This window comes from Ursus arctos, unplaced genomic scaffold (genome assembly GCF_023065955.2).
Source record: "Ursus arctos isolate Adak ecotype North America unplaced genomic scaffold, UrsArc2.0 scaffold_30, whole genome shotgun sequence".
NCBI classification, from domain to species: Eukaryota; Metazoa; Chordata; class Mammalia; order Carnivora; family Ursidae; genus Ursus; species Ursus arctos.
This window is the reverse complement of record NW_026622986.1, coordinates 19024597-20101456: the sequence shown is the minus strand read 5'-3', so window position 1 is coordinate 20101456 and position 1076860 is coordinate 19024597. Positions and strand designations below refer to the sequence as shown.

Below are 1076860 nucleotides of genomic sequence, written 5' to 3'. Positions count from 1 at the left end.
ATGTCACTCTGCCTGTTTCAAGGACTTGTCAATGGTGTGTGAGTAGTAAGGAAATTTAGTAATTTTTCTTCCGCTTTTGTTTCCCACATCGAATAGTTTTATTGCTTTGCTGGGCAAAGGAGGCTGCAGCAGGCTCTGAGGAAGGGCCTGGGTGGGGGGATAATAGGGAAATACAGGATCTAGCCAGTTTCAACAGGAGTTGTATACCGGCTGCCAGCCTTGTTGGTCATGTTCTCAGGGTGGTTCAGGGTTCCTGAAACAAAAGACCAAGGAGGGAGGAGGGGAGCTGTGCAGAAAGAGGGAAAAGATTACTAAGTTTAAAATTGAGCCTTTTCGTGGCCTTAATACAGCCCTTTTGATTTTTGTTCAGCTTTATGCTTTTATCCGGTTTCAGTTACAGTTTCATATTCCCCAGGGACATTGTTCATTTCCCTGCATTGGGTCAGTTTCTCTCTCTGGACTGAACAAGCAGAAGGTACACTTACCCAAGAAGGGGAATCCCTGGGCTGTAGGAAGACAATCCAAGAGGGTGTGTGTGGTATGAAAGGAAATCATATTTGGTCTTTGAACCCTGGTCCTGAGACAAAGCTCCTCAAACCCTTGGAATTTTCCTGAATGATTGGAGGGTCTTTTGTCATTCATAAGAAGGCTCTTTTGAGCTCCTGTAAATAAGGTGACTCAGGGTGGGTCCCTAAATAGGGTCAGAGTGGAGCTGGTCACCAGTCCCCACGAATACCAAGTGAATAGAAGGTTGGAGCTTTCAGCTCTGCCTACTGGCCTCTGGAAGGGGAGATGGAGGAGGGGTGCTGCTGCTGCAGCTCTGTGAAAGCTCTTTTTTTTTTTTTTTTTTTTTTAAGATTTTATTTGTTTAAGTAATCTCTACACCCATCATGGGGCTCGAACCCACAACCCCGAGATCAAGTGTCGTATGCTTCGCCGACTGAGCCAGCCAGGTGCCCTTCTGAAAAGTCTTGGACAAGACTGATAAGCTTCCCGGTCGTGAACACATCCATATGCTGGGATGGTGGTACACTCCAGTTCCATGGGGACCCTTTCAGATCTTGCCCTGCGTACCTCTTCTTCTGGCTGTTCTGTATCCTTTATAGTAAGCTGGTAAATATAAGTAAATGTTGAGTTCTGTGAGCCACTCTAGCAAATAAACCCGAGAAAAAGATTGCGGGAACCTCCCGTCTTGAGCCAGTTGGAGATACAAATGACAATCTGGACTTGGCATCTGAAGTAGGAGGGAAGGGTGCAGTTTTGGGAGAGTGAGCCTTTAATCTGTGGGGTCTGCCCCATTCTCCAAGTGCATAGTGTCAGAATTGAGCTAAATTGTAGGACACCTAACTCAATGTCTGCTGAGAATTGGAGAATTGCTTGCTGGTGGTGCAAAAACACACTGGAGTGTGTATTCCGCTGTGAAATGTAATTGGGATCTTCTGCACATTGTGTGTTCTTATTTTTAAAAAAGGAGATATAATCTAATATTGGATAAGATCATAAATTTGCATTATATGCATTAATACTCATTAATTTGATTAATTAATTTCATTATATTCATTATTTCATTATGTTCATTCCTTGAAACTAGTGACTTAACTCCCTCCTTTTTTCCAAGACCTCTTTGAGAATGTGATTAAAGATATCTACATTGAAAAATTGCACATACATACTGATATGAAATCTTGGGGTCTGGTAAAAAGAAAATTCTTGAGACACCTTTGGTGGAAAAAAGATGGTTTTATAAAGCACAGGGGCAGGACCCATGGGCAGAAAAAGCTGCACTGAGGTTGTGATGATGACTGATTATATACTTTCAAGTTGGGAGGGAGTTAGGGATAGCAGAAGTCTCTAAGGAATTTGGAAGCAAGTTTCCAGGACGTTGAGGGGTCATTTACTACTGTCTAATAAAACCTTAGTCATGAGACTCTTACAGAAGTCTATCAGTGGGCCATATGCTTGGAGGATGATTCCAACATATATGGGGGGGGGGGGGTAGAGATAAAGGAAGTTTCCAAAGGGATTTTTATATGTTAAACAAGACTTAACAGCATCCAGGAGCTCAGACTAATGTCAAGCTAAGGTTGCCTTTTGTCTTTTGCAAAGTATTAACATGGAAGCAGTTGAGTTCCTGGAGGTGGGTCAGCCTGCTTATCTTAAGTACTTGTCAATGGCTGCAAAGGAAATTGAATTTTTTTCTTTTGCCTTTGTTCTGCACATCACACACAAAGTTACAAATTTTGCATAGGTTGAGAATGTCGGGTGCCTCAGTTGAAGAGTTCTGCTACACTATCGGATTTTGTTAGCCAAACATTGTAATTTCTTCTGAGAAACACCCACATTCAATAAGGTTTTATCCTGCCTATTTTTTAACAGTTTTATGTGGGTACAATTAACACATAAATTATACACGTTTAGGGTGCACAATTTGAAAAGCTGATGTGCAAACCCATGACACCATCACCACAATCAAGATAATTATCTTGATTATCGCTCCAGTATTCATACTGTCCTTTTGTAATTCTGCCCTTCTGCTCAAATCCCAATCTCTGAGTTCCTTTCTGTTGATTTCATAGAATTTTTTTTAAGATTTTTTATTTTATTATTTATTTGACAGAGAGAGAGGCAGCGAGAGAGGGAACACAAGCAGGGGGAGTGGGAGAGGGAGAAGCAGGCTTCCAGCAGAGCAGGGAGCCCAATGCGGGGCTCAATCCCAGAACGCCGGGATCATGACCTGAGCCAAAGGCAGATGCTTAACGACTGAGCCACCCAGGCGCCCCGATTTCATAGAATTTTAAACCATCGCAGCACAACTATTTTGAGATTTACTCATTTACTCAGTGGTTCAATTATTTCTCTGCTGAGAAATACTCCATAGATTGTGTAGATGTATCACAATCTGTCCACTCCCTGTTAGTGGACATTCGGGCTGCGTCTAGTCTGCAGCTCTTACAAATGAAGCTGCAAGACTGCTAGAACGTTCATGTATACGTCTTTGTAGAAACATTTGCTTTCATTTCTCTTGGGGAAACCACCAACACTAAGAATGGAATGGCAGGGTCATATAGTAAGTATACCTTGAACTTCTCTGGAAACAGGCACGCTTCTTCAGAGTGTTTGTCTTTTGATTACATCCCCACTCTTGGTGCATGAAAGTCACAGTTGCTTCTCATTCACGGCAGCTGTTGGCCTGGTCACTGATTTTAGACATTCTCAGTGTCTCATTGTGAGTTTAATTTGCATTGTCCTAATGACTGCTGATAAACATCTTTCATGTGCTTGTTTGCCATCTTTATATCTTAGCGAAGTGTTGGTTCAAATCTTCATTTTTAATTGGATTTTCTTATGATTGAGTTTCAAGAGTTGTTTAGTTTGCCTATAAGTCATTTATTAGATATGTTAAAGTTATCTCCCAGTATGTGGCTTGCCTTTTCATCCTCTAACAGTGTGTGAAAAACATTCTGTTTTTAATGCTACTCCTCAATTTATATATATACACACATATATGGATTTTATTTGTTTGTTTGACAGCAGGAGAGGGAGGGAGAAGCAGACTCCTCAATGAACAGGGAGCCCAATATGGGACTCGATCCCAGGACCTTGGGATCATGACCTGAGCTGAAGGCAGACGCTTAACCAACGGAGCCACCCAGGCACCCAGCTCTTCCTCATTTATAGATGGTCAAATACAGGGGCATTGATAAGGGAGTTCTGGCTAATCACATGGTTAAACCGACTTAATCCTCTGTAGCTTCCACATACAATTTATGTGTAGTTCTCTTAATACCCATGTCAATTTCTCATCCCTAGCCTAAGCTTTCTTGGAACGTCCTTCATGGGAGTGGAGTTTTTTGTTTGTTTTCTAAACCAAAAAGTCTGATGTCAAAGTATATTTTTTTAAAGTATAAAACTGTCATGTAACTATATAGTGAGCACTTGCCAAAGATTAAGTTGGTAACTAAGGAAACTGCAGGCTATCAACCTGATTCAAAGGAGTACATCAGAAAAACTTACACTGTCTACATGTTTCCAACTAACATTATGTAGAGTCTGGTTCCTGACTGATAGTAAATAGTAGGTCAAACAGAGCTGCATCGTCTTGTAGAAAGTCTGATGGTCCTTCGGCAGACTTGGTAGACAATTCCCCAGTAAGACTCTGAAAGAGCATTGTAATCTTTCCGCCTTATTTCTAAGTTTTGGATACAGTTTTCAAATATTTTTTTTTATTTCATTAAAACCCTGGCCTATCGAAATATGGAATACAAAGTAGGCTGCAGGGAAGGGAATCAGCCAACCAAGTGACAGAACTTTTTTTGGTGAAATCCAGTATGAATATCCAGCTCGTGCCAAACAGGCTCTTTGACTTGCCATCTCGAAACCCGGGGTAGTTCCAACCAGACTAATGATGCAGACCATCTTCTGCAACCAAGAGCTACTGGGAAACCAAACCAGAGCGCTCTCTGGGCAGTGGTTTGGTAGCTGCGCAGAATTGCCCCCTAGGACAGTTGATTCAGGAAGCGGCCGTGTGCCAGCACGAGGGATTTTTTGGCTCAGGCCACCTTTAGCTCAGGAGGCTGAGAAAGGCAGAGGAAAAGATTGTCCCCGGAAGCCTTCACAAAGAATGCAGCCCTGCTGGCAACTTGATTTTCAACTATAGTTCTGGAATACAGTTTTGTTCTTTTAAGCCACTAAATCCGTGATATTTGTTACAGCGGAAGTGGGAAATGATTACAGGACTATATGTGTTTTCCCAAACTATTAAAGATCAGTGAACTAGAGAAAATCTAGCAGAGATTTTACTTGGGAGAAACAGTCCATGTGTGGTTTTCATGGCTCTTCCAAACAGAAGAAAAACTAGTTAGGTATTAAATGAATCGAGCTTTATAAATTTTAAAACCTCATTTTCTTTTACATTTTTAAGTTCAACGTGTTTTGTTTCAATTTTATCGAGACGTAATTGGCATACGGCACTGTGTAAGTTTCAGGTGTACAGCATCGTGACCTGACTTCCATACATTGTGAAATGATTATCATGATAAGTTTAGTTAACATCTGTCGTCTTGTACAGATAACAAAAAAAAAAAAAAGGAAAAAGTTTTTTTCTTATGATAAGAACTTTTACGATTTACTCTTAGCAGCTTTCTGAGACCATTCAGCAGTGTTTACTGTAGGAATCATGTTGTCTATTACATCCCCAGCATTGATTTGTCATGTAACTGGGAGTTTGTACCTTTCGAACTACCTTCAAAAATTCAATTTATAATCTTAAATTCAATTTATAAATAACTATTAAAATGTTCATAGTTCTAAGAGTTGGCTTCAAGGAAGCTATTATTTAGTCTGTTATTAAACATAGTTGATTAGGGGTGCTGGGGTGGCTCAGTCAGTTAAGCATCTGCCTTCGGCTCAGGTCATGATTTCAAGGTCCGGGCATCGAGCCCCTCAAGCCCCTCAAGTCCTCGCGCCCCTCAAGCCCTTGGCCTCAGTTGGGCTCCGTGCTCGGCGGGGAGTCCGCTTGTCCCTCGCTCCCTCTGTCCCTCCCCGACCCCAGCTCGTGCTCTCTCTCTCTCAAATAAATATAAATAAAATCTTTAAAAAAACATAGTTAATTAAATCATCTTAAACAATTTTGAAGTGTATCTAAATGAAGTATATCTAAATATAAAGATATATTTGAATATTTTAAATACTTCAAATCTGACTAAACCTTCCCATGTGTTCAGATAATTCTAGTAAATCTAACGAATGTATTAAATGTAATAGAGCCTCACTTTCTTAAAGATTCATTCTTAGCAAAATATAAATTTTTTTATTTATAATATATAAATATTATTTATAATATATAAATATAAAACAAATATAAAATATAAAATTTTATATATATACTTAAATATAAAATCGTTTATCTCTTCATGTATTTTAAGTTAGAATCATAAGTCAGTGTGTTAGATTCAATATGACAAATCGGAAATATTACACGTACTCTACATACTCAGTAGACATAGGTTCTTCTTAAACCTCACACAAAAGTGTTATACTATGGGTTTGACTTACTTAACCTCCATATATTGATTCCTGGTTTAAAAGACCCTTCTTTGTTTAAAAAGGACCCTTCCCACTGAGAAAACAATTGTGTAGTCCTAAGCAAAGTTGACTTCTCATCTTAGTGGGGTGAGATTTTTGAGGGGATTTTGCAACTTGGTGCTCTAGTTACCCGAGAGGATCTTCTGGCACAGAAACAAATACACCATGAATTCTGTGATAGAGAATCCATGCCTTCCAAATGAGGTTGGTGATTCTGTCATTTCTTTCTAATTAATCACCTTATTTTTTTGGTAGATGACATTGTATATAACTTGAAGTCAGAAAAGTTTATACTTGATAGGAATTGTCTAATCTATTTATTGCTTGATTCTATTCTGAATTATTTTCATGTTCTATTTAAATTACAGCTGGTTGCATTCTGCCCATTTAAAAAAAAAATGGGATTACTTCTGGCACTGGATTCAGTTGCCAAGCCAATGGGAAATGGGAAGCCATTAGACAGTTACTGGGGAATTGGTAGATAGATGAGTTGTAAGCCACAGTTTTTAAGACTGTGTTTGAGAGGATCAGATAACTAATTGTCATGAGTTAAAATTACATCTACCATTTTGAGCATTCCACATGCGTCGCCCTTTGCTGATCACTCTATTATATTAGTTTCATTTTGCTACAACAACCTTACGAAGGCAAAGTGTTTCTTTTTTTTTTTAAAGATTTTATTTATTTATTTGACACAGAGACAGCCAGTGAGAGAGACAACCAGTGAGAGAGAGACAAGCAGGGGGAGTGGGAGAGGAGGAAGCAGGCACCCAACAGAGAAGCCTGATGTGGGGCTCGATCCCAGAATGCTGGGATCATGCCCTGAGCCAAAGGCAGACACTTAACGACTGAGCCACCCAGGTGCCCCAAAAGTGTTTATTTCTTTTCTGCAGTTAGGAAGCAGACGCTGAGAGGTAAAGTGACCTGCCCAAAATCACAAGGTTAGTAAGTGGCACAGCCAGGATTCAAAACAGGTATCTGTCATTCTAAAGCTATTCACTATCATGGAGAAAGTTCTAGAAGCTTTTCGTGCTGGCTTCCTTTTCTCCTAATAATAGAATGGAAGGGAAATGGAGAAGTTCCCAACAAATATGCTTTGCCCGATAAGGAGGCACAGGAGTAATGGAAGTTCCTTGGCGAGAGTTTGGATTCTGAACAGAGATCCTGTTCTCAGAAGAGGCAGACAGGGCTGGGAGAAGGATTCTCATTTCGGGGGTAATCTTAACTATATGCCTGATGGAACTAAATAAGGACTCCAAACTCCTGTGCTTAAAAACGAAACACAAGTAAAAGTAAAGAAAAACAGTGGCTCTTTTTTTGAAACCTGTTCTTTTTTGTTCCTTCCTTCCTCATCAGCATTATAATTTCCCTGTTTTTGTGAATGTGTAACTTACATAAAGTCCATAAAACAATGGTACAACTAATAATAAGGTGAACCTATGTCCCCACTGCTGGTCATCGTCTCCTTAGTCTATGCAGTGTTCCTCCCTGAAAATGGCCGCCTTCATATGTTTATGGCCACCACTCCCTTTGAACGTATTCAAGACCATCTTCTGCCTTCGAAGGGTGGGCCTGGGGCTGTGACTGATTCTCCCCCCGAAGAACCCACAGAGCTCTTCAGAGAAGGGTTTGCACATTATTGTGATAAGGAGAAATCTGTCGGGGGGGAAAATCTTTAATCTCTCATCTGCATCCTTTATTTCCTGGATCCTGTGGCATAGAGATTGTTCAGATATAAGCTCATAAGGAAAAACAAAGAGAATCAAAATTTAGCACTGATAAATTTTACTGAATGAAATATTACTTTAATGAAATCCTCAGCAGCCGTGGATGTTAATACCAATCACATATAATTTCCAGTGACGCCAGTGGATCCCCCGCTGTGGATAGTGAGTCTCCCTTGGTGATCTCTTCCACTTAGAGACAGATTTTGATGCACTTTCTTGTGGGAGAAACTGGATACCCCTGCTTTTGAAGGGGGAAGAGCAATCTATGTGCCCATGAAGGTGAGAATAAAAAGGTTTTATGCTTCCAGATCCAAGAAAAGGAGACTGTCCTTTTGCTATAATCCCATAGGTCAGCACAAAACTCAAACCAACCCTAGTCAATCAATGACAGTTGATATGCACATCCGTGCACATGACTTTGACAGTCAGTGATGGCTCAATGCTTTGGAAAGTCAGCCAATTAATAACCATCAGTGACCGTGCTTCCACGTTGAGGGAATTTGATACAGAGTCTGAAATTCTCCCAGTCTCTGAATTCCATCCAGACTGTATATAAGATCACCTTATGCTTTGGTCATAGAAACTAACTTAGCACAGTGGTTCCCAATGCATAGCACCCTAGGATGCCTTGCTTTGGAAGAAAGATCTGTCTCAGATACTGACTGATGGCCTCTTCCTTCATCAAAGCGAGACTTTTACTATTTCTGTAGGAAAGGCTGAGAGAGTGATTGGAGGGGGAAAAGGTGGGGCTCATCTTACCACAGATGGAAGTGAACCCCGGAAAGGGAAAAGAAAGGTTACTTCATCTTAATGTTGATTGGGAATTCCTGTCGAAAACATGAACATTAGTCACCACAATCCAAGCTTGCTGGAGTCACTACAGGAGAGAGAGGCTGGCCGGCTGCCACCTGAGAGCCTGGGGAAGTACAAGGCTAGGCTTTGAGATGACTCTGTATCTCCAGGCTAGTGGTGAGAGTGCATGACAGACAGACCTTACCCAACAAGTGAAGTGACTGAGAATCCCCTGAGAGTGGTTGGAAGCCTTGTGCATTCCCAGCAAGCAGGTATGATGGAAAGTGAATCTAACCATTGCCAGAAGTAGCCCTTATCTTCCTCCCCCCCCCCTTTTTTTTTGTTTTGTTTTTTGTTTTTTAAAAGAGAGTGCGTGTGCTCTCGCGTTTGAGGGAGTGGGAAGGGAGAAGGAGAGAGAGAATCCCAAGCAGGCTCCGCCACCCAACCGCCAGCACGGAGCCCAGCTTGGGGCTGGATCTCACATCCCCGAGATCACAACCTGAGCTAGAATCCAGAGTCTGACGCTTCACCAACTGAGTCACCCAGGCTCCCCACCCTTTTCTTTTTTTCTTTAGCGGGTTTGTCATTGTCTGAGGTTTATTGAAACTATGACGAGCACAGCAGAGAGATTCAAACGGCTCCACGTGGTGGTGTGAAATTCATCCCGACCGTAGACTGCGTGACCTGCAGGTTGGATCCGGGGCCAGAGCCCAAGAGCTTCGGCAGTTCCTTAGGGTCACGATCGGCTGCCTTGATCTCCTGATCCAGGGCTTAGACCCTAGGAGCCTAATTCTCTCCCCTCGTCCTGCAGCTGGGTGGGGATAGCTCTCATTGGTATCTCCGAATCCGCGCCATCAGACGTGCGGCATAACCTGCTGCCTGGCGCTGGGGCTTCTGGCTGGGAACGGCGGCGATCGCACACACGTGCTTGTCGGTGTGGAAGTTGTGCAGGCGCTCGTAGGACTTCCCCACGGGGGACCCAGGCGGCCGCCTTCCAGTTTTGACGCGAGTGCGGCCCCTGCTGGTGGGTCCCTGATAAAAAAAATTCGTAGTAGATTTTTTTTTTTTTTTTTTTTAAGAGTAGTTTTAGGTTCGCAGCAAAATGGAGTAGAAGGTACAGAGATTTCCCATATGCCCCTTGCCCCGCATGTGTGCACAGCCTTCCCCACCGTCAGGATCCTGCGCTAGAGTGGTACATTTTCTACAGTTAACGAACCTATACTGGGGCGCCTGAGTGGCTCAGTCGTTAAGCGTCTGCCTTCGGCTCAGGGCGTGATCCTGGAGTTATGGGATCGAGCCCCGCATCGGGCTCCTCCGCTGGGAGCCTGCTTCTTCCTCTCCCACTCCCCCTGCTTGTGTTCCCTCTCTCTCTGGCTATCTCTCTCTGTCAAATAAATAAATTAAAAAATCTTAAAAAAAAAAAAACAACGAACCTATACTGATATATCATTATCGCTCAAAGTTCACGGTTTATCTTAGGGTTCACTCTTGGTGTTGTACATTCTAAGAGTTTTAACAAAAATATAATGACATGTACCCACCGGTATAGTATCCTACAGATTATTAGTTTTACCAGCCTAAAAATTCTCCCATCTATTCATCCCTCCCTCTCCCAGATAGTTGGGCCATTTACTAAAGTGAAAAACCTTCAAGAAGAAGCCCCTTTGTGATATCTGTACCGTAGTCTTTTCATGCATTTTTTATAAAATATTTTTTAAAAAGACCTGTCCTTTTCTCAACCTAGTTCCACAGAAAATAATTTTTGCTTTCCTTTTTTTTTTTTTTAAGATTTTATTTATTTCAGAGAGAGCGCTTCACACAAGCATGAAGGGGGGAGGAGAGGCAGAGGGAGAAGCAGACACCCCCCCCCTCCTCGAGAGGGGAGCCCGATCTGGGGCTCAATCCCAGGACCCTGGGATCATGACCTGGGCCGAAGGCAGACGCTCAACTGACAGAGCCACGCAGGTGCCCCTACTTTTTGCTTTCTTATTTATTACCAGTTTGAGGGCTACCCTGATTTTTCCCAAGAACATTCTAAAAAATTAATCCACGTGATTTTTTAAAGCAGATTCCGATTTACAGAAAAATTGAGCCAAAAGTAGAGTTCCCATATATTCCCTCTCCCCACCTCCCACAATTTTCCCTACACACTTTGCATTGGTGTGGTTTGTTACAATTCGGTAACCAATATCAACACATTATTATTAAAATTTGTAGTTTACATTAGGGTTCACTCTTTGTGTCACACAGTTCTGTGGGTTTTGGCAAGCGCAAAATATCATGTACCCACCACTACAGTACAGATGTCCCAGAGGACATCTTCTTGCAGATTTTTCATCTTAGTAAATGGCCCACTTATCTAGTTGTACAAGCTAGACAACTAAAGGTCATTTTGACACCAACCCGGAACCCCCTCATACACCTATTTGATGACCAAGTCCCTATCTGTCTTAGTCCATTCAGGCTGCATAAAGGAATGCCATAGACTGGGTCACCTGAATCACAAACATTTATTTCTCACGGTTGTAGAGGCAGGAAGTCCAAGACCAAGGCCCAGAAAGTTTTGGTGTGTGTTGAGGGCTTGCTTCTAAGTTCACAGACAGCATGTTCCCACTGCGTCCTCACATGGGAGAAGGGCTGCAGGAGCTCTCTGGGGTTCCCAATGGACACCAACCCCATTCCTGAGGGCTCCACCTTTATGACCTAATCACCTCCCAAAGACCCCACCTCCTTACACGCTTGCACATGATTTTGGGGGGAGGGGCACACACGGTCTACATCACTATCTGTTTTCCTTCCTCCAGGACTGAAGTATGGCAGCTTCGGCAATGCACGGCCCAACTCCAGGAGACACCGCTGACCCAGGCCACAGTCCGTGGGACTTGTCTTCCGCCATGGCACTACTGTACCACAAGCTATTGTCACAGGTGGTCTCTTAATTGGTCTTGTGCTCAGTCCATTCTTGGCTCCTTTCTCTCTGTCACTCACTGGGTCCAGAGCAATCTTTCAAAAGCACAGATCTGATTAATTCTCTCTTCTTGAAACTCTTCATAGCTTGCTCACTGTCTGTCATCTGTCTCCGGATGATAAGACCCCGGGCAGCCCCTGCACGCTCAGCCATACCGTTTCCCCACGAATCTTTTAGTTCCACAAGAGCATCATGCCTCCTCCCATCCCAAGACCTTTGCCAGCGCTGTTTACTCTCCTGGGAATGCTCTTGCTTTCTGTTTTGCTGATCCTTTGGACCTCTGTTTAAAAATAACTTCTTTAGAGCAGTCATATCTGATCTCTTGACCAGACCAAGACCTGCTTCCAATAAACTCTTTCTGAGTCCCCTGTATTTTTATAATTTTACGTGATTGATTAATGTTTCATCCCCACCAGGCTATTAGCTCTTACAGAGGAGGGACTGTGTCTCTTTCAGGTGGCATTTTCCCTTCAGTGCCTATAACAATGCTTAGCCCATAGTAGGCATGTATTAAATACTTGTTGAATGAACAGATAAATGAACTGGAAAAAAAACTGGATTTAGATTGGGCAATGTGGGTGATAGTGAAAGCACCAATAACCAATGTGTGGTGTTGAACAGAGTATAGAATCTTTGTTGACCTCAGTTTCTTCCACTGGAGAAGAAGAGATTGAAGATTATCTTTACTGTCCCCTTTAGCTATGAAGCTCTTTGATTATATGAATAGCCATCTGTTTCCTGATTTTTTAAAAAAGTATATATTAGGTTGTAGTACACTCTGAAAACCAAACACTTTGTACCCGTAAAATGCCACATTGCAATTTATAATACTGCTTAATGCTGGGTATATATATTGGGTCAGGTAATTTAGAAAATCTTAAAATGTGGGACTGAAAATTTCAGTGGAAACCATCTGAAAAAAAGCTTCAGTTTAAGTTGAAGCATCAACAATGACTGACCAGGACTGTATTCTTAGGAGACGTACCCAAGATGGGGCTCTGTGTTTGCAAGGGACTAAGGTGTTGGAGGCCATATGGGGCAAGCAAATTTGGAAAGGTGTACATCTCAACTTGATACATACCTAATCCACAGTAGTAGTCGTAGCTGTTGTTGTTGTTTAAGATTTTATGTACTTGAGAGAGAGTGAGAGAGATAACACGAGTGGGAGAGGGGCAGAGGAGAGGGAGAAGCAGGCTTCCCGTTGAGCAGGGAGCCTGACCAGGGGCCCCATCCCAGGACCCTGAGATCATGACCTGAGCAGCAGGCTGAGGCTGAACTGACTGAGCCACCCAGGCGCCACCCTAATCCACAGTGTTTTAAAAAGTGCTTTTTAAAACAAATTATTTTTTCTGTGTGGTGAAATATGATAGTGTCATAGAGAAAAAGAAACAATCTCTTTCACACTTCTCCCACCAGCCCTGCTTTTAAACCGAGTATCTATATATTTTAAACTTCAGGAACCATTAAGATTTAAAATATTTTCTGGGCAGCTAGTTTGTGTCCTCTAGATGGCAGAACAGGATTTCATTTTGCACTGTTGAAGCCTCTTGGTCATTTAATTGAAGGTTTCCTTTTGCAGAAAGTTCTTAGTGATTTTGTATATGTAAGACTCAATGTACGTCTAAAAATTTCTTCTGTACAGATAACAACTTGGCCAATCCAAAGTCACAGGAAGAAGAAGCAAGGTGCATTGGTAGAAAATCTGAACAATGAATTTTTTTCAAAATCCAAAATGTTTAATATTGTTAAGTTACTAAGTTATTTTGAATAAATTGCTTCATTATTTTGCCAAAATGTAGATCCTGCTAGACTGGCTTTAATGGACAGACAAGACTTGTTAATTGGCCTTTATTGTTGCTACTAAATACATGTTGCTGGAGTCCCTGAAAAGTATTCTCTTATGGAGGTTAAAAATGCTGTTACATTTGCCTTTATGTTGCAAATTTGCTTACTAACATATTTTTTCCCAAAGAAATTTCAAAAACAAACTTTAGAATAGACTTGCCTTAGTTATTAGAAATTTTGGATTGGTCACGTCTGAAAGATGAGGTTTATATCAGCCCTTTAAGCAATTGTTTATAAGAGTTTATGATATTATGAAATGTCATCTCTGAATACAGTTGCCATGGGGGATCTATTAGCTTTCTTCCATCTGTTAATAACTCATTCCTAACAGGGATACATTTTCCATCGAGCAGACATTCAGTAAATATTTATGAATTTGAATGGACCTGAATACAGGTCACCTTCAAAGCTTGGATGTGAAACATCTCAAGAGACGTACTCGAGAGTTGAAGTTTAATCTTTCTAAGAGGGATCACGTTTCCCCCACAAAAAGCTTGGATCTCATGCTTCCAAAATGAAGACCATTCTGTCCACTAATATGAAGAAAGTAATGAAGACTAATATCTGGATTTTAGGTTTGTTTATATTGAAGTCCAAAGTCTATATGTTTTCTTTTGGGTAGCAGACAACAGTGGTAAAGTCTGTGCTTTCTCAGTCTCTGATCATTTTATCTCTGACAAATCCAAGTACCAATGACAAACATTGTCTGGAGGATGGGCGAGTGTGGCTTCTAAGAGAACCTTGCTGGGATTCTGAGGCCAAGTCTGCGTGCGGAAGGAAAGACACTGTGATCGATGAGCTTTTTCTGTCACGGTGGAAGAACAGGGAAGAGGGACAGGCACACCAGGAATGTGTCTTCTCCTCTGGGTTCCGGCTGTGATGTCAGAGGGATCACAGGGTCAAGGGAGTTCAGCGATATATGGCTTTCATATTACAGGATTAGAGTAGTTCCACTAAGAGGGCTTTTCAGGGATGACTTTCAGGACGCTTTGCCAAACTTTCTCCACTTACATATTTCTGTTCGTGTTTTGTTTTTTGGTTGGGTACGCATTGGAAGGTATTTTTAGCTGAAAAAAACTAGTTTATTACACATTTTAAGAAGCAATAGCACCGATTCCTTTCAATTTAAGCATGTGTTCATTCATTTCAACTACAGATACTTCTGTAAAGACTAGTAGAGAGCAGAGCACTTTGTTAGGGACGGGGTTTGCAGTGCTGGGGAAAGAACATTCTCGCTATACTGGCAGCGAGATTTGAGTTCCTTTAAAATTACTTATTGGAAGGCTCTTCTAAGTCCAGTTGACTCTTACAATGTGCCAGCTGGCGTTCTAGGTGCTGTGGATGTAGCAGGGACTAAAACACCAAAGCAAAGTTCCTACTTTCATGAAGCTTTCATTAACTATACAGTATAATGTCAGTGAAGCACGTGATAAAGGAAAGCAGAAGAAGGTTAATAGGAAGGGAAAGGCTGGTCAGGGAAGTGCTTTCTGTGGAGATATATATATATATATATATATATATGTAATCTATATATATGTAATCTTTTTTTTTTTTTTAATTTGAAGCAGAGCTATGAATGAAGACCTTTGTGAAGGCCCGTGAGGAGAGAGAAGGGAAGCAACCAGAGGAAAGGTCATGAGGCTCACAATTGCTGAGCACAGCGCCCACTGAAGAGGCCGTGGGATTCACCAGTGAGCCCCTAACAGGGAAGGGGTAAGATAACAAATTGGAGATGTAGCCAGATCTAGCACCATGGTAAGGACTATAGCTTTTATTCAAAGCTTTTTGGGAGACATTGGAGGGTTGTGAACAGAGCAATGGTACAATCTCAATTTGTGTTAAAATAGTCACACTGATAGAGTGTAGGCCAAGGAGAGAACTAGATTACGCATGGAGACCAGAAAATAGGACTCTGTTGTAAAGAGTGATAAAGATTATTATAAAACAATATATTTTGCTTTTAAACTTTCTATGCAACTATATATATTATTGTCAAAATTCTCAGAGATTAAAACTTTATGTATTTTAAAAGAAATTCTAAGCTAGTTAGCCCTTGTATTGTTTAATACAATATAGCTTAAATATCTATATATTATATAACATTTTTAAAATTTAGGAAACATATAAAAACAGTGATTTCTGAATTTAGGGATTAAGAGACATAAGAAACACCCGACTTTGCACAAATACTAATGACGCTCTGTTTGAGATTACTGGTGACACACAAACATGTCTAGGCTTCATTGGAACCTATATTTGGGGACGTGAAGGTCCGAGCAGTTTGGATGGCAGTTCCAAGAATATATAGGATATTAAGAAAGAATATTAATTGTTATTATTACAAACCCAAATATGAATGTATTAATAGGATTATTTGACCTTCAACTTGGAAATAAAGAAAAGATTTCCTCATTTGATAAGGTTAAGCGGGGAGGGTCATTAGTGTTGTTTGCAAACATTTCTGGTTCTCCCCCACTCTGGGTATTGAAAAAATTGAACTTCCTGACTCCTCACGGATGGGAAGCCATGTAAGTCCATTTCACTTCTCCAAAGATACTTTAACTGACAAAGCAGTGTCAGATGGAATTTTAAAACCTAGCTAGTCCTGTAGAGGATTAACTAGGCAAGTATACACAACATACTGAATGTAGTACTAGATAGCTGAAGAAAGGCTATACTTCTTCCTTTTTAGATGGTTGTACAACTTGAATCTACTATAATTTTCATAAATTGATTATTCACAATTTCCACCATCTATAGGCCATCTTCAATGTCATGGCCTGAGAAGAATACAAAAGCCAAGGTTCTAAATCTTATCTGATATACAACACTAAAGTAACCCTATCGATCTAAACTTGAGAAAATAAGAAACAAAAGCGCTGAAAGAGGATGACCGAAATAAGATGTCCTGGAAGAACATCAGTGGTAAGTAGTCTCTAAGATGGCCCCCAATGATCCCAGCCTGCTAGTATTCATGTCCTTGCGTGATCCCCACCCCTTGGATGTGGGCTGCACTTGGAGACTCACTTCTTTTTTTTTTTTTAAGATTTTATTTATTTATTCAGCAGAGATAGAGACAGCCAGCGAGAGAGGGAACACAAGCAGGGGGAGTGGGAGAGGAAGAAGCAGGCTCCCAGTAGAGGAGCCTGATGCGGGGCTCGATCCCAGGACTCCAGGATCACACCCTGAGCCGAAGGCAGACGCTTAACCTCTGTGCCACCCAGGCGCCCCTGGAGACTCACTTCCTATGAATAGAAGATGATAACTATGACTGCTGCTTCTGGATTAGGCTACAGAAGATTGGCTTCCATCTTTGTCTGCTCCCGCTTGTTTTCTTGCTCACCTGGTCAGAGGGAAGCCAGCTGCCATGTTGTAAGCTGCTCTGCGGACAGGTAGCTGTGCAAGCATATGAGGGAGGCCCCCTCATGGTCAGTGAGGAACTGAGCCAGTGAGGAACCAGCGATCCAGTGAGAAACTTGAGGCCCTCAGTCCAGCAACCCGTGAACTGAATCTTGCCAATAATCACATGAGTGGGCTAAGAAGTGGATCCTTCTCCAAACGAACCTTCAGATGTGTCCTTAACCCAGCCAACAGTGTGACTACAAGGTCAGGAAAGACCTTCAGCCAGACACATCCAAATTCCTGATTCCAGAATAAATGTTTTCTGTCTCAAGCTGCTAACGTTTGAGGTAATTTGTTATATGGCAATAAATAATACAATACCTTCAGTATATCCTGGAGCACATTGCCAAAGAATATAAATGCAAAGCTATGGGCTTCTGAGAGTATATTTTAAATGTGTCTGGGCTGAATCCAATTGTCATAAAGGAAATAGTCCTTTTAGCTAAATCATGAAGACCATGTGTCAAAAAGCAGAATTCCTTGTTAAGACCAAACTATGCCTTGTTTATACTCACCCTTATCCATGTGCAACTCTTCATTTCTCAGCTTCCCTTCCAGTTAGATTCACCGTGGCTGGTTCTGTCCAGTGAAACGTAAGTAGAAGTAAACTTTTACTTCTGGTTGATTTCTTCCCCCAATATCCTGGTTAAACTTGAAACCAGAGGATGGTGAGACCCCAAGATGGAAGGGACATGTGGCAAGAGGCAGAAATAAGTTCAATGGTATTAAGCCACTAAGATTTCAGGTTTTATTTGTTATCATAACGTAGCCTATCATATCCCGGCTACTATATCCAGTAATAGTTACAATGTAAAGGGTAGCGTGTCCATTGAAATAAGTGTTTAAGTATCCTGACCGGTCTATGTATATGGAGATAATATCAATAGTCTAATTTGTAGGGCAGGTTATGCATTTCTGGTAGTATTTTATGTGCTTTTTTTTTTCCCCCATTTTTTTAGGATACAGATACATTTTTAGATTCCTTCAGCTCTTTAGAAACTGACAAATGGCAAAAGTATGTGCATTAGTAAAGAACTGTTTGGGTTTTTTTTTTTTTTAAGATTTTCTTTATTTATCAGAGAGAGAGAGAGCACAAGCAGGGGGAGTAGCAGGCAGAGGCAGAGGGAGAAGCAGGCTCCCTGCCAAGCAAGGAACCTGATGCAGGACTCCATTCCAGGACCCTGGGATCTTGACCTGAGAGGAAGGCAGAAACTTAACCGATTGAGCCACCCTGGCATCCCAAGAACTGTTTTATTTTTTATTTTTTTAAATGTTTTTTTATTATATTGTGTTAGTCACCGTACAGTACATCCCTGGTTTCCGATGTAAGGCTCGATGATTCATTAGTTGCGTATAACACCCAGTGCACCATGCAATACGTGCCCTCCTTACTACCCATCACCGGTCTATCCCATTCCCCCATCCCCTCCCCTCTGAGGCCCTCAGTTTGTTTCTCAGAGTCCGTAGTCTCTCATGCTTCATTCCCCCTTCTGATTACCCCCCTTTCTTTATCCCTTTCTTCCCCTACTGATCATCCTAGCTCTTATGTTCCATAGATGAGAGAAATCATATGATAATTGTCTTTCTCTGCTTGACTTATTTCACTTAGCATTATCTCCTCCAGTGCCGTCCATGTTGCAGCACCAAGAACTGTTTTAATAAAGAACAATTTCTTAGTCTTTTTTAAAAAGTAATCTTTATGCCCAAAGTGGGGTTTGAACTCAGGACCCCAAGATCAAAAGTCACATGCTTTACAGATTGAGCCAACAGGAGCCCCACAATTTCTTAGTCTTGAGTGGTATGGCAACAGCCCGGGACAAAAGGTGAGCCTTTGCTTTCACTTTTATCTTTTAGGCCACATCTATACACCATGTGTCTAGACTTTTTGGAGATACTGGAATACTCTTTGGAATACTCTTTGGAGACTCTGAAAGCCCTATGATGTCATGTTTCCAAAAGGACCCGTTTCCTGGTGCCAATCCATGCCCACCCCATAAAAGTGCATCAGAATGCCTGAATTTATTCATTCGTATGTTAATCAGCTAATTCAACAAATATGTATCGAGTGCCTAAAATGTGATAGGCTTCATGGTAAGTGGTAGGGACACAAAGATAGGGAAGACCTGGTCTCAGTCATCAGGGACAGTAGAGGCCACAGGAAAGAGCTATACTGAAGAACCATTGTGTAAAGAGCGTTACAAAGGAGCTAGGGGGGCAGTAGGTGGTAGTTTGGGGTGTGAGGGAAGGAGACCTGGGTCAAGGGGACACAGTGTCTGGGATGATCACCATAAGAGCGTGATGTTTAAGTTGAAATTGAAGAGGAAGTGGGAGGTGGTGGGGAAGGGTGTGGAGAATGTTTTGCACTGAGGGAACAGCAAAGAAGAAGGCTCTGAGGTGAGGAAAAAACATGAATTAGTTGTGGGAACTGACATCAGACCAGTGTGGCTGGAGGTAGGTGGGTCTTTCAGAGTCTAACTTGATAACACCTTATATAGTCAGAGAAACTGCAGAAATGATGGATTCTCTAATAAAAGATTTCTGAGTTCAACAAGGAAAATAAGAAAATTTTTTTCCTTTCTGCTTCTGACTGCTTTCTTCCGTATTGTCCATGTTATGTAAAATGAACTTGACCAAATACATTATTTTCGTGTTTTTCAAGTTTCACTGATGTTTGAGCTTATGGTACTTGGCTCAAGCCAAGTACATTCTGGGCCATTTTATTTTCTCAGAATCATCTGTGACTTATTAACATATTGGGGAAGCTGAGAGGTTAAAGGCTGAAACTTTAAACCATTGTTGAATAAATTCTGTGGTAAAGATGATGTTACATTTACAGGACAAATGTTCATCAAAATTCACTCAAAATCCTCATAAAAAATACCGCTATAAAGTTGTGTGTGTGTGTCTGCCTTCTGACCCTGGAAACTCTCATTCTCAAACTTTAGTCAAAACATGGTCTTTGATTTTTCCTAACTGTATCCCAGGAAATGTGGGCTATCAGAATGTTCTATTATTCTGTCTGCACTATGTGATTATGTTTGCCAGGAGCTTGGTCCTGGTCTGGTCTAGGAAGGGTCTCTTTAAAAGCAAACCATAGAATAATATTAGAATGTATTGTTTAATGACAGTCAGTGGCTGGCAAGGCCGTGTGCTGGAAACAAGGAGATTGCCAGGTGCCATGAGCCCGAGTCCCAGGTGCTGAGAGATTTGTGGAATGACACCGCTCTCCCTGCGCTCATCTCCATGTGCTGGCAGAACACTCTGTGCCAGCAGCTCATCTATCAGGAACCAGCACCATTCGCACTGATAATGTCTGCAATTAGAGCCTATTAGTCCTGATTGAAAGTGAGGGATCAAAGGTGTTATGTAATTTGAGAAAGGAGAAACAACATCTGGAGTCCCGTCATCTTGGTGGGAGAGACGGGAATGAAATTCCGGGGAAGAGTCAATGTGAGCTTCGGTAAACAACAAGCTGTGGGGCGATTTCTTTAGGGATTGAATTCCATGTAACTTTAGAGCTGCTTACCCGTACCAGCTAGCATGTCCTGAGCGCCGCGAGGACTGGGCTTAATGCTGACGTGTGCGAACTCGCCGAAAGCTCACCACAGCCCTGTGAGAAGGGATATTATCATTGTCCCTTTACCTTTGGAGCTCTATAAACAGGGAGGGACTGCGTAGTCAAGCACGCATACGGTGCCCAAGGATGCGGGAGCTGACGCCGTGCTGGTGAGGAGCATGATGCTGGACGTTAGCCCCGGCGTCCTGCTTCTCCGCACTCATCACCAACAGCCAGCACAAGGGATGAAGGACCTTGAAAGTTCCATGACCAGTAGGAAGAAGGGCTCGCTTACCATAACAGGTCAAGGTGCTCAGCCAGGTGAAGTATTAAGGATGAGCTGCTTGGATATCCCCAGATACTCTCTGCTATTTGCTGACTGATGCCTGAAATTCTAAAGCCTGAAACGTTAAGCTCTAACCCTCAAAGCATTTCCCCCTTCCTGTTAAAATGCGGGAAGGCTAGATCTTTATGCTCTAAATAAGTAGTGGCATTTGTATACTATGAATGAAAGGCCAGAGATCTGGTATTCCCAGGAAATGGGGGCATTGTGAGGCCAGTGAATGGAAGAGACAGGGGCAAGAAAGAGACGGAGGAACACAGGGTGGTGATGAGGGAGCGGAAGGCCAGCTAAGGACAAAGCACATGCCTACACCCTGCAAACTCCCCCTGCCCCTCCACTCCTGGATGGGATATGTGTGACATTCCTCCAGGAAGCTCCCAACTGTATTAATGTTAATGCCTTGCTAGAGGGAAAAACAATCTCAACTGGACAACAGTAAGGCCTCCAGTATCCCGTGAGTCTTTAACATATGAAGATGCTGTTGAAACCTCCCTTTTCCTTACCCCGTCCAACTCCCAAGTATATAATGGGCCATACCTCACAATCCCGGTGCAGCAGCTCTTTCTGCCCATGGGTCCTATCCCTGTGGTTTAATAAAACCACCTTTTTGCACTGAAGATGTCTCAAGAATTCTTTCTTGGCTGTCGTCTCTGTACCCCGCGCACCAAACCTCACCTGTATTCCAAAACCACATCAGGTGGGAGCATTGATTTAGACTATAATGTGAGTGGTGCCCCCAGAAGTACCCAACACTGGCGGGCAGGGAATTGGGGCTGTTTGTGTGTGTGTGTGACTGAAGATGAACTGAGGACATATTTTGCTTCTTTGTCAAGTACTTCTTACAGCAGTTTCCAAGGCATTTCCTTGGTCAACTTTAAAATGTGCCGTTCTATTACACTGGGCTGAGTTTAAGGAGATTTCTGCAACCTGAACTGACCCATTTATTTCCTAAAGTCCAAGAGACTTAACAACTTGTCCACGTGACCAAAGAGAATGTATGGGACATCGATACTCGGTGTTATCCCATTCTGGTTAAAACCATCAACCTCAGTAGTTCATAAATATTTCATTAAGCTTTGACTGTAATGGGAAATTTTGAAAAATTTGCCTAACATTGAAGTTATAAAAAATTAGTCTTTTAAAAATTGTTCCTACAGGCAACCTGCTTTGAATTATTACTAAGCAGTAAAAACAAGGGCTGTGTTAGGGCCAGATGATAGAAACTGAAAGCTACATGTGGTCTTTCTAGCAAGCATTCCCAAAGGGGCCCTGGTGGCGAGGTACATGCTTTTGATTAAATTCACTGAGTTTCTTCTATTGTGGCTACAATGCCTGGGCTGGTTACCAAATGTGCTCCCTTCATGGGGATTTGTGCATTAAAAATCACAGAAAGGTGCTTTCTAAAAATGTCATATTGTATGGATGTTTTATAATATTTTGTGAATGCTGACCATTTAGGGTAAGGTTTTTGAACTTCAAGATAATTACACCCAGTGCACTCAGTGTGGGCATCCAGAGGTTAGCAGGATGGAACATATATTGTAGTCACCCATTCTTGAAGGTGCCTTCTCCTTGTGGTATGCATGCAATGCCCCTTTACTGAGCTTGATTCTACTGACAAATACACATTGGAGCCAAACTGCCTGGGCTGGAGTTCTGACTCCATCGTTCCTCAACTGCTCAACTTTGGCCATTGGTTTAACCTCTGTGTCTCGGTTTGCTTCTCCTATAGAAAGAGAATGATAACGATGTTTTCCTTGTTAAATTGTTGCAAAAATTAAATGAGGGAATATATATATATATATATAAAATGGGCTTGGAATTGTGTGGCTCATCATAAATTCTTAAGAAATATTTATTATTACTCTTGCCCTTTCTAATTTTCTTTTCCTCACCTTTCCCCTCAATCTTTCCTCCATCATTCCTACATCAAACATGTCCTGACACCTTGTGACATTTCCTATTTCATCTTCGAGATTCCTTCTAACTCTGAGTTCAAGAATCTAGTATTCTTTGACATGTCAGGCATTGAAGCAGGTGTGTTGGAGAGTACAGATGAAGCCATGTGGTCTCTGCTCTCAGATTACAACCCTGCAGAGAAGAGAGGACAGTTTCAGCTAATTGCTGCATTAGATAGAATGTGATACATGCTCTTACGTATGTATCAAGTGGATTGGTAATACGGGAAGAGGGGGGAAAGAAAAATTTCAGTTAGAGAATGAAATATGATTTGGGATAGCTTTTCAGCCATCTTGGCCTTTGCATTTGATCTTTTTGTTTGTTTCTTTTTTGAGATTTTATTTATTTTAGAGAGAGAGAGAGTGAGCAGGGGAAGGAGAAATGGGAGAGGGGGAAAGAGAATCTCAAGCAGATTCCCTGCTGAGCAGGGAGCCAGGCAAAGGGCTCGACACGGGGCTCCATCTCACGACCCTGAGATTATGACCCTGAGATCATGACCTGATCTGAAACCAAGAGTCAGACGCTCAATGACTGAGCCACCCAGGCGCCCCTGCATTCCATCTTGAATGAGGACATTTGAAGGTGTGGGGGGAATAGGTGAGCGAAGTCTCAGAGGCTGGAGAGTGAAGAATGAGTCTGGAGAACTTGAGTGAGTCTATGAAACTGGAACCTAGATACCATGCTTGGCAATTGCAGGCTAGGAATTTGTGATTCCTAAAGATCTAGCCGCATGCGCTACGACTTTGGAGTTTGTTTTACTGATAGTAAGAAGCGCTTGAAAGTTTAAAGCAAGTAGGGCCAAAATCAGTCCTTATTTCTTCTTTCCTTCTGTTCTGTTCCTTCTTTCTCCTTGCCACTGATGAAGGACTGCTTCTCATTAAGGCAATTGGTGAACCCTACCTAGCCTTTCCCTTTGCCTCACGTTAAACTTGCTCTGACTCCCTCTGGACAAGGAGTATGGTGTTTTGTTGAGGTGATTTCTTCTGCTCTGGGGTCTTAACTTACATTTACATATTCTAAATGACAGATGCAAAGAGAACATTCTTTATAACATATATCCTAATGACTTGAGCTTCATCAGATTAGTTTTATTTTTTTTAAAGATTGTATTTATTAATTTGAGAGAGAAAGAGTGAGTATGAGCACAGGAGTCTTGGGGAGGGGTTAGAGGCAGAAGGAGAAGCAGATTCCCCACTGAGCATGGAGCCCGATGCGGGGCTCAATCCCAAGACCCTGAGATCATGACCTGAGCCGAAGGTAGACGCCCACTGACTGAGCCACTCACGCTCCCCTCAGGGATTAGATTTGAATAAAAACACTGTAGATTGAATTTGCCTTGAGTCAAATGTTGATAACACAAACTAATTAGTGGATGTTGGCTTATAGTAGCGTAAAATAGGCATTTTCTTTTTAAAACGGTGCTCCTTTTTTGAGTACTTGCATTATATATCTGTAATAAGTGCAAGTTTAAGGTAACGTATGGAAAAAAATTTGTGTTCTGAACACAAAACAATGTGATTTTCTGTTGAGACTACTGTACTTCCATGTAAATTTGATTCTTCAGTAGGTTTCATATAAGAAATATAAAATTTTGTGTTGCCTGTTACGAGTAGGACTCTACTTAATGCCTGCAAATTTAGCAAGATTCTGCTAAAATAATAAACAAGGAGACCATTAGACCGAGGTGACTCTGATACTTGGGGGCTTATGTAAGCAAACTGAAACCATAAGCCACAGTCCCCACTTGAATTTGAGAAAAAAAACCCTTAAGAACAATTAATCACAGACAGCCAACTAGGTTTTCCCCACTAAAGCAGCCAATTAAGCTATAGCCAATCAAATAATTTCTTTGCTTCGTTTCTGCCTCTGCCCCATAAAAGCCTTCTTCCTAGCTTCTGTCCACAGGAAGTTCCTAACCACTTTCGGCTTGGTGCTGCTTGATTTAAATGAATGTTTGCTCAAATAAACTCTTATAAACTTTAATGTACCTCAGTTTCTGTGTGTTGTATGCTTCGAAAAGAAAAACCAGCTTTCCCGGGCGCCATGTTGTCTCCCCTGCAAGTTACGAAACCTCCCTGAGTCTGTGTCCTCATCTGTAAAGGAGTAATTATAAAAGGAACTACTTCATGGAAATGTTGCGATTATTAAATTGTGTATACAAAGCTGTTTCAATATGTTTCACACATAGCAAATTCCATGTTTCAGTGAATGTCCTATTTTATCAATAAGGATGAAGTTGCTTTCTTTACTTGGATTTTCTTCATTCATTATCCCAGGATAATCTTTTTCCCCCCCCTTAAATCTAATTTTATTATTTTAGAACAGTTTTAGATTCATAGCAAAGGTGAGCAGAAGTATAGAAAAGGTCCCCAACACCCCTTTCCCTTGCGTGCACAGCGTTCTCCACTATCAGTATATACCACCAAAGTGATGAACCCACATTGATAGGATTTTTAGGGCATTGAAACTACTCTATACGATACTATAATGATGGATACATATCATTATATACTTGTCTGAACCCTTAGAATATACAACACCAAGAATAAGCCCTAATGCAAACTATGCTCTTTGGGTGATAGTGATGTGTTAATGTAGGTTTATCGGTTGTAACAGATATGCCACTCTGGTGGGAGATGTTAACAGTGGGGGAGGTTGTGCCTATGGAGGGGCAGGGGTATATGGGAAATCTGTGTATTTTCCTCTCACTTTTGCTATGAACCTAGAAGTGCTCTAAGAAAAATAAAGTCCATTAAAAAAGAATCCTCTGAGCTCTACCTTTTCATCTTTTCCTTCCCCTCAATCTCTGGCAACCACTGATGTATTTACTATCTCCATAGTTTTGCCTTTTCCAGGATGTCATATGGTTGGAATAATACAATCTGTATGATTTTCAGATTACCTGCTTTTACCCAGTAACATGTATTTATGGTTCCTCTATATCTTCTCATGGCTTGATAGCTCATTTCTTTTTATTTTCTAGTTTATTTTATTTATTTATTTTTAAAAAGATTTTATTTATTCATTTGAGAGAGAGAGAAAGCCAGAGCATGAGCAGAGGAGAGGCAGAGGAAGAAGCAGACTCCCCGAGGAGCAGGGAGCCCGACTCGGGGCTTGATCCTGCGAACTGGAGATCAGGACCTGAGCTGAAGGCAGACCCTTAACGAACTGAGTCACAGGCGCCCCTCATTTCTGTTTAGTACTGAATAATAAATTCAATTATATGGATGTCCTACAGCTGATTAATTCATTCACTTATTAAGGACACCTTGGTTGCTTCCAAGTTTTTGGCAATTATGAATAAAGCTGCTATAAACCTCTGTGTGCAGGCTTTTGTGTGGATATAAGTTTTTAATTCATTTGGGTAAATAGTAAGGGGTGTCATTCTTGGATTACATTGTAAGAGTATATCTAGTTTTGTTAGAAACCGCCAAATTGTCTTTCAAGGTGGGTGTACCATTTTGTAGTCGCACTAGCAATGAATACAAGTTCCTGTGGGTCCACATCCTTGTCAGCATTTGGTGTTGTCAGTGTTTTGGATTCTGGTCATTCTGATAGGTATATAGTGGTGTGTCATTGTTGCTGAATTTGAAATTTCCTAATGATATATGATGTTGAGCATCTTTTCATATGATGATTTTCCATCCACATATCTTCTTTGGTAAGGTGTCCAGTTCCTTTGTGCAATTTTTAATGGGTTTGTTCTCTTATTGTTGAAATTTAAGGGTTCTTTGTGCATTTTGGATAGCAGTATTTTATCAAATATGTCTTTTGCAAATATTTCTCTCAGTGTGTGGCTTGGTTTCTCATTCTCTTGACCTAGGTCCATCATTCAAATTAAAAAATTTTTTTGAATTAAAAAACAACGTTTTAACTAGAAACTTATATTATGAGTGACGAGAAATAGCATTGGAGCAGCTAGAGAAGATTGTGGGTTTTTTTTTTTTTCCACTGTAAAATACTAAGTGGCTAGATTGTATTTCTAGTCACATTTTCATTTTAAAATAATTTTAGATGCAGGATTGCAAAATTAGCACAGGGAGTTCTCTTTTTACTTTTCCCTCTGCTTCCCTTAATGTTAACATCTTACATAACCATGGTACATGATTACAACTAAGAAATTAACGTTGGAACAACACTCTTAGCTAAACTACAGGCAGTTAGGATTTGACCAGCTTTCCACTAATGTCCTTCTTCTGTTCCAGGATCCAACACAGCATATCACACTGTATTTCGTCATCATGTCTCCTAGGTTCTCTTTAATCTTTGGTGGTTTCTCTGTCTTTCCCTGTTTTTCATGACTTTAATACTTTTGAAGAGTACCAGGTGGGTATTTTGTATCTCTCAATTTGTGTCTGTCTGATGATATCTCATGACTCATTGGACTGCAATTATGGAGTTTGGGAAGAATACCAATACTTGCCTTTCTCATCTTGACATATTAATGGGTACATGATACCAACATGACTCATACTGATGATGTTAACCTTGATCATTTGGGTAAGGTGTTATCTGCCAGGTTTCGCTCCTGTATATAATTATAATTTTTCCCATTCCGTGTTCTATTCATTAGAAGCCAGTCACTAAATCCAGACGACACTCAAAAAACGGTAATTAGGCTCCACCTCCCAGAACCACAGTAATTAACAGGCACCACAATAATTACTAAACATTATGGGTGATAACTTTGAGGCTATGTTAATATCCTATCTCTCTTTAAAGTTCTGACCACTAATTTAAGCATCCATCAGTGAAATTTCCCTGTGGCAATAATAACTACTGTGAAATTCTAATGATTTTCTATTTCTCTCATTTTCTTCTTCTTTTTTTTAAAGATTTTATTTATTTATTTGAGAGAGAGATAGAGAGAGAGTGAGCACAAGCTGGGGGAGGGTCAGAGGGAGAGGCAGAAGCAGGCTCCCCACTGAGGCTACATCCCAGGACCCTGAGATCATGACCTGAGCCGAAGGCAGGTGCTTAACCGACTGAGTCACCCAGATGCCCCAGGATTTCTCTTATTAGCCCACCCTAAGACACTTTCACTTATTAAGGCAGGGGCTGCTTCAGAGGTAATCCTTCCAATTTCCTTCAGACCAAAATATAATTCTCACTTGACCAATGACATCACCTCAGTGTGGGTGGAAGAAAACCTTTTATTCCAAGCATCATCTAAAATGCGCAGAACCTGCCCCACATTGACCCCCTTTTTTGTTTCACCAACTAGCTCAGACCTGCACTTTGACATCCTGATTAGGACCAACTCTGCCATCTGTTTGCGCTGTCTTCCCAGCTGCTTCTGGGGAAACAGGTGACATTCCCCCCTCCTACTAGGAGCCCTGTTTGACCTGACTGTGAGAACAGCCCCTGTTGAGCCAGCCCTGGCTTTCCTGCCTGGCTGGTCTTCTTTGTCACCAAACCCATGCCAAGCCTGGCTCCGAAAGCCTGGGCCTGTGACAGTCGACAGTCACAAACGTGGCTTGAAAGTTAACACTGAGCATAGAGAAAAACCAGATCCTTGTGGAGTCAGCAAATTAGCATATTCGTCTGAGTCAGTTTCACTTAAACTAATTAAGTTTCCCTTCGCTCTCCACCCTTTGTTGAATTTTCTCAGGCTTTTTATGATTCAATGAAACACAAGCTTGTGGATTTCTTCGTATGTTGCTTAATAGATCAGCATGTCAGCAAATAACTTCTTTGCAGGGAGTTGGTGAAATGCAGGGGTGACTGACAATTGCTCAATGCCTAGAAAAAGCACATCACCAAATAGGGCAGTTTGGGAAATGAGCACAGAGACATGAAAGCTTAATCTGCAATTCTAGGTTTTAATGGAGAGTGGATTAATATAAAAATGGGGGTGTTCCTATTGATTTCTGAGAAAAAAATATATCAGGCTCTTCCTTTTGTGTGGTTTATTCATTAAGCATGGACAAAGACACCATTTCACCATCCTTTGGCTTTTCTTATCTGTCATCGGAGACAGAAATTGATTTTTTTTTATTTGCGCCTGTCAAATCTGAATGATGAAAATAGCTGGCAAATTAGCTAAAAAATTTACAGTGCTGAATGTGTGCCTTTTGCTGTTTGGCATAGTAAGGATTGAGATTTTAGAAAGAGGATCTGTGGATATAGGCCTGGGGAAGAGGAAGAAGTCATTAAAGTTACAAAGCCTTAGCAGTTAAACAGAAAATTGAACTTTAGGGAAGAAAAATCTGGTGGTATTTGTTACCTGGTTGATTCTACCCAGGGGGACTATGTTCAAATATCGAGCATCTTCCATGTGTGGGAATGATAGTGATGGCAATGGCAATCCATAAGGTCGGTTTCCACGTGGGACTCACATAGGGCTTTAGTGCAGGATTTGTGCACTCTACTTCTAGAACATTCAGTGATGTCTGCAGTTTCTCCCATTAGAATGACATTTATATTTTTGCATCATCATTTGGGTTTCTGAATGCCCCTGTTATCAGGACAGTGAAATATCTTAAACATTAATAGCTATCAAACTCTAGGTGAATTGCTTCCCTCCCCACAGTGAGAAAAACCCACTAAAATAGAATGCGTGTGCGCTGGGCAGTGGACAATGATTAAAAAGATAGGAATCGTTCTGCTGAAAGTGGAAGGAGGGGCAAAAATAAATATGCTGAACATTCCAGAGCAAGATGTCATGCTGTGGCTCTGGAAGATTCAGATATTCAGGGGGTGATGAATGGAAAATAGGTCTTTGGATCATATCAACACATTTTTCTTTTCTTTTCTTTTCTTTTCTTTTCTTTTCTTTTCTTTTCTTTTCTTTTCTACCACTAAGCCATACTTGCTGTTTCTTCTGTTTAAAATGCAATTTAAAAAAAAGGGGGCACCTGCATGGCTCAGTCGAGTAAGCGTCCAACTTAGATCGATCCCCTAATTGGGCTCTTTGCTGGATGTGGAGACTGCTTAAGATTCTCTCCCTCTCCTCTGCCCACCCTCCTCCACTCCCTTGCTAGCAAATGCTCTCTCTCTCTCAAAAGAAAAATAAATAAATAAAAATAAAGTAAATAAAATGCAATTAATAGGATTGAAAGCATAGTGATTGCAGGAGAAACCATTTTACCCAGACGCAGATCCCTGTTCTGCATAAATTCCAGGCGATTCCAAGAATTTGTATCCAATTCTATAATATTGTAAGCACTATACTGTTATTTAAAACTTCAAAGCTGTAGTCAAAACACAAATAAAATATCCTATTACATATGTTTTCTTTCCAAGAAATCAACCGATAAAACCGAAAGTGGCCATTAACTTTAGGTAATCATCTGCATCTGAGGGTTCAATGCTCCAAGAACTACAAAAAGCATTTGCTGACAAGGTCATGCAAAAAGGGTTCCCTGTTCTGATTTGACATTCAAAAACATTTCATTCGACAGTGGTGCCAACTTGAATTTTTATCTTTACAGTCGTTCCCCCTTATCCGCAGGGACAAGTTCCAAGACCCCTCCCCCTGCAGTGGAGGCCTGAAACCCCAGATAGTGCTTTGGTTTTTTCCTATACATACATACGTATGATAAATTTTATTTGTAAATCAGGCATAGTAAGAGATGAATACCCAAACTAACAGTAAAATAGAACAATTATAATAATACGCTGTCATAAAATGTGAATGTGGTCTCTCTCTCTCTCTCAAAATATCTTATCTCAGGGCACTCACACTTCTTGGGATGCTTTGAGGCAACAAAGCGCCTGCGCGTGAGATGAAGCGAGCCAGTGACGCAGCATTGTGACGTACCGTTAGGCTACTATTGACCTTCTGACGCTGAAAGGCTGCGTCAGGAGGCTCGTCTGCTTCCCACCACGGTTGACCTCGGAGTAACAAACTGCGGAAAGCGAAGCTGTGGATAAGGTAGGACTGTTCTACTACGTTGTGATTTCTATTGTAAGGATTTGTATTGTGAAGAGGCGAAAAAAGGCACTTTTCAAAAACTACTGAAAAACAGTAGTTCGTCCTTGGTACAGAGCACTGATGTTCGGTTTTCTCTCATTTCCTGCTTCTCCTCTTGGCCCTTTACATTTTATTTGCAGATAACAACTGGAGTAATCTTCTAGAAATGTAAATAGGATTATTTCACCCTCTGCTTAACTTTCCACTGGTTCTTTGTATTTTAAATTTAAACTCCCTTACTCATGCTATGAAGCTGGAAGGAATGAGCCATTTCTCACCAGCCTTATCTCACGACACTTTCCCATTTGCTTACTCGGTTCCAATCCCACAGACTGTTCCTAGATAAATTGTCTGCTTCCTTCCAACCTTACGCCCTTGTAGTTGCTGTTCATACTGCCTAGAAAGCTCTGCTCCCCAATTTTTGCAAGACTGGCTGCTTGGTCAGGTTCCACTCAAATGTGTCTCTCCCCTCCCTTCCCCCCGTAAGGTCTTCCTTGCGCTCCAAACCTAAGGGTAACTTTGATCCCAGTCAACATCACATCACCTGGCTTTTTTTTTTTTTTTTTAAATACTGTTTTTCATGATCTGAAATTATCTGTTCAATCCTCTGTTTACTTTTTGTCGTCCCTCCACAAGAATGTAACTAACTCCAGGGAGGAGACTCATCGTCTCCATTGTTTCCTTCCAACTTCCGGACTGATAACAATCTGGACTTATGTAAATATTTCTTGAATGAATAAATTAATAAATTATTTCTTTTCTTGGTCGGTTAGTTGACGACCGGTAGAAACTTCACAGTAGTAAAGTAGACGTATTCCAATTAGTTTATATACACAGAGAGATTGGCAATTACCATTACCCACTCCTAGGAGATTAGGTTTCTCTGCCCTTTGACCTAGTAAGAGTAGACCTTTGTGTCTCAGGAAAAAAAAATGCTACTGGTTCATTAAGAATGTGATCTCTTCAGATTAGTCAGTCAGACAATACAAATTACTAATCAAGTAAATACAATACAAATTAAAAAGAGGGATGATGAGGGAGTTCAACAGAGGTTGGAAAGTAGGCATAATGTGTAGATTATCCCAGAGAATTCTTATTCTCACTGTCAATGCCAAGAGAGAGGCCTGTAGCCTGAAAGGACATTGACAGAGGGCCTGGCAGTGACTCTCTGATGCTTTCTAAATGTACCATGAAAACGAAGAAATATGAGGCACATGGTGAGGAAGCCAATCTGTGTGTTTAACCAGGATTTAATATTGAGTGAGGAAAAATTTTCGACAAAAGAAAGGGTTGGGGATGCAGTGATAGAGTGATCTATGGAGTGTTGGAGAGTGAGTCTCTGAGTGTGTAGCCTAGGGGGTAACATGTGGCTAAAGCAGATATGAAGGGTCTTCTGAAAGGGAGAAAAAGTTTCTAAAAATAGAGGTTGTGTTTAGAGGGAGAAAGGGACTATCTCAAGCCTTGTCCTTAATGAACAGGGAGAAATGGAGTATAGTGTTTGGAGCTGATTGTAGGGAAATAAAACTCCAGCCATTTTTGGACAGCAGTTAATAGAGTCAAATGTTTTCTTTTCTTTTCTTTTCTTTTCTTTTCTTTTCTTTTCTTTTCTTTTCTTTTCTTTTCTTTTCTTTTCTTTTCTTTTCTTTCCTTCCTTCCTTCCTTCCTTCCTTCCTTCCTTCCTTCCTATATTTGAGAGGGAGAGAGCATGAGCAGGGTAGGGGGTGGGGAGGAGGAGAGAGGCAGAGAGAGAAGCAGACTCCCTGCTGAGCAGGGAGCCCATGCTGGGCTCAGGCTCCGGGCTCCATCCCAGGACGTGATCATGACCTGAGTCAAAGGCTGATGCCTAACTGTGCCACCCAGGCGCTCCTAGAGTCAAATGTTTTCTGTCCGCTGGTCACCATCTTAAGCCACGGTGCAAATATGTTTAGCACAGAACTAACAACAGTAACCTCTCTGGGCAACTGAACCCCTTTCAAAAGCCATGGGCAAGAATTTTAAAACCTGGGTCTCCATGACTGAACTTTGGAAATGTGGGAATGCCTGAAACCACACACGTTTGTGATTATCCTCATGTATATTTATTTCTGGAGAAATTATTCATAACTTTTTCTTGGGTTCTCAAAGGGGTCTGAGATTTTTAAAAGGGCAAGATACTCTGCTGGATGGCTTTGCCGATGCTACACGCTTTAGGAGAAAGCTCTCCCACTTTCCCTCAGGTAGTGACAACCAAGAGGATCGAGCAAGGGGGCAAAATTGGGGGCAAAATTGGCACTAAAAGTCTTTCTATGGCTTGGTAAATTTATGAATGGTCCTGCTACATTGAAAGTAACTCTGGCTATCCAGAGACTCCAAGTTCCTGTTGCTTTGTGAATATGACTGTGTAGACTTTGGCTGATGGACAAATGACTCATTGTCCTTGAAAATACTATAGAAAAGCTATGCTTTGCATCTGTCTCCGGTGTAAATTTGCTTTTGATTGACATTGTGATGGCAAACAATTTAAAGTAAAGAACGACAAAATGTCATCTTTTGGGGGCAGATACTAGTATTAGAAGTCAAAAGTGTGAGGGAAGTGCTTTTAAAAATGTGCTATTTCTGTGTTCTTTTATGCCACTGTAAGCACAGGAAAAATATTTTTATTCTTACTCTTATTTACAAGTCAGTGACTGCAACATTCATTGTAAGTGAAAAAACATTGCCCACATGAATTTTATGGTGGGCACACAAGGGTTTGTCAATAAATGGTTTAGGGGGACCTCTGACTGCAATTATAGTTGCAATTTCAAATAATTGAACAACTATCTTTGTGTGTGTGTGAAATACTATTTTGTGAAAACTCGCAAGTGTTTATTGGAAATTCCTTATAAAACATCAGATGCTTATTGTCCTGGAGCATTGGGCTCAAAATCTTTAATTTATTGGCTAGAATGAATTGTTCTAGCACCAAGATACTGTTTTGGCTCCTTTAATTCAGTTAGTGTATTTGGTATCTGCAGATGATATATTAGTTTTAAAAAAAACATTAGGGAGGCTTTTAAATAAGTATTGCCATGAAGGCCTGAAAGGGTCCATGCTTCTTCTCCCAGGGAGTTGCCTTGACACCGAGAAAATCAGATTTCCTCAATATAACTTGATATTATCCTTTGTTTACCCTGGTAAGATAAGATGGCAAAACAGCACACCCTATTCAATAATGGATAAGAAACACACACTTTTTTTTTTTTTAGATTTTATTTATTTATTTGACAGAGAGAGAGAGAGCACAAGCAGGGGGAGGGGCAGACAGAAGGAGAGGGAGAAGCAGGCTCCCCTGCTGAGCGGGGAGCCTAATGTGGGACTTGATCCTAGGACCCTGGGATCATGACCCCCCACCAAAGGCAGACACTTAACCGACTGAGCCACCCAGGTGCCCCCGCTTTTTCTATTCTGAGAGCTATGTAACCTTTGGGTCCATTTGGATGTTTAGAGAATTCTTCTTTTTGTACTTTGCGGGAATTTTAAAGATATATATATATATATATATCAATCAAAGAGTTTAAACAAAATGACCTACTTAAAATAGAAAAAAACAAAGCAGTTCCATTCATCTGAGCCAGCAGAAGCTGAGAATCCTTGATACTGTTCTTCTCCACTAACTGTCTCACTTCAGAACCTCTCTTTTAATTTTCTTGACACTCCTCATTTTGGAGGGACTGGAACGTATCAGCTGGAACACCCCTTCAAATGCACACTGAAGGTTCTGTCCAGGAGACTTCTTGGGCTCTTCACTTAGCGTTATTATCTGATAAGAAGGGACCCACATCCAGACGCCAACTGTCACTCAAGGTCCCTCAGCGCCAGCCATCCTTGAAAGTGACCTCACAGTACAGGTCTGTCCCCACTGTCCTGGGGGACACCTTGGCTCCAGGCCTCAGTGATCCACGGCAAGGCTCTCCTGTGCTCTGTGACCTAGTCGCTACCTACCTGTGGTTGATCTTCAGGATTTAAGAGCTTGTCACCTCCTTAGTCTCAAGTGTCCACATCACCCTGTCATTCTCTACTTCACTCTAACTACTTATGCCTCACAAAACTCAGAGACCATTCAGAACGTGAGAAGTTTAGAAAGGTCTTCAAAAAGCTGAAGAATCTGACTTCCTCCTTCCTAGTATTCATTTCTTTGAGCACTTTTGCTGTTCTCCAGATCCTACATGGCCAATGTGAGAATAATCCCCATTACTGACTTGCTAACAAGTTGCAAATTACTGAAATAGACATTGAACCAATCGCTAATTAATTCTGCTTGTTTTCTCTTGGATCCAAGAGGGGAAGGCAGAAAGAGAGAAGAAGAGAGAGAGAGAAGAAGAAGAGAGAGAGAGAGAGATGTCTGTGTGTGCATACCCTCGTATACGTGCTGCCCATGAAAAACTGGTGTCCAGAATTCTAGTTTTTAAAATTGAAATATAATTGGCATATAACATTGAGTTAGTTGCAGATGTATGACATGATGATTCAATATTTGTATATATCATGAAATGTTTGCCACAGTAAATCGAGTTACCATCCATCACCATACATAGTTACAAATATTTTTTTTGTGATGGGAACTTTTAAGATCTACCCTTATCAACTTTCAAGTATCAAACACAGTATTGTTAACTATAGTCACCATGCTATATATTAACATCTCTAGGACTACTCTACTTATAACCATAAGTTTTTACCTTTTGACCACTTCTACCCATTTTTTCCACCCCTCACCCCAGAATTCTAGAATTTAAAGGCCCATTTTCAACATGCCAAATTTTGTAACAGAAATCTCTAGTTCCTTTATGCTTTTTTAAATGAAAATTTTAGCCTAAAACATGATTTCCTTAATCCTAGTCTTACCTTTTTAGAACATTTTTTTGTTTCTGTTTTTGTTTTTAAATTTTATTTTATTTAAATTCAATTAACATATAGTATATTATTAGTTTCAGAGGTAGAGTTCAATAATTCATCAGTCTTATCTAATACCCAGGGTTCATTACAAAACATTCCCTCCTTAATGCCCATCACCCAGTAATCCCATCTTCCCATACCCGCCCCTCCAGCAATGCTCAGTTTGTTTCCTATGGTTAAGAGTCTCTTACGGTTTGTCTCCCTGTCTGATTTTGTCCATCTTGTTTTATTTTTCCCTCCCTTCCCCTATGATCTTCTGTTTTGTTTCTTAAATTCCACCTGTGAATGAAATCATATGATAATTGTCTTTCTCTGACTTATTTCACTTAGCATAATACTCTCTAGTTCCATCCCCATCATTGCAAATGGCAAGATTTCTATTTTTTTTGTTGTTGGTAGAGTAGAATTCTAGTGTGTGTGTGTGTGTGTGTGTGTGTGTGTGTGTGTATACCACATCTTCGTTTTTCATTCATCTTTCGATGAACATCTGGGCTCCGTCCGTAGTTTGGCTATTGTGGACATTGCTGCTATAAACATTGGGGTGCAGGCACCCCTTTGTAACTTTGGGGTAAACACCCAGTAGTGCAATTGCTGGGTCATAGGGTAGCTCTATTTTCAGATTTTTGAGGAACCTCCACACAGTTTTCCAGAGTGGCTTTACCAGCTTGCATTCCCACCAATAGTGTAAGAGCGTTCCCCTTTCTCTGCATCCTCACCAACATTTGTTGTTTCCTGTGTTAATTTTAGCCATTCTGACCAGTGTGAGGTGGTATCTCATTGTGGTTTTGATTTGTATTTCCCTGCTGCCGAGTGCTGTTGAGTATTTTTTCATGTGTCTATTGGCCATTTGTACGTCTTCTTTAGAGAAATGTTTATTCATGTCTTCTGCCCATTTCTTGATTGGATTATTTGTTCCTTGTGTGTTGAGTTTGATAAGTTCTTTATCGATTTTGGATACTAGCCCTTTATCTGATAAGACATTTGCAAATATCTTCTCCCATTCCATAGGTTGCCTTTCAGTTTTGTCAATTGTTTTCTTTGCTGTGCAAAAGTTCTTTATCTTGATGAAGTCCTAGTAGTTCATTTTTGCCTTTGTTTCCCTTGCCTTTGGAGACGGGTCTTGCAAGAAATTGCTATGGCCAAGGTCGAGAGGTTCCTGCCTGTGTTCTCCTCTAGGATTTTGATGGATTCCTGTCTCACATTTAGGTCTGTCATCCATTTTGAGTCTATTTTTGTGTATGATGTAAGAAAATGGTCCAGTTTCATTCTCTTGCATGTGGCTGTCCAGTTTTCCCAACACCAAGATAGTCTCTTATTGAAGAGACTGTCATTTTTCCATTTGATGTTCTTTTTGCTCTGTCGAAGATCAGTTGACCATAGAGTTGAGGGTCCATTTCTGGGTTCTCCATTGTGTTCCATTGATCTATGTGTCTGTTTCTGTGCCAGTACCATGCTGTCTTGATGATTACAGCTTTGTAATAGAGCTTGATGTCCAGAATTGTGATGCCACCAGCTTTGGTTTTCTTTTTCGACATTCCTTTTTAGAACAATTTAATCTTAGAAAGCATGCCTAATTTATTCATACACTACAAATTCGATAATCCTATGAAATCTTGTTATTAATTATGATGTTTTGAATAGATTTAGGGGAACTTTGTCAAACCAGAGATGATTTTTCTGATACCTTTCTCAATGTGACTAGATTTATATACAGTCTTCTATAGGAATTGCTTACCTCTGCAGACAGATGGGACAAAGTGGGACAGAAACCTGCTATCTAGTGGTTCGGGTGTCTATTAGAAACTGACTGTATTTAAAGTAGCTAATTTAAGAAAGGAAATAATGGTGAGTCAGAATCCATTCAGAAATATCAAAACTCTACATAAAAATAGAAAATCTTTACTTAAAAGATCTCCAGATATGAAATTCTATCAATTATAATTTTTTCCCTATTAAGACCAGGAGTAATTTACTCATATTTGGAAGCTGAAGTGACTCTGTCAGGCTGCTAGAGTGTGACTTTTCAATAAACTAGTGTGTGTCAGAGTCAAGATTTGCTTATTCTGTGAGGGAACCCTCTCATTGTTGAAGTTGTGCCTGAAAAATGTCTGAGAAAACTTCCTGGACTTATTCTGTGTTTGTTCCTCTCAAATCTGAAATTCTAAGGCTGACGTTTGGAATCAGGCAGACAAAATATTCAGGTATTCTCAAAAATAAATGGACTTTCCTTCCAGCATGAGAATGTTGACCTGAGTCATGAGCAAACCACGTGGGAGAGTGGTCCGGTCGGAGTGCTTACCCACTTTCTAATCATTTGCAATGTACAATGTCCTCCGAGGACCCAGTGAACAGTAATCAGACCAATATTTATCCACCATTGTAATTCTGAAGGTTTTTAAATGAAAAACTCAGTAATCTTATAAAATGATGTATTATTAAACCACTATGATTTTGTACTTCATAAATATATAAGCATGCATACTGAAATTCATTTTGATAGAAAATTCATGTCTTTTTAATCAGAAAATTGATGTCATTTATTATACCCAAGTGTCATTCTGTTCTTTCTGGGAAGCGCCGAAGTAAGCTGATCAAAGAAAAGAGCACTACATTGTAAAATGATAAATTTTATGTCTGTTTGATATGATAGCAGCTATGCTGTAAAATGGGAAAAAAAGAAATGCCTTTGTCTTTGAAGCAAAAGTTTTAGAAATGATTCCCTTCCTCTTAGTAAATTAAAAGATAACATCTCTTGATCAGAAAGAATCACTCCTGGGGCCACTTTTGCTTTCCCTACCTCAGAGGATTTTTGTGAGGTTAGAGTGAGAAAATGTAAAACTGTTTATTCATTCATTCTTTCAAAAAATTTTACTGAATGCTCCTTTTATGGACGCTTCTAATAGTGAATCTAATCTATAAAATATCTAATCTGTAAAAATAGTTTACATACCAATGCATGATGTCTATTTTCTTTCACCCAGCACAATGTCTTTGTAAGCAGTATATACAACCTTGCACAGGAAAAGAAGGGGGAAAGGAACTGCTGACTTTTGTTGGTTAATGGTGACCACACACAATGTCTTTTCCATTCCCTTTGCTATTTTTTCAGTGCAGTCTGTAGCAACTTGAGAATGGAAACAACCCGCAACAAGTGGGTGACTTCCCGAAATTTGTAAGCGTCGTTTGGAACGGATGTTTTAAGTTACCAAAGGGAGCCCAATGCGGGGCTTGATCCCAGGACCCCGGGATCACGCCCTGAGCCAAAGGCAGACGCTTAACGACTGAGCCACCCAGGTGCCCCTAATCTTCTCTTTTTATAACAACTTAATTGACTTAATCATGTTGAGTTAGGACCCACTCTCGTGACCTTGTTTTAACTTATCTCTTTAGAGATCCTAGCTCTAAAAATAGTCACTTCCGATATACTGGGGTTTAGGGCTTCAACATATGAATCTTGAAGGGCCACAGTTCAGCTGATAAGAGATGTCTTAAATAATCTTACCTAGAAGTTGGGACTGGGGTGAGTCATTTACTCATACTAGCTAGGATAGGGACGTTTGGTCATTAATGTGGCTTTGCCAGTGTTCGTGTTTTGCCTGTGGCAGACACACACAGTGATCTTGTTTTTGTCTTGATCCATCATGGCCATAGAACATCCCTATCTGATGTTAATGTTCTGTAAAATTGTTTATGTTCAACAGGAGTACACCAAGTCCTACCTGGGAGTGCCAGGCCAACTCCTAGATGCCAGGGACTGCTTTTCTCTCTTTCAGCATAATTAAAAAAAAAAAAAAAGCAGAGAGAGAGGGCAAAGCAAAATACAACACCAGCTCATATTGCTATCCTTACCAATTTAAAACTATGTGTTTTGGCCAATACAACATAGGGAGAGTTTCCAAATAGGCTGGCACCTAGTAAGTGTGAATAAAAACTCTTCCTAAGCAAGATAAATGGATAAATAAGAAGTTGCAATGAAAACTGTGATGCTAAACTGTATTACAAGACTCCTGAATAAATCGACTTATTAAAAATGGAAATAAGAAACAAAATGATTTCTTGTGATTACTCAGCATAACAGGGAGGGTGGAGCACATACTGTTCAAGTGAGGGGTAAGCACATGACACCATAGACATAGTAACAGGATGAGAATTGGGGTCACAGTGGGAGAAACTTGGATTTTAATGGCAGGATCGAATTTAAACCTTGACCACTCTCCTAATTAACTGGGCTACTTAGCTTCTTTGAGCCTGTTTCCTCACCAAAATAGTTATCATAATAATACTTCAAGGGTTACTGTGAGAAACAGGAGGGGAAAATGCACGTAAAGGACAGAACTTAGCATACTGCCTGACATATAATAAATGTAATAGTAGTGATGATGATGATGATGATGATGATGATGATGATGATAATGATGATGGGGAGGAGGAGACTTCCTTAACTTTTTCATTCCTCTTTCTCCAGATACAATCTTTCGGCAAATCTTACGAACCCTACCTTTAAAATGTGTATTGAATCTGGCAGCTTCACCGTTTTCTACTTTCTGGTCCAGGTCATCATAATGTCTTGCATGAACTATTGCACAATCTTCCTAGGTGTCTGCCTACTTCCATTCTTGCCTCTCTGCTCCCATACCACAGCTTATCATTGAACCATGGTACATCTCTATTTGTCCCAACCCCCAGAATAAAAGATGTACAGATGATAAGTAAGTGTATGAAAAGATGCTGAACATCATCATACATCACTGGGCAATATGGATGAAAGCAACAATGAGATACCACTATACTCCAGCTAGAATGGCCCAAATGCAGAACATTAACAAGACCAAATGATGGTGGAAAACTAAACATACTCTTACCCTATGATCCAGTAATTGTGCTCTTTGGCAGTTACCTAAATGAGTTAGAAACTTATATCGACACAAATCCCTGCACATGAATGTATATAGAAGCTTTTTTCACAATTGCCAAAACTTGGAAGCCACCAAGATGCCCTTCAGTAAGTGAATGGCTAAGTAAACTGGTGCATCCAGACAATGGAGTACGATTCAGTGCTAAGAAGAAATGAGCTATCATGTCACAAAAAGACATGGAGGAAACTTAATTGCGTATCACCAAGTGAAAGAAGCCAGTCCACATACTACTGTTTGTATGTATTAAATATTTCATTATAAACATTTAAAAGTGTTCTGTCTTTATATATTTTATTACACCTGCCTTATACAAATTCCAAAGTTGACAATATGCTCAGGCAGAGACCCTTAAATATATTTAAATATCAGGAAGCTGCCAGCTCCTCAGAGCAGTGAATTCTGAGGTCTATAGTAAGGTTACTGGTTATTACCTTAAAGTTCTGTTTAAGAATAACTTCCCAGGGCGCCTGGGTGGTTCAGTCAATTAAGCGTCTGCCTTTGGCTCAGGATCCTGAGGTCCTGGGATCAAGCCCCATATCAGGCTCCCTGCTGTGCAGGGAGTTTGCTTCTCCCTCTGCCCACCAACTCCCATGCTCTCTCTCTCCCTCTCTCAATAAATAAATAAATAAATAAATAAATAAATAAATAAATAAAATCTTAAATAACTTCCCATCCTTAACAACAATAAAAAAAAGTGATAATAGTGAATGCTATCACATGGGGACATTGCAAAAAAGAGATTTCAGGGATATTACAACAGTATTAAAGTTTCCTCTATGACTATGTGATAGGAAAAAAAGTTTAAATAAGCTACTTTCGAGTTTAGCATTGTGGTCTGAAGGAGAAAAAGATTTAAGGAATATGTCAGAACAATGGCAAAAGTCTAAGACATTGTTTTTGTGTGGAAAAAAATCCTCATCGCTGTGCAGAAATCTCTAGAAATGTTATACTCTAGGGTTTGAGAGACTGAGGTGAAGCAATAAAAAATAAGCTCTCTTCTGGAAGAAACCCGAGCTGAAAGCTGATGAAGTAAGAATGGTGCCAGAGTTCAGCTGCATTTTTAACCTCACATGCCCGCCTGCATTCAGATTTGACCAGGTCATGAGGTAAAATGGGTTTGTCTGGTCATGCCTGGTGGCCATTTATCTCCATAATGAACTCACTCAATGACACAAAAGGCAAGGAGAGTGTAAATCAGGCCATTTCCAAATGTGATTTTCTAATTTGCCTACGAGCCCGAGACCTTGCTTGACAATTGACTAGATAATTCCACTGACAAATTATGTTAATGATTATATGTATTTAATTACTTACTAATTTATACACCACCATGGTCCACGAATAATACAAAGCAACTTAATCAGGATATATGTAGTTCCTCACATTTAATGCGTTTTAGCATGTTTAGTCTGTTCTTACAATAAGGCTGTGAGACCAGGATCAACAGCTCACTTTCACAGCTGGAGGAACTGCAGTCCACAAAGATTAGTCGACCTGCTCAGTTGTGAGGGCAGTATTGGTGTTGTCTTCTCGATAGGCGGGAAATGAAACAGAAAAGAAGCTGATTGCTAAAGAAGACATACCTAGTTTGAGGTGGGATTTGGAGGTGGGATTTCAACTCAGATTTACTGACCTCAAAGGACTGTCATCAAACACTATGGTTTATTACTTCCTCAAAATGTTGTTTTTCTGTAGGTTTTAACCAATTAAAAAAAAAAAGAGAGAGTCATTCAGTTGATTTAGATTTCCAAATACTATTTTTAGAACATGGTTGCAATTTAGAGTAAATTTCAAATTCTTCTGATGCTACGAGATATTCCATTTTTATTTCTGAAATATTGGTCCATCTAGGGAATTCTGCTTATATTTACTTGTGTGATTTTATCCAGTAAATTCTAAGAGAAAGTTAACCTTGGTAGAAAAACATCTGCTGTTTTATCTGTGGAGAAACCCTGAGTCATTGCAGTTGATTTCAAAAAGACTTCAAAATAGTGTGTTAACCTTTACTGTTCTTTGTGTGCTCTCAACAAATATGTTTTCAACCTGACAAAATGGAATTGATTACCCGTGACTTAATTTCTTTACTATTAAAATGCCTTTAGTCTCCAATACATTATAGAAGTTAAAATAAGAATATAAGAAGTGACAGGGGGAAATTAACACTGGACGCTATCCCATCTAAAATTTGGACTTCTTTTAGCTGTGAGGAAAAGCCCAGAGTGGCTTTGGGAGACATTTTTCTGAGAACTATTTACAATGTATTTAGTCAAAAGTAAATACATGAATGAACTGCCTGCTTTTTGCTGAATACTAAATAGTGATAAAATGTTACTATTCTAACACAAGGTTTTGAGACTAAGAATTCAATATGGCTGACACTGGAACTCTGCAGTTCAGTTCACCCTCCTCCAGGGGTCACTGGAACCCAGCCTCTGTAAAGTTCTTCCTCTGTGGGGGGGTGGAATAGGTGGTCCTTGAGATGTGATGCTTGCCATGTATCTTTGTTCCACTTGATATCTGTGTCATCACACTTCTGAAGTGCTTGCCTTGGGGGCCCTTTAAGAATCCAAAGCCTGGAGCTAATGCCAGTGGCTCACTACTCCTGCTCTGATGCCAGGCTAAGCATTTCTCCATAACCCAGCTGCTGATATCTGGGCAAGACGCCTCTGTGTGGGTGCCTGAGGCTTCAGTCTCCTGCAACGGGTGATGATGACCTTCATTTTTTTCACAGTCCTGCTATGGACACTCCTTTTAGGATGTAAAACTGGTATCCCCACACCTGCACGTGTCTTTGAACCGTTCTGACAGTTCTAAATATGGCTGAGAAACTTCCAACATGCATCAGCCCCACTTCTTTGGATTTTGGTGCTTTTTTCCCCCTTATGTTCCTGGGCAATCACCTCCTTAGGATTCTGTCAACAGATTAGACATAGGTCTTGTCAAAGCTTTTACAACGCATAAGTAACAAGTTTTTCACTTACTAAGGTATAATGTAGATTTCTTTTTTTTTTTTAATTTATTATGTTCAGTTAGTCACCATATAATACATCATTAGTTTTTGATGTGATGTGATGAGCACTGGGTATAATGAAGATTTCTGCAAATATGTTGTGGAGAATTAAATTGGGAATGTTCTGTAACAATTAGAGAAAAATTAGAAGTTAATTATAAAAGAATTAAAACAATTAGGAATTAGGAAAAAAAACCAAAATATAACATTTAAACTTAAGGGTGGCATATAAACTTCCAGTTATAAGTTAAGTCCTGGAGATATACTATACAGCATGGTGACTATAGTTAATAATATGTGTTGTGTATTTGAAAATTGCTAAGAGAGTAAATCCTAAAAAGTTCTTATTACAAGAAAAAAAACTGTAATTGTGTGCGGTGACAGATGTTAACTAGACTTATTACCGCGATCGTTTTATAATCTATACAAATATGGAATCATTATGTTATACACCTGAAACTAGTACAATGTTGTATGTCAATTGTATCTCAAGGGAAAATAAAATAAATGTTAAGGGTGATAAAGGTAACATGCAACAAGCGTTTCTTCAAAACCAAGTAGTTTTAGGTTTATGCCTAAGCAGGTTGAAAGTCTGAATGGCTCACACATAATATTGTCTTTAAAACTGGCCTATTTGACTAAGAATGTATTGGATCCAACTTTTGCCTAATGATGGGGAAATGGATATTCATTGTGAGAGCCCAGTCGTCAATAAGACCTTCCTGAACTTTTGAAGAAGCGCTGTGCTCAGTATTGACTTTGCTTTTGGAATCTAGGACACTGCTGAAATTGCTTAGCGCCAACGACTGACTGTCTCATCTGGAGTAATCTTCTCACAATCTTTTTTGGGCCTAATAGATATTTCAATCTCACACATTCACCAAGCAGACATCAGCTCTCTTCTCTTTCCATTGTCTCCTTGAGAGAACAGATAGTTCTTTGAAATGCAAAAACAAAAACAAAAGAGCAAACTTTAGTTCTAAAATAGCAGTATAGAACTATGATTACAGTTTAATATGAGATAACTGGCTCATATAACAAACTTTAGAACCCTTGTTCTGTGCTCATAAATGACCTAATTTAACATTGAAGATTGATAGTTTTGTTTATTCCTCAGTGGAAGGACATTTGGGTTATTTCTAGTTTTTGGCAATTATGAATACAGCTGCTAAAAACATTTGTATGCTAGTTTTTAACAGAAAATATATCAGTGGTTACCAGGGGTGGGGGTAGGAGTAAAAATTGACTACTAAGGCAAAGAGGAATTTTTTTGGGGGAAGAGGGTTAATGAAATTTTTCTATATCTTGATTGTGGTGCAGATTGAACAACTATATGTACTTGCCAAAACTCATAGTGCTGTTCACTAAAATGGGAGTTTTACAATACGGAGATCATACCTTAATTTTAAAAAAAGGTAATAGTTTTTATTTAGTTGTTCCCTTACTGCATCTCACTTCCTTTGTGAAGGAGTTCTTAAAGCACCAAGGGCATAGAGTGGAAAAGTGTACAAGAGGTTAAGAAAGGAATTATATACTCATATCATAAAAATTATATTAAAGATAGAAAACATTTATAGAAAGTGAGATAGAACTGTTTGCTCTCTGCTTAAGTAGGAGGGTGAGGTATTGTGACAGATGCTGCTATGTGTTTCTTAAAACCATTTTATCTACCTGCTGGGCACACAATCAGATGATAATTTCCAGCTTCCCTTGCAATTATGTCTGGCGATATGCCTAAATCCTGTAGAAGTTTGCATGCCACTTCCAAGTTTGGCCAATAAAAACTTAAAACCCTACTCCTTCTCTTCCCACAAATTCTGGGTGGATGCGGAAGATCCACCAACAGATTTAAGTTCCCATGGACTTAAATGGAATCACTAAGTGGAAGCTACCTGGGTCCCTGAATCACCGTATGGGAGGAGACCTTCAACTGGATTGTAATGGGAATAAAAAATAAACTTCTATTTTGTTAAAGTAACTGGAATTTATTAGGTTTCTGTGTTGTAGAACTCTGCGTTACTTCTCCTAATCCAAACAAAAGCAATCATATTTCTTTGCCTATTCAGGCATATTAAAAGCTTGGAATTTTTGGTAAGAGGAAAATGAGACAACAAATCCATGAGGATGGAGGGCTTCAGATATTTTTGGATGTGGCATTTTTGGTGATAATATTTTGAGGGGGTTTCTTTTGACCTATGGGTTTTAAGAACAATTTTTGCATTTTCATTTGGGCTATGTTGTTGTATGGTACCTGATTTGTCTTATTAATAGGAAGGATATATTAAAAACATTCTACTATGTTGGTAGATTTCTGTTTCTCATTGTGTTTATGTAATTTTTTGCTTTATATTCATTGATCTTATGTTATTAGTTGCATGTAATTTTAGAACTGATATTCTTCCATGTTTATTGAAACTTTTATCATTATGAATTGACCTATTTCTTTTAAGATTTTTTTAAAAGATCTTATTTATTTATTTATTTGAGAGAGATAGTGAGAGAGAGCATAAGCAGTGGGGGAGGGAGAAGCAGGCTCCCCGCTGAGCAGGGAGCCCAACATGGGGGTAGATCCCAGGACTTTGAGACCATGACCTGAGCCAAAGGCAGTTGCTTAACTACCTGAGCCACCAGGGTGCCCCTGAATTGATCTATTTCTAATAATGCTCTTAGTTTATGAATGGTTTGCATTAATGGAATTATGCAAGCTTTCCTTTGGTTAGTTTTTGCTTAGCATATAAATTTCTATTTTTATGCTTTTGGACTTTCTATATCTTTATGTTTTTTGACATATTTCCTATAAATAAGATATAACTGAATTAAGTAGTTTGTAATTTTCTTTTTCTTAAATTGAAATATTTGGTCCATATAATTTTAAATTATTAACATGTTTGGAATAATCTCTGTTATTTTATTTTGTGATTTCAGGGTATCTTACCCACAGAATGGTTTTAGTGAAAGGATAGGGGGCAGAATTGGGAATCCAGAAATCGACTCATACCTACGCAGTAACTTGTTTCCAATAATGATGATGAAGCAACTTATTAAAGAAAGGAAAGTCTTTTCAACAAATAGTGCTAGAACAAATGGATATCCATATAAAAAAATAAACCTCAATCCTTACCTTACCTTATACACAAAAATTAACTTGGATTACAGAATTAAATGGAAAAGTTAAAAGTAAAAAACTTCTAGAAAAAAACCTGGGATGAAATTTTTTTTTACAACTTTGAGTAGGAACTTTTTCTTAGATACCACACAAAAAGCATGAACTACAAAAGAAAAATATTGGACCTTATCAAAATCACAGACTTTTGCTTTTCAAAAGAAACCACTAAGAAAATGTGAGATAAGCCACAGAATTGAATAAATTATTTGCAATACATATTTCTGACAAAAGACATATCTAGAACATATATAAAGACTTTTTTTTTTTAAAGATTTTATTTATTTGAGAGACAGAGACAGATAGAGCACAAGCAGGGAGAGAGGCAGAGGGAGAAGGAGAAGCATACTCCCTACTGAGCTGGGAGCCTGACGTGGGGCTTGATTCCAGGACCTGGAGATCATGACGTAAGCCAAAGGCAGACACCCAACCATCTGAGCTACCCAGCTAACCCAAGACTTTCTCAATTAAAAAATAAGAACACAAACTGCCCAATTTAAAAAAGAGCAAAACATTTCAATAGATACGTTAGAAAACAGGGGTGATGGGTAGTAAGGAGGGCACATATTGCATGGTGCACTGGGTGTTATATGCAACTAACGAATCATCAAACTTTACATCAAAAAAAAAAAAAAGAAAACGGGTCAATACGACATAAAATGATATTCAACATCATTAGGAGAATGCAAGTCGAGGTCAGGAGATGTCACTACTTATCAGTAGAACACTGACATTAAAATTGCCAAAAATACACATATTCATGAGAAGGTGAAGACACTGGAACTCTCATACGCTTACAAGTACTTTGGAAAATTGACACGTTAATAAGTAAACAAATACCTACCCTATGATCTAGGCATTTCACTCTAGATATGAAATGAAAAAAATATCCACACAAAGGTGAATGTTTGTAACAGTTTTATTCACAATAGCCAAAAAGTGGGAACAACCTAAATGTCCATCAATGAATTTTTAAAAATGTGGCATATCTATTCAACTGAATATTCAGAAATAAAAAAACAATGAAATACTGATTCATAATACAACACCAATCATCCTCAAAATCATTATGCTAAATGAAAGGATCCACACAAAAAATACATTTTGTATGAAGCCATTCGTGCAAAAAAGAATAAAAAATGCTATACTGCCAAAAATATATATCTGGTTGTTTGGTGCCAGTGGTAATGGGTGGGATGTGCTACAGGGGGGCTTGAGGAAATAGTATACATTAAATGCTTGCAGTTCATTTTCAATATATTATACATCAATAAATTTGGATTGCATGCTTTTAATTGGGTTTAGTATGCTGGTAGCTAATTTCTCTCAGCATACATGTAATTCCACATCTTCTGGTCTTCACTGTTACAAATGATAATCATCTGTTAATGTAATTATTATTCCTTTATAGTAATCGTCTTTTTTTCCCTCTGGTTCTATTTAAAATTTTTCTTTTTCTTTGGTTTTTGATAGTTTCATTGCGGTGTGGATGTTTCTTTTTTTATTCTCCTTGATATATGTGAAGCTTCTGTGGGGAGAAGTCTTCTCTAAGCTTTAGAAACTTTAAGTCATTGTTTATTCAAATATTTCCCATAATTCATTCTCTTTCCCCTCTCCTTCTATTAAACTCTCATTTGTGCATGCCTTGGGCATTGTTTTCTGCTCCTGCACCTTTATTTATTTTTTTATTTTTTATTTTTTTATTATATAATATTTTTTTTATTATATTATGTTAGTCACCATACTTCTGCACCTTTAAAGCCATGAAAGTCAAAGCTTCAAATTCCTAAGCTCAGAAATTGGCTTTCTCCAAGGAATAACCTATTTTAAATTCTCTATTTACCTTGCTGGGTTTCTGCCTTCACTTAAATTTTGGCATCTGAGTGTTACTTTCTTGCTAGATATAGGAATTCGAAAAGATTTACAAATATGTCTGACTTAGTATTTTTTTGTAGAATTAAAAAAATATATTAGAGAGAGAAAATGAGAGATCACAGAGGGAGAGGGAGAAGCAGATTCTCCACTGAGCAGGGAGCCCGATGTGGGGCTCCATCCCAGGACCTGGAGGTGATGACTTGAGATGAAGGCAGATGCTTAGCCGACTGAGCCAGCCAGGTGCCCCTGACTTAGCATTTTAATTTGTTTTCACTGGAGGATCAGTTATGGAACCCAGTCTGTACTTCCAGAAAATGGAACCGCATGGTAAGATAACTCCATTTAAATAATTGCAATATTATGTATCTATTACAATTTAAACTATTTCTTTAACAAGTATCCCTTAATCACTACATAGCTCAGGTTCTGTTTTTGGGAGCTGAAAAGAATTTATAAACACAAAACACGTCAGGAAATCCTGGAGAGATTTTGTTTTGGTGGTATCGAATAATCTCAGGTCTACTTGCAACAAGATTGCAACAAAGCCAAAGACTTTTACACTGAACAGGAGATTATATTGCAAAGAGTACGCAATTTCTTAACAGTTCGCATTAGAAATTGTATCTTTATATCAGAATGATCTCAAATTACGGGAAGAAAATTTGGTAGCTGTGACAAAAATCTTTTGAGACACTTGCGATATTAGAAGAAAAAGGAACAATTCATTTCTTTTCTCTAGGTTGGTGAAATAATATTTCAGAAATGACAGATCTTACAGATAGAAAGTTTTAAATTTGATCATTATTCAACTCATGCCAATTTTAAGCACATTCAATAGACAAGTTATTCTCAATATTTTGGAATTTGATACCTAGTTTGACTTCATAATCATTTTACTTTATCCTATAAAACCTTTGTGAATTTCAGGTAATGTGGTGGTGTTAACCAAGTTTGAGCCCTAGCATTCCTAATGTGCATTGGCCAATGTCCTATCTTCTGCTTATATTTGCCAATTTTAGCTGTTTTCTATATCTCTCAGGTAAGTAACAGTACTCTTAGTTTATAAAATTGATTACACACACACAAACACATACATCAAATGAAATAAGCAGTTTACTTTTAGCTCCAAAAGATTTATATAAACATTTGTATGGACTAATTTATATGTCTGTATTATTTTTGGTACTGCTGTCGATGCCCTAAATATATTTATTGCTCAATGTTTGTTAATAAAGAAGGAGATATTGAATTTATATCTTAGTATGGGCCATTCTGGATCAGATTCTTACTTTTTTTTTGAATAAAACGTTTCTAAGTTGTCATGTCTTGCAATGCACTTTGAAGTTTGTTAGTTGTGGATCCATATTTTGGATGCATGGTAATTTTATTTTTTTTATTTTTTATTTTTTTTTAAAAGATTTTATTTATTTATTCAACAGAGATAGAGACAGCCAGTGAGAGAGGGAACACAAGCAGGGGGAGTGGGAGAGGAAGAAGCAGGCTCATAGCGGAGGAGCCTGATGTGGGGCTCGATCCCATAACGCTGGGATCACGCCCTGAGCCGAAGGCAGACGCTTAACCGCTGTGCCACCCAGGCGCCCCTAGATGCATGGTAATTTTAAATCCAGCTGTATTTCTGAAGAAAGTATGGTTTCAATAAGCCTTACTTTAAATTTCTGAACAGAAAATTAAAGAGGAACATAGGCTTATATCAGGCTCCAGTTTTGAAAAAGCTTGTGTTGTTTGGATAGGCATACTTAAAATCTCTGAACAGAACGTCATAAGGAAAACTGAGAGCAATACTGGACATTGTAGAATGAACATAGATTTGGAAGTCTAAGTCTGGCTCTACCGTTGAACAGATATGTAGCAGCAGCAGAAGACATTGTATTTCTATAAATTTTTAATCGCTCAAATCTAAAATGAGTTGAATATAAAAAAAAATAAATAAAATGAGGTGAATATTACCCATGAAGCAGGGTTATGTGTATCAATTAAGTAGCATATGTGTGATCACTGTTACATAGCTACTCAAAGAATTAACTTTTCTAATATTGGGTCATCGAAAGTTTATTTGTGGGACAAGGACTAAAGGAGCCTGCAGCTTATGCTTAAAGCTGTAAGAAAAAAAAAAAAAAGAAAAGAAAAGAAAAAAAAGGAACAATGAGAAAAAGAACCACCTTTGCTGAGAGGAGGCCCTCTATCACTCTTCTGCTGGGGAAAGTTTTAAATGAATGACTGCTTCTGTTTTTGTATTTCGTATTCCAAAAACCTCCGCTTCTGAAGCCCAGCTAGGGCCATCCGAGATAGGACAGTTAGGACAGACGTTCAACTGAAGGCAGCATGTGAAGAATTAATTCGCAAGAACTTATTCTTTGTAGTATTTCAGTAGTATTTTAGCACTTTTCCAAGCCCCATTGAGACAAGTGATTTCTATGGAGGATTGTTTGAAGCAGCCCATTACTTTCTGGGAACGAAGCCCGAGCATCAAAGAAATATGCAGTTAGTATTTTTATTTTTATTGTGCATCGGGTACCATGCTAAGAGTCAAAGAGAATGGTAGTACCATTTGTAAGTGATCTATCATCAGCTCTTGCTCCAGTTAATTACTCCTCCATCTTTGAAGCACTTTACTTGGTTTCTGTTCTGTCTTGGTTTGCTCCAACCTCTCTTTCTTTTCCAACATACCTACCTGGTATTGCTTATCTCCTTGGCCTTTGAGAATTGGAATGTCCCCGGACTCTGATTTTTGGTCCTTTTCTTCTACATCTACACCAGCTCCCTTGGAAATCTCATATAGTCTTGGGGTTGAAATATTATGCTGAAAACTACAACATTTCTATCTGTAGCCCAGACCCTGCCCCTAAACTACAGTCTTATACGTCTGATTGCCTGCATGACATTTGTACTTGAATCCCAAACTCTACCTTTCTTTTTCTTTTTTTCTTAAGATTTTATTTATTTATTTGAGACAGAGAGAATGAGAGAGAGAGCAAGAACACGAGAGGAGGAAGGGTCAGAGGGAGAAGCTGACTCCCCACTGAGCAGGGAGCCCGATGCGGGACTTGATCCTGAGACTCCAGGATCAGGACCTGAGCCGAAGGCAGTCGCTTAATCAACTGAGCCACCCAGGCACCCCTCAAACTTTACATTTCTTAAACAGAGTTCCTGATTTTCCCCCGGACCTGATTCTCTGAGTCTTCTGGGCTCAGGTAAATGTAACTCCATCTTTCCAGTTGCTCAGGTCAGAAATATTGGACTCCCCTCTTTCCCTTACCTTTGACTCCTCTCTGAATCTCTCATCCCAAATATAATCTACAAGTAAATTCTACTGGTTCATGTTTAAGCTTGTCAAGGTTCTGATGGCTTTTACCACTGTGAGCACTCTGATTCAAGCCACATGTCATATTTTACCTGGGTTACTGTAAAGCTTCCTGTGTTACACCAACTGCTATAACACAACTCTAAAACCTCAGTGGCTTTGTGCAACCAATGTTGGTTATTTGCTCACATGACAGTAAGTAAATGAAGAGACTCTGATCTACATGGTCATTTAGGGACCCAGGATTCTTCTATCTGATGGATCCTTCTTTCCCTATGATGTGGAATTCTCTACTGGATTCTCTGCATGTGGCAGAGAATGTGGGCAGTGAGTTTCCTTACAGGCCAGGACTGGATGCAGCATACGTCATTTCTGATTGCTTCCCATTGGGCACATTAGTCACATGGTGCCATTTGCAAGAGAAGTTAGGAAATTGCATTGCGCTGTGTATACAGGGAGGAAATAAGATTACTTGGTGAACACCTAGCTGTCATGCCATCCTGTTAAATGTAAGCACCAAATTGCTTTATTGATCAAAGCTTTCCAATGGCCTAACTTCTCATTCAAGAAGAAGGAGGAGGAGGAGGAGGAGGAGGAGGAGGGGGGGGGGAGAGAAAGAAGAAGAAGGAGAAGGGGAAGAAGAAGAAGAAGGAGAAAAAGGAAAAGAAGAAGGAGAAGAAGCAGGAGCAGCAGAAGCATCAGCAGCTAAATCTGTTCCATGGATAAGGGATCTTCCATGAACTGGCTACCATTACCTTTTTCACTTTATTTCCTACTACTCTTACCCCTGTTTGCTCCTCTCCAGCCACACTGACTTCTCTGATGGTCCTTGAAAGTGCCAGGCATGCCCCCATCTCAGGTCATTTCCACTTGCTGTTTCTTCTGTGTGCTGTATGTTTTTTCCTAGCTATCTGCATGCTTTCTGCCTTACTGTCTTCATATCTTGGCTCAAATATTGCTTTCTTGGTGAGTCCCTTCCCGCTGACCCAAATTAAAATGGTAGCCATCAACCTCAGTACTCCTTATCCTGCTTCCCTGGTTAGTTTTTTTCATAGTTCCTATCACTTTGTATTCTAATTTTATATATATATAAATATGACATGTGGCTTGAATCAGAGTGGTCACAGTGGTAGAAGCCATCAGAACCTTGATTCCTCAGGCCTTTTCTTTTCTTTTCTCTCTCCTAATAGAATGTAAGTTCCAACAGGACAGGGATCTTGTTTGTTGGGTTCACTGCTGTATCCTTGGCTCCAGAGGTAGTACCTGGCATTTGGTAGTTACTGAATAATAATTATAATAAACATAATTATGCAAATACAACAATAATGACAATGATAATACTCATTTTTTGAGTAAATGAATTCTCCATTCCCAAAGATTTTAAATCAAGATAGGAAGACAGACATGCAACAGTAACATCTCACTACAAGACACAGATATCATTTGTTAAAGAAACAAAAAGAAGATCGACTTGTTCTGCCTGGAGCCTGAGCCTTCACAATGAGGACAGGGTTAGACCTGGGCACTGAAGAATGAACAGGAGTTTTCCAGGTATTACGGGGCATTCTAGGAAGAAAAATAGCACAAAGGCTTGGAAGCCGGAGTATTAAGGTATTTGGGTAACAACGGAGGAATCGGCGTCTGGAAGTGGATGTGTGTGTATGTATTTCAGAAGGGGAATATTAAGATAAAATGTTGGGTTAGTACAAAAATATCTGGTATTTTAACACATTTGGATTTTACTGTTTTGGCAGCGAGGAAGTTGGCAGTCTCTAGGAGGAATATGATGAGTCCAGGTGTGCATGTGTGAAAAATAACCGTGGTGCGGTGTGTAGGGGGACTGAAGGGCAAGTAGCAGGGATGTAGGTGAGAGGCTGCTCGGATCCTCCAGAGCGAAATGATAAAAACCTGATGTAAGAGACTCAACAAGGGCTCAGAGGCACAAATCTAGTTAGTCACAAAGATCTCATCTAAATTGCTTGCTTGCAGTCTCCCAGTGGCAGGGGTGAGAAGTCTGCCCAAATGTGCATAACCCTGCAGAGTGTAGAGATCTCTAGGAACACTGATTTTTGGCTGAAGCTATCATTCTACACCTCCATCCACGTGAAACCTGTCCCTAATGCTGTCCATGGCCATGAGAGCGAAGTTCTCAAAGTCTGGATCTCAGCCATCTTCTCACAAACATATGACTTTGTGATCAAAAGAAGATATGAGCATTTACATTATTAAAGGTTCACAAATTGCTTGGTTTTGCATTTGATCCTTGACTCCTCAGGCTTGTTTGGCTTTTCTCAAATGAACGTCATGATCTGTAAATGATTTATGTTGTTATTGATTTTATCCCTGCAATTTAAAAAGTATTGAATACCTATGATGTTCACTTTTTAAGGGACTATAAGACATACAAATATGACTAATACTTAGAGAAAAACATTCAAGCCACAGTGCCTATGTATCACTGCCTCGGCCCATTATAAGCACCTCCTTAATGGAGTGATAATAAAAACCTGTGGGTCTTGCAAATAATACTTTAATAGGATTGTTTCCTTGACAGTAAACCATTTGTGTTTATATTAACCTTCTAAATCTGAATTGAATACTTTCCCAAAGATGGTCTTGTTTTTGTTGTCCTAGAATGCTCTGAAATTTAGCATGTGATGTTGGATATACGAAGTTGCACGTGTGCGTGTATGTGTGCACGCACACACACTCTTATGCATGGCTAAGGCATAAGACCGATGAGCAGCTAGGCTACAACCAAGTGAGTACTAAGGAGCCAAGACCATCCATCACTTTTAACTGACATAAGATGTTTATCTCTCTAGACAGTACAAAATCCAGAAACAACTTGTTTTGTTTTTTCAGTGATAGATGCTGCTTCTTATTAATGATTTTTCCTCTATTTGACATATGCGTATGTTAATAGTGAAGAAATGTGAAAGCCCAAGCTTCCTAGGAAACTGCACATTTGTAAAATCCTCTAATGTAAAACATTATGAAGAATGTGTCTTTTCCCAGCACTGGGGAAATTGGTGATCTAAAGCATCTGTGCTTGGATTGTAATTCCCCCGTGAGTTCATTTCACACTGAGTAGTAGAACTCGATAAAATATACTTGACTAAATTCTGGGCATTGCTGGTATTTCATTTTTGTGGGTGTTCTTAGCTTCACTGGACTTCGAAATAGCTTTGTTCTAGGGGTGTAAATAACTTTTTCTCGTAGCCTTCTCATCCTTTACATTTCCTCTGCAGAATTCTTCCTTAGCTTGATGTCACCTTCTCATTCTGCATCTATCTGTCCCAGCATAAACCAGATACTCTGAAGTAAGAAACTTTTTGAGGGGGAATCTTGAACTTAGAAGTCTTCGTGAACACATAGTACATGGCTGTACATGTTTCTCTTTTAAGTTCACTTCTCATTTTAGTAAAATCATTCAGTTGAAAGGTTTTGTGGTTTGTTGGGTGCTCACTGCTTTTTTTTCTTCTGGAGGAAAATGATGTGGTTCTCAAAAGTTAAGCAAAAGATTTTTTCCCCCATTGTTATGAGCCTTCTGGAGAAAAAGGAGTGTAGGAGGCATACGTGCATTATCCTAGAGTAGGGTCTAAACAAACAAACAAATACTGTCCATAGTAAAATGAACTTGTTTAATAGTTGTTCATTTTGGGGAAAATGTGATAGTTTTATATTTTGTTTTGAGATGACTTTGACTTATTGTTTTGAGATGATATCCTCAACCAAAGAGGTCCCATCATAAGCCACAATCATCGGTGTGGAAAGGTAAACAGATGATCACTGAGAAGGTTGCTAAATTTCAATGGGAATGGGTCCAAGAATCAGGCTGTTTTCTAAAAAAAAGTCAGCTTTGCTAAGGTATAATAAACAGACAAATTTGCAAGACTTTTTAAGAGTACATTGTGGTGATTTGATATGCATACACGTTGTGAAAGGATCTTCCCCACCTAGTTCATTAATACACCCATCATCCCACATCTGTTTAATTTTTTTGGTAAGAACATTTAAGTTCAACTCTCATAGGAAATCTTAAATTATGTAACCTAATATTATCAACTATCGTCACCATGTTATACATTAGATCCGCAAAACTTATTTGTCTTATACCTGAAAGTTTGTATCCTTTTACCAGCCTATCCCGATTCCCCCCCGTCTCCAGGCCCTTACAACAACTTTTCTACTGTTTCTATGAGTTTGGCTTTTTTTTTTTTTTGACTGTTATGTTGAATGAAGAAGGTTGAAGCAGATAAACCTGAAAGAAAGCTTTTTTAAAACGTAAGTGATCCTACAGACTGTTCCCAAATAGTATTTCAAAATCCAATCATGGCAAAAGAAATGTTTTGGTAAAATGTATCAGTATCAAATTTCCGTAATATCTAGCTCGTCTCAAGTATTCTCATGAACTTCTGTAATAGAACAGTGCCTCTTAATAAAATGTTCAGTGAATAATTTTGGAAGTCAGGCACTGTTCTAAGCACTGGAAATATGGTGGAATATAGCAGCACATGAATATAACAGTTGGGATATAATGGGCATTTTTTTGAGATTCTATTTATTTATTTGACAGAGAGAGAGAGAGCACAGCAGGTGGAGTGGTAGGCAGAGGGAGAGGGAGAAGCAGGCTCCCTGCCAAGCAGAGAGCCCAATATGGGGACTCAATCCCAGGACCCCAGGATCATGACTGGAGCCAAAGGCAAGTGCTTAACTGACTGAGCCACCCAGGCGCCCCTGTAATGGGAATTCTTGTACCTCTCCCCATTGGGTTTATAAGCCATTAAACCATTGGCACTTCTCCAAAGGTAGATGCACTGGAACGTAACGCTCCTCAAAAATGTGACATTTACAGCACCCACACTGAAGTTAATCTTGGCCAATGCGGTGAGTGATCAACACCATCCTCTGTGCGTTCCCTAGCCAAAGTGGTTTTAAGACCACATACACAGTCATCTCTGAACTTCTTGATAAAACACCATGCCATGATATTTTTGAGCACCTCTTCTAAAATATATGTATATGCATATTATGCAAATGTACAATTCTACTAAATATTATGATTATTATTATTTTAAAATTTTATTTATTTGTTTGACAGAGAGAGATAGCGAGAGAGGGAACACAAGCAAGGGGAGAGTGAGAGGGAGAAGCAGGCTTCCTGTCGAGCAGGGAGCCCAACGCGGGGCTCGATCCCAGGACCCTGGGATCATGACCTGAGCCAAAAGCAGATGCTTAATGGCTGAGCCTCCAGATGCCCCTAAATATTATGATTATTATAAAACGTACACAAAATAGAAATTGTAAATTGATGAAACAACAGACAACAATAAATGTGAATAGAAGTTGTAATATTCCTTTCTGTAATCCCAACAGATCATCTTATTGACTCCCTTAATCTCAGCATTTAAATCAATCAGAAGCTGCCACATGAGGACAACTTTATCTCTGGCTATAGGTACTGTTGGAGTTTTCCTTCTCATACAGAAGAATTTTAGACAGGTTTCTAAAATTTTATAGCAACAATCCAGCTTCATTCCTGGCATATCAGGTACTTAAAGCAAATGAGATCTCTTTATTCTGTATCTTAGGTACTTGTCAGAGAGTCTGGTCTGGATTTTACTGTTCTTTTGTCTCAGAGGACAGACTAAAACAATTCATGTTTGAGAGTCATAATCTAAGGCTCTTCTCAGCTGGTGTTACCACAGAGGGATTGAAGGGATGCAGAGACACTGAGTTCCTGGTCCTGTCCAGTTGTAGGCAGGCTTGTTCAAGACGCCTAAGAGGGAGATGTGTGATTCTGAAAAAATATGGCCCAAGAGATAAGTTGATCATTCATTTTCTGGATTTTCTACTATAATGTCACCAGAAAGTTAGATTGATATTTTAGATGACTTCAATTTGCTGTAAAAATTATTCAAAGAATTGTAACATATGTTCTAAGCATTTTTAAAAAAAGATTTATTGATTTATTTGAGAAAGAGAGAGCACGGTGGGGAGGGGCAGAGGGAGAGAGAAACTGTAGCAGATTCCACACTCAGGGTGGAGCCCAATTTGGGGCTAGATCTCACGATCCTGAGATCACGACCTGAACCGAAATCAAGAGTCGGATGCTTAACCAACTACACCACCCAGGCACCCAGCATTTTTGTTTTTTTTAGAAGATTATTATCCAAAAAAGCCACATAGAATATATTGTTATTGAAGATACATTCATTTAGTAACATTCATCATGTTATTAAATATTCTTAATGAAATTACTAGCAGGAAAATCTTTCTCTCCTGAAAATGAAAAGTGCAATAGGGCAACAATAATATTCTTCCTTTACTTCCCATTTCATGAATAATTTTATTATTTTTTGTGGAAAGCCAAATGTTAAATTTTATGGTTAGCTCATCTTATATCAAGAATTAAAAATACATTTTCTTCAAAAGACTGTCATTTTTATAAAGGAGTTCACCTTAAGGATTCTTTAGAAAGTGTGTTTTCAAGATTGCTCTGAAAATTGTCAGATTAAAAAAAAATACTTGGTTGTTTTTTTTGTTTTGTTTTTTGTTTTGTTTTGTTTTGGTGAATGACTCTATCATGAAGCTATGTAACTCCGATATTTGCCAAGGGATATATAAGGATGGATCTTTTTCCATCTTTGAAAACGTTAAAGACGTTTGAAATATTTCCTATCCAAAACACTTCTCTTGACCCCTCATATCCCAACAGTTCCTGTCTAATTTCTTTATCTTCCTCACTAGCACACTTGAAACAGTGTCAATACTTTCCCACTGAACTCACTCCAGTCTCTCCCCTCATTCCACACCTGTTTCTTATCCATGCCCTGGATGTTCTCCATGTTGCTAAATCCAGTGGTGAATCCTCAGTCCTCATCTTACTGACTGAGCAGCCAATTTGATGTCACTGGTTGCTCCTTTCTCTTTGAAACTGTCGGGCGCTTGGGTGGCTCAACTGATTAAGCCTTTGCCTTCAGCTCAGGTCATGATCCTGGGGTCCTGGGACTGTGCCAGGCATCAGGCTCTCTGCTCAGTGGGGAGCCTGCTTCTCCCTCTCCCTCTGCCTGCCCCTCCCCCTGCTTGTGCTCTTTCTCTCTCCTTCAAAGAAAGAAAGAAAGAAAGAAAGAAAGAAAGAAAGAAAAGAAAAGAAAAGAAAAGAAAAGAAACGAAACTGTGCCTGCACTTGGTCACCCGAATATCATTTCCTTTATTTTATTTTATTTTATTTTATTTTTTTCCTGCCTCACTGGACTGCTGCTTCTCTGTTCTCTTTGCTGCATTCTACGCAGCTTTGTGACCTCAAATATTAGAGCTTGTCAAGGTACAGTCTTTGGATCTTTTCTCTTCTCTGTCTATATTCATTCACTTGGGTTATCTCATCTTGACCCAGAGATTTGACTCTCAAAAAGTATCTACCTTTCCCTTAAACCCCATGTTTCAAAATATCAGCAACTCTACCTTCAACATGTATGCTAATTTTGAGCGATCAATTAGATATTTTTAGCCCAAGCCACCATCATCTCTTACTTGGTCTGCTGTGATAGGTTTTGAATGTGTCTCCCAGCTTCCCCCTTTTTGCTCTGTGATCATCCCCTACCCCTACCCCAATAATGACTTATAATTTCACTCGGAACAAAATTCCAAGTGCTTACCATGGGAAATCATGTTCTTAATGAAATGGCCTTTACCCGTCTCTTTGCTTTGCTTCCCAATCTTGGCCTCACTCACTCTACTTCAGCCAAGCTTACCTCCTTGTGGCATCCCTGATCATGCTAAGTCCACCTGGGACTTGGCACAGGGTGCTGCTTCTTCTGGAAGCACTTTCATCAGATAGCCTCGTGGCTCGCTGTCTCACTTCATTCAGGTTTTCTATCCAATGTCATGCCACCTAATCCAAGAGTCGCTCCCTGCACCTCCACCAAACATAGGAGATCTGCCAGCCTTTTCATTCCACTTTATCCTCTGACTCACTTTTCTTTGCCTTAGAGAACATATCAATATTAATTACCCATTGATTCGGTTCGCTTGATTGTCGCCTTTCTCCAGTAGAAGGTAGGCTCTCTGGGAGCAGGGATTTTGCCTCTGTTTTTGCAGTTACAGTCCGAGTGTCAGAGGAGTGCCTGACTATAGCAGGTGCTCAATAAATATTGTTTTCAGTGAATGAATGGAAGAAATGGGAAATGGCTTTTCGGGTATTGGTTGGAAGCCTTTCTTTTTCTTATTTATAATCTATTAATTGCTGGTGTGGGTATATGATGAATCAACACTGTGACTCTTTACCCTGAGAATTCTGTGCTCTGCTGAGCTCATGCAGCGGAATGCAAGGGTCATTCCACATGCTTTTTGCTAGAAGAGTCTTTTCCTGCTTGGAATTATAGCGTAAAACCAATCCAGCCCTGAGAGAAAGGTGACTGCTATGAAACTTGTCTCCTACCCCAGCGATTGTGGATCTGGCATTGAACAAGACTAGCACCCTTTGGTTACTTCTTCACAGAAGCAGGATTTATTTTCAACCCTATCTAATTATTTTCTGGAACCTAGTTTTGTAGAATCGTTGTTTTGTTATTTTATGGGAGGATGTTGAGGCAAGGTGTTTAAATGCTCTAAGACAAGGATATATTAGAAGTATTTCTTTTTTTTTTTTAAAGATTTTATTTATTTATTTGACAGAGAGAGAGAGACAGCCAGCTAGAGAGGGAACACAAGCAGGGGGAGTGGGAGAGGGAGAAGCAGGCTCCCATCAGAGGAGCCTGATGTGGGGCTCGATCCCAGAACGCCGGGATCACGCCCTGAGCTGAAGGCAGACGCTTAACGACTGAGCCACCCAGGCGCCCCTATTAGAAGTATTTCTGCTGTGGCCAAATTGTCCGAATCTGACTTTGAAGTCAATATTTTCATTGGATATTTAGTGCTTATCGAAATCATTTGCAGCCAAAATAAAATGTCAGTCAGAAGCATACATTTTACCGCTACAAATTCAAGATTTCATAGGATTTTTGTGATGTATATCTCTTCAAGGTACGGTTTGACAGAAATTAAATTAAGTCTGTCATTTCAAATAAATCCTAAGGATGGAAAAATTATAGATAATTTTTAATATTTGATAAATATGTGTTCTTCCCTAGCAGTTAATGCCACTGTTGAAATAAATAATAATTTTAAAAATTATTTGAGATAGATTGTTTCAGTAAAAGATATCATTAAAGAGAATGACACAGAAGTCCTAATAAATATTACAACAGATGATTAAAATTCTCGATGTGATTATCATAAATTACAAAATTAATGTAAAAATTAGTGGGTTCTTTTTTTGCTATTTAATTCATTAAAAATATTCCACATTTAGTAAATGAGGTGTTTGCTAGACTTTTTGTGATATATCATAAAATAAGTTAGAATAGTCCAAATATCCTCATATTAGACTTTAAATTTTGAAGAAGGTGAAGAATAGTTTCAAAAGGAAACCCAGAAGACAGAAGATGTTACTATATTACTATAACACATTCCATAAAATTACATCATTTTTAACTTAAACCAGCTATAAAATTCATTAAAAAATATAAAGAAATTGAAACATTCTGATACATAAATTGAATTTATTTTTCATGTTTTTCCCAGTCTTGACCTCAATCCACACATATGTTTAACAGGTATAATCATGTTACATGCAATTTGATTTCTGCGATTTTAACTTAAAATTATATATATTTTCACGTCTTGCTGTGTAATCTTTATAAGTATCATTTTTAATGATCACAATATTCCATTCAGTGAATTGCTGTAATTTGCCTAACTACTTTTCTCATGCTGGACTCAGTCACATTTATTTGCTTCCTGAGGAGGCACTTATAATATTAAGTTATAATAAATAACTCCCTATGTGGTATGCTTGGAGTAGGGCTGAAAAATATTTCTCATTTCAAAATATCCATGAAAACTTATTATTCATTCTTATACCTTGGCCTGAATCAGTTAGCATATTAGTTCTAGCCAAAATATAAGAAATACATTTTCAATGGAGAAGACAGGAGCGCAGTGAGTGCTTGAACCTAGGCTCACCCTGGGAAACCGAGCTGCTGGGTTGACACTGAGCCCGGGCTCTTGTGTGAGAATCAACACCCCAAAGGGTCAGCGAGGACACCTCATTTGCAGTATAAAATCTGTTATTGGGTTGAGGCATACAAACTGTACAATTTGTATGGAGGTTACTTTTGTACAGACATGGAAAGACCCCTGCAAGTAAAAAGAAACGACTGTAAGTATTTTTTTTTCCTGCCTTGGGTTGGAGGAACTTTAGGGAGATGTTACTAATTCACAGCATGTATCCAGTGTGAGTAGAATAATAAATTGACTTGACCAGAAATTTAACACAACACAGGAACATGACTGGTTACAATGGTGCCAAATTGGTAAAGTCAGAGCCACACTGGTTAGTTCTGTTGTTTGTCATTAAAAGCAATGAAGAAAATACTAATGACTGTTAAGATTTTGAAAGCTGGTCTCTCTCTCTCTTTTTTTGTTTTCAAATTCTTTCATGGTCCAAATGACCAAGACATCACTGGATCAAGGGTTCATCTAAATTGTAAGGCAGTATGCAAGGAGCGATAGGATTCCTTTTTCCATTAGTGGGCTGCATTATAATTTAAAAGCTAATTTTTGTTCACTAAATTGAGCTATGACCATTTATGACCAAAATGATAATACTCGGTTTTAAGGATTTAATTGGAGCAATGAAGTAAATTGTAAATTTCATGAGTTGTTAATTATGTGTATAAATGTAGCAGTAATTATGTTCATTCATTCGTTCACTCACATTATAACAAAATTCAGATTCATAACAATATTTTTTGAGGTTTTTCATGTGGCAGACTCTAGTCTGGGGGATATAATAGTGAACAAGACAAAGTCCCTACTCTAATGCAGCTTATATTCTAGCAGAGTGAGATCGACGCTAAACAAGTAAATGTATACATCTACAAAATTTTCAATTTTGATTTGCACAGTAACGTCAAAAGTAAGCTGAAAACACTGTGGAAAGATCTACTTTATTGTTTATTATTATTATTATTATTTTATTTTCAGTAGGCTGCATGCTGCAAGTGGGGCTCAAACTCACTACCCTGGGATCAAGAATCACGTGCTCTACCAACTGAGCCAGCCATGCGCCCCGAGATCTGTTTTATATTAGGTGGTCATAAAAGGTCTGGAAAATTAGAATCAAGACCTGAGGACAGGAGGGGACAAGCCTGCAGGTATGTGGAAAAACTTCTAGGTGAAAACATAGCAAGTCCAGGTGTTGAGGTCGAACATTCTGGGTATTGTCCGGGGAAAGCAACGAAGCAGGTGTGATGGAGCAGAGTGGATGAGGAGGGGAGTTACATACAGTGACTCCAAAAGATTGTGTGTGTGGGGGGGTGCAGGTTGTGGAGGGTGTAGGACATTTAGACCACGGTAATGACTGGCTTTTACGTAGGATGAGATAAGAATCCATTATATGATTTTGACTTTGTTTATGTCACGATTGGGTTTGTTTAAAGCAATGACCCTGCTGTGTGGAAAATATATAAAGATGAGAAGAAAAAAGGGAAACAAGATAACAGTTTTGTGCAGAGAAGGTAACTATATCTTTGAGATAATGGAAGTGGTCAGATTCAGGATATATTTAGAAGTTAAGTGATAGGACTTCTGTGGGATTGAACATGTAGTGTGACATTGAGAAGACAAGGATGACTGAAGCTTCTGGTCTGAATGACTGGGAGCATGAGATTGCCATTTAGTGAGATACAAAGGGTTCTGGGAGAAGCAGCTCTTTGATCCATTTTGAGTTAATTTTTGAATACAGTATAAAGTAGGAATCCAACTTTATTCTTTTGCATGTGGATATCCAGTTTTCCCAGCAACGCTTTTTGAAACGACTGCCCTTTCCTCATTGAATGGTCCCAGAACCCTTGTCAAAATCATGTGACCACCTATGGGAGGGTTTGCTTCTGGGCTCTCCCTTCTGTTGCACTGGAATATATGTCTGTCTTGATGACAGCACCAAAGCTTTGATTGCTGTAGCTTTGTAGACAGTTTTGAAATCAGCAAGTGTGACACCTTTAAATTTTTTCTTTTTTTTTCTTTTTTTTCCCCCCAAATTGCTTTGGCTGTTCAGGGTCCCTTGAGATGCTATATGAATTTTAGGATGGATTTTTCTGTTTCTGCCAAAAAAAAAAATGTCTTTGGAATTTTGTTAGGGATTGCATTGAATAGTATAGATCACTTTGGGTAGTATTGATATCTTAACAATATTAAGGGTGTTTTTTTTTTTTTTTAAAGATTCTATTTATTTGACAGAGGGAGACAGCGAGAGAGGGAACACAAGCAGGGGGAAGTTGGAGAGGGAGAAATAGGCTCTCTGCTGAGCAGGGAGCCAGACGTAGGGCTTGATCCCAGGACTCTGGGATCATAACCTGAATCGAAGGCAGACGCTTAACGACTGAGCCACCCAGGTGCCCTTATATTAAGTTTTCCAATCGATGAACATGAATGTCTTTCCATTAATTGATGTCTTATTTAACCTCTTATAGAAACATCTTGTTTTCAGTCTTTGCCTCCTTGATGAAGTTTATTACTAAGTATTGAATTCTTTTGTGATGCCATATTATTTTTTTATTTTTAAATTCCCCCCCCAGATTTATTGAGATCTAATTGACATATACCATTGTGTAAGTTGAAGGTGTACTAAGTGATGATTTGATAGATGTATATATTGTGAGATGAATACTAGAATAAGCCTAGTTAGCACAATTTGGTGCTATTTTTAAGTGGAATGGTATTCTTAATTTCCTTTTTGGATTTCTCATTGTTAGTGTATAGAAATGCAACTGATTTTTTCCCCATACAATATCTCTAAAAATCCTGTAAAAGTATCGTTCTGCAGAGCACAGTTTAGAAAATATTGCACAAAGGGACATACTAATTTTTGTTGTTGATGTTGTTGCAAAGTCTTTCTTTAAACCTATTTGCTTTTCCGTATCATTTGGGGAACTTTGTTTATGTCACTTTTCACGTTTATGATAAATCATATTCTTATTTATTTTGAAGGAAAAGACTCCAGAGAATTTGAATAATGTCTGCAGCCAAATAAAAGTTGATTTATGCATCTGTCAGAATTCCCTATTTACCTTCATTTCATTAATTCAAAGGACAAAAGTTCAAATCTAAGTTCTCCTGTATGCGAACTTGATGACTTTGGACATCTTGCTTCGTGATTCTGAGACTAAACTTTCTAATATGTAAAACAGAGTAATTACCGGAATTATTTTTTGTTGTAATCAAAGGACATATATAGGTCTATTTCACTTAGGGAGTGTTTTAAATTGGAGATGAAGAATGTGTATTGCATTTAGACTTTGCTATGGTTCTCTTTGTAAACTGAAGTATGGTTGACCTACATTGTTGTGTTAGTTTCAGGTGTACAACATAGCGACTAGACAAATCTATACCTTATGCAGTGCTCACCACATTCACCCTACAATGTTATTTCAGTATTATTGACTATATTCCCTATACTGTACTTTTCATACTTGTAACTATTTAATAACTAGAAGTTTGTACTCTTTAATCCCCTTCACCTATTTTGCCCATCCCTCCCAGCCCCCTCCCCTCTGGCAACCACAAGTTTGTTCTCTGTATTTATAAGATTGTTTCTGGTTCTGTGTGTGTGTGTGTTTGCTCATTTTTTAAGGTTTTTTAAAAAGATTTATTTATTTATTTGAGAAAGAGAAAGTAGGGGGAGGAAAAGGGGAGAGAATCTTCTAGCAGACTCCCTGATGAGCGTGGAAACTGACATGGGGCTTGATTTCATGCTCCATGAGATCATGACCTGAGCCAAAAGCAAGAGTCAGATATTTAACTGACTGGGCCACCCAGGTGCCCCTCATTTGTTTTGCTTTTTAAATTTCACATGTAAATAAAATCATATCGTATTTGCCTTTCTCTGTCTTACTTATTTCACTTAGTATGACATTCTCTAGTTCCATCCATGTTGTCATGAATGGCAAGATTTCATTCTACTTTATGGCTGAGTCATATTCCATTATATAAATAGATCTATCTCACATCTTCCTAATCCATTCATTTATCGACGGACACTCAGGTTGCTTCCCTATCTTCACTATTGTAAATAATACAGCAATAAATAGAGGGGTGCATATATCTTTTCAAATTAGCGTTTTTGTGTTCTTTGGGTAAATACACAGTAGAGGATTACTGGATTGTATGTTATTCCTATTTTTAATTTTTGGAGGAACCTCCATACTGTTTTCCACGATGGCTGCACCAATTTACATTCCTACCAGCAGTGAATGAGGGTTCCCTTTTTACCACATCCTCCCCAACATTTGTTATTTCTTGTCTTTTTGATTCTGGCCATTCTGACAAGTGTGAGGTGATATATCATGTGGTCTTGATTTGCATTTCCCTGATAATGAGTAATGTTGAACATCTTTTCATGTGTCTGTTGGCCATCCGGATGTCTTCTTTGGAAAAATGTCTATTGGGGTTCTCTGTTCCCTTTTTACTCAGATTGTTTGTTTTTTGATGTCGAGTTGTATGAGTTCTTTATATATTTTGGATATTAACCCCTTATCAGATATATCATTTACAAATATCTTCTCCCACTCAGTAGGTTGCCGTTTTGTTTTGTTGGTGATTTCCTTTGCTGTGCAAAAGTTTTTGTTTCGATATAGTCCCAATAGTTTATTTTTACTTTTGTTTCCCTTGCTTGAGGAGACATACCCAGAAAAACATTACTAAGGCTGATGTTCAAGAGCTGACTGCTTCTATTTTCTTTTAGGAGTTTTATGGTTTCAGCTTACATTTAGATTTTTAATTCTTTCTGAGTCTATTTTTGTGTATGGTGTAAGAAAGTGGTCTAGTTTCATTCTTTTGCATTGCTATTCATTCTTTATGTCCTAATTTATAATACTAGACTTAAAAAAATTTATCTCTTCATTCATGGAAAAATGAATATATGCAAATAATAAGGTCTAATAACATCATTAATTAATTTCTATTGTTTAGGCTTGACAGTATTGCTAGACTTGTTAATTTCTCTTATATGGTCTGACAGCTGACATTTGAAAGCATAAAATGGGTGATACTTTCTGGGGTTGGGAAGTTGGATGAGACATTCCTAAGCATGATTGTTAAGAAACATCGCTTGAGCAAACTAGTAAGTTAGAAAGAATCAGAACCTTGCTTTTTGGTAGCAATCTTCCCTCTCTTCCTTATAAAACGCAATCATTTTTCTATAGCCCTATGCATTGTGTGAGAATAAACTCATTGATAAGGATAAAACACCATTGCTGCACTTGAAATCATTGATTATAGAGGCTGGAGGTGGGATTTTTTTCCCTCTTTCTTGTGGAACAGATTTGCCCTGAAATATTGTAACTATTCTTTTCTTTAATCTCAGTTCTCTCAGGAAAGTTTATGCTAACTTCTTATCACTAGCCTTAGAGGTGGCATTGCTATTATCTTCATGGTGATAACATGCTTTCTGCCATACAGAATATGGTTGTAGTCATTTCCCTATCCTAAGCAGGGAAGTCCATTCCAGTGTAAAATGCCCTAATGAGAAATATCAGCAGTGTGCAGTTACTCATTCCTTGACTCTGGTTGGAGGCAGGAAGAAAAGGAAAGAAATTTTAGTTCTCGAGAAGTATTATTATGAGAGGTGATATCAGCACTTGTATCTTTCCAGGTGCCTTCCCTGTGTTTCTGATGTGTGCCCTGCTGTCTGGAGGCAGGTCTGGCTCTTGTTCAGGTCAGCGGGAGGGTGGAATTCCGTAATGCCACACCATCGGTTCATCCCACTCACCAAAGCCCTCAGTGCCAGCAGGGTTCAGTAATTGTCAGTTGTCTCCCTGTCAAAACCACAAATGCTCAGGAATGCGCTCATCCTTTCTTTCTTTTATTTGTGTATTTGCTCGTTTGTTCATCAACATGAGTAAGGCAATTCTGGAGACACAGAGATGAAAAAAATATATAATTTCTGACCTCAAGGAACCCTCAGTCTGTGGAGGTGACAACTATAGAATTCTATTATAATATGATTATGACTGGGGCACAGAGGAGGGACATCTAATCCAGGAGGTGGAGGGAGAAGGTTACATTTGACATTAAAAGGTAAGTGCCGTTTTCCTAATTTAAGGAGTGCAGTTTGGAATTCTAGGCATTGTAAATAGCTTACACAAGAAAGCACAGAGAAAAGGCACAAGGAAATTTGGTGGTGGTGTTTGAGGATGGACATCCCTCAGGCGGTTCCCCTTGAATGTCTGCTGTGGGTGGCCAGGCTGCTGCCCCGTCCTAGTCCGTGAAGGAGTGGGTGCTTCCTCCAGTGCATGAGCAGCCAATTGGGAATTGAACCTGATGTTCTGGCAGGGTAGCAGGGTTAGGGGGTTCCTCTCCAGGTCCAGGTGCACGTCCAGAAAGGGGCTGTAATCCTACTCTCGATCACCTTGCATGCATTTCCTGGAGTGGTTAGACTTATTATTGTGACTCTCTTGGCTTCTGCATCACTCGATGGTCTACAGGCCTCGTAGATTGTCAACATCTCACTGAGATGAGATCTTCACACATGGTGTGCATTACTTACCTTCCTCTGAGACTCATAGCTCTACTCTTATACCCTGCAGGCCTCCTTCTGCCTCCTCTTAAGTGAGTGTCCTCCTTAGTCCCATCTAATGGCCAGCTGGCAAACGTAGTCCCATACCTCAAGTTGCATCTGGGTCTTCCCTGGATGGAAAGAGATTGTTCCAGAAATAAGTTATCATTTAAGACTTCATTTATTTATTTATTAAAGATTTTATTTATTTATTTGAGAGAGAGAGAGCATGAGCAGGTGAGGGGTAGAAGGAGAAGCAGTCTTTCTGAGGTGCAGGGAGCCCGACATGGGGCTCGATCCCAGAACTCTGAGATCATGACCTGAGCTGAAGGCAGATGCTTAACTGGCTGAGCCACCCAGGCGCCCCTCATTTAAGACTTCAAAGGGAATTGAAGATATAAAGGGATTATAAATGTCCAGTAGGAAAATAAAACAGAGAACAGTAGTGAGGAAGAGAAACCAAATGTTAAAAGAGGTACAGTGGGGTAATGTTGATATATGTTACTGAAATATATATAATTGGAATGGTGGCTCCAAAGCCTTCTAGGAAGGGATATGGATACATTGGTTGTCTGGACAGACAGATGGCAACTGTGGCTTAACAAATGTATTTTACAGTAATGATTTTTTTTTTTTGAAACTTGACCACTATCTCACACCATACACAAAAATAAACTCCAAATGGATGAAAGACCTAGATGTGAGACAGGAATCCATCAAAATTCTAGAGGAGAACATAGGCAGCAACCTCTACAACATCGGCCAAAGCAACCTTTTTCATGACACATCCCCAAAGGCGAGAGAAACAAAAGATAAAATGAACTTATGGGACTTCATCAAGATTAAAAGCTTCTGCACAGCCAAGGAAACAGTCAGAAAAATTAAGAGGCAGCCCACGGAATGGGAGAATATATTTGCAAATGACACTACAGATAAAGGACTGGTATCCAAGATCTACAAAGAACTTCTCAAACTCAATACACGAGAAACAAATAAACAAATCAAAAAATGGGCAGAAGATATGAACAGACACTTTTCCAATGAAGACATACAAATGGCTAACAGACACATGAAAAAATGTTCAAAATCATTAGCCATCAGGGAAATTCAAATCAAAACCACACTGAGATACCACCTTACGCCAGTTAGAATGGCAAAAATAGACAAGGCAAGAAACAACAATTGTTGGAGAGGATGTGGAGAAAGGGGATCCCTCCTACATTGTTGGTGGGAATGCAAGTTGGTACAGCCACTCTGGAAAACAGTGTGGAGGTCCCTTAAAAAGTTAAAAATTGAGCTACCCTATGATCCAGCCATTGCACTACTGGGTGTTTACCCCAAAGATACAGACGTAGTGAAGAGAAGGGCCATATGCACCCCAATGTTCATAGCAGCAATGTCCACAATAGCTAAATCGTGGAAGGAGCCAAGATGCCCTTCAACAGATGACTGGATTAAGAAGTTGTGGTCCATATATACAATGGAATATTACTCAGCTATCAGCAAGAACGAGTTCTCAACATTTGCTGCAACATGGACGGCACTGGAGGAGATAATGCTTAGTGAAATAAGTCAAGCAGAGAAAGACAACTATCATATGATTTCTCTCATCTATGGAACATAAGAACTAGGATGATCAGTAGGGGAAGAAAGGGATAAAGAAAGGGGGGATAATCAGAAGGGGGAATGAAGCATGAGAGACTATGGACTATGAGAAACAAACTGAGGGCCTCAGAGGGGAGGGGGGTGGGGGAATGGGATAGACTGGTGATGGGTAGTAAGGAGGGCACGTATTGCATGGTGCACTGGGTGTTATACGCAACTAATGAATCATCGAGCCTTACATCGGAAACCGGGGATGTACTGTATGGTGACTAACATAATATAATAAAAAATCATTAATAAAAATAAATAAAAATAAAAAAAATAAAAAAAGATCCCCATCTAGTCATCCTTTTTACAAACTCTACCATAGATCTCCCAATTACAAAAACTAATCTTGCTGGTAGTGGCCATTTACCTTTTTGGTGCAGTCTGAACATGTTCTAGGAAACCAGGGCTCTCCTGGTTGTCTCTCCAGTGTCCTGCCAGATCTGGGGATAGAGCACACACAGAACCTGGAGGTGCCAGCCTCCCAATTCCAACACTGCTAATACATTCGACCGAACATGACCTGCTTAATGGAAAGAGAAAAAAAGTCAAACACTCTAGTCATTTGACAGCAATGAGTTAGAACAGTCACAGCCTCTCACCTTTGGCAGGGATTGGAATCCTCGACCAGGTGAAATGCAGGCCATTAGGAATTCCCTATGGGATAGCAAGACAGCCGTTAGGGCTCAAAGTTGCTGCATTTGCTCTAATAGGTTCCTCTTGCCCCAGATACAAACATTGGGTAATCAACTTGAGAATTTTGTGCACTTTTTTTATGAGCTTTACTGCAGAGCTTCCCCCTCTCTTTTTTGTCAGTTACAAGATGCTAATATGCTAATACGCTAATGTCGGCTGAGACAGGGATCATAAATATTCAAATCAATTCCATGTAGTGCTTGTTATGTGCTTGGCTGTAGCTCTAATAGACGATGAGTAAAACACAGTTCTGATCCTCAGAGAAGCAGGCTAATTGTTTGGGAGGAATGCTAAAATTTAGGTATGTGGTTGCCTTATGTTTACACAGGAATTATACCTTGAAATACTGAAATATGGGGTAATGCATGACAAAGGACTCGTGAGCATCCTGGATAAGTAATTTTAGTATTTATGTGTAACATAGCAGGTCCCGTCACTGCGGGTTCATGGTAAGACAGAAAGTTTTTGTGAATGGGTTGGGACTTCAATGGCTTTGCAGAATGAGAGCTCGGTAGACGGAGTGGTGCTTGGGAAGACATTCTAAAAGGAGAAACAGCTGAGAGTCTCGGAAGGCTAAAGGAAGATAGTGAGCCTGTCTCCTTGAACCCACATGAATGGCAGACAGGGAAAGATAATGTTGGCACATCATGGTATGGGCAAATTGTGGGAGGGCATGAAGATGAGATATTTACTCTTTATTCTGGAGAAAATTGGAAAACAAAATTATTTGAGCAGGGCACTTGTGAGTAGGTATATTTGTTTGCTAATTTCTTGAAAACAAAGAGGTCAAGAGGTATTAACTTCCATTTATAAAATAAGTCATGGGTGCCTAGGTGGCTCAGTTAAGCATCAGATTCTTGGTCTCAGCTCAGGTCTCGATCTCAGGGTCATGAGTTCAAGCCCCATGTTGGGCTCTACACTATTCGTGGAGCCCACTAAAAATAAATAAATAAAAATAAAAAGATAAATAAGTCATGGGGATGTAATGTCTACCAGGGGGCTGTAGTCAGTAATACTGTATTGCAAATTTGAAAGTTGCTAAGAAAGTAAATCTTAAATGTTCCCATCACAAGAAAAAAAATGTTGTAACGTTGTATGATGACAGATGGTTAAATGTGGCGATCATTTTTCAATGTATACAAACACTGAATCGTTATGTTGTATATATAATTCTGGTATAATGCTGTATCTCAACTATATCTCAATTTTAAAAAAGTATATTAGATGTGGAGAATAGAGAAGGCAAGGAGAGAGATTGATGGGAGGATGGCGAAGCAATCAGGGGGAACATAAATATTCTTTATTAATTAAAGTTGTGGCAATGAGAGCAGAAACAATCAGAAAAAAATAATAGCTAACACAGATTTGTTATGATGTGGCAGACACGTTTCTAAGTCTTTTATTATATTACTCATTTACTCCTTGCAGAAACTCTCTATACGGTATGTACTGTTATAATCAGCCCCATTTTTACAGATGAGGAAACTGAGCAAGAGGTCATGTAACCTCCCCATGGCACATAACTCTTAAGTGATAACAGCCTGGATCCCACCAGGCAACATGACTACATAGTCTGTGCTCTTAGCTGCTAAATCCCATTGCTACTGGGATGGGTAAAGTGGTATTTATGAAGAAATTTACATAGTATTTGGAAATTCTGTATTGCATGTGAAGACAAGCAGCAGCATCTCTGTCCCTTTGCTAGCTTTTAATAGCTGTTTACTCAACGTGGTCTGTCATTTGAGGTGAGGGCAGATAATGCACGTTTAAAATGGAATGATGGGAGATAAATCTTTAAATGTCTTTCTTTGATTTGTCCTTCAAAGGGTAAAGATATCTTAAATCTGCTTATTCAAATGCCTCTAAAATGATAGACATTTATATTTTTTGGATATAAATGTGTTTTTTGAGGTGTTTTTCAGAAATGCAATTGAAAATGTAAATGGTTCATTCATACCGTATGCAGAACCCAAAGGAAGACTTCTATACATGTTAGATTGGTTGATTTTGGGTTATGTAGCAAAACCCACACATTTTCCTTTATGAGGTTGGCAATTTACCAAAAAGCTTTTGGGTAACTTACTAATTCACCAAGAAATAGCCTGCCTTCAGCTTTACTAAAATACGAGTACTCAGTCCTTATGTTTGAAGGTAGAAAAGACCCATGGAGAAAAGTATTTTTTATCACTTCTCTGGTTCTTATTCTTTATTTGAGTGGTACATTGTACTTCTAAAGAGAGGACAATCTCACCCTCGGCATCTGTTGTTAAATATGTGGTTTGCACCTTCTTTGGGGATAGATTTTTAAGGTGTTTCATAAAAATGCTAACAATTTTATACTAATAACTAATCAAAACTAATGGAAGTGTAGAATATTTTAATTAATGTCATATTTGATTGGACTTGTTCTGAGCTTAATGATGGAACAGTTAAGATATTAAAGACCTTAAAATGAACATTTCTTTGGTCTTCTCTTAACTATTCCTTTTAACTTGGTTCTTAGTTTGAAACATATTTGATGTCAACAAGGAAGGTATACCAAGGAGGCATTTATTTCTTTCCAAAAGAATGGGTTGACTTCAATTTTTAAAGAAAAAACAAAATTAATCATGTTAATATGTAATGGAATATGATAGCTCTCATTTTTAAGAAAATCGAATTTTTCACTTGTTGTATTGAGATATTTGGGATATGTTGGATATTCCAGTGCAAAGGTTGAAGTTCTTTCTTATATTTGTGGTTATTTGCAAGGGAGGACAATGATATAAAAGCCTTTTGACAAAAGAGGCTAGTCTTTCAGAAAAAAAAGCCTTTTCTTTCTAGGACTTTTCAAAATTTGCTTTGGGGGGCATGTGGGTGGCACAGTTGGTTGAGCGTCTGACTCTTGGGTTTGGCTTAGGTTGTGATCTTAGGGTCGTGAGATCCAGCCCTGCAAAAGGGCTCCAGGCTGGGCACGGTGTCTGCTTGAGTCTCTCTCCTTCTCCCTGTGCCCTTCCCTGCCTCCACCCGCTCCCCTTTCCCCTCTGCTCTCTCTCTAAAATAATTTTTTTTTTTTTTACTTTGGAAGTTCTGTTGGTCATTTAAGTTTTGCTTGTCTTACCTTATACAATTAAATTATTTCATTTCCCTGAAGGGTAATGTGTTTTAATAAACCATTTGTAAAAGGATTTATTTTCTGTGTGAAAGACTTTCGGGTCCCTATAACAGGCAGATAGAACAGGCAAAGTGACCTTCAGAATTGCTTTGAAGTCAAATGCTAAACTGATTATTTGTAGAGTCTAAAGTCACTAGAATTACCTAGTGTAAGGAAAGAAAGAAAAAACAAAACATGTGTTTGTCTCCAGATGGTATTCATTGTATATTTACTCAAAAAATGATTTCTATGATTTAAATAGCAGTATTTTCCAGGATAGATAATTTTGTGATGTAGAAATAAAAACTGGCCCAGATTTACAGGAACCAAAAATATAGCCTGATAAGTTGCTATATATTGCCGACTTTCTAGTGATTTTAGATCTTAAGATAGGAATATAGTTTCTCCATGTGCATAACATTAAAATATTAACAATAGAAAAGTGCAAAAGTTTAGCCATGACCTTATTGTCAAGGTTATGTGGGGCCGCATGAGCTGGTGAGTAAAAAATGCATGAGAAGAGCAATAAATCAGAATAAAATATAATATTTCTGATTAGAAAAATAAGTGCAATATAGACAATTTGAAGGTATAGAGAAGTGGAAGGAAGAAAAAAAAACTATAACATGCAACCTGGAAATAACTTCTGTTAACTCTGTTGTATTCCTTCCAGTATTATATTCATACATGAATGCAACTGATCAGGATCATATTTAATTATTGGTTTTTATTCTTTTTTTTAAAATAATTTTTATTGTTATATTAGTTACCATAGAGTACGTCCCCAGTTTTTGATGCAATGTTCCATGATTCATTATTTGCGTATAACACCCAGTGCACCATGCAGTATGTGCCCTCCTTAATACCCATCACTGGCTGGTTTTTATTCTTTGTGCATTTTTCATCTAATAATATATCAGGAACATTCCATTAAAATTCTTTGAAAATTTAATTTTTAATAACTGAGAAAAAACCAAGATATAATTCATTTGATGAATCTGCTCTTTGGATATTTAGTTCATTTCTACTTCATCCCTGTTGCAAATAATGCATTAATAAACATCTTGATAAATAAATCTTTGTCATCGCTACCTTATTATTTCTGTAGAGTTGATTCCTAGGACTGGAACTACTGGGCTTTTTACTTATTTAATCATTTCTGCAACAAATATCCTTTGAAAGCCAGCTTTGTGCTATGGAACATTTTTAAGTATTATGATGCATATTATAACCTTCTTGTCCAATATGGTTATACCAATTTATTGGTGATTATTCCAATACCACCCTCCTGATATTTATGCGCTTGGGTAGTCCCTTCCTTAATGAATAGGGTTGACCTGTGTACACCAATGTGATATTGTGGAAATGAAGTTTCGTCAGAAAGGACATTGTGGTATCTGCCTTGCCCTCTCTTGGCTTGCATGCTCTGAGGGGGCCAGGTGCCATACTATGGAAGCACTTAAGTAGCCCCAAGGGGAGGTTTATGTGGCAAGAACCTGATGCCCCATCCCAAAAGCCCCCAAGGACCTGAGTCCTCTAGCCAACAATCATATGAATGTGCCATCTCTCAAGCATCCTCCAGGCCTAGCCCAGCCTTCAGATGACCCTGGCCCTGGCCAGCAAATTGATGGTCACCTTATGGGAACTCTTGAGCCAGAACCACCAAGTAGCTAAGCCACTACTTGATTCTTGACCCTCAGAAATTGTGTAGAATAATAAATATTTGTTGTTTTGTTACATTTTAGGATACTTTGTTACGCATCAATAGATAAATAACACCCACTCCTACCAGCAGTTGGCATAGAGTCCTTGCTGACATTGTCATTTTTAAGCTAATTTGGCAGATAAATATTATCTTATTGTCGTATTTGTTTTAGTTAATGATTTCCCTGTGTTTAGTTAATCATATTTGTTTTCACTTCCAGTGGTGATTTATGTCTCCATTGTTTTTAAAATTAGAGTTTCAGTTTTTTCCTTGAATTTCCATCAAGAACCAGTACAACAGTATAAAGATGCCGATAGGAACTACGAGAAAACCACAGAAATGCATGATTCAAGGATTTTGTGAGATTAACAAAGGGTTAAGATTTAGACAAAAACTAACTTTTAAAGATGCAGTTTAGCATCTTTCCTAGTACCCTTTTGGATCATCAAAGCAGCTGTGGCAGATCATATATTCCAAAATGCCAGAACAATATTTCCTAGCTACATGCTCTTCCTACAACGTGAATTTGACATTCCTTCCATTGAGCTGTTGGGTCTATAATCTACATCACTTTGAGCCTGGAAGACTTGAGACTGCATAAATGCAAGTGAAGCTATGTGAGTTTTGAAGTTAGATCATAAAAGTTGCTACAGTTCCTTTCTGATTCTCTTTTGATGCTTCCTCCTGGAACTCAGCTACGCTGTTGCAAGGAAGTTAAAACTAGCACACTTGGAGAGGCCACTTGTAGTTTTTCCAGCCAACAGTCTGGCAGAGCTACTAGTCAACAACCAGAATTCAATTGCCAAATATGTAAGTGGAGATGCCTCCAGAAAATTCTAGCTCTGAGCCACTGAGTCACCCCCTAATCTTCGAGTCTTCCCAGATGAGACTGTAACCATCTTGGAGCAGAAACAACAAAGTCCTCTTTGCCATATTTGAATTCCTGACCTACAGAATTTGTGAGCGTAATAAAATCATTGGTTTATGTCTCTAAGTTTTGGTTTGCTATATAGCAGTAGTAATTGGAACAGCAACCATATAAGGAAAAGTAGGTTAGTCAGATGTTTTTAATCACCGTTTTACTTGTGGAAATACAAGTAGAGAGAGAGAGAGAGAGAGAAGTGACATTTTTGGGGCTTCCGAATAAGTTAGTGTCAGTTCAATTGTGGGCTCTTTTCACCACTGGAAACACTTTTAAAGATACAACTAGTGATGATAATGTAAATGGAAATACTTTACACTTAATGATTCATTCAGAAATATTTATTGAGTAGTACTAGCATATTCCAGGCAATAGATGGGTTTTGGGGGTAAAATAGTGAACAAAAAGAAGGTATGGGCTCCACCTACCTGGAAATTATAGGCCAGCGCAGGAGATAGACATTCATCAAATAATCACACACAAACATAAAAGTTAAAAACTGGGTATATCAAATAAAGGAAATTATAACAGTACTCTAAGAACAAAGCCAAATTGATTGTGGTCAGGAAAATGTGACTGGCATTTGACTTGAGAACTGAAGGATGAGTAATTGTATTGAGCTGTATTTAGGTTTTCTTTTCACATGTTATTTAGTTTTTTATTTGTTCGTTCGGTTTTCACTATCAAATTATATACTGCTTTAGACCAGAAAATGTGCTTTGTATTTCACTTGAATAACTCCATGGAGCATAATTATACTCATAGTTATGCTCAGGCTTCTGCAAATGACACAATGGACTTATGAATAATTCAGCTTAGGGTTTCATTTCTATAGTTGTTTTATGATGCTGTTTTCCTGTCACTCACCTCCAGGTTTTAGTTGAGGTCTCTGCATCACCGGTACCAAGCTGTTCTGATAAGTGGGAAGCCAGTGTGTTGGGACACTGATCTACAGTGGAGGATTCAGTTGGCTGATGCATTTATTTGGCAAAATAATGGGTTGTGTCCACTAATAACATTAGTTTTTCCTGTGCTATGAAGTATGCAAGGACACTTAGTGGTTATGAATTGGCAAGATTAACTAGTAACAGTTTATAAAGATTTACAGAACTGAATTTATTCTTACTAATAATCCAAAAATGGAAAGAAAGTGATAGAGGGGTGGGATTCAAAATCCTAAAATTCTCTAAAACTCATTTTACAACTTACAGGCCTATTAAGATTCTCACTATTCTATAATGAAATTTCTATGAAAGAGATGTAACTGTAAAGGAGAATCCCAGTAGGCCCAGACTTGGAGGGTCCAATGAAACACAGGAGGATATGCAAGGGAATGATGGGGGACAGGGGGAAGATGGAAGGGAATCGGAGGCAGAACACCATAATTCAGTTGAGCATTTGTACCCCATCAGGGCTATAAAGAGCAGATGTTCTGAGACGAACATCACTCCAGAATTGCTCTCTGATTTATGGCCTCCTTTCTTTTGGAGAATCTATCTATTGTGGTACTGTGCCTCTCCTAAACTTGCTGAAATACAGTCCATTTATCTTCTTGTCAGAGACTTTAACTCTCTAAGGATTGAGCAGAGGTTGAGGTGGATGGAATAATATCAGGGGATTTGATATATTAGAGTTGGGGACCAAGAGATGCCATGAAAGGGAGTATCTTCTGGAATAGGTTCTAATTTGAACCAGAGGCAAGTGGATGGCACAGTAGGCTTTCTAGTAGTTTGAATTAAATTAGAGCTGTTTCTTTCATTTCAAGTTAACTCATTCACTCTGATTAGTTTGATGACAGGAAAGAAATATAGTCATATCTGAGACTTGGAAAAGGAAGCTCAGATATGAGATATGATTATGGGCCCTTAGCCCATGGTGATGTGATTTGGGAGGTTACAGAGCCAAAAGCCTTATAAGAACAAGGTTTATCTTTAAATAAAGTTAGGGGAAAGGCTATTTCATATTCAAGGTCGCTAGCAAGCCAACAAAATTCCTTTTAAATCTGTTTAATCAGTCAATGACAGTTCTGTGGCTATTGTAGTAACCGACAGACCTGGTTTAAACTTCTTTAGTTGACCAATGAGTAACCATTTGAGTTAAACACAAACCTAAAATCTAGCCACGAATGACAGCTTCACACTTTGAAAGTCAGATAGTTGATGGTGAACTCATCCCAGTGAACATGTGTCTAAGATTGATGTTAACTCAGTCCCTGATGTGAGCTCAGTCCCATCTCTGTAACAAATAAAAAACATGCTTACATCAACTCATTTCTGCTGACATAAACAACACAATTCTAAAATGAACACTTTCTGAAAACCCTGTATAAAGTCAGCAACTTCCTTTGCCCTAAAGACTGCTTGGTCAACACAGCTCTCCTTTACTTAGGTAAGCAATAAATTCAGTTTTTATTTATCTTTATTTATTTTTATTTTTATTTTTTTAAAGATTTTATTTATTTACTTGACAGAGAGAGACAGCCAGTGAGAGAGGGAACACAAGCAGGGGGAGCGGGAGAGGAAGAAGCAGGCTCACAGTGGAGGAGCCTGATGTGGGGCTTGAACCCAGAATGCCGGGATCACGCCCTGAGCTGAAGGCAGATGCTTTAACCACTGCGCTACCCAGGCGCCCCCAGTTTTTAGTTTTAGATCACAAGAAGTGGTCGCTCCTCTGATAGTTTCAAAAGGCATCAAGCATACCTGGAAATCCAGAAAGGAGATGTTGGGCCCTTTGTGTGCCATATTGGACCAGGAGCCAGGCCTCTGATAGATCATTGTTGAGAGGACCTAGACTATTCTGGACTATTTTCAAGGATGTTTGTACAGTGAACATCCATGGAGGAGAGAGATAGTGTCTACTAGAGTCAAAGGCAGGATTGTTCAGTGTCCTAAGAATAAGGAAGCAGATCTTTAGAAGACAGCAGAGCAGGGAAGAGAAAATCGGGTCCTGAATTAATGGAGTAACAAGGGCGATAAAGAGGATGCTAATTGTACTATACATCTTCCATTTGTCCCTCTAGCCTGTTCTGGGGTGGTTATATCCAGAAGTTGAACAGCTTGGACTACATCAATGTGCATTTTTACTCTCTGGCTTCCAGTTATGTTCAGACAATGATGTGTGCAGGCTGGACATCAGTGGAGTGACAGAGCATGAGATCAGGATATTTATACCCTGCCCTCCACCTTCACCAGCTTCTTTTGTTGGAAATCACCATGGTCTTGCTGTGGCCCAAGGCCATAACTCTTGTTAGGCCTAGCCTTTTCTAAGTGGCTTCCTATTTCCATTATCATTTCTTTCTTTTGTTGGCCCTTCAGTCCTGGGGGTAGTAATGGGTTCTCTCCATATTATTGTATTGACGCCTCTATTAACCTCTCCTCAAATTGCCCAACTTGAGTGTGCCATCTACTTCTTGCCAGGACCTCCTCAATACAGTACTGATGCGATGATGCAAAGGCAGAGAAGATGGGACTTGGCAACTTACTGAATGTCAGGGACAGAGGAAGGGAGGAGGCAAAGTGGATGCTGTTTAACTAGGGGAATGGAAGCTCTTCACAGAGACCAGAAGACTGGGGGAAGGTTTAGAAGGAACACTGGCAAATAAAGTTTAAGTATATTGTATTTGAGGAGAAGGCAGTTAAAATACAAGATTAGTGCCCAGGACAGAAAGCAGCACCAGGGGTATAAATATATTCCTCTACATAATAGAATATGAAAGCTATGGGAGTGACTGAAAACGATGAAGGGAGACTCTGTAGATCTTTCAGTAAGATAAGCCTCATATAGTTTAGACAGGAAGCAGAGTCATTATCCAAAGACATGCAGTTCACCAAGTCAAAATCAAAATAATTAAAGTATCTACTTGAATTGCCCAAATGCTATGAAGGAGATAAAACATACACAGTAAAGTCTTGAAATCTTCTTTTCATCAGTTCTTTCCCACCCACAGTAGTTTTTCCCTCTCTGCAGGACTTTCCTTCTACAAACGACATGCCCGTCATAAAACTTCCTTTCTTGACATTCCTCTATTTATTATTCTCCCAATTCCTTATCATAGTGACGGGAGGAGGTCAGATTTCAGATATATTCTGGAGGTAGAGCCAGTAGAATGTGCTAACAAATATAATTGGGGATGTGAGGAAAGGAGATAACTTCTCCCAGGCATGTGTGTGTGTGCAAGTGTGCACGAGTGTGTGTTGATGCGTGTGTGTGTGTGTGTGTGTGTGTGTGTTGGGTGGGATTGACATCTGCAGCTGATCCATTATCTATGGAGAGAATGAAACTGAAAATAGCCCTGGGAGAGCCTGATTGGAAGTCAATATTCTTATCAATCTGTATTCCATAATTACTTCTCCAAGACCTTGCAAAACCCTCACTAAATTGCATTTTTATATTTCTGTTCACTTTTTAGCATTGAGTATTTACAGTCAATTTTCAAAGCTCTCATTATATTGCTATGTATTTTTATTTTGTTTTTAGATGAGTGATTAGTTGCCATTCACCTGAACTGCCTAACAGAGGAAGTCTCTAGATTCTGCTAAGGAAGAGTGATGATTTAGAGCCCATGCAAGCCAGACTGCAGTAGGATGCTGGTAGAAGTCAGAATAGAAATGATAAAAATGTGGACCTGAGATAGAGACTACAGGCATAAAAGGATGGAAGCACCTAAATTCAGTGAGTGCAAAAAATCAGATTCAAGACATGATAGCTGTCATTTGTTGTCCATAAACAACTCCACATTTATAGTTTCAAATTAAATTCACTCTTGAGAATAGAAGTAAAAGAGTACCTCAAATTTACCTAGTTAAACAGCATCAACTTTGACTTTGTTCAAAGAGATGTTAATTTTTGAAACTTAGCTGCATTTGTTGTTAAACTAAATTATTAATCACATATTCCCACCAGATATACAAATACCTCATATCTATTTTTCATCTTCTTTATCCCCACTACTCTAGGTTCTCCTTGACCCGCAACACTTAACAGAGTAAAGTTAAAATCATTACAGAGAATACTGAGCATATAAAGCCCTTTATCATCTAGCATTTGCCTGCTTTTCTGCCCTAATCTCCTTCCCTTCTTACCACCTCCTTCCACAGTATTGGCACCCACACCAAGATATGAATGGTCTTCTGAACCTACCAATCCAGTTAATGATGCTACCTTTGCATTTGTTTTTTTTTTTTAAATGATTTTTTATTATATTATGTTAGTCACCATACAGTACATCCCCGGTTTCCAATGTAAAGTTCGATGATTCATTAGTTGTGTATAACACCCAGTGCACCATGCAATACGTGCCCTCCTTACTACCCATCACCGGCCTATCCCATTCCCCCTCCCCTCTGAAGCCCTCAGTTTGTTTCTCATAGTCCATAGTCTCTCATGCTTCATTCCCCCTTCTGATTACCCCCTTCTTTATCCCTTTCTTCCCCTACCAATCATCCTAGTTCTTATGTTCCATAGATGAGAGAAATCACATGATATTTGTCTTTCTCTGCTTGACTTATTTCACTTAGCATTATCTCCTCCAGTGCCGTCCATGTTGCAGCAAATGTTGAGAACTCGTTCTTTCTGATAGCTGAGTACTATTCCATTGTATATATGGGCCACAACTTCTTAATCCAGTCATCTGTTGAAGGGCATCTCGGCTCCTTCCACGATTTAGCTATTGTGGACAATGCTGCTATGAACATTGGGGTGCATATGGCCCTTCTCTTCACTATGTCTGTACCTTTGCATTTGTTGTACTGCTTTGTCTTTGTTGGGACCACCTTCCAGGATTTGCATATATCCTGATCAACTCCTTCAGTTTGGAGAGGGCTTTGAAATAAATCTTTGTTTTCATCCCAGGAAAAATCTCAGTTGTTTCAAGGACTCCTTAGCATCTAAACATCTAACACTTACCTCAGGAATTGCAATTATTTTCTTACATGTCAACAGGCTTTTACCAGGAAGAGCTCCAATCTTATTTTTCTTTGTGGTCCTAGTCCCAGAAGCAAAAAAGAGTTAAAAAAATTTTGAGTGTATATAAAAGATTCTTTCCTATTGGCGGTGTGGTAAGTGGCCCATCGCAACGAGTAAATAATCAATGAATCATACATTGGATGAAAAGCTTCTATGTTGGCTACCTCCCCTGAGATGTAAATGGAATTTAAAAAATGTAATCATAACAACTCAGAATTTTTAAAAAATAAATTCCACCTATCATACTTGACAAATTTTTTCATCAAGACTGCAGAAATTATATCAGATTTCAACATTTTTTGGTGGCAGGATTTGTTAATCATGATTGTCCTATTCGATAGGTTTTCTTATATTCCATAAATCTCAAACAAGGGACGTCTGGTCACAACATCTTTTCCTTAAGTTGTACTAAAAATATTCTTTCCTTCAGTAGAGTCTCCAGTGAAATAGTATTTTCTGGTGTAAGAACATCTCATCCTCTGTTAAATGCAGGGGCTTGTTTGCTGAGCCTGTTTTCCTGAAATGTGTGCTAATGCCTTCCCTTCCTCAGAGCTGCCATTAGCAGGCTTTTAAGACACCTCCAATCAAACCCTAACAAGGCCTTGCTCAGAAGAAGGTAAAAGGAAAAAGAAAATGTGTACACAGATAATGCATAAACCCTCTCAAGTGTTTCAGGGAAATAATTAGTGTTTACTCTGAGTCTTTCCCTTTGAAGACATTTTAAAAAAAAATCAGATTTGTAGATCATTAGGAAGGCTTATGGGTAACACAGTTGCAGATAAAAACTCTAGAGAAAAGGCATCATTTCTTTCTGAGTTCTTTTTGAATATAAAGCCAAAATGTGTAATCTCAGGGTGAGATCTATATTTGTTTCTTCAGGGGGCTACACTCATTTTCAGGCAGGATTAATTTACATCAAGAAAGCTGGGCAGTATTGTTAGAAAACGCCAGGAAGGACTATTTTTACAAGAGGCAGATTCCTGAGGAATCCCATACCATTCTGGCTTTCAAGCACTATGTCACATCCATCCTAAAACAGCAGAAGACACATAATTTTCAAGTGCACATGGAACATTCTCCAGAATCGGTCGCATATTAGCCCACAAAACAAACCTCGACACATTCGAGAAGATTGAAATCATAGCATGCATCTTCTCTGACCGCAACACCATGAAACTTGAAGTCAACCACAAGAAAAAATCTGGAAAGACCACAAATACATGCAGGTTAAATAACATGCTACGAAACAATGAATGCGTCAACTAGGGAATCAAAGAAGAAATAAAGAAGGTACATGGAAACAAATGATAGTGAAAACACAACAGTCCAAAACCTCCGGGATGCAGTGTAAGTAGTTCTAAAAGGGCAGTTTATAGCAATACAGGCCTACGTCAAGATGCAAGAAAAAATCTCACATAAACCACCTCACCTTGCACGTAAAGGAGCTAGAAAAATAACAACAAACAAAACACAGAAGGAAGGAAGTAATAAAGATTAGAGCAGAAAAAAGTAATGTGGAAACTAAAAACAAACAAACAAACAATAGAACATATCAATGACACCAGAATCTTGTTCTTAGAATAAAAAATCACTAAAATCGATAAACGTCTAGCCAGACTTATCAAGAGAAAAAGAGAAAGGACACAAATAAATGAAATCACAAGTGAAAGACAATAAATAACAACCAACACCACAGAAATACAATCATCAGAGAATATTATGAAAAATTATATGCCAGCAAGTTGGACAACGTAGAAGAAATGGATACCTTCTAGGCGCCTGGGTGGCTCAGTCGGTTAAGTGTTTGCCTTCGGCTCAAGTCATGATGCCAGGGTCCTGGGATCCAGCCCCATGTGGGGCTCCCTGCTTCTACCTCTCCCTCTACCCCTCCCTCTGCTTCTGTGCTCTAAATCTCTCTCTAATAAATAAATAAATAAATAAATAAATAAATAAATAAAATCTTTTAAAAATATGGAGTCTGGGTAAAAAGAATAGCTAGATCAACAAAAGTATCATCTCTGAAACCAAAACAAAATAAAGAGCAAATGAAAACCAAAACCAAGCAAATCCTCTCCCCTCCTTAAAAAATATCAACATTTACTGAGGAATGGGTCAGTGTCTTATTAGTATGTGAAAAATAACATATTAAGAGTATTAATTTTGGGCTTTCATAACTCTTAAATTAACCTTTTCTTTTTTTTTTTTTTTTAAGATTTTACCTATTTACCTGAGAGAGAGAGCATGTGAGAGAGAGAGAGAGTGAACATGTGCACAAGCGGGGGGTGGGGGGTGGGGGGGAGGGGCAGTAACCAAGGGAGAAACAGGCTCCCTGCTGAGCAGGGAACCCAACTCTATTTGGGGCTCACTAGAGGCTTGATCCCAGGACTCTGGAGTCATGACTTGAGCTGAAGGCAGATGCTCAACCTCTCAACTGACTGAGCCACCCAGGTGCCGCTTAAATTAACCCTTTCTTTAAACAAAACCAAAGCCATCCAGTAACAATTTTGGGTTGCATTAACAAGTCTGTAAGAGAAGGCATTGTATAATGGCAGTACCAAGGGGCCCAGAGTTTTGAGGTACATGTCCCTTTGGACATGACCTCTGGTCTTCAGCTTTTCCCATTTGCAAATTGAGAGAATTTAATTAGATGAACTGGAAAGTCTTCTGGCTCTGTTGTTTAAGAAGAGTTTCAGAGGAAGAACGATTTTATTTGGAAGCATAGGTCTGCATTGCCAGCTGATGCCATATTAGGACATTTCCTAGAGCTGAATGTTGCTGGAACTTTTAGATTAATTACTCATCATGGACAGTGCCGTATTCAGTTGACTTCTGGTTCAAGCACTGGAACAGATCTGAAATTGCTCTCTAGGAAATCTTGGACGACCTATGTGAGCTCCAAATCTTCCACTCTGGCCATCTTTCAACTCGGGAACTTTATTTCTCATAATAAAGTATCTTTTTATCATTTCCATTTGTATGTCCAATAGCTAGAACAAAGTTTTTCAAATTTTATTTTTCAAAGAACCAGTAGCAGTATTAGTTAAAATGCGGATTCCTACATTCCATCACTAAGAAAGGGATTTTCCTGCTCTGGGGTCTATCTTTACATGTATTTTTTAGCAAGCTACCAAGGGGAATGCGCCGTACTTGGACAAACTGATCTTAGAGACCATGGTTCCCCTTACTTTCAGTCAGTGTACCCGCCACACCCTCCCTGTTTCTTTCTTTTCTTTTCTTTTCTTTTTTTTTTTGAATCAGAACAACTCCAGCAGTGACAATGGATTTTTGGAAGTGGCAGTTCTTGGAGGTGGTTCTCCTCAATCATCTGAGGGTCATTTGTTCTATATGTAGATCCCTGGTCCCAGCTCTGAGACCCTAGGGAGCAGTATAGGAATTTACACTTTTTTTTTGACAGCTCCTGTGTGATTCTTACGTATGATTAACTTAGGGAAACATAGGCTTCATGGATTTATTCATTTATTTTCTGAGTGTAATGTGATACTAGTCATTCTTCCGCTGGAGGAAGTTACCAGAAGTCCGCATATCTGTACAAAATCGTTAGCACTATGCTGTTTGCTTTCATGGAGGCTTTGATATTAAAAATAGCCATATGTTGAATGAGATTCTTTGTTCTTTACTGCGTTAGAGTTCACAGCCCATTACATTCTCAATGGTTCCTATAAAAAGACTTTTGGGACACATTTTTCCTAACACTCAGATTTAAGAAAAAGTTTCTTTCACCTGATGAACTGATGTGCTTTCTTCTCCTAGGTGGGAAAGGTATGTAACATATTAAACTTTCCTAGGCTGCTAGGAAGTTCAGGGCAAACCTTTGAGTTTAACTGTTTAAGCTTTCATCAGTTTTTCATCAGTTAGAATTTTATGGATACTAACTGCTAGCTTCTTCCATCCTTATAAATTGGCATTGTAATTTTTTAATTTTAATTTTTAAAATCATTTTTTTGATATTTATTTGCGGGAAAGAGAGAAAACGCAGGTGAGTGGGGTGGTGGGAGGTGGTGGGGTGGGGAGAGGAACAGAGAGAAAGATACAAGCAGACTTCATGCTGAGTTCAGAGACCAAAGCTGGGCTGGATCCCACGATCCTGAGATCATGACCTGAGATGAAACCAAGAGTCGCATACTTAATCGACTGAGCCATCCACGTGCCCCCTGGCATTTTTATTTTATTCAGTCTCCATGTAGTTGTAGTTGTAGTTTTGTTAGCCAGTCCAAATCATTTCTTGAAATGGAAAGAATGGGTAGACTTCATGAGATTGACTAGTTACTTCTAAAAGCTTTGCTTCTTAACTACTATTCCATACAAGGGTGAAATACTGTCTTCCTTGTTTCTTACATCCGAGACATGGTTTCACACCTTGCAGTCTACATTAAGCACTCTGAGGACCAGCTGCCTTTCCTTATTTATTGGATTAAAACCTGGTTGTTTATCCTTCATTCCCCTCCCGTCTTGGCTGATTTTCACTTTTCTCCTCGTTCAGTGTTTCCAAACCACGTGTAAGTGCTTATTAAAAATACATGGTCCCAGGATACCTTGCCCCTGTCCCAAGCTTCTGATTTGGTAAGTGGATGATATGATGAAGGTGCATATTATTTAAGCAGTCAGCTGTTTTATTGATGCTGGACTTAAGGGAAGACCAAGCTATACCTTTTGTTCCAGTGTATCTACTAAAGTGGAGATTCTTCAGTGTTCCCACTGAAGAACATAGTACACCTTTCAGATAGGATTGAGGCATGACATTATCCACCGCTATTTGGAATCCTGGCTTCATGAAGACTATCTGTGCATGCCACGTTGGTCTTTTTTTCTATCAAGTCTTCCTAGGAATTAGGAGACTTCCTGTCCCTGAAATGAGAAATAGATATAAAAATGCTATTATAGTCAAAAGTAAGGTGAATTGTAAAATTAAAAGAAAGCAAAAGCCACAGAGATTTACACCGAATCATTCTTTGATGTATTCGACAACTACTCATTGACATTTTGTAGTGTGTTATGCTGGAGCTTCTCAACTTTGGGTGCTTCGGTACAACTTATGATGCTCTGAATATACAGTTGCTTCAGCCCAAACTCTTTGCTGAATGAGTATCTCTTGGGTTGAGTCTGAATGTGTGTATTTTGAAAAAGTCGATTTGGGAATCCCTGTAATGGGCATGCTCTTGGTCTGGATGGAGTTTTTCATCTAGTAATTGAGATCAGTAATTCTTGGTCCTGACTCTGAAATGCCTGGAAAACTTCTAGTGATAAAAACTCTTGAACCCCACTGCAATTTTACTGAACCAGAAGCTTTTAGAGGCGGGACAAGAAATCTGTATTTAAAAAAAAAAAATCGAAATGAAATCTGAAGATTCAGCTGGGTTGGAGAACCACTCATCTAAAATTAAGGGACTTTGGGAGAAAGTGTTTGTGGGATAATTTAATAAAATGATTTTTTTGAAGGGCTACGACACCTTGAGCTAACACCTGGGAAACGGTAGAATTCTAGAGCAAGATTTTTTCTAATTATTGGTCTGAAGGTGGCTGAAGCAAGGATTTATGACGTCACATCTACTCTACTACCGTTCCCTTCCCTTGTGATAATTCCAGTCTTCTTCTCCCCTGTTTTCCTTCTTAACTTCCTGCCTTTCTTTTTCTCATTCCTGCCTAGAACCTATATTACAGAATTTAGTTTACTGAGCTGTATAATTTATCTCACTGTTAGTATACAATTTTGATTAGGGATGGGGCAGAGTTTCTCAAAACCGACCTTACATTTGAATTCTCTGGAGGAGCTTAAAAAAAAATGCCTGAGACTCCACCTCAAAGTAATTGAATCTGAGGCTAGAATTCTGGTATTTGTATTCTTCTGAAAGCTTTCCAGTTGTTTCTAATGGCGTTCAGGGTTGAGAATAGCTAGGTAATTTTGCCTGTCCTTAATGCATTCAAGTTTTTAAACTAGGACTGAGATCTTTTGCATTATGCCTTTTTAGTTGTTGCTTTGCATATCTTTTTAATGCAAAAATTTACATTGTATAGGACAGACTTTAATGAGATGGCAAACTGCTTCATGAAGGCCCAAAAGGAAAAACAAGGTGATAAGACATTACTTTGTACCTTGTAACCAGAGCACTTACCACCAGGTTTTAACATCATCCAAGGGAAATATGGATATAATCTCCATAAAACCAAGATTTGGGTCTGTCTCTTGCCGTCCAATTTTTAAGAAAACATAGTTCCAGATATTTTGTAGTGAACTATGCATCTTCCTTAGAGACTGAAGTATTTAGGCCTTAGAACTTCTAAGACGTGCCATTGTATCTCTAAAGTGAAGCCCTTTTATTCTTTCTTTCTTTTCCAAGTTAGGAAAGGCTTAGATTGTGAATATTTTTGCAAAATCTTTTTAAAAATCCATAAACAAGTAGAATTCGGAGTACCTGTTTAATTGAAGTGACAAAGTAATGAGATGTTCTGTTTTCTTCAGAGCATTAATGGTTATATTTATCAAACATTAGGGAATCTCTATTCCAGACACAATACTGGACATTGGGAAAGCTTATACAAATAAGAGCTTTCTGTCCTCAGGGAGCTCGCCATCTACTGGATGAACAATAATACTTAAGAATAAAACACAGATACGTTCACCCTAGGTGGGAAAGTAAGACCAATATGCATGACACAAATATTAAGAAATGATTATTCAAGGGGCGCCTGGGTGGCTCAGTCAGTTAAGTGGTTAAGTGTTTGCCTTCAGCTCAGGTCATGATCTCAGGCTCCTGGGATGAGCCCACATCGGGCTCCCTGCTCAGCAGGGAGTCTCCCTCTCCCTCTGCCCACTTGTGCTCTCTCTCTCTCTCAAATAAATAAAATCTTAAAAAAAGGAAATGGTTATTGGATCATAATTGGAAATTATTAAAGAATAATTAAGTGCTAATCTGAGAGAGGCTGTTCAAAGAAGAATAGAAATTCAGTAATTGGAAGAGGTGGTACTTTGGAGGAAGACAGAACTTGGGTCAATGAATGTGGAACAGGGGGCCATTCAGGTTGTGGGATCCAGCAGGGCAAAGGGGCCAATGAGGGGTGTAACTTAATATATGTGAAGAAGGGCAGGTATATGCAAATATGTAAAAGAAGTGAGTTCTTACATTTTGGAGGGGGTGTCATGAATCCTTTAGACAAGCTAAAGAAAGCTGTGCAACCCTTTCTCCGGAAAGATGCGTATGTATACAAATGTAATGTTTTGTACTTAATTGTAGGGATTTATTACTTCTTTAGATGCTAATGGAGGAAATATAGCAGAAATGGTTTGTTTCAAAATGACTATTGATTTATGAGCTGAGGAGTGAAATTATTACATCGGGTTTAGGGACATTTTTGGTTTAGGGAAATTATCCTGATAACTAAAATGATTGGAGCCAGGAAAGAACTGAGTAGAGAAATGTGAAAACAAAATGAAGACGATCTGGACTAGAAAGGGAGTTGTAAGAATAGAGATTAAGGCCCTACAAAGAAGCTATTGCTCGTTAAGTAACTGAAGATGTTTTTTTAGTCAGTGGATTGCAATGAATAATTTCCTGTGTGCATTTTAATTTATATATTTAATGTTCCAAATAGTCTAGGAAGTATCCTATGATATCAGAGATTACGTAGTTATGTATCTGAGAGGCAGGATGACTTTAGTAAAAGTTTTTACAAGGAGCTATTTGAAATGAGTTTAGTTTTTAGGAGATGCAACAGAAGAGGGTTAAAATTTAATAGTGTTATCAAAATCTTCAAAATGGTTGGGATTTGGCAGGAAGGAAGATTTTGCATATAATATTCAATAAAATGTACATGTTTAAGAATTTTTCACTTATTTGTTCACTCATAGCTTATTTAGGTAACTTGGTTCTTTAAAAAGTAGAGTAAAATAGAAATTCTGTTGTATAAAGGAACCACATATGCGAGGAAGGGATAATGAACTTGAATGTCCTCAAGCTTGAGGAAGGCAGCCATTAACCAGCAGAGGGAGTATGTTAACTGGATTTTCAATGGCGTTAACATTTCTCATGCGGGAGGCTTAGTAATAATGAAAAACTTTAGTATCATAGGGTGAAAAATCAAAATTATAAAAGTGCCATCTACTTGGCAACTAGATTAATGACATCCTTTTAGGGGGATCTCTGCATCGTGCTTTTAAGAAATTAGACACGAGGGGCGCCTGGGTGGCACAGCGGTTAAGCGTCTGCCTTCGGCTCAGGGTGTGATCCCGGCATTGTGGGATCGAGCCCCACATCAGGCTCCTCCGCTATGAGCCTGCTTCTTCCTCTCCCACTCCCCCTGCTTGTGTTCCCTCTCTCGCTGGCTGTCTCTATCTCTGTCGGATAAATAAAAATAAAATCTTAAAAAAAAAAAGATATTAGACATGAGGCTGAAATTGGCAAACTGCAGAAAATGTAACACATGTTGTCTTATCCACGTTTACCTTTGTGAAATTCATGGCCTTTTTGCCTTCTGCTGGGATCGAGAAGGGATGTCTGATTTTTTAAGAGCTGAGATGTGGTATTGCAGATGTTCATGTTTTTGACAGAAATATTATTCCTGTACAAAGAATACTTACCACAAGAGGAAAAATAATACCTTGCAATTAAAGGTAGACGAGATTTTCAAATATGTGAAACTCAACCTATAAAACTTTTTTAAATTTTTTTTATTACATTATGTTAGTCCCATACAGTACATCCCTGGTTTCTGATGCAAGGTTCGATGATTCATTAGTTGCGTATAACACCCAGCACACCATGCAATATGTGCCCTCCTTACTACCCATCACCAGTCTATCCCATTCCCCCACCCCCTCCCCTCTGAAGCCCTCAGTTTGTTTCTCATAGTCCATAGTCTCTCATGGTTCATTCCCCCTTCTGATTACCCCCCCTTTCTTTATCCCTTTCTTCCCCTACCGATCTTCCTAGTTCTTATGTTCCATAGATGAGTGAAACCATATGATAATTGTCTTTCTCTGCTTGACTTATTTCACTTAGCATTATCTCCTCCAGTGCCGTCCATTCAACGTATAAAATTTTTGTATGAATTTTAATTTTGTCTCCTTTAAGAAGAAATTGTAGATCTGATATGTATTATTACTATAAAATCAGATTTGCCCAAACCAATTGGTTATATAAACAAAGTTAAACTACTTTAACAACAGTTTGATTAGTAATAGCATAATCATTCCAGACAGAAAATAAGGCAGTGCACAAATTTAACTAGAGAATAAGTAGATGCAAAGTAAATAAGTAAGCAAATCAAGCTGAAAGTGTTGGTGGTGAGAGAGATGGAAACACAAGGGCAAAAACATGGAAAATAAAACTGGGGTAAAATTAGTATTTTTAAGACCTAATCTATAAAGTTTATACATTTGCTGAAATCATGCAGAAATTTGACTCTAACTTCTTTGTGGTAGAGAATAAAATAGGTTATATGATTTTCTTCTTCTTTCAAATGAAAAATTTCAGAGCTTTATTGACATAACTCAGTACAGTTTACACATGTCGAAAGTGTGCAATTCAACGGTTTTTAGCATGTTTACAAATACGTGCACTCACCACTGCAGTCACTTTTAGAATATTTTTGTCACCTCAGGAAAAAACCCTGTACACTTTTAGCTTTTATCTCTCTATTCTTCAGTCTACTCCTTGCCCATCAGCCGTTAAGAAACCATAATCTACTTTCTGTCTCTATGATTTTTTTTTATTCTGGATTTTTATATGAATGAAATCATATGGTGTGTGTGTGTGTGTGTGTGTGTGTGTGTGTGTGTGTGTGTGTGTTTTCCCTTCTTATGACTGGCTTCCCTCACTTAAGCCTAATCTCAGGCTTCATCTGTATCATAGTGCTAACAGGACTCCATTCCTTTGATGGCTGAATGATGTTCCCTTGTGTGAACAAGTCTCATCCATTGATGGACATTTGGTTGTTTCCACCTTTTGGCTGTTGTGATTAATGCTGTCGTAAATATTTGTGAACAAGTTTCTGTGTGGACTGTGTTTTATTTCTCTTGAGTATATAGCCCAGACTGGAATTCCTGGATCATATAGTAACTTTAGGTTTATTTCTTTGAGGAACTGCCACACTGTTTTCCAAAGTGGCTGCCCTATTTTATATTTCTACCATCGGTATATCAGGATTCCAATTTCTCCGTGTATTTGCCAACACTTATTATCTATTTTTTTTTTATTGTGACCATTCCAGTGGGCATGAAGTGGTATCTCATTGTGATTTTGATTTACGTTTTCCTGATGACTAATGATAGTTACATGTTTTTTAATGATCATAGGATAACTAAATAATGTGCTTAATATCATCTATCCGTATATATGCTATGTACATGGACATGGAGAACTTTATTTTGTGAGTCTTCATGAAGAAAACTCTGTATAACACAGGGGATAATCTCCTCTAAATATTCCTAAGGACAACATAATAATATGTCCCTCAGGACAAAAAGCATGGCTCCATGTTGGAGTTGGGAGTCTTGAAATACTGCAAGAAAGATTAGAATTTCAACTGTGTTTTATAATTAGGGCTACCTTATGTTTCCTTTAATGATGTTGATTAAGAAGACACAGCTGTTAGGGGCGCCTGGGTGGCTCAGTCGTTAAGCCTCTGCCTTCAGCTCAGGGCATGATCCCGGGGTTCTGGGATCGAGCCCTGCATCAGGCTCCTCTGTGGGAAACCTGCTTCTTCCTCTCCCACTCCCCCTGCTTGTGCTCCCTCTCTCGCTGGCTGTCTCTCTCTCTGTCAAATAAATAAATCTTAAAAAAAAAAAAAAAAGAAGACACAGCTGTTAAACAAACACATGTTTCCTCCAAAGCACATCTAGTGAGCAGTTGAGATTCCCCTTTATTTGTCCTTATATAGGTGTGCTAGTCTTGCCAAATATAAGTCAATAACTCTATTTACTCTGTTCTGCCTGAAATTAAAAGGAAAACAACTTAAGCCTGCTTCAAAGAATTCATTCTAAAGAACACGATTCCTATTTTTCTTTCCAGGAATCTTTTGTTATCAGCTGGCTCTGCCTAGATTATGAATCCTGTCTCCAGGTGAATGTCCATCCCATTAGAAGCTCTGTTTCACTATGCTTTTATCCACTTTAGACTCTATGTTGATCTTTCCAGATCTCTACCGTTGGGTTGAAAATAGTAATAGACAAAAGCCCTGGGGAGGATTCATCCCCTCAGGTGTTTTTGCTGCTGGGATTCAAACAGGGCTATTTTTCTGTGTCCTTTTCTTAATGCTGCAGCAGAACAGGCTTGAAACTATGATATTATTAAGAAAAAAAAAAACTACTCTCTTTTTCTCTCAAATTAAGCCCTGTGGTGTTGAATTAGCCCCTGGAGGTGGTTGAAGAGGGTTAGTGCATCTGTTCGAGAATTAGATGCTTTACAGTTAATAAGACTGCGTCCGACGCTGTATTATTCCCTTGTCAGAACCTTATAAATCATTTCATAATTTTGAAAGAACTGCAGGAAGTTGTAATAAAACTTGGCTGCTCTCATTAGCAGCCCTTTGTTACCAACAGTCTCCTCTAGGTTTGAGGACTTCATCCTTTTGATGATTTATTTAATGTATTCTAGATTCTCTGAGTTTAGCAAAGAGAAGCTGCATTAAAAAAAAAAAAAAAAAGTCCCTAACTGCCCTCTTTGTGAAATTTATGGGGCTCAATCCCTGTACTGTAAATTTTTACCCAGCGCATGAAAACAATTCAGAAATGTATGAAGATTTTGCTAGATGGACCCAGCAGATATTTGAAATAACCAGGCAAAATTGTTCTGGTTGTGTCACTTACACCAAATACATAATTGTACTTTCTTCTTACAGTCACTTTTAACTAGTGGGGGATCTAAATTCAACCAAAACTAGATTAAAATTTGTGGATCTCCTTGGCACTAATAAAAAAAAAAATAAGTGGTTTGAGTAAGAGATAGGCTGAGGTAAAAAGAACAGATTTATTTCCTAAACATTTTTATAGTTACCCAGTAACACCAAAGCTGTTAATTAAAAGTGTCATCAATAATCAGAAAATGAAGCCACTTGAAGCACATCTCAGAAAGTCTCCCTTTCATCACATATTTGGTTAAATCTCATTTGTTTTTTTCCTGGCAGCTCAACAGAGCAGAGAAAAAATAGGGAGAGGAGTATTTTCTTGTGCCAGAATCACCATTTCCATGGCTTAGTCAGTTCTCATTTGTCATAATCCAATCAGTCCATATGCCCTGGCTTGGACCACCCTCTGTTCCTAGGACCTGCTTCACGGATGTGCAACCAATGCAGGCGCTCGGAGTTTAATGCTTTGCAATTGCCATCTTGAAATTCTTCACACTTTAATCTTTGAATTTGTGCTCTAAGGAGTGAAGTCTGATGGGACAATGAAGTATGCACCAGGAGCTTGGAGCCTTGGTGCAGGTGAGGTCTCGCCTTCTGCCACGCCAGTGCCTCCCCAGGACAGATGCCCAGGCACCTTCTCTCCTGCTCTTCCCAGCAGCTGCCTTGAGGCCTCCACTCCCAGCAGGGGGCCTGCGCATGGGTGCAGGGTAGGCTGGGGTTGGGTGTGCACCCCAGGTGCCCAGCTGGGTGGAGCTGTGAGGTCTTCACGCTCCCAAGAGAGCGCAGCATTGAAGAGTAAGTAAAAGAACACCAGGGCAGGTCAAGAGACAGATGGCAAAAGCAGGGAGGGTGCCTTTTGCTAGCTTTGTGAACACAGAAGTCCTGCCTTTTCATTTTTCGCTATGCCTTGGAAATTACGTAGCTGGCCCTGTCTGTTGCATCGTGATTCGTCCCATCTCACTCTTGCTATCAGGTGGTTTTCTTTTGAAATGTGTGGAGAGAATAAAAATAACATCGTATTTTCCTTGTTTTTCCCCCCATGTGTCTGAGTGTTTTTATGGGAGTTTTTCACTGGTCAAATCTGAGGCTACAAAGGCCATTCCTAAGGACTCCCGGATTAATGTCTTTTTGACTGAGTCTATTCGATTTTTTGTTGTTGTTGTTGTTCAGGTAATTCAAGGAATCATTACATGAAAGATTTTTGTAGTGATTCTAATGTCTCATGCCTATTTTTGTTACTGTTGTGTTGATCAGCAGCATAACCTTCTGGTCTGAAAAAGCTGGCAGCTTACTTCTCAAGGCAGGACAGACAGCTTGCCCATTGGTTTTCCTATAGTTGTTGATTGGACAACCTCCCCAAGCCAGGTGGGCAAGTCCTGGGTTCCAGTGATCACTGAACACTTTCCTCCTCCTGGGCCCCATAAAGTAAAAAAATAACCATGCTACCTTACAGATCACTCAGAAAAATACTCCTTTTCAGATATGACCTAGCTCTCCATACTGATATGCCCTAGAGCAAATGTTTGTAATTGGTAGAGTTTGATTACCCTCATTATTTACAGAGGGATGACACCACATATGTCAAGTTAAAATAGGTGTCTTAAAAAAATTGGGTAGTTGGGGGCGTCTGGGTGGCACAGCGGTTGAGCGTCTGCCTTCGGCTCAGAGCATGATCCCGGAGTCCTGGGATCGAGCTCCCACATCAGGCTCCTCCGCTGGGAGCCTGCTTCTTCCTCTCCCACTCCCCCTGCTTGTGTTCCCTCTCTCACTGGCTGTCTCTCTCTCTCTGTCAAATAAATAAATAAAATCTTTAAAAAAAAATTGGGTAGATATATTGAGCATCCCTAGCTTAAAGAGCTGGAAGCCGAAGCCAGGCAATATTTCTGTCTTCCTTTTCTGAAACTCTCCTGGAGAGAATGCCGACAGCTCTCTTAAGAACTCGCATTACTTCATAGCTACGACACACCCCGTACTTGCTTTGTAATGTTGGTGTGGTCTAGATTAGTGTTTCACAGACTATCATCTACACACCTTCACTGTCCTCCGAAGTTAATCCCTGGTAAAAGGGGGCCATGACTAGAAAGTGGTACACACACCAACCCCTTTCTAGGAGGATCACAGCGTACACCAGCCCATTGAAGTCTCTCAGTAGACTCATAATAAAAAGTGGTTAGCATATATTTTTTTAGAATTTATTTATTTACTTGAGAGAGAGGGAGAGAGCACAAGCAGGTTGGGGAGGGGTAGAGGGAGAAGAAAAAGCAGGTTCCCCACTGAGCAGGGAGTCCAACATGGGGCTTGATCCCAGGACATCATGACCTGAGCTGAAGACAGATGCTTAACTGACTCAGCCACCCAGGTACCCCATGTGTTTAACATTTTTTTAATGTTGGATTTTCCAACTGACTTAATCATGAGTCACATTTCCCCCATCAGCATCAATTAACATTTGAGGGCAGAAGAAATTGAGGGTGAACCTTTTGGTAATTGCTGGTTTGGACAGTTGGAATTCGTTGGGGTGGGGGTGGGGAGCTTCACCTTTAACCAATTTGATCTGCAGGATTGTAAAAATGTAAGGGGACTCGGTGATGCCCGAAGATGTCAGAGTGCCTAGAATGCAGAAGTGTTTGGTTCAGATCTAGTTGGTCGTAATTGAATGGTGCAAGAAACTAAGAGTCTATGTAAAAAAGCTAAAATCATGAAAGGGATCCTCTGAGGACAAACATCTCTGATATGGGAGCAGAGATGACTCATCCCAGTTCTGTCACTAATATTTGTGCCTCTTATGGGACGGGAGGGATTGAACTTGAAGAGCATTTCGAATGATTATGTAATGTGAATAAAATTGGCTGAATAATGGCCCCAAAGATATCGGGTACTAATCCCTGGAATCTGGAAATGTTATTGTTCATAGAAAAAGGGTATTTGCAGACGCAGGTGCATTAATAATCCTGAGATGGGGAAATTATTCCGGGTTATCTGGGTGGGTCTAATTGCAATCACAAGTGTCCTAATAAAAAATGGGCAGGAGGAGATTACACACAGAAGAGAAGGCAACGTGACCAGGGAGGCAGAGTGGAGTGCTGTGGCCATAAAGCTAAGTGTATTAATCAGGGTTCTCCAGAGAAGCAGAACCAATAGGATAATTATAGGAATTGACTCAGGTGGATATGGAGGCCGAGAAGTCCCACGATCTGCCTTCTGCGAGCAGGAGAACCAGGAAACCCCGTGTTATAATTCAGTCCAAGCATGGATATGGGGTCTGCTGGTGTAAATCCAGTGTGAGTCTGAAAGCCAGAGAGCCAGGAGCACTGATGTCTGAGGGCAGGAGAAGATGAATGTCTCAACTCAAGCAGAGAGAAGGAATTTGCCCTTCCTTTGACTTTTTGTTCCATTCAAGTCTTCAAAAGAATGGGTGATGCCCACTCATTAGTGAGAGCAATCTTTACTCTGTCTACTGATTCAAATGTGAATCTCTTACATAGGCACCCCCACAAAACATACCCAGAAATAATGTTTTACCGGCTGTCGGGCCTAGGAATTAACCATCACACCAAAGAAAGCTTGCAGTCACCAGACGCTGGAAGAGGCGAGAACAAATTCTCCCCGAGAACCTTTGAAGGAGGTGTGCCACAGTGACACCAGCTGATACCTTGGTTTTGGCCCAGTGATACTGATTTTGGACTTCTGGCTTCCAGAACCGTGAGAGAATAATCTTCCGTTCTCTAAGCTACCCCGTTAGTGGTAATTTTTTGTAGCAGCCATAGGAAACGAATACAGTGGATAAAGAGAGAAGAACAGTTAAGGCTTTCAATTTTTACTTTATTGATCTGGGCTTTAGATGACCTTTTTCTTGTTTTCATAAAGCTGGAAGATCAAGGGATCTTTAGCATTTCGTCAGATTCGGAATGAAGACTTGTATCTATCTTGGCTGATATTTCAGGATTCTCCAGGAGGCCGTCATTACAGGAAGAGGAATACATGAGAAGGTAAGTCTTGGACCCCATAACAGGAACAATTTCAGTTGTGCTCCAGGTGGAAAGACGAGAGTATAGTAATTATGAAGTTGATGTATTTTCTTGCTGGCCAATTTCCTTGAGAAGTCCCCTAACATTTGATTTGACTCTGTCCACATCATCTAGAGAGAGAAAAATCAAAATGGAAGCTGGTTATTAAAAGGATACATACTGTTTCTTGGGGCCTGACTTGAATATAAGATCAGAATCAACTGGGACTGATGGATATAATTGACTAAAACCTGAAGGATAACAAGAGAAAGGCAGAAAATATCTGGTTATCTTCTAGCAAGAATTTGTAAAGAATAAAACCAAATGTGGACATTTTCAAATTTGTGGTGATTAAACAGGAGTATGCCAGAATGTCATTTGGTTCAGAAAAAAATGTCTCTATGGTCACAACCACATAATGATATTTAAATTTTATTTACTTCTAAACTCCCACTCACACCACAAAGCTGCCTCAGATGCAAAACCTTCATTTCCAAATCAGAAAGGCTTAGCAAGGCTCAACTGGATAAGTGCATAAAATGGTATTTATTTTAACAGGTGAGACTTCATGAATACTAAGGACTGTCCCTTGACTGAATTAGCAAAAAGGAAGAACCAATCCAAGTGCACTGATGCCGAGAATGGTTTGGTCTCCTCATGTCCAGAGCAAACCCCCGTGGGCCTACCAGGCTGATTTTGTCACATCTGAAGTCCAGGAGCCAGGTGTCAATCCTGGGTCTTGTCGCACATACAGGACTGGGATCGCTGGCCAGTGGTCAATTGAAATGGAAATGAAAACACTTCCATGCTCCATTGGCTCAAAACTGCCTGTTCTGAGCTTTTCTGGCATGCTGGCTCTTCCATTTATTACCCTGTCCCTGAACCCTCCCTGTCACACAGCCTCAGTTTTGCCTTTCAGACTGTGATTTAGAGACTGTCTGTGCGTTCTGATTTCAGTCTAGGCTGAATCCCTGGACCAATTCTTCACCTACCGTGAGCCGGCCTTAATCTCTCCCCCTGGCTAAATTGTAATCCTCACTGAGGCTCACCGCTGTTATTTCTTTTCATTGTGACACTCAGCTTCAAATCCTGATAATTGGGAACTCAGCATATTGGGGACTAGGAAGGATCGTAATGTTTCTGTCTTTCTCATCAAATATTAAGCTCAATTATCTTGCTCCCATCATCAGCAATTATATAGGCTTGCATAAATTTATACTGCCACAGTAGTCATATTGCCCAGCCGAATGTCTGGCAAGTATAAATGTCATTTACAATTTACAGCACAATTCAGACAGACATGCTTCTCAACCAAATCTCTTTCCCCTTGACTCTAATTAGAAAACTGTAGAAAACGGCATGTGAGGACAAATAGAAATATAGTTGCTATATTAAAGGAAGAGAGAATTAACAAAGCAAAATGATTATTGCTAACTTCCTTGGTGTGTGCGTGTGTGCGTGCTCGTGTGTGCGTGAAAGAGGTAGACATCGGGGAGACAGGTGGCTGGTTATTTTCCTATATAATTGGGTCCGCTAAGTTAAAACATTTTTCCATAAACATAGATATCAAACATTGATTAATGATGCAGTTAGACTCTATGTGAGGCAATGGGGATACATCGAAAAATAAGAAAAAAACCTTGCCTCGAGGGAGCTAGTTGTGTGATTTTTCTTTGTTTTTGGTGACCTCTCCCTTGTATTTCATGGGACAAATCATGGGTTCCTTAATAACAGAGATCCAGATGACTCTGGAATTTTGAACATGAGTTAACACAGAAGGGACTCTACCTTACTTGGGCCATTTGGTATCATCCTTAATGTCTAGGTTGTATGTAAGGTTAAACAATTTTTGTCCTTATTCCTCTCTTTCAGTCTCCAAGCTTAAAAACATAATCTAGACAATGCCACTGAAGGCTAAAATAGACAATCCACTTATTTTCTACAGCCCAAAATAATTAAAGAAAAGGCCACCTAATATTTTTTCATTTCCTATGCATGAAATAGTGTAGAGAAAAACAGACAATGGTCTTTCCCTGAGGTTTTGTCTATTTTCCTAGGAGATTCTGTGCTTTTCAGTATTCAGCGGGTCTATAGTGTATAAAGCATATTTGGTAAATAGTAAGATAACGGAGAAAGGCATTTTTTAACTTGCCAAACTTATTAAAATTAGACAGCATTTAATGAGACCCTGATTCTGAGAAAAAAAAAAAAGCCCTATTGGTATTGTTTTCCATTATAGTTTATTCACTTTCTGTGCTTGTTTAGTGACTGCCCCTTAAAGTCCTTCCATTTCTCATACTTTTAGTGGCATAACGTGGAGAGAATAGCAGTCAAAGTAGAAATAATCATCCTTTCCTGCTTCATACCATTCTTTGCGTTTCTGGGGGAACAGTAATGAACTGCATTTAAAAGCAGAGTGTTCTTCCTTTGAAGAAAGATTGAGTTTGAAAAACCATCAGAGTAAAACTGCATTTTTCTCAAAGATAATATCTTATTGTTTCCTGCCCTAAAGTTTCTCAAAAAACAATGTCAGGGTTTAAATAGTAAGTACCGTCATCCTAATAAGTCCTGTGGGTAGATCGCATTTTCTCTCCAAGATGCACCCAAAAGTTGCATTTTTCGATTCAGAATTTTATAATGTCTTTGAAATCTTATCTTTTTATGAGTGTTGTTCAGAGAGTAAAAATGGCAACATAGGTAATGAAATCCATTTTGAAGTGAAATATTAAGTATTTCACTCAGGAGGGATTTTATTTGCATTAAATGGATTCATTGTAAAGATTCATTGCCATCAATTTTATTCCTACAAGGAGTACATTTTTGTTGTTAGAAAAAACCTTAATATAGACGTTACACAATTCAGAAAAATCAACCGTTGAGTTTTATGAGGTACACTGCATTACACTGAAAGCAGGAATAGTGTGGTTCCCCCTACCTCCATATTTTATGTCTGCATCATCACACAATAATGATCTGGTGATTTTAATTTCCATCACTTATTGAAGCAAAAATTTCAATTTCATTTGCTGGTGAGCTATTATGATACACAAAGAATTAAAGGATCTTGTGATTTTTTTTTCTATAAGGCATTAGGAATTTTTAAAAAGGAGCGGATTTTAGAAAATTCCTGTTTGAGATGTTAGGTTGCATAGAGGCTGAAAGTTCCTGTTACTATTTTAAACATACACAACGGGATAGCAGAATTATGTCCATATGTATCAGTAATAATTAGACATAGAAATGGGTTTCAGTCCATTAGCACAATCTCTCAGGCTCATTAAAGAAAATAAAGCCAAACTCTATGTTTCCTTGACTCTAAGATGCATATTATTTTCGCTTTTGACAACTCTGAAACTACAAAATCTCTTAGGCACGACAGACGTGATCGGCGTCTCGAGGCAACACTTGTAATGTCAGGCTGTGCAACCTGCCTCCTCCTATTCCTTGTGGCTTGATGGGGCAACCTCAACCCTTTGATGTTCCGGTCAACAAATCATTAAGGATCATTTGAAAGAAATCTTGGTCTGCACTGTTTGAAAATCTTCTGTTGACATCTTAGGATACGTTTAAGAAAACACTGACATCAAGCCTTGTCAGAATGAGTGTCAGCAGCTAGGAAGGAAATTCTGGAGGCAAGAATGAAACTTTAATAAACGTCATCTCCCCCATCCTCTTGATGGCGCATGGGAAAATAACATGGAAAAACGGGAACATGAACATCTCTGAGTAAAAAGCCATTCAGAAACATTGGATTCTGAATGTGAAGAAATTTTGTTTTAGGCATACCTTTACCATTTGATTTTGCTTATATTCCTTTTTTAAAAAAATGTATGCACGTGGTCGATACATGTTAACAACCAATTTCTAAATACTGGTTTTGTAAGAATTGTTTCAAGAAGTGCAAAATTATAGTTCTAAGCAATAAATGCATTATTTTTATACATTATGTTTGTTTATACTTATTTGTATTATACATTGTATTTATTATTATATACATATTTACACATTAATTAGCAGAGGTTTTTTTCTTTTACAGAGGTAACTAATATAATGATGCATATACAGACAGTGATGGTCTTAGATTAAATGAAATAATCCTTTAGGAGACATACTTGAAAAAGCAAATGATATGATTGGAAAATAAAAGGAAGGGAAAATTGTAACAAAAAAGTTGGTATAGCCTTATAACACCAAATAGTATTCAAAGCACAAATCAATGAATGCTGAGATAGGAATTTCATATTGATAAAAAGGAAAACCCACCAAGAAGATATGCTATCAATCTACATTCATGCAACTACATAGCGTCAGAAAATATAAAACAAAAATAGAACTACAATTTAAAAAAAAGGCCAAATCCATAATTGTAGCTACAGAACTTAGTATACCTTACTCAAATTCTGATAGATTGGTTTATTAATACAACCTACAAATATATATGGTTGACTGTCTATTCTGGGCTGGATATTGTTCTAGATTTTGGTAAAATGACTTTTATCAAATAGCATTTACCGAAATCAGAACTTGCAAAAAGGGAGACTTTGAAATAAATCCCCACAAATACGGAGAACTGATCAACTGGAAGACTAAGAGTGTAAATGGCATACAATTTCATTTAAAGAATTTGTAACTGCATATTGAAATATGTTGATTTGTGCAAGAACAGAATCTTTTGGTGGAATTATCATTTGAACTGGACACATTCATATTCTTCCCAGGAATGGAATGAGTTTGTGACATGCAACAATTTGTGGCATCTAAAGTTGGTTAAATAATAAACAGTAATTCTAAATAAACACTTATGTGAGATGTTTACTCTTGCAAAATTTATTTAAGAAAGATCCTCTGAATGATGGCAAAAAGTGAATATTTGTGAAAATACTTAGGGTGAAATAGTTACACACTTCAATTAAATATCAGAGGAGAAATATTCTCATTCTGTTCAATTGGGTTTGAGCCGAAGAGATTCCTCAAAATCTATAAGGACATGATTTTCTAAACTTAAAATACTGTAGTTTCTCAAGAAGTGCTAATTGGAGATGTTAACAATTTCCAATTTATTAACCATAAGAATGCAAATTTTGGGGTGCCTGGGTGACTCAGTCAGTTAAGTGTCCAGCTCTTGGTTTAGGCTCAGGTCATGATCTCTGGGTTGTGAGACCGAGCCCTGCATGGGGCTTGTGCTCAGTGCAAAGTCTGCTTGAGATTCTTTCCCCCTCCCTCCCTCTTCCTCCTATCCCTCTGCTCCTCCCCAAACATACTTTCTCTCTAAAATAAATAAATGAAATCTTAAAAAAATAATGCAAATTTTAAGAATATTATAAGCAATATTATGAGAAATTTAAAATATTAAGACCATGTGGAAAAAAATTCTAAAGAAAAATACTAGTGTCATGACATCAGAGAGAGATACAGCTAAGAAATGGATTAAATTATATGAGTATGTACCAAAATTAGATATTCTGATTTTTTTAAACATTCAGATAGTACAAAGCAATCATTTTTGCTTGAAGGCATGGATATATAATGCTCATTTTACTTTTATAAATAATTTTCCTTTTGGAAATAGTTTTTGGTAAAAGCTATTTTTATGTAACTGAGTTTTATATAAAAATATAATGGCTCACCACTATAATAAAAAAAATTTGTCAGTTAATAAATGTTTCAGAAGTTATACAATTCTAATTATGTTAGCATCCCCTTTTGTACTAAAAAATGTCCCAGCTTTGATCAGAAATTCTAGTGACCTTACTAAAACAAGCTTCACAAAGAATAGCAGAAAGGCTTAAAAAGGATTAGAGAGACAAAAATCATACAGACGAAGAAAACATATTTACCCACAAAAGATTTCACAAACAGGGTGCCTGGGTGGCTCAGTTGGTTAAGCGTCTGCCTTTGGTTTAGGTCATGATCCCAGGGTCCTGGGACTGAGCTCCTTCCTGAGCAGGGAGCCTGCTTCTCCCTTTCCGGTTGCCCCTGCTTGTGCTCTCTCTCTGTCAAATAAATAAATAAATAAATAAATAAATAAATAAATAAACTCTTGTAAAAAATAATATCACAAACAAAACCACTCCTCTTTAATTTTCGATATTAGTAAATTGTGTCAGCTCTCTTTTTTCTTAGTTAGCCTGGCTACAGGTTTATCAATTTTATTGATCCTTTCAAAGAACAAGTTTTTGGTTTCATTGATCTCTGTTTTCAATGCCATAGATATCTATTCTAATTTTTATTATTTCTTCCCTTGCTTTGCATTTGATTTAACCTTCCTCTTTTTTAGTTTCCTAATGTAGAAGCCGGTATTATTGATTTTAGTATTTCTACTTTTCTGATACATGCATTCAATGAGATCAATTTCCCACTCTGCACTGTGTTTGCTGCATCCTACATGATTTGGTCTTTTGGATTTTTATCAGCTGCAAGGTCTCTTTTTCCCTCCACAAAAAAGATATTTAATTAATTAATATGTAATATTAATTTAAAATTAAATATTTTATTAATTAAATATTTAATTGATATTTAATTCCACAAAAAAAAGCACATGTAACTTAGATTTTAGATGTGGAAATAAATCATAAAAATAAAACAAGGCTGATCAATTGAGAAATTTCTCTTTTTAATAAGTTCAATAAAGTCTATAAGTAATTGATTACATCTATAGTTTGAGCTTAAAATCATGCCTATGCTTAAATTTTTGAAGATACTACTAGACTAAGTATGAGCTGTCAGCCAACGGTTCGATTCTTAGTCTCGGACTGGCTTTGTGCAAATCACATATATTTTTTAAGATTTTATTTATATTTTTGAGAGAGAGTGCGCATGAGCAGGTGGGAGAGGAAGAGGGAGAGAGAATCTGTGGCCAACTCTGCACCTAGCGCAGAACCTGACTTGGGGCTCGATCTCACAACCGAGAGATCATGACTTGAGCCAAAACCAAGAGTAGGGCTCTTAACCGATTGAGCCACCCAGGTGACCCTGGAAATCATACTTTTAATGTCTGTACAGTTGGTAGCTTATTGTAATTCACGTACAAAGCTTTAAAAATTGGCAAATAATTATTTGTAATAAGCTAGTCATACAATATAATGTTTAAGGAAATATCCTCACTTCTTCACTAGTATAAATGTTTTCTGGCTCCTTTGTTTTTTTTAAAGATGTAAAAACCAATCTTTCATGCACTATAAAAGGAGCACATATTATTGGGTCATTCTCTCTAATACTTCTATGTAAAATATCATTTCCAAGTTGGAGGCTTACTTTGGAAAGAGAATTTTCAGTTCTGAATATTTGAGATTAGAACTAGTTAGTGGTGCTTTGGTTTGGTTTGTAGGAACCTAAATTAGTAAAGTTTCCTTGTTCTCATTTTTTTTTCTAGGAAGGCATGTTTCTAGCAATTACCACCTGTGGAAGAATCTTGGCTAAGTATGGTTCTATCAACTGTGCAAAATATACATACAGAAATGACCAGTCTTTTATTTAAAAAATTTTTTTCCTATTTTTAAAAATTTAAATTCAATTAATTAACCTATAATGTATTATTGGTTTCAGAGGTAGTAATATTTTTATTTTTTATTTTTTTCCATTAAAAAAAATTAAATTCAATTAATTAATTAATGTATAATGTATTATCAGTTTCAGAGGTAGAAGACCAGTCTTTTGCCTTTAAGATGATCTTTCTCTCATGAGTTTCTATGACCTTGTTGGGGAGGAAAAAGTTTTTCTTCACCCCCTTAGGATGCCTGGCTGTGCCTGCAGTTTTAACTGGAAAGGACAGATTCAGAGAAAAAACCATGCAAATTTTACATGACATGAAATGAAGACCTAAGGAAACAGACCTGTGTATTTTCAAGCAAGGTTTGATGAAAAGTTGTAACTGAACCCAAGTTCATTTGCCCTACGCACAGCAAAGCTCATCACTGAGACATGAGGTATGCAGCAGGAAAGGATTTATTAGAGAGGTAGCCAAATGAAAAGAAGGGAGGGCAAGCCTCAAATCTCCAGAGATGGCGAAAACAAGTTTTTCTATAGTCATAGGGGTTGAGATTACAAACATACTGGTGAAAAAGGCAGAGAGACTTATGCCTCATGAGGAAAGATGGAAATACATAACATACATCCCATGTGCACTTTGGGCCAAAGACTTTACCTCAGAAGGAGACAAAATTTAGCCCCTGAGTCAGGAGGTTATCTTAGGACAAGGAAAAGAGGTATGGGCATGCTTCCATAGCTGGTATAAACTGGATGGAGTCTCGAGCTCCTTATCTTGGGTAAGGAATGCAGGGTCTTGCATGTTCACAGGCTGAAAGCTTATCAGTTGACCTTGAGTCCAGGCTTCTGCAGAGAGAGCTAGTGGATTTGTTAGTGGGGTCTGAAAAGACACAATAGCTGACTGGGGAGAAACAGTTCTCTGAAAAACAAGCTTTAGCTTTTCTGCTAGTTTTAACCTCATTAGCCCTGTGGGGCATGATTTCAGAGTGGGCAGTTGTATGAAAAGATGATAGATTAAGACGTATGAGTTTAGTGTACTCTTCAGAGGTGAAAATGTTTTTTTCCTTTGGGTGTGAGGAGGGCACCCCTCATATGCAGGTTTTATACACTGTTTCAGGGGAGAACGGTAGGGGAAAGGTCAGAGTGACCTTCCTGCTTCTGCCATTTTCTCAAACTGCTTCAGTTAAAATATTCAATATGCCAAGATACCATACTTTGGGGTAGCATGTCCTCTACTCCATCAACTTCTACACTGTTTGGACTTAAAGATTTTTTTGGGCTGGTAAATGCACTTGAAAATGTCACTTACATGCTTCTTGCGGTAGAGAATTATTTCGAAAGTGATTACAATTAAGTAACTGTGTTGGAAAGTCCTGTGAAATATGTATTTCTACCAGGACACCATGTTCAAAAGTGAGGACAGAATGTAGATGGTGGCTGGAGATGCAGGATGGGTGAGAAAAGAGCTGGTGATCTATACCTTTAATATCGTGACTGCTCGCTACTTCTTCCGTGAAGGCAGAAAATAGCAAAACCAAATACAGTTGTAAACTCATGGGAGTAAGTAAAAAATGCCCGAGATTCTGGAGCTCTTTCTTATGTCATATTGTGTCCAATTTACTCTCCGTCTATCGTTTTATCCTGCATTTTGCTAAATTGCCTTTTTGACTAGTTTGTTATCCACTTTCCCATGCCTTTCTCGCTAACATTTTCAAGTGTTTGTTTACTTTTTGCTTTTTCATTAAAAGAAGAAAAATTCCACTGTACTTCTTTGCGTAAGTGAGAACATCCTTTTTCTTTTTTCTGTTTATGCTAGACTCATATTGTGTGATTTCAATGCTCTCAAGGCAGAATGACAAGTTTTTCTTACTCTTCTATCATCCAAATTGATCTCCTAGAGTCGTGGGAAGTACACAACTCTTGAAAATTATTGTAGAGAAGGAAATGGAATTTTACCTCGCTTCTGTGTCCTAATTTTGTTCATTTAACTAATGCTTTCCTTAGCTACACTGATCCCACCTCAGGTGAGTAAGAAATGAGAGTAGGCATTCACAGCATGATGATGTGCCAATCAAACTTATTGTCAGTAGTCAACTTGTGTTCCTATAACTACAAATTCCTGATTGAATATCTATTTTTTTAAGGATTTTTATTTATTTGAGGGAGAGATAGAGAGAGAGAGAGCACAGAGGGAGAGTGAGCGGGAGAAGCAGACTCCCCATTGAATGGAGAGCCCTATGTGGGGCTTGATCCCAAGACCCTGAGATCATGACCTGAGCCGAAGGCAGCTGCTTAACCGACTGAGCCACTCAGGAAACCCAAATATCTATTTTTTTAAGTGAATTGTCCATGAAGAGTGCAGAAAGATAATTTAAAATCGCCAGACATAACTGCTTCTAGTGGTCCCTCTCAATGTAATAATCACTTTGGATTATATTCAAATACCATCATTTCCAATTTTGGCTTGCATTGAATCAACTGGAGGACTTGTTAGATACGGATTTCTGGGTCCCACTCCTAGAGTTGCTAGTACACTGAGTAGGGTGTGGGGCCAGATAACTTGCATTCCTAACAAATTACCAGTTCATGCTGATGCTGTTAGTGAAGGACCACATTTTAAGAACCTCTGTTCTTAAGTGAGTTCATTCCCTTCTCTGACCTCCCCCTGCCCCGTAGGTGATCTATAAAATAACTTACTTTGCTCTTTTCATGCTTATGAGTGTCGATTGCTTCTTCTCTAAAAGGGTTACCTAAAGATTTATTTTTCTCCTCCTGAGAATTAGAAGGTAGGCAGGGGCAGGTGTTCTCATGAAAGTTAATCTTAAGAACAACAAATACAATCTTCCAAGCACAGACAGCATTACTCTCATGTACAGGAAATTTATAATTTTGTTTCAAACACCTCTCTATCTTGTATATCTTCATGCTTCTCTATTGCTGACAAATTAATGATCCACTTTGAAATGTATCAAACTAGTTTTAAAAATAAATGTGTGTTAGTACTAGATTCAGTTATGGCTGCCATAATATGCTGCCTATTATTTCAAAAGCCATCTCAAATAACTAAACATTCTCACTTTTATTTCTTTATTTTTGACAAAATGCTCTGGTAGAATTCCACCTTTCACTTTCTAAGGGTGCTTCTCCATTTTTTAGACACTCTCTCAGATATTTTTCTGCTATAAAATAACACCAGTCAATTTCTGTAGTGATTGCTGCCTTCATCATTGCAGGGCTCTGTTCCTGGAGGACAGATATCAAACCCGAGTGAAAATGATGGTGTGAAGTGTGTATGTCTAGTATCAAGTGATAAATGTACTCTTACTGCTGTAGGCTATAGACATCTCTTCTCATATAAAGATGCCCCCCCCAAAAAAAAACCCACAAAAAAACAAAACAAAAAATACTGTCAAACCTCCAACTTAGAAATATTCTATTAATCTACTCTTTAATGGTCTAATCTCCAGAAACCTTATACATTACAGTTTATATTGTCAGAAAAACTCCAGGGTTGCTCAGGTGATAATATTTCTTTCCATGTGGAGAAGCTTGACATAATCACAAGATTAGAATTACTTTTAGGAGAAATCAAGTATATTTCATGTCAACACAAGACATTATTTTTCTAATTGGCTCAGGGTTGGTTAAACCTAAATGATTAGAAATTAGGGTTCATTGTAGATACATTTTTAGCGGGTTCCCTGTGGCATAGTGTAAAAATGGCTGCCGATAGCTTCCATTGCTTTATGCACACACTTTATGTTTGACTTTTCCCATTGATCCTTTCAAGGGGTGGAGTCTTCATGTCTTCAATTCTTGATGCAGATCTTGGCCACGTGACTTGCTTTGGCCAATGGGGCAAATTCTCCTAAGCAGAAGCTTAACCAATGTTGTAATAGGGCTTGTTATCCTCTGCATCTGGAACTCCAAGCAGGCAATGTGAATGAACAGAGGCTAGCCTCGTGGAGAATGAGAGGTTCTGTGGGAGAGAACGGAAGCACCCTGGCTGATCGAGAACCAGCCAGCCAGACTTTGTGTTAGACCACATAGACCAGGGGTTGGCAAACGATGGTCTGTGGGTTGAATCCAGCGCACCATCTGCTTTTGTAAATGCGGTTTTACTGGAACATAGTCATGCCCATTCATTTGCATAGTGTCCATGGCTACTTTTGCGCTCCAACAGCAGTACTGAGTGGCTGTGACCGAGTCCATCTGGTCCATAAAGTCTTTTACGGAAAAGGTTTGTTGACTCCTGTTGTAAACCATCCAGTCCCAGGTAAGCTGGCCCAGAGCAAAAGAACTACTCCGCTAAACCACAAAATCATGAGCGATCTAAATGCTTGCTGCAAGACTCCAAGTTTTGGGTGGTTTGTTATGTACGTATAAACTGATTCTGACACTGCTTGATAACTAACTCCATCCCTAGTGCTTAATGCCCTTTCTCTGGTTCTCTTAAACTTGGAGGCTTGGCCCATAAGCTCAATGAATATTGGAGCAATCTTAGAGATCATTTAGTCCAATCATTCCATTGTACAGACAGGAGAATAAACTCCACGGAGAGTATTTAAGACCACATAGATAACTGTCTTTGCCAATTACATGGCAATAGTAGTGAATGTCAAATCTTTCCTTTCTAATGAGACTCTAAAAATATCTTGGTTTGATTGTCTCAGGAAACAATTTCACACTCGCACCTTAGGCAATTTCTGTTCCTTCCATATTATTTTTCCCAGCTGGGGTATTTGGAATAGTGGGTATGAATGTAACTACTTGAGATCCCTGGGAATTCCATCAAAAGGATGTGTTTGAAGGGGTCATTACAGAAAATGATCGTTCATCTCTGATCACACCTGGTTGGGTAGTTTGGTGTGACAGGCAAAGTGAATGGCTACGTATAATATTTTGGCTTGTTCCTCAGTTTTCCTGAATAGTCCAACAGGCTTCAGTTGGATAAATTAATTAAATGGTTTGTTTTTACCTTTCTTATAGACCCTATTTGGATTGTATGGCAGATGCTTGCAATGCAAATTTTTGAAATGCCTTGAAATATTGGTTAAAAGAAATAACTGCAGAACTACAGTTATTATTTAAGTTCACCTTATGAATGTCTGCAAATTACAAAAGCAAAATAACCATTTTAAGGATAAGTATAGGCTAGCTCTTCACCTTTTGGAAGAGTAATTTGGGGCCTTAATATTACAGAATTGATGATGATGATGATAATTTTAAGTTTGGTTTCATTTTGATTTCATATATAGATATTTATTCATGTGGAAATGACTGTCAGATATATTTTTAAAAGACTGGGAATTTAAATGAGAACTCAAAGAAAGTAACTTCATCGATTATATTTTTGTGGATAAACGTTAGTATTGCTTTTCTTCTGTCTTAATAAAAAGCCAATACATAGGATCAGTTGCACATGTATTATGTTTCAAATAATAATTTTATTGATGGTATAAAGTTAATAGGTACATATTACAACGTACCTATAAAGTAGGTTGGCTATAACTTCTTACCACTTAATCTATGCATAGTTTAAAGTGGGTCTTCTTAGTCATTTACCTCTCCCTAAGATTAATCACTGTTGATGTTTAGTGTTATATTTTCATATAGCTTTCTATTAATTTGCATATAGATGCATATGTCTGTATTTTAAAACCACAAATTGCATTTTATTTTATTTTTTTTTTTTTTTAAAGATTTTTTTTTTATTTATTTATGTGACAGAGAGACAGCCAGCGAGAGAGGGAACACAGCAGGCGAGTGAGAGAGGAAGAAGCAGGCTCCTAGCGGAGGAGCCCGATGTGGGACTCGATCCCAGAACGCCGGGATCACGCCCTGAGCCGAAGGCAGACGCTTTAACGACTGCGCTACCCAGGCGCCCCCACAAATTGCATTTTAATGTACATATTGCATATTGCCTCAATTATTTAACTAACACTTTGGGAGAATTTTCTGTGTTAAAACACATAGATTTTCCTTTTTCTTTTTAACAACTACATATAATTCCATAGAATGGATATCATGATATATAAAAATTCTTTAATCGATAGACATTTGTTTTAATTTTTTCTTACAAGCAATGCTTATTTCTTTGTGCATTTATTCAAGTATTTCTGAGGGATAAATTTGAGGAACTGAAGTACCTGGATCTGTATTTGTGCCCATTTTAAATTTTGATTGATTTTATCAAATGTCCTTCAAAATAGTTCTGATGTTTTATATTCTTACCAATAGCATAAGGACATGTCGATATTAGATTTTATTGTTTTTTTTCAATTTATTCTAAGCTGATGGTAAACTTGAATTCCTATAGTTTCTAATGATTTGATAATCATTTTATATGTTTATTTGGACTTTGTATTTATTCTTATTTCTATATAATTGCTTATATGTATGTCTTAAAGGCATGTCTACTTCTTTAAAAAATAAAGTTGTAGAAGTTCTTAATACACTGTAATCCTCATTCTATCATTTATTTTTACTTGGTTTAAGGGATTATTGTTACCTTTTAAAAGTCAAATTATAAAATTTTCTTTTATGACTTCCGGTTTTGTTTCAGAAGGCATTTTTTACAAAAATATAATTTCCTATATTTTCTTTTAAAAGATAGTCGTTTTCTTGTTTATATTTAGGTCTTCAGTATGACAGGAATATATTTTTGTGAATGGTATAGTGATCTATAACTTTCAAGTCAATAATTTTATAATGCTATTTTTCTTAATTATCTGAAATGTCAACATTATCATATATTAATTCTTCTTCTGTGCATAAGGTCTGTTCTGCAGTATTTGGTTCCATTTATCTACTTCACCATTCCTAAGACAATTAGGCTCTCTCTTAGTACTAAACTTTTATTATTGTTTTGGTATTTGAGTTGTCAAATGAATCACTCTCACTATACTTTTTCATTTAAGATTTTATTGTTTATTTTGCTCATTTACTTTTTCAACTGGATCCTGGAATCACTTTGTAAAGTTCTATAAAATTTCTGTTTGAATTTGATTCAGATTGCATTGATTTTATAGATTAGAGGAAAGTTGATGGCTTGTCCTATTTTTGCCTTTAATCCAGAAGAAAGTGTGATTCTCTGGTCATGTCTTGTGTCCACGAATAAAGTTTAAATTTAATAGCCTTCTTGTATATCCATTCTCGTGTTTCCATTCTTACGTTAATTCATTGGCATTTTACAGTTTTTGTTGCTATTATAAACTGGATTTTTCTTACAGAAAAAATAGTACTTCGGCTGAAAATTGTTGTCCACTTGCTGAACTATCCAAGTTTTATCAGAGCTACCATATCATATCATGGTCTGCAAATCTCAGAGTACATTTTAATATGTAGGTGGTTTTGAAACTGTTTAAAAACCATGGATCCAGTATTTCTTTTTCCCGTCATCCAAAAATTTGTCTGATATAATGCCACTGAAAACTGCCAATGGATATAACTATTCTTTTCTTTTTATAATATGTCCTCTTGTTCTGCATTTCAGATCTTGCCTGTTTATTGGCACTCATCAGAAGCTGTGGACCTTCTTGCTTCTCTCCAGTCTTCCACATTTTACTCTTTATTGTCTTCATCCTTCGGGAAAGAGAAATTCCTTACATGGTGTGCAGTGATTTTATTGTAGTTAAGATCTTGGAAGATCTTATTGTCACTTAAGAAAAAGAACTATCAGAAAGCTAGGATTCGTAAGATACAATTCTTTCACCCCTTTTATAGGTGTCCTTTTTCAAGTGTATCACTGTCAGTGTAGCGTTTATGGCATCGTGATTGACAACAGTGGTTTATTTCATGAAAAAAATTTTGGACAAGTGATGTCATTTTAGTTATTACAGCTACAGGCTGTTGCCACTGGGATGGACAGGGCAAAGGGGCAGGGTGTGGGTTCTGGGCACAGGGTTCTGGACACGTCAGGTCCTGAAGATGAAGTTCCGGAAGCTGCCGCCAGGTGGCGCCAGGCTGCACGGGCTGCACGAGGATGTGAAATCTCGGGCTGCGAGCTGGAGGTCGGCCTGGGATTCCAAGGGCCTCCGGGGCTACCCCGGAGACAGGCCCAGTCGGCCCAGGAAGCCTCTTCTTCAAGCCTCAGAGGGGTTTCACTCCAGTGCAGGAGTCCAGCCCCGGTCTGGGCGGGCCTCGGTGGTGCCCGTCTGTTGGAGGTGCAGCTCCGCGGTCACACAGCCTGGTCTGGGCGCGGCCTGGCCCGCAGGGCGCAAGGTCGGTGCCTGCTCCCGGCCACGCGGCTGGGGCGGTGGTGGCAGGGAGAGCCCCAGGCTGTCAGGTCACCACGTCCAAACTCCGCATCATCCGCAGCCAGAACCTGGGCAGCCTCCTGGAAAGGCCCGCACGCGAGGTAGGTCACTGCGTCCACGGCCCTCACCACCTGCCGGCGCCTGTGGTGGGTCACGGGTGTCAGCCCATTTCCCGCAGCCTCGTCACCAGCGCCTTGGCCTTGTGCGGGTCAGTCTTGCAGCCCACGACTACGGGCACCTCCTTGCACAGTACTCACCTCCAGTCCCCCCCCCCCCCCCAACGGTGTCAGAGCTGTGTGGGCTGGTGTGGTCCGGTGGTTGGGGGAGGTCAAAAGTTTTTTCATCTCAAAACAATTTTTTTTTTTCGTTTTGGAACCTTGTATGTTTTAGCAATACAACTCTCCAGCTGAGGTATATCTGAAGTTGTGGGTACCGTTGTTCAAAATAGGATTTGGATATTTCAAATCTAGTTTGAAGTCACACATTATAAACCTGATGACTAAAAGGCACAAGTGAAATTCAAATCACCATTTCTGCTCACTTTAGACTTAATTTTATCCAAATTTAGTATTACTAGGGCTGCTCCTGGCATTTAGATTTCACGCACCTCATATTCTTAGCCTTTAGTGTATAAATATAAAAACACAATCCTTCCTTTAGGGTATAAAAATAGCTCAGATGTTTGTAAAACACTTTATAAATTTGAAGTGCATTTCACTGCAAATGTCCCACCACTATGTTCTGGTGTTCGAAGTGCAATACAATATAGAGGCTTTAAAAGCTTGGAAAATACATTTTCATTTTCATTCATTAAGGAACACCCATAGTGAAAGGTAATTATTTTCCCTTGATTATGAAACACTAGGTTGCCATGCTGTATGCAGAAATTTTGTTTAATTATAAACAGAACAGCCTGGAATTTGACATGGTGACAATGGGTAGGAAAGTAAGGTTTAAGAGCTTTTCAAGCTGTGCTTGTTTCATTATGTGGAACTGTCCCTTTTGCTGACTCCTGAGGGCCTGACAGGGGAAAGTATCTGCCTCTAGCTTCTAATACTAATGTTAATCTAATTATAAAGCCGGCACATCTTTTTCTCTTACCTCACACAAAATTATAAGTCAATTATCCAGGGTCTCTGGTAGAAAGAATGAAAGGAAGCATTTTTTAAAACATGCATGACATAATCTATGAATATTTTCTCAGTGTCCGCTATTTGGGTTGTCGTTTGTCAAGCATTCATAGTAATTTATAAACCTCTTCTACAATCCTCATAATGGAGGAATAGGGTCCCCATCCCCATTTTACAAAAGTGACTATTTCTTGTAGTTGTTGGGTGTGATAAACAATAGAGTGATTTTTTTTTTAAAGATTTTATTTATTTATTCGACGGAGATAGAGACAGCCAGCGAGAGAGGGAACACAAGCAGGGGGAGTGGGAGAGGAAGAAGCAGGTTCACAGCAGAAGAGCCTGATGTGGGGCTCGATCCCATAACGCCAGGATCACGCCCTGAGCAGAAGGCAGGTGCTTAACCGCTGTGCCACCCAGGCGCCCCAACAATAGAGTGATTTTTGATGCTCTACGTGTGACCTTCCTGCAGAGAGAATTTACCTTTGCTTCCAGGGTGCAGGAAGTTTGGGGGAAGAACACTTCACTCTCATCTGGCATTGAGCTGATTTGCAGCCATATTTAAATTTTTGTGAAAGCTGTTCCTTTTCCCGTTGCCCTTACTCCGATAGCATGGCCCCTCATGAGTCCTAAGTGACATCTAGAAGGGTTTACTGGGTTCCTCCCCGTGGTGGGCTCTCCTTTTCAGTTTTTTATTTTCTTCATCTACTGAGGTCATGGAACTCTGTTGAATTCTGCTCAGCTTTTCAGCTTCCTGGCCACCAGGTAAACAAAGCCGATGACTTGAGGGAAAATATAATGATGAATTTGAGTTTTATCTCTTTGTATTTCCCTTTACTAGGGGATATTGGCCCCTCAAGTCCTCGCTGCCTTGGTAGTACATGGACCTCAGTTTTGTTTTTTTTTCTTTTAAAAAATATTCTACCAGGGTTTCCTAGTTTTCAGCAGCAAGTGGTCAGATACCAGCCGGCCTCTCTAGACATAAAGTGGAAGTCTTTTATGGGGGTTTTGTCTGGAAGCCCATTAATTGATTTAGTTCTGCAAGCAAATTCCATCATTGTTCTGGAATCACCTTGATGTTGTTGGCCCTCTTCTACCAATATCAATGCACTATCCATGAAAACTGAAACAAAATTGTGCGTTCTACAAGATTTCTCTTAGTGGAAAGCTTTGTCCATCTGACGGTTGGCAGGTACTCACTTCCAAATGCTGCTGTAGCTCTTGCCGTAATGACTGGAAGGAGGTAAACAATATGATTAGATGGTGAGAATTCAGATCGCCTTGTACACACATTCTGATTATAATTCAGAATATATTGGATCTTTAGTAAAGCACATAAAATGCAATATTTCAAGCCTATTGTGTATATAATGTAAAGGTCAATTAGATAATTTGGGATATTATCCCATGTCAGAAATTTGAATATCATTTCTTTGCTTGATATTTTCCTAACTAGCCAAGCCATGAGGCACTAAATAGAACAGTGATGATTAACCATGGTTACATTAGAATCACTTGGGGTGCTTTAAAAAAAAATATTTTACTCCAGGCCCATCCACAAAGATTCTGATTGAATTGATCTGGGGCGGGACACAGGTGTCTTCCCAGATATCAGATATCTCTGATCTGAATCTTAACCGAAGCATTTTCTTTTCTGTAATATTTTCTTCTACATCTCTGGTCTATTTCTCAGTCTGATTTTCCAAGCTTATGATGCCCTAGAACACTTATTTATTAAATCCTTATCACATTGTCGTACACATATCTTGCCTTACTATCTAAATTGTCAACTCTTTGATTAGGGGCCATATCTCAACCTTATTTTGGATAACTATTGACACAGCCCAAACTTTGGCAGAGAAAAGGTATACGAAGGTGAAAAACAACACAACAGAATACCACTCAGAGAAAGCACTATATTTGCTTAATACTTGATAAGCCACTTAAGATAAATGTGAGCACCTGAAAGCAGATACTAGCAAAAGAATACACTGGAGGCAACAGATGAGCTAACTAAATGCTTTTGTTTTAGAAGAGAAATGCCAGGGGTGGGGGGGGGGTGGAGGAAGCAAAGTCTGGATAAAATAGAGAGTAGGCGGGAGAGAGAATAAAAAAGAGTATGGCCAAGCAACTGGCATACTCAGTGGCTGGAGAAAATTTAATGAAAGGGCATCATTATTCAATTTTAGGTTGTCTGTCTTACTGCAATTAGAAAAAATAACAAACTCTCTGTCTCACCCAAGAAATCAGCAAAGAAGTTTACTACATACCACCTTATAAAACCTATTATGGCTTGTTCAGCTTAGTATTTTTTTTTTTTTTTTTAATAGTGGGAAGTGGCTGATTACCCTGTGTGGCAGTCCCATGGGCTAACAAAGACATGGGCAGGTGCAAGGCAGTGGTCAGGCTGCTCCCTGAACGGAACTAAATCAGCAGAGGCCAGAGCTTGGAGTCAGAACTGCTTGCTTGGAAGACCTGGTGTAGAAATTTGCGGGAGGTCCTTAGACTTCCCATAGCAAATTCAATGGAGGTTCAAGCCAACATCATTTAAATCTTATGGTCTTGACGTTTTAAGATTTTAAGATGTGAGACCTTATTAAGCTGTCACCTAGCTCTAGAAAGAAATTGCTTTTTCTTATTTGGTGTGAGGCAAATGTATATGTATATTTATAGCAGGCTGCCTGCGTTTAAATCCTGACTCCCCCATGTGTTTCTTCAGTTCTTCAGTTTATTACTGCTTCAGGTTTCTTAACAGAAAAGTAGAGATCATGCTAGCTCCACCCTCAGAAAGTTGTTATGAAGATCAAACGAATTGAGACATGTAGGTCTCTGGCCAAGCGCCCGGCACAAGGGGAGCGTGTGAAAGTCGTGAACTCCCGTCATCATTCGTATTTGCAGTGCTGTCTTTCTCCACCTTGCTTTGCATCGGTCAGCCATGGAGTTTGAAAAAAAAATGCACGGGCTCAGGTTCTACCCTAAACCCATTAATCAAAATTTCTGGAATTGGAGTCTGGGCATGTGGAAGAAAACCACAGGGATTCTGAAGTGTAGTCAGCTCTGAGAAGCATTTCTAGTGATGAGGGACAGAAGGCTTAGCTGAGGACAAAGCACGAGCGGACACCCTGCAAATCCCCCACTTCTGCGGGGACATATGTGATATTCTTCTGGGAAGCTCCCAACTGTTTTAACGTTACTGCTCTTCGAGAGGGAAAAACAACCTTCACTTGACAATGGCGTGGCCTCTGGTATCTTGTGGGTCCTCCTTAGCATAGGAAAGTTCTTTTGGAAACCTCCCTTTTCCCTTACCTTCCCCAACCCCAGTAGTATATAATCAGCCACCCCCCACAACCCTGGGGCAGCAGCTCTTTCTGCCCACGGTCCTGCCCCTGTGCTTTGAGAAAACCACCATTTTGCACCAAAGACGTCTCAAGAATTCTTCCTTGGTGGTCAGCTTCAGACCTCACCCCACCAAACCTCACCTACATTCCAAAACCACATCACTAAGATATGTTCTCAGGTAGAAAAATGAAGATATGCAAGAATGGCAATCCCCTCTAGAAACAGTATCACTAAAGGCACATAACTCAAGCTACCAAGCCCTACACCCATTAGTACCGAAGCAAGTGACATCCAGAAGTCTTTGGCTGTCAAGTGGAGGTGTGGAAAGCAGCCGTTGAACACATTTTGGGGTCTAGGTGGAAGAAGGCCTTGGGGGAAGAATGTTTGCCTATGTATTACCAGGTGGCTCCTATTGAAAAGCAATAGCATTTTTTCTGTTTGATTTGTCTTGGGAATGAATTCAAGGACCCCAAGAAGCCAATTGGTGCCCATGGTTATGAATGTTCACATTAAAATGCAGAAATGCGTTTTTCCTTCAAAGTGAATACAATTGTATTGCTAACCTGTTACTTGAATTTTAGAAGGCTAGAATGAGAATAATTATGTCCTGTCCTTGTGATGAGGTAGACTTTTCCGGATAGTTGTGGTTTCCTGGAATCCCTCTTGCCTGCCACTGAGTACCACACATTCGCCATTTTTATTACTTGTACTGACATCTAACCACATGTACATGCTCTTAATTTCTTTCTCAGATCTTTCAATGGTTCCTTATTATTGTGATTACAGAATAATAAAGACTAAACTGGTTGGCTGGTATTCTAGATTCTCCAGACCAATTATTTTACTCTTGCTTTAGACAGTTGCCCCTACTCCTGTTGTACCGAACACTCATAAGGATAGAGCTAATTTCTGGTGTAGTTGTTATAATTAGCCTAGCAATGGGCATTTGCCAGAAGACTCAGTTCTTCTCTCCTGTCTCTCCCTTTACAATCTGAGGATATGCCAATGATAATTGTAAGGATACAAAAATTTGTAATAGGAATTGAGGGACTACCATATGCCCATGACATTGATTAAATTCTTATTTAGAGGGAGTCAGAAGACTAGTGATTGAAAAGAAAATACTTCAGAGGTAGATTTTTCTTGGGAAAGTTATTTAGCTTTTTATGCTTCTATCTGTAAAATGGTGATATAGTAAGTAATTCATAAAATTGTTAGGAAAATTAAATGAGTTTTCTTTACAAAGCACATGAAACAGACATATAGTAAACATTATATTAATGTTTGTGAAAGAGAAAAAAAAGGTTAGGGCTGCAAAAAGTCATAGCCCATTTGAGGAACCAAGTATGGCTTTCTCTCCTGATTCTTGCCTAGCCATTCAGATATTAGACTCTGATCTTAGAATTTGATTTATTCTTTGCCATCCAGGTCAACGAAGAGTTTGATTTTTCCTCTTACTGGGTTTTCTATAAGTGAAAAGAATAATCCTGATCACCTGTGATTTTCATTAGTATTTTTGACTTTATTCCAAAAGGTCTCTTATTGCAATCAGACTACCATAAACTTTGTGGAGTAAAAGCAAATCCCACTTGAGTACTCCCTTTTTGGAGTCATTTTGTTTTGTTTTGTTTAATTAATTATTTTTTTTATTTTAATAATTTTTTATGATGTTATGTTAGTCACCATACAGTATATCCTTAGCTTTTGATGTAGTGTTCCATGATTCATTATTTGCGTGTAACACCCAGTGCACCATGCAATATGTGCCCTCCTCAATACCCATCACCGGCCTATCCCAGTCCACCACCCCTCTCCCCTCTGAAACCCTCAGTTTGTTTCCCAGAGTCCATAGTCTCTTGTGGTTCATTTCCCTTTCTCTTTACCCCCCCTTCATTCTTCCCTTCCTTCTCCTACCGATCTTCCTGCTATTTCTTATGTTCCATAAATGAGTGAAACCATATGATAATTGTCTTTCTCTGCTTGACTTATTTCACTTAGCATAATCTCCTCCAGTCCTGTCCATGTTGCTGCAAATGTTGGGTAATCGTTCTTTCTGATGGCTGAGTACTATTCCATTGTATATATGGACCACATCTTCTTAATCCAGTCATCTGTTGAAGGGCATCTTGGCTCCTTCCACAATTTAGCTATTGTGGACAATACTGCTATGAACATTGAGGTACATATGGCCCTTCTCTTCACTACATCTGTATCTTTGGGATAAATACCCAGTAGTGCAATTGCTGGATCATAGGGTAGCTCAATTTTTAACTTTTTGAGGGACCTCCACACTGTTTTCCAAAGTGGCTATACCAACTTGCATTCCCACCAATAGTGTAAGAGGGATCCCCTTTCTCCACATCCTCTCCAACATTTGTTGTTTCTTGCCTTGTCAATTTTTGCCATTCTAACTGGTGTAAGGTGGTATCTCAATGTGGTTTTGATTTGAATTTCCCTGATGGCTAATGATGTCGAACATTTTTTCATGTGTCTGTTAGCCATTTGTATGTCTTCATTGGAAAAGTGTCTGTTCATATCTTCTGCCCACTTTTTGATTTGATTATTTGTTTCTCATGTATTGAGTTTGAGAAGTTCTTTGTAGATCTTGGATACCAGTCTTTTATCTGTAGTGTCATTTGCAAATATCTTCTCCCATTCCGTGGGCTGCCTTTTAGTTTTTTTGACTGTTTCCTTGGAGTGCAGAAGCTTTTATCTTGATGAAGTCCCACAAGTTCATTTTTTCTTTTGTTTCTCTTGCCTTTGGAGCTGTGTCATGGAAAAAGTTGCTGTGGCCGATGTCAAAGAGCTTGCAGCCTATGTTCTCCTCTAGAATTTTGATGGATTCCTGTCTCACATCGAGGTCTTTCATCCATTTGGAGTTTATCTTTGTGTATGGTATGAGAGAGTGGTCAAGTTTCATTCTTTTGCATATAGCTGTCCAATTTTCCCAGCACCATTTATTGAAGAGACTATCTTTTTTCCACTGGATGATTTTTCCTGCTTTGACAAAGATTAGTTGCCCAAAGAGATGAGGGTCCATTTTTGGATTCTCTATTCTGTTCCATTGGTCTATGTGTCTGTTTTTGTGCCAGTACCATGCTGTCTTTGTGATCACAGCTTTGTAGTACAGCTCGAAATCCGTCATTGTGATGCCCCCAGCTTTGTTTTTCCTTTTCAACAATTCCTTGGCGATTAGGGGCCTTTTCTGGTTCCACACAAATTTAAGGGCTGTTTGTACCAGCTCTTTGAAAAATGTCATTGCTGGTTTGATCGGGATGGCATTGAAAGTGTAGATTGCTCTGGGTAGCATAGACATTTTAACTATGTTTATTCTTCTGATCCATGAGCATGGATATTTTTCCATCTTTTTGTGTCTTTCTTCAATGTCTTTTATGAGTAATCTGTAGTTTCTAGAATATAGATCCTTTACCTCTCTGGTTAAGTTAATTCCGAGATAACGTATGATTTTTGGTGCTATTGTAAATGGAATTGATTCCCTAATTTCTCTTTCTTCAGTCTCATTGTTCGTGTATAGAAATGCAACTGATTTCTGAGCACTGATTTTGTATCCCACCACATTACTTAATTACTCTATAAGTTCTAGTAATTTAGGGGTGGAGTCTTTTGGGTTTTCCATATAGAGTATCATGTAATCTGCGAAGAGAGAAAGTTTGACTTCTTCTTTGCCAGTTTGGATACCTTTATCCCTTTTTGTTGTCTGATGGCTGTTGCAAGGACTTCTAGTACTATGTCAAATAATAATGGCGAGAGTGGGCATCCTTGTCGTGTTCCTGATCTTAAGGGAAAGGCTTCCAGCTTTTCCCCATTGAGAATGATATTCGCTGTAGGCTTTTCATAGATGGTTTTTATGAAATTGAGTAATGTACCCTCTATCCCTACACTCTGAAGGGTTTTAATCAGGAAAGGATGCTGTATTTTGTCAAATGCTTTCTCTGCATCAATTGAGAGGATCACGTGGTTCTTGACTGGAGTCATTTTGGGTTCCATATCTCACTTCTAGAGTGCAGCAAAGAAAGGAAGATCTTTTTATGCTCTGTTGGTGAGTCCTTAAGTCTTGTGTTTTATCATTTTTGTAGAACTGGAAACTTGCTACTTAAAATGGTCCCTGAACTCAGTCATTGGTCAGCCCAAGCATGTTGTAGCATTTGCTGTTGGTTCTCCACTCTTGTTTCTCAGGACTTACATGTTTGTGTCTCACATCAGACTTTCACATACCATGGTCTTCCAGAGGGCTTTCTCTGAAGCTAAAGAGTAAAATTCTGCCTTATGTCCATGGCTGGCCCAAAGTGAAGGAGAACTGATACCATCCAGCAGTGGCTCTCAGCCCATGACTGATGGGAGGTTATATCCAAATATACCAGGTCCCTTTCCTTTGGGTTAAATCTAGGGCTCTTCCAATGGATTAAGCACTAGGAACCCTCTTATGAAATGCCTTTCCTTCCTTGACTAACTTCTCCATTCCCCAACTGATGTTCCTTCCCTTCCCAAGTAAAAGTCTTGTATTCAAATATTTGCATCAACATCTGCTTGTCGGGGATCCCAAACTAAGAGCCATGTGTCCTTTCAATGTGTAGAATAGAGGTTAAAGTGATAAAGCCAAATTTGAGGTGCTCTTCAGGTGCAGGAGAAGTTGTGATCAATTGTTGCTACTGCAACGTTAGTTGATGTCACAAGTGATATGGAAGATAAGAGCAAGTAAAGAATTGATGTCTCATGTAAGGAACAGAAGTGTCTAAGTGATAAATACATCCTTGCTTTTTATTGACTTACTTTGAGACCTCCTATCCTTAGTATTTCTCTGGATTGAGTACCACTTAGTCTTGAGGGTTTGAGGGAGGGCTACTTCACAGATTACAAAAGCAAATTACTAGAAATACATGCTAGATGGTTGTATCATTCTAGATCTTTAAAAATGTATACATGGAGTCAGCAACTGAGAAATCCCTTGCAGACTATTGTATTGTGTACCATTCTTTGTATTATTCCCATTCTTTGTCCTGGCACTCAGACACTATGTATCTGGACCATTTCCCACAGACACAACCCTATTTTATCTACTACTGCCTCCTGTATATCCTTGACTTCAGTGAATTAGTTTTGTTCATTTTTCTCCAAACAGAAGGCATTCACTCTTGGATATGGTCATGTTTCCTGCTGTTTTTCCAACTGGAATTCTCTCCCATTCTTCTCTGTAAAACTAAATATTGTCTGTATTTAGGCTGTGTCAGCTGGGATAAAGTTCAGTTATAAGTAGCAGGAAACTCAACTAATAATGGTTTAACCGAGTAAGAGATTTGTCCCATGTGACAAGAAATTTGGAAGCAGGAAGTCTTAGGCTGGTAGAGTAGTTCAGTGGTTTCATCATGGACCTGGGTTCCTTTCATCCTTTAACTGTGTTCTTCATCCTCATGGTTACATTATGGCTGTTCCGTCAGTAGGCATTGTATCCTTGTTCCATGTAGAAGAAGGGGAGAGGATAAAGGGCAAAAGCAGAATCCCAAAACTTACAACCTTTTCCATTTAAAAAAGCTTAGTCAATGATGTCTGCTTGCATTTCATTGGCTGGAGGTGAGTCACATGGCTAAACCCAGCTGTGAGGGATTCTGGGAAGGTATCTCAATTCTCTAGTCTCTATTACGGAAGTTAAGAAGAAATAAGGTTGTGAGTGATTTTTGCGTATCTAGTTCACAGCATCAAAACATTCAGCTTTTAGCATTCATGATCTCCAGACAGACTTTATTTCTGACAACAATTTTATTTGTAATTTAACCAATGCTGTCATGAATGAAAATGACCTATATATTTTCATTCATATGTATATATGATTTGCATATATTTAGATTTGTGACAATTGTGAATTTCATCTTGTCATGTGACTAGCACCTACATAAATGTTTTTTGAAACTAAACTTAATCCATTGAGGATGAATTAAGCAAATGAAGAGAAGTCACTGCAAACAGGACTGACAAGATCCATAATAATGATTTCACTGGCTGCCCCTCCTTTCAGCTGTTCCTAGTCAATCCCCGTATTTCATGGGCAGGTTGGTCAAAGCCACTGGGCACTGCATAGACTGAAAGCAGTGTTCAGAGCTGAGGAAAGATGTGAATAAAATGCGTTTAGGAAAGTGAATATGGGTGTGTGCTACTTGAGGGAATAAAACAATGTTTTATTTATTTATTTATTTAGAGGGAGAGGGAGCACACAAGCAGGGGGAAGGGCAGAGGGAGGGGGCGAGAGGGAATCTTAAGCAGGTGCCATGGCTAGCGAGGAGCCCAATGTGGGGCTTGATCTCAAGACCCTGAGCTCCTGGCCTGAGCCAAAATCAAGAGTCAGATGCTTAACCAACTGAGCCACCCAGGGGCCCCAAACAGTGTTGTTTTAAATCATATCTAATATTAGTTATATACAAAGAAGCATTGTTTCATGTAATTTTGAGAAGACAGTGAAGTAAATTTGGTTGGGAGAGAACTTCAAAGAAATTAAATAATTGACTTTAAATAATACAGTGGCAAATAATGGAGCTGGGATTGGCAAACAGGTCTAGCTCAGAAGTTGACTTCTTTCTATTGGTTTAGGTTAAAAGACTAAGGGAAATTATGTGGATCAAAGGTCAGCCAATAGCCAGCATTCTGTTTCTCAAGTAACTGTTGGAAGGACATTACTTTGTTATTAATCAAGGTTAATCACTTCTGACTATGAAGCAAGTGTCTGTTTCGGTGACCATTGCTAGGCATGAAAGCATGCTGTAGTGTTCAAATGATTTTGCTTAATGATGGAGCTAGACACTTTCATATGTCTTTTCAGAACCAATTTGAGCAAGTGAAATGAAAAGCTCAAAAAAATACAGCTTTATAAATAATGGAAGTCTTGACATTCTTTAATATTACAGAGCAAATAGCTCCACATTCTAATCACTGGTGTATAATGTTGAGTATCTTTGGTGAAGTTAATTAAAGAGTGACTCTTGAATATTTTGCCTAAAATATCCATGCCTCACTTTTATTCTGCTGCATCCTTTGAAAAACACATGCTAATAACTGGGGAGAAATACGGCTCAGACTACATTTGTTTTCAGACTCTGCATCTCAGTTCTGTGTATGAAGGGGCTGCAGAAAGGGATGTTTATCCTGGGAGAGAAGACAGAGTGGGTAACCTGAGTCAGCATTAGAGCATTTTGTTCTTTTAGGTTCTGGCACTAATTTCTTGGGTGCCGTTGATGACGTATTGTATTTGAGGGACTTTTCATTTTTGCTTGTGTTTTTTTCATTTGTCTAATGCTGTAGTCTTGCACAGTTATGGAGAAGATATTAGACTACTTTTATTGTTCCGATCACAATAGGACTAGTAGAATGGCAATTTTACTGTTCAAGGACTGGTGTAGAAGTTTTCAACTTTTTCGCTCTGAGGAATTCTATTTATTTTTTTTTACTTTTATTTTTTAAAAAGATTTTATTTATGTACTAGAGGGAGAGAGACAGAGAGAGCACAAGCAGGGGGAGTGGTAGGCAGAGGGAGTGGGAGAAGCAGGCTCCCCAGTGAGCAGGGAGTCTGATGCGAGGCTTGATCCCAGGACCCTGGTATTGTGACCTGAGCCAAAGGCAGATGCTTAACTGACTGAGCCACCCAGGTGCCCTAAGGCATTCTATTTAAAGTACAAAAGAGATTGATAGAAACATTCATGTTATATTATACTTTTTATGGTGGTTGACAGGACAAAGATGCTATGAATTTAAGAATACTTCAAATAATTTATAATGTATTAATCACTAAAAGCTGTGTATATTTGAAATGTAATAGCAAATACATGTATGAAACACGTTATTTACTCCACCCACATTCAGTGTGCTGTGTGGATCCACAGACTTATTCTATTGCTGCCTTCCAGAATTCAATAGAAATGATTTAGAAAGAGTGGTGATGGGTAGTAAGGAGGGCACGTATTGCATGGTGCACTGGGTGTTATACGCAACTAATGAATCATCGAACTTTACATCGGAAACCGGGGATGTACTGTATGGTGACTAACATGATATAATAAAAAATCATTAAAAAAAAAGAAAAGAAAGAGTGGGATTCAGGAAGCTGAGCTAAATAGCAAAGGACAGTAGATTTCTTGGGAGGGCCTGCTAAATATCCAGTGGTTTTCAGAAATTTTTAAAACTCCAAATAAAAGACATTGAGCCTCACACTCTCCAGTTTTACATTCAGTCTGGTAAACTAAGCGAGGAATGTTCATAATGGACTGTAGTTCCGCGAAAGATCAAGTGGCCATTTGCATTTCCTGAACTTGTTAGTACTACTTTAATTTAGAGAAATCCTGAGGAGTGACCCTGAAGTATTTAGCCTATTGTTTTGACCTTAATATAGAAACCATTAAACGTTTAAAACTAAGTGCATCCATTTTTAATGAGTGACAGTGTTGTGTGGAAGTTGGCCTAGATCTGGGACTCAGGCACTGATGCCCTTTCTAGCTCAGTGGCTTATTATCTGCCTGCCTTTGGTCATTTTATTTCACCTCTTTGGTTCTCGATTTCTTCATGTATAAAAATGACTCTTACTAGGATTACAGTGAGGATTAAATACATTATATTTAATATACCTAGTACGAGTCTGGCACATTTTAATGCTTATTATGGTAGCTCTTATTAGTATCATCGTCATCATTATTGTTAAATTCCGTCCTTTCTAGACAGAACAATAATTTCTAAAGCAGAAGCTATGATTCCAGGGGTATACAAGTAAACAGTACTAGAAACAGAAGAACTTATAAAAATACAATACACCTAGGTGGGTATATTTTGCTAATATTTCCAGTAATGCCCTTTAGACAAATCTTTTGAAATATGAATCCAATATTAGTGGACTGGCTCAACATTTATAAAAATTAGTTTGAGGGCAGTTGTTGGTGTCAAAAGGCATTTATGCAGAGGCCTTGCTATTTCTGAAATGGTCAGTATTTAGGGTGAGAGACTAAAAGCAACAAGGTGTTGGAGTAGATTACATGGTGCGTTGTTTGCCATGGACACCCCTGTCATTACCATAAAATTGTTAGAGAGAAAGTAGCACATGCTGCTTATTTTCCCTCTATTATTCTAATGCTGTCATCATCAGAGGACCAAATCAAGAATATTAAAAATATATATATAAAAAGAAAACTAGTGATCTTTATCCAAAAAATATATAGAGGACTCTAATGAGTTAAAATAACAAATCTAGAGATACAGGAAAGCAGTGGATTTTTTTATAAATAGGTCTGGTGGTGCTTAAATGGAAAAAGATTAATATTTACTTAGTAAAGGAAAACAGTAAAGAAAAGGAAACTAATCGCCAAATAAGCAGAATGTATTTTATGAGTAAAACCACAGACTAGTTAATTTTTTAAATTAAGACAGCAGTTGGAATAATGACATTAGTTTTATTATTGCATATTATTACTTGTAATGTATATAAATATTGCCATGTAAAAATAGAAATGAAATTAAAAATATCTCATTGGACTGCACATCTATTACCTGGGGTTAAAATAAGGAAATCACACAAGCTAGAAGAGTAGCTTTTCTTTTTTAAAATTTAATTTAATCTTTTTAAAAGTTTTTTTCATTTATTTGGGAGAGAGCGAGAGAGAGCAGGGGGAGGGGCGGAGGGAGAGGGAGAGAGAGAGTCTCAAGCAGACTCATGCTGAGATTGGAGCCTGATGTGGGGCTCAATTTCAAGACTCTGAGATCATGACTTGAGCCGAAACCAAGAGTCAGATGCTTAACAGACTGTGCCACCCAGACGCACCCCCTTTTTAAAGATTTATTCATTTGCCTTTTTATTTTGGAAATTTCAAAATGTATTTTTGACTTTTCTAAGAAGTAACATAAGTAATTCAGAGACTAGACATAGCACTGTTTAAAATGTTTAAAGTGCAGCCATATTAGAGCACCCCCCCCCCCCCCGCCGCAAACTCACAAAGGTGTTCATGTGTCTAATTATATTTAAAGAATGTAGCAGTTCAGCCTGGGAAGTAAGCTGCTAAGCAAGTCAGCCTCCTCACTGACTGACCCAAATTGATAAATAGAAATCGGAAAGCTTATCTAATTACTTCAGCCGAGGACTCTGGAGGCAATCTTGTTTCTGAAAGTGGGCTTGGCGATTCTAGAAGTGATTTGAGGAGGGAGTAGGTTAAACGAAGTAGAAATAGAATTCGCCTATAAATATGGGGTCTATAGAGATGGACGTTTCCTGTCTAAATGTATTTTCATCTTAGCAGGTAGTTACTACTTTATGGACTGAATGTTTGTGTTCCCCTAAAATTCATATGTTGAAACTGTAATCCCCAATGTGGTAGTGTGTGGAGGTGGGGCCTCTGGGAGGTAATTAGGTCATGAGGGTGTAGCCCTCATGTGGATTCATGCCCTTATAAAAAAAGGAAGAAATGTGAAATCTCTTTCTCTCTGTCTATATATATGTGGCCTTCTGAGATAGAGAGACAGATCTCTCTCTCTCTCTCTGTCTGTATATAGACAGACATGTGAGGACATGACCAGGGAGAGGGCCCTACACCAAAAACCCAATCATGCTGGCAGCCTGATCTCGGACTTCCAGGCTCCAGAACTGTAAGAATTAAGTGTTTGTTGTTTAGCCATCAAGTTTACGATATTCTGTTAGAGCAGCTCAAACTGACAAAGACAACTACCAATTTGAATATCCAAACAGAAATGTGGACATCCTTATAGACATAGACAGAAATATTTTCTGCACTACACTTTTATTTATTTATTTTTTTTGCGAGAGTGCGCACAAATTGGGGGCACAGGGCAGAGGGAGAGGGAGAGAGAGCATCTTAAACTGAGTGTGGAGCCATCAAGGGGCTTGATCTTACAACCCTGAGATCATGACCTGAGCTAAAATTAAGAGTTGGACGCTTAACCAACTGGGTCACCCAGGTGCCCCTTCTGCACTACACTTTTATGAGAAACACCTATGTTAACAGCAGTGACTTGTTGTTTTTAAGGAAGTTTATTTATAGTTCTAAGCAATTTTCTTTTGGATTTGTCTTCTTTAGATTTCTTGACACTTTCAGTTAGGGTAGGTTGTTCAACTGCCCAATAATCTATTTGGGAATAATTGATAACATTTTAATGCAGCTCTACCTTATGTAAGGAGTCCCAAACTGAATGACATTAAGAAATCTGCTATGTTATAGCTAAATTGTTTGGTATCTTGAAATATTTGTAAACAAATTAGAACACCTATGTTATTGGCAAAAGGTGAAGATCTAAGAGGAGAATGTGAGAAATTAATATTGCGATAATAGTTCCCTTCTTATAAAAAGACTACAAGAAAACTTCCCAAGAAGATAGTACTAGAAATAATTGATAGTTTGATGACAGTCATCAAATCGGGATCATGCAGTGAAAAAGATTTACCAATAATCATGTATATGGGGAGTCGCATAGCAGATGGAACTGGAGTCAAGGTTTTCGTGTACTATTTGCATTATAATGACTCTAAGAAGCTTGAGATATTTTGGTTTTTGAGAGAAAGGGTGACATATACAAAAATATATAGAGGACTCTAATGAGTTTAATGGTGGGGTGTTCTGTACCTCCTCTGAGGATGGAATGAAGGCAATAGGCATTGTACAAACAAACTGAAAAGACGTGGGCTAAGTGTAAAGAAAGCAATTGCCAAATTGTTGAGCATAAAATTGGCTAATGGGTTGTTTAATTTTCTCTACTGCATGTTTCAAAGCAGTTGAGTATTAATTAGAGCTCTTTGTTTAGATACAAGACTGACAAGTTAATCATCTGATGCTGGAGTTAGAGAACTTTTTCTTTAAGGGGTCAGATAGTGAATATGTTCAGTTTTGGGGGCCATGTGACCTCTGTTGCAGCCATTCAATTCTGATGTGGTAGGATGAAACTGCCTTAAACAATATGTAAATGAATGAACGAGGCCATGTTCCAATAAATCTTTATTCATAAAAGCAGGAGGCAGGTGGGATTTGGGCCATAGTTTGTCAGTTCTGTGGTCTGATACCATTTTCCTGTGGAAGACTGGAACATTTGGTGGATAGAGTTTAAAAGGAATGATAATAAGTGAATTCTATTTCTGTGATTTTATTATTCTACAATTATTATTATAATTATTAATTGTTCTATCATTTTTAAATTCTATAATAATTCATCTTGGGTATGACCTTTAATGGAAACAAAACAAATCTTTACGATTTCACACTTATTTGCCTATATAACCCTGAGGCCCACTCCAGACTATAAACATCTTAACGGAAGAGCTGATTTACTTCATTTCTGAATTCTCAGTGAATAGTATAGTGTCCACCATTAAATAGACATTTAATAGATATTTTAATTGAAGCATTAAGTGTTTAAACATTTCTAGCTTGCCTTAAGTGCAATAAAAATTATGAAAAATCTAGAAACAAGGTAAGTACTCAAGGGTCCCTTTTTATATAATAATGAGCCTACCAAGAAATGTTTCTTTTTGCCTTTGGAAACATTTTTATTGCTGCAATGCTAAAAAAAAAGCTCTTGATTGAAAGCTTGTATTCAGGGATTCCATGTAGTCAGAGACCTAGACCAGGTAGGCTTATGTCAGAGAAATATCAAATACAGTGTGTGGAGCACTAAAATCCAATTTGACAATATTGTAAAGATTCCCCTATTTGTGACCCTGCAGAAACAACTTCCAGGGGCCTGATTCCATTATCAAATCCTTTTGTGGGAGCAATAAATATGACCAGGGTGTAGCAGGTTTTCTTTAAGTTCCCACGACAGCTGATGGGCAGAAAATGTTGACTGTAAAACTTTACAAGGAGAAAGTAAATGCCTCATTCTAAGAGAAAGTTTTGCAATTATCGTTGAATAGAGGGAGGTTGCAGTTACACTAATAGCAATATAGGGTGGCATGAATGAGCAAATCCCGTATTCAGGGACATTGAAGTTTTTCCAGTTGTTGAATAACTGGTACAATGAACAAAGCAACTTGTGGGATGTAATGAAAAGGTAATTTAATTTTTTGTTTAGTAGTCTCTCCACATTTATTTGGTGGGTCTCATTTGTCTTCTTCCCTGACTAAAAACTCTGGGAACCCTTTTCTGATTACTCTTAGGAAATAGACATTTTTTACCATTGCTTAGGATTCATTTCTGAAATTAAAAATGTCTTGTTTCTACTAGAAAACTTTCTCTTCTGAAACAAACAAACAAAAAACTAGACGAAGTATATGAAACAATTTTGAAGGCATTGGACATCAGGCATGAAAGACGGTGAAGGCTGAGGAGAGACAGAAAATATATGGCATGAGCCCTGTGATTGTTACAGTAGCCTTGAGAGAATTCCCAGGCTGTAATGCAGGATGGGGCAACTTGGGTAGAACTCAGAGGACTCCCTGAATTGAAGAACTAGAGCTGAGAGTTCAAGATGACCAAATCAGTGGCAGTCTGAAGAGCAGAGTCCTGGAAAAGCGAGAGTTGTACAGAGAAAGAACTCTTGAGATTGCAAGGGGATCTACTTGAGTATTTAGCAGAATATTGATCAGCATATGTATGTGAGAAAACAATAAACCTGAGTTCAGGGAATTAAACCACCTGGAGCATTATGTGGCAGTCAGTCAATGTCAGAATAGTACCTGTCCCATCAGCCAGTCTGGAAAATTTCAATTATGGGGCACTGGGTAGAGAGCTCAGAAAGGTCTTGCCTCAGTAGGGTGGAATAGTTAGCCCTAAAGTAAATAATGTTTCAAATATTCAAAAATTAAAAAAAATTAAGTAGAGACATGGAAGATTTAAAAAAGACATAAATCAGACTTCTGGAGGTAAAAAGTACAATGTGTCAGAAAAACCATACTGAATTGGATAAATGGAAGATTTGATATCATAAAAGAAAAGCTTAGTGAATTTGAAGACAGTAATAGACAATCCAAAATGAAGCATGAAGATAGAAAATGAAATTTTAAAAAATCATTGAACTGTGGGACAGCTGAATATAACTTAATGCACACGTAATTGTAGTTCCCAAAGGTGAGGTGAGTACAAAAATATGTGATAAAATAATGGCTGAACATTTTCTGAATTTGATGAAAACTGTAGACCTACAGAGCTAGGAAATTTTATAAATCCCAAGAAAGGAATAACAAGCACTAGAAATGATAACTCTGTCAGTCAATGCATAAAATATTTTCCTTATTTAAATCTCCTAAAGATATAATTGACTGTTTAAACAAAATATTATAATGTACTGTAGGGTTTATAATACATATATATTATATTTGTAACATATACATGAACATATATATGTAAAAATGTAACAAAAATAGCATAAAGGCCAGGAGAGGAGAAATTAAAGTACACTCTTGTAAAGTTATTATACTATGCTTTTTAAAAAAATATCATGATATGTTTGAAAGTGTGTTGTGATAAATAAAAGATGTAGACTATGAACCCTAGAACAATCACTAAAATATCAAAATGAAACATTATAACCAATAAGCCAGGAGAGCAAATGAATTCATAAGAATACTCAATCTAAAAGAAATTAGAAAAAGAAGAAAAAGGGAACAAAAAAAAATGAGGTAAATAGCATGACTTAATCCTATCAGTAGCCATATTAAATGCAAATGATATGAATACCTCAATAAAAGGCAGGTGTTATAAGATTGGATAAAAAAGCAAGACTCAATTTATATTTTGCCTTCTAGAAATCCACTTTAAATGTAAAGACAAATAGATTAAAAGGTTGAAAAAATATATAGCGTTAACAAGAGTCAAAATACAGTGTCTCTCTCTTTTTAAAAAAAGATTTTGTTTATTTATTTGACAGAGAGAGAGAGTGCACAAGCAGGGGGGAGTGGTAAGCAGAGCGAGAGGGAGAAGGAAAAACAGGTTCCCTGCTGAGCAGGGAGCCCAATATGGGCCTCAATCCCAGGACTCCAGGATCGTGACCCGAGCTGAAGGCAGACGCTTAACCAACTGAGCCACTCCAGCCCCCTAAAATATAGTGTCTCTTAATATCAGATCTCAGACAAAAGAATATTCCTAAGGATAAAATCCCCTCATAATGATGAAGAGTCATTGTGTAAGAAGGACATACCAATATAAAATGTCTGTTTACCAAAGAACTGAGCACTGCAAAAATTTACAGATCTGCAAGGAGAAATAGACAAATCCGTAATCGAAAGTGGAGATTCCAATACCTCTCTCTGGATAATTGCTAGAACAGTTATAGAAAATCAGTGAACTATTGACTTGAAAAGCAACTTTATCTAATTAACACTTACAGAACGCTCCATACAAGGGTTGAATACACATTCTTTTCAAGTCTCACAGAACATTTACCAAGCTATACTGCATTCTGAACCATATAATACGAGATTAGATAAGTTTAAAATGATTCAAGTCACACAAAGTGTATTCTTTAACTATCCAGAATTAAACTAGAAATTGAGCAGAAATATCTCTGAAAAATCTTCAAATATCTGGAAAATAACATCACAGTTCTGAACAACTCACATGTCAAAGAACGAATCAAAAGGAAAATTTGAATTTTTTTAACTAAATGAAAGTGAAAGTACAGTGTCTCAAAATTTATAGCATAAAGTGTCTTTAGTAGAAGAGGAAAAGTCAAATCAATGACTTCAGTTTCCTACTTAAGAAACTAGGAAAAAACCCAAACTAAACCCAAAGTAAGCAAAGAAAAGGAAATGTAAGCAGAAGTCAATTTAATAAAAAGCGGGATAATAATAGAGAAAAATCAATGAAATCAGAAGCTGATTGTTGAGAAAATCAATAAAATCAAATGTCTAACCAGACTGATCAGGAAAAAAGGAAAGAAACATTACCAATAAAAAGAATGAAGTGAAGACCATCACTAGATATTCTAGGGACACTAGAAGGATAATAAGGGAACATTATGACAGGATTTTCCCATACATTCACCAATTTAGAAGGAATAGAAAAAATATATAACTACAAATATCACTCAAGTAGGAATAGATAACTAGAATAAAACAGTATCTATTAAAGAAACTGAATTAGTAGTTAAAAACCTTCCCAGAAAGAAAACGCCAGGTCCAGATGGCTTCGTTTCTACCAAACATTTGAGGAGATAAATTCTACACAAATATCTCCACCAAATTAAAGAGCAGGGATTACTTCTCAGCTTGTATGTGAGATCAGCTATATGCAAATATCAAAAGAGAAAAGAAAACTATAAACGTCCCTCATGAACATACATAAAAAAACCCTAAACAAACCCAAAAGTATAAAAGTGGGTGTTACGTCAGCAATGCACGGTTGGTTTTAGCTTAGAAAATTATAGTCAGTGTGATTCAGAGTATTAACAAACCATAAAAGAAAAGCCATATACTTATCTCAATAGATCAGAAAAAAAGAATTCAACATGATCTAACATCCATTCCTAAAAAATACTCTCATAAAGTAGGAGTAGAAAGAAATTGCCGACAAAGGCAATTATGAAGATATGGGAATATCATACTCGATGGTGAAAGGCAGAATGTTTTCCCCTTAAGATCAGAAACAAGCGATCAGGTCTGCTCTCACCGTTTTATTCAGCATTACATGGAAACTTTTTGCCAATGCAGTCAAACATGAAAATGAAAGAAAAGCCAATGACAAAGGAAATAAATATGTAAAGACATCTTTATTCACACATGATCTGATCATCTCTTTTGGAATTCTGATGGCATTTAAAAAACTAATAGAACCATGCAAATTTAGCAAGGTTGCAAGATACGATATCTGTATAAAAAAATCGATTGTATTTCTACATACCACCAATAAATAGTTGGAAATTGAAATTTAAAAAATTATAATAGCATCAAAATAAGAAATACTTAGGACTAGATATGACAAAAACGTGTAAAACATGTACACTGAAACCTACAAAATATCACTGAGGAAAATGAAAAACCTAAGTGAATGAAGAGATGTACTTTATTCCAGGGTCTGAAGACTCAGTGTTGGTAAGCTGATCTATAGATTGGGAACAATCCCAGTCAATATTCCAGCAGTCACTTCGTAAAAGTTGACAAGCTGACTCCAAAATTCATATAGAAATGCAAAGGATCTGAAATAACTTTGAAAAAGAATAGCAAAATTGGAGACTAGAGTTATTTAATTTCAAAACTTATAGGGGCGCCTGGGCGCCTGGGCGGCACAGCGGTTAAGCTTCTGCCTTTGGCTCAGGGCGTGATCCTGGCGTTATGGGATCGAGCCCCACATCAGGCTCCTCCGCTATGAGCCTGCTACTTCCTCTCCCACTTCCCCTGCTTGTGTTCCCTCTCTCGCTGGCTGTCTCTATCTCTGTTGAATAAATAAATAAAATCTTTAAAAAAATAACTTATTATAATGCAAAATAGTTAAGAGATTGTTATTACTGACATAAAGATAGACAAATAGATTCCAGAAATAGACTCCCACATCCAGACAATTTTTTTTTTTTTGGTGTTTTAAAAATAGGTTTTATTCTTTTGAGCAGTTTTTAGGTTTATAGAAAAACTGAGCAGGAAGTACAAAGTTCCCATATACACTTTCACAGGCTCCTCCCCCCGTTTTCAACTTTCCCTATTATTAACATTTACATTAGTGTGGGACACTTGTTACAGTCAACGAGCCAATATTATGCATTACTGTTAACAAAAGTTCATAGTTTACATGAGGATTTGCTTTTTGTGTTATACACTCTATGAGTTTTGATAAATGTGTAATGGGCATGTACCCACCATTAGAGATTCATACAGAATAGTTTCATCACCCTAAAATTTCCCTCCTTCTTCCCACAACACTGGAAAGCATTTCTCTCTCTCTCTCATTTATTTTTTTACCATCTCTGTAGTTTTGCCTTTTCCAGAATAACATGTAATAGTAATTATACAGTAGGTAGCCTTTTCAGATTGGTTTCGTTCATGTAGCAATACGCACTTGTGTTTCCTCCATGTCATTTTGTGGCCTGACAACTCGTATTTTAATTACTGAATAATATTCCACGGAATGAATGTACCACAGTTTATCCATTCATCTATCTAACAACATCTTGGTTGCTTCCAAGTTTTGGCCATTGTGAATAAAGTTGCTATAAATATTTTTATGCATGTTCTGGTATGTATGTTAGTTTTCTACTCAATTGGGTAAGTATCAAGAAGTATGATTGCTGGATCATGTGCTAAGTGTATTGTGGTTTTAATTTGCAATTCCCTAATGACATAAGGTGCTGAGCATCTTTTCAAATGCTTATTTTCCAGTAGCATAACTTCTCTGGGGAGGGGTCTATTCCGATCTTGGCCCATTTTTTAATTGGGTTGCTTGTTTTCTTTTTGTTGAGTTTTAAGAGTTCTTTGTGTATTTTGTATACCAGTCCTTTAGCAGACATGTTTTGCAAAGAGTTTCTCCTGGTCTGTGGCTTGGGTTTTTCTCTTAACAGTGTCTTTCATAGGCCAGGAGTTTTTAATTTGAATGAAGTACTCTTACCAGTTTTTTTCTTTCACGGATCATGCTTTTAGGTTGTATCTAAGACATCATCGCCAAACCCAGGCCACCTAGATTTTCTTTAAGTTATTCTAGGAATTTTACATTTTTCCAGTTTATGTTCAGTTTGATTCTTTGAATGGCATAAAGTATGGATTTAGATTTTTTTTTTTACAAGTGTATATTTAATTGTTCCAACACCATTGTGGAAAGGACTGTATTTTCTCCATTTAATTGCCTTTGTTACTTTGTCAAAGATCAATGGACTATATATGTATGGATGTATTTCTGGGCTTTCTGTTTTGATTCGTTGCTCTATTTGCTAATTGATTTTTGAATGTTAAGCTAGCCTTCTGTACCTGGAATAAATCCTACTCGGTTTTCATGTATAATTCTTTTTATGCATTGTTGAATTTGATTTGTTAATATTTTGTTGAAGATTTTTACATCTCTGTTCATGAGATATATTGGTCTATAGCTTTTTTTTCTTGCACTGTCTTTGGTTTTGTTGTTCGGGTAATGCTGCTCTCACAGAATGATTTAGGAAGTGCTTCCTTTTCTGTTGTTTTCTGGAAGAGATTATAGAGAATTAATATAAATTTCTTCTTTAAATGTTTGGTAGAATCCACCAGTGAAGCCACTTGGGCCTGATGCTTTCTGTTGGAAGGTTATTAATAATTAATTTAATTTCTTTAATAGATATGGGCCTATATTCAGATTGCCTTTTTCTCCTGGTGTGGGTTTTGATAGATTGTGTTTTTCAAGAAACTGGTCTATTTCATCCTGGTCATTAAATTTGTGGACATTGGATTCTTAATATTTATTATTCTTTTATTGTCCATAGGATTGGTAGTGAGGGTCCCTCTTCCATTTCTGTTATTGGTACTTTGTGTCTTCTCTCTCTTTCTTTTTCCCCTATGTTAACTTGGCAAGAGATTTATCAATTTTAACAATCTTTTCAAAAAAATTAACTTTTGTTTCATTGATTTTTGCCTATTGATTTCTTTTTTTTTCTGTCTCATTGATTTATTGTCTAATGTTTATTATTTTATTTTGTCTGTTTGGTTTGGATTTAACTTGTTCTTTTATTTTCTAGTTTCTAAGGTGGAAGCTTAGATTACTGATTTTAGATTTTTTTTCCCCTAAAATATGCATTTAATGCTGTAAGCTTACTCTAACACTGAATCCCACATCTTTTACTGCATCCCACAAATTTTGGTGAGCCGATTTCCTGACAATAAACCATCCTCCCCATAAAACACCTGCCTGTGGCCACCAAAAGATTCTTGAGTAAAGTTGTAGAATGAACCTGGTTTGAAATCTAACTTTCTTCTCTTTGTTCTTTCATAATGAATAGTGAAATGATGGAAAGGGGGGAAATTTGATTTTTGCTTTTGAAATGATATTTTTTTCTAGGTTTTATGTTTAAAATGTAGATGGAGGCAAAGGAGTGCACTTGTCGAGATGAGCCCTGGGTGATATATGGAACTATTGAATCCCTATATTGTACATACTAACATGACACTGTATGCTAACTAACTGGAAGTACAATAAAAACTGAAAAAAAATAGAATACATTTTTAAAAAGCAATTTTGGAATGATTGATACTATTTCTTCAGTAGCTCTAGGAACACCTGACGTCCATAGAGAAACCATTTTGTTTTCTCATTTCTATAATCTTTGTAATTTCCTCCCTCAGGCTTCTTTTTAGTGCTTAAAAAAAAAATCTCACAAAGTATCATTTGCATTTTAAGGCTCTCCTTTCTGTTTAAGCAAGTGCCTCATGACATCTGTGAAATACCACTCTTTCTTTAAATTGAACATCTTGGCCCGTGTCCTTTAGAAATAGGAGTCTTATAGGCATTATAGCAGTTTTGTGATTCACCTGCAGGTTGCAATTTGAGACATTGACTTTAAATGAAAAATTTTATGATGGGACTTTAGTTACCTTAGAAAAATGCCTTTTTCTCATGTAGTCTCAGAGACAGGAAAGATCAGTCTATGTCCTCTCAGTGCTGTATCTGTTCTTCAGCTCCTGGGGAAGCAATGATAAGATATGATGCTCACATCTTTGGGTTTCACACCTACTCTGGTCTGTTACAGTTGCATTGAAATAAAGTTTTTTAAAGCAGTGCAAAATCTATATTTTGAAGAGTTTGTATAGGTGAGGTTTGGCATGGCGTATTTTATTGTCCAGGTCTGGAGACTTAAAAGAATGGTTCTACTTAAAAGGATATGCTTGTAGGGTAATGGAATAATTCCTCCTTTAGAAGCATTTTGGTAGACATTTAAAATTGATAATTCTGTCTTCAAGTCATAGGCTTAAATTTTTATATCATCACTAATAAAAATGTTCATTTACATTACACTGCTGGATTTGGTATGTGCTGTGCTGAGTGATTTAGACAGTAGTGCTGACACTCAGCTTAACACTAATTTAGAGAATTTTAAAGAGTGTATGAAATACTTTAACATAACTGAATTGTATAGCTGGGTTCATATTAGAGCCTAATTCACTTTGGAGGTGATAGGGAAGCACTGAGTTTTTTAAAACTTGCTTTGAAATGTTATTGTTCATTATATACAACAGAACATATTTATTTCGAAAATAGTCTCTTTTAAAAAATGAAAGTATAGGGGCACCTGGGTGGCTTTGTTGGTTTAGCATCTGCCTTTGGCTCAAGTCATGATCCCTGAGTCTTGGGATCAAGCCCCATGTCGGGCTTCCTCCTCAGCGGGGAATCTGCTTCTCCCTGTGCCCCTGCTTGTGCTCTCTCTCTTACTCACTCTTTCTCTCAAATAAATAAATACAACCTTTAAAAAAAATGAAAGTATAATTGCAGCAATTTATCAGGAATAATATAATTATGAGCGCTTGGGATGTCTTCACAACGTGCCAGACTGTCTGTTTTTATAAAAATTTTTCTATTATGTTATGTTAGTCACCATACAGTACATCATTAGTTTTTGATGTAGTGTTCCATGATTCATTGTTTGCGTGTAACACCCAGTGCACCATGCAATACTTGCCCTCCTTAATACCCATCACCAGCCTATCCCAATCCCCCACCCTCCTCCCCTCTGAAACCCTCAGTTTGTTTCCAGGAGTCCATAGTCTCTCGTGGTTTATTCCCCCTTCTGATTACTCCCCCGTCATTCTCCCCTTCCTTCTCCTACTGATCTCCCTGCTATTCCTTATGTCCCATAAATGAGTGAAACCATATAATTGTCTTTCTCTGCTTGACTTATTTCACTTAGCATAATCTCCTCCAGTCCCTTCCATGATGCTGCAAATGTTGTGTAATCGTTCTTTCTGATGGCTGAGTACTATTCCATTGTATATATCGTGCCAGGCTGTCTTGACCAATTTTGTGATACAGTTTCTACTACATTATTCATTCATTTGCCGACTAAGATATTTTTGGTTAAAAAGAAATGTAATGTAAAAACAATTGTTTCTGTTGCCTTGTGAGAGGCTCCAGGCCCCATCTCTCATGCCATAGCAGACTACTTACTAAGAATGCAAATACTTGCATATTTTTTTTAATATCAGAAGAGGTATCATTCTTTTATAAAGCCATGTATAAGGCATTTGTGAAGAATAAAATAAGCTGAGAATTTTGTTGGTTATGCACACTTGCCTTTTCAGTTATTATGATGGAAATATAATGTTTAAATTTATATTTTTAGTTATTTCTCCCAGACTTGCTACATGTATAGAATTTTCCTAAATGTATGTATGATAGCTATGTTTTTTCTGTAATGTGCATTTTATTTATTTTTTATATTAGATTCTAGCCAACATTGATATTGTCCTCAGTGGATATACTAATTTTTGTTGTTTTCTCTTTAAGAAAAAAATTGTTAGAGAATTTAGAAATAACTCTGGTCCTGCACATACAAATACATATAAAAATTACTATATATGTTGTATTAAACTGGTATAGTGCTGGACATTTCCACACATAGTAACATGTACCAGGCTATGATGGTGAAAATGAGTGGGTTTGATTTGGTGATGTCTTTCTCTCCTATCACGATTAACATTGACTCTGACATATTCCTTCAACTTTCTCAGAACTTGCTCTCTTAATTCCTTGATTTTAAGCATTCCATTCATTCTTTTTTTGATCTCTAATCTAAGGATCTCACCATTATTTCTATCAGTCATCACTCCCTTTTATGTTAACTTCTCCACTACTCAACACGGATTCCATGATCTGTCATTGTAAGCATGTTCTTGCAATTCTACAATCCCTGCTCTTTTCTTCTACCATTATACCCACCTTGCAAGCCCCCACCCCAGTTAACTTGACCTCTCAACCTCTTCACTGGCTCTGAGCAGCTGAATGTTTGTAGAGCAAATCATGCACTCTATTGATAGGTTTCTCTTTAAATTAGTTATCATAAGTCTCAAACAGGCACTTGAAACTTCCTAGCAAAACTCACTTACATATATATACGCACATATATGTAATTCTTATATGTACATGAAATGAAGAAATCATTGAAAAAATAATGTCAGGGAAAATATTATTATTATTATTATTATTATTATTATTATTATTTTGCATGTAGATTAGGTATCTTGTGGGGAACAGAGAAAGCAAGTTGGGTTGAGACAGGATGACGGATTCAGTTTTGTGTGTACTGCAAAGTGACTGTAACATCTTAGAGACATCAAGTAGACATTGTTATGTGGATCTGAAATTCAGAGAACAGTTTGGATAAAAAATTAGGGAGTTGGGGCACCTGGGTGGCGCAGTCATTAAGCGTCTGTCTTCGGCTCAGGGCGTGATCCCAGCGTTCTGGGATCGAGCCCCACATCGGGCTCCTCTGCTAAGAGCCTGCTTCTTCCTCTCCCACTCCCCCTGCTTGTGTTCCCTCTCTCGCTGGCTGTCTCTGTCAAATAAATAAATAAAATCTTTAAAAAAAAATTAGTGAGTTAGGAAATACTGGTGAATCTAGGAAGAGAACGTTTATTAGTGAAAGAACAGGGTAGGACTGAGCCTAGCCAAACTATAGCACTTCAAGGCAGTGAGGAGTGGATTAACAAGCAAAGGTGAGGCCAGATGTGAAGACATCACTGGAATAGTGTGATGTCAGGGAAAACATGGCTTTAGAAAGAAAATCATTCATCAGTGTGAATATTTCTGGAGATCTGAAATGTGATTTAAAAAAAAAAACACCTCTAAGACTAAAGTATTATGTTATTGGTATTTACTTTATATTTTTTAAGATTATTTTTTAGATTTATTTATTTATTTATCTATAAATAAATGTGTGTGAGTTGGGGGGAGGGGCAGAGGGAAAGGGAGACAGAGAATCTCCGGCAGACTCTTTGCTGAGCGCAGAGCCTGACGCAGGGCTCAGTCCCACAACCCCGAGATCATGACCTGAGCCAAAACCAAGAGTTGGACGCTCAACCAGTTGAGCCACCCAGGTGCCCCATGTTATTGAGATTTAATTGGCAGTGAGGTCGTGGGTGACCTGAAGAGGAGAGTAGTTTTGGTGGGTTGTGGAAGCCAAATTAGAGTGAATAAAGGAGCTGGAGGTGAGAGAATAGAGACACATGCAGGACATTTTCTCAAGAAGCAATGCCAAGAAAGTGAAGCTTGAGAGAAGGTAGAACAGTATGTGGAAGGAGAAGGGAAGTGAGATGACATTTTTGCTTATTTCTAGTTTTTACTTGGGAGAGGTTGACTAATGAAATGCAAGCATAGCTTAATTGCTAGCATTAACTCGTTTGAAGAAAGAGAGGTGATCTGCAGCCTGGGAAAAGAGATATTTGAAGCTAAGAGAGAAGATGTGGTCCATATATACAATGGAATATTACTCAGCCATCAAAAAGAATGATTTCTCAGCATTTGCTTCAACATGGACGGGACTGGAGGAGATAATGTTAAGTGAAATAAAGACAATTATCACATGGTTTCACTCATTTATAGAACATAAGAAGTAGGAAGATTGGTAGGAGAAGAAAGGGAAGAAGAAAGGGGGGGTAAACAGAAGGGGGAATGAACCACAAAAGACTATGGACTCTGGGAAACAAACTGAGGGCTTCAGAGGGGAGAAGGGTGGGGGATTGGGATGGGCTGGTGATGGGTATAAGGAGGGCACGTATTGCATGGTGCACTGGGTGTTATACACAAGTAATGAATCATGGAACTTCACATAAAAAACTAGCGATGTACTGTATGGTGACTAACATAATATAATAAAAAATATTATTATAAAAAAAAAGAGTCTGGCATCTTTTATCCTCAGTGAGAGAGAGAGACAGAGACAGAGAACAGAGAAACTGAGGAGGAAATTCCAGTTTGTTATGCATTTCCTGCATGAAAGAAGTTCCAATTGGGATCCTATTGCTCGAGTTTTGGCCTAACTACTGATTGGGTCTCCCCAGCAGCTGCAGTGCAAAGCATATTTGTTAACTTTTACATGGTTAATTAATTTTAATCAGTTTCTTAGAAGCTTTTTTGGTGCATTGATATAACGGAGCTTCTAGACCCTCAAAAAACTATGGACTGTGGAACAAGCTGCCTGCCTTAAGGTATTACTGGTTCAAACTGTCAGAACAGTTCAGTTCATCAGTTGGTAAGAGGAATAAAAATAGTAGTTACCATTTGTCCAGCCCTTGTCATGGGTCACGTTCTGTGCTGCACACATTTCTCATCCTTTCTCTGACTTTGCAAGAAAGATATTATTATCATTATTTTACAGGTGAAGGAACTGAGGCTCAGATAATTGTTTTTGTTTAAATTTTACTATAGAAATACTCAAACATACATAAAAATAAAGCAAATGGGGCAAAGAAACCCAGATTCAAGAATTCCTGATATTTGTCCCTCTTGTTGTATCTATGTTCTCGCTTTCCTACATCCCCACCACAGCTTTCTTTCCTCCAGCTCAGGGAATTTAAATGCCTTGCCCAGGTCTACACAGTTAGCATGCTGTTCACATCTCTCGTGGGGGTCAGCACTAAGTTGACTTATTGGCAGTGGAGACACAAAGAAGATCTGGTCCTTTTCACCACCACCATCACCACAAAGTATTCCAATGGCTTTGTCCTGTGAGAATTGTTTCAGTCATTAGAACAATCCCATGTGATCAGTGTTACAGTTGTGGAAACCGAGTTGCAGGGAAGACAAGTGACTCACCCAAGAGTGGTAAAGCTGCGTTCTAATCCAGATGGTCTGGCTCTAGGACTGGCACAGTCTGGTAGTCAAAGCAACCCATAGATAATTTAGAAGGATTGGAGATGTCATAGAAGAATATAGAAGGTAAGACCTTTTAGTCCCACTGGACAGCTGGCACCACCCCTCCCTGCTATCTTTTTGATCTCCCTCTCCAGATAGAACATCCCACGAGGAGAGCAAACATTTGGGTCACAGCACCAACATCATCTAGAACAGTGAGTCTAGCTCTTCTCTAGTCTGTGTGGCCAAGTCAAAATGAAAGCAGAGAGAATTTTGACATTAATGCTAGACTCTAGCCTGCTTGTGTTTAAGAGGCTGCTAACCGAATGATGTGTATGATTGCACACATTAGTACAAGTTGGCAGGGTCAGCCTCTAAAAAGCCTTGCAGGGGAATAAAACTAGAAGCTTTTTAACTGCCAGCTAGACCTTGTTTCAGCCATGATGAATTCAAATGAGCCAGGCTGTATTTCAAGCATGCCCATGGGATCATCATGTTACTTTAAATTACATAATATCTCAGTCACTAATAAGCATTGTTCTTTCATCTGGAGTAGAGAAGAGTAGAAAAAATTGCACCGGGAAGACGTTCCTCTTGATTTATTTTTTTAGTTCCCCACGGATATTCAGATATTATTCGGATAGTACTCAGATTAATTGCTTATGTGATTAGCAGTGATTTTTGTGCCTGCTCTAGGGACTAAAATGGCAGCTTTGTTACCCTATAATTCAAAGGTAAATGGATAGGAATGCAAACTTATAGCTATGATGCTGGTAGGAGGAGGGAAAGAGGAAAAGGTAGGAGGGGAAATTAAATGAATAGGTGGTAGAATAATTTTTCCCCCTTTGTTAAGAATCATGATACCCTGGGGCAGATTATGGGTATATGGAAATGATCACTTTTGGGTGAATTCTTCTTAGAGGGGTCAGTTGATGTCAGAATTTGTATCTCTTGATTTGTGGCCAAGAATTGGGCAATTGTACCATTTTTGTTTTGCCTTGAAACTCCTTTCTTAGAAATTCAAGCAAAACCTTCTATTAATGCCTGTGAACTGAAGGGTAGTTCCCTTGGTTGATGTTGAGAGTGTGCCAGTGGGAAGTTAGGTTGCTTTTGACTGATGAACTGTTTTGGAGAAACATTGTACTCTAAATTGCTTCCAAGTTTATTTTGTAAAACGCGTTGGAAGGTTATATTTTCTAGATGCTTGGCAAACTGCTGGATATCTAGTATTCAGCAAGTGAACCCTTTTAGTTATTTATCAAAAAAAGAGTCTCAGACACCCACTCACCTTGCAAATTCTTATTGAGCTTTTGATGGAAATGAACTGTAACTCTCACTGCGTTCACTTTCCTATTAAAAAAAAAGAAAAAAAAGAAGGAAGGAAAGAAGCCTTGTCACAATGATTCATTTGAGGCAACCGCCCATATCCCAGTTCATCTAAAGTTCGTTAAGTTCCAATTCCCCCAAATGCCAAGCTCCAATAACATTGTAATCCAAGAAGTCAAGGAAATAATTTATCCCAACAGTTTATATACTTGTACATGCCTTGCTAGCCTTGTGATGTACTTCGTTGTGTTGAGCTCATTACTATATTTGACAAGTTTATATGTTAACTTTGGGCAAAAGGGATTTTACACAGTAGAGAATATATACACTGGCCATGTGTTTGCTGGCCACACATTTGAATTCTGTGTTAGTTTGTATAATTTCGAGGTTTGAAATCATTGCTTTGAAGAATGTTTTACTCTTTTCAAAAACTTTCAGAATTGAATTTGAAGAACATAATTGCAAATTGTACTCCCTCCTTTGTATGTCTCTTAAAATTATTCTTGAGCGGTATCATAAATGCTTATGTGGCCAATGAAAATGCAAAGGAAATGTAAAATATTAACATTTGTTTTGCTAGATGCATATTCAAGAGCATGAGAGTTAAGAAAGGTAAACTTGACTCAGAAAAAAAATAAATTGTATTATTGGTGAGGGTAAATTAAAATAGAGAACGAGACTAACTTAAGATCTATCTTTTCTGATTTACAGAAGAGGAACAGCACATTTTGTCCTATTCCCTTTCTTGTCTCATTGAGGTGGTGATAGGATGGAGGGTTGGGCATTGTTGGGGGGAACTGTTGACGAGATTAATTTGTACTTCATGCAGTCTTTGTCTATGCTGTTCTCATGGGTATATTCCCCACGTTTCAGACTGTTCCTTCACTTTGGTCATTGCATTAGTTTCCTAGGATTGCCATACACAATACCACAAATTGAGTACCTTAAAACAACAGAAGTTTATTCTCTTACAGTTCTAGAGGCCAAAGGTCTAAAATCCAGGGGTCAGCAGGGTCATGCTTTCTGGTAGAATCCTTCCTTGACTCTCCCCAGCTTCTGGTGGTGGCCAGCAATCCTTGGTGTTCCTTGGCTTGTAGATTCATAACTAATCTCTGCCTCCGCTGTTACATGGCTGTTGTCCTGTGTGTCTCTGTCTTTCTTCTTCTAAGGATGTTAGTAATATTGGATTAGGAGCTACCTTACTCCAGTATAACTTCATCTTCTAATTATCCCCGAAGCAGCCCAATTTTCAAATACAGTCACATTCAACACATCTTTTTGGGGGGCTCCAATTCAACACATAACAGTCATGGAGATGATGAATCCTGCTGGTCTTCGCTAGAGACCTGAATATCCTAGGGTGGTTGTTCTGGCTTTTTCTTCTGAGAGTTTTTTTGTTTTTTGTTTTTTACATTTTCTGGGGCTTCCCATCTCTCTACCCTGGCAGCCCTCTTTCCAGATTGGTAATAATAAGAAGAGTGTTTAGCATTCTCTTCTTTATCCAGTAACCTTTCTAAGGACTAGCACTGGGATTAGTGTTCTCACAGAGCCAGAATCTTTTTTTTTTTATAATGATTTTTTATTATATTATGTTAGTCACCATACAGTACATCCCCAGTTTTCGATGTAAGAGAGCCAGAATCTTTTGTCTTTCTCCCCTTGACCCACCACTTTTTGAAATCTTTTGAATTTAGAGTGTGCCTCCTTCTTTAGTAGAGTGTTGCTACCTTTTCATAATTTCATTAGTTACATAAGGAGGAAATCTGTGGTCCAACTTAACTATCATTACCTAGAAGTTCAATTTCAAAAATCTGAGCATGATTTTAAAAAATAGGTATCATAAATTATTCCCAGGAGCTGTGACTAGTCTGAGATTTTACCCTATGTGCAGACACAAATTAGCCTGTCACAGTTTCATAGTTGCTGGAGGAACAGACAGACATCCTGGGTCAGAGATGGAGGGTGAGGCATCACTCACAGCACTAGCAGAAGCCAGAGTATCATACAGTATTTTGTACCAATTCCTTGAGCCCCAGTTCCCACCATGTGATGTGCAGAGAGTCAGAATACACCTGCACACACAACAGGTTGAGTTACAGGAGAGTGACTTTAGGGAGTTTAGGGAACCTGAATCTTTTATAATGGGCAACAAGCAGGACTGCCCTTTGCTTTTGAAGGAGCATTATCTTTATCATACTGTTCAGTAAGCATGTCTGCCCTTTGCTTTGGAGGGAGACACTGTATTTGCCAAGGGAGCAAACCAACTCCTTGCTCCTGGGGGAGAAATGCTCTATCTTCCAAGGCTATTTTTTACCCAAAAATCCTTGAAAGGGTAGTCCAGAATAAAGAGCAGTCAGTGCCCTGCCAATAAGGCATTCATAGGTGCAACGGAGCCCATGGAGAGTTGTCTTCCAACAATTGGTATGAGGAGATATTTTCTCACAGGAAGCACTTGTAGTAATGTTGCTCTATTTTCTGGAAAATGTGATATTTGTATAAAGTTTTACAATGACAATATATTTAAATACTGGTAAAAAAGATCCCTGCATGGAACCATAACTCCATACCACGTGCTCCAGTGTGCATTTCCTTTATGCTTTTAGACATAGTATTATGCAGTAGCTGAAGTAGGGGCATTGGAGACAGGCAGGATTGAGTTTTATTGCCAATTAGGCTGTTTCTTCATACATGGGTGAATAAAAAAATCTTCAGAATTGTTTTCTTATTTAATCCTATGTAATCCTCAGAAAACCAGATCAGATTGGAGAGGCTTATTGTCTTTCCGAGTGTCATAGTGCTAATAGAAGATAATCAGGTTCAAACTAAGGTGTACCTGACTCCCAATCCTGAATTCTTAACCACTATATTATTACAAATCCATGAAGTAGCTGGTATAATCAGTAGCAGCTGTTTCACATCTAGTACTTAGAATTTATGGGAGAAGCTCGGTCAACAGGTACCTGAAATGTATTCTAAAGTACTCTTTGGAAACAGATAAGACAGAGTTGTGTTAAGGAAGAGAAATCAAAGCAGAGAAACTCCTCAGAAAACAGACATCTGTCACTGCTATTACAGAACTTATTTTCAGAGAGAAATTTGTTATAAAAAAGAAATTGTCATTCATCCAGGCCTGGACCTTGTGTATTAGCTGCTGAGATTGTTTGGCTAGAATAGCCAGTAAATATGAGTTATGATTTAGATTAATGTATTCATCTGATTCATATGTGCCAAAACACTGAAATAGAAGAGGGGGAATATTTATTTTATTTTGCTGGTCAGAAGGACAGAAAGTTTCTTGTTTTGTTGGCTTGGTGTGGAAGGGAGTCCCGAACTGTGGTCCAGGTATTTCAGCTGAGTATACAAGCAAGAGTTATAGTCTGCTTAGATTTTCCTCCTTTGTGTACTTGGCATTATCAGGTTTGTCTAACCTCTTTTACATGGCATTTTACTTTGATTTTGTTGTTTAATATTTACTGGGTGTTAACAAGATGCAAGCATGGTAGGAAATACCAGTTACGTAGGGTCCCTTCTCAGTAAATGTATCATAGAAATGGAAACATCAAGTGATATTTTCTGGGATGACGGGTGAACATTTCTATTTTAAGTTTCTTTTCAGTGATGGGTCAGTAGATTTTTAAGTTGCATGCAATTGGGGCTTATTATCTGACATTTATTTTGCTAACCATTAACATTTTAATTTAGTTGATCATTATTTTTGTTATTGCTGGCATTTATGCTATTCTTTTTTCCTTGTTTAATGGTATAATTGACTGTACTACTCAGATGTTGGATAGAGACCTGTTGCCAATAATTAATAAATACTATTATTGAAGGCTTAGGGAAGGAGCTTTGATCCTAAAATAAATGTTTATATGTGGGACATGTATTTGCCTCCCAGTGTAATGTGAGTTTCCTTTGCCCTCATTAGTGTTGGAGTTATCTTTTGAAGAATGCCAATTAAGTGCAGACCAGCTCTAGGAAAAACTTACCTTTCAAACATAGGCTGTGTGCAGGGGGCACAACCTATTGACAAAACATCAAAGTAGGAGGCTGGAGGATTGCATTTTAATCCCGATGGCTCTCCTTATTAAATTTTTAATTTTGGGAAAAATCCCTTAACTTTTGGTGACCATCTTCTCACTTATAATGAGAACACATGAACGTCTCTAGAACTGATGTATGTATATCAAATATATCTGATATATGGATGTAGAATGTATATGTACTTGTTAATTTTATTTCTTTTAACTTTTGTTAAAAGTTAAAGACTTTCAAGAATTTTAAGGTATTTTTATAAAATTCTATGTTCTAGTTTCTACTGGTGGATAGCGAATCACCCCAAAACATAGTGGCTTGAAACAACAATCTTTGTTTTTTGGTTTTTTTCCCCCTTTCTTATGGATCTGAAATTTGGGCAGAGCTTGACAAGGGGGCAGCTCATCTCTACTGGATATCAGCTGGGTCTGCTTGGGTGGAGGCTAGTGGATCCATATTCAAGATGACTCTCTCACATGGCTAGCAAGTTGGTACAGGCCATTGCCTCGGAACTGCCAGTGCTGTGCATTGGAGGCTGGTTCCTCTTCACCTGGGCCTCTCCATGGGCATTTTGGAGCTCCTCACAGCATGGTGGCTGGGTTCTAAGAGCAAGTATCCCAAGAGACAGGAAGTGAAAACTGCAGGTTTCATAATGCCTGGGCTTGGAAACAGATATAATGTTACCTTTGCTATATTCTATTATTCAATTTTTTGTAGAGTCCTAACCCAAGAGGAGGGAGCCTAGACAGCACCTTTCAATGAGAAGTGTGTAATTTGGAGGCCATGTCTTAAAACTGCCACATCCTATGCATGGTTCCTGAACTACTGACAATACATATGCATCATTGTACATAGCACTCCCAGTGTTTGGTTCACATCTATTTTTTTTTCCCGTTATAAACATGAATTGTCCCTTGATATTCTACTCTTCTCTTACCATTGGCATCATTGTTTCTTTCATATATTTATGTAGAATTTCTAATGAAGCAAATGAACAAAGGACTATAAAACTGAAGCAAATCACCATCTATTTGTTGTCACCTATCTCTAGAAGTATTTAAGACTGTCATTAAAAATGTGCAACACAATTTGAATTAAGAAAAATAAAACACATTACTGAGGAATTCTTGTTCAATGCGACATCAGTGTATCTTTGAGAGGAAAGCCTACAGCAGAGCTAGTGACCAGCCTTTGATAAACTGTAATGTAAGTACACTATGAGCACATCCCCACTACTCTGATCAATGTTACCAGTAATCATCCCAAACAAGAAAGGGCAGGAGTCACAATCGAGGTAGAGAAAACACTCCACACAATGGCGGTAGGGCAGGGCTTGCAAATGTTGGCTCTGGGTGTGTGGCAGGGTTTTTGAGCAGCTCCAGAATAGTGAAATAGAGTTGGAGAAACTGAGTGAACACAATGGCTGCAAGTCCTTTAAAATGTTCACTGATGCACAATTTCAGAAGGTTTAGCACAAATACAGCTTTGGAGCAGGTAAGAATAGAAGATGTGAAACGATCTAAAATAGGATTAGGTTTACTTTGTGGGGGAGAAAATATGAGTCAAGAAAGGGGGAGGTGAAGTTAATATTGGTCACTGAAAATACTAGCCAAAGCTAAGTCCTGAAGCCTCCTATCACAGCAAGGGCCTCTGTGGGGACCTGTCTCCTTCCAGGAGTCCCGGGGAGGCAAGAGATGGCCAAGTGAGAGTAGCTGGTCTCCTGCTCACCTTCTATGCAGGTTTCCCACTTCCTTAAGCATAGTTAATTCCATTACACTCTTCTCTGATCCTGGCAGTGGCAAGGTGTTTTCGTGTCCATTATAGCTTATTTGGTTATGTGTACATTTCCTTCACTTCATATACCATTATACCATCATTCATTGAATAGATATTGAGCTTTTTACTCCATATAACAGCCCATCCCACTCTGTGTAGCACTACTTCGTCTTCCTTATTGGCATAAACTCACCTCCTTGTACGTGGTAAGTTTAGGTGTGCCTTTTATACTGACAGAATAAATGGAGAGAAGTATTCATCTGTTGCAAGGGCCTTGTGAATCATAAACTGGATTTTTCAATCACAGTTTTGTCCAGTAATGATTTAGGATTGTGTTTTCAGCTGCTTGCTTACTACCATATCATATGATTATATTAAGAGTAAACGCTTTGATATTTACACCACTAACATGAAAGTTCAAACAAGATCAAATTTATATTTGTTTTTTTTATTGACTAGTGATAGAATTCATTTATTTTTGAAATAGTTAATTTGGAACTTTATTAAATAAATACAGCATATATTTGAGAATGTAATTTATGTGGTAGGTAAGAGGGGTAGGAAGTCAGCAGTGTTGCTCACCTCTTGTGTCTCCCTCCCCTTCATGACCTACCTTTTTACTCCAGTTGTTGCTGTGGTAACAGCTGTATGGAGGTATAACACGATAGAACCTTGTCTCAACTGATCTAATATTTCTACCTCAAGAGCTCTCTGCTACTGTTGTGTGGATGTCCATGGGAATATCCTCGACCCCTTGGACCTATGCATAAACCTGCATGGGTGAGGGAATTCACACTTCATGAGGTAGTCCTTCATCAATAGAGCAGAAACCTACACGTGAACACTTCCCTTTTCTGGATGCCTCAGGAAAAACTCAGGGAAACTTGATTTAGGTTTACTGATATATCATAAAGGATTCAACTCAGGATTTAGGTGTACTGATATATCATAAAGGATTCAACTCAGGATTTAGGTGTACTGATATATCATAGAGGATACAATTCAGGAACAACCAAATGAAAGAGATGCCTAGGGCGAGGGGAGAGAGCAGCACAAAGCTTCCATGCCTTTTCTTAGTGTGCTAAACCCCCAGCACCTCAATGTGTTCACCAGCCCAGAAGCTCTCGGAAGCCTGTTTAGAGATTTTTATGGAAGTTCCATTATGTAGGCATGATTGATTAAATCATTGGCCACTGGTAACTGAACTCAATCTCCAGTCTTTCTCTTCTCCCTAGAGGTCCACACGTGGAGCTGAAAGTCCCAACCCTGTAACACGTATGGGTTCCTCTGGCAATCAGCCCTGTCACTATCATGAAACTATCTAGGGACCCACCAAGGGTCACATCATTAGCATAAATTCAGGTAAGGTAAGAAAGGGGCTCATTATGAATAACAAAAGATGTTCTTCAGGAACTTTGTGAGTTTTAGAAGCTCTATGTCAGGAGCTGGGAACAAAGACCAAATATATATTTCTTATTATCATACTTTCTCTATTTTATTCTTCTCAGTCTGTCATTTCTTTTTCTTATAGTCACCTTCCAGAGTAAACTAGCTGCGTGCAAATTTTTGTCTCAGACTCTGTCTTTTGGGGGAACCTGAGTCAGGATATCAGAAAAAAGGATAAAGGCAGGAAGGCTCAGGTTCTGAAGTATTCTTAAACACTGGGGACCTTAGTTGTTCACCTGGCTCTCCATCACTGCCTTTGAGATGCTGCTCTTTTTATTTTCTTGTGCAAGATATATTGTCAGCAAAAGGTGTGCAATACAGCACCCTTCCCAGTATTTTTTATTTGTCTGATTCTAAATTCAAGTACACAAGTCAACCCATAAAAGTTGTGATGCCGAATATGTAAACTTCATGTGAATTTCACTTTCTGTGCCTATAGAATTGAAAAACTAACATCACAAAATAAATTAGAAACATCAGTGTTATAAAGACACAGGAAAATATAGGAAGCAAAGAATCTACTATCCCAGTGATGTTTTTTTTAAGGGAGAACGCACAAGCTTGTATTCTTCATTTTAACGACTTCATTGAATTTATGTACAGCATAAGACGATTATGTTCTTGCATCTTCTTTCTGATTTCTTCCTTATTTTTGCCTTTGACTTTCTTAATGAGATTTGATTTCATCTTTAAACATCCTTTGTGATCTTTATCCAGCTTTGGCTTGGTAATAACCACTTTGGTAAGAGGAAGGTATGGCAAGCAGCATCACCTTTCACATTAAACCCATTCAATGCATTTGACAAATTTCTTCCTGAAATTCTAGAAAATTTGGCTGATTTATGAATCTTTTGGGTGTCCTTGAATGTTTTCGTTTTAGTGTGTATTTTTTAGTAAAATGGATTTATAATAAGGATATGAAAGTAACTTGCAGAACCTAATGATGGAAGTGCCATTGGGCTATGCAGATTAGATAAGCAAAATGGAATATTGTCAGGAGATAGAGCAGCTATTCTCACTATCCCTCATCAAAGTTTTTTCATCTCTCTCTGGGGCCATGAGGTCTCTCATCTCTGTTTTTCCCCTCTATGTTGGCTTTATTCCTGTCTTTGTCCCCTGGCTGAGCAGGGAGTCTGATGTGGAGCTTGATCCCAGGACCCGGGATCATGACCCGGGCCAAAGTCAGACGCTTAAGTGTTTGAGCCACCCAAGTGCCCCTGGTGTCTGGATTCTAAATTACTGGAGAGAGAGAATCTGAGTGATTTAGTCCAGTCAATGGATTGCTTTCTTCAGGTCCAGTTGTCTACCCCAGGACCCAGCAGCCACGGCAAGAAGAAAGTTCTCAACCAGTTGGGTGGGGTGAGGTGGGAACCAGAATTACAAAGCCTGTGTTGCTGTATACTCTATACTATTCCTTAACATTTTCTAGAGTTTCCTCATTCAATATTTTGGTAACATAAAATATTTATGTATTTACTCTTGGGTTTCCCATTTGATTTGAATGGCTACAAAATTTGGATTGAAGAGACATGTCAGCAAAAATCTGTTGTACATGTTAAATTATTATTAATTTAAAAATGAAAATAAATTCCTTTGGCTGTTAAAAATTCCATTATGGGTACAGCTATAAATTTAAAATGGTTTTACATTTTGGTGTGGTTTTGAGTATGACTTAAATAGAAACTAATAGTTAATTCTTTATTTTGAGGTAATTTTAGATTTTCAGAAGTATTGCCCAAGTAGGCCAGAGAATTCTCAGTTGCTGTTCACTCAGCCTCCCCTCATGTCAGCATCTTATGTAGCACCGATCAATGATCAAGACTAAGACATTGACCTAGGAACGATAGTATGAACTAATGTATAGAACTTCCTTGGATTTCACTGACATTCCAGTAAGCCTTATTTCTATTCCCAGGATCCAGTCCTGGATTCTGCATCCCATTGAATGGTTCTGTCTCTTTTAAATCTGTGTCAGTCCCTCAGTCTTCCCTTATCTTTTGTGACTATGACACTTTGGAAGAGTATTGGTCGGTCATGCTGTAGAAGGTCCTTCAGTGATTCTGCATGATCAGAATGAGGTTATACATCATTGGGAAGGATGCCACAAAGGTATCAGAACATAATGTCAGGGGGTCCATGATGTCAGTATGTATTACTGGTGATGTTAACCCTGATCATTTGGTTAGGGTGGTATTTATCAGGATTTTCTACTGTAAAAGTAACTATGTTCCCTTTGAAATGACTAAGTATTTGGGGGAGAGGTACTTCGAGTCCCTCTAGATATCCTGTTTTTGCCATCCAGGTTTGTTCCTATGTACTTTGACATGCTACCGTCCTTTTTCTTTAGGCATGCTTTACTTTCTGGCACCACAAGAGACTCCAGGCTTACCCTGTGTTTTTCCTGCCCTAACCTTGAAATCCACTGGTTTTCTATGGAGCTCTGCTCCTTTTGTTGGAGAATGGTATTTGGCTACTCTGGATTCGAGTATAAGATTTGTTCATTTTTATTTCGAATGCCTCGCAGGAAATAGAACTAGAAAACGAATGATGTGTTTGCACACATCTACACCTCTTTCTCTCCATCTTAAAAGCACCATGATGTCTTTGACTCCTATCCCGCACCACCCAGTTTCATTCTAAGAAAATTAATTTCGATTTTTAAATTTTTTGTATTATGGTTAGAAAGTAGAGTCCACACAATATTTATTCTTTGGAATTTATTGAGCCTTCCATATACTGAAGCCTAATAGTTTATTTTGTAAATGTCCCTTAGGCACTTGCAAAGAGTGTGTATTCTTTGCTAGACATAGAATTATCTGTTCATTTAACAACTTATGAGTATATTATTCAGATATTTTAGATCACTGATTTTTTTTTCCTGCCTGATTTTCAATTTCTGAGTGAAATATATTTCAGTGGTTCTCAAAGTGTGGTCCCTGGACCAGCAGGTTTAGTATCAGCTGGGAACTTAGAAATGCAAATTCTTGGGCCTCACTCTAGATATGATTTTTGCTCCTTTTGGATTCTTTTCTCTCTGAAATTTTCTATTTGTTTGATGTTCTTAAAATGTCTTATTATCTGTCTTACTGTGGTTCTTTTTTTTCTTATCTTTCTTATTTAGTGCTCTGTGATCCCTTTTGATCTGAGGGCTTTTGTCTCTCTAATTATGGGAAATTTATCTCTATTATTTCTTCAAGTCCCCTTCAAATTTTTACTTCTCTTCTAGACTCTTATAATCTGTACCTTGGCACATCTATTTCCAAATTCTTTAGCTTTGAAAAGAAATTATCTCTCTTTATCCTTTCCTGCTATTTTCCTAATTTAATTTTTCAACTCTCTAATGTGTTTTTTAAAATATAATATTCATCTTATTGCTTAAATTATACATTGTATTCATTATTTCAAATATTATACTCTCATAATTAATATTACACTTGGCCCTTGTGATTACTTTTTCTTCCTTCAAATTGTGAATATCCTTTTGAAGATCTCTCCAAAGGTTTTCTACTCTTCATTTCTTGGTCCTCAGTAATTCTTCTGTAGGCCCAGGGACATCTGGCAGAGCAGTTGGTTAAGTGCCCCATTGTTGGTTTCAGCTCAGGCCATGATCCCATGGTTGTGAGATCGAGCCCCACGTCCAGCTCCACGCTCAGTGTGGAACCTGCTTGAGATTCTTTCTCTTTCTCTCTCTGCCGCTCCTGCTTGTGCTTGTGCTCTCTCTCTCAAATAAATAAATAAATCTTAAAGAAGATAATTCCACTGTAGATTTTATATGTTGCTATTTTTTAAAAAAATTTTATTTATTTATTTGACAGAGAGAGAGAGACAGTGAGAGAGGGAACACAAGCTGGGGGAGTGGGAGAGGGAGAAGTAGGCTTCCCGTTGAGCAGAGGGCCCAATGGGGGCTTGATCCCAGGACCCTGGGATCATGATGTTAGCCGAAGGCTGATGCTTAACGACTGAGCCACCCAGGCGTCCCATATATGTTGCTATTTTGACTTGTTTCAGTTGAGGTCGTTTTAAGCTTCAGTTGTGCATTATTTTTGTCTCTGTGTGTTTTTCTGGGATACCTGCAGGCAGTGTAAATTTGGGAAGAGCTAGATATCCAGGCTCTGTTACACTGGGAGACTACTGGGGGGGGGGGGGGGAGGAGCCGCACTCCAGAATACCAGTCTCTATGGACTCTGCAAGGAATAACCACACCCAGAACCACCTTTACTCCTTAACAGAGCCAGCACTGAGTAGATGTAGTCTCCCTAAGTTCTGTTCCCTGAGCAGTAGGGCAACTGGTCAGGCCATACCTGCTTATACCAACACCTAACCCTGTAGCAGGCTTTTGTGCTGGATACTCTCCTCCCTAGCCAGCCCCAGAGGCCTGTGCTGTTGCTGTTAATTTCTGTGGTGAGAGTAGACACAGTAGTTGTCCAGGGCAACACCAGGGAGAGGAAAGAATAACATTGAAAGAGCTTTCCTTCAAACCATCTTCTACAGCTATCACTCACCTTCCCATCCCTTCCTTCCCCCACACATATACCAATTAAGGCAGCTTTCGTTCTTTCTAGTAGTTTCTCATATTTGGTTTGTTCATTTGATTTGTTCTCTTCTTTTTTCTGGAATCCATATTTGCTTCCCGAGTCTATATATTCTCCAGGGTTGAACTTTGGGAATAGGTTTTAATGACTCTGCTATTTTGCCATCTTGGCAGGCCATTTAATTTGTGTCGATCTATGACCATTGACTATACACTTGGACTGTACTCTTGGATAACCTCCAGTCCTCATGGCCTCTGCTGCCTTGCTATTGTCCTGGAAACAGAAATCACAGAGAACCAACAGAGTCTGCCCATTTCAGATTCCCGTTGGCCATCTCATCTTGCCTTCCACTGACACCTCTTGGGGATGGATGCACGCTTCATCTATGATAAATGCAGGAACTACTCTTCCCTTTTTCTCAGGTCTCAGTTTTCTCCTAGCCACTGTTGATCCCAGGGAATGGCCAAGGTTTCTGTTTGACAGAAAAAGATGAAACATGAACTCTCTGGCCCAAATTCTTATTTATTTCAATATGTTTTCTTCTCTCGCCTCAACCTTCCATCCAGTTCTAGAGCTGAGTAGTTATTGTTGAAATAAGCTTTCCATTTGTTCTCTGGATCCCATTTTCCTTGGGATGATTTTTCTGTACTCATCTTTTATATCGTTAGCATTATTTTGGTTTGTTTTAAAATAATTTTGTTACCATTTCCTAAGACTCTATATATTTACATGGAAGTTTTTTTAAATGAATGTAAGTTTTTCTTAGTGTGAGTTTCTTGGCAAAACAGAGCCTAAGGCAAAACCTGTGTTGCTAAAGCTTCATTGGGACCAGAGGAGCGTGAGGCAGGGAAGGAGGGGGGAATGAATGTGAATTAGCATGTTACTGAGCTGCTCACGCTTTCAGGGCAGGCCAGTCGCTCATTCATACCTTGATGTCCTCAAAGGGGCTCCAGGAAGCTGCTGTCCAACAAATAGTCTACCTGGGGGTAGACGTTTATCCACTGTGCACTGTCTCCTGTTTGTCAAAGTTTATCTTGTCAGAGTGCCAACTCCTTGCATCCTGTATCCTGCATTGTTGGTCTCATGACTCAGGGACGAGGGGACATCCAGGGTGGAGGCTGAAGGACAGGGTGAGGAGTGTGGTGAGACAGGGATGAGGTGTGCTGAGAGGCATGAAAGACTGGGATCCCTCACCTCTGTCTAGACAGCAAGGCAAGGGTTTGGATCTGGGTGCACATAAAATGAACCCAAATAACAGTATATAAAAGGTACAAAGGCTGTTAAATCAAATATCAGGGTTCTCACCAAATAGATTAAGGAGGAGAATAAAACCAGTAACACTGTAGCTCCCTATATACCTTTGTTCATCCAAACTCTCTTCTTCCCTTTCCCAATCCTATCTACTCTGACTTTTGTATTATAATTCCATTGTTTTCAATAGCATTTAAAAAAATTGTACATATCTTTAACAACATATTGATCAATTTTGGATATCAAATTATCTATAAATGGTATCCTACTTTGTATTTTTTGGCGATTTGCTTTTGCTATTGTTGAGGAAATGTAATTAAAAACAAAATCTCCTGCCAACCCAGGAAACCTCTCTACAAAGGAAGACGAGAAAGAAAACAATTTTATTATTGAATAAACATTAAAGCGAAGTGTAATGTGCATCACAGGCAAGTGGCATTACAAAATAATGCCAAATTGTTTTCCAAAATTGTTGAATCAATTTACCCTATGCTAACAGTGCATGTTTTGTTGCTCACTGTACTCATGACTACTTGCTAAAGTCAGGTGTTTACATTTTTGCCAATTTGGCTTGTGCAAAATGTTCTCTCATGGTTTTAATTTTCATCTCTCTGATTAAAAATGAGATTGGGCATATTTTCACTTATTTATTAGGCATTTATATTTCTCTTTTTGACCATTTTTCAACTGGTTATTTTCTTTTCCTGTTCGGTTTTTAAGAATTGTTTACACACTCCTGTTTATGTTCTTTGAAATGCAAACATGTCTTCTAATTTTGATATTTGATTCTACATTTTCTTTTAAAATGTCTTTTGATGAAAAGATATCTTAATTTAATTTAATTTTTAATTTTTATTTTTTAAAAGATTTTATTCATTCATTTGAAACAGAGAGATAGAGAGAGACATGAGCAGGGGCAGTGGCAGAGGGAGAGGGAGAAGCAGATTCCCATTAAGCAGGGAGCTGGACGCGGGGCTTGATCCCAGGACCTGAAGATCATGACGTGAGCCAAAGGCAGACGCTTAACCATGTTAGCTGCCCAGGCGCCCTAAGATATCTTAATTTTAATAAGTCAAATGTACTTATTTGTCAACCATGACTTACGCTTCTGTGTCTTGTTTAAGAAAGTCATTTTTACTGCAGTCGAAGATATTTATATATATATATGTATATATATATATATATGCACATATATATATATTTTAAAAGATTTATTTTGTTGATTTGAGAGAGAAAGAGCATAAACTGGAGGGGCAGAGAGAGAGGGAGAGGAATTCTCAGGTAGACTCTGCACTGAGCATGGAGCCCAATTTGGAACTCCATCTCATGACCCTGAGATCAAGACCTAAGTTGAAACCAAGAGTTGGAGGCTTAACCAACTGTGCCACCCAGTCTCCCCTATATATATATATATATTTTTAATTAAAAGAAAAAAATTTTCACGTTTTAGTCTTTCATCTCCTAGAATTGATTTTTCTGTGTGGTGTGAGATAGAGTTTCCTTTTTTCTTTTTTCATTATTATTTCTTCTTCTCCTCCTCCTCCTCCTCCTCCTCCTCCTCCTCCTCCTCCTCCTCCTTCTCCTTCTCCTTCTTCTTCTTTTAAAAGGTGTGTAATCAAGTACTCCGGAATCACTGTTTTATTGATCCATTTTCTGGCATCATTATTAGCTGCAGTTCATCTGTACTGATTGGCAACGTCTTTTCTGTGAGATACCCTGTTTCCATGTATATGAGGGTTGGTTTGGGGGCTTCCTATTCCCCAGTAGGGAGCCACATGCTCGTTGGTGTGACAGGGAAAAATTGAAAATACTTGCATTTTTATTTTTGGTTTCCATTTTATTTAATCCTGCTTTGATCTTTATCTTTCATTGATTCATGCTTTTTAAAATGACTTCTTAAATAATCTTTTCTGCATCTTTGGTTTTCTGCATTTTAAATATGATGTATCTAGGCTGTGATTTTTCAATTCTTTTTAATCCTACTTGAATGTTTCTGTGTTTTATCATTTCTAGAAAACTCTTAGGCAATGTTCTTTAGTTTATTTCTTTTTTTATTCCAATCTCTGTATTCTTTCTGTCTGAAATAGCAATTAGATATATGTTAAAGCTTTTCGTTCTATTTTGTGTATCTCTTAAATTTTCTAGTTTATATATGCTGCCTTTGGGTAATTTCTTCAGATTTATTTTTGGTTTATTTATTCTCTCTTTGGTTTTGTTTCACGTGTTATTTAACTCTTCCTTGAATCTTGAACTTCAACAATTACTTTTTTTTTTTAGACCTTTCACTTGGTTCTTTGTCAAATTGACTTGGTCATTTTTATTTTATTTATTTATTTATTTTTAAAGATTTTATTTATTTATTTGACAGGATAGAGACAGCCAGCGAGAGAGGGAACACAAGCAGGGGGAGTGGGAGAGGAAGAAGCAGGCTCATAGAGGAGGAGCCTGATGTGGGGCTCAATCACATAATGCCGGGATCATGCCCTGAGCCGAAGGGAGACGCTTAACTGCTGTGCCACCCAGGAGTCCTGACTTGGTCATTTTTAATATCTTCGTAGTCCTTGGTTCTAGTTGGACTCTTTATTCTTAAACATTTTATTATTTGATTAATTTATCTTCTGTGTGTTCTGGTAATAGAAGCCTTGGGGATCTAAATCTGTTGTTTTTGTTTCTACTGACTCTCACTGAAGTTGACTTGTTTTTGTATGCATTTGATAATTATTTTGGATTAATATTTATAGGAAAATCCTGGGGCGTCTCCGTGGAGGATGATTCCCTCCAGAGAAGATTTGTATGAACATCCTAGGTCAACTTTAATTAATATTTTGGCTTCTGCTTTCCCAAATCATAATCATACATGTAATCTAAAATCAAGCCCAAGACATGTGTGCTGACAGGTCTATGGCTAAATTTTTTAATCTCACTCTGGAGCCAAGGCTGGGACAGACAGGTTTTCTTCTTATCTTCCTTTGCGGGAGGGCTAAGTTGCCTACTCATCCTTTCATCCTGGTTAAAGTTCTTTCTCTGTGTGGGTTTTATGTCTAGTGGTTCCCATCCTGGCAAAGGCCCAGAGTCCTATCCTCAGTTAACCAGCTTGGTGAGACTTCTGTCCCAAATGCTCTAGACTCCTGTTATTGGCATTTGTCTCCAGAACATTTCCAGCTTTTTATGTTTTCTTTCTTACTCTACTTTTAGCTTTTGTATTATTATTGTTATCATTATTTCCTGCCTTTGGGGATTTTTTCCAGACTTTCTTTTCAGATTAGCAATGCATTTGAAAAATATGACTTCAGTAATTTATCCAGTATCTATTTTTTTTTTTAAATGCAGTAGTTTGGAGTAGTGGGTTCAGAGTATTAATTCCCAAATGGTCAGAAAAAAGAAGTCTCATCATCTTTACAGAAATATAAGGAACCAACATTGCAGTTACTCTGAGCTCCTGGGGAAGAAGGAAATAAAGGGAATAAATAATTGCCTTGCAATGTGGGAAGGTATGTTGCAAATATCAAAATTTTGGGAGGTGGTGTGTCTAGACCTAGAGAGGACATTCTACTTTAACCACAGCTTCTGCAATGCCTGCAGAATAGAAAAGTTGACTTATTAATTCTGTTCTCTGTGTAACTGTGGAGCCATTGCCCTAAATTACTTTTTAAAGGCCAGAGATTAGATTATAGTCTAATCCTCATGGAAAGGACTAGATATATGGAAAATCTCAATCATAGATTCCATAATAAAATTTTCTTAGCTATGTCTCCATTCTAAGACCCTTCCTTCTGACAGTATTTACAACACGAATATTATTGTAGAACTGATGAAAGTCTGTATCTGCTGGATGGCCTCATTTAGAATGTTCTCCTTTGATTTTAATAATGAGCCAAGTAGTACCACTCCAATGATGCAAGTGAAGTGTTTTCTATAAATCTTATTAAAGATGTAAAACTCAAGGAAAATTGCATTAAATTCTTTTTACACTGGAATAACACTGGGAAATTTAAATGGCCTCCTGATTTATCCAATTCATCCTAAGTACAGCTATCAGAATATTTTCTTTCTTTTTTTAGAAAAGATTTATTTATTGAGAAAGAGAGAGAGAGAGAGTGAGAAAGAGAGTGGGGGCAACGGGCAGAGGGAGAGAGATTCCCAAGCAGATTCCACCCTGAGCATGGAACCCAGTGCAGGGTTCGATCCCATGACCCCAAGACCATGACCTGAGCCAAAACCAAGAGTGGGATGTTCAATCCACTGCACCACCTGTATGCCCCCAGAAAAATATTTTCTTAAAGCACAAATCCTAGTGTATGGCCCTTTCTTCACTCAAGAAAACTTGAATTAATTGCTATTTCTAACTCCTTGTTAGACATTTCTATGTGAATGCCAACTTTACAGTCAAATATATTTATCTGAATCTGCACTTAGCCACATTTACTCTCATTAAGTCAAGATTTATTGAAGTCTTTTTAAATATTGTTTTCTGTGTGAGGCAAGTGAATTAAAGATGAATTAGCCATGGTACTTACTTTCCAGGTGACATTCAGTCCAGTGGGGTTGGAGAGGAGGGACAGACAGCATATAAAAAAATCACATAGTATGGGTAAGGGCTCTAGTGGAAATGTACGCAGGTAGTTCTTTCTTTTTCTTAATTTTCATAGCATTTTAGCTTAATCCCTCATATGCATTATGACTTTTACCTTTTAGTACAGACATTTATCTTTCCTCTGTGACTTCCAAGTTTTTGAGGGGCAAGACATGGATATTAGATTTTTGATATATTTTTTAAGAGTTGGTATTTTTATTTTTTATTTTTTAAGATTTTGTTTATTTTAGAGGGAGAGAGAGAGAGAGAGCAGGGAGAGGAGAAAAGAGGGAGGGAAAGGGACAAGCGACTCCATGCTGAGCATGGAGCCCAATGCAGGCTCTATCTTATGACCTTGAGATCAAGACCTGAGCCGAAACCAAGAGTAGGATGCTTAACCAACTGGGCCACCCAGACTCCCTTTAAGATAATTTTTTTAGAGCAATTTTATGTTCTTGGCAAAATTGAGGGGAATATGCAGAGATTTCCCATATACCCCTCCCCCACACATGCACAGCCTCCCTATTATCAACCTCCCACATTAGAGGGGAACATTTGTTACTACCGATGAGCCTACATGGACACATCATCATCACCCAATGTCTATAAATTAATTGGGGTTCATTCTTGGTGTTGTACTTTGAGTTTGGACAAATGTACGATGACATGTATCTGACATTATAATATCATTCAGAGCACACTTCCTGCCCTGAAATCCTCTGTGCTCTGCCTGTTGATCCTTTCCTCTCCCTTACGGTCTCATTTTTTATTCTCCCACACATTGAGTTGGATGCTTTCCGTGGAAAAATAGTGGTAACAGAACAACAGTAGCACCAACAACAATATCATTTAAATGCTAAGTATGTGCTGGTCCCTGTCCTAGGGTTTTGTACATATTAACTCTTTGACTCCATCCAACAACTCCATGAATTGGGTACTATCATAATCCCCTTTTAACTGAGAAGGAAATTAAGGCACAAATAAGTTAAATAATTTGCTCAGACTCACGTAGCTAGTAATGCAGGGTGAATAGAGTAGGTAGTCAGTGGCTATGTACTGAAGACATGATGAACTAGGTGGCTGTTTAAAGAAAAACTTAAATGCAAAGGTCCTGGAAATTCTACATCTAATGCTGATGCACTTTCCTTTGGTTTTTGGGCTGCATAATTTGTGGAGACTATAAAACTATATCTGCATTAAAGGATTTTATTTATGTCTGATGGGAAACGCCTTAGTGTTGTTGCCCTAAGACATGAAGATTGACATATTTTACCTCCAGCAATTCTTGAGTTTTGTTGTCCTGTTTTTCAAGTTGGATTGTCCTCAAAGGACAAAAACTTCATTTGCATGCTAGACATTTCTTGTGTTTTACATGGAAACTACCTCAATGCTCTGAATATAAATAAGCCTTACCTGCAATGCGTAACAACTGACTTTATACCTTGCATATTAATGGAATAGGCTAAACAGAAAGGCATTTTGAAATCTGGACTCTTCTTGCTTTCTTGGTCTTTTACCTCAGGCCCTAAGATAATCACAGCTTGTTGGAGTTAGAAGGGCCTTTGGTGATCATAGGGTCCAACCATCACCTTTTATGGACCAGCTGGCTACTGTTCAGAGAAACTCTGGCTCACCTGAGGGCACACGTACATTAAGAGAGACTAGAAATGAGAAAAATCCTGTTTAGAGAGAAGACTGACAGGCACAAAATAATCAAAGACACAATCAGAGGATAGCCTGAGCTGTTACCATGAAAAAAAATTATATGCACCATTCTCTGTATTCAAGTAGTTTTACAGTTAGGAGAAGACAGTATCAAGTATGAGGTCCTACATTACAAAGCAGTCTGAGAAGGTCCACACAGGTAGAGGTTGTGGTAGATTATAAAGGTAGATTATACGGGTTTGTAGAGGAAGAAGGGGGACATTCTGGCTGTTGTAATCAGGAAAGCTGCTCATTCATTTCTTCTTTCAACATATTTCAATCTAGCATATGTTCCAAACACCATTCTAGATTATGGAGAATCAGTGATGAACAAGAGAGACTTACTTTGTCCTCATGGAATTTATACATTGATCGAGATAGATTGTTAATGCAGAAATGAATGAAGACCAATGAAGATAATGAGAATAAGCAAAGGATATTGGTTCAGCGCTTGCTATAGTAAAGGGAGTGAGCCACCACCTTCACTTGCATCTGGCAGAGACTCAAAGACAGGCAGAGGAGTGGGAAAGCTTTATAAGAGAGAGAAAAGTTAGTCTTCAGGCCGTTGGCATAGGGAAGCTTTAGGCAGGCTAATAGAAGTGGACACACTATGTGATTGGTTAGGGGTGCATATTTGGCTTTCTCCAGTTGGCCCTTAGTTAGAAGCAGGTCAGAAGTTAGGGAAGCTGTTAGCGAATCAAATCCTTTATTACAAGGGATATTGTTTGGCTTCCTGGAATGGTTGTTAGAGATACTAGTCGGACTTTCTATGAGTCTGATTTGTAGATAATAGGTTGGCTTCCTGGGCTCGTTGCTTTAGGTTGTGGGTCAGAGATCTGTTTTTACAGTTGATCTAGTCACTGTCTGTTTGTATATTTCATCTTTCAACAGGGAAACAGGGAGATCGGTAGGAGAAGGAAGGGAAGAATGAAGGGGGGGTAAACAGAAGGGGGAATGAACCACGAGAGACTATGGACTCTGGGAAACAAACTGAGGGCTTCAGAGGGGAGGGGTGTGGGGGATCGGGATAGGCCAGTGATGGGTATTAAGGAGGGCACATATTGCATGGAGCACTGGATGTTATGCGCAAATAATGAGTCATGGAACACTACATCAAAAACTAAGGATGTACTGTATGGTGACTAACATAACATAAAAATTAATTTAAAAAAGACTAAAAGTAAAAAAGAAAAAAGGAAACAAATGCTCTAAATAATACAAATAAATGCAAAAGTAAAAATTGAGGGAGAGGAATGAAGCGTGATCAAGAAGTGGGAAGGAACTTATTTTAGACAGGTAGTTATGGAAGGCTCCTCTGAAAAGAGGAACATTTGGGCGGAAACTTGAATTTTGTGAAGGTAAAAGCTCTGAGGAGTTTGGAAGATAAGTGGAGGAGGGAGAAGAATATCTCTGGTGGAGGTCAAGGCAGGTGTAAAGTCTCAGAGGTGGGAATGAGCTCGAAGTGCTTGAGGGACAGCAAAAAGCCCAGGGTAGGCAGGCAATGAGCACAGAGAGTGCTAAGGACAGTGAGGACAGTTCAGAGGGAGATGGTGGGGGCGGGATCTGGGATGCTGGTGACCCATGTCACATGTCTTCTAGACCTTACTCTGAGGTTATCAAATGTCACCTACAGTGGGATGAACTAATTGCTAAATATCGGTTTGGCCACCATGTGGGACATAGTAAGTATGCTGTCAAATGTGGAAGCAGGAACAATTAGAAAGCTCATTGTGAGGACAATTTGAGTAGAATAAGATGGGAAGATGGGAAGACTGTTTTAACATGAAAGAGTGGTGTGAGCGAAATGAGAGGCAATAGAGATACTTATGACAGGAGAATGGAGAGGAATTCTCTTGTGTTCTGGGCAGAGGGTGGCTGAAACATGGAGACTGTAATCTGAGGCAAAAATCACAAGAAGTATAGGTTTTGTTAGGAAATAAGCATCTGTTGTGAGAATAATATAATTAACACTTTGATTTAGGACATTTTATTTTTTTGTAGTTGTGCAGTGGGTGAGGGAGATGGAGCTTGTTAGCAGAAACACTGGTGCTGAAGTTATCTGTGTATGAGACATTCCTGACATAGTGGAAACAGAAGGAATCGCGGGAAGTGATGGTTTTTGTTGTTGTTTCAAGAATTCCGAAGAATAAAGAAATAATTGCACTGCGTGGGACCAACACAACTTCATATGTTACAATGTACCATTGGAGCAGTCACACACTTTTAATATCCACCCTTAGAGCCGGGCCATGTGTAATTGCAAATGAGAGGGACACTCATAAAGCAATGAGGTTCTGAATAATGCAAGAGTCATTGAGGCAACATTTGGCCTGGAAGATACAATGCACCTGCCAAAAGCCAGGAAGGTCTAAACAACTTCACCTCACACAAAGAAAGCCTGTGGTACGAGGCATGGTACACAAGGTAGAGGTCAGTTGCAAAGCACATTTTTGTTTTCATCCTGTGTTTTTCTCTATGCATCTTAAAATAGCAACGTTGGGACTGCAGATAAAATTTTGAGTCTTATTCTTCTCAGGCAATATTAGAATTTTCCTCTGGCGTAAAACTCCTGGTAAGCATAATTTTTAAGAATATTCATGTCTTTGTACATAAACCTTTGCTAATATTTCAAATTATTCCCCTAGGATATATTATTAGAAGAGAGATGAATGGATCATGTCTAGTTACTTTTGTTCCTAATAATTCTTGCATTATCCTTGAGATGGTAGGAAATTCAGGACCTGGAAAGTCTTTTATTATTCCTTTCAAATGCAAATGTGAGACGTTCGACATGAATTATAGAAGCACATCAATGGCTGACACAGAATAATAGTGATCACTTGAGGGACTACTGATTTGTACCAGGGTTTTCATACATTATCTTCTGTAATCCTCAGAGCAGTCCTATGAGACAACTGGTTTTATTCTTGCTTTGCAAGTATGGAAACCAAGGTTGTGAGGGTTGTTAGCTCAAGGTCTTCAAACCTCCACATTTGACTCCACGGTCTACGCTCTTAATCTGACCAGACAGACAAACAAAACTAACTACACAATAATCTGGATGGGTCAATCCTAGCCATTTCTGGGCTTCACCCTTCACCTCGTGAAGGAATCACTCTCATCTTAAACCCCTCTTCCATCTTCCTTCCAGTCTTAAACATGCTGCTGAAACAGGTTTCCCCATAATTTCTTTCCCAATATTTCCCTCTGCTTCCACGTTTTCCTGCATTAACCTAATGACGATAACCACAGTGTCATCAGATCTTACTGTAATACATTTAAGGTTGCATTAACATAGCTTATAGTTCATTCTCTTGTGGAAATTAAGTAGTTATGAAGTAATGATTTTGTTGTCATCATAAAATTGTATGTAAAAAAGATCCTGAAGGGGCGCCTGGGTGGCTCAGTCGTTAATCGTCTGCCTTCGGCTCAGGGCGTGATCCCAGAGTCCTGGGATCGAGCCCCACATCAGGCTCCTCCGCTGGGAGCCTGCTTCTTCCTCTCCCACTCCCCCTGCTTGTGTTCCCTCTCTCACTGGCTGTCTCTCTCTCTGTCAAATAAATAAATAAAATCTTAAAAAAAAAAAGACCCTGAAGAGCAAAACATTTTTCCTGTGACCCTTATGAGAACTTGACCCCCAGATATTTCTGTTCACCTATCTTGCTAAACCTAAATTGTCCACTGAACCAGCTACTGAGCTGCTGCTTTATTTCTGGTGCCCTGGCCTGCCCCATGGTCAGCGCAGCCCGTTTCCCTGAGCCTTCTGAGAGTTTGAAACAGCAAGCAATTCTTAGAATAATATTGGTTGGGTTTTCTCCTCATAAAAGATTTTCTTCAGCTATTTTTAAGGACCTACTATTCAACTCTACTGACCCGATTGACATTTAAAGTCACTTGTTTTAGCCACAGTTTGAGAAAACCATGTAATTTGTTATCTTACAAACTCATGACTTGATAACAATATCGAATAGTAAAATCATTTACTGAGCAATTACCCAGTACCAGACTCCAAGCCCTTTTGATATACCAAGTCATTTACTTCTTAGAAGACATACGTGGTATACAATTATGATCCTGTTTTAAAAATAATGAAAATGAAGCATAGTTTAAGTGGCTTCCCAAGGTCACACACATCATTAAACAGTGGAACGCAATTCCTAATCCAGTTGTACTTGGCTGCAAAGCCTGGATTTCTAAGCTCTACAGAACTCGTATCTGGTTAGGCAAGTCACCCCTTAAAACAACTACAGAGTCAAACTCAAGGTGCAATTCAGTTACATTTAATTGTTTGTTATGTAACCCGGTGCTTAAATTTGTAGTAAAATTTCCTGTTTGATCAATGGTTTTGATCAAAGCAAGAATTATGATTATATTTCAGATCCGTCTTCTATTGGCTCACCTTACTCTCAGAATACTTTTTGTAAAAGCAAGTGTGACTGCAATATCTTTTCACAAATAAAAACAAAGAAAAGCACTTTAAGTTTTACGAAAATCTTCAAGACGGCTTGAAAGTAAATTTGTCTGATACTTTTTTCCTGCATGATTTTTATTAAAAGATCATTTCATTGATACTTTTCATAAATATCATCATTAAACAATATAGGAACCACTTGTTCGGCTATTTGTTTGTTTCTACTGAGATTGAGGCAAATGACCAGCAAAAGCTGAGCTGGTGAAGAACGCGCACCTGTGAGTTCTTGCTGTCTGCCAAGTCTTTAAGATTCGAAGGGCATCTGTAAATAAATTTCTTGCTATTTCCCAAAGATGATTGGACCACTCTCTGCCATCTGCCAAGGATGTTTTAGGTTGCAAAAGTTCTCCAACGGAGTCCTTATCTCAGCCGTCTTATTTTGTTCAGTTGTTCGCATGTAACATTGTCATCACTAAAGTCCAACGAAATCACCACAGTCCTATTAATTTTCTGTGCTATCATTCTGGGAATGGGTTTGCATTAGAGCTATTTGGGTAACAATGAATATTTTAAATGGGCAGAGAGCAAAGAGTTGGCATCTGTCTAAAATGTGAAAGGTTTTAATAGTTTTGGAGTCAATCCATTTCTTCAAAGTTCTTTTTTAAGCTTTTTCTTAGTGGAGATACTGAATTGTAGTCAGGTTATAGACAATTCACAAACATCAATGTTGATAACATTTTCATACTTTTTATATCAGTGCATGGTGAAAACATTCTTTCTGCACTTCTATAAGAGAATCAAAATAGTTTGAACACTTTAGAGCTTAAATTTTTTAAAAAATTTTAATTGAAGTATAGTTGACATACAATATTTTATTAGTTTTAGGTGATTCAACAATTATATACATCGTACAGTGTTCACCACAATAAACGTGGTTACCATCTGTCACCATAAAATTTATTACAAAGTTATTACAGTATTATGACTGTATTCTCTATGCTGTACTTTTATCCCTGTGATTTATTTATGTTATCATTGGAAGTTTGTCCCTCTAAATCCCCTTTATCTATCTCACCCATCCCCCCACTTCCCTCCCCTCTGCAACCACCAGTTCTCTGCACTTATGAGAGTGTCTGGGCTTTTTTGTTTGTTTTGTTTTTTAGATTTCACATATAAGTGAAATTATATGGTATTTATCTTTCTCTGTCTGACTTATTTCACTTAGCATAGTACTCTCTAGGTCCATCCATGTTGTCACAAATGGCAAGATTTCATTTTTTATGGCTGAGTTATATTCCATTATATAAATATCTATACCTACAGCTGTCATTGTGTATGAGATTGTCTGTAACCATTCATCTGTCAGTAGATACTTAGGTTGCTTCCCTAGCTTTGCTAGTGTAAATAATGTTGCAATAAACATAGGGGTATATATGTATTTTTGAATTGGTGTTTTCATTTGGGGGGGTTAAATACCCAGCAGTGGAATTAATGGATCATATGGTATTTCTCTTTTTAATTTTTTGAGAAAACGGTACACTGTTCTCCACAGTGGCTGTACCAATTTACATTCCCACCAACAATGCATGAGGGTTCTCTTTTTTCCACATCCTCGCCAACACTTCTTATTTTTTGTCTTTTTGATGCTAGTCCTTCTAATAGGTGTGAAGTGATATCTCATTGTGGTTTTGATTTTCATTTCCCTGATGATGAGTGATGTTGAGCATCTTTTCATGTGTCTTCTGACCATCTGTGTGTATTATTTGGAAAAACGTCTCTTCATGTCTTCCGTCCATTTTAAATTGGATTATTTATTTATTTATTTTTTGGTATATGTGTAAGGAGGACTATACTTTTTCAAGGAGGAGTATACTTTCATATTCTTTACTTTCTTTAATCCTAAAGAGGAAGAAAGAGAAAAAGAAAAGGACTCTTTATTAGCTATTTACTTTATTAGTGTGGTTATTCTTACAGAAAATGCTTTTACATAAGCTCAAAACAATCCTAGAGAAGAGGTAAAATTAGAAAACAGGTATTTAGAATTTTAGCTCAATACATATTTATCACATTAAATTACACACAGTAGTCAACGTTTAAAAACTATACTGAGCTCTTTTAAGGATTTTCCCAAGTCCATTAAATACATTTTATTGAATTGTCAGTTTTCTAAGAATTAATAAAGCAACATTTCCTGTTAGTGAGAAGATTGAACAGTTTGGAAGCATTAGAAGCCATGCCTACCTTCTTAAATGCTTGATTTCAATCTTGCATCGAAATGAGGAGCATTTTGAGAAATTGTAATTCTACCTTTCTCCTTGTTTGCTGGGCTGGCCATGGCCTGTTTGTCTTCCAACCATTCCTAGTCTTTCTCTTACCTTGGCAGTGGGGATCAACACTGGTAGGCTGCTTTCCTCCCGGTGATGTTGGCTTCCAGCTGGGCCTGGAAAATGGAATGATGGGTGGGAAATTACAGGGTATCCCCAGCCTGTTTTCCACCCTGAGCGCCTACACCCTGATCCATCTCTGCCAGCTGCCCTGTCTCCTCAAGGAACCCCCTTTTCTGCCTGGCAGGCTCACTGTTGCTTTACCTACTGGGGAGTGATTCTGATCCCTGGAACATTACTTCCCTGGCTCTCCAGTCTAGGTGTGGCTCCTCGGTTGCCTTAATATCCCGTTTGACTTCTTTACCCCTCCAAACATTGCTATAACCCATGACTTTAACTTAATTCTATTTTAAGTATTTGGAGTGTTTTCTGTCTCCCTGAACAGTCCCTGAACAATGTACTTGCCCCCGCTGTAGTGACGACTTTCAGAATTTTCTGTACTCTAGTATAGACGTACAGTCGCTTCCTTTGGGGCATACCAACTGTACTGGGTTGAATAGTTTTCTCTCCAAATTTGTGTCCACCTGGAATCCCAGAATGTGAGCTTATTTGGAAATAGGATCTTTGCAGATATTTTTAGTTAGTATGAAGTCATCTGAATTAGTGAGGGCTCCAATCCAATGTCTGGTATCCTTATACAAAAGCCATGTTACTATGGAGGCAAAGATCAGAGTTATATGTCTACAGGCCAAGAAACACCAAAATCACTGACAATCACCAGAAGACAGGAGGAAGTAATGCAACAGATTGTCCCTCAAGCTCCAGAAAGAACCAGCCTTGCCAACACGATTGATTTCAGACTTACAGCTTCCAGAAATGTAGGAGAATACATTCCTGTTGTTTAAAGCCACCTAATCTGTGGTTATTATAGCAGCCCCAGGAAATTAATATACCAGCTATTTTTAGCATTACTATTGTTGTCATTCTTACTTCTTTCCTAATTTATGTTAGGTCCAGTCTGCTGATTTTCCCCAAGATTGGGGCCAGGTAATTTGCATGGTTGATCTAATGAAAAGTAAGCAATGTCCTTAGAAAGGAGTTCTGGCATGATCAAGTTCACCCTCAGCCACATTAATATAAAGCCATGCCAATTCAAATAATCTAATCTAAAAATGCACCAATTCTGTAAGAACAGTGTTTCAAAAAATTATTTGATGATATATATAAAAATACATAACATAGCGGAGAGTTATGAAGCATCAGGAGCCAAGAACCTATTTATAATTTATAAACTAGAACAGAGGTATGCAAATTTTCTGTACAGGACCAAATAGAAAATATTTAGGTTTTGTGGGTTTTTGTTGTGACTACTCAACTCTGCCTTTGTAGCAGGAAAGCCACAATGCACTATTGTGTAAATGAATGTGTTCCGATAAAACGACGAAACAAGTGGCTGGCTAAATTTGACCTATGGTCATAGCTCGCTGACCCCTGAACTAGATCATTACCATTACAGCTCCTCATTACCTTTCCCTTGCACCTTTGCTCTGAGCAGTAACTATTGTTCTGATTTTGATATTTACATCCCTTTTAAAAGATACATTAATTCATTTTGCTTATTTGCAGGCTTCATTAAAATGCTCTTTAAAAAAAAACGCAGATTATGTTTGTGAGATTCAGTACCAATAATTCATGTATTGAGTAGGTCAGTCTTTTCACTGTTATAAAATATGTTTTGCATGAATAGCCCATAATTTTTCATTTCCTGTTGAACACTTGTTTGCTGGTTTTTTTTTTTTTTTTTTTTTTTGCTGTTACTAACAAAGTTGCCTGGTTTATCATACTCTTATCCCGATGCACATGTGCAGAAATTTCTGTGGGTCATATACCTACTATAAAATTGTTGGATGAGAAGGTATGCATGTTTTCAACTTTATAAGAAATTGCCAGATTGCTTTCTAAAGTGGTTATATCATTTTACATCCATCCCATCAGAACTGTATAAGGATTCTCATGATTCTATACTGTTGCCAAAGTAATATTGCTAGATTCTTATTTTTTGCCCATCTACAGAATATAAAATGATATCTTTATTTGGTCTTAATTTACATTTCCGTGATAATTAATTAAGTCAAGAAACTTTCACAAGCCTCTTATTTACTTTTCTGTGAAATTTCTATATTTTTTTCTTTGTTTATATTTCTATTGACTCGTGTCTTTTCCTAATTGATTTGTAGGAATTCTTTATATATCATTGATACTAATCCTTTATTAATTAAAATAATAGTACAAGGATTTACCTTATGTAAATCTTTAGTAAGATTTATAAATCTACATATTGAGTCTTTTTTTTATTATCAGATTTAGTGCTAAAGAACCTTATATTTTTGTGGTCTGAGTAAATGAGATCTATGAAAGACATTCTGTTTGCTGGTAACAAACTAGCTTCTAATGATGAAAAGCTGAAATTCCTTAAAAAATAGGACAAAAATGAACAGTAGGAAGTATAAATTATAGAGAAATGTATTGAACTTAAAATTTACAAGTTATACAATGTTTCGCAAATGCAATTAATATGTTTTTTATGCATGTGGGAGAATGGTTAGGAAAGAAGAAAGTTTCTAGAATAAGATTAAAATGTTTTAAATTAATTTAAATTAATTAAAAATTTAACCTTAGTCTGTGCTTTTGAATATGTTTCTTACAGTATCACAGGCTTATTTCTTCCTGAGAATAATTAGATAAGTATAGCTCTACTTAAACATAGTACACTGTATAGTGTTATGTTATAGTGTCTTTTATTTTTGTATCTCTATTGTAGCACACTGTCAGGAGTATTAAATGTTATCATTGTTATTTGGGCATATGAAAAATGTTTGCCTGACATAGATGAGTTGGAGATCTGGAGACCCAGAGTTCTAGATTCCTGATGTGTGTAATCAGACTTCCACTAAGGAATTACGCAATGTTCCATCTGAATAACTGTGAAGCTTTTCTCTCTCCTCTCTTTCTTACGTATTTATTAAGCCAATTGTTCGAATAATAAATCTAATAAAATTAAATATTGACAGTATCAAAATTATATTACTTTCTAAATGTGGTATCTTTTTGTGAAGATCAAATAAATAGACAATTTTCTGCCCAAAACTTTGTGATTGTGTACTGGAGAGCAACTACCTATTCATCTATGTCCCCAGGCTTAGTCAGATGAATTTCTGTAGATGAGGAAAACAACTCAATAAAATATACTTTCTTATGTGATTACTTGAAAACTTCCATTTATTTTCATGTTATTATATTACGATTTGATAGGAAATTTCATAGATTCTCCTGTAACAGGCATCTTCCAATGCAGGCTGTCTTTCTTTGGAACTACCCCTCTTTTTTTTTTTTTTAAGATTTAATTAATTAATTAATTAATTAATTAATTTGACAGAGAGAGAGAGCCAGTGAGAGAGGGAACACAAGCAGGGGGAGTGGGAGAGGAAGAAGCAGGCTCCCAGTGGAGGAGCCTGATGCGGGGCTCGACCCAGAACGCCGGGATCACGCCCTGAGCTGAAGGCAGACGCTTAACCACTGCGCTACCCAGGCGCCCTGGAACTACCCCTCTTTTATCCCTGTTTCTACAGCCTACATGTCTTGTTACTTTTATATTTGTTTGCCAGAAAGATAATTGCTAGGAGAATTATTTCATAAATCTTTGCTTAATATTTCAGTTGATTTATTGAAATCAGAAGTGTTATCTTTTAAAAACAAATCTAACTATACGATTTGGAATTTCTCTATTAACGTACTCATCCAAAAACTCCCAGCAAATTATAAGTGCTCAACTTAATGAATTGCCACAAAGTCTATAACCACCATCCTGGTCAAAAACTGAATATTGCCAATATCACACAAGACCTTTTAATGCCCTCACTCAATCTCTTTATTTCCTCCCCAAAAAGAATCACAGTCTTGACCTTTAACACTACAGTTTAGTTTCGCCTTTATTAGCTTTGGTATATTTATTAATTAGAATCATAGTTTTGTTGCGTATTGTGTAGGTCTGGTTTTTGTTAATTAATATGTCTATGTGATTCATCCAAATTTTTGGGACTAGCTATGGTTAGTTCATTTCATATATTCTGTTACATGGATATATCAAAATCTGTTCTACTTTTGGGGGAACATTTAGGTTGTTTCCAGTTTTTTGCTATCATGGACAATGCCAATATGAACATTTTGTCTTGTCTCTTGCTGCGCATACATATGCAGTTTTCTTGGATATATATACCTATATATCCGACTTTGGTGGATAATGCCAATTTTCTATAGTGGCTTTACCAATTTCCACTTTTCCCAGCACTCTATAAGAGTTCCCATTTTTCCACATCATCAACAAAATTGGGTGCTATCAGCATTTTAAAATTTAGTCATTTTGGTGGATGGCTGGTGGTCTTATATTGTAGTTTTAGTTTTAATGTTTCTGATGAGTAATGGTGGTAAGGATGGGTTATGCCCTTTTCCCCATATACATTGTTCATTTGGATATTATCTTTTAAAGTGCCTCTACTGTTTTTGTCCATTTTTAAATTGGGTTGTTTGAATTTATCAGCTTTATATCTGGAATTGAGTGATTTGTTTTGCTAATACTGTCACAGAGATTTTCTTCCACTCTGTGACTTGACTTTTCATTTCTTGGTGCTGTCTTTTGATATAAAGATACCTTAATTTCAATATCCAATTTATCAGTCTTTTCCATTACGGTTAGTGCTTTTATTTTGTCCCTGTTTAAGAAGTAATTTCATATTTTAAGGTAATGAAAATATTCTAAAAATATACTACAGGCTTCTACAATTTTTTAAAAAAGATTTTGTTTATTTATTTGACAGAGAGAGATGCAGCCAGAGAGAGAGGGAACACAAGCAGGGGGAGTGGGATAGGAAGAAGCAGGCTCCCAGCAGAGCAGGGAGCCCAATGTGGGGCTCAATCCCAGGACTCTGGGATCACTCCTTGGGCCGAAGGCAGACACTTAACGACTGAGCCAACCAGGTGCCCCTAAAAATATTAAAAAATATCCTAAGACTTCTAAAAGTCTTTTATATTTTACATTTAGATTTACAGTCCACCCCAAACTATTTTTGTGAGTATGTTGACTTTTATTTTTCTTCCTGAGGATATTCACTTGATCTTGAGCCATTTATTGAAAGGGCCATCCTTTCCTCACTAATGTATGGTGTACCATCTTTGTCATACGTAAAGTATATAAATATGAGTCTGTTTTAGAATTATTTCTTTGGAGGGGGAATGAAGCATGAAAGACTATGGACTATGAGAAACAAACTGAGGGCCTCAGAGGGGAGGGAGGTGGGGGAATGGGATAGACTGGTGATGGGTAGTAAGGAGGGCACGTATTGCATGGTGTGCTGGGTGTTATATGCAACTAATGAATTATCGAACTTTACATCGGAAACCGGAGATGTACTGTATGGTGACTAACATAATATAATAAAAAAACATTAAAATAAAAAAAAAAAAAGAAGTAGGAGAATTAACTCTGTGAAATGTGAAAAAAGAAAGAATTATTTCTTTGGTTCCTTTAGTTTATTTGTATGTCCTTGTGCCCGTATCACAATGCTCTCATTGCCTTAACTTTACAGTAAATTTTAATATTGGCATTGTGAATCTTCTCAGATTGTTTTTTTTTTCCCCTTCTAAGGGCATTTTGACTATCATTGGCTCTTTGCTTTCATGAAATGTTTAGAATTAACTTATTTCCACAAAAAAAGTATTAAAATATTTTTGGTGATTGCATTTAAGACATAGACTCATTCAGCAGAAATTTACATCTTTTATATGGAGTTTTCCATTTATGAACACAGTAATTTTTTCCATTTATTTAGATCTTGTAAAATTTCTCTGACTGTTATGGTTTTTTATGTAGAAGTCTTACACATGTTTTGGTAGATTTATTTATGAATTTCTGGTATTTTTTGTTATCATTGTAAATATCATTTTTATGTAGAAGTCTTGCACATGTTTTGGTAGATTTATTTATGAATTTCTGGTATTTTTTTTGTTATCATTGTTATCATTGTATTTTTTTTGTTATCATTTTTTTGTTATCATTGATTCTTTTTAAAGATTTTGTTTGATTTTTATTTTGAGAGAGAGAGAGCGTGAGTGGGGGGAGAGAAAAGGGGGAGGGAAAGAATTTCAGCTGACTCCACACTGAGCATGGAACCCTATGCAAGGCTCCATCTCACGACCATGAGATTACGATCTGAGCCAAAACCAAGAGTAGGATGCTTAACCAACTGAGCCCCCAGGTGCCTAGTAAATGATTCTTGTTAAACTCTCGTTTTCTATTGTTCATTGCTATCACATAGAAATGCTTTTCTATGTTAGTCATGTATCCAGTAAACTTTATATATAATTTATTAGCTCTAATAATTAAGCTGTAGATTCCTTTGGATTTCCTGAATATCCAATAGAGTTATTTCTGAGTAAGAACATTTTTTTCCTATTTTTCCAATATTTATTTTTCTTACATTACCACATGAGCCCCACTTGTGTCAGTTTTGTTAGGTTGCATTTTTCAAGGATTTTGTCCACTTCATCTAAAATTTCTAAGTTATTGTTATAACTTTGTTTATAAAGTTCTTTTAAGCTCTTTTACATGTTGGTTAGATCTGTAGTGATGCTGCTTTTCCAAATGTTTATTTTAGCCGTCTTGCTCTTTTTCTCAGTCTTGCTGTCTATCAATGCTATTTGTCTTTTCATAGAAGTGAATTTAAGATTTGTTGATGATCTTTATGTTTTGTTTTCTATCTTATTAATTTTAGTTCTTTTAAAGTTTTTTCTACCTACTTCCTTGGATTTAATTTACTCTTAATTTTTTTTAAAAGATTTTATTTATTTATTTGACAGAGAGAGACACAGCCAGCGAGAGAGGGAACACAAGCAGGGAGAGTGGGAGAGGAAGAAGCAGGCTCCCAGCAGAGTAGGGAGCCCAATGCAGGGCTCGATCCCAGGACTCTGGGATCATGCCCTGAGCCGAAGGCAGACACTTAACGACTGAGCCACCCAGGCACCCCAAATTTACTTTAAATTTTTAAACTTTATGTTAAGGATTCTCTTTCCTCCATTGAGCAGATAGAGTGAGAGTCTTCTAAATCCAATTCAAAATTGAACTGGGTAATAGCTGAGTTTGAGTTTTACTGATCAGTCTACCTCTGGCTTAACTTTGTTTAGGATGAGGTTCTCCCAGACCTTTGTTTTAGGGCCTGGGCAGTCTTATTTTTCTCAGATGTGAATCACTGTAGTAGTTCTGGTTCTATGCTTCAGAGCCAAATCTCTGGGCTCACCCCTTGTGTTTTTCAAAATGTGACAAATATTGAAAGAGAAAGTTGGCAGTGCATTTGAAGCAAGTTTTTATTTCCTAAGCATTGAGAAATGGACAGAATTTCAGTCTGCCTCTAGGAGATTTTAATCTATGTCCTTTTTTTTTTTTAAGATTTTATTTTATTTATTTTGACAGAGAGACAGCCAGAGAGAGAGGGAACACAAGCGGGGGGGTGGGGGGTGGGAGAGGAAGAAGCAGGCTGCCAGTGGAGGAGCCTGATGTGGGGCTCGATCCCATAACGCTGGGATCACGCCCTGAGCTGAAGGCAGACGCTTAACGACTGAGCCACCCAGGTGCCCCTAATCTATGTCTTTTTACACCATCATGGCCTCAGAATGCAGAAAATGTCCTATGATTATATCAGCTATTTTTCTAGATCCTTCAGGTTTTCAGTTTGCCACACTATTTATTCTATGATTACCCACAACTTTTCCAGTTTACATTTCCCCCATTAGAGGCTCTGTGCTTTGGCAAACCTGAATCTTGGACAAACTAGGTCTTTAGTCTACAGCTGAAATTACCTCATGTTCTGTGGGGAAAATAATTGGATGTTTTTAGCTCCCCTGAGAAAATTTCTCCTCTTAGATACTTCTCTTTAGAATTCTTCTTGGAATTTTATTTCATCTAACTCTTTGCTTTCACAGATTCCTAATACCTTTAAAAATATGATTCAAATAATTAATTTTTTCCTAGTTTTGCAAGACCATCAGTCTGTTGTGAAATAACTATAAACTTGTTTGTCTGGATTGGTTATTTTTATTATCTCTCTTTTTTGGCTTTTTACTTATATAGTTACTTACTCTATTCTTTTAAGTTGTTACCCTGGATACAATAGCATGCATTCTAATCTTATTTTTATTGCCTGGACAGTGAAAGATGTTTCTGCCATCTAATTTTGCATAATAGATCACTGCAAAATTAATGCCCTAAACCAACGATTTATTATTATTTCTCATGTTTCTGTGGTACCCAGGCTCACCTGGAGAATTCTCATTTGGGTTCTCTTATATGGTTCTAGTCAGATGATGACCAAGTCTCCAGTCATCTGAAAGCTTAACTGGGAAGGGTATTCTTGATGGCTCACTCATGTGGTTGGCAGTTGATGTTGGTTGTTGGTTGGGAACATACTTTCCTATAACATAAAGTCTTCAAAGATGTCCTCCTTAATGAATCATGTCCTCTAGTATTCAAAGCATTGTGTAGTCTCCTACCCTTAAGTCTGGGCTGACACTGTGACTCAGTTTTAACCAGTAGAATATGGCAAAAATAATGCCACATGACTACTGAGGTGAAGTCACAGGAAGCCCTGCAGCTTCTACCTGGGGCTCTTGGCATGTTTATTCTTGAGACGCTTCCTCTTGGAATTCAGTTATCATGATGTGGCAGGCTTAAATCAGGTGTGAAGGCCATGGAAAAGTATTCATGTTGACAGTCCCTTTTCAGCTGGTCTTGAACTCCCAAGTTTTGGTCCTCAGGCCTCATGAATTTTTGGAAAGCCCTGTTCAGCTACTCTCCCTCTTCTGTGCCTCTTCTAGAATTAGAAAATATCCCTAGGGGGAAAATAGCCGTAAGTGCTAGGTTCACCTCTTTTGACATTTCTATTTATCCAGGTCTTGGCCATGTAATTTTTTTAATGCCTTATTAGCCACTTAGTGCCAGTTATGGATCTTTGAAAAATTTAAAGAGCCTTCAAATTTTCCTCTGCAGGAAAGTTTGGATTGCCCACTGCAGGTAGTAAAATTTCCATATATATTTTTTAAAAATTGTAATAATTGAAATGCTAACAAATCTAATTAGGATGCTGTGAAAGCTTTTCTTCTACCTCATTTTAATTTCATTAGCCTTTTAATAAAATGTATGGACCTTTTACACTGAATAGAGGTAGGACTCCATGTGGATGGTGATAAAAGAAAAATTGTGTTGGGATTATTTTCCCCTTAAATTTGTTCTCAAATTCCCTTATTGTATAGTTTATACCTTTTGATTTGGGGCTTATCCTAGCAGGATGACGAAGTTTTAATACCAAGCTCATGTGAAATATTTCTGATAAAACCTGGAAAACAAATCCGTCTCACACAGCTACTTACACAGCTACTTTCCTACTATGCAGGCTTTAAGTCCTTGAAGTTGTCCTTGTGTGTATCTCATTGTTCTTTAGCACATTGCATTGGAATCATCTACTTGTGTTTCTAAGTCCACAGTGCAAATACAATTTCCTCAAGGACAATGATCCTTCCTATTCATTGCCTAACCTTATTGCTCAGGAGATGTATATTGATCTGACCTGATGGGAAGCAAAAGCCTCAGTTTTGAGATCCGTTAGCTTTCTAAGGATCTTTTGCAGTTTATGTCCTATGGCTCTTAGGTGTGTGTGAAGATCTAAATTTAAATAGAAAAGAGTTTAAATATTTTGTTCAACAATAAGGACAAATCATCTGGCATGTTCTAGAGGGTATAAAACAGGGTTTAATTCAGTATCAAATGATTACCATGGTCTCTCAGTAAAAAGAAAAAAAATGTACATTAAATTGTCAGAAAAAAATTAGTCACTGCATTTCCCCACCAGTCCTGTTCTTTTCTTTTGATAGATCTCTCCATTTCTTCTCTAATTTTTCCTTATTATTACTAATCATTATCATACACAACTGACATTATTTGATCCCCACCTAGTATTAAGTGTTGGAAATACAGAAGAAATGTATATTTTGGAAGGCAAATATTTATTGATCATTTATTATTTGCCAGGCATTGTCTTAGGTCCTTATTTTTTCTTAAGTTTTCATTTAAATTCCAGGTGATTAACATACATTGTTATATTAGTTTCAGGTAAACAATATAGTGATTCAACACTTTCATGCAACACCCAGTGCTCATCACAAATCCGTAATCCCCATCACCTATTTAACCCATTCCCCCACCCACCTCCCGTCTGGTAAGCTTCAGTTTGTTCTTTATAGTTAAGGATCTGTTTCTGGGGTGCCTGCATGGCTCAATCAGTTAAGTATCTGACTCTTGATTTCGGCTCAGGTTATGCTCTCAGGATCATGAGACTGAGTCTCATGTCAGGTTCCTAACTGGGCATGGAGCCTGCGTAAGATTCTCCCTTTCTGTCTGCTCCTCCCCCCCACTCATGCATGCTCTCTCTCTAAAAAAAAAAAAAAAAAATAGAGAGAAAGAAAGAAAAAAAGAGAACGAAAAGACTTACTGAGAGAAAATATTTGCAAAGAACATGTCTGATAAAAGACTTGTCTCCAGAATATATAAAGAATTATCAAAACTCAGTAATAAGAAAACAAACTACCTAATTTTAAAAATGAGAGAATTTAAACAAAAGACATATAGATAGAAAATAAGCATGTGAAAAGATGTTCAATATCATCAGCCTTTAGAGAAATGCAAATTAAACCTACAATGGATACAACCACACACCTTTTAAAAAATATTGAGCATGTCAAGTTCTGGTAAGGATGTGGAAGAACAGGAATTCCACACACTGCTGGTGGGGATGTAAAATACTGAGACTCATCATGTAATCCTAGCCATTCCACTCCTAGGTATTTACCCAAGAGAAATTAAAGTGTATAGCCATACAAAGATTTGCATACTAACATTCATGGCACCTGCCTAACCCCAAAGTGGAAACAACTGAGATGTCTACTGTCAGGTGAAAAGCTGGATAAATTATGGGATATCCAAATAATAAAATACTACTCAACAGCAGAGAGGAGTAAACTATTGATATATCCAACAACATAAACCTCAAATAATCACATTCGGAGAAAGAAACTAGACAAAAAAGAGTTCATACTCTGTATTTTCTTTTACATAAAATTTTAGAAAATGCATACTAATCTACAGTAACGGAAAGCAGATCGCATGGTATATTAGTTCTCTATTGCTGTGTAACAATATTCCCCAAAATTCAGCAACTTAAAATGACATGTATTTATTATCTCATACTTTCTGTGGGTTAAAAGTCTGGTCACAGCTCAACTGTGAGTCCTGTACAAGGCTGCACTCACAGGTGTTGGTCAGGTTTGGGTTCTCATTTGAGGCTAGTCTGGGGAAGGATCTGCTTCCAAGTTCATGTCGTCGTTGGTAGCATTCAGTTCCTTGCAGGCTGCTGGACTGAGGCATCAGTTTCTCACTGGTTTGGGGCTGGAGACTGCCCTCGGCTCCTTGCCTCATGGCCTTCTCCGTATGGCAGCTCACAAACTGACAGCTGGCTTCCTCAAGGCTAGCAAGGAGACATTATAAGTATTACCATCCATATACATTACCACGCATATGTAATCACGTGCATCCAATCACATTTGCATATTCTGTTGGTTAAAAGTCACAGGGGCAGCCCACACTCAGGGGGAAGAGATTATGCAGGGCAAGAACAATGGGAGGCCACCTTGGAGTCTGTTCATCACATCTGAGATGGGAAGACTGCTGAAAAGAGGATAGATTTACAAAAGGGCAGAGGGAAACTTTTGGAGGTGATGGATATGTTTATTATCTTTATTGTGGTGGTTGTTGCATGGGTGTGTACATATGTTAAAATATATCAAATTATATAATTAAATATGTGGAGTTTATTGTATACCATTTATAGCTCAGTAAAGCTGTTAAAAAAAGAATTACATTTGCTTATATATCCAGCTACAATTTGAAGCCAAGCAAGAATAAAAAGTTGAAGAAAAACATTGGTATTTCCTTTGCTGCAGATAAGTTAACTTATGGTTACGACCTTGACTGCTCTCTCGATGAAAACGTACTAATGATATTAATGTAGTCAGCTTTCTGTAAGGAAATGTAAGGTCTACAAAACATTACTGCTACTAACATCAATTCAGATGTTACAAAAATTATGAGCTCTTGTAGTTTCTGTTTTATAAGGAGTAATGAACAATGCAATTTGTATATAGTTCGACTGACAAGTAAATTTCCCACATAAAATGTAAATAGAATAAAAAAATAATTTGTCACATCTGCAAGGCTGAAGTTAGAGCTCTTAGAGAAGGTATATTATTTTTAGAGAAGGTATATTATTTTAAATGTCGGAATGCAAGTTCTCTTTCATTTTATCATGATAACGAAATTACGAAAATTTGTTTTACAACATGGCAAGCATGGTGTAACTTAATAGAAATATGGGTATTAAAACTGAATTTCTTTTATGTTTACCGCTAATTTCGAAAGTGTATGGGAGATATATCATCAAAAGAGCAAAGGATAAAAGAACTTAGAAGTGTATTGCTTTCTAGTGAGGAGAAATACTCATGGGTTACTATAGTCTATGTTTATGGAAACACAATCAAGAAAATTTTATTCACAGTGGTACAAAGAATTAACAGTGATTGAATACTAGTGGTGTGCTAGGAAAATACGGTAGGGTTCATATCATGAATTGAATATTTGTTTTTTACAAAATTCCTACCAGTCATTTTTTAAAAGACAAGAATATGGGGCTGAAGTTACACAGAACTGTCCACAGCAGAACTGGATTTCGAGTGATGGTCTGCCTCATGCCTCACCCCCCAGTATTTTGTTCAGTAGGAGAGGCAGGACGTCATCGTGGTCAGAAGCACAAATTCTGGAGCCACGGTGCATAGGTTCAAATTCTGCTTGTATAAGCTGCTATAAGCTATTATTTTACCTCTTGATGCCACTGTTTTTCCTACCGAAACTATCAGTAATATCTGGTGCATCAGACTTGTAAAGAATGAGGAAATTTCTAGAAAGAACTTAGAACAGTGTCTGGCACATAGCCTCCTGTGATGATTTCTTCTCATTATTATCACATGTTTTGGTGCACATGTATTAATCAAAATTTTCCAGAGAAACAAAATCAATAGGATTTATATCTATCTCCTTATTTATTTATTTGAAGGAGTTAACTTACATAATTATGGAAACGGATACGTCTCAAGACCTGCAGGTCTTCAGCAAGCTGAAGCCCCAAGAGATCTGATGTTTCAGTTTGAGTTCAAATGCAGGAAAAAGCTGATGTCCCATTTGGAAAGCACTGAGAGAGGAGGCATTCTCTCTTCCTCCAGGTAGGGGCAGGCCTGTTTTACTATTTTGTTCTGTTCAGGCCTTCGCTTGACTGCACGAGTACTATCCACATTAAGGAGGTCAATCTGCTCTACTCAGTCTACCAATTTACACGTTAGTCTCATCCACAAACACCCTCATGGAAACACCAAGAATCTTTTATGAAATATTTGGGTACCTCATCATTCGGTCAAGTTGACACATAAAATTAACTAGCACAGCATGGAAACTATGAGACATCGCACCAAAACTATGTATACCTAGGTTCTACGTGCTGTGCTATTTTTACTTAAGATTTATTGATATTTAGGGGCGCCTGGGTGGCACAGCGGTTAAGCGTCTGCCTTCGGCTCAGGGCGTGATCCCGGCGTTATGGGATCAAGCCCCACATCAGGCTCCTCCGCTATGAGCCTGCTTCTTCCTCTCCCACTCCCCCTGCTTGTGTTCCCTCTCTCGCTGGCTGTCTCTATCTCTGTCAAATAAATAAATAAAATCTTTAAAAAAAAAGATTTATTGATATTTAAATCTTTTTTAGAGGATTTCATAGCTATGCTTGTGTCTTTTCATTACTGAATGCTTGATGGTTTCTCGCCTTGTCACAATCATTATGATTTCTCTCCCTTTCCGAATGAAGACTTTACAAGTAATATTGGCTGTAACATGACAAGTGGGCTGGTTATTATGAAAACAAATCAGAAGTTTTGTGAGTGACGAAATGACAAATCTTGTGTTTTTTTGACTGATGAATCATTCATTTTTAAAATTTTTGAAATAATTCAGAAATTTGGGGCCTGGTTGGATCTTTAACCATTTCAGCAACAAGGGAGATATTAAATAATTTTTAACAATTAGTTATGATGATATTAATAGTACCAGTAATATTTACCATTTATTGAGTATTGCATCTTAGCTACCAGTTCAGCAAGAAGTGAGACATTAAACAAAAATAAAAAAATAATTATAGTGATATTAATAATACCAATAGTAATATTTATCATTTAATGAATATATTTACTGTGTGTCGAGCACTGTAACAGGAACTCCGCAGTGGTTACTTCTTTTTTTTCGTTTTGAGACAGAGTGAGAGAGAGTGTGCACCTGCAGTGCAAGCAGGGGTGGGAGAGGTGGGGAGGTGGGGGTGGGGCATGGGGGTGGAGAGGGACTGAGGGATAGGGAGGGAAAGAATCTTAAACCAGATTCCTGCTGAGAGGGGAGCCTGATACAGACTTTGATCTCATGACCTTGAGATCAGGACCTGAGCCAAAATCAGGAGTCAGCCGCTTGGGGCACCTGGCTGGCTCAGTCAGTTACGCATCTGCCTTCGGCTCAGGTCATGATCCTGAGGTCTGGGATGGAGCCCTATGTCAGGCTCCCTGCTCCACAGGGAGTCTGCTCTTCCCTCTCCCTCTGCCCCTTCCCCCACTTGTGTTCTCTCTCTCAAATAAAGAAATAAAATAAAAAAGAATTGGTTGCTTAACCAACTGAGCTACCCAGGTGCCCCTCACAGGGGCTACTTCTTCAATTCTTATACAGACCACGAATTTGGAACCATTATCTTATTCATATTATATAGTCACGGAGATGTTCAAATAAATTAGGGAAGCATTGGAGCCAGTCTGGGCTTATAAGACGAGAGGTTTGACGCTTGATACACTACTCTGTCCTCCAGAAGGAAGAGGTAATGCCTCAAGGCCACTCAGGAGACACATTGCTCCCTGCCAGCCTTCCCTTCCAGACAGCAGTTATTAGGGAAGGACATTTTAGCTTTAATACCTGGTTTACATTTCCCTTCTGGTCACTGTGATTACTCTCTTCTTAGTGCTGTATTATAGTGAAAGCAGTGGTCCTAAAATATACTGTTTAATAGAAAATTTGAGGTATAGTAAGGCTAACATTTCTGGAAACAATTGTTATTAAAAAGTTAATTACCCACAATTCCCAAGAGGAGGGAGGATGTCATGTCATGGTGGGTCTACACAGGGAGGAGAGGATCTGTGAGCAAGAGCCTTTGTTTCAAGGCTTCTACAGGAAGCAGTGGGTGAGTTAGAGTAAGCAGGCTTAGGGTTGTCTAGTCTGAATGATTTTATCAGGCTCTGGGGCATAGCAACTGTCCCTAGGTGTCTGGCCTGGGGGTAATCATGGTAGGGGTATAGTAGCCTGGAGTGTGAGAATTCAGTAAGGAAGGTGGTTGGGAGTGTGGACTCTGGATTGGTTAGTTTGTATTTGAAAAATCACCCTCTGGGAGGTCTACTTCTATGGACGGGGGTGAGGAGTGGGAGGGGTTGCTGACAGAAGCAGGAGGCCAAGGCAAGGGCACTCAGGTATATTGTCAGGTCGTCCAGAACAAGGCACATCCAACATATTCATGTAGGGAAGATGTTTAAGCATCAAGTTTATAGAGGTTAGAAACATGATTAATAGTAATAGCCCCATTGGATTCTAATAGAGAAACGGGATTTCATGAGGTTTAAATTTATCATTAGCCTCTAATTTAACCTGTTTTGGCAGAATTACACAGAAGTGTCCTTACAGTGTCCATTCATTGCCTGGTGGTCTAGAGAGTCCCACCTGCAGTGAAGGAGCCCTTGGTTTACCTCCGTGGTAACAGAGAGTTACAGCTCATGAATGTTTGCTACTCAGCAGAGAGAGTTGCTAACATGGGCAGACATCCTCCATTGCAAGGTAGAAATGGAAACACCAAGGTTCCAAGGAAGATTAAAGCCTCAGGAAGCCTTGAGGTTTGTGAGAAGTGGCTGTGATTGTGCCAGTGTGCAACCCCACCAACAACACAGGAATGACACGCACAGGAACCCCAATGTAGATCTTTGTCTCGATCTCCCTTCTGTCTCAGAATTCTTCTGAATTCTTCCAATCTTTTTTCCTACTTCTTTCAATTTCATTCTCCGCATTCTTTAGGATATTGCAACAATCACCAAAGGAAAATAACGACAAAGCAAGTTTGATAGAGACAGAATATCTTCACGTACAAGGGAGGAAAAGAAGCTGAGTGAACAACTGCTTTTAGGACATAGAAACATCCTTATCACAGAGAACGGAGGAAAGAGAAATTTTTGGAAATATTTACAGTTTAAGATGAGGGCCTGTCAGGTTTGTAAGAAGCAGATAGGCTGAACTGAATGGGGCGATTTATGGATTTCAATGTGGCATGAGCCTGTAGTGAGAGATTGCTCTGCATATCTGTGCAGACTCAAATATTTAATATGTTAGCTGTCAAAAGGACTTTGGGGGAAATTATGGGCTGTACTTTCTTTCCATTCTAATATTAACTGCATGGTGAAGGTGACATCTTTCTGAGTGACCCTGAGAAAAAGCATAGAAGTCTTCTTTGGATTGTTAAGTTTCTGTTGGGACAAGTTGAATGGAGTAGAGAACCCATTCCAGGTAGACTCTGTGGATAATATTAGATGACCTGCCTGAAGGAAAGAATTGTTCTGTGCGTCCTTCTAGAATCCATGAAGGACTATTTGATTCATGTGAAGGATTAATTGAAGGAGGACTGACTTTTTTTTTTTAATCAACTCTACTCTCGTCTTTCTGCTGTTCAGGGCATAGAGTGTATTACACATGGAGCAATTACAGAAAAGATACGGCTTTAGTGATTGTTCAGAGATATTTCTCAAAGCCCAGGCATACCATGCCTTAAGCAACCCTTCCTCAAACAGATTGCATGGCTGGCTTTGGAGCTCAAATCCAGTGGAAGCTAGGGGGAGACATTAGAAAGTGAAAATTACATAATCTAGTGCAGAGCCCTCAAACGGACAGGTTGTGGGGTTGCCAGATTAGAGATGGAATGTTGTTATTTTTTTCCCATTTATTTTAGTATTCCTTGCAAACATGACTGTGTTATACGTATTTCATGGATGGAAAACTGGTTAGAAAGTACTAATCTAAGCAACTGTGGTCTAGAAGGAGAATATTGCCTCTTTTTAAAATATTTACACCTTTCATTGCCTCTTTAAGGCAGTGACCAGCTTTATCCCTTATTATAAACATATATGTTTCAAGTGCCAAACATACGTGTTATATAGGAAAACTACCAAGATTTAGGGTATATACAAGCATATGATTTAAGCATAGGAATGAGCTTCTTTTCAGCATCACATCAATCAGTGGTTCTCTTATTAATGTGGGGACCTCTAAGCTATTACATCAAATAAGTTGGATTCATGGAGTTCTGTAAGGAAGCAGTTGAATAGCAAAATATCATTTTTCCTTAGTTCTAATATAAAATGCTCTGATTTAGGTGAGTGCATTTCATAGCACTGCTCTCTATATTTAGATTGCTCTAAGCTGAAAACTAAGGCATTCTTTCCAGGTCAAGATATCACTTAAGATATATAAATCAAGATTGCTTTGTGTTTTTCTTTTGTAAATGGTGCTGAATTGCTCTTCATTTTCTCTTATAAGGACAACTTTTGGCAGGATTCCTTTCTCCACATTTTCTGTTTTAGTGACTAGAAGTCATGAAAGCCAGAAATGTGGGAGTTACTTTTGACATACGCTTCCTTTTCACTTCCCTTCCTGAATTAGTCACCAATTCCTTTCAATTTTCTATTATTTCTGCCTTAATTTGTGGTCCTAGGGATTATTGTAATGACTTCTTTATTGGTTTCTCAAAATCAAAGCCTCCCTTTCCTCTTGAGTCTGTCCTCCACATTGCTACCAGAATGTTCTTCCTAAAGCACAAGTTTGGTTTGATTCATTTCTGTTGCCTGTAAGATAAAGACCAAGTTCCTTAGTCTTAGTCTGAGAGTAACGAGTTAACAAAACTTTTTTTCCGTCTTACAAGGGAACTTTATCATGAACAGAGTGCTTTTCTTCCCCCCAGAAACTTGTGAAGGGTGGAATGTCAGCTATGTTACTGGACAATATTTCTAATGGTAAAATGGTTGCTATACAGTGTCTGGTCTAGGAAGATTATGAGTGGGAGACCATGGTTCTGGGCTTCATGAGTGTGGTGATGCATGTAACTGGGTATGCCTCTTTGTGGAAGCTGTATCTATAGGACTCTTACAAGGGAGAGTGGTTTCTGTGTGGGTCATGGGGCTACTAAACTGATGTGGTGCGCACATCCACCAATCAGATCTCATTACGTTACCACCTGTGGGTTGGGGTGGGGGTGGGGTGCAAAGAAGACTAAACTGTACTTCTGTGAGAACAACTGAGGAACCATGCCTGAAGCTGCCCTTCTGGCTTGTCCCTGTCCTTCTAAGTTAATCTTACGCCAGGTAGAGCCTATTACAGTCCTATGGGTTTGACTACGTAGCTGAACTCAAAGATCAACAAGAGGGGCCAGTGCAATGATATACCACTTCCTGTCTCTGCTTCCCACATCTCCAGCCACTCTGAAACTCATGTCCTATGAACCAGTTTTACTTGTATTTCCCCAAGTGCGTTATATTCCCCCATCCTCATCTCTCTATATGTTTCTTCCTCCTCCTCCTTCTCTTCCTCTTTCTTCTCCTTCTCCTTTCCCACCTTCCTCGCTTCCTTCTTTCTCTCCAGACCATTATTGCCCTGGTGAGTTCTAGTTCCTCAAGTTTCAGTGAAATGAAAGCCCTCTGGGATGCATTCCTTGACTGTTGAGAGCAGGGATTGGATGAATTGCCAGACACATCAGGCCCACTGTCTGTTTTCTGTATGGCCTAATGCTAGGAATGATTTTTATGGCTTTGAATGGTTCAAAAAAATCCAAAGAATAATACTGCAACATGTAAAAATTACACGAAAATCAAATTTCAGTGTCCATAAATAAAGTTTTATTGGAACCTATTACATTTATTTGTTTATTGTTTATGGATTATCTATGGCTATTTTTGAACTGTAGTAGCAGAGTTGAGTAGTTGTGACAGAGACTGTATGACTTACAAAGCCTAAAATACTGTTTGACCTTTTTTAGAGATAAAGTTTGCTAATCCTTAGTCTAGAGCAGCATTGTCCAATACAAATTTCTGTAGTGGTGGACGTTTAAATTTGCTCTCTTCAATATGGCAGAACTAACCACATGTAACTATTTAAATTTAAATTAATAAAAAAATAGAAAATTCAGGTTGTCAGTCACACTAATCACATGTGGCTGGAGGTTACCATATTAGTAGTCCTAGTCTAGAAATCTGGCTTTGTTGTGTCGAGTAATTTCATAGCACCCTGAATATAGCTGTGTTATTAAATTTAATACATTGTTTAATGCCTTTGTTTTCTTAACCTTTTTTTTTCTCACCTAGATAGTGAATTTGGGAGAAAAATTAGCTTTTATTTTATTTAACTTTTTTAAAAGTTTTATTTATTTATTTGGGAGAGAAAGAGAACAAGTGGTGAGGAGGAGCAGAGGGAGAGGGAGAAGCAGACTCCCCACTGAGCAGGGAGACTGATGCAGGGCTCAATCCCCGGACCCTTGAGCTGAAGGCAGACGCCTAACAGTTGAGCCACCCAGACACCCCTATTTTATTTAACTTTGAATTGTTGGGTCCTATTGCAGTACATGGGAGATGGCAGGACTTCAATAGGAATTTGTCGCATAGCTCCATCTGATAGTGATGTTTTAGATAAACATACCTCTGGTGAGCTGTTGGCTTTTTGTTTCAGTCATAAAGACTTTGGGAATCTACTCTAACATGACTAGATTTGTCAGAATGACCAACAGGATGTTTATTTCTCTCTTATCAATCAGGGTTTGTGCTAGGCATTACTGTATGCAGTATCTTAATCTGATTCCCTCAAATCTGCAAAGTAAGTTGTCTGTGGTGGTCATGATTACATAGCCAGTGAAGGACAGATCCATTATTTATATGTTAAGGTTTTACTTCCTCTTGGGGATTTTAGATTTTTAAAAGGAGTGTTCTTTAAACGAATTATATGATTCTATAATGCAAAATTTCAGTGATCCATTGTAAGTGAGAAGGGATGATATTTAGGGGCGGAAAAATAATTTCTGGTAATAAAATCTTACCACATAGGTGATTGCCTTGCTTGTGTGCTTTATTGGTGGATCTCAGAGATATTAAGTGATATAATTTCATTTATTTATTTGATGGGGAAAGGAATGTGATGGGGTTCGGGACATGCTACCCCAAAACATGGCACCTTGGCGTATTGAATATGTTGAGCTCAAGGAGTTTGAGAACACCACAGAAGTAGGCCTTCCACACCTTCTTCTCCCTAAAAACAGGTCACAAATCCCAATGTGAGAAGTGCCCTCCTTGTACCCAGAAAAAAAGGAGCATCCTTATCTAAGAAGACAAAGGGATGCCCAAAGAATCTGAATAAACAGACCTTGCTAAATTCCTCCAGGTTACTATAATTACCTCTTACCTTAACCTGTCATATTCTTCACAGCTGTCCACTCTTCATCCAACCTAGCATAGAATACTCAGGTCTAACTGTTTTTTCAGGTTGTCATTTCCTTTAAGGCTCCCATGTCACATAAAATTTATAAAACACATGTGTACTCTTTTCTCCTATTCATCTGTCTTTGTCAGTTTAATTTTTAGACCTAGTCAGGGGCACCCTACAAGGGTTGAGGAAAACTTTTTCCTCCCCTACATAAACTACAAAATTATCTTGTGAGAGCATGGAATTAAATTCTTCTTCACAGATAAAAATTTGAGGAAAAGATTGGAAAAAAGTAACCAAATTGGGACTCAAATACTGGATTCTCTGGCCCAAAGGCTATGACCTTTGTCTTAGTCTGTTTGGACTGCTAGAACAAAATACCACAGATGGGGTAGTTTACAAACAACTGAAATTTATTTCTCACGGCTCAAGTGTCTGGAAGTCTCAGATCAGGGTGCCAGTATGGTTGGGTGAGGGCCTTCATTTCAGTCCTACATTTTTCCTTGTATCCTCACATGGTGCAAGGGACAAGGTAACTTTGTGGGGTTCTTTTATATGAGCATTAATAGCTCTTTGAGGGCTCCTCCCTCATGACATAAGCACCCCAAAACGCTCCGCCTCCTAATATCATCACATTGGGCATTAGGATTTCAACATATAAATTTGGGGGGATACAAGCATTCAGGCCATAGCAACTTTCTTAATGGAAACTCCCTTAATAGAGATACTTTAGCATTAGCCCTAGAATGATGTATCTCTTAAAACTGAAGTACTGGGGATAATTTTGGGATCAAGAAAATAGTATTTTTATCCAATGTAGTGACAGTGCTGATCCTTCCAGGTAGTTCAAGAGGATTTTGAGTGTGCTGTGTCTGTGCTTGTTCTGTCAAAATTAAAGCCACAATTAAATAGTATCAACAAGTTGGTAAAAGAGGGATCTACTCTTACTATTTATCTTATGTGTTCCTTGAAGAGACTCTTTTAAGCTCCTAGATTTTCAAGATGTTCTGCAAATCAAATGAAATATCACTAAAATATTTATCATCCACAGCATAATATTCTTTTAACAAACAAGCTAAGAAGAGAGAAAATCTGTTTTGTTTTGGTGGTTTCCTACAGCTATGCTTTATTTTGAAGGTGTTCTTAAAATTACATAAGTAATGCATGAAAATACGTTCCCTAAGAAAAAAAATCAATAATGATTATATAGATTTTAAAGGCAAGACTCTATTTTATCCTTTATGTTTAATCTACTTTTCTCCCCAGAGGTAAATATTGTAAACATTGGTGTATATCCTTCTAGACTAGGTTTTTAAAAAAATATAGGGATCAGATTTATTTTGTACATAATACAGTCATTCTAGATTCATTTTCCAGTGACTGACCTTTATGACTCAATTATGTATCTTTGAGATTATTATGTGCAAGTGTATTTCTCAATGATCTCTTGCCACAATGATGGTGTGTAACAAAATACCCCATAACTTAGTGAATTAAAACAGCAGCCATTTATTATTTCTAATGAATCTATTGTTTAGCTGGATAGTTTTTTCTGATCTAGGCTGATCTAGGTACGGTTTTTGCATGCACCTGCTGACAAGTAGGCTAGGAGCTTGGTGTATAATGGCCTCCACTAGAAAACTTGGCTTTTCTCCACGTATCTTTCACATTTCTCAAGAGGCTAGCTCAGGCATGTTATAATCATGGAGGCAGGGATCCAAGAATTGATGAAGAAGCATTCAACAGTTTTGTCAGGCTTCTGTTTACATCACATTTCCTACCATCCTATTGACAGTAGGAGGTCAAGCTTAGAATGAGGGTGGGGATGTGAAAAACTGAAGTCATTAATACAATCTACCATAATACAAAGATAGCATGATTTTAATTCTGCATAGTAGTTTACAGTTGATTACACAAAAATTTATTAATCTGACCCTGACATGGAGGGTACTTGCAGTTTACACTGTTAAGAACACTGATGCAAGATGTACGTTTTTACATATATATCTATGTTCACATTTTAACTTTACAGTAGGGATACATTCCAAGAAAACCTAGCATTTTCTTTTTCTTTTTCTTTTTTTTTTTAAGATTTTATTTATTTGTCAGAGACAGAGACAGAGAGAGAGAGAGAGAGAGGGAAAGAGAGAGAGAACACAAGCAGGGGGAGTGGCAGGAAGAGGGAGAAGCAGGAGAAGCTGAGCAAGGAGCCCGGTGCAAGACTCGATCCCAGGATCCTGGGATCATGACCTGAGCTGAAGGCAGATGCTTAACCAACTGAACCACCCAGGTATCCCTAGAATTTTATTTTTCATTGAAAGTTTAAGAAAGTGCGTATAGTAAAAAAAAAAAAAAAAAAAAAAAAATCCTAACTCCAGGAAGGTGCTTTCCTCAATTAATTGCTTTCTGCCTTTGGAAACAACATTTGGGGCCTACAACTTGAGATTTTGAATTGCAGTTGAATCAGGAAAGAGCAAAGGGTATGCTTCTTTCAATCCTCTTTTGTTCCTTTTAGTGGTTTAAAGTGGGGTCCAATAAGGAGAAGTAGAAGCTAATAACTGAACAGCATATAAAGTCGGGTAAATACTGTATTTTATTCTATATTTACTGTTTCTTTTTAGCATGTGTGGAAGTAATAAAAACTAGTCTCATTTAAAAAAAGTAATAAACTCTAGCATATGCAGTTATTTCCTTCTGGGATCTACAAACAGAGATAGAATCAATAAAAAGATCATCAAGTTACATATAAGTATTAACAATTCCAGGGGCGCCTGGGTAGCGCAGTCGTTAAGCGTCTGCCTTCGACTCAGGGCGTGATCCCGGCGATCTGGGATCAAGCCCCACATCAGGCTCCTCCGCTATGAGCCTGCTTCTTCCTCTCCCACTCCCCCTGCTTGTGTTCCCTCTCTCGCTGGCTGTCTCTATCGCTGTCAAATAAATAAATAAAATCTTTAAAAAACAAACAAACAAACAAACAAAAAACAATTCCATATACCTTGTTCATGTTCTAATCCCATACATCGATCAGTGTCTAGCACATAGTAGGTGTTTAGTAAATTCGTGTTGAATAAATGTCAAAAATATGTTTATAGCCTATATGGTAAGTCCCTAATGTAACAGAGATTATGGCATAGGAAAAACTGGGCCGATATTTGAGATCTGGGAAATCTTGTGCTTTAGCTTCTCAGGAACAGTTTTACATAGCACGAGAATTCTGTTTTGCTTCACTATTCATTCGGTGTCTAAGATACTGGGAAGAATAATTCTCTGCCATTATGCAGTTCTATTCAGTCTTAGATATAAGAGTCCTTAAGATGCAGCATAAAGATTGACACATTAGAAATGGATTTGTAAAGAGCCCAGGGCCTTGTTTGGGGTCGTGTAATTGAAGACAATTTTCCTAAATATAATGAGAGCAGCCAAGGCCTAAAAGCTAAGAGTTTAAAAGGAACAGATTTATGCAAGGATGAGAAATGCCAAGCCATTATATGAAGCAAGTAATGTTTCTGTTCTCAAATTGCATTTCCTAATAAGTCAAGGTTCAATTTATTTTACTTATAAATGGATATACACTTTTGCCCTGCCTCCTCCCTGTTTGATTGTAGGAGTTTAGTTCAGAGAGTGGGGAAAAAAATATAGTGCCATTGGTCTTCCTTAGAGGAGAGATGATTGTATAATCACCAAATTCAATTAAGAATATGGAAAACATCTTTTTAAACCTGCTCCATATAAAAAACAGTACGCTCTCATTGTCACTGACAGGAAAAAAAATGTAGTCTAAAGCAAGATAATATATTAGCAATCATTTTTTTTGTCATCCTGGAAAAATAGCTTTAAAAAATGAGAGCTGATTCTTTCATTAACTATAAATATCACCGTGAGCGCTATGTAAGTCAGTCTACTGTGTTTTGCTTCCAAGTGGACAAATATGCTGAATGCCTAGAAACTCTTTTGCCCTAAAAATTTAGAAGTCTACAAAATAATGGCTTAACCACATTTAGATTGGGTCTTGGAAGAAAAACCTGTAGACATATTGCATAATGTAACCTGTATTTCTCCGAGTCACACAAGGCAACATGAGGTAGCATGGGGGCCCAAAAATGATCACTTTGAAAACATCTATCCTTTGATGACTCTTAAGAACGTCTGTTCGCACAGAGCCTCAAGAGCCCTGACTCCATTATTTTAACCAGTTCCCCAAAGTGTCTCCAGAGCAAGGCTTTCCACTCCTATGCCATACTCAGCCTCTTCTTCATGACGACTCCGGCCCTACCTCGCTGGTGCTGCCTGCTGCTGACATTGCTTGGGCCTGAGCAGTACAGCCATTGTTGCCAGTGGCTACTGGGAGCACGTCTACTGAGGTGTGCTGCCGCCCTTCCCAATGCTTGCCCTTGAGGTGCAGAAACGTAGACTCAGAAAAAAATAATGTCCATTAAATATTTCATTTTCTTATGAAGAAGGTCAAATACAAATTGCACGTGACCTACATTTCTGAAGGAAGAAGTTCAGGCTGCCCAGCATTAACCTGAAATTTGGGAGTAAGTGATGATGGTGATGGCGGTAGTTGTAGGAAAAGCTTATAGTACAATACTGCCTGGTTGTATGTTTAATTATCATTTTCATTTTTCATTTTGGTGACCTCATTACCTTACTTTAGAAGGAAGACTGGATAATTTCTATTTAGTGGTAGCTTTAGTGGCTAAGGAAAATGTCAGGATGAAATCTATAGTTTATATAATTCTAACACAATGGTAACAACAGCTGTGCAATTCAGATTTTACAATTTATTAAAATTCTATGTACCTTGTAGAATTTAATCTTTGTAATGACGCTGTGAGAGTAGATGATGGATTGTATTTCTAGTTAAATTTTACAAATGAAGAAACTGATGATGCTCTGGGGGTTACTTAATTTGTTTAAAGTGCTATAGCTAGTGACTGGCAAAGGCAAAATTTGAAGCCAGGTCACTTAAGTGAATATATTACCCCCTGTTACTGCTATGATTTAGAGAGCCCATTACTTTCTGATAATTTATTCAAATATTTGATGGTTAAAATGTACACATATGCATGTACTTGTACAGACGCATACTCCATAAATTCATGTGATCATATTATGCTTCCTCTTTTACTTTTGCTGAACTTCTCCCCCTTTTCTTCCCTCTCCCATCACATCACCCTGGTATTCCATCTGTACCACAGGCATCCCATGCTAATAACACATTCTTCCTATTTTCTTCATGCTTATGTAATCACAAAATATACATGGATGTGAATAATAACCATATTGAAATATACACAGTTCTCTGTACTTTGCTTTTCTTTTTCTTTTTTTAAAAACTTTTTATTGTGTTATGTTAGTCACCATACAGTACATCATTAGTGTTTGATGTAGTGTTCCATGATTCATTGTTTGCATATAATGCCTGGTGCTCCATGCAATACGTGTCCTCCTTAATACCCATCACCGGCCTATCCCAGACCCCCACCCCTCTCCCCTCTGAAGCCCTCAGTTTGTTTCCCAGAGTTCATAGGTCTCACGGTTCATTCCCCTTTCTGTTTACCCCCCCTTCATTCTTCCCTTCCTTCTCCTACCGATCTTCCTATTTCTTATGTTCCATAAATGAGTGAAACCATACGATAATTGTCTTTCTCTGCTTGACTTATCTCACTTAGCATAATCTCCTCCAGTCCCGTCCATGTTGCTGCAAATGTTGTGTAATCATTCTTTCTGATGGCTGAGTACTATTCCATTGTATATATGGACCACATCTTCTTAATCCAGTCATCTGTTGAAGGGCATCTCTGCTCCTTCCACAGTTTAGCTATTGTGGACAATGCTGCCATGAACATTAGGGTGCATATGGCCCTTCTCTTCACTACGTCTGTATCTTTGGGGTAAATACCCAGTAGTGCAAATGCTGGGTCATAGGGTAGCTCAATTTTTAACTTTTTGAGGGACCTCCACACTGTTTTCCAAAGTGGCTGTACCAACTTGCATTTCCACCAACAGTGTAATAGGGTTCCCCTTTCTCCACATCCTCGCCAACATTTGTTGTTTCTTGCCTTGTCCATTTTTGCCATTCTAACTGGTGTAAGGTGGTATCTCAATGTGTTTTTTTTTTTTAAAGATTTTATTGATTTATCTGACAGAGAGAGAGACAGCCAGAGAGAGAGGGAACACAAGCAAGGGGAGTGGAAGAGGAAGAAGCAGGCTCTCAGCAGAGGAGCCTGATGTGGGGCTCGATCCCAGAACACTGGGATCATGCCCTGAGCCGAAGGCAGATGCTTAACGACTGAGCCACCCAGGCGCCCCTCAATGTGGTTTTGATTTGAATTTTCCTGATGGCTAATGATGTCGAACATTTTTTCATGTGTCTGTTAGCCGTTTGTATGTCTTCATTGGAAAAGTGTCTGTTCATATCTTCTGCCCACTTTTTGATTTGATTATTTGTTTCTCGTGTATTGAGTTTGAGAAGTTCTTTGTAGATCTTGGATACCAGTCTTTTATCTGTAGTGTCATTTGCAAATATCTTCTCCCATTCCGTGGGCTGCCTCTTAGTTTTTTTGACTGTTTCCTTGGCTGTGAAGAAGCTTTTTATCTTGATGAAGTCCCACAAGTTCATTTTTTCTTTTGTTTCTCTTGCCTTTGGAGATGTGTCATGAAAAAAGTTGCTGTGGCCAATGTCAAAGAGCTTGCAGCCTATGTTCTCCTCTATGATTTTGATGGATTCCTGTCTCACATTGAGGTCTTTCATCCATTTGGAGTTTATCTTTGTGTATGGTGTGAGAGCGTGGTCAAGTTTCATTTTTTTGTATATAGCTGTCCAATTTTCCCAGCACCATTTGTTGAAGAGACTGTTATTTTTCCACTGGATGTTTTTTCCTGCTTTGTCAAAGATTAGTTGACCATAGAGCCAAGGGTCCATTTCTGGAGTCTCTATTCTGTTTCACTGGTCTATGTGTCTGTTTTTGTGCCAGTACCATGCTGTCTTGGTGATCACAGCTTTGTAGTATAGCTTGAAATCAGGCAACGTGAGGCCCCCAGCTTTGTTTTTCTTTTTCAACATTTCCTTGCCAATTTGGGGTCTTTTCTGGCTCCACACAAATTTTAGGATTGTTTGTTCCAGCTCCTTGAAAAATGTCATTGGTATTTTGATTGGGATGGCATTGAACATGTAGATTTCTCTGGGCAGCATGGACATTTTAACTATGTTTATTCTTCCAATCCATGAGCATGGAATGTTTTTCCATCTTTTTGTGTCTTCTTCAATGTCTTTCATCAGTTTTCTCTAGTTTCTAGAGTATAGATCCTTTACTTCTCTGATGAAGTTAATTCCGAGATATCTTATGATTTTTGATGCTATTGTAAATGGAATTGATTCCCTAATTTCTCTTTCTTCAGTCTCATTGTTCATGTATAGAAATGCAACTGATTTCTGAGCATCGACTTTGTATCCAGCCACATTACTGAGTTGTTCTATGAGTTCTAGTAATTTGGGGGTGGAGCCTTTTGGGTTTTCCATATAGAGTATCATGTCACGTGTGAAGAGAGACAGTTTGACTTCTTCTTTGCCAATTTGAATACCTTTTATTCTTTTTTGTTGTCTGATTGCTGTTGCTAGGACTTCTAGTACTATGAACAATAATAGCGATAGTGGGCATCCTTGTCATGTTCCTGATCTTAAGGGAAAGGCTTTCAGCTTTTCCCCATTGAGAATGATATTTGCTGTAGGCTTTTCATAGATGGTTTTTATGAAATTGAGGAATGTACCCTCCATCCCTACACTCTGAAGGGTTTTAATCAGGAAAGGATGCTGTATTTTGTCAAATGCTTTTTCTGCGTCAATTGAAAGGATCATATGGTTCTTGTCTCTTCTCTTATTAATGTGATCTATCACACTGATCGATTTGCGAATGTTGAACCACACTTGCATTCCAGGGATGAATCCCACTTGGTCTATGGATAATCCTTTTAATGTACTGTTGGATCCTATTAGCTAGGATCTTGTCGAGAATTTTGGCATCCATATTCATTAGGGAAATCGGTCTGTAATTCTCCTTTTTGATGGGGTCTTTGCCTGGTTTGGGGATCAAGGTAATACTGGCCTCATAGAATGAATTTTGTAGTTTTCCTTCTGTTTCTATTTTTTGAAACAGCTTCAGGAGAACAGGTATTATTTCTTCTTTGAGTGTTTGGTAGAATTCCCTGGGGAATCCATCAGGCCCTGGACTTTTGTTTTTGGGAAGGTTTTTGATCACTGCTTCAATCTCTTTATGATTAATCGGTCTGTTTAGGTAATCAATTTCTTCCTGTTTCAGTCTTGGTAGTTTATAGGTTTCCAGGAAGGCATCCATTTCTCCCAGTTTGTTTAATTTATTGGCATATAGTTGTTGATAATAGTTTCTAATGATTGTTTCTGTTTCCTTGGTGTTTGTCATGATCTCTCCCCTTTCATTCATAATTCTATTAATTTCGGTCCTTTCTCTATTCTTTTGAATAAGTCTTGCCAGTGGCTTATCAATCCTATTTATTCTTTCAAAGAACCAGCTTCTAGTTTTGTTGATCTGCTCTGCTGTGCTCCTGGTTTCTAATTCATTGATCTCTGCTCTAATCTTGATCAACTGCCTTCTTGTGTATGCATTAGGCCTGTTCTTCTGTTCCAGGTCCAGCTTCTTAAGGTGAGAATATGAAGACTGCATTTTAGATTTTTCTATTCCTTTGAGTGAGGCTTGGATGGTTATGTATTTTTCCCTTAGGACTGCCTTTGCAGTTTTGGTTTTGGACCGATGTGTTTTCATTCTCATTGGTTTCCATAAATTGTGTTTTGGACCGATGTGTTTTCATTCTCATTGGTTTCCATAAATTGTGTAAGTTCTTCTTTAGTTCCCTGGTTTACCCAATCATTCTTAAGCAGGATGGTTCTTAGTTTCCAAGTGTTTAAGTTTCTTCCAAATTTTTCCTTGTGGTTGAGTTCCAGTTTCAAAGCATTGTGGTCTGAGAATATGCAGGGAATAATCTCAGTCTTTTGGTATTGGTTGAGACCTGTTTTGTGACCCAGTATATGGTCTATTCTGGAGAAAGTTCCATTAGCATTTGAAAAGAATGAGTATTCTGTTGTTCTAAGGTATAGTGTTCTGTATGTATCTATGAGGTCCATCTGGTCCAGTATGTCATTCAAAGCTCTTATTTCTTTCTTGATTTTCTGCTTAGATGATCTGTCTATTGCTGAGAGTGGAGTGTTGAGGTCCCCTACTATTAACGTATTATTATCATATGTCTCTTTATTCTGGCTAAGAGTTGGCTTGTGTATCTAGCTGCTCCCCTGTTGGTGGCATAGATATTTATAATTGTTAGATCCTCTTGTTGGATACACTCTTTAAGAATAATATCGTGTCCTTCTATATCTCTACCTACAGTCTTTAGCTTAAAATCTAATCTGTCTGATATGAGAATTGCTACACCAGCTTTCTTTTGAAGTCCGTTGGCATGAAAAATAGTTCTCCATACCTTCACTTTCAGTCTGGATGTATCTTTAGGTTCAAAATGAGTTTCTTGTAGATAGCAAATGGATGGGTCATGTCTTTTAATCCAATCTGCAACCCTGTGGTGTTTTATGGTAGCATTTAGGCCATTCCCATTGAGAGTGATTATTGAGAGATATGATTTTAATGATGTCATGCTGCCTGTGAAGTCTTTGTTTCTATAGATTGTAAATTTCTGTTCTGCATCACTCTTGGGGTCTTTTTACTTTTATAGAGCCCCCTTAATATTTCTTGTAGGGCTGGCTTGGTGGTCACATATTCTTTCAGTTTCTGCTGGTCTTGGAAGGTCCTTTTCTCTTCATCCATTCTGAATGACAGCCTTGCTGGATAAAGGATCCTTGGCTGCATGTTCTTCTCACTTAGTGCTCTGAATATGTCTTGCCAGCTTTTTCTGGCTTGCCAGGTCTCTGTAGACAGGTCTGACATTATTCTTATGTTCCTCCCTCTGTAGGTGAGGATTCTCTTCCCCCTGGCCGCTTTCAAGATTTTATCCTTGGATCTAAGATTTGCAAATTGTACTATTCTGTGATGTGGTGTTGGTCTGTTCTCATTGATCTTGGGAGGGGTCCTCTCTGCCTCTTGGACACGAATGCTTGTTTCCTTCACCAGATTAGGGAAGTTCTCAGCTACAATTTGTTCAAATATCTCTTCTAGACCTCTCTGTTTCTCCACCCCCTTGGGGATGCTGATGATTCTGACATTGGAACGTTTCATTGAGTCAGTAATCTCCCACATTCTAATTTCTTGAAATTGGAGTTTTTAAAGCCATGTTCCTTCTTTTTCCTTCTTTTCTATCACCTCATCTTCCAACTCACTAATTCATTCTTCTGCCTAGTTTACCCTGGCCATCAGAGCATCCAGTTTAGACTGCATTTGATTCATAGCATTCTTAATTTCTGCCAGATTCACTCTCATTTCTGCCTTTAGAGATTCTATATTCTCATTAATATTTTCATTAATATTTTTTTCAAGTGTACACATCATCTTGACCATTGTTACTCTGAACTCCATTTCTGACGATTTGGTTATATCCATATCCATTAGTTCTGTGGCAGAGGCCGCAGTCTCTGTTTCTTTCCTTTGTTGGAGATTCCTTCTCATTGTCATTCTGATGAGGAGAGGTTGCGGGGATGTACAGAGCCCAAATTATTGACCAGGTCCCAAGCAATGTGCACTTGTTTTATAGGGACCTTAGGGATGTGGGCTTCTTGATTTTTCAGCCTGCCTTCTGGGGGAGGGGCCTGCCACGCTGATATTCAGGCAATGCTGTTTGGGTAGAGTTGCCCTGTCCCCTGCAAGGGGGGATGGGGATGGGCACAATGTGAGCTGGCATTTCTGGCCTTTTGTTCTCTGGCGGCTTTCCCTGGCGGTTTTCCGTGACTCTTCTGAGAGTCAGGGCAGCAGTGGCCATATACTAGCCTCTGCTCAGAACAGAGAAATCGCAGTCCACTCTCCACTGAGCTCTCCTGGCTACTCTAACTCTGTTTCTGTCGGTGCTGCTAAAAACCCTGCAGCATCCCAGGTTGTGCGCCCCACAGCCGCTCTCCCAACCCTCGCTTCCAGGGCCGGCAGGTCTCTGTCCTTTGTGCTTCTAACACCTCCTGCCACCCAGGTTCCCACTCGCATTCCAGAGCTCCCTGTTTCAGTGTGGTTCGCTTGTGCTCCGGAGTGCCGGTTTTCAGTCTGGTCATGCGCATGCTCCCGAGCTCCCAGTTTCAGGCTGGTTTCCTGGTGGCTACTGGTCTGCGAGTCCGGCTGGCTCCCCAGTGCCGGAGGCTACTGCTTCCCAGTGCTGGAGCGTTGTGGCTCCCTCCCCCTTCCATTTATTTTCCGATATCTGTACTTGGATTCACAGCTCTGCGCTTCGTACCTCAATACTCAGCGCTGGAGGTGTTCGTTTGTAGAGACCCAGATGTATCTTTCTGCGTCTCGCGCTGATTTCATGGGTGTTTAGGATGGTCTGGTAGATATCCAGCTCCATTCAGGACACCAGCTGAAAAAAGGTCCCCTACTCCTCCACCATCTTTTTCTACTCTGTACTTTGCTTTTCTCATTTAACAATGGAGTTTGGAAATTTCTCCAAGTTCAAAGGTTTAGTTGTCATTCATTCTTTTTATTTGCTACATAATTTATCATGGTTGGCTGCATAGTAAATTGCCCAGTATTCCTAAGATGATGGGCATTTTGGTTTGTTTGTAATTGTAGCCACTATCAACAGTGTTGCAATTAACATTATGATACATATATCTTCATGCGGCTGTTTGAAGGGGTATGATATTCTTTTTTTTTTTTAAAGATTTTATTTATTTATTTATTTGAGAGAGAGAAAGAGAAAAAGTGAGAGATGAGTAGGAGGAGGGGCAAGCAGACTCCCTGCTGAGTGAGGAGTCTGATGTGGAACTTGATCCCAGGACCCTGAGATCATGACCTGAGCTGAGATCAGATGCTTAACCAACTGAGCAACAGGTAACCCAGAGGGGTGTGATATTCTTAATTTGAATAGTTGTTTATAGATTGTTTTCCAGAAGATTTCCAATACAGTTGTAAGAAGCCAAATTCCCCCCCCCCCAAATGTATGAGAGTATACTTCCTTTACATTCTATCTGCAAGAGATAACATTATTTTTAATGTTTGCCAATTATATGGCTATAAGATGATATATCACAGTAACTTTAATTTACACTTCCCTTACTGCTACTATAGTAGGACATTTTTAAAAATGTATTTTATATCATTTGGATGACATCTTCTGTGAATTATTTTTCCATATCTTTAGTATGTTTTCTATAGGGTAGTTTATCTCTTTCTCGGCTATTTGTAAGAATTTTATTATGATGTTGATCTAGCTGTATTTGAGGGCCAATGCAAGTCCAGGGTCCTCCTCCTACTACTTTTGTCCCTAACTGCTTTCAGAATTTTCTTTTCCTTTGTATTTTGCAAGTTTCACTATGATACGTCTTGGTGTTGACCTGTTTTTGTTGATTTGGAGGGGAGTTCTCTGTGCCTCTTGGACTTGAATGCCCATTTCCTTTCCCAGATTATGGAAGTTCTCAACTATAATTTGTTCAAATAAATCTTCTGCCCCCTTTTCCTGCTCTTCTTCTTTTGGGACTCCTGTGATATGGATATTACTGTGCTTGTGGAATCACTGAGTTCCCTAAGTCTATTTTCATGATATAATAGTTTTCTTTCCTTTGGGGAGCCTGGGTGGCTAAGTTGGTTAAGTGGCCAATTCTTGATTTTGGCTCAGGTCATGATCTCGGGGTCCTGGGTTTAAGCCCTTCCTTGGGCTCTACATTTAGCAGGGAGTCTGCTTGGGGATTCTCTCTGTCTCTTTCTGCCCCTCCCCACCAAAAACAAATAAATAGATCTTTTTTAAAAATATTTTTTTCCCCTCTTCTTTTCGGCTTCGTTATTTTCCAAAATTTTATCTTCTATAACACTTATTTGTTCCTCTGATTATTCCATCCTCATTGTGATTATATCCAGTCAGTTTTGCATCTGAGTTATAGCATTATTTATTTTGGCCTGACTAGTTTTTAGGCCTTTTATCTATGCAGCCAGTGTTTCTCTGGTGTCTTCTATGCTTCTTTCAAGCTCAGCTAGTGTACTTATGACTCATTCTAAATTCTTGTTCAGAGATATTGCTTATATATGTTTTGACCAAATCCCTGGCTGTGATTTCTTCTTGCTCTTTCTTTTGGGGAGAATTCCTCTGTCTTGTCATTGTGTCTAGGTTTCTGTCTTTTGCATGTTATGAAAGCTTGTTATGTTTCCCGCTCCTGAGTGTAATGCTATGTTAGGAAGGGGTCCTACACTGTCCAGGGCTTGGTACTTCAGGAAGTATGTACACTGTGTGCACTCTGCTGTTGTCTTTTGGTTGCTATTTCCCACAGGTCAGTCCTCTGCAGAGTTCCTCCTTGCTTGCAGTGGGGAGTGTTTGGATCTTTAACTAGGTGTGCTTTGATTTGTTTGTTTAGATAAGCCTGATTAAAAAAAAAATCCTGGTCCAAGAAAAGAGAAAAGGGAAAAAAAAAACCCCAAAACAAACAAACAGATGAACAAAAAACTATAAGGCTGATTCCAAAGATAAAGAAAGAAAGAAGGAAAAAAGAAAAGAAAAGAAAAAGAAGACTGATTCAAGAAATGAGGAAAGGAAACAAGCAAACAAACCAACACGTGAGGAAAAACTATAAGCCTGATTCCAAAGAAAAAAGAAAAAATAAATAAAAACAAAAAATGAAAAAAAAATTAAAAGAATGGCTGGTCCTATTTCCTACAGTTCCTACCAGAACTGAAGCTGTTGCTTTGGAGCACTCTATGATCCGTAGATTTGGTACATGCAGGGGACCTGTGTTGGTCTTCTGAGGGAGAGGACTGCTGCGTTTGCTCACAGCCAGACCTGCCCTCTTAAGATGGCCCTGCCAGGTGCTGTGGGATGGGGTTTGGTGTAAGTGACTCCACCCCCCACTGGAGGCGCTGTGTTTCTCTCTGAAGTCTGACCATACTAGTGGGAGTGGGGTAGGGTGGGGGAGTGGAAGATGGTGTCACTGCTGCTTTCAGGAAGCCCTCATAGAAGAGTGAGCAGTTTCTCTTCCTGTGTCCCAGGCTTTCCTAAGATCCTTGCCCTCCACCTGTCTGTGCCCAGGCTGTCGGCCCTCCCAGTGCCACAGTTCTCCTGTGTTTTGTCTCTGGCTGGAGGTTGGGATTCAAAACTCCAAATGCTAAAGGACCCGGCAAGGTGCAGACCCACTCTCCTCCCCCAGAGAAGAGCTTCGAAGCACTGCACCCAGCACTGTTCTGTCCCAGAAAAGCAGTGGCACATCTGCACAAGTGCACTGAGTCTATGGTGAAGCACAGTGAGAAGTTGCGATCAGGTTATCCACCCTCTGTGCCCACCCTGTCCCATGCTGTTGAATGGCTGCTCAATGGCACCTGGCAGGTCTTTTGTCTTTGGAGAGGCGATATACCTTCTATCAAATGTACTCTAGGAACGGAAATGCATTCTCTCCCACTGTGACCCAAGGGATCCTCATACCATGGCATCTTGCACAAACCCTGCATACTGCCCTCTCTCCCATTCTCTCCCTCTCTCCCTGACTTCTTTCCTTGAAAAGGGCTCCCTCCCCTCTGTGGCACTGCAGCTCTTCTCTTCCCCAGTTCACATCTCTGAACCTTGCATCTGCCCTGTTCTCTCTCTCCAATCATGCAGATTGTTTTCTTAATCATCAGATCGATTCCCTAGTTGTTCAAAATGATTTGATGTTGATCTAGCTGTATTTGAGGGCCAATGCAAGTCCAGGGTCCTCCTACTGCTCTGTCTTCTTAACTCCTTCCCCTCTCCAGTATCATTTGTTAAATGAGTCATGGTTTTTCATGGAATTAAAATTTCTCTTTTGTCAAACATGAGCTTCTCAACTATACTAGATATATTTCTGGATTATGTTTAATATACCTCTGTCAAGGACCATGGAGACTCTGAGATTATACCATACCTCTAAGCTGACAAGTTAGCCTGCCGCAGTTTTATAGGTGCTGGAAGAAGATACAAGACTTCTAGGTCAGAGGCAAAGGAGAGTTTATTACTCACAACAATAACATAGCTATAGTTTCATAATTTTCTGGTCTGGGTTATCTGAGTCGCAATTCCTACACCATAATGCAACAAGGACTGGATGACACTACTTTAGCTGCATTACTTGAATGTTGATACATTGTAATTTTGTCCGCATTCAGTTCAAGAAATTTTCTGATTTCCACTGTGAATTCTTTCACTTGTGTTATTTAAGATATGTTGTTTAATTTTCAAATAGTTAAGTGTTTCTCATTTTTTTGTGTGTTATTGATTGCTAATTTAGTTCTATTGTGGTCAGGGAATATAATCTGTATTCTTTAAATACCTTAAAATTTATTGAGACTTTCTGATTTGGAAGTCTTTTATATCTTTTTCTTGCCTCGTTGGTTTGGCTAGGACTTGTAATACTATGTTGAATACAAGTGGCAAGAGTAGACATCTTTGTCCTATTCCTGATCTTAGAGGAAAAGCTTTCTGCTTCTCATTATTGGGTGTGATGATGTTAGTGGTGGGTTTGTCATATACAGTGTTTATTATAGTGAGGTACATTTATTTTATACCTAATTTGTTGAGAGTTTTTATGATAAAGGAATGTTGAATTTTGTCAAATGCTTTTTCTACATTTGTTGAGATGATTATATGATTTTTATATGTCATTCTGGTAATGTGGTGTATTACACTTCTTGATCTGCACATATTTAACCATCATTGCATTGCATGGTTAAATCCCACTTGATCATAGAATGTGGTCCTTTTAATGTGCTGTTGATTTGTACTGTTTGTTGGTATTTTGTTGAGGACTATGATGAAAAGGGAATCATTGTACACTGTCAGTGGGATTATAAATTGGTATAGGCATATGGTAAACACTGTCGGGTTTCCTGAAAGCGTTAAAAATAGAACTACAATATCATCTAGCTAACCTACTTCTGGGTATTTATCAAAAGGAAACGAAAACAGCAACTTGAAAAGGTATGTGTGTTTCTATTTCATTGCAGCATTATTTACAATAGGCAAGACATAGAAGCAATTTAAGTGTTCATCAATGGATGAATGGATAAAGACAATGTCTCACACACACACACACACACACACACACACACACACACAGAGTGGAATATTATTCAGCCTTAAAAAAGAAGGAAACTCTCCCCCCACCCTTTTTTTTTTTAAAAGATTTATTTATTTGTTTTTAGAGAGAGAGAGAGAAAGAGAGAGAGAACAGGGCAGGGGAAGGGCAGAGGGAGAGAGAGAATCTCAGGCAGACTCCCTACTGAGCATGGATTCTGATGCAGGGCTTGATCTCTTGATCCTGAGATCATGACCTGAGCTGAAATTGAGTCAGACACTTAACTGTCTGAGCCACCCTGGTGCTCCAAAACCGTGCCATTTGTGACAAAATGGAGGAACTTAGTGGAAATTATGCTACATGGTATAAGGCAGTCACAGAGAGATAAATACTGCACAAAGTTTTTCTTTTTTTCTTTCTTTCCAATATTTGTTATTTTTTGTCTTTTAGACAGTAGCCCTTCTAACACGTATGATGTGATATCTCATGGTAGTTTTGATATCCATTTCTCTGATGACTAGTGATGTTGTGTACCTTTTCATGTACTTGTTAATCATCTTTATGTCTTCCTCAGAAAAATGTCTCTAAATTTAGATGTCCATTTTTTTCATCAGGTTGTTTTTTTGTTATTGAGCTGTTTGAGTTCTTTATATATTTTGGACATTAACTCTTTATCAGACCTATGATTTGCAAATATTTTCTCCCATTCCAGAAGTTCCCTTTTCATTGATGGTTTCCTTTGCTGTGCAGTAGCTTTTTGCTTTGATATAGTTCCACCTGCTTATTTTTGCTTTTGTTGCATTTGCTTTTGGTGTCAAATCCAAAAAGTTACCACCAAGACCAGTGTGAAGACGTTTACTGCCCATGTTTTCTTCTAGGAGAGTTATAGTTTCAGGTCTTAGTTTCAAGTCTTTAATCCATTTTGAGTTAATTTGTGTGTATGGTGTAAGGTAGTGGTCCAATTTCATTCTTTTGCAAGTGGTTGTCCACTTTTCCCAACACCATTTAAGAGACTGTCATTTCCCCATTGCATATTCTTGGCTCCTTTGTTGTACATTAATTGACCACATATTTTTGGGTTTATTTCTGTGTTCTCCATTCTGTTCAATTCATCTATGTATCTATATTTATGCCAGTGCAGTAGTGTTTTGATTACTATAGCTCTGTAATAGAATTTAAAATCAGAAAGCATGATTCCTTTATTCCTCTTTCTCAAGTTTTGTGTGGCTAGTTGCAGTCTTTTGTGGTTCCATACACACTTTAGGATTGTTTGTTCTATTTCTGTGAACAATGTCATTAAAATTTGTTAGGAATGATTTTTTTAAGTGGCTTTCAAAATACTTTTTTTCTCTTATTCCTTAGGTTGGAAAATTTTAATTTATCTCCAAGTTTTTTTGTGCCTTTCATTTGGAATCTCAAATATGCTGTTGGGACTATCCAGCAAATTTTAATTTTAGACATTATAATTTTCAGTTCTTTAATTTCCATTTGGTTCACTACTATGGTTTCCAAATCTTTTTCTTTCTTTCTTTCTTTCTTTCTTTCTTTCTTTCTTTCTTTCTTTCTTTCAGGTTTTATTTATTTAGTTGTCAGAGAGAGAGACAGAGAGAGCACGCACAAGCCAGGGGGAAGGGCAAAGGGAGAGGGAGAAGCAGGCTCCCGCTGAGCAAGGAGACCAGTGTGGGACTTGATCCCAGGACACTAGAATCATGACCTGAGCAGAAGGCAGACGCTTAACCTACTGAGCCACCCAGGCATCCCCCAAATCTTTTTCTTTTATATTCTTGAACATGTTCATAATAGCTTCTCTAAAGTCTGTGCCAACTCCAAAATTTGGATAATTCTGCAGTTGCTTTCTCTTAACTGGTTTTTCTTTTGACTGTGGGACATTTTGTGTTTTTATTTTTCTATTTGCTTTTTTCTATGTAAAATATTTTTTTGTGTGTATTGGACATTGTGTTGATGTATTTTTGGGGGTTCTGGATTTTTTTTTTCTTTCGGTGTAGAATCTTGGCTTTCATCCTAACAGGTAATATACTTAGTTAAATTGCAACTTCTAACTTTGCCACAGCTCTGGTGAGCAAATACTTAAAGTTTCCCATCAATTCTTTGAGCCATCAGTATTTTTTTTCACGTGGTCTTCTGCAGTATGTGTCGTTGAGAGACCAGCCAAAGGTTTGGATAGAATTTATAAACAGATTTATTCCCCTTTCTTTATAGTTCTCTTTACTGGGAATTGTCTCCCTCAGACCTGAGCTCCATCTTCTAAGTACACGATGTCTTAGGCTGCTGAGACTGGGAAGTACCCTCACAGACAAAGTTGCATGAACATAAATTTCACCCAATGAAATTACTCTCTTTCACAGGTGTTTTCTCCTTCCGATCCAAAAGGTTTGCTCATTCTCTACTGCCTTAATGTAAAATGATTGTTTTTATTCATATATTGTCTGGAGTTTATAGTTCGCTATCCATGGGAGAGTCACCCACTCTGCCATTATTGGAATCAAAACCTGTATAGACTTTTAGTAAACTAAAGTAACCATAAATTATAAATCTGTCCTAAGGCATCTTGGGAAGGAAAAGTCAAAAAACATTTCCGAAGTCAGATTTTTTTTAAATGATCAAAAAATAAATGTTTTCTCTTTGTAACTCACCCAGTTCACACTGTGGAATAAATCAATTAGATATTCTAGCTTGTTCCTAATGCAGTTTCCTCTAAACACACAGTAACCTCTATGTGTTTAGATAAAATTAACTAATGCATAATAAAGCTGATCCTTGTGCTTAGTGCTCGTGTATCAATGGTTAGAGTCAAATGTAAACTTGAAAGTTCATTGATCAGTAAAAACATGTGAAAAAAGAAATATTAAGGGCAACACAAACTGTGGGGATGCAGAATTAGGTGTGCGTGGAAAAATGTTTTGTTTTTTCGACAAAAATCTGTATGGAACCTGGGGGTGAGTGTGGGTGAAAGTTATTCAAAACACCTGGTTAAAATGACCACGTACTTCTTTTCTCATGTCACTGAAACCAATTAAAGTGTGACAGGAGGGGGCGCCTGAGTGTCTCAGTCCTTTGGACATCTGCCTTTGGCTCAGGTGATGATCCCAGGATAGGGCCCCACTCAGCGGGGAGCCTCCTTTTCCCTCTGCCTGTCACTCCCCCTGCTTGTGCTCTCTCCCTTTCTCTCTCACTGTCAAATAAATAAAAATGTAAAGAAAAAAAAAGTTTGATGGGAATGGAGAACTGGGACAGATTCAGGTGATGTTTGTTCTCTTTTAAATCACATTTTCTTCCTCTTCCATTTTATGCCAAAAGGCTGCAATTTTTATGAAATGAGTTTTATAATATGTATTTATTTAAAAATAAGCTAATCAGAGGAAAGAGTCATTGTGTATTTTTTCCTCACATTGAAAATATGCTTTTGTAGGATATTGAAAAGAAGCATGAGTAGCAAAGTATAATGTTTTAGGCATAACTGGTAATGAGTTGTGTAGGATATAATAGTTACTATTTTTAAATTCTTGTAGGATATTAATTTTGTCAGCAGATATGATTGTTTATTCTAAGCTTATGATATAAAGTTGCTTATCTTACAGAAATAAGCACATTTGTTTTACTACACCTTATAGAACAATACCATTTTCTAATGTTCATCCCTAGAAGAATAAGTTAATATTTAAATTCAAGAGAAACAAAAAAAAGTCACAGTAAGCATTTTTTTAAAGCAAAATATAGAGCTTATAATCAACCAAAGCTTCAAATATGTAATTTGAAATTTCTAATGTTCCCCATAGGTAATTTGGGTCCAGATCACTTTTAGTGGAAATTATATTTGTAATCGCTTATATTTTCAGAGTACCTACATTTCTCAGAATTGCTGCAGGAAATAATTAAGGCGGAATCCAGCCCCCAAGCCTCGGATTTATTAGAGGACTTTTGCAAATTTGCTTTATATGTAATTTATATATCATCATTTTAAATAAGAACTTTGCATTTTTCTTCTTGAGGTTCCTTAAAGTGACCACTTTTACATGTAAAGGGAGGTTATATTGGACCTGTGAGTGCCTCAGGGATGGACCCGCACTGTTGTATTCCTTAGTACCCCAGTGTCTAGGACCTTACACGGCACATAGTAAGCACACAAGAAATATTCGTTTTCCAAATGGTGCTTTTTAACATTAATATCTTCTTTAAGCAATGAAGAATAACTGATATCATTGGATTTTCGTAATTTCTAACAATTTACACATTATTTTAATGGCATTTAGTTTTAATACAAATACTTTAATGTTAGATAAATTTCTTCCCTGAAGTATAATAATCTATTATGTAAGTAAAAACTTTATTCTTCAAGTAAAATATTAATTTTGGAAAACAAACTAAGATCTCTGCTTCAAAATGAAAGTCACATTTTTATAACTTAAAGTTGAAACAGAGCTAGGGAGGCTATTGTTTAAGGGGAAAATGATTAGACACAGATTGTTAAGGCAATTGGTATATTATTCTGGGTTTCTCTATATTTGGAATTCTTGGCACATAGTAGAAAATCAATAAACGTTCCATTAAATCAATGAAGAATGAAAGTTAGGATTATTAAAAATATATTATTAAAATAATAAATGTGATTCTAGTATTTCTTAGCTAATAAATAATCAGAAAAAATCATAGAATGATAGTAATGCATTTCCTGTTTGCACATTCCATTAGAATTTTCAAATATAACATTAGCTTTCAGTGACCTACCTAAATGTACTGACTTTCCTGTCCTGCTTTATCATAGAATTTTTATTATACATATGTTAACACATTTAGATTGCTGTTTGTTTACTGTTTCTGGCAGCTACTATGCAGCGTGTTGAAGATCTGAACATTTTATAATTCTTCTGATTGACAGGGATTTTGTTTGAAGGGCTGCTCATCAGTGAGTGGACACCCACCCCCTCCCCCCGCTCTAATGCTCATTGTCTTCCCTTCACCTAATATAGGGTGGGATTGTTGGTTATGAATGTGAAAATGAATTATTTAGAATATAGCATATTGTGCGTTTGTCCTTTCTACCACACTACTCTTTTTTTTTTTTTATGTTTTTTTATTATATTATGTTAGTCACCATACAGTACATCCTTGGTTTCTGATGTAAAGTTCGATGATTCATTAGTTGCGTATAACACCCAGTGCACCATGCAATACGTGCCCTCCTTACTACCCATCACCAGCCTATCCCATTCCCCCACCCCCCTCCCCTCTGTAGCCCTCAGTTTGTTTCTCATAGTCCATAGTCTCTCACGCTTCATTCCCCCTTCTGATTACCCCCCCTTTCTTTATCCCTTTCTTCCCCTACTGATCATTCTAGTTCTTATGTTCCATAGATGAAAGAAATCATATGATAATTGTGAAATATCATATTTCACTTAGCATTATCTCCTCCAGTGCTGTCCATGTTGCAGCAAATGTTGAGAAATCGTTCTTTCTGATAGCTGAGTAATATTCCATTGTATATATGGACCACAACTTCTTAATCCAGTCATCTGTTGAAGGGCATCTCAGCCCCTTCCACGATTTAGCTATTGTGGACAATGCTGCTATGAACATTGGGGTGCATATGGCCCTTACACACTACTCTTTTTTTGACCTTGCATTTTTCCATTCGTATTTACATCGCTTCTATAAAATAATGACAACAAAGATTACTCTATAATTGTAATGCAGTTGGTTGGTATTTTTCTGTGTTCTCTCACATACATGAACTACCCACCCAAATTAAAAATAAAATAGGTGTACTTGTGTAATCAGTCAGTAGTGTCTACTCAGAGCAAACAAGCCCCTCTGCATATTTTGAGTAGAGAGGGATTTAATGTAGAGATCGTTTTAATGGTGCTGATGGGACTGGAAGAAGAAAGAGGCTGGCAAGTCTTACTGCCTGTGGGCTGGAGCCCAGCATCCCCACTATGACCACTAAAGCTTCTATAGGAACTCCAAAGCTGCTGGCACTTATGTTGGATTTGGAAATAGATATTTTTTCTTTTAGAATTTTATTGGAGTGCATAGGTCAATAAAAGCAAACTCTATTTAATTTGAGTTATTGAGTATAAAATATAGTTCATAAAAATCCTTCCATATGTATCTGCTGCTATATTGTGATGGCTGCACTAGATTTTGAATTCCTAAAGAAGGTTTCTATTTGGCATTATTTGCTGAACTGAATTAAGGAGTTTATTTTTTCTGACTTCGTAAAGGATTATCAAGGAGGGAAATAAAGTTAACTAAAATTTTAAAGATCTTTTGGCTCTTCATCTTAGGAAACTCATTTTTATAGTTATTATTTGCTTTTAAGAATTTTGGGGAAAAACTAGTAGGGTTGACGGGATCGAGATGTGTCTGCTGTTGTACAGGCATAATAATCTATGTTACGGAAAATTAATTGTACCTTTTGTATTAAATGTTTGAATGTGGAAGCATAATCATTTATAACATTCTGAGTTTTAGAGATTTAGTTAGTACTTGAGAAATGAAAATTTATAAAGTATTTAAAAAGTATTTTTTGATAATTCAATATTTCAACCATATAAAAAAGCATAGAGAATAATATGATGAACATTCATGTTTCCATCACCCACTTTGCTTCAGAATTTGGAAAAGATTTTTAAGTGTAAGAATAGAGCAAAACAAATACTTCTTTTTAGTGTATACTTACATTGTCTGTCTTTACAAAGTTGAGCTGATTCTTTAAAGTTAACTCTATCTTCAAAAATTAAAAATCCTATTTCTAAATGAGATAGTCCAGGAATGGTGCACTTTAGTTATTCTAACATTTTCATTGGTGCATTAAATGTCAGGTCAGTCTCATTGGCTCTCAGTTTTATATAAAAGCAGTTTCTCATCCTATTTTGAAAAATTACCTCCTTGTATCCCTGCAGTTTATAATAAATGGCACATGAGAAGCTCCATAAAAATAACTAGACCAAAATCAAAACATGTGAGTACTTGTGCACTTTATACAGAAAATAAGGAGTATATTTCAAGCATGTGGCATTATCAAGCATGTCAATGTTTCACCAAGTAGTTTGGCTAGAATAAAATTATGAATCTATTATTTAAATGAGGTAAAGGATTATATGGTTCTTTATGCAGAAAATATATCTCGTTTCTCTTACTTTATTATCTCATTTGGTTTTAGATGAAGGATGTCAGATTTTATAATGAGGAAACCCGTTCTCATTTTCACCAAGATTGCCCAAATTTAATACGTGTGCTTCAAGCTTTCATATCCTTCTAAGTAATAATCTACTATGTGTCTTATTTTTTTTGTTTGTCAAATGTGGGCAAGGGCCTTGTGAAGCTTATAATTTTGCTGTGTTCAATTGCCTATAACAATTAGTTAATTGAAATTACTGTAGTTTTCTATGATATTAAAAGTTGTAATTTCTTTTTTTCTTTTTAAAAATTTTTAGTTAAATTCAAGTTAGTTAACATACTGTCTACTGTTTCTAATATGCTTTTTTAAAATTTTCATTATTTATTGGAATTCATTAGAGGTAGCACCCAAAGACACTCTTGTGAAATATTTCTAACAAATTTGCAAATTCACATAATGAAGAAATAAAAAAAATAATGAAATACATATCTAGGTCTTGGCCTATAGAGGATTTTTTTTCTCCTCCAATAAAGTCAAGTCAAAGTATATCATTCAATACCTATACTCTAAATGTCTTTGTAAACATTTGGAAAAAGAAAAGGGCCCACCTGTCTAAATGTCTCAAAGTTGATGTAGAGAACCAAAGCAAAACAAATGTAGAAAAAAATTAAATTTCCTCACAACTCAAGACAGGTAGAATGACCTCCTTGAGGTGTCCAACTGCCTCAGTGTTAATACTTTGATAAAGGCAAAAGGCAACCTTACCTTGACATTCACCCCACCTCCAGGATCCTGTAAGTATTCTTTAACATAGAAAAATCCCTTTGGAGACATCCTTTAGCTCTACCTCCCCTCCTACCCATATATGTTGTCATTCATCTCCAAGCATATGGCCCGCTGATAGACATCTGAAGGGTCTCATAACTAAGGTTTTACCAGACAGTAGTAAATGACCCCTCAAGGTCCTGGAAACCTTGCTTCCAAATTCCTTAGAGAATTCCGCTATCCCTAACTCCCTCCCAACTTGAAATTATATAATCGGTCACTCCTCGCAACCCCGGTACAGCTCTTTCTGCCCATGGGCCCTGTACCCTGCTTTAATAAAACCACCTTTTATATTTTACTTATTCTCTGTGTAAATACCACACTCATTCCTTGAGCTGTGTCGTCAGTCAGTTAGCCCACACTTTTATCCGAAGGTAGAATGGAGTAATAATTGTGGTGGAATTGTGGTGGAAGGGGAAAAAATAAAAGGGCCAGCTTCGCCAGACTTGTCCTTTGTGGGAATAAAAATAGCTGGAGGGAGTCAAGTCGTTCTGAAGAGAAGCAGAATAGCCATTTATTTAATACCATGTTAAGATAAGGATTTAAAGTTTATATTGATTAGAAAGAAGGACATAATTTGATTCTCCATGTTGAATAAAATAAGTCCTCCATTTACCTGGAAATGCATGCAGGAAAGGAAATGGCTGTAGTGAAGAATTACCTTAAGATTATTCAAAAACAAAATGTATCTGATTAAATTTGAAGATCTAATTGGCTTTATTCAAGGATACATGAATGGGGCAGCTTCCTGTCTAGCACGTAGAAAGGAGCTCTGAGGAGCTGTACAAAATGGACGGCTTCTATAAAAGATAGTAATGGGTGTGGGACGAGAAAGTTACTAGCAAAAAGAATTGTTTCAGGGGAGGTCACCTTCTTCTGGGGGAAGGGCAGGGGTCTGTCATGCAGATTACCTCGCTATGGCTGATCAGGAAATCCCAGACAGACTGTTTAAAGGTCACATTCCTGAAGTTAAAGTCTGTTTGCTGTCATGGGAGCAAGTGACTCCATTTTAGGCCTTTTTTCTTTCTTTCTTTCTTTCTTTCTTTCTTTCTTTCTTTCTTTCTTTCTTTCTTTCTTTCTTTCTTCTTAATAAGATCAAATCAGTCAAATAGTATGTCCTAATTGTTTGCTGCCATACTTGGCACTAAGAAATGCAAAATAAGATGAAAAATTTAATTATGAGGTTAAGAAATTATATTAAATTACATACTATTGTGTGCTTAGGGAGCATGGGGCAGATATAATTAGGACCCATGGTGTTTACTTCCAGGATAAGCCCTATGAGGCTAGGCAGTAGGTAGAAAGTTCCAGAAAATGCAGGTGAGGAAAAGATAGCTGTGGAAATGAGTTTTAGGTGTGTACTTAGGACCTGGTGGAAAAAGCCCTAATGACACCCATGCTCTTCCCATTTACTTTTGATCTGATTTATCTGAAAAGTTCAGTTCTCCAGGTAAAGGTTGAATAATGGGGCAGGGCTTGATTTCTCTGCTGATAAGGAAGATGGGCTGTGGTCCAGAAAACTGATGGTGAAAAATGATCAGAACCTTGGTCCTGATAAGGCAAGGGAAAATGCTGAGACAAGGAGACTGGTGACATTTATAAAGACATATTTATGCATTGAAAACATGTTCCAGTATTTATAAAGGCCACTTTTTATTGACTGATCAATCTATATGCTCTGGTAAACCCTGGAGAAAAACATGAAAAGATAGTTTAAAATGTCTAAAAAAAAATAGATTTCCTGGAGTTTTTTTTGGAAGAAATCCATGGCTTTATTTATTTATTTATTTATTTTGAGAAAAACCCACCTCATCCCCTCCCCTGCCACTAGAAGTTAGTAAAGACATACTCCTTATTTGCCATGCTGTGATATTTCCCCTTTAAATTTCCTTCTCCTAAGTCTTCTGCCTTGGGTCTGGTTTCCTTTAATATAGAGCAGAAGGGCTCTGCCTCACGGAACCCAGTTCTTTGATTTCCTTAGTAAAGTCTTTATTTTAAAATGACTGTAATGCAGTGGATTTTGTTCTTTCTGTACCTGGTGTGTTTTTTACCTTCTTCTTTTGAAACTCATACTAGTTTTACTTTCTTCCTTTCTACTCTGCCTCATGCAAAAAACTCGAGTTAGAACTCAAAGTGCAGGTTGGAAGAGTAGGGGTAAATTATTTGAAATCAACAGGATACTTTTAAATTTTCATGTTCCCAAATGTTCCCATATATCCCATGTGAAATAGAGAATATGTTTTGGGCAAGTGCCTTGAACTCTGAGGGTACTGTCATCTTCATTTGAGAAGATGGGCTCACATAACTCATTTTTTTTAACTTAAATTTATTGAGGTATAATTGACATATAACATTGTATGAGTTTGAAGTGTATAACGTAATGATTTCATATTCATATATTTTGCAAAATGATCGTCACAGTAAGTCTAGTTAACAGGTATCATTATACATAGTTATAAATTTTTTTTTCTTGGGTCGAGGACTTTTTTTTTTTAGAATAATTATTATTTTTTTTCTTTTTTTTAAAGATTTTATTTATTTATTTGACAGAGATAGAGACAGCCAGCGAGAGAGGGAACACAAGCAGGGGGAGTGGGAGAGGAAGAAGCAGGCTCATAGCAGAAGAGCCTGATGTGGGGCTCGATCCCGTAACGCCGGGATCACGCCCTGAACCGAAGGCAGACGCTTAACCGCCGTGCCACCCAGGAGCCCCTGGGCCGAGGACTTTTAAGATCTATTCTCTTAGCAACTTTCAAATATGCAGCACAGTATTATTAACTGTAGTCACTACGTGGTATATTACACCCTAATGAACAATTTTTCTATCTTTTTGATGAATTTTTTTCTTCCCCTTTATCTTTATTATTTCACTTAATTTTATTTATTTGTTATTTGAGTGCAGTTGACACACAATGTTACATTAGTTTCAGGTGTACAGCATAGTGATTCCACAAGTCTATACATTATGCTATGCTCACCACAAGTGTAGCTACCATCTGTCACCATGAAACACTATGACAATATCATTGACCATATTTCTTGTGCTGTACCTTTTATTCCCATGATTTATTTGTTCCATAACTGGAAGTCGGTATCTCCCTCTCCCCTTCACCCATTCTGCCCATGTCCCCATCCCCTCCCCTCTAGCAAATACCAGTTTTTGTGTTTATAGTCTAATTCTGCTTTTTGTTTGTTTATCCATTTGTTTTTTAGATTTCACATATAAGGGAAATCATATGGTATTTATCTTTCTCTGACCTCTTTCACTGAGGAATGACATAACTCTTTATTTTTAATAATAATTTTTTATTATGGTATGTTAGTCACCATACAGTACATCATTAGTGTTTGATGTAGTGTTCCATGATTCATTGTTTGCGTATAACACCCAGTGCTCCATGCAATATGTGCCTTCCTTAATACCCATCACCGGCCTATCCCAATCCCCCACCCCCCTCCCCTCTGAAGCCCTCAGTTTGTTTCCCAGAGTCCATAGTCTCTTGTGGTTCATTCCCCCTTCTGTTTACCCCCCTTCATTCTTCCCTTCCTTCTCCTACCGATCTTCCTGCTGTTTCTTATGTTACATAAATGAGTGAAACTGTATGATAATTGTCTTTCTCTGCTTGACTTATCTCACTTAGCATAATCTCCTCCAGTCCCATCCATGTTGCTGCAAATGTTGGGTAATTATTCTTTCTGATGGCTGAGTACTATTCCATTGTATATATGGACCACATCTTAATCTAGTCATCTGTTGAAGGGCATCTGGGCTCCTTCCACAATTTAGCTATTGTGGACAATGCTGCTATGAACATTTGGGTGCATATGGCCCTTCTCTTCACTACATCTGTATCTTTGGGGTAAATACCCAGTAGTGCAATTGCTGAGTCATAGGGTAGCTCTATTTTTAACTTTTTGAGGGACCTCCACACTGTTTTCCAAAGTGGGTGTACCAACTTGCATTCCCACCAACAGTGTAAGAGGGATCCCGTTTCTCCACAACCTCTCCAACATTTGTTGTTTCTTGCCTTGTCCATTTTTGCCATTCTAACTGGTGTAAGGTGGCATCTCAGTGTGGTTTTGATTTGAATTTTCCTGATGGATAATGATGTTGAACGTTTTTTCATGTGTCTGTTAGCCATTTGTATGAGGAATGACATAACTCTTAAAGTAACTTTGTATTTCAGTCTATCAGGACATAACATGTCCCATGTAAAGGCCATACTGGGTTTCTATCAGCCTTTGCACTTGAATTCCTGATACCTGGCATAGTGCTCTGCAAGTAGTAAGTCCTCATTTCTACAATGAATGCATGGCATGGATTTTATGGTGTTTTCAGCTTCAGTTAGAAAGTCATAGGATACATATTGCCATCTTCAAACACTAAAAGCACCCCTGTTTGTACCTGATATATTCTCATAATGTTTTCTATTTATTCTCTTTCTTCTTCTAACAATGCCTCATTATACCAAAATTGAAAAAAAAAAAATAGGAAAAGTCTCCCTTTGCCTTTGTTAATTTGATAGTAGCTCTAACAAATAAGACTAATTATAGCTAAAAGGATTTTCACCACATCTCTCAAATTCATCATTCAGCAATAATCAGGAAAAGTAAAGTGTAAAACCAACAGAGATTGTTCAAAGGAGTTATATGCTAGCGAAAACAGGAAATTTCAACAGAAACCATTTTGTAAACTTTACTCTGTTGTTGTAATTGCAGATGCTGAATTGAAAATGTGCCCCAAATGTTCAATGACAGGCCATTTTGATAGCTTTCTGAATGAAAACATTCAAGTACTTTGTAATTTTAGCTCCTTTGAATGTTCAATCTCTTTGTCATTTGTTCCTGATCTCATTTATTTATATGGTGTTGGTGACAGAAATTCTGATCTAAAAGTCCTATACTTTAACTTGACTTAAACATATTGCTGTTTATAACTGATTCACTTACAGGGCGCCTGGACTTTGATTATTAAAAATGCACTAATACTGGTTCATCAATTGTAACGCATATACCTACTCATGCAGGAGGTTAAGAGTAGAAGAAAGTGTGTGCAGCAAGAGAGGAGGCATACGGGAATTCTCTGTGCTTTCTGCACGATTTTCCAGTAAATCTAAACATGCTCTAAAACGTAAAGGATATTATTAAAAAATAGTAAAATCAAATGTATTATTATTATGGAAAATGTGTAATCTGTAAGGAATAACATTAAAATTACCACGTTATGCTTTTCTTATCTTAACTAAACAGTCCTCGCCAAACCCAAGATCACCTAGATTGTCTCCCTATGTTTATCTTCTAGAAGATTATAGGTTTCATTTAACATTTAGATGTATGATCCATTTGAATTAGTTTTTGTGAAAGGTATAAATCTCCTTCCAGGACATTTTCTTGCATATGTATGTCCCGTTTTTTCAACAGAGTTGTTGGAATGGCTACCCTTTCTCCACAGAACTGCCTTTGCTCTTTTGTCAAAGATTGGTTGACTATGTTTTTGTGGGGCAGTTTCTGGGGTCTCTCTTCTGTTCTATTAATCTATTTGTTTTTCTGTCTATGTCCCTCTGTTTTGATTACTGTAGCTTTATAGTAAGTCTTAATGTCAGGTCCTGCCAGTGTCCTCTAACTTTGTTCCCTTCTTCAGTTTTGTGTTTCCATTCGAGCTTTTAGCATGATGATCAGTGCTCTTTAAGTTCCCCATCTGACAGTTCCAAAATGTCTGCCCTATCTGTTTCTGGTGCTCTCTTATGTCTTCAGCCGGTGTTTCTTGCTTTTTTTTTTTTTTTAAGATTTTATTTATTTATTTGACAGAGATAGAGACAGCCAGCGAGAGAGGGAACACAAGCAGGGGGAGTCGGAGAGGAAGAAGCAGGCTCATAGCAGAAGAGCCTGATGTGGGGCTCGATCCCATAACGCCGGGATCACGCCCTGAGCTGAAGGCAGACGCTTAACCGCTGTGCCACCCAGGCGCCCCTGTTTCTTGCTTTTTAACACGCTTTGTAATATTTTGTTGAAAGGGGGACATGAAGAACTGGGTAAAAGGAACTCAGGTAAATAAGCCTTTGGTTTGAGGTTTTATGTTTGTCTGGCTAGAAATTAGGCTGTGTTTACTCTTTGCTGTAGCTGTAAGTCTTAGGTGCTAAGAAGTCCCCCGGCAGCCTTGTTATTGGCTCCCTGTTGTCTTTAGGTTTCCTTAGAAATTTCTTAAGTGGGTTTCTAGTTGGTTTTTTTGTTTTTGTTTTGTTTTCGTTTTTTTTTAAAGATTTTATTTATTTGACAGAGAGAGACAGCCAGCGAGAGAGAGGGAACACAAGCAGGGGGAGTGGGAGAGGAAGAAGCAGGCTCCCAGCAGAGGAGCCTGATGTGGGGCTTGATCCCAGCACTCTGGGATCTCGCCTTGAGCTGAAGGCAGATGCTTAACGACTGCGCCACCAAGGCACCCCTCTAGTTGTTTCTGATTGATGTGTTGGGGAGAGGGGATGGAGTGCATTCTATAATCCTACGATTGGGTCTTAGTGTTTTGGTGAGCCTGTATCTTTGGCTGTAACTTTCACAAGTACTTCCCTGCCCTTCCACATCCCTCACATCCTCTTGGAAGAGACAGAAAGGGAAGAGCTGGTTGGAGTTGGTAGGCTGTGGTGGAACCCACGTTAGTTATGGTCTAGTAAAATTGAGCTCTGGGAATATTTAAAAGTGGTTACGTTGCTCCCACCCCCCCAGAAAAAAAAGATGTGGGGATTTTCCCCACAAACCTCACCTTAAGAACCAGATGCGACTCCTGAAAACAAACTCACAAAAATGTTGGAGGGATCTCTGTGAGGCTGGCTTCCCAGGAATTTTTATCCCTCAATCTTGTCATCTTGTCGGTGCTCAGTTTGTAGCAATAAATTACCCTTTAAATTTTCCCACCAGTGACTGGCTGGAACGATGGTTTCTGCTCCTGGTATACTGTGATTTTCTGTGTAGGCCTGTCTCTCCAGGTGTAGGCGTGACCTTCTGTTGTGTGACCTCAACTGAGGCTTTTGAGTATTTATATATAAATAAAGTCAATATTTGGATATTTTGAGAGGCCTTTATAGAAGTGTTCCCAGTTTATATAGAATATTTCTTTCTCAATTTTGTCTGGGTGCACCAGCTTGCTGAATACATAATATTAGAGTCTTTGGCAAAAATCACACATATGGTTTATCTGTGACACTCACTTCAGCTCCACATAGGAGAAACTAAGACTTTTGGGGTTCACAGAAGTATATATGGTTTCGATATTTTGAAACATATGGGGGAGAGATACATTCACTTAAGTTCCTAAAAAGTTGCACATGGTGTATATTCAGCTTTTAATTTATTTATCTAATATTTTTTAATATCTGCCATCCATTCAAGATACTACATGTATAGCAGTGAACACCACATACATGCTATTGACCTTCTGGGAGATTACATTGGAGTCAGGTCTGGCCTTGACAACCTCCTCTTCTCTATTGTTATGAAGAGCTCCCTGTAGGAAGGGCTGAGTCAAAATCAGAAAAGAGGATATTTTCACTAAATTCTGCCAGCCTCCTCTCTTCGCCCTTTTCCTCCTTGCTATAACGTGATATCCATAAAAATTAAAAGAAAACAAATCAATACATAGTATTAAATTAGTAAAAAAAAAAAAGTGATTAAATTTCCTCTCCCTTCCCATCCTTTGCCACAACTTCTGGCAAAAGCCCTAATCCTGAATGAACCTAATTATCACCCTTCCCCAGGCTGGCAGTCAAGCTGCTGAGTTTGGCTGAATAAAATCAAATACATTTAGATCACAAGTGACTTCCTCACGGATTAATTTAATTAGCAATTTTCAGTCCTCAACGTACTTGACATCCCAGCAGACATTTACGTAACTGCCCACCACCACATGTTTGAAGCCATTGTTTCTTTTCGGTTCTTCTTTTTCCTACCTTTTTTTTTTTTTTTAAGATTTTATTTATTTATTTCGGCAGAGATAGAGACAGCCAGTGAGAGAGGGAACACAAGCAGGGGGAGTGGAAGAGGAAGAAGCAGGCTCCCAGCGGAGGAGCCTGATGTGGGGCTCGATCCCATAACGCCGGGATCACGCCCTGAGCGGAAGGCAGACGCTTAACCGCTGTGCCACCCAGGAGCCCCTCTTTTTCCTACCTTTCTAGCTACTACTTCTCAGTTTCCTTGATTGACTCATCCTCTTTCCCCTGACCATCAAGTAGAACAGTTCTTCGGTGCTTTAACTCCTCTTCTCTTCCGTCCTACTGCTTCACTTAACTACACGCCAGCAATTTCCAGCAGCTCCATCTTGGCATATCCCCAAGGGAAATCACCTTTACCTCCTTCACCTTTCCCTGCTTCTCATTGTCAGCTTACTCTTCAGTATATATATATATTTTAAGATTTTATTTATTTATTCAACAGGATAGAGATAGCCAGCGAGAGAGGGAACACAAGCAGGGGGAGTGGGAGAGGAAGAAGCAGGCTCATAGCAGAGGAGCCTGATGTGGGGCTCGATCCCATAACGCCGGGATCACGCCCTGAGCGGAAGGCAGACGCTTAACCGCTGTGCCACCCAGGCGCCCCTACTCTTCAGTATATAATAGTAGCATCTACAGGAGATGCTCATACCGGAAACCTGGGCGTCATTTTGACAATCTTTTTCACCTCTGGTATACAGACACGTCACCAGCCCACAACCCACATGTGTACCTGTGAGAGCAAGGCATTCTGTGGTCATTTTAGGATTCTACACAAGAGATCCTGGAAAGAAAGAAGGGACCACATCAGTTACATAGGACCAGCAGAGGAGACTTGTTTCTTTCAAGGGAACTGCAGTTGAAAATCACATGTATGTCCTTAGAAAAAAGAGCCACCTGAGTACGTCGCCATTTGGGAGGGCCTCTGAGAGTAAATCTAAATAAACATAGCCCTAAACACTTGCCTTTTCACTGAATCCCCTCTTTCCTGAGTATAATGGTGGAAGGATTTGAAACACCAACTCAAGTTTAGGGAAGACAAAACAGGAAGGTCCTATTTAGTGTCCCCTTACATAATCATATGCCAACACTCTCCAACATCTGGTGATTTCACCTGCTAAATATTTTTATGTACAGTTCACACCTGTACATGCCATTGTTTATATTCTAGTTGAAACCAGAAAGATCTCTGTCTTCTGTGACAATCTCTTTTTTTAATCAATATTTTCATTTCATATAATTTCTCTATTGAAATATTTTATTTTTTTTAAAGCTTTTATTTATTTCTTTGAGAGAGAGCAATAGAGGGAGACAGAGCATAGAGGGAGAAGGGCAGGGAGAAGCAGACTCCCCACTGAGCAGGGAGCCCAATGCGGCGCTCGATCCCGGGACCCTGAGATCATGACCTGAGCTGAGGGCAGATGCTTAACCAACTGAGCCCATCCAGGCACCCCAACTCTATTGAAATATTTTTAAAAATCCTGTGCTATAGGTATATTTATATGAGGCTAAGAATTAAGAAAGTTAAGAAAAAGAAATTAGATGGGTTCTGAGAATAGAAACATTTTGGGGTTTGGTTATAGATCACTATTTGTAAGTGAACACTTCTATTACCTTAGGTTTTCTTATCTCCTGCTCCTGACAATTTTGGAGGGAGAGATTCTAAAACAAAAGGCCTAGTTGTTTTGTTTTGTTTTTTTTTTTTTCATTTTTGCCCAATTATTTCTCGGCACATTGTCTGAATGCCATACATGCAGACATTGGAAGTAAATGGTTTTCATTTTCTCTTTGACTTGGGTAAAATAGATTTCTTATTTCCTTTTCAGTATTCTGTTTCTTAAGAGGATAGATTTCCATTTCTAAAAGTGTCTGACAAGGTATTTTTGAAGAAATTTTCTTCGAGAACTATAATATTGAGGTGGTATAATAATCGCATTTGTGTTCTAGCTAAATTGCATCTGTAGAATAATAAGAATAGTTTTTAGAATCTTTAACTTCACATACTCAAGCTCATAAAGCCAGAAAGAAAATCTCAGATTTCTGTCAGTCTGTATAAGGACTTGATCTTCAACTAGGACTGGACACTCAGTTGTATTACTTTGCCTGGAGACTTCCATATGTACAGGAGACTGCTATGTAGTCACAGCAGCTGCATGATTGTTTGAATCATTCTTTTTTCTCTTTAATTTTTCTTCCCGAACAAATGATTGTCATTTTAAAGGCAGCTCTAAATTTACAGCAGAATTTTTCTTTTCTTTTTTTTTTTTTTAAAGATTGTATTTATTTATTTGTCAGAGAGAGCACAAGCAGGGCGAGCAGCGGGCAGAGGGAGAAGCAGGCTCCCTGCCAAGCATGGAGCCCGATGTGGGGGCTCGATCCCAGGACCCTGGGATCATGACCTGAGTGGAAGGCAGATGCTTAACAGTCGGAGCCACCCAGGTGCCCCAATTTGTGAATTTTTCATGTTCCTCCCATTTCACTGTTTTTCTCTGGCATGTCTCTTGGTCCCTTTAGTAAAGGTTGATTATCAAAAATAAAATAAAATAAAATTTATTGCTATCTTTTTTTTCGCTCTTGGAAGACGAGAAGATTGCAGCAGATTATTGTGATTGTGTTACTGCAAATATGAAGGTCATCAAGAGTTGTTAGTAAGTTTCTTATGGGGACCTAAAGAGCCAGTGTGTTATGATAAGGATGATTTGGCATATATATATTTCTGTTTTTCCTTACAATGGATTAAAAATTGCATTTGCTACTCTTATGAAATGTATAGGGTGTTCTGGCAAATTCTAAACTTGAAAAGTAAAATGATATTGACATTAGGTTTTGAACATGAATCTCTTTTAACGATCCCTTAGGTAGGTATGGGTTTAGAAATGCTATTGCTCTCCCAGGCAATTACATTTCCTTGGGTCCAGTTGATTTCCTAAGGCTGTCTGGTCTTCCTCCTGCAGTCTGATTTGAGTCACTTCCTTTTACTTATCTAGGGTTTGTTCTTCTTTTATAAGCTGTCTCTAACTTCTGTGATCATTCTGTGTTGCCTCACCAATGCCATACTCCATTCATGGTGGGGATGTAAGATTTTCTTACTAATTTCTGTGTTTCCTCTTGGTAAGTAATGATTTAAGTATCATCAGTATTAGAATTCATAGAAATATCTGTTTCCTAGTGTTGATTCAAAATAACCCTGTTTCAATTGCAAGCAACAGAAACCAACTTGACCAGCCTAACAACAAAAAAAAAAAAAAAAAAAAAAAAAAAAAAAAAAAAAAAGAAAAGAAAGAAAGAAAGAAAGAGGAAAAAAAGAAAGGAATTTATGAGAAGGGTAAAGGAAATCAAGGAGTTACCAGATAGATGGAAAATTTGGAGAACCAGACTTGGTAATGGATGGAGACTAGGACAGCTGTTGAGATCTGGTAGCGCTATTTATTAGACAAGGTAGAGTCATTCTGTTCTGGTCATTATAGCTGGAACAAATAAGCTTTGCCCAGTTCTACCTTGATTAAAAGTCCTTCCTGACTATATCAAAATAGGGAAGAAGAAGTGATTTTGCCCAAGGAAATTAGGTTGTCCTGATCAGAGAAGGTGGAATGACTGTAACTAGCCCAAACTGGGATTTGAGCTGAACTGGGATTTTGGCACTCTAGACAGGTATCAGAGTTTACCTAATATGATTGATTTTAAGATTACATGATTTTGTACTTTTTAAAAATACCTTTATGCATTTGCAAGTATTCACAAGAATTGAATTTAGGTGGGTGTGGTTGGTTTAGGAATGATTTTAAATGGTTATATTGTCTTTAATTACATAATGCCTTGAATCGAATATTCCCAGGAATATGTTAATACAAAATGATCAATTATTTCAAGAGAAATTTTTAGAGTTTTATATCCTTCTCAGAAATAATGCAGTTCTGTCTACCTTATTACTAGTTCAGAAGGTCTGCCTTTTGGTGCTATAAGAAAATGTGATCAGAAAAATTATTATAAATTAATAAATTCATTATAAAAGAAGAAATGTAGAGCATATATCTATTCAGAGTCACTTATCCAGAGAATATAAATAAAAATAGGGTCATGTCTTATACTAAAAAAAGAATTAAAAAAAATTAGAGTAATGTATACAACATTCAAATTATTTTTTGTTATTCAAAAGTTAACATGTTGTTTAATTAAAAATATAAGAATAATAACTCCATATGAACTAGAGTTTCAAAGTTGTAAGGGAAAGAGAGAAAAACAAAGCACAGGAATAGAAACAAATCAGACATAACAAAGTGAAGGAAGGGCAAATGGCCACTTCCCATGACCCCATTAACAGACCACAATGGCTTCAACTTATTCCTCTGTTCCTAAATCTGTAGGACATGCTTCCACCCTCTTCTTGCCCCTGCATTCTGAATAAGACATTTCTCTCTTGGAAGTTGCCTCTTGCTACACCAGTTCTCTTAAGTACACAGCCATGAGTTAATCCTTTCTCTAAGTGAATCCTTTCTGTCAGCTTTCTATATTTCTTAACAATCCCCTAAATATAGTCCAAAATCACCTTTTTCTCTGGCCTGGCCTACTGCCAATATTATAAGTCTTTCCCTCCCACCTTCATTCCATCAACAAAACTACTCGTGGGAAATTTACTTATTAATTATGTTCCACCTGACTTCTAAGGTTGTCATCATCAATCAATTTGTTAAATATTTATTAAGTTCAGAATGAAGTATCAAGGTCTAGCCCCGCCACCCTGCTCCACAATTTCCCCATATTTGCTGACATCCAGATTTCTTATGAGAGCTGCCAACTAGTTGAGTTTATTTAACTTCTTATTACATTCCTAAATTAAACCTAGGCCATGATCTTGTCACTCTTGAGCTTGGACTCATATTTCTCTCAGAAATGCATCAACTCTTTAAGGACCCCTGGGTACATGAGTTTATGGATTTTTTTTTAAGGCATTGAGCCAGATATCCTTTGGGGCAGGGATGGAGGCAAGGATTAAGAGATAATATCTAACATTAAAAAGGAAGAAGAAGCAGTCTGCTCTGATCTGCTCATGGCTCTACTGAAATGAAAAAATGATACAAACCTTCAGAATGAATCCTTCCCTTAAGCTACTACAAGAATATCACAAATGTTGTAGAATGGACACTATTTGGTATACATTTAGACAAATTCCTCTGAGAAGTCCATTTTATTTTATTTTAAAGATTTATTTATTTTAGAGAGAGAAAGACAGAGGATGATAGGGGGAGGGAGGGGCAGCAGAAGAGGGAGAGAGAATCTGGGGCTGACTCCCCTCTGAGTGTGGAGCCTTATGTGGGGCTCGATCCCACCACCCTGAGATCATGTTCTGAGCCAAAATCAAGAGTTGGACGCTCAACCGACTGAGCCACCCAGGTGTCCCAAGAAGTCAATTTTAGTATTAAAAAAATCTAAAACCGAATGTGATATTTGGGTAAGGACTCATTGAATGAGGATTTAAAGTAAAATTAGGGCCAGAAACTTGGGAGAACCCTCAGTTCTGGTGGTGTCAACATAGATCAGCCACAAATATCTTCTGGCTAGGGAACTTTGCTATACCACTTTCCACTAATTCCCCTCATAGAAATTTACTGCATTTCTAATTTACCTTAAGAGCTCTAAGCTCAAGCTGTGAGGCCCACTTCTTAGGACTTGACTCACTATTTATCTGATTGGTTAGATATTTTCCCTTATGAGTTGCTCACTTCATAAAGTCTAAAAAAATAAAATTGTTGTCATTTGGTTTTATTTTCTAATTTTATGTCCGGTCCATTTCTGCCACAGGAATCAAGATTTCATTTTTATAATTTAAGCTTGACAAGGAGCACTGGATCCTATTGGGAGTGTATGCTGTTCTTGAGATCCTTCATTTTTGAAGCAAAGATGCTGTGTCAGTATCTATATGGGATCTGGTTAAGTTTGCAAAATTTCCCACTCTGTGGTTTTACCTGATTCTGTATTATTGATAGATTGATTGCCACTGTGTACAGTGACTGTGGTATTGGAATTTGTGTGTTAAATGCCCAAACCTCAGATCCCAGCGCTCTCAATCTATTTCTCTCCCTCCCTTCTTCCCTTTTTTTCTCTCCCTCTTTCCACAAATATTTGTAGAACACTTCGTTTGTGTCAGGCTACATGTTATGTAAGATGGTGAGCAGCATAGAAAGCCCCTCCTTGAAGAACTCACTATCTAATGAGAAAGATACACATTAAGTAAAATCATGCAAATAAATGAACAGTAAGAGACTATAATTAAAGAAAAACTCTTAAGTGTTTAGAAGGCAAATTACAGGCAGACATTCCCCCACCATCTACCCAGTACTGAAATAGGCCAGCTCCTGTCATTCTCTGACTTCACACAGGCTCCTTGATCTATGACCCTACAGAACTCAGCTTAAAATCATTGTCATTCGGATCATGAAGACATCCAGAGCAGATAAGTTACCCCATGTCTAAGCTTTCACACTGTCCTGATTCTCCCCTTTAGCATTTACTTAGAAGGAATTAATACTTTACTGGCATAATTAAGTTTAATGTCTCCTCCCATTGGCCTGCACACTGTCCATCTCATTCATATGTATCCCAGCTGCCTGGAAAGAAAACACGGTAGTTATTTGAGAAATGTTTTTGTTCAAGCAGAGATAATAGACTATGGTGACTGTGTTCTTTCTCCAAGATAGGAAATGAAGAATTTTATGTGTCATTGTAGTTGTTTCTCAGCGTCCATTCTATCCTTTTATTTTCTTTTTATTTTTTTAAAGATTTTATTTATTGGAGAGAGAGGGAGAGAGAAAGAGAGAGAGATCATGAGCAGGGGAAGGTAGAAGGAGAAGCAGTCTCCCCATTGAGCAGGGAGCCCGACGGGGGACTTGATCCCAGGATGCTGGGATCATGAACTGAGCTGGGTGGCCAACTGAGTCACCCAGGCGCCCTATCTTTCTCTTTTATATAATAGGTGATGTGAGAGTGATTCCTGCAGCATGGACTCCAACTTCAAGGAGGGGGATACTTATTAATCTATGACACTGGGTAATTTGATCACTCTTGCAGTAGTGATAGGTTCAGGATTTGAAAGGGTCAGCTGGTTACTTTATGACACTCTCCTGGTCAGGGGTTGGAATGGGTTTGTGATCAAATCTGAAACAGTAAGCGTCAAAGACAGATTTGCTAGAGGCTTCAAGGACAGAGCTTTCTCGTTCACTGTCTGTTCTAGAATACAAGTGAGGCCAAGGCTAAGACACACTGAGGGGGAGGTTGAGGAAGTCCCACAAGCAGAACCAGGCTGAATTGACTCTGCTGAGCCCGACCCTGACTTCTGCCCACCTCTGCTTTTTCCAGTGACCTGGGAAAATAAATGGCTTTTACTGCTTATGCCAGATGGAGCTGTCTTTTACTCTCTATCTAAGGATCTAAGCTCTTATCTCCCTTTTATACTGGTGAGATCTCTGGCTCTGTCTCCATCTCTTTCTCTGCCCCTCCCGGAAAACCTGCACTATCAAACAGGCAAAGAAGCGATATTATGCATTGGAAAAACAAGACCTATAATTAAGAAATATCTATCTTCACTGAAACAGCACATATTTTAGAATAATCTCACTTTTTAAAAAAAGATTTTATTTATTTATTTTGACAGAGAGAGACAGCGAGAGAGGGAACACAAGCAGGGGGAGTGGGAGAGGAAGAAGCAGGCTCCCAGCGGAGAAGCCTGATGTGGGACTCGATCCCAGAACGCCGGGATCACGCCCTGAGCTGAAGGCAGACGCTTAACGACTGCACCACCCAGGCGCCCCTAGAATAATCTCACTTTTAATCTGTATATTGATCAAATTGAGTAAAGTATGTTCCCAAGCACAAAGAATTAAGTTTGTTAATTATTCAGGACCCATGTGATTTTATTTATTTTTGAGATTTTTTTCTTTGTTGTCAAATACACGTGAAATATATCATTTTAACCATTTTAAGTGTATAATTCAGTGGCATTTAGTGTATGCATAGTTTTGTGCAAACCTTGCCATTATTCATTCCCAGAACTTTTTTTTTATCATTCCAAATAGAAACTCTGTACTTTTTAAACAATAATTCCTCATTCCCTTTTCCCCTCATGCTCTAGTAACTTCTAGTCTACTTTCTGTCTTTATGAATTTGCCTGTTGTAGGTGCCTCATATAAGTAGTGTCATACAGTGTGTGTTCTTTTGTGTCTGACTTATTTCACTTAGCATAGTACCTTCAAGGTTCATCCACGTTGTAGAATTTATCATAATTTATTTCCTTTTAAGACTAAATAATATATAACTATATATATAACTATATATAGCTATATATAACTATAACTATAACAACTATAACTATATATATATATATATACACACACACACACACCAACTATATGCCAGTGGACATTTGGGTTGTTTCCACCTTTTGGCTCTTACGAATCATACCACTATGAACACTGGTATAGAACTATCTATTTGAATACTTGCTTTCAGTTCTTTTGAGTATGTACCCAGAAGTGGAATTTCTGGATCACATGGTAATTCTATGTCTAACTTTTTGAGGAACTGCCAAATTGTTTTCCACAGAGGTCGCGCATCATTTTCTATTCCCTCCAGCAAGGCACAAAGGGCTTCAGTTTCTCCACATTCCTCACCAACACACCCGCACTTGTTATTTCCCCCCTTTTTTAGGCTACTATGCATCCTAATGAATGTGAATCGGTATCTCATTGCTCATTGTGGTGATTTTATTTTATGAATAGATATACCAGATATAAAGAGACTTACTTTGTAGCATTTCACAGCGTGGTCTTTTGAGCCAGAGCGCCAGGGTTCAAAATCCAACTCTGACAGCCACTAGACCCATTAGGGTAACCATGGGATATTTATTCACTTTTCTGTGCCTTAGTCTATTCATATAAAAAATGGGGATAATAATAGTAGCTGGTCATATAAGATGATACAAACAATGAATAAATTTGATTACAATCTTGGGAGTTTCCTTTCAACATTTTGAGCTTGAGTAGTATTGTTTGAAGTTAGTCCTTTAAAAAAAATTCTTGTAATTTTTGCAGCATTTCTTGTTGCTTGTTGTAGGAAGAGGCATTCAAGTCATTTTGGTCTTTATTGTTACTGATGGCACTTGATATTATTTCCTTGAAGAGCTTTCCTCACCATGCTGTGAATCGTTACCCAAGCACCAGCACTGCTAACATTTTGTATTTTTTCCTGCCAATATATATATTTTTAAATACAATTTTTATCTCCTTGGTACTTACCCAAAGGAGTTGAAAACTTATGTCCATACAAAAACCTGCACATGTTTATAGCAGCTTTTATACATTATAGCATATATATATTCTAGCGTAATGTTTATAGTAGCTTTTATACATTATAGCATATATTTTTATAGCATACTGTTTATAGCAGCTTTATTCATAATTGCCAAAATTGGAAGTAACTAAGATGCCCTGCAGTAGGTGTATGGATAAATAAACTGTGGTCCACCCGTTCAATGGAATATTATTCAGCAATAAAAAAAATGAGCTATCAAGCCACAAAAAGACATGGAGGAAACCATACTGCTAAATGTAGGAAGCCAATCTGAAAAGACCTCCATAATGTATGATTCCAAATATACGACATTCTTGAAAAGGTAAAACTATAAAGACTAAAAAGATCTGTGGTTGCCAGGGGTTGGCTGGGGGCATGAATAGGTGAACCACAGAGAATTTTTTAGGATGGTAAAAATACTCTGTATGACATCAGTAAGATGGATATCTGTCATAATACATTTGTCCAAATCCACAGAATGTACAACCCCAAGAGTGGATCGTAACGTAAGCTGTGGACTCTGTGTGATTATGAAGTGTCAATGCGGGCTCATCATTTGTAATAAATGTAGCACTCTGGTGGGGGATGTTGATGATGGGAGGCTATACAATGGGGACAGGGGTATTGGGAAATTCCTGTACCTTCCCTTCGATTTTGCTGTGAGCTTAAAACTACTTTAAAAACTTAAAGTCTTAAAAAAAAAAAAAGAAAACAAAAACACTCTATAGTTTTTATAATATAACTGCTAGAAAGCTGTATAGAAAAGTGTTTCCCAACAACATGATTTCATAAGGTTTTTTGCATGTTATCATGTGATCCTTGTAAATATCTTTTTAAATTAATGCTAATATCCCATTTGATATATGGTTTAAAATGTCTAACCCCTTTATAGAATCTACCGTGTCAGATGCTTTTCTAGGCACTTCATATTTACTATTTTTATTATAGTCGATTAAAAAGTGTGTAGTAAAAGTGACTTTTTGGTGTATGGTTCTATGAATTTTGACACGTGTATAGATGTTAACTATAGGTGTTAACTACCACCGCAGTCGGGATATAGAACAGTTTCATTATCCCCCCAAAACCATCCCTTGTGCTACCCCTTTGCAGTCAAAACTTCCTATCACACTTCTCCTCTGGTAACCACTGATCCGCTCTCTATCGTTGCAGTTCTGTCTTTTGAAGAACATCATATATTTGGAATTACACAGTACCTACTCTTTTGGGACTGGTTTCTTTCACTCACCATAATGCCTTATTTTAATAGTGATGCACTTTGTTGCATATATTATTGGTTTGATCCTTTCGAATATTGGCTAGTATTCCATTGTAAGGCTATACCACAATTTTTAAAAAAGATTTATTTATTTATTTGAGAGAGAGAGGGAGAGTGAGCGCCAGTGGGGGAGGGGCAGAGAACTAGGGAGAGAATGAATCTTAAGCAAGCTCCATGCTCAGCGGGGAATCTGATGTGGGGCTCAATCCCACAACCCTGAAATCATGACCTGAGCTGAAATCGAGATTCAGGAGCTTAGCTGACTGACCCACCCAGGCACCCCTGTACCACAATTTTTTCAATCTATTCACCAGTTGGAGGACATCTGGCTTATTTCTATTTTGGAAAAGGATTATAAATAAGTTTCTATAAACATTCACATAACAGTTTTTTTTGCAACATAAATTGCCATTTCTCCAGAAGTGGATTGCTGGGTCATATGATAATTGAATGTTTATATTGTAAGCAACTACCAAACTTTCCCAGAGTGGCTGTACCATTTTATATTCCTATCAGCAAAGCATCAGAGTTCCAATTGCCCTACATCCTTGCCAATATTTACTATTAAACGTAATTTTGTTTATCCTGATAGGGGTGGAGTAATAGCTCAACATTATTTGAATCTGCATTTACTTAATGAGGGAGGTTAACCATCATTTTGTGTGCTTATCTGCCATCTTTATGGCCTCTTTGCATTTTGCATTTATTAGCTCATGGAATTCTCATGCCAATCCTATGAGGCTACAAAGTAGGTAATATTATTATCCACATTTTATAGATAAGGAAACTGAGACACTGAGAAGTTAAGTAATTTGCTTACAGTTTACACTTACATGGCTAGAAACTGGCAGAACCAAGATTCATACCCAAGTTCCTACAAATGGAATTTAAGCTGTTTGTAATTATTTTTCTAATTATGAGTATTTATAAGAAGAACGTTATGGTCATGAAACTTTTCACATATGAGATTATTAGGATTTACCCTAGAGGTAAATTTAGTGGATCAAAGGATAAGAATTTTTTTTTTAAATGCCTGTTGATAGCTGGTGTCAAATTGTTTTTTCAAAAGGGTTATACAAATTTATGTCACTTAATGTTCTATACAGTTACTTGTTCCATTTTTCTTGGGTGTCGAGTGGCCCCTAGGCCTGTTTAAGGTCACTCTAGTCTAGGTAGCTTCTTGTTCTGCCTTCTTATTCTGCCTGTTAAGTACAAAAATTATGAAATTGGGTGAACGGGCTTCTATTTTTCTTTCACGCTATTAGTTTAGAATTGTTCATGAGATACTAAAGAGACTCTAAATAAAAGTAAACTTTTTCTTTTTTACACAAAATTAGGTGGGCCATGCAATAATCTCTTAGGTCATATTCAGAAAAGTTCTAGAGATCCTGTTTACCCAACAAAAAACATTTTTACTACTGACCCATCCAAGTACTGCTTTCTTTCCTGTCCAATATGTAATTCCAATTGGAAGAGTGGAAATAGCACAGGTAGGAGACGTTACTACATTCCTGTTAAATTAGTTTGTCTTGTTGGTTAATTCTATGTGAAATGGAGAACAGGAGAAAAGAGAGAACTTTCCTTGAAGGGTTGAGTTTTGATTGTATTTGAATGCAGATTTTCAGCCACTCATTCTGAAACTCTGAGGAATCAACCACAGAGGCAGAACCCCCAGAGCAGAGGTCAAGGATGACTATGTGGAGGGCCAGGAGTAGGGTCAGAGGACAAGCACCTGCTGAGCAATGTCTCCCAGACCCAGACAACACTGTATTACCTTGTAAAAACCACTATAAGCATTCAGTCTTTAGATTTTCAAACTACATTATATTTTCCTCATTTTGTTACATTATTCTATATTCTTTCTCCTAGTAATGCGAAATATTTATTTTCATCCAGTGGGTTCAATTTAGAGGGTTTGTAAGATCCTTATGGTTCCATTGCCCTCTTTCAATGGTTAGCTCTCATGATAACTATCCCTGTAGATTCTTAACTCTTTTCGTGGTTCTTCCTTGAGTATTTCCAGTTTTGTGTTTTACATTTGTTGTGTGCTTACTGTGTACACAGTGGTTCCAGATCCTGGTGCTGGTTTAGAAAATGTATCCCATCCCATTACGGACATAATTTGAAATAAAATAAATCTATTTGCATGGAGTGTTTGGTTGCAAAATTATGTGTAATATAAAACATTTGAAAAGACTAATTAGAGACAAAGGGAAATGGTTATATAAATTGTTAAATCAACTTGATGGAATATTTGAAGGCATTATAGCAACCTGGCAACATAAAATTATATGTAAGGTGTCATGATAACTATAAAGCTGTGTGAATATAGATGAGAATATTCAAAGGAAGACAGAAAAATGTGCACAATGTTAGGTTGATTGCACTAAGGGTCATCACTGTGTATTCTTAATTGCTTTAATGTTGAAATGTTACACAGTTTAAAAAAATGAAAGGCATGATCCATTGAGATGTGGCCTGAATCTGCAAGGAGCTTGGTTTGTAGTTTAACTGCAGGAGGATAATACACTTGATGGAAAGATAATTGATGCTCTGAAGCTTCATATGGTTAAGATAAATGAATACCATGAACAATAAGAATTTTAGTTATAGCATTTTTCTTCGATGTTGGCATTTCCATCTCATGAGATATTGGAGAGGTGGTCAACTCAGATTCCATCAGATACAAGAAACATATTACATAAAGAATAGCATCCCTAGTGCATTACTCCTTCATTTCCAGCTCATTTAGTTTCCATCTACAAATCCATTTGGTGCTTCTATTACACAGTGAATGATTTTCCAATTTAAACCATATTCATTGATATTTTTACTTAGTTTTGTTTTATCATAAAAAGGAATACGCTTTAGGATAAGGCTTAATGTTCATTGCTAATTAATTTTTTTTAAATTCCAACTTTAATACTTGTGAAGTTTACATTTGCATAGGGAACTGGGGACGTTGTAATTCAATTCATCCTACTCTGAATAATTGTAAGTAAAATATTCTTGAGAAAGTATGATTGTAATCACTTTAGAGAGGGATAATTTTAAAGTCTGCCCTTGAGGCAAAGGTTGGTGTCTTATGATTGTGTATGGTTAGACCAGAAGGATAATGGATCAAGATCATAGCCTGTTTCCATGTGGCCAAGTTAGGTTTGGAAATATGCTTGTAGCCTGCACCCTGCCCATGTTTTGGGGGCCTTACCACTGTTACAGGTTGAACTGTGTTACCCACATTTCCTATGTTGAAGCCCTTAACCCCCAATGTGAGGTATTTACAGATAAGACCTTTGGGAGGTAATTAGGTTTAGATGAAGTCATGAGGGTGGGGCCCTCATGAGGAGATTAGTGCCCTTCTAAGAAGATATACCAAGAGCTTGTTCTCCTACCCATCCCTTTTTCTTGCTGAAGGTGGCCATTTACAAGTCAGAAAGAGAGCTCTCATCAGAAACTGACTATGTTGGCATCTTGATCTTGGATTTCTAGCTTCCAGGACTGTGAGTAAATACATTTCTATTGCTTAAGCCATCCAATCATGGTACTTTGTTATGGCAACCTGAGCTGATTAAGGCCCCACTTCATCGTTTGAAGGTTAGGTTTCAATTGCAATTACTGTAACTTGTCTGAGGGCTTTCTCTGAAGCATCAGAAGGCAGCTCGGTCTGTGGTCTGGAAAATGCCAAGAAATTAACCAGTGCTGTCCCCACCCTCAGCAGCTCTCAACCACTGGCTGATGGTGTCTGACTCCTGGCCTCTGGAGGATAACTCTGCAGCTGTGTTCTAAATCATTTCCGAGCCACATCAGTAGCTGACTTAGTGACACAGCCTGTTCTGGCTGCTTCCCTTTGCTGTCACATCCTCACTCCCTGACAGTAATTTCTTGTGCCTGTCAAAGTACTGGACACTTGAATCCTGGCTCAGAGTCTGCTTCCACTGGAACACAAGACATGTTGAACCCTTCTTTTGGCCACTTTGTGAAGGGATACAGCTGATTGCTATGGGGGAAATTGCAGACATTTGGAAACAGGCACTTGGCCCTTAGCATTGTTGGAAAAAGTTTTAAGCACATGGTCTAATACTGGTGGCTTAGTAGTATCTTTTTTTTTTCTTCCCCAGAACACCCAGGCAACATGTGCATATTTATACTGAGTGTTTATATATTTAAAGTGAATATTTTATTGTTTTCCTGATCGGGTATATAATGGGCTCTCACATAATTCATCCAAGCAAGGGCAGGCCTTGTTCAGAACTCATTACCATACTGGAAGGGGTGTTGCTTTTCTGGTTTGTCCACTCTGGGTGCCATGTAACTGTACTTGTTCACTGGGGATGCATATAGGGTACATGTTGACCCAGTCATGCTAGTTGTTGAAATATTCAAATACTTCTCAACTGGTTGTGAGAAGGTTGCTTCCCTGATTCTTCTAAGTATCTTTCTTCCCCTATCTTTTCCCTCCAAGCTCTCTAGACCCTCTTGAATGTTCTCATCATCCTGATCTGACAACTGAAAGAAACCCCATTTATAATTTCAGCACTGCATATAGAATGTGGTTGAGAAAAAAATACAGGTGCTCTTTAATTTAAGAATTTTAAAGACATCCTTGTAATTAGTTTGAATGACTGAGTCCACTTGAAATAAGCTCTGTTTATTTTTACTTATCAAGTAGCTTATTTATTTATCAACTAGCTAAAGCTGAATATATATGTGTGTCCATGTATGTAAACATTAATGACATGTATATTTATACACATATACATTTACATATAATCATATATATAACAAATATCTTTTTTCTCCAGCTTTATTGAGATATAATTGACATATGACTGTGTAAGTTTAAGGTGTACAACATGTTGATCTGATACATTTATATATTGCAACATGATTATCACCATAGTGTTAGCTAATATCTCCATCATGTCACATGACTACCATTTCTTTTTCTGTGGTGAGAACATTTACAATCTACTATTTTAGCAACTTTCAAGTTTATAATATAGTATTGCTAACTATAATCACAGTACTGTGCATTAGGTCCATAGATTGTGTTCATCTTCTAACTGGAAGTTTGTACTCTTTGGCTAACATCTTCCTGTTCCCCCTGCCTCCAGCCCCTGGGAACCACACCATTCTATTCTCTGTTTCTATGAGTTTGGCCCTTTAGATTCCACATAGAAGTGATATCATGGAGCATTTGTCTTTCTCTGTCTGCCTCACTTCACTTAGCAGAATGCCCTCAAGGTCTAGCCATATTGTTGGAAGTGGCAGCATTTCCTTCTTTCTCATGGCCAGGTAATATTCCAGCATATGTGTGTGTGTGTGTGTGTGTGTGTGTGTGTGTGTGTGTGTGTATCACATCTTCTTTAGCCATTCATCCATTGACAGACACTTAGGTTATTTCCATATCTTGGTTATAGTGAATAATGCTGCAATAATGATGGGAATATAGCTATCTCTTCAATATAATCCATTTCCTTTGGCTACGTACTCAGAAGTGGGATTGTTGGATCATACAGCAGTTCTATTTTGAATTTTTTGAGGAAGCTCCATACTGTTTTCTGTAGTGGTTCTATTAACTTGCATTTCTACGAACAGTGTGCAAGGATTTCCCTTTTCCACATCTTCTTATCTTCATTGAGGACAGCCATTTTAAGAGTGAGAGGTGATATCTCATTGTGGTTTTGATTTCATTTTGCATTTTTCTAATGATTAGTGATATCAGACATCTTTTCATGTACCTGTTGGCCATTTGTAGGTGTTTTTTTTTTAATGTCTATTTAATTCCTCTGTTCATTTTTAAATTGGATTTTAAATTGGATTGTTATGGAATTATATGAGTTTTTCATATATTTTGGATATAAACTCCTTTATTTGATATATGGTTTGCAAATATTTTCTCCTTTTCCATAGGTTGCAATCTCATTCTGTTAATTATTTATTTTTCTGTGCAGAAGCTTTTTAGTTTAAAGTAGTCCTCTTTATTTATTTTCCTTTGTTGCATGTGGTTTTGGTGTCATATCTAAAAAATTATTGCTGAGACCAATGTCAAGGAGTTTTTTCTCCATGTGTTCTTTTAGAAGCTTATAGTTTCAGGTCTTATGTTTAAGTCTTGAATCCGTTTCAAGTATTTTTATTGTTGTTTTGATTACTTTATATAATATATAATTTATATAATATATAATTTATATAATATCATTAGAAATCAAAAAGTGTGGTGCCTCCACTTTGTTTTTCTTTCTCAGGATTGCTTTTTTATTCTTTTACATGTGGATAACATTTTCAAGCACTGTTTACTGAAGAGATTGTCTTTTCCATATTAAGTGTGCTTGGCTCTCTTGTCAAATACTTGTTGACCAATATGGGTTTATTTCTGGGTTCAAGATACTGTTTTACTGATCTATGTGTCTGGTTTTCATGCTAATACCATACTATTTTGATTATTATAGCTTTGTAATATGGTTTAAAATCAGGAAATATGGGGCCTCCAGCCTTGTTTTTCTTTCTCAAGATTGTCTTAGTTATTTAGGGTACCTCATGGGTCCATAAAAATTTTAGGATATTTTTTTCTATTTCTGTGAAAAGTGAAAACATCATTGGAATTTTGCTAGGGATTGCATTGAACTTATAGATAGCTTTGGGTAATGTGGACATTCTGATGAATTCATAACCAGTTGGTGACACATTATTGCCTCTGCTCTGGCTGCACCTCTCCAGTCTCGATCCTGTGACATCATCTTCTGATCCTCTTCTCATACCATTTCGTCCTTTATTTTTGTCAACTCTTACTGCATGTACAAGAGAACTCAGCTTTTGCTTAACATGTCTGGGTACCTATTGCAGGATAGTGGGGTAGCCTCACAGGGAACACAGTGCTGATCTAAGTACAGGATCTCTGCAGCTTGCTAAGAATCAGCAAGCACATCTTCTTAATTCTGATGACCTGTGATTATCTGAGCAAAGACGGTTCATCATTCTTTTCTCAAAGAATCTTCTTTCCCCTTCATCAAAATCCCTGAGAAATACCTGCAGCCTGTTATCCTAAGAATTTTTTTTTTAAACCCAGTTTGGATTTCCATCTGCATCACTGCTCTGTTAACTGTCCGATCCCTGCTCTGCCAGTGGGACGGGTCTATAGGGTTTGGAAAAGAAAAGAACAGCTTCTGAGGTTGACAATAACCTGAAAGTCTTATTTGGCACATGGAACTTATGACACCTCTTTTGTTTTAATAGAAAATATTTCTCTTGGTGTAGTGACCCCTCTGTTTTCACTTAATTTTATCAAGTCTATGTGTGTATGTTGTACTTTTGAATATTACTTAATTCCCCAATATCAATGTTACTTAGGATGTTGGAAATTATGCATTTTACATTTCCAGATGACAGTGTTGAGACTCAATATTTTGCCTCAATAGTATATAAATGGCCAAATTAATAATTGCAACAACAGCTTAAGAGCAGTATAAGCTTTCTTGAGTCTACTGCATAAATGCAGAATCCTTTAGCTATAGCCACATATGGGCAATTTGTATGAAAAAGGATGATCATAGATTAAGATTTTAGAAATGATTGCTTTTTTGTAAAATGTGATCTTAAAGATGCTGCTGGTAATTCAGCATCTGTTTCCATTCTAATTACATGTTTCTGGCTGTCTTAATTTCTTTTTATTTTTACCTCTTCAACATTCTACTTTTTTCCCCCTTGCTGTTGTTTTTCTTCTTTACTTTTGTACCTGTCTCAGTCAAGGACACATATCTGTAGCCCTTTATTATTTGGATTACTAGAAAGCCATCTGACAACCACCGTTCTCTTCTCCTCCTTGTACTTTGTTTCTATGAGATGCACAGAAGACGTTTGGAATTCATGGGGAAGATCATAAGGATGATTTTTGAAGGGAGTGAATTACCATATTTAGTATGAGCCTCCTGGAGTATCTAACATGGTGTCATATGGGCATAGGGTACTTGCTTGTTGCTTGAATGCTTGAAGGAGAGAAGGACGAGACTAGTAATAAGACTTTACATCCTCCAAATAAAAGCAGGAAAAAAGTGACAACCAAGAGTAACCACCATAAGATGATAGAAAAGATTCATAAAAAGTCTATTCTTTATCATTATTGGGTTGTACATAAAATATTGCTTTCAAAAGAAATTTAGATTGATATGACAGAATATGTCAACTTACATTCTATATAGAAAAATAAATACAATTTTTACATACTTAGTCTATTCATTGATGCATTAAAAATGAACTATTTACTATGTGCCAGCCATTATGATAGGTGCTGTGGATACAGTGGTAAGTAGAAAAAGATATAGTTTCTGTTTTCACAGCCATTATGATAGGTGCTGTGGATACAGTGGTAAGTAGAAAAAGATATAGTTTCTGTTTTCACAGTTTATGGACTACTGACACATAAAGAGACTAAATAATAATGAAGTGATGTATAGCTGAGAGCTTTTCCTGTATGGTCCGTAACAAGACAGAGATGTCCATTCTCACCACTATTATTTAGCATAGTACTAGAAGTCCTAGCCTCAGCAATCAGACAAAAATAAATAAAAGACATCCAAATTGGCAAGGAAGAAGTCAAACTTTCACTTTTTGCAGATGACATTATATTCTATATAGAAAACCCAAAAGACTCAACCAAAAAATTGCTAGAACTGATACACAAATTTGGTGAAATTGCAGGATACAAAATCAATGTACAGAAATCTGTTGCATTTCTATATACCAATAATGAAGCAGCAGAAAGAGAAATCAAGGAATCGATCCCATTTACAATTGCACCAAAACCCATAAGATACCTAGATATAAACATAACTAAAGAGGTAAAAGATCTGTATGATGAAAAGCATGGAACACTTATGAAAGAAATTGAAGATGACACACACAATTGAAGAAATAGAAAAACATTCCATACTCATGGATTGAAAGAAGAAATATTGTTAAAATGCCTATACTCCCCAAAGCAATGTAGATATTTAATGCAATCCCTATCAAAATACTTTTCAGATTTTTCAGAACAATCAATCCTAAAATCTGTATGGAACCACAAAAGATCCCAAATAGCCAAGGCAATCTTGAAAAAGAAATGCAAAGCAGGAGGCATCACAATTCCAGACTTCAAGTTATGTTACAAAACTGTCGTGATCAAGGTAGTAGGGTACTGCCACAGAAACAGACACATAGGTCAGTGGAGCAGAAGAGAAAACCCAGAAGTGAATTCACAACCAAATGGTCAACTAATCTTTGACAAAGCAGGAAAGAATATCCAATGGAAAAAAAGACAATCTCTTCAACAAATGGCATTGGGAAAACTGGACAGCAACATGCAGAAGAATGAAACTGGACCACTTTCTTATACCATACACAAAAATAAATTCAAAATGGACAAAAGACCTAAATGTGAGACAGGAAACCATAAAAATCCTGGAGGAGAACATAGGCAGTAACTTCTTTGACCTTAGCTGCAGCAACTTCTTACTAGATATGTCTCCTGAGGCAAGGGAAACAAAAGCAAAAATAAACCATCGGGACTACATCAAGATAAAGAGCTTCTCCACCATGAAGAAAACAATCAACAAAACTAAAAGGCAACTGAATGGGAGAAGATATTTGTAAATGACATATCTGATAAAGGGTTAGTATCCAAAATATATACAGAACTTATTAACTGAACACTCCAAAAACAAATACTCCAGTTAAGAAATAGGCAGAGGACACGAATAGACATTTTTCTGAAGACATTCAGATGGCGAACAGACACATGAAAAGATGCTCAACATCAGTCATCACCAGGGGAATACAAATCAAGACTATAATGAGATATCACCTCACACCTGTCAGAATGGCTAAACTGAACAACACAGGAAACAATAGGTGTTGGTGAGGATGTGGAGAAAGGGGAACCCTCTGACACTGTCAGTGGGAATGCAAACTGGTGCAGCCACTGTAGAAAACAATATGGAGGTTCCACAAGAAGGTAAAAAATAGAGCTACCCTATAATCCAGCAATTGCACTAGTAGGTATTTATCCAGTGGATAAAAAAACAATTTCAAAGGGATACATGAACTCCAGCGTTTATAGCAGCAGTATCTACAATAGCCAAATTATGGTAAAAGCCCAAGTGTCCATCGACTGATGAACGGATAAAGAAGTAACACACATGCATGTGCGCGCGCACACACACACACGCGCGCGCACACACACACACACACACACACTGGCATATTATTCAGCCATAAAAAAGAATGGAATCTTGCCATTTACAACAACATGGATGGAACTAGAGAATATTATGCTAAGCAAAATAAGTCAGTCAGACAAAGACAAATACCATATGATTTCACTCATATGTGGAATTTTAGAAACAGAACAGATGAACATAGGAGAAAAAAAAAGAGAGAGGCAAACCAGGAAACGCTCTTACCTATAGAGAACAAACTGAGGGTTACAGAGGGGAGGTGGGGGGGATGGGTTAAACAGGTGATGGGTATTAAGGGTACTTGTGATGAGCACTGGGTGTTGTATGTAAGTGATGAATCATTAAATTCTACACTGAAACTAATATTACACTGTATGTTAACTAAATGGAATTTAAATACAAACTTGAAATAAAAAGGAAACTAAAAAGAAGTGATATCTAGGATTCTTTTGACTGTAAGTAGAAGAAACGAAAATCAACGTGGCGGGAAATAAAAGTGGTAAATGTGGGTAGGAATTTTGGGCACATATAACTGAAAGGTGTAGGTTATTTTTCAGACATTAGGACCAGGGAACTGTCACTCACCATTTCCCAGCTTCAGTTTCCTCCTGGGTAGCTTATTAATTATCAGGCAGGCTCTCTGCCCATCTTAGCCAAGATGACTCCTTGTACTCCCAGTTTACATTGTCCTAAGCACCTGTGATCTCAGAAGGAGACAAATGCTCCTTTCTCTGTTTTAGCTAAGATGGCTTTTTCAGCTGGCAATAACTATGGAAGGACTGGTTATTCAAGTTGGTGGTTGGAATAGGTGAAACTTCACTTCTGTATAAACCCATCTAAAATGTATTCTCTTTTTTATGGAGAAGAAAAGAGGGATGATAGGATGGCAAAAATGATTATACATACTATAGTATAACTACTAAGTATAAATACTATCATATGTAGTATTTACTATACTGTACTATACTATAAATACTAGTGACAAATATAGGAATTATCAATAGGAATAGAATACAATTTCTTAAAATCAAGTTAAAGAAGTAAAAGTAGCTAACAATAAAAAGTCAATAAATATTGCTAATATATGTACAGCACTTATTATATGGATACAACAATTATCTAGATGAAGAAACACAAGAGCATTCCTTTAGAAATCCACAAAGATCCAGGTATACTCTTGTTATTATTTATATTAAAGAATTTACTGGAAGTTTTAGCTATGAAGTAAGTCAATAAAAAGAAAGTAAAAGCACAAAGATTAGAAAGTAGGAAATGTAACTATTTCTGGGTTCGCTTGATATAATTGTCTACCTAAAAATATTTAAAATAATCTACTGATGAATTATTACAAGTCATTAGATCTAAGAGAAAGATTAGCAAGATGACTGGATATAAGATTAATATAAACAAATCAACCACATCCTAATTCACCCGAAAAAAAGTGTTTAAGCATCATTTATAATAGCAACAAAAATTATAAAATACATGTAAATAAATGTAACAAATGATGAGCAAGATATATAATTATAAGATTTTATTAAAGCCATTAAAGAAAACTCAGCAAATGGAGAGTTAGATCAAATTCATGAATGAGGAGACTTAGTATCATTAATAATTCACTTTTCCCCTATCTTTTTATAGAATTCATGCCAGGCCAACAAATATCCTAACAGAGTTATTCATGGAGCTTGACAAGCTAATTTTCTCATTTATATGGGAGAACAGAGGTTTAAGAAAGTCAAAACACAACAACAACAACAACAACAACAACAACAACAACAAAAAGAATGGAGAAGTAGTTGCCTTAACATATATCAAGACTTTTATGGAGCTGTAGTAATTAAGACAGTATGGTGTTCGTGCAGAGATGGACAGATTGAATAATGTAAAAGAATAGAATGATTAGAAATAGACCATGCATATTTGCAACTTGATTATTTGGCAGAAGTGACAAAACAGATCCTTGATAAAGGAGACACTGTTCTTTTTTTTTTTTAATAATTTTTATTTTGTTATATTAGTCACCATACAGTACATCCCCAGTTTTTGATGCAGTGTTCCATGATTCATTATTTGCATATGATACCCAGTGCACCATCCAATATGTGCCGTCCTTAATACCCATCACCAGCCTATCCCAATTCCCCACCCCCCTTCCCACTGAAGCCCTCAATTTGTTTCCCAGAGTCCATAGTCTCTTGTGGTTCATTCCCCCTTCTGTTTACTCCCCCTTCACTCTTCCGTTCCTTCTCCTACCGATCTCCCTGCTATTTCTTATGTTCCATAAATGAGTGAAACCATATGATAATTGTCTTTCTCTGCTTGACTTACTTCACTTAGCATAATCTCCTCCAGTCCCGTCCATGTTGCTGCAAATGTTGGGTAATCGTTCTTTCTGATAGCTGAGTAATATTCCATTGTATATATGGACCACATCTTCTTAATCTATTCGTCTGTTGAAGGGCATCTCGGTTCCTTCCACAATTTAGCTATTGTGGACAATGCTGCTATGAACATTGGGGTGCATATGGCCCTTCTTTTCACTACGTCTGTATCTTTGGGGTAAATACCCTGTAGTGCAATTGCTGGATCATAGGGTAGCTCAATTTTTTACTTTTTAAGGTTCTTTAAATGAAATTGGAAAAGCTGGTTAACCACATCAAAATTAAATTAGATCCTTTCATTGCACCACATTAAATATTTAATCTGTAATGGTTTAAAGGCATACTATCATAAGCAAAGGTTTTTTTTTAAAGATTTTATTTATATATTTGAGAGAAAGAGAGAATAAGAGAGCAAGCATGGGTCAGAGAGGGGCAGAGGCAGAAGCAGACTCCCCCACTGAGTGGGGAGCCCATCACTGGGCTTGATCCCAGGACCCTGGGATCATGACCTGAGCCGAAGGCAGATGCTTAAGTGACTGAACCACCAAGGCGCCCCAAAGTTTTGAAACTTTTAGGAGAAGATATAAGGAAATGTCCTGCTGGTTTTGGGATTAGAAAGGATTTCTAAAGACATGCAAAAAGCCAATGGGTAGAGAAATTATGGGTACATTTATTATATTAAATTTAAGAACTTTTATTTACCAAAAACAACTTGAAAAACCTGAGAAGAGAGGCTGCTGCAACCTAGGAAATATAATAGAAAGACCCGGTAACAAGATTATTCAAATAACTTCTACAAATCAATAAGAACAAAGAACACAGCGTAAAAGTGGGTAAAATGTATGAATAGGTAGGTATTTCACCGAAGGAGAAATTCATACTGGCAACGATTGAGCAGTCTTGACAATTGCCAGTGTTCGACATATGGGTTAGCTGGATCCTTTACATATTGCTGGTAGTTTATAAGCTGGGAGTAAAGCTACTTAAAAACATTGACCATTGTATTTTAATCGCTTGCCCTAAAATATAGCAATTCCAATCCTAGCTGTATATTCAAGAGACAGTTTTATCCAGAAGCACCAGGAGAAATGAAAAGTAATGTTCCTGTTCTTAAGAGCAAAAAACTAGAAAAAACCTGAATATTCAACAACTAGTGATAAATTGTGATCAGTTTCCACTATGGGATACTTCAGCTGTAAATATATATAGTAATAGATAATATTCGTAGTATAATTTTGAAAAGAAAGAAACCATCAAATCCCAGAAGACTATGTCCTGAATACACAGTTCGAAAGCAGGAAACAGTAAGCAACATATTGTATTGGCATACATAGCAGGGAATGATGAGTGCAAATTCAGATTAGATATTGTCACCAGGAGGAGGTTTGAAGGGGCAGAAATCAAGTATGGGATAAGACAGGAGGAGTTCACAGGTAGATTTAAATTATTCTTAATTTGCTAGCCCTTCCTTTGAGAAGTAAATTAAAATTGGCCATTATGTTTTTAAAATTCACTAAATAAAGGAAGGTCATGCATAGGTTGATAATGACCACTAATCAAGGATTGATTAATCCAATATAGTGTTGGGTTTTGGTTGCACAACTAGAAAGAAGATAAAGTCATTCACAGAGAAACCTGAAAGAAGACCAGATGGAAAAATAAAAGACCTGCATTGGATTTTAATCTGTGTCTCATTCCTTTTCATTTAGCAAATTTTTATGTATCATTTAATGAGAGTGAGTAAGGTAATAATTTTAACAGTATTCTTTTTCTTTCTGTTTCTTCATAGGTCACATCTTAACTCTTTTTTCTGTGTACTATGATGTACACTGAGGACCTTTTTATTTGTTCATACATATTCCATTTATGAGATGATCTCTATGCATAGAGGAGTTCCCAGACTGAGTTTATGCTTTGTCTACAAACTACATTAGATATGTCTGAGAACTCACAGGGAATGTGTGTTAAGATCCTACTTGTCTGAGGGACTGCGGTGCTTCCTCAAGGAGAACTGGTCTATAAAAGAAGAGGGAGTCAGGCAGAGAAGCTTGACCCAGTTATAAATTGGGCCAATTGTCATGGGGTGGGGTGATACTAAATATAACATGGTCTCTGTTAATTGAATTTCCCTTCATTGATTTACTTATGTATTTTAGCGGAGGGGAAATCTGAAAACTCTGTTATAAAAGAGGAACTCTTTCTTAAGAAAAGAAGATGGTCCAAGCTGATGCATACCTATTTTCCTGGTACAAATATGGAGAAATGCTGGATACAATACAATACCATACAATAAAACAAATTTTAAAATATTACCATGCTCATGAGAAAATAAAGAAAGGTAGGAGACATTTCCAAATTTAAAAGACAAAAACAAAATGAATAGTTCATGTTAAAGCAATCCATAGGGCATTAGATAAGAATATAGGCCTTTTGGGAAGGAGGCTGTAATTTTAACCAGAATATGGGAACACAGTTTATGGTCTTGGTCCTGCACTAAGTGGAAAGTTGCAACCAGTATTTTGTATAGTAGAACTTTCCAGTCAATGAAGTGGAATAGGAAATCCATGGAACATGGAGCAACAGTGATTTCTCAGACTCTCAGTGAAAAAACATTACAGAATTGCTTTGAGAGCACATACCAAGATATGGAAGTGAGGTTTGATTTTATATACGACATGCTTGCTGTGGAAAATCCAAGCTAAGCTATAAACAGTGGTGGGGGGGGGGCGCCTGGGTGGCACAGCAGTTAAAGCATCTGCCTTCGGCTCAGGGCGTGATCCCGGCGTTCTGGGATCGAGCCCCACATCAGGCTCCTCCGCTATGAGCCTGCTTCTTCCTCTCCCACTCCCCCTGCTTGTGTTCCCCCTCTCGCTGGCTGTCTCTATCTCTGTCGAATAAATAAATAAAATCTTTAAAAAAAAAAAAACAGTGGTGCGGAAATATCTGAATTTCCAGAAAAAGAAGGAGAAAAACAGTCTACATGTGAACATAACCATGAGCTAGGGTACACTGGACTCAGAAGCAACCTACATTAAAGGCAATTGCACAATTAAAAAGAATCACACACCTCACAAGGAAGGGAACCATTAGAAGATAAAGTCAACAGATACAATAATGGAAGAATTGATACTCTCAAAATCAGAAATAAAAATCTAAGAGTATACAACATCAATTTAAAATTCTTCCAGCAATAAAGAATTGAAACTGTAATGAAGAGTAGAATGCTATGAAGAAAGAATAGACAGTATTGTTATAAGTACCAATCAGAACTTCTAGAAATGAAAAATATACCCATTGAAATTAGTAACCTGATAAAATTAGAAATGAACAACCCGGAGATTATAGAGAATATTAGACAATGCTGTAAAGAAAGTTCGTAGACTAGAAGATGTAGCGGAAGGACTCAGAATAGACTCCAGAAACATAAAGAAATGGAAAGTATGACAGATCAAAAAATATAAATGTTATACATAGATCACCCAATGTAATCAATTAGAAGTCTACAAGGAGAAAATAGAGAATAGGGGAGACAGGTCTCAAAGGGATAATGGATGGAAATTTCTTAAATGAACAAGAGACAAGAGTCTGAACTGAAGACACTCACTGATTTTTTAAATAGAATAAATAATGCAGATCCTACCTAGATACACTGTAGCGAGACTGCAGAACATTAAACACAGGAAAAAAACTTAAAGCAACCAGAGAGAAAAGACAGTTATTTGAAAAGAATGATGATTAGGGGCACCTGGGTGGCTCAGTCAGTTAAGTGTCTGTCTTCAGCTCAGGTCATGATTCCGGGTCCTGGGATTGAGCCCCACGTCCGGCTCCCTGCTCAGCAGGGAGTTTGCTTTTGCCTCTCCCTCTCCACCCACTTGTGCTCTCTCTCTCTCAAATAAATAAAATCTTAAAAAATAAAGAATGACAATTATACTGAAAACAGACTTTTATCTGTAAGGTATTTTTGGAAGAACAATATCTTTGGAAGTCAGAACCTAAAAGTCAAAACTCAGCTAACATAACATTTAAGAGTGAAGTAAAAGCGAATAACTGAGCCTGAGAATTTTTTTTTCAATTTCAGATAATTGCCGGAAGTGCTACTACAGACTGCACTTCACTAAGGAGGACCTTGAACCCAGAAATAAGAAGTGGGATTCAAGAAACAATCATGTGTAAAGACAACTGGTAAGTGTATGAGTAATTCTATCTAATCATTGACCATGACAAACAACAAGAATTACCCCGACAATAACAATAAATGTAGTGGCAACTAATTCTGAGATTAAATATTTTAAAAATACATGAGACCAATACAGATAGGTAAATGCACATTAAATATCAAAATGGGATTGTTTACTAACTTGAGTGATACGCAGTCTGGTCAAGAGGTTATGAAGGGACCAGGATCCAGTAGGAAAATGAGATTCCACACAGTATGGCTAAAAGCAATAAAATATATTGATTAAAACAGAGAAAATGCCAGCAAAAGTTACTGAGAAAATGAAACAGTCACAGGTGAATAGTTTTAGAAATGAAAAAGGATTCATAAATACAGAAAACTTTGAAAACTTAAAAAAGCACAAGAAAACACTGAATACCTTTTTTTGCTCACAAATTTGAATACAGATGAAATACTCAATATTATAGAAAAATATGGATTGCAAAAATTTGTCAAGAAGAGAGAAAAAGCAGGAATAAGCCAACATCTTTTTTTTTGGTAAAGTTTAAATTGACACTTTGACATGTACTCATAAAATGCTTATACAAACATATAAATGGCTCCAAATAGAGCTAAAAAAACCTTACCAACACACTTAAAGGGCTATTTTACCTTGAAAAATTATGACAAGCTGAATTATGAACTTAATAATAGCCAACAGTTATATAATATTTTTATAAACTCAACACTTTCTTAACTGCTTTACATATATTAACCCATTATAGCCCTCAAAAATCCTAAATATTAGCAAATGTAATTCAGTAACATGTTGGAAGAATACTGGTGATCAAAGAGTATTATCCCAGAAATTCAAGAGTAATTTAGCTAGAGAATCTGTCAATATAGTTTTCTACATTAATATATGGAGGGAGGAAAATAATATTAATACATACAAATAAGTAGTTGTTGAAATTGTTTTTCCACTTCCTCTGCAGTTTGGTATAGCCAAGTTCTGGGTAATAGGTTATAATCATTCTGAACCCTTTTAGGAGATAGCAGGTCCATGCCATTCTCCTTCTCTTCTTTGTTCCTTCCTTCATCCTGCTCTGCTTGGGCTGTGGAGGCTGCCATCTTGGACTTTGAGAAGGATGCCCCTTATAATGGTCAGTAAGATAAAGCAGCCTATGTGTCCAGGTCAGACACTGGAGCAGCATCTGCCTGATAACTGTTTACCACAGACAACTAAATTACTACTCCGTAGTCTTTGGGGGAAATTTGTGATGTTTACATTGTGTACTGAAGGGAAAATTTAGAGGGATTAACACCTGAGCAATGCATCTACTGAGCTGTGGTCTTACTCCTTCCTGAATCAGCTACTCTGGGAAATAGGCATTTTTTCCCTTTACAAATGCTAGAATAATGATATCATTGGCGTGCTGATAATTATTTAACAAGTGAATTTTCAAGAAAAAAAATCTGATTTCTATCATTTTCTGATTTTTGAGTTGTAAATTCTTCTGCCATGCCAATTTCAGGCTACCATTGTGAACTTACCGATGGTGGGTTTGGGTAGAGATGCACACCTTTGAGATCTTATGAGCCAGTGTGAGCCAGTCGCAGTACCTGCCTGCAGTGGTAGAGGGACAGATGTGAGTGAGGTTTTGAAAATGAGTGGGATAACCCCTTTGGATTTTCTGTCCTTATGGTACTATGCCATCAACTTGGAGGTCCTTTATGTAATAGATTATATACATTCTTAAGCTTACATTCTTATTTCAAATTTATCTGACTTCCTTACCTATGCTACCTAAATCTAAAATAGTACTTTTCATTGTAATTCTCAAGATTGAATTTTCAATGGCAAAGAGAACAATTAGTACAATTAGTTTCCCCAAACAATGAAATATGTAAAAACAAAATAAAACCAAAACATCTAAGTTTAATAACTGGTCAACTGCAGCTTAGATAAGAACCACCTACAGATTGATAACTTTGAAATGAAAGTCACTATCTGTGTTGTTTTTGATTCTTTTATCTTTTACAACACTAACTCAACCCTTATTCCCATCTTGATCTTCCCTGTGGTTGAAGTTAGTGCTGTGGATTATTAGGCCAAGGTTCAGACACAAGGAACAAAGATAAAGCAATATAAATTTGAACTTTGATATGCTGTAGCTTCTCTGTGATAGAAATTTAGTTGCACTGAGTGCCAAGTGAGATGATACCAGGCAAAAAAGTATCATGTGTCAGTGGGAGGGAGAAAGGATAAGAGAAAGCTATCAAGAGACAGGAGCTATGAAGAAAATTCAAGAAAGTCTCTGAGCACCATTTCAACCAAAGGATTCTTTCTTCACATATCTTAAGGCTAATATTTCGAAGTATAATCTAGACTGGACACAAAGTAACTATTTTAATCCTTTACAAATAAATACTTTGGTAAAAAAGAAGGGTGTAAAATATTGGACATGTTTTACTGAAAGTTAAGATATTAAATATGTTCTCCATTTAAAAAAATACACCCAATTAGCACAGGCAATTGGGAAAGAGTTATAGCAGGTATTAAAATGGATTTTGAGACCCAGTTTAAAGCTTCTAGTAGTTTGGTGGCTCTTCCTAGTCCTAAAATATACAGTTAAGAAAAAGTAGTATCTTTATTATGGAGAAGATTGAAGTACTTCCAAATTGGTACTTGGCCTCATATCCCTAGTTTCAGGTAGCTGTTGATTTCTGTCTTCTATGTGGATTTAGAAGAAAGGGACAGTAGTGGAGAAGTTCCTCACAAACAATTCCAGCTTAGCTTCTAACTTCCAAATGCGATATCATGCAGATCTCATTTGGGCCTCAAGCCCTCAGAAGCTGCCACTGTAGAGAAACCTAAAAAATCTTAACCGATGTCTAATTTGTGGCATGAAACAAACTATTAATACAGAAACAGGGCAAAATAGCATCTAAAAAGCTAGAGTAAGACGGCACGTCGTGCGTTAACAACGTGTAAATATATATTGTTCTAGTTTCCCCGAAATGGAGTTGGAATGCAAAGCAATGAAAAACAAAACATTGTTCAAATCTTTAAAAAACAGCAATAAGGAATGACAAAAAGATGGCTCTAAAAGCTGTAAGAGAAAGAAATTCAGAATAAGTAAAATATTGGTTTACCTAGTGGATAGTAAAACAAGGACATTATAAATTTTAAAGAAGGATTCAAAAAAAAAGTCTTGGAGAGGAGGTACAGTCGATCTTTTGCAAATTGACCTCCATGCTAAAATCTATTTGTAACCCCCAAATTAGTACTTACCATGCTTTTGCAGGCATGGGTATGTGCAGATTGGCAAAAAATTTGAGTCACCCAAAGCTCCTGTTCCCAGCTGAGATTGAACGAAGTGACACTCTGCTTTCTTGTTTCAGCCTTCATCCTGCAAACAAGTGTCCTTTTCATGGTCTGTTTAGTGCCGTGTTTCTTGCCCAGTGTCACTAATCATCAGGAAAATGCTAATCAAAACCACACCTGTTAGGATAGCTGTAATAAAAAAATTACAAAAGACAACAAATGTTGGCAAGAACGTATAAAAATTAGAACCCTTGTACACTGTTGGTGGAAATGTAAAATGGTACAGCTGCTGGGGAAAACAATATGGAGATTCCACATTTTTGTGCTTTCTGTTAGTGATTCTGTTATTAAAATGGTCTCCAAGGATAGTGCTTCGGTGCTGGCCAGTGTACCGAAGTGCGAGAAGGCGGTGGTGTGTCTTACGGGAAAAATACGTGTGCTAGATAAGCTTCATTCAGGCATGAGTTCTAGTACTGTTGGCTGTGAGTTCAATGTTAATGGATCAACAATATATGCAACAATATATGTAATGGATCAACAAAGAGTAGGGGGTATTTAGAACAAGACTATCTGTTGATTGGTTGAGACTCACAAGGAACCGTACTGTGAGTTTCCCTTAGAAGCAATGGTTCGGTATTCACTAATTCACTGTTCACAATGACTTTATAGAATATAACTACAATAAATAATGAGAATTAACTCTATATAATATGTTGTAAAAGGAAGCTTAGGGTGTTTGAAAGATGCAGCCACATTTTTAGATTGTCAATTCAGAGGACCATGTCACAGTGTCACATGAAATCACTTGGAATCAGTCAGAAAGAAAAAAATAGACTGAGTAGGCCAGTTTGATGCAGTAGTTCCAGTCTTTTGTCTTCAAATGATTATTTCGAAAGACATGGTCAAAAAAGCCTGAAGACTTATCTGAATAATAGTAATGCAGGGAAATCACGTGTAAGGGTGATTCTGTATGGGTCATGAAATTGGAAAGGGCTTTGGAAACTACTTCTTTGTCTAAAAATCTGACGAGAACTTATGGGGTGCCATCTGTCCCCTGGATTATCAGATGCTGTCATTTGTCCCATGGATGGAGGTGCTGGGATTTTTCTTTTCCTCGATATCAGTCCAGTGTTTTAACTATTGCACAATCTTATAAGATAAACAATTTGACCATGCCTTATTGTAAAATTTGAGGTGATACTTGCAATTTTTTCTTCAAATATGGTTGAAGAACATAGAGAATATACGGTACCTTGATGCTTTGTAAAAGAAAACTATTGGTTAACTATTTTTTAAAAGTGGCAATATGCTCTTAAATCAGTGTGTCATTAATATTTTATCAAAAAATGAATTTACTATGCCCTTTAAAGCTGACATACTATAACATTAAGTTCTTAATTTTAAGAAGTCAGAGCTTCAAAATGCATCTATTTGTATCAGGAAACTTAGCACACTAGAATACACCATGAATGCAATATATCAGTGATTATTGTTATATCATTATCATAATGAAATCTTCATCTGTGCCTTTCAAACTTACAATAGAATTGGGAGGGGACTGGTGCACAGGAATTATATTATATTTTATTTATTTTTTAAGATTTTATTTATTTATTTGAGAGAGAGAGAGAAAGAGAGAGAGAGAGAGAGAATGAGTGGGGGAGGGGCAGAGAGAGAGGGAGAAGCAGACTCCCCGCTGATCAGGGAGCCTGATGTGGGGCTCTATTCCAGGACCCTGAGATCATGACCTGAGCTGAAGGCAGACGCTTAACCCACCTGAACCAGCCAGGTGCCCCAGAAATTATGTTTTAGGTAAAACTGTGAATCAAGGAGATTATTAGCCCTCTCTGGCACAGCACTGACAAACAAAAGTCTAACAGGGAACAAAATCTTTTTTTTTTTTAAATTTATGGAGCAAATTGAAAGTTGTAGTTAGGGAGCAAATGAATGACAGAGCAGACAGGGACTTTAATAGATGATACTTGGTTTTACCATCCAGTATCCATTTACTTTTCTATGGGATGAGTACTCTAGTTTTCTTCTAGAGAACAATACATTCATCTCTAGAAAATAAATTTTTTTTCCTGTATTTTCCTTTACAGTAAATACTTCTGGTCACCAAATGTATGGGGTTTTTCTCACACTGACCTTTTTTACCAGTACCAGCTGGGTGTCCTACAGTTCAGTTCAGCTGTAACACTATGAAGAGTTCGAGTTAAGGGCTCAGTCTCAAAAGTCTATCCCAACTTCCAATGTCAATTTCAAGCCTCAGGTTGTTACCTAATACTTCTGACCAACTGGCTATCAATTGAAAGTCTTGGGAACCTTGGGTTTGGTAATTTGCTAGAATGGCTAGAATTGCTAGAAAGGGAAATATTTACTTATAGGTTATTGGTTTATTATAGAGACTATAATGAAGAATACAGATGAACAGCCAGATGAAGAGATATATAGGCTAAGATCCGAAATGGTCCTAAGCACAGAATCTTCTGTCCCTGTGGAGTTGGGGTGCACCTCTCCATGCATGTGGATTCGTTTACTAAGCTGACAGCTCTCTGAGCTCCATACTTTGGGGATTTTTATGGAGGCTTCATTATGTAGGCATGATCAATTATTAACTCAACTTCCTGCCCTCCTCCTCTTTCTGGAAATGGTGGGTAGGGCTAAAAGTCTAGCTTCTAATAATGGAGTGGTGTCTCCAGTGAAAGCACCCATGCAAGAACCCACTGAAAATCACCTTATTAGAACAAAAGACATTCTCACACCATGAGATTTAGTTATCACTTAGGAAATTACAAGGTTTTAGGAACTCCGTGTCAGGAAGCAAGACCAAGAACAAAATATTAGCAGGAACCCAGGGCAGAGACCAATATGTATATTTCTTATTATTCCACACTCCAATTCTTAGTCTGTGTAGTGAATTGGTAGACCTGTAACTCAGTCTTGGCCCCTCCATGCAACACATTTCACCGGCCACAAGGATGAATCTAATGATGAACTTGAAACCAACCAGAGCCAAGGGCATGTCTGGTGGGATTACTGTGGGAGGGAAGCACGTGCTTTCATTGCCTCAGTTGACCCCTTGCCATTATCAAGGATGCATAACTGGCTCTCTTAAGAGCCAAGTATAAGATCTGATAATGAAGCCAACACAGAGAAGGTGGGGGAGCTGAGAGAAGGAAACTGAATCCTGTGACAGTGCTTCATACTCTGGACTGGACTTTTCAGCTGTATAGTAACTTCCTTTTTTTAAAAAAATGCTGATTTTAATGAGGTTTTTTACTCTTAAAACTAAAAGCATCCTAATTGCTATAGGATTAACTACTGCAAGTCCCAAATTTCAGAACCAATGACTGCTTGAACATCAAATCTCCCATTTTACCTTGTTTAGCATAATACAGAAACAAGTGGGCAGTAATTTATTTTTGAAGGAGGAATACATTTGGAATCCTTCCTGACCTTGGGAAGAGTTTAACCTTGGGCCTTGGAGGCTCACTACATATAGAACATTACCAAGGAGATGTTCAAATACTGCTTCAATATTACTTTTAACATTTTTTCCCCTGGTTGTTTAAATTTCTGTTTAAGGCTGAAAATATTTTAAATAAGATACAGTACTTCTCACCTTGTTGTAGAATATTTTGACTGCAAAGCACATCAGATACATTTCTATTGTGTTTTAAAAATTCTTTGCTATTTTGATAAAAAAATGTTGACATCTCCATTCATTAAAAGTTAAAATAGGTTGATCGATTTAGCCATAAAATATATGGGCCAAATTCAAATGATCATGACTATAATATCGCATTAGTTGTCTCAGTGGGAAGGTTCAGATATAATTGCTCATGGGTTCTAAGATGCTTTATGTAAGAAAGGTGAAGCTTGTGTACCATAAAAGATTTCATGCACTGGGTGTTATACGCAAGTAATGAATCATGGAACTTTACATCAAAAACTAGGGATGTACTGTATGGTGACTAACATAATATAATAAAAAAATATTATAAAAAATAAAAGATTTCATGCAAAATTCTGCCAAATTGGTTCTGCTTTTCAGCTCTGGTATCTGTAAGAAGAACGTAATATAGCATTAGGTAATCTTCCTGGTAGGGCATATACTTTATAGTTGGGTTACCAATCAAAATGATTGAATCAGTGTATCCAGATCTTATTTGATAAAGATGACAAGCCGGCTTGTGCCTTTGAGAGACATTTTGTAAATTTGACCTTTAATGTAAAAAAGGAAATTGTGCATCTTTGATTTTTTAGAATTCACCTTGTCATAAAGCAGTCAGGGCTGTCTCTATATCATTACTTTTAGCACAAAATTCATTTTCAAAAATATAACTATAAATTCAGAAAAAAGAAAAATATGTTTTGAAAGTCACTTAGAGGCAATATGGGCAAGTGCAGGAAATGGGAACTACTTGGTAACTAGGGAGCCATCTCTTTCTTAAAAGATCATTCTATCATGTAATTCACAGACATCAGCTTTTAAGGATATGCTGCTTCTTAAAGTTTGGAGTACAGAGATAAAGATTTGCTACATTACACAAATAAAAATATAAGGACAATGCCGAGATGGTTCCTGAAAACACCCTGTTAACTCAGCAAATGTGAACTCTGGAAAATAGCTCAAAAAATGAATTCAACGGTTTATTTCTTTACAGATTCATAATTCTTCACCAGTGGAATGAGATAAATTATATCTGTGGACACATAGACACAGAATAAATAATGGAATTGAGAGAGAACATAGAAAGAATTTGGCCCGGCTTCTCATCTTAGAGACAGGAAATGAAGCTCATTTGAAATAGACTGAAAACTGTGGAAAGAACATTAAGCATTTAAATTGTTCTCTTTACTTCTTTTATTTAAATTTAACCTTTTACATTAAAGAAATAGCTGGACATAATTCAAAAGTCAAGTAGAACCATGAGGATTGTAATTTTAAAAAGCAGCTCCCTGTCCCAGTCCTCTGATAATATTTTAATATGATAGTATTGATAATATGTAAATATTATTGACAGGTGAGCTACATTGCATTCAGTGATAATATTTGCTTTGATGTACAGTCTTGTTTTCCTTGGAAGAAGCTGCCCTTTTTTGTGTTGGTTTTGGCCTCTCAAGTTAATCAAACCCATCAGTTTTGACTCCTGACTCCTATGGCTTTCCCTTGGCGACATCACTCCTAGAGATTAGAGACTTCTATCTCCTCTAATGCAGACTGAGGCTCTCTAGATGGGCTCCACCATTATCATGTGGGAGATGATGACATTGTGCTGTTTCTTGTGTAGACTACTGCTTCCTGGATCCCACGTCTTTTTTCTTGACTATCCTTTGCATTTGGTAAAGCATATCCTTCCATGTTTCTTGAGAAGGGTTACTTTGGAAGCAAAGTTTTTGTGACCTTGTTTGAAAATATCCTTATTCTCCCCTTAACTTTGAATGTTTAGGATCACATAGATTCTAGGTTAAAAAATTATTTTCATTTCATTATTTTAAAGCAATGATAAAATTACTTTTAACCATCTAGGGTTTCACAGAGAGAAGCCCTTGTGGCTTCCAATCCTCTCTCTCTCTCTCTCTGTGTGTGTGTGTGTGTGTGTATTTTCTTCTGAAGACACGTAGGATCTTTTGTATCAATGGTATTCTGAAAATTTGTTTCTTCCCTTTTTTTTTTTCTGTTAACACATCCTCATATAGTTACCCTTTTCTGGGAGGGAGAGGTGAGAGCTTTTAAACTTATTCTTTTACCTTTAAAGTATATAATACAAGACTGTATTGCTGTACAGTAGATTGGCAGAAGTTATACATTTTATAACTGCAAGTTTGTATCTTTTAACCACCTTTATTCTTGTCTGTGTGTGACCTTAAAGCTGAAGTGAGCCTCTTGTAGGCAGCTTGCCTTTGGATCTTTTTAATCCATTTAGCCATTTTAGGCCTTTTGATTGGAGAATTCTAATCCAGTTACATTCAAAGTAATTACTGATAGGTAACGACTTACTATTGCCATTTTGTTAGTTTTTTTCTGTTTTATAGATACTATGTTTCTTGCTTTCTCTTTTGCTGTATTTCTTATGATTGATGACATTGTGGTGGTATGCGTTGACACCTTTATCATTATCTTTTGTGTATCTACTGAAGGTTTTCCTTTGTGGTGACCATGAGACTTACATAAAATAACCTTATAACATCCTATTTTAAGCTGATAATAAATTTATAGCATACAGAAACTTTAAACTTTTATTTCTCTCCCCTCTCATTTTAGGTTATCAATATTCTATCTTTTTTATATCATGTATCCAATAACAAACTATTGTCATTAGTTTATTATTTTTTTTTGAAGATTTATTTGTTTGTTTTAGAGAGAGAGTGAGCAGAGGGAGGGGCAGAGGGAGAGGGAGAGAGAGAAGCAGACTACCAACTTGGGGCTTGATCCTACAACCCTGAGATCATGACCTGAGCTGAAATTAAGAGTCAGATGCTTAACCAACTGAGCCACCCAGGTGCCCCTGTTGCTAGTTTTCTTTTTTATTATTATTTTTTAGCTTTTAAACTACAGTTTTAAGTGGTTCACATACTATCATTACAATATTAGAAAACCTGACTTTGATCACATTTACCTTTACTGATGAATTATACACATTCATATGTGTTTATGACATTAATTAGCATCCTTTCATTTCATTTTTGTAGAATGCTCATTAACGTTTCTTGTGAGGCTGATGCAATGGTGATGAACTCCCTCAAATTTTGTTTGTTTGGGAAAGTCTTTCTTCCTACTCCGTTTCTGAATGACCATGTATAGTATTCTTGGTTGAGTTTTGTTTGTTTAATGGTTTGAACATATCTTCCCATTATCTCCTGGCCTGTGAAATTACCACTGAGAAACTGCTAATAATCTTGTGTGTGTGTTGGGTGGGGAGGGCTCCCTTGTATGTGACAAATTGCTTTTATACTGCTGCTTTCAAAACTCTTTCTTTGTCTTTGATTTTTTTAACTATTTAATTATAATATGTCTCAGTGTAGAATTTTTCAAGTTCAACCTATTTGGGATCCCTTTAGCCTCATGAATCTGGGTGTCCATTTCTCACCTCAAGTTTGGAAAATTTTTGTTCATTATTTATTTAAATATACTTTCTGTCCCTTTCTCTTTCTCTTCTGGGATTTCCATAATGCATATAATGTCAAAAGATCTGTCTTCAAGTTCACTGATTTCTTTCTTCTTCTGATGAATCTGATTGAGTCTGATGTTGAAACTGTCTATTGGATTCCTTTTTTTAGTGGATAAATTTGGCACGTATCATTGTGTAGATTTAAGGTGTACAATGTGTTCGTTACTTTGATACATTTCCATATTGTAATAAAGTTGCTGTTGTACTGTATTGGATTCTTCAGTTCAACCATTATATTCTTCATCTCTCAGATTCTTTTTATGATGGTTTCTATTTCCTTGTTGAACTTCTCGTTTTGTGCATGCATTGTTTTCCTAATTTTGTTTCATTATCTGTGTGTTCTTATAGTTCACTGAACTTCTTTAAGAAAATTATTCTGAATTTTTTTGGAGAGTTTATAGATGTTTATATCTTTAGGGTTAGTCATTGGAGCTTTGTTAGTTACCTTTTGTGGTGTTATGTTTACCTGATTCTTTATGGTCCTTGCATTTGCATTGATATCTGTGCATTTGAATAAGTGGTCTTCTCTTCCAGACTTTATAGGTTCATTTCAGTAGGGAAAGACCTTTACCATTAGCTCAACTTGGCATACTGGATGAGTCATCTAGTAGCATCTGTGAGCAGGTGAGTCTTGCTATCAGGGTCTCTAGTTGGGCAAGATCACTGCCTGTACTCTTAATTGTGTGGGCTGGGGGTGCTTCTAGGTGGTCTCTTTGCTTGGGTGGGCCTGTTGACTGGGCCCTGTTTTCAAGTGGGTCTTTTGGGTGGGATCCCTGATTAGGGGGGGCTGCTGGCTTTTTTCCACAGTCAGTTGGGACCTTAGCTGACTTCTGCAATCACTTCTGGTTGGGCAGGTTTGTAGGCTATGTTCTCTGGCAGGGTGGTGCCACTGATTGTGTTCCACAGTTGGGCAGGGCTGAGGCCCATGATCCACAATCACTCCTGGGTGGGTGGGGTCTTAGGGTGTATTCCTTGACTGGATGGTTCCACTGGCTTGACTTGATGTTCAGGCAGGGATGTTGGCTGGGCTTCATGGTCAGATGTAGCCTCAGGCTGTGCTCCAAAGTTGGCCCTGATTCAGGCTGGGCTTTGTAACTGAGTAGGCCATTGGTTGCATTCGGTCTTTGGTTGAGGTCACTGTTCAGGCTCTCTGGTTGGGGAGGGCCTATAATTATACCCCACAGTTGGGTGGGGCAGGAGACTGTTAAACAATTGGGCAGAGCCCTGTGCTAGGCTCTGCTGCTTGATGAGATTGTAGGCTGGGCTCTGAGTCTATGTGGTACCACTGCCATTACAAAAACAAGTGCTCAAAATGAAGACAACATGGTGAAGGGGACCCACAGTGGGTTTGTAACCAAAGTGAGAAATAATCCTGTGTTGTTTTAAGCCATGGGGATCTTGGGGTAGTTTGTTACTATCATGTAACTTAATAAAAGCTGAGTGATGCAGAGTTCTGTTATTGCCTGAATGTAGTCTAGAAGTATGACCCTTTTTATTTTAATAAATTTTAGTTCCCTTTTAAAAGTAGAAGCTAAATATATATTTTTGATTGAATTGAGACTTTGTAAATGATGTCATTTTTAGTGGGTTTTGTTCTAAGTAAGAGAGAACCATCTCAAACTTGCTTAAGCAATGAGGAGAGATCACTGGTTTACATATCGGTAAGTACAAAGGTATAAGAATATTTGCACCTGGTTTGACATGGTGGTTCATTCAGTTCGTCAAGGATTGAGTTCATGTTTGTCTCTCTGTACCGCCTTTGACAGTGTCAGCTTTATTATAATTTGTTCGTATTTAAGTACTGATGCTGCCAACCATTCCTAGGGATGTGTGTTTTCTGGTCAACACTAGGAAGAGAGTGCCCTTCTAGAAACTCTCACAAGAGTGAGTAAACATCTTTCTAGAAGCGACAATAAATTTCTTGCATCTTAGTGGTAGGAAGTGAGTCGCCTATTTCTGAATTAATAATTGTAACCTAGTCACCTCAACCTCAAACACAAATTGAACTTCTTGAGCAAGGTGTGGTTAAGCCACCCCTAAAGGACTGGGGAAGCAAGTTTGCCAAAGCAATGAATAATTAGATGTGCTAGACAAAATTGCAGTGAACACTATGCATTAACCCAGCTTTAAAAAAAATCAATCCTTGTACTAAATATGTGACACAGTGTATCAGATGATTTGTGCTTCTGATCTTTGCTGAATATTCCTATACATTTGGCATAATCCAAGAGAAGTAGTAATTGAAGACAGGATGGCAAGCACACAGCCCATTTCACATGGCCACCAAATTCACCCAGTCCAGTTTTGCAGATTACCATCCGACAAGTTCCTTATCATACTTAACATGGTCAAATATGCCAAATCTTTGATATGTTTCCAGATTTTATGCCCTCATGCTCTCCTTCTCCCTTCATCTCTCCCTCTGTCTTTCTCTCTCTCTCTCATATATAGATATATCTACATGATTTCTCTCTCTCTCAAAGAGTTAAATGCTTAAAATACGTTAAGCTTTGTGCATCTGCTTCCTTTTCTTTTTTTCATAAGCACTAAATTCCTCTTGTTTTCTAGAAAATATCTTCATGCTTATCAAGATTCATTTCATAGCATATTAGATTTCTGGGAAAGTAGTTGGTCTAACATTAACCCTCAAAGTAAATCTTCATAATTTTAATGAAACGTTCTTGATTTTATCTTCTTTGGTGGAATATAGCAAGAGTAATATAAATACTTGGGCTTGTTTTAGCATTATTTTCTTGTAACTATTAATGGGTATTTGAAGCATACTACCAATTTGGCCATGAAAATCCATTTAAAATCTTGATATTTCTTCTTCCTTGTTTATCTAATTCTCAGACAGAGATGGTCTAAAGATTTCGCTGAGACACCATTTCACTTTGAATAATTTATAATCCATGTGATTTTTCTGGTTGTGCTAGATGACTGATCATTTATTTATTACATGTCTGGGTGTTTTATATGTCAAAATAGAATTTTAATGGGCATTAAATCAATTAGAATACATTTGACAATCATTGCAGATTAACTGTATGTGGAGGTCTAAACCTTCTTTATTTTGATAAATGTGGCTGATAAATACGGCACTGAGAACTGCTGAGAATCCCATTAAAATGAGGGAAAACATTACAGTGAGAACTTTCCTACTCTGTTATGTAAAGCAGCCCCTTTAATGCATCCTAGATTTTGTAAAGTTCCTATTTGGTAAGCGAATGGATGGATTACACACTGGCAGTTTCTTAGTGAAAATGCCTGTGCAATATTTAACGTAAATCAATCTGTAATTGATAGTTGCATTTTAAATAAAATGTATGTGTTGTAAGGGAGTTGCATTAATTTTCCAATCATAATATTGTAAACTTCTTCAGTTGGTTGTTTTCCTCTTTTCAACCCTTCATTCACAGTGAATCCATCAGAAAGATGCCCAGGGGAAATCAAAAATGGTGAAACCCAAGTACAGAGCTCAGCAGCAAAGAGACAGAGGACGAATATCAGTTCAAGTGCTTGGCTAAAAATGAAGTTTTTGATTGATGCAGTCACATATTTTTCAGGATTAATCGGGACCAAAGCCAGGGTGGCCAAAGGAAGCATTTGTCTACAGTGGGGAATATGGGACTTGCCCCGTTGCCTAAAAGTTTATCATTAGAGCTTTATTCCAGGAAGAGAGAGAGAAGGGAGTGCATATACCCTAATGGTGTGAAGGGAAAAGCAATTACTTTTGATCAGGCAGAACTAAATTTTAATCCCAATTGTACCTCTGAGTAGTTTTCTGTAATTTCTGGGCAATTATCTCACCAATTTAAGACTTGGCTTCACCATTGGAATACATATCTAGTTCACTGGATAGTGGGGAGAATAATGTTAACTGAGTTAACATGTGCAGAAACGATCAGGCACCATGGCTACCACATGGTAGGGACTGGGGGACTGCCTGGGTCCTTGCCTGCGTTTCTTCTTTACCCACTCTTTCTCTACTCTCCTTTCCCCCAGAAGGAAGTGGGAGGGCCCCTGAGGTTAATGGAGCCATGGTTTAGTTGAACACTAGCTCACAGTGGGGCAACTCCTTCTAAAAGGTAAGTGAAACGTGAAGGGTGTCCAATTTTTAAACATTAGGATATAGGTTTCTCGTATCACAAAATGGTTTTAAGAATTAGGCAAATTATTATACACAAAACACTAATATGCAAAGAAGAAGAAGGAAAAGGAGAAGAAAGAAGAGGTGAGGAGGAGGAGAAACACTTCGAAATCAGAGACATCTGGACTCAAATATCACTAGTCCTAGAGTTATCGGATCAGTCTTTATCTTCTCCGATTTCCAGTCGCCTCTTCTTTAAATTGTGATGACAAATGTGTGTGAGGTGCTATTGTGAATTTATGCAGCACTGAGCTCGGCACTTAGTAGGCTCTCAGCGGATTTTGCGTCTTGGGGCCCCATTATCACAAATAGAGTGGAGCTGGTTCAACTGTGTCAGATGTTAATCCAGTAGCTGTCAGCTGAAAGAATTTTAAAAGTTGGCTGCGTGCAGGTCTTGCTTGGCGGATCCCTGAGCTACAGCTGTCACCGATAATTGCTTAACAGCTCAGTTAGTACGACGGCAAGTTGTTGCTCTCAGAGAACTTGCGTATCTGGGAAGAGACTTCAAATCATTTCAGAGAACGTACCTGAATTTCAGTGAATTCTAAAAGATGTGTCAAGCACTTTGATGACCTTGGGTTTAAACTTTTATTCAAATTATTTGATGTAACTGTTTCTCTCTTTGTGAGAAAGTTTTATACAGGATGTAATGAATCATTTTGACAGTCAAAACGCACAGTGGCAATTGTATTTTGTGTCCCATCAGTCAGGAGAGCAGGAAGGGTTTATTGCTGCACTTAAAATACCTAATGCTAGACATAACCATTAAATTAGTTTCAAATGTTTTAAATTCAGGATGTATGGAATATGATTGGCCATGCTTTAAAAACTCAGCTGCTGCCAGCAACTGATATATAAATTTAGCAGTGGGGACCAAGATTGGGGATTATAGATGAAGTGGTTAAAATATGCATATAGAAAGGGTATTAGCAGTGGCTGTGAAATTAGCTTTGGCCTTGATGTGGCATGTTGAGGGGAAGGGCCTTTCTTGAGCCCGAAGCAGAACTTAATACCTTTCTCTCTTCCCAGTTGTTAAGTTTTCAATATCCCTCATGAATAATTATACTTAGGAGGGTAAATCTGTTTCAAAGACTGAAGTTGTTTCAAATGTTTCCTGATTTTGCCCATACGTTTACTGTTTATTGTTTCCAAGATGTAAGCATAGATCTTTCAGTTGAAGTAGATTCTTAGTTCTGCCCTGATAGAACTTGAACTTCCAAGTCAGAGTTGAGGAGAATCCAACAAAAACGTTCTTATCCATCTGCCCCTACTCGTTAAAGTACAGAACACGTATTCTCAAACTATATCACCTGGAGGGCCTGTTAAACTGGATTGTTGGGCTCCCTCTCCAGAGACTGGGGTGGGGCTCAGGAATCTGTATTTTTGTAAAGTTTCCAGGTAAGACTAATGTTGCTAGCCTGGGGATCCCACTTTGAGAACCACTGGTACAGAGGAAGTGCTTCTTCAGGTGGGATGCTTTATGTTACAAATAATAGAACGCCTGACTTCAGCAGTTCAAACCATAGAAATTATCTCGCATAATAAGAAATCCAGAAGTAAAAGACCCAGAGTTGGTTCAGTGGCACAAGGTCATCAAGGGCCTACACTCTTTTCCTCCTTCTGTGACAGTGAGTGTTGGTTATGTCTTCCTTATCTCACCGGATATCACTTCCACCTATAACTGGATAGCTGTGGCAGCTCTAAGCATTAGATACCAGCACAATAGTCCTCAGGAGTGGAAAAATGGAGGGAGAGAAGATATTTTTTTAGTATTTACTATGGGAACACTCTTAGCCAAAAAGGAAGAAGGGAAAAGACTAAAATGACCAGTGATAAGTAACCAGCAACCATCAAGGGCACGCTTGCAACTAATATTAGGAAAAGGTTCTCTAGCTTTTGTTTTCCACAAGATATTTGAAATGGCACAAAAGCATTGATTGCTGTATCATCCTGGTGGCTCCCTCCCTGGCTCACTTCCTCCCTACCTTCCTGTTTGCCTGCCTGTCTGCCTTTCTTTCTTTTTGGCATTCTGTTACTCTGAATTCTCTCCATGATATTCTCTCCACCATCTCTTAATACCGTTTTCATCTAACTTCCTTCTTTCCATGCACTAGGAATTTAAAATTGCATTTTGGGTGGTAAGTAATTGCAGCCTGAAATTTGACAATCATATGCCTTTTCTTTGCATGGAACAGAGTTGGATTTCCCTTCTCTTTCCTGTCATTCTAGATTGCCCACTTTCATTCTCTTTTGGGAGGAGCTTTTAGACAAGAAAATAAAAGCTCGGTTTGTCTTGCAGAGTCCCATTTTTAAGAACTGGAAAGCCCCAAACCTGTCAGATCTAATGTTGAAATCTTAGTGGGAACCGTGACGGATGTTTAGAACCCCCAGGATTTCACCTTGCTCTCCTAGGATGGAGTGGGTCCCCAAATGTCCTCTTCCTACAGTCTTTCCCATTTCCATAAGAGGTAACTCTGTACCTCTTTATACTTGTCAGGGCAATATCTGGGACTCATTCTTGATTTCAGAAATAATTCTTTAGTACAACTTGGCAGCTTTAACTTAAGATTATGCCCCCCGTGACCATTTCTCACAACTTTCATAGTTACAACATGGATGGTACGAACCAACATTCTCTTATCTAGGGTTTTTTTTCATCTGGATTTTCTCCGTGCTCCTGACTTGGCCTTCTTAAATTTATTTCCAACACAGGAGCCGGAAAGTTTCTATTAAAATGTAAATAAGATTATGTCACTACTCCTGTTTAATACCCTTCAGTGACTTCACATCTCATTACAAGTAAGAGCCAAAATTGTTACAATGGCCTGCAAGGTTCCTTAATGATCTGCTCGGCTCCCCATCTTGCTGCCTCTTGAACATGCCAGGTATGCTCCCACTCTGGGGCCTTTGCTTTTCCTGTTTTCACTCATGACCTATTTCTTAATTTTTTTTTCAGGCCGTCCTCAAATGTCACCTTCTTACTGGGTCCTTTATCATTCTACTAAAATTGCATCACCAGCCCTTGTTCCTTGCTGTTTCCCCTCTCTGTCCACTCTCCTTTACAGCACCTTTGACCACCCGTTATACTTGATCTTTTACTTATTCATTGCTTATTTATTTACTATTTTATTTATTTTTTATCTTCCTCTGATACAATGGGATCTCCATGACAGTACGATATTTCTTATATTAATTGCTCTATTATCAGAGGAGCATCAAGTACATAGAAATCACTAAGGAATATTTGTTGCATGAATGAATGAATCATTATATGGTAATTTACAATCAATATCATAATAAATATAAAACATATACAAAACAAAGACAATAGTGTAATGGACCCCTTGTCCCAGTCACCAGCTTCAACCAGGATCCTCAATCTGCCATTTCTATCAGCAAGCACGTCTATCTCCTACTCAATAATAATTCAGTGGGGATGCAATTCTTCTTTTTTTTTTTTTCAGGTAAAATTACATATATTGAAATACATAAATCTTATCTGCACGGTTTTTGACAAATGCAAATACCTAATCATGTATCATCTGTATCATGATATGTAACATTGTCACCTGCCCAGAAAGTCCAGTCATAAGCCTTCCAAGGTAATCTGTTCCTGCCACCACCACCTACATCCCAATGCAGCTAATGACTGCTCTGCTTTTTTCCCACCTTAACTTGGTTTCACCTGTTCTAGAACATCAGCTATAAATTAAACCATTCAGTAGGGACATTTCATTTTTTTTTCTGCCTTCTTTCACTCAGAAAAATGTCTGTGAGGTTCACTCATGTTTTTGCATGTATTAGTAATAAGTTCCTCTTTCTGTTGAGTAGTATGCCATTGTTTGAAATATGGCAATTTATCATGCCATTCTCCCAAAAATGGACATTTGCCCTTATTTTATGGCTCAATACGTGGTCTATCTAACTGTATGTTTCATGAGCAATTAAAAGGAATTTGTTTTTGGCTATTGTTCAAAAGCTGCTATATATTAGAATATATATTCTTCTATAAGACTTTTTGGTAATTTTTTTTTTTTGGACATCTATATTTCACTTTTTTCTTTTTGGAAAATGGTTAGGAGTCAAATTGCTAGGCCAAAGTATTGGTATATGTTTAACTTTGTAACAAATGCCAAACATATCTCTGTGTAGTTGTGCCATTTTATATTTCCATTAATGATGCTTTATGGTCTTAATTTCCAGTTCCCTGATGGCAAATTATATTGAATATTTTTTTCAAATGCTTAGTAACTATTAAGTGTCTATTGTAAGTATTCTTTATATAGTCTGCATACAAGACTGTGGTTAGCTACGTGTTTTGTGAGTATTTTTTCCCGGTCTGTGGTTTGCTGTTAATTTTCTAAATGATGTCTCTTGAGAAACAATTTTTAATTTTGAGGGTCTGATTTTTCATTTTTTCCCCTTCTTTTGGCTATTTCTGTTTCTGTCTAAAAAAATCGATGTTTAATTTCAGTCTGCAAAGATATTTTTCTTTTTTTTTGAGATTTATTTATTTATTTGAGAGAGAGAGAGAGAGCACATGGGGGAGAGGGGCAGAGTGACAGGGAGAGAGAGTCTCAAGCAGACTCCATGCTGAGTGTGGAGACTGACTCAGGGCTCGATCTCACAACTCTGATATCATGACCTGACCTGAAATCAAGAGTCCAGTGCTTAACCAACTGCAGCACCCAGGTGCCCCTATGTTTTCTTTCTTTCTTTTTTTAAAAAGCATTTTAAAATTTATTTATTTGAGAGAGAGAGGGAGAGAGGGAGAGAAACCAGCGGGATGAAGAGAGACAAGCATACTCTGCACTGAGTGTGGAGCCTGATGTGGGGATCAGTCTCAGGATCCTGAGATCTTGACCTGAGCTGAAATAAGGAGTCGGTCAGTTAACTGACTGAGACACCCAGGGACCCCCTTATGTTTTCTTTAAAAGTATTTTAGTTTTATCTTTTACGTTTATGACTCTGCTTCATCTCAGAATAATTTTTGTATGTAATGTGAAATAGGGGTGGAAGTTATTGCGTTATTTTTCCACTTGGATATCCAGTTGTTCCCATATTATTTGTTGGAAAGATTTTCTTCTTCCCAATCAATTGCTTTGATACCTTTGTCAAATATCAATTAACCATGCAAACGTGGGTCTATTTCTAGACTCGCTCTTGTGTTCCAGTACTCTTATTTGTCTATTTGTATTCCAAGCACAAACTGATTACTGTTGAGTTAAAGTAAATCTTATGGTCAGATGGTATATGTTTTCCAACTTTTTTTTTTTTTGGCAAGATTGTTTTATGTATTCTAGGTCCTGGGAATAGATGATCAATTCTTATAAAAGTATCTTGCTGGGATTATGATTGATATTTGTTATGGCTCAGTATAGGGTCCATATAGCTGAATGTGTGCATGCATTTGAAAAGAAATACATTCTACAGTTTGAGAATCTAGTGTCTATAAATGTCAATAAGATCAAGTTGGGGGGTACCTGGCTGGCTTGTTGGAGGAGCATGTGACTCTTGGTCTTAGGGTCATGAGTTCAAGCAGCACATGAGGTGTAGAGATTACTTCAATAAATAAAACTAAAAAAAAAAATAAGGTCAAGTTGGTTGGTAGGCTAATAGTTCTGTCAATTACTGAGGAAGGATACAAAAATATCTACCCTTGATGTGAGATTTGTTTAGTTTGCCTTTTTAGTTTCATTAGTTTTTACTTCATTTAATTTGATGCTTTGTAGTTAGATAGACACACATTAATGAGTGTTCTGTCTTCGTGGTGTATTAACTCTTCATTGTGATGAAAAATTTATTTTTATTTTGGGAATACTTCTTGTCTTGATGTCTATTTTATTTGATGTTAATATAGTGACTTCAGCTTTTTTATGATTACGTTTTTCATGGTATATCTTTTTTCATCCCTTTTCTTTCATCTTAGTCATGTCTTTAAAGTGTACCTTTTAAAGACATATTATAGGGCTCTGCTTTTTTATCTAGTCTGACAATTTTTGCCTTTTGGGGGGAAGTTTAGCCCATTTAAAATAAATGTAGTTGTTGATATGGTTGGATTTAAATCTACTGTTTTATTAATTGTTTTCTACTTATCGCATCTCTCTTTTGTTTCTTTTCTTTTTCCTACTTTACAGCAAACCAACTATTTCTAAATATTCTATTTTGATACTTCTATTTGCAGCTTTGCTCTTCCGTTTGAAAGCCTTTCAGTGGTAACCAAGGAATTGCAATTTTTATATTTCATAAAAATCTACTTAGAAGTTATTATTTTAGTAATCCATAAAAATCATAGGAATCTTCCACCAGTAGAACACCATTTGCTCCATTGTTTCTTGTGCCATTGTAGCATATACATTACAACTACATACATTCTAAACTCTACAATATAGTATTATGATTTTTGTTTTAAATTATTATCTAACAAAGAAATTGAGATATTTTGCAATCAATTATATTTTATATTTTATGATGAATTAAACCCAGCCCCAAATATTTATTCTTGCTACTACTTCTATTGAAATGTGGAGTGTAATTTCCTATCCTCCTGGCTTGGGGCTGACCTTAGTGCTTGCTCAATAAAATGTAGCAGAAGTAATGTTCTTAGTTTTCCAATGTTAGCTCACGAAAAGCCATGCAGCTTCCACTGGAGTTTGTTGAAACATTACCTCTTGTAACTCAGGCACCATGCTATGAGAAGCCCAAATGATATGGAGGGGTCTCAAGTCAGCTCCTAGCCAGCAGCCACGCCAACCGCCAGTTGGCGATCTTGCCAGTTGTGTTTTTAGATGACTCCAGCCTCAACCATCTTCTGACTGCAGCCACATAAAAGATCCCAAGTAAGTATTTCCCAGCTGATCCTAGTTAACCTACAGGACTATGAGAGAGAAATAAACATTTTTCTAACATTTTAAGCTGCTAAATTTTGGGGTGGTTTGTTAGGCTGTTATAGAAAGTATACTCACAGTCTTATCATTTCTTCCACCAATTATCACTTGGTATCATTTGCCTTCAGCCTGAGGAACTTCTTTCAGCATTTCTTGTGATGCTTTTACATTTTATTAATAATCTGAAATGTCCATGTTTTACCTTTATTTTTGAAGAATGGTTGTATTGGATATAGAATTATGAGGTTGACGGTTTTCTTTTTTCTCAGCACTTAAACAATGTTGTTCCATTGTCTTTTAGCGTTTGCTGTCATTAAGCAATAACTTTTATTTTTTATCTTATTTTTTTAAAGATTTTATTTTTTATTTGAGAGAGCAAGAGAGAGAGCGAGAGGGCATGGGGAGGAGGGGCAGAGGGAGAGGGAGAAGCAGACTCCCTGCTGAGCAGGAGCCCAACACAGGGCTCGATCCCAGGACCCTGCGATCATGACCCGAGCCAAAGGCAAACCCTTAGCCAACTGAGCCACCCAGAAGCCTCTAAGCAATAAATTTTAAACATTCTTCTCATGCTACTTCTAGAATCTCTCTCTTGTTTATTTTAGCTCTTTGATTATGTTGTGCTTTCTTTATATTTATCCTGTTTGGGGCATGGTAAGTTTCTTGGATCTATAAATTGGCATCTTTCCTCAAATTTGGAGAGTTTGGGGCCATTGTTTTTCAGTTTTGGACATTATTTTGGACATTATCCTTAAGCTCAGAGATTCGTTCTTTAGCCGTGTCCAGTCTATTAGTGAGCGTACTAAAGGCATTCTTTATTTCTGTTACAGTGTTTTTGATCTCTAACATTTCTTTTTGATTCTTTCTTAGAATCTCCATCTCTCTGCTTACATTTTCGATCTGTTCTTGCATGCTGTTTACTTTTTCCATTAGAGCCCTAAACATGTTAATCATACCTGTTTTAAATTCACAGTCTGATCAGTCTAACATTCCTGCTGTATCTGACTTCGTTTCTGATGCTTACTCAGTCTCTTTAAGCTGTGTTTTTTTGCCTCTTAATATACCATATAATTCTTTCCTGATAGCCAGATACAATGTATTGGGTAAAAAGAACCGCAGTAAATAGGCTCTTAGTAATGTGGTGGTGAGGTGTGGGAGGAAGGGAGCATCTTAAACCTATGATTAGGTCTCAGTCCCTTAGTGACCCTGTGCCCCAGACTGAGAACTTCATAAGTGCTTCTTAGTTTGTGTGTGTGTGTGTGTGTGTGTGTGTGTGTGTGTGTTACAACCCTTTTAGGTGGTGCAGGGGTGACTAGAGAGGGGACTAGAATTAGGTGTTTCCCTTGCCCTGAGTTTATTTGACTCTGCTGAAACCCCAATAGGATAGGCTCTGATAAAATAGTTTCTTTTGAGGGCAGGCTTTGTTAAGAAAAGAATGTGTTGGCGTATTTTAAAATAGTTACTCTCCCCATCCCCCTATCAGAAAGCTCAAAGGGATTTTTCTTTTATCTTCACTGTGAGAACCTGGTAGAGCTCCTGAAGGTCAGACTCAGGTAAATGTGAGCCCCCACCCTGCCCACCCTGATTGAAGTCCCCTTGCAGCTTTTAATTCTTACACGTATCCACACTGAGCCTCTAACAATTTGAGAATGAGTGAGAGAGGTGTAGACCAAGCCTAGATTGGTAGGAATTGAGGTTTTATTCCAGTATGATTAAAAGTCCTTGGGAGATTTAAATCAAGAATGACTGGATCTAACTTACAATTTTCAAAGATTTTTCTGACCAATTTGTGGAGACAGGAATGTGGTGTAGTGGGTGGGACAAACATAGAGGTTGGAGAACAGACTGGAAGGCTGTTGCAGTTATCTAAAATGAGAGCTAATGTGCTCTGAGAATCAGTTATGTGGCTAGTCTCTATCTTGGAACTAGCCCAGAATATTTCCAAGAGTAGGAGAGACAAATTCTGGACTCTTCACTGGTCTCTGAGGGCAATATATCACTATTCTCCAATCTAAGTCCTGAAGTAAATATTGCATGCTGGAAAGTAATGTCTTTATATTTAGTTTTATTTTCATCAACTCTGTAGTTCAGCTGAAAGTATTATTTGTCACTTCCTGAACTTGTCTCATAGTTCTCAATTCCATACTTCTACACATGACATTCCTTCCAATTTGAAATGTGTTTTCCTTATACGTTTAAACAATTGTTTTGAGATCTTATTCAAATACTACCAAGGACATTTTTTTTTTCTCTCACCTCTGATGCAGTTTTATTATTATAGTTTTCAAGGTATATGCTGTATGCCAGTTTACACTGGAATTGCTACTTCACCTTGTCAAGTATCATGAGTAACCTGAGAATTTATCCTAATCATATGCTAACAAGTTAACGATGCACAATTTCATGGGTGTTGGCAGAAGACATGAGACTGTTGGGTCAGAGACAAAAGACTCAATACTGTGGCAGCGCAGGAAGCATTGACTTCATGTTTTGTTGATTCTTCTTGTTCCCTGAGTGCCATGGGAATAACACAGAAGCCCAGGGGGGACTGTACTCAGGGGCTTTGTGTCACAGTTGAGGATCATCAAACTTAGGAAATCTGATTATTTTCTAATGGGCTGTAAGTAAATCTTCTGGATTTTTTCTCAGGAAGGAGACATTCTTTGTATATACAATGGTGTTATAATCAGCAAACCTGCCCTCTGCTCTGCCTTGTAAGGGTATTCAGTCTACAAATATCCTTGAAAACATAGTCTGGAACAAAAAGGCAGTTCATGCTTCTCACAAGATGTGTGGAATCATGAGGCTGATGGAGTATTGTCTCTCAATGTCATTAGTGCAAGGACCAGGTGCCTTATACACTATTACAGACTGAATAGTTTGTGCCCCCCCCCAAGTTCCAGTGTGATACTATTAGAAGATGGGGTGTTAGAATGTAATTAGGACATGAAGGTAGAGCCCTCATGAATGGGGTTAGTGCCTCTTTATAAAAAAGAGACATTATGGAGCTTTCTTCCTCTCTCTGCTCTTTGCCACGTGAGGACACTGCAAGAAGGCATTCTCTACAAAGTGGGAAGGGGGTCCTCACCAGGAACCTGACCTTGCTACTACCCTCATCTCTGATTTCCAGCCTCAAAAGATGTGAGAAATAAATGTCTGTTGTTTAAGCCAACCAGTCAATATTTTTGTTACATCACTCTGAAATGATTCAGACATATGCCTGTATCACATAAGCCTATACCCCTAGCCCAGTGCCTATATACTTAACAATTCAGGAAAATATGTATTGAATAAATTAAATACCTGATTACATTGCTTTTTCCTATTGTCTGCATCTACCCAAATCCTACTAACGTGGATTAATACCAATTTAGTATATTTGTTTTTTTTTAAACTCTGTTTTAAACATTTTAAGACTTATAATGCTATTAGTTCAACTCCTTTTGAGACTATAGATTGTGGGAAAAATTAATTTGTCAGGTATTTACTAAAATGTTGCTCATTTAAGGTATGAGATATATAACTGAGAGGTTTACTTTAATTAGAAGCAAGGAGTTCTTGGAAGAGGCAGTTCAGGAATGTTTCTTGGCTAAGGGTAAACATGTCAGCAGAGGAAAGAGAATTCTTTAGCCAGAGAGCAAGCAGCTACAGTAGTTTATAAAGAGAACCCCCAAATTCTTGGGTTCCTAGTCTTAGAAGCAGATGAAGCTATGAAGCTTTGCCCTGTGGTTTCTATAAGAAGAGCACTGTTGCTACTTTTTTTTTTCTTCACGGTAATTCTTCATGGTGAGAGATTGCCCAGGACATTTCAGGACATTTAGATTCCTCAGGCTCAGGCCTTGTGTGCCAGCAAAACTCTCTAGGTACTGTTCATTGTATATATTTGTCAAAAAATATCCCACAGCCAAAACAAAATAAAACAAAACAATATGTCCTAAGGGGATGGTATTGTCCCTTGTAAAGAACTACCGGGTGAGATATAAAGGTCTTACATGAATATGTCAAGATCAAGATAAATTCTAAGGCTGTGTGGTGACAGCGACCAAAATTGTGGACGCTGGCTTCCTGGGCAGAATATTATTATCCTGTGGTTACATCCACAGGTACTATTAAAATTCTACACAGATGCCTGCCTCTCCATGAAACCACTGAATTCTCTGTATCTGATTTATACTTTTTTAATCCAGCAGCTTTTATTCATTTGTTCAAAATATTTGTTGAGCCACTACTATGCACCAGATACTATTTCTGGGTGTTGAGACAAGGCACTGGATTTCACAAAGTTTACCTTCTATTAAGAGGATATAGATAATAGGGCGCCTGGGTAGCGCAGTCGTTAAGCGTCTGCCTTCGGCTCAGGGCGTGATCCCGGCGTTCCGGAATCGAGTCCCACATCAGGCTCCTCCGCTGGGAGCCTGCATCTTCCTCTCTCACTCCCCCTGCTGTGTTCCCTCTCTCGCTGGCTGTCTCTCTGTCAAATAAATAAATAAAATCTTAAAAAAAAAAAAAAGAATCTCAAAAAAAAAAAAAAAAGAGGATATAGATAATAAAAGTGTGCAATAAAATGGATAATTTCATGTGTAACAAGTCCTTAAAGAATACGGGGCTGAGATAGTGCCTTGAGTAGGGGTTAAGGAGAGGCTTCCTTCAGCTCAGGGAAGTTCTCAGAGGAGGGGATCTGAAAGATGATAAAAGGCTGGGCTTGGGAAGAGCTGGTGGGAGTATGTTTTGTTTTATTTTATTTTATTTTATTAAGATTTTATTTATTTGCATGTCAGAGAAAGAGAGAAAGAGCACAAGCAGGAGAAACGGCAGGCAGAGGGAGAAGCAGGCTCCCCGTTGAGCAGGGAGCCCAATGTGGGGCTCCATCCCAGGACCCTGGGACATGACCTGAGTGAAGACAGACGCTTAACCAACTGAGCCACCCAGGCATCCCTGGGAGTATGTTTTAAAGGGAAGGAAGAGCAAAGATGCTGAGAGAAAAATGAGTGTATATTTTTTGTACTAACTAATCATTTGGCATGTAATTGGGTATTGTCTCATGACACATTTCATTATCATACTAGTGATGATTATCATTTTGTGAACCTTTCAGGGACTTCCCATGGATCAATTCATTTAATTCCCACAACAACTCTATAGGTATATGTGATGACTAGTTTAAAGATGTGACAACTCTGTCTTGGACAGGTTCAGTTATTTGAAGAATTTATATTCAAAACTAGGTCACTTTATTCAATTCTGACTCTGTCTGACCTATTAATTTGTTCTGTGATTCTATCCTACCTTCTTAGGTAGATTTTGAATTTTATAAAAAGTGATGTATGAGTCAGCTGGGGCTGCCATAACAAAACACCATAGACTGTGTGGCTTAAACAACATAATTTTATTTTCTCACAGTTCTGGAGGATGGAAGTTCAAGATCAAGATGACGGCTGATTTGTTTCCTGGTGGGGGCCCTCTTCTTGGCTGGCCACCTTCTTACCGTGCTCTTATATGGTGGGGAGAAAGAGAGAGCTCTGGTCTATCCTCCTCATTTTATAAAGACATTAATCCTATCATGGGGGCCCTACCCCCATGGTCTTATCTAAACTTAATCCCTAAAGGCCCCACTTCCAAATATCTCATTAGGGGTTAGGGCTTAACATAGGAATGTTCTGGAGACACATTTAGTCCATAACAGATGGGAACCATGCACTGAATATATTGGGTATCCTCTAAAATACCTAACAACAAATGTTAAAATAGTATCACTGGAATGAAAGTTTAACTATTTTGCCTACCTAATTCCTACTTGTTTTTCAGGTTTCAGCTTAAACTGTTACCTTCCCAGGATACCCTAGGTTGGCTGCCTCTCCCAAATGCTTCCATAGTCCCCTACTTATCTATTAGTGATTTTTTATGTGTTCCTGATTTTGTGAGCTCCTTGAAAATCATCATCCTCATATTCCCAGTGTGTGGTGGTGCAATATCTGATAATACAGTAGCAGCTCAATATTTGTTTAATTAAATTAATCTATGATCCTTGGCATGTTAAAAGCTCTCTGAATCTTAGTTTCCTCATCTATAATGTGTAGACAGTCCATTGCATTTGGTTAAGACAATGCAGTGGGATAAGGCTGGGAAGGTGGCAGAGTGGAAGGACCCTAAGCTCACCCCCTCCCGTGGATATAACTGGATAATACTCAGATCAGTGTAAATAAACCAGAAAACGACCTGAAGACTGGCAGAACAAACTCCACAACTAAAGGTAGAGAAGGGGCCACATGGAAGAAAGTAGGGAAGGCGGAGCCTTGGTTTGGGAGCAAAACGGACCACCTGTGATGGAGAAGGAGCCAGTAGCATGTAGAAGAGCAAGAAACAGACTATCACACTGCAGAGGGCAGCCTGCATGGGGAGGATGAATCCCCATAACATTTGGCTTTGAAATCAGGAGGGGCTGAATTTTGTGAGTTCTTACAAACAATAGTACTTAAAGCCTGGGATTTAAAAAAAATCAGTAGGCTCAGCTCTGGGAGATAGCCTGTGGAGATATAGCATAAAAGCAGCAGTTAAAAACATGTCTGTGGCACATGGGAGGGAGAGTTATTTATGCATCTCAGGGCTTAGCTGGAGAGGCAGGGTTTTGGGGAGACCCCTCCAGGAACAAAGGAGCTGGCAGGTGCCATTTCCTTGCCCCTACACCTCCAGCATAAACGCGTGGTCACATGCGGGGACTAGCGTGGTGCTGATACCCACTACCTAAATGCATATATCCAGCCTCACCACCCCGCACTTAGGCAGATCTGTCTTTCCCAGCCATGCTTGTCTCAGTCTCGGTGCTGTGGGTGTTTCCTCCCCCACTGCCCAGAAGACCAGCATAAACCCCACCAACACCACTTCTCTGACTCATACATTTTGAGGGACCTTGATTTCAATGGTGGCAGCCACAGGTCTCATTTCACAAGCAGACCAGCATAAAGCTTGTTAAAATGCACCCCACCTGGCTAGGGACCAAACACTGCCCACAATAGGCAAAAAGAACCACTGCAGACAACTGGACTGAAGGAAAAAGTGGCCAGAACATAACAGAAGGGCATAGGCAGCATACATAGGAGGCACTATCTGAAGCGACACTACACTGTACTGCAGGGCATTATAGGACCCTTTCTTCATAAAGCCATTACCTTCAAGAGCAGGAGATGTAGTTGACTTTCCTAACATACAGAAACAGACACAGGTAGGTAGACAAAATGAGGAGACAGAGAATATGTCCTAAATGAAAAAACAGGACAAAACCACAGCAAGAGACTTGAGTAAAACAGATATAAATAATACACCTTATAGAGAATTTAAAGTAATGATTATAAAGATACTCACTGGACTTGAGAAAAGAGTGGAGGACATCAGCGAAACCTTTAACAAAGAGATAAAAAAGAACAAATCAGAGATGAAGAATACAGTGAACAAAATTAAAAATACACTTGATGGAATAAATGGCAGGCTAGAGGAAGCAAAGAAATATATTAATGACTTGGAAGATAAGAGTAATAGAAAGTAATGAAGCTGAGCGGGTGAGGGAGAAAAAAATTATGCAAACTGAAAATAGACCTTGGGAATTCTGTGACTCCATCAAGCATAATAACAGTTGCATTATAGGGATCTCAGAAGAAGAAGAAGAGAGAAAAGGGGGCACTTTATTTATTTAAAGTAACAATAGCTTGGGGCACCTGGGTGGTGCAGTTGTTAAGCGTCTGCCTTCGGCTCAGGGCGTGATCCCGGCGTTATGGGATCGAGCCCCACATCAGGCTTCTCTGCTGGGAGCCTGCTTCTTCCTCTCCCACTCCCCCTGCTTGTGTTCCCTCTCTCACTGGCTGTCTCTGTCAAATAAATAAATAAATAAAATCTTAAAAAAAAAATAAAGTAACAATAGCTGAAAACTTCTCTAATCTGAGAAAGGAAACATATCCAGATGCAGGAGGCATAGAGATCTGCCAATAGAATCAACCCAAGGTGGTCCACACCAAGACACGTCGTAATTAAAACGGCAAAAAGTAGTGGTAAAAAGATTTTAAAAGCAGCAAGAGGAAAGAAGACAATTACACAGAAGGGGAAACCCCATAAGGCTATCTGCAGATATTTCAGTAAAAACTTTCTAGGCCAGGAGGGAGTGGCATGATATATTCAAAGCACTGAGGGAATTATCTGCCGCCAAGAATTCTGTATCCAGCAAGGCTATCATTCAGAATAGAAGGAGAGATAAAGCCTTTCTCAGACAAACAAAAACTGAAGAAATTCATGACCATTAAACCAGCCCTACAAGAAATATTAAAGGGGACACTTTGAGTGGAAAGGAAAGATCATAAGTGAGAGTCTGAAAGATAGGAATGATAAAAACAGTAAAAATAGGGGCGCCTGAGTGGCAGAGTGGTTGGGCGTCTGCCTTCTGCTCAGGGTGTGATCCCGGCATTATGGGATCGAGCCCCACATCAGGCTCCTCCGCTATGAGCCTGCTTCTTCCTCTCCCACTCCCCCTGCTTGTGTTTCCTCTCTTGCTGGCTGTCTCTATCTCTGTCAAATAAATAAATAAAATCTTTAAAAAAAACAGTAAAAATAAGTACATCTGTAAAAAAATCAGTAAAGGGACTCACAAAATAAAAGGATGTAAAATATGACACTATATACCTAAAACATGGGAGGAGAGTAAAGAATTGGTTCAAACTTAAGCAACCATCAACTTAATATAGACTGCTATATGCGGAAGACGTTATGTATAAACCTTATGGTAATCACAAAGCAAAATCCAGTAATAGATATGCAAAGAATAAGGAGAAAGGAATCTAAGTATATCACTAAAGAAAGCCAGGAAATCATGAAAGAGAGCAAGAGAAGAAAGGATCAGAGAAAAATCTATAGAAACACCCACTAAGCAAGTAACAAAATGGCAATAAATACCCATCTGTCAATAATTACTTTGAGTGTAAATGGCCTAAGTGATCCAATCAAAAGACATAGGGTGTCAGAATGGATAAAAAACCGAGACCCATCTATATGCTGCCTACTAGAGACTCATTTCAGACCTAAAGACACCTGCAGATTGAAAGTGAGGGGGTGGAGAAACATCATGAAAATGGACGTCAAAAGAAAGTTGGGGTAGCAATACTTATACCGGTCAAACTGAGGGCTTCAGAGGGGAGGGGCGTGGGGGAATGGGATAGACTGGTGATGGGTAGTAAGGAGGGCACGTATTGCATGGTGCACTGGGTGTTATATGCAACTAATGAATCATCGAACTTTACATCAGAAACCAGGGATGTACTGTATGGTGACTAGCATAATATAATAAAAAAACATTAAAAGAAAAAAAAGAAAATGGAACCAAGGGTTCATTAAGTGGCAAAACTTCAAAAGTAGTAGAAGCTGCTTTAAGATGCAAAATGTTAGTCTTAAACACATTATCAGTTGAATAAGAAAGAAATAATATAACTATATTAAATATCCCTAATTTGTAATCAATTACCTTAAGAAGAAAAAAGTAAAAAATGTAATAAGTAGCATCAAGTCTCTAAAGTCACAAGTGAGCTACATAAACATAATGATTAAAACCCAGATAAAAAGACAAAAAAAAATTTCTAATGACCAAGATATTTTTTTAAACAATAATGGTATTTTGAAATCAATTCTCATGCTCTGACAATTAAAGTAAAATTAATGACACTCAGGAAAATATACATCAACAAACATGATTGGTAAATAATCATAAAACCTAAATAAACCAATTTATATAAAATAAAAAAAAACAGAATTTAAAACAAAGACTGAAACAAGAGACAAAGAGGGCATTATATAATAATAAAAGGGACAATCCAACAAGAAGATATAACAATTGTAAATATTTGGGCACTCAACCACAGAGTAAAATACATAAAACAGTTAACAAAGATAAAGGAACTAATCCATAATAATACAATAATAATATGTATTTAATAATATGGGACTTTGACACTCCACTTGTATCAACTGACAGATCATTCAAACAGAAAAATCAATAAGGAAACAGTGGCTTTGAATGACACACTGGAATAGATGAATTTAATAGATATATTCAGAGCATTCCATCCTAAAACAAAAGAATACACATTATTTTCAATTTCAAATGGAACATTCCCTAGAACAGATCACATATTAGGTCACAAAGCAGACCTCAACAAATACAGAAAGATCAAAGTCATAACATGCATCTTTTCTGAACACCGTGCTATGAAACTAGAAATCAACCACAAGAAAAATCTGGAAAGACCACAAATACATAGAGGTTAAATAACATGCTAGTATACAATAAATGGGTCAAACAAGAAATTAAAGAAGAAATAAAAAATTACACGGAAACAAATGAAAGTGAAAACACAATGGTCCAAAATCTTTGCGATGTAGCAAAAGTGGTTCAAAGAGGGAAGTTTATAGCAATACAGTCCTGTCTCGAGAAGCAATAAAAAAAAATCTCAAACAACCCAACCTTACACCTAAAGGAGGTAAAAAAGAACAACAAACAAAACCCCAAACCAACAAAAGGATGGAAATAATAAAGATTAGAGCATAAATAAATGAGATAGAAACTAAAAAACAACAGAACAGATCAATGAAAGCAAGAGCTTTTTCTTTGAAAAGACCAACAAATTGATAAACAACTAGCCAGACTCAAAAAAAAAAAAAAAAAAAAAGCCAGAGAGGACTCAAATAAAGAAAATTCCTAATGAAAGAGGGGGAATAACAACCAGCACCACATAAATACAAACAATTGTAACACAATATTATGAAAAGTTATATGCCAATAAAATGGACAAATCAGAAGAAATGTATCAATTCCTAGAAATGTATAACCTGCCAAAACTGAAGCAGGAAGAAGTAAACAATTTGAACAGACCAATTACCAGCAAAGAAATTGAATCAGTGCTCGGAAAACTCCCAACCAACAAAAGTCCTGGACCAGATGACTTCACAGGCAAATGCTACTAAATACTTAAAGAAGAGTTAATACCTATTCTTCTCAAACTACTCCAAAAAACAGAAGATGGAGGAAAACTTCCAAGTTCATTGTATGAGGCCAACATTACTCTGATACCAAAACCAGATATTGACGCTCCAAAAAAAAAAAAAAAAAAAAAAAAGAACTACAGGCCAGTATCTCTAATGAACATAGGTGCAAAAATTCTCAACAAAATTCTAGCAAACCAAATCTAACAGTACATTAAAAAAAAAAAATCACTCACCATGATTAGTGGTCTTTTATTTCTGGGTTGCAAGGGTGGTTCAATATTTGCAAATCAATGTGATACATCACATCAGTAAGAGAAAGGATAAAAACCATATGATCATTTCAATAGATGCAAAAAAAAAAAAAACCATGACAAAGTACAACATCCATTCATGATATAAAACCTTCAACAGAGTGGGTTTAGAGGGAACATACTACATAATAAAGGCCTTATATGAAAAATGCACAGCAAACATCATACTCAATGGGGGAAAAAATGAGAGCTTTTCCCCTAAGTCAGGGATAAGACATGGATGTCCACTCTCACCACTTCTATTCAACATAGCACTGGAAGTCCTAGGCACAGCAATCAGACAACAACAACAACAAAAAATAAAGGCATCCAAATCAGTAAGGAAGAAGTAAAATTTCCACTATTTGCTGATGACATGATACTATATATAGAAAACCATAAAGACTCCTCAAAAAAACTACTTGAACTGATAAATGAATTTGATAAAATTAAAGGATACAAAATCAACATACAGAAATCTGTTGTATTTCTATACTAATAATGAAGCAGCAGAAAGAGAAATTAAGAAAATAATCCCATTTAAAATTGCACCAAAAATAATAAAATACCTAGGAATAAACGTAGCCAGAAAAGTGAAAGACCTGTACTCTGAAAACTATAAAACACTGATGAAAGAAATTGAAGATGACACAAAGAAATGGAAAGATATTCTACACTCATGGATTGGAAGAACAAATATTGTTAAAATACCTATACTACCCCAAATAATCTACAGATATAATTCAATCCCTACTAAAACACAAACAGCATTTTTCACAGAACTAGGACAAACTATCCTTAAATTTATGTGGAACCACAATAGAACCTGAATAGCCAAGGCAATCTTGAAAAAGAAAAACAAACTGGAGGCATCACAATTCCAGACTTTAAGTTATATTACAAAGCTGTAGTAATCAAAACAGTATGGTACTGGCACAAAAATAGACACATAGGTCAACAGAAGAGAATAGAAAACCCAGAAATAAATCCACAGTTATGTGGTCAATTAATCTTTGACAGCAGGAAAGAATATAAAAAAAACAGTCTCTTCAACATATGGTTTTTGGGAAAACTGGACAGCTACATGCAAAAAAATGAAACTGGACCACTTTCTTACACCATCTACAAAAGTACATTAAAATGGTTCATGTACCTAAATATGAGACCTAAAACCGTAAAAATCCTAGAGAAGAAAACAGGCAGCAATTTTTCTGGTATTGGCTATAGCAACAATTTTCTAGATATGTCTCCTGAGGCAAGGGACTTAAAAGCAAAAATAAACTATTGGGACTATATCAAAATAGAAAGCTATTGCACAGCAAAGAAGCAATCAAGAAAACGAAAAGCCAACCTACTGAATGGGAGAAGATATACAAAAACGACTTATCCAATAAAGGATTAGTATCCAAAACATATAAAGAATTGATAGAACCCAACACCCAAAAACAAATAATCCAATTAAAAAATGGACAGAAGTAATGAACAGACATTTGTTCAAAGAAGACATCCAGATGGCCAACAGACACATGAAAAGATGCTCAACATCACTCCTCAGCACGGAAATGCAAATCAAAGCTATAATGAGATTATCACCTCACACCTTTCAGAATGCTAAAATCAAAAACACAAGAAATAACAGGTGTTGGCAAGGCTGTGAGAAAGGAGAACCCTCATGCACTGCTGGTGGGAATGCAAACTGGTATAGTCACTGTGGAAAACAGTATGGAGGTGCCTCAAAAGGCTAAAAATAGAACTACCCTATGACCCAGTAATGCACTACTGTGTACTTACCCCCAAAATACAAAAGCACACATTCAAAGGGATACATGCATCCCTATGTTTATTGCAGCATTCTTTACAATAGCCAAATTATGGAAGCTGCCCAAGTGCCCATCGATAGATGAATATAATGAACTATTGTTCAGCCATAAAAAAAGAATGAAATCTTGCCATTTGCAATGACATGGTTAGAGGTAGAGAGAATGGTGCAAAGCAAAATAAGTCAGTCAGAGAAAGACAAATCTGTATGATTTCACTCATATGTGGAATTTAAGGAACAAAATGAGTGAGCAAAGGGAAAAAAGAGAGAGAGACAACCCAAGAAACACTCAACTATATAGAACAAACTAGTGGTCCCCAGAGGGAGGCGGGTTGGGGGATGGGTGAAATAGGTGAAGAATTAAGAGCACACTTATCATGATGAGCACTGAATAGTGTATAGAATTGTTGAATCACTATATTTACACCTGAAACTAATATAACACAGTATGTTAACAATAGTGAAATTAAAAAAAAAAACTTAATTAAAAATATCAAGAAAAGAATTCAGTGAACCGATGGATATGAAAGCATTATTGCTTCATTTTTCCCTTTGCCTCATCATCCAGCACTTACATATTTTCTCTTAAAGCTCTCTACTTTACTTGCAACACACCTTATGATTTAGCTATCTGAAAAGGTTAAGCAAACTGTGGCAGGTGATTTCAAAATGGATCTGTATTTCTAGAACCGTAGCTGTAATTCTTTAAATGCCAAGGCTAAAACAGCACGATGATTGTTTTGTCTGAAGGTGACCTTTATCACACTGAAGATATAGGCAATAGATTTTTCTGTATCTTGTGTAAATGGTTCCTGATAGCACAGCATTCAGTTCTTTGATGTGCCTAAATGACGGTAGTGATACGTTAAAGGCAGAGGAACGATAGTTTTCAATCAGAAAATTAGGTCACATTATCTGATGAGCATCAGCATATTTATCAGAATAGTAGGATAAATTATTTGAAATTATGACTCCTCTGGAAAATCGAAGGAGATAAGAACAGATGAACATTTGTCTAGGTGAGTTCGAGGTCCATCATTATTTCCATTCCACAGGTTATTTATTTCACGAAGAAGCTCCTTGAAGTTAGTTAAGTTTATCTTTAGATATCGATACAAGTAATATAGATATAAATATATTTTACCATAAGTGATAGGGCATATAAGGAGTACTTGGTCATTGTATTTTTATTTTTTATTTTATTTTTATCAAAGTAATATGTGCACTTAATATTCAAATGCCAAGCTTACCCTAAATAACAAGGGTCTGCCACCCTGACTCCTTTCAACCCTTAGTCTCTTCCTGCAAAAGCAATAACTTTTAATTCCCTTGCTATTTCTTCTGGCATGTACATCCATGTTTTCAAACAACATGTAAGTGTTACTTCTTTATTATCGATTTTGGACTTTGCTTCCTATAATGGGGGTTGATGATATGCCTCTTTTAGATACCCTTTGTATTAGGGTTTTTAATTACACCAATAATCAATTATCATTATTAGGTGAAGATTGCTGATGGTTTTCTTTCTGGCACAACATTTTGTTTTTTTCTGCAATTAACGGCGGTCTCATTTTTCCCCCCCAAATATTCAAACTCATCAATTAACCCACAATTCCTCTCTTCTCTCCTGGAAACTTCCTGCTGTATCTCTTGGCCCTGCTCCTGCCTGATGGACTGTCCTCTAGATGTGCTCCACGGCTGTCCTCCTGGGACTTCCGGCTGTCTAGGTGCAATGATTGAAAGCCTATCTCTTGATCCCAAGTCTTCCTCTCTTGGTTTTCTACCTTATTTTACTGTAACACATTCTATTGTGGCTTCCTAAGAAAAAGAGCATTGATGATAAATTTTCTGCAGTTCTTACAAGTTTTGAAATATCTTTCTTTTGAACCTAAAACTTGGATGACTGTTTGAGTGGGTTCATAATTCTAGGTTGGAAGTAATTTTCTACCAAAATTTTGACATTATTACTTCATTGCCTTCACCCCCCCCATTACCATCAAGAAGTCCAGTGCCATTTTTAAAAAAGATTTTATTTGTCAGAGAGAGAGAGAGACAGAAAGAGAGAGAGAAAGTGCAGGGGGAGCAGCAGGCAAAGGGGGAAGCAGGCTCCCCGCTGAGTGAAGAGCCCCATATGGGACTGGATCCCAGAACCTTGGGATCATGACCTGAACCGAAGGCAGACACTTATCTGACTCAGCCACCTAAGTGTCCCAGTCCAGAGCCATTTTGATCCTTTGTATATTACATGTTTTTTCCTACTTGAATATATATATACATACATATGTGTATATATATAAAAATAAGATTTTATATGTTATATATGTATATACATGTACCATCTAAATAAACTTTTTGCTTTGAAATAATTTCAAAATAATAAAAATTGCAAAAATAGTACCAATAATTCTTGCATATCTCTCACCCAACTTCCCTGATTTCTTAAATTCTTTTCTTGGTAATTTACTCTTGTTGTTTTCTCTGTTCTCTTTTTCTGGATTATTATTAGTGGAATGTTCTATGTCCTGAATCAATGCTCAGATTTTCATACATTTTCTCTCCCATTTTCCTGTTTTGGTCTTTTTGATCTACTTTCTGGTAGATTTTCTTTGGTCTATCTTCTATATATATATTTTTTTAAATTTCAGTTAGTTACATTTTTAATTTCCAAGAGAATTTTTTGGTTCTCTGATGTTTTCCTTTAGCATTATATTCTTATTGTTGTTCATTGAATGTACTATCTTAATACTTTCTCTTATTCTCTGATGTTATTTTTTATATCTTCTGTTCCTATGTTATCAGCTATTTCTAAAAAGGTATCTCTGCTTGTTTGGCTTGGTCTATGTCTTTCAAGTCAGAGGCTGTGTCCATAGGATTCTGGTAGAAAATAGCTGGCACACACAAGCAAGATCTGTTTGCAGGGTTAAGGGTTAACAAAAAGGAATGGTGAAAAGCAGAGGTTAGCAGCCAGAAAGAGCTGTTACTTCCCTGAGTCCTAAAGGGCAGGGAGGGAGAAATTGTTGGAACCTGGAGAGAGCACTAATGATAGTTGCCACTGGAGAAGAGGGTTGCCCGAAAATAGCTATTTTTTTAAAAAGTCACTATTATATTGTTTAATAAATAATATATTGTTTGATAAGGGAACGTTGCTACCGCTAACCTGGAGGGAGAGAGATTTCACAGTTCTTTCACCTGCAGTCTGTGGTTGGTGCTTCCCATTTACCAGTCTACATGGGAGACAGGCCTGGGTCTCAGGAGCGTGACTTCCTAAGTCACACTTCAGGGTAGAGAGGAAGAAGTGTGGTTCTGGAGAGGCAAATGGAGAATATCTAGCACTGAACCTTCTGAAAATATTAGTGTTCCTTTGCTATGCTCTCATTTATGAATGATGCAATTAAGAGCTAATAGGAAAGTCCAGGATTTCTTCAAGGCGAAGCTTTGGTCTTCCATAGGATGAATGGAGGGAGAAAGGACTAGAAAAAAGGGCAGTGGCCTGGGTGTGCTGGGTTAGGGAGAGATCTAAGAGGTTAAGATCTGCATGCCAGCTTTTAATAGAGTCCTAATTTTTATTCCTGCAACTCAACTCCGCTTTCCAAGGTGTCAGTGTCTCCAATGGCTGAAATTCTCCAGATTTCTGTGAGACAGGTGACTTACTGTCCTCTTCTCCCCGTGAAGTCATTTACAATCTCTTCATCTACTTTCCATATTTCAAAATGTTGTTGAAATCTCATTTAGGCTAGTCTCTTCCCTGATCTCTTTGTACTTCTGCCTTTGTATATTTTTTTGGTCTTTTATTCTTATGTTAGTCAGCTTAGGAATCAAAGAGACTATCTGCTCTGTTTAACCAAAATTCTTTGATATTTTTATAAACTGACTCATGGAGAATGTAAATTTCACCAATGGATTCAGGGAGAATTGGATAAATTAAGAAGCGTGGTTAATAACAATTTTATCTACTAAACATGTCTGTAAGTCTAGAAATTCATGAATCAGAACACTATACAGTACAATGAAAAATTTTGTTTTGTATTTGCCATCCGGAGGCTGAGTATTGTACCACATTTTGGTCACATTTCTGTCCTTTAAAAACAAGTCCAAACAATGCGTGGTTATGGTTTCTAACATGGAGTCATACACCTGGTTGGGATGGATGTATATTCATCACTTCATGTTCTGCTCATTTTCTTGCATAAGTGCTCATACACTGAAATTGCAAAGTGGTGGGAGAAAGAAGGAAAGGAACTGAATTATTCACCCTTAAATGATTGAGAGTTGGCTGCACCAGACGCCACCAAAAGAAATCTGCCCAGGGTCCGTTTTAATCAAACATATTTATAACTCAGTCCTTTACATTTGTAATTTAACAATTGAATTAGTTCCATTTTACTGGCAGCAGATGGTGTGTGATTATTGCCTTCCTAAAAAAAAAAAAAAAAGCCTGTCAATACTTGTTAAATATGGATTAAGCCAAGGGTTACTGCAACTGCTTGGATTTTCATTAATATAAGTTTGTTCGAGTTGAATTTGGCAATTAAAATGTGTAGAAATCGCACAAATTACATATGCATTATGCATCTTGGCACCTCAACTTCGAAATGAAGTAGTGTGGTAGTGAATTCTTCTGGAAATGTAACTTATTTTTGCTATTTAAGTTAGAAAATAAAATGGTCTCTGTGTAAACATAGGCAGACGTTTGCATATTTTAAAACTGACTATGTTTGTGAAATGCTATCCTCAAGCCCAGAGACCTGGGAGATTTTGCAGGCTGCACACTCGCCCGGTGATCTCCTTGGTTTCGAGGAAGGCAGCTTGGAGATAGAGCAAACACAGGCTCCCTAGCAATCCAAGCAGCAGATTGAATTCAAATGCTATTTTCACTCTTCAGACACTGAAGCCACATTTGTTTTGCTGAAGGTAAATTATTACCCAGCAAATCTATACATAGACCTGTTCAGAAGAGTGAAGGTTCCTTTTTCATTGACTCTTTGGGCCCAAACTGGTTAATTGCACTACCGTTTGGAAGTTTTCAGGACGGAACAAATGTTTGAGCGAGTGGAATGCTTTGAGCTATGTATTGCAGGAAAAACAGTGCAAGTCATACTGGTTCAGACTTCAGGTTTGTTGGCTTGTTTTTCAACAAGCATTGACTGTTTTAGAGGGTTTGGGGGTTGTTATTGTTTGGAGGGTTTTGCTTCTCCTGTGGGTCATCACTCATCTTTGTGATGTTTTTCTGGAAAATCTCTGTTTCGGGCACGGGCCCAGGAGTGGTCCCTGCTGAAGCTCTCTTTTCTCCCTCCAGGGCTCAATTGATCTTTCTACTCACTGAATCCCTCACTTCCCTTTCAGCCTCTGAGAGCTCATCACTCATTTCTCTCCTGACTGACCCAGATGCCTCTTTCTTCAATTTAAAAAAACGCTTTTTGCCAGTGTTGTGGTTTTTTTTTTCCCCAAAGAAAGTTTTTAGATTGTGTGTGTGTGTGTGTGTGTGTGTGTGTGTGTGTGTGTGTGTGAGAGAGAGAGAGAGAGACAGAATGTCATGAAGTTCTAAAGCAAGCTAGGAATAGATACAGAAAAAGATACAGAAGGGCTGAATGCAGATGAGTTTTGGCATTTGAAGAAACTTGCCAATAAAGCACTCCAAAAATCCCACAGTCTTATTAGGGTTTGGGTCCCTCCGCTAAAGTTGGTCTAACACAAATTAGGGAACTTAAGAGTTGAATTGCATTTAGTTATTGCAGAAAACGAGCAGTTTTGTGTGATGCAACATAATATTTAAAAGTTTTAAAAATTTAGCATTAACAGGACTTGGTAATTTATTTTCTTAGGCGCCGAAAGAGAAAGGAGTTAAGCGACTCAGATAAATATTGATCTTTGGTGTTTATCTTGAATTTAAATTCATGGTCATTAACACCAATATAGATAATGGCTATCAGATAAAATTTACTGTTTCAGGCACGGTTCTGTGCTGTTGGTGTGTCGATCATCTGTATATGTATGATAAATATATATGATCATCTAGTCCTCTATTCTGTGAGGAAAGTAGTATTATCATCCCTATCTTGTAGGGCAGGAAAGGGAGGGCAGAGAGTTACTAACTCGCCCAGGTAAACACAGGTAAAAGCTGGTGGAGGTGGGGTTCTCAGGCAGACTCTCCGGCTCTGGAGTCTATGCTATAAGGGCCATGTTACCCCCTGGGGGGCTCTGAATGCTGCCTTGCTGTTGTACAGTTGTCCTCAGTGCATTTACTCTCCCCTCCTCTCTTGTAGGACAACTGTATGCATCTCATTTTTCCTTGAACCTCTAGTACCTCCTCTCCTATGTTCATTCTCAGCTCATGATTTTGCTTTCTACGTCTCCGAGAAAATCAAAAGAATCCGAAGAGAACTTCACCGCTATTAACTGCCTGCCTACCTCAACCTGCATCTCTCTATAATCTGACCCATCTCCAGGAAATCTGGGCCAACTGCCCCTGTAACTCCTGCCCCTGCGCAGGGGAGTGTACCTCCTTTTACCCACTCCACGGAATCCTGAGCAATTTTCTCCTCTTTTGCATTATTAATTTTGTCCTTTCTTCTGTGTTATCCTCATAAACATATGAACATGCAATTTCTTTATTCTTAAAAAAAGGAAGGGGCACCTGGGTGGTGCATTTGGTTAAGCATCTGACTCTTGGTTTCAGCTCAGGTCATGATCTATCTCAGGGTCCAGAGATAGAGCCCCGCCTCCAGCTCTGTGCTTGGTGTGAAGTTTGGTTAATTCTCTTTCTCCCTCTATCTCTGCCCCTACCCCCCTCTAAAATAAATAAATAAATAAATCTTAAAAAAAAAAAGAAGAAGAAGAAGAAGCTCTTTTCACCTCACATCTTTTTTCAAGGACTCTCCCACTTTTTTTCTCCCAGTACAATAAAACTCTTGGAAGAGTTACCTATAATCACTTTCCCCAATTCCTCTCCTTGCAGCCAGTCTTGAACCCCTGGTAGGCTCTTGCCTGCTGTCTTGACAAAGTCATCAATAACCTTCACATTGTTGCTGTAAGCCATCAGTTCTTTGCTCAGTTTCTCCCCTAGCCACATTGGACAAGTTGATGACCATCTCCTCTTGAATCCCTTCCTTAATTTAGTTCCTAGAATGCTACCTGTCCTGGCTTTCATCCTACCTCCCCAGTGGTTGCCCCTCTCCCATGTCTGTTCCTTAACTCTCTGACCTCGAAACACTGAGGTGGCCCTGGATTCAAAGTATCTCTCTCTCCTCACCATCTTGGTTCGCTCCATCCTGTCTCATGGCTTTCAATACTGTTTGTATCAGCTTTTCTTGGGTACCATTTCAGATCCTCTTAGATTCTTCCTTTGTTCTAGCTCTGCATTATCTTCATCCTTCACCCCCGAACTTCTTGTTTTTTGCCTCCTGCGTGCCATAGACTGAGTCTGTATCCTCAAAATTCTTATGTTGAAATGGAATCCCCAAGATGATGGCCTTTGAGAGGTGACAGGGTCATAAAGAATGAAATTAGTGCCCTCAGAAAAGAGACAGATGGCTCTTTCACCCCTTTCCCCATGTGAGGACATGGAGAAGACGACTGTCCATGAACCAGGAAATGAGTCTTCACTAGACACCCAATGTACCTTCATCTTGGACTTGCTAGCCTCTAGAACGGTCAGAATAAATTTCTGGGGTTTATAAGCCACCCAGTCTATGATATTCTGTTACAGGAGCCCGAATGGACTAGCACACCGCAAGAGGCTTCTCTGTTAATGCCACTTGGAGCCCTGTCTGGTCGCGCTCCCCATCCATACATCTGCAACCCAGCGGGGGAAACGTCACCTGGCGCTGAGATTCAGTGGATGAGTTCTTTCCTCTTTCCTACCTATTGGCTCTCTTATCACAGTCAATTTTGTTATCCCATCCCCTGGTGCTTGCGTTTTCTTTACTCCTTCATAGTTTTTCCAGGAGTGAGAACAAGCAATGAACACCGTTCACATTTTCCTGTAAAAGACTCTAAACATAGCCTTGATGAAAATATTACATATCTTTTTCATTAGATTCCAGAATTGTTCCCAACCATCATACTCTACAATTTTATTTGGGGTCGGATGCTCTGTATCTCTCTACCGTGTGAAGTTATAATCACTATACACCTTTGAGTCATTTCATAAGCAATTTTGTTATGTTTCTACAATACACCCACACATAGTAAATGATGGCATTCCCCCCCCTCCATTTTACTTTCTACTTTCTAGTTAAACTGTTTTAGTTATCTAGCCTTCAATATAGGTGCTGTTTCAACTTCTTATTGGTGATTTGATCTTCTCTTTACCTTGGTGAGTCTGCTTTCTCTCCCAGCCCAGCTTGCTTTTGTTAATCATTTGCTTTAAACATATCTTTCAATGTCTTGCTGTAAGGGTCTCTGACCCATGCTTTCCCACCCCAAGTCCACACTATACACATCTCATATTCTCTGACTTTGGAGTTTATTCAATTGTAATTCTAAGAACTCAGTGTCTCTGGGCCTTTAAGAGGTTGAAGCGAAAGTAATAGAAAATAGATTGGTGAATAGAGTGAGAAATACCAGATGCGTCTTTGTTTAACCATTGGAGAGCAAAAAAAAGAGAAAAGATTATTCTTTATTATTTACTTGGACATCTTCCTGTTCTCTTTCAAGCTTTTCAAGTTCCATTCTATGAAGTCTGTAATAATAAGCAGCCTGTCCTATGGCTCCCTTCCTCTCGCTCCTACCTCTGCACTCTTGCCAAGGAACAAAGGGTAAAGGGCAAGTACAAAAGTAAATGTCAAGAAAGCGAGCATTACCCAGATTTAATCACATTTGGCATATTCCATGTGTGATTTATTTGTCTAGCTTCTATCTTTAAGCTGGAGTGCCAGGTCTTCCATATGTCATACGAGGGATAAGAGTTTTAGTTGTTTGTTAGATAACAAAGGTAACATCATCCAAGTTCCATTTTTTTTCCTAAACACAAACACACATGGACATGCCATTAATTTGTTTTCTCTATTTATAATCATTGCCTATTTCCTGAACTGATCACCATACTATCACAGTGTCTACAATGATCGTAGGGTTGCCAAGTTGTTCCTACCTTACTACTTTAATCTTCCTTATGTACCCATTTCTAATTCTCCCTCTCTGGAATCATTATTATTTGGTGCCATTCTTCTGTAGCTGCCTTTGTCAAAAGCTGGCTCCCTAAACATTACAACAAAGCATTTTGATAAGACAAAGCTGAATGTATTGCCTACCATGGCAAGAAGGAACCCCACCTCATAAAGCTTTGGCACCGTCTCTGAGGCTTGGAAATTTGGCTTAAGGCAGGATTTTCAAGGCAAGGACTTGATTAGAATTGGTAAGAGTCATGATACAATAGTTTAGGATTGCCGGAAACAGCAAGGTGAGGGTTTGAGGCAGTGAATCAAGGAATCTTTGGGTGCAAATCCAAGGGCAGTTCTGGAGGAGTCCTGGGAGCAATGCTAACGAAGACAGTCAAGGCAGCAGAGCCATTTTCATTAAGAAAGTACGATGTGATTTAGATTTCAACATCCAGGCTGAGTGTTGGGGTTGACAGTTTTGTTTCTCACTTTCTATTTCTTACGTATATCCTTGAAGAATGAAAATGCCGAAAAATTAATGTGCCTTTTCTCATATCCTCATCCATGAGCAGAGAGATGATTACTTTCGATACAATGATGGATATTTCCTAGGATGGAGTTGAAAATGCTGGTTCGTTTGGTTGAATTTTTATGTGTCCAAGTTATTTCTCGTGTGTGGAACAAGTTTACCCTCCAGCCTGTGGCCACTTCATAATGCCATTTGTGGCTAAGCTAGCACATTCAATCCGCTTAGAGGAGTATCCCTCTTTTTTAGAAAAGCTTTGGGGAAGTAGCACACCACTGGAGCGAACAGTCCATTTCTTGTGCTGTAGATGTTAAGAAAAAACATTCTTACATATATTAGGGTAAGAGCTACTTCGTCTTGACTTGTAACCTAATGGTCCTGTTTCTACCCCTGGAGGCAGAGTACACGACTTAGCTCTCCCTTATAAAATGGTCTTCAAACAGTGAAGACAGTTGTGTGATTTTCCTTAATTTATGTCTTCTGCTATAAACTTCTTAGAACAAAGCTTTGAGTTGCTTTTCCATCCTGACCATTCTTTTGTTCTCCCTTTGAAATGCTTCAGATTATCAATTTTCCCCCCAAGCAGGACACTCAGAACTGAATACGCTTCTCAGAGTTTTGTATAATACTATAGATGTGGAGCAGAACTTAACTTCTTTGGTTCTAGGTACTGTTTATGAAACAAGAGATTGACATCTTTTTCTGGAGGTCATATCACACTATAAATTGCATAAAATTTAATATCAAAAAAGACCCAGGTGTTTTGCTCCAGCCTTGCCACGAGGGCACATCTGATCCATGTCTTTGCAGGGCGGTGTCGCCTAGTGGTTAGACACATAGTCTCAGGAACAGCACTGTCGAGACTTTAACCCCAGCTCCACCACATACTAGTGCCAACCCGGACAAATAATTAGCTCTCTCTTAGTACTGAAATTGAAAACAAGATTAGAAAAGTATATATGTTATTGGATGTTGTAAGGATTCATGTGAGTAAATGCATGCCAAGTCCCAAAAGCAGTTGCTGCCATGTAAGGGAAGCATGGTAAGTACTAGCATTAACTATATTTTAGGGGGCTCTCGTTTTCAAAATGAAAATAGCCTCTTATTATAAAAATGACACATGTACATTACTTTAAATATCAATCTGTGAGTGAAAAGGATAAAGAAAAAGTACAATTTCAGAACCCATCACTCATTTTCTTCTAGATATTTCTGTGTGTATACACATACATTAGCAGAATTTTATAAAATGAAATACTACACATGCTGTCTTGTGCCCTACTTAATATATGAACATCTTTTTGTGTCAATTTTTATCAAGGGTCAGCAAACATTTTTTACAGGGGACCAGATAGCAAATATTTTATTTAGCCGCATGAGATACATGTGGTCTCTGGTGAATGGTATTCCTTGTTTTGTTTTGTTATTGCTGCTTTTTATTTTATAGAGCTTTCAATATGTAAAAACCACTTTTTAGTTCTCAGAGTATACAAAAACAGGCTATGGGCCAAATTTGGCCTGCAGCCCATGGTTTGCCAACCGCGATCTGTGTCATGATTTCTCAATAACTAAAATGTAGATAAGTGTCATATTTATTGAACACTTCTACTATCTACACTTTCCCCTATCTTAAGAAATACAAAAAGGTTTTGAATAATTTTTTTCTTTCCTTAGAGAAAATTGTAGAAGTGGCATTGCTTGGTTAACATCTTTTTGGGCACGTACTAAAAATGTTATCTTTTAAGCTAAGAATAAGGCATTAAATTAGGAGCCTGATTCTGTCATCTAAATTATTGGTTATTCTCCACAGCTTCTGGTTGTTGGAGAATGTCTTCAGAAGTCCCTCATCTAAGGCAGTAGTCAGGTCAAAGCAGAGGAGAGCAGCATGCAATTACCTATCTACTTTTACTTTGACATCATATATTTTGGAATTGTTTGGGACCTTTTTTTAAATGAGAAGGGAATTCTAAACAACTGTAGTTAACATCAGACACATATTTTTCTCAGCTAACTCCCCATAATATCAGGGGTCATCAAAAGACGGGGCAAAATCAGGACTGTTTTCTTCCTTAATGGCTCATATACTTTCTCTGAACTATTCTAAAATGTTTTCCCGGAGCAGTAGCAAACCCTAGCCTGCAGTTTGTTTATTAGTGGTGGGCACATTTTCTACTCTGTCATGCACTGAGGACACACTAATGAAGATCTCATCCTTGTCCTCCATTCTAGTGGAGAGCAGGCACATGGGTCATTGCAACACACTCTGCTAATTAGCATGAGATTCATACAAGGCAAAACTCCATTTATGCGGCAGCCATATTCAAGCACCTGCTGATTTTAATTTTGCAAGAATGATTGACTGTAATGTTTTCCTTGTGTTGTCTCAGTACTCCCGGAGATCTGAACTGATTTAGAGGCATTAATTATGTCACTGCCATCTCTCAAATGGGCGCACCTTATGGGTGAACAGAAGTCTTAAACTTGTATGGATTTAACAGAAAACCAAAAATACGGACTGATATACTTTAGTTAAATAAGTTCACAGCATTATGGTTCTGGATTGGATTCTAAGGCCAGAGTATGAATTTTCTGCTTAAGACTTAACTACGTGGGATAGATAAAGAAAATTGGAATATTATGATATTAAAAGAAGTGTTCAAAAGTCATATTTCAAGTATATTTTTTAAAGAATTTTTTAAAAAGACTTTATTTATTTGAGAGAGAGAGAGAGCGCAAGTGGGAGGAGGGAGGGGCAGAGGGAGAGGGAGAAGCAGAGTCCCTGCTGAGCAGGGAGCCGGCCATGCGGGGTTCCATCCCAGGACCTTGAGATCATGACCTGAGCTGAAAGCAGTCTCTTAACTCACTAAGCCACCCGGATGCCCCTCAAGAACGTTTTGAAAGCTTCATTACTTTAAGAAACTCTATGATTCTTTTCATTTGGTCTGGTGAATTCCTGGTTTCAATAGCTGCCTGCATTTTGTGTACAGAGGACCATTTATGCCCCTCGGCTGAGCTAAATCATTCCGAAGTTTTTAAAAGGATTGCTCTGGGCATGTTGTTATAACTGAACTTATTAGCTTCCATATCAAGGAGGCAGAGTGAGTCCTGCACTTCAATAGATGGGTAATGTAGGAGCCTTGATGGGGATGAAATCAAACTTCCTTCCTGTGATCTATTTGAGTCTTTGAGACTGTATTTCATCCCTCGAAAATAAGTCTGCAGCTATATCCGTGTTTCCCCTGAGCTCGAACCCAGATTCTCAGCACTAGCTCGGACTTTCCTTGCTGCAGTGATTGTCATTGCTTTAGATTAGATTTTATAATGTGCTTTTAACTGCATCAACTAATGTAAAATTTGTAACATTCCATCTTTTTATTTTAAAACATATTTATTAATATTTGCAAGTTTTGCAAATCACATGAGTTAAGTAAAAATTATCCATAACCTACAGTTTGGGGGACGTTTTGAAAGGTAGTAATGAAGTTCTCATCTGCCCTTTCAGTGCAATCTGCAGAGATGACAGCCACTTATGGTGTTGTTGAAGTCCTTAATGAAATGTTCTTCGTATCTTCAATAGAGTTCAGACAAATTCTGAATGCAGACCGTATCCATTAAAATACACCCTTTTGGAATAAATTGGCATGGAGGTCTTGAGTATTTACTGTTATTTCCATGAAGTTGGGATAGCGCCGTTATTAGCTCTGTATGCCCAGTGCCAAGCTGGGTGCTTGAAACAGCAGATATTCAGTAAGTGTTGAGTGGAAGGATGGAGCTATACTGGAGGCTTATGTGTGTGAATTAAAGATAAAATGAAGTAACTGAGAGAAAACTGGAGTGACATTCTTCTATATTATATATCTTTGTAAAGATCTGATATACTTACACGATAAACTTACAAATAGACTTACATTTTTGTAAACTAGCAAAATTTTATGTTAAATGGGGTTCTTTTTCCAAAACAGAGTTTCAGGATTGCCATGTTTAAGGATTTCACATGCCCACAAGTATTCTTGGTATAGATTTTACCTGGGAATATCTATTATGCCGTAACAGCGTGTTCTTTCCCTCTGTGCCATTTCCTGATACAAAATTGGTTAAACGAGGTAGCCTCAAATAAAATAATACTGTAGATGGGTAACTTACCAATTTTCCCACCTTACCAAATCCTAGTCCTTATGCAGTTGTGATGTTTGGCTTGTGGGAAATACAGAGAGTCTTCTATTCCAGCTTCCTTGCTGTTCCCACTTGAGACCCCAAGACTTACACTTGGACCTCAAGTACTCTGCTGTATTTTCTCTTCTAGGATCCGTGAGTCAGTGAGCACCTGCTGGTTGCTCAGCCCAAGCTGTGCACTGGCCACCCTGCTCATAATGAAACCAGGTCTCACATGGGGAGCACCCCTATTGGAAGAGCCCCCATTCCCTTCATCTTGTATTTACTACTTAGGTTCTCTACCATCTTACTTTATCAGAGAGTCACTTTTAACTTCCAACAGAAACATTTTATTCAGCTGTGAGATTAGATTTCCTGTGAATTTCTAGCAACACCATGAGAGTGCTATTGGCATTCTCATTATATCTTAATATAAACTTACTTTATACAAACCATTTTTTAAGTAGTCTCATATTGAAAACCATAAGATAAATCTCTGATTTGGTTATAATTTTTAGGAAATATATCTCTAAGCTTAACAATTATAAAATAAAGCTTTCTTAAAACTAATTGAATAGCGAGAAACTGAGAGATTTATTTGAAAAATATCCTCTTTTCCTTAAATATGAAATCAATATTAAATACAATAAGAGAGAAAAAAACAAAACAAAACTTTATGCATTCATCCAAACATTTTTGGTTGACTAGGAGAGAAACCCAACTAAGTGAGCAATTCTCTCAGCTTATGTAAATGAAGACTCTGGGGTATGGCTTTGGCTTTCAGCATGGCTGTGTTTAGGGACTTCAGCAAAGACAGATTTATCCATCTTCATCTCTTGGCTCATCTAATTCATCTAAAATGTATTGGCCTCATTCTAAGAAAGGTTCTCCTCAAATGTTGCCAAAGGTAGCCACCAGAAAATCTGGCCTATGCTCTCTTGGCTTGGCCACTCCAGTAGAAGGAGCACTTTTTTTTCTGAATAGTTACTGAAGTCTGGGACTTGCCCCTTCATGGCTTTGCTTGGGTCATATGTTTATCCTGGCACAAGTCACTGTGGCCAGGAGGGTAGGTGGGTCTGACTGACCAAGACCGACTCCTCTTTCAATACCACCAATTCCTATGAAATTGCAAGAGCTTGGAATTAGTTTGTGTGGTTTCTCAAAGAAAAAAAAAATCAGTCTGCTATCACCAAAAGGGGAAAATGTATGCTAGACAGGTAAGCAAAATTAAAAAATATATATATTTTATTTACTTTTTAGAGAGAGAGAGAGCACGCATGAGTGGGGGAGGAGCAGAAGGAGAGGCATAAGTGGACTCCATGCTGAGCACAGAGCCCAATGCGGGGTTTGATCCCAGGACCTTGAGATCATGACTTGAGTCAAAATCAAGAGTTGGAATCTCAACTGACTGAGCCACCCAGGCACCCCTAAATTTTTTCTTTTTCAAATTTTTATTTAAATTCTAGTTAGCTAACATACAGTGTAATATTGGTTTCAAGAATAGAATTTTGCAATTCATCACTTACATATAACACCCGGTGCTCATCACCAAGTGCCCTCCTTATTACCCATCACTCATTTAGCCTATTCCCCACCTACCTCCCTCCATCAACCCTCCGTTTTTTCTCTATCATTAGCAGTCTCTTACGGCTTGTTTTCCAATCTCTCTCTCTCTTTTTTTCCCCTTCCCATATATCCATCTGTTTTGTTCCCTAAATTCCACATATGAATGAAATCATATGGTATTTGTCTTCCTCTGACTGACTTATTTCACTTAGCCTAATACACTCTAGCTCCATCCACATCATTGCAAATGGCAAGATTTCATTCTTTTTGATGGCTGAGTATCCATCTCTTTATCCATTCATCAGTTGATAGACACTTGGGCTCTCACCATAGTTTGTCTGTTGTTGATATTGTTGCTATAAACCTCAGGGTGTATGTACCCCTTCAAACCTGTACTTTTGTATCTTTTGTGTAAATACCTAGTAGGGCAATTGCTGAATCATAGGGTAGTTCTAGTTTTAATATTTTGAGGAACCTCCATTTTGTTTTCCAGAGTGGCTGCACCAGCTTGCATTCCCACCAACAGTGTAAGAGCCCTTTCTCTGTATCCTTGCCAACATCTGTTGTTTCCTGAGTTGTTAATTTTAGCCATTCTAGCAGGTGTGAGGCACTCTCTCATGGTGGTTTTGATTTGTATTTCCCTGATAATGAGTGATGTTGAGCATCTTTTCATGTGTCTGTTAGCCATCTGGATGTCTTCCTTGGAAAAATATCTATTCATGTCTTCTGCCCATTTCTTAACTGGATTATTTGTGTTTTAGGTGTTGAGTCTGATAAGTTCTTTATAAATTTTGTGTACTAACCCTATATCAGATATGTCATTTGAAAATATCTTCTTCTCTTTAGTAGGTTGCCTTTTAGTTTTGTTGATTGTTTCCTTCACTGTGCAGAAGACTTTTATCTCGATGACGCCCCATAGTTAATTTTTGCTTTTGTTTCCCTTGTCTCTGGCGATGGGTCTAGTAAGCAGTTGCTACAGCTGAGGTCAAAGAAATTGCTCCCTGTATTCTCTAGGATTTTTATGGTTTCCTGTCTCACACTGAGGTCTTTCATCCATTTTGAATTTATTTTTGTGTGTATGGTGTGAGAAAGTGGCCCAGTGTCATCTTCTCCATGTTGCTGTCCAGTTTTCCCAGCACCATTTGTTGAAGAGACTGTCCTTTTCTTCCATTGGATATTCTTTCCTGCTTTGCCAAAGATTAGTTGCCCATCAGGTAAACAAAATTTTAAAAACCCAGTAAGAACTAGAGTAAGTTATTTTTATAATATAATGCTTATTCATCCATGTATACATTTGATGAATATTTATTGGGCCCTAATATGTGATGAATGCTATATTTAGCACTGAGGATAAACAGGTGAATGAATTTGTAGCCCTAAAAAGGTCACAATTTAGAGGAGAGGGTCAGACACTGAAACTTACCATCAAGATAAGAGTCTATAACAGAAATGTGAGCTGGCTGTCATGGAAACAAACAAATGAACTGGGAGGTGGCAGAAGTCAGGAATGGTTTTCAGAGGATGTTAGGATTGAGTCTCGAGGGATGAACAAGAGTTACTCAGGCAGATTACTTAGAAGGACCTATCACACAAAGCAAAAGCATCTGCAATGTTAAGATACTTGAACTTTCCTCAATAGAGACTTCTGAGCAGTGTCACAGTAATTATTATAATTTTGGGCCAATATAAGCTCCTTTTGCTTCATGTCCTTAGTAGCTAATTCAGTATTCAAATTTGTTATCCCTATTTTTTAAGAGTATTTTCCCTGGATTTTTAAATAAAGTGCTTAGCTTTATAAGCCCCTCAAATTCTCTCCAAAAACTAAAATAAGTAAATGGACACAGAAGAAATACGTTGATAGGTGTACTTGGAGGGGAAAATAAAGGGGCACTCTGACCTCTTCTGCCTTGACCTCTGCCTGTGATCCCCAGGGACTATGTTTCTGGCTGTAGGATTAGGCACTTGATTGGACCATGGGGCACCCTCAGACCAGATCAACCCATCACTAGGAAGGCTACTGATATGGCTTTCTAGGCTGGCATAAAATGAGGAGCTGGGCTACTCTATTTCTGAAATGTGGATTAATCAACATAAAGACTAAATGAAAGAAGGGATGAAACTAAAACTGAAAGCTCCTGGCATCTCAGGGGTCAGAGTGGCCCAGAGAGGGATTATCTTCAAGCCACAAGTGAAGAGTTGAGGAAGCAAAGTCTGTGCATAAGCAGCTGAAGCGCCCAGTAGAGAGGGGAAAGAAGCATCTCTTTGGCCTCATGTGCAAAATACCAGGGTGAGAGCAAGAGAAAAAGAGAGAGAGCGGGAGAAGGTGTTCATTTCCAGAGACATCTCAGTTCTTGAATTTCTCATCTGCCTCCTCCATTACCAATGTAGACTACCCTTTGTCATCACCTCTGTCCTGCTACACCCTTCTAGATGATTACTCTGCTTCCACTCCTGTTCCTCTCCTACCCATTCTCCAAACTGGAGCCAACATGACCTTTTAGAATGTAGATCAGATGGATTGCTTCTGAAAAACAAAAAAACAAAAAACATCCCCCAATGGCTTTCCTTTGCTTATACACTAAAGGCAAAACTCCCTATGTAATTTGGCTCCTTCCCACCTCTGTAGCCTCACTGCTGGCCCTTCTTTTCCTCCATCCATGGGCTCAGCTGTACTGAAAGGCTGCCTGTGCCCCAAACACATCACATCGTTCCCTCTTCTATATGTCCTAGGGGGCTCACATTTGTTCCTGCCTCAAGGCTTTTGCACTTGCTGTTCTGTTTGCTTGGAATACACTTCCTCCAGATCTTCCCATGGTGACTCTTTATTTCTTTTAAATTTAAATTCAGTTAATTAACATATAGTGTATTATTAGTTTCAGAGGTAGAATTTAGTGATTCATCAGTTGTGTACAACACCCAGTGCTGATTACATCACGTGCCCTCCTTAGTGCCCATCATCCAGTTGCCCCATCACCCCACTTGCCTCCCCTCCAGCAACCCTCAGTTTGTTTCCTATAGTTAAGAGTCTCTTATGGTTTGTCTCCCTCTCTGATTTCATCTTATTTTTCCCTCCCTTCCCCTATGATCCTTTGTTTTGTTTCTTAAATTCCACATATGAGTGAAACCATATAGTTGTCTTTCTCTGATTGACTTATTTCACTTTTAAGCCTCAGATTAAATGACACCTTGTCAAAAATCACCTTGTCATCTGTTTTCTATCATCATATCTTGGTGTGTTTTTTTTTTCATAGAACTTAATAGTATTTGAAAATTTCCTTCTTTTCCTTCTTCCTTCTTCCCTCCCCCTTTCCTTCTTTTCTTCCTTCCTCTTCTCTCTCCGCCTCACTGCCCACTGTTCTTTCTTCTTTCATTACTAACTGTTTAATTTTTCTTTGGATGATTCCTCTATTAAAATCTGAGCACACAAAAACATGAAATTTGTTTGATTTATTTATCATCATCTCCTTAAAACTTAGAAAAGTCCTTGGCTATCAATTAGAAATGGATTGATCAAATAACTCCAGTCCTAAAGTGGATTTCCAATAAATCCTTCTTCCTTACCCATCTTTGGAGGTAACTTGAATAATGGTATTAGTGGCAACTAACAGTATCCAAGACTAAATTGATAGTTGTGTTATTATTGGTATTATGAAGCCATTTCTTCATCTTATGTTGCAACAATAAATGAGTCTGTCTGGTTGTATGAGTAATCCCTCTTGTCAGAAATCATTCCCCCACATAGCCAGAAATCCTGACCCTTTTCAATATTGTTTGAAATTCAGCACATTCAAATACATTATTTTGTTATTAAGCTCCATTAAATAGTGCAAATTCTCTAGGAGGTCCATTGTCTTCTCAAGGTCAATTAATCAGAATGCTTAGGAGGTTTTCAGAAAGACATTCTGAGGGCAAAGTGAGGAGATTGAGGTCACTGGGTGTTGTTGTGCAGGTGGAAGTCCAGGTGAGGTGTTGCAGTGACACAGGCCATGTATGGAGGGACAGAATGGAGGAGGCAAAAGGAGAATGGGCCAGCTTCTAAACTCTGAACAGAACCACCCTTAACCTGATGCTTACCCTTGTCCTGTCTCTGGGTAGTAAAAGAAATGGGAGGTGGGGGAAGTGTTTCAGGAGAGAAGGCAGTGAGGAGCCACAGAAATTTAGAGTATGAACCCGCATTCACAGCAACTCAATGTCTCTTTCCCTCTTCCCAGCTTATTCACAGGTGGACATAACCTATGGAATAATTTTGTCTCGGCTCTTAGCCTTGTGGAATGCATGCCCCCCATCCAGAGACCTGGAGGGAGGGTGGGTACTGCCGGGGTCAGCTTCTGTTTTTTCTGGAGAGGAACTCAGGTCAAAGGTAGTGTGTTGGTGCAGGTTGTCTCTTCTAGCGGAGAGGGAAAAAGTCAAATGTGAAATGCCCCGAGTGAGAAGTGGCTGAAAAAGTTTAACTGTGCACTAATAGATATTTTGAAAAGAGGAACTCCAATATTTGTTGGAAATCTGACCTCTCTTACACTCTCTTCACTTCTGCACAGTTAGCTCTCTATAGAGTTATATTTATTTTATGGTGGAAACCAATAATAACACACACCCACCCCACTGTGGAGAAAAGCAATAGAACTCCGCAGTTTGAGGTATTATACAATTTTGATTACTCCGGAGTCTCCGGATGGCTGTTCTTCAACTAGGAACGTGATCATCACAATATATGCCCAACTCCTGTGGGAACGAAATCATCAACAAAACGTTTTCTAGTCTTAAAGGCAAAAATTATATGTTTAGTTTTGGGGAAAAATGGCTGTGATTACACAAAACTGTTTCTCTAAGGTGGTTTCATTAACTTGATTGTAACATCTAAATAGTTAAGAGATGGTTTCTGGAAAATACTGTGCACAATAGCCCCAGATTTCTCGCTGTCCGGTCCCCTTCCTCCTTTTCTGTGAGGTGTTAGAAGACACTTCCTCCTTCTCCAGCTCCCAGCCCTTTATTCTTTTGTCCCCTAATCAATCTCTTGTCCTCCATTTTAGCATCTACTCTTCGGGGACCCAAATAACACATGGTACTCTGAGTGGTCTAAGATAACAGGCAGTAAGAATAGGTTTAAACACATTAATGCATTTTCATCCCCGGGTTCCTGAGCTGATGAATTTTCTCTCATAGAATGGGGAGGAAGTGGAGTGGGGGTCAGGGGTATTAACCCTCTTAACAGTGTGGAAATAAACAAAGACCACTCAAATGAGAACAAATGGAGTGTATTTATTCAGAGCTTGCCATAGCAAGAGAGCCAGCTGCCATCATTTGCGGAGCGACTCAAAGGCAGACAGAAAAGGAGGGAAGCTGTATAATGTAAAAGAAAAAAAGAAAAGAAAAGAAAAGAAAAGAGAAAAGAAAAGAAAAGAGAAAAGAAAAGAAAAGAAAAGAAAAGAAAAGAAAAGAAAAGAAAAAGGGCTTCAGGTCTGCCTTGCTTGGATTGTGTTGGCATGGGGAAGCTGGAGGCAGACTAGCCAACTGAAAGTGAGGCCTGCTATGGGATTGGTTGGGGGAGGATACTTGACTTTCTCTGGTTGATCCTGAGTTGGATGCAGAAGCAAGGAAGGAGCAAAGCCGGTGGTCCTGGAGCAGGTCTTAACCATTCTATGTCAGTTGCTACAATGGTTGCGGGTTAGCTTCCTGGACTGGTTGCTGCAGAAAGGGTGGTGTCCTCTGTGGTCTGGCCACCATTTGCTCGTTCACTCTTTCGCTCACCAGGATGGCTCCAGTGGGCTCCTATCGGGGCTGCAGCAGCTGCGCTGGGCACTCTCTCATCCTTGGTGCCCTTTTCCCCACGTGCCTCCCTGCTGCCCTCTGCCACGCCCTCCTGAAGTGGATTTTGAAGGTGCCAGAATGTAAGACTGAAGAAACAGGAATTCATTGACTTGGGAGAACTTCTTCAGAATGCAGGACTTAAAACCCTAGCCAGTAGCCCAGGGGATAACCTGGGCTCTGACAAGCCTGGAGAAAGCAATGGCTAAAGGCAAGTGAAGCAGAAGTGCCCGAGTCTCCCTGGTAGAGGATAGAAGTGGAGAGAGATACATTAGAGGGTCATGGGAGGGTGCAGAGGACATGTCACCTGCCAAGACCATGAGGACTGTGCTGCTGAGAGGGACATTAGCACATTCAGGGGCAGATCTCTGCAGCCTGGAGTTTTGACAGGAGAAGTGGTCACGGAACTGGGCTCCTTCCCTTACCCAAGGGAATCCAAGGGAATCCTGGAGTGATAGAGACCAGGAGGCAAGTTCTAAGTGCTAGAAGCCCAGAGGCTGCAACTGAGTGTCCATAATGACTCTCAAGGTCAGAGGGGCAGCCAAGAGGTCTTGACCCACAGGGATATGGTCAGTTGAACTTGGCATCCTAAGGGGAAACACAGATGGGCAGCCAGTGAGGGTGCTGCTTAACTTCTACCAAAAGAAAAAGCAAATGTGGAGATGAAGAAGGTTGACGGTGGTTGACAGTTAAAATCATGGTCACTTGTTCGGTTCCTGAACTCATGCCAATTTTTTTTTTTTTTTTTTGTCTTCATAGACTTTATTTTGTAGAGCAGTTTTAGGTTTACAGAGAATAGCACATCGCACAGGAACGACAGAGAGTTCTCAGACCCCCTCTCTCCCCTACCCCATAATGTCACATCTCCACTGTTACAGGATTGTATAGAATAGTGTCAGCACCCTATAAATAAATTCTCTGCTCCATCAATTCATTCCTGCCTTCCTTCCTTCCCTGGAACCCCTGGCAACCACTGATCTTTTATTATCTCTACAATGTTGCCTTTCCCAAGAAGTCATATAGTCAGAATCAAAGAGTGTATAGCTTTAGATCTGCTTCTTTTACTTAAAATAAGCATTTAATTTCCCCTGTGTCTTTATAGGCTTGATAGTTTATTTCTTCTTATTGCTTGATAATATTCCATTGTATGAACATACTACAATTTGTTTATCCATTCAGCTATTGAAGGACATCTTGATTATTTCCAGTTTTTTTGGTGATTATTAGATGCTCTAAATATTTATGTGAAGGAGTTGTGTGGACAGTTTTCAACTAATATGGTTAAATACCAAGGAGTGCGATTGTGGCATCATATGATTTAGTTCTGTAGGAAACTGCCGAACTGTCTTTCAAAGTGACTGTATCATTTTGCATTCCCACCAGGCAGGGGATGAGATTCCCTGCTGTTTTGGATTTTACCCATTTTAATAGGTGTGTAGTATCATATTATTATTTTAATTTGCATTTCTCTGAACACATATTATGTTGATCATCTTTTCATATGCTTATTTGCCACCACCTGTATATCTTCTTAGGTGAGGTGTCCAAGTCTTTTGCCACTAAATTTTTTTTCTAGCTTTATGGAAATAAAATTGATGTAACATCATATAAGTTTGAGGTATAGAATGTGTTGATTTATTTATATGCTACAAAATGAGTACCACCATAGCATTAGCTAACACTTCCATCATGTCACATAATTACCATTTCTTTTTTTGTAGTAAGAAGATTGAAATTCTATTTTCTTAGCAACTTTCAAGTATATAATAGTATTAACTATAATCACCAAACTGTACATCAGATTGCCAGAACTTATTTTTCTTATAACTGGATATTTATACTGTCTGACCAACATCTCTCCATTTGTCTTACCCACAGCCCCCGGTAATCACCATTGTACTCTGTTTCTATGAGTTTGGCTTTTTTTAGATTCCACATATAAGTGATATACAGTATTTGTCTTTCTTTGTCTAACTTATTTCACTTAGCATAATGCCTTCAAGGTCCATGTTGTTGCAAATGATGCGATTTCCTCCCCTTTCCGTGGCTATAATAATGTCCTATTATTATACATACTACATCTTCTTTATCCATTCATGTGTTGACATATGCTGAGGTTGTTTCCATATCTTAGATATTGGAATAATGCTTGAATGAACATGGTAGACCAAATAGCTCCTCAATATTTTGTTTTCATTTCCTTTGGATACATTTCCAGAAGTGGGACTACTGGATGATATGGTGTTTCTATTTTTAACTTTTTGAGGAAGCTCCATACTGTTTTCCGCAGTGACTGCACCAGTTTGCATTCCTACCAACAGTGTGGAAGAGTTCTCTTCTTTCCACAATCTCACCAACACTTATCTCTTGTCTTTTTGATAATAGCCGTTCTAATACTATGAGGTGATATCTCATTATGGTTTTGATTTGCATTTCTTTGATGATAAGTGATGTTGAGTACTTTTTCATGTACCTGTTGACATTTGTACATCTTCTTTGGGAAAATGCCTATTTAGTTCTTTTGCCCATTTTTAACTGGATTGTTATTTGTTTTGATATTGAATTGTATGGGTTCTTTACATATTTTGAATATTAACTCCTTATCCTATGTATATTTTGCAAATATTTTCTCCCATTTGCTTTTTTTTTTTTAAGATTTTATATATTTACTTTAGAGAGAGCACATGTGAGTGGAGGGAGGGGCAGCAGGAGAGGGAGAAAGAGAATCTCAAGCAGACTCCATGCTGAATGCAGAGTCTGATGTGGGGCTCCATCTCAGGACCTTGAGATCATGACTTGAGTTGAAATCAAGAGTCGGATACCTTACTGACTGAGCCACCCAGGTGCCCCTCCTCTGCTTTTTAGAAGCTTATTAATTTCAGGTAGTCCCTTTATTTTTGTTTTTGTTGCCTTTGCTTTTAGTGTTGAATCCAAAAGAATCATTGCCAAGATCAGTGTTAAGGATTGTACCCTTATGCTTTCTTCTAGAAGTTTTTTGTTTTTGGGTCTTACATTCAAGTCTTTAATCCATTTTTTCTGTTGCTCATTTTTGAATTGGATTATTTATTTTTCATTGTTTAATTTTAAGAGTTCTTAGTTTGGATACAAGTTCTTTATCAATTATGTGTTTTGCAAAGATTTTCTCCCAGCCTGTGGCTTGTCTTTTTATTCCCTTAAAGGAGTCTTTCAGAGAGAATAAGTTTTTAATTTTAATGAAATCAAACATATCTATATTTTTCTTCCTTGCATAGTGCTTTGGATGTTGGGTATTAAAAGTCATTGCCAGACCAGCTGGCCGTCTTAGTTGGTAGAACATGTGACTCTTGATCTTGAAGACATGAGTTCAAGTCCCATTTTAGGTGTAGAGATTACTAAAAAAAAAAAAAGAAAAAAGAAGAAGTCATTGCCAAACCTTAAGTCACCTGGATTTTCCCCATGTTATTTTTTTTGAAATTTTACATTTAAGCTTTTTACAGTTAGATTTACGAACTATTTTGAGTTAATTTTTGTGAGAAGTCTAAAGTTTGTGTTTATATTAATATTTTTTGCATGTGGATGTTTAGTGGTTCCAGTACCATTTGTTGGGAAGATTATCCTTTATTCAGTTGTCTTTGTCCCTTTGTCAAAAACCAGTTGACTATATTTTTATGGGTCTATTTCTGGACTCTCCGTTCTGTTCCATTGATCTTTTTGGATCTATAGGTCTCTTCTTTCACCACACTGTCTTGATTACTATAGCTTCATACTAATTTTTGAAGTCAGGTACTATCAGTCTTCTGACATAGTTCTTCTGCCTCGGTATTGTGCTGGCTATTCTGGGTCTCTGCCTTTCCTTATGAATTTTGGAATCACTCTTGGGGTAAAATAACTCACTGGTATTTTGATTGGTATTGAGTTAAATCTGTACATCAAATTGGGCAGGACTGTCAATTAAACATTAAGAATTCCCATCCATAATCATGGGCTATCTCTCTAATTATTTAGGTTTTCTTTTATTTCTTTCATCAGAGTTTTATAGGTTTCCTCATATTTCTCTTGTACATATCTTGTTAGATTGAGACTTATACCTATGTGTATTTCATTTTTGGGGTACTAATAAAAATAGTTTTTTTTATTTCAAATTTCAAATTTATTGTTTATTCCTGGCATACAGGAAAGCATTTAGTTTTGTATATTAACTTTGTATCCTGTAAACTTGCTATGATCATTTAGTTTCAGGATTTTTTTGTGTGATTTTTAAAGACATTCTACATAGAAAATTACATCACCTATGTACATGACAGTTTTATTTCTTCCTTCCCAATCTGTCTTTTATTTTCTTTTCTTGTCTTACTGCATTAGCTAGAACTTCTAGTATGAGGTTGAATAGGAATGATAAGAGGGGACATCCTTGTCTTGTTTCTCATCTTAGGGAGAAAACATCTAGTTTCTCACCATTAAGTATGATGTTAGCTGTAGGTTTTGGTCAATATGCTTTATCAAGTTGATAATTCTCCTCTGTTCCTACTTTCTGGGAGTTTTTAGTCTAAATGGGTGTTGGATTTTGCCCAATGCTTTTTCTACATCAGTTGATATGATCATATGATTTTCATTCTTCAATCTGTTGATGTGATGGATTACATTAATTGATTTTGAATGTTGAACTAGTTTTACATACCTGGAATAATGCTCACCTGGTCATGATCTATAATTGTTTTTATATATTGATGGAATTTATTTGCTAATAGTTTGTTGAGGATTTTTACATCTAAGTTTATGAGAGATATTGGTTTGAAATGTCTTTTAATGTCTTTGTCTGGTTTTAGTATTAGGGTAATGCTGTCTTCATGAAATGAGTTAAAAGGTATTTCATCTGTTTCTATTTTCTGGAAGAGATTGTACAGTAATGGAATTATTTCTTCCTTAAATCTTTGGTACAGTTCACCAATGTTATTATCTGGGCCTGGTGTTTTCTAAATGGAAGGTTCTTAGTTGTCAGTTGAATTTCCTTATTAAATATAGGCCTGAATTGAGTGAATTTTCATATCTGGGACCCATTGACTGAAAAAGTGTTCAGGTCCCTGGGAAGAATGTTTCCACAACACCAGGTAAATACAGACTATGACTATTTTCCAAGCTTTTCCCAAAGTTCCTATGATCATTTACTTGAGTGTACTTTATATTGGGTATGTTAGGTCCTTCAAGAAGTAGACACAAGACAGGATTGTGATTTTGGAATCTGTGAGTTATTCCTAGAAATTCCTTCTAAAGTTTACCCCTTCAGCCCTTGCATATTATTTTGAAACTATCAAAAACCTGATAATAAATTACTTTCTGCTTAATACAGTGGAATACTTTCTATTGTTTGCTACTGACTCTTAATTGATAATATACTTGTTCACAAGGATGGTTGCCAACTGCGGAGTTTTTTTTTTTTTTAAGATTTTATTTATTTATTTATTTTGAGAGAGTGAGAGAGCACGAGCAGGGGGGAAGGGGCAGAGGGAGAGGGACAAGCAGACTCCCCACTGAGCAGGGAGCCCAATGACACAGGGCTTGATCCCAGGACCTGGATATCATGACCTGAACCAAAGGCAGATGCTTAACTGACTGAGCCACCCAGGTGCCCTGCCAACTGCAGTTTCTAAAAGAAACTACACCAAGGATGGGGTAACTGACCTGACTGAGGTTTAAAGCCGTGAAAACCCGGTTAGCATTTGTCACGGTATTTTGTGGCGAAGAGTGGTAAAATTTCATCTGTGTCAATATGTACTGAGGGGCATACTGAAGGTGAAGCTTTGGCAGATCAGGTTGCTGCTGTGAAAACCAATATGGTTGAGAATGAAGAAAGAATTGTAGCATCGGCTGGGTACACTTTTGAAAAAAATAACAGACTCAGGCTATTAAATCTTGCGGAAGGCATGGTCAGAGGACTAGAAAACTTTATGGTTCCCTAAAATAACCTTTGTTGGTATTGTTGTTGTTGTTATAGACTGAATTTGTTTTTGCAATTTGTTGATTTAAAATGTAGTTTAAATTCAAAGACTCCTTAAGCCTCTTGTGGAAAAGTGAGGGCATTGTTTATGAGAGTGTGGGTTCCTAAGAATTGGAATGGGGCATTGGGGAGCATTTAGATGACTGCAGATACCTCTAATCCCTGATATCCCTGCTCCCTGCTCCCTGCTTTCCCTGATAAAAGAAGTAGCCCTTCCTCCTCTGATAAGCCTGATTCTATGTTGTCTGGAGGTACGCAGTCAGCTCAATTGTGCATGCAAGTTTTCTGTACGCCTCATTCTGACCATCCTCATTCTGAACTATAAGCAGATCTGTGAAGAGCGAACTAACACACAAAAAGAATTCGCAATTTCTTACTAAAGCATATCAGTAGAAAACGGGAAATATGTGTGGAAATAGCGAGCCTAGTTCAGTTAAGAAGAAATATCATTTTGAATTGGGTTGAAGGTTTCTTTATTTTTGATCACTTAGAGTAGGTTTTAACTAGTTGCTCAGTTCGACTGACTGAGACCTAGACTTTATTCATTAAATGAACTTGAGATGCTAATAATGAAGAGGCAGAAATTGAAGACTTAGGAAAATAGGAATGTTGGAGTGGATTGTTTGGTAACCAACACCAAATGGTAACCACCAGAATTTTTGGTGTAGTTTATTTATTCCTCTCCTATTCTATATAAACTGAGATGGCCTAGAAGACCATGTGTAATAAAACATGTAGAAGTAGTTTGTTGAGGAGAGTGTCGGCGTTCTTATGAAATGCTGTAATGGCTGACCTTTCAGACCTCACGTGAAGTGGAGATGATGGTATCTCAAAGTGAGGCTGGCCAGTAACAAAATGTAATTGTTAGAGGCAGGGGTAGCGTGATTACTATCATATTATCATAATAGTCGGGAAAGCCAGGTACTTTAGGGACCTTTGGTGGTGGCTAATGGAACTTGAGATCCATAGCAATAAAAAAGGTAGGCCACTTATGAAAATCGTACATGGCTTGATATAAAAACAACAAAAAGAAACCTCTTCTGGGTCGGGTGCCTAAGCTGTTTGATGGTAATGGTTCACTGGAAAATGGGAAATACTCAGATGCTTGTTCTAAGCTGATACTAATTCCTAGATATCCAGAAAATCACCATGGTTCTATTGGTCAGATGTGGGACAAATGAAGGTTAGGTGATGAATGGAACTTGGGTCCAAGTCCACCTCTCAGTGGCTCACAGATTCTACAAAACCATTCTGTGATTGCTTTCTACTGGTGAATGAATAATTAGAATAGATGTACTCAGTATTTGGTAGTATCTTCACACTGATTCCTGATCCATTAAATGAGTTCCATTATGGGAGTGCCTCAAAACCATCCCCAGGTTCTGTGATTTGCTAGAGGGACTCACAGAACTCAGCATATAGTTGTACTTACGGCAAAGATTTATTACAGTGAAAGGATACAGAGCAAAACAATAATGGGAAAAGGTGCATGTGGCAGTGTCTAGGGGAAACCAGGGGCACCCTTCCAGGGTCTTCTCTCAGTGGAGTTATACAGGACACACTTAATTACAGCAATGAGTTGTGAGAATCAGGAGAGATCCTAAAATACCCGGTGCTTTGGATTTTTTATTGGTGATTGGTCAAGCAGATAGTTTTTGCCTGGCACATATTAAAATTCTAGACACCCAGAAGGAAAGCAGGTGTTCAGCATAAACTAGATGTTTGTTTGCACTAACAGTTTAGGTATAATGAGCTACTCTTAATCAGTCAGAATGGTGGGAACTGGTAGTCCCAAATGCCAGCCAAGGACCAACATTGAAAGTCCGGCTTTTGAAGGATATTAGCCAGTCCTGCTCTTTCTTCATAGATAGGAATAAACAAAGGGAAACCCCACCTCTGGGGGAATTGTGGAGATGGGTTCCACCATCAGCACTAATTCCAGACAATTAACTTGACCTGCCTTTTTGTCCTTTGCAAGGATGGATGAGCCTTGGAAAATAATGGATGATTATTGAAAGTATAACCGGCTCAGCATTCTGATAACAGAGCTCTTCCAGATGTTTCTTTACTGAGCAAGTCAGCAAAGCCTCTGTGTGGCTCTGCATTTGTTTCCTCTATTCCAATAAGCCAAGAACTCTAGAAATATTTTGTTTTCAGTTAAGAGGGACAACAGTATGCCTCCAGTATTGTGCTTCGAAGCACAATCAACTCACTTGCCCCAAGGCATATATGGTCTGTAGCTGCCTGAATTGTCTCTTCCTTGGATAGGACGTCACGCTCATCCACTACAGACATGGCAATAGTCTGACAGCATTTGGTAAGCACAGGTTAGCAGATCTGTAAAGTACTTTGGAGAAGTTCATATATGGCAGAGGTTGGAGAATGAACCCCATAGATAGAGTTTGAATGCATTCATGAAGTTACTTGGAATAAAGAAAGATAACTCTCAGAGTGAGGGAAGATTTGCCTTGTCTTGCATCTAAGAAAGATACAGAAAACCTGGGTGGCTTATCTGAGTTTTGGATGCGAGCTATGTGGGAATAAAACATAGAGCTGTGTGGTTCCTAACATGAGGCAGCGTTCTTGAGTTTGCTAAGCCTCCAGCACAAGGATCTGTGGGCATTTAGTCGGCTTGATAGGAGTATGTCCAACTCTGTCAGAGAATCACATTGGAGGTCCAGATCATTTTGGAGTAAAGCCAGCAAATAGGTATTCTTCCCTTGAGAAATAACTCTTGGGCACAGATTAAGACTGAATTCCTGACCACGAGACAATCACCCAGCAACTTGAGCTGCTCAAAATAAGTTGAATGTGATATAATTTGAGTGTGCCAAGCAACAGCATTCTGTCATCAGCGGAAGCAGTATATGCAAGACCAGAATTGAGTAGGGCCTGAAGTCTCAGAGAAAGGCCACAAGCAGATGGCTCACATTCCCGGGGCATCTGTTCACAATGCCGTATCATTTATATATAATACACACACACACACACACACACACACATTTAAATTTTCACCTTTAAAAAAAAATAAATTTCTTTTTTATTTTCCGATTTTTCACTGAATGTCATTGCCAGCAGAGTAAGTCATCTGGGTAACACTGAGTCTTTGAAATATATTGAAATTAGTTTTATGAACAGGTATTTTATTTCCATGTATTCTTGTGCGGTGCAGAATTTAATATATCCATTACTTAGGGTCTGTCAAAAATAAACTCCCTCAGTTTTTAACCATTTCAAAATTATCTTATCCCCTATCCTGAATACACATTCAGATCACCACTAAATCTAAGTTCACTGTGTTTTTTTATCACTATGAAAACATTATTCCATGATCTTGCATTTGCTCCAAGGCCACTATCTTATTTGCTTATATTGTTGCTGTTGAAAAGTTAACTGCCAGTATAAGTAATATGCCTTTGTACATATGTTTTGTCTCTCTAATTGATTTTAAGAACTTCACTATTCTTTGGACTACTTCAGCTTAATTACAAAGTATCTAGCTTAATATATTTTTAATTTCTCCTGCACCCTGATTCTTAAGAGTTCATGACTTTCTTCATTTCTGAAAATTTTTCAAGTACTGCCCTCCCCCATCTTCTTTCATCTCCCCTATCTGGTTCACTTAGTCATGCGTTGGACATGATCATTTATCTTCCAGGTTCTTAAACTATATTTTTTCATATTTGTGTACATCTCTTTGTTGCATTTTGTATATTTTCTCATAAATTTTTTACAATTCATTGAATTCTGTATGCACTTCTGTTTTTAGTTTTTTTGGTTTTTTTTTCTATTTATGCCATCCACATTGTTTTCATTTTGAATGGTTATATTTTCCTGGTCACTTTTACAAAATCATTCCTGGTCTCTTCTTTGTGCTTATTTTTAAAATTTAATCTCCTATATTTGATACGTAAGTTTTTTATGTTCATTATCACATAATGTCAATGTATGAAATCCTTGGGTATCTAACTGTGCCCTTGTTCGTTTGATTATTTGTGCTAGCTCTGAATCATAGAGACCTGTTTGTTGTTTGCCAGTTAATTTTTCACTGCGAGCCCTTCTTCCAATGATCATAATCTATGGGAATCCTGATGCGGCCTTACGAAGGTGCCAGGAATTTTTTTCCTAGCAAATTCTTCCTCTGGCTTTATGCAAAGATGTTAGTTCTAATTTCTTATCTTATGCAAATCTAAATTCTTTCATTACCTTTCTCAGTTCCGCTTTCAAGACTGGGTTTCTGGGTGGCTTTTATCTGCTGTATAGCTTCAGTCACTCCTCACCATATTGCATCTTCTTTTGAATTAATTCTGGATTTTTTTTTTTTTAAAGTAGGTTCCATGCCCAGCATGGAGCTCAATGAGAAGCTTGAATTCAAACCATGAGATCAAGACCATGAGATCAAGACCTGAGCTGATATCAAGATTCAGACACTTAAACCATTTAGCCACCCAGGCAGCCCTGGACTAGTTCTTAAAATATTATTCAGAATGGTCATTCAGTAATAAACTGTTATGTTGGCTTCACTTCCTCCCATCTCCCTTTCAAGTCTTGGGATTTGCTTTACATTTTGCAGCCTTGGGACTCAGTTATATATTTAAAAGCATTTTAGATTCCACTTCTTTCCACATCTAACATTTTTATAGTTGGGAAGTTAGCTTATATATTTTTATAGAAAATATAACCTACTGTTCTTGCCAACCTAGAAGCAGCGTGTGTACATTTTTTGTAAATGTCTTATATCTCCTTTCTTAGCTTATACATTCTTTTAAATCTGGACACTGTCTTATTCTTCATTGTATCCCTCCTATCTTCCTGACCCCATTCTTAGCGTCTAGCATAAGTAAGTGTTCAGTCTTTAGAAAAGAAAGATAAATCAGTGTGTCTACTTGAAAATGAATTTGCTTTGTCACTTTTGAATATTTTGCTATTTGGAAGTCTCAGAGATTTTTAAATGCCTCATGAAAATTATTGGCAATATAATTCAATTAAAATTAAGTGGTCATTTTTTTTTTTCTGTCTTGGGTCATATCCAAGCTCCATCATTTAATACTCATGGGATCTTGGGCAAGTGAGTAATGATTTTTAAAGCAGAAGTAGAGAACAGCACAAGAGAGTGTTTCGGACATAATGAGACAGTATGTAGGAAGCACCTAGCACAGTGTTGGAACATTGGGATCTGCAAGGCATGCTTCCCTTCCTCAGAAAACCCGGTAAGAGAACCCTGGTTGCTATCAGTATCTATTTATTCCTTGTCCCTTTTGGTGTATGTAGAGAAAAAGTGATAAGGAAATTATCAATTGAAAATAATTTTATTTTTTGGCAACAAAATATAAATTTGCCTTATAAAATATTATGCTCCTCGATTATACTGATTTACTTTGGGCGATTCCAGTTCATTTCTTGTCTAAATGATGAATACGACTTGAAACAATATACGGTAATGTTACTTTTAGTAGGCAGTAACAGTTAATAAAGGAGTTTCCCAGCTGAAACGAGGCAATAAACAGCTATGACAGCCACAAAATGTGTGATTTTTTTTTCTAAATGGAAAACAGTGAACATATAGAATGTTATGGGACCTGAGTTCAGAATCAGGATATAAAAGAAATGTTTCAGGGTTTGCATGTCTCTTCACACTGTTGCTTCCCTTCCCTCTTCCCTGCTTGTCTCCTTTCTCTTCCTCCTTTATTCCTCTCTCTATTTTTCACTCTCTCCCTTCTATCCTTCCTTCCTTCCTTCCTTCCTTCCTTCCTTCCTTCCTTCCTCCCTCCTTCCTTCCATAATTGCAGGCCTGTACCCCTCTCTCCCCTTGGGAAATGGAAAAGCAACATTAAACACAAGAATTGTATATCTTTTACATATTAATGTTTTAAAATTTTACATCTTTATTGCACTTATTTATATGTGCCTAGCAAAACTCAAAATGACTGTAAATCTCTCATTAATTCCATTCAATTAGCAATCACTTATTGAGCGACTTCTACCTGCCAGGAACTGTGCTAGTAACTGGGGATTCAATAGGGAGAAAGTCACCATCCTGCTTTATTCTCACAGACGAGTGGGGACACCACAGAAGTAAGCCGACAATGACCATTCCAGAGCTGTAGGGGCTAAGATGACTGGGAACAGATGTCTGTGAGAGAATCCAGGAATGAAACTTAGCCTTGGAGGAAAAGCCAAATTTAGAGAAAGTCTTTTAAATGGAAAAATAAAGAAAAATTAGTGTTAGTTTCCTTTCTGGTAATTGGAGTGTGAAAGAGATCTCAGTCTGGAGTCAAAAGATGGCATATTCGGAAAACTGCCAGCACAGTAATTCAGTAATATTGTGAGGGAGAACCTGAGTGAGGGCGTAACAATGACCCGAGACAGGCAAGCTGTGTTTGTGAGGAACATGACATTTATACTGATTTCAGAGGAAAATATGTAGGAAGACATTTGTGCTTTCAAATGATGACTCTGACTGAAGGATGGAAAATACATGTGAGTAGCAGCAACATCTGGTTTGGGGTGTGGCTGAGATGAAAATCGAGAGAGTTTTTAACTGAAATATAGAATGCGGAAGGCTGGATGATTGGTAGGTAGAGTGGGTGAGAGTAGTCCAAGAATCTTGTATAGTTTCCTGGCGTGGGATGAAAGAAGGTGCAGGTGCCCTTCATTGAAATACGAGTTGGTTGGGTGAGTGGCGAGAGGAAAGGAGAGTTTAGTTCTGGAGATTTAGGTTGCCCCATCTATGTGGTATGGAAGGGGGGAGGGCGGCGCTCAGAAAGAAGACTTTACAGTATAGATTTGAGGAATATATCCTATCAGGACTTCAGATATAGATTTGGGATAATATATAGATAATGCTCAGAATCATGAGAGTGAAGAAAATGCCTAGAAAAAAAGGATAATCTGAGCAGGGAGAAGGATGAACATGGAGTTATGTTATTATGAGGATATTATAAGGATAATCAACATTTAAGAGACACATAAAGGAGAGAAGTAGGTTAGGTATTAATGTTCATTTATAAATATTATATTCATTTACAAAACAGAGTTAAGGAGAAGAAATATTTTTGAAATTGGAGTAAAGCACAGAGCAATGAAATGCCAGATTACATGGAGGGCTCAGTGATAGGGCAAAATTATGGATTTTCCTCCCTGGATCCTGAATGCCCATACTTTAGACATATATATAGTGGGAATATATATATATATATATATATATATATATATATATATATATATATATATATATATATATATATATATATATATAGTGGGTCTTTTTTCTAGAATATGGGAAAAATCTTACTTTCCTAACATTTTTATTAGATGTTCAGATGCATCCCTGTCCCTGATCTATGGTCCTGATTTTCACTCTACCTTCCCCAACTGCTTCTTATAGTCTCATGGGGTGTTTTGTTTCTTGCCGTTATATTGCAAAAATGAAAAGAAAGTAGTTGAAAAAGAACTTCGATATGTCTTTAAGAAATCAAATATAAAGGAATATTTTGAATATTCACCTGCATATAATTTCTATGATTATACAGCTTCATAGAATTTTATTATGTATACATCAGTGTGTCCTGAACTTCCATATACTTTTCATTCTGAATATGCATTCTGAAATCATGTTTCAGTTGTAGAAGCAAATTAAGATGAATTGACAAGAGGATCAGTGTGCTACAGAAGAAAGAACACTGCCCTCAGCAATAGTAGGAAATTTGAATTCTAGTTTCTAATACTAAATTACTGTATTTTCTCATAAATACCCTTAATTTCTTTGGGCCCAAGTTATGTGATTGGTAAAACAATGACCTCCAATGTCCCTTCAACTTTTAAAATCCTATGGTTCTTGGGCGCCTGGGTGGCTCAGTCAGTTAAGTGTCTACCTTCGGCTCAGATCATGATCTCAGGGTCCTGGGATTGAGCCCGGTGTCAGGCTCCCTGCTCAGCAGGGAGTCTGCTTATCTCTCTCTCTCTGCCCCTACTTCCCCCACCAGCCCCGCGTGTGCTCTCTCTGTCTCCGAAATAAATAAAGTCTTAAAAAAGTCCTAGGGTACTCAATTTATCTAAACAAGCAATACGAGGTTTCTATTCAATAACTAAGGATACACATTTGAGCTCCCAGAGAAACTCTAATAACATTTAAATGAGTTTTAGCGACCACAATAATGTTCTAAATTACATGAATGTGATTAAGTAAGCACAGGAATTAGCATGGCTATGTTACTTAGAACTTTATTGTGGACCTCCCCCAGCTCCCCTGCCCCATTTATGTGCCTGCCCTTTGTTTCTTAAAATTTTCCCTCAGGAGATAGCATGATCATAAATGCTTACATTGTTTAAATATGGTATACACAGGGCAATAAATATCCATGTTTAGCTAGATACAGAAATGGTGCAATTGCTCAAGTTAAATATTTTCTAAAGACACTCCTCCGAAAGAGTAAATCAACTGCTCCGGGAGTCATTTGTTGGGGTTGCAGATAGTCACCGAGAGAGTATCCGGTCATAACAGGCAAATCTGGAAAAGAAAGAGTAGGGAAAAGAGAAAGGATGTCTCTCATTATGGATTCACCTATTACAACTGCCTAATCTCCCAGAGACATATCAAGTGATGCTCTTCTGCTTGGCCGAAATGTTACCATTCCCACGGAATGAAGCTTTTTGTTTCCTTTGGATTTCTTGTGTCTTCATCTCTGCAGGGGCTCAGCAAGGAACCGAAGCCTTTCAGTGTGGCAATGGGTTGTCCTTGCCTCCTGACAACGTGTGTGACTTCACAGATCAGTGTGGGGACAAGAGCGATGAACAGCAGTGTAAGTGCTATTCTTCTCCTTTGTCCAATTTCAGGTCCCTGGACACCTTCCAACCAGGGGCCGATGGGCGGCCAGGGAGATTCGGCTAGATACCTGGCCCTCGTGGATTTCATTTATACGCTTTAGTGTAAATCAGAAACTAAAATATATTTTTCAATAGAGATGGGTTCATAGACCAAAATGCCTCTAATTAAACAATATCAAATTGCTGAGATTCTAACTGGCGGGAAACAATTCTAAACTAGTTTTTACTGATTATAAAGAAGGAAGTGATATGCAGTCATGTAGCTGTTAATATATCAGGGAAGCAAAATTCCAAAGAAGCTCAGGACAGAAACTTTAAAATGCCGTGATGGAAACGATGAGCTTAACACTAGATTCAAGGGACGCCTGGGTGGCTCAGCCGTTAAGCGTCTGCCTTCGGCTCAGGACGTGATCCCGGCATTATGGGATCGAGCCCCACATCAGGCTCCTCCGCTGGGAGCCTGCTTCTTCCTCTCCCACTCCCCCTACTTGTGTTCCCTCTCTCGCTGGCTCTCTCTCTCTGTCAAATAAATAAAATCTTTAAAAAAAAAAAAAAAGCTAGATTCAAGATGGAAATGTGTGAAATGACTTTTAGGTTTACATGAGTAGATTTGATTTTTGCTACCTCCCTGTGAGTTGGTACCGACTGCACCCAGAGTACAACACGGGCTTGTACCTTTGATTCTGGGGTGCAGAAAACAGCACTAGCTCAGGAAAGTGCGGGACCTAGATTTGGGTCCTGCATAAACCATGCACGAATCATGTGGTCTTGAGCCTCCGTGTCATTACAAGAGGTTGTAAAGTGAGATAAATTGACTTTCAGCGGCGGGAAAACGTTCCATGGCTTACTGGTATCATGTGAAAAAGGAAACTGTTCACCAAGGTAAGACGTGGGTAAAGACATGTACGTTTCTGTAGCTTCTCTTGCAATTAGACATCCTGAAGGAATTCTGCATTTCACCAGTGGAACGAGGGCAATCACCTTTCAGAAACAACACTTTCATACAATTAAGTGAGTTCATTGTTGGTTCATAGTAACTACTGGTTCAATTATCCGGAGGCACTAATTCAAGTATTTTAGAGCACATTACTCAAACGTATTTTCTAGTTTTTATTCAGATACTATGTTAATTCAGGTTTATAGAATTTTTCATTTTCTTCTGCTAAAATAAGTTTCTATATATTCGGTTTTGCTACTGTTGGTAAGTTTCTATATATTCAGTTTTGCTACTGTTGGTAAGTTTCTGTATATTCAGTTTTGCTACTGTTGGTAAGTTTCTGTATATTCAGTTTTGCTACTGTTGGTAAGTTTCTGTATATTCAGTTTTGCTATTGTTGAACTTCTACTTACATATTCAGTTGTTATGACAGTAGAATGAGAACAGTGAATATTGAAAAATCTCTTCTCTGCAGAAGAAAACAAGCTATTGATTTGTTTCCCATAGTTTGGGACAGTGATCATGCCATTAGTAACTATTAAATACAAAATGCAACCGAAGACAGGGATTCATTTATATTTGTCCAATTTGCCCAGAGAGGCTGAATGTGGGTGTGCTGCCCTTTCTCTGACCTGTCTGGGAAAACCCTCGCTGTTCTTTGGTGAGCAGCAAAGAGGAACCACTTGGCTGGTTTGACAAGAAGTGCAAAGTCCCTTCCCTTATTAATCGCTGTGAAGCTTCCTTTAGCACACTTGCTGTGATAACATGCACGGTCCTGCTTCAGGGAAAAGGTTAATGTGAAAGAAGGAGAAAGCTGCCGAGTGCAAAAGGTCTCGGTTGCATGAAAAATTCTAATAACTCGCGGCCGTGGAGGGAAACGAAGGAACAGATCTGTCGAATAAACAGATTTCATTTTAAATGTTACATTAGGAGATCACCTTTTGGCTTTTTCACTTTTCATTTTCATTTCTGAGAACTTTCCACTTTGGTATTTTATTTAAAATGTAGACCATAACCTGTCGATAAAATTGAGAATCACTTTGAGGTGTGAGTTTCTTTTGCGCACAGCAGGAGGGGAAAATATTGTGGAGGAATAATGATGGCCAAGCAATTCTTCTCATAAAAATTTGTGATGCTTAAACTTACAGATGAGACTTTAAAAAAAAAAAGTTAACTTTATAATGATGTTAAAATAGTCGCTTTTTGAAAAAAAATCAACCTGTTTGCCTTTTTAGCATCCAAATGGTGTGACCTTTAAAGAAATAGATTACTATGTTGACTTTTCATAATGAAATTGGCCTAGTTGGAGTTGAATTTCAGATGCAACTGATTCTATTAATAGGTTTTTGAGAATTTTCTTATTTTACATGATGGACCTCCTTTTCAGAGTACTTGAACCTTTTGTTCAACTCAGAATTTCTTTTAAAGATAGGAGGTTTAGAAAGACAATCTTCACAATGAAATAAATTCTATTTATATATGATATTGAGCAGTTAATATATAGTGATTAAGAAAAATAATTTTTAGGTATCACAACTGTTTGGTTCTAGTGTTGACAAGAGTCCCTCTTCATTATAATTTATTGATATCCTGAGTGAGGGAAATAAATGTTGTAGTACTCGGTATCTTTTTTAAAAATCATGTTCTAAGCATTGCATTGTCTGCTTCCATGCTGATCCCCATTGCCCATTCTCCCTCATTCTCTTTGATTTGTATTTGTTCATTTTAATATTGGAGCCATTATATCAAGTACAGGGAGAGTCTAGCTTCTCTCCTAGCAATTTCTCAAAATTATTTGATATACAAAGGCTTTACTCTGTTGTATTTTTACTTAACAATAAAGACAGTAGTCTTGCTTATATCACTGCCATTCAGATCCAAGTCAACCAGAAGATTATAAACTACTATTGATACAGGGTTAAGATATATCCCATGAATTGGATCCTCACTGTTGAAGTGTTGCCAGAAAATAAATATTCTTAGATAATTACTTTTTCATACCTGAAGTCAGTATTACAATTAACTGTTATATACATTCACTTTTAGAGCTAACTTGTGACTTAAAAGAAAAAAATATATTCTGTTAATCTGACACTTTTCTCTCCTACCTACCCGTCACACTTAGGAACTTTCCATTTGGTCTAGTGTTTTTTATAAGGAGATAGGAATCTATTTTTATACTTTGATTCGATGGAATACTTCATAAGATTTTGTGGTTTTACCTTATTTCTTTTGCAAACTTTTTGGATTTAGGGAAATTTTTTTTCCATAAGGTATTTACTTCATATAAATCTAAATTTATATGTGAAAAACATAAAAATTACCTTAGAGGGGCTCCTGGGTGGCTCAGTCGTTAAGCGTCTGCCTTCGGCTCAGGGCATGATCCCAGGGTCCTGGGCTCGAGCCCCGCATCGGGCTCCCTGCTCCTCTGAGAGCCTGCTTCTTCCTCTCCCACTCCCCCTGCTTATGTTCCCTCTCTCGCTGGCTGTCTCTCTCTCTGTCAAATAAATAAATAAAATCTTTTTTTTTTTTTAAATTAACTTAGAGGTGCATTCCCAAAATCTGAGAGGTGACAGTGTTTAATCAGGTGTTTAAGTACAAATGTTATTTCTTCAAGAGGCTGACAGGTCAACTACTTTAAAAGAGTAATTGGTTCATTGAAGTACTTGAAGTTAAAGAATTAATAGAGTGAAATGTGAGATTTCACGCACAGTGCTTATCTTACTACTACACTGTATGCAAAAGGTTTGATGTATATTTTCCTGAAAGAACTAAAAATCCTAAGCAAAATGTCTTGGTTTGGGCTACTATAGCATAAACTGGGTGGCCTAAACAAAAGAACATTTAGTTTTCATAGTTCCGGAGGCTGAGAAGTCTAGGATCAAAGTACTGGCAGTTTTGGTATCTGATGAGGGCTTTTCTCCTGATTTGCATATAGCTGTTTTGTTTTGTTTTTAAAGATTTACTTATTTATTTGAGAGAGAGAGAGTGTGCATGTGCATACAAGGGGAGTTGAGGGGCAGAGGGAGAGGGAGAGAGAATCTCAAGCAGACTCCACGCTGAGCACAGAGCCCACATAGGGCTCAATCTCACGACCCCAAGATCACAACCTGAGCAGAAACGAAGCGTCAGGTGCTCAACAATCCAGGTGCCCCTGCAGACAGCTGTTTTTTCACTGTGTTCTCATATGGTGGGGAGAGAGCTTTGACTTCTCTTCCTCTTCTATAAAGACATTAATCCCATTATGAAAGTGTCGTACTCAGGACCCAGTCACCTCCCAAAGGCCCCACCTCCAAATAACTTAACACTGGGAATTAGAGATTCAACATATGAATTGTGAAGGGATACAGATATTCAGTCCATAGCACAATAAAATTTAAGAAATCTAATAATAAATATAAAGATCTTAGCTGAAGAAAATTATAAAAAATTACTGCTGTATGGAAGAAAAACTTATGGCAAGATTATTTCCTAATGGTGTGCTTTAATAGTGCAAATACATACATTTTCACATTCATGAACTCAATCTAGTTAAATTCTAATACAGAGTATAACCAGGGTAAATTTTGGAATTTATCTGAAAACCTGATTAAAGCGATCTGCAAGTTCATTCACAAAAATGAGGGAGAACAGCTAGAACAGGGAAGAAGATAATGATTAATAATGGGGAATAACTTTTATTAGTAGATTTGTAGTAGGTATCATGTAAACTACTCCAACATTGTGAAAGTTCAAAATTAGAAAAGAATCTGATCACTAGAAATAGTAAGATTTCTATATATAAAAAATATTAAGAAATATAACACAATATCTATAATATATAAAAAAAATAATGGTGGCATTCCAAGTCAGTTTATAGTACGTCCTCTAAGCCAAGCACTGTTGAGAGATTTCCATACAGTATCTCATTTAATCTTTACCAAACAAGAAAATAGTAAGAACTCTTATTGTTCCCAATTTACAGCTTGGTAAACAGAGGCTCAGATTAAGTAAACTAAAATGCCAAAGGACACAGAGTTATTCATTGGAGGAACTGGAATTCACAACCAGTTCTGTCTGATTCTGGAACCCTTAATTCTTTTTTAATTTTTTTTAAGATTTTATTTATTTATTTGAGAGGGAGGGGGGAGAGAGAGAGAGAGAGAGACAGAGAGAACGCACAAGTGGGAATGGGGGGAGAAGCAGACTCCCCACTGAGCAGGGAGCCCAGCACGGTGTTCAATTCCAGGAACAGAAGATCATGATCTAAGCTGAAGGCAGACGCTTAACTGACTGAGCCACCCAAGCGCACCCTGGAACCTTTAATTCTAGCCACGATACAATACTAACCGTGTTTTTATTTGCAACTAATGAAGATGAGGCAATTTTATGGAATAAATTTCTTATTTACTCCCACACATGAAAATCTCCAAAAGGTAAAGTGTTAAATATAGAAAATAAAGCCATAGTCTTTATTATTCTTGAGTATAAGTTGAAGTCAGGAAAAGTTTCTCTTTGCTTTGAGGTATAATAAATTCTCAAAATATATTTGTTGAATATTGGTATTGAATAAATATTTGGATGAGGAAGGGCCTTTTTATGCATTGCATGAAAGGAAGAAAGTACAAAAATCAGTAAATTAGAATATGTAAAATAACAGTTTCACTGTATCAAAAGCATTGTAAATAAATTGAAAGAGGAACAAAGCTTTCAACATATTTGACAAATAGTTCTCTTCCAGGTAAATATATCAAATAAAAGATGCATTCTCTCATAGAAATATGGGCAACAGTCCTGAAAAGGCAATTCACAAAACTTACAGAAAGGGAAACAACCACATGTGATGAAGCGATCAACTTCACTGTCAATCATATATCACAGTCAAAAACCAAAAGCTCTCAATATTTTAAAAATTAAGTACACATAAATTACAAAAAAGAATGTCTATGGTTGTGAAGGGTATGAGAAAATGAGCATTTTTATATAGTGTAGGCAGGGGTGTTAATAAATTCTTACATTTTTGATAGTAGTATCTTTGAAATATGAATAAAGATTTAAAAAATGTTCATGCCCTTTGACTGGTAATTTCATTTTTAGGAGTTTATTCCAGGAAAACGTTTAGAAAGAGTTCATGTCAGGAGTCTCATCACAGCATTATTTAAGGTGGTGGAAATTGGAAATAATGTAATTTTATAATATTAGATTAATTCTTAAATAAATTATGATACATCTATATTATGGACATCTGTGCAGCCATCTGTCATCATTTTTGGTGCTATTTAAAAGTGGTGAAAAGCTCATGATATATTGTCAAAAGAAAAATTATGATAACTGATCAATATGTATACTTAAAAATAGAGTATGGCATTGCATATAAAATACTAGATAGAATAATGTCTAGGTGGTAGACTTACAAGCGACTTTTCTTTTTTGTACATATTAATATTTTAACTTTTCCAATACAGCATCTGTTGTTTTAAAAATCAGAATAAAATGGCATTTTAAAATTAATAAATAGTTTTCTATTAGCTTGCTCTATTGTGCTTATTGTAGAAATGAAAGCAAAGTCATATTAGACATGTAGGCCATGTGATGCCAAACAGAATTCCTTTTCTCTCATTTGCCTTTTAATTTTTTCTCAAAACTCAACTGTGACATATGATTGACAGTGAAGTTGAACACTTCATCCCATGTGGTTGTTTCCCTTTCTGTAAGTTTTGTAAGTTGCCTTCTCAGGACTTTTACCCATATTTCTATGAGAGAATTCACCTTTTATTTGATATATTTATCTAGAAGAGAACTATTTGTCAGATACATTGAAAGTATTGTTCCTCTTTTGTTTTATTTACAATGCTTTTGTTACACTGAAACTGTTATTTTATATATTCTAATTTACTGAGTTTTGTATTTTCTTCTGCCTGGATATCACAGGCATAACGTGGAGTTCACCAGAATATACAGTCACAGCTCCACTGTGGGCTCCACTGGGGCTTGCGAACAGTGAGATTATGAAGAATTATCTGTCCATTGGTTGATGGGCATTAAGGGGGACACATAATGTGATGAGCACTGGGTGTTGTATGCAACTGATGAATTATTGAATTCTACATCTGAAACTAATGATGTACTATAGGTTGGCCAATTGAATTTAAATTAAATTAAAATAAATAAATAAATAAGAAAAGAACAAGAGTGGAAGATACAGCCTTCTAGTTATGGAATGATAGGTCATGGGAATAGAAGGGACAGCATAGGGAATATAATCAATTATATTGTAACAGTGTTGTATGGTGACAGATGGTTGATATACTTGTGAGCAAACCATAATGTATATGTTGAATCATAACGTTGTACACCTGAAACTAATGTGACATTGTATGTCAACTATACTTTAAAAAAAAAACTAAAAAAAAAAAAAAAAGAATTATGTTAATTCTGAAAGGTGGAATTTGGGTCTGAATTTCTAGGTAAGCATAGAGAAATTGCTATTTTGGGGTGTTTGGATAAAATATTCTGATGTAGTTTCAGAAGGGAACAGTTCCTCATTCTAGAATTCTAGTCCTTAAAATGACCAAAGAGCATTTTAGGTTCTAGATTCATAAGTCCTGTATGAAAAAACCTGAAATCTTCAAAGGCTTCAGTCTTTGCCTACATGGGTGCTATCCTATCAGAGCTGCCAACAGTTTCATTAATATTTTGAAGGAGGTCGTGGAAAAGCAAAATAGTACCTTTGTGAGGACAGGGAATTTACCTCATTCACCCCATTTCCTAGAAGACTGATGGCACATAGAGTCAATAAACGTTCGACAGACTGATTAACTACTAGTTTACTAAGCTGGATTTGTCAGGTGCACTATTTTCTTTCATCGTGGGATTCGACGCAACTACTCAGTCTTGCAATGTAGTCTGCTCTTGTTTTGTTGCTTAAGTGTGCAAACTGACATCATTGAGGAAAGACATTCAGTTTATGAGTTCCCTTAAAAAATTTCAAAGACACCTCGTAATATCAAATGGCAAACTGTTTCTTCCATTAGCAAAATATCTTCTGAAGCCAAAATATATACATAGCTAGAACCCCTGCAATTCTTGTCATCCCACGTACCTTTCTGTTTGTCAATAAACAACATTTCTACGTGTGCAGGTTGACCCTAAAGGCTTGGCTAGGGATCCCGAGAGAAGGCTTGCATTCTGTTGTCAAATTTACCAAATTGATGAAGGCAACCTTGAATCCCCCAGCTTTTAAATAAGTTTCTATCAAAAAAACAGGAATAATATAATATGATGTTCTTTACTATCTAGAAATAATTGTGACTTTCCAGTGAATAAGTCTTGAAATGCTTGATTGGACTTGGAAGAAAAATTTTACTTATTTTGAAAGAAATTGAAAACCTATTTAGGGAAGAAAAAAATATGACAGGACTTTATTTGCTCCGGAATTAGTTTCTGTGATGCAAAGTTTCTTCATGCAAGATGATATAACTTTCTATTAGAGTCTCTGTATTCACCATTATAGAAACTACTGAAAAGCCCTAAGATATTTTGGCTAAGCTGCTACTCTGGAATGGAAAATTATATGTAAACAGCTATGCAACATTTATAATACTCGAGTGAATACTGCTGCAGACTGAAGTTAATGCCATGCCTTGTCAATATTTCTACAGAAATCACCAGGCACAAACACTCCTTTGAGCTTGTTTGAAGGTTACTAATCCTGAAACAATGTTAAAGTTAAAACATGGTTTGGAAATCCTTTTCTCATTGACTTAGATACCATCAGTGACTCAATTGACAGTCTGAATGCCACTGATGGTCTCAGTGACTTGAGAATAAAGGCAGAGTATGACAAGAATCCATCCAAAATAATATTGGATAATTCTGGTGTGAGCCATGAGAGTGCTAATTCCATTTGCTATCATGTAACTCGGTGAGTTAGGGTTTTTCCTATTTCTGTCTCAATGAAAATATTAAAATTAATTCAGTGTGAAAGATGAATATATCCTTGTAAAGATTAAGTAATATTTTTAACTTGCCAGGCCAAATAATGGCAATGTTTCATTGAAACATTTAAAAGATTAAAACACCATTTAAAAGATTTTCTTTATTCATTTGACAGAGAGAGAGAGAGAGTGAGAGAGGGAACACAAGCAGGGGGGGTGGGAGAGGGAGAGGGAGAAGCAGGCTTCCTGCTGAGCAGGGCACCCGATGCAGGGCTCGATCCCAGGACTCTGGGATCATGACTTGAGCTGAAGGCAGACACTTAATGACTGAGCCACTCACGTGTCCCTGAAATTTACTTTTGAGTGTAATTAAATTTTATCTTTATTTAATTGGAATATTTTAGATTCATCTCATCCTTTGTAGGAACCGACCATTATTTTTTACATTAAATGAGAGTGAGAGAGACAATTTTTTGTGAATATGTTTTTATATGTTATCTACGTGAAATAAGTCATTCTCCAAATGGTAAAATGAATGGTATGTAGAATATTGTGGCTATGTAATACATAGCTTTCTTCAAAAAGGGAGGAAGCTAAAAATACTTAAGAAAGTTGGACTAGAAGGAAATTACCTCAGCACAATAAACACTATATGTGAAAAACCCACAGCTAACATCATACTCAATGGTGAAAGACTGAAATCTTTTCCTTTAAGATCTGAAACAAGACAAAGATGCCATCTTTCATCACTTCTATCAACATAGTACTGGAGTCCCAGCCAGAGCATTTAGACAAGAAAAGTATTAAAATTAGAAATGAGCAAGTGAAATCATCTGTTCACAGAAGATGTGGTCTTAATGTAGACAACTCTAAAGATTCTTCCAAAAAAACCTGTTAGAACAAATAAACAAATTTAGCAAGGTTGCAGGATACAAAATCAATACCAAAAATCAGTTGTGTTTCTGTACACTAGCAATGAACAATCTGGAAAGGAAATTTAAAAAACAATCCGATTTACAGTAGCATCAAACAAAATAAAATACTTAGGAATCACCTCAATAGATACAGAAAAAGCACTTGATAAAATTCAACATCCATTTATGATAAAAACTCTTTAACAGAATGGTTATGGAGGGAATGTACATCAACATAATAAAGGCCATATATGACACCCCCCAGCTAACACCATACTCAATGGGGAAAACTGAAAACTTTCCTTCTAAAATCAGAAAAGCTTTTCCTCTAAGTCAAGGATTCCCACTCTTGCTGCTTTACTCAAAATAGTGCTGGAAGTACTAGCCTAGCAATGAGGCAAGAAAAAGAAATAGTGGCATCTAAATTGGAAAGGAAGAACTAAGATTGTCACTACTTGCAGATGACATGATGCTTTATATAGAAAATCCTAAAGATTTCACCAAAAAACTATTAGAGCTACTAAATGAATTCAGTAAAGTTGTAGGGTACAAAATTAATATACAGAAATCTGTTGTGTTTCTACAAAATAATAACAAACCATCAGAAAGAGAAATTAAGAACACAGTCCAGTTTACAATTGCATCAAAAAGAATAAAATACCTAGGAATAACTTTAACAAAGGTGGTAGAAGACCTGCTCTGAAAGTATAGTATAAAACATTGATAAAGAAATTGAAGGTGACACAAATAAATAGAAAGATATATTATGCTCCTGGATTAGAAGAATTAACATGGTTAAAATGTCCATACTACCCAAAGCAATTTACAGACTCAGTGCAATCCCTATCAAAATACCAATGGCATTTTTCACAGAACTAGAACAAATAAACCCAAAATTTGTGTGGAACCACAGAAAAACCCAAACAGCCAAAGCAATCTTGAGAAAGAAGAACAAAGCTGGAGGTATCATGCTCCCAGATTTCAAACTATACTACAAAGCTATTATAATCAAAACAGTATGGTACAAACAAAAAGACAGACATATAAATCAATGGAACAGAGTAGAGTGTCCAGAAATAAATGCACACGTATATGGTCTATTAGTATATGACAAAGAAGGCAAGTATATACAATGAGGAAAAGATAGTTTCTTCAATAGATGGTGTCCAAAAAGGACACAAATTCTGACATATGCTGCAACATGGATGAACCTTGAGGACATACTAAGTGATATAAGCAAGTCACAAAAGGACAAATACTGTGATTCTACTTACATGGGGTATGTAGAATAGTCAAATCCATAGTGACAGAAAAGAATGGTGGGTTCCAATAAAATGGTGGGCTGGGGGAAGGAGAGAATGGGAAGTTAGTGTTTGGATATGGAGTTTCAGTTGGAAAAAACAAAAAGCTCTGGGGTTGGACAGTGGTGATGGTTGCATAACAAGGTGACTGTATTTAATAGCACAGAACAGTACACTTAAAATGGTTAAAAGATACATTTTATGTCATGTGTATTTTGCCACAATTTTTCGGAAAGAGCAGGACTCATCGTTAAGACTACAACTGGGCCTCAAAAATCTTTTAAGAGAAAGAGAGATATGCATTATTACTATAGGCCCAGGCAAAATTGTGAGATAAGTGGTTTGCTTTTAATATCTCCTGCCTTTCCTTTTCTAGATTGTTCCTAGTTCTTACATTTTCTGTGTCTTCTCAGAACTTTATACTGTGACCATCTACCCGTACCAAACTTAATTCTGACTTCTGCACCAATTTCTTCACCATTACCACTATTTAAAAGTTTATTCTGCTCCTCCTCATTTTCTCAGAAGTACGCCCCACGTTAACCATCACTTGGGGATATATTTGATGTTTGTCTTCCCATGAAGGTGTTGACGATTGACTCTACGGGAACTCTTCGGTGAATTTTAAATGGGAGAGTCTGGCAATGTGGAAGACAATTCAGGGGATTATTTGGCCTTCCAAGCAACCCCAGATCACAACATGGGAACACCTTCCCTCTTTGACTATAGTACGTCCCGCGTTTGGGATCACAAAATTGGAAAAATGAGTTCCACACGTTCAAAAAGCCTAGGAACATGGATTCTACTGATAAGTTCTTGCACACTGCTCCTCGTTATTCCATACCCTGTTGAACTGAGGCCTTAACAAAATTTAATGATGGCTGTGGTAGCAGAACTCTCTATGCAGGCAGATTTTAGTGTAGCAAATAGTTTCAGGTTTGGATGCAGATGTGTGGCGTATGGAATTAAACGGCAAATCAGTGACAGTGCAAGAAACATGGTTCAAATGGTTTAAAATATACAATTCTCTCTTGGGGGAAAATAAATGGAAAATTTTCAGATGCAATTTTTGAATAATCCAGTGGTTATTAGAAGTTTGTGGTTTTTACAAGAAACACTCGAAAATGTATGCTCATTAGATTCATTTTATAACAAAAAGAAGCCCTGTTGAGATTATTCAGAAGGAAAAAATGTTCTACTTAGCTATTTTTCTGGTTTTAACACTTTCAGAAATCATTATGATTATCTTTCTGTATTAAAAAGAACAGAACATTGTGAACAGAAGTCAACTAAGTAATTGTAATGCAAAGCGATTTTTTGGTATTTAAAAAATGTTTGACACTTTTTTGAGAATGTATGTATATTTCATACACATAATTGCTGAAATAAGGTGATAAAAATAGTTTAGAATATTTTAGAATCACAGATATGTTGTAAAAAATTGCTAGAAATTACAGGAAACTTGAAAATCTGTTTATGCAGATACATGCATAGCTAAATGAATGACACGCACATATCTATACAAATAATTATATAATTTAGTTAATTTTTTTTTTGTTCAACCAGATTCTCTGGATCACGAGAGGTCCATGAGGTAATAATTGGGATAGTCCAGCTATTCTACATGTTTCAAAGGCCTTATGGCAATTGTGAATTTAGCCATGGTATGGATTCCCAGACTAATCAAATTTCTTAGCTTTTGGATAGAATAAGATCAATTCAGTCTGGAAATACTGGTTCCCTTGGGCTGACTAGAAATTCTGATAGGCCTCTAAGTTTTTGATCCAAATGGGAGCGTGGACTAATAATTCGGCCTCTTTAAGAGCTCATGTTCTGAAGTTAGAAAGACCTGGGTTCTAATCTCAGCCCCAGCACTCACTAGCTGTTCTATCCCAGGTGAGTTACTTTATGTCTGTAACACATAGTCTAAGCTTCCTCACTTTTTTGGTAAAGATTTTTTTTTTTTTTTTTTTTTTTTTGAGAGAGAAAGAGAGCGTGGGAGGAGTGAGGGAGAAGCAGACTCCCTGCTGAGCAGGGAGCCCAAGGTGGGGCTTGAACCCAGGATCCCAGGATCGTGACCTGAGGCAAAGGCTGACAGTTAACTGACTGAGCCACCCAGGCATCCCAGCTTCTTCACTTCTAAAATTGAAAAAAATGCCTGCTGCATATGGGTGTGGTAAGGAATAAATAAACACCTGCAAGTAGGAGTCCTCGCACAGAACAAAGTACCTCGATAAATTGTAGCGATTAAGATTCCTGTTGTTACAGAATACAGCTGGTCTATGCAATCTTTCAAAATAAGGGATCTAGGAGTAAAATAAATGAAATAGACCATTGGTAATAAAGCGAGTTTACTTAGTGTCGTTTAAAAGTGATATTTCTCAATCAGCTTTCAACACTCATATGTATGATCTCAAGAACCTGCGTCCGATATATTATTATTAAATAATATTTTGTCCGAAATGTGCTTAAGTAAAAATTACGATTTCGTGACTGCGTTGCCAAACACTGCCTAACTATTCACCAGCATATCGACTCCCACAGTGGCTAATGCAACCAGTTCAGGCAAGAACAAACCTGTCAAAGGAAAATCTCCACGGTTGTTAAGAACTATAACCCAGCAGGGGCTATTTGGGGTCGAGATAACCTATTTTGTAGAGAGTGACACTCGCGGATGTTGGATAGTGAGATAAAGCCCAACCCGGTGGTCGTTGTGAACAACCAAATGTCCAAATCCTTCAGGTTCTGTCAACCTGCACAGATCCATTAAACCTGGGGAAAAGACAAAAAGAACCAGAAATTGCCTTTGTTGTGATAAAAGCGCCAAGAATTCCCAGAACAGTGATATTCGACAGGAAGGTGCTACATTTAATTCCGGGGGCACATCACAGCGTCTGCAGTCAGAAGGCCTTTGGCCATGTGGTCTGCCCACACTTGAAGTTCTGATACGCCTGGAAGGCTGGAATATCGAGGTGGAGCTGAAGATATAACCTTAATAATAATTCCTCATATTTTATGGTTCTAAGAGTTGTATTTTATATAAATTATGTCATTAGATTCTCATCGCAATCATTTGAGGGAGAGAGGGCAGGATGTCATTATTCTAATCTTACAAGGAAAGAAAAGGGCTTGCTATGGTTAAGTGGTTTAGCTAAGGTACTCAGTAATAGGAGACAAAACCAGGATTAGGTCCTCCGTCTTCTGACCTCACGCGGCCTTCTCTCTGTTTGAGTGCACTGGTTTTTATATGTGGTGATTTATTAGAGTGTCGTCTGCAAAAAAGCTTTGCATTAATAAAGTAGACTTAAAATGTGGAAAATAGTCCTTAGGTTAATCTACATTTGCTGTTTGTTGCTAAGTTGTTTTTTTTTTTTTTTTCTCTATTCTTGTCTGAGTTCTTAAGGAACCGAATGGGGTTGTGAAAGCTAATTTCTTTCTTCTCTCATTAGGCTCCAATTATGAAAGATGTGATTTTGAGAATGGGCTCTGTAGTATGACGCAAGATCAGAGTCTGCAACTTGGTTGGACAAAGAGAAATGGGATGACTGGTCTCTCACTTCCGTTTTATGATCACAACGGCGATATGTCTGGTAAATGCTTTGAATTTCTCTCTCTCTCTCTTTCTTGTCAAGTCGTTGATTTTGGTGGTAGAATATTGGTCGATATTTGGATGTCAATTATTATAATGTCTAATTTTATGCGTTCTTTAACCATTTTCAGGATATTTAGGATATACAATATTACCTTGGATTCTTATAGGTGTGTTCCTGGGATCCTGCTGGGCTATCTAGACAATAATTGGGATTTTCTAGCTGTTTTGACTCTTTATGGAAAATGGACAATTTAACATGATAATGCTACATAGGTTAATTCATCAAATAACTTTACTTTTGGCTATACTGATCTTAGCTCTAACAACACTGGTTTTTTCAGACTATTCAGGAAGCTCTGATGGGCTGCTCATTAGGCTTTGAGGCGGCTCTGAAGCCAGACATTTATTCATTTCTTTATTTGATAACTAGTGAACTTCATTCGTTCACCACTTTGTACCAGCTGATTAAGATATTTTAGTGAGCAAAAATCAACCCTAAGCCTTCCCTCGTCTGATGGGCTTACACATGACATGAAAAGAGGCATAACTAATTGGAGGCTGGTGATTTTTTAGAAAAGAGATGCTTCTTTCAAATAAATGCAACCTAATTTTAAATGTGAGTATTTTCCCTAGAGAGAATTTAAAGCAAGCCAATGTCCAGGTATCAGATATGTTTGGAAATGTTTGCATGAATACTGCGCATGTGGATTAGAATCCTGGCTCCATCACTTACTAGCTGTATGATGTTGAGCAACTTACTTTTTAAGCCGTGGTTTTCTCAACTCCAAGAGGGCGAATGATGATACCTAGTTCATAGGTGTTTGATGTAAGAGCTAAACAAGATATTGTGGGTATAACTTGCCGTAAAGCATCTAACATTCAAGAAAGTTGATATTTAGTACTTTTCTGGGTAATTTTGGTGTTCCTAACTCTAACTTCTGGGCAAGTGAACTGGAGTTTGTTATTTTGCTTGGCTTTGATGGCAAAAATACTTCTTAAAAGGGAGTCTTTGACAATTGTTAGGAATAAGCCAACTTTACCACAAACAAGGGATCAGCTTTTCAAACAGGACCAACAACTGGCTGCAATGCAGAAAATTTTTATGATGTTCAGTTATGCTCGATGGTGATGATATCGAATCTGGTTCCCACCTGTTAGTCATTACAATACCTCGTGAATTGTTTGATTCTGTATATTTCTCCTTTAGAACCTCCCCACTGCTGCTTTCTTTTACTTAAAGACTTTTCACAGCATGCATTTACTTATCCGAGGCTTCTTCTTGGGCAGAATACCTGAAATTTCCTCCTTTTGTTGCATGCGGCTCTTTTACTATGCTTGTCTGCCTCTTCACCTTCGAATTAGACAACCAGAATCTGTCATTGTGCTTCCTGCTCCCTCTTTCCTACCCTCCTTCCGCTCTTCCCTCTTTCCTTTCTTTCTTCCTACTCTTCTCATTTTGTCATGCTGATTTTTTTGATAGCTAGTCAAGAAATAAAATGGGGGCAATTACATCAAAATTGAGATGTTTTATAGGCAGATACCATTGTAGCTATATCACTTGGTTTGAGTTCAGATCTCTGGAGTCAGACGATATGGGTTTGCACCCTGGCCCTGTCAACCTGCTAGTTGAGTGGCCTCAGTTTCCTCATCTGTAAAGTGGGAATAATAATAAGACAAGCCTCATAGGGAGAAGGGGACAAAATATTGCCTGTCATAATTATTGAAGACTGGTGATTTTAATAATAGTGATGCATCTCTTCTAAGTACAATTAAATGTTAAAATATGAGTATTGCCCTAGATATAATTTTAAATAGGCAAATAGATATTAGATATTAGCTATTTGAGAATGTTCATAGAAAAATCATCTTGTTGGAATCTTGTCTCCATTCAAAAATCCTTATTTCATGAGTATTAATAAAATTTTTGATTAACTTACTCTTGAAATAATTTGCTAGTGCTCCAACATAATGTTTTCCATCATGTAATCAATGCCTTGAGAAGTTTTCAGAGCTAAGTTTGAAAATCTATTAGAACATTAAAAACATTACTGTGTCAATATTTGAAGTCTACTAAACTTGGAGCAGAGTGATTAAAATATAATATTGATTTTTTAAAAAGTACCTAGCATTGCATTTAGATGAAATGGTATCACTACAAAAATTCAAATACATCATTACAACAATGGGAAAACTTTATATTTTAAAAAAGAAGGGAATATGAGTTTTTCTTGTAACTCTTCGGAATACCAAGTTTTAAATAATTCTAGAGTTTAGGTGATATAAAAGGAGATACATGAGTCTTTTAAAATGTGTAATTTACTATAAATGTAAAATGTATAGGTTATCAAAGATAAAAAAATAATGTATTTGAAAAGTTAACATTTACCTCTATATTGCAGATTATTTTTCTTATTTGGGTATTTAAAATCAGGTTTAAATGGAAATATTAGAACTCATGTTATTTTGACCAATATTAAATTAGATCTAAAATCCATGTATTATATTATGACTCACACAAACTATTAAATATCATCCAATCTTTTAATTTTATTCTAGAAAGTGTGATGGTCTTAGCCTAGAATTGAAGGCTCTTTACTATTCTCTATGGCCACCCATTGCTAGGGCATTTCTTTGGTTGTATGGGATTGCTGGGTAGCACATAATAGCTTTGGAAGTTTCATTTACACTGTTTCTTTTCTTTTCTTTTTCTTTTTTTTTTAAGATTTTACTTATTTATTTGAGAGAAAGAGACTGCAGGGAGAGAGAGAGAGAGAGCATGAATGAGGGGTGGGGGGAGGAACAGAGAGAGGGAAAAGCAGGCTCCCCACTGAGCAGGAAGCCCAAAGTGGGGATCCATCCCAGGACCCTGGGATCATGACCTGAGCCAAAGGCAGACACTTAACCGACTGAGCCACCCAGGTAGCCCTCATTTACATTGTGTTTCTTAATTCATGGCCATATTAACTCTATTTTGTCTAGTAAGCTACATGCAGAGTCTGTGTGCCCACTTATTTTTTATTTGTATAGTTCCTCCCCCAGGGTGTTATAATTTTTTCAATCATATGAAAAGTTTCAAAGAATTTTTACTGTGAATAGCTGTATACCCACCACTTAAGTTATACAACCAAAATTACTATATTTATCAAATATCTGTCCATCTACTGATCCCTTTCCTCATCTATCAATTCATCATATTTTCAATGTATTCCAAAGAAGTTGCAGGAATCACTTTACTCCAAGTACGTTAGCGTGGTATCATCTAGACACAGGAGTCAACAAACCATGGCCTGTGGGTCATTTTCCTGTTTTTGTAAATAAAGTTTTATTGCAACACAGCCCCACCTACTCATTCACAATGTGCCTGTGGCTGCTTTTGTGCTACAGCCTTGGAGTTGAGTGGTTGTGACAGACCATATGATCCACGAAGCCTAAACTATTTGGCCTTTTAAGAAAAAGTGTGTTTTCCCCTGTTAGAATTCAATATTCGTTACAATTACTTTTTTAAATTTTGAGGTAAAATCTACACTATATGAAAACACCAATCATAAGCGTGCTATTTGCTAAGTTCTGACAAATGCATTCACCTGTGCAACCCGGACACTTAACAAAAGTAGCACATTATTGTCATTCCAGAAAGTTCACTCCTATAACTTCCTAACCAATCCTTGCTCCCACCCTCCACTCCCAAGGCAATCATCATTTTAATTTCTTCCCGCATGGAGTCGTCCTGCCTGTTCTAGAACTTCATGTACATGAACTCATACAATGTATACACTTTGTGCAAGGCTGTGTTCACTTAGCATAATGCTTCAGATTCATCCATATGGCAGCATGTATCATGAATCCTTTCCTTTTTATTGCTAAATAGTATGCAATTGTATGAGTTTATCCATCCAGTCTCCTATTGATGGACACCTGTGTTTTTTCCTGTTACGGAATGTCATGAAGAAAACCGCTATAAACATTCCTATATAAATAAATCTTTGTGTCCTGATGTTTTTAATTCTCTTGAGTAAATACCTAGAAGTGAAATGTGGTGTCAGTTAATGTCCAGTTTTATGAGAACTGCCAGGGCTTTTTCTAAGATGTTTGTAATTTGTTTTGTTTAAGTGGATGGTTAACTTGCTTAGACGCAAGTTGAAAACTCTGTTTTGTTTGTTGTGGGCAGAAATTCAAATATAGAGTCAGTTCTTTTAACCTTTACTAGACGTGCCCCCTGCCTACACATGCATGTTTTAATTGCGGCCGGAGATTTGGGTAGTTTATTCATAGAATATAAGCCACCTCTTCTGGCTCTCTTCTTTCTAGAATTCTTCCCTTTATTTATGGTGTACCTGGCTGTCCTAGCTCCCTTTCTTCGATTCTTCTGGCCAAGGAGACAGCAGCTTTTCTATCAGAATTTTAGCCACACACACCAGCTACAACTGAAGCCTAACCTCAGGCAAAGCCTGAAGGAATCTAACATGTTCTGATCCCTTTCTCCAAGTTTCTGTTCCCATAAAAATATGCCTCTTTGGTTTTTCTTGAAAGCATCCTGAGGTCTTAACTTTTAGGTTTTTCTGTATAAGTGTTATATTTATCACTGGGCATCCTCATACAAGCGTGCCCTAAACTGCTCCATGCTGCCCTTCTCGATAGGCTCTAGGAACCACAATGCATTTCTAGATACTTGGCAAGCTGCATGATTTATTTTTTATTTATTTATTTTTTTAAAAGATTTTATTTCTTTATTGGACAGAGATAGAGACAGCCAGTGAGAGAGGGAACACAAGCAGGGGGAGTCGGAGAGGAAGAAGCAGGCTCATAGCAGAAGAGCCTGATGTGGGGCTCGATCCCATAACGCCGGGATCACACCCTGAGCCGAAGGCAGACGCTTAACCGCTGTGCCACCCAGGCGCCCCAAGCTGCATGATTTAGACAGTGAGTTGTTATTATTTTACAAATAAGAAACAGCAAAAGACAAAAACTGGAAAAGAAGGATCTCACACTCACTTTCTAGATCAAGTTTTTGCAGCCTTTATAGTCTTAATATCTGTTTATTTTGATATCATTGAGAATTAATGTTCATTTATTCTTTTATATATTTATTATTTCAAAAACTTACTGAGCTTTTACATTGCTCCACGTATTTTTCGAGAATCTGCGGATATAAGAATGAAGAAGAACAAAGGTCTTGTTCCCAGGGAACTCACCATCTAGTGATGGAGGCATAAACCTTATACATTTTCTATTCCAAGAATCTGCAAATTTTTTCCTTCAAGGACAGGATAGTAAATAGTTTTGGCTTTTTAGATCATACAGTTTATGTCCCAGCTACTCAACTCTGTCTTATGCTATGGAAGTAGTCATAGACAATACATAAAGATTGAGCATGGGTGTGTTACAATAAAACTTTATTGCTGTACTGGAATTTATAATTTATATAATTTTCACATGTCAGCAAATATTATTCTCTTGAAGTTTTTCAACCATTTACACATGTAAAAACCCTTAGCTTACAGGCCATACGAAATCAGGTGGCAGATGGGATTTGTCTTTGAGCCATAATTTGCAGTCTTGTCTGTTCAGTAAACATTAATTGAGCATTTTTGCATTCAACAATATGCACTATTGGGGATGCATGAGTAAAGGATCAAATTCCTCCTGCAAGAACTAACAGATAAGTTATCTTGATTTTTGTGGTTAGTGGTCACTTTTGTAGCAAACACAGGTGAGGTGTACCTTGATGTATACTCTGATTCTGTGTAACCATCAGCTTTATTATGCTGTTATTTCAAAATTCATCCGAATTTTCAATGAAGGAGGAGATATTATTACAGTAGGTCAGCCTGTGCCTTACAATAAAAATACAAACAAAATTTGTATTTGTGAAATGAAATTCAGAATATTGTTCTACTTGTGCCATTTTCAATATTGTAGCAGCACTATTTTTAAAGTGAAAAAATAATTAAGTGTGAAAATTTTCTTTTATATATCTATGTACATGTATTTATATATGGTGGTGACAATTGTGAATTTCAATTCAAAAGCTTTTAGTAACCCTCGTGTGTGTAAGGCATCATGATAAATGCTGTAAATATCAGAAAGACTATTACGATATATGCTGCAGATTATATGATCTCTTTGAAAAGCACTCTTGACAATAACACAATGAATTATAATACAGGGGAAATTTTAGAAGTGCTGCAATGTTAGTCTGAGCATACTACTCTGTGGATACAGGCAAATTCTGACCCACTCCAAATGGAAACTGATGTCATTGTTTTATTTATTTATTTATTTATTTATTTATTTATTTATTTATTTATTTATTTATTTTTATGATGTTATGTTTGTCACCATACAGTATTTCATTGGTTTTTGATGTCGTGTTCCATGCTTCATTGTTTGCATATAACACCCAGCGCTCATTGCAATATGTGCCTTCCTTAATACCCATCACTGGGCTAGCCCAGCTCCCCACCCCCGTCCCCTCTGAAACCCTCACTTTAAGATAAGACTTGAGAAAGGGCTTGAATGATAAGTGGTATTTCAGTGGATGGGGAAGTAAGAGACGATATTTAAGACTGAAAGAACCACAGAAGGACCAAGAGATACTGGTGTGCCCAGGTAGTGATAGAACAATCTGCTCTAATTCTAATGGAGAGTAGGCCAAATGTGTATTTGGAATGTCAAGAGTTATGGCGCCCAAAGGTTCCTGATTTTGTTCATCAGGACCATTGCCTTCTCTCTTTTCCCTCCTCCATCCAACTCCTTCATACTTGACAATCCTGTTTCTGCTGCTGTCCAACCAGGCCGCAGAAATGAGAGATGTTGATGGATGTATGGCAGTGGCTGAGGTTTTGCACAAAGAATTTCAAAGGCATACATATTTGGTGCTTAATGATTCATTCTGCCTCAAGTAGTGTTTTGCAGAGAGCTTTATTTCTTCCACAAATTCTTTGATTGTCAAGCTAATAATATCAAGGTCCTTGGTGTGTGTCCACATGTGTGCATTTTAAATTAGTGCGCTTACCTGAAGTTTTCATAATTCCTGAACAAAACTGATGCCTATTTCTTATTAGATAATACAATATCTGTTTATTTTCCCATTTCTTTTATTTCAAATTCAGAATAATACATCAGTCAGGGAATCAGAGTTGACAACTTAGATGATTATTTGACTTAACTGATAGGACATCAATGAAAGTTTTCCATATAACAAAAATAGTAGAGCTGTCAAATCTTTTAAAGTAAGTATTATTATTCCAAGGATTTGAGCTAAATAATAATACATTCTATAATTTCTCTGTAGAAATACAGAAATTTATTATTCCATGCATTTGAGCTAAGTAATAATACATTCTATAATTTATCTTTATAAATACAGAAATGTTTTCATATATGTCATTTGTTTTTCTTCTGGCAGGAATTTTATTCTTTACAGGCAGATGGCTTTTTATTTGTAAAATTTATATGGGTATATATTCTTCAAATTAATTCAGCCACAAGTGAAAAAAATCCATACTCAACAAAAATACGTAAAATCAAATAATAGTGTATTAAAATAAATATAATACAAATTTCAAAGAATATATCTTTTTTTTTTTTTCAAGAATATATCTTTGGAACCACAGCCAAATAGCCAGTAGACTGAGATTCTCCCAAATGAATGTGGCCAGGCAATATTACCAATTAAAGCAGCTGGAAAAGACCCAGTGGATTTCAGTTCTTTGCAAATGAATTCTGGCAACCTGATGAGTAGATACATTGATTCAGTATGTGCTACAACTGAATTAGTCAAGGAAGGCTTTACAAAGACTCAACTAGTTTAAGCTTCACAGACTGGTCAACACCTTAAATGTAGCAAGTGGAACAAGAAAACCAAATAATGCCTACCTAATTGTGGTAGGAAGAATTCTGAAGATGTACCGCCCCCCCCCCCCGAGATTCCCGCCCCCTGGTTATTCAATCAATGCAAATCTAGGTACTTTTGTGAAAGGATTTTATAGATGTACTGTGGTTATGAATCAGCTGACCTTAAAATAAATTTAACCTGGACTGTTGAAGTAAGCCCAATGTAATCACACGGTTCCTTAGGACCTTCTATATACAAGATCGTGTCATTTGCAAATAGAGATAGTTTTACTTTCGTTTCCATTCTGGATGCCTTTCATTTCATTTCCTTATCTAATTGGCTAGAAACCCTGGTGGAATTTTGAATAGAAGTGGTAATAACAGGTATCCTTATCTTATTACCATTAGGGGGAACATTTTCAATCTTTTACCGTCGGGTATGATGTCAGGTGAGGGTTTGTTGTAGAAGTCATTTGTCAGGTAAGCATGTTCCCTTCTGTGACTAATATGTTGAATGTTTTTCATCATGAGAATTTGTCACATGTGTTTTCTGCATCTATTGAGATGATCATGTGATTTTTGGCCTTTACCTGATCAATATGGCATTTTATAGTGATTGGTTTTCATATGTTTGCATTCTTGAGCGTAATTCTACTTGGTCATGGTGAATAACACTTTTATATCTTGCTTGGTGAGACTTTCTTGTATTTTGTTTAGGATTTTTACATTTATATTAATCAGAGTTATCGATCTATAGTCTTCTTGTCACACAGTTTGTCTGGTTTTGATATCAAGGTAATAGACTCACAGAATGAATTGAGAAGTGTTCTCTCCTTTTTGACTTTGTGCGAGAGTTTGTAAAGTATTGGTTTTAATTCTTCTTTAAATGTTTTATAGAATTCAGTGGTTAATCCTTCTGTGACTGAGAATTTCTTTGTGGAAAGCTTTTTGACAGACTCATTCTCTTTACCTGTTACAGTTTATTCAGATTTTGTATTTCTTCTTGAGTCAGCTTTGGTCCCGAGTCAATGTTTGTGTCTTTCTAGGAATTTGTCATATCATCTACGTTATCCAATTCGTTAGCTTGCAATTGTTGGCAATATTACCCTATAGGTTTTTGTTTCTGTAAGGTTGGTAGTTCTGGCCCTTGTTTAACTCTTCATTTAGCAAATTGGGTCTTTTTTTTTTTTTTCTATTAGTCAGTTTAGTAAAAGCTTTGTTAATTTTGTTGATCTTTCCAAGAACCAACTTTCAGTTTGTTTGTTTCTTTTGTTTGTCTGTTTTTTAATTTCATTTATCTCTGCTCTAAAATCAAATGAAAACTTGGCTGGCTTTGGTATTAATCTGCTCTTCTTTTAAGCTTTTTAAGGTGGAAGGTTAGACTATGATTTAAAAACTTTCCTTTTTTTAATTTAGTAATTTACAGCTATACATTTCTTTCTTTCTTTCTTTCTTTCTTTCTTTCTTTCTTTCTTTCTTTCTTTCTTTCTTTCTCTTTCTTTCTTCTTTCTTTCTTTCTTTCTTTCTTTCTTTCTTTCTTTCTTTCTTTCTCTTCCTTCCTTCCTTCCTTCCTTCCTTCCTTCCTTCCTTCCTTCCTTCCTTCCTTTTCTTTTTTTAGATTTTATTTATTTATTTGAGGGAGAGAGAAAGAGTGCAAGTGGGGAAAGGGAGAGGGAGAAGCAGGCTCACTACTGAGCGGGGGAGCCTGATGTGGCACTCAGTCCCAGGACCCTGGGATCATGACTTGAGGCTAAGGCAGACACTTAACCAACTGAGCCACCCAGGCACCCCCACAACTTTATTTCTAAGCACTGATTTAACTGCATCCCATGCATTTTGATACAGTGTGTCTTCATTTTCATCCATCTCATGTATTTTCTAATTTTTATTCTGATTTCTCCTTTGACTCATTGGTTATTTAGGAGTATGTTACAGAGTTCCACAGATTTGGAAATTTCCATTTCTTTCTGCTATTGACTCAAATCACTCCATTGTGGCTGTAGAAAAATACTTGTTTAATTCATATCTCATTAAATATATTGAGACTTTGTTTGTGGCCTGAAGTATGGTCTTTACTGGAGAATATTCTGCATGCACTGTAGAAACATATGCATTTTTCTGTCTTTGGATGGAGTGTTCTGTATGTGTCTGTTAGGTCTAATAGGCATATTGTGTTGCTCAAGTCTTTTGTTTCCTTGCTGATCTTCTAAGTGTTCTGTCCATTCTTAAAAGTGGGGTACCAAAGTCTCCGACTATTACTGTTGTGTTGTCTGTTTTCACTTTGCTTTTATTAGCTTTTGCTTCATACTCTTTAGGGCTCTGCTTTGAAGTGCATATCTTTATAATTATCATATTTTCTTGATGGGTTGATTCTTTTATCATTATAAATTGTACTCATTTGTCTCCAGTAATTTTGTGTGTGTGCATTAAATCTTTTTTCCGCTGAATTCCCAGCTCTCCTTTGGTTATTGTTTGTATGTTGTGGGTTTTGTATTCTTTTATATTCATCCTTTTTGGGTAGTTGTGTTGTTGGATCATATTTTTCTACAACTCAGAGATGTAGAACTCAGAGTTTTGATTGGAGACAATAATCAATTTACAAATAGCATAACTACTGCTAAGATGGGATTTACACCTGCCACCTGCTGTTTGTTTGCTGTGTGTCTCATGTGTTTTTTGTTACCCTTTTCCTCCATTACTGTTTCTGTTACATAGATATTTTGTAGTGTATTCTGTTAATTTGCTTTTTCACTATGTATTTTTTTGAATTACTTTATTAGTGGTTGCTCTAGAGATGATAACAGTCTGGGTTGGGTTAATACCAACTTAATTGCAATAGTATATGAAATAAATTTGTCTTATCTATCTCCATTCTCCACAACTTTACTATGTTACTGTCCCAAGTACATCTTTATACATTATATGCTCATCAACAGGGAATTATAATTTTTTATTCTTATCAGTTATAACAACCAGTTATAATGATTAGTTATTGATTTTTATAGTTTCTATCTTTTGATGTTCTCGATATTCCATTGATACTCTCTATTTTGTGAGACATCATTCTATGGTTTCTTTAGTACTTTAGACTTGGTTTCCATTGGCTCTTTGAAATATTTAAAAGAGCTGACTTAAGGTCTTTATCCAGTAGGTCCAATGTTTTGGCTTCCTCAGAAACACTTTCTATTGAATGTTTTTTTTCTTCTGTATGGGTCATATTTTCTTGTTTCTTTACACGTCTCACAATTTCTTTGGAAATACAGACATTCAAAACAATATAATATGGCAAATCTGAAAGCCTGATTTCCTACCTGCCACATCTTGTTGTTGTCGTTGTTTGTTTGTTTAATTTGTTGTCGTTTTATAGTTTAGAGACTTTTCTAGACCAATTCTGTAGTCTTTGTTCTTTTTTTTTTTTTTAAAGATTATATTTATTTATTTGACAGAGATAGAGACAGCCAGCGAGAGAGGGAACACAAGCAGGGGGAGTGGGAGAGGAAGAAGCAGGCTCATAGTGGAGGAGCCTGATGTGGGGCTCGATCCCGTAACGCCGGGATCATGCCCTGAGCTGAAGGCAGGTGCTTAACCGCTGTGCCACCCAGGCGCCCCTGTAGTCTTTGTTCTTGTCATGTGTAGCCACTGAATTCTCTGCGTGGTCAGCTTCATGGTCAGTTAATGATTGAAAAAAGAGTTCCTTAAATGCTGGAATCAATAAATCACCCAGCGTTTGTTGAGGGACTTTTGTGCATGTGTTGAGTCGCCTTCAACAGAACAAGACAGTTGACAACTCTGTCTTAGTCTTAACTTTCTGCTTTCACAGAGCCTCAAAGTCAGCCAGAGGTGAGAGCTGAGGGCATTTCCAGTCTTTCCAAAGCATGTGCATAGCCCTGTACAAGTACGTGTCCATCTGGATCTGCAGGAAAAATAGGAGTATTTCGAAGCCACGTCCTATGGAACATCCCATTCCCCAGAGTTTGCTTTCAGCTGTTTGGTTAGACTATTTGAGCCCCAACTGTTATATGCTACCTCAGGCAACTATAAAATTAAAATATTTATCTCTCATATCCTCCATTTCCCAAATTATAAGTGATTTATCGGAGTGAATGTGAGCAGAAGGAGCATAAATCCTATTGCATGTTACAGAGCAACCAACTGGCTCCAATGCTCATGAGAAGAAGGCTTTTTGCACTGGGCAAGTTATTAATGTGGTGAATTTCAGAGAGCCTTGTAAGTGGGGTCTTTCGGGGAAACACCAGACATGACAAATAATGACAATTATTTGGTAATGAGGCTTTGAAAGAGCTCTAACTGTTTTCTGCTCATTGCTGTAGCAGTCATGCTGGGCCGCTATTTTTCAAAGTTATTATGGAGCTGGAAGTGGGCGATGGGAATAGGGCAAGTTAAAAAAACCATAAGGGCTTCCTGGGGTGCTCAGTTGGTTGAGCATCTGACTCTTGATTTTGGCTCAGGTCTTGATCTCAGGGTCCTGAGTTCAAGCCCTGTGTTGGGCTCCACTTTGGGTGTGGAGCCTACTTAAAAAAACAAAGACAAAAACAAAAACAAAAAACAACCAAAAACCATAAAACTCACTTGCCAGGTTTTTTTTTTTTTTTTTCATTGCCTGTACAGAGGAGTAAATTTTCAGAGGTCTTTACATTGGCATTTTTGTTAACCTTACTCTCATGTTTATGGTCAAGTTTTACGATCCACTAAAGTGATTCCTCTAGCTCTTCATCACTGAAGGATGCTTAATTTGATACAGCTGCATTTATTTATAAGTTGCCAACAATTTTAAGAGATTACTACTTGAGAGTGTCCTTTAAGAGATACAGTTTTAGCAAATATTACATGGTTGTGTTGAGCTTGTTAGTTTAATGAGCGGGTATGAGACAAAACTTATGATTTAATGGAAACAGAATTTAATAAATAGAAATTACCAACTGGAAAAAGTTTATATCAAAGACTATTATTTCCCCTCTGTTATCTGAACTTAGGCTAATTTCTGTCATCGATGAACACACTTTTGCCTTTCCAAAAGTTTTGACATTTTAACCTTTGCTTCAGGCCTTGGACCTTGTCATGATGATCCATTCCTGCAGCCTGATTTTTGGGGAAAAGTTCTCGAGGACTGATATTATCTCACCGTCAAAATACTCAAATTTTTTAAGTTCCTTTGAGCCAGTTGGTTGCTCTGTAACATGCAATAGGATTTATGTTCCTTCTGCTCACATTCATTCCTATTAATCACTTAGAACTTGGGAAATGGAGGAAATGCAAGGCTGCCTGTCAATTGTTGAAGAAAGTAAGACTGAAAATTCTACCTTATCTTTCTGGGGGATCAAGGCTGGTGGAATTCACTGCCAAAGTTGTTGGATTTAGCCCTCTAGACTTGATTCATGCTTTTTGTTGCGTTCATATTTTATAGACTTCCTTTTTTTGGATCATCAATCTTGGTTTATGTTGGAATTTTATTCCAATGCTTACACAGCTATTGAGAAAAAAATATTCTTTAAAGGCCTTTTAATGTAAACACTTAACATTATCAACAAAATCATACTGCTTGTTCTTACTTTGTCATTTTGGTAGTTAACACTTTACCATGAGATTATTTGAATTATGTTTTAAAGATATGGTATGTGCTTGCTTTTATGGATGCAGGCATAAAATGGGAATTTATGAACCATATTAACAAAATGAGATGAATATGGTAGAGATTAATAGGAAACTTACAATGGTGACAATGATGTTTGCGTATGTGTGTGCGACATGATTGTTAGTAGGCTATTTCAGGGGTAAGTAGGGTGTGTGCAGAAAACATGGGGTACATTTTTGGTTATCAGCTTCTTCAGTCTGCTTTCAGTGGTTAGATGCAACAGTCAGAGGGGGTGTAGGATGAAGGAATGGGTGTGTGGGAAAAACTTAAGCTGCCAAGGACGTGCTTCTTTCCTGTATACTTATAGACATGATGACCTAAGTGTTTTGGAAAACAAAAGGGAGTTTTCCATAAGACAGTATTTTTCTCTAAGGAATATCTTCATCAGTGAATTAAAGAAAGTCTATATTCACACTATAGGGAGCAAGGTAAAATTGAGTGTGCATTTAAAAAAATGCTTCCTATTGCCACTAAGTTGGTAATTAAAGGTAGATATCAGATGTCAGTATTGGGTGCATTTTGAACACTACTTTTTTTCACCCATAAAATTTATTCCTAGACAAATGTCAAAAGATCGCAAGCTGTTTCTGAATTTAAAACTTTACCTTTGGGCGCCTGGGTGGCTCAGTCAGTTAAGTGTCTCCTTCGGCTCAGGTCATCATCCCAGGGTCCTGGGATCAAGCCTGCATCTGGCTCTCTGCTCAGTGGGGAGCCTGCTTCTCCCTCTCCCTCTGCCTGCAACTCCCCCTGCTTATGCTCTCTCTCTATATATGTGTATCTCTCTCTGTCAAATAAATAAAAAAGATCTTTTTAAAAATAAATGAAACTTTACCTTTTTAAAATTTATTTATTTATTTATTTATTTATTTATTTATTTATTTATTTATTTAGAGTTTGAGCGGGGGAAGGGGCAGAAGGAGAGGGAGGGAGAGAACCTCAAACAGATTCCACACCGAGCTTAAGGTCTCATGCGTGACTTGATCTCACAACCCTGAGATCAGAACCTGACTTGAAATCCAAAGTCTGATGCTTAACTGACTGAGCCACCCAGTTGAATACTATTCATTTCTATTGCTACTAATATTGTTGCAATAACACTTATTTAAATAATAATATATAATATGTAAATAATAATATATAATATGCTAAGCAAAATTCATTTGCTTAGCATTTGCGTTACCTTCTGAGCATGAAGCAAGAGCAAACTAACGATTGTCCACTGTATTACCGTGATACCAGCTCTTCATCTAAATTATGTTTATATAATTATTCCAGGGAGTACATTCTCAGAACGGTCTTCTTTTATTGCAGGGATTTCAATTATGCCTCTGACCATATTTATAACAATCATTAATGTCATTATTTTCTATTTAATTAAGGTACAGTTTTGGAATATGTATGGGAAGAAGAGTCTTCTTAGGTTTCATAATTTTACTATTCTCTCAATGATGTGACAATTAAATTTGATTTCCAACCGAGCTTTAAACGACCATGGAATAACTTGGTTGATAGGTTATCATAATCATCAATAACATCATTTTTTTTTTTTTTTTTAAAGATTTTATTTATTTATTCGACAGAGATAGAGACAGCCAGCGAGAGAGGGAACACAAGCAGGGGGAGTGGGAGAGGAAGAAGCAGGCTCATAGCGGAAGAGCCTGATGTGGGGCTCGATCCCATAACGCCGGGATCACGCCCTGAGCCGAAGGCAGACGCTTAACCGCTGTGCCACCCAGGCGCCCCAATAACATCATTTTTTTATTCCTTTTGACAAATAGCAAAACACCGAATAGAGTAGTAGAACATAGTAGTTCCCCAGTTATACACCATAACCATGTCAAGCATTGTAGGAAATTTATGGAAGCCCAGGAATGTGCCACATGTATGTTCTAGCCTTCTAAACAGTAACAGTTCCCTGGCAGAGTCTTCACTGCAACATGCTGGGAAGCATCAGGGCTCTGCATTGCTGTTTTCCATGGTCCCACGGAAAGCTGGGACTCTTCGATCCAATTCTTTCAAAAGTAAATCACGGCAAACAATGATCTCCTTTGAACTTTTCATTTATTTGGTGGGCGATCCCAGTACAGTATTTTCCCTGAATACCATCTTTGCAGGGCTATAACTTTCTAGGTTACAGGAGATAAATTAGGCCGTGGACTGCAGCCCATAATTGTGTTACAGGGAGTATAATCACAATGAGCTATTTCACTGGGGAATGTAATGATGTAAAACCATCAGTCAGACCATTTGCAAAAGTGAATGATGTGGTTAAATGTTTCATTCTTGAAACAGAAATATATTGACCTAGTGTGGATATGGGCCTGCATTATTATTGCCTGATGTACTAATTAAGTTTACCAAGGATTGCTCTGATTGTAACACGTGGACTATTGTTGCCAACAGCCCACTTTCTCTCACTGGTCTCCAAAGTGGATTCTACTTCCTCAGATTTAAGAAGCAGAGTTTTTCTTCCAACGAACAACCAACATACCTGTCAGGTATTTGAAAACACACAGCATTCTTTTTTTTTTATAATAATTTTTTATTATGTTATGTTAGTCACCATACAGTATATCCTTAGTTTTTGATGTAATGTTCCATGATTCATTATTTGTGTATAACACCCAGTGCACCATGCAATACGTGCCCTCCTTAATACCCATCACCAGCCTATCCCAATCCCCCAGTTTGTTTGAAGCCCTCCGTTTGTTTCCCAGAGTCCACAGTCTCTCATGGTTCATTCCCCCTTCTGTTTACCCCCCCTTCATTCTTCCCTTCCTTCTCCTACCGATCTTCCTAGTTCTTATGTTCCATAAATGAGTGAAACCATATGATAATTGTCTTTCTCTGCTTGACTTATTTCACTTAGCATAATCTCCTCCAGTCCCGTCCATGTTGCTGCAAATGTTGTGTAATCGTTCTCTCTGATGGCTGAGTAATATTCCATTGTATATATGGACCACATCTTAATCCAGTCATCTGTCGAAGGACATCTCGGCTCCTTCCACAATTTAGCTATTAGCACACAGCATTCTAAATACTTTTCACATTTGGGAAATTCTGTTTTATAATTGTTTGGACATTACTTATTTTTCACAGGTTACATTTTATTACTTCTCCAGCCAAATGAGTGGAAAATTAATGGCTGGCCTTCAAACTTCATGTGGTGGTCCCATTCAGCATTTATGGCAAAACACAGCTGGGCTCCGAAGTCAGTGGGAGAGAAACGTCATGAACGTCCAGAGCAACCAGAAATTTCAGGTATGTGTGTTATATTTTCTAAACATATCATTGAAGGAAAAATGATAAAATATAGGTCTTTAACTGATGTGGGAAACAAAGCAGAAGAAAAATTATTAAATTTCCTTACTACCTACAGCCCATTGACAAGTCCTTGAAATAGGCACAGTGGCATTCCTCTAGGGACTCAGCTGCCTTGATGTTAATACTTTGCTAAGGGCAAAAGGCAGTCTTAGCCTGACCCCCGGGACCCTGTAAGTCTACTTTAACATATAAAAATTCCCCAAGGTACATATTGGCAATCATCCCCCAAGCATATGACCCACCAACATACATCTGAAGGGTCTCATGACTCAGGTTTTATTAGACAGTAGTAAATGACCTTTTCCCAAAAATAACTAGCCCCCTCAAGGTCCTGGAAACCTTGCTTCCAAAATTCCTTAGAGACTGACGCTATCCCTAACCCCCTCCCAGCTTGAAAGATATAATGGGCCACTCGTCATGACCCCAGTGCAGCTCTTTCTGCCCATGGGTCCTATCCTGTGCTTTAATAAAACGGCCTTTTTGCACCAAAGACGTCTCAAGAATTCTTTCTTGGTTGTCGGCTTCGAACCCTGACACCTTTCCTACATAATTAACAACAGATGAATTAAAAGTAGGTTGACCACTGTCCCAGTCAGCCAAGGACTGAGGGATTTGCCAGGACTTTCAAGCACTGAAGCAAGTCTCAGGAAATTGGAATGGCCAGTCACTCTAAAAGACACTTTTAAAAGAAGGTTTTAAATTTGTGTATAAAAACTAAAGTTGATATATATATTAACGTATATTTATGTATCAGTCAAATATAACTTTCTAATTATCTTCTTAATTTCTTAAATCCCCTTCATTTTCTATTTCTCTTACTATTCCAACCTCCTCTTTCTTTTCATTTCTTATTCTTAAGAACTACTTATCTTCCAGAATTTTCTCATGCTTTTGAGAGAACAGGGGTGTACTGGGTAATGAGGAAATAGACTATTTGATTTAAATACTAATTCCAAATGCTGTTGAAGTAGAATAATTGTCATATTCATTTCATGGCTAAACTCAAATTATTCAATACAGCCTTTATTTTCCAAAATAATTTTGAGAATGAAAGCCGGTGCAAGCCTATAAAAGACAAACTTATTTATGCAGCCTAATAAAACTTATGTATGGTGGAAATTATAATCTAATGATTATTACAGGAGTTCTTGGTAAAGCATTGCATATTTTTACATTTGGGAGAGCCAAGAAAAATTTCCCATTAAAAACAGGATCTTAAAGCATTTTATTCTGAATGAATTTGCCTTTTAAACCTGGTTTGCTGGCCGATGTAGCCAACTCTGCTAAAGCAGGTTTCCTTTATCATCTATTATTTGAATAGTATAATAATCAATTTTATAATTTCGATACAGAGTAGAAAATCATCTGCTATGTGATGGATTTAGCACTTGCTTAGCTATAGGGATTGAATTGGATTGACTTCTAACTTCAGTTATTTTGAGTGGTAAGAGGAAGGATGGGAGAATGAACAGAATTTCTATTATAAAATTGAATTGTAAGCTGTAAGAATGGCACATTTTCTTAATTGCTCTGTCATAAATTCACTGTAGTTTGAAATTTCTGGCTTTTGTAAGCTAAATGGGGATCCAAAGAGGATCAGAGAAAATCACTTCGTAGATGGTTAAATGACACCTAGATGATAGGACTTCAGAGGAACTGTATGGTTGGAAACATAATTCTGGCATTTGAAGCTTTGCACTCTACTGAAGTCAAGTATATTGGTGTGTGTGTGGAGGGGGATGGGCGGCAGGGTATCTTAAGCCATCAGGCATTTAAGTCTTCCTGTGAGTGACTGATTCATTTATTTAACAAAGACTCACTTGGGGCACTCAGGATGCACCACATGGGATTCAGGGAATGTTCCTAGTACGCATAAAGAAAAGAATTCTCTCCCAGATTTGTTGAGATATAACTGATACACGCGTAAGTTTAAGGTTTGTAATGTGATGATTTGATGCGTGTACATTGTGGAATGATTACCACAATAAAGTTAGTTGACATATCCTTCACATCACTTAATTACAATTTTTATCATGCAGTAAAAACATTTAAGATTTACTTTCTTAGCAACTTGCAAGTATATAGTACAGTATTATTAGCTATATTCCCCATGCTGCTTATAGATACCCAGAATTTATTACTCATTTTATAGCTGGATGTTTGTACCCTTTGACCAACATTTTCCCATTTCCCCCACCATGCAGACCCTGGCAACTAAAAAATTAGTCTCTTTCTATGAACGTGGCTTTTATAGATTCCACATATAAGTGAATCATAGAGTATTTGTCTTTCTGTGACATTTTTCACTTAGCATAGTACCCTCAAAGTTCCAGCCATGCTGTCATAGTGATAGGAATTCTTTCCTTTCTTGGCTGAATAATACCTTTGTGTGTATACACCACATTTTCTTTTCTTTATCCATTCATCTGTTGATGGACACTTGGGTTCTTTATGTCTTGGCTATTGTAAATAATGTTTCAATAAATATGAGGGTGCAAATCCCTTTGAGGTAATGATTTCATTCTATTGATTATATACCCAGAAGTGGGGTTGCTGGATCATATGGTAGTTCTAATTTGAGTTTTTTGAAGAACTGCCGTACTGTTTTTCATAATGGTTGCACTGGTTTACATTCCCACCAACAGTGAATAAGGGTTCCCTTTTCTCCACATCCTTCCAAACACATTAGCTCTTGTCTTTTTGATAACAGCCATTCTAAGAGGTGTGTGTGAAGTATATATCTCATCGTGGTTTCAATTTGCATTTCCCTGATGATCAGTGATGTTGAGTATCTTTTCATGTACCTGTTGGCTATTTGTATGTCTTCTTTGGAATGATGTCTATCTTTGGAATGATGTTCTCTATTTTGTTTGTGTTGTATTTTTTTTTTTTTCGCTATTGAGTTGTACTAGTTTCTTATATATTTTGGATACTAACCCCTTATCTGATAGATGGTTTGTAAGGGGAAGATTAACGATGGGCATGTGGAAAGGAGACTATGTGTTTCTGGATTTGGGGTGTGTGTGTGTGTGCAGACCGAGAACCTTGAGCACCAATAGTGCATCTAATTTGTTGTGGCTATTCAGGTGTCATTAACCACTAGAGAAGTTTCTAGTTTCTTTCTTTTTTTTTTTTTTAAAGATTTTATTTATTTTTTATTTGAAAGAGAGAAAGAGAGAGAGCATGAGTGGAGGGGGGAGGGGCAAAGGGAGAGGAAGAAGCAAGCTCCCCACTGAGCAGGGTGCCCGACTCAGGGCTCGATCTGAGGACCCTGAGATCATGATCTGAGCTGAAGGCAGGTGTTCAACCCACTGAGCCACCTGGGCGTCCCTAGTTTATTTCTTAACATTTCTCTTCTTTCTCCCCTATGTCTCTCTGTCTTCTCTCAATAACAAAGCAAAACAAAACAAAAGAGCCACAAGACCAGAGCCAACAGGGCTCTTGAGGGGATTGAGTCACAGGGACTGGATGCTGAAGGACGGACTTGCTGAAGTCCCTTCTGTCTGTATGCTCACATAAACTCTAATGACCGAAATGGGATTTTGTCTGTGTGTAAACTTTCTGAGCAGTTACACATCTTTTCCCACTTTGAAACAGAGTAGATGGTGAAAGAATCCTAACCTCTCTTTGCCAAGCTTTGTGCCTTCTCATCTCTGTCTCCACCTTAAGGTCAAGGTCTTTACTGGTGAGTGGCCGATGGGACATTTGGACACTGGGGAGCTGGAACCTGCTGAGTCTTGTGTGTTAAACCTTTTGAAATAACGTCCTTGTGTTTCCCAGGCATCCATTCCCAAATGGCACATTGCAGGGGCTGATGATTAAATAGGTGTACAGCTAAATATAAAACTTACAACTCCCAAATATATCACCTCCAGGGCCGTCGGGCTGTAGCTGAGGCAGCGAGGTTATTCACTTGAGTGCTTTAAAATGCAGCAGCGGCGTCAGCGAAAGCAGATGCATGTGCAGTGTATTAACTTGTTTGCCAGAACACTTTACTGCTGATCTGAAAACAGCGCCTCTACCCTAGAGGCTTTGTAAAACGTAGGAAACCCTATGACTCTCTTGGGATCCTTTGGCTACACCAATCTCTAAGAGCGCCGGTATGCTTTCATTCTGCCCTGTCCGCAAGAGAGCAGATGTTCACATGCTTTTGTTTAGCTGGGCCACAGAGATGCTCTGTGCTTGTCCTACTGCCCACCAGCCTCTCGTAGCTTCATCCTGAAAACCTTTAGCAAGAGGCTTATTTGAGGGCATTTTGTAATCAGCGTCTCCGGACATACCTGCTGCCTCATCAGTTCACAAGCCTCCGAGAATTACTCTGTTTTCTGCAGTTTTCCCTCCGTGCTGCCTTCGGACACTTTTAAAGCCATTCATGCTTCCTTTAGAAATATCCAAATAAGAGATTGGGGTTTCAGCTGGACGCGGCTTAGCACGGGTTGTTGAGAAAGCCTCTGGATCTGGTTGTTGTCTTGTGGGGGTTTTATCACCTTTATCTGTAAAGTGCGAGGTCCATGCCTTGATAAAACTGAAGCCCATTCATTCCTGAGGGAATACTGCAACATGACAAAGAATGGTGTGTGTGCATCTAGTCAACAAAGCATTTAAGAAAGTCTGAAGATGTTTAAGGAGTAGTAACATCTAGGATTTACTGAGCACTTACTATATGTAATGCACTACAGTTAGTCCTTTGTATATATTATTTTATTGGCCCTGCATGGCAGTCTTCTGAATCAGAACTATAATTCACCCCACTGTTCTCATGAGGATTACGAACTTCAGACAGTGGAATAACCTATTAAATTCCATCCAGATTAGACCCCTGTATACTTTGATTTCACATCTCATTTACTCACTCAGCCATGATAACTTTTTTTTTATCATGTTAAAGCATTATAAAGATTTGTAAAATATAGACGGAAAAAAATCCAACTTCTAGATTTGGCCAAATATATTGCAGGTGACTCATTAAACATTCTTTTGCCTGCTGTGTTGGATAAAACAACATTATTACACATTATGCTGCTGATTACCTGCAATTGCATTTCTCAAAATTGTAGACTTAAGGAATTAATTTTGCTATTGTCTTAAAATATTTGCAGAAGCAGAGACTAAACCAGGCTACACATACAGCAGAAATTCAGTCTCAGATGCAAGTAAAACCTTCCCTCACTCTCCTTTTCTTTGTTCTTGAGGGCGCTTATGTATTGGTTTTATGGATAGGAAAGGAATGAATACTGTATTACTAAGTATATCACTGACTGTGGTTTTCACTCAAATGTTTGGATTCTCAAAGTAAATGAGAAGTCAGTGCCTGAATTTTAAAAAGATACTGAAACATTTTTAATATGCTATTATCTACTTGTCATTTTGTTGATATTCCATTTCGACATGCCAAAGAGTTCTTAGCAGCCTCGTATTCAGAAACAATAGATTTTATTAACACAGACAAAAGATAAGTTATTCACAAAAGTAAAATAAATACAACTCATTTACTTAAAAAATTCTACTCTCAAACTTTTCTAAATCGTAATCAGAGTCATTTTCCCTTATAAGTCAAGAATATTCACTGTGTGAACACACGATGGCAAAAATTACTGTCATGTTTTTGTATTTCACATGTTTGCTTGAGACATATGAAATGTACACTACTGATTAAGAAAACCTTAGTACGGTAAATACAACCCCAAGTTTCTGTTCATGCAGTTACAGGTGTTGTCCAAGTGAGTTTATGTCCATTCGGCTACTGTCGAAGGTTCGTTGAAGATTTTAAGCTCTTGAGCACTGACCCCTTGCCCCCCTCAGAGGCCGTCTTCTCTTAAAATGTTTGGGGTGAAAGCAATTTGTCTGTTATTTACTGTTACATCAGTGCAGCCCATACCTGACTTCTGTGATGGTGCCAAACTTCTAACTTCCTTATCTGTGTTATTTTATTTGCTAGTTTGGTACTCTTCACTTTATTTCCCCTAATACAGTTAAAATGAGGTGGATGTTTGGAAAAACTTATTTGTCAAAGTTTAGGGGAAAACAAAGAATGCTAGACCTCACTTTTCTTAGAAGTACAACTACCATATGCAAACATGGCTTCTGACCCTAGACCTGACTTTTAAAAAAAAATATCTTAGGATTCCACTTTCTTGAGCTAGTTCAACCTATCCTTTTCAGGATTCCAACCAAAATCTCTGGAAAGTCTTTCTGTTTAAATATATTTAACTCAAGTATTGAGTTATGTTTGATGGGTCTTAAGTTTTATAGCTACACAGATCCATTGGTGAATTTCCCTACATTTAGAGAAATAGTGTTCTCCCTAAGAAAAACATTTCCTCTTACTAAACCAGTGGGCTCAAATGGCAGCTGATTTTCACACTAACTTTCATTCAGTTAGACCGAGTTAACATATAATTTAATTGAATCAAGCAAGTATACATATTGCAAACTCCGATGGAGAGAATCGAAGGTGAGAAGACCACTTAAAAACCTTTTCATTAGATCAGGAGTGAAGATACAGAAGCGGAAGTAGGAATGGAAAGAAGAGAGGGTTTCACAGGTCTTGATGGATCCGGTGAGGGGCTGGAAGATAATGTGATTCTGCAAGCCGCTTTGGAGTTTTGAGCATTGAAAAGTGGCAATCTTCTGGTACCATTGTCAGAGAATAGGAGTCATGGGACAGGTCCAGTGTGAGGGGAAAAAATGTTATGACTTAGAAGTGAATTTGTGTCATCTGGTGAAAGTGTCCAGCAGGCTGTGGAGATATGGGCAGAAAGCTCAGAAAGGCAATTGACATTTGTGATGTAAATTTGTGTTTCATCAGTCTGGGTTACAGTTGAAACCCTGAAGATCAATGAGTTTGAGAAGAGAGTGTGGAGAAAAAAGGAAGAGACTGGTGATTAGTTCACACTTATTTCTGTTTCTCTCTTTAAATATGGCTACCACTGGTGTGTTCTTAGCTTGGCAAAAACAGGTGAAAAGGCTTTCAAGAAGGATAAAATCTTAATCTATAGAGAATAGATTTTTTTATCTATAAACCCTATTCACACAATAGCTTAAATACTTTATAATAACTCTGTGTTACGGCAAGAAGTAAGACTTAATACTAACTATATACCAAGTGCTGATATATGTGAAATAACTCATGTATCCTTGCATAAATCTTATAAGTAATCACTTATTATTATTATTTTAAAGATTTTATTTATTTATTTGAGAGAGAGACAGCTCACTTGGTGAGAGAGCACGAACTGGGGGGAGGGGTGGAGGGAGAGAGAGAAGGAGACTCCCCGCTGAGCAGGGAGCCCGAAGGAGGACAGATTTGGGGCTCAATCCCAGGATCCCAGGATCATGACCTGAGCTGAAGGCAGACGCTTAACCAACTGAGCCACCCAGGCACCCCAATAACTTATTATTTTTATCAGTACCTGTTTACAAAGAAGAAAACTGGGTATACAGAGATGTTAAGTACCTTCTCTAATGTCCTGTTGCTATTAAGTGGTGTAGCTGTGATCTGAACCCAAGTAGTCTGTTTCCAAACACATGCTTTAATCACTGTGCTCTACTGCCCTCAGATAAAATCATCCCTATGTAAGTCTTTTCTTTCTCTCGGAAACGACTTTTAAGTGAACAGCAAAGCAAAATTGCAACACAATTTTAAATGTTTGTAAATTAGGTCACACAAGGGATGCAGGATGTTTGCAGTATAACTGTTATACAGCTAGAGTCATTCATTAAATCTTAAACCTATACAAACATAAGATTATTTCATGACTAAGATTAGCCCAAATTGGGGCACCTGGGTGTCTCAGTCAGTTAAGCATCCGACTCTTGATCTCAGTTCAGGTCTTGATCTTGGGGTCCTGAGTTCAGGCCCCATGTAGGGCTCTACACTGGGCATGGAGCCTACTTAAAAAAAAAAAAAAGGAGAGAGAGAGAATTAAAAAAAAGAGTAGCCCAAATCTAATAACCAAAACTATATTAGTATCGGAAGTAATATTAAAATGTTAACTAGGAAAAGATATCCATTAATTTTCTGACCAAATGGAGTCTACAACCTAAATTTTTAGAAACTGTAAAGAGTGACTAAAACTGTAAACCAAGTAGTTAGGCTTATAGAAAATCCTGGGAGAAGGAGTGAAGTAAAATACTGAGAAAATAATCAATTAGTATGCATGTAAAGCTCTCGCATTTTATTCATGATTCTGATACTACTACACTGTAAAAGAATTTTGCAGAAGTTGATCTGCTGGGTGCTACAAATAAACCTTGAGACTAAATTCTTTGTAACTATTGTCTTCTAGATGTGGTTTACTTGAGGTTAGTCACTATTAATCTACTTTCATATGTGTATTCCCAGAAAGATCTAGTCTCTACCAGAGATCACACAATCGGTGGTAAAAACGTTTGGAGTTGGTTACTACTGTTTGCCAAGTACTTTTCCCATCTTACTTCTGTTTTTCCTCAAACTTTCTATTTCAAATATATAATCAGAGCTCATCTCTTCGGATGCCAATTGGATTATTTTGTTTACACAACAATCTTTGATAAGCCTTTTCCAGCACAGTCCCGCTTTACAAGTAGTCACCTGGTTATTTTGTTTTATGTGAAGAAAAGATGACTCTCTTAGGGCTACGTGTTGACATATTATTCGATAAGTTGTGGATGTTTCACATCACATTTTTAATAGTCTAGTAGATAACATCTGGTTTGAAAGGAAATACATCAGTACGTCATGTTGTAAAGAGAGTGTGGCATGGCAAAATGATTTGCTAGGGTCTACTGTATGCAGATCAGTTGTCAAGCTAAAAAGCAGTGCTGACATTCTGAAATAATAAAATGCTTATATTATAAGCAAGGCTGAACAATGCACACAGTTTAATGCATCTATGAATTAAGCCTCAAGCATCACTGGTATTCATTAGTGAGGTTGGGATAATACTCTCCACCAACGCACCAATTTTCTGTTGATTTAAGTAACTAGAAAATTGGAGAGTAGTTTCTTCCTAAGTTTCTCAGCTTTATTACACCAGAGTATTTCCTCTTGTTGCAGACTTGGGCTGGATTCACATCACAATATCACATCCGCTCATTTTTTTTTTTAAGATTTATTTATTTATTTGAGAGAGAGCGAGAGCGAGAGAGATAGCGTGAGTGGGGGAAGGGGCAGAGGGAGGAGAGAGGAATCCTCAAGCAGAATCCTCACTGAGCATGGAGCCCAATGCAGGACTCAATCCCAGCACCCAGAGATCACGACCTGAGGGAAAATCCAGAGTTGGACGCTCAACCGACTGAGCCACCCAGATACCCCTCACATTCACTCATTTTAACAGTAAGTCACTGCACAACCATTTTTAGTCACTGCCCCAAGGTTTGTTTACATAATGGCAGAAAATGCACAGAAGGATAAGCAGGAGGACATCCAAGGCAAGTCTGTGGGCAAAATTTAGAGAACCAGAGATGGAAATGGGGCATAGTTGCAAAATGCCAAGAACTAGAGATCAAAATGGAGCTGGGTCCCAGAGCTGGTAAATACTAAGTAGTATGAACACATCCGAAGCAAACAGAGATGAGTAGATGGTAAAACCCAGATGAGTATTATTTCATTTCATAAACACGTTACATAATCTATGGTAGACATTTGAGATACAGAGATGACTATATTTTCTTGTCCTTGAGGGTGTATGCATGAATCTCTTTCCAGTTGGAATTGGCGTGGTCACCAAGTGTTTCTAGGAAGTGTCATGTTTTTTATTTGTAGGCTCTATGCTATAAGACTGTGAGACAGTGATATTCCTTGCTTTGTGCTTTTGCTCTGTTTTTCTTGTGCAGGTTGTTTTTCAAGGTCAAATAATTTCAACTCCTGAACAGGATGAAGTCATAGCTATTGATGATATATCTTTCAGTTCAGGCTGCTTGCCTGCAAATGGTAAGAACTTTTTCTCATTTTGATGCTTATTTGTATATAAATTCAGGGCATTTTAAACATTGTGTAATGACTTTCATTCTTTGAATGAAATGAAAGCATTGTGTAATTCGTTCTGTTCTTTTCTTTCTTTCTTTCTTTCTTTCTTTCTTTCTTTCTTTCTTTCTTTCTTTCTTTCTTTCTTGATGTTTTAAAGTGGGCTATTTTCCATTGTATAACAATGTCTAGGTTTATGCCAGAAGTGAAAATAGGCTATTTTCCCACTGAGTCTGATGCTATAAAGAGTCGAAGGGGTAATTTAGTCTCAGATTTGAAACCTTATAGCAATGTTTACAGTGGCTAGTTAAATCTCACCAAGAGAACTCCTTGCCCCTTAGGAGATTAGGTGAAAACTGGCTTGTCCAGTCTTGAAATTTTCTCCTTGGGGACTTGATTTGACTCTTTCACTAAAAGACACAAATGGAGAGAGATTATAATCTATTTTCTATTTAGACTGAAACAACTAGATCAATAAGCCACATATATCAGATCCAAAAAATTATCCATATTCGTCCTTTGATTATGTTAACTGAATACTATTCAATTCACCATGCATATTGTTCTCAATAGAAAAGTTTAATGTTAGAATTATCAATTGGTCAGAATAAATTAATTTAGTCTAATGATCACACAAGAATCATATATACGATTATAGATAGTTGATAGATTTTTTCCTTTGAAAATGTTATTATACCAAAGTATGATACAGATAATAAAGATAGCTATTTTGTAGAGAGATTTCTAAGTTCTAATTTGGCACAAAGATATGGTAGTTGCGGTAAATTGTATTTCAAAAACAGAAGAGGTGAGTTGATCTACCTAAAGGAGACCAAGGAATCTTGATAAAGGATGCCTATATTCTGCTTTGATTTTAAAAAGCACTTCTGCTGGTATGATAAGAGCTTTATAGGAATGTGTCTCTTGCCACTTAGACCATAGTAGGGTTTTATAGGAGCTGCTGACAGATCCTTCCACCCTGGAACACAAAAAGGTTTCTTTCATCTTTATATTATCAGTTCTCAGTATATTTTAGGTAAGAAATCACTGTATGATAAATCAAAATATAGATAAATTGAAATGGAGAACTTTAAGGGAGCAGACTGTAAACTCCACCCATTCCTAGAAGTAAAAAATTGAAGTATAAACCTCAATGCCTTTTCACGAACAGAAGGTAACATTTGTGGGATTTATTGGAAGGCAAGCAATAGATCAGGATAGAAGACACTGTTGCCACAGGCAAAGCAGACACAACTACTGACTGCTCTGTCATTCAGTCTCCCCTCATGCTCTCTCCTCTTACCCTGACGGTATTCCTGGGTCCAGAGCACGGCCAGCTTATGCTTGATTTGTCAGGAGGCAGCTCGTCCGTAACAGTGATCCCTTCAGCAGCATCTTTATATATCTTATTTTTGTAGTTTCTGCAGAAACTGAGGTCTGCCAAACAAAATGGTTCCCAGCTAAGTCCTATGTATTGCTCAGTCTAGCTAATCACACCCCCCCAAAAAATAAGGAATGAAATCAGCTATTGGCTGGACATTCCTCACTGTAAGGAAAATTAGGACCTGGCCTCTGCCATTGAGACTTTGCATTGCAAATGTACACAGGACCATGCTGGGGTTGTGCTGGGGACTTGACATCGCCTGTAATAGGACTCTGCTATCATTTCACAGACGACCTTTCTCTCCATCTTTGGACCAGAGAACCAAGGCCATTTCCTTAATTACCCATGATCCATCTAGTGGGACAAAGGCCAATGTAGATGGACCATAATAAATATTCAGAAGACAAATGCCAGGTTTTTAGTAAGCATTTAAAAGAGCTCTATAAGATCACTCTAGAAGTGAAAAAGCAGTAGTCACAGGATGGAGAGCACAAAAAGTCAGACATTCAATGAAAGGTCATGTTCAAAGAAAAATATTGGTGTCTATAATGTCTAAGAAAATAGTTCCAGATAATGTTACAGCCATATTGTTTTTGAGGTGGTGTGGAAATAAAGTTTACTGAAGATCAGGCATGAATTTTAAAGCAAAGTTATTGGGTAGCCTTCCCATGGTTATTAAATTTATACAACATCACAAGGTTTGGGGCTGGAGAAGGTTTTGAAATCCCAAACTGAAGTCTTCCATGAATATGGATGCATGGATGACCCAGGGCAGTAAGTTGGAGGTCATGGGCCAAGACATTTCTACACAAGAAGAATACATGAATCAACATTGGAGATTTAGAAGAGTGGCGACTTTAATTTTAGGCCTTGTGTTTTATGGGGCATTGGGAAAGGATGTCATCCCTCAGGAGATTGCAAAGAAAGTAGTCTCTTTTTGGAAAAAGCCAGTACTCAGGTAAGGTCACACAGTATGTTCTTTGAAGGTGAGGGTGCAGGGAGTTTTGTTTTTTGTTTTTCAAATAGGATGAGGGTTGATGGCATAGTTAAACTTCTGGGAGGAAAACAAAGCATCATGAGGATTAATAATAGAGAAAAAGAATGAAGTGTCATGGAATAGGATTGACATTTGCTTGGAGTTGCATCTTGTAAATGGTAAGAATGTGAGAGATGGTAATATTATGTAACATTAAATTTCCAAATGATTCTCTCTAGTCAAGTTCAGAGGCTATAATGATAGACTAACCCTAGTCAATCACCAGAATCACAAAGAGAAGTGATTGATTCTGAGCTTAACTCCAGACCACTAGATGGGAATCACTGAGGGTGGGGCCTGCATTTTAAAAAAGGTTCTCAGGACTTTTTGTGAAGACAACCAACCTCAGGTTTAAGAACTGAACTAGGTTTTGGGGCACCTGGGTGACTCAGTTGGTTAAGCACTGGACTCTTGATTTGGGCTTAGGTCATGATCTCAGGGTCATGGAGCCTGCTCTCTCTCCCTCTTTCTCTCTCCCTCTGCCCCCCCCCCCCCATGCACGCATTCTCTCGCTCTTAAAAAACAAAACAAAACAAAACCAACTAGCATTTGGGAACCACATGGCTTGGTCTCATGTTGATTCCTGCTCTTGGCAGTTAGTGCCCTGGGACAGAGTTCCAGCTGATTAGAGAATGGTTTCAGTCTCATGCAGTCCTGATGCTGAGGATCAGGTGCATCTGAGACACGTAAGCAGAGCCGACTCAGCCTTTTCCAGACGTCACCATCAGGAATCTACTTCAGTGGAGGGTAGAGTTATGAATGCATCTGGATGCAAGAAAAGAGTTTTCTTAGGTGACTTAAGAAAACAGAGGAGATGGACAGTTATGACATAGATTCTTCAACTCTGATGCTGTTAAAGTCAAGGACTAAGGGATTTCCTTGGTATTTGCTTCATGCTTGGTACCTTGTATTCTTAAAATGACTGTTGAGGTTCTATGCATCTCACATCCAGGGCAGGAGGAGGGCAGAAATGAGAAAGGGCAATGTTTTGGGCCATGCCACTGGCTAGATGATTGTCATGCGGGTACCTTGGTTGTTAGGCAGACTAATACAATTGATTATTTGGATTCAGCCCCTGTAATAGAGGCAGGCAAGGAGAACAGGTTATGAGCTGAGTGAGCAAACATATTTTCCAGAGAAACTCAACATCGGCATACTTAGAAGTGAAGTCCAGTTTTCTTTCAAAATATGTTCCCTTGTCTATATTCCCTTTTTAAATTATTGACATCTGGTCTCACTCAGTAGCCAAGATTCATTCCTAAATCATTCTCCCCCTTTGTTACCCCTGTATTAATTTAGTTAAAAAATAGTAGTGAGGGCATGTCCTTACATTTTTCAAATTGTCTCCTCTTATTTATTATTATTATTATTTATCCAACTGTGATTTCATTTAAGTATGTATTTTTCCCTTGGATTTTTAAAAATTCTGGTTTCGATCTATTCAACTCTACTATCCAGTACTATCTCCTATCCACCAGATTATACTTTTTAACATACAAGTATGACCAATCTCTACTTGTTAAAACCTATCAATAACTCTTATCATCTCCAAGATAGAATTCAAATTTCTTATGAATTCTTTTGAATTCAAATTTCTAGGCTCACCATGATCCCGCTCTTGCACGCTAGCCAAGCCTCCTCCTTCACAGTCCTCCAAGAATTCCCAGACCCTGGCCAGAACAAATTGCTTGGGAGTTCAGCAACATGGTATCATCTTATTCTTGGGTATCTGTAAACCTTGCTCCCTCTGCCCATTTCATGACTTTTTTTTTTCTTTTTTTTTTGGCTGTCCTCCTACTACTTATTCTTCCAGACTGAGCAGACTGAGTGGAGGTATCTTTTCTGGGAAGCCTTCTCTTACAGAAAATTCCCTCCACACTCCCACCCGCCCCCACACATGCACACACACACACCATATTGATTTATTTTCATAGCTAAACACTAAGTTTCTTGAGGAAACAGTTACTAGTATCTTATTCCTTTGTGGATCTCCAGCACAGAGCAAACACTTAATAAATATCTGTCGACTAAATGACTTAATATGGAACATGTGCAATTATTTAAGTATCAAGTATTTGGGAATTTGAGTAAATTCGTCTTTCCTCTGAGCTACAAGCACTCCATTTCATAGAACAGAGATTTAAATAAACTATTATGAGACTTTTTTTTTTTTAGCAATACTTGTATTTATACTAAGAATATATATTATATTTTGGCTTTTGTTTTAACATCAGAAGTGAAGGTATGTCCTCAAGCTATCTAATGTGATTTTTTCTGAGACTTCTAGCTTCCAAAATCATGAGAAGATAAATTTATGTTGTTTAAGTCACCAAATCTGTGGTGCTTTGTTTTGGCAGCCCTAGCAAACAATTATAGAGGCTTTCCTGAGCTAATTCTGTAACATATGAATTCTTTCTCATCTGTAACCAGTGAAGTCTCTGCTTAGGAGAGATTGTAGTCTCTACACTTTCTGTAGAGACTGTAGTTTTCCCATCAGTATGGAAGCCAGAATACAGAGATGCATTTTTAAAATGCTAAAACTAAGTAACTCTGAATTCTACATCCATTGAAAATATCCTTCAGGAATTAAGGTAAAATAAAGATATTCTTAGATGAAAAAAAACTAATAGAATTCATCACTGGAAGATCTACTCTAAAAGAAATGCTAAGATAGGTTTTCCACCTGAAAAAAAAATGCCAGAGGAAAATTTTTTCAGTAGGAATAAAGAAAGAACTATTGAGGTCATAAACATCAGAGTAAATATAATGGAATGATCTTCTCCTCTAAAGACTTTTAATGTACACAGGACTCATGAAAGCAGATATTTGAACATCTGTTTGGTGGGTTCAAAGTCTGTAGATGTAATACATATGATAAGTATATCATTAAGTTGGAGGTGTAGAAGTCCATAGCTTTAAGACCTCTACATTTTATTTGAAACGTTAACAAACTCTATGTAGACTGTTAAACTGAGGTATGCATATTATTATCCCTACAGTGAACACTTAACAGATATAAGTAAAGGAAAATAGATACACTAAAATTGAGCATAAAAATATTAAAATATTGAAATAATCCACTAGAAGACAAAGGAAAACCGATAGGGAAGGCAGAAATGATAGCAGGGTGGTGCTAAAGAGCACAAAGTATAATAAATGCAGAGGACACAAACTGAAAAATAATAAAATTGCTAATTTAGTTATAATGATAAACTAATTACATTAAATATAAGCGGTATATGTATTCCTTTTAGAAGTCAAAGGTTGTCAAATTGGATAAAAGATAAGAACTAACTACATTTTGACTAGAAAAGCTCATTAAAAAATAATGATATAGATTAATTAAAAGTGAAGGGATTCAAATATAGTTAACTAATCTATGTCAAAGGAAGGAAGAATATACACCGGGGAAAAGATAGTTTCTTCAATAAATGGTTGCTGGGAAACCTGGACAGCTCCATGCAAAAGAATGAAACTGGACCACTTATACCATATACAAAAATTAACTCAAAATGAATTAAAGACCTAAATGTGAGACATGAAACCATAAAACTCTTTGAAATAAATATAGATAGTAATGTCTTTGAGATTGGCCACTGCAGTGTTTTTCTAGATATGTCTTCTCAGGCAAGGAAACAAAAACAAAAATAAACCATTTGGGCTACACAAGAATAAAAAGCTTTTGCCCAGCTAAGGAAACCAGCAACAAAATTAAAAGACAACCTACTGAATAGAAGAAAATATTTCTAAAAATATATCCGATAGATGTAATCATCAAAATATATAAAGAAATTATACAACTTAACACTAAAAAAAAAATCCAATTAAAAATGGGCAGATCTGCATAGACATTTTTCCTAAAAAGACATACAGATGGCCGACAGACACATGAAATGATGCTCAACATCACTCAGGGAAATGAACATCAAAAACCACAATGAGATATTATTTATGCCTGTCAGAATGGCTAAATCAAAATGACAAGAAATAACAAATATTGGTGAAGGTGTGGAGGAAAAGAAACGCCCATGTACTGTTGGTGGGAATGTACATTGGTTTAGCCACTGTGGAAAAGTATGGGGATTCTTCAAAAAATTTAAAATAGAAATACTATATGACCTGATAATTCTACAACTGGGTATTTACCCAAAGAAAACACAAATACTAATTCAAGAAGATATATGCACCCCTATGTTTATGCAACATTATTTACAACAGACAAGATATGGAAGCACCTAAGTGAATATAAATAAAAAAGATGTGGGTTATATATATGTGTGTGTACACCCACACACAAAATGGAATATTATGCAGCCATAAAAAAAGATGAGACCTTGCCATTTGAGACCACATGGATGGACCTAGACAGTATTATGTTAAGTGGAATAAGTCAGGCAGACACAGACAAACACCATATGATCTTAATTGTATGTAGAATAAAATAAATAAATAAATAAATCCCAAATGAATAAATAAACCGAAAGCAGCAATAGGTCCATTAATACAGAGAACAAACTGATGGGTGCCAGAGGGGAGGCGGGATTGAGGAATTGGTAAAATGAGTGAAGGGGAGTGGCAGGTATAGGCTTCCAGTTATGGAATGAATAAGTCATGAGGATAATATCAAGGTACAGTGTAGAGAATATAGTCAATGGTACTGTAATAGTGTTGTATGGTAATAGATGGTAGCTACACTTGTGGTGAGCACAGGATAATATATAGATTTGTGGAATCACTAGGTTGTACACCTGAAACTAATGTAACATACACTTTAAAAAAAAGAACAGTAAATAAAGAATTTTTAAAAAGTAAAGGGATTAAATGGAGGTGGTATGACTATATTAATATCAAACAAGATGTGATTCAGAACAAGGAAAATTAATAGGGATAAAGAAGGATATTACATAATGATAAAGGGGTAAATTCACTAGGAAGACAGAACAGTCCTAAATATGTATGTATCTAAAAGCAGTATGAAGAAATAAAAGAAGAAATAGGCAAATCTACAATCATACAAGGAGACTTGAATACACATCTCTCAGTAAATAATGGAAAAAGTGTACCAAAAAAATCAGCAAGAATTTGCAAAGCCTGTGGAAAAAAACTCCTAAAATTTGTATGACCACAAAAGACCCCAGGTAGCCAAAGCAATCCTGAGAAAGAACAAAGCCAGAGGCATCCTACTTCCTGATTTTAAGTTAGACTACAAAGCTACACTAATTAAAACAGTTTGGTACTGGCATAAAAAATGACACATAGACCAATGGAAAATAGAAAACCCAGAAATAAAACACTATATAGATCAACTAATATTTGATAGGGAGTCAAGAATACTTAATGAAGAAAGGATAGTCTCTTCAATAAATGGTGTTGGAAAAACTAACAGCCACATGGAGAAAAATGAAATTGGACTCTTATTTTATTCTACTAACAAAAATTAACCCTAAATGGATTAAAGACTTAAACATAAGCCCTGGAGCCATAAAACTTGTAGAGAAAGCATAAGGGAAAATCTCTATGACATTAATCTTGGCAACTTTTTTTTTCCTTTTTTTTGGATGTGACACCAAAACCACAAGCAACAAAAGAAAAATCAACAAGTGAGACTATACATCAAACTAAAAAGCTTCTGCACAGCAAAAGAAACAATCAACACAATGAAAAGGCAATCTATGGAAAGGGAAAAAATTATCTACCTACTTGAAATAATTGATATTTAAAAAATAATTTAAAATTATAGCAGTGATTTAAAACTTCCTCTTTTTAAGTGCATGTGGAATATTCACTAAGATAGACTAGAGCATGGGCCCAGTGGCAAGACTATAGGGAGGCAAGTGACATATGCCCGCAGATGCAGAATTCAAGGGGACACTAAAAACTTGTTATTATGGACCAAATTTTGTCCCCTTCAAACTTCAAATGTAGAAGCTCTAACCTCCAATGGGACTATATTGGAGATAGTGTCTTAAGAAATTAAGATTAAACAAGATCATAAGGGTGGGGTCCTAATATGACAGGAAGGACTATGGCCTTGTAAGAAGAGGAGATCTCTCTCTCTTCCCCTACCAACCCTCTCCGTCTCCATCCTCACCACCCATGTCTTTCTCTCTCCCTCTCTCTCACCCTCTCCCTGTCCCTCTGTCATGTGAGGACACAGTGAGAAGGTAGCCATGTACAAGCCAGGAAGAGGACCCTTATGAGAATCCAACCATGCTAACACCCTGATCTTGTACTTCCAGGCTCCAGAACTGTGAGAACATAAATTTTTGTTCCTTAATCCATCCAATCTATGGTACTTTATTATAGCAGCCTGAGCAGAGTGAGATGAGCACTAATTAAGATAAATAATATTTTAATACCACATATTAAAAGCTCACAATTAATGAAAAAAATCAATGATGAACAAAGTATAAAAATATTAAATAAAGATAACGTTATTGAATTTTCCAGTCTCCAGTATGGCTTAGCAGTACTACTGGGACTACAGAACAAACCTTCAGAATGTTAAAACAATTGAAATGGTAAAAAATATATCCTCTGAGCAAAATGAAATTAAACTACAAATCTGCGACATCCACAGTCATTTGGAAATTAAATGTCACACATTTATATAAAACATACTTTGAAATAGCAGAGTATTTTGAGCTGAAAGAAAATGAAAACATAACTTACTAAAATTTGTGTAACATAGCTAAAGCAGTGCTTAGAAAAAAATAATTGATATAAAATTTTTACTAGGAAAGAAGAAAGCTCTCAAGCCAGTAAATTTAACTATCCATCTAATCAAAGTAGGAAAGGAAGAACATATAAAAGCTAAATAAGGCAGTGGGAAAATAATGCATATAAAGACAATAAATAATGGAATTTAAGGTGGGAAAGTAATAGAGAAAATGATCAAAACCAAAAGCTGGTTCTTTGAAAAGGTAACTAAAATTGATAAATTCTAGCTGGATTGACCAAGAAGATACACATTACCTAATTTGGAGTGAAATGGGGCTAATACCAAAGACTCTACAGGTGTTAAAAAGATAATAGGAATAAGGAAATAACTACAAAAAACTATACGCACATAAATCCAACAATTTATGTGAAATGAACAAATTCCTTGAAAGTCACAAATGATCAAAAGCCAATCAAGAGGGATCCTGGGTGGCTCAGTTGGTTAAGCCTCTGCCTTTGGCTCAGGTCATGATCTCAGGGTCCAGGGATCAAGTCCCGCATCTGGCTCCCTGCTCAGCAGAGAGCCTGCTTCTCCCTCTTCCTCTGCCTGCTGCTCTGCCTACTCGTGTTCTCTCTCTAAATAAATAAATAAATAAATTTTTTTTTTAAAAAAGCCAATCAAGAAGAAAGTGATAACTTGAGTAGTTTTATGTTTATTAAAGAAATAGGACTCATAGTAAAAATCTTCCATTAAAGAATACGTTAGGACCACATGGTCTCACTGGAAAATTGTATCAAATACTTAGGGAAAAAAAATAACATGAGTTTTATACATTCTATTCCAGAAAATGTTACGTGAAGATAATCCTTGTTACCTCAGTCTATAAGGGCAGCTTTGCCCTAACACCAAAACGAAACCAAGATATTATAAGAAAAGAAAGCTACAGACCAATGTTTCTATCACAAAAGATCTTTAACAACATATTAACAGATGGAATCCAGTAATATATTAGAAAGAAGATCATCCAGGAGATGCAGAGTTGGTTCAATGTTTGGAAAGCAATCAATGTAATTTACCTTGTTAACAGACAAAAGAAGAAAAGCACATCATGATCTCAGTAGATGCAGAAATAGCACTTGACAAAATTCAACATACAGCCATAATTAAAAATCTCAGCAAACTATGGACATCTCTAATCTAATAAAGGGCATAGACAAAGACCCAACAGCTAACATCATATGCATTATGAAAGAATGAATGCTTCACCTCTAAAACTGAGAAGCAGGCAGTGATGTCCACTCTTACCATTTATATTCAATGACATCCTGGAAAGCCCAGCCAATGCCATAAGGCAAGACATATAAGTAAAGGCATACAATTGGAACAGAAGAAATAAATCTATCCATATTTGCAGATAACATCATTGTCTATGGATAAAATATCATAGAATTTATTTTAAAAACTTCTAGAATTAGTAAATGAGTTTATCATAGTAGCAGGATACAAAGTCAGTATAAAATCAATTGTATTTCTATACAATGGCAATGAACAATTGGAAACTGAAATTAGAAAAATGGCGCCATTTGTAAAACAATCAAAGTAAATTCTTACGTATAAATCAGATATATGCTGGGTTTGTATTCTGAAAACTGCAACATAATGATCAAAGACATTAAGATCTGACTAAATAAATGGAGTATTGGTTGATTGAAAGATCATGGGTCTATGTTTGCCGAAACTCATAGAACTGGATAATCAAAAGTCTGAATTCATTTTACCATATGTAAGTTAAATACATTTAAAGAAGACAGAGTAACTTTTGAAAGTTGAAACAATTCTGATGGTGAGGAAGCTGCCAAATAGACTACTAAGTAGTATTATCTTTAAAGAAAAAGCATATCTTTATTGTTTTGCTGCATATATTTCTCTTTACTATAAAAATGTGAACAACTTTATAAAAGTGCTTACGGTGTAGGTATCCTGATGGTATCTGAACATTTAGTAAGTTAAGACAATTCAACTAAATTCTTTTTCTGATATTAGAGAAATCTTTTAGATTATTCCCACACCTTCAAACAGTATCATTCTAACTACAGCCCTTTTCCAAGAAAATTCACTGCACATTCATTGAACAAAAGATCTTTTTAGACTTTACCAAAGTAGCATGTATGAAAATAAAGTCAAGCTTTGTGACTATGAATAAATATGTGTTTAGTCACTGATTTTTGAATAAATTGCTTATTATAATTTTTTATAAAGATTGCATGCTGTGGCTCGTAATCAGAATACTGTGAATATTCTCTGAATATTTTTAGATTGGTTTGCCAGGATGTTGCCTTCATCTCATTTATGAAGGCCCCAAATACACAAATCATCCTTTAATGAGAACCTGAATGGTGCATACCTATTATCCAGTTAAATAACTAAGGACCTAGTTACCTTATTGTTTTATTAACTTCTAGCTACCTTTTAAGATCTATAACCGTTCTTTGAAATTCATTACTAATTTAAGAAAATTGACAAGGAAATTGTCTAAAGTTCCCGGAGTCAAAAGTGGATGTCAATTATAACTTGTACTGCAATGGCCTGGAGACTTGGACTTCATTCTGTACCATCCGAGAGAGAGTCTGGACAATTTTACATAATCTGTTTGCACAAGATAAGATTTGAAGGAAATGTGTCTTGTTGGTATAGAGACCTTAAAATGGTTGACAAAGCTTCATGCTGATGAACACGTATCATGGATGGAGGATTTTTAAATCCCCAAAACAATTTTCTGCAGCTAGATTGTGGTATAATGTAAGGAGAAAGAAAGGAGGTGGGAATGTAGAAAAAATGCATATGAATATAAATATAGATAATTGACATCATTGAATAGTTTTGAGCTCTGAGACTGAATGCACTAAAATAAAAAGAGGTACCCAGGAGATTAACTGATTGTCAACTATACCCCCATCTGCTGTTTTTATGGTTGCAAATTCCAGTTTGGGGGATGAAGGGAGTATAATGGTTAACATTGATGAAAGATATTTAATACCAATTGACACAAGCTACATTTTTAATATCATGTAATTTATACTTGACTATTTTGCTATTTTTGTTTACAGTGCTTTTGTGAGTTTTTTGTCTTGTATAAATTGCGAAAAGTTAGAGATAATATACAACATTTAGTTGAACTATGGCCAATACTTATTTATTTAGCTCTAGGGGGCAGAAGATCTGCAGCTATTATGTGAATCTACAAAAATTACAGTTTTAATTGTTTCATGTTAATTGTTATTGTGCAATCTTAGCTTCGTTTATTACCCACACTCCCTTAATAGCATATGCAGTTTTATTTTCAGTGGATTTTGCATTCAAGAGGCTTTGCATATTCATCATTTAGAAGCTCCCATTATAAGAAATCAGCTTATGGATGTTGTTCATAAATCGTTTTATAACCAGTTGATTCAATTTATTCCAAATAAAATTGTAAACAGTTTACATACTATCTATGGTATTTTGTTGAATTGTTCTTAGGTCATGTATTTATTCAGTCCTTAAATAAGTATATATTGAGCACCTACATTGTGCCATGAGTTGTTTCAGAATGGGGAGACAGCAGCAAAAAACAAACAGCAACCCCTGTGTTCATGGAACTTACATTTTAGTGAAAGAGAGAAAGACACCAAGCAAATAAAAATAAAATTTTATGTCAAGTGGTGATATGTGCTATGGAGAACAGTAAACTAGAAAGCTGAGATAAGAAGTGCCACAGGTGAAGGTAAGATGAAGTTTTATATAGAGTAGTCAGGCATGGTACATGGAGAACATATTTATGAGCAAAAAAAAAAATCCCCAAGGAGTTGAGGGAGAAAGCCATGGGTTTTGGAAGGAACTGTAAATGCAAAGATCCTAAGGCAAGAGTCATCCTGGTTTGTATGAGGAAGATCATGGTAAGGGCTTCTGCATTTATTCTGTGAAGGACAGAAACCTGTGTAACAATTTTGAGCAGAGAAGACATGATCTAACTCACATACTTAAAGGTCAGAAGGGGACAAGGGTAGCAACAAGGGGGCAAAATAAGAAGTTATTAGTGTAATCCAGAAAGAGTGATATTCCCTTGAGTCGGAATTGGTAGCAGTGGCAGAGGCAGAGGCAGTAGGACATAATGAGATTCTGGATGTTATTTTATAGATAAAGCAAAGATCTGCTGATAGATGTCGTGATGGGTAAGAGCGAGAGATGGGTCATGGATCCAGATTTCTTCCTGAAATAGGATGGATGGAGTTATCACACCCCAGCTGAGATGGGAAGAAAAGCAGGAGGATAAAGTCTGGGCAGACAGAATCAGAAGTTTAGTTTTAGATGTATTTCTACCAAGATACATGTTAGCTCTCCAAGTGAAAGGGCCAAGACAGAAACAGGATATGTATATTGGAGTCAAGTGGAGCTGGGCATGAAATATAATTTTATGGGTCATTGGCATTTAAGAAGTGTTTTAAATGCACAAGATGAGGTGATATTAACAAGATTGTGGGTGTAGGAAAGAGAAGAGATCCAAGGACTGAGCTCTGGGGTATTCTCATGTTACTTTGTGTAATGTAGAGGAAATGAGAAAAAAAACAGCAAAGGAGACTGAGAATGAACAGCTAGTAATTTAAGAGGAAAACCAGGAGAGAATCATGTATCAGAACCTAGTGAAAAAAAGGCTACAGGAAAGAGGAAGTGATCAACTATGTCCAATATTACTGACGTGTCAGATGTGACAAGGAGGAAAAATTAAATGTTGGATTTAGCAATATAGAGTTCATTCCCGATATATGCACTTTTGGGGGAGTGGTAAGGGTAGAGAAAAGAACAAAAGTTCTGATATGTGCTATAACAAGAATGAACCTTGAAAACATTATGCTCAGTAAAAGAAGTCAAACACAAAAGGCCCTATATTGTATGATTCTATATGAAGTATCCAGAAGAGGCGAATCTATAGAGATGAAAAGGAGATTGGTGGTTGCCAGAGTCTGAGAAGGAGCAGAGAATGGGGAGTGACTTAACAGTATGGGTTTTATTTTGGGGTGATGAAAATGTTTTGGAATTAGTGGTGATGACTGTACAATATTGTGAATATATAAAAGCCACCGAATTGTACTCTTTAAAGTGGTTAAAATGGTGAATTTTATGTTATGTGAATTTTACCTCATTAAAAAAAATAAAAAACCCTCACTGGAACAGGTTCAAGAAAGGATGTGGGGAGAAGGATTGGTGTTGGAGTCAGTGTAAATAGAACTTAGTGAAGTTAGTTGGAGGGGGTTGTAGGGTCAGAGGGTTTTCTTAAGAAGGGTGAAATTTTGGCCCCATTGTGTACTGAAGTGAAACCTGCCGATGTAAAAGAGGAGAGGAAATTGCTGGAATGATTCCTAGAACAGGGAAGTGGAGGTAATTTTCTGTAGAAACATGGGAGATGGGTGGTGGGACTTGTGAAGTTTTCTGCTCTTTCCTCTCATTTTCCCAGTGAAATGTGAAGCAACTTGATTATCTGAGAATGCTGATGGGGAAGGAGCAATTGGGAGGAGGAGGTAAAGGGTTTTGAATAGCTTCCTAGGAAAGAAGGAAAAAGAAAGAAAGGAAAATGTGGCGGGATGGCCACAATGCAATGGAGTGAATAGTCACAGATAGAAAGCCTTTTCAGTCAGCATGGTGGTGGGCTCTTCCTCACTCACCTTCAGCCACACAGATGCAGGGTGGGGTAGGTGGTGAATTTCCTGGAGGTCTCAACCAATCCACAGGGATGCCTTGGACTGGAAATGCCTGGGGCACTCACCAGGGCCCATGCTGCTTGTGGCGAGCTCGCGGTGCATGTTTCCCCTGCCAGAGCCCATGTGGTGGCTGACCCAAGCCTTGTGGTTCTTGTCAGGATTGCAGCTCAGTATTTTGGGAGGGGAGAGTGAGAATTGTCTGGAAGTGGCAACAGGACAGGAAGGATACCTAGTCCACTTTCCAGCCCTGTGTTGGGAGGGCAGTGAAGGGGAAAGCAGAACCATGGGAGAAGATTGCAAGGACTGTAGTTCCAGTAGATCAACTTCCAGTTAAAGAGGACAGCCTATTAGTTATGGTTGACACATGTTCAATTATCCTCCGAACAATAGGCTCTTTGTTTCCACATTAGGCCATGTTACTTCCATGGAAACATGGAAGATTTGATTTGGGGGCTTGATAGTCACCACAGAGATCTGGGTAAAATCCAGAAGCACTGGCATAGTTGTATTGTTCTCTCTGTCTCTGTCTCTGTCTCTCTCTGTGTGTAATGGGGTTGCCTGAGGGGAGACACTGCCACAGAGAGGAGTTGGTTGGAGAGTGCTTTCTAGAACAAATGCTAACATTTTAAGAAATACATGTGTCTTCCCAGATGCACCCATGTCTCACTTCTTCCCAATCTTTAAATTTAACAGATGAAATTTTACCATGTCCAGAAACATTGACTATGGAGCAGGAACCGTGCCATCTAGATACAAGTCTCTGCAGTTCTGATTCTACAGATGAAGGATTGAGGTGTAAGTGTTAAATCGAGATGCCCACCATGATGGTGTGTAGCCATCCTTGAGACTTGGACCATCGGTAGTAATTCAGAACACTACTATGTATACTCACTTGTCAACCTTAGTTGACATTTATATCCTATGTTTAGCTGGAGTGTTATTGTAAGTCTGTAGTTTATTCAAAATGTGAAAGATACTAACTATGTCAATTAAGGTGATGTTGTTCTGTAAAATAGCTCCATTAAAGACCATCTTTGACTTATATCCGGTGTTTCTTCTTTAAAATTTCAATGTGATGATGAATAGCAAATGATTTAAACTAACGTAGTTCTATAAGATAGATGAGGTCAGATGTTATGTATGCCATTTAAAAAATTGTAAGTGTAGCAGTGGTACAAGAAAAAGTGAAAACATCTTTTCACTTTTGAATGGCAATGGTTTTCCTCTGGGAGGATGCCCATCTGGACCAAGGAAGAACTTTTGAAAAACAGATCTTCTGGTAAATTCCAAGACTTACTGAAGCAAAATTTCTAGGTATATTCATACCTAGTGAGTGAGTGAGTGAGTGTGTGTGTGTGTGTGAAGCCTTGATTACAACACACAACTGTGGCTAAGCAGCCACCCTAGTAGACTATGATGGACCACTATTATCTTTTCCGCCTCTCTGTAGTGTATCAGGTCTGTGGATTTGAATTTGACATGTGCGACTGGGAGTCAGAAACATCTGCTGGGCAAATTTCCTGGATGCGTGCAAAAGCAAGAGAAGTTCCTGCATTACAGTCTACACTTCAGCAGGATCAAAGTAGTGATGAAGGTAGGAAGTAGAAAAATAATAGTCTTTATATATTATTTTCAGACTTGTGATTTATTGTGAGTGGTATGAAGACATTTCATCAGGGATCTTGATGAAGATACTGAGTATATTTTATTGGAATTATATTTGCCATGGATAGTGAAAGTAAAAAAAAACTTATTATCAACAGTGTAAAGGAAGAATTAGACTAGCGTAACTATTTTAATTTTGTAAATTTTATTATTTTCTTATTATCAGGAGATAATAGATTTTGTGGGAATCAAAAGGAGAATATTAAAAGGCTTCTGTCAAGTTGTACTAGCTTTCCCTTTCACTGGTGTCAATGAGTTTCTTTCTATTAATCTAATATTATATTTGTGCTTTCTGTTTCTTTTTCTTTCCATTGCTTTTCTTCCTTTCTTTCTTTCTTTCTTTCTTTCTTTCTTTCTTTCTTTCTTTCTTTCTTTCTTTCTTCCTTCCTTCCTTCCTTCCTTCCTTCCTTCCTTCCTTCCTTCCTTCCTTCCTTCCTTCCTTCCTGAGGGGGTGTATTGTTAGTCTTTTCTCAAATAAGTAATTTAAAATTTTATTACAGCAGAAAGTAGTAGCTATTTTGTCTACTTCCATGTAGATTTTACTTTCTCCATAGTTTTACCTTTTCTGGAATGTCATATAGTTGGACAATATGTGTCCTTTTTAGATTGACTTCCCTCATTTAGTAATATACGCTTAACTTTCCTCTATGTCTTTTCGTAGCTTGATGGCTTATTTCTTTTTAATAGTGAATCATATTCCATTGTCTGAGTATACCAGAGCTTATTTACCTACTGAAGGACATCTTGGTTGCTTCCAAGTGTTTGGCAATTATGAATAAAGCTGCTATAAACACCCATGTGAAGGTTTTTGTGTGGACCTAAGTTTTCAGCTCTTTTGGGTGAATGCCAAGGACCATGCTTGCTGGATCACATAATAAGAATATGTTTAGTTTTGTAAGAAACTGCCAAGCTGTCTTCCAAAGTGAAGGTACCGTTTTTCATTCCAATCAACAATGAATGAGAGATCTTGTTGCTTTACATCCTCTCCAGCATTTGGCAATGTCAGTGTCCTGGAGTCTGCCCATGCTAAGAGGTGTTTAGTGGTATCTTTGTTTTAGTTTGCATTTCCCTGATGCCTTATGATATGGAACATCTTTCCATATGTTTATTTGCCATCCATATGTCTTCTTTGGTGAGGTGTTTGTTAAGGTCCTTGGTTTTTGGTCTTTTATCTTTATTATTTTCTTTCTTTTTTTAAACAAAATTTTATTTATTTATTTGAGAGAGAGAGAGAGAGAGCGAGCATGTGCAGAAGCCGGGGGAGGGGCAAAGGGAGAGGGAAAAGCAGACTCCCCTACTGAACTAGGAGCCTGACGCAAGGCTTGATCTTAGGACCCCGGGATCATGACCTGAGCCAAAGGCAGATGCTTAACCGACTGAGCCACCCAGGCATCCCTATCATTTTCTTTATTCACCATTGTTTCTTTTATTTCATGCCCTTGATTTCTTTTCCTTCTTGAAAAGGTTCACTTACTAATTAATTGTTCCTTTATTTAGAAAAGATCTGCGGTGATGGACTTGCTTAATAATTATTATACAAACTTAAAATGTTTTTAATGGCCTCACTCCTAAATAATAATCAATCAGGTCAGACAATTTTCGAAAGAAAGTCTGTTTATTTTATTTCTAAGTACATGGTGATGGTTCTTTGTTTCCTGGTATCTACTGTAGTCATTGAGCAGTCTGAGCTCATGTAATTGCTTTTCAGTTTCATGCAGATTTTTAAAAAATGTTTATCTCTTGGTCTATGTGTCTGTTTTTGTGCCAGTACCATGATGTCTTTGTGATCACAGCTTTGTAGTACAGCTCGAAATCCGGCATTGTGATGCCCCCAGCTTTGTTTTTCCTTTTCAACAGTTCCTTGGTGATTCGGGGCCTTTTCTGGTTCCATACAAATTTAAGGACAGCCACTCTGGAAAACAGTGTGGAGGTCCCTTAAAAAGTTAAAAATTGAGCTACCCTATGACCCAGCAATTGCACTACTGGGTATTTACCCCAAAGATACAGATGTAGTGAAGAGAAGGGCCATATGCACACCAATGTTCATAGCAGCATTGTCCACAATAGCTAAATCGTGAAGGAACCGAGATGCCCTTCAACAGATGACTGGATTAAGAAGATGTGGTCCATATATACAATGGAATATTACTCAGCTATCAGAAAGAACGCGTTCTCAGCATTTGCTGCAACATGGACGGCACTGGAGGAGATAATGCTAAGTGAAATAAGTCAAGCAGAGAAAGACAATTATCATATGATTTCTCTCATCTATGGAACATAAGAACTAGGAAGATCGGTAGGGGAAGAAAGGGATAAAGAAAGGGGGTAATCAGAAGAGGGAATGAAGCATGAGAGACTATGGACTCTGAGAAACAAACTGAGGGCTTCAGAGGGGAGCAGGGTGGGGGAATGGGATGGACTGGTGATGGGTAGTAAGGAGGGCACGTATTGCATGGTGCACTGGGTGTTATATGCAACTAATGAATCATCGAGCTTTACATCGGAAACCAGGGATGTACTGTATGGTGACTAACATAATATAATAAAAAAAACATTAAAAAAAAAGTTTATCTCTAATGTTTGAAAATGTTGCTGTGATGAGTACAGATCATGGATGTATTTTTATTTAAAAATTTTCAATGCTTAGAATGCATATATTTCATCACTTATGGAAATGGTATGTTACTGTTTTCTAGTAATTCTCTTTTAGTCCCTCTGTTCTGGTCTTCTTAAGTTCCTATTAAATGTATGTCCTGGGGGCCTGTGTGTTAGTTTCCTATTCGTTGCCCTTGTTCTTTGTTCTTATTTTTGTCTTCTACTCCTGTTATGCCTTTGTAGTTTTAAATGTGGATTTTATATGCTTCTTTTTTGGTTTCCTTTTTTAGTATTTCAATTATACTCCCTTTTTTACTTTTTTTAGAGTTTGCTCTGAGTTTGCGAACTACATTCACAAATAATCCAACTCCAGTTTCAAATAGCTTCATACCTCTTCATGTAATGCAAGTATCTTATAATAACAAAATATTCCTAATTCCTCCCTCCTGTCCCTTGCATCATTGTTGTCATTCATTTCACTTATATGAAAACTATAATCATCAAATACATTGCGGCTGTTACTATTTTGAACAAGCTGTTCTCTTTTAGATCAATTAAGAAAATTATAATTAAAAGAATTTGCCAAAACTTGGAAACAACTGATGTGTTTTATTTATTGCTTTCCTAATACTGTTCCTTTCTTTATTTAGATCTGAGTTTCTGAGGGATATAATTTTCCTTCTCTTTGAAGAATTTCTTTTGACATTACTTACATTCAAAGCCATTGTTTCCTTGTGTATTTTCTGTTTAGATAATTTGTCCATTGATGTAAGTGCAGTGTTAATTTCCCCTACTATTATTGTATTATTATCAATTAGTTCATATTTGTTATTGTTTTATATATTTGGGTGCTCCCATGTTGGGTGCATAAATATTTATAATTCTTACATCTTCTTGTTGGATTGTCCCCTTTATTATGATGTGGTGCCCTTCTTCATCTCTTGCTATAGTTTTTGGTTTAAAGCCTAGTTTGTTCCCAGACAAAATCTTGGGTTTAAAATCTAGTTTGTCCCCCAGCCTGGGTGGCTCAATCAGTTGAACATCCAATTCTTGGTTTCAGCTCAGGTCACGATCTCAGTGTCATGAGATTGACCCCCAGTGAGGAGTCTGCCTGAGATTCTCTCCCTCTCACACTGCCCCTCTCCCTGCTTGCATACTCTCCCTTTCTCTCTAAAATAAACAAATAAATCTTAAAAAAATAAAATCTAGGGATGCCTGGGTAGCTCAATTAAGTGTCTGCCTTCAGCTCAGGTCATGATCCTGGGGTCCTGGGATTGAGTCCTGCATCAGGCTTCCTACTAAGCAGGGAGCCTGCTTCTCCCTCTGACTTTGCCCCTCCTCCCCACTCATGCTCTCTCTCTGACAAATAAATAAATAAAATCTTTAAAAAATAATTAAAAAAATAAAATCTAGTTTGTCTAATATAAGTATTGCTACTCCTTCTTTCTTCTGGCATCCATTTGCATGGTAAATGTTTCTCTATCTCCTCACTTTCAATCTATAGGAGTCTTTAGGTCTAAGATAAGTTTCTTTTAGGTGGCTTATAGATAGATGTTTTTTATCTTTTCTGACATTCTGTGTCTTTTTAATGGAGCATTATTCCATTTACATTCAAAGTAATTATTGATAGATATGTATTTACTGAGATTTCATTACTGTTTTATTGTTGATTCTGGAGATTTTCTCTGATCCTTTCTTGTTTTTCTCACTTTTGGCCTCTCTTTTTTACTCAAAGAATCGCCTTTAGTATTTGTTGCAGGAGAGTTCTAGTGATCACAAACTCCCGTAGTTTTTGTTGGGGAAACTCTTTATCTTTCCCTCTATTTTAAATGAGAGCCTCGCTGGATAGGGTATTCTTGGCTGCAGATTTTCCCATTCAGCACTTTGAATATATCATGCCACTCCCTTCTGGCTTGCAGAGTTTTTGTTGAGAAATCTCTAGCTAGTAGCTAGCCTTATAGGTTTTCCCTTGTAAGTTAAGGACTTCTTTTAAGATTTTTTCTTCATCATTATATTTTGCAAATTGATTACAATATGTCTTGGTGTTGGCCTATTTTGTTGATTTTGATGGGAGTTCTCAGTGCCTCCTGGATCTGGATATCTGTTTCCTTCCCCAGATTAGGGAAGTTTTCTGTTATTGTTTCTTGAAATAAATTTCTGCCCCCCTTTCTCTCTCCTCTTCTTCCAAGACTCCTATAATCTGAATGTTATTACATATGATGGAGTCATTGAGTTTCCTAAGTCTATTCTTGTATTGCACAATTCTTCTCTTTTGTTCAGCTCATTATTTTCCATTATTTTGTCTTCTACATCACTAATTTGTTTCTCTGCTTCTTCTAGCCTGGATCAAATCTGTTTCTAATCTCATTTATTGTACTCTTCATCTCTGATTCTTTTTTAACTTTTTAATCTCTGTGTTAAGGGTCTCACTGGTGTCTTTTATTCTTTTCTCAAGCATAATGAGTATCCTTATGATTGTGGTTTTAAATTATCCAACAGGTGTGTTACTTATATCTGTTTCACTTATATCTTTGGCTTTGCCTGTATCGTATTCTTTCATTTGGGATCAATTCCTCCATCTTGGCACTTTGTCTAAGTCTCTGCCTTCTTCTCTGTGTTAGAAAAGCCAGTTATGACTCCTCCTGAATATAATGGCCATGAAGAAGAGGTCATGTAGTGTCAAGGGCCTGGCACTTCAGGGAACATCTCTGGTATGTGCTGAGTGCACTCTGCTATTATGTTCTTGCTGCTCTATCCTTCAGGCCAGTCACCTGCAGAGGCTCTCGTTGTCTGCTGTGGGCAGTGTTTGGTTCCTGGACTGAACATGACAAGTTTTAAGAAGGTGTGCTCTGGTCTGCTTGTGAAATGAGACCTGACACCACTTCCACCAGAACTGAGGCCCTGCAGAACTCTCTGGAAGGGAGACATGATGTGGGCAGGGATTTCTGCTGGTCTTCTGGGGAAGGGGCTGCTGTGTTAGGACTGAGGCATGCTTGACTGAGAAAAGCAGTTGTTTCAGAGTGCAGGGGTGTGGAGCTTAGTGTAAGCAAGTTAGTGTTTATGCTGAAGGATGGGGAGAGAAGTGGCACCAGCCAATTTTTTTGTTCCTGGAGAGGCATCTCCACAAACTCTGCCTCTCAGGGATGTGCTCTGAAAGGAGTGAATAATATCTCCACTATGTTCCCCAGGTGTTCTTTAGATCAATGTTTTTGTACTGTCTGCCCTCAGGTTGTTTACCTGCCTTCTTTCCAGAAGTAGCGCAGTGCCCTCTGGGCTCTATCCCAGCCAAGCTGACTGACTTTTAAAACTTCAGACTTTAAGCCCTCTTAGTTGCAAGAACTCACAAAATTCATCCCCTCATCTTTTCCAAGCCAATGACTTGGGGAAATCTTTCTCTTTGTGCATTCCCTTGTGGACTCTTCTATCTCTTGCCCTTCTCAGTGACCATGGCTCTTTTCCCTCTGTAGCACCCACCAACCATTTCTCCTCTAAAGCACATCTCCACACTCTCTGCCTTCTTCAATGTGGCCTCTTCTCTCCCTTTAGTTGTTAAGTTTGTTCTGTCATTCTTTGGCTCAATTTCTGGTGTATTTAGGATGATTTGGTAGTTATCTAGTTGTGTTCATGGGACAAGACAAGCCTAGGGTTCCCCTATGCTGCTGCCATCTTCCTTTCCTAACATTACTTACAAAACAGGTCTATGGCTACAAATTCTCTCAATTTTCATTTGTCTGAGAAAGTCTTTATTTCTTCTTCATTTTTTAGATTCTATTTATTTATTTTAGAGAGACAGAGAGAGTGTGCACATGAATGGGGGAGCAGAGGGCGAGGGAGAGAGAGAGAGAATCTCAAACAGACTCTGCATTGAGCATGGTGCCCTATCTGGGGCTTGATCTCACGACCCTGAGATCATGACCTGAGCTGAAATCAAGAGTTGGACCCTATTAAAGGCAATCTTCATTTCTGTTACAGTATTTTGTTTTGTTTTGTCTTTTTGGTCTCTAGCATTTTTTATTCTTTCTTAGAATTTCCATCTCTCTGACTACATTGTCTATCTTTTTTTTTTTTTTTTGTGCATGTTTCTACTTTTTTCCATTAGAGCTCTTAACTTATTAATTATAAGTGTTTTAAATTCTTAGTCTGGTAATTCCAACATTCCTGCCATATCTGGGTCTGGTTCTGATACTTGCTTTTTCTCTTCAAACTATGTTTTTTGTTTTTTGCCTTTCAGCATGCTTTGTAATGTTTTGTTGAAAGCCAGACATGATGTGTTATGTAAAGGGAATTAAGGTCAATGGGTATTTAGCATGACCTCTTATGTTAATGTAGCTAGAGATTAGACTCTTTACTGTTTGCCACAGCTGTAGATGTGTGAGGCTAAAATTTCATCTGGTATCCTTGTTTTTGTCTTACCTGTTGTCTTTGGGTTTCCCTAGAGACATCTTAAATTAGGTCTGACACCTACAGTTCTTTGAATAGTATTACTCTATTACTATACAGGACCCCCTTTTATGTGAGTTATGGTAAGTTGTAAAGAGGAGAAACATTCCAGAGTCCTATGATTAGATCTCATTATTTTAGTGAGATTGTTCCTCTGTTATATGACCTTTAAAAGTGCTTCCTCCCCCAACTTTAGGTGAGAGAGGAAGGCTAGAGGGGGCTGGGGCTGGGTATTTTCCTCCCCTCATGTGGAAGGCTAGAGCTTGCTGGAATTGATATTTCTCTTTTCCCAGGCAAGTTAGGTTCTGGTCAAACTCCAGTTAGTAAGGTGGTGGCAAAGTTGTTTCTTTTGAATATAAGCCTTGCTATTAATAGCTGAATAGTCCAGGTGTTTTCTCATGTCTATTTCCCTAAGACTAACCCTCGTAATAACGCTAGTGTAGGGCTTCACACTTCATGTTAATGCTTAGAATTTTGCACATCATGTCACTTAGTCATAGCCCAAGATAGTGAATGTTGGTATATTTTCCACCTTAATTTTTGAGCAGGATTCCCCAACTTTAATCTTTGACCCATTGAGAGAGTTTGACTGTTCCTCCAGCTTTTTTTTGCAACATTTAAGTTAGTCAGAATCTAAGCTATCACAGCTTTGGGTCTGGTCTCAAAGTTCCAGAGCTCTGTAGTTTCAGCCCTATTCATCACTTGGTAGAATTATTCTTTCCTTATCTTTTGAGATATTTTATGTTGAAATTGATCTGTCTCAGTTTTTGTAAAAATGTGTCTTTATCTTATTTATCATTTCTTTGTGCATAAGTTAGATGCAAAGTGTTAACTTTAAATGGTATTTTGCTTGAAGTTTTATATTTCTCAGTAAATAAGAGTTTTACTTAATTTAAATTCATAGTATTTAGAAATTACAAGAATATTCACTAACTTACACAGAAATAACACATTGAAAAATTTTATTATTGAAAAGTGAAGTTGTAAAATCATAGAAATATCTTTGTGTCTCTGCATTGTCTATATTACTAAATTTAAAATGGTGCAGATTGGTTTTAAATATCAGATGGGATAAAAACTGATTGACGATATTTTTATGTACTACAAATCCATATGTGCAGTTTAATAGGATTGTGGTATCTGATACTTCTATGCGGTTGGGTAAGAAAGAGGGCTGTTTAAATTTTATTCCCTTAAGCTATAAAGGTTTTTCTACAACTAAAGAGTAGAAAAAATAAAAGGGGAAAGAATTCTGGGAAGAAAGGTGAGGAATTCTTGGTTAAAGAAAGATTGCATTGTGACATTTAAAAGAAAATGATGATAATTTTGTAGCACAGAGATTTTTATGTCAATAGATATCTTTTAAAAAGGATATTGAATTGAAATTTCCTAATTTGAGGAATTAGGAACAGATATCAATGCATTTTAAAATCACATATAGAAATGAAAACCTATAATTTGTAGTTGACATAGTCATTTTAAAACATCATATCCCTAAAAAATAAATAAATAAATGCATACATACATAAAACATCCTATCCCTTTAAGTAAAATATTTGTCTTTCAAGCTTGATTTTGGAAAGTCCACAAATACAATAATTTTGTTCAAACAGAAAAGCAGTTATTTTTTCTAAGTTTCTTCCTTTCCCTTTATTTTTCAGGTTACTATTTATGGGTAGGAGCTAAGGATGCTTCTACTCTTAGCCAGTTAGAGAGCAGGGCTTATTTAAATAGCTCTGTGTGTCACTGCCTGGGCAAGAGCTGCCATCTTCAATTCTTCTACTCCATGGAAAACAGTGTTCTAAGAGTAGGACTATACAATAATAAGGTGAGAAGAAACTTACATTTATTTCAAATTCATTGAATAAGTGAAATTTCTATTGTGGCAACTGTGTTTCTATTTCACAGTTGTGTGTAGGTTTTAGGTATTCTTTAACTTGACTTTATTTAGTATACCTTTGAAAAGAAATATTAAGAACCTGCCTTATGGGGCACCTGGGTCAGTCCATTGAGCGTCTGCCTTCAGCTCAAGTCATGATCCCAGGGTCCTGGGATCAAGCCCTGCATCAGGCTCCCTGCTCAGCGGGGAGTCATATTCTCTTTCTCCTCTCTGCTGGTGCTCTCTCTCTCGCTATTTCTGTCTCTCACTCACAAATAAATAAAATATTTTTTTTAAAAAAGAACCTGGTTTAAGACCTGCTGTCATTAAGGTGTGCCTGGTTGGCTCAGTTGCTTAACTGTCTTACTCTTGATCTCACCTCAGGTCTTGATTTCAGGTTGTGAGTTCAAGACCAGTATTGGACTCCAATTTTTTTACTTAAAAAAAAATACTGTCATGTAGAAAATTTAACATGATAATTTGCACAATATTATTTTATAAAATTGTTAAAAATTCATGGAAATATATTAAAGAAATTATAGGTCTAATAAAAATGAGATATTTGAGATTCTATATTGCTGGCTCTGTATTGACATTCTGATGGGATCTGTTTTGGATTTTAGATCTGTATATCACTAGAGCTATAATTATGATGGAAACAAATTACTTGTTATGGTACCAGTAGATACAATTTTAGAGACTGGTAATTACTGATTAAATACAAACAAATGAATCATTGGAATGGGAAAAAAATAGCTCACTGGGTTGAGCGAAAGTTGCAGTAGTAACGCTAGCAAATAAAACAAATCCAAGCTTTTTTTTTTTAATACCTAACTTTAACTGAAAACAATCCTCCATAAGTAGAAAAATATCTGAGACACTTTGAGCATTTCTATTGTGAAGAAAATTTATTTATGGATAGAAGTAAAAAAAAAAATTCACAGGGGAAAATAGCGGTCATTCTAGCAATGGGAAACATTTGACAATAATTGCAGGAATTCTGACAGGAAAAAGGAAGACAGTGAAAACATCCAAGTCAGATTCTTTTGGCTTCACATGCTTTGAATAAATCCAGTTGAAACTTCCTCCTGACATTTGGCCAGATTCATTTTCCAACAAAAGGTTATTTATCATCTATTCTTATCAAGTATCACTAATTGTCAATAGCATTTTCTTCTGTTCCATTTGCTTCTGAAGTCTGAAATGCCATCATAATTAATCCTCAGGTATGCCCTATTACCTGCCTATTATTGGGAGAACTGAAAATTCAAGAGGAATTCTTTTTTTTTTTTTCTAGTTCTATCACATCACCCCTCTCTTTTTCTTTTATATCATTTTCTTCATGTCCAGTCTTTTTTCTTCTACCTCTTCTTTCCGAGAACAGAGTGTTCTAGAGCATGAAGTTGAATATGGTCATTAGATAACCTAATACATTTTGTTTGTTTGTTTTCATGGATGAGACACAATTTCTAGCTTTCTGTAACTATGTTATATTTTTGTGACATTTTTGCTGTAGTATTTCACACTAGAATAATTTCATTGAGTTTATATTGTAGTTAAAGATGCTTTAAAAAATATATGGTCCTGGGCACCTGAGTGACTCAGTCAATTAAGCATCTGCCTTTGACTCAGATCATGATCCCAGGGTCCTGGGATCGAGTCCCGCATCGGGCTCCCTGCTCAGCGGGGAGTCTGCTTCTCCCTCTACCTCTCCCTCCTGCTCATGGTCTCTCTTTCTCTCTCTCCCAAACAAATAAAATCTGAAAAAAAATATATGGTCCTATGATAGTACTTTCCACACGACAGGTAATTAGTATTCACTGAATGTTGAATTAGTCATCTTAAATTTAAGTAGAAATTTGTGTCATATATGTCCTAATCCTAAAGATTATTTTAATCTACCTGAACATCAGCAGTGGATTATAAATGTGGGACTGTGTAAGAAACGATTATAAACAAATTGACTTCAGATACCGTATCATATAATAAGAATAGAGTTATCAGAATTCCATCTCCCACATTATAAGAAAATAAGTTAATCATGGAGAACTGATCTCATATATTAATCAGAACCAGTTGTGGGTTACATCTTACAGCACTGAGTGATGTCTGGTTTATTAGTTTACCCAGTATTCTGCAAGGCAATATCCTATTTTTTTCTTATATACTATTTGCTCTGATCTCTCCATATAACATATAACATATTGGTCACCTATGCAAAATCTGCATCCAAATACATTTAAATTATAAGCTGATGTTTTATCGCAAAGTTAAAAGGACTCCAAGCCTATAATTTAAAAAAACTAGCTCTTGATGAAAATGATCATTGAAATCTTCCATGAATAGAATAAAGAAAACAACCCTTAGGATATGTGCAGGTAAATCAAGAAATACCTACTAAGGAGGCTGAAGGTAATTGTCTTTTTTTCAGAGGATATCAGAACTTGAGAGGTAGAAAACACAGGGGAAAGGCAGGTTGTTAGATAAAAAGTTGGCTCTATTAGGGTCAGCTTACGTGTGTAGCAGTTCTAGTTTATACCATGTAGCCATCCTTGAGATTAGGTCTCTATCATCTATAAAATAATAATCATAAAAACAGCCTACCTTTTATTCTGAAGAGAATTTCCATGTTAGTGAGCCAACGATAGTGGGGTGCCCAGCTTGTGGTATCTTTTACATATTTTAAAAATTCCCAGGGACAAATAGGAAGAACACATAGCTGGGGCAGTGAAGAAAATGTCCTGGAAAGTATCTTTTCTCATATGATACCATTTTTAAAGGCCATAATAAGCTTTCCTTGAAGGGATGTCTTTGCTAAAGTACATGTTCCTATTCCTGCATTTAATCAAAAGTAATATATTTTAAGTTTTTTAAAAAAATTGTTTGAGAGAGAGAGAGCAGAGCGAGCTAGCGAGTGAGAGAGAACCCACGTGGGGCAGGAGTACAGGAAGAGGGAGAAGCAGGCTCCCCTCAGGGAGCCTGATGCGGGGCTTGATCCAAGGACCTTGGGACCATGACCTGGGCAGAAGGCAGACGATTAACCTACTGAGGCACTCAGGTGCCCCTCAAAAGTAGTTTAAAAAGAACAAAAACAACAACCTGGAATTTGGTACCTTTGATTTCTTCACTGGAAGAGAGAAGGATAAACTGAGGTCTCCAGACAATGGAGCGATTCTTTCCTTGAAAGGTAAAATGGCTTTGTTGATCCTGGTCTGGAGGAGTAAAGACATTTTAAAATTTTTTATTGATTGATTGATTGATTGACTGATTTTAAGATAATAGAAAATTTAAACACCACTTGAAAGGTTTTTCTGAGCTTGGGGTTTCTTTCTTACATTGACCGCTGTTGAAAGTAATGAGGTAAGAGTCTGAGAGTGAGGACAGAACAAAATAAAAGCTGATTTTATTTAGTTGGAGCAAACTCTTCTTCTTTCTCATTACTTGTGTTGTCAGACAGGAAAATCTGATAGAAAAATCTGTACTTCATAACATACCATTAACTCAGGGTACAAAAAGCCGTTTAGAAAGAATTCTGCTCACTTTTCAAAAAAATGTAAACACATTCTTCTTCGGGTAGAACAGGGGAATTAATTAGTCATTGGGAAAAGAGAGCACAAATGCTCTCAGTTATTGTCACCAGATGAAAGTGAAGGGACATGATGAATGCAGCTTGCCAAGCAGTGTCACTTAAAGCATCTGTGACGATCGAAGTGTCTCGATGCTAAATAGCTGAAGTTGCATAGGAAATTACTGAAAGAAAAATTAGTTGTGTGTTGCAACTTTGTGTGACTCCAGTTCTTCCTGAAGTGACCCAGAAGCTCTCGGCTGAAAGTATGTCTACCGTGGATGTTTCACTGTCTTGTCGACGTCTTAAGAGTTGATATGAATAAGTAATAAAATGAAGTACGTTTTAATGGGTTTAGACTATCTTCTGAAATATTTAAGACTTGGAAATTGGAGTAGACATCAGAGGGCAAAGGACTGAGTTGGAAATAGATTCGTTTTTAGAAAACGTTGGCTATGAATGAAATAAGAGAAGCGGAGAGGAGATTAATGCTTATGAGAGTCTGAAAAAGCCTGTGTCATGTGTCATTTGAATTACAACTAGATGTCACCTTCCAGGGCTATTTTCTATCCCGCAGTAGAAGGAGGGCACAGACAGCCTCCGAGCTCAACCTGAGACATATTTATGCCTCTGCATTTTCACTATACTGATACATGAAAAAAAAAATCAATGCATCCATTGGGTAAATATTATGAACAATCTGGTCTGTGTTTATCAGGGAAATGTCGAATTAACTGGCATGTGTGATAGAATCTAAAGAAATGATTATTTCAGAGCATAAAAGCATGGTCATAAATCATAAAGCACAATAACAGAGGCAAACTTTGGACTACTTTATAGACTTTAATTGAGTATCTTACCTCATAGTGTATAGTAGAAACATAATTTTGCATACACTTTGCCACCTGGAAAATGATCATTTTACAGATGCGTGACAGACATAGCATGCTCTAGAAGGCCCAAAAAGCTTTTTGATAGAATGACAGAAGAGTCAAACATAAATATAATCTCCAGAAAATAACTGTATTGTTTGGAACTTGGAATGAATTCTCACATAGGGAAACAAAAAAGTGTATATAAATTGAGACTGTGCAGAAAAATATATCTGGTAACATTGTTTTTTTAGATTTTCATATTAAGTGTTTGCTTGTCATTCCTTTTCTAATGTCATGGCAATATAATAAAACGTAGTAATGTTGTTGTAATCGACATTTAAGTAGCTGGCATTATGAATTTCTATTTAGAATTGTGTTTTTGAAGTACTTGATTTAAAATTCCGTTCAAATGTTTGTCTTGTCCTTACCGTCCATCGTAAAAAAATAAACAGCTTTACTATATAGACATGTTTTATTTCCTTATTTTTTTAAAGACTGCTTTTATAGAGCAGTTTTAGGTTCCTAGCAAAATTAGGGGGAAAGTACAGAGATTTCCCATTTTCCTCCTGTCCCCACACATGCGTAGCCTCCCCATTATCACCATCCTCCATCAGAGTGGTACCTTTGTTATAAAGGACGAACGTGCACTGGCACATCATTATCACCCAAGGTCCACAGTTTATGTTAGGGTTCCCGCTTGGTGTCATCCCGTGGGTTTGGGCAGATGTATAATGACATGTGTCCACCATATGTTATCACACAGAGTATTTTCACCGCTCTAAATATCCTCTGGGCTCTGCCTTTTCATCCTTCCCTGCCTCCATTTTATTGTTCCTTTAAAAAATGTTAGGGATGTCTGGGTGGCTCAGTCCATTGAGCGTCTGCCTTCGGCTCAGGTCATGGTCCCAGGGTCCTGGGATCAAGTCCCACATCGGGCTCCTTGCTCAGAGGCTCCTTGCTCCCTCTGCCTGTTGCTCCCCCTGCTTGTGCTTGCTCTCTCTCATGCTCCCTTGCTCTGATAAATAAATAAAATCTTAAAAAAAAAGTTATATACCTTTTTACCGATACTTTAGGCTTCCTAGTACTTGATATCATACCAGTAGGGTAAACTCTACTGAAATGTAATGAGAGCACATATAGAAATATGAGAGTAGAATTTGGGGAATGTGTAATGCTGTTTTATTTGAATTAAAGGAAGAAGAAATATTTTGGACATACAACACATCAACTGACAGAAAATGGGTGAAAGCAGAGATGGTAATACCAGAAAGCCTGAAGACGTTTAAGGTACAAAATGGAAAAACAAGTATTCTTTTGTATCATAAGTTTAACTTGTAGCTTTGCAGTAGTGTTTTATCACCCATTGCTAAATTTATATTAGGATTTAAATTCAGGATGTAGATTTGTGCATTTGGAGAGAGCAATTGCCTACTTCTTTTCATTGTACTTAGCCTTTCCCCAGCCACATTTCCCTTGAGTAGGAGAGCCAGAGTGTGACTACTCCTGTATAAAGCATCTTCATTGTACATGGGCTCCCTTCTTAGCCCCCCTCAAACCCCAACACCATGCATTGCAAACAAGGAAGCAAATGGCAATATGAAATAGATAAATAATAAATTGGTATTGAAAATCGGTAAAGACTATACAAATGTTTTGAATGCAGTAATTCACATCTTTATAAAACATAGTTATATCTGAAATATACATATGCTCAGGGAATACAGTCTCTTAAAAAATGAACTTGGGATTTTGTGTTGCATATACAGTTGAGATTGTGCACAAAAATATATCTGATAACTTTTTTTTAGCTTTCATATCAAATGTTTGCCTGTCATTTCCTTCTTTTCTAATATCAGAGCAATATTGCAAAATGTGGTAATGTCAGTGGGATTAACATTTAAATAAGTGGTATTATTAATTGCTGTTAATAATTTTATTTTTGAAGTGCAGTATTTTATATAAAATTCCATTCCTTTTGTGTTGTATAAAGAGTGTAGAAATACGCTTATGCTGGACCGTGAGTGTAAAATAATAAGACTGATTGTATGTGTGGTTCATGAAACCAATTTCATTCCTTTACGGTAATACCACATAAGTACATTTTTCTAGGTGCTGAAAGGGAGAACCCAAATGATACTGAACTGTAACCATGCAGATTTTTAGAATTCCATTTACTGCTGAGATTGGAATTTCTGAACCATAGCATTTTTGTATTAATCACAGCAAAGTTGAGGTTTATATCATAGCCTATTGAATTAATATTTGACACTATTTTAATTTTCTAAGCTGATATTTATCTTTATAACTTCTGAAAGAGGTACTAACTGATTGGAGTTTCATTCTTTTCATATAAACTGGATATTAAAGTTTGTCTTGTTATTTAACTCAAAGATAAAACAAAATATAAAGAGAGTAATTTGGGAGTTATTCTAGATTTCCAAGTGCATATTAAATGTAATTAACTTTCAATAATAGCACCCTTTTGAAATCTAAGTTTTAAACTCCTCACTTTTTGAAACCCAGACTGATATCATTTATGCATATCTGATCTCTTGCTGCTATATACAGCTGTAGGTCCAATAATTTATACATATTTATACTATGATATTCACTATGGGGAATGTATACAGCAGCCTACAAAGTTTTCCTATTATTAGGTATGATTTAAATGTTATATCTTCTAGACTAAATTATTTAATGTATTGGCAAACTGAAACTTAAGTAATTCTTAACAAACATATATATATATATATTCCTCATATTTTTGCAAAGGAGAAAATCTATTCAGAAACTTTCAGCTGGAAAAAACTAAAAGGAATTAGTCTTTCTTCCTAGTATCTTATTTATACACGGACAACACCTAGTTCATTGCTGTTCAGTAGTGAACAGTATTTCCTGTCATAAGGGAAAACGTAAGTATCTATCCTCTCCAATATGGTAGCCAATAGCCATGGATGGCTTTTGAACACTTGCAATATGCCTAGTATGAACTGAATTTTAATTTTATTTTAGTTATTTTAAATTGAAATAGCCCTTTGCAGCTGTGGCTACCATATTGGACAGCAGAGAAGTAGTTATTTAGTTGAGTCAACTATTCATACCTCTCCTTCTCTCTGGTATTAGCCAACTATTGCTCTTGGTGGAATCTCAAGGAATATTCATACTTTGATAGTGTCTTACACTGGAATAGCAAGGATGGTTGTTTCACTTGCTAATACTGTATACCTCCAAAAAACCTAGCAATTTGACTGGAGAAAATGTGATTTATTTCTTTTAATTGACATTTCTTTGATTACTAGAGAAATTCTTCTTGTGTGAAAATAGATTTTTATATTTATTCTTTTAAGTTTTCTATTCATCTGTTGTGTCCCTTACTATTTGCCTAACCTTTCCTTGCCTGCATTCCAATGCTAATTTCAGTAGTTTAAAAACCAGACATAGTTATAGCTCTTGGTGTGTAAGTAGTGATAATGCTTATTCTTTTCCCTGAATGTTAAAGAGAGCCATGAAGATAATGGCCAAATTAAGTTTGCGGGCAGGGACATTGCCAGTGGTTTAAGTGGCATGTTGTATTTCATTGGATCATGGGTGGTTTCTCGGAGGCCTCAGTGGATCTACTGTGTCCATATCTTTATACTTTTCCCTTTGGAGACATATATTATGGATTGCTGACCTTTCTTAAATGTAAGGCTTTTCCTATTCAGACCAATCACGCATGCGAGTCAGGCTTCCCGAGTAGAAACTTTGTGGGTTGTATTTGCTGGCTCTTCTAACAGGTGTTTGTCTCGGTAGTTATTAAATGTCTATTATTCTTTTTTTTGGAGGGGACTTTTAAAGGAGATTACAAACTCATAAATTGTTCATGTTTTGCTTTTTGAAGGTTATATTGGAAGGGACTATTTTGAGCCAGAAAGGTTTTATTGGGCTGGATCAGCTCTGGGTCTATGCCTGTGCCCTTGCCCCACCCAGAAGGCTTTGCCTTACAGATGAATTCACTTGTGCCAGTGGCCAGTGCATTGCCCAAGAATCAGTCTGTGACTCTCAGCAGGACTGTTCTGATGACAGTGATGAAGACCCAGCAACTTGCTGTAAGTGATTAATGGTTTACTTGTTCACATGCTCACATTCACGACTGTGGTTGGATTTAAAAGTCTTTGCTTTGAGTGAGGTAAAGTTATGTATGACAGGAGTTGAATGCATATTCTCATTCTGCATCTATTAGCACTATTCTTTGTGGGGGGTCTCTATGCTAATATAAGTTTTGGTGCTTTTTTGTTAACACTGCAAACTCTATTTGTTCAACAAATGAATAATTGTCTTATGGTGTGTGTGTATTTTAGTTAAAGAGGGAAGTGGGTGGGAGAGGGAACTTCTTTATACTTTTCTCTTGGAGACATATATTATGGGTTGAGGGCCTTTATTAAGTATAGGGCATTGTCCATTCTGACCTGTTATGTAGAAAGCTATGGGGAGGGGTTGAAGAGGAAGGGCTCTCACTGCCTTCTGGGCAGCCATGATGACTATAGAAATCATGTCAGCCACGGTTGGTATTCATGACTGGGTAAAATTTAGGTCCAACACCTACCTTTTAGGACTTTTATGGAGAGTCTTTGATAAGAGTGATGACAAGAAATCCCATTATTATTCAAACCGAGCTGTATTTGAAAGGAAATAAAATTTAATTTACAACTCACATGATGGTTCTCATATGAGGTAACTTAGCAACTAAGATACTTGTGTCTCTTTGGAAACGATGGATTCTAACTAAATGAATCCAAATCCCATATCACAAACAAGTGAGTTTTCTTAATTATTAAAAATTTGACATTTATTTTGCTGCACTGTTTTATTTTAGTGATGTGTTTTGTTGAACAAGAGAAAAATATTGCAACAAGATAAATGTCACCTTTTTAATGAAAAGTTCTTTGTATAAAATGCTTCTGTTGGTGGGTAAGGATTTTATTAGGAGCAACGGAAAGGGATATAGGAAAGAGGAGATGGGAAAGGCAGGGAGGAATCCTCTGCCTACTTGTAAACAGCAATTCCTTTAATTCCTTGGACACCTAGTTTTAACACTAGTTTTAAATAAAACAATCTACTTCCCAATATGATCTTGATGGAATTTTTGGGTGCTGTCTTTTTTTCACTCAAAAAAAAAAAACATGTGAGGACAATTCACTTTCTCTAATATGAATGTCAGTTTCTTTTCTATGCTTTAAAATTTCTTACAGTTCAGTCCATTTCTTCTGGAGAGATTCACCTTTCTAATGGTTTGCATTATTCTCACTTTCAATAGCTGAAAGTAAATATATTTCCTCTTTTCAATTGTACATATTGACACTTTTTTCTTCTCCACCCCCCCCCCCCAGTGAAGGGTTCTTTATGCTCTCCTTTTAATTGGTTTTCTTAATCAAATTCCACCTGGAGTATTAGTAGATATTTTAGCATTTGATTTTGAACATATTTTCCCATTTCTCTTCCTTTGTTGAAGTTTCATTGGTTACATATTTAGGATTTTTCCAGTGGAGTGTATCTTGATATCATTCTGCCATTTGCTTTTTTTTGAATGAAGGGACAGATGTCCATGCTTATCAGCAAATAGTGTTACTTAGTGTGTTAAATTTTCCAAATTATGTAACTTCATTTGAATAGAGAAAACCTGGCATGCTTGCTTGAGATCAACTTCATACAGTGGTTATGATATGAAAATGTAGCCATATTACATATTATAAAATTTTTATGTATTTTGATGAATATATATCTATACATTTTGATGTCAGCATGAGTATTTCATGTCAATATTTATACAATCACGTTTGCTTTGATGAAATTATTTATATAGCAATGGAATTATTAGAATTGATATAACGTTACATTATTTTCTGCACTAAGATATTTAATACATTTGTGCATACATACACATGCTTATATATATTATTACTAAATCGGAGAAAATTCCCTTTGAAATTTAAAACCACTTTGAAACATTCTACACATTCTTTTAAAAATATATTATTTATTTATTTATTTATTTGAGAGGCAGAGAAAGTGAGTGCATGCAAGGGCGAGGGGAGGGGTAGAGGGAATCTCAAGCAGACTCAACACTGAGTGGGGAGCCCCATGCGGGGCTGATCTCAACACCCGGAGATCATGACTTCAGAGCTCAACCGACTGAGCTACTCAGGCGCCCTGATCCTACACATACTTTTAAAATTGTATTTTACAAATTGAATTTGTAATGCAAACTTTTTCTTTTAAACAGAATTCCCAAGTTCATGAAGAAAATGAAACATGCTTTTATACCTTCTTTTTATCCCACTGTAGGATGGATCTCTAGGACAGGTTAGCTCATATAGGCAGTTTGAATAGCACCAGGAGTACTCACTGGAGACTCAGTGATATTAACCGATGGGTATTGTTAGTTGGTATTCTTTTGTCAGTGTGTTTTTTCGAAAAGGCACACTCACTCCGGTGTTTTTATTACCAGAGCCTCTTAATTTTAGACTTTTAACAAAAGTAGGTGACAGCCTTTAGCCCCGTGGACCAGTAGCATTAGCATCATCTGGGAGCGCTTTCAAGTTACAGAACCTCGGGCCACGGCCCAGTCTTACACAACCAGAAGTTGCCTATTAACAATGTCTCAGGTGGTTCTTCTGCATATTAGAGTTTGAGAACCACTGTGCCAAATAACCTTCAGAAAGGAAGAAACCGCTGAGAGGGAAAACAGATGGCATATAACAAATAGACTTAAGGCAAACTAGCCAGAGACCTTTCACAGAAGCGAACACTCCTGTAACCAATTCCTAAGAGCATTACTATACTACCAAACGATAAATTTTAAAAGGTTTTATTGTGGTGTAATTGACATAAACACACATAATTAACGTATAGTTTGAGTTTGGCATATGCTTGACACTTGGTCTTCATCCTTCACCTCCAGAACATTTTGTGTCCCCTCTTTTTGGCGTAAAGACACTTAACGTCAGATTTACCCTGTTAACTTGCTGGGGCACCACGTATGGCGGCCCATATGGGGACAGATGCCAGACGTTTAAGTGTAGCTTCGCGTGCGCTCCATACCCAGACATACCCGTCCCTCCCCCCCGCCCCCACCCCGGGCCAGGGCGCCTTCGGGCGGGGCAGTGGGCCTCACCTGGGCGGGGACTCCCTCCTGTTTCCTCTTTCCGCGGCCCCGTGGTCTTCACGGGCCTACCCGCAGCTGCCTCCCCCCGCCCCTAGTACTTAGACAGCTACCAGCGGGCGGGCGCAGCTCACGCCCCGCCAGCCGCAGGTGAGTGCTCCGCGCGGTCCCTGCAGCGGCTGTCGTGCTCGGCTCGGGAACCCGTGCCGCGCGGTGTGGGTGTCGTGTTCGCTGGGGCGGCGCACGCTGCTGTGCAGGGCCGGTCACTTCGGCCCGGCGTTCGCGGCTGGGGCGGGCGGCGGCGGCTCGGCATTTCCGCAGGGCAGCCCCCTCCCTGAGCGGCTGCCGCAGCCCGAGCGCTTCCCGCGCGCTGTCGCCGTGTGCTGGCGCTTGGCCTGCTGCCACCCTCCCACCCCCAGGAAGGGGGCGAGACCCGGGCTAGCGAACGCGGGCCCGGGGGTGCGCGCCGGGGTGCTCGGAGCGGAGGTGGGTGGGAGAGCCCGGGACCGCGGTGATGGTGACGCAGCGAGCGGGCCCCCCCGCGTGACAGGTGGTCGCCACCGCGGAGACCCCGGCCGGGCGGAGGGCACCCGCGCTTCCGGTCCGTATGGCAGAAATACGGTGATTATCACTGCAAGGGCTACAGCGTCCGATGGCACAGTGCCCAGGTGTGGTGTGTGCAGGGCAGTTCAAGCAGTTTTGCAGAACTTGTCAGAAGTCTTACAACTTTTCCCGAGTGGAAGACATCAGCTGTAAAAGTTGTAAACAGACTAGATGCTCCTGCTCAGGAGAACTCCTCCGACTCTTGAAGTCCCTGTCCTCGAGATTTGTGTGGGAGTTTCAAACACGTGTGACAGCACTTTCAGCTCCAAATACGTCGTTTAAATGAATGAAAAACAGTCCTGCTGAGCGTGTGTTAGTGAACAGACAAGTGAGGTTGGTTTTTCCTTTTTTTTTTTTAATGCCCCTTTTCTGCCTCTCCGGACGATAATTTATGAAAGGCCATATTTTCCACAGAGCCTTAAATGAAAGTATTGCGAAACAATTGGAAAAAATGCACAGTACGGTATTGTGGACAATAGGCTATGTGTGCTGTGCAGAATTCTGAATTAATTCATCTTGCATAACTGAAACTTCATTCCCATTGAACAACAGCTCGCCATTTCCCTGTACCCGCCCCCCCCCCCTCCAGCCCCTGGTAACCACTGTTCTATTCTCTGCTTCTAGGAATTTGAGTTTTTTAGATAACCTCATGTAAATGGAGTCATTATGCTAAGTGAAATAAACCAGTCACAGGATAAATACTGCATGATTCCAAATGATAGATTTTTGACAGTTACTAATATGCTCCTGTATAAAAAAGGGGCATTGCATTGCAATGTATCTTTAAATATTCCTAATAAAAAAATATACCGTGTTCCAAACGTATCTAAGGGTATACATGGCTAGCTGAATAATTTACATATAAAATACGCCTATTTTCCAGACACATGCCACAATATAGATGAACCTTAAAGACATTATGTTAAATAGGTCACAAAAGGACAAATATTATATAATTCTTATATAAAGTGCATGGAGGAGTCAAATTTATAGAGACAGAAAGCAGAATGGGGGTTGCCAGAGGGGGAGGGGAAGATGGGGAGTTGGTGTTTAATGAGTATGGAATTTGACTTTGCAAAGATGAAGTTCTGGAGATGGATGATGGTGATGGGTGCACAACAGCTTGAATGTACAGAATGCCACTGAACTGTACACTTAAAAGGGTTAAAAAGGTTAATTTTGTTTCATCTATATTTTACCACAAAAATCTTAAAAAATACATCTTTTTCAATTATGACTTGCAAAAAGACTGTGTGTGTGTTCCAAAAAAGATGGAAGGATGGGCAAATCTGTGTTCAATCAGAATGGTGTGGGAAATTCTGGAGGAGAAAAAGTTCTTTTAATTGTAGGCTTTTTAAAAAAGCATTTAAAATGCTAATAGAGAGGCACCTGGGTGGCTCAATCAGTTAACATCTGACTCTGGATTTCAGCTCAGGTCATGATCTCAGGGTGGTTGGGATGAAAGCTTGAGATTCTCTTTCTCTCTCCTGCTTCCTCTGCTTGTGCTCTCTCTCTCTCTCTCTAAATAAAATCTTTAAAAAAGATTAAGACAATAAAATGCTTTAAAAATGGTGATGCTTTAAAGGAGAAGTTGGAAAAAAAGGAAAAGTTGGTACAATATTCAAGTGAACGAAGCTTAAACCAAGAATCTAACGCAGTGCATTTAAAGATTTTTATTTATTTGAGAAAGAGAATGAGAGGGAGAGAGGGCACAAGACGGGGGAGGGTCAAAGGGAGAAGCAGACTCCCTGCTGAGTAGGGAGCCTGGTGCCTGACTCCATTCTGGGTCTCCAAGATCATGACCTGAGCCGAAGGCAGTTGCTTAACTAACTGAGCCACCCAGGCACCCCCAGTGCAGTACATTTAATGTTTACTGTGATGGTTCTCTGAATGTCTTTTTATTTTGAAAAAAAAAATTATGCTAAAAATTTCCTGCGTGCAAGAGAAAGATATATATATATATATATATCCTTTTCTCCCATGTGTATGTATATGGGAGAAAAGATCCTCATGGTTTCTCAATAAATATTAATAAAATGTTTATATAATATCATATTAAGATCTAGTATATGCTTATTGAATGGAACATTCCCCATTTATTCCAATACATTTTTCTAATATAATAGAAAATAGATTTATTTCTGAACCAAAGGATTCATAAATATTTTAATTTTCATGATCCAGAAGAATTTTTCTCAGCTGCCACAGTGAATTTCTTTTTCTTCTGCCAATATGCTGCAGTGGTTAAATATGCAAGAGAAAGCTTTGTCATAATTTTAAAATATTACCGTGATGAACTCAGCAAAATTTCACTAAAATTATAAACGGTGGCATTTCTCATGCTCTGATTAGAAATAGTGAAGTGTGTCCTACAATCACAGAAAGTTAAAAACAACCAAATAATCAAAATTACTAGTGAATACATTCTACTTATAATATGAATAGATGATTTTTTATACTTTATAAATATTTAGCATTTATCATCTATGGCATTATCAGCATTTATTAGTGGCCAGAATGTGTTTGGCTCTCCTGGTTTTCTTCAGATATTTATAACTACACCTTAAACATTTTGAATTGTGTAGGGAAATTTTAATGGAAGAACCTAAACTTTGGTGACTGAAATTGGATTTATAGCACAGTTAAGTTCTAAAATATTTAGCTTTAAAAAATGTCCTTTGAAGTATATTGGGATAAATGTCATTGGTAAAACAGCTGAGCCATTCACCAAGATTTTTATCGAGATGACTGCACCATTTTGCTTTCACATATTTTTAGGGTGATGGATTTTAAAAACTAATTTTCATTTTTCAAAGGACAGGGTGTTTCATGTTTTGCGGAAAGTGCAATGATTGACATTTTAACTGGTGAAACAGATAATGAAAGAAAGCAACTTTTCTCCTAAAGCCACATTTCAACATTTGTACAATCCAAAGTTATTTTGTCTTGACATCTTTTTATCTTTGCAGTTTAGTGGCCTAGGCACAGTCATGAAGAGCCTGTGGAAGGACTTTTTGATGCTCAGTCCTATTGTACTTTCTGTCCACCCTTACTGGTCTTACTGCCATTTTGTACCATTGCCTAGTTGGGGAATAGGATGGTTACTTGTTACTTCAGTGGTCACCTGTGGTGAATAAGATTATTTGCACAGATTTATTTCCTTTGTGTATTAATATATAATTTTTTAAAGATTATTTGAGAGAGAGAGAATGAGCAGCGGAGAGGGAGAGAGAATTTCAAGCAGACTCCCAGCTGATTGTGGAGTCCCACGCGGGGCTGGATCCCACAACCTGAGCTAAAGCCAAGAGTCAGAGGCTTAACTGACCCACCCGGGTGCCCTAATATATAATTTATTGCCCTCAACAGGGAAATATTGAATTTATTAGCGAAACAGGGACACTTGGGGAAATAAAGAGGCATTAATTATTGTGCTAGGACAATAGGCAAGAACTGGCAATCCGGATGTGTGGTCATCCTATCCATGGAAGATTTTTTATTCTTGGAAAGTGTATTCCAGGGAAGACTTATGAGTACCCTTGGGAGTAAGTTTAAGTGTTCCTTGACCAAGTCCAAAACCAAGGATTTGGAACCTTTAAGCACATTTCAGAGGTCAGATATGTATTCTGAGTCTTGAGTATTTCTGGACTCTCCCAACTGACTTCTAGAAGAGTTCTGAAGTCACTTAACAAGTGACAAGGTTCATGGAGAACCAAGGAACTAGACCAGAGGATTTTCTGGATGCCTGGGGAGACCGTCACATCTGGTCATTGGTGCTCAAGTCTATGTCAAAAAACAGCAGAAACTCTTCTTTGAGGAGTAACTTTTTGTCAGTAGTATCCTATGAACCCTGTAGGCAGAGCTGAGTAGAGCAAAATATATCCAGAAGCAATAGATTTCTAGTTAGTATATGGGTGAGTGGCATTTCCTTGCATATTGATTCACCGTTAGGTGATACACAGCATCTTTTATTATACTGTACTTAACTCATGTTTATTTTGGGGGAAATCCATTTAAGGGGGAATACAGTATTTGCTTGTAAAGAAAATAACATATCCGTTGTATGACTGTCTAAACAAGCATAGCTCTGAGATCTAAATGTTTACATGTAGAGAAAATTTAAGTGGCAGTGTTACTTGCATAGTGGATTTCAGTGTTTTAAGAGTTGACATGTTAATGATGAACTATCGGGTCATGGAACCAGGCATCCCTGTTCATAGAAATTTGAAGATCCTTCGATTATTAAGATATAGTGAGCTTATTCGGTATACTGGTCAATTTGGTCTTTTTTTTTTTTTTTTAAGATTTTATTTAGAGAGCGAGTGAATTGGGGGAGGGGCAGAGGAGAGAGAGAATCTCAAGCCGACTCCCTGCTGAGAACGAGCTCAGTGCCCAATGTGGGGCTCGATCTTATGACTCCAAGATCATGACCTGAGCCGAAATCAAGAGTTGGATGCTTAACGGTTGACTGAGCCCCCTGGATGCCTGAATATGGTCATATTTAAAATGGAAAGTGATGATTAGGAACAGGCATATGGTAATGGAATCCCTGGTTTAGGGAGGCTTCATACTGTAGAAACTTTGGTGTCAGACATTCCAAAGCCTAGATGTTCCATTTACTAAATTTACTACAGACAAGTTGCCTCGAGCAGCTTTTCCCTTTGGGGGATGATTACACTTACTGGGTAGGGTATTTGCAAGGACTAATGGTAATATATACAAAAAACCTGGCATGTACTGGGAACTTCTGCTAACATATCTATTGTTCTTATTACTAAAGGTAATAGCGTTTTGATCCTAGGGAGCTTGTCAAAACTTCAGATTTGTCAAAACTTTTGGTGTATTCTGACCAAGAATTATTTTGTCACCCTTCTCCCAGTATTAAAGAAAGCTTATGCATGAAAAGGAATATATAGAAATACATTTTTACATTGTATTAATTTATTCCCCAGGCTGTTATCTAAGATAGCCTGACCCTCTGATTCTTACTTTAGCCAAAGGGAATTTAAGCACATAAAAACTAATTTCTCAAAAGCACAAATCATATTAGAATTTCTGGTTTACTGCCCAGTCTTGCTATTTTTTTCTCACTAATTTGGTAGCAAAGCTGGGAAGGACTCTATGAAGCTAACTAACCCCAAACACTGACTTAATCTACAACTAGTTATTTTTTTACGTTATTTCATTTTATTTTTTTCTCCATGTTTTTATTTAAATTCTAGTCAACATTCAGTGTTAACATTAGTTTCAGGTGTAGAATTTAATGATTCATCAGTTACATACAACACCCAGTGCTCATCACAAGTGCACTCAATCTCCGTCACGTGTTTACTCCCCCCCCGCCCACCTCCCCTCCAGCAACCCTCAGTTTGTTCTCTGTAGTTAAGTCTGTTTCCTGGTTTGCCTCTCTTCCCCCCCCCCCCCCCCGTTATGTTCATCTGTTTTTTTTCTTAAATTCTACATATGCATGAAATCATACGGTATTTGTCTTTCTCTGACTGACTTATTTGCATAACATGATACTCTTAAGTTCCATCCACGTTGTTGCAAATGGCAAAATTTCATTCTTTTTTTATGGCTAAGTAATATTCCATCATATATACCGTACCTCCTTATCCATTCGTCAGTTGATGGACATTTGGGCTCTCATAGCTTGGCTATTATTGATAATGCTGTAAACCAATGTACACGTATCCCTTCAAATGAGTTTTTTTGTATCCTTTGGGTAAATACCTAGTAGTGTAATTGCTGGATCGTAGGGTAGTTCAATTTTTAACTTCTTGAGGAACTTCCATATTGGTTTCTTTTGTGATCAATTTAGAAACTTAAGTATTTCCCAACTTCTTAGTTTTGTATTAAGAGGGAAACAAAAGCAAAGTTCAGAATGTCTAATTTCCCTGCAATTCCAAAGTGGCTAGGCATTTTATTTATTCATTTTTTTGAGAAACTGTTAAAATAGCATAACAGAACGAATACCCAGGGGCCAGCCTCAAACTGTTCAGGTGTCTAGAATCCATTCCCCCTCTTTCAAATGGGTCCAGCAGGTGAATCAGTTACTCCCTGAAAAGCTCTAGTTTCACCGTGCATCTCTAAGTACAATAGAGATGGCCAGCCAGGATGAAATGTGCCAGACTTGTAGTTAGAAGAACATAGAAGGACAATGCCTCACCCAACACGTGGAAGACTTTGTGGTTGGAAAAAGTAAAACTATTCTGATAATCAGAAGACATGTATTACAAGGTGGAATGATTGTTCTGCCCTCCAAAGTTGATTGGCTAATATGAAGTCAGTGTTCCAGGAATTAAATTTCCTACTTAATTTCTCCTCAACTATTTTCTCTGTGGAACAGCAAATCCCCTCGCGTGTGGCTTTGAGTCTGGTTTCTGTGGTTGGGAGCCATTTCTCACAGAAGATTCACGATGGGAAGTCATGAAAGGATTGGCCAGTGGAGAGAACCACCTTCGTGATGTTGATCACACAGCAAACACAAGTCACGGTAGGACATTTTCCTCTTAAAAAAAAAAAAAAAATTGGTTGCCTTTCTTTCATGTTGCAGAATGATGATACTGTGTATTTTTACTTCTAGCTATAGGCTACATACATGAAACTGTGGTTTGTCTTGTTTGAAACTCTCCTGATCAACATAATAATTTATAGTTAATTGAGTTTCCTGGAAAGAATATTGCTTTAATAACCAACATTTTCGATGTCTCATTTTTTACAAGGTTGAGTTGAAGGCATGGTGGGTGGGGAAGTCTTCTGATACTTTTCTCTAATTGCCAGAACTCATGTACAGTGGGCTTGCTTTCTTTTTAGAGCAATCCAATTTTTGCAAAACAGAAAAAAAAAAAATAGCCTAATCTTCTTTCTGGAAACAGAAAACAGAGGTTAAGGGCTATCTATAAAATAAATAGACAAATACTTGAATGCAATTTAACCACTCTTAAGGCTTCTTTGTAACTATCTTCTTTCTCATGTATTTTTAACTACCATTACAATTTTTACATATCCTCTTAAAATAGAGCAATCAATGACACATAGCATTTCAATCAGGGTTTGTGAATCTCCAAGGAAAACAGAAGGGTTTTGTTCTATTTTTTTCTCGTTTGTGTAGATGTCATTGCCTAGGTACGTGAGTATCATATTAACTTTATAATAACACAGCTATACTGTCGACCCTCTTTAAGCTCGTATAACCCCCTTGGACATTACTTGTTTTCTCCTTTGAGATTTCCAAAGAGGTATGCCAGAACTAACAGCCTTGACTGTATTTTAAATTATAGCCATTGGAACCTGGAGTTGGTGGGGGAGCATCTTAGGGGATGGGGAGGGAGACTCTGGCCATCCATCTGTTGTCTGAAACTATAAACCCAGCTTATTTGATAGTGGTGTAAGGTCCTAATTTTTTCTTTTTGTGCCAGTGAACCTAATTTTCTCTTTAGGATGCTGTGGTAGATTAAAGTTTGAAGCAGAAAGGACTAATGATTGGAGCTCTAAGTTAATAGTCCGTTTTCTTCAAGCTCATGGGTTTCTTTTTCTTTTCTAAAACCAATTAGTACATAACCCAATGCTAGACCTGGGGTGCACCGATGGAAGCCGTGCTCTCTGCCTTTGGAGTGCTCTGAAGTCTAGTGCCTGAAGCAAATAAATGAAGATTTGCAATAAGATATTATAAATGGTTTATATGAGATGGAGGGTGAGTCAGGTGGAATCAAGAGGCCTTCCGGAAGGAGGTGACCCCTGAACTGAGCACTGAAGGGAAATGAAAAGTTGCCAGAAAGGCTCAAGTAAGGAGAGCTGGCAAGGAAGGTATTCTGAGGGAATATACTGGAGGGGGATGGGGGAGATGGAGGTAGTTCTGGTTAAGTGATGTGTACGTTTGGACAGAGTACAGAAAAGATGAAGCAGGCAAAGAAGGGGGGATTACAGAGTGCTTAGGAATCGGAAATCTCTCTGGAGGACTATGGTGACCATTCAGGCTATGAAAGCACGTGACCCATTAGTTTTGTTCTAAAAGGCTGAGATGCAACACTTTTCCGTAACACTGAAGGGCCTGTTGATTACCCTGTAAAGGAGGCTCCGTGGTGGCTCAGAGGCTGGGATTGGCCTGGCTGGGGGTGGAGGGTAGAAGGCTATAGTTAAGAAGCTTTCAGACCTATCTGGGAAGGGTGAGACACACTGAGGCCCAGGCCCATCTTCATTGTGGGCTCGCCTGCTGGTCTGTTCAGTCTGGCTCTGCGCCTGGGTCTCTGGAGGAGATGGGCTTGCTGCTTTGGGAGGAGTGGAGCTCTGCCTTGGGCTAGAAGGTGCTTGCAGTGTGACTCTTTTCTACTGGTCAGCGGCTCACGCAGCGTGTGGGGTGGCCTTAGGTGACCTCTCCTGTAGCAGGGTGGCGGAGAGCCCTGGTTGCCCAGGGGTTAAGTCAGGATGTTGTTGACACTGCACAAATTAGCTAAATGCCTTTGTGCCTCATTTTTTTTTTCCAGTTAGAAAATAGGGAAAATCAAAATATCTTTCATGTAAAATTATTACGAGGATTAAATGAAGTAGTACCTATTAAGGCTTTTCATATAGTAAAAGCCCATGAAATGTGAATAGTTACCTGTTGTCCGTTCGTTCTGGTAAGAAAACTAGGAAAACCAACAGGGCTGTGACAATAAGGAAACATTTAGAAGTAATCTTCAGACATCATGTTAATTACTACTTAATTATGATTTATGCCAAAAAGAGATTCTAAAAGGTCTCCTTTGTTAAATATTGAAGAACCCATTTTTCTTTTTCTGTGATCTAAACCGTGCTCACAGATAACAATAAACTGTAGAACTGAGGGTAGCTGTTAAAATTGAAAGCAGGAGTGGCAAAGAAATTATAGCCGGCCGTTCTCTCTAGAAAGGGTGAATCAAGGAGTCCCTCAGCCATTAAGGCTGTTCTTCTTTACCTATGATTGTCATTGAGATTTTAAGATGATCACTAGTGATCTTACATCACAAATGAGGAGGAGGAAAAAAATCAGTGTTAGGAAGAGCAAGGAGAAGTAACATGGAAGTTTCTGGGGGAAGGCTCAGTCTCTCAGTTCCCACATCTAAGACCATAGAGTTATATACAGCCTATTATGTTCTTAGAACTTTGTGGATTATTGCGCTTTTAAAAACTGGTTAATCTTCAGTACTTTTCCTCATATGTGCACACTCCCACATGTAATTTTACATAAAAGATGAATGGCTTGACATTATGTAGCTTTTCTTTTTAGGGTAAAGCCTCAATTTTCCTACCTCCTGTCTTTGGTTGGTTTTTATTTTCCAGTTCCTAGTTGTTACCCTGTTAACATCCAAACAGGCAACTCACATTTATCTATCTTTAGCTGTGTGTATGCGTACATAGTAGATATGTATGCATTCAAAGTTGTAAGTATTCTGGCGATTGTTTATTTTACCAAAAAATGAGATCCTATTGTAACTACTGTCTACCTTGTTTACTAAAGATAGCTCATGGCAGTTCCTCCAAGTCATCAATTATATTCATTTTGAATTTTATTTTTTCTGTTATATATATATGTTTATATGTATATACATACGCGTATGCATATACATATAAACATATATACACATACATACATACTTATTAGCGGTGTGGCCACTCGGGAGGGTGTATTATGGGAGGGGCATTACAGGAATGTGGGTGCAGCCTGCCTCCTGCGCCATCAGGCAGGGACCCTGCTATCCACAGCACCCTAGCCATGTTTCTGAGGGGGCTGCCCATCTGTTAAAGTATTATTTAAATGCAGTAAAATTTAGCCTTTTTGCTGTTCAGGTCACTGAGTTCGAACAAACACGTATAATTGTGTAACCGTCAGAAAACTCAGGATATAAAAAAAGTTCCATTCTCCCCCCAAATCTATGCTGCTTTGTAGTCAATACTCATCTCCTTTCCAGCCACTGGCATCCACTGATCTGATTTCTATCCCTATAGTTGCCTTTTCCACAATGTCATATGTATAGGATCCTACAGTGTGTAGCCTTTGGAGTCTGTCTTCTTTCAGTTAGCTGAATGGATTTGATATTGTTGATTGCAGTGGAAGTTCCTTCCTATTTTATTTTATTTTATTTTATTTTATTTTATTTTATCTTATCTATCTATCTATTTATTTATTTATTTATTATTTATTTAATTACTGCAGAGTAGTGTTCTCTTGCATCGATAAAGCACCGTTTGTTATCCACTGATCAGTTGAAGGGTATTTGGGTTCTTTCTAAATGTTGGTGATTACGAATATTCTATAAAATTTGCATACAGGTATTTGTTTGGACCTAAGTTTTCATTTCACTCTAGTACTCCATCCAGTCCCGCTGTACAATTAATTTTTTCGTTCTGGTGAGGAGTGCAAGAGCCTACTATTTCTGGCCCACTGTGACCTCTGGGAAATGTTCCAGTGGCCCCTCTCAGAAGTTGAAGGTCCAGCCTCGGGTTGTTTCCTCACCTGCATGCACAGGTCGGTACTCAGGTGAAGATCTGCAGGAGGGGGAGACTCTGCAGATCTCTGGGGCTCGACATTTGCAGCCCTGTCCTCCTGGAACGCTGCCTTATGAACTCGAGGCACTTGAGTCTCCCCGGAGTAGCACCTCTATCTTTTCAGTTTAAAGACGCCACCGTGCTCCTTCTGGCTCACACCTTCCTACGTGGCGGCTAGAAACTCTGTTTAGGCACTAAGCTGGGGAAATTGTAGGGCTTAGCTCATGTGTTTTCCCTCTCTTAGAGATCATTATCCTGTGATCCTGAATTCTCATTGTCCTACATAAACCATTGTCTAATGCAGTGTGTGTGTGTGTGTGTGTGTGTGCGTGCGTGTGCGTATGTGTGTGTTTTGCTAGAAGACTAAATCTTGTCCCTGATCTCAACCTTGCCTAGAAGAAGAAGCAGCCTAATTTTTTTTTTATTTGTTTTGTTTGGTTCATTTCTTTGGTCTGGATATGACAAAATGTATCCAGCTATCCTCCTATTGAGTGACAATATCATGACAATGCTGCAAAATCCATTCTTATACACCTTTTTCTGGTATAGGATGCTTTCAATTCTATATAATAAATAACTGTGAGTGAGACCACTATAGTTTTATGGAAAGATGTACTTTGCTCCTAAATCTTAATACTTAAAAGTCCATTAGCAATATAGGAGTGCTTTCTTTTTTCCATTTGTCTGTCAGCAATAGCCATTATATTCTCTTAAATTCTTTTAATCTGTGGATATAAAATGATAGCTTGTTTGTAACCTTTATTTGTATTTATCGAGAAATGATCTTTTCAAATGTTTCTAATTTCTCAGTTTACTTAGATTATCTTTAATTTCTCTAATCTGAAGCTTTTAGCGTATAGATTAAAAAATATTTTGCTAAATTTTTTTTAGGTTTTCGATATGTTTGCAGCTATTATATTTTAAAAACTTTTGATTGTTGCTGGTATATGGAAATGTAATTGTACTTTTAAATATTACTTTGTATCCAGTGACCTTGCTAATTTTGTGTATTATAGTTAAGAGTGTATGTATGTATATATTTTATTTTCTAGGTTCACAATTATTTTCTCTGCAAATAATGACAATTTTATTTCCTTGTTTCTAAATCTTAAACCTTCTGTTTTCTTTGTTTCATTGCGCTGGTTAGTAACTCTGGAAAAATGCTGAATACAACAGGTGATAGCTGCTATGCTTCTCTTGTTCTTATTTCAGAAGAAAATTATCAATAATTCAACCTTAAGTGCTATATTCGCTGAAAGATTGTTTTGCTTTATTAGATAAAGATGTTCCCTTCTATTCATAATGTGGTTTTTTTGTGTGTATATATCTATATCTATGTTAAGATTTGTCAGATTTTTTTTTAGTATTGTGATAACCATATGATCATCATATTATCATTTTTGTGTGTTCATAAGGTGAATTTTTCAAATATTAAACCATCTTCGCATCGATGAACCAAATCTCATTTGGTTGGTTTTGTTTATTGTATTCATGATTTTTTATTCTAGATGGTAATATTGGTTTATGATATTTGTATCTCTGTTCATTATGATGTCTGATCTCTCATGTTTTCACGTCGTGTAAATCCCTTCTAGACCATTGCATTAAAAGCAGGTGCATGCTTGGTAAAAGATGAGTTTCAGGCTAGCATGGACAATTTCATGCATGGAGGCTGAGCCCCTTATTCTTTAATTCTTAAGCTGTGTTAGTCGTGTCCCCACTCTGGGGTGTGTGGGTGTACAGGAATTTTGCAGTATAAACAATTCAGATTACCAGGCACAATCTCCTTGATATAATTCCATAGTTCTCTTAACTAAGTACATTCTGCACAGCAGACTTACAAGAAGGTAAATCCAGAGACGTTTTTCTAGAAGTCCTTGGGTCTAGGCTCAGAGCTCAGAGTTTAGATTTTCTTAACCCTGCATTTATAAGTATTAAATCTGTATTATTTGTCTTCTAAATATTAAAGTTCTCTTAGGATTTTATTTAGCTTTCAAATAAATTTTCACTGAATTAATATTTTTATAATATCATCCCTTCTAAAAAAATATATATAATCTATTTAATCAGAGGGTTTATGGTCTTCCACAAGTTTTTATAATGTTCTTCATAAAAGTTCTGTCCTTTTCTTGTTAAACTTATTCCTATATATTTTGTATTAATGTAATTGTGAAGAGAATATTTCTCACCATTTCTGTATCTAGGGTCTTATTGCTAAAGTTAAAAAAATAATAACATTTTTCTGTTTCCATTTACCGTACCAAATTCTCTTATTAATACTTGTTATTATTTAAAAATAGAAGTCTTCAGGGTTTCTACTTTTGTAGTTATATAATTGGCAAAACATGAGAACTCTATTTTCTTTTATATTTACTAAGTATATTATTTTCTTGACTCTCATATTCACTAGGCCTATAAGATAATGTTAGTCTAAGGTAATTAATATTATCTGTGATTAATAAGGATAGAAATCTCTAATTCCTGTTTTTAATTAAAATAGCTTTGTTGTTTGTCACTTAGGGTATTTATTTTGGGGTTGATCATTAGTCTGCATTCAATTGTTTACTTTTAATATTTTCTTAAGGGTTTTTTTTTTTTTTTTTCCATTGGCAATGGCTATTTTTTCCTAAGTCTTCTCAATATTTGTTGATTCGAGCCTGACTTTGCCCTTTAATTTGTGGATCTGATTGACTGTGTTGATAGAGCAGCTAAATTAAACTCAGCTTCCTTTCATGGTCATGGACATATAATCTTTTTGATAAGGATTTCAAATGTAATTGATAGCTTTTTAATTAGAATTTTGCATCTATGATCATGAATGGCATTGCTCTGCAGTTTATTGTTCATTTTCCTATTTCCATAACTTTTAAATTAGAGATAGCTGGCAATGTAAAATGAATCAAGGAGTTCTCCTATTTCTCCAAGATTGAAGATCCCTTGAATAATGTTACAAGTATTCCTTAAAACAAAAACTCAACTGGGATGCCATACATTTCCAGTAGATTTTTTTTTGGTATCATGTTTTCCAGTCATTTTTGTGATATAACCAATTTATTCATACCTTTTGCTGCTTTTAGAATTTGGAGATTTAGTTTATATGTCCCATCCTTTATTAACTGCTTGTTTGAAATTGTATATATTGTTTTTAAATGACCAGGGGACTAGGATTTTTGAATATTTGTTAATTTGTAGAATTCTGACTCGTCTTTTAAAAGTATTTGAGTTTTACTTGAACCTGAGGATTTTTAAGCTGGAATAATTTTTTTCAGAATCCTCTTTTCCTATGCTGTTGTTTGATAGGTGAAACAGAATTTAGTGAGCTGATATAGTTTCTATCACTCTTCGTTTGAAATTAAGGAATAATAGCTTTTATTCTTTCCTGTTGTTTTGGGATGTTAAAGCCCATATAAGGGTGCCTGGCTGGCTCCAGTCAGTAGAGCATGTGACTCTTGGTCTCAGGGTTATGAGTTCAAGCCCCACACTGGGTGTGGAGCCTACTTAAAAAAAAAAAAAAAAAAAAATCCATATAAATTGGTTCTGTTTTTCTCTTTCAGAGATGATACTGCTGATTTGCAACCTTGGTTTTTCTGTTAAACATATGGTGGTAGCTATAAAATAATACATTTTAATTCTGAAGTCCTTTCCTTTCTGTCTAGTCAGCATTGACCTGTATCTAGGAAAATCACCTTCTGAATATGGTATTTTTCAGTCAAAATTGTCCACTTTCCAGGTTGCCCATCACTTCGTGATTATCAAAGGGCAGGATCAGCCCTTGACATTGTTCCTCGTAGCCTTCCTTGTAAATTTTCAGTATTCGATGAAGCTACCCGTGACAGCAGTTCAGAATGTGTGATCTTTTGAGCTGCGAAGAGATGTTATCCGCCTATACGTTTGCCATGAGCGCATCCACTGTAGTTAAAATCTAAAAGCAGTTATTTTGTTAACGCTCAGATTAGATCTTTAATTAAGCTTTCATCCCCACTAGCACAGACAACAATGTCAAACATGTAAGCCCCAGGAGAAACCCAACTCATTCCACAGGCTCGCATCCTTCAGTACTTTGTGAAGAAACTTAAAAATAATGCTCTCATGAGAATTTCATAAGGGCGTGTTGAATATCTAATTGTAAGCATAGAAGCTTCGTTTAATTTCAGGCTCTATTTATGACACGAGTCAAGCCAATAAAAATGTTTAGGGGCTTCAGATCAAGAGCTTATTTTTAATCAATTGGATTTTATTTTAGATATTTAATGTTATCCGTATGGAAAAACTTTTGGTTCTCTACAGAGCTAAATGGTCAGTGAGTAAAATTGTAATTTTCTTGATGTGATTGGCAGTTGATTGTGTGCAAGGATAAGATGTTAGAGTAAAGAACTGCTGAAAGGACAACAGTAGAATTGGTATCTGTGTGACTTTTACATTTTTTTCTTTTTTTGGTAGGATCATTCATTTATTTCAGGTCCCATCAATCTCCAGGAGTGGCCAAACTTGGAAGTCCTATTCTTAGAAAAGCACTCACTGCCTCTACCCCATGTCAGGTAACCAGTTATTGGAATTTCCATTGGCCATTCTGTGGTTGTAAACTGTTAGGTGTGGGTTACTTGTGCCAGTCAATGCCTTCTATGTTTTACTGCCTTTTTCATGATGAACTGAATGATTTATATGACCTATTTCAACATGAAATGTGATGTCCTTCCAAAAGACCATTTGCAACATATAACTTAAATGGTTCTTTTTTGGGGCCTATGAAAGAATATTTCTGTCATTTTGTATTCTTTCCACATAGTCCTTCCAGTAATCCGAAGCTGTGGATCCGCGTTGCCAAAACTGCTGATTATTTTGGCCAGCACTGTTAATTGAGTAAAATAAAATCAGCCAAACAAAGTACTTGCTGAAAGGAAAATGAAAGGGTGAATAAAGAGAGAGAAATACGTGCAGAAAAAATAATTTCATTTTCTGAAATTTTATTTTTTCAGTTAGTCTTTGTGGTGCCGAGTAAACAGAGAGCAAGCGATACGTACTCAACAGCATGATAGAGAAGGAAGCAGAGAAGGGCTTTGGAGTCAGACCTGGTTCAGATCTCAGTTCTGCCACAGTCTCTTTGAGACTTCGTGTCTACACTGCAAGCGTAATATTAGCGTACCTTTTTCACATGGTCGTCAGGATTAAAATAGCATTAAGTAAAGTATCTGACAAAGTATCTGGCACATAGTAGGAGTTCACTAAAAAGAATTCCTTTATTTTCCATAGAACTAACACCTACATTTAGATGTTTCTGTTCAGCTTGCCTTGTTTTTCATCCTTTTGAGCATTCCAGCAAGCCTCTAAGCCCTCAGGATTTCAGTTTATTTATTTTTTTAGTTATCAGAAGAGCATGCAGATCGATACTGCTGCACACCAAATTCATCATCTGTAAATGTGGGGGTACGGCAGTTTATTCAGGCATTCCTGGTGACAAATTACATATTATTTAGAGGAACAAATCTAATTATATGTTCAGCTTGATATAAATCTGAATGGGAGTACTCAGATCTCTTAATGGATTTTCCTCTCTCTCTCTCTCTTTTTTTTTTTTCTTCCCCTCATGATTTCCGGCCCATTTCTCTATGGGATTATATTTAAAATAACTGCCTGCATTCCATTTCCACTTTGCCCAAATGCACCCTACAATTGCTCACCTTTGTTTTATTTCAATTAAATACTATGTAATAGATATAGATTTTTTTTGAGAACTCCTGAGGCATTTACTTGCTCTGTTAAAGTACTTTACAAGCTTACTTAGCCTTAATTCAGGGTCATACACCAAAGAGATGTGATCACTGTTGTGACATACGTAAGGCATTGGATACAAAACAATAAAATGTATTAATTCTACCTGTTCTGCAGAAATTTGAAAGCAAACATTAAGAGCTTATTAGAAATTCCTGAGATTCGATGAGAAATCGTATACATTTTTTCTTTTCAAAGATGATCCACATTTTCCATTGTTGTATGCTGGTGGCCATTAATTTGTGGTCATTGGGATTATGTTCAACATACGATTGTTTCCACTTGGGAGCATTTTTCTCTATTGTTGCTGAAACTTGGAGCTTAGCTGTGGTGGGGCCTCAGTGAAAGCCATGGGCAGTTTAGACACTTGCTGATTTATTTCTCAGAACTAGTACTCAATCTCCCAAGGCCTCAAATGCTGAGTTAGTGGTTTGCCTTGCCTTTTAGAAAAACAAGGAACCATTACAGACCGCCAGAAGAGGGTTTTTTTTTTTTTTTCCCCTTTTGTCTGTATCTGCTTGAATGTTAGTACTTTTGAGTTAGAGGGATGGATGTTTGGGTTACTTCATAAAACTTTTTAGTCTAGGAAGTAGAATTAGACAGCTAGAGAAGGTTATCTATAGTCTGAGGTACACATAGCTTGGTGTTCTTTCCCAAAGGAGTATTCCAGGAATATAGCATTACTTTTTTTACAAGGCTGTGGTAACGTGTGACACTTTCTTTCATAAAAGTTACAGAATAAGCAAACAAACCAAATTCTTATCTTCTTGAGTAATCAGAAAATCCCGCCGATCTTCCTAATTGGAACATATTGATAATAGTTATATTCGTGGAATAGCAGATGTTAGTCATTATAAAATGGTGAAGGTAGGTGGGGAGATAGCTGAAGTTGGGTGCTTTGATATGATTAAAGTCTACATTTTATGAAATTACATTTTTTTCCCCTACATCATCATGTGAAGCTAATACACTTCAGAGCATTTTTTTGAAAGGACTTTAAAACCATGAAGCTTTCTTTTGAGTCTCCATCTCTAACGACAGGCTGGTAGAGTCATTTTGCGTGAATTATCTTGTGCTTTACATATAGCCAGCACATGGCAGCAATGCGCACAAATTTTCCTACACCCACTCCTTGCTGAAGATGTGGACTTTAACTTAAAGACTTCAAAAGTCCCTTCAGTCACTGTTGGAAACTTGGCATTTTTCCATGGAATAGTCAAGAGATAGGACAGAGCACATGGGAGCCAGAAGCTACTATTTCTTACTTATGTTGAAATGCTGTTTTTTGAATTAACTAGGAAATATCAAATATGAAGGAGATTTATGGTAGGTATTAATACTTCCTTAATTCTCATATTTGAGTTACTATACAAAATTTTAGGACGTCACCATTAATTAAAGACAGGAAGATTGATAATACAAAGCTTCTGCTTTCAAAGCTGGTTTGCATATTTGTCTACTTTAAAAACAATTCCCCAACTTGTTTTGCACTTGTTTTAATATTCTTTATTAAAGAATAAAAAATCATAAAATTTTTACAAAAGCGAATGAGGTTATCAAGGAAAAGGTAGATGAAGCAAGAGATGGGTTGGTTCCGCAAATAAAGCCTATTAGAGCCAGGCTACACATTTGAACTGTTTTCCAGCAACCAGTGGAGACAGATGAATCATCATTTGGTTTAGGTCCAAGGCAATAAAAATAACAAAACAAAGCAAAAATAGTTCTTTTGAGAATTCTCTCCTGAGTGCATATAGTGATAACAATGTAAACATTCTTTCTCTGATTCCGTACACACATATTGCTTAACTGCCCCGTGCTGATCACAGCCTGCGATGCTGGGAATACAATAGGGACAACCTAAGTACCTGCTTGCCCTCCTGAAATGTCGATTTTAGGAATTCTGACAGCAATTCAGTGTTACGTTCTCCAAGAGGGTGAGTTCAGCATAACAATAATAATCCACTTGCAGCAGTTCTCTTGACAAGTTTTGAAAGGCCATGTCTTATAATGTTCCCCAGATGAACTCATGTCAATAAGAAATTTAGTAAAAAAATAAAATAAAAAAAATTATGGAGTGGGACTTGCAATAGTATAATCACACTTCATTCCCTGATTGTTTTGTTTAATCCCAGCATAGATGTTACAGTACGGGATGGATTCTAGAGGAAGCAACACGCCGGGGGGGGGGGGGGTGACAGGTGGAGTGGGTACTCTCTCCACTGTGCGTGAGCAGAACACGTGGAAGCTAATCATTTAAATGAAAACACTATATTTTACTGAAGGTTCTAAACTTCTAATTAAGCTTATTCAGATGAAGAATACTCAGGCAAAAACATAATTGTGGGGGCGCCTGGGTGGCACAGCGGTTAAGCGTCTGCCTTCAGCTCAGGGCGTGATCCTGGCGTTATGGGATCGAGCCCCACATCAGGCTCCTCCGCTATGAGCCTGCTTCTTCCTCTCCCACTCCCCCTGCTTGTGTTCCCTCTCTCGCTGGCTGTCTCTATCTCTGTCGAATAAATAAATAAAATCTTTAAAAACAAAACAAAACAAAACACCATAATTGTGACTAGGAGCCAGAAAAATCACTACGGTAATGTTTAGAGTGTGTGATGAACGATGACCCTCTCAACGTGGCCTTAGTCCCAGCCGAATTTTGGGGAGCTCCATATATATCATCTTTTCCCCCCTCTTCTCCTTTTCTGTTCTTATTTCTTTTTTTTCTTCCTTTCCTTTCTTTTTCTTTTTTCACTATTTTTGTTATTCTAGATCTTGAAGATAAAACAGGTTGCACATGCCAGACAGGGTCTGATGCGAGGCAGAGAAGGCAGAAAGTAGCTGAGCATTTGGAGAATGCTGAGAAAGAGCTTGAAGATCTGGCCAAGGAGTTCTGAGATAGGAGAGCAGGTGGAAGGAAGCCTCTAGAAAAGTTGAGGAAAGAAGCAGAACCTTTGAAGAGTAGAGTTGCAGCTGGACACAGACCAAGATCAAATGAAACAGAAATAGGAAGAAATTATTTTAAACTTGTCAATAATGCCCTGGTAGGTCCTTCACAGAGTTAAGTGTCAGAGAGCCTGATTACTCCTTGGTAGAGCTAGCCACCCAGTGCTCTGGGCGATGTCACAGGGCACTGCAGGAACAGAAGGACAAGTGGTGTGACCAGGGCCTTCACGCTTTCTGGCTTATTCACCTGTACTCATAACTGTTAGTATATCACCTGAAAAGCTGTCCTTTCCTTTTGTAGTAAAAATGAATGATTGGATATTTTGTTTTTTTATTTTATTTTAAAAAAAAGTTTTATGTATTTATTAGAGAGGGAGAGCACAGAGAGAGAGAGAGAGAGAGAGAGAGTGAGAAGGAGAGGGAGAAGCAGGCTCTCCGCTGAGCAGGGACACCCGATGTGGGACTTGCTCCCAGAACCCTGGGATCATGACCTGAGCCAAAGGCAGACACTTAACCAACTGAGCCACCCAGGCGCCCTGATTGGATTTTTTAAATAAAAAATGTAAATATGCACAGTTAGGGAATACAGTTTAAACCAATAAAATGGTCTAAGCTTCATTTATTTTTTTCCTCTCCAGTTTGCAATTAGAGGAACTGCTTTGTGGGAAGCTCTTTTAACCACATGAAATTGTCTTGACTACAATAATTCAGTGTCTATATAAAATGTGCCTTGGTGAAAAACCAAGAGAAATAAAACCAAGCCTTTAATATTAACATTTATCTTGACTACTTTTTAATGAATCAAGCATGAATCACAAAAATAATTTCCTGTTGACATGAAAAGTAGTAAATATATTTTAAATGGTTGGTGTAATTTTAACATACATGTTTCGTAGTTCTGTTTAGTAGAATTTTCTGTGATAATGGAAGTTTTTCTCTGCTGTGTCCAGTATGGTAGTCACTAACTGCATATTGCTATCGAGCACTTAACGTGTAATAAGTATAACAGAGGAACTGGATTTTTCATTTGGTTTCATTTTAATTAAGTTACATGTAAATAGCCACACGATTTTCATAGCTTTGCCACTATACACATTATAGTTAATTGTTCCCTTTTCTTTTCATTCTTTCCCATAAAACTCTGGAGTCCCTAAAGACACCGAATACTTTGTACCTTTTCTGACACCGAGCAGCTTCTTTGATGCTCTCTGGGAAAGTTTACAGGTGTTTGCTGATGCGCTGATGCTAATAGTCCCACTCATCCCTCCCTTCTTTTTTTAAAAAATACTTATTAACTGAAAACCTACTAAACACACACTGCTTTAATATATTCTGCGAGGAATTCATGGCACACCTTGTGATTCTGAGTTCATGGCTTTGTGTCCTGGTGTGTATCAGATTGAGAGCGACAGAGGTTGCACATTTGACACGTGCCTATCTGAAATCACGGCTGTATCAATGACTTTGTTCAATGATTTCACTCTTACCAATATTAAATTTGAAAGCAACTGTGGAAGATTTCTTCGTCTGTAATAAGCTAAAGAGTTCTTAATGGTCTACAATGCCAACTCTGTTGAAGTAGTAAATTAAATATAAGTCTTAAGCTCTTATCCTATTAAATATGGATCCCATTGGTATTTACTCTTAATACACTATTAAAATACATTAACACTGGTGATGTACTGAATGACAAGTTGACAGTTTGATATTCTGAGGGGGCATGTGTGTCTCTTTTACTACTAAGTTTAAAGCTCTGGTTTGCATATTTACAAGCTTGGAACGTGCTGGAACTTGAGCAGGGATCTAAAATTTAATTGCAGTTGAGGAACCTAAGTCCTCACTTCCCATGGGATCTAATCAAACACTTCCATTTGACTTTTCATTTCTCACTTACCTGTCAGGTTTATCTGAGTTTAGGGGAGCATGGTAGTAAAGTTTAAAATGAAGTGGACAGAATTTTTTTGATGAAGTGGTGTCAGTTAGGTAGAGACACTAACAAAAGGTGTACCACATTGGGAAAGAGAATGTTTGCTCTTTTAAGCTAGACAACTTTTTAAAAGTGCATCTAAAATTTTTTTTGACTTCAGGGGCGCCTGGGTCGCTCAGCCAGTTAAGTGTCTGACTCTTGATTCTGGCTCAGGTCATGATCTTAGGGTTGTGAAATCGAGCCCTGCATTGGGCTACATGTTCAGTGGGGAGTCTGCTTGAGATCCTCTCCCTTTCCCTCTGCCCCTCCTCCTGCTTGCACTCTCTCTCTCTCTCTCTCTCAAATTAAAAAAAATTTTTTTTCAACTGGAATTTCCACTGAAATTGGTACTAACCATAAAATAAATGGGGAGACTATGTATATACTAATATCTGTCCATGTCACAAAATAAAACCATAGTGGTGAAGGAAAAAACCCCAAGAATTTAAAATACAGTGCAGTGGAAAAGGAGTCACTTTGAATCCAAAGAGAAAGATTTTACTTCTGAGAGCCTCATCTCTGAATGTTGTGTCTTCTTAGAGAGTCCTAAGGCTACACTTTTCGAAGAGATGAGATGAAAAAAAATCACTGTGTGTCTAAACTTGTTTTTAATGGAGGTTTTGTTGACATATGTTATAGAGCAAATCATCCAGCCATTGAGGGAATTAATCCCTGCCTCACACAGTGCCTGTTACTTAGTAAATGCTCAGTAAATATTGCTTGAATAAATGAGAGTCCCGAATTCCACATTGTAGCTATTGCTGTCAGCACCTGAACTAATTCATATATATGTATTTTTACTACCTAGTTAAGTGCTCAAACCCTTAGATTGTCATCCCTGATAATGACTAGGAGGTGAAATGATCACCCCCCCCAAAAGGATGTTTTCTTGCTTGAATTATGAATTACCAGTATTATATGAGCTCCCAAGTTCTTTGATAGTGTCCCCATGAGACAGAATTAATGAAAAGGACTCATTGCAGTTTTCTTTTTCCTGAGAAAATAATTTTTCAAGAAAACTTTTTTTTTTTCCCATGGTTTGGTATTTGAGACATCAAGGAGAATGTATAAGTAAAAACCTGATTTTGTACACTAAGACTATATAACTCCCCAGATTTATAAGAAGCAAGAGGGAAGGGTCCTTCTGTAGAAGTAATGACCATGGAAACTTCTGTGGAAGCAGATTTGTGTGGACAGATGCGTGTCCTCAAACTTGTCTTGGTGGTGTGGTAATGTCCCATTTCTTTAGACCTCTTGATGGCCTGTGTTAAAAATACCAGTTACTATAGCCTCCTTGAGCCTTTTCTAAAGGGGAGAATGCAAAAGCAGGCAAAAGACATACTTAGCATTTTCTGGGCTCGCGTATTTGGAGGAAAGGAGAATTGAGATTATATTTGACAGCAGAATGATTTGTGATATTTTTAATTATAGAAAAGCTGTTGGAGACCGGTAAATGGAATATTTATGTCATTCAAAAACATTTCCAACAGGTGCAATTTTGGTATCATTTGTCGCGGCATGCACGTCTCTCGGTTTTTACAAGAACATCACTGGATGGGGGTTCGCAAAAGCAAGGTGATCTAATTGGAATTGCCAAATCTCAGTGGAAACAAGCAAAAATCAATCTCTTTGTGACGGCTGGAGAATCTACTCTACCTTTTCAGGTAAGAAAGCACATTAGAAATTAATACAACTCAGCGGAAGATGCTAATTTAATACGACTTGTTTTCTCAGAGAACAGTGTTAGCACATATATAATACATATATCTCATAGACTTATCAGATATTAATAAAGCAAGCACATTCACAATCAGGGATGAGTACAGTTAAATCGAGTGCTCAAACTGTTGTGTGGACGCTTAGCAAAACTGGAGATAAGAATTGAATAGGAGGCAGAGAAAACAGAATTGAATAAGATGGCAGAGAGAGAAGTCATTTAATAGGAAAATACTCATTTTTTTAAGTGAGGATGGTGGATTATATGAGGTGGTGAAAAAAACCTGGCTTGCACGGTGCTCCCATTTTAGTTCTGATGCTGCCTTTTCTGCCACCCATTAATACTGAGAATTTTTATCAATCTTTTATGTCATTTTCTTGGCTCATAGTAAAAGGAGGCAACTGTAGGTAATCAAATTGGTGCCCAAACTTCCACCCTCCTGGATATGGCTTCTTTCTGGATGACATTTGAATAGAGCGATTTTAGAAACTAGATTGGATGATAGAATATGGCAGAAAACACAGACCTTTGGAGTTAGGTGGTCTGCGTTCTGATCTCTGCTCAGCTCATGGGTTGCTAAGTGACTCCAAATTATATCTTTGAGCTTCACATTTCTCTATCTGTGAAAACCATGGAGATGGTAAAAGCAATACTTCAGGGGAGTCTGAGTATTAAAGATAAAGCTGAAATGGTGGCCATGAATATGGGCTCTGGAGTCTGGGGTTCAAGCCAGGTGTACATCTTGGGGAAGTTGCTTAATCCCTCTGCACTTGTTTCTTCTCCTGTTAAATAGGAGGTGAGGGTCATTGATGGGTGTTAGGAGTCCCTAATAGATAACGTACCTCATTGGTATTGGTCCTCATCTCAACCAGTTAAGATAAATATAGAAGTCAAACAGCAAAATATTTTAGAGAAGATGCTTTTAGAGTCTGCAGCCGTATGTTTAAATAACACTTCATCTCAGAATAAATAGATTCAGCCAGAGAACAAGGAAGTCTGCCAGAGAAATCCAGGACTCACACATTGGGGGAAACCTATTACTATTAGCCAGAACTAACATCAGAGTGTATGCGTCCAAAAGAGTGGGAGTTGAAGGAGAGACAAAGAGCATGAGTTTAGCACATCCAGCTTATTCTAACATCACTAATCAGCTAAATCCTCCTCTCCATGGGAGAGAGTAAGAATTCAATAATAGCAGTGTTACTGCAAGGAAGTTCCTGCCCATGGAAGTAGGAGGAATAGGGAATAAATCTGGACCCCTGTCAGTATTCTCTTCTTTCTAGAACTGTTGTGAGGATTGATTACATGTGTAAAACACATAGAAGATATTCTGTCATGGAGTAAACACACAAAGTTAGCTCTTATATTGCTGTGATTATCACTTGGACATTGTCTGGGAATAGTAGACACTCAGTTAATACTAGTATTCTTTATTTTGGAAAGGAGTCTCCTCTGGACCAGAACTCTAGGCTCAGGGATTAGAGGCTATGTCACTCAGGTCTCTAAACTCCCTGATTCTCAAGGATCACATTTATGACTGCACTCCCATGTCTAATGGACAAAAATACTGTGACTCTAGTAACTCTGAATAGGAAAGCTGTGAAGGCCAGTCATGGAATCATGTAAGTGCCAATCTCCATTACATGGGACAGGACAAACAAAATCAGAACAGTCTGATCCTTGCTTCATTTATTTATTTTCTGTATAATGTTATTTTCATTGGGTTTGCTTTTAGTTAGAATGAAACTTACCGTGAAGATCTTTGAGAGTCGCTTGTTAACTGACATTATTGGGAATTAAACAGAACGTCCTTCACACAAAAACCTGCATGTGAATGATGATTCATGATTTCCTTATGATTGCCCAAACTTAGAAGCAACCCAAGATGTTCTTCAGTAGGTGAATGGATCAATAAACTGGGGTACATCCAGAGAATGGAATAGCATTCAGTGCTAAAAAGAAATGAGCTATCAGGTCATGAGAAGTCATGGGGGCACCTCAGGTGCATATTACCAAGTGAAAGCAGCCAACCTGAAAAGGCTACTTTCTCTCTGAGCCCAACTATCTGGCAATCCAAAAAGGCAAAACTAGGGAGACAATAAAAAGATCAGTGGTTGCCATGGGTTGGGAGGTGCAGGGAGAGAGGAGGGATGAACAAATAGAGCAGAGAGGATTTTTAGGGCAGTGAAAATACTCTGTATGATAATATGATGATGGATAAATGTTAAACATTGGTGCAAGCCCACAGAATGTACACCATGAAGAATGGACGATAATGTAGACACTGGACCTCGGATGATTATGAGGGTCATCATTTATTACACGTGTCCCACTCCGGTGGGAGATTTTTTTTGTTTTTTTGTTTTTTCAGAGAGTGGGGCTGGGGTGGAGGGAGAGGGAGAGAGAATCCTAAGTAGCCTTCACGCCCAGCTGCAGCACGATGCGGGGTTGATCTCATGACCCTGAGGTCATGACCTGAACCAAAATCAAGAGTCAGATGTTCAACCAACTGAGCCACCCAGGCGCCCCAGGAGATGTTGGTAATGGGGAGGCTGTGCCTATGTTGGGGCAGAAGGTATAGGAGAAAACTCTACCCCTTCTCAGTTTTGCAGAGAACCGAAAATTGCTCGAAAAGTCTTAAAGGAAAAAAAAAAAACGAAACCAGAATGTCTTCTGTTAGAACCAGTTACTTGAGAACCGTTTTGAGTTGAAATGCACGCCATTCCTTTCTGGGCCTGCGCGCGCTAGTTAACTTATCACCATTACTGATCTTTCCTCTTTAGCATCTCTTCCCTTGGGATCGTGGTTCGCTTTGCTTTGCAGTGCAAAGTGAGCCAGCTGTTGATTATCTGGGGCATATTAACTGGTTTGTAGGGTGACCGGTGGTTTGATAGGATTTTCGAATTGGGCAGCAGTCGATCTGTGATGTTCTTCTAAAGAAGCCCTGCTCTGCTGGGTGTTCGTTCCTGTCTGTGGTGTCTCAGCACCGCGTGTTGGCGTTTCTCCCCGCTTGGGGCTCCTAATCCACCCCAATCAGCGTCAGCTTAACTGTGATAGCCTTTGAGGGGAGCGAATGGTTCTGGGTTCTTGCTAGGTCTTATTTTGCCCCTGAGAAGTTTTGAGTCTCTGCCTCTGCCCCCCCCTTAATTCTGAAACTTGGCTGTAGTATATTTGTTTTAGAAACTGCAGGTAAGTAAAAAAAAAAAAAAAAAAAAATAAGAATTCCCTCAGATTTCGTCATTGAGAAGCCCAGTATAGGTTCACAATCCCTGACAATGTGGCAAATTAAAATTCGAAAACAATAAGCTTTTGAAAAACCCATTTAGAGGCAACTGAGCCTCACTTGAACCCGTGCGAGGTCTTCGGGCAGTTGAATGAGTGAGATGTTCGGTCAGATAGTGCTCCTCCGGTCTCCCCGAGGCCATGGCGGAATATACACGGTAAGTGTTACACTGAGCGTTCTCAACTCTGAACTATCCACATTTCAAAACCGAGCTGGCCCCGAAGACTTTAGGTAAAGAATTGTGGGCCCGTGTTCACATTCTGGTGTGAATCAGTCCAGATTTTATGTAGACACACACATACACACAATACATAAATATACGCAGTCACACAAAAATATATACACATGGTAGTATTGAATACATTATTACTACATATATATTAAATATTTCAAACAAGTGGAAAATACAGAGGCAACTATCTTTGTATTCACACCTCAGACTGAGCTGTTAGCATTTTGTTTGCTGAAAACCTTAATACCTGTTTGCATATGAAGATCCAGCTTTTGTCTTCTTTGCACCCCTTTCTCTTTTCTTGTCCTCTGCTGGGGGAAAAAAAAATGCAAATCTTAATGTTGGCTTTAGCCTGATTTCCGTAAATGCATATTTAAAAACATGGAAATATGCATGAGGATTCTAGCTAGGTGCAATTGTACTTCATTCTTTTAGCAACAGTAATTGCAAAACCTATAAATAGTCAATCTAGCTTTTCAAAATATTAAAATATTTAAAGTTTATGTTCTTGGGAATGGGCATCTTCGGCACTTTACTAGACTGAATCATTTAAGGGTGACCTTAGTCATCACCTGACTATCTTCAATGTGACTAAACTCTGAACCTATTTATATAGCGAAGTCCAATCCAAACACTGGAAAGGAGAAAGGCATCAACCCGTATGACCTCTATGTCCCCTTCTAGCTGTGAACTCTTGATGCACTTTCGTCCTTTTGATGTTTCTAGTAAATATCACAACAGAGTACAAATCACTTGGAGTTTCTTAGGAAATAAACACCCATAGGTAGGTAGGGCTTTTATTCTTCCTGGTGGAAAAGGATAAGGCTTACTCTTTATTCCATAAGAACAGCAAATTAACACAATTTCTATAGTCTCTCCATTTCCTGTATTTTTTTTTTATTGGAAGAATATAAGTCAAATAGTTAATAGTATTCTTTTCAATCTGTTTTAACTTAGCCTGCTCATTGGGTATGTTGAGTTTTTACAGAAATACACTCACTTCATGTACAATTTCTTTTTCCCCCAACTGCTGTTCTTAGTTTTAGTATCCAAAGGTGGTTCTTTTTCTGAGTATTGTCCATTGATTTCCAGCTGATCTACTTTTCTCAGGTTTCCTATTAATACATAATTGTGTCATATTTTAGACTTCATTTTAAAATGACCCTTTTGTGAAATTTTTCACAATGATTGATAGCCTGTTCATTCTTTATCAGTCAATGATATACATCAATAACAACTTCCTGACATTATTTGAAGATTCAGTGAAGGGTAAGATTTATAGTACAATAGTAAAAGTTGGTCTAGTCTCTATGAAGTTACAATGTCCTCAGCCTTCTTAATTTAGGACTGAGTTGAATGCTGTTACACCAGACAGCTCTGGTCTGCAGCCTCTGCTAAGACCAGTTGTCTTTTTATTTTATTGTAGCAGTGCAGGATAGCCTAATCGTTAATGGCTCAGGTTACACATTCTGCTTATTAGATATGTGACCTTCAACCAATTACTTCACCTTTGAAGTTTCTGTTTCTTTTGCTGTAACATGAGGATGAAAATAGCACCATCTTCCACGGGGTTAAACAAGTGAATGTGCTTGGTATGCAGTAAGCTTTAAATGTTTGTGGTTGCTCTTATACCATTATTCAAAAATTACTATATTCCAGTTTTTCTTATTATATTCCCACTTTCTCCATTTCCTCTTAGATTCCTATTTTTTTGTTCCTGTTACTTTTTTTTTTTTTAAATGACATATCAAAGGACCAAAATCTAAATATACTAGTTGACTGTTTCTCTGCAAAGGCTTTCCTTGGTTTTTCAGATATGAAGAGTAATCACTTGATTATAAGCAACAGTTATAAGTTGTTTGGTTCCTGAAAACAAAAACAAGAAATAATTTTGCTCTTTCAGGGAGTAGTATAATATCACTGGATAAAACAAATATCAGCAAGATCCTGAAAAATAGTTTTAGAAGGACGAGACCTCTGCATATAACTTGGAATTTAAATTCTCAAATTTCCTTGAGAATCTTAGAAAATGAGGTTTTCACTTCTCCTTCATTCGTGGTTGAAATACCTGTGGTTGGAACATTTCTTCTGCGTGAACTCTTTCTCACTTACTGATTATTAATTGGTCCTGTATTTCCCAGAGGAAAACTGCCTTTGGTCACAAATCAAAAGATGGGGTTAGTTGAAACAAGCAATAAAAAACAGAACTAGCCAAGATGATTTTGGAATCATCAGATGGTATAGATACAAGATACATTTTTAAAGGAAGTGACCATTTTTCTTTTTAAATTTGGAAGATTGTAATTCATGGTAGAATTATAATTTTTCATTTTGGAGTTCTGAATTATATAGAAGTAAGCAAACAGAAGTGTAGATGACCTAGTATCATTTTTATTTGGCTTTGGAAGTAGTTTTATATTAACATTTTAATATGACTGTCTGAAAGTCTAGTGGTTTCCTTCAGACAAAATGATATAACCATATTTTACAGACCTGTTCCACAATTCTATTTCAGCTCCTGCCAGGGTCCCACCCCCTCCATGTACCTCTTTAGAGGCACAGAGAAGTGCCCCAAGCATTCTTTTTTCCCCACTTGTTTTTGAAGTTGTACAGGACTTCAAATGTGGTCAATAAGGTCTTGTCTAATGAGTCTGAAGAAAGAAGCGTCTGTATTTTAATTGACTTCAGTCTAGGATGATTTCTAGTAATGAACAAAAGGAAAAATCTTTTAAAATTAAAGCTGTTCAAAATAAATTACAATAACTTAATGGTGTTAAGCATAATCTATTTCTCAATTACAGTGACTATAGATACTTTGTCAAAATCCTTCAAAAATTATTTTCTGCCTATTATATGAAGGCCCAATTCCTTAGTTGATTAAGACTCTACAAAAAAGTAATTCTGATAAGAATTTTAACAACCATTAGAATTATATATGTCTCATCTTAAAGTATCAAAAATTGCAGATAATGCAACAGTATGTCCTGACCTCCTTCACCTCTTATTATAGTCTTTATCTTGAGGGTAGCATAGACATTCATTCATTTTTGCTTCTGGGCCCTATTCTATTTATCTAATGTATATGTATGTACCACTATATCTAAAAATCTAAACCATTGTATTTTTAGCCTAAGTAGTATCCTATCATAAACTTTTTTTTCTGTATTTTTTCACTCAGAAACACATATTGGGCTTCTTTCTATATTAGCACATAGAGATATTTTTTTTTTAAAGATTTTATTTATTTATTTATATGAGAGAGAGAAACAGCCAGCGAGAGAGGGAACACAAGCAGGGGGTGGGAGAGGAAGAAGCAGGCTCCCAGCAGAGGATCCTGGTGTGGGGCTTGATCCCAGGACCCCAGGATCACGCCCTGAGCTGAAGGCAGACGCTTAACAACTGAGCCACCCAGGCGCCCCAGAGATATTATTTTTAACTGGCGTGGTTATCCATGGTCTGTATAACCATTTATTTTTTGATTGACATTTAAATTGCTTCCATTCATTTGCTATCAAAACCAACATTGAAGTAAACATTCCTGGACGGGCCTTCATGTACATGCTGGTGCATGTTTCTCTAAGAAGTGGGCTTAATTTTTGTCGTCCATGCTATTTTTCTTTTTAACAGATAACATCAAATTGCCCTCCAATTGGGCTGCACCAATTCTTGCAATCAGTTTGTTCCATCTATTACTTAATTTATCATTCCCTTAAAATCCTTTCTGCCTGTGCATGGGAGGAAAACTTTTTCCCTGACCCTCTCACGGTCCCTGGCTAGGTCTGAATATTAAACTAACAAAGCAGATTGAAGGAGAAAGCATACAAAATTATTTAATATAAGTCTTCCATGACACTGGAGCCTGAATAAGGACATAAAGACCAGTTAATAAAGAAACTGTTAATCCTAAGCCTTTTTATGCAAGGTTTGATGAAGAGTGGATAGTCATGGAAAGATACGATGGGGCAAAGAGTATGAGCTGAGTGTAATCAATGGTGAGACACTTAGGCTGAGATTCAGATTCCTCTGCTTGTGTGTCCTTTTGTCTTCCGAAATAAGGGTGCCCCTTTCCTCCGGTTATAGAGAGGACACCTCTCATATGAGGGCATTATGTTCTGCTTCCGGCGAAGATCAGAAAGTCCATCCTGCACATGCCATTTCTTAAATTCCTCCAGCTTGAAATACTCAGTATGCCAAGGTGTGCCATATTTTGGGGATAGCATGTCTCAAAACCCATCATCCTCTAGCACCCCAAGTGTTCTAGTCTATGTGCTGCTAAAGTGAGCATTTTACCCAAAGTGTTCCAAGTGTACCATATACTTCCACGTCTCCTTGCTTTTGCTTGTAATGTTAGCAGTTTCTCTAACAAAATCTGAAGCAGCAGTTATAACTAAGGAGCTATTATTAGGTAATTAGTTATTGGTTGTTAGGTAATTAGTATTTTTACCAACTTTTTTTTTCCAAATTTTGTCTCACATTCTTGGCAGAAATAATGAAGTGTTTTTCTTCGATTCTGCTAGTATCTTACACATGTCTCTTTGTATGGCACTTGTGGTGCAGTTGTTAATGCATCGTACCCAGTAAATTATAAGATCTTTGGGATCTGAGGTCCTCTCTGATAAGATCGAGACGCATCGAGATGTCCTGGATTGGTGGTCCTCCTACACATCTTTAAGACTCCAGACATAATTTCTCTCTCTTTTTTTTTTAAGGTGGTAGATTAACAACATAATAATGTGATTAACAGGAAAGAAAACAAATTATATCAGTCATTATTCAGAGTGTTAGAATAAATTACACTGAAAGAGATGCCTCTGAGTGCTTTAACTTATGAATATCATTAACCACCGTATGTGATTATTGATTCTATGCTTTACCTCACTAAGTAGGTTTCTGTATATATACATAATATATATTAGTATTTAAATATTCTGATATGAAAATGAATCATTGCCTCCAGCAGACCCATTACAAATGAATTCATATCTCAATTAAATTGAGTTGTAAACCACACAGTTGATTACTCCAAAGAGCTCATTTTAAATGCATACGACTCTTAATGGCTCCAATGGGAAGGCAACGCTTCAGAAGTGATGAATGTTTCAACTTTTAATTGAAACAAGGTTACCTGAGACATTAAGGTTACGTAAGATGCTGTCAAAGCTGCTATGACTTTATAAATTTATAATTTGAACGTTCTGGTCAAAACAGTTTTCTAAAATTAGATTGGAAGGTGGGACAGATGCAAATGAGCTTCTCTACACAAAGATATGATTGTAAGACATTTATGGTATAGTTTTAATAATTTGTTTTTCTGTAAATATAGCTGATTTTGGAAGCTACTGTTTTATCATCAGACGCTACTGTTGCTCTAGATGACATCAGTATATCCGAGGAATGTGAAATTTCCAACGAGTCGCTTCCCAGTACCAGCAGACTAAAGAAAGGTAAGTTTTCTCTTGTGGTCACCGAAGTTTTAAACATTGAAATAATGAGTTCCTTCTGATACCAAAATTTAAAAGATATTAGAGTCCTTCAGTAATACAGCTCATGATTTGCTAATACCGGATGTGGATTCAATCACATATCCTTGAAAACTAAAACATATTAAAAAATATATGTATATATGCACTATCACATATATGCAATATCATATATGCAATATCACAGCCTGGGCCTTAGAGACTCTTCCAATAATATTCTATGCTTGTGGCTAAAATTGTCAGTTTTTTAGTTATAAAAATTATGGAAGAATTTTAATTATTTTGCATGTTTTAAAAACACTTCTATAAAAATAAAATCTATTTTAATTTTGTTTGGCACAGATGAATAGGTAATGAAATTCATGTTTCAGAATCACCTAGGAGTTTAAAAAACTTACTGGACTTGGAAAAGTGACTTAAGGCCAGCCAAAAATTTAAATCTTGATCCTAAAAGTCTCTATTTAAATTCAGAACACATATTTTCAAGTAACTGATGGAGTTTGGCTAATTCTTTAACTAAATATTTTGTAGAGCATTTTGATTAAGGGGGGCAGAAAGATTGCCATAAAAATGAATCCCCGATAGTCTAAAATATGCGTTTTTGGAAAGTCGAACCATTATTTAGGTTCTGAGAATGGATTGAAAGAGTATGCATTGTGCCTGCAGTTACTTGTCATTTGAAAACTGATTGATGTTCCAGGTTGACCATGCCTACCCCAGAGTCTGTTAGTAAATAGACATTAAAAGTTTTGCCTGAAAATGATCATATTTATTTTTCTTTATATTACATGAACATTATTTGCATTTAGAAATCAAGCACATCTTATGTTCTGAAGTTATGTTTCATTAAACAACATATTTAGTAAGTGGAAAAGTTGACTTCTTACATGAGCTAAATGTAATAATTGAGGATAATATAGCAGAAACGGTTCTGGATTGAGAATTGGATTAAAGAACTTTTAATTCGTCGTCTTTTATTAAAGACCCCTTTCATTGGTGAGATTGTATCATTCTCTGTACTAACTTTATATTGTCCTGTGTATTCACATTCTTCAGAATGTGTGTTCTGAACTTAAACCTTTCTAAGCTCTGTGTGTGTATGTGGTTTTGATAGACATTGAGGAATGCAGTGCAATAGATTTAATGATTTTTTTGAGGGTTAACCAGCATTACCTTATTTCTCTTAATTAAACATTTTCCTTCTCCTAATCAAATGCTACATCACCAGAATTGGAATAGCGGAAAGTTGACATTGAAGAGAATGTAACTAGAGGCAAGAGTGTGGTTACGAGTTTTAAATTATCACTAAAATTAACCTTAGCAGAAGTCTGTGAGAGGGCTTGATCTCACTTACAGAGAATTCTCTTCAGAAATGAAATCAAAACTCAATTTATGTGGGCTTCAATCCGAACACCATCTTAGTTGGTTAGAGCATTATTCTAATCAGACCAAAATTATATGAATTTTTCCTGAAAGGCCAATTATTGTACACAAAGAGGGGAAAAAAAAAACCACCCTTTCTTACTGTTTTTGTAAATTTGTCCAGTTGGTCATTACAAGATCTCCTTTGTGGAATTTAGTATTATTACCCAGCAGAAGTTTAGGATGGGACTGGAATAGGCATTAAAAAAATAAGCCAAACCCCACCGGTAATGAATTATGTTATATTTGTGGGACAGAATGGCCAGAGATTCATCTAGACCCTGTGTTTGAATTAAAGCCTTTAGAGGCTTTAATCAGTGTGCAAATGGCTATGATACTTCAGAGCAATCCTAGCGCCTTACGTATACATTCGAAGCACCATACACAGGATCAAAACAGAAAACTGTACTCTGATTTGGCCTTTTTATCTAGTTTCTGTGTCTCTGGCGTATTTAAAAACTAGTATTCATAAAATAATTATGCATTCCATTTATTTATTGAAGGAGAAGAGTATGTTTTATCCTCTGCATCTCTTCATTTTGAAGCTGGATTTATGTCACGTGAGGATGCAGGCTATATTTCATCCAGCAAATTCTGTGATTTTCCACCTGACTGCCCAAATGGAACAGATGAAGCCAATTGTGGTAAGCCAGTACTTTAATCACTTAGTCCCTTTAGTACTTTAGTCATTTGGCTAAGATTTATGTATGCAGTGGTTCCCCCCCTCCTTATCCACAGGGGATATATTCCAAGACCCCCAGTGGATGCCTGAAACCACAGATAGTACCAAATCCAATGTATGCTATGTTTTTTCCTATACGTACATATCTATGGTAAAGCTTGATTTATAAGTTTAGAAACAGTAAGAGATTAACAGTAATAGAACAATTGTAACGGTGTACTGTAATCAAAGTTATGTGAATGTAGTCTCTCTCTCTCTCAAAGTATCTTATTGTACTTACCCTTCTTGTGACGATGTGAGTTGATAAAATGTCTGCTTGATGAGAGGAAGTGAGGTGAACAATGTAGTCACTGTGATTTAGCATTAGGTACTATTGATCTTTTTTAAAAATTTTAACTCAGTATAGTTAACAGATAGTGTTATATTAATTTCAGGTGTATAATATAGTGATTCAACATTTGCATACAACACCCGGTGCTCATCAGGACAAGCGCCCTCCTTAATCCCCATCACCTGTTTCACTATTTCACCCATTCCCCGCCCCAAACATCATCAGTCTGTTCTTTATAGTTGAGTCTCTTTCTTGGTTTGTCTCTTTCTCTTTTTCCCTTTGCTCATTTGTTTTATTTTTTAAATTTCATGTATGAGTGAAATCATGTGTTATTTGTCTTTTTCTGATTTAATTATTTTCCATAGCGTTATACTCTCTAGCTGCATCCATGTTATTGCAAGTGACAAGAGTTCATTCTTTTTTATGGCTGAATAATATTCCATTGTAGATCTATACCACATCATCTTTATCCACTCAACAATTGATGGATACTTGGGCTGCTTCCATAATTTGGCTATTGTAAATAATGCTGCTATAAATGTATGGGTGCACATATCCCTTTATATTAGTGTTTTTGTGTTCTTTGGGTAAATACCCAGTAATGGGATTACTGGATCCTAGGGTGGTTCTATTTTTAGCTCTTTGAAGAACCTCCATACTGTTTTCCACAGTGGCTGCACCAGTTTACATTCCTGCCAACAGCACACAAAGGTTCCTTTTTCTCCACATCATCACCAACATTTGTTTCCTGTGCTTTTGATTTTAGCTACTCTGACAGATGTGAGATGATCCCTTATAGTTTTGATTTGTACTTTCCTGATGATGAGGGATGTTGAGCATTTTTCATGTACCTGTTGGCCATCTGGATGTCGTCTTTGGGGAAATGTCTTTTCATGTCTTCTACCCATTTTTTAATTGGATTACTTTTTTTGTGTGTTGAGTATAAGTTCTTTATATATTTTGGATACTAACCCTTTATTAGGTATGTCATTTGCAAATATCTTCTTCCATTCAGTGGGTTACACCAGAAATAATAAGATACCGGGGAATAAACTTAACCAAACAGGTGAAGGACCTGTATTCTGAAAACTGTAAAACATTGATGAAAGAAACTGAAGACAACACAAAGAAATGGAGAGACATTCTATGCTCATGGATTGTAAGAACAAATACTGTTGAAATGTCTGTAGTACCCAAAGCAATCTGTAGATTTAATACCATCCCTATGAAAATATCAGCAGCATTTTTCACAGAACTAGAGCAAAATGTCCTAAAATTTATATGGAACCACAAAAGACCCCAATTAGTCAAAGCAATTTTTAAAAAGAAAGTTAAAGGTATCATAATTCTGGACTTCAAGTTATATTACAAAGCTATAGTAATCAAAACAGGATGGTACTGGCACAAAAATAGACACACAGATTAATGGAACAGAATAGAAAACCCAGAAATAAACCAACGATTATATAGTCAATTTATCTTCAATAAAAGAGGCAAGATTATCCAAGGGAAAAAGACAGTCTCTTCAACAAAGGGGATTGGAAAAACTGGACAACTACATGCAAATGAATGAATCTGGACCATTTTCTGACACCGTACGCAAAAATAAACTCAAAATGGATTAAAGACGTAAATGTGAGACCTGAAACCATAAAAATCCTAGACGAGAGCCCAGGTTCTCTGATGTCTCTGGCATCAGCCAAAACATTTTTCTAGATATGTCTCCTGAAGCAAGGAAATAAAAACAAAAATAAAGTGTTGAGACTACATGAGAATAAAAAGCTTCTGCACAGTGAAGGAAACAGTCAACAAAACTAAAAGGCAACCTACTATTGACCTCTTGACCTTCCGTCAGAGAAAGGATCATCTGCTTCCTGCAGTGCAGTTGACCTTGGGTAACTGAAACCACAGAGAGCCAAACCGCAGACACGGGGGGACTACTGTACATATTTACTCTCTGAATGTAAAGCACACACTACTCAAGTGAATATTTAATGAAGACGGCCAGAGTGGAGACATCTGTAAAACTGAAATGACTTGCAACTGAAAGCAAACCCAATTAGCTTTAAAGCTAATTAGCAAAAACAGTAGCAAAAACAGTAGCAAAAAAATGAAGAAACCTCTTTAACTTTCAGTTTTGCTGTGTTGGAGTATAGAATTTCAGATAAATGCAATATAGAACTCAAAAGACAAGAACAAGAGTATATTATAAACTTTCCTTTATTCTTTGTGGATATATAAGAATGCTTACTCTTACTCTAAACAATTGCCATTCAAGTACAATTAACGGCAGAAGACTATATAATGCTTAAGAATGTTCTTTCTAACTATAGTGTACCAATAATCAATTGGTCATAAAACTATAGATCTTGGCTAGTTCTATGTGTTTTTAAGTTTTTAAGGGTCTCCTTTAAGTTTTTCCTTTCCGAAGGCATCGTGTCCATCCTTTCTGCAGTACACTTATATGACTCTAATGTTATCCAACCATCCCTGGGAAATTATTGAAGAAGGAAAAGAAGGGGATGGTGTTGGTGGACAATCTTTTGCAAAATTATTTAAATAACTCCTGTTGAAGACACTGAAGTCAGGCAAGAGGGAAGCTAATAAGAATATCACATTTTATTAATCACCCACACCTGAAAGGAAACTCAGGTAGTTTTGACTCTAGACAGTATAGGGGCGTGGACATTTTTATGAAGCTTGGTGGAGCATACAGTTGGAAAGACTTAGCAATCCATGCAGAACATAGATCAGGATGATGAGAAAAATCAGGGGCATTGTTGGGTTGTGATAGGTTGGCAAGGTAGCTGTGCTATGACTCATCACAAACCTATATTGAGCATCTATTCTATACCAAGAGATTCAGTAAAGTAAAATGTGATGATTTTCTTCAAAGCTTAGCCCATTGGGTAAGAAATACTTTGTGTATAATAGCATTGCACTGTAACTAGAATAGAGGTATAAACAAAGTGCTGTTACAACTCTAAGGATTGGAGAATGTATTCTTTAGAAGGTAGATTATTTCTCAGCAGGAATTTCTTAAAATGTTCTTTCTTGGTAGAAGAATTATCTACTGAGAGTTCTGCCAGGGACTAACAGTTGTAAGCCTGTCTCTGAATACATTAAGATTGTTACCAAATGTACATGGTTTAAGAACTTTATATGAACTCTGTAATCATCAAAACCAACGTAAGAGGTCAGTATTAATAGCTTCATTTTCCAGACTTTCTTAACAGTTAGTGTCCATTCAGGAGACAGAAACCACACTAGTAATTTGAACAAGGAAAATGCTATAAAAAGAATTATGTAATTTAAAAAAGTGGTTACCTACAACAAGAGATAAAAGAACAGTAAAGAAGAAAGGAATGGCAAATGTGGGGAGCAATTACTACTTCTAGGGTTGAGGCAGACAATTCAAGGAAGGAATCAATTTGGATGAGTGCAGCCCACTCCCCATATCCCAACAATGAGATTTAAATTTTATTGGGGGAAAAAAAAACCCACCTTTATTGGAGAGGGTGTTACTGGGACCCACTGGAAGGTAGAAAAATTTGCTGGGATGTTGTGAGCTAGATTTGGTTGACAGCCAGTAGGCCAAAGGAGAAATTATCCACTGAAATACCCGCAAAGGGAATATCACTGAAGGGGGACTGTAACTGGGTTGCTTTAAATTGTTGGCAGTCACAGGGCAAAAGCAAAGACAAACATGCAAACAAAAAACCCAAGTATACTGGAACCAAAAAGAGACATTTCCTACCCCACTGTGCTTCGTGGTATCCATCCTGTGCTGTCTACTAACAAAGCTAAACATTGTGTGAGCTATTCAAAAGAGAAACATTTACAGAGTACAGTATGGAAGGGAAGGGTGCATTTGGAGCTGAGACTAATACATTTATAATGTACATCCTTGCCTAATGTCAGGTCCGTAAATGGTGGAACTTCATATTGAATCTAGGTTATCAGCCTCCATACCCCACGGTCTTGGCCACACATCACACAGCCCTTCCTTCCTTTCATAAATTGAGACTGAAGCCAGTGATGAAAAATTCACTTTTGGAGGACACGTCATGCTCTTCGGCCCCTGGGATGTCAAATGGTCATTTTCCAAAAGCCATTTGTCATTGGAATGGTAAATGTCTACAAGTCTGATGTTCTTTTTTTTCCCCTTCAGTTTTATTGAGAAATAATTGACATGCATCTCTGCGTAAGTTTAAGGTATATCACATGAGGGTTTGATTTTCATATATCGTGAAATGATTATTACAGTGGGTTCAGCTAACATCCATCTTCTCATACAGATGCAATAAAAAGAAAGAAAAAAAGGAAAACAGTGTTCTCTTTGTGATAAGAATGCTGAGGATTTACTTTCCTCATAACTTCCCTGTATATCCTAAGCAGCATTAGCTGTGGTCATCATGTTGTACTTTCAGTCGCTAGTATTAATTATCTTATAATTGGAAAGTTTGTACCGTTTGGTCACCTTCTTCAGTCCTCCTCCCATCCCCCTCAGCCTCCACCTCTGGTAACCACAAGTCTAATCTCTTTTTCTCTGAATTTGTTTGTTTTAGATTCTACGTGTAAGTGAGATCATTTAGTATTTGTATTTCTCTGACTTATTTCACTTAGCATCATGTCTTCAAGGTCCAGCATGCTGTTGCAAATGGTAGGTTTTCTTTTTTGTTGTGAATGAATAATATTCCATATCTATACGTATATATGTGTGTCTATATGTATGGATACCTCTACTTCTTTATCCATTAACTCATTGATAGGCACTTAGGTTGTTTCCATGTCATGGCCATTGTAAATAATGCTGTGATGAACACGGGGGTGCAGATATCTTTTTGTACTAGTGTTTTTGTTTCCTTCAAATATATTCCCAAAGGTGGAATTGTTGGAGCATATGGTAGTCTTAGTTTTAGTTTTTTGAGGATTCTCCATGTTGTTTTCCACACAGGCTGCACCAATTTACATTCCTACCAACAAAGCACAAGGATTCCCTTTTCTCCACATCCATGCCAATATTTGTTCTCATCTTTTGGTAGTAGCCATTCTAACAGGTGTGAAGTGATGTTGTGGCTTTAATTTGCATTTCCCTAATGATTAGTGATGTTGAACGTCTTTTCATGTACTCGTTGGCCTTTCGTGTATCTTCTTTGGAGAAATGTCTATTCATGGTCTTTGCCCATTTTTTAATTGGGTTACTTGTTTTTTTGCTATTGAGTTTTAAGAGTTCTTTATATTTTGTATATTAACCTCTTAGGAGATTAATGGTTTATAAATATTTTTTCCCATTTTGCAGGTAGTCTTTTCACTTTGTGGATGGGTTCTTTAGAGTGCAGATTTTTAGTTTAACGTAGTCCCACTGCATTATTTGTTATTTATTATTGTCTTTGTTTCTTGTGTATTAGGTGTTATATCCAAAAAATGATTCCCAAGACCCATGTTAGGGAAATTTAGTCCTATGTTTTGTTTTTTGGAGTTTCATGTCTCACGCTTGTCTTAATCCATTTTCAGTTAATTTTTGTGAGTGGTGTAAGATATGGGTCCATTTTCATTCTTTCATGTGAATATCCAATTACCCAAGCATCATGTATTGAAGAAATTATCTTCATAGAGTATTCTTGTCTTCCTTGTCAATATGAGTTGACTGTATATGTTTGGATCTATTTCTGGGTTTTCTATTCTTTCCATTGGTCTCTTTGTCCGTTTTTGTGTCAGTGCCATACTATTTTGGTGACTAGAGCTTTATAGTATGGCTTGAAACCAGGAAGTGTGATGCCTCCTGCTTTGTTCTTTTTTCTCAGGATTTCTTTGCCTATTTGGGGCTTTTTTGGTTCCAAATAAATTTCAGGATGTTTTTCCTACTTCCGTTAAAAAAAAAAAAAAGATTGGAATCTTGATAGGGATTTCATTGACTCTATAAATGGCTTTTGGTAGTGTTGACATTTTAGTAGTATTAATCTTTTCAATACACAGTTTCATTTATTTGTATCTTCACAGCTGTATTGCTTTCAACAATGCCTTATAGTATTCAGAGTAGAGATCTTTCACCTTCTCAGTTAAACTTATTTCTAAGTTTTGTTATTTTTCAGAAAATTTGTAGTTAGTGTGTAGAAACCCTATTGACTTTTGTTATGTTGGTTTTGTATCCTGCAACTTTACTGAATTTGTTGGTTGGCCTAACAGGCTCTTGGTTGTTTTTAGCATTTTCTCTATATAAAAACACGTCATCTGCAAATAGAGAACATATATCTTCTTTTTGAATTCTGATGGCTTTTATTTCTTTTTCTTTACTGATTGCTCTAGCTAGGACTTTTAGTACTATATCGAATAGAAGTGGTGAGAGTGGGCACCTTATCTTGTTCCTGATCTTGGAGGAAAAGCTTTCAGCCTTTCACTACTGAGTGTGATGTTAGCTGTGGGCTTGTCATATATGGCCTTATTATATTGAGATATGTTACTTCCATACCTAATTTGTTAACTCTTTTTTCATGAATGACTGTTGGATTTGGTCAAATGTTTTTTCTCTGTTTATTGAGATGATCATAGGATTCTTTTTTTTCATTCTATTAATGTGATGTATCACATTGACCCATTTCTATATTTTGAACCATCCTTTCATCCCAGGGATAAATCCCAGTTGATTATGGTGAATGATCCTTTTAATAGGCTGCTGAATTTTTTGCTAGAATTTTGTTGAGAATTTTTGCATCAGGATATTGGCCTATACTTTTCTTTTCTGGTAGTCTTTTCTGATTTTGTTATTAGGATAATCCTGGCCTCCTAAAATGAGTTTGGGAGTGTTCCCTCATCATTGATTTTTATGGAAGAGTTTGAGAAGTATTGGTGTTAATTCTTTTTTAAATGTTTGGTAAAATTCACCAATGAAGCCATCTAGTCTTGGACTTTTCTTCTTTAAGGCATTTTTTTTTATTCAACAAATAGTTATTGAGCGCCTTTTATGTGCCAAGAGTGAGCATTGAACAAAATGATAAAAACTCTTTGCCCTAGTGGAGTTTATGTTTAAGAAGTGGAATTTAGACAATAAACAAAAGAAGTAAAATGTTTATAGTATGGAGAAAAATTAATCAGGTATTGATAATGGGGCGATGCCTGTGTGGGGAGGGAGATTGTAACTTTAAAAAATTCCATGATAATTAACACACAGTGTTATATTAGTTTCAGGTATACAGTATAGTGATTTAGCAATTCTATACATTGCTTAGTTGTTCATCATGATGAATGTACTCTTAATCCCTTTCACCCATTTTTCCCATCCTCCTACCCACCTCTTCTCTGGCAACCATGAGTTTTTTTATATTTAAAAGTCTATTTTTGGTTTGTCTCTTTTTTTGTTGTTTTGTTTCTTAAATTCTACATATAAGTGAAATCATATGGGATTTGTTTTTCTCTGACTGACTGACTTCACTTAGCATTATACCCTCTAAGATCCATCCATGTTGTTGCAAATGGCAAGATTTCATTCTTTTTTATGGCTGAGTAATATTCCTCTGTGTGTGTGTGTCTACCGCTTCTTCTTTAATGCATTCACCTATTGATAGGCACTTGAAATGCTTCAATAATTTGGCTTTTAAAAATAATGCTTCAATACACATAGGGGTGCATATATCTTTTCAAATTAGTGTTTTTGTATTCTTTGGGTAAATACCCAGTAGTGGAATTACTGGATCTTATAGTACTTCTATTTTTAATTATTTAGGAAACTCTGCACTGTTTTCCACAGTGGATACACAAGTTTGCATTCCCACCAACAGTGCACAAGGGTTCCTTTTTCTTCATGTCCTTGCCAACATCTGTTGTTTCCTGTGTTGTTAATTTTAGCTGTTCTGACCTGCGTGAGGTGGTATCTCATTGTGGTTTTGATTTGCATTTCCCTGATGATAAGTGATGTTGAGCATCTTTTCATGTGTCTCTTGGCCATCTGGATATCTTATTTGGAGGAATGTTTGTTCTTCTGCACATTTTTAAATTGGATTTTTTTTTTTTTTGGTGTTGCATTGTATAAGTTCTTTATATATTTTGGATACTAACCCCTTATCAAGTATGTCATTTGCAAATACCTTCTCCCATTCAGTAGGTTGTCTTTTAGTTTTGTTGATGGTTTCCTTTGCTGTGCAAAAGCTTTTCATTATGATGTAGTCCCAATAATTTATTTTTGTTCTTATATCTCTTGCCTTGGAGACATCTACAAAAATGTTTCTGTGGCTGATGTCAGAGAAATGACTGCTTATGTTCTCTTCTAGGATTTTTATGGTTTCAAGTCTCCCTGTGAGGTCCTTAATCCATTTTTTTTTTTTTTTTTTTGTATAGTGTAGGAAAGTGGTCCAGTTTCATTTGTTTGCATATAGCTGTCCAGTTTTCCCCAGCACAATTTGTTTAAGAGACTTTTTCCCATTGCATATTCCTGCCTCCTTTGTTGTAAATTAATTGACCTTATAACTGTGGGTTTATTTCTGGGCTATTTGTTCCTATTGATCTTTGTGTCTATTTTTGTGCCAATACTATCCTGCAGTTTTGATTACTGCAGCTTTGCAATAAAACTTGGAATCTGGGATTAAGCTACTTCCAGTTTTGTTTTTCTTTTTCAAGATTGCTTTGGCTACTTGAGATCTTTTGTGGGTCCATACAAATTTTAGGATTATTTATTCTGTGAAAAATGCTATTGGTATTTTGATAGAGATTTAATTAAATCTGTAGATTGCTTTGGGTAGTATGGTCATTTTAACAATATTTGTTCTCCTTTGGGGCATTTTTTATTACTGATTCAGTCCTCTTACTGGTAAATGGTCTAGTCAGATTTTCTGTTTTTTTCCTGATTCATTCTTGGTAAGTTGTGTGTCTCAAATATTTTTTTTTATTCCCTTTAGGTTGTGCAGTTCATTAGTATATTGTTTATAGTAGCACTTATGATCTTTTGTATTTCTGTGGTATCTCTTGCAGTGTGTTTTTTACATTTATAATTTTATTGGTGTGGGTCCTTTGCCTTTTTCCTTGTTTAGCATACCTAAGGGTTTGCCAATTTAATTTATCTTTTGAAAGAATCAACTCTTAGTTTGGCTGTTCTTTTGTTTTTCTGTTCTCTATTTCCTTTATGTTTGCTCTGATTTTTATTTCTTCTACCTTTGGGCTCAGTCCAACTTTCTCTGGTTCCTTAAGACATAGAGAGTTCGGTTACTTATTTAGGATCTTTTTTGCTTCTTAATGTAGGTGTTTATTGCTATGAATTTCCCTGTTAGAATTGCTTTTATTACATCCCACAACTTCTGGTATGTTGTATTTTCATTTTTGTTTTTCTCAAAAAAACCTTTTTTCTTTCCCCTTTAACTTTTAATTTGATTAAATGGTTTTCAGGAGAGTGTTGTTTAATTTACATGGGCTCCTGAATTTCCCAGCTTTCCTGTTGGTGTTGATTTCCAGTTTCATGCCATTGGGGTCAGAAAAGATATTTGGTGTGATTTCGGTCTTCCTGAGTTTGCTAAGATTTGTTTTGTGGCATAGCATATGGTCTGTCCTAAAAAGTATTCCCTATGTGTTGTTGAAGAGAATGTTCTGTGTATGTGTTAGCCCTGTTTGGTCCATAGTGTTTTTCAGGTCCACTGTGTCCCCCGATTGGTTCTCTGGATATTCCGTCCATGGTATTACTGTGGATTTCTCCTTTTAGCTTTGCTGGTTTCTGCCTTATATATTCAGGTGCTCCAATGTTGTGCACAAACTGTTTACAATTGTTATTATCTTATTAAAGTATCGACCCCTTTATCATTATGTAATAGCCTTCTTTGTCTCTTTTATCATTTTAGAGTTTATCTGATGTAGGTAAATTTGGTTACCATTTGCTTGAAATGTCTTTTTCATTCCATTACTCTCAATCTGTGTGTCTTTGAGGGTAAAGTGAGTCTTTTTTTTGGCACCATCATGTTGGGTCTTGTTTTTAATCTATTCAGCCGTTTTGTGCTTTTTAACTGGAGAAAACTGTTTACAACTACAGTAATTATTTATAGGTAAGGACTTACTATTGCCATTTTGTTTATTATTGTCTGGCTGTTTGGTATATCTATTATTCTTTATTTACACCTGCTACGTACGTGTGTGTGTGTGTGTGTGTGTGTGTGTGTGTGTGTGTTGATGTCTTTTGGTATCAATGTGCTTTGAGTTCCTGTCATGTTTTATGTAATTAATACAGGATTTTTCTAGTAGTTGCGATGAGACTTACAAAAAATATCTTAAACTTATAACACCTCATTTTAAACTGATAACAACTTCAATAACATTTATAAACTTTACACTTTTACTTCCTCTCCTCCTTTTTGGTTATTGCTGATACAATGTTCGTATTTTTACATTGTGTAATTAATAACAGATTATTATAGTTATGGTTATTTTTACATTTTTTAGACTTAAGCTAGAGTTTCAAGTGAATTAACCACTACCATTACCGTATTGCTGAATCTACGACTGTATGTTTACCATTACCAGTGAGATTTATGCCTTTTATGTTTTTATGATGATAATTAGTGTTCTTTTACTCAGAAAACTTCCTTTAGCATTTCTTGTAAGGTAGGTATAGCGGTAAGGACCTCACTCAGCTTTTGTTTGTTTAGGGAAGTCTTTATCCCTGCTTTGTTTCTGAAGGACAGTTTAGCCAGAAAATAATTGGTTCATGGTTATTTTCTTCCAATATTTTGAGTATGTCATCCCATTCTCTCTTTGCCCGAAATGTTTTTGTGAGAAATGTGCTAATCATCTTATGTGTGCCCTTGTATGTAACTTCCCTCTTTTTCTCTCATTGCTCTTGAAATTATCTTTCTTTGACTTTTGACAATTTAATTATAATGTGTCTCTTTGTAGCCCTGTTCAGGATCATCCTATTTGAGGTCCTCTGGGCCTCATGAACCTGGATGTCCATTTCTTTCCCTAGATTAGGGGGTATTTCAGCCATTATTGCTATCTCCCTTTCTCATCTCCTTCTGGAATTCCTGGGATGCAAATATTGTTCCTTTTCATTGTGTTTCTTAATTTCCGTAGGATTTTTTCAGCCTTTCTCATTCTTTTTTCATTTTGCTCCTCTAGATAATTTTCAGCGTCTTCTCTTTCAGATTACTCATTCTCTCTTCTGCATGGTTGAGTCTATTTTTGACATTCTCTGTGGAATTCTTCAGTTATTTTACTTTTCAACTCTAAAAATTATATTTGGATTTTTTTTTGATGGTTTCTGTTTCAAAGTTCTCATTTTATTCATTGCTTTCCTAATTTCATTTAGTTTTCTGTGTGTGTGTGTGTCTGTGTGTGTGTGTGTATGTGTGTGTTGTAGTGTACTAACTTCCTTAAGGGGATTATTTTGAATTCTTGCTGACAGTTCCTAGATCTCCATTTCTTAAGGTTTAGTTCTTGGAAATTTATTAGTTTACTTTGGTGGTGTCCCATTTACCTGTGTGTGTGTGTGTGTGTGTGTGTGTGTGTGTGTGTGAGTGTGTGATCCTTGATTCCTCATGTTGGTATCTGTACAGTTAAGTAATTTGCCTCCCTTTCCAGACTTTGCAGGTTTGTTTTGGCAGAGACACTTCTTCACCATTCAGCTCGGTTTCAGTTTCTGGGCATGTGCTGTAATATCTTTGGGCAAATGGGGTCTTTTCTTGGTTGAGGCAACTGTTTGAGCTTTAAGGTCAAGGATGGGAGGTGGTCCAGTGGCTGAGAGCAGTTGCATAGGACTGCTGGCTTGGTTCCCTGCCTAAGAGGCTGTAGGATGGACTACACAGCTTTCCTTATGCTTCGGTTAGGTTCTCTGGTTGGATAGGCTGATGGCTGCATTCAGCAATGAGCAGTGTTATGAATTACATTCCCTGTCTGGGTGCAGTGGGAGAATCAGCTAAAGCTGATCCATTCATTTGAGGATCTTAATAAATAAAATCTGTATTCTGCCAACTTCCCTGGTCAGAGTGTATACCCATCTCGGTTCTAATAATGAGCAAAGCCCCCGGTCGGTGTTATTGCTTGGGCACTGCTGGTATGAACTTGGTCTGCCAAGGTTGTATGCTGGTTGTTGCAAGCCTCTCCCCACTTCTCTGTCACAGTCAGATTCCCAATGGTTGAACCTCATAGTTTTCTTGCAATCCCTGTGCAGGTGTGAGATCAGAGTAGAGGCTCCCACAAAGCACCCACAGTGCTGAGTTGGGGGGCTGGTTGTTCTCCATGGGTTCTCTTTTCCCACTGGAAGAACCGGAGGCTCAGGGGAGACCTCAGGTCGGTGCTGGCTTTGGGGGGAGCAGTGTGGTCACTGTGTAGCCTCTTCTCTTCCTATGTAGTTTGCCTTGGTCTCTGAGGTACAGGAAGTGCTTCAACCTCACCCCCATGTTCTAGAATTCTCTCAGTGGTGTCTTGTTCTTGAAGAGGTGTTAGTTGTATTTCTTGAGAGGGGAGTGAAGTCAGGAATAAGCTATGTTGCCATCTTGGTGATGTCATTCCTCATGTAGTTTTCTTTAATAAAAAGAATATCATTTCCCTTTAGTAATTATTTGTTTAATCACATTACATTTCATAAGATAATTTTATAGACATGAAAAGAGGATAGGCGACCACAATTTGGCAGTGGACACATGATCATAGTGAATTGAGTCAAAAAATTAGTAAATGAGCTCCAGATTTATAGAGTCTTTATTTCTTTGCCTTTTTTTTTTTTGCAGTTAATTTTATACTGTGGATCTGTTTTATTGATAGAAATTCTTTTTCTTTACCCCATTTTTATGCAAGTATATATTAAAAATTCTGGCGTTGAGATGAGATAAAGACATCAAAGAGTTCAGGGGAGTAAGAGTAGGGGTCTTTGTCTGTTTTGCAGCAAAGGGAGAGAAACCGGTGGATTTTAGGCTGAGAGTCTGGCAGTGGACTGACTAGCATATCAGTTTCCCCACAGAGAACCTTAATTTCTTGACAAAACAGGCGTTTCCTATGAGGAGAAAAATACAATACCACCCTCATGATTTCTATTCATAAACACAAATCCTCCATAAAAGGAATATTGGTATTCTACAATTTCAGATATTTAATATTTTTAATGCAATTTATTCTAATTTTCTCATTCTCATAAGCATCTCTAACCCAATTTGATATCTCTTTCTTTTAGATGATACTATTACTTACCCTGAAGGAGTTATTAAACTTAACCATGGATTTAGGTTTTTGGTGCCTCTAAAATATTTTCAAACGTTTTAGAAAAAAAAAATCAAATATATGTTTTAACACGATTTGGGCAAGGGAAAAATTTAAGTTTTTTTTTTTTTTTTTCAAAAATTGGGGAAGTCAAAAATTGAGGTTATAGCATTTTGTAGATTATTGAGAATCTTGGAATATTTAATTGAATGTTTCTTTATTTATATTATAAAACGACAGCTGCTTTAATTGACCTAAGTATATTTTATGAAGCCTGTCTTCCTGCCATCCTGCCACCCCCCCTTTTTTCCCTACGGGTAACTGTGCTAGAAAACAATCATATCGGCAAAGTAGAAGTGTTCTACTTTCTCTTTGCTTGAAGTGCATTTTGAAATTTGCTTTTACTCCTCTCATGGTCATGAAGATACTCTTCAGAAGTTCTGTTTTGGTGAACAAATATTAGCTTTCTCGAAGGCTAACATAGGGAATATTACTTTATACCGGGCTTGGTTTAGTCCCAGAAAATAACTTACACACTGGAAAATGAAGATTTCATGCTTCAAATGGCATCAGTGGTACATTTTCTCAAGTCCACATTATATAAACAGGACATATATAATTTATTTTGTTCTAGTCTACATTATGTAATGTAGATGAGAAAGCGAAAGTTTTCATAAAAAACTCTGTACATGGTAAAGATATTTTAATACATCAAGCAATATTTTAGAGCACTGTAATTTTTTTTTATTTTCATGTTTTTTTATTATATTATGTTAGTCACCATACAGTACATCCCTGGTTTCTGATGTAAAGTTCGAGGATTCATTAGTTGCGTATAACACCCAGTGCACCATGCAATATGTGCCCTCCTTACTACCCATCACCAGTCTATCCCATTCCCCCACCCCCACCCCTCTGAAGCCCTCAGTTTGTTTCTCAGAATCCATAGTCTCTCATGCTTCATTCCCCCTTCTGATTACCCCCCTTTTCTTTATCCCTTTCTTCCCCTACCGATCTTCCTAGTTCTTATGTTCCATAGATGAGAGAAATCATATGATAATTGTCTTTCTCTGCTTGACTTATTTCGCTTAGCATTATCTCCTCCAGTGCCATCCATGTTGCAGCAAATGTTGAGAACTCGTTCTGATAGCTGAGTAATATTCCATTGTATATATGGACCACAACTTCTTAATCCAGTCATCTGTTGAAGGGCATCTCGGTTCCTTCCACGATTTAGCTATTGTGGACAATGCTGTTATGAACATTGGGATGCATATGGCCCTTCTCTTCACTACGTCTGTATCTTTGGGGTAAATACCCAGTAGTGCAATGACTGAGTCATACAGTAGCTCAATTTTTAACTTTTTAAGGGACCTCCACACTGTTTTCCAGAGTGGATGTACCAACCTGCATTCCCACCAACAGTGTAGGAGGGATCCCCTTTCTCCACATCCTCTCCAGCAATTGTTGTTTCTTGCCTTGTCAATTTTTGCCATTCTAACTGGCGTAAGGTGGTATGTTAGTGTGGTTTTGATTTGAATTTCCCTGATGGCTAATGATTTTGAACATTTTTTCATGTGTCTGTTAGCCATTTGGATGTCATCATTGGAAAAGTGTCTGTTCATATCTTCTGCCCATTTTATGGTTTGTTTATTTGTTTCTCGCGTATTGAGTTTGAGAAGTTCTTTGTAGATCTTGGATAGCAGTCTTTTATCTGTAGCATCATTTGCAAATATATTCTCCCATTCTGTGGGCTGCCTCTTAGTTTTTTTTTGACTGTTTCCTTGGCTGTGCAGAAGCTTTTTATCTTGATGAAGTCGCATAAGTTCATTTTATCTTTTGTTTCTCTTGCCTTTGGAGATGTGTCATGAAAAAAGTTGCTTTGGCCGATGTCGTAGAGGTTGTTGCCTATGTTCTCCTCCAGGATTTTGATGGATTCCTGTCTCACATCGAGGTCTTTCATCCATTTGGAGTTTATCTTTGTGTACAGTGTGAGAGAGTGGTCAAGTTTCATTCTTTTGCATGTAGCTATCCAATTTTCCCAGCACCATTTATTGAAGAGACTGTCTTTTTTCCACCAGATGTTTTTTCCTGTTGTATCAAAGATTAGTTGCCAAAGAGCGAGGGTCCATTTCTGGGTTCTCTATTCTGTTCCATTGGTCTATGTGTCTGTTTTTGTGCCAGTACCATGCTGTCTTTGTGATCACAGCTTTGTAGTACAGCTCGAAATCCGGCATTGTGATGCCCCCAGCTTTGTTTTTCTTTTTCAACAGTTCCTTGGCGATTTGGGGCCTTTTCTGGTTCCATACAAATTTAAGGACTATTTGTTCCAGTTCTTTGAAAAATGTCCTCAGTATTTTGATCGGGATAGCACTGAAAGTGTAGATTGCTCTGGGTAGCATGGACATTTTAACTACGTTAATTCTTCCGATCCATGAGCATGGAATATTTTTCCATCTTTTTGTGTCTTCCTCAATGTCTTTCAAGAGTGATTTATAGTTTCTAGAATATAGGTCCTTTACGTCTCTGGTTAAGTTAATTCCAAGGTAACATATGGTTTTTGGTGCTATCATAAATGGGATGGATTCCCTAATTTCTCTTTATTCAGTTTCATTATTCGTGTATAGAAATGCAACTGATTTCTGAGCATTGATTTTGTATCCCGTCACATTACTGAATTGCTCTATAACTTCTAATAGTTTGGGAGTGGCTTCTTTTGGGTTTTCCATATAGAGTATCATGTCATCTGCGAAGAGAGAAAGTTTGACTTCTTCTTTGCCGATTTGGATACCTTTTATCCTTTTTGTTGCCTGATTGCTGTTGCAAGGACTTCTAGTACTATGTTGAATAATAGTGGTGAGAGTGGGCATCCTTGTCGTGTTCCTGATCTTAAGGGAAAGGCTTCCAGCTTTTCCCCATTGAGAATGATATTTGCTGTCGGTTTTTCATAGATGGTTTTTATGAGATTGAGGAATGTACCCTCTATTCCTACACTCTGAAGGGTTTTAATCAGGAAAGGATGCTGTATTTTGTCAAATGCTTTTTCTGCATCTTTTGAAAGAATCATATGATTTTTGAATTTTTCTTTCTGGATAAAATCTAAGACCCTGATCAATTTGCGAATGTTGAACCACCCTTGCATCCCAGGGATGAATCCCGCTTGGTCATGATGGGTAATCCTTTTCATGTATTGTTGGATTCTATTAGCCAGGATCTTGTTGAGGATTTTGGCGTCCATATTCATTAGGGAAATCGGTCTGTAATTCTCCTTTTTGATGGGGTCTTTGCCTCGTTTGGGGATCAAGGTAATATTGGCCTCATAGAATGAGTTTGGTAGCTTTCCTTCTGTTTCTATTTTTTGAAATAGCTTTAGGAGAATAGGTATTATTTCTTCTTTGAATGTTTGGTAGAATTCCCCAGGAAAACCATCCGGGTCTGGAGTTTTGTTTTTTGGAAGGTTGTTTATCACTGACTCAATCTCTTCATAATTAATTGGCCTGTTTAAGAAATCAATTTCTTCCTGTTTCAGTCTTGGTAGTTTATAGGTTTCCAGGAAGGCCTCCATCTCTTCCAGATTGCTTAATTTATTGGCATATAGCTGTTGATAAAAGTTTCTAATAATCCTTCCAATTTCATTGGTGTTGGTTGTGACCTCTCCTTTTTTCATTCATAATTTTATTAATTTGGGTCCTTTCTCTATTCTTTTGGATAAGTCTTGCCAGTGGTCTGTCAATTTTATTGATTCTCTCAAAGAACCAGCTTCTAGTTCTGTTGATCTGCTCTACTGTACTCCTGGTTTCTAATTCATTGATTTCTGCTCTATTCTTGGTCAACTGCTTCCTCTTGCGTGGATTAGGCCTGTCCCTCTGTTGCTGTTCCAGCTTCTTGAGGAGAGAATATAAAAATTGCATTTTAGATTTTTCTAGTCTTTTGAGTGAGGCTTGGATGGCTATGTATTTCCCTCTTGGGACTGCCTTTGCAGTATCCCATAGGTTTTGGACCGTTGTGTTTTCATTCTCGTTGGTCTCCATAAATTGTTTAAATTGATTTTTGATTTCCTGGTTTATCAAGTCATTCCTGAGCAGGATGTTTCTTAGTCTCCAAATGTTTGAGTTTCTTCCAAATTTTTCCTTGTGGTTGAGTTCCAATTTTAAAGCGTTGTGGTCTGAGAATATGCAGGGAATAATTTCAGTCTTTTGGTATCGGTTGAGACCTGTTTTGTGACCCAGAACATGGTCTATTCTTGAGAATGTTCCATGGGCATTAGAATAGAATGAGTATTCTTTGGTTCTCGGGTGTAGTGTTCTGTATATATCTATGAGGTCCAACTCGTCCAGTATGGCATTCAATGCCCTTGTTTCTTTGTTGATTTTCTGCATGGGTGCTCTGTCTATTTCTGATAGTGGAGTGTTGAGGTTCTCTACTACTAACATATTTTTATCTATATGTCTTTTTATTCTGGTTAAGAGTTGGCTTGTGTATCTTGCTGCTCCCCTGTTGGGGGCGTATATATTTATAATTGTCATATCCACTTGTTGGATACATCCTTTAAGAATAATATAGTGCCCTTCTGTGTCTCTAACTATAGTCTTTAAAATCTAATCTGTCTGATATGAGAATTGCTACCCCAGCTTTCTTTTGAGGTCCATTGGTGTGAAACATGGTATTCCATCCCTTTACTTTCAGTCTGAATGTATCTTTAGGTTCAAAATGAGTCTCTTGTAGACAGCAAATGGATGGGTCATGTCTTTTTATCCAATCTGCAACCCTGTGGTGTTTTATGGGAGCATTTACATTGAGACTGATTATTGAGAGATATGATTTTAATGATGCCATGTTGCCAGTAAAGTCTTTGTTTCTATGGATTGTGACTTTCTGTTCTGTATCACTCTTGGGGCCTTTTTACCTTTGTAGAACCCCCCTTAATATCTCCTGTAGGGCTAGTTTCATGGTTACGAAATTGGTCAGTGACTGGCGATTCTGGAAGGTCTTTATTTCTCCATCAATTCTGAATGACAGCCTTGCTGGATAAAGGATCCATGGCTGCATGTTTTTCTCTGAAGGAGCTTTAAAAATGCCCCCCCCACCCTTTCTCTCATTCTAGGTCTGTGTAGACAGGTCTGACATAATTCTGATACCTTTGCCTTGGTACGTGAGAAATTTCTTTGCCCTGGCCGCTTTCAGTACTGTATCCTTGGATCTAATATTTGCGAATTGCACTATGACGTGACGTGGTGTAGGTTTGTCATGGTTGAGCTTGGGAGGGGTTCTCTCTGCCTCTTGGACACGAATGTTTGTTTCCCTTGCTAGATTAGAGAAGTTTTCAGCTACAATTTGTTCAAAATGCTCTTCTAGATGTCTGTTTTTCTCCTCCCCCTCAGGGATGCCGAGGATTCTGACATTGGAACGTTTCATTGAGTCAGTAATCTCCCGTAACCTACATTCCTGAGTGTGGATTTTTTTGATTCCAGATTCTATTTTAGCTTTCTCTTCTACTAACCCATCCTCCAATTTGCTGATACGTTCTTCTGCCTCATTCACCCTGGCCATCAGAGCCTCTAGTTTTGACTGCATTTGGCTCATAGAATTTTTAATTTCTGCCAGATTCGCTCTCATTTCCGCCCTTAGAGATTCTATATTCTCATTAACAATTTCGTTAATACTTTTTTCAAGTCTACACATCATCTTGACCATTGTTACTCTGAATTCCATTTCTGATAATTTGGTTATATCCATATCCATTAGTTCTGTGGCAGAGGCCACAGACTCATTGTCTTTTCTTTGCTGGGGGGGTATTTCTCCTTCTCATCATTCTGATGAGGAGAGGTTGCGGGGTTGTCCAGAGCTCAGATTATTGACCGGGACCCAGCCCATGCGCCCTTGTTTTATAGGGATCTTAGGGATGTGGGCTTCTTGATTTTTCAGCCTGCCTTCTGGGGGAGGGGTCTGCTGCGCCAATACTCAGGCAACCCTGTTTGGGTAGAGTCTCCATGTCCCCTGCGAGGGGGGATGGGGATGGGTACACTGTGAGCTGGTATTTCCAGGCTTTCCCTGGTGGTTTGCTGTGCCTCTTCTGAGAGTCAGAGCAGCAGTGGCCAAATCTCAGCCTCTGTCTCAGAACAGAGGGATCGCGGACCGTTCTCCACTGATGTACTGGCCACTTTAACTCTGTTTCTGTTGGTGCTGCTCAACCCTGCAGCATCCTGGGATGTGCTCCCCACACCTGGCGTCCCAGCCCTCACTTCCAGGGCCGGCGCGTCTCTGTCCTTTGTGTCTAACACCGCCAGCCGCCAGCTGCCCCCGCGCGCTCCCGGAGCTCCCGGTCTCAGGCTGCTTCCAGTGAGCACTCTGGAGCTCTGGTTTTCAGTCTGGTCATGCGCGTTCCCCAGCTCACGGTCTCAGTCTGCTGTCCGTGAGTCCACCCGCTCCCCCGTGCAGGTGGCTACCGCTTCCAGGTGCCCAAACTCGGTGGCTCCCTCCCCCTTCCGTTTATCTTCCGATATCTGTGCGCGGTTTCAGGGCCCCCCACTTCGTACCTCAATACTCAGCGCTGGAGATGTTCATTTGTAGAGATCCAGATGTATCTTCCTGCGTCTCAGGCTGATTCCGTGGATGTACAGGCTGGTCTGGTACCTATCCAACTCGACTCAGGGGACCAGCTGAAAAAGGGTCCCCTACTCCTCCGTCATCTTAACTCCTCCTCCTCTGAGGTTCTTCACACCCTCATGGGGAGAGCAGGTGGACCATTCCAGGTTGTGGCAGGAAGCACCTGAGGGGCTGTCCAGAGGTGATCAGAGGAGGTCTCTTGGGATGACACTGAAGGTGAGACCTGCACACTGTCATCAAAAATAGGATCCTTTCAGACACACTCAAAGGCTCTCTCCTGTTGTCTGAGTTCACCTGTGGGCTCTCCTTACAAGCCGGTTCCCGTCCTCACAAAAGAACTGTTCCCGGGCTTCAGAAACACTGGACTTGCGTAGGTCACCGCTGCCCCGCCTGCCCCACCTGCCCCACCTGATGGCACCCCGAGTCTCTCCCACGCCAGCAGCGCCACCTGCCTGAGCACTGTAATTTATTGTTGCCTGCAAACTGTTGAGTCATGTGCTTTTTTTTTTTTTTGAAGTTCTATTTCTCATTTTCTGCTTTATCTGTTCACAGGAAAAACTGCATAAGTCAATATGTAATATTCAAATTCAGTCAAGGCTAAGCAAAGACAGGTGGAGCAATATAGGAAAAAGGAGTGATTTATTCTTTTTCTGATTTACATTTTCAAACTTAAATACTAGTTGTATATTTTCCTCAAACTACTATATCTGCTAAATATAGGAATGTTGGCTCGGATTTCTGCAGCTGAGGTAGAAAATAGAGCCTGGATGAGTTTATGTGTTGGTGCTTTGGAAACCACCTCCAGCAGTAACTGTATTCGTGTGTTCACGAATTCATTACCCTCCCGTCGTAATTGTCGTATTCTGCATTGAGATTTAGGAATTTCTTTCATCCCACGGATGCACCGTGAGAAAGCTTGAATTGCCATAGCTTTGTGTCTTTTGCCGTGTATTTACTGAGAGAGTGGATATGTTTGCATGTGTGGGTATCTTGGTCTTCTATTTAGGGCTGTGCTTTTTCTGCACGTATTCTGAAAAAACGTTTCAAGAAGGTATTTTTTGTGAGGTTTGACATATTTAAACTTAATTATAGAATTAAAGTCTTCCTGAAATGCACCACTCTGTATAACCACAGATTGCTTTTTTTTTTTTTAATAGAAGATGGGAAATGAAGCTACTATTTTCTCTTTTCCACCTTGTGCTCTCTTCTATAGGCTAAAAACAAAATAAACCTAAATTTGCTAATTATTGAGCATCTTTTCTTTTATTAAGTGCATATTAGTATGTCCTTGTAGAAGAAAGGGTATCTAGTTATTTTTTTCTTAGTAAACTGGATTTTCATTTTCTTCCTCATACTATCCTCAAACTATAATTTAGACACTGTTTTGCAGTCAACAAACATAGTTCCCTCGACAGAAGTGATTGTAAAAGACTGGAATGAGAAGTTGTTGAGGTGAAAGGCTCATCATTGCTGTGACATAAAACCAAGAAGTAGAGAAAAAGTCCATTCTTTCTCATTTATGGAGCATTGATCACTGAAGGGGAAAAATATATTTTTGTAGACAAGAAAAGCCTGGTAAATAACCCATGATATTTTGAACAGCCTTCGCTGCATTTAATTACGTTGCTAGATTAGAGAAATTCAGGATAGTAGAGATAAAATAATAAAATAGATATTAAAGTACATAATAAAGAGTTGAGACAAAAAAATAAAGGATTTTTTTCAGTTGAAAATTCAATTGAGAATAAGATCTTTAGGGAAAGAATAATCTGAGAGAATCTAAACACATGTGCATAAAAGCCAAGATAACTTATTGCCCATCAAATTTAGTTGTTAATAATAACTAATACCTGCTAAGAGAAAGTATGCAGAGATGCAAAGATGGTAGTATATTTGCCCTGCTGTGGAGTAGTTCACGGTTTAGATGAGAGGATAAAAAATACACACAAAATTGTAACGAATAGAAAAAGCTGGTTTTGCTCCATTGACAATAAAAGATGGTCTAGATTGGAATCTTTAGGAGTCTAAGATAAGGAGCACAGGAGGGGCATTAATGAAAACTTTGGGAATAAAGACATTTCTTGATTTCATTTGTAGATTCCATATAGCTCAGGGGAAGTTGGCTGAAAGCACGGTTTTCAGTTGCAGAGATGAGTTGTTGCTAAAAGTGAGAGTGACGCAGGTTGGCTAGAGGGGGTCTACCTGGGGAGGTGATTTTATATCACTGTGGTAAAGGAGTGGGTACTTGGGGAGGGTGCCTGGGGGCATAGGATAATAATAGGAAGCAGGTGTTATATAACACTTGATCTCCGGGTCACTTCATTCAGTAAATATTTATCAAGCACGATACTTCACTCTGTAGCTGTTTACAGAACGAACAAGGCATATGTGGTTCCTACCTTCATAGGGTTTATAGTCCAGTGGGGAGAACTACATTACACCCATATCTACATAATTCCAATCTTGATGAGCAGTATGTAGGAGTTAGAGTGTGCCGTGAAAGCTATAGATTGACTCTGTGATTAGCTCTAGTGTGGAGATAGCAGGATTTAACAATGCATTAACCTTTTATTTTTTTTAATTAATATTTTTTAGAGCAGTTTTTATGTTTACAGCAAAATTGAGGGGAAGGTACAGAGATTTCCTATACAGCCCCTGTCCTGACATATGCATAACTTCCCCATTATCAACATTCCAAAGCAGAGTGGGGCATTTGTTACAACTGATGAACCTACCTTGACACATCATAATCATCCAAAGTCCATGTCGTACGTCAGGGTTCACTCTTGATGTACACCGTATAGCCATGGCCAAATGTGCAACATGAATCCATCTTCATGGTATCATGTAGAGTATTTGCACTGCCCTAAAAATCCTCCGTGCTCTGACCGTTCATCCCTCCCCTGCCCCCAACCATTGGCAACCACTGATCTTTTCACTATCTAAGTAGTGGTCTTCATTGCCTTTCCTAGAATGTCATATAGTTGGAATCACAGAGTACACAGCATTTTCAGATTTTTTTTTTTTCACTTAGTAATATGCATTTAAGCTTCCTCCATGTCTTTTCATGGCTTGCAAGTTCATTACTTTTTAGTGTTGAATAATATTACATAGTTTGGTATTCTGTGTGAGTAAAGCTGCTGTAAACATCCGTGTGCTGGATTTTGTGTGGATGTAAACTTTAATTCTTTCGAGCAGATTCCAAGGAGCATCATTGCTGGATCGTATTATAAGTATACATTTTGTTTTATAAAAAACTGGCAACTATCTTCCAATATGGCTGTACCATTTTGTATTCTCACCAGCAATGAATGAGAGCTATTCGCTCCACATCCTTACCATCATTTGCTGTTGTCAGTGTTCTGGATTTTAGCCATTCTAATAGATGGTTAGTGGTGTCTTGCTTTAATTTGCATTTCCTTGATGACATATGATGTGGAGTATCTTTTCAAATGCTTATTTGCCTTATGTATATCTTTTTTGGTGAAGTGTCTCTTCAAGTCTTTGGCCCATTTTTTAATCAGGTAGTTTGCTTTTGCATATTTTGGATAACAGTTCTTTATCGGATGGGTCTTTTGTAATTATTTCCTCCCAGTCTGTGATTTGTCTTCTTATTCTCTTGACATTGTCTTTGCATAGCAGAAAATTTTAATGTTAGTGAAGTCCAGTGTATCATTTGTTTCTTTTACGGATTGTGCTTTGGTGTTGGATCTAAGAAATCATTGCCCAAGGTCACCTACATTTTCTCCTACGTTATCTTCTAAAAGTTTCACAGTTTTGCATTTTATATTTAGAACTCTGATCTGTTTTGAGTTTATATTTGTGAAGGGTGTGAAGTCTGTACCTGGACTCAAGTTTTTTGCATGTGGTGTCCGGTTGTTCATTATCATTTGTTGAAAATACTCTTTTTCTTTCATTGTGTTGTGTAGTCCTTTGTCAAGACCCATTGACTATATGAGTCTCATTAACTTTTGAAAGGACGGTGATAGAATGAATTTGAATAGCTAAGTGAACATAAATGGGGGGAGGGTTCCAAACAGAAGAAATGAACTGTAGTCAGGCATTAACATGAGTGAGGAGGAAAATAATCTTGATTTATTAAAGAAAGTGTGATAATAGAGGTAGTCTGAGCATACATGCAAAAGAAACACAGATTGTTGAGTATTAGCTTAACCATGGTAAGGATTATTGTACTAAAAAAATAGGAAAGCCATTTAAGGATTTTTATGCAGTTGCATAATCCAGTTTGAATTTTAAAGGTCTTTAAATGTTTATACTTTGGCTGCAGTGTGTAGAATGAATTGAAGAGAAAAGTATGGAAATAATGATTTCAGTTGGGAGGCTTTAAGAGGAAACGTAAGAGATTATCATGAATAGAAGTGACATGTAGAGTTAGATCATAATAAAAGTGTTTTTTTTTTTTTTAAAGATTTTATTTATTTCTTTGACAGAGATAGAGACAGCCAGCGAGGGAGGGAACACAAGCAGGGGGAGTAGGAGAGGAAGAAGCAGGCTCATAGCGGAGGAGCCTGATGTGGGGCTCGATCCCACAACACCGGGATCACGCCCTGAGCCGAAGGCAGACGCTTAACCGCTGTGCCACCCAGGTGCCCCTAGATCATAATAAAAGTTTATTAAGTAGAATAAGGAACACTTGACTGAGTTTTGGGAGGAAGGGGACAGGGATGTTTTAATTAATATTCCTTAGCTTTTATCTTGACTTAAAGAGTGAGAGAGGGGAGCAGGAGGGAAGGAGGAGATCATTATTTTTTTTTTTTTTTTTTGAGTTTTGACACTAATAAAGGAACAGTGCATTAGAGAAACAATTTTTGGACTTATTAACATAAATAATTAAAGCTTTGGTACTGTGCTGGGTTTACCTGGATGAGAGTATCGAGTAAGGTCCAGTGTTTTTAACTAAAACTTTGGCATGGTGGTGCTGCTTAAAGTTTTCTATTCTGGCTGAACTATGAAAGATGAAGTCTCCTCTCTTCAGAGGAGAGAGGTTGCTAAGTGTATATATAAATAAGGAAATATAAAGGGTCAAATACCAAACCCTAAGGAGAAACTCACAATTAAGGAAATGTGAGGAAAGATAAGCCTTTGGGGGAAAAAAATTAGGAGTGAATGGACTCTTAAGTAGGATTGTTTTGGGGTACCAACTAAATAGGTTTAACTTTTCAGTAGAACCAAGAATTTGGGGAAAATGAGAAAGGAGGAAATTTCGTATTGGAGGAAGAATGGTCACTAGTGCTTGTCACAAGTGTGTATTGAGTGCCTGCTCTATGCTATGCATGATCTGAGATCCCACAGTAAGCAAACAGGCAGATGTTCCTGTGCTCTTGGAGCTTGCTTCCTAACTGGGGAGAGACTGAACCTATAATACATTAGTAAATTAATTACATATTTTTGAAGGATATCTATGGCAAAGAAAAAACAAGGCAGGGTAGGTAATGGGGAAATGATGTGGTTGGCGGAGGACTTTGCAAGTTGAAATACGGTGGTCATAGAAGGTCTCAGTGATGAAGTGATTTAAAGCAAGGACTTGAAAAGGTAAGGAAATAAGCACCGAGGATATTTTAGGTAAAAGTGTTCCAGGCACAAAGAAGGAATTGAAACAGGAGCATCATTGGTGAGTTTGAATAATAGCAAGGGGACTGGTGTGGCTGAGAGTGGTTATGGGAAAAAAGTAGTAGGAGATGAGGTCAGAGTAAGCCACCCACCCAGAGCTGTGGTCCTCAATCTTGGCTTCTTTTGAGAAGCTACCTGGAGAGCTTCTAAAACTCTGGATGCCATGACCAATTAAGTGACAATCACTGGGAGGTGGAACCCAGGCACCCCCATGTGATTTTAACATGCAGCCAAGGTTCACAATCATTCAGCTCAGACTTTAGGAGTCATTGTAAGGACAATGGCTTATAAATGGGCATGAGGGGGAGGTACTGGAACATTTTGAACAGAGGACTTACAGGATTTGACTTAACAGGATTACCATGCTTGCTATAGGGAAAATAGACAGGAGGGTATTAATATGTGTCAAAGACCACCAATCAAATGCTTGTAACAAAGTTGGGTTTATTGATACTTGGTGAATAAGGGAAGTGGCTTACCATGGTGGTTTATGAGGCATCTCAGCAAGAAAGCATTAGGAGGAACTTGTTACAGCATTTGGGCTTGTGTTGGGTGATTTGCAGGAGGGTGCAAGGAAGCTGCAATTCTCTGGATTGGGTGTTTACAAGAACAGGATAGTTCTATGATTGTGTATCTAAATAAATTTTACTTGGAAAGTGAGAGAAATGGAACCAATACTATAACTCATAAACATGCAACAGTTACTCATGTTAGCCAGGAGAGTGGGATATTTGCACAATTTTTGAGTTTGCAAAGTGGTTCTTTTTTTTTTAAGATCTATTTATTCAAGAGAGTGCACGCACACAGGAGCACGTGTGCATGTGTGTGAGTTGGGGGGGGGGCAGAGGGGAAGAATCTTCAAGCAGAATCCCCATTGAGTGTGGAGCCTAATGCAGGACTCGATCCCATGACCCATGAGATTACTACCTGAGCCAAAACCGAGAGTCAGATGCTCAACTGACTGAGCCACTCAGGTGCCCCTACACAGTGATCCTTTTTGCCTGTGCTCAAAATGATTACAGACTAGTTCCCTTGTGTCTGGTTTTTCTCAGTTGACACAATGTCTTTAAGGTTCATGGTATGTGAAAATCTTTATGTTCAACAGAAGAGCATTGCAGCCCTGCCATTATTGCTAGGCCAGCTTCTGATAACACCAAGGTCTTGCTGACAGGGCCCAGGAAAGCTGCCAACTAATGACTATCAGGAGCCAGGTCAGTAGCAAGAAGACCAATTAGGGAGGATATCCTAAAATCGAGAGAAGAAATGGCAGTGACTTGAACCACGGTGACGCAGTGGAGGTGGTGGGAAGTGGGAAGATTCTGGATGAATTCTGAAATAGGAAGAAGAAAAAGGATTTGTTGATTGGATATGGGGGAAGAGAAAAAGAGTGGGGTTAAAGAGTCCAAGGTCTTTGCCTGTAGAAACTAGAAGATGGTGGTGCCATTTCTGACCTGGGAAAACTACAAGAAGAACATGTTTGAAGTAAAAGCTCCGGAGCTCACTCCTGGGTGTATGATATTTGAGATGCCAATTAGATATTCAGGTAAACATGTCTAATAGAGAATTAGATCTATGAATCTGGAGTTCAAGGAAGAGGTTCTGCCTGGAGATACAAATTGGGGAGACATCAGCATACAGATGGCATTTAAATCCTGAGACTAGAAGAGTTCTCTAAAGTAGTGAAGATAAAAGATCTAGAAGCAAGGATAAAAGAAAGAACCAGCAGAGAAGATGAAGAAAGGAACAACTAGGGAAGAAGGAGGGAAATTCAGAGGATTTACTGTCTTGGAAGGTAAGTACTCAATGTTTCAAGATGGTGGAAAACATGGTTAACTGCCACATATTGCTGATAGATCAAAATGAGGACTGAGAATTGACTTTGGATATAACATTATGAGTAATTGTGGATCTTGGTAAGAGGAATAAAGCCTGATTGGAGGGAGCTCAAGAGAAAATTGGAAAGGTAATTCTCATCAACCTCTTTCTAAGACTTCAGAAAGGAAAACTGAGAAATGAGTTGATGGCTGTTCTACGAAATGGGGTCAAGAGAGTTGAACAGCATGTTTCTATAGGCTTATGGAGAAAGTAGAATAGAGAGGGATAGTGTGTAATATAAGAAAGGGGAGCATTTTCTGGAGAGATTCACTTGAATAGCCAAGAGAGGATGTGATCTAGGGCATAAGCAGAGAATGGCCTCAGCTTGGAACCCAGACAGTTATCTGTGGTAACAGAGGAAAGGTAGACTATATAGGGTAGACCGTGCAAGGTGGGGAGGTGTGGTGGTGATCATTGTGGAAATTTTGCTTTAGAAACTGGGGTTAATGAGGAAATAGAAGATTCTTGGGTAATACTAAAGATCTGAAAGTGGGGGGGAAAAAAAAGTCCTTTTTTTTTTTTTTTTTCACTCACTGGATTAATGACTCCTAGCTTGAAATACTATGCCTCTAGCATCCTTCAGGAAAGGATTCAATAGGCTACTGCAAATATTTCAAAAAGGCAAGTGAAAATTGTGTCTTTTTTCGTATTACTTGTTTCCAGTCTTATTGAGAGATAGGTAACATACACCACTGTATGAGGTTTAAGGTACACATCATAGTGTTTTCCTTTCTCTAGTTTACCTAATTGTAAGAATACAATATACAAAGTATGTATTTATTGACTGTTTATGCTGTCGGTAAGGCTTCTGTCAATGGTAGGCTATTAAGTTTTTGGAGAGTAAAAATTTATATGCAGATTTTCAACTGCATGGGGGGTCAGCACCTCCAACCCGCACATTGTTCAGTAGTCAACTGTATATACCACAACTTCTCTGTCCATTCACCCATCATGGGACAGTTAGGTGGTTTCCCTGTTTTGACGATTATAAATAATGCTGCTGTGTGTGGGGAGGCTCATTTATCTTTTCTACTTAGTGTTTTCAGTGCCTTGGGATATATTCCCAGAAATGGATTATATCTAGTTCTATTTTTAATTTTTTGAGGAACCTTCATTCTGTTTTTCACAGTGGCTGTACCAGTTTACAATCCTCCCAGCAGTGCCCAAGGCACCCTTCCTCTTTCCTCTACATCCATGCCAGCATTCGTTATCTTTTGTCTTTTTGATAATGGCCATTCTAACAGGCGTGAGGTGATAACATTGGGGTTTTAATTTGCATTTCCCTAATGACTAGAGGTGTTGAACATCTTTTCATGTACCCGTTGCCCATCTGTATATCTTTTTTTTGAAAATATTTATTAGATTATTTGCTCATTTTTAAATAGGGTGCTTTTTTTTGCCATTGAATTTATGTGGTTTGGATGTTAACCCCTTATCAGATACATGGTTTGTAAATAATTTTTCCCATCCTCTAGGTTGTCTTTTCACTTTGTTGATGGTTTCCTCAGGTGTGCAGAAGCTTTGTAATTTGATGTAGTCCCATTTGTTTATTTTTTGCTTTGCTTTAAGTGTAATTTCTAAAATATTATTACCAAGACATTACCAATGTCAAGAAACTTTTTTCCTCTGTTTTTCTTCTAGGAGTTTCATGGTTTCAGGTCACATAGTTAAACCTTCATTTAATTTTGAATTAAATTTTGTGAGTGGTGTAAGATATGGGTCCAGTTTCATTCTTTTATCGAGTTGTTCCAACATCATTTATTAAAGAGACAGTTCTTCACTGAGCATTCTTGACTCCCCTATCAAATATTAGTTGACCATATATGCTTGGGTTTGTTTCTGGATTCCTCATTCCATTGGTCTCTTAGCTTCTATGCCAGTACCATACTGTTCTGGTGACTATGGCTTTCTAGTATAGCTTAAAATCAGGAAGTATGATGCCTGCTGCTTTGTTCTTTTTCAGGATTTCTTTGCTTATTTGGAGTCTTTTTTGGTGCCATATAAATTTTAGGAGTGTTTCTTTCTACTTTTTCTATAAAAAAAATGTCGCTGGAATCTTGATAGGGATTGCATTGAATCTATACATGGCTTTTGGTAGTATTGACATTTTAATAATATTAATTCTTCCAGTCAGTGACCATGAGATACCTTTCCATTTATTTGTGTCTTCTTCAATTGCTTTCATCATTGTCTTACAGTTGTCAGAGTAGAGATCTTTCACTTCCTCCTCAAATTGATTCCGAAGTATTTTCCATCGTAAATGGGATCAGTTTATTTCCTTTTCAGGAAATTTGTTGTTAATGTTTAGAAACTCTATTGACTTTTGTATGCTAATTTTGTGTCCTGCAACTTTACTTATTTTTTTGATTAGTTTTAAGTTTTTTTTTTTTTAAGATTTTATTTATTTATTCGACAGAGATAGAGACAGCCAGCGAGAGAGGGAACACAAGCAGGGGGAGTGGGAGAGGAAGAAGCAGGCTCATAGCGGAGGAGCCTGATGCGGGGCTCGATCCCATCACGCCGTGATCACGCCCTGAGCCGAAGGCAGACGCCTGACCGCTGTGCCACCCAGGCGCCCCTAGTTTTAAGTTTTTTGGTTGAGTATTTAGGATTTTCTCTATATAGAAACATGTCATCTGCAAGTAGAGACTATTTTACTTCTACCTTTTGGATTCTGATGCCTTTTCTGTTTGTTGACTGATTGCTCCAGCTAGGACTTTTAGTACTATATTGAATAGCATTATTGAGAGTGGGCACCTTATCTTGTTCCTGATCTTGGAGGAAAAGCTTTCAACCTTCACCACTGAGTGTGATGTTAGTTCTGGGCTTGTCATGTATGTTCTTTATTATATTGAGACATGTTACTTCCATACCTAATTTGTTAACTCTTTTTTCATGAATGACTGTTGGATTTGGTCAAATGTTTTTTCTCTGTTTATTGAGATGATCATAGGATTCTTTTCTTTCATTCTATTAAGGTGATGTATCACATTGACCCATTTCCATATTTTGAACCATCCTTTCATTCCAGGGATAAATCCCAGTTGATTATGGTGAATGATCCTTTTAATAGGCTGCTGAACTTTTTGCTAGTATTTTGTTGAGAATGTTTGCATTTATAATCATCAGGGATATTGACCTATAGTTTTCTTTTCTTGTAAGGTTCTCATCTGTCTTTGGGTATCAAGATAATGGTGACCTCATAAGGTTTATTTGGGAATATTCTCTGCTTTTTTTTTTTTTTTTTTTTTTTGGAAAAGTTTGAGAAGATTGGTGTGTTAATTCTTAAAAGTTTGATAAAATTCACCAGTGAAGCCATCTGGTTTTAGGTTTTTTTTCATTGGGACTTTTTTAAATTACTGATTCAATCTCCTTACTAGTAATTAGTCTAGGCAAATTTTCTATTTCTTCCCGATTCAATTTTAGTAAGTTGTATGTTTCAAAGAACTTTTTCATTTCTTCTCAGTTGTCCAGGTTGCTGGTGTATAGTTGTTTGTAGTAGCCTTTTATGATTTTTTGTACTTTTGTGGTATCCACTGTAATGTCTCCTTGTAATTTGAGTCCTTCTTTTTTTTTTTTTTTTAACCTGTTAAAAATTTGTCAATTTTGTTTATCTTTTCAAAGAACCAACTCTTAGTTTGGTTAATTTTTTCAATTGTTTTTTATTTCTCCATTTATTTCTGCTCTAATATTATTTCCTTTTTCTCTTCTAACTTTGGGCTCAGTTTTTTTCTTTTTCTAGTTTGTTAAGGATAGAGTTAGGTTATTTATTTGGAATCTTTCTTGCCTCTTAATGTACGTATTTATTGCTATGGACTTTCCTCTTAGAACTGCTTTTGCTCCATCCCTTAATTTCTGTTATGTTTCCATTTTCATTTGTCTCAAGGAACTTTTATTTCCCCTTTAATTTTTATCTTTGATTCATTGGTTGTTCAGGAATGTGTTATTTAATTTCTGTGTATTCAGAATTTTCTTGCTTTCTTTATTTTTGATTTCTATTTTCACACCATTGTGGTCAGAGAAGATAATTGATATGATTTCAGTCTTCTTGAATTTGCTAAGACCTGTTTTATGGTCTACCATATATTCTATGCTAGAAAATGGTCCATGTGCACTTGAGAAGAATGAATTCTGTTGCTCCATAGAATGTTTTATATATACCTTTTAGGTCCATTGGGTCTCTAGTGTTGTTCAAATCTGCTATTAACTCATTGATTCCCTGGATGATACATCCATTGTTGAGAGTAGGGTGTTAAAGTCTTCAATTGTCATTGTATTAGTGTTTATTTCTTCTTTTATCTCTGTTAGTTTTTGCTTCATTTTTTTCATATGCTTTAATGTTGGGTCCATAAGTATCTACATTTGTTATATCTTGTTGATGTAGTGACCGCTTTATAATTAAATAATGACCTTTTCTATTTTTTACAATTTTAAAGTTTCTTGGTTTGATATAAGTGTAGCTATACCTGTTTATTATTATTATTATTATTATTATTATTATTTTTTTTTTAAAGATTTTATTTATTTATTTGACAGAGATAGAGACAGCCAGCGAGAGAGGGAACACAAGCAGGGGGAGCGGGAGAGGAAGAAGCAGGCTCATAGCTGAGGAGCCTGATGTGGGGCTCGATCCCATAACGCCAGGATCACGCCCTGAGCCGAAGGCAGACGCTTAACCGCTGTGCCACCCAGGCGCCCCTATTATTATTATTATTATTATTATTATTACCATTTGTTTGAAATATCTTTTCCCTGCACTCTCAGTCTGTGTGTGTCTTTGAGGGTAAAATATTAGGTCTTTTTTTTTTTTTTTTTAAATCCATTCAGCCATTCTGTCTCTTTTGATTGGAGAATTATTTCATTTATGCTTAAAGTAATTATTGATAGGTAAGGACTTATTTTTGCCATTAAAAAAATTGTTTTCTGATTGTTTTGTAGATGTCTTGTTCCATGTTTTCTTTTTTTGTTTTAATGTCTTTCGGTATTAGTATGCTTTGCCTTCTTTGCCATGTTCTTTCGTGTAATTGTGTAGGTTTTTTCCTTGTGATTTTCATGAGGCTTACATAAAACTTTAAAATCAAAACCCTAGGGGCGTCTGGGTGGCACAGCGGTTAAGCGTCTGCCTTCGGCTCAGGGCGTGATCCCGGCGTTATGGGATCGAGCCCCACATCAGGCTCCTCCGCTATGAGCCTGCTTCTTCCTCTCCCACTCCCCCTGCTTGTGTTCCCTCTCTCGCTGGCTGTCTCTATCTCTGTCGAATAAATGAATGAAATCTTTAAAAAAATAAAAAAATAAAATCAAAACCCTATTTTAAGCTGATAACAACTTCACAGAATTCTTAAAATTGTCACTTCTTCTGCCCCACATATTTTAGGTAATTTCTGATACAATTTACATATTTTTTGTATGTGTAACTAATAACAATTATTGTAGTTATGGTGTTTTACTATACTTATTTTAACTTTTAAACTAGAGTTGTAAGTGAATTATGCACCATTGTCACCATATTACAGAATCTGTCTATTGACCATTACCAGTGAGTTTTATGCTTTCTTTTTATATTTTTATAAGATTTATGTTCTTTTACTCAGAGAATTCCCTTAGTCTTTCTTATAAGGCAGGTCTGGTGATAATGAACTCTCACATCTTTTGTTTGGAGAAGCCTTTATTTCTTCATTTCTAAAGGACAGCTCTACTGAGTATAGAATTCTTAATTATTCTTCGATATTTTGAATATGTCATCCCATTTTGTCCTGGCTTGAAAAGTCTTTATTGAGAAATCTGCTTATAGTCTTGTGGAGGTTCCCATGTATGTGGCTTTTCTCTGTTTTTCTTAGTTTTTAAAATTCTTATTTTGGCTTTAACAATTTAATTATAATGTGTCTTGTTGTAGCCTTCTTTAAGTTCAGCCTATTTTAGGTCCTTTAGGCCTCATGGATCTATATGTCCATTTCTCTTCCCAGAGTTGGGAAATTTTCAGCCACTATTGCTTTAAATTTACTTTCTGTTCCTTTTTCTTTCTCATGTTCTGGAATTCCCATTGAGTCCTGTGAGTCCCTTAGGATTTTTTTTACTCTTTGTCATTTTATCTGTTTGTTTTCTGACTGGATAATTTCCTATGTCTTACTTTTTAGGTCACTGATTCTTTGATCTTCATGGCTAAATTTACTTTTGAAACTCTCTATTGAATACTTCAGCTCGATTATTATTTTTTTCAACTCTAGGATTTCTCTTTATTTCTGCTTTTTTTTTTTCCTGGTTGCTATTTATTTGTCAAACTTCTTGTTTTATTCATGCATTATTTTCCCAGTTTCATTTAATTGTCTATGTGTTCTTGTAGTTCCCTAAACTTAAGATAATTCTTATAGATCTTATAGTTCATAGATCTTCATTTTCTTAGGGTCAGTTTTTGGAACTTTATTAGTTTCCTTTGGTGGTTTCATATTTATTTGTTTTTTGTTTTTTTTGTTATCCTTGATTCCTTACATTGGTATCTGCACATTTGAATAATTGGGCTCTTCTTCTAGACTTTATAGATTTGCTTTGGCAGGGATGGATCTTCAACAGTCAGCTCAGTTTGGGTTTCTAGGCATGTGACTTTGGGCAGGTAGTGCCTGCTATTGTCTATTTTTTGACAGGACAACTTTCCAAGCTCTTAGGTTGGGTATGGGAAGGGAGTGTGCTACTGGTTGAGAACAGTTGGATAGGACTACTGGCTTGGTTCTCTAGTCAAGTGAATCTGTAAGGTGGGCTGCCCAGTTGCCTGGATTTTCTGGTCAGGCTTACTAGGTGGTCTGGACTGGGTACTATATTCAGTAGTATACAGGGCTGTGAATTCATTTCCCTTCACTAGCAGGATAGGACCCAGAGTACCTGGGGGGGGTACCTGAACCAATACAAGTGTGCGCATTGAATTTCTTGGTCATGTGAGGCCAACAGTTTGCTCTGCAGTATGTAGAAAGCCATGGGCTGTTCTTTCTTTTCAAGTGCAGCTAGAAGCAGAGCTTCTGGGTGGCCTACATAGCAACTTCCTGTGTGTTCTTCTTAGGTTCCCTGGTTGCACAAGCTGAAGGTTATATTAGTGATGACTGGGGCTATGAATTAGTTTCTCTGCCAGGAGCAGTGGGAGAAGCACCTCTAAAGGCAGTAAAGCTCTTTTTATCTTATCTTAACTCAACCCGACCTGTGTCCCAAGTTCCCTGGCCAAACAGAGCCACTGGCTTTGCTCTGCTCACCATTGCATCTGCCTGTCTGTCTCTTGTTTACAGAGTTTCTGGCTTTTCGTAGCTCCAGGTATTTTCACCAGCCCTTCTGGTCAAGATGGGGCTGTGAGATGCTAGCCACAGTGGTGGGGCTGCCTCAGTTCCTTTTCTGGATGGGATGGGTTGGGAATGCTCCAGGCTTCTCTTCTTTTCTGTCTTCCCAGTCAGTAGGGGCCAGGAGCTACCCTCAGTCTTGGCTCTGAATTAATCCCCCTGCCTAGGGGTAGCAGGCCACCCCTTTACACCTGGTACGGCTTTGCTCTGGAGACAGTTAGCTCTGCCTTTCTGCTTATTGGCTTCAGCATTGCTGGTTACATAGCTTCCAGGTGTTCTTGCCAGGCCTTCTGGTCTGATGGGGACTGGGAACCACAGTGGGTGTGGCTGTGTTTCAGCTCACTTGCCTAGATGGGATTGGGAGGGGTCCCTCCTGGCCTTTCTCACATGTTCCCCAAACAAGCTTTTCTTTTGGGAGAGCCGATGAAGAACCCACAGCCTTGGCTGTGAATTAAGTCCCCTGTCTGAGAGTAGTAGGGAGTTCTTCATACCCTGTACTGGCTTTGCTCTGGGGGCTGTCAGCTCCACCGACCCACCTCTCGGTTGGAGTATTGCTGAGCTCTACGGCATCTAGGTATTCTTGTCCACGTCCCCTGGCCGGATAGAGCCAGAATTCACTCTCCCCAGCAGGTGGGGCTATGACTCCTTGTTTGGGCACAGGCAAACCAGGTTCTAGGGTCAGCAGAACTGCTTGTGTGAGAACCCAAATCAAGCAGATCTGCACTTCAGTTAGTTCTCTGGTCCGAGTTTGTTGCAGACTTGGTTCTGGTGATGAGCAAAGCTGCTGGTTGGCGCCACTACTTGGATTACTACTCACTTGGGGCACTGTGGTCATGAATTCCATCTGTCAAGATCTGTGTGTTGGTTGTTACAAGCTACCCCGCCTTCACGGTCACGGTCAAATTCCCAGTGGTTGAACCCCATAGTTTCCTCTGCAGTTCTCACGGGGCAAGACCAGAGTAGGGGCTCTCATGAAGTAATCTGCTGTGCTAGAGGGGTGGTGGTGCTGATTGTCCCCTTGTGTTCTCTTTTCTTTTTGGAGGAGCTGGGGGTTCAGAGAAAACCTTTCCATGTGGTGTTGCTCCTGTTTGGGAGGGGACAAAGTCGTCAGTATGCAGTTGCTTCTCTTACCCTTCTAATGCAGTGGTGCAGGGATGTTTCAGTGTTGTCCCTGTATGCTAGGTTTTTCTCAGTGATGACTTGTTCATGAGTAGTTCTTGTTCTTCTGGGGGCTGTAACGTCAGTAATGACCTGTGTCACCATCTTGGTGATGCCACTGCCTCTCAAATTTATATAGAGTTACCGAGAACCTAAATTTATTTTCTTTGGGATATATATGGAAATATAAGTTAACTCAGGCTCATCAAGATCTCATAATTATGTTTGGATTGTGAAATTTCATTAATGAGTACATGTTAATAATAGTAGTCATTACTATACTTTATTGATTAGGCTTACCCAGATATCTTCATATCTTAAGGTCAACTGATCAGTAATCGTAGTTATATTGGCAAAATTCCTTTGCCGTGTAACATAACCTAATGAAGTTAGAACAGTAGGGGTTGGAGACCATGAGGGCTGTGTTATAATTCTGCTTACTATAGTTTAATCTCTGGTCCCCATGATTTCTCTCATGTGCAAAATGCATTCACCTTCTCCAGTCATTTTCAAGGATCTCACTCCATTATAGCCACAATAAAAAACCTAAATGCTCATTAAATGTAGTCTCTTTGGAAGTCTAGAAATCATTGTCTAAATTATCTAATCAGGTTTAGATGTGGTATATTTCCTGGGCACAATTCCTTCTATCTGTTGACCTGTGAAGTTAAAGATAGAAGGTTTTTTTTTTTTTTTTTAAGATTTTATTTATGCATTTGATAGAGACAGAGTGTGCACACAAGCAGGGGGAGTGGCAAGAAGAGGGAGAGGGAGAGGGAGAAGCAGGCTCCCTTCTGAGCAGAGAGCCCGACGTGGGGCTCCATCCCAGGACTCTGGGATCATGACCTGAGCCGAAGGCAGACACTCAACCGACTGAGCCACCCAGTCGTCCCAAAGATAGAAGTTATCTGCCTCCAACATTCTTAACATACAATCATGAGACAGGCATCAGGATAACAACTGACATTTTAAATTAAAAAGGGGAGAGAAAATGGAAGGTTAAGAAAAAAAAAAAGTCACTGGTTCAAAGCAGTTTTGAAATTCAGCTGGGAAAACTTTAGCTGGAGTTCTTTGATTAGGTTGCAGTATCTGGATTCTTACTTCTGCTGTCTAGACTCTTGGTTCCACCCTCTGAGTCACTCTTCCTTTTGCATGAAAAGTGGCGTGCATTTTCTTAGCAACAACTAGAACCCCTCCACTACTAATATGCAACTGTCTTCCTGTTTTTAGCTACTTCCTATTTTCTTTTTTTAGCTCTCTTCCTCTCTTTCTACCATTCCAACAATAAATCAGTGTTACCAATACTTACAATCTGTTGATCATTCCAGCACTCCAGTGTCCCTCATCTTTTCATATATTCACTTCCCTTCTTATGCAGTTTAAATTCCATGGCCTAATATTGGAATGATTGCCTTACATTGCCCTTCAACTGCCTTGCTGTCCTCTGATAGTCCCTAAAGCTCTAACTGATTAACTGGGACTCTCAGCCCCCTCAGCTGCACAGCTGAATGTGGCTGAGGAAGAAAACAAAGCAGTGGCATCTGTCCTCACTGTACACACTGTACATTGATGATCGCTGCCCTACTTTTGTTCTTGTACTTCCCAGGAATCTCATTGTATTTCTCCACTCCATTCCCTTACCCACTTACCTCAGCGAATAGCGTATTTTTCTCCTGTCTTCTCCAACATTCATATTCTACATTCCTGTCCCTAGCCTCAGCTGATGATCTTATATCCTATTTCCCTGAGAAAACAGGAATAACCAGAAAAGGACTTTTAAAAGCTCCAACACCCCTTCAACCCACTTGTAAACTCTCTCTTTTCTCCTTTATCCTGGATAAACTCTCCGTGCTCCTAAGAATGGTCACCTCTTTCTCCTGTAAAGTAGAACCCACCTGCGTGCCTGCTCAACATTGCTGCAGTGATTTCCCTCTCTACCATGTCTTTGCTATTAGCATAAAAACATGTTTTTATTGCTCACATCTTAAAGTGTTTTTTTCTCTTGATCCTACTTCTTCCTCAATGATCACATTTTTCCTCTTTCCTTCAGAATGTATATATACACCTCAAAAGAATTAATTATATTTACTGCCTTTAGCCTTACTCTTCAGAATTTCTTTTTTAACTCACTTCGGTCAGGGCCTTGCTGTCACTGTCAGGCAGACACTGTTCTCATCAGAGTCACCGGTGATCTAGACCCAGTGGTTTCTTCTCAATCTTCATCGGACCTGTCAACAGCATTTGACACCAATACTTTAATAGTTACTTGACTGATCTCTGTGACACTAGCAACCTCTCTTGATCTTCCCCTTATTTTTATGCCTTATTCTTGCCACTTTGGTGATTTTCTGACTTACAGTTCCAGCCTGAACTTTTCACCTGAACTATAGACTAATTAATATATCCTGCTGTCTATTACATGATCACTTGAATACCTAATAGGAATCTCAAATATGGCATGTCCAAAATTGAGGTCCTGTTTCCTCCCTCTCCCCCAAAACCCTGCTTCTTTACAGTCTTCTCCATTTCATAAATGGCATTTCCATTGTTTCAAATGCTCAGGTCAAAGACTTTGAGATCCTACTGATTCATCTCTTTTTCTCACACTCCGTAACTGATGTCAGTTAATTCTATCATGTCTGCCTTTAAAATATAACCAGAATGCCTCATTTTTATCTCACTGCTGCCACCCTGGTCCAGACCATTATCATTTCCTATCTGAATTTTTGAAATATGCTTTTCTTTTCCTGCTGATGTCACCCACTTTCGTCTTTTCTCAGTACAGTAGCCATGGGGATGAGATTAAGTCAGAATTTGTCACTCTTCTCCTTAAAACATCCCAGTTGTTTCCAATATCTCAAAATTAAACCCCCCACAATCAGAGTGACTGCTCTGATTTCATGTATTCCTCTCCCTCACTAACTCTTCTGGAGATACCGTGGTCTCTGATATTTCTGGGATATGAGAGGCATGCTCTTGCCTCAATGCTCTTTTCCTTTCTGTTACTCTGTGTTGTCTTTACCTGCATGGTCACATGTCTTGCTTCCTCACCTGCCTCCTTCAGGAGTTCACCTGGTTGCCACCTTTTCTGACCCCTCCCTTGATCCCCATCTATGAATTTTCAAGCCTTCTCTGTAATGCTCTATTTCTTTCTTTCTTTTTTTCTTTGCCTTATTATCATTAAATGTATTACATATAATTTATTAATTTCTTTTGTTTTTTCACTGTCTCCCCTAATGTCCCTACCCTTCTGACTCACATCATTTAAACTCCATGAGGACAGGGTTTTTTGCTTTTTGTTTTTTTTCCTGTTTTCTTTCCCCCGTTTTACTTTGCTATGGTCTTAGGAGACCCTGTGCCCATGCCAAACGTACAGCATGTACTCAGTACATGTTTGCCAAATGAATGAAGAGTGAATGATTGAATGAATACATGTTAGTCATTCTGTTGTCATAATTGCCTATTTGCTTATAAATTTCCCACTAGATTCTAAGCTCCTTATTGGTGAGTACTATCTATATAATACTTAAGTATTATATACACAATATACTTAAGTATTATATACACAATATTTAATATTTCATGGATACTGGCAGAATAGGTGAGACTCCTGGGTTAGAGACAAAAGGACATAATATTAATGGTGTAACACACAGTGTAAGTGTCAAGATTGCCCTAGTCCCTCTTAGTCCCCGAGTCCCAGGAGCAGGCACACAGGGGCCCAGGTAGATGTACATATGAAATGGCTTTTGCATCACAGCTAAGAAAGCCTGAATTTATGGAACCCAAATTTTTTTATAGTGGGATTCAAGCATATGACCTATGTTTTTATAGGTCATTATATTATACGAGGTAATAATTGGCTCTCTGTTACAGATGGAGTCACTACCTCTATTTTTCATGAGTGTTTGCTACTTAAATATCTTTAAAAGGATGGTCTGGAACAAAGGGGCAGTTAACGACTGAGTTTATAAGACATGAAGAAACATGAGAGACCCATGGAGAATTGTGTCCCAACAGTGCCTTTGTTGGTCATATTACAGGAGACCCTTAAAACCATATGTAGAATAACGTAATTAATCATTTTTATTTCAAATGCAATAATTTTGAATGCCAAATGTTATTTATGCATTGGAGCTCTTCTAAAAGATCTCATTACTTCTATTTATTTATATAGACATCTTTTTTATTTCATGGTACTTTTGTACATATTTCTTGACTGTTTTATGTTTTAAATAACTAATATTAACTATTGATGAAGTCTACAGGTCAGTTATTTTAACATTATTATAACTCCAAACATATAACCATTTGAATGCATGAAAAAGCCTGAAACTTGAAGAAATACTATTAGTAGAGATCATGTTCTAAAATAGTATATATGGTATTAATGCGTTTGAAGTTTATAATAACCTCTGCTTAATCAAATAAAGTACAACCCCAATGAACTTAAGACAGTGTACTAGAATGCTCAATTAACTTTTGTCCTCCTTCACGCAACTTTCAGGAGGGTCATAAAATCTAGTGAGAAAAAAAAAACTTAAACAAGGAGAGTTAATCCAGTGGACTTATAGTTATTATAAACATGCCTCAGAGATATTGCGGGTTCAGTTCCAGACCACTGCAGCAAAGCAAGGATCGCAATAAAGCAAATCAATTCTTTGGTTTTCCAGTGCATATAAAAGTTATGTTTCCACCATACTGCAGGCTGTTAAGTGTGCAGTGGCATTATGTGTAAAATAACAATGTACATACCTTAATTAAAAAAAAATTTATTGCTAAAAAATGCCATCCTCTAAGCTTTCAAGGAGTCATAATTGTTTTGCTGGTGGAAGTTCTTGTCTCTATGTTGATGGCTGCTGACTGATCAGGGTGGTGGTTGCTGGAGGTTGGAGTAGTTATGTCAATTTGTTAAAAGAAGACAACAATGAAATTTGCCACATCAGTTGACTCTTCCTTTCATGAACAGTTCTCTGTAGTGTGTGATGCTGTTCGATAGCATCTTACCTACAGTATGACCTCTTTCAGAATTGGAGTCAGTCCTCTCCAACCCTGCTGCTGCTTTATCAACTAAGTTTATGTAATATTCTGAATCCCGTGTTGTCATTTCAACAATCGTCACAGATTCTTCCCCGGGAGTAGGAGGTTACTGTTCCAGAAACTACTTTGCGCATCCATAAGAAACGACTCCTTATCTGTTCAAGTTTTTTTTTTTTCTTTTTTTTTTCTTTTTCCTTTTAAAACCATCATTTTTGGCATTAATGCTTTTTTTTTAAATTTCAAGTTTTTATTTAAATTTTAGTTAATAACATGCAGTGCAATATTGGTTTCAGGAGTAGAATTCAGTGATTTATCACTTACGTATAACACCCAGTGCTCATCACAAGTGCCCCCCTTAAAACCCATCCCCCATTTAGCCCATCCTCCACCATCTGCCCTCCAGCAACCCTCAGTTTGTTCTCTGTAGTTAAGAGTCTCTTACGGTGTGCTTCTCTCTTTTTCCCCCCTTCCCCTATGTTCATCTGCTTTATTTCTTAAATTCCACATATGAGTGAAATCAGATGGTATTGGTCTTTCTCTGAATGACTTATTTCATCCAAGTGTTATCATGAGATCACAGCAATTTAGTCCCATCTTCAGGCTCTACCTCTAGTTCTAGTTCTCTTGCTGTTTCCACTCCATCTGCAGTTACTTCCTCCACTCAAGTCTTGAGCCCCTCAAAGTCATCCCTGGGGGTTAGAATCAACTTCTTCCAAATTCCTGTTTATGTTGATATTTTGACCTCTTCTCATGAGTCATGAATGTTCTTAATGGCATCTAGCATGGTCAGGCCTTTCCAGAAGGCTTTCAATTGACTTTGCCCAGATCCACCAGAGGAATCACTGACTCTGGCAGCTATAGCGTTATGAAATGTATTTCTGAAATAATAAACCTTGAAAGTCGAAAAGACTGCTTGATCCATGGGCTGCAGAATGGGTGTTGTATTAGCAAGCATAAAAACAACATTCATCCCACTGTACAGCTCCGTCAGAGCTCCTGGGTGACCAGATGCATTGTTAGTGAGCAGTCATATTTTGAAAGGAATCTTTTTTTTTTCTTTCTCTGAGCAGTAGGTTCAACAGTGGGTTTAAAATATTCAGGAAACCATGTCATAAATAGATGTACAGTCATCCGGGCTTTGTAGTTCCATTTATAAAGCACAGACAGAGGAAATTTAGCATAATTCTTAAGGGCCCTAGGGTTTTCAGAATGGTGAGTGAGCACTGGCTTCAAATTCACGTCACCAGCTATGTTAGCCCCTAACAAGAGAGTCAGCTTGCCTTTGAAGCTCTGAAGCCAGGCATTGACTTCTCTCTAGCTATGAAAGTCCTAGATGGCATCTTCTTCCACTCTAAGGCTGTTTCATCTGCATTGAAAACCCGCTGTTCAGTGTGGCCCCCTTCGTGAATGATCTTAGATCTGGAGAACTTGCTGCAGCTTCTCCGTCAGCACTCGCTGCTTCACCTTGCACCTTCGTGTTATGGACATGACTTCTTTCCTTAAACCTCATGAACCAACCTCTGCTAGCTTCAGACTTTTCTTCTGTAGCTTCCTTACCTCTCTCAGCCTTCATAGAATCGAACAGAGTCGGGACCTTGCTCTGGATGAGGCTTTGTCTTTGTCTTGGGGGAATGTTATGGCTGATTTGATCCTCTGTTCAGACCACTCAGACTTTTCTCTATATTGGCAGTAAACCTGCTTCATTTTCTTAGCATTTATGTGTTCACTGGAGTATCACTTTTAATTTCCTTCAGAAACTTTTCCTTTGCGTTCACAACTTGGTTAACTGTTTGGTTCAATAGACCGAGCTTTTGGCCTGTCTCCGCTTTTGACATGCCTTCCTCACTAAGTTTCATCATTTCTAGCTTTTGATTGAAAGTGAGAGACATGTGGCTCTTCGTTTCACTTGAACACTTAAAGGCCATGGTAGGGTTATTAGTGGGCCTACTTCCAGTATTGTTGTATCTCAGGGAATAGAGAGGCTGAAAGAGAGGGAGAGAGCTAGGGGAATGGCCAGTTGGTGGAGCAGTCAGAACACACACAATGTTGATTGATTAAGCTTGCCATCTTGAGAGGACACAGTTTGTGGTTCTTCAAAACACTTACTATGGTAACATCAAAGATAACTGATTATAGATCACCATAGCAAATATAATAAGTTTGAAATACTGCGAGAATTACCAGAATATGACCAGTATTAAACCAGAATGAGGTGAGCAGATGGAAAAAAATGGAGCTGATGGACTTGTTCAGTGTAGGGTTTGCCATAAGCCTTCAATTTGTTAAAAACAACAATAGCAACAAAACTATTTGTGAAGTGTAATAAAACAAGGTATGCCTTTATTATACAGTTTAAAATCTACTTCTGGAGCATGCCCTATAATTATTCATGTTTAGATTTTATATGATCTTGCATTAAAAACTCATAGCACAGTGCCTGGCGTGTAATAGTTCTAAAATTGTCATTTATCATTATTATTACTTTAACTATAAAAGCAGTATAATTTTTTAAGAGCCCAGGCTTTGACATCAGGTCTGGGTCGGAATTGTGTCAGTAGTAATTACATGTTAACCCTCTTTCACCCTTATCTTTCCCATCTCGAAAATGGGGTCAATAATATGTTCTGTATTTCAAGAGAGTTAGAGACGATGTGACATATGTAATAAATGGATGTCTTTCACACTGCAGTTATGTCTTTACCGGTTTAGATCTCTCTGTAAACCACAGTTTGGCCTTCAGCTGGCTTTAGGTTTCTAATTTTTACAATTACCACTTATGTGTTTATCCATTTTCCCCTTTTTCTCCTGAACCTGAGAATCTTTTGCTGATGTGGCTGAAACCAGAGGGAGTTCGGAGTTCAACTACATGATGTATCAGAACATATTTCCTGTGAATTTTTGTTTTGTTTTTCTTTACAGCACGTAACTAACAAATTATTACGACTTTTTTTTCCGAGCAGTTTTAGAGTCACAGAAAAGTTGAAGAAAAAGTAGAGATTTCCCATATATACCTCCGTTGCCCTATACACACACACACACACACACACACACACACACACACACACACATAACTTCCCTACATCGACATTTCCCAGTGGGGGGGACGAAGGGAGGAATTTGTTACAACTATTGATTCTATGCTGACACATAATAATTACCCAAAGCCCATAATTTATATTAGGGTTCACTCTTGGTGGTGTACATTCCGGGGGTTTGGAAGAGTGTGTGGTAAAATATATTTGTCAATATGGTATCATGCAGAGTATTTTCATTGCCATAAAGATACTCTTGTGCTCCACCTAGTCAGCCCTTCCCCCACCTCCAACTTCCAACAGCCACTTCCTCCTTTTACTGTCTTCACAGTTTTGCCTTTTCTAGAATATCATACAGTTGAAAGTGTGCAGTATGCAGCCTTTTCAGACTGGCTTCTTTCACTTAGTCATATGCATTTGAGTTTCCTCCATGTCTTTTCATGGCTTGGTAGCTCATTTATTTTTAGTGCTGAATAATATTCCACTGTCTAGGTGGACCACAGTCTATTTGACCATTCACCTATGGAGGGACATTTTTGTTGCTTCCAAGTTTTGGCAATTAGGAATAAAGCTGCCAAAAAAAAAAAAAATACAGGAATAAAGCTGCCGTAAATATCTCTGTACAGGTTTTTGTGTGGATGTAAATTTTTCGGCTCCTTGGGAGGGTACGAAGAAGCACTCTTCTATAAATTTTTAAGTCTTTGCATGAGATCCAAATCATCAGCTTAGACACTTTGTACCTTTTATGTTTATTTATTACACGTGATTCTCTGCAGGGATCGTCTCAAACCATCAAAGAAGTTCTGACAGTGAATCTGATATAAGACCATCTGATTCTGTATTCTTTTCTCCCCTCACAAGGTTCCTTGGCTCTTGCATAAATTTATCTTTTTCTGTCTCAGTGAAAAGCTCTTAGCGTGATAGTGATAGTGTAAGGTGATGGACCTGTGTGTCAGTCCACCAAATATCCCCTAGCAACCTTTCCACAGGGGTAGCTACTGTGATAATATTCACATAACTAATAGAGGCAATAAAGGTAATTTTACTGAAAATTAATAAAAGCTGCTATAGGGTCACTGGCTTTTTTACCCATATCCATGGAAATAGATAATTTTTAGAAACTTTATGTCAACAGGCATCCTGTTATGAACTTAATAGCCCCTAGCACAAAGCTTGGTACACAATAAACTTTGAGGTGGTGGTCCCACTGTGATTGTTCTTGCAAATTATATTGTTTCTGATGATGATGATGATAATTGAGAAAGTTGATCGCAAGACTCCAGAAAAGTGAACAATCTTTAAACCTCAATTATTAAAATGTACCAGCATATTAGATTTCTAAGTCAGGAAAAGACATACATAATTTCCAACAGCTGTCCTAATGAAGTATATATTTTAATAAGTTAGCTGGTTAACAGCTAACCAGATTAGTTTCAACTGACTTATTACATCTCTGATTAGCTGAGGTGAGTTTTTAAAATGTGTATAGAAATCTAAATATTTAGGAACCAAGTAGATGAGACTGGCGTATTTGAAGTTTAAGAACATAATCATGTGTTAAAAATTGCTATTTTTGATGGGTCTTATCTAAGAGAGCTAGAAAATTGCCACAAGGGTTTCTGAAATTTTACTACCATTAGAAAATTCATTTATTTCTACATCAGTCTCTCCCTGGATAGCAGACAATACATGATAAGGCTCCCTTTCTGGGTAATTATGTGGGATAACTATACCAAAGGAGCAATAACTCCTTTCATTTCTGTATTTGCATAAAAGAACTCCTGGATCCTTTTTTTCTTTTTTAATTTTTGGATTGTCTGAAATAGGAATCAAAATCATTGCTTTCCTAGGGATTGAAATGGCAACTACATACTTTGAAACCCCTGGAATCTGTGTATATTTATGGATTATTTATATATTATGTATTTGTAAACAGAGATGGCTTTTGAAAACATAGTCTTTAATATTCTGAGCATTTATCCCTAACTTGACATAATTATCACTATTTTTCACCCTCAAGCAGCATTTGTCTCTCCACGAATTTGTAAACTTTACTTGAGAAATCTTCATTCTAAATATAACTAATTTGTTGATTTTTCCGATTCCTAATATAATGAAATATAGTTATTCCTTGCTTATTAAAGTTGATGCAACATTTTATTATTTGTGTGCTTTTTTAAAGATTTATTTATTTTAGAGAGGGGGAGGGGCAAAAGTTCAGGGAGAGAGACTATCAAGCAGGCTCCCTGCTGAGCACAGAGCCTGATGCAGGGCTCAATCCCATGACCCTGAGATCATGATGTGAGCCAAATCAGGAGTCTGATGCTTAACCGACCGAGCAACAGTGTCATACATCTGTCATACAGAGTTAAAAGTGTCACACATTTTCACTGATTTTTGGTCACATTTTTAAGTTACTCTACTGGCCATATCAAGAAACCTCACAGAAAGCAAGTATTTTTTTTGAAATCAGATATTTTATAGAAACTTAAAAAATAATATTTATAATATTTATAAATATTTTTATAATTTATGTTTATAATATCACAACTCACCTCACCTTCCTCCCTGTGTAGGGAAAGCATTTTCAAAATTGAAAATGATTTATCATTAGGTTAAAATTCCCTTGCAATTTTGAATTTTATCATCTTAGTGAGTGACTTATGGCATACTTCTTACCTAGGCTGATTGCTTACTTCCTAAGTCTTTTTACAAGGGAGCATCTATGCAATTATTACTATATCCTTGGATATAAGTAACCAATGACCAAGGATTCCGGTGCAATAATCATCTGTAAGAGCAAGCCTTATTTTGCGTTGGGATATACAGTAACACTGAATGTCCATGCTGAATAAACTCAGATTGTACCTTTTGGGTTTATCTTTTTTCCAATATCATAGCAATTAACAGTTATTGTCAATAGTTGCAGAAAGAATATTACACTTGGAGTGAAAATCTTTGGATCTCAGTCTGTCTGTACAGTTTCCTAGCTACCTGACCTTGGTTAGGTTAATAACTTCCCTGAACTTTCCTTTCTTTATCTGTAAAGCAACTATAATAATAACACTTTCTTCATTGGGCTCTTGTGAAAGTTAGATCTATATAAAGCATTTAATACAGGGTCTATGACATAGGTATCTATTAAGTATTAGCTATAATTCAGCACTAATATTATAACTGCCCAGTCCTGCCCTTTCTCTTCCTCTTTTCTTATGGCTTTGTGGAAATTAACTCTTTCTTATATATTTACCTGAGAAGTGGGTCAAATTATTCTTCCCTGCACAAATTATGCAATGCCTGCCATGCTTTGGGAAATACTAAGCTCTACAAAATTGGTGATGGATGTTATATTAAATAAAATGATCTGGATTTTTCAAATGTTAAGTTTTTTCAGAAGTAGCTACTTCTCATGTTTTAGCATAAAATAATCTGTAGGAATAATTAAGTCTTCCAGATGCTGTCGTAGCAATGGAGAAATAACACGAGTATCCGAATAAATTTGGTAGACCTTAGCAATTCCATAATCAAAATGGATATTAATGCTGCTTCTTGGAAAAAAAATATTTGGTAAAAATTTAATTTCTTAAATTGATAATTCTGCGTCATCCATTTCCAGTATGAAAAGCACAACTCTTGTTTGTTTGTTTTTGGATCAGATAGGGGCCTTTTTTTCCTCAAGGGAGTCCTTTAATGTACTTAGAGAAGTATAACGAGGTGATTTCAGTGGAGTTCTAGCCTTTCTAAAGCATGTGAGTACTTGGAGAGCCACCCTGAGTCACATTCTGTTCTTCAGTTTCCAAGTGCGACTTTGAAGCAAATAGCTGTGGTTGGTTTGAAGCAATTAGTGGTGACAATTTTGACTGGGTCTGGAACTCCAGAAGTAACCTTTCGGCTGAATTTGAGCAACAGGCTCCACCTTGGGATCATACTCACAACACAGCTCAAGGTAAGAGACGAGGAGAGGCTGTCTGCGCCTCCTTCCATTCGCCCTGGGTCAGGTCTGTTAAAGAGAAGCATTTAAAGTAATGTTGATGCAACAAATAGTGTGATGGCCGGATGTTGTCATTTATGCTTATGTTGTCGGTATGAAATGACTCCTTTATGGGTGGGGTGGTGGGGAGGGAGAATAGATATGTTTTTGGCTGATTGACTTCACCGACATTATTGTTTTGCATCATTTTAACCTTGAGGTGGGTGCTAGTTTAGTTTTCACAAGAGCCGATTTGACCGACAGTCACTTTTATTGATTTTTATTAAGAGGCAGGTGTGTCAACTCAGTCGGCTAACTTTCAATTTGTATTTGTGTCCCAATAGGGCATTTTATGTTCATTCTGAAGAAAAGCAGAAACTTGTCCCAAGTTGCCAAACTCCAGAGCCCAACTTATAGCCAGGCGGGACCTGGATGCACGCTTTCCTTCTGGTAAATACTGAAAACTGTGGTCGGCTACCCTCGCAGCCCGGTGGTTGCAGACGTGGTCCTGCACTTATCAGACTTGATGATTCGCCCCTGGTTTGGCTTTAAAAATAGGTGTTGCATTAGATTTATACAATTAGCGTTTTACCGTGGAACACATTATCAGCATTTGTAGTGTTCTTTCTTTAGATGAAAGGGACTCTTTCCCTCCAACAATGGATTATAATTTAACTAACTCTGCCTCCCCTGTTCTGGGTTGAACTCCTTGAGAAAGGCTCCCAGGGTCCTGCGAGCCAGAGTGTGCACCTGAGCAGATAAGCTTTCCCATATGAGCAGCCACAATTACATCCATTATGGTAGCTAATTATTAATTGACTGTTGATCACGTGGAAGAGCCCATAAGTTAAATGTTTGTGCCATGAATCATTTCCATTCCTTGTGTTTTCTCTTTTTTTCAGGTTTTATAACTATGGTCTCTCAGTGGGAGCTGCTGAGCTACAGCTGCATGTGGAAAATTCCAGTGACTCTACAGTACTCTGGAGAGTATTGTATAACCAGGGCAACCAGTGGTCCCAGGCGACTGTTCAGCTTGGACGCCTTACTCAGCCCTTCCATTTGTCCCTAGATAAAGTCAGTCTTGGCATTTATGATGGAGTCTCAGCTATCGATGACATCAGATTTGAAAACTGCAGTCTTCCCCTTCCTGCGGAGAGCTGCGAAGAACCGGATTTTTTCTGGTGTCCACGCAGCAAGGCTTGCATAGACAAGCTTCTGTTATGTGACCTGGTGGATGATTGTGGTGATCGCACTGATGAGGATGACTGTGGTAAGAACTTTATTATTTTTCTTTTTCTGGTCCTTCTTCTTTTGATAGTGGGGATCTTGATAAGTTCCCTGTTTTCTAGCCAATCCAGGCAAAGACACGAAGCATTGTCCCAAAGTTGATGACTGCGATGAGTGATGGATTAGTCGGGCTACCAATATTTGTTATGTAGACTCATGACCTAGGTGCTAGAGATACAATGCTGAATGCAATTACTGAGTCTCAGATCTCAGGGAGCTTACAGTCTAATCGAGGAGATAGATATTACTCAAATATTTAAAAAATAAATACAAACTGGCAGCTTTGATGGGAGAGACAGAGAGGGGTGCTGTGACTTTTTATAACAATGGTATTGAACTTCCTAGAGCTGACGACTTAGCCGAGATCTGAAAAATAAGAAGTCAGAGTATCTATGCAAAAGCCCTGATAAGTGACTGTATGGCAGATGGAGGCCAGCCAGTGTGGCTGGAGTGAGGAGAGGGGAGAGAGGGTGCAGCTTAGGGACGGAAATGTGGGGGAGGCCAGATTTCCAGATCTTTATAGTCCATGTTAGGGAGGTTTTTCTTCGTTTGAGGGTTTTTTTTAATAAGGAAGGTAATAGAATAAAATTGGTGTGTTAAAACATACCACTGTGGGTACAGTGTGATGAGTGGATTGGAGGAAAGTGGATTCAGGAGACCCATCAGGAGGCCACTGCGGTTGTCCACTGAGGAGGGGTGGGCAGCCTGTATCACAGCCACAGTGATGGAGACGGAGGGACTGATGTTTGGGGAAATATTTAGGAGGGACATTTGATGATGTTTTGGCTACAGGGAGCAGAGAGTGGGCTGTCAAAGATAAGTCTTGAGTTTCCGGTTTAAATTACCAGAAAGTTTATGGTATCTGATGATTATATATGTTTTACAGTTTTATGAGCCTAGCTCCAGATAGCGCCTACTGCATTTGCTCCTGAAAATGAATCAGAAGCTCATAGCTGTTTTTTTTTTAATTACAAAAATCAGTCAGAAAAAGAGTTTGCATCTTTCCTTGTCTAGAAATAGCAACGATTCTTAAAATTCAAGCTATCTGCTTATTACTTTAAGAGGCTAATTATAAACCAAAGTGAAGCCATACAATGCTTGGTACATCATAGGAAACACTGCATTAAGAAATTTCCATATAAATTATTGTAGAGAGTACTGCATGTATGTGGTCTTTGATACAGTCAGGTGGATTGAAGTCAGAATTACCATGCATCTCATTACACAACTAATACCTTGAGTGGCTATAAATAAAGTCGATAATTTAGACAATAGCTAACATAAGAAGTGTTGTCCTCAAGGTAATTTATTTTTGCAGACTTAGCTTTTTCATCTTTTTGAAGCTCTCCGAATCCCACTCCTCAAAAAAAAAAAAAATTTGATATGTTGCTAAAAATAAGTAAATTATCCTTCAAACCACTCAGTGTTAACTTAGAATGGAATTATGGCAGTACAAGTATATTAAAATACTTCTTGTGACTAAAATTAACGAGAAAATAGTAGTGACATTGGACGGTTAGTCTCTCTCACAGCTGTCCATATAGACATGTTACTGGATTACACAGAATGCATTGGACATCCAGAAATCGATGTTGTATTTCCTAAGGTTCCCTATGTTTGGAGACATGGTCTTTTATTTAAAGGTGGAGCTGCATGCATTCCCTTTTGGAATAGAGATTGAACATACAGTCAATATGAACGCAGGCAATATCAAAATCCCTTGGCTTGAGTGCCAGTTTTATGTCAAGAGACTTAGCAGCTTGACATTCTCCTTCCGCTCCACAGCCAAAGACTGACACCTGGAGAGTACGCTGCAGGTCCCCAGTTCACGTCACAGCTAGGCTTGATTAGTCACAAGTGAGGAAATATCAAATGAAAGCTCATCTCCCATTTGACATTTACTCACTGGGTTCCCTTCATTAGGTGTAAGTTCCTGTTCTGTGGTTTTCAAAGACAGACGATTTGTTCTTGCCTGGCTGCATTTATCCACATATGCTTATATTTATTGTTTCAGAATATTTATTCCCCTTTGGCACCAAGCACATTTACTAAAATGAATAAAGGACAGCTGACATTTATTTTTTAAAAATATTAACTTATGTAAATGAAGCTAAAAGGTAGAACTCCTCGTTAATTCTAAATCCTGTTCCTTCTGCCCAAATAATGCTAAATGTACATTCTGTGGCATTTATTCTACAGAAACCTTGGTGTCAATAAAATGCTCACATCCCGAAAAATGAATACATTCCGATGCTATGCTTGAAATTATGGTAGATTGTCTAGTTGACAAGAGACAAGTCAATTCTTCATAAGTGCTTTCAATTCTTCTAGGGACTGAGTGGAGTTTAAAGTTTAAAAGCTCCAGCTCAAAAGGAGCTTCAATGCAGTGAGAAGAAAAGACTACCCCCCCCCCCCCAGGAGACACAGCACAACAGGAAGCATAAATAGAGAAGGAGAGGAGGAGTGAGGTGTTTAAGGCACTTGGGGAAGACGGTGTATGTGAATGGGAAGGATCGTTAGGGACAAACAGGAAATTAATTTGGGAAAGGTGAAGCTTGAAAGAAGACTTTAGATTTAAGTTTAGATTAAATGAGTATATATTACAGGAGTTTGAATAGAGAAGGAAAATGACAAATTGCCATGGAAGGGGGCAGAATGGTCATTCCGGCATTGGTGCCAAGGGACACTTGGAACTGGACCAAGATGGAACCAGAGGGAGGAGTTTTTCAGCATGAGGCCTGGAAAACACTAGCATCAGAATCATGTTGGGGGCTTGTTAAAAATATGGATTCCTGAGCTTCACCCCATATCTAACAAGCTAGTATTTGTACAGGGCTTCACCGTGGCGTAAGCCATTCTACCACGTACCTCAGATGATTCTGGAAGATTCAGCCCTATTAACATATGACTGTTCTCAGTTCTGCATATTAAAATCACCAAGGGAGATGATGAAGTACCCTGATGTTCCGCAGCACTCTTTGCAGCAGTTAAATCAACATCCCCAGGGGCGCCTGGGTGGCTCAGTCGGTTAAGCGTTCACTCTTGATTTCGGCTCAGGTCACGATCTCAGGGTTGTGAGATAGAGCCCCGAGTTGGGTTTCGTGCTCAGCGGGGAGTCTGCTTGAGATTCTCTGTCTCCCTCTGCCGGCTCCTCCTCCCCACACTCCCTCTCTCTCAAATAAATATCTTAAAAAAAAAATAAATCAGCATCTCTGGAGATGAATTCTGGGCCTTGGTGTTTTTTTGTTTTTTTTTTTTTGTTTTGATTTTTAATATTCACTGGTGATTGGAACATTTGGCTAAGGTTGAAATTGACTGAGCCGGGAGTTTGTAGCGTTGAGTCAGCCATGGTGTCATGATCATTTGCATAGAGTTATACTGCTAGAAATGGTGAAGGGATGGGCGTAAAAGGCATTTGGGAAATAACGGCTGAAGTAATGCCGCCTTCAGTCTATAAAATATTATTGCTTCATGTCAGTCTAGGATTTATTCACTTTTTAAAAACTTTAATGTTGCATTTAAAAAACAAAATGGCAAACCTTGGCAGGAGCAAAATATCAACGAGTATTCTTAATCGTAGTTATTTTTGTCCCTAATTTTTTTTTTTTTTTTTTGCTATTATTTAATGCCAATTTCAGTACCTGAACTCCAGTGTAACTTTGAAAATGGAATTTGTAACTGGGAACAAGATACAGAGGATGACTTTGATTGGTCCAGGAAGCACGGTCCAACTTCAACACTTAATACAGGGCCAATGAAGGATAATACTTTGGGCACAGCTGAAGGACACTATCTCTACATAGAATCTTCAGAGCCACAGGTTTTCCAAAACAGAGCTGCTTTACTCAGCCCTATCCTCAACACCACCGATGCAAAGGGCTGTACCTTCCGCTTCTATTACCACATGTTTGGAAAGCACATTTATAGGCTGGCCATCTACCAGCGAATCTGGAGTAACACAAGAGGACAGCTGCTGTGGCAGATATTTGGGGATCAAGGCAACAGATGGATAAGGAAACACCTCAATGTTTCCAGCAGGCAGCCTTTTCAGGTATGGATAATGGATTTCATAATGTCTATTTACAATGCATCAGAATGTCTAAGGAATATGAAAGATTGCTGTGGTCTTGAATTAAAAGCAAGTGGAATTTGATCAAAGTTACTTCGAAATACATTCATCATTCATCATTCAATTAAGGGTTTACCAAAGCTTGTTAAGTTGCTTTCCTCTTTGACGACCCCCAATAATGTGTGATTAAAATTTCTAAAGGTGGACACATGGTATTGGCAACAGCTGCAGGTCCCTCTGACTTGAAGTCATTTTTCTACTGAAATAAAAAATCGAGAGGGAAAAAGAGTTCTGCACAATTTCTGGTATTCTGCCAAACGTTTGGCTCCTAAGATCTGTCATTTTGAATATTCCATTTGACTTTTTCACATTTTGTAAGTAAGCAAAAAAATTCGAGAAGAGTGCATGCGCTGTTGGGAATCACACAGCTACTCTGGGGCGAAGCCAGAGGTTAGTCTAGCTAAGTCTCCTTACTCCTGGTGGAGTATTTTTTTACTGTGGGTCTCATGTACCTTCTCCTAAAAGGGAAACTTAGAAAGGCAAGTTTAAATGCTTATGTGGCTTTTACAGTTTTGTGAAGGAATTTTCCATCTATTATCTCTTTGATTCCCTCAGCAATTCCCTGAAGTGGGTAAGCCAGGATCCTTTTTGTCAGTTTTACAGACAAGAAGAAAAAAATGCTCAGAGAGGTGGTTATTTATATCTGGCTAAAGAGATGGTGAGCAGCAGAACGGGGACTTGGACTGGGAGCTGCAGTTTCCTATTAATTCATATTCATTTCCTTTCTAATATATCATACAGCCTGTCACATGTGGGAAGGTTGAATATTCGTTCTTTCCCCTTTTGCTCAAATATATCTACATATAATATACGGGGAGAAACTTCTTACCTCTCTAGGCTTTATTTTTTATTTTTATTTATTTTTTTTTTGCTTTTTAATATGGACTGCATTCTCTCACCCTAATTTTAAAGTACCGTCTCTATCTAAATGTCTTGAGTTAACAGTTTTGTAGCCGAGAACTTAGCTCCAGGCCACCCGTTAAGAGCCATCATAGATATACATTGTATATGACTCCCCAGAGAACACGCTGAAACTGGTGCTTTGTCTAGACAGACATAAGCTGAAATCATGAGAACGAATCTGCGATACGTAGAGTTATCTTGCTGTTCAGCTGTACTGGTAAGGTGGGTGTAATCACAAATGAAATTGAAGGAAGGTTCTTTGACTTTTGTTTAATAATAGCTCATCCACTTCAAATTAATTCTTAATATTTAATCAGGTGAATTGTAATTTGGGTCAAACTAGTATTCAGTGGATAAATTCTCCTTATGATATTTACTCAAGAATTGGTTGCCAGGAGAAAATCACCTTGGCAAGGGAGCTGCTTCACATTCAGATGAACGTGGAACTAACCAAGAAATCCTTTAGTTACGAATCTGAAGTATGGAAATTGGGGTTTGAAACCCATTTTGGGTTATACGGGGAATGCTCTATTTCATGCAGTGGTTCTTCTAGGCGTTTTACTCTTTTCAGTGACATTCAGGCATGGAAAGGTGAAATCAGATTGTGCATGCTGTATAGATTAATTATTCAAGATAGTAAAAATTGGGTCCAACTTAACCAAATATTTTTCTTCATTGAATAATGCGTATACATAGTTGTTGCAAAAGCAGCAATAACCAAGATTTTATTTAACTGTGATATTGGTGAAATTACCTAGTATCAGTCCAGCAGGTAACATGCTCATTCAATGTTTATTAAAAAGAAACATTCAAGGATTTTTCAAGAGTTATGTACCTATGTATAGTTGACACACAATGTTACATTACTTTCAGGTGTACAACATAGTGATTCAACAAGACTATACATTATGCTGTGTTCACCACAGGTGTAGCTACTACCTGTCCTGACACACTGCTCTTACACCATCATTGACTATATTCCTGACGCTGTGCATTCAGTCCTATAACTTACCCATTCCATAACTAGAAGTCTGTATCTCCCACTCACCTTCAGCCATTTTGCCCAACACCCCAACTTCCTCCCCTCTGGCAACCTGCAATTGGTGGTCTGTATTTATAGGTCTCCTTTTGCTTTTTGTTTATTCATTTTTTAAAACTTCCAGTTAGTGGAATTATATGATATTTTTCTGATGTATTTCGCTTAGCACAGTACCCTCTGGGTTAATCCATGTTGTCTCAAATGGCCCATCTCATCCTTTTTATGGCTATGTTATATTCTTGTGTGTGTGTGTGTGTGTGTGTGTACACACCACTTCTTTCTTATCCATTTGTTATTGATGGGCACTTAGTTTGCTTCTGTATCTTGACTATTGTAAATAATGCTATGGTAAACATATGGGTGTGTATATCTTTTCAAATTACTTTCTTTGTGCTTTTTTGGGTACTCAATAGGGGAATTATTGGATTGTATGATATTTCTACTTTTAATTTTTTGAGCAGCCTCCATACTGTTTTCCACAGTGGCTGCTCCAATCTGCATTCCCACTAATAGCGCAAGAGGGTTCCTTTTGCTCTACATCCTTGCTGAAATTTTTTATTACTTGTGTTTTTGTTTTAGCCATTTTTTTTTAAGATTTTATTTATTTATTTGACAGAGACAGCCAGCGAGAGAGGGAACACAAGCAGGGGGAGTGGGAGAGGAAGAAGCAGGCTCATAGAGGAGGAGCCTGATGTGGGTCTCGATCCCATAACGCCGGGATCACGCCCTGAGCCGAAGGCAGACGCTTAATGACTGCCTTACCCAGGCGCCCCTGTTTTAGCCATTTTGACAGGTATATAGTGATATCTCATGGTGGTTCTAATTTGCAGTTACCTCATGATTAGTGATGTTGAGCATCTTTTCATGTATCTGTTGGCCATCTGTTGGTCTTTGGAGAAATGTCTGTAAATGTCATCTGCCCATTTTTTAATTGGATTGTTCGGCTTTTTTTTTTTTTTAAAGATTTTATTTATTTATTCGACAGAGAGAGAGACAGCCAGCGAGAGAGGGAACACAAGCAGGGGGAGTGGGAGAGGAAGAAGCAGGCTCATAGCAGAAGAGCCTGATGTGGGGCTCGATCCCATAACGCCGGGATCACGCCCTGAGCCGAAGGCAGACGCTTAACTGCTGTGCCACCCAGGCGCCCCTGTTTGGCTTTTTTGCTGTTGAGTTGTATAAGTTTCTTATCTGTGTTGGATATTAACCCCTAATTGCATGGATCATTTGTAAATATCTTCTCCCATTCAGTAGATGGTCTTTTTGCTTTGTTGATTATCTATTCTGTGCGAAAGCTTTTTATTTTGATGTAGTCCCAATAGTTTTTATTTTATTTCCTTGCCTCAGGAGACATATCTAGAAAAATACAGCTATGGCTAATGTCTGGGAAATTACTGCCTGTGCTGTCTTCTAGGGTTTTTATGGTTTCAGGTCTCACATTTAGGTCATTAATCCATTTTAAGTTTGTGTGTGGTGTTAAAAAATGGTCTGGTTTCCTTCTTTTTCATGTAACTGTCCAATTTTCCCAGCGCCATTTATTGAAGTAACTGTCTTTTCTCCATTGTATATTCTTGCCTCCTTATTCATAGATTAATTGACCACATAATCATGTATTTATTTCTGAACTCTTTTATTCTATAGATTTATGTGTCTATTTTTTGTACCAGCACCATACTGTTTGGATTACTATGGCTTTGTAGTATATCTTGAAATCTGGAACTGTGGTACCTCTAGCTTTGCTCTTCTTTCTCAAGATTGCTTTGGCAATTCAGAGTCTTTTGTGGTTCCATACAAATTTTACTATTATTTGTTTTAATTCTTTGAAAAATGCTGTTGCATTTTGGTAGGGATTGCATTAAATCTGTAGTTTGCTCTGAGTAATATGGACATTTTAATGATATAATTTCTTCAGTCCATGAGCATGAAATATCTTTCCTTTTTTTGTGTCATCCCAATTTCTTTTATCAGTGTTTCTTAGTTTTCAGAGTACAGACCTTTCCCTTTTGGTGCAATTTTAAATAGTATCGTTTCCTAAATATCTCTTTCCGCTACTTCATTTATAGTGTTTAGAAACACTACCAATTTCTGGGTATTGATTTTCTTTTCTGCAACTGTACTGAATTCATTTATTGCTTCTAGTAGGATTTTCATATCATCTGCAAACAGGAAAAATTTTACTTCTTTACCAATATGGATTCCTATCATTTCTTTTTCTTATCTGATTGCTGTAGCTAAGACTACCAGTACTATGTTGAATAAAACTGAGAGTGAATAGGGGCACCTGAATGGCTCAGTTGGTTAAGTGTTTGACTCTTGATTTTGGCTCAGAGTAGTGGGATCAAGCCCTGTGTCGGGCTCCATGCTCAGCTGGAAGTTGACTTGGAATTCTCTATTCCTCTCCCTCTGCCCCCCCCCCCCCCCCCGCATGCTTGCTCTTTCTCTCTAAAGTAAATAAATAAATATTAAAACAAAAACAAAAGCCAAAAACTGAGTGGACATCCTTGTCTTGTTCTTTATCCTAGAGAAAAAGCTCTCAGTTTATCCTCTGTTGAGAATATTAGCTGTGGGTTTTTCATATATGTCCTTTATTATATTGAGGTATGTTCCCTCTGAACCTGTTTTGTTGAGGATTTATATCATGAATGGATGTTGTACTTCATCAAATGCTTTTTCTGTGTCTATTGAAATGATCATGCCATTTTTATCCTTTCTCATATTGATGTGATGTGATACACTGATTGCTTTGTGAATGTTGAACTACCCTTGCATCCCAAGAATGAATTTCACTTAATCATAGTAAATGATTTGTTTAAAGTATTGTTGGATTTGGTTTGCCAATATTTAGCTTAGGATTTTTTTTGATTTATCTTCATCGAAGATATTGGCCTGTAGTTTGCTTTTTTTGTAGTATCTTTGTCTGTTTATATATCAGGGTAATGTTGGCCTTGTGGAATGAATTTGGAAGCTTTTGTTCCTCTTCTATTTTTTGGAATAGTCTGAGGAGAAGAGGTATAACCTTTTTTTTTTACATATTTGGTTGAATTTACCTGACAAAAGGTCCTGGACTTTTGTTTGTTGGGAATTTTTTGATTACTGATTCAATTTCATTACTTGTAATCATTTGTTCAGATTTTCTATTTCCTTGTTCAGTTTTGGAAGATTATATGTTTCTAGGAATTTATTCATTTCTTCTAGATTGTCTAATTTGTTGGCATACAGTTTTTTTTTTTAAATTGTATTCTCTTACAATCTTTTGTATTTCTGTGGAGTCCGTTAATTCTCCTCTCTCATTTCTGATTTTATTTGGGTCCTTTCTCTTTTTTTCTTGATGAATTTGGCTAAGGGTTTGTCAATTTTGTTTATCTTTTCAAAGAACCAGCTCTTGATTTCATTGACTTTTGTTTGTTTTTTGGTTGCTATGTCATTTATTTCTGATTTGATCTTTGTTTCCTTTCTTCAACTAACCTTGAGTTTTTTATGTTCTTCTTTTCCTAGTTCCTTTGGATATAATGTTAGATTGTTTATTGAAGCTTTATTTTGTTTCTTGAGGTAGGCTGATATGGCTATATATTTCCCTCTTAGAACTGCTTTTGCTGTGTCCCCGACATTTTGGACCATTGTGTTGTCATTTATATTTGCATCTATGCATTTTGTTATTTCTCTTTCAATTGCTTTGTTGACCATTTGTTTATTTAGTATTATGTTGTTGAGTCTCCATATATTTGTGATTTCTTTTTATTGTGATTTATTTCTAGTTTTATACCACTGTGATCAACATTTATAATTGCTATATCCTCTTGTTGGATTAATCCCATTATCATTTTGTAATGGCCATCTTTGTTTCTTGCTATACTCTTTGTTTTAAATTCTATCTTCTCTGTTAGAAGTATCGCTATCCTGGCTCTTTTTTTTTTTTTTTTTTTGTCTGCTTTTGTTTTCATGGGGAATATTTTTTTATCCTTCATTTTCATTGTGTATGTGTCTTTAGTTCTGAGGTTTGAGACTCCTGTAGGCATCATTAAATGGGTATTATTTTTCATATGCACTGTGCTACCCTATGTCTTTTTTTTTTAAGATTTTATTTATTCATGAGAGACAAACAGAGAGAGGCAGAGGAGGGAGAAGCAGGCTCCCCACAGAGCAGGGAGCCCGATGCGGGACTCGATCCCAGGACGCTGGGATCATGACCTGAGCTGAAGGCAGATGCTTAACCGGCTGAGCCACCCAGGCGCCCCACTCTATGTCTTTTGATTAGAGCTGTTAGGTCATTTACATTTAAAGTAATTATTAATTGATATGTAGTAATTGCCATTTTGTTACTTGCTTTCTGATTGTTTTTGTAGTTCTTCTTTCTACATTTCTTTTATTTCATTGTGACTTGAGTTTCTATATTGTTATGCTTAGCTTTCTTTCTCTGTATTTTTGTGTGTGTGTGTGTGTGTGTGTGTGTGTGTGTGTGTGTGTATCATAGATGTAGGGTTTGTGGTTACCATGAAGTTCATATATAATATTCTAAGTAAATATCAGTCTATATTAATTTGACGGTCATTAAAGTTCAAACACATTCTAGAAAACAAAAACACACATATAAAACTTTTACTTTTTCTGTTCTTTTCCCCTTTACTCCCTCCTCCACATTTTATGTATATGTTGTCATATTTTATAACTTTTTTTCCCTATAATTTTCTTATGCTAAGTTATGGTCATTTCTTTTCCACTTAAAGAAGTCCCTTTAAAATTTCTCTTAAGGCTAGTTTAGTGTTGATAAACTCCTCCATCTTTTGTTGGTCTGGAAACACTTTCTCTCTCCTTCAAATCTGAATGATGACCTTGCCGTGTATTCTTACTTGTAGGATTTTTCCTTTCAGCACTTGGATATATCATGCCACTGTATTTTGGCATGCAATCTGCTGAAAGATCAGCTGATAACCTTGAAGGTTTTCCATTTTAGGTAACTTTTTTCCCCTCTCTTGCTGCTTTTAAGATTATCTTTTTTTCTTTTTTCAATTTTAATTTCACTATACCCATCATACAGTGTTATATTAGTTTCAGGAATACAAGGGTGATTCAGCAACTCTGTATATTACTCAGTGCTCATCATGATAAGTGTACTCTTAAACCATTTCACCTATTTCACCCATCCCCTTACCCACTTCCCTCTGGTAACCAGTTTGTTCTCTATGGTTGAGTCTATTTTTGTTTTTTCTCTTTTTTTCTTTATTCATTTGTTTTGCTTCTTAAATTCCACATAGGAGTGAAATCATATGATATTTGACTTTCTCTGGCTGACTTATTTCCCTCAGCATTATACTCTCTAGATCTATCTATATTGTTGCAAATGGCAAGATTTCATTTTTTTCTTTATGGCTGAGTAATATTCCATTTCTGTGTGTGTGTGTGTGTGTGTGTGTGTGTGTGTGTATTAATTTCTTTATCTACTCATCTCTTGTTGGAAACTTGGGCTGCTTCCATAATTTGACTACTGTATATAATGCTGCAACAAGCATAGGGGTGCGTACGACTTTTCAAAATAGTATTTTTATATTATTTGTGTAAATACCCAGTAAGTTGAATTACCGGATCATATGGTAATTTTATTTTTAATTTTTTTTTGAGGAACTTCCATATTATATTATGTAGTGGCAGTGTACGTTTTCATTCCTATGGAACTGTGCACAAGGGTGCCTTTTTCTCCACATCCTCACACTTATTGCCTCTTCTGTTTTTTATTTTAGCCATTCTGACGAGTGTGTAGTAATATTTCATTGTGGTTTTGATTCACATTTCCCTGACGCCAAGTTTGTTGAGCATCTTTTCATGTGTTTGTCGGCTATCTGTCTTCTTTGGAGAAATGTCTGTTCATGTTTCTGCCCATTTTTAATCAGATTATTATTATTATTATTATTTTTTTCTGGTGTTGAGTTGTATCAGTTCTTTATATATTTTGGATGCTAACCCTTGACACATGTATCATTTGCAAATTACCTCTCCCATTGTGTAGGTCGTCTAATTGTTGATGGTTTTCTTTGCTACACAAAAGCTGTTTATGTCAATGTAGTTTCAGTAGTTTATTTTTACTTTTGTTTCCCTTGCCTGGTTGGAGAGGCAGAGGTAGAAACATGTTCTTATGGCATAGGCCAGAGAAACTACTGCCAGGACTCTCTTGTAGGATTTTTATGGTTTCACTTCTCACATTTAGGTCTTTCATCTGTTTTGAGTTTATTTTTGTGTATGGTGTAGGAAAGTGGTCCAGTTTCATTCTTTCCCATGTAGCTCACCAGTTTTCCCAACGCCATGTGTTGAAGAGATTGTCTTTTTCCATTGCATATTCTTCCCTCATTGCTCAAAGACTTATTGATCATATAATTGTGGGTTTATTTCTGGGCTTTCTCTTCTGTTGCACTGATCTAAGTTTCTGTTTTGGGCCACTACCATACTGTTTTGATTGCTACAGCTTTGTAGTTTATCTTGAAATCTGGGATTGTGATACCCCCAGCTTCTTCTTTCTTAAGAATGCTTTGGCTATTCTGGGTCTTTTGTGGTTCCATACAAATTTTAGGATTATTTGTTCTTGTTTGGTGAAAACTGCTGTGGGCATTTTGATAGAGATTGTATTAAATCTGTAGATTGGTTTCAGTTGTATTGATATTTTAACTATTAATTTCTCTAGTCCGTGCACATGGAAAATCTTTCCTTTTTTTTTTGGTGTCATCTTTAATTGCTTTTATCATTGCTTTATAGTTTTCAGAATACATGTCTGTCCCCTCTTAGATATATTCCTATGTATCTTACTGTTTTTGGTGCAATTGTAAATGGGAATGTTTTCTTAATTTCTCTTCTGTTTCATTATTAATGTATAGAAATGGAATGGATTTCTGTATATTTATTTTTGTATCTTGCAGCCTTACTGAATTCATTGATGAGTTCTAGTAGATTTCTGGTAGAGTTTAGGGTTTTTTATATATAGTATTATGTTACCTGCAAATGAGAAAAGTTTTACTTCTTCCTTACCAGTCTGGATACCTTTTATTCCTTTCTCTTATCTGATTGCTGTGGCTAGGACTCCCAGTACTATACTGAATAAAAGTGAGAGTGGACATCCTTGTCTTGTTCCTAATCCTAGAAGAAAAGCTCTGTTTTTCCCCATTGAGGATGATGTTAGCTGTGGGTTTTTCATATTTGTCCTTTATTATGTTGAGGTATGTTCCTTCTGAACCTACTTTGTTGAGGGTTTCCATCATGAATGGATGTTGTAATTTGTGAAGTCCTTTTTCTGCATCTGTTGAAATGATCATATGGTTTTTTTTTTTTTTTAAAGATTTTATTTATTTATTTGACAGAGATAGAGACAGCCAGCGAGAGAGGGAACACAAGCAGGGGGAGTGGGAGAGGAAGAAGCAGGCTCATAGCGGAGGAGCCTGATGTGGGGCTCGATCCCATAATGCCGGGATCACGCCCTGAGCCGAAGGCAGAAGCTTAACCGCTGTGCCACCCAGGCGCCCCTGATCATATGATTTTTATCCTTTCTCTTTTTGATGTGACGATTCACGTTGATTGATATGCAAATATTGGACCATACTCACATCCCAGGAATAAATTCCACTTAATTGTGGCAAATGATTTGTTTAATGTACTGTTGGATTTGGTTTGCTAACATAGTTTCGGATTTTTTCATGTGTGTTTATCAGAGATATCAGCCTGTAGCTCTCTTTTTTTGTTGTTGTTGTATCTTTATCTGGTTTGGCTTCATGGAATGCATTTGGAAACATTCCCTCCTCTTTCATTTTTAGAAATAGTTTGAAAAGTATAGGTTTTAACTCTTATTTAACTATTTGTTAGAATTCACCTGTGAAACTATATTGTCCTAGAATTTTGTTTGTTGGGAGTTTTTTTATTATTGATTCAGTTTCTTAGCTGGTACTTGGTCTGTTCAAATTTGCTATTTCTTCCTGAATTAGTTTTGGGAGATTATATATTTCTAGAAATTTATCCATGTTTTCTGTTGTCTGTTTTGTTGGCATATAATTTTTTATAATTTCTTTTATAATTCTTTGTATTTATATGATATCAGTTGCTTCACCTCTTTCATATCTTGAGTCCTCCCGCTTTTTTTTGTGAGTCTGGATAACTGTTGGTGAGTTTTATTAATCTTTTTCAAAGAACCAGCTCCTGATTTCATTGATCTGTTTAATTTTTGTTTCTATTTCACTTTTTCTGCTCTAATCTTTACTGTTTACTTCATTCTACTGGTTTTGCATTTTTTCCTTCTTTTTCTAGCTCCATTACCTGTAAGGTTAGGTTGTTTATTTGAGATTTTTCTTCTTGAGGTAGGCCTGTATTGCTCTAAACTTCCTTGTTAGAACTGCTTTTGTTGCATCTGAAAAATTTTTGGACCATTGTGTTTTCACTTTAATTTGTCTCCACATTTTTTTTTTCATTGATCTCTTGGTGGACCCTTTAATTGTTTAATAGCATGTTATTTAACATACATGTATTAACGTATTCTCTAGATTTTTTCTTTCTCTTGATTTCTAGTTTCATAGCATTGGGGTTAGAAAAGATGCATGGTATGACTTCAGTCTTTTTGAATTTGTTTATACTTGTTTTGTGGCCTAACATTTGATTTGTTCTGGAGAATGTTCCATGTGCAGTTCAAAAGAATGTATATTCCACTGTTTATATGTTCTGACTATATCTGTTAGATCCATCTTGTCCATGTATCATTTAAAGCCAGCGTTTCCTTGTTGATTTTCTGTTTGGATGATCTATCCATTGATATAAGTTGTCAAGGTCCCTGAATATTACTGTATTATTATTGATTACTTCCTTTATGTTTGTTATTATGCTTTATGGATTTGGGTTCTCCCAACTGGGTGCATAAATATTTACAATTGTTATATTTTTTTTGTTGGTTTGTCCCCTTTATTATAACATAGTGTCCTTCTTTGTCTCCTGTTACAGTCTTTGTTTTTAAGTTTGTTTTGTCTGGTGTAAGTATTGCTACCCTAGCTTACTTTTCAGTCCCATTGCATGATACATACTCGTCCATCTCCTCACTTTCAGTCGGCATGTTCCTTTAGGTCTGAAATGAGTCTCTTGTAGGTGGAATATAGGTCGGCTTTGCTTTTTTTTTTTTTTAATCTATTCCATCACCCTGTGTTTTCTGTTTGGAACATTTAGTCCATTTACACTGAAGTAATTATTTAGGGGTATGTATTTATCATTTTTTAAACTTGTTTTATGGTTGTTTTGTGTTCTCTATTTCTTCTCTTGCTCTTTTCTCTCAGGCTTTCTTTAGTAATGTACTTAGATTTCTTTCTCTTTATTATTTGTGTATCTATTGCCAGAGTTTGATTTGTGGTTATCATTACATTTATATATATCATCTTATTCAAACAGAGTCTGTATTAATTTGATGGTCACTTAAGTTTGGCCCATTCTAAAAGCACTAAATTTTTACTCCTTTCTCCACCACATTTTAGGTATATGCTGTCATACTTTATATCCTTTTATTCATTTATTTTTAATTTTTTAAAAGTTCTTTCTTTTTTTTTTTTTAAAGATTTTATTTATTTATTTGACAGAGATAGAGACAGCCAGCGAGAGAGGGAACAGAAGCAGGGGGAGTGGGAGAAGAAGCAGGTTCATAGTGGAGGAGCCTGATGTGGGGCTCGATCCCATAACGCCGGGATCACGCCCTGAGCCGAAGGCAGACACTTAACTGCTGTGCCACCCAGGCGCCCCATAATTTTTTTTAAAAATTATTTCTTGAGAGAGAGAGAAGGGGAGTGGCAGAGGGAGAGGTAGAGAGAGCATCACAAGCAGGCTCTATGCTTAGTGCAGATACTGATGTGGGGCTTGATCTCACAACCCTGAGATCATGACCTGAGATGAAATCAAGAGTGAATATTTAACTGACTGAGCCACCTAGGCACCCCTTTGTATCCTAGTATCTTGTGACTCCCTTGACTGATTTTTTATAGATTTGCTTAATTTTGCTGCTTTCATGCTTCCTAATTTTCTTACTCCTCCTTATGTTCGTTCCTTTCCAGTCAAGGAGTCCCCCTTAACCTTTCTTCTAATGCTGGTTTATGGTCATAAATTCCTTTTATTTTTGGTTGTTTTGGGGACTCTTTATTTAACTCTCCTTCTATTTGGCATGATAGCCTTGCCGTATATAGTATTCTTGGTTGCAGGTTTTTTTCTTTCGGCACTTCAAATATATAATGCTACTCTATTCTGTCTTGCAAAATTTCTGCTAAAAAATCAGCTGATAGCCTTACGGAATTTCCATTACGTGTGATTTTTTTCCTCTTGCTGCTTTTAAAATTCTCCATCACTATTTTTTTTTTTTTTTGCCATTTTTATTATTGTGTGTCTTGATGTGGACCTCCTTATGTTGATTTTGTGGGGACTCTCTGTGCCTCCTCACTCTGGATTTCTGTTTCCTTCCCCAGATTAGGGAAGTTTTTGTCTATTATTCCTTCAAATACATTTTCTGCCCCCTTTACTCTCTCTTCTAGGACTCCTCTAATATGAATGTTATTATGCTTGATGGTATCACTGAGTTCCCTTAATCTTTTCTCATTTCTTCTTCTTCTTTTTTCTCTCATCTGTTCAACTTGATTATTTTCCATTACTCTGTCCTCCAGGTTGCTGATCAGTTCTGCTTCCTCTAGCCTACTATTTATCTCTCTACTGTATTTTGAATTTCAGTTATTCTTTATCTCTGATTTGCGCTTTTTTATATTACCTTTTTGTTCAAGGTCTACTTGAAGTCCTTCACTCCTTTCTCAAGTCTTTTGAAGATTTTTACAACCATTTCTTTAAATTCGCTGTCAGACATATTACTTATCTCTTTCATTTAGATCCCTTGCTGCAGCTTTTTTCTGTTCTTTGATTTGGGCCGTATTCCTCTGTCTCCTCATTTTTCTCTAACTCTCTGTGTCTGTTTCTCTGTGTTAGGAAATCCAGCTATGTCTTCTGCTCTTTAAAGTAGTGGCCTTAAGAAGAAGAGTCCTAGAGTGCCCTGCAGTGCAATGTCCCTTGTTCAACAGAACATGTCACTTCAGAGGCGTCTCTTATGTGTGCTGTGGCCCCTAATGTTGTGGCTGAGCCATGTTTGCCTCAGTCCAGTTGTCTGCCATGGCTCTCTTTCCCATAGCATTGACCTGTTGTGGTCAGGGTTTGTGCCTTTTGTTTTTAGTGAGCCATTTTGGGGCCATCTGGAGCTTGAGTTTAGTCAGACCCAGGGTTTACCAGAGCTGCGTTAGCACTGAACTGCAGGGCACTCTTTCTCTGTTTTTTCGGAAGCTTTCATTCTTGGGTGTGGCCTATATTCAGACCAGATGTCCACCTATAGCCCACTGCTGTGGCCAGTCACAGGTGTGTGGTTATTTTCCCCTCTCCGGGGGGCAGGAGTCACATTGCAGTGGTGCTAGCACCTATTAGGTCTGCTTGCATCCTGCCAGGCTTGTGGCACCATTTTGGATGGTCTCCTGCAAAGAGCATTTTGGAGGGTGCATGTCCACAAGACAGTGGGGGTCAGGGGTGCACGGTGCCAGCAAGGTCCATGCAGGTCAGCTGCTGGGGGTGACCTTTAGTCCAGCGTAAAATTCATGCAGAGGCCAGGCCAGGATGGGGGCACGAATCTGTAGAAGAACGTGGAGGTTGGGTGCGCTCTCAGGAAGTGAGGTGGAGAGTGTTCGTGCTGCCCTGGTTCCTGCAGGTGTCCATGTATCGGGGCTGGGGGAGGGAAATGGTACCCATCAGCCCTTTTGTTCTTGGAATAGTATTCCAAAGATCCCTGCCCTTCTAGCGCAACCTCTGAGATTAATAAATCTCCCTCCTCTATACCCCAGGTGCTTTTCAAACTGCCACTTTTACCTGTATCTCAGTGGGACTCTTTGTTGTGCTGTCTCTTTAATGGCAGAGATTCAGCTTCCTCTTGCACTTCAGCTCTCCTAGAGCTAAATTTGCTGATTTTTAATATTCCTGCTATTAAATTCCACTTACTATAAGAACTCACAAAATTAGGCCCCTCTGGGTTTCAAAGCCAAATGTTATGGGGATTTGTCTTTCCAGATGGGTCCCCCGTGCTTGGGGGGAAAATAGACATTTTCACAATGTTTATTCTTCCAATCCATGAGCATGGAATGTTTTTCCTTCTCTTTGTGTGTTCCTCAACTTCTTTCATAAGTGTTCTGTAGTTTCTAGAGTATAGGTCCTTTACCTGTTTGGTTAGGTTTATTTCCTAAGTATCATATGGTTTTTTGGTGTAATTGTTAATGGAATCTATTCCTTAATTTCTCTTTCTTCAGTTACATTGTTAGTGTATAGAAATGCAACTGATTTCTGTGCATTGATTTTGTATCCTGCCACATTACTGAATTATTCTATGAGTTCTAGTAATTTGAGGGTGGAATCTTTTGGGTTTTCCACATAAGGTATCAAGTCATCTGTGAAGAGAGAGAGTTTGACTTCTTCTTTGCCAGTTTTGAATGCCTTTTATTTCTTGTTGTTGTCTGAGTGCTGAGGCTAGGACTTCTAGTACTATGTTGAACAATAATGGTGAGAGTGGACATCTTGGTGGTGTTCCTGACCTTTCGAGAAAAACTCTCAGTTTTTCCCCATTGAGAATGATATACGCTTTTGGTTTTTCATAGCTGGCTGTTAGGATATTGAGGTATGTTCCCTCTATCACTATACTTTGAAGAGTTTTAATCATCAAAAGTGCTGTATTTTGTCAAATGCTTTTTCTGCATCAGTCGAGAGGATCATATGGTTCTTGTTTCTTCTTTTATTAATGTGCTCTATCACATGGATTGTTTTCAAAATGTTGAACCACCCTTGCATCCCAGGAATAAATCCCACCTGGTTGTGGTGGATAATCCTTTTAATGTACTGTTGGATCCTATTGGCTAGGATCTTGTTGAGTATTTTGGCATCCATGTTCATTGGGGATATTGGTCTTTAATTCTCCTTTTTGATGGGGTCTTTGTCTGGTTTTGGGATCAGGGTAATGCTGGCCTCAGAACGAGTTGGGAAGTTTTCCTTCTATTTCTGTTTTTTGAAACAGCTTCAGTAGAATTGGTATTATTTCTTCTTTAATTCTTTGGTAGAATTCCCCTGGGAAGCCATTTGGCCCTGGACTTTTGTTTTTTGGGAGGGTTTTGATTGCTGTTTCAATTTCCTTGCTGGTTATTGGTCTGTTTAGATGGCCTGTTTCTTCCTGTTTCAGTCTTGGTAGTTTATAAGTTTCCAGGAATGCAGCCATTTATCCAGATTGCTTCATTTGTTTGCATATATAGTTGCTGGTAATAATTTCTAATAATTGTTTCTATTTCCTTGGTGTTAGTCATGGTCTCTCCCCTTTAATTCATGGTTTTATTGATTTGGGTTCTTTCCCTTTTCTTTTGGATAAGTCTGGCCAGTGGTTTATTGATCTTACTAATTTTTTCAAAGAACCAACTTCTAGTTTCTTTGATCTGTTCTACTGTTTTTCTGGTTTTTATTTCACTGATTTCTGCTCTAATCTTTATTACTTCTCTTCTTCTTGGTTTAGGCTTTATTTGCTGTTCTTCCTGCAGGTCCTTTTGGTTTAAAGTTAGCTTGTGCATTTGGGATTTTTCTAATTTTTTGAGAGAAGCTTAGATGGCTATGTATTTCCTTCCTAGGACCGCCTTTGCAGTATCCCATAGATTTTGGATCAATGTGTTTTCATTCTCATTAGTTTCATTGAATTGTTTAATTTCTTCTTTAATTTCCTGGTTGACCCAATCATTCTTTAGGAGGATCGTCTTTAACTTTCAAATGTTTGAGTTCCTTCCAAATTTCTTCTTGTGGTTGAATTCAGTTTTAAAGCATTGTGGTCTGAAAATATACAAGGAATAATCTCAAACTATTGGTATCATTTGAGACCTGATTTGTGACCTGGTATGTGGTCTATTCTGGAGAAAATTCCATGTGCACTCGAGAAGAATGAGTATTCTGCTGTTTTAGGATGGAATGTTCTGTATATATCTACAAAGTCCATCTGATCCAATGTGTCATTCAGAGCTCTTGTTTCTTTGTTGATCTTCTGCTTAGATGATTTGTCCATTGCTGTGAGTGGAGTATTGAGGTCTCCTACTATTAATGTATTATTATCAACATGTTTCTTTATTTTGGTTAGTATTTGGTTTATATAGTTGGCTGCTCCCATGTTGGGGGCACAGATATTTGCAATTGTTAGATCTTCATGTTGGATAGACCCTTTAAGTATGATAGCCTCTGACATTTTAATGATTATGTGTGGTGGTGTGGTCCTCTCATTTAGAATTCTCCTTTTTGGACTTTGATGTTTATTAGGAAGTTTTTTTGTTATTATTTCTTCAAATAAGTTTTCTACACTTTTTTCTTTCTCTTCCTCTTCAGGACCCAATAATGTGAATGTTTGTTTGCTTAATATTGTCTAAGAGATCTCTTAACCTACCCGTAATTTAAGTTCTTTTTTCATTTTACTGTTTAGTTTGTGTGTTTTCCATTCAGGATCATTCATTTAATGCAAAATACATAGGATAGAATTAGATTGCACATGCAGGTATAGGAACTGTTTGACTTGTTAATATCAGTTGAAATAATCAAGAACTGCTCTTATGTGCGGCCTGTTCAGTAAAGGCTCAGCTGGTCATTTATGTATAAGGCTTTATACCAACTTTCTAACCGATTTTTATTATGAACTTTTGTGGGGTATAATTGACATAGAATTAACTATACATATTGAAAGCTTTGAAGCTTTCACCACAATGAAGATAATTAATAGATAAATATATTTCATCTCTAAAAGCTTCCTCAAGTCACTTTGTAATACTTCCATCTGGCCCTCACTCCTGTCCCTTGACAACGTCTCAAGTGGTTTCTCTCAGTATACATTAATTTATATTTTCCAAACTTTTATGTCAATTTTATAGTATGTATTTTTTTTTTCTGACTAAATACATTCAGAAGATTCTTTTAGATTATGGAACATATCTGTAATTCATTTATATCTATTGCCAAATAGTATTCTGTTATATGGATGCAGCACAGTTTATTCAATTATTGATCAATATTTGGGTTGCTTGTAGTTTGGGGTATTATAAGTAAATCTGCTGTGAATATTTGCATGTAAATGTTTATATAAACATCTGTTTTTATTTATCTTGGTAAATACCCATGAGTGGAATGGCTGGATCACAGGCTAGAAGTATCTTTAACATTTTAAGAAACTCTTAAACAGTTTTTCATAGCCATTTTTTTATTCCCATCAGCAGAATATATTAGTTCCAGTTCCTCCACATATTAGCCAGTACTTGTTATTATCAGTCTTCTTAATGTTAGTTATTAGAAGTATATAATGGTATCTTATTGTGGTGTTAATTTGCATTGCCCTAAGCATTAATTATGTTGGACATATTTCCTATGCTTTCTTGCCAAATGGAGCATAATTTGAAGTGTCTGTTTCAATCTTTTATCCAAATTTTAAATTAGATTTTTGTTTTCCTATTGAATTTTGAGCTTTTATAATATTTTCTGGATGCAGGCTTTTTCTCAGATATGCTAATTACAAATATTTTCTCTCAGCTTGTGTTTTAATTCTTTTAATAGATTCTTCAAAGAGGAGAGACTTTCCATTTTGAAATCCAATTTATTACTAACTCACACCCCCAAAGCTTTCCTTTCCTATTTTTCCTCTCCTTTGTGGACTTTGATTACATGTAAATCAAGCTGCTTGAAGTTGTTGTTCCAGAGGTTATTATTGCTTTGTTCAATTTTTTTCTAATTTTCTTTTCCTTCTGTGTTTCATTTCGAGTGGTATCTACCTTTATATCTTCAATGCCTAAGCTACTATTAATCCTTTCCAGTGTATATATTTCATTTCCTGCATTGTCAATTTTATATGTAAATTTTGATTTGGACTTTTATTTTTCCATGTCTCTATTTTAGAATATATAGAATAGTTTCAATAACTGTTTTAGATGATTGAAGTGATGGAAACAAAATAGCAGTAAGCAATATCACCTGGTTGTATTCCTCTCAAAAATAATTTGGTAATCGTCCCTGGACAAGATGACTTTGAGGGAGCTTTGGGATCCAACCACAGGCTGGGAGCCGTCCTACCTGCTCACTGAACTGCCAGAAGTTACATCCATGCCCCAAGAGGTTGCCCCACCAATTTCAGTCCAACAACGATCCCAAATCAGCACTATAACCACGCCATTACCTCTCATTCATGGTACAGGAGTGATCCTACCTTTTCATGGACCCACCAGGAGATATGTGCATCCATTCTCCTGGAGGTAGACCGTTAGACTTTCATCTGACTGCAGATCTTGAAGCATCCCTGTACCCCAGTTCCAGCTCCTCACAGCCATGCTCAGGGGGTGGTCATTTCTACCCAGGAAACTTCCCAGTGATCTGGCAGAACCCTGTTTAAGGGTCACATGGGAACCACATTTGTCTGCATACCTGGTAACAGGCTTGGCATTTGCACGTCCAACTGAAGATCATGAGGCAGACCTCTCTCCTGTGCCATCCATGCTGATCAAGGTTTTGGAGGCAGTTCTTTCCAATCAGGGACCAGGCAAGATCTCTCAACCTAAGCCACTGGTAACAAGCTTGACAAATGCAAAATCCACTGAAGAATCAGGAACAGCCACATGACCTGGCTCCAGTTCTGGTCACCTGTGATATTGTGAGCCTGGGGACCTGACAGAAGAAGGTCTTTAACTGGTGAAACCACTCAATAAAGATTGGAAGAGGGTTTCGTCTTTCAAATGCACAGATGGAAAAGTAAGGCTACATGGATCATGAAGGTTCAGGCAAACATGATGCCACCTAAACAGATGAATAAACCTCCAGTAACTGACCCCAAAGAAAGAGATTTACAAATTTTCTGACAAAAAATTCAAAATAATTATATTAAAGAAGGTCGCTGACATTAAAGTGAACACAGTTATACAACTAAATGAAATTGAGAAAATAATGCATGAGCAAAATTAGAAACTTAATAAAGAAACGTAAATCATAAAAATAAAACCAGATAATTTCTGGGGCTGAAGAATAGTGACACAACTGAAAACTTCATTAGAGAGCTTCAACAGCAGACTTGATCATACAAGAGAGGGAATTTAAACACAAGTATATGAAATTCGCCCATGAGAAGAAGAGAAAGAAAAACAAAAAGAGTGAAGAAAGCATATGGGAACTGTGGGAAATCAACTAGAGAATAAATATATGCATTATGGGAGTCCCAGAAAGAGAAGTGAGAAATGAGCAGAAAACTTAAAGAAATTATGACTGAAGACTTCTCATATCATGAGAGGGATTTGGCCATTTAGATATGAAGCTCGGGATTCCCAAACAGGATTATCTCAAAGAAGATTCCTCTGAGCCCCATTATATTCAAGTTGTCAAAAGTCAAAGACAAAAATTTTGAAAGCAATAAGAGAAAAGCTACTTGTCACATGCAAGGGAAGTCCCATCATATGGCTATCAGTGGTATTCTCAACAGAAACTTTACAGGCCAGGTAAGAATGGGATGATATATTTAAGGTAAAAATGTCAATCATGAACACTATATCTGGTAAAGTTCTTCATAAATGAAGTAGAGATAAAGACATTCCTAGATAAACAAAATTGAGGGAGTTCATCACCAGTAGACATGTCTTCTAATAAATGCTGATGGGGGCTCTTTAAGTTGAAACAAAGGTATGTTAAGTAACAACATGAATACATGTGGAAGTATAAAATTTACTGGCAAAGGTAAATTTAGTCAAATTCAGAATGCTCTAATACTATAGTTGTGCACAAATATAGCATAACTCTAGTATAAAAGCATAAAAATGTATTAAAAATAACTATAGCTATAATAACTTATCGGATACACAATATAAAACAGATACAATTTATATACAATATAAAACATCAATAGCGTAAAATATGGACAGAAGGTAGCAGTAAATTTATAGTTTCAAAATGCAGTTGAAGTTATTTGCTTAAAATAGATTGTTATAACTGTAAGATTGTTATAACTGTTATAACTGTAAGATAACTGGTTACTCATGGTAACCACAAAGAAAAACTGCAATAGATACACAAAATATAAAGAGAAAGGAATCAAAGCATAACATTACAAAACATTACAAAAGAAGACAGCAAGAGGAGGAAAAAAAATCAAAATACTCAGAAAACAATGGAAGCGTGGCAATAGTAAGTCCTTTATCAATAATTTTTTAAAAATATAAATGGACTGTGGGATGCCTGGGTGGCTTGGTCAGTTAAGTGTCCAACTCTTGATATCAGCTCAAGTCTTGATCTCAGTGTTTTAAGTTCAAGCCCTTCACACACTGGGTGTGGAGCCTACTTAAAAAAATAAATCCATAAATGGGCTAAATTCTCCAATCAAAAGCATAGAGTGGCTGAATGGTTTAAAACAAGATACAGGATCCCATAATATGCTGCCTATGAGATTTGTCTTAGTTTTAAGACACACAAAGGCTGAAAGTGAAGGGTTGGAAAAGATATTCCATACAAATGGTAACCAAAAGAGAGCAGGGGTGGGTTATATATGTATAATATGCATATATTATATGTATATATGTATATATGTATATATATATTATATGTATAATATGTATATATCATATGTATGTATGATAAAAAAGACTTGTAGTCAGAAGAGCCAAATAAAGTCATTAAATAATGGGAAAAGGGGACAATTCATTCAAAGCATGTAGCAATAGGAAATATATGCACACAAGATTGGAACACCTAAAATATAAAGCAAATAGTAACAGGATGAAAGGAGAAGAAACATCAGTATGATAATTGTAGGGGGCCTTCAAATTCTCACTTTCAGCAATGGATAGATCATCCAAACAAAATAAATAAGGAAGCATTAGGCTTACACCGCATCAGATCAGGTGGACTTAATAGACATTTACAGAACATTCCATTTGAGTGCCGCAATTTAAGAAGATTGAAATCATGTCAAGTATCTTTTCTAACCATAGCGGTATGAAACTAGAAATCAGAAAAAAGAGGAAACTGGGAAATTCACAGATACGTGGGAATTACCACACTTCTGAATAACATAGGTCAAAAAAAGGAATTAAAAAGGTAAATAAAAGCTTATCTTGAGAAAAATGAAAATGGAAACACAACATGCCAAAATTAATAAGAAGCAGCAAAAGCAGCTTTAAGAGGAAAATTTATAGTGATAAATGCATATTGGAACAAAAGAACCGAAATAACTTTATCCCAAGATAACAGCAACAACAAACAAACAACAAAAACATCTAAGCCCAAAGTTAGGTGAAGGAAGGAAGTAATAAAAAATAGAGCAGATGTAAATTAAAAAGTGAGTAGAAAAATAATAGAAAATATCAACAAAGCTAAGACTTGGTGTTTTGAAAAGAAAACAAAATTGTCAAAAGAAGAATCAAATAAATATAATCAGAAATGAAGTAGGAGACATGGAACTGATACTACAGAAATAATAAGTATTGTAAGAGACTATTATTAACAAACATATGTCAAAATATTAGATAAAAGAATGGATACATTCCTAAAAACATAGAATTTAATGAGACCACATCATGAAGAAAGAGAAAATCTGAACCAATCAGTAATGAGTAAGGTGATTGAATCAGTAATCACAACCCCCCCCCCCCCCCCCACCAAACTAAAGCTTAGGACTAGATGTCTTCCTGGTGAATGCTAACATACTTGGAAAATAAATAATACCAATCCTTCTCAAATCATTCCAAAAATAGAAGAGGAAGGAAAACTTCTGAACTTATTTTACAAGGCCAACATTAACCTTGATACCAAAGCCAAGCAAAGACACTATAAGAAAAGATTTTGGGCCAGTATCTTTGATGAACATTGATGGAAAAGTACGCCACTAAATGCTCTCAAACCAAAATCAATAGCACATTGAAAAGTGCAAGTGAGATTTACCTCAGGAATGCAAACATGGTTGATTTTATACAAATCAGTGAATGTTGTACACCACATTAACAAAATCAAGACTGAAGTCATATGATCTAATACTTGTGGACAAAGCATTTGACAAAATTCAGTATCTTTTTTTAAAATTTTTATTTATTTATTTGACAGAGATAGAGACAGCCAGCGAGAGAAGGAACACAAGCAGGGGGAGTGGGAGAGGAAGAAGCAGGCTCCTAGCGGAGGAGCCTGATGTGGGGCTTGATCCCAGAACACCAGGATCACGCCCTGAGCCGAAGGCAGACGCTTAACCGCTATGCCACCCAGGTGCCCCAAAATTCAGTATCTTTGCATGATAAAGATTTCTCAAATTAGCCAAAGAAGGAGTATACTTCAACATAAGAAAGTCCATATATGGAAAACCCACAGATAACGTAGCAATGGTGAGTGGAAAGCTTTTCTTCTAATATCAGAAAGAAGACAGTGAGAGGCCCACTTTCGTCAATTCTATTCAAGTTATTACCAGAAGTCCTAGCCAGAACAATTAGACAAGAAAAAGAAAGAAAACACATCCAATCAGAAAGGAAGAATAAAATTGTGTTTGTAAACAACGTGCTCCTAAATATAGAAAACTCTAAACACTCCACCAAAAACTTTTAGAATAAATGAATTCAATACATTTGCATGATAAAGTCAGTATACAACAATCAGTTGCTTTTCTATGCAAAGAATGAATGATCTGAAAACAAGATTGAGAAAACAGTCTTATTTACAATAGCATCAAAAAGGAAAACATACTTAGGAATAACTTTAACCAAAGAAGTGAAACATTTATACATTGAGAACTGTAAGACATTGGTGCAAAAATTTATGCCTAGTATATTGAAAGATATATTGTTTTCATGAATTGGAAGCTTTCATATTAGTCAATGCATATATAGTCAATGCAATTTCTATAGGTATTTATTGACGCTTTTTATTGAAATGGAAAAAAAATCCTAATATTTGTGTGGAATCATTAAAACTTACATAGTCAAAGCAATCTTGAGGAAGAAGAACAAAGTTAGAGGTATCACTGTTTCTGATTCTAGACCATAGTACAGAATTCATATATTCAAAACAGTATAGTTCTGACATAAAAACAAACAAATAGTGCAGTGGAACAGAATAGAGAGCCCAGAAATGAACCTAAACATAAATGGTTTATCTTTTTCGTGGACACCAGAGATACCTAATAGGCAAAGGATAGGCCCTTTAATAGAAGGTATTGGGAAAAATGGACATCCACATGTGAAAGAATGAAATTGGACCCTTATACCACTTGCAAAAATTAACTTGAAATGGATGAAAGGCTTGTATGTACATCTGAAACCATAAAATTTCTTTTTTTTTTTAAAGATTTTATTTATTTATTCGACAGAGAGAGACAGCCAGCGAGAGAGGGAACACAAGCAGGGGGAGTGGGAGAGGAAGAAGCAGGCTCATAGTGGAAGAGCCTGATGTGGGATTCAATCCCGTAACGCTGGGATCAGGCCCTTAGCCGAAGGCAGACGCTTAACCGCTGTGCCACCCAGGTGCCCCTGAAACCATAAAATTTCTATCACATAGAGAAAAAAAAGCTCCTTGACAATGATTTAGACAATGATTTTTTTTGATCAGACACCAAAAGCACGGGCAGCAAAAGCAACGATAAACAAGAGGGGCTGCATCAAACTAAGATTCTTTTGCATGGCAAAGGAAACAAGGAACAAAATGAAAAGGCATCTTACAGAATGGGAGAAAATATTTGAAAACCACATATCTGATAAGAGGTTAATATTCAAAATATGTTAAAGAAGCCATAGAGGAAAAACTCTTCTATATATCCTACTGAATGTCTTGTGAATCTTGAAGTTTTTCCGGTGTGGGGCTGGTAAAAATAAGTGCTATTCCTGGACGTTTGTGAGTACATGGACTGTTTTTTTTTTTTTTAAGATTTTTATTTATTTATTTATTCGACAGAGATAGACACAGCCAGCGAGAGAGGGAACACAAGCAGGGGGAGTAGAAGAGGAAGAAGCAGGCTCATAGCAGAGGAGCCTGATGTGGGGCTCGATCCCGTAACGCCGGGATCACGCCCTGAGCCAAAGGCAGGCTTAACCGCTGTGCCACCCAGGCGCCCCAATGGACTGTTAATCTCCGTTACTCTAATTCTTTCTAGCGGTTCTTCACAGATACAGTACTCTGCCTGGTCTAACGTTGGTCAGCTATTCACTGCCTTTCTCTACGTCAGTGGTGTAAGAAAGACAGAGTGTGGAAAAATGCAATTTCCTTGCAGTGTAACCGGTTATGTGATACTCTACCCTTTTCTATGTTCTCCTTATGATTTTTTTCTTCCTTTTTCACTTTTATCTTTCTCCCTTCCTTTCCTCTCTCCCTTCTTTCCAACTCTCAAGACGTAGTGAATATTTCCTGAATATTAGATGTTGTTACAAAATATTATTTAATCCTCAAGTAACCATAAAAGTTCAGGTTTAGGTAATAGGTTTTTTTTAACCCGCAGATTACAGATGTAATCAAGCCAGTTGCTCTTAAGTTCATTCCCTCGGATTTCTCATCGCTGGTTTCATTTCACTTAAGGTCATCCCCAACCCTGGCTGGTTGTTAACAGTCCTCTTTAACTGGTCCTGCCATCCTTCTTGTACCTGCTCACTGAAGCAAAATTGATCTTTCTGAAATGCAACCCTGGTCTTGATACTTCTTTTCTTAAAAGCCCTTACTGGTTTCCTATGATTGATGGGATAAAGTCCAAATTCTTATGTATCTTCCCATATTTCTCCTCTCCACGTCTACTCCTGCTTCCTGAGTGTGAAAAGTTGCCGGGAGTGCACTGACGTCATTCTCTTCCTGTGCTTAGGAAGACTTCTTCATCCTGCACCTTTCTTTCTCCAGACATACTTGGAATCTAATCACTTCTCTTTTTCAGATTCAAATTAGCTTTTACTTGAGTTCGTTTTACTGTTTTATGAAGTTCTCCTTAATAGCTCCATATGCTTCCGTGGGATTGGCCACTCATTCTCCTGTTCTCTTTGTAGACACAATTGTATCGTACTGTTTTCATGTGTATCTGTTCACTTGACTATAAAATCAGTCAGTGCAAGAACCATGACTCTGTTGTCCTAGCATGTAGTACAGGGCATGAGATAGATATAGGGGTAATGTTGAAGAACTGTTTGGCTACATAATTGAAGTCATATTTGGTTAAGTGGAGGGCCAGGACTCCTTTCCGGTGCTTTGGTTTTTTGTACTTAATTTTGATTCCTTTAGTATATATTCATGATTGTTTCTTAGTGACTGAAAACCATGGCAGAAACTATTATGTCAGAGTCATTTAAAAGTGATTGGCTTACACATGCAAGGGGCTTTCATAATTTGGAATTTTTATTTCAGTTTCAGTAATTGATCTAATTGATTTCCTATGTTTTGGATTATTATTATGTGCATTTTAAATATAAGATCAAGCTATGTTTCACCTGAAAAGTACTCATGTTCATTATGACAGGTGAGTATCACTTTAGATTTACTTTGAAGTAGTAAAAGTTCTGGTTAGACATTGACTATGCCAAGACCATGCCTTCCTCTTTTCTTCTGTACAGACTAGTGTGTACATATAAATTATTTAAGTCTTCTTCAGAAATGTAAAAATTGTTACATTTCTCACCTTTCGTTCTATAGTATCTCAGAATTCCTGTAACACATGCATTTAAGTCCCTCAGAGCAATTGACATTAATGTTTGAGGTTAATTTCATAAGACATAACTGTCTTCATTTCCATCATTAATTGGTATTGAAGATAGACTTTGTTTTCCAGGTGGAAGCTCAGTCGTAGAGTTAGAAACCTTAAGGCAGAACGGGATTATTTAGGTACAACCCTTTAGTTCTACAGGTGGAAAAAAATGAAGATCCAGAAAATCTCTCTTCTTCAATGTCTTTACATGTATTTAAAAAGAAAGACTAGACCCCGGGTTTCACATTCCAAGTCAGCAATCTTGACACTGTAATACCCTCGATCAGCATTATCCACATAATTAAACATAATTGCATATTAAAATAAGCAAGAGTACTAAGACATATTACACTGCAAAGTGTATTATCTTGCGTATTTTGATCTTCAAATTCAGTATGTAACAACTCAAAGTTTAATAATCCCAGTGATTCCTTGAGTAAACCATTTTTCTAATAAGACAACAGTTTTGTAATGTAATAATTTTGTTCCGAACACTACCCTCGTGGTCTGAAAAATGCGTTTGTTTATGTGCTGTGGAGAATGATTTATTTATTCCAAAGGGCTGATTTTCAAATATATGAATATTATGAAGTGATACCCCTGTTTCTCACAATTTTTCTAGATATAAATTTTAGAGGGCATTTTCCGATTTGCATGATGCAGAAAAAATTATGGTGTAACAGCTTTATGAAGGAGAGGAATGGCATGTATTGTAACTTCAGGAGATTCCAGTTATTTTAGGGATGTTTGGTTGTTGTGGCACTGGTCATTTATACTAATTATATAATATACTTATTAATACTAATAATACACTATGCTTAATTCTTAAGTGTTGGTCTAAATGAAATCATGTAGAATACTACAGAGAAGTGGTTTGTATATGGACGCTGTAGGGTCGATCAGGATAATGTTTCCTTTTCCAAAAGATATTCTTCAGTGTTTTGTATTTCAAATGGTGTACTCTTAGAAGTGTGGATCTGAGGATGAGATAATACCTGTATATCTGTGGTTCTGCATACTAATCTTGTGGGATGCTTTCAGGTTTGACAAGCAGATGTTCCATTATTTTAATTTTTTTAAGATTTTATCTGTTTGAGAGAGAGAGTGAGCGAGAGAGAGCACAAGCCAGGGGAAGGGCAGAGGGAGAGGGAGGAGCAGATTCCCCACTGAGCGGGGAGTCCAATCTGGGACTCCATCCCAGGACCCCGGGATTATGACGTGCGCTGGAGGCAGCTGTTAAACTGACTGAGCCACCCAGGCACGCAGATATTCCATTTATTTCAGAATACTGTCACCAGAAGATTACAACTAAACTTTGTCACTAAATCTTCAGGTCCAATACAGATTACTGTAGTTGTTAACCCTGGATTGCTCTTGGGTTGGCAGTCTTAAAATTTTAAAGCCCAGACATTAATTTTTTTTCTTTGAAGGATTCTCATTGTTTTTCTAAGCTGGTTTTAATAAAGGTATTCACTAGTACTTGATTCAATTATTTAGAAGTTGTTTAGAACTTCTTAGGACTTATGGTTATTTCATTTTCCCAGAATGATTTTTGTATAGGAGATACCTCTCTTTCTCTTGAGTCCATACTGCTAGCATGAATTTTCCATGAAAAATCTATAGAGCAAAACAACTTACTACAGAACACCCTATGTGTTGGGGGACACTCACATGTCAAAAAGGAAAGGTATTTGAGTCATGCTCAATTGTAGAGGCTTTTGAATGGGAATAAGAGAGAAAGGATACCTTATCACAACTGCTTTGAAGAAAATTTCCAATTATAACTTTTAAAGACATTTCAACTCTCATAATAGTGAGCATACTACCGACCTTCTGAAAGGGCTATTTTCTAACAAAGGAAACAGAGTGAGATTCTTTATTATATCTGGTCTCACCCATATATCTCATTTTTACTAACACTTAAATGAGGGTCTAGGTATGTAATGAAAAATAACTATCTCACACAAGTATCTATTATCTGATCTTTTCAGTTGCCTTTGTTGTTCATGCACCACGAGTATTATATCAAAATCCTAACATTTTCTGAATTATGTCACAATAAAATTAGTTTGAATACTTCTTTTCCACGTATTTGATCCAGCGGTACTCTCACACCTGTTACGCATTTATTGCTTTATGACGTTTTCTATCTTACCTGAGGCCATACTGACAAAATGTTTTCTTATACAGAATTGAACTCTGTCTCTCTTTTGCTTTTCTCTTGGAAGATTGAGTTTCTTGGTGTGGATTCCGTATTCGTGGTAGTCACTGATAAGTATTACAAAACCCACTTTAATTCAACTTATTTATTCTGTGGCACTAAAGAAACCAGGACTTACTATCCTCAGCTCACTTCCTCCTAATATGACCTCTTTTCTGGAAGTGTATATTTACGAATGAGGTAGGTCTGGGGAGGGGTCATTGGATTTCAAAGAGAGGATTCTCCAGCTAGGCCTTTTGATACCATAGAACTTTCTGACTAAATCTGAAAGAATTTTGCTGGGTTCTGATAACATCCTTCAGCAATAAAGGAAAAGAGACTTTTCCCAGGTAGATTTTGAGGTGACAGATTAAAAAAAAGTCATAATTATAATATTTTCATTTGTGGAATATGCCTTTAAATTTTAGATGGTACATCACTTTTTAGTACTTCTAGGAAAAAATTTTTCTGAAGTTATGTTGTAAATAAAACAGGGTCATATTTAATAGTGTTAAGTTGATCCCACTTTCTGTGAAATCGTCTACAGAAATGCTTAAAGTATGAATTATATATGCAGCCTCCTATTACATTTTCCTTCCAAGTGTGTAGAGTTTGCTAAAATTTGCATTGAAAGGTTTTGGATGGAGTCTGCTGGCGTGAAGCCTGCGTAAGCAACACTCATAGATTTGTTACTTACCGAATAGCGCTAAATCTTGTTTCACAATCTTTAGTTTCTCATAGGCTATCTTCTTCTGCTGAATTCAAATATAACCACAGCTTATTATGTCACCTTTTCATCAATTCCTGATACAAATTAATGAGATTGGTTTCCAGAGTGAAGAACAAATTAAAAAAGGGGAGAAGAAAAGGTTAGGTAGAGGTTATTATAAGAGTGTATAGACTAGAAAACAAGCCTGATTTCCAAGTAAGTCCATTATTTAAATCCTACTATATTTGTTATGACAATATAGCACTAAATGGCATCTAATATTTTTGACCCTCCATAATTACAGAAGACCGGTATTAAGCGTCATTAAACATTGAATATGTTCTTTATATGTATTATTAATAATATATGTTATTATATATCATTTAGCATTGGGAAATCATAAAAATTTATATATCATATTTTGATATCCAAATATTTGCATAATCCATATTGAAAGAGAGACAGAGAAATAAGATTTGGGTTGTTGGGTTGAATTTTTTTAATTGCCAATTGGTTATTAAAAAAGAAAAAGGGGGGAGGTTAGGAAAATATTAAGTACAAATGAATGCTTTAATTCCAGTGTTGTTTTTTTAAATATTTTTTTTAATCCCTTCTCAGTCTGTGCCCTATTTTGAAACTTCATGTAACTATGTTTTTGTAACTTTTTGTCCATGGTGTTGCACCTATAAACTATTTGGGCCCTCTACTCATGAATACTTGCAAATCCCTTTACTGTACCTTCTGGGTAGGTTTAGTAGAATGGAATGAGAAAACATTGGTTTAGTTTGGGGGTTGCCATATTTGATTTTGCAAATTTTGTCCCAGTGAGGCTGTCCAGCTGAGGGCCTCTGAATGCGGTTGAAGTCATTAGTTGTGGAATTTACATGCCATTTGGCATTCCTGTAAAAGTGCTGGTTACACTAACAGCTGCCCTCCTGGCCTCTTTTTTACAAGGAAGCATTCAACTACACTTATGTGAAGCTACCATAGGAAGCAAAGTGCATTAGATTATTAGGGATGAGTTATTTTGCAAAAAAATTATACATTCAAATAGCACACTGCATATGAATCTTCTTGTTGAGACCATATCTCTGTATCTTGCTAGACAAACAAAAGCCACTCTCTATTCTCCTCCAATGTAGTGTTCACTCTCCAGGAATAAACTTTATGAAATTTCTTTTAAATGTGCTTTTCCTCTGCTGATCTAAACTTGTTTTAATCATGTGAAATGTTTCAGATTTACCTTTTCTCTGCAATTTTTAAGTATAACATATTGAATGGAATAGTTTCGCTTGCTTGTATTGATGACACATGATTTTGGCTTTTATCTTCAGTATAAAATCAATGTGTCACAGTGTTCACTAAGAGAAGGTAGGGGACCTTTTTTGTAATTCTTTGTCGGATGATTGCTTTATCTTGATTTATGCCTTCAAACTTTTTCTCATTCAGCAGAAATGTTGTGTTGCTGTGAGAGCAAAGCGATCTATACTAATTTATGCTCTCAGTGCAGCCTCCTTCCAGAATTGTTTATGGAACATATCAACTCTATAGATTAGGGACACCATATTTTTTTTCTTTCTTAAACATTTCAGATTGATGATTTGGGTTCATATCCAAATTTTTAAATTAAAACTTTTGGAAAAATACTTCTTTATAAGGTAAAAGGAGATTGTAGGTAATTATTATTCTAGTGCTTCCCAGAATTTGAAGTTTTGAAAAGACACCCAGCGTTCTTGGTCTTAACAAAATTTCCCTTACTTAGATCAGGATTGCCATTTGGAACTGCTTGAGGGGCTCTTCTAAAATTATTTTCAAAACTGCTTTGTCAATATTGCCAAACCAAAATCCAATTATAAACTTTTGAAAACTGATTTCTTGAAATGGAATTCAAGATATTATCTTTCAAGTACATTTTTTACTCAAATACACATTCTAGTTTGCTTTATGATGTCATTATTTGTGTTGGAAACAGAATATTTCATTATTTCCATCTTGAACTTTTTATTGAACTTAAGAAGTATCAGTCCTTTGTGCTCGTATAGCTGTCCTTTACATTTTATGATATAAAGCCTTCTGCAAAGGGGATAGAAACAAATATACGAATGAATGCAATTCTGAAATGTTTAGGGTTGAAGATGTTTGTTGGTCTCTGAACTGATCTCCAGGAGGGTTAAGAGTAGAGAATAAAGATGGAGAAAAGTCCTAAAAAATGATAAAAGTAGAAGTCAGTCCCCATATAATGCTGAACTTATGATCTATTGGGGAATTTCATGATGTATCTAAAACCTCTATTTACATCGAATATATTTTTTTTAATTTTTTTTATTATATTATGTTAGTCACCATACAGTATATCCCTGGTTTCTGATGTAAAGTTAGATGATTCATTAGTTGTGTATAACACCCAGTGCACCATGCAATACGTGCCCTCCTTACTACCCATCACCAGTCTATCCCATTCCCCCACCCCCTTCCCCTCTGAAGCCCTCAGTTTGTTTCTCAGAGTCCATAGTCTCTCATGCTTCATTCCTCCTTCTGATTACCGCCCCCTTCTTTATCCCTTTCTTCCCCTACCGATCTTCCTAGTTCTTATGTTCCATAGATGAGAGAAATCATATGATAATTGTCTTTCTCTGCTTGACTTCTTTCACTTAGCATTATCTCCTCCAGTGCCATCCATGTTGCAGTAAATGTTGAGAACTTGTTCCTTCTGATAGCTGAGTAATATTCCATTGTATATATGGACCACAACTTCTTTTTTTTTTTTTTTTTTTTTTGTGGTTTTTAAATTTTATTTTAATTCCAGTATGAGTGTTACATTAGTTTCAGGTACGCAGTATAGTGATCAGCACTTCTATACGTTACTCAGTACTCATGATAAGTGTACTCTTAATCCCCATCACCTATTTCACCACCCCGTACCCATCTCCGCCTCTGGTAACCATCCATTTGTTCTCTGTAGTTAAGAGTCTGTTTTTTGTTTTTTCTCTTTTTTTCTTTGTTCATTTGTTTTGTTTCTTAAATTCCACATATGAGTGAAATTGTATGGTATTTGTCTTTCTCTGACTTATTTTGCTTAGCATTATACTCTCTAGATCTATCCACATTGTTGCAGAAAGCAAGATTTCATTCATTTTCATGACTAATATTCCACTGTGTGTGTGTGTGCGTGTGTGTGTGTGTTTGTGTGTGTGTGTTTCTTTATCCATTCGTTATAAATGAACACTTGGCCTGCTTCCAGAATTTGGCTACTGTAAATAATGCTGAAATAGGGATGCATATATCTTTTCAAATCAGTGTTTTGTATTTTTTTGGTAAATAGTAGAATTACTAAATCATGGTAATTCTATTTTTAACTTTTTGAAGAACCTCCATACTGCTTTCCACAGCTGCTGCATCAATTTGCATTCCCAACAACAGTACACAAGGATTTGGTTTTCTCCACATGCTCAACAATACTTGTTGTTTCTTGTGTTTTTGATTTTAGCTGTTCTCCACAGTGAGATATCTGTGGTTTTGATTTGCATTTCCCTGATGGTGAGTGATGTTGAGCATCTTTTCATGTGACTGTTGGCTAGCTGTGTAACTTCTTTGGAGAAATGTCTGTTCATGTCTTCTGCCCATTTTTAAAAAAATTATGGTATGTTAGTGACCATACAATACATCATTAGTTTTCGATGTAGTGTTCCCTGATTCATTGTTTGCGTATAACACCCAGTGCTCCATGCAATACGTGCCCTCCTTAATACCCATCACTGGGCTAGCCCATCCCCCCACCCCTGTCCCCTCTGAAGCCCTCAGTTTGTTTCCCGGAGATGGACCACAACTTCTTAATCCAGTCATCTGTTGAAGGGCATCTCGGTTCCTTCCACGATTTAGCTATTGTGGAGAATGCTGTTATGAACATTGGGGTACATATGGCCCTTCTCTTCACTACATCTGTATCTTTGGGGTAAATACCCAGTAGTGCAATGGCTGGGTCATAGGGTAGCTCAATTTTTAACTTTTTAAGGGACCTCCACACTCTTTTCCAGAGTGGCTGTACCAACTTGCATTCCCACCAACAGTGTAGGAGGGATCCCCTTTCTCCACATCCTCTCCAGCAATTGTTGTTTCTTGCCTTGTCAATTTTTGCCATTCTAACTGGCGTAAGGTGGTATCTTAGTGTGATTTTGATTTGAATTTCCCTGATGGCTAATGATGTTGAACATTTTTTCATGTGTCTGTTAGCCATTTGGATGTCATCATTGGAAAAGTGTCTATTCATATCTTCTGCCCATTTTATGATTTGTTTATTTGTTTCTCGTGTATTGAGTTTGAGAAGTTCTTTGTAGATCTTGGATACCAGTCTTTTATCTGTAGTATCATTTGCAAATATATTCTCCCATTCCGTGGGCTGCTTCTTAGTTTTTTGACTGTTTCCTTGGCTGTGCAGAAGCTTTTTATCTTGATGAAGTCCCACAAGTTCATTTTATCTTTTGTTTCTCTTGCCTTTGGAGATGTGTCATGAAAAAGGTTGCTTTGGCCGATGTCGTAGAGGTTGCTGCCTATGTTTTCCTCTGTGATTTTGTACATCGAATATTTGACAAAGGACTTTTTTCCTTCCAGTTTCTGTGTGAGTTGCTGTGTGTGGAAATTTCATTTATGTTTGTACCTATTAAAATTTCCAGGGCATCTGAGAGGTCTATAGACGTGAAGATTGAGTAAAAGCTATTTGAAATGAAGATTGTTCTGGAAAATCTGAAACTTGTATCCTTGTACATAGTAGTCCTTATTAGGTATGGGCCATTTCCAAATTCCCCTGCCTCTAAATTCACAGTTCTGTGATCATCTGTATGTGTGCAAATACATATTAATATTTTCTCTGTCATTAGCATGATTACTATGATTTTCATTCATATGTATTGTTAGTATGATTATCCTTTTAAACTGCAGTGTTCCTATTATTGCTTTAATCAGTACAGAGCAGAACTTTACCCGCAGTGTCCCTGGTGGTAACTTCATCTAAATTGTAACAGTCAAAAGCAATCAAAACCCACTGAGAAGTGTGAAAGAAGCTAGAGAGCACCCAGATTCTATCATTGGATAAGGCTTTGTGTTTCCTTATCACATAAACTGTGTAACTGCTTGTTTTGACCTCCAGGACCCTATTGTTCTTCCTGTGTTGTTGTCCCGTGCTTTCTGATTTTTGGTTTGATCACACTTGAAGATTGATCCTTGCTTCTTTCTTGGCTTCTCTGCTATCTCAGCTCGTATAGGCAGTGGCAGCCTCCTTTGTAACTCTTGACTTTATCCCTGCTCAGATGACTGCTGATGACAGAGGTAGGTATTTTACATGTCCTTCTATCTTAAGCAGGCTTTGAATACCTTGTTACTACAATCTGTACTGTTATATTGCACATTATAATGTTATGCAATGTAGCTTTATATCACCTTGGAGCTACTATTGTATAGTAAATTTAAATGTTAATTGTACAGTGAATTCAAGCTATTGGACAAGATGCAGTATGAACTTTGGAGTAAAAGTGTTTAAGTTTAAGGGCACCTGGGTGGCTCAGTTAGTTAAGTGTCTTTGGTTCAGGTCATGATCTTGGGGTCCTAGGATCGAGCCCTGAGTCAGGCTCCCTGCTCAGCGGGGGGCTGGCTTCACCCACTCCCTCTGCCCCTCCATCCCACTTGTGCGCGCGCGCTCTCTCTCTCTCTCTCTCACACACACTCTCTCTTTCTCAAATAAATAAAATCTTTAAGAAAAAACTGTTTAAATCTTTTTTGTCAGTTATTAACTACTGTAGCCTTAGGAAAGTTATGTAAGCTCTTTGTGTTCCAATTTCTTCATTCGTAATTGGATGTAATAATAGTACCTACCTTACATAGTTTTCGTGAAGATTACATATACTAATATATATTACATATATAAATATATGTTAGTTAATATATATTTATATATGTAATATTTAGTAAAGAGGCAGGCATAATTACTCAAATGTTAACAATATGTAATAATAGGTATTAATTATGAAATTGAAAAGTAAAAATTGAAGGTTGTCACTGAACTATAATTAACATTATGTGATCTCTCTCCCCTTTCAAAATGGTTGAGAAGATAAAAGCCATTTCTTGTCTTCATGCTTAATTATTCTAATTAAAGAATGGCATTTCTTCATGTTAGCTAGAAGTAACTACTTGTTATTTTTCTTGTTATGTAAGAATGATAGAAGGTCAATGTGATAATAGTACTGAATAATAGTTATGGGGTTATGTAATGACAGAGTTCATTTTAAGGGCAATAAAGGAATATTGAAGAACTTTATGCCAATTAATTGGTCACTTCGATGAAATGAATACAGATGTCCAAAACTGACTCAGGGAGAGCTGGGAAACTTAAAGAGCCCTGTATTAGCTAAAGAAATTTAATTCACATTTAAAACTTCACACAAGGAAAATTCCAGGCCCAGATATATTCCCTTATGATATTAAAAAGTCTCCGTTATCCTGACACCAAAACCAACCAGAGAAGACATGAGAGAATAAAATGAGAGACCGATATCTGTAATGAGTTGGATGTGACATTCTTTATACAATTTTAGCAAATTGTGTCCAGCGAAATTAAACAAATGTAGTATATCAGGACCAAATGGGGTTTATCTCAGTCATAAAGTTTGGGTTACCATCTGAAAATCTATCATGTTTATAGAAGAAAGGAGACAAGATCATTTCAATAGATTCATAAAATGATTTTACAAGATGCAACATCCTTTTACCTTAAAATCTCTCAACAAGCAAGAATAGAGGGGAACTTTTTTTTTCTTTTTCTCTTTTCATTCTTTTCAAAATTATAACTGACATATAACACATTAATTTTAGGTGTACAACATAGGTCTCTATTGCAAAATGATCACCATAATCTAGTTACATCCATACCACCCATAATTACACATTTTTTTCTTGTGATGAGAATTTTTAAGTTCTCTTAACTTTCAAATATGCAATACAGTGTTAAATATAGTCGCCATGCTGTATATTTTGTCCCCAGGAATTATTCTATAATGAAAACTTTGTACTTTTTGGGCACAGAAGGGAACATTTTTAAACCAATTATATGTGTTTACAAAAAATCTACAGCTAACATCATACTTACATGGTGAAGGACTTCTTTCTCCATAAGACTTGGAAGAATGCAAAGATATTCTCTCCCTAGTTGTTTTAAATATTGTACTGAGGCACAAACTAGTGCAAATGGAGAAGGAAAAGGAAGGATAAAGGGAGTGGAAGAAGAAAATGAAGAGGCATACCTACAGGAAAGGAAAAAAAAAAACTCACAGGTGACATGAATGTATACGTAGAAACTCCCTAGGAATCTGCAGAAAAGCTCTAGAACTAATAAGTAGATTTAGCAAACTTGTTGGATGCAAGTTAATAATATTAATTGTAGTTCCATATACAATCAACAAGTAAATAGAAAATTATATAAACGATTCTGTAATAGATGAAAAATTATAAAATACTTAGGAAAACATTTAAGGAAGTACGTGCAGATCTGAAATTGATAAAACAAATGTGATATTTTTTAAAAAAGATTTTATTTGTTTAACAGAGAGAGTGCACAGGCAGGGGGAGCGGCAGACTGAGGGAGAAGCAGGCTCCCTCCTGAGCAAGGAGCCCGACACATCCCAGGACCCTGGGATCATGACCTGAACTGAAGGCAGGTGCTTAACCAACTGAGCCACCCAGGCACTCCTAAAACACATGTGATATTAAAGAAAGCCTAAGTAAATGGAAATATATACTGAGTTTGTAGATAAAGGCTTAATACTTATTAAATGGTAATTCTTCCAAAATTAATGCAACCCAATCAAACCATATGAGCCTTTTGGGAAGAATTGGAAAGCTGACTCTAAAATTTCTATGGAAATGCAAAGGTCTTAGAATATACAAAACATGTTTTTTTCTTTTTTTCCACAACTTAACATTCCATAGTTCAAGGAATAAATCTGCATTAAGCAATAGCACTGTATTGACTTAAGGGATCTCTGTCAATGGAACAATAAAAAGTGTAGAAAGAGATTCATCCTTAGATAGCCAACTGATTTTCACCAAAGTTGCCAAAGTAATTCAATGGGGGAAATAATCTTTTTTTAAATGGTGCTCTTAAAATTGGATATTAAATGGAAAATAGGAACTTCAACACTTGCCTCAATCACAGCCTCAGTAACTGAAAATGTATCATATACATAAATGTAAACATAAAATTATAAAACCGAAGAAAAATGTTTTTATGATTTTGAAATAGGAAAAATTTCTAAGGGAAAACAAAGATAAAGCACAAGTTGGACTTTGTCAAAAATTAAAACTTTATTTGAAAACACCATTAAGAAATGGCAAACCACAGGTTAGGGAAAATAATAATTTCAAATGTATCCAAAAGAGAACTTGTATCTGCAATATATGAATAAGCAACAACTCAGTAATGAGGAAACAACCTAATGGGCAAATTATTTGAACACATATTTTATTTACAAAGACATACACGTGGCCAGTTAGCAAATGAAGCCATGTTGAATTACCATTGCACAGTCATTGAAATGACCAAAAGGGTCAGCGTCTTGTCCTGTGCCTGTTTTCTATCTGGATGTCGTCTTCGAAGAAATGTGTCCTATGCCCATTTTTTGTTTTTTTATAATATTAAGTTGTGTAAGTCTCTATGTACTTTGGATATCAACCCTTAATTGAATGTATGATTTGCAATTATCTTCTCCAGTTAAGTACAGTGTCCTTTCATTTTGTTGATGATTTCCTTTTCTATGCAAAAACTCTTTAGTTTGAGGTAGTCTTATTTATTTTACTTTTTATTGCCCTTGCCTGAGGAGACAGATCCAAATAAATATTGCAAAGATTGATGTCAAAGAGCTCACTGCCTATGTTTTCTTTTAGCACTTTTGCTGCTTCAGGTTTTATATTCACATCTTGAATCTATTTTCAATTTATATTTATATATGTTGGAAGATAGGGGTCCAGTTCCATACTTTTGCATGTTGTACAGTTTTTCCAGCACCATTTATTGAAGAGACTGTCTTTTCCAAATTGGATAGTCTTGCCTTCTTTGTCATAGGTTAATTGACTTCGTAGGGATGGTTTTATTTCTGAGCTCTTATTTTCTTTTATTGATCTGTGTGTCTGTTTTTTGAATTTATTATTATTTTTTAAGATTTTATTTGAGAGGGCATGAACAAGAGAGTGAGAGAGAACATGAGCAGTGGAGGGGGGCAGAGGGAGCCCAATGTGGGGCCCAATCCCAGGACCCTAGGATCATGGCCTGAGTGGAGGCAGATGCTTAACTGGGTGAGCCCGTCAGGTGCCCCATTAATGTACTGTTTTGATTACTATAGCTATGTAGCTATGTTTGAAATCAGGGAGAGTGAAACTTCCATTTTCATTCTGCTTTTGTAAGATTGTTTTGCCTTTTTGGGGTCCTTTGTGGTTTCATACAAATTTTATGATTATTAGTTCTGTGAAAAGTCCTTTTGGTATTTTGATGGGGTTGCTTTGAATGTATAAATTGCTTTGGTTAATAGGGACATTTTAATAACAATCCTAATTCATGTGCATGGTGTGTTTTTCCATTTCCATTTTCAGTTTTTTTCATTGATGTTTTATAGTTTTCAGAGTACAGGTCTTTCACCTCCCTTGGTTACATTTATTTTTAGGTACTTTATTCTTGTGGTGCAATTATAAGTATGGTTGTTTTCTTAAGTTCTCTTAAATAGTTTATTGTTAGTGTATAGAAATGAAACCAGTGTCTGTATGTTACTTTTGTATCTTTTGACCTCACTGATCATCTAGTAGTTATGTTTCTTTTGGTGAGGTCTTTAGAGTTTTCTATGTATAGTATCATAAGCAATTATGGACAGTTTTACTTCTTTTTTTCCCCCCCAATTTGTATGCTTTTGTTTATTTCTTGCCTTATTGCTGTGGCTAGGACTTTTAATATTATGTTGAATAAAGGTGGTGAGGTTGGGCACCCTTGTCTTGTTTCTAATCTTAGGGAAAAAGCTTTCAGCTTTTCACCACTGAGTATGATGTTACCTGTGCATTTGCCGAATATGGCCTTTATTATATTTAGGTTTATTCCTTCTATATTCACTTTGTTGAGAGTTTTTAACCATAAGTGGATATTGAATTTTGTCAAATACTTTTTCTGCATTTATTGAGTTATAAGATTTGTATTTTTCATTTTGTTAATGTGATGTACCATGTTGTTTGATTTGTGGGTGTTCAACCATCTTTGCATCCCTAGAATAAATCCCACTTGATTGTGGTATATGATCTTTAATGTATTGTCAAATTTCATTTGCTAATATTTTGTTGAGGATTTTTACATAAGTTCATCAGTGATATAGGCCTATTTTCTTTCTTTCTCTCTCTCTTTTTTCTTTTCTTTCTTTTCTCTTTTCTTCCTCTGGGGTGTGTGTGTGTGTGTGTGTGTGTGTGTGTGTGGTGTCTTTGGTTTGGTATTAGGGCAATGCTGGCCTCAAAATGAATTTGGAAGTGTTCCTTCCTCTTTAGTTTTTTGAAATAGTTTGAAAAGGTTAGATACTAACTCTCTTTTAAATGTTTGATGAAATTCAGTTGTGTAACTGTCTGGTCCTGTACTTTTATGTTTTTGGAGTTTTTAAATTACTGATTCAATATCATTGCTCATAATCAGTCTATTCAAAGTTTCAATTTCTTCATGATTCCATCTCTGAAGGTTGTGTGTTGTGTGTTTCTGGGAAATGTGTCTACTACTTCTAGGTTTTTCACTTTGTTGGCACATAATTGTTTGTAATAGTGTATTTCTATGGTGTCAGTTATAACTTCTCTTTTATTTCTGATTTTAATTATTTAGGCCCTCTCTTTTTTTCTTTAATGAGTGTGGCTAGAGATTTATTGATTTTCTTTGTGTTTTCAAAGAACTAGTTTTAGTTTCATTGAACTTGTTGGTATTTTTTTAGTCTCTCATTTATTTCCACAAATATCTTTTTTATTTCCTTCCTTGTAACTTTAGGCTTTGTTCTTATTTATTTATTGCTTTTAGATATACAGTTCGATTTTGGTGGTATTTTTTTTCCTAAAGATTTTATATTTTAAGTATTCTTCTACGCCCAGTGTAGGGCTTGAACTCAATCCCATGATCAAGAGTTGTATGCAACTTTATAAGTTCAAATGCATTATAAAAGTACTACATTTTTTTACCCCCTTCACGTTTTGCATTTTTGACTTCATTTTACATCTTTTTGAGTATCTTTAACCACTTATTGCAATTATAGTTAGTCTTACTATTTTTGCCTTTTACCCTTCATACTAGCATTTAAAGAGGCTGATCCACTGTTCTTACTATGTATTTGCCTTTACCAGTGAGGTTTTCTTCTTTTATATATTTTCTTTATTTCCAGTTAGGGTCTTTATGCTTGAAGAAGATTCATTAACATTTCCTGTAAGGTTAATTTAGTGGTGATGAACTCCTTTAGTTTTTGCTTCTCTTCTTCAATTTTGAATGATAACCTGGCTGAGTAGGGTATTCTTGGTTGTAAGTTTTTCCCTTTCAGTACTTTAAATATATACCCTGCCACTCCCTTCTGGCCTGCAAAGTCTCTGCTGAAAAATCGGCTCATAGTGTTATGGGGTTTCCCTTGTGTGTGACTAGTTATTATTTTTTTGCTGCCTATAAGATTCTCTTTAACTTTTGAAATTTTATTTTATTATTATTTATTAATTTATTACTATTTTTTAAAGATTTTATTTGACAGAGAGAGTGAGCACAAGCAGGGGGAGTTGCAGAGGAAGAGGGAGAAGCAGGCTCTCCACTGAGCAGGAAGCCTGATGCGGGACTCGATCATAGAACCCTGGGATCATGACCTGAGCCAAAGGCGGACGCTTAACCTACTGAGCCACCCATGCACCCCTAACTTTTGCAGTTTTAATTATAACATGTCTTGGTGTGGATCTCTTTGTGTGGGTTTTTAAAAAAAAGATTTTATTTATTTATTTATTTATTTGAGAAAGGGGGGGGGAGGAGCAGAGGGAGAGTGACAAGCAGACTCCACACTGAGCATGGAGCCCACTGTGGGGCTGTCAATCCCATGACCCTGAGATCATGACCTGAGCCAAAATCAAGAGTCAGGTGCTTAACTGACTGAGCCACCTAAGTACTCCTTGGTGTGGATCTCTTTGGGTTCATCTTATTTGGGATTCTGTATTTATCCTGGACTTAGATGTATGTTTCCTTCTCCAGATTAAGGAAAATTTCAGCCATTATTTCTTCATATAAATTTTCAGTCTCTTTCTCACTCTTTTCTCATTATGGGACTTGTACAGTGTGAATGTCAGTATGTTTGATACTGTCCTGGAGGGAGGACACTTAAACTATCCTCATTTTTTTTAAATTTGTTTTTCTTTTTATAGTTTTGATTGTGTGATTTGCACTCTTTTGTCTTACAGAGCCCCGATTCATCTTCTGCATCCTCTAATCTTCTGTGGGTTCCTTCTAGTGTCTGTTTTATATCAGTTACTCTATTCTTCAGCTCTGATGCTTTCTTAAATTTTTTAACTTGTTGTTGAAGTTGTTACTCTGTTTCTCCATTCTTCTGAACTTAGCATCTTTATGCCTTCTACTTTGAACTCTTTATCAGATAAATTACTTATTACTTATTTCTGTTTTATTAGTGTTCCCCTCCCCCTGGGATTTTTATCTTGTTCTTCCATTTGGCACATAGTCCTCTCTGTCCTCATTTTGGTTGACTTTCTGTATTTGTTTCTATTAATTAGGCAGAACATCTTCCTCTTCTGGTTTTAAATCTGTGCCCTCCTATAGGAACATTTCCTGTATTATGTGTGCTTGGTGGCTTTGTCAGGCGTGCTGGGGCTGGAGCAACATGGGTCAGTGATGGGTGTCATTGGGGGTGGGGGCATTGTCCTGGAGTGCACTGTGCTGGGACTGCCCTGGTAGGTTGGCTGGAGCTGGAGTGAGTGTGGACCAGAGCTCTGAGCTTATACCGCAAGAGGACCACTTTGGTGGGAGAGCACAGCTGAAGTGGGTGTAAACGGGAGGTTGTTCTCAGGCACCCTTCACTGGGGCCTTCTTGGGCATGGCTGGAGCTTGGGCCAGGGGACCAGGGCATGCTGGGGTAGCCCTCGCAGGCCAGCTAGAGTGCCTGGACTATCAAAGTAGAGGGAGAATGTAAAAAATGATGTTCACTGGCACCTCTGCCCCTGGCGAGAGTTCTAGAAGTTCCTTGCACATTTGGTAGATGCTCTAGGTTTAGTAAATGGATATCCTTCATTAATTATCTAGTTGCTCTTTAAACTGCTATTTTTTTTTGTTGTGTCTTTGGATGGGCAAGTCTGCCTAGGGGCTCCTGAATGCTACCCCTTCCTACTGTAGGTCACTGCATTGGGGGGTGGAATTCCTATAATTACCTTGTCATCTTTTCTTCTACCCATCTTTATGTGGTACCTCTATTTTTTGTTGTGCAGAAGCTGTTGAATCAGCCCTTAGTTCTTTATATGTGAGTGCAGATTCTTTGTGTCCACAGAAGTAGGTGAGTTTAGGGCCTTCCTGCCCTGCCATCTTGGACAGTCCTTACATGACCTGATGTGTGATTTTTAAATTGTTATTTGAAATAAAGGAGCATGATAATTTGAATTTGAAAATCATTTGTATTGCCTGCATTAAGTGTGTTCTCTATGGTGGCATGAACCATACATCTTTAACTCATGTTATTATATATCAGAGCATATTAGGTACAGAAAAAACAAACAGATATAGGGAAGCTATATATTCTTTAGAAGGGGACTAAATTTAGCTTTATATACTTTTTAATGAAATGTTTAGAGGAGAAATTTATACCAAAATATATTATCAATGATCATTCAGATTTTCAGAATTTGCTTGTGTTTAATTATATGTGATAACATATTTCTCTTTGAGTTCCATTTCATTAGTTAGCTTTGGGGACAGAGAGGGCAACTGCTTCTAGGACTTCCCTAGCCTCTCTGGGTGTGGCATTTTCATTGTTCTTCTGGCAAATATCTATTCTAATTGCTGCCTAATCTTTGCCTTCCATGCCTCTAGTTTGACTTGCATATATGTGTAATCCAGATTTATTCTATCATAGCTTTCACCCACGTAAAACAGTTTTTTTTCTTCTCCCCTTTACTAGTAATCCCATTTTTTTTTAAACCTACAGTCCACACATGACCAAAACAACAACAACAAAACAAACAGCTATTTGTTATCATATTTGTCATTTACTTTGTTCTAAATATCTAGATTCAATCTTTATTTCCACTACTCACAGAATTTCCTGCTGTAATCTGAGGACTTCTATGCCCATTGAAAGAAAGCTTATCTATATTCAATGAAAAGGTGTCATCAGTGGACGCTGCCAAAGTTTATGATCAGTAGGATCTGTAACAGTCCTGAGTGCTGGAAAGGGGGAGACAATTAGCTTCTCTCCTTCCCTAATTCTGTACCACTCCATGTTAGACTAGTAATTATTTCTCTCAAGAGGCTTTTAAACAACTAAGGAAAAGCTAAGTAAGGAAATCATAGCAGAAGACAAAAGTTTTAGCAGACTTTGAGGACTAATTTATAGATTTCAATTTATCTTTTCAATGTCTGTCACCTAACAGAATAGATTATGTAGTTTTGATTCAGTGGCCATGAGTTAGCTGTGCCCACAAAGTTTCTCATGAATAGTTTGTCCTGGATAGTTTGTTGTACATGACCCAGTGCTCCCTCAGGTTGAAGTCTTTCTCTCTCAGATGTTGTGATTGTTGGCAGCTAATGTCTCCCAGCTGGGTTTATCTATAGAAGTTGCCCTCAAGAAAGTTGATATGCCAGTGAGATTCCCCCTCCTCGGAGGCAGCCCATATCTAAAAATGGCCGTTGTTGGGTATAAAAACTCAGTACTTTTGCTTCAGTTTAGGGCAGCCCTGAAGGGCTATCCTAGTTCCTGAGCTCCCTGTGTGATTGGCTGAGGCCTCTGTTGACTTCATCCTCGCTGAACTCCTCCTTCCTTCCATTATGCCTCCTTCCTTCCATTCTTCTTCCTTTCACTCCTTGTAGGCATTGCTTCCAAGGAAGTTCCCTGGTAAAAGTCCTGTACCAAAATTTCCATCTCAAACCTGTGTTACAGGAATCTGCCATGAAACAGATTTCCATTAGGTTTTGGCCGTAACCTTAATTATTTAGAACCTTCGTTATGGAGCTTCACTTTTGTGTTTTTTTTTTTTTTTCTAGCCTGTATTTCTACAAAAGCTTTATTCAGGTAGATATAAAACAAAACAATTGTTGTGGCTAATACTTATTTAACACTTTGTGTGCCAGGTGCTGTGTTTTGTACATTATCTTTTTTATTATTTCCCCCAAAGTCCAACACAAGGGTTCTATTCTTTCATGGAGAAAATGAGGATTGTTCTGTAAAATATTAATGTTAGGGGAAATAGGGTGAAGGACATAAGGAGACTATTTGTGTTATTTTGCATCTTTTCTATACGTCTAATATTAGGACAAAGTATTTTTTTAAAAAATATTGAGTAGTAGAACCAGGTTTTTAAGATTTAGAGTGTGGCTTCAGAGTCAAGTTCTTGATTACTGAATTGCTCTTAAAAAGTTCTTTTGGACTCAAATCACGACAACGTGACATGAGTTGTGTGCCTTCTTTGCAGAAAGTGAAATGGGGTATTCAGACAATAGTCGCCTGAAATCTTCTGTCATGGATGTTAGTTTTTATATAAATTATTAGCACTTCGATTGTAATTACCTAAAAAAACAGGGAACAGTTTCTTATAATTTTCACTATATCAGCTAGAATCAAAAGCATGAATGCAGGGACGCATGGGTGGCTCACTCGGTAAAGCGTCTGCCTTTGGCTCAGTTCGCGGTCCCAGGGTCCTGGTCTCGAGTCCCACGTTGGACTCCTTGCTCAGCAGGGAGTCTGCTTCTCCCTCTGCCTGCTGTTCCCCTTGCTTGTGATCACTCACTCTGACAAAAAAATAAATAAAATCTTAAAAAAAAATCATGTGTGCAAACATACAAATGAATTTCAGTGAACACTGTGGTGACAGTGCCCAAATAAATGAATATGTGACCTCCAACCTCTTACCTCTTGCTTTTCAGTTTCCAAAAATGTAAATGGTTCAGGCACCTGGCTTGTCCTACAACGTCTTTAGTTAATAACATGTTATCTATAACACTTTGTCATCTGCAAAATGCTTTTTACTTTTCTTGACAGACCTAAGTTTTTGGGATGAGGAAGAATCATCTTGTTTGAATAAGGCTGTTGAATTAGAAAAGCTTTCCAATAAGCTTTAAAAAAAAATTTAGTTGGAAACAAATATTCTTCATACTGATTCCAGTATGGTGAACCTTTGTAATTCTAGCATGTGTTAAGATGAAAAATAGATTTTATACTTAGTATGAAGCATAATGTAATGAAAACAAGATTGTAATGAAAAATGAGAATAACTCAATTCAATTTGCTTCAATTTGAAGGATTGGATTAAAATGAATTAGCTTATATTCCATCATGTTTACAAAGAATTTATCTCATTTTTTCAATTTGTTCCTTTTTTGCAGGGGGTGGGGGAGAATAATACCTTTGCAAGAAGTTTTTCTGTTCGATTACCCTATTAATTACATTCCGTTATTTTGAGATGCTTTTAATATGGAATTTTCTTATCTAATTTTGATTAATACATATGATCATTATGCTCTTATGCTGAATTTGATATTTGGTGCTATACATGTAAAGCAAATACGATTTCTCATTTTTAAAAAAAAATATAACATTGTAATACTAGTTTCAGGCATACAATATGATGATTCTGTAATTCTGTAGATTTCTCAGTACTCATCGAGGTAAGTGTACTCATAATCCTCTTCATTTGTTTTACCCATCCCACAACCCCCTCCCTTCTGGCAACCACCAGTTTGTTCTTTGTATTTAAGACTCTGTTTTGTTTGTTTGTGTGTTTGTCCCCCTTTTCCTTTGTTCCTTTGTTTTCTTTCTTAAATTCCACATATGAGTGAAATTATATGGTATTTATCTTTCTCTGAATGACTTATTTTACTTAGCATTATACACTGTAGATACATCCATGTTGTTGCAAATGGTAAGATTTTATTCTTTTTTTTGTGGCTGAGTAACATTGCATTGTGTGTATGTGTGTGTGTGTGTGTGTGTGTGTGTGTGTGTGTGTGTGTGTATGTATATATATATATATATATATACCACTTCTTCTTTATCCATTCATCTGTGGAGGGACACTTGGGTTTCTTCCATGTCTTAGCTATTGCTAAATGCTGCAGTAAACTTAGGGATATGCATATCTTTTCAAATTAGTGCTTTCATTTTCTCTGTCTAAATACCCAGCAGTAGAAGTACTGAATCCTATGGTAATCCTATTTTTAATTTTTTGAGGAACCTCCATACTGTTTTTCCCAGTGGCTGTGCCAGTTGGCATTCTTACCAACAGTGCGTGAGGGTTCTTTTCTCCACGTCCTCACCAACACTTGTTATTTCTTGTCTTTCTGATTTCAGCCATTGTGACAGGTGTACAGTAACATCTCATTTTGGTTTCAACTTGCCTTTCCAGGATGATGAATGATACTGAGTATCTTTCCATGTGTCTTTTGGCCATCTGTATTTTTTTTTTTTATAAAATGTTTATTTCAGTTCTCTGCTTATGTTTTAATTGAATTGGTTTTTTGTTGTTGTAGTTTTTTTTTTCTTTTTTTTTTTTTTTTTTGGTGTTGAGTTGCATAAGTTCTTTATATATTTTGGATGCTAACCCTTTATCAAATATGTCATTTGCAAGTATCTTCTCCCATTTTGTAGGTTGCCTTTTAGTTTCACTGATAGTTTCCTTTGCTGTGCAGAAGCTTTCTTATTTTGGTTTAGTCACAGTAGTTTAATTTTGCCTGAGGATACATATCTAGAGAAATGTTTCTGTGGCTGATGTCACAGAAAGTACTGCCTGTGGTCTCTTCTAGGAGCTTTATGGTTTCACATATAGATCTTCAGGCCATTTTGAATTTATTTTTGCCTATGATATAAGAAAGTGAACTACTTTCATTCTTCTGCATGAGGCTGTCTAGTTTTACCAGTATCATTTGTTGAAGATACTGTCTTTTCCCCATTGTATATTCTTGCCCTCTGTGTTGTAGATTAATTGGCCATATAACTATGGGTTTATTTCTGGACCCTCTTTTCTGTTCCATTGATCTTTGCATCTGTTTTTTATGCCAGTACCATACTGGTTTGATTACTACAGGTGTATAGTATATCTTGAAATCTGGGATTGCGATACCTCCAGCTTTGTTTTTCTTTTTCAAGATTGCTTTGGCTATTTGGAGTCTTTTCTGGTTTCTGGGGTTCTGTGAAAAATGTCATTGGTATGTTGGCATGGATTCCATTAAATTTGTAGAGTACTTTGGGTAATATGGATATTTTAACAGTACTGTTTTTTCTAATCCATGAGCATGAAATACCTTTCCATTTGTTTGTGTCATCTTCAATTTCTTTCATCAGTGTTTTATAGTTTGCAGAGTATGGGTCTTTCACCTCTTTGGTTTAGTTCATTCCTAGGTATTTTATTATTTTTGGTGCAATTTTAAATGGAATCGTTTTCTTAATTTATTTTTCTGCTACTTTATTATTAGTATGTAGAAATGCAACAGATTTCTGTGTACTGTTTTTGTGTCCTGTGACTTTACTGAGTTTATTTATCGGTTCTAATTGTTGGTGGAGTCTCTAGAACTTTTTATCTATAATATCAAACATGTCTCTCAAATTCAAGTTTGAAATCATGTCATGCGTCTTTTCTGACCACAGCAATATGAAACTGGAAATCAATCACAAGAAAAAAAATCTGGAAGGAATACAAGTACATGGTGGTTAAATAATACGCTACTAAATAATGAATGGGTCAACCAAGAAATTAAAGAGCAAATAACAAAAGTACATGGAAACAAATCAACATGAACACACAATGTTTCACAGTCTTTGGGATGCAGCAAAAGCTGTATTAAGAGGGAAGCAATACAGGCGAACCTCAAGAAACCAGAAAAATGTCCAACAACCTAACCTCATAATTAAAGGAGCTAGGAAAATAAGAACAAAGCCCAAAAGCAGCAGAAAGAAGGAGATAATAAAGATTAGAGCAGAAATAAGTGAAATAGAGACCTAAAAAATAGAGCAGATTAGGAGTTAGTTCTTTGAAAAAAAATCAAGAAAATTGATAAGCCTTTAGCAGGACCCATTAAGAAAAAAAAAAAAAAAAAAAAAGAGGGCTAAAGCCAGAAAGGAAGGAAGAGAAATAACACCACAAAAGTACAAAGGATTATGAGAAAATATTATGAAAAATTATATGCCAAAGAACTGGAACGGGTAAATGGATAAATTCCTAGAAACATATAACCTTCCAAATTGAATCAGGAAGAAACAGAAAATTTCAAGAGACCTCTTAGTAGCAATGAAATTGAATCCAAATTCATTTTACAAGGCCAACATTACGCTGACACCAAACCCAGATCAAAGATACTACAAAAAAACGAAAACTCTAGGCCAATATCTCTCATGAACACAGATGCAAAAAAAAAAAAAAAAAAAAAAGATCCTCAAGTAAGTATTAGGAAACTGAATCCAACAATAAAAATGAATTCACCACGATCAAGTGGGATTTATTCCTGGGATACAAGGGTGGTTCAATATTTGGAAATTAATCTACATGATAAATCATATTAACAAAAGAAAGGATAAAAACCATATATAATTATCTCAATCGATACAGAAAAAGTATTTGAGAAATTACAATATCCACTCATAATAAAAAACTCAACAAGGTAGGTTTAGAGGGAACATAGGTCAACATAATAAAAACCATATCTGAAAGACCCACAGCTAACATCATAGTCAGTGGTGAAGAACTGAGATCTTTTCCCCTAAGATCAGGAACAAGACAAGGATATCCACTCTTACTACTTTTATTCAACATATTATTGAAAATCCTAGCCACAACAGTCAAAAAAAAAAAAAAAAGTCATCCAAATTGGTAAGAAAGAAGTAAAACTTTCATGATTTACAAATTTATTTTTAAAAGTACTGGGGAGACAATATGATAAAGTAGAAATGACTTCAGTCCAGAAGTTACAGTACCTTGATTCATATGTTTAAATTTTTTACTAAGGAACCTCATGATCTTATAGATGTTCCTTAATCTTTCAATGACCTAACTCCTCATTAGAGTAATGAAATAATCTACAAATTATTTGAGTTATAAAGTTCTACAAATTCTAGTTTTTAAATTCATAATTGAACTCTGTACTTTTTTTGTACATTGTAAGAGCCATGACAATCCTTATTAGAAACTAAAACTTAGCATATCATATCTTTAAAGAAAGCTTTCCTTAACTTCTAGTATAAGCTATTATAAATTCCAATTATTTTTGAGTACCTAAAACACACTTATGATGAAAGTGTGTTTTTAACTTACTTTCAAATAATACAAATTTTATTGTTGGATGTCAGTAGCTGTACTTTCATATACCTTAGATAAGGCCATTATAGTTCGTCTCTCTTTTTTTTTAATATCTGCAAGAAGTATTGATACACTGAAAGTAAATAATGAATTGTCTGAAAGCAAACGGAACATAAATAGCAAAAATGAACTTCTGAGTATAATCTCCCTGTGTAAATTTTAACTGAGTTCAAAGGTAACCTTTTTATTTAAGAGCTAATTTATGTCTGTTGGTGTATTCATTTGTTCACTGACACTAAGTTCTACAATGCCCTAGGCACTGTGCCATTTGGTGGGATACAGACTTGAATACTAAATGATGAGTATCTGCATGGAGCACATAGGGGACAAAGTGAGACAGAGGCAAGCAATAATAACAATAGAAAAGATAATGACATCTGACAGTATGGTGGCTTCAAGGAAGGTGTTATAAGACTTACATCTGAAAGTATTGGTAGGAGAAAGCCATGTTGGGGTTGGAATTGAGACAAGGAGAGACCTATGCAAAAATACACACATGAGAAGTAGCATGCTCTTGTGAAGAACTACTAAGCAGTTCTGGAATTCATGGTGCATAAAGTTTGAGGCAGGGAGAGATAGATGGAAGCTAGAGCAGGGAATGTCTCACAGGTCATGTTCTAGAATGAGTGCATTGACCTGCAGGTGATGGGGAACCATTAAAGCTTTTAATCCATTGAGCTAATCAGAAGAAGCTTTGGATAGAATCGCTTTATTGCCTAGTAGGAGGACATGTTTGAAGTAGGGCTATCATTAAATATATACACACATACACACTCTTAAATATATATATGCCATTACATAGTATATATATCATTAAATATAGTCCATTTGTATATTTATTTTTATATATTTATATACTTACATATAATGGCATATACATGTTCTGTATGTACATCTGACGTATATCTATTACACATGATAGATATACATATTTTATCGATACATATGCTAATATATATTAGTCCAGGTAAGAGACAATCAGGGCTTGAAAAGGGAACATAAGCTAGTACAGATGGAATGCAAGAGATTCAAGAAATATTTAGAAAGTAATGCCGTTGAGCTTGATGAGTAGCGTGAGTGAGGGAGAATAGTCAAGGATAATTCAGGATTCTGGGGGGACAACATTAGGAGCCATCAGCTGAAGGATAGAATGGAGAAAGGGAGAGGGAGTTTTAAGATGAAAAAGGAGTTGTCTTAAGACATTTTAAACTCTGACATTTCTGTGAGTCATCAAAGTAGAAATGTCCGGCCAGTGCTTGGGGAAAAAGTCTGCAATTTAGGGCAGAAATACAGAGTGAAGTGAGATTTGGGATAATCATTCAGCATGTCATTGGTAGTTGAAAATACAGAATTAGATTACACAGGGAGAATATTTAAAGTGTTGAAGGACCAGAAATGCAGATAGCAGAAGGAGGTGACTTTTCAAGCATGAATTTCGATCTCAGGCTTTGACCAGATGGTGTAGGTGTGTGTGCTCGGACTGGCTCACTTCTCATGCTTCTCTACACTTTACGGAACTGAAATATTCATGCAGGTGCAACCCAGAATTCGGGGAAAATGTGTGCCCACTAATGACTGATAGGGGATGTAGCCCTTTTCTCCTCTCAGATTAGGAATTCTTAAATTATCTCTTAAGGTTCCTCAGAAGGCCCATTAGGTTCCAACACAGTGACAGAGAAGTGGAGAAGTCATTATCAGTCATCCTTCCTTCCTTGTCTCACTCAGCCCTTCATTCTTTCTTTCAGAATTAACCTTTCAAATAAAATGCCTACTTTCAATACTTTGCCTCATATTAAGGAAAATATTTTGATATTCCATTTATATCTCCAAAACTTAAAAGACTCCTACCTAAAACCACCCAAAGCACATAAAATGGAAGATTGCTATGTAGAATATTTGGCTTCACAGATGAAGTTGCGATTTTCCAAAATATTTTAAAAATGTTATTGCAGATATACTTTTCCTTTTTGTAGGCCTCAGCCAAGAGTAGAGTTCACCTAAGAGTATACTATATAAAATGTGTTTTGCATTTCAGAAGTTTAGCTAGGAGTCTTAAACTCGCAAAGATCCACAGATATTCCTGACACTTTTTTTTTTTTTCAGTTTTAGAATTGAGTTGAAGACAAAGCTCTTAAAATTTACTCTGATAGAAAGGAAATATGGATCCTAAAAGGGCAACTTTGAAACGGTTTAGTTTAATTATTCAACATCAAGTGATGTGTTGTTAAGATCTTTTTTATAGTTTTAAGTTACTTACTTAAAAAAATTAAAGGTTGTAAAAGACCTTTTCATTGTGTTATTGATTCTGACAGTCAAAACAGTTTTAATCTATAACAGGCATTTGCACATTTCTTCTGTCGAGAGGGAGGTAGTAAATATTTTAGGCTCCACAGCTATAGAGTCACTGTCAGGACAGTTCAACTCTGTCATTGTAGCATGAGATTGCTTCGAGAATACAAAATAAGTTGGTATGGCTATGTTCCAATAAAAAACACAACACAACAAAACAAAAAAAACAAACCACAAAAACTTTTTTTTTCCCATAAGACTTCCAGTTAAAGAAAAAAATAAAAATTTATTTACAAGTTTGCTGAGCCCTGATGTTTCTAATCAGCCACTGTGGATTCCAGAAGATCGTTATATTCTTTGAGTATATAATAGAAGCAGTGTTTTTGTTGTTGGTGATCTTAGAAATTCTAAATCATCCTTAGTCATGATTCTTTGTTGTTTTTTTCCCCCATGTTGCCATATTACCAATTATTGCTTTGAACATAACTTTCGAACATTTCCAAGCACTTTGATTTGTTTGGATTTATTTGCCTGACTTCGTAATCAGACAGCCAACATTTGCAGGCCCTTTCTCTCTTACCCTGGAGACAGAACACGTTCATTAACGGAAAGGTAGGTTGGGTATTGTTGTATCAGCACTCCTTGGTCATCAGGTTTGGGAAAACAGTTGAGCCTTGGACAACATGGGTTTGCGTTGTGCAGATGCACTTACATGTGAATCTTTTCCCCATAAATACAATACAGTACTGTAAAGGTATTTTCTCTTTCTGATGACTTTTTTTTTTTTTTTGGTAAATTAAAAAAAAAGAGATCTATTTACTTTTTGGAGAGAAAGTGCATGCGTGGCATGGGGAGAGTGGCAGAGAGAGACAGAGAGAGATTGAATCTTGAGCAGGCTCCCCGCTGAGCACAGAGCCCAATGTGGGGCTTGATCTCATGACTCTGAGATCATGACCTGAGCCAAAACCAAGAGTTGGGTACTCAACCGATTAAGCCATCCAGGCCGCCTTCCTTATGACTTTCTTAATGACTTTTTTTTTTTAATCCTCTAGCTTACTTTATTCTAAGAATATAGTCTATGATACATATAACATACAAACTATGTATTAATCAACTATTTGTGGTTGGTAAGGCTTCTGGTCAACAGTAAACTATTAGTAGTCAAGTTTTTGGGGAGTCAAAGGTTATGCAAGGATTTTCAAATGCACAGAAGTTGGCACCCCTGACCTCTGCACTATTCAAGGGTCAACTGTATTTACTAAGAAGAAACTTGGGGTAGAACCGCTCTTCTGGTTTAGAAGGCTTAGATGTGGAGTGATGGTTCTGTGATGAGATTGGAAACAAAATAGATGCTTTCAGAAGGATTAATAGAACAGATTGGAAAGAGGTCCCTAATACAAGGATGAAGATGCAAAGAGCATAAAAATGAGGGTTTGAGAAGGGAAACCTTGCTTTTAACTCAAAAAATCTTATAAATTACATGGAAGTAAATGTCCTACCCTTAATTTAAGCTGGAGGAATCACTTTTAATCTATTCTTCTATCGAGTAATGCCTTCTAAACTAATAAGTCATTTTCTAAGAAAAGTCCTTTTACCCATGGTTTTTTTTTAATTTAATTTTTTTTTAAGATTTTATTTATTTATTCGACAGAGATAGAACAGCCAGCGAGAGAGGGAACACAAGCAGGGGGAGTGGGAGAGGAGGAAGCAGGCTCATAGCGGAGGAGCCTGATGTGGGGCTCAATCCCATAACGCCGGGATCACGCGCTGAGCCGAAGGCAGACGCTTAACCACTGTGCCACCCAGGCGCCCCTACCCATGTTTTAAAACATGTTAGATGACATTCTTTGTTAGTACCACATTACATCACGCTATTTACATATATGATTTACTACATTTCTTCCTCCACTGATTTTTTCCTGAGGTTTCGCCTTTCCTTGCGTGCTTTGTTTTATGTAGAATTAATTTTAAGGGATTAGTGACAGGTGAAACTTTGATTTCTACCTGATTCAAAATTAGTAGAGCTCCAAGGCTAAGGACTTACTGTGAACGGCCATTGCTTACTTATATTTTCTGTAGAACCTGCAGGCGTGTCAACATGCAACTCAGAAACCAAGCTGTTTCATACATATACTGAGATTTTAGATTTACTTTGAGACTTAGTTATTGCAGACTTTATCTTTTATCTGCCAGACAAAATGTCAGCTGGTAGTTCTGTATCTTGGTCTCTTTAACACTTCTGAGAGTGTTGCAACCTTGTGTGAATTGTCCCGGTCATGTGGACGCCTGTCTGTACCTCCCCCAAGGGGACAGTGAGCCAGGATCATCAGGACCAGAGCCGTGAGAATGGTCCCTCCGCTGATTTTTAGATTGCATTTGGGTAACTTGTGATTTCTATCGATGAGCTTGCAGCATTGCACAACTGTGCCTTTACAATTGTGGGGATGAAGAGCACTTTTAAATAAATTCCCTATTAAGTGACTTTCATATTGTGCTAGTTCTAATTTTCTTTTAGTATCAAAATGTTGTCATTAAAGAAAACACATATTCTACAGAAGCTCAAATACTGAGAGCTCACTGTGAGATGCAGTATTTTTAGGTATAGAACTGGAGAACTGGAGAAAACAGAATAGATTCTTCGGTAGTAGAAACTGAACAGGGAGCTTATCCAAATGGGAACTAATTTTCTCACAAAGCTTTAGTTGGTATACAGGAGGCTACAAGATACAGCTAGGAATCGTCCAGAATTTAGGAAAAAAAACAGCAAAAATTTCCTTTTGAGCAACAAAATAAATAAACCTGTGCCTGATATATATTTCCTGGTAACATGATTGAATGGACAAATTTCTGGTTTAAGAGACATTCATATACAATGTCTTATTTCTATTATAAGACAGAATACTATGTCTCTAGGGCATTTATCTGTTTGTGTTTATATACATACATACATATATACAGTGGATATTTATACCTTATCAGGCAAAGGACTTTACTTTTCTAGGAATCTACTTGGTCCTTTTAAACACAGAATTTGGATTAGGTTAGTTCTCAAATGTTCCTGATGATCAGAGTCATCTGGAGTCTTTTACGAAAAGTACAGATTCTCAGTCTTTATACTGAGAAGAAGCTGCAGAGGAAATTCCTAAGAATCTATATTTTTAACAAAAACCCTTGGTGATTCTGATGGTAAAACAAGTTTAGGAAATATTAGATTAAATGATCTCTAAAGTAAGGGCCACAGTTATTTTAATGTGTCTATTTTTAAAATACCTGGAGATGAATTGTAAATGTGATTATTCATTTAAATTATCTGTCAAATAGCATCAGGGGACCTATATTCTCTTAATTGCCTTAAAAAGACACCGACTTAAATGTAGTTCATGGAAGATAGTTGAATATCATAAATTGATGTTTTATACTCCTAATATAAGCTTCTGTTACTGGAGAAGATTTTATCTGTGTTTTTAGTTCTATATAAAGGAGGCTATGCCTTTCTATCTGACGGACAACTGATAACTCTGTCTCCAGGATGTCCCACAGCACCTCCCCTCTACTCTGTATACCCACCAAACATGCTTCCGATCTTGATTTTGTTCAGGGAGATTTCCTCACCTGATGACCTCGTTTGATGACCAGCTGGCTTGGGTATTCAGACACATTTCCAGTTATGCTTTTATTTTGTATTAATAAATTGGCATTTTTGGTTTAAATATCCCGTTTCTGGGGAAAATGCCTAGGCCCTAAAGACCAGACCCAAGGTGGCTGTACCGAGTTGCAGTTACTGAGAGAAGGCTGGGAGCCCTTGGTGCTTATTTTCTGCTGCATTGGAGTGGCTGGGCATGAAGGAGAAAGACCCGGATGGAAATTGATCAGGGAATTTCTGACCCAGTGCTCTGAAGTAAGTTCTGGTTTGAAACACTGCGAGAGACTAACTCATTCTCTTGAAAAGTAGCCCCAGGGCAGAGAGTGGCCACCAGAGGGCGAGAACAAAGGAGAACTCGGGTTTGTTTCATATCAGATAAACCTGAGGTGACTTGTGCTTGGATATTTTCCTCAGGCGAACTGGGACAAAGGGCCATCCAGCTGAGCCACCAGCGTGCAGGGTGAGAGGTTTTGATCACTAATTCCCTGTTTTCCAGGGGAAGTAATATACTAATTTGTCAGAAATTGGTATTTGCTTTTTATTTTTATTGACTTGGGTTACAAGGATTTCCCAGGATGTAAAATACACTGTAGATTTTATTCTAGATCTCTGTAGTTAAAATTATCTACTTATCCAGGCATTTAGGGAAGGATGTTTAGTGACTGTGTTCAAGGGTGTGCAACATTTATGGGCATTTCTGTGTGGTGTTCTTGTAATTCTGTGGTTTAGGGAGGTCCATTATGTACTTTAGCCTGAAGCAAGAATATATGTGAAATCATGGATTTCAATGAGCTAGATTTTCCCCTGTAAGCTACATTACAATGCCCATTATGTTAAGTTTAACAACGCAAATACCCTCGAGTATCTCTTCAGTAATAAATAGTTGGATAATTACTTACATTTCCACATGGAGGTAATAAAGATGTTTATTTTGAGAAAGTCAAATTAGAAGAGCAGTTGCAAAGTTCACGTGCACCCTATAGTAGCAAATTCTTAGAAGCTGTGCTTCAAGTGGCATAACTTTTTTAGAGAGAAAAAATACGTAATTAAAAGCACTGGTTTTGGGACGCTTAGGTGGTTTAGTCGGTTAAGCATCTGCCTTTGGCTGGGTCATGATTCTAGGGTCCTGAGACTGAGGCCAGCATCCAGCTCCTTGTTCAGTGGGGAGCCTGCTTCTCCCTCTTTCTTTGCCTGCCGTTCCCCCTACCTTGTGCTTTTTTTCTCTCTCAAATAAATAAATAAAATCTTTAAAAAAATCCCAAAAAACGAAAGCACTGGTTTTAAAAGCAATTACTATTTAAAGTTATGTTTTAAAATCTAAATTGGGAAAAGTGTTTGCTGTAGAAAGAATATTTAGTATATAGGAAAGTCTCATCTGTGGTTAAGACTTTGAAGTACAATTACATAATGAATATTAATGTACCATGAAAATTAAAGTATGACATGTTTGGAAGATAGTATGTTAGTGGTATCGCAGTGCTACACACTTAGATGTTACAAATTTGTAATCAGAATAATTTTCTAAATACAAAGAACTGTCTAAATTGGTCTTGTATTATTTGCATTGATTCCCCTGTCATTTAATGCCTATATATCACTACCTGATTAGTCAAAAAGCTTAGAAGCCTGGGACTCCCGGATGGCTGAGGGAGTTAAGTGGCTGCCTTCTGCTCAGGTCATGATTCCAAGGTCCTGGGATCAAGTCCCACATTGGGCTCCTTGCTGAGTAGGGAGCCTGCTTCTCCTTCTTCCTGTTGCCCCCCCCTTCCCCGGCTTGTGCTCTCTTTCTCTGACAAATAAATAAATAAAATCTCAAGAAAAAAAAAAAAAGCTTAGAAGCCTAATAAAAGGAAAGGGGAAAAATGAAAAGTTAAAATTCGATTAAAGCTTTTGACTTTGTTAAACTAGTTAAGAATTAGACTCTTTTTTGAATGTTTTAGGCATCATTTTACCAGCAGAGTCTATCTGTGGACCTATGGATGAGGTACTTAAACTTTCTGGCTCTCATTTATTCAAAGAGAAAATAACGGTTTTGGATTCCAAATGCTAAGTGCTTAAATGATAGATTAAAAAAAAAAAAAAGGTTGCAAGACTGCGTACAACTGATAAAGCTATCGAATACATAGCGATAAAATCCCTGTAACAAATGAAATTTATACCATTACAGAAAGAAAGAAATGCTTCAAAAACAAGCTGAAGATTAAAGGGAAGAACCTGGAAATGCAGATGTATTTGCATTAGAAATGGAAAAAGGAAGAGAAGGGTAGGGAAGCTATCTAACTACAGGTAGAAATTGAATTGGAATCCAGGAACAAGGCACTGTAAGGAAGGGGAAGATACAGGGAGCTGTAAAAGAAAAAAAGAAGTGGGATTTGTCAACAGTTTAGATATGTGGTGTGAAATACTAGGACAAATCAATTTGTATTGCACCTTTTTGTTGATATGATAATCATGTGTCATGTGAAACATGGGCAATATGGTATGACATTACTGAGTAACATCGATAATTTCATTTTACTTTAAATGTAGTTGACATGCAATATTATGTCTCCGTGTACAGCATAGTGATTCAACATTTACATACACTGCAAAGTGATCATCAGGATAAATCCAGCTACCATCTGTCACTGTATAAATTTGTTACAATATCATTAACTATATTCTCTATGGTGTGCGTTGCATTCCTCTGTCTTATTTTATAACTGGTAGTTTGTACCTTTTAGTCCCCTTCCCCTATTTTGTCCATCCCCCACCCTTCTCCCCTTTGCCCTTCTCCCCACAACCACCAGATTGTTCTCTGTATCTATTTGTTTTTTTTAGATTCCACACATACATATACACACCACCTACTCTTTATCCATTCCTCTGTTGATGGATGCTTCCATACCTTGGCTATAAATAATGCAGCAATGAACATAGGGATGCATATATCTTTTTGAATTAGTGTTTTCATCTTCTTTGCATAAATACTCAGAAGTGGAATTACTGAATTGTATGGTATTTCTATTTTTAATTTTTTGAGGAACCTCCATACTGTTTTCCACAGTGGCTGTACCAGTTTGCATTCCCACCAGAAGTGCACAAGGGTTCCTTTTCTTCCACAACCTTGCCTACACTTGTTGTTTCCTGTGTTTTTGATTTTAGTAATCCTGACATGTTAAGAATATCTTACTGTGGCTTTGATTTGCATTTCCCTGATGATGAGTGACATTGAGCATCTTTCTGTTGTGTCTGTTGACCATTTGTATGTCATCTTTGAAGAAATGCCTAGTCGTGTCCTCTGCCCATTTTTAAATCAGGTTTTTTAGGGGGGTATTGAGTTGTATGAGTTTTCTATATGTTTTGGATATTAACCCCTTATCAGTTATATCATTTGTAAATATCTTCTCTGATTCAGCAGGTCGCCCTTTCATTTTGCTGATGTTTCTTTCCCTGTCCAATGTATGTGATGTAGTCCCATTTTTGCTTTTGTTTCTCATGCCTAAGAAGATAGATCTAAAGAAATATTTTAAGACCAATATAAAAGAGCTTACTGCCTATACTTTCTTCCAGAAGTTTTATGCTGTCTAGTTTTACATTTAAATCTTTAATCCATTTTGAGTTTATTTTTGTATATGGTATAACAACGTGGTCCAGTTTTCATTCTTTTGCATATAGTTGTCTAGTCTTCCCAGCATGTCTAACTGAAGAGACTGTCTTTTCCCCATGGTATATTCTTGCCTTCTTTGTCAACAATTAATTGACTGTATAAGCGTGGGTTTATTCCTGGACTCTCTTCTGTTCCATTGGTCTATGTGTCCATTTTTGTACCATTGCCATACTGTTTGGTTACTATAGATTTGTAGTATAGTTTGAAATCAGGGGGTGTGATACCTCCCACTTTGTTCTTCTTTCTTAAGATTGCTTTGACTATTCCAAGTCTTTGGCGGTTCCATGCAAGTTTTAGAATTTTTTGTTGTAGTTCTGTGAAAAATGCAATTGGTATTTTGATAGGGATTACGTTGAATGACATCAATAATTTTAGTTGAAATTAGAAGTTGTGTTTTTCCCCGAAGCATTCAGGTGCTTATTAAGTACTTACCGTGCGCTCATCGCTTTTCTAGGTGCTGTGTATCCCTCAAAGAGCCTCATGGAGCCTGTCCTTAAAGTCTCCTAGAAGAAACAGACAAGCATTTAAATGTACAAATACTGATACAATTAAAAATTATGAGAAATTTGTAAAGGAAAATTTCCTCAGCTTATGTGATAAAGGAAAGCTTCTCTGAGGAAGTAACATTGATATTGACACTTGAAATGGGATTTTTAATTCATGATAACTACTTGGTGGGTATTATGAGATATTAAACTAGAGCAAAAGGCAAATGAGGGTTATTGTTTAGGTTTAAATCTATGACCTAGTTTTTGGTGCTTTAAGTATGGATCAGCTTTAAGTTGTCACATAGAAGTGTAGGGGTTATTATTTGGAACCTCCTTTCATGAGAAGAATGAGAGGTAGATGATTAATGTCGTAAAAGAATCTTGTATATCAAAATAATAAATTACAGTTCTACTTTTTTTTCTTTTAAATATTATCTTTAATGGTGTAGGAGATGAAAAATTAGCCTCATGATTGGAAAAAAAAACATTAGAAATTTTAGAACTCTGCTGCTTAAAGAAATTTCATCTGGCATGTGTGAACCAGTCACTTGGGACAGTATTGTGTTGTATTAAAATCTTACTATACCTTACTACAGCATTCTTAAATAATAAAAACCTGCTTTTATGAACTTTTAAGTTAATAGTTCTAAACCTTCTTCACTGTTTTCTCTCTGATGTCGACCAAGCTATTTTCAATTAAATGCTTCTTTGTAACCTCCAATCAAATAGATTCCAAAAATTCCCGGGACTGGAGAAATTGAGCACTGTTTGTCCTCATCCAAGTCATCGATGAGATGTGAAATGGGTTACATGGTACGTGAGTCTCCAGAGGATGCTTTACAATAGTGTGTGAGTTTGCAGAGTGTCAAGTAGCAAATTGGTTTCAAACTGATGAACATTTATCTTTTTTAAACTTAGGCATATTAGGCAACTATATTTGAGGGGGAGGGAGAGCTCACTAAAATTTTGGCCCTTCTTGTACATCTTGGAATACGTGCAGAATACCTACCATGGTTTGCCAGCCTTTTAACAACCATGGAAAGCAAATCAATTTCATATGACCTGAATACTTAGAAATGATTTTTTAAGGTTTCTGTTTCTTTCACTCAAGAAGAACAGAAAGAATTCTATCGAAATAAAAAAGAAAACATGAATGATATTTCGAATGACCTTATTTCCTCAACCACACTCCCTGTCCTTGATTTTTTTAAAAAAAATCTCTACTCTCTATACAGCTGATGGGAAAAGATTCTGTGGGTGTAAAAGGAGTTAGGCCAACCACAGATGGGTGGTCATCTCTGGAAGACTTCAACAAATTATACCCATTTAGTTCAGAATAATATAAAATAAGGTATTATGTAAGAGAAAAGGAGGCTGAATTGATATAAACATTTTAATTTACATATACATTGGGGGGAGTGATGGTGCTTCCACGAATTAAATATATCAGCAATGTAGCATCATCCTGCTACATAGCTGGGAGATAATTCTCCGTGGATTTCTTATGTTCTTCCCAGTTCAGTATCTGAGTAAAGAAAGAGTGTGTTTGAATAGCCTTTACCCTGAGACATTTGCTTACAAATTCCAGATTAAGTGCCCACTCTCCCTCCTTCCTTTCTCTCTCTAGAGTTTTAGATGTGTAGGTGTACCAGCAGCTTATAATAGTTAGTCTCCTAATGTCTGGGATCTTCTTCTATATAGGAAAACATCTAGTTGAGGGACAAGTGGAAGGAATTTTTCTGGCTGATGCTTTTTGCTGGCCCTCTAAATTAAGGATCTGGTGTCTTCTGTCAGTATATGTGTACAAAACAGTGGCAGGCTACCTTGTTAGCTTGAGTAGGGTAAGGTCGCAGACCCTTCATGGTTTCCGATCTAACATACACAAGGAATTGCAAACTCAAATGCCTCTGGGAACCGGGCAAGGGATATGAATTGGAAGTAGGTCAGGTGTTAAATAATAAATGGCAGCTGACACTCAGCCTTAGAGTTACGTTTTTAATAGGGAGTAACGGGACTGTAGCAACTACAGGACAGTATCTTTTTGTGAAGGAATCCTACTTTAAAAATATTTGGCAACCTATTCTCCTTGAAAGCGCTGTTTTGGTTAAACCACACTTCTGGGATTGCCACCATCTAGACAGTCGCCATTTAGACTTTTCTGTCCTAGATGGTGAGAAACCATCAAGATGGACTTTTTAAAAAATTCTTTTTGGTAACCATGGAAACATTTGGCATAATGCCAAAGCACACAGTCATTGAAGAGTAAAAAATTCTTAGGAAGCCATATATTATGCCTGACATAAGAAGAAATATGGTATAAGGCCAAAATATTAACAAAAATTTTGCCATGAATTTTTCCCCCAAAATGGATCATAAGTAGATGAGGCAGACATCAGATGTTTTCTTTTAAGTAAAAAGAAAGCACTTGCCCTACTTACCTATCCCAGCATTTTATTTCATCTCTACTAGTATCATGATTTTATTTTTATTATCCATTTCTGTGCTCGGTATATACACAATTTAGGTAGAGCATTTGTGGCCCACGTTTAATGTTAAATGGTGTTTCATATGTATAGTGTAATAATTGGAAAACTAATTATTCTGTACTTTTTTGGTATGTGATATGGCCAGAGACATACAAAAAAAGAGACAGAAACAAAACTTATCAGACAGATATCTAAGCTTTCTTTCATTGAGATTAGTTTCAAGGTTGTATAAAAAATTCCAGTAGTGATTTAAAAACCTTTTTATGTTGAATCTAGCAAATATTTCCCTTAATATTAGCCTAGAAAGTTTGAGATCCTAAGCTGACTTTCTATGAGCCCCTTAAAATGTAGGTTATACGGTAAACTATTAGATAGTTGTCTGAATGTGTTTATAGGAGTTCGGCTACTTCAGCTGTTAGTCAACTATAAAAACAGGGTAAAAGAGAATTTTTATGTCTTTGATTTTCTTTGTTTCTGCATTTTTAATTATGGAAATAGTAAATGAAAATAAGTGGGCATTACTGAGAAGTATAAGGGAAAACAAATAATCTCTGGAAAATTATTAGTGTATCAGAAGAGAAGTTTCATAGCTGATTTAAAAAAATACATTGAGATACTTGAGATTACTATGGGCTAATTATAAAATTCCATGCATGAAATTAGTGATTTAGAAAACAGTGAAAATACTACTTGAATAATGATGATTTATGGCAGTAAGTATAGAATAAATGTTTTTATTTGTTTATTGAGGTATAATTTTTGTAAGTAGAATTCATCCTGTTTAGGTGATCAGCTCTATGAATTTCAGTAAACTTACACAGTTGTGTAACCACCTCCACAATTAAGACAATATTTCCTCCATCCCCCCAGATTCCCCTTCCTCTCTGTCATCTATCCCCTTCCTCTCCCCACAACCCCTGGCAACACTCATCTGATTTCTTTCTCCGTGGTTCTGCCTATTCTGGAATGTTGTATAAATGGATCGATCAAGTATGACCTGCTTCTTTCACTAGGTGTAATACTTTTGTGATTCACAGCTGTTGTTATTATGTACCACTAGTTTGTTTCTTTTCATTGCTTAGTGGAATTCCATTGCATAGATCTCCCACAAGTTGCTTTACTATTTACCAGCTGAAAGATATTTGAAGTGTTTTCAGCATTTGGAGATGGAGATCGTAAATCAAGCTGCTATAAACTTTGTGAACAGGTTTTTGTGTAGCATGGCTTTATTCCTCTTGGGTAAAGAAATACCAGTGTGTGGGATTGCCACATTGTAGGGAAGTGTATGTTTAATTTTATAAGAAACTGCCAAACCAGTTCCCAAAGTGGCTGCACCATTTTGGATTTCCATCAGCAATGCATTGGAGTCCCAGTTGCTCCACATTGAGCATAGGTGTTTGTTGTTGTTTTTAATCTTAAAGAAGGAGTTCTTTCCTTCAAGTCTTTCTGAAGATGCATTATATTAAAAATCACTATGTTATGTTTCGATTTTGTGTTCTTTTACAAACATGAGATAGTTAAAGTAGTAGGGGACAGGTTGAGTTAATCCCATTTTTTCTTTTCTATGAGTTAATGCACACATGTATACATATATATGTTAGGAAATTGAAGATATTTTAGTAAAATTATGATTAAATTGTGTGTTACATATATAAAATAATGGGAGATTCCAGTCATTCAACATGCTTGGCCAATAATTCAGAACTTCCTAAATATAGAGACAAATGAGTTCAGGCAAGTATTGAGACCCTTATTAATAGTTGAATCTTTCGTTATAGTAGAACTAAAGTTGCAGTGTAGTTGACAAGGCCACTCTATCTTTAGTTGGGGCATCTAGATGTGACAGCCCGTGAAAAGGACAACTTAGAAGCACTGGATTACTTTACAAAATTTCCAAGCCAGTGATAGTTCTAATGTAAGTAGAATTGGCCTCTACAGATAATGCAGGTCATTTAGACCAAACTGGAATTTCCAATTGCCCTTTAAGTAATTCAGTAAGGTACTAATGGCCCTTAAGAGTAAAATGTGGCTTCTCTAATTTCCAGAATGGCAGTCCTGCCCTGCATACAATAATGTTTGTGTTTTTACATCCTCCCATTTATTCTGGGAGAAACACCAGAAATGAAAGTGAATTTTCCAGAATAGAGATACTTGGGTTTGTTCTTTTTTTGTGCGTGACTATTTTCTTAGGACTAGTTTCTTAGGATAATATGCAAAGCTTTTTGCAAGACCATATTTAAATATAGGGCAAAAGTAGAATTAAACCTGAACATTCATAACTTTTTCTCAAGATGTGATTTGTTATCAAGTAGGCTTTTTTTTTTTTTTTAAATGGCTGGCTTCTTTAAATATTCAAAAGAGGCTGAGACTGCAAATATACATACAAACTAACATTTTTAGTATTTCAACTTGAAGCTATTGTTTATTCTCAACAATGTTAACATTTAGAGGGTTAAGAAATTGAATATATTTTGGTAAAAATTGTGATTACATTGTGTCTTAGCATAAGACCCAACTGTCGTCTGCCTCAGATTTTTTTCTTTTCTTTCCTTTTCTTTCTTTTTTTTTTTTTTTTCTTTTTTTTTGGTCTCCTTCTTGGCACCTAATGCTGATACAAGCACTATGAAAATGCTTCTCATGTAATATGCAGTGAACTCCAATAGAAACAAGCTTTGGCAAACAGCATCCACTCAGAGGTACTGCTTACCTGGTGTGGCCCACAAATGAGAAAATTCATAATTTTCACAAATGGCCATTGCTCAAATTTGTGATTACATAACAACAACAAAAGGAGTACTTTGGAACAGTTGAGCCCATACTCTCAAGTGGAGTTGTGTATGTATATGTCCCCAGAGTTAGCTTACAGATATTTATATGCACAAGAACCATGCTTTCCATAAACTTTGGGATTTTGATATCATTTTCTATCCTTCCTCACTGATAAACTAATATAATCACAAGCAGTGTAGCAAAGTCAGTAGTGTTTCTTCTTATTTACCCTAATGTTTCCTTTTTCTTGCATCTTCCCAGCCTTTGTTAGTGTGTCCTGTGTTGTACTGCAGTGGGTTAGACCTAATAATCCAGGGAATTAATTAGTAATTAATCTTTGCATATGCCTTTTTCCTCTCGCTTACCCAGCTTCAGTCTTTTTTGTTTTAAAAGAACAGGAAAATGTTTTCTTTCAGTATGTTCTGCTAAATTCTGACTGCTGGTTTTTTGATTATTAGAATAATTATATGATTTTCTACTGAGTATTCTTTCTGCATTTTTGTTTTCTCTCCCTATAATACTTCTTTCATTCATGATAGTGGAGCAATGAAGGGTGCCTTTTATGTTTGGAGTGAACCACAATAAAGCACCAGGACACTTCCTCCATAGTACTAGTACATAAATGTTCCTCTAGCAATATTAGGTGGGTTATATTCACCCATTAGTTAGATACATAAACCTTTCCCACATTGATTAATTTCCTTCCTGACAAATTACAGAGAAAACTCTGGTAGTTCTCAAGGCAGACTAGGAAGTTGGGGAAGATGACAAGAGGTTTGAGGTTTGATCTTTTAAAACTTTCCTTCAACTAAGCCATAAATAATGTGTGAGACAAGTTTGAATAGAAGCTAAGAATTTAAACAAAATGAAATAAAATTTCAACTCCCACATGTAGCATTTGTGAGGAAAAATACAACAGAAGCATATATTCATATAATAGTGGGAAAACAGAATGTGTTTTTTGAGTTTGTTTGAAGTTCTTCATTATTAAATTATAGCAGGATTCCTACTCCGTATGCAGCATATTTGCATAAGTATTAAAATAATTTATCATGATTAATTCTATTATAGTAAATTTCAGCCCTAATCACAATCTGTCATATACTGTAGTGGTTTGTCAGTATTTTATGTTTTCCTGGTGGTTTGGTGGAATTGCCACTCCCGTAACAACACAGATGTCATCGGAGTTTGCAGTGATTAATGTGGTTCTGAAGGAGTTCTAATAACGATTAGCCAGTTTTATAAAGTGTTACAGAATAAGGTCAGTGTGAGAAAAATTCTAAAGCTCTTAAAAATGTACATTCTGGCAAGTACCTCTGGCTGCAAATTGGATTTCTCGAACAATGAGGAGGTTTAACCTTGGAAACAGATGAACTCCTTGGGCAAAGGTGGGAAAAGGACGCGAGGATTTGCCTTCAAATACTCAAAGGAACAGAAAAAAAAAGGGGGGGGGGGTGAGTCTGGAACTAAAGGTTGAAAGTGATAGGAAAATAGATATAAATCTATTATAATTTTGGAAAATCACTAGAAACACAACCGGCTTCATGGTTCTAATGGGCCCAATAAGGAATGGAGCTTCCTGTGACTGGAATTACCTAGGTAGGGACGAGATGCCTATTTATAAATACTATTGGAAAGTACTTTTTTAATGATTCAGAAGAAATTTCTTTTTAAGTAAATTCTGATTTTTTTCCATGAATTTCCATAAGTTGATGTCCTTCACAATATCAACAGATTTCTTGTTTTTTTTCTTAGATTTTGGTGGAGGCTTCAGTAGGAGATGGCTTCACTGGAGACATTGCAATCGATGATTTGTCATTCATAGACTGTGCCCTCTACCCTGGTAAGGAAGGATATTTTAATATATGAGTATTTTCAGACCTGTTTACTTAGAAAAAGAAAACTGTTGAGGAAATCAATATTTCATTTTCACAGTATTCTAAAAATATCCTTACTTCTGTTCTACTAGTATATTAACCTTGGAAAAGATTATTGTGAATCTTTGCTACTAATTAGTCTTAATATCTTTGCAAATATAGTAGAGAGGTTTGAATCAGCTGTGCTTCTGTCTCATCATGTGGGAAATATTAGGAAATCATGTCTGAAGTTAAACTGTAATTCCGTTATATTTGAGCGGTTATAATAACCACACTGGTCGCCTTATAATTACATTGTTTTGGAGACTGTATTAATCTCTCCGTTATCTTCAGAGATGTTTTCCTGCCAGGCAACACTAAACGCTCCTAAGGATTGTTGTTCACCATTTCTTCCCCATGTTACACATTTCTTTCATTTAAAAAAAACACAAATATATGTTTCCCAGATTTATATCCCCATTCTCAACCTTTACTCTGAAATCCAGACTTATATACTGACTATCTACTGACCATCTCAACTTCGATGTCCGGTAGACGTCTCAAAGACATGAAGGGAAATAGCCTAAAACAAGCCTGCAATAAACTAAAATAAAACTAAAACAAACACCCCAGGCAAAGCTCCTTCCAGGCAGTGCATAGCAATCTGAAAGGACTGGTCATCTAGCTCTTGGGTAATCCTGGCTCTGGGGCTGGAGGCTCTTAAATTGCACAGCAAGGGGGAGCACAGTTTCCTTCCTGAAGAGATCAGAGGCAGGGTAATTTAAAAATCAATTGCAATAATCCATGTAGAGAGCGCTCTCAAGTGCTGTAAACTTAACCTTCACCCATCACGGTGGTGTTATGGGTCAGAAGAGCACCAGCCTCTCCCCGACATAATCGGGGCCGGATTCCAGTTCTTTTAGTTGTAGCAATGGGCCTCAGCTCTGATCGTCCACCTCATCATCCTGGCAGGATTAATTCCCTTAACCACTCTGTGGAGTGGTTTCCACAGAACTCTGCAGAAAGCCAAATCCCTCTCTGGACAAGGGCAGCAGGAAGGAAATCAGAATTCAACAAATTTACCCTGATCTCTCGATGGCTGCAAGTGAATTCTTGGTTACTGGTGTGTCCTCGATCTTGCCATTCTTCTAAGCCTCCCTATCTCAGTAAATGACAATTTTTTTTTCTATGTGTGCATTTTTCATGAATGAATCTGCTTCGCCACTAGCTTCAGATATATCCAGAGTCGACTACTTCGATCCAAGCCACCATGTGTCTGCATGGATTATATAGTTGCCTTTTAAATGATCTCTGCTCCTACCCTTGAGAGTATAATCTGTCCTCGAAACAGCAGGCAGAATGATCTTTTTCAAACTTAGATAAGATCATGTCATCCTATCACCAGAAACTTCCTATGATATCCTCTTTCACTGAGAGCAAAAGCCAGACTTCTACAGCAGCTTCCAAGGCATGGATGCCTGGTGCGATCGTACCTCCTGGACTTCACCCTCCACCCCTGGGCCTCTACTTGACTTCTCTTAACTACAAGGCCTTCCAGCTTATCCTTAAATACCCCAACCCACTTATGCCTCAGGGCTTCTACACCTTCGTGTCCCTCATCCCGAAATGCGCTTCCCCTAGATATGCACTCTTTTCCCTTCCTTCCCTCTTTCTGATGTGCTCCAAAGTTTCTTCAGTAGTAACTTCTCTGAACACTCCACTGCGCGCACACACACACACGCACACATGCACACACACGCAGGGTCTCTTCATTGACATTTTCTTTCTCCTTCCCCTGTGTTATTTTTCTCTATAACACCTATCCCCCTTATGGTTCTGTTTCTGTTTTCCCCAACAATAATATTAGCTGCATGATAGCAACGATTTGATCCGATCACTCTCTTATCTCCAGGAGCTTAAACAGTATCTGGCACATAATATTACTCAGTATTAACATTTGTTGGATAAATGGGTAGATAAATGGAGAGATGCCTGTATCTTTTGAAGTGTGTTATATCCTTTTGATGTTTATTTTAGTTTATTATTATTGCTAAAATATTTATTATTTTTATATTGAAGGCACTGTCATAGGCCAGCTTTTGTTGAAAGCCAAACCTCAGTGGCTTATAAACGCAAGCACTTATTGCTTGCTCTCAAGCACGTGGGTGGGCAGAGAACAATAATGGCAAAAGTATGTGCTTCTTGTTCACAGCTCTTTTTAATTCTATAGAGCTTCAAGCTGTGTATTTCTATTCCTTCTGTCCTGCTTATCTGGGACCAAAGCTAAAGGATGAAGGTCTTATCTGACATATTTTGTTGTCAAGTAGAAGGGTGGGAAAAAGAAAACACACTTAAATCTTCTGTTGGGACATAGTATGTGTAATGTCTGCTCATGTCCATTGGTCAGAGCAAGTCATGTGGTCAAGCCTAACAAGGGGGTAGGGAAGCATTCTCCACTGACAAGGAGCTTGGCAAGAGTAGGGAATACAGAAAGTCCTTATAAGACAGAGCTGATAAATGGGTACATTAATAACATTTACCACTCATATGTACCATCTTATATAATCCTATGATATTTTATTTTATTATTTTATGTTATTTATTTTTTTAGAGAGTGCGCGTACACGTATGGATATGCCTGCAAATGGCTGGGCAGGGGGAGTGGAGAGGGGCAGAGGGAGAGGAAGAGAGAGAATCTTAAGCAGGTTCCATGTCCAGGTGGATCCTCACGCAGGGCTCAATCTCACAACCCTGAAATCATGACCTGAGCCTAAATCAAAACTTGGTTGCTTAACTGCCTGAGCCACCCAGGTGCCCACTCCTCTAACCTTTTAAGAGTCTAGAATAATGTCTAGTCCATTGCCAGTGAAGAGATCTTAAATGTTGGATAGGATTGATATCTTTGTTATCCCAATTTTATGGAGCAAACGGAGGAGAGGATAACCTGCCCAAGGCTACCTAGCTAAAAAGTGACGAATTATGTCTGCTTCTTAGGACCACAGTGTTAATAACCACTATCATACCTACCGCTCATCAAATACACTAACCTCACAAGGAAGAGAACACAATTTCTACTTTATAGATGTGAAAAATTAAATGTAAAGAGCATAAGTGACACAGATGAAAACGTATAGTTGAGGGAAAGAACGAGAGTTTCACCTAAGCATGTGTGATTTCAGTGCCCAGGGCTTTTCCCAAATCGCACCCCCACCGTGCAGTTAGGGAGCATCACCATGAGCCCAGTGGCAGAGGAGACCATAAAAGAATATAGAAAGGGAACACAAGTTACTGCTGATACCATTGCTACTTCCAGTTATCTTGCTACTTACATTCTGCGGCTGACGCTTCCAAAGGAGAGGGAGAAGAGTGGCCAGACCCAGAGGCAGAGATGTGAAGTATCAGTTACAGACCATTAGTCCTGATTTTCTGGTTCAAGTTTTGGACGAAAAATATGGAATTTAAAAAACTGCCCGAACTGTGTGGTTTTAATGTTGGCTTCGTAACAAAAGAAACACTGGGTTGAAACCACAGAGCCCGTTGAAACTATAGGTTTCTTAAAGGAATTTGATGTCATCTTGTCATAAGATGAAAATAAAAATAAAAATTCTGCTTTCAATAAAAATATTGCTCTTGATGATTACCAGTTTTTTTTTTTTCTTCTGTTAGATGAGATGGGATCAGCGCATGTGGATTCCCTTATAGACATTGATTTGTTTCCAATATAAATGATTATTTATCTACAGCATTTTTCTTCCTTGGCTAATAAAACAAAACAAAAACTTAAAAAAATACACACACACAGATGCAAAATATTGACATAATCTCCAAAGTGTCGGTTGGCACTTTACCTGTAACTTTTATTTCATACTAAGTGACCATAAGGAGTCACTTCTCTCATTTTTACGTATTCCCTCAAAATCAGCCTCTTTTCCCCTCGTTCCTTGTTCCTTTTTATGACATCACTATTCTCTAGGAACCCAGGATTGAAATTCCATAGTTTTCTTTTGCTTTCTCCTTAAAATTCCTACTTGCAAAACTTGCTGACTCCAACTCCAAAATATTTCTCACATCTCTTCTGGTTTTTTTTCCATTGTTACCTTAGTTCAAAACAGTGTTGGCTCGAATGGTAACCTTTTAACTGCAAACTTTCATTAATTTCCCCCCAGTAGTGTGTATGCCGTGAGCTTAGTTTCCTTTCACTTTTTCCTACAACATTATTATTTGCTTTTCTAGGTCAGCTCTTTCTCATTTTCTCACTTCCAATTATTTCTAACTTAATTCTCCAAATCCATTCTCTGTTATGGATTGTACCTTCTTTGTTTCAATATCTTGATGAATAGAGATTATTTTAAAACTAATCCAGGAGGATACTAGAGAAAAGACTTCTTAGGCAAGATTAATTGCGTTTCTAGGAAAAGTAGACAAACTTAACCATGCAGTGGAATCCTATGATTTTTTTTGAATCAGTGTATAATGATGTTGCTCATTCCCGGAGTAGACAGTAATGGACAATGGTGGCAAAGTCAAATCCCCTCACTTTGAATCAGATCATCAGAGTAGACTATTAAGTAAGAATTGTTGCCAGCCAATATTCAGATTTAAGAATAAGTATCCCAAGAGAAGTATCTGTTTTGCATTACTCTTTCCCCAAGCTACATGAGAAAAGCAAGAAGCTCTTCTTCAGCAGAACACAGGTGACAGTTTCTGTCTTGCCTCAAGGATTAGTTGTGAGATAGCTGGGTTACTTGTAAAACTAAAGTCATAACTACATGGCATCACAACATACTGTGTACAAACTGGAAAAAAAAATTGCCTAAGCGCTTTTCATCCTATTTTAAAAATTCAGACTTCAGCAATAACAGAATTATTACTTGCTAGAAATATCAATTATTAGAATGAATATCAGTATCCCAAGATATTAGTGTTTTATTTTTTTGAAGGAAAGTTGTTATGAAATCAGTGCCATATCTTGCAACTGATGATGGCTTAAAGTGGAGAAAGTATGGTAACTGTTTATAGGATGCTTGAGCATAGTTTTTATGAAGTCCTCCTCCACCCGATGAATGGTTTTTGTTGTCATTGTTAAACTGACTGAGCTGATTGAATTTTTCTCATCCCTCATTAACCTCAATGTCTCACCAGCTTTATGTATAAATGCTTGTTCAAGTCACCCTTCTTTTACAAAGAGGAGTGTTTATTTCAGAGCGAATGAAAAGGCAAAGGGAAAAGTTTGGGTACTTTTGTCTTCATTTTTAAGATCTCTCCTGCAGCTTTTTTTCTTTTTTAAAAATTTTATTTGTCAGGGAGAGAGAGAGAGAGAGCGCACACGCACAGGCAGGGGGAGGGGCAGGCAGAGCAGGCAGAGGGAGAAGCCAGCTCCCCGCAGAGTAAGGAGCCAGTGTGGGACTCCATCCCAGGACCCTGGGATCATGACCTGAGCCAAAGGCAACGCTTAACCGACTGAGCCAGCCTGGCGTCCCAACACCTGCAGCTTTTTACTTCATAATTTTAAGCTCTTTGGTGTGTCTGTTATATTTGTCTCAGAATAATACATTCCATAAAATTATTTCGTTTTAAGGTCTTCCATATTCTTCTAAAGGAGATATAGATGGAAAAAATACGAATTATTGAAAATATTTACAGTTTAATAAAAGACTTCAAGGCAAAAATGGAGAAATTTGAGACTCATGATGTCAATCTTAAATATTCTGGTTTTAGCATGTTTGGTGTAGTCTTGTAAAATATAGGAAGTATATAGGAATATTAGCAATATATAGAAATATATTAGAAATATATAGGAAATATTAGCAAATATATAGAAAAAAATTGGCTAATGACTGTGGTCCATTCAGCTTAGTGTTTTTATTGTGTTTCTAGAATATATAATGGGGCAACTAAGTAACTTTAACCTGTTTTAAAGTTAAATCTTTATTTTGTCATCTTTTGAGAGAAATGCTAAATACCAAAAATGGATAAGGCTGTTAAAATACTTAGATTTTAGCTTGAAAATCTAACTCAACTGCTACTTCAGTCTACTTGTAGTCACTTTCATATATGATACAGTGTCTGTAAAGATGGAAAATACTTGGTGCCACCTAGAAAATTTCATTGAATGCGTGAGTTAAAGCAAAAACATTTCAAAAAGAGCTGATTTGTTCCTGGAGGCCGAGAAAAAAGGCATTGTATAATATGTGACAAATGGCTGTATCACACAGTTGTTATAAATCATATCCGAAGAATAACTCAGTTTTTGTAAAACCTACACTTCTGGAAAGGAGACCTAATGCAGACATTCAGAACGTTTATGCTGAATGTAGTTGTTCTTCTTGTGGGTATGACGATGTTATTGTCTTTAGTGCCATAGGAAAAATGTACCCTTTTCCTCTGGAGATATTTCAGATTTTTCAATAGTCTGAAGATCAATTATATTTAAACTTCAAGTCGACTTTTAGATTTTTAAATTAAATCTATCTCTTAACATCAGAAGTCACAGGAAAAACATAGACATTATTACCTGGAGATAAATGAGAAACAACTAGGCATATCAGTCAAGCAGTTCACACAATTATGATACATTGAAGCTGGTGATAATTTATCAAAGACTAGAGGTGTTAAAATACTGGTTTTATTTTCTTAATTACCAATGTAGGAATGGCTGTAGGGGAATGAAGTCTAGTATAAAGCAAATTCTCTTTTATCAGAAAGATTATATTAAGGTAGCATGAAGTCGATTTGCTACAAGAATTCACAGAGCAAGAAGTTAGAACATCGAGTCCATCTGGAGCCTGAGTATCTACTTAGGATGACAGGTGCGCGGGTGAGTTGGTTTCCCTGTGGCTTAGGGATGTGGAAGAAGATCAGATTAACCAGACTAATCTCTGCTTCTTAGTGTAAATTTCAGTCATCTACATTTTGTCTTTGCAATTTAGTTTAATATGCAAAGCTTTTTGTGTTTCTTTTATCCGTTTGTTTAAAGAGACTATCATTACTCCCAACTCTAGCCTTTTAAGCAATTATAGGTTAAAAATTATCATCCTAACCTTTGCAATGGACTGAATAAACTGTGTCCTCCCAATAATCATATTTTGAAGCCCTCACACCCAATGTGTATTTGGAGGTGGGGAATTTTAGGGGTAATTGGGGCTGGAGTAGGTCCCAAAGGTGCTGTCCTCATGATGGGATTAGTGCTCTTAGGAGGAAGAGGAGGAGACGTAAGATCTCAACGTCTGCATGAATACACCAAGGAAAGGCCCAAGAGGACATAACCAGGAGTAGAGCCCTCAGGGTGAGCCATGCTGCACCCTGATCTTGGACTTTCAGCCTCCAGAACTCTGAGGAATTTGTTGTTTAAGCCACCCAGTCTGTGGTATCTTGGTACAGCAGCCCAAACTGACTAAGACAAGCATATTGTTCTAGATATAATTCACTATTAAGATTGCTGAAAATTCATAATTAAAAAAAATAATAAAACATATCCATATACTGCGTGAAGTAATTTCTAGTATCACCTACGTTGAGAGTATGGTACTTTAGGAAATACTGCTTGAAGTGTTTGCAGAGTAGAACAAGTTGACTTTCATGCTCTTGAGATGGACCAGCTGCACAGATCAGAGAATGTGTCAGGAAGCTTGCAGGCCTTTGCATGCCTCAGTTTCCAAATTGTGTCTTGGCCTAACCTGAAACAAGCACCACCATTTCCAAGGTTTGGCTCTGGAGTAAGAGACACTTTTCTCTATTTACTCTTCTGTTGCTCTCAAATACAAACATACTGGCCTTACTTGATTTTTAAGATGAACTCATTCTGGTAGAATAATAAAGAGTGATGAGGACAGGACAAAGTATTTCAAGATTTTACAGTTTCTTTTTTAGAGTACTGGTCCTTTTAGTTGTCATTGCTGGCTAATTTCTGATATTCAAAGTGGGGTGTCTCTATTTTTCCAGAGCATTGGCTCATTAACCTTCTTTTTCTAAGATAATCCGCTCATGTTCATGATTTCTTCTTAAGGGGAACTGTTTCCTTGTTTAGATTGAAATCAGGCCTATGGATGCAGTTATGACTACTGGTTTTAATACTGTGTCAGACCAGGTGATCTGAACACTGTAACACTACATATACCTATAAATGTCAAATATAATATAATATGCATATATTTAAATGTTGAGCTTAAAAAAGAGATATCCCCAGATGAGAAGAACAGTATGAAAAAAAGAACAGGAGGCATAATGTGACTGTCAGAGTTAAGAACTAAGAAAATATTGCATAGATGTGAGGGAGGAAAAGAGTAAAACAGGGCCAGAAGGAATATACCACCCCTGAACTGGGGGTACCAATGGGGTTCCAAAAGAAATGACTCAGGTTGATCTAGAAGAACTCTTATAACCTGGTGATAAAGACAAGATAGAAAATTATGATAACCATATCCAAAAAAGCCCCCAGTGATCTCCAACTTTTGGTATTCATGCCTTGTGTACCAGTTCCCTCCACACTGAGTAGGACTGACCTGTGTAACCATTGACCCAAGAGGGCAACGACTGTGAGTAATTTCCAAAACTAGGCTTCCCCTGTGTTCTCTTGGATCACTCAGTATGAAGGAATCCAGTATGAAGGAAACCATGTTAAAAGGATACTCAAGTAGCCCTATGGGGAGTCTGGGAACTGAGGCCTCCTGCCAGTAGTAGCACTAACTTCTCAGGGATGTGGATGAGCCCCTTGGAAGCAGATCTTCCAGCCCAGGTCCAGCCTTCAGATGATGGCATCCTTGGCTGACATCTTGATAGCAATCTTATGAGACCCTGTGTCAGAACCACCAAACTAAGCCTCTTCTGCACTTCGGTCTCCCAGAAACTGTATCAGACAACAGCTGTTTATGAGTCTGAACTTCTAAAGTCTGTGGAAGTTTGTTATGTAAAAATAGAAAACCAATAAATAATTTAAAATATTAAAGGATTCCAAGCCCTAAAAAAATAGCATGACATTGTTTAAAAAAAGGGGGGGAGGGGGCAGGACATTTTCAAATAAAAAAAATCCTGTTGGCTTTCTTGAAATGAGAAATAAATTCAATGAAATCAAAATCTTGGCGTTCCAGAAAGAGAATAAAGAAAATGGAGAAGTCATTTTCAAAGACTATCCTGGCTTAAAATTAAGGTGTGGATATAGAACCTCATGCAAAATATTATAGTAAGAATAAATTCAGGTCTTGACTCATGGAAATGAATTAGGGAAACAACAAAGAAAAGAGATGTTAAAAATAGCCAGAGATTAAAAAATTACAAAAAGACCTCAATTAGACTCATGACGGACTTTACAACAACAAGCATGAAAGTTGAATATAATTTTAAAGTTCTGAGAAATAACTGTTAGTCTAGAGCAAAAAAAATAATAAAATAAAACCCTCAGGAATGAGGGTGAAAAAAGTCATTCACAGGATAATATCCTCAAAAACACACAAGAAGGCTTTACTGCAGCAGACTCTTACCAAATGAAATACGTAAGTGTGATCATCAGATAAAGACAAAGTGAGCTCAACAAGGCCTGAGATGCACAAGGGAATAGACAGCGGAGAAAGTGGCAAACATGTGGGTAAATCTACCTATACCAATGGATAATGTGTGCGTAACACAATCAGAATATTTATACATTGCTGGGAGGTATGGAAATTGATGCAGTGACTTTGGAAAACAGTTCAGCTTTTTCTAGTAAAGTCGTCATACAGTTCTCCGTTCTAAGCAGTTCCACTCCCAGAAACATCAGGAGGAATGTATGAAATAAAACCTCAAACAGAATCAGCTAAAAAAACCCAAAAAACTGACGATAGAATGGCTAAATAATATATATGATCACATGGTGAAATCTTATACAACCAAGTAAGTGAATCGCGAGAGCATAATTAACATGGACGGATGAATGCACATTGCTGAGGAAATAAATCAAGTTGCCGAAAGTTCTATGGAGAATGAGTCCATTCATCCAAGTTCAAATTTAAATGGTTTATTTATTTAAAAAAGGACCTATGTGGTATTCCATGTGTGTAGTCACTGTTCTAAGAAGTTCACAATATCATCTCATTTAATCACCTAATGAGCTAATAGACGCTATAGAAGGTTATCGGGCATATATACAAATGAGGAAAATGATAAAAGCAAATGAAAACCGGGGCACCTGGGTGGCTCAGTCAGCTAAGTGTCCAACTCATGATTTTGGCTCAGGTCATGATCTCAGGGTTGTGAGGTCGAGCCCCATATGGGGCTCCATGCTCAGTGCGCAGTCTGCTTGTCTCTCTACCTCTGCTTCCCACACTCCACCCCCCCCCCCCCCGTCATGTGTGCTCTCTGTCTCTAAAAATAAGTAAATAAAATCTTTTTTTTTTTTAAAAGAAGTGAATGAAAAACACAAGATTCAGTGTACAGCTAACCTGGAGAGATGGCAATGTGGGATCAGCAGGGAAATGGAGAGTTCAAAGCTGTGAATTTTAATTTCATAAGCTGGGTGATAGATTTATGGCTCTTTATTACTGTTTAAATCAGGCATATGTTGTCTATCCATCCTTATATATGAGTAATACATTTCATAATCAAATATAAGTGAGAAAAATTTGAGTTGCTCAGTAGATTAGATCAAAAATTAGAATTCATATAAAGAAAATTGAATTTAGATTTTTATCACAGACAACAGGTAACAATAAAGTCCAGATGCAGTAAGGACCTTAATGTGAAGAGTAAAACTATCAAAATTTTGTGAAAATTATAGAAAAAAATATATTAAAACAGGAAGGAATATTTTTTCCACCGGAACTTTAAAGCACAAACCGTAAAGGAAGTAACTGATATTATAAGGCATTAAATTAGAAATTTTTATTTTTGAAAGACACCATACAAAATGAAAAGGCCTATCATAGACTAGTAGAACATATTTGTCACCTCGGTAAGTGACAGAGGATTAGTATAGAGTATATGGGATGTAAACCTATAAATTAATAAGAAAAAGACCCCAAAGAATTCAATAGAAAAAAAAGATAAGGAGATGTGAACAGTTGGTCAAAAGCTAGAGTAAGGTGCCAGAGTAGCCCCTAAAATCTCAATAATCAGGGAAATACAAGTTAAAATATAAAGGAATTATTTCAGACCCATTATACTGGCAAATATTTCTTACATTGGATAATGCCAACTGTTAGCTGGATTCTGAGAATATGAGAAATGTACACATTTCTGAGTGGAAATGGGTAAAACCACTTTTTTTTTTTTTAAAGATTTTATTTATTTATTTGACAGAGAGACAGCCAGCAGAGAGGGAACACAAGAAGAGGAAGTGGGAGAGGAAGAAGCAGGCCCCCAGCAGAGCAGGGAGCTCAATGTGGGGCTCCATCCCAGGACTCTGGGATCACGCCCTGAGCCAAAGGCAGACGCTTAACGACTGAGCCACCCAGGTGTCCCCACTTTTGAAAACAACTCCTTAAGTTGACTGATCACATACCCTATAACTGCAATTTCATTTCAAGGTGCTTTGTCTTAGAAATACACTGTCACGTGTTCACAAAGGTTCAAAAAGAAATGTACAGCGAAGTGTATTGTAGTGCACTTTAATACTTGGTAATAAGGAAGGTGTATTAAGGTCCTGCCCTGCTTGAGAAGAGATACAGACTATTCATGCAGTAAATTCTTAACTGAGTATTCATTTAATTGAATGCCTTAAGGCAGTGAATACTGTTCAGTGCTGGAAAGAAATGAACTGTCAGGCCATGAAAAGACCTAGAATAAACTTAAATGCATATTATTAAGAGGAAGAAGCCGATCTGAATAGTCAACACATTATAGAATTCCAACTATATGACACTCTCTGAGAGGGAATGCAATGGAGACAGTAAAAGGATCCACGATTCCCAGGGACTCAGGAGGAAGGGGATGGCGAAGCATAGCACAAAGGATTTTTAGTGCAGTGAAACTCCTCTGTATGACACTCGAATGGTGGAAGCATCATTGCACATTTGTTAAAACCCATAGCGGGTAACCCAAATCCAAGAGTGAACCCTAATGTCAACTGTGGAAAAGTAACAGCAGATTGCTGAATTTGCAAGGAGGGCCTGTGCATGGATACCTGTTCCCTGAGTTTCTTTTCTTTTTCAGTCTAGTTAGCTGAAGGAAGCGTGAGATCTGCTTAACTTCTGACTGTAGTTCACAAGGGTAGGCTTCCATACAAGAAGAGCTAGAAGATTCCAGCACAGATTATAACTTAGGCTGTTTCGTTCTGAGTTTTATGCTTTAAAAGACCATTTGTCTATAGATATAGATCATTTTCTTCATTATCAACTTCATAAAAAGTTGATATTTTGATTTATCCCTTATATGCTTCAATTTTAGCTCTTAATTACTTCAAAGCTTGAGCTAAGGAAAAAAAAAGTAGTATTTATTGGACTCTCCTTAAATTCCCAATAGCACCCAAATCCCCAGTCGTCTAAATACTGGATGTTTGATATTGCCCAGGTCTCTGCTCTTTCCTCTATACTCGTTCTGCTTTGCTTTATTAGTTGCCTGGAATTAAAGTGAAAGCTTAGCTGTTCTCTTCCATGTCAGAACCACCTGCAAATCATTCTTTGCACTAATGCCAGAAAAGTATTTCTTAAAGTGGAAATTATATACCTTGGCTTTTCTCCACCATTTTTTTTTTTTGTATTTATTTCAAACTCCTAAGTTGGTCCCACTTAGCTCTTTATGATGTGCTAATTGTCTGCCAACTAATTCCACGTCTAGCGACTTTATCACATGCATTCTATCACAAGATCTTCTCTATGCCAAATTATCACAGCATTCCAGAAACAATGGGCCAATATATTTCTCTGCCTTCACGCAAATCTTTGCTCATTGCCCAAAAGGACCTTCTACCCATTGTCATCTTGCCAGCAACTCCTCATCTTTTAAAGCTAAAAACGTGGGGTGGCCGGGTGGCTCGGTTGGTTAAGTGTCTGACTTTGGCTCAGGTCATGATCTCAGGGTCCTGTGATAGAGCCCCGTGTGGGATTCTGTGCTCATCAGGGAGTCTGCTTCCCTCTCCCTCTTCTTCTGCCCCTCCCCCGGCACATGCGCACGTGTGTGCTCTCTCTCTTTTGCTCGTATAAATAAAATGTTTAAAAAAATAAAGCTAAAAACTTAAGACATTATTTTTCCAGAAAGTTTTCCCTGCCTTCCATCTGATGTGTACTTCTCACGTGTCCTCCATATGCTGTACAGTCTTCCGTTTGTCCATCTGTTCATTCACTCTGCCTGCCATCCATCCATCCATCCATCCATCCATCCATCCATCCATCTATCTGTTAACTCATTTCAAGGTGATGGTGTGCCCACCTTGTACTGTGATCTGTGAATTGTGCTGTGAATGCAGGAGTGAAAGGCTAGGTGTCATTCTTGCCTCCATGGTGTTAGACTCTTTCTCATAAATGTATTCTATGGAACTGTAATGAAAGATTTACCTGAGTGCCTTATCCACTACTCAGTAATTTTTTTTTTACAGCAATGATGGCATATTTGACTTTCAGTTTGTTATACCTACCATGTCCATGACACAGGGTATTATTAATAAATGTTGATTGAATAACTTGCTATATAAATTAGCTTCTGTAAATTCCTTCGAAGCTCTGTAATTTCAGAAATCATCTTAATTCTATAAATACCTCCAGGTGAATACTTCTGGTTTGGGTCTCTCTTGCAACTTTGAATCTTGAATATGTGAGGTCAGGTGAAACAAGGATGAGGAGTTGCTGGATTAATTGTAGCAGTGGAAGAGCTGAGTTTATTGACCTAGTGGACTAGAAGGTTTAACCAGACCTTGACTCTGGCTCCTAATGCCAGCATCTGGGACTCCCTTGGTTCCCACTGATCTTAGCCCTGTCCTTGAGCCTCCCATTTCTTCAGTGAGTTCTGAACAGTTTCTTAGTAATTTCTGTCTGCACCTTCCTCTATTTATACCCAGTTATTTGTTGTTGCTAAGATCAAGAACTCCAACTTCTATGCTTACATGAAATTCAGCATATTACCAAAGACTGCCAAATAGTCTTTATAATACTGAGTGTGAAATATACTTAGAAAAGCCTATTGTGTAACATCTTAAGTGGAAAAATCTACTGAATTATGACTCTATGTTTTCTCCTATCAAGGTAATTTGCCAGTGGACCTCCCAACTCCACCAGAAATGTCAGCTCCAGTAACATTACCTCCACACAACTGTACAGACGATGAATTTGTTTGCAGGTCCGATGGTCAGTGTGTTGAAAAAATCCAGAAATGTGATTTTAGATATGACTGTCCTGACCAGTCAGATGAATTGTTCTGTGGTAGGTGAATTCCTATTTTGTATTAAACATAGTCAACAAACAGATAAGTCAATACTAGTATAATCTTTAAGCAGCATGGCCTCGTGTCCTAGTTAGAAATTTTCAACTTGACTTAGAGCAGGTTCTTAATGTAAAAGCTGTTTGTATAGAAAATTATAGTAGAAGAATCAGCATGCATCCTTCTGTGATGCTCAACAAGAGGTAAGTTTTGGATTCAAAACACTTGTTTCATGGACTTTTCTTGACTCTGGGACTATGATTGACTAGCTCTTCCCCCCCACCCCCACATTTGTCTCTATTTTACTCCTCACGCTCATGAAATAGGAATATTTAAAGTGGAAGTATTATCATCTCAAACTAGATGAATTTGTTCAAATGTTGCCGTTGCCAAAATAGAAAATGAATACTACGTTAAATATGCAGAATTCGTAAGAACCAATTCTAATGCACATGGGCCCTTCAGTACCTGTGTCCTATTGAAGGATGGTTTTTACTTATTGGCATCTGCCAATCTCTGGCTTTTAAGGCACATTTTAAATTGAAAAGTGAACTTCTTAGCTGAAGATACAGTCTTAGAGGAGAAAAATTGATCTATGTCTGCATGGGCAAAGCACAAGCTCAGAAAGAGTGAACACTTTTGCTATTTTTCCCCTTCCCTACTATTTATTGGATAGCATATGAATTTCCTATACTATAATATTTCTCAAGTGTCTTGATGATATGAAGGGTTCAGACTATGCAGATAATACAGAGTATAGTGAAAGTGTTCTGTCTTCTGTCAGCATTATGTAGAAATTCTAAAACTTAAAAAGTCAAATAAGGTTCATATTTATTTTGACTTAGAAAAAGAAATGCTTCTTAATGTACAAATACACAATAAATTAACTAACTTATCTAGACCCCAAAACTCATAAAATCAAAGCTAACTCACTCTTTGGATGAGATGAGATTTTAATTAACTCAAGTTGGCTAGGGATGCATATGGTGCATTGCAGATGGGAGATAATATAATGGAAAGTGTTGTGGTATTCAGACTTCCTCATGGGAAGACCAAATCCTGTTATGATCATACATAAGTTGTGATGTTTCTGGAAGTTAACACAGAATTGAGTTAATTACACCTAATGAGTATCTTTAGTGAATACTGACTTTCTTCTTTGTTCAGCTTTGCAATTTTAGTAACGTCAGTTATGATGGGTTGGGCAGTTTTGATAAAGTTCTTTAAATGTCCTGAATGAATGTCTCCTATGAAATTATTATTTTAAAATCATGGGGTTATTAATTTACTTTGAATACACATGGACTGAGTTATTACTCTGAAAAATTATGTGATCCTTCTTCCTCCATCTTTTTGTAAGATGAACTATTTTAATAAATATGCCTGTTATCTATGGTCTTACATTTTCTAGTGCTTTCTGTCGTGCAGGAAACACAACATGAAAGCTACCCTCTTAAATTTTTATATGCACGATATATTATTGTTGACTGTGGGTGCAGTGTTGTACAGCAGATCTTCGAGCTCATTCATCTTGCCTGACTAAAACTTTATGTCCTCTAATTAAAAAAGAAATCTATGATTCTTTTCTTTTTTAATGGTATGAAGAACAGAATCCTATTGAATTTTAAATCTCTGGTGGGTGAGGGATGGGGTAACTGGGTGATGGGCGTTTAGGAGGACACTAGATGTAATGAACACTGGGTGTTATATGCAAAGGAGTGTTTCCTTCTCAAACTTTACGTTAAATCATAAACTCAAGTTTCTAAATGATGGCAGGGGTTTGCCAACATTGCCTATGCTATTTAAAAGCTGGGGTTTTCTATAGCATACATAAGAACAGTGGAGAATTTAAGACAGACACATGGACATGTTCAGAGAGAGGAAGAAAGAACATTTCACACACAGCCAATGTATTTCAAAAATCACTGGACTTGTAATTTCATGTGATATTAGGGTACAATCATTACAAGAATATTGAAAACTTTCAAGGAAAATATTATTGCTTTGAACTTAAGTAGTTTGGAATTTGGACTAACCCTTCAAAGACTGAGCTGAAGTTTAGCTTTGTAATAATACCGTGGCAAAAGAACAGACTTACCACAACTTGGTAAGCGATGTCAGTGTTCTGTGAGAAGAGACTGGCAATGCTTAGATTGCTATTTGAGGACCTAATTAAAATCTCACTTCCTTATCGGAACAAATTCTTTAGTATATGCACTTATTCCCATGTTATAGCTACTGTAGATATTTGAATATAGTACACATAGATTTCTTTAAAACTCTTCTAGGAATAATACAAATCATTTGTCTAATTATTTTAATTATTCTTAAAAGATAATAAAAAAAAAGAAACCCAACAGTAAGAAAGTGCTGATACAGGTAGAAATTGCAGTTTATTGACCCATTTATTATGATTATCTCATCTTGTCTTTGTTCTACTCTATTCAAGCTACGAATGTTTGCAGCTTTGAAAAAGGAAGCCTGTGTCAATGGTACCAGCCAATCTCAGAAAACCTAATTCAAGATTCAAACACATTCAGATGGGGACTTGGTAATGGAATCAGTATTCATCATGGGGAAGAAAATCATAGGCCGTCGGTGGATCATACAACGTAAGTGACCACATACTTTGAACAGGTCTCTTAGGAACTCTGTGTTAAGCAGTTCCCAAATTCTGCCACACCACCTTGTCCTAAACCAATGAATGATGAAGTTACAGAGTAAATGGGCTACTTTTTTGTATAAAAGAGTAAAAAGAGAAAAAAAAAGTTATTAAGCTAAAAAAGCTGTGAATGCTCTTATAAAAGTCATGGAAACTAGAGAAAAGCATAAAGAAAAGCAATTTGTAATATCACCACTCATTGAAAAGCACTGTTAATGTGTTGTTTTAAGATGATCTATTCAGGGGCACCTGGCTGGTTCAGTCAGTAGAGCATATGACTCTTGATCTCGGGGTTGTGAGTTCAAGCCCCATGTTGGGCATGGAGCCTACCTAAAAGATTAAAAAAATTTTTTTTTAAGAAATTAAAAAAATAAAATTATCTATTTATTCCTTCCCCCATCCAAATCTTTTCTCTGTGTCCTTCTTTTCCAGCTCCTCTTTCTCCTCGCCCTCTTTCCCTCCTCTTCCAGTCTTTGATCATCATTGTCATTTATTTTGGTCTTTTCTTTCCAAGGCTTCATAACTCCTACCTTTCCCTGTTTTGTAGGCCACAGATATATTGAATGCTTGCTTCTTAAAAGCTCCCATTCTTCATTCTTTCCTTCATGGAAGTACTACTGAAGACAACAGGGGGATCCCCATTTATATTACAGAGAATGTTTTCAAAACCTTTATGCCTTCACACCTCTCTGCAGTTAAAGCTTCAAGAGCCCCACTTCTGTGTCTTCTGTTTCAAAGAAAACTAATGGGGGTGTGTCTACTGCCAGTCCATCATTGCCTTGGCCAACATAACCTGGTACTCAAAGAAAGCCACAATTTCTTCTGGGATCACTTTTTACCTCTGGTTTTCTGATCTCTGTTTTGTTGTTTTGTTTTGTTAAAATGGTTCCAGTTTTACCATCATTTGATTTTGATATTAGCAGCCATGTTGCCCAACGTATATAGAGTGACAGGTATGAATACCAAGTGTTTTGATCACTTTCAGCGGTTGGCAGTTAACTTTGGAGATTTCAGTGTACAAAGTTTTCTTGGTCTGCTTCTGACTCCGAGGAAAGCAAAGTGTAATTTCAGAAAGTCTCTGGCACATGTAGATGAGCCACACTGCAGTGATAATCTGTATTTCCATCAAGAAAAAGGCAGACTAGAAAATCTCACTTCTATGTGGTAAAGATATAAATAGAAACGGTAGCATATTATAAGCACAGTAATATAATTCGCTTTTAACTTGCTTGTCTCTCTCCTCCCTTTCCCCCCCCCATAGACTGCACAGTCTCTGGGGAATCACAGGGTCTGTGGCTTCCCTATTGTTGCATTATTTCTAAATGACTGAGATATAATAAGTCTCCATAATTATTTGTTGAATGAATTGGTTGATGATTAGGGCCTATATATTTGTGCTTTATAACTATAGGCTGGCAAAGCAAAAACATTGAATATATTTTAAATAAGAATATTTCTTTGTAAAGGTTTTTATTTATTCATTTGACCAAGAGAGAGAGTGTGCATGCATGTGTGCAAGCAGGGGGAGCAGCAGGCAGGGGGAGAGGGAGAAGCAGGCTCCCTGCTGAGCAGAGAGCAGGATGTAGGCCTGGGATCACAACCTGAGCTGGAGGCTGTCTGAGCTGGAGGCTGTCGCTTAACCAACTGAGACATCTAAGCGCCCCTAAATAAGAATATTTAATAGTCAGATAATATTTAATACGTGTGCTCTAGATGACAGTGAATCTGGAGAAGAGAGCGGTCCGTAAGCTTGTATCCCCCCTAGCTGCCCTCTCCTCTCCTCTCTGGGCTCTTTCTGCAGCCGAGGAAGGTTTGACATTTTTACTTTGTCCTAAGAAATAGTTTTTATGCCTCATATATCCGTCCTACTCAGTAGCTTATAGCAAATCTCCAAGCTCCATTTTCCAAATTCAGTTTTTTTTATATTTAAAGGGAAGCTTTTTCTAATTTAGAAAATGCTTTTCTCCCTCAGATGTGTGGCTCTAGAAATTTGAAGCCAGGTTGTTAAGCCCATTGTGTTTGAAATAGTTTTAATGTTGAAAATCAAAAAGCTCTGAACCAATTCTTTCTTTGTCTTCACATTCTGTGGTACCAATTCTCCTTAAGGCAAAGATGGGTTCAGGCTCAGCTTGGTGAAAATCATTCATAAACAAGTGCAAAAGAAAAAGAGCACATTTGTTTCAAAATATTCTCTCACTTCTTATACTTATTGAAGAAATAAAAAGTGTAGAAAAGTCATGGTGGTATGGGAATACGTAGGGAAGTTTTCACTGTGTAGTCAAATCTTAGATAACATGTTTTTCTTTTAAAGATGTATTCATTTTAGAGGGAGAGAGAGAGAGAATGGGACGGGGGGGCAGGGGCAGAGGGAGAGAGAGAATCTCAAGCAGACTTGATGCCCAGTGCAGAGGCTGATACAGGGCTCAGTCTCAGGACCCTGAGATCATGGCCTGAGCCGAAACCAAGAGTTGGATGTAACCGACTGAGCCACCCAGACGCCCCTTAGATAACATCTTAATATGTCGTTTCATCATGAAAATGTAGTGGTAAAAGCTAAAAGAAGCGGTGTTCCAAGTGACATTCCACCATTTGGTGTTCACACTGTAATGGACCTGTAAGCCTTTGTAACTAATTATCTGAAATGAATTTTGTGGTCTAAAAGAAGGGTTACATCTTTAGTTTTCACTTTGTTTGTGGAGAGTACAGCTGGTTTATTCAGCACTTTGATATAACTTAGAAAAAAGGCATCTCTTCCTCTTGGGCAGGAGACATGCAGCCATGGCCCTGGCACGCAGGGCTTGGTGAGTGGATTCTTTCTACACCCTGATCAGCAAGGCCCAACTCAGGGCACCTAAGCATGGTTTTGACCTAGGGTTGGAATTAAGGCACATAGAAATCAATACAGTTCTCAGCTATACTCAGTGAAATAAACGAATGCTTTCATTGCAAATATTATCAGTTGCAGTTTGCATGTTCTTTTGAGATTGGGGTTGGGTGAAATTCCCATTTCCTTTAACTTATGCAGTGACGGAATATTTAGTTGAAAAGTTATTTCTTAGTGTTTTGGAAAAAGAAACATAATGTAGTAAAAAAGAAAAAAAAAAGAGAAGAAAAATGAGTTTATATCCATTTATATGCCAGGTACTACTAGGGAACTTGGCAAAAACATTAGTCCTAATCAGTTGAGAATTTTTTTTAATTGCTTAACGTGGAGATAAGGTATTTGGATCCCCTAGCACCTGAGCTTTGAAGCTAGTTCAAATTTAAATCTATTTAGAATATTGTAGATTTGGAATTGTTCTGTCGTGACCTGAGTGGAAACCAAGAGTTGAACGCTCAAATGACTGAAATCCCCATTTGTAGTTTTCTATGATCTCAGACTTCTCTACTCTGACCTCCAGATTCAGTTAGCCTAGTCTTTTAGCTCAGGCAGTTTTACTATAGCATGTAAATTGGTTCATAGCTAAGTACCATAAATTTATAATTGTTTTTATCTCCTCGAAGAAGACTTGGTTTGATCCAACTTATTTATTTTTACTGCAAGAAGCCAAGGAGAGCAAAATTTTGAGTTCTTGGCACTTAAATCTTTTTTTTTTTTTTTTAACTGAATGCCCATCTGTTGGTTAAATGAGATTTAATATTAAGATTTATCTGGAGTATAAAATCATCCCTACAGGCAAAATTAAGTTCTCCACACTTCATTGTTGATATGGAATGATGTCTAGGGGAATATGTATGCGTAATCTTGGTTAGTAGTTTCTTTTTTTTTTTTTTTTAAAGATTTTATTTATTTATTTATTTGACAGAGATAGAGACAGCCAGAGAGAGAGGGAACACAAGCAGGGGGAGTGGGAGAGGAAGAAGCAGGCTCACAGCAGAAGAGCCTGATGTGGGGCTCGATCCCATAACGCCAGGATCACGCCCTGAGCCAAAGGCAGATGCTTAACCGCTGTGCCACCCAGGCGCCCCCTGGTTAGTAGTTTCTAATGGTGCTCATAGAAGTCTTAAAGAAGTTTCTCAAAATGGCAAAGGCCACTGTCAATATATATATATATATATATATACATATATATATACAATATATATATATACACACACACACACACACACACACACACACACACACACAATATATTTAAATGCAGATTCTGAAACACTTGATTCAAAATCTCAAGTAGTACATCTGGGAATCTGTATTTTAATGTAATTCCTGGAAGTCTCTAGAACCTCATCCCTAGAGGCCTCCATGGCAGGAAGTGGGGAGGGTATTGCTGAAAGAGGATGGCTTTCTCACTTCCTTATTCCAGTTTTGGTCAGAGCAGATTCATTTTTCTCTAAATCTAGTGACTAATTAAAAAAAATAGTACAAAGTGTGTCAGCACAAAGAAACAAAAAATTTGTTTTAAGGTAATTGCATTTAAAAATAAAATGAAATTCATGTCTTGAAATATAACTTATAATTGAGAAATAGTGTGCGAGAACTATGTTTACCCTCAGGGGGCACTGGGTGGTTCACTCAGTCAGTTGAGCGTCCAGCTCTTGGTTTCCACTCAGGTCATAATCTCGGGGTCAGGATGGAGCCTGGGATCATGGGATCGACTCAGCCCAGAGTCAGCCTCAGAGTCTCTCTCCCTCCCTCCTGCACATTCTCTCCCTCTTTGTCTCTCAAATAAATAAAATCTTAAAAAGAAAAAGAAATACCTTTACCCTCAGACATGTAATTTTAAGGCACCCTCTGCATTGCTCCATTCATTGTATAATACCCAAAATTTTTCTCAGACCTTTTTACCTATCTGGAAAAGACAGATACTTTAAAATACATTGGATTTTAGTTTGCTTACAGATTGTTGAGAAACTATTTGAATATGAACTATCTCATTAAAAATGCAGATTAGATAGAACACAGTTTCTTAAGTGTGTCATTTGTAAAGTAGAAGTACTTTTTCTTAGACTTTTCTTTTTATTTCATATCACTGGTCATTGTCTTTCAGGTAGACATGAGTGCTAGCCCCCACTGCTGGAAATGCACCTACATTCCTGTATGTGTTATACATTTGTGCAGGCTTAACATCATTATAAACTAAAAGCCACATAAATAACGTAAACTGCCTCTGTGACATAACCATGCATATCATCATGTATCTGAGTGCTGGATGTAAATGTGGATAAAAGCTTCAGTGAAACTGAAAATCTCTTAATGTTTTCTGCTCTGCAACAATAACAATTTCCACAGCTTTAATCTCTTAGACATTAAATACTAGAATTATTGCTTTCTCCAAGCCTTCTTTGGTAAGAAGATAAGCTAGTATTTTATAGGCCAATTTAGATGCTTTAATACTCTCTCAGTATAATTTCTAAAAGATCCAGTTTTATACATCTGGAATAATGGGTAAATACCAGGCTTTAGTAGCACTTTTGCTGAAATAAAAAATAAAAGTGCAAACAGTCAAAATCTAAATTAACTGTAATAATTTTCTCTTAACTGTTGTAATGCTTGTGGGAAGTACCATTTCCGGCCGTGTTGCCACAGAACTGAATACAAAGCATAGTTGGACCTCCACAGCACAAGAAAACTTGCTTCTATTTACATTGTCCTTGAGTTAAATAATATAAATATTCTTCATATTTGCATACATTAATAATTTATGTTAATAAAGTGAATTAAATCACTTTAATTTTAATTTTATTCCAGTGTATTTTAGCTTGGTAAGTAATTTTAAAAGTTAACTACAGTGGCTTAAAAACACGGAATTTAAGAAAAATCTTCACTGAAAGTCATACTTGCAGACCATACTTAAAATAACAGATATACAAGGGTTAGGTGGTACACTTGCTATGCAAGCTGAAGTTTTAAGAATAAATTCATCATGCAGTGTACAATTTTATGTTGTTATCAAAGATTAGTATTTAATAAAATAGTGTTATATTATGGTTATAACTGCATTCAGAAATTAGTTAAAAATTCATTTTCATTGTATAATTGTTAAATATGCTTTTCCTTTAACTACATTAAGATGAAAAAAAAATGTAGTTTTATTCTATTTCTGGCACAGAACTGTTATTGTTAGACAAAATCTAGAGGAAACATCAAAGAGCTTTATGGCCTGAAAGATGCCAATGTATCCTTGACTAAGCACATAATTTGTTATGTTAGGCATGTGTTTTCTAAGCACCTAGAAAGAATAGAAAACTTAATCATACATAGAACCAGCATGTGCATGAATAGATGTGTAATGCCCAGGGGAAAGTGTTACTTGCTGAAAGAGAGGTCCACTGGGAGGCTCAGATAACTTACCAAGTCTTCAGGTCTATCCTGGTTGTGTTGTGTCTTTAATAATACGTGAAAGGAGTCTCTATTTTTGGATGTTATTGGATAATACAAATGAACTAAGAGAATACTATTGGTAGGGATGTCTGGGTGGCTCAGTAGGTTAAGCGTCTGCCTTTGGCTAAGGTCATGATCCCAGGGTCCTGGGATCGAGTCCCATGTGGGGGGGTCCCTGCTCAGCAGAGAGCCTGCTTCTCCTTCTACCTGCCACTCCCCCTGCTTGTGCTCGCTCTCTCTGACAAAAAATAAAATCTTTTAAAAAAATTTTTAAAAAAGATACTGTTGGTAATGACCAAATACTGGCTCCCTTAAGAATATCTCAACATTTTAAATTTCTACAAAAATTCTTTCCTTTTACCACAAAAGAGGAGATTCATTTTTATTGTAGGAAAATGTTTACATATAGGTAGGAAAGATACACCACATCAATGATAATTATACCATCGTGATAAAAGCATTGTGTGTATATTTATACAATCAATGATGTTGCTTTCAATTAATGCAATAAATAAAAATAATTAACATTGTTTTCAGTTAATCTTTTAATTTTATACACAATCTGTAAACAATTCACCAATACTTTTAATGGGCCAATAGTATTCCATTAAATAGATATACCATAATTCACTCATTCAGTTCCTCACTATTGATTTATGAGTTGCTTTTGATTATAAACAAATTTAATCAGTCTTTATTGAACAATATACAGGTTTTCACACATTGCAGATTATATCCTAAGAGTAAAAAAAAAAAAAAAAAAAAAGTAGAATTTTTATCTTATCATTTTTTAACCATTTGATTTATAATCTTAAATTACTCTTCAAAAATGTACCTTTTTTGTATGCAGGACATGACTCTGTCTTTCTGTATGCTTGCCAAATACTGAGTATTTAATTATTTTTTTCACAGTTTCAATTAGAAAATAAGGTTAAAGTGCCAGCTAATTGTATATTTTTTCCGTTTCTTCAGTACTAATCAGGGTAATCAAGTTTGTGTGTGTGCCTTGTGCATTTGTATTTCTGTGTATGTGCGTGTCTATATTTCCTGTTTGTGCTCTTTGCTTGGTTTTCAGTAGATAGTGCTTATTTTTCTTGACTTACATGATCTTTTAAAGCATCAAGGTATTTTTTTTAACTTTATGAATGTTGCAGAGTTTTTCCCAATTTTTATTGGCCTTTTATTAGTTTATAATGTTTTTACATTTCAAAATTTTCAGGTTTTCATAGTTATATCTGCCAACTGTATCCTTTAGAGTTTCTCTTTTTGTTATTTTTTCCAGAATCCTATTTTTCCTCGGGTTTATTGAGATATAAATGACATATAACATTGTGTAAATTTATGGTGTACAATGTGATTGTATTAGAAAATGATTACGATAGGGTTAGTTAACACATACATCATGCCACAGCTACTGTTTTTAAGGTGTGTGGTGAGAACATTTAAGATCTACTCTTAGCAACTTTCAAGTATACAGTACATTGTTAACTATAGTCACCATCCTGTATATTATATCCCTAGAAATTATCTTGTATCCATTTCCTCCATCCCCCCCCCAACTCTTTCCTGGATGATCACCATTTTACTACCTATTTTTATGAGTTCGGTTTTTATAAATTCCACATGTAAGTGAGATCATACAGTATTTTTCTTTCTCTGACTTATTTCACTTAGCATAATGCCTTCCGTATTCATCCATGTGGTCCAAAATGGCAGGATTTCTTCTTTTTATGGCTGAACAATATTCCTGTGTGCATGCACGTGTGTGTGTGTGTGTGTGTGTGTGTGTGTGTGTGTGTATTACACACCATGCTTTCTTTATTCATCTGTCAGTGGAGACTTAGGGTTCTTTAAATATCTTGGCCATTGTGAATAATGCTGTGATGAACATAAGGGTGCAGGTATTTCTTAGAGATACTAATTTCATTTCCTTTGGGTATATACCCAGAAGTGGGATTGGTAGATCATATGGTGAGTCCGTATGAAGAATCCTTCATACTGTTTTCATATTTACTGCACCAATTTTCACCCCACCAACAGTGCAGAAGGGTTTCCTTTTTTCCACTTCCTTGCCACCATATGTTACCTGTTGTCTTCTTGAGGATAGTCATTGTCACAGGTGCGAGGTGGTATCTCCTTGTGTTTTTGATTTGTGTTTCTCTGATGATTAGTGATGCTAAGCACAATTTCATGGACCTCTTGGCAAGGTGGATATCTTCTTTGGAAGAATGTCTATTCAAGTCCTTTGACCCTTTTTAAATTGGATTATTTGGATGGTTTTTTTGTTGTTTTAAGTATTGAGTTGTAAGAGTTCCCTAAATATTTTGGAGATTAACCCCTTATCAGACATATGGTCTTCAAATATTTTCTCCCATTCTTTAGATTACCTTTTCATTTTGTTAATAATTTATTTTGCTGTAAGGAAGATTTTTTTAGACTGATGTAGACCCACTTGCTTATTTTTGCTGCTGTTGCTTGTGCTTTTGGTGTCCTATCCAAAAAAATCATTACCAAGACCAATATCAGGGAGTTTTTACCCTATTTTTCCCCCAGGAATTTATTTTTTTAATGTAGGTGTTTATAACTGTAAATTTTTTAAAATTTCTCCTTTGACGCATCATTTGTACAGAGCATGTTTTGATTTCCATATATTTGTGAATTTCCCAACTTTCCTCCTGTTATTGGTATCTAGTTTTGTACCATTGTGGTCAGAAAAGACCTGTGTAATAATTTAATTTTCTGGAATTTGTATCACTATATAGTGTTAACTCAGATAGCAATATATAATCATATGACATAGTCATATGTTACATACAGTCACATATGTAGTCAAATAACACTGTAGTGCTCTTTCTTTATTGATTTCTGTCTGAGTAATCCATCCATTATTGGGTGTGTCATATTAAAATCCCTCACTATTATTGTACTGTTTATTTCTCGATCTAGTTCTGTTATTATTTGCTTTATATGTTTATATGTTCTAATGTTCAATGCATAAATATTTATAATTGTTATATTTTTATCAGTTATTCCCTTTATCATTATACAATGGCCTTCTTTTTGTGTCTCTTGTGACTGTTTGCAACTTAAAGTCTATTTGCCTAAGTATAGCCACCCCTCCTCTCTTTTGGTTACCATTTATATGGAATCTTTTTTATCCCTTTACTTCCAGCCTATGTGTGTCTTTAAAACTCTAGTTAATCCCTGGTAGGCAGCATATAGTTGGATCTAGTTTCTCATTTTTTTAACCATTCAGCCTCTCTAAGTCTTTGGATTGGAGAATTTCATCCACCTCTGTTTAAAGTAATTATTGATAAGTAGGGTCTTACTATTGCCATTTTGTTAATTGTTTTCTTACTGTTTTGTAGTTCCTTTATTCTGTTCTTTGTCTCTTGTTATCTTTTTGTGATTTGATGACCCTGTGGTGGTGTGCTTTTTGCTTCTTCTATCTCAATATTTTGTTTATGTGCTACAGGTTTTTCTTTTGTTGTTGCCATAAGGCTATCTTACAGTTTCTCCATTCTCTTTTAAGCCAATAATAGTTCACTTTGGGGCTCCGATGGGTCAGATGGAAGTAACTGTGGGCAGGAGGGGCTTGCTATTAGGGTCTGTAATTAGCTGAGGCTCCTGTTCTCTGAGGTGGGAGTGCTTCCAGCTGAGCTCTGTGGTTGGATGAGCCTGCTGACTCAGCTTGACATTCAAAGCTTGGCTGGCTCCCTCCCTTGTTGGGTGGCTCTTGGTTTGGCCCATGGTCAGGTGGAACCATGAGCTGGGCTCAGCATTCACCTCTGGTTGGCTGGGGTCACAGGCCGGGTTTTCTGGCAGAGTGGTGCTCCTGGTTGGACTCTGCGTTTGGGTGGGGCTTCAGGCTGGGGTTGCAGTTGGGCCTGGTTGGGTGAGAATGCTGACTGTGCTCCCCACCCAGATGTGCCTCTGGCACGACTCAGCATTCAGATAAGGCCTCTTTGGGATTAGGTAGAACGTCAGGCTATGCTCCCCAATCAGGCAGGCCTGTGGTCTGGGTTCATTCCAGCGCTTGACAGGGCCATTGGCTATGCTCTGTATCCTGGCAATACTCTATGTTGAGCTCCAAGGCTGCCCATGATCACTCTTCAGGTGTCCTGGTTAGGCATGGCTGTAGTCTCTGCTCAGCAGTTGGACAGATCTACTGGGTTGGCTCCCTGTCTGGGTGGGCTCATAGCCTGGGCTGTGGGACCTCCCAGGGCTCACTGGTTAGGCTCCCTGTCTGGGTGGGGCCAGAGGCAGTGTTCAACATTGGGTGGGGTTGCTGACTTCCTTCCCTGTATGGGCAGGCTATAGAATGGGCTCTGTCTACAGGGCTCTTTGGCTGGGGATGCAGACCCAAACCCAGCCAATTGAGCTCCCTGGCCAGAGGAGATCATCAACTTGGTTCTGCAATGAGAAAAGCCACTGGCTAGGATCTCTGCCCAGGTACTGCCACCAGCTGGACCACAGCTCGCTGTGATCCCTGCATTAGTTCCTATGAATTCCTTTTTCCTCTCTGTCTCTGATACCTGGATGTCCAACCCCACTTATTTCTCCAGTGATCCCTGTGAGATGAGACCTAAGTGGGCATCCTAAGAAGCACCTGTAACGCTGGGAAGCTGGATGCCCACCTTGGGCTCTTTTTTCACACTGGAGAAACCAGAGGTCCCTGGGGGTACATCTTGGTGTCATGCTGCACTGGTTTTGGGGCGGGGTGTTGGGTCAAAGTGAAGCTGCCCCTTTTACTCTGCAAGTGTATTTTTTTCTTTTTTTGTGAGCCAAGGGGGTCCTTCAGCTTCACCCCTGGTTCTGGCATTCTCACAAAGGTGCCTTGTCTGTGGATACTTGCTAGTTGGTCTTTCACTGAGGGGACTGAACAAGAACCATTTTTCCTGCCATCTTGCTGACATCACTCCATCTTTTATGCTTAGAATGGCCTTCTAGATCCATGTTCATATAAAATTCACCTGTATTTTCTACTGTATGTCAGTAGTTTCAGCGTTTCGCAATTATGTCCTTAATTCATCTGACAACTTATTTTGGTAAATGTTATGAGAAAGAAACACCTCTTTTTCCTTAATAGGTAAACAGTTTAACACTTTTTAATATAGGTGTACCTTGTTTTATCATGCTTCACACATATTTTGTTTTTTACAAATTGAAGGTTTGTGGCAACCGTGCATTGAGCAAGTCTCTTGGTGCCATTTTTTTTTTTCCCAGCAGCATTTCTCACTTCGTGTCTCTATGTCACCTTTTGGTAATTCTTGCAGTATTTCAAACTTTTTCATTATCACTAGAGTTGTTATGTGGATCTATGATCAGTGATTACAACTCACTAGAAGCTCCCATGATGGTTAACATTTGTTAGTAATGAAGTAATTTTAAATTTAAGGTACTTACATTGTGGGTTTTTTAGACAGAATGCTATTACACACTTAATAGACTATAATATTGTGTAAATATAACTTTTCTGTGCAGTGGGAAACCAAAATTCATTTGATTGGCTTTTTTGAGCTATTTGCTTCATTTTGGTGGTCTGGAACTGAAGCCACAGTATCTCCAAGGTGTGCCTATAAATGCATTCTGGTTTAATTTACTATACTTTATCACTGAAGGATGTATAACCCTACATACCAAAGTCTACATCCTGATCCTGGTGTCTTTCTGTTGCTCGCACTTAGTGATGTCCATGTTGAGTAGAATCTGTCAAAGCCAAAGCTCTATCTGTCACATGTAGACAGGGATCTGCTTTTATGTTGCCCCTTCATTAAACCAGGCTCCTGCTTGCAGCTGTTCACCCAGCAATGAATGCATGTGACCACATTCATCCAACCTACCTTACCACTTTGCTGTGACATGGGAATCTCTCCCTTCAGAAACAACTGGCAGTTTCCATCTTGCAGAATTAGCCCTGCCAAGCTCAAGAACCAGCTCTTCTTGCAGTATAACAACTGAAGGACGCTAACATAAGTGTTTAGGTTACTTTTGGCCTATGTCTTCCATGATGCTTCTCTAATTCTAATTTGATGCCTTGTTTTTGAAGAGTATTCCCAGCCTCTGGGCACCCCTTTTCCTTCAGGTTTGGGTTATTTGATTTTTCTATCCAAGCTACTACAGATTTGGAAGTAATGCCCTGGAACCCAGTTCTGTGGCCATCACTCTAATTCCTACTGAGATTGATTCTGACTTGGGAACCAGAGGATTTGCCTATAGGTGACTGTGTAGAGCAGGGTTTCAATTTTTGTGTTAGTTTCCCATGGCAGCTGTAACAAACTGTCACAAACTTGGTGGCTTTAAACAACAGAACTCAATTTTTCCCAGTTCCGGAGGCCGAAAGTCAAAATAAGTATCACTGGGCCAGAATAAAGGTATGGGCAGGGTGCTCCCTCTCTGTAGGCTCTGGTGGCTGCCGGCATTGTTTGGTTTGTGGTCACATCCCTTTATTTTCTGCCCCCATAGTCACATTGCCTCTTCCTCTCATGTCTGTTTCAAATCTCCCTGCCTCACTCTTGTAAAGACACTTGTGATTGCGTTAAGAGTTCGTCCATTAATCCAGGATAACCACTCCATCTCAAGACTGTTAATTTAATCATAACTGCATAGGCTTTGCTATATAAGATATCAGGCTTTACAGGTTCCAGGGTTTGGGACCTGATTATCTTTGGGGGCCATTACTTAACTTACGGTAGTTAACAAGTGAAATAAAATAATGCTACATTTAGCCCCAGAGTCAGTATTCATTAACTGTGTGAAAAAGGGTGATGGTATAAACTCTCTGCATTTTAGTTTCTTCATCTGAAAAGAAAAAATGGACAAAAGACTACTATCTCATACAGTTATCGTCAGCCACAAGTAAGAAAATGCATGCAAAACGATGATCAAAGTACATGTCTCATAACGCAATGTTAAATGTTAGTTCTTAGGTTATGATGGAAGATTGGAGGATACATTGGATCAAATTGCAGAGAACCATCTATACTACACTGAGGAGGTTAATAGTGGCAGAGGTGAGGGGCAGTTGGGGCATACAGGAATCATTTAGGTTCTTCATGCAAACGAGTCAGAAGATAATAGAAGGGCATTAAAATTCTGTTATCTGTAGACAGGATTGAGAAAAGAAAGAGGGAAGAAAATGAAATTATGGAGGGGGGGTTTTATTAACATTAACTAAAGAGAAACAGTATTTCTGGGGAGTAAAGACCTTGTATGTCTTCCCCAGTCCGCAAGTTCCAGGAAGGTAGAAGCAATGCCATTATTTTTACCTATATGATGAACGATTGCCCCTCCAGAGTACTAAAGAATTTTCTGTTTGTATCATACCTTCACCCCCAATACATTATGGATTACTGTCAACCGTAATGGGAAGAGGATGGGTCTCTAAAATGGAATAAAGAAATTCACAAAGGTAAAGGGTGCTACTTAGAAAAGATGAAAACAAGTTATGTAGGGAAAGAAGTAAAATTAACTTTCGCTTTGAGGTTGGCATCATATCTGATGGCATTGAAAACCATGTGAAAAAATATTATGGGCAAAACTGTCTAGAAAATAACACTATGGATCCCCCAAAGCAAAGCCATTATTTTAAATTCTAGGGGCACTGAATATTAGTATCAGAATTATATTAGATGAGAATCTTGACTAGAAGTTGCTGGGATAGTGGAGAATGTGTTTTGCTGTAGTCAAGATGCCAAGAAGGAAATGGTATCATTTAAGCATTAGAATGTTGGTCAAGTAAGCTATATCTGGAAGTGGAGGGTAAGGGCGGTTGAGACCGGAAGAGAGAACTTTCTTCCTGACTTTAGAGTTATAATTTATTTCAGTAATGTACTGTATGGTTGTCCTTATTTTACAGATACTTGGTATTCCATCAGTTGAGTTTTCTGCATATATCCATGTGGGTTTATTTTCCTTCTCCTGCTAGATTGCAAGTCTCATTAAGAATACAGTGGCCTTAATATTTTCCCTTTCCTGTCTTTCTTAAATATCAGCACTAAGAAAAAGGTTTTGGAAATGCTTCTTTTGAGTTTATGTTATAAAGCAGCTTCCTAAAATTTAGCCAAGTGCATCTCTTACTGTAATCTGCATTCTTAGATAATTTTATTCTAATGGAAACATTTCTTCACCTGCACCTGCTTGATTTAGTTCTACTTTCAATTTGACATTTTAATCTTCATCATAAACATTATAAATTTAGTTTAATATCTTCAGTCACCAAGGAGTACCATAAAAGTGGGTTTTTAAACTCTGTCCATTTAAAAGAAACTTGCTGAATTGAATTTCAAATTTTCTGGGGATTTTGAGATACTGAAATAAATTGAACAAAAGTTAAAGTTTACATGAGGCTTAGTATAAAAAAACACATCAACTTTAATAGAACAGTAAAGAAAGCTCTATTATCGCCTCCATTTTTTGTGTATTCATTTAGTAGGCACAGAAATACAAGGGAGGACATTGCCTTTTCTTTATGGAGTGAAGGTTTTTGCTTAAATTTAATGCTTGTGTTTTCTATAAGAAAAAGATATTTAGGGGCGCCTGGGCAGCTCAGTCTTTCAAGTGCCTGGCTCTTGATTTTGGCTCAGGTCATGATCTCATGGTTGTGAGATCGAGCCCTATGTAGGGCTCTGCACTCAGCTCAGAATCTGCTTGAGATTCTCTCTCCCTCTTCCTTGCCCCTCCCCCCACTCCTGTGTGCACATGCACACTCACACTCTCAAAAAAATTAAAAAAAAAGATATTTGCAGGATGATATGACTTTAACAGCCATCCAAATATCTCTGACATTAAGAACATAAATTATTCCTGAGAGTTAGATGATATTTAAATTAAATCATAAACTAGGAGCAAAGGTAGTTTTCATTTAGTAATACTATCTGCCACAGACCGTTTCTCTGAGGTACTGTTTACATTGATCTTATGAAGTGCGTCTCTTAGAACTTCAGTCATAATGAAATTCAAAGTATAGTTCCTTCATCTCGATTTTTTCAGCAAGATTGCTATTTAGAACTAATTTTCTTCAAGTTTTTAGTAAACTTACTATCCAAGAAGAGTAGTTTTGCCTTAGTTATCGAGGGGGCAGATCCGATTAGTTTATTTAAAAAAAATAGTTGATTACCAAAAAAAAAAGTTTTTTTTTATTTTATTTTATGGGCCAAGTAACTGAAGGATAGAAGACAGGTGTGACATAATAAAGAACCATATTTTTCATGCATTAATGAATATATCTCTCTCCATAGATTGACTCCGTAGTATTTATTCAAAAGGTATCTGTAGAAATACCTTGAATGCATTTATAAGAAAACATGCATAGTCTTGTACATAATAGGTACTAACATCAACGTGCTTACCAATTCATAGATAATAGAAATGTATTGGCTAATGGAAAGAATTATTTCTGCTTTAAATCCTTTTCTCTAGAGATTTCAGGTGATTTATTAATCAGGAGTAAACTTTAAATTGAATAAAAATAAATTATGTCTATGGTTTATACTTAATACCTACCTTTAATTTGCTTATTTCAAAGAACAGTACCTCAGCAGCTAAATGAATGATGTTGATGAAAATGGGGTAAATTGCCAGGTTTATAAGTAAATTCTGACATTTAAGTAGGTATGTTTCTTCTGGCATGTCCTTTCTGACCTCACAGTGCTAACAGGGAGGTCTGATAAATGAGTAGTGGCTTTCATATAAAGAAGCATCTTTGAAATGAAAGCAATACTAATTGAGTATTTATTGTGTGATAGACTCTGTGTGGATGCCTTTCATGTATAATCACATTCAGTCCTCACAGTGAACTTTTAGGGGCTGGTGTAATTATCCCTGTTTTATATGTGAGCAAATCAAAGTTTAGATGTTAACCAGCTTGCCTATGAGCCTGCAGTTTAGTAAGCTTGAGAGCTGGAACCTTGAAATCCAAATCTCACAGATGCTAAAGTCTGTTCTCTTAAACGCCGTCCTACATCTCCTCGTGAATCTCTCTTGCTTAAAAGCTAAGCATTTCAAAGATTTATGACATGATTTGATTGCAGTTTTATGCCACAGGAGATGGGAAGAGAGAAAAAACGGTAGTCTATAAATAGTTCTGAAGAAAGAGGAGAGATCAGTGAAGTGTTAGGGATGGCGACCTGGAGAGAGAACAATAATCAGGAAATGTCCAGTGCCCCAAACCGTTCTTGCCTGCCTTCTTTCCTAAAGCCCAGACCCCAAATTTTGTGGATACGAGCCAATCAAAGTGATCTCGTTCTGCTTTGCTGAGTATTTTTTTTAGTCCTGCGCTTCTCAAGCATGCATCAGAACTACCCGGAGAGCTTGTTAAAACACAGGCATCTTGGGCTCACTCTAGAATTTCTGATTAAGTGGGTCTGGGGTAGACCCTCAGAATTTACATTTTTAACAAGTTCCCAGGTGATGGAGGTTTCCTGCTAGTCTGGGAAGCACACTCTGGTCTCATTTGTTTAGTCAAGATCCGATTGTCCAAACCGGCAGCACGTTGGAATTGCCTGCAGACACAGTTAAAAGCTACTGACATCCAGGTGTCATACAGGTAACTCAGAACACCAGCTCCAGGGACTATTTCCTGCCCTGATTCTCATACAGGAGTGGGCTTCTAATTGATAACTTTTCACCATTGTCAACATCCTATTGTATTGAGAAATGTAACCCATCAACAGTGGGGGTGTGCGTTCCCTACCACTATAGAAAATCACTGATGCCAGAGGGGTAATGCAGCTGCTTTGGTTTTGTGCTGCTTTCAGCCTCTGAATTATATTGCTATTATGCTTCCCTATTTATATTGGCTCATAGAAAGCTCTGAATCAAATACTTAATCTCATGTTAGTGATTTTGTGAAACTTACAGAATGCATTTTGTGATCTAGTTTTATCTGTATCTCCATGTAGCGTTTCAACCTATATTTTATATATATTTTTATAATTTATATATTTTATAAATATTTTATATATATAATTTATATATTTTATTATATATTTTAATATATAAATATATATAGTATATATATATTTGTGTGTGTAGTTTATACTTTATCATATGTATTTTTGTAAATAGCATTATATTTTGATAACAAGGTAAGATTTTAAAAATAATAAAAATTAAATTAAGGATGTGCAAGTAATATTAATGCTCTCAGAAGTATACTAGTTATGTGAACTTTGTTTTAATTGGAATGCTTTATTATTTACTTATAAATGTTTTCACTTTTATGAAGTAATTTCATTTTCCTCATTATTTGGCATAAAATAATTAAAAAGAGTTCTAAAACTCTACAATTGTAAGATTAAAAGGGAGTATATATAGATGATTTCTTTAGCTAACTGAAAATGAGGTATTTTTATTTGTGGCATAACAATATGAGTAATGCAGTTTCTGGGATAATAAAGTTTGGGTTCAGATTTTAGAATTTAAACACTGTATCATTGCTGTTTTTCAGAATTGTCTCTGCGTATCTGGTCAGATTTTTCTAAGAATGTAGTGACTCCATAGGCAGCTTCATAAATGTGAAAACTATAACATGATATTCCCTAAGAAACGTTACTTGTGAAGGCATGTTAAAATGTAATTTAAGAGAGATTTTTGTACACAAGTTATGTGGACTGTTTTATGCTAGTAACAGAAGGAGATGTAAGAATCTTAAAATTTAGGAGTACAGATAAGACAGATTCTAAAAATTAGGTATCATTTAAAACAACTTAAAGACCATAAAGAAGGTACAGTGTTCGGGGCACCTGGGTGGCTCAGTCATTTAGCATCTGCCTTCGGCTCAGGGCGTGATCCCTGGGTCCTGGGATTGAGACCCCTGTCGGGCTCCCTGCTCCCCTGGGAGCACTGAGAGCCTGCTTCTTCCTCTTCCACTCCCTCTGCTTGTGTTCCCTCTCTTGCTGGCTGTCTCTCTCTCTCTCTCTGTCAAATAAATAAATAAAATCTTAAAAAAAAAAAAAAGGTACAGTGTTGGACAGTGCACAAGGAAGAAAAGCCTTATGAGAAAGGTAGTTTTTGAGTTGACTTCAAAGAGCTTCCCAGAATTTCATCAAACAAAGATAAAGTGGTGGTTATAGCCATTATGGAGGAATGATAAATATTTGTTTTATTATATACAGACTTAATAATTCAGAGCAAATGGTTGGCAGGGAAACGTTTGATTCCCAGATTCAGTAACTGGAAGGGTGGTGGTCCCAGGACCAGAAATAAAGATCTCATGAGGAGATGATTTGCAAGACACCAGCTAAAGACAAGAAAGATAAAGGATATCAGAGAGGGAACATTCACTGTATTAAGAAACACGAGCCCTTGAGAGGGTGTGTGTGTATGCACGTGTTCTCTGTGATTATTGGATTATTGGAAGTCATCAATGCCAAAGGGGTAATGCAATCATTAAGAGAAGAACGTGACTACAGAGAATCTTCTTCTAGTGTAACAGGGCTAAAAAAGGGAAAGAAAAATACACATATATGGGATATGTATTTTATAATTCCACGGATATGAAATGTCCGGAATGGGCAAATCTGTCAAGACAAAAGTAAGTAAGTGGTTACCCAGGTTGGGGGGTGGGGGGAGTTGGAACGTACAGTGACTGCTAACAGATAGGAGGTCACTCTTGGGGGGTGATTAACATGTTGTGGAATTGAATAGTGTTAATGGACTCACAACTTGGTGACTCTATTAAAATTCTCTGAATTAGGTGCTTTATAAGGGTGAACTTTATGGGGTATGAATTATATCTCAATAAGGTTATTATAAAAATAAGCAGGAAAAGGATAAATTCATTTTAGACTCCCACATTCCATATGTGAAAAGTGAATTTTTTAACACACGATTAAATCGAGAATGTTCTAATAGAGTGGAGCAGATAGTTGAATAAAAAACCCTTGACTAACTCAGTAGAAGAATGAAAGGAAGAACAAGAAATTAAAAATGTTGGAACAAAGAGGAAAAAATGGTATGGAGGTACATTCAACCATAAAGTCGTAATACTTAAATAAGTTTGAACTAAATACTAAAGTCAAAGACTGGATAAAAGGGAACACAAAACAAAACACAACTATATGGTGCTTATAAGACAAACACATTAAATAAAAAAGACTTACTAGCAAGTTTGAAAATAGTATGATAAAACTTATGCCAAAAAAATTAAAAACTTACGCCATTAAAAGACCAAAACAAAAAAAGCCAGTGTGACAATACTAACATTTGAGAAAATAGACGTTAGGTCAAAAATGCTACCAGAGGTAGAAGACTGTTTTGGGGCACATGGGTGGCTTGGTTGGTTAGGCATCTGCCTTCAGCTCAGGTCATGATCTCGGAATCCTGGGGTCGAGCCCCCTTTCGGGCTCCCTGCTCTGCGGGGAGCCTGCTTCTCCCTCTGCCCCTTCCCCTTCTCTTGCTCTCTCTCTCTTTCTCAAATAAAATAAGTAAAATCTTAAAAAAAAAAACAAGACTTTACAATGAGAAAATTGCTATTACAAAACTTAGATGGCCATTCTAAGTTGGTGTCTTTTATAATTTATCTTTAAATATATAACTAAAAATTTGCAGAATGACCAGAAGACACCAATATAAATATACAAATTCATAATCAAAATGGGAGATTTTGATACACCTCTCTCAGAAAGATATTAAACAGAAAAATCAGCAAGTATATAGAGGTAAGCTGTATAATTGCTTAACTTGAACTAATTCATATATCTAGAACACTATATTCAATGGCTGTCCAGTAGAAATATAATGCAAGCCATGTGTAATTTAAAAAATTTCTAGTAGTTCTATTACACAAAAAGAAAAATAGATGAGATTATTTCTGGTATATTTCATTATCCAATATATGCAAACTTCATTTCAGCATATTATAAATACAAAATTGAGATATTTATGATCCTTTTTATTATCAATTTTCAATATCCAGTGTGAACTTTATATTTCACATTCCAATTTAAACACTAAATTTCTATTGAGAATAGTTGTTTTCTGTATAGACTTAATAAAGTTTACAGTTGAAAAAGTAAATTCAGATGCTCAATTTGTTCCAAATATACTTGAGTTCAGTACCAAAATATTATTTTCCTCTCATGTTGTCATCATATTGAGAAACTAGCTCATTGTTTTTACAGTAATCACCTTGACATTAAAGCAACAGCCTATCAGTTTCAAAACTTCATTTGTTCAAGTTAAATAAATTCTCTAACCCTTTCACCAGCTTAGCATTATTAACATCAGTTTCAAAGATGCATTTCAGAAATTGAAGGGCAAATTGTAAGTTTTTATTGTAATTCCTATTAATATGCAGTATTACATCAGTTTCAGGTGTCTAATATAGTGATTTAACACTTCCATACATTACCAGGTGCTCATCACAACAGGTGCCCTCCTTAATCCCCATCACCTGTTTCACCTGTTTCATTCCCCCCCCCCCACATCAGTTCTCTGTAATTAAGAGTCCATCTCTTGGTTTCTCTCTCTCCTTTCCCTTTGCTCGTTTGTCTTAAATTCCACATATGAGTGAAATCAGATGGTATTTATCTTCCTGACTGACTTATTTCACTTAGCATTATACTCTCTAGCTGCATCCGTGTCATTGCAAATGGTATTTCATTCCTGTTTATGGCTGAATAATATTCCTGTGTGTGTGTCTTTTTTTTTTTTTTCTCCAGACCTAGGTCTTTTATTTTCTCTTGTATTGATGTTATTGACAGATCACAAAATACACAAATCTAAAGTGACTAGCTCTTGAATTTTTACACACGTGTGTATCCATGTAATCACACCCAGATCCAGACATAGAACATTCCCAGTGCCTGGAACTCCCTCAGACCCTCCCCAGTCAGATCCCACACCAGAAAGTTCACACTGTTTCAATGTCTGTTGCCCTGGGACACTTCCCTGTTCTGAAACGCGGTGCACTGAGAACAGCACAGTGTGCCCTCTGGGTCTGGCGTGTCTTCGCTGCACGTCTGCGGGGCTGTGCACAGCGGCAGGCTGTTCTTGGCTGTTGCTGCTTGGTGCCCCACCTCATGAAGAAGCCCCACTCTTTGCGTCCTCTCTCTGATTGGTGGCCTTTTGGGCTGTTCCCAAATCTGGGCTATTTTGATTAAAGCTGCTGCAAACATTCTTGTACTTTTATGTATGAGCACTCTTTTGCATGAGCAACATTTTTGTTGGAAATAAGAGTGGGATTGCTGGTTTTTAGCTCTAGCAGCTTCTGCGAAGCAGACCTGTGTCAGAGCTGCTGCATTATACCGTCTCGCCAGCAGGCAGGAGTGTTCAGTGGCCCCATGTCCTGGTCAGAGGGTGGGATCCTGCTATCGTAGGTCCCTTTTAGTCTCGGTATTCTGGCAAGGTTGTTTGAAAATAGAGTCTTAATAGAAAATATGAAGTTCAGACATCAGGAGATGATGTCATTGAAAAGGTAGTTTTTACTCAGTTCCCATGAGGGTCACACAGGGAGGCAACAGGCTAGGTCCAGAGGCAGAGGGAGTGGGGGAGACTGTGGGTAAGAGCCCTTACTGCGGTTTCCACAGGGAAGAACGAGTGAGGCAGGGTAGTGGATTTAGGATTGGTGGGTTTGAATAATTTCAGGGCTCTGGAGCAGAGGGGTGTCCTGAGTTGTCTGGCAATCAGGGCAGGGGGATAGTGGCCCCAGCTATGAGAGCTTGGGATATACATCATTTCTTTATCCATTACTCAGTCAGTGTACACTCGGACTGCTTTCATATTTTGGCTATTGTAAATAATCCTACTCTGAACATACAGGTGCATGTATCCCTTTGAAGTAGTGTTTTTGTATTCTTTAGGTAAATACCCAGTAGTGCCATGGCTGGATCATAGGGTAGCTCTATTTTTAACTTATGAGGAGCCTTCATACTGTACCAGTTTGCATTCCCACCATCAGTGCAAAGTTCCCTCTTTCTCCACACTCTTCCCAACACCTGTTGCTACTTGCATTGTTGATTTTAGCCATTCTGACAGGTGTGAGGTGATATCTCATTGTAGTTTTGATTTACATTTCTCTGATGATAAGTGATGATGAATATCTTTTTATGTGTCTTTTGGCCATCTGGATGTCTTCTTTGGAGAAATGTCTGTTCATGCCCATTTTTTAATTGGATTACTTGTTTTTTGGGTGTTGTGTTTTATAAGTTCTCTATGTATTTTGGATACTAATCCTTTATAGGAGATGTCATTTGCACATATTTTCTCCCATCCTGTAGGTTGCCTTTTAGTCTTATTGATTATTTCCCTCACTGTGCAGAAGCTTTTTAATTTGATAAAGTCCCGGTAGTTCATTTTTGTTTTTGTTTCTTTTGCCTGAGAAAACAAATCTTGAAAAACAGTTGCTATGGCCGATGTCAAAGAGGTTATTGCCCGTGAACTCTTCTAGGATTTTTATGGTTTCAAATCTCACATTTAGGTTTTTAATCCATTTTGAATTTATTTTTGTGTATGGTGTAAGAAAATTCTACTGTTTCTTTCTTTTGAATGTTGCTATCCAGTTTTCCCAACATTTTCTGAGGAGACTATCCTTTTTCCATCGGACATTCTTTCTTGATATGTTGAAGATTAATTGAGCATATAGTTATGGGCTTATTTCTGGCTTTTTTATTCTGTTCTTTTGATCTGTGTCTTTTTTTTTTTTTTTTTGAGCCAGCACCGTATAGTGTTTTGATCATGACAGTTTTGTAATACAACTTGAAGTCTGGAATTGTGTTGCCTCTAGTTTTGCTTTTCTTTTTCAAGATTGCCTTGGCTATTTGGGGTCTTTTGTGGTTCCATACAGATTTTAGGATTGTTTGTCCTAGCTCTTTAAAAAATGGTGTTGGTATTTTGATAGGGATTGCATTAAATATGTAGATTGCTTTGCAGATATGCAAAAAATATGTAGATTGCTTGGGTAATATAGACAATACAATATTTAACAATATTTGTTCTTACAATCCATGAGCATGAAATGTCTTTTCATTTCCTTGTGTCTTGAATTTATTTCATCATTATTTTATAGTTTTCAGAGTATAGGTCTTTCACCTCTTTGGTTAGGTTTATTCCTAGGTATCTTTTTATTTTGGGTGCAGCTGTAAATGGGATTTATTCCTCAGTTTCTCTTTCTGCTTCATTATTGATGTATAGAAATGCAAGAGATTTCTGTACATTGATTTTGTATCTTGCAACTTTATTAAATCTGTTTATCAGTTCTGGAAATTTTTTCATGTAGTCTTTCAGATTTTCTATGTATAGTATCATGTCATCTGCAAGTAGTGAGTTTTACTTCCTTCTTACCAATTTTGATACCTTTTATTCCTTTATGTTTTCTGATGGCTGTGGGTAGGACTTCCAATACTGTGTTGAATAAAGTGAGAGCAGACATCCTTGTCTTGTTCCTGACCTTAGGAGAAAACTCTCAGTTTTTCCTTATTAAGGATGATGCTAGCTGTGGGTTTTTCATATATAGCCTTTATTATGTTGAGGTATGTTACCTTTAAACCTACTTTGTTGTGTGTTTTTATCATGAATGGATGTTGTACTTTGTCAGATGCTTTTTCTGCATCTATTGGAACGATCATATCGTTCTTATCTTTTATTGATGTGATTTATCACATTGATTGATTTGTGAATGTTGAACCACTCTTGCAACCAGGAATAAATCCCACTAATCATGGTAAATGATTTTCTTAATGTGTTATTGGATTTGGTTTGCTAGTATTTTATTGGGGATTTTTGCATTCATGGTTATCAGGGATATTGGCCTGTAGTTCTCTTTTTTAGTGGTGTCTTTATCCAGTTTTTGTACCGGGATAATGCTGGCCTCATAGAATGAATTTGGAAGTTATCCTTACTTTTCTATTTTCAGAATAGTTTGAGAAGAATAGGTAGTAATTCTTCTTTATACGTTTGGTAGAATTCCCCCGTGAAGCCACCTGGTCTTGGGCTTTTGTTGGTTGGGAGTCTTTTGATTATTGATTCAATTTCTTTGCTGATTATTGGTTTGTTCAAATTTTCTATTCCTGTTTCAGTTTTGGTAGTTTACATGTTTCTAGGAATTTATCCATTTCTTCTAGGTTGTCAAATTTTTTGGCATAGAGTTTTTCATAATATTCTCTGATGATTGTATTTTTGTGGTGGTGTTATTTCTCCTCTCTCATTTGTGATTTTTTAATTTAAGTCATTTCTCTTTTTTTTCTTGTAAGTCTGGCTAGAGGTATAACAATTTTATTGATTTTTTCAAAAACCAGCTCCTGATTTCATTGATCTGTTTTTGTTTGTTTTAGTTTCTATATCATTTATATCTGCTGTAATTTTTATTCCTTCCTTTTGCTGGTTTTAGGTTTTGTTGTTCTCTTTCTAGCTTCTTTAGGTGCAGGGTTAGGTTGTTTATTTGAGGCTTTTGTTGCTTCTTGAGATAGACCTGTATTGCTGTAAACTTCTTTCTTAGAATCACTCTTGCCGTATTCCAAAGGTTTTGGACCATTATATTTTCATTTTCATTTGTTTTTATGTATTCTTTATTTCTTCTTTGATTTTCAGGTTACCTGTTCAGTGTTAAGTAGCATGTTATTTAACCTCCATGTACTTATGGTCTTTCTAGATTTTTTTTTCTTGTAGTTGTCTTCTAGTTTCATAGTGTTGTGGTCAGACAAGATGCGTGGTATGACTTTGATCTTTGTGACTTTGTTGAGACTGGTTTTGTTTGTTTGCAAATATGTGTTCCATTCTGGAGAATGTTCCATGTTCACTTGAAAATAATTTATTCTGCTGTATTAGGATGGAAAGTTTTGAATATATGTGTTTGTTCCAATGTGTCATTTAAAGTCATTGTTTCCTTGTTGATTTTTATTTAGATGATCTGTCCATTGATGTAAATTTGGTGTTAAATTCCCCTACTATTGTATTATTATCAAGTAGGTCCTTTACATTATTAACTGTTTTATGTATCTGGGTGCTCCTGAGTTAGGTGCATAAATATTTACAATTGTTACCTCTTCTTGTTGGATTGGCCTCTTTATCATGATATAGTGTCCTTGTTTGTCTCATTGCAGTCTTTGTTTTAAAGTTTATTTTGTCTGACTGCTACTTCAGCATTCTTTTGATATCTATTTGCATGAAACATTTTCTCCATCCCTTCCCTTTTAATCTACAGGTGCTTAGGTCTAAAATGAGTCTCTTGTGGGCAGCATATAGATGGTTCTTTTTTTAAAAAACTGTTCTTTCACCCTATGTATTTTGATTAGAGTGTTTAGTCTATTTATGTTCAAAGTAATTATTGATAGGCATGTATTTATTGCCATTTTATATTATTATATTTTATATCCTTTTTCATGAGTTTCTTGACTGATTTTTTTTTTTTTTTTACAGAAATACTCATTTTTACTGCTCTTGTGTTTCCTGCCTTTATACTAAAACATTTGATCTCTCCTTTCCACTCAAAGAGTCCCCTTTAATATTTCTTCCAGGTCTGGTTTAGTGATCACAAACTCCTTTAGTTTTTGTTTGGGAAACTCTTTATCTTTCTTTCTATTTTGAATGATAGCCTTGCTGCCTAGAGTATTCTTGGCTGCAGATTTTTCCCATTCCAAACTTTGTATCATGCCACGTTGTTGTGGCCTACAGAGTTTCTGGTGAAAAATCTCCTACTAGCCTCATGGGTTTTCCCTTGGAGGTTACTGACTTCTTTTGCTGCTTTTAAGAATTTTTTTTCTTGATCACTATATTTTGCAGGGTTGATTACATTATGTCTTAGTTTGGCCTTCTTTGGTGATTTTGATGGGAGTTCCTTATGCCTCCTGGATGTGGATATCTGTTTCCTTCTCCAGATTAAGGAAGTTTTCAGCTATTAATTCTTCAAATAAATTCTCTGCCCCCTTTTCTCTTTCTTCTTCTTCTTAGACTCCTCTAAGGTGAATGTTATTATGTTTGATGGAGTCCCTGCATTCCCTAAGTCTATTCCCATTTTGCATAATTCTTTGTTCTCTTGTTTGGCTTGATTACTTTCCATTATTCTGTCTTCTAGGTCACTAATTTATTCTTCTGCTTCTTTAATCCTACTACTCATTTCATCAACCATGTTTCCCATTTTGTTTATTAAGCCTTTTATCTCTGCTGTGTTATTCCTCATCTCTGTGTTAAGGGTTGAACTCATGTCTTCCACTGTTTTCCTAAGTCCAGTGAGTATCCTTGTGATTATTGCTTTAAATTCTCTATCAGGCATGTTACTTATATCTGCTTTACTTAGATCTCTGGCCATGGCCTTCTCCTATCTTTCATTTGGGATAAATTTAAAAAAAAATTATTATTATATTTTTATTTAAATTCAATCAACCAAGGGACAAATTTCTGTCTCCTAACTTTGTCTGCCTCTCTGTGTCTGTTTCTATGTGTTAAGAAAGTCAGCTATGTCTTCTGCTCTTGGAAGTAGTGACTTTATGAAGAGGAGGTCCTGGAGCGCTCCGCAGTGCAGTGTCCCCTGTCACCACAACGTGGCACTTCAGGAGAGTATCCTATGTGTGTTGTTTATGTCCTGCTATTATGTCTGAGTCACTTTTCCTTTTGACTATGCTGACTCTCTCTGCCTGTCAGCTGTGTTTGCTCTTTGTGGTGTTAGTGGGACACAGGCAGGCCAAGCTCTGGGGGTGGTGGGGGTGTGTGTCTGCTGGCTACTTGGAAGTGAGGTGGTAATGTTAGCAAAATTTGCATAGGGCCACCAGTTTGATGCTGGATCCCAATGTGCTGTGGTGGCTGGGGACTGCATAGAGGGGTGACTATGGGTGCAAGCCTAGGCTCAGCATGCATTGATGATTAGGCATTGCTGGGCTTGGTTTGTGAAAGTGGCAGGTGGTATGCAGCTGGGCTTTGTTTGGAGGCTGCATAGGGCTCATGGAGCCAGCTCTGTCTCACATGGCTGGGTGGGCTGTGCAGACAGCTTTAAAAAAATTTGCTCTGAGCCCTGGGCTGAGGCTACAAGTGTCTATGCAGCCCAAATTCCTCCAGGTATCTCTGTGTTTATGCTGAGAGCCAGAGGAGGAAAATGGTGCCTGCCAGTATCCTTGTTTTCAAAGATATCCCCCAACATGGTCCAAAATGAACGTGAACAAATATGTCTCTCACTTACCCCTAGTATTGTGTAAACTGCTTTTAAATTTGCCTTCCACAGAAGCTGCTGTCTCTTTAAGGGCTGCAACTTACTATTCCTTGTCCTCTTGGCTCACCCATTGCCGAGTCAGGGGACCTCCAAAGCTCCAGGTTCCAAGTCCCACTGGTTTTACAAACTTGATGAATTCAGCCCCTCTGGTTTTTAAAGCCACATGTTATGAGGATTAGTCTACCCCATGGGAGCCCTCTGGTGCAAAGGCCCATTTCTCTGCCCTGTCTACTTGTGCAGCTCCCTCCCTGCGGCGGGCAGCTGTCTCTGCCTTTCTGACCTTCTGAGCCTTTCAGATGCAGCTGCTTCTCTTTATTTATTTGTGGAGTTTGTTCAGCCAGTCTTAGGATCACTCTCTGGTTTATTGACTTGGATATGGGTGATATCTAGTTGTAAATATGGGGCAGGGTAAACTCAGGATCCTAAAAAGCAAATTTAAATTCATTAATATCAACAAAACATTCTTGAAATTCTTTTTATAGATTGGTAGACACTGTATATAATGCTACCAATTATATCCAAATTAAGCTGCATGTTGATTTATGTTAGAAAATATGTAATATCATTTCTATTAATTTGTATTATGAAGACCTTCAATTTCAACATGAATTCTTGTGCTTGCCACCTTTGTGACCTAGGTTACAGTGTCATAAGTGAACTTTTTTTCTTTCTTGAAGTTTTAGGTTTAGTTTGTTCATATGTAATGTGATGTTGATATAGGCAAGAAAATGTAAATCACACTGCCAGTTTTTCTTTGATTATTGAGAATTTGGTAAGCATTGCTTTTGTTTAAAGAAATCTTGAATTGGAGTTAACAATACAGTAAATTTTTATGAAACTCTTCCACTATTCTGCCAACAATCTCTGACAAAGAATGTACATGTAATGATTAAATTCATTGCCTTCTACTTCAGTGGTTCCATAATCTTGACATGATTCATAGCACTAGTTTGAAAATACTGAATGACTTCAACAATAAAATCCATGAAATATTGTATAGAGTCTGACATAGTACTACATGGATATACTGTAGAGAATCCCACATATAATAAGTTTCAATTTAAGAGACATAAATATGACCAAAAATAAATATGATCAGAAATATAAGTAGATACATTTTGGTAAAAAATACCTTGTTTTCTTTTATAAGATGCAGAGTAAATAAGAGAAGTGAGTAAGCAGAGAAAATAAGAGGTACTATAAATCAATAAGTATTGGTTCCTGTTCTTTGGAGGTTCTAATTAGAAAGTCAAAATCACCACATTAGAGCAAGTCCGAGTTCTACTCTGATTGCCATGTATTCTCTAAAAATTAATTGAAACTGCACACATCTCTTCTGTCAGATGAAATTCAGTTGGCAAGCAAGAACAAAAGAGATTCTGGTTCCTTTAACAATTAGATAAAACCTATTAAATTTAGAATTATGGTACTAGGAAGACCTTAAGCCCTGTAATTTCCAATTTATTTGTCTTTCCTAATTTTGATTTGCAATATAAACTCAAAACCCAGATTACAAAGTGTAATATCATTCTTTTAATGTTCTAAAACAAAACCAGCCTTACTCCATTGTAAGTCTCTTGCACTGCTTTCTTAGTTTAGCTGTACTTGATTTAATAATATTCCTAATGCAAAATAATTTTTACTGTAGATTGAATTGCATCTTTTTTTTCCTTTGAATTTGGAAATTTACATTCGCTGAACCCTTTTGTTCCAAACATTGTATTAAAACCTGAGGTGCCTGACAGAAAAGACCCATCTTTACCCTTAAAGGGCTCACAGTGCAATAGGAAAAACAGATTCTATGCCATTTGTTACCGCCAGGTATGCAGTTGGCCTCTATGATGTCATGATGAACTCATTCTGGACATGGGCAGGGCTGGTGATGCACCCAGAGACCAGCCAAAATGAAGCCATTATCATAATCTCTAAACTCAAAGGGACAAAGGAAGGAGGTTAGGTTGTACAAATCTAGGGAAAGCTGGACCTGTAAACGAGGCATTGCCCCAAAAGAGAAAAACCCTTAAAGGAGCGCAGCTCTTTGGTGATACAGAGAGCGAAGGAGTTGGGGTCGTGGGAATAAATACCCTGGATGATTTTTCCTCCCACCCTCCAGTCTCCTGCTAGTGTCTTACATTAGCCAAATGGAACTGAACGTCAGAAGTTCACAGATCCTACTTTCACCGAATAATTACCTAACCTTTGAAACTGAGCTGGAAGTCAGCTCTCCTAGGAAACTTTCCCTGGTCCCTTTCCCTAGTCTGATTCAAATATTTCTTCTCTGGGTATTATTTCTATTACAGCACATGTCCCAGAATACCATCCATATTAATTTACTTGTCTACCTCCTTCATAGTACTGTAGCATCTCAAAGGGAAAGGCATTGACCAATTTGACTATTGTAGTCAACAGCTAGAATAGGGTTTATCTCATATCGGGTGACTATGAGAAAAAGGGATACCATCAATGATGAAAAAACAACAAAAATGAAACATTTAATATTTGGACCAAAGGAGAAGAGTCCTTAAAAAAGAAAGCTGAAGGCAAAGCCAAAGGAGATTGGTGACAATAAAAAATCTTGAGGATAAAATTAGTTTTCTAAGCTGCTATAGATAGAATTGTAGTGCTTTTATGAATTATTTCCTTCTGTGTTATATCCTTAACTCTTATGCACAAATATATTACTTTTATTCACTTTGGATATATTTTACATGAGATGTATGAAGTTTCTCGTAAAAAAAAGAAGAAAGAGAAAAATGTCTTGAGCTGGAATTTCTTTGGGGAAATCACTAGGTTTAAAATTAAATTTTCTCATATTCTCTTTAGAGATCTAAATTTCCTGCCAGGGATTACTTCTCAGTCTCTTTTAAATTAAATACAAAGTTTTCTAACCGAACACAGTCATACTGTTGGCTAGGATGTCATGAACTCAAAATAGTACTCTGGGAAGGCTTTTATTGAGTTAATTAGAAAATGTAGATTTTAAAAATTAAATTATTGTTATTTTGTTACAAAATTATTTTAAATTCTTAAATTCAGTACTTCAACTTTTTATCAACAAAACTTCTAGAACATATACATATGAACACCCAATAGTTGTAGTCAATAGAATCAGCCTATTTCAAAGCCCTTGTCTAAAATGAAAAGACATGATAAGCTTTTTAGGTGATGGAAATATCTGGTCCTACAGTATCCTGTACTAGACTTATTCAGCGTTCATATTCAAATCAAAAAAGAATTCCCTTTTACCAGTACTTAACTGCCGAAGCTTGATATCATTTCCATTTCACTGACAGTTGCCTTAGTGTAGATTCCCATTGTAACATTCTTTACTCCTATCATTAGAAAAACAGAATCAGCCACCAAATGCTGTGGTGGTGTTTGTTTACATTTTTAAATACTTCCTCCATCATCTACCTCCTTTACATATTCAGAACTTAGATTGGCCTTTCTGTTACAGACCAGCGATGCTATAAATAACTGATAATGAAAAAAAAATAACTGATAATGACAATTGCTGATGAGGGTTGCTGTAGAACAGTGTAAAGGTCAAAGTATGGTAATTCACAATCATCCTTAACAAAGTGTACAAGGCATTACAATCCTGATACTGAACTCCGGTGGGAAAGCACAGGGAAGAAATGGCACAACATGAATCCCCTCAAGTAAATGCGAATGTGAGGAGGTTAAGAACTAGAACCAGATTATCTGCTCTCTCAGGGAATGTCTAAATCTGAGGGTCAGCTTTCTGTGGATAACACAGGTGAATAGATAGTTTTATACATTATGACTGTTAGTTACTCATGCTCTATTACTGATTCAATCTCTGGTTACATATAGCACAGGTTTTTTTAAAAAAAAATAGTGCAAGAGAAGTGTTTCAAATCTCAAGGCAGCATAGCTTTGAACATCTTGCCAGGCATTTCCAATTGTGAATATTCAAATATAGGAATCATTTACATTTTGAGCATATGACACTTTTTGTTTTCCAGACCCTGGTAATGAAGGAGTAAGAATCTGACTGGAAAACCTTGCATCATTTGCATACATGTGGTTGTCGTTTACATCTGACAAGCCCATTACCTGCTAACAGACCGCTTGTACATTTCTTTTATCCCCTCCGACCCTAGCAGGCTTATCTGATTTTACATTATAGAATAAGCAAAACTGCTTTTTAAATGAAAGTATCTTCACAAAGTTCGCTCTATTACAGATACTACTTTTTGAGACAGAGTGCTATATTTCTGCTCCCTTCATATATTCTTACAACTAAATTAACTGGCCAATAACTGGGTAAGGAGGCTTAAATATAGCTCTGCTTCTCAATCATTGTCACATCATTGAGTCCGTAGGAAACTATAATATAGTAATACCCTGGGTAAATTAGAGGGGATTTGAGGGGTAATTATATATATGATGTTTAAGATTAAACAGTCTTTATGATTTCTTTATGTAATTATGGTAAGAGAAAAGTGAAACATTGGAAGATATTAAATATTGAATTTGAATAGAGTTAATGCTTTTTTTAAAAAAAATTAATGAAAACTTGAATTTGTATCCTGCTAAAATAATTTTTAAAAAATTTCCTCTGTGTAAAGTAAATGTAACATGAAATTTTATGTAGGTAACATGTTCCTTGTTCTTTCACAGCACTAATTTTTTTATTTTTGATAGTGGTCATCTTATGCATGTAAGGTGGTTTTATGGTTTTGATTTTGCATTTCTCTAAGGATAGTGACATTGACCATCTTTTTATGTGCTTATTGGTAATTTGCATGTCTTTTCAAGTCCTTGTCCATCTTGAATTGGGTTTTTATTTTGTTGTTGAGTTGTAGGAGTTCTTTATATATTCTGGATTTTAATCTCTTATCAGAATATGATTTGCAAATATTTTTCTCAAATTCTGTGGGTTGACTTTTCATTTTGTTGGTAGTGTCCACTGATGCACAAAAGCTTTAATTTTGATGTAGTCCAGTGTATTTATTTTTTGTTGTTGTCATCTTTGCTTTTGGTGTCATTTCCAAGAAATTGTTGCCAAATGCAGACATGGGGTCTTTCCCCTAGGTTTTCTCATGAGAGTTTTATAGCTTTGATTTAGTTTGAGTTTATAAGTAAGGTAAATGTCCACTTCCGTTGTTTTGCAGATGGCTGTCTAGTTTTTCCAGCCCCATTTATTGAGAAGACTTTGATATTCTTGTCAAAATTTGACCACAAACGTGAGGGTTTATTTCTGTGCTCTCTATTCTATTCTATTGGTCTTTATGTCTGTCTTTATGACACTGTTATATTGTTTTGGTTATTGTGGCTTACCACACTATTTTGGTAAATTTTGATATCAAGTATGAGTCCTCCAATTTTGTTCTTATTTTTCAAGATTGTTTTGGTTGTTTAGGATCCCTTGAGATGCACATTAATTTTAGGATGGATTTACTTATTTTTGTAAGAAAATTATTGGGATTTTGGTAGCGATTACATTGTATAGATTCCTTTAGTAATTATTGACTTTTTCACAATATTAAGTCTTCTGATAAATGAACAGGGATATAATCTCATTAATTCTTTCAGAAATATTTTATGGCATTGGGCTCCCTGCTCAGTCGGGAGCCTGCTTCTCTCTCTCCCTCTGCCTGCTGTTCCCCCTGCTGTGCTCTCTCTGTCAAATAAATAAATGAAATCTTAAAAAAATAAAAAAAAATAGAATACTTTTTTAAAATGCCTTTGGATTATTCAACATTAGTGTGAAAACACAACTGGTTTTACATGCTGGTTTGTGTTCCACAATTTTGCTTAATTTCTGTATTCTAAGAGTTTTTTTTTTTTTTTTTTTTTTTTTTTTCCTGTGGAAGCTTTCATGTTTCCTACGTTTAAGATTATGTTGTCTGCAGAGGTTACTTTACTACCTTTTCTTTACAATTTGGATGTCTTTTATTTCTTTTCCTTGCCTAATTCCTCTAAGAACTCCCAATAATATGGGAAATAGCAATAGTGAAAGCAATCCTCCTTGTTTTGTTCCTCTGAGGGAAAGCTTTCAGTCTTTCACCCCTGCGTATGATGTTAACTGTGGGCTTTTCATATTTGGCCTTTATTATGTTAGGTAGTTTCTTTTTTTTCCTACTTTGTTGACTGCTTTTATCATGAAAGGGCATTGGGTTTTTTTTAAGTGCTTTTTCTGCATCAATCGAGATGATTATATGGTTATTTTCTTTCATTCTGTTAATGAGGTGGGTTACACTGATTGAATCAATTTTTACATGTTAAACCATCCTTGTATTATAGGAATAAATCCTGCTTGGTCATGGTGTACATTTTTTTCTTTCCTGCTGCATTGTGCTTGCTAGTATTTTGATGAGGATTTTTGCATCTTTATTGAGGATATTGGTCTGTAGGAGTTTTTTAATATATCTATTTTTAGTGTCTTTGTGTTTATCTTTGCTATCAGGGAACTACTGGCCTCATAGGGCGAGGTGGGAAGTGTTCTCTTCAAATTTTTGAAAGAGTTTGTTGGCATATTTACTTATATTCCTATTCCTGTGTTTTCTATGTCTTGTGATTTTTTGTTGTTGAAAATTGGGTATTTGAAAAAACAGCCTCCTCTCTGAGTCTTTACAGAATTATAAGACTATCAAAACAATATTGTTACTTTTGCTTTGTTCTGTCTTATGTCTTTTAGAAGGATTAAGAGGAAAAAAGTCCACACGCATATATACATTGCATATATAATTTAAAATATATAAATGAGATATGTAAAATCGTGTGTGTGTGTGTGTGTGTATATATATATAATTTTTAAAAACGTATTTATCTTTTTAATCCATCTGAATTCCTAGCTGGTTTTATTTCTTCAGTCTTTCTAATATATTCCTTTAGAATTTTTTTTTTTAAAGTATTTCTTATAGTAAAAGTCTGCTGGGAAATGATTCTTCCTCTTTTTTCAATTTAAATGTTCCTTTATTTCCCTTTCAGTTTTGAAAGACAGCTTCGCTGGGTATAGAATTTTTTTGTTTGTTTTTATTCAACACTTTGAAAATTATAATTTCAACACCTTCAATCATTTCGGGTATCTATTTTTATTCATATCAATGTTTGTCTTTATTAAATGAATAATTTTTGTTTGCTTACAAGATTTTATCTTTGTCTTTGGCTTATAACATTTTGGCTATGGTGTATCTATTAAATTTTCTAGATCCTTACATTTTTTTTTTTTTTTACCAAACTTAGGGTTTTCAGTCATTTATTTTTTTGAGTATTTTATCCTTCCTCTTTTTCTGGGATTCCATTTATATCAATATTGGATTGTTTCATATTTGTGTTACAAGTTTCTAATGTGTTAATATTTGTCAACCATTTATTTTTATGATTCTTGAGTTGATTACTGATTTATTTTCATATTTACTCTTTCTTTTTTGGCGATATCCAAACTATTGTTAAGCCCATGTAGCATCTTATTTTTTAATTTTAATTATTGTAGATTTCAGTCTCCAAATTACTGTTTGGTTATTTTATTTATTTATTTATTTATTTATTTATTTATTTATTATTACTTTTAATGATAATTTTTTATTATGTTATGTTAGTCACCATGCTGTACATCCTTAGTTTTTGATGTAGTGTTCCAGATTCATTATTTGCATATAACACCCAGTGCTCCATGCAATATGTGCCTTCCTTAATACCCATCACCGGCCTATCCCAATCCCCCACCCCCCTCCCCTCTGAAGCCCTCAGTTTTTTTCCCAGAGTCCTAGTCTCTTGTGGTTCATTCCCCTTTCTGTTTATCCCCCCTTCATTCTTTCCTTCCTTCTCCTACCGATCCCCCTGCTATTTCTTATGTTCTATAAATGAGTGAAACTATATGATAATTGTCTTTCTCTGCTTGACTTATTTCACTTCGGTTATTTATTTTAGAGTTCCCATTTTACTCTTGAGATTATCCATCTGTACATTCATTGATACCATAATGTTCTTCAATTTATTGAATGATTTTCCTTTAGTTCATTGAATATATCTTTGATAGGTGCTATAAAATCTTGGTCTGATACATCCAACATCTTGACCCTCTTGGAGTAATTTTCTATTGGTTATTTTTTAGTCCATAATGACCACACTACATTTTTTCTGCATGTCTAACAATTTTTGATTGAAAACTGAATATTATTGATATTACATTTTAGTGACTCTGGATTCTGTCATGTTCATGTGAAGATTTTTGTTTCTTGTTTTAATAAGTAGTTAATTTATCTGGTTTCAAACTGTAAACTTTATCTCTTGCACCATATGCAACTACTCTTATCTCTGCTCTGTTTTCATGGCTTTCCACTTTTGCTTTTTTGTGCATTCCTTCTCTATTTATCTGTGCTCTGTCAATTTCAGGCTCTCTCTTCTGAAACTTCAAGTCCACAAGGACTTAAAGCTTTGTGCCTTCTGCTGTTTAAATTATGTATGGTTAAAAAATTTACTGTTAGGAGAAAACTCAGCTTTGAAGATTGGGTCTACATAGCTCTGGTTTTTGAGCATAGTTTTTTTCTCTGATCTCTACCTGCATTTTGCCATACTTCCTACTGTCTCCCCTGTACCTGTGAAGCTTTGCTGTTAGGATTTCTAGGATTTCATCTTTAAATTTTCTTGCGAATTCTAATCTCTTCTTCCCTTTGCCAGTAAGGCTATAATTGTGTCATTTTCTGCAAACATAGACAAAGGGTAAGGGAGATTGTCAATTTTCTGAGATCAAAAAGCCACAAACTCACTGTTCTTACCACTCTCTGTTGCAGGTTTGCCTGTGTATTATGCTTTCCTCTGATTGTTTCTGCTTTGGAAATTTTTCAGTTTGTATTTTAGAATTAACTTTATATAATTTTATACAATACTTACAATTATTATCTCTGGGGAGAGTAAGGACACAACCATTTTAATCCCTTCTACTACTGGGATTTCATTTATACGACATTTCAAAATAAGTTTTGGCAGTATCCTATATTGATTTATGCTTACTACGAATTTCATAATCATATGATTTTATAAGTCCATTTCATAAATTTAGAGAAAATTGTGAATCTAATGAGCAGAATCCAAATTGCTAGTTGCATTATATGGAACTTTCAAAATTCCGATGAAGTTACAAGTAAGGTTTCGAATAAATAGCCTTAGAGATCAGTGCTGAAAAGTTTGAATTTTTAAAAAATCAGGTCAGTCTTAATAAATAAATGTATTTACAAACATGGCTGGCTCTTATTGTTTCAGGAAATATTAATAATTCTCTTTTAACTTATTTTTACCTGACATCAAAATCAATAAACTAATGACTATATCATTTGTGTAACAGATTGAAATTTTTAATTTTCAAGTAATTTTGTGTCTTTTACCTCTCTTCTATTGTAATGCATCTATGATATGTCAAGCTCTGCTTTGTATGAGCCTCTGTATCAATAGATTCTTCCCTATGTGCAAGATGAACCCTACTTCATTCTCTAGAATTCATCTCATGGTATCTGTTACAATTGATGGACTTAAATGACATACAAAAGTACCCATATTTTGCATTAGCGTTCACTGTTGGTGTTATACATTCTATGCGTGTGGACAAATGTATAATGACATCTATCCACCATTAATAGAGTGTACCTTCATTGTCCTAAAAACCCTCCGCTCTGCCTATTCATTCTTCCCATCTCCCCACCAAATCCCTGGCAATTGCTAACCTTTTACTGTCTCCGTAGTATTGCTTTTTCTAGAATGTCATATAGTTGGAATCATACAGTATGCAGCCTTTTCAAATTGGCTTCTTTCAGTTAATAATATGCACTTAAGTTTCCTCCTTGTCTTTTTATAGCTTGATAGATCATTTCTTTTTAGTGCTGAATATTCCAGTGTTTGGTATACCAAAGTTTATTCACCTCCAGAAGGACATTTGGTTGCTCCCAAGTTTTGGTAATTGTGAATAAAGTTGCTTTTGACATCCATGTGCAGGTTTCTGTCTGGACATAAATTTTCATCTCCTTTGGCTAAATACCAAGGAGCATGATTTCGGATCGTATGAATGTGTTCAGTTTTGTAAGAAATTACCAAAGAGTCTTTTAAACTGGCTGTACGGTTTTGCATTCCCACTGTTAATGAATGCGAATTTCTGTTACTGTACATCCTTGCTAGGATTTGGTGTTATTAGTTTCTGGATTTTGCCCATTTTCATAGGCATCTGGTAACATTTCATTGTTTTAATTTGCATTTCCCTGATGACATATGTACGGAGCATCTTTTCATATGCTTATTTTTTTGCCACCTTTGTATTTTCTTTGGTGAGGTGTCTGTTCAAGCGTTTGGCTCATTTCTTTTTTCTTCTTCTTCTTCTTCCTCTCTCTCTCTCTTTTTAATTGGGCTATTTTAATGCTTTTTACAATAGGATAAATAGTTCTTTTGATGACTGCAGATATGTTAGGCTGTTTGGTGGTATTCAGAACCACAACGGTAATGGTGGTTTTCCTGATAAGCGTGTAGTCTTCAGTAATTATAAGGAGTTATTTGTCTGAAACTGCTGTCAAACCAGCAAGACTGCATTTATAAGTCCATTGTTTTCAAGATTGTTAGTAACCTGGGTATATTTTCCCCAAATAACCTTGTCTTCTTGTGTCACAGGCTCAACTCACTCACGTGTGTCTCAATGACAGTATCTTTGGTAATAACTCCCAAAGTTGTATATAGTTGGGATAAGGGATTCTTTTTTCCACCAAATATTGGCAGGCAAGAGGTGACTATCAATTCAGGCTGTGTTGCATGGATCTTTTGACTCATAAGCCCATTGTCCTAATGAATCTCTCATATTTGGGTCGTTTTCGAGCGAAGCCATCTCCAATAAAGCAGACGCTAGTAACCATCCTCTTCCATGCTTTCTTCTTTCTCCTTCCTGTTTGAATGACTTTTAACATTTCTGTTTCTCCCTGGGCATGAACTTTGAGCAAAGGAATTTCTCATTTTCCCACTTTCTCTTTTTGTTTTTGTTTAATCATATTGGAAAGTACTTTAGCTCTGTTCCTACTGTCCATAGATATGCAGGGGCTGCTCCTTGTGGAGACTCCATCTTTCTTTTGTTTGGTGTTTATCTTTTCATGTATACTGAGTCTTTTTCATTTGTGTTTTCCTGGCATGGCACTGTTTATGGTAGAGTTTAGCTTTCATCTTTTTTGCCTTTTTTGAACATTCATGAACTTCTTGACCTTCCTTCTTTCTCTTTTTCTTATGGTAATCTAAACGATAGCCATAGCACTTCTGGTGCAACTCAAAGTAGTCATTTTGTGGCATGGAGACAGCCATGAGGCCACTGGGTGCAGCTGCTGGGAAGCGAAGAAGCTCTCAATTTTCAGGTCTCCCAGACCCGCAAGCTGACTCCACACAACCCACAATGGACAAACAGTTCTAAAACCTGGCCCATTTCTTAATCAGGTTATTTGTTTTCTTATTGTTGAGTATTAAGAATTTTTTGTATGTTTTGTTTAATAGTCCTTATTACATGTGAATGTTCCCTGTGAGCTTGAGAAGAATGTATATTCTGATGTTATTGGATAAAGTAGTCTGTCGACATCAATTATACTTACCTGATTAATGATGTTGAGTTCACCTTTGTCCTTACTGATCTGTTGCCTGTGAAATGTGTCCATTTCTGATAGAGGTGTGTTGAAGTCTCTATGATAGTGAATTCATTTGTTTTTTGTTTTTTGCTTCCCCCCCCCCAATTCTGTTAGTTTTGCCTCACATATTTTGATACTCTGTTACGCTCATATACGTTAAGGATTATTATGTCTTCTTGGACTATTGACCTCTTTATCATTATGTAATACTGTTCTTTATCCCTGATAACTTCCTTTGCCTTGAAACCTGCAACAAATTTTGTCTGAAAGAAATAGAACTCTCATTCATAGTAACATGTGAATAAATTCTTGCATTCATGTCATTTCTGATAAAGTATAATTTTAAAAATTATTTTTAAATTCTCAAAAACTTAAATTACTTTAGTTTCTTTTGAAATCTAGGTCAGAAAATTTTATTAGAAGGCATTGTTTATCTAGTGATTCTCACAAACAAGTCTTCAGTTGTTCCTTTGTTTTATTCATTCACTTGACAGATATTTAACTGAGGACTTATGTAAATGTGCCAGCCCCCCCCTTTTTTTTTTTTGGTCAAATACATTAAGGATGTGTGAGTTATTTTTTTTTTTAAAGTATAATGGAGAACTGATGACAGAACTCCTAAAGAATTATTTACAGCAAATTCTGTGTGGGTGTATGTGTGTGTGTAAATGGTACCCTGGAATTGCTCATTGAGTTTCTCAAATATATGTGACTAAGAATTTTAACCTATACCTCTCTCAGCCAACTTGTTTTTCTTTTTTTAACTAGAATACAGTGCCTGTGTTCTACGCAGTATGTAATAGAAAATGAGGTGTTGTAGGGGCGCCTGGGTGGCTCAGTCGTTAAGCGTCTGCCTTCGGCTCAGGGCGTGATCCTGGCGTTATGGGATCGAGCCCCACATCAGGCTCCTCTGCTGGGAGCCTGCTTCTTCCTCTCCCACTCCCCCTGCTTGTGTTCCCTCTCTCTCTGGCTGTCTCTCTCTCTCTGTCAAATGAATAAATAAAATCTTTAAAAAAAAAAAAAAAAGAAAAAAAAGAAAATGAGGTGTTGTAAAACAAGTGTTAGGAAATTCTTTAATCTTATAGTTATTTATTTTCCACAGAGTGTTCATTTTGTGAAGAAGAATTAAGCTTGAATGTCTGTTTTTCTAAGTTTCCTTTTGAATTAGCATCTTGATTTGGCAACTTGGAATTATAGATACTATTTTAGCTGTTAGTGTAAGTGGTTTTGAACAGTGGGTCTCAAAACTTAGCACGCACCAGAATAAGCAGGAGAATTTGTTAAACAGATTGCTGAGCTCTACTCCAGAGTCCTTGATTCGGTATGTCTGAGATAGGGCCCAAGATCTGGTGATTACAGTGAGTTCCCAGATAATCCTAACGTAGCTGGTTCTGATCTCGCACTTAGAAACTAGTTTAGAATATAAAACATGGGGAGAAGGATCTAAGTGTGGTCGTGATTTCAGTACTCACCTAAGGAATTAGCACTGGCAAATTATTTAATTTTCCTTATCTGTGAAGTAGTAGTGGTCACGATCCCAGCTTCTCAGCTTCGTTACAAATATTGAACGACAAACTATTATTAATACTCTCTAACTGAAAGATTACAATGTAAAGACTGACCTAAAAACCTCAAATGCTCTGTTTTTTACATCTCAGAAACTAGTGTTTTTTGGCCTGAAATCTATTTTATAAAGAGTAGGCTTACTTTAGTGAGCCTTCAAAATTTCTGTTTTGTGAAATTAGAAAATAAATAAATACAACTATATTATGTAATTTCTTCGACCTTAAATTTTCTCCATTGTTATTTTTGTGTGTTTTACTTGCCTCACACAGACTTTCTGCAGTGAATGTCATACAATATTGAAACAGGAACTGTGGGGGCTCCTAATTAAAATAGTTGGCTTTGATACATGTGATATTGAACTTGAGTTGGGAAAACCCCAGGTGGTTGTATAAAATTTCAGCAAATGTTGTTCATTACTTCATTTTTATTTCATGAGACTAGGAAAGAGAAACCCAAAAGCACTCTGCTAAAATTGTAAGTCCTTTTTTTAAAAATCGAGATGACTTGCGCTTGTAAAGGAGAATTTTTATATAGAAAAACAAGAATTCTCTAACACTATGATTTAATCTTCAGCAACAGATTCAGGAAATATTTATTGAGTACCAATTGAGTTTAAGTGACTTTACAAGATTTTCTGGATTCACAAGGTGATGTGGATAAATAAGTTAAAATCAGTGTCTTGATATGTGTAAAATCTACTGGGGAATAAAGCTTTATATTCAGTGAATTAAAATGTAATATGAAGAATACATTTAAAAAGTTATGTATAAATGCTATGAAATTCTTAGGTGTGGGGGTAATTTTGAATCAAGGACTTTAGAGTCTAGGAATCTGAGAAGGCTTAGAAGTTACATTGTGGAGGAAAAATCAAGATAGTATAGAGGACAGACCAAGACCAGAGGTTGTGTAACTGTGCCCGGGAAAAGGACAGATATAAGGGAGACAAAGAAAAGAAAGTGCTTAATGTATTCAAGACATTACATGAACATTACAATGGGTATAAATCTGGGTGTCTGAGTAAAGTAATATGTGAAAGTTGATGCCAGATATTTTTATAGAAAGTTATTCCTCCGATCCCGATGAATGGAGATTTTATCCACAGAAGAGTGGTGAGCAAAGGATGGTCTATGGGCCAATTCTTGCCTGAAGCCTGTTTTTGTAAATACAGTTTTATTGGAGCATGGCTATAACCAGTCATTTAAGCAGTCTGTGGATGCTTTCATGCTACAAAGACAGAGGTTTAATAGTTGTAACAGAGACCTTATGGCCCACAAACCCTAAAATATTTACTGTGTGGCCTTCACACACACAAAAATCTGACCCAGTTTATGTAGAGTGCAGTATAAAATGTTGGTCTGTGTATGATTAGTTACAAATACGTGATGATAGAAAGAGATTGCACCAGAATGCAAATTAATTCACTGCTTCCTTTATTGCGAAAGCTGTGCTATGAAAAAAGCAATGTCAGCTGATTTAGACACTGTGTCTAGTGACTAGATTTATATTGTACTGATGCTTTTTATTGTAGTATAATGTCATATGGTTTAGTTGAAGGGTTTTTGAGTCAGTAAAGATGTATTGAAGATTTTTTTTTAATGATTTATTATTTTAAAGGGAGAATTGAGGGGGCAGGGGGAGTGGGAAGGGAAGAGAGAGAGTCTCCAGCAGAATCCTGTCTGAGCATGGAGCCTGACTTGGGGCTCGATCCCACGACCCTGAGATCATGACCTGAGCCTAAACCAAGAGTCAGATGCTTAACCTACTGAGCCACCGAGGTATCCCTGTATTGAAGATTTCTAAGCAGGATGGTAGGATCAGATGTGTATTTCAGAAAGGACCAATAAGTTCAAATAGAAACCGTGTGTGTGTGTGTGTGTGTGTGTGTGTGTGTGTGTCTGTGTGTGTGTCTGTCTTCTGCATCACTAAAGCATAGTACAGATGGCATGTGTGGAGTTTTGGAGTCAGACAGAACTGCTTTCAAACCCTGGGGACTCAGGGAGTAAGATTTGACACTCAAGAAGGAATATTCCTTTTCCCTTAATTTATATTCTAAAAATTCTGCACAGGAGCTCTGACTGGTCTGGCTTGCTTAAGAAGCCTACTACAGCAGTTGGTGGGTCAGGGGTTTCGTTCATCTCACACAGTGGAGTTGGTGGCTCTGGTGGGCGAGCGGTTAGTGTCACACAAGAATTGTTCATTACAGATACTGGGGTAATGCTATGGAAACCTCTAGAAGAATTGTACTATTGAACAGTTTGTATTTTCTGCTACACATGAAGCTAATAAACTTCATGATAACTTTTACTAGATCCTATCTCATCAGGTATGTTAAAAACTCCTATAATATCATAATGAAGTAAAAGGTATTTTTTTAGCCCAAAGAATAAGCCTAGAGAATATGTCCCTGATGTCGTAGACGTACAGAGTCAAAGGTCAGTTGTCCTAACTCAAAAATATTTTGATTTGTCCACGCAAGTGTAGTTTTTTCTTACTAATTTGAGTGAATACCCAAGATACTCTCAAATAAAGGGGAAAAAAGGTCAATATTATAATTGCTTAATTTATGTTAAGACTTCAGAAACTGATTATCATGAGGCCTGGGAGACTATCTTTAAAATAGCATGCGCTGTAAATAAGATATATCTATATCTATATCTATATCTATATCTATATCTATATCTATATCTATATCTATATATCTATATCTATATCTATATCTATACACACACACACACACACATGTATATACATATGTATATATATATATGATTTTATTTATTTATTTGACAGACAGTGAGAGAGAGAACACAAGCAGGGGAGTGGGAGAGGAAGAAGCAGCCTCCCAGCGGAGCAGGGAGCCCAATGTGGGGTTCGATCCCAGGACCCTGAGATCACGCCCTGGGCCGAAGGCAGACACTTAACGACTGAGCCACCCAGGCGCCCCGAGATCTCTTTTTATAATCACTGTTTTTAATGACTTGTACATCATCACCTGGAATCTTTACTTTTGCAAGTCCTGGGTGTACAACACTTCCTTCAAGTATTACAACACTTTGTATGTGGTTTATGATATGTTTTATTAGAAAATATGTACCTATAAAACGTTCTCCTTCCTACCTCATATGAGAAAAGACCATTTGAAGGCTGGTGGAGCGATGCTGTTATTTTGTGGGTGACAGCATTGTTTGGTGTGATCATTACTGCTTTGCCCATTCCAGGAGGCGAGCTGATTTCCTTTGCAGGTACATGCTTGAGTGATCTCATCCCAGACAGAGGCAAGTGTTTGTGTAATTCTTCATCTTTCCATCAGGAATCATACATACGACATCACCTGCCCACAATTAATGCATTTAGGATTGGTGACCGAATGATGTACTGCTACCCCAGCACAGTGTTCATAGTGTGACGTAAGAGCACAAATGCGGTTGTGTTGCTTGCCTTTTTCAAATTGATCTCCTGGTATCAATATCTCCTTTTTTCTTCTTCTTGAAAGTGACGTTTCAGGGGTATATAATTATAAGGAATTGTTTCAGTAATTTATATTTATCTCTGTGTGTGAATTTCATCAGATTATATTGGATTGGGAAAATTAAACATTCATAGTTTTTCCTTGCATAGTTTCTGGGGAAATTAATACAGAGACCTCCAGTTGAAGAACTGTTGACTGGATGCTTTTATCGCTACTGCCAGAATTGTGACTTTTAGTCACTTAATTCCTCCACAGTCTCTGATCTGTTGGGTTTGTCTTGTCTTTTCTTTTCTTTTCTTTCTTTTCTTTTCTTTTCTTTTCTTTTCTTTTCTTTTCTTTTCTTTTCTTTAGATTTTATTTATTTGACAGAGAGAGAGAGAGCATGAGCAGGGGAGAGGCAGAGGGAGAGAGAAAGGGAGAAACAGACTCTCTGCTGAGCAGGGAGCCTGACACGGGGCTTGATCCCAGGACCCCGAAATCATGACTCGAGCCAAAGGAGATACTTAACCGACTGAGCCACCCAGGCGCCCCTATGTTTTGTCTTTTCTTATGTTGTTTTTCTCCCCCCAGCATGAAACACATTATCAACTTTTCATGAATAATTTCATCTGAATCCATGGTTCTGCCACTCCTCTAGTCTTTTTATTTCTACATGTGTTTTACTAATTTTAAACTCATTTATTTTGTTTATCAAGTAGTTTTTGAGGATCTATGAACTAGGTGCTGCTTTGGAAACAAAACAGACACACACACAGACACACAGACAAGACATACAAACTGACACAGACACATGCAGACACAGACACACGCACAGACATGCACACACACACAGACATACGCACATAGACACACACAGAGACACACACAGACAAGCACACACAGACACACAGATGCACACACACAGACACAGAGACACACACAGACACACACAGACAAGCACACACAGACACACAGACACGCACAGGGACACACAGGGACACACAGACACACAGACACGCACATACAGACACACAGACACACACACAGACACAGACAAGCACACACAGACACACAGACACACACAGGGACACACAGGGACACACACAGACACACAGACACAGACCCCCACATACTGTTGAACATCTGGCATAGAGTGGATGGTACATAAGTAAGCAGTCAATAAATGTTAACTCATTAAATGTGGTATATATGTTTTCCTCCCAATCACTAATGATGATTCACTGATGATTTTGATCATCATTTTGGTATCTTTGGTAAACAGAAATCCTTAATTTGGTTACAGTCCATTTTTAAATATTTCCCCTTACGGTTAGTAATTTTTGTATATTATTAAAGAAAACTTTCTCACTTCCACATCATGAAGATATTATTAGATTATCTTAGAGAAGCTCTATTGTTTTACCTTCTACACTCCAGGTACAATCTACCTGGAATTTATTATTTTTGAAAGCTGTGAAATAGGGGCAAATTTTGTTTTATTTCCCCACATTGCCACCTAATTTATTCAGTACCCATTGAAAAGATTGTCCTTTCCTTCAGTGCTCTGAAGAACCAGACTTTTCATAAATAAGGTGTATAATATATGTGAACAGGACTATTCCATCCATTTACCTGGCCCATTTGCCTGTCTTTACTCCAGCATCTCTGTCTTGATTATTCCTCCTTTATAATGACCAGATCTGTTAGAGTAAATTCTCTAACTCTGTTCTCCTTTACATTAAAATTGGCTATTTTCAGTCCTTTAGATTTCCATATGAAGCTTAGAATCTGTTTGCCAATCTGGGGGGAAAAAATCTGTAGAAATTGTGCTGTGTCTCAGTGAATCTATAAATCAGTGAATCAATTATACCTGTTCTTGATATCCCTAGGATTCTGGGATATTAAGCACACAAGAAATGAAGCTGGAAGTACTTATTTATTGAGACATAATTCAAATTAATATAATAATCCTGCCTCTTAAAAATGATCTTCACTTATACCCTCTGTGGTTTGTGGGACACTAAGCTGTTTATTCCATTAGCAGCAACTAATGACATAACCACAAATCACAATTATCATTTATTAAGTATATAAGATGGGCCAGGTACTGTTTTAGACTTTCTTTTATTTTATTTTTAATTCTTTTTAAAAAAATATTTTCTTTATTATTTGAGAGAGAAAGAGAGCTAGTGAGAGACTGAGAGAATGAGTGGGAGGAGGAGCAGAGGGAGGAGCAGGGAGCCTGACACAGGACTCGATCCCAGGACCCCCGAGATCATGACCTGAGCCAAAGGCAGATGCTCAACTGACTGAGCCATCCAGGCACCCTTTATTTCTAATTCTTTTTTTTTTTTTTTTAAGATTTTATTTATTTATTTGACAGAGATAGACAGCCAGCGAGAGAGGGAACACAAGCAGGGGGAGTGGGAGAGGAAGAAGCAGGCTCATAGCGGAAGAGCCTGATGTGGGGTGCGATCCCACAATGCCAGAATCACGCCCCGAGCCGAAGGCAGACGCTTAACCGCTGAGCCACCCAGGTGCCCCTTTATTTCTAATTCTTAAGACCTTATATGGAACATTTCATAAATGAGGAAACTAGTATGTTAAGAGAGGTTAACTAACCTGCCTAATGCTGTCCACTTAGTAAATGAGGAGGTCAGAGGCCAAACCCTTTTGTGTGCTTTGCTCACAATCCTATTCCCAGGGCCTCAGGCAGGCAAAACTGCAAAGACTGACAATAAATATGTGGGGATTGAATGAATACTTATGTTTTCTCTCTATCCATTTGCTATGACTGATTCACATTTCTTTCCCCAAGAAAAATGATAAAACTTTCAAAATGAAAATGGTTTTAATAAGTAGCAAATTTACATCCTATATTATCTAGCATAATACTGAAGTGAGAATGTGGTAAGAAATCTAGTTAAAGTGTGCCAGAAGGCCCAAACTGTGCGGAATCACCTCTTCATTTAATGCTTCAAAAAACTCTGTTACCTAGATGTCTTTAATGTTTTATTATTTCTTTTTTGAATTGATATTTAAAGTGGAAGCATGAACTCTGTCTTTTATGGCAAGATTACATTGATATTCAATTGTTTTCATCCTGACTTTTTGATTTGAAGGTAAGGAGGAAAAAGACATACTTTAAAAATTATCTACCAGCTTATTAAAATGTAGTTGAGTAAAGCTGACCTAAATTAATAGAGACTAAATTTGAACCTGAAAGCCTTTTAGATTGTAAACAGAACCCCAGGCCAGTTTCCTTTCTATTTTACATGTTTTATTTTTTCTATATATTTTTCTCCTTTATGTGCCTCTTCTAAAAGTATTCAGTTCTTTAGCGTCCATTTTACATACATGAAAATATGATTTCACTCCCATGTGGAATCTAAAAAACAAAACAAATGAATGAACAAAAAACCAAACAGACTCTTAAATACAGAGAACAAACTGGTGGTTGCTAGAAGGGAAGTGGATGGGGGTATAGGCAAAATAGATTAAGAGGTACAAACTTTAACTTGCAGTTATAAAGTAACTAAGTCACAAAGATGAAAAGTACAGCATGGGGAATATCGTCAATAGTGTTGTAGTAATACATGGTGGCAGGTGGTGACTACACTTATCGTGGTGAGCATTGAGTAGTGTATAGAATTGTCAAATCAATATGTAATACATCTGAAACTAACATTGTATGTCAATTCTATTTCAATAAAAAATTAAGTGTTGAAAAAAAGAAAATAAGCCATACAGAGCTGACCACGTTATTGGCAATATCATTATAAAAAACAAAACAGAAGCACACAACCAAATTATTACAGATTAGACCTGGTAATTTCAGCCTTTACCGTAATTTGTGCATATTGTACCAACTGATACATGGATTGGAAATCGAAATAGTAGAGTAATTCTTCTTTTCTTTTCTTTTCTTTTCTTTTCTTTTCTTTTCTTTTCTTTTCTTTTCTTCTTTTTCCTTCCTTCCTTTCCTTCCCTCCCTCCCTCCTTTCCTTTCCCTTCCCTTCTTTTCCTTTCCTTTCCTTTCCTTTCCTTTCCTTTCCTTTCCTTTCCTTTCCTTCCCTTTCCTTTCCTTTCCTTCCTTCCCCTCCCTTCCTCCCTCCTTCCCTCCCTTCCTCCCTTCCTCCCTCCCTCCCTCGGCACCATCAAATAACTTTATTCACACAAACATCCCTGAATTTACAAAGCTTCAGTCATCATCCACATTAGGGGGATCGTCAGTGTTCAAGGAACTTAAATATAATGTATCGTACCAACCCAAGAAACCTGAGTACAAAAATACTCGTATAAAGCTGTTCACATGTAGGTCCTAGATTACCAGCTTCTGTGCAAAAAAAGCAAATAAAGAAAAATGGATTTACTATCTAGTATTTGAAACTAACTTTGTGCCTGGGCTAAAACTTCCCTTGCACCTGAGTCGACCCCACACAAATGTTAAATCATTGCAACCTACTCTCTTGCTCTGATGAAAGAGGCCCCTAGGACATGAAAGGTTTCTTTAAAGTGTTCCTAAATAAACTCCCTTCCTCCTGTGGGTGCTCCTGGAAAAAGATGTGGACACCCCTGGGCAACCAGTGACAGTGGATTCACCTCTTGATGGTGGTGGTGGAAGCTTACATTAGCCAACCCTCAAGTCCCACCTCCTGGTTTCCCCTCTGAAGACGTCTCTCTTGACAGGAGTCCCTTCCTCCAAGACTAGCAGGCAGGGTCAGAGATGGGCCTGGCATCCCAAAGGCTGTGTCTCAGCCCAGTGTGGGAGGATGGCCGAGGCACTATCTCCGGGCCTCAGCCCCCAGCTTGGATGTTGTCACACTGCCAGTTACTCGTTGAGTTCAGTAGTGCTGTGCCTGTCTGGGGGACCACCAGACAGACCAAGGAAGGGGAAAGGAGTCCGGGGAGAGCAATAACCCAAGAGCTACCAGTGCCCCCAGGTATGTGGGGGGTGGCGGCACAAGCAGGATCAAACATGAGCAGGGCACTTGATGGCCCGGCTGGAAACCAGGCAGCATGGAGCAAAGTGAGGGCAGAGAGGGAGGGGCCCTCTCCTTAGGCAGTGGAGGCAGAGCTCTTGGTGTTCCAAGTTTCCAAAAGATACTTTGGCACTGAAACTCAGACATCCATCCTATTAAGATCTGTTTTCTAAAAAGATCTTTTTATGCAACAGCATAAAAAGAAGATTCCCACAATGCCAGCTCTTTACTTTTCTTAGAAACAAGACTCAAGCAAAAATAATCTTATTGCTCCAAACACTGGTTTTCTAGGAGACAACTGAAAGGTCAAGGAGCTAAGAATCTTGGAGGATGCCGGGAATGCCCCAGGACAAGAAGGCTTTGAGGAAGGTGGTGACAGGTCTTCATACCACAGGGTCAGGGAGCAGAGGGAGTTCAGGGCGTATGTTCCTTGTCCCTGCCACGTCTTCATTTGCTCTGGGACCTCCACTGGCAGTGCTGGAAAGGAGGCCAGGGCCCTGTTGATAGTCAGATCTCCACCAGTGTTGGGCACATTTCTCCTCCAGCTATAAACACGGTATTTCTTTAAGTAAACAGTAGATCCACCCCCTCAGAAAGGCAGCCTCGGTGGTGGTGGTGGGGCAAACCCTGTCTAGGAGGAAAGAATTCCCACTCTCCTGTCCCAATGCCTCTGGGATGAGATTAGGCGAAGGCCGTGACCTTTGTGCCCAGTCCGCAGAAAGGGGTCACATGGAGCCAGTCTTGAACAAACAGACTGTGGCATCCTCCTGGCTACTGGTAAGAAGCAGTAGAATAATTATTTCTGCTGAAGATTGTGAGTCATCGTTATGCTATAAAACATTATGATGCTGTTAGGAAAACTTACAGAACAATAAAATACGGTCAGTGATGAACTAGATTAGGTTTTATGATTTTCCTCTTTTTTTTAATCTGATACACACTTTGTACTTTCCCCAGAAATACCACAGATGGCTGGTACCTGTATGCTGATAGTTCAAATGGAAGATTTGGTGACACGGCTGATATACTCACTCCTCTTATTTCACGCATGGGACCAAGATGTACCCTGGTGTTCTGGACTCATATGAATGGTGTCACAGTTGGTTCTCTCCAGGTAGTCCTTAGACAATTGCACTTTCTAAATTTTCCCTATAAAAATTCACACTGTACAATTCAGCATTATTAAAATATAGTCTGCTAATAGATGAGAATGGGTAATTATCACACCTTACTGGTTTCAGTATGGTATGATTGAAAAAAGGCTTTAGCAGAATTGGACCTGAATGGCCAGTAGGAAATTTTTACTGTTCATTTTATGGTTATTATCTTTATTCTGAGGTTACAGCTTGTGTGTAAGACAGTTTTGAACTTGAAATGTTTCATGTAGGTTTTGGCATCAGCGTTCTGAGAATACCAATGTTCTGAGAATAGTGCGAATGGATCGTACACACTTCGGTGACCTTTGAATGCGCATTCTTCAAGTTGGTGGTGCTGCTGTATTTTCCAGTTGTCTTTTTCAAATTGTTTCTTCATTAAAAAATTAAACTGTTTCAGAATTACTGTTGAAACTATTTCAAACTGTTTCAAGAATCTCACAGAGAACTCCGATATTAACTTTCACCCAGAGTTCCTATTTTTTTTTTTTTCCCATTGTCCCAGACCATCTTTTATAGTAAAAATTCCATACAGGATCACGTATCATACCTGGTTATTTCTTCCTAGTGTCTTTCAAGTTGGAATAATTCCTTAATCTTCTCTAGGCTTTTGTCACCTTGATATTTTAAAGTATTATAATCTAATCCAATATGTAGAATCCACTCAATTTAGATTTGTTCAATGTTAAACCTATATATATGTTTATGTATATTTTATATATTTATATATTTTTTATTTTTATATATATTTTTTGCTGTAGTATCACCAATATTGTGTTCTTTTTACTGCATCCCATTGGTAGTATATGATATCTATAGGTCTTATTACTTTTGTTCCCTTTGTTATCAATAAATATTTTGTGAAGAGATATTTTGATAGTACGTAAAATCCTGTCTCAAGTCAATTTTACTTGCTAGTTTTTGCTTCCTTTGGTACTTTTAACTGGAATTAATTTTACTATGATGATTGCTTAGTTGTGATTTTTTTAACTTCATTATTCTGTTTACATTTGTTGGTTGGTTTTCTATTATAAAAAACACCATTACCACCACCAACACAATTCTGTCTCCATTTATTGATTTATATCAGTGTGGATTCATTGGTCCTTTTTGTATTCAATTTGTTACTGTTTATTATTATTATTTATTGATTTTTAAATTGCCCCAGATTTGCTCACAGGAGACCCTTTAAGCTGACTTCTATGTCTCTTCGACAATCCCATCAGTCTTTGAGCATTTTCTTCCTTTGTGTCCAATAAGATGTTCCAGACTCATGTTATTTTTATCCTGTTCCCTCCCTGGAGTTAACTTTTTCCAGGGGGTCCTGGTTTCTTTTAGAAGACCACGTTGCACAGGCAAATCAGAGAGAGGTTCTGGAGTCTCAGTGCACATCCCTAGATCTTGTTGTCTCGTATTGGACATACCTTATATAATATAGGAGGTTTTAAGCAGTACGCATAGACGCATCATTTACAGAGAACAAGCCAACTCAGTTGTCAAACATCTCCATTTGTACTGTTTCATACCCTGTGTAGCATTTTCCAGGAAGCCATGTATGACAGACCAATCCCAAAATTCTAGAATTGTTTACTGTGAGCAGTTTTAGACCAGGAAAGTCTTGCTAAATGCAGGCATAGCAAAGGGCTCTCCCCCTTGTCAAATACCATTAAATTGTTAGCGAAGAAGTATATGTTTAGCATATTTGCAAAGAGATTCCAGGTAGGTTACGTACTTTTTTTTCTTCCCCAGTAGAGAAAGAAAAAGAGACTGCAGGCCGGCTGCTTAACCACTTCTTCCTCTGTACCTTGATTATAATTTTAATATAAGGTGCTTTGTCTCCTTATTCTTTTACTGTCTTATTCTAAGATTTTCCTGGCTACATTAACTATTTATTTTTCCAAATAAGTTTTAGATAAACATATTTCACAAATGCTGTTAGTTTTTTTTTTTACTTGAAAATATATTAAATTTACTTATAAGTTTTAGAATTACCTTCTTTATTATAGGTGAGACTCCTTACCAATAATGATTTAAAAATAAACTTATTTGTATATAAGTATGTGTGCATGTTTGATAATCTAAAAACATCCAATAGTCTTATGGATTAAAGTTACAGCTTATCATTTGTTTTACATTGACTTTAAAAAATGGTTTTTGGCAAACAATCAATACAGCTTACTGCAGGGTTTTCGTTAGAAAAGTGAGAATTATTTAACTGGTATATTTTGTGGTTAAGATTAATTATCTGAAATACACTTCCTTTTTATCAGGTACAATTGTGTATTAGTAGGTGAAAAATTATAGAATATTATTAAAATGTTATAAGTAGTAATCAAAGAACTAAAATGGCAATGCACATGATCCTTATTTTTGTACATGAACACATTTTCCTAGTCATTTGTATGTAGAATGTCATTCATGCAAAGATCTATTTTCCATACTTTTTCAAAGTACTCATCAAAAAATGATTTTTATTTTTTTAGAAATTATATTTTTTTGACCTTGATAGCGTGTTGTTTTAACTTATATAGACCAAAACCGTAGTGATATTTTTGTTAGCCCCATATTACTTAGAAATTCTAAAGAGTCTAGAAATGCTACTTGTATAAAATTAGTAGTTTGAATGTTATTTATACTCCAATATAAATAGCTGTTTGAATTGAATCGAAAATAAGGAGATAAGAAAACCATTAAAAGTAACTTTCACTTTCACAAGTCAAAACCTTCACAAACCCTTTACCAGAATAATTCTTTCAGCTGTACACATTGTATTTTTAAAAAGTAATGCTGTGAACTAATTAAATAAGCCAACTAAGTCAGTTACTTTAAAATGTGGAATTGTTCTGCTTTTCCCTGTTCTCTTCAGTTACTCTCTTGTTGGTCCATTTTGGAGCATTCTAAAAGGAGAGTCAGGATGATTTGTCTGCTGAGACTGATTTGAATTTCCCTTTAGAATAAGGATAGAGTACTGAGGAGAATGCGAGGTGTCAAGGCTCTTGGGTGGGGAACTCTTACCATCACAGGATGAGTCAGTGCCCTCTCGTTGTCACCCAGCCGTGCTGTTAAAATTGAAGGGGTTCCCATTATATAACACACTGTCCCCACTGAACCCAAGAGCATGAGGAAGGAAAGTCATCCTCAAAAAAAAAAAAAAAAGTTTTAGTAAGTAATAGGTGCTTTTCATTTTGACTCCATGAATATTACTTAATATATAAAATTCCACTTGTTACGTCTGTCAGATTTTTTAAAAAGCTAATGTAGTTAAAAGTTAATGAAATGGTGCCTAGACCCTTTGGACTTGACTGACAGATATTCATGTACACCTTTATTACATAAAGCTTGTGAGGGATCCTTGAGACACATTGCTGTATAGAAAACAAAGACATCTAATGAAAACTGTCCCCACTTTTCTCTAAGGGACTTCATGTTGATATTAAAATTTTGAAAAATCCCTGGGCAAATTCTGAATGTTTAAAATTTATTAAGACAGAATATTTTAACACCTGTTACTTGATTTATCTCTGTAGGTACTCAGCAAGAAAGACAATGTTACTTCTAAATTGTGGGCTCAAAGAGGACAGCAAGGTGCACAGTGGAAGAAAGTGGAAGTGTTTTTAGGCGTTCAATCACATATACAGGTTTGTAAGCCACGTAGTTGGGTGATAAAGGAGTTTTGTTGAATTTTTTTCCCTCCAATCCTACTTTATTTCCTCTTCTCATATAGCCTTTTTGTCCTCCCATCCCCTTCCTGATGTGTTATATGAATGCCTGCCACTCCATGTAGCATTTCCATAAGGAATTTAACAGTTCCGGGTGTCCTAATTTCTCCCAATTAGACCAGCATGTTCTAGGACTATGTAATTTTCATGCCAACCATGCTCCACTTCACAGTCAGCCTCCCTCATACAAAGAACACCTCCCTCGACTTTAGAGATATAATTCTCAGAGACTGCAGAGTAATTATGTTAATCCATTTCAAAACTAATTAAAAAGACTTTTGAAAGCACATTGTATTGTTGAACATTATTAGAGGTAATAGGTTTACCTAATTCAAAAATGGGGGAGGCACAAAATTATGTAATGCTCTATTTGTCTTCATGTAGATGACAATAATATTAGGAGGATAAGACCTATACATACCTAACAGTTTAAAATAAGAAGTAGTAGGACATATGCTTAAATTGAAGATAATTACATGCCAAGGTAATTGGTATGGATTTTGTTTTTTATGCATTATCAAGAAAATAAGAACTCATGGATGTGCGTGCGTGTGCGTGCGTGTATGTGCATGTATTTGGCAGAAGGGGGTTTTCTTGGAATATGAGGCTTAGCTATTAAATTTTTTAAGATTTGGATCAGGAGAGTGAGAATCCAGAAGCATTTATGCTGGGGAACATTTTCTTAGTTTTAATTGCACAGGGCTTAATTTCAGGAATTTAGAACCATTTGTCTCCAGATAGGAGATATATCTTGGCTAATTATTGCATTTCCAGTCCTCTGTATATACAGAAATAACAGCCAGTTCTTCTGTGAATATTCAGTAGCTATCTATAGTCATGTGCTGTGTGAGAGATGAGCCGCTCTCCGTTCCAGTGGAAGCACAGCTAGCTACCTCTATGTAAAGCCATTGATACAACACTGTCCCCAGTTTCTTGGAATGGGAGGTGTAATAAATTCCATATGTTTTTGGCCTCTCGCTGGAGCCCAGTTTTCTTATGGGTCATTTGTAGATAATTTAAGAAATTGATAAGAAATAAGTTCAGCCTGAGGATGTAATTATTGGACTGCAGTTTCATAATACACAATATGAAAGTTATTTTAAAAATGATTCCACCTGTTCATTCTTTAAGATCTTTTAACTGAGGGCAGAAGAATCCTCAGCAAGAACATGGAGAAGGTTTTGCTGCTGCCAAACATAGGCTTCTACCCCAGGCAATGAATTCTTAACTAGTTCTGTGCAAGTAGAATATTTGTATAGTAAAATCATGTTCAAAATAACGTTAAGGGGGATTTCAACAGGAGGAATCAATTATTAATTAACTTAGCATTTCTGAAATTTGCTTTTTCATATATTGAAATTTGAAGAGAAATATGCCCATGTTGTTTGAATCTTAAAATTAGATAATAATGGCTTGTGAATATTTGATGTTTTTTTGTGATTCACTCATGCCTTCAATACAGGCGTACTAAGCCCCCACTATGTGCAAAGCTCATTACTACACCAGAGATAGAGTGATGAGCCAGGCATACCATCCTTGTTTCTTTCATTTTTACAATATCATTCCCTTTCACCTTAGAGAGAGGAATACCTGTAGCGCTTGAGTAAAAGTATAAGATGTTTTTAGGAATTATGTACAGAATCAGCACTGAGTAGTTTTCAGAGTTTTATTTGGGAGCCCTCAAAAAAACGGAGTATTTAATTAAAATAGTTTGTATAACTAGAGCAGGCATATACATAGCACTTAGTAAGTGCTAAGTACTATTCTATGAATTTGAAACATTTATTCCTTAGTTTTTACAGTAATTGTATGATCACTATCCCCCTTTTATAGATGAGAATAAGCAAAGACCTACACCTTAGGGAACTTGCTCTAGTTGCATACTACAAGATGGCTGAGGCAGACTTTAAGCAAGGCCAGTTCATCTACGAGTCCATAATCTAAACACTGTGCCTTATTGCTTTCCACATTTTCCAAAATAATTAACCCTGCTTTTATTCTATTAAAATTATAAAAAATTATAGAAAATTATAGAAAAATTATAGAAATTATAGAAAAAATATAACTACTCTTTAAAGAAAGTATAATCACATTCAATATGAAAGTCAACGGAATCTTAACTAACATTTTTATGGAGCATTGGGGTATAAGCAGTGATTTGATCATTTGGACATGGCAGGCACCTGAGTCTATCTATAGTATTGCACAAAACAAATTAATAAGGAAACACTTATTATCTGATTTCTTTTTCACAGAACATTGTATCACATATTTAAATGTGTAGATGCACCCAGAAAGTAGAGTACCCTTTTCAATTTGTGTATCAGTGTTTCCTTCTAAAACACTGTAGTCCTTATTCTTTCTAGTTTCACCTCTTCTTAATGGTTTCCAATGTCTCAATCTATCCAATTTATTTTTCTTTTCCAGCATATCTGTTCTGAAGAACAACTTATGTAAATTTGGTATATGAATTTACATAAAAATTGTATTTTTATTTTGTTTTGGTTTTGATAATTTGAGAGGCATGATTTTCAATTATTCTATCATCTTATCTTAAAAGGAAAACACATAGGTTTTCATACAGTCACATAAAAGCATAACACATCCTAAGGAAAAATAGTAATTCTTTCAGGAAAAATGTTTAGATTTGGTCAAAAGGGACTTGGGAGTTTGAACAATAAATATTTTTATAAAATCACTTTAGTAAATCTGTATTCCTTGTTAACTCATTTTGGATTGTTCTAAAGTTACTTTATATGAATATTTCTTATGTTAATACACAAATACATATTTGGCATGCAGAGAAATTTACTAGAAACATTCTGAAGTCATATCACTTAGAAATGTGAAACTAAACAATTTGTGACTTCTTGTGTTCTATGAAACAGCGTTAATTGTTCTTCCAAGCACTGGTAATATTGCAAATTGAAGAGGATATTTCTAAACATTTTAGCAACTCCTGTTATTATTTTCCATCATTTATAATTCTTTTGGAGACCATGTAAGTGGGATATCACTGTCAGACAGTGGCACACATGAGAATTTTATTCATCACGTACATCAGCAAAAGCAAATTAAGATGATTTCAATTCCAAAAATGGGGGAAATTAAAAAAAAACTCATGGTATTAAGGTCTGATATCTCGCTGTCACATAATTGGGGTGGACAGATCTGAGGAGTGGTGACACATTGGCCAAAATAAAGGACGTGGTTGTATCTTCTTTTGCTTGGTGTGGTTTGTGATTGGCCTCCTTCCTCTGATATAAGGTGAGGCTCTAAGAAGTGAGCAGGTCTTGTTTTGGGTGAGAGAGCTGCAGGAGCAGCATTAGGTAGGTTGGTGGCTCCCACCGGTTTTCGTTGCCACCCGTCCTAAGAATCTAGACAAGAGGCAGTGGTGTTACCACTCCCACATTTGTGGGATGACCCTCAAATATCTTGGGTCAGTTTCATTATGGGAGTATTTTTATTGGATTCAAACCTAATGTCCCATATTTCATGTTTGCCTCAAATTTTAAATTCTTGGACAATTCAACTGAAATTGGATTTCTTTCCTTCTTTCCTTTCCTCCTTCTCTCTCTCTCTCTTTTTTTTTTAGATTATCTTTAGGGCAAAACGTGGTATCAGTTACATGGGAGATGTAGCTGTGGACGATATTTCCTTTCAAGATTGTTCCCCCCTACTTAGTCCAGACAGGAAGTGTACTGCTCAAGAATTCACGTGTGCAAACAAACAATGCATCGTGAAGGACAAGCTGTGTGATTTTGTGAATGATTGTGTTGATAATTCAGATGAGTCTACCTTCATTTGCAGTAAGTGGAAGTTTTCTATTTCTTTGCGTTTCCCTTTGTCTCCTACAACCTTACTCTGCATGTGGTGGGTTAATTGCTGAAACATACGAAGTATGTACAGCCCAGCAGCCAAGGCAGGTAAGGTGATTTACCTATTTAAATACATTTCTTTCTCTCTCTCTCTCAGTACTTAATTTAGAACTGTAATTCATTTAAAACTAGTTGGTGGCTTGGTGTGTGTGAGATAATTGGTGATAAATCGGAAAACAGGTGTCTTCAAAGACAAACGAATGGAAACAAATATTTTTCATATGAAAGAAAGTTTTGGAAAAAAGATAAGCAGAATATCCATCAATGCCATTTCATGCAGGGTTCACAAGCCTCTGTGCTTTGATGCATTGGAGAGAGTTGTCATTCCTTTGTGTAAATTATGAGATGTGATAAATGTTAATATATATATACACACACACTATAAAACATATATAGTATAATATATATATACTATATATATTTAAATATATATAACATATATATTTATATACCTAGATAATATATTAAAGGGGTTTTCTAAAGGAAATACATATCAGCTATATGATTTTATTGTAGGAGCTCAACTCATAATAAACAGCACCTATTAAAATATCCTTAGCTAAATGGGCCATATATGCTCATTTGGGTAAGTCTGTAAATTCTGCAACACAGTCCAGTTATTACCTCATTGCCTTGCAAATGAGGTGAATACAGATTGTGGAAATGAAGGTTGACAAATTATTCCACTTACTGATAATAACTTTTTTTTTTTAAAGATTTTATTTATTTATTCGACAGAGATAGAGACAGCCAGCGAGAGAGGGAACACAAGCAGGGGGAGTGGGAGAGGAAGAAGCAGGCTCATAGCGGAGGAGCCTGATGTGGGGCTCGATCCCGTAACACCGGGATCACGCCCTGAGCCGAAGGCAAGCGCTTAACCGCTGTGCTACTCAGGCGCCCCATAATTACTGATAATAATTTCTGAGCAAGGATATTTTAGTTTAAGCCTTTGTTGGTGTTGAACCAAATCTGGAATATCAAGAACAATTTCAATAGAATAAGAGCTCTCATTTGTATAGAACTTTAACTTTAAGCCCTAATCTACTAATGTCTACCTGATCTTCACAGAAGCCCTGAGGGGTAAGTGGGACAGACACTCTTAGTGTATATTCCACAGATGAAGCTGCCAGCCAGAGTGCTTACGATTTTGTCAAAGTTCTTAAGACTGGTGTTGACAGAATTGATCCTAGAATCAAGTACTTCATGATTCACTGCTTTGCTCAAGCTACCATGCCACCTGTGTGTAATGCTGAATCTTAAAAATATTAAAAAAAAATTATAGGTGTAGAAATCCTATTTATATCAAGTGACTTCCCTCAGTTGTGGATTATTTCTTCCAATATCTATTTATTAGCGCATTGGAACCAAGCAAAAATATTTGGCTAATCTTGAATTCTGAATTAATATTTATCTTTACCTTATAAATATTTTCTGCTGCGTGTTTAGTTACCTTCGGCATCAAATGCTTTTATAATTTCGTCATTGCCTTTTTCGCTTCAATATCACAGAAATCTATTAGGTTATCGGTCAAACAGAGCAGATATCATTCTTTGAATTTTATTTCTTATGTTGCCAGTGTATCTCTTTCCCCAGATAAAATTTAATACAATTTTCAGTATTGAAAGTATCGACTTACTAATGGCTAAATTTCCGCAGAACTCTTTGTATTTAGGTTCTAAATTTGTAAATATTTCTAGGAATCCTTTGTCTGTATTTAGGGAAGGACGTTGATACGCTGAGAGAATCTGAAATGTGTGGGAACTTACTGTCTTGGTAGTTCTTTAGTTTTTGAGAACAGTCGACAGACAATGTTACATTAGTTCCAGGTGTACCAGCAACTCTGTACATGATGCTGTGCTCCCCACAAGTGTAGCTATCATCTGTCACCAAACAGCGCTATTACAAATACCATTGACTATAGTCCCTATGTGGTATTTTTCATCCCCATGACTTATTCATTCATAACCGGAAGCCTGTGTCTCCCACTCCCTGTCACCCATTTTGCCCATCCCCCACCCTCTTACGGTCTGGCAACCATCACATTGTTCTCGGTATTTATAGGTTTGATTCTGCTTTTTGTTTGTTTAGTCATTTGTTTCGTGTGTCAGATTCTGCATATAAATCATATGGTATTTGTTGTCTTTCTCTGACTTGCTTCACTTAGCATAATACTGGTAGTTCTTTTGTATGAAAATAAAGGTAAAAGTAATCTTAAGACTTTGGACGGAATGTTGCACCAGAATGTGCTTTTTGATGAATTGATTGCCAAATCATTCTTGTTTAGGTTTTGAGTAGGGCTACTCGTATCAGTAATACTGGAGCAAGACAGCTGAATTGCTTCAGATATTATAGAGAAAAAAGAAAAGTTTTTCAACTCATTAGAACAAATAAACAACAAGATGTTAGACCTTAAAAAGAAACCCACATTTTGATCCTGGTTCTCATACATGAGTATGGGTTTTTAAATAGCTTTGCTTATTTTTATTATGTATTTAAAAATTATGTATAATCCCATTCTACAGTATTAAATGTTTTAATTATAGAGTGGCTAACATATGCTATATGAATTATGAGTTATTATCCTATATATACTGTAAACTTTGATGCTCTAATTAGATCCAGAAGAATAGGAAGGGAAAAAAGATCTTAAAAATTACCATGGCAACTGATTTCAGAAATTTGGGTGACAACCAATCAAAAAATTAGCCTTAAGTTCCATCTTGCTTGGAGTTGTTGTTTTTTATTTTTTTGAGAATTCTAGGTAAAGACTGATGAATATCACAGCTCTAAGAAAACTTCTGAAATATCATTAGGTAGAAATACACCATGGAGGAATAGCAGAAAGAATTTAAAACTCCTTTTAAAGGAGTGGACCGTCTCTGATGGAAAAGAAGAAAATAATCTTTTATTAAACAGAAGTACCTGCTGCTTTAATTTTCTGTAGATCAGGATAGACTCTGAAAACAAAATCTGGCAGAAAAATTAAAATGTCATTTTTGTCTTTATTATATAAATATGCCTAAAATATGGGACATAGTCAACAAGAAGAAAGTGATATGTATGTCTGACAGCTCTAAAATCTTATTTGAACATATCTTGCCAATGATATAGAAGCTCCTTTGGAAAGCAACCATATTTTTTGTTTCACCATACATTCTAATTAGCATATTTATTGTTCGTACATAATTAAGAGTGTCTCAGGCATACTGAAAATAATTTAATTCTGTACCATGATTAGTAATGATGCTGGATATTTAATCAACATAATTAGTAAGTAATCTGAACCTAATGGGTAAATGTAACACCGTATTTACCATCTGCAGATATCTGTTCTTTTGAAACACACACTGAATATTTACCAAAAAAAGAGAGATTATATTATTATTAAATATTAAGGAAATTTCAGTAATTTAAAATGGATTAAAGTGACATGTCTTTTTAGTTGGGCTGGAAATTGAGAAACAAACTGAGGGCTTCAGAGGGGAGGGGGGTGGGGGAATGGGATAGGCTGCTGATGGGTAGTAAGGAGGGCACGTGTTGCATGGTGCACTGGGGGTTATACGCAACTAATGAATCATCAAACTTTACATTAAAAAATAATAAATAAAAAATTAAAAATTAAAAAAACAAATGCTGAAAATACCTATTGGTTACGAGAAATGCACTTTTAATAACCTATGCCTCCCCTCCAAAAAAATTATAATAAAATTAGAAAATGTTTAAATAACAATAATAAACAATGCATAAAAATCTTGTGGGATTTAGCTAAGTGAGAACTTAGAGAAAAAATTTATAGACATATTAGAAACCAATATATAGTTTATATTAGTTTATATTAGAAACTAATATATTATAGAAACTATATATAGAAACCTTATATTAGAAACTATTTAGCTAATAATGCAAATTAATAGAATAGAACATAGATATAAGACAGAGAGGGCTGGAAAGACATAAAATTTTAAAACCCTGTCAAGGGAGGTAGAGAAAACAGAGCAAATAAATTTAAAGCATATTTATTGAGAAGTTACATGTCAATCAGTGTTGGAGACACCTGGTATATATCAGTAAATGAAACAGGAAAAAAAATGGTTTTTCTCATATTCTAGATTTAAACAGAAAATGTTCTCTCTCTCTCTCTCCTCCATCTTCCACCCACCCCCACATTTGTCTATAAAATACATTATATAGTTTGTTAAAAGGTGACAAGTGCTGTGAGAAAATACAGAGTGAGCTGAGGGAGACCATTAATGGAGGGAAGGCAAATTGCAATATTAAAGAGCATGATAAGAACAGGCCAGGATGATTTGTTTATTTGTTTCTCGTGTATTGAGTTTGGGAAGTTCTTTGTAGATCTTGGATACCAGTCTTTTATCTGGAAAACAGTGTGGAGGTCCCTTAAAAAGTTAAAAATTGAGCTACCCTATGATCCAGCCATTGCACTACTGGGTATTTACCCCAAAGATACAGACGTAGTGAAGAGAAGGGCCATATGCACCCCACTGTTCATAGCAGCATTGTCCACAATAGCTAAATCGTGGAAGGAACCGAGATGCCCTTCAACAGATGACTGGATTAAGAAGTTGGGGTCCATATATACAGTGGAATATTACTCAGCTATCAAAAGAACGATTTCTCAACATTTGCTGCAACATGGACGGCACTGGAGGAGATAATGCTAAGTGAAATAAGTCAAGCAGACAAAGACAATTATATGGTTTCTCTCATCTATGGAACATAAGAAGTAGGAAGATCAGTAGGAGAAGAAAGGGATAAAGAAAGGGGGGTAATCGGAAGGGGGAATGAAGCATGAGAGACTATGGAGTCTGAGAAACAAACTGAGGGCTTCAGAGGAGAGGGGGATGGGGGAATGGGATAGGCTGGTGATGGGTAGTAAGGAGGGCACGTGTTGCATGGTGCACTGGGGGTTATACACAACTAATGAATCATCGAACTTTACATAAAAAACCAGGGATGTACTGTATGGTGACTAACATAATACAATAAAAAATATTTTAAAAAAAGAAAAGAACAGGCCAGGATGAAAGATATTTAGTAAATCATTGAAGGGGGTTTGGGATGTAGCTAATACTTGTTATTTATTTTATTTGTTATAATTAAAAAAACATAGCCATCCTAGTGTGTTACAGAGTGGAATCTCATTGTGGTTTTGATTTTCCATTCCCTACTGACAGATAATATTAAGCATCTTTTCTTGCACTTACTGTCTATTCCTATATCTTTTTAGGAGAAATGTCTAGTGAAATCCTTTGCCCGTCTCTTTAGTGGATTTTCTTTTGTTGTTGAGGTGTAGGATTTATTTATATATTTTAGATCTTAAACCCTTATCAAATATATGATTTGCAAATATGTTCTCATTCTGTAGGTTGTCATTTTTATTTTACTCTTTACTTAATTTAATAGACTGTTTTTAAGGCGGTTTTAGGTTCACAGCAAATCAGAGCTCCCATATACATACAACCTTTCCTACTCTCCGTGTCCCCCACCAGAGTGGTGATTTGTTAACGATCAATGAACCTACAATGATGTGTCATTATCCATCACAGACCATAGTTGATTCAGGTTCCCTCTTGGTGAAAGGACATTTGATAGACAATATAGCACACTCTTATACTCAATTACTAAATAGCAGTCTTATTTGAGTCATGACAAATATTTTAAAGCACGTTTTTCCTCCTGAATAAAATCTTCCTCAAAATACCAGGTTTTAGAAATACTAGTGTGCCATTTAACACTGTTAAAAAATAATCTAAACTCAGCTACTCAAATCTGGGCCCATGGATAAACAGCTCTTAGAATTCAGTACCCACCCCGGAATCATAAACTGTATTTTAATGACATCCTCCAGTGAGTCATATGCGCATTAAAATGTAAGAAGCACTAATCTAAACAATACAAAATTTTGTGAAAGTTGTCTGGTGAAAGGAGAGCTATTATTTAATCTATATTTCCTTATTGACATATGCACAGATATCAGGCTTTTAATCATTGGCAATAGTGTTTGAAATTTAAAAAAAATCATTCTTTGTATATCTTCTTGATGAGTTTAATTTATACAGTTACCTTGAAGTCAAGGTTGAGTGAGTATGTATATATTCGATTACCAGATATAATTTATTGGATGTATTCAGAAGGAATTTTAAATGAACATTTATTCAGTAATATTTATTCAACATGTATTATGTGCCAGGGTTTGTTCTAATTATTTGGATGTAGTTAACAATGTAGACAAATTTCCTGCTCTCAAGGAGCTTGCACTGTGGTTGGTGGTGGTGCAGAGGGACACAAACATAAACAAAATAAGTAAAGTGACACAATGTATTTCATAATGGTTAAGTGCTCCAACAAAATGTAAAATAGCGAAAAGTAGGAAAGAAAATGTTTGGAATGGTGGTCTAGTTTTAAATAGGGTGGTCAGAGTCATCCTCATTGAGAAATTGACATTTCAATCAAGAATGAAAACAAATAATAATTAAGCCAAATGATACAGGTATTTGTACCTGAATTTTTTAAAACACTCAAAAATATTTAAAGAGTCAGCAATCATGAAAACACAATCCTTTCTATATTATCACCATGTCGATAGCAGTGTCCTTTGGTTTCGATAAATGTGTAACTATAATTTCCTGACGCAGTTATCCTTCAGGATTTTTTGTTTTGAGTTGACTTATTTATATCCTGACTGCCCTCTCTCATTTGTTATAGCAGAATTCTTTCATTTTTGAATGAACAGATGAATCTTGAATATATTTATATTGAATGTATTGAATATATAAATATAAAATAATATATATTTATATATTGACTATATAAATTATTATATAAATTAATATATAAATATATAATAAACATGCAATTGAATAATACATGAATTTTGAATATGTTTATATTGAATATAATTATACATATTTAACTTGGTGCTTACTGTAAAATTATGTTTATTACTTCTCTACCGTATCCAGTTCAGTGTTCCAGCTGAAACTTTTTGGCATATCAGAATTTGTGCTCGGTTGCAGCAAAATAATGAAATTCAAAGTGTAGGGTTCCCCAGTGGGAGGCAACAGTGTGGTAATGCACATCACGGAAAACCACTGACCTAGACAATTACTTTGTTCTTTGTCAATAGTCATAGAAAGTCTAACCAAGCATTTTGTAATTAATGCTTGCATCTCTGACATGTACTTTTCATTTATTTATTTGGTAAACATTGGGTACCTCTGATATAAGTGGCCCTGGAACATAAACAAAAAAAAATAAGATGCTACCTAAGTATAACTGTGGACTCCTTGTCTAGTAAAAGAGATACATAAACATTCCCATTAAGAATGAGAATTAGAATAAGTACAAATCACTCTTAGAGGGGACAAGGGGAGATAATTTAGTTATATATAAAATACTAATCCCAGCATGAGCTTTCAAAAGTGATACATCACCTTGAAAACGGCTAGTGTGTTTTTAGAGCCTTTATTAATTATAGGCTGTGAATAGCTTTAGTTGTGCTTGGGAGATGATGTGAGAAAGTAGGCCAGGTATCATAACGTTCAAAACAGCAACAACAAAAAGACAAAACGGACTTCTGGTGAAGGATCAATTGTCTCAAGCATCAGAAATTCATTACTGTAGGCTGTAGCTGAGTGACTGCGGTTTAGAAAGCTCTCAGTCTTTCCAAAATTACCAATATTGGTCCCTGCTCTCACTAAGCCAGTGTTTTAAGTGACAGGTGTTAGGGCAGTATTTCCTATGTTATGAAATCAAGTAGTTATCAGGAAAGAAACAATTTATGTTAAGAGTATCTTTCAATCAATTTGTGCATTGCATATTTTCAAAAAGTTGGTATTATCAATAGGGTTTTCCAAATTATCCCCCCAAATCCTTTTCGTATGGGAACAATTATATTCTGTACAGAACATTTGTTTTATGAAACAGTCTGGAAAATGTTGCTTAGAGAATTTATTGTTATCACTTGATAGAATAAGGAAATACAAAGGAAGTTAAATTCCTAATGATGTCACCCAATGATAATTGGAAAACGGTATGAATTTTTTAACTTTGAATTTTGAAGTAATTATAAATTCATAGGCAGTTACAAAGGTGTAGAGAGAAATCTTGTGTGCCCGTCATGAATTTCCCTCAGTGCTACTATGGTATAATAGTAAAACCGGGAAACTGACATTGGTTCGATACACATGTATAGCTCTATGGCACTTTATTACGTGCATAAATTCATGTAATCATTACCACCATCAAGATATCCCATCCCCACAAACATCTTCCTTGAGCTACTTCTTTATAGTTATATTCCTACCATTCTTAGCCTTGGGAAACTACCACTTTGTTCCCCATGCTTATCGTTCGTCATTTTGAGAAAGTTGTATAAGTGGAACCATATAGTATGTGACCTTTTGAGACTTTTTTCATTCAGCATAATCCTCTTGTGATCCATCAAAATTGTGGTGTGCATAAGTCATATTTTCTTTTTTTATTACTGAGTCATGTCCCGTGGCATGGGTGTAACAGACCGTGGTACCGTTTTTCAGAGCAGCTGTGTTCTTTTCTATTACCACCAACAGTGCATGAGAGATCCGGTTTCTCTGCTGCTTTGCGAACATTTGGTATTTGCACTATTTTTATTATTGTTTTATTGATGTGGAGTAATACCTAATCATGGTCTTAATTTGCATTTTCTTGATAGCTAATGGTGTTGAACATCTCCTCTTATGTTTCTTTGCCATGTATATATCTTCCTTGGCAAAATGTTTCTTCATGACTTTTGCCTATTTTCTAATTTAATATTTTTAAGCTGTTGAGTTTAGAAGGTTTTTTTTTTTCCTTAAGATATATTATAGATATAAGTCCTTTGACAGATAAGTGAGTGGCAAATTTTTTCTCCCAAGCTTTACATTGTCTTTTCATTCTCTTAACAGGAAAAGAGCATACATTTTAATTTTATTTTGATGCAATCCTATTTATTGATCTTTCCTTTTAGGGATCATGTTTTTGATCGTGTATCTGGAAACACTTCACCAAGTCCTAGGTCCCAGATTTTTTTTTTCTATGTTTTCTTGTTAAAGTTGTATAGTATTATATTTCATATTTAAGTTTATGACTCATTTTTTAAAATTTTCATATAAGGGGTGAGATTTAGGTCAAGATCTCCCCCCCGCCCCGTGATTATCTATTTCCTGCAGCACCATGACAAGACTGTTCTCTCTTCATTTGACTGTTTTTGTACCTTTGCCAGGTATTGGCTGTACTTGTGTAAAGCTGTTTCTGGGTTCTCTGTTCTGCTTTACTGATCCAAGTTTTTATTCCTCTATCCATACCATAGTTTTGTTAACTAAAGCTAGCTATATAATAAATCTTGAAATTGGGGAGAGTGATTCCTCCTAATTCATTCTTCTTTTTCAAAATCATTTATGTTATTCTAGTTGATTTGATATTTCATAAAAATTTTAGAAAAATCCTGTCTATATCTATAAATTAAATTTAGTTTTGGTAATAATTTCATTAAACACATATATCAATTTGGGAGTAGTAACATACTTCATATGTTGAATCTTCCAATCCATGAGCACAGTATGTCTCTTCATAATTTATATTTCCTTTGATTTTTTTATCAGTATTTTGTAGTTTTCAACATAAAAGTCCTATACATATTGTTGGGGAGGAAGAATTTTCTCTGCCCTTCAAAGTCCTTCCAGTTGGACTGAGAATCAAATTGATATAAGACAGATTAACAGGAGAAAGTCAAATTTAATTGCATATGTACCAGGAATCCACACAGACAAGGAAATTCCAAAGACAGTGAGGCAACATGATGCTTACTTGAACTAAGGAGATGGGTAGGGCTCCGAGATTACAAAGGGGAGAAAAACCACTAGCAGGAAAGTGGCAGAGTTTGGAAGCAAAGGTTGCCCTATTATCTAGATGACTTTCTTAGGTAATTGAGGAATCGGTACTAATAGCTCTCATCATACTATAAGCATGCAGTTGAAGAGGGTAGGTAAAGAGCTTTCCTTGAATCTGCTGGGTTTTTGCTTTTAACTCAAAATAATGTTCATGCCAAAGTGACCCATCTTGGGAGGACCTGCCCTTGTCCTGTTACAACATTTTATAAAATATACACCTATCTCGGGTGCCAGGGTGTGTCAGTTAGTAAAACACCGAACTTTTGATTTTGGCTCAGGTCATGATCTTAGGGTCGTGAGATTGAGCCTGTGGAGTCTGCTTGAGATTCTCCCTCTCCCTCTGCACATCGCCTGCTCATGCTCTCTCAATCTCTCTAAAAATAAAGAAATAAATCTTTAAGATGTATACCTAAGTATTTCATTTTTTGAAGGATTATAAATGCCCTTAAATTTGAAATTTTGATTTTTGTGTGTTCATTGCTGGCATAGAGAAACACAACTAATTTTAAATGTTGATCTAGTATCCTACAGCCTTGCTAGACTCATTTATTTGTTTTCAGAGTTATATAATACATTTTTTAGATTTCCTGCATAGATATGTCATCTGAAAATTGGGACTGTTTTAAGTCTTCCTTCTTGGTCTGTGTGCCTTGAAAATTTGGTAGAAATCTCCAGTGATACATCCGAGCTTAGAGATTTCTTTTTCAAGAATTTTTAAATTATGAGTTCAGTTTCCTTTATAGTTACAAAATTACAAAAATTATTCTGTATTGGCTAAGTCTCTGCAAAGAATAGGTCCATTTCATCTAATTTGTCAAATGTGTACATAGAGTTATTTATATCATCCTAGTATCTTCCTTTTGTTATCTACAGGGTTTATGATATAATCTGTTTCATTCCTACTATAAGTAATTTGTCTTCTATTTTCTTTGATGATCATTTTTTAAATTGAAAATGCCAGTTAGGAAACACAGCTACTAACCCTTTTCTAATTACAATATAAGCAGTTTGTCAAAACATGATGCAAAGTTCAAGTAATTGAAATATAAAAACAAAGAATCTGAGAGTTTAAGAGGGTAATAGAATCTTGTCCAAGCTCTTTGAAATAGGACCTAACACTAAGTCTTCTGTGAAGGACTCACTTTTGCTCCATTACAATTAGTCATAAATTGTTTATCTCCATATTAGTACATATCACATTCTATTAAAATGTGAGGTAAATCCACTAGGACATGTTTATTGGTGAATCAGCCCCAACATCTGAATTGCTACTGCTAGTGATCAATGAATCACCAACCAATAAAGGAATCATTTCTGTAACTTCCCCAACCTGACAGACAATGGAGGTGGGAAGGGGGAATTACCTAATTCCTGCTTGAACACTTTCATGAGATAGTACATTGCCTCTTTTCATCTAACAGAAACCCTTGTTATAGTAATATTTTTTTCTAATATTGAGTCAGTATTTCTATATTTGTATAGAATGGGTGTTTGATGATAATCTTTCTTACTACTTGTGATTTGCTGTGATAAAACTTTAAGTATTGGCAAAAGGTACCATTGATTCTGCACATCTTTTCACACTCCCCTTTCTCATGTTTGTGGTCATAATGTCAGTATAAGTATTTTTGAGTTCTTTAATAACATCATATGTGCATGATTTTAGATCTCTACTATCTAGTCATCCTCTCAATGTATGGTTTCAGTTCTCAAATTTTCCTGTAAACATGGAAATTAAATTTTCTGAAAAACTACAGTACTCTAATTTTGATTTGACCCTCACAATGTTCAGTAAATCCCCTTTTCCCCATACTGCAACAGATTCATATAGCCTAAGTGTTTTAGTAGTTTAGTTTTTATTCTTTTAGTTAGTCTTGTGTTGATCATGACTAAGAACAATGAGTTGGGAGTTGGTTGAATAACATATAAGTAAGATTCCAGATGTTAAGAATTACAAAGATGGTAGCAAAGACCCAAAGGAAAGAGAGAGATCATGGTGAGTTTGTGGGTGGAAATCTTAGCATGTCTGGAGCATTTGGTTTAAGAGTGGAGGATAGCTTGAAATGAGTCCAGAGAGAAAAGGAAGGGTACCTGGTAGTCTATGTTAAGAAGTGTATGCTATAGGGGCACCTGGGAGGCTCAGTCGGTTAAGCGTCTGCCTTGGGCTCAGGTCGTGATCCCAGAGCCCAGAGATCAATCCCCATGTCTGGGCTCTCTGTTCAGCGAGGAGTCTGCTTCTACCTCTTCCCCCTGCTCATGCTGTCTCTCTTGCTACCTCTCTCTCTCTCTCTCTAAATAAGTAAAAATCTTAAAAAAAAAAAAAAAAAGTATGCTTTAGAGATGCCTGGGGGCTCAGTCAGTTAAGTGTCCAACTCTTGGTTTCAGCTCAGGTCATGATATCAGGGTTGTGAGATTGAGCCCTGTGTCGGGCTCTGCACTGGATTCTGCTTGAGATTCTCTCTCTCCCTCTGCCCCCACTTGTACATACTCTCTCCCTCTAAAATAAATACATAAACCTTAAGAAAAAGTGTGTGTTTTAACCTGGAGTAACAGAGTTATTTTAGGATTTTGTTTGTTTATTTATTTATTTATTTATTTATTTATTTATTTATTTATTTTATTTTTAAAGTTATTTATTTGACAGAGATAGAGACAGCCAGCGAGAGAGGGAACACAAGCAGGGGGAGCGGGAGAGGAAGAAGCAGGCTCACAGCGGAGGAGCCTGACGTGGGGCTCGATCCCACAACACCGGGATCACGCCCTGAGCCGAAGGCAGACGCTTAAGCGCTGTGCCACCCAGGCGCCCCTATTTTAGGATTTTAAACAGAGGAATAATATAATCAAAAGATGACAGTGTTTATGGAGACATGAGGATCATTCAGGAGACTCTTTCAGTATTCCTCTTAAGAGATCAGGATGCATTAAGTGAAGATGGAAAGAAGTGAATACATACTTAGAAGAGAAAAAAATCTATAAATCTGATTATTAATTAACCGTGGAGGATTTCTGGGTTGGATAAGTGAGTACCTGCAAGTTTCATTTACTCTTCGTAATCAATGAAGCAAGGGAATGAGGTGGTTTTAAGAGATGTGATTTAGGAGTTTGATTTTTTGAGCTTGAGATATCTGTGGGTCTTTCAAATGAAGGTGTGTCCAATAAATAGATGGCTAAGTAGATCTTGAGCTTGGGAAAGCCATTTTTGCAGGAGACATAAAACTGGAGACCACCAATATATAATGGTAATCAAAATTGTTAAATGGATGATATCACATAAAGAGGGTGTATACAATGGGAAGAAAAGAAATCTCATAGGATCAAACCCTGAATAACACCAATATTTATGAGGAAGATGCTTACAAAGGAGACAGAAAGGAAAAAGAAAAGAAAAAATAAGATCCTAGTGTCATAGAAGACAAGGAAAGTTATAATTCTGAAAGGAGGGAGTGGGTAACATCGTCAAAGATGAAAACATCAAAAAATATAAGTACTGAGAAGTCTCTATTAGATTTAATAATATGTGGGTAATTGGCAGTCATCAAGGGTCGTTTTCAGAAAGTGATGGAAATATAGGTTTGGAAATTACTTTTAACATGCAATGGTTTTAAATCTGTTCCTGACCTGTAGTCATTCTGGATGACACCTATGTCATCCATTTACATTTAAACCGAAAGTTAGGATTTATCATTTATTGATACTAAAATTTCATTATTACACTTTGTACCAATCATTGAGCCTATATCCAAGGAAATACAATCAGTGTCAACAGTCTATTTGCATGGTTACATACTCTCCAAATATCTTACTTCTATCATCAATCAATTTTTTCCAGTTACATTAAGAAATAATTGATGTATGTCACTTTCTGTAAGTTTAGTGTGCACAGCATGATGGTTTGATTCATATATATTGTGAAATGCTTACCAGATAGTCTCAGCTAGTATCCATCTTCTCATGTTAGATGCAATAAAAAGATAAGAGGAAAAAAAGTCTTTTTGTGATGAAAACTCTCAGGATTAATTCTCTTAACAACTGTCTTGTATACCATTCAGGGCTGTTAGCTATGGTCCTCAGGTTGTACCTTATATCCCTAGTACTTATTTATCTTACTACTGGACATTTATACCTTTTCATCACCTTCCTCCAATTCTTTCTCCCTCCACCTTCCACCTGTGCTAACCAAAAGTTTAATCTCTTTTTATATGAATTTTTGTTTTGTTTTATTTACATTCAACATGTAGGTGAGATCATACTGGATTTGTCTTTTTCTGTCTGATTTACATCCTTTAGCATGATGCTTCAAAGTGCATCCACGTTGTCACAAATGGTAGGATTTCCTCACTTTTCATGGCTTAATAATATTCTGGTGTGTGTGTATGTGTGCATGTGTGTGTGTGTGTGTGTGTGTGATTTTTTTTCATTCATTGATTGATGGGTACTTCATTATTGTAGATAATATTGCTGTGAACATGGGGGTGCAGTTATCTTTTTGAGTTAGTGTTTTGTTTCCTTTGAGTATATTCCCAGAAGTGGAATGGCTAAGTCATATGGTAGTTCTATGTGAAATTTATTGAAAATCCTCCATACTGTTTTCCATAGTGTCTGTAACAATTTTTCAATCTCACCAACAGTGTACAATTTTCCCATTTTATCTGCATCCATGCCAGAATTTGTTATTTCTTGTCTTTTTGATGATGGCCATTCTATAGGCATGAGGGGATAACTCATTGTAGGTTTTATTTGCATTTCTCTAGTGACCAGTGATGTTGAGCATTTTTTTAATGTACCTGTTGGCCTTTTTAAAAAATATCTTCTTAGGGGGAATGTCTCTTCACCATTTTTTAATTGGTGTATTTGGTTTTGCTATTAAGTTTTATGAGTTCTTTATATATTATGGATATTAACCCTTTATCAGATGCATGGTTTGCAGATATTTTTCCCATTCTGTAGATTGTCTTTTCACTTTGTTGATGATTTCCTTCAGTATACAGAAACTTTTTAGTTTGATGTAGTCCCGCTTGTTTATTTTTTATTTTATTTTTTGTGCTTTTGGTGTCATATCCAAAAATTCATTGCCAAACCCATGCCAAGCAGGTTTATTGCTACGTTTTTTTAAAGGATATCTTGGTTTCAGGTCTTACATTTAAGTCTTTAATTCATTTTTTTTAAAGATTTTATTTATTTATTTGACAGCGAGAGAGGGAACACAAGCAGGGGAAGTGGGAGAGGAAGAGGCAGGCTCTAAGCAGAGGAGCCCGATGTGGGGCTTGATCCCCAGGGTCCTGGGATCAAGCCCTGAGCTGAAGGCAGACGCTTAACGACTGAGCCACCCAGGCACCCCTTAATTCATTTTGAGTTAATTTTTGTGACTGGTGTAAAATATGGGTCCAGTTTCATTCTTTTACATGTGAATATCCAATTGCCTCAGCATCATTTATTGAAGAGACTATTCTTGTTGTGTATTGGCTCCCTTGTCAAAAATTAGTTAACCCTATGTGCTTGGGTTTACACTGGGGCTCTCAATTCTGTTTCATTCGTCTACTTGTCTGTTTTTATGCCAGTATCATACTGTTTTGGTGACTATAACTTTATACTATAGCTTATAGTTAAGAACTGTGATACCTCCTGCTTTCTTCTTTCTCATTTCTTTGGTTTTTAGGGGTCTTCTTGTGGCTCCATATAAATTTTAGGAGTCCTTTCTCTATTTCTGTAAAAAAAAATTCCATCAGAATCTTGATAGGATTTGAATTGTGAAGATGTAGATGGCTTTTTGTAGTATTGATATTTTAACAGTATTAATTCTTCCCGTGCATTAACATGGGATACCTTTCCATTTCTTTGTGTTTTTTAAAGATTTCTTTCATTGGTGTTTTGTAGTTGTCAGAGTAGATATCTTTCACCTCCTTAGTAAATTTATTCTTAAGTGTTTTATTGTTTTTGATGCTATTGTAAATGGGATCAATTTCTCTTTTTTTAAAGATTTTATTTATCAGAGAGAGCAAAGCAGGGGGTGTGGCAGAGAGAGGGAGAAGCAGGTGTTCTCTTTCTTTCTTTCTCTCTCTCTCTGTCCTTCCTTCTTTCCTTCTTCCTGCTCTCTCTCCCTCCCTTTCTTTCTTTTTTTTTTTTTTAATTTTAGAAAATTCACTGATGGGGCGCCTGGGTGGCTCAGTCAGTTAAGCATATGCTTTTGGTTCTGGTCATGATCTCAGGGTCCTGGGATTGAGGCCCACATAGGGCTCCTGGCTCAACATGGAGCCTGCTTCTCCCTCTGCCTTCCACTCCCCTGCTCTCTCACTCTCTGATGATAGATAGATAGATAGATAGATAGATAGATAGATAGATAAAATATTTTTTAAAAAAGAAAGAACATTCAGTGACAGTGTAAAGAAACACTACTGAATATTATTTTTATAACCAGCAACTTTCCTGAATTCATTGATTACATCTAAAAATTTTTTGATCTAGTCTTGATGTTCTTTATATAAAATCATGTCATCTGTAAATGGAGACGATTTTGCTTCTTTTTGTTTGGATACACTTTATTTCCTTTGTTGCCTGATGGCTCTAGCTAGCATTTCTTATACTGTGCTGAATAGGAGAGGTGGGAATGGATATCTTTGTCTTGTTCCTTATCTGAGAGGAAAAGGTTTTAACCTTTCACCATTGAGTACGATGTAAGCTGTGGGCTTGTCATATATGGCCTTTATTAGATATGTTCTTTCTATACCTAATCTATTAAGAGTTTTTAATCATAAATGGATATTGAATTTTGTCAAATGGTTTTTTTCTTTGTCTGATGAGATGGTGATATGATTTTTTTTATTCTATTAATGTGATATATCACTCTGACTTGCATCAGATGAACCATCCTTTCATGCCAGGGATAAATTCCACCTGACAAGGTGAATTTAGTGTGCTGCCAAAGTCAGTGTGCTAATTGTATACTGAGAATTTTTGCATCTATATTAACAAGGGATATTGGCCTATAGTTTTCTTTTCTAGTAGTATTCTTTTCTGGTTTTGGTATCAGGATAATGCTGGCCTCCTAAAATGCATTTGGGAGTGTTCCTTTCTCTTTGATTTTTTGGGAAGAATTTGAGAAGGATTGGTATCTTCTTTGAATGTTTGGTAAAATTCAGCAGTGAAATCACCTGACTCTAGGTTTTTCTTCATTGCAGAAACCTTTATTAGTAATTCAGTCTTCTTACTAGTAACTGATCTATTTAGATTTTCAATTTTTTTTCATTATTCGGCCTTGGTAAGTGGTATATTTCTAAAAAATTTTCCTTTTCTTCTAGTTTGTTCAGTTTGGTGGTGTGTATTTTTTCATAGTAGCCTTCTAAATGATCTTTTGATTTCTGTGGTATCAGTTAGAATGTCTTTTTTCATTTATTATGTTGATTTGGTTTCTTTCTCTTTTTTCCTTGGTTAAACTAGGTAAAGGTTTGTCAATTTTATATATCTTTTCAAAGAAGAATGGTTTTGTTTGGCTAATCTTATTTTTTTCTGTTCTCTGTTTTATTTATTTCCTTTCTAAACTTTATTTTTCCTTTTTTTTTCTAAATTTGGGCTTAATTTGTTCTTTTTTCTAATTCCTCAAAGGTTAGAATTAGGTCATTTATTTGATATTTTCTTGCTTCTTAATATAGGTGTTATGTACTTCCCTCTGAGACCTGCTTTTTCTGCATCTCACAAGTTCTGGTACATTGTGTTTCCATTTTTGTTTTAAGAAAATTTTTTATTTCCCCTTTAGTTTCTTCCTTGAATTATTGCTTGTTCAGGAGAGTGTTGTTAATTTTCATGTGTTCTTGAATTTTCTAGCTTTTCTTTTTTTATTAATTTCTAGTTTCATACCATCCTGGTCACAGAAGCTAATTCAGTCTTCTTGAATTCACTAAGGTTTGTTTTGTGATCTATCCTAGAGAATCTTCTATGTGCCCTTGAGAAAACTGTGTATTCTGCTATTGTTGGATAGAATGTGCTATATATGTCTGTTAGGTCCTTTTGGCCTGTAGTGTTGTTCAAGTCCAATGTTTCCTTATTGATTCTCTATGTGGATGATCTCTTCTATGTTCAGAGCTGATACTGATTGGGGTGCCCAACTATTATTGTATTACTGTTTATTTTTCCTTTTAGTTCTGTTAGGTTTTGCTTTACATATTTAGGTACTGCAATTTGGGGCCCGTAAATATTTGTAATATTATATCTTCTTGATATATCTACCCCCTTATCATTATAAAATGACCTTCTTTTTCTTTCTTGTACCATTTTTAGTTTAAAATCTATTTTGTCTGGTAGAAGCATAGCTACCCCTACTTTTGTTATTAAGTTTATTATTATTTGTTACTATTTACTTCAAATATATTTTTCCATCACTTTACTCACAGTCTATGTGTCTTTAAGGCTAAGGTGATTGTCTTAGGCAGCATACTGTTGGATTTTTTTTTAATCCATTCAGCCTTTCTAAGCCTTTCAATTGGAGGATGTAATCCACTTACATTATTACAGGTAAGTGCTACCTATTGACATTTTTTTCATTGTTTTCTGTATTGTAGGTCCATTGTTCTTTGTTCTTTATGCTATGCCTTGTCTTTTGCTGTCTTTTGATTTCAGTATGCGTTGACATCTTTGTCATGTTCTCCTGTGTTTTTACTACAGGATTTCCTTTGTGGCTTCCATGAGGCTTACACAAAATTTCTTAAACACCTTATTTTAGACTGAAAAGAATTTAACTTTTACAGCATTAGTAAACTTTACACTTCTGCTTTTTCCTTTCTTACATTTCTAAATCATTTCTCTCATAATTTACATTTTAAAGATATTGTGTAATGAATAACAGATTATTGTAGTTATGGTAATTATACTATATTCTTTAAACTTTTAAACTAGGGGCGCCTGGGTGGTTCAGTTGGTTAAGTGTCTGCCTTCGGCTCAGGTCATGATCCCAGGGTCCCAGGATCAAGTCCCACATCGGACTCCCTGCTCAGCGGGGAGCCTGCTTCTCCCTCTCCCTCTCCCTGCTGCTCTCCTGCTTGTACTCCCTCTTTCTCAAACAAATAAATAAAAATCTTAAAAAAAAAGCTTTTAAACTAGAGTTGTAAATGAATTATTTATCATTATTAGCGTACTGCAGAATCTAACTATAATTATATAGTTACTATTACCAGTGAGATTTATACTACCTTTTATGTTTTATGTTTTTGTGTTCTTAATCAGCATTCTTTTTCTTCCACTTAATTCCCTTTAGCATTTCTTGTAAGACGTATCTGGTGGTAATGTATTCCATCACTTTTTGTTTGGGAAAATTTTTACCTCTCCTCATTTCTGAAGCACAGCTTTACTAGGTATAAAATTCTTGGTTGACATTTATTTATTTATTTTTTTCAAAATGTTACATATGTCATCCCATTCTCTCCTGGCCTGAATAGTTTCTGTTGAGAAATATACCAAAGTCGTATGTAGTTCCCCTTGTTTGTATCTTCTCTCTATTCTCTTGTTGCTCTTAGAATTCTTTCTCTGTGTTTGACTTCTGACAATTTAATTATAATTAAATTATGTCTCATTGTTGCCCTATTAAGTCAAATGTATTCAGGGTCCTTTGGGTGTTATGAATCTGGGTGACCATTTCTTTACTCAGGTTTGGGAAGTTTTCAGCCATTATTGTTTGTTTGTTTGTTTGTTTATTTATTTATTTATTTATTTATTTATTTTTTAAGATTTTATTTATTTATTCGACAGAGATAGAGACAGCCAGCGAGAGAGGGAACACAAGCAGGGGAGTGGGAGAGGAAGAAGCAGGCTCATAGCAGAAGAGCCTGATGTGGGACTCGATCCCAGATCGCCGGGATCACGCCCTGAGCCGAAGGCAGACGCCCAACCGCTATGCCACCCAGGCGCCCCCAGCCATTATTGTTTAAATATACTTTGTCTTCTTGTCTTTCTCTTCCTTTTCTGGAATAACCATAATATAATTATTGCTTCTTTTCTTTGTGTTCCATATTCCTGTAGGCTTCCTTCACTCCTTTTCCATTTTATTTTCTACTCTTCTGACTGGATAATTTCCAAAGTCTTATTCTCCAGGTTGCTGACTCTTTCTTCTGTATGGTTGAAAGTGCATTTAAACTCTATATTGAATTGTTCAGTTATTACATTTTTCAACTATAGGATGTGTGTGTGTGTGTGTGTGTGTGTGTGTATGTGAGAGAGAGAGAGAGAGAGGGAGAAAGAGAGAGAGAGAGTTTGATGACTGCTCTTTTCTTAATAAGCTTGGTTTGGGTTTTTGGATGTACCTGCTGGTAATGTGTTTGAGCAGTTGGGGCTTGCTCTTATGGTCTATTTTTTGGTGAAGCAATTGTTTGAGCTCTGAGGACTAAGATAGGAGATTGTGCCACTAGCCGGGAATAGTTGGATAGGGCTATTGACTTGGTTCCCTACACATGTGAGCCTGTATTATGGGCTCTGCATTTCTTTGATTCTCTGGTAAGGCTTATTAAATTTTTGGGAGTGGGTACTATAGTCATTATTGGTGGGGTTATAAATTAGCTTTCCAGCCCTAACTGGGCAGCCAGATAGGAACCGAGAAGTTGTATGGCTCATTGTTTGGGGACCCAAATCAGGCCAGAGTGTGCACTGAATTTCTTGGTCATGTGAAGCTACTAGTTTTGCTCTGCATACAGGGGAAGTCATGAGCTGTGCTGTCTCTCCAAGTACACCTGTGCATGGAGGTACTGACCATACCGCGCAGTTTCTTATGGGCTCTAGTTAGGTTCTGTGGTCAGATAGGTTGAAATCTGTATTTGGCAAGGCTGTGAATTTAATTTCATGCCTTAGTATAGCAGGAGAAATAGTTAATGCTAATAAAAAATCTTCATTGTGTTATTTCAAGCCAGATTGCCCCCCAGGTTTCTTGGCCAGACAGGGCCACTGGCTTTGCTCTATAGACTGTTGGCTTTGCCTGCTTTTTTCCTGGTTCAAGCATCACTAGCTTATGTAGCTTCCAGGTGTTTTTGCCAGTTCGTCTGGTCATATGGGGCCAGAGATGGTCCACAGCAGGTGGGGCTATGTCTCAGTTCCCTTATCTGGATGGGATGGGGATGGATCACTCCAGGACTTTAGTTTTTTCCTTATAGACTTCAAGTCAGGAGGGGCCAGGATATACCCTCAGGCTTGGTTATGAATTAGTCCCCTTGCCTGGGCAATGCAGGGGAACGCTTTATGCCTGGTACTGGTGTTGCTCCGGTGATGATCAGCTCTGCTCGGCCCCTTCTCAGCTCAGGTGGCCTGGGCCACACTGCTTCTAGGAGTTATCACCAGTCTTTCTGGTCATATGGGGTGGAAGACACTCTCTAGAGAGAGTGGGGGATGTGTCAGCTCTTTGCCTGGTGGCAGGCAGACCTGTCTCTGGAGCCAGCTAAACTTCTTTGAGGATCCAAATCAGGCACGTCTGCAACCTTTCACGTTTCCTACTTGGAGTGCATAATGTCTTGATACTGCAGATGAGCAGAACGCTGGTTGGAGTTACTACTTGGTCACTGCAGGTATGAACTCTATCTGCAAAGTTCCTTCCACCTTTTACAAGCTCCTCCTCACTTCTCTGTCAGTGTGACTCCCAGTGGTTGAGCCCTGCAGATTCTCCTGTAATCTTTGTGGTGCAGCCTCAGCGTAGGAGCTCCTGCAAAAAGGGGCACACAACACTGGGGCGTTCTGCTTGTCCCACTTGGTTTCTCATTTCCTACTAGAGGAACCGAGGCTCAGAGGTGACCTCCCCACATGGTGGTGCACTGGCCTGGGGGAAGGGCAGTGCAGTCAATGTGTAACTACTTTTTAAATCTTTCTAATACAGTCTGTGCTGGTCTCTGTGATGCAGGGTCTAATTCATGCTGACCCCTGTGATCTAGGATTTTGCAATGGTGTCAACATGTTTTTGTTTGTTTGTTTTGAATAGTCCTTATGAGGGAAGTGAAGTCAGGAACAATCTGTGTTGTCATCTTGGTGCTGTCACTCCCCATTACCTAAATATTTCTCAAAAATCAAATGGGCTTTTTCTATCCATACAAAATAGAAAGTGAAATTACATATCTATAGCTTTTGAATTTCACCAGTCAATATAAGGCTAATTGGTTTTATTTTAAGTAACATAAAGCAGCCTATTTAAAGCTATTTGTTTTTAAGTTACATAAAAGTAGTATCTAACTTTTTAAGAGAGTTTTCCCCTTTAAATTTGAACAAAAAAAGACTTATTTACATTTCCTTCATCCCTCCAAAAGCATTTTTCTAGAAGTTAAGAGACAGAATTATATAAAAGAAGGCAAGAAGTTGCATTTTGACTCATATAAGACTAGTGAGCACTGGCATTGGATGTTGAAGGGTTAGGGAGAGTATACAGCCAAGAACATTCTAGGAATTGGTGGTAGTTGACAAGTAAAGGTTTGTTTTTTTTAGTTGTTTCTGATTGTTTTGTGTTCTGTTAATTAAAGAGTCATAGGGCCAAGAAGAAATAGTTACACCTCATTATAAAAGGTTACATTAATTGCAATCTATTGTGCACTAGAAATTGGAAAATGAATAGTTTATGACCTCCAGGTATACCTCTTCTACAAATTACCAAATAATATCGAATGAGTCAAAGGAAAGTTTCATACCCTATTGACAATACCCAGCTCTGCAATATTACCTAAATGTTGATTGGTAAAATAACAACAAAAAATAGGAACATCGGAGGTATCTAATTCTCCTGAAATGTTTTTATTACCTTAGCCCAGGTAAAGCAAATACACACACACACACACATACACATATTATATATACACACATATATATATGTTGTACGTATTCAACATATTGTAATAAATTATTGTAAAAATATAAGTAGAAGGTCATAAGAGAAAAGGTTAAGATAGAATTGGATAAGGCAAGATTTATAAGGTATTATCTTATTATCTATAAGATAATCTATAATTTCTTAAATTCTATTAAGACCTTATAGTCATTAAGATAATACAATAAGAATTATAAGAAAAACAATTAAAACCTTAAATTTTAAGCAGGAATGACATTATGGATATGTGAATTATTGCTAAAGAGAACCAATTTGAAAATCTTAGGACAGAGAAAAAGTGTTCAAAGGGATGAAAGACTTGAGAGGAAATAATAGATACAACAGAGGATGAAAATTATTACTGTACATAATTGGTTATGATGAATAGGACAATAGGGCATATGTAAAACAAATTATAGTCAATATATAGGATATATGGTTTTCATAAAATTAGAAGTATTTAACTACTTAAAAATTGAGTTACATTAATTAAGAACTAAGTTTTATCAAAGGAGTATTGATAGTGATCTTTAAATAAGTGTAGGCATTGATGTAAGTGAATAAAAACATGGACAATTATTGATGATTAGTGAAAGATTAGTCAATTAAAAATTAATTTGAGAATCAAAATTGAATGTTTAAAGGGGAAATCTAAAATGAAGATGTAATTTTGAAGTTTCTTCCTCCAATAGAATAACTAAATATATAAAATTAAACTATTTGAAGAATAACAAGAAAAATGTGAAGATCCATATGTTGAACCCTATTTCAAAATATCTCTATTTTTCTGATTAGATTAAAAAGCTTACACATTAACTAGTTAATTCATTACAGTTGACCATTGAAAAACACGAGTCAAGGATGGTGACCCCCTCCCACACACAAACACATGCATTTTAATATCCCCATATAATTTTTACTGCCCCTAAAATTAACTAGTAGCCTGCAATTGACTGGAAGCCTTACCAATAACATAAACAGTTTATTAACACATATTTTATATGTTAAACTTAGGTAGAGGATAGAAAATGTTATGAAGAAAATCATAAAGTACATTTATAGGAAAAAAATCCATGTATATGTGGACCTACACAGCTCAAACTCATGTTGTTGAAGGGTCACTTGAAAGTTAAAAAGGCATAGAGTATTTGAAAAGTATGATAGACAACATTAAATTAATACCTACATATGGAACTTTGAACATTAGAAGCGAAAGTATTCCTTTTAACCATATTTAATACATTTACAAATTTGTCACAATTTAGGAGACAATATAATACATTTATTATAGAAATTATATAGGTCATATTATTTACTGAAAATATGGTAAAACCAAATATTAATTTTAAAGTTTAAGCTAAAATGCCAGGGCAATTAGATACATATTTTTTACTCTTTTAAATAATCACTGAATAAAAGAGAAACAAATATGCATTTAATATACTACAATTAAAACAACATATGTAAAAGATTAAAAATTAATATGAAAAGTTTAAATATCATAACATAAAAGAAGTGTGCGTATTTGCATACTTTTATTGAAACAAAATAATAAAGGAATCAGAAAAGTTACGACATTAGAATATAATATTAGGAAGAACTTGTGCTTCCATCTATCAAAAGAAAAACCTGTTCTTGTTCTTTGTCAAAAACAACTATAGAATGAGATGTAATATACAAGACAAATGTTTTCCGTCATTACACAATTTGTAGCTTAGGACTTTGATTCTTGAGAGACGGGAATACAAAGCACGAGCTTCGTGATTGCCCCAAGATTGTCACAGATTTCTGTGTGAGGAAATTTCTGTATCACAGAGAAGAGGTAGAGTTAAAAAATAATAGCAGTGTCACTAAGTTGAGAGACGGATTAGAATTCTTGGCTGCTGAAGTGACTGATTATCTGAGAAAAGGGAATTGGTCCCTGTGGTTGCCTTAAGAGATTTTGTGGGGATTAACCACAGGACTGTGGTTGAGAGTTAGACTCTATGTGGACATGGTACAACCCTCTAAGGAGAGATGATATGCTGCTGAGCTGAGGACTGAATATTTATTCCAGAGGCAAGCAATTTGGAGACATATGAAAGTTCCAGTACAACCAGTGTTGAAAGGTGATGCTAAACACTTCAAACATTCAAATAAGATCACAGTAAGTCTCCAAGTTATGAATAAGGAGCATAATCTAGGGTTAAGTGGAGAATTTTAGTATACCTAACTGAAGTAATAATGAAATATAGCTTGATTAGATGAAAAGGATCTGTCAGGAATTAACTGTAAAAAACGTAACACATTTTTAAGGAACATGACGTAACTCTAATTTGCTACAATGTATCATCTATCATTTTTTTACCATATAAATAAAAAAAAATTACACATATCAAGAAACAGGAAAATTAATATACATTTAAGAGAAGAAAAGAAATCAATAGAAATTGCGCCTGGGGCACCTCGTGGCTCAGTTGGTTGAGTGTCCAACTCTTGATTTTGGCTCAAGTCATGGTCTCACAATTGTGGGATTGAGCCCCACATCAGGCTCTACGGTTGTCCCTCTCCCTCTGCCCCTCTTCACATGTGCTCCCTCTCTCTAAAATATATAAATAAAATCTTAAAAAAAAACAAAAAACTGGAGCCCAAAATAATGGAATACTTAGATTTAGCATACAAGGGATTTAAAGCAGGTATTACAAATGTGTTTGAGGATTTAATTAAGAATATAGCCGTAGTGAATAAACAGGTAATGAGGACCTCAGCAGAGACATGAAATTGAAGAATAAGGAGAAGAAAAAGATGAGGAAGAAGGAAGAGGGGGAGGTAAAGTAAAGAGAGGAGGAAAAGGGAAAAGGAAGAATAATAGAAGAAAGAACCAAAAGGAACTTCTAGAATTAAAAAGTACATTATCTGAAATAAAGTTTATTGGATGGACTTAAAGGCGTGTTGGAGACAATTGAACAAAGATCATTGAACTTGAAGACAGATCTAATTGGAAGTTATCTAAGAAGAGGAAAAAAAAAATGAAAAGGACCTGATCAGTGCCATAAAGTTCCACAGGACCCCATCAAATATTCTTATATACATGTTAATGAAGAAACACAAGGAAATGGGGAAAATGAGGCAGAAAAATATTTAAACAAGTAATTATCAAACCCTTTCCAAATCTGTGGAAAACATCAATTTAAGTAGATTAGGATGATTAAGACAAAGTAAATGAAAATCACTACAAAATAAGAAGAGAGAGAAAATCTTGGAAGACACCAGAAAAAAAATTCATATAAAATAGAACAATCATACGCTTGTAATCTTCTCATCAGAATAACAAAAACTAAAAACAGGCCTTAAGATATTGGAAGAATATATTTAAATTGCTAAAATGGGGGAGGAGGGGAGGACCTATCAACATAGAGTTTTCTTTTCTTTTTTAGTATTTTTATTTATTTGCCAGAGAGACAGAGGGAGAGAGACTGAGCAGTTAGGGGAGGAGCAAGCAGAGGGAGAAGCAGGCTCGCTGCTAAGCAAGGAGCCTGATGTGGGACTCAGTCCCAGGACTATGGGATCATAACCTGAGCGAAAGGCAGACACTTAACCGACTGTGCCACTCAGATATCCCAATATAGAGTTTTGTATCTAGAAAAAATATCTTTCAAAAATTAAGGCAAAGTAAAGACATTTTTAGATAAATGAAAAGAGGTATCAGTATACATCAGCATGCTCTGTAAAAGATGTTAAAGGACATGTTTCAAGCTGAAAGTAGATGACACTAGATTGAAATTTGAATCTTCAGGAAGGAATGAAGATAATAATAATTATGTGGGTAACTATACAAAACCACATTTTCTCTTTTCTTCTAACTTCTTTAGGAGATACATGACTTTTCTAAAGAAAAGATACATTTTCTTTGCACCTTTTATATCCTACACAGATCAATATAACAAAAATATCACAAGGAACAGGAGGTGAGTGGAATTAAGGTGTACCAAGTTTCTTAAAATTTTGCATGAAGAACAGTATCAACCCTAGATAGTGATAGTGAAGTATGCACATGCAATCACTAGGCCAACACTAAAATGTAAAGAGATACAGTTAAAAACCCAGTGGAAGAGTTAAAATGGAATACTAAAAGTATTCAAAAGAACGCAGGAGAAAGAGAATAATAAATCACAAATGGGAAAAAATAATTTAAAAAAACAGAAAAAAATGATAAAATGAAAGATCTAAATCTTGTCAAAACATTTATATCAAACGTAACCAGCCTAACTATATCAATTTAAATGTGAAAATTTCTGATTGGTTAAAAAAGCATGATACAACAATTTGTTGTATATTTTTCCAACCTTTGACTTTCAACTTATCTCTGACTTTATATTTAAACTTGTTCTGTTAAAGACAACAAATATAATATATACATAGTACCTAAATTAAGATAAGACTTTTGAAAAAATTACAAATGATAAAAGGACAAATATGATAAAGTAGTCAGTTATCAAGAAGTTACGTCAGAAATGTAAATGTGTAATAGAGCTTCAAAATATGTGAAATAAAACCATACTGAATTAAATAAAAATAGAAATATTCACAATCATTGTGATAGTTTTGATCACTTCTCTGTCATTAATTCTTACAACTAGATAAAATGTTCAGTGTGTTAGCAAGAATATCACAGATATCGGGGCTCCTGGGTGGCTCAGTTGGTTAAGCATCTGACTTCAGCTCAGGTCATGATTTCAGGGTCTTGGGATCAAGCCCCATGTTGGGCTCCCTGCTCAGTGGGGAGTCTGCTGGAAATTCTCTGTCCCACTGCCCCTCCCCCTGTTCATGCTTTCTCTCTCTCTCTGAAAATAAATAATCTTTAAAAAAAAAAAATACCACAGATGTAACCATGGGTCCTTCTCAGTGCATCGTATCAGGAGGCATGGTGTTGTTTTGTGCTAATATTCCTGATGTTTACTTTGAACAACTGGTTAAGGTATAGTCAGTCACATCTCTCTACTATAAAGTAATTCTTCTAAAATAATTATTATTTTATATGCAAATACCAGCGACTATGAGACTATGCTGCCCTTGTCAAACAATCAACCGATGATTGATTGATTTCCTTCCTTCCTTCCTTCCTTCCTTCCTTCCTTCCATCCATCCATCCATCCATCCATCCATCCATCGCAGTTATAACATGAGTTCTATCCTCCACAGTTTTTTAAGGGGACAAAATACAGTATTGCTAACTGTAGGCACTATATTGTATAGTAGATCTCTACAACTTTTTCACCTTGCATAACTGAATCTTTATACCCATTGAACAGCAATTCCCCATTTGCTCCTCTCTGCAGCTTCTGGCAATCACCACTCTACTTTCTGCTTCTTTGAGTTTGACTATTTTAGATACCTCACATAAGTGGAATCATGCAGTATTTTTCTATGACTGACTTATTTTACTTAGCATGTTCCAAATTCAACAATGTTGTCAAATATGGCAGGATTTCCTTTTTATGGCTAAATAATATTCCATTTTATGTAAATACCACCTTTTCTTTATCCAGTCTTCCATCAGTGTACATTTAGGTTGTTTCCATATCATAACTATTGTGAATAGTACCACAGTGCACATCAGAGTACAGCTATCGCTTCATGTCCTTGACTTCAGTTTTTTTGGATATACCCAAAAGTGGGATGCTGGGTCATGTAGCCCACTGACGATTTTCTTATGTCTTCACATAAATTGGTTTTCTAGTATAAAGAAGAGCTTTTCCCTTGCTTTATTTGTTTCTTTACTTGTTATTTATTTATATTATTATGGTCTCATAGATTTAAATTTCATCCAAAGAGTTATAATTAATTATCATGATTTATTCTGATTATCAAATTATTCCAGATTAGGCTGATAGGAACTCTTGTAAACTATCTTCTATGAACTTTTCAAATGTGTTCATCATTCTTTGATCACAAACTTTTATCTTGCACAAAAAACTATCCCAATCTTCTCTTATACTTCTTTCTTCCCCAGACTTGATATCAGCTCCAACGAACCCTGATTCTTTTCAGTGGAGGATGATATCTTAAAAATCAAGATTATTTTTTGTAATGTGTCATTGCTTCTTGGCCTTCTCAGTGGACAGAGCTAATAAATATATGTATATGTACACGTGTCTTTATGTATTTCCCTGCCTATTGTCTATCTACCTGCCTACCTACCTATCTATTTACCTACCTATCAGTCTACCCATCCAGCCCTCCATCTACCCATCCATTTATCCATCCATCCACCATGGATACCACCAATTTTAATCCAATACGTCTTCATATTTGTCACCTTCATCTACAACAGCAACAGCCTAGCACCAATTTTAATGTTTTATTTAATTGCTCAAATCTAGAATATGCAGAAGGCATTTCAATTTCAGAACTGTCAACATACATCACTGTTAGAAGCAAGCTAAATAATTAGAATTTGATATTTGTTCTAAGATAAAATGTATAGTACACACATCACAATTTGATGTTTTGACAAATGCATGCACATATATCACAAATATAAAACATTTCTATCACCCAAAAATGTTCTCTCACACTCCTTTCCATTACATGTCTGCATATTTACTATATACCTGATCATTTTTACAAAGAGATTCTCTGGGATTTCAGATAGGATCATATTGAATCTATAAAAGAAACTGGAGAAAAACTGCATGTTAATGATACTGAGTCTTTCAGTGGTACACTTCTGCATTTGTTTAGGTCTTCCCTAATTTCTTTCAACAGTATTTTCAGTTTCCAGTGTAGACATCCTGTATAGGCCAGTCCAGTATAGACATGTTTTTTTTAATATATATTGTCAAGTACTTTATTCTTTTCATACTATTGTGAATAAAATTATTTTCTAATTTCTACTTGTAAGTTTTTGCTGCTAACTTGTAGAAATACAATTGATTTTTATATATTTTCCTTGTATCCTGCAACCCCTATCAAATTTAAGAGGTCTAGTAGTTGCGCTATAGATTTCTTAGAATTTTTTAATGTAGACAACTTATTAATTTATGTGTTTTTATATGTTTTGTTTTCAATTCAATATGATTTTCTTTTCCTATTGCATAGACTAGAACTTTCTGGACAGTTGTTGAATAAAAGAGGTGCTTTTGGACTACCTTATCCAGTTCCTAGTCTTAGGGTGGAATTTTGCAGTATTTCACATTTAAGTATGAAACTAGCTATATGTTCTTCACAGATCTCTTTCTTCAGTTTGAATGAGTTCCCTTTTATTGCTAGTTTACATGAAGGTTTAACATAATGAAGCGTTGAATTTTATCAGTGCTTTTCTTGCATCTAGATGAGAAGATCATATGATTTTTTCCTTTTATGTTTAAGTGATGAATTATATTATTTGATTTTTGAACATTAAGTCAAACACATTCTTTGATAAAATGTATTGTTAAAGATTTTGCACCTGTGTTTTGGGGGATATTGGTCTATAAATTTCTTGTAGTTGCTTGTCTGCCTTTGGGATTGGCATTATACTGGCTTCATTAGGAGAGTTGGGAAGAGTTCTCTTTTCCTTTTATCCTGAGAGAGTTTGTGTAAGTTGATACAATTTCACCCTTAAAAGTTCAATAGATTTCACCCATGAAGCCATCTGAGATTAAAGTTGCGTGTGTGGGAAATGTTTTATTATGAATTCAGTTTTTGTAATGGATAGAGTCTGATTCAGATTTGTTTCAGTTTTAAGGTGTTTTTTACAGGTATTTTCTCATTTCTTCCAAGTTGTTGATTTTTTTTAGAATGAATTTATTATTCAGAACAGTTATTCCCTTATTTTATTTAAATGGCGAAAGGGTTTGTGGTACTATGCTATATTTACAACTTTTCTATAAGTTTGAAATTATTTAAAAATAAAAATTCGTAAGAAATGAAATAGTACTAAGAAACTCAGGAGAAAGAAGTAATAGTTTGGAAAACAAACAATTCAAATGATAAATTCTAAAGTGTGCTTTTTTAAAAAGTAGACAAAGTAGACAAAACACCAATTTTTAATTAAAAAAAAAGGAGAAAGACACATTTGAAAAAATGTAGCCTTGTTGAAGGGGAATTAATAACCATATAGAAACCAATAACTTTGTAATAGCTTGAAAATGTCAATGAAATAGTTAATTCTCTATGAGAAAAATGACCAAAATTAACTAATGAAGTAGAAAACCTGAGTAGACCATTAACTGTCAAATAAAGTTATCAATAAATGTCCTTCAATTTTGTCTCTTGAGATAGATACTACAGGGTTCTATCACATTTTAATGAACTGATAATGACAAAGAGAAACTATTCTAACCATATAAAATGACTGAATTTATTTTATGAAGCTAATATATCACTGATAATGAAGCCTCCAAAAAATTAGAAAAGTAAGAAAACTATAGTTCAACCTCCCTGTGAATATAAATGTAGAAGAACTGGAAATGGTAGCAAGCCAAATTCAGCAATAGAATCATTATATCATACACTTTGAGGTGAAGATCCTACTATTTAAAGGAAGTAACACACTGTCCATTTAACCAGATAAACCACTGAAAAAAATTGTAACAAACTGAGAGATGCTGAAAATATTTATTTAAATTTAACACCCATTTCTGTAATATATAAAATGATAGAACTTTAACATCTTACAGATGATTGAACAAATTGAAGGAGACAATGAAATATTTTCGTTAAAATCAGGATTATATTAAGAGTGTTTACTATTATTATTTAATACTCTTGTTCTGGTTCTAGGTAGTATGTAAGGTGTAAAATGAAATATAGTAACACTAAATTATAATTATTTTCTAATGATGTGATTATATACCTCAAAAGCCCAAGAGAGTTACTTTATTTTTTTTTTAAATATTTTTTTATTATATTATGTTAGTCACCATACAGTACATCCCTGGTTTCTGATGTAAAGTTCGATGATTCATTAGTTGCGTGTAACACCCAGTGCACCATGCAATATATGCCCTCCTTACTACCCATCACCAGTCTATCCCATTCCCCCACCCCCCTCCCCTCTGAAGCCCTCAGTTTGTTTCTCATGACAGACTATGGACTCAGAGAAACAATCTGAGAGAGTCACTTTAAAAACGTAATCATTCCAGTACCAGGTTGTATAGTGTCTTCCCAAAACTCATATCCACGAAGAACCTGTGAATGTGACCTTAGTTGGAAGCAGGGTCTTTGCAGATGTATTGAGTTAAAATGAGGTCATACTAGATTAAGGTATGCCCTAGCCCAATGACTGTTATTCTTTTAAGAAGAGAGAAATATGGACCTAGACACCCTCCCTCTGGGTGTCTCACACAGAGAGAATGCCATGTCATTGGAGGGATGTATCTACAAGCCAAAGAATGCTTAGATTGCCAGTAGCCATGAGAAACTATAAAGAGACAGGGAAGTGTTCTCCACTAGGGCCATCAGGGAGAACATGGCACTGCAGACACATTGATTTCAGACTGCTAGCCTTAGCAACTTTGAGAGAATAAATCTCTATTGTTTAAAGCTACCCATTTTATTATACTTTATTATGGAAGCACTAAGAAGCTAATACAATCTCCAAAGTCACAAAGCTGAGAAAGTGCCCCATTTATAACTGGAAACTAATTTCTCCAATTATGCTTTTTTCTTGTTTATTTTATTTTTTTTTTTAAGATTTTATTTATTTATTCGATAGAGATAGAGACAGCCAGCAAGAGAGGGAACAAAGCAGGGGGAGTGGGAGAGGAAGAAGCAGGCTCATAGCAGAAGAGCCTGATGTGGGGCTCGATCCCATAATGCCGGGATCACGCCCTGAGCCGAAGGCAGACGCCTAACCGCTGTGCCACCCAGGCGCCCCTTTCTTGTTTATTAATGGCATTGGTAAAACTTGTACATCATCAATGTTAATCTACACGATATTCATGGTTCTACTAAATAAGTAAATAAATACATACATAGCTTCCTTGGATAGGTTGGGAATATTCTTTGTTATATAAAGAAATAGTTTCCATATTGTGGGAATTCTCAGAGCTAGTGTGTTAATAATATGCTCGTGTATTTTTAAATCTCCCGAAGAGGGATATAATTGATAGGATTCATCATACTTATTTGACTACAGAACCTTCTTCCTTTGAATGAACCTCCTTCCAAATTGACATCCATAGGACATTCATGTTTAGATGAACAGAGTTAAAGAATTGATAAACCGCACCCTCCTGCCTCAAGAAGGATCAAGCCAAAGTTGATGGCTGCCATCTTTTCACAGCTACCTTCCTATAGACAAAGAGATCTCTTCGAGGAATTCCTCATAGACACATACAGTTTCTTATCCTGTAGTATGTGTAGATTTATTTGTTTGTTTTTTGCAGCCCCCACGCTGGAGCACTGCATATCGCATTATAAAGGGGAGTAGTGGTCAGGGTTCTGTTTATATCATTCTTCAATTCATAGTTGTGCTACTTACAAGGTGATACTTTGCTTAGTATCATCCTCTGAAATTCAACTTTCTCATCAAGCAAACTAAAAATAAGTATTATACTGAGATGTTGTGGGACTTAAATAAAATAACCTAAATAAAGAGAATGCTGAGAACCTGACACACATTATGGTCAATACAAAGTAGCCCCCTTTGCAGTTAGTTTTTTTTAGCTTCCTAAATGTGCTTTATTTATTGCATATGCTCAATAAATTTATGCTAAATGAATAATTGAATAGAATGATGAGATCTTAATTTTAGGAATTCTATGGTTGGTTCTTAAAAGGATTTAGGTTATGGTCTTCCAAAATTACGAGTTTTTTATAATGAAACTGATATTTCGTGCTCGTGAAGATAGCGATGGATGGAAAAATTATAGCATTTAGAAAGGTAGAAGCTGATTTGATGGATGATACAGCTGTAGACAAAGGGGATCATTGTCTTCCTGATGGCACACCTGTCTAGTGCTGGCATTAATTGCTCCCTGAAATGACAGGAATTGGCATCTGCACAGAAGTCTGTTTGCTGCTTTTCTCACCTGGCATCCATGGGAAATTGTGAAATAGGAAATTATAAGTTGTTCCCTCTCACCACAGTGATGTGAAATGCAAACAACTTATGCCTGCTTATTGTATTCTCTCCACTGATACCTTAGAATTAAACTTTCCAAAGAAATGTATCTTCAAAACAATAGTAAATATCAAAAGAAAAATACATGATAGAAATTCATGTAGCAGCATTTGTGTGATTTTTAAAACAGAACAAATCTGATTTTCCCCAGCACACATCATTTTTTATACAAGTGGCCTTTCTGGATGCTGGTCTATATGGCAATCTAGTCCTCGTGACTTGCTAAATTTTCCAACACAAGGTCAACTGAATTAGTTACTTTGTTTTGTAATTTTTAATTAAAACAACTGTTCAGATTCTAAACTTGATGCTGAGTTGGGATTCATTATTTTAAAGTATTTACCTCCCAGGCCTCTGAAAGGATACTTAGGAGAGCTTTAGTATTCTAAAGCAAAAGAGACTATTACACTCTATTGTAGGAGAGAGTAAATTACCAGAATGTTTCAAATGCAATTTTAAAATCGAATCAGCAATTGGTTAGAAAATGCCATTCTGATCATTTGGTGACAGAATTATGACAGAGAAATTTTCTCTATCCTTGAAAGTATTAAAAATCAGTGTTAGCCTGGCTGTTAAGTTAAACCATTTTAAAAAGCATATTAGTCTTGATGCTTTCTTAATTAATTTTTAGTGATTTCAAAAACTGAAAGTTGTTTTAGGCCATTCTTCATGATTGGGCAAGTTTTTTTACTGGAAGATGTGATAAAATTAGCTTTCATCTTAGTGGTCTTTACACTCCAAAATGGTATCGAAACAATGGTAAAGACCCATGTATTTTCAAATTTTCCACTTTATTAGTTACAAATAACAAAGAAGTTATTTTTGTGTATTTAAACAATTGTATCTGATCTATGGTAACTGTAAGAATGAATCCATAAACAAAGAACAATTTTGATGCCTAGCACAATTTAGAGATTCTTAAAGAGTCTGGTGTAATAGAATAGTGTAGAATCTTTGTCCCAGAATTCCTGTGGCTTCAGCTGGGATGTGCACCTGTCTTCCTTTGGCCTGTGCACTGAGTAACAGGGCCATGAGAGCTTTGGTGACAGAATCATTCCTACTCTCATTTACATTAAATCTGAAATATTTGAGTACTTGTTCAAATGAGCTTTGTTGAAGAGACAAATCTTTATATAAGTACTTATCAACATGCTGCAACTTAGATGCTTCTTAAGTATTTTAAGTTTGGGGGCACCACCTCACATACAATTAAGATTTTTAAGATTTTTTCACTTTAATATTCAGAGAGAATTTAATAAAGATTCTAACCTGTACATTTTATTACTTAAGATCAGATTGCTCATTAGCTTTATGCTGCATCATGCATTTAAAAATAAAGAACATTAGCATTATCTCCTCCAGCTGAGTAATATTCCATTGTATATATGGACCACAACTACTTAATCCAGTCATCTGTTGAAGGGCATCTCGGTTCCTTCCATGATTTCACTATGCTAAGTGAAATAAGTCAAGCAGAGAAAGACAATTACCATATGATTTCTCTCATCTATGGAACATAGAACTAGGAAGATCGGTAGGGGAAGAAAGGGATAAAGAAGGGGGGGTAATCAGAAGGGGGAATGAAGCATGAGAGACTATGGACTCTGAGAAACAAACTGAGGGCTTCGGAGGGGAGGGGGGTGGGGGAATGGGATAGGCTGGTGATGGGTAGTAAGGAGGGCACGTATTGCATGGTGCACTGGGTGTTATATGCAACTAATGAGTCATGGAACTTTACATTGGAAACCGGGATGTACTGTATGGTGACTAACATAAAATAATAAAAAAACATTAAAATAAAAAAAATAAAAATAATAAAGAACATTAAAAGTATCCTAAACATACAATTTTATAAGATACAGGTTCTTAGTAATACAATGCTCAGTTTTACATCATCACTATATCATTAGCTTTATAATTTACCAGCAGAATTATAGGAAGATGTTTGTGTAGTTCCTACTATCCAGTGCTGTATACGATGATTTTGGAGGTCATACCGCTGCTCTAACAAGTCAATGGCTGAAGAGACTAAAAAATCAAGAACTCTTCTTGAATCCATAAAAGAAAGGAGGGCACAGGGCAAATGTCCCCGAGATTGAAGAGAGTCAGGTGAACCCAAGGAGTCACACATTAGCGGATTAGAGACTCGGGAGCAGAATCCACTAATGGAACCAGCACCCAGGTGGGAAATGTGAATTGGCATTGATGAAGTGCTGGAGTTGCCATGTGGACAAGCCCAAGAGTTGAAAACTTCAGGAAACCCACTTATCAGGAAACCCTATAATATTGTGAGGTTGATATTTTTAACCTATGATATTGTGTATAGATATAATATTGTGAAGAGTTTGACCAGGTTCCCAGTAAATATCGGAGAAAAATGCTCTCCTGCTTCCAACAGTAGGAAGGGGAAAAACCATTTTGAGGTATCACAGAGCGCTCTGCTCTTCCTCACAAGGCATTCCCTCAGATAATGAAAGCCTAAACTGCCAGGGTATTCTCAGAGCCTAACTCACCCGGTGGAAGGGAAATCTCCATTTCTAACCCTCTCTAGATGTCCTGTTCCACGTAAGGGGAGGAGAAAAACACTGAGAAATGCTGGTGAAGTTCACAGTCCAGAGATACAGGTTTACTAAAAGTCTGAAACCTAATCACAGAACTATAGAATACTTCCCCTCTCCCCACATCAAGGCCTATTTACAGCAGTTCCTTTATCATGTCCACTTATCAAGAAAATATCACATGGCCTGCTGGAAGGCAAAAAGCAAAAACAACAAAACAAAATAAAACCCCCAAAACACCAAGGCAAATATCCATAATTTGAAGAGAGAGAAGAAGCATCAGAAAAAGACATGGCAAGGATGTTGGAATTCTCAGACCAGGTCTCTAAGAAAACTATGATCAGCATGCTAAGACCTCTAGCGGCTAAAACAGCATGCAAGAAGAGATGGGCGATGTCGATAGAGAGGGGCAGATCCGAAGAACCAGAAAGAGATCCTGGAGATCAAAACCACTGTGACAGAAACGAAGAATGGCTTTGGTGGGCTTATTAGTAGCCTGGACACAGCGGAAGAACAATATCTGAGCTAGAGGACATCACAATAGAAACCTCCAAAACTGAAAAGCAGAGAGAACAAAGACTGAGGAAACACAACAGAATATTCAAGGACTTTACAACAAAAGGTGTAACGTGTAGTGGGAATACCACATGGACAAGAAAGAGAGAAAGGAACAGAAGAAACATTTGGAAAAACAATGACTAAGAATTTCCCCTAAATGAGTGTTGGACACAAAACCACAGCATAGAACATGAAGCAGGATAAATGCAAAACAAAACAAAATAAAACAGAAAACAACCAAACCAAAAAACCACAATACCCTTACACCTATGCATATCATTTCCAACCTACAGAAAATCAAAGTAAGATCCTTAGAGAAGTCGGAGGGATAAGACACTTTACTTATAGAAGAACAAAGGTAAGGATTATACTTCTCAGAAGTTACACAAATGAGAAGAAAGTTGATTGAAACATTTAAAGTGTTGTGGGGGAAAAACAACAAAGAGTTACCATCTTCGAATTCATACCCTATGAAATTATCCTTCAAAAGTGAGGGACAAATACTCTTTCACTTTCTCAAACACAGATTGAGAAAATTTTATATATATATAATTATATATATATATACTTTTATATATATATTTATATATATATAATTATATATATATTTATTGCCAGAAAACCTACTTTGAATAAAAAAGTTACGTTTTTAGAAAAGGAAAATAATCTAAATCAGAAACTCAAATCTACAAAAGTAAAAGAGAGCCTTGGAGAAGAAGTGAAGGTAAAATAAAAACTTTTAAAGTTACCAAGGACAAATAAAGGTATTATATAACAATAAAGGAGGCACTGCCCCAAGGAGGCATGACAATCCCTAATGTGTACACCTAATAGAATGTCAAACAACATGAAACAAAAAATAATAGATTTGCAAGAATAGATGAATCCACTGTCATAGTTGGAGATTTCTATGCCCATCTATCAGAAATGGATAGATCCATAGGCAGAAAATCAATAAAGTCATCGTTGAACTCAGTCATTCTTGATGTCCTGGAAGTGGATGAAAACACTTAAGCAATGTTTGTAATAAAATATTTTTAGGGATCTAGGAGAGATAGTTGGTATTTCATGCAACTTAACATATTTAATTTCTGCAACTTATTATAAGTTCCAATTAGCACACTTTTTACCTTTTCTGTTTCACAATTTTCTCCTCTCTCAAATGAGGATTATATTTTACAAAAACAATTTCAGTGATTAATAACTTTTGCTTTAGGCAGCATTTCCCCAGCCAAACTGTATTGAATAGAATAAGAAGCTTCCTAAATTCCCTACCAGGACCCGAAGAGCAAAGATGAGAAGAAAGAAAAAATAAAATTTCATTGACCAAATAGGTGTTTGGAGGAGGAAATGTGTATGATGCCAAAATATATTCTCATTGATTTTGGGACTGGGAACCAGAATTGCGGAGAAATAAATTTGCACAAGCCATGGAAATAGCTATGTGTAGCAAACTAAAATATTCTTTTTTCTTTTAGCCAAAAAGACTTTATTCAGAATTTGAATGTTTGGGAAATGTGTTAAAAATATCAGAAGCACATGCCTGAATAGAATCACAGATCACTATAAAACTTAATGTTTCATTATTTATTTAACCAAGGTGGTAACAAGGGATTTCTTAGGCAAAAACATGGGGTTATCTAGTTGTTAGCAAAACTTGGTTCCTTTAATTTTGAGAAGTTTTAACTATTTCATGTAGTCAAAAACCTGATAAAGACAAAACAGAAACTTTGCTTACAATTTAAGGGCAAAGCAATAATCCAAGAAAACTTTGTCTTTTTAGCAGAGAAAAAGCCAAATTTCAATTTTATACCAGTGTACTTTTAAAACTCATTTATTCCAATCCTAGTCAGTCCTGACCCTGGAAAAACATTTTTCAGAGATTCCCCTTTACAAATATTTTACAAGTTTTTTTTTTTTTTTTCTTTTTCAATACAGATTTTGTTGTAAGCCTTCTGTCTCTAAATAACCAATTTCATTTTAGGACGAATTACTTTCTTTTTCCTCAACAAAAATGTATTTTCATCCTTATGCCTTTTTATGCATCTCTTACTTTCTTACATAGTTGCTTCCGAGCCATTTTAACATCTTAATTACATTTATAAGAATTTTAACTCTAGGAAACCTTAGTTTCTAAAAACTAAGTAGTAACCAATTGCAAACTGTCCTACTCCCACATCTTCCCAAGCCTCTCTAGATAATCAGCTTTTACTTTACCTGAACCTATTAGCTCAATTCATGTTGCAACTGGTTTGCAGTTTGCCAACAAAAATGACTTAAGATAATGGTTGATTTTGTCACTATAAGTTTTCATGGGTAATTGTTAAGAACAAGTCTGTTGAAAGATAAAAAGGTTTGTAGACAAACTATTAAATAGCTTTCAAAATCTTTGGTAACTTAACACTTTGAGGTTTTGCTAGTTTAATGTTAAATTTGGTTGCATTTATTGGATATCTAAGTCTTTTCCAAATCAGTAAAATGCCAAAACATTAATGATTAAACATAGGTTTAAAATATTCTATTTTACTGCTAGTGTCAGGATAATCTTCTAAGGTGTTGAATGTTACATGATATGTCAAGATCACTGTAATTTTGGATTGCATATCTTGAAGTCAGCTAATTTCCTTTTTCTCTCTACCATAAATTGGGAAATGTTTTCCAGGTACCTCCAGTGTGCGCTGTGATTTTGAATTTGACCTTTGTTCTTGGGAGCAGGAGCAGGACGATGACTTTGACTGGAATCTGAAAGCTAGCAGCATCCCTGCTGTAGGCACAGAGCCAGCCGCTGATCACACCTTAAGAAACTCCTCTGGTCAATACATCTTCATAAAGAGCTTCTTTCCTCAGCAGCCCATGAGAGCAGCCAGAATTTCAAGCCCAGTCATAAGTAGAAAAAGCAAAAACTGCAAGGTAAGGAAAAAAACAAAACAAAACACAAAAACACAGAAATGTTGTAACTGCTGAGAGAGCTAATAGAGAAAATGGAATGTCCAGGACCAGACCAAAGCTGAGTTTGAATTTCTTCAACCTAGGATATGTATGGGAAGGAGAAAGTACAGTAAGGATATAAGATTATTAGGACTGCGGGAAGAATTTATCCTATTGATAAATTCCACAGATACTCAAATTTTGGAAACCACAGGAAAACTTCATGGCTGTTATCCGTAAACTATGGATAGTACAAAAGAAGTAAAAAGCAGTTGCGTCCCCTCAGGGAATTTAGTACTTATTGGAATTATGAGAATTCCACCATCAGAAAGAAAATTCAAGTAGTATATAGTTAAATATTCCCCAGAATGAATATTAGAGATATTTGGAGCCACTTTATACTGGCTTTTTCAACTTTATGGTTGAAGAAGTCTTCATGAAAAAGGAAAGACTAAAATTAGCCCTCAAAAAGGTAGAAGAACTTCTGCAGGCAAGAAAAAAAGTTGGCTTGGCCATTATCCTGTGGAACTCTAAGGAAAATGTTAGTACTCTTAAAAGTATAAATAGGATTGTATGGCTCTTTGGGACAACCGGCCTCAATGATGACTGTGTATTTTCAGGTCCTTCACTTTTCTTTATTGATTGCTTTTATTTCACAAAGGACTTGAGTCAGCCGAGTTAGTATCTAAACTTAGCTTTACATATAATGTAAATTAACCACTCGGAGATGACTTCACAAGAGTCTTGCTTACCAGAGAATGGTCTATGAATAAATGTGCCATTTGTATTTACAATGAGAAATGTGACCTCCTTAAGATCTGAACACACGTATTCCAACTAGTGGGTTTGCGGTGTCTGAACACTGAAAGGAAAGCAAATTACCTTCAGAAAGCTGTCAGCTCATCAAAGAATTAGGCTGGAAGAAAATGGTATGATTGAAATCTTTATTGTCTTCAGAATATAATATTCTTGTGTACCTGCCTCCACCACAGAGCCCTAACCTTTGAAAGGAGACATTTTAAACCTTTTCTCCAAGGCTCCGCAAATTACCTGCACCCATTTCAGATGCTTGCTCCTCTCTTTTGTACAGAGAAGCCTTCACTTCCTACCACTGTCATGGTTTTAAACATCTTAAACTTTTAGTTGGTATTGGAAGTTTTTCTGTCTCATCGCAAGTTGATTTCATAGTTTAACTCTCAGGGGTTCACCTCATTTCTATTATCTCTTGAGGCACATTTGATAGAATTTTCTGCAAGTGAGTGACATGATCAGATCAGAGTGTTAGAGCGATAACTCAGCAGTCTAAAGCAGATATAACAAATTATACAGAATAACATTAAACTTTATCGAATTAGTTTGGCAAGAAAAAATGAATTTTAATTAAATATATTTCTCGTCTGTTTTTGTTGTTTTCCAAAGTACTTGATAACTTCCTCCAAAGCAAAGCCCAAGCACGCCAGATTTTATATGTCAGGTCTCTATCTATAAATCTCTCTACGTCCATAGATATTCTGAAATTTACAAATTTGTTTTAGTCTTAGAAAGCTAATTAAAAATTAAACATAAAATGTATAGCATTCCAGCTTGGCTTTTTGGCTTTTCTACTTAGGTTTCCTGAAAATGCTCCAAGGTTTGTTTTTCATACTGTAGTAACTCAGGATTTCATCCATCTCTATTTTTCCCTGGAACTGTAGTCCCCACTGTTTTAAACATCTGTGTGAGAATAATGAAATATGCCTAAAAGAAATGTCAAAAAATTAATGATGAATGGTTCATTTTATGAATATTTATAATATAGATTGAATACAAAAAAGTGAGGAAAGGTCATGCTGGGAATGATTGTGTCGCTCATATATAAAAAATATGTATATCAGGTAAGCAGAGTGACCTCCCAAATTTCATGAAAATCCTTGCTGTCACTTGACCTTGTGGACTACCTTCAAGCAGAACAAAATCACACTGAAGATTTTTCTTCCTTCTGAGGGGTGGGTGGTGGGAGGAAAGACAGACTGATGTGGGAAGAGATGAGACCTTTGAGTAACTCTGAAATTTCCAGAGAAGATGCCTCTTTAGATGAATCTCATACTTAGCAGAGTTTAATTCCCTCACAATGCCCTGCGATTAGACTATGTTATTATCAAATGTTTTCGGTAGAAATGAAGGTGTTTATATCTTTGTTTGCATGTTAACCACACGGGATCATTCAAAAAATGGCCTTAAGAAGACAGGGAAATATTTACAGCCGCTTGAAAGTTAGGCCTTAGATTTGTTGCGCAAATAAGACAAAACAAGGCAGAACCGTAGGAAGACCATGTCTATGGCTGCAGGGGATCCAAACAGACATGTGTTATGTGTGTCAGACCGTTTCCTCAGGTGTCTGTTGATGCTGTTCAAGAGGTTGGCCCTAGGCCCCTTAGGTCTCTTACTCTAATGAGTCATGGAACCCGATTTCATGGGTCCTCTCCCAGAACAAGTCATAACGGTCACAGAGCTCGTGTTGGAAAGGTTCGTCAACAGAAGAAACAATTTTGGATCACCTGAAGGCTTCATCAGCTAGGAAATTTGAGAAGAGTCACTTCACATGGCTTCCTTATTCTAAGTTGATGCTTTTTGAAGTGTGCGTTGCATATTTTGTTTAATCAAATTCTTTTCCCTTAAGCACATTCATTTCTTTTTCTCTAGAGTGTAATATATGTGACTGCTAGTGTTTCAAAAATACCTTTTTTCTGTGTGGGGATCACTCCCCCTTACTGTGTTCCCTCATTCATACACATGACAAGACAAAAGCTTAGAAGTGCCCTGAGTTCCTGTTGTTTCTAACCTGCACTGTTCTTTCTGCTAGAATCTCCCCTGAATTTTCCCTTCGGTGTAACAATTACTAAAAATCTGGTGAACTCTGTCTTTGAAACACTGAAATGTTAATCTTTGAAAATACTTATATTAATTTTTCTTGTGGGGGGAGAAATGCCCAAGGCTGCTTTCTTAGATCATGTTTCTAGCATTTCAGCTAAATTTGGATAACTGCTGTTCTGGTGGTTTGGTGGCATAGAGAGGAGCCCTGAAGATCTTGTAGATCTAAAAATGTATTTCAAGTGCAAGAAGGTGATAGAATAAGAGTACTCTACTATTTTGAAGAAAATGATTTAAATTTTATGAGAGTGAAAATGGTCTTTAATTCCTACTATTGCTTCATCATGAAAAGTCGTTAGATGATGGATCACTTTTTAATGATATTTTATTCCTTTGACAGTGGACTTTAAGAGTTTAGTAGGAAATTCTCCATTTAGAAGTCAGAAAAAGAAAATAAACTCTGCTCAGTTTTTCCACCTAAATTTCTATTTGATTCTTACTGCTCTGTCTTCCATGGATCGTAACTTATGATTTAAGGCTGTCCTGACTTCACTCAGTATTAGAGTACTCAAAGAACAGGGCATGCAGATCTAGTTTCCCTTTGGGAGTCTGTTAATAAAGGAGAGGGCAATACTATATAATTGAAAGTAAAGTGGAGTTAATCGTACTAATTATATACAATATTCCTATTTCTGGTTACAGATAATTTTTCATTGTCACATGTATGGAAATGGCATTGGGGCACTCACCTTGATCCAGGTATCAGTCTCAAACCAAACAAAGGTCCTACTTAACCTCACTGTAGAACAAGGCAATTTCTGGCAGCGGAAAGAAGTATCACTGTCAGGCGATGAGGACTTCCAACTCAAATTTGAAGGTAGAGTTGGTAAAGGACACCGTGGTGATATTGCCCTGGATGACATTGTGCTTACAAAGGGTTGTGTATTATCCCATTACTCCATGAAAGAAGAACTCACAGCGCCTCTTCCAACAGGTACATTTTAAGTTGTGAATGTTTATTATTTTTACAGAGTGGAAGGTGGGAGGGAAGGAAAGAAATGGAAAAGAAATGATATAAACACTTAGTAATTCATTGCTTTCAAAAAGAAAAAAAGTCTTAAAAAAAACCTTTCAAGCTTTGACTCGTAATGCTGTCCTCCAAATTTTCTCCCGGCTTTGGTGTGTTTACCGGTTTCTGAGTTCTGTTTAGTCAGCTGCTTCTTAGATCAGCAAAATAAGAGAAGACTCCCTTGTTTGCAATCTGATTCAGAATTCAGTCCTTAACAAATATCATTTTATTCAATAAGCTATAATAACATCAAAAACAGTTGTTTGATTTTAATTAGGCATGACTGTGGATGTGCCATTTACTTTATTCTTTCTAGATCTGCAGATACTGCGATTTGAACGGTTGTGTTTACATATTTCAATAGTTCAGGAGATTGGATATGTCCATATAGTCTTTTAAACTAAAATATCCTTTGGTAATTTGTCTAAAGAATTATAGTAAAATGTTGAGCTGGTATATGTTCAATATAATATGCATAGTGACAACGTTGTAAGAAGTGGAAATAGCAAGCACCATTAATCTGCGTGATATAACGGGTACAGAATGAAAACAAATGCTGTGTATGTTATTAAAATGAGAAAACAGATTTTGTCAATTGGTAGGACATATTAATATTTAAACCATGAGTTTATTGAGGAAACCAAAACTGCCATTCCTTTGGTATATAAATTATATCTTTTATAATTAGTGAAAACAAAAGTGCTTTAAAAAGAATGAATGTTTGTTTGCTCTGGCTTTTAACATGGTAGACGGAATAAGGAACATTACACTTCTGCCTTTACTTCTCCATTCGCGTCAAAAGGAGTAATTTAATTTGGTTAAGAGGAAGTTTCTCGATAAATGTTTCCTAGTTGACTACTAGTTGAACAGAGTGTTTCCCTGACATGTTTCTAGCACTGTGTGAAATAGTACAGAGAAAAACAAATGAACATTTGAAGGCTGTTTAGGGATAAGCATCCTCATGTAATGGTAATACAGGAGCATTTCAGATACCTCAGACTTCATCTGTTTCCTTGAGAAAAGCTTTGCTTTCCATTCTGTGTTGACTATTTGGATGGCAGCTGTACTAGCTTGTGTATAGGTCTAGTCTTTTGAAAAAATAATCTTACAGCATCGTAGTAGTGAGGGAGCAAGTTCTGTGTTGAACCACTTTAAACTTTAATGAATAACTACAAAGTGGGATACACGAAGAACGAATCAGTCTTGTTGGGAATATCAGATTCTTAAATTGTGAAATCTCAGATAAAAGTTAGTTAAAAACAACTTCCAAAAGGAAAATTGAAAAGTACCTACAAAGTGGTATAAGATATATATTATCAAATGGAGGGCGCATATTAACAATGGTAGAGTTCTTTGTACATCCTTATAATACCTGAGGTATCATATTACGTTTTTTGATGAATGGAAAATAGAAGAATCTCTGCTCTTAAGAACTCATTATGGTAAGGGGGGATAGGAAGAGCACCTCAAGTAACTCTAATATTAGGTAGACTACAACTAAATACCGGGAGAAATACACAAAACCTTATAAGGATACAAAGAAAATGAAAAAAAAAAAAAAAAACCCAGTTGAGGACATCTGATTTGAGGCTTATTTATAGGATGTGCAGGAGTTTGGAGCCTCACCTGGGGCTCATGGGAAGGAAAGACTCCTTCGGTTTGCAGGATGGAGTGCCATGTGTGAGCACAGTAGACCAAATAATGGATGTGGGGTGGAAAGCACCGTGGGCATGCCTTAGGGCATGAGACAGGAGACAGGGTGTCACACAGGCTGCCAAGGTGGCCTGTCTTGTGAGTGGGTAATTTGGCTGAAACAGGAACCTAGTATCACTGAGTGTCTGTGATAATATTACAAAGGAAATAGGGAACTAACCTGGGACCACCTTGATTATTGATTTGTTTCAGTTTTTTTCCCCCAAAATGAGCATGCATTGAAAATGTATTGACTAGTCTTAGGAAACAAAAAAGAAGGAAGGAAGAAAAGGAAGGAAGGGAAAGCCAAGAAAACAGTAAAAGATAAAAAGGAGATATACAGTATTCCTTTGCATAAATTACAATAACTGGTAGAAATGGCTACGGGAGAAAGACTCCAAGAGGAAAAAGAAAAAAAGAACCAAATGTCTTTATTTATATTATTAATGAACACTCTGGAAAATAAGGTGAAATACCTTAATTTTTTCAAGGCTTCCTTAGCTGCGATGCCCACATTTAAATGTGGCAGATGAGAAATATGTGTGTATGGAGTTAACATTCCTACAGACTGTGGAGTTATTTGTAACTCTGCCTCCAGAAATGGAAAGTATATGCCTTTCTCTTGGGAAAAGTGAAAAGCTACACCTTCCTTAGACTTGAACTGTGAAGTGATTCTGACAAACTATGACTTCATCATGAGTTTAGAGGACTCTGTTGGAGTCACTGATGTTTTTGAAGGAATGCTCTCTCTCTCTAAGTAGATTTTGGGGATTGGAGGAGGGTGGTATCCTGAACACATCACTGATACCACGAATGTCTAATGGAAGTATAAAGAGAGTCCCAAATGTAAGCCACATATGAAATTTTACATTTTCTCGTAGTTATATTTTAAAAAGTGATATTAATATATTTTCATTAACCTAATATATCAAAAATATTATCAATCCAGTACAAAAACAATAGAAAAATATTAATGAGATATGTTACATTCAATTGGGATTAGCTACAGTTCAGTTGCTCAATAGCCACTTCTGGCTAATGGCCACCATAGGGGACAGTCCTGGAGGTGAAGTGAATATTCTAGGCACTTTCAGGTCTGTCCATGAGGTTTCATTAATTAGAGTTTGTGAGTATCCAAGAATTGCAGTTATACTCTTCTTTAAATAGATGTGCAAATACGTTCCCCAACACTGAATGTGATAGCACAGGTGCCATGTTTGAGCAGACTAGCTACTCATCTCAGGCTGGCCTCTTACTGCTGCATATTGCATAGCTGCCTTGAGACTCAATTTCCTCATCTGTAAAGCAGAGAGAGTATCACTTATTTCTTAGGCCCTTAAGAATAAAGAAGTCACTGTCTATATAATTTCCCTAGTCTTGTGTTTGGTACATTGTAGACGTTTATTCAATAAAATCAATTCGTACTATCCTTTATTTTGGGCATCATTGTCAGTACTCCTTAGGTGGTATAGATATTTGAGAGTAAGCCTCCATTATTTGCACTCCTTATTAAGAATATGTTTCTATCATATGTTTTGCAAAAATGTTTTTTCTTGCAGAGATCACAAACATACAATTTTTTCACGTTGCATTGTGATTATTCAATCTTATCACTTACGGTCTAATTATTTTTGCTATGTCATGAATAACGTGTGTGTGTATGTGTATCTTGGAAAGGCTTAATGGTCGCTAATTTCTCTTTACCGCAAAAACACTGAACTTGGAACTTGCACATTTTGAAGAAGGGTAAATGGCATTATGTGCCATAAACAGTGGCTACATCCATTAAACTTTTGAAAATGACTATTATTCACATACTTTTCATCGATATTCATGTAGATAGGCTAAGAACTCCATCAAGGATAGCTTAAAATAGAAAAGACAAGAGGAGGCAAAACATATATATTTAGGAAGATGCAATTGAACTGAATCTGGAATCAGTGATTCTAATTAGTCAAATAAGACCCAGGGCTTTATTAGCAAAAGTAATATTAAATTATTAGTAAGTCTCTAGAAGTTATATTTAAGAGCTTATTTTGATGGCAATTTTGTTAATTGCTAAGTGATGATGGATAAAAATAATTGTATAATGAATTTTAATAAGAAAAAGGCAACCAAGATTCATCTTCTAAATGTCCATATGCAAATTTAGCCACTATCATATTCCCTGTATTGTTGGCAGACGTTTAATAAAAATTCCAAGTATAATGAAGGCAGGAAGCAGGTGTATGTGTGTGAGTAGGTGTGTGTGTGTTTTAAATCCCCACAGTCATTTCCAAATATGAGTTATACAACAAATATATTTTGGGATATCACATGCTAATCAACTTTGGGGACTAAATGGATTAGCTCCTCTTTGAGGTCACTCATTTCCCTGAAATATTTGGCAATAGTTAAAAGGCTGCTACCTGCTGATGAGAATGTTGGCACAGCAGCTCAGGCAGAGTCCCGAGTTAGGAAAATCTGGCCGACTGTGCTTGGCCCTAATTTAGTTAACCCTATATACAATGCTTCATGCAAAATGCATGTGTCTGAGGTTTAAAGACATGGGCTTGGACCTTTGCAAGGCCCACTACATGTATAATATCATCTGATCAACTTAATCTTTCTAATTCTTATTTTCTTGTCTCTAAAAATGGGACTATTGCAATTTACTTCTGAGTGATTTGAAAAAAAGTTAATAGTATGCAGTGTGTTTTAAACAATACTTGGCAAATAGTTGGTGTTCAGCAAATGTTACTTCCCTTTTTTTCCCTGTTATTCCTCTTTCCTGCTAGAGAGATTATGAAGTTTAACTGCATACACTTGAAATTTATTAAAAGCATATTGTCTACTTGCTATTTTTTCTCCATCATGTTCCACTTATTGCTCAAAGCAAGGGCTCAGACCTCCTCTGCCTTTCTCATTCCCTTCAAAGAAATTGCTCTCACAAAAGCCCCAAATACCTCATTGCTGAATGAATCACTAAATTCTACCCTGAAACTAATAAAACAAATGAATTTGCTGATTTCATTTATTACTCATAATCCTGCAGAGGAAAGAAATACTCCTGAAAATCACAGAAGTGGATGACTTGGTTGGATATGGTACAGAGAGGGAAGAGGAAAGTTCACTTTTAAATATACAGGCATACTCTTTATAGAGTGTTTTCTAAGTTAATGTGATGGTAGAACTCCTCTTGGTTTTTAATACTCAAATTCATAGCATGCTTGTATCCCTGTGTCTCTTCTTCCTTATTTTTGTTGTTGGGAGAGAGCACGAATATTTATACTGGAAAATATATTTATATCACCCAAAACTCATTAGAATACTCTTTAAGTGGTATATTCTACAGGAAAAATCTCAAATCCCATTCCAAATACAATTGGTAGACAAAGATCTTTTCAAAATTTCATGCAGTGGCAATACATAGAATGTTCATCTCGGACATTTTTATGGCCAAGAGAAGGATATCACAGCAGCAAATGCACTGTGAGCCATTATTTCATCACGCATGTCCTGACTATGTTTCTTCAGTGACTTTCATAGATAGTCACACTTTGTCTAATTTGAACAATGAATGCTCCTAGAAATTGAGAAAGTGTTGAAGAAATCTGTGAAGAGGAAAGCAAAGCAAGTGAAAGAGATTACAGTGTAAGGGAAGAGAAAGAAAAATACAACATTTGGCCAAGGAGAGCTGGCTTTGACGTGGTTGACAAAAAAAAAAAAAAAAAGGGAGGGTGGGTGGGTGGGAGGAAGAAAAGAAGGAAGGAAGGAAGGAAAAGGAAGGAAGGAAAGGACTCTTAGAATATCTCGTTGATGGATTCACTTCTAAGTTTGTTCATGTAAACATGTAATGTTAGTCTTAGGAAGACAACATTGAAGACTCAAAAGACCAGCTAATCAAATTGATAGACATTGCTGGCTCAAATGAATTTATGGCTCTCAAAATACACTATGGACTCTGGGAAACACACTGAGGGCTTCGTGGGGGGTGGGGGATTGGGATAGGCCGGTGATGGGTAGTAAGGAGGACACATATTGCATGGTGCACTGGATGTTATATGCAAGTAATTAATCATGGAACTTTACATCAAAAACTTGAGATGTACTGTATGGTGACTAACATAACATAATAAAAATTATTATTAAATTAATAAATTTAATAATAACAGTAATAAATACAATAGCTTTATTGGTGTTTCACTGTTTCATACGCATTTTTAGAACTTAGTTGTAGGTAGATGAATAGATGGATAATGAATCATAATTTTCCTACTTAAATAATGGAAAACTGGCTATGGGGGTAGCATTTCAAAACACAATTTCTGCTCTTCAGGAACACAGAACTAACAATGTGTAGGAAAGGGTATGCTTAGCTTAAGTTTTCAGTGCGACACAATGGTGGATATGGTTAGCCTGCACTTGGACTTGTGAGAGTTCTGGATTTGAATGGTGAGGGACTGACTGGACCTCTTCAAGTTTGAGAATTCTCCTTTTCTTGTGCCACTTAGGTCTATTGAAAAAAAATACCTGTCTTCTGGTCATGGATATAATAACTAGTAACATAACTGACTCCACAGCCTCTCCTTTCTTCTTTAATACAATTAATTTTTCTGGAACCCTTCTGCTTTTTTCTATATTCCAAGGAAAACTAAACTTTCCTCACTATGGCAGCTAGGACTCTGCCTGGCCTTCCACTTTCTCTTGTCCCGCATTTCTGTATTGCTGGTGATGGACTCTATTTTATAAATTTTCTTTCTTCTAGTTTTATAGATCGTACAACAGATATTGTATAAAATTCAGGGCAACTTGTGTAAAGAACATTTCTGGAAATGCTAGCCAATATATTTAGAATACTTAAAATCAGTCTTGGATATAGCATAACATAGTAAGCAGTTTTATGAATATGTATTCAGGGGAATCTCCCACATTATTTATCCCATGTATCAATTTTAAATTCATGAAATCAATATTTCTTACAAAATTATAGAATGTGTTAGTAGAAATTAGTAATAATGTTACACATTGGGGTTTTTTAAGGTTTCACTTTTATTCCAGTTTTCATACAGTGTAATGTTAGTTTCATTTTTGCAGTATAGTGTGATTCAGTACTTCCATACAACACCCGGTGCTCATCACAAGTGCCCTCCTCCCCATCACTTGTTTCACCCATCCCCTCACCCACCTCCCTTCTGGTAGCCATTAGATTGTTCTCTGTAGTTAAGAATCTGTTTTATGGTTTGCCTCTCTTTTGTTTTTTATCCCTTTGCTCATTAGAATTGCTTCTTAAATTCCACACATAAGTGAAATCATATGGTGTTTGTATTTCTCTGACTGGCTTATTTCACATAGCATCATACTCTCTAGCTCCATTCCAAGTCATTGCAAATGCCAAGGTTTTGTACTTTTTTATGCCTGAGTAATAATCCATTATATATCTATATCAGTATCAATATCGATATAAATATATCACTTCTACCTAATAATAATCCTATATATATATGTGTGTGTATATATATGTCACTTCTACCTTTTTTTCCTTTTTATTAGTTAATATTGTCAATGTATTAATTTAAATTATTTCTGTAGTTGTTAAGGTAATCGGTGAATTTTTTTTGAAAATTTATTCTTTCATATAGCTTTACCACAGTGTAATTATTACCCCAATTAGCAATATAAAAGTAAGCACTCCTGTGTAAACAGTGTGCAGTTTTTTATTGAATCACCCAGGTTTGGAGGTGTGCACTGTTTGTTCTGCAATAGCCAGTTGTTGGTGGTTTTTTTTCCTGCTTCTTGTAGTAATAAAGCTCTCAATGGTTAGTTAGGCGCATAGCATTTCTCTTCTGAAGTAAATGGAAAAACATGTTATTTCTGTGGATCGAAAGATTCAATAATGTGTTGTAGCTTAATGGTAAAGGCATTTAATATTTTTATGCTAATGAAAATTGTAATATTTTGTAAGAGGTATGTTTTTAAACATTGGTATATAGAAAAGCAATATTTTAAAATAGTAACCTTGTATATGGCAAAGGTAAGTGCATTTATTTAGGTTTTTTTTAATTGTTCTCAGTCATGTTTTGTAGGGTTTTTTTTGGAAAGAGTATTTTATGTAATATTTTAGATGCTAACAGCAAACTGATATTTTTTAAATACTTGTTTTAAATACTAAAGCAAGAATTTCCTTATTTTGTTGACATATAATGTTATATTAGTTGCAGGTGTACAACATAGTGCTATTCAACAATTCTGTGCATTACTCAGTGTAGTCACCATACAATGTTATTACAGTATTATTGACAATATTTCCTATACTGTACTGTTGATCTCCTTATTTATTTTATAACTGGAAGTTTGTACCTCTTAATCCTCTTACACCTATTTTGCCCATCACCCCACTCACCTCCAGTAACCCCTATTTCTCTGTATTTAAGAGTCTGTTTGTTTTCATTTGTTTATTTGTTTAGTTTTTTTAGATTCAACATGTAACTGAAATCATGTGGTATTTGCCTTTCTCTGACTTACTTCATTTAGCATAATATCCTAGAGTTCTATCCATGTTGTTGAAAATTACAAACTTTCATTCTTTTTTACAGCTAATATCCCATTGTGTGTGTGTGTGTGTGTGTGTGTGTGTGTGTGTGTGTGTGTGTGAGAGACATCTTTATCCATTCATCTTTCACTGGGCACTTGATTTGTTCTGTAATTTGGCTATTGTAAATAATGCTGCAATAAACATAAGTGTGCATGTATATTTTCAGATTAGTGCTTTTGTTTTCTTTGGGTAAATGCCCAATAGTGGAATTACTGGATCATATGGTATTTCTATTTTACTGTTTTGATGAACTGCCATACTGTTTTCCACAGTGGCTGTACCAATTTACATTCTCACCAACAATGCACAAGGGTTCCTTTTCTTCACATTCTTGTCAACACTTATTACTTGTCTTTTTGACACTAGCCATTCTGACTGGTGTGAGATGATATCTCATTGTAGTTTTGATTTGCATTTCCCTGATGACATGAATGATGTTGAACATCTTTTCATGTGTCTGTTGGCCTGTAAGTCTTCTTTGAAAAAATGCCTATTCAGGTCCCCTGCCCCCTTATAATCAGATTTTTTTTTTTTTTTTGGTGTTAAGTTGTATAAGTTGTTTACATATTTTGGCTTTTAACCCTTATTGGATATATGATTTGCAAGTATTTTCTCACATTCCATAGATTGCCTTTTTGTTGATGGTTTCATTTGCTGTGCAAAAGTTTTTTATTTTGGTGTAATTCCAATAGTTATTTTTTTCCTTTGTTTCCCTTGCCAAAGGAAACATATCTATAAATATGTTGCTAAGGCTATTGTCCAAGAGATCACTGCCCAAGTTTTCTTTTAGGAGTTTTATGGTTTTAGGTATTACATTTAGGTTTTTAACCCATTTAGAGTTTCTTTTTGTGTATGGTGTAAGAAAGCAATCCAGTTTCATTCCTTTGCATGTAGCTGTTCAGTTTTTCCAACACCATTTGCTGAAGGGACTATCTTTCCCCCAGTGTATATTGCTGCCTCCTTTGTCAGTTTCATGGACCATATACATGTGGCTTTATTTCTGGGCTGTCCATTCTGTTCCATTGATCTTTGTGTCTGTTTTTGTGTCACTTCCATAATGTTTTGATTAATATAACTTTGCAGTATTTCTTGAAATCTGGGATTGTGATACATCCAGCTTTGGTCTTTTTCCCCAAGATTGCTTTGGGTATTTCGAGTCTTTTGTGGTTCCATATAAATTTTAGCATTATTTGTTCTCGTTCTATGAAAAGTGCTGTTGGTATTTGGTACAGATTGCATTGAGTCTGTAGATTGGTTTGGATAATGTGGACATTTTAACAATACTAACCAATTCTTCGAGTCCACGAGCATGGTATATCTTTCCATTTGTTTGTGTCATCTTCAGTTTCTTTATCAACGTCTTATTGTTTTCAGAGTATAGGTTTTTCATCTCCTTGGTTAAATTTATTCCTAGGTATTTTCTTCTTTTTGGTTCAGCTGTAAATAAAATTGCTTTCTTAATTCTTTTTCTGCTGCTTTATTTTTGATTTAAAGAAACATGACAGATTCCTTTATATTTTGTATCTTAGTTTGCATTCAACTTTACTGAATTCATTCATTAGTTCTTAGAGTTTTTTTTGGTGGAACGTTTAGAGTTCTATATGTATAATATTTGTCATCTGCAAATAATGACAGTTTTACTTTGTCCTTAACAATTTGGATCCTTTCCTTTCTTTTTTGTCTGATAGCCGTGGCTAGCACTTCCAGTAGTATGTTGAATAAAAGTGGTGAGAGTGGGCATCCTTCTCTTCTTCCTGATCTGAGACAAAGTTCTCAGTTTTTCATCATTAAGTAAGATGTTATCCGTGGTTTTTTTTCATATATGTCCTTTATCAAGTTCAGGTATGTTTCCTTTAAACGCACATTGTTGAGAGTTTTTTTTTATCATGAAGAGATACTGTATTTTCTCAAGTGCTTTTTCTGCATCTGCTGAGATAATCGTATGGTTTTTAGCCTTCATTTTGTTTATGTAATGAATCACATTGATTGATTTGAGAATATTGAATCACTCTTGCATCCTTGGAATAGATCGCACTTGATCATGGTGAATGATCCTTTTAATGTGCTGTTGAATTCAGTTTGGCTGCACTTGTTGGATACTGTGTAATTATGATGTTTATTTGGCTATTGGTTTGTCTCTAATTATACTTAGAGGATCTCTAGTTTTCCAGATGTCACCAACAAAGATGTTCTGTGATTTCTGTGTTGCTAGTCATTCTCTTAGGAAGTCAATTCTGGGAGTCATTCCTGTGGGACTGCACAACAGATCACTCCTTTAACTATTTCAGTACTTTTTCATATATATATAATTCTATCAAATCACATTCTGTTTAAAATGGAGTAATTTGTGTTATCTTCCTTTAAATCCTGATCGATCAAACATTTGGTACCAAAAGTTTGATCTTATTGTTTTGATTACTTGTAGTTGTATGGATTTTCTAAATGTGCCATTCTAATTCTGAGAATACAGAGTAATTTGCTTGCAAGTAGAATCAGAGCATGTGATGGAAAGTGCTGGAAAGGGACACATAAGTTAAACAAAAAAGCGCATGGGAGAAGGAAGGGAAAACCAGTTTTTATATAAGAGAATAAGAAAGGATTGGGAACTAAAAATTACCTGCTTTTGGATAAAGTGTTAAGAAATGATGAAAGTCAAGAATGGAATTAACTAAAGACTGTTGTGTAAACTTCGTGCGGGTAGCACCTGACACTATATTTGTTGAATAACTACTGAAATAACTTAAATTGTAGTACTTGATAAACCAGTTTCTAATGAATATTTCATTTCTTATTAAATGATTGGTAATATGATATCATTACATAATTCTCAAAAATATGTGTTTGAAAGTTAAATATGCTCCTTTGCATTTATAGTTTTGTTCTTAGGAACTAGAAAAAGGCAGAACACTACATTTGTAATCTCTCTGAAGTAATACACGTGTTTGTGTTTCTTATAAACTTGATCCTTACTGAAATATTTATATTATAGGCGAAGTTAGAAATCATAACATTATCAGCATATTATCTCGGTTATCAAGGTAAAATTAAACTTTTTTTATTGTTTATGCCCCCAAAATATATTTCAGTTACATAAAAAAAAAAAAGAAAGGTCATATGATAAGCTATTTGAATGGTTAAGTGTAAGTGAAACAACAGAGATTATGTTTCTCTTGGAAGAAAAATATGATTGTGTGAAATCAAATATATTTCATGACCCAGTGAACTTAATATGTTGGGAAATTTCAGCTTCACTTGAAATGCCAATTGGCTGTACCCTACTTATGTAGTAATGGAGAGATGCAATTTAAAATACTTTAATTTTTAACTATATTTGTTCCAACAAAATGTCCTTTATTCAATTTAGGATTTTTTCCACATGAGCCATGTCTTTTATTTTGTGGAAAGAATATTGAGATTTAGAATATCCCAGGGGTATTATTTTAACTGTATTAGGAATTTCCAATGAATATTGTCTGCTTTAACAGATATATGGATAGATAACCAAAACAAAATTATTTGATCAGAGTATCATTTAAAATACCACAATTGCTAATATAAGATTTTGTGCCAGAATATGCATGTTCTCTCTTTGGAATCTTTTCATCTAGAAAGATTTTAATATAGGAAAAAGGTTTAACATTTTTAGACCCAGTTTCCTTACTCACTTTTTCTGTTTATATCTCTGATCTTTTTTCTGAGCTTATTTTCTTGCTTTCTGAAACATATCTATAAAAGTCACTTTAATGATGATCTTTTGATATTAAATCTAATTTGAGCAAATGCTTTAATTTCAACATAATGTTTGAATGATGGTTTCATTGGGCATACAGGTTTAGTTTGGTTATTATTTTCTGTTAAATATTTTTGATGGACATTTCCCTACTGGATGTTGGCTTCTGTTGAGATCAAGAACTCAGCTCTTAGTATAATTGCCATTCCTTCATAAGTAGTTTCTTTTCCCCTCTGCTCTTAAGATTTTCTCTTTTTCTCTGATATTCCACTAAATCATGTGAATTAAGGTAGCCCTCTTTTTATTTATCCTGCTTGAGATTCATTGAAATTTTTGAATCTGAGGATTGATGTTCTTCATGAATTCTTAAACTTTCTAAGCTATTATGTCTTTTGATATTGCTTTTTCCCTATTCAGTCTTTTCTCTCTCGATCTCTGGTAAGACCTATTTTGGATCTTTTCACCTTCTTTTTCCTTTTTAAAAATGAAGTACAATTTAGATATGGTGAGATGTACACATTTTCAGTACATAATGCAATAAATTTTGACACATGCATGCCAGTATAACCCACAGCACATCAAAATATAGAACATTTCTATCACCCCAGAAATTTTCCTTGTTCTTCTCATTAATACTCTCCCCCCAAAAGAAATACTTTCCCCTATTCCTCCAGTCAGAGGCAACCCATGTTCTTATGTTTATCATTATATATTAGATTTGCCTGTTATGAGCTTCCATCAATGGTATATCTGACTCCTTTTGCTCAGCATAAAATTTTGAAATTTATATCGTCAAGTGTATTACTAATTTTTTTTTATCGATGAGTAGTATTCTATTGTGTGAATATATTATCATGCATTTATTCTGTTGATGAACACATGGGTTGTTTCAAATTATTGTATACTGTGAATTAAGCTGCTAGGAAAATTTGTGTATACATCTCTTTGTAGAAATGTGCTTTATTCTTGTAAATACCTGTTACTGCAATTGCTTGGTCATAGGTCAGATGTATGTCTCACATTATTTGAAAAAATAATGATTATATTATTTTATAATACCGCCAGCAATGTATGAGATTGAGAGTTGCTACTCACCCTCACCAATATTTGGTTTGCTTTTTTAATCTTAGCAGTTCTAGTAGGTATGAAATGATATCTCATTGTGGTTTCAATTTACCTTCACCTGATGGTTTTTACTTGTGCTTTTTGGTCATCTGTATATATTCCTCTTTGGAGTATCTGTGTAAACATTTTTTTTCATTTGTATGTTTAATATTGAGTTATAGATATTTATTAAATACCGAGGATGTAAGTACCAGCATATATATGTATTACAGTTTTTCCCCCCCTCCTAAGTGTCCTATTTCCTTAATGGTATCTTCTGCTGTTGAGAAATGTCCAATTTATCAGTTTTTCTATAGTTTTTGCTACTTTGGGGGCCTTACTAAGGAAACTTTCCTTATTTAAGGTCACAAAAATATCCATCTATAATTTCTCATAAGTTTTAGATCTTTCACTTTTTTTTTAAGATTGTATTTATTGGACAGAGCGCGTGAACTCTAGAACACAAACGGGGAGCTGCAGAGGGAGGGGGAAAAGCAGGCTCCCCGCTGAGCAAGGAGGCCAATGCAGGACTCAAACCCAGGACTCTGAGATCATGACCTGAGCTGAAGACAGACACTTAACTGACTGAGCCACCCAGACACACTCAGAGCTTTAGCTTTTATATTTAGGTCTCTGATTCATCGTGAATTAATATCATGTATGGTATTCCAGCATCATTTATTGAAATTACTGTTGTTTACCTATTGATTGCCTGGAAGCTTTTGTCAAAACTTAATCATGTAAGTGTAGAACTAAAACTGGTCCTTCATTCTCGTCCATTGAGTTGTTTGTTTATGTCTACTACTTATTTTACATCGTATATATTTTTATATAAATGTTAGAGTCTTCTGGGGTATTGGTTATGATAGCATTGTATCTGCCAACTTTGTATGAATTGATATATGAATAATACTAAGTCTTCCTATCCATGGGCACGACGTATCTCTGCAATTATTCAAGTGTTCTTTAATTTCCCTGAGTCCTGCTTTGTAGTTTGATTGTATAGTTCTTACCCATGTTTAAAATGTTATCTCTAACTTTTTAATACCACTGTTAGTGGTACTGTTTTATTTTGTCTTATTTTACAGGGGTTCATTGTTAATATATTTAACTTTGTGTGATAATTTTATATTGATGGCTTTGCAAAATTCACATATTTTTATAGAGTCATCTTTCATAAATTCTTTAGGACTTAAAATCATGGAACATGATAAAAGTGTTATTCTTCCTTTCCCAGCTTCAAGTGTTTGTTTATTTTTCTTGCTGGCTAGAATGGATATCCAGGGCAGCATCAAAAATAAGTGGTGGGGGACACCTGGGTGACTTAGTCGGTTAAGTGTCTGCCTTCAGCTCAGGTCATGATTCCAGGGTCCTGGGATTTACCCTGCGTCAGGCTCACTGCTGTCTGCTTCTCCCTTGTCCTGTGCCCCCAAACCCCACCTGTGCATGCGCTTTCCCTCTCTCTCAAATAAATAAATAACTTAAAAAAATTAGTGGTGGGCAGTGACATTTTGCCTTCTCATTTTAGAGGAGAGTGGTCTGTCTTTTTCCATTAAGTATGATGTTAGTTGTATAATTGAAAGTCATGTCCTTTATCAGTTTGAAGAAGTTTCCTTCTGTTCCTGATCTTCTAAGAGATTTAATCATGATTGGATATTAAATTTTGTCAAATGCTCTTTCTGGATCTATGAAGAAAATCATGTGCTATTTCTCCTTTAATCTCTAACTGTGAGTGTTACAGTAGCTGATTTTCAAATCTTGAACAAGCTTCGCATTCCTACATTTAACCCCACTTGATTAGAGAGTGTTGTCCTGTCTACATTTTAGATTTTAGCTGTTATGTTTTTGTTGGGGATTTTTGGATATATATTAATGAGAGCATCGTTCTGTAACTTTCTTTTTTTCTATTTTCTCTACAGTTATCCCATCTTTTACAGTATATTTATCACATTCATTTATATATTTTTCCTCTCATGTATTTTTTTGCATGTTTTCAGACATTTTTATAATTGCCATTTTTTCTTTTTTACTGCTTGACACATAATTGGGGCTCAGCAATTATTTTCTAAATGAACTAATGAGAAAGTCAAAGGGAATTCTCACAGATATGGGTATGGAGTTGGTTCATGAGGCAGTCAGCCAAGGTTGGGAGGGGAGGCATAATGTGCAGAAGTAATATCTTCAAGAAAACATACAAATAATTGAGTATAGGAAAACTAATAATTGTATAAACTTAAATGTAATAAATATATATATGGTTAAGTCAAGGACAATATGTATATATTTGTAAAAATAATGAACACTGAATATGAATTTCACCAAAAATTTTAACAACTTTTGGATATATGAGGGGATAGAGTATATGTGTTGGAGAAGAGAGTAGTATAAGACTTATGTCCTTATTTCCCAAAGGACAAAAGTGTTAGATTATACCTAAAATTTTTTAAAAATATCAAGGATTAGTGTACATATTTTATTTATACACATGCAGAGAATAGCAGACAAAATAGATAAAAGAAGTAAAAATGAATTTATCCAAAGTAATAGTAATAGCCTTACTGAATGAGACATGAGTTATCTGAAATAGTATTCAGCTTTTAAAACTCCATATATGTATTATTAAAAATAAAAATTTAAAGTAAATTTTATCTGGATAAGAAGGTTATGTATAATGAAGACAAGACTGGTCTAGTTTTTTTAAAAAATCATCAGGTTTCTCAAGTCTGGGATTGCCAGTCAGACCATATATTTTTCTTTGTCATTATAGTCTTCATAAATTATCTATAGTAAGATCATTAATGATTAAAAAAATCAATACTCTTGTGAATTAAAGTCCTCTGGCCAAATGAATATTTTCAAGTGGTCTTTTAAAGATCGAAATTCTTAGAAAATGTGAATTTACACTTTTGGGAAAAAAGTCAGTCATTGCTAAAATATATGCTATTTCAATAACATGGAAAGATAAAAGTTCATTTTATTTTTTTACAGAAGGTTTCTTTTTTGCATTTTAGTAAATGCTAAATACAAAAAGGAAAGGTAGGAGAAAAAAAGGATAATAATGTAAACCATGAGGGAAACGTTTCTATAAAACTTTTAAGGAAATATGTTCTTGTTCTAAGTTTTTTTTTTTTATTGAGTTATAATTGACATACAACATTGTGTTAGTTTCAGGTGTAAAACGTAATGCTCTGCCATTCATATACATTGCAAAATGATCACCCCAACGTCTGCTTAGCATCTGTCACCATACAAAGTTACAGAATTTTTTCTGGTGGTGAGAACTTTTAAGATTTACTTTCTTAACAACTTGCAAATATTATTAACTGTAATCACCATGCTGTATATTATATCCTCATCACTTATTTATTTTATAACTGGAAGTTTGTGTTTCTTCATTCCCTTCATCTGTTTTGCCACCTTCTCCAGCCTCGTTTCTCTCTGGCAACTACCAAACTATTCTCTGTATCTATGAGGTTTGTTTTGTTTAGTTTTGTTTATTTTTTTTAGATTCCATATATATGTGAAACCATGTTATTTGTCTTTGTCTGGTTTATTTCACTTAGCATAATATTCTCAAGCTCTATCCATGTTGAGGGAAATGACAAGATTTCATTGTTTTTTATGACTGAGTAGTACTCCATTCTATATCTATACTACATCTGTTTTATCCGTTCATCTATAAATGGACAATTAGCTATTGTAAATAACACTGTGATGAACATAGGGGTGCATGTACCTTTTTGAATTAGTGTTGTGATTTCTTTCATAAATACCAGAAGTGGAAGTTCTGTATTGTGACTTTTTTTTTTTTTAATTTTGAGGAAACTCCATACCATTTTCCATTGTTTCTTCACCAATTTACATTCTCACCAGTAGTGCATAAGGATTTCTTTTTCTCCACATCTACAGCAACATTTGTTATTTCTTGGCTTTTTCAAAATAGCCATTCTCAAAAGTATGGTACGATACCTCCTTATGGATTTGCTTTGTATTTCCCCGATGATTAGTAATGATGAGTATATTTTCATGTATCTGTTGGTCATCTTTCTGTCTTTGGAAAAATGTCTATTAAGATCCTTTGCTCATTTTTAACTTGGATTGTTTGTTCTTGTGTTGTTTAGCTATATGAGTTCTTTATAGATTTCGGATATTAACTCCTTATTGGATATACGATTTGCAAATATCTTCTCCCATTCAGTAGGTTGCCTTCCTACTTTGTTGATGGTTACATTCACTTTGCATAAACTTTTTAGTTTGATATAGTCCCATCTTTTTCATTTTTGCTTTTGTTGCCATTGCCTTTGGAGTAGATAACAAAAAATATATTTATGTTACATTTTACATTTTTCGTCTCCCCTAATTATTAGTTATTTTTTTCTACTTTTGTCTTTTTAGTTTCTGTACTAGCTTTCTAAGTGATTAGTCCACTCCCTTTCCTATATATTTACCCTTGCCAGTGAGATTTTTACTTTCGTATGTTTTCTTATTGGTAATTTAGTACTCTTTCTTTTAAGCTGAAAGCCATCCCTTTAAATATCTTATAGGACTGGTTTATTGGTGGTGAACTCCTTTAGCTTATGCTTTTCTAGAAAACTCTTTGTCTCTTTCAATTCTCTTTGTAGAATATTCTTGGTAGAGAATTCTTGGTTGGAAGCTTTTTCTTGTCAGCACTTTGAATACATCATGTTTCTCCCTTCTGGCCTGCAAAGTTTCTGTTGAGAAATCTGTTGATAACCTTATGGTGTTTCCTGGTATGTAACAAGTTGTTTTCTCTTGCTTTTTAAAAGATTTTCTATTTTTAAATTTTGACATTTTAATTATAATGTGTGTTGTTGTGAGTCTCTTTTGGTTCTTATTATTTGAAACTCCCTAGGCTTCTGGGAACTGGATGTCTGTTTTCTTCCCCAGGTTAGGGAAGTTTTTGGCCATCATTTCTACAAATATGCTTTCTTCCCCTTTCTTTTTCTCTTATCCTTCTGGGCCCCCTGGAATGTGATATTATTTCATTTGATGTTGTTCTATCTTCACATTTAAAAAAAAATTTTTTTTTTTGGTACTTCATTTGGGTGAGTTCCACGGCCCTGAATTCCAGATCACTGATCTGTCTTGTGTTTCATCTAATCTGCTATTGAATCCCACCAGTGTATTTTTCAGTTCAGTTATTATTTTCCATAGCTCTCTCATTTCTGTTTGGTACTTTCTTATATTTTTTGTTTCTTTCCTCAAGTTCTCTTTTCATTCAACCATCCTTCTCCCGAGGTCAGTGAACATCTTTATGACAATTACTTTGAACTTTTTATCAAGTAAAATACTTAACTCCATTTCATTAAAGTTTTTTTTTTCTGGAGCTTTATCATGTTTTTTTTTTTTTAAATTTGTAACATATTCCCATTTCTTTATTTTGGTTGAGTCTGTGTTCATTTCTATGTATTAGGCAAATAGCTATCTTTCCCTTTCCTGAATAGGTGGCCTCGTGAAGGAGATGTAACTTATTGTTTAATCTTATTCTTGGTTGTCTCTCAGACTGTCTCCTGATTGCTTCAGACCCTTTGGGTCCAGAAATGCAGTCACACCTGTCCACCAGAAGCTGGCACTCAAGGGGTATCTCCTATGTGGGCTGCATGCACCTGCTGGCTTTGGGGTACCACAAAGGCAGGGAGTAGACAGGGTGTTGGCCTTCTGCCTCTTGCAAGTCTGTGTGAGTGGTGGGGGTAAGGTACTACTCAGCTACTATCTCGGGTGGGACTGTAGGGGCAGCATGGTGGGGGGGGGGTGCTTGGGCTGTGGAAGTGGGACATGGGGATGTGGTGCTCACTCTTTGTCTCTGGCATGGCCCTATGCACCAGGGCAGGCACTAGCTAGAGAGAATGATAGTGCAAAAATTGTGCTTGGCAATGACAGCACTAACCAGGTAAAGGGACAGCATAAAAATGGTGCTCACCGGCACCTCTGTCCTTGGATGGTGTTTCAAGAGGCTTTTGCCCCTCTTGCAGTCTCTTTAAAATTAGTAAGACAATCTCTTGCACATATGATTTAGACTCTTTTCAGACTACTGCTGTTGCACTGGGTCTTGGGGCTAGTGAACCTGTGTGTGATCTTTCAAGAGCAGAATCTCCATTCTCTGCAGTCTTGTGGTTCTCCTGGACATAAGCCCAGTTGTCTTCAAAGCCAGATGTTTTGGAGGCTTGGCTTTATGGCCCACCTTTCAGGGCCTGGTGTGCCTACCGTAGAACACAAACCCCTGGTTCCAAAGGGAGAAGTTCCATATTTGTAGATCCCTCACACCGGTGGGTCACTATGCCAGGGGTGGGGTTTTGGTGAGGTGATGTCTATGCCTCTTCTCTCCGTCTTGATGTGGACCTTTTATCCGCTTTTTGGAGTAGCCATTCAGCTAGTTCTTAGAATTGTTTGTATATGTAGCTGTAGATTTGTCGTGTCTATGGCAGGAGGTGATTTCAGGATCTTCCTATGCCACCATTTTGAACCACCTTCCCAACGATGATTTATTGAGCCCCTACTTCATGTGTCAGTTTCTACTCTAGGCACTGGGGATACAGTAGGATACAAAACAGGTCCTGTTCTCGCGGAGCTTTGCATTCAGTGTGAGACTTTGAGCACAGCTTTAACCTCTCTGGTCCTCAGTGCTACCATCTGCTTTAATGTGGGCCTTCTCTTATTTGCTGATGCATAGCAGTTGCTTCACCAGTTTTTAGGTTTTCTTCAGAGGAAGTTGTTCCCTATGTAGCTGCAGATCTGGTGTATTTATGGGAGGAGGTGAGTTCAGGATTCTCCTACGTGGCCATCTTGAACTGGAACCCCTCTCACACTTTTAAATGTACTGTTCCTCACTTTGAATTGCCCTTGGATCTGTTGGTTGGATGTTGTTCACAGTGTTTTCCTAAAAATTATAGAGGTCGATTTGCCAAGAAGCTTTGGCAGTTTTTGCACTGTTTTGTGGCTGTGACCCAAACATCAAAGTGAGAATACAAGTCAGCATGGAAATAGAAAAATTGGAATTTCCTATCAGTTAGATTTGCACTGAATATTCAAGAAAACACATTTATCGGTTCAAAACAATTTGTGACCAGTTTGTTTCTCCTTCATGTCGGATATTGCACGAGCAACTGAACTGAATGAAATGCAGTTCTTTACTGCTCACTTAGCATAAATTATTGTTTGTACTGGTAAATTGAGAAGCTGTTTGTGAAGGGACTTTAATTTTGACATCTTTATTGCCTTTTCAAAGAAAGTTCATTTAAATATGTGCATGCGTTAGCTACTTTTTAAGTGTTTTCAATGACTCCGACTGCATATATAAGTACACACTACTATTTCTTACACGCTTTAGTTATTTAGACTGCATGTGTAGTACAATAAAGTAGTGATGTAGAAATCTGTTTTCTTGTAGAGAACATTTTAATATACTAGAAATTATATTGTATAATCTTGCCAGGCCATATCACTGAGATTTCAATTTATATTAATACAATAGTTATTTCAGGTAAATTAAAAATCCAGTGTAATATTTTTCATGATAAATGTTCACATTAAAGATTTCATGATTGGTACAAAGCCCAGTAGCACAAATGCTATAGGCTATTTTCAAGCTATTGCCAACCTAGTTAGCATAGTTTCTGGAGTTCTGTGCAAATTTTTTAGATAGTTGTATGCTTTTCTTTAGTATCACATCGTATTCCATAAGTGATTTGAAGAAGCATATATGTAACGTGTATTTAAGTATATATGCACACAAATATATACGTTCTTACATGTATACATAGAGAGAGTATGGGGGGAGAGAGAGGGAGAGATAGAGTGTGTGTGTGTGTGTGTCTTCAACAAAGGGTGTAGGGACCCAAGTTTCTACCAATTCACTGCCCTCCATTTAAGGTAATTATTCACAGTCCTCAGTCTTCATGCTCCAAGATGGTAGCAGTGAGATAGTTGGAGAGACAGTGAAAATGACTGATAAAGAGGTAAAGAAAATTACGGACCATTTTTGGAAGTTGCCACAGCACAGTTGGGGTTACATGATATTGGCAAGAATCCAGTCACGTGATTACACTAAGCATTTCTCGGAAATGAACTTTTATGGGTAGCCATGTATCCAGCTAGGAAGTACAACAGAAGCAAAAGACAGATACATGGGACAAAGTGTGGGCTGTGCTATGAAATAATATGTTGTAGAGTAAGAGTTACAATAGGAAAGTCATGCTGTATAGTATTGCACAATATCTGCAGGCAGACCGGAAATGTTATTATAAGCCTCTTATTGGCCAAAGGGAAAAAAACATTATGATAAGATATAATAACATCCATAGCCATACCAATAATCAGTTCAGTAGAAACATAGCTTCCCTTAGTTCAGGATCTGATAGTGTTTACCACGGGCATGCTTTCAACATTTCCCGCAGTAGGTGTGATAAGTGACTTTAATGTTTCAGGTGTTTAATTCTCAGAGTATGCCAAGGGGAAATTCATCAATAGCAACTCTAGAAGAATAAGAAATAAGACAGCTGGTATCCACAGTTATAGGAAGGTATAGCTTGATCTAGTGTGATGTTTATTACAGAGAAAGAATTTCACTGTGATGGTAAGGGATGGGGGGGTGTTGGGAGAAAAGACCATAATCATAGAAAAGTATATTGGACTTTATGATAATAGTCTTAACTATGTTGACATACCAAAACAACCTCTTAAACCTTGTAAAAATGCAGACATTTGGCCACACTGTCCCTTTCCTCATATCACCTTGTTAAGCTGGAAGGCCTCAGGCCCAGCCTAGCTACCTGTATGTTTTAAAGGACACATTGGTCATTTTGATACATAATGTGGTTGAGAACCCTTGGTATACATGTCAGAAGTTTCATTTCCTTGTTATAAGAAAGTACAGAAACCAATTCCTTGAATGCCATAAACTACCCAAACTCAGCCAATGTGAAATAGAAAACCTGAAAATCAGTCCTATAAGCATTAAAGAGCTTGCATTAATAATTACAAAGCTCCCTAAAATGAAAACTTCAGGCTCTGATGGCTTCACTGGACAATTCTTCAAAGCACTTAAAGAAGATCTCTTTCTTCCCTCTGTCCCCATGTCCTTCAAATTCTAAGTGTTAAATATTTTATTTCCTCCAATTCCTACCCCAAATTAATCTGGACTAATGATTGTATGGTTAATACAAGGGTTTTCAAGTCGTATCACACTGAGTTTCTGCTTATCCGAGGGGTCCCTCAAGAAGCAATTACATGTGGTGGCATAAGAATGTCAAAAGAGAGGTCTCCAGACGCCATAACCTTACTTCCCGTGCAGCAGCTTGGTGGATAGTCTTTGATGTTGGGCAGTGTTCGAACAATTGCGAATAAAAAGATTTTAAAGTCAAGGGGTCGATATATTATCCTATTCAAGTGACATTATTTTAAAAGGGAGGAATTAATTTTGTTCTTATGAAGAGACTCTACTAACTTGATTTATCAGGGAAAAAAAACGAAATAGGAATAGCAGAGGGACTCTCTTTTCAAATTTTATTAAGTAGAGGGAGAAGATTGGCATGGTAAGATAAATAAAACATGTTCTACAATTCTTACAGCACAATTCTCTGTTAGTACAAAATAGTCAGTTAAAAACATAACATAGTGTCAAGTAGGTTGAGGCATAAACAAAACTAGGCAAAATGTTTGAGTTCAAAACAATTACTGAAGCTATTTTTTCCATCTCTATATAAGTTGTTCATTAATGTTTATAAAATAGAAAGGACGTTGAGGGAAGGCCATTTCAAAAGTTAAAAGATGGTTTGATATTGTTTAAAACAATAGGGAAAAATTAAAAAAATATATTGGTGATTTTTAGGTATTAAGTAAAAATTGACAAGTATATGTTCATGAACTAAAAAACGTTTACTAAGACACATTTCATGCCCTTCAGCAAGCAGCAATATGCATAGTGTTTGAGAATATGGACTCTCAAACCACATTATCTGGATTCACCTCTCACCTGTGCTCCTTACTAGCTGTGTGGCATTGAACAAAGTACTTGACCCTTTGTTCATAAGATTTTTCACCTGTAAAATGGGGTGACTCAGCAAATCAACCCCATGTGAAGCTTGAATAAGATATTGAAAGCATTTACGAGTGACTAGCAATTGGTTGGTTGTAAGTATTAGTCATAAATTATTGTTTTGTTATTATTGTTAATAATTACCAGTCATCATTTGACCATTGATGAATTAGGGCCAAGTTTGTTAACTGTGAGCATTTATGTTCAAAGAAAATGCCAGGTATAGTTTAAATGTGATTTTAAGAAATACTAGGTTATGGTTTTTGAGTATTTTTTTTAGTACTGCCAGCAATCTATAGATAAGTTAATAAAGTTGATAAAATTGATATGTAATTTCTTGTGAGTAGATTTTTAAATACTCCTTGAGCAATGATTTACTCAATGATTTTATGACATAATTGATAATTGCCAGTGATAAAATCCCAGTACAAGTTAATTCACGTATTTCCCCATTTTGTTGGCCTAAGAATCATCAGGGATTTCATGATAAAGGTAAACTTGATATACAGACTTAAAAACTTAATTGGACTAATTGACACTATCTTTCCCTACCACCCATTACGTACCCCATTAGAAAACATAAATCAGTTAGCTTTTCGAATGCATATGACTTTTTCATACTATAATTAAAATTCCTGGAAACCAAGCACTAGATTTTATACTGTATGGAAGTCACCCTGTATCTTGAACTAAAATTGCACTGAAGCTTTAATAATATGCATTAAATTAATGAAGGGAAACATTTAATAGTCTTGAATTTCACAAAGCCTCATTGAAGATAAGAGATTTCTCCATGATGATTTACCAATGTATTTTATGATGATCTGGTTGGTGAGATGCAGTCTACCAGTAGAAGTGGATTTGCTGGATGGAAATGTGTTTTTTACACTCCTTTTATGCTGCCTTACCAGCAGATGCTCTCCTATTCAAATAGTATTTCTGTAGCTGGCATGGGAAAGAGTCCTGATTTGCAGAGGCAAAGGGATAGAAGAAATGAGAGCCCATGGTGTTCTGGTGTAGTTGGAAGAACGTAGAGCCTGTCACCGGGTGTGTAATCTCCCTCTTGCTCTGCTATATACAGCTTTTTTTCTGCATCTATAAAGAAGACTTTGTGCTTTTTTCCCCATTATTTTGTTTATATGGCTATTTATATTAATATTCAGACCAATTCCATGCATCCTGGCATAACCATTTTAATTATTATATCTTCTGAGTCACTGGATCTTATTCACTGATTTATCAAAGAATATTGTGCTATGTTCATAAGCAATATTGATCTATCATTTTTGGGGGTATTATAGTAATACTGATTTCATTAAATGTGTTTCCTCTTCTTTTTTATCGAAGAGTGCATATTGGATTGATAGTCTTTTTTCCTTTAAAGTGTAGTATGAGTCATCAGCTAAATTTTGTTCTAGAGTCTTCTTTGTGGGAAGGTGTTAATTACGGATTCTGTTTATTTAATACATATAGAGCTGTTCACCATTTTCGTTACTTCTCGAGTTAGATTCGGCAGTTTGAAGGAATTTATTTCACTGAAATTGTCGAATTTATTGTTGAAAACTTGTTCATAAAAGATAAACTGTTATCTTTTTAATGTCTGCGCAAGATGTCATGATAACCCTTTTCTTTCTCATGTTGGTAATCTGTGTCTCATTTTTATTTTTTCAGTCAGTGTCAATGGAGAAGGTTATCAATTTTACCGATATTTTCAAAGAAGTAGCTTTTAGTTTCACTGATCTTTTTCACCTTTTTATTTTGCCTTCACTGGTATCTCCTCTTTATTATTTCCTTGCTTTACTTTCTGTGAGTTAAATTGACTTTTTGTAGCTTCTTAAGTAGAAACTTAAAACAGTTGATTTTAGGCCTTCTAAAATTCTGATACAAGCATTTAAAGCTGCGTATTCACCTGCTCTGTTTTAGCTGCATCCTGTCAATTTTAATATGCTGTTTTCATTTTCATTCAATTCAAATATATTCTAATTAACTATGTGTTTCTTTTTTGACCCATGGCATATTTACAAGTATGTTGTTTGGTTTCAAATATTGGGTGGATTTTCCAGATATCCATTTATTCCTGATTTCTAATTTAATTCTGTTATGCTAAAACAACATACTCTGTCTGATTTCATTTCTTTAAACTTTTTATGGCCCTGCATATGGTCCACCTTGGTGACCATTCCATATGCCCTTGAAAATAATGTGTATTCTGTTCTTGTTTGGGGTGTGTTCTATGAATGTTAACTAGGCCAATTTGCTTGCTGGTGAGTTCAAGTCTTTTATATCTTTAAGTGTTTCTATCAATACTGGAAGAGCAGTAGTAACATTCCCAACTAAAATTGTGATTTGCCTATTTCTCCTTTTGGTTCTGTTCCATTTTTGCTTTCTGTAATTAGGTGCATATACACTCAGGATTGTTAAGTTTTCTTGCTTAAATGAACCTTCATCAGTGTAAAGTGTCCCTCTTTATGCTTGGAAGTATTTCTCACCTTGGATTCTACTTGTCCTCTCTACTCCGATAGGATGGGATCATAACATCTCCCAGATCTATGGGGGTTAAAGGATTTGTTTTGCTTTTTGCTTGGTCTTTTATTTTTTTTTAATGACTTTTAAAGTTTATGTTACACAATTTTTAATCCCTACTTTTGGAAAATATGCACTTAATTTTTTTAAAAGATTGTATTTATTTATTTGACAGAGGTAGAGACAGCCAGCGAGAGAGGGAACACAGGCAGGGGGAGTGGGAGAGGAAGAAGCAGGCTCCCAGTAGAGGAGCCTGTTGTGGGGCTCGATCCCAGAACGCCGGGATCACGCCCTGAGCCGAAGGCAGACACCTAACGACTGAGCCACCCAGGCGCCCCAGAAAATATGCACTTTAATTTAGACTTTACCTTAGAACTTTAATCTGCACATGTAGTGTTTAATGCAATTTGATATCTTTATCATCCTTCTGGATATTACATAAAATTTAAAATAATTTAACTTCAGCTTCTCTTCTAATCACTTACATGAAGTTGTAAGTGCTTTATCTCTGTTTTGACATTTTTACATCAAAAGTTGACCTCACTGCTGTCATTGTTTTGTAATATTTACCCTCGCTGTAGCATTTGTTGACTTCACCTTTCTTCTAACATCCCAGATTTTTCTTCTAGGATCGTTTGACTTCTTCCGGGAAAACATTTTTTACAATTCCTCAGCAGGGGTCTTTGGATGATAAACTTACAATAATTTTTGCTCACCTGAAAATGTCTTTCATAAGCCCTCATTTTTGATGGCAGTGTTGGGGACATGCAATTCTAGACTGACTATTACTTTCTTTTAAGTTTTAAGTTTTTACTTTCTTTTAAGTTTTTTATTACTTTCTTTTAAGTTCTTTTAAGTTTTAAGATGTTTGTTACGCTTCTCGGGATTCTGTTGCTGCTACTGAGAATTCACTGTGTTATTACTTATTAGGGAATCTGTATTTTCTGCCAGTCCTTTTAGGGTCTTCCATCTGTAGGGGTGTTCCGCAATTTCACAAGGGCGTGTTTAACACTGAATGCACTGAATGTCCTCTTACTTATTCTCATTTAGCTCTTCTTTCCTTCTGGAATTTCTATCACTTTCTCTCTCAAACTGAATTTTTGTTTCATTCTAGATGATTAATTCATATTTGTATTCCTATTTAATATTTATTTCAACTGGATCTAACCATCTGCTTAGTCTCCCTATTGGAATTTAAATTCAGATTTTATAAATTTTATTGAAATTTTTTCAGTTTTTTTGACATTTGGGATAGTGTCATGTTTCCATTCTCCTCTTTTATTTTTAAACTTATGAAATACACTTATATTCTGTTTTTTGTAGCATCTATTGTGAAGTGTTTGTGAGCCTGTTTCAGGTGGTTGGCAATCGTTTCTTCTCGCACCGACTTATACTACATTTTGAGTTTTTATTGTGAACTAATACTTGTTAGAAAGTCACTTGTGTGATTTCTTTGAGGCTAAGGTTAAGTCTCTGTTCCTCCAGGCAGGTGTAATTGTGCTCCAGCTAGACACCTGTTGTCAGCACAGGGATAGTTGTGCTTTCAAATGTAGTTTTCAGCTTGATCTAAAGGATTGACCAGATAGTGTGGACTGTTAAATATACCTATATAATGTATAGCTAATACCAATTAATTGTCAAGGGATTTTACTTTACTCCCACTTAGAGTTAAGGTCAAAATACACAATGATTTTTTTATGCTGACTTTTGAAAAAAAAAGAAAGCATTTTATTCTTTTGAATAGTGTTCTTCTTGGCCCCAGCTTTGTGTGCTTTTTGTCTCGTGTATAGCTCCCTGCAACTTCAGAGTACAAGGTTGATTTTGGTCTTCACTATAAAGCCCAAGGCTGAAGCTTCCCAGCTGGCATTCTTGGTGCATGGGTGTATTTTAATTGGCTTAGAGTGTACTGAGCCATTGATCCCCTCAACCTTCGAGTCAGCCAGAATTGGACTGGGTATTTTAATCAACTCTGGCTGCTGTAAGAAAATACCATAAAATGGGTAGCTCAAACAACAAACATTTATTTGCCATGTTACTAGAGGTTGGAATTACCAGATCAGGGTACCAGCATGGTCAAGTTTTGGTGAGAGCCCTCTTCTTGGTTTACAAAAAGCTTGGCCAAAAGAGAACTAGCTAGAACTCTGACTTCTTTTATAGGACCTTAATATTATTGGTAAAGGCTCTACTCCCATGACCTAATTACTTCCCAAAGCCCTCACCTCCAAATACCATCACAATGGATTAGGGCTTTAGCATATGATTTCTGGGTGGTCACAAGCATTCAGTCCACTGCACTGGGCAAGCCAGAGCATCCATGCTGATTGCTTCTACCAGTAAGCAGCCCAACCATTTATCACAGCAAACCAGTACTGTTAATTCTCGCATGTGTCACGAAGTGAGAAAGTTGGGAAACATTGCTTTAACCTACATGGTTCTCTATATTTCCTCAGTGTATTTAGCAGCTTCACTGCTGGATTTTCTTCCTGTTTCCTTCTTGTTCTCAGTGGGTTCTATTTACATGCTGTAAAGGCTCATCTCGTTGTAAAAATGGGTCTATGTATGTGCAAGCTTTTAATTTAATTTTAAGTTTAATATTTAGTAATCACCTTCAAATGCTGGATAGCCATAGGTATTCAGAATCTAAAGTCCAACAAAATTTCCTAGAAATAGAAGTGCCACATATATTTTTCAAATATGTTAATTATGTGAACTATCAACACACCACATCTGACAGTACATCTTGCACATCCTGGGAAGGTGCTTATGCAGAATCTGCAACCACAGGTATACAAGCAGGGGTCCTTAGATGCAAAAATGAACATATAGCCAAGAACAATCTACTTATGTTACAAATGGCCAGCAGACACATGAAAAAATGCTCCATATCCCTTGGCATCAGGGAAATGCAACTCAAAACCACAATGAGATATCACCTCACACCACTCAGAGTGGCTAAAATTAACAAGTCAGGAAACAACAGATGTTGGTGAGGATGAGGTGAAAGGGGAACCCTCTTACACTGTTGGTGGGAATGCAAGCTGGTACAGCCACTCTGGAAAACAGTATGGAGGTTCTTCAAGAAGCTGAAAAGAGAGCTACCTTATGACCCAGCAATTGAACTACTGGGTATTTATGTAGTGATCCAAAGGGGCACCTGCACCCCAATGTTTATAGCAGCAATGTCCACAATAGCCAAACTATGGAAAGAGCTGAGATGTCCATCGACAGATAAGTGGATAAAGAAGATGTGGTTCATATATACAATGAAATATTACTCAGCCATCAGAAAGGATGAAATCTTACGATTTACATCAACATGGATGGAACTGGAGGGTATTATGCTGAGCAAAGTAAGTCAATCAGAGAAAGACAATTACATGGTTTCACTCATACGAGGGATATAAGAAACTGCACAGAGGAGCATAGGGGAAGGAAGGGAAAAATTGGGAAGAAATCAGAGAGGGAGGGAGAAAAACCATGAGAGACTCTTAACTATAGGAAACAAACTGAGGGTTTCTAGAGGGGAGGTGGATGGGGGTATGGGGAAACTTGGTGATGGGCATTAAGTAAGGCACTTGATGCAATGAGCACTGGGTGTTATATGCAACTGATGAATTACTGAACTCTACATCTGAAACTAATGATGTTCTGTATGTTGGCTAATTGAATTTTAAAGAAGAACAATCTAATGTTTCTTCTGTTACTTTCTACATTATTCTCTGTATTATTTTCATTGTTCATATCTCTGTGAATTGAAATTAAATTACTGTGGCTTCTTAATGTACAAATAATACCATCCCAAAAGATTAAATTCTCAGCCTAAGGAGCGTAGCATTTATAAAGAAATTTAAAAAGAAAACAACTGTGAAGCTTCTTCTAAAAGACTAGAAATGTAAATAATATTTAAAACATTTTGTAAACCTAATTTTGATCATGAGAATATGGTGGTCACATCCCAGTAAATAAGATACCCTAGATTAATAAAAATTAAACATTCCTTACCACCATACTACATTTCTTTCTGGTCCAACAGGTTTCAAACTCATAGAGTAAAACAATGAATCATCAATTTGCTTAGGGAAAGATACTAACATGAGATTATGACTGATCGTTTGTCTCCTGATAAAAAATATAGAACAAGATACCATTTTGATTGAGACACAAATGACTTAAGAAATTGCCTAACCTAACAAAGTCTTGCACTTCAGAGATAATAAAATTGAGTTCTACAGCATTTAAATGATTTTTCCAAAATTACACATCTAGTTAGTAGTAAATCTGTGACTGAAATCCAAGTCTCCTGATTCCATCTTCAATATTGAAACACTGTTCATTCATTCCCTCTTTTTTTGTTTATTCACTCAAAAGCATTTTGGCATATATAATGTATTAGGGACTAAGTTAGGTAATTAAAATAATTACATTCAGCATGTTTAGTGAAGCAGTAGTTGTGTTTTTAGTATACCATGGGACCTCAGAGAATGAAGAAGCACTTAGTACACATTAGGAATAAAGTTATCCATAAACAGGTGATATTTAATCTGTAACTTGAAGAATGGGCAGTGGAAAAGTGAAGGAGGCCCTGCCACAGTGAAAGGAGTGCTCAGAGAGATGGATGCAGAAAGGGAAGGTGTTTAGCTAATGGCAGGTCTCCCCATGTTTGTTTTTATACATGGAATGATAATTTGGATGCAACTGAAACAGTCCTTTAATGACATGGTAAAGAGCATGGACATTCACTTTGGGGTTTGATGGAGTTCATTAACCATTGGAGACTGTAAGGCTTTTCAGACCTTGGAGGTGATATAATTCATTGGTAATTAGAAAAATAATAGAGGTCGACAACATGTAGGATGAATTAGGAAGGGAAAAGCTAGTGAAGTATTCCAGATGAAAGATAGGAATATCTGAACTGAGGCAGTGTGGTAGGATGGAGAGAGAGATTTGAGAAGTGTTGGGTAGAAATAACACAGACTGGGGACTAGACAGAAGAGGATTGACCATAATGAACCTATGATTTCTCTTTAGTCCCTTTGTATAAGCTAATAAGTGATTGTTGGGATCAGAGGCACAGGGAGTCCTAGACATGTTGAATATTAGCTATTTACATGATATTCAGGTAGACAAATATGTAAGCAGTTATGTCTAGGGCGTCTAAAGCACAGGAAAGTGAAGGTGAATGCAAACTTTGCTTTGACTAAGGCTTCAGCTGCATATTGAGACCGGAAGTGAGAAAATGAGTTTATTGGTGATAAAGTTGAGATTAAAAGGACTAAGGACAAAAAAAAAAAAAAAAGGACTAAAGACAGATAATCATAATTTGGCTTTTATTGTCAAGGATCCCTTTTCCATGCCAGTGGGATTGTTTGAGGTTTCAGAATGTTATAGAAAATATGGAGAACTTAAGCCATGTGATAGTTGGGTTTCATTTTACTTAACTTATTCATCCTACGTAACCAGTGATATACTTCAAATTTTGACCCTGAATTTATATAGGAGAAATGTATTCTCTAGGATTAGTGGATATACTCTGCTACAGCATTAGTATTTTCCAGTCAGTTTGCTCATCAAGCATAGGCCAATTACCTCTTGCCTAAACACTTTGCACAGTGCTCAGAGGTTGGTCTTACACACGGCCACACATGTGTGGCCTATACACAGCAGTCACTTCCTGGACAGAAAGGTCATTACCTTGCCCCTTGTGAATTTTGTGGTTTGTGAATCTTCTAGTTCTTTGGAAAAGATTTTTCCGTGGTGAATATCTAACATCATTCAATTCTGATCCAGCTGCCACCAAACTATCTAGTTCTAGCTACACCCTGGCTTATTACTTTTGTATCTCATTGCCTAAGTCCTGTCCAGTTTCAGTTACTTATGATATCACACTGCACACTATAATGTACCAAATTTCTTAGGGCCTAATGACTCATTATGTCTTAATCTCCGTGTACTGCACAAATGCTTTTTAAATTTTGTCCCTATACATTTATCCCTATGACTCATAAAATTGTTATCTCTTACTTAGGGCATGAACCCCAAAAGGCCTTCCCTATTACATTTCTTGGAAAAGGAACCCTCACTGCATGATTTTTACTTGACAGATGGGGGTTTTTACAGTGGTGCTCGCCTTTTTTTAAATAATTTGGGAAGATTTTTCTGCTTTTTTTTTTCTTTCCTGTCCCCTTGTGAATGGGCCTTTCTTATTTACAGAGTTCCCAGAAAAAAGAATGCACGTGCAAATTTGTATTATAGTGGTGAAATAGGATATGTGACAGTTTTGTTGTAAATTATTATCTTTGTTACCATATAATTTGTATAACTATATCAATTGTAGTATTATAATTTCCTATTTCCTAAAAGGTCTTTTAATACCAAAACTGGGTATTATCCAGTAGTTTTTCCACTGTTAACCATTTGAGAAAGAAAAAATATTAAAGGAACATAAAGCACAAGATAGCAAAGAAAAGAAGAAATAGTTGCAACTGCATTTGTTACTTGGTTTAAATTTTCCTTTATAGAATCTATTTCAGGGTAGCTGGGTGGCTCAGTCAGTTAAGCCTTTGCTTTTGGCTCATGATCTCAGGGTCCTGGGATCAAGCCCCACGTCAGGTTCCCAGGGAGCCTGCTTCTCCCTCTCCCTCTGCCCTTCCTCTCTACTCATGCTCACTCACTTTCTCTCTCTCTCTCTCAAATAAATAAAATCTTAAAGAATCTATTTCATTTTTATCTCAAGAGCTAACGTACGTGAAATCAGAGTTAATGGAATAAATAATATATACACATTAGGAATTGTAGCCATTTTATCTTAGTAAAATATTCATAAAAATACAATACAGACTGTACCATGACTGCTACTGTCATACTATTACATTAAAGATTGAAGATATGTAAATATCATTTACATATTTTCCCAGAAGATGAATGCACCTAGTCTGGAGGAGAGAAAGCTGAACAAATTCTTGCATTAAATTTCATTTCACAGCAGTGAGTTAAGTTACTGGACCTGTTGCAGGCACATTAGCCAAATGTTTTATCTCTAAGTAGCTCTTCTTATGGATCTATAGTAGATCTTATTTTCTGTAATATTCATTATTGCCTTAGTTTAAAATAGGGTTATTATTAATGTTATGGAACAGAAAGCAATACAAGAGTTCAGGGAAAAAAGATATTTCCAACTGAATGAAGTTTTAAGTGAATTTTTCTGGTATCTCGTATCTATTAAAATGTGATCACAAATGCTATAAAACTTGTATGTGTATGTATTCAGGTGTGTGTGTATCTTTTGAGAAATAGCTTATAGATTATTGAACTTAAAAACACTGCCCTTAAGGTCAAGAATGTACCTCTTCTCTCAAATACCTCCTGACTTTAACAATTAAGGAAAGTAAGAATCTTAGGTCTCATGACATTAAAAACAAATCGAAGTAACTAAATATAGTTTTCACAATGCACTGTTTTCATACCTTTTTCTAAGTAACTGTAAAAATAAATGAAAATTTGATGTTCAAAATAGGCCTGATCAGCTTGTACAACAGTGTGATGTATATGACATCAGATATTATTTGGCAGGCGGAAGTGTGTGTGTGTGTGTGTGTGTGTGTCTATTTAAGAGATGGAGATAGGAAGAGAATGTAAAGGAGCATCGGCATAAAGTCTGAATGGCTTTATTCTTGGCTCATCTGCTAGGGTTTATGTGATTACAACCTAGGTGACATTTTCTTATTAATATCTCTTAATTTTAATTACTCTCTGATTTGTGTAATACAGTTTCATTTGTCTTATTTGAGTTTGTATAAGGTAGGATTGAGGAAGTAATAACCTGGAATTTTCACCTGCTGTGTAATTCAGATAAAGGTCTCGATGCTGACTTTGCTCTCTCTATGAACTTTGTGCTTTCTGTAAACTTTCCCGGTCTGCTGTGGGAGTCCTTATAAAGTCAGGGGACCCTCAACCTCAGCTCTTCAGAATGTTCAGGGAGCAGGACCCTTTGGTAGACTTGAATGACTAACAGTCATGTGACTTATATGACAAAATTCCATTAGGACTTTCAGTGTTTCTCCAAAAATTAAAAGAATGTATACTATGTCTTTAATAATTAGATTCTTACCACCTTTCAGAAACGAACTTGTTTATGGGACCTAATACGTGTTTCTAATCTTTTGGCAACAATTACTAATATCAGAAATGAAAGAGGGAACTTTGCTACAGATCACATGGACATTACGAGGATAATAAAAGAATATTATAAACAACTCTATTCTCATAAATTTTATAATTGAGACGAACTGGACTAATTTCTTGAAAGCCATAATCTTCTAAAACTCACACAGGAAAAAATAGACAACTCGAATAGTCTTATCTCTTAATACTAACTAGCAAAGCCCCAAGTGGTACATCATCCTTGAAGATTAAATAATCTTGGGATGAGTTTATTAATGCCGCCGTATGATACTGAAAGGATGTATGACCCTCTTTTGTGTTTTATTCCCAATTATTGGATAGTTTTCCTTAGCATATGTAGGCCAGAATATAGTTGACCAGCGCCCACTACAGTGAGAAAATGGATTAAGGAAATATTTGGATTATTGAAGCGATTAGACATACAGAATGGTAGAACCTGGGATATAATCAAGATAAATCTTGGGATTCTGGATTAAGAAACAGTCAGTATTACAGAAATAGTATTACAACTTTACCAGTAAGGAGATCAAGCAGAATTTATGTGGGTGGAGAACCCACTAATTAAAACTGTTTAGGGATGCCTGAGTGGCTCAGTCAGTTAAGCATCTGCCTTCAGCTCAGGTCGTGATCCCGGGGGGTCCTGGGATCAAGTTCCACACTGGGATCAAGTTCCTTGCTCAGCAGGGAGCCTGCTTCTCCCTCTGCCTGCTGCTCCCCCTGCTTGTGCTCTCTCTCTCTTTCTGACAAATAAATTAATAAAATCTTTATAAATAAAATAAAAATGTTTATCACCCAGAGAAATTTTGAGGAGGGCTCTGGATTTTCCATAGTCCATGGGATGGATGCTTCATCTAGTCTCTTTCCCAAATGCTAGAGGAAATAGCGACCTCAGAAATCTGGATGCCTTGTAGACAACTAGATCAGAGCTGTCTGGGTTACATCATAACAGACATGTACCATCCCCATCAGAATGGTGGTGTGAGAAGTAAAGGAAGAGAAAAAAAAATATGAGTACACCACCAACATTGCTGGAAAATGTACCTTCATTACTAACCCTTACAGACACACTGGTAGGTTACAGTTGTCCTAAAGACATTTTAGTGAGTGTTGAACAGATGAAGAGAGATGGGATGCATGCAAAAGTCACCGTTCCCCTCCAAGCATACCCTACAACAAAACAAACCACCCTCTGTTAACACTGCTACCTTCATGACAGTCATGTATGGGTGGCTTCTTGCTGACAGACTTGCTCATTATTTAAGGTATAGGAATAATAGGAAGTTGCAGAAATTAAAAAAAAATAAGATTGAGCAATTTGGTAAACATTGACCTTTAACAGATGACAGAAGCATAAACACACTTAGAAAACAATTGTTTCGAGTGGATTAATTTACCTACTGAAGGCATGCCAAGCTGAAAGCACAGAAAAAAATTGGAGGTCTGAAGTGAAATCCACGAGAATAAACTGAAAACAGCCAACACTCCACACAAAACATACGCAGGGGGATTTAATTACCAGAGACTCAAGAGACCGCCACGTTTTATAGCTAGTTTCTTTTGTTTTTCACAATGAATTGAGCTTTTCTTTTTTTTTTTTTATTTTTTTTATTTTATTTTATTTTATTTTTTTTTTATTAATAATGATTTTTTATTATATTATGTTAGTCACCATACAGTACATCCCCGGTTTTCGATGTAAGGCTCGATGATTCATTAGTTGTGTATAACACCCAGTGCACCATGCAATATGTGCCCTCCTTACTACCCATCACCGGTCTTCAATGAGGCCATCAAGCAGATATTTTGCATCCATGAAGGACTACATTGAAATGTAGTCATATGCTTTTAGTCTCATAACAGACATGGCACCATTAAAAATAACTATTAGAAATATTTAGGACTGAGTGTAAACAAGATGCTGTACCCAAAAATAATTCTTGTTGCAATTCTCAAGATGGCAGAGAAATCTAGTTTTTTTTACATAGAATGTGTTGTGTTTTGAAGCATTGTGCTTAATATTGTCCTGGACAGACATTCGCCTAAATCAGTGTTTGTTGCAGGGATGATAGAATGAGCTTGATGGCAGAGCATTACACCTACTGCCTGGCTCCGCTTCTTACCAAGTTCAATAAACACGGGAAGATTGTCACAATTTAAAGTTAAGGATTCTTTTTTTTTTTTAATTTAAATTCAGTTAGCCAACATTTAGAACATCCTTAGTTTTTGATGTAATGTTCAATGATTCATTAGTTGCATATAACACACAGTTTGCATGTAACACGAAAACAAGAACTATTTCTGCTGAGATCTTAAAGACATCCTACAAAGTTAGACATGGGGAAGAAACAAAACAAGGCACATGATGAGTACTGGCTTAGTTCCTTTTTTTATTAAAATTTTCACCGGGGATTATTGTGCTTAATAGAAGCAGTTATTTCTAGTTCATGTAAGCTAATTTTCTTGGGAACTGGAAGAAGTTAAGAAGTCTCAGGTACGCTGGTATATGTAGATAAACCAATGTGGATTTTATGGAGCAGATATTTTTACACTTAATTATTTCCCTACATAATATTTAAGTTTATGTTAATGATGATGGCATTGAAATACCTTGCAGAGACATGAAGCACCATGTACTTTTTTCTTCACCAGGAAGAATCTTTATTTTTAAATAATCCTTTGTTGAAATGGTATGTAATGGTAACTATGTCCATTGACGTCTCTTTTAATTAAGACTACACGCATACATGGTCTGGTAGTGCTTCACTTATTGTACTTCACAGACACTGCATTTTTTACAATTTGAACTCTGTGACAACCCCACATCAAGTAAAGGTTTATTTTGGGGCTCTCCATTGTGCTCCATTGGTCTATATGTTTGACTTTATGCCAGGATCATGCTGTTTTTATTACTGTAAATTTGTAATATTGTTTTGAAATCTGAAAGTATGGTTCTACCAGCTTTGTTCCACTTTTTCAGTATTGCTTTGGCTAGTTGGAGTGTTCTGTGGTTCCATTTGATTTTAGGATTGATTTTGCTGTGAAAAATTACATTGGGATTTTAGTAGGTATTACATGAAGTCCATAGGTTGTTTTGGTAATATGGACATTTTAACAGTATTAATTCTTCCAGTCCAAGAACAAGGGGTATCTTTCCATTTATTTGTGTCTTTTTAAATTTCTTTCATGAATGTTTTATAACATTCACTGTATAAGTCTATCACCTCCTTTGCTAAGTTTATTTATTCCTAAGTTTTCTTTAGGGTTTTCTACATGTAAGATCATGTCATTTGGAAACAAATGTACTGTGTTGAATAGAATGGTGAAAGCAGGCATCCTTGTCTGGTTCCAGATCTTAGAGGAAAAACTTTCAGTTTTTCACCCTTGAGTATGATGTTAGTGGAGAGCTTGTCGTATATGCTCCTGATTCTATTCCTTGAGTAGATGAGCATGTGATTTTTATCTTCTCATTCTGTGAATGTGGAATATCACATGAATTTATTTGCACAATTTGAACCACTGCTGCATTGCAGGGATAAACTCCACTTGGGGAGTATGATCCTTTTAATATGTTACTGAATTTGATCTGCTAGTATTTTGTTGAGGATTTTTGCATCTATATTCATCAGGCTATTGACCTGTAGTTTTCTATTCTTGTAGTATCTTTGCCTGGCTTTGATATCAGGGTAATGGTGTCCTCATAAAGTGAGTTTGAAAATGATCTCTCCAGTTGAGTTTTTTTGGGTTTTTTGTTGTTGTTGTTTTGTTTTGTTTTGTTTTGTTTTTTGGAAGACCTTAAGAAGAATTGGTGATAATTCTTCTATAAGTATTTGGTAGAAGTCACCAATGAAGCCTTCTGGTCCTGGGGTTTTGTTTGTTGGGAGGTTTTTGTCTACTGATTCAGTGTCCTTACCAGTAATTTCTCTGTTCAGATTTTCTATTTCTTTATATTAGTCTCTGTACGTTGTACATTTCAAGGAACTTATGCATTTCTTGTGTATTATCCAATTTATTGTTGTATCATTGTTCATAGTAGTCTTGTCATTCTTTGTATTTCTGTTATGTTTGTTGTAATGTCTCATCTTTCATATCCGATTTTGAGTTTTTCTTTTACTTCATTAGTTTAGCTAAATGTTTGTCAATTTAGTTTACCTTTCAAAAAAACCCAACTCTTAGGTTTTGTTTTTTTGTTTTTTTTTTTTGACCCTATGGTCTTTCTAGTCTCTGTTTCACTTATTTCTGTTCTAATACCTTCTGCTTATTCTGGTCTTACTTTGTTCTTTTTTTAAAACTTTTTTTAGTTTTGTTTTGTTTTACTGTAGCTGTTTGTCACTTTTCAACTTTCCTCTTGGTACTTACTTTCCTACATCCTAAATTTTGGTATGTTATATTTTCATTTGTCTTGAGACATTTAATTTTCTTTTTAATTTCTTCTTTGCCCCACTAGTTATTCAAGAATGTTAAATTCCACATATTTGAAAATTTTCTAATTTTCTTTCTTTTATTGATTTCTAGTTTCATTCCATTGTGGTCAGACAAGATACTTGGTACATATTTCACCTTTTAAATTTGTTAGGACTTGTTTTATGACCTAACATGTGATCTCTCCTGGAGAGTGTTCCATGTGCACATGAAAAAAAATGCATATTCCCTGCTGGTGTTGGATGGATGTTCTGTGTATGTCTGTAGGCCCATTTGCTCTATAGTGTTACTCAGGTTTGCTGTTTCCTTATTGAATTTCTATGTGGATGATCTGTCCATTATTTTAAGCAGGATATTGAAATCTCCTACTATTATCGTATTGCAATCTATTTTTCCCTTCAGATTCGTCAGTGTTTGCTTTATATATTTAGGTGCTTTGATGTTTAGGGCATATATATTTATAGTGCTTATATATTCCTGATGAACTGTCCCTTATATAATTATATAATGGTCTTTTTTATCTCTTGTAACAAATGGACTCAAAGTCTATTTGTCTGATAGAAGTCTTTTGTTACTGTTTGCATGGAATATCTTTTTTTTTTTCCTCCCTTTACTTGCAGCCTATGTCTGTCCTTAAGCCTAAGTGAGTCTCTAATAAGGCAACATATAGTCGGATTTAAAAAAAAAATCATTTAGCTACTCTGTCTTTTGATTGAGCAGCGGAATCCATTTATGTTTAAAGTAATTATTGATAGTTAAGGACTTACTAATACCATTGTAATTGTTTTCTGACTTTTAGTTCTTTTGTTGCTTTCTTTCTTTTGCTGCCTTCCTTAATGACTTGTTGATTCTTTGTGATATGGTGATTCCTTCCTTTTTTACTTGTGTGTGTCTTCTATAGGTATTTTCTTTGTGTTTACCGTGAGAAATATATATATATAAATATATATATAAATATATATATAAAATTATAGTCTATTTTAAACTGATTGTGTACAAAATCATCATAATTTTACTCTGTTGCACACAAATATTGTCACAGTTTACATCTTTTTGTATTGTGTGTTCATTAATAGTTTTTGTAGTTGTAGTTATTTTTAGTACTTTGTCGTTTAACTTTTAAATTAGAATTTAAAGTGATTTACACACAACTGTTACAGTATTACAGTATTCTATATCTGTCTATATATTTGCCTTTACCAATGAATAGTATACTTTAATATGCTTTAATGTGATTTATCATCCTTTCAGTTTAACTTGAAGAACTCCCTTTAGCATTTCCTATAAGTCAGTTCTAGTGGTGATAAATTCCCACTTTTTGATTGTCTGTGAATGTCTTTATCTTTCCTTCATATTGAAAGGGCAGTTTTATGAGATATAGTATTTTTGATTGGCAGGTTTTTGTTTTTTGTTTTTTTTCTTTCAGCACTTTGAATCCGTCCTTCCACTCCTCCTGGCCAGTAAGATTTCTGCTGAGAAGTAGTCTCATAGTCTTATGGGAGGTCCCTTATATGCAATAAATATATTTCCTTCAAAGCTTTCAAAATTCTCTTCTTGTTTACATTTTGAGAGTTTGATTATAATTTGTTTCAATATAGACTTCTCATGATTTATCCTCTTTGGAGTCTTTTGAATTTCATGAATCCTGATGTCCACTTGTTTCCCCAGATTTGGGAAGTTTTTTTCCATTATTTCTTTATATAAGCATTCTGTGTCTCCCACCCTTCCTTGTAGGACTTCCATAATGCGTGTGTTGGCTCACGTGATGGTTGTCCTATAAATCACTCTGTTTTTCTTCACTCTCTTTCAGTATTTTTCTTTTTGCTTTTCTGACTGGATCATTTCAGATGACCTTTTTTTGAATTTGCTGATTCTTCTGCTTATCAGATTTGCTGCAGAAGCTTTCTATGGTTTTTTTCAGTCCATTATTGTATAATTCAGTTCCTTTGTATAGTTTCTATCCCTTTGTTGGTGTTCTCATTTTGTTCAGGTATTATTTTCAGGATTTCATTTGTCTATCTGCATGCTCTTGTAACTCACTGCACTTCCTTAAGATAATTATTTTAAATTGTTTGTCAGGCAATTCATGGACTTCCATTTCTTCATGGTTGGTTAATGGAGATTTATTTTGTTCCTTCATTTGTGTCATGTTTCCTGGAATCTTCTTGTTCCCTGTGGCTTAGTATTGGTGTCATTTGAAGAAACAGGCACTTCTCCCAGTCTTACAATATTGCCTTCAATAGTGACCTCAGTTTAGATTCTAAGAGCTACTCAGTTCTTTTCAGTGAATTATACTCTCTGACTTGTGAGTATAAATTCCTAAATAGAAAGATCTTTTCTTTTCTTTTCTTTTCTTTTTTCCCCCAGCATCCTATAATCTCTTGCTCTTTATGGTGTCTTAATGGCTCTACTGCGGGTTGGGACATTGGAGGCATGTTCCACTCCTCCCCCTTCTTCTTTATGGAAAATTGTGAGTTCTGCACTTTCTCCTTATCTTACAAACCAGTGCTGGGCACAGATGCCAACGATTTTTTCTTTGTTTTTATCTCTCCCCACCAAACCATGCTAGTTCCATCAGCATTTCAGGTGAGGTGAGATAGAAACCAGTCTCAAGGATTGTACACTGAAAAGACGGGATTTTTAGAGGCATGCTGTGCCCCTCTCCCTTCTGACTGGGGTAGAAGCGTCAAGGTTTGCCTCATTTTACGGCCTTTTTTCCCTTCTCCCAAGCTTGCAGAACCATGCTGGGCTCAGTAAACTGCCCACTCCTTTACTTTATTCTTCTCTCTCTCTAGGCATCCAAGCTATGCTAATTCCCTTAACACTCCAGGTAAAATGAGGCACAAACTGGTTCTTAGGGTAGTGCACTGAAAAACAGGATGTTAGACAAAACTCCAATTTTTTTATTATTTCCTAGGGGAGAAGCCACAGAGTTTGCATCTTCTCCCAGCCCTACAGAATCATGCAAGCAGCAGTAAGTTGCTTGTCCCATTTCTTTGTTCTTCGCTGTCTCCAGCTGTCAAAACTATGCTGGTTCCATCAGTGCTCCATTTGATGTGAGACAGAACTGTTCTCTCGGGCAGTGCACTGGGTGGGTGGGATATAGGATGCACATTCCGCTCTCTCTTTTCCCCGAGGAATAAACTGCAGGCTGACACCATCTCTCTTGGTACTTAGCTCTTCCACCTTGGGGGAGGGGCTGATGCAGGTAAAGTGAAATTGTTCTTCTAATCCATTTCAGCATGACTGTTGTCAGTTTTATGCTTTTCTGGAGAACTATAACCAGTTAACGGTTTTAGACTTCTCATAAAGATATTTTGGCCCATATATTTTTGGTAAATTGGTGTTTTTATCTATGGGCTGACAGGGCTAGGACTTCATAGTATGCCATCCTGCTGATGTCCCTCTCAAGACCAGACTCTTTAAATGAAAAAAACAATGAGACCCTCAATAAAATTACATTTTCAGTGCCCATGACTCAGTCAAAACTTGCTAGATATGAGCAACACATACACACATAAGAACAATAGTAAAAATCAATAAAAACCAAAAAAGAAACCCAGAGATAATAGAATTTATATAGAGAATGAGATTAAGAAATTAATTATGAATATAATCAAAGTTTTAAAGAAAAATATGAACATAATCAGGAAAAATGGAAGCTATATAGAAAAAATACATGGAATTTATAGAGATGAAAAATATTATGAAATGAAAAGTTCAGTAGGATTAGCAGGTTAGTGCAGAACGGAAGGTCAGGGAACTTGAAGACATAGCAGTGGGAATAATCCAAATTAAAGCAGAGAGAGAAAAAAGATGAAAGAAAATAGAGCTTTAGTGACTTGTAAGACAGTATCAAATGAATTAAAAATACTGCTAGTTTTGGGGTACCTGGGTGGCTCAGTTAGTTAAATATCTGCCATCAGCCCAGGTCATGATCTTATGGTCCTGAGATCGAGCTCTGCGTCGGGCTCCCTGCTCAGTGGGGAGTGGCTTCTCCCTCTCCTCCCCACTCATGCTCTCTTTCACTTTCTCTGTCTTTCTCAAATAAATAAATAAATAAAATCTTTTAAAAAATTTATAAATAAAATACTACTAGTTTGAATCCTAGAATAAAAAGGAGACTAGAAAATAATCTGAAGAACTGTCTACAACATCCACGTATTTGATGAGTTCTGTATACGCACTGAGTCAAAATCTTAGTGGTCACCAAACAGGGTAAATAAAAAGAAAGCCTCTAAGGCGTAAACAGTCTAATTGCTGAAACAATGTAAAGAAAGATTTGTAAAATTCGCCTTCAAAATGAAACTGAACATTTTTCAAATTTGAGAGAATTCTTTACCACCCTACATGTGCTAAAAGAATCATTAATGGGATTTGTACAAGTGGAAGGAACTTAATGTCACTCAGATCTAAATAAGAAAGAATACCAGAAATGCTAAATATGTGGATAAACATAGCATGATTTTCTCATTAAAAAACCTTTAAAAGGTAATTGTTTAAAGAAGTAATATTTATAATGTAATGAATTTATAAAAGCAATAATAAAGTAGAAAAATATCTGACAACACAAGCTCAGGGAGAGCATGAATAAGGAAGTGTACTTTTGTGAGGTTCTTATGTTTATTAATAGAGATAAGAGTAGCTGAGAGTAGACTATTATAAGTTACAGATGCATATTTTAAATCAAAGAGGAATCCTCTAAAATTAAAAAAATAGTAAATTAATAAGCTGGTAGAGGTGATAAAATTACAATTATTACAAATAAAAGAAGCTAAAAAAAGAGGAAGAAGAAGGAAGGAAGGACAGATGGAGTCATTAGAAAATCAGTGCAGGAGATAAAATGCAAAATAAGGCTTGCATAATTTAAAAATACAATGTAGAAGTGAAGGAATATGTGGAAGAGACAGGAACAAAGAACCAGGGCAAAGAGAAAACAATTACTAATAAGGGAGATTTAAGTATAATCACCAATAATTTAAATACCCTAAACACTTCATCAAAAGGCAAGTATTGAATTAAAAAGCAATATTCAACAACATACTGCTATAGGAAACCTACTTTAAAAACAAAGAAAGAAGGGGCACCTGGGTGGCTCAGTTAATTAGGCATTGGACTCATCTTTTCTGCTCAGGTCATGATCTCATGAGTCATGAGATCGAGCCCCACCTCGGGCTACACACTCAGTGGGGAGTCTGCTTGAGATTCTCTCCCTCTTCCCCTCCCCCTACTTCCTCCTATCCACTCTCTCCCTGTCAAATAAATAAATAAATCTTTTAAAAAAGCAAAGAGAAAGTTTTTTTGTTTTTTTAAATAGAGAAAGGATATGGAATGCAAACACTAATTATAAGAAATCTGGGGTGGCAATAACTCACACAAAATAGTTTAAGATTTTATTTATTTAGACAGAGAGAGAGAGAGCATGCGTGGGCACAAGCCAGGGGAGCGGCAGTCAGAGTGAGAGGGAGAAGCAGCCTCCGTGCTGAGCAGGGAGCCTGATGAGGGGCTTGATCCCAGGACCCTGGGACCATGACCCAAGCTGAAGGCCGACGCTTAACCGAGCCACCCAGACAGCCCACAAAATAGATTTTAAAACAAAAAAAATATTACTGGGAAATAATAATTTATTATAAAAGGGTCAATTCATCATACATTCCTAAAAGTATATGCATTCAACAGCTAAGTTCCAAAATACATGGAAACACATGAAGAAATTGACACTGAAAGGAGAACTAGAAAAATTATAAGTATACTAGATTTAAGTGTTTTGTTCTCAGTTTTTGAGAGAACAAGAAGAAAACAAAATCAGTACACATCTAGATGTGGAAAACGGTATCAACTGTATTGTTAAAATTCACATCTTTAGGACACGTCACCCCGTGTGTCGCTGGCAGAATTCTAATGATGTCCTCCCTCATCAAGATTCCTGTTCCATGTTTATTCAGCCAAACACTAAGCCAGGTGTTTTGTCTACGTAATGCAAGTCTGCAGTCATTAATCTTAAGATAAGGAGATGAGCCTTGGGAGTACTACTCAGGGGAGCCCTTTAAAGAATAGAGTGATCTTTCTGGCTGGTGGGCAGAAGTTGTTGCTGGCTCGGAGGTTGATGAAGGGCACTTGAAAGGAGTGCAGGTGGCTTATAGGAGCAGAAGAACAGTCCCTGGTGACAGCTGGCAAGGAAACTGGGACCTCACACCTACAGTTGCAAGTATTGGGACTCTGCCAACAACCTGAATGAGCTTCCAAGTATATTTTTCTCCAAGTTTCCAGATAGGAGTTCAGCCTGACCAATACCTTGAAGACTTCATCTTGTGAGACGTTAAGCAGAAAACCCAGGATAGCCTATCTAGACTTGTAGCAAACAGACAAATTCGAGGCAAATTTGAGGAAATCTGTAATATGACGGGAGGAAACTTCTATGCAGCTATAGCAACTCTGATTTCAGTGCACATAGAACATGCAATTAGATATTGAACCCTAAAACTAGTGTCAGTAAATTTAAATGAATGGAAAATATACAAATAATCACCATAATCATATGTTCTCTAAATGTAATGAATTTAATTAGGCATTAATATTACCATATCTGGAATATTCCAAATACACAAAATTAAGGCGTAGTCTTCTAAATAAATTGATCATCAAAGAAGAGGGCACCTGGGTGGCTCAGTTGATTAAGTGTCTGACTTTGGCTCAGGTCATGATCTCAGGAACCTGGCATCAAGCCCCATGTCTCCCTCTGCCCCTCCCCCTGCTTGTGCTCTCTGCCTCTCTCTCTCTTTCCCTCAAATAAATAAATACAATCTAAAAAGAAAAGAAAAGAAAAAGAAAGAAAGAAAGAAAAAAAAATCACAAGGGAAGCTTGAAAACATTTTGAGCTGAAAATACAGCCTATCAAAATTATCACAGTAGGTGCTACTCCCATCTATCTCTTAATCAGTTTTTAAAAAGTGTCAGTTTTACCTAAGTTTTTAATTCCAATCCCTTCTGAAAATGAATTGTTTTCCTGACTTTTTTCTACAATCCATTGTCAGGGGTAAGAGCACTTTCCTATGCTGTACCATCAAGTGAGTACACAGCCCAGCGGCCACTGACATTAAAGAAACAGGAAAGTGTCACATAAATGAATTGCTCCACTGTGACTTTAGGCAACAGAAAGAGCTCTCAGGAGCTCGCTCGCTCTCTCTCTCATCCTTTCTCTCTCTCTCTCTTTTTTTTTTTTTTTTCCAGACTAGCCCTGGGTTTGTCTTATACACTAAAGCCAGAAGATAGGCTTCCAGATAAATACCTGGTTAAAAGTCATGGTGCTATTCATTTTCTTCTCTGAAAGAGCCATAGATGATGATCATGTTAATGGAGGAGAAATAGTTCTCTTTACTGAGTACATAACAGAAAATAGTAATAAGCCTCATGTATGTGGAGAACCAGGAACATTAAAACCCACCAAACCCCCAAAACCTTAACTACAAAAGCAACAGATACAAGCAGGTTGGAAGAAGACAGTTAATGAGAATGTGGTTGTGTACCATGTCACCATTATTCTTGGTTGTTAATGTTGGTTATTTCAGTAATAAAGAGCTGAGAATAAGTGTTTCAAAGTAAACTTCTTCCTCCTCCTTTCTCCTTTCCTTTCCTCTCTTTTTCTCTTTAAATAATACATGCTTTATGTGAATAGTAAAACTGGAATCATGGCCCTTAGCCACGTAGGGAATTGCACTGAAAGCAAATCTAAATAAATCATAAGATTTTCCCCAGCTGTCTTTGCTCTCAAACAGCACAGCTCCCGAGGTGGATTTCTGTATGTCTACAGCACTACTTAAAATATTTTTGGTAGTTTGGCTGGTAGTCGTTGTGTTTCATTTTATTCATTTTCTACATATATTCTGACTGCTCCAAGACCAGCCTATTCATACCTGAGCAATTCTCATCAAAACTGTGAATTGTTCTTAGAACCCTATTGCGGTTCAACTTGAGTACTTAGAATGCCTACTACGTGTAAGACATGTATGAGCTGTAATTGCTGTACACCGTCTTAGAAATGGAATGTAGGTTTTAAATGATACAACAAATATATTTAGTATTTACTGAGTCCCCATTTCGAGTCAATCAGATGGATCTTTTTACTGATGCCACAATAAATATATCAAACATAGATGGCATTGTTTAAGGTATTAGAAACAAATATCCTAGGTGATGGTGTGTTTAGGTTGTCTTTTGATGTAAATGTGGGAAAAGGACAAAGGTTCCTTTTTGGCTTTTGTTTATTTTTCATGTTTCTGAGGGGCAGAGTGCCAGGGTTAGACTACCTATGAGGTGGGTGTGAAATTGGCACATCTCACCTGTGCAGTGATCTGTTATCCCCTCCAGCAAAGGTCCGCATTTGTATATTCTCGAGTTAATGTTTTTGTTAATTTTGTATCCTTCATTAAAAAGCAGTGCCATTAAATCAACCTACTATGAACTAGAAAGAACTTTGTTTCCAATCTACGGATGTCTATTTTTATTGATTTTACCTTGACATCTCAAGGTTTATCAACTTTTTTACAATGTGTAGTGTTGAAATTCAATAAAGTAGGTGTATCAGGTCTATAAGGTATATCAGAGTATGCAACACATGATACTGGTCGACTTCATTTTACCATTACTTCTACAAATAATTCAACTTTTTTCAGTCTTAACCTATTGTTGGGACAGAAAGTCTACCATCAGCCCATCTCCTATTCTTGCTGAGTGTCCCAAACTTTCCCTTGACATTGAGCGTTCTTTGTAGCTAGTCATAAAAGCAATTAAGTAGATCAAGATGACCACAGAGTAAATCTCCTCTGCCTGGTTTCTTCCCAGAGGAGAGGGACTGGCTTGTTTGCTGCTTGTTACAAAAGGGGTGGAGCCCTGGGCCTTGGGGGGCCTCAGATGTGGCACGTGGTGAGCCATCAGTGGATGTCACAGTTCCTCTGTGCTACTGAGATGCTGATCTATAATTAAAGAGAAGGGAAACCCAGGACCACTTTAGACAAGAGACCACAATGCTGTTAGAGCCTTGGCTGTTGCCTCTATTAAAAAAGCAGTAAGAAAAGTTATGTTCTTAGAGGGCAAATGGCAACCATCCCACACGTGACTTTATGCTTCAAGCTACTGTGATTCAGTTGAGGACAGAATCCGCCCTGAAGAGAGCTTGCTACTTTGCATTTCTGTTTCTATGATTACATTATAGCTAATGCAGGGACACTTCTCCAAGGCCAGTAAAATTCCATACAGTTCCATGGAGGACGCTAGTGAAAGCTGCCTCATTCTGGCTGTATAATTTGACAGAATGACAGCTCTGAACATGAATCCCTCATACAGAGAATGGCTGATAAGTTTTAAGGTCTTCTGCACTCTCCCTCCTCCACAATATGGAGGACTTCACTAAATTTGTTGTTAGTGCCAGGAGGCCCTGTGTAGCAGGCTGTGATCATTTTGAGCCAAAAGATGCCCGGGATAAAGATAGTCTCTTCCCTAAACCAGGCAAAGTATGCAATGCAAGCCAATCAGGCGATTATGCAACTAGTTGAAACAACATATTTCTATAGAACCAAATTCTTCCATAGAAATAAATCTTCCTTTACTGGAGAAACCAAGGGTATGGCTCTTAGAACAAATTAATCCTTAGGCTTCTCCACTATGTGACCCTGGACCTCAGTATTCTCACTGGACAGCCTTTCAGGAAAAGGGAGAACCAAGGTGACCTTAGGTTTCCCATCTACAGGTGAAACAGAAAGCCTTATATCCCAGTGGAGATACAGTGGGGTAGGAGCAAAGAGTGATAGATACAAACATTTATGCTCTTTGAATATCAGGTTCTTTTGAGAGGTATGAGCCAAGCATTCAGTCGGCTGCATTTTGGAAATGGAGTGAAATCGGGAAGGGAGCTAACTACAGCCATTTGGGTGTGGCCATTCAGATTCTTATTATCTTCCATTGTGCATGCTGCTAGACATACGGTTGGCCTTGGTGTTTTATCTGCTTGTACTATGAATGCTTATCAAGTCCAAGTGGGATTTTGCACATTTCAAAGAACATCTTGTAGGGAGGCAGTAGTAGGACTAGTGCCCATGATACCCTCAGATAGGCTTCCCATTTGTATAAAAAAACAATCTAGCATTCCAAGAGAAGAAAAGGAGGTCACAGAGTTCCTGTGAGTTGCGCAGAGTCCCTCTCCAGCAATGCAGCCCACTACCTGTGCAAGTGCCATGTACTCTTATTCACATCACCCCTTAGAAATTCAAACTCAGGGAACTAACATGAAAATGTTCTGGCTAGTGCTATTACTGTGAGTATTGAACTGTCTTTCATCTCTGAGCCAAGAGTCTTGCATTTTCTAATATCATCCATAAAGCAGGCTAACTTGCTAGCTGGCAGTGAGGGTCCACTTCCAAACCTTCACAGTTCTTGACAACCAAGTCAGAGCATAAGGAGCAACATAGGTTTAAGACTCAAAGATTGATCATTGAGACAGGAAAGGAACATTTACTTGGCCCCATGGCCCTCAGTACCAAAAAGGAAGTCTGGCACCTAATTAGACTGTTTGGATATTAGAGACAATATTTGCCTCCTGTGGGGACTTTGTACAAGTTGACCAGAAGATATGGCTAGTGAGGCTGGGGTCTTGAGCAGAGTACAGCACTGGAGACAGTTCGACAGGCCATCTCAGCAACATCCCTCTTGCGGTTTAAATTCCCCAAGGTTCCATCTGAACTACACATGTCTGTCATTGATGTCTACACTGACTGGAGCTTCCGACAGAGGGAGGCAGCTGCTGTGTGGCCGTTCTCTGTAGGTTTGCTTCCCCAGTAGGTTTACCACTGCATTTACTGGAGAGACAGGTACTGACCTGTTGAGAACTCCTGCAGACCAAGTGTCTTTCACAGGATTTACAGGTAAAGTGCCCAGATAGTCCCATGTTGGGTTGGGAGCCACTCAGCTGCTAGCCTCAGAGTTGGAAAAGTTTAGCGTCTTCTCTAACTGGGTGGAGATGGTATATTCAAGAGAGAAGCCATCTGGTTCTGCAGTCATGTCTTCCTTATACAGAATGGTTACAGGCACATCTTTAGAGCCTTTTACCCCACCCCCTCCTTGACCAATAACAGAAGAGTTTGATTACCTTGGGAGCCCACTTCCAGGAATTTCTTGCGGATGCTTGGACTGGGTTTATTGATGCCTTGGCCATACTGAAGGCTGCTGGTGTCCACTGGGTGGCAGCAGTCATCCAGCCCCAGTAAGTACTCTGAAAGACTAGTACTCTGGCCTTAGACCAGCAGTCAGCAAGCCAGTCTTTATTGTGTATGTTTTACATATGAGTGTCTTATTTTACTAGGAAGATTTTAAGCTAGTAGAAGGCAGTAATCAGATCTTGCATATCACGTCTCCGTGCCAGGTCCCATAAGAATTGTCCCCTAGTTCAAGATACAGGTTTTAAATGAACTTATTTATTATAACTGAATTTAAATTAAATCTTAATTTTTTAAGAATATGTTTGTATTTTGTATCTTGCCCTAATGCGTTTGAAGCATAGCTGTAGATTTTTTTTATTATATTATGTTAGTCACCATACAATACATCCTGGTTTTTGATGTAAAGTTCCATGATGCATTAGTTGCGTATCACACCCAGTGCACCATGCAATACGTGCCCTCCTTACTACCCATCACCAGCCTATCCCATTCCCCCACCCCCTCCCCTCTGAAGCCCTCAGTTTGTTTCTCAGAGTCCATAGTCTCTCATGCTTCATTCCCCCTTCTTATTACCCCCCCCCCTTTCTTTATCCCTTTAGTCCAGTTTATTTGTTTGAACAACTAACATCCTGGTTAGTTGTTTTAAAAAAATAATCATAAGGCCACGCAACAGTTCATCTTATTGTAATCAGAATATTTAGATGACTCATTGACTGAGGTTTGGGCGTAGCTAGTGAGTGGTGAATTCTTGCTGTGTCTGGTGAAAATCCCCATGGTCTATTTGTCCCAGTTGGATGCACTGAGAGCTTAGACTGGCATTGGCTCCTGAAAGACGTGTCTCTTTGATTCAAAGAATCCTGTTAAGCTGAATGACCCCTATCCATAGCTACTGCCTCCAGTAATTATTCTTATACTGGTTCATCCTGATACTTAATATTATTGAATCTTATGAGACCTGTAACCAAAAACTACTATCAGCATAGAATCACAGGAATAGCTTTGCATGATTTTATGTCTAGCTTAACCCTCTGAATCAGTGCTTCCTTGGAAATTAAGCTGGACCAGGGGAGGCGGTCCTTAGTTAATTTTCCATTACACTTTAGAAAGGGGAGACTGTCTGGCAGGTGATATTGCTTAAGTTCACCACCAGACTCTAAACCACAAGTAGCAACGCTGCACAGTGGAAAGAATATTGGACTTGATCTTTTTAATGAGTTTTAGCCCTTTGTCTCCTCAGAGTTAAAAATATAGCCTTAAGTAAGCGACTTCAATCTCTGCCAGTTCTCTAATGTGTCAAAACTCAAATGAAAGAAACTAATTGAGACCTAACTAGTCTTCTTGCCTCCAGTCATTCCCAATTGCAATTCATTTTTCAGTTTTAAAAGATTAAACTTCCTAGAACAAAATTCGGTCCACATCACCGCCCCCTGCTGAGAATTTCTGAATATTTCTGACACTGAAAGATAAAGTTCAAACTTCTCAGATGGGTATGATACTTTGTTTCAATTCATCATACATTTATTGAATGGATCCTGTATATAAAATAATAACTGAGGCTCTAATGATGCAAAGATGAATGCCATAGGCTTCTTCCTTTTTTTTTTTTTTTTGTATGAAGCTTATGGTTTAATAGGAGAGACATCCTTGTAAATGAAGTTATTTTTTTAAAATCATACTATGTGCAGTACTACTGTGATAAACATAAGTGTTAGAAAGATCCCCCCAGAATGAAGCATGAGAGACTATGGACTCCGAGAAACAAACTGAGGGCTTCAGAGGAGAGGGGGGTGGGGGAATGGGATAGACCGGTGATGGGTAGTAAGGAGGGCACGTATTGCATGGTGCACTGGGTGTTATATGCAACTAATGAATCATGGAACTTTACATCAAAAACCAGGGATGTACTGTATGGTGACTAACATAATATAATAAAAAAATTATAAAAGATAAAAAAATAAAGATCCCCCCAAAAATAAATAATAATTAAAATAGTAATACCAATAGCCATTATATTAATAATAGTAACAATGAGAGCCATTATTTGTTGATAGATATATGATGTACCAGGACAATAGAAGTTTAGATGCATTTTTTGGTGAAAGTAGTAGTATCTTCCTTTTACAAATGATACAGTTTAATGAAAGCACGACTTACCAAATCATATAAAGAGAAGTGGGATTCACACCAGATTGCCTAGTTACAACATCCATGCCCCACTATATAGTTTTATGCGGTTGCCATGACAAAATACCACAAATCTAGTGGCTTTAAAGAACACACATTTATTATCTCCCAGCTCTGTAGGTCAGAAGTGGGACTCAGGTCTCACCGAGAGAAAATCACACCGTCTGAAGGATGCATTCATTCCTTTTCAGAGGCTCTAGGAGAGACTCTGTTTCTTTGCTCATTCAAGCTGTTGGCAGAATTCAGTTCCTCGTGGTTGTAGGGCTCAGCTCCCCATTTCCTTGCTAGCTGTCAGCTGAGGTTGTATCCAGCTTTCTGAGGCCACCCACATTCCTTGGCTAGTGGCTCTCTTATTCCATCTTTAAAGCAAGTCATAGTGGATCAAGTCCCTCTCATAATTTGAATCTTTTCTGCTTCTCTTTCAGTTTTCATACTTCGCTCTTTTAGCCTTCCTCTTGGACTTTTTAGGATTTATGAGACTAGATTAGGTTTACTAGGAGAATTCAGGATAATATTCCCATTTCAAAGTCCTTACCTTTAATCACATCTGCCAAAATCACATTGCCACCCTCACCCCCACCATGTGAAGCAACATATTTGCAGAGATTTGAGCAGGGACATTATTCAGACTACTACTCTCAGTTTATCTTTTTTTTCCCTGAAGAATAAGGTATCTGGTAAAGTTCAATTAGTTGGATCTAGTGGAGTAGTAGCCTTTTAATAGAGATAGATATACCCCAAACTAGGAAGAACATGGGCAAGGACTCAGGTACATAGAAGTCCATGTGTGTTCGGAGGAATGGACAGACATCTGGTGAGAATGAAAGAAGGGCTGGGTCTGGCTTGTGAATGGCTCTGAGTAATGTACTCAGGAGTTGAGAGTACATCCCAGTGAAGATGGGGATGAAGAAATGCTTTGACCATGAAGCAGACAGCTGAAAATCCCTCATGGTTATGTCTTCACTAATTCTGTACATGAAGTTTGGAGTGAGAGCACATGGATTGAGTTCTGGCTCCAGGAGTGACTGGTTTATTCTCTCCATGTTTGCTCTTACAGTTTGAATCAGAACAAATACAATCACACACATGTGTGCACATGCGGGTCCGTGTGTGTCTATCTCTACAGATGCACACACATATGAAAGTGTTTGTAAATCAAGTGCTATAAAAGTATTCATTTGCATCTCAAGTAAGATTGATTTGATTCTTATCCACAAGCATGCTGTGACTCATGCCTGTTTTTATTAATCATACCAGTTTTCAATTGCTAGAAAGGCATTTTCTAGTCTCTGTATTTCTTCCATGAATTTTACTCTTCTTTTTAAGGCAGCTTAATATACGGTTCTTTAGTATCTAGTTACTGTGACCCCAGTCACCCCATGTCCCCTGGTGTCAGAGGTCTTTCATGGAATTCACAATGTCATTCGGTTCCCTCACCATACATTGAGCTGTGTGATTAGTGAATCTTTACTGTAACTACATACACGGGTACTAAACTCCATGAGGGCAGAGATGTAATCGTTTGCTTCTTGTTATTTCTTAGTTTTTCTGTTTGGCCTAGGGTTTTAGGCAATGGACTATAATGAAAAAGAGCATAATTTCAGTGTTTGTTCCATTCGGGTCTAAATCCCAGCTCTGCCATATGCCAACATTATGAATGTGCACAAGTTAATTTTGGTGTAAAATCAAGATAATATTTACTTTTCAATGTTGTGAGAATTAGAAATTATATATAAATATATTTATAAATATGAATTATTATCTCTATATGGTATCTGCTATTGGTTGGCATTCAATTAATTTTAGCTATGGTAATGAAAGTGATGACTAATGAATGCTTTCATTTTTTTAAACAAAGCCTATGCTCACCTAAATTTGTTTTGATATAGTTATTTAAGTCATGATCGCGTTTTTTCCCCAAAATATCTTATAATTATTTATTTATATTTCAAAACAGCCTTGTAAGTGAGGTCAGTTGTAATAACTGTTATAGTAACGGAAACATTTCTATACAGAAAGGCTAAAAGAACTGATTAAGACCAGACTTTGAATCACTGAAGATCTGTGAATTGATCTCAATGCAGTGATTTTTGGTGCTATGATTAGTTAACTATTTTGCTTCCTGCAATTAGTCCTCTTTTACCAAAGGTGAGATTTGTGGTGCTAAACTATCTGGCATTTGTACAGCTTCATCGAAATTATTTGGCCTCTTGATTATGCAGCAGAAAATCTAAAACAAAACAAGAGAGAGATCTTCTTTACATTGGTTATTTGTTATTTACAAAAGTGTTATATTTTTTAAAACCTCTAAAGGAACAGACCTTTGATTACCTTCATTGCTTCCTCTACCTTCCAATTCATTTCTCAACCTATTCTTTGTGATTTATGACTATTCCCCTTTCTCTTTATAAATACATTAGATAGATCTATCGATAGCTAGCTAGCTATGGTTACTCATCAGCAAATTTCAGGGAAAATTCAGCATTATCCTTCAGCAGAGATAACAGTTAAATAGTATTTTCTAAGGCATGATTAGCTGTGATAATATGTCTTGGCTGATTTATAGACTTTGAAGCCATTTAGGTTTCCTGCCAACTCGATTTTCTCATCTATACAAAAGGATCCTGGTCTCTACATCTTCCTGGGGAATGAGATGAGAGTAATATAAAATAATACATGTTAATATTCTATAAAATAAGGTGTTTATATTATTTTCCAGCATGATTCTATTTTTTTCTCTTTTTTTGCTAATAATAATAGAATAGAACTTTATTCTGCCTCAAGCTTCTCCCCACTGCCCCCCTGACTCCTTCTTGAGTAAAAGTTTACATCATTCACCCAGTTTTTAATGCCAAAACTTCAAAGCAATTCTTGACCTCTCCCACTCTGATTATCCATCTTTAATGTTAGTAATTTCTATGGGCTCTATCTTAAAAACATTTTCAAAATTCATCACCTTTTTACTCTCTACCCTGTAATCACTCTAACGATAATAATGATAGCTCTCATTTGTTAAGTACTCACTATGTTCCAGGCACTGCTTCTTTAATACTCTTAATACTGCTAGTGTGAACCCACCTCTTTGCCTAACTGGGTCACTTATTGTAATAGACTCCTAATTGATCTCCTTTTATGCATTCATGCTTCTCTATTGCCCACTCTCCATATACTAGCCAACGATTTTTTTTAAGAATTTTTTTAAGTTATTAATTATCCCATGATTCTAGGCAAAAACTGCCAGTAGCTCGCCATCTCAGAGTAAAGCCAAGTCTTCCCAAAGGCCGTGGAGCCTACCTGCTGGTCCCCTCTGTCTCTCCTCCTATAGCTTAGAGCCATGCTCATTAGCATCTAGCCATATGGGCTTTGTGAGGACCTCCCATAACTCTAAGCTCTTTCCCACCACAGGGCCTTGAACTTGTGATTCCCTTGACCTGTCTTGCATGGCTTTATGCTTCAATTTATTTAGGTTCTTTACTGCAATGTTACATCCTTAGAGATGCACACAGAGGACCACCTCCTCTTCTACCCACCACAGGTTCCTGTCACTGCCTTGTATGTGTATTCCATCATTATCCTCCTCTTCGTTGGAGGAGAAACACCGTGGGGACAAACACAATCCTCTTCAACACTATACTCCCGATGCAGAGCAGTGTGCCTGGTGCAAAGGTGAAAATTGTTAATTCTTTCTTGTATAAAGGAGCAAGTGAAGTAATGACATGAAAAGTCTTGTGATACTTTTGATCTTATCAAAAGCTTGTTACAAAGTTTAATTCCCTTAATATCTTCCTTCTTTCTTTTCTTTTCTTTCTTTTTCTCTCTCTTTCTTTCTTTCTCCCTCTTCCCTTTCCTTTTCTTTCTTCTTTCTTTCTTTCTTTCTTTCTTTCTTTCTTTCTTTCTTTCTTTCTTTCTTTCTTTCTTTCTTTTCTTTCTCTCTCTCTCTCTCTCTCTCTCTCTCTTTCTTTCTTTCTTTCTCCCTCCCCTTCCCCTTCCCCTTCCCCTTCCCCTTCCCCTTCCCCTTCTCCTTCCCTTCCCTTCCCTTCCTGTCTTTCATTTTTGACCTGCAGTTTACAATATTGAAGATCCATGGGAGAAATTTATTTACAGCATGGTGTCAGGGAGTGCTATGTGTCTCCTAAGCAAATAGTGTGACTATCTTACAGATACTGATTTTTATAATTCTTTATGCCTCCCTTTTGTAATATTTTCAGAGTGATCTCATGGCCCAATTATTGTAACTGCGGAATGATTTCTGTGTACTAAGTTTGTATCTAGATTCATTGTACTAGTCCCTCTTTATGCAGGGCTGATTCAATTAATTTATGCATTTGGCTATTTCAATTCTTACTGAAAAGAAAAAAAATGTCAAAATACTTAAGTGTGTCTACACTAATCTCTGAAATTGTATTTATCCATTATGTGATATATATGTCAGCTTATCGTGCTTTAAACTAAGAGACAAAATGACTTGCCCTTGATTCAAGAGGCTGGAGTTCACCAGATGAAATCTTTGGGTGATTCTAACCATGTTGATTCCTTGATCTGTTTATCCTTGCACTTTGTTGGAAGATTCCCCGCAGAATCTGAATGCAGTGCTCTCAGGGTTCCCATGTTCAAGATAGTTACTACCCATTCAGTGCTAAACAAGGGGTCTCGGGTATTCTATCCCTTCTCCTTACCACGTAAAGGAATGAAACAATCATAATCATTCCATTATTATTTTAAGAGTCATGGGTGGGCACATCAACGAAAACAGTGGGCATAGTGTGTGAATTCACAGCTAAAACAGATATATGAGACTAGGGCTGTTAGCCCTTCCCTGAAGCATATTGGTTTGGGGTAGGTTAATTGGATTACATGTTTGAAAAGGTGAGATAAACTGTCCAGTCCTAGCACAATACCATGGTACATGTTCAGCGTACCAGTGGTGTCACTCTCATAGGGTGATTTTGAGAATTACGTGACATGATACACTGCAAACACCTACCACAGGGCCAAGCAGAAGTAAACACTTGATAATTAAGTTATAAGCTATTATTAATATGTTATTATCTTACTTTGTACATGTTTGATAAATTTTAATAAATTTAGGAAATTTTAAGTCAGATACATAGATGTAATAACCTTGGAAATTGCACTTTAGCTTTCTTATTCTTAATCGGTACATTTGAAAATAGAGATAACTAAAATTGTGGAAGCAGCCCAAATGTCTGTTGACTGACGAATAGATAAAGAAGTGGTATGTATGTATAATGGAATATTGCTCTGCCATTAAAAAGAATGAAATCTTACATTTGCAATGACATGGATGAAACTAGAGAGTATTATGCCAAGTTGAATAAGTCAGTCAGAGAAAGACAAATACCATATGATTTCACTCGTATGTGCAATTTAAGAAACAGACAAGCAAGGGGACAAAAAGAGAGACACAAACCAAGAAACAGACTCTTCACTATAGACAACAAACTGCTGGTTACCAGAGGCATTGAGGGGGGGATGCACTAAATGGGTGATGGGCATTAAGGAGGGCACTTGTCGTGGTGAGTCCTGTGTTATATGCAACTGATGAATCACTAAATTCTGCTGCTGAAACTAATAATACTCTATATGTTAACTAACTGGAATTTAAATAAAAACTTAAAATAGAGGTAACTATCATTTCTTATATGAGGATTAGAGATAATATTCATCAAGTACCCAGCACAAAGCACGGCATGTAGGAGGTGATGAGTAACTAGTAGTTACCATCATGACTAATTTTATCACCCACTTATACATTGTTCTGCAGTCATTTTTAACTACACCTTTTATACACATGCAAATGCATATATGAAATACTGTCACACGTGCATGCACAAAATATACCCTTCTGTATGTAACATGTGAATTATGCAACACACATATGTCATGTGTGTGTATAGACTCACACACGCGTGTGTGTGTACACACACACAAATACCGGAGAACAATTTTACCCTAGTTTGATGATACATGTTTTAAGGAAAGACAGCCCATATACTAATCCTGTTTCAAAAGACTTTTGTACTCTATTCGTTATGAATGATGTATACAAAGTAAAAAATATGTACATTGAAACAAATTCAAACCTAATTTATCCCAGTTAATTTGAAGCATAACTGGAGTGGTGTTTAGGCATACAAATACTTCGGGTTTGTTTTGCTTCCTATTAATAGAATTTAGCTTAGATGATTTGTTTTCTTTTATTTTCCCCTTTGAATTAGATAATTGTCTTAGCTTCATTACATAGAATTTGTTTTCACCAGGTTGGCAAGGTTTACAAATGGAAATTGCTTTGTTATAGATCAAATTATGCGAAGGCAGTATTAAATTGGGATTGCGACTGTAGAAGTCTGTTTGCAAACATAATAGGGAATCTTTGCCGAAAGTGTCAGAAATGTATATTTTGAACAAATTGAATAGCCACTGTTACTATCGAAAAAGAAGAAAGAAACTCAGAAATGTTTGTCATTTTCATCACAGCAAATAGTTCAGAAGTGATTGACTCTCTTTCTCTAATACCCTCAGTCTTGGCATCTCAAAGTTCAGCAATCCAAACACAGCTCTCTCCCTGTCATTTTTGTCCAAAAATCAAAATGCCAACTCATCTTCTAGTGAACCATCTCCTGGATTCTCTCATGTGCTCATGGATGTGTGCCCCTTCTCTTTGCTCTCTTCAGTTCATTCATTCATTTGTTTATTCATTCCTTTCTTTGTTCCCCAGCAAAATGCACAGTGAGCATTTTCTGAGTACATGATATTTTCTATTCCCAATGGGCCCTATGGACTAGCAATGGAAAAAGAGTCATTATGCACATAACCACATAGACAAATACAATGAGTGTTATTAAAGTTCTGTGAAGAAGAGCTGCCTGGTATTGCAAGAGGCTGTAATGGATGGCCCTGACCAATCAAGACTTTTTTGCAGAAAGTATATGTTGAGCTGAAATCTGCAAGATTTATAAAGAGAGATGTCTAGAGGCAGGTGGCCCAGCATATGTAAAGTATCTGTGATTGGAGGGGCTGCAAAAAGGCTAGTAGGTTTTTGTGGTGGGGAGTTGAAGGGGACCATGAGATGAGGCTGTAAAGGTGAGTAGAGTTTAATCTATGTCCATTAGTCCATTAACAAATTTGGTCTTTACCTTAACTCTGATAGGAAGCCATTTAATGAGGTTCAAGCAGCATAGTGATCCAGTTTGCATTTCGAAAAACATTACTCCATTTACAGAGTACAGTGTGAATTTCAGGAGGACTAACATGGAAATAGAGCTATCAGTTAGGAAGCTGTTTCATTAGTCAAGGAGAGACATGAATGTCCCTTGAGAAGTGGGTGATTCAAGAAATATTTAGAAAGTAAAATGGGACAGTGTTAGTGGTTGGTTGAATACGGGAAATGAAGGAGAAGCAGGGCTCGATGATGACTACCGGATTTCTTCTGAATTCCTTTACCACTACCTACCTTCCCTATTTGTTCTACCTTTTGTAGTTCATAGTCCACTATAAATGTAGTATAGATCTTAGATGTTTCATAGAGCGTTTCGTTCCTTATATTGACTTTTCTAAACTGTAATTTGGTTCTTCGTTAATTTCAGCATTTCCTCCACAGCCACCTGGAGTAGAGCGTGTTCGAGTCTTCCGTTTGCCATAAACTGTCAACATTCTTATCCCTCGGTCCAGGTTAATACTCATCAGAGGAGCTTTAGCCTGTTTTGGATTCCCCAACTATAACTGTATTATTTGAATCCTTTCTTTATCGTAGGTAGATGCCCTGGCATGTTATTTTTAAATAAAGCAAACGTTTATTTAAATACACATAGTATTATCAAAAATGGGCTAGGTTAAAAAAAAGTATTTTCCTCTGACTTCTGTCTTTATGTCCTATTTCCAGAGGAACTGATTATTTCTCATGTATCTTTCCAGAGACATTCATTAAACACCCCAGCATGGGGGTGCCTGGATGGCACAGGCTGTTAAGCATCTGACTCTTGGTTTCAGCTCGGGTCATAATCTTAGGGTCGTGGGATCGAGCCCCGCATCAGGATCTGTGCTCAGTGCAGAATATGCTTGAGTTTTTCTCTTTCTCTTCCTCTGTCCCAGTGGTTCATGCTCTCTCTCTCTCCCTCCAAAACGAATAAACAAATCTTAAAACACACACACACACACACACACACACACACACACACACACACACACCAGCATGTGTGTATGTTGTGCAGGTGTGTGTATTCCTCTTCCCACTTTAAAAATATTATCTTTTATTCTATATGCCAAAATAGATTTCAAAGGTTTAAAATATTTAAATATTTTAAAAAGAAAAAAATGAAATTGTACAGCAATCATACAGTACTAGAAAAAATACGGGAGAATTTTATTTACTATTGGATTGTCAAAAACCATAAAAGGAAAGACTGACCAATTTGTATAAAAGTACAAAGTATAATTTTCCTGAAGTGATTCTCATCTTGAGATTTATCCCTAGATCATACTTCTAGCTCCAGTTTTCTGTCTCATGGTAGTGGCTTTATTTGTGATGTCTTAGAACCAATTCTCCTTAAATACTCAAAGCCTCTATCAAGTACACTGAAAAACAATAAAATATTATTATACTTTACATTTCCTGGCAGCAGAAATAATTTACTGGACTGTCTTCATGTTATCCCTGATAGTTGAATTTGAAATTTCAGAAAATGATGATTTTAAATGATCCAGCTCATTACCTTACCTTTTTAAATATGATCCACTAGAAACTCAGGGTATACAAATTGTTCACCACCAAGATGTCAGTAATTTCCTCCAAGTCAGAATCATGAAGGGGTATTTATTTTTAAAAGGTACCTTTGGATTTCTTGGTTGAGTGCTTTTCCAGCATAGGATTAGAACTAGTTGAATGTTAGTGTAGCATTTCTTAATGGTTAAGTATTAAAACTGGGTAATTAAAAAACTGAGGAATAAACCATTCTTTCCGGAAATATCCTTTTGAATGAACATGACTGGCATTTTAGCATAAGTTTTTGTTGTGCTGATCAAGGTATAGAAAGTGTTCTTTGAATGTTTGAATTGCAACTCTTTGGAATGAAGAAGATGGAAGCTGCCGGAACAGTATTTGAGCCAATTTGCAGTTTTTTTCTCAGTGGAGGACTGAGCCCAGGGCCTAAGAAGCCTATAAATATAGAAACTGCTGGTTTTCATATGTTTTCCTTGTTTTCTTAACACAAATCCTAATTCCTCTACCTGTTTCTTTGTCCATTCCTTGAGACTACGGTCATCTATTTTATAGAATTTCTTTCCATGTGTTATCTCCTTTTGTGCTAACAGTAAGGTTGATGCCATGTGTCTTCACATTTTCAAGTCTTTGCTGCAAATTACTAAGGGGAAAGATCAAGAGGCTTAAAAAATAACAAATATGAAGGACTTTCAACTATTTCAGGATCTCCCAAAGCAACTGGTCTACCATTTTGGGGGGGGGTGGTTGTGGTTTGTTTTGTTTTGTTTTGTTTTGTTTTGTTTTGTTTTTACCTACTGCAAAAAGCCAAGAACAACCATAAGGTTTTATTTTCTAACCTTATATCCCTTAGAAGGGTTGGTTGCTCCACTCAACTCTCTTGCCATATAAATAGAATTGCAAAGTGAGAAAAAGAAAAGCAGCCCATGACATCTGGGACCTGGCCTGGTACTATATCATTTGGGCCTTGGTGTTGCTATGAGCTGGTGGTTCTTCTATTGAACATAAGCAATTTCACATAGTGTCCTCATCAGATAAAGCCACTCTGGAACCGTGGATCAAGATAAAAACAAGATCACTTTGTAATCGTGACTGAACACAGACAAAACACGACCCGTGTCTTGGCCAAAAAAATGACCAAACATCCCTGTATCTTGACTCATAGGAGTGTTTCCAACCTATTATAGCTTCAGCCTATTCTAGTCTTCCCTTTGTTAGATAAGAATCATTAAGATAGCCAATCACGTAATTATCTCTGCTCCCTGATGGCACCCAATCTGGATCAAAATTCCACTTTCTTTGACTCTCCCCAAAATAATCTACCCAAAGCCCTAATCCTATTAAGTCATTTCTCCTCCCTTCTCACTGAACTGTCCCGTGGTTCCCTGAGGTATTTGTTCTCCATCATTGAGACAAGTAATAAGTCCAACTTTTTCAACTACGGTGTGCCCGGTAGTCTCTGGCTAGGGGGCAATGATAAGACAGAGAAAATGGGGTCAAGACTGTAAAGTACCTGTGGGCCATTTTTAAGGACTTTGGCTTTTAATTTTGAGGGAGAGGGGAATGCCATGGGAGGATTTAATTTTTTTAACTTCCAAAATTTTATATTTTTAAAAAAATTTTATGATCATTTCCCATTCACAGAAATATTACAATAACACTACAGAATTTATACTTCACACAGATTTGCAGATTATTATTAGTTTACCCATTTGTTTTATATAAATCTTACTTCCAAGTCATTTCAGAGCAAGTTGCAGATACTGTCTCACCCTTTTACCTCTAAATAATTCATTGTCTGTTTCCTAAAATAGAGGATGTTCACCTACATGTATAATCAATTAACACTGATACAGTATTATTATTCAGTTTATAGGCCTCATTCATATTTTATCAACTGTCCCTAAAAAGTCCTTTATGTAATTTTTGTTTTTTTGCCTGGTTCAGGATCTAATCAGGGATCATACAGTACATTTAGTTTTTAAGTATTGTTACATTTCTTTACTGTACAGGAATTACTCAGCCTTTCTTTGTTTTCTTTGACGTTGATATCTTTGAAAAGTATAGGCCTTTTATTTTGTAGAGTGTCCCTCAGCTGGTGTTTGTTGGTTATTCCTTATATTTAATTTCAGTTCATTCATTTTTGGTGAAAATGCTGTATATTAGTTACCTTTTCTTGAAAACCCATTGATCATATATTTCTGAATCCACTTCTGAATGATATACCCTGATCCACTGATCACTCTGTCTATATGTAAGTCAATACCACACAGTGTTAATTACTATAGCTTTATAGTATTTATTGAAATCAGGCTTTGTGTATCTGACACCTTTTCTGCTAATCTAGGTGTTTTGCATTTTCATATACATTTTAGATTCTCTTCCTTAATTTTTACAAAATCCTACTGAGATTTTGACTGGGATTATATTGAAATTATAGATAAATGTGAAGAGAATTGAGTTCTTAACAACATTAAGATTTATAATCCATAAACCTGATATATATCTCTGTTTATTTAGGGTCTCTTTTCCTATCAGTATTTTGTAGTTGTCAGTAAAGGGCCAGATATCTATTTTGTTAAATTTATCCCTATGCTTTTGTGGTTGGCTCTTTTAAAGGACTTGTTTAAAATTTCAGATTCTAGTTATTTCTAGCATACAGAAATGTAATTGATTTTTGTATATTGATGTCATATAATCTTGCCAAGCTTATTTGTTATTACAAAGAGCTTTCTGTAGATTTTGTATTATGGTAAGATGAATGCAGTTGAGCACATTTATGCTTTACTTTCTTCGATAATTCCATCATCTCTGTTGTATCTATATTTGCTTTTATTGACTATTTTTTCCCCTGGTTATTGATCACATTTTCCTGCTTCACATACTAGTATTTTTTTTAATATTTTATTTATTTATTTGAGAGAGAGTGAGATCACAGAGGGAGAGGGAGAAGCAGACTCACCACTGAGCCCAATGTGGGGCTGTATCACAGGACCCTGGGATCATGACCTGAGCCGAAGGCAGATGCTTAACTGACTGAGCCACCCAGGTGCCCACATACTAGTAATTTTTAATTTGATGCTGGAATTGTGAATTCATGTTACTAAGTGTTGAAGCTTGGTACATTCCTTTAAAAAGCATTGAACTTTGTTCTAGAGGCGGTTAAGTTGCTAACAGTTCTGTTTGGTCCTTTTGAGGTTTATTTTTAAGTTTTTTTAAAGACAGATTTGGGATAGAAGTCAGCAATTTTTTTGACATTAGTATCTTTGAAGTATAGTTAAACATAAAATATTATATTATTTTCAAGTGACAACAGTTGTTTAACAATTACATGCATTATAAAATGCTCACCACGGTAACTGTCGTTACCATCTGTCATCACATAAAGTTATTGCAATATTACTGATTATATTCCCTATGTTGTACTTTTCATCCCTGTGACTTATTTATTTTATAGCTGGAAGTTTATATTTCTTTATCACTTTCCTCTTTGCAAATTTTCCTCTGTATTTTTTTTAACTTAGGAAACTTTAGTTTTTAAAGTAATCTCGTGTAAAAACAAGTTGAGGTTAAAAGAATATGTTCAGAGAGTGACTATGTTCAGCTTTGCAGGCCATCTGGTCTTGATTGCAACTACTTAACTGCCATTTTAGTGTGAAAGTAACCATAGATAATGTGTAAACAAGTGGGCATGGCTGAGTCCCAATAAAACAGTATTTACTTAAACAGGTGGTAGGCCAGATTTGGTCCTGAGATGATAGGTTGCCAATCCAACCCATGGTCTAGAGTCTACTTCCTTCTGAGTTACTTTGTCCCATACTAAAGTGTACCCTTCTGGAGTTCCTACTGAATGCCCTATGTATTCACCAAGGACTCTACATTCTGGCTGATAGAAACTCAAAGATATGTGGCCCTCTGTGAACTCCGGTAGTTTTTCAGCATATAGCTCCTAGTTATTATTCTTTTAGAAATTGTTCTCAGTTTCTCTTTTTGGATTTTATCCTACAAATATAAAAACTAGAATTCAGACGAAGATCTAAGCATGTTTCTGGATCTCCTTCTCTGTGTAGCACCCTTTCCTCCACCACCCAACATTGAAAATTCTAGCTGTCCCAGATTTGTTTCCTCTACTGCGTGTGACCTCATTTTCTGCTGGGCTGACCCTTTTGGAGTCACAGTCCAAAAGGTGCCTCCATGCAGAAATCTAGGGGTGATCATAGGGTGTGCCTTTTTTCATTTCTCTAAGGGATCACAAGCCTGTATTTCCTAATGTTCAATGTCTAAAAACACTTGTATATACTTCGCCCAAGTTTCTAGTTGTTTATTGCTGAAGGATAATTTCATACTTTATTACTGTTTCTTACTTTGTGTATGCTGGGAGCCAAAGTCTTCTTATTACTTACCTTGATTCTCAAATTGTCTCTGATTTGGCCAGTAGGTTTCTCTAAAAGCTGCCTCCTTAAGCCTTTCATCATAATGCTATAATGTTTTGAACACTTTATTATTTTCTGGTACCAAAAAAAAAAAAAAAATCTAGGTTCATCTTGAATTTTTTTTGTTCTTATCTCCAAACATACTATTTTCTCAAGAGGACCTGGCTCCTTTTAATGGGGAATAGTATTTAAACAGATTTTGGGATAGAGGAGTGACATTCAATTATGTTAAAATATCACATGGTTCTATTTTGTTTAATGGACCATAGGGGTCAAGGGTAAGGCACAGAGATCAGAAAAGAAAGCATTGTAATAAAATCACACAAAATGATAGTCGCTTAGTTGAAATTAGTAACAGTGACAAATTGTATATAAGTTATGAGATAAGTCTTACACACACACACACACACACACACACACACACACCTTGGGCCAAAATTTTGTTTGGCTGTTAAGACTGATAATGCCAATTGTACACTAAAAATGTTGAAAATGTCTATTACTCACATATTGAGGCTTTCTAGGACATCAGAGTAGCTCCAAGGCATGTCCAACAGTAGTTTCAGAGAGCAAGGAAAGGAAACTGACTTAGAGTTTCCCGGTGGTTGGAGGGTGCGACTGGGGTGAGATTTTCTGTGCACAGATTAGGGCATGCATGGTTTGAACCAGCTGCCAATAAGGGGAGCACCTGGGCTATCTTACTAGGTCTCCAGATGTGGGACACAAAGGAAGCGCTGTCAGCAATCAAGTCAAACATCAAAAAGTGGAGTCAGACCCTACTACACAGAGCTCCTTACAAGATTTGTTTTTCCTCCAAGGAACTGGGGCTATAAAATTGCCAGAAACACAGTTGAGGAAGGCTGTTCACTGGAAAAGTTTGGAGGCAAAGAATCAGAGTTTGCATTTCAGCAAGTTAAGCTTCAGATGTTTCTAACATTTATTTATATTGGAGGTTTTTTACTTTCATAATTTGTTCTTTTTTGTAAAAATAAACTGTCCACTAAGAAGGTCTCTGCCTAATTTGAATAATGTATTTTTACTAAAAATCAGTTACGTAATTTCATAAAAGCTTTGATATCAGAATCACTTAAAGATACATCCCCTCCCCATTTGTAGCTGATTTCTTTGGACAAGACAACAGACACGGAAAATAATTTGGAAATAGGTGACTAACATGAGTTGATAATTTTCCTTGATATTTAGCAAAAAGTGTTTTAGAGGTAGGACACATGATAGCAGTGAAATTGTCTTTATTAATGTGAAGGGCTTTCTGTTCAAAATAATCTTATGTAGTATTCAAATTTTTGTGTTTTTTTAATTATGTAGCTATTTTTTTAGAAATTTTAAATTATGATTATTCTAAAATATTAGCTATATCGATTGTGTAATATGTTGGGATATGTGATGTGTTTCCATTTAGAAACATGTTCAAATTACTTTCTTGTTTGTTTTAAAAGAATTAAGTTTTAGCTTGATTCAGTCTCTTTGGAGAAAAGCATCTTAAGAGCCAGTTTTGTTTTTACTCCCCAAACAAATTGGAATTGACAGAATCAATACAAATGCCAACTTGTGTAAAATTAAATGATCTAGTAATTTCGCAGGTTCTCAATAGTCCCATGAGAAATAATGCATCTGGTAGTCAACACTACCATTTTTGTTCCTTGGTGGTCTGGTCTTGTGGTAGTTGACCTGGATCACTGCTCTTCTTTTCAAGTCAATAGATTTAAAAAAAAAAAAATCAGAAGACAATAGACCTGGGTCCAAATTGCATCTCTGCTCTTGAAAAATCATCAAGTGATTTAACATCTATAATCCTCATTTATTTTCATTTATAAATGAAGGTTAATGTATGTGTTCTCCATTTCTGTGTAGCTCAGAAATGCTTTAATGTTATGATTCTGAGTCAAGCTCTGTGATTGAAACATTAAAGGCCTTTTGCCTTACCCCCAATCTGCTAAAGCTGAACTGGGCAGCTAAATAAAAATAGTTTAATCCCACGCTGCAAGAAAGGAAAATGTTAGCAATTAACCCAGACAAGAAAGTTTTGTTAGAGGCAGAATGCATGGTTGAAACTTATTTTCAAAGGCTTTGCAAGTGTAAAGGGCATTTAATTAGGCAATTTTGAACAAACAGTCCAGAAACAGCTTAGCACACAAAATGGCTGGAAGCCTTCAGAACACTGGTCTTCTCCCCAGTGGTTTCTACATGGCATCCCATCCATCTCCTCCCACTTATCCCCTCTTAGCCATCTATTTTCTAGAATGTGGGACTGATCCAGGACAGGAAGCCTTCTTTATGAGACTTTATCAGCAGTTTTCAGCTCCCAGAACACCTTCTAGTGAATCCCTGAATCACCCCCCCAGCTCTAATCCACACCAGTCCTCAGCTACCAGACAACCCCAGGCCATGGAAGGTACCATGTAGAAATAAAATAGGGAGGCATTATCAGTTTCTGTACGTACCAGATGGGGAAGGCAGGAAGGAAGAAAATTTCTGGTACTGTAGTGACATAGAACAACTGGGGAGTAGATATCCCAAGTTGGATCTTTGCACCATTTTTTCCACTTAAATATTGTTACCCTGGTGTTACACCCTATTGTAATATTGGAGCACGATAATAATAATACCTTAAATATGCATATTGAACGACTTTGTCATTTCCAGAGCACTGTGTTTCACTCATTCATGTATTTGACTAATGTTTTCTCATCACCTACTAAGAGCCAAGCTCTGTTCTAGGCACTGGGGGATCAACAGCAGTCTCTTTCATTCGCTTAACTTCTCTAGGTTGTACTATTCTTTTCTCTCTTTTTTAGAAAGAAACTACACTCATCAAGGGTAGGATGATCCAAGTCTCATAGCTGAGAAGGATCAGTACCAGAGTTCAAACTCAGGTCTTCAAAACCGTTGCTCTTTATTTTACGCTTTGTGGGGGGAAAAGACAAAACAACGAGAAATAAAACTTTATTGTTCACATTTCTTTGTAGGGAAATTGTTTCTAAAATTCTAAACAAGTGACAGATATATATGCATTTTGGAGAAAAATCTGCTTTAGAAAGTTGAATATTACTTATATATTCATACCCCTGCTGTGGAAGTTTTATATATATTTTTGGTTTCTGATAAATATTGAAATGCATGGGTAGTAATGGAATGTATTTCCAAATACACCATAATACATAAGCTCTTAGTACCCTAAAGATTTTGTTTCAGGATAAAAAATGCAAAGCCTCACTGGCTTTCAGATCTAATTTATATCCTTGAATTTAGCTTATAGGAGATGCTGTATTTGAGGAGACTTGGGGTACTTTCCTAGATCAATAAAATGGTGCTTGATTTTTTTTTTTTTTTTCATTTTGAATAGTCCATGTGAGTGTTCTATTGGCCAGAACCCTGCAGGGATCAGGAGAGAGAGATGGGGGTCAGATAACTCACACTCCTAAGAACACCATATCTCTTTATAAGTTAAAGCGAATCCACTCTTACTAGCTTTTAAGCTCAGTGATGTGTTAGTAGCGTTCCCTCATCTTCGTTTATTTTCCGTTTTCTAGGTTCCTGCCCCCCTGGCTATCGGGAATGTCAGAATGGCCAATGTTATCAACCAGAGCAAAGGTGTAATTTTGTAGATGACTGTGGAGATGATACGGATGAAAATGAATGTGGTACCTCCTGTACTTTTGAGAACGGCTGGTGTGGCTGGCAAAACTCCCTGGCTGAAAACTTTGACTGGGCTTTGGGAAATGGCTCTCATCGGAGCCTAAGACCTCCCAAAGACCACACACTTGGAAACAAAAATGGTAGGTTGTGAGGCTTTTGCAGCAATTCTAACCATATTCACAGTCAGCATCTCGTTGTCTTCCCTGACAGCAACTGGAGAGCTCTGGAAAGACTACCGTGGGGCCATGGCAAGCGAGTCAAACATTTGATGAGAATATTTGTCTCTTGGGACTGCCATCATGAAGGACCAGAGATGTAGACCACAGACATTATCCCACAGTTCTGTTAGCTAGATGGGTGGAATCAAGGTGTCAGCAGAACTGGTTGCTTTTGAGGGCAGTGAGGGAGAATCGCCTACTCCATGCCCCTCTCCTAGCTCCTGGGAGTCTCACACATTACTTGGCTTGTAGATGGCATTCTCCTGTGTCTTTCCATTGTCTTCCCTCTCTGCACGTCTGTCTCTGTGTCCAAATTTACACTTTTCATTACGACACAGTCTTATGTGGAAGAGGGCCCACCCTGATGTTTTCATTTTAATTTGGTCATCCACAAAGGCCCTACTTCCAAATAAGGTCACTTTCATAGGGACTGGAATTAGGACTTCACCATCTTTGTGGGGAGGGGCATAATTCAACACATAACCGGGAGTAACCAAATTTTAATATTGTTCTGATAACTGTAGATAGATGATAATGTATGCTGCCAGTGGGCACCTTTCCTAAATGACCCATGTTTATAATTAATGACCCTGAATTCTGCCTCTCATTGAATCATTAGTATATCATGTAGCTTTTCAGATTCTCAAATTTCTCATCCGCAAATGGGTAGAATCCAGTTTTCCCTGTGTACCAAGCAGAGATTAGAGAAATGAGATGATACGTATGAAGGGAAAGCAGGTTTGGAAACTATGGAGGGTAACATGCAGATTTACGGTAAGGTCACACATGTCAGACATGTTGGGAATGCCTCGTTTTTGCAGTGGGTAGATGAGGTCTTGTCTCAGACTCATTGGTCAAAGGACAAAGGAGTTAGCAGAATAAAGAAAGGACCCTGAATTCCTGGAGGCTTCAGAATAGGAAAGAAGGTTTCTAAAGAGTAGCAACTCCTCAGGCCTATGATACAACAAAATCCTCCAAGGCAAATTGACCACACCAGAGAAAGGAAGGTCTCATCTCCATGCAAACACTCAGTGGTACATGCATAAAATATTTCGAGTATTTGGATACATAAATATAAAACTCAGTATCTTCCATGTTACATATTAAGATTCTCAGCATTTTATTTATGTACCCAATAGATGACTGAATTTTTGGAAGTATGTCGTAATTCCTTTTTTATTTTTCATAGGAACTATCTTGTTTTGCAAGAACTGTCCATTAAACGATTTCTGTAATTATCTGTTTGATTCGGCAGCATAAATATCGTGTCACATCAGTTAATCTGCATACTCTGAAGTGCTTTGCTCAAAGCACAGACCGTTAGAAATTGTTCTGTCAGTGAGCTAGAAGCAGGGCTATTCCATGTTCTTTCTGTTTCAAATGGAAATGCCTTTGGAAGCTCATAGTCTATGAAATATAATTAAAAACCCTAACGAAGATGGAAAAGCTAAAATGATCCCCTCGCTGTGGTTTCTGTCCTCTCTGAACATTGTCCTTCTTCTTAGGGCACTTCTTGTATCTGGAGGCTACTCCAGTGGGCCTTCGGGGCGAGGAAGCGCACCTCAAGAGTGCCATGTGGCAAGAATCCAGCGCTGCCTGCACCCTGAGCTTCTGGTATTTCATATCTGCAAGAGCCACGGGGGCCTTTCAGATCCTCATTAAGGTAGGTCCTTCGTCCGGGATGCCTCTGAGCTCAGCGAAGTTTCCTGCAGGCAGCCCGTGGCCAAAGGGAGTTTTCGCAATTCGGCTGACTTGGCCAGAGGAAGCTTCCTTTCATCAAGGGGAGCTTCTCCTTTGGCTCAAATGCTCTACGGGGTTATCAACGGGGCATGGGAACTAGCTTTGAGCTCAACATCATACCCCGTGGTTATCCCTGAGTCCTGGAGATTCCTTTTATGATAACATTTAGTCGAAGACCCACAAATTTCTTCTCGCTGTTTCGGCATTTCCTTCCCTCTCCTTCTCAGTAAAAGAAAATAGATTATTTGTACATCTGAAGGGAGAGCAACTCTCTGTTTTAACTCCTGTATGAGCCGTCATGAAGGGAACTAATATTAGACATTTTGGTTCTAACCACGCCATGCAAAGGACTGAACCGTTCAGAAGAATGATCAAGGTGTGATTACATTGAACTGCTAATTAACTGTGACACAATAATGCATTTTCTTAGTGAGGATTATTTGGATATTTCTGTCAGGGCTTTAATTTAGTATAACAAAGTGACAGTGTTCGGGGAGCAAAATAACAAAGTAAATATTAATATTAATAAGACTTGGTTCATATACCTTTGCTCTTTGGCAAGTTAAAACAGAAGCAAAAAGGAGATGAGTGTGCATGTGTGTGTGCGTGCACGTGTGCGTGTGTGTTCATTTCGAGAATCTAGTTAGAGTTCTGAGAAAGCTGACTTTAAAAACACGCTCTAGAGGCCACTGCTGTTTTATCACACGCGAGCTTTGCTGAAGTGCCCTCGCACTGTTGGAGAGCGCCTGACTCGAATACCAAAGAGCTCCAGTGTGGGAAGAGCTGATGGCTGCCTAGTCCGTGTTTTATCCAAAGCCTGAGTTAACTTTATAAGTTCGGGTTCTTCTATAATCAGAAATGCCTGCCTAATAAAATACATGCAGCAAATACCGCAGTGAGTTATGCTTATATTTAAATAGAGAAGCTTACATATCATGCTTGCAGTTCTCACAAGAGTCTTCTGCTCGTACACTACTGAACATGGTGCTTGGTTATACAGCAGAGGATTTCCCACTCTAAGGATTTCGCTCCACTTTGTGGATTTTGCTGTTAGCATTTGCTTCCCTCATGTTCACCTTTAATCTCTCTTACCTCCCAGTGACAAACTTTATATTACTCTGAAATGTAAAATGAAGCTATTTTACGTCATGAATCTTCCTGTGAAATCAGGTTGAACCCCTGTGGTTCTTCCAGTTGATTCCTGTGGGCATTTAACAGCATTTTTAAAGAACTATCTTCCTACCATACTTTTAAAAACACATGGTTTAAAAAAAAAATGCACACTTATCCCCCTCTAGTGACATTTATTGCAAAAGAGAAATCTTTCATCGTGTATATTGATTTTACATTCAGGGATTTAGGGCAATCTTTCTATTTTGGGAATTAATATGATACATATATTTTTTTAAAGATTTTTATTTATTTATTTGACACAGAGAGAGAGACAGCCAGTGAGAGAGGGAGCACAAGCAAGGGGAGCGGGAGAGGAAGAAGTAGGCTCCCAGCTGAGCAGGGAGCCTGATGTGGGGCTCGATCCCAGAACGCTGGGATCGTGTCCCAGAGCTGAAGGCAGACGCTTAACGACTGAGCCACCCAGGTGCCCCTATGTTACGTATTTTTGATCAGCATTACAAAGTACTTCTTGGGCTGCGCTCTGTGTGGTATCATGCTGGATTTTAACCTGCTCATTAAGTTGAAAGCATCCTAGCCAGATGGCAAACACAATAGGGGCAGGGATTCTGCCTTTTATTTCTTTCTTTACTTCTCTCTTTTGAAATGGTCTCAATTTATGCATGTGTTGCCTCTGGCTCGGTCTCCCCTGTCTATTCTCAGGAATGTCTCCTTCTGTGTTTTCCTCTTTTGCCTCCATACCAAACCTAACACAATCTGGCAGATTCAGCTTTTCACAAAACTTTCTTTGACCACTTCTGCCCACCACGATTACTCCTTCTTAGAGTGTCCCTCACAGCTCCAGAAAGTCTTCTTTCTCACCAAAGGTTCATTTATATTTATTCTATTTCAACAGGTAGGTCATAAAATCTTGAGAGCAAGACCTTAAAGTTGTAGCCTTTATATCTCTCTGAGCTCTTCACAGAAGGGACTGCAGGAATGGAGAGGTGTCCCTCCCAGAGCCCACTGTCAGGCTCAAGGCACCCCTTTTTGGGACAGTTCTTATGAAGGAATGACTGTTATGGGTTGCATGCACAGCAATAAATTCTAGTCTGGGAAGGAGGGGGTGGTTCAAGATGACAGTGTAGGAAGACCCTAAACGTAGCTCCTTCCATGAACACAACAAATTTATAGCTACGTCTATAATAATTTTCCTCTGTAAACAAACAAACAAACAAACAAACAAACAAAAAAACTCCGAGAACTAGATGGCTAGCATTTCCACAAGAAAAGACAAAAGAGACGCTTGGAGAAGGACAGGAGAGGCAGACATATATCCTCCTGGGACCCTACCCCAGAGGCAGTGACCCCACCAATTGGGAAGGATCCCCCAAATTTGGAATTCTCCCTCAAGGAATGAAGGGCTTGTTCCCCACATCAGGCACCCTGACCTTGAGGGCTAGCACCAATAAGATGAGCCCGCCAAATGTCTGATTTGAAAAATAAATGAGTTAAAGACCAAGAGAATCATCTAACTAAAAGGAACATATACCCCACTCTACAAGGGCTCACATGCAAACCTACTCACACTGAGATCTAGCACAAGAGCAACTACTGAAAAGTACCTAGATCATAAGCAGCGGAGATCCACTTACTAATTTTAAAATGACTGCCAGGGAGGCAGGAACCTGCAGGGACTTTATCCAGGGATGGAAGTGCTGGTGTGTGCCATTTTTGTCACTCATCCTCACTTCCTGGTGATGGAACAGATGTGTGCCATTTTTGGTGTCCTCCCTCCAGCTAACACATGGAGGGCATGGTCTGCACTCCCCACCACATAACCAGGCTGGGAGAAGCACCCCACGTTCCACTCACCCTGTGCATTATCGGAGCTGCAACAAGGCCAGCGAGTGCCAGGAGCTGTCTTCCCCATGCAGCAGCCAAGCCACAACCAGGACACATGAATGCCCTGAACCCCGCCCACCCTGTGCACAATGGGGGTGGGTAAGTGATGTGAGCCCTGATCTCCCTGCACAGCAGCTGTGGCCCTTTCGTAATAGCCCAGATTACTCCCGCAGCCCGTAGAGTGCCTGGTTCTGGTGGCCAGGGGAGATGGTGGTTCTGGATCGCATGGAACAACTCCTACATAAGACCACACTTTCAAGACTGAGGGGGGTGGTCATTTCACCTAATATACAGAGAGAAATAGAGAGAAGCAAAATGAGGAGAGAGAGGAATTTATTCCAAACCGAACAGCAAGGAAAATCCTCAGAGAAAGACCTTAATGAAACTGAGATAAGCAACACTCTTAATAAAGAATTCATAGTAATGGCCATAAAGATTGCTCACTGATCTCGGGAGAAGAGTGGATGAACACAGCAAGAGCTTCCACAAAGAGGTAGAAAATAGAAGAAAATACCAAGCAGAAGATAAAACTGCGCTGAGAAATACCCTATAGGGGTTCAACAGCAGAACGGATGGAATAGAAGCATGAATCTGTGAACCAGAAATACAGCACTGGAAAACCCCCAATCACAGCGGGAAAATGAAAGCAAAAAAGAATTTTAAAAAGACAGGATGCCTTAAGGGACCTCTGGGACAGTATCGAGCAGAATAACATTTTCATTATAGCAGTCCAGGAGGAGGAGAGAGAGAAAAAGGGCCAGAAAAATTCTCGAAGAAATACTGGCAGAAAACTTCCCTAATTCCGGGAAGGAAACACATATTCAAGTCCAGAAAACCCAGAGAGTTCCAAATAAGGTGAACCCAGGGGTGCCTGGGTGGCTCAGTCATTTGAGCGACCAGCTCTTGGTTTTGGCTCAGGTTGTGATCTCATGGGTTGTGGGATCGAGCCCCATATGGGGCTGCACACTCAGGGGGAAGTCTGCTTGAAGATTGTCTCCCTCTGCCCCTCCCTCTGCTCTCTCTCTCTCAAATAAACGAATCTTAAAAAAAAAAAGAGAGAAGATGAACCCAAAGAGAAACACACTGAGACACGTTATAATCAAAATGGTAGAAGTTAATAATAAAGAGAGGATATTAAAAGCAAGAGAAAAGCAACACACTGTATAAAAGGGAACCATTATAAGGCTATACACAGGTTTTCTCAGCAGGAACTTTACAGGTCAGGAGGGTATGCATGGCATGATACATTCCAAGTGCTGAAGGGGAATAACTCCCACCCAAGAATTCTCTACCTGGCAATCTTATCACTCAGAATTGAAGAGGAGATTAACAGTTTTCCAGGAAGCAGAAGCTAAAGGAGTTCATTACCACTAAGCCCGACCATATAAAGAATGTTAAAGAGAGTTTTCTAAGCTAAAAAGAAAAAGGCACCAGTTACTAGTAGGAAAACATATGAGAGTTTAGGAAAACATAGGAGAGTTTAAAATCTAACTGGAAAAGACAAGTTATCGAGGTAGTGGATCAACAACTTACAAAGTGAATATGGAGGGTAAAAGACAAAAGTAGTAAAATTAATTAAAACTACAGTAATTCGTTAAGGGATAAATAAAATAAAAAAGATGCGAAATGTATCATCAAAAATATAAAATCCCGGGGAGGAACGTAAACATACAAAGCTTCGGAGCATGTTCAAAATTAACTTACTATCAACTTAAAGGAAACTATTATGTGCGTGTTATATGTGAACCTCACAGAAACCACAAAGAGAAAACTTCCAGTTAAGAACACAAAAGTAAAAGACAAAGGAATATAAATAGAAAGAAAACAAACACAAAGGAGCAAGCCAAGAAAAGAACAGAGATGAACAACAAGAACGGCCAGAAAACAATTAACAGGATGACAGTAAGTACAGACCTATCAATAATTACTTGAAGTGTAAATGAACTACTCTTCAATCAAAAGACATAGGGTGGCTAAGTGGATAAGAAAAACAAGATTCTTCTATATGCTGTCTAATCAAAACCTCAGTGAGCTATCACCTCGCACCCGTCAGAATGGCTTTTATCAAAAACACAAGAAATAACAAGTGTTGGTGTGGATGTGGGGACCCTCCTGCCCTGCTGGTGGGAATGCAAACTTGTGCAGCCACTGTGGAAAACAGTATGAAGTCTTCCTCAAAAAATTAAAAATGGAACTACCATCTGATCCAGCAATTCCACCTACGGGTATTTATACAAAGAAAGCAAAAACACTGATTGGAAAATATATATGCATGCCTGTGTTTATCACAGCATTATTTACAATAGCCAAGATACAGAAGTAACCTAAGTGTCTATTGATAGATAAATGTGAAGAGTATGTGGTATATTTATATAATAGAATATTGTTCAGCCATTAAAAAAAAAAAAAAGAATGAAATCTTGCCATTTGCAACAACACAGATGCACCTTGAGGGCATTGTGCTAAGTGAGTAAGTCAGAGAAAGACAAGTACCATATGATTTCACTTACGGGCAGAACCTAAAAAAGCAAATGAACAAAACAGAACAGAAAGAGAGACTCACAGATAACAAACTAGTGATTGCCAGAGGGGAGGGAGTCAGGGGAGAGTTGAAATAGGCAAAGGGGATTAAGAGGTACAAACTTCCAGTTATAAAATAACTCACAGGGATGGAATGTACAGCTTAGGGAATATAGTCAATAACATTGTTGTAAGTTTGTACACTAACGGGTGGTAACTAGACCTCTCCAGGTGATCATTTCATGATATGTAAAAATATCGAATCACTATGCTATACACCTGAAACTAATATAATATTGTATGTAAATTATAATTCAATAAAAAGTCTGATATGGAAAATTTGTAATCTTAACTCTGAAATATATACATGCAATCAGATGTAAAAGGCATGCAACCATTGAGCAATAATTTAATGACAATGTAGTTTTAAAGGGTCGTGTTGATTACGCGTCACGACCACAATAGTAGATGCATTCATTGAAGACCAACTATACAACATTTATTGAACATGAACACTTAATATCGTTTCATGTCATTCTTAACACAACCCTCTGAGTTAAAGAATAGGAGCCCCATTTTACTGGGGGGTGGGTAAAGGGGTCTCTCATAGGAGTAACCTAGCCATCCTATGGCTACATAACCAGTCAATGACAGACTGGGACTTTGAATCTAGGTATGTTTCCATCCAAAAGTTACGTTTTTACCCTCACCCCGGTTCCAAGGAGTTTTTCACTGATACTAATGAGTTCTGCTTTTTTAATGAAATGCAGATTCTATTTTAGTGAGATCCATTTTCATTGGATGAAATCATGGAATTTTTTTTTTTTTTTTTTTTTTTTTTTTTTTAGGAAAACAGAACGAGTAATAGTTCCTAGCATGGATATGTGTGATTCTTAAACTACCCCAGTAATAAAGGAGCGAATTAAGGGAAATACCAGGAAAGCAAAGCTGTTTGTTTAGAAAGCATTTAGTAAAGAACAGCATAATTTTACCTATTTGATATACTATATTTTTCTTCTATATTTCTTGGTTATAGTCACATGAGAACTAATTTCCACTAAAGTAATGCATCTGGAACAAATGTAATCTTTGTGTCTTGAAGTGGTGGGTGAATTACAAAAAGATGGAAAAGTATTTTATTGAGAAATTATTTTTTCTTTCCTATGAGTTTGCTTTAGTTATATATGTAAAAAAACCAAAACAACCCACACACAATATAATGAATTTTTCAAGAGAAAGAACTTTTTAAAATATAACTAATTTTAAAAATAAAATCGAATAATTTACCACATAGAAGGATATAACTATCACTCATTTCTTGGGCCGAACCACTTTGTGAGTGGAATTTAGTCTGTGGGAACTGGTTGTGATTTCTATGATTTCATTGCCTTTGTTTATGGTGAATCAATCAAAACTTAGAGGGACTTAAGTATTAAGTTCAAAGTTATAAGTAAGTGGATGAGCTAGGACCTGAACTCAGGTGATATTAAAATTAAGATTAGAATGTTATATAATCATTTTTGTTTCTGTCTTTCTATGAGGGAAAATTGGATGTTGATAGTTTAAATTAAAATACGTTGGCCGGGTCTTCTTCTGAATTTAGTAATTCCTTTTTTTTTTTTTAACAGTATACTCGTTCTTGATAACATTTATCATGTTTACTTACCTTTTACTTATTTACATTCAGTATTAAATTTCTCATTAAATTTAAAGGTATTGCTTTTCATACCATCTAAGATTTAAAACAAAAAATGAAACAAGTGCTCAGGGCTGGAACAAAGTTGTATTACATGAAAGCCAACTTGGTTTTACAAATATATTTAATTTTACCTTTTTTTCTAGTGACTTGTTTTGTGATGGGGTTAATTAACGATGAGTAATATGTAGATTTTAATACCCGAAGAAGAGTTTTAGAGAAGTTTTTAAATTCACTTGTGTTTGACAATTTTTTTTCATGGGTTAAAGTCTGTCTTGCCTCATCAGGAAACAAAAGATTTTTGCATCTTTCCAGCTAGCCATTTGAATAAAATTCAGGAACACCTGCTACCTGAAAAGCATTATGATGTTTTGGAACTACTCCATCTGTAATAAACTGTTGATATTTTAATCAAGATGACTGTGTGCTGTAGGGAATTTTAATATATTTGACTGAAGGCATTCAGGGCTGTTACGCTGTAATGATAGAAAAAAATAATATATTCAAGCCAGAAGTGGAGAAAAATAATGTATTTCAGGAGAGTCCTCCTGATTATAGCAACCTAGTTATGCTGAAAGACCATTACTAAATTAGTTCATTGTTTTATCTTGCTTAGTGGGTTCAGAGAATTTTAGAGCAGATGGGGTCGCCTGTAATTTGTTTAATCTAAACTATTCATTTACAGATGAAGGGGCTAAGATTGGGAGGTTATATTTCTTGCCCCAGCTCACATGGTATTTTAAGAAAAAGAATATGAAACCAGTTTTTTTTTTTTCTGACTTCTCATTTAGAGCTCTGATATTTGTCTACCTGGAAATTCTATCTGAAGATCCTTTTCAATATGGAAATACAGATTTTGTTCAATAGGCAGTGAAAAATGTCAAATCAACAAAGGAAAGGCCAGATTCCTTCGCCTACTTAGAAGACTGTGGTGTTTCTGGCTCTGTTCTTATTCTCTAGAATCTCGTGAACAGTGAACCTCAGTCGTGTGTAGGGGTTAACTGACAAAAGCGAACATTCCCTGTCCTTCCTGAGTCACCACTACGCCATCCCCTACACACATGCTCACCACAGCCCTATCTGAGGAGACTTACAACTAATTGCTAACACTACAGGTGTCCAACTGTGGAGCGTGTCAGATACATTTTCGGGTTTAGGCGTATTTTGATCTCTTCAGCCTACTGAACATCTGATACTATTTTAGTCATCTTGGCATTTTATTCATTACTTCAGAGAAAAGAATGTAGGGAACATGGATGGAGAGGATACGTAGAATCTGGGTATAGAAAATTGATTTCCCAAAGACTGTCTTACAGATTTTAGACCGTCAATCCATTAAGCTCAGTCTTTAGTGCCAAACTTCAGTTTCTTTTCCAGAATTGTTTCAGCATGTTAGCACTTCAATCTACGTAATTTTGGCTATATGCTGTTATTGACCCGGACCACACTGAGGGAGAAATAACTTTGATTTTTGCATTTAAACTCTAGCACATAAGGTATCATCACCTCCAGAATTTTATGAAAGTTAGTTGCCACAAGCTCATTTATGGAAATTTATAGAAAATCAATGTTCCTTTTTATCATCTTGGAGAATGTAGCAATATTTGTTCCAGGCTTATTTCTGACTCAGATTTTTCTAAAGTTCTTGTTTCCCCTCACCCACATCATTTACCTCTTTCAGATGCCTCAAATGCTATCCATAACGGCCCTTGAGCAGCCAGTGTCCCTGAGTCCCTTGTGTCATGAAGAGAGGGTTTCCGTTAAGATGCTAACAGTTTTAATTGATTCCAGTAGTTTTGCTCTCAAGAGAATCATATGGCCAATTCTAAAGAATCTAAAGAATAGTATTTTCTCTTTTTTTGAACTTTTTAAAAAAAATTTTTATTTATTTATTTGACGGAGAGAGAGACAGCCAGCAAGAAAGGGAACACAAGCAGGGGGAGTGGGAGAGGAAGAAGCAGGCTCCCAGGGCAGGAGCCCAATGTAGGGCTCAATCCCAGAACCCTGGGATCACTTCCTGAGCTGAAGGCAGATGTTTAACGACTAAGCCACCCAGGAGTCCCTAAAGAATAGTATTTTCATACCCTTTCTGCTACCTTCCTTCCATTTCTCTTCCCACTACTGCTGCCACTCTTGTGATCAGTTCCCAGTTATGAACTGATTCCCTTTTTCCATATGATGTGCTAATTCTTTTACACTTGTTAACTCATTTAATCCTCAGAATAAATTTGCGAGGTAGATATTTTGTCCTAATTTTTCAGGCCACAAAATGGAGACCCAGGTCACATGAATGGTAAATGGTATCATCAGCATTAAAAGCTAATTCCAACTCCCAAATACATCCTCCAAGCCACTGCATTCAACTTCTGCTGTTAGAGTTTAAAACAGTCTCATATCCAGGAAGCAGTGATGTTACTGACCATCCGTGTTTTCCAGTGGTTGTGATCCACATACGTTAGAGAGGGGAAGTGATTACTTTGTGTTCAACAACTATTATACTTTCATTAGTTTTCTAACTTAGCTTCTCAACAGCTTGTAACGGTAATTATATTTATCTAAATCATTCTGCCTCACATCTAACATAATTCAGAAATTTCAAACTCATATTTAATAGCTGCGTTTTAATGTTAGTGAGGAAAGAATGAATTAGAAACAATGTAATTTGATTGTTTATAAGAGCAAAGCTAACTAGATAAAACTTCTTAATTATATGAATTTTTGTTCAAACATGAAATCTTCAAAACCGTTGCAAACATCTATTCTTTGGGAATCTGCCTCTCTCTTGGCTTTTTAGTATGATCAGACTTGGCCAATAACAATTTTTCCCTCTGAAAACAGAGACCACTGAGCCTCCCATGTGGCCCACCATCAGCTGTTCTTAACCATGTGTGTATATGTGTTTCCGTGTGCCACAGATCTCTTTGGCAGCCTGATGAAATTCTTAGTTCTCATAACACTGTTTTAAATGTATGAAACAAAATGCTAGAATTACCAAGGGAACACCAACGAATTATTAAAATATTTTTAAAATCCCAAATTTTGACTTAGGAAATGTATGTTAAGTGACAAGATCTGAAGGAGGATGGAATAACTATCATAACTTTGAAGGACTAATAAGCATAAATGATATTTTTGAGATACCCCCAGCACCGTAATGTGATATTAAAACATTTTTTATGATTATTGGTGAGAAGGTCACAGGTACTACCAATACCATGATCTGTTGCTTGCAGTCATGATTAAAGAAAACACAAAATTTTAGTTAAAAGTAGTGAAAATAAAGATGTATTTCTCTCATCCGTGTTACAGTCTCTTGAAAACCAATATTGTATATATAAGGAGTCTCGAATTTTTTAATTTTATAAGGATACCTGTCTTATGTGGTCAGCGTTTACCTTTACTTATTAAGAAAAATCAGTGTGCTTTCAGTTCTCAATAACTGAGGCACAAAGACACCAAAGGTAACATTTTATCTGAACCAAGTTCAGAACAGGCTAATTGTACATAGGCGCAGGTGATGTCACAGCAAAGAGCTGGTTCAGGGGGCTAGATATCAGGCTTACAGCCAGGTACTGTCAGCGATTTACAGACTGACTGCTAGCGGATTAGTATATTGAGATTTCTCACCCAGATTATGGGGCTGTTTTTTCAAATATCCTATGTAGCCATAGCTATCGATTTTCTGCGTAATGTCAAATAGGGGTGAAGGCAGAAAAGAAAAACAATATTGTAATTTACCTAGTTTAAGATGTAATTAGCTATGGGGGAATGGGATAGACCGGTGACGGGTAGTAAGGAGGGCACGTGTTGCATGGTGCACTGGGTGTTATACGCAACTAATGAATCATCGAACTTTACATCAGAAACCAGGGATGTACTGTATGGTGACTAACATAATATATTAAAAAAACATTTAAAAAAAAACAGTTTGAGGGAAATTTGTAAAGAAATAAAAATTGTAATTTAACAGAAGCAAAAGTATTAAACATAGTTAAAATCTTAAAAAAAAAAAGATGTAATTAGCTAGTCGCTTCACGGGTTTACTGTTCATTTGTCCACAGAAAAGTCATAGGTGCCATTGTGTACAGAGTTGGTCTCTGTAGGAATCCCATGTGCCAGTTAATTTCACGTGTTTGTTTCCTGATGATGTTTGCATTCTAACTGTTTCAAACAAATTTATCATGGGAAAACAGTCCTTTGTTCTCCCACAACATTTCATTTTTTTAAGGACATTGCCTGAAAAATCATAATAGTCTTCAGCCCATGGTAGTAAATCTTTTGGAATTCATAAGTTCTCTTCAGTTAATTTTTAATGTCTGCTCTGTTAATTTTCTGTGCAGTTTGTGACACAGGCTTCTGCCAAAATAAGTTAGAATTGCTTATCTGTGGGCTGATTATTCTAACTGAAATCACATCTCTGACTCAGGCTGCTACAAGATTGGCAATCTGTGTTTACTAATTATAGATCACAGAGTCCAAGTAGAGAAAACCCCAGTGATTCACCCTCATATGCATTATGAAAGTAAACAAAATTCTAATAATGTTAGCAATCATTGCTCTGTAAGAGATGAATATATCACATATTCCTTTTGTAGTCTTTGGTGAATTTCAGTTAAAACAAATCTTTAAAACCTATTCAACAATGAAGAAAATATTTAGGCTTAAATTCACATTTCCCAGATTAGTGCATCTCTTCACATCTTCTAAAGAAATCAGGAATATTTTCTATTAATATGTAAATTGTTTAAATGAAAGCCTTCTGCAAATTCTGCTGTGATTCCACTTCTATGGATAGCAATATGTGACACATAAAGAAAATCTGGGCACTCTGGGATATACTATGCACTAACTTATACAGTCTATTGCTAACTATCAATCTGTTTGTTTGAGGGCTACAACTTTCCTTTGCAAATACTAAGTTCCAGCTCAGTCCCCATTCTGTCCACCCCTTGCTTCTAATTCATGCGTTCAAACAGATCTTTACTGAGTTTCTATTAAACACACTCCTGGCTGACATGGAGCTTCTGAGTTTAGAGTGGAATTAACTATTTGCAAAAAAACAGCAGTATGCCGTTCAGTTCTTCTGTCAGAAACAGCCAGAGCTCTCCCATTAGTCCCTGGGTGTTCTTCAATATTTAATCGTCCTATTTCTGAAATTATCCTATTTCTGAGAAGGTGGCTTAAGACTTCCTGTGCTGTGTTCTTGGAACCAGAACCTCTCCAAGGTTATGTCCTCACTGAGTGGCATTGTATTCCCACACCACTGGGTCTTTTTTCGTGGTCCTGTTACGCTGCAGGATGACTCTGTGTATAAAGTTCTATTTTCCAATGACTGGGGAGCTTTAATGACACAGAGACTGCATCTGCCTTGTTATTGTCCTATTTCCAGCTGTCGCAGAGTGCCTAACATACAGTAGGTACTCCAGTTGAATGAGTGAAAGTACAAGCAATGCGTAATTAAATGGCAGTTACATACAAAAAACATTTAATATTCTAGGAATTCAAAAGCTATTAACATGTTTATAAACTGAAAGCGTTTAGAGGAAACAAGAAAAAAATTGAACTCGATTTTGACAGTTAAGAAGGATTTAGGTAAAGAGAGGAAAGAAGGGAGGGCACTTCAAATAAGAGAACACATGTATGTAGGGAAGCATAAGATATATTCAGCAGACCTTGAGTTTACCAATTATCAGTAACTAAAGATAGAATATTAATGAAAGTAATAAAGTAAGAATTCATTTAACTCTTCAGTTTATATCTGATACTGTGAAGTTACTTTTAACACAATGTTGCTTACATTTATTTTGATAATTTTCAGTTGTTTCTGATGTATTAACTTATCTTTACCTTTTGTCCTTTTGGGGGGAAATACTATATTTTATGAATGTATTTAAGTATTATATTTTATTATACTTCAATAAAATATATTTTATTGAAGTATAATTGATATACAAGATAATATTAGTTTCAAGTATATATCATAGTGATTTGGTATTTTTACATGTTACAGAATGATCCCTGTGATAAGTCCAGTTATCATCTGTTACTATGTGAAGTTACTTCAATATTATTGACTGTATTCCCTGTGCCATACATTACATCCCCGTGACTTATTTTCTTTTTTATAACTGGAAGTTTATACCTATTAATCCAGTTTACCAAATTTATCTGTTGCCCCCAACTCATACTCCTCTGGTGACCTACAGTTTGCTTCTTGTACCTGTGAGTTGTTTTAGTTTTGTTTTTTAGATTTTATGTATAAGTGAAATCATAGTTGGTTTTTTTTCTTTTTCTGACTTATTTCGCTTAGCGTAATAGCCTCTAAGTCCATCCATGTTGTTGCAAATGGCAAGATCTCATTCATTTTTATGGTTGAGTAGTATTCCATTGTATAGACCTACTACATCTTGGTTATGCATTTATCACTGATGCTTAGGTCGCTTCCAGATCGTGGCTGTTGTAAATACTGCTGCAATAAACATAGGGTGCATATATATCTTCAATTGGTGTGTTCATTTTCTTTGGATAAATAAACAGAAGTGAAATTGCTGGATTACAGGTAGTCTATTTTTAATTTTTTGAAGAGCCTCTATAATGTTTTCCATAGCAGCTGTACCAATTTACATTCCCACTAACAGTGCATTGGAGTTCCCTTTTCTCCGCGGACTCCCCAGTATTTATTATTTTTTTGTCTTTTTGATAATAGTCTGGCTGGTGTGTTTTGCATATTTCCCTGATGTTTAGTGATGTTGAGCAACTTTTCACATACCTGTTAGACATCTGTATGTCTTTCTTGGAAAAATGTCTGTTGAAGTTCTCTACCCACTTTTCAATCAGATTGCTTTTTTTAGTATTAAGTTGTATACATTCTTTATGTATTTTGGATGTTAACCCCTTATTGAATGTATGATTTGCAAATAGCTTCTCCCATTGAGTAGGTTGCCTTTTTGACAGTTTCCTTCACTGTGCAAAACATTTTTACTTTGATATAATTTCATTTGTTTATTTTAGCCTTTTGTTGCCCTTGCCTTAGGAGATTGGTCCAAAAAAAAAAAAAATGTTGCTAAGACCAATGTCAAAAGTTTATTGTCTGTGATTTCTTCTAGGAGTTTTATGGTTTCAGGTTTTACATTTAAGTCTTAAGTCCATTTTGAATTTATTTTTGCGTATGGTGTAAGGTAGCAGTTAAATTTCATTCTTCTACATGTAGCTGTCCAGTTTTCCCAAAATCATTTATTGAAGAGAATTTCTTTTCTTCCTTGTTTATTCTTTCCTCCTTTGTCATAGATTAATTGACCATATATGTGTGGGTTTATTTCTGGGGTCTCTATTTCATTGATCTATGTGTCTGTTTTTGTGCCAGTACCATACCGTTTTGATTAATATAGCATTGTAATATAGCTTGAAATTAGGGACTGTTATACCTCCAGCTTTGTTCTCTGTCAAGGTTATGTTGGCTATTTTGAGTCTTTCATGGTTTCATACAAATTTTAAGGATTCTTTGTTCTAGTTATGTAAGGAATATCATTGGTATATTGATAGGAATTGTATTGAATCTGTAGATTGCTTTGAGTAGTATGGACATTTTAACAATATTAACTCTTCCTATCCGTGAGCACGGTATATTTTACCATTTATTTGTGTCATCTTCACTTGCTTCCATCAGCGTTTTATAGTTTTCAGAATACAAGACTTTCACCTCCGTGGTTAAACTTATTCCTAGGCTTTTTATTTATTTTGATGCAGTTTTAAATGAGATTGCTTCATTAATTTCTTTTTCTCATAGTTGTTAGTATACAGAAACAATAAATTTCTGTAAGTTAATGTATTAATATGTATATTAAAACATATTCTTATATGTATATTGTATGTGTATAATTTTATACAACTTTACTGAATTCATTTATTCTAATAGTTATTTTTGTTGGAGTCTTTAGGGTTTTCTACATATAGTGTAATACCATCTGCAAATTGTGACAGTTTTACTTCTTCCTTTCCAATGTGGCTTTTTTTTTTTTAAATATTGCCTAATTGCTGTGACTAGGACTTCTAATACTATATTGAATATGGGCATCCTTGTCTTGTTTCTGAGCTTCAAGGGCAAGCTTTCAGTTTTTCGCCATTGAGTACGATGTTAGCTGTGGGTTTGACATATATGTCGTTTATTGTGTTGAGATACGTTCCTTCTGTATACACTTTGTGGAGAGTTGTTATCATGAATGGAAGTAGAATTTTGTGATATGCTTTTTCTACATCTTCTGAGAAAAATCATGAGTTTTATCCTTCATTTTGTTGATGTGCTGTATCATGTTGATTTGTGAGTGTTGAACCATTCTTCCATCCCTGACATAAATCCCATTTTATTATAATGTATGCTCCTTCTAATGTGTGTTGAATTAGGCTTGCTAATATTTCGTGGAGGGGTTTTGCATCTGTGTTCATCAGAGATACTGGCATGTGATATTCCTTTTGTGGGTGTTTTTGGATTTGCTATCAGGGTACTACTGGCCTTATAAAATGAATTTGGAAGCACTCCTTCCTCTTCAATTTTTTGGAATAATTTGAGAAGTATAGGTACCAACTCTTCTTTTTTTTTTTTTTTAATATTTTATTTATTTATTTGACAGAGAGAGAGACAGCCAGCAAGAGAGGGAACACAAGCAGGGGGAGTGGGAGAGGAAGAAACAGGCTCATAGCAGAGGAGCCTGATGTGGGGCTCGATCCCATAATGCTGGGATCACGCCCTGAGCCGAAGGCAGACGCTTTAACCGCTGTGCCACCCAGGCGCCCCGCCAACTCTTCTTTAAATGTTTGGTAGAACATCGGTGAAGCTGTCCAGTCCTAGACTTTTGTGTGTTTTTTTTTTGGGGGGGGGTTATCCCTAATTCATTTTCATTATTCATATTTGGCTACTAAGGTCTTCTGTATCTTCATGATTCAGTCCTGGAACATTGTGCTTTTCTAGAAATTTATCCATTTTTTTCTAGGTTTCCAATTTGCATATAATTGTGACAGTATCTTATAGTTCTTTGTGTTCTGTGGTGTCACTTGTAACTTATCCTCTTTCATTTCTGATTTTATTTGGGTCCTCTTTCTCTTTTGATGATTATGGGTAGTTTATAGGTTTCATTTGTCTTTTCAAAGAACCAGCTCTTGGTTTTACTGATCAATAGAATTGCGTGTGTGTGGGGGGGGTTGTTTTTGTTTTTCTGTTTTGTTTTGTTTTTTAGTCTCTAGTTCATTTTTTTTCTTCTATAATCTTTTAATTCCCTTCCTACTGCTAACTTTGGACTTCCTTTGTTTTTGTTTTTGTTTTGTTTTTGTTTTTGTTCCCTTAGGGTAAAGTTAAATTGTTGACTTGGGATTTTTCTTGTGTGAGATAGACCTGTATTGCTAATGAGTTTCTCTTTTAGAACAGTTCTTGCTGCGTCCCATAGAGTTTGGAAAGTTGTATTTCCATTTTCATGTTTCTCAAGATATTTTTGATTTCTTGTTTGATTTCTTTGTTGATTCATTGGTTGTTTAGTAGCATGTTGTTTAGCCTTTACATTTTTGCTTTTTCATTTTTTTCTTCATGTGAACTATCCTGGAGAATGGTCCCTGTGCATTTGAGAAGAATGTATATTATTATTCTTTTGGATGCAATGTTGTCTACATATCTATTAAGTCAATCTGGTCTAATGTGTCATTTAAAGCCATTGTTTCATTATGGATTTTCTGTCAGGGTGATCTATCTGTTGATGTGAATAGGGTATTAAAGTTGTATACTATTATTACATTACTGTCAATTTCTCCCTTTTGGGCTATTAATATTTGCTTTATATAGTTGGTGCCCCTATGCTGGGTACATAAATATTTATGAATTCTGTGTCCTCTTGGTTGACTTCTTTATTATAATGCAATGTTCTTTGCATTTTGTTACAGTCTTTGTTTTAAAGTCTATTTTGTGTCTCTGTTGCTATTCCAGCACTCTTTTCATTTCCATTTGCACAGAATATCTTTTTCTATCCCTTCATTTTTAATCTGTGTGTGTTTTAGATCTGAAGTGAGTCTCTTGCAAACAGCATATAGATGGGTCTTGTTTTTTCGTTTTTGTTTGTTTTTTATCCATTCACCTAATGTTTTCTGATTGGAGCATTTAGTCCATTTACATTTAAAGTAATTATTGCTAAGTATGTACTTATTGCCATTTTAGGTTGTTTGTTTTTGTTTTCTTTTTGTAGTTCTTCTCTGTTCCTGCCTTCTTCTCGGGTTCTTTTCCTTTGTGGTTTGATGGTTTTCTTTAGTGTTACGTTTGGGTTTTTTTCCTCTGTATTTTTTGTGTATCTAGTGTGTTCGGTTTGTAGTTGCCATAAGGTGCATAGATATCAACCTGTATCTAGAGCATCTGTTTAATTTGATAGTCACTTAAGTTCAAACACATTCTAAAAGTATTACCTTTTTACTCCCCTTCGTGTTTTATGTTTTTGATGTCATTTTTATATGTTTTTTATATTTTGTATCCTTTCAGTACTTTATTAACTTTACCTATTTATTATAGTTGATTTTACTATTTTTGTGTTTTAATCCCAATACTAGCTTTTTAAGTGACTGATCTGCTGTCTTTACTATATATTTGCCGGTATCAGGGAAAAATTTTATATATTTTGTTTTTAATTTCTAGTTATGACCTTTACTTTTCCACTGAAAGAAGACCCTTTAGCATTTCTTGTAAGGCTTTATTAATGAAGATGAGCTCCTTTAGTTTTTGTTTATCTGGGAAACTTTATTTCTTTTTGAGTTCCAAGTGATAACCTTCCCGGGTACAGTATTTCTGGTTGTCTTTCCATTTCAGTACTTAAAATATATCCTGCCACTCCCTTCTGTCTTGTAAGGCTTATGCTGAAAAATCAGCTAATAGTCTTATGGGGTTTCCCATGTATGTGACTATTGATTTTTTTCTTGCTTCCTTTAAGATTCTCTCTAATGTTTGCCATTTTAATTATACTATGTGTAGATCTCTTTGAGTTCATTTTGTTTGGAATGCTCTGGGCTTCTTGGACTTGGATGTCCTATTCCTTCCACATGTTAGGGCAGTTTTCAGCTATTATTTCTTCAAATAAGTTTTCTGCCCCTTTCTTTCTCTCTCTCTCTCTTTCTCTTTCTCCTGTTCTTCTGGGACGCCTATGATGTGAATGCTAGTATGCTTAATGTTGTCCCAGAGCTCCCTTAAACTATCCTCATTTTTAAATTTTTTTTTTCTATTTTCTGTTCTGAGTGGGTAATGTCCACTACCCTGTCTTCCAGATCACTGATCCATTTTTTTTTGCATCATTTAAATTGCTATCGATTCCCTCTAGTATATTCCTATTTTAGTTATTGCATTTTTTTAGCTTTGATGCATCCTTTCACAAACTTTCTAACTCTGTTCAAATTCTCACTGTGTTCCTTTGTTCTTCTCCAGAGTCTGGAGAGCATTTCTGACCATTACTTTGAACTCTTCGTGAGGAACATTACTTATTTCTTTTCTTTATGTCTTTTTTTTCCTGGGTTTTATCTTGTTCTTTTGTTTGGGACTTAGTTTTCTGTCTCCTTATTTTGTTTGACTTTCCATTTTTGTTTCTACAAATTAAGTAGAATAGCTACTGTTGAAGAATTGGCCTTGGGTAGGAACATCCCCTGTGTAAATTGTATGTCCTTGGTGGCTTTGTCAGGTGAGCTGTGTCAGTGCTACATTGACAGGATACATGGAACTGGACCAAGCGTAAGACTCTGGGGTTCCTGGGTATGCTGTGCCAGGAACCACCTTAGTAAGATGGCTGGAGCTGCCCAGGACACACTTTGCTGTATCTGCCTTGGCAGGCCAGCCAAAGCTGATAGAGATGTGGTCTGGCAGGGAGTTCCAGAGTATGCTGTACTAGGGCCACTTTTGTGAGGTAGTTAGAGATGGTGTAGGTGCTGTCCAGGGTATTCTTGGTAACTTCACATGAGGATCACATTGGTGAGGTGGCTAGGCTTGAATGCAGGCTGTGGTGGAATGTTCTAGAGCACATAGTGCCTGGGCCAACTGTAGCTTTAACTTAACTTTATAACCACATTTATTGAGTAACTTGTAATCTATTTACAATAAATAAATTGTAATAACATCAAATTGTATTTGGAAATTAGTTACCTGTGTAAACACTAGTAATAGCAGTGTAATCAAATTTAAAAATAATTCAAATTGCTTTTTGAAAAACAAAAGCAAAACACTTTAAAATTAAATTCTTAAAGATAATTTTTAATGAATTTAACTTTTAAATTTTGCTTGATATGGGAAAAAATGTCAGCTGAGCTGTTATATATTCATTCAGGCATTGTTGATATTTTATTTTCAGTAATTGACATGATGGTTTGTGTAACTTCTGTAGAATTAAATTAAAAATACATATAAATTTTATTTAGTTCTCATAGCCCAAATTATGCACAAAATCTCTTAAGATCAAATATAAACAGTATCGATAAAGACAGCTAATGGCAGCCAAAGACACACAGTGGCCATCTTTCATGATGACTTTAATATTGAGCAATCAATCAAGAGAGGTTTCTCTAGTCAGCGCCATTCATTAACCAACATTTTGTAGCACTCACCTTGCTTACACTTTATGTAATTTTTAAGAACTCCAAGTCAGTGCTGCTTATGTGATTTAAAGACCATAGGATTAATTAAATCCTGAAGAATAAGGTTTTTCTCAGTAACATTGAGCTTTGGAAGGCCACAAACCATTATGATATCTAAAATTTTACTTCCCAAGAACCAGTTTTTGTCCCCATTAAACGTGTCTGTTATACTCTTTTACTTGCCTCTCTGCAAGCCCCCAGCTGTGATTTCTGGGCATCCTCCTCCTCTTCTGAGGACATCATTCTTCTTTTCTCAGGACAAGCTTTCTAACACCATTGCTAAATTTAGTTTTGCCCTTAAAATATTTCTCATCAAGCAAATATAAATGCATGTTATCATCCACATTATCTTTTTTGCTCTTATTCATGACTTTTTATTATTCATAATTTTAAAATATCGATGTCTTTCTCTACATTCTTCTGGTACTTGTCACTTTTTACCACTACCCTGAAGGTAGGACACAACTACAATTTATTTTGTGTCCTCCATAATGAATAACTCATTGTATGTGCATAAAATACCCGTTAGAGAAAAGATATATGCATCCTATATTTATTGCAGCATTATTTACAATAGCCAAGATATGGAAGCAACCCCCATCCCCATCAATAGATGAATGGATAAAGAAGATGTGGGGTGTGTGCGTGTGTGTGTATCTATAGGTATCTATAGATATATGTATACAGAACCACAGAAAAGGAATGAGTTTTTCCTATTTGCAACAAAATGGATGGACCGAGACTGTATTATACTAAGTGAATAGGTCAGAAAAAGACAAAAACCATATTATTTCATTTATATATGGAATCTAAAAAACAAAACAAACTAACAAAGAAAACCCAGACTCTTTAGTACAGTGAACAAATTGGTGGTTGCCAGAGGGGAGTTGGGCAGGGGAATGAGTGAAATAGATGAAGAAGATTAAGAGGTACAATTTTCCAGTTATAAACAAGTCATAGAGATGAAAAGTACAGCATAGGGAATATAGTCAATAATATTGTGATAACATTGTATGATGACAGGTGGTAACCACACTTACCATGGTGAACTTTGGATAAGGTATAGAGTTGTTGAATCAATATATTTTAAACCCGAAACTCTACAACGTGGTATGTCATTAGCCTTTAAGTGAGGTAAGGGAGAGGGGAAAGGCCTTGGTCTGTTTGATTTCTGGAAGATTCAATGATGCGCCAGCTGTCACAGATATCACCTCAGCATCAAGACTCAGTGACCATACCTACCTTTTCCCAAACCGGTCTTAGATACTCTAAAATTTGTTCACTACTCAACCTCACATCTGTATGGGTTTTATAGCAACCTTTAACATAATTGTTAACCTTGTGTGCCTGCCTGCCCAAATTCCTGTCTTCCTGGCTTCATTTTTAAAATAACAACTCTAGGATATCATTTGGTAGTTTTGGTTAGGACCATTGCCATAGAGAAGATTTAGATCAGTCTCTAACCACAGAAGTGTAATGTATGTTTAGAGTGTGATGATAGTACTACTTTGGAGAGATCTGCACGGATTTGTGATAATCATAGGATAATGGAAATCTCTTTTGCATGGGAGAGTCCTTGTATAACCTATCCCAGGTAATTTTCAGTAGCTCTCCTTTCACTCTCAAAATATCCCAGTTTGGAAGATAAAGCATATGATTACCCTAAGTATATTATTATGTAGTAGATCAGTGAAATGTTTAATTAAAAACAAACACTCATTAGAAAAATAAGACAGATTATTATCAGTATCTCAAGAAGCTTAAATATAAACAAGGGGAACAATATATTAATACATAATAACAGGAATTTGTGAAGTGGAAGATTTGGGGTAAGGGTTGAGTGGGAGCAAAAGATAGAATTACCTGTGCAATCTAGACAGATTGTTCACTCTATGCAAAATCACTACTTTTTGACCCTAAATTAAAACCCTCTATCATGTGTGGTTGGTATCATTCCCTTAAGAATTGAAAAAAAAAAAAAAAAAAGGAAAAAATAGAAAGATGTTTAAAGGAGATTTGGCTGAAATACAGTTCTTTTGATCAACTAGACCATCTATTTATAGATTTACTTTATGGATCAGACCATACATATTAAATTTCCATGAATTACTCATTGAAAAGTTTGATATGGGTTCAAATGCTGGTAGATTTTATTTTTCACTATGTGCTATTTACTATGTTCTGTAGATGATCGTTGTGCATTGCTTTGTCCTCTTTTATGCTAACCCGCTAGTGGCAAGAAAGTGTACTTAGTTCTTCAGTTTTATGAGCTGAGGGATCATTATTCTGAGTGCTAGCATGGAAGTAACATAGAGACTTGAGGTTAAAAAGAAGGGTAAAATAATATTTTCTGTGAATTCATGGATTTCTTTTCATCAGCATTCAGGAGCCCTAAGGATTTTAGGGGTCATATTTTTAATGAGTTATCTTGGCTCTTTTTAACTTCACTGGGGGTCATTCAGCAAATCAAATCTCACCAAAGTTAAAGGGGCCTATGTTTCCTGAGTGACAGAATGGTGAGAAAATTCTTTAAGTTACAGGAGGAGGACTTAATTGGTGGTGGTGCAGGGGAGAGTTCATTGAAATTACTTTTGAGAAAAGCTCTAAGTTATAAGGTAGAATGTTGAAGTTAATAGCTGTCTTAGCTTAGTTAGAACTGGAGCTAATTTTTCTTTGTAGTCAAAAGAACATGTACATACACAAACATAAACTGAAAAATAGAAAATAAAACTTCAGTGGCGTTAAACAAACTAAGCCTTTGCAAAGCAATTTTGTTCCTTTTGAGTTTTTTTTTTTTTAATTTCAAGAAATGTCTAAAGAGAAGGTACATTAAGAAGATGAAATAGTCACAATTACAGGAAAGGTTTTTCTTTTTCATTTTCTTCCTACATTTGAGCACAAAATATGATGGGACCATAGAAATGGACTTTTTCACAATGTGCTTTGTTTACTTAGATGTGGAGAGATTGTGAACAATTTTATTTCTACAGATATGCAAGTAGTAGTGATTTTAGAGTGCATTTATGCTTTTTTATTACTATTCTACCCATGTAGTAATAAACATCATTTAGGAAAAACTCGTACGTTTAAACAGATATTTAAGTACTTGAAAAATGTTTTTATACTTTTTAAAACAATTAAAGGCATATGATTGACTTGGAGCTCCAGATAATTTATCTGCAGCTAAGACGTAGTACTTTCTATTTCATATGAAAACTTTCTTACATATCTTGTATTCTTGAAAATCTCTCATTTTTATTTCCTCCGAACTCTCTAGTCCCAAATATATGGACTTTTTTGTCTATCTTAGACACTATTAAATTTCTAAGAAAATTTTATGAAATGAAAGCATAGGCAGTGAACCAGAGACAAATAAATGGCAGAATGTTATTCTGACTGACGGGTTCGGCAGATTCACTTTGTTTTCCTAGATCTCTGGGGAAATGATAGCTCCATAGTATATCTTCTCATGCACACACAAAATGTAAATTACTTATATTTTCTTCTAAGCACTTAGAAAAGTTCTGTTCAATTTATTAACTTCAGTGTGAATTGCTAAGATCAGAGTCATTATACAACATTTGTGCCTTCTCATGTATGAGCATGACTGAATATATGTGAATTCAGCATGACTGAATATACGGAGAAAAGAAAGCAAACTTACTAATTTTTTCCTTATAATTTCCTGTGAATATATTCATGTAAATATAAGGTGTATATGCATATTCATGAAGACAATTAGCATTTTATTCAATAGGTTTTACGTACTGACAACAAAAATTCACTCCTTTGGCAAAATTTGTGAAAATGAGATTTGAAATGAGGCATTGGTGATTTTTTGGTATATATTCACCTTACTCTAATTTTCTTTATATTTTGAATTTGGTAAGATACTTGAAATGCCTTCCTTGTCCTTTTTGATGAAGGAAGTGGGTACTACTTGTATCACGTCCAAGCAGCTGTATGACAAATTCATTAGTTTTATGGAAATTTATGTTGGACAAGAAGGGCTACCCCTCTAAAGGATCACTATTTTCTAATATTTGTGGTCTTGTTTTTATATCTACCACTGAGTTGTTTACCAGGAAGCTGCTTCTCAACGTTGTAAACTTCTACTTGCATGCAACTCTCAACAATATTTTTGGCCATTGATAATTGTTCTAGTTGCTGGCTGGGACTCAGACCCCTGGCCTGATACCCTCCTGCAGTCACCTTGCTGTTTTCAACAAAGGAAGAGAACTACATTCCCCTTCGATCCCATCCACTAGTTCAAAACAAAACCACCAACACAAGTCTTATGTGTATGTCATAGATTTTGCAGAAGATTTGAATCTAATTCGAAGTTTAGAACCTAGGAAGGGAAACAAAATTAGTTCCCAGGCTTATGTTTTGCTTCACTTTTGACATTTCTTTGAGCCTATCAAGAAATCTCATGGTCTATCCTTCGATGCATAGATGGAGTCCAGTCTCAAATAACACCATTCCCTAAACATAGCAATTGATCTTGACTTTGGATGCACTTCCTTCCCTTTTGCCAGAGCAATCAAAAAATGCCATGACCTATCTTAGCCCATTTCCCAAAGTGTGAGGTATTTAGCTGACAGAATATCACAGTTGGCTTCTGGATATGACAAAAGATCACTGGACATGTAGCCAGAGAGAGAAACTTAGATTTGAATCCTAGCTCTGCCACTTATTACTCATGACCTTGGGCAAATCATTTAGCATCTATGAGCCACCATCTGTCTATATAAGATGATAGTTATAACATGAACTAAAATAGTTTTAGGATCAGCAGAATCTATAAGTGAGAGTTCTATGGATACTTTAAAGCGCTTAGCAAATTTTAGGTCATTTTTTTTTCTATTAATTTTTAAGGTAAGCATAAGAAAGGGAGAAAAAGAATAATTCAGAATATTTATTTTTGTTCTTTTGTTAAAAATAAATTAAATACTACTATATGTATCATCCAAAAAATGAGAGTTTTCATATTGGTTCCATGTAAGAGGAGCCTTTATTTTATTTATTTATTTATTTTTGATGCCATAGTCATTATCTGTTTATTCTCACACCTTGTCTGCTTGGATGGGTGTGCATAGAACTTTGTCCCCGTGTTCCCTGATAGCTGAGCCATGATGAGATTCTGTCAGGTGTTAAGCCTGGAGTACAAGCTGTTATTGTTTGCTTCCCGTAACCTGGCTAAGGATGTCTGTCATTTAGGAGATAATGTTAAAAAAGCAGAATGTTCTCAGGAGGTGGGTTATTCGTGACAAATAAGCATCCAGGTAAAACTAAGACGTTTGTTTTTAAAGTAAAGGAAGGACATCAAGATATGTTGATGCGTCCTATTAAAAAAAAAAAAAAAAAACATTACCTCCCTTTTCCCACACGATGAATGTTCAAATAATCAGCATACCTCACAGGTAGAAGAGCATTAACATGGCATCATGCTGCAGACAACTCATTTAGTAGCTCTCTACTGAGGGAAAAAAAAATACAATGCCTACATTTTATCAGAATGCCAGTTCTCCAGAAAAGCACTGAGTAGGAGAAGGGTAATCTAATGATTAATTTATTTTAGATTTTTTTTTTTTTTAGTTTTCCATGTATAACACTGTGTCTGTCTTCTACTTCTAAATACATGTACAGCTTTGATTCCTGTCTTAAGTGGTGATAGGACCTCTCCTTCTGATGTAGGCTAAGTCTTCCACCTTTGGTCTTGATTGTACCTCCATCCTAGAATCTGGCTTGACATGAGCCTGGATTAAATCTCAAAATTCAAGCTCAGGAATCTGCAACTTTTAACCATCACACCCTGTTTCCTCTGTAAATAAAGAATTCCCACAAATTGTTAAAGCATAGCCAGATGAGCAAAAGACGTAAGTAGGTATTCTACTCTAGAGAAAGTACAAAATGGTCACTGAACATATGTAGAGATGTTTCACCGCTATAGTAATCAGGATAGGGCAAGTCAGAACTTAGGTAGATCTTATTGCATACTCAGTTATTGAGAAAAATTTCAAAAGGCATTTTGGTACCAAAACAACAAAAACCAAACCAAGCCAACATGTAAAAGATAGTACCTAGTATTGCCGAGAATACAAAAGAAGCAATGAAAGATTTTGGACACTCATGGTGGGAGTGTAAATTGATATAACAAATTTGGAAAATAACTTGGTAGTACTAAGTAAAATTGAAGCCACACATATTCTATTACTTGTGTTTCTCCCTTGTACATTTTCTACAAAAAATGCTTGTGTATCCAGGAGTCGTGAAAAAAAAGATATTCAGAGCAGAGAGTTTATAAATGTTCTAAGCTAGGACCAACCCAAATATCAGTCAAGAAGAGAATGACTGACTGTGATTATGCCCTTAGCATAAAAGGAGAAACAAACATCAAACTCTCACACGTGGATTCCCTCCTCAAGCACGTTCTGGTTTCCAGCCTTGCTCCTTTACTGAAGTTTTGACCCTCCTTTGAGTATTTTCAAGGAATTACCTATCCTGTCCTCCTAATGCATTAATAGACTCCATTAAGTAATGTGTGATATGTTAAAACAACATGAATCATACATTAGTGGAATACAGTAACGTACAAAATGTTAAACTATCCAATTAGGTAAGAGACAAAAGACATGAAGAGACATTTCACTGAAGAACATATAGAGATGGCCAAAAAAGCATGAGAGGGTTTTCAATATTATTAGCTATTAGGGAAATGCAAGTTAAATCTACAGTGAAATATCACCACACACACATCAGAATGGCCAAAAAAAAAAAAAAAGGTACCAAATGGCAGAAGCATGTAGGGGTGGATACTGGGTCACTCCTGTGTTGCTGAGAATATAAAATGGTACAGCCACTCCGGAAACCAGTTTGGCAGTTTCTTAAAACAAATCAACACAAAGATATAAATATACAACGACCGTTATGATCTCGTCATTGAACTTTCAGGTGTTCACCCCAGAAAATGGAAGACATATGTTTACATGAAAAGTTGCACACGAATGTTTATAGCAGTGTTATTTGTGATAGCCAAAGCCTAGAAATAACCCATATTTCCTTCAGTGGGCGAATGATTACCTCAACTGTGGCACATCCGTGGGATACTAACTCGGCCATCAGAAGGAGCAAATTATCAATACATAGAGCAACCCGGATGTATCTCCAGAGTTATGCTGAATGAAAGAAGACAATCCCAGAACTTTAGAAACTGTATGATGCCATTTATATACCATTCTTGAAGTGGCAGAATTATAAAAAAAAAATAGCTAACAGATGAGTGGTTGCTAAGAGATAGGGAGGGGTGGAAGAGGGAGAGAACAGCGAGGGGGAGGAGTGATCTTTGCACTTCTAGAAACATTCTGTAACAGCAGCAGTGTCCTGGTGAGGACATTGTGCTACAGTTTTAGAAGTTGTTTCTCCTGGAGGATCTAGGTAAAGGGCATCTCTGCATTAGGTTTCTTAAAACTGTGTGTAAATCTACAATTATCTCCAAAAAAGAAGTTTAGTTAAAAATAACTAAGTGTTTAATTCAGATCCTAATGGTGGTTTTGTTTCAGTTTATATACAGCTAAGTCGTCTCTGCAATTTATACAATCTGGACGTATTTCCGTCTTCCTAATTCTGGCATTGGATTGAGCTCCGTAGAATGTGTAGTTCATGGTATTATCACAAAATGGGCATCCTAATAAGCTTGTGATAGTCCAGATTTTAGTTAATTGGAAGGTTGCTTTTGTCTGTTACAAGCCATGTCTTGAAATTAATACACAGATAATATCCCTGGCTCCTTATAGTTTCTTTTCAATTCTACCCTTATTTCAGCAATTCCTATTTCCAAATGTATTATTTTCACGCTCTCTGCTTTTCATATTGTCTATATTATCCCAAGTCAAGTTTTAGATTCTAACTGATAGTATGCTAAATGGTTTTTGATATTTTATGCCCAAGTTCAGTTTGGATTTTTTGTTAAGCTCGTTACAAATCACTCTAAGTGAACCTCGAAGCCGTCTTCACAAATGTGAAGCCTAGAGAACAGATACTTTTCTCACTACTTTGAAATTTTAGGTGAAATAATTCTCACTTTGTGATGGAGCTGTAGCCAGGTTTTTCAAATCAAAAGAATTGCATAGTGCAAGCCTAGCTCTCGACCTCTGGAAATCTAAATTAAATCTCTCAGCTAAGTGTGAACATTGTGCACTTCAGGAAAATAACCTCAGTGATAGATGTTGGGGAGTGGAAACACACAGAAGCTAGTGAACTGGTCACCTGGCCTGCCTGCCTCCCTCCCTTCCTCTCTTCCAGGGTTTGACGAGGACCTACTTTGAGCTAGGCACAGGTGGGAGTAAAGAGTGCGTGGGAGCAGTGAATAGATGACTGATTTAATATTCTAAGATTTCATTTTAGCTTATGGGATATTTCAGAGATTTCAGACTTGGACACCACTCCATCCGCAATTGAATTAGTGTAAAAGAACATTAAAAAATAAAATCTTCTTGGTGTCAATGTTTCTTAGCAGCATAGCCTCTCAGTAAGTTATTTGACCATACAGATTTTTCTTCCAGGTTAGTTTTATTGACTCTCTCTTAACTGGACTTTTTTGGTAAATGTGCTATAATTTCGTTTTCAGAAAAGTTTTGTCAGTGAGTACATGATTTAATAGGATGTCAAGTTGGACACTTTTTTTAATGAAGAAGCTGAATATTGGGCCACGGTCTTAGTCAACAGCACGTGGGGAAGAAGGACATTTCAAAGTATGCCGTAACAACCGTCTACAGTGAGGTGTGGGCCAAGCCTGAATTATAAAGTTCGGGTTTATAGGAAGATATTGTTTACACTCCATCCTCTTACCATTTTAAGCTCAGGAAAGATACAAAGAACATAACTTAAAATGTTTGGGTTTGAGAATGGATTAGCCTAGTTCCAAAACCTAGTAGCAGCAGCAATTAGCATTTATGCGGTATTGTCTAATACCAATATTATCCAAAGACTACCTAACACTTAATAAGCAATTGATAAATGTGTGCTTAATGGAACAAGGGGTAGCTAGGTCTTATCTGTTCTTACTAATTAAGCCTTCTGTTATATATTTATTTTTTAAGTCTTTTTTAAAATTAAAAAGAAATGAAGATTCATTTATTAGAGAGAGAGAGTGCATGAGAAAGAGAGAGAAAGAGAGATAGTACAAGCCAGGGAAGAGGCAGAAGGAGAGGGAGAAGCAGACTTCCCACTGAGTAGGGAGCCCGATGTGGGGCTCGATCCCAGGACCCCGGGATCATGACCTGACCTGAAGGCGGACGCTTAACCGACTGAGCCACCCAGGCACCCCCTAAGCCTTCTTTTAAATAAATAAATTATCTAATTTAATCCTTATAATCACTCAATGAAAAGGGCATTATTATTATACTGTTCCTCAGAGGGGACAACTTACAGAGTACTCATTAACTTGCTAAAGTTGGCGGCTGAGCTGGAGTATGAATCCAGACAGCCCAGCTTGAGGACACAAGCTCCCAAGCATCACCCGAGGCTGCCTGTCAAGTTGTAGGACTTAGAGGTTTGCAAATTCCACATACAGCCTTGACTCAACATCTAGCAGGTAAAGAACCAAACGACACTAAGTACTTTCCTAGAATTCTTTAAGCATAACAGTGATTTGTAGTTTGGTAAGAGAACATTTTGCTACTTAATTATAGAACTCTATTAAAGACTTTTAAACAAAGTATGAGCTTGTGTGGGAGACATACACACATTTTTCTGATTCATTTCTGTCACCTTTATTTCACACTGATTATTGTGTGAGTAAGTTGCAAAGCACACACTGTATTAAAAAGTTTAGAATGGAATCCATGCTTTTAAGGAAGGAAAAATGGGTCTGGGTTCATATAATTAGCCCACGTAAATTGAATCAACCAATAATCCATAAAAGTGGTACTAGCAAAACCCCATCAGTCAGCAAGGAAAGACAGCAAAGAAGTTTGTCATCCCTCAGGAGTCTTGTGTGAGCCCAGAAAGTCTCTGAAATAACTTGAAAACCCAGATTTGTAAAATGCTTCAGTGGGAAATCCCAATGTACGCTATCTGCGTGGTGGAGACACACTGTGCTGAAAGGTTGGTATTAACATGAATGTAGGGCAGCTAGAACCTTTAGCACTGACCTTGAAGTCCTGTGGAGACACAGCCACAACTTCAACATACAACCGCCCACAAAGGATGGATTCACAATGAAAAGTGACAAACCAAGATAGTAGATGAGCCACCTCGTCTCTATCAGCCACCAGAAAGCCGAAGAACTATGTCATTTCTCTTCCCGAGATTCTGTCTTGCCATGTTCCTCCTTGCACATCTACCCATCATCATAGGGAGTTCCATGATCGGTGTGTCGCTCTTCTCTCTCATAGTCATGGGAAGTGTTGGATGCTTAAAACATTGAGAAAATTAGAAGTTTACAGAGAAGGGGAAGAAAGTCATTCCTGGATGATGCACTTTAGAAGATAATTTTATTCTTACATGTTGAACCCACTCAATAAACCTGGATCAAAATCTTTGAAAAGAAAGTGAGAGTAAATACCAGTTATGGAGTATCTTCTATGTGCAGGCACACCGTATACACATGATATATTGTAATTCCCTTTAAAAGCATTTTGAGGGGCACCTGGTTGGCTCAGTCGGTTAAGCGTCTGCCTTCGGCTCAGGTCATGATTCCAGGTCCTGGGATTGAGCCCCATGTGTGGGCTCCCTGATCGGTGGGGAGCTAGTTTCTACCTCTCCCTCTGTCCCTCCCCCTGCTTATGCACACACACACTCTCTCTCTCATAGATAAATAAATAAAATCTTTAATAAAGTAAAATAAAGTGCCTTTAATTTTTTTTTATCATTTTACAGCAGTACTTCAATTTAGGACTGAGACGTTGAATGAAGGTCTCAGAGAAAGCACAATAATACTTCAATATTAATACTCCATTTACTATGCTTTCCCTCTGCTGTTTTTGCCAATTTCCTCTTTTCTATTAGATTGATTTTGAGAGATTCTCTTTACTCACAATTTTTGATTCATGCTTAGAAAAATATATGCTAAATTTCTATTTGGTGTGCACAATTCAATTGGACTGTTTCTCTTTTAATCATGAAAAATATAAGAATTTTAGAAAATTTGCATTTGCATTCCCACTGTCTCTGTCCATCTATCGGGGTTACTATTCTCCAGTTTCTCCTTGTTTTCTTATTCCAGCCCATAGCCAGTAAGTTGGGGATTTTTTTAATTTTGTTTCGTTTTGGTTTTTTAATAGTATGTTTACCAGTTTCTTTCCTCATCGCTTCTTCCCACTTCTTCCCAAGTTAATTTCCTTTTAAATGTAGTACATTATTCAGTATTTTTTTTCAGTACTCCTAGTTTTAGATGCTGTAGACTTTATATAATAACATACTGTGTTCAGTAATTAGACTTCAGGATAAGTAATCTCTACTCCTCTTCTAGCTGGTGGTTCTAATGGTAGCCCATGGGATGCACATGAAGGGGAGAAAGAACAAAGTCTGTTCAGGTGTAATTTAAACTCATAAAGTAGTTATTGATAAACCATTTTGCCACAAATAGGATTGACACTGTATGATAAGGTTTTAAAACACATTGTGAAATAGCGATTTGTGACTTGGAATTGGGAAGCCAGGTAAAGATAAGTACGAAATTCTGAAGTTTGGAATTTGAGTGGTCGAGGTAAAAATCGGGAAATCTGAGGAGGATCAAACTAATCTTGGAAGGAAGGTGATGAAGTAGTTTTAGGTTGTGTTTTAAGTGCTTATGTGACATGGGGCATGTAATTTGAATTGGGGCAGCTGTGGACAGGAAGAAGCTGGAGGGAGAGTTGAAGAATTGGTAGTTACTCTCAGAAATGTACTAAGGTTGTGGAAAAGGATGGAAAGATTAAGTTTCAGTGTATAAGGGAAGCGTAAAGAAGTCTTAATGACAGCCTCTGACAATCAGTGTTGTAATCAACATCTTCTGAGCCACCGATTCCTCCAAGAACTCTATAGGTTAGCAATTTTCTGGACTGTTATGGGACTTAGGAAATTTCTTACAAAATTTATAAATGGCATAACTTTTTACATAAATATCAAAACAGCAGAAAGCATCTTGAATACATTGTAAGTCTTTACTACAAACCAAACCTTCCTCACGTCAATGCTGGGCAGCCCCAAATGCATGGATGTTTTATTTTCCAAAAGATCATCAGTAAATCAGCTGGCTAGAACTTGCAACACATTTTTCTGTAGAAAGAATATTGTAAATCATGGTTAGTTTCAGAAATGAGCCTATAAAATCCTATTGAAATGATAGTGCAGCTCTATATCCGAAGTTAAAATCATAGGTATAGAAAACATCTTTTCCTTTTTTTTAAACACCAGAAACATAATTAACCACATGGGACAGACGAAATAACCTTCAGTAGATAAAATAATTTTTAAATGTGTTGAATTAGAGATAACTAGACCAAATGGAAAACATGCCTTGAGTAAAATGGGTTTTTAGGTTTACTTTTGGATGTTAGCAATTGAGAAAAATTAAATTTTTGGGGGGAGTGATAAAATAAATGGAGAGATGTGGAGACCAATGGGAATTCATGGGCAATCATAGAGTCCTTGAACAGTTATTGTGCTTTTCTGTTCATTTAATTTTATTTTAGTACTTTTTACTTTTTTCCCTTGGTATTTGTAGATTGCCAACACCAACAGTTAAGTTCATTTTATTTATTTGAATTATAATTGAAGCAAATGTTTTTATTTGAAAGTACCACACTTTTCTAACTGACTGCCTCTCTTAATCTTTCATGGTTAAAAGTTCTTCTAATTCTCCTTTGGATAAATTTTCTCTGTTTTATTTTGTTATATTTTCCTTACTATTATTTATTATTATTATTATTATTATTATTATTATTATTATTATTTTGCTTACTTCCTTAGTGGAAGATCCTTTCGGACTCATCAATCTTCTTTTTTCTATTACATATGTATTTATTTTACTTTGTGTCTCTGACTGGACTTCCATCTTTAACCAGAAAGTATCTGAGTTCAGGGTCCCAGGTCTTCACACTGATGTTACTGCCCCTTTAATTGACAGGGGTCCCTCCTTGAGAAACTCATATACTGGCACTTCCCAGTTCCATGTTCAAATTCTTCTACCCCAGAGGTATAGACTAAACCATAATACTTAAGATGTTATGAAGGTTCCAGTGAACTGCTTTAAGCAATTGGTTATGGAGCTCTATGGCCTCTTACCAAAAATAATGTTATATCCTTAAAACTAAAGCAGTAGTATTGGAATAGAAGAAGGCCTCTGAATCAGGTACTGTGGGCATGGGAAGGTGGCTCACCCAGTCTGCTGAATCAAGCAGCAAAACTTAAAGATGCCTAACAGGAGATGGACAGGGTATGCAGGACTTGGATGGGGATGATAAGGGCGTTAATAGCCACCCAGATAGATGGGCAACCAGCTAAAGCATGCATAGCTGCTTTCTTTTTCTTTTTTTTTTAATCAATTCTTTTGTTTTTATTATTATTAACATATAATGTATTATTTGTTTCAAGGGTACAAGTCTGTGATTCATCAGTCTTACACAATACACAGCACTCCCCACAACACATACCCTCCCCAATGTCTATCACCCAGCCACCCCATCCCTCCCAACCCCCTCCACTCCAGCAACCCTCAGTTTGTTTCCTATGATTGAGAGTCTCTTATGGTTTGTCTCCCTCTCTGAGTTTGTCTTGTTTCATTTTTTCCTCTTCCCCTATTATCCTCTGCCTCCAAATTCCACGTATCAGTGAGATCATATGATAATTGTCTGATTGACTTATTTCACTTAGCATAATACCCTCTAATTCCATCTACATTGTTGCAAATGGCACAATTTCATTTTTGAAGGCTGTGTAATATTCCAGTGTGTGTATCTCACATCTTCTTTATCCATTCATCTGTCAATGGACATCTGGGCTCTTGCCGTAGTTTGGCTATTGTGGACATTGATGCTATAAACATAGGGGTGCAGGTGCCCCTTTGGATTACTACATTTATATCTTTGGGGTAAATACCCAGTAGTGTAATTGCTGGGTCATAGGGTAGTTCTATTTTCAACATTTTGAGGAACCTCTGTACTGTTTTCCAGAGTGGCTGCACCATCTTGCATTCCCACCTGCAGTGTAAGAGGGTTCCCCTTTCTCCTCATGCTCGCCAACATCTGTCATTTCATGACTTGTTAATTTCAGCCATTCTGACTGGTGTGAGGTGGTATCTCACTTTTGATTTGTATTTTCCTGATGCCGAGTGATGTTGAGTTTCTGTTCGGGAATTGATCATACCTTCAAATCAGTATAAGATCTGTAATCATTTAAATGAAGTTTCCTTGCATAAACTTCTTAAAAAATAGTTAATGATATTGTGATTCCCCTTCTGAGTTATTAGACAAAATCAATAATTTAAAGACATAATCCCTCTAATTTTTGAAACTCAGTTAAGATGATTTTTATTTTCATAAATAATGTATTATTACACTGTCTTAAGGCTAATTGAGTTGATCCTCATATTTAAGCATGATGAATGGCAATCAACATGCCATTTTTATATGTTGATCAGATAGGAAAGCAGAATTTTATTAATAGGACATACACAAATTACCAGACCATCTTAATGGCTGTTTCTTTGTTTTCTGTGTTTTTTTAATATATAAATGTGTTCTTTTAAGAAATAGATCCTAGGGAGTAGATGATTTCTGTAGATTTCCACATGATAACTATTTTTTAAAAGTTCCTAGGATAGTTTTCATATTTAATGGGAATAATAAAAGAATTTTAAGAAGTGAAAAACCCTGGCTATATAATACTGCCAGTAGGAAAGGATATGCTTATGGTTTTTATGATCTCTGAACAATTAATTTGTTTTGAAGTGGTCAGGGATTTTTGTCTCTTTTGTTCATAGATGAGTTCCAAGCATCAGGAATTGGGCTTGGTAAAGAGAGACATTCAGCTACTCATTTACTAAATGAATTAGACTTTTAAGGAAAAATAATCTAAGGGGAGTCTTGTGGCTTATTTCTGGCTATAAACAAATTATCTGTTTGTAAGAAAGCACTGCTTGCCTGACAACTAATTTGCCCAAGGGAGCAAAGCAGAAGTCACAGTGTCTTTTACCACCTAGGTGGGGATTGGGGGCCACTTGGGAGGCTGGCTGCCTGATAACCACTACTGGATTAATCTGCATTGGTACAAATTCTAACACTCCTCATTTGTTCATATATATTCAGCAGTGCCTCATGCCCAGGTGAAAAAAGAGAAAATTTGAACCTGTAATCCTTGCTAAATCTCTCTCACCGGTTTGGCAGTAACCGACATCCACATCCTTGTCCCGTGGAGGACCTCTCGTTACTATCTGTGCACATTCTGGATTGTAATCTCTCTTCTTCTTCTTTTTTTTTAAAAAAGGTTTTACTTATTTATTTGAGAGAGAGAGCGCGCATGAGCAGGGGGAGGGGCAGAGGGAGAAGCAGGTTCAATTTCTGCTCATGCGCACTCTCTCTCATGTGGGGCTAAATCTCAGGAACCTGGGACCCAAGCCAAAGGCAGATGCTTAACTGACTGAGCCACCCAGGCACCCTCTCTGCTTCTTCTTTGTTTGCTTCCTTGACCATGTCCTTTCTCCTGTGTTTTCAGTCTCACCCTCTCACTGCATCAAGTCAGCATGCAAACATCTTCTAAAAATCCTTTATCTATCTCATTCCTTAGTTCAATTACCATCTCTTTATTCAGCTTCCCTGCTCTCACTTCGTCAACTTGTATTCACCTCTCAAAACTTCAGTGAATCTTCTCTTGGAAAGGTTACCAGCTTTATCTCACCGAAGCCAATTAACACTTTTCTGTGCCCAAACTGCTTGGCTGCTCGGCAGTATTCGACATCTGTGTCCATCCCTGCTTAGAAACACTTTCTTTTTCTTTTCTTAGCTTACGGGATGCTTTACCTTAATGGCTTTATTCTAACTCCTCCATCTTTTCCTTTCACCTCCTTTTCCAGACTCTCCTGTTTCTGCTCAACTTGTAAAATACTGGCTGACCTCAGGACAGAATCATTACTTCCTTATTTTTTACTCTTCGTCTCTCCTTATGTTCTTTCGTCCTTTCATATAGTTTAAGTGCCCACTATTTTATTCCTTGTCTCACATCAAACTGTCTAATGAATTTGATTTCCAGTAAGTTTAATATATCCAAATTAAACTTTGATTTTGGTGCATGCTTGAATGCTCTCTTATTTTTATAATAGCTTCATGTATGCATGATTTATCTTCCCCAGAGTGGTTGTAAATACTTAGTTTTGAAATTGTATTTCACACCTTTATATTTGTCATGACATGTAACACAAGAAGAAGGAGATATTTGGTGCTTGATACTCATCGAATTCAATTAATGTATCAATATGGCGGGAGGAATAAACTCTGTAAAATAAATTCAGTCTTTGTTCTAGGCAATGAAACAAATGTACTTCTAAGTACAGTTGTTAATTAAACTTTCTATAATAATTTACATAAGCAAAAATATCTAAAACTTTGTCTTAAGCACATGTAACATGTAACATATTCAAATGGATATAATATGTATAATATGTTTTCATGGCAAATAGATTGACCTAAGAGAGGTCTTAACAATTTTATACTCATGAACCCATGAGTGTTATCATCATAAATAATGCAAATATTTAGGATAAATGTAGATCTTCATAGATAACTATGTGCTGATAAACTATCATAATATCAGTGCTTAAGAGAGAGATATATTCAGCTAGCTAGATAATATAGACGGATAAAATACACACTACCACCCCTATACACACATTTGCATTGCTTTCAAACATTAATGTCATAGTTTAGAAGATTCTAAACTAAATAAAACAGAGTATAATTTTCCACATAATTCACTACTTTTTAGGTATGTTTTATATTTTCTTTGGAATTTTAGCATAAGTGTTTTGGAGGTTTAGGTTAAGGTTTTGTTCTTGGAATATGCTCCAACACCCACTGTAGTGTCTAACATGTGGTAAAATTATACTAAATGTTGGTTTCTATTGCCTTCCATGATGTCCAAGTTGTTTACTATCACTGAGAATAATTCCAGAGTAGGATGGTATCTACACTGGTGGTCATATGGCTTTCCTTAAGTACATTTCTGATTACTGAAATTACTGCAAAATGAAGACTTGTCATACTCTATACGTTAAACATGATGAAAAGCTTCTTTTCAGAGTCAGATAGACTTCTTATCCATAAATGTAAGAAAAAATATACATTTCCTTTCCCAAAATAGATTGATCATAATTTTCTACCAGTTTAACCCATAAACCTTTTATGATTTCCTCCTTTCTTATGGCCAACATCTTGGTTCAAGCCCTCATCACACAGAAACCTTGGGATTGGCCTATCATTCTGTCTTCACGTGTCCTTTAGCAGCTAGGATAGCTGTCTCTGTCTCTCTTGCATCCTTTATCAATCCACAAAAAGTAGGATTCTGAAACACATATGTGATCATTTCACTTCATTATTCAAGATCATTTGGCAGACTCCTGTTACCCTCGAGGATGAACTCAAATGGTTTCAATATGCACAACCTTCTCCAGCTAGCTGCTTTGTTTTCCCACTTCCCTCCACTGCCACCTGAATCCCACACGGTCTATACTGTAGCCACTCCAGTCTATTAATACATTTCCCTCAGTAATGCATGGTCCTTTGTGGTTTTCATAGTTTTATACATGGTCCTTTCAGAATGATCTTCCTTATCTCAAACGAGGAAAAAAAAATCCTTCTTACTCTTCAAAATCAATTCAGTATCACCACTTCCATGAAATATTCCAGCCAAAAACAGGTGGCCTTTGCATTTTGCTCATAATTCAATTGTAGTGGTTGTAGTATTTTATATTATATATTATATATTATATCTACTCCTGCAGTCTCTGAGCTCCTGAAGACAGTGAAATTTCCTTATTCATAGGCTTAGAGCCAGGCATGATGAAAGTTTACTGAGTGAATCAATGGACTAAATACAATGGTGTTATTAAGAAGGGAAAAACAAGAAGACCTAAAATAGGGTGTTATTTTCCTTGCCCTCTATTAAATGTAAAGGTAAAAGTTTTCTGCAGAAAGAAGAGCTATCACATACTTGTTTCCATGATATCTTATTTGTGGAATCACTGTTTACTTCATCAGATATGAAAAGGAGAAGAATAAGTTTCCTCTAAAGTTATCTCTGTATTTAACTAATGCTCATCAATGAAGCATGGTCTGGGTTACAGGACATCTCAACAAGTTTCAGCTAGAAATGGAGCATGTTGTTTCTTAAAGCCCTATTATTATTGTGTCTCTTACAGTCTTCTCTGCATTTATTCTCTTTGCCTGGATCAGATCTTTGCCATCCATGTTGGATAGCAATATTGTAAAACAAAAGAACACATTTTCTTTGCAGTTATTTTCAGGGATGAAGGTTTAAACAACAAATGTACTGCAAAGGGGGCAGTGGTATCACCAGTGATATCACCAGAGTGGCTCACAACATCCCTCCTATGAGATACTACAAAGCGTACGGAGCTGTGAAATCATCTTCACCACCAGTGTCAAATATGTACATTCAATTTTCTTAAAAATGGGGGGGGGGCTACTTTTCTTTCATTTTTCATTCATCTTTATTTTGCTCACATAACTCATCTGAGTACCCTCTGTTACATTTAGAGAAGGGCTCTATCTATTGGTCCCACTATGGTAAATCTTACCAAAGGTAGGTGGGACACAGCAGCTAAGCTAATGGGAAAGATCTTGTGCTTTGTCATCTGTCTCAAAGGGATTCCTTTCCAAATCTGTCTAAACAATAATAACTCTTATTATCTTTTTCTGTCACTATAGATGTTTCTGGTGTGTGTGTGTGTGTGTGTGTGTGTGCGCGCGCACACACACACGTGTGTTTTAAACCTGGAATTTGCGACACACTATATTGCAGAAATTCTGCTAATGAGAACCAGGATTCGAACCCTGGCTCTCTAATGCACTCTCGTTCCAAGCACTGACATTAGAATGCTGGCTTTGGAGATATGCAAAGAAACTCACTAACTTAAATAAGGAATAACAAGTAATACCTAATTCACTTGCAGTCATGGTAGGACAAGACAATCTTGAAAGAGGGCACTTTAAATCCTTGATTAGAGGCCACAGTGAAATAAGTAAAAGACATTACAGACACCAAAGTCTTATAATTACTGTGTCCCTGGATACTTACTCAGGGTTAGAAAATGTTTAAAAGCTTTACACACTGAGGAGTGTAAGAAGGAAACACATTTTATTGTTGCAAATTTGACCAAATGCAGTAGCGATTAATTGCTGTTCTAGTTAACATATCCTGTATATCCCTCTCAAATTAATATGGTTAGAAATATCACTGATTTTTTCCCCACTCTGAGAGTGCTGGCTGGTCAGATATACATAGAGAAGATTTTTATAATTTATCATATCCCTCCCTGTCTTCAAAGGCAGACTGTTATTACATCCTCTTTTCTTTCTTTTACAAGAGGACAGGGTTAAAACCCTCAACTTGAAAGACATGTAGAAAGTTTGGCTTAGTTACAGGGATTTCAAAGACCAGAGCCAAAGTTAGTATGTTTGTGCCAAGAAGAAGGATGGAAGGAGCATATGACTGGACCCATCTGTAGCAAATTGCCTTTGATGATGCAACAAAAAATAATTAAAACACAACAAAGAACAGTGAATGATCCCAGTAGTGAACAAAATCCTCTGGAAGGCTGATGAAGATACTGGTGCAGAAAAATAGCATTTCTTCCAGCAAGAGATTTTGAGAAGGAAAATCCATTTCTTTAACCTTTAAAGAAATCTTACTGTTTCTCTGTGGGCTCAGCCCCACTTACATTCTTTTCTGACCTCATGTTAGCACTAATAATATTCAGTAAAATTGAGTGTGAAGCCCTGAGATGGAATGCCACTATGCAATATCTTTGCAATTTTATGATCAATAAAATACCCTTATGCCAGAACCTAGTAATCAATGCATGAGAAATGAATTTCAAACAAAACAATAATAAAAGTATTAGCAAGATAAATATCTTTTAGATATAAAAAATGTCATATATAGAAAATAAACATAGCAACATGTAGACTACAACCAGAAGACCTACAATATTTGGAGAAGTCATGAATTAAAACCTGAAGGCTTATGAGATAACACATTAGAATTTAAGAATGATGAAGATAATTATTACCCCATAATAATTGTGCATAGAGTGGTAATTACTTTCTGACTCCAAAGACGCAGATTTAGACTGAAATTTAACAAATGAAAATTGCATTTTTATACCTGATGATGAGATGCGGAATACTCTGGATCTGGGTTTACGGGAACAATGCAGAATAATTACTAGGTTGTATAATCTTCTAAGCCAGATTTCACTTCCTGTCTAGAATTCTTTCCTAAAGTTTATTTGTCTGAGTTTTCATTTTCCCTCCAATGTGGGAAGTTTATGAAGCCTCACTAATTGGGCTGGAAATTTCTATGAGAAATGCAAAGTGTGGAATAATGTTAGCATTCTTATTCTTCACTCTTGTGTTTCAAGTATACCCCAAGAGAAGTACTTTGGGTCTGCACTCTTCTTTCTGGTTCCACTTTAGGGCAATTCCATCATTAACCAGGCTCTTCCCGCACTTGTCATGATCATAACTAATCTTCTCCTAAGCAGTGAAGTCCCAGATGAGCTCCTCAAGCCCTTGCAGCACTCACTCTGTATTCAGTGGCTGCTGGGTTATGCTGTCAGGTTGGAAGAGGCCCCTTAGGATGGAAAGAATGAGAGATTCAACCAGAAAATAATGTGCTCATTCCAATTGAGGAAGTTTTCTGAAGCCTAGTGATTGCTATATGAGGTTCAGCTAAATCTGGCTTAGATTTTACAAGGTGGTAATTGTTCATATTGTTCTAACAAAGCATAGGTCTACATATTTTATACTCCTGCCATTCCATGGTAAAATGCAATCCTATTTACCAAGTTTTACTCTGAATCTGTTTCTTTGAAGATAGAACTTCACTACAACTCTTTGAACAAATACCCTAATAATTATTTCTACTATCTTTAAGGTCGTCTATTTTAACTCAAATGACCATGATTTAGGAATAATAGCCTTTAGAGTTAAAACAAAACAAAAATGGCCAAAAACAAACACCCTACAATGAAGTACTTTATGCAAATGATGATTTCAGGGTTTAAACTAAATGCATTAAATTACGAGTGTCCTGCTTGCATGAAATGTGGGACAGGTGGCGCTTTGAGTACCCACAGAAGAATACCAGAGTATGGAGAGACCCCAGTGGCAGGTTGTCATCTGTATAAAGCCATGAGACAACCAACTGACCCTGCTACCAAGAAGGAAGAGAGAAAAATCAATGGATTGGGGCCATGGAAGGAAGGTTGTGCATTCCTTCCGCACATCATGCCCAGAACCTAACTGTAGATAAAGCTGAAAGGAGACTTGTATAATCGGCAGCTGTACGTCACCCTGAAGTACTTCCTTCTGCTGTTCACGAAGGCCAAGATGCAGCAGGAAATCTGATTTCCATCAGCATAAGGACAACCATCCTACCAACGAACACAGTGTGACATGGGAAGAGGCTGACAAATATCACAAGAATGACAGGAGATGATTATGTCATGGGAATCGTTTATGTGAAGCATTGATCTAATGAGGGGTGACATGTAAAAATATAAACAAAGCCAGTCAAAGAAGAGATTGATGTAACATGTAGAGTCTAAAATAGAGCAAAGAAAAAGAAAAAAAAAATTGTTTGGAACATATATTTAATTAAATGAATTGAACCAAGAGTTTGGAAATTCAGCTCCTTTTTCTGGAATTATGTCAATTGTTCCTTAACATAATCTTAACTAATGTCAGCTCGAGCAGTACTAAAGAGACATTGCTGATTGTCCTTCACACACACACATACGTTATTATGAGATCTGCCTCTTGACAGGGACGTTTCAAAAATCAAAGCCAAAGTCATAATCAGTATACAATTGAAATATTATAGAAACGGTTTTGTTGCTTTTGTGAAATGGACAATTCACTGTTACCTGCTTTTGTATTCAGAAACTCCTCCAGTTGTGTTTGGTATGACGTATTAACATTTGCCATGAAGATCACAAGTTCATGCTCTCTAAGTCTTGAAATGGCCGTTGTCCAAAAGTGATAAAAAGCTGAGCCGAGTTTGCTTGGTAGCAGATGCCAGCAACCAGATTAACATCAGACACCAGAAGATTTGGCGGCTGTAGGTGAAAAAGGGTGGCTCTTTAAAACTGGATATCAAGAGATTCCAAGAGTGGGGGGAAAAATGCAACAAAGGGGAAGATGGTAGGATTGGCACAGGCGGACCACTTTCCAAAAAAGATGTTCATGGTTGACACGAATTACTTTGGGGTTTGTCTTTTTAAATATTGTAGTTGTATGTTTAATCTCACATCATTAAAAGATGATTAGGGGCTATGTCTTCTCTTTCTTCATCTGCCAGAGTGGTTTCCCAAGACAATGGTGATGTGCCCTAAGACAGCTGTTAAACGACAGTGTAAACTCCCACTCTTTTTATTCGTCCTTAAAAAACCAGTCTTAGGGGCGCCTGGGTAGCGCAGTCGTTAAAGCGTCTGCCTTCGGCTCAGGGCGTGATCCCGGCGTGCCGGGATCGAGTCCCACATCGGGCTCCTCTGCTGTGAGCCTGCTTCTTCCTCTCCCACTCCCCTGCTGTGTTCCCTCTCTCGCTGGCTGTCTCTCTGTCACATAAATAAATAAAATCTTTAAAAAAAAAAAAAAAAAAAACAGTCTTAGCCTCCATAATAGAATCTTGGCGGCTTATTTTGATTTCGCTTCTGTTTGGTGTTCACCTGTTATTCATGATTTCTCCCTTAAGAGAATGGCTCTCGGGGAGCAGTAGCATGGAAAATGTTCCGGTGGCTATATGTATGTGTGTGTGCATGTGCACAGGATGGCAGGAGATGCATATACACAGGTGTATACATACCTGGCATAGTAGGTATATATACATGCGTCTGTGTGTACAGGTATGTGTGTGCATGCCTACACATATATATGTTTTCACTGGATCCCAATGAATGTGTCATCAGAGGGAGGTTATGACTGTTCTTAGTGGGCTATAGTGAACTGCAAGCATGGAGCAGAAACAAAGGACCCTTTACCTCTTCTGTCTATTGTATTAAAAGAGCTGCATGCATGCTCCTGAGATGATTAGAACTGCAGAAGGAAGTAAGGGGGAAAAGATCCCCAGCAGACATTTGACTGTATTTCTTCACAGGACAAATGTGTAGACCTCTGTGGTCCAGGGCATCATGCAGTAGGATGATTGCAGGGCAGCGGTTTTGTCCTTAGAGTGTCCTTCGAGTGCCAGGCTACCAGCTCATTCCTGAGTCTCCCCTCCCCCAAGAATACTGGGGCACTAATCTAATCCTTGAGACAGAAGAGATCTATGTATCTCATAGTTACATATTTATATTTATTTGTTTTTCTCATTTTAATTTTTCTTCCTCTCTCTCTCCCAAAACATCTCACTGGAAAGAAAATAGGATGAGGGATGATGTTTAAATAATTGTGATTTATATTTTAGAAATGTATTTTTAATGTACTACTAATAATGTTAAATATTCATGCATGAAGATACTGGTAGAATGTCCGTGTGTCTTACACTCCAGGCGTTGTGTTAGCAACTTTAAATGCTCAATCTCTAATTCTCACAAAAGACAAGGTAAATATGACAGTTTTCATTTTTCACATAAAGGAAAAGAGGTTCACGGTGGTTAAAAACATGTCTAGTAAAGAACTGGGTTATTTCTGTTACACTCCATTGAGCTCAAAATAAATATACTTGAGTCATATTTGAAAGTAGTGGGAGATTGTAGTTTCTCTGTCACTGACTGTGTGGTTGAAAGGGTGGGAAACACTGAGAAAAAGCATTGCCCTCCCGTCCAAGTCTCATGGAAGACATCACTCATTGTTTTTCTGTTAAGCCCACAGGCAGTTTTGGAATGTTCAGTCTTTCATAAATGAGAAGAAACTTTGGCATCTCAAATTTATGGATAGAACTTTATCATTTTTATTCTTTTAATATATTCACCTAAGACTTTTCTAATTACCTTCCTCTTGTCAGTGTGTGTGTGTGTGTGTGTCTACTTGCAGCTTCTTTTCACTAATGAATGTGGCCATGAGGAATGTCGGTCCCTACCCAATTCCAAATTCAAAATCTAAAAAGCTCTGAAAATTAAGAACAATGTTTTTTACTCATTTGACGTAAGGACCTGACACACACTGACAAGAGGCTATTTTTAGTCTTTATTGATTCCACTGAGCAAAAATAGTCATATTTTACTTTGGAAGTATTCATATATCTTATTATGGAATCAATAGTACAAACTCACTGGATATACACCTAAAATAGGGTATGTGTACTGAACTAAAAAGTGTATTTGATCACAGAGAGTTGAAATAACAGACTGTGAATGAGTACTGCTGTCGTTGCCACTTTACTGTTAAGAAAGGAGATGCCAAAGTAAATGGGGCAACCTGCCCAAACTCATACACCAGTAAGTGATGTAACTAAAATTCCAAAGTTGCTCTGTACCTAGATCCTCAGGCATGCACTTCTTCTGATAAATGCTGTAGCCCCAAATATTCTGAACTCTGTCCTATAGATTATACCTTCATAGTTTCAACGGTTTTTGTATGATTTCTCTTTCTTAGTTTCAGGCTACCAAGAAGGCAATCTCGTTAGGTTACTCCATTACTTAACAGCTACCAGTGGCTTCCCATTGGCTATAGGACTGAGTCTTAAATTCTCGCAATGGCATTAAGGACACTTTTTATAACATGGCCTTGGTCTATATCTAATCTTGACTCTTAAGTCTTTAACTCACTTTTGATATTCTAATTGCATCAGACTATTCAGGGCCCAAAATATTCAAACATTTCTATATGCCAGTGCCTTTAATTCCAAGTAAAGAATACCACAATGCTTGGAATATTCTCATATACTTTATGCACTTGGTGGTTTCTTGCACAGTTTTCAAGGCCCCCTTCAAATGCTATACCCTTTAATGTACCTTGCTAATTTCACACAGGCCCTTCATCTCACTGCAACCCCACCAAAGCACTGTACTGTTTTCCATAATACAATGGAATTTGCTCACACTCAAGTATGATATATATGGTGTTTTTCTTCCCTTTTATTTGTGAGCCATTTAAATCATAACTTATTTTTCTTCTTGACACTCGGCTGAATTAATGGCATGTAAAAGAAACCTAATAATAATTGATTGAAATTAAAATATAGCATTCATGTGAATCATATCTATTCAGATTTCATTACTTGTCCTCACATGCATCGGGGAATATTAAAATGTAGTTAGCAATTTAAACATGCCTCCTTTGAGTTTATGCAAAAAAAGCCTTGAAGTTTTATTTCTATCATTATAACACTTTATCAGCAAATGGAAGGATGCCTGACTTAGAGTCAATGCTCAATATATGCGTTAAGTAAGTAGAAAAATGATAAATTCATTTAATCTTTAATTAATAAACCATTGTTTATCCTATTTAATTCCTATCCTGTGTGAATTAATGGCTAGTCTGATCTCTTTTGTTACTGACTTAATTCTTATACTAATATGGTCTTTCTTCTTTAGTTTATGTTTTAGGTTTGTAATCTTTTTTCAATGCATCGTTTTATTTCATTAATCTACCTTGAGAATAAAAGTTGGGTATTTTTGACTTGTCTGTTAAATACCGAACATTATTCTTATTTTGGGGAATCCAATGATTTATTCAAGCAAGAAAATTCCCCCATTCTTTACATATACATAATATATACTTTCCTGAGTAGTAACACCTTTATACATTGTATTTCATGTTTATTAGATAGTATTGATTTTTAGAGGAATTTGAATTGAGGATATTACTTTTAACACTCTACTGAAAGACTTTTATTCACATTTTATAGACAATGTATACTGGTGTCCCTTTGGGAAGAAAAACTTGTACAAGGATTTTAGCTTGAAGTTTGGTATTCATTTGTACACATTTGCTTTTTTACACACATATATTCGTTTTATTTTCTCTGTCATTATTCCCCACCCTTCAAGGAAGACAGCAAACTGAGTTATGTCCAATAATTTTGTCATAAAATGCAGCTCTTCTATTTGCATTGAATCATTATCAACTCTCATGAACAGCAGTGTGCCAAGGGACAGATACAATCATTCATGACTGACATTTTGCTCCAGACCTTGCTGTCTCCTCATATTATTCTTCCTGTCAGATGCTTCCTAAAGACTCCTCATTTTTATTTTTTCCCATTGTTCTTCTATGTTCAACCATATGAATGTTTTTCTCCTTCAGGAATCAAATGTAGTGTGAAAGACAGTAGAAACCAGCCATCAACCACTAAGTAGGAAATCACCTTGAATACCATAGATTGGGAATTTTAATTGGGTTAGTGAGCTTTTTCTATAAAGAGTATAATAAAGACCTTGCAAGAATCATTCTGAGTCTAACTTTTTCAGCTCCGTGTCTTATTCCTTAGTATGGATATTTCTTATTCCTTTTTGTATCACCGAAGATTTAGAACGATTGTAGTATGTCTCAGGAAAATTATCTCTGTGAATATAGTAACTCACTGTTCAGAGAACAAAGCTTTTGGTGAGTTTTTAAATGTTTATGACAACTAAGTTATACAATTTAAACCTATTAAAATTAGTTTTTACCTATATCAGGGAAAGTATCTGAAATCAAATAGAAGTTTTATAGGGAAACTTTGAGGCAATTTTCGGCTACACTAGTAATTCCATGCAACATGTTAATTCACTGAGTTGAGATTAAATATACATTCATTCATTCATTAAACAAATGCTTTTGTAGTACCTAAACTAACCCAAGCTCTGTTTTAGGCATGGAGACCCAGAGGTGAATAAGATGGAAAAAGCTCTCATCCTCATAGACCTTAAATTGTGGTGGGAAAGACAGACAATGAGCAAATATTGATGTCATTGAAATGTAAGATGATATTGAGAAATGAGAAGTAAAAGGTGCTATCGACAACAAAGTAAGGTGATACTACATGAGTGAGGAAGGAAACCACCCTGAAGGTTCTGTCCACTTCTCTAAGGTGATAATGGAAGAAAAAATCCTATTACTATATACCGCATTTATATAATTCCAGTAACTGCATTCCTGATACAGATTTTTCTTCCTCCCCCAAGCTCAAAATATTCTAGAGCCTTGTCAGCAGTTTAAAAATTGAAATACTTTAGATGCTTTATAATAAAAACATTTTCAGATGATAATTCTATATATTACATACTCATTTAGTATCAGTTACACAATGTGCTTTTGTTTCCTTTTCACAGAAATATGTCTACATAGAAACATGCAGTCCATTTCTGGTTGTCTATTAAGCACTTACTATATGCAAGGCACTGTGCTAGGTAATGTTTATCAGATCTTACCCAGCACTGCATTCTGTATATCTAATAGGAGAGGTGGATATTTGTCTGGTCATCACACTAGTGAAGACTTTTTACATAATTACGAGTGTGGTGAGTGCCATGAAGGGGGAGTGCCTAATGCTCTCAGAGTCTGTGGCAGGGAGGTATGATCAAGTTGAGATCAATGAGAGCTGCACAAGGAAGTGATGATTCCACTGAAACATGAGTGGGAATTAGCTATACGAAAGGAGGAAAGAAAAAAGACCATTTCATATGAATGTGCTGAGAAGGGAAGGAACACGGGCCATTGGAGGACAGCAAGAGAGTGAGTGCCGTTGAAACAGGAGGAGGGAAGAGAAGCCTGGTAGGAAAAGAGGTTGGGCAGGGGGTCTCTGAGCCACTTTAATGCTGAGACTGCAGGTGTCTTCTAATCGAGCAGTAGCAGCCTCCTGATGTCATAATGTGGACATTGATTTTATGAGATCACTTGATGGGGCCAAATTTTATTTAATAGCATGTCAGCCATACTGCTTGTGGAACATGGACCCTGCTTACTCATGATTTACTCTTCCACCAATAGATGGCTCCATGCAACAGTTAGACTTTGAGGTGGTGCACCAACACCGCATGCTTTCCTGGTTTAAGAATATCATAATGACATATACAGTGGATGATAAAATGGGCATGGGTCAGATATGTTGGGGCACTCTTGATGTCCAAACCCAACAAACAATGACGATTCATTCTAGGCCATTGTGCGAGAAATTCCTCAGCTCTACTAACTCTATCTGAAGACCTAGAGACAGCTGTCAGGTATTACTTTATTGACTTTCAACAATGAACATGGAAGAAAGTGACCTTGTGAACGTGGTGGAAAAAAATTAATGTTTGTGTGGAAAATGGAAAAACTCAAATAAAAGTTGTGCATGGGGATTTTGTGATCACCCTATAAACAAAGAGGACAAACACTGTATGAACTTCTCCAGACCATGTAAACATGTGGCTCCCCATCCCAAAGGGAGATCCTTGAAGAGCTTTTATCAGCTGTGGCAAAATACATATGAATGTAAATAGGGGTATTTATACAACATTTATGTGTTTTTATGAATGAAAAAGGAACTGAACTTCCTATCTTATACACTCTAAATTCCTTTATGATTGTGTGTTTGGAAATCCTGGAAAACAGAAGAATTGGTATGATAAAATGATAAATTAATTATACAACTTCAGCTTCATTCAGCTTTATATCACAAGCTGTTTACTTAAGTGACACATGTTGGTTGCCCATTTTTTTTTAAAGAAATCTGTCAAGAAATGCATGTTTTGGACTTAAAGGCAATATTCTAGCAAAAAATATAACAATCTTCTGTTTAAAATGGTTTTGCCAAATGTGTTTAAAAACCACATATCTCTACCCAATGAGTATATTGATCTCTCAGTATTATCCCCCCCCAAGCAGAAAAATTCCTGTAAACACAAGCCACTGACTAAAGATATTACTCCAAGAATAATAACGGTTTGCTAGGTATTTCTGTGGAAGAGATTTTCTGCATTTTTAAAATAGCCTACCCTTGATTTCATTCTATTTTTCAAAACCTCAAAATAGCAGTAACCTATATATAAACTACAACATTTTAGTATATTTGCAGTTTTAAAGAAATTTCTAGATTTATTTTTAAATACTTAATATTTTAGAGGATTTAAAGAATTATACATTATTTATCCACTTGATACAGATATTATTCTAAGTTCTAACCACTCCATTCCTTAAAATATATTTTAAAAATATTATAACTATGGTAAGTTTTAATACCAGTAAAATCATCCATGTGGCTTCAAGTATTCAGTGTTTTACTCTTGTCCAGAGGCAGAGGATGAAAGTAGGCTCTGATGCTAAGGATCAGGGCCAACCACGTATTAAATGATTTTTCTTTTATTGATTAGGTTCAAAATGATCCCTATATGGCTTTTCATCTTTTTATGTATCTTTTATGTGCTCAATCTTTTGTGAGCATAATGCTTATTTATACATGTTTAAATTTTTTTGATTGATGAAATTTGAAAAAAATAACAGCAAGAAAAAGCATGGACATACTAGACACAAAAAGAAGGTTTAATTAGAATATTTATTATGTTACAAAAACAGTTTTATGCCTTCTTTCCCAATCCATATACCTGTTATTTCCTTTGTTTTCTCCTTATTGAATGAGCCCAGAATTACAGTACAGTGTTGAGAGGAGTGGTAAGAGAGGACATTCTTGCCTTAGATATAGGATCTTACTGGAAAAACTGAGTTTCTCACCATTAAGTATGATATTTCCTGTAGATTTTTTGTAGGTGTTCTTTATCAAGTTGAAGTTCTCATATATTCTAGCTTACTGAGAGTTTTGATCGTAAATAGATGTTGGATATTTGTCAAATGCTTTTTCTTCATCTCTTGATATGATAATTTGATTTTTGATTTTTGTGTATTCATGTGATGGATTAATTTATTTTTCAAACGTTGAGCCAGTTTTGCATACCTGGGATAAATCCCACTTGGTCATAGCATAAAGTTCTTTTTATACTTCTTTAGATTCAATTTGCTTATATTTTGTTCTGGACTTTTGCGGCTATGTTCATAAGAGATATTGGTCTATAGTTTTCTTTTCTTGTAACGTCTTTGTCCGTTTTGGTATTAGAATAACACTGTCCTCATAGAATGAATTAGGAACTATTCCCTCTGCTTCTATCTTTTGAAGGAAAATGCAGAGAATTCATATAATTATTTCTTAAATGTTTGGTAGATTTCACAGGTGAATTTATATGGGTCTGAATCTTTCAGTTTTGGTAGGTTATTAGTTATTGATTCAATTTCTTTCATAGCTACAGGCATAGTCAGATCATCTATTTCTTCTTGTGTGAGTTTTGGCAGATTGTGCCTTTCAAGGAGGTAGTACATTTTACCTACGTTATCAAATTAGTGAGCAAAGAGTTGTTTATAGTATTCCTTTATTATCTTTTTAACTTCCATAGGCTCTATAGTGATGTCCCCTCTCTCATTTCTGTTATTAGTATTTGTGCACTCTCCTTTTTGTATTAGCATGGTTAAAGGATTATCAGCTTTTTTTCTTATCTTTAAAAAAATAGCTTTTGGTTTTGTTGATTTTCTGTTTTTAATTTCATTGAATTCTGCTATAGTTTTTTTTTTTTCCTTCTTTTTTTTTTTTTTTTTTGGACTTAATTTGCTCTTCCTGTTCTAGTTTTCAAGTTAGAAATTTATAGTCCTAGCCACAACAATCAGACAAGAAAAATAAGTACAAGGCATCCATACTGGTAAAGAAGTTAGATAATTAGTTTTAGATCTTTCTTCTTTTGAATATATCCATTTAATACTACAAGTTTCCCTCTAAACACTCTTTTCAAAGCATCACACGCATTTTCATGTTTTGTTTTCATTTCACTTTAGTTAAAAATACTTTTAAATTTCTCTTGAGACTTCTTTGACTCATGTGTTACTTAGAAATGTGTTGTTTAATCTCCATGTATTTTAGGATTTTAACTATCTGTCTGCCACTGATTTCTAGTTTAATTCAATTGTTGTATGAGAGCAGATACCATATGATTCCTGTTACTTTTTCAACTTGGTAGGTTTGTTTTATGGCTCATAGCATGGTCTGTCTTGGCAATCGTCCCATGTAAGCCTGAGAGAAATCTGTATTCTGTGGTTCTTGGATGAAGTAGTCTATAGATGTCAAGTATGTCCAGCTGATTGATTTTGCTATTGAGTTCAGCTGTGTCTTTACTGACTTTCTGCCTGCTTGGTCTGTGCATTTCTAAGAGGGATGTTGAGGTCTCCAACTATGATAGCTGGTTCATCTATTTTACCTTGCAGTTCTATCAGTTTTTACCTCATGTAATTTGAGTGCTCTATTGTTAGGTACTTACACATTAAGAGTTGTTATGTCTTCTTTGAAAATCGATCCCTTTAACATTGGTAGTTTCTTTTCAAGAATACTTCTCCTTTTGCTCTTAAATATATCTCAACAGGAGGCTTTGGTGTGGTTTTTTTAAGTCTCTTTTTGAATTATGGTAAAATACATAGAACAGAAACTTAACAATTTTCAAGTGTACAGTTCAGTAGCACTTAGTACATTCACATTATTGTGCAACCATCACCATCATCCTTCCAAGCATTCATGTTGTATAACTGAAACTCTGTATCTATTAAAAAGAACCCCCCCCTTTCATCCTCTCCCAGCCCCTAGTAGCCACCATTTTACTTTCTGTGTCTATGTATCTGACTACTTTAGATGCTTCGTATAAGTGGGATCTTACAGTATTTATCCTCTTGTGACTGGCTTATTTCACTTAGCATAATGTCTTCAAAGTTTATCTCTGTCGTAGGAAATGTCAGATGCCCTTCCTTTATAGAGTGAATAATATATCATTGTATGTATTAGCACATAAATATATCCATTCGTCTGTTAACGAGCACTTGGGTTGCTTCCACATTTTGGCTATTGTGAGTAATGCTGCTATGCACATGGATGTACAAATATTTCTCTTCAAGTCCCTGATGCCAGTTCCTTGGGTATATACCTAGAAGAGGAATTGCTGGATAATACTGTAGTTACATTTTTAGTCTTTGTGGAGTTGCCTATTATCACCCACAGTGACTGCACCATTTTACATTATCAACAACAGTCCACAAGGATTTCAGTTTTTCAACATCCTTACCAACACTTGTTATTTCCTTCCTTCCTTCCTTCCTTCCCTCCTTCCCTCTCTTCCCTCTCCTTTCTTTGATTTTATCTTCCTTTCTTTTCTTTCTTTCTTTCTTTCTTTCTTTCTTTCTTTCTTTCTTTCTTTCTAGCTGTTCTAATAGCTGTGAGGTCATGTTGATGTTATTTTGGTTGCTTACTTTAATATCCATCTAAGCTAATGAGTCCTTTTCAGTGGTAAGTGATTTTTCCTTGTACTCACCAGACCCATATCAGCTCATATAGAGAGACAGCCCTTGTTTAGAAACTGTGGTGTGAATAATGGCCCATAAAAACTCCTTCTACCAGGTCTACTTAGTGCTCTCCTGGGACTTAGGGAGGATATATCCAGCTTCCACTGGCAGGCCACTCTTTTTCCTTGACATCCACCTGTTGTCTCTCCTCTCAGTTATATCTCTCCAGCAGGGAACCAGGAGAGTGATTAAGTTATGAACGTGTCTTCAAGATGATAATTTCATCAAAATTTTCAAAACAATTTCACAAAAGTTTATACTTCTAAAATGCTTATCGGTTGAATTTTTGTTTGTGTTAGTTTGTATTTCTCTTAAAAGTTGCTTGGGACAACCACTGCTCATTGTTCAAGGCAGTGTAATAATAACATAAAAAGACAAAAGAATAAACATTAGTGAGGATCAAATAAAACCCATGTAATAAGAAGAAGAGTAAGAAGATAGAAGATAATAAGAAGATAGTACCAGTCAGAAGAACACATGACTCTTGGTCTTGGAGTTGTGAGTTTGATTCCCACATTGGTGTAGAGACTACTTAAAAATAAAATCTAAAAAAAAAAAAAAAACCCAAAAAATTGTCTAATTATAAATCCTAATACTATTAATTGAAAATTTAGTTAAACTATTTAGAGTCTGGCACCTTAGCCAAGGACAGTAGAGGTTTTACCAGTTTTTAATTTATGTGTGCTCTTGTTTTGAGTGTGTCCTGTCTTTCATTTTGTATTGTATCTATTTTAATTAATTTTTTTATCTTAATTTCTATCTCATTTCTCTTTTCCTCCACAGACAACCATTCTTTTTTTTTTAATCTTTTTTTTTTTTAAAAGATTTTATTTATCTATTCAACAGAGATAGAGACAGCCAGTGAAAGAGGGAACACAAGCAGGGAGAGTGGGAGAGGAAGAAGCAGGCTCATAGCGGAGGAGCCTGATGTGGGGCTCGATCCCATAACGCCGGGATCACGCCCTGAGCCGAAGGCAGATGCTTTTTTTTTTTTTTTTTTTTTTTTTTTAGTGCTATTATATTTTAATGATTTTTTATTATATTATGTTAGTCACCATACAGTACATCCCCGGTTTCCGATGTAAGGCTCGATGATTCATTAGTTGTGTATAACACCCAGTGCACCATGCAATACGTGCCCTCCTTACTACCCATCACCGGTCTATCCCATTCCCCCACCCCCCTCCCCTCTGAAGCCCTCAGTTTGTTTCTCATAGTCGAAGGCAGATGCTTAACCGCTGTGCCACCCAGGCGCCCCTCACAGACAACCATTCTAATATATATGCTTGGTTGTTCGCATTTTATACTATACGTGCTATTCTTTTTAAGTGTGTTGTAACTTTCATTCTATTTATTACTTTTTTCCCTTCAATCTGTATCTTAAAGATTCATCCTTGTTTTAATATCTGCATCCAACTGATGATTCCCTATTGCTGAAAAACACTTTGTGAGGTGCACCCATCGTATCTTGCCTTTTCACCCTCTTGTTGCCTGACTTCCGCAGAGTCTGAGCATCTCCTTACAGGTCGTTTGATCTTTAAAATTTCTTCTTATATAAGTTGGTTGTAAATCTCTCTTACATATTTTTTCTGTCTTGTCTTTTTCCTATTGGCTTTTTGGAGTTATTTTTATAATTTAGCTTTTAGTCTTTAACCTATTCATTTTTCTATTGTTATGGTGAGACTTATAATTGCTATTTTTCTCTCATTTTTTAAGTTTACATTTGATTTTTGTTTTTAGGCTGGTTTAAACTTAAAACACATACTTGCGCTCATTTATCCCCATTAACTAGATAAGCCATTTATCATGCTCTCATGACAGTGATATTATCTCTGTCCTTTGCTTTCTCCTATGCTCCTTTCCACTGACCTAAGAACTGATAATGTTAATATTTTCTCTGTTTTTCTCTCTGGATTATTTGTGATAACTTTCTCTATTCTTTGGTCCCAACTTTTATATTTTAAGAGTTTATTTATTTGTTTCAGGAAGAGAGAGAGAAACACCAGCCGTGGGAGAAACAGGGAGGGAAAAGGAGGGGTAAAGAATCTCAGGCAGACTCCACACTGAGCACAAGCATGACACACGGTTCATTCTCATGACCCTGAGATCATGACCTGAGCCTAGAGTAAGAGTTGGATGCTTAACTGACTGAGACACCCAGGTGCCCCAACTTTTATATTTTAAGACACCCTTACTTTCTGTATCTTCTGTGGGATTCCCTTGGATTTCTTTTCTTATTTTAGCATATCCTCCAGTTTTTGTGATGGAGCCTTTTTTATATCAAATTTGAGGTCCTGTATATCTGATGATAATTTTTTTCATGCCTTCATATTTGACTGAAGGTGTGGCTGGATATAAAACTCAAGGTTCAAGATCATTTCCTTCAATACATGAAGTTATTAGTTTACTGTCTTCTTGTATCCAAGGTTGCTACGAAGAAGTCTGATTTTCATCTAACTGTTGCCCTTTTCTTTTTCTGGAAATTTTTAGCATTTTTTTCTTTCATATTCTTAAATTTTACCATAGCACATAGCACTTGCCTTTCTTTTCTATCTTGTTTGATACTTCATGCTGTCTTTCTGAAATACTCTCTTTAATATTTTTATGTTTTCATTTCTTATTTCTTCATCTTTGTAGAACTCCTTTCATCCATATATAGGCCTTTCTGTTTTTATCCTTTAAATAGCCTTTAGATTTTTAAAATTTCCTACTCCTCCTTTTCCTGCTGACCCCTTTGAAAGTTTTGGAATCAGATCTTTCTACTCATTAATTAATTCTTCAGTTGTAACCGTCCTGCTGTTTTTATACCTATTTTGTTCTTTCTGGGCATATTATGTTTTTCTTACCCAATATTTCTATTTAGTTGCTTTCAAGATTTCCCATTTTATATTGCTATGTCTTTGCTTATCTTTTTAGGTGTATGCATGAAGCCTTTTATTTTTATCTTTTATATATTTTTTACGTTTTTATTTAAATTCCAGTTAATAGACAGTGTAATATTAGTTTCAGGTGTACAATATAGTGATTCGACACTTCCCTACAACACCCAGTACTAAAACTCTGATTTCATCTGTTTTTAAATTCTTCTTTAGATGTTATATGTTGTTCAGTTTATTGTCATCTTTTAATAGTTATATGGCCTCTGGGAGCCTAGTAACTTTGGCCTGTGAACTCATACATCTCTAGCAACGTAAGTTGCTCTCTCTGGTGACTCAGGGAAAGGTAGAAGCCCAGCCCTCTGCCTGTCTCCCATTCATCACTGTAACACACATTGCCATATATCTAGAAATAAATGTTATAATAAATATCGAACTTATTTATTAAAAATAAAATTTTAGTAAGTGGCATAAAGAGTCCTGAACAAGTCAAAAAATAAATGTTATCTCAGGGTAAAATAATTCAATATTTAGAATTTCAGCTATTCATTAAATTATTCCAAGATTCATTTGGAAGACTGAATGTATGAGAAAACCAAAAGAATAAAAAAAAATTGAGGGTGAAAATGTGACCTATTAAAATAGAACATTAAGACTTAACTCAGGTGTAGGAACTTTACCTCCCTTTAGGTCTTTACTCTCTTGCATTTATAATATTCATGCCTTAATTATTTGCTTTACATACATTGAGAACCATATTAGATATTATTTTAATTTTTCTTCAACCATCAAGAATAAATTCAAGGGGCACCTGGGTGGCATGGCGGTTAAGCGTCTGCCTTCGGCTCAGGGCGTGATCCCAGCGTTATGGGATCGAGCCCCACATCAGGCTCCTCTGCTATGAGCCTGCTTCTTCCTCTCCCACTCTCCCTGCTTGTGTTCCCTCTCTCGCTGGCTGTCTCTATCTCTGTCGAATAAATAAATAAAATCTTTAAAAATAAAAAAAATTAAAAGAAATTCAAGAGCAGAAAGGTTTATTGTAATTACTCATATTTTAGCTGTTTTTTTATCCCTTCTTGATATTCTAAGATTCATTCTTTTATGATCTCCTTTATGCTTAAAGAAACTCCATTAGCCATTCATTTAAGGTATGTCTACTGGTGACAAGTTCTCTTAGTTTTCCTTCATTTGTAAAGTCTTGGAAGGAGGGGTCTTGGGGCCCCTGGGATCTGATTTGAGTTGAAATCTAGGCTCTGCTCAGGCTTTGGTGTTGGGGATGGGGGCAGAGTTTCAGTATTTCTTGCTGCTTTTCATGACCCAAAAGGGAAACACTAACATAAAATATGAGGGCAAATACAGTGCCAAAACAAATATGCATATGAATGAATGAATGGACAGAGAAGTCAATAAGTAAATAAATCTCCATTTTACATATGGATGCATTATTTTGATAGTTATGGGGATAAGATTTGATATGTTATATTTAAAGAGGAATGATAGTAAATATATTAGAATGATGTTCTACAGTCACCCGCCATCTGGTTGATCCATGGTTGGTTTTCAAAAGAATTCACCCTCGTTTCCTTTTCTTACTACATAAAATGATAATGGGTATACCATTCAAATCTCTTTTTCACTAGAAGGTCAGTTGTAAGATTGAAGAAATGTTTTTTATGTTATTGATTAAAGTGGTCACACAACCTTCTGTGACGGTATTTGTTGAAAACCCTTTGGGGGCTTCTCATAGTTAATGAATGGCTCTAGAGACTTCGGAAGTAGATTAATGGAAAATATTAACAAAGTGAGTCGAGCTTGGAAAGTAAGACAGACTTTATCAATATCCATGCCTGTTATGTTGCCATGTGTCAGACAGGCCCCCTCTACTTTAATCTTTAATTTAACTAATCATTCCTTTGATTCCACATCACTACGACATCACTGACAGTCAAGGATTAACCTTGAAAAAGGCTTCTCTTCTTTAGTCATCAGAAAGATATGAAATTCCATTAATTAGGTGTGAATTCCCCATCCCCTTCAAGGCAAAAGTTACATGAGTCTCTAGGTGTAAAGATTTATCATATTTTTTGGGGGGGGAGAAGGCTGTTCAAAAATCTATGTAGACCCCAATAGTTGTGTTGCAAAGTTAATTTTGGATTAACTGATATATGGCTCCACTTTCTGTGTAATTCAGCTGAGGAAGAACGGCTTGATTGTGTCTCCCTCAGCAGAACAAGGTGTCAGCTATATTTATCCACATTAGTGCCTTAAAAGCGTGAACCTATGGAGATGTAATTCCTTTGGATCCTTTTTTCAAACATTTCTTTTTCTTCAGCTTATATTAAAAAAAATACCTGTAAATTATTTATTTCACAGCTGCATGGTATAAATCTGTTGGAACAGCTTGCTTGGTTTTCTGGCTGCCATTCTCCTCAGTACTCCCCTCAATTCCACAGTTTTGATTACAAGCTTCAGACACAAGGATTTTGTTGTTATTGTTTGATAATTTGTTATGAAAACAAAATAGTGGACTCTGAGATATTAGTTATTTGGAGCTAATGATAAACATAAACATATGTGTACATATGTATAATAATATACATAACAAGTATATATATTTGTTTATAATGCTATATAGAGCAAATATATAGTTTATTTCTCTTTCTTTGCAATGTGTCCATCATCATGATTTATTAAAACATCTGATTCTCAGGAGGAGGTAGGTCCAGAAGAGCAAAGAACAATGAAAACCATCCTTACACATTCAGAGGAGATACTTACATAAGTTTTTTAGAAAATTAATTTTTCCTTTGTAACTAAAGAGTGTGGTATAGAAAAGGTTGTAGTTAGTGCTCATATATCAGTCATATTATGATAGAATTTTTCAGATAGCCAAAATAATATATTAATAGGATTTTTGAAATCCTGCTGATCTTAGAAATCATCACTTTGCCACCATGGCTCACTTCACAATGCCTTTGTCATGTCTGTCGGGGCTAGTGATTTCTCCCACATATTCCTCCTTCCATCTCTTTTCTTCTCTTCCCCTATGTAAATTGTTTCCACGCTTTGAAGGAAGGTACAATCTAAATAATTACAGAATATGAATAGAAGGTTGGGGGAGCATCCCGAGCCATAACCCAGGTTTTCTGTAAAATGTTATCAAGGATTTTGTGTGCATGCAAAGGGGAGGTGGAATGACCTGAGTAGGCCACTCCTAAATAGTGGTGTCTCTGAAAACACCAAAACAGATTTATCAGTACTTCTAGGAAACACTGTAGTAGATTAATATGCCTCTGTTTTGATGAGGTCAAGTACAGCGTGGATATTATAAGAGTTCCAGTGTTTGTTTTTAATTGGTTTTCACTAATCAAATGCTTCTGTTCTGAATGATTGGCTTTTTTTTCTTCTTTTGTGTTTATTTCTCTAATGCAGACAGAGAAAGGACTATCAAGAGTATGGCAAGAAAGTGAGCAGAACTCTGGTGATCATTGGCAAAGGGCTGTCATCCTGCTAGGAAAGCTAAGGAATTTTGAAGTCATATTCCAGGGTATCAGAACAAGGGATCTAGGAGGAGGAGCTGCAATTGATGACATTGAATTTAAAAACTGCATGACTGGTAAGTTTCTGGAAATCACTTCTATTTGGAACAACTTTTATCATCTAGCCTTTTTACCTTTATTTCTCATTTACAAAATGTTCTGCCGATATATATTTGGTACATCCATACAAATCAGTTGAAAGAGATCATTTCATAATCGTTGAACTCACATGTTAAGAGAGGATAGTGTCTCCCTCCCACAAGTACATAAGCATTTAATTCCTTTCTTCCTTTAGACCATCCCCTCTGCCACATGCAGAAGTGTTTTCCTTTGCATTTACTTTTCAACACGATTTAAGTGTATGCCTAATATTTACATACGTTTAACTAAACTAATTTAAAATGAACTAGTAAGAAAAATGTTAGAAAGCTGTCACTTAGTGCACACATGAGAAAAATTCAACCAGGTGTCATTCGAGCAGAACTTGAATTGAGAGCAAGGCTTTGGGTATTTAAAGTGCTTCTCCAGCAAGTGAACAGCAACTTGAAAAACTTCGCTATCATTTATCTCACTTCCAAATGTGTGAAGCACAACTATACTTAGATTTGCTTTACAAAACTACCCAGAAAATGTCAAAAATAATTATAAATATACTTGCACAATTTCACAACTGGCAAAGTTCTTTCTGAGGCACTATTCCATCTGATTTCCAGAATAGTGCCATGTGATAGACTCTGCCAGTGAATTCTACACCGATTCTCTTGGAGGCAGGCCCCGGGGACTGTGAGCTGAACTTGAGTGCTGTTTAATTTCACTCTTGCTCTCACATTAAGGTATCATTTCACTGAGGCAGTTCAAAAATGTGATTCGGTATTTGGTGATGTTACAGCATCTGCTCTTTTTATGAGCGAGGCTTCTTCAAAGATCCCAGATGCTGCAGGGAGCACAGAGCTCCGCATGTCAAGAAAGGGACAGGCTTTGGGCTTAGAGATGCTTGGGAGAGGGTGCTGGACAACAGAAAATGAGGTTCTGGACATATAATCATGAAAATGTATCTTAGAAGATAGGCACTTATTCTAGAAGAATGTGCTTCTTCAATTCTTCGCGAGTCACCTTCTTAGTAATATGTTAAATTTCTATTGTAGTTAGTTCTTCAATCTATAAATTATTCCGGCAACTTAAAAAAAATCCTCAAAAGTTTTTTTCTAAGATTTTAGAAAGAAAGAAGCTTTTATTAAGCAAGAGGAATTCCTTTCTTCTTAAGAGAGGCAGAATGATTATTAGATGGGTTGATTCAGGACAGAAGAAATCTGAGCGTTATTATTCCAACTTTGCCAGTTTCATGGAGAAGTTTACCCTGTTTTTTGCCTATTCTTGTAAAGTCCTATGAGAATTTACATGATTATAATTAATTTTGTTCAGCTCAATCTAATGCTCAGCTTACTGAGAAATACTTTAATATGTTTAGTGATAAAGTACTTTTTAGGTCTATAGTTCTTCCTATGTCATCCAAATGAAGAAACAATCGTGACCAATTGTATTTGAATATGGTCACTTGTGTATCAAATATGTTTTAGGACAAAGTAGCCATTGCCTTATTAAAAAGCAGTTAAAACTCAATCTGCTAAAAATAATGACAGTTTTCAAATTATGTTTTAGTTAAGATAGAACAAAAAAAATATTATGAGAGTGTGAAAAAATATCTATGGAACTAAAAGACAATGATTATTTTGTCTCCTTAGTTTTAAACTATATGCCAGTAAAATATTAGTGTTACTCAGAATTTGTTACCCTGTTACCCTAAGCCGCTTGGCACTATCACCAATTTAGAAGAGAATGGCATTTAATTAAACACCTAAAAATCATAGAGGCGCTAGAGAACATTTGTTAAGAACAAAGAGTCTGGGTCTGCCTTTGGCTCAGGGCGTGGTCCTGGCGTTATGGGATCGAGCCCCACATCAGGTTCCTCCGCTGGGAGCCAGCTTCTTCCTCTCCCACTCCCCCTGCTTGTGTTCCCTCTCTTGTTGTCTGTCTCTTTCTGTCAAATAAATAAAATCTTTTTAAAAATTTAAAAAAAGAACAAGGAGTCTTGGGGTGCCTGGGTGGCTCAGTCAATTAAGCATCTGACTCAGGTCATGATCTCAGGATGGTGAGATGGAGCCCCTGCCGCCCTCAGAGTCTGCTTCTCTCCCTCTATCTCTCTGCCCCTCCCCCCACTTGAGCTCGAGCTCGCTCTGTGTCTCTCTAAAATAAAATAAATCATAAAAAAAAAAAAGAACAAGGAGTCTTGTGGGACACCTGGGTGGCTCAGTTGGCTAAGCATCCAATTCTTGATTTCAGCTCAGGTCATGATCTCAGGGTTGTAAGATTGAGCTCCTTGCTTAGCAGGAGTCTGCTTGAGATTCTCTCTCTTTCCTCTCTTTCTGCCCCTCCCCCCTCACTCACCCACTCTCTCTCAAAAAAGAAAAAGAAAAAAAAGAGAACAAGGAGTCTTGAGTCTAACTACCTGGGTGTGGAATCCGCTTTTCCACTTACTAGTTTGGGTGACCTTATTTTATTTTGCCTCAGTTTCCTTATCAATAAAATGGGGACAATAATGATAGTACTTCCACCATAACTTTCTGTGAATATTAAATATGTTAATATATGTGAAGTGCTTCGAATAGTCTTGACACATAGTAACATTTATATATCACTTTTTATTGTTATGATTGTCACCATTCCTACTGATCATGACCATCTTCTCAGTTGGTGTTTTATTGCCCTGCCCCATGTAACCAACTTCAAATCATATGCAAACACATTGCCCTAAAATCTATCTTGGAATTGTTGCTGTTTGCCATTTAAGGTGAAGAACTTAAAACATTACTTCATATTTATTTTTCTGTCACATAATATCCATAACAAAAGGCCATGTATTATACGATACCATTTGTATGAAATAATTATAACAGGCCGATGTGTAGAGACAGAAGTAGATTAGGGATCCTTAGTGCTGCAGAGAAAAGGGGTGGGGAGTGACCGCCAAGGAACATGACATTTCTGTGTAGGATGATGAAAATATTCTACATTTTTATGGCAGTTGTCACACAACTTCGTAAATACACAAAAGCCATTAAATTGTAAACATAATATAGGTGACCCCTTAATGATATGTAAATCCTAAGTTCTAAATCAGTGAAGTTGTTTAAAATCTATATAAAAGCAGGAGAATTATGGAAATATGGCTGTGGTCATGGTGGTTGTGGGAGAGTAGTGTTTGGATTTTCCCAAGTTCTCCCAACAAAACAGAGCACATAGTTAGCAAAGTCAGTAAGTCACAGAAAACAGACAACAAAATCAAATGCAAATGCATCCCTACAAAAGCTAGTATATAAGGAAATAGGGATAAACCACCAACCACCACAAGACCTGTGTGTTATTTGCGTCTGTAAAGGAGAGACAGGAGAACGTGAAAGAGCCAACAGATATTCACTGAGAAATGAGTCAGGTGGTTTGAGAAGGACAGCTGAAACTGGAGGGGTTTCACTCACTTATGGAATGAGCGGGTCCGGGGCTCTGTGGGAAGTTCTGTGGGGTTGGAGGCGTTGACACCACGAGCTCTCCAACTGGACGCATCAGGATTCCCTTTCATTTCAGCAGTTCACATTCAAAAACCCAGCATTAACAGACGCAGCACTGGGCCCGGAATCAAAATTAAGTAGACTAGGGACAAGATGAAGGAAAGAGAAGACCCACATCAAAGTGGGGGGTGGGGACAGAGCCAGAGAATCTCAAAAAGCAAGGCACCATATGTTTTTATAGATTTAGATAGATTCTATAGACTTAGAACCTTTTTCAGGGGTTTGACACTAATCCTCTAGCTTTGGCTGTGTCATTATGGAACTTCAGTTTTCACATTTGCGGAATGACAGGATCATGACGGACTCTCTCAGATTTTCCCAGGACTATCTGACAACTCTGGAATCTATGCATATTTCTAAAAGTTTGGAATAATTGAGAACAAAGTTTAAAATTGATGAAAAGTGAATGTGGAAGAAGGGGGAGGATATATGTGATTTCTGTGTATTTATGTTTATATTTGGTGTTACCTACTTTACCTGCAAATAAGAAAGCCATTTGAGCTTCATAGGTACTTTTTATTTTCTATTCAAAAACTTACAACTCAACTTATTAGATAATATTTAGTACAGGACCAACATAAAGCTCTATGTATTATTTTTTTTAATTTCTTTGCATTCTGAATACATCACAGTACTATCTTGAATTTACTATCAAATCTATTGTATTTCTCTAAAAAGAAAAATAAGGCAAAGGCATAGGCATAGTCTTCGGTCTGTCCGGGGACACGTTAAGAAGGATATCTCCTTTTTGGTTAAGTTAACAGGGAAGCAAGTAGCTTATTCATGGAAAAATAAGTGACAGATTAGGAACTTGATATCTCCTCTTTTTGAATTCATGTTGCTTTAAAATGTTTTTTTTTTTTTTAATAAAAATCTTATAAAGTGCAACTACCATCCCACAGAAGAGAGAAGTAGGACCTGAATTTATATAGACAGGAAAGAAATAGTCCATCATTGTAATGATCAAAGTGTCAATTCTAAATTTAAATGGTTACTCCTTTTTCAAAGAGAGTATTATTTATTAAGTACAGTCATTCAGCTGATACTTATTGAGTTTACTATGAATACTAAGTAGCATTTATGTCAGTTGTTGGGAGCCCAGTTCCACAAAACCATTAGGTGCAAATCCTAGGTTACCCTCTTACTGTCTGCTCTGTGGTTTTAGGCAAGTCACACGATCTGCCTTTGTCTCATTTTTCTCAGCTATGAAATAATAATACTGCTTCCATCTCGGAGAGCTCTTAGGACTAAATTGTTTCCTTTATGCAAAGTGCTTTGGAGAATGTGTGAGATACAGTAAACGCTGAATATTTGTTAGCTTAAAGTATGAAGGAACAAGTGGAAAAGACTTGATGTTTTAGGCACAGCACTTTTTATATCATCGTTTAAGATCTGGTTCTGTTCTGTTCACCTGTCCAGCAAACATGTATTGATTGCCTGGGCTGCAGAAAACTCTGTTCAGTGTACTGTGCACATCTCCGAACAGGGCTGAAATGCACGCGTTACACAGTGTTTGGCTTTATTGATTCTCCATTTCCCCTTTCAGTGCCCCTTCCTTCACTCCCGGCACATCCTCCCCTTCCCCACATGCCCCCTGTGCCTTATATTTCCTGGACTGCTCTGTGAACTGTTTCCAAGAATCTCGTAAGCCTGGTTCCTTAGCCTGGTACCTTAGGGTGGGAGCCATTAACAGTGTAAGATGTTGCCTTTTCCACTAAAACATCTAGAAGATTCAATTGAATGATGACCAGATTTTAGTTCAGGGGAAAGGAAGGAATAATTTAGGGGATAGAAAAATGCTTCCAGAAGTCAATAAAATCTGCTAAGGAGACAGTAAGCACAGTAGCTACTCTGTCTTTCTCTAAATTCATACATAACAAAACATATGATGCTTCCCAAAAAATCCTAAATGTGAAAGGAAGGAAATAGTTTGGGGATAAAGTAAGGGAAGCCAGCATCATTATAATGTAGATATCTGGTGCATTGTCTACACACATAAACTGAAAAGGCTTACTCTGGTATTATAACCACTTTCACACCTTTCGTTTTTCCCCTCAAAAACTGTATGTATGACTCCTAAGTGTCCTTTAAACAGTAATTGATCTGGAGTGAAAAATAGTGGCTTGATGATAATGATTTCAGTGCAGCGTTACTCTGGATTCAAATTGAACTTGGGAGATCACAAAACAGTGATTGCTCTATATAAAGTTCAAGAATACATAAATCTATAAACAGAAGTCTGTAGAGTCTGCCTTCAAAACTTAACCTTCTTCACTTAGTTTAGATGAAAAGCTGTGTTTCTGCTCAACACGAGTGCTGTAAGTGTTGCCTGTAGATCTCACATAATTTTCGTTTAAACCATATGTTGTCAGAAAAGAGAAGAAAAAAGAAAAAGGGACGATGGCAGTGAGTAATAATAATAATAATAACAATAACAACAATAATAATAATTGAACATCTCACCCTAATGAAATAATTAAAAGCCAGTTATTTTTAGTAACTAATGGCTAGATGATTTGTAGCTTTGTACAGTGTAAGGATGGATAAAGAATGAATGGGGATATGGATGGATGGATGGAAGGACGGACGGACGGACAGGTAGATTAATAGAAACCGTTTACTCAAATCTTGGTATATGTGTGAAAATTCAGATCAGAGCAAGTTTCTGCCTTCATTGAGTTACATTCTGGTGGCAGATGCAGATAATAAAGTAATATGTAATATTGTGTCATGTGGTAATAGATGCTATGAATGATACAGGGAGAAAGGGATGGAGAATTATTACCTTGATTAGAGTGGTAAGAAACAGTCTCTTGAGCAGAGCCTTAAATGAAATAAGAGGTGACCATGCAAACATCTCAGTGAAGAGTTCCTCAGGACCAGCCAGGCGGATTTATCAGAGGGAACTCACACTGATGGATGAAGCAGAAGAAAAAAGAGTAGGGGGATAGCGATGGGTGTCATCATTCAGAACTTTGTGATCAGAAATGCCTGCTCTGCACTGGGGATCTTCTCACAGCACAGGAGTTAAACAGGCTGACTGGAGTCGATCTCCCTAGGTTTAAATTCTATCACTGCCACTTACTTGCCATGTGACCTTGAATCAGCTTATCAACTCTGTTGCCTCCATTTCTTTATGGCAATAAAAATCAGACCTACTCTTTATTTAGGTAATTGTGAGGATTTAACAAATTAACATATGCCCAGAGGTCTGAACAGAAACACATTAACTACTCAATAAATGCTAAACATATGAACATCATCACAATCATCCCATCGTATTTAATTTAATCCTCAGTAAAACTCCAGAAAATTGAGGTACCCAGAGGTTACGATAACTAATACCAGCCAGGTTGATTTCCTTACGGATGCTTAACAGCGTAGAACCTTAGCCATTGTTAGCCATGAAAACATGGAATAGTACTAAAATCATGACGAATACGCTTGAATTTTTAGTCAAAGAAAGGTGACTGATTTTTATTGATTCAAAAATTTTGATTCTTCATCAATATAGTGGTGATCTCAGTTCACTGACCTATAAACAAATACTACAATTTTTTAAACCTATCATTGTTTGTTGTAGAGATTATTTACTCTTTGCAAAATATCCATTTTCTTTCTTTCTTTCTTTCCTCCTTTCTTTCTTCCTTTCTTTCTTTCTTTCTTTCTTTCTTTCTTTCTTTCTTTCTTTCTTTCTTTCTTTCTTTCTTTCTTTCTTTCTTTCTTTCTTTCTTTCCTATGATCAGTTAGCCGACATACAGTACATCATTAGTTTTTGATGTAGTGTTCAACAATTCATTAGTTGCATATAACACCCAATGCTCGTCATTTCTTTCCGTGGGTCCCAGACCCCCCTTTTGGGTATGTGGATCCATGTGAAAAGATGTGGCCAGTGTGCTCTGAGGAAGTGACACGTCACTTCCAGATTGAAGCATTTACATGCTGGTAGACAACCCTCCCGGTCTCCCTTCCAATGCTGTGGAAGAGGCCTTATTTTTCCAGATGTTGTTTCTGTATCTGCCTGGTCATCTGAATTGGTAGAGAAAAGTCCCTCTGCCAAATTATTTTAGATGTGTATAGTAAGCGGCCCTCAAGAAGTGGGGCTTTTGAGATTGTGGGTTTATTTATTATGTGTCATAGTCTACTTGGTCCTACCTAACACACCATGCAATATCCTATATTACAGAGGGAATATTTTTACAGCTAGAGCTATTATAGGATTCTACTATCCATGTGTAGGGTTGTATTTGACATTGGTTGTCCAGCATTGTAACTCTCGAAGCGGATACATTTGTTGACTTTGAGGTTACCGCATGCGGATTGTGGTTGCTTAATTAATGAACAAGAAGGAACCACAACCCAAGCTGTCAATCCTTTGCAGGTTTTTTTTTTTTTCAAACTGAAGATGTAAAAGATAATATTCTAAATATGTTAAGAAAGTGCTTTCAACAGCCCTGCCTCTAGCCTTGTGGGGAAAGGGGTCAGGAGAGAAAAGTGACACTACACAAAATTCAGAACTAGGAGGTGGAGAGCCCTCGTGGTATCAACCCTCTGCTTTCAGTTATTGCCAACTATAGTCTTCACTTTGCTTTATTGCTTGAATTGATTTGAGACAGGCCTCAGGAGAGAGGCTTCACTGTCACGGTCAACCAACAACATTGTTCTTCAATAAGCCTTAGAGCCAAGTTATTTGCTTCTTGTAAAATCAGGGCATCGATTCTTGTTCTTGGTCCCATGCCCATATTTTTAAAAAATAGGACTATGGAACTGAGGTTATTATATCTATAATCAGCTATTCTAAATTAAAAAATCAAAGCCGTGGATAGATCTAATTACTTTAACGTTATATTGAGATCATTTCTTACATACTAAGAAAATGTCAGATTACTGTATCTTTCAATATAATTGATAAGATTAGTGTTCCAGTGTCAAAGGTCCATATATAAAGCTATAATTATAATCATATCACAATGACAAACTAAATATTATAATTGATGTGATTATTCTTGATTATAATCCAAGCACAATGATATGACTTCATAATATTAAGGAAAAGTGATTACTCAAGCATACATTCAATAAGGTTTAAATGCCTTTGAAATACCCCTCAGTTCAAATGAAGGCTACTGTAAATCTGAATGCTAACATTATCCTCGGTTCATATAGTTTCTAATTAGAATTTTTGTTTTAATTACAGTGAACATTTCCACACTTAATACCTTGGTCGGTAAGATCGTTGCACAGAGTACTTGTGACAATATGGCACCTCGGTTTTTATGAACTATGTTTTAATTATTTTCTATTCAAATTGATATTCATATCAACAAGACTTCCATTTTACATTAATGTTATTTTTTTAATATCCCATTACACAGTTGAAAGATATGTTCTTCAGTCCTGAAACATTAGTACACATATATATATATATAATATATGTAAGCTACAGGTGTACTTTAAATAAATAGATGTGAAGTTCAAGAAATTTATATCAATTGGATCAAACATAAAGAACTAGGTTTTAATAAAATTTGCATGTATGTATACATGTACAAATATTAATCCGAGGCTAGAAACAAACTTCCTTGTCGATTATGTTTGATGGAACACACATACACGTATACACAGAGGCATATATGAGTTTCTGAAAAACCTCATATTTTGAATAACCACACATGGAAAGGGCTTGTGGGAAGATAGGGTGGGGGCAAGCCACTCTAAGCATAGGTAACTAAGTTAAATACTACTTATACAAATAATAACAACCATAATAAAGAATACTAGCACGGTATAAAACATTTTAAAATCCTAATAGAGGAACTTTTCAGTAAATGTATTACTTTACCTAAAAAGGTGGGTGAGTTGAGAAGCAAGAAATCTTGGTGGAAGGGTGGTTTAAAAAATGTGTAAGGCTGTTTAATCATGGAGACAAGGGGAAAGTGCCCAAAGACTGAAATAACTATACAGTAATAAGCACTTACAAAGAGAGCATATGAACACTAGGTAATGCATATGCTGAACAGCCCTGCATTTTCTTGGCTCTCTGGCTCAGCTGGGTTGGTTTTCTTCCTTGGTGGCACAAGATATTATTGTAGTGAAGAAAATCATATAGGAATCAGCACTACTTCTGTGTTGTATTGGCCTAATTCCCCCAGTGGTCAGTTGCATAAAGTCTTCATTGTTCCACAGAAACATGCATTGCCTGTGAAATAATAAAGACAGTAGAAAGAGAAAGGTGTTTACTAGACATTAGTGGGTGCCAAGGTCAAACTAGACCCAGAACATGCATGATTTCTTTTAAGGAGGGAATAAAGATATTTAATACAGAATGGGTTCTTGAAGGATTTGAGCAAAATAAGTCACACAAATTATCTGGAAAGTTGCCTCGGCAGATCTGGGAAATACAAAGTTTCAAATTGTTGACTCAAAGGTCAGGAAGGAGCTCAGCAAAAGAAACCAAATGTGGTTTGGATTTCTTTCCACTAGTTTACTTTTTGGTCTTTTGGTCTTTATACATTCTCATGATAATTTCTGGGAAGTCTCTAGGTTAATTAGGTCTAGTTTAATTGCCAATAGCATTAAACACAAAGGGAGTTTATTTAAGGATAGAGGCATCTCAGGAAACCCAAGATCAGGAACACAGTCCAGCTTCAGGAAGATTTGAAAACCAAGACTGAAGAGGGAACTTGAGCCATGCTTTTTCTGTGCCTCTTGTCTCTTAACTGCATCTCTGCACATCCATTTCACTCCCTTACCCTGTGGAACCAGCTTTCTCTGCTTCACCATGCATAGGCAGAAAACATGACTATAGTCACGATTTAACAGCCCTAACAACACTGTTGCAGAAACTCATTAGTTATATTTCTAAATTCTCTGGTAGGGGACTCTGCCTGATTTTGGGTCAAATGACCTTTATCAGAACTGTAGTCTGATGGCAGGGACATATTGTACACATAAGCCTAATGACAACCAAGCTTCGTGACCGTATGGATGGGAAGGAATCATCAGATAAAGGGAGTGAGGTAAACAAGTCCACTTTGGGCACCTTGACAATGTATTCGTAGGATGTTATATCATTCATTCAACAAATATTAGTACAATACTTCCTATAAATAAGTATTGAAGTAGAGTACACAAATAAATTGACTATTTCAATAGATGGCCTGTCTAATGGCATAGGCATTGCTTTTTAGCAATGAACTGACCTAGAATATGCAGTAGGAGTAGGGCAAGGGGGGAGGGTGCATGAAAAATTGTGGGAGAGACGACAGTTCAAGATGGGTGCTTTAGCTCTAGTCATTATGTCTACCTGCCAGCTGGCAGGGAAAAAAAAAAATAAGGTGGAGAAAGAGGCAAAGAGCATATACTAATAACTGTCCTTTAAAAGATTTCCGTAAAACCATTGCACATCAATCTCACTTATAACTAAGTAGCCAAATTTTTGTTGCATGTTCAAACTGTAAAGAAATCCAGGACATGTGTTTATTCAAAACTAAGGAAGAGGAAGGTAGTGCATATTTTGTTTAGAGAACTAATAGCCTACCACAATTTCCTGCTAGGCAATTTCTCAGCCTGAGAGCATACAGAATTATGACTTTAAAGGTATATTATCGGATATATTGTCTGGGCGTCTAGATGGTCAAGCATCCAACTCGATTTCGGCTCATGTCATGATCTCATCATGGGATTGAGCCCTGCAACAGGCTTCGTGCTCAGTGGGGAGTTTGCTTGAGGATTTCTCTCTCTCTCTCCCCCCCCCCCCCGCCCCTCTCCCTGCTCATGCTCACATGCTCACTCTCTCGAATAATCTAAAATTAAAAAATAAATAAAAGTATATTGTCAAACCCTTCTTCAGAGCACCCTGTTCTTTGCTCTATTTCTCCACGTGCTCTCTTGCTAAGGGTGCCTACTGCTTGCTCTCAATCCTTGGGCATATCCTTCACCCCGTTTCCCCCCATCTCCATAATATTCCCTTAACCCTTTTTTAAACCCCCACCTTTTCCATCAAGACTACTTCCCTTTTCCATAATTTGACTAGTAGATTTTTCCTAATTTAGTAGGTGAATTGATATAGTGCTTTAATTTATATATACAATTAGTAATGGGGTTAAATCTTTTTTAACCAGCGTGCTCCTTATTCACATTCACATTTCTTCTTTTGAGAATTGCCCACTTGTTTCCTTGCCAAAGATTTCTATTGAGTTGTTTGCTTTCTTATGTTGATTTGGACCTGCTCTTTCTTCACTAACTATATAAACCCTCTTTTATAAGATATATTCTAAATATGTTTTTCTTGCTTTTCATTGTCTTTTCATATTGTTAATAGTACTTTCACCGAGAACATTTCATTCACTTAATTTAATTATGTTCAATTTAATTTCATTTAATTTAATGAAGGTTTTACTTTATAGGTTTGCTTTTGTCATTAAGTTTAAGAAACACTCTGAGATTAAAAATGTTCTTCATGTTTTTCTGCTTTTCGTCTTTAATTTTAGTGCTTATATTTAAATGTCCTTGCACCATACTTCATCACCATAGAGATTCTGTGTAACTTTAATTATGCTTTGTATTTTTTGTTGTTCCTTTTTTCCCAAGTTCCCTACAATTCACCATAGCGTGTTGTTGTTTTCTTTACAACATTCTGGTCATTTTACTTTCCTAGTATTGTGATCTGCTATTTTATTTTTTAATTTGTTGTGCTTTGCACTGGGGGAACACCCTAGTTTCATTTCAGTTGTTTATTTCTTAGTGGTTAATTAGAATTCTCTTAATTGTCTTACTCTGGTGGAAACTACAATGTGGAATTAGGTGATTATCCTGATTATCAAGGACTCATAGGAATTCATTTGGCAGGGTGATGCTTTCATTTTCTTAATTGCTTTAAATATAAGCATAGTCCAAAGTATTAAAGGTTCTTTTAATCTCTACGAAAGCTAAATGGGTATGAAAGCTAAAAAGAAAGAAAACCAAAAAGAAATGAAAATATGAAGAAGTTCATCATTTTATTCACTAATTGATCTGTTACTGTTAATATATCTAGAGATCATCTTTAGCAAGAGGTGTTTTATGCCTAGATATATTTTTATGAGTTGAGTCAGTGATCGAATGTTATCTCAGTATATATTAAATACTGTAAGCTCATCGAAATGAAGTCGAGTGGAAGACCGCTTTTTTGGGGGCATTGGGTGCACTTTCCCAAGAAGCTATGGGATATCTTCCAGAGACCACGAGAGCAAATGCACAGTGAGGCATGTGGAGTCTTTCTATAAAAGGTCAGCAATGCCTCAGTAATCACTGACATGATCTGAAAAATTCAGAATCTCCAGTCTTCTGGGATCCCGGAAAGCCCATTTCCAGAAATCAGCCCACTCCCTGCCTCATGTCATAACCTTTTTCTTTACTGGTTCTGATCCTAATGTTAGACATAGTCTACTATGACAAATGTGTTTTTCTGAAAAGGCAAGCATTTGTTTCCCTTCCCTTCTCTTTCTGTCTGTCTGTCTGTCATTCTGTCTGTCTCTCCCTTGTCCTGCTTTCTTTCTCTCTCTCTCATCCTTCCTTTTCCTTCCTTTTTTTGTTGCAATAATTTTACTTCCTTTTGTGAAACGCATCAGTGATCGTGGCAGTCAACCCTGGCTACACACTAAAATCTTTGGGGGAGCTTAAAGTAATATTTCTACCCAGGCCTCCTTCCAGACCAATTAAACTGTTATTTCTGGGTGTGGGGCTCAGGCATCCATAATTTTTCAAGCTTTAGGTACTTCTAACGTGCAGCCCTTATTACACATATAAAACAGTATCTTAAATTACATTTTCAGTTTAATATTAGAATAAAATGATCCCCCAAATTACTGTACACAAATTAAGTGCATTATCTGTACATTGGAAAATTTTTATGTGCACTTTTCTGCTGGAGGACATCACTATCCTGCTTTTATGATAATCAGCCTCTGGAATTCATTTTTAGTTGTGGTGCAATTGATTGTACTAAATAATGTTACTTAACCTGTTCCGTTTTTTGTCCTTGATATCAGTAGAGTTGCACTATAAAATCATATGCATTTTTGTCGACTTCTTTTTTAGCTGTGTGGTTTTGAGGTTCTTTACTATGCACGGAATCCTGACTCAGTAATTTCATCAGTTGTTTTATGCAGTCATGGATGATTATTCCTTGACTCAAAAAATAATTTGATTCAGGGGCGCCTGGGTGGCTCAGTCAGTTAAGTGTCTGCCTTTGGCCTAGGTCATGGTCTCTGGGTACTAGGATCAAGCCCTGCGGTGGGCTCCCTGCTCAGCGGGGAGCCTGCTTCTCTCTCTCCCTCTTCCCCTCCACCTGCTTGTGCTCTCTTGTGCTCTCTCTCTCTCAGATAAATAAATAAAATCTTTTTAAAAAATCCTATTTCTAATTTTTGCTTTTAGAGAATTAAATGCTAAGGAACCTCGTTCAGATAAGATTGTGATCATTGTTAAGACTGGAGTTTTCTCAGGGCTCCTGGGTGGCACAGCGGTTAAGCGTCTGCCTTCGGCTCAGGGCGTGATCCCAGCGATCTGGGATCGAGCCCCACATCAGGCTCCTCTGCTGGGAGCCTGCTTCTTCCTCTCCCACTCCCCCTGCTTGTGTTCCCTCTCTCGCTGGCTGTCTCTATCTCTGTCAAATAAATAAATAAAATCTTAAAAAAAAAAAAAAAGACTGGCGTTTTCTCATAGCATTGTCTCTCAAGTGTTTGAACTGGATTACATGTCAAAATAGGTTGTAAAGTAAAACCTACAGTATGATTAGAACTTATTTTTTGACGCAGTTTCGGAAAATCAAGTCACTCCTCAGATTTTTGAAAGCAACAAATTAGAAACCACCCGACTTAGGAAATTATTTACTACAACACAGGTGGTAGAATCATTCATTCTCTCAGTTTCTAGGAATAGTATCCAAGAATTATTTACCTATCAAGACTTAGAGAATCGCCACTAATAAACCTTTTTACGCTTCCATTTCGAAGATCCTTGTTCAACTCAGTGTACTCCTAAAGATGTGGAAACTTGGAAACATAAAGAATTTTAATATAGCTTTGTCAGTTATTTTTTGATAAAATAAGTGAGTGTGATTTTAACTTATTCAGACATGATTCAGACATATTTTTGTCTAACCTTTGGAGAGGCAAACTTAGTTCACTTACTGATTTGAAAATGTCTGCCATGTGTACTGGTTGGCAAACACAGTTCTCATTGTCAAGCTAGCAGGTTAAATCAGACTTACTTTTCATTATAACAAGCGTGTCTTTTTTAAAAATTCATGTAAATGTGCAAAAACGCATCCCCATTCCACTTGTAAATGTAATACTTGCAGAATACGAATTTATCCCACATTCCTCACATATTTCTTTAAAATATATGCAAGTTTAATATCCACAATACTGTTTTCCATTTTAATGGTAATATCCCACAGTCCATGCAAATCAAGGCAACTTTTGGCATCCAACACTTGTTCTTCAGGAAAAATGTTTCCAAATTGAAGTTGAAGATGAAGTCAGGCTTTGCCATAACACCGGCTCCTAGCACAGAGCCTAGCACTTAGTAGACAATCAGCAAAAAAATTTTTTTTTCTTTTTAAATTTTTTTAAATTGTGATAAAATAAACAGAACATAAAATTTACCACTTTAATCGTGTTTCAGTATACAGTTTAATGACATTAAGATATTTACTGTTCTACCATCACTGGCATCCATCCAAGAAGTACTCATCTTGTAAAACTGGAACTCTATACCAGCTAAGCACGAGCTCCCCATTTCCCCCTCCGTCTGGCCCCCAGCAACCACCATTCTACTTCCTGTTTCTATGAATTTGACTTCTCTAAGTGCCTCATCTAGGTGGAACCAGACTTACTTGTGGTTTGCTTACTTCACTTAGCTTAGGAAGTTCATCCTTGTTGTAGCATATGTCAGAATTCCCTTCCTTTTTAAGGCTGAATAATAAGAATATGGGTGTATAAATACCTGTGTGAGTCCTTGATTTCAGTTCTTATAGGTATATGTCCAAAAGTGGACTTGCTGGCTCATATGGTAATTATATTTTAGTTTTTTGAGGACACATTCTGTTCCTCATGGTCCCTGTGCCATTTTACATTCTTACCAGCCATACATCAGCATTCCGATTTCTCCATATTCTCGCCAAAACTTGTTATTTTCTGAGTGTTTTATTTTTTTAATAGTAGTCATCCTAATGGGTATGAGGTAGTATCTCATTTTGGTTTTGACTTGCATTTCTCTAATTTGCATTTATGATGGCAAGCATCTTTTCATGTGCTTATTGGCCTTTTGTCTCTCTTCTCAGTAGTACCATAGGTTTGTTTGCTCTAAGGCATAGATTTTTTTTTTTTAAATCTACCATAATTTGTGACACAATCTATTGAACAGTGGCTTCGGCCATCATATTTATTCATCAAGCTTCGGCCATCGTATTTATTCATTTTACTAGAGAGAATCCGTTTTCCGAGGTGATGAACTGACCATCTCACTTGTAGCTACAAAGAGCACGCTGAGCACTGCCATTTGTCTATAGATGTGTCTACTTCCTAAGTGTTCACTGGGAGCAGTGCTAATTTGTATCAAACTTCCAAAGACAACTTTGATGAGCGCTTGTAAATATCAAACCTATTTACATTTGTACTTCAGTTTTCCTAAGTTTCAAAGAATAGCTTTAGTTATGTATGCATTGGTAGTAAAGAATATTGTATGGTAAGTGGTTTCATGCTCCTTTTGTTGTATTTCAATCTCATGAAATACCATCTAGACGAGTCATTTTTTTTTTTTTTTGAAAATAGGGAATAGAAACTGTGAGTCATTAAATGCACTAGAAATAGCACGTCTCTCCTGTCACAACCTGGCCATATATGTTTCTGAATGTCAAATAGAGGAAAGATGCAAAGGTCTGTCTTTTATAAAGTGTGGAGTACGCTTGTAAAACAAAGTGCACAAAGGAGAACCAGAATGATCACTGGGGCATTCTCAAACAGATCAGTTTTAGAAAGCATCACATTTAGAAATGGAGATCTAAAAATCGATTCCCTTAAAACTATATTCCTTTATCCCCATTGTAAAATCTTTATGTACTCTCTGATATCCCTGTAGCTCAGCCTGAAGATTGGGGACATGTTTTACCCATTCTTTTCCTTCCAGTCTGCATGTCAGGTCTGTCAAAAATCAAATTTCTAAACACATGAGGCTCAGACAAGGTGTTTTATGTTTCAGTGGTCTATTAGTCTACTCCTTTGTCATTCTACACCATCCAACTTATTTTAATGTGTACATAAGTGTTGGTATCTAGAGTATATAGTCTCTTGATTTTGTGGGAGCGTCTTGGCTTTTCGTTAGCCTTTTGTTATGCCATATACATTTTAGATTCATGTGAATACAAATACACACACACACACACATACATGCTCACACATCCGTATTCATATCTGTGTATATGGAGATATACCCATCTACCACTGAAGCAGGTTTCTCATTTGCTCTATGCAGCAGGTATAAGCCTGCTGGTCCCAGTTTTGTGCGGGAGCCTCCCATACATCCTGTGCCCTGGGTCGGCCCTAAGCCAATGAAGTTATCTCCAGATTTCAACAGAAATTCCCAGTTGGCTGAATCCATTCCATTTCTGGCTTTGAAGCCTCTTGCATTTAAAAACATTTCAGTATTGTATTACACATGTAGATATTCCCTCTCTGATGGTCTTAATAAGGTGACCAAAATCTCATACTGCCAAAAATGCTAATCAAAAACTGATTTTCTGTCCATAATATTTAAAAATGTGAAATACAGTATTAACACAAAGGTGTTTTGGGATGTTCTATAGCATATATTATGAAAAATTATAATATCATTTTTGAAAGTTAGCCATTTAAAATGTACATCTTTTCCCAAGATGTCAATCTTATTCTTTAGGAAATAATGTACTCTTTGGTGAGCTTCTCTTTAAAATAACTTATGAAACATATTAAGCAGTTTAAATACTGTGTTGAGTTTGGTAGTGAATCCAGTTAGGTGTTTCTAGTCTAAAAGTTTCATGTTGTGTTCCAAGAAAACATTAAATATTTTACCATTTTTCAAATTTCCTTAAAAGCATAGAACACGCACTTTAATTATATTCTCTTAATTAATTCTCTCAAAGAAAAGAATTTTATTGTTTTGATTGGAAAAACAATTATCTTTGATATTATATAACATGATAGGCTTTCAGATCATTACCTGAGTTTGAATTTTAACTCTACTCTTTCTTAGCTGTGTGACCTGGGGCAAGTTAGCTAACCTCTCTGTGCCTCTTCTATACAATTGAATTATTGTGAAAATGTCTTGATTTAATCCTTGCAAAGTGATCCCAGCCCATTGTAAATCAACAGTCAATATCATCTGTTAATACTGGTTTCATTTTCTAACTCTGTTTAGAAAGTAAATGATAATATAAAACATTATTAATGTTTTCACAAAGCAATGTGTTGTTGTAGGAAGAATGCTGGCCTAGGATGAATGAATTAGGACTTCCAGCATCCATAAATCGAGGACAGTTTTACCAGCTTTATATAGTTTATCTTAGCTAAATCTTAGAAGAACACATTTTATACATAAAATAAAGTTTTGAGAGGGCAAGCAGTCAAGAACCCAGAAAAAAATGGAAAAACTAGCAGTAATAGAACATTTACTAAAATGTCAAGCATATACTGAAAACTTTGTATACACCGTCTCATCTCATGTTCACACACACGTTCGTATAGGAACTGCAGTATCTCCATTTGTCATAGAAGGAATCTGAGCCTCAAACAGATCCACTAATTTAACCAAATCACACAGTTGTTACAGATTTTATTCAGGGAGATTTTAAGGTTTTGTTAAAAAAATATTTAAAATTTTCTTTTTTTTTGTAAATTATTTGTTTACAATTACAAAGTAGCTCTAAATGGTTTTTTATTGAGTCTCAGTTTTAATAATCATCTTCGGTTGATAGTACTCCCATTAAATTCTAAAGAGCTGATTGAAATAGTGTATTGACAATACAGTGCAGAATAAAATTTTATACATCTTACAAATATGAGAGAGTTCAATGGAAAGGGTCAAAGATAATATTTACTGTGATTAGACTTGTTTGTATTCATTTTGTGCACAAAAGCATAACTTGATCATTGTGTGACCCAGAAATTTGCACATAAATTGAAAATTATATAATAGTGTCCTGCAGTAACCTTACTACATAAATAATAGACAAGATGGGCTAATTAAAAAGTCTGAATTAGATTGTTCGGCATTTTAGAATCTCTTATTCTTCATTATAAGCCCATGAATGTTACCAAAATCAGAGAGGTTCTAGAGCCTTATATTTTTAGGAAGACCATGTATTTTCTTACATGGGATTGTTTTGTATTGCATAAATTATTAGTCATTGGTAGAGCCCACCTAATCTACCGTAAGACCAAGAGAGATCAATAATAGATGTAATTAACTGCTAACATTTTTTTTTTTAGTTCATGTCCCAGAAATCAATGTTTCCAAACTTAAGAAAATCAGGGTCATTTTTTGGTAACGGTTCTGGGATGAGAGCATAGAAATATGAATAAAGGCAAGAAATAGGTGAAAAAGGTGTGCATCTGTGGACCACACATAGGCATTCTGAGGTTTAGAAGTGATGCAAGAAGGTGGGGAAGATAAAGTAGTAGGCGAAAGAAGAAAGTGTGTGCATTTTTTGTCATGTTTAGTGTGTCTCATAGGCTGTAGAGAAATCCAACGGCAAATATATTGTAAATTTCTAAATTCAGGAAAAAAGTACAGATTGGGATGTAGATAGCAGATCATCAGGCCCCCAGGTGCAGATAAAACCATGATGCCCGAGGAAGGCAGAGGGAAATAAAACAGGATCACAGTTTATTCTGCTAGGCACTTAAAAGGCTGGGCCAGGGGAGCCTGGGTTGCTCAGTCAGTTAAGTATTCGACTCTCGACTTCAGCTCAGGTCATGTTCTCAGGGTCGCAAGATCCAGCCCTGTGTCTGGCTCCTTGCTGGGCATGGAGCCTGCTTAAGATTCTCTCTCTCCTTCTGCCCTTCCCCCCACTCACATGTGCGCACATGTGATTAAATTAATAAAAAATTAATAAAAATAAAATAAAATAAAAGGCTTGGCCTGAAAAAGGAGCCAAGACGAGAAGGAGGGTGAAGAAATGGCAAAGTACCAGGAATGTGATTCCTTTAGCCAAGGAGCTAAAGGAACAGAGGGTTTCAAAAAAGAAGGCATTTTCAGCATATCAGAGGCAACAGTGAAGTCCAGAATAGAAAGGGTGGATACTTCTTTCAAAATGGTAATCAGGAACTCCTCAGATACCTGAACAAGGGTTCTGTTTGTGGTCTATGAAGAATAGAAAAGAGGTGGGAATGGGTGAGGACTTCTGAATCACTAAGCCACTGAAAGCATTCATGCATAAAAGTATCGTATTCTGAGTTGTGGTGGTGGTGGTGTTTTATTTCCTTATTATTTCTCCTTTCTTCTTCTCAGGCATTCTAATAATGTTTTTCTGTCTAAACCTTTACGTCACTGATTTGATCTATTGCCTAGGGTCCGGCAGTCTATTGTTCTTAAAGAATATGAAGAACCCATAAAGAAAACTGGATATTTAACATATGTCCAGATCTAAAATAAAAATGAGTCTCGTGTCTGAAAAGAGAGGTTAGGATCTATCATTTTCTTTCAAGCAGACCTAGAAACAGTTTTATAAAGTCACCATTTTGTGTAAAAACATGAAAATATCAGTCTTTAGGAGATTTTCCATTTAGCATGCACCTTGACTTTACGCATCACCAGGTGAATCTCTTTTTTTTTTTTTTGTATGTTCCGAAACTCTTGCTGTATGCCAAGACGTGGTCCACTAACTCTGATAACATTTCTGATAATTTCAACACAAGCTGAACTTTGCCATCATGGAGATCACTGAGGTTACATTTTCAGATGTCTTGCTAAGAATTGTCAGATAGGTGCATTGACCTTCTTAAAACCTAGCAATTTTTCTAACAAAAGATAGATTTAAATACTCCTGCTGAATAGAAACTATGAAAGGTATTGCTAATTCCCGGATGTTTGAAAATACCGGTCATGCGATATTAAGTTGTCAGCAGTGTTGAGATCTCCTTTCATTGTAAACTTGCCCCTGATCGCATTTCCAGAGCAAGAGAGCGCTCAAGTGAAATAAACAGTCCATCTGCGAAGGAAGATTTGGGGTGCATGATCTTTTTCCAAAATGGCCTTTTCCTTTTTTACACCAGATGTTGCTCTTCCTTCAAATAGATCTGAACCTTCCATATTTTCAAAATATTGCCAAACTTACTTGTTAAGGAAACTGAGAAGAAAGGAGTTTTAGAAAGGAAATTCATGAAGGAACTGTTTTGTCTCAGTCACATGGTCCGGTCTGCATTTCTAATTGGTTAAATGACTAGCTGAGATGATGGACATCTTGAAAGGCCATCAGCTTAATAACTGAATTAAATATTTATTAATGCAACACTGTAAGCTAGGGCTACTTCGTATTGCCCTCTGACAGCAACACATAAATATCTTCAGTTATAGTGCTACACATACTGTTTTACTAATAAATTTTTATCACCAGGTTATAAATTCTTTGAAGGTAAGAACTATCCACCATGTCGTCTGATAGTGGCTCAGTGTTTCTAGGATGAATGAATATAAGATTCTAAGTTGATGACATCACTAGATGTGAACATTTAGTGCTTTGTATGAGAGACTGATTTTCAGTATTCTTTTAGAGATTAATATTAAATGGCTTACCTAAGGTCACAGAGCCTCGATAAGAATGGGGGTTCAAATCATTATGTTGGTCCTCATATTTGGACTGCCCATTAGCAGTCAATATTTACTGTTTAGCACTGAAAATTCTCACTACAGGTAAACTTACTTAGAATGATAAAACTATTGAAACATACCTTCCATAAAAACTATCCAAAGATAATTTATCAACATGTTAAAACAGACAAATGACAAGGAGAATCCACATATTAACAAGTAAAAAGAAACCGTATTTTTGGAAAAGTTCCCTCTCCCAGCCACTACAAATACATCTTAATGTTTCTGTCTCAGTGGATGCCCTCAGATGCTGATACATGTTTACCTTTATGTGAACACAAGATACAAAAAGTCGTATGTGCCAATTTCAGGAATTTTTTTTTAAAGCATAGATCTACCATTGGATGAAATGCAAGTAGCATAATGTTTATGTTAAATAAAGAACATTATTTGGAGAAAATGTTTTATGGGACTTTCTGGGGATTATTTTTAGAATACGGATCTAAAACATTAACAGTTTTTAAATATTAAATTTATATTGAAATGTAGACTACAGAAGAAATGACAAAATTATATCATGGGGTATGCTTCCCACTCACTAAAACATATAAAAATATTTTGAAAAGCACAAATTAGTACTCTAAACTGAAATTTGAAACAAAAAGAGAAGAAAATCTACCAGTTCTAGGATTATAAGAAGGAATTCAAAACCTAGATCACAGGTGGAAACTAACTTCCCAGTGGCCTAAAGGATTTGGGGACCTGGACATTAATTATAGTACCTGGGGACTGGATCTTTTAATCCTGTAGGAGAACAAGAGAGCTAGGCATGAAACCCTTGCATAAAGTCTGGTCCTTTCCAGGAAAGCGTCAGAGATATTTGTTATGTGTCTAGGGACTTGGAAAAAACAAATAAAACAGGAGCTACCATCATGAAACCAAAACCATAAAATTGTGCCACACCACATATAGGATAATATATGATGTAAGAATGGCAACTCCAAACAACAAATTAATATTACAATTTTTAGAACCACTGAAATTTCAAGGGTAGCGCAGAAGCCGGTGTAAATTTATGCTGTTGGGGCCATCTGCTAGTGGGATTATGATACAGAAAAAAAGGAAAGCATTTGAGAAAAAGAATAGGCAGGATGCTAAGTAAAAATAATTAAATTAAACTTCTAGAAATGAATAAAATTATAACAACATAAATATCAAGGAAAAAATGAAATAAGATGATTAGAGACAGAACTGAAGAGTTAAATCATCAAATTTATGAGTTTAGGGTACCTGGGTGGTTCATTCTTTTAAGCCTCATACTCTTGGTTTCGCCTCAGGTCACGATCTCCTGGGTCCTGAGATCAGCCCCAGCTCTGCTCTCCTCTCAGTGGGGAGTCCGCTTCAAGATTCTTTTCCTCTGCCCCTCCCCCAACTTGTGTATGTTCTGAATGAATGAATGAATGAATGAGTAAATAAATAAATAAATCTTAAAAAAATATATATATATATATGAGCTTACTCACCAGAATACAGCACAGTAAAGAGGGGGGGAAAAAGGAACAGAGATTAAGAGACACTGAGGATCAGAAGAGTAAATTCAACAGTTTTCTAATAGGAGCTTCAGAGGTAGAGAAGAGAGACTGAGGGAAAGACACTAGTTGAAGAGATAATTCTGATCATTTTTTATAACTGAAAAATGGCATGACTTTTCAAGTCATTATAGCTAAGAAACAATGATGCTTAAGTGACAGGAAGCAACCTAGTACCCAGAGCTTGGCTTCTGATAACATTTTCCAATAAAAGGAACCAGGGCAGTGTGCCTGGGTGGCTCAGTTGGTTAAGCGTCTGCCTTCAGCTCAGGTCATGATCCCAGGGTCCCGGGATCAAGCCCCACATCCTGCACTGGGCTCCCTGCTCAGGAGGGGAGCCTGCTTCTCTCTCTGCCCCTCCCTCTTGCTCTACTCTCTCTTGCTCTCTCTCTCAAATAAATAAATAAAATCTTTAAAAAAAAGAAAAAGGGGACTAGGGATTCTTACAGAAACCACTGATGCCTGATTCTAGCACTGGGTCAGGAAACCTACTAGATGAGCCAGAAGCAACTTTTAGTGCTAGAAAATAAGGTAGTGTGTAAAAAGAAAAGCCTACATTGATGGGGTATGTCAAAGGGACCCAGGAGTATTGAAAGAGCTCCTCTTGGCCAAAGTCGGAACATTTTGAGCCATGAAATAAAGTTGCATTGTATTATAACTCAAATTATAAAATACTCTTGAGTCCATACTGATATAAATATTTACTGCATAAATAAGTAAATGAGAGAGAAGAGACAAATTTCCCACATATAAGAATTCCAGGTAATTTATGTAGATTCCCCTGCCCTGAAGGAGGGGAGTGTCGATCACCATAGATGTGGCCTGCACCCAGTGATCTCCTTTCAAAGAATGGAGTGTGGAAAAGGATACAAAAGGGACCTTATGGTGGACAATCACTGTAGTACGTGCACCACACCAGCCATGTGAACAAGGTCAACGTGGACACTACCACGTCTCGATAATAGTTCGTACTCTTGTCACTACGTGATGAAGATAACACTTCTGTAGTCTTTCTTCCCCCAAACCATTAATTCTATCTAATCATGATGGGAAAACAAACAAAACAATCACAACAATAACAAAAAAAAAAAACACCAAATTCCAGTAGAAAGACATCCTACAAAATACTTGACCAGTGCTCTCCAAATAGGAAAAGTCATCAAAAACAAGGTAAACCCGAGAAACTGTCAGAGCAGAGACTCACCTAAGAAGACATGGCATAACCAGCTAAATAGCATGGTCTTCAAAGGCAGGGAATATGCCCATTATGTCTTACATGTGATTAGTATATTCTATACAAGAATTGAGGGTGCTTAAAAATATATGCCCATGTGAAGTTTTCTATCTGAAATCGCAGAGCATACTGAATATCATCGCTTGAAGATGATGATAAAACTCAATGTTTGCCCGCAAATACAATCTACGGAACGATTATATCTAGTTCTGTATAATGAACCCCGTATATAAAACTATTTTAATCCAAATAGAAATTTAAAGGGGCAAGAGCATCTTGATTGTCAATTCTGTTTCAAACCAGAATAAAGCCAGTTCTAAATTGGAGTCACTTTCAGGTTGGTGACAGGCTGTTCAAGTCCACAGAGGATTAGTCTTACATATGCATCAGGCTTTTATTGTATTAAATATTTTAGCTGCATTATTTTATAGATCTTTTCTTCTTTGTAGGATTTTTCCATTTATCCAATTTAGTTTTAGGTCTTTAAGACTCTCAATTTTTTTTTTTTTTTTTTTTTTTTGAGAAGGAGGTGGGGTAGGGGAGAGGGAGAGAGAAAATCTTAAGTATATTCCATGCTCAGCATGGAGTCCCATGCAGGGCTCCATCTCACAAGCCTGAGATCATGACCTGAGCCAAAATCAAGAGTTAGATGCTTAACTGACTGAGCCACCCAGTTGCCCCAGCTTTTTTTTTTTCCTAACATAAATATTCAGTCTAGTTTTTTTTTTAATGCCCTATTCTACCAGCCACATTATCGTCAACTCTCTATTATGAGCACCAGTGTTCTTTCCATTCTTATATCATTAACTGTGGAATATGTGAGATTATCATTCATTCCACATACTTGTCAACCAGGTTAGTAGGCACTGCTTTTATCGTTTTGACTGAATTAAGAAATTGAAAGTGGCCAAATACGTGTAAGACATCCCCACTAACATAATCTGCCTTTTCTGTTTACCACAATGTTTTTGGTAACAGCTGTCTGACTGACTACATTCTTGTCTGAAAGAAGATCTACTTTTCTTACAATTGTAGGCTCTTTTTTCTTGGTGCGATGCCTGGGCTATAGAAATTTTCGTCATTGCTTGCTTTACTGCAATTCAAAGCAGTGACTTGATTTCTTTTCATGTTATTGCTGGTCCATATTGTTAAGGAAATAAGCCTCATTTAGAGATGTAGTCTATTTTAGTCATTTTTAAAAACTAAAGAATGAATGATTTAAAGTCAAAACACATTTCCTCTGTGGAGTAATTACATATGGCTCTGCAGCCCGTGGCATGGAGAAATAAAATAATCCCCAATGCACAGAACTGCATACTAAATAATGTCCGCATACTGCTCTGGGGTTAACTATAAATTCTCACTAGTGTTAATTAAAAATTATGTGGCAAAGATTCTAAACTACTCAATGAACATGACCTTTTTTTTTCTCCTTGCTGATGCCCATAGTTAAAATGATTTGTCATTTTCTTAGATACCTTCTTTTCATTCTTCCTATTTATACTATATTTTACTCATAAATTTTTCTGGAAATTATACAAGTTAAAACTTGTATTTTTATCAAATCCATAGAGATTTACTATGTTTCTTCACAGAAATACTACCTAACTTTGAGTAAGTTACCCTCACCTCAGGCACACCGGCTCTGAACCTATAATAATCTATGTAACAAAGGAATTGTGAGCTTTATTTAATTTGTTGAACTAGATAGAAGGAGTTTGGGACCTTTAATGTACATCTCTGTGAAGGTATGAAATATTGTCATTGGACTTCCTATGATTTAAAATGATATTCAAATATGTAAATCGCTATAGATTATTTTGGGTAATATGGACTTTTAACAATATTGGTTCTTCCAATCCATGGGAATGGAATATATTTCCATTTTTTTTATATCATCTTCAGTTTCTTCCATCATTGTTTTAGAGTTTTCAGGGTATAGGTCTTTCAGCTCCTTGGTTAAGTTTCTTCCTAGGTATTTTATTATTTTGGATACAAATGAAAATGGATTGTTTTCTTAATTTCTCTTTCTGATACTTTATTATTAGTGTATAGAAAAAGCAGAAATTTCTGTGTATTAATTTTGCATCTTGTGACTCTACTGAATTCATTTATTAGTTCTAGCAGTTTTCTGGTGGAGTCTTTAGTGTTTTTTATATATAGTATCATGTCATCTGCAAATAGTAAAAGTTTTACTTCCTTACCAATCTGGATGCCTTTTTTTTCCTTTTCTTGTCTGATTGCTGTGATTAGAGCTTTCAGTACTACCTTGAATAAAAGTAGTGAGAGGGGACATCCTTGTCCTGATCTTAGATGAAAAGCTCTCAGTTTTTCTTCCTTGAAGATAATATTAGCTGTGAATTTTTCATATATGGCCTTTATTATGTTGAGGGATATATTCCCTCTGAACCTACTTTGTTGATAGTTTTTTATCATGAATGGATGTTGTACTTTGTCAGATGTTTTTTCTGCATCTCTTGAGATGATCATATGGTTTTTGTCCTTTCTCTTGTTAATCTGCTGTGTCATGGTGATTGATTTATGAATAATGAACCACCCTTGCATCCCAGGAATAAATGCCACTTGATTATGGTGAATGATTCTTTTCATGTGTTGCTGGATTCAGTTTGCTAATATTTTGTTGAAGATTTTTATATCTATGTCCATTAGAGATAGGCCTATAGTTTTTTTGTTGTTGTCTGTTTGTTTGTTTTTGGGGGGGGGTTGGTATTGTCTTTATCTGGTTTCAGAATTGGTAAATCTGGCCTTACAGAATGAATTTGGAAACTTTTCTTCCCCTTTTATTTTTTGGAATAGTTTGAGAAGAATTGATATTAATTCTTTAAATGTTTGGTAGAATTTACCTGTGAAAATTATTTAAGTGGCCATACAACTCAAAGCAATCTACAGATATAATGCAATTCTTATCAAAATACAAATGACAGTTTTCACAGAACTAGAACAGATATCCCTAAAATTTGTATGGAACCCCAAAATACCTTAAGTAACTGAAGCAGTCTTGAAAAAGAACAAATCTGGAGGTATCACAATCTCAGATTTCAAGATACACTACAAAGCTGTAGTAATCACAACAGTATGGTAAAAGGCACAAAAATAGTCATAACGATCAATAGAACATAATAGAGAATCTAGAAATAAACCAACACTTATATTGTCACCCACTACAGAGGAGGCAAGAATATACAACGGGGAAAAACAGTCTTTTCAACAAATGATATTGGGGAAAACTGGACAACTACATGGAAAAGAAAGAAACTGGACCACTTTCTTACACCATACATGAAAATAAACTCAAAATGGATTAAAGACCTAACTATGAGACCTGAAACTATCAAACTACTGGAAGAAAACATAGGCAGTAATTTCTTCGGCATCAGCCATAGAAACATTTTTCCAGATATGTCTCCTCATTCAAGAGAAACAAAAACAAAATTAAACTGTTGGGACTAAACCAAATAAAAAGCTTTTGCAAAGCATAGGAAACCATCAACAAGACAAAAAAAGCAATCTACTTAATGGGAGAAGATATTTTCAAATGATATATCTGGTAAGGGGTTAATATTCCAAAATATATGAAGAACTTCTATAACTCAATACCAAAAAAACACATTTAAAAAAATGGACAGAGGACACATAGACATTTTTTTCCAAAGAAGACATATGCATGGCATGAGGATACATGAAAAGGTGTTCAGCATTACTAACCATCAGGGAAGTGCAAATTGAAACAATGTGATATCACTGTATACGTGTCAGAATGGCAAAAAATAAAAACAACACACACACACACACACACACACACACAAATAGCAACTATTGGCAAGAATGTGTAGAAACAGAACCCTCATGCACTGTTGGTGGGAATGAAGACTGGTATAGCCATGGTAGAAAACAGCGTAGAGGTTCCTAAAAAAATTAAAAGTAGAATTATCATATGATCCAGTAATTCCACTACTGGATATTTATCCAAAGCAAATGAAAACGCTAATTCAAAAAGATATATTCACCCTTATGTTTATTGCTGCCTTATTTACAATAGTCAAGATATTGAAGCAATTGAAGCATCCATTCATAGATGGATACCCTATATATACCCATACCTTATATATAAAGATATGGTGTTATATATACGTACACACACACACACACTGGAATATTTTTCAGCCATTTGCAGCAACGTGGATGGACCTAGAGGGTATAATGCTAAGTGAAATAAGTCAGTCAGAGAAAGAGAAATACCATATTATTTCACTCATATGTGGAATTTAAGAAACCAAACAAAGAAAAAAAGAAACAAAAAACCAGACTCTTAAATACAGAAAACAAACTAATGGTTACCAGAGAGGAAGGGGGTAGGAGGGAATGGGTACAAGAGAAAAGTGGGATTGAGAATACACTTACCTGACCACTGAATAATGTATAGAATTGGTGAATCTTTGTATTGTACACCTGAAACTAATATAACACTGTGTGTTCATTATACTTCAAGTAAAATGTGTGAATTGCTTTGAAAATCCTATGTTCATTCCTAAGCTCCTTTTAGATGAAACCATTATGCCTTCAGTTATGATACCCAGAATTGATTAAGCACAAACTATGGATTAGGGACTGTATTTCGCCTAAGAAAACACATCCCAAACTCCTGCTTCTAAGGGAAGCTTTATAGTCACAGCTTGGAGTCTGTATTACAGCTCTTCTATGGGGTGGTAAACATTTAACGTAGGAATAGAAGGGTTCTTAGGTGGCATGAAGCATGGAGTACCCAACCTGAGGCTTGGTTGACAAAGAACAGGCAATGCAAGGGGAGAGGGAAGCTGTTTCCTTGAGTCTTGGGGTTGAGCAGCCCGCCAGGAGCATGAGAGGGAATGGTCAGTGTAGGTAGAGGAAGTGAGTATATACACACATGGAAAGATGAAGAGCAGGTGACCTATTCGCAAGCCCTTCGGGGTGTAGGATACACGATAGTTTAACTGCAGGTGCTTACGAGGAGAGTTGCAGAAAATGAGACTAGAAAACTAAGCTGGAACCCAAAGCAAATCATTTTTAGTGCCTGGATTGAAATGTTGGATTTAGGGAATGGATGATTTTGAAAGCACAGTCTATATAACTCGCTGAAAAATTGGGTGTGGGACTGAGAGCCGGGAGGTGTCTAGAAGTCTGCCTTGGACAGCTATTAAAATCAGTAACTTACTTAACTGTTGTATCTAGAAAACCATTAAAAAGAAGACTCAAATTTAATGAAATTTTATAAAAATGATGTTGTTTTTATTTTTATTTTTTTCCCCAGTGGGAGAGACTTCTGAGAGTTGCCCAGAAGCCACTGATTTTTTGTGCCACGACAAGAAGTGTGTTGCTTCCCACCTTGTCTGTGACTATAAGCCGGACTGCTCCGACAGGTCTGACGAGGCTCACTGTGGTAAGTGATCTGTCTGCTGTGACATGGCCCATTCCCCACAGGTTTCACCTTAGTAGGAAAGTAATATATTGGCATTGATGACAGAGAGGAAATGTTCTTTTCATGCACCAGCGTAAATGTAAAATAGCCAGAACATTTTTTCCAACTTCTCTGTACACATATCCAGATCTCAGCCCCCTCAACCGTTTTACCCCCATACTAGACGCCACAGCCAATCTTGTCATAAAAATTTCTCAACGTGTCATTGTGCAGAACTGTGGGCGGTGAGGGGGGGGGTAGAATTTTAAACCCCGGAAACTGACATATCCGTCTACATTTCTTCATTGGTTTTCATTTCCTTTTCCAGAAAATGGTTGATTTTGTAGATAAGGCTAAAATGAGCACTTCAAATAAATACTAGTAAATGATTAATTTGATCAATTACATTGCTCTGGGAAAAGAGAACTAAATTGGCCACATTGGTTTTTTTTATTCAGACTTTAATTCAAGTGATTTTTAAAAGTCATGTATAAAACCAAGTATGTAGTTTTAAAATATGAACATGTATTTAAATCCAAACAATTCTTTTGTGTGTGTGTGTGTGTGTTTCTTATTGATGAACATTCATAGGCAACCTTGCTACCATATAGGCTACGTGTTACATTAGGGTTTGCTGCAGAACGAACTACCCTAAAGGGTAGTAGCCTATAAATGTTTCATTTTGCTCTCAGCTTTGTGGATCAGTAATTCAGAAAGGAATCAGTGAGGCAGGTTGTTTCTAATCCTTAAGGCTCCATGAGGTATAGCTGGAACTGGAGGGTCACTTTCAAGATGGCTTCCTCCCCTCCGGGTTTGGCACACTGGTACTCTTTGGTCTGTCTGTCTGGCTTGACATAGCATCTCATTCTCCACGGTATCTAACGTGGCTTGGGCTTTCCATCACAGGGCTGTCACAGGACAGTCAGGTATCTTGCATGGGATTGGCTTTTACCAGAGTAAAAGCTCTCAAGAACAAGCATTCCAAGAGCCACAGGAAAAGCAGGAAGAATTCGCATGACTTAGCCTTGGAAATTCTAGAATGTCACTCTTGGCTCTCTCTAATGGTCATACAAATTAAAATGTCTAGCTTTGATTCAAGGAGAGAAAGGGGATAGACTCCACCTTTGGGACAATGTCATGCATGTACAGGAAGGGAGTACCACAGAAGTCATGTTCAGATTTTTCTTTTTAACTCAATATCATTTTTATTCCTCAGGATCTTATAGTAAGGACGCTTCTAAAGTGTTCATTTTATCTTTTTTTTCCTATTTATTACTTTTATTAAATTGTAAAATATACATAACATAAAATTTACTCTTTTAACCTTGTCTAATTGTATAGTTCAGTGGCATTAAGTACTTTTGCATTGTTGTCCAGATATCACCACCACTCATCTCCAGAACATTTTTCATGTGGAAAAGCTGAAACTCTATACCCATTAAACAATTAATGCTCCATTTTCCCTCCCCCAGCCCCTGATAGCTGCCATTTGGTTTTCTGCTTCTATGCATTTGACAATCTAGGTACCTAATACCAGTATTTGGAATCATACAGTATTTGTCTTTCTGTGATGGGCTTATTTCACTTAGCATTATTTCACTCAACATTAATGCTATATTTTAATTTTAAATCAGAGTGTCAAGGTGGGGGATGCCTGGGTGGATCATTTGGTTAAGCAGCTGCCTGCAGCTCAGATCATGATCTCCAGGTCCTGGGATTGAGCCCCGCGTGGGGCTTCATGCTCAGTGGGTAGTCTGCTTCTTTCTCCCTCTGCCCCTCTGCACCACTCATTCTCTCTCTCTCAAATAAATAAATAAAAATCTTTTTTAAAAAAGTGTCAAAGGGAATGAAAATCACTGGCACTTCTTAAAACTGTACTATCAGTGCCACAGTATTATAATCTTAATTTTATAAATTAGTATGCATTTCCTTTATAATACATGCATTCTCAAATGAAATTTATAATATATTGAAAAATACTTTCTAGTGTTCTTTTTTAAAAGCATCTATTTAAATTTAAGTTAGTTTTTTTTTCTAGTGTTCTTTCTAGCTCTTTTAAAGTACTCCAAAAAAACATATTTTTGATACTGACTGTAGAGAATCTATTCCAATGGGGCTCGAAAAAATGCTCCAAAACATTTGTAAAATCACTATTTTCCCCACCAGGCATAACAAGTAGAAAGTATTTAAAAATCACCAGCAAAACAAAATGAAGATTCTAAAGCAAAATTAATTTGAACATGACGACATTGGCATACATAATCCAGTGAGGGGAAGGACAGCTGTCATGGGCACAAAGAAAAATAGTTACAGGAAGTAAATTTTCTTCCTCTCATTTCAGGATGGATGTGTATTGAAAATATTTATATAAAAATTATATTCTTCCATTTATTCCTATTCTTAGTATGGGCTAGGAACAACTTTCTAAATGTCAAATATAGAAAAATGAATGACATCATTTTAGACTTCAGAAACTCAACTTTCTAGTGTGATGGGAGGGGCTGAGGAATGTATTAAAATATAGTGTTCTTTGGTTTTTGAAAAAGTTGGTTATAAAAGAATCCTGATTACTTTTGAAATGTAACACGTGCTATTATAATAAGGTTATCACAGTGTATTTGGGCACAAATGAAGTACAGATGAAGAATAGTGTGGTGGGTGCACACATGCGTGCACGTGTCCATGCGACATAAGTATCGGCTTGTAAAACATGAATAGTTACTAAGTATTCTGGTTTTTCAAATGTGAATGCTGCCTTTGTTTCCCCTTGGCTCACTCATTTTTCCCTTCGGACTGCTTTATATGAATTTTATTTTTCCCACAGCTATTCGAAGTATTGATGTAAAAATCCTCAAAGCGAGTTTTGATTTTCAGAACCTGAGTCAGTTACACGCTCGTATTTGCTAGTGTTACCTACAGCTTTGGTGGACAACTGCATGCAGTATTTGATTTTATTAAAATTAAAACAATGTCTTGACAAATGAAATTGAGACCTTTGATAGACTTTGTTCACATCCACATCCAAAAGGAACGTTACGCAGCACACATGGGATACCGGTGACTTATCGATTCTGCAAAGTGACTTCATCAGTATTTTATGCTGATAGTCTCTTAGATACATTGGAGGGATTAGGGTTAGATTCCTGCAATCAGATAATTCTGTTGTGGATGGTGAAATAAATTACAAAATTTTCAAAATGACCTTTGGAGAAATATAGGGAAAAAATAGACCTTTGGTTTATTAAACTGAAGTCTTCATTTTAATGTGGACCCTCCCATGTTGAGCAATTATTTAAATTCTCAGAGACTCATTTCCTCATCTTTATATTAGATGGAATCATATCCGTTCTATAGAGTACTCTGAAAATTAAATGACACGAAGAACATATTTGTTCAGTCTTCTAGGATTAATAATGTTAGTCTCTTCCATTTCATTATTTTTATACTCTCTTGAAATGTGCCAGTCGTAGTGGATGCATTATATGTACTTTATATAGTTATCAGAAAATGAATTCAGTGATTCCTCATAAGTAAATTTTTACCGTAGGTTATGAACAAAGATATTTTTTTCTTTTTCATCTCTAACTCCTGTTGCAAAAATTCATGGTTTGGAATAAATGAAATCTGCAGGCGCCTGGGTGGCTCAGCCATTAAGCGTCTGCCTTCGGCTCAGGTCATGATCCCAGCGTTCTGCGATTGAGCCCTCATTGGGCTCTCTGCTTGGCGGGAAGCCTGCTTCTCCCTCTCCCACTCCCCTTGCTTGTGTTCCCTCTCTTGCTGTCTCTCTCTGTCAAATAAATAAATAAAATCTTTAAAAAAATAGAATAAATGAAATCAATTCTTTTTAAAAGAAACAGTTAAGTCAAAAAATGTGCTCTTTTTTTACATGGAAGAAAACTATTACCTAAAACCTGTATTAAGTGTGCCTCGTACCCTAGGCTAGGGATGTACAGGGTGTGGATGGGTGCATTCTCTGCTGCCTTTTACAACAGGTACAAATATGATTATCCAGTCAGAACCTTCTTTCCCACTGAACCCCGAGTCTTTACAATCCTTCTCAGTGCAGCACTCTATGAAGTCATTTCATGTTGAGGAGAAAGTATTAAATATTCCTGTATTATTCATTGTGGTATAACAAAATAAGGAGGGTATGTGAATATGATGAATTAAAAATAATTAATTATGGGGCCAGCTCTTAAAAATTATAGGTAAGTTGATCAATATTTACACTAACCATATCCCCATATGGCTGAATACCATACCACTGGGAAAATGTCATTTGTTTAAATATTGTTGGTAATGCTTTAACTCTATTCAAGGAATCCGTGACAACACATTTGGAAAATATTTTATCAAAAGAAATAACCATTTTGAAAATACTGACCACATAATCATCACCAAGAAATATTACAAAGTTCCTCATATCATTTATCATTTAATAGGTATTTATGGAATGATTATGGGCAGTCGTAATACCACCCACTAGAAACATTTATAGTAATTCAATGGTAAACAGTTACAGTGACAATCCACAATAAAGAAGCAATGAATTTCCAAATGAATGGTAATAACTATAATCACTGTTAAGTGCCATAAAACAGACATGCACACATATTCTGACATGGCCTGAAAAGGTAAGGATCGGACGTAAATTGAACATTCAAAGATGAGTATGATCTGCTAGACGGAATGAGGAAGATACATTAACTAATATACTTGTAGCAGAAACTTCAACATCAGCCAGTTTAACATGATGGTAATTCCTTTAGTTGCCTGGCCCTTCTTTGAGTTTCTTAAAAACAGAACTCCCAATTTCATTTGGGGTGGCATTGTGACCGACTACAAATACCATCTTCTCCAGACTTCCTTGTGGCCACTGGAGGCCAATGAGATATACATGGGGATTTGGGGAAGGTATCTCTTATAGAAGGAAAAACACCAGACTAGAAGAAAAAAAGTCTCTCCTCCTTTCCTTTTCTCACTTCTTTCAACAATACCTTGAACATATGTGATTCTAGGAAGTACCAGAGTCACCTTGCAGCCATGAATGAGTAGGAGAATGAACAGATGACAGAAAGAACAGACGGAAAATATATATTTCACAACCACACAGTTGAACCACAATACCAACCTTAAATGGACAACTTCCTGGCTTCTTTTTAATTGAGATGAATTAATTCCCGTCTGTTTCAGCTCCTATTACTTGGGTTTTCAGTTGCTTGGAACCGATTGATTTTTGACTGATACAATAAGGAAACTATCTCAAGTAGCATGAGGTCAAAAGCAAGGAATCCTACAGTTGGTTGATTTTAGCAACTTATGTTATCAAAACATGAGAACCACATGGACTCCTTCCTTCTTTTTCCTGTGCTATCTTCATGTACTTAACTTTGTACAAAGTCAGCTACCCATGAAATCTCTTCAGTCCCAAGGATCACATCTTTAGAGTGATATCCTGAGAAAGAATAAATGGACTTCTTTCTTTTGATTTGTTTTTAAGAGCAAGGCAAACTTTTCCTAGGTGTCTTTTCCACAATAAGGCTCAATGTCTAGAATCGCATCCCAGGACCATGGCTAAACTAATCAAGATGAGGAAAGAGAAAACATTGTGCATCACGATTGCTTAGATAACTTGTAAGTCATCTCTGGCTCTCCGAGTGAAAGAAGGTGGATTGTCAAATAAAACAGCAGTTCTGTCCTCTAGAAGAGAGGGAAGGAATGGCTGATAAATGAACCCCCAAATACTAGGGAAAACATTAAAAAAATAGGGAAAGTCAGCCTAAACATAAAAGTTGAAAAAAAATCAGTTTTTATTTAAGAGACAATTTTCTGAAAAATTTAGTTGGCATAGAGGCAATTTTAAGATTCAGTTTCAAAAACATTTTGCATCAAAGGAAAGGTTATTGTATGCAAGGCAAGGCATTTAGGAGAGTATATTCAAACAGTGTGAAAAACCTGATATTTTGAGCAATGGAAATAACACTAGAGCATTCTTAAAGATGATTAATGTGGTTTGGGTTTGTAAAGTTGATCAATGAAGGCTACACTGAAAAACAACAAAAATCGGACTCTTAAAATAAACCATGGTCTTGGACCAATAGAACTGGAACAGGGGTTACAAACTTCAAGAGAAGGAGTGAATTAAGTTCTCAAAGGGAGAACCTACGAGTGTTGGTGATAGATTGAATATGGAAATGAGGAATGTAGAACCAAAGATAATTCCAAAGGTAGAATCTTTAAAAAGAGAGAGAAGATTCATGCTCTGAACTTAATCGATAATCTCAGTGAGAAGAACTCATTTGGAGAGGTGAATGATGAGTTCATTTTAGGCTTTTTGGTTTTGAGATGACAGTTACATATTCCAAGTGGAATTTTCAATAAGCATTTGGAGATAAACACCTGCATTCCATCCTGGCTGTGGATATGTAGGCCATCTGCATTAAAGTGTGAAGGACCAAGGGAAAGGATGAGTGAAAGCTATACGGAGTGAGAAATTTGAGCATATAAAATTAAATCAAGAGGGGCACCCTGGCTATGTCTGCAAGTTATAAGAAAGGAGTTGGTAGAAAATGTGAGATCGAAGGACCTGGAAAAGTTCTCTAACTGAAATAAATGGAGCCATAGAATGCTAATAGCTATAGAATGATTGATAAGGTGTTGAGATCATAAGCTGAGATGAGCCCTAGAAAAGAGAAAAGAAATATGACATAATTTAGAGGTAGAGAGAATGAAATATAAGAGGATGTATTCTGATTGTATTGATACCTTTAGGGTCATACATAAAGTCATATGTTAGATAAGATGGAACAGAAGGTTCAAGGGTGGTTACAGAGAATCAGAAAGGATATAGAATAATTATTATAGGACTGCTGTGACATCTTTCTAAAGGACACATAATGGCTGTTTTGTGTTTATATTGGAAGATTCTGCATGTTTGCAGTTGTGTCAGCTAAACACCTGGAGAACTAGATTTCTTACTTTTAGCCACATTGTATAACATAGTATAAACCTATTTATATCATGATACTGGAATGATAAACATAAGGAGGGGATATAGAGAGCCCATAAATAAGCATATAAAATTAAATGCATTGTATGCCATGTCGAATGAATGAAAGAAATGTACATAATTAAAAATGATTCTAGATTTCAGGGTAGGATGTAATCATGCCTGAGAAGTGAAATACTTATACTTAATGAAAATATTGTCAGGAATCCAGAACATTTTCTGTGGAATTATTTAAAGCTTTGTTTTTGATATGTTTGGCATCCATTTTAATTGCAAGTTTTTCTTCTGATGCAGTTTCTTTATGCTAGTATTAGTTTTACGTTGAGAAGTTATGAACGGGAAACCATCTGGAGAAGAAATATTAAAAGCAACATAAATGTCATCTTTCTAAAAAGGAAGGAAAAGTCAATAACAATCTCAATTGATTCATACTGGTTAAATCACACAATCATTCAGTCCGTACAACACCGTTTTACAGTGAACGCTCAAAAAGAAAAGCTGCTGTGCAAAAAAAAAAAAAAAGAAAAATGAAAGCAGATATCAATTGTATTATGATGGTACTTTTCACAGATGACTAAGTCGTAGACATTCAGCTATTATCTGGTAATTTTTCTCATTATGAATAATTTAATTTTTAATGAGTTATCAATCAACACTTAGAAGAGAACTTTTTTTCAATATTTCGTGACTAGCTCTGAAATGTTGTACGTGGTTGGTTAGTATGGTATGCTGTGAGGGTGTCCTCTCCCGTTTACTACTTCTCCAAAGGCACCTCTTTTTAGATAATGACTTTGCCCCTCTAATGGTCTATGCTGTTCAAACACCAGAGTGAACACAGGGACTGAATTAAACTTCCAGACAACTGAAGCTGTTGATTTATTCGATCTGACTTATCTCTATTATCATAGTATTGTGTTCATTGCTCATGTGTAGACACAGTTTTATCTGTCGTCTATAATATTATTAGTCAATCCGTACAACTCCTTCGTGGATAAATGACAATATTCGTGCACTGCTTCTAGACTTTCTGATTAAAAAAAAAAAAAAAGCTACAGTGTTCAGTTGAAATTACCAATGGATGCTAATGTCCTGGTTCTTTAAATTTATTAATAAATAATTGAGATAGGCACTGATTCTAAATAATGACAAATGTAGTATAATACCAAGTATAATGTACATTTCCAGAACATTCTATCAATATTTTCATTTCCTTAGGCCATTATACAAGCACAGCAGGAAGTTGCAATTTTGAAACCACTTCAGGAAACTGGACCACAGCCTGCAGTCTTACTCAGGACTCTCAAGATGACTTGGGCTGGGCCATCGGCACCAGAATTCCTGTGGAAGCATTGAATCCAGACTTTGATCACACCCCAGGTAAGTCCAGCAGAGACTCATAGGCCAGGTTATTCACCCCTGGAAATCTGCTTTAACCATTCGATGGATATCTGAGGGCGTTCCTTGTGTCTCTGTGTGGTTAGAGCTCAGTAGGCTTCATGAAAAGAGAGTTAGTCCTTCTTTGTAACCTCTGAGTTATTGAATAGACCCAGAATGATATTGCTGCAACAAGGAGATCCGTGACTCCTATTTCAAGAGACTCACAGATTTTATTTATTCAACAAGTAGGGGACATTCAGATGAATGCGTGCGGTAGGCAGAGGTTAGCAATGGTAAGAGTTCTCATGCTGCCCCAGTGGCCAGCAGCTGGCCACCAGTATTCCTCCAGTCCCTCTGAATGTTGGGGCTGAGACATAAAAGGTAAGTGGTAATGGAAGGAATGAACATCAACAAACTCTTGACAGGGTTTGCCTCCTTCCTGGTGATCTGAAGTTAATGGAATCCTTAATGGTCTTGCAGGTGATACGGTCAGAGCAAAGTAAGCTTGTATTCTTACTTATTTTTACCTTGAAGTCTTGCCCACTCAGCACTTCTTCCCTCCTTAGGATCTAACTTTTCTTAGGGATAAAAAATAATTATTTTAAAGACAACTTTTCTTAGGGATAAAACTTGTCCAAATTTTTTTAGGGATAAAATCTAGCTTTTCTTAGGAATAAAAAAATAACCTTAGATATTTGTGATGGTTACTTTTACGTATCAGCTTGGGGGTGTCTTTGGATGAGGTTAACATTTAAATTAGTGAACTTTGAGTAGCTGACCCTCCGTAATGTGGGGGTTGGATGGGGGGCTCATCCAATCAGTTGAAAGCCTAAATGGAACAAAAAAGACTGGCCTCCCTGACCAAGAGGTAATTAATTCCCCCCAAGGCTGCATTCAGACATTATGGGCCCCGTTGGCTTTCCTGGTCTCCAGCCCACCAGCCCACACTGCAGATCTGGGGCTTGCCAACCTCCGTGATCACATGAGCCAATTACACATGGTAAATGTCTTTCTAGATTCATACACATTATATTGGTTCTGCTTCTCTGGAGAACTCTATTACAATATCACTCAAAACAATTGAAGCATAGACACGATGAAAAAGAACAAGATTATAATGGAATTAATTAAAATGACTTTTCAAAGGAAAAGTATGCACGATTGTCTCAGCCATTTTATGACTAGCAAAAAGAGAAGAATACTTGTATTATTTATATATTCAGGCAGATTGAAAATATCATGACGTGCAGTTACAGCCTACGTGTTCATTTTTGTTTGAAATTTGGCCCCTAATTCATCTCCAGATTGAATATTCTTACTCCTTTTGACCTGCCAAATTGTATTTCCTCTTCCTCACCAAGTGTGGTTTTGGGGGTTTTTTTGGTTTTGTTTTATTTTGTTTTTTTAAAGCATGAAGTTAGTATATACTAGATTATAGGTTAATGGAACAGGATAGGGAATCAAGACACTGAGGTCAGTAGTTAGGAGGATTTAAAATATAACAGGGATCAATTCAATAGAGGAAAAGATACAGTCCTTATTTGTATGGTGTTGGCATATCTGGTTATATAGCTTAAATGAAATTAAATTAAACCCCAGTTTTACTTTGTTCATTTTATATACAGAAATATATTTAGATGGATTAAAGACTTAAATGCAATAAATAAAAGCAATAAAACTCTTGCAAGAAAACAGAGGGTAAACTATGTGCAATGTAAAGGCAGGATCTCACTTCTAAAATCCCAGAAGCTACAAAAGAAAAGATATACATATTTGATGGTGAAAACTTAAAATTCCATAAACAAAATCACCAGGCAAACAATAGGTTAGAAAAAAAATTGTGTCTTAATCACAAGTAGGATACATATAGATAACTCTTGTAGACTTACTGGAGATGGAAATTTTAACAGCCAGAAAAGATCTGCATAACTCATTCACAGATGATCAAATTCAAATAATCAACAAAAATATTAAATAATTGTCTAGTCCACAAGTCATCAGAAAAACACAAATCATAATAAAAAGATGGGGAAAGGTTTTCAAAAGCCACGAATATATGGATGAGAAATGGAGAGCAGGTAGCCAGAGAAGGATACTCAGCCATGGTCATGGGGAATTTTCCATGTAGAAATAAAAAGACAACCACATAAGCACATATGTATATGCATATTTCCTTCAGCATTGTTTGTAGTTGAAAATAGTGGGAAATTAAATGAATGTCCCTCATTCATACACTCATTTGTTTATTCCCTTGTTCGTTCATTAATTGGCCCATTGAATGGTAGGCACTGTTCTCGGTGCTGGGGATGCATTGGTGAATAAAACACAGCTTCCATGGTGGAGTTCACATTCTAGAAGGAGAGAAAAGCTAATTGAATCAACATGGTAAATAATAAAGTATGGGGTCCATTAGAAGTTGAGTGGAAAGAGGAATAGAGTAAGTAGGATTGAGAAGGCACATGGGTGGTTGAGTGTGTTATTACAGTTGGGGAGGTCTACACTTTCTGGGCTGGTCAGGCTGTGGTGGGAAAAACACCATTAAAAAAAGACTTGAGGGAGGTGACTAGTGAGCTGTTTGGATTCCTAAGTCAAGTGTATTGTAGTCAGAGGGACAGCCAGTGCCAAATGCCCTCAGAACAGAGTATGCTCGGTGGGTGTGCCCCAAGCCATGAGCGACGTTTTAGGTGATCTAATGAATGATTGTGGTGCTGTCCTGTGCATTGTATGATGTTTGGCCATCTTCCTGGCCTCTATCCACTAGATACCAATAGCATTCATCTCCCTGATATTGACAACTGAGAAAGGTCTTTAAAAATTGCCCCATATCCCCTGGGGGACAACGTCGCCCCCTTTTGGGAACCTGGAGGAACAGCCTGGAGGCGAATGTACCTTGTTAAAACCACAGCACGCAATATCATGCAACACTAAAAAGAGAGAGTTTAACACCATACGGTTGATTTGTAGAAATTTCCAAAACATATTTTTTAAGAGGTTTTATTTATTTATTTGAGAGAAAGAACGAGCGAGCACACAAGCAGGGGGAGCTGCAGAGGGAGAGGGAGAAGTAGGCTTCCCTCAGAGCAAGGAGTCAGATGCTGGGCCAGATCCCAGGACACCAAGATCATGACCTGAGCCAAAGGCAGATGCTTAATCGAATGAGCCACTCAGGTGCCCTCCCCAACACATATTATTACAGGTGTGAAATGATGCACAAAGTGATTCTATATAGTATGGTCCAATTTTTTCTAAAACAATGACTAACGCCCTCTTACTTGTGCACACATATAACTCTACATAGGTATCTCTGTGAATAACTAGGTGAGCATGGAGAAAAAGATAAAAAAGGATATACGGGTTTATCAACCTGGATTACTTGAATGAGTGATAGGGTTGGAGTAGAGGAACGGGAGAATAAATCTAAAAATAAAAAGAAAATAAGTAAAAAAAGCAATTGCACCTCAAAAGAAAATCTAGCATACATGATGGTAGCACCTACATGTGTTTGTGGAAACTTTGGTGGGTATTTTTAAGTTTCACCATGGAAAAACCCTGAACAATAGTCTTTTTTTCTCTTTTAATATTGATTTTTTCTTCAGTATTTGTTTTCATCAATTTTACATTACTAATAAATAGATCTTTCCTAAAATTTTAAATGTATAAATAAGCAGAAAAAAGAAAAAAAAAACTTCTCTACTAATCCTGAGAGCAATATAATCATCTATAATCTTTATATTTGTATATCTTGCCATTCTTTCTTAATATACACATTTTCAAATAAAAATAGGTTTCTGCTAGATTCAGTAATTTGATAAATATACTATGAACAAGTTTATGTGTTATGAAATGTTTTAAACATGATATTTTACTTTTGGGGAATAGAATAATTTATAAAAATTATGTAATGGTAAACTCTTAAATTATTTCCTAACACTTTCACTATAGTAAACATCACAACAGTGGAAATACATTTGGATGAATTTTTTTTTTTTTTTTACTTTTTATGATAGTTCCTGAGGATAAATACTTATTTCTCTCTCTTGAGAATTTATGAGAAATAAACCAATTTTCATTCTTGCTGCTGAGATCTCAACAGTAACATTTAGGTGCAGTGTCTGTTAGGTCTGCTGATAACATCTGCAGAATCTTTCCTTATCTTAAGACAGTATTTGGAAACTACAGAGCATGTCTGTTAGTATAATACTTCTAATGGTACAAAAGCACCCTAGGCTCAGTTTAAGGACAGGTAAAAGTATAATCAGTGGACGTGGGGAATGTCCTGTGCATTGTTCAAAGAGAGAAACATGGGTGATCAATTGATACCTTTTAATGGAACAATTAAAGACTATTAATGGCTGCCCTTATTTTCTTTTTTGAACTTTTATAGCTTGCGTGAGTTCATGAAAAGCCGCAAGAAAAGTTTTGAATCTGGTCGTTATGCACTATTGTACACAAGTAATGTTGTCCACAGATAAAGAGAAGCAATCATTCTGACAGAATACTTCATTATCCTCCCTGTTAATCACTACTTGAGACAGTATATTTTTACAGAGTACTTTCTTCAAAGCAGACCGATTATATCATCCTTGATACACGAATAAGGCTCACTGAACTTGTGTAGGCATCTCTGAAACAATGGGCCGCTAAATAAATTCTAAGGACATTAATTAATTTTGACCCTCTGGGAAAAACAAAATTCTTTATGAGAAGGCCAACAGATTCAAAGAGCCTACGGTCTATTTCTAAACATCTCAGTGCTGCTGTTAATTAAAACTGTATTTATGGATCTTTTCACTTATCGTTACCAAGATGAAGCATTAGATCCGTAAGGAGGACATTTTCAATGCCCATCACAGGCCTATTTACGAGCCTTCTTGGAGCCATTGGGGAAGCTGTGGAGGGAAACTACAAACATTAATTTACTCATGTGTCCACACGAATAGTGTTTAGGCTTAGTACATAGAGGCTTTAACGGCAAGAGTGACATTTGGGTGACAGAACTAACGAAGGTATAAGACAAAAGCTGCTGTCTCTCTTTTTTTTTTTTTCCTTTCTTCACAACTTTATTTTGGTTTTCACGGTATAATTGACCATATCTACAATTAAATTCTAAAATCTGGAAGGATAAGAGTCATATTCTTTTGCTATTTTTATTTTCCCTTCAGCATTGAAGACGGAAAATCTCTTGATAACACTTGTGTAGGTCTCCTGTTACCTGTCTGTGTCCTTCTGTGTTTATTAACAGCAAAATATTTTGGATTAATTAATGCAACAAGCATTTCCTGAGTGCCTATTAAATACACAATGTGTTGATAACTGAGGATATGGGTTAAGGAGATGTTTGTAAAATAACTGGGATGAAATATGGTGCCCAATATAACCCACAGGAAGTTACTATTGTGCAATTGTATATTCACAACACACGGTCAAAAAATGTTCCAGAACTATCTTAGTGATCCTAATACTCTAAAGTATTATATGTCATTATATAGTGACAGTTTGAAGCACTAAGTGTTCAACAAATGTAATTTACTTGATACTTGGGTTGACAGAGCCCTGGAGGCTAGACGGATGATAATTTTTCTTCCTTTTGTGTAGATGGTGCAGGTGCTATTGTTATTCTTACAGATGAGGAACCAGAAAAGCTAAACGACTTGTCTAAGCTTATATAATAAGTAACAAAGCCAGAACTGAACCCCTGGTGTATGGAGCCTAATCCAAGCCTACTCCAGCACCTGGTAGCAGGCTTTGTCCTTAATGTATATTCACTATTGTGTTGTTTCCTATAGTGAAAGTGTGAGGAAATAATTCAGGAGTTTACCATTAGATACTTTTATAAATCATGAATGTCCTTCCTCTCTATTTGGGGCCACGTAATCTCTCTTTCAGTCTAGGTGATATTACCATCTCACTCTGCTCTGATAGAGTAGAAGGAGACCCTCATATTCATTTGCTTGGGAGGGTTAGGGCTTGGCCAGGGATATGGAGTTAGAGATATCAAAGCCAGCCTTCACTCACGGTTTACCACACTGCTCACGTTGATCTCTCTTGTATACACTCATGCACTCATACACATGAGAGAGATAATTACACATTTTTTAAATCATCACATTTAAAATCCAATCATTGGACTAGCAGTTTTTGAGATATTCCAGGAAGCAGGAGGCCAGTGGGATCAGAAAGGTTGGATGAAAACAGCAGAAATTCCAGCCTAAGGAAATAGTGTTCGCTATAGGTCTTCCCAAGGAAGCTATATAGATAGTCCAAGATCAAAGTAAAAAATACTGTTCTGGACAGCATTGTGTCCCCCTAAAATTCGTATGTTGAAGCCCTAACCCCCGATTGTGACCACATTCAGTGATAAGGCAGAAAGGTAATTAATGAGGTCTTAAGTGTGGGTCCTGAATCCAATAGGACTGGTGTCCTTATCAAAGGGGAGGGGGCGCCTGGTTGGCTCAGTCGGTTTATTGTCTGCCTTCGGCTCACATCATGATCTCAGGGTCCTGGGATTGAGTCCCGCATCAGGCTCCCTGCTTAGCAGGAAGCCTGTTTCTCCCTCTCCTTACGCCTGCCGCTCTGCCTACTTGTGCTGTCTGTCAAATAAATAGATAAAATCTTAAAAAAAAATTTAAAAAAAAAAGAGGAAGGGGCACCAGGGATGTGCACACACAGAGGAAAGACCCCGTAAGGAGACAAGGAGAAGCCTCTAAGCCTAGGAGAGAAGCCTCAGGAAAAACCAACCCTGCTGACACCTCCATCTTGGACTTTCAGCCTCCAGAGCTGTGAGAAAATCGCTTTCTGTTGTTTAAGATGCCAACTCTGTGGTATTTAGCTATGCCAGGTCGAACCAACTTCTACAAATACCAAGAAAGTTTGTGAAAGAATTCTTCAGAGTAACTCACTGGAAACCAGCCCTGAGATCACCTGGCAGAGTTGGGAAACTTGGCCCCAACCCCTGGATTCCCTCCCATGACCACAGAAGGGCTTTTTCTCACAAAGTAAAATCAAAGAGCTGTCATGGAAAGACAAGTGGACCTCTGCCTGGGAAGAGATCATCATGAGACAATTATATCCCAAAAAAGTGGCACTGTCATGTGTGGGGTTACACAGGATCGACACTGTCGGTTTGCAGGGGACATAAAGAAAGATAATTCCATCCCAGAATTAAAAAAAAAAAAAGCATTAAGGGAAGTTTGGGTGGCTCAGTTGGTCGAGCCTCTGACTCCTGATTTTGGCTCGGATCATGATCTCAGGCTCGCAAGATTGAGGACCTCATCCGTGTCTGGCTCCATGCTCAGCATGGAGTCTGCTTGAGATTCTCTCTCTCCTCTCCCTCTGCTCTTCCCCTGCTCAAACTCTCTCTAGAATAAATAAAATCTTAAAACAAACTTTGGAGCATTGCAGTTTGCGTGCCTGCTTACTTATTTACCCATTGGCCGCACCACCCAAGAAAGTGGTTCTCAGACTTGGCCGCTTATCAGAATCATCTGAAGAGTTTTTTTAAAAAACGCTAATCTGTATCCGCCCGCTAAGATCCTGATTTAACTGGTTAACATTGTGGCCTGGGCATCAAGATTTTTAAGAATTCCTCGTAAGATTTTAGCGTGTAGCTGAGGGTGGGAACTACTTCCCTACAGGGAAGCCCACATCCCCAGTCCACCTATATAGCACCTGCTTTTCATTCTCCCAAGGGAGAAGCCTTTCAGGAAAACGGTTCTGTATAACAGCAGCGGGAATGCTTTCAAGTTGCCTACACTAAGCAGCGAAAGCCTTCATTCAGAAGTTTCAGTGAATAACTAAGAATCAGCAGACAATTAAAGACAACCAATATCATGAAAAGATGAGGGTGTGAAAAGAGAACAATTATCCCTGGAGGAAATGGGTAACTCAGTGTAGTGGACATTTGGTATATTTTCTCCTTGCTCTTTAGTAGGAAACTGTTGCTGTGTTTATTTTATATTGAGCTGTAGGAACTCCATCTCACCCAGCTTCTCATGGACTTTAGGATGAAAACTGCCAATCAGATCCATGCCTGCAAGACTCATTATCCACCTCTGTTAAGCGTGCTTTATAGGACTATAACCATTTTATGTGCAAAATGATATAAAATATAGGAATGCATATATAATATCTGTATAACATTCCAACAGTTATATCTATACCTGTATTAATATATTTTAATATAAAACGTGTCCTATTGACCAAAAATTTAATTACAAGGAAATACAGTTATTTTTCAGTATAAAATGCTAGTTATGAAAAAATCCTAATCTTATAGAAATATATACTGATGTGGTTAAAGGAGATGTAATTTGATATCCAGGGTTACTTTCAAATTAGTGGTGTTAAGGATGTAGGTGGAAATACAGAAGAAACAAAACTGACCATGGGTTGAAACTGTTGAACCTGGGTCTTGGGTAGGTGGGAGTTCATTATGCTATTCTGTCTACTTTGGTATAAATGTGAAATTTTCCAAAATGAAGGTGTTTTAAAAAATTGTTCCCTCAAAAGAGGAACGTGACTTACCCAAGGTGAAAAAACTGACAATATGACATCTAGCATGAAATGAGAACTGGGTAGTCAGGGGGCGCCTGGGTGGCACAGCGGTTATGCGTCTGCCTTCGGCTCAGGACGTGATCCCGGCGTTATGGGATCGAGCCCCACATCAGGCTTCTCCGCTGGGAGCCCGCTTCTTCCTCTCCCACTCCCCCTGCTTGTGTTCCCTCTCTCACTGGCTGTCTCTATCTCTGTCGAATAAATAAACAAAATCTTAAAAAAAAAAAAAAAGAACTGGGTAGTCAGAAAACACCAAGAGAATTGTCAACAGGTAGAAGTGAAGACACAAAACAATAATAATAAAAATGATATCTTCTCTAGATCCTCAAACGACAGGGAGCTATATCAAAGGATTTGTAAAACCGCCTTTTATCTAATCATTTAATAATACATTAGAATTTATTATGATACCAGTTCAGAACAGAATTCTGTTTAAAATTGGATACTTTTTGATACACTAAGGGGAGTTAATTCCTAATATACCGTAATAATAATGATTACATTAAAGTCCGAGAAGAGTGTTAAAGGAAAATGTGATTTATGTGATGTGAGGCTTCAGCCACTACTTTAAAGACAGATGTTGATGAAATGGAATATAAAAAGATATGCATTAGCATGGTGAAAAGATGTTTTCTCCCCATTCATTCATTTCACAAATGTTGAGTTCATTTTTTGCCAGCCCCAATTTAGGTACTTAGAATACATGTAGGTCAAATCAGAGAAGGATCTCTGCCATCTCGTGGCTAACATTATAGCAGAGAGGGATAGAAAATCAGTATCAAGCATTATAAATTAAATTAAAAAAATGTATAGTTTGTTGGAAGTTGATAAGTGCCATGGGAGAAAAAAGAAAAAGTAGAGCAGTAGAAGAAGGATCAATCAGGAGCCAGGACCAGTGGGGGGTGGCGTATAAGTTATGGGGGTACAGGGAGGAGGTGAGTTAAGGAAATTTTCATATGTAGCCGCTAGAGGGAGGGGGCCTGCGTTCCTGTTTTCAGTTTTCTAAAGGGTTGAATGGATGTTGAACAGTTGCTCTTCTTATCCACTCACTCAAATCCAAACAAAATATTTTTTTTTTCTGACAAAAAAAGGAGAAATTTCGGAGGGATCTAGAGAAAGGGAATTAATATCGGTTAAATGTTTCCTAAGAGTCAGTCAGTGTAAAAGATGATATGCATGTTATCTCATTTAATCTTTTTAAAACATTGTGACATGGAAGATACAAAATTCTTAGGTTAAAAAATTTGATCAAGTCACAGGTGTGACTGAGTAGGAGGATTTGAATATCAAACTCCCTGACTCAAAAGACTTTGTTCTATAGCCTACATGTCCAATATAATAGCCAGTAGCCACACAAACTACTGAGCCCTTGTGGCTGGTCCAAATTGAGATGTGCTGTAAGAATAAAACACACATTGGACTTCAAAAATGTAGTACAAAAAAAAGCACTATAAAGATACATCAACAATTGTTTGTATATTGAAATAACACTTTGGATACATTGGGTTAAATAAAGTATATTGCTAAGGGGCGCCTGGGTAGCGCAGTCTTTAAAGCGTCTGCCTTCGGCTCAGGGCGTGATCCCGGCGTGCCGGGATTGAGTCCCACATCGGGCTCCTCCACTGGGAGCCTGCTTCTTCCTCTCTCACTCGCCTGCTGTGTTCCCTCTCTCGCTGGCTGTCTCTATGTCACATAAATAAATAAAATCTTTAAAAAAATAAAATAAAATAAATAAATAAATAAATAAAGTATATTGCTAAAAATTCACCTATTTATTCTTACTCTAAAACGTGGCTACTAAAAATTCTAAGACTACATATATGGCTCACAGTATGTTTCTGTTGGACAGCCCTGTTCTGTATTACACTGCACACATCATAGGGAAGGCTTTCTTATCTATGAAGTGAATAAACTCTAGAATCAACTAAAGAAATACTGGAAAGTACCCATCTCTGGATCCCTTTGGAGATGTGCACTCTCGTGGTTATGAATGCACACACTTCCAGCTAGGACCTCCAAAGACTATCTAGTCAGCTTCCAGTCTGTTTTAAGTGGAAGGTACTTACAAAGCAAAGTGGTGCAATTATAATAATTTAATCTAATATATTATCTTCAGAATATTTCATTATGTGTAGTAACAAAGTACATCCATTAAACAGCAACACAGTCTTGTGATATCAGCGATTTTCATGTCCAAAGATAATGCTTTTGGCATTATTGCCCAAATACGATAGTGCCTTGTTCCATAAATTTCAGGTTAATTATTTCATCATTTTACAAATGTAGTGATGTACATTTACCAAACACTAGAGTTTCTCTAAAAGGAATTTACCCAATGCAGATTTATTTATAGACTTTGTTTCTCAGTAAAATAATGAACCATTAAACTTACTCCTTTCTATCTTCTCAAAAGCTTTTTCTTTTTGTGTTTACTCCTTTTTTCTAAGTGTCCTTAAACTGCCCATTACTGTATCATACTTGTCACCTTTAAGCATCACAGTTTTCTTACAATGAGAAAAAATCTAACCGCAACTTCACTTCTAAGTACTATTGTTTTTTATTGTATCTCGAAGATAGAGACAACACAAAAAGTTTGTGTATTTTCTACCAAACTACACATACTTTCTTTGGTTCCCTACAATTTGCCTGCAAAAATATTATTTCCTCGGCAAATAATTTTTGGCCACCCACTCTGGGTCACTAATCTAAACACTGTAGTGATGTACATTTACCAAACATAGTCCCAGCTCTCATGGAGCTTACGTACTAGCTCCTTTGAGGACTTTATGATTTCATAATTCTTCCTGCGTTATTCTAAGTCTCGTCATGTTGCACTTGGCACTACTGTTCAGTGCACACATTCTTGGAAGTTTTCACCTGCAATGGGCTGTGATATGTATTTCCTAATGTTATATTTGTCTTTGACGCTTTCTTCTTTTTCTAAAACCTAAATGTAAGTCTTAACTCAGCATTCTTTTACCTCTTTAAATCTCTTCCTACACTTCTTGCTTGCTCAGAGTTTTCATTCTCTCAGCGTTCAAAATTTGCTAATTTCTACATGCCTCTAGTCTTTACTTCCATGTTCTAATCCCATATCGTCAGTTGTCAGCTGGATAATTTCCAGTGTCTTCAAGTCACAGATCCAGACTCAAGCTTACCTGCCTTTCAGAAAGCATCTCCGCCTGCTGCTCCTAATATTTCTGTTATTGACATTATTATTGTTTAACACAGCTCTTTCTCAATTTCCAATTCATTCAGCTCTTCATTCTCAACTTGGGTGTTTTTACTTTGCATTTTCACTGCTGTCATCCTCAGTCACTCTTGGGCTATTGCCAAAGTCAAGGAAACTCATCTCCAATTCAAATATTCTCCTAAACCAGGCCACTCTTCTCCCCGATGCAGGATTAATAATCCTAAACGGTGACTATTAATCCTGCAGCTCCTCAGAAGCTTTCCATGCGCTTTCTGTGTTCTTCCCCACGTTGAATTTCTGATTTTCATTCTACAAACTCTGTGTTCTTGTTCCTCAAATATGCTCTGGGCGTTATAAATGTCATCTTTTGGTCATATCATTGTTTTAGCATGACTCGTGATTTTTTGTTAGTAGTGGATACAGTGTACCAGGTAAAAGGAACCCAGGTAACCAGGTCTTCTGTGTGAACTTTTCTGTTTATCTGGCAGGAAGTAAGGTCATGTTTACTAGTCACTGTTGGCTGTAGCTGTAGAAGTCGGAAGGTATAATTTTGGGGCGCCCGAGTGGCTCAGCCGTTAAGCGGCTGCCTTCAGCTCAGGTCATGATCCCAGGGTCCTGGGATCGAGCCCCACATCGGGCTCTCTGCTCAGTGGGAAGGCTGCTTCTCCTGCTCCCACTCCCCCAGCTTGTGTTCCCTCTCTCACTCTCTCTGTCAAATAAACAAAATCTGAAAAAAAAAAAAAAAAAAGGTTTGATTTCCACTGGTGTCCTGGTTCTTCCAGCTTCTCCCTTGTGTTTTGGTTTCCCTAGTGAATTTTTTTTTTGAAGATTTTATTTACTTATTTGATAGAGAGAGCACTCACGCACCAGCAGGGGGAGGGGCAGAGGGAGAGGGAGAAGCAGACTCCTCACAGAGCAGGGAGCCCGACACCAGGGCTGGATCCCAGGACCCTGGGATCATGATCTGAACTGAAGGCAGACATTTAATTGACTGAGCCACCCAGGCGTCCCTCCCTAGTGACTTCTTAAATAAGTTCTGAGAGATGGAGTCCTTTCAGTCGCAGCCGCCTGCTGGTATATTGGACCCTACTGATGGGTTATAAGGTGGAGAGGCGTTGAGTGGTAAAGTCAGAGGAATAGGAGCCTTCCACAATTCTGTGATCTATCACAGTCTTTCAGTAAGTTTGCTCTCTTTTACTGTGACCTTGACAAGTGCTTCTCAGTTCTCCCTCCCCCTTCGATAAGATAGGAAGTCTAGACCTTTTTAAGAAAAATAGGCATACTTCAAAATGGCTACTTTTCCTCTCTCCCGGAAAGAAACAGAGGGGATTTTTCTCCAGTCTTCACTGTGGAAGCTTGGTAAGACTTCTGGAGGTAAGACTTTGGGGTGCCCTTAAGCTTTGTCCCCCTGGAGTTCCTGTCTCTCAAGCTTTTCCACGCTGAGCCTCCAGCAATCTGTTGATTACGGTTTACATTTTCCTCACCCAGTGCTGCCTCCAGCAGTGGGTCCTGCTCCCGCGGTTTTGCTCCAGTAAATTGTGATTCTCTGTTTCTGCCTTCCTGTCTCCAGTGGTTTCCCCTGTGATGTCTACTCTAATTCTCTGATAGATGTAAGAAGAGTTTTTGATGTTTAGTTTGTCTGGCTTTTTTTGTTGTAAAGATAAGACTGTGCCTCTGAGCTTCTTACATGCTAGACTGGAAACCAGGGGGATCCTCTTAGTGATTTTTTTAAGAATGAACTTTTGCCACTCTAACCTACTTTCTTTGCCTATTACCATCTCCATTATATTCTTTAACATCTTAATATAATGAATGTCTTTTATAAAGTCTTTTCTTAGTCACCCAATGTAAGCCATCTTTTATCAGTTGAACCTCATGGCATTTACAATCTACATCAATATTTGGTATTATAGGCTCAGAGTAACCCCAGTGAGCTATGTAATAATATTATTATCACCATCTGATAGATGATGGATATGAGACACAGTGGGGATTCAGTGATTTTCCTAAAGTCACAAAACTTGCAAGTACCAGAGTTTGGATTGGAACCCAGGTAGTCTGACCCAGAATGTGTCTTCTGAATAGTACATGCTGCTAGCTTTTATTGTCAGATTCTTTGGGGTGTATTTCGTATTGTCTGAGCTATAACTTGTCCATCTCCTTAACATCCAAATGCAAGACATGGTGCCTTCTCTGTAGTAGTTATCCAATCAATAACTTGTGATTGATTGTCATTTTTCTACTACTAGAATCATCTTTGTATCTATTTTTTAAATTTCCCAGGAGGTTAGCACTGATTTGCAACTTTGTTCTAAGCACTTTACATGTAGGGTATACTTTAATCTTTACCACAACCCCATGAGGTAAAGTACCAGCTATAATTATCTCTTCTTGCTTCTAGGTCCTAGAGAATTTACATAGGTTGCCCAAGATTACATACCTAATAAGTGGTAAAGTCAGGATTTGAATGGAAGCCAACAGCTAAAGTACCTTCAGGCTTAACCACTGGGCCACCCTGCCCTAGGTTTCTGCTCATTACATATTTATTAAAATAACCTGATGATACTGTTTTCTGTTTCAATGAAAATAAACATTCTTCACTTCTTATTTGCTTTCCACACTCTTTCAGGTAAAATCTAAACAAAGTCAGAGTTCATACCGTTTATCACTTACCTAAAGGGTTTATATTTTATTAATTCTCCCTTCCTATATGACATTCTTTTTAATCTTAATTTGGCAAATAAAATCAAGTTACACAAATGCTATTAAGCAAATGCATGTTTCTCAAGGCATCTTGACGAGACAATAACATGTATAAAAGTTCTTCAGGGTTCTTCCATTATGAAGATGGAAAGATTCAGAATCCTTTGTCTCTAGCTACACTTATCAGAAGTGCCAACAATTCCATTCATATGACACCCTCCTGTGACTGAGGTATACTTATCACTAAGCAAATTAAAATCTTTCGAAATAAGATGATGAATATATCTCATTTTGGCATGTCTCAACTATAAGCTTCATTTTTATATCAGATCAATGATTACTGAGGGAAACAGTTTATAGCACCAAAATTTGGTAATAGTAAATAGTGTTAAAATGAGACCTCCTGTTGAGAAGTGTTTGTTTTTTTTTTAAGATTTTATTTATTTATTTGACAGAGATAGAGACAGCCAGCGAGAGAGGGAACACAAGCAGGGGGAGTGGGAGAGGAAGAAGCAGGCTCATAGCGGAGGAGCCTGATGTGGGGCTCGATCCCATAACGCCAGGATCACGCCCTGAGCCGAAGGCAGAAGCTTAACCGCTGTGCCACCCAGGCGCCCCGAGAAGTGGTGTTTTTTTAATAGGTAATAATTATTCTCAACGAAGAGTAATGCCCGAAGAATAAACTGTTGGAAAAGGTAGAAATAAAGAAATGCCAAATCTATTCACTGTACAGCCTCTCAGAAAGCAAATAGAAGTGATGTAATGACAGACATTTTCATCAAATGCCATGAAAACCTTTCATTTGACTTTGGAGGCACTGTATCTGTGGTTGCCATTTGACAACTTTAAGGAAAACTTTTGTTCTCTCTGAACATGTTTACATTTCACGGCCTTTAAAGCTTGGAGACAAAAAGAGATTGAGGGCATTTCAGCTGATAATCATTGTACCCCTCCTTCTATGGTAGAGCAAGGGACAGGCAGAAATTACAGAGGATGTGGAACCACGCTAAGTAAGTCTAACTCTGAACAAGGGAGCATTTGCTGTTTTGAAAGAGAGGCATACTGCATCACATCTTAAAAAACCATTAGGCAGCTTTATTTTATGAGCACGAAAAAAAAAAAGACTAAAATTGCCTACAATTTAAAGCGGGAAGTGAATTCAGATCACTTGAAGTGGGAAATTGTCTCTTATGATTTGACCCTAGTACAAGTGAGTATGATTCTTCCGAGGGCACTGGAGCTGAAAAAATATAGCTTTCTTTTGAAAGTATTAACTGTCTTTTTATAAAAGAAATGTCAAATTTATTACCTTATGGCATAATGACTCGATGAAACATTTTCAAAAACTCGGGATTGTAGCTAATCGCATCTAAAAGACAAATTAGAGTCTCTACTCCACGCCAACACCAGAGTGAAAAAGAATGTCTGCAGAGCACACTGATGGATTCTGAATGTGGCTAATGTATTTTGGCTCTCTCCTGTCCAATAACAATGGAGATCTGAACAAAGTGATGCTGAATTTACACTATTTGACACTAAGTGGCTCCAGTTTTTGAAAATGTGTGTAATTCTTTGAAGAGTTTCTAAGGTAAAAATTGAATATTGATGAGAAACTTCTACCCAGTGCCTGACTGCAGCTAATTAACATATGACATATAATATCTGTAGGCAGGGAATCTTAAGAACTTGTAATCCTAAAACCTGTACCAAAATTGAAGTATTACATCGAAATGTACAGAAAATATCAGGAGGCGGAGTATAGGGAGAGCGAACATTCGGACATGTGGAGGAAATGCCCACATCCCAGAGTACTGCGTCTGGCAGTATTAAAGCTTTACAAACCTAATCGAAGGCATTCTGATATAACGTGTGAGAATTAAGTAACTTTTAAAATGGCCAACAGAAAGCCATAAAGCAGTCTAAAGTCAAACCGACACTCCAAAAATTCTGCTTCTGTAAAAATCTGCCCCATGAATGTTGGGAAAAGTAGGGATTGGGGAAAATAAATGCAGAATTGGAAATGAAGGTGGTTGATCATTCCACAGAGTCACATGTAAATAAAGTCAACTGGTTCAATGATTTACCATTAAATTCTAAATATGTTGTGGCAGTTGAGACTTTTAAGCATTATTATCTGCTTTAACAAATTCTGAACTTTGTGTGGGAAGCTAGATTGACCTTCCCCAAGGATTTTGCTAGATATAAATAGGTACTTCTCAATGAAGCAACCGAAAGTTTATAAATATTTGAAAGTAGGTCTAGTCTGAGCTTGCTAGATAAAGAACGAGTCTATTTCTGAAAACATAATTCAATGTAAAGTTTTATAACTTTGTGATACAGTACATAGTTCCTGGATCATTCATATATTTCTATTAATAATTTCAAGAGGCTAAGCAACTTTTCACACTTGTGATTTTCAGGAAAAAATATGGCATTGCAACAAGTCTATTCCCCTTACAAAGTCAAGCTTGGATATACTAGAGTTCTAGAATTAAAAACGCCCAAAGACCAAATTTGCAATGGTTGCTTCTAAATTTCCAGGCATAGTTTTGTATTCTTAAATTTTAAAATGGATAAAAGTTCACATTTGCATGCATTAATACATCAGCCAGGAATTGACTTTCTGACTTTTGTGTTCCACTGCAGGATGTTGTAAGACCAAATTGAATATGCAAATTAGGAGAGCCTAGGTGGGGTACACTTTGAAAGCTCACCCAGAGTCCCCTAACTAATAATTGGAATTGCTATCTTTGATGTTGAGTCTTATATAACATTGTCTTATACCGAAATAAATATGCTGCAGTGAAAAGTCCTGGATTATTATCATCCCCAGTGAATTACATTTTTTTTTACATTAAGGTTCATAATATAGCCCTAAAATGCAAACATTATATTGTTCTACATTCCTTTCAATGATGTCATATCTTTGCTAAGCCGATTTATGGTCGTTGCTATGATAAAAGTAAGTCCTGGGGAGAACCAAAGTGGGATAGGAAGTGAAGGTGGTGATGTTCAATGTAATTTCAAGGTCTGAGCGTTCGGGCAGGGCCTAAAGAGCACATTCTCCAGTGGAAAGTAATTGTGGTTATTTAAGAATATATATATATTTTTTTCAATTTGTGTATATTTGTTTTTCGAATGCCCCCGATGTTGTTAGTATATTAACAGGCATTAAATTGTTTGGACTTAAGGACTTAATAAACACAACCAAAATGTTGCTTCCCACCTGGGGTGCCATGAAAAAATTATTGAGACCTTGAGGATGCTGTGACCGGAGTTCCACGAGCAGCCTATAGGCAATGAGTAAGGATGGAGAATTCGGTCAGATTGCATTCAGGTTGCTGTGCAGACTTAAAACCTACCTTTGAAAAATAAATATCACATTAAAATTATTCAAGAGAAACATCTGAATTAGTGAAGCATTAGTATATTTATGTAGTTAGAGGAATACATTTACCAAAATACAGGGTTTCCAAATCAGAATTCCTAATTTTTAAAATGGATTAAATTTGTGCCAGTGGACAGAATTACTTCTTTTCTCATTGCTCTAAATGTTTGACTTTCAACATTAGGTTAGCAGTAGAGCATGGATAGATGTGTATTGAAAGTCTGGGTTAAACATGATTTGCTTTTGAGATAGAGGTATATTAGTTCTCATTATGTATGTCATACTATTTAAGAGCTGAGCTATGAAATATAGAGTAGTTTTATACAAACATACTTAACATTAATTTACCTTATTTGGAACGAGGTCAAGGCTATTTCTTCACAGACAGTATAGTATGAATTGATTCCATGCTTTCACCTTAACTATATATGTTATTATTGTAGCTAGTTTCTTTATTCAGGATAACATTGTAAAGTTTGTCTGATATTGTACTCCAAGTGCATTGGGAATCCTTGAGGGCATAAAAGGTAATAAAATGAGGGAACACCTAGATGTTCTTGTTTAATCAGAGAGCATAGATTTAAAGAATGTGTGTTCTTAATGAATAAGCCACACTTTGTAGTAGATTTGACGGATGGAGTCTAGGTATAGCTTAGCTGCTCATGCCACGTGCATGTCTTCCTATTCCAAATAAGAAAACAAGCTATATGTCATCCTTGCAAAGAAATATGAAAGCAGGCTTTTCTGTGGCTGCATTAAAATATTGTGTACAATTTTTCTAATCCAGTATTTGCTAGTCCATGCATTTCATGAAACAGTGAGGATAGAAAACAGTTCAATGGTGCAAGCCAGGAAACTTTAAAAGTTGTTTTGACTCCTATTTTATATTGAGGGAAATCTTGCAGCATTCATTCACATGGCATGTTCCTTGGTTATTTTTCTTAAGATTCTTTTTTTACTTTGCTAGACTTTATAAAGTGTTCTAAGTGAAGAGAAATATTTTCAGTAAGGAACTTTAAACAATGATCACTCTTTTATTTTATTTTATTTTATTTATTTTTTTTTTTTAAGATTTTATTTATTTATTTGACAGAGATAGAGACAGACAGCGAGAGAGGGAACACAAGCAGGGGGAGTGGGAGAGGAAGAAGCAGGCTCATAGCGGAGGAGCCTGATGTGGGGCTCGATCCCGTAACGCCGGGATCACGCCCTGAGCCGAAGGCAGGCGCTTAACTGCTGTGCCACCCAGACGCCCCTCAGTAAGGAACTTTAAAAAAAAATAGGGGTGCCCGGGTGGCTCAGTCAGTTAAGCGTGGAACTCCTGGTTTCAGCTCAGGTTGTGATCTCAGGGTTATGAGATTTGAGCCCCCACATCTGGCTGGAGCTCAGTGGGGAGTCAGCTTGAACATTCTCTCCCTCTGCCTCTCCCCCCACTCGTGCGCATGCACTCTCTCTCTCTGTGTCTCTCTCTAAAATAAATAAATCCTTAAAAATATAGATGCAAGTCACTTTCAGCATCTGGTCTGGCATGTAAGGAGCTTGGAAGTCATTATTTCTTTCTTCATAATAAGAAAAAACAAAAAGCTGAGCAAACTAAAAATCCACAACTCTTTTTAAATTTAGTAGAGAATTGAGGTCTCAAGGCAAACCACTGCCCCCAGACTGGAGACAAGCATGTGGAAACAGAGAATCACAACTTACTGGAGCAGACGCCCATAAATGGAAACGTCTGCAGGAGTCAGTGTGGGGCAGGACACCCTAAACTGTTACTGATGGATTGCTGTAGTCTCAATGTGGACAAGTTGGAGAGACAGTCCAGGGGGTTTCAGTTAGGAAGCCCCCACACTTTTGTAAGTTTTAATTTCAGGAACCCTATTAGTTTCTCACAGTGAAGATCAGAGGAAATTCCTCTCCACTTTCAGCAGGTGGAGGGGGAAAATAGCCATTCTGAAAATTTCCCAGAGCTTTCTGTTTTTCATAACAAAGCCTGCCCTCAAGAGGAGCTACTTTACTAGAATCTAACTGACCTAAAACAAACTAACAAACCAAACAACTGACCTAAGAGGTAAGGGATGGGAAAGTTTACTGGGAAAATACTCTGGTATGTTTCTTATACTATTCATGAAGTTTTAAAGGGGACTTGGGTTAGTGGTGATGTATATTGCGAACTCACTGTCAACCACTAGAAAAGGTTAAAAATATATATGTAATTGGTATGCTAAGATATGCTAAAAAATGAAATCATATGAAATGCTCAATTAAGGTCAAAGAAGACTGAAAAAGAATGAAAGAAAAGAAAAAAGAAACAATGATACCAGTGAATAGGAAATAATAACAAATAAGGTAAATGTTAATCCACCTATCTCAATAATCAGCTTAAATGTTGCTAGTCTATATTCACCAATTAAAAGACTAAGAGAAGATTAAACAAAAGAACCATGTATTGTCAGTAACAAACCCAGTTCCAGTATAAATGCATAGAATGAATGAATGGGGGGAAAAAGTGATAGAATGGAGAAAAACATACTGTGTTAACATTAATCAGAAGAAAGCAGCAGTGTCTACATTAATTTCAGACAAAGAAGATGTCAGAAGAAGGAGAATATTCAGGGATAAAGAGGGGGATTATAAAATGATAAAAAAGTCATTACTCTAAGAAGACAAAACACCCCTCAATGTGTAAGGGCCTAACATCAGACCGTCAAAATACACAAAGCAAACCTAATAGCATTGCAAGGAGAAATAGATGAATCCAGTACTGTAGCTGGAGACTTCAATACCCCTCTGTCAGTAACAGGGCCAACAGGCAGAAATCAGTAAGGATGCAGTGAAACTAAGCAGCACCATCAATCAACTGGATATAGTTGACGTTTGTAGAATACTTCAGCAACAGCAGAATATACATTCTTCTCAAGCTCACATGAAACGTTCACCAAGACATCCCACATGTGAGCCATAAAACACATCTTAACAGACGTAAAAGAAATCCTACAATGTGTGCTTCTCAGACCATAATGGAATTAAGGTAGAAATCGGTAACAGAAATATAACTAGAAAATTCCAGAATACTTGAAGATTAAACAAGTAGACTGCTAAATAACATAATGAATCAAAGAAAAAAATCTCAAGGGAAATTTTGAAATATTTTGAATTAAATGAAAAAGCAAATACAACTTAAAATTTGTGAGATTCAGTGAAAATGGTGTATAGAGGGAAATTTTTAGCAACACATGCGTATATTAGAAGAAAGATCTAAAATTGATAATTTGCAGCTTAGGAAACTAGGAAAATAAGAGTAATTTATAAAATTGGAATCAGGAAATCATAAATAATCCAGTTAAGAAATGGGCTGAAGACATGAATAGACATTTTTCCAAAGAAGACATCCAGATGGCCAAAAGACACATGAAAAGATGCTCAACATCACTAATCATCGGGGAAATACAAATCAAAACTACAATGCAATATCACCTCACACCTGTCAGAATAGCTAAAATTAACAACACAGGAAACAACAGATGTTGGGAAGAATGTGGATAAAAGAGAACTTACACTATTGGTGGGAATGCAAACTGGTGCAGCCACTATGGAAAACAGTGTGCAGGTTCCTCAGAAAGTTAAAAACAGAACTACCTGGATGGCTCAGTTGCTTAGGCATTTGCCTTTGGCTTGGGTTGTGGTCCCAGGGTCCTGGGATAGAGCTCCGTTTTGGGCTCCCTGCTCATTCGTGAGTCTGCTTCTCTCTCTGCCCCTTCCCCACTTGAGCGTGTACGAGCATGCGCGTTGCTCTCTCCCTCTCTCTCAAATTAATAAAATCTTAAAAAAAAACAAAACTGTACCATGCAACAACTGTTCTGGGCATTTACCCAAAGGATACAAAGATGCAGATTTGAATTGGGGCTCCTGGGTGGTTCAGTTGGTTGAATGTCTTGATTTTGGCTCAGGTCATGATCTCAGGGTCAGGCTCAACAGGGAGTCTGCTTGAGATTCTCCCTCTGCCTCTCCTCCTGCTTGTGATTTCTCTCTCTCTCTCAAATAAATTTTAAAAAATACACATTCGAAGGGGCACATGTATCCTGAAGTTTATAGCAGCATTACCAATAGCCAAATCATGGAAAGAACCCAAATATCCATCCACTGATGAATGGATAAAGAGGATGTGTGGAATATTACTCAGCCATCAGAAAGGATGATTACCCAACATTTGCATCAACGTGGATGGAACTGGAGGAGATTATGCTAAGTGAAATAAGTCAAGCAGAGAAAGACAATTATCATATGGTTTCACTTATTTATGGAACATAAGGAATAGCAGGGAGGACATTAGGAGAAGGAAGGGGAAAATGAAAGGGGGGGAAATCAGAGGGGGAGGCAAACCATGAGAAACTATGGACTCCAGGAAACAGTCTGAGGGTTTTAGAGGGGAAGGGGGTAGGGGGATGTGTTAGCCCGGTAATGGGTATTAAGGAGGGCACATATTGCATAGAGCACTGGGTGTTATACGCAAACAATGAATCATGGAACACTACATCAAAAACTAATGAAGTACTGCATGGTGACTAACAACATAATTTTTTAAAAAGTAATAATAATAATAAAAATCATATACATTAAAAATCAGAAATCACTACACTTAACTGGATTCACTGGTGAATTCTCCCAAACATTTAAAGAAGAAATTAAGCTAGTTATATATATTCCAGAAAATACAAGCAGAGGGAACATTTCCTGCCTCGTTCTAAATCAGACCAGGATTTCAAATAAACAACAAAGACATTACAAGAAAGGAAGACTACAAATAAGTATCTCTCATCAACATAGATGCAAAAGTTCTCCACAAAATATTAGCAAATCTAATCTAATGGAAACATATATATGCAGTACAACCAAGTGGAACTTATTCAAGTATGTCAGACTGGTTTTATATTTGAAATTCAATTAGTGTAATACATCACATCAACTTAAAAAAATTAAATGATCATGTCACTAGACGCAGAAAAAGCATTTGACAAAATCCCACATGCATTTGTGATAAAATACCTCAGTAAACTAAGAATTGAAGTGAACGTCCCTAACTTGATAAAGAATATCTTGCTTCTGCAGCACATACTAAAACTGAAATGATACAGAAAAGATTAGCATGACCCCTACACAAGGATGACACATGACTTTGTGATAGATTCTATATTTTTATGGTGGCTGTAGTTGATAATGCTGTATTATATATTTGAAATTTGCTACAAGAGTAGATCTTATGCATTCTCATACACACAAACACACAAAGTAAATATGTGAGGTGACGGATGGATTAACACAGTTGTGGGAATCCTTTCACAGTGTGTCCAAATATCAATTCATCATGTCGTACACTTAAAATATATTTCAGTTGTATTTGTCAGTTATGCTTCAATAAAGCTGAAAAAAGATATCTACAGAAAACCTATAGCTAACATCATTCATAATTGTGAGAAGCTAGGTACCTTCCTGATAATATCGGGAATAAGGCAAGGTTGTCTGTTCTCACCACTCATATTCAACATCATCCCAGAAGTCCTAGCTAATACAATAAGGCAAGTAAGGAAAACAAAGGACAAACAGATTGGGTAGGAAGATATCAAATTGTGTTTGTTTGCAGATGACATGATTGTCTACATGGAAAATCTCAATGATACAACATGAAGAAAACTCTTAGAATTAATTAACAATTATAACAGTGTTGTCAGACGCAAGGTTAGTACACAAATGTCATTTGCTTTATTATATGCCAGCAATGGAAAATTGGAATTTGAAATTTAAAACACAATAACGTTTACAGTAATACCAGAGTGAGAGAGAAAGAGGGAAATACTTAAGTTTAAATCTAACAAATAAGTACAAGGTCTACATGAGGAAAAATACAAACTCTGGTGAGAGAAATCAAAGATCTAAATAAGTAGGGAGATATTCCATGTTCATGGACAGGAAGAATCAGTATTTTGAAGATGTCAGTTCTTCCCAATTTGATGTATATGTACAATGTAATTCCAATCAAAATTCCAGCACATAGTTTTGTAGATAGCAACAAACTGATTCTGAAATTTATATGGAGAGGCAAAAGACTCAAAATAGCCAACACAATATTGAAGTATAAAAAAAAAAAAGTTGGAGGAATTATAATACCTTATTTCAAGACTTGTTATAAAGCTGTAGTAATGAAGACAGTGTGATACTGGTAAAACAAGAGACAAATAGACACATGGAAAAGAACAGAGAGCTCAGAAATAGACCCACACAAATAAGATCAATTGATATTTGACAAAGTAACAAAGGCAATTCAGCAGAGAAAGGATAGTCTTTTCAACAAATGGTGTTAGAACAACTGGAAATCCATATGCAAAAAAATAAAAAATAAAAAATCTAGACACAGAGTTGAAATGTCTCATGAAAACTAACTCAAAAGTGGATTATAGTAAAATGTAAAACTATAAAACTCCTGGAAGACGAAACAGGAGAACATTTAGGTGACTTTGAGTTTGGTGACGAATTTTCAGATACAATACTAAAAACTTGTGAATGAAAAAATTGTTGAATTGCACTTCATTAAAATTAAAACTTCTACTCTGCATATGACACTATTAAGAAAAATAAAACATAAGCCGCAGAGTGGGAGAAAATATTTACAAACACATATCTGAGAAAGGACTCTGTCCAAAATGTAAAAAGGATGCTCGCATTCTTTTTACAATGCAGGAAAACAATAGACAACAGATCTGAACAGATATCTATGGAAAAATATACACAGATGGCCAAAAAGTATAAGAAAAAATGCTCCATATTATATGTTATCAGGAAAATGCAAATTGAAATGCCATTGAGTTGAAATGAACTACCACTGCATACCTAGTATAATAACTAAAATCCAAAACACTGACAACACTGAATGCTGATGAGGATAAAGAGGACTGGGGACTCCCCTTCATTGTTGATGGGGCGGCAAAATGATACAGTCAACATTGGAAGACGAGTTGGCAGTTTTTTACAAAACTAAACATGCTCTTACCATAGGATCCAATAGTTGTGCTCCTTGATATATACACAAATGAAAACTTATGTTTACACAGAAATGTGCACACGGTTGCTATAGAAGCTTTGTTCATAATTGCTAAAGCTTAGAAGAAACCAAGATGTCTTTCATAGGTGAATGGATAAACTGGTACGTCTCTACAAAGGAATATTATTCGGTGATAAAATGAAATGAGCTATCAAACCACAAAAAAGATATGGAAGATCCTTAAATGCACATCACTAAGTGAAAGAAGCTAATCTAGAAAGGCTACATACTGTGTAATTCCAACTGTATGACACTCTGGAAAAGAGAAGACAGTGGATGTAGTTTTAAAAACATCAGCAGTTGTCAGGCGTTCGGTTGTGGGAGAGCAGGAGGAAAAGATGGAGAGGTGCGGGGTTAAAATTAAACCTGCTCTGGGGAATATTATAGCCAAGGAGCTCTCCTGTACAAGACTGTAATGGTGGACGTGTTGTTAGGCATTCGTCAAAGCCCATGGAATACACAAGGGAAAGAATGAACCCTCAACTAAACTATGGACTTTAGTTAATAACCATGCATCGGTATTGGCTCATTCATTAATTGTAACAAAGGCACTGCACTAATGCAGTGTGTTTATAACAAGCAAATAGCATGTGCTGGGGAGGACGAGGGGGTGTATGGAACTCTGTTAATTCCTCAACTTCCTCTAAGCTCAGAACTAATCTAAAAAATAAAGTCCATTATTATTTTTTTTAATGGATACAAGAACAAGTAACCCCTAAAGTATTTCATGTCTACTCAGGCATGCTGAGCACTGCAACCAGGCTGTCTTATTTACCACATATTTGTATTTACCGACAATCCATTTGGTGAAATAATGTTCTTTATGAACATGAAAAGGCAAAAAGTCAAGCCGTTAGTGGGTGTGAACGTGATCACCTAATTCTCCTTTGCAATTCACTCTGGCTACTTCTGTTTTTAACTCTATTCAAGGGAGGAATGCATGAGTGTTCCTTGCATTGGAGAATTCAGTGCCATAGGGGTAAAGGTAACTAACATATATACTGATTCCTCAGAGAGCACTAAATTCACCTGACAACAAGCTCTTAAATAGGAAAGCTTCGTAAAAGAAGCCTCTTGTACCATTAATGCACAGTTGATGATTTAAAGCCACATATCTCAGGAACAAGAATACCTTTAATTAGAAAATATCTTAATAGCTTTGACTTAAAACTGTAAATAAATATTTAACCTAAGAAAGCATATATAAGCATATATATATATATATTTTTTTTTTTCCCCATTCTTTCCTAATAAAAGCCATGCGGGAGACAGTAGCTATGATGAATTTTGACAATGATGTCTACAGAAAAAAAAATCCATTTGTGTTTAAATGGACAGATCTTTCATATACTGATGCAGTTGAGAATAGAAGTTATCTCTTGTTCAGAAAAAACAGCATGGTGACTTTCAGCATTAGATTTCATGTACTCTTACTCACCACTTCTGTGGTCAGTGTGGGAATCAGCAACTGGAAATGAGATACAGTCTCAGTCACTACCCCCCATCCCTCCTCTACACACAACATACAAAATATTTTACTTCCTTGAAACTGGCCAACAAGTTTGAGCAAATTAGAAGAAAGGAAAGTACCTTCAGAATCAGAATGCATATTTGATCACTTTAGGCAAGAGTCCCATACTCAGGTGAATTTTGTGAATCATATCATCATAGTGACATTCTTTCTTCTTTTTTTTTTCTTTTTCTTTTTGGTTCCAAAGAATGAAACATCATCGATACGTGGCTCCACAGAAAGAAAATGAGTTGTGTTTAATTGTGTGTGGGTGGGAGGCATGCAGTTTGCACGTGGTTTGAATACATTCTGCCTCGTGCTATGACACACATCATTGTACTGAAAGAGTTGTATTTGTCTATTTCAAGGGAGCGGCCAGCACTTCCTGTATATCAACTCGTCTAGACCCCAAGAAGGACACACGGCAAGAATCTCTACTTCCCAGTACTTTCCAGCAAGCCTCGGAATGTGTACCGTTCGGTTCTGGTTCTACATGGTTGATCCCAGGAGTATGGGGATACTAAAGGTACGAAAGGAAGGCAGAGATTCATGTTTCACTGTAATATTCAGAGCATGTGCTTAAACATTTTTTTTTTAATCACACAACACTCGTGTTGATTCCATTAATTTCCCATTTCTTTCTGGGACCGTGGGACTTTGGCGTGCCGTGCTGTCATTCATCTTAATCTCATTCAAGATTTATCTCATTCATGGCTGCCACCTGAACTCAATTATGGGGCACACTATTTAAAAGATCATCTAGAGATAAAAGAGGACAGCTAGATTCTACACGCATCTTCTACTAACTGCTTAGATAGGGAAAATGAAGAAATGTGATGGGGGGATAATGATAACAAGAATTTTCTTCCCCAAATAAGGTAAAGGCAAAGAAATTTAAGATTTTAAGCATCTATCAGCTCACCTGAAAAACAACATGCCTGTTCCATTTTTGACGAATTTGAGATAAGAATCTGCATCAAATACAAAAGTCCTTGAAGAAGCAGTTTGCTGCATTTTTACTCTCAATGTATGAAATACCAGTAAGCTTTTCAATCAGCCTGAAGCAACTTTCAAACCTTGATTTTTAATTGTAAGATTATAGATCAGAACACAATACCTGGTGTTATTGCTTTGTAGTTATATAGCCACCTGTTGTCTGAATAAATACAATTGGAATCTTTGACTTTATCTCAAACATCATCCCTTGTAAACAATAACAGTTATTAAGGGATTCCTATCTTTCAGGCTGGGTATTGTAAACTCCGGTATCTGCTATCTGTTTTAATTCTACCATTCATCTCACGAGGTAGTATATTTTCCCCAGTTCTACAGTTTAAAAACTGTGGCTTAGTAACTTTTCTTTGATAAAATTAATGAAAAATCTGATTTCAAAAATCTGATATTCCTTACCCAGCATGGTTTCACAGGTGTTCTCAGTCTACTGAAGAAGTCTATGAAGGAACATGGGGAACAGAGAGAAAGGAAAAAAGGGTCTTATCAGTCCTGGCCCGTGATAGAAAAGAGAGCTCTTCAAGTAAAAATACAAACATGCAAAGAAAGTAGAGAATTTGTACTATTCTCTAAGCATGTCTGTTTTCAGTCCTAAAGAGAAGCCAGTAAAAATCAACAGAGAATGAGATTCATTTTTAGCAATTTAGAAACAAGTAAGTGAAGATGATGTGACAATTTTGAAATTTTTTCATTGTTTTTAGATACAATATACGAAAACTCAGTAGATTAGCCCATTGCTTATGTTACATTTTATCCAAGGTTATTTATAACCACTAACCTTAGAGAGACTCCACAGTACATTATTTCTACTGATATTTTTAAACACAGTGCTGCAGTTGAAGAGGACACAAGTCCATGGCGGTTACTTATGGAAGCAAATACCAGTGAAAAGGCCAAGAGACCTTTCAACAGCACACAAGTTGATTTCAGTCACTTTCTCACAAAATGTTGCTTCCTCAATTCAAAAAGAGCGTCCTTATATCTTTGTAGCTACTCACCAGCTGGTTGGTCAAACTGAATATTTTGCCTCCCCTCCTCCCTCCTCCCCCCTCCCCCACAAATTCGTATGTGAAATCCTAAGACTGCTACTTCAGTCACTCATTGCTTTGAGCCATGTTTCTGGAAATATGTAAACTTTGAAAAAGAAATGTTGGCCTCAAGTTTTGATTTTTGATACCTTGCTTTTGTGCCTATTGGTTTTTCTATCCAGAAGGCAGCAAGTATGTGTAGCAATGCTTTTATGCTCCAGTCTTTAGAGAGGTCTGCCGGGAAGAATAGTGCTGGGGAATTAGCCCGACAACCACTTTTTGTAGAGGAATCACTCTCCCCCACTCCAAACTGTCTTGATAGGGTTTGCTGTCACTGTAGGTTTCTTTTACCACCTCCACAGCTGACCCAAGTCATAATCTTCTCTAATATTTGGTGCAGATTATAGGACAATTTGTCTTTCTGCTGTTTCACAAATCATAAGCATATAGACTGGATTTGGGCTGTTGGAGGGCATCTTTCCCAATATGGGGAGAGAGACTGGCTGAGGAAGGAGCGAACATAGGAAGGACTCCAACTAAAGAAAGAGGAAGGAACAGAATGGTATTTGTTCTGTTTAAATCCTGGATCCTACCTTGTCTGAACCAGTAAAATTCTCTTTTTGTTACTTGCTACCGAAAAGTCCTAACTTTTACAGAAACCCAGGAGAATCTGTGTTCATAGTGTATCCTTATGTCACTGATGAGCATAAGGGGCAAGTCTCACTCGGTCTGGAAAATCTCGTGTGTGTGTGTGTGTGTGTGTGTGTGTGCACGCACGCATGCGTGTGGTTCTGGAGCACAAGATACATCATAGTTGTTTTAATCTGAAACTATTAAATTGATTACAAAAATCCTTTAGAAAACATATGGCAAAATGCCTACGGTGAGGTTTTATAGTAGAGGGTCTAAGAGGCCATAAAAATAGCAAGGCGTTCCTGAGAGAGATTTCAAATTATAGCTTGTGGTAGGACGCTTTCTTGTCAGCACACATGTTATGCAGTTGTATACAGTTCTATGCATCCCCACCCCTTCTGGGCTTTGTTCTATAGCCCAGAGAACTGCACTGCCCAGGCTCCTTTGCTCTCTGCTTTCCTGGCTAGGTTTGGCCAATGCTTTCCAGTGGCCAAAGACCTGAGAGCAGGAAGATTAGACAAGCCTTTCTTCTCCCCCTATGCCTTTCTCCCTCCCTCCCCTCATTCCTCTTCTTCCTCTAACCCCTCCCTCTCCTTCCCTCTCTCCACCTCCCTCCCTTCCTCCCTCCCTCCGCTCCTCCACCCCACCTCTCTGCTGAGTTTCTAACCGCACTTCATTTCTGCCTCAGCTTTTTCCAGATAGGCCCTATCTCCACCAAGTATGTCTGCCAGACTGCATCCTCCTGCAACTCAGTCTCAGTGACTCCCTCCCTTTGACTCTCTAGTTTTAGCACTGAGACCATCTTCCCGTACATCCTAGGATGCTTCATGATTTCCTTGGCGATTTCTCATCTCTTCTATAAACTTTGTAACCAGTGCTCTACGTTAAAGTTCCTCTATTTGCAATACTTTAGAGTAGTTTATATTTTTTAGCTTGGCCCAGTCTGATACAAGTACCCACTCCAAAGAAAACACAAGTCTTTTCAAGATAATAACTTGTAACACAATGAAGAATTTTGAGTGAGCTCCACTCAGTTTAAATCTGTCCTCCTTATATTAACTTATTAAAAACTTGCCCATCAGTTGGGGAAGACAGAAAACAAATTTTTAAAAATGCAAATAGGAAAACCTCAACTTGGAGGTTTTTTACTCTGGAGCAAATAAAGCAGGTATCTGTAATAAATAGTTACTCCCAGTCTGCTGAGAGAGGTTTATTTTATACTGAATGGTAAGAAGGTCTTTGAGAAAGATGACATTTGAATTTAGGCTTAAAAACAAAGAGAAGGAGCCAGCCTTGTCAACATCTAGAATAAGAATGCTCTCAGAAGGCAAAACAAGCTAATGAAAAAGCTCAACATATAAGATATTTGAAGGCCAATGTAGCTGGAGTAAAATAAGGCGGGGGGGGGGGTTAAGAGAGAGAGAGAAATGATGAAACAGGCAAGAGCCAGCTCGTATACGTGGGGCCTTTTCGGGACACAAGGAGATGAGCTTTTGTTCTAAAAACCACAGAAAGTCATTGGAGAGGGTCTTAGTCACCTTGGGCTGCTATAACAGATTACTGTGGCTTAAGCAATAGAAATTTATTTTTCACAGTTCTAGAGGCTGAGAAGTCCAAGGTTAGGGTAGCAACCAGTTTGGTTCCTGGTGTGGACCCTCTTCCTGGTTTGCAGATGGCTGCCTTCTCACTGTGCTCACCTACAGAAAGAGAGATCGTCTCTCTTGTGTCTCTTCTTATGAAGATACTCATCCCATTTGTGGGGGCTCTACCCTCATGACCTAATTGTCTCCCAAACACCTCACCTCCCAAAGCCAAAACATTGGGAACTAGAGCTTTGGCATGGGAATCGGGCTTGGGGGAACATTTTCAGTCGATAGCAGACATTATTAAATTATAGAATAATATAACCTCATTTGAACGTTTAAAAGATCTGTCTGGCTGCTCTGTGGAAAGCAATGGGGACTGGCAGGTGGGAGGTGGCCAGAGGTCCGGTAGTGAAACAAGGACCAAGTTAGAGATGATTTCCAGGCGTCTGGAGCAGAGAAGATATAGCTTTGCCTGGAGTCTAAGGATAAATAGGAAAGTAATTTCTACAAACAATGAATATTTAGATCTTCACCTGGCGTAAAAGACTATTTTCTAAATCAAATGTGCTTTAATTTTATGAGTATATTAATGAAGGGCATCATATAAAGCCAAAGCAGACAAGGCTTGTACCGTCAATGAGATCAGGGTGAAAACCAATTATGATTTTCCTGTTACTTTTTTAGGATAAAAAGCCAAACGATTCAGATTTATCCCAGCCTGCAAAGTTGGCCAAATAGGCTGCATAAAGAAGGCATGTTTTTTATAGGAACATGGAAGCCCGATGGTAAAGGAATAATATTCAGAATAATAAATGAATCATGTTCAGAATAATAAAATGTTCACACAGGCATCAGTGTCCTTTGATTCAAAGGCTCAGGAAATAAGAGAATAATCAAATACATACTTTATTTTCTAGGTCAGTTTTTTTTTTTTTTTCCTGTCTTTCAATACCTGCCTACATATAAAATTAAAAGCACTCCTTAAAATGGTGCTGGTCACTTTTTGATCCGCTTTGCTAAAAGAGCCCTAAGTGAACCAAATAATTTCCCACGAGATTACTTAGTTCCATTAGTTCGGCTTCCTAGCTTCTGGCTTGTTTTGATATTTAGCCAACTCAGGTGAGTTCTTTAATGTCTACGACAAGAAGTAAAGTTTGTCGCAGGAAAAGAGAATGTCTTTAAAAATGACTAATATCCTTTTATTATTCCAGACTCATTTGTAAAGTCACAGAAAGGAAACGAATAGGAAACTTTTTTAATTGATACTTTCCATAACAATTTTTTGTAATTTACAGAAATTTCTAATTGCTCAGGGGGAAAAAAATGAACTACTTCCTAAGACTTCCTTCCGTGATCACAGATGAATTAATTTATCTAAATGGGCTTCACGAAGCCTATTGTTCAGATTTTAGAGCAGTCAGCCTACAGTGTTGAAACGATCGTTATCTGAGAGTTGAGTTTTAGACACAAATGGTTTCTGCTAAAACCTGTGGAATTTAGCAGGTAAATGTTCCATTCAGGAAACGATTGTTCTTGTGGCCACATGTTTGTGGATTTTGTTTTGTAATAATATGTTTAGGAAGATGGTAAGAGCAGAGGAAAAAAAGGACTGAGAAAACCAATCAGATGGTTACTATGTGCCGTCCATTGTTTGAAGTCACGTGTGTGTGTGTGTGTGTGTGTGTGTGTGTGTAGTCTTCACACTCTCCAAGGAGGCAATACTGACATTATTTACATTTTAACAGGTGAGGAAAATGAGATCAGGAAAGCTTCAGGAACTTGTTCAAGGTCAGAGAGCAAAGAGATGGCAGATGGCAGGATGGGGTGTCCCCATATCCACCGGCTTCTGTCTGTGCCTTTCAATTACTCCACTCTACTGACTCTTAGAACTAGAAGGTTACTTTTATGGTGTATTTTAGGTTCTGTATTTCTATTATTCAAAAGCATATGTTATACCAGTGGTTATTCTTTAAAAGGTGCTTTGCATATTTTATGTTCTGCATATTGTAGTTTTCAGTACAGATTTGGTTTGAGTTTGCAAACTTGACCAAAAAATGGCATAATCGTTATGTAAATAGTCAGGTGCGCCTCCTAAATGTGTAACGTGTGTGAGATGTTGTGGGTGATGCCAGAGCTCTTTGTTTCACCTATCATTTAACCCTTTCGTTCTGGTGTGTGTGTGTGTGTGTGTGTGTGTGTGTGTGTGTGTGAAGATTTTATTTATTTGTTAGAGAGAGAGAGACACCACGGGAGCATGGGCCAGGGGAAGGGGAAGGAGGGGAAAAGGAGGAGACTCGGAAAGGAGGAGAAGGGGGAGGGGCAGAGGGAAAGGGAGAAGCAGGCTCCCCACTGAACAGGGAGCCCCACTGCCTATGCTGACGTAGGGCTCAATCCTAGGACCCAGAGATCATGACCTGAGTCAAAGGCAGACGCTTAACCAACTGAACCACCCATGCACCCCCTGTTCTGCTGCTTTTGGTGATTAACTTTTGAATGAGCATTTCAAAGGTAAGAGCCACCAAGACCACATCTTTGTTAAACTGATTAAGGCCTCCTTTGGTCAGCTTTGGAATCCTCTTGAGTTTGTCATTAGACCTATAGGTGCCCCATTAGAGGAAGTAGACCTTTCAGTGCACTCCCCCTCCCAAAATAATGCAGGGGGAAATTCTGTATATTTCCTCTGATGCTCCCAGACCCTTGAACTTCAGAAGAAGTTTGGCAGATAAAAAAAAAAAAGAATCTTACCTCAATTTAGCCCTTTTATTCTTAAATGCAGAATGAGCATGGGCCGTCTGGGGTGTGGTGTGGTACAAATGCATATACACCAGCAATGGCCAGGTACTTTGAGATATTCTAGAGAGGGCATTTGATACACCAGTCAGCAACGAACCCATTCACCCATATATAATAATATGATTATCATAAATAAATGAATAATAGGTTAATGAAATAGGGTATATATACAGTCACTAGTAATAGAGGAAATGTGTTTTAGATTTGCATTCATTTAATCAGGACATTAGCTTACCACTCAGTGCACTGACGTAATAATTTACAGAATGATAACCTGTGTTAATGAGTTGCCCAAAAGGCTCTGGTTATTACCATGAGATGGTGCCACATAGATGAGGACCCAGCCCATTTCCTAATTATCGCTAGCACTGCAGAAATTCTTTCAGTCCAATGTTGAGTAAGAAGAGAAATGAGCAAAAATGTTAAGTTTCCAAAGGGGAGCAAATATATTCATAAAAGTTTAATATATACTTGATTTACAAACATACATATTCAAAATTAAATAGGTACTAGTTCGCATAACATATGCTTAAGGCAATTTATAGATTTTTTATTCATTTTCTTTACTAGTAATGCTTAATTTTAAAATGAATTTTTATGACATGTTATTATGAAAGTTGTTGAGAGGCCCCGTAAATGTCCTATCTATAATCTTATCCTTTTTAAAGCACATTTTAACTGATGTTCCAGGCTAACCAATTCTCTCTCATTTCTGTTAAATGCTGGACTTCATGGTCATTATTTGCACAAGTGACGGGACCCTGTTTTTTGAAGGTGGCTTTTTGAGAATGCCACGAGATACTGTTTAAGACAGGAAATAATTCATGCAAATATCCCTTTGCATAACAAGTGGAGAAACGTGCGTTGAACATACTTAGCAAATGTCTGCCCTCTAAACAGACTTGTAGAACATTCTGGATTGTACTCCAAATTTGAGCATTTCATGCTATTTTAAGCAGAAATACGGAGAGTAATATACCAGGGCAGTCGTTCTAAATGTGTTACATGCACGCTGGTGTAGAACAACAGTTAACATGAACCGAAGTATTTTTTAGCAATTTCCTCCCTTTTTGAGCATAGACTCAAGATTCTCCCTATAGAATAGCAGTGTCCTGTATTTTATTCTGATAGGTCTCATTGAATAGAAGAGGAAGGTAAGGTGGTATCCAGTGTGCCAGGCATTCTGCAAAGCAGTTCACCACCTAGGACCTGCAAATGGGTTACATGTAAGAGAGTGTGTCAAACACACACACGTCACCCATAACATAGTAAGAATCATGGGCTTGTATTAACAGCTTAGCCAAGGCAGGTGTTTAGATCTTCATAGCAGTGATACTTTGATAGCTCAGGTAGAGAAAACTATGTGGACATGTGCTGTGTATCTTCCATTGTAGATAATAGAAAAGTTAACTGCAGGATGGTAAAAACACAGCTGTTATGTTGCTGTGAAATGATAAATTATCAGAATGGGAAAGTACTGCAGGAAATGCAAAGGCTGACTCTTGAGAGAAGGAGCTAATCTAATTTGACCTTCAAATTAGACTTTCCTTTTAGAATATCAGAAAAACAGAAAAAGAAAAGTGACCTCAAGTCAAAGAGATATGCTGCTAAAAATTAAAATCAAGTCACAGTTTTAAGACAGAGATGTGGGAATTTGTAAAAGAAGGTATTTCTTACACCTGCCTGCAAACGGGCTAGATGCAAAGTCACCTTGAGAAAGAACCAAAAGTCAGCTTTGCTTAGAAGTCTGGGTCCCAAGCTGAATAGGACTTCTTAGGGAAAAAAAAAAAAAAAGCATTTAACGTATTCAAACTTAAAGCAACATTTCTTTTATATTTTTATTTTGTGAAATCTGTCCATCTCTATTTTACTAATAGATTCTAGATTTAATGCTTAGGAAGCCCTTTCCTGTCATAAAATAACAAAATATTCTCAGATTGCCTGAGTGCCTCAGTTGGTTAAGTGACTGCCTCTGCCTTCAGCTCAGGTCATGATCCTAGGGTCCAGATGAACCCCCCCCACCCCCTGCTCAGTGGGGAGTCTGCTTCTCCCTTTGCCCCTCCCCCAGATCATTGTGCTTTCTCTCTCAAATCAATAAATAAAATCTTTTTAAAAAATAACAAAATATCCTCATTTGTTTTAGCTATTACAAAATTTTGATTTTTAGATTCAACTAATTAATCCACTTATAATTAATTTTGTGTATGTATGATGAGAGGTTAGAAGCTCATTTTTTTTTCCCAAATAGCAAGCCATTTCTTTCAACAGCATTGATTCAATACTATGTCCTCTCCCTGTGAATTTGACTTACTTTTGTTATCACATGTGGAATTCATATGTGCATTTGAGATTTTTCTATGGATACATGAAAGAATTATTGCTTCTTCCATACAAAGGTAGATGGAGAGAGAGATGATAGAAAACCAGAGATAAATTAAATCATACTCCTCTACATTTTTCCTGACTGTTATCTCAAATGGATTTGTTAATTTAGGAAAATAGTATTTTAAATTCCTTCAGTGAAATTATATAAGTTACAGTTGGTTTTTATTAGTCTCAGCCCTTTCTAGTCCAAAGCCATATTGTTGAATGTATAAAGATTCAAGACAGTTATATGTGCTTGGGGAGTCGTAACTTTTATCAATATTAAATGTCCTTCTTTATACTTTTCCTAAAATCTTATTTTTTCTGTTAATAATATGGAAGTTCTTCCATTTTTAAACAATTTTATTAGTATTTTACCCATGCCTTTACTTTTAACTATCCCATGATACTTGGCTTTAGTTATCTCAGTTTTAAACAACATCTGGCTGGATTATTTTTTTCCCATAATATGAGTTTCTGGTTTTTATAAATTAATTCAGTCCTTTTTACATGGGTTATTGTGTAGGTCTATTATATAGACCTATTTTTTATGTGTTTTCTATTTGTCTTTTTTTTTGTTTGTTTTATTATTTTCCCCTTTACTGATGTCTTTAGTTGGGTTGATTTGATTTCCTAATTCTTGCTTACTTCCAGTAACTTTTATTTATTTTAATTTTTTTTTTAAGATTTTATTTATTTATTTGACAGAGAGAGAGACAGCCAGCCAGAGAGGGAACACAAACAGGGGGAGTGGGAGAGGAAGAAGCAGGCTCCCAGCGAAGGATCCTGATGTGGGCCTCGATCCCAGAACGCCGGAATCACGCCCTGAGCCAAAGGCAGACGCTTAATGACTGTGCCACCCAGGCACCCCTATTTATTTTAATTTTTTAAAAGATTTTATTTATTTATTTGTCAGAGAAAGAGAGACAAAGAAAGAGCAGGGGGAACAGCAGGCAGAGGGAGAAGCAGGCTCCCTGCTGAGCAAGGAAACTGACTTGGGGCTTGGGATCATGACCTAAGCCAAAGAGGGACACTTAACTGACTGAGCCACCCAGGTGCCCCATAACTTCCAAAAAATTTTAATCGCTAGATCTGTTTTTCTAAAGTGACCCAGTTTTTAGTAAATCACTTTCTTTAAGTGATTTAAGATTTTAGTGATTAAAATTTCAGAAGGATCCCTTTGTTTGAAATATTTCCCCATTATCACTGAAAATTCATTGCATGCTTCCACTCACCCCTCAAATAAAAGACAGCTTCAGCAAGTTTGATCTTCTCAAACAGCTCTGTGGCTTGTTGTGGCTGGAACCTTATATTTGGGGTGTAAATAATTCATCTGCTTTCTTGACAATGATATTCTTTAAAATGCTGTAGACCTCACTAGTACATAATTATCAAGTGTATGTTTATACTGTATAATTATGTATGTTCTGTAGTCGTCTTTGCTCACCACTCTTTATTAAATCCTGTGCAATCCGCTACAGTGGGTTCTTTGCGTTTGCTACGTATATTACTTTGGTAAGGCTGCTCTAACGAAATCCCATAGACTGGGTGGCCTACACAACAGAAATTTATTTTCTCACAATCCTGGAGGTTAGTGGTCCAAGATCAAGGTGCATACAGGTTTGATTTCTTGAGTCCTCTCTCCTTGGTGTGCAGATGGTTGCCTTCCTGCCCCGTCCTCACATTGTGCGTCCACTATGTGTGCGTCCCCAGTATCTCTTCCGGTGTCCAAATTTCTTCTTCTTATGAGGACACCAGCAAGATTAGGTTAAGATCCATCTTAATGGCCTCCTTTTCCTGTACTAACCTCTTTAGAGGCCCTGTCTCCAAATACAGTCACCTTTTAAAGTACTGGGGTTTAGGGTTCAACATATGGACTTGGGGCAGGAGGCACATTCAGCCCTAAGAACATGTTTTGCTCATACATTTCAGAAATCGTGCATGGTTGATAAGCTTTTTGAGTTCCTGCTTGACTGAAAAAAAATGTGTGTGTTTAAATATACATATGTACCCATATAAAAAAGTAGTTTGATTTAGGTTCAGAATTATTTTTTCTTAAGAAATTGCAAGCGTTGTTGCAATGTATTCTAACATCCATTATCCACCTGCCTTATAGAAGACAGATGTCTGATTATTTCTCCTCCAGGATTTTTACATATTCTTCTTTTCTGTCAGGAAGTGGGTAAAATGTTCTTTTTATCCTTGGAGTTCATAAATCCCTACAGCGATTTGATGGGCCTCTATCATTTTTCATCTCAGGGAGATTTTTGTCTATAATTTATCTGATTATCTCCTTCTAGAAAAATCTGAGACAGACGTAGAAACTTCTGGATCTATCCTTCCTATCCCTTCACAGATATTCTCAAAGTTTTCATCTCTTGGTTCTCTGGCTCTGTAGTCTTAGAAGGATCACTATTTAGTTTTCCAGTACTAATCTGCATTGATTCTGCTAGCCAGTTCTTCTCTGAGAGTTTTACTTTAGCAATCATTTTGTTAATTTCTAAGAATTCTAAATGCTTCCTTGGAAGCCTAAAAATATCTATTTTATGGATATTACGGATGCCCCAGTATCTCAAGGGAATTAATTATATCTCCTTATTTTCTTTCCCATTTATTCTGTTAGCAGTCATCCTCATGATGTTCAGTGCTCTGTTTAATATAATGTCTCTCTTTAAGAATCTTCCTCAACTGTCAGGCTCCTTATATTGGTTTTCCATTCCTATACATACATGAATCCAAATGGAATAGTATTGCTCTATGCATCTTATTGCCTTAGACCCAGTAAGAAATTTCATTCCCCTAGCAGGGAATACATGCTCTGATTCAAGATCTCTGGTTTTACGTTGCCCTAAGTATAAAGGAGGAGTTGTGTTTTCCAGCGGGCTTATGTTAATGATGCCCTGGTAGCTTCTTTATTTGGAGGCCCGGAGGTAAAGTTCTTCATGGCAGTCATTTCTCCCCTCCCATTGCCCCATCATGGAAACTCCTGGGTCACATCTCCCACGTCAGCGATATTTACCCACCTTGGGGGTCCTAAGTACGAATGCTAGAATCAATAGCTTCTAACACAAGGGGTTGACCTGGCTTTTTTAGGAAGTTCTTTGATTAATTTGGTGACACATGCATTGCTCCTTCATTATGCCCTCCATCAATTTGGGTTATTCCAGAATTCTGCTGGGAACACTTTTCTGTTCATCCTTGTTTCACCTGTAGGGGTTTGCAAGTTTCTCAATTTTATGTATTTTTATCAAACAGTTTCGATTTGGTTTACAGAAAGTCCTTAAAAAACTATTTTTGTATGTTGGTAGCTGTGTTCCCAATTTTCCAGTGATTCTGGGGATTTATTTCAGAATTTTTCCTGTCTTTACAGTGGAACAGTTTTGAGGAAGATAGGCAAATATGTGTTTTCAGTTACCCATCAGAACCAGAGACCATTTTCTCCACATAGTTACAATTTTGCAGAACACACTAAAGAGAATCAGCTCACAGTTCCATGTTTTTCTCTTTGCTGTTTTGCAGTCTGAATTGTCCTTCACTTTGAGGGAAGTTGTTTTGAAAGCATTTTAAAGTTGGTCTGTACAGTGATATTGTCAGGTGGAAGAAAAAATGTGTATCAGCCTACCATTGAATGCTACCCAGGTCATTCTGCTATTAAGAGACATTTGGTTGGTTCTTTATTTCTGATTACTCCTGAACAGTCTGCTTCTTTCAAAGAAAGTGAAGTTAGTGTTGTAGAGTCCATACAAATCAGCCATTTCAATTTCTACATGGATAGTAGCTGTCATTTTTCTCAGCTCTTCCTCCTCTGGTATAGCCTGTGATGTTTATTGCAAACTGAGTGATGTCCAGGAAAGGCAATCAACTGAAATATAGGACACCTGCATCCTAGATCCAGCTTCCTAGGTTACTAACTAATGACTGGAAACTTAGAACATTTCTGAAGCTCTCCGGTTCTCATTCCCTTTATTTGCAAGGACCCTAGCAGTGCTTTTGTAAAAAATCTAAGAAACCTGAAATTACATTGTGAAGTCATTTTTTTTTTCAAATCCCACCAAAGAGTATCACTTTTCATAATGAAATCATCCAGTCAACATTCTCATTAACAAACTCATCCTAATATGTGAACTCTTTTATTAGAATAGACGAAATAGGATATGTTAATTGCAGACATGTGAATAATAAATAATAAAAAGGAAATGTGCTTAGTGTTAGTACTTACTTTATTTACACTATGTTAATTTAGACCTAATAACAGACTTATCAGGTAGATATTAATATTTCTTCTATTTAATAGAGGATAAGCCAAAGTTTAAAGAGATTAAATAATTTAGCCTAAGACATCCAATTAGTATTGGCATGGCCAGGATTAGAATCTGGGTCCTAGCCCCTGATCATAAAACTGTTCAGCCTTCTTATTGCTAGGAAAGTTAAACACTAAGCAAGGTTTCACACTTTTGAATATGATAGAGGTGACCAGAAATGCCTCCTTATACCACAAATAATCACCAACCAATTTGGGGTAGTCCTTTTGAATTTGAACAGTGGTTTCGTGTGAGTGAACCTACTTCGTTTGCTTTGAGATAGTAGATAAGAGACTGGAGTTCTCTATCCCCTATCTCAAATGAGAAAGACAAAACAAAAAGAGTGATATATTTCTTCAAATTTTAAAGACAGAGCTGAACTGTAGATTGCTCTTCAATTCAAATTCTGAACATGCCCAGTTTTTTTTTGGTTTTTGTTTGTTGTTGTTTGTTTTTTAATCACCCGTCCTTCTATTTAACGTAGGGTAAATTCCTTATTTCAAGACACTGCAGCTTATTTATAGCTCAGTGACCTCCAAACCCAGAAAGTTGTGGTGATGTTTCAGTGTGAACAAGCAATTATTTGTAAACTTAGCGATGAGAGCTTTGCCAGCTCTCACCTCAGTACCCGTATGATCTTGATTCTTATAAGTGGATACATTTATTTTTCAAACGAGATAATGAATTTGCTAAGGTGGACATTGCACAGTGAGAAACATGAGCTGCTTCCATCACTGGCTAGCAAGTTAGGTTTTCTCTCTAATCCTCTATGAATTTTTTGACTAGAAAGTCTCTGAGATGTTTTCCGACCCTAAAGTTCTTAAATCTTGAACTTTTCCATTCTTTCATTCTTTAGCATTCTTTAGCAATGTTTACTGTGCACCTGTTATGTCCATGACAGTGTTCTAGGCATACCTAAATAAACAAACTCCCCGCCTGATATGATTTATGCTATCATGGTGACACAGACAGTAAACAGGAAGCGTGATAAATGAGTAAGTTGGATACTCCTTGCAAAGACCATGTAACACAATGAGGCCGAGTTAGAGGATTGCTAGAGCCAGGGATGGTCAAAATGGGCCACCCTGAGATTGTGAACTTTGAGCAAACACTTGGAAGAGACCAGGGAGCGAGCCATGCCAATATGGGGAACACGATGGGAGAACATTTCAGACAGAGAGAAAAAAAAAAAAAAAAGAACAGTGCAACAGCCTGAGTTGGGAGTGTCCTTGGTGTTTAGGAGAAATTGGCAAGGAAGCCTCATGGAGGGAGAGAATAGTGAGACATGGGAGAAGTGGGGAGGGAAGAAAGATCTTGAAGAAATATTTATCCCATTGGAAGGACATTTTTATTACCTGTGTTGTGAGGCCCAGTTCTAGAAAATTGCTATTACTAACTGAGTTTTCAGTGCTTCTTCGATAGTTTAATGTACCTAGTACTTTGAGAATTCACGCGTCTGAGAGGCATAGATGCTTGTTTCTTAAGAGGAAATTGGGGTAAGTAGTTGGCATTTGCAAGGTAAGAGGTGGTAGGCCACCTGACTTTTTGAAATGTCCAATATTGGAAGTAGGAAGTGTGATGGAAAGAGGGAAGGGAGGAAAGAGAGAGTAAATGTGCTCAGAGGACTGGGCGTCTGGGTAGCTCAGTCTGTTGAGTGTGAGACTCTTGGTTAGGCTCAGATCATGATCTGAGGGTCATGAGGTTGAGTCCCGTGTTGAGCTCTGCACTGAGAGTGGAGCCTGCTTGAGATTTTCTCTCTCCCTCTCCTCCTCCACCCACTCACATGCATGCTCTTTCTCTTTTTCTCTAAAATAAATAAATCTTTTGAATAAGAGAGAGAGGACCAAGTGACTATTTGAATAGCGTTTGATTGGTGTTGAAATGGATTAGACATTAGTGTTTTTCCAATAAAATAGGCAATTGAGTGAGTCAAAGCAAATAAGAAAAATTCCATACTAGCTCTGTCATCTCTATACTGTGTATATTTGGGCTTTTAAAGATATTTTCTAATTAATACTTTAAATTTTGAGCAGTTTTAGGTTTACAGAGAAAATGAGCAGAATGTACAGATGGTTCCCGCATACCCCCCACCTCTCCCCAACGTTGCACTGTTATTAACATCTTACGTTACTGTGGCGCATTTGTTGTAATTGATGAATCACTATTAGCACTTTGTTAGTAAAGTCGATAGTTGACATTAGGGCTCACACTTGGTGCTGTGCATTCCATGGGTCTTCATATATGTGTAGTGACCTGTATCGGCAGTATCGGACAGAACAGGCTCACTGCCCCCAAAATCCCCTGTGCTCGACCTATTCCTCCCTCCCTTCTCCAACACCCCTGGCAACCACTCATCTTCTTTACTGTGTCTATAGATAGTTTCACCTTTTCCAGAAACCCATAAAGGTAGAATTTTGCTTGAAACTGTATTGATCATACCATGTTGGTGTGGTGGGCAGGTTGTGAGGGGCCTGCCTGGGACGCAGAGCCCCCCTACTGAGCAGATTCTCCCCATTGCTGCTGCTAACCCCACATCACCCAGACCTCCACCTCCCCAGGGAGCCTCCAAGCGCCTTCACCCTCTGCCTTCCCTGCACTCCCAGAACAACCATTCTGTACTCCCGGAAACCACATGCAAAAGGTCCCGGGCTTCCGGTGAGGCACGAGACCGAGTGAGGAGAGGGCACGATGGAACTGAGGCCCACGCCAGCCCCGTCCATTGTCTAGGTCCCCAGGGCAGAATTGGATCTGCAGCCCAGATGCAGCTGCTGAGGCTGGTCCTGGCATCTTACCCATTTGGCTTTGTTTTCCTGTCCCTCTGTCCGTCTGTCTGCTTGTCTGTCTGGTCTGTTCCTGCCTGTTTGTCTATTCCTGGGAAGCTCATTACTACAGGCCCTGGCATCTACCCACTCTGTCCTGTACTATTATCCATAAGCTTACCTCTTATTCAAAACACACACACACACACACACACACACACACACACACACAAATAAAAACAGCAAAAACAAATGAACAAAACCAAAAAACAATGAACAAAACAAAACCCAAAGTCACCTAGATTTTTTCCTTTGTCATCTTCTAGAAGTTTTCTAGTTTTACAGCTTTTTCAGATTGGCTTCTTTCACTTAGAAATATACACTGAAGTTCCCTCATATCTTTTTGTGGCTTGATAGCTCATTTTTTTCTTTTATCCCTAAAGAAGATTTCAGTGCACAGGTGCACCAACGTTTGTATATCCATTTACCCACTGAAGAACCTCTTCATTACTTCCAAGTTTTGACAGTTATAAATCTGCTATAATCATTCATGTGTAGATTCTTGTATGGAAATAAGTTTTCAACTCTTTTGGCAGCACAATTGCTGGATCATATGATAAGAGTGTATTTAGTTTTGTGAGAAACTGCAAAATTGTCTTCTAAAGTAGCTATACCATTTGGGATTCCCACCGGCAATGATAGAGTTTCAGTTGTTCCTTGCTGGGATTTGGTGTTTTCAGTGATTTGGATTTTAGCCGTTCTTCTAGGTGTTTTAGCTGTTTCAATTTGTATTTCCCTGATGATATACGATGTTGAGAGTTTCTCCAATGCTTATTTGCCATCTTTATGACTGCTTTGGTGAGGTGTCTCTTCAACTCTTTTACTCCCTTTTTTAATTGGGTTATTTTCTTATTTTTGTTTTAAACGTTTTGCATATTTTGGATACTAATTCTTTTACCAGATTTGTGTCTTAAAATCTTTTATCTAGGGGCGCCTGGGTGGCACAGCGGTTAAGCGTCTGCCTTCGGCTCAGGGCGTGATCCTGGTGTTATGGGATCGAGCCCCACATCAGGCTCCACGCTAGGAGCCTGCTTCTTCCTCTCCCACTCCCCTGCTTGTGTTCCCTCTCTCGCTGGCTGTCTCTATCTCTGTCAAATAAATAAATAAAATCTTTTAAAAAAATTAAAAAAAATAAAATCTTTTCTCTAGGGGCACCTGGGTGGGGGGGCTCAGTCAGCTGAGCATCTGATTCTTGGTTTCAGCTCAGGTCATGATCTCAGGGTCGTGGGATTGGGCCTCAAGTTGGGCTCTGTGGTCTGCTTGAGATTCTCTCTGTCCCTCTCCCTCTGCTCCTCCCCCCACTTGGTCTCTCATGCTCACTCCCTCTCTCAAATAAATAAATCCTTAAAAAAAATATTTTCTCCAGTTTTTGCGTTGCCTTTTCATTGTCATAAGAGTGTTCTTAACAGAGCAGAAGTTTTTAATTTCAGTGATATCTACCTTACCAATTTTTGTCACTCATGAATCATGATTCTTGTTTTATAGCTAGAAAGTCATCTCAAAACCCAAGATCACATAGATTTTTCTCCTGTGTTATCTCTTTGAAGTTTTATAATTTTGTGGTGGACGTTTAGGTCTGTGAACCACTTTGAATTCATTTTGGTGAGATATGGAAGTTCCATGTCTAAGATCACTTTTTTTTTTTTTTTTTGCATGTGGGCATAGTTGTTTCAATACCATTTGTTGAAAATACTAATCTCCCTCATTGAGTTGCCTTTGTTCCTTTATCAAAAATCAGTTGACTATATGTGTATGGGTCTGTTTCCAGGCTCGCTTTTGAGTTCTATTGATCAGTTTGTCAGTCTTTCACCAATACCACGTTGCCTTGATTACTGTAGCTTGGAAATGTCTTGAGTCAGGTCGTGTCAGTTCTCTGATTTTGTTCTTATTCTTCAATATTGTCTTGGCTATTCTGTGTCTTTTGTCTTTCCTTATAAACTTTCGAATGAGTTTTTCAGTAGCCTCAAAGTTACTTGCTGAGATTTTGACTGGCATTGAATTGAATCTATTGATACCAAGCTGAGAAGAACTTAGACCTTGACAATATTGAGTCTTCTTCATAGAATATCATCCATTTAATTAGCTCTTTCATTTTTTCCATCAGTTTTGTAATGTTCTTCATATAACTAATGTACTTTTTGGTCTAATATAAATAGTAGTATGTTTTTAATTTCAAATACAATTGTTCATTGTTGGGTTATAGGAAAATAAATGACTTTTATATATTAACCTCGTATCCTGCAACCTTGCTATAAATTATTTAATAGTTCCAGAAGTTTTTTTGTTGTTGATTCTTTGGGATTTTCTATGTAGGCAATCATGTCATTTGCAAACAAAAGCATTTTTATTTTTTTTTAATCAGTGTATCTTTTTTTTTAAAGATTTATTTATTTGAGAGAAAGAGAGAGGTGGGGAGGGGCAGAGGTAGAGAGAGAATTGCAAGCAGACTCCTCAGTGAGCATGGAGCCTGACATGGGGCTGGATCTCAGGACCCTGAGATCACTACCTGAGCCCAAACCAAGCATTGGAAACTTAACCGACTGTGCCACCTAAGCACCCCTGATCAGTATATCTTTTAATTCCTTTTCTTCTCTTTATTTTATGTGTTGCATTAGCTAGGACTTCCAGTACAATGTAGAATAGAAGCAGTGAGAGCAGACATCCTTACTTATTCCTGAGCTTAGCAGGAGAGTGTACAGAATCTCACCATGAGGAATGGGGTTAGCTGTAGGTTTTTCGTAGATGTTCTTTATCAAGTCGAGGAAGTTTCTTTCCTGCTTCTAGTTTCCTATGAGTTGTTACTATGAACAGCTGTTGGATTTTGTCATATGCTTTTTCTGCATATCAGGGATCAATATTATATGATTTTTCTTCTGTATCCCTCTGATAGGCTAGATTACAGTAATCGATTTCCCAATGTTTATCCACCTAGCATCCCTGGAATAAATCTCACCTAATGGTTATTTATCATTCTTTCTATACATTATTGGATTCAGTTTGTCAATACTTTGTTGAGAATTTTTAAATCTATGTTCATGGGAGATATTGGTGTGTAGTTTTTCTTTCTAGTGTTGTCTTTGCCCGGTTTTGGTATTAAGGTAAACCTGGCCTCATAGAATGGATTTGGAAATGTTTCTTCTTCTATTTTCTGGTCATGGTTATAGATAATTGGTATTATTTCTTTCTTAAATATTTGGTAGAATTTACCAGTGAACCTATCTGCTCTTGGTGCTTTCTCTTTTGGAATAATTGACTCAATTTCTTTAATATTACAGGCCTATTCAGACTATCTATTTGTCCTTGTGTAAATTTTGATAGATATGCCTTTCAAGGAATTGGTCATTTTGTCTAGTTAATCTAATTTGTGGGCATAGAGTTGTTAATAATAATCCTTTATTATCCTTTTATGCTGTCAGTAGTCATAGTTCCTCTGTCATTTCTGATATTTGTATTTGCATCTTCTTTTGCTTCCTTAGGTAACTTGACTTAAAGTTTAATAATTTTATTATTCTTTTCAAAGAACCAGGTTAGGTGATTGATTTTAGATCTTTCATGCTTTCTGTTATATGAATTTAATTCTATAAAATTTCCCTCTAATCACTGCTTCACTGCATCCCACAAATTTTAATTAATTGTACTTTCATTTAATTTGAAATAGTTTTAGTTTTTTCTTGTGATTTCTTCTTTAACCCATGTGTTATTAAGAAGTGTGTTGTATAATCTCTGAAGTATTTTTGGGTTTCCCATATATCTTCCTGTTACTGTTTTCTAGTTAAACTCCATTGTGATCTGAGAGCATACACTGTGTGATTTCTGTTCTTCCAAATTTGCTACAGTGTATTTGAAGGCTCAGAATGTCATCAGTCTTTCTGAGTATTCCCTGTGAATTTGAGAGGAATGTGTCTTCTCTTGTTGCTGCCTGAAGTATTCTATAAACGTAAAGTTGATTGACACTGTTCAGTTCAACTATGCCCTTACTGATTTGCTGCCTCCTGATTGTCAATTACTGTTAGAAGGATGTTGAAGCTCCGATTATATGCGTGGATCCATCTGTGTCTCCTTGCCACTCTTCCAGTTATTGTCTCAGGCATTTGACATTGTGCTATTAGGTGCATACATATGTGGGCTGCTATCTTTTTAGAGGATTGACCACGTCTTGATTTTGTAATACCCTGTTTGTCCCTAATAATTTTTCTTTCTCTGAAATTTGCTCTGCCCAAAGTTAATACAACTTTTCCAGCTTTCTTTTCATTAATATTAACATGGTATATCTTTATCCTTTCACTTTTAACCTATTTGTATCCTTATATTTAACTTGAGGGTTTTTTTTTTTTTTAAGTTTTATTCATTTGTGTGTGTGTGTGAGAGAGAGAGAGAGAGAGAGGGAAAGAGAGAGAAAGAGCGTGCACAAGCAGGGGGAGCAGCAGAGAGAGAGGGAGAAGCAGGCTGCCTGATGAACAAGGAGCCTGTTGCAGGACTTGATCCCAGGACCCTGAATATGACCTGAGCCGAAGGCAGATGCTTAACCAACTGAACCACCCAGGCACTGAGTTTCTTATAAACGACATATTGTTGGGTCTTTTTTTAAAAATCCACTATAACGGGGGTGCCTGGGTGGCACAGTCATTAAGGGTCTGCCTTCGGCTCAGGGCGTGATCCCGGCGTTCTGGGATTGAGCCCCACATCAGGCTTCTCCGCTAGGAGCCTGCTTCTTCCTCTCCCACTCCCCCTGCTGTGTTCCCTCTCTAACTGGCTATCTCTCTGTCAAATAAATAAATAAAATCTTAAAAAAAAAAAAATCCACTATAACGATCTCTTTAATTGGTATATTTAGAAAACTAACATTTAAAGTGATTATTGGTAGTTGGGTTAATATCTAGTATATTTGTTTCTCTTTTGTACTTGTTGACCTTGTTCTTTTTTTGTTTGTTTGGTTTTTAGTCCTCTACTCTTTTTTGCCTTTGTTTTAATTGAGGGTTTTGTGTGATTCCTTTTTTTCTCCTTTCGTAGCATATCAGTTATGCTTCTGTTTAAACTTTATTTTTTCTAATTTTTGGCCCATGAATTTGCAATATGCATTTCTAAGTAACCTACTTTCAAATAACATTATGTCACTTCATGGATAGTACAAGAACATTATAAAGAGTATTTTCAAGTCCTCCCTTCTATTCTTATAACATGTTGCCATTCATTTATTTCATTTACCCCAAAACTAAAATCACTGAATACATTCTTGCTATTATTATTTTGAACAAACTGTTACCTGTTGGATCAATTAATAACAAAAAAGTAAAATATTCTGTTTACTTCATTTATTCTTCTCTAACGTTCTTCTTTGTGTAAATTGGATTTTCTGACTGATATAATTTTCATTCTCTCCAAAGAATTTATCTTAACTTTACTTGTAAGGCAGATGGACTAATAAAAGATTGTTTTAACTTATGTTTGCTGAGAAAATCTTTATTCTTTAATTTGGTGGATAATTTTATTGGATACAGAATTCCAGATGGGAGTCTTTTTTTTTTTCCTCCTATCAGTACTTTAAATATTTTTATTACAGTCTCTTTTTGTTGGCATAGTTTCTAAAAAGAAGTCTGATGTAATTCTTACCCTTGCTTCACTGTAATTAAGGTATTTACCCTCCCCAATGCCCTGTGGCTTCTCTCAAGATTTTCTCCTTGTCTTTGATTCTCTGCAATTTAATATTATATGCCAAGGTGTAGATAAATATTTGGTGGTCACAGATCTTCCAGGATCTATGGTTTGGTGTTTATCATTAATTTTGGAAAATTATCATTCATTATCACTTAAAATATTTCTTCTGTTCTTTCTCTTCTCCTGGTCTTTACATTACAGCATATTACACCTTTTGGAACCATCCCACAGTTCTTGGACATTCCATTTCATTTTTTTCAGTCTTTTTTTTTTTTTCACATTTAAGATTTAGTAGTTACTATTGAACATATCTTCAAGCTCACTCATTCTTTCCTGTATGCAATCTATTGATGAGCCCATCAAAGGCATGTTTCATTTCTGTTAGAGTAATTTTTTTTTTATTTCTAGCATTTCCTTTTGATTATTTCTTAGTTTCCATCTCTCTGTTTTTGCTATCCCTCCATTCTTGCATACTGTCTACTTTTTCCATTAGAGCCCTTACCTTATTAATTATACCTATATTAATTCCCTTCTTGATAATTCCAGCATTTCTACCATATCTAAATCAGGTTCTGATGCTTGCTCTGTCTCTTCAAATTGTGTTTTTTGTCTTTTTTTGACAGACTGACATGATGTACTGGGTAAAAGGAATTAGGCCTTCAGCGTGAGGTTTTATATGTATCTGGCTAGAGGTTAGGATATGTTTACTCTTTGCTGTAGCTGTAGATGTCAGTTATAATTTCCCTGTTGTCTTTATTTTTGTCTTCACTGTTCTCTTTGGGTTTCCAGAGAGATTTATTTGTAAACAAGGCCTGCAGTGTGCTTGTATTCCCCTGTTCTTACACAGAAGCCCTACTCATGTGCTGGTAAGTTGTGGGGCCTATGATTAGGTCTCAGTGAGTCTTTAAGTGCCACTGGGTTGTATCCTTCGTAATTGCCTCTCAGGTTTTTTGGGTTTTTTGTTTGTTTGCTTGCTTATTTGTTTGTTTATGTCCACTCCTGAGGTAAGACAGGAAGGCTAGAAGTTGCTGGAATTGCTTCTTGCCCTTTTCCCACCTGCAATGCTACTAGGAGCTGGAGTTAGGTGTTTTCCTTTCTCCAGTTTGGTTAAACCCCAGTAAGTTACAGTCTCTTTAAGTGATTTGTCTTGAGGGTGGGTCTCGCTAAGAAGAACAGAATGCTTTGGGTATATATATCATAATGGCTAATTTTCCCTTTATTTGCCAAAATTTTGAGGGAGTTTTTCTCTAATTTTCAATACAAGAAACTGGTGGGGCTCTTAGAGATCAAACTCACAGAAGAGTAGGGTCCCTTCAGGAATGTTTAACCTTGAAACTTGTCTACAGTGAGCCTCCAGCAATTCATCAGTTTCAGTCCAGATTTTCCTCCCCTGCTACTGGTTCCTGCAGGAGTTTCTGTCCTTGGGCTTCCGCCCCAGTAAGCTGTGATTCTTTATGTTCACCTATTAATCTCTCTAATTTTGGGGGCAGTGGTCATGATGGCTCTGTGACATCAATTGTTTGATGGATCTAAGAAGAGCTATGGATTTTCAGCTCAGCTTTTTTCTTATTGTTAGGACCAGTGTGATGATTTCTAATCTCTTTTATATGCCATATGAAGGATGGAAGCCTGTGCTGTGTACGAGTAATGGATTGTTTAAAATCTCTCTACAACTCTAATTCCAGATTTGTAGAGGGTAGTCAGTGATCCTACTCTACATTCACACATGTAGTAGGCTTCATGTAACATATGTGAATGTGCTAAAAATTTTCATTAATATGGATAATGTTATTTCTCTTTTATTAAATAAGTTTAATGCCTATAACCTCTTCGTTTTGAAGGAAATTTCCCTTTTCATTACTTTTGATTTTTTTCTTTCTTCTGTTATATAAATTTGAGTGTTTTCAAACGAAGCCATGGGAAACCGTGCACTGATAAGGACTAAATGTAGCTCACGTCATTACTTTACCCTGTCAGTGGTGATTAAAGAACCGACATCTGGCAGAACAGCTGAGAGTAACTGGGACCAAGTAAAGCCAAGGTTTCATCTTGTTGCTTCATTTCATGCACTAATTTCAATAAGCTAAATACATAGTGAAATGGATATAGTGTTTCTGATATCTGGAAGTATCCACTGGGAGACTCTAAGTCAACACCAGCCTACCTTCCATGTTGCAGGCACTTGGAGATTGTGACTGGCTGCAGGAGAGAAACTTCAGGAAAATCTTCTAATCGGGTTCTCTTAGTTCTTTAACAGAAAAACCTGCATACTTGGGTATTGTCAAGATAGCTGCTCTCTGGTTTCCATACTGTTCTGTAATTTAATCATTAACTCATATTTTCTATTACCTCATCATATCTTTTGTTAAATGTTTTCCTCCAAAGGTATGCTCACTCTAAGTAAGTGTTGAGGCGTTTCCTCCTCAACAAAACTTATCATATATTGAATTGAATATTATTATAATATTTCTATTTAAATGAGATATCATTTTATTCTGTGTTGTGATTTAGCAAGTTCTCTTCAAGTTTTCCCTGCCCTATATCATAAGCAGTTACAATTATAATATCATCCTTGAATATAATATCTTGATTTAATATCTAAACATTATAATATTTTATTTACATATTCTTTGAATCCATATTTTTTATAAAAATCATGATAAAATGATTGTTTTATAATACATAATTTAGACTATTATTATATTAACGGGTATGTGTCCAACCAGAATTTAGAATATCAGAATAGACATATCCAAATTATTTGTCCAGCAGCTGATTTTAGAAACTATTTCAAATAATAAGTTATTATTGCAACATAAGTTGGTTTTCAGCAAAATGTGTGTAATAAGATATAAAATTAGGAACAAATTAAAATTATTTTTCAAGGATATTAGTCACTTTCCTTTTTCAAAGTAATAGATTTTTGAAAAATAAATATTTTGCTGGCAATTATCACAAAAATTTCTCTTAAGATAATGAATATTGTTTTCATTGAAAAACAGAAATAAATAATATTAGCCTTTTGTGGGTTTCTCATTTGCCATAAAAAAACCCCAGCATTATATAGAGCACTTAAGTGATCCTCCTATTTTTACCATTGGCCATTGTGGCTACAGAAACACTGGATATAACATGCAATTATTCATTTTAATGCATTGGTAGTATTATAAGTACATATTACAATTGAAACAATTCATGAGATTGTCAAAAAGTTTCACTGGAATTAAGTAGTGAATTAGTGATGTTGATCAGAATGAATGCAGACTGTGGTAGGGTGAAATACTGGGTAGCATAGGTTGAAGTCTATTAGAGAGGTAACGCTTATGATGGAGCGCAGGGTGAGGGAGAAGAGGCAGGGGATGTCATGGTGGATTTAGGAGAAGCAGAGTAAAAGGAGAATGAGGGAAATAAAATTTGATGAGAGCATATAAGATTAATTGAAGATTAAGATGACTGAAAAAAATTAATTGAAAAACAATAAAAATAGATATATTAATATAATACATTTTTACTAGGGTTTTGAAAAAAGCAAAAAGTGTTGGGTTGTGTTTTCATGTAATTTGGTTTTCTGAATTGGTTTTTCCAGGAAAAGAGTTATAAAATAAATAAAATAATGCCATTCCCTTTTAAATCTTTATGTTGTAACTCAGGATTTATGAAGGGAAAAAAGGAGATAATTCAACTTAGGTTAACTTTATAAAGTTGTCCTGCTATCACATTGAATTGGAAGCTTCTTACCTTTTCATTTTTTTTTTAAATGGAAGAAATTTGTATTTATTTGAGAAGTAGGTACCCACCAGATCTTAGACCTTTGGGATGAGTGTCTGCTTACGTGTGAGACTGGAAACACTCAGTTGACCCAGATTCCCTTCATACTGACTTTTAGTTTATTTCATTTATTGAGGGATCAATATAAAAAGTGCTTTTCTCTTAGGAAATGTGTACTTCTCCATACTGTTGATGTTAAATCTCACTTTTCAGGTTTCCAAATTTTGGGCACGTTTTTCCATTTTTCTTTCTCTATGATCATCTTGATGTATTTTTAATTTTTTTTTTAACTTCCATTAGTAGCTGGATTTCTGACTTAGACTTTCTGTAATAGTGAACAGTAGCAGCATGCTAGTTTCTGGCTCTAGGTAATTTGGTGGCTCTGGGGAGTATTTCTGGAATGCCATATAATATCATATCATTACATGCAACAGAATGAGTGGTGTTATTTTCTCCTGATAGTATAAAATTTGGATAAACTTTTGCAGGATAAATTATCTTTAGATAAATTTTGATACTAAGAAAAAAAGTGAGAAAGTAGGATTTTTTAGTAGGGAGCCATGTCATTGGACAAAAATACTGTTGCAGTAGAAGAAAATTCCTATTATGTGTTTTCCTTTCTCTGAGTCATATTTTTTCCCCATGTGAAAGAAAGAGTTGTGTAAGTGATTGCTAACATACATTTATACATATGTATATATGTATATATTTCTAGGGAAATGATAACTGAAAGTTAGGTACAGAAAGGTAATGTAGAAAAATATGTTTATAGCCTTGACTGTTTTCGTTGTTTAAAATACAGATTTTTTTTTTTTTGAAGAGCACTAGGAAATGGCACTTTTTGTTTTGTTTTGAATTGTTTTTTACTGTTCAAAAAGATTATTAGAACTTGTCCTGGTGGTTGGTTTCAAAGCTAACTTTATTGCTATTTCACTTTTTATGTGTTGAATCTGTTAGTCCTTGTATTTAAAAAGCCCTGGGTATTGATGTTAGGTAGTTAATTCAGGAAGATTCCCTATTTATCAAAATAGTAAATATGTTCTGCACATTACTCTGGCTTCTGAAATGACTGTATATGGTCATGTTAACCTATGATAAGTGTTCTTTTAAAACAACCTTGGGGAAACATAGACAAAGTCCTTTAGCAACGAGAAATTCTAGTTTTATAGCTCCTTCCTGCTCTTTTAGATTCTTAAGATAGTTACAGGTTTTGGCCGTGATACACAGAAATTGGCATGAGAAAAACAAACAAAGGTCTGACTACTTAAAGAAAATATAACTCACTCTGTAACCCCAATTTGTGCAGATAGAACGTATTATAGTCAAGGTGTCATGCTGTACCATTGCCAGACTCCGTTCTTCCATTAACAACCAGGACGCCCATATATCTCTACCATCCAAACCATAAAGAGTCACCTTTTCTTTTTTTGCCCCCCTTATTAGGTATATACCATTGAGGAATCTGGGCTAAACATCCTCGTGTGGTCAGTGATTGGAAACAAAAGAACCGGTTGGATGTATGGACATGTACCTCTCTCCAGTAACAGTGCATTTAAAGTGGCATTTGAAGCTGATTTGGCTGGAAAGGAGGACATCTTTATTGCCCTTGATGACATCACTTTCACCCCAGAATGTGTCTTTGGAGGTAAGTGGTTTCTTTAGTAGATGGGGTGTGCAAGGATTGTTCTTACTATCCAAATATCGAAGAACTGGGACTTCCTGATGAATAACATTTGTTTCCAGGTCCAGTAGTATTCATACATTGACGGCAGAGCAGTATATGTTGTAGGAGGTAAAGTTTTTCTGCCCATGAGCTTAACCATCAAGTTTCCATGTCCTCTAGGCAACCAAATTACTTTGATTACAGTCCTTTAAGAGACATAGGGGGAAGTTAGTTTCATTAGAACGACATTGTTGTCTACTTTCTTTATTTCTAAAGGTTCACAAGAACTACACAAGGTAAGGATCCTTCTGCTCACCTATCATCTTCCAAAGTGTCTTTTCCATCCATATAATCTTTCCCCTATTCCCTGGGTCATTTCCCTTCTCCTCACTGTTTCTACTGTACAATCTAGAATTCTTAGTCAAAACAAGAGTCTTGTCAATAATGCTTTTTGAAAGAAATCACCCCCTTAACTGAAATCTGAATTTCTGCTATTTATGATGCTTCCGCCTAAGTGGCCGTTTGTTCTTTATAAAGTCTTCATATTTTCAATGTTAAATAATAGGGTCATTGTCTTTCTGGCTACCCTATGCCTCATTCGAAATTTTATTTTTACAGAGTTATTTAGAAGTTTCTTCTTTCTGGGGCGCCTGGCTGGCTCTGTCTGTAGAGCATGTAACTCTTGATCTCGGGTTGTAAGTTCGAGCCCTGCACTAAGTGTAGAGATTACTTTAAAAAAAATAGAAATTAAAAAAAATTAAGCTTCTTCTTTTTAAGGCCACACATCTGAGTTCTTATCCTCCTAATTGTCTTTCTCTGGATCCTAAATCCTGGGCAATTTCAACTTCCAGGTCATTCAGCCTTTATAAAATGTTGACCTTTTCAATTCTAGTTACCTTCATAAATATTCTTCCTCCATAACCAGCTTCCACACTTACATCCTGGATCTTATCCTGTCTGAAATTTTAGGGTTGAAAATTTCATCTGATCATTATATCCTCTACTTCCTGATTACTCCTCCTAAACCTGTTTTCAAACATAATTAAGAAGAAAAAATACAATTGCAGATTCTCAGTGCATCTTGCTTTCTTCCATAAAACAGCTGCTTTGTACTTTTCTCCCTAATAATCACAGATCTAGTGATCTAACATCTCAATTCCATTCTCAATCAGCACTTTGAATTATTTTATGTCCAATTTTTTAAAGATACATTTTTGTTCTAATTAAGTGCCAGGCATAGTGCTAAGTATGCCACATGCCTTAACATGTTTATTTATCAGACTAACTCTCTAGAATAAATACAAGTATCCAGGTCATGTTCGGTCATACTGGTTTTATCAGTCTTTGGAATTGGGTTACTATAACCATTTGTATTTTCCAGGCTGCTGCTGGTCGTGCTCATTGGAACCACTAAAACTTTTGCTTTATCACCTTAGCTGGTGGTCAAGGGTCCTACACACATCTATTTCCAATTCCCTGGCACTGCTTTTCTACAATAATCCTCAAATCTCCCAGCTGCTCCCATGAACTTTCTTTATACTGCCAATGTTCTCATATCATTTGAATAGAAAATAACCCCCTTTCATAACAAACTCCCATAACCTTTTTTTTTTTTTTTTTTTTTACCACCTCTAAATGTGCCTGTATCCACAACCAAACTCTTTTTTTGTCACTATTTGTCTCAGGGAAAACCCTCTGTCTTTCCAAGAGTAGATGATCTTTTTTTTTTTTTAATTTTTTAAATTATATTATGTTAGTCACCATACAGTACATCCCTGGTTTCTGATGTAAAGTTCGATGATTCATTAGTTGCATATAACCCCCAGTGCACCATGCAATACGTGCCCTCCTTACTACCCATCACCAGCCTATCCCATTCCCCCACCCCCTCCCCTCTGAAGCCCTCAGTTTGTTTCTCAGAGTCCATAGTCTCTCATGCTTCATTCCCCCTTCTGATTACCCCCCTTTCCTTATCCCTTTCTTCCCCTACCGATCTTCCTAGTTCTTATGTTTCATACATGAGAGAAACCATATGATAATTGTCTTTCTTTGCTTGACTTATTTCACTTAGCATTATCTCCTCCAGTGCCGTCCATGTTGCAGCAAATGTTGAGAAATCGTTCTTTTTGATAGCTGAGTAATATTCCATTGTATATATGGACCCCAACTTCTTAATCCAGTCATCAGTTGAAGGGCATCTCAGCTCCTTCCACGATTTAGCTATTGTGGACAATGCTGCTATGAATATTGGGGTACATATGGCCCTTCTCTGCACTACGTCTGTATCTTTGGGGTAAATACCCAGTAGTGCAATGGCTGGGTCATAGGGTAGCTCAATTTTTAACTTTTTAAGGGACCTCCACACTGTTTTCCAGAGTGGCTGTACCAACTTGCATTCCCACCAACAATGTAGGAGGGATCCCCTTTCTCCACATCCTCTCCAGCAATTGTTGTTTCTTGCCTTGTCAATTTTTTGCCGTTCTAACTGGTGTAAGGTGGTATCTTAGTGTGGTTTTGATTTGAATTTCCCTGATGGCTAATGATTTTGAACATTTTTTCATGTCTGTTAGCCATTTGTATGTCTTCATTGGAAAAGTGTCTGTTCATATCTTCTGCCCATTTTATGATTTGTTTATTTGTTTCTCACGTATTGAGTTTGAGAAGTTCTTTGTAGATCTTGGATACCAGTCCTTTATCTGTAGCATCATTTGCAAATATATTCTCCCATTCCGTGGGCTGCCTCTTAGTTTTTTTGACTGTTTCCTTGGCTGTGCAGAAGCTTTTTATCTTGATGAAGTCCCACAAGTTCATTTTATCTTTTGTTTCTCTTGCCTTTGAAGATGTGTCATGACAAAGGTTGCTTTGGCCAATGTCGTAGAGGTTGCTGCCTATGTTCTCCTCTAGGATTTTGATGGATTCCTGTCTCACATTGAGGTCTTTCATCCATTTGGAGTTTATCTTTGTGTATGGTGTGAGAGAGTGGTCAAGTTTCATTCTTGTGCATGTAGCTATCCAATTTTCCCAGCACCATTTATTGAAGAGACTGTCTTTTTTCCACCAGATGTTTTTTCCTGCTTTATCAAATATTAGTTGCCCAAAGAGCCGAGGGTCCATTTCTGGGATCTCTATTCTGTTCCATTGGTCTATGTGTCTGTTTTTGTGCCAGTACCATGCTGTCTTTGTGATCACAGCTTTGTAGTACAGCTCGAAATCCGGCATTGTGGTGCCCCCAGCTTTGTTTTTCTTTTTCAACAGTTCCTTGGTGATTCGGGGCCTTTTCTGGTTCCATACAAATTTAAGGACTATTTGTTCCAGTTCTTTGAAAAATGTCATTGGTATTTTGATCGGGATAGCATTGAAAGTATAGATTGCTGGGGCGCCTGGGTGGCTCAGACGTTAAGCGTCTGCCTTCGGCTCAGGGCGTGATCCCGGTGTTCTGGGATCCAGCCCCACATTGGGCTCCTATGCTGGGAGCCTGCTTCTTCCTCTCCCATTCCCCCTGCTTGTGTTCCCTCTCTTGCTGGCTGGGTCTCTCTCTGTCAAATAAATAAATAAAATCTTTAAAAAAAAAAAAAAAGTGTAGGTTGCTCTGGGTAGCATGGACATTTTAACTATGTTAATTCTTCCGATCCATGAGCATGGAATATTTTTCCATCTTTTTGTGTCTTCTTCAATGTCTTTCAGGAGTGATCTGTAGTTTCTAGAATATAGATCCTTTACGTCTGTGGTTAAGTTAATTCCAAGGTAATGTATGGTTTTTGGTGCTATTGTAAATGGGATGGACTCCCTAATTGCTCTTTCTTCAGTCTCCTTAATCGTGTATAGAAATGCAACTGATTTCTGAGCATTGATTTTGTATCCCGCCACATTACTGAATTGCTCTATAACTTCTAATAGTTTGGGAGTGGATTCTTTTGGGTTTTCCATATAGAGTATCATGTCATCTGTGAAGAGAGACATTTTGACTTCTTCTTTGCCGATTTGGATACCTTTTATCCCTTTTTGTTGCCTGATTGCTGTTGCAAGGACTTCTAGTACTATGTTGAATAATAGTGGCGAGAGTGGGCATCCTTGTCGTGTTCCTGATCTTAAGGGAAAGGCTTCCAGCTTTTCCCCATTGAGAATGGTATTTGCTGTAGGCTTTTCATAGATGGTTTTTATGAGATTGAGGAATGTACCCTCTATCCCTACACTCTGAAGAGTTTTAATCAGGAATGGATGCTGTATTTTGTCAAATGTTTTTTCTGCATCTATTGAGAGAATCATATGATTTTTGGCTTTTTCCTTCTGGATAAAATCTATGACACTGATCGATTTGCAAATGTTGAACCACCCTTGCATCCCAGGGATGAATCCCAATTGGTCATGATGGATAATCCTTTTAATGTACTGTTGGATTCTATTAGCAGGATCTTGTTGAGAATTTTGGCATCCATATTCATTAGGGAAATCGGTCTGTAATTCTCCTTTTTGATGGGGTCTTTGCCTGGTTTGGGGATCAAGGTAATATTGGCCTCATAGAATGAGTTTGGTAGCTTTCCTTCTGTTTCTATTTTTTTGTAATAGCTTTAGGAGAATAGGTATTATTTCTTCTTTGAATGTTTGGTAGAATTCCCAGGAAAACCGTCCGGTGCTGGAGTTTTGTTTTTTTGGAAGGTTGTTTATCACTGTTTCAATCTCTTCATAATTAATTGGCCTGTTTAAAAAATCAATTTCTTCCTGTTTCAGTCTTGGTAGTTTATAGGTTTCCAGGAAGTCCTCCATCTCTTCCAGATTGCTTAATTTATTGGCATAAAGCTATTGATAAAAGTTTCAAATAATCCTTCCAATTTCATTGGTGTTGGTTGACCTCTCCCTTTTCATTCATAATTTTATTAATTTGGGTCCTTTCTTATTCTTTTGGATAAGTCTTGCCAGTGGTCTGTCAATTTTATTTATTCTTTCAAAGAACCAGCTTCTAGTTCTGTTGATCGGCTCTACTGTACTCCTGGTTTCTAATTCATTGATTTCTGCTCTGATCTTGATCAGCTGCTCCCTCGTGCGTGGATTAGGCCTATCCCTCTGTTGCTGTTCCAGCTTCTTGAGGTGAGAATATAAAAACTGCATTTTTGATTTTTCTGTTCTTTTGAGTGAGGCTTGGATAGCTATGAATTTTCCCCTTAGGACTGCCTTTGCAGTATCCCATAGGTTTTGGACTGTTGTGTTTTCATTCTCGTTGGTCTCCATAAATTGTTTAAATTGATTTTTGATTTCCTGGTTTATCGAGTCATTCCTGAGCAGGATGGTTCTTAGTCTCCAAGTGTTTGAGTTTCTTCCAAATTTTTCCTTGTGGTTGAGTTCCAAATTCAAAATGTTGTGGTCTGAGATATGCAGGGAATAATTTTAGTCTTTTGGTATCGGTTGAGACCTATTTTGTGACCCAGAACATGGTCTATTCTTGAGAATGTTCCATGGGCATTAGAATAGAATGAGTATTCTTGGGGCGCCTGGGTGGCACAGCGGTTAAGCGTCTGCCTTCGGCTCAGGGCGTGATCCCGGCGTTGTGGGATCGAGCCCCACATCAGGCTCTTCTGCTATGAGCCTCCTTCTTCCTCTCCCACTCCCCCTGCTTGTATTCTCTCTCTCTGGCTGTCTCTATCTCTGTCGAATAAATAAATAAAATCTTTAAAAAAAAAAAAAAAAAAAAGAATGAGTATTCTTTGGTTCTGAGGTGTAGTGTTCTATATATATCTATGAGGTCCAACTCGTCGAGTATGGCATTCAAAGCCCTTGTTTCTTTGTCGATTTTCTGCATGGGTGTTCTGTCTATTTCTGATAGTGGTGTGTTGAGGTCCCCTACTACTAACGTATTTTTATCTTTATGTCTCTTTATTGTGGTTAAGAGTTGGCTTGTGTATCTTGCTGCTCCCCTGTTGGGGGCATATATATTTATAATTGTCATATCCACTTGTTGGATACATCCTTTAAGAATAATATAGTGACCTTCTGTGTCTCTAACTATAGTCTTTAGTTTAAAATCCAATCTGTCTGATATGAGAATTGCTACCCCAGCTTTCTTTTGAGGTCCATTGGCGTGAGAGATGGTACTCCATCCCTTTACTTCCAGTCTGGATGTATCTTTAGGTTCAAAATGAGTCTCTTGTAGACAGCAAATGGATGGGTCATGTCTTTTTATCCAATCTACAACCCTGTGGTGCTTTATGGGAGCATTTAGGCCATTTACGTTGAGACTGATTATTGAGAGATATGATTTTAATGATACCATGTTGCCAGTAAAGTCTTTGTTTCTATCAATTGTGACTTTCTGTTCTGTATCACTCTTGGGGCCTTTTTACTTTTATAGAACCCCCCTTAATATCTCCTGTAGGGCTGGTTTCATGGTTACGAAATTGGTTAATGACTGGCAATTCTGGAAGGTGTTTACTTCTCCATCCATTCTGAATGACAGCCTTGCTGGATAAAGGATCCTTGGCTGCATGTTTTTCTCTGAAAGAGCTTTAAAAATGTCCCCCCCCCCAACCCTTTTTCTCATTCCAGGTCTGTGTAGACAGGTCTGATGTAATTCTGATACCTTTGCCTTGGTACGTGAGAAATTTCTTTGCCCTGGCCGCTTTCTTTTTTTTTTTTTTTTTTAAAGATTTTAGTTTTTATTTATTTGACAGAGATAGACAGCCAGCGAGAGAGGGAACACAAGCAGGAGGAGTGGGAGAGGAAGAAGCAGGCTCATAGCGGAGAAGCCTGATGTGGGGCTCGATCCCATAACACCGGGATCACGCCCTGAGCCGAAGGCAGACGCTTAACAGCTGTGCCACCCAGGCGCCCCATGCCCTGGCCGCTTTCAATACTGTATTCTTGGATCTAATATTTGCGAATTGCACTATGACGTGACGTGGTATAGGTTTGTCGTCGTTGAGCTTGGGAGGGGTCTTCTCTGCCTCTTGGACACGAATGCTTGTTTCCTTTGCTAGATTAGGGAAGTTTTCAGCTACAATTTGTTCAAATATCTCTTCTAGACCTCTGTTTTTCTCCTCCCCCTCAGGGATGCCGATGATTCTGACATTGGAACATTTCATTGAGTCACTAATCTCCCGTAACCTACATTCTTGAGATTGGATTTTTTTGAGCCCAGTTTCTATTTTAGCTTTCTCTTCTACTAACCCATCCTCCAATTCGCTGATACGTTCTTCTGCCTCATTCAACCTGTCCGTCAGAGCCTCTAGTTTTGACTGCATTTGGCTCATAGAATTTTTAACTTCCTTTTTTTTAATGATTTTTTATTATATTATGTTAGTCACCATACAGTACATCCCCGGTTTCCGATATAAAGTTCGATGACTCATTAGTTGCGTATAACACCCAGTGCACCATGCCAGATTCGCTCTCATTTCCGCCCTTAGAGATTCCTTATTCTCATTAACATTTTCGTTAATACTTTTTTCAAGTCTACACATCATCTTGACCATTGTTACTCTGAATTCCATTTCTGATAATTTGGTTATATCCATATCCATTAGTTCTGTGGCAGAGGCCACAGACTCATTGTCTTTTCTTTGGTGGGGGGTACTTCTCGTCATTCTGATGAGGAGAGGTTGCGGGGTTGTCCGGAGCCCAAATTATTGACCGGGACTGAGGCAGTGCGCCCTTGTTTTATAGGGATCTTAGGGATATGGGCTTCCTGATATTTCAGCCTGCTTTCTGGGGGAGGGGCCTGCCACACTGATACTCAGGCAGCCCTGTTTGGGTAGAGTCTCCGTGTCCCCTGCGAGGGGGTACGGGGATGGGCACACTGTGAGCCGGTCTTTCCAGGCTTTTGTTCTCTGGCGGCTTTCCCTGGCGGTTTGCTGTGCCTCTTCTGAGAGTCAGAGCAGCAGTGACCAAATCTCAGCCTCTGTCTCAGAACAGAGGGATCGCGGACCATTCTCCCCTGATGTTCTGGCCACTTTAACTCTGTTACTGTTGGTGCTGCTCAACCCTGCAGCGTTCCCAGGATGTGTGCCCCACACCCAGCATCCCAGCCCTCACTTCCAGGGCCGGTTCGTCTCTGTCCTTTGTGTTTCTAACACCGCCAGCCTCCAGCTGCCAGCCACCCCTGCGCGCTCCCAGAGCTCCCAGTCTCAGTCTGGATCCAGTGAGCGCACCAGAGCTCCGTTTCAGTCTGGTCGCGCACGTTCCTGGGCTCACGATCTCAGTCAGCTCTCTCGTGGGTGCTGTCCGTGAGTCCACCCGCTCCCCCGGGCAGGTGGCTACTGCTTCCCGACGCACAAACGTGGAGGCTCCCTCCCCCTTCCGTTTATCTTCCGATATCTGTGCGCGGTTTCACGGCTCCCCGCTTCGTATCTCAATACTCAGCGCTGGAGATGTTCATTTGTAGAAATCTAGATGTATCTTCCTGCGTCTCAGGCTGATTCCGTGGATGTTCAGGCTGGTCTGGTACCTATCCAGCTTGACTCAGGGAACCAGCTGAAAAAGGGGACCCCTACTCCTCTGCCATCTTAACTCCTCCCTCCCCTAGAGTAAATGTTCTTGGTCATTTCCATTCTTAGTTTCTCCCAGTCACTGTTCCATCAGTCTTCTCTGTCCTGTATCTTCCCTTTCTTTCCTTCCCCTACTTTTTCTTAGCTCTTGTCACACACACGCAAACATACATATATACATATATGTATACATACATACATACATACATGCATTTATACATCACTTCCCACTGATTTTGAGCTCCTCAAGAGCAAGAGGAGCTTGTCTGTTTCATCTCCAGAGCCTAACACAAGGACTAGGAAATTTGGGCTGAGAAGTTAGTATTATTCTAAATAATCATAACAATTATAGCTGACTGTGTGAGCAGAGTCACTAACATTTGCCTAAATATAAGTAGGTTGTTGCCCACTATGTCATAGAACAGATTCTACTTTTGAAGACAGTTAAAAAACAAATGCATGAATAAAGAGTAAGACCTTTGCCATTAAGCAGTATCTTCTTTCTGTAAGTTTCTGTAAAAGAAGTGCCTCCAACCAAACCCCCATCCAAAATCCAGAATCTCCAGCTATAGTTTTTACAGCCGTGCTTCATGGTTGATTCAGGCAGATGTTTTTATAAAATCATCAATTAAACCAATGTTTCTCTAACGGGGGTAGCAGGACCCCCATAGTGACATGCCAGGAAGCACGCAACTCCGTTGGATTCACTTGAAGATCTGGGGAGGGAGGTTGCATAAAGCAGTACGTGACATTTGGAGTAAACATGTATTGAGTGGTGGAGAGGTGACAGCTGGACTAAAGTCTAAATCATGTCTGTGTCACTAAATAACTGTATAATTCTGAGAAAATCATTTTAACTCCGTAGACCATGTTTTGTCATCAGGGAAATGAAGTAGACGATCTCTTAAGCCCCTTCCAGATTTACCGTCTTATGATCGTGCAGGGCTGGATTTGTACAGAGGGTCAGAAGAATGACAGAGAAAGGGAGAGAATGCAGAGAGAAGGAGGCGGGGACAGGTAAGGGGGTGCAGGGGTAAGGGCAGACGGGTGAAAGCGGAGGTGTCGCTGCAGGTAGAGAGGCTCAGTGCTCTTCAGTGTGTTGGTGAATTGAGCAGGCCTGCCCTTCATTCAACCGGCGTTGGTTGGGAGTCTACCGTGTGCTCTCCTGAATTTGGATTGGAAGGGCAGTTATGAATATAAGTTTTTTTTTTTATTTGTTTGTGTTTTTAACCCTCCGTTACCTTACTCTAAACACACCTCAGGCAGCAAATCCTATAGACTGGCCTTCTTTTTCTCCCCTTGCTTCCATTTTACTGCTCAAACTCTAGTTCAAGGTATCCTTATTACTCATCAGAATCTCTGTAATGGCTGCATAACTGATTTATCTAATTTACTGACACATAGAGAACTACCAAATTCATCTTCTAGGACCTATTATAGAGTAAGTTCCAGAAAAGTAGATCTGGCATCTTTCTTACGCAACACAGTAACAAAAAAAATTTTTTTTCCAAGCAACAGGGTCTGACTTGAGCTAACGTACGTAGGAACTAAGTTTGTTGAAAGGATTTTGGATAGTTCAAAAATTAAATGGAATACTGAGAATCTAACTCAGAAAAACAAGTGGGAAGCAAGTGAGATGAAGTAAATCAGAGAGTAAAACTGGCTAATTCCACTGTCTTTGCATATTTGCTTTGGAAACTGGTCTATGTACTCCCCTGCCATCACTCAGTGATCTCTAACGGTCTCTGTGTCACTCCGTCAGAATTAAAATTGCTGGTTGGAAGCATACCCTTGACCAAGCCCATGCTTCAGGGTCCCCTAGGTTATACTGTCATATCTAATCTCCACATCATCCAGGTCTGCGTGATGGCCAGTTCTCTCTTTAATCATGATCAAGGTTGCATACTCTGCAGCATATGGACCAAATTATAAAGTTAACCAGGAATAATAAATTATCTGTCTGTACTCAAACGGAGAGAGGAGAGATAAAAGGGAAACTATTCAAAATACACGAATTCATGCAAGTTATAAAGAAGAAGAAAAATGCTTAGAAGCTTTCAATTACCAACTAAATAAGTTTCGTATCCTTTAGTACAATTCTTGACTTATCTGTCTCTGTCTGTGAAATAATCCCTCGAAATAGGACCCCCTGCCTCTCTCCAGCCATGCCCCATAGTCTTCTACCTCCATGACTTCGGTCCCACCACTTCTCTGGCTGGGAATGCCCTGCCCTTTACCTCCCCTTGTGTAAATGCTTTTCCACTTTGAAGAGCAGAGAAAAACTGCCTTTTTCATGAATTTATCCTTAATACTCCCCGCAGGAAGCCAAACCCTGTTGCAGATTATCTTAGCCTGAAGTTTGCAGCTCTCCTATAATATATCTTACATGGTATTTTGTGATATGCATGGTTTATTTTCTGTCATTTTTTTGGTCCATGTTAAAAAAATCATTGTCATTATCTTGTTTTGTGTGTGTGTGTGTGTGTGTGTATGTGTGTGTGTGTGTTTTAACTTTAGTGAGAATGAGTGATCTTTAACTTTTAGGTTGATTGAGAAAAATACAAAATAAATTTCAAGTCAGCATATGATACAGAATAGATATTCATTTTATATCGGAAGTGATATAGTAATTATAGATAAATTATTTAAAACATGATTTTAATGTATGGTTCATTTTTATAATTTTGACTCAGTGATTCATGAGCCTAATTTTAAAATGAATAGTGATGATTACAAAAAAGCTGAAAGAAAATGGTAATCAGTCAATCCCAGTTCACTTATTGGTTTCTAGAATATTGTTAGACTTTAAATCTATTATTGTGGGTCATGAAGTCCTCACAGTTTATCAAAGGATGCAATGATTCCTTTTTAATCTAGAAAGCGGCATTACATTTAAAGGAAAAACAAAACACAAGAACCAGAAAATGGCATTAAAAGCTAATACCAGGCAGACTTATGCAAATAAGACCCGGATTCCCCCTTGTCTGCTTTTGGAGAAACTTGCATCTTATACTATGAGATGGTTCTTACTTGATTTCTTGCTGATTATCAGGCTGGAAGGAATTTTGTTAAATTAGGGGGAAAAAATCCAAATGAAAACCGTGGAAAACTCAGTCCCGGTATGAACCCTACTCCGTTAGCCTGGCTGGATTTGACAAGTGCCTCCCTCTGATCCTGAAGATTAACCACAAGTTACTGTTCTAACTGTGTCTTAAAGGTGAATGCTTTTATGTGAACGCTGAGATTATCATAGAAACATCTATATTTCTGTATGTATGGCACATAAATATATACATAATATATACTTTAATGTATAAGTGATATGATGCCTAAAACAAAATATGGTGTAGTGATATAGCCATTTCTGTACCATATGAAAACAGTAATCAATTCCTAAATTCCTACTCATGTTTGGAAATTATCATAACCTTTGCTAAATCCTTTCTTTTCACTCAGAAATAGGGCCAACTGTTTTACCAGGCCAAGTGTGTCTGAGAGATTCTGGGAGCTTCTCATTGCCAAGGTCAATCTGGCTCTGTTTTGTTCTCTTGGGCTAGTAGAGTCTACTTTTATTATGGTTTTCCGAATTCCCTGGAACACATATGTTGTTACCTGGAAAACATCCAGACTTTATGAAAACAAGTTTGTTTGTTTGTTGCCTAAGAAATAGAATAAAAAAGTGACACTGCTTCACTAAAAAGAAAGAAAGAAAGAAGGAAGGAAGGAAGGAAGGAAGGAAGGAAGGAAGGAAGGAAGGAAGGAAGGAAGGAAGGAAGGAAAGAAAGAAAGAAAAAATCTGTTTTAAGAAGATTTTTTTTAAATTAAAAATCAAGTGACTTCAACAATTCTGATAAGAGTTTTCCTGATAACATCTTATTGGCATGTGACAACATTTTACCCAGAAAGAACTGGTTACTCTTTCTGGAAATAGTGGGAAGTGCCAAAAATAGAAAACAACAACAACAAATGAAACACAAGTTTCTTGGCTTAACGAAGAACAAATGGGCTTATATGTATGAGTTATTTTCGCTAATATAAACTTGCTCAAAATAGAAAACATGAGGTTAGAGAAATAACCAGGTTTTGGTAAAAACAGGTCTAAAGAAATGATGGGCTGGGTTTTTCCGCCAGATGGAGCAAATGATTGATCAATTAGGAGATCAGTCCAAGTTCTAGAATATCCTGACCTTGCTGTTTGCTCCTTCTGGTCTTTCTGATTGTAATATAATTAACGTAATGTTAGTCAAGCCTTCTGTGGAATCCCTTATGGGGCAAGATAACCCAATATACTTCAAAGTAATCACTTTTAATCATTTCATCAGAAAGGCAAAAATTAATCTTAAAAATTATGTGTTTTTTTAAAATAATAATAAGCATATACAGCACTCTGAACTTAGAGGTAAAGCTACTGATTAATATTTTTCAAAAGTTAATGTTGATGAAATTAAACATAGCTCTGTTTATCTTTCTCTCTAGTGCCAGTGCCCTATTAACTGGAAATCATGTTATCACAGTCATTTTCTCTGGTTCGGTCATAGTAGTAGTCAAGACACTACAGCTGAGAGAACTCTGAAAGACCACCATAGAATTATATTTGACTCCTGAGTGGTCTTCTCCACCACCTGCCTCAGTAAATCATCTCTCCTTCGGCCCTCCTGAGCCATGTATAGCAGGTGTTTCTAAAGTCTGTATGAAATTGAACAGCATTCCCTCACCTACAGCTTGCTTAAAACTCTTTCGGTTTCCTTCAGTGTATATATTTCTGGTGTGTGATGGAGAGATAGCTTCCCACTCCCCATCTAAAGCCTACTACGCTTAGACAAAAATCTAATAATCGATTGGTGCCAAAATACTCAAAATTTCTCTAAGTAAAAGCTTTCCCACTCACAGGATTGACAATGACATTTTCTCTCCTGGTCCCTTCCCAGCCAGCAAAGAGTATAATGCCATCATATCTGAAACGTTCATTATTTCCTCCACAGTCGTAGGTTTGAGAGGGAGAACATGGGAGAGGCTGAGTCAGGCATCAGAACAGTGGTACTTCATCCTGCAAGGACAGGGGATTTAATCCTATAAGGCTTTGAAGAACCATTTTTGAGCAGGAGTCTTCCTTTGGGGAATGTAAACTGAAGGCAATATGAAGCATGAATTTAAAAAGGAATGTATTTAATAATAATGGCCCTAAAATTAGAAGTCAAGAGTTCAGCATTTGGGGAATTTTTTTTTTTTAACTTTTCAATAAAGTTGCAGTTAATGTGGGCCAGAGCTACCAAGTGAACAATAGCATTAGATTAGGTCAAGTACGTAACCCGGTCCAACATTGTGCATAACAGAGGCCACACCAGCATAGATACAGTCGGCCAGGAACTGCCGCACCATCTGGAAATGATAAAATAGGAATGAATCTGTTAATCCACTAGGGTCTCTCTGGGTTCCAGGCCTCATGACAAGAAAGACATGACCAGAAACATTTTATATTTTTATATATGTTCCCACATTCACACACGTTTTAGATTATTTGGGGTTAGATGAGGGCAGAAAATTCTTCATTTATGCCATTTCAGTCATTTACGTTGCTATCACTATTTTTTCGTTAGGAAGGAATTGGCCATAATCATGGCAAATGTTGATGTGGAGTAAAAGTGGTAACTCTCTGGGGGCCTCTGAAGTAGGTTCTGTTTTCTCAGCTCTTGATTTCCCCTAAATATATTCTTGATTTTCTTTCAAGTGTGCGACCTCTCCATCTGAGCTGAGGGAGAACGGGAACTCAGGCAGTAGGGTATTCACCCCTCCACGGCCTCGTGTGCTCTTTCTTTATGTTGCCCACCACCCCCCACCCAGTCCTTCTCCTCCACCATTTCTGTCACTTGTGAAGAGCTCTGTGGTTTCAAACCACCCGCCGATGTGCGTGTGTGCACGCATGCATACGTGCATATACACAGTATTTGCACAAATGCACATATACACATATAAAGGCATTATATGTCTGTCTACATACATCGTGAAATTCTTTGAGCTTCTGTATTTGTTTGAGCTTAGCCTTGAGGGGCTGCAGCTCTTCACTTTGCAAATAATTATCACTTTCTGTTTGGCATCTGTTCTCAGGCTCTTATCAGCTTCCACACTGGATCCAACTTCTGGAAGCTTTTAGATTTCCCTTACTTTTGTCTCTTCTGTCAGACTTTTGACTTTTCTCGTTCGTGTAGCCCTTCTGACAAGCCGAAGAAGCCCTCCAGACTTCTCACGTACTCTGCATGCTCCCCAGACGTCTCTGTATGCGCCACACTCTTCTGTTTCTCTTAGTCCAAACAGAGGTCACATTCCATCTTTCCAGGAATACTTAAGCTATTAGATATGGAAATTAAATAAGATCAAAATGATTCTCTTAGGACTCCAAATTAGAACCATTATTAATGAAAAAAGAAATGAATGTTTTTATACTTTATGAAGGGTCCTTCAGGAAATATGAACATAAAATTATAACTCAAAATACCCTCAAACCAAGAGTTCTGAAGAACTAAAATTAAATATATACATATGTGTATGTATGTATATATATATATATATATATATATTTTCCCCCTCCTGTAGTCTTATAATTTTTGTGATCTTTTTGAGTATTGTTAATGAGATATGTGCCAGAGACAAACAATTGCCAATTTATAACTGATGTATTTTACAGTGAGCATTTTACCACTTATGTCATCGAGTATGGCAATATTTGGCAAGAGCTTACTTCCTGCTCTTTAAAACTGAACTTCCTTGTGCACATTTTTTTCCTTTCAAAAAAGACAATCAATTTTGCTTTCACTAAACATATTAATCATAAAGATAAAAATCCATCTGATTATCCTTGGGACTTTAGGCTTTTATTGACTTTATATGAAAATCATAAGAACGTTTCACTGTTTCACTGTAAATTATCAGTATGAAGTAATTTTTATTGGTATAAGAAAGATGTTTCAACTGCTTCCCAAACTGAGTGACTAAGGAAACTCGACATCCTGTACGAAGACAAAGAAATACCCTAAATGTCAGGAACTATAACTGTGCAGAGCACAGAATGAGGCAGAGTGTGGTGTCCAGAGGAATGTCTTGGTTACTGGGAATATGAATGTTAGTTAACAATGTTGGTTCCCCTTTATCCCAGATGTTTTGTTGTTGTTGTTGTTTCCATTTCCCTATCCTGAGATTTATTGCAAAACAAAAAGGGCAGATTTATTCATATAGAGAGTGTCGTTTGTAAAAGTCCTTTATGTAAAATCCCATAAAACTTCCAAAGCAATTGGTAAAAACCCATAGTACCCATATGAATGTATGATAGCTTTAATTGCTGAATTATACATTTATTAAAATATTTTGGAAGGTGAATTTTTAGAGAACTTTTCAGTTTCTATTTTTCTGATCTACCCTGTTTTGTGGCTTATTAAATCAATGGAAATAGTCGGTTTGTCAATACATTCTTTATTTTATCCATTTTGGTTATTTCACTGCATATTATCAAGGAAGGTAAAACTATTGAAGCCATTGATTTATTATCCATCAGTTTAAGAAATATTTATTGAGCACACACCTCATGCCATTAACTCTTTGGACATTAAGATGGCACTGTATTTTCAAACGAAGTTTGCGACTTCTCCACCTCCGACTTGCATTGTCCAAACTCAATGTGAAATCACAGCTTGGAGCAAAAATTGAGCAAAGACGTGGCAAATAGGCGGTCACAGTGACACAGCTGCTCTTTCTTGAAGGTGCCAGTATAGCTTCCATTGTGGGATTGTCTGCTGGTTTCAGAATCGCTCTTCTCAAAACAAACTTGCATACACATCCCCTATACTCTAAAGTAGCATTTCTTAACCCGTTTTCTGCTGAAACACACACAAGCGAATGCTCATGTCCTTATCACACTCCTCATGCGATGCAGGCAAGAGAGCAGTGACTTAGGGGGCGCCTGGGTGGCTCAGTCATTAAGCGTCTGCCTTTGGCTCAGGGCGTGATCCCAGGGTCCTGGGATCCCTGCTCCGCTCGGAGCCTGCTTCTTCCTCTCCCACTCCCCCTGCTTGTGTTCCCTCTCTCGCTGGCTGTCTCTATCTCTGTCAAATAAATAAATAAATAAGTAAATAAATAAATAAATAAATAAAATCTTAAAAAAAAAAAAAAAGGCAGTGACTTAGGACCACTTTCTGACGCGAGCTGTACCTCCACACTTCTCCCCTGGAGGAAGCATCCCTGGTGGGATTCAGGGAGTGAGTGTCACTTTACTGTTGGTACAGCCTTGAATCGGCTCTAATATACGGAGAGTAAATAGTTGCAAACTGCAACAGGCGATACGCTTCATTATTGATCTCAACACACGTTAGACTTGTAATTCATTTGAGACGCTTTCCCCTATGGCTAATAGGAAATAGTATATGTGTGTGTGTGTGTGTGTGCGTGCGCACGTGTGCACATGCGCTGAGCTTTCACACCGGCCTCTGGCTTCCTCCTGCCCCCGCCTCAGGTCCACGCAATACCTCCCTTCAGATACAGCCTGAGAAATGTTGACTTAGCAGCAAGAAGTGCGTTTAAGTTCAACAGTGAATCACATTGTCATAATGAGTCCACCATTTTCTTGAAGTGTCTTTTGTCCTGCTCCTGTCTCTCCCTCTGTCACAGTCTCCACCATGTGAGCAACCTTCTCCCTCTCGTACTTTCTTTCACCGTCTCCATTCTGACGGTGTACCTGAGGGTCTGTGGAAACGACTGTTAGCCCTGAATGTGCTATTTCAGCTCGCTTTCCTGGCGTAGGTCTTAGTGTTGCTCTGAGCACGTGACGCTCTCCCACCAAGGCAGCCCCTCACGTAGTGAGCAACACGGTGCGTTCCCACAAACCATGCTGGGGTGGGCCTGACGTGGCACCGTTCCCCTTGTGTGTTCACTGGCCTTGCACTTTAGTTCCTTTGGTTTTAGACAACCTGACTAAGCAGATCACGGGGCCTGGTAAGTTATAGCAGTGTGCTTGCTACATTTGTCAGAGTATTGTGTACTTTATTTATTTTTAAAGATTTTGTTTACTGGAGCGAGAGTGCAGGGGAAGGAGCAGAGGGAGAGGGACAAGCAGGCTCAGTGCTGAGTGTGGAGCCCGACACGGGGATCAGTCCCACAAACCTGAGATCATGACCTGAGCGGAAATCAAGAGTTGGACACTTAACTTAAAAAAAAAAAAAAGAAAAAGGAGTTGGACACATAACCGACTGAGCCACCCAGCCACCCCAAAAGTATGGTGTACTTTAAATGTTGAGTTTTTCAAGGGATTTAGAGAAACTAGAACATAGAAACTTCAGAAGAAAAACATCCAATATGAGTTACAGGCTAGAATAGATTCTGACGTATATTGTTGCTGCTTTCTCTTAGACAATGCTTTCTTGCTGTGTCCCCACAGGGTGGAAGGAGCAAGAGTTATTTTTATGTTCATGAGGGCTCTACCCTCATGAGCTAATCACCTCGGGAAGGCCCCACCTCCAGATATCATCATGTTTCAGCACATGAGATTTGGGGGGCCACAAACACTCAGTCTATGGCATGACATGTATCCACCATTATAGTGTCATACAGAAGACTTTCCCTGCTCTGAAAATCCCCTGTGCTCCACTCATTTACCTCTTCTTCCCCCAACCCCTGGCAGCCAGTGAGCATTTTACTGTCTCCACAGTTCTGCATTTTCCAGAATATCGTATAGTTAGAATCTGGCGCCATGTAGTCTTTTCAGACTGACTTTTTTTTTTTTTCCATTTAGTAGTATGTATTTAAGATGGTGCTGAGAATATCCTGGTTATAAAAAAGAACAATTAATATTGTTCATTGTTTACAGAATTATACGAGAAAGGTATCACCTGGAGTGATTAACTGGCTGCATGGGTGACACCCAAGAATAAATACATGTATTAAAATTTTAGGAACACTTTATTAACCTCCCAAAGGGATTGTGCAGCAGAACGCGTTGAATTCGGAAGATAAATATGCCACATCTTTCCAGAATACTCATTTCATTTGAATACCTGGAGGAAGGTTTTTATATTTAAAAAAAAAAGGCACGGTTATATTCTGGAGTAGAATACAGAATTTTCATTAGCTAAAACAAGAGACTTAAGGCCGAGCTCACGGAGAACAGCTTCTGGCTACAAGCCTGTGTAGACTCCCCTAGGGAGGCCAGTTCATGTTCCTCTTGCATCAGAAATACTTTAGTGGAAAATTTGAGAAGTGATTCAGAGGAATTCAGTTTAAAATAAGATACATTTTGGTGGTTAGAGAGTGTCTTTGGTCGGGATGCCCAGGAAGTGGACCCCGAGGTACAGATTCCTGGGCAGGAAGCCAACTGGAGATTTTCTCGGCAGCAAGCCCCGTGCAGCAAAGGGACCAGGACTGGGCAGAGGGATGGTAGGGGGCGATGCAGGTGCAGCGATGTCACGATGTCACAGGCAGGGGGCAAGGGGGGTGCTCTGGAACCACACTGGCCCTTTCAGAGATATCCCTAACTGAGGCGCAGGAGCTGGGCCATTTTACCCTCCGTGCGCCTGTCAATGAATGGAGCTATTCCCGGGAGGGGGTGTAACTGCAGAGGGCAGTTCTGGGGCTGGACTCAGCCGTGAGCTGCCTAAAAACTTCCTGGCAGCTATGGGATAGGCTGGTGATGGGTAGTAAGGAGGGCACATATTGCATGGTGCACTGGGTGTTATACGCAACTAATGAATCATCGAACTTTACATCAGAAACCAGGGATGTACTGTATGGTGACTAACATAATATAAGAAAAAAACATTAAAAAAAAAAAAAAAAAAGAACACCTTGATCTTGGTGGAGGAAGACCGGCAGCCCAAGACAGAGTCCACAAAACACAGCATGAGCCCACCAACATCCTTGTAAAGAACAACCTAGAACAAGTGAGTTCTGAGTACCTCTTGCTGTAAAGATTTCTGAAATAATGGAATTGCTATCTCCAAATAGAAGAGATAGTTTTATATTTGTGTATCTAATGTAGGGAAAAAGGTAAGGGAACACACACACACACACACACACACACACACACCATTCTGAACAGGAGAGAAGCATAAGGAATTTGTGCTTATCTTGGAATATGGAAAATTAATTCCTTCATGGTTTTTTTTTTCAGCTCATAAAGATAAAAGTTTACCACATAAAATATTTTAGAAAAAAATCAAATTAAGACTGTCTGCCTTTCCTTAAATGTGAGATTAATCTAATGGATGTGGTGTGTGTGTGTGTGTGTGTGTGCGTATGTGTATGTGTGTGTGTGTGTATAAAGGTATAAAAACTTAAATCCAGTCTACCTTCTAAGTTTGGGTTTCTGGTGTGTACGCTGGAGCTCTGCAACTCCGTGTGCCACTCTGACCTGTCAGTCGTTAGATAAGAACATGGTAGCCGTGTCTCAAAGTCCTGCATTTACCCCAGTTCAATATGCTGGTTTCCATGAGAGGTTCCCTCAGATACATGGCTTTCACCACAGACTTTACGTCTAAATATATCATAGCTACATTACCACTACTGAGTGAGTCAGGGGGAAGAGGAACTTTCAAATTTCGTTTTTTAAATAAATTCACATCACCATCTTAATGCATAAAACAAATTATTCTTATATAATTATAATTCTTATATAATCTTACGTATCATATATAATCTATAGCTTCTATATAATTAAGTGATTATAATTATATATCTTTTATATAAGATGTAATACATAATCTTATATATAATTTAAGTAGTTTATAAATAAAAGTTGTTTTAAAATGTAAAGGACGCAAACGTATTCCTGAAATGGTCCCCACTATTATCTATTGTTTTTCCCCTTAATGTACTGATGAGTCCATCAACAACTGTCACAGAGACAATATGAAGTGTAAGGACCATTCCACTAATAATGGTCCAGCAAATTAGTGCAATTATGTGTATTCTCATCTATTTCTGACCTCTGGAAATTGCAGCAAGTCAACAGTCTTTGCTCACGCTTTAGGTTTTGGCTTAGAGCTGATTTAAACCATTGCTGCAGAATAGTTTCATGTGCTAAAAATGTATTAAATTAGCATTGTGTCTTTGGACACTCAAAATTTATGGGCCTCAGGATCCGCATATGTAAAATAAGTCAGTTGGATTTGAACCACATTATCTTCAGGATTCCTGCTAGGGCAGTGTCTTGCCGTCCGTTATGATTCCACTGGCCCTTTAGATATGGCAGCACGTGACCTTTGAGCTGTCATCAAGAGCCGAGGGCAAAGAGCAGTGTGACAAACCCATGGCGGTGTCTACTTCTGTGACTCAGCCCTGACCAGGGTCTCAGGAGCCAGATTTCCCAAATGAAGGCCATAAAACATTTATAAACTACCTACTGGTAGAATGACAATTCCCTCCACAAAATTCTAAAACTGCGAATGCAGCTTTCCAAAGTGCTTAACTTACTGTGTAAAATATCTTTACTCTCAAGGAAAATCTGATTTAGTGGTCAAACTTAAGACAGAAGAACCAAAATTTCTTCTTTAATTTGAAAGTGTCATTTTTTTAAGAATGTCATTTCTGAGGTTAAGATGAGGCATACTCTCTAATTGCATCTGGATGTTTTATAGAGCTAATATCATTCCTAATTGGAGATTAATTGACTTAAATTGCCATGATGTTTGATTTTTACGCAGGAATAAATGTATCCTATAATGTTTCAACAGTGGACAGAGCGATAATTCTAATACAAAACCAACTTGCTTTCTGTGTAGGTCCTGTGGCACCCCAGCCATCGCCCTGTGAAGCCGATCAATTTTCTTGTATCTACACACTCCAGTGTGTCCCTCTCTTGGGGAAATGTAACGGACAGGAAGATTGCGTAGACGGCTCTGATGAAATGGCTTGTGCGCTCAGCCCCCCTCCTCAGCGCTGTGGTAAAATGGAGTTCCAGTGCTCGAGCAACGAGTGCATCCCGTCCCTCCTGCTGTGTGATGGAGTGCCCGACTGTCACTTTAATGAAGATGAAGCTGGCTGCCGTGAGTTATTTTCACTAACTCAGTGTGCCATGGAAGAAATGCACTTTGGAAATTATAAAGAGAGCTTGACAGATGCAGTGAAGTTCTCTAGAGTCTTACCATGATCTTGTCATCAGTAACGTAGGCGCTTGTATTACGTTGCTAAACAAAGCATGGAGACCTTGCTTTAGCATTTCTTTCTTTTTTTTTTTTTTAATTAACATGTAGTGTAGTATTTGTTTCAGAGGTACAGGTCTGTGATTCATCAGTCTTACATAACACCCAGCACTCATCACAACACATACCCTCCGGTTGTCCATCACCGAGCCACCCCATCCCCCCAACCCCTCCCCTCCAGCAACCCTCAGTTTGTTTCCTGAGATTTAAGAGTCTCTTATGGTTTGTCTCCCTCTCGGGTTTTGTCTTGTTTCATTTTTCCTCTCCTCCCCTATGATCCTCTGCCTTGTTTCTCAAATTCCACGTTATCAGTGAGATCGTATGATAATTGTCTTTCTCTGATTGACTTATTTCGCTTAGCATAATACCCTCTAATTCCATCCACGTGGTTGCAAATGGCAAATTTCATTTTTTGATAGTCACGTAATATTCTGCCTCACACACACACACACACACACACACATACACACACCCTACATCTTCTTTATCCATTCATCTGTCGATGGACATCTGGGCTATTGCCATAGTTTGGCTATTGTGGACATTGCTGCTATAAACATGGGGTACAGGTGCCCCCACATCACTGCATTTGTATCTTGGGGGTAAATACCTAGTAGTGCAATTGCTGGGTCATAGGGTAGCTCTGTTTTCAACTTTTTGAGGAACCTCCATACTGTTTTCCAGAGTGGCTGCACCAGCTTGCATTCCCACCAACAGTGTAGGAGAGTTCCCCTTTCTTCGCATCCTCGCCAACATCTGTCATTTCCTGACATGTTCATTTTAGCCACTCTGAGTGGTGTGAGGTGATATCTCATTGTGGTTTTGGTTTGTATTTCCTGGATGCTGAGTAATGTTGAGCACTTTTTCATGTGTCTGTTGGCCATTTGGGTGTTTGCTTTGAAGAAATGTCTGTTCACATCTTCTGCCCATTTCTTGGTTGGATTATTTGCTCCTTGTGTGTTGAGTTTGATAAGTTCTTTATAAATGTTGGATACCCGCCCTTTATCTGATATGTCATTTGCAAATATCTTCTCCCATTCTGTCGGTTGTCTTGGTTTTGTTGACTGTTTCCTTTGCTGTGTTTGCTTAGCATTTCTGGAAACATTCTGTTTGTAGTCACACTAATCTCTGTTAAACTTACCTGATTTTCTTTTTTATTTACATCTGGGCCATTCATGTGGGGGATGCTGCTATGTATTTGTTATCTTTCTTGTTGTTGCTATTACCATCTGTCACCATGCCAAGTGACTACAGTGTTATGGACTACATTTCCTATGATGTACTTTTCATCCCCATGACTTATTTCTTTTATAATTGGAAGCTTGTACCTCTTAATCTCCTTGACTTACTTTGACCACCCCACAACCGCTCTCCTCTCTGGTCGCCACCAGTTTGTTCTCTGTGTTTATGATTCTACTTCTGTTTTTGCTTATTTTTTAGATTGCCCATATGAGCGAAATCATATGGTATGTGTCCTTCTCTGTCTGACTTATCTCACTTAGCATAATACCCTCAAGGTCCATTCATATTGTCACAAATGGCAGGATTTCGTTCTCTTTTTTGGCTGTATAATATTCCATTGTGTGTGTGTACGTATGTGCGTGTGTTACATCTTCTTTATCCATTCATGTATTGATGGATGCTTGGTTTGTTTCCATAGCTTGGCTATTATAAATAAGGCTGCAATAAACATAGGGGTGCATATATCTTTTCAAATTAGTGTTTTGTTTTCTTTGGATAAAAACCCAGATGTGGAATTTCTAGATCATCTGGTGGTTCTGTTTTTAATTTCTTGAGGAACCTCTGTAGTATTTCTTTTTTGTTATTTGTTTTGTTTTTATCATGGCTGCCCCATTTTACATTCTCACCAATCGTACGCAAGTGTTCCTTTTTCTCTACATACTCAACAACACTTGTTATTTCCTGTCTTTGACACTAGCCATTCTTACCGGTGTGAGGTAATATTTCTCTGTAGTTTTGATTTATATTTCTCTGATGATGAGTGATGTTGAGCAAATTTTCGTGTGTCTGTTGACCGTCTGGATGTATTCTTTGGAAAAAGGTCTATTCAGGTCCTCTGCCCATTTTTAATTAGATTGTGTGTGTGTGTGTGTGTAGAGTTGTATATTTTGAATATTAAGCCCTTATCAAGTACATCATTTGCAGATATCTTTTCCCATTTAGTAGGGTTTTGTTTTTTTGTTTTTGGTTTTGTTTGTTTGTTTGTTTTTTGTTTTTTGGGTTTTGTTTTTTTTTTTTTAGTTTTGTTGATAGTTTCTTCCTCTGTGCAAAAGTTTTTTAGTTTCATGTACTCCAAATTGATAATTTTTGCTTTTGTTTCCCTTGCCTGGGGGGACAAATTCAGAAAAATATGCTAAGACCAATGTCCAAAAGTTTACTGCCTGTGTTTTCTTTTAATTGTATGGTTTCAGGTTTTATATTTAGGTCCATAATCCAGTTTGACTTGATTTTGTATTTGGTGTAAGAAAGTGCTCCAGACTTATCCCCTTGCATGTAGCCATCCACTTTTTCAGCATCATTTATTAAAGAGACTGTCTTTTCCCCAAGGTGTGCTCTTGTCTCCCTTGTCATGGATTAATTGCCTTATATGCATGGGCTTACCTCTGAGCTCTATTCTAGTCCATTGATCTCTGTGTCTGATTTTCTGCTGGCGCCATACGATTTTGATTAATACAGCTTTTTAGAATAGTTTGTAATCTGGGATTGTGATGCCTCCCGCTTTCTTCTTTCTCAAGATTGCCTTGGCTGTTTGGAGTCTTTTGTGGTTCCATACAAATTTTAGGATTATTTGTTCTAGTCTTGTGGAAAATGCTATTGGTATTTTGATGGAGATTGCATTGAATCTATAGATTGCTTTGAATATTTTGGACCTTTTAGCCATATTAATTCTTCCAGTCCATGAGCATGATATATCTTTCCATTTGTGTTGTTTTCAATTTCTTTCATCAACGTCTTATAATTTTGAGCATACATATCTTTCACCTCCTTGGTTAAATTTATTTTTAGATATATTTTGATGCACTTGTAAGTGGGACTTGTTACTGTTTTAACAAATGTTTGTGGAAATGATTGAGGACATGTAGTTATAATTTCTTCCTAATGTAAGTATTTATGAGGATGGCTCAAGCAAAGGACTATAGACAAATATTCATTTTAATGACTATAGGTAGGTAGAGGTTGGACCTAGACCACTACCTGGGTAGATATCATGTCATTAGAGTTCACAGAATAGTAAATCCTAAGGACATGGGTTAGAATATCATCCCGAATCACTTACTACATGTGCAGGCTTGGGAGTTATTAGAATCAGTCTTATCGTCCATGTAATATTACCTTCTAGGGCTGTGAGGATTTGAGAGAATATATGGAAAATCCTCAGCCCTGCATTCAGCATCTTCTACTTTTATCGTAACTAGCCTATTCATACGAGGAAGGAGAATGTTGGTTAAGAAGTAATTACACAAATCATTAAGGTGAGCACGACAGCACCACTACCATCTCATTTAATTCTTTGTTTGCTTGGTGTTATAATACACTGTGTTCTATATTTTGGCATAGGTTGCAGGGAGAGCTACACAAACCACATGGTAATGACCACTTTTTTTTTTTTTTAAGTAGTGAAAAACGTGTAACTGTCAGAGGGGACACTGAAAGAAGTATGAGGCTATTTTGGTGTCTTGTTTAGAGTGGGCGTCAGAAATTATAACTGTCAGAAAAGGAGTACAGATGAATGCAAGAAAGGGGAGACAGCATTTGGGTGTTTACAGGTTTCATTCGTAAATAAGTGAACTTCTTTTCCCTGTTATTTCCTACATGTATATTCTTTCTGTAATAAAGCCAGCTTGTCAAGTCTTATGATATTTTCTTAGAGGAAGGTAAAGAAATGGAAGTGAATGAAGAAGAGAAAGCCTGCCAAATAATTTATCCCTATTCCCATCAGGACTCTCAAGTAATTTGGTTGATAGAACTCTTATTAAGTTCAATAGAGTCATATGGTATTTGATTTCAAATAAGAATGCTATTTAAATAGAAGCTTAGGAAAGTACAGTATCCTTATACTTGGAGACGCTCTCTGGAAACCCGGTGTTTGTTGAAGGAGTCACATAGGAAGTTCTGCTCCTAAAGGGAAATAAGCCCATGCTAGGAATAGACGGGTATCATAAGGGTATTGCTTCTATCCATCTCTGAAATATTTCATTAAGCTGTGAGTCTGTAAGGAAAATTGCATGAAAATAAACTAGGGAAAAAATGCTGGGGCAAATTTACAGAATAAAAGCACCTAATGATGACAGTTAACCAAACAATTGAAGGCATACTAGTTTCTTGTTTTGTTTTGTTTTGTTTTTTGTTTTCCTGGGCTTACCTATTGATTTAGAATGGTAATTTTTAAAAAAAATCACAGTCATTTATTTATCCACAAACTCTCATTAAGAATGTAATTTATGCCACATATTATATTGGGCATTGATGACAGATGGATATGGTATTAGACCAACTCAGGTTGTAGACACATTTTATATTACTGAAGGTCGTAGTTAAGAATAAAATGTGAGAAGTTCTGTGACATAGATAAACACAGTGTTATTGAATACATAGGGTACTTCCTAACTGTGATGCTAGGGAGTCTATAAATTTTAGTAAGAAAAATGATTGCAGAGGTAAATTTGGAAAGACAGTAGTCATTAGGCAAGTGAAGTAGAGATATTCGATTCCACTAAAGAATGGTCTGGAAATAGAGAAAAAGTTGTTTGCCTGAAGCAAATTTTGTATGACTAGAGTAGAGTTTGTGGTGAGAATGTAGAAATAATTCTGGGGAGATCTTGAAGAGTCCTTGCTCCCCCATCATGCCACCATCACCCACCGTTCAGGTAGTACATGGAATGCACTGGAGGGAGGGAGGGGGCTGGCTAGGAGCTGGCACACCCAAGTATAAAGGAATCGGTTGGGGAACAGTGTGAAGTAAAGATTTTGATTAGACTTTAGAGATGTCCGGGTAAAGAGGAAGAGAAAGTAATCAGGAATAGTTGCAAAGTTTCTGATTCGGACAACAGGACAGCAAATGTGCCATTTCCTGAGCTGGGGAAAATGGGAAGAGAAGCACCTCTTGGGAGAAGATCGTGGCTTCATTTTTAAACATGTTGTGATTGTGGTATTTGTGGCACATTCACATGGAAATACTCAGAATGTATTCAGAATGTGGCGCTCAGGAAAGAGATAAAGCAATTTATATAAATCACATGGTCTTCAGCATACATGCTTGAAGCTGTGGGTGTGGGGGAGATTAATATAGAGAGAAAGACAAAGGGTGGAGGACAGTTAAGAAAAAAAACAAACACTGAAAGACACTGAGATGTGGTCATAGGCACAAGAGGACAGCGAAAAGAGAGCGAGAACTGTAAATGAAATGTAGAAAGCCTTAAATACGGAGAGTATTCACAGGTTGGAATGTTTTTGAGAGATCATGTAAGATTTCGGCCTAAAAACTGTGGATTGGGAAAAGCACAACAGAATTCCTGTTGATCTTTGGAAAGGGAACTTGCTGTGGACAGGAAGGGCAGAATTCTGAAGCCCATCTTTTATTGAAAAAGTAGTCAAAGAGAAAAATCAACTATAGACAGCTCTTCCAAGAAGCTGACACTTAGAATGTGATGTAGGATGAAACAAGAGGTGTTTTTTTGTTTTGTTTTGTTTTTTTAAGTTGGTTTTGAGAGCCTTGCACGTGTTTAAATGTTGTAGGAATAAGGATTCTGAAGTGGTTACAATTTAAGCAGGGAAATCAATAGCAAATGGTATTTAAAGGCCTTTTATTCTTGCAAAAATAAATGTTCTAGTGATCAGAATGTTTGTAATGAGTTTGGCATTTAAAACTAATTCATATTTAATATTGTCTTTCCAGTAGAAACAATTTTTTTAAAAAAACTGAAGTAGTACATCTTTACCAAAAATATCCCCTTTCTCTTAAAAAAAAAGATAGAAGGAGAAAAACTAAGTATGGTTTAATTATAAGGGAAAATAGCACAAAACTAGAAGCATTCCTCTTACTGATATTCCCCTAGTTCATCAGATGCATCAGTCAGTATCCTGGCAAGACACAGATGGCACATTGATATTGTAAAATTTGAGATTATTTAGCAAAGGGGTTACTTATAGGGAAACAGTAGGCAGAAAGAAACCACAACAGACAGTAAAAGCAGGAGCTGGTATCACCCGTAGACCAAAGAATGTGAGAGGAGGGTAGATTTATCTTAACCTGGATCAAAGAGGCTGCTTGATACGAAGTCGGGGAAGAGCTAGCCCATGGTGATCTCACAGCCTCCTTCATCCATGTTGCCTCTTGCTGGTTGTACACATCACCCAAACCCAAAGAGAAACTAGAGGACAAAGAAACATGTGGATGTGTCCTTTATAGTTCAGCCTTCTGGATCCCGAGTAGAGAGAGAAGATGCAGAAAGGTTCAGGAGAGGCCCCTGGAAGCTGTCAGTGATGAATGTGACTGTGAAAAAGATAGGGAAGTGGATAGTCTACCCACTTTCTAACTTTATATTCCAGTAGTCAATGTGTCTTATGAAGTTGATTGCCATTTGGAAGATTTAGAATGGGTCACGCTCTTCAGATTTGTGGATCAGCCTTTATCATCAATATTCTTATTAGCCTTTAAATATGTTAGCTGTGATCCCAGCATCCTATAGTGCTTCTCAATGATAGTATAAAGACCATCCCTCTGCATTTGGCAGCTTCTTACAAAAGTGTTCCTCAGCTTATTCAGTGTTAAAATCATGGTGATTGTCTATTTTCCAGAGATACTGAAGAATTGGATGAATACAGTCAATTGTGTAATACACATAAGTTATTATTCTTTCCCCATTAAGTTGTTTCTGTAATTTTATAAAAATTATTTAAACTGCTAAGATATTTCAGTAAGAGTAGTAGTTGGTTTTAGTTTAAGGATAGAGCAAATATCCAACCTGCTCCGTGCTAGGTATGGGCATGCCTTGAAATGCTGATAGCCTTCATTCTCAGGGTGCAAGACCATCGTCACTCGGCTCTTAGAACTGTTGGACGCATACATGAGTTTTCATCTTAATAGTAAATGGATACACATCCCTAGACACATGTACTTTGCTTTTGTGTATATTTGGCATGCAGCAACAATTTATAAAAGGAATTTTGCTTTAGGAAAGTAACTCTAATGAACCCTTCATGAATTGCTTATATTTAATATATCTTCAATATGTGAGTGAATGAGCTAAAAGCCACAGAATTTTCTGTTACTTGGCTTGTTTTGGTAAGAAAGAGTATCACCCTTTAGGATGATAGATTGAAATAAGTATTTTTATAGACATTAACCCATAATGTTCGAATATAGTGAAAGTAGATATTGTCCAGGGAAATTCTGAAACCTGAGTTTCCTATAAATTTAATATATAGATTATTTGGAGTACTTTTGGAATTGTTCTTTGTCATATATGTAGTAATAATGAAGAAGAAAAAGAAAGTAATGGTTTGATTAATTTTCCTTTATTCAATACAATGTTTTTTGCTGTGTGGTTTTCAGTAAATACAACTTGCAATGCATAATTTATTTGCTACCTACTTTCAGAAGGAAATTGGTAAATATCTGTTAACTTTAATGTTATACTATTTTAAATGCCATAGAAACTAAGATTTTAGTTTCAAATTTCATAAAACTTCTAATTGTTAACTTCCTCAAGAAGGGAAAAGTAAGACTTTTTATAAATTGAAACCATTTATTTTGTTACATATTTTTTTTATGTTTCAATACTATTTGGACCAAAACTGAGAACTTATACCACGTACAGTTTAGAGCTCTTCATAGTACAGTCAACTTAAAAATAAGCTATCAGTCACACTGGGTGCAGGAATATGGATGGATTAGTATTTTGAAGACAAGTGTTTGAAATAATGCTTCAACAGTAGATGAGTATTATCTATCAACTTTGAATACAAATTTCAACATACTGTATTATTTAAAACCTTAAAACTGTTGGGGTACCTGGGTGGCTCAGTAGGTTAAGCTTCCAACACTTGGTTTCAGCTCAGGTTGTGATCTCAGGGTCATGAGATCAAGCCCCATATCAGGCTCTATGCTCAGCCTGGAGTCTGCCTGAGATTCTCTCTCCCTCTCTCTGCCCCTCCCGTTTATATTCTCTCTCTCTCTCTCTCAAATAAATAAATCTTTAAAAAAAATTTTTTTTAAAAACCCGTAACACTGTCATCTTAATATGATCTCTCAGCCCCTTGCAATGAAAAATGTTCATACACACACACATATGTACATATTTTTTACAAATACCTCTTCATCTTATAAGAGTTGGAAGATTATTCTATTTCCTAGTTGACTTGCTTTGCAATATCATTTATCTTGTCAATGTAGATCTTAAAATTATTTAACCTTTTGCAAAAGCTTAAAGATCATTTCTTCTGGGACCTTAGCCATTTTTGCAGTCTGGTTTTGGCTGTGGTTTTTGAGTTTGTCTGCACTACCTCCTTACACAAACTCCCCAGTGAGAGGCAAACTGCTTTCCTCACTGTTCTAATGTCAAACATATTGATTCCCCATTTATAGATTTTGTTCCCTCTCTGCTAAATGGCTTTTTACTAGAAACGTGAAAATTTAAAACATCTCAAGACTCTACTCTTTCAGTCTTTACAGACTTTCGTGCACTAAAGGAACCTCTTATTTTTATAACACTTACTTGTACCGATGCTTTACCAATTAAGTCTGGCTTTACAGCATTTCTTTTTATTATTATTTTGAACTATTAACTGCTTTCATATTGTCATTTTGCTTTTACTTCTGTATGTGTTCTGGTCACTCTTTTTTTTTTTTTTTTTTCTGGTCACTCCTGTTCCCCTGCACTCTCCAGTCGAAGTGCTAAGCATAGAGTCATAGCCACAGCTCAGTGATATTTAGTGGTGGGAACTGATGTTCGAGCACCACAGGATTACTCAATGAAAAGCATCGCTTTAAGTTTCAGAGCTGGCATTTTTAATCAGTGGAAAGACACAGTCTTAAAAACACTTTATATCCAACTTGAAAATTAATTTTGATGGGCAGCCGTTGAACTGTGTCAGTAACCTATGATAATTCAAACAATTCCAGCCCATAAATACACTTAAAGAAAAGAAAAAAAAAATCATAATAATACTGTTAAAATTTATGTAAGACCTATCCATGGGGATATTATTCCTGAGTCTTCTAAAATATCAATTTAGCTTGAGAAGTTTGAACTTAATTGTCTTTATTCTAGTAGAAGTAACTCCCCAGGACTATCCTTAAAAAAAAAAAAAAAAAAAAAACAATTCTAGCAGCAGGTTTGGGTTAAAATGTTTAAATAACATATTGTACATGGCACCATTAGGTAAGTCATAGAAAAGCAGAACCATTCTTGTTGCACTTGGGTTAAGTGCCACAAAGCCCTGGCTGTTCACTGCTGCCCTCCACTTACCTCTGCAGAACCCTAGGACTCAAAGGATCAGGGATAGACAATCAGTGTAATCAATGTCATTATTATTTCATGCTTTTGAAATCTATCCAGAATTCCTGACAAGATGGTGCAATGGGTCCATGCTCCGACATTCCCTCTATTCCAAACACAACAAAGCTAGATGGAAGAGCTATCACATAAAAAGGCTTAGAGACAGGACAGATTTCAGCGTGGGGCAAAACTGGAGTAGAACCAGAGAAGAGAGATCAGGCCTGAAGCCTAAGCCTGCTCGTTTCCAGGTTCTCAGGCCAATAGGAGCCGAGAGAGGTGCTCATGGCAGCCTGGAATGAAGCGTTTTGGTTCAGCGCTCACTTGTAAAAAGAACCTAAATAGTATTACTGCTTTACAGGAAATTATAGTCCTAATGAGACAAGAGAACAAGAGGGAGGAAGACAAAAATACAGTTTCAGGACTTAGAGTAGCATCTGGGGGAGGTCGAGTACTTGGCAGGACTAGATTGCTATGGAAGGGTCAGTACCCTTGGTTAGCATCAGTAAAGTCGGTTTTTTGAAACAACTCGTCTTATGAGCAAGACCTACACTTGTCTCTTGAAGTCAGGCCGACAAGAGACTCTGGAATTAGTCAAATGCACCATGCTGTGAAGGCACAGAGTCATAATACATTGAGCGGCAGTGACCTCCATCATGTACCCGTGGACCACCCGGCACTCACAACCGTGTGGAAATTGATGAACGTTCAAGTAATGGTTGCTGTCATCTCAATTGCGCATAATGGCAGGGACATTAGGGGAGCAACAGAGGCACAGAGAGCTCTGCCTTGACATAAAAGTCTAAAATCAATTCAGACTACATAGTACACACAGTGTACTTTATACATACACACCTGTATAATAGTACATAGTGCACAGCTGGGAAATGATTCTATCCAGAAACTTCTTTTTGAAGAATAAAAGAGAACTATAATACATAATTTAAATATAGGACTAGAAAGAGGAGGGATGATACAATAAACTGTCTTAATATTTCACTATAAGAAATTCATTTAAATAAGTGATGATTATTGTCCTCCCCCCCCCCCCCCCCCCAGCCAACGGGAGCTGTTCTGACGGTGCGTTGATGTGCACTTCCTCTAACAGCTGTATCCCAGTTCACGAGCGCTGTGATGGTTTGGCCAACTGCATGGATTTCCAGCTTGATGAGTCCAGCTGCTCAGGTATTCTATGAACATGAAAATATTCTTTACAATGTAAGCCAATAACTTAAACCTGTAGATGATAAAAATATCAACACTTGAAATTCTAAATAATTGCCAAGTATGGAATAATTGGATTTCTATTATTGATTTGGGGCGGGAAGAATATTAACATTGTTACACATATAAAAAGCTTATAAATATATAGTATAATGAACTCATGCTTATTCTATATAAACGATGTCCCCAAATAAAAATCACACACTTATTTTTAATCTAACTTAAAGTTATTAGTATTTGATAATCTCTTTGATGCAAATTGCTTGGTTTATAATATAAGGAAACACTCTAAAATATTATTAAATTTTTAATTATAATTTTTCCCACTTCTTCATAAGAGGTCCCTATTTGCATGATCTAGTCCTGTTTAAAAGTCAATTTATTAAGCTTTAGACTGACTTTTAAACATTTTTCTCTCCTGACCCTGGAATATTTATCAGAGCTGATAATGTATGTTTGTGATTATACTTTTATCAAAACTGCTTTAAAATTCTCTAATTTATTATAGTCCATTGCTCACATCTTTCCTGGGTAATTGAACTTTTATTTCATGCAGGAGATATATGGAATAATAGATAGATAGGGGCCATATAAATATCTCACAACTTAAAGATAATATAAATTGGTAATAAAAGATATATTCGATCATATTTTCTAAATAAATTGGAGATATTTAATATCAAAACTAGGTATATTCTTTGTATCTTTCAAGAGAGCAGACTATTATGAGATAAGTGACAAAAGTATGATAATTATAATCAAATCACAGTGCAAAAAAGTCTTATTTTTTATGCTGCCGAAATGAATACTCACAGAGCACTGAATTTTATGAGTACAAAAGGAAATCAAGAAGCGAGCAAATTTGGTCCCATAAAATATGCAAAGATGAATGCTCTTTGCCATTATTTCTGTACCAGGCATGCTTATACATCAGATTGATACCCAAAAGGAAATGCTTTCACTTTCTTTTCAAAATAAGAAAGATATTAATGATAGTTTCATTCTTCGAAACTCTTAAGACAAAGCACTGATATCTAGTACCCAAATTTGTTTGCATAAAGGTGAGATTTTGTTCAGGAGAGTTCTTTATGAGAACAAATGTATCATAACGTGTTATGGTTTATTGTATGATTTTATGTATTTTACCTTTAAAAATATGATCAGAAAAACAGAAGACTGGCCATTCATCCTGAGTGACTGACATCCTGTAGGTAATAATAGAGAGCACATTCTGGTTGCCCCATCTGGTTTAGTCACTCACCAATTCATTCATAGTTCATTTACAAAATACACGTCATATTGCCCCAGCAATAAAGGGTTACAGTAATATAAAGAATTAGTGAAACAGTTTTCAGAAATAAAATCCACATTATATTTTTTGTTCTCTATATTTTCTGTGCTTTTTAGTTTGTCAAACAAATACGAGGAAGTCAATGCTCCTTTGTTTAAGAATGCGTCTCTGGGGGCACCTGGGTGGCTTAGTAGTTAAGCCTCTGCCTTCGGCTCAGGTCATGATCCCAGTGTCCTGGGATCAAGCCCCCAGTTGGGCTCCCCACTCAGTGGAGAGTCTGCTTCTCTCTCCACGCCTGGCCCTGCTTGGGCTTTCTCACTCTTGCTCTGCACGCTCTCTCTCTCTTAAATAAATAAATAAAATCTTCAAAAAAATGCGTCTCAGCTTAACCCACACTAAGAGGTGTCAGTGCCTGTGACACCTTCCCCTTCCTTTCCAAACATCATATCCCTTTATGGACGGCATTTCATAGACTTTATGAGCCCAATCCTGACAGCATCCAATAATGTCCCTGGTCACAGAGCAGGTGGTAAGCATCTGGTCTCCCCTCACCTGAGGTTTAAGTCATTAACGGGAACATTGACCTCAGGCCCTGTGTAAGTGTTGCAGGTTAAGTATATTTCAACGAGGCCTGTGTGTTCCCAAGTTACATTAGAAAGGCATATCGTTTTCAAGTTTTGGTTGCTTATGCAACAGAAAATTATTGAACAGAATGTGTCTGGCTTAATTTAAATTGGGAGTCTTTTTCCAGTCATCTGTAGTAGTAGAGGTTAATGAAAGTTATGTTAAGGTGATACTATAATTATGATAATAATCCTTTGAAGGATAATTAGGAAAAGGCATTAAAAATATAAAGTTGTAGGGGCACCTGGGTGGCTCAGTCAGTTAAGCATCCGACTGCAGTTCAGGTCATGATCCTGGGGTCCTGGGATCAAGCCCTGCATCATACTCCCTGCTCAGTAGGGAGTCTGCTTCTTCCTCTCCCTCTGCCCCTCCCTTCTCCCACCACTCATGCTCATTCTCTCTCTCAAATAAATAAAATATTTGAAAAAAAAATAAAGTTGTAGGATGGGATATTATTAATACAATTTAATATATATATATATTAGAATGTATTTTAGAATGTATACAGCAGTGAAAATGGATGAACCACAGCTATAGTCATTAACATGGATTATGCTTACAAATATATTATTTTTAGAAATGTACACTGAAATATGCAAATAACATGATTCCATTTTTTTTTGAAAAAGTCTTCCATGATTCATTGTTTGCATGCCTATTAATGTTTCAGAAGGTTTTATTTTTATTAAGCTTTTTTAAATTTTAATTCTAGTAGGCTCAACATACAGTGTTATGTTAGTTTCAGGTGTACAACATAGTGATTCAACACTGCCCTACATTACTCAGTGCTCACCATGATAAGTGTGCTCTTCATCCCCTTCACCTGTTCACGCATCCCCCTCCATCTCCCTTTTGCTTTATTTTAAATGAATACCCTCAGTTAAAGTTATTTATTTTTAAATAAGAACATTTTTTTCTTGAATCCTACACCAAACCAAAGTGCTATAGAGCTTTGCCAAATTTCTAAGCCATAGTTAATCTTCCCTGCAGTCCCCATGCTGGGATTTCAAGATAAAGAGAGCAGTCTGTGCCCACTGGGTATTCGGTTTACTGCACCAAATCAGATGGTTTTCTGGAAGACTCTTAGATCCATACAGCTCCTGAAACTACAGGCAAGTTATTGTATGTGTATATTTAATCCATGGCAGTACATAAATACTGTACCATTCAGAGAAGTTCATGATCATAATATCAGGAACAGCAAGGGGTTATACAAATTCTGACCTGAATAGCAGCTCATTTGACATTTTTAGACTAACAGGCTTTGGAGTTAGAAGACTGGAATTCAGTTCAATATCTGCTGCTCCCTTGCTATTAACTTGAGCAAATTCTATTATTAACCAGTTTCCTCCTCTGTGAGAAAGGATATATATGGGTATACCATATAATGCTATGAGGATTAAATGAGGTAATGCCAGTAAAACTCTTAGGACAGTCTTGACACAGAGCAGGTCTTCAGTAAAAGGTAGTGGTAATGGTGTTCATAATGGTAGAGGGGGAAAAGGAAAGGAAAGGAAAAGCTGGAGAGAGCATTGGTAATAGAAATTAGGTTTCATGGGCGATTTAAAGAATCCCCAAATATAGGGAGCTGGCTGAGAACAATTATTTAATACATTATGCATACCACTCACTAGTACAGAAATGTTACAAATATATTTCATTTTATCCTCTCAGCAGCCCTAGAAGACAAGGTGATAGATACAATTCTCACTTTAAATGCCAGAAACCTTATACATAAAGTACCTAGCCCAAAGTTACACAACCCATTAACTGAGCCAAGTGTCAGTGAGGGAAAACCAGGACTCATGTGACTGTCCGTCTTCTCAGCAATCCACCATGCAACAGCTGTCACTTCCTAGGCCTCCAGATACATTGAAAGAGACCACACACACACACACACACACACACACACACACACACAGAGCTGTCCAGTTTATATGTGTTCCGGCTTTTCCAGAGTGATACACCAGAGTGGAATTGAACTTGAACTCTTCATAGAATGCTATTGCTATGTAGTCAGTTGAGTCATACTGGCCTCCAGATACATGGTCATAATAACCAATGCAAGAGGGTACAAGGCAGTGAGACACTGATGTGTGTAAACAGCCTGAACTCATGCTAATTCTAATATCAACCCCATAGATCCCGACTTGCCATTTGAGAACTATCTGCTTACCTCCTGGAAGTATTTTTTTTTTAAGATTTTATTTATTTATTTGAGAAAGAGAATGAGAGAGAGAGAGAGAGCATGAGAAGGGGGGGGGGGTCAAAGGGAGAAGCAGGCTCCCCGCAGAGCAGGGAGTCCAATGCAGGATCATGACCTGAGCCAAAGGCAGTCGCTTAACCAACTGAGCCACCCAGGTGCCCATCTCCTGGAAGTATTTAATCTCTTCATTGCTAACTAGTCATAGACATCTCCCTCCCCATTTCATCTGTTCCCTGCTTTAAATTGTTTTGAGTAAATTAAAGGTGAAAATATGTTGTACTGGGTCTTTCCATCGTATAGATAAAGAACCTAGGTCTAAACAAACTGAAAAGAGCTTGTTGTGGAGGTAACTTACAAATCATCTCTCCTCCAAAACACCAAGTTTAACTCCTTGCTCCGGCCAGTGCTTCCTTTCCACTGTGCTCCATTACCCAGTGTAATAAAATGCATATTTAAATTTCCATAGCATTATTTTGATATAAAGCAAGCCTATGATTTACTCTCAGCAATCAAGGTAAATATTAATGACCCCAGGGGGGGGAAATGTGCAGCTGTGTGTATTTTGATGTTCTTCAGTGTCACTCTGCAGTTTTTTCTTATAAAAACAAAGCCCGTATGTGAGGAAGACTAAAATTGTACTTAAGACCAAACATAACCATAAAATGGTTTCTCTAAAAGGTTTGTTGCTATTTATGCTTTATCAAGCCGGTGGGCTAATTTTAGTCAAACCAGCTAAGTTCTTGTTTAGGAAAGAAATTTCACATCTGTTCCGTTCAGCTGAGCGTGCCCGGAAGCCTGAGGGGTGTAGCTGTACCGCCATCTTTAGTAACACACTCCCGTGTTGTAAACAAATAGGGAAAAGGAGGGAAGGTGAGATGGGAACTACAGGTGACCCTTAAGCAGCACAGGTTCGAACTGTGGGGCTCCCCTTACATGCAGTTTTTACAGGAAAGTACTGGAAATGCCATTTCTCTTCCTTATGGTTTTCCTAATAGCATTTCCTTCTCTAGCTTACTTTACTGCAGAAATACAGTATATAATACACATCACATACAAAAGATATGCTCACCGACTGTTTATATTATCAGTAAGGCTTCCAGTCAACAGTAGGTGATTGGTAGTTAAGTTTGGGGGGAGTTAGAAGTTATCTGTAGATTGTTAACGTGCAGGAGTTAAGGCCCCAAACCCCCATGTTATTCCAGGCCAACTATATTCCTGGATGAGCAAATCACTGGAAACCTTTGAAAACAGAAAGGACACCAGACACCTGGTATATTGCAAATGTGTTCCCACACTGCAACCTCCCTCCTTTCCTATTTTTCCTCTTTCCTACTGCCTCTTGCGCCCCCTTCCCAGTGTTCAATGACTGTCTCCACAATCTCTCTCTGGTTGCCCTTCAAAGTTTTCTGCCGATAGATATTTTCCTACATGAAATTTTTGTTTCTCCTTATTACTTTTCTACTATCGTTCATTATCATCATCCTTTCTCTGCCCGAGGAAATTCTTCCTCTCTCTGCTAAGGTTAGTCTGCTCCTGTAAAAACAAAGACTATCTTTGTGACACCATGACACCTAAAAAATGATCTCAAGAGATTTTTGTGGGGCAAGCATGAAAAGTAATGATAGCTGAAAGGCAGAGGGAGAAATACGAAGCTTTAAATCCATGCCCTAGCCTGTATTTTATCTCAGCTTCAGACCTGCAAATAAGATTGCCCAAGGAATACTTCCACTTGGATATCCCCTTGGCCACTTAAAACACCAGCATCTTTCCCTATAAATTCTCCCTACCCCACAGATCCCCCAATTTAGTGAATGAAACCACCAACCAACCAGAGGCCCAGCCAGAAACTTGAACATCACCCTTGATTCTTCCAAATAATCACCAGCTGTTTCAAATCCCCACAATTCTCAACCTCCTACTCCACCTCTTTCATTCAGGCAACCACCATTTCTTACTAGATTATTACAAAAAGTTCTTAACTGGGCTCCTGAATTTTAGTCTTAGCCCTTCTGTTGACTTTACATACTGGATCCAGAATTCTCTTTTAGTTTCTTAAAATTCTGGCCTCCTAGGTTAAAGTTTAAACTCCTCACTGAGCCTATATAATCTGGCCCCTGTGTATCTCTGACCTTCTCACATACTCTCTTCACATTATCAGTCCAACCAGGCCAAACTTCCTTCAGATCTTTAAACATACCACACTCTCTTCTTGGCTTCTTGGTACTCTCATCAACCTTGTTACATCCATTCCAAATTATATTACTTTTAATATCGTATTTTAATTCCTGTGACTTTTTTTTTTTTTTTTTTGCATTTTTTCCCCATAAAGCTGGAAGGTCAATGAGAGCAAAGACCACAATTGTATCTTCTTTAGGTCAACATGTCTTAAGCATGTGCTACGAGCTAGGCATTTTCTAACATTCTCAACAACTCTGTGAGATAGGTACTATTTTTAACCTTGTTTGACAGAGAGGAACTGGAAGCGCAGAGGGATTAACTAGCTTATCCTATATCATACGGCTAATGAAGTTGAGTTGAGATCCTTCCTCAGGCAGTCTGGTTCTGGTGCCTGCAGCTTTAACAATTGTGTAGACTGCCTGTATTATTTATTGTTATTTATTTGGTGCCTAGCCTAGTGCCAGACATTAACAGAAGCTCAGAATAGATGTGTTGAATTCCAAGTTTCCACCAAGTATTGGAGTTAAGACAGCTACACCAAGAGAGAATGGTATCCTACCACTGGTATCCTGCAAGAGAGCAGTTGTCAAAAAAAGCGAAGAAAAGCAATTTGGGTATTAAGTGAGTAGGGAAACGAACAGGTCTTAGTAGATCAGGATGGATATGAGGATCCGAGGACACTGGAAAGAACCCTCAGAGCTAAAGGCACTAACCACTTCCAGAGTCATACCTGTGTGACAATATCCAGCTGCTGCTTTTGGGTTTTTTTTTTTTTTTTTAATGCTTTTGGTTTTTGTTTGTTGTTTTTTTTTTAGTTTGAAAACCCAGTCTTTTATTTTTTTAATTTTTTATTATGTTCAGTTAGCCAGCATATAGTACATCGTAAGTTTTTGTTGCAGTGTTCAGTGATTCATTAGTTGCATATAACACCCAGTGCTCATTACAACACGTGCCCTCCTTAACACCCATCATCCGATTACCCCCTCCCCCCAATGCCCTCCCTTCTGTAACCCTCAGTTTGTTTTTAATCTATAAGCAAACCACCTTTGAAAATAAATGTTGATGCGAACCTAGAAGAAGGGAATGGTACAAGCAGCAAGAGAGTAGGGCCAGGGCACTGAAAGTCAGTTTCAGCTATGCTGATGTCTGTCACGGATGCAAAGGTAGGACATGCACAGGCACGAGTGACATTTTACCAAAAAGACAAGGTCACCCATGCAAAGCACTGTCTGTCATGATAGTGACTACTGTGTGGAACTTAAGACAATAAATGTTACATTAAAAAACAAATTTCAGTATAATCACAAATATGTCACGCAGACATGTTCTAAATACGTAGATTTTACTTAATCCAGGAGAGAAAAAAATCTTCTCTTATGGTCAACCTCTCAGGCATGTGAAGAGAATGAACACCTCAAGGGCAGCAAGGGCCACTGAACAAATTTGTGGGACACAGGAAAGTAGACTAGAAGAATTCTTGTGCTTTTAGCAACTGGGAAGCTATTTACTCTCAGTGTCTAGGTTTGAGGCAATGATTAACAGTAATATGTCCTCCTCCTTCCTAATAATATTTACAATTAACTGTGGGTTTTGTGATGCTTCTTTTTAGAGTGTCCATTAGGTTACTGCAGGAATGGTGGGAATTGTGTGGTGGAGAAGAACGGACCTGTGTGTCGGTAAGGAGCATTGTCTGCTTTTTCTTTGAACAGTTATTGCCATTGGCTTACTTTTTTTTTCTCGAAGCTGATATAATACAACACCAATGAACATGAGGTTATTAAGGCAAAAATAGTGGATAATGGCATTATTTGCATTTGTCTGTCTGAATAAGAAAAAGGAAGATGTAAGTATATTTTAGAAAAAAGATTGCAATTATTTTTTTTTAAGATTTTATTTATTTATTGGACAGAGAGAGACAGCCAGCGAGAGGGGGAACGCAAGCAGGGGGAGTGGGATGCAATTATTTAACATGATTTTATGTCTTAACATTTTATATTGTATAGGACATAGTTTTAATACTCATTCGTTCTTATTTTTAATATTTATATCAGGTTATAAAAAGATTTTTTATATGGGTGTCATCCTATTTCAGATGAACTTAGTGTCTGTATTTCCTTATTCCCTTTTTATTTCACATTTCATATTTCTCTTTTCTAACAACAAAGGATAAAATTAATTCATAAATAAGACTTTTTTCTAGTTTATGCAAGGATGTTTACGAGTAGCCAAAGTTAAGGTACAGATAAGGAATACATTTGCATACTTAAAGCAAAAATAAACAAAAACAGTCCTTGTGATTTCTTTGGGGAATTATTTATATTGCATATCAAAGATTGCTTGATTTTCTCCCTCACCCTTTAGGGAATTGTGCGAAACAGTTTCATAAATTCCAAAGGAAATGATGCATATTCCATTATATTTGTGTTTATGACTTTTTAATCTAGCAGACCAATGTATATATTGCTTTGCTTATTAGAGAATGGATCGTAGGTTGATATTCAAGTCATAACAAAACACATAGAAGTATCTGGAAAACACTGATTGATAGTTGTTTAAATCCTTATATTCTTCTGAGTCAACACTTGTATTTTAGGAAAAGTTGTTTATCCCTTATAAAAGCAAAAATCTCTACCAATTAACACAACAACGAAAATTTTTTTATGATGAGATATGTTTAGACACTGTTTTAACATTGTTGAAAGCAAATTATTAATGGGTTTCTCTAAGTGTTTTGTCTGTTTCATTACATAATTTATTTCACAACATCTCAACAAAATTATACTTTCCCCTGTATCAGTTTCCATGGAAATTAATTCATCACAAACTGTGAGTTGATGGAAAGACAGGACGCATAGTATTAATTTCTAAAAATCTCCTGAAAGAAGTTAAGAATGATGCCATAAATAATGTCTATCAAATGTCAGCTGAGTGGATAATGTTATTTAGTGTCAACTGTTTATAGTAAGGAGGTTTGGATTTTTGTCTTCTCTAACCCTGCCAGACAAGAAAGATCTTTCGGACTGTAGCTAGTCTCAGCTAAGCAAGCAGAGTTTTGAGTTCTTGGCAATGTCCTCTGGTACTTAAATAAACTTTAAAAATGGAAATCCAGATGGTGACGTCTGAAACGTGTTTCTCTCACATGAGAAAACTCTAACATGGGGGAGAAGATGCAATGGGAAGATTAAGAGGCAAAGGGACCCGAGGAAGGAAATTGATGCAGCAAAATGTAGAAAGAAATTCATTAATCAAATATATTAATATAGTATTTTTGATAGTAAAGAATACTTTTTGAATAGTGAAATCACTAATCACCACCAGTATAAAAAAATGTTTGGAATTAGTGTTCTTTTCAACATAAGTATGAAAAATGACTTGAGGTTTTTTTCATATTGTAATACAGTAATGTCTTCATTCAGATTCTAATTACTTTAAAAGCGTGAACTTAAAGTAAACATATGTATATTATAATAAACTTTTAGAAGGCATACAGTAGTGTATCAAGCAAAAAGTAGAAATCCCAGCATCTAAACCCCACTCTGTAGTATTATGGTTTCTGTCCACTGAAATATGATTTTCCTTTCACTGACACATGAACACACACAAGCACACATTTGTGTCTTACAGAAATATGCATTATACTGTACACGTTCACTTTGCATCTTGTTTATGTTTTTTTTTTCTCTTTGTAAAATATTGTGTTGTTGGTCATGTCAGTACATATGGCTCTAGGTCCATCACTTCCTGGCTGTGTAGTGTTGAGTAAATTTCTTAATCTAATATGTCCAGCTTCTTCTCTGGCAAACTGGAGTAGACAATAGCGCCTACCTTATAGGGTAGTTGTGGGACTTGAAGGGGTTGATATATGTGAGACCCTCGGTACTGTGTCTGACATACAAAAGATACTACAGGAACGCTAGCAATCAGAACAATCATATCATCCCTTTTTATTCTGTGTAGTCTACAAGACTTAATGTAGTGTTCATCATCATTTAAATAACCTCATTAATCTTATTAATGGTTGTTTAGTTTCTTTCTTAAATATTTGCTTTCACAAATAACCTTACAACATCCATCCTTTGACTTGTTTGCACAATTCTTTAAGCATGACATATCTTACTGAAATGCAAAATAACAATGTAAATTATTTCTAGTTGCATTTAGTATCAAATTCATTTCCAATTAAATTTCGTATCCAGGTGATCTGTCACACACAGGTATTCTTTTTTAGATTACAGGTTAAACGAGGGTGGCTTTAGAATGCAAAGTCTTAGAGTAAATATAAAGCACTATGAAAAGGTGTTGACTTTATGTCAAACTCCTGTCATTCCCAAGTGTGAGAATTCAAGGTCTTTGTCACCCAAAGAAGTAAGGACAGAACCAAAGCCCATCTCTTATCTGGGCATTGTGAATATAAGAACTTCATGGTATCAAAAAGGAGGCCTATCACTGAGCTTTTGGGTTTTCTTTTGGGATCTAAGGTGCCTTGAGAAAGGACCTTCAGTTTTTAGCTGAGATCCTAGAGAAGAGAGACTTAAGAAAAAAAAGTCGTTTGGGTTGCTGTAAGTTTATAATTATCCACAAGTGTAAACACTACTAGGTGAACCATGGTTTTCCATTACTTGAGGAACACCAACAGGGTGGCATGTCTGAGGGTTGAAGAAGCAAATCATGATCCAAAAGAGGGAAATTATTCCTCACCTAAGGAGGCTTGGTTATATTGTTTTGATATATCAATATGTTTCTTTGAAAAAAAGTCTGAGCTATGTAATATAAATTCGAAAGTACAGGAAAGAGGTTACAAAGAAAAAAAATAACAAGTTATCAATGTTAAAAGAAAGAAATAGGAAACAGTATCAAATTAATGCATATATAATTATATATACACATATATAGATAAATTTATATATTTCATATATATGTGTATACATGAGGTCATGTAGTTAGTGAAAGTAGGCAGAAAAATATTAAAGCTTGGGTTAATTTATAGATTTTGAATACAGTTTATCAACAGCTACCCTGTCCCGCTAGATTCCACATTCTTAAATTCATTTGCCAATAAGACACCAGAGTTTATTTAATAAAATAAAACCACACCTTTCCGATAAAAACAATCCCCAAAGACTTGAACAAGTAGAAAGATATTTTCTTTTCTGAATGGCTGGCTCAAAATAGTAAGGATCTTAGTTCTTCCTAGGTTAATCTATATATTTAATGCAATTCCAACAAAAATACCCACAAGCTTTTTGTGGGGGTAAACAATTTGATATTAAAGTTCATATGGAAAATGAACGTGGGACTAGCTGGTTAAACACAGAAAAACATGCTATTAGGGGCTGAGGAGCCCTACTAGTATAAATGGAATGCTCTTATTATTAAAGCAATGTGTGGTACAGACACTTGAAAGACATTTCAGATGAGTGAAGTAGAAAATCTAGAAATATGTTCAAGTGCATATGAAAATTTAGTAAATGATAAAAATGGCATCTCAAATCACTGGACAGGATGGACTTTTTTACAAGAAATGTTGGGCAACCAGTTAGCTACTTGGAAAAAGATAAAATTGGTATAATTCCTGTGGAGGTGATTTTGGCAATATCTAACAAAACTGTATATCCATATACTTTTTGACAGTTCCACTTCTAGAATTTATACTGGTGGTACCACTGCAACAGCTCTGTAAGAATATAGAGTAACAAAGTTACTAACTGCAGGATTCTTATAATTTCAGAAGATTGGAAACAACTTAAATGTCTACGTATAGGAGAGTGTTGAATAAACTCTGGCATATCCGCACAAGGGGGTATAACTGAAATATGGAACAGTTGAGGAGTGTCCCTTTAGCCAGCTGTAGAAAGGTGTTGCATGGGGCAGCACAAAGGAAAATGAAGAAATATAGAATAGTTACTGCAACTATTCTGCATTCTTTCATTTGACTCAAATGTTAAAAGTCTGGAAAGTAGTGGTGCCTGGGTGGCTCAGATGCTTAAGTGTCTGCCTTCGGCTTAGGTCATGATCTCTGGGTCCTGGGATCGAGCCCGACCTCGGACTCCTGGCTTAGCAGGGAGTCTCCTTCTCCTTCTGCCTCTCCCCGCTGCTTGTGCTCGAGCTCTTTCTCTCTCTCTCTCTCTCTCTCTCTCACACACACACACACACACAGGAGTAAATAAAAATAATTAAAAAAACATCTGGATGTTATTGTTGATAATAACATGTCAGAACCTCTTAAGTGTTTGACATGCCTTTGACCTTCACATAAATCTATAAGGCAGATGGTCATGTGCTAATTTAGCAGTTAATGAAATGAGACTTAGTGGAATGAAATTAAGTAATTTTCTAAGAAACAAAAAGCAGGAAAATGGTGGAACTCAGGGCGCCTAGGTGACTCAATTGCTTAAGCCTCTGCCTTCAGCTCAGGTCACAATCCCAGGGTCCTGGGATCCAGCCTCATGTTAGGCTCCCTGCTCGGTGGGGAGTCTGCTTCTCCCTCTCGCTCTGCCGCTCTCCCTGCTTGTGCACTCACTCTCTCTCTCAAATAAATAAATAAAATCTTAAAAAAAGAAAATGGTGGAGTTCAGATTCCAACCTAAGTCTTTTGGCCAAGGTCTATATATCCTAGGTTATCAACCACCGTGGCATGTTTCCTCTTTGGAGATTTGACTAGATGGTTCATGAGTCTATGATTGTAAGAGTCTATGAGTAGAAATATGAATCAAATGCCTACAGAAAATCTAGAACTAAACTTTATTTGCACTTGGCTATTTGCTGTTTTTTTTTTTTTTAACACACTATGCGTTTTTATTCCTGTGGGTGTTCATGTTGTTCTTTTTTGCCCATTTTATACTTTCCCACCTGCACTACTTGAAAAAAAAGTCTAGATTCATCTTTTATGTCCCAACCTGTGTGGGACCTCCTCTGTAGAACTTTCCCTGAAGCTGCATGCATGTGAGTCATAGCCCGTGTGCAATATACAAAAGAAGACTGGGATGTGAATCTAACAACAGGTTGTAAACCTGAGTTTAGGTATGAACGCCATCCACCACTTACTAATGCCATGACTTTGAATAAATGACTTCACCTTTTTCTACGGGGAAAGAGGAAAATGGATATTCACTAAGAAACTAACATCCTCTGCTACCCCACCATGGAGCTGTGAACTGAAAGGGGCTTCTGTATTGCTGAAATGTATAATTCATAATTGTTTTATTTACTTAAGAACATTTTTTAAATGTATCTAAATGGAAAGCATTAGTAATCTGTTCGCCAATTTCTTATTTAACATATCAAAATCATCTCCATAGTAACCAACAATAGTTCTTTATGAGGTGGAATACAGAACAAACCATCAAAATTTAAGATCATGGCCTCTGTTGTTATTTTTTCAAACACAGTACTCAAGCACTAAGGACTAACACATATTCATAATAAACTTAAATGTTTTGTAAATGAAAATCATTTCAAAATTTCAAGAAGTCAATTTAAAGAGGAGGGCATTTAGATATCTTTTATGCTATAAACTTGAGAGGCCATGCGGGTGTCTGTTTTTCAAATCCAACACATGGGAGAAACAATTCTCTGGTTAAATATAAATTACCAAAATTGTCCCAAGAAGAGGAGGTATTAAAGTTGAGTAGATTGAATAACACAGTAGAAATTTTAAAAGTCAGAGATGTAGTCCCTCTCTTCCAAAAAATTAAATACGTATATCTATTTAAAAAACTAAAAGTATTTCTCCTAAAGCCAGGAATAAGAAAAAGAATGCTCTGTTAGCACGGGGATTATTCAATTTGCTCAAGAGGTTTTAGCCGAAGAAACAAGCACAAAGAAGTGAGAGTTAAACATATTGAAAAAGCAGAAACACAAATATTATTGCAGATATACATAGCCTAGGAAATTCAAGCCAATTAAGTGTAATACTGTTAGAATGATAAAAAATGTTCAGCAAGGTAGATGGGTACATGATATATATGCAACACTAGATAAATTTCCTTTTCACCAGTAGGGACAATGATTGAACAATATAATTGGAAAAGAACTCGATTCTGAAATAGAAGCAATTATTATAATATATACAGGCCTACACTTAACAGTAAATGTTGAAGACCCACCTACCGAAAACTGCAAAGCTCACATGAAGGAAGCTCAAGGACTTGATTACATAGATAGGAAAAAGAAATGGATGGACTTACTTTCTAGAACTAGCAAATTCAATAGTGTACGGACAACAACCAAAGAACATTTTCAGTGTTTTAGATTTTTGTCGGTTTTTTAGACCAGTGGATTTTAATGGCCACCTGGAAATATAATATTTAAAGGCAAAATTAAGATTTGCTATTTGTTGTACTTGATATTAAAATATCCTATAGAGTCATAGTAATATATACTAGGGAGCCCGGATGGAAGCAGACGAATAGGCTATTGCAAAAGAATAAAGATTCTACAAATAGATTAATGTAGCTATGTGAAATTAGGATAAAATAGGCAGCAATTCAAGTCGATGAGAATGGATGGATTGGACTAGTAATAATTGGTATTAGTACAGTTGGTTAGCCATTTATTTAGAATATAAATTATTACTGACATTGTACACAGTGAATTAATTCCAGATTTAATAAAGGTATGGACAGGGTAAAATTATAAAAACTTTTAGAGAGAATATAGAATAAAGGACCATTTTTAAATCTTGAAGTATGGAAGCCACTTATAAGTTTATTAGCAGCCATAAGAGAAAAGATGAACAATTTGAAAATGTGATCACATGGATAGTTCTCAAAAATAGAATTAAAGCAGCAGTATGGCAAAAGACATATATATATATATATTTTTTTAAGTATATATTTTAATAACACAATAACAGGCCACAAGAAAGTTATACAGTATATACAGTATATATTACAGACAGGGATTAATTATTACATTAATTATTTCTAGTGTTAACCGAAAAGCAATAAAAATTATGTAATAAACAACTAGACAGAAATTTTTCACAGAAGAATGAATATAAATGCTCAACACATACCTGAAAAAAATTCAACCTTCATTAATAGGTAAGTGCCAAGTAAAACCTTTAAAATCCCAGTTTTATTTGCTAAAGTGACAAAAAAATTAGTAATATCCAGTATTTGTGGGCATGTATAAACACTGGCACTTTTATTCAGAGATTATAGGAATATAATCTGTATATTTAGGAAACTAAATATACAACAAAATACACAACATTTAGGAAAGGAAACTTATAGGAAAGACAAAGTGGAAGTACCCATTCAAGATTTTAATATGCGTACTGTTTAACTCAGGAACCTCTGTCCCAGGAATCTAGCCTGCTGATGTATTAACAAGAAATGTGTAGGTAAACATGCTGAAATTGGTATCTTGTAGTTTTGTCTTTTTTTTTTTTCTTGTAAGATTTTATTTATTTATTTCAGAGGGGGGAGAGAGAGAGAGTGCACACTTGCACAAGCAGGCTGGGGAGAGGGACAGAGGGAACAGGGACAAGCGGACTCCCCACTGAGCAGGGAGCCCAAAGTCTGGCTGGATCCCAGGACCCCTGAATCATGACCTGAGCCAAAGGCAGATGCTTATGACTGTGCCACCAGGCGCCCCTATAGTACTGTTTTGAAAACAAACTTAAATTTAAGTTCAAAAGACTGTAGCGTGATCTTATAAAACCAGTTTTTAAAAAGGGAAATATAAATCCTGACATAGAAAAGTATCTACATTGTTAGGTGAAAAATGCAAATTCCACAGTAATATGCGTATTAAAATTCTATGGGGGGAGAAGGTGGTAAATGTGAGTGTACGTAAAAAAACGAAAAACGGGTCTAGCAGTGTACACATCAAAGTGTTAGGAGTTATAAGGGACCTCTCGAGAAGGAAATTGGCTTTGGGAGAGAGCGCAAATTCCTGTTTTAGTTTCTCCATTTTTATTTTAACAAATACTGCTTCTGTAACTTAAAAAGGCATTTTTTTTTAAAAAAAGGGCCTTAAAACAGTTACAGTATTGAAAAACAATAACATTGCTTACAGTAAAAGGCAGAGCCAACTGGCTTCTTTTAACAGTGTCTCCAAGATGAATGTGCCTGTCCCTTGGTTTTTTTCCCCTGTTGTCAGAAAGTATTACACACTTTCTGCCTCGTGCAGAGCCAGACAAGCCAGACAGACTAGGAATGTGATTGAAGATGAAGCAAATAACCTCTCTCACCAAACCTCCCTCTCTGCCTCACTCCCAAAGTTGGATCCTTCTCCAGTCACATATGCCAAGAGTCATGAAAATGAAAAGCACAGTAATAGCTAATTTTCCTTCTCTGCCCCTTTCCCAGAAAGCAAGTGTTGTGATATGTTTGTACACTTAACTGTTAAATTGTGTTTAGACTTTTCATGCCAGGCATAAGTTTTCACAGCTGAAAACCGCATTGCTTTGACAATTTGACGTAAGTGTCTCTTGAATGACCTGTTGACTCATCCAGGGAGGGCATTCTGCAAGGAAGGACATGGCCCAGATTTCGTTTACTGGTCACTGGTGACAGGGATTTGTGATCCAGATATTTTCCAAAGTCTCTGGTATGACCTGACTGTTAAGTAGATATTTCTTTCCTCCTGGAAGAAAAGTGGTGGGTTATTTCTGGGGCAGTATCTAATGCCAAAGGACTTGCTTTAAAAGAGAGAACAAGAGATAGCTGTCTATATTATAAGGATTAGGAACTTGAAAAACCTCGCTACTTCACTGATCTTAAAATAGCTGCATAGGAAAATGTTTCCTCTTAATCTACACAATTTTTGGCAATTTTCCTAGCATGTGCACAGCTGAGCTTTAACGGGATAGCGGTTGATTGGAAATGACATCTTTTCTTTCTTTGCTGTGCGTGCCTGTGTGCGTGTGTCCAGCGTATTCTTGAAGGGGAGGGAGAGGCACAGCCCAGTGGAGGCGCTCAGAGACCTGAGCCTTGAAGAATGCTGACAAAAAGTCATTCCTCAGAATGAATTTCACAATTTCCCAAACCAGGCTCCCTAGTGGCGCTGGAGCTGCGGGCCATCCAGCTCTGCCCTGATCCTACATAGCTTTTCTTCCTGCTCAGCCAGCATGAGTTTAACTATGTCAGAGTAGAATCTTTTGTGCTGTTGCTAGGTGGCTGATCTCTGCCTTACAGAAGCAAAATCTAGCAAATGAGGTAGAACTTTTTGAACCTATCCCTCTTACTAGTGAAATGTTGACAGATCTAAGTAGTTCAATGCATTTTAATTTTGAAACCCCCGTGGGACTTTTCTTATCCTCTGAAAGCCCTAGTTTATGTTTGCCATTGACTTAATCTGCTGTCCATCTATACCTCTGAGATGTAGGGCAGCTCTTTGTTTTCTTCATAGACTTATTTCCCTTATTTTCACTAGGAGGAAGAAGGAGGTAGTGGAAATTATTTGTGTCTTCAAGTTTAATATTAAATTATGACTATTCATGATCAGTGGCTAGATTTTATGTAATCTATAAATCTCTAGATCCATAGTATCCTTCTGTCTACTATGTACAGAAAAATAAAGAATTGTGAGAGATGTACACGCAAACACTGGAAAGTGTAACACACAAGATAGAAAAATAATTTTCTGGAAATTACAGTGATAGTGTTGATAGAACTTCTACTCGCCTTTTCATTCTCTATGTGTGGGGCAATAACTGAACATACAAATGTATTGCAGCACATGCCACAGGGGAAGCGAGGAAAAGATAAAAGGAGAGAACATGCATTTTGGTACTGAACAAAGAGAAATGCATTCCCTTTTGAATTTACTGCTTGAGGATCCAGAGTAAAGCATATAAGAGCACTTTACAGGAAATCTTTTCATTTTAGTGTCACTATCATCTAACAATGTTGAGGACTAAAGGGGCATGTTTTCTGAATATATACGGAGAATTCCAATTTTGGAATAAATATCTTCTAATTGCATTTTTTACTTTGTAGATAAAACTGAAAAACACTATTTTCTTGTTAGAGTGTCAGAAAAAAATGTGTTTAGTTTGAAAAAAGACTTCAATATAGGAAATGAGGCTTTATATATATTATTCTTTTCCATTTTGTTGGAATTAAAAGTGATATTATAAGAAATTTCTCTGTAACAAGGTGAATTATAATGCATTGTATTTTCCTATTGGTTATGTATGCATTTTATGATGCTGAGGGAATACAAGCTATGAAAATAAAAAGGTATATGTTATTTTTATAACACATTGTTCACTAGGATAAATCACCCTAGTGAACACATGTATACCCATATTGACAAGTATTTTACCAGGTTTCTTTGTTTTTTATGGTAAAACATCACAATATATAAAAACTCAGTCATTGAAAATCAAGTTTAATGAAATACTGTGTGGTACAAGGAAAGGAAGACTAGACTTGGAATTAGAAGTTCTGCCTTGACTACATTTAATACTTACATAGTAGTGTTAGTCAGAGACCCACCAGGAAAGATAATTCACCCCACATGGATAACATAACAAAACTTTCAAGAATACTTACTTTAATGACAGTACAGGCAAGATTCAATTAATGATAAGGGATATTGAGACTCTGAGAGACTAGCAGCAGTAGAAAGCCTAAATTGGAGGGACGAGGGGTAGATCATGGATAACCAGTTCCCAGTGAGAGCTGTGTGTGTGTCGGGGGAGGGGGGAGGTGCAAGCTGGAGGGGTAGTTGGGGAAGGATGCAGCAACTGCCCTGGCAGAGAAGCTGGAGGAAACAGACAAAATATATTAAGATTTTCTCTCCTCCTACTCTCCAAGCTCCAGCTCTGTCTTCCATTGGCTAAACCCAACAGAAAGCCAACAAAGAATGAGCGATAAGGATGCAGTCCTTAGTGTTTTTTCTCTCAGGCCACACATTAGGGCATAGAAGGGGGTCTGAGTCAGCCGACTGACCATGACAATTCTCTGAACCTTTCTCTATCTTAGTATGTGTATCAATTAGAAAGCCTGTTCAGCTTCTAGTAAAAGATACCTGGCTATAGTGAAATTAAAACCTAAAGAAAAACTACTTTTCTTATAAAAATTCTAGAGATAAATGATTACTGACATCATTTCACTTGTTCAAGGATGCCAAAACCTAATCGGTGATTTTCCTGAGTTTGCAGTCTGGTCTGCTACTCCATCATAACCCCTTTCTAGACAATGCGAAATGAACAAACAAAAAACAACAAACAAACAAAACCAGAAAGGAAAAGGGAGCTTAACCAGACTCTCACATAACAACTTCTGTGTATATCTCCTTTTCCTAAGAAATGTACCGTGATAAGTTATTCAGTGGAAGTTTGGAATAAGAGGTAAAGATCAGTAAGAATATCAAGTTAAAAGAGACTGACTTTTAGACAGCTCGCGTAACACCGAGGCTATTAAAAGTGTTGAGAGAGGACTTTTGAGGGAGTTGATTTATGAAGATTTCTTGGCCATGCTGAGTCCCACCCTGTTCCTCAAGGAACAGCATAGTGAGACTGGCTTCAAAGAGGCTTGTCAGAGAGCACTGATATAGTTCCTATAGCTGTAAGAGCTCATAGGGCTAGTGTTTGTCATGCATATGAGACATCTAGAGGGGCTTGGTGGTGGCTCTTGCCCTACGGTGGCAGGGCACAGTGGAACAGTAGCTGGGGCCTTGGGAAAGAACTGCATGCCTCCCCTAGAAGTAGGTCAAGAGTACACAAATCTTGGAGACAGAATATTATACTCAATTAGTAATGTCACCCTGGTGGTTTTAAACAAACAAACAAACAAACAAACAAAAAATGTTTTGCCAGAGTGGTTTTGCCAGAATTTGAGGGGACCCCAAAGTAAAAGGACAAAACGGCCTTCTGAAAAATCCAAGGATTCTTTACACACTTGCTAGGCCCAGAGAACTGGAAGCAGAACTCAAGGAAGGATGTTCTTTATCTACTTCCCAGATTCCAGTGACAGATGGACCAGAAGCAGTGGGAGAGGAGGGGCTGAGGGAGAAAGAAAATGCCAAGTCTCGTGTTCCCAAAATGTGGCAACTATCCTAAAGCTGGTCCCTGCTAAGAGAAGGGAAGAAACACAACCTTAAGTTTGGGGTTTTGATTGTTCCATAAGATTGAGCACTTAAATTACCAAAACGATGCTTTTATCACTTAAAGTGACCATCATGTTACTCATTTATCTAAACTGTGCAAGAGAGTCATAAAGCCTATTAGAATTTTTAGAATTTTTATTTATATGTATTAGATTTAAAGACCATGGGAGACAAAATGGGTTTTATTTTTCTTTTATCCCAAACGCCATGCTTATCCAATGTACAGGTTTAATAATTTTTTCAGCTGGGCATTTTTTGGGGTTCTTCTGGTGAGGAAGAAGGAGAGAATGGATATGGCTAGGTGCTGAGAAGTCACCTCCATAGAACTCATCTACAAATTGAGTGGGATGAACTAGGGGCCCTCAAATATGACTGCACAGCTTTACAAAATAATAGGCCATTAAAAAGGGAAGCTGTAAAAATTTGGTAAGAAGACTTTGATTGCAGATATTTATTTGGCTAAAGCCAAATAAAAAGGACTATAGAAAGGACAAATTGGCTGGAATTGGTACTAGCCGTACTTCCAATCTGGTGGAAGAACATATGAAACGAGGTGTGCAAGCAAGATTCTGCACCCATGAAATCAGGATGAAAAAAATTGCAATTGTGGTCTTGATCTGTATCTTCTGTGAAGGAGAATGCCTGCCATAGCAAGAACATAGATTGCACTGCAACTAGTACTTAGACCAAGCTACCTATGGGAGTAAGAACTGCATATTTGAGATCTGTAGTATCATGGCAACCCTGGAGCCTTGAAACACTAAGACTTGGACAATGGAGAACAACCTAAGAAAAATAAGTTAAAACCATTACATGGGGAGAATCATGAGAGAGAACTCCAATTCAAGATGAGTTCATGAAATAAAGCTCTAAGGCAATTAGAAAATCTAATGATAAGAAAGACAGTAAGCAAAATCAACAATTAGGAAATATACTCCCGGTGAAATAAAAATTTTAAAAAGCAATTTAAAATATGTTTAATATAGGTATGTTAAAACTCCTCAAAAATCTAAAGGAAGAAATATAATCTATAAAATATAAAAGAAGTATTTTTTAAGTAATTAGGCAGGTATAATTTTTTTTAAATTGGACTAAAAAATAATCATGGAAATTTAAAATAGAATCTAGTTCTAAGTTGAATACAGTTGAAAATAGAATTAATAAATTGGAAGATTTTTTAAAAATGACTCATAACACAAAGACAAAAAGGTTTAAAAAAGAGAAAATACTTAAAATATATAGATACATAAAGGGCAGATTAATGAGCTTCACTATATGCCACTATGATTTCTAAAAACAGAAAAACAGAATATTAGAGAAGCAATATTGAAAAAAAAGTGTCTAAGAATAGAAGATTTGAATAAAATCATGAATTTAAATTGAGCACATAAAATGTTACATACACATGTGCATGCAAAACAACAACAACAAAACCCTAAAATCCACACCTTAATGTAGCATAGGAAAGTTGCATGGTATCAGGAGAAAGGGGATATTTTAAAAGCAGAAGAAAATATACACAGTACTTTCGAAGTTTTATTAATTAAACTGACCATGGAACTCTCTGAGGAATATAGACACCAGACGATAACAGAGGGAAAACGCTAAGGGAACACAATTGTCAAATTAGAATTTCATGCCGTGGCAAACTGAAATAAAAACACTCTCCATCATACAGAGATTAGGAATATTTATTATACGTAGACTTCCCAATAAAAGAAATAATTCCTTGGTAAATATTTCAGCAAAATGAAATGTTTATCTCAAAGCGAAAGTGAGGATGCGTAAAACGGTGATGATTAAAAAAACTGGTAAACTCTTCTATATATTTATTAACTATTAACTCTAAAAATAATACCTGCTTTTTAAATTTGTTTTAAAGAGTCAGAACTAAAATCTGGAAAGGAATAGCAATGGAAAAGAGGAAAATTCGGAGAGTAGTTCTATGTGCTAAATTCCTTTTCCATTTCAGAAGTTAGACATTCCAAAATTAGGATTTGGTTGAGAAATATGTTATTTATATAATATTTATAAATATAATTTTTTACTGCAGTAAAATATATATAACACTAAATGTACATTTTACAACTTTCAAGTGTAGAGTTAAGTAGTATTAAGTATATTCACACTGTTGTGCAACCATCACCACCATCCATTTCCAGGACACTTTTTATCTTATAAAATTGAAACTCTACCCATTAAATAATAACTCCCCACCCTACAACCAGCCCTTGGCAACCACCTTTTACTTTCTGTCTCCTATACATTTGACCACTCTAACCTCATATACGTGGAATCATACAATATTTGTACTTCTGTGACTGTCTTACTGGGCACAGCCCATGCTTACACCTTTTGGCTACTAAGAATGTTACTGCTATGAACATGTGTTTTATACCCATGTATAAAAGTCCCTGCTTTCAAAGCTATGACTATATTTTATACCCATGTATAAAAGTCCCTGCTTTCAAAGCTATGACTATATTTTAAACCTTAAAGACTGCCACCAAAGAATAACAATAAAATGTGTAACTTCTAATATTAACAGAAGAAAAAAAAAGGGAGAAATAGTCTATTAACCAAAAGAAACCATGAGAAGAGAAAAAAAATGAAACAAAAACAATACTAAAAAGGAAGCACAAAATAATTGAAATATTAAAATATCAGTAATTACAATACATTTAAATAGATGAAAAGTACCTATCCAATGGCATCAATTATACTGTTGCTTTAAAAAATAATCAGTTATATGCTGTTTAAAGGTATACGTACAGACAGACTGAAGAGAAATTGGTTGGAAAACATATCCAAGAAAAAAATAATAAAGTTGCTGTAGCACCAAAATAAAAATGAGGCAAAAATTAATTTAAAATAGAAATGAAAAGGGAAAAAAAGTGTAACAGGAGTAAAAGTGGATAAATGAATAATTCCTCATGAACTGAAACACACAAGACAATGCAACATCAAAATGTATATATCAAAATTGATCAAAAGGAAAATTTTCCATGATTGAAAAAAAGAATATAAGTATAGAGTAGATATTATTCAAAGTATGAAATTACTATAATACTTTCTTAATAATATTTAAATATATAAAACTGGGAATTATCTGGAAAAATTAAATTACCAAAAATGACTTATAAAGAAACAAAAATAATCACCTTAGATAAATTGATAAAAAGTTCCCCCATCAAATGGCCACTCAAAGCAGATTTGCTTTTTCTTACATCTTTTATTGTGAAATATGGGCACAAATATATTCACATCGATCAACAGAACAGAACAGAAAACCCAGAAATGAACCCACAATGATATGGTCAATTAATTTTCAACAAAGCAGGAAAGAATACCCAATGGAAAAAAAAGACAGTCTCTCCAACAAATGGTGCTGGGAAGACTGGATAGCAACATGCAGAAGAATGAAACTGTACCACTTTCTTACATCACACACAAAAACAGATTCAAAATGGATGAAAGACCTAAATGTGAGACAGGAACCCATCAAAATCCTAGAGAAGAACACAGACAGCAACCTCTTTGACCTTGGCTCAGCAACTTCTTGCTAGACATGTCTCCAGAGGCAAGGGAAACAAAAGCAAAAATAAACTGTTGGGACTTAATCAAAATGAAAATCTTCTTCATAGTGAAGTTAACAATCAAGAAAACAAAAAGGCAACATATGGAATGGGAGAAGGTATTTGCAAAAAAAGGGTGAGTATCTAAAATATATAAAGAACTTATAAACTCAACCCCCCAAAATGAATAATTCAATTAAAAATGGCAGAAAGCATGAACAGACATTTTTCTAAAGAAGGCATACACATGGCCAACAAGACACATGAAATAGTGTTCAACATCACTGATCATCAGGGAAATACAAATGAACTACAATCAGATATTATCTCACACCTGTCAGAATGGCTAAAATCAACAATACAAGAAGGAGGATAGATGTGGAGAAAAGAGAACCCTCTTGCACCATTGGTGGGAATTTAAACTGGTGCAGCCACTCTGGAAAACAGTATGGAGGTTCCTCAAAAAGTTAAAAATAGAACTACCCTATGATGCAGCAATTGCACTACTAAGTATTTACCCAAAGAATACAAAAATACTAATTCAGAGGAATACATACACCCTGATGTTTACAGCAGCAGTATCTACAAGAGCCAAGTTATGGAAATATATGTATATGTGTGTGCACACACACAAACACACACTGGAACATTACTCAGAAATTTAAAAAAGATGAAATCTTGCCATTTGCAATGACATGGATGGAGCTAGAGAGTATTATGCTAAGTGAAATAAGCAATCAGAAAAAGACAAATACCATATGATTTCACTCATATGTGGAATTTAAAAAACAAAAACAACAAGCAAAGCGGTGGGGGGGGGGATAAGGAAAACAAACAAGCTCAACTATAGAGAACAAACTGACAGTTACCAGAGGGGCAGTGGGTGGGGGGATGGAGGAAATAGGTGATGGGGATTCATGAACGCACTTGTCCTGATGACCACCAGGTGTTGAATGGAAGTGCTGAGTCACTATATTGTACATGGTGTGTTAACTAGCTGGAATTTAAATAGAAACTTAAAGAAAAAATAAATGTTAAGGGGGACTCTGTAAGTGGAAAAGAAAAACCATGAGTAAGAAAAAGAGCAAGCAAAAAAAAAAAAGTATATCTGTAAAAATTAGTCAAGAAAAGCACATAATGAAAGGATATAGAATATAAAAAAAATTGAAGAAAATATGTTAATCTAATAAATAATTACAAAGGAACCTCCCGTATCTGATGATTTTTAAGATGAAGTTTACTTACTAAATCTTCATAGAACAATAATCCCTATTCTGTACCAATTATTTCAGAAATATGAAAGGAAGTGGAAAAACCATCCTACTCACTTTATGAGACAGGATAATGTTCATACCAACAGTGCATAAGGACAGAACAAAGAAAGTACAGACCAATTTTACTTCTAAACACAAACACAAAAATCGAAAGTGAAATATTTGCAAAAAATCTATCCGTTGTTACCAGATAAAGTAACTTAGTCATAGAGAGGTTCAGCAGCTTGCCACTTTGTAACAAAACTGGATATTTGGCCTACCTTGTTCCAGAATCAGAGTCAAAGGGGAGTCGTTGATGGTGTATAACCACATTAATCAAATGGTCAAAATTCCATTTTAGGAAGGTTAATACCCCATTCAGTTTTCAGAAATAACAAGTGAATCACCGGGCCAGCCACATGATGGGGTGGGCACCTGGGGCTGCGTCATGGTACTGGTATGCCTACGTAGGTGCAGTTTCAAAATAAGCTTAAGATCACTTTTCCAGAAAGGAACCACGTGATGCTAGAAAGACAGCACCACATGACAGATCAAAGAATTCAGGAGAGAAGGCAAAAGGTTTAGTCCTTAATGGTCAACAAAAGGAATGCCCAAAGATATGATAATGCAAGAATTTAGACAAGGCAATGAATAAGGTCATGTGCCAATGGCCACTTCTTTTTTCCTTATTGGTTTCTCGCCATGTATTATGAAAACATGTCAAATGTGTTAAAGGCACAAGATAAGCAGAGTGGAGACAAAATGGAGAGAATGTTTAGAGAGACTGAAATTCACCATAAAACTTACAGGCACCCTGCTAGTCTAAAAGTAAAGTGATACTGTGGTAAGAGAGAGTAGCAGACGATTAAAATTTTGGAAAAGAGATGTTAGAACTTAATAATTAACTGAATGTGAGTGAGGGATGATGTAGAAGAAGAAAGAATCAAAGATGATCCTAAAGCCTTTCTAATAACTTGGAAGATGGTGGCACTGTAAGCCAAAACTTGAATGTCTGGAAGAGTTGTTTTTAAGAGAAGAGACCTACTGTTCTATTAAACTATCCAGGAAGTATATTTCCAGCTACTTCAGGAATGTGAACCAAGCAGTCCTTCACCAGAGTAGGGTTTGTTTGCAGTTATTATGGTATTTTTTTTTTTTAGCCTCTGCTCTTAGATTCCAGTGAGGTCACCTCCCACAAAAGATTGTCTGTGGAAGCTGTTTGGCAAGACTCCTCGTGAAGGAAGCTCAGACTCAAACCATAAGAGACATGTCAGCAAACAGTTTAACTTCCTTTTTGTCATGTGGGTGACCAGAGTAACAGGAAGGCTAGTTTTTTTTTTCTTTTTTTTTAATTGAAGTCTCATGAAAACTAAATGCTTAAACTCTGCTTTATCTGAGGAAAAAAAGAAAAAAAAAAGAAAGAAAAGAAATAACTCAGAGCTCCAAAGGCATACAACTAAAACAGAAAGTAAAAGTTAGGAAATGGAAGTGAGGAATGGTCCAGAAGTTCAAATGCAGAGACAGATACAGTGCCAAAAACATAGCATTTTTCTCCTCAAAAAAAAAAAAAAAAGAAAAAGAAAGAAAAAGAAAAAGATTTAGTCTTGAGACTGCTTTTATTTCAGAAAAAGCATCCATTGTATCACCTGGTAGGGTTCAGTCATACATAGAGGATGAAACTTATGTGTTTATTTTTCTGTAGAACCATGGCAGGATACAGTCATCTTTAAATGGTCTTGATTGGGAAAATGGCTGAAATGAAGTATTTCAAATTCAACAGATATATCTGATTCCCGCAAGAATCCTTTGAAATAACACTCTGCCCACCACACAAGGAGGTTCTCATACCCTTTAAGCAACTGTTCCCTAGCTCAAACTATACATTTTGGGAAACATACAATCAGCCAGTCAGTCAATAGAAATAAAATCACACTTCAAAATCAGAGTTTGAGCCTCCGTAACATCCCTGAGGAGTCACTGACATCTCAGTGTTCCATTCCTTTAGCATACAGAAATCAGTGTACATTTCTAGTCTTTTAGCATAAAACCCGTGTGGGAAATGACACACAAATTATTTTATTGGCAGAGGAAATTAAAATAAGGATTGTGAATGTGTACCAGTTGAACATTAGTATTTTCTCATCATATTTGCAGTGTGCATGCGTCTGGCGAGAAGCTAACCACTGTATTGCTCTCAGAATAGATAATTTGAATGTTTTTTAACTTAACAAGACAAGATGCACTTTAAGTCACCATTAATTAAACCTCAGAGTTGCTACTGCTTTAGAGTCAGTGTGTGGTTTTGAATTAATATCAGAATTTTCAGGTTTTTTTCAGGAGGAGTGGTAGTAGAGATAGTCTGTTTCTAACAGCTGACCTGCACAAATTAAATTGAAATTTCTCAGGTCACCTCCCTTCCCCTCCCCTCAACGCATGCCTGTTGCAGTGATTCCCCATTGACTATGATGCCCACTGGGGGGCATCTTTATGTTCTACTCCTTAGCTGCGTTCCCTGAAGTCTAAGATTGTAGTATTCAAGTGTGTCTCCAATCCTGAAAAAGGGGAAGGGAAGAAAAAGTCTGTTTTAGTTTTTTAAATAAGTACATGTCTATGAGGTCTTTTAAAAAATTGAAACTGAACACTGAACACTTTATTAACATTCCTTTCCACCCTGACCATATTCTGCATCAGATTATTTTGTGGAGTTTCATAGCACTATGCTATTTTGGAAAATGTGGTATCCAACAGCATCTAATTCTAATACATATCTCTCTGGGTCACTATTACTCTGCGGTTAAAAAGTCCCTTCCATTTCATTTCTTGAACTTATCTAGTTTCCTCCTTTCCCCTTTCTACACAATTTAGAAATAACTGCATTCATGGTATTACGCAGCAAAAGAGCGAAGATGTGGAAATTATTTAATAATTTTTTGTTTTGTTTTTCAAATGAAAAGAAAAAACTAATAAGGAAATTGTCAGAATAATGGAGTTTTATTTTTAAAAAATAGTGCTGCATAGTTTTCATATCCAACTAGAAGGCATTGCTCTCTACTCATGTTATTATCATCTTAATGCCATCTATATTTACCTTGTACGTTAATTTTTACTAATGGTCCCAAAGGAAGAAAAAATTTAGGCTTACATAAGAGAAAAAGGCTAAAATTATCGGATTTAAATATCCCAAAGTTGTTTATCATAAACTTGTAAGACTTAAACATTCCAGAGTTTATACTGAAGTATAACTGACATACAGTATCCTGTTAGTTTCAGATGTACATCGTAGTGATTCGATATTTTTATATATTACAATGATACACACAATAAGTCAGTTAGCTTCTGTCACCATACAAAGTTGTTATAGTATTATTGACTATATTCCTTATGCTGCACATTATACCCCATGCCTTATTTATTTTATAACTGGAAACCTGTACCTCTTAATCACCTCCATCTATTTTGCTTGCCTCCCCAAGTCCTCCCCCCTCTGGTAACCAACGGTTTGTTTCCTGTATCTGTGAGTCTGTTTCTGTTCTGTCTGTTCATTTGTTTTAATTTTTGGATTCCACAGATAAGCGAAATCACATGGTATTTGTGTTGGTGTGCCTGACTTGTTTCACTTAGCGTAATACCCTCTAGATACATCCGTGTGGTCACAAAGACAAGATTTCATTTGTTTTATGGCTGAGTAATATTCCTGTGTGTGTGTATGTGTGTGGGCCTGTGTCCTCACATACGCACAAACATAAGACATCTTTATCCATTCATCTGTCAGTGAACACTCAGGTTCGTTCTCAGCCAATATCTTGGCTATTGTAAATAATGCTGCAGTGAACAAAGGCAGCACATATCTCCTCAAATTTGTGTTTTAATTTCCTTCGAATAAATACCCAGAAGTGGAATTGCTGGATCATATGGCATTTCTATTTTTCATTTTTTGAGGAACTTCTCTAATATTTTCCATAGAGGCTGCACCAATTTACATTCCCACCAACAGTGCACAAGGGTTCCTCTTTCTCCACGTACTCACCAATACTTGTTATTTTTTGTCTTTTTGATAAAAACCAATTTAATAAGTATAAGATAATATTGTGGTTTTGATTTGCATTCCCCTGATAATTAGTGACGTTGAGCATCTTTTCATGTGTCTGTTGGTCATCTGTATGTCTTCTTTGGAAAATTGTCTGTTCAAGTCGGCTGCCCATTTTTTAGTGAGGTAGTTGGGCTTTTTTATATTAAGCTGTGTAAACTCCATATATTTTGGATATTAAACCCTCATCAAATGTATGATTTGCAAATATCTTCTCCCATTCAGTAAGCTGCCTTTTCATTTTGTTGATGGTTCATTTTGTTGATGGTTTATGTCACGGTACAGAAGCTTTTTTAGTATGATGAAATCCCACCTGTTTATTTTTGCTATCATTGCCCTTGTCTGAGGAGACTGGCCCCCCAAAATATTGCTAAGACTGATATCAAACAGCTTACTGCCTATGTTTTCTTCTAGGAGTTCTGTAGTTTCAGGTGTTACATTTAAATCTTTAATCCATTTTGAATTTATTTTTGGATATGTTGTAAAGTAGTGGTAATGAAAATAATTCTATAATTTTGCATGTAGCTGTCCAGTTATCCCAGCACCATCTATTAAAGAGACTGTCTTTTCCCATTGTATATTTGTGACTCCTTTGCCATAGATTAATTTACTATATATTTATTAGTTTATTTCTGGGTTCTTTGTTCTATTCCATTGATCAGTGCTTCCACTGAGGTCTGTTTTTGTGCCACTACCATACTGTTTTGATTACTATAGCTGTATAGTATAGTTAGAAATCTGAGACTGTGTTACCTCCAGTATTATTCCTCTTTCTCTAGATTGTTTGGGCTATTCAGGGTCTTTTTGGTTCCATACAGATTTTAGAATTCTTTGTTCTAGTTCTGTGAAAACCACCACTGGTATTTTGATGGGGATTACGCTGAATCTGTAGATTGTTTTCAGTAGTGTGGACATTTTAACAATATTAATTCTTCCAGTCCATGAGCACAGTATATCTCTGCATTTATCTTTCTTATGTTCAGTGTCTTTCATCAGTGTTTTATGGTAGTCAACGTATAGGCCTTTTACCTCCTTGGTTAAATCTGTTCCTAGGTATTTTATTCTTTTTTGTGCAACTGTAAATGGAGTTGTTTTCTTAATTTCTCTTTTGCTGCTTCATTATTAAGTATATAGAAATACAACCAATTTCTGTATATTGATTTGTATCCTGCAACTTTACTGAATTCATTTATTAATTTAGGAGTTTTTTGATAGAGTCTTTAGGGTTTTCTTCTCTTTTGAATTTTTTTTGAGTCTGTAGGGTTTTCTATACATAGTATCATGTCATCTGCAAATAGTGACAGTTTTACTTCTTCCTTCCTAATTTGGATGCTTTTTATTTCTTTTGCTTACCTAATTGATATGGCTAGGACTGCAGTACCATGTTGAAAGAGGTGAGGACAGGGCACGTGTTGTGATGAGCACTGGGTGTTATATGTAACTAATGAGTCATTGAACACTACATCAAAAACTAATGAGGTACTATACAGTGGCTAACTTAACATAATAAAAAAAATTAAAAAAAGAAAGAGGTGACGATGGGCATCCTTGTCTTATTCCTGATCTTAGAGGACAAGTTCTCAGGTTTTCAACACTGAATATGATGTTAGGTGTGGGCTTGTCTTATATGGCTGTTATATGTTGAGGTGTGCTCCTTCTATACCCACTTTGTTGAGAGTTTTTTTTTTTTAATCTTAAATGGATGATTAATTTTGTTCATTACTTACTTTATTCTGCATGCATTAAGATCATATGATTTTTATCCTTCATTTTGCTAATGGGGTGTATCACGTTGATTGATTTCCAGATGTTTTGTTACTTTGTTTTGAAGTAGGCTACACACCCAGTGTGGAGCCCAGTGAAGGGTTTAAACTCTAACTCTGAGATCAAGACCTGAGCTGAGATCAAGATTTGGATGCTTAACTGACTGAGCCACCTAGGTACCCCTGATTTGCAGATGTTGAACAATCCTTGCATCACTGAAATAAATCCCACTTGATCATGGTGTATATTTCCTTTAATGTATTATTGCAATTTTTTTGCTCATATTTTGTTGAGGATTTTTGCAACTATGCTCATCAGGAATACAGGCCTATAAATTTCTGTGTGTGTGTGTGTGTGTGTGTGTGTGTGGTAACTGCTTGGTATCAGGGTAATGCTGGCTTATAAAATGAGTTTGGGAATGTTCCCTCTTCTTCAATATTTTGGAATAATTTGAGCAGAATAGGTACTAACTCTTCTTTATTTTTTATTTTAAAGATTTTATTTATTTAACAAAGAGAGCGAGAGAGCACAAGCAGGAGGAACAATAGAGGGAGAGGGAGAAGCAGGCTCCCTGCTAAGCAGGGAGCCCAACTGGGTCTTGATCCCAGGACCCTGGGATCATGACCTGAGCTGAAGGCAGATGCATAACCATCTGAGCCACCCACGCGCCCCAAATTCTTCTTTAAATGTTTGCAGGATTCACCTGTGAAGCCATCTAATCCCGGACTTTGTTTTTTGGGAGTTTTTAAATTACTGATTCAATTTAATCACTTGTAAATGATCTATTCAATTATCTGTTTTTTTTTTTTTCATGACTCAGTCTTGAAAGGTTGTTTCTAGGAATTTATTCATTTCTTACGGGTTTTCCAATTTGTTGGTGTGTAATGTTTTTAGTAGTTTCTTATAATCCTTTGTATTTTTATAGTGTCAGTTGTAATTTCTCTTTCCTTACTCCATTTATTTGGGCCCTCTCTCTTTTCTCCTGTGAATCTGGCTAGAGGTTTACTGAATTTCTTTATCTTTTCAAAAAAAACTCCATCTTTTAGTTTTATTGATCTTTCCCCTTTTTGTCTCTGTTTCTGCTCTGATTTATATTATCCCCTTCCTTCTACTAACTTCAGACTCTTTTCTTTTCCTCTCCTTTCCCTCGCCTCCCCTCTCCTCCCCTCCCCTTCCCTCTCCTTTCCTTCTTTGAAGTAAAAAGTTAGGTTGTTTGCTGAGGATCTTCTTGTTTCTTGAGGTAGGCCTGAATCACTATCAACTTCCCTCTTAAAACTAGTTTGGCTATATCTCATAAATTTTAAGAAGTTGTGTTTCCATTTACATTTGTCTCAGGCTTTTTTTTTCTTTAATTTCTTTGTTGACTCATTGGTTGTTTCATAGCATATTCTTTAGTCTCCACATGTTTGTGTTTTTCCAGTTTTCTTCTTGAACCTGATTTCTAGTTTCATACCGTGTGGTTGGAAAAAATGCTTGATATGATTTCAGTCTTCTTGAATTTATTGAGACTTGTTTTGTGGCCTAACATGTGATCCATCTTGGAGAATATTCCACGTGCACTTGAAAAGAATGTATTCTGCAGTTGTTGGATAAAGTGTTCTGTATATATCTATTAAATCCATCTGGCCTAATGTGTCATTTAAAGCCAATTTTCCTTATTTATTTTCTGTCTGGATAATCTATCCATTGATCTAAGTGGGGTATTTAAGTTTTCTCCTATTACTTTATTACTGTCAATTTCTCCCTTTATGTCTATTACTATTTGCTTTATACATTTAGGCACTCCAACATATATGTATATGTTGGGTGCATGAATATTTATAAACGTCATATCTTCTTGCATTGACCTCTTAATGTAGTATCCTTCTTTGTCTTTTGTTATAGTCTTTGTTTTAAGCTCTTATTTTGTTTGATATGAGTATTACCACTCCAATTTTCTTTTTGTTTCCATTTGAATGGAATATCTTTTACCATCCCTTCATTTTCAGTCTGTGTGTGTCTTTAGATCTGAAGCAAGTCTCTTTAGGCAGCATACAAATGTGCCTTTTTTTTTCTTTTTCTTTTTTATCCATTTAACCACCCTATACCTTTTGATTGGGGCAGTTAGTCCATTTACATTTAAAATGATTATTGATAGCTGCATACTTATTTTCATTTTGTTAATTGCTTTCTGGTTCTTCCAAAGTTGTATTTAGTATAGCTTCCTTGATGGTGGGTTATGTTTTTATATGATAGCATACATGGTATGATGAATCTGATAAATCACAAGTAATGCATAGTGACATTTAGAAGTAACATTCAAAACCTTATTGTTAGATAAAACGGTTAAAGTGAATAAGGAATAACACTGAAGATATTACAAACTATGCATATCAGGGTGTCAAGCAATAATTTCATGTACACTCATTACCCTTTTATTATTAGAAAAAGACTTTACATGAAAAAGGAAAAGGTTTATTCTTAAATACAAAAAGAAGATGGAAGTAGATAATACTTTATAAAAGAATGTGGTTCTTGCAAGCAAAGACATTGTCTAGAGACATATTAATAACTTCGTCTTCCTACTGAAGAAATTATTTTTCCCTTTACAATATTAGACTTTGCTTAGTATTTTTTGTTTATGTTCTAGTTCTCCATTACAAAGTATAGGACCCAATAAACAAAGAGTGGAACAATAAGACCTTCAAGGAATCTTAGAAGCCAATCTTAGAAGCCGTTTGCTACATTCCTGGAGTGGAAAGCTTTTGTTAGGAGGAAATGAGCATTGCAGCTGTGTTCCTCTACTTAAAATCTAATGAGGATTTGTCTGTTTCTTATGCAAGCTCATTAGTTGATTTTTAATGCCTGTTAAAAGCAGCCTAAATTTTATTACAAGTTTACTTTACAAATATTTCCCAGTCACTAGACCTATCTTTCCCAGAGTTAAATTGTAAATTCACTACTGATTTACGTTCAATGGCCCAAATTATGTTATAGTCCATACCTCTAAACCCTGTCCTTTTATTTTTGGTAATAACAAGTAAGCTTATAATGGTAGGAATGGAGATTATCTTTGAGTGAAATACAGATTAGTGAGTACTTTCCCACAAAATGAGAACTGATCATGGTCATTTAAATCATATTTTTAAAATAGATCTTCAGATGATATTTTTCAAGCCTAACCCAATACTAAGTTTATCAAAACTTTACAATGCACTTTGTTTTTAAGGATTATGTCAAGCAAAACAATTTTTTGTTTTCGCATCTCCCTATATTGTCTTGGTTCACTGTGGAAACAGGATAACAGACTATTCCAGGAAATCTATTGAACTTAGTGGTTAATCTTATCATTCTGCTATAAGGGTATATCGGACTCCATTATTTTCAGGGTTAGCAGAAAGCGCTCCTGCTTCTGAAATCCACTTCGAGACACAGTAAGTACTTATGAAATGCCAACTTAAGCAACCAATAATAGTGAGCTTCATTATTAAAACTCAGCCTACCTGAATTGTTGACCCTCTTACACTGTTACTTCCAATTCATCATTAAAGAGAAAGATAAAAAGAAAAAAATAATAATATAAAAACAAGCTAGAATTTTACTGAACAGAAATGGAAGAGGGGAGATCAAAATAATTAATAGTGTCAATATACATATAATCCAGCTGAAGAAGCCTATTTTTAAGGCATGATACTCAAAATAATTTAGAAAAATCTAAGAACATCAACAACAAAAATACAGTCTACATAAAAATTCTGAAGCTAATTCAGATAACATTTCTTACAGATAGAAGTCTTTTAAAATTTGAAGTCCTATATTAGGTGCCTCAAGTTTGAGAGCCTAAAGTAAAAGAACCCAAGGTTTCTGGCATCCATGTATTACTAATAAAGGGCATGGGGTTATGAGGTTAGGGGGAATTCATGAGAGAAAATGTTTCTCATAGTCTTTAGGGAGTAGCCTCAGAATTACGCAAACAAAGGTGTTAACATTGGCTCCAGAAAGCTCTCCTTCAGGCTTTCATTGAACTTGGTTCATATTATGACTTAATAGGTATAGTAATTTTATAGCAATTTAGCTGTCTTATCATCCCCTTATAGATAATGATCAAGTCCAGTTTGCCATTGCATTTCCTTTATTTATTCTTTGATAGGAAAAATTTGTGTATACCAATTAGTATGATAATTACTAGTAATCCTGGTAAAATAAAAAAAATGGGCATAATGAATAAGACTGTGCATATTATTTACTCAGTTAACCAATAACTAAACTGTCCAATAATTTTGACATATTTTTATAATGGAAGTTATATATAACAGAGGGGAGAAATCAGCACCCATTCTTACAATTTTAGCCTTTGACTCCACTAGCACATCAAATTAAATTTTGACATTAGGATTTTTTAAAGAGGGTTATTTATTCATATGCAGTGTCAACACTAGAAATATGCATATTCTGTCCCCTTCTTCAAGCATATATTCCATCCCTCCTAATCTATTTTCTACCCTCTTTTCCCACACTCTGTGCCTAGGATGCTGACCTTCCTGGACTGCATCAACAAGTTCCCTTGACCTTTGGCTTCTAATTGAATTCAGCCAGTGGGATACACTGGTAGAAATTAGGGGGTATAAGGAGTGTTTTCCCTGGCCAAATCCCTTCTGGGCTCTTGCAGACTGACTACCCTTCTGAGACATTGCTTCTGACAGGGAAGCCTTCCTGCCACAATTCTATTTTTGAGCTCAGGAAAGAGCTCTCTCCTTTTGCGCCTTCAACATCCCACTGGTACTTGTCCTGGTATACTGTTCCACCCCTTGTTGCTTTGGCTAAGCCTTGCCTTCACTTTCAAAAAAAATTCCCTTTAACAGACCCTTCTCAATAAACCCAAATTGTCTATGTCATCTGTTTTCTACAAGACCCCTGACTGAACACCTCCCCTCCAAATTCTTGATTTGAAGGACTAAAAAATCTCAGAGGTAGTGCTTTGTAAGCTCATAGAGCCCCTAAGTATGGAAGCCAGAGATCTAGGATAGTATCTTCCTGAACTCATTTTAGATACTTGATCTGCTAAAGAAGCCCTGTTGTTACTCATTTGGCAGAGTCAGTGAAGTCTGTACTAAGGCTCAGCGGATGTTCACCATAACTGCCTGTCAGTCTGCTTTGTTGAAAGGAACTAACGTCTCCCAGAGCTTTGCTTGTGGGTGTCAGAAATGGGTACAAGGGAGCAGTTCATTCATTTGGGCCATGTGCAGTGATGGGGGATCATTTATACTTATATAAATATATATCTATACTATTTTACGTTTACATGCAAGGCAGCTTCCTATGCTAAGCAATAAAATCTTAAAAATTAGCATTTTCCAAGAAGATCTTACTTCATGACAAGATCCCATGACAAGACCAAAACAATTGTGTTAGTAAACCTTATTTATCTGATATATGATGATCTTTTTTTTTTTTAATACTATAGGTCAGGTAGCACTGTCTCATTTAAGGAAAAAAAAAGGAAACTTCAGGATATTATTCTCAGACGATGGACCTGAGGATCAAACATTTTATTAACTTTCTCAAACTCATTAACAAAGCTAACAAGTAGCAAAATCGGAATATAAATGAAATCCGTCTGACTATAAATAATAAGCTCTTAACTACCAACCTCATAATTAGCCTTTGGTGCATATGTAGAAAAGCAATAGTTCATAAAACTACTTTTTGTCCATTTGGGGTAAGTACAGATCTTGTAACAATTAAATATATTTTGATAGCCGTATATAGACAGTTATCTGGTATGGATTAGAACTTGGAATAAACCATATATCAATTCTAACTAAAGGACATTATCAGATAATCTTCATCATTTTTTTGTGTTTAATGGTTTCATTGATCTTATAAAATCCTGGACAATGATTTCTGAATGCAGTATATAAGAAATAGGTAGGATCAAATTATTATCTTAACTCCTAAATAGTATGTTAAACACCAGCTTATCTTTTTTCCTACAAAAACACATCCTAGTTTTCCTTCATTTGCATTTCTTTTGACTAAATACAAGTCTTGTAGTTCATGTAAATAAGGAAAAGCAAAGTTTTGCTATGTTGAATGTGGATGAAGTTTCCCCCACTTTTCCTTTCTTTTCTTTCTAAAATATGACACTTTTTTCTTTTATTTTCTCTGAGACACATCCAAAGGTTAGTATTTCCTTTTTCAGCAGTTCATTAGGGAGGGTACTGGCATGTGGCTGCTGGCTGGGATTATTAATGGGGGAACTCATTCCAGTGTCTCATATGTTACATTGTTTCCAAATTCTGGTTAACCAATGACCCAAAATATTTGTAGAATATAAAATATTTTAGGTTTAAAGTAGGTTTTAAAGCTTCCTTTGTCAGTTTCTCAATTACAGGGCTGAGTACGTGTTTATGTCTATATCCCTGGCATTCAGGAGAGTGTTTGGCACATGTATGCTTTAAAAAAAATAATAGGGGTGCTTGGGTCACTCAGTTTGTTAGGCATCTGCCTTTGGCTCAGGTCCTGATCCCAGGACCCTGGGATTGAGCCCGCGGTGTTGGGCTCCCTGTTCCACAGGGAGTCTGCTTCTCCCTCTGCCTCTCCCCCTGCTTGTGCTCTCTCACTGTCACTCTCTCTCAAATAAATAAATAAATAAATAAATAAATAAATAAATAAAATCTTTTAAAAAATAATACTAAAGGACATAATAATAATATATTTTTTCATGAAGTTATTTTCTGTGTTGAGTGAAATAACCTATGAATAGCCTTTCACTCTGATTCAGGAGCATAAGGGACAGAAGTATGCATTGCTTTGTTGTTGAATACCTAAAATGTGCTGGATATATACATTTATATATATATACTCTTTAACAGAAAAGTTATAATAGATGTGCCAAGTACTAAGTGATAAAATATCTATGAGAGGTGAATGGGCAAACAGAAGAAAGGCACAGAGAGAAATTTTAAAAGCTAGATAAGATTTGAAAAATGCCCTCAAATGATCTAGAAGTAAGCATTCCTCAAACTTTTTTTTTTTCCATCAAAAGATTCCTAGTAACAGAAAGAAACAAATGCATTTCCCTTGAGATGTTTAGGGGTGCAGCTTGAAGCAGCTCATTGCAAATATGACATTTCCTGATAGTCTCCTGCTTTATCTTTAAAAAAATTAGCAAAAATTGCAGTATATACCATATTATATCTGTTTTTCTCTCTATATAATGTTTTTCAAAACTCTTTTAGTATAATTGATGCTGCAGAGTTAGGTATAACATTTCTGTCATGTTTTGCATAATCCTTAGCATAACACTTTTATATTAATCTGTTAGAATAAAATTAACCTAGAGGGGTTTCACATGCCCAGTCTCCTTGGGCATACATGGCAATTGAGCTTTATGTTAAAAAGTCACTACTATGGATTAACTACACCTGAGCAGGGTTATATAGCTAAGTAAAGTGACCATATAATTTATTCTCCCAACTGGAAAATGTTCGAATATCAAAGGGGGCACACTTGCGCAGGATAAATTAGCCAAGATTGTCTCAAGTAAACCAGGTCTGAACTGCTTTTATGACACCAACTGTGTGGGTATTTTCCTCACACCAACCGATTCTCCAACTCTCCAGATACCAACGGGGTATCTAACAATTTAATTCAGTTCTAACACTATCTACCTAGAATTAGCATCAGATCCGCAAGTTAAAGGGCTCAGTTCCACAAGATGGCCCCAACTTTGGGTACCAAGCACAAGTGCTGGGCCTCCCATACTTCTTACCAATCAGCTGTGAATTGGGGCTTCCCACACCCCCTCCTCAATTTCAGTAATTCTCTAGCATAGCTCACAGAACTCAGGAAAGCAGTTTGGTTACTATAACCAATTTATAAAGGATACAGCTCAGGAACAACCAAATGGAATGTAGACATCTTATATATCAAAAAATCCAGCAGGAAATAGACTAAATGGAATATTTTAATCAACAATATTAAATATTAGAACTTTTACTTTCAGCTGTTATAGATGAACTGATATCAAACTAGCCACCTCATTATAAACAATAATAAAACTTGGGAAAAAATATAATGCAAATATTTTTCCAACACTGGATTAACAGGCAGCACAAGTCTGCAATCCCTGAAAGCAGGGAAACTTATTAGGTAGGCCTCATGATTTCACAGACTCTCTGCGAGGACATAATTTCCCAACTGTGGCACAAAAAGCAGGTATCTAAGCAGAACATGATGTTTAGAGCATTTGAAGCTGCTGGCATTTGCAAAGCAGGGCACCACCTAGCAAAAGCTATGAAGAGTTGGGATGCAGAAGTCTGTGAAGGTTGTACTCCACATGCACAGTGCAAAATTACTCAAGGATTACCAGAAAACAACTGTTATGGAGTCAAAAGTGGAAGAGAAATTCTGGAAGTCAGGTAGTGCTGGTGGCAGTGTTGAGAGTCCAATTTAGCCACATTTTAGGACTAAGGACCACATTCCAAAATAAGGCCTAATCCATACCATTCTAACAAAGCCTAAAACCAAATCTTAACAAATGTGCCAAGTGGAAAGTTTAAAAGTTGAGACATGACCATATTCTGAGATTTACCTCCAGAAGCTTCACATGATTCCCACAATAAATATCAGAGAAAAATCCTGTAGTCTTCCAGCAGGAGTAGGAAAAAAAGGAACCATTTTTAAATACACCAGAGCATTCTGTTCTTCTTCTTAACAAGGACTGTCCTCAAGGGAAACTGGTTAATCAGACCTAACTGACTTGGGGGAAGAGAAATACCCAACTCCAGCCCATTCTAGCCATCCTGTCCCATCAGGGGGAAGAAAAACAAACAAACAAAAAAACTTGAGAAACACTTGTGGACTTCATCAGACACTAAAAGACTGAGACCTAATTATAGGGCTAGAATGCTTCCCATTCCCCTATACCTCACCACCTTATTGCTAAAGGCCTGTTTACAGCAGTTCCTTTTACCCAGAATATAATGTTTGGCTATCAGAAAGAAAAAAATAACAAGGCATACCAAAAGGCAAAAAACAATTTTAAGAGACACAGCAAGCATCAGAACCAGACAGGACAGGGGTTTTGAAATGATCAGACTAGGAATTTAAAACAATTATGATTAATATGCTAAGGGCTCTAATGCATAAAGTACACAATATGCAAGAATGGAGGGGAAATGTAAGTAGAGAGATGGAAATTCTAAGAACCAAAGGAAATGTTAGAAATTTAAAAAAATATTGAAACGAAGAATGCCTTTGATGGGCTCATCAGTAGACTGGAAACAACTGAGGAAACTCTGTACTGGAGGATATATCATTAGAACCCTCATCTGAAAAAAACAAAGAGAACAAAGACTGAAAAAAAAAATGAACAGGATATCCAAGGACTATAGGACAACTACAAAAGGTGTAACATATGCATAATGGGAATACCCAAAGGAGAATTAAAAAAAAAAAAAGAAAAGAAAAGAAAGGAAGGAAGGGAGGGACAAAAGAAATATTTGAAAAAAAATAATGGCTGAGAATTTCCCCAAGTTAATGTCAAACACAAAACCAAAGATCAGGAAGTTCAGGGAACCGTAAGCGGAATAAAAGTCAAAAAAACTACGCCTAGGCATATCACTTTCAAATTACAAAAAATCAAAGATAAAGAATTCTGGAAGAAGCCAAAGGAAAAATATAACTGTAGAGGCAAAAACATAAGAATTACATCAGATTTCTTCTTAGCAACCATGCCAGCAAAGAGAGAGTACAGTGAAATATTTAGATCACTGGGAGAAAAAAAAAAGACACCAATGCAGAATCCTGTACCATGTGAAATTATCCATCAAAAGTGAAGGAGAAATAAAGACTTTCTCAGACAAACAAAAATTGAGGGAATTTGTTGCCAGTAGACATGCCTTGTAAAAAGTGTTTAAAGTTCTTTAGAGAAAAGGAAAATACTATATAGGTCAGAAACTGGGATGTACATTAAAAAACATCAAATAAGGAGTAAGTGAAATTAAAATAAAAACTCATCTTTCTTATTCTTAATTGTTTTAACACATGATAGTTCAAAATAATAGTAATAACAATAATGTATTCAATTACTTATACACACACTTGTGTATATTTATATGTAAGTGAAATGAGTGACAGCAAAGCCACAGAGAACAGGAGGAAAGAATTATGATTATGTTGTTATTATAAGGTACTCACACTACCTATGTAGTGCTGTATCATTTGAAAGTAGGCTTGGATTTGCTGTAAATGCATACTGAAAAACTCTAGGGCAACCACTAAAAATGAATAAAAATAAATAAAAAGCATAACCAGAAAAGAGAAAATGGAATCATTTAAATGTTCGATCAAAAAGGCAGGAAAAGTGTAAAAGACAAAAATAGGGTGATGAAGAATAAGGGCAACAAGTAGAAAACATTAACAAATATAGCAAATAGTATTTCAACTATATCAGTAATCACTTTGAATGTCAGAAGTCTAAATACATCAATTAAAATTTAGAGATTGCCAGAGTGGATCAAAAAAACAAGACCCAACTATATTTTGTCTGTAACAAACTCACTTTAAATATAGCTTAAAAGTAAATGGATGCAAATGGGGCGCCGGGGTGGCGCAGTTGTTAAGTGTCTGCCTTCGGCTCAGGGCGTGATCCCGGGGCTCTGGGATCGAGCCCCACATCAGGCTCCTCCGCTAAGGGCCTGCTTCTTCCTCTCCCACTCCCCCTGCTTGTGTTCCCTCTCTCACTGGCTGTAGGTCTCTGTCAAATAAATAAATAAAATCTAAAAAAAAAAAAAAAGTAAATGGATGCAAAAATAAAACATGTTAACGTGAATCAAAAGAAGGCAAGAAGATACCGAGAGCAATCTACACATTCAATACAATCCCTATCAAAATACCATCGACATTTTTCTTAGAGCTGGAACAAATAATCCTAAAATTTGTATGGATCCAGAAAAGAGCCCGAATCACCAGAGGAATGTTGAAAAAGAAAACCAAGCTGGGGGCATCACAATGCCTGACTTCAAACTGTATTATAAAGCTGGGATCATCAAGACAGCATGGTACGGACACAAAAATAGACACGTAGATCAATGGAACAGAATAGAGAGCCAGTGGGGCGCCTGGGTGGCACAGCGGTTAAGCGTCTGCCTTCAGCTCAGGGCGTGATCCCGGCGTTCTGGGATCGAGCCCCACATCAGGCTTCTCTGCTAAGAGCCTGCTTCTTCCTCTCCCACTCCCCCTGCTTGTGTTCCCTCTCTCTCTGGCTGTCTCTCTCTGTTAAATAAATAAAATCTTTAAAAAAAAAAAAAAAAAAGAATAGAGAGCCAGAAATAGACCCTCAATTCTATGGTCAACTAATCTTTGACAAGTCAGGAAAGAATATCCAATGGAAAAAAGATAGTCTCTTCAATAATGGTGCTAGGAAAATTGGACAGCCACATGCAGAAGAATGAAACTGGACCATTCTCTTACACCATACACTAAGACAAACTCAAAATGGATGAAAGACCTAAATGTGAGACAAGAATTCATCAAAATCCTAGAGGAGAACACAGGTAGTAATCTCTTAGACATTGGTCACAGCAATTTCTTTCAAGACACATCTCTAAAGGCAAGGGAAACAAAAACAAAAATGAACTATTGGGACTTCATCAAGATAAAAAGCACAGCAAAGGAAACAGTCAACAAAACTAAAAGGCAACCTATGGAATGGGAGAATATATTTGCAAATGCAATATCAGAGTAAGGGCTGGTATCTAAGATCTATAAAGAACTTCTTAAACTCAACAACCAAAAAACAAAAAATCCAGTCAAGAAATGGGCAGAAGACATGAACAGACATTTCTCCAAAGAAGACAAAAAAATGGCCAAAAGACACATGAAAAAATGTTCCACATCACTTGTCATTAGGGAAATACAAATCAAAATCACAATGAGATACTACCTCACACCAGTTAGAATGGCTAAAATTAACAAGACAGGAAACAACAAAAGTCAGTGAGGATGTGGAGAATGGGGAATGCTCTTACACTGTTGGTATGAATGCAAGCTGGTACAGCCACTCCTCAAGAAGTTAAAAATAGAGCTTTCCTACAATCCAGTAATTGCACTAATAGGTATGTACCCCAAAGACACAGAGGTAGTGAAAAGAAGGGGCACCTGCACCCCAATGTTCATAGCAGCATTGTCCACAATAGCCAAACTGTGGAAGGAGCTGAGATGTCCTTCAACAGATGATTGAATAAAGATGTGGTTCATATATACAATGGAATATTACTCAGCCATCAGAAAAGATGAATACCTACCATTTACACTGATGTGGATGGAACTGGAGGGTATTATGCTAAGTCAAATAAGTCAGTCAGAGAAAGACAATTGTATGTTCACTCATATGTGGAATATAAGAAATAGCACAGAGGATCATAAGGGAAGGGAGGGAAAACTGGAAAGAAATCAGAGAGGGAAACAAAACATGAGAGATTCTTGACTCTGGGAAACAAACTGAGGGTCAAGTAAGGGGAAATGGGTGGAGGCATGGGGTAACTGGTTGATGGGCACTAAGGAGAGCCTGTGTTGTAATGAGCAGTGGGTGTTATAGGCAGCTGATGAATCACTGAACACTATATCTAAAACTAATGATGTACTATATGTTGGCTAATTGAATTTAAATTACAAAAAATTTTTAAAAAGTCAAGAAGAGCTTTATTTCTGACACAGCAGACTTCATTCAGAACAAAGTGATCAGGATTAAAGAACATAATCATATATTGGTAAAGGGGTCAATTCTCCAGAAAGATATAAATGTGTATGTGGCAAAAACTGATGGAGCTACAAGAAAAACAAACAAACAAACAAAAAACCCAGGTGAATCCACTGTTATAGCTTGAGACCTCAATACCCCTCGGTCAGAAATGGACGGTTCCAGCAAGCAGAAGATCAGAAAGACATAAACTCAACAACAGCATCAATCTACTGCTATAATTGGCATCTATAGACTACCTCATGGAACAGCAGCAGGATACACATTCCTCTCAAGCTCACATGAAACAGTCACAAGACAAATAACACTCTGGACCATAAAAGATACCTTAACAAATTTTAAAAGAATGTAAATCATACGATGTCTGCTTTCAGACCACAAGGGAATTAAACTGGAAATCAGCAATAGAAAGATAACAGGAAAATCCCCAAAATTCATGGAATTTAAAAAATGCACTTCTAATAACACATGGGCCAAAGAAAGAATCTCAGAGGAAACTGAAAAATATTTTAAACTAAATGAAAATATAACATCAAAATTTTGCGAGATGTACTGAAAGTGCTTAGAGGAAATATTATAGCATTGAATAAAAATATTAGGAGAAAAGGAAGATGTGAAATCAATAACCTGTGTTTCTGTTTAGGAAACTAGAAAAATAAGAGCAAATTAAATCCCAAATAAGTAGAAGAAAAGCAATAAGAATTCAGGCAGAAACCATAAATTTGAAAACAGGGAGTCACTAGAAAACATTGATGAAATCAAAAGCTGGTTCTTTGTAAAGATCAATAAAATCAGTAAGCCTCTAGTCAGCCTAACTAAAGATTTAATTTGCTTTTCTTAAAAAAAAAATAAAAAAGAATGATGTAAGTAGATGGTGGATATCTTTGTGTATTCCTCGTTCGAGTCTGTCACTTTTTTTGCCAACAGGAATTTGGTCATAAGTCTTTTAAATAGTAAGCCTTCTACTTAGAGTAAGCACTCATCATTATTATTAATGTTGTATTTAGAGTGACAGGAATCCTTTCCACATAATTTTTTTTAAAATATACTTCTGATAACATAGGTTTGTATCTTCCACTCAAAGAACGGACCCATTTTTGTTTCCATGGTGGTTATGTATATGATTTAGATGGTATAATATAAATATTTTTTATACCACCAGGCATTTTCCTGGGCACTTTTTATGCATTATCTTAGTTAATCCTCAAAGCTACTCTATGAAAGAGTAATACGAATATTCCCATTTGAAGGATGAGAAAATTAAGGCTTATAGAAGTGAAGTAATTTAAGTCACAATATTAGCAACAAGCAAAACTAGGATTGTGACCCAATTTGGGCTCAAGATTCAGAAGGGCCAATTAACATTGTCAGTGTTTACATCAGAAATCTTCTTGTGATAGAGATTTCTTTTAAAAATGGTTTTTTGAACGATTCATCCTTTGAGTTCTTTGCTTTTCTTCTGGTTAGCCCTATAATGGTATTTGAATTTGAGAAAGATGTTTTATTGTGCAAATCAATTAAATATTTTAAATGTTTATTATGTTTAAAAAATAACAATATTATCACATATATTAACATTAATTAAAATTTTAGGTTTGCATGTTTACTATTGTCAACTATGAACATGGTACTGTTAAATTTTAAACATGCTACGAAACCAAAGCATTGTTCAGAATTTCTTGGAAGAATAAAATAAGAAAAACTGATTAAAGCAATATAGAAATCACTGGAAAGGATAAAATGTATATTACTGAATAGTCTCTCAACCGTCAAATGTGTCCTAGAAAAAAACTGAATTGACTTGTAGAAAAGCAGCTTTTAAATTTTTATTTTAAGGGGAACTGGCTTATAGGTTTTATCCTATCATGGCGTACTTACTTTTAAAAATTTGCCAAGGACAGTACTTACTCTTAGACATATGAAGATGAATGGTAAAGTCCAACGAAGTTCTTATCTTCAAGGTAGACTGTGGCAGAGACACATCAATTTATAATTGTAATACATAGTTGTAAGGTCAATAAAATTAGATTTCAGCCTCAGCTAATATCTTTGTAATAGACTTTCGGTATTTCTTAACATTCCAGATTTCCAGCCAATTCATACGCATCTTTTTAAGTCAGCTAGGCCTCTACTAACTGCTTCCTATGTGTCCCGTTAGGTTAAATCTGCAGTTGCAATTCTTACTGAGAGTGAGAACTGGTGTCATTTCAGCCTGACAGTCAATCCTGACAATTGGGAGACTGTACTTAATGTCAGAGAATGAACTGGGTGTCATTTCTTTTTTTTAATTCTTTATTTAAATTAATATATATATATATACACACATATATATATTATAGTTAAGAGATATTATTATTAGTTATTATATTATAGTTAAGAGATATTGTTATTATTAGTTTCAAGGATAGAATTTAGTGATTCATCAGTTGCATATAATACCCAGAGCTCATTACATCAAGTGCCTTCCTTAATGCCCATCACCCAATTACCCAATCTCCCTACCCACCTCTCCTCCAGCAACCCTCGGTTTGTTCCCCCTAGTTAAGAGTCTTGGTGTTGTCTCTAAGTGTACCAAGTACTCAGTAGAAAACCAGTCTCCTCATCCTCTCTAGAACCGTTGTCCATATCTAAGGGTAGTCTCTGAACCAAATGGAACAACTGAAGTCAGTAATGGAAAATTTTCCATAATACCATTTCTCTCCTTTTCCTGTTTAAAAAAAAAAAAAAAGTGAATTAAATGGTCACAAGTCCAAAGAATTTAGGCATTGTTTTAATTAGAGTAATTTTTAGAATTAACTGTCATAGTTAGGAAATTGATATTTCTAGTTAAGAAGGTTAGTTAGTAAAACTGGGATTGGGACACCTTTGAATTTGTTGAGATGTCCTGTGGTCACCTATCTCTTATTTAATTTCAGACACATTTTTTTATTAGGTAAACAAGACTGTTGTTTGATCTCTCAACTATGTATCTTAGAAAACACTTTAAATCATCAGATTCAATATAGGCAGACTGAGCCTACTTAGGCTTCATTGTTTATTTTGAGAGAGGTCATTATTTGAAGGAGAAAAAGCATAATGTAGAGAAGCAGACTACTTCAGAATCACAATTATTTAGTTATTCATTAAATGGTATCCCCATTCAAAACAAACACTTACTGAGCACTATTATGTATCAAGACCTGTGATAGGATGTGGACAGAAACATAAAGAAGGCAATTATCCTAGCTTCAGAATGATTAATATAGTGGGGAAGACAGGTATGCATTAGAGACACAATATAATGAAAGATGTGCCTAACAGCCCTCCCTGCAAAAAAGAATGCTGAGATCAGAGTAACAGCCTTCCTAATCCTGCCTGGGCATGACAATCAATGCTCTTAGTTGCAAGCAACAGAAATGACTCTGGCAGATTTCAGTAGAAAGGAATTTATTTTAAAAACACTGCATAATCTGCAGCAACACCTGAAGGTGCTCAGGGGCTATGAGGCCAGGGACAATGGCCAAATTCATGCCCCAGAACTGCTGGTGAAAGGGCATCACTGTGGCTGCCACGGAACATTAGTTTGAGCCGACAGCATAGTTGCACAGTATTGTCCCAGAAACTAGTAAGTGATGAGACTCCCAATGCTACCAACAGGGATGCACATGATGCATCCCTAGCTCCGAATGCGGAGTCTAGAGGGAGGGCCTCTCGTTGGCAGAGCCTAAGTCATATGCTGACCTCTTAGCTGCCATGGAAGCTGGAAAAACAAGTGTCTGGAGTGTTCAGTGTCTCTAATGGGGTGTGGGCTCTGCCTCTCACTTATGAGAGGAAGTGCTTTTGAAAAATAAATAGATATTTACTAAACAGACAGGGAATTACATATTCTGTGAGAAAGGAACCAAATGCGTAAACATTTTTCTTGAATGTGCTGCTCAGGGACACAGCCCATGTGAGAGAGGCATCAAAGGTAGAATTCTAAAGGCAAACAGTATCCAGATCATGGAAGTTCACCTAAGGGTAAGTCTTATCCTGAGAGAAATGAGGAGGGACATCTTGGATTTGAATGTTACAAAACTCCGTATTTATGGTGGAGGATGTTCTAAGAATGGAGTTGGGGTTAGTACTACACAGAAGCAAGAAGGATGAATTAGGGGGCTACTGAATTAAGGTGAGGAGAGATGAAGGCCTGGATGATGGTTATAGTTATGGGATAGTTATGGGAACAAAGAGGAAGATAGATAGATAGATAGATAGATAGATAGATAGATAGATAGATAGATACATACATACATACATACATACATACATACATACATACATAGATTAGATAGGTGTGTGTGTGTGTGTGTGTGTGTGTGTGTGTGTGTGTGTGTGTAGACGGGAGAGAAATCAGCAAGACTTGAAAACTGATCAGTTATAGTTACAGGCATGAGTGAAAATAAATAAATAGCTTAAGATACCACTCAGGTTTACACAGCTAGGTTGCTAATGGAGTAACAGTCTCTGAACTAAGTGAGGCAGATATGTTAGATGGTTTTACAGAATGATGTTGATTTCAACCTTGGATATAGTGACTCTGAAGCACCTGTAAAATATCCACAGGGAGGTATCTTCTGGAGAGTTCAGTACGAACAGGGCTTAGACAATACTGTTGATCAGAATCCGTATAGTATGGTGGCAGGGGCTGATGGTTTTGGTCTGTTTTTGATTTGAGGCACCACTCTACTACATACAGGCTGTGTGACGTAGGCAAGTTATTTGAACTCTCTGAATTTCAGTTTTTCAACTATAAAATGGGATTAACTTGTACTTCTGGGGTTCATATATATGAAGAAATGCTTATCAGTCATAACGTATACCTGCTAATAAGCAGGTAGCTCTTAACATTTAGAACTAGAGGTTTTAATTTTGGAGTCGTCAGAATATAAATGCAAGGGACACGCAGAGTGCAGAAAAGAACATAAGGAACATTCTAAGGAAGATAACTGGGAGAGTTTGTATCATGAAATCCTAGAGAAGATTCAACCAGAGTCATCTCAATCGTCAAAAGAGCCCAGAAAGGTAACACATGGAAGATACTACAGTGCTATCAGCAACCTTAGAGCAGTCTCATGAGTTGGGGAGGTACACATATAGATATGATAAATATTTCAAAAAAATATGGAGTAAATATGAGAAGCTAATGACATTTCTTTAAAAAGAGAGAACTGAAAATTACTTACAGCTTAAAAATGCAAAGAATCCTCTAGATCCCTAGCAAGAATAAGCCTAAACAATTACTGAATATTATTTTTCCTCAGATTGAAGTTGCATTTTCCATAGGTTTGAAAGCAGGAAAAAAAAAAAAGGAACAGAGAGGAAAGAGTTTAAAGTTCATTTGCCCTCTTCTCTTCAAGTTTTTCTTTGTTCACTTGTAATTTTTTCATTGAGCGCCTGGAGGACTTAGTTCTTCCTTACCTCTATGCAGATAATTCAAAGGCAAGACCTAAATAGTTTATCTAAACTTCAGAATAATATTTCAGTTATACTTTGGTGGCCCATGGTGATCCATTTTAATACTTTTTCCACTCTTAATAAAAATGTTTGAATTCTGTGCCATTGCTTGTGGCTCATAATTACTATTATGATTATATATGCAGATTTATGCAAGATAAAGTTTTCAGTTGTCTAAAGACTGTTTAAACCAGTCTGTTTTCCTGTGACATCCTTCGGATATCCTACAGATTGTGGACATCCTCCCTTAAACCCCTGTGCCTTTCAGTTCACTGAAGTATTGACTAACCACGAAGATAAATATGACTTCTTCACCAGTACCGCTCTTACACTTAGTTTAGAGTTTAATTAATTATTTAACTTTATAATGAAAGGAACAGCATAGTAGAAACACACAAACTTCTATAGATGATAGAAAGGAACCTTAAATATCACTTAGATCTTTTCTCCCTCCTCTTTTTTTTTTTTTTTTAATCTTGATGAGATGATTTGAGCACTCCTCTGCTGCTGAGCAGCAATCCCTGATCCCAGCAATCACCCAGAGGGTCAAATCCAAGTGGAACTGTAATCACATGTTAACATTTTAATTAAGCTTTTTGCTAACAATGAGTAGGGTTATCATTGATATACTGAGTGGCTTCCTGACATGTACAGCATTAAGAATAGGCAGCCATAGACTTTATAGCATAATATTGTCTCCTGTGGGAGCAGATGAATTTGTGATTTTCTTGGAATGACAAAATGATTTATCACCTCCCATATGCACTGCTATCTACCTGGCAGGAGTAATGCTTCCCCTGGCAGGCTCCCTCCAATGGGAAAAAAAACAATTTTGATGGATAAAAGACTAAACCAAGATTAAGAGAAGAGAAAGAAAAAATTTTATCAAAAAAATTTTTATGCATCTTATTAGCAAGATGTGTAGCATAGCACATTCCATCAAACACAGTCATAATTCAAGCCTTTAAGTGAAGGCCTGTTTATCAATGTTTTGCTGATTTATAAGGTAAGCATCAGTAAGAAAGATATAAGGAAACAGATATAAAGGCTATCTTTGGCTGGGATAAATGACCATTATTCATATTTCTACATAGACAAACTCAATTTCTTATTCTTACTATATTTTGGAAAAGAAACATTTGCTGTAATAAATGGCTGGATTTCTTTGCATTCACTTATTCCCAATTGCAAACAAATAACTCAGTTGAATCTAAAATTCAATGTTCTTAAAGTAAAAAGAGGTTAGGGAACAAAGTTCCCATAAGAAACTACCTTTGTTGTTGAATACAGTAAAAAAGAAAATGAGATAGCATGAAAACTGAAGCTGGAAATATCCATGTACAGGGGGGATATCAGGAAATGAGTATCAAGAGAATCAGATGCAAGAAAGAAATGTGAAAGAGAGACACGGCAGTGTGTGCTGAGGCTGAGTTCTTGACTATTTATGGATTGTTGCAGCTTCCTGCCCCACCTGCTATATAAAACTCTTAAGAAGATTTGAGGTATTTGGTTTAGATAAAGAGTAAAGAACTAACTTTTTTCTTGTTTATTTAGCAGAAAGAACAGTCCTTCTCCTCTGATAAGTAACTTTAATCGCAGAATTTATGTAAGACTAAAGACTCATTTTAGAGAACAGGACACATGATGCAGTTGGTCAATATTTTGCCGTATTCTGTGGGATAAAAATCACACATAGTGGAAATTTGTAGACAGAATAAAGCTTCAAAAGTTGGAGAAACAGCATTTGAGATAAAAAAGAAATCTTTGCATCAGTTTGGGGTTTTTTTTCGGTAGTGGTTTTTTTCCCACAATCTTCTGTTCAATTTAATTTTTTAAAATGCAAATTGAAGAATTTTTAAATTTCTGCAATAAGATTTGAGAGAAGAGTCTGTTTCTAGGAGTTGCCATTTGTATGCAGAGGGAGAGAAGTGATTTTATAGACCATTACTGGCCCTAATTGCTCCATATTATTTATTCCTCTAGGCCTGATTTTCTTCAATTTAACTACAGATGACTCTTGAACAAAACAGGGGTTAAGGGTGCCAACCCTTCACAAGTCAAAAATCCATGTATAATTTTTGACTCCCCCAAAATGTAACTACAAATATAGTCTGTTGACCAGAACCCTTACTGATAACATAAAGTCAATCAAAACATTTTGTGTGTTACACATATTATATATTGTATTCTTACCATAAAGAAAGCTGGAGAAAAGAAAATATTATGAAGAAAATCATGAGGAAGAGAAAATACATTTGCACTACTTTACTGTATTTATCAAAAACAAGAACGAAAACAAACAAACAAACAAAAACATCTGCCTTTAAGTGGACCCAAGCAGTTCAAACTCATGTTGTTCAAGGTCAACTGTTTTGATGATTTGAAGATACCCTTGATATTATAGAACCCAAGGATCCCAGAAAGTCATTATATTTGTGAAGATAAGACAATGAATGGTGTTATCCAAAATTGTTCTCATTATACCTGAGATCAAATGGTTGCTATATGAGATGTATTTAGACATATGACATATGCTGAAAAAATACCAGATGTAATTTTTTTAAGGTAGGTAGTGACTCTAATTGGAAGACTTACTACATTTCTGATTTATCTTCTTACAATTTCCACATATCTACTTTACTAGAGGGCCACACACTGACATTAATTGCATAAAATCTTGATTTAGGACAATAGACTGTCATGATTGAATATATAGAATTTGGGATTCAGGGTATCTGAATTGATATTCTGGCTCTCATGCTAACTAGCTGCATAAGCTTGGGCAAGTTCATTACTCCTTTTAAAATTCTCATGTGAAAATTGAAGATTATAATAGAACATACCTCTTAGTGTAGGTGTAAAGGTTAAATGGGTTAATACTGGTAAAACACCTAAAACAATGCCTGGCACATATCAATTCTTGAAGCTATCATAATTATTTTGGTACAGTGGCATTAAGAAAAAGTTCTGTATTACAGAGCTTATCAAAAAACAGAGTACTGTATCTGACATCTTAGCCCAAATATATTAGATCTGATATAATATGAAGTGTCTGAAGGTTCCAAGTCATTTCTATGTTTAATTATGCTTATCAGTTATAACCTCATATTTGAAAAATATCTATGCAAGATCAATGATCTTAGAATGCTCTGTTTGATCTTGTTCGCAATAGCCAAGATATTATTATAATTAATACACGTGAGAACAATCACCAGACATATTTACCTGAATTTTCCAATTTACTAATTCAATAAATAAATGTTTTTCTTTATTAAACAGAATTTAAAATAATATTAATGGCCAATTCTTGCCGAATTGCCACCATTCATTCTCAGTATTCCTTTTACTGTTGTGGTACTGAAAATTCTGGCAATGTTTCACACAGCAAACTTTTTCTGTCTGACCCAAACTAACCTTCAAACCTATGCGTTTCTTTACCTTTAGCCTCCATGTAGTCTTATAAAAACTTCCTAAATAGATAGAATATTGGCATTCTAGGAGATGTTTCTAAGCTATATAGTTGCTTTATGAGTAACATGATGATTTTACAGCAGGCAACAATTTATCCATTAGGGTTGTCCATCAGATTGCCCAGTACTGCTCTTGACCTTGTCTTCACGAAACATTTTCCTTTGGGACTCTTCCCTTTATGACATCCTCAATCTCTTTCGCTCAGTTAGCTTTCCTCACTCTGCTTCCGCTCTGTTCTGCAAACTACCTCTCTAGATTTTTTTTTTTTTATTTATTTGTAAGATCTAAGTGGATAGTTGCTGCTGAATCAGTATATTCATACTAATACAGATATGGATCAAATGTTTGGCCAAAATTGTTATGTTTTGTAAACCTACAACCTTCTATACAGATGTCTCCATTTGTAGATTAAATGTGCTATCCTCATTCTCTCACAATCTTTTCACTACTTTACCTTTATGTTTTGGCAAACTCGCACAGTTGTCCAACCACCCTTGGTCATCGAATCTAATTCTTTCTCTTTTTGACCTGCCTAGCCTTTGCTTTTTTGTCTGATTTGGCCTTTATACTAATTGGATTTTTATTCTTCATTGAATTAATTCCATTTTTCCACATCCTAGTAATGTACATTCTTCTACACAGTCCTCGGACCTTTGTTTTTCTTGTTCTTAAGAATGCAGAGTTCAGAGCTGCTTCTCCTGAAGTGCCCAGTGAAAACATATCCCAGTGTTCACATCAGCAGCCTCTGCATCTGGGAAGAGCCCTGCCTAGTCACCATGAAATGATGCAAGGACATTTGTTTGTTTGCTTGTTCAATTTCAAAAGTAAAGGAATTAAGAGAGAGAAATAAAATATTACAGATTATATACATATTGGGTTAAATATACCACTATTAATTGGTTAAATATACCACTAATTCCAAAATGTACAAGTCATGAATCATTTAAAGCCTCCATGATCTCCTAAGAGCTTAGGGGATTCTTCTTGTCTTTTGCTATTATTATTTGTGAGACTTCTGTAAAGTTTGGTTTCTACATCTTTAAAACGGGATGGCAGTGTTTGCCTTCGCTGCTTCATAGGGCTACTCTGAGAACTGAATAAAAGAATGTATATAGAAGTTCTCTGAAAATTCTATTATGTAGAAATAAGACATCAAACAGATGACAGGTTCTGAAAGAAAAGAGGCTATTTTTGATACTTCTTGATATCTCTTCCACTCAGCTCATGGTGCTCAGCCAGTATTTGTTGATTATGCTCCCACTAACAGTGTGCTACATTTTGATACTCAGGTAAAGTTACTAGATGACATTAAATTGTTAACAAAAGATCAAAATAATTTGATTTGAGAATCAATGAAATTGACACTACTACCATACAGTTGTATGGTCAGTTTTCAAGGATCTTTCAGATAAATTATTGATATTCTTGTCAGTTCAAAACAAAACTTAAGAGTACAAACATCACAGACACTTAATTCAGACAGAAATATAATGAACCAGGAGTGTTAGAAGAGTTCACTGAAATTTACTTGTCTCCATATTCCATTTTCAAACAAAGGACAATTAAAACACTCAACAGTTTGGAATATTGGAGAGATCTTGATATTTAAAGTCAAAAGTTATAGGTTTGGATGGTTGCTCAGTCACAACCTGGGTTATTTCTACCTGCTTAATTCACTTCTCTGATCTCTAGTTTCCTTATATGTAAATGGGGATGGAGGCAGTGACTTAGACCCCAAGAGCAATTAGGGAGTGTGAGTTTATACCCTCTCTCCTATTTAACTACCATGGTATTTGGCACGACCTCTAATTTCATATCATTTATTTTTCACTGTAATGTTAGCCACAGTTGAAAAGTACTCTGGGTCTCTCTTGGTGGCTTACCTCTCAAAATAATCATGTGGCTGCACTGATTTTGTTGGAGGGATGGCATTAAAAACAAGTACGATGTTTTTAAAGAAGAAATGAAAAATCAATAGAGCTAAATGTTTACTTTGGAAGACAAATGGTTTGATATCTTATGGTTTTTTTTTTTTAAAGATTTTATTTATTTATTCGACAGAGATAGAGACAGCCAGCGAGAGAGGGAACACAAGCAGGGGGAGTGGGAGAGGAAGAAGCAGGCTCATAGCGGAAGAGCCTGATGTGGGGCTCGATCCCATAACGCCAGGATCACGCCCTGAGCTGAAGGCAGACGCTTAACTGCTGTGCCACCCAGGCGCCCCTGATATCTTGTGTTTTAAGTGGCAAAGTAGAAAGCTGCCTGCTTACCGAACTGACCATAAAAATGACTTGTCTATGTATCTTCCTACTTTCGGCTCTTAGACCTTCAGTATTATTTTAGGGCAGGGAGCTCTTCCCTACCTATTTCAGTCTTTTGGTATTTACTCTGCTGATCATTTGATTAACTTTTTATCAATATGTCAGTTACTTTAGCATTTATATTTCTAATAATTAGCACCATACACTGCACATATTGGGAGCTTAATAAAATATTTATTTATGATAATAAGAGCTAATATTCATAGAATGCTTGATGTGTACCAAGTACAATTATAAGCACTCTGATATATATTAGTTAAGCCCTAGGTATAGGTATTATTATGTTTAGGTATTTTACAGATGAGGGAACTGAAGCACAAACAGATTATTATCTTTATCTTCTACATACTGGATGAGATTCTCAAGTTTATCCTCTTTATCCATGAACTACTTTTTGAAATGCCAATTTCTATATCCCTTGCCTCCAACATGTATTCTAATTTTTTAGCTGATGTTTTCAATTTCCGCATGATTTTCCTTATCTTATTCCTGTTCATATTTATTTCATTTTCTTTTTTTTTTTTAAGATTTTATTTATTTATTTGACAGAGATAGAGACAGCCAGCGAGAGAGGGAACACAAGCAGGGGGAGTGGGAGAGGAAGAAGCAGGCTCCTAGCGGAGGAGCCTGATATGGGGCTCGATCCCACAGCGCTGGGATCACGCCCTGAGCTGAAGGCAGACGCTTAACCGCTGTGCCACCCAGGCGCCCCGACACTCATTTTCTTCTCTCTTCACCAATTGTCTGCTTCATAGAAACCATTTCTTCTTCCAGTACATTCTCTGGATCTTTAGGAGAATGTCCTTTTCAGCTTTTCCTGACATAATTTTTAAAGTGGCATATTTACTTTTCCTTGTGGGTTGAGGACAATAGACAAGAGTATATAAGGTGCCCGTGTTCCTTCTCCATCTTTGCCCAGGTGATTTGAAGTCCATCGCAAATCAAACTGAACATGTTGATGGGCACAAGCAGTCCTATTTCCAGCTCCACTCTGAAGTGCTAAGCTGGAGAATCTCCTATCCTTGCCAGCTGGCCCTGGGATCTGCTGGATTGATGAATAACAGATGCTGAATTGTGTAAGAGACAATGTATAGTCTGAGCTGTTGTGAGGATTTTCTCCCCAACCCCATCCACACCTTCCCTTGACTTGAGCTGTGGGGACATTATCTCACAGGACATAATGTACCCCAATCAATACTTTGTGTCATGCTGCTTTCTGGGGGAATCACCCAGTGAAAAGACACAGAGAGATAAAAGCACACCATGGCAGTAACAAAATGGGTCCTTGTTCTCTGCTAGGCACAGACTCTGAACTTACAGTTAACGTCTGCTTATACAAGATGTTAAAGCCTGGGTATGTTTGTCTTAATCTGCCTAATTTGTTATTTGAAGAAATTTCTCCCAGTCTGGCAATAGGTAGTTTATCAATCTTAGTTTTGGGTTTCTGGGTTTTCTTCTTTTTCTGGGTTATCAGAGGTATCAATACAAGAAGTTATAAGCATTCAGAACAGTTTAATTCAAAATGTGTACACTGAATGACCACAAAGTGCTTCCTGTCCCAGGCTGTGGCGAACAAAACAGAGAACAAGGCAGACATTAATGCTGCCTTCGTGGGCCTTAGAGGTTAGGTGGGAAAAACTACCCTTAACAAGTTGTTACATCTGCATGATGAGTGTATAAAAAGGGAAGAACAGGATACTAGGCATATTTACAGTAGTCCGATATCATTTCAAAACGTCCAAATTATTTTATAAGCTACCTTCACCTTTCTCCATGTGAGAAAGTAGGGTTTTGTTTTTCTTTGGTTTGCTTTGCGTTTGAGAGTCCAAAGCAATTGTAATCACTTGAGAACATTGGATATTTTCTCCCATAAGCACTCAATCAAACAAAATAGCAGGCTATCAAAATAGTGGCATTAATTCTAGGAGGCTTTTCCTACTTCTTTACTTTTTCATTAAAGAGAAACCTAATTAGGAACAGTGATCGTCATTCTTTAAAGAACTGTATTACACCTGGACTTGCTTTTTAAACTGTCTTTCTGTGCAGGAGAAGTGGTAGGTGCTTCAGTTATTCCAATACCATCATACCTAACACACTTCACAATTTTTCTTTGGTAGAAAGGAAAACAAATGACAGATTAATATTAACAACAACGTAATCACAGAGAGAAAACCAAGGAAAAGTCTCACTTGTTCTCGTGAGAAAATTTGAAGTTTTGAATAACTTTCCAATATGTAACATATTCAATGTAACAACCATTCCTTCATTCTTTCCTTTTTTAAAATGCATCAAAAAAAATGTAGCATCTGTTAATAGAATCACAGACTACTTTAATATGAAAGAGCATAGTAATTAGTACATACTATATTCTTCTTTTTGTAAGAATTTATTTATTTGTCAGAGAGAGAGCGTGCACAAGCAGGGGGGAGCAACAGGCAGAGGGAGAAGCAGGCTCCTAGCTGAGCAAGGAGCCCAAGTACATACTATTTTTTTTTTACTTTTTTTTATAATAATTTTTTATTATGTTACTCACCATATAGTACATACTTAGTTTTTGATGTAGTGTTCCATGATTCATTATTTGAGTACTATATTCTAAGTCCTAGAGAGAAAAAAGTTAATTGGACAAGGCTTTGTCACATATTTTGCTATTGATTAGGGACTATTCAATACCAGCACTATATTGTTATTTATAATTGAATAAAAGTAGATGAACTTATTTGAAGCAAAGTGCATACAGTGAAATGGTGGCTTGACTGGAATTTGAAGAACCTTTAAGATGGAAGTATTCATTGAGTCTCTACCTAACCAGCTCTTTGTAGGAGAGAGACAAGGCACAAGTACATTTCAGAGTAGCAGGCTGCAGAAGCAAAAAAAGTAAAGAGAGAGTCTTTTTATTCATCACTTGTTATTGAACAAAATCAAACATTAGTGTTGAGTGTATATAGTGTCATTCTCTGTGAAGAATTCAGAATATTTTCCCATTCTTGAAACAATTATATATTCATAGCATTTCTAAGACTTAAAAAAGTATACTGTGGGTATTTGCAGATAAAGGTATTGAGAGTTTAAATGATTTACTCAAGGTCATCAGGTTATCCAAAGAAGAGAAAAGTCGGGTTTTTAAAATTTCCAACTGTTCATGCTTTAGCACTATTTTGTGCAGTTCTGTATATAACTTAGTAAAACATGATTTCTGATTACAGTTCATCATAGGCTTTTCCTATCACCCAAGTCACCTTCATCATAAATGTAGTAAGGGCAAAGAGTCAAAATTATTCTGAAAACTCTCCGTGATAGCCCTTAATTTGTAGATGAGTGAGTTGAGGAGCTGACTAGGTTTCTCTAGAAAAAGTCAAGGTGAAAACCCTCAAGAGAAGAGGCCTGTATTCCTCTACCACGGATAGCTCACAGAAGAGTAAGATCATGGAAAGAAAACAAAACAGAGTATTATCATGGCTGGGCTGAGTAGGTCCTATCCCACTTGGCTCCCTAACTCTCAAGCTGGATGCTTTCAGATCATTTCAAAAGAATTGACCCCATAGCATGGGGAAATGGCACAATTTCTTCCCTAGTATTGGTCTAGATAATAGGTTCTGCTGGGCCACCTTTGGCCAGTTTTATGGATAGGGAGAAAACAGGCTTTGCAGGGACACTTTACTAATTAAAACTATGGATGTTCATGGGTTGTGCCCTTTTCTACCGCCTAGGCAGGGACATATCAGAGACAAGAAAAAAATAAACAAAAGCTACAGGAAACTCATCCCCAGGGGGTTCCTCCATTCCTGAGATCCCTAGCCAGTCAGCCTTCTATTCTTTTCCTTTTAGAAAAGAGGTGACTTTAGTATGTGCCCACTGTTTTTTCTTGTGATTAGCTGGAAGAGTAAAACAGAATGCCTTTACTCCATGTAAGATTCTAGTTTTAAATTAAAACAAAACAAAACAAAAAAAACCATTGATGACTAGTTCAGTTTACCTGCTAATTAGATCATTAAATGATTTATTAGATCTAATATAATTTTCATTTTATGTATTTTTTTCATGTTATACTGTTTTATGACAGTAGCTCCAAACTGCTGTCTAATTGGCAGAAAGATGCCTCACTTCATTAATTCTCAGGTGGGGCCACGAGATCTCTCTCTCATTCTTTCTTTTTTAAAATAGCTTTCTTAGTGATGCTGATGTTAAGTCCAGTCTGGAAATCATTGATTTAAAGTGCTTGTTCAGTTTTATGATCAAAGTGTCAGGGCCTTTTTGTATATCCCAAAGTGAACTAGCTTACTACTCTGAAAGTCTCACACAATAACTTTTATTTTTTTCCTTTTTAAGTAAGCCTGTATCTAAATAAAAGATTCAATTCATGGTGTGATATATTTTTAAAGATTTTGGTTTCTTCTTTCTTATAAAAAGGTAATATGTTAATGTATTTATTGTAGAAAATTTTAAAATTCAGAAGTGCACCAAAGAGAAAACCTTAGAAATAATCAAAATTCATATGTTCATGTATGTTTACTTTTAAATTAAGATCATACTGTTTGTGTACTATTTGAAACGTGTGTTTTTTTTTTTACTTTTCATTTTATCATAAACATTTTGTTTCATCTTATTACAATATTTTTAAATAATATTAATTTTTCATGTATCATCAAGAATTTAGATTTAATCCAAAGGCCATTACCAAAAGTCCTGGTAGATAAACAAGCACTTATTTAGGATTGACTGTGTTCGTTCCCTTTCTCCCCCAAGACAAGTCATGACCTTACACTACTGAATAGACCAGCTGCTTTGAACCCTACCAAAACTTAGTCATTCAGGACCTTAGCTTAAACTTTAACTTTTCTACATTTTTTTTCTTCCATCTATTATGACCAAGGATTGTCAGTCTCATTTTGTGAAAATATATTTGCTAATCTAAACCAGTCTCCCACCTCTCTTTTCCCAGACTCTTTCCTTCTGTCCCATCTCTAGATGTGTGATCAACAAACTTTCCCATAGCCTCAGCATCTTCTAGAGTGATTTTCTTTACCTCCCTGCTGTAACAGAAAACAGACTGTCCCTTGAGAACTGTGCTGTCTGGCTCCACCGTTTGCCAGTCCTCATTCCTCCTGGCATCTGCCTCTCTCTCTGCAGAGGTTTTGGCTTTCAGTTGTATTCATTTCCATTCCTGTACTCATTCTTAGTGAGCTAAAAGTCAAAATAGTGTGTCTTCAAAATATTCTTGATCCTTTCAATTCTCTGACTTCTCCCCAATTAGCTTTTCTTTTACACTTGTAAATCTATTCATTTTTACAGTCACATTCTGGGCACTGTCATCACCTACAGCTACATTATTTAGATTTCAAATAATACTCTTTTTGACTAGTGCCCTATGCTTCCGGACCACATAACTGACTTAATATATTCACTGCAGTAATCTCTACTTTTATTCAGATTCCCAAATCATTAACCTCAAACTAGTTTTTACATTCCTTATCATCTTCCTCATGTCTTTACTTCCATTTTTACCGAACTTAAAGTCCCATGGTCCATTATTTAAAGTATTTTCTCGGTGATATTGTCAATTCCCTTCCCAATTTTTTCTGAATTATTTGTTGGGAAAAATTTCACATCTGAGTGAAGCCAAACATGTGTCTTTTCTATGAATACACCAGAGCAGCTAAATGTAGATGAACTAAATTATAAAAGCTGGTAGGTCAGGCATTTACCCCATCTTCTTTCCACACCTACCAAAATAACAACAACAACAATGAATAAAAGCCATATAAACCTACAAGGGCAGGCAATGAAGAACGGACAACAAAGGACAAGAGAAGTTGATAACATTTTAGGAGACAGCATATAGGTGGAGGATGAGTCATCTTAGTGGAACAAGCTGAATCTTAAGCACATGCAGAAAGAGCTTCCAATGAAGTCAAGTGCATTCATCCTACAGACACCCTAGAATGCCTAATAGGTACAGATACTGAGTACCTCCGAGCCAAAACGGAACACTCAGAAAATAATGTGTTGAAAGTCTATAAGGAGTTCTTAGATAGCCAAACCCCAACTGCCCCACCCATTCAGGAGATCTATACTCTGAAGAAATTGTGCCAGAGACTCTGGACACAGGAACAACAGGTTGAGCAGAGAGTACTCATGAGGTGCTGCTCCAAGAATTGTCGTTTTACACGTTAATGAAGAAAACCCTAGTTTCCTTTTCCTTCACAGATCCCAGAAGAACAACAATTAATCTTATCTCTTCCCCATATCAAATCTCCACCCCCACCACAAAGTGAAAGACTGAAGTCTCTCTCAACTGAGAGGCTGAATGACACCAGAATACAGACCTACAAATTCTATAATGGGGCAGCACCAAAAAAAGGAGGCTTGTTGCCTTAAACTTTAGCCCATCAGTGAGCCAGTGCAGTCCATGACAGAGATGCAGTGATCATCTTTTTTAGGGCTTTACTCTTAAATACACCTAAAAAGCTAGATAATAACCAACATGGAGGAGAGACACTAATATGAAAGACAGATTGAGCTAATAAATCAGTAGATTCAAATAAAAAAAATAGAACTCATATGAAATGGAAACAATGTAGAGATCTAAAGAAAATATTTAATTCTACTCAGTGTGTTTAGAGTGAGGAAATATATTCTGCCTGGTATCTAGGAAAAATAGAGAAAAAACAGCTTTAGGAAATATATAATTGTTAAAATTTTTAAACATTAATAAAAATGTTGGAAGATAAAATCAGAGCATTCTCCTAAAATAAAGATATATAAGGCCAAGGAAATATGTGATAAAAATAAGAAAATTTAAGGATCCATTCAGGATGTTCAATATCCAAATACCCCAAGAGTTTCAGAAAGAAAGTGAAAATAAAGCAAAGCAAATAAAGAATTTTCAAAGAAATAATGCAAAAAACATCCCCAGGTTGATGAAGTGTCAGGTATAATGAATGAAAAAATAATTAATTATACTAGGACTCTCCATGGGGAAATTTCAGAAAACCTGGGATGACAACTCTATATGTGAACGTAAAAGTTTGCATACAAAGAATGAGGAATGATCAGAGAAGTACTAGAAACTAGAAAATGATAGAAATATCTAGAAGACAGTAAATCATATGACTGATTAGATTACATGATATTCATACCTGAATTCTAAAGCCAACCAAACTAAAAACGGAATATAAGTGTAGCGTTTCAAACAACAGATTTTTTTTTTAAGATTTATTTATTAAGGGAGAGAGAGAGAGCATGTATGTGCGTGCACAGTGGGAGGGACAGAGGTAAAGAGAGAATCCCAAGCCAACTCAGCACCGAACATGGGGCTGGACTCGGGGCTCAATCTCATGACCCTGGATCACAACCTGAGCTGAAATCAAGAGTGGGACCCTTAATTGATCCAGGCAGGCACCCCCAAACAACTGATTTTTAAAAACGAACATCCCCCACACACTGTGCCCTAGCAAAATGAGGGAGGAAACCAAAGAGGACAAAATGGGATCCAGGACACAAGGCTGATGCTGAACAGAAGTCCTCGAAGCTCTTGAAAAGCAGCCTAGACAGTAAGCAGTCCAGGTTGGCCTAAAGGAAGAGGGGGCTTTGGAGGTTTCCAACAGAAATAGGGTACTAATGGTCTGATATTTTAATCTGGTGGAAAATTATATTGAGAAGTTGTTGGAGGGATTAAGAATTATCCAGAAAGCACAGAAAACTAAACAAATTTAAATAAATTGGAAAATTAACTCCAGAAAGAAAGCAAGAAAGAGGAAATGGATGTTTAATCTTTGTATGCTGTTGGCTTAGTGGTGAGCAGCAGTATTTATTTAGTAATAACATGAAAAATTCTGAGTATGGATTTAATTATATTGAGTGGCGGAGGGAGGCCTCTAAGAGGCAGTAAGTAAGAAACTGCTGGTTATATAATGCAGTGAAATTTTTAGCTATAACAATAAAATAGATAAAAAAAAAACCCACCACATATGTATATTATCAATAAAAATGAAAGTTCACACTAAAAGAAACAGTTAAGGAAATTGAAAGTATTTGGTTTAGGAGCCTAAGACTTTTAGTGCAATTTGAATTTCTGAACAGTTTGTATGTAATAATTTAATAAAAATCTAAATAATAATCTTAACTATAGCAAAATGTCCACTGTTCTCTCTTTTTCTGTTCCATCAGCAAATGATCTGTTCTGTTCTTATGTTCCATGTCTTTTTTCAGAAAAGACCCTATACTGCATGGGCTCTGGAATCCATTCCTTCCACTCATCCTAAGAATTTCTCCTATGTCACCCCTCTCTCTTCAACAGATGCCAATCTCTCCTTGTTTACTGAATCATTAACAAACATGCTCTTGTAGCCATACCCTTTTTAAAAAGAAGACAACCCTCCCATGTTCCCACTTTCTGTTCCAGCTTTCAACAAAGTTGAGTTCTGCATTTCATAATACAAACTCTCAGGGGTGCCGGGTGGTTCAGGTGGTTAAGTGTCCAACTCTTGGTTTCGGCTCAGGTCACAATCCCAGGGTCATAGGATCAAGCCCTGTGTTGGATGCTACACTCAGAAGTCTGCGTGAGATTTTTTTCCCTCCCTCTTCTTCTTCCTCTGTTCCTTGCTCTCTTTTTCAAAATAAATAAAAGCTTTAAAAGAAATGTCTCAAAAGACCTGTTCACATTCACTGTCTCCAGCTCAGTCCTTATATTGGCACTGCAACCTCTCTGATCACACCATAGTTGATTATACTTTTGCGTATTGTCTTTCTCCCCATGCCCTTTCTTCAGTGAAATGTCCACTTCATGAGTTCAGGACTTTGTCTTTTGTGCTGCTATCTCAAAACTTAGGACTTGGCACCTGGCCTGCAATGATTATCTTTAAACAAATGAATCAGGTATAAAATCCTTATTTCAAAACAAGGATTAAAAAAAAAAGATGTTTTAGTATATGATATGTGGTACACAGTATGGAACAAACAGTCCAACAATTACTTGAATAAAATTTTTAAACACATGCTTTAAAAACCTTTAATATAAATCCACACTGTGAATCAAATGAAAAGATATATTACTTCTTTACACCAATCTGTATTTATATGTATAAATATAACATGCTACAAAAATACCTAAATATTTAGTAACATAAACATAACCAATATATACTACAGGTCAATTCTCATTGTCTAGAAATCTGAATTTTAGTACATCTTTGTTTCCTTGCAAATGTAGTAAAGTGCTCAGAAATAATTAAATTTAACAGGAAATTCTTGTTGCTCTGTAGATGGGGCGTGGTGAAATCATCCTTTAGCAGGATTTATTGTGAAAGAAACTACTAAAACATAAGGAGAGGATAAGACAACATCTCTTTGGGAAAGATCCATCAGCATCATCAGCTGGTTCTTGCCCCGCCTTTTTTTTTTTTCTTTTCTCTTTTCCCTTTTTTTTTTTTTTTTTTTTTTTTTTTTTTTTTTTTTTTTTTTGCAATTTCTCTTTCCTCCTATGTGCTTAGCATATCCCTGGCCAGGTGGTTAATGACCTATTATCCTTAAGATTTATGAGATTTTTATAACAGTAAATAGTCCCTAACAGAGTCATTTTTCTTCTACTGTTAGCCACACCACCCTATTCTTTATTTTTTAACTCCAGTGTAAAATACAGTGTTAGTTTCAGCTGTACAATATAGTGATTCAAGGCTCCATATATTACTCAGTGTTAATCAAGATAAGTGTACTCTTAATCCCCTTCACCTCTTTCACCCATCCCCCCCACCTACCTTCCCTCTGGTAACCATCTGTTCTCTGTAGTTAAGAGTCTGTTTTCTGGCTTATCTTTTTCTTTTTGTCCTTTTCATTTATTTTCTTTCTTAAATTCTACATTTAAATGAAACCATACAGTATTTGTCTTTCTCCAACTGGCTTATTTTGCTTAGCATTATACACTCTAGCTCCATCTATGTCATTGCAAATGGCAAGATTTCATGCTTTTTAATGGCTGAATAGTATTCCATTATGTGTGTGTATATATATGTATATGTATGTATGTGTGTACATATGTGTGTGTGTGTATATATATATATATATGACAAAGTGATATATATATATAAAATCACTTCTGTTTTGGTATTCTTTGGGTAAATACCCAGAAGTACAATTACTGGATCATACAGTAATTCTATTTTTAATTTCTGAGGAACATCCACAACTTTTCCACAGTGGCTGCATCAGTTCGCATCCCCACCAGCAGTGCACGAATGTTCCCCTTCTGCACATCCTCACCAACACCAGTTGTTTCTTTCATTGTTGGTTTTAACCATTCTGACCAGTGTAAGGTGATATATCTCTCGTGGTTTTGATTTACGTTTCCCTAATGAGTGATGTGGAGCATCTTTTCATATGTCTGTCGGCCACGTGTATGTCTTCTTTGGAGAAATGTCGGTTCATGTCTTCTGCCTGTTTTTAATTGGATTATTTGTGGTTTTGGTGTTGAGTTGTATAAGTTCTTTATATATTTTGGATACTAACCCTTTATCAGATGTGCCATATGCAAATATCTTCTCCCATTCAGTAGGTCGTCTTTTAGTTTTCTTAATGGTTTCTTTTGCTGTGAAGAAGCTTTTTATTGTGATGTAGTCCCAATAGTTTATTTTTGCTTTTGTTCCCCTTACCTGAGGAGACATTTCTAAAAAGATGCCATTATGTCCAGTGTCACAGACATTACCACCTGTTCTCTCATCTAGGATTTTTATGGTTTCAGGTCTCACATTTAGGTCCTTAGTCCAGAGCCCAGCAATCCACTGTCTGTTCTTCCTGATTTTCAGCCTTTCCACATGTGCTTATATGTGTGTGTTCATGTGTATTTCAATGTGAAGGAGAGAAAACATGAATAAGATCTCTCTGGACCTAAATCAGAACCTGTGTAAAAAAAAAAAAAAAAAACTTTCATACTTTATATGGCAACAAAAAATTTTCAAAAACCTATTTTTTGCTAGTATTGTACTCCAAAAGAAAAGACAAAATCAAAAAACAATGTGTTTACCTTCTTCATCTTAGAACAAGACTACTTTCTATTGACTTGCAACCCATTTTCGGTTGCCCCGTTTGTTAGTTTCCTTACTTCTTCCTTTTTTTTCCCCTTCCTTTCAACTCCAAGGAAATATGACTTCATAACAGCTGAAAAAAATCAGTAAAAGTGGAAAACTCAAAATATCAACTTAGGATTATTTTTTTAATTAAAAAAAATTTTTTTTTTTTTAGTATTACATCAGCCACACCACCACACACCAATCTGTCTGAACAAAAGGTAAACAAAAGAGCACTTTTTATATGCTTGGTTTCTACTCTGAAGTAATCAGTTTTTTCTACGGTGCTATAATAATTTGAAATAATGTTCGAATGTGCTTCCTTCCTACGTTTGCAATCCTCTGCATCTTGAACACCAGTTCAAGTGGAATTGCAATAAAAGCCACACAGGGCATGTCATTTGCATTTTTTTTTAAAGATTTTATTTATTTCTCAGAGAGAAAGAGAGCAAGCACAAGCAGGGGGAATGGCAGGCAGAGAGAGAAGCAGACTCCCTGCTGAGCAAGGAGGCCAACACGACAGGACAGGGTACTTGATCCCAAGACCATGAGATCATGACCTGAGCCAAAGGCAGATGCTTAACCAGCTGAGCCACCCATGCGTCCCATCATTTGCATTTTCAAATTATTATACCCTAAGGACAGAATCTGATAATATATATACTGCTTTTTATGAGGAAATGGAATATAGTACATATTTCACAAATGGAATAATGACAAGACCGCAACTAAGCAGGTCCCAGGACCTGAATCACCACTTACAAAGTCATTACTCACTGAGCTTCAATTTTCTCTGTAAATTGGGAACGATAACATTTAACACACAGGAATGATCTAAGGCAATGGTTCTGAAAAGTCCGGCCCCACACAGGTTCACCTGCAAAATTATTACAAAATGAAATTCTTGGGTCACCCCAGGCCTACTGAATCTGAAACTCTGGGGATGAACCCAACAATCTGTGTTTTAACAAACCTTTCAGGTAATTTTGATGCATGCAAAAGTTGAAAATAACTACCGTAATGATTAAAGAAGACAATGGATGTAACAAAATAAAAATGCTTTTATCACTATAACACATCACCCACATGTTAACTACCATTATTATGTCGATAATGATATTTTCAGCAAATATCTATGTGCAGGATTATAGAAGAGTGTAACAAGTATAGTACTTTCCTTCAATAACTTAGTATTTATAAGGAAACTGACCTTTGCAGTACTCTGGGGTAAGTGCTGTCATAGGAGTTTGCAGGGTGCCATGGAACCAAAGACAGTATACTTAAGTCAGGGCACCCTTGGTCAGCTTTTCACGGCTAAATGTTATTTGGTCTATGTCCTTAATGATAAATATGAGTCAGCCAGATTGATAAGGAGTGAAGCCATCTTTGGGCCAATGAGAATAGATAATATGTAAAGTTCTAGAAGTATAGAAGATTATCTCTCTCAGGTGAAGGGGTTTCAAATTAAAGGATTGGGGCACATGGGTGGCTCAGTCAGTTAAGTGTCTGACTCGATTTCAGCTCAGGTCATGATCTCAGGGTCATGAGATTGAGCCCCATATCAGGCTCCATGCTCAGTGGGGAATCTGCTTGAGATTCTCTCTCCCTCTCCCCCTCACCCCCATTTGCACACTGTCTCTCTCTCTCTCTAAAATAAATCTTTCAAAAATTTTAGAGTAAAGGATTTACGAGCAAAAGCAGAACTGAGATCATACCAGCTGTGCTATCAACAGGTCATATTGGATAAGAGCGTCTGTGTAAAACTGTTTTGTCTGGAAAGGATTTTGAAAGCTGTGAGAATGTGGCAAAGGATTTAAATCAGGGAAGTTGTACAACATGACATCAGTCTGAAGGGAGAGCATCTAGTTAGGAACCTGTTACTATAGAGCGATGAGTGACTCTGGCCACATGGTTGGAGCAGGATGGGGGCAGGAGACCATATGTTAAGATATGTTTAGGAGGTAATTTGATGGAAGTTTCGTGACTGAGATGATGAAGTGGAGGAATGGATATGGGAATTCAGAAACTGTTTATACCTACTTTTTAGCATAAAATTCTTATCTCTTTCTGATGCTTTGAATGTCCCATATCAGAATAGGATTAAGATTCCCTTTAAATTCATAATTGTTGGGGAAAATGCAATCAAATGCATTCTCCCAATTATCCTGAATCAGGGAAAGATAATGGATCACATTAGCTAACTTATAACTCCTTCTAGATTTGAATGTGCAGTATCAACATTTGCATGATATAACCATGCCTCTACATTAGCACTTATTTAGACTTACTAGAAAAATTCAACTACTTTAAACAGAGTAAACCCTCTGCCAGTTCCCACCAAGTTACTCCATGAACACATGCTTAGAAATGTGTAGCTCCTCATTTGTTTTCCCTGGCAATGAGACATTTAAGCCAGAGCTGGCACACAAATGACAATAAGGATGGGAGGAGCTTTTTCAGGTGTTAGTGAGTAATGAACGGGTGTTACCAAGTGGACTGAGAAATAAATTGCTTCATAACTCTTCAGTTATAACCTATTAATAGCAGAAGACCTGTTTGAATTTAGGAAAGATTAGGGCATTGGCTCTGGCTGAAAGAGTCTCATTATATTTTATTTCTCCCTTTCTCCTGTTTGTGCAAAGAAAACAGGCCCTTATGCATGGATGGAGTGGGACATTTATCTTTCACTTTCAGGTGGACTCTACCTAATACTTAATGTTACAAAATAAGGTGTAGCTAATCAATCAACAGGAAATGAGTCCAAGCAAATTAATCACTGGTACTCAATGTGAAATTTCAGAGCTTTGCGGCTCCGAGATTATTTAGTGGCTTTTCCTGCTTTTTTGTTTTCTGTTAAAATGAATTCATCCATGACAATAAGGATGGGTCCTTAAGGGCTTACCTCAATTGTGCCACTCCCTTTCTACCCACACAGGCTCAGCATGTGGCCCAGAAAACACTTGCTTTGAGCTGATGCTTTCATGCTGCATTGAGACAGCGCTACTTTCTCCCTGCTTGCAGTACTCTAATGGGTAGAAAACACCAGGGGGTGTTAGGAAGAGGAATGTGCATGGCAGGCAGTAAGCATCTTCCATACCTGCTTTTTCTTCCTTTATATGTGTACTGGATGAAGAACCTTCAGGATATTCATATGTAAAAATGTTTTTTATGGCATAATTAATAAGTCATGAAAACAAAAGCTGAGGCAAAGGCTTTTCACAGCTTTCTAATTCTTAACTGATGCTCAGGCAACAGTGGACAATAGGGCAGGTACCCGAGGACCAGTCTGTTAGGACATGTGGGTGTAAGGTCAGCAGAAAGAGGCATGACCATGATTTAGACCAGAAAGCAAAAGACTGGGTGTCAAACAGCTTGGCATAAATAACAGTTTACAGTTAATATGCTTTCATGTCACTGTTTTATTTAACTTTCACCTACATGCTATGAGGTGAGTTGTAATTTTTATTGCTTATAACAGAAAACTAAAATTATTTGACTGTTCCAAAGCCACATAAGTAGAAAGTGGCAGAGTCTAGCCTCAATTCCATTCACCCTGATACTATTACTTACTTATCCGCCCCCTCCCCCCGCCCACATCTGAGTGCTCCCTAACCTAGAGATGCTTCCAGGGTGAGGCTTAATGTGATAAATGGACATTTTCAGACTATTAAGAAAAAAAAAATTCTCATATTGTTTTCTAACAGACAAAACATTTCAAGATAACTACCATTATGAACTTTAGGAAGATTATGGGAAGGAAAGCCATGTAGTAAACAGAGCATTTCCTGAGAAGCCAAAGAAATATAAAACTCACTCAGAAGATACCTCTGGGTGACTTTCTGCTCAACCTTTCTGTGCCTTTATTTCCCCAACCACTGAGGGGAAATGATTCCTACCTTGTAACATTACTGTATTACAAATAAGATATTAGAGCATTTAGGAAAAAATTTTAGCACATAGCAGGTATTCAATACAGTAATTCCTACTGGGCTTTGTATATTAGAGTTTTCTGAAGCGTGGAATATAAATGTAGAATAATACAGACTTCTATATACAAAAATATATACATGAATTTAATACTCATGATGTTATAATAGAAATGCCTAAGAAAAATAAAAAGTAAGTGTAATGCTATTATGGATGGAATCTAATCTGGAATATATCCAAAATGCACAGTACTCCTGAAAGGACTTTCCTTCTACATTATTAAAAACTACAAGATTAGAGGAAGTATAGCTGAAAAAAATACACTGTAGTAAAAGGACTGGAAAATCTAGGTTAGTGTAGGATCCCTTTAACAATTTGAAAAAAATCTGAACATATCTCTCTAGATCTCATCAGTTATGGATGATTTCTGTATATACTGCATAACCGGTTTTTCTGAAACAGTTATATAATACATAGGTAAGCACTTCATTTTTTGGAATAAATATAATTTAATATATCACCTGTTCTATTAAAGTCTAGTTGAGATAGCATATTTTAAATTTTCTGGGTCTGAAAAAAGATTCTTTAAGCAATTCATCCTTTCCTTTAGCACTTCAAAAAAAACAACTTCCTTCTATTTCATATACTTTAATTTCTACTTTGAGTCTTATTTTCAATTTTTTTCATTTCCTCTCTAAATTTACGCTATGATAAATTCTCAAATATGTCCTCTCAATCCATGCTTTATGTATCCAGTAGAGTACCCTATACATAGTAGATATTTAATAAATATTTTATAAATAGGGACTATTGATTTAATGAAGAAAACTTTAGAGATCAAAATGGAAGAGTAGAAAAATTAAAGTTCTATATGTGTTAGTAACGGAAGACCTAACTCAAACTGACTTAAATGATTTTAAAAAATTATTGCTTTGTGTAACTAAAAAGTCTAAATGTAGAGCAGTCTTGAAAGATGAATTGAGATGTTTGCAATGCCATAAAGGTCGTTCTCCCATTTCTTACTGATTCCCCAGGCTCTGTCTTCCTATTAGTTTATCTTCAGGCTGGCTTTTGTACCAAAATGATAACAGTACTTCCTGAGCTTAATAGGACTATATGCTTCCTTTTGCACATCGGAGTTGGAGAGAGGATATCTTTTACCACAATTGTCCATCAGAATATATACCTCACAAAATTCATACTGGAAAAACTTATATCCATGCCTATGAATGAATCCCTAGTTTTTGTTTTTTTATTTGAGTATAGCTGACACACAATGTTATACTAGCATCAGGTGTACAACATAATGACTCAATTTCTGTTATACTAAGTTCACCACAAGTGCAGCTACCATCTGTCACCTTACCATGCAGTTACAACATTACTGACTACATTCGCTGTTACAGGTTTTGTTTTTCTGTGATTTATTCATTCCATAACTGTAAGCCTGTGTTGCTCACTCTCCTTCATCCATTTTGCCCATCCTTCCCCATTCCCTACCCCCTGTCAACCATCCATTTGTTCTCTGTATTTACAAGTATGATTTTGCTTTTTGTTTCCTTATTCGTTTATTTTCATTTTTTAGATTCCACATTTAAGTGAAATCATATGGCATTCGTCTTCCTCAGTCTTATTGCACTTAGCATAATACACTCTAGGTCCATCCGTGTTGTCTCAAATGGGAAGAGTTCATCCTTTTATATTGCTGCATAATGTTCCTCTGTGTGTGTGTGTGTGTGTGTGTGTGTGTGTGTGTGTGTGTGTATCACATCTTTTTTACCCGTTCATCTATCGATGGCCACTTAGATTGATTCCATAATTTTGGTATTATGAATGTTGCAGTGAACATAGGGGTCCATAGATCTTTTCAAAATTGTATTTTCATATTCTTTGGGTAAATAGCCTGTAGTGAAATTACTGGATCATATGGTATTTCATTTTTAATTTTTAAAGGAACCTACATAGTGTTTTCCACATTAGCTGGACCAATTTACATTCCTGCCAACAGTGCACAAGTGTTCCTTTTTTTCCACATCCTTAACAACACTTATTGTCTTTTTAATTTTAGCCGTTCTGAGAGGTGTGAGGTGATATTTCACTGTGGTTTTGGTTTGCATTTCCCTGATGATAGTGATAAGCATTATTTCATGATCTTTTGGCCATCTGTATCTTCTTTGGAAGAATGTCTCTTCAGGTCCTCTGCCCATTTCTAATTGGATTTCTTGAGGTGTTTAGTTGTGTAAGTTCTTTATATATTTTGATATTAACCCCTTATACAATGTATCATTTGCAAATATCTCCTCCCATTCAGTAGGCTGCCTTTATGTTTTGCTGATTGTTTCCTTTGCTGTGCAAAAGCTTTTTACTTGGACGTAGTCTCAACGGTTAATTTTAATTTTCTTTCTTTTGCCTCAGAAGACTTATCTAGTAAAACTCCACAGTCAGTGCCAGAAAAATTACTGTCTTCACGTCTCACATTTAGATCTTCAGTCCATTTTATTTTTGTGTATGGTATAAAAAAGTAGTCCAGTTTCATTCTTTTCCATGTACCTGTACCATGGTACCAGCACCATTTTTGAAGAAACTGTCTTTTTCCCATTGTACTTTCTGCCTCCTTTGTCATAAAGTAATTGACCACATAAATGTGAGTTCATTTTTGAGCTTCCTCTTCTGTTCCACTGATCTATGTATCTATTTTTTTGTGCCAATACTGTACCATTTTGATTAATACAGCTTTGTAGTGTATGTTGAATTCTGGGATTGTGATACCTCCAGTTTTGTTCTTTTTCAAGACTGCTCTTTTTGGGGTCTTTTGTGGTTCCATACAAATTTTAGGACTCTATGTTCTAGTTCTCTGAAATAATACTGTTGGTATTTTGATGGGGATTGCATTAAATATGTAGATTACTTTGGGTAGTATGGGCACTTTCACAAAATTAATTCTTCCAATCCATGATCATGGAATGTCTTTCCATTTGTTTATGGCATCTTCATTTCTTTCATGAAGTTTTTTTTTTAAAGATTTTATTTATTTATTCAACAGAGATAGAGACAGCCAGCGAGAAAGGGAACACAAGCAGGGGGAGTGGGAGAAGAAGAAGCAGGCTCATAGTGGAGGAGCCTAATGTGGGGCTCGATCCCAGAACGCCGGGATCACGCCCTGAGCCAAAGGCAGACGCTTAACCGCTGTGCCACCCAGGCGCCCCCATGAAGTTTTTATAGCTTTCAGAGTACAGGTTTTTCACCTCCTTGGTCAAGTTCATTTCTAGATATTTTAATACTTTTGGTGCAATTGTAAGTAGAATTGTGTTCTTAAGAAATTTATGTCTGTGCTACATCATTAGTGTATAGAAACACTACTGATTTTGGGGTATTAATTTGTATGCTGCAACTTTACTGATTTCATTTACTGCTTCTATTAAATTTTGGTGGAGTCCTCAGGGTTGTCTATGACGAGTATCATGTAATCTACAAATTGTGAAAGTTTTATTTCTTTAACAATAAGGATGCCTTTTATTTCCTTTTTTGTCTGATTTCTATGGCTATGACTTCCAGTATTGTATAGAATAAAACTGGTGAGAATGGACATCCTTGTCTTGTTGCTGCTCTTAGAGGACAAGCTGTTCTTCGCCATTTAGTAGAAGGTTAGCTGTGGTTTAGTTTTCTTGTATGGCCTTTATTATGTTGAAGTATGTTTCCCCAAACCCACTGTGTTGAATCTTTATCAGTAATGGACATAGAATTTTATCAAAATTCTGCATCTATTATCATATGAGTTTAATCCTTTATTTTGTTGGTGTGCCATATCACATTGATCTGTGAATATTGAAACATTCTTGCATCCCCAGAAGAAATCCCACTTGATTGTGGCAAATAGCCATTTTAATGTATTTTTTAAAGTGGTTTGGTAATATTTTGTTGTGGATCTGTTTTCATCAGAGATTTTGGCCTGTAGTTTTCTTTTTTATAATGGCTTTGTCTAGTTTTGGTTATCAGAATAATTCTGGCCCAGCAGAATGTATTTGAAAGCTTTCCTTCTTCTTCTAATTTTTGGAATAGTTTGAGAAGACTAGATATTAACTCTTTAAATGTTTGGTAGAATTTACCTTTGAAGCCATCTGGTCCTAGACTTTTGTTTGTTGAGAGTTTTTGATTACTGATTCAATATCATTACTAGTTAATTGGTCTGCTCAGATTTTCTATTTCATGATTTAGCTTTGGAAGTTTGTATTTTCTAGAAATCTACCCATTTCTTCTAGGTTGTCTAATTTGTTTTTCATACTATTTTCATGTACAATTTTTCATACTATCTTCTTATAATCCTTTGTATTTCTGTGGTGTCAGTTGTTACTTCTCCTTCTTTGTTTCTTATTTTTGGGGTCTTTCTCTGTTTTCTTGATAAGTCTAATGGTTTATCAGTTTTATCTTTTCAAAGAAACAGCTGGTGGTTTATTTATTTATTTTTTTTTTTAGTCTCTGCCATTTATTTCTGCTTTGAACTTTATTATTTCCTTCTATTGACCTTGGGCTTTGTTCTACTTTTTCTAGTTCCTTTTAGGTATAAGGTTAGATTGTTATTTGACCTTTCCCTTGTTTCTTGAGGTAGGCCTGTATCACTATATATTTCCCTCTTAGAACTATTTTCACTTTGCACCAACAATTTTGGACTGTTGTGTTTTAATTTACATTTGTTTTGATGTATTTTTTTTTTAATTTCTTCTTTGTTGACTCATTGGTTATTTAGTATCATATTATTTGTCTTCTATGTTTATTAGTTTTTTCCTCGTGATTGATTTCTACTTTCATACCATGGCAAAGGTGGTAGTATTATATATAGTGGCAAAGGTGCATAGTATTACTTCAGTCTTAAATGTATTAAGCCTTGTTTTGTGGCCTCGTGATCTATTCTGGAGAATGTTCCATGCACTCTTGAAAAAAATCTGTTGTTTTTGGATGTAATGTTGTGCATATATAACTGTTATGTCCATTTGGTCTAATGTATCATTCAGACACTTCTACTTTACTGACTTTCTACCTAGACAATCTATCCATTAATATAAGTGGAGTATTAATGCCCTCTACTAATATCATATTCCCATCAATTTCTCAATATTTGCTTTATGTTTAGGTGCTCCATTGTTGGGTACATAGATATTTATAATTATTATATCCTCTTGTTGAATTGATCCCTTTATCATGATACAATGCCTCTGTCCCTTCTTCCAGTCTGTTTCAAAGTCTCTTTACCCTGATAAAAGTATTGCTATGCTGGCTTTTTTTTTTTTTTTACTTCCATTTGCATGATAAATGTTTTTCTATCCCTTCACTTTCAGTCCCTATGTATCTCTAGGTCTGAGGTGAGTATCTTGTAGGCAGCATACAGATGTGTCTTGTTTTTTTCATTCATTCTGCCACCTTATTTTTTTTTATTAGAACATTTAGGCCATTTAAATTAATTGTTGATAGGTATGTACTTATTGCCACTTTGTTGTTTTCTGATTATTTTTGTAGTTTTCTGTTCCTTTCTCTTCTCATGGCCTTTCTTTGTGATTGATGAATTTCTGTAGTGTTTTATGTGGTTTTCTCTTTATTTGGGTGCGTGTATCTATTATAGGTCTAGAGTTTGTGGTTATCATGAGGTGCACATGTAACATCCTAAGTATATAGTAGTCTGCATTAAATTTATGGTCATTTAAGTTCAAATGTGCTCTGAAAAAAACAAAACAAAAAAGCCCCTATTTTTACTCCCTCCTCCACATTTGATGTATATGCTGTTATATTTTACATCTTTTTACTCAGAATTTTCATATGTCTAATTATGGCCATTTCTTTTCCACTTAAAGAAGTCCCTTTAACGTTTTGTAAGGCTTGTTTATTGATGATAAACTCCTTTAACTTTTATCTGGTAAATTTTCTCTCTCCTTCATATGTGAATGAAAGACTTGGGCTGAGTATTCTTCATTGCAGGGGTTGTTTTGTTTTGTTTTGTTTTGTTTCCTTTCAGTGCTTTGAATATGTCCTGTCACCTTCTTGCCTAGAAAGGTTCTGCTGAAAAATCAGCTGATAACCTTACAAGGTTTCCCTTGTACATAACTTTTTGCTTCTCTTGTTGCTTTTAAAATTCTCTATCTTTAACCTTTGATGTTTTAATAGTTATGTGTTGTGGTCTGGAGTTCCTTGGGTTCATCTATTTGAAACTCTCTGTGCTTCTTAAACCTGGATGTCTATTTTCTTTTCTAGGTTAGAACAAGTCAGTTCTTATTTCTTCACGTGAGTTTTCTGCCTCTTTCTTCTTCTGGGACCCCTATAATGCAGATGTTTATTCATTTGCTGTTGCCCAAGAGATCCCTTAACTTTTCCTGATTTTTTAAAAATTATTTTTTCTTTTTTGCTCTTCAGCTTGGGTGCTTTCCTTGCACCTGTCTGCCATATTACTGATATGTTCTTCTGCATTCACTAATCTGTTGATTCTCTCTAGAGGATTTTTTATTTGTTATTGTATTCTTCAACTGTGATTGGTTATTTTTTATTTTTTTCTCTCTTTATTGGCGGTCTAAGTTCTTCCACTCTTATCCCCAACCCAGTGAGCATCTTTACAATCATTACTTTATTATTATTAATTTTTTTTTTTAAATCAGGCATATTGCTCATCTCCATTTCATTTAGTTTTCTGAGATTTTGTCATGTTCCTTCTTTTGGAGAATATTCCTCTGTCTCCCTGATTTGCTGTACTTTGTGTTTCCATTGATTAGGGGAACAGTTCCTTCTGAACTTCGAGGAATGGTCTTGTGTATGGTCATTCCCTATACAGGCTATGTGTTCTTAGTCACTTTTCCTGGTTGGCTGGAGATGTGGCTGGCATGGGCTGGGGTTCCTAGGGCTCTCCACATAGTGGGTGCTCTAGTACAGCAGCTAAAGCTTAAGTGGGCATGGATTATGGAGTCCCTGGGCTCTCCACACAGTGGGTCCCCTGGCAGGATAGTTAAACTGCATGCAAGCTGGGGTGTCTTAGAACTCTACATGCAGAAGGTGCCTTGGCAGGATAAGTAAAGCTGAAGTGAATATAAAGCACCATGTTCCAGGACTCTCCACACAGAGAGGGTCCTGGAGGGTCCTGGGACACTGTGCAGGGGGCACACTGGCAGGACAGGTAAATCTAAAGCTGTTGTGGGCCATTGTGGTGTCTGAGCTTTTTATGCAAAATATGCCCTAACAGGATGGCTAAGCGGAAGCAGTTGCAAGCTGGGTTGTCCCAGGGCTCTCCACACTGGAGCTGCCCATGTAGGACAGCTGAAGCTGAATAGGGTAAAAGCTGGGGTGTCCCTGACTTCTCAGCACAGGGGGTGCCCTAGCCACGTGACTGAAGCTGAGACCAGTGAGAATAGGAGTGTTCTCATGTGTTCCACACAGGACGTACCCCCCTGGTGGAGTGAGTGGAACCAGTGCAGGCAAGGGCCAGGGGTTCTCAGGGTGCTTCACACTGGGACGCCCTAGCAGGGCAGCTGGTTCCAAAGCCAGAAGGCTCCAGAGCACTTTGAACCAGGGGTGCCCTAGCAAGCTGTCTAAAACTGAAGTGGTATGGGCCTGGAGTGTCCTGGGGTGCTTTATGCCTGTGTCACCTTGGCACAAAGGCTGGAGTGGTAGTGAGCACTTATCAGGGGTATCCCACCGTGCACTGAGCTTTGGCTTCCATTGGGACAGCTGGGGCTGGTGTGGGCTAGGGGTTCAGGGTTCACTGAGGTGGCAGGCCAGTTAAAAAACCTGGACTGTACACTGGTTTATCCTTTCAAAGTGCAGGGGGAACACAGATTATGTCCATCAGCCCCTCCCACACACCCACCCAGACAGAATTTCAGTAGCACCCTCACCACTTGATTGAGTTCTAGGGCTGCTTTTATATGGTAGTTATTCTTTTAAACCCTGGCTTTTTTGTTTCTATGGCCTAGCACGACCAGAGCTGATGTGGGCTGGGGGATCTGGCACTTGTTGAAGTTGCAGCCTGGTTATGGTGTGCTGACCCTGCTCCAGTGTGCATTTTCAATGTGGGGTGAGGACAGCATAAATTTTGTCATTGTCCAGTTCCACTAACCCAGAGATTTAATTATATCATGAAATCAGATTCAAGAAGTTTTAATAAGTCTGAATATAAATGAATAAATGGTCTCTTGAAGTAAAAATTGTAATCTCCACACCAAACTGATTCTCAAATGATTACTTTTTTCTCAATTATTTGATGTTTACCAGATTAATATAATAAGTGCCTAAAGCCTTAAATGAAATTATGCACAAACATATGTTAAAACATAACTTTTCATCCCCATATGCATTCAGGAGAATGGAATTGGATATGTGGATAAAGGGTTATGTTTTAACATATGTTTGTGCATAACTTCATTTAAGACTTTAAGCATGTATCAAATGACTGAGAAAAAAAGCATATTTTGAAACTAATTTTGACCCATAAAGTCCATTCCTTCCCATTAGTTTTCTCACAATTACATACTTTAACAAAATTGGTGTTTGGTAATAAATAATACAAAAATAAAAATTCAATGATATGTATTTATGTACCTACTGAAAGGAAGATGATTTCCTATTATTTTCATAAGTAAACTTTCATCTTAGAACTAAATCTCTATTTTTCCTTTTATCCAAAGTATCTATACCTATTTCCGAAAGAAAAAAAATAACACAAAAATTTTTTTGGTATAAACTCCTCAAAGGAACATCAAAGAAAAGGTCATGCAGTACTCCCACTTGTTCATCACTAGGTTTTATTTATATATATAAATCTATAAATACATATGCATAGCTAAATAAAAGAGAGATATACAGAGGCAGGTAGACAGGTAGCATGCATACTACCTCCCCATATGGTTTGTGTTTTCTCCCATTTTTTTTTTATTCCCAGTATAATGAATGTATAGTATTAGTTTCAGTTGCACAACAGAGTGATTCAACAGTTCTATACGTTACTCAGTGCCTGTCATGATAAGGGTACTCATAATCCCCTTCCCGTATTTCTCCATCCCTCCCACACACTTCCCCTCTGGTCACAAACCACGAGTTTCTTCCCTATAGAGTCTGGGTTTTTTTGTCTTTTCTTTGTTCCTTTATTTTGTTTCTTAAATTCCAGATGAGTACAATCATACATTTGTCTTTGTCTTATTTCACTTAGCATTATATCCTCTAGGTACATCCATGTTGTTCCAAATGGCAAGATTTCATTCTTCTTAAGGCTGAGTAATATTCCCGTGTGTGTCTCTGTGTGTATATCTTGTTTATCCATTCATCTATGGATGGACACCTAGGTTGCTTTCATAATTTGGCTATTGTAAATGCTGCAATAAACCTAGGGGTGCCTGTATCTTTTCAAATTAGTATTTTCGTATCTTTTGGGTAAATAATCAGTATTAAGATTATTGGATCATATATAATTCTATTTTTAATCTTTTGAGGAAACTCCATAGCGTTTTTTCACAGTGGCTGAACCAATCTAAATTGACCGCCCCAGGTTCCTTTATCTCTACATCCTTACCAACTTGTTTCTGATTTTAGCCATTCTGACACGTGGGAGGTGGTCTCTCACTGTGGTTTTGATTTACATTTCCCTGATGATTAGTGATACTGGCCATCTTTTCATGTATCTATGGAACTTTCTGTAGGTCTTTTTTTTATTTTTTATTTTTTTTGGAGAAATGTTTGTTCATATCTTCTGCCCATTTTTAAACTGGTTTGTTTGTGGTTTTGGTGTGGAATTATATAAGTTATTTATATATTTGGGGTACTAACCCTTTATCAGATAATTTGAAAATATCTTCTTCCATTCAGTTGTTTGCCTTTTTGTTGATGGTTTCCTTTGCTTTGTAGGGGCTTTTTATTTTAATGTAATCCCAAGTTTATTTTTGCTTTTGTTTCCCTTGCCTGAGATTTAGCTAGAAAAGATTCAATGGCCAATGTCAGAGAAATTACTGCCTATGTTTTCTTTGTGAATTTTATGATTTGACGTCTTACATTACCCTAGGTCCTTAACCTGTTCTGATGTGTATAGTGTAAGAAAGTGGTCCAGATTCATTCTTTTCCATGTACCTGTCCGGATTTCCCAGTACCATTTGCTGAAAGACTTCTTTTTCCCATTGCATATAACTGCCTCCTCTGTGTAAGTATGGGTTTATTTCTGGGCTCTCTCTTCTGTTTCACTAATCTGTGTCTATTTTTGTGCAAGTAGCATACTGGTTTTATTACTACACCTTTGCAGTATATCTTGAAATTTGGAATTGTGATACCTCCAGGTTTTCGGTTTTCTTTTTCAAGATCACTCTGGCTATTTTTTTTTTTTTAATGGTTCCTTACCAATTTTAGGATTGCTTGTTCTAGTTCTGTGAAAAATGCTATTGCTATTTTCACAGGGATTGCATTAATCTGTAGATTGCTTTGGGTAGTGTGGACACTTTGACAACATTTGTTCTACCAATCCATGAACATGGAATGTCATTCCATTTGTTTGTGTCATCTTCTATTTCTTTCATCAACGTTTTATAGTTTGCGAAGTACAGGGGGCACCTTGCTGGCTCAGTTGGTAAAGCATGCGACTATTGATCTCAGGGTTATAAGTTCACGCCCCATGTCGGGTACAGAGATTACTTAAAAACAAACAATAATAAAATGTAGAAATCTTCCACCTCCTTGCTTAAGTTTATTCCTAAGTATTTTATTCTTTTTGGTGCAATTGTAAATCGGATTGTTTTCTTAATTTCTCTGCTACTTAATTATTAGTTTATAGAAAGGTAAAAGATTACTATATATTGATTTCGTATCCAGCGACTTACAGAATTCAATTATCAATTCTGGGTTTTTTGTTTGTTGGTTTGTTGTTTTTGGTGGAATCTTCAGGAATTTATATAGAGAGTATAATTTCATCTGCAAATAGTGAAAGTTTTTTTTATCTTCCTTACCAATTTGAATGACTTTTATTTTTTTGTCTGATTGCTGGGCTAGGCATTCCACTACTATGTTTAGTTTTTCAGCATTGAGTGTGATTTGGTTGTGGTATTTTTACATATTGCCTTTATTATGTTGAGGTATGTTCCCTCTAGATGTACACTGTTGAGTGCTTTAATCATGAATGTTGTGCTTGGTCAAATGCTTTTTCTGCCTCTTTTGAGATGCTCATTTGCTTTTTATCTTTTCTTTTCTTGATGTGATGTATCATATTGATTGGTGAATACTGAACCCCCCTTGAATCCCAAAGAGAAATCCCACTTGGTTGTGATGAATGATTTTGATGTAATATTGGATTCAGTTTGGAAATATTTTGTTGAGCATGTTTATATCTATGTTTATCAGGGATATTTGCCTCGAGTTCTCTGTCTTTGTAGTATCTTTATCTGGTTTTGGGAGCAGGGTAATGCTGGCCTCCCAGAATTAAGTTGTAATGGTTTCTTCCTCTTCTATTTTTAGAATAGTTTGAAAAGAATAGTTATTAATGCTTCTTTAAATGTCTGGTAGAAATCAATTTTGAAGCCATCTGGTCCTGGACTATCCTGATTCACTTTGGGGAGGTTATTTGTTTCTAGGAATTCATCCATTTCTTCTAGGTTGACAAATTTGCTGGCCAATAATTTTTCATAATATTCTCTTATAATCCTTTGTACTTCTGTGGTATCCGTTGTTACTTTTCATTTCTGATTTTACTTGAGTCGTCTTTCTCTTACTCTATTATGTTGGCTAATAATGGTTTATCAATTTTGTTGATCTTTTAAACCAATCGTCAATCTGTTCTAGTAACTTTTGATTTTTAGTTTCTATTTTTTTTAAATTCTTCTCTTAATAAAGAAAGAAGAAATTCTTCTCTTAAATAAAGAAAATCTTCATTATTTCCTTCCTTCTACTGGTTGTGGGTTTTGTTTGTTCTTTTCTAGTTCCATTAGGTGTAAGGTTAGGTTGTTTGAGATTTTTCTTGCTTCTGCAGGTAAGCCTATATAGCTATAAAGATCCCTCTGAAAACAACTTTTGCTGCATCCCAAAGATTATGGACCACTGTATTTCATTTTCATTTGTCTCCATGTATTTTTTTAATTTCCTCTTTGCATTGTTGGTTGACTCATTCATTGTTTAGTAGCATTTACTCAACCCCATGTACTTGTTTTCTTTCCAGGTTTTCTCTTGGTGTTTATTTCTACTTTAATATAAGCATTACGGTCCAAAAGATTCATGGCATGATTTCAATTTTTTGAATTTGTTGAGACTTGTTTTACAGCTTAACATGTGATCCGTTCTGAAGAATGTTCCATGTGCCATTGAAAGAATGTGTACTCTTTTAGGATGGGATGTTCTGAATATATCTGTTAGATCCATCTAGTCCAATGTGTCACTCAAAGCCACTGTTTCCTTGTTGCTTTTGCTGGATGATCTATCCACTGATATAAGTGGGGTGTTAAATTCCCTACTATTACTGTACTTCCTTTGTGTTTGCTAAAAGCTGCTTTAAGTATATAGGTGCTTCCATGTCGGGTGGATAAATATTTATAATTATTCTATCTTCATGTTGGATTTTCCCCTTTATGATTATATACCATCCTTCTTTGTCTTTTGTTATAGTCTTCATTTTAAAGTCTATTTTAGGCGCACCTGGGTGGCATGGTGGGTTAAGCGTCCAACTCTTGGTTTTGGCTCAGGTTCTGCTATCTCAATACCTTGAGACCAAGCCCCATATCAGGCTCTGTGTGATCAGCACAGTGTCTGCTTAAGATTCTCTACCCCTCTCCCTGTCCCTCCTGCTTGTGTGCTCTCTAACAAATAAATCTTAAATTAAAAAATAATAAAGTCTATTTTCTCTCAGGGTGCCTAGGTTGCTTAGTTGGTTAAACGTCTGGTTCTTGATTTTGGCTCAGGTCATGATCTCAGGGTCCTGGGATCGAGCCCTGCATTTGGCTCCATGCTCATCCAGGAGTCTGCTTGAGGATTCTCTCCCTCTCCTCACTGCTTGTGCACTCTCTCTAAAATAAAAAAATAAAAAAGTCTATTTTGTCTGATACAAGTTTTGTTACCGCAGCTTTCTTTTCACTCCCACTTTGCATGATAAATGCTTTTCCATCCCTTTACTTTCACTGTTCACATGTTTAGGTATGAAATGAGTATCTTGTAGGCACCATATAGATGAGTCTTGCTTTTTTATGATTGGAGCATTTAGTCCATTTACAACCTAAGTAATTATTGCTGGTATGTACTTATTGCCCTTTTACTTGTTTTATGGTTGTTTTGTAGTTTTTCTCTCTTCTTATTCCCTTCTCTCATTGTTTGCTGGCTTTCTTAAGTTATATGCTTGGATTCTTTTTACTTTTTTTTTTTTAATCTGTTACCTGCTTTTGATTTGTGGCTACCATTAAGTGTATATATAACATTTATGCATATAGTAGTCTGTATTAAGTTAATGGTCACTTAAGTTTGAAACCATTGTAAATGCACTAAAATTTTACTCTTCTCCTCCCCATATTTTAGGTATATGGTGTCATATTTTACCTTCTTTCATTTTGTGAATCCTTTGACTGATTTTTATTGATATACTTAATTTTACTGCTTTTGTGCTTCCGACTTTTCTCATTGCTGTTTGCAGTCTTTCCTTTCAAATCAAAAAGTCCCATTTTAATATATCCTGTAAGGCTAGTTTAATGGTGATAATTTTTTTTTTAACTTTTGTTCCTCTGAAAAACTCTTCAATCTCTTCCATTCTGAATGACAGCCTTGGTGGATAAAGTATTTTTGGTTTTAGGTTTTGTTTTGTTTTCCTTTAGCACTTTGAATACATCATGCCACTTTCTTCTGGCCTGCGAAATTTCTGCTAAAAAAAAAAAATCAGCTGACATCCTTATGGGGTTTCCCTTGTAGGTATCTGATTTTTGTTTTTGTTTTATTTTCTCTTGCTGCTTTTAAAATACTCTCCCTACTTTTTGCCATTTTAATTTCTGTGTCTCTTGGTGTGGAACTCCTTGGGTTAGTTTTCCTGGGGGCTCTGTGCCTCCTGGATCTGGTTTTCTGTTTTCTTCCCCAGATTCAGAAAGTTTTCAGCTATTATTTAAATAAATTTTCCACCCCCTTTACTCTCTCTCTTCCTTCTGGGATCTCTATAATGTGAATGTTATTACATATGATGGTGTCGCTCACTTCCCTTAATTTTTTCTCATTTTTTATTTTTTCTCCTGTTCAGCTTGAGTGCTTTCCATTATTCTGTCTCCCAGGATTTTCTCCCAGAAAATCCGTAATTTTCTTTCCCCTAGTCTACTACTTATTCCCTCTAGTGTATTTTTAATTTCATTTATTTATTCATCTCTTATTGGTTCTTTTTTATGTTTTCCAACTCTTTGTTGAAGGTGTCACTGGGATCCTCTACTCTTTCCTCAAGTTCATAGAGTATCTCTAGGACCATTACTTTAAATTCCGTATGAGGCATATTATCTCCATTTCAGTTAGCTCTCTTGCTGAGATTTTCTTTTCTTTCATTTGGGACATATTCTTCTGTCTCCTTATTTTGTGTAAATCACTCTTAGTGTTTCTGTGTGTTAGGAAATTCAGCTACATCTCCTTCTCTTAAAGTAGTGGCTTTATGAAGAAGAGGTCCTGTAGTGCCTTGCAGTGCAACGCCCCCCATTCACCAGAACCTGACACTTCAGGGTGTATCCTATGAGTACTGCTTGCACCCTACCACTATATCTGAGCCACATTTGCCTTCATTCCAGTTGGCTACAATGGCTCTCTTTTCCTGTTGTGGGCAGCGATTGGTCCTTCTAGTAAAGGGCCAGGCTGGGGCCACATTGAGCTTGAGTTGGATCAGACCACGCATTTTCCAGAGCCATAGCAGCACCCCAATGCCGTCCCGAGAGCAGCTTTCATTGGTGGGCACAGCGTGCATTCGGAGCAGATGTCTACCCCCAGCCCACTGCTGTGGCTATAATCAAGCTGGTACATGTGTGTTTTCTGTTTTTTCCCTCTCCATAGTGCAGGAGTCACTTTCAGCATTTTCAGGTGCTAGTGCCTATCTGGGCCGCTTGCACACTGCTATGCTTTGGTTCAGCTTCGGATGGACTCCAGCCAAGGGCATATTGAATGGGGCAGTTCCACAAGAAAACACAGTGGCTGTATATCAGTGTTAGCAAGGTTTGCACAAGTCTGCTTACTGTAGGAGTCGTCCTGTAGCTGCTTTAGAAAACTCCTGCCAAGGCCAGGTCAGAGGAGGCAGGTCTGCAGGAAAATGGAGGGGCAGGGTTGGAGGTGTTAGCACATTTGTACTGGTCTTCTGTGGGAGGAGACCTGTGGCTGCTTTGGAAAACTGTTGAGGACTGGTTTGAGCGGGTGGGGTCAGGCCACTAGCTAGGTGGAGAGTAATCAAGTTGCACCAGTTGCTGCAGGTACCCTGTATCTAGGCTGGGGGATGGGTGCAAGGAAATAGTGCCACCTCCTCTTTGGTTCTTGGAATGGTCTCCCAAAGATCCCTGCCCCTCTAGCATATGTCCTGAGATTAGTATATAAATCTTCCCGTATGCCCTAGGTGTTTTTCAAACTGCTGTTTCTATACTGCATCTCAGAGGAGCTGTTATGCTGGTTGCTCTAAGGGTGGGGACTCAGTTTCCTATAGCCCTCTGGCTCTCCCACAGGTAAACCAGCTAATTTTTAAAGTCAGGTGTTAAGCCCCAGTGATTATGAAAACTCATGAAATTAAGACCCTCTGGTTTTTAAAGCCAAATGTTAAGGGGATTTGTCTTCCCAGTGAGGTTCCCCTGTGTCTGCGGTGTCTGGTGTGCTCCTCTCCCTTCCACGCATATGACATCCCTCCTCAAAACACACACTTGCAGGTCAGTTTGGCTCCCAACCCGAGCTCAGCCCTTCCTGTCCTCCTTAAAATGGTCTCTTTTCTACATTTAGCTATGGAGTCTGTTCTGTCAGTCATTGGGTCATTTTCTGGGTCATTTATACTTTTATGGGTGTTATCTACTAGCATCTATAGGATGAGGTGAGCTTAGGATCCTCCTACTCTGCCAACTTACCTGGAAATTTCTCCCATTGTTTTTTTCACTGGTATTCCAAGATATTTTCCACTGGAATTTATCTTAAAACTTTTTTTTTTAAGATTTTATTTGTTTAGTTGACAGAGACAGCCAGCGAGAGAGGGAACACAAGCCGGGGGAGTGGGAGAGGAAGAAGCAGGCTCATAGCAGAGGAGCCTGATGTGGGGCTCGATCCCATAATGCCGGGATCACGCCCTGAGCCGAAGGCAGACGCTTAACCGCTGTGCCACCCAGGCGCCCCTGGAATTTATCTTAATAGGCACATTCAAGCACCTACAATTTGTCTAAAATTATAAGTTGCCTAAATATTGCTGCAGTTCTAATCTGATGCCAGTGGAGTGGAACTTCAAAATCTAAAGGAGCCAAAATAACCCAGGAGGAAAAAGTGTCCCCCGTCTCTAGGCACACAGTGTCTGTACATGTAAAAACTGGCATGTAGATTCAATGTTAACTGAGGAATCACAAAGAAAACATCTTATGGGTGGAAAGAAAAAAAAAGTTTCAGAGATATCAAAACAAATTGTCCTACATTTTTACTTTTAAAAAATGAGGAAAATTTTCCCCACGTTTCACCCTCTCCCCTTAACACATTTTGCCCATTCCCTATGGCCCACCCCTCTAGCAAAAATTGTTTGTTCTCTTTACTTACAGGTCTGAGTCTGACATTTGCTTATTCATTTATTTTTTATACTCCGCATGAGTGAAATAGTTTGGTATTTGTCTTTCTCTGACTTATTTCACTTAGCATTATACCCTCTAAGTATACCCATATTGTTGCAAATGGCAACTCTTATTATGGCTCGCGTTCCATTATACACGCGCACGCGCGCACACACACACAATGTCTTCTTTATGTATTCATCTATGATGGACACAGGTTTCCTCCATGTCTTGGATATTTTAAATGATGCAATAAACTTAATGGTTCATTTATCTTTTAAAATAGTGTTTTTGTATTCTTTGGGTAAATTCCCAGTAGTGGCATTACTGAATCATAAGATATTTCTATTTTTACTTTTTTGAGGAAAATCCATACTGTTTTCTATAGTAGGTGTACCAATTTGCCTTCCCACCAACAGTGCACAAGGTTCCTTCTTCTCCACATCCTGGCCAATACTTGTTATTTTTCGTCTTTTTGATTCTAGCCCTTTTGACAGGTGTGATGTAATATCCTACTGTGGTTTTGACCTGCATTTCCTTGATGATTAGTTGATTTCGACCATCTTTTCATTATCTGTTGGCCATCTGGATATCTCCTTTAGAAAAATGTCATGAAAATAGTGAGGACCTAAATGGTCAGGTCCTCTGCCCATTTTTAACCAGACTGTTTTTTTGGTGTTGAGTTATAGAAGTTCTTTATATATTTTGGATATTAATTCTTTATCAGATGTTATCATTTGCAAATATTTTCTCCCATTCATTAGGTTGCCTTTTTGTTGATGTGCAAAAGTTGTTGTTTTTTTTTTTTTAAGCTTTATTTCGGTGTAGTCCCAATAGTTTAATTTTGCTTTTATTTCCCTTGTCTGAGATTTATCTAAAAGAATGTTGCTAAGGCCAGTGCAAAGAAATCACTGCTTATGTTTCCCTCAGTGTTTTATGGTTTCAGGTCTCACACTTAGATCTTCAATCCATTTTGAGTTTTTGTGTATGGTGTAAGAAAAAGGTCCAGGTTCATTCTTTTGCGTGTCACATCCAATTTCCCCAGAACCATTTATTGAAGAGACTGTCTTTCCCCCAATGTATATTCTTGTCTCCTTTTTCATAGATTAGTTGACCATATAAGCATAGGTTTATTTCTGAGCTGTTTTGTTCCATTTGTCCTAGTATTTTTGTGGCAGTACCATACTGTGTTGATCACTACTTCTTTGCAGTATATCTTGAAATCCAGGATTTTGATACCTTTCAGCACTGTTCTTCTTTTTTAAGACTGCTTTGGCAATTCACAGGTCTCTTGTGGTTCTATATAAATTTTGGTATTATTTGTTCTAGTTCTGTGAAGGAAAGAAGGCATTCTTTTTTTATTTTTTTTTAATTATTTATTTATTTGAGCAAGCGAGAAAGAACACAAGCAGGGGGAGTTGCAGAGGGAGAAGCAGACTCCCTGCTGAGCACGGAGCCTGATGGAGGGCTCACAACCTGAGCTGAAGGCAGACGCTTAACCGACTGAGCCACCTAGGTGCCCCTATTTTACTTTTTTAGATTTTATTTATTTACTTGAGAGAGAGAGGGAGGGAGTATAAGCAGGGGTAACAGCAGAGGGAGAGGGACAAGCAGACTCTGCTGAGCACAGAGCCCAATGTAGGGTTCAGTCCCATAACCCTAAGATCATGACCTGAGTCGAAACCGAGTCAGACACCCCAATCTACAGAGCCACCCAGGTGTCCCAGAAAGAAGGCATTCTTATGGACCTTCTTGAAACTCCAAGCTTTTTATATTTAAAGAAGCTATTGCTCTTGTGCAGAAATAGCTATTTATTTAAAAGCATTCAAATTTTCAAATTCAAAAAGACTGAGGAAAATACAACTGTGTGCTGAAGAACTACTTGTAACACACAGCTTCAATGCACATGCATTCAGAAGCTACTTTTTAATCTTATTTTGTGGCATGTACTATGAACTTGGCAGAAAATTCAACAAAACATAAATACAAATAATTTGTATCCTGTTATTGTTGATAAAAAACTATGAATACATAAGCTTTCACACTCACATCCAAACACATACTATAATAGAAAAATCTGACATATTTACTGCTTAAAAATAAACCTGATTTCCCTTTGAGGTAGAAGCTAACCCCATTTCTGTAACGTTCTGAAAGCCAACCATAAAGGAAATACTCCCAGTGTTCTAGGTTTCATTATGATATCCCTAAATAAAGCAGTTAATTAAGTCATAGTAGTATTGCAGGTATATCCAATGAGGTTATTAACCTGGTTTCAAATCTATGTACCTGAAGGATCATCCCGATATTGTGAAAAATATACTGTCTGATTTATGTAAATCTGTAATTTTAATATTTCCATCAATATTGAAAAAATCTGTTCACTAGTGACAAAAGTACTAGGTTTTAGCTTTGAGACAAAGGATCAAGAAAGTAATATTGGATTGGATACTGGAAAAAATCAAATCAATACTGAAAATAAGAAAAGAGCATGTGAAAGCCAAGTTCCCACCTTATAGATAAAAATCAAGAAGGTGATATTTTTAAAAATCTTACACAATTATGAAAATAATAAAATTTAATTTTGTTTTTGCTCTCATTTAATATTTTCAGTTTCTTATCAAAGATACCCACATTCCTTGTACCATTATTTATTGACGTTCATCATTTTATTCCATTATAATGCTGCTAAAATAGGTTTCTACTTTTTTTTTTAATTTAAATATCACATTTTATCTCATTTTCAGATGTGGACAAGGATGGAAAGGAAATCGATGCCACATCAAGGTTAACCCTTCCCCAGCAGATTTCACATACACTCAGAATAGTAGGTGACATTGTGACTAAATAATTGCTTGAATTTGGAGTTTAAATGTTTTTCACTGCATATCTGTCTTTTTAACTGGTTTGAAATTCCAGATATATGGACTCTCCTGGGCATTGGATTAGCTTTCCTGATGATTCATATTACAGTCACCGTTGTGTGTTTTCTTGCAAACAGAAAAGTACCAGTCAGGTAAGTGATGTCTTTGCTGAATAAAATATACTGTGGCAGAACAATTTTCTAAAACATTTCATTTGCTCTGTTTTTCTTTCACTCCATTTACATGGAGGTAACTTTAGTGTTTCTGTGCTTTGTGGATTTATTTCTTTCTGGGCAGAATGTAGGAGCTACTTAATAATAATCATTCTTCTATCTTCAGCAAAAAGCCTTAAGCTTACTTTTCACATATGTTAAGAACAGTTTTGATGACAACAAGAAAGGAATGTGGCATTCTCCACAGATTAAAAGACATGAGGGGATGAGTGTCCCACTTGATGGTGGTGCCTAGGGAAGGCGGCAGAACTGCAAAAGAGATGCTTTCTTGGCCCTCCCAGTGAACTCTAAACATCAGTGTTTCAGGTCAAGGCTCCTAGGTTCTAGGTAATATACAGAACAGAGACCAGGAGCTGCTGTACCCAAAGGAACTCATGCAGAACTAAGAAGACCCCAGTTACTGGAGGGAGACAGCCTGGAAGGATAGTGGAGTAGGAGGATCCCAAGCTCCCCTCCTCCCATGGATACACCTAGGTAACAGCCACATCAGTGCAGCTAACCCAGAAAATGACCCAAAGACTAGCAGAGCAGACCCCGTACAGTTAATTCCAGAGCAGCAGCCACACCAAAAATGGTAGGACGGGCACAGAAACAGTCAAGAACCAAACTCCCACAAGATTAACCACAAACAGGAGGGACACCACAATTCTGAAGCCGGGCAAGGAACAGACCCCACACCAGGCACCCCAGACATGGGCGAACTTGCACTGGAAAGACAAGTTCCCATAACATTTGGCTCTGAAAACCAGTGGGGCTTAACTTTTGGAGTTTTTATAACCAGCAGAGCTTAAAACCGGGTACCCTAAAAAATCAATAGATTTTACTCTGGAAGAGCTAGAGGGCAATAGGAAACTGAGCCCCCAGCCTTAAAAATAGAACATAACAAACAACCCTGCCAAAATATAGCAAAGCAGCAGCAATCTGAAAATTACTTGGGATATGCATGAAGTAGATTTCTTTACTAATCTCAGAATGCATGCTACAAGGGCAAGGATTTTTAGGAGACTTATCCAAGAACGTAAGAGCTGGCAGGTAACATTTCTCCTCCCTGCCAGTTTAGACCACCAGACACCTTCAAGAATGAGCATGAACACTCATTACCTAGCTTGCTAACACTGTATACCCTACCCCACAATCTACCATCCCCCACAGATGCACCCTCATCATAGCCTTCCAGTTGGGCAGGAGTCACTCCAAAGCAGTGACTATCAAAACTCATTCTACAGGTAGCCCGGCTAGGAACCAGTAACATTCTCCACCTACCCTGCTAACACCACATGCCCTGCATTATACTGCAGACCCATCCCATCCAACATGCTCCACTGGGGAGGAGCCCCCCCCCCCCATAGCAGCTTCTGACAAGTATCATCCTGCAATCAACTACAACAGTGAAAAGCACCACTCCAAAGTGACTCCTGCCCTGGGGAGAGGGGAAAATAACTATACACACCACTTTGCAGCCCCAGCAGGGGACTAGGGACAGACATCTGATCAAACTGCCACCACCACCCACCAACAAAAACCTCACAGGGAGCAGCACAACAGGAAAAGCCCTGTAGTTCAGGGTCACTGCAACCCCAACAGACTGGGGGCAGATATTTGATCTCACTGAAGACCCTACTCACCAATGAAAACCCCTCAGGGAACAATGCAGGAAGAGCATCCTACAATTTGGTGCTACCACAGCCCCAGCAAACAGGCTGGTGGCAGGCATTTGGTCTGAACCAACTTAAAGCCCATGGATTGGCCCCTTAACAGCACAAGGACCATACCCTACCCAGAAAAGAGAATGGAGGGCATTTCAGCCAACTGGACAGAAGGCAAACAAGGCTCAGCCACAACAGCAAGGTGCATGCAATACATAAAGGAAACACCTCTGCAGCTACTGGCTCTGGTGAACAGGGAGAAGTGCTCTAAAAGGCACCACAGGACCTCTTCTTTGTAAGGCCACTAATTTTAAATCAGAAGACATAACTGACTTTCCTACTACAGAGTAATAAACACAGAGACTTAAACAAAATGAGACAGAAAAATAGGTCACAAATGAGAGAACAGGACAAAAGCACAGCAAAAAAAGCTAAAGGAAAATGAGATAAGCAATATGCCTGATAGAGAACTCAACGTAATGATCATAAAGAACTTACTGGACTAGAGAAAAGAGTGGAGGATTTCAGTGGGACTTTTAACAAAGAGATAGAAAACATAAAAAAAGACCTAGAGATGAAGAACTCAATAACTGAAATTAAAAATACATTAGATAAAATGAATAGATTAGAGAAACCAAAACAGATCAATGACCTGGAGGACAGAATAATGGAAAACAACCAGCTGAACAGCAGAAAGAAAAAGAATAATAAAAACTGAGAATAGGTTAAAGGAACTCAACAACATCATCAAGTATAATAACATTCACATTACAGGGATCCCAGAAGAAGAGAAAGAAATAGTAGTGATAAAAAGAAAATTTTAAAAGAAACAAGAGAACAGAAGGCAGATATAAGCCTCTTAGCTACTTTTTTAGCAGAAACTTTGCAGGCCAGAAGAGAAGGGCATGATCTATTCAAAATGCAGAAAGGAAAAAACGTACAACCAAGAATACTCTATCCAACACGGTTATCACTCACAATACAAAGACCGATACAGAATTCCCAAACACATGTTAAAAATGTTTATCAGCACTAAACCAGTCACACAAGAAATGTTAAAATAGAGTCTGACTGGAAAGAAAATGTCATAAACAGAAGATGAATCTGAAAAGAGAAAATTTTCATAAGCAAATATAAATGGAATAAAAAGTACCAGATTTGGAGCAGCTGGCTGGGTCAGTCAGAAGAGCATGCAACTTTTGATCTCCGAGTTGTGAGCTCAAGCTCCAAGATGGGTATAGAGAATAAATAAACAAACGTACATCCTAGATTAATCACATATAACATGAATACAGAGGTTAAAACACAAAAGCAGTAAAATCAATTATATCAATAAACATTAGTCGAGGAATTAAAAAATAAAAGGATAAGAAGTATATCATATACATAAAACATGGCGGGGGGGAGATTTTGTGCTTTTAGAATGGGTTCCAACTTAAAAAACCATCAACTAATGTAGATTTCTATCTGCATAGACTATTATACATCAACCCAATGGTAACCACAAATCAGAAACGTGTAACAGATATGCAAAAAAATAAAGACAAAGGAATCCAAGTATATCACTAAAGAAAGCCAGCAAACAACAAGAGAGCAAGAAACAAGGAAGAACTACCCAAACAACCATAAAACAGGTAACAAAATGTCAATAAGTACATACCTATTGCTAATTACTCTGAATGTAAATGAACTAAAAACTCCAATTAAAAGACACAGGGTGATTGAGATAAAAGAGCAAGACCTATGTATATGCTGCCTATAAGAGACTCACTTCACACCTAAAGACACATGCAAATTGAAAGCAAAGAATGGAAAATTTACAATGCAAATGAAGCAAAAAGAAAGCTGGGTAACAGTACTTAATAGCAGATAAAATAAACCTTAAGCAAAGACTGTAACAAGAGACAAGGATACTACCCAATGATAAAGGGAACAATCTAACAAGAGAATATAACAATTGTAAATATTTATGCACCCAACGTGGAAGCACCTAATACATAAAAAAGCTATTAAGAGACATTAAGGATTAAACTGACATTAATATAATAGCAGGGGACCTTTAACACCTCACTTACATCAATGGATAAATCATCCAGACAGAAAATCACAAGAAAACAGTGGCCTTCAATGACACATTGGACTAGATGGATCCTAACAGATATATTCAGAGAACCCCATCCAAAAAACAACAGAATGCACATTGTTTTCAAGGGCACATGGGACATTCTCCAGAACAGATTACTTGTTATCCACAAATCCAGTCTCAGCAAGTTCAAAAGGACTGAAATCATATCATTCATCTTCTCTAACCACAACAATATGAATGTATAAATCAATCACAAGAAAAAAATCTGGAAAGAACACAAATACATGGAGGCTGAATGACATGCTACTAAACAGCAAATGGGCCCAAAAATCTTTGTGATGCAGCAAAAGCTGTTCTAAAAGGGAAGTTTATAGCAATACAGGTCCACCTCAAAAAGAAAATTCTCAAATAAGCAACCTAACTTTACACCTAAAGGAGCAAGAAAAAGCCCAAAGCCAGTAGAAGGAACAAAATAATACATATTAGAGCAGAAATAAATGAAATAGAAACTGAAAAAACACAAGAGATCAATGAAACCAGGTACCATATTTTGAAAATATCAACTAAACCAATATACCTTTAGCCAGACTCATCCAATAAGAGAGAGGACTCAGTACATAAAATCAGAAATGAAGAGAAGAAATACCCACTGAAACTGCATAAATACAATAATAGAGATTTTGAAAAATTACATGCTAACAAATTGGACAACCTAGAAGAAATGGATAAATTCCTAGGAACACATAACCTTCAAATCTGAATCAGGAAGAAATACAAAATTTGAACAGACTGAATACTACCAATGAAATTGAATAAGTAATCAAAAAACTCCCAACAAACACAAGTCCAGGAGCAGATGGCTTGAAAGGCGAAATCTATCAAATATTTAAAGAAGAGTTAATACCTATTCTTCTCAAACTATTCCAAAAAACATATGATGAAGGAAAGATTCCAAATTCATTGGACAAGGCCAGCATTACCCTGATACCAAGACTAGATAAAGACACTACCAAAACAAACAAACAAACTACAGGCCAATCTCTCTAATGAACATAGTTGTAAAACTCCTCAACAAATAGCAAATCAAATCCAATGATACATTAAAAAAATCATTCACCATGATCCAATGAGATTTATCTCAGAGATAACAGTGGTTCAGAATTTACATATCAATCAACGTGATCTATCCCATTAACAAGAGGAAGGGTAAACACCATATGATCATCTCCATAAATGCAGAAAAAGCATCTGAGAAAGTATGACAACCATTCATGATAAAAACTCTCAATAAAATGGGTTTAGAGGGTACATACCTCAATATGATACAGGACATATATGAAACAAAACAAAACAAAACCCAGCTAACGTCATACCCTGTGGTGAAAACCTGAGAGCCTGTCCTCTAAGACCAGGAATAAAACAGGATGTCCACTCTCACCAATTTTATTCAACAAAGTACTGGAAATCTTAGCCACAGCAATCAGACAAGAAAAGAAATAAAAGGCATCCAAATGCATAACAAAGAAGTAAAACTTTCACTATTTGCAGATGACACTATACTAGCTATAGAAAACCATAAATACTCCACCAAAAAACTACTAAAACTGACAAATGAATTCAGTAAAGTCACAGGATACAAAATTAACATACAGAAACTGGCATTTCTATACACTAATAATAAAGTAGCAGAAAGAGAAATTAAGAAAATAATCCCATTTACAATTGCACGAAAAATAATAAAATATAACCAAGGTGAAAGAACTTTACTCTGAAAACTCTTAACAAATTCATGAATGAAATTAAAGATGACAGAAACAAAAGGAATGATATTCCATGCTCATGAATTGAAAGAACTAACATTGTTAAAACATCCATACTACCCAAAGTAATTTACAGATTTAAAGCAATCACTTTCAAAATACCAATATCATTTTTAATGGAACTAGAATCATCCTAAAATTTATATGACACCACAAAAGACCCCAAAGAGCCACAGTCATCTTGAAAAAGAAGAAAATGGGAGATATCACAACCTCAGATTTCAATATACACTACAAAGCTGTAGTAACCATGACAGTATGCTACTGACACAAAGACAGACACAGAGATCAATAAAACAGAATAGAGAACCCCAAAATAAACCATGTTTATATGGTCGATTGATCTATAATAAAGGAGATAAGAATATGCAATTGGAAAAATACAGTCTCTTCAATAAATGGTGCTGGGAAAACTGGACAGTTACATGCAAAAGAATGAACCTGGACCACTTTCTTACACCATACACAAAATTAAACTCAAAATGGATTGAAGAGATAAGTGTCAGACCTGAAACCAACAAATTTGTACAGGAAAACATAGGCAGTGCTTTCTTTGACACATTTTTCTAGATATGTCTTCTCAGGCAAGGGAAACAAAAGCAAAATTATTAGGACTGTATCATAAAAAAGGCTTTTGCACTACAAAGGAAACAGCTGACAAAACAATAAGGTAACCTACTGAATGGGAGAAGATATTTGCAAATGATACATCTGATAAGGAGTTAACATCCAAAATATATAAAGAGCTTATATAACTCAACATCTAAAAAACAATCTGGTTAAAAATGGGCAGAGGATCTGACCTCAGTGTCAGGTCATAATATTTTTCCCAAAGGAGATATCCATGTGGCCAAAAGACACATGAAAAGATGGTAAACACCAACTAATCATCAGGGAAATGCATATCAAAACCACAATGAAATATCACCTCACAACTATCAGAATAGCTAAAATAAAAAAAGAGAAAAAATAACAAGTGTTGACAAGGATGTGGAGAATGAGGAGCCCTCATGCACTGTAGATGGTAATGCAAATTGGTAGAGCCACTGTAGAAAACAGTATGGGGATTCCTCAAAGAATTAAAAATAGCATTACCATATGATCCAGTAATTCCACTAGTGAGCATTTGCCCAAAGAAAACAAAAACAATAATTTGAAAAAAATATACATACCTCTATGCATTATGTACAATAGCCAAATTATGGAAGCAATTCAAGTGTCCATCACAGATCAATGAATAAAGAATGTGTGGTATTTGGGCACCTGGGTGGTTCCATGGTTCCATCAGTTAAGTGTCTGACTCTTGATTCAGCTCAGGTCATGATCTCAGGATTGTGAGATCAAGTCTCACACCAGGGTTTGCACTCGGTGCAGAGTCTGCTTGGGATGCTGTCTCTTTCTCCCTCCCCCTCCACCTCTCTCACTCTCTTTCTCTAAATAAAATCTAAAAAAAAAAAAAAAAAAGATGTGGGGGGTGTGTGTGTGTATACACGCACACACACACACACACACAATGTAATATTTCTCAGCCATAAGAATTAAATCTTCCCATTTGCAACAACATGGATGGATCTAGAGGATATAACGCTAAGTGATGTAAATCTGTCAGGGAAAGACAATTACCATATGATTTCACTCATAGGTGGAATTTTATAAACAAAACAAAAAAAGACCAAAAAAATAAGACTCATATACAGCAAACTAATGTTTGTCAGGGGGAGGTGGGTGGGGAATGGGTGAAATAGATAAAGGGAATTAAGAGTACACTTATCTTGATGAGCACTGAGAAATGTGTAGAATTTTTTGAATCATTATATTTTATACCTGAAACTTAATACTGTATTATGTTCTTCATATTTGAATTAAAAACCAAAACCAAACGTAACAAAAAGAAAGAAGAGCTTACAGTCTACATTGCCATTCAGGATCCTGGGAGCTTCCTGCCCAATATCCGTCTTCCTATCACCCATATGGGATACAGGTTACCCTGATAATGAAAATGATTGACTTTTCCATGAACCGAGCAAGAGAACGTCTCAGAATAAGATTTAATGACATTTTAAGAAATTAAAAGAAATGCATCATCTCTTGCATGCCAGAATTTGTGGTCAAAGATTTAGATCTGCAGCAATACCAAAGTGTCACAGAATACTGCACAACTGCATTTTCCTTGGTGCCAATTTTTTGTATACTTGATGAATTCTTCTCAAATCTCCAGCCTGCAATCATGGTAATTAGCAGACACCAATTTTGATATCATCAATTAAGGCAGTTATTATAGATCTATGGTGTTCATCAGGAAAGAAAAATGGCATCTTCAATCTATTACTATCAAGAAGATCTTACTCATCTATTAATTCTGTAATTATTTCTTATGTGCCTAAAATAGATCAGACAATGTGGATACAAACATGAATGAGAAGCAGTCTGGACTTAAAGCAGTTTGTAATCTAGTGAGAAAGATACAAAGCTTCTAAGTGAAATATAATTTTGTGCTAGAATGCACAGATGTATTAGGATTCTCTAGAGAAACAGAAATGATTAGATACTCTGTAGTTTCTGTGTGTGTATATCTTTAAATATCTTAATATATTAAAATATATAGAATATTGACAAATTAAGTATATTAATACATTTTGATAGATATCTTAAGATAAACATTTCTATAAATAAGATTATATCATACTTATATAATAATTATACATAATACTAATGAAATAATTTTAATTATAATTTAAATATTAATAATATTGAAATAGAGATTTATTTTAAAGAATTGGCTCATATAATCATGGGGGCTGGCAAGCATGAAACCTGTAGGGCAGGATGCTAAGTTGGAAACTGAAACAAGAGTTGATGTGCTAGGTTGAGTCCAAAATCCACCAATCAAATATATCAGGCTAGAAACAAAGGTAGGATTTCTACATTGTAGCCCTGAGGCAGAGCTCCTTCTTCCTCTAGAAACCTCAATCTTTGCTGTTAAAGCCTTTAAATGATTGAAAGGCCCACCCACATTATGGAAGGAATCTGCTTTACTGAAACTTGGCTGATTGTAAATGTTAATCATACCTAAAAATACCTTCACGGCAACATCTAGGCTAGTGTTGGGTAAACAGCTGGGCACTATAGCCTAGCCAAGTTGACACATAAAATTAATCATCACAGTATGTGAACAAGTTGTCATATTAACACAACCAGTGAGAATATTCAAAAAGAACCCTAAATTTCACTTCTGCAGATATGTGTTGGACAGTCTGTACCACGGGGGCTATGGAAAGATCTCTCAGACAAATGCTGTTGCACTACACCACAGCCTGACTGCCCCTTCTTTCTCTCTCTCATTTCTGTCCTCCAATTTTATACTTTCCTTCTATATCTGCTTCCCTTCCCATCTACACATTCGCCATGGGAGATGTCATTCATCTCCAAGGTTTATTGCTGTCTATACGTTAATGGCTTCAAAATATCTTTCTCAGTATTACTGAAATTCTGTTCCAAGATCCAGATCTGTACTATGCTTTCAACCATTTCCTAGACTTCTACATAGAATTTGTTTCTAGATACGTTGACTTTAACATACAAAATATTAATATCTGTTATTTGCATATTCCAGAACCTACCTTTGAGTCTCAGAAATAAAGGGTAACATCATTATTTAAGATGAAAAGCTTAGACATAACTACTTATATCACCCTATCTGAACACACCAGGACTATTAGGTGACAATAACTCCTCTTGCAGAAGATTCACAAGAAACTGAGGGAAACTGGCTACGTTCCTCAAATAAGAGGCTCCGAGCACCACACATTTTGAAGAGCTGTCGAAGACTACCAATAATTGGGGTCATCAGACACTGCTCACTGAGGCTTGCTAATGGAAGCAGAACCACTTATTTGCCATCACCCAATCTTTCATCTCTCTGGTCTACCCTAAGGAAAGGACTGGAAAGAAAAGAGGAAAAGGCATTCTTGGAGTCATTGTCTTTGAGGTAGTTCAATATTTATGGTAAGAAGTTTTACCTCATTCCAACAAAGAAGGGGAAAGCTATACCATCACCAGCACTACCAAACAGCAAATGATGGGAGGCGCCCAAGACAGTCAACAGTTCAGATTGGTGACGTCCAGAAAAAAGGTGAAAAATCTGCAAAATCTGCTTCCTGGGCCTCATTAGAGCAAAGTTGTAGAAAAAGAAAAGTTCTAATTAAGAGTATTTTACATATGTACCCTTTCAGACAGACATTAAGATAATTTTTGGTTTAGTGTTCTAAAAATAGATAGCCATGGGAGTATTCTGCATTCACTGGCCTTAAAATATCTGTGGTATAATATACCGGGGAACAGTAAGAGGACAGGACAGGGCAGTAGGGATTTAGCTGCATCCCAGTTATGCATGATCCTCCAAAGGAATGGAAGAGAACCTAGAGCTTCCTTCTTCAGTCCACTTGAGGAAGCACAGAGAACAGAGACAAATTAGGAGTTACATGGCTGCTCAGGCAGCTACTAGTTTAGGTGAGGTGATGCGTCTCCTGGAGAGGGCACTGGGGGGCCCAACTGAGCTAAGAGCTGACCTAGCTTTCATTTATTTTTTATTTATTTTTATTTTTTTATTATTATTTATTCTCCATGACAGGAGAAGTCCACCAAAAAAGTCAGAACTACACAAATGCATTGTGCAAATAGTGAGGGGTGGGAGGAGGAGCTCCCTACTAATGATAGCTAACTAGATATTAGGAATATTCCAGCGAGCCATTTCCCCCTTTTTCTCAGTGTCTACACCAGAGAATTAAGCCTCAAGAAAAGGGGGATGTTTCAAAACCAGATCATGACCCTCACCCTCTTCCTTACCCTAAGTAGTAGTTATGGTCAAATGTCAAGTTTGCAATGGGGTAGGAGCAGGACACAAATTGAGGTTAGAATCTGATATTACTTGGCACCTTGTACTTTCCACTGTTGTGGAAAAAAATCCACCAAGTGGATTGGATTACCTTTTAATCATTAAAAACTAACTTATAATCATTAAAAGTGATGATATATTTACGAAGTTTGCCCAAGATATGTGAACTGGACCAAGAACGAGGGATGACTGATAGAACATGGTAGAAATAAAGGACTGTAAAAGAAGAAAAGCACTTTGATGTTTTTAAATGACTTTCTTGAAATAGCTCACTCAATCAAGTACCCAAACGTTAGTCTCTGCTTCCTAGAAGAGGCGGGCAAGGTCCAACACTTGAGGTTCCAGACAGCATCTCTGTCTATGACCCTCTGATTTACCTCCCTGTCCACTTTCCTCTCTCTAGTACCTTCTCTTCTGACTTCCAAAATCTCAAAAGGTTCTATTCCCTATTACTGCCCAACAGAAATATCACTCAAGACTGTATTCTCAGTCTTGTTAATGATCTCCTGAATTGCTCACTACACATCCTGCCCCAGAGGCCACAATGGTGAAGTTCTCATTTGTGGGACTGAGGAGAGGAGCCCCTCAAAGGAACCAGACAGGCCAAAACTGGAGCTGCCCCCGTTCCCTCTACCAAGGGTCTCCTGACTAGAGGATGCTTACCTGAGGTCTCAGAGACTTCTCAAAGGTATGCAACATAAATAGTTTCAAGGAGACATTAAAATTTAACGTATTCTTTTGACTGAAAAAGGTACATCTGGCCTACTGCTTCTCCTTTCTCATTTCTTTTTTCACAGGTGTCCTCTTTACCTCACACCTATCCTCAATCTCATCAAAATAAATTATAAGGGGCCCCTTGGGGGGGGGCAAATAGGGGTATGATCTAAGAATGCAGCCCCCCCAAAAGGGATTCATGTACCAAGATACTTGAATTAAAAAGTATTGAAAGGGAAGCAAGACAGGAATCTTTTGCCAAGTTACTTTTCTCTCCCCCCACTTTCCCACTTAGAATTTGAAAATTAATTGAGATGATTGCCACAGAACACATTTTACAGTATCTATTTGAGTTGAACAATGAAGTCAGTCTTTTTCTGAAAATTAAGTTTGATTTCAGTAGAGAGCAGGACTGACTTTGTCATTTAGATTTCATGGCAGACAAATTCAATAATTTTACAGAACGCACATAAAATATTTCAGAAATTATGTCCTTTGCAACCACTAAACTTACAATAAAAATTTTAGATGTTAACTTAAAAATATAAAAGGAGAAGCACAGTTTTTTTTTCTAAATTATTTTAGAAATAAATGGCAATGTTCAAAGATCACTGCACCAAGTTTAACTTTCCACCATCCCTACCCTTCCACCCCCTACTCTTTGGAAAAGTCTCACCATTCCCCCAAAACACATGGCTTTCCACACCCGCTGCCCGACAGAGCTATCCAAACCCACATATTTTTGATACCGAGCAAAAACATCCTGGCTTTCCTTCAGATTTAGTCACTGAGCTGTCAGAATGTTGTCCTCAGGAAGACAGTTACAGCATTATTATGTAGTATTATTACTTAACTGTTTCCATATTAACCAGTCCTTTTCTCATGCCCCGTATCTAGCTCTGAATGCATAATCGGTATCCACTGCAGGACTACTGAAGACTAACTATACCTTATTGACCATTATTGCTTCTGAGCATTACCAAAAACACTGCTTATGTCTACATTTAAATAAAAATGTTGCACATCAAATTTTTAAGTCTTCTGATTCACCCTGAAAATAATCAAAATTGAAATATACAGGAATTAACGTAAGCAGGAAATTTGTTACTCTCTTTAAATAAACCTTAAGATTTTTCATTAGATTTTGTAAAAAGGATCTGTAGCATAAGAAGCACTTCAGTGACTTAAAAGAAACTTTTATTATTAAAAAAAAAAAACAGGATGGAGCACTGCATGCTCAGACAATACTAAGCACAACAATAAGCTTCTTAAAGTTGTTTTTAGAGATCTGTTTCCTAGATTTTATTATACACTCTGTGACCCTTCTGTTAGCTACTTGCTACCAAATATATTAGTGAGGACTCTTTGCAGGGGAAGAAAACACCTCAAGCTAGCTTAATCAAAATAAAGAATTTACGGTAAAAATGTACATTTCCCAGAGCTCAAAGATAACAATGAATGAGGTTGGGAAGGGCTGGAGCCAGTGGTATTCATCTGCCTCTTATCTCTACTTCTTTTTGCTTCTCTGGTGATTCTCCCTCTGAACATAGATTTCCTCTACTCCCTTCTTTATAACAAAATGCCGCTGCCTAGAAGGGGGTGTTAGTTACCCATCATGTCTTTAGACATGTGGAGAAACTAGATCTTTGTCTTTTTGTCCCCATTACTTATTCCAAAGGAAAACCTTCTGATTAGCCCACTTGGGGGTCAGGATCCCATTTCTGGTCAAATCAACCATGGGAGAGATTTGGGGTAGGATCAATATACAAACATTGCTGCAGGGACTCTGTACAAGCAAAGCACTGTAGTGTGGAGATGGGGGTCATCCTGAAAGGTCTCTCCCTATGGCCCAAAATCCACCGGATTGTAACTCATGACGCTTTAGAGGAAGTAACAAACATGGCAGCCTTCTAGAGTTGTTTCAGTAATCAAAAGTAGATGTGATCATCAAACATATACCTAGAAATTAAGAATAAAGGATACAAATAAATAGTAGACTATTTATTCTTACCTTACCTGAAGCCATATAATACCCACTGCTTTTTAGCTTGTATCTTCTTTGCCTGGGGAAAAATTGGCAATAAATAGCTGTTTATGATGCTGCACTGTGGCAAGATTGTGTTAATTTAATAAAAGTTGAAAATAAACATATTTCATTTAGTTATGCTAAGAAATAAGATATGTCCCTGTGAGGATTTTTTTTTAAGTTTGCATCTGGAAATTTCTAAGTAATTTCACAGGATTGTAAATGTGTACAACAGTGGAAAGATTGTGCAGTAGGAAATTGTAAGACCTGAATGTGATCTTGGGAATGCTTCATGATTCAACTCCACAAACATTTATTAAGATGTCCTATGTCCTAGTCTTGAGAGAGCTCAAAGATATATAAGATGATACCCTGCTTTCTGACTCATAACATATGTTTAACTATGATGAGTGTTAATAGTAGAAATGTAAACCAAAATATTCTGGGGGTAAAGTGGAAGGAAGGATTAATCAAGAGAATGACTGGTGTTCATATTTCTGATAAGAAAGAAGGTGATTAGGATCTCCACAGCTGAACCAGCTGCCTATAACCCCATGGGAGATACAGGGGTTCTTGTTGTTTGGGATGCTTGAATGAGTGGCCCTGGCCCCCAAATACAGTTATCTATCCCTATAATACTATATTCTCTCTACCAGACCCTTTGCCACTGCAAACACCTTGGGTAATAATATGGAGCTTTGGAGGCAGAAATGTAGCTACTTTTTCTACTTCAAGATCCCTGGATAGGCCTAACTTGGGCCCAGCAATGAATATTTATCCTTAGCAAAACCCAAAACTTCACCTTACTTTGTGTCTCAAGGCAATCAGCTGCTTTTGCGGCTACAGCGTCACTAGTGAGTCTGCCCTGATCCCAGAAATTAGTACTTAGCCTTAGACAACCACTAGCAGCAACAACCAAGGTTGTCTCATAACGCTGACAAACTTTTGCTCTCTCCATTTGTGTGCATTTGCCCACAAGAAATAGAGCTGTTAAAATCTAGGAACCTAACTCCCCAGTCTCAGTCCCTGTGTCTCTCCCCATGCTCTGCCAGTCTTGCTAAATGTTTGCTTTGAGCTAGAAAAGGGAAATTGAGAACAGGATTTCAAAATCCTCCCCTTAAAAATGGTATTGGACCACATGTGATTCCTCCTCCTCCCCTCTCTTCTCTCTTTTAAAGAGAAGCCTATGCCGTCTGTTCCCTGATAATTTGCCCCTAATCCTAATCTTTGTGTTCTTTTCCCAAAATAGCAGAAAAGGCCCACAGAGTATGTAGAGGGAAAAGAGCATTTGTCTCAAGACAGTCACATTTCTGCTTCTCGTTTATAAGAGTCCCACTCCCTACTGTGGCCAGGGATTGCATGAAGCCAGATCTCCTCTCATTTAAGAGGGGGGTGAGTGGTACACAAGGAAAGTCTTGAAACATCACATGGAGGCATTCTAGGGAGTTAGCAGTTCACATGGATGGATGAAGAGGGCTTCAAAAGGGAGGCAGCATTTGTATGGGGACTTGAAGGACAAAGAAACCAGACAAAGACGAGGAAAGGGGGTTAAAAAAATAAAATGTGGACACTAGTAGTTTCAAAAATGGCTGACACAGCTATAGAATATGGGAGGGGGAGCAATACATTACACTTAGTAAAGTACATTGTAGGGAGGTGATTAGGGTTTTGAATGTGTACTCAGGAGATTTCAATTCACTTAAGAAAAATACAGAGCTTAAGTGCTGGCTATTTGCTGTCTGTCCCCTCAGATCCACCCTCCACTCTTTTTCACTAAACAGGATGGAGAAGAGGAGAAGGCTGATCTGAAGACTTGGCTTTTATCAGTTGCATCAATGCGATCCCTTGTCATCTGAATTTATGTTATGTTTGGCCAATGTGGGGTACACTGGGGGAGGAAAAAGAGAAGGACTGGGTGTTCATAACCCTGGCTACTTCCTGCAGTGAAGTTCCAGCTAGGTGCTGGAAGTGACTGGACTGTCAAAAGCCCCTCTGCATACTACTGCTAACTTCTGCAGTATCCCTCTTCTTCCCCCTTCCAGCCTAGGGTGAGAACACGCCTGATAACTGGCCCAGTGTACCGCACCATCTCTTACTGTTTCTCTACATTCTGCCATACCTCTGCCAATGTTCACTTGATCAAACATTCAGCTTTCCAATTCAAGTATGTCAAGCTATTTCCTGCTAGGGCCTTAATTGATAACAGCCAGGAAAGTGTTTTAAGCAGAAGAATGACAGGATCATATCTGCGTTTAAAACACACACACACACACACACACACACACACACACACACACACACAAAGGCAGAGCATGAGACTAGAAAAGATCTACTCTTTTAGGACATAAGCTTACTCAAGAGGTTTAGAAGAGATTAAAAATTCTTGAATCTAGACAGTCGTTGAATGCCTTAATACAGGAGATCAGAAAAAAAAACACTTGTCAAAGTTGATTTGAGGTTTTGTACTTAGGCAATTCCATGGCTGATAATGCCAATAACAGAGATCCAAAAATCCAGGAAGATGGGTTTGAATAATAGGAAGAAAACTATTTTGATATTCTATATTTTTTTTATGTATAAAGTGAGGAAGCTGAACTCAGTCTTTCCCAAGCTTCTATCATTTATAGGCTGTCCCCACATTTTAGGACCTATGTATTATGTTTACTATTACTTTTATTTATGTATTTATCTTTAAATAGACTTTCTTTTTCTTAGCCTTCTCCTAAGAAAATAATATTCATGAAAGCATGGTTTTGATGTGCCACTCATATATTTTTGTTCTACTTTTAATATAAAATGTAACTACAAAGTTGAAATGTTTATGTTGCCTAAATTACTCCTTCCTATAACCCATAGTACACCTTCTACATGGGAAGTGGTAAATTATTTTAAAGTTTTCTCCCAGTTCCAAAACTATAGGATTTAAACAGAATACTGGACTTGGTTCTTTAGGCCCTGAGTATTCTCTGGTTGTCATGTTAACTGCATTACACCTTCAGATACTAAGGTATCTTCAGTCTGACTAGTAGTAATCTACCTTTACATTCGCATTACAAATTCTCTGCGATAGTTAATGCTTATTTTAAAAAAAAAAGTTCCTAAATTACAATTCAGTATTAGACTAGACACCTGGCAAAGCTACCTGTATGGTAGTCTTGACCAAACGACAGACTGATGGTTAAACACAGCAATATCTGTAACTCACTCATAATTCCAATCCCTGGAAAGCAGGGACAGCATTCTTTGTTTGTCTTGTATCTTGCCTAACACAAACTGTGCATTACATAAATAATATATAGGGCAGATGAAGAGTCAAATGGTTGGTATCTGTAAATTTGCAATAATATATAAAAATCTTTGAGTTGAGGTTCTATGGGCTAAATATACCCAAGACATAAAATAAGTGATACCAACTGCCGTCTTTCCAGACCATAATGGCCAAGAACTTACTGGTCAAAGGAATATAGGGGAAATTTCCAGAAATGCTAGGTTTATTTCTTCCTTTATCATAGAAATAAAGTATAATAAAAGAAGACTTTCAAAGGCTAACCACAAAAGTGGTGTCGTCTGTGAATCTTCCCAGGTCACGTTGGGCAGAAGTAACCCCTCCTGAGCTTCCAAAGCACTTTTTTCTCAGCCTTGTTTTTCACTCATCACACTGACCTTTGGTTTGATGTCTCCCATAACAGACGCTGAAGCCTCTTGATGGCAGGATCTTTGCTCTATTCGTATTTATATTCCTAAATTCAACAAACAGTAACTAGGAATTCATCTGAGTAAATATTTTATTATATTGAATTTTCAAACTATCTACAATAGGATGTTGGAACCCAAATGAACTTTTTATATTCCAAAGCAATATTTTACTTGCCTTAATGCTCCAGAAGTTATTTATACTAGAATCCTCACAGGTGACTCTAAACGTTGAGATATCATTGTTGGGTATTCCTGAAGAAATTCCATCCAGCTTGACCGATTTTCATTAATTCTGTGGAGGCTGAAAGCAAATAAAGGAATACCAAATGATGCCTACATATATGAAACTTTGCACACTCATTAATGGGATCCATGATGGGCTACAAAATCAGTCTATAATCAGAAGCTTAAATCCTATAATACCGTCGAACATGAGAGGATACCAAAAACCTACAAGTATAAGCATTCAAAATCTATGGAAGAAAGTGAACATCCAAAAGCCTGGGCATTTTAAGAAATTGAATTTAGTTGAAAAAGTAATTGTGTCCACTCTCAATACTGTCCTCATACTAGACTATTTAATTTAGATGTCCATCTTTGTGACAGATTTTGCCCTGAAGTTTCTGAAAACATTGCCTGGCAACTGACACCTAATCTTATCAATCTGTCTGATAATCTGATTAACAATTTTACTTATGTTATTACTCTCATTCTATTTTCTTCAAGAAGTAATTTGTAAGTGACTGTATAGATGAAATCTTTTCAAGAAAGTAATATATTTCTCAAAGGAACAAAATTAGAAATTTCACGTGAATTTCTAAATGATTTGCAACTTTTACTAAATATCAAGTCCTTCTTTAATTCTCCGGTCATTTAAGATACTGACTAAACAAAAACAGTTTATATGCAATGTATGAGAAATACAAGTCTTGAATAATGCAAGCTTCATTGGTGTAAGTGTATATGTTGCAGTTACTAACCATCCCAAGTTGTTTCAAATTTATGGTCACTGGATATAGACTCCAAATAATCTAAGAAATAAAATCTATGTAAAACTTATGAAGAGCACTTTACTGTATAACAGCCCCATGTTCTAATTATTTGATCTGAAGATAGATATTTTACCATATTAATACAGGTGACTATGTAGCAGAAATAGTTCCCAGGTCAGGATTCAAGGACCTTTTCAGCATCTTCCGTTTATTATAAATCTTACATAGCAAGAAGACATTATGTTACATGTGCGTCCTCATGTCCAAGAAATCAGAGTTGCTCCTTGAAAGAAGTAACCTGTTTAAATGAGGAAGGACAGGAGAGCAGTACAGATGGGGGGGGGGGCGGTGTATTGTAAATCATATTGCTCTCCCATGGTATGCAGCAAACACATTCAGCACCTTTGGAGAATCAGGATGCTAAGTGTTTTCCTTCATTAGGAGTTACTAAAGGGTGGGAAATTTGGGAGAAGGGAGGATGGGATCAGTTTCCTAATTTTTCTTCAATAACTGCTTTGCTATCTTCCTGAGAGATTCTTTTCTACTTTCGAATCATATTTCACACAATTTCTCCTTAAAGCATCCTCAGGGATATTCCTACAAGTTCAACAATCTGTTTACTGTGTTAAAATTTCTAGCTCACTAATGAATCAAAGGACAGAATGACAACAGAATATAAAAGACTAGCTTATATTCATCTTTATAAAAGAAACCCATAAATCATAAACTCATAGCAATCCATTCATGTATTTGTTGGCAAACATTTAATAAGCACCTATTTTGTGGTAGGCACTGTGCTAAAGATGAGAATATAAATAATAATTTATACTCTGGTGAAGAAGACATACAGAAAAGCAAATAATACCAGTTCTTCAACAAGCATATATTAAGCACATACAGTCACTTCCTGCACAGCAATGGAGAAACACAGGTAAAGAAGAGGCTGACTTTGATTCAGAGGTGTGAATAATATGATGGAGAGGTTGAAGAAGGATTTCATAAGGATGTGTTCCATCAGTCAAGTCCGAATTCATGGACTGAAATCCACTAGATGAAAAGGAGGAAGAACGTCACAAAGTGTAAAGGCACAAGCTGTGACAGAGAACACCATGGTTAGTGTGACTAAAATATAGGTAATGTAAGAAAAAATGATGGTAAACTTACTAGGAATTAACAGGGAAATCTACACAGAATGTAGAAATGTAAGAAATCTACATAGAATGCTAATTGTGTGCTCGGGTGCTTATAATTTCTAAACGTGTTTTTAAGAGAGGTTGTTTTAAGACAGGAAAATGCAATTTTGTTTTTTTTTTTCAATTTTTTAAATATTAGCTAAATTTATTGATAGATCCAAGAGAGCTTTAACTATATATATTAATAAATCAAAATATATTTTTAAAAATTTGTGGAAACTCATGAGTCATAATAAAATAAGTCCATTTTTTGACACAGATTTTCATATAGTGTTGTAAATTTTAAATTGTCTAAAAAAATTTAAAAAGCAGCAAGTTGCTAGGTGATCGCTAAGGGAAATGATGAAGACTGATAATTAACTTCAACACTGCAATCAGTTTCAATCAAACAGATTATGTGTCTAAGAGAATTCAATAAGGAAATTAGAGAGAGTTTTCATATAGAGCAATTTACATGGAAAAATATTTCATTTCAATTTAAAAAGTGCTGTATGCCCTGATAGTAAAATGCACCATGCACAGTAGAATAGAAAGAAGAGAAGTTTATCTGGCTCCGCAGCTAGCAAAGGTTCTGACCAATGAAGAGTGACTTTAAGAGCAAAAGCAGGATTTATGAAAAAGCATAGCCTATCCAACAACTGTTAAGCAGTGCAGCAAGGCTGACCAACTGTGGGAAGAAGTGCTAAAAGAGGGCAATAAGGAAAAACTGGTGAGGGAGGCAGATCTTATCTTTTAGGCAAATGATTTACCAGGGGTTGGGGCTGGATGGTGTGGAGCTCAAGCAGGGGTAAGGCCTCCTGATAGTTTCCCAACTATAAAACCATCTCATCTCGCCCAAGATTCTAATACACAACAACTTAAAGAGGATAAATCAGGAAATACAACAAAGTGCCAGAAAAGAATTCAAAATCACCTTTAATGTCACCATCAAGAGGTATATACTATTACCGTTTTATGTATCTTCTAAACTTTTATCAATGTGCACACACATAAACACATGCTTGCATCTTGAAATTTGCGTTGTCTACCAATGAATTTTCTTTTTTCCCTATGCTGATCACTCTCAAGTTTTTTACTCTCAAGATACTTTTACATAATTAAACATTATTGAGAACCACAAAGAACTTTTTTATGTGGTTCATAGCTATCAAAACTTGTGTTAAAAATTAAAATTGAGAAGTATTTTAAATTATATGTATCAATTCATTTTAAAATAATAAATCATTACATTTTAAGAAAAATACATATTATAAAACAGAATTATATATATTATATATAATATACCTACCATTTTATGAAAAATGACCTTTATTGTAGCACTTTATGGCATCACATTTATAGGGGGAAGGAAAAGAATACAGAGATAGCACAATCTCTTTAGAAGAGAGAGCAAAAACTTATTGAAAAGTATGTCTTGTTTCCTGCTAGGTAAATGAGTATTTAGTCCTATTTGAAACCAGAATGCTCAGTAAAACGGAGGTATTCAAACTAAAAGAAAATTTTAGTGAGAGCCAGCACTAGATTTTATCTACTTTTGCATTAAAAACACTGCAATATATTGTTTTGATTGAAGTATATAAAGAAAATTCAACTTACATAGGTAAATATTTTGAAAAGGGAGATATATTTTCATAGCTTTTCAGGTAATCATGGATCTTTTTTTACTATACCAAAACTTGGCACTGTGGTAAAGTGTAGTTGTAATGTGGAATCTGAAACCCTATCAGTGGAGTTTTTGCACTGTTACATGAAAAATTCATTGGTCTATCTAGCACTATGAATGTGACCATTTACCCATGTGTGATTCTGTAGCATCCCGCATTTTTCATTTAGAAAATTGTTAAGTATGTAGCTTCTCAAATGTTGAAACATTTCATTATGCAACATAAAAAAATTTTCATCAGACAAGTCTTTAAAACATTGGGAAGCTGTTGTGCCCATGATGGAAAATACCAGTTTTTCAGAATTCTGACTTTTGTTTGAAAGTTCAAATTTTATCATTAGCAAGAGCTATTGTCGGGTGTTTTCTCTGATATCATCATCCTTTCTTGTTTTTAGTAAAATGTCTGCCAAATGCCCCAGTCTGAATAACCACAAACTGTCATTCTTTAAAAAAAAAAAAAAAATGTTGTTCCATGAAAAAAGTGGTTAGTTTAGCATGCAACCCAGTCTTGCAGTGCTTTTCCACAAGACAATATGCACTTCAATATGGCATAAAAGTGCTTTATGCATAGTTCTCAGAATATTATAAAAACCTTGCATGAACAGTTGAGATTTAATATAATCAATTTTGTTGCTTCAACAAGGTCATTTTGAAATGAAACTGACTTGTCAAACAATTTACTAGAGATGCATGGTGGTGAAGAATGTAACATACAGCTGGGTACCACTGTCTTGTTTCCTGCTAAGGTACCGACAGTTTTAACCATCACTGCATTTGCAACATCAGTGCAAATAGCAACACATTGAAAAAGTTTGTTAAAATAAAAATTCATTAGCTTGCATTTGAATGAGTCTTTTACCAATGGCTCTTGTTATTATCACTACTACGAGACTAGTTTTGAATTTGTACACCCCTGAAGAGGTCTTAGGACCTCCAGCACTCCACAGACCACACTTTGAGAAACACTGCCCTTAAACCACTTAATATTCTTTCTAGCGTTACATGAAAGGGCTATTTAATGTTCTCTCAAGTACATGTATCATCATTTAACCATTATCCTATTATTAGACATTGAAGTTGTATCTAATTTTTCATTATTACCAATAATTTGTGATGAGCCTCTTTCTATATAAATCTTTGTCTTCCTCTCTAATTATTTTCTAAAGATTGACTCCTAGTAATTTTACTAGGTCAAGAAAGATTTTCAAAGTGTGCTATCAGATATATTTCCAAAGAGACTCCAGCTCTGCATCTGGTTCCTGTTAGGCAGTTGTGAATGTGCTAACACTGCACTCAGATGAGAAGCCAGAGTAGAGACTATGCTCACATTGGCAGCATGGGGTCTCCCTAAGGTTAAGCTACAGGAACCTGGGTCAGCTTATTCACACTAATTGCATCCATATTCCTGGGTATGTTCCTATTTAGGCACTCTGCCACAGCAAGATCGCATTAAACAGTGACAGGTTTTGTAGTCAGTGATATTTATTTCCTGCCTGAAAAGAGTAGGAGAAAAATATGGCAGTTGCCATGTCATGTGAATGAGTTTAGCAAAATTCAGTGTCCCAGTTGTTTGGTTTTGTGACCCCAGATGATTAATCCTTTCCTCTCCTTTTTGTGGCATTTCTGGTTATGTTTGCAAACCCAATCCTTTCTGAACTTTTTCACCCAAACATTTAGTTCAACTTGTTCCTTAAGGACTTGGAAATGAAAACTTGAGGTCACGGACATTCCCCCCTAATTTATCCCTGCTTTTTAAAATTGGCTTGGTTCTTTTCTTTCTTCTTCCCCCGCCCCAGATTTACTTCTTAAAAAAAAAAAAAAGTCAATATCTTGCTAGAAATACAGACTATTCTATAGCTGAGTATGTCCTCGTGGTTTTTTCCCTTTTTTTCTTTAGCAGTATTCAGATTATAAAGTATTTTACAGGAGCATACATTCAATGAGAAAAGTTGATTTAATAGACTCAATTTATTCTTAGAATGCCTTATGATGTTATATGATTTTACTCTACCTATACATTCTTATAACAGATTTAATGTCTGCTCTGTAATACCTACTACAAATTGTAATCTTGGTGTTTACTTTTTTATAATAAACACAAACATATGAAAATTCTCCTGAAATCAAATTCTCCTAGGCACTGTTGTGCTTCAAGGGTTCCATAAAATCCATCACCCTCCTTGCCACCACCTTCTCCTGGATAGTTTTTATTGAAGCACACTTTGTCACTCAGTCTGATATTTTGGAAAAATATTAACTGAAACAACCTAGTGAAACCCACCATGCCCTGTCCTAAAATAATGTTGTGAGGACTTGTTGCTCTTTTAGCCTAGATTACACTAAGAGGATGGACACATACATGTCTTCTCTCCTGAGTTGGAGATGTGCTACTAAGCACCTGCTTTGTTTCTTTTTGAAAGTTCTACCTATTTAACTGATTGTCCTGCTTAAATTCAAATTTAAGAATCTTAAAGTCAAAGCTATGTTCTTCATTTAGTAAATATATAGACTCTCATTTCATGTACTGTCCCATTTCACTACCTCTGGCTCTATTTTCCAGTTTTCAGAATTCCTTTCTTCAACTTCCTATCTCCTTCTTACTTATATTCTTCTATTGTACTTATCTTTGCAAGCTGAAAGATAAAAAATGAACAAAATAAGGTCTAAATTTTATAATTTGTAACAATTATCCTTAAAAAAGGTTTATTCAAACAGGCTAAAATTTGGACTGGAAATGAACAGAGACAAGGTGTAAAATAAAACTTGTTTAAGGCTTAGAGAAAAGAAAAAAAGATGATACATGTGAATCACATGACTCTGACAACTGCATAGGAAACACAGTGCATCGGGCACCCGGGGAGCTCAGTCAGGGAAGCGTCTGCCTTCAGCTAGGGTCATGATCCCCAGGTCCTGAGATCTAGATGACATGTGCACTCCCTGCTCAGTGGGGAGTCTGCTTCTCCCTCTGCCCCCCCCACCATGATGCTTGCTCTTGCTCTCTCTCAAAAATGAATTAAAAAAAAAAAACTTAAAAAAAGGAAATATAGTGCATCAAATCTAAAATCAGGAAGCAAAAAACAAAAATGATCATTCATTAATCTTTATGATGGGACAGAAAAAAATTAGTAGTACCCTGGTTAAGAAACAATTATTTCTTAAAAACGATCTCAACAGAAATATGTTTAATGAACATTAAAAATAGAAGAATAAAAGTGGAAACCCAGGAATACTTTATTTTTATTAAGATTGTATAATATATTTTCCTTTCATCTGAAAGATTAGCACACTCCGAAAGGCTGAAGCATACTAACAAAGTCTTAGGACTAGAAACATTAGGAAAAACCAAATCGAAGAGTCCTAAATGACAGAGGTGGAAACAGGGAGAGTGGAATTGAGATTTACTTCTCCGGGACACCCCAGATTTACCATTAATCAGGCTAAGCAAAATTTAACGTAACGGGCATGACTCCCAAAATAAATGAATTCTATCTCCACCACTAAAATGACTGTTTTTCATAACTGAGATGTATCCTTTAAAAAAAAATGGCACATGTACTTTCATGGTTAGAAAACATTTTTCCCCAACAGTAACAAATCAAATACTTCATTGCCTGAAAATTTATATCAAGATCCTTATATTTATACATGGATGTTTCATAACTCTCATTTTTCAGAGATACGTGAGATATGAGGAACTCAGACCTTTACTTTTCAAAAATTGTAAGATATTTGTACTAAATTGTTTTTTTCTCCAATCATATTTTTTCAGTTTCTATGTAACAGAAGAAATAGAAGGGCATACCTATTCTTTTCCTCTCATCTTCAGGGAAGCCCCCAAGCTATTCATCTGGGCTGGCACTTAATCCACTGAAAAGAGAATAGAAAGAGACAGAGGGCAAAAATAGGCTCCTGGCCCACTTAAAGTCTCGTGCTAAGTGGAACAGAAAGCTAAATACAAGTGTGGCTCCGTGATAACAATAGTAAAAATTATCTTTTCTCTGTGGGAATTGATGAAATATATTGGTGGGAGTGGGCATAAGGGAACAGAACAGAAAGCAAGTTAGGAGATTTTGTCCCATTATAAATGATTTGGACTATATACATTGAGTTATTCTTTCCATAAATATTCAGTTGATTCCCACTGCATTAGGTACTGTGATAGAAGAGTAAGCAGACATGATCTTTACCCTCCAGAAGACTTGTGGTCTAGTAGGGGAAGAGTCTCAGTTGCCCTATCTGTAAAATAGGCACGAATAAGATGACTGCAAAGGTCCTCACTAGCTCTAAATTAGTAAACTGATATTAAAAAATTAAAAAGTACTACAGTGATTATTACTAATTTGATACTTCCTTACTATTTTTCTTTATCCCAATATCCCTTCATTGAACCCAGGCTTTGAGGTCAGGAGAAAGAAGGGAAAGTTTAAAAGAAAGATACACTTGACAAAAGAAGGAACGAGTAAGAAAAGAAGTAAAGAGACTAGCATTCAGCTATTACCAGGCATCTACTGTGATAGGCATTCTATAAACATGTAATTTCATCCAAGAGACAGAAATCCATTAGCTGCCACCATCCAAAAGAAGTTCTAGAGGCAGGAACCATATACTGATCAACTCTGTAAGTCCAAGACCCAACACAATGTTTTAGTGCATAGTGTGTGTCCTAGAATTATTGGATGCATTTAAATAATTATAAAAGATGATAACATCATCAACACTCTATCATTCTGCCTTCTTAAGAAATGAGTCATCACTTTGTAGAGCATCATTTTCCTTCAGGCACTTAACTCAGAACAATCATTTCTTGTACTTCAGAATATTCTTCAACATTTAGAAACAATATATACAAATCAGTTCATTAGTGGAAGCATGAGAACAGATTCCTACAAACACACACACAAACACACAAAAACTTCAATACTTTTGGTAAATAATCATGTTTATCCCTTAAAATCACCTTGATAGCTGCATTATGATTACTTCAATTTCAGAGAGTACAGTTCTCCGTACTTTTTAGCACACAGGTTTTTATAGTAGAGTTTTATAATACAGTCCACCTAGAAGCATCATGCATTGCCCTCTCAAATGGTATTTCCTCTTACTTTATAATTTGTTCCAAAGTTTTGAGCTCATTTTTCTCTGAGCATTTTCTAAGCCTATTTTTAAATATGAGAAAAAATTGTCACAGCTTGTTCCCCTGAGATAGTAGCGGGGACGAAGGTGTTTGGTGGATTAGACTAAGAAGCCTGACCAATTTATCAGACACACAAAATGACGTACTAGTAACTTAGAGAAAAACACGTCTGTTGTTAACAAGAAGAAATTAAGCAACTCACTGATAACCAAAAACAGCAATTTGGTAAATAAAACAGTACACTCCCAATAAAACTAATTATAAAAGTGGATTACAATTATTAATAAACTTATGATGTATGTAAACAGATGTTCATTTTGGAGTATAGACTTCTCAACAGAAACAACTCAAGCACTATCATTCTTTCCTGTCATCTTCCTGATAGCCACTCTTCAACATTCAGAGTGATACTTATGCTGTCACCTTTTCTTTCGACCTAAATAAAGGTTTATTCACCTATCTAGTCCAAAGATGGTCACATTAAGTGACAATCAGACTCGACTCTAAAACCACCGAACACAGTAATCTTCCTCATATGCTATCATTACAATTCAGGGTTTGTTTAGGTTTTTTTTTTTTTCGTATTTTTTGTTTGTTTTAAAATTATTTATTTATGTATTTTAGAGAGAGAGAGAAAGCAAGCACAATAGGGGAAAGAGGCACAGGGAGAAAGAACCCCAAGCAGACTCCACACTGGGCACGGAGCCTGACTTGGGGCTTGATCCCAGGACCCTGAGATCATGACCTGAGCCAAAACCAAGAGTCGGACACTTAACCTACTGTGGCACTTAGGCACCCCATAATTTAGTTTTATATTAGTAAAGGTTTTAGCCCCAAGAAGACAGATATAAATGTGTTTATCGATAAGAAACCTTAACCGAACAATTAGATAAAATAAACAAAAGCCATCTAAATTGGAAAGAAAAAAATGTAACTATCTCCATTTACAAATGACATGATCATAGAAAATCCTAAAGAATCCACAAAAAGCTACTAAAGCTAATAACTGAATTCAGTAATGTTGCAAGATACAAATTCAAAACACAAAATCAGTTGTGCTCCTAAACCACCAATGAACAGAGAAAGAAATTAAGAAAGCAATCACATTGACAGTAACATGTAAAAGAATAAAATACCTGGGAATAAATCTAACAAGGAAGGTGAAAGATTTCTATATTTAAAATTATGAAGTATTACCAAGAGAAATTAAAGAAAACCTAAATAAATGGAAAGACATCTCCAGTTCACTGAAAGACTTAATATTGTCAAAATGTCAGTGCTACCCAAAGTGATCTACAGATTCAACATGATCCCTATTAAAACTCTAACAACCTTCTTTGCAGAAATGGAAAGCTGATCCTCAAATCCTCAAATTCATGTGGAATTATAAAGGCATCAAAGAGCCAAAACAATCTTGATAAAGGACAAAGTTGGAGAGCTCACACTTCCTGATTTCAAATCTTACCACAAAGCTAACAAAAAACAAACAAAAACTTGCCACGAAGCTACAGAAAACAAAACACTGTAGTATTGGCTTATGAATATACATATAGATTGATGGACTAAAAATGAGAAGCTGAATATAAACCCATACATCTAAGACCAATTGATTTTTGAAAAAAGTACCAAGTCCATTCAATGGGGAGAGGATAGTCTCTTCAACAGATGGTTCTGAGACAGCTGGATTTCCCCAGGTGAAAGAATGGAGTTGAACCCCTACCTCACACCACACAAAAAAATTAACTCAAAATGGATATAAGACCTGAATTTAAGAGCTAAAATCATAAAATATTTAGAAGAAAACATAGGAGTCAATTTTCAAAATCTGGTATTTACAGTGCATTCATTTTATTTTTGTATTCAAGTATAATTAAAGTGTTATAATAGTTTCAGGTATTCAACAATTCAATGTATTTCTCAGTGCTCATCAAGATAACTGTACTCTTAATTCCCTTTTATCTATTTTACCTATCCCCCTACCCCCTTCTAGCAACCACGTTTGTTCTCTGTATTTAAGAGTCTGTTTTTATTGTTTGTCTCTCTTTTTTATTTGTTTTCTTAAATTCCACATGAGTGAAATTATATGGTATTTGTTTTTACCTAACTTATTTCACTTAGCATTATACCCTTTAGGTCCCACATTGCTACAAATAGCAAGATTTCATTCTTTTTTATAGCTAAATAATAATTCCATTGTATGCATATGCATGCACACACACACACACACACACACACACACTTCTTCTTTATCTATTCATCTATGGATGGACAGCTGGGTTGCTTCCATATCTTGGCTATTGTAAAGAATGCTGCAGTAAACATAGGAGTGCATGTACTTTTACAAATTGTGTTTTTGTTTTCTTTGGGTAAATACCCAGTGGTGCAATTACTGGATCATATAGTAAGTATATTTTTTTTTTCAGTTTTTTCAGGAACATAAATACTGTTTTTTCACAGTGGCTATACCAATCTTCATTCCCATTAACAGTGCACAAAGGTTCCTTTTTCTCCACATCCTCACCAACAATTGGTAATATTTCATTGTGGTTTTAATTTGCATTTCACTGATCATGTGATAAGAGATCTGAAACCATGAAAGTCCTAGAAGAAAACAAAGGCAGTAACTTCTTTGACATCAGCCATAGAAACTTTTTTTTTTCTAGATATGTCTTCTCTGGCAAGGGAAACAAAAACAAAATTAAGCTTATTGGCACTACACCAAAATAAAAGCTTTTGCACAGTGCAGGAAACCATCAACAAAACAAAAAAGCACTTACTGAATGGGAGAAGATATTTGCAAATGATATAATCTGACAAGGGGTTAATATCCAAAATATACAAAGAATTTATACAACTCAGCATCAAAAAAACAATCCAATTAAAAAATGGGCAGAGGACAAGAACAGATATTTTTCCAAAGAAGAGATACCGATGACCAACAGATATGTGAAAAGATAATTATGCATTCGTAGATACGACACCAAAAGCCCAAGAAACAAAACAAAAAGATAAATTGGACTTCATCAAAAATTTTCATTTATCAAAGGACATTATCAAAGGACAACCTACAGAATAGAAGATAATATTTGACATCATACAGCTAATTAGAGTTTAATATTCAGAATATATAAAAACTCCTACAAGTCAACAAAGAAAAACAACCCAATTAAAAGCAGCAGACTTTTACAGACATTTCTTCAATAAAGATATACAAATGGCAACTAAGCACATGAAAAGATATATAACTGAATGGGAACTCAAATACTTATATATCAACATTCATAACATCATTCACAACAGCCAAAAGGGGAAAACAACTCAAGTGTCTATCATCAGATGAATGAGTAAACAAAGTATAACATATGCACACAATGGAATATTATTCAGCCATAGAAATTACTTAAGTTCTTATATATGCTACAATATGGGTGAACCTTGAAAACATTATACTAAGTGAAATAAGCCAGACACAAAAAGATAAATATTGTACAATTCTACTTATGTGAGTTACCTAGAATAGGCAAATACATAGAGACAGAAGGTAAATCAGAGGTTACCCTGGGCTGGAAAAAGAGGAGAGTGGGAAACTATCGTTTAATGGCTACTGAGTTTCTATTTCTGGTGATGAAAACATTTTGTAAATAGAAGTGATGGTTGCATAACACTGTGAATATAATGAAAACCACTGAATTATACAGTGAAAAGTGGTTAAAATGTCAAATTTTGTGTTCTATGTGTACATTCACCAGTTTTAAAAATAATTAATAAAGTTATTATTACTAAAGATTGAATCATATTTAAATGAGTAAATGTATATGGTATGTGATAATTCAATAAAACTGTTAAGATATACATATAATAAACATTTATCTCAAAATCATGTTTACTGAATGTAACACAGATGAGTTTTTGTTTTATTCTTTATTTTTCTTTATTGCCCATTTATAATTTCAGATACATATTATAAACATTTCCATGCTTTTAATCAACACTAAAACAATTTTGTTAGTTAATAAGCCAGGAAATGAATTTGTTTAGAGTTATACATATGGTCACTAAATTTAAACTGGAAATTCCCATCAGAATTATCCTAGTTCTGTAATGACATCTCTCACTTCAGCCCATTCAACTGCCACCGTATACAGTTACTGTACATACTGTACATTACTAAGGAGCTTAGTAATAATTTAAGTGAATGCATGATTAAGTTACGGATGGAAAGCTCATGTGATCCATGCTACTTTTTTCTCTCTATTCCAAACTTCTAAGTCAATTCATTGCTGATTCCTGTTGGTGGTGAGATTCTTTGAAACCTCAACTCTTTTAGAGCCGTCTGCCTATTGACAAATAGTGTAAGTTAAATGTAGTAGTTTCTAGCCTAATGCAGGCTTATCATTATACATTACAGTCTTAGAACTGGCAGAACACTTCACAGTCAAACAGACATAGAAGGATTGTTTTCCTCATAGAAGGATCTATCATTTTAACTAAAATTGTTTATGTCTGAATATCAAACTTGTATATAATTGATGCATATGGAAAATGATATCATAGTACTTAAAATAGTAAATGTATGGAGTTGACACTAAAAATTTACTCAATGGAAGTATCTATTGAAGACGGGTAATATTTTACACTATAAACAGGAAATACATTAAAAATTAACCCTAACAATTCAGAGGTCTCTAATATTGGGGGATATACCTTTGATGGGAAAAGCAGAAGTAGTTTGCAACTGCTAATAAACATAATTTAAAGGAGGATGAATTTATCATTGCTCATGTTCTAGTACTCCTACTGTGACCCTCTCCTCTTTTACTACAACTTCACATTCTTACCTTAAGTGCCACCCACTCGATCCCCCAAGTGTACCACTTATAGGTCTTTTTTTTTTTCATTTTAATAGAAAATTATTTAAGACTTAAAATCCTCTCAGAAGAAAAAGCAGCTCCAATAGCTGAATTTAACAGAGCTGGAAAACGGATCAATTTACCTGCCCTCTGCCTACCAGTCTTGGTCTAGGTCATCTGGGGTCCCAGCTCCAAAGCCAAAAGTAACTGTTTCACATCAAGCTCTTCTGTATTGCTTGTACCTCACTTCTATCCGATTGACTGTCAAGCCTGTCCCTTCAATTCCCGGTTGCCTGCCTGGCCTTTGGACCATCTGTCCTATCCAGCCCTATGGTTTAGATTGCCTCTTGCTTCCTGATTTCATGCCTGATTTCGGCTGAGATTAGTTTTTCTGAGCTGTGTCTGCATTTGTCTGATCTTTATCTAGTTCCTAATTTCCATTTTGTTTTGTTACTCCCTACCTCGATGTTCAGTCTCTCCTGTGCCAACCTTTGTTTTGGCATTGTGACACATTTTGAAATTTCCCTTCAACTCCCTATCCATTCTCAACTCTAAGAGCAACCTTGCCGAGGCCTGCACCTAACTGTATCATTTACTGAGCTTACCACTCTGAGAACTTTACATTGACCAGTCTTAGAGGAAGGAAAGGCAAATAATCAAATACCACTTATTCAACCTCTAAATGTAGCAAATCATGAGTACTCACCATAGTTAAGGAATTAACAGATACTTGTTGCCTCATCATTTAAGAGTGTATCTATGATTTTTTTTTCAAATAATAACTCATAAATACAGCTGCTATATATGTTCCTATGCATTGATACCCAAAACGTAGGCTCAATGAAGGTGAACTGGTTAAGCTATTGAATATTTAAGCCAATTGTATAGAAACAGTGGAGATTAGGAAACTTTGAAGGCTGAATCCACAGGAAGAACACATTGCCAGCCAAACACAATTACCCAGATTAGACTGTTGGAGTCACCACGTGTTTTGGTAGATGACAATAAGAGGTCATTACCTGATGATTTCTTTTCAAAAAACAAATCAGAGTTTCCTCTCCACTGCTTTTTCCTGGAGGGTTAGGGTATATTATTGACAGACTTATTGTCATTAAACCCTGATTAGGCAAAAAATATTCATGCATTATATATATTTTTTTCCTCCTAGCTGCTCTCAAGACACTGGCAATCATCCTACAATTGGTTTTCCATTCTCCATTATGCTTATGTGTGTGTGTATATTGTGTGTGCATATATGGGACCATTCTGTAAATCTTCAATGGGGTATATTTAATTATCCGGTTGTATTTTTTTGTTCCTGTGGTGGGCATTTTTTATTCTCAACAGTTGTGACCAACTATCCCAGGGCCTGTTGTCTTCTAAGTCTGTGGACTCTAAAGTAATTAAGTAAAGCACAAAAAGAAAATGATCATTTAGGAATTCAGTTAATCAGAGTATATTAAGCAGATCTAGACCAACAGGTGAGATTATCAAGGACACATCTCTTTATGACTCATTTAAAGGAAACACTAACATTAAGAACTCTTCAAAACACTCATTTAAATTTGCTATTTAAAATGTTAAAGAATGACTCATTGCTATAGATCTTTATGACAAACACTGTCATAAAAATTAGTCCTCAGGATTTGGTGGTTTGGCCCTTTTGAAGTCTAAGGTAGTCTTTCCATATAACCAGTTCTTTATAATGCTAGACCCTTTTGTCACCTAAGTAATATTTTAAGAAATCAATTTTAAGACCGATTTATGCCACTTTTTATTTGCCTGTGTTTATTTGGATCTAAATATTCAGAGTTCAAATTACATTTACTTTCAAGAATGTGGTTGCCTTGGTGTCCTGCAAAAATAAAATAAAATAAAATAATAATAATAACTTTACTTAGGGTAATACATTCATAAAAATAAGTATGCTGGCTAGATAATGTATCCCTCAAAGATGTCTACCAGATAATAACCTGGAAATGTACTGTGCTACATTTTGATACTTACTCTTTTTTTATGGCCCTGTGTGCTTTAAGGAAAACTAAAGGAAGCGTTAACTGTGCATTTGTTAATCCGGCTTATGGGAACTGGAGTGACCCAGAGAAAACAGAGGTAAGTGGTAATGGTGAACTGTATTGTTTCAAAAGCAGAAACACACACACACACACACACACACACACACACACACACTGTTGTCTGGACATGTTTCCATATCATGGCTAAGAGGAATGTTTTAACGGAGTTTTTTTTTTAATTTTTTTTATAATTTTTATTTTGTTATATTAGTCACCATACAGTACATCCCCAGTTTTTGATGCAGTGTTCCATAATTCATTATTTGCATATAACAACCAGTGCACCATGCAATATGTGCCCTCCTTACTACCCATCACCAGCCTATCCCAATCCCCCACCCCCCTCCCCTCTGAAGCCTTCAGTGTGTTTCCCAGAGTCCACAGTCTCTCATGGTTCATTCCCCCTTCTGTTTACCCACCCCCTTCATTCTTCTCTTCCTTCTCCTACCGATCTTCCTGTATGATTTTTATTGGGAATGGGAAGGAGTTTTAGTCCCTCTAAATATGCAAAGAGAATTTTCCATTCCAGGACAGATTCAATCTGTTTGTAAAGTCAGTTCACTGTTAAGTGGCTTTGTTTTGTGGTCACTTTCATACTCAACAAGAGCTGACAAATCTGGAAAATATCAGTTTAACCCAGAGTATTAGTCAGTGACCCATAGTAACTCTTTATTGACTGTTCTTTGTATTCTATTCCCAAGACAGAAAGGAGGACAGCATTCTGTGCTGTGCTTTAAATTTAGGTATGAGTAGTAAAGGGCTATTACCTGGTAATTTAGAAGAATAAAGAGAAATTAAAGTGTATTACATCTTTCTTGGGACTTTTTAGGGCTATTCCTTATCAGTGCACTAAGTAGACTTGAGAGAAAACGAAGTAAAATCTTTTTCATCTCTTTCTTAAGTAGATAATATGAGCATTCACTTGGGTATAAAATAGGATTAGCCATGATGCATCACTTCTTATCTACGAAAACCTCCTTACATCCGATTTTAGAAATATTTTATCAGATTCATTCTCGTCAAAGTGAGAATATAGAAATCTGAAGTGTTCATTTCCCCCCTATTATTTTTAAATGAAAATAGGCCACAAACAGTTGTTGCCATTATTTAAATGAGTAACAAGGTGTCAGATTAGATGGTTTCTAGTAGTTTTGGAGCCTTGGTTGATATGGCTGAAGGCTAACCACAACACTTAACTTTTTAATTTGTGTTTTATTCAATAATGTTGTCATACATACTTTTAGTATTATTTTGGTAGGAATGAAAACAAGAAAATATTTCCCAGAGCACAAAGGAATTAATTTGGATGATTTGTCAAGTCAGTCAAGACACAGAGTAAAACTTAAAATTAGGCCCTACCCCCACCCCACGCTTCAAATGGATAATAAATTAATAAATGGATATTTAAGAAGCCTAAGGCATCTTTTTGGCAAAGTAGGTAGGTGTAATACAAACCTACTTTCATTTTAGGAGAGAAAATTTAATCTTTTTTTTTTTTAATCTTTAACATTTAGTATCTGAAAGATACAAATGATGTAAGGAAATCAAATGTCTTTTAAATTAGGCATTTTTATATTAATATCTTATAAACTTGTAATAATTAAAAAGCTGCTAGGAAGCTTTGCAGAAAAGAATGCATCTTTTACTTTCTACTGAGAAATGGCCTAACACACGGGTGGGGGTTCCTATCAAAGACCCACCTTTCAAGATGCTTCCAAGACTCTACTATGTATGCATATGGCAGTGCAATCGATGACTCTAGAGAAGCCTGGAAGCAATTTCCCTTTTTCTATCCAAATAAAAAAAATAATTCCCCTTTCACATTTTTCCCCGCCATTAAGAATGGCGAGAGTAGAAATTCTGTCACAGTTCTTGAACTTTGTTGCTGCTTTGATTTCTACTGTTACAGAAACAACGACTTTGTATTAAACTAAGTGTACCTTCTCTGACTTTGTAACAGAGAAACAGACTTCTCCAAAATACTCTTCCAAAACCTCTTAGAGAAAATTCTCAAATCATGATATAATTTTTTTTTTTTAAGAATAGTATAATGTACTGTCATGTATCCATCTCCCAGTTACAATCATTATCAACCCCTGGTCATTCTCATTTCACTTCTACTACCACCCATTCCCACTACACACCAGAATGGTGGTGCTGGTTATTTTTGTTTGTTTGTTTTTTAAGACTATTTTGTTTAGAGCTGTTTTAGGTTCATAGCAAAATTGAGCAGAAGGCACACAGAGTTCTCATATATCCGCCCCCACACACCAACACATGGTCTCTCCCATTATCAACATCCAACACCAGAGTGGTACAGTTGTTACACTGACAAACCTGTATCTACCCATCATCCAGAGTTCATAGTTTACATTAAGATTCACTCTTGGAAATACCAGGTATTTTTAGACAAATCGCAGGTATCGTTTAATTTCACCTGTAAAGACAGAGTTGTAACATTAAGGGATAAAGACTTAAAAAAAATATAACCACAGTATCATACCTAAACATTTAATAATTCCTTGATGCCACTAAATATTCAATCAGTGTTCAACCTACCCCCAGCTGTCTCATAAATAAATAGGGGGATTATATTTGTTGTTGTTGCTATATTTTTAAAATCAGGTAGATATAAGGTATATCATCCAAAATGACAGCCATGTCTCCTAGACTTTTTAATCTCTAGGCTCCATTTTTTTCTTTCACGTTTTCCTTGCACTTTCTTTGTTAAAGAAATCAAAGTGTTTGTCCTATTAGAACTTTCCACATTTTAGGTTTTCTAATATACTTTGTAAAACATAACTCTGAACTAAAAGTCAGGTTTGTTTGTTCTGTATTTTTTGTTTTGTTTTGTTTAATTCAACTATGATCAGTAGAGCAGACGTAGAGAATCGGGCACCACAGAAAGAGGTAGTCAAGATTCTGCATCATGGAACTTTACATCAAAAACTAGGGATGTACAGTATGGTGACTAACATAATATAATAAAAATTATTATTAAAAAATAAATAAATACACACGGGAAAAAAAAAAGATTCTGCCAAACACTTCCCCATCCATTAGAGGTGAAGATAAGGCAGTGACTCCTATGCCCCACTGGCCTTGGACACACACCAACCTTAGGCCTGTAAGCAGTGTGGGCAGTGTGGACTGTAGGTACTAGGGGGAGAGTCAGGAATGCTCTAGGTATTACTGCAGTGAAAATCCATTAAAAATTCATTGTATTCTGCATGATCTGGAAAGAAGCTTGTTACTTTAATGCCTAAACTAAACTCCTAAACTTTTCAATGTGTTTTTCTTTAGAGTTCTGTATACTCCTTCTCAAATCCATTATATGGCACAACATCAGGATGCCTGGAGACCATATCTAATCATCTGAAATAGTACCATCCAAATCAAGTATGATCTAGGGTATGTAGTTTATAGAAAATCCTATAGAAACCTGATAGAAACTCATCTTATACAATAGTAAAAACAGAAGGGATTCAGAATCCTAGTGTAATTATTACGTTTACAAATAAATTTTCTTACTGAATATATTAAATGTTTTCATGGAATCTGAATCAAAGAACCTTATCTTCTTTGTATATCTGAATATTTTATAAAATGTTCTACTTGAGTTTCTTGTTTTCCTTTGATTTATTTTATTTTTTTTAAAGATTTTATTTATTTATTTGACAGAGAGAGACAGCCAGCGAGAGAGGGAACGCAAGCAGGGGGAGTGGGAGAGGAAGAAGCAGGCTCCCAGCAGAGGAGCCTGATGTGGGGCTCGATCCCATAACGCCGGGATCACGCCCTGAGCTGAAGGCAGACGCTTAACGACTGCGCCACCCAGGCGCCCCTCCTTTGATTTTATCATGGTCATTTTTTAAAATTACAAATCAAATTGTATTTGATATAAATATAAATAAATTTTAAAATGCTTATTTAAATGAGATAGAGCTTAGAAACAAGAAGCTGAAGTATACGAATTAGCAGAAATGGACAAATCATACCAATCTTAATCCACATGATCATGAATAAAAGTTATTTCTGCATCTTGAAAAAACATGTGAAATTGTTATCCTAAACTTGCTTTATTCAAATAATTATTTAACACATATCTTCATATAGATATAAAAATAATACCGAAATGCATGAGTTAAAAAGCTTTGGACTTCAAGAACCTGAAAAATCCCTATTCTAATTGTTTAAATAATGTGGCAATTATTATCCCTAAAATCAGGAAATTGGGAGATAGAGCACTCCTTTTAGTTGGTTTTTGCAAAAGCTCTATGCCTTCATCAAGGACTCTGGTTATTTAAAAGCTTCAGTTCGTAGACTATGTTCTCAGGCTGGCTCCCCTACAGGTTGGAGAATAGCTATATAAGCTAGAGCACTGCTGCATTCACAAGGAAGCTCAGAGGCAGAAAAGGGGCCATTTTTTCTTGTGTCACTTTTTACCCACAAGAAAACCCTTATCAGGATGCACTCCTAGCAACAGCACTCTTATTGAACAGGAGAGACATGGAGCCCATGTCAAGCCAACCTCTTCAAAGATGATGAGGCCCCCATAGCTGGCTGACAACCTTCACTATACCCTTCACTACAGGCTGAGAACAGACCTATGAAGCTCACTGGCGGGTACTTTAGAGTAGATACTTCCACAAAATTAGAGGTTAGGATCAAGAAGGGGACATAGCAATTTAGCAAGACAACTATCTGCATCTGCTCTAAATAATAATAAGGGGAATGTTCCCTGCAATCTGTTGGATACAGACAAAATTAGTGATTAGTAACCTGGCCCCTGTTCTTAAGGGTTTGGAGAGAAGAACATAAAGTTAGTTCAAGAATCGTTATCACATGGATCATTTAGGACATTCCTCAGCCCAATGTAAGGCCAATTGTATACAATATAAGGTTCACTACCAACGTATTAGTGCCTTTTGTGAGACTACAGACTGGAAAAAATATATATATTATTGTTCATTAACCTTCCAACAGATTAATCTCAAACTTTATCCTTGTTAATTATTTTGAAGCCCATTAACTGCATTTTAGTTGAACTCTCTATGATTATCTGTTCCCAACTATGCTTTCCTATTGACATCAAAATTTCTGATCCTAGAAAAATTCACAGAGAGAGGATCAGTCATTCTTATTGTTGAAGTTTGGACCCTAGTATTGTGGTACATACACATTTTGGGAAGCTGCATTTATTTTAGCTTAAAACTATCATCGGGGCACCTGGGTGGCACAGTTGGTCAAGCGTCCAACTCTTGGTTTTGGCTCAGGTAGTGATCTCAGGGTTGTGAAATCAAGCCCTGCGTCAGGCTCCGCATTCAGTGAGGAGTCTGCTCAAGATACTCTCTCCCTCTCCCAGTTCTCACCCTCTCTCAAATAAATAATCTTAAAACAAAACAAAAGCTATCATCCAGATACATTCAGATCTTTGCCTAAGCTTACAAGAGTGTGTTACAATTCAAATACGGTTCTAGTAAAAAACCTCAAGGCTACTACATGAAAAATGTAGGAAAAATGTCATTTTACACAAGAGATAATAGCAATGATTACCCAACTTGAACTGGCTTGTTTCACAGGAATACGGAGGAAATTCATGGCATACAGGAAGCTCCAAATTGAGGGTAACAACAGAAAATCAACAGAGACTAGGAATTAAGGTATTCTTAAGAATAGTTAAAATTTTCTTCAGGTACAAGTTATGTGCCCCCTAAAATGTTAAATCAAACTTTCTGTGAGGTCTTATAAACAATTCTATGAAACTAAAAGAATAAAACTGATTTTTTTCTTATCCAATAGATGGAAGAGGTATGTGCTTATGTTGCTTTCATAATTTAATGAAAGCACTAAGCATTCAGAAATAAAAAATTCATTTTTATTTGCATTGTTCTTCCTGTGACAACTCTTTGATGTAAGTCCAAATCTGCACCATTGTGATTTTAAAAATATAAAAAAGAAGACAAAGAACAAGAAATATACAGAGTTCACAAATTATATAATTCAGCTTTTAAATCATGAAAAAGATCTCCAATTTCACACAGGACACAGAATCCATTGAAAGTTTTTTGTTTTTGTTTTTGTTTTTTTAAGCCCGTGAATGCCAGGACAATGGATCCCAATGAGTATGGCTGATTCTCAGGATTTTTAGTGCACAAATACTTAAGACAACATCTTGTTAACTCAATTCATGTGACCAACATAATTCCCAAAACACACTATAAGCACATAGTAATATTAATAACAATAGCAACAATGAATGATGATAAGTACTGATTATCTGAAAAATGCTATTTAAGTATTTTACATGTTTTAACTCAGATAAATGTAAACACCCATACTATATACTATGGTAGTCAGCGACAGGTGGACATATAATATGAAATTTACATTAATTAAAATTAACTAAATTTGAAAATGAATCTCCTCAGTTGCACTAGCCACATTCCAAGTGCTCAATAGCCATGTGTGACCCCAGTGACCACTGTAATGGAAAACACTGGAAACATTTTCATCATAAAGTTCTCTCAGACAACACTGTTTAGAACAATGCTGAAATATTTTGCTATAAATAGAACAAAAGTAATCTCTACAAATCTAATAAGCACTAAAAATATTGCCCAGTGTATGTATTTTAATTAGAACTGGCCAATTTCTAGAATAACAACAAATTATAAATAAAACAAGCCATATTTATCTGAAAGAAAACTAGAAAATATTTGATAACCAAGTACATATTAACAGTGCTCTCTTGACATATAAATGTCAAATAACATTCTATTATACCATATCATCTTTGCCTATTCCTTTTTCTACATTTAGATGGCATCTTGAGGAAACTGTGTAAGAATTTGCTTTTTTCTATTAATCTTCTTGACCATTAATCATTTTTCACATATATCACATGAAGAACAAGATTCACAAGTCCTTTATACAATAACTGCCTGTGTTTAGCGCATTAAGGGCATGTACGTCAGGTAAACCAACAACTACATTCATGGTAACGTCTTTTGCAGTAAGTACTCTTAAATTTCACTATTAAAGATAAAAACCAGGGGAAATCCATAGAAAGCTGTGACTTTTAATTTTTTAATTTTTTTTTACTGAAAATGCCTTTTAAAAATAAGATTTTGAGTATGTATTTCACTGCCAAACCAATGACAGATTTGTGAGTCTTAATGTTATTCTGCTATTCTTTGTACCAACTTGCAAAATGCTTTCCATTTCATTGCTTATGTGTCCAGAAAACTAATCCAAGGGTTAGTATCTAAACTCATCATCAAATTCAATATCCTACTCTTTAAATAATTACAAGTGGAAAGTCACCACACTTCAGTGAGCACACACTTTGTGAAATTTCAGTGAAACTAGATACACACTATATCTTGAATTAAAGAACTCCATGAATCAGTTAGAGCATACACAAAGGTAAATAAGTAAGTAAATAAATGAATAAACAAAATACTTAAGGACCCACTTAAAAATTCACATTGATTCATGTCATTAAACATTCTAAGAGAGTGGAGTGCTCTAAAGAGTGCATCTTCTTCTCTAGAATGTGAAAGTAAAAATACAGAGCTTTTTACCTTTCTAAATTTTTATACATTTATTTATTTAGGTCTGGCTTCGGGTCCTATCAAGATAACTTCCTTGAAGTTTTATTTTTATTCAGAGTTGTGTTACTAATAAATCAGCTCAGGAAATTAGCATAATTTTCCACAGTCAGTATAACATAATTTGGGGTCAATAAAAAGAAAAGCCAGCATAAGAGATCAGAAATAGCAGTCTTAGTTTCTCTGTCAATTTTTTTCACCCGCAAAAGAGATATAAGTAACCATTTACTCTATTGCTACCCATAAACTAATGGTTAAAGAGAAAAACAGTCACTGTGGGATAATTATAATTGCCATTAATTTGTTCAATAAATATTTGTATATAAATATTACATTGAAACAAGTGAGACAGACAGTGAGAGGAGAGTGAACAATGAACACAGTATATAATGTGGCTTCTTCCATTCTGGAACTTCTATCCTGCCCTGTATGCGAACCTCTAAACTTTTCTCTACCTTGTTAGCATTCCAATGCTAATATATATCTTTAAGCATATAAAGTAAGAAGTTGATAAAAAGTCATAAGTATGTATTTAAATATATATATATATATATATATATACACACACACACACACACAGTATGTGTGTGTGTGTGTGTGTATTCAATGAAGCAGACCAATAAAACTAAATGCAAGTTCTTTAAAAAGTATAATAAATCCCTGATGAAACAACAACAACAAAATAAACCTTTGGTGAAGTAAATTATAAGATTAAAACAAACCCCTAAGGAAATGAATAAAAGAAGAAAGATTATAGCCTATATCAGGAACGGAAATGTTATAATCACCAGTGTCTATGAACAGTGAGGTCATGAAGATATTGTAAAAAAACAAAAACAAGAAGAAATACGACAAAAAATATCAAACTTTAGAGGAAATAAATTCCTGGAAAATATAATTTTCTAAAACAAACATAAGAAGAAATAGAAAATATAAGCAGTCCTATAGCAAAATAACTGATCCACACTTAGTAATCTTCCTTCAAACAAAGCTCGAAGTTCGTAAGATCCACTAGCAGATATTATAATACTGGAGAACTTGATTCTAAAATTTATACGAAATACAGTGGGGCAAATGTAGCCAAGAAATTCTGAAAAAAAAAAATACAGTAGGAGGATTTCTTTACTGGATATCATATATAAAGCTAGAATAATTACCAGATGGTGGTGTTGGTATAAAATTAGACATATAAAACAATGAGGCAGACTAACGATCCCAGAAACAGATACATATATGATCTATCTACCTATCTGTCACACATATACCTGATCAATCCATGTGGCACTGCAGAACAGTACATAAAGAAAGGCAAGTCAATAATGGGCTGAAAATTTTGTTTGCATTTAGAAAAATGATTGAAACCTGACTCCCACTATATATTTTTCATGCAAATCAATTCTAGGTGGATTTTGTTGTATATGTAAAGGTAAACAATAACACAAACGATAATAAACATCCTATACTGACCTAGAATATAAGATATGGAAAAACATGAAAATTATTTCCATGAAGGGAAAGACTTACTAAACAATCAAATAGTTAAGAATAAAAGACTGATAAACTGGACATTAAATTTAGAAACTTCTGTTCAACAAAAGACACATTAACAGACAATAAAGAATGAATCACAGAGTAGGAGAAGTTATTTGCAACACATAAAACCAACTTATGTATCTAATGTATTTTAAAACCCTACAAAATCAGTAAGAAAAATGCAACCAAAATTTATTCCAAATTCTTTCTATGAGGTCAGCATTTTCCTGATATCAAAACTAGAAAAAAAAAAAAACAAAACAAAAAAGAGAACTACTAGTCAATATCTCTGATGAACGTAGATGTAAAATCCTCAAAAAATATTTGCAAACCAAATCCAACAACACATTAAAAAGTCATCACAATGATCCAGTGGGATTTATTTCAGGGACACAAGGGTGGTTCAATATTCACAAATCAATCAATATAATGCATCAATTTAACAAGAAAAAGGATTTTTAAAAAATCATTGTTTCAACAGACACAGAAAAAGCATCTGACCAAATACAACAACACTCATGATAAAAACTCTCAATGAAGTAGGTTTAGAGGGAACACACCACAACAAATTAAGGCCAAAACACACACACACACACACACACACACACACGCACACACGCAACCACAAAATACAAAAAACGTAATAAAGGTCATATATGAAAAGACAACAGCTGACATAAAACTCGGGAGTGAAAAACTGAGAGCTTTTTCCCTAAGATCAGGAAGAGACAAGAATGTCTACTCTCACTGCTTGTATTAAACAGAGTACTAGAAGTCCTAAGCACAGCAATACGACAAGAAAAAGAAATAAAAGGCATACAAATTGGTAAGGAGGAAGTAAAACTTTCACTATTTGCTGATAACATGAGACTATCTACAGAGTATCCTAAAGACTCCACCAAAAAACCTACTAGAACTGATAAATTCAGCAAGGTCACAGATTTAAAAAAAAATCAATATATATAAATCTGTTGCATTTCTACACACTAATAATGAAGTAGCAGAAAAAGAAATTATGAAAAAATCCCATTCACAATTGTACCAAAAATAATAAAATACCTAGGAATAAGCTTACCCAAGGTGGTGAAAGATTTGCACTCTGAAAACTATAAAACACCGATGAAAAAAATTGATGATGGCAAACAAATGGAAAGATATTCCATGTTCATTGACTGGGAGAACGAATACTGTTAAAATGTCATACTACCCAATGCAACCTACACATTTAATGCAATCCCTGTGAAAAGACCTATAGCATGTTTCACAGAACTAGAAAAAGAGTCCTAAAACTGGTACGGAACCACCAAAGACCCTGGATAGCCAGAGTAATCTTTAAAAACAAGAATACTGGAGGTATCAAAATCCCAGATTTCAAGACATACTACAAAGCTATAGTGACCAAAACAGTATGGTACTGGCACAAAAACAGATACATAAATTAGTGGACTAGAACAGAGATCCCAGAAATAAACCCATGTGTTTATGGTCACTTAAACTTCAACAAAGGGGGCAAGAATGTGTAATGGTAAAAAGACAGTCTCTTCAACAAATGGTGTTGGGAAAACTGGGCAACTACATACAAAAGAATCAAACTGGACCACTTTCTTTCACCATACACAAAATAAACTCAAAATGTATTAAAGACCTAAATGTGAGACCTGAAATCATAAAAATCCTGGAGGAAGCACAGGCAGTAATATCTCTGACATAAGTCATGGCAACATTTTTCAAGATATGTCTCGTAAGGCAAGGGAAACAAAAGCAAGTACTGGGACAACATCAAAATAAAGAGCTTCTGCAAAGTAAAGGAAGCATTCAAGAAAACTAAAAGACAATCTACTGAATGAGAGAAGATACTTGCAAATGACATGTATGATAAGGGATTAGTATCCAAAATATATAAAGAACTTTTACAATTCAACATCCAAAACACAAATAATCCAAATGACAAATGGGCAGAAGACATGTAGAGACATTTCCTAAAAGACATACAGATGGCAAACAGACACAGGAAAAGATGCTCAACATCACCAATCACCAGGGAAATGTGAATCAAAACCACAATAAGGTATGACATCACACATGTCAGAATGGCTAACATCAAAAACACAGGAATCAAGGTTATAGAGAAAAAGGAACCCTTGTGCACTGTTGGTGGGAATGTAAACTGATGAAGTGAGCAAACACCAAGGACATACACAAAGTGTTGACAATAACAAGGAAATGAAGCAACTGGAGCCTTCATACTTGCTGGTTATGGTGTAAATTTGTTTGTCATTATCTCCTAAAGCTCAGCATATGCATATCATCCAGCAATTCACCCCCTCAGGAATTACGTACACATGGATATCCATGAAAATGTGCAATCAAAAAAACTGCATGCGTATGTGCATCGAGAAACATATACAAGAATGGTTACTGCATTATTTGTAATGCGAAAAATTCCAAATTTCTGTCAACTGAATATGCATATATTAAATCAAATGTAGCACGGCAATAAAATAGAAAAAAAATATACTGCAAAGAAAGTGAACACACTATAGCTACTTACAGCAACACTGATGAATCTCACAAGCATAATTTAGAGTAAAATAAGGGTATATGCATACACGTCAGATATATGATGAATACAGTGCTTAGGTGTACAAATCCAGATGGTAAAACTATGAAATTAAAAAACATTAAAGGAAATATACAATATTCACGATGCCCTACTTTTTTTTTTACTTAAGGGTTGTTACATAAGTATTATCTTTGTGATAATTAATGAACTATGCATTTTTAAATGTTTTTAATTGAGATACGATTCATATACCATAAAATTCACTATTTTAAATTGCAAAATTCAAGGATTTTAAGTATATTCACGTTCCCCAGCAATCACTAATCTACTTTGTCTATTGATTTGCTAATTCTAGACATTTAACATAAATGAATAATATATGTGACTTTTTTATGTCAGGTTCTTTTACTTAGGATAATGTTTTCAAGATTATCCATTATATAGCATTTATCAGTACTTCACTGCTTTTCATTGCTGAACAAAATTTCATTGTATGGATATACCACATCTGTTCATCCACTCATCAGTTAATGAACGTCAGGGCTGTTTCCACTTTCTGGCTATTATTGAATAGAACTGCTATAAACATTCATGTACAAGTTTTTGTGTGAACATATGCTTTCAATTCTTTTGTGTATATACCAAAGAGTGCAAATGTTGGATTGTATAGGACCTAAGTGTTTGACTCTTTCAGGTACCGACAAGGATTTGTTATTGTCCACATATGTTATAGCAGCCCTAGTGGTTATGAAGTGATATCTTCTGGTTTTAACTTGGATTGCCTTAGTAATTTATAATGTTGAACATCTTTTTATGTTCTTTGGGCCAACTGTATAATTTCTTTGGAGAAGTGTCTGTTTTTGTAATTTTTATTTTGTTATATTAGTCACCATACAGTACATCCCCAGTTTTTGATGTAGTGTTCCATAATTCATTATTTGCATATAACACCCAGTGCACCATGCAATACATGCCCTCCTTACTACCCATCACCAGTCTATCCCATTCCCCCACCCTCCTCCCCTCTGAAGCCCTCAGTTTGTTTACAGTGGAAAATTGTCCCATCTCTAAGTGCACTACTACTTTCTCCTGCATGCTTGAATCTGCTGGTGAGCCTTGAGAGTGAATTTTTCATTTCAGCTATTGTATTTTTCATCTCCATAATTTCAATTTGGTTGGATTTATAATTTTTATCTCTTTATTGATATTCTCTGATGAGACATCATTCTCATTCTTTCTTTATACATTGTTTCTTTTAGTACTTTTAACACAGTTTAAATCATTTTGTCTTTAAGAAGTCCAACATCTGAGCTTTTTCAGATAGAATTTGTATTGTTTGCTTTATGTATTATAATTTCTTGTTCCTTATATGCCTCATAAATTTTGTTGAAAATGGGACATCTGGATATAATCAAAAGACATTTTGAACCTTACTATCAAGCAGTCAGGTGTCAAGGCAGTCAATTAGGGTAACAAGCCCAAATGAAAATACCAGTCAGATCTTTATTTACTTAACTGAAACAATGCAGTCAAGAGGCAAAAGATAAAGGTGCCAGTTCCAGAGTGTTCTATTGATGGCACAGAATAGCACTGTGGGAGGGTCATATGACATGTAGTATAGATGGGCAGAATTATTTCACTATCTAAGACCAGGTGAAAGAAGAAAAATAACTATTCAATTGTATAATATAGAGAGAGGGAAAAAACCACACAAACACACATATGATACATAACAACAATAATAAATCTTTTACAAGATACCACCAAAGCTTTGTGCACATGAAATTTTGTTACTTTAATTATTCTTTACCAATAAATACGAATTTACTTACATATTCAAGTTGGCAAAAGAACAAACTTAATAAATGAGCTATATAAAAAAGTGTCTAACGAAGGCCAAATGGAAAATTTAAAAATATTACAACACATAAGATCTATATATTGCAACTGACAAAAAAATGCACTACACCAACAGAATAAAAAACCCAAAACTTCTCAAATAAAATAAATATGAAAATATGAGGAATGAACCAGGGAAAACTTTCACGAATACTGGGCAGATTTTGAAATTTGAGGTAGAGAGACTATATCGAACAAAACTTCCACACAGCGAATGAAACAATCAGCAAAATGAAAAGGGAATCTACTGAATGTGAGAAAATATTTGCAAATCATACATCTAATAAGGTGTGGAAATCTAAAATATATAAAGAATTGATATAACTCAATAGCAAAATAACAATCAAATTTTAAAAATGAGCAGAGGAACTAAAATAGACATTTTTTTCAGTATCTGACATCACTAATCAAGAGGGAAATACAAATTGAAACCATAATGAGTTATCACTTTACCCCTGTTAGAATGGCTGTCATCAAAAAGACAAGAGATAACAAGTGTGGCTGAGAATGTAGAGAAAAAAAATCTTTGTGCACTGTCGGTGGGACTGTAAACTGGTGCAGTCATCTGGAAAACAGTATGGAGGTTCCTCAAAAAATTAAAAACAAAAGTACTACATGATCCAGCAATTCCACTGCCAGATTTATACCCGAAGAAAACAAAATCACTATCTCAAAGAGTTATCTACACCCCCACATTCATTGCAGCATTATTTACAAGAGTCAAGACATGGAAATGGGATGACTGGATAAAGAAACTGTGTTACACACACACACACACACACACACACACACACTGGACTATTATTCAGCCATGAGAAATAAGAAAATACTACCATTTGCAACAACATGGGTGGACCTTGAAGATATTATGCCACGACACCGCCTGCAGCGCTGTGCCATTGATTCGGGGAAGGACGAGGCACAGACAGGTTAGCTTGTGAAAGACAGCATAGGTGCAGGGGACGACCACCAGGCGTGCTACCGCCAAGAGTGCGATCACCCCGAACAGCTGCAACCTTGCATATTTATTGGCAATAAACAATCAAAGACAATCAAAGGAATGATCCGTATTACACCCTAGTGAATAGTAGTACGTCATGGAGAAGGTCACGGGATTAGATGATGTAACGTTCAGCAAATGAGGCCTATTCTTAAACATGTTTCTATGGACCCCATGGGCTATTGTCAAGAGCAATCAAGTTTCAGTTGGGGCAGCGTTCCGCCCTGGGCAAGCTGGGCATTCCCAGCCCTGTGCTCTGATGTTTATGCTAAAGCCTGCAAGGTCACAAACATGTTTTCCTATTATATCCTTAGCATAAGCTCTTGGCCATGGGCTGCTACAGTAATATGCCAAGTGAATCAAGCCAGACAGAAAAAAACACACTGAATGATATCACTTATAGGTGGAAAAAAACAACCAACCAACCAAAAAACCTCACAGAAACAAAGAAGAGATTGTTGGTTGCCAGAAATGGGGTGTTGGGAATTTGTGGGTGGTCAAAAATAGGTAAATGTAGTCAGAAAGCACAAAATTCCACTTCTGAAAAGATGACAGAGTAGAAGGATCCTAAGCTCACCTGGCCCCAGAGACATACCTAGACAACGGCAACATCAGTGCATCCAACCCAGAAACAACCAAAATACAGACTTCCCAGGCAAAATGGACTTTCCACAGTTAATCCTAGAGAGGAGGACAGATCAGAAAGGGTAGAAGGGGCAGAGATGCAGTCAGGAACCAAACTCCTAAGAGATCAACCATAAGCTGGAGGGAGATCACACAAAAAGGGGGATTAGCAGACCCAACCCTAGGTACCACAAATACAAGGGACCTGCACTGGAAAGACAAGTTCCCCTAACAACTGGTTTCAACAGTGGGGCTCAACTTTGAGTTTTTGTAACCAGCAGGGCTTACACCTGGGTACTTTAAAAATCAGCAAGTTTGCTCTGGGAGAGCTGGAGGGTAGTAAGAAACTGAGTTCCAGCCCTTAGAGACAGAGCATAACAAACAACCCTGCCAAGTTACAGCACAGAAACAGCAGTCTGAAAAGTACCTGGAGTATACTGGAAGTAGATTTATTTACGAATCTCAGAACTCATGCTGAGGGGGCCTTCTCCAAGAACAAAAGCGCACACAAATGCTCCCCCCCCCCCCCCGCACCGTGCCCAATCCCAGTGTAGATTGCCAGACACCTTCAGGAAACAGCAAGAACACCATTCACCTAACTTGATAATGGCTTGAGTCCCACACCCCCCACACACGCCATTCTCCTGCAGATTTGTCCCATCCAACCAGCCTACTCACCAGGAGTCCTTCCTAAGCAGCTCCTGCACATCTCATTCCTGCAAACAGCCCTGTCAGAGACAGCACCACTCAAAGGGATTCTTGGTCTGGGAAGAGGAGCAGATAAACACACTAGTATATTGGGAGACCTGGCGCCCAAATCTTACAACTGACAGTGTAAAGAGAGTGCCACGCCCATCAGTGCATCTGAAGCCCAGGCAGCATCTGGCTCAAGTTCTGGCCCCATCTACCAACAAATGCCTCTCAGGGGACAAGGCAGGGAGAGCACCCTACAGCCCAGTGCTATTCGCAGCACCAACAGATAGACAGAGGTATTTCTCTGTTCTGACTGCTGACACTGCCTAACTACAAGCCCACAATGGCCCCAGACTAGCTTCTTAACAGGACAAAAACCAAACCCTGCCCCAAATAGGCAAAGTGGGCCCCTGCAGCCCACTGGACTGAAAGTAAAAAAGGCCCAGTCACCACAGTAGGGCACATACAACTCACACAGGAGACACCCCTGAAACACCTATTTCTGGTGAACAAGGGATACTGTGCTACAAGGAACTCTTCTTTATAAAGCCACTACTTTAAGATCACAAAACATAACTGACTTTCCTACTACACAGTAACAAACCCAGAAAGTTAAACAAATGAAACTAAGGAATATGTCCCAAGTGAAAGAACAGGACAAAATAACAGCAAAAGAGCTAAAAGAAGCAGAGATAAGCAATATACCTGATAGAGAACTCAAAAAAATAGTCCTAAAGTTACTTACTCAACTAGAGAAAAGAGTGGAAAATCTCAATGAGACATTCAACAAAGAGAGAAAACAAAAAAGGACCAATAAGAGATTTCAAAAACTCAATAATAGAAATTAAAAATATGCTAGAGAGGGGCACCTGGGTGGCTCAGTCATTAGGCGTCTGCCTCCAGCTCAGGTCATGATCCCAGGGTTCTGGGATTGCACCCTGCGTTGGGCTTCTCACTCGGCAGGGAGCCTACTTCTCTCTCTCCCTCCACCTGATGCGCCCACCCCCAACTTGTGCTCACTCTCTGTCAAGTAAATAAATAAAATCCTTAAAAAAATACACTACAGAAAATCAATAGATTAGAGAGAAAAGAACAGATCAGGGAACTGGAAGACAGAGTAATAGGAACCAAGTTGAACAGCAAAAGGAAAAAAAAATGAGAGTAGGTTAAGGGAACACAGCAATATCATCAAGCAAAAGAACATTTGCATCATAGGGATCTTAGAAAGAAAAGAGACAAAAGTGGGATAGAATATTTTTTTGAAGAAATAATAACTGAAAATGTCCCTAACCTAGGGAAGGAAACACACCCAGATCCAAGAGGGACAGACAAATTTTAAAAGCAGTCAGAGAAAAGAAAACAGAAACATACAAGGGAAACCCCATAAGACTATCAGCTGATTTTTCAGCAGAAACTTTGCATGCCACAAGTGCTGAAAGGGAAAAAAGAGAAAAAGAGAAAAGAAGAAAAAAGTGCAACCAAGAATATTCTATCCACCAAGGCTGTCATTCAGAATACAAGGAGAAAGAAAGAATTTCCCAAACAAAAGAGTTCATCACCACTAAACCAGCCTTAAAAACGTTTAATTCTTTGAGTGGAAAGAAAAGGCCATGATCAGAAGTTAGAAAATCATGAAAAGAAAATTCTTAACAGGTAAATAAAAACATGATAAAAGTACTAGATTCATAATGCATAAAACCAGTACAGACATTAAAGGCCAAGTGCAGTAAAATCAATTCTATAGATAATACCAGTCAACAGGCTCACAAAATAAAAGGATCTATGGTATGACACTGTATATATAAAAAGCGGTGGTGGGAAGGGTAAAACTTCAGTGCTTTCTGAATGGGTTCAAACTTAAGTGACCATCAACTCACTGCAGGATGCTACATATCAATCTCACAATGATCACATATCAAAAATCTGTAACAGATACGCAAACAGTAGGGAAAAGGGAATCCAAGCATGTTACTAAAGAAAATCAGCAAACCACAAGGGAAAAGAGCAAGGAAAGAAAGAAACAGGAAGGAACTATGCAAACAACCATAAAACAAGTAACAAAATGTCAGTAAGTACATACCTATTGATAATTACTTTGAATGTAAATGAATTAAAAACTCCAATCAAAAGACATAGGGTGACTGAATGGATAAAAAAGCAAGACCCAGGGGCCCCTGGGTGGTTCAGTCAGTTAAGCATCTGACTCTTGGTTTCAGTTCAGGTTGTGATCTCAAGCCCTGCATCAGGCTCTGTGCTCAGTGTGGAGTTTGCTTGTCCCTCCCCTTCTGCTCCTCTCCCTGCTTTCTATCCCTTAATCCAAAAAAAAAAAAAAAAAAAAAAGCAAGACCTATGTATATGTTACCTATAAGACTCACTTCAGATGTAAAGACACATGCACACTGAAAGCAAAGAGATGGAAAAACATTTACCATGCAAATGGAAGCAAAAAGAAAGCTGGGTAATAGTACTTAATATCAGATAAAAGAGACCTTAAACAAAGACTAAGAAGAGATAAGGGCACTACCCAATGATGAAGGGAACAATCCAACAGGGGGATATAACAATTGTAAATATTTACACACTCAACATGGAAGCACCTAATACATAAAGCAATTTTTAAAAGATATAAAGAAACTGACAATAGAATAATTATAGTGGGGGAATTTAACACCCCACTTACATCAATGGATAGATCATCCAGACAGAAAATCAACAAGGAAACAATGGCTTTGAATGACACATTGGACTAGATGGATCTAACAGATATGTTCAGAACATCCCACCCAAAAACAACAGAATACACATTGTTTTCAATGACACATGGGACACTCTCTAGAATAGATCACATGCTGGGCCACAACACAAGTCTCAGCAAATTCAAAAGGACTGAAATCGTATCATGCATCTTCTCCGACGACAATAGTATGAATGTATAAATCAGTCACAAGAAAAAATCTGGAAGAACACAAATACACGGAGGCTAAATAACATGCTCCTAAACAGTGAATAGGTCAATTGATAAATCAAAGAAAAATCAACAAATACATCGAAACAAATGAAAATGAAAACCAACAGTCCAAAAATCTCTGGGATGCAGCAAAAGCTGTTCTAAAAGGGAAGTTTACAGCAATACAGTTCTACCTCAAGAAGAAAAATCTCAAATAAGCAACATAATCTTACACTTAAAGGAGGAAGAAAAAGAAAAAGCCCAAAGCCAGTAGAAGAAACAAAATAATAAAGATTAGGGCAGAAATAAATGAAATAGAGACTGAAAAAAACAAGGAACATCAATGAAACCTGTACTATTTTTTTTTAAATATCAACAAAACTGATATACCTTCGCCAGACTCAACCACTAAGAGAGTGGACTCAAAGTATAATATCAGAAATGAAGAGGAGAAATACCAACCCAAACTGGAGAAATACAAAGGATTATAGAGATTATGAAAAACTATATGCCAACAAATTGGACAACCTAGAAGAAATGCATGAATTGCTAGGAAGATAAAACCTTCAAATCTGAATCAGGAAGAAATACAAAATTTGAACAGTTTAGTACTACCAATGAAATTGAGTCAGTAATCAAAAAAAACTATTCCAAAAAATGTAAGATGAAGGAAAAATTTCAAATTCATTGGATGAGGCCAGCACTACCCTGATACCAAGACCAGTTAAAGACACTGGGGGCTGGAGAGGGGGTGGGGAGACAAGAAACAAAAAAACTATAGGCCAGAATCTCTGATGAACATAAATGCAAAAATCCTCAACAAAAGATTTCCAAACTGAACCCAACAATACATTAAAAAAAAAAAAAATCACCACAAGCCAGTGAAATTTATTCCAGGGCAAGAGTGGTTCCATATTCATAAATCAATCAATGTGATACATCACATTAACAAGAGAAAGGAAAAAAACCATATGATCGTTTCCATAAGTGCAGAAAAAGCATTCATCAAAGTATAACATCCATTCACAATAAAAACTCCCAATGAAATGGATTTAAAGGCAACATACCTCAACATAATAAAATGCCATATATGAAAAACCACAGTTAACATCAAACTCAATGATGACAAACTGAGAGCTCATCCTCTAAGATCAGGAATAAGACAGAATGTCCATTCCTACCACTTTTACTCAAAAGAGTACCAGAAGTCCTAGCCACAGCAATTAGACAAGGAAAAGAAATAAAAGGCATCCAAATGTGTAACAAAGAAGTAAAACTTTCCTATTTGCTGATGACATGATACTATCTATAGAAAACCCTAAAGATTCCACCCAAAAACTACTAGAACTGATACATGAATTCAGTAAGGCCACAGGATACAAAGTTAACATACAGAAATCTATTGCACTTCTATGCACTAATAATGAAGTAGCAGAAAAAGAAGTTAAGAAAATAATCCCATTTACAATTGCATCAAAAATAATAAAATACCTGGGAATAAACTTAACCAAGGAAGTGGAAGATTTCTACTCTGAAAAGTATAAAACACTGATGAAAGAATTTGAAGATGACACTAATGGAAAGCTATTCTATGTTCATGGATTGGCAGAACAAATACTGTTAAAATGTCCATGCTATCCAAAGCAACCTACAGATTTAATGCAATCTCTATGAAAATACCACCAGCACTTTCACAGAGCTAGAACAAAGAAACCTAAATTGGTATGGAACCACAAAAACTGTCAATGGCCGAAACAATCTTGAGAAAGAACAAAGCTAGGGGTATCATAACCCAAGATAAAAAAAGCCACAGTAGTCAAAACAGTACTGGTACTGGCACAAAAATAGACACACAGATCAACAGAACAGAGAACCTGGCAATAAACCCATGTGTTATGGTCAATTAATCTAAGAGCAGACAATTAATCTAAAGGAGACAAGAATATACAATGAGAAAAAGATAGTCTCTCCAGTCAGTGATGCTAGGGAACCTGGACAGCTACATGTAAAGAATAAAACTGAACTACTTTCTTGCACGACACACAAAAATAAACTCAAAATGGATTAAGGACCTAAATGTGAGATCTGAAACCATCAAATTCCTAGAAGAAAACACAGACAGTAATTTCTTTGAGATGAGCCACAGAAACATTCTTCTAGGTATGTTTTCTCTGGCATGGGAAACAAAAGCAAAATTAAACTATTGGGACTACATCAAAATAAAAAGTTCTTACAGTGAAGGAAACCATCAACAAAACAAAAATGCAACCTATTGAATGGGAGGAAATACTTGCAAATGATAAATCCAATAAGGGGTTAATATCCAAAATATATAAAGAACTTATACAACTCAATACCCAAAACACAAATAATCCAATCTAAAAATGAGCAGAGGACCTGCAGAGACATTTTTCCAAGGAAGATACACAGATGACCAACAGATACATGAAAAGATGCACAACATACTAATTATCAGGGAAATGAACAACAAAACTATAATGAGATATCAACTCACACCTGTCAGAATGACTAAAATCAAAAACTCAAGAAATAGTAAGTGTTGGTGAGAACTGGAATAAAAGAAAACTTTGTGCACTGCAGGTGGAAATGTATATTGGTGCAGCCAATGTGGAAAACAGTTTGGAGATTCCTCAAAAAAATAAAAATAGAATTACCATAGGATCCAATAATTCCACCACTGGGATTTACCCAAAGAAAATGAAAATACTAATTTGAAAAGACAGACCCCCATATTTATTGCAGTGTTGTTTAGAATACCCAAGATATGGCAGCAATCCAAGTGCCCATCCATAGATGAATATAGATGATGTGACAGATACAGACACATATACACACAATGGAGTTTTACTTTGCCATAAAAAGGAATGAAATCTTGCCATTTACAACAACATGGACAGACCTGAAGGTATAATGCAAAGTGAAATAAGCCAGAGAAAGACAAATACCATATGATTTCACTGATGGAATTTAAGAAAAACAAACTTAACAAAGAAAATAAGAGACAGAAGAAATTGACTATCATATTAAGATACCTGGTAGTTATCAGAAGGGAGGTGGCTGGGGGATTGGTAAATAGATAAAGGGGATTAAGTGTACACTATGTTTATGAGCACTGAGAAATGTACAGAATTGCTGAATCTTTTTATTGTACACTTGAAAGTAATGTAATACAGTATGTTAATTACACTTTAAATGAAATAAAATTGGGTGCTTGGGTGGCTCATTAGGTTAAGCGTATTCCTTCAGCTCAGGTCATGATCCTGGGCCCCTTGGAACCTTGTCCTGAATGTGGCTCCCTGCTCAGCAGGGAGTCTTCCTCTCCCTCTCCCTCTGACCCTTCCCACCCTAACTCGTGCTCTCTCATATGCTCTCTCAAATAAATAAAATCTCTTAAAAAAATGAAATAAAATTAAAATGTTATTTATTTTTAATGAAAGTAGGGAAAAAAAGGTAGGAATTCCCAGTTATAAGATGAGTAAGCTCTGAAGATAAAGTACACAGCACGATGACTATAGTTAATAATACCTTATAAAATATATTTAAAAGTTGCTAAGAGAGTAAACATTAGAATTCATCACAAGAAAAAAAAAAACAAACTACAGGAGCTGACAAGTGTTAACTTATAATGGTGATCATTTCAAAATGCATACATATAGAAAATCATTTTATAGAGTTTAATACATTATAGGTCACTTATGTCTCAATAAACCTGGGAAAAACACAAGTCTTCACTATAAAAAATAATTTGCATTACTGAATGCTAACAAGCTTGAAAATCCAGATAAAATCAGTGATTTTCTAGGAAAATTCCAATTTAAACAATTGATTTAAGAAAAGATTGAACACCATGTAGTAACCATAGAGGAACTGACAACGCGAAATCACATATGGCTTCCACGGAAATTATGACAAATCTAGGATCAGATTTCTGCGCTACTTAAAATATTCTAACCCATCGTTCCCCTTTCCAATTATAATACCTGCATTACACTGTTAATAAAACTAGAAGATGGCAGAGAAAAATATAATTTTGACTCATGTCACATATAAAAATTGACACAAATATGCTGGATTAAATTTTACCTTTTCTTAAGCAGGCCAATTAAGTTCACTCTGATGGGAATTTGCATCTTAAGCAAAGACACATGAGAATGAATGGTTGTTTTGCTGAAGATAACAGAGGCTGACGCATCTGATAGGAAATGCCTAGATGACTGTGACCTCATTCCTGCTGCTATGATATTCAGAGCAACTCTGCAAATACTTCACATGTTCTGGTTATTCTGATTTTTCTTTAAATTTGTGAGCTCCCTAGTATCTTTCCAATATATCCCTTTTTCTTGCTTAAGATGATCATGATCAGTTTTAGTTGCTAACAACCAAAGAAAACCAAATTAAGCATAAATTAGGGCTTGCCTTGTCAGCTAGAGGTGCCATAACAAAAATACTTTGCGCTGGGTGCCTTGAACAACAGAAATTCATTTCCAGTTCTGAAGGCTGCAAAGTCCAAGATCAAGGTGCTCTCAAGGTAGGTTTCACTCTAAAGCCTCTGCTTTTGGCATATAGGCAGCTGCCAGTCACTATGAGCTCACATAATCTCTTCCTTGCCTGAGAAGAGAAAGGGGAAGTAGGCTCTCTGGTCTCTCCTGAGGGCACTAATCCCATCACCATGTTGAGGGGGTTTTGGAATATAAGTGAGAGTATATAAGCGAGGACACAAGTACCAGGAAAGAATTCTTGAGACATCTTTGGTGCAAAATGGTGGTTTTATTAAAGCATGGGGACAAGACCCGTGGACGTAAAGAGCTGCTGCCCCGGGTTTGTGAGGTGTGGCTGATTATATAGTTGGGAGTTGGGGGAGGTAAGGAAAGGGAGGTTTCAAAAGGATTTTTGTATGTTAAAGAAGACTCACAGGATAGGAGGCCTTGCCATTGTCTAGTTAAAGTTATTTTTCCCTCTAATAAGGAATTAACAAGTAAGATAGTTGGGAGCTTCCCCGAGGAACATTACACTTTGCCTGCTTCAAGTATCTGTCAATGGGCTACAGACTATAAGGACATTTAGTTTATCTACATTCCCTTCTGGAAGCTAGGCCATTGATAGAAATGCTTTGTTCTTGGGGCACCTGGGTGACTCAGTTGGTTAAGCATCTGCCTTCTACTCAGGTCATGATCCCAGGGTCCTAGGACCAAGCCCAGCATCCGGCTCCCTGCTTAGTGGAGAAAGACTTCTTCAACTCTGACCTCTCCCTCTCCCTCTGCCTCCCCCGCCAAATACTGCTGTCTTACTCGCTATCTCAAATGAATATTTTTTTAAAAAAAGAAATGCTTTGTTCTTGTAAATTCCTAAGATTTTTGTAAACTAAGGGAGAGTCGTGTCTTGCAGGATTGTAATCTCTATAAATTAACTATTTGTTTTTCCTTTAGGGCAGCCAGAAGTGCCTAAGGAATATCACATATATCCCATGGCGGGGGGATTTGTGGGGTGTCAGCTTCTGCTTGTCCTCAGCTAGCCCTCTGTTCCCTCATTAACGTGGTCTCCACCTCACCTAAATCTCATCACTTCCTGAAGGTCTCATCTCCAAATACCATCAAATTATGGTTAGGGCTTCAACAAGTCAATCTTGGAAGATGCAAACAGCAGTACTATTATATAAAGCCTGCAATGTTTTGGGTGTTTTAGTGTGTGCGTGCCATTAGTAGTTCAGAGACAATGGCTGGGGGAAATACATTAAGAACTGGCTGAAAATATAATAGAGTAAGAATGTAAAGTTTAGATTCTGATTTAGACAATGACCTGTGATTACAGATCAAGAATGGAGTAAGACATTTATTCCTTTAGGTTTCTAACAATTCCTTCAGTCTTCTTTACAGATAAATTCTGCACACTGTCCATTATTATGATTAATTATGTTAATTAAAAGTTAAGTTTTTTAAAAAATCATTATAATATTAAATATTATCTTTATAGATTTTTCAGAAAGTTTTCCATGATATGAGAATAGAATGTAAGAGCAGGACAGATAAAAGCAACTTTCTTTAGAAACTACTTTTAGAGGCACCTGGGTGGCTCAGTTGGTTAAGCGTCTGTCTACCGCTCAGGTCATGATCACAGGGTCCTGGGACGGAGCCTCAGGTCAGGCTGCCTACTCAGTGGGGAGACTGCTTCTCCCTCTTCCTCTGCCCCTCCCCCCACTCTTCTACAGATGCGCATGCTCACTTGCTCGCTCTCATTCTCTAATAAATTAAAAAAAAAACTACTTTCAAAATAAAAAAATTACTGGTCAAGGTGAGTTAACATTGAATTAGTTAAGTTACTAAAACTGCTTTTAAACTAAAGCATGAAGAATCATATATGTATCTGCCAAATTTACATAGATTCGATTTAGTAGAATACATTTCCATTTAACTTTGCCAAATTGTGTGTATTCCCAAAAAATACAATTCCACTTAACATTCACTGTTCTAATAAACATTCCATGGTGAAGATATGGAAATATGTTATTCCTCAGAAATCCATTTATAGGGTCTTGCTTTTGTTTCAGATGCAAATGTGTAAAATATTAAACTGTATTAAACTTGGAAACCAAATAAAATAAAGGCCTACCTATTAATCTGTACATGGCAATAATTTTCAAGAATTGAAGGGTATTTTAATGCCATATTAAAGCATACTTATTGCTAGGTAATGCTAGAACTTGAAATTATAATCACATTAATATTAAGAATGATAATAATTTATGTGTGCCCACAAATTAGCGATGATTTCCTAGCTTTGGTTAGCAGGAAATGTATTCATTTAAATGACATTAGTTCTGTCCAGGTAGGTAAGCAGCACACTCAAGCCCATGTGTAATTCTATGCTGTGTCTGTATTCAGGTACTACATTATATAGAAAGAAAGGAAAAGTCTAAGGACAACAGACAACATGTGATTCAATAAAGAGCTTTGCAGTGATGGTACTGATACAAGTCTAGGGTTCTCAAGTGCAATAAAGACATAGATGCAGATACAGATACAGGTCTGTCAATGCAGACTGTGTATAGATCTGTGCATATGCAGGTAGGTTGGCAAGTAAACAGATCCAGAGAGAGAACACGAGATCATATTCTGGTTTGTGTCACATCTTGAGATTGAGGCCTAAATCCTTTCTTTTGATACCATTCTTTAGTCCATCCATATCTAATTAAGACAGCTTTACAATGTCATAGAGAGAAGTCACCTCTCCATACCTGCCCCACTGGGCCAAGACATAAAGTGCTCTTGGTGGTCGAATTCTTAGGTCACCTCCTCTATGTCTGCACAGTTCTTAGGTTCAAGAGCTCTGCTGCTCAAGAAGGACCAACGGTGACAGTCTAGAGGGAGATCTTTCCCCTGCAGGTATAATAGAGGAAAATACTGAAGAAC

The 1076860-nt window shown here is 37.0% G+C and overlaps 1 protein-coding gene, 1 long non-coding RNA gene and 2 pseudogenes across 4 annotated transcripts; 3 read left to right on the top strand and 1 right to left on the bottom strand.

Annotated features, from left to right (window-relative positions):
• The first annotated feature begins 30468 nt into the window (after positions 1 to 30468).
• LOC130542167 (uncharacterized) lies at positions 30469 to 112088 on the top strand. 3 transcript variants are annotated; one of them, XR_008956527.1, is made up of 5 exons: positions 30469 to 30552; positions 62886 to 63055; positions 98251 to 98372; positions 105763 to 105809; positions 111606 to 112088. It is a non-coding gene; the product is annotated as an uncharacterized LOC130542167 (long non-coding RNA). The 3 variants fall into 3 exon arrangements; XR_008956526.1 differs by lacking the exon at positions 105763 to 105809; XR_008956528.1 differs by lacking the exons at positions 62886 to 63055; positions 105763 to 105809 and having other exon boundaries at positions 30482 to 30552.
• Positions 112089 to 322240: 210152 nt separating this feature from the next.
• MALRD1 (MAM and LDL receptor class A domain containing 1) lies at positions 322241 to 1054039 on the top strand. The gene is made up of 41 exons (XM_057304733.1): positions 322241 to 322558; positions 337101 to 337241; positions 353136 to 353230; positions 353832 to 353993; positions 363873 to 363969; positions 379512 to 379613; positions 380269 to 380412; positions 389180 to 389346; positions 395032 to 395124; positions 397718 to 397925; positions 407928 to 408074; positions 416528 to 416625; positions 424253 to 424426; positions 433318 to 433438; positions 435400 to 435540; positions 483528 to 483680; positions 484049 to 484154; positions 484607 to 484974; positions 488630 to 489042; positions 555365 to 555452; positions 569610 to 569786; positions 572234 to 572396; positions 622476 to 622632; positions 626200 to 626310; positions 629987 to 630200; positions 669880 to 670127; positions 673698 to 673989; positions 742457 to 742702; positions 744286 to 744443; positions 803245 to 803428; positions 832932 to 833060; positions 841303 to 841464; positions 868270 to 868427; positions 895303 to 895504; positions 916755 to 917018; positions 927752 to 927877; positions 935825 to 935891; positions 1017426 to 1017505; positions 1017598 to 1017694; positions 1050526 to 1050601; positions 1053868 to 1054039. Exons 1-41 carry the CDS (start codon positions 322360 to 322362, stop codon positions 1053946 to 1053948), a joined length of 6609 nt encoding a protein of 2202 aa, XP_057160716.1. The 5' UTR covers positions 322241 to 322359; the 3' UTR covers positions 1053949 to 1054039.
• On the bottom strand, positions 610436 to 611196 carry LOC113241354 (ribosome biogenesis protein NSA2 homolog; annotated as a pseudogene).
• On the top strand, positions 864395 to 864493 carry LOC113241401 (U6 spliceosomal RNA; annotated as a pseudogene).
• Positions 1054040 to 1076860: the final 22821 nt, after the last annotated feature.

Bases quoted from the DNA above. Each gene is read 5' to 3' on its own strand.
- MALRD1 (XM_057304733.1), top strand. From the start codon at position 322,360: ATGCTCTTCTGCTTGGCCGAAATGTTACCATTCCCACGGAATGAAGCT. The intron at 363,970-379,511 runs GTAAGAACTTTT...TAAATTTAACAG, and splicing joins AGGCTGCTTGCCTGCAAATG to ATGAAATTTTACCATGTCCA. The intron at 670,128-673,697 runs GTAAGGAAAAAA...TTCTGGTTACAG, and splicing joins GAAAAAGCAAAAACTGCAAG to ATAATTTTTCATTGTCACAT.